This window comes from Schistocerca serialis, chromosome 9 (assembly GCF_023864345.2).
Source record: "Schistocerca serialis cubense isolate TAMUIC-IGC-003099 chromosome 9, iqSchSeri2.2, whole genome shotgun sequence".
In the NCBI taxonomy this organism is placed as follows: domain Eukaryota; kingdom Metazoa; phylum Arthropoda; class Insecta; order Orthoptera; family Acrididae; genus Schistocerca; species Schistocerca serialis.
The window spans coordinates 260,011,690-261,165,122 of record NC_064646.1 but is presented as its reverse complement, the minus strand read 5'-3'; the positions used below and the strand labels follow the sequence as shown (position 1 = coordinate 261,165,122).

At 42.6% G+C, this 1,153,433-nt stretch overlaps 3 protein-coding genes and 1 non-coding gene across 16 annotated transcripts; 2 read left to right on the top strand and 2 right to left on the bottom strand.

Moving 5' to 3' along the window:
• Nucleotides 1–22,333: 22,333 nt before the first annotated feature.
• Trnak-uuu (transfer RNA lysine (anticodon UUU)) lies at nucleotides 22,334–22,406 on the bottom strand. Its single transcript has one exon. It is a non-coding gene; the product is annotated as a tRNA-Lys (tRNA).
• A 214,571-nt stretch (nucleotides 22,407–236,977) lies between these two features.
• LOC126419247 (PDZ and LIM domain protein 3) lies at nucleotides 236,978–682,673 on the top strand. Of its 6 annotated transcripts, XM_050086399.1 has the most exons (11): nucleotides 236,978–237,114; nucleotides 276,403–276,539; nucleotides 325,370–325,518; nucleotides 371,960–372,200; nucleotides 638,514–638,663; nucleotides 639,665–639,721; nucleotides 642,085–642,173; nucleotides 644,003–644,056; nucleotides 651,551–651,719; nucleotides 668,685–668,714; nucleotides 681,980–682,673. In XM_050086399.1, the coding sequence occupies exons 2-11, from the start codon at nucleotides 276,429–276,431 to the stop codon at nucleotides 682,070–682,072; spliced, it is 1,143 nt and encodes a 380-aa protein (XP_049942356.1). In that variant the 5' UTR covers nucleotides 236,978–237,114; nucleotides 276,403–276,428; the 3' UTR covers nucleotides 682,073–682,673. The 6 variants fall into 6 exon arrangements, with proteins under 6 accessions (XP_049942356.1, XP_049942359.1, XP_049942358.1 ...); XM_050086402.1 differs by lacking the exon at nucleotides 639,665–639,721; XM_050086401.1 differs by lacking the exon at nucleotides 644,003–644,056.
• A 185-nt stretch (nucleotides 682,674–682,858) lies between these two features.
• LOC126419246 (isovaleryl-CoA dehydrogenase, mitochondrial) lies at nucleotides 682,859–751,728 on the bottom strand. The gene is made up of 8 exons (XM_050086398.1): nucleotides 751,472–751,728; nucleotides 742,035–742,124; nucleotides 741,635–741,856; nucleotides 737,159–737,320; nucleotides 710,681–710,940; nucleotides 703,709–703,799; nucleotides 698,380–698,548; nucleotides 682,859–683,153 (listed from the first exon to the last, which is right to left on the bottom strand). The coding sequence occupies exons 1-8, from the start codon at nucleotides 751,598–751,600 to the stop codon at nucleotides 683,020–683,022; spliced, it is 1,257 nt and encodes a 418-aa protein (XP_049942355.1). The 5' UTR covers nucleotides 751,601–751,728; the 3' UTR covers nucleotides 682,859–683,019.
• Nucleotides 751,729–751,773: 45 nt separating this feature from the next.
• LOC126419245 (bifunctional 3'-phosphoadenosine 5'-phosphosulfate synthase) lies at nucleotides 751,774–1,096,789 on the top strand. 8 transcript variants are annotated; one of them, XM_050086389.1, is made up of 13 exons: nucleotides 751,774–752,006; nucleotides 832,833–832,925; nucleotides 1,025,237–1,025,266; nucleotides 1,029,114–1,029,228; nucleotides 1,038,151–1,038,386; nucleotides 1,038,684–1,038,822; nucleotides 1,040,670–1,040,788; nucleotides 1,040,871–1,041,074; nucleotides 1,055,335–1,055,568; nucleotides 1,060,483–1,060,680; nucleotides 1,061,937–1,062,173; nucleotides 1,082,194–1,082,440; nucleotides 1,095,675–1,096,789. In XM_050086389.1, the coding sequence occupies exons 1-13, from the start codon at nucleotides 751,968–751,970 to the stop codon at nucleotides 1,095,770–1,095,772; spliced, it is 1,989 nt and encodes a 662-aa protein (XP_049942346.1). In that variant the 5' UTR covers nucleotides 751,774–751,967; the 3' UTR covers nucleotides 1,095,773–1,096,789. The 8 variants fall into 8 exon arrangements, with proteins under 8 accessions (XP_049942346.1, XP_049942347.1, XP_049942349.1 ...); XM_050086390.1 differs by lacking the exon at nucleotides 1,025,237–1,025,266; XM_050086392.1 differs by lacking the exon at nucleotides 832,833–832,925 and having other exon boundaries at nucleotides 751,775–752,006.
• The last annotated feature ends 56,644 nt before the right edge of the window (nucleotides 1,096,790–1,153,433 follow it).

Genomic DNA, 1,153,433 nt, shown 5'->3' with positions numbered 1-1,153,433 from the left:
CACACTCAGATCTTCAAAATGGCTCTGAGCACTATTGGACTTAACATCTAAGGTCATCAGTCCCCTAGAATTTAGAATTACTTAAACCTAACAAACCTAAGGACATCACACACATCCATACCCGAGGCAGGATTCGAACCTGCGACCGCAGCGGGCGCGCGGTTCCAGACTGAAGCGCCTAGAACCGCTCGGCCACACTGGCCGGCAGATTCAGATCTCTCTAAATATAAAGTCCCTTTAGAAGTTAAAGCATGGTAGCAGCCATTCCTTACCCAGAATCGAAGACCTCCATGATTGAATACGAGGCATTACCACAGGCACGTCTACCAACTTCCAGAACTAGCATATAAGTGCTCAGAGTCGCTCCCTTGAGCTGTTCACTCGAAAAGACCCTCCTCCACTTGACTCCCGTAGTGTTTAATTACTGTCTGCTTTTCTATTGGCTGAAGACCATCCCCACCAAAAATACATCGTTCTTAAGTTCAACAGACATCACTTGACTCAGTGCCACCACTTTCCTGCACTAAACTGATATATTACAACAGTATTTAAATAAAAGAAATGTTATAAGCATTTGGTCACTTAAATGACAGATTCTCATTAAATATTGTTTAAACAATTATTTAGGCCTGCTTGTCAGAAGCATCTTACAGCACTCTTTCACAGACGCGGTGTCAGCTAACACATACAACTGACCACTTTTAAATGTTCAGATGTGTATGAATTCCTAAGGGACCAACTACTGAAGTCATCGGTCCATAGACTTACACACTACGTAAACTAACTTTAACTTATGCTAAGAACACACACACACACACACACACACACACACACACACACACACACACAGAGGGAGGAGTCGAACCTCCGGCGGGAGGGGCCGCGCAATCCGTGACATGGCGCCCCTAAACACACGGCACACTTCTTAAGTTATCATGGTTTTGTACTATCAGTTGCAGCTAATATTTAAATAAAGTTACTGGCAAAATAGTAAATTTTTCATTAAAAGCATGACAAAATATGAGGTATTTGTGCTGTATTCGTTTACTGTGTGGTAGTGGAGGATTCGATGTTCTGAGAAATATTTGCATAATGAAAACATAAAAAAACGTAATAAATCAAGTAATAAAATACACTACTGGCCATTAAAATTGCGACACCAAGAAGAAATGCAGATGATAAACGGGTATTCATTGGACAAATATATTATACAACAACTGACATGTGATTACATTATCACGCAATTTGGGTGCATAGATCCTGAGAAATCAGTACCCAGAACATCCACCTCTGGCCGTAATAACGGCCTTGACACGCATGGGCATTGAATCAAACATAGCTTGGATGGCGTGTACAGGTACAGCTGCCCATGCAGCTTCAACTCGGTACCATAGTTCATCACAGTTCATCATCTGGCGTATTGTGACGAGCCAGTTGCTCGGCCACCATTGGCCAGACGTTTTTAATTGGTGAGATATCTGGAGAATGTGCTGGCCCGTATAGGACCTGCAACATGTGGTCGTGCGTTATCCTGCTGGAATGTAGGGTTTCGCAGGGATCGAATGAAGGGTAGAGCCACGGGTCGTAACACATCTGAAATGTAACGTACACTGTTCAAAGTGCCGTCAATGCGAACAAGAGGTGACCGAGACGTGTAACCAATGGCACCCCATACCATCACGCAGCGTGATACGCCAGTATGCCGATGACGGAATACACGCTTCCAATGTGCGTTCACCGCGATGTCGCCAAACACGGATGCGACCTTCACGATACTGTAAACAGAAACTGGATTCATCCAAAAAAATGACGTTTTGCCATTCGTGCACCCAGGTTCGTCGTTGAGTACACCATCGCAGGCGCTCCTGCCTGTGATGCAGCGTCAAGGGTAACTGCATCCATGGTCTCAGAGCTGATAGTCCATGCTGCAGCAAACGTCGTCGAACTGTTCGTGCAGATGGTTGTTGTCTTGCAAACGTCCCCATCTGTTGACTCAGGGATCGAGACGTGGCTGCACGATCCGTTACATCCATGCAGATAAGATGCCTGTCATCTCGACTGCTATTGATACGAGGCCATTAGGATCCAGCACGGCGTTCCGTATTACCCTCCTGAACCCACCGATTCCATATTCTGCTAACAGTCATTGGATCTCGATCAACGCGAGCAGCAATGTCGCGATACTATAAACCGCAATCGCGATAGGCTACAATCCGACCTTTATCAAAGTCGGAAACGTGATGGTACGCATTTCTCCTCCTTACACGAGGCATCACAACAACGTTTCACCAGGCAAGGCCGGTCAACTGCTGTTTGTGTATGAGAAATAGGGTCGAGGCCCCAGTTATGGCCACATTAAGGGCAATTCGAGATACACCACATTTTTAGTATAGGAAGAAAGTATACGAATTACTTAAAAAAATTGTATCTATTGCTTCAAAGTCTACACATTACAACCATGTAAAAACAAATATTCTAAGTTATTTAACAAAAGCAGAAAAAAATATTGAAAAATAAATGGCGCATTTCCCCAGTTTTGGCCATGTTAACCCCACCTATGGCCAGTTGTTTCCCCACTTATGGCCACTTCATATTATAATAAAACTATGGCTAAAATAATTGTCAATCCATGAGCCAGAAAGTAATTTCTGCTTTATACAAGTATATAAGACAACAGACAACAAACATACATCAAATAGGTAAAAGGTACAGAAACTGAATGAACAGAAAAAAAAATTCGTTAGGCAAAGAATTGTCCCAGTAATTACTTAAATCAATTTCCACACAAGTTTATTTCTCACGAGTATCAATGGAACCAGGGAACTTTGTTTTTAATGAACGTCCTTCTTGCATCAAGACTGGATCTGGCAGTTTCCCTATAATATCTTCACCCGTTATAGTCGAAACATCATTTGCAATGTATTCGAAACAAGTTTTATGAACATTAGAACTTTTTAGGCACTGAATTTCATATTCAGAGTCAGAAAGCACTTTCAAAATTACAGATACATACTTAAAAATTGCAGGTCTTTTTCTTCTATTTCTTGTTACACTAAATTTTACCAAAATAAAGTCCCCTACTTTCAAATTCTCACTCGAAGATAGTTTCACATTTTCTGGTATTTCATCTTCATCTCCTTCTACATAGTCATCGAAACTGCTTCCATTGTCCGTCCATTCTCGTTCCTCGGAAGAACTTGTTGGCCTATCACTTAACTCTTGTCTGTTTCTTGTTTTCCCCTTTTTTACGTGTCAGAATGCCAAGTGCTGCTCTTTGGACTTTAATTCCTTCATAGCTTTTCTCTTCCTTTTTTCCTGCTCCTTCTCCTGCTTCTCTTTTTCCTTCAGTTCATGATATTCCACCCACTTGTCACTAGTCACAACAGTGGGTGTATGTTCTTTCTTTCTCTTTGTGCCTCGTTGTTTCGGTTCTGGCCAAGTGATGACACTTTCAAAAACTGTTGCTAATGATTTTGGTGGTGTCACTTGGATACACACTGAAGATGGACTATGGTTGGATATTGGAGTAACTGAATTATGTGAAATACTGTTGGGGGTTGTTGATATATCTGCAGGAATAAGACTGTTGGTGGGTGTTGAAGGAATATCTGAATTGCGTGTTGAAAATATGTCAATATTATCAACATTTTGATTAAGTCTGTCTGCGTTTTGTGAAACATTCTCTGTTTGATTATCTTCAGAGGGAGGCGCTATGCTATCTGTCAGAATGTCATCAGTGTTACCACTAGCACCATGCATTTCAACCTCATCAGCTATTTTTCTCCAGAACTTGAAAAGTAATAATGCTTCTTGATTTCCTTCCCACTCATGATTGCTTCTCTTGGTTGCTCTGAACTCATCTAGAAGGACAGGATCAATTTGCTTTTCTATGTATGAGAAATGTCTCTGAAGTTCCTCATTTGTCTGAACTGTGGTTGAGCCTGGTATACTACGAACAACTATCTTGCTGTAATCTACATTGTTCACATTAAATGGAAACAGACCAGTGGCCCTGAAACCAGCACGAATATTTGCCACCATTTTAGGTTCTGTAATAATTTGTGACAGAACAGAAGGTACATCAGATTTTGAAATTTCAGTGCCATTATTTTCAAAACGCCATTTCTGAACAATCTTCCTCCACATTTTTTTCATAGGTCCAAAGACAGCTACATCTAATGGTTGCAAGATGTGTGTAGAATTGGGATGGAGAGCAACTAGAATGATCTGATTTTCCCTACAATATCGGCTCAAATGAAGTGTCAAATGAGAGCAGTGCCCATCTAAAAATATTACTACAGGCCGGGGAATTTCAGCTTCTTTCAAGAACGGATCAAATACATTTGTTATATACTCAAAAAAACTTTCACCTGTCATCCACCCATTTTCTGTTTTTCCAATGCCCCAGTTTGGAGGAGCTGCTTTCACCAGTGATGCTGGAATCCTTGCATATTTGAACAGTGTTAAGGGAGGAGCAAATTTTCCAGCAGCATTCACTGCAAACAATGTAGTAACGTTATCTTTGTCAGAGTTACACGACTCTTCATAAACATGATGGCCACGAGGACCTATGATTAATTCCCCTTTAGGAGCCAGAAAAAAAGAAGTTTCATCCATATTAAAAATTCTATTTGGGTCATTTAACACATCCATATCATTTAAAGTGATGGATACTTCGTGAAACCAGTTTCTTATTTTCTCTTCTGTAACAGAACCTCTAGACCTATTGACATATTCTGCATGTTTTTGTGACAGAACCTTGTGCCTCTTAAGAAATCCATAATACCACTTTTTTCCAGGTTGATTGTTAGTAAATGTAGCCTTACAACTTTCCATATCTGCGTTCTCAATAAGTTTGTGCACAGATGCACAGAGATTTTCTTTAGTAACTGGAAATCCCATGCTAGAACAGTCCAAAACCCAGTCCACCAATTTTTTTTCAATTTGTTCTCCTAAGACAGAATGTGGACCACAGTGCCCTGTAGATTCTTTTGGAGATACGCCAGAAATTTTGTTTCTTGATGTTGTCCTTGGAACTTTGTACAACTTGCTTGCAGTAGCAACCTTCATTCCCTCATCAATAGCCTTTAGAGCATCTTTAACTTTGCTGGGAGAATACTGAAACTTCTTATTCTTTGGTTGACTCATTTTTCCTATAAATAATGCACAAAGATTTAGTTAAAGAATGTTGCATATTTGAATAGTGCCTATTGCATATTTTGTATCTTACAAGCATAGGTAAATTAGTATGATATGCCAAGACAATACTAACAATGAGGTATATATTGATATAAAAATACCAAAAATATTTTAATAAGCCTATTTAAATAAAATTAGCCTAGTGTAATGTAGGACAGAACACTAATATTGATGTTTTTGTATCAGTTTTTAGAAGTGGCCAAAACAGGATACATATATGTCTCCACTTATGGCCACATGCGTGGCCATAACACGGAACCAGGGCTAAATATGGATCTGTTAATGGCCACATACTTTTGATAACATGTTTTTAGGCTGAGCGATATAAAACTTAAAAGAAATGAAAATATAATGTCTTATCTTACCTCTGAACAGATTAAGTTTCTTCTGATGTTTTATTTAAACATGTAAAATACAAAAAAACAGATCATGTGTTGCTTAAAGAAAACTTCTGCAGAACCCAGCTTCTGCAACACTGATCATTTCACAAAATGGTGTCTCCAAACAAAAACAGACAAAAGAATTATTATGTAGACAAATGAAGAGAGCCTTTCACAAAGTTTATAATAATCTATAGTAGAACTGGCTGGTATTCCAGAGAAGCTTAAAAATTAACCTTTGACATCAAGGTGGCCATAAGTGGGGTAGTGGCCAAAACTAGAGCCTCCACCCTAGGTTGTAAACTTCCCTCATGTCAGCACGTTGTAGGTGTAGCCACCGGCGCCAACCTTGTGTGAATGCTCTGAAAAGCTTATCATTAGCATATCACAGCATCTTCTTCCTGTCGGTTAAATTTCGCGTCTGTAGCACGTCATTTTCGTGGTGTAGCAATTTTAATGGCCAGTAGTGTAGATACATATATCTACCTTTCAGAGATGGTAACTACAGTGCAGTGCTATCATATGAGACGTCATATGTTGAAATCGCATGAATCATTTGAAAGACGTTAATTCAGAGGCTCATTGTGAAAGTGTTTAGTCACTGTGCGATATCAACGTGTATAGTTTTGAAGATAGTGAAATATTGTTGTATCACTGGATGTGACACATTTTTCTGAGATTGCAGATGTATTCAGATTTACTTTGCTGTTAGACTGTGAATTGTTATAGATTCATGAAGAGCTGTAAGAAGCCATTTTTCATCTTGTCTGATACTGTCATTTCTTGGATCATTGTCTCCTGCACAAAGGCCATGTGAGCAATAGCCGTACAAGCTCATAGCTTTGGTATTTACCCATTTCTTGTGATGCTGCTCATGCTTCTACCTGGACTGGCCTGTATTGGTCACCTATCTGGATCTGCTGCAGCACGCACTTGGCCCTGGGCCCACTAGCCGTACAACAATTTCACTTCTCCTCATACCATTTACAGGCAGCCAAATCGCTCGGCTACATTTGCATAACGTTAAATGCCGACACCATTAGTATATTCACGCAAAAAGAGAGTTAGTTTCATGATGGTCACCAAAGGCCATATTATCATTCTTTTTCGTGTTTTCACATCTCATATAGGATATCTGCATCACTTGGTCTCGTGTGGCTAACGATGTAATGTCAGAATTTGCAAGTGGAGGGAAAATGTTGAAAGGCAAAAATTCTCGTCATTTAGTGCTATATCGTAGGCCTATATCACTGTGTCTTCAATAATTGGTTTTCGGATTGTACTGATTGAATATTGTACGTTTGAAAAGTAATTGCGGCAACGTTCACAGGTTTCGCCTAAGAACGCCTGAAGTGGCCGATGTTACATGCTGTCTATCGAGTTATGGATTGTTAGCCAACTTGCTTGTGTTAGTGCACTCAATTTACAAGATCTTGAACATTCGTGTTCCTTCAGTGTTATCTAAACTAAAGTTAACAGTAAACAAACGTAATTCCGTAGCCTCTTTTACAAATATGCTTGAGAACTCACTCGAGGCTTGTCCTGCAACGAAGCGTGTGATGTAATGGGCAAGCAGTTTGATGTTGTATATGTTTTGGTACGATTAGAAATTTCTGAATTTATTTGAAATCTCTACTTAAAAATGTATTCCAGAGCAATGTTACAATGCCAGATCAAGGTTCCAAATTGGGGCCTTTGCAAGTGCTCCACCAGTTGAGATATCCAAGCACGACACACTACCTGGACTCGCAGCTTTACTTCCGCCAGTACCTCATCTCCTATCTTCCAAAGTTCCCTGAAGGCTCCTGCATATCTTACGCAACTAGCAATCTTAGAAGAAAGAATATTGTGGAGCCATGGCTTTGCCAAAGACTGCAGATTTGTGCCAGAATCAATTTTCACCCCACACCATAGTGTGTGCTGATTTGAAACATACTGTGAAGTTTGGAAGATAGAAGATAAAGGCACTGAATAAAGTAAAAATGGTTCAAATGGCTTTAAGCACTATGGGACTTAACATCTGAGGTCATCAGTCCCCTACTTAAGCCTAACTAACCTAAGAACATCACGCATATCCATGCCAGTAGCCGGCCGGAGTGGCCGAGCGGTTCTAGGCGCTACAGTCTGGAACCGAGCGACTACTACGGTCGCAGGTTCGAATCCTGCCCATGGATGTGTGTGATGTCCTTAGGTTAGTTAGGTTTAAGTAGTTCTAAGTTCTAGGGGACTGATGACCTCAGAAGTTAAGTCCCATAGTGCTCAGAGCCAAGCCATGCCCAAGGCAGGATTCGAACCTGCGACTCTAGTAGCAGCGCGGTTCCGGACTGAAGCGCCTAGAACCACCAAGCCACAGCGGCCGGTTGATGAAGTAAAGCTGTGAGGACTGTACCTGTTTTGGGTTTGGATAGCTCAGTCAGTAGAGTACTTGTCTGTGAAAGGCAAAGGTACGAAGTTCGAGTCCCAGTTCGGCACAAGGTTTTAATACGTCTCTCCACTGCAGAGTGGCAATTCATTCTGAAAGACGCTACTGATTAAAAGTATATGAATACCTACGGCCATTTATATGTGGTATGTCCATCCTTTGCCTTAATGACAGCTTGAACTCTTTTGGGGCACGTTCAGTGTCTGACTCTCTGTGGAGGAATGGCATCACTTTCTATTTCAACAGCCGAAACGCGGGAAGGTAGTGATGTTGGTCGCTGGGGTCTAGAATGAAGTCAATGTTCCAACTCATTCCGAATTTGTTTCACTGGGTTCAGTTAGAGACTCTGGGCAGGGCAGGTCAGTCCATTTCAGAAATATTATTGTCCACAAACCATTGCTTCACTGATGCTGCTTTATGACGGGATGCATTGGCACAGGGGCGATTCTAGAAGTCGGCCAGGGGGGGGGGGGGGTTGGGGGAATGGAATATCGCTTAACAAAAGGAGAGTTTGGGTCCTCTACCGACAAATTGGTAAAATTTAGTTAAAGTAGTTTTTGGTAACTGTTTTGGAGTTCAGGGTGAAAATGTGTTTTAATAAATAATAAGACGCCTATTTTAAGTTAAATGATATTTATTGGTTTAGATAGTAAGCTATTTTCCACTACTATTCTTTTGTTAAAATGTGTTTGAAATACATTGTAACCTATATTGATACATAATTATTAAAAGAAAAAGATTGAATCTGTTGGAGAAATATACTGGCTGATTTCTGAAGTCATTTTATCCAGTGTAATATGATACTCCATGGGGTGGGGGTGGGGGGAGGTGGGCTATAGCCCTCATAGCCCCCCCCCCTCCCCCTTGCCACCGCCCCTGCAGTGGCATGCTGATATAAACAACCATCGTCTCTTAACAGTTCCTCTGTTGTACACAGTACAGAATGCTGTAAAATGTGCCCGCATCCTTCTGCATACAGCGTTTTCTTAAACACAATAAGGGGACCACACCCGAACCGGAAAAACCTCTCATACTGCAACACTACCTCCTTCGTTCTTCACTGTTGGCGCTCTTCTCCAGGCATTTTCCTAACCCAAACCTTTCTACCGGATTACCACTCCTTCCGCTCGTTTCATGCGATTTTTACAATCACCCCTCGGAATGTAGTCCGTCTGCACATGAGGTCTGCTTGGTCTTGGTTTAGCTTTGGTTGTTCTTCGCGTTTCTGTTTCACAATCACACCACCTATAGTCGATTTTTGCAGCTTTATAAGAGTTGAAAAGTGTTTGATACTCAGTTGACATCCCGTGACTAGTCAACGTTCGAAGTCACTGAGCTCTCTTGACTGACTCATGCTGCTGTTACTGCTTCTCTACTGACGCACAATATTCCTCTCTCCCATTTGTTCGAAATGTGTGTGAATTCCTAAGGGATCAAACTGCTGAGGTCATCGGTCCCTAGACTTACACACTACTTAAACTAACCTAAACTAACGTATACTAAGAACAACACACACACATATGCCCGAGGGAGGACTCGAACCTCCGGCGGGAGGGGCCGCGTAATCCGTGACATGGCGCCTCAAACCGCTCGGCCACATCGCGCGGCCCCCGTTTGTACTGGTGGGTCAGCTTCTCGTGACATCTGGTGGTCAATTCCGCTTTACATAGGGGTGTCTGGATACTTTTGATGTGGCTGTGCGTATTTTGTAATGAACTACAACGTATCATACGTGCACTACAACGTAATATAAGATACTCTTTTTCTTTACTCGTGTCGCAGACGTTCGAGGTACAGACTCATGTGATCCAATGGTGTACTTTGTGCCATGGAATAGATGTCATAAATTCCTGAAATAATATACACTTACACAGTATCATTATCACAGATGATTTGCTTCGAATCAAAGCTGTCTTTACAAAGCTAACGTGTTTTTTTGGAACCTTTGGTTCTAAGGGACTGAGCAGCTATAAGCCGCATTTGATTTGATACAGCTTTTTAATGACTACAGAAGAATATATTACTTTACCGTCCACCATTAGAATTTTGTACACGTTTAACTTTTCAGTCAAGCTATGTGCACTTATGTACACTGCGCTGTCACCTGGTAGTAAAGACGTCTTTATGATGAGCACACCCTGAACGTGTGTGGTGGTACTTCAGTTAATAATTAGATCGATAATTCTGGACCAAAAGAAATAAAGAATTGATAAAAACATTTTATCTCTCAGCATTATGCCCTTTAATGACTGTGCAAGATTGACTTTTCTCGGAGATGTAAACTACAATATATCCCGCTATGCAGTAAGCGAAGCAGGCAAAAAGGAATACAAACGTCTCAAAAATGAGATCGACAGGAAGTGCAAAATGACTAAGCAGGGATGGCTAGAGGATAAATGTAAGGATGTAGAGGCTTATCTCACTAAGGGTAAGATAAATAATGCCTACAGGAAAATTAGAGAGACCTTCGGAGAAGAGAGAACCACTTGTATGAATATCAAAACCTTAGATGGAAATCCAGTTCTCAGCAAAAAAGGGAAAGCAGAAAGGTGGAAGGAGTGTATAGAGGGTCTATACAAGGGCGATGTACTTGAGGACAATATTATGGAAATGCAAGAGAGTGTAGATGAAGTTGAAATGGGAGATATAATACTGCGTGAAGAGTTTGACAGAGCACTGAAAGACCTGAGTCGAAACAAGGCCCCGGGAGTAGACAACATACCATTAGAACTACTGACAGCCTTGGGAGAGCCAGTCCTGACAAAACTCTACCATCTGGTGAGCAAGGTGTATGAGACAGCCGAAATCCCCTCAGACTTCAAGAAGAATATAATAATTCCAATCCCAAAGAAAGCAGGTGTTGACAGATGTGAAAATTACCAAACTATCAATTTAATAAGTCACAGCTGCAAAAATACTAACGCGAATTCTTTACAGACGAATGGAAAAACTGGTAGAAGCCGACCTCGGGGAAGATCAGTTTGGATTCCGTAGAAATATTGGAACACGTGAGGCAATACTGACCCTACGACTTATCTTAGAAGAAAGATTAAGGAAAGGCAAACCTACATTTCTAGCATTTGTAGACTTAGAGAAAGCTTTTGACAATGTTGACTGGAATACTCTCTTTCAAATTCTGAAGGTGGCAGGGGTAAAATACAGGGAGCGAAAGGCTATTTACAATTTGTACAGACACCAGATGGCAGTTATAGAGTCGAGGGGCATGAAAGGGAAGCAGTGGTTGGGAAGGGAGTGAGTCAGGGTTGTAGTCTCTACACGATGTTATTTAATCTGTATATTGAGCAAGCAGTGAAGGAAACAAAAGAAAAATTCGGAGTAGGTTCGCCGATGACATTGTAATTCTGTCAGAGACAGCAAAGGACTTGGAAGAGCAGTTGAACGGAATGGATCGTGTCTTGAAAGGAGAATATAAGATGAACATCAACAAAAGCAAAACGAGGATAGTGAAATGTAGTCGAATTAAATCGGGTGATGCTGAGGGAATTAGATTAGGAAATGAGACACTTAAAGTAGTAAAGGAGTTTTGCTATTTGGGGAGCAAAATAACTGATGATGGTCGAAGTAGAGAGGATATAAAATGTAGACTGGCAATGGCAAGGAAAGCGTTTCTGAAGAAGAGAAATTTGTTAACATCGAGTATAGATTTGTCAGGAAGTCGTTCCTGAAGTATTTTTATGGAGTGTAGCCATGTATGGAAGTGAAACATGGACGATAAATAGTTTGGACAAGAAGGGAATAGAATCTTTCGAAATGTGGTGCTACAGAAGAATGCTGATGATTAGATGGGTAGATCACATAACTAATGAGGAAGTATTGAATAGGATTGGGGAGAAGAGGAGTTTGTGGCACAACTTGACTAGAAGAAGGGATCGGTTGGTTGGACATGTGTTGAGGCATCAAGGGATTACCAATTTAGTATTTGAGGGCAGCGTGGAGGGTAAAAATAATAGAGGGAGACCAAGAGATGAATACACTAAGCAGATTCAGAAGGATGTAGGTTGCTGTAGGTACTGGGAGATGAAGAAGCTTGCACAGGATAGAGTAGCATGGAGAGCTGCATCAAACCAGTCTCAGGACTGAAGACCACAACAACAACAACAACAACAACAACAACAACAATCCCGCTATGGAGGCAATCACTTCTTCGTAATTCCTTCCAGAAAAGTCAATGAGAAGAACTCATTTGGGCCTTAATCACGAGAAAAACATCAATGAAGAACTGACGCATTTTCTCTATTGTGACCTGTTGCGTTGGCTGGAGATGATGTTTGGTTTGTGGGGCGCTCAACTGCGCGGTTATCAGCTCCCGTACAAATTCCCAACATTTGCTCTTTCCAGTATCGCCACTTTCAGGACGATGATGAAATGATGAGGATAACACAAACACCCAGTCATCTCGAGGCAGGTGAAAATCCTGACCCCGCCGGGAATCGAACCTGGGACCCCGTGCTTGGTAGCGACAACGCGACAGCGAGACCACGAGCTGCGGACTTGGCTGGAGAGTTGTCCTTGTCAGAAGCACTTTCGTGTGAACTATATTACTGGTCTTTAATAAATTCTTGCTTCAGAATGTCTAATAACAAAGTAAAATAGCTACAGTTGTGGTTCTGGCTTTGTACGAACGACCTAAAGGAAGGTTACATTAACTGAATTCGCAATTGCGGAGAAGAACAACCATCAGCATGTTCAAAGGAACTTAACATCTTAATCAGAATAACACAGGCTCTGTAATATCGTAAAAGAAGGTTAGTGTTAATGCCCCGTCAACAAGGACGTCATTAGAGATGGAGCACAAGCTCGGGCTAGGAAAGGACGGGGAAGGAAATCGTCCGCGCTCTTTTCAAAGGAACCATCCCAGCATTTGCTTTAACCATATATGGACGAGTAATATAGGCAGATTTCATCCTTGGTGGTTCAAAAAGACTGTGATCAACGGCCGGCCGCGGTGACCGAGCGGTTCTAGGCGCTTCAGTCCGGAACCGCGCGACTGCTACGGTTGCAGGTTCGAATCCTGCCTCGGGCATGGATGTGTGTGATGTCCTTAGGTGAGTTAGGTTCAAGTAGTTCTACGTTCTAGGGGACTAATGACCTCAGATATTAAGTCCCATAGTGCTCACAGCCATTTTGGACTGTGATCAACACCTCTTCACCAGAAAAAAACGGCCTCGCGTTTGATGAACACACAGTCAACTGTGAAGAGTGTTTTTTGAAGGAGGGTGTATAGCGGTGATTCAAAGTTTCACCCACAATGACAAAAGTGCACAAAACGTCATTACTAGCTCTGCATTGGAATGTTCTTCCGCATCCTCTTTACGTCAAAACACAATAATCGAAGGCTACACCCAGTGTTGTGTGTGTGTGTGTGTGTGTGTGTGTGTGTGTGTGTGTGTGTGTGTGTGTATATATATTCTGTCTGCAAAGCTGCCTATAATAGGTACTTCATACATATTCATTTTGTGGTCTTGCATTTGTATAACACTAACTTTTAACATGAGCATTATGTGATGAGCTCACCGTCTCACTCAGTGCAGTCTTCAACTTATGTGCTTCTGCGATAACGTAATCCTGAAGTAAATAGCCTTAAATGTCAGTGCAGTGATCACATGAACTTAATTCATTGTAGAGAAATTTCTGCACAGCTGAACCCTTCAAATGCAAATATTTTATAACTACACTAAACTTTTTTTCTCTCACCGTCTACGTCAAGTCTTTCAAACTTTTTTTTGTAAAAAAAGGTGTTAGAAGACCATCTCTCCAATAGAGCGCTATTTAATAAAACATTCCGCTCTTTAATAGAAATGAACTCCCTTAATCGGTTGCAATTTTCGAAATACTCTTACATCGAAGTAACGGGTTTGTTTGAACATGAAACAAAGATGATTTTGCTAGTAAATGGTTACAGTGACTAACTGAAATATTTTTCGAAGTATTTTGACACTTGACAACTTTGAACTTTCCAGTGTGTTATTGGCAGTGCTTTTTTTCTAAAAAAAAGTTTGAGGTTACTCCGACATCGTATATAATGCAGCGAAAATTACTTGTAACTGAAGCATAGGCCGGCCGGGGTGGTCGAGCTGTTCTAGGTGCTACAGCCTGGAACCGCGCGAACGCTACGATCGCAGGTTCGAATCCTGCATCGGACATGGATGTGTGTGAAGTCCTTAGGTTAGTTAGGTTTAAGTAGTTTTAAGTTCTAGGGGACTGATGACCGCAGCAGTTAAGTTCCATAGTGCTCAGAGCCATTTGAACCATTTAGCCATGACGTCATCATCATCATCATCATCATCATCATCATCATCATCATGGTAGCCGACTATTAGCGGGGGAGGGCACTACATGCTTGTCGAACTGGCTGCCAGCGATTCAATTATCGAGAACGGTTGCCGCAGCTTCGAAATGCTTGAAACAGTCAATGACATCGCTTTTCCCACCAAAAACTGCACTGGTATCGTTCGTATTGCAATAACCGACACGAAAAAGTGAAATATAAAATTTACGTCCGTGAAATAAATCTTTGGCACTCTTCCATGTTCTCAACATCGTAAAAAAATTATTTTGTCGACGAAAAAGTTTAGGGGTACGCATCCCTCAGCGTTCCCCCAGAAAAACAGCACTGGTTATTAGTCGCATACAACTCTGAGATAGCGCATGCTGTGGCTGTGCATGATCTTGAAGCCATTTCGCTCTGCATTACTGCCGTACAGTCTGTGAAGCTATTGTAGAAACAAAGCCGTAGAATGGCTGGCTCTCAGCCACAGTGTGGGCGTCTGGCGTAGCCTCCCGTCGCTGTTTTTCTGCTAGCTGCAGCTGCTCTCACTAAACCATGCAGTCTGATGTTCACAAGAAGGCAGAAATGAGCTAATACAAATGGGGGGACGTAACAGGGCGGAGCGTTGTTGAAGGAACAGTCTGAGCTAATTCAAGGAAAGGGCGCACAACTGAAATTAAGATGACGGGGAAACAGTGTTCCTCCCGAAAGTAGTCCATTGTCTTTAATAGTTGCGCTTTCTCGCTTGGTAGCCATATCGGAGAGGCCATTTCTTAAATCATTCAAGATCTAAATTTTAAGATCTGTATTCAGGCCGATGCACTTTCCATTCATGATTCGATACCCCTAGTTTTAGTGCATGTCTCTGCCGAAAGCGTGAAGAGGTATACTTTCAATTTAGAAACAAGTTTGGAAATGCTAAGTATAAGTTTCTTGTTTCAGCCGCATGCCGAAACTACTTGCAAAAAATTACGAAATACGGACGGAAACGAAGGCGCCAACACAGGGTGGGGGAAGAGCTACTTGTGGGGCGAAATTATTCAATTTTGAAACAGGCTTATTGTAAAATGTTAATATCAACGACACAGAATGCATGAAATTAAATATGGAGTTTCTTTTCTGGCTAGTTGCATAAAGAGCATTTCAAATTTAGTGCGCAAAAACATGCACCAGGCATGCTTAGAGGTGTCTTTCAAAATTATGAGCTGTGACGCTTTTTTAATTCCTGCTACGCTTCAGTAGGTCTGACAGGGTTGAGGTTAAACGGACTATCTTTGACAGCTACAGGGTTGAGTTGACGAGTTGGCACTGTAGAGGAAATCGTGGTGGGCCGCATCAAACCAACCACAAGAGTGACGATTTACCCCCCCCCCCCCCCCCCCCCCCCCCCCCGCAGAAGAGAATGTTTTATATGCGACGCAAGTACAGTGTGCAGCTTTGCACGGGAACTAATGCTGGGAAGGCAGGCTCATTAGTTACATCAAGAACCTTTGTACGATGCGAAAACATGCAGAGGTTGGACAAAAATGTGAAAACGCCGCGAGAAATGCCTGATTGAACATAAATGCAGGTGCTAGCCAAACCTGCAGGTTGCGCTGTTGTGTTTGACTACGAACAGCACCTGTCTAATGTCCTCAACACGATACACGTGTCAGTCATGGTGCTCAGAACAGTGTAGTTGTGAGTGCATTATGTCGGAGATAAGTGACTTATTACTACTACTACTACTACTACTACTACTCCTTGTCGGTACAGGCCCTGTAGGGCCTTGGCCTTCCAAACAACCTCCGCCCACTTTTCTCTGCTGGTTGCCTTTGCTCTCCATCTTCTCACTCCCACCCTTCTCAAGTCCTCTTCCACGTTACCCAGCCACCTGGTCCTTGGTTTGCCCTTATACGATCTCCACCAGGTTTTCCTTTGAAAACTTTCTTCACTGTACTGTTCTCCACCATTCCTTCTACATGTCCCAAACAATGTAGTCTGTTTCTCTTTATTGGAACACTATTTAATAGAGTGACTCAGGAGCTTGCATATGCAAATGATATTGACTTGTTATCCAGGAGCCGGCCGAGGTGGCCGAGCGGTTCTAGGCGCTTCAGTCCAGAACCGCGCGACTGAAACGGTCGCAGGTTCGAATCCTGCCTCGGGCATGGATGAGTGTGATGTCCTTAGGTTATTTAGGTATAAGTAGTTCTAAGTTCTAGGGGACTGATGACCTCCGATGTTAAGTCCCATAGTGCTCAGAACCATTTTTTTGTTATCCAGGAGGAAACAGGACCTGGAAGAAAAGCTTAAAAAAGTAGAAAGATATGGTGCAGAGATGGGGCTGACCATTAATCAATCAAAGACCAAGTATATGTTAACATCTAGGAAAAGATAAGTCACTTGGAACATGGGAAAATTGTTGGCGGTCGCATGGTGGGTGCTTCCATAACCAAGGCAGCTTACGTGTTTGGTGTTTCAAGAGGCACCATATCGAAGATTTATATGGTATGCTGGGAAAGCGGGAGAACACCATCTGTTAAGTCACTACGTGGACGGAAGTGTGTATTGAGTAACCGTGACAAACGGTCATTGAAATGTACTGTGACGTCAGCAACAGAAGTCACTGCAGAACTGAATGTCGCACTCGCGAACCCTGTCAGTCACAAAACAACATGAAGGAACCTCCATGAGCAGGGAACTGTAGGGCGAGCTGGAATTCCAAAATCACACACGAGTGGTGCAAATGACCGTAACAGGAAAAATTTGTACCGAAACAGTAAAACCTGAACTGCGGAGCAATGGAAGACAGTTATGTGGTGAGATGTGTCGTGTTTCATACTGTTTCCAGCATCTGACCAACTTTATGTTCCAAGAGTGAAACATGGCTGCGGTTCGGTGATGATTTGGACAGACTATATCCTGGTATTCCATGGGCTGCTTGGTTACTCTTCTAAGGTCGCATCACTGCCAAGAACTACGAGGTCTGCCTAAAAAGTATCCGGCCTTTGATTTTCCCGCGCAAAATACAGACGATAGCGCGGCGCCACTATACACAGTAAAGGAAGAGACCTTTATGCACATGCGTGAATTTTGTCCCAGCCTTCCAGCTCGTCAGTCGCTGCCTGTCGGTCGTTGAGTGAGGGTCTGCACAATGTGCTCGTCGGATTACCGATTCTCTCAAGACCACTAAACGTTTTCAGCAAATATACTGCATCAAATTTTGTCAAAAGCTTGGTGATTCTCAAAGCGAAACAATTCGTAAGAGTCAGCAGGTGTATGGAGGAGATGCGATGGTGTAACACAAATTAAGGAGTGGTTCAACCGATTCAAAAATGGCCGCACATCAGCGGAGAGTGACCAGCGTTCTGGCAGGCCCCATACTGCTAGGAGTGCAGCTGTTGTTGAGAGGGTGCAAAATATGGCGATGGCAGATCGTCGTTTGACCGTGAGGAATATTGCCCAAGAGGTTGGAGTGAGTAGAAATTCTGCATATGCAATTTTTGCGTGATGATTTGAACATGCACCGAGTGGCTACGAAATTCGTGCCAAAGTTGTTGTCGCCAGAACAAAAAGACCTCCGTTTTGACGTTGCACAGGACCTTCTGGACACCACCAACACTGATCCTGGGTTTCTGAACACCGTGATAGCTGGAGATGAGTCATGGGTGTACAGGTACGACCCAGAAACAGACAGTCGTCGCAATGGAAGCGTCCCGAGTCTCCAAGGCCGAAGAAAGTGCGGCAGGTGAGAAGCAAAATCAAGGTGTGCTGACTGTCTTCTTTTACGTCCGTGGAATTGTGCATCACGAATACGCACCGGAAGGACGAACAGTGACAAAGGAGTACTATCGAGATGCTCTCTGGCGACTCTGTGACGCAGGTTAGCGCAAAAGATCAGGCATGTGGACGGCGAAAAACTGGCTCACCACCTTTATCGTAACACTCATTAGGCGAGCTATGAAGCTTCTACACAGTGTTCTCCAGTACAGCAACAGGACTACCAGTGATTTCTCTACCGATGTTGGCTTCCAGCGCCTGCAGAGTAGCAGGGTGATTTTCAAACACTCTGGACTTAATATTCCCTCAATGAGGAAATCGGAAGCCGTCAATTGGGTGAACATGCTGGCCAAGCCACGTCACCAAATCGGGAGAAGATACATCCACGAAATATTTCACGGACTTCATACATTGACAGATGCCCAGTGTGTGCAGTTGCACGGTCCTGTAGATACCATGCGATTGGACAGGGATGCTTTTGTAGCGCAGGACGACAAAATTCCGAATCATCGATACATACCGCTCGGAAGTTACAGTACATGTTGCACCATTGTCATCCCGTACGAAATATCAGCCAACGATCGCAGCTGCAGTGAGTCCACACCACAATTTCGGATTGAGTAGCGCCTGTTCATGGACTTGCTGTGGGTTCTCAGTGCCCCAAAAACGGCAGTTTTGCTCTCTTACCCTGACAGTCATCACCAAGCAGTCAACAATTCATGGATAAGCCGCCCACATTCCCAGAAACGTTTTGCAAAACTGTACACATGTGACCTTGTCGGTGGGTCTTAAGCGTTGCACTACCTACATCTGAGTGTAAAATGCGCCTTATACGGCCGTAGGTCATGTTTAGTGTCTGAAATCGGCAGCGGAGAGATCATCGAGGAGATTTTTAAATTGGTGGTCATACACGGTCGATATTTCCCCGTGTCCTCACATCGTGGGCTCGTCCAGAAGACATGCTACCACGTACTGATCCATCCCTGCGCAACTTAACTTTCCAAAGCCATATGGTAAGGCCACTTCTCTATCGTAGCTGATTTCCCTACTCCCTTGCAGTGCTGCTTGGCGTCACCGACTAACCTACGGCGCAACTGCAGACTCGATAGCCAATGTGAAAAAACGCATTATTTCTAACTCATCCTGTATAATACTGACCCAGAAGTGGCACCTTGACGTCTTTTCAGAAGTGTCCTGGTTCTCCTTACAGCACCACAATGGATGTATCTGTTTGTGGATGATCTGAAGAGAACTAACGTTATCAGATACATTCACCGTTGTCATAGGAGCCCAGCACCTGGTGTGATGTAAGAGGTGCCATTGGTAACACAGCACGATAGCTTCTGGTTTGCACAGTTGTTAATATCGACAGAAGCCATTACATTTCTGAAATGTTAGACCCTGTCAGGGCGTTCGACTGTTGCCCTGGTCAGCACGTGTTCCAGACCTCTCCCCTACTGCTTAGAGACTGGGACACAACCACTCACAAACCTCCACAGTTGACGAGCTCTGACATGGGTTTGAAGCGACATGCAATGACGCAGCCGTACCTGTCATGCAACCCAGTTCGATTTCACACCCAACTCCTCTAGGCTTTTTCATGCGTTACGATCTTTAGCTATATGCATCCACACTCTTTTACGTTTTATAATGTCATCCACCAATTACATTAGGACAGCTGCGCGGACTTCTTCGAATCCAGCCATCTACATCTACATGACTACTTTGCGATTCACAATTAAGTGCCCGGCAGAGGGTTCATCGAACCACTTTCACACTATATCTGTACCGTTCCACTCTTCAACAGCGTGCGGGGAAAACGAACACTTAAATATTTCCGTACGAGCTCTAATTTATTTTATTACAATGATAATTTCTCCCTGTGTAGGTAGGTGTCAAAAAATATTTTCACATTCGGCGCAGTGAAAAACAAGTTTGTTTTAATGTCTACCACCCCAGTTTCCGTATCATATCCGTGACATTATCTTCCGTATTTCGCGATAACACAAAACGAGCTGCCCTACGTTGAACTTTTACAGTATCCTCCGTCAATCTTGTCTGTTAAGGATCCCATACAGCACAGCAATACTCTAGGAGAGGACGGACAAGCGTGGTGTATGCAGTATCTTTAGTAGACAAAACGGTACTATCTGAAAGTTAACTGACGACTCGGCCGCAGAATTTTGTGCCTTCAATGTTGTTTGAGACACGAATTCGACAATGGCTTTGGTGCGGTGTAATTTGATATTGTTTTGTGATAATGATATCAGAGGCAGCGATTAGCTAATTCGTTTTAGCTTGCAGTATTCCGATTAACATCAATGAAAATGTATTCGTGTTAGCCTCAGCATCCGCACTGCAATGAATTTTGGAAATTAATTTCTCTGTACTGTGATGTTTCCTTGGGAGTCGCTAACATTGGATAGTACCTAATTTCCTTGTTGATAACAAACCCCCCTTGCTGTTCCAAGAGATAAGTTACATTTGATTTTTTTTCTTTAGAACTGTACTTAAAATGCTTGCTACTTTTGTGCTTTATTCTCTTTGGGAAATACATAAAAGAAAACAACGTTTGAATTGAAGTAATTGTAATTTAGCGGCGATGGAGAGTTGGGATGTAGGTGATTATCTGTACGCTTCTTTATGATGATCGTCATCACAGTCTTCAAGTGTTAGACCTTTCATCCTGTTCCGCCTCAGAATTCTTCACGCCATCTCTTGAAGGAACTACCAACGTTTCTATTTTCTGTTGGGTTACATACTACTGCAGCTTTAGTTAACCTACAATTAGACCTGCGTTGACGTGGTCTTTCGATTTCAGTCTGTATTTTTCAGGTTTAGTTGTAATGGAGCCAACATTTAGTTCTTGTCTAATATTGGTTTTGTTTTTATGGTCCAATAATAATTATCCCGCTACAAAGTGGAGGAATTTCATATCTAATGATTCGATTATATATTAGGGCCCAACATTCGCTACCATGCAGCAACGAAAGCAAGGCTGTTACTTTGTGAGATTTAATTACTCCTTCTTTCCCTACACTGTTTCTTAATGAACTTTGTATGATTCCACAGAAGTGTATGAACCTGGCCTATTTTAGCTCTACATCATCTGATTTGGAAAATTTAAAATTGCAGCTTAGATTTGAAAACTCTCTCCTTGTTCAATTATATTTGTCCGGGTACAACAAATTTTGCTCTTATGGGTTCCAGTCCTTGAAATTCGATCACTTTTGTTTTATCCGTCGATATTGTCATTCCGTTATGTGGTGTAATTTGAACCTTTTCTTCAGATTCTCCTATTATAAGTTGATAATTAGCAAACAGCAGCGGTATGAAATTGAAATTAATGTTTCTTAATTTATCAGTTAGTATAATTAACCATTTATGAATGATATCAACAAACGATCACTGAAAAGGTTGCGAGGCAGTGGGCAGCCTTGTCTAACTCCTTGGTTAATATCGGCAGAATTCTGTCGTATTTCTTAAGTGTGGATCATTTTATTATTTTTGTTTAGTGAATGAATTACCATAATCGGATGTGTTGGAACATCCATTTACTTTAGTGATTCCCAAAGTATTTCCCGTTTCACCTTGCTAGACTCCTTTTCATAATCGATAAAAACATAATAAGCTGATAATCTAAATTATTTTTTCAGTTACTTGTGCCAAAGCGAAAAGACAATCAAAACATGACCTACCTTTTGAAAAACCGTGTTGTACCATGTGCTTCAAGTATTGGTAATTAATCTATTGTTTATAATGTTAACGGACTTATTGCATGGTTATTTGCACATTGTGAATTATTTCCTTTCTTATAAGTAGGTCATACCAAAGCATCATTTCATTCGTCTGTCACATATTTGCCCAGTCAGTAGACATTCAAATCTGTAAAAATCTATACCGTAGTTGATCAGACACGTATTTAATTAAGTCCATGTTTGTATAATCAGTGCCTGGCCTATTTTTCTGTTACATTTTTTGATCACTTGTTGCAGTTCTTCCACAAAATGGGACACATATTTAATCATCTCTTTGTTTATATTATCAGTGCCTGGCCACTTTTTGCAATTCTCCCAATGTTTACAGATTTGCAGTGTATTGATGTCCTTTTATTTGGTCTGTAATTTTATTGCAAATATATATGTGAATTGGAATTTTCATTTGTTACCATCGGATTGAAATAATGTATGTGCTTTATTTCAGACCTTGCAGATTTTTGTCTATGGAGTTTGGTCAAGTAAAGCATAGGCAACCAAGCGAGAAAGGGCTTTTTAAAATATACGCCCGAACAGGGACTCGAACCCTGGACCCTTAGGTTAAAAGCCTAATGCTCTACCGACTGAGCTATCCGGGCTCGTGAGGCTCGGCGCCATTAAAGCTGTATAATAATTTTGCGAAAAGGTAACAATTGCAACTGACCTGTTATCTATGTAGCTTTATCTCTCTGTGATAAAATCAGGATGAAACAGCGTTGCACGTGCTAGTTCACCCCAGCGCGCGTGACAGTTGACATTGGTACCTCATAAACTGGGGTATTTGTGGAGTATTATTCACTTCGTTATTTTCGTGCAGTATAAATAATACTCTTTAAATGGTACATAAATTTTGTGAGATCATCTGTTATTGACACTGTTTGTTAGCTTCGCATTACTAACGAGGTTTGTATTTTGGACGCTGGCATTTTGCGAAGTAATGGAATATCAGGTGCTGGTTTGAACATAACACAGTAATCGGGTTCTAAAAGTGCAAGGCTCGTTGGCGTTGTATGGCCCTTTCAGGGACGAAAATCTGGCGGCCACACGAAAAGCATTCACGCAATTTCTACGCAGCTGCTGCAGGACATTTTTCATGCTTGTCATCTCAGCGGTTGGCGAAAATGTAACTTCATAGGTGAGGTCACAAATACAAAACTACAGCGTGCCGGTGTGAGCTATTCTAACGGTTAAATCTTAATTTTGTCATCCATGGACTGCTGTTGCATATCTTGAGCAATCTGTCTCAGTTTTTGATGTTACTGCTCACGTGCAACTGAAAACAGCGTTGTTTAGCTACCGGATATTTTTTTCCTTTCTTAGGTACCTATTAAGAACACATCCCAGCCGGAAAAAAGGTAAAAAACTCTCAATGTGTGACGGAAAAAAATTTGCTGTGCTGCTGTTTGTCCCTGAATAACTGTTTTCGAACCCTCACCCCCTCCCGTCCTGTCACAACCTCTAAGAAAGATATGAACAAAATTAAGGAATAAAAAAGATGAATTCAGAAAAGGAACTTAGTATATGCGGTATCGCTTCGCACATCGTTTTGGTATTGAAAATCATCAAACATGTTGAACGTGCTGGCAGCGCGGCGTTCTCTACTGTTGCTCACGGTACATGTCCCATCCAGTCTGCTTTCCTTTTGTTAACCAGGTAATGTAATGATTCCAATTCCAAAGCAAACATATGCTGACAAGTGTGAATACTACCAGACTAACAGTTTAATAAATCATTGTTGTAAAATACTAACACGAATTATTCACAGGAGAGTGATAAAGCTGTTAGAAGTGAACCTTGGGAAAAGTGGGGCAATACTGACCCTATGACCTACCTTAGAACATAGATAAAAGAAAGGCAAACCCATGTTTATAGCTTTTGTAGATATGGAAGAAGCTTGTGACAACATTGACTGGAATGCACTCTTTGAAATTCTGAAGGTAGCAGTTGAATAGACACAAGATAAGTTATAAGATTTGAGGGAGTTATTTATTTATTTGGTCCTGTTGATTACATATTATACAACTAGTGTACAAGTAATAGGACAAGTCAATTGATGCAATTACAGTAGTACATCAACATTTATATATCACATTGCACAGACATTGGTTTATTTTACAAGAACAATTACTTGCATACAGTATTAAAGCCTACATTATGCCAAAAACAGTTTAAGTGATTGTTTAAAATAGTAGAATAAGTAACAGCGCATATTTTTATGCTACTGACATATATAAGGAAGTAAATTTTCTTCATGGTCATGGTTTGAATGAATAAAAGTTTTAACTGCATTCCTTAAGAAGAGGCTTAAGTGAATGCTCAAGAGAGTGGGATACATGGGAGTTCACATTTTCTCATAATGAAACAGATAAATTTACATTTTATCACCACAATTTCAGTTAAACTACGAGTAACAGCATCACACTTTGTCTTTAAGGGAGTACATCATAACCCTAAGTATTCATTCATTTTATAAAAAGTTTGTTCGATGAGAAATAATTTCAGTTTCCTTTTGAAACCCTGTACATTATTTACTTCCTTTTTTATATTGATGGGGAGCTTATTGAAGACCTTTATACCTGACTCAGTAACTCCCCTATGTACTTTAGTGAGAGATGCAGAGCCTCGATGAAAATTTTTCACCTGTCTTGTGTCATGGTTGTGGATGTCACAATTTTTCTGAAACAGTTCCCTGTTGTTGGCTACAAATAACATCAGTGAGTATATATACTGACCTGTGATGGTAAGTATCCTGAGAGATTTGAAGAGACCTCTGCAAGATGTCCCATTAGGGACCCCACATATTAGCCTCACTGCTCGATTTTGTATTCTGAAGACTTTTTCAACACCTGCAGCATTTCCCCAGAAGATTATGCCGTAGGAGAGAACAGAATGTAAATATGCAAAGTATGACAACATTATTTCTCTGTCTACTAACTGATGGAGAGCTCTTAGTACAAAGCACGATGAGCTAAGTTTCTTGACCAGCTGATCAATTTGTTCTTTCCATCTTAGGTGACTGTCTATCTGGATACCTAGGAATTTTTTATGTGTGGTTTCATTAATTTTGTGATTGTTAACATGTATTTCAGAAGCTTTAATTTTTTTTATTTTTTGTCAGAAACTGTATCATTGTGGTTTTTGAAATATTTAAGGTTAGGCTATTTGCAGTGAACCATTTGTGTACTTGAGTAGAGACTGTCATGGCTGTATCCTGCATTGTTGAGTTTGGTCCTTTTACGAGGATACTTGTATCATCGGCAAACATTACTATTTTTGCTCTGTTGTTAATTGTGATTGGTAGATCATTAATGTGGATCAGGAAAATTAATGGCCCAAGAATTGAGCCCTGTGGGACTCCATACTTTATATTTCCCCAGTCTGATGTTGATGCTGTTCCTGTCCCCCTTAAGACAACCCTTTGCTTCCTGTTCTGTAAGTATGATTCTAACCAAGTCAAAGATTTGTCTTTAAAGCCATAATGTGGAAGCTTTTTTAAGAGTGTGTTGTGATCTACACAAGCAAATGCCTTGTCAAGGTCACAAAATATGCCCACTGGATACCTTTTGTAATTTAGTTCACCCAAAATTTCACGTGTTAGGTTAAATATTGCTCTGTCTGTGGAGGAGCCCATACGAAAGCCGAATTGTGTAGGAGCCAGTAAGCCATTTTGTGTAGTGTGACTATAAATCCTATCATACACTATTCTCTCAAATAACTTCGAGAATACTGGCAGCAGGTAGATGGGCCGAGAGTTGGATATTTCATCCCTTGCTCCACTTTTGTGGATTGGCATCACTACTGCATGTTTTAATCTATCTGGGAACACACCAGTTTCCATAGATTGGTTACACAAATAGCACAATATATAACTGACTAAGTCTGTGCATGATTTTAGAATCATACTTGATATGCCATCGTATCCACAGGAATCTGAGTTTTTGAGTAATTTTATGGTTTTTTCAATTTCTTTAGGGGTTGTACTTCTGAAATGAAATGCTACTTTAGATGTTATTTGCATGTGGTTAAGTAGTTAAATAGCTTCTGTGGGAGCCTGTTTATTATGGTTCACTGCTTTTTTAGCTACAGAGAGAAAAAAATTGTTGAAATCTGAGGCTGCAGCTTTGTGTTTATTATTGTCAGGTTCTATGTTGTTATGTTCCTATTTGTCTCACTTTTTATTATGTGCCATATGGTTTTTATTTTATTGTTTGAGTTGCTAATTTTTTGTGCATAGTGCAACTGTTTGGCCTTCTTGATTACACTTGTTAGAATTTTACAGTATTTCTTGTAATGTAACTTTACTGCTGGGTCTGTACTAGTCCTCTGTTGTACATACAGATCTCTCTTTTTGTTACATGATATTTTTATGCCTGTAGTTATCCACTCTTTCCTTTTCCTACAGGTTGGTTTGATTTTAATCTGTCTTTGGGGGAAATAAGCTTCAAAATGTTTACGGAATAAGTTCAGGAATGAGTTGAACTTCTCATTCACTATGTCAGCCTGGTATACTTCCTCCCATTGCTCATGGCATTAACTATTTCTGAACAAGCAAGTAGATTCAGCATTTATTGATCTAACATGTTTAACTTGGTTACAATGGCCATGTGTTGTTTTTCTGCTGGCAAGTTTTAGGGTTGTCATTTGACTATCGTGATCAGACAGACCATTTGTTACTACCTGTGTCATCACTTCATTGTAATTTGTGGGATCTAGGAACAGATTATCAATCAGGGTCTTGCTGTGCCCATATAGTCTTGTTGGGAATGAGATCATGGGGAGCAGATTGAAGGTTAACAGTAGTGATTCTAATAGTTTCTGGTTGTTATTTTTTGTGAGTAAGTTTATGTGAAAGTCACAATGACATTACTATTGTTTCTATAAAGTTTAGTAAGAACTGTTTCTAGCTGAAAGAGAAATTTTTGAATGTCTCCTGTAGGTGACCTTTAAACTGTTACTATGATCAGGAACTGTGTTTCAAGCTCTAACTTGACTGCACAACATTCAAAGTGCTGTTCAATACAATATTTAGATACATCTATAACTTGTGACCTAATAGTATTGTATGTGTAAATTGCCACACCGCCTTGTCTTAAATTGCTCCAACAGTAGGAAGAATCAATTTTATAACCATTTAAATGTAGCTGATTAATTTCTGTGGCTTCCAAGTGATGTTCAGTTAGGGAGAGCACAACAGGAATAATTCTGTCTGTGTCAGCTGTTTCTTGCAGTGAAAGCATCAGCTCTTCTTTTTTATTCAAAAGACTTCTTATATTCTGATGAAATATTTTTAAACAATATAGCTTATCAATTGTAGTTTTAACTGGTTCCTTACTGTTAGTTTTCACACAAGTTAAATTATCAAAAGGCACAACATTTACACTGTGCTCTCTTCTGTTCTTTAGCCTAAAAAAGATCTTATCTGAGTGTTGACTATTACTGGAATGTGTTGCTGTGGAAAAAAATCACTATTTTTCTTTTCTGTGGTTGGTGATGAAACAAATTTTGTTATTTCTGTTGAATTTGTAGTAAAACCGTTGCCTGTGCTTATTTCAATTAGTTTTCGTGCTAGGAAATTTTTCCCAAGACTGTTCAAATGAAGCCCATGTGAGGTATGGAATCTTCGACCAACACCACTTACATCTAGAACATATACATTTTTAAACTGTTTACATACGTTTGAGAGCTGTTCATTTGCAAGTTTGATCTCTCTGTTCACACAAGACGACTGATGTAAGTCGTACCTCTGTGGAACGTTAACATATATTACATTTGTGTGTCCTAGATAATACAAGCACTTCTTTAGTTCTTGGCAGGCTACTGATGTTTCATTGCGGTACACGTCATTAGAGCCTCCGCGTAATACAATGAAATCCTTGGATGACAACTTACCGATTTCTTCTGAATGTATATACGTACATATTTGAGAGAGAGAGATGCTCCAGGCTTGACAAATCCCGTTGCTTTCACAGTTTCAGCAGTTTCATTTATACGAGAAGCAATCTCTCGACCGTGACTATCGGCAAGAATCACAAGTTTCCTCGGAATACCATAATGCGATTTATGTTGACAGATGGTTTTCGGGAGAGGAACAGCAGCATCACACGGAACTTGAAAGAAAGCTGTAGTTGAGAAGAGAGTGAGTCTGGGTTGTAGTCTATCCCTTATGTACACTGTACACTGAGCATGTAGTCAAGGGGAAAAATAAACATTTGGAGAAGGAATCTGAGTTCTGGGAGAAGAAATAAAAACTCTGCGATTTTCTGATGACATTGTAACCCTGTCAGAGGCAGGAAAGAACTTGGATGAGCAGTTGAACAGAATCGACAGTGTTTTGAAAGGAGGATATGAGATGGACATTAACAAAAGCAAAAGAACGATAATGGAATGTAGTCCAATTAAATCACATGATGTTGAGGGAATCAGAGTAGGAAACGAGATATTAAAAGTAATAGATGTTTCGTTATTTGGACAGTAACATAACTGATGATGGTCGAAGTAGAGAGGAAGTAAAATGTAGACTGGCAATGGCAAGAACAGCATTTCTGAAGAAGAGAAATTTGGTAACATCAAATATGGATTTAAGTGTTTTCTGAAGGTATTTTTCTGTATTGTAGCCTGGTGTGGTGATCAAATATGGATGATGAATAGTTCCGACAAAAGAGAATAGATGCTTTTGAAATGTGGTGCTCCAGAAGAATGCTGAAGATTAAATGGGTGGATCAACTAACTAATGAGGAGGTACTGAATAGAACTGAGAATAAAAGAATTTTGTGATGTGACTTGACTAAAAGAAGGGATTAGTTGATAGGACACATTTTCTTAGACATAAAGAGATCACCAGTTTAGTACTGGAGGTAAGTGTGCAGGGATAAAATTTGTAGAGGTGACAAAGAGATGAACACAATAAACAGGTTCAAAAGGATGTAGGTTGCAATATTTATTTGTAGATGAATCCACTTGCACGGAACAGAGTACTGTGGAGAGCTGTATCAAACCATTGTTCATTTTAAAATATATTTGCAGTTTAAACTTTAATATGTTGCAGTGCCATATGTCCTGAGATATTCATGCATTTATCTGTGTCAATTGAAATAATGTACAAATGTTTTAATATGAGATCACAAACTGATTATGAGAAACTAATCTGTGTTACTATGCTGTAAAAATTAAAAGTATGGCAACAAAATCCTAAATGTCATTTATCAAGTGAGAAAGTTGTAACAATAAGTCTGATTCTAGTAATGTTTTCAGACTTCTGCTGAAGACAAAATACATTATAAGAATTATAACTTGTAATTAATTTAAGCATCTGGAGTTATCATTTAGAGTCAATATCACAATACATTTCTCCAAGAAGGAAAAAGTAATCAATATTATTATTTATAAACAAATCTTGACCTACTTTACACAAAGTGAGCCAGTTTGTTTCTTCTTTGCCCTGCTTTTGAGCGCATATGCTCACAGGATACCAAAATAGGCGGGATATTATATTTTCAAAACCATTTAGTATAATGTTTGGTACAACCATTTTCTGATTTCCTATCACTTTAAGGTATCACTGTTTCTAGGCAAATATGGCCCAGAAAAAAATTAGTCTAGATTGACAGTCACTGTATGTCGTGGATCATGACTTCCTTGGAGGTGAGAACACACACCAAACAGACGTTCACATTTCATCCTCAAGAGTTAATATATAATGTGTGTCAATCTTTAAAAAAAAAAGGAAGCTATGACCTTCAGGGCTTTCCCATCAAAATAATGCGATAGTAAATTATCAGAAAATAGAAAGTTTAAACTCATTCATTGTCTTAGGAAATACTCTCTCATTCATAACAGAAATGACGATACAAAAAAAGGAGCAAGATCTCATTGCATTAATGCAATAATCTATAAATCCTTCAGAAGTAAAGTAAGAAAGAAAACTCTACTTAAGTTCTAAAAACTATGTTTGTACCAGCTGTCACATTCTGAAGTGAGTTGTGGACTGTAACAAAAAAGAAATGAACAAATAACGTAAACATTGGAGATGTGATTCTGAAGAAGAATAGCTGGGAACGCACTATCTGACAGGAGGATGAATGAAACTTCCTGGCAGATTAAAACTGTGTGCCCGACCGAGACTCGAACTCGGGACCTTTGCCTTTCGCGGCCAAGTGCTCTACCATCTGAACTACCGAAGCACGACTCACGCCCGGTACTCACAGCTTTACTTCTGCCAGTACCTCGTATCCTACTTTCCAAACTTTACAGAAGCTCTCCTGCGAATGCTGACATCAGAGAAGACCTAGAAGTGAAAAGCTTAAATAATCAGATTAAGGAATACAGGAACAACTGAAAGGACTGTGAAATGAAAAGGAACAGAATATGAGAAGTAACGATGAAGTACCGCCCAGAGGGCACAAGATCTTTAGGAAGACCGAGTAAATGGTGAGAAGGACAGTAATTTCGAGCAGGAGTGCATAACGGGCAAATACCTAATACATGTAGAAAGAACACCTCATATGTTGGAAATATTATGATTCTTGAAGTATCTCTGATGTACTGAGTTTGGAAATTATATGAAGAGCACAAGGCAAAAATGATGATAGTTACTTTTTTGTAGCTTTTCAGGACGACAAATCTTCTGCTCTAGTCTCTTGTGTATCTTAAACGTTTACCATATAATTATCACAACATTTTTATTGTTCTATATCTATTTGTTTAGGTAATAAATGTAATACAATAAACGCATTTTCAATTTTAAGGCACTCTATTAATTAAGAACTTAAATAGGTACAGAAAATACATGGTAAAAGCGATGGTAGTCATAAAAAACTTCGTAAAAACGATGAAAGTCCACTATCCTTCTGTGCTTCTTCAGTGGATCTTGTAACCTGTAAACAGATTCTGTTTACTGTCTATTTTATAAGATTTATAATATTCTAGATTAAACATTAGGCCTATATAGATTTTATTTTAATACTGTTACTTACAACTGATGTTTTGTCAATGAGGAAGTTCTACAAAGTACTTTTGAGCAGATGGACTGCAAAACTACTTCAGGTGCTGCAGGTCTTGGTACTTTCCAGGTTTTAGTTTAATCAGATTTGGAAATAAGCAAACTTGAAAATTTTATTTCACTAATTGGTTGTGTAGCAAATGGGCATTTCTTGTGACAGTGATTTTCCAATAAAGCAGTCCATTTTCTAAATAGGTTTTGGTCAGCTTCAATCACAGTGAAAGGCGAAGGCTTTACTCTGACATTCTTTATTTTATTTACCCAATGTTCTGGTATCTCTGTGGGAAATTTGCCGTTTATCAGGGCCATATCTCTATCGCATTCTAGGTAAGAGTGGCCGCAAATAGGGAATATGATTGTTATGCAGTCTAGTTTTTTTAGGATTTGTACCGCATAATGTTAGAAGCGAAACATGGTGTAGTTCTTGTTCTGTCCGCTACAAGAATCGCAAAATATATACAAGTTTTTGACATTGGACTGTAACATGGTGAAGATATAATAGTGCATCATCGATACTACTTTGTCTGCACCTTTACCTCCTTCTGTTTCTGGGTAAGCAAAAAAAGTTACATTTCCCATAGATAGGCTGTGGACATTGTACAAATACAATGACAATTGACGGCGGTAGTAAACGTCATTTGTGGTCAAATTAGGTAAGCTTAAATTTTTTGGAAAATCAATAGTAAGTGCCTCAGTATCCTCCCTTTTCCTTGAAATTTTCCTACATTTTCTCTTTGTGTCATAAAACATGTTAGCTTTTCTCAAGTGTAGTTCATTCTCACATTGTTTTGCCTTAATGCTGCTTAAAATATTTGCTTTTTCCTTGCCATCATTTGTCTGTTCCAGCTGGAGGTTTAGAGCTTTCATTTCTGCTTGGTACCTGTCACATGCACTGCAGGTGTCGCTTCTGGGATATCTGAAAGCTATGTTAAATTTAGATACGAATATCTGTCTATAATAGGCTTAGGACACAATCTTACCACTAGGCTTACCTGTCTTGTACAATGTGTGCATTTTTTTTCAAATTTAAAGTGTCTGGCAAGTATGTTTTTTTAGTTTTATCAAAACTATAATGGCTTTTACGGCTCTTAAACGATGCAATACGATCAATGACACTTTGCTCAATTTCTTCTGAGGTCCTACAATGTTTGTGGTCATACTTTCCTCTCTTGTCTGTTGAGGGTTCACCTGTTTCTTTCAGACTCGTTTGAGTAGTTTGAACCCTTCTCCCAGTTACACCAAAAATAGACGAAAATGCTTTATAACACACAGGGGTGTCAATAAAATTATCATCAACCTTTATTCTTACTTTGTAGGCTCTTATCATTAAAACGTGATTCATTTTCAGGCTTTCTTGGACTGCGATTTTTGAAGTCGTAAACACTGATAAGCCCAGCCAAGTATGGGGACTGAGCATCATTAGATTCTAAACTATTAAAATGATAAATAAATCCTTTTCTTTCACCTTCACAAACTCTATCAAAACACTGTAGTCTTTTACATCTGCAATCGGGCCCAGTGTCGTGAGTACACACTTTAAGTTTTTTCATCACATCTCTTACCCTTCCATGGGATTTTTCTCTTCTTTGTGCTAGGTTTACTGACGTTTTCACAATCCCTATCCACACTTGACTCGCTTAATTCACTCATTTTCACAGAAACTACTACCAAGAACACAAAATATAAACTTTGGGAACTTTCTAACCACAGACACAAAGTAAACAAAAGAATGAAGACAGCACGTTGAACTCCTGATCAAGCAGGTTTATGCCAACCTTATGAAATGACTCTCATCATATGTGCCGTGAACACAGATGACATTCATCGGTTTTACCGTGCACAACAAGAATAAAATGGCAAATAACTTAGTAACTGTCAGCATTCTTGCCATTTACAACCCCCTACAAATTCGGCCGTATCTGAGCTACAAATTCCTGTCCTAACCTGAAAATGGGAAAAAATTGACTCATCATTTTTGGCTTGTGCTCTTCATATGTAAAACTCTGGTACAATGTAAGAGAGGTCCTGAAAACATTAATCGTATCGTATTAAATAAATAAGAAATAAAGATAAATATGCTCTTTCGTATATGTACAAATAATTAGGTAAATACATACAGTTGTGACAATAAATAACAATATCCAGCAGGGCTGAACTCAGATGGAAAGGCACTGAATCAACAACGCAAGCTGCAGAGTGAATCCGTGAGTGAGCCAAGAGCACAGAGACCAGAGTGACTCCTGAGTGACTGTCACCTGCTCTGTGCGAGTGATGGCTGAAGACCTCTGCTCGTGCAACTGACATGATTACTAGCAACATACAGGTATTCCGAGTCTGAGGCTATGTCAAAGAATAAGAAGTACAACTACTCACAAGTGTGTAAACGTGTTTAGAGCTACTGAAATTTGAGATTTACTTCTCAAATGAAGGTGTAAGCGATAACTAGTGACAACGTGCCACAGTGGTGTACAGTGAGCCGAGATGAACAATTTCATACAGGACACTTGTGGTCCAACAGGTCGGGAAACTACCTCAAACTGGTCTACAAAAACAGTCTATGCCACAGTGCACGTGTGTCGTATGAGATTTTCAATATTGTCTTCCTACAGAAAAAAATGAATGGTACCTATTTTGCAGGAAGTTCAGTGTAGTTTACGTTTATATTGGGGTATGTTTTCGCTTGTGGTCGCGTTTCTCAAGTTATTCAAGAGAAACGTACAAAAGTAACCTTCAAGTGCACCTCGACCCCCACACTCATCCCCCACCCATAACGATTTCTAGTATGTTATTCATGGCACTCTCTCCTGCCACTGTACAAAATTGTGCAACCACACGAATTTACACTCCTGGAAATTGAAATAAGAACACCGTGAATTCATCGTCCCAGGAAGGGGAAACTTTATTGACACATTCCTGGGGTCAGATACATCACATGATCACACTGACAGAACCACAGGCACATAGACACAGGCAACAGAGCATGCACAATGTCGGCACTAGTACAGTGTATATCCACCTTTCGCAGCAATGCAGGCTGCTATTCTCCCATGGAGACGATCGTAGAGATGCTGGATGTAGTCCTGTGGGACGGCTTGCCATGCCATTTGCACCTGGCGCCTCAGTTGGACCAGCGTTCGTGCTGGACGTGCAGACCGCGTGAGACGACGCTTCATCCAGTCCCAAACATGCTCAATGGGGGACAGATCCGGAGATCTTGCTGGCCAGGGTAGTTGACTTCCACCTTCTAGAGCACGTTGGGTGGCACGGGATACATGCGGACGTGCATTGTCCTGTTGGAACAGCAAGTTCCCTTGCCGGTCTAGGAATGGTAGAACGATGGATTCGATGACGGTTTGGATGTACCGTGCACTATTCAGTGTCCCCTCGACGATCACCAGTGGTGTACGGCCAGTGTAGGAGATCGCTCCCCACACCATGATGCCGGGTGTTGGCCCTGTGTGCCTCGGTCATATGCAGTCCTGATTGTGGCGCTCACCTGCACGGCGCCAAACACGCATACGACCATCATTGGCACCAAGGCAGAAGCGACTCTCATCGCTGAAGACGACACGTCTCCATTCGTCCCTCCATTCACGCCTGTCGCGACACCACTGGAGGCGGGCTGCACGATGTTGGGGCGTGAGCGGAAGACGGCCTAACGGTGTGCGGGACCGTAGCCCAGCTTCATGGAGACGGTTGCGAATGGTCCTCGCCGATACCCCAGGAGCAACAGTGTCCCTAATTTGCTGGGAAGTGGCGGTGCGGTCCCCTACGGCACTGCATAGGATCCTACGGTCTTGGCGTGCATTCGTGCGTCGCTGCGGTCCGGTCCCAGGTCGACGGGCACGTGCACCTTCCGCCGACCACTGGCGACAACATCGATGTACTGTGGAGACCTCACGCCCCACGTGTTGAGCAATTCGGCGGTACGTCCACCCGGCCTCCCGCATGCCCACTATACGCCCTCGCTCAAAGTCCGTCAACTGCACATACGGTTCACGTCCACGCTGTCGCGGCATGCTACCAGTGTTAAAGACTGCGATGGAGCTCCGTATGCCACGGCAAACTGGCTGACACTGACGGCGGCGGTGCACAAATGCTGCGCAGCTAGCGCCATTCGACGGCCAACACCGCGGTTCCTGGTGTGTCCGCTGTGCCGTGCGTGTGATCATTGCTTGTACAACCCTCTCGCAGTGTCCGGAGCAAGTATGGTGGGTCTGACACACCGGTGTCAATGTGTTCTTTTTTCCATTTCCAGGAGTGTATTCCCATACTCGACCATTTTCGTCTTCATTGACTGGCCTGTTACGACATGTGCTTTGTCGGCTATCTTGTTCACAGTATTAATTTAAATTTTCCCGTAAGGGCAATGAAAGAAAAAAAGGCTTCTTCAAAGGAAAAAGATGTTCTGCAGAAACTAATTACGTTTGCGGAGCCGGCCGCTGTGACAGAGCGGTTCGAGGCGCTTCAGTCCGGAACCGCGCGACTGCTACAGCCACAGGTTCGTCTCCTGCCTCGGGCATGGATGTGTGTGATGTCTTTAGGTTAGTTACGTTTAAGTAGTTCTAAGCTTTAGGGGACTGATGACCTCAGATGTTAAGTCCCATAGTGCTCAGAGCCATTTGAACGTTTGCGGATCGACCAAAAAAACGCATATAACTACAATAGTTTCGCAGTAAGATCACACAAACAAACGATATAGCTGTTAATTTTATGCTGTTAAAATTCGCAAAGCTGTGTGGCAACATTTACACAAACGTAAGTTTTTCAATTTGAAAGTGCATAATGAAGCCAGTGCGTAATAGCCTAAGATCAGAAAAGGTCTAATTGTGGGAAATAATTCTTTTAGTTGCACTTTTTGTACAGTGACAGGAGGGAGTGCCATGAACAACATGACTGCGGGGGTGGGGGGTGGGGAGGCGAATGAGAGTGGGGATGGGTGTGTATTTGAGGTCAGTTTTGTATGTTTTTCTTGAATAACTCGAAAAATACAGTTTTTAGTGAAAACGCATCCCAGCACACAATTCAACTATATTAAATTTCCTACAGAAACTTTCTATTCACTTTTTCTCTGGGACTAATGGTTGTCTTGAAGAGAGCCAAAGAATATTGAAAATTTCGTGCGTGCTTGCATTGTAGCTTAGGTAGCTTTTGTAGGCCTCTTTGAGGCAATTTCCTGATCTGATCGACCATTAGTGTCCTTCACCCAATTGTTCATCTCCACTTACTCTATACCACTGTTGTACATTATAAAGAGTTATCATTTACGTTCTGTATAAAGAGTCGAGGAGTATGAAAGGGAAGCAGTGGTTGGGAAGGGAGTGAGACAGGTTTGTAGCCTATCCCCGATGTTGCTCAATCTGTATATTGAGCAAGCAATAAAGAAAACAAAAGAAAAGTTTGGAGTAGATATTAAAATCCATGGAGAAGAAATAAAAACTTTGAGGTTCGCTGATGACATTGTAATTCTGTCAGAGACACCAAGGGACTTGGAAGAGCAGTTGAACGGAATGGACACTGTCTTGAAAGGAGGGCATAAGATGAACATCAACAAAAGCAAAATGAGGATAATGGGATGTAGTCGAATTAAATCGGGTGATGCTGAGGGAATTAGATTAGGAAATGAGACACTTAAAGTAGCAAAGGAGTTTTGCTATTTGGGGAGCAAAATAACTGATGAAAGTCGAAGTAGAGAGGATATAAAATGTAGACTGGCAATGGCAAGGAAAGCGTTTCTGAAGAAGAGAAATTTGTTAACATCGAGTATAGATTTAAGTGTCAGGAAGTCGTTTCTGAAAGTATTCATATGGAGTGTAGCCATGTATGGAAGTGAAACATGGACGATAAACAGTTTGGAAAAGAATAGAAGCTTTCGAAATGTGGTGCTACAGAAGAATGCTGAAGATTAGATGGGTAGATCACATGACTAATGAGGAGGTATTGAATAGAATTGGGGAAGAGAGGAGCTTGTGGCACAACTTGACTAGAAGAAGGGATTGGTTGGTAGGACATGTTCTAAGGCAACAAGAGATCACCAATTTAGTACTGGAATGCGGCGTGGAGGGTAAAAATCGTAGAGGGAGACCAAGAGATGAATACACTAAACAGATTCAGACGGATGTAGGCTGCAGTATGTACAGGGAGATGAAGAAGCTTGCACAGGATACAGTAGCATGGAGAGCTGCATCAAACCAGTCTCAGGGCTGAAGACCATAACAACAACAACAACAACATAAAGTGGCAAAGTGTTTTTTGCGTCAATGCATTTTTCTGAAGAAATTATGATTCATCATTTTCAGTTCTTGATGGCTGAAAAAAACTTCACGTACTAGTAATATATGCAAATCCATACATGCACGTTTGTTTTAGCATGTGACTTGGGGCGCTGTTGCAGCAGCCTCTCAAAGAATCTTCGTTCTGTTCGCTAATGTCACCATAGACATTTCGGATGAGACAAGCCACCACTCCTTTTTTCTGAGCCAGCAGACGGTCGCTCCTTAGAAGAATCTGGCTCTTTGAACCAATTCAGTATCGGATCGCCCATCTCTACTCACAATGACTTAAAATCAGTGCCCAATTTGGACAGAAAGCATCGGTTTTTTTCCTGTTACAAAATTATTTTTAAAGCAGAATTTTACGTGCCCAGCCGTCCCACATTAGTGTAGTATGATATTAGTTTTATCGACATATATTAACAGGCACATTAAAACATGAAGAGTAACCATTACTCAGCAGCAAATGAGCAGTGGTACTGCGTTGTGGTAGTCCGTGCCAGAGCAGCGCTCTCACTGCTGCAATTCTGGATTTCCTCGTGTTTTATTGCCTCTTTTAATACAGCAGAGCGACGATTATCTGAAGTAATTGGGGGACATGGGTGTTCAGAAAACTGGTTTGTTCGGATAATCGAACTGTACATGTTTATTTGCCAAAAAGAAGTACTTACAGTAAATTTATTCATAAAAACAGGCATCTCTTTTAGTATTAAAAAGTAACATACAAAGGCAACTTCAGTAGGAATATACAGGGTGTTACAAAAAGGTTCGGCCAAACTTTCAGCAAACATTCCTCACACACAATGAAAGAAAATATGTTATGTGGACATGTGTCTGGAAACGCTTACTTTCCACGTTAGAGCTCATTTTATTACTTCTCTTCAAATCACATTAATCATGGAATGGAAACACACAGCTACAGAACGTACCAGCGTGACTTCAAACACTTTGTTACAGGAAATGTTCAAAATGTCCTCCGTTAGTGAGGATACATGCATCCACCCTCCGTCAGATGGAATCCCTGATGCGCTGATGCAGCCCTGGAGAATGGCGTATTGTATCACAGCCGTCCATAATACGAGCACGAAGAGTCTCTACATTTGGTACCGGGGTTGCGTAGACAAGAGCTTTCAAATTCCCCCATAAATGAAAGTCAAGAGGGTTGAGGTCAGGAGAGCGTGGAGGCCATGGAATTGGTCCGCATCTACCAATCCATCGGTCACCGAATCAGTTGTTGAGAAGCGTACGAACACTTCGACTGAAATGTGCAGGAGCTCCATCGTGCATGAACCACATGTTGTGTCGTACTTGTAAAGGCACATGTTCTAGCAGCATAGGTAGACTATCCCGTATGAAATCATGATAACGTGCTCCATTGAGCGTAGGTGGAAGAACATGGGGCTCCAATCAAGACATCACCAATAATGCCTACCCAAACGTTCACAGAAAATCTGTGTTGATGACGTGATTGCACAATAGCGTGCGGATTCTCGTCTGCCCACACATGTTGATTGTGAAAATTTACAATTTGATCACGTTGGAATGAAGCCTCATCCGTAAAGAGAACATTTGCACTGAAATGAGGATTGACACATTGTTGGATGAACCATTCGCAGAAGTGTACCCGTGGAGACCAATCAGGTGCTGATAGTGCCTGCACACGCTGCACATGGTACTAAAACAACTGGTTCTCCCGTAGCACTCTCCATACAGAGACGTGGTCAACGTTACCTTGTACAGCAGCAACTTCTCTGACGCTGACATTAGGGTTATCGTCAACTACACGAAGAATTGCCTCGTCCATTGCAGGTGTCCTCATCGTTCTAGGTCTTCCCCAGTCGCGAGTCATAGGCTGGAATGTTCCGTGCTCCCTAAGACGCCGATCATTTGCTTCGAACGTCTTCCTGTCGGGACACCTTCGTTCTGGAAATCTGTCTCGATACAAACGTACCGCGCCACGGCTATTGCCTCGTGCTAATCCATACATCAAATGGGCATCTGCCAACTCCGCGTTTGTAAACATTGCACTGACCGCAAAACCACGTTCTTGATGAACACTAACCTGTTGATGCTACGTACTGATGTGCTTGATGCTAGTACTGTAGAGCAATGAGTCGCATGTCAACACAAGCACCGAAGTCAACATTACCTTCCTTCAATTGGGCCAACTGGCGGTGAATCGAGGAAGTACAGTACATACTGACGAAACTAAAATGAGCTCTAACATGGAAATTAAGCGTTTCCGGACACATGTCCACATAACATCTTTTCTTTATTTGTGTGTGAGGAATCTTTCCTGAAAGTTTGGCCATACCTTTTTGTAACACCCTGTATAGTGATAATCTCGTACTTGTCCCTCATAGAAAGGCCAACAAGTTTACGCTTAAGCATTTTGTATCGTCAAGTTCACTTCTTCACGCAGCAGCACACAAGTGCACGCGGCAGCACACAAGTGGTCGTAACAGAGAACAGAGGGTGACTGTTTGCACCGTGAGAAGCTCTTCTTGGGGGCGCGCAATCCTTCTAACTGCGCGGAGCTGCACGCCTCAACTCTAAGCTGGCGCAGCAGTTGCTGTGAACAGCTTTGATACTGCCGCTACTTCTACTGCCAGTGCCAAGCCGTCAGAAGTGTGCTGGTTGTTGAAACACAGCGACTGCCGGCTTGGCCGGTCAGCAGCGCCTTGTGAAGGCCCCATTAGAAGCAATGTTCCGCCAGCGGTGGCCCAGTGCGGCGACTACTGTGAGAAACTTGGTTTGGGAGTGAGGGGGATAATGGACGGTAGGGTGGGAGAGTGACAGGTGCGAGCGAGTACACAGTTCGGTTAAGCGGTCTTTCGGTTGACCGACGTTCGGATAATCGGCGCTGTACTGTACATATCAATGAAACGAATGTAGCACTAAACTAATTTTGGAGCATTCTGTCGCGCCTCTGTGCAAGATTTTGCTTTTTACCAAAACATGGTGTTGCAGGAGAAATGTGATGAGCACTATTTGTTTGGGCTGAATTCAGCTACACATTCCAAAAACGAAATTGCAGATATCTGCTTAAACACCTGAGGAAATACGCCAGACAACTCTTAGGAGGGGTATATATATATATATATATATATATATATATATATATATATATATATATAATTTAGTGGTTGTCATTTAAAAATATGTGTGTTGAATCTATAGTGGTCATGTGTCTAAATGCTTAAAGTAGTGTGCAGATTAGCGCTGGGAATCCATCTTTCGTTGACAAGCATTTGGCATGGTGAGGTTGGTGAGTTAGATTTCGGTTGCCTGAGTGCTGCATTTCCTACGATAGCGTTCTTTCGACTTAGTAAATTTGTGGTGGTCACGAGATGAAAACTTAGAAAATTTGCGTGGGAATGAGTTCTGAACTCAAATTCTGTTGGTCTTAAAGTTTGTCATGTGGCTTTCACTGACTATTTTGCTGCGAGCATGCGAAATTTATCGTTATTTGAATAGTTTACGGCAGTTATGAGGTTTACTATTTTGCTGCATTTATTATTTCTTGTTTTGTGACTATTTTGGTAGGTTTCTGTTGCAATACTATTGACTATTAATGAACTTTGATTTTGCTGTCACTGATGATGAGATTTCGGAGTGATAAACTGTACCATTTACCTGATGATCGTTATAATTTTGCTGTTATTTTTCCTGATTTAATGTGTGGATAAAGAAACTTCGTAATGGAGTGACAGGAGGGTCAAATGGCTGCTTGGTTAAGTGAGTCATCTTAAAAACTTTTATTAGAATAACTTAACAAAGTACTTAATAATGACATTTAAACTATCAGATGAGACATTGCCTTCAACTGACTCAATTAAAAAAGAACCGCAACAGAGATTGTTAGGTGCACTGGCCAGAATTAAAAAAAAGTAAACAAGTACAAGTGGTGTAGTCTCCAGTTGTGACAACTGGACAGATGTACCACAGGTTAGGTGCGACAGCCAAAAGTTTAAAAGCCACACTAAAACTGCCCTTGGCGCCAATACCAAACTAAGACAAACACAACTAGTTGATTTGCCATGGTACAAGCTTAGAGATTGCCTGCAGCACTGATTAAAGATAACTCTTCCCTCCTGAGCATCAGGCACTTGCTTGCGGACACCTGCTGATGTGACCATCTAGAAGAACCTCCACCAAACTGGGCAAGACTTCCAAATGTCTCTGAGGTACTACCATTACTCTCTGAAATATCCATCACTGGCCCAGTTGCCGTTCCAGTTTTTATCATCTCCGGTTGGGCCCCATGAGTTGTACTGCCTGCGAGTGCCTTGCTTCTTCCGAGCCTGCACTCATTGCACGACGTGTAACCTCAACTTGTGCTCAATGTGGCAATCACAAAATTCAGATTTGTCCAGTGGGCACCGGCGGCGCATTCTTCCACCCTCCCAAAACATCTACATTGTAGGAATTTCCTGGGTGAGAGAACTCAGGAAAACAATATTAATTTCGCCTCTCAGTGGTGGAATTAAGTTAATACCTGTAGTTCAAATAACTGTCCTGGAAGATCTCTTTCACACCCTTGACTCCAATTCAGGATCAAGGCAGACAGTTTATAGAAAATACAAAACATAGCACCTGTGGAGCCACTATATTTCCCTCACTCGCTGCCTGGAAGTCCTGCACCCAGATACTCTCACCTGCCTTGAGGTCTGTCGGCTATCTCCCCTCGTTATGTCTCTGGGTTCCTCTATCATGACTATACTTCAGATTAGGCCTTGGTCACCCGCAGTTGTCGCCAAATTACTCTGCGTCAACTTTTTTGGGCATCAGCTGGTTGATCGACCACTAATTTGCTAGCGGCGAGAGTTGGGCGTGTATGCAGATAAAATGCTAGTGGAGGTTTGCTTGTGAGAATCATGTACCACAGTATTGAAGGCAAAGGCCAACCAATGAAGCGACTGGTCTCACTTGAAATGACCTTGATTGTAGTAGGCTATGAGGGCAGAAGGCAATTGCAATTAATCCGCTGTGCAAATGAAGGGTTAGAATAAAAGACATTGTGGTAGTAAGTGGAATTCCCATTTCAAAACAGAAGCTGTGAAATAGCCTCGATGAGAGTGATATGTTGTCAGAGAGTAAATACTGGCATTGCCCGAAGTTGCCAAAGAAGGACTGCAAAAAATCAATGCTCTCTTGGGCGGTAACATTAGGCATCGGAAACAACAAACAAAAGCAGATAAAGGCATCTACATAAACCAGTAAAAATCAGTTTCCGACTCGACAACTGTGGAAGGAGGCCTACAAATCCATGTACGGTCTCTCCAAAGACGATATCACAATTTCATACGTTAAGAATCCCTGCCAGGTACTTTTCGTTAGTTAATTATTACCTAGCCTTTACAGAACTGGATGCAGTTCTTGATTTCTTTGTCCATATTGCGACAGATAAAATTCTGCTGAATCTTACTACGGGTATTAAATCTCCCCAAATGACCACCAACTTGCGACTTGTGGTAATACTTACATATGAGGGTCACAAGCTCTGACGATAAAACTCGTTTGACCCATTTACTTCCTCTGGCCGGACAACACAGAACATTACCATTTAAATAACAAAGCTTCACTCATTTTCTCGTCTTTATCCATTCTTTACCTTCCCTTAAACTAGCCTTAGAATCCTGATATTTCGCTATGTCCTTAAACAACACCATGAGGTGTGTGAGTGTAGCACTAGTTAGCTCTGTTTCCCACGAACCATTTCCTTAAAATACCTGTCCACTAGACTGTTCATTGTTCTTTTCCCCAAATATACGACTAAGATCGTTGGCGATAACATTATCCCCTCCACAAATGTGTCGCACTCGAAAGAGAAAGGCGGATACCCAAACTGCCCATCTGGCAATATGCCCCATTCTGCCTAAGTCTTTCTCACACCCAGCTAAATGCCTGGTTATTCGTTTCAAAAATGAATGGATGATCGTCCAGATATATACTTAATTTCTCAAGAGCAAACAGCATGGCCAAAGCTTCCAATTCTTAAACTGAATATCTAGCTTGTAATCTTGACAAACTGCAAGAGGCACAACCGACTGGAGCTCTCCCTGATACCTGTTCTTGCAAAAGAAGTTGCCACATCAAACACAGGTGCATCTGTTTAAATTCCTTCGAAAAGTCAGGAGTCGTCAATGTGGCAGCTATTGCTGACACCGTCCTAAGACCCTCAAAAACAGCTTATGGGGAAGCACCCCATTCAAATTTCCTTCCTTTCTTTCTCAATCCATTCAGCAATCCTACAATCTGGGCGAAGTTAGGTATGAACTTTCGAAACAAAATTATCAATGTTCTATCTTTTTTATTAGGGATTGGAAACCCATGAAGTCAAAATTGCACACGAAATAGTCTTTGTTTAGATTGATTACTACTTTTGGCTAACAATTTAACCGTATTCAGATCTAAGATGTAAAACATTTTTTCCCATTTTAGCAACATACAGCAGCTTGTAGAGCTGCACATAATATCGTAACACGATTCGAAAGTATATGAACGATACATACCATAAGATTATATCAACCATACATACCATAAAATGTTCTCAATTGGAGTTGGTGCCATTATAGCTTCACACATCGTTAAAATCTTTCTTAAAATGACAACATCCAAACTTAACATAATTCGAAACAGCTTTTCGTCATTCGTGGCCAGTGTAATTGAACGATGGTCATAAAACTCAACATATTCATTAATGTAAATAAGAGACAGTGAAAATAAAACAGTAGTTGCATAAGGAACTATCCACTAAACTGACTTAGAGTGGAAGATATCCTCTTACCAAAGGCGTTGTGCTGTAACAGCTTAGTAACTGAGACAGTTATTATTTTGATCATTCCGTAAAAGAGATCGTCGTATACACTGCAGAGCCAAAGAAACTGGTACACTTGCCTAATATCGTTTAGGTCCCCGCGAGCACGCAGACGGGCCGCAACATGAAGTGGCATGGCCTCGACTAATGTATGAAGTAGTGCTGGAGGGAACTGACACCATGAATCCTGCAGGGCTGTCCATAAATCCACAAGAGTACGAGAGAGTGGAGATCTCTTCTGAACAGCACGTTGCAAGACATCCCACATATGCTCAATAATGTCGCTCATGTCTGGGCAGCCTGGTGGCCAGCGGAAGTGTTTAAACTCAGAAGAGTGTTCCTGGAGCCACTCTGTAGCAGTTCTGGACGTGTAGTGTGTCGCATTGTCCTTCTGGAAGTGCCCAAGTCCGTCGAAATGCTGAATGGATGCAGGTGATCAGACAGGGTGCCTAAGTACGTGTCACCTGTCAGAGTCGTATCTAGACATATTAGGGGTCCGTACCACTCCAACTGCACACGCCCCACACCATTACAGAACCTCCACCAGCTTGAACAGTTCTCTGCTGACATGCAGGGCCCATGGATTCATGAGGCTGTCTCCATACACGTACACGTCCATCCACTCGATACAATTTGAAATGAGACTCTTCCAACCAGGCAACATGTTTCCAGTCATCAACAGTTCAATGTCGGTGTTGACCGGCCCAGACGAGACGTAAAGGCTTGCGTCGTGCAGTCATCAAGGGTACAAGAGTGGGCTTTTGGCTCCGAAAGCACATATCGTTGATGTTTCGTTGAATGATTCGCACGCTGACACTTGTTGATGGCCCAGCACTGCAATCTGCAGCAATTTGCGGAAGGGTTACATGTCTGTCACGTTGAACAATTCTCTTCGGTCGTTGTTGTTCCCGTTATTGCAGGATCTTTTTCTGGCCTCAGCGATGTTGGAGATTTGATGTATAACCGGATTCTTGATATTCACGGTACACTCGTGAAATGGTCGTACGGAAAAATTCCCACGTCATCGCTACCTCGGAGATTCTATGTCCCATTGCTCGTGCGCGACTATAATACCAAGTTCAAACTCACTTAAATCTTAATAACCTACCATCGTACCAGCAGTAACAGATCTAACAACTGCGCCGGATACTTCTCTCATATTCGCGCTCCTGACCGTAGCGCCGTGTTCTGCCTGTTTCCATGTACCTGTATTTGAATACGCATGCCTATACCAGTTTCTTTGGCGGTTCAGTGTATATATTCCTATGACGTGGTACGTGTGATTAGTATGGCAGTTGATGCCCATTACAAAGTTCAAGAAACGCAACATTCGGCGTATATATATAGCATAAACATGTGTGGCCAGTACTGTGGTTGAAATAGGGACTGGGTTTTGACATGCTGCTTGAGGCGAAGACCGCTAGGTGGTGTTAGCAGCTGACCAAGTAACTTACATAAAAATCTACATGTTCTAATAACAATTAAAGGAACAGGTTGTAAATGTAAATAAAATTAAATAGTTGTCATTAATACAACTCGTCTTACAGTTAAATCAACAGGGTTTTAACGACCGTAACTACCATGATAGGAATCTGCTGACGTTATATAAACCAAATGATATAATTTTATGTAATACTTAAAATGGCTCTGAGCACTATGGGACTTAACATCTATGGTCATCAATCCCCTAGAACTTAGAACCACTTAAACCTAACTAACCTAAGGACATCACACAACACCCAGTCATCACGAGGCAGAGAAAATCCCTGACCCCTCCGGGAATCGAACCCGGGCGCGGGAAGCGAGAACGCTACTGGACGACCACGAGCTGCGGACTATGTAATACTTTATCATATTGTTACTTTACAATGGGTTGCCGACCTTAGGCACTGTCTCAAAATATTTTATTTTCATTTTTAATACATATCTACACAGCGAACGAAATACAAGGAACATCACCAATGCGGAAGACTATGGGCCTCAACTGAGGTGGAACTAGTGACAGACAATTTTTCCATCATATAATGGTAATGGTAGTAACACCAGATTGTACAATTATTGAACTCAAAAGGATGTAAAATGTCTGACAATGCACATGATGAAAGAACACCCTTTTTAAAACATATTATTCTACGTGCTTAATAACAAACTGTATTTTAAGGAGCTTCATTCGTGTGCAGCATTATGTATCATAATGGAGGTCAAAACAATTCTGGACATTTTTTGTGTCTTAACGATTGTACTTGGTAATGACAATGCGTTCAATGTATTAGAATGAAAAAGTACAAAAGTATGACGATATGAGCAATATAAAAGATATTATAAAAGAAAAAAATCTAATAAATAACAACATTTAACTCTTTGGGTAGATTATTACCAAGTGCGTATATGAAAGTGCAGTACTTAGGTTCTTGTAATTGATAATAATCTTATTACATTCGATGTACCATTGCTCAACATTCACTTACAGAAATATATGTATTTGTACCCGACTGTACTATACTCTATCACTTGGTTGGCGTTCCCACTCATATGAAAAAAACCTTGCATAATTCGGTTTTATACAATTTCTCGGTTGCATAGGTGAGATTTAGTCACAGTAGTCATCCACATGTAGATGGTAGCATTATCCAAACTCTAAAATAAGTTCTAATCGGTAGAAGATGGAAGCCATTGTAACCGTCTTTCCAAGACAAGGCTTACTAATAATATTTATGTATATCTGTATTGTATGTACATGCAGTACATATGTTGGATTGAATATTTTTAATATTCAAGGGCTAAGTGTGAGTATACTGATACCTTGGGTATCAGCAGTTACTGAATCATAATCCATTCTGTGATTACATTGCTAGGGCGCTCATTTTCACGTCTAAACTTTCATAGCCATGTAATTGTTTTAAGTACATACAATATACTACTAGCAACTAGCACTCGTAAAGATAAAATCAATTCTCGTTTATGGACACAGTAGTAAAGCTACCTGTGATCTAGATTATCCCAGGATGTAGCTACTCTCTGAACTTCCATAGTTATATGCAGCTTATGAATATGTGGTATATACTACCAGCGACCAACTGTCATGAAGATTGCATCAGTCATTATCCAGTGCCAAAGCAGTAATAGGAAAGACAAAGTGACTGAACTATAATATTATATATCTGTAATATATACTACCAGCATGTAGTGCTCACAAAGATTGAGTCAGTTAACATTTGAGGCCAAAGTAGAAGAGTTGCCTAAGGTCTAACCTATAACAGGGCGTAATAGGCGAAACAATGTGATCGAACCATTCTACAGGGCGAGTATTTATTAAAATATGAACCATAGTTGTCATATCAAGTGGTGTTGCCCTAGGTCTATATTGTAGTATGTGTAATATATGAACTAATGTGATTAGTTTATCTGGAACCAAGTGAAAACAATATGTTTCTACATGCCTACATTCTGTGTGTTATAAATGTCTCAGAAAAGGGACATTATAGAGGTTGCAGGCAGGTGGAATGTCGCTCGATGTCTTGGTTGCCGGTGTATATTAAAAGAATCATAGTACGGATTTGTTGTTTGTCTATTATTTGTGTTTATGAGTCTTCTCGGACGTGTAAGGTATATAAATCCACGGTTATACAATATTATCAGAATCTAGCACTCAGCTAGAGCAAATCGGAATGTCAATCGGGATCTAGAACATGAAGTTTCCCGAGGTCTTGGTTATGACAGGTATACAACCAATTGGTTATAAAGTCTGTGAGTTTCAGACAGCAGCATCTGAGAACAGATCTGGCTGAGGTCAAGAATAGTGACAAATTCTGCCTTACAAAACTGGGAGAATAGGGAATGTAGATTTGGTTATGGAGTGGACTGTAAATTATCTTTTTGTTCAGTGTGCAAGTATCTAAGAGTTCCAATTCCTCAGTGTGCTGCTGGAACCAAAAATACGGGTGAAAAATATGGAAAACGCAAGGTTTTAATGATTCTGCACTCGAGCATTTCATTAGTGAACAACCTGCGTTATTTCGTCCTCAGAGGAGAAACCCAGTATGGTGGTTGCCTGACTGGATTGTTATCGGTAAGCTCAATCTTGTACTCGCCAAATTTAATGGTCACAAAACATGAGTAAGCATGAAACTTCCTGGCAGATTGAAACTGTGTGCTAGACTGATACTCGAACTCGGGACCTTTACTTCTCGCGTGCAAGTGCTCTACCAAGCACGACTCACGACCCGTCCTCACATCTTCAATTCTAGCAATACCTCGCCTCCTACCTGCAGAGTGAAAATTTCATTCTGGATCAGTAAGCATATCTGGATACGATTGACATACATGCCACAGCTTTGCGACCTGCTTGTGATCTCTGCAATTAATAATCAATGAGGCCCATGTTTTTGATAAAGTCAGAACCAAGACTCACAGAAACAGCTAATTGACAGTCTATCTTCACGTTAACTTTCCAAGAGAAACCCTGGATCCTCCAAAATATACAGTTTACCATTTTACCAGCTATTCTGTGATAAAAATACGGCAGATAAATTACACATTCGTAACATTAAAGTAGTGTTGTGTAAAAAAATGAAAAATGGTAACCTACTATGCATGATGTGGATGAGTATCAAACTATTCGTAAATTTGATTTGTTTGACTTTCCACCTCAGTCACTCATAACGAGAGCTGCGTCTGCACAGCAATGAAGATGCATCACTGCTTCGTTCCCCACCCAGGCCAATTCTACTGCTGGTGATCCTGGCTCCAGCTGCTATGTACGTTGTGCCTCTCTAAATTCCATACCAAATTGCATTCTCTACAGTAGCAAGCCTTTCAGTTATTTACTTAATGGAAACGCCTTCAAACCAAACACACATAAAACTCTCTCTTTTTACAGGCTTTCTGAAGATGATCATCAAATTAGCTTTCAAATCACAGTTGTGGCTCAAAGCTTAACTTGTTCTCATCAAGTGTCTCTATTCAACCTTACTCATTAGAATTTCATTGATGAGAAGGTAATGAGACAGGTTTGTAGCCTATTCCTGGTGAAATGCAATCTGTTCATTGAGCTAGCAGTAAAGGAAACGAAGTAGAATTTTGGATAGGGAATTAAAGTTCAGGAAGAGGAAATAATAACTGCAACTTTTCCTGTTGACTTTCGTATTATTCAAAGATGAAAAAGGACGTGAAAAAGTAGTTGAATGGACTCGATAGTGTCTTGAAAAACGTTATAAGGTAAATATCAAGAAAAGACAAAAATGTCCAATGGAATCCAGTTGAATCAATCCAGGCGATTCAGTGTGAGTTAGATTAGGAACTGAGATTCTAAAAATAGTAGATGTATTTTATTTGTACAGGTAAACAATTGACAACGAGTAGAGGGGAATTGCCATTCTAAAGACAGCCTCCATTGTTGCCAGGTTTCTAGTGATGTCGTACACTGTTACCAGATTTTGCCCCCACTCCTTCCCTACCCTTCTTAAGTCATAATGGAAGTAGATCACTTGTGCTAAGTATGGAATTCAAGATGGTGGACATAGGCCACTTATCCTAAATTTAAAATGACAGGAAATTCTAAAAATCGAAGATGGTTGAGCTAGTGCAGTTATCCAAAGTATAAGATCCAAGATGATAGAACAATACTACTTAGTATTTAAGCTTAAAATGGTGGGAAATACAAGTTTAAAATTGAGAGAAATTTGAAATAGCCAGTTTAAAATTGTCATGTCGTTTTGATTTAAACACTAGCAAACCAGGCAGTGCTTCACAACTGCTAAACATGTGAGGGAAGTGGATGTTCATCCTAATCTCTGTCTCCCAATCCTCTCTGACATTCTCCACTTCGCCCTCCCTTTGTCGCTCTTCTTCTGCCCATCACCTCCTCCCTCTCTCTGTCATTTCCAGTCTCCCCCTCTCTCTGTCCTTTTTCTTCCTCCCTTCCCCCCTTCCCCCCTCTATACTCATTTCCTCCCCCTCCCCCCTCTGTCCACTTCCTCTTGCCCCCTGTATCTGACGCTGAGGGAAACCTGGATTGGAAACTGAAATTACTTGAATTAGATGGGTAAATTGATTGCTATCATTGGTATACGGGATATGAGAGATACCTCTCCAGCTGCTGGATCTATGAGGATAATGGTTTCAATGAGAGTATATAACACTGTTTTAATTTGCAAAAGGGTAGGATTACAAAATTTTGGGCGATGCATATTCCGCAGTAGTATTCTTACCAGAAGCTGATAAGCCATAAATACAACTCTCTGTGGGTCCATCATGGCCAGGGGACATCTGCTGGTTAAGTAATTGTCAATGCCAACAAAATTCACCAACAGCCATGTACTTTAAGATACTATTTTATGTTATTGTGAAGGCTACCAGTTTCAGCATTTCTTTATGCCATCTTCAGGTCCAATACGCATCTGTTCAAATAAACGAACTTGTCGTATGGCGTCATAAATTTCTAGATATCGTGAATTCAGTCGTTACACTAATGCTTCATTTGAAGAAGTGATAGCAAATTTCCTGTTTTCTGTTAGAGCTGACAGTGAGAAATAAAACGGAACTGCACATTGTTGTGTATGCAAATTTAGTTTAAAATGATATACAAGGAGAAAGAATATATATAGTAGAAACAATTTGTCTAATGAGTTAAATGCCATGCTATCATGATTAAAACTGACTGTGAGAAAGAAAGCTAAACCACACATTTTCACAGCACAGCACAGCATTTTTCTTCTCGTAGTTGTTTTTGACTGAAAACCTGAGCAGTGTTGTGTAAGAAAAATAAGTAGCCTATGTCCATCTGAATGTGTCTTAGAGTATTGGGCAAAAATTTAAGGTAAACAGATCAAGAAATTTTCGACAGTTTTGCCAACAACGTTTGCCTATTGAATCTTTAATATTTTTATATTCAACCGCAGACTATATATTTTTAAATTATATGTAGAATATAAATATTTAGACAGTCATAGACAAATTTTATAAGAGTTTTATGTGAAAATTTGAAATAAATAGGTAAAAAAACTTTCAGGAGTTTTCCTAACAATGTTTCCTCCTTGTATATATAATCGTTGTCTATCTGAACCGAAGCAAAGCATCGTTTAAAAATTTGAAACAAATCGGTCATCGCCTTTTCGAGATTTTTGGTAGCGCCATTAAAAACTGTCTTGTATAGTATTAATACAAATGTATCTATGTATATTAAAATATATAGACTACGTCTATTAAAATGTTTATTAGAGTAGGTCAGGAACTATTAGAGATTTCTGTAACGTTTCCTTTTTATAATTATAACTAAAAGATATGTATACACAATTTACAAAGGCTGCACCCGTGGTCTGCGGGTAGCATATCTGATTTTTGATCAAAACGTCGTCGGTTTCGGGTTCGAATCTCACCATCTCATATTTTGGATAAAAATCAAATCATCGGTAGCGGCGGCCGAAGACTTTCACCATTAGAAATCACCCCTCAGTCAGCCAACGACCTTGTCAAAGAGGGTGAGAAGTGGGCAGAGATTTTGGGCGCTCTCTTGCCCTTGGGGTGGAAAATTGCCTCTCGTAACGAAAGAATCAGCAGTGATCAACGGCAATGGAAACCACTGCAATAAAGACACATAACGTATATCGACAGCAGCTCGACAGGACATGTAGCCTGTAACTGAAAAATTGTCATGATGATCTCTCCATCAGAAACACATTCCAGGCTAGTCTCCCATTCGGATCTCCAAGAGGGGTTTGGGAGGGGGGGGGGGGATGACTATGAGAAAACGACTGAATAACCAACGAAATGATAATGTTCTATGAGTCGGGACGTGGAATATCAGAAGCTTGAACGTGGTAGGGAAGCTAGAAAAGGGAAATAATGCTAAGGCTCAATCTAGATATAATGGAGGTCAATGAAGTGAAATGGAAAGACCAGAATTTCTGGTCGTATCAATACAAGGTAATATCAACACTGGCAAAATTGGTATAATGGGAGTAGGATTTGTTATGAATAGGAAAGTAGGTCAGAGAGTGAGTTACTGTGAACAGTTTAGTGATAGGGTGATTCTCATCAGAATCGAAAGCAAACCAGTATCGACAGCGAGAGCCGACATTGCAAGCCGAAGATGAAGAGATAGAGAAAGCATAAGAAGATAAATTCAGTATGTGAACGGAGTAGTAAATCTAATAGTCATGTGGGATTGGAATGCGGTGGTAGGGAAAGGAACAGAAGAAAGTATTACGGGAGAATATGGGCTTCATACTATGAATGAGAGAGGAGAAAGATTAATTCCGTTCTGCAATAAGTTTCAGCTAGTAACAGCGAATACTCTATTTAAGAATCGTAAGAGGAGGAGATATACTTGGAAAAGGTCGGGTAATACGGGAAGAATTCAGCTAGATTAATCATGGTTAGCCAGAGATGCCGAAATCAGATATTGGATTGTAAGACATACACATAGCCTCAGATCACAATTTGATAGTGATGAAGAACGGGCTGAAAGGTGAGAGACTAGTCACGAAGAATCAACGTGCGAAGAAGTGGGATACGGAATTACTAACGAAAGAAGAGGTATGCTTGAAGTTCTCTGAGGTTCTAGATACTTTTATAAGGAATAAGTCAGTAGGCAGGCAGTTCAGTGCAGGAGGAACAGACATGTCTAAAAGGGACAATCACAGAAGTTGGAAAGAAAAACATAGGTATAACGCTGGTAACGGCGAAGAAGTCATGGGCAATAGAAGAAATACTTCAGTTGATAGGTGAAAGAAGTAGTACAAAAATGTTCAGGGAAAATCAGGAATGCAGAAATACAAGTCGCCGAGGAATGAAATAAGTAGGAAGTGCAGGGAAACTAAGACGAAATGGCTGCATGAAAAATGTGAAGAAATCGAAAATGAAATGATTGCCAGAAGGACCGACTCAGCATATAGAAAAGTTAAAACAGCTTTCGCTTAAAGGAAAGGTAAGGGTGTTAACATTAAGAGGGCAATGGGAGTGCCACTGTTAAATGCAGAGGAGAGAGCGGATAGGTTGAAAGAAAACATTGAATGCCTCTAGGAGGGTGAGGACTTGCTGATGATGTGATATAAGAAAAAACAGAAGTCGGCACAGAAGAGATAGGGGATCCAGTATTAGAATCAGAATTTAAAAAAAAACTCTCTAAGACGTAAAATTCAATTAGGAAGAAGGTATAGATAACATTCCATCAGAATTCCTAAGATCGTTGCGGGAAATGGCAACAAGATTGTATAAGTCTGGCGATATACCATCTGACTTTCGGAAAAACTTCATCCACACAGTTCTAAAGAGTGCAAGAGCCGACAAGTGCGAGAATTATCGCACAATCTCATTAACAGCCCACGCATCCAAGTTGGTGTCAAGAATGATATGCAGAAAAATGGAAAAGAGAGTTAAGGATGGGTTGGATGACGCTCGGTTTGGCTTCAAGAAAGGTAAAGGCACCAGAGAGGCAATTCTGACATTGCGGTTGATAATGGAGGCAAGACTAAAGGAAAATCAAGATACTTTCATAGGATTTGTCGACCGGAGAAAGCGTTCGTCAAAGTAAAATGGTGCAAGATGTTCGAAATTCGGAGAAAATTAGGGGCAAACTATAGGGAAAGACGGGTAATACACAATACATACGAGAACCAAGAGGGCATAATAAGAGTGTAAGACCAAGAATGATGTTCTCGGATTAAAAAGGGGGGAAGACAGGGATGTAGTCTTCCGCCCCTACTGTTCAATACATACACTGGAGAAGCAATGACGGAAAGAAAAGAAAGGTCCAAGAGTTGAATTAAAATTCAGGGTGAAAGGTTATCCATGATAAGACTGGTTGATGGCTTCGCTATCCTGAGCAAACGTGAAGAAGAATTTCAGAATCTGCTGAATGGAATGAACAGTCTAATGAGTACAGAATATAGACTGAGAGTAAATCGAAGAAAGACGGAAGTAACGAGAAGTAACAGAAATGACAACAGTGAAGGAGATGAAATTTAGGAATTCTGATTCATAGGCAGCAGAATAACCCGTGACGGACGGAGCAAGGAGGACAGAAAAATCAGACTAGCACTGGTAAAAAGGGCATTCCTGGGCAAGATAAGTCTACTGGTATCAAACATAGTTCTTAATTTGAGGAAGAAGTTTCTGAGAATATGTGTTGGAGCACAGCGTAGCGTAGCGGAACATGGACTGTGGGAAAACCAGAAAAGAAGAGACTCGAACCATTTGATATGTGATGCTGCGGAAGAATGTTGAAAATTAGGTTTCCCGCAGAATCGGTGCGTAAAGGAATATATGGAAACCACTGACAATAAGAAGGGACAAGATGTGGTAGGACATCAATTAAGACATCAGGGAATAACTTCCATGGTAAAAATTGTACAGGAAGAGAGAGATTGGAATACATCCAACAAATAATTGAGAACATAGGTTGAAAGTGCTACTCTGGGATGAAGTGGTTGACACAAGAGAGGAAGTCATGGTGGGCTGCATCAGTCCAGTCAGAAGACTGTTGACCAAAAATAAAAAAAAGTATCAGTTTGAATGAGGGATTGTGAAAAGATCATGACTGGTTTTTTTGAAGGCATTCTGCGTTCCATAGAACCCAGGGGTAGGGGCAGCTGAGTCAAATGTGTGTGTGTGTGTGTGTGTGTGTGTGTGTGTGTGTGTGTGTGTGTGTGCATGTATATAGGAAGAATATGAACAGATCATGAGTGGTTTTTGAAGGCATTGTGGGTTACATGGAACCTCTTCACCTGCAGGGTGTTTCAGCTGCCCCTATCCACAATGCCTTCAAAAACCACTCAAGATCTTTTCATATTCTCTCAATCACTATGTGCAAATTGTTAGTCCTACAGAAATAATGAACAGGATCTTTCTCTATCAAATTTAATGTAGTTAAATTTTATAGTGGGACACGTTTTCGCTAGAAGCCGTGGTTTTCGAATTAGTCAATAAAAATGTACAAAAGTTACTCGCAGACACCTTTTTTTTCTGAACAACTCGAAAACTGTGGCCTCCAGTTAAAACGTATTCCAGCACAAAATTTAACTACATTGAATTTCCTACAAGAAGGTCATGTTCATTTTTTCTTTAGAACTAATAATTTGTACATAGTGAGTGAGAGAATATGCAAATCTCGCATGTGATTTTTGAAGATATTGTGGATTTAATAAAACCTAACTAAAGGGGCAGCTGAATCGTCCTGTATATATAAAAATGTAGTCTGTTTTCGTCTGCTTCTTTATTACAGTATTGCGTAAAAATTTGAAGCTCTGCGTCCTGATGACAAACGCAAAGGTGTGGCGTTTTGTAAGGAGGTTCTTGATGCTATTGACAATGATAACACTTTCGCACAACGCATCGTGTTCAGTGATGAAGCGAAATTCCATGTTAGTGGTCAGGTAAACAAACACAGTGTCCGAATTTGGGGCCCACAGAACCCACATGGAGCCATTGAACATGTACGAGATTCGCCCAAAGTGAATGCGTTTTGTGCGATATCCCATTCTTCTTTGGTGGAAACACGGTTAACGGTCAACAGTATCTCGCTGTGTTACAAAACTTGTTGTTTCCGAGGCTACAAGAAGACAACTTTATTTTTCAACAAGACGGGGCAACCCCCCACTGTAGTCGCCAAGTGAGTGAATATCCAAATGAAACTCTACCGAGCCTTTGGATTGGTCGTCAAGGAACTGGCGACTTAACATGTCTCAGCTGGGCTCCACGGTCACAGGATTTGACACTCTCTGACTTCTTCCTGTGGGATTTCGTTAAAGATAACGTTTATGTACCACCACTCCCACACAACCTGGAAGAGTTGAAGAACCAGATCCGTACTGCCATAACATCAGTCACGAAGGACATGCTTGCCCGAGTATGGGAGGACTTTGAGTATCGATGTGATATTGTTCGTGTCGCTGATGGGGGACATATTGAACATCTGTAATCTGAACTTGAGAGGTTCGTAAATATGTGTGTGAAGTTTCATATTCGTATGTCTTAAAGTTTAATAAATTTATGGATTCGAAATACGTATATTCTTTTTGAAACGCCCTCTAAATTAAAAATAGTGTAGTCTGTGTCTGTCCAGGCGTTTTTTAGGAAAGTATAGAATATTTGAAGAAAATTATTCAAGAACATTTCGAAATTTTTGCCAGCAATGTTTCTCTTTTATGTAATATATGCATGTCTGAAGGAACATTCCATCGTAACTTGGAATAACACAGGCACTGCAATATCGTATTTATCCGCTGATACTGGGCAAGCGACTTCCAAGTAAAACGGGAATACACATAATGTATCTACAAATACATATTGTAGACACATTGCTGATGACACAAGGAAGTTTGGTTCAGCTGTGAGTCGTGCTCTGATAGCCTAATGGTTAAGCGACCACTCGCAATAGTGGGAAATCCGGGTTTGAGTCCCAGTCCGACGCATTTCATTGTCGTCATTTAATTATACAGCTGGTGGTTGTCCACATTCTCAACTGCCAATACATTTCATGTATTTCATAACGGATGTAGTTACTGCAGTGCCTGTTATTTCGATCATACACGCATGTCTGAAGGAACGTTGCATCATAATTTGCAATAACACAGGCACTGCAGTATCATATTATTCTTGGGATGGTGTGTATCGTCACAACACTGAGATATAGTTTTTACTCAAATCAGGGAACTAGTTTTACCTCACCCTTTCATAGTATTGGTTCTGTGTTGGATCAGATATATTAGTTTTAGTGAAAATAAAAGGTTGGTATCTTTGAAAGCAATCTGCCTTTTCCTTTGCTTTAATATTTAATGTCGCATTTACATTCTAGATTGTTCAGATTTTTCTCCGTGTTCATGACACACTAACCCAGTAATACATCTACATCTACATAGACACTCCACAAGCCACTCTACGGCGTGTGGCAGAGGGTACCCTGCTCCACTACTAGTCATTTCCTTTCCGGTTCCACTCGCAAATAGAGCTAGGAAAAAACGACTGTCTATGTGCCTCTGTATGATCCCTAATTTCTCGTATCTTACCTTCGTGGTCTTTATGTGCAGTCAATGCTGGCAGCAGTAGAATCTATCTGCAGTCACCTTCAAATGCCGGTTCTCTAAATTTTCTCAATAGTGTTCCTCGAAAAGAATGTTCTTTTCCCTTTAGGGATTCCCATTTGAGTTTCTGAAGCATTTCCTTAATAGTTGCATGTTGTTCAAATCTCCCAGTAACAAATCTAGCAGCGTGCCTGTATATTGCTACAATGTCTTTCTCAAATCCGATTCCATATGGATCCCAAACACTCGAGCAGTACTCAAGACTAGGTCGTACTAACATTCTATATGAGGTCTCCTTTAAAGATATCGCACACTTTCATAAAGTTCTCCCAATAAACGAAAGTCGACCACTTGCCTTCCATACCACAGTCCCCACATGCTCGTTCTATTTCATATCGCTTTGCAATGTTAAACGCAAATATTTAATCAACATGGCCTGTTTAAAGCAGGACACTACTAATGCTGTATACGAACATTATGGGTTTGTTTTTCCTGCTCATCCTAATTGACTTACTTTTTTCTATGTTCACCATACCAGCTAGAAATTTTGTCTAAGTCATCTTGTATCCTCCTACAGTCTCTCAGCTTTGACACCTTACTGTACACCGTTGCACCATCAGCAAACAATTGCAGATTGCTGCCCACCCTGGCCGCTGAATCACACTTTCTTGGGGCACTCCTGACGATGCCCTTCTCTCTGATGAACACTCGCCGTCAAGGACGACATAATGGGTTCTATAACTTAAGGAGTCTTTGAACCACTCTCATACCTGTGAATTTGTTCTATATGGTTTTACCTTTGTTAACAGCCGGCAGATGGACACCATGTCAAATGCTAAGCGGAAATCTATAAATATGGAATCTGCCTATTGCCGTTCATCCATAGTTTGCAGTATATCATGTGAGAAAAGGGCAAGCTGAGTTTTGCATGGGCGATGTTTTCAAAAACCATGCTTTTTCGTAGACATAAGCTTCTCGGTCTCAAGAAAATTTATTATATTCGATCTGAGAGTCATTCACTGGGATGAAAAATCTCGTTTTCAGAGATACAGAATCCTTTCGGTTTGTCCTCTTTCATTTATTTTCTTTAATTGCCCTCTCAGAGGATGGCGATAAGGAGGCTTTAATTACTCTTTGCTCGAATTAAATCAGGTGATGAGTCTCACTCCATTTGCTGTATTTTCCAAGAACTATTGGTGGACATGCTGTGTTGGAGAGGCGCACATGGCAGGGGAGTTGTGTGCGGCCATGTTCACCGTGTTCCTGGAAGGTCGGGCCAAGGTGACAACAGAGGATGTCGGGGGGTACTCTCTTTCAAAGGCACCCTGGGATTTCTCTCGGCCAGAGGGATGACAACGAGGATTGCATGGAATCTGCCACTGCGACGCCATGGCGCCTGGACCAGGACGGTCAGGCGTTGTATCGTTGCGTTCTTAGAATCATGGCTTGGTGAGAGCGAGGTGTCAGGCAAGCCAGCGCCTCACGTGGGCACAGAATTTTGTCGGTTACTGTTCCCACGCCACGGTCTTCCTGCGTGCGCTCTAAAACACCAAGCTGGTTGACGGGCGGCTGATGACACTTGCTGACATAACAAGGTGCCGTTAGTTTTTGGCAGCAAGCCTCTCAATTGGAGTAGGATTTCTTGTGGTGTTTTGGAAGGGTTGTGTGTGGTGATTTGCACATTTGTGATTAGAGCTAGGATCTGCGACCGGCCATTGTTGGCAGCCATGTAGCTTACTGGGTCGGAGTATCTTGATTTTAAGAATATTCACTATCTCGTTACCACAGACAGAGTTCTTGTAAGTTCTGGTCTAGAGTGCTAGTCAACATAACTCGTTCGATTTCGTGAGTTATTGGAACACGTTTATGGTGGTCAACAGCCCTAATTGCAGCTTGCACTGCAGCCTTCGCTGATAGCCGACTCCATACTAATCGAGAAAGACGCTTGGAAAAGTATTTGGCAGCTCCGGCGAACTAAGAACTTAGTCAGTTATTCTGACGCCCCCAACTCCGCGTCTGCGTGCACAGTGCCCACAGCAGATCAAATTTACGTGTAGGATTCTATAGATGAGGTCTGTTACTTGATCATTGTTCCACAAGTTAGCGAAATAGCAATCTGTTAGGATAATCAGCCACTCCCAGTAGAGAAAAAAGAAACAACAATCATTTTATAGGCCCCCAACTTGAACTTTGCGATCTAATTATTCATGGAAACTTGTTGTACTTCTCATGTATTAAAATAGACACGTATTGCCATAATATCTGAAGAGAGTATTAATTTGAGCTTTAAACCATTAAATCTCATTGTGATACTAAAGCCCACTATGATTTCAGTGACCATAGATCCTTATTAGAATATCTTGCATTTAATCGCTTTTTGCTGGGGAGAGTATCCAGCCTATTGTAAATTATATAACGGGGTCCACCAACGAATTATCATTAAAAAAGAAAAACAGGACCAAATAGGTTCTTTTGCATTCAGATATACTTGTGCAGAGTAGGCAGAGTGGCAGTTCTTGGGATAGTGCGTATCTTCAACACATTGAGATACAGGGTTTACTCAAAACAGGGGACTAGTTGCACCTCGTCACCAGGCATCCTTTCATAGGTATAGAGTTATGTTCATATTTGTGCATGTACATACATCCAATTATATGCAAGAGTTTATAAAGTAAAAAGTGTGCAAGATATGTGTATGTTTGTCCTATAAAAACCTGTGTATGCTAATGTATACATACAGTAACCACCATGAGCAGAGATTTTGTAGTAACTGACTGATTTGAGAATACGGTAGAAAACAAGGGAAGAATGGATCACTCCTTCCCAAATATCAGCTATTGCAGGAGATACTGTGTCAATTTACGTTTATCAAAATTTTAAGTAATAATGGCCACACAAAACGGAATCGCGGTAGGAGAGTTTCTGCTGTCAGTATGAGTAGATCCATAATTATGTTATTGTTGGAAGTGGGTTCAATTTTACCCGTAAAGCTATTGCATACAAGAAGAAATTCTCAGTAAAAAAAGGACTATAATTAAAAAACAACAGTCTACATCATTAAAATTCTTTAGTATTATAGCATTCACTATATAAATATTAAAATAAAAATCCTAGATCTGCATCAAATCTTAGATCTACATCATTTAAATTCTTTAGCACTGTAGCATTCATTATATAATAATTAAAAGAAAAAATCCTGTAATAAATGTGAAAGAAGAGGAATTATTCTATATCATCACTAGGATTAGCAGAAAGGAGAAAAGTAAGAGCCATTGTTGTCAGGTCTTAAAAACCCATTACAGTTAAATGCATTTTGGAAAATTAAATTACAAGAACAAGAAAGCAGACACTTTGTGGTTAAAATAATAGACTTTATTGTAAGTTTGAACGAACAAGAATTGCTTGGGAATGTTCACGTCAAAGTTTGAGAGTATCATACCACCCATAAACAACAAATAATCCAACAGAATAAAAGTTTAGAGTAAACAGCATCGACCATAGCGATAATCACACCAGAAATCGTAAACATTCATTATCCATTTGGTAAACAACAAAAAATGCAGCTGTCGTATTACCTCCTGTAGAGAATAATTTTCAGCAATGGCACGAAAACACATTAATCATTCTCACGCTAGAGTCCTTACTGCTTAAAGAGTACACGTCGAAAAGTGTTGACTAGCTGAATATAAATTCTCAACTTCAGTAAAACTTTAGTGTTTCATTGCCCTTCAAGTGTCAGATCAAAGTAAAAAATGTGAAGTAGACATCAGTCAAGAAAAGTAACAAATAGCGGGCTAAATTAAGGTGACAACGTCAAACATCACTGAAAGAGAAATGATACAAAAATATTCAGTACATAATATCCTTGGAAAAGTAGCAAAATATTCAGAAACAGCACTTTAACCGTTATTTAAAGGAAAGGGAAAAAGTTCCCAATTTCCAAGCAATACTTGAAATATTAAAAAGTTAATTCCAATATATGACATAGCATGAGGTGAAAATTTGCACATGTCCGGAACTGACGAACATCATTTAAAAATAAGTTACACATGTCAACAAAAGGTCACCGTGGACCAAGGGGCGGAGAGTAAGGATGAAGATAGTAGTAGGTTACTAATTTGTGATGGGTTTCCGCAGAAAGGCAGAAGAGCTCTGTTCTTTGCAGATGGGAAGAGGGTAAGCAGGATACTAGATACTAGTTTGTTGCATACGTGCATACGGTGGCAAGAAGGGAGGGGGGGGGGGGGGGGGAGGCCAACTTCCGATTCTCTTGCTGGAGATGCGTGTTCTCTACGAAAATTGTTTTGAAAAATTGTACAGGTGTTACCTGTTACTTGTTTGTCAAGGTGGAAGTCATACAGGACGTTGTTCATGACCTTTTTGTTCCAGTTTTATACGTAAATCGAAAGATCTTAGGTGTAGCTGCGAACATGTAAGTTTCTGTTATTTCTATTAAATTTATTTTTGCAAACAGTAAATTTCGGTGTGAAGTCACAGTGAAAATGAGATTAAAAAGATCTTTTCCACCATCTTCTGAACTTGTTAACTGCATTGAAAACAAAGTAGAGATGCCCAATACGAACTAATGCTTCATGTCTACCGTTCAGAAATAGCATCCAAAAAAGTGCACAGTATTTTGAATTTTTACGAGTAAGGCTTTGAAAGAAGAGTTGAAAATATGCAAGAGATAGGAGACAGACTGAATTTAACTTCATAGCAATACAATGGTAAGGAAAGCGTTTCTGAAGAAGAGAAATTTGATAACATCGAGTATAGATTTAAGTGTCAGGAAGTCGTTTCTGAAAGTATTTGTATGGAGTGTAGCCATGTATGGAAGTGAAACATGGACGATAAATAGTTTGGACAAGGAGAGAATAGAAGCTTTCGAAATGTGGTGCTGCAGAAGAATGCTGAAGATTAGATGGGTAGATCACATAGCTAATGAGGAGGTATTGAATAGAATTGGGGAGAAGAGGAGTTTGTGGCTCAACTTGACTAGAAGAAGGGAGTGGTTGGTAGGACATGTTCTGAGGCATCAAGGGATCACCAGTTTAGTATTGTGAGGGCAGCGTGTAGGGTAAAAATCGAGGGTCCAACAGTGATCAGTTACGGTCATCAGTCATTCCACCACGAAGGAGGTATACGTCTCGTGTTGCCTGTAGTTCAACCATGCCTAGACGGTCAATACCACGGTTCGATCACGTTCGCATTGTTACTTCGTGTCAGGAAGGGCTCTCAACAAGGGAAGTGTCTAGGCGTCTCGCAGTGAACCAAAGCGATGTTGTTCGGACATGCAGCAGGTACAGAGAGACAGGAACTGTCGATGACATGCCTCGCTCAGGCCGCCCAAGGGCTACTACTGCAGTGGATGACCGCTATCTGCGGATTATGGCTCGGAGGAGCCCTGACAGCAACACCACCATGTTGAATAATGCTCTTCGTGCAGCCACAGGAAGTCTTGCTACAACTCAAACTGTGTGCAATAGGATGCGTGATGCGCAACTTCATTCCCGTCGTCCATGGCGAGGTCCATCTTTGTAACCACGACACCAAGCAGCGAGGTACAGATGGGCCAAAATACATGCCAAATGGTCCGCTCAGGATTGGCATGACGTTCTCTTCACTGATGAGTGTCGCATATGCCTTTAACCAGACAGTCGTCGGAGACGTGTTTGGAGGCAATCCAGTCAGGCTGAACGCCTTAGACACTGTCCAGCGAGTAGAGCAAGGTGGAGGTTCCTTGATGTTTTGGGGTGGCATTATGTGGGGCCAACATACCCCGCTGGTGGTCACGGAAGGCGCCGTAAAGGCTGTACGATACGTGAGTGCCATCCTCCGACCGATAGTGCAACCATATCGGCAGCATATTGGCGAGGTATTCGTCTTCATGGACGACAACTCGCGCCCCCCTTCGTGCACATCCTATGAATGACTTCCTTCAGGATAACGACATTTCTCCAGACACGAAGCCTAACGAACATGCCTGGTATAGATTGAGAAGGGGCTGCTTATGGACGACCACTCTGAGGGTTCTACGCTGTTGAGGAGTGGGACAATCTGGCCCAACGTGCCGTGATGTACTCGTGGATAGTATGCCACGACAAATACAGGCATACTCAATGCAGGAGGTGGTGCCACTGGGTATTAGAGGTACTGGTGAGTACAGCAATTTGGACCACCACCTCTGAAGGTCTCGCTGTATGGTAGTACAACATACAATGTGTGGTTGTCGTGAGCAAGAAAAAGGGCGGAAATGCTGTTTTGTTGATCTCTATTCCAATTTTCTGTATAGGTTCCGGAATTCTCGGAACCGAGGTGAGGCAAAACGTTTTTGATGTGTGTAGAAAATACAAGGAGTGGACCACCTATGGTGTAAAATATTTGAACTTACTTGAAATTAAAAATTTTTACTAACAGACACAGCACAATGCAGGACAATAATTGCATTCAGTTTGCGATTTGGGAATTTGGAATTAGAAAATAGTCTGACTTGTTAAGAAGAACTTGAAACAGAATGAGCTTATATATTCATTTTCTTGGCAAGTGCAATAAACACACACTTAACCGAACAAAATACTTACTAAACCAACAAGTACTTTTTAAAAACAAACTGAAACAAGTAAATTTTTTGTAAATGATAGCTGTCTGGAACCGCGCGACGGCTACGGTCGCAGGTTCGAATCCTGCCTCGGGCATGGATGTATGTGATGTCCTTAGGTTAGTTAGGTTTAAGTAGTTCTAAGTTCTAGGGGACTGATGACCTCAGAAGTTAAGTCCTATAGTGCTCAGAGCCATTTGAACCTTTTTTTTTCTGTAAGTGATAGCTGAATTGTCGGAATTTTAGTAGTCACTGTTACATTACAGAAACTCGCTCACAGAAATGAGAACATCGCTAATAACTCTAAGCTTTGTCTTCTCTGGCCTGCAGAAAGTTCCAATGGAAGGTTCGGTTTACCTCATCAAGGTAAAAACTTCATAAACACTGTCGTATACAGCGTCGTAAAACTCTTAATGGCATCTCTTACCATAACTGGAAAGAGAATTGAAGGCAACTCGTTCATTTGGCCTGTCGACTGAGATTTCACGTTTCCAATACTGTGTTTTTCAGCTTATCGTACAAAATATTACAGTTTCGCCTCTGAGGCTCAATACTCTATTAATACGCGTGATTTACATTATTGCTGTATCCTCCTTTATTTCATTGGTAGGAGAGGATTTGATTTTCTATCCTACACACAACATATTCGAACTATTCAGTCTTTTATCCGACAGGTGTTACAGCGTCCCCACAATTTTTGCAACCGCAAGTGCAAGACGCAGTTTTACTGCTGTGAGCATTTTAGGTTACGCAATTGCTTACTCCCAACTGGTAATCTGGAAGAATCTACCAAGAATATGGGATCTAGTGGTGTGATTTTTTTAAAATTTGCGGCTTACCTTTCAGTGCCTAGATAATTTCGTTGCAACTGTTCTGATCCAGAAATGAAATCTCACTTCTGGCAAGGTTTAACATAATTAGGGCCAAGTCGTGGCACTCTGGTGTTTACGGTTCCGTATGCGAGTCGCGGTTTGGTGAGTGTAAAGGATGGTGCCAAATTACTTAAAACTCTACCAGCTGTAATGCAACATGTCGTTTGGGTGTAAGTCTACTCCCATTAGCTGTACACGAAGAAATAGCAGCGAACTACGGGAAACCTCGTTTTTTTTTTTCCCTGTAGAATGCACAAGGGACTCGGAAGCTTCCTAGTCTACAGTGTTTGTGTTCAACAAAGCATGTATTGCAAATAAGATAATACAAACCCTGATGACGGCTCTCTATGGCAGGAAATCTACACTCATGCTTATAAATTAAGGATAATTGCAGAATGCGGTGCCACACAACGTGGCACTGTACAAAACTGACGCTAATAGCATAGGCACATAGGGAACACAGACGACACAGATCTGTAAGCCCATGGTATTAGTGATAAGTTGAGAAAACCGTCCCGAAACACATGTGCTACAAAACGCCACTGTTTCTTGCGCATTTACCCATTTCAATATGGGATATGATCACCATGCACACGTACACAGGCCGCACAACGGGGTGGCATACTCTGGATCAGGTGGCTGAACAGCTGCAGGGATATAGCCTCCCATTCTTGCACCAGTGCTTGTCGGAGCTCCTGAAGTGTCCTAGGGGTTTGAAGACGTGCAGCGATACGTCGACCGAGAGCTTCCCTGGCGTGCTCGATGGGGTTTAGGTCTGGAGAACAGGCAGGCCGCTCCATTCGCCTGATATCTTCTGTTTCAAGGTACTCCTACACGATGGCAACTCGCTGGGGCCATGCGTTATCATCCATCAGGAGGAAGGTGGGACCCACTGCATAAGACCCACGTCCATAAGGCGGTGCAACATTATGTCCCGATACACATGACCTGTTACAGTTTCTCTGTCAAAGACATGTAGGGGTGTACGTGCACCAATCATAATCCCACCCCACACCATCAAACCGCGACCTCCATACAGGTCCCTTGCTAGACAAAACAGATCTGACACCACGTCTCGCACTGGAGATATACAAAAACCTTGTAGACTGATAACCAACTTTGATTCCATGAGGTACTGTTGTGCACAGCGATCGTAGACGATAACGAAGTAGAGTCACACAAAAATCAGTCGCAATCGCACTACCTTATTTTAATTACCCTTGCATATCTACACTGATGCTCATAAATTAAGGATAATGCTGATACATGGTGAATCAACGCTCTGGTGGGCGGCTCGGAGAACACATTGATAACGTATGAAGGGTAGAATACTAGGGCGACTGGAGGCTGGTCAAACGCAGCAGGTCGTAGCACGGGGCCTCCGTGTGCCATAAAGTGTGATCTCACGATTATGGCAACGATTCCAGCATATAGGAAACGTGTCCAGGCGCTACAGTACGGAACGTCCACAGTGTAGAACACCACAAGAAGACCGATATCTCACAATCAGTGCCCGCAGACGGCCACAGAGTACTGCAGGTAGCCGTGCTCGGGACCTTACCACAGCCACTGGAACAGTTGTCTCCAGACACACAGTCTACGTACGACTGAACAGACATAGTTTATTCGCCCAGAGACCTGCAAGGTGCATTATACTGACCCCTGGTCGCAGAAGAGCCCGTAAACCCTGGTGTCAAGAATACAGTACATGGTCATTAGAACAGTGGTCCCAGGCAATGTTCACGGACGAGTCCAGATATAGTCTTAACAGTGATTCTCGCCGGGTTTTCATCTGGCGTGAACCAGGAACCAGATACCAACCCCTTAATGTCATTGAAATGGACCTGTTTGGAGGTCGTGGATTGATGGGGTGGGGTGGAATTATGATTGATGCATTTACACCCCTCCGTGTCTTTTATAGAGGAACTGTGACAGGTCATGTGTATCGGGACCTCATTTTGCACCAGTATGTCCACCTTTTCAGGGGTGCAGTGGGTCCCACCTTCCTCCTGACGGATGATAACCCACGACCCCACCGAGCTGCCATCGTGGAGGAGTACCTTGAAACAAAAGGTATCAGGCGGATGGAGTGGCCTACCTGTTCTCCAGACATAAACCCCATCGAGCACGTCTGGGATGCTCTCGGTCGACGTATCGCTGCACGTCTTCAAACCCCTAGGGCACTTCACGAGCTTCGACAGGCACTGGTGCAAGAATGGGAGGCTATACCCCAGCAGCTGGTCGACCACGATATCCAGAGTATGCTAACCCGTTGTGCCGCCTATGTACGTGTGCATGGTGATCATATCCCATATTGATGTGGGGTACATGCGCAGGAAACAGTGGCATTTTGTAGCACATGTGTTTCGGTACGGTTTTCTCAATTTATCACCAATACCGTGGACTTTCAGATCTGTGTCATGTGTGTTCCCTATGTGCCTATGCAATTAGCGCCAGTTTTGTGTAGTGCCACGTTGTGTGACACCACATTCTGCAATTATCCTTAGTTTATGAGTATGGGTGTAAGTTCTGGGCGCCCACGAAGCACAGACGCCCGCTAGGGTCGTTATTTTGTAAGGGCAGCAGTGGCAGATCTTACAGCTACCACATCACAGACTGTTGCGAACCGGTTTTTGAAGTGGGACTATCGGCACGCACACCTTTAGCCGTCTTCTACTCACGCCACAGCATCGACGCACACGGCTCGACAGGTGCCGTCAGAGGATCGCTTTGAAGACGGAATGGCGCGCCGTGGTCTTCAGCGACGAAGGCAGATTCTGCCTGCACGCTAAGTGATGGTCGTTTGCGCATACGATGAAGACCTGGTGAATGCTCTCTCAAAGAGGGTATTCGTCCCAGATACACAGATACCACCTTAGGCGTTATGGTCCGGGTGTGATAAGTTACAACTCTCGTTCATGTTTGGTGTTTGTGCAGGGGAAGCTAACCAGTGCTCGGTATGTGCAGAATGTTATTAGACCCGTTCTTTTGCCGTTCTTGCAACAGGAAGGTGATTTATCGTTCCAACAAGATAGTGCTCGGCCACACACTGTCTGTGAAATTCAATGTGTTCTGCAAGACGTGCAACAACTTCCCTGGTTAACACGATCTCCAGATTTGTCTCCAATGGACCACTTGTGGGATATTATGGGACGAGAAGCGACTCGTGCTACTCGTTACCTAGTGACTCTAACAGAAATACGGAACAGGTCGAGCAGGCGTGGAATAATCTATCGCAGTACAGTATTCGCCATCTGTACGATCGACTGGATGGCAGAGTCAGCACTTGCATTCCCGCCCGTAGAGAACACATCACGTACCTACATATGTGTTTCAGCATAAGTCGATACCTGGTATCTCAGAACCGCTTGTGTTATTGATGTGTAAGTGTTATCATTTCATGTATCCCAAGTGCACTGTTGCAACAATGAATCCTGAGTGAACTGGAATCTTCTAAAAGCTGGTACTAATTTTTCCTCCGGCAGAGTAGATGTTCAGTATTTCACATAATTATTGACCGAATTTAAAAATTTAAAACATTGTCATAGTATACCCTTTAAGAGGAATAATCTTACGTTAAATATTTACGATATTTAAGAAGTATGACTAGTATTACAGTTGGAAACTGTGTACGTATTGAGGCAGCGTAACTCACTGCACGCAAATACCCAGAATATATGCATCAAGTATTTGATAGTGAGGGGGGCACTTTGCGATTTACAACAAACTTCACATAATTTCAAACCTTAATGAAAATTTTTCTCGCTCATCTCCACAAAATGTGGACGGAAAAAGTTTATCGCTTACTGCATTGTCGTTGTTCATACAGTAAAAATTTAGCATCAGGCATGACGTTTTAATTCATTACTTCTTTACTACTAACTATATCCACAACACATTTTGCAGACGGTAGGCACATACAGTGGGTCCCAAGAGGAATGGTCAATATTCAGCGATATGACAGCAATGAGCATTCGAAGCTAATAATGTCTAGTAAACATCAGCTCTAAAATGCATACCTTCTTCATCTTCGATACAGGGAAACAAATCTCTTCTATTGCAAGGTCTTTGCTTTCCATATTTTCGAGGAACTAGAATGGATCAAAACAACAAAAAATTTGTCTAGTAAACATAACCTCTAAATGATATCTTAAGATCTATAAGTGCTCGCTCAGTAGGAGAGATGTCTTTCACAGTAGCGAGGATCAAAAAGTGCTTATAGCCCTTAGTACGCATTTCAAACACCATGTTTACTAGATTTTTTTCTTGCGAATGATAGTTTCTGTTATATCCCTGAGGATTGATCATTTCTCCAGATGCTCCCTGTATACAACTAAATGTATCTGCAAATTTGTACTATTGTACAACATAATTATATCATAAACAGTGAGATGCATAAAATATTTGCGTTCACTTAAAACGGAGTGCACATTGCCAGACTATACTTATCCTGTTTTTGGTAATGAGAGAGAGCTCAACTGCTTCCCACAAACTTACCTCTTCTAAACTTTTTCTCGCCCCCATTCATAACGTCAAATATTCAACACATTAATTCATTTACAAAGTGATCAGAATTTTGAAGCCGTTTTTACAATGGAGTTCGATACGTCAGAGAATCTGTAGACAAATAGTACTAGCATTTCATGTGATACGAGACAGTCATTATAAAATACTCATCTACAAAATGCTGCAATGTCTTTTGAATGTTGGACCGACGGCGCTGAAAAGGAAACACAAATGAAACACAGATAAAGTCTTTTCTTGGCAAACTGCTCTTCTCGATCGACAGTTCCTCTTCAGCAGCATCTTCCATGTGGCGATTCCTTGTGTCGACCTCCCAGCAAGCTCAGCAGACAGGTGCGGGAGACAGTAACGTGGCCTAATAACTACACCTTCTGATTGGTTTTTGAAAGAAAGCTGGCCTACCTAGTGTCTTAGCATGGTGTCTGTATGGTCCTGGGACTTTTTTTCCACCTGTTCAGCATTCATGTCGCAGCACATGTACTCCGTCAGAATGGCTGAGTATAGGAGGTTCAACTGCTCTCCCAAGTCCTTTTCTGACTATGACAGCTTTTCAGTGTCATCGGCATATACACGCCTGGAAATGGAAAAAAGAACACATTGACACCGGTGTGTCAGACCCACCATACTTGCTCCGGACACTGCGAGAGGGCTGTACAAGCAATGATCACACGCACGGCACAGCGGACACACCAGGAACCGCGGTGTTGGCCGTCGAATGGCGCTAGCTGCGCAGCATTTATGCACCGCCGCCGTCAGTGTCAGCCAGTTTGCCGTGGAATACGGAGCTTAACACTGGTAGCATGCCGCGACGGCGTGGACGTGAACCGTATGTGCAGTTGACGGACTTTGAGCGAGGGCGTATAGTGGGCATGCGGGAGGCCGGGTGGACGTACCGCCGAATTGCTCAACACGTGGGGCGTGAGGTCTCCACAGTACATCGATGTTGTCGCCAGTGGTCGGCGGAAGGTGCACGTGCCCGTCGACCTGGGACCGGACCGCAGCGACGCACGGATGCACGCCAAGACCGTAGGATCCTACGCAGTGCCGTAGGGGACCGCACCGCCACTTCCCAGCAAATTAGGGACACTGTTGCTCCTGGGGTATCGGCGAGGACCATTCGCAACCGTCTCCATGAAGCTGGGCTACGGTCCCGCACACCGTTAGGCCGTCTTCCGCTCACGCCCCAACATCGTGCAGCCCGCCTCCAGTGGTGTCGCGACAGGCGTGAATGGAGGGACGAATGGAGACGTGTCGTCTTCAGCGATGAGAGTCGCTTCTGCCTTGGTGCCAATGATGGTCGTATGCGTGTTTGGCGCCGTGCAGGTGAGCGCCACAATCAGGACTGCGTACGACCGAGGCACACAGGGCCAACACCCGGCATCATGGTGTGGGGAGCGATCTCCTACACTGGCCGTACACCACTGGTGATCGTCGAGGGGACAATGAATAGTGCACGGTACATCCAAACCGTCATCGAACCCATCGTTCTACCATTCCTAGACCGGCAAGGGAACTTGCTGTTCCAACAGGACAATGCACGTCCGCATGTATCCCGTGCCGCCCAACGTGCTCTAGAAGGTGTAAGTCAACTACCCTGGCCAGCAAGATCTCCGGATCTGTCCCCCATTGAGCATGTTTGGGACTGGATGAAGCGTCGTCTCACGCGGTCTGCACGTCCAGCACGAACGCTGGTCCAACTGAGGCGCCAGGTGGAAATGGCATGGCAAGCTGTTCCACAGGACTACATCCAGCATCTCTACGATCGTCTCCATGGGAGAATAGCAGCCTGCATTGCTGCGAAAGGTGGATATACACTGTACTAGTGCCGACATTGTGCATGCTCTGTTGCCTGTGTCTATGTGCCTGTGGTTCTGTCAGTGTGATCATGTGATGTATCTGACCCCAGGAATGTGTCAATAAAGTTTCCCCTTCCTGGGACAATGAATTCACGGTGTTCTTATTTCAATTTCCAGGAGTGTATTTTTTATTTTCTCTTCTTATTAACATTTAATTCGTCTTTCAAATTTTTCTATGGTTCCCTGTGCTGCTTGCTCACTGTACAGATTGAATAACATTTGGGACAGAATACAACCCTGTCTATCTTCCTTTTCAAGTACTGCTTTCTTTTCGTGGCTTTTGACTCTTTATAACTGTCGTCTGATTTCTGTGCAAGCTGTAGATATGCTTATGCCCCCTGTATTTTATCTCTCCTAGTTTCATATTTCAAAGAGTGCGTTACACTCAACATTTTCAAAAGCTTTGTCGAAATCAACAAGTACTGTAAACGTACGTATGTCTTACTTCAGTCTATCTTGTAAGGCAAGTCGTAGGGACAGTATTTCCGCGCAAATCCCTACTATTCTTTGAAACGGAAACTGATCTTCCCCGAATTCGGCTTCTGAAAGTTTTGCCATTCATCTGGAAATAATTCGGGTCGGCACTCTAAAACTGTGACTTATTAAAGTGATGGTTTAGCAATATTCACGAGTGAAAGCACTTGCCTTCTTCGGAATTGACATTCTACATCTACATCTACATTTATACTCCGCAAGCCACCCAACGGTGTGTGGCGGAGGGCACTTTACGTGCCACTGTCATTACCTCCCTTTCCTGTTCCAGTCACGTATGGTTCGCGGGAAGAACGACTGTCTGAAAGCCTCCGTGCGCGCTCTAATCTCTCTAATTTTACATTCGTGATCTCCTCGGGAGGTATAAGTAGGGGGAAGCAATATATTCGATACCTCATCCAGAAACGCACCCTCTCGAAACCTGGCGAGCAAGCTACTCCGCGATGCAGAGCGCCTCTCTTGCAGAGTCTGCCACTTGAGTTTATTAAACATCTCCGTAACGCTATCACGGTTACCAAATAACCCTGTGACGAAACGCGCCGCTCTTCTTTGGATCTTCTCTATCTCCTCCGCCAGACCGATCTGGTACGGATCCCACACTGATGAGCAATACTCAAGTATAGGTCGAACGAGTGTTTTGTAAGCCACCTCCTTTGTTGATGGACTACATTTTCTAAGCACTCTCCCAATGAATCTCAACCTGGTACCCGCCTTACCAACAATTAATTTTATATGATTACTGCATTCTTCTAAAAGTCTGACAGGTGTCTGAATCATATATCTTACATACCAGATGGAATTCTGAGGGAATAGCGTATATTTCAGGTGCCTTGTTTTGCCTTACGTCTTTGAGTACTCCGTATAATTCTTCTCGCAGTAACTTATTTCCCAACTTATTTTCATGTACTTCTTCTTCCCCTCCCATACTATTATCTTCAAGTTCGTTTATCATATACAGTTTCTAAATACGTGGGTTGGAACTTAAATAGTGGCAACTATTTATTTACAGCTCGTACAAAATAGATACGTGTTTCAAAGTTTTGCTGACTTTCAAAGTAGTCACCAGCATTGTGTATAACCCGTTGCCAGCGATGTGGAAGTCGTAGAATACTCTTAGCAGTGCCAGTTGAGTTGACAGTTCGAGCTGCGCGTTCTATTGCACGACGAATTTGTAGCAGTTCTGAAGCGAATGCCGTGAAGTGTTTCCTTCAGTTTAGAAATCGAGTTGAACTCACGAGGGCTTAAGCCAGGGGAGTGCAGTAGGTGGTATAGCACTTAGCAGCCTCATCAGTCAAACAAATCAATAACAGTTTGCACTGTACGTGCTTGAGAATTGTCCTGCAAAATGATGGCCAGGTCCTGCAGAAAGTGTCATCACTTCTGTCCCTAAGCTGGTCGTAGGTTGTGTTCCAAAAATGAACAGCACACAAATGATGTGCAGTTTAAAATCTGATTTCCAAGTTTTGTCTTACAATTGTGTAATCTGCGTGAAGCCTTCCTGTGTTTGCAGGTCTGTCCTACATATACAACCATCTTCATGATTCTTAAACCAAGCATTAGAACTAATAACATGTTCTGTGCAAAATTAGACCAGCAGGCTCTTATTTTCATTATTTTCACCAGTCCATGTTCTGATAGTATTTTTCCTTCTCTATCTTTTCCTACTATCGAATTCGAGACACCCATCACAGTCAAAATTTTATCTCCCTTAACTATCTACATCTCTCCGGATAGTTTCTTTTATCAAGTCTGTGTCATGTGCGGAGCTAGTACACATATAAATTTTTACTGCTGTAATGGGTGGTTATTATCTGCATTACTATTATCTTTTTCATTATTAGTCCTATTTGATTTCGCGTTGATAATCATTTACTGACGTTACCGGAAGTCCTGTTGTTGCTGCCACCACATTTCACTAATTCCCACTGTATCTAACTTCAGACTATTCATTTCTCTTTTCAACTATCCAGTTCTCCTCCTCTTCGGTAGTTCCCTTCCGGAGATCGGAGAAGGGAACTATTTTATCGAACGTGATGCCACCAGCATTAAACTATACTGTAGAGCAGCATACTGTCGGGTAATATAACGACTGTAGTTTTCCCTTGGTTTCAGACCCCCGCAGTAATAATATAGAAAGGCCAGGTTGACTAATGTTACAGAGCCATGTCAGTCATCCAGACTGGTGCCGTGCAACTTCTGCAAAGGCTGCTGTCTCTCTTCGGGAACCATATGTCAGTCTGGCCTCTCCACAGGTAACATTCCGATGTGATTGCTCTTACACTATGGTTACATGTATCGTAGAGGAACGCAAGCTGTATGAGATTGTTCAAACACGACGACGATTCCATTTCAGAGATGTGCACATGTCTACAGCGGTCGTCAATGGTGGGTAACGAAGCTCCGTACTTCTATGACTCTTCCTCTCACCAGTATGCAATTGCAACCAAACAGGTCTCTTTCCATGGCATTCCTGTGATTCTACAGGCTTCCATTTTTCTTCCAGACGAATCTGCGACGAAGGAAGCAACTTACTGTTGACGATGATGAAGCTAGAGCTTAAGCTAATGACTAAGGATAGAATAAACGTCAATCGTGTATGTGTTGCGAAGAAATAATACCGGAATGTTCGCAAATCGCTTTGAGGAAACAACTGAAAATCTAAAACTCGAAGGCCGGGTAGTGGTTCGGCCTCCAACCTTCCCGAGATCCCAGTGCATTGGCTCTGGGCACTATGGGACTTAACATCTGTGGTCATCAGTCCCCTAGAACTTAGAACTACTTAAACCTAAGGACATCACACACATCCATGCCCGACGCAGGAATCGAACCTGCGACCGTAGCAGTCGTGCGGTCCCGGACTGAGCGCCTAGAACCGCTAGACCACCGCCAGTGCATTCGCCTCTGCGCTATCTCGTTTGGTGATGTTCGACGATGATAATTTTACAAACCAAAACGAGAGTTTATACACTACTGGCCATTAAAATTGCTACACCAAGAAGAAATGCAGATGATAAACGGATATTCATTGGACAAATATATTATACTAGAACTGACATGTGATTACATTTTCACGCAATTTGGGTGCATAGATACTGAGAAATCAGTACCCAGAACAACCACCTCTGGCCGTAATAACGGCCTTGATACGCCTGGGCATTGAGTCAAACAGAGCTTGGATGGCGTGTACAGCTACAGCTGCCCATGCAGCTTTAACACGATGCCACAGTTCATCAAGAGTAGTGACTGGCGTATTGTGACGAGCCAGTTGCTCGGCCACCATTGACCAGACGTTTTTAATTGGTGAGATATCTGGAGAATGTGCTGGCCAGGGCAGCAATCGAACATTTTCTGTATCCAGAATGGCCCGTACAGGACCTGTAACACGTGGTCGTGCATTATCCTGCTGGAATGTAGGGTTTCGCAGGGATCGAATGAAGGGTAGAGCCACGGGTCGTAACACATCTGAAATGTAACGTCCACCGTTCAAAGTGCCGTCAATGCGAACAAGAGGTGACCGAGACGTGTAACCAATGGCACCCCATACCATCACGCGGGGTGATACGCCAGTATGCCGATGACGAATACATGCTTCCAATGTGCGTTCACCGCTATGTCACCAAACACGGATGCGACCTTCACGATACTGTAAACAGAAACTGGATTCATCCAAAAAAATGACGTTTTGCCATTCGTGCACCCAGGTTCGTCGTTGAGTACACCATCGCAGGCGCTCCTGTCTGTGATGCAGCGTCAAGGGTAACCGCAGCCATTGTCTCACAGCTGATAGTCCATGCTGCTGCAAACGTCGTCGAACTGTTCGTGCAGATGGTTGTTGTCTTGCAAACGTCCCCATCTGTTGACTCAGGGATCGAGACGTGGCTGCACGATCCGTTACATCCATGCAGATAAGATGCCTGTCATCTCGACTGCTATTGATACGAGGCCATTAGGATCCAGCACGGCGTTCCGTATTACCCTCCTGAACCCACCGATTCCATATTCTGCTAACAGTCATTGGATCTCGATCAACGCGAGCAGCAATGTCGCGACTATAAACCGCAATCGCGATAGGCTACAATCCGACCTTTATCAAAGTCGGAAACGTGATGGTACGCATTTCTCCTCCTTACACGAGGCATCACAACAACGTTTCACCAGGCATTGCCGGTCAACTGCTGTTTGTGTATGAGAAATCGGTTGGAAACTTTCCTCATGTCAGCACGTTGTAGGAGTCGTCACTGGCGCCAACCTTGTGTGAATGCTCAGAAAAGCTAATCGTTTGCATACATAGCATCTTTTTCCTGTCGGTTAAATTTCGCGTCTGTAGCACGTCGTCTTCGTGGTGTATCAATTTTAATGGCCAGTAGTGTACGAACAACTTATCCCTCCATTCAATCATGCTCTAATTTCAATATTACAACTACACAAGAAAGGGCCCTGTACCTGCGTTGCCTTGAGGGGAATACATATTACAGGACGTCTACAATGTTCTTTCTTATAATTTTTTATTTGTTTTCGGAAACCTTACTCCCAATGTTCTGCAGTTTACAATACTAACACATTACCCTCTTTCTCAGCTCACACCTCACTCATTGAAGAGGAATACTGGCTCAATTTTTCATGCAAGAGAATGGGAAACTGCGGTATGGTCCTAATGGCAGCTATTAGTGTTTATAGTGTTACGTTATGAAATATGCGTAGTGTATGGAGAGCGCAATCATTGTTAGTGGGGAATGAATGAAAAGCCCAGCACTAGTTTTTTTCAAATTATTTCAAAACATTATTGTCCTCTGGCTGTAAACCGAATGAGATTGCCGTGTTTATGACAGATTACATTTTATTCGGAAGTATGGAGGTTCCAGTCTCCATCCGGCCATCCTGAAATAAGTTATCCATGGTTTCCCTAAATTACTTAAGGCAAATTCTGGAATGGTTCCTACTGTAAGCCCACGGCTGACTACCTGTCCTTTCTTGTTATACTAACCTGTAAGCATGTAAATGTCTGTATATACCAATTATATTTTTTTCTTGTTCTTAAATTGTAATGCCATGACGAGTTCAATATCCTTGTAAAACGATCCACGGATGAATCAAATAACTACTACAAGAACAACAACAGTAACAACTACTACTACCACAACAAAAACATCTACTACCACTGATACCACTACTAGCACACCGATGAGTTGCTCTTAGTTCTGGTACACAGTTCGTGGGGAAAATGCAAATCCTGAAGACTCAGTAAACTCCGTAGATAATTGCCTTACAAACAATTGATGGATTTCGTAGTGCGATTGAGACTACACATCAGGCCCATTGAGGAGTGCTTACTTCTCGATGAAGAACCTTGTACTCTGCTAAGATGAACCTTGCTTGCGTCTCAGAACCGTCGCTAAAAAGTTAAAATTACGTTTGTAGAACGCTGAACGCCGCTGATACTGCGGTGAATATGAGCTGTTTCAGAGACTTCGAGTATTCTAATTTGCAAAATAGGGTCTAAGGACATCTTTGTGACCTTACATCGTATACGTCACCTAGAGTCTACACTTAACTCACAAAAGATGTAGCAGACATGTGAAAAGACATTGCTTTTCGTTGTGTTTGAGTGACACGCCTATTCGAATCTGCTAGTACATTTTTGTAGGCAGACTGCACAATTCCGTTTTGTAGGAACATTTTAAGGATAATTTACTGTGGTTGATTATCCATGTCCTTCCATTTTCCCTACGATACGTGCTGTTCAGACATGAAAGTACGTACGTCAGAGACCTCGCTGATAACGAACTGCCTCCCATCAACTGTATGATGCCCTGTCCTGGTATTGTATCGTCGGGTGTAATTGTGTTTCTTTGTGATTTCAGATGGGAGTCCGGCTGGACAGAACTCTCGATGTCATAAACAATGTATTTGAGCGATGGGGGCAGATCTCGCAACAAGAAAGCGTAACAAATTTGCGAAGATGAAGGATAACCATACAGACACCTGGAAGCATACAAACCAGCTGTCATAGGTAAGTCGCTTTCCAAGTGAGTCAAAAACTACTAAAGTCAAGAAGCAACATTGTCCCAGAAACAGCGGCTTCAGAGAATATGTCACAGACATATTGAAAGTTTACCGTCATACCTCCTTGCCTAGGGACGCCTGATGAAAGTTGATGTCAAGCCCTGAATCAAAATTGCGCAACGGATAACTGGGGAGGGGAGCTTGAGAGCGCTACCTAGAGAGCGTGCCCTTTCTGTACGATACTAGGCAAGGGGCTGGAGGGGTCACACGCTGATGTGTGGGTCCCTGCATTTTATATCATTTTATTTTAAATGAATTCCTTTAACTTGACTTCTTTGTGATTTTTAAGGTATGTTAAAGATTGGTGACAATTGATTACGTATTTATTTTAAATATTATCACTCGATTTTACAGCGATTGCAACAATTGTTCCAGTTTACAGATATTACAATTTTACAACTTATAGCTCGGGTATATTATATAGGAATCTGCACGCACTTTTCTACGAGCAAGACGGAATTGCGTTGGCCAAATGTATACCACCAAAGCCTCCCAATATTTTACATAGGACATCCACTATGTGAGGAGGATAACAGGCAAACTGGGGAACAGATACATTAACACAGGTTTGAGAAAGGCTGGCGTGTACCAGATTCCGTGTCAATGTGGCAAGTCGTATATTGGTCAGACGATGCGTACCGTCGAGGATCGATGCCGTGAACACCAGAGGCACACTCGACTGATGTATCCGAGTAAGTCGGCGGTCGTTGAACATTGTTTGTCGGAAAATCACGCTATGGAGTATAAACGCACGAGGATTCTGGTACAGACGTCGAGATACTGGGACAGCATTGTTCGAGAGGCCATCGAAATTCGCACCAATGACGACCTCATAAACCGTGAGTGTGGCTATAATCTTAGCAAGGCTTGGGAACCAGCAATTGGGTTAATCAAGAGTAAATCGAGCAAACGTATAGTTGTGACGACCACGGCGGACAGAGCCATCACACCGACGTCATCTCACACGCCGTCGCAATCTGTTCCTCCGTGCGACCGTGGCGCGGGGCGCGGACGGCGGAGGGAGCGTGCCGCGGGCGGAGGGTATTTAAATCGGCCGCCGCCGCGACCGATACCAGTTCCCTCTGAGCAGCCTTAGCGTACGGATCTCCGTACCGGCACGTTCACAGGAGCTCAGTCCGTCAGTTCACCTGATGATGGCGACATGTATGATCGCCGAAATATAGTGCCCGTTGGACACTGTAGACCGGCAGTACACCTGTGGATATTTTGATTAACTGGTACAATGGTATGCCCTCTGCCTTGCACTTCACAGAGGATTTCAGAAGATGGCTGTACATGTGGATACTCGAACATATTTAGTTATTTAAATAGAGATGATTCAGTCTGCACAAGCTTCCCTTACGGTTTTTATTAGAAAACCTATTTTAATTACTGCAGAAACAGTGAGTCGGTTTGCATGTCCCTTTCATACTTACATACAATCTTGTTTAAACTGTATGAAGTACTTTATGTGTACGAAGACTAAACCATTAACGTTGTCATGCTTGCAGAAATGCATTCATGCTAAAATTTCCAACTGCCACTTACTTCATTGTCAACTAACGAAAGCAATGACCTTTTAATTTATTGTACAGGGCAACAACAGAACAATTCCACGTCTCCTCAGGAGATAATGAATATTACAGCTAGACAGACGTTATTGTAGGAGGATGACAATTTGATGATAATGATTAATGTAATTCCAATTAACACCAAAAGATGTGTTTTGGACATTGCCTCAAGTGCGGCGTGTTGTTGTTGTTGTTGTGGTCTTCAGTCCAGAGACTGGTTTGATGCAGCTCTCCATGCTACTCTATCCTGTGCAAGGTTCTTCATCTCCCAGTACCTATTGCAACCTACATCCTTCTGAATCTGTTTAGTGTATTCATCTCTTGGTCTCCCTCTGCCATTTTTACCCTCCACGCTGCCCTTCAATACTAAATTGGTGATCGCTTGATGCCTCAGAATATGTTTCTCTTCTCTCCAATTCTATTCAATACCTTCTCATTAGTTATGTGATCTACCCATCTAATCTTCAGCATTCTTCTATAGCACCACATTTCGAAAGCTTCTATTCTCTTCTTGTCTAAGCTATTTATCGTCCATGTTTCACTTACAGACACGGCTACACTCCATACAAATACTTTCAGAAACGACTTCCTGACACTTGAATCAATACTCGATGTTAACAAATTTCTCTTCTTCAGAAATGCTTTCCTTGCCATTGCCAATCTACATTTTACATCCTCTCTACTTCGACCGTCATCAGTTATTTTGCTCCCCAAATAGCAATACTCATTTACAACTTTAAGCGTCTCATTTCCTAATCTAATTCCCGCAGCATCACCCGATTTAATTCGACTACATTCCATTATTCTCGTTTTGCTTTTGTTGATGCTCATCTTATATCCTTCTTTCAAGACCGTGTCCATTCCGTTCAGCTGCTCTTCCAGGTCCTTTGCTGTCTCTTGACAGAATTACAATGTCATCGGCGAACCTCAAAGTTTTTATTTCTTCTCCATGGATTTTAATTCCTACTCCGAATTTTCTGTTGTTTCCTTTACTGCTTGCTCAATATACAGATTGAATAACATCGGGGAGAGGCTACAACCCTGTCTCACACCCTTCCCAACCACTGCTTCCCTTTCATGTCCCTCGACACTTATAACTGCCATCTTGTTTATGTACTAATTGTAAATAGCCTTTCGCTCCCTGTATTTTACCCCTGCCGCCTTCAGAATTTGAAAGAGAGTATTCCAGTCAACATTGTCAAAAGCTTTCTCTGAGTCTACAAATGTCAGAAACGTAGGTTTGCCTTTCCTTAATCTATTTTCTAAGATAAGTTGTAGGGTCAGTATTGCCTCACGTGTTCTAACATTTCTACGGAATCCAATCTGATCTTCCACGAGGTCGGCTTCTACTAGTTTTTCCATTCGTCTGTAAAGAATCTGTGTTAGTATTTTGCAGCAGTGGCTTATTAAACTGATAGTTCGGTAATTTTCACGTCTGTCAACACCTGCTTTCTTTGGGATTGGAATTATTATATTCTTCTTGAAGTCTGAGGTTATTTCTCCTGTCTCATACATTTTGCTCACCAGATGGTAGAGTTTTGTCAGGACTGGCTCTCCCAAGGCTGTCAGTAGTTCCAATGGAATGTTGTCTACTCCCAGGGCCTTGTTTCGACTAAGGTCTTTCAGTGCTCTGCAACATAAATCAATTAGATATTTAACTCTGTAGTGAAGCCAGTTCTCTTTGAGGAGGTTAAATTGCTCATAACCCAATCGGAAACGCTTCAGTAAATATCTAGAGACAGAGATAGCAAAAATACTGTCAACATCTAATAAATATTATTTCATTGGCATCAACATGAACGTTTCAGAGAGGCTGATAACACGAAATAACTGAATCACCGCCGAATTGCAATCATATTGATGAAGAAATTCACTCAACAACAAGTAGGTTTCCGTCTTGGGAGAGGCTCTACTGGCCATATCCTAAACCTGACATTATACAGAGCAAAGAGTGGAGCTCACTGATCTAACACCTGCTCATGACACGGTCGATTATATCCACGCTACTGATTAAGTTATACTATCTGTTGAAGGACTAGCGTCTACCATCCTTGGCTGAAACCTTTCTTCATAACAGAGGATTCTGCGTTAGCCTCTGGCGAAATAACAACAGTTGGAAGAAGCAGAAGAATAATTTACCAAAAGGAATTGTCCTACACCATGTGTATGCAAATGACAAATCAGAACAAATGACACCGAGCGAGGTGGCGCAGTGGTTAGACACTGGACTCGCATTCGGAAGGACGACGGTTCAATCCCGCGTCCGGCCATCCTGATTTAGGTTTTCCGTGATTTCCCTAAATCACTCCAGGCAAATGCCGGGATGGTTCCTCTGAAAGGGCACGGCCGACTTCCTTCCCCATCCTTCCCTAATCCGATGAGACCGATGACCTCGCTGTCTGGTCTTCCCCAAAAACCAACCAACCAGAACAAATGACTTAAGCATTCATATACAGCAATTGAAAGTCAAGGATTGCACTTCGCAGAAACAAAAAAGGAACTGAAACAGACTCTGTGTGAGCTCAGCCTGTATTATTAGTAGTGCATGGAGCTGAAACCCAATAATACCCAGGTCTGTATTTTTCATCTCATATTGGAGAGGTGAGGTGAAAACTTCAAGTGACATAGGGAGATGAACGATTACAGAATTGTGCAGTCTAAGTACCTAGCCATGACTCTGGATCGAACCCTGACTGTATCAACACCAAGCTAAGTCTGTGCCACGTATAATATCACTAGGTCTTTGACAAGTAGGACACTGTCTGCACATCAACTAATGCTACTGCATACACTGCTCCAATATACGAAGCACCTCTATAAAGAACGTGGACGCAACAGTAAATCAGTCATTGAAGACTGTAATGGGATACCTGAAGCCAGTTCCAGTGCAGAAGCTGTACCCACTCGCTGGCATTGATCTCATGTGCACAGACACTTGTGGAGACGGTGGAGATGGAAGACCTCCACTCAACGCCAACACATTGATCGCTGTGAGCTCGGAAACGTTTCCAGTCCAGTAAAGGCTTCCTACAAAGAACGCATGCGCTAGATGACTCTCAGTAGAACTACAGCCTGGTGAGATTTGCGGGATGGGGGGAGGGGAATGTATGACTAAAACATTCCGAAATCCTTCCAAAAGAAGAACCTACATCACTGATTCTTCTGCCCAGTGTGGCGGAAGCTGAACAGGATCATGGTGGGAGAGTGTTCCCACAAGAGCAAGATTTATATTTAGTGTTTCCTCCCAACCGAAGAAGTACTTGTGTTCAGTTATGGTGAAGTGCAAGGCTGGGGCAACCTGAGAAAAATAAAACACCTCTTGCTGAATGCATCTTGCCTCCAAGAACATCTAATTATAATAATTAGCATTATATCACATTATATCAGTCGTAACGTTTTAGAAACAGCTTGTTAGTACAAGCACGTAAAATAAATTAATCTGAAAGAAATCTTGAGAAAAATTCCAACTCGTCAAGGAATCAATACATTTATCTCATTACCTTTGTCTAGAATAACAGTTTAAGCCCTAATTGAAGTCTAATTTCAGAAATATTAATAAACCTACAGTACCCCACGAATAAGGAGAAGAAATACCGAATTAATCAATGTCTTAAGTTGGGCAAATAGTTCTGTTACCACAAAAATAAGATATCCTATCTCTCGACTCCAGTCTTCCAAAAGCAATGGTAAGTGAGAGTCATTTAAAGAATGATGGCAACCCATGAGGGTAATCTACCAACAAGCATCTGAGCAACAATCGATGAGATGCTACAGAAGACATGCAGATCAACACATATAGGTGAGGCAATTTTTAACTATTTATTTAACTGGAAATGACATTGATGCGAATAAGATTTAGTGTTTCGTGTGCAGCTTCTTCCTTTCTGCATGAGAGTATTGCATTTTTTTCTTAACGTTCTTTAAGAACAGAAACTGCAGGCCTCATGAGTATCAGTACTGTGGGGATTTAAACTTCCTGGTTCCTATAGTAGCAGAGATACCAGCAAAAACGTGTTCTTTCTGGCCCTGGAGTGTAGGCTGCCCTGCATAGTAGCCATTTTGCATGGGAACAGTACTGGGTTGCCAAATCAACCAGCTTTGCAGGTTAGCCTGCATGTAAAGGTAAGAAACATTTTTCTGGACCTCAGGATGTCAGCAGCCCAACATGAGAGGCATGTAGTGTCAGCATAGTATCAGCCTCCTATATCAAATCGCATTGCATGGTGGTCTGTACATCATGGGGAAATAAATGGTTTTTCAACCCCTCTTGTGCAGTCTGCTGGGTATGACAGGTGCATAATGGGAGGATATATTCAGAGGGAAGTGAGAGGAAGGTATGGTCAGAGACAGGGGTTGGTGGAAATGGACAAAGAGATGGCGAGGGGGAGATGACGGGATAGAGAGATTGGGGAGAAAGAGATAGACAGATAGAGATGGGAGAATGTGGTGTATAAGACAGAGAGGAAGAGATGGACTCAAAGAGGGGGAGGAGAACGTGTGTTCAAAATAAGTGTTGAATAAGTACATGGGTGAAACCATGTGGAAAATGCTAGATTACCAAAAAACGAAACCTGCTACCTGCTTTACCCACAAGTGGGCCTATATGAACGTTTCATTTAATGAGCCTACAAAGTGTTACACACAGGTATTTATACAAGTTTATCGATTCCAGTTATACCTCAGTGATACTAAGTATTTTCCCTTTGTGAATGGCACAATTTTACATTTGTGAACATTTAAAGCAAGTTACCGCTCTTTACACCACTTTGAAATCTTATCAATATTTGACTATATGTTGGTGCAGTTTCTTTAAGACAGAAGATAGTAATTTTGATAAAAAGTATAGGTGTGGTACAAAGTCATATGCTCTCCAGAAATCGAGAAATACTGCATCTGCCTGATTGCATTGATCGATGGCTTTTAGTATGTCTTGTGGAGAAAAAGCACGAGTTGTGTTTCACATGATCAGTGGTTTCGAAATCCGTGCTGAGTGGCATGGAGGGGATAATTCTTTTCGATATACCACATTGTGTTTGAGCTCAGAATATTATCTAAGACTCTACAGCAAATAGATGTCAGGGATACTGAACGATAGTTCTGTGGAGCACTTCTGCTACCCTTTTTGTATGCAGACGTGACCTGTGCCTGCTTTCTGATCCTAGGCACGCATCTATGGTAGATTAAAGTTAACAGAAGGGCTATCTTAGGTGGGCGTAGAACCTAATAGGGATTCCATCGCGCCCTGTGGCTTTGTTCAGTTTTAACGATTTCAGTTCTTTCTCGACGCCATTGACATTAAGTCTATTTCATTCATCTTTTCAATAATACGAGAATTAAATTGGGCCAGTACTTTGTGGTTTCCCATAAGAAAGGAATATTTAAAAACAGAGTTAAGCATTCTGCTTTTGTTTTGCTGTCCAGATTTCAGTTTTCCTCTCTCCATAAGTGTCTGGACATTAACATCGGTGCCGTAACAGCCTTTACACACCACCAGAACTTCTTCGAGTTTTGCGGGAGATCATTCGACAGTTTTTTGCTGCGGTAGTCATTGTAGGCTTTACGCATTGTTCTCGTTGCAGCGAAACGCGTTTCTTTCTGTATCTCTCTATCTATAGTCCTATGCTTTGTTTTTTACCTATTATGTAGTAGCATCTGTTTCCTTAGAAGCTTCTGTACAGTGACTGTATACCAATGGGGAGTCCCTTCCATCATGAACAGTTCTACAGGTACATATCCCTCCAGCGCATGATCAAATAATCCTTTATACATCAGCAGTAATACTTCTAAATGCTTCTGTCCTGATCTAAAGTTTCAAGTTCCTCATTAAGATATAACACTACTGCTTCTTCGTCTAGTTTACTGAATATATGGATCTTTCTCCTTGTTTTATTTGCCCTTTGTACTTCAGTATTCAGTGTTGCTATAACTGCCTCATGTTCACTGATACTAGTTTTCGACATGATCCTTCTCAAAGAGGTCAGTTTTATTTGTTGCCTTTAGATTTCACATATTGCCATCATGAGCAGGGGTTTGACCTACCTTTTCTAAGTTGCTGTTAGAGAAGGCATTTAGTAATGTTTCACATGAAGTCTTGTCACAGCCGTCATTAACAAAACCAATTATCCCAAATGATTATTGTATAGTTGAAGTCTCCTCCGATGATTACACTATGACAGTTTCTATCTCGGTCGACTTAAGTTTGTTGTCTATTGCGACAAATACACCACCTCCATTCCACATTAATCTAGCCTTAATTTGCACATTTGAATTTTCCTAAAAAATCTGTCTTCTATCAACTTCCGATTTTAATCTGCTTTCTGTACCTTGTGTTATGCGAGGTTCACTGCCTTTTAGCAGCGCTTCAAACTGGCATTTTATTGCGTGTGATTCGGTACGTCCTCTAGGATTTGCGTACTCTCACCTGTGGGACGTGCTTTTATATCTTACGCTGATGTTTCTGGACTTCCTACATGTGTTGTTATCTGGTTGGAATGGAGAGTCGTCCAGTGTAAAAAATCCTTGTACTCACGCCATACACAGTCTGCTGCCTGGGAAGAGTCTCTCGTGTGGAGTGTACACCTAACGGATTTAGGAGGACCCTCCAGTTCTTAACACTACGGTGAAGATCTAGGAAGTCATTGTTGTTACAGAACGATCGTAATCTCTGGTTCAGGCCTTCCACTCGACTCAGAACCAGAGAGCCACGATCTATTCTGGGGACGATGCTTCAGATTATGAGCTTCGTTGAAAATTCGCGAGAAAACCTTCTGCGCCAGTCGCTGGAATGATTCAAGTATGGCCCAGGATCCCAGACGACAGACATCGTTTGTTCCAACGCGCGCCTCAATCTGTAGCTAATTACATTGTGTTCCTTCAATGGCTGTCGGAATCGCCTCTTCAACATGTTTAATGAGGCCCTCAGTTCACCCTGCGTTTCTTCCCGTGCTTTGCTATCATGTCACTAAGGGGCACCATTATTCGCCGTGCGTTTGAACTGCCGACAGTTAATAGCATTCTATCTTTTTGTGTTTGCCTCCCATTGTCACGGGGCAAAGGGAGGTATCCTGTCCCGATACTAGATGCGACGGCGTCCTCCAATAGTTACGTACTCTCTCGCTTGATATAACATAGACAATTGTGTTCAATAACGCACAGGTCCAAGGGGGCGCTAAGCCAGTTAATTTATATCTTCCTTAATGGAAAATGGCTGGCTCTGAGCACTATGGGACCCAACTGCTGAGGTCATTAGTCCCCTAGAACTTAGAACTAGTTAAACCTAACTAACCTAAGGACATCACAAACATCCATGCCCGAGGCAGGATTCGAACCTGCGACCGTAGCGGTCTTGCGGTTCCAGACTGCAGCGCCTTTAACCGCACGGCCACTTCGGCCGGCTTAATGGAAAATGGATTCCAGTTTCTCCTTATATGTAGCAGGATCGTTTAGTCCCCTTAGTTGACAAGGGACCGTCTTTTAAATTTGAATATCTTCAATGATAACGTGAGAATTGTTACTCTTTAAAACTCGTATGTCCTTTTTACTGTCAAATACATCTCTAATCTAATACAGTGAATAAGTAAGCTTCATAGATTCTACTGCTGGAAGTGAGGTTCTTGTTATCGTATTGTTCTAAGACTACCATTGAATTACCACAAACATTAAATTTATTCTCCAGCAATAAACTGAAAGTACGAGGGTTGGAACTTTAATAGTGGCAACTATTTATTTACAGCTCTTACAAAATAGATACGTGTTTCGAAGTTTTACTGATCCTCAAAGTAGTCATCAGCATTGTGTAAAGCCCGTTGCCAGCGATGTGGAGGTCGTAGGATACTCTTAGCAGAGCCAGTTAAGTTGACAGTTCGAGCGGCGTGGTCTATAGCCCGACGAATTTGTAGCAGCTCTGAAGCGAATGCCGTGAAGTGTTTCCTTCAGTTTAGAAATCGAGTTGAACCCACGTGGGATTAAGTCAGGGGAGTGCAGTTCGTAGTATAGCACTTAGCAGCCCCATTAGTCAAACAAATCATTAACAGCTTGCACTGTACTTAGTTGAGCATTGTCCTGCAAAATGATGGTCAGGTCCTGCAGAAAATGTCATCACTTCTGTCTCTATGCTGTTCATTTTTGGAACACAACCTACGACCAGCTTAGAGACGATCTAAAGCGCAGATGAAAGGTAAAAAGTACTTAATAAGGGAATGAGACAGCGTTGTACGCTGTCTTCGATGTTATTCAGTCTGCACATTGCAAGCAGTGGAATTAAAGTTCAGGGAGAAGAAATAAAAACTTTGAGTTTGACAATGACATTATAATTATGTCACAGACAGTAAAGGACTTGGAAGAGCAGTTGAACGGAATGGACAATGTCTTCAAATAAGGATATAAGATGAACATCAACAAAAGTAAATCAAGGATAATGGAATATAGTCGAATTCAATCTGGTGATGCTAAGGGAATTAGCTTACGAAACAAGAGACTTAAAATAGTGAGTTCGCTCTTTGGACAGCAAAATACATTATGATTGTCGAGATAGAGAGGATATGAAATGTAGAGTGGCAATGGAAAGAAAAGCATTTCTGAAGAAGAGAATTTGTTTAGCATAGATTATAGATTTAAGTGTTAGAAAGTTTTTTTTATGAACGTGGTTGTCTGGTGTGTAGTCATGTATGGATATGGAGAATGGACGGTAAAAAGTTTAGACAAAAAGAGAACAGAAGATTTCGAAACGTGATGCTACAGAAGAAAGTTGGAGATCTGACGGGTCAATCATGTAACTAATGAGGAGGTAGGGAATACAATTGCGAGGCAAGAAGTTTGTGTCACAACTTGACCAAAAGAAGGGATCTGTTGATAGGACATACTCTGAGATAAAAAAAGTGGTTCAAATGGCTCTGAGCACTATGGGACTCAACTTCTGAGGTCATTAGTCCCCTAGAACTTAGAACTACTTAAACCTAGCCGGCCGCGATGGTCTCGCGGTTCTAGGCGCGCAGTCCGGAACCGTGCGACTGCTACGGTCGCAGGTTCGAATCCTGCCTCGGGCATGGATGTGTGTGATGTCCTTAGGTTAGTTAGGTTTAAGTAGTTCTAAGTTCTAGGGGACTGATGACCACAGCAGTTGAGTCCCATAGTGCTCAGAGCAATTAATTACTTAAACCTAACTAACCTAAGGACATCACACACATCCATGCCCGAGGCAGGATTCGAACCTGTGACCGTAGCGTTCTCGCGGTTCCAGACTGCAGCGCCTAGAACCGCCACGGCCACTTCGGCCGGCCATACTCTGAGATATTAAGGGATCACCAAATTAGTATTGCAGGGAAGTATGTGGGCAAAAATCGTTGAGGGAGATCAAGAAATGAATACAACAAGCAGGTCCAGAAGGATGTAGGTTGCAGTAGTTATTCGGTGATGAAGATGCTCGCATAGGTAAAGTAGCATGGAGAGCTGCATTAAACCAGTCTTCGGACAACAGACCACAACAACAACGCGCCAGTTGGAAAATATTTGGCACGATATCCCTCAGAAGAACATTCAACAAGTATCAATCACTGCCAAGCCGAATAGCAGCTTGCATAATGGCCAGAGGTGGACCATAGCGCCGGCCGGGGTGGCCAAACTGTTCTAGGCGCTACGGTCGCAGGTTCGAATCCTGCCTCGGGCATGGATGTGTGTGATGTCCTTAGGTTAGTTAGGTTTAAGTAGTTCTAAGTTCTAGGGGACTGATGACCACAGCAGTTGAGTCCCATAGTGCTCAGAGCAATTAATTACTTAAACCTAACTAACCTAAGGACATCACACACATCCATGCCCGAGGCAGGATTCGAACCTGTGACCGTAGCGTTCTCGCGGTTCCAGACTGCAGCGCCTAGAACCGCCACGGCCACTTCGGCCGGCCATACTCTGAGATATTAAGGGATCACCAAATTAGTATTGCAGGGAAGTATGTGGGCAAAAATCGTTGAGGGAGATCAAGAAATGAATACAACAAGCAGGTCCAGAAGGATGTAGGTTGCAGTAGTTATTCGGTGATGAAGATGCTCGCATAGGTAAAGTAGCATGGAGAGCTGCATTAAACCAGTCTTCGGACAACAGACCACAACAACAACGCGCCAGTTGGAAAATATTTGGCACGATATCCCTCAGAAGAACATTCAACAAGTATCAATCACTGCCAAGCCGAATAGCAGCTTGCATAATGGCCAGAGGTGGACCATAGCGCCGGCCGGGGTGGCCAAACTGTTCTAGGCGCTACGGTCGCAGGTTCGAATCCTGCCTCGGGCATGGATGTGTGTGGTGTCCGTAGGTTAGTTAGGTTTAAGTAGTTGTAAGTTCTAGGGGACTGATGACCACGGCAGCTAAGTCCCATAGTGCTCAGAGGCATTTTTGACCCTAGCGTTATTGAGGTGCTCAATTTGTGAAGCTGTTACTCTTGACCAAATCACCCAACTTTTCTGAACGACATTGTAGTAGTCATTGTTTGCCTGTTCATGTACATCACATCCATGGATTTCCGCACCATTCGGAGAACTCCTTCATGGTGCCTTTTTTTTTGTCTTATAGTGTATGATGATCAATCGGACTTCTTTATGTAGTAACAAGCCTTATCCTTCCCCATCACGTCAAAATTTGACACATCAATAAAGGAGCACAGCAAAAGGCAACAGGGACTGGCCAGTTTTACAGACAAGAATTAAAGTTAAGCCTCACCTAGTCTCGTTAAGCACTTACATTATCAGCACGCAAAATACCTTTACGTTCACAGTATAAAATAAGGAGCGATAGCACTTTGTAAGTATTGCCTCTTGACAATAGGGAACTGAACAAGGGGGGATGGTTTCATGCGAGAACTGACCTGCCAGAGGTGAGACACGAGGTCATGGCATTTTGCTGGAGAATGTTCGCAAATCCGGCAATTAGAGAGTGCTTCATCTTTCGTTTTAGTGAGTGCGATATTATTTGCAGGAATGATAGCAAAGAACGACTTGTCCAGCGTAACAGCAAGTCTTGTTCAAAGACTTAAAGCTACCAGTTTTACTATTCGAACTGTATCTGAAGTAAGCGACCGTTCGACACAAAAATAGTCTACTTTGCTTATTTTCATTCACTTATGTCGTATGGTGCTATATTTTGCGGTAACTCTCATCACTCTCAAAGGATATTTTTGGCTCAGAAACGGGAAGTTTGGGCAATAAGTGGTGCAAGTTCGCGAAACACTTGGCTACCCCTGTTCACTAGTCTGGATATTCTGACATTGGCCTCTCAATACATATATCCTTTACTGTTGTTTCTTATTAACAATATCAGCTTATTCCCAAGAATTAGCAGCTTTCACATAGCTAATACTAGCCAGAAATCCAATCTGTTTTTGGATTGCACTTCCTTAACTCTCGTACAGAAAAGTGTGCAGTATACTGCTCCAACCATTTTCAATAACCTACCATAAGAATTAAAAAATCTTAGCAGTAATCCACGCGTTTTTAAATCGAAACTGGAAAGTTTCCTCGTGGGTCACTCCTATTCTGTCGAAGAGTTACTTGAAAAATTAGGCTGTTTCCTATTTTGTATTATGGATTGCGTTTACTTAAAATTATGTCTTGTTTTTTAGGTTCATAAGCTTTTTATTTTATGTTCTTACTTTTATGTTGTAATCTCATTTACTGACACGTTCTATGACCTTGGAGATTTGCTCCTCAATTTGTCCTACGGAACTAGACGTGTGAAAAAAATAAAAATCAGGATGCCATGTGATGTCATGTCGAAAAACCAAAACGTCTCTAGCATGCCGTATCCCTATGCTGAACGGAAGTTAAACCCATAGATGCTGAATTATAACGGTCTTCTGCCATATTAATAAAATTTATCTGTTCCCAAGTCGAGAATTTTATCCCAGGTCGAGAACTTTATCACAGAATAAAAGTGTGAGAAAACATTTCCGTACTTTGGGAATTAAATGGGATAGCTCTCAGCGTTTAATTGAACTGAGAAAAATTAGAAAATCAACCTTAAAAATAAAGGGACGTGAAAAATTATATTGATCACAAAATTCTCCGTGACGTTAGGCCGCGTCCTATGAATATGACGCGGCCTAACGGCTGAGAAGAAATGAAAACGGCTACGAACGCCTGAAGACTTACAAAACATTTATATTGATCGATAACTGAATTTACGCACGTTGTTGCGACTCTGAAAAAAAGGAATATATTCGACAAGATACCAGTATTTAGAATGTAGTGTTACTGTTGATACGTCCCCCCCAGTTATGATCTGTTCGAGATTAAATTAAAGCCGGCCGCTATGGCCAAGCGGTTTTAGGCGCTTCAGTCTTGAACCGCGCGACCATACGGTCGCAGGTTGGAATCCTGCCTCGGGCATGGATGTGTGTGATGTCCTTAAGTTAGTTAGGCTAAAGTAATTCCAAGTTCTAGTGGACTGATGACTTCAGATGTTAAGTCCCATAGTGCTCAGAGAAATTTGAACCATTAAATTAATCTATCAGTTCCCGTAGATGCCATATCATCTGAATTAACGTTAGTAGTAAACTCTTGAATAAAAACTGTACTTCAACGACAAATCTTTGTTGACGCTTGACTCAGGGATACTCGTATCAATTATCTGGTGCCGGCCGAATTTTTCTTGACCAGTAGCCTGGGTGGTGGCGTAAATCACCAGATCAAAAGAACTTACTTCCGTGTACTCCATCAAATTACTAATTTCTCCGTAATATCTCGTGACATAAGGACATGTGACGCTGTTGGCAGGTACATTATGACGAAAATGTTAAGATCGGCGGCCCCCTGGTGTTATTCGGTTGCCTGCACCCTCTCTCTGCCTTTCATTCCAAGCGCATTCATAACATAGCCAAGGACGTGGTAATGACTGTGTATTTATCGTTTTGGCCATGGTCCAAAGCATATTTTTTTTCCGTTTCTGCCTTGGAGCGGGTCCAAAACACGAGAAAGCAGTTATCACCAAGATGATGAATTGCGACCGCGGTAGTCTATACTATATGACCAAAACATTCAAACTATTACACTTCAAAGGCGTCCATAAGTCATTCACGTTATAAAGAAAAGCACATCAACTTCATAACAGTTAGAAAAGACAGTGACAAGTAGCCGGCCGGGGTGGCAGAGCGGTTCTAGGCGCTTCAGTCTGGAACCGCGCGACCGCTACGGTCGCAGGGTCTAATCCTGCCACGGGCATGGATGTGTGTGATGTCCTTAGGTTAGTTAGGTTTAAGTAGCTCTAAGTTCTATGGGACTGATGACCTAAGAAGTTAAGTCCCATAGTGCTCAGAGCCATTTGAACCATTTTGAACAGTGACAAGTCATCTTCGCTAGAACTTTTACCAGACTGGCAGTGCAGGACTCCCTCGTTGCTCCCAACACTCGAAAGAACTGCGTGTAACTTTACTATTTACAGAACAATAGCAATCCATCACTTCATTATACACATCACGTTAAGGTGAGGTAGTCAGATCACTAGACGAGCTTCTGGCGACGGCGTTCCTATACTCGACATGCCTCAAGTTTACAAGAACAAAAACATAAAGAAAAATTAATGTAAAGATCTCCATCTACATACATACTCCGAAAGCCGGCGTAAAGTGCGTGGGTGAGGGTACAACGTGCCACTACTAGTTATGTTCTCTCTTGTTCCACTCGCGAATACAGCTAGGGGAAAACGATTGTCTACAAGCCTCCGAACGGGCCCTAATTTCACTTATCTTATTCTCGTCGATCTTAATCGAAATGAACGTTAGCGGCAATAAATCGAAGTGCGGTCGACGTCAACAGCCGGTTCTCTAAATTTACCCAATAGTGACTTCCGAAAAGAGCATCGTATTCCCTCCAGGGATTCACATTTGAGTTCAAGTAGCATTTCCGTAATACTAGTGTGGTGATCGGACCTACCGGTAACAAAACTAAGCAGCACGCCTGTGAATTGCTTTGATGTCTTAGTTTAATCCGACCTGGAGAGGTTCCAAACTCTCGAGCAGTACTCAAGAATGGGTGGTACTAGTGTTGTATTCTCCGTTTCCTTTATAGTTGAGCTAAGCTTTCCCAGATTCTCCCAGTAAAATGAAGTCGAGGATTCGCCTTCCCGACAATCAACAAGACGTATTCGTTCTATTTCATGTCGCTTTGCAATTTTACGTCTAGATATTTAATCGATGTGACTGTGCTAAGCAGCAAACTACTATTGCTGTATTCGAACGTTACAGGGCTACTTTTCACACTTATCCGCATTAACTCACATTTTTGTACATTTAGAGCAAGTAGACATTCATCACACCAACTATAACTTCTACCTAAGATAAGTCATCTTGTACACCAACAGTCACTCAAGGACGACACCTCCCCGTGCACCATACCGTCATCAGCAAACAGACGTAAATTACTGTTCACCCTGTCCGCCAGATCACTTATATACACTTAAGAGCCAAGAAAACTGGTACACTTGCGTAATCGTGTAGGGTCCCTGCGAGCACGCAGAAGTGCCACAACACGACGCGGATGGGCTCGACTAATGTCTGGAGTAGTGCTAGAGGAAATTGACACCATTAATCCTGCAGGGCTATCCAAAAATCCGTAAGAGTACGAGAGGGTGGAGGTCTCTTCTAAACAACACGTTGCAAGGCATCCCAGATATGCTCAATAATTTTCATGTCTGGGGAGTTTGGTGGCCAGCGGGAATGTTTGAACACAGAAGAGTGTTCCTGGAGCCACTCTCTAGCAATTATGGACGTCTAGGGTGTCTTTGTCTTGCTGGAATTGTCCAAGTCCGTCGGAATCCACAAAGGGCATGAATGGATGCAGGTGATCAGACAGGATGCTTACGTACGTGTCCTCTGTCAGAGTCGTACCTAGACGTATCAGTGGTCCCATATCACTCCAACTGCACACACCCCATGCCATTACAAAACCTGCACCAACTTGAACAAGCCCCTGCTGACATGCATGGTCCGTGGATTCATGAGATTGCCTTCATACCTGTACATGCCCATCCTCTCGATATACTCTAAAACGAGACACATCCGTCCAGGCAACATGTTTCCAATCATCAACAGTCGAAGGTCGGTGTTGACGGCCCCATGTGAGACATAAAACTATGTGTTGTGCAGTCATCAAGGGTACATGTGTGGGCCTTCGACTCCGAAAGCCCATATCGATGATGTTTCGTTGAATGGTTCGCACGCTGACACTTGTTGCTGGCCCTGCTCTGAAATCTACAGCAGTTTGCGGAAGGGTTGCACTTCTGTCATGTTGAACGGTTCTCTTCAAAATGGTTCAAATGGCTCTGAGCACTATGGGACTTAACTTCTGAGGTCATCAGTCCCCTAGAACTTAGAACTACTTAAACCTAACTAACCTAAGGACATCACACACATCCATGCCCGAGGCAGGATTTGAACCTGCGACCGTAGCGGTCGCGCGGTTCCAGACTGAAGCGCCTAGAACCGCTCGGCCACTCCATCCGGCGGTTCTCTTCAGTCGTCGTTGGTCCCATTTTTGTGGGATCTTTTTCCGGCCGCAGCGATCCTGGAGATTTGATGTTTTACCGGATTCCTGATATTCAAGGTACATTCGTGAAATGGTGGTACGGGAAAATCCCCATTTCATCGCTACCTCGGTGATGCTGTGTCCCATCGCTCGTGCGCCGACTATGACACCACGTTCAAACTCATCTTGGTAACCTACCATTGTAGCGGCAGTAACCGATCTAACAACAGTTCTAGACACTTGTTGTCTTATATAGGCCTTGCCGACCGCAGTGCCGTATTCTACCTGTTTAAATATCTCTGTATTTGAATACGCTTGCCTATACCAGTTTATTTGGCGCTTCAGTGCATATAAAGAATAAGAGCGGTCCTATCACACTGCTCAGGGGCCCTCTTGACGATGCCCTTGTTTCTGATGAGCACTCGCCTTCGAGGACAACGTACTGGGTTCCATTACTCAAAAATCTTCGAGCCACTCACATATCTGGGAACCTAATCCATATACTCGGACCTTCGTCAATAGTCTGCATTGGAGCACCGTGTCAAACACTTTCTGGAAACCTAGGTCTTAGGAATCTGCCTGTTGCCCTTCATCCATGGGTTTTACGTTATCATGTGAGAAAAAGGAAAGCGGCGTTTCGCACGAGCGATGCTTTGTAAATCCATGCTGATTTATGGACAGAAGCATTTCTGTCTCAAGTCAGTTTATTATATTCGAACTCAGAATGTGTTCAAGAATTCTGCAGCGGATGTTAAGGATATTATGCGTCTCAGTTATGTTACTTTTATCATACAAAGGAGTCACCTGCACGTTCGTCCAGCTGCTTTGGACTTTGCGCTGTGCGAGAAATTCGCGATAAATGCAAGCTACGCAAGGAGCCAATCCTCAGAGTACCGAATTGGGATTCCATCTGGACCTGAAGATTTATTTGTTTTCAACTCTTTCAGATGCTTCTCCGTGCGAGGGGTGCCCAGTGCTATGTCCTTCTTTCGGGAGTCTGTGCGACTGTCAAACGACGGTATGTTTGTACGACCCTCCTGCGTGAATGATTTTTAAACGTGAAATTTAAAACTTCAGCTTTCCTTTTGCTGTCTTCTATTGCCACACTAGACTGGTCGACGAGTGACTGAACTGAAGCCTTCGACTCGCTTAGTGATTTTAAGTATAACCAGAGGCCTTAAAAAAAAGAAAAAAAAATTCACTACTTTCTAGACCCCACATGAATGACACAGGTTTATTGAATCTTCGTTGATCCATTATGGATCGTGGGACGACGGCTGGCATGAACTTCTTGATGCAATAATTTACCCACAGCAGTATGTATTGTAGAAATTTATTTTATTTTATGAACTTCTATGCGCTACCAGTTTCGGCATTACATTGATGCCATCTTCAGGCCACCGAGAGCTGTTGCAGGACGATTTGATTCACGGATCCAGTTATATGGCTCCTTCCATGTATAGCGATTTTACGACTATGACCAGTGGGGCCCGAAGATGGCATCAATGTAATGCCGAAACTGGTAGCACATAGAAGTTCATAAATAAAATAAATTTCTACAATACATACGGTTGTGGGTAAATTATTGCATCAAGAACGGGTTTATTGAATCGAATTGAGGAACATTTCAATTGGCACGTTTCACGACTAGATACTGTTTTCGTGACGTGGAAGTGATTTTACCACAACTGACCGATAAAAAAAGAAAAATGCGAATTCTGCAATTTACGATTCATTTCATTTGGACATGAGATAGGAAAATTGCTAAAGAAAATCTTTTGTGTTTTTAAAACGTTGGTTTCCCTTTGCAGCAGCGCCCGCCATGTTGACCCTATTTTTCACGTTGTGCCGGAGGGTGAATCGAAGAGAATTGGTTACATTTAACCGTTAATTCAGGGAACTCGCACTTTGCGACTTACGTTAATTAGAAGAAGCCTTTGGCGATCGTGTATCGTTTTAGATTAGAGATTAGATTAATTATTTATTCCATAGACCCATAAAAGAGGGAATCTTCCTGGGTGTGGAACATGTCAGATAAACACATTACAAAAATATAATTAGAAAAACTTGAGTTTCATTAATTTCATTGACCCTCAGTCTATAAACAGTAAAATTATGTACATGAACTAAATTTAAACTTCTAATATTTACAGGTTTAATACTTGTAGCGTCCCCTTGCCCAACGCTACAATGGCGAGTATTACAACAATGCCAACCAGCCACAGACTGCACACAGCACAGCCAGTGATTTTCATACAGAGCGCTACGTGGCGTTACCAATATAAAAACCTAAACAGCCTACTTACATCTGCTTTCACTAAACCTATCACTCAGAAAAAAAATGTTCAAATGTGTGTGAAATCTTATGGGACTTAACTGCTAAGGTCACCAGTCCCTAAGCTTACACACTACTTAACCTAAATTACCCTAAGGACAAACACACACACCCATGCCCGAGGGAGGACTCGAACCTCCGCCGGGACCAGCCGCACAGTCCATGACTGCAGCGCCTCAGACCGCTCGGCTAATCTCGCGCGGCCTACGACTCAGACATTTGCTAATTTCTTGGCTATTACAGCCAAGTATTGTCAAAAATTAAAGTAAATTATTCATTTCAGTGATCCTCAGTTAAGAACAGTTAGATTATGTACAAGATTTGAAATTAAACTTCCACTATTTGACTTAAGACTTACATCTGCTTTCCATACATCCATCATTCAAACAGTAGGTAGTTACTTGGCTGTTACAACCAAGTATTGTCAAAAATTAAAGTATAATAAATTTTCATTAAAATGTTCTACTGCACTTGTTGAGAAAATCATGGATGGAATAGAAGGAGCTGGCCACCAAAAATTCTTTTAAATTATGTTTAAATTGTGCCTTGTCTGAAACTATACTCTTAATGGGAATATATCTTTTAACCCTTTATTTGGCAAATGGTGAAAATAAAACCAAACAATTTTTTCAGTGCTTATATTTATTTATTATGCTTAAAGAAACACAATTCAGTCAGTTTTAGAAATTTTTGACAAAAATTATGAAATGTTGCTTACAAGTAACATTGCCAGCAGTAGACCACATTTATACATATTATAGAAAAAAAGTGTTTGCCAATAACCTCAAGCAAAAGGTTTCCTGTACGTGAATAATTTAATTTATAAACACATTTATGCATTCCTGCTGTGTAATAGAACTGTTTCATTTTCCCTTCTAGTTCTTCTTGCAATGGAATTTTTGGAAACAGTTCCTCTTTGGAATGAAGCACAATACTATATTGCATTTTGTACACATGACTGTAGAAAATCCAGATGGACAATAACGACAACGACCTTTGGGACCGTATACAGGCCAGTGCTCCATTTTATCGTATTGGACCTCTTGTGTAACAGTCGGAGGTGTTGGCTTCCTCCTCTTCTTTTGTGGTGGTTTTATATCTATTGAGGGCCTTCCTACTTTCCTTCTCCCTGAAAACATCAAACCATTCGCAATATCTGCCTTCAATTACTTCAGTGAGGTCTTCTTGTCCAGAGATTCTCTTCGAAATACCAGTCAGGCATTTACAACACTCAGATCTAGCATAAATCTAAACAATCTCATGTACCAACACCTAGTTTTCTTTGATACTCTGTAGATCTCTATCAGCATACCAGCAAGATCAACTCCTCCCATATGCTGGTTGTACTGGCGTACAATACTGGGACAGGGCATATCAATTCTTCTTTTTTCATTGCTGTCCTATCATTTTACAGTTGAGAGTGGTTGGACACCACAAAATGAGCTTGCAAGTGTCAGATTTTATTGTTTTGAATATCCGCAGTAAGCATATGTAATATACTAATGACACATGTCGCAACTATGGGCAATGTTGCTCACAGGCAACACAAAAGTTTTATACTATTTACGTAATTCAAAACAATATTAGATTGAAATATTTCTGCTGTAAACTCACCTCTGGGTATTTCTTGAAGAAAATATGCTAATATTACTGCCAATTTATTGAAATCCACTCTTTCAGAACCAAAATAAGACACCCCTGTTGCTCACACGAGGAGATCTCTGTAACATCACTGCACAAACTGCCATCTCGTGTGGAAAACCTTGAACTATTACAACAACTGGCATTCGCAGTGTGTAAAGGAACGTTGCCTGGAGGCAACAATGCCAGTAAAAGGCACTGGGAAGTGTTTATTGCCCCATACGGCCAACGTAAATTTGATGTTGCTTGAGAGCAACACTGCCAAATAAAGGGTTAAAAACAAATCCGTAAACAATTAGTAACAGCCACGTGGACTTGACTGAGCAGTCATCACCAAAGATGGATTGCACATTTAGGTCGCCATAGGAGCAATGAAACTTAACTAAATTAAACCAGGTGAAATGGCAATTGGCACGTGTCACGGTCAGATAGCGTGTTCAAGGCCGCGACGGCGATTTGGCCGCAATTTGCGGGGAAAGTTAACACCGGGCGACGTGTTGCGTAAGCGGCGAACGTCACGAGAACAAGAGAGCGCCGCCCGCTGCCTCTAAACATAGGTTGACCCCCAGACAAAATGCGCGCCGCTCCCCAATCGAGATCTGCCCGCCCCCCACCACCGCCCCCCAGCGGGCGGCAGCGGGGCTGACTCGTGCACAGCCGCCGAGTTGCCGCGTGTCGACTATCGCAAAAAGTGCCGTGCACCGCCGACCCTACCGAGACAAGATGCAGAGGCCAGCCTTTTGGAGAGTACCCGTCAACAAGTCGGAGCCGGACGAGCCCGCCTTCGTGAGTAGCACGCGAGCGCTACCTCCACCTCCGCACGTGCCGACCACGTGGGCAGCGCCGCGCGCCTTCGCGCACTGCCCAGTGGCATGACACCGCTCAAATCCGGTGCACGGGGAAATGCCGACGCATCCCGTCGCGCTGGCGTGTACAGGGTGACCCAAAAGTCTATTAACATTTGAAACTGCACTAATTCACGGAATAATGTGAGTAGAGAGGTAAAACTTGACACACGTGCCTGAATGGACATGGGATTTGATTGAAACCAACAACGAGTGCAAAAACTGGCCAACAGATGGGGCTAGACAGCAACACGTCAGTGACGCCACGTGAGTATCGTGTATAAAATGAGCTGTAGTGAGAGAGGAAGTACAGAATCACATCATCCCTAGCCTTGCTGACAAACACCTGCTGGAAGGTACGACTTTATGTAGGATGCCGCTCGACCCTGTATTGCTTTACTTGTGGAAAATCTCTTCTGCACCTCGTCTGGTGAGGATCGCGTGTTGAGCCGTCACATCCATCATTCTTGGCCTCTCAGGTCCCCAGACCTCGATCCGTGTGATTGTTGGTTATGGGGTTACCTGAAGTTGCAAGTCTACTGCGGTCGTCCGGCCTCTGAGGGACAACATTCGACGGCAGTTTCCCACCATATCACTGACAATATTGTCCCTCGACTACAGATGCTGTTGACGAAATGACGTCCGACATATAACGCATTCGTTATAAAGAACGTCGTCTTTGCCACAAATCAACTGTTATGCTAATTACTGCTTTTGTATCATATGAATGCCATCTGATGGCCATTTTGTGCGCTTTTTTGTTTCAATAAAACCCCATGTCATTTCAAGAATGTACGTCAACTTTTACCTCTCGACCTACATCACTGCGTGAATGAATTTTCAAATGTTAGCGGACTTTTGGATCACCCTGTATATCTGTTGGCCGTGATGCAAACAACCGTATTCTATCGATGTTTACAATATCCTTGGACCATAGGCGCATATAGGCCGCTCACGCCCCTATTTCTGCCTTTAAAGGTTGAAACCAACATTTAAGTCTCGTGACGGGCAAAGACTCGAGTTTCTGTAACTACGCACTATGTGAAGTAGGGCGGACATTTATATTTTTTTCTCATTTATAGCTAAACTCGAGCACCGATTTTAACATCTTAACGACCCGTTCAAATAACTTACGGAAATGCTGCTGGGTGACGTCGTCGACGACCGCCAATATTTCGACAGGAGCAAATCCTGCTAGATTGAAAGCAAAACTGCAGTTTTATGTAACATTGCTTATTAGAAAACGTTGATTATAGAGAAAATTCTTGCGATGAATTGGATATTAATATTCTGTTGTTTCAGAATCTTCGTCATTCATCGGGTTTCAGATCTGAGAACCAATGTGTTTTTACGAGGTAGATATATTGAGTTGTTCTTATCAACGTTTAAAAAAACCCCGAAGCTGCGTCGATGAGGCTGAGACAAGTAATTTAATATGAGACACATGGGGCCGCAAATGTCGGGAAATACCCCAGAAGTGGATGACAATTGCTGAACATGTGATGTCACATCCGAAATACGGAAGACATTTTCGAGCGTGTGCATGATGGGATAACGAAGCAAAAGCTGTTCTTATTTTGTATTTCTTTCCTCTTGTCCCTCCTTTTCTCAATTATACACGTTATTTAGTAAAGAGAACATACATCATTTACCGGTAACGATGCAGTTCGAAAGCTTATTTACTGATGACGCAATACGGTAGGTTTTTGTTGTGTCATACTTTGCAGTAAACCAGCGGAGACTGCAAGACAGGTAAATAAATTAATAAAGCAGTGCCTTAATGTAAACACATAACTGTCTTACGTAATTAAAAAATACTAGACGAAAAACTCGAACCCTGGGCCCCACCCGTTAAAGTCTTGCACATAGGCAGGGAGCCACACTGCCGTCAATACACGAGAGGTTGGGATGATCAGGTGCGACAGATCTGTAGCCTCAACCACTGTACTTGCGGCGAGGTACGTCATGTGGTGACGTCGATGTTCAACGTTTGTCATCCATTTTTGGGGCATTTCTTGACGTTTGGGGCGCGTCTTATATTAATTACTTGTCTCAGCAGTCAGCTACGTCGGTTCAGAGGCTTCTAAACGTTAACAAGAATCACCCTGTAGAATAAGCCTTATCACTGAATCCGTATTATTTAGACACATCACTCCTTACCTTCAGCATGACTTATTCTTTCAAAATGTAGTCGCACATTGTTTTGTGTTTTTGAAACAACTTTACTTGTGAACAAAATAGTACTTACTTTCGCGTACCTTTCGCTGCAAATAAACACTGCAAGAGATGCCACCATTGTAATAAAGAAACCTTTACCAAATATACCACAATTAGGATAAACTGAACAGTATTCCAGAAATCGCCTGCAAATGAATGTCACCAGTCAGCTGATCGAGATGTTGGTCCAAGACAATATTACTTTACTCCACAATTGTCTTCCAGTATGACAAACTTCCGTCGGCATCTTTTATTGCGAGTGATGTCACTTTTATGCATAAGACTGGTCTCAAATTTATGTTGAGTGATCACTGATTTATGACCAGCTCCATAATCCCATGTCGCACAATAACCATACTGCTGTTGCTGTAGCCTGTTGTGGGGTTGTGAACCACTGAGGGCTACGCTGGTGAGGAAGCCTCTCAGTCGTTTCTAGTTTCCTAGTTCCATACAATAAAATACAACCTATCCTTTATTAATTATTGATAAATTGTTTTGAACCTTCACTGTGTCTTGAGTGCCTAGTTCTGCAACGATATCTTGTGGTGATATCCATTAAAGAGGCGCAAACGTCTCATGACCGAACATACAGGTTGGCGAGCTGGTCATAATTCGCTGAACGCTAATCGCGATTAATACTGCGACGAGACTGGGAACTGTGTAGGCGAGTAAGTAAGTCACAGCTAACTGGTTTGTACTTGTCAGTGCGCCTGAGTAATGTACACATATCAAAAAAAGTTTTGCCTCACCTCGGTTTCGATAGTTCCAGAACCAGTACAGAAAACTGGAATAGAGATCAACATAAAAGGCATTTCCGCCCTTTTTATTGGTCATTAAAATCGCACATTGCATATTGTACCACCATACAGCGAGACCTTCAGAGATGGTGGTCCCGATTGCTGTACACACCGGTATCTCTATTACCCAGTAGCACGTCCTCTTGCATTGATATATGCCGGTATTCGTCGTGGCATACTATCCACAAGTTCAACAAGGCACTGTTGGTCCAGATTGTCCCACTCCTCAACGGCGATTCGGGGTAGATCTCTCGGAGTGGTTGGTGGGTCCCGTCGTCCATAAACAGCACTTTTCAGTCTATATCAGGCATGTTCGATAGGGTACATATCAGGAGAATATGCTGGCCACTCTAGTCGAGCAATGTCGTTATCCTGAAAGAAGTCATTCACAAGATCTGCACGTTGTGGGCGCGAATTGTCGTCCAAGAAGACGAGTAGCTAGCCAACATGCTGCCGGTATGGTTTCACTATCGGTTGGAGGATGGAATTCACGTATTGTACAGCCATTACGGCGCCTTCCATGCCACTAGCGGCGTACGTCGGCCCCACATAATGCCACCCCAAAACAGCATGGAACTTCCACCTTGCTGCACTCGCTGGACAGTATGTCTAAAACGTTCAGCCTGACCGGGTTGCCTCCAAATACGTCTCCGACGACTGTCTGGTTAAAGGCATATACGACACTAATCGGTGAAGAGAACGTGATGCCAATCCTGAGGAGCCGTCCATTTGCACCGCGCTGCGTGGTGTCGTGGTTGCAAAGTTGGACCTCATCATTGACGTCGGGAGTGAAGTTGCGCATCATGCAGCCAATTGCGCACAATTTGAATTGTAGCACGACGTCCTGTGGCCGCACGAAAAGCGTTATTCAATATGGTGGCGATGCTGTGAGAGTTCCTTCGAGCCATAATCTGTAGGTAGCGGTCATCCACAGCAGTAGTAGCCCTTGGGCGGCCTGAGCGATGTATGTCATCGACAGTTTCTGTCTCTCTGTATCTCCTCCATGTCCGAACAACATCGCTTTGGTTCACTCCGAGACGCCTGGACATTTCCCTTCTTGAGAGCCCTTCCTGGCACAAAGTAACAATGCGGACGCGATCGAACCGCGGCATTGACCGTCTAGGCGTCGTTAAACTACAGACAACACGACCCGTGCACCTCCTTTCTGGTGGAATGACTGTAACTGGTCGGCTGTCGAACTCCCTCCGTCTAATAGGCGCTGCTCATGCATGGTCGTTTACATCTTTGGGCGGATTTAGTGACATCTCTGAACAAATAAAGGGACTGTGTCTGTGATACAATACCCACAGTCAACGTCTATCTTCAGGAGTTCTGGGAACCGGGGTGACGCGAAACTTTTTTCTGGTGTGTGCATATAGCATTCTCGTTCGAAAATGTAGCTATGGCGTATTATGCGTTATCTGCTCAGATTACTCAAGTGTAATTGCAGTTATTGTTTATGATGTTGTAGTAATGTAAATACTGCATTACGTCAGAGGGCTGTGCAACTTATGAGAATTAGTGGACACACGCCTATCTCAATATAACAAATTACTGAAGAAAACAATGAGAGGGTTACCAGAGGCGAAATAAAAACTGAATGATGTACAGATAACTTACAGTTGGCAATCGGTGATGAAAAACAATTTTAACAAGGACTGACACAGTACTCTGCGGCAGAATGAACTCCTGACAGATGAAACTGTTTTGGGTTCCGTAACTTAAGTGGGCCACACGTCTATCAACCAGGAGAACTTAGTGTAGCTTGTAAGTGTAGGAGGAAGCTCCTGGCAGACGTAATCCTTGTTTTTCGAATGTCTCAGTGTTGGCGTCGTTGTTTGCGAAAGGACCCGGTTGAGGCCCCTGTCCTGCAAATAGTTTTAATATATCAAGAAGTTTCTTTAGCAGGTCGTTAATATCTACATTACATGTCTACGTCGTAGGTGTAATGAATGAAGATTCTTTGACACTAACTGCAGTTTTCTAATCGGACCTTATGAAACTTACTTTCCCTGCCAGTAACACCTACATTCAGTTATGATCCCATGCTGACCAGCGCGGCTTGTCGATTGTTTCAAACAATTTTTAATAATCGGCTACGGTGCAATACTCCGAGTGGACGTGTAATGCCACGGATCAAGGAATATCAAACGTCCACTCAATTCTGAAGATTAATTTTGGATCTTACGAATACATTATGGATCCAGATTCCCAACCACTGTTTTATCTTACCCCGTTGAAGCGTTTGGCAGAATGTTACGGTAGTTATCCTTATCCACCGTTGTGACTTCGTTAGTCCACACAGTCTTGTGATAAGCAGACAGTTCTGCATTTACTGGCATAAATGAAAAGGCTACGAACTTGTGAATGGTTGTACTTTTGGCGTTGGGCCTTCAACTTGAGTAAACCATGACTTCCGTATTTTCAGTTGTACAAGGGCTCGACATATCACGACTACCTTGAATTGCCTGTCAAGTCTTTGGGGCTGGATATAAAGCAGTGGCCCCCCGCTGGGGGGCTATAAAGAGATTTTTGGAGGCATTCCTGGTCCATAGCAAACCGGGGTACGAGAAAGAGGGATGGGAATGGTGAACCGAAATATGACACTATATATCAAGAAATGAGTGTCACTGCATCAAGCTCAGCGCGGTCACTAATGGCATTATATGCATTTTTAATAACATACTTGTTAATCATTTTTGAGCAACACATCAGTATTTTTAACATTTTTAAAGAAGTTACTTTAAAAATGTGACCTTTTCCAAATATATATTATATTCTTTGTACAAGAGGATCATGTCTAATATGACCCGAAAAACCTGGAATACTATGAGTTACTTTATTACTGATTTGAAGAACGGGAGTCTTTTTTTTTTTTTTTTTTTTTTTTTTTTTTTTTTTTTTTTTTTTTTTTTTTTGAAAAGGGGGCTGTGAATAATTTTTTTTCTAAATGGCGTGGTTGTTCGAAAAAGATTAGGAATGTTTGACGCAGAGCTTAACGACCGTGTTGTCGATGGGCTAAAGCTTGGAATTAGCTAAAACTCTACTACTACAAGCCGGATCACAGTCATTGGTAAACACTGTTGATTCCAACTGAATGAGCCTAGTTGGTTGCCATTAGAAGGTCATTAGAATAACGTTTACGGTCTCCAGCTGTTCGCGGTCCTTAGTAGATCATACGTGAACATGCACTGAAGGTTTCCTACTCCTTTCAGTGCCACCCAGTGAATGTTCTAAGCAGTGAAACTTACCCGTGATGTCAAGGATAATATGAAACGGAATGATTGTCCTGGGGATAGCGTCATGTCATATTACTGAAAGGTAACATCTCCGAAATTTTTGTGTGAAAACTTTTAAAGTTTTCCTCTCAATCAAACAAACGTTATTAACATTCTACACCTTTATTATTAATGTCTTACACATTTACAGGCCTCTGCCGCTAGCAGGTTCCGAATTGTTGGTGTAACATGGCAGCCGGCCGGTGTGGCCGAGCGGTTCTAGGCGCTCGCTTCAGTCTGGAACCGCTCGACCGCCTCGGTCGCAGGTTCGAAACCTGCCTCGGGCATGGATGTGTGTGATGTCCTTAGGTTAGTTAGGTTTAAGTAGTTCTAAGTTCTAGGGGACTGATGACCTCAGACGTTAAGTCCCTTAGTGCTCAGAGCCATTTGAACCATTTTTGTAACATGGCAGTGTGTAATGTAACTATATCGATGCGTGGGAATCAGTGTGCTGTAATCGAGTTCCGCATTTGAAAAGTTCATCCACACATGGAGCAATCTCTCCTTTGGTATAACAATGCCAGACGAAACACGAGCGCTGTAACGCCTGCAACAATCCGACGCCTTGGATTCATTGTCATCGATCGTCCTCCAAACAGTCCCGACTTGGCCCCATCCGATTTTCATCCGTTTGCAAAACTTAGATACCTTCGAGATCTTCAATGTGATAGTGATGAAGCGGAGCAAGCAGACATCAGGTTGTGTTTCCGTCAACAACATTCTACAGTGACTGCTCTCTCGTTGGGAGAAATGTGTTCATCGGCTTGGTGACTATGTTGAGAAATAAATATTTAGACAGGAAGAATAAAGACGAAGAACGTTAATAATGTTGGTTTTATTTAAAAATCTGCAAGAGTTTTCACACAAAAAATTCGGAGGCATTACTTTTCAACACACCCTCATACTTGAAGGTAGCATACCTCAGGCGAAAATAAGTAATTCTAGCTCACCTCCCTGCGGGGCGATGATATTTAAGGATTGTTCCTACTTAAAAAGAGGAAACGTATAATAATGCTCTGGGGACACATAAAAAGTGTATATACACTCATGCTCATAAATTAAGGATAATTGCAGAAAGTGGTGCCATTCAACGTGGCACTACACAAAACTGGCGCTATTAGCATACGCATTTGGGGAACACACACGACACAGATCTGTAAGTCCACGGTATTGGTGATAAGTTGAGAAAACCGTCCCGAGACACATGTGCTACAAAACGCCACTGTTTCCTGCGCATGTAGCCCGACACCAATATGGGATATGATCACCATGCACATGTACACAGGCCCCACAACGGGTTGGCATACTCTGGATCAGGTAGTCGAGCAGCTGCTGAGGTATAGCCTCCCATTCTTGGACCAGTGCCCGTCCGAGCTCCAGAAGTGTCCTAGGGGTTTGAAAACGTGCAGCGATACGTCGACTGAGAGCATCCCAGACGTGCTCGATGGCGTTTAGGTCTGGAAAACAGGCAGGCCACTCCATTCGCCTGTATCTTTTGTTTCCAGGCAGTGACCTCCTGGACCCATCTCGCCACTATTCGTTCTGCGCTACAACCGACTGTTTGTGTGAAATGTTGGTACGATGCTCCCATGTCTCTCATTCCAATGAGTCAACGTTCCTCTAAGTCTGCAAGATGGTAATACTCTGCACGTGCACACCCCATGGGCAAGCTGCGTTGCAGTCTCCACGTAAAACGTTCAAGTAAGTTAAACACACACCCAACAGCCATCAACTACTCACCGTACTTGATAATATAAGTAACTTGATAATATATTTCTCGGACGTCGCGGAATATTCCCGTTTCAGCCCCTATAGTTTCAGGAAGTTCCGAGAGGTGACGGCGCTATGTGTAGCCTTTAAAATGACGTCTCTAATGGAAATACGTTGCAAGAAGAGAGCTGTCTTTCTGTTTCTGTGGCTGGAAACCAGTGCATCGCAAATATTCTCAGGCGCTTGCAGAATGTATACGGGTACCTGGCAGTGAACAAAAGCATGGTGAATCGTTGGGTGAGGCGTCTGTCACTATCGCAACAAGGTCGCGCAAATATGTCGGACTTTCGCATGCCGGCAGGCCGTGCCCAGTTGTTGGAACGTGTGGACACTCTCATTCGAAGTGATCGACGGAGGTGTTGGTAGTGCTGATACATTCGTCCACCAGTTGGGGTATTCAAAGGTGTGTGGCCGCTGGGTTCCTCGTCGCCTAACAGAAGACCATAGAAGAGCAATGAAGGGCCGTCTGCGCGGAACTGATTGAGCGTTACGAGGTTAATCGTGACAATCTTCTGTCGAACATCGTCACAAATGATGAAACATGGGTTCATCAATCGAATAGGACACAAAACGGCAATCCATAGAGTGGCACCATACCACCTGTGTCGTCCTCCCTCATGGTGCAACTATCAACTCCGACGTGCATTGTGCTACCGTAAGGAAATTGAAGAAACGACTTCAGCATGTTCGTGGCCACAAAAACGCAAAGGGTTGTCTCCTTCGACATGAGAACGCAACGCCTCTTACAAGTCTGCGCACCGAAACAAGCTCACCAAAACCTCGCACCATCCGGCTTCCGTGTGTTTGGCCCAATGTAGGAAGCACTCCGCAGGAAGCAGTAAGTGGATGGTGGGGATGTTATTGATGCAGCAAGACGGTAGCTACGGCGTCGACAGTAGAGTGGTAATCTGCCGGCATACGAGCCCTCCCAGGAATTTGGCGTAAGGCCGTAGGATTGAACGGAGATTATGTTGAAAAATACGGTTCTATAGCCAAAAGAGTGAAAACTAGTATGATGTATTGAAATCCTGAATAAAACCAACCTGCTTTGAGAAAAAAGTGTGTTGCATTACTTATTGATCGCCCCTCACAGGAATGTTTTTTTCTGTACAGGAAATACTATTAATAAATTCGAATAAGAATGAAATTTTCTAATGAACATACCCACCAGATAACGAAATTCTGAGGACGAGTTTGTTAGCCTTCAATCACGATATTCCTACTGTGTCTTAATTAATATCGAAAACTGACGGCCGGCCGCTGTGGCCGAGCGGTTCTAGGCGCTTCAGTCCGGAACCACGCTGCTGCTACGGTCGCGGGTTCGAATCCTGCCTCGGGCTTGGATGTGTGTGATGTCCTTAGCTTAGTTAGGTTTACGTAGTTATAAGTCTAGGGGACTGATGACTTCAGATGTTAAGTTCCGTAGTGCTTAGAGCCATTTGAACAATTTGGAAACTGACGCGAATGAAAGGTAAAGGAAAACACCAGGGCCGCTCAAGAAATAACTCCCTACAGTTTTTTTCTCGTAACATATTTATTCTTAAGAGTTACAACTTGGTGATAGTATCCATCATCTTTTCTTTTACATGTACTAGTTTGCTCCATAGCCTCCATCACGTTTTATGGCCTTATGGCAGCATTGTTTAAGAGCATGTTCCCTGTTGGTAAAAGCTGTTGTCCTGTGCTCGTAACCTTCTTGAAAGTGTGCCCGACGTAGAGAATCCTTAAGTGGCTCAAACGGATGGAAGTCCTATGGCGCCAAGTCAAGGCAGTAGGATGGACGAGGCGATGATGTCCAATTTGACGACGTGTTTCGGGGTTCTGAGACTTTAATGTGGGCGTGCACTGCAGTGTTGCAGCAAAACTCCTTTTGGAACCTTGTTAGACCGAAGACGGTTCTAACTGTTGAAGTCTTCGCCTCTGAGTTAATGGTTGACCTTTTTGGCAACACATCTATGAGCACGACATCGTCGTTATCCGAAAAGACTGCCAACATGACCTTTCGAAGCTTCGAATTCCTTCCTTTTTTGGTGACTGCTGGTGGTCCCTCTTCAATCACTACCTTTTGTTCCCACGTCAAAGTGATGCACCCAGGTTTCGTTGCTTAATGCAACAGAAACGCCTCTCCACTGGCCTCAAACCTCTCAAACAGTCCAGATGAAATGGCTTTTTTTTTTTTTTTAATCTTGTGTCTGTTGTGAGCATTCATTTAACCCATCTTGAATATTCAAGTCTCAGTCATCGCCCATGCACTTCCAAAGTTCACCGATAGCTGTAGAGCCAATTGTCGAGATGTGATGCGTCGTTCTGCCCAAATAATGACATCCGAGCGATTCACCTTGTCGAGAGCAGTGGCTATGACAGGACGTGGGAACGTGCCCGGCCTTGGAGTCCAGCTTCTGCACTTCCTGATGCTTTAAATCTCTTTACGCATTGCCCATCAGTCTTCCTTTCAACTGCATCATAACTATAAACTGCGCACAAACGCTTATGGATGTTCGTACTGGTTTCTTTCTCCGCAAAAAGAATTCAACGTTTCTTGTAGCGAGTGTCTTGCGTAGACACCATTTTGATGATTCACTGTATCTCTGACAGCTGTCAGAACTTTCGAAACCTCGCAAATGTGCAGGTAAAATATCAAATTTGAAGCACCTGAAAGGGCTTTTCTTATGTATATTAAAGGCTGTAAAAATTGGGACATCATTTATTGAACGATCCATGTAGAAGCGAAAAAGTTCGAGTAAATGTGGGTCAGCAAACGAGCTACATAATTGCAAATGTGTCGTTACGAGGTGCAACTGATACCGGTATGGACGGTTGCCCTAGTTATCGCAAGTGTATTTGAAAGGCAAAGTTTTTGATTGAGGAAAAAAGAAGAACTACAGCGAAAAACGATTAAGTCGATAGCGCTTAACACTCTCGTGGCGAGCGGGACATATGTGTCCCACTTACAAATTTATTTCCCTGAGTTCACGGAGATATGAAAGTCCCACATCTGTGAGGTGCTCCATCTAGCCGGCCGGTGTGGCCGTGTGGTTCTAGGCGCTTCAGTCTGGAACCGCGTGACCGCTACGGTCGCAGGTTCGAATCCTGCCCCGGGCATGGATGTGTGTGATGTCCTTAGGTTAGTTAGGTTTAAGTAGTTCTAAGTTCTAGGGGACTGATGACCACAGATGTTAAGTCCCAGAGTGCTCAGAGCCATTTGAACCATTTTGGTCCATCTAGCTTTGAATATATCTACTGTTTGGAGCCAACAGGTTCATTCTTTGGCACATAATGTGCGAGATATAGCTTACCGTATTTACCCGAGTATAGGACAACCTTGATTTTAAGACGACCCCCTGTTTATCAAGAGACTTCTCGAGGAAAATTTATTTTTAATGTATGCTGACTAATCAAAAGTACAAACTGTTTTAATGACATACAGAATGTGCCTAAAAAGTTATCAATATACATACTTACATTTATGTCATTTAGTAGTTGTCTGCATTTTCATAAAACAAGGAGAAATAAAATAAAATAAAATAAATGGTTTACATTAATTGGCAGACTGTCTTCTTTTGTACAAACTATCCCTGTCGTTTGTGGTGTCATTATTTTTTATCATCATCATCATCATCGTCGTCATTCTAACAGCACAGCTGTGAAATTTCTATTTTAGCTGTCACAAATATTTGGCAGTTTCTTTCAAATATGTTGCGATTTCTGGGGTTATGGTTATCGTGAGGCCTGAGAACACATCTGTTTTTATCCAAATACGTATCGGATTTCGCTCCTATACTGACGTGAGAATGTTACAGTGTCTCTGTTTGCCTGCCGCTCTTTCACTGGCTGCGTAGAACAAGCAGCTGACACACCCACTTTCGTTCCCGCCATACGTCACGGCGAGTGCCGACAACATTGCAGCGCGGAACACAGAAGTAGTCGGCGCAAGAACGATGGGACACAGAATCTCCGAGGTAGCGATGAAGTGTGGATTTTCCCGTACCACTATTTCGTGAACATCAGGAATCCGGCAATACATCAAATCTCCGACGTCGCTAAGGCTGAAATAGATCCCGCAAGAACGGGACCAACGACGACTGAAGAGAATCGTTCAACGTGACAGAAGTGCAGCCCTTCCGCAAATTGCTGCAGATTTCAATGCTGGGCCATCAACAAGTGTCAGCTTGCGAACCATTCAACAAAACATTATCGATATGGGCTTTCGGAGCCGAAGGCCCACTTGTGTACCCTTGATGACTGCACGACACAAAGCTTTATGCCACGCCTGGGCCCATCAACACCGACATTGGACTGTTGTTGACTGGCAACGTGTTCCCTGGTCGCGTGAGTCTGGTCTCAAATTGTATCGAGTGGATGGCTGTGTACGTGCGTGGAGACAACCTCATGAATTCGTGGACCCTGCATGTCAGCAGAGTACTATTCAAGCTGGTGGCGGCTCTGTAATGGTGCGGGGCGTGTGCAGTTGGAGTGATACGGGGCCCCTGACACGTCTGGGTGTTTGTGTTGTCCTCATCATTTCATCATCATTCGTGAAAGTAGCTAGATTGGACTGTGTAAAGATTGGGACTTTGTACGGGCGCTGATGACCGCGCAGTTGAGCGCCCCACAAACCAAACATCATCATCCTGACACGTCTAGATACGATAGAGTTGCACCAGGAACACTCTTCTGAGTTTAGACACTTCCGTTGGCCACCAAACTCTCCATACAAGAAAAGTATTGAGCATATTTGGGATGTCTTGAAACGTGCTGTTCGGGAGAGATCTCTACCCATCGGACTCCTACGGATTTATAGACAGCCCTCCAGGATTCATGGTGTCAGTTCCCTCCAGCACTAGTTGAGTCCAAGCCACGTCGTGTTGCGGCACTTCCGCGTGCTCGCAGGGGCCCTACACGGTATTCAGCAGGTGTACCAGTTTCTTTGCCTCTTCAGTGTAAATGGATTGAGGCAAAGATTAAACGTGGCAGGTGTTCCTAAGAAGCCTAAGTATGCGTTGTAGATTCCAACGGCTGGCAACATGCAATTTGCTGCTCTCTACTCCCCTCCCTGCAGCGCTACTTCTCAACCAAGATGGTTTCACTGTTCCCTCTCCAACCTTTCCGTAGTTCTGAGCTTGAGCAACTGTGGAAAACGGACTGAAATATCTTCTAGACTGCAAATGATTTGTAACAACTGCAACTAATATATAAACATAAGATCGCAATTCTCTAACTTCCGCCCACCCCATGATCTACTGATCTCTGATGGTACTATCTCCACAGTGGGTCTTGCCACTGTAATTTATTCTCACGACAACAGTTACAGTCGGTTTAGTATGAATGATTTCATTTGTTCGACATTTCGTCCCCACCTTCTCCTTTTCCTTGAACACATCCGCACCCTGTATATTGTCCGCCCGCTCGATCCCCCTCACCCCCTGGTGTCCCCCTTCCGCTCCACACCTAGCCCATTACCGCGTCTTTACCATTATGTCCCACCCTCGCTCCATCTCCACACCCTCCACCTCCTTTCCCTGCGCAACTTCCCATATCTACCCCTCCCAGATGATGAGCTTCACCCTGACATCTACCCTTCCTACCAACTCTAACGTCACCTTCCTCCTGCCTCATCCTCAGGGCTCCCTCTCCTCCCCCTTCCTTCTGCTGAGTGGCTTTCCCCCTCCTACGCCCCCTTACTCTCCTGTGCTCCCCTTCAGTGTCTCTGCACTGCCACCTGCCTTGTCTTCCATCTTCATCTCCCGCCCCCCCCCCCCTGACCACCTCCTGCCTATTGGTGAGCCCCCTGCCCGCCATTTTTCCTCTTCCTCACGCCCCCCCCAATCCCCCCTCCCCACCACTCCGACCTCCAGACCTTCGGCAGGTTCATACCAGTGGTTTTTATTCTTTGTGAGTATTCTGTCGTTTCCAGCGGTTTTGTTTTTTAAGCGTCCCACTCTGTGTGAATTTTATACTGTGGCCGACTTTAATCTTGTGTTTGACTCCAGTGATTTTAAGTGTGCAATGAATTGCCAGCCGTGTCCTTTTAACTTTGTCAACTTCTTAATTGTCTCCCAGTGTCCCCATATTAGTGTATATTTTTCATCCCATCATCTTCATTTACTGTGTTTTATGTCCCCATTTTTACCCCCATTTTTTATGTAAGAGCTCCCCTTGTATTTTTGTTAAAGCCATTTGGCTGAAGAGCGGTGGACTGTACTGCTGCCAGCCCTCCCCTGCCTATATGGGGCAGGGGAATGAAATTACAATAAAGGAAAAAAAATTAGACATTTCGTTATGGATTAATTTTCCTTCTCGTTTCATTAGAATGTCACCAAAATGTTCAAAGCTGATTAAAAGCTGGTAAAATTTTCACCCAGTGTCGTAATACGTGAACAGCGGCTGAATTTCTCATTTGCAAGTGTCTTATTAAGTTATTATACATTCTCGTGATCAAATAAAATATTGATCTGCGTGCAGAATCAAGAGATATATTTTGAAGAACAAAGTTTCCACTTTAGAATGTTTCTACATGGGATCCATACATGTGTGAGAACTTTCATTGTAAACCTATTAAAATACAGCAACAGTTTGTAAGATGATATAATTTAATGCTATTTCCTTCTGTGTTTCAAAAATTGTCAAATTTTAAGCAGTGAAATAGACTGTTGTAGTGATTAGTTCAAAGTTTCTCACTTATCCCTTGCACAAGTGCCGCATGAGTCAAATGTCACCTCATTGCTCAAACAACATCGATACTGTATCAAGCGCTTCGACGTATCCGGGAATCTTGAGCCTGTCTGAACCAGACTATCGTTTGCCCTGATCTGCCCTTCCGAATTCTTCAAAATAAATCTGCACATGTCCTCAATAGCCAAAGCTTCATCTGTAAATTTATATACTCTATTAAACAACGTAAAAATATTAACCTCAGCAGTGACAGTTTAATCTGCGAATGACCCCATAATTTCCGAATGACAAATTTGGGAAAAAACGTCGTCTTACAATCAGGTTCATACAGTAATTATTTCAGTTGTGCGTTATGTGCCTTGTGTTTTGGGGGTATTAGGTAATGCTTTTTCCTGTCTACGTTAGATATGTCCAGTAAAGATATCTTTTACATTGTTTGCAGGGAATATACAGATTTTTGAAAGTATTTATTGATAAAACACTTTCAAATTTGTTTAATGGTCTTACTTTATGGTCAGTGTGTGTAGAGAATTCCTATTTGTGCCTTTTGTTCATATTTGTGTCTAAATTTTTATATTTATGTATTTTACTGGGTGCTGTAATCTTATTTTATTTCTCCACAAACACCTGTTTTTTTTGTGATGAATACTTGCTTTCGCTTCGTATTTCTCCCAGTTGAAAGCTGCCTCACAAAAGCATGGCGGAAAGAAAGTTGGTCACATTTTCCCCCATTATTACAGTTCCACATGATGACGTTGTTTGCTGATGCAATGAACAAAAGAAAATAAGAGACCATGCCACCATTTGAGTGACCTACTACTATTAGCATACCATTCTATCCACAGGTCGAAGCGGTCTATAGCTCCCATTACAACCGTGTGCTCTGCTATGGATATAGGGCAGGATATAGCTGGGGTTGTACCATTTCTATTTTTTCTTGTGACGAATCTTATACCTTTCGGATGGTGAGCAATTGACGAAACTGTAACTGTCTTATTATCTTGCCATTTTACTGCAGATATGCACCTCTTTTTACGGAGAGTGATGAGAGCTTATATGCAGTTGGTAAACATTTTCCAACAAGGAGCACAAGGAGGGGATGCATAAGTGCAACACACGGAAGCGAGAGATGAGGACTAACTTCATTTGTAGTTACTGCAACGTTCCACTATGTATTCAGCCATGTTTTGAAAAAAAAGGTCACAGGAATGTTAAACTAGGAATAAATAAATTTGACATAATAATGATAGCTAGGTTTTTCTTTTTGCAAATTCTAGTCCCTAATAAAAAAATTATTTTACTTGGAACATATACATTCCGCTGGACTCGAGATGAAATATAAATAAGTGAACTATTTATTCCTCCTCGAATCCAACGGGACATACACGTCCCACTTAAAATAATTATAAAATTATAAATAAAAATCTAAATTTAGAAACTTGGCCTGACTTGTATTCACACCAAAAGCTGCAAACCAATTTTACAGTAATATGAGAAATTTTAAGTAATTCGGTTACTAAAGAGTTAAGTACAAAATACAGCGGTCCCGACAAAGTGCTGTCTAATACGAATAAAAATCATTCAACACGAAAAGATTGTCCTTGTTGGACGAAGTAAGTTTGTTACTTGCTTTCTGGAGTCGGCACGTAAGTCACATTTATTAGCAATTTTTTTTCGTTCGATCGAACAAAACAAAGAATGGTTTCTGCTGTTGCCATATTTCGCCATTCTCAAAACACTACAGTCAGTTTTCGAATTCGGTGATGCGTCTGTCGATATCAGTGAATTATGCGTGGAAATCAATAACTTTTGTCTCAGAATCAATTTGTGGTTTTGGTTTTTAATTAGATATACAGTGAAATATATAAGAACGCTTGAACGCGAAGATGTAGAGACCACGTTGCTTGCTTAACTCAAACTAACTATTCTCAGAATGCTCAGATGCCAGGGCCTTTATAACTGGAGAGAGAGGCTGAATTTGCAAACAAAATTTTATGAAAAACCGGGCTGGCTGGAACTTTTCGAAAAAATGGACAGCATATGCTAAAAAATGTTTACGGTGAAGCTAACCAAGTTGTCCAGCATATGTCTACATTAAATTGAAAGTTTTAAAGCTTACATTTCTGCCTCTGAAGAACGCAAATGTTTTACAACCGGCTGATCAAGGCATTATAAAAAATTGGAAATCTCACTGTCGAAAGTAGTTTTACAGTAAGTATGCACACACAATCAAAGCAAAGAAAGATTTCTCATTCGGCTCATTAGACACATTACGTATCTTGCATTCTGTATGAAACTTAGTGACCCCAAAGGCGGCTGAAAATCCAGTGCGGGTCTCTCTAAACAAACTGATTCTTTGGAGCCTCAAGAATCGGCAAGTATTGTAACTCAACCGGCCTGTAGTGAAGTGTTTGGGAAATTTCTACATTGTTACACTGACCTACAGTATCACTGAATGAATTTGCTGTAGTCGATGATGGTGTATGTACGTCGATAATAGTGAAAGTACGGTAACAGTTCTGATAAACAAAGTATTACGGAGATTGCTCTTAGGTCAAACGAAGACGACGATGAGGCTGACAATGAAATCAACATTACAGTTCCTGTCCTCATCACATAAGAAAAGTGAAAAGTCCCGAAAAGTATACACGGCTATTTAGGTGTGCATCCGAACGGCAAAATAAATAAAACAACGGTGAAATATCAAACAGTTTATCACAAATTTGGTCCTAAATAAGACATGGCAAAAAAGAATGAGAGATTTTTCCCAGGAAATAGTAAAATTTTATATATAGACTTTCCGTGTACAGTTTATACCTACAAGAGTAAATTTTAGGAGATTGCTTTAGCCGGCCGCTATGGGGGAGCGGTCCTAGACGCTTCAGTCCGGAACCGCGCTGCTACTACGGTCGCAGATTCGAATCCTGCCTCGGGCATGGACGAATGTGATGTTCTTAGGTCAGTTAGGTTTAAGTAGTTGTAAGTCTAGGTGGCTGATGACCTCAGATAGTCCTAAGTCTAGGGGACTGATGACCTCAAATGTTAAGTCCCATAGTGCTTAGAGCCATTTGAACCTTTTTTTTTTTTTTTTTTTTTTTTTTTTTAACAGAATTTGACTAATTCGAAAATACAGTTTATTTTTCCACATGCATTGTTTAACATGAATTACACGAAGTGATGAAAAGTATCCGGACATCTATTAGCTGACATTACTGTGGAGAGCGTCCACACTTCTCCTTTACGATGGCTTGAATTCCACTGGGAGTACTCACAGTGATGTGTCGGATTGTGTGTGAAGGACTGGTCACCCATTTTTTTCTCAAGAGTAGAAACCAGAGAAGGTAGTGATGTTGAACCCCGGGATCTGGAGCAAAGTCGACGTTCTACAAGTAGCTCATTCCAAAAGTGTTTCGTTGGGTTCGAATAGGGTTCTCTGGGCAGACCACAAACCATCGCCTCACAGATGTTGCTTTATGACAATGTGCATTGTAGTAGTGACACAGTCATTGTCTTCAAACTCTCTCGCCGCGCGGGGTAGCCGAGCGGTCTTAGGGCGCCTTTTCACGGTCCGCACGGCTCCCCCCGTCGGAGGTAGGAGTGTGCGTGTTGTCCTTAGCGTAAGTTAAAGTAAGATTAAGTAGTGTGTAAGCTTAGGGGCCGATGACCTCAGCAGTTTGGTCCCATAAGACCTTACCACAAATTTCCAATTTTCCAAACTCTCTCTCTATTGTAAGCAATACAAAATGCTGTAAAAAGTGTTCATATCCTTCCGCATTTAGCGTTTTGTTGAGCGCAGTGAAGTGGTCGTCACTCTAAGCACACCTATACCATAAAGCCACCTCTTCCGTGTTTCGATGTTGGCACTACACATGTTGGTAGGTAACGTTCTCCAGGCGTTCCCCAATCCCAAACCTTTCCATCAGATTGCCAAAGTGTACAGCGTGAGACATCATTCCAAATTACCAGTTTGCTGTCGTCCACTTTCCAACGGTGACGCTCTTTACACTGCCTCAAGCGTCGCTTGGCACTGACTGCAGAAATGTGTGTCTTATGAGGAGCTGCTACAATATTGTACCCATTCTTTAACTCCCTGCGCACGTTCATTGTACTAGCTGGACTGCTGGTCGCGCTTTGGATCTCACAAGTGATTTATTTCGCTGAATTCATGCCATTTTTACAACCGCCCTCCGCTGACCTGTACGCCAGTACATGAGGTCTGCCCGGTATTGTGTTAGCTGTGATTGTTCATCCACGTGTCCACTTCATAATCACATCACCAACAGTCGATCGGGACAGGTTAAGAAGGCTTAAATGGTTGTTGCATTGTTGCCGTCCAATTATCAGTACATGTTCGAAGCCTGTGAGGTCTCCTGACCCACCCATTCTGCTATTACTGCTTCTCTCCTGACAACTCATTTTTGTGTGTGTGTATGTGCGGTGGTGCTGAAGTCTGATCAACTTCGTTGATTTTTACTTCTATAGGGAATGAAAAGGGTAAAAATTTGCGTTTTTTTGTTTATTCTTCTATCAACTTTAGTTTGGGCACACAGAGAGGTCCTTTAACTTGCTGATTTTGGTGTGTGTTTAAAAACAGAGTGTTGAAGTGCTGAAGGACTTTATGTCCGTAAATTATGTAGAATTACGCAGGGATAACATTTACGGGGGTTCAAATACTATCGCCTTCGGTACTTCATATTTGTGGTTGCGTGAGGGTTCTACCGTACCTACTGTGGTGAGTTGTGATGTACTGTCGCGTATCATGTCCAACTTCCGAAATAAGGTTCGTGTCTTCTCCTTGACCTTGTCTGAGAGGTAAGATTCGCGTAAGGCTCGATAAATATCATGATTCCGGATCCACCATTGGGCTCCAGTGATCAATCGTAGGTATCTGCTTTGTATAACCTGTAACTTCTTGTAGTTAGTGGCAGACGTAGTACCCCAGGAGGTCGGTCCATACCAAGTAGATGGTTCGACTGTGGCGTGGTACAGCTGGAGTTTCGTGCGTTGGCTAATGTACGAACTCTTCAGAAATGGGAGGAGAGCTCCCAGCATTTTGAGGCCAGACGTCTTCTTCTCCATAATGTGATTACTATACAGCAGTTTGGCGTCCAGATGCACTCCAAGATATTTTACAGCTGTTGCCCAGGGGAGTGGCTGGTCTGATATCCGTAAGGGTTCATTGACAATGGGTCTCCGACGTGTGAAGGCAATAACTTTGGTTTTCTCTGCATTGGCCGTTATTTTGTTCCTGTGGGTCCAGTGGTCCACTAAATCTAGTTGGCGCTGCATCCGTGTGATGACGTGGCCCATTCTGGTTCCTGCAGTCAGGAACGCTGTGTCGTCGGCATAGAAACTGGCAGTAACATGTGGCAGCGTCGGGAGCTCGTTAATGTATAAATTAAACAGCAGTCGAAAAATGACTGATCCTTGAGGAAGTCCTTCAGGGACAGGCCGTGTTGTTGAATTCTTGTCATCAATGCGGACATATAATCTGGGATCCTGGAGAAAATTGTCGAGAAGTTTCAAATAGCAGTCCGACAGGGGAATGGTAGTCGCAGCTTGACGATCAAGTTGAGTCGCCATACTTTATCGTAAGCCTTTTCTATATCGAGAAATACTCCAGTGGTATGTTTTTTCTTGCTGAAGTTGTCTTGGATAGATTCCGTGATGCGTAGTAGTTGTAACTCAGCCGATAGCTTCGCCTGGAAGCCAAACTGCTCCGCCCGGATGATGTGTGCCACCAGGATGTCCAGCATGCTTTTCAGTAGGACACGTTCCAGTACCTTTCCCAGCGTCAGCAGTAAGCTTATGGGTCTGTAGCTGTCGGGGTGTGAGAGATCCTTGCCCGGTTTTGGTATTAGCACTACTCTGGCAATCTTCCACGCCTCGGGGAAGTATCCAGTCCTGAGGCAGCTCTTCACTATCCGGGTGAGAAGGCTTACTCGGTAGGTGTTACAATTCCGTATTGCCGATTCTATCTGTTCCGGGTGAGGTGTGTTTGGTATATTTGATAATCCTCCGAATTTCCTCCGGCGTTGTCAGCTGGGGCAGTCCCGAATAGCTTCCCATTTCGCCGCTGTGTCCTCCTCTGCACGGTGCAGTGCATCATCTCAATCCTCCGTAGCGGGCGCAGTCATCTGTTGTTGGTATACATCCACATACAGCTCCGCCTGTGCCATTAAGTCGTACAATAGGCCATGGGGTCCGCGAATAGCCCTTTTGGGGGCTGTTGCTGTCTGAGTCTTTTAACTACAGGGTGTTTCAAAAATGACCGGTATATTTGAAACGGCAATAAAAACTAAACGAGCAGCGATAGAAATACACCGTTTGTTGCAATATGCTTGGCACAACAGTACATTTTCAGGCAGACAAACTTTCGAAATTACAGTAGTTACAATTTTCAACAACAGATGGCGCTGCAAGTGATGTGAAAGATATAGAAGACAATGCAGTCTGTGGGTGCGCCATTCTGTACGTCGTCTTTCTGCTGTAAGCGTGTGCTGTTCACAACGTGCAAGTGTGCTGTAGACAACATGGTTTATTCCTTAGAACAGAGGATTTTTCTGGTGTTGGAATTCCACCGCCTAGAACACAGTGTTGTTGCAACAAGACGAAGTTTTCAACGGAGGTTTAATGTAACCAAAGGACCGAAAAGCGATACAATAAAGGATCTGTTTGAAAAATTTCAACGGACTGGGAATGTGACGGATGAACGTGCTGGAAAGGTAGGGCGACCGCGTACAGCAACCACAGAGGGCAACGCGCAGCTAGTGCAGCAGGTGATCCAACAGCGGCCTCGGGTTTCCGTTCGCCGTGTTGCAGCTGCGGTCCAAATGACGCCAACGTCCACGTATCGTCTCATGCGCCAGAGTTTACACCTCTATCCATACAAAATTCAAACGCGGCAACCCCTCAGCGCCGCTACCATTGCTGCACGAGAGACATTCGCTAACGATATAGTGCACAGGATTGATGACGGCGATATGCATGTGGGCAGCATTTGGTTTACTGACGAAGCTTATTTTTACCTGGACGGCTTCGTCAATAAACAGAACTGGCGCATATGGGGAACCGAAAAGCCCCATGTTGCAGTCCCATCGTCCCTGCATCCTCAAAAAGTACTGGTCTGGGCCGCCATTTCTTCCAAAGAAATCATTGGCCCATTTTTCAGATCCGAAACGATTACTGCATCACGCTATCTGCTGCTTCGTGAATTTGTGGCGGTACAAACTGCCTTAGACGACACTGCGAACACCTCGTGGTTTATGCAAGATGGTGCCCGGCCACATCGCACGGCCGACGTCTTTAATTTCCTGAATGAATATTTCGATGATCGTGTGATTGCTTTGGGCTATCCGAAACATACAGGAGGCGGCGTGGATTGGCCTCCCTATTCGCCAGACATGAACCCCTGTGACTTCTTTCTGTGGGGACACTTGAAAGACCAGGTGTACCGCCAGAATCCAGAAACAATTGAACAGCTGAAGCAGTACATCTCATCTGCATGTGAAGCCATTCCGCCAGACACGTTGTCAAAGGTTTCGGGTAATTTCATTCAGAGACTACGCCATATTATTGCTACGCATGGTGGATATGTGGAAAATATCGTACTATAGAGTTTCCCAGACCGCAGCGCCATCTGTTGTTGACAATTGTAACTACTGTAATTTCGAAAGTTTGTCTGCCTAAAAATGTACTGTTGTCCCAAGCATATTGCAACAAACGGTGTATTTCTATCGCTGCTCGTTTAGTTTTTATTGCCGTTTCAAATATACCGGTCATTTTTGAAACACCCTGTATTCGCCATTCATCTTTGGTGCGTAATAAAAAGTTCTTCTGACAACGCAATACTTCCCATCTCCTTTTATACTGGCAGGTCGGCCTCTCGTGACATCTAGTGGTCAGTTACGCTTTTGATCAGATATGTACTCGCAATGTGAAGAAATATTTCGGTCCTCTTATTTTCGTTTTAAATGAATACACAGTAGGTACTTGGAATCTGGTCAAACTCCGCTAGGTATCCCAAATTTAGTCTATATGTATTCCTGATAAACGACAAGATTCTATGTCACGATGCAAGTTACCGCAGTCTTTCTTTTTTTTTCATTTTTCCGTTTCTGTAGTTCATACGAGTCAGGGAAAATTTCGTAATTTCCTAATGTTTCGCTAAGAAATAACATGGTTCCGTTGCAAGTACTGTTACTCTGCCTTCAAGAGAGACAGCGCAGTTGTAGCAGCTGGCTGGAAGCGGTCGATGCGACCCAGGAGCGATTCAACGGATCGCAATCGGAGACTCGAGAGGCCCGGGCGCTATGCAAGGCGCCTGAAGCACGCAGCACGCCCGCCTGGCATTGCCAGACGCCGCTCCAAGCTGTCCATCACGTCAGCTGGCCGTCCCTGGGAGCAATAGCCGGTCGCGCTCCTTGCCACCAGCTTCACAAATAGCGTTTACTGAATAAATCGATGATCAGCGAGTTCAGCTGGTGCCTCCTGTAGAGCGCGCACAAAATCTTGTCCCGTACGTGCGCAGGATGTGCCGTAGAAGAGTGAACAACACTAGTAGTGGCTGCTCCGTTGCGAACGCCCAACGCGCTGTAGCGAAGTTGCAGTTCGACAGCTGGACACTGTGCGTGGATGCATATATGACTTGAAAGCTGCAGCTAGCGAGTCTGCAAATGATCGTCTTCAAATGTTATACCTGTGCGACCAACAAGTCGACAAACTTAGAAGTCAACAGTTTCTCACTAAACGCATAAATAAAGATTCAGTCAAAGAAAAGCAAGACCAATCTCACACTGGCAAGAGAAAAATCTGATAAAACAAAAAATAGTAAAAACCTAATGGACAATGTCTTTTAGTACCACACTCACAATGTAAAATAAAGAACATCTTAGCGCTTTTATTTTCACAAATCCGTCTTGATCACATAGATTTCTTTCAAGACAGACTTGTGAAAATAAAAGTGCTAAAAATAAAATGATCGTGGACTCATATACAGACTTTATGTCTTCAAATGATAAACAACATGTGTCATGTGCAAACTGTGTGTCAGTCCTCTGACGAAACTGCTTGTCATTATTAACTGCCGGCCGCTGTGGTCGAGCGGTTCTACGCGCTTCAATCTGGAACCGCGCTGCTGCTTCGTTCGCAGGCTCGAGTCCTGCCTCGGGCAAAGATGTGTGTGATGTCCTTAGGTTAATTGGGTTTACGTAGTTCTACGTCTAGGGGACTGATGACCTTAGATGTTCAGTCCCATAGTGCTTAGAGCCATTTGAACCATTATTAACATAAATATAACATTTTCTTCTTATTTTGCGTCTTACCTGAAGTAGTAAAGGCCTGAGAAGTATTTGTGTGTATAACTGTCTCCTACTTCTTTATTCGCTTCATAGAACGATTGGTTCAACCCTCTCAAGCAACTGTCGAATCAGATTTTTGCTTCCTCGTTTGCCTCTTCTGACATAGATTTAATAGCATTACATAAAATCACACATGTCTCATTAGGGACAGTTTTCCATCACCTACAGTAAGTAAAGGCTGCAGTGCCGCACTTTGAAGCAAAGAGATAGCATCGAGAAGGCTTGAAGTGTGCAATTTGTCGGGCGACAGCCAACTGAGGGAGCCACACCTTTGAAATTAAGGGATGGTGAAGCCAAGCGCTCACGACGAGACTGCGTTTCTGTGCAGTGGTCACGTTATTTTTCACCAGCTCTGCTGTACCTGTGGCTCTAGTACTTTGGATGGACCATATCACTTCGTACTCAGGAGTGGAGCCTGCCGCCATGGTTGCCAAAGATCACCAGCGTGATTTTAGAAATATCACTGAGTGCGCCAGTAACTATTGGCCTATCTGAAATCTAAAAACTTATAACTTATGAGCAGTTGTGTAACTGTTAGTAGGTAACTTTCACACGGGATATATATCGACTTTGTGCACACCCCCCCTCCCCACCCCCTCCCACCTTCGCTACAGCTTCCCATTTTTTGTTAATCCTCTTTGCTATTTAGGTTGTCTGTTCCTTTACAGCGATCAACACGACTTTACAGTTAATTAAAGAGTACACTATTCAGTAAACATAAAATCCAAGTCGTATCAAAAAATGGTTCAAATGGCTCTAAGCACTATGGGACTTAGCATCTGAGGTCATCATACCCCTAGACTTAGAACTACTTAAACCTAACTAACCTAAGGACATCCCACACACCCATGCCTGAGGCAGAAAGTTGTATTGCTTGCAACAAAAACATGATTCCTTTTTCATTTGCTCATTGGCGATCAATGAAGAACCATAACAAACAAAAACAACAAATCCAAAATAAACTCTTTACACTTTCGATGGATGGCTCAATTGCCATAACGAGAGAGGTTCCATCCAGTAACCGAGAACAAGAATCAAGCGCCTCCGAACCAGGAAGAGGCAGGTCTTAAGGCACTGTGCTCAACACAGTCTGTTCAGAAACACCTCACGGTTTCCTTTCATATATTATCCCAGCCTCCTTCAATTTTTAGTGTCCAACAATCCCTGCTCCTTCTTCTACCTCGTCTCTCTTCCTTTTTATTTTTGCTCTTTCTCATTTTTCCCCTTTCACAAAACTACGCCTCCACTAAAACGACACCCAGAGCACGCACTCAGGCTACCATACGGCAAATGGGCCACTGATTATAGGTAGCAGACTGTATTAGCAGCTGCCACTAAACTAGAGAACTGGTGCTTGTTTGCAGTTGGCTGTGAAACTCGTTGGGAGCTAACGAGCGATTGTCTTCAGTGACAAGACACTAGGCTCGTACTCGGGAGGATGGCGCTTCAACTCAGCGCCTGACCATCAAGATTTCAATTTTCCGCGATTTCCCCAAATCGTCTAGGGCGAATATCGGGGTGTTTCCTCTTAAAGAGCGTTGCCAATTTTCTTCTCCAATCTATCACTTGTCTTCTGTCTCTAATGACCTGATCGTCGACGGGCCGCTGAACACAAATCTTCCTTGATTCCGGAAAGAGCAGCATATCAGAGAACAGCGCGTTTCAAGCGCATTACTCAGTGCAAGGCACGGGCGGCAGAAACGTTCTTCCGATGCCGCATATAAAAGTCTCCAGTTCCACGCACGAACTTTGAAATTTGAAACCAGACAATAGTCATTGGAACGAAGAAGTTGGGCCCTAAAATTTGTGACATGTTTTGGACATTTTTTAAAATTGTCTACGATCGACCATATAGAAAAAAATTATAATATTTGAATTTTTAATTAAAACCAAGGTGTCAAAAAGTAATAGGAGAGCAGGCGGGAGATAATTGGTCATTTCAATAGGGTTGGCTAGACCAAGAGAGACGATAACTCTGCCAACGTTTTTGATCACTTGGACCAAGCCATGTAGTATGGGCTTGCAGCTCAGGGAGCTTAGTTAAAATATTGGGAGAATGCTGCAGATGGAGTAAGCTCATTATGTATTGGTAGAATTTGTTAATGGATTGCATCGAGTCATTTATTTGCACATTACTGAATTACTTTTTGAGAGCAGAGACGTTTATTGAATAGTTGTCGACGTGTGTGTAATTCTCCGAATCTCTACTGTAGTTATTAAACGTTTTATTCATGGTGTTCGAGATGATATGTATTGAACTTGAGTGTTATCCCATGTTCATTTACTTACTTTTTCTTCATACAAGTATTGCAATTTGAATAGTCTCTAGTGTCTATTCGCAATGTTATACTGAAGGGTACAAATCATTTTTAATATCTAATATCTCTATTACTATTTCATATTAAGTTAACATAAAGGGCGATCAAAAAGTTCTCGTTTTAGGGCTTATATGCAAGGCAGTGCTATTCCGATTCAGGTATATAAGCACCGACGTATGAGCAAGGGGTTACTGTGGCATTCATATCTTTCCGACGTGCGTGCGGTAAATGTGGAAACGTGAACTCTGGTGACGTTATTGCCAAATGCGTCCAAACTGAACCAACGTGCTGTTATTCTTTTATTGGCTGCCCGAGGACAAACACCAGTAGACATCAATCGAAGAACGAAGAATGTGAATCGGGCAGCTTGTCTATTGAAAACCACTGTTGTGAAATGGTGTGCCAAGTTCATGATAACCCACGTCCCCACATCGCAAATGACATAACGCAGAATTACGCCGCCTCAAGCGGGAGACGCGCGAGTTCCCGCCCCATACTCCTCATCTCTCCCCATGCGATTATCACACCTCCGGTTCCTTAAAAAAGTCGTTGAAGGCTCGAAGATTTCTGTCGGGCGAGGACGTGCAGGAGACAGTTATGGACTTCCTCCCGCAGCAAGAATCGGTGTTTTACCAAACTGGTTGGTGGAATGATTGGATCAGTGGTCACGGCGATTTTGCCCGACTGGAATACCGATTCTGTACTGAACGGCCTCCTAAATGAAACTTTTTTCTCCCCCTTATAGCTGCACTGACCCGTTGAACAGTAACAAAGTTATCACTTGTTTGAATGATCGGCGAGGAATATATTCTCCATTCGTTTCTGCTCCATGGACAAATGGGAATCATGTTGGAGCCGCAAATTTGCAAATCCACTTACTTAAGCGACTGTGACAGATGGTACGTTGTTATGGCCTGACACTTGAGAACGAACATCTCGGGACGTCGAGGGTGATCGGCTGTTCGCGTACTGCCTTCGTAGGCATCTACGGAAAGTGACTGAAGGACGGCGAAACTACGAGTAGGAAACAGGCTGTTGTAAGTCCACACCTCTCACAGAACGTGGAGGCTGGAAGCTTACCCACTGTGTAAAGCAGAAAAATAGGCTACCTGTAGCGGAATGCAATGCTTCTGCAGACAGAGATGTTTCGAATCACACTATCAACGCACATTGTTCAACATTGAGCTCTTTAGCTGGCGACCACTACGTGTTCCCGTGTTAACTCAATGACATTGCCAGTTACGATTTCTGTGGACACAGGATAATTGAGATTGGACCGTGCATCGATGGAAACATGTTACCTGGTTTGATGAATCAGGGTTATTGTTATACGAGGTATCTGTGTCAGGATACAAAGGCATCCAGACCAACGGCGCTCGAAACTCACCGAGAAATGGACGCAGGTGATTGGGCAGAACTGTGGTATGTGGGACATTCACAAGGGCTACCATGGGACCTGTTGTAGCAATCCAAGGCATCAAGACAGCTGTGGAGTACGAGAACGTTATTGCGGGCCACCTACATCCCCTCATGCTTAATGTCTTTCCCGACAGCGATATCTTTCAGCAGGTTAACTGCTCGGGTCACATGGCCAAACTCGTTGAGGGACACGATAGTGAACGCACGTTGCTGTCTTTGCCACCAAATCGCATGGTGTGAACCCAATGATCAGCACCGCGCTCACAAATTTCTGCTCTGTAATTTACTAAAACTGCGTGGTTTGTGCATAGACATCTGGTACTGCATACCTCCGAATCCTGCCAAGGATGCCTAATCTATGCCACGCAGAATCCAAAGTAGAGGTGCTCATAATTTTTTGCCTCATCATTGTAGATAAGAAATGAGCTAAATGACGACCTAATGGAAGATCTGTGGACGTCATTATGAAACATTCAGGAGCATCATAGATAAGACCGCAAGTCATGGAAAGCTGTAATTCACAGAAAAGTCTAAGGAAGTGATTATCCAGCAGTGAATATCGAATGCGTGATAATGGTGACATGATGAGAAGTGCATTTCTATGTAAACTTAGTCCTCATCAAGATGAGCACCGTTATTGTGGTGTGTATACTGCAAGACCTTCGGTACACACACCATCAGATTATTTGACTTGTCGCTCTAACGAAGTAGGCGAGTGTCAGCAATATGTCTCGTGGTCTTATCGTGGCGTGTTTATCTTCTGCCGGTAGGTCAGACTATAGAAATGCCACTTGCACACTTAGAGTAGCAGATTGATGGTGACCAACTTTAAACAGAACTTGACTAATTTTCACACACATTTATTTAAATAATAAAAAGCATAGACATTACGTAACTTGACTCTGGATGCTGTTTACAATTGACAATCTGAAGTTCCTTTGGTCTTGGTATGTTAATCTTATTCTCACATATCTCTGATACTTGACAAAGTGTCTATTCATTTATCTTCATGGCTATGTACAGGAATATGGTAATCTTATTAGGCGCAGACTGAAACTTGACTATAGACTAATGCAGACTGGTGCAGAAAAATGCAGACTGGTACAGACTGGTGCAGACAAATGCAGACTGACTAATTGGAGGTCTGTTCACTCGTTATAATACCTCGTGTGTTCAGGTATCACTGCTCGAGTGTGATCCTTGAGGAGAAAAGGTTCTACGTTAGCAGCAGTGTCATTGGCTGCGTTACATATTAATACACGGATCGGCGGAAGCAGAATTTGGTCCGTCTCTAAGGCAACGCCATCTCGTAGTGCGGAGACGGACGAGCACTGCGCCTGCACTGTTGTGCTTAGCGGGACGCGCTCTAGTGGGAAAGTTGTGTATGCGATGACTACGCAGAACTATGTACACAACAGTTATCTTGCAAACAGATCTCTGCAAGTTGTAGTATTACATCTACAGTATTAATAGCTTCAACAAAGAAATGCGTTTTTCTGCACATTGGATCTGTTCTTGGGATTCCCCTCCAAGCCGTGAGGCCATGTACGAGGAGTGTTCAATAAGTAATGCAACACAAAAAATGGTTCAAATGGCTCTGAGCACTATGGGACTTAACATCTCTAGTCATCAGTCCCCTAGAACTTAGAACTACTTAAACCTAACTACCCTAAAGACATCACACACATCAATGCCCGAGGCAGGATTCGAACCTGCGACCGTAGTGGTCACGCGGTTCCAGACCGAAGCGCCTAGAACCGCATGGCCACACCGGCCGGCTAATGCAACACATTTCTTTTCCTGAAAGCAGGTTGGTTTTATTCAGGATTCCAACACACCATATTATTCCCCACTCTTTGGGCTACAAAACCCTGTTTGTCATCATAATCTCTATTCAGTGCAATGACCTTATGCCACCTTACTGGCAGGGCCTGTATGCCAGCAGGTACCACTGTACTGGTGGACGTCAGAGCCACTGGCCTGCTGCAACTTCCCCATCAACAACTTACTGCTTCCCATGGGGTGCATCCTTCATTGGGCCAACAACGTGAAAATAGGAAAGTGCGAGATCTGGGGTGTAGCGTATACGAGCAAGAACAGACCAATGAGGTTTCGTGAGATCCTCTCGGGTGCGCCGACTTGTGTGAGGTCTTGCGTTGTCATGGACGAGAAGAAGTTCGTATTCATTTTTGTGGCGACGAACACGCTGGAGTTCAACACTGCAGGAGTCACAGCTGTGTGGGGCCAGCCGACACACGGGAGATCGGGAAGGTGTAGCGATGATGACAGGCGCCTCGGCCAATGACGCACAGTGCTTCTGTTAATTGGTCTCCGTAGACATTCTACAAGCGCCTATGAATATCTGCGATGCTCTGGTTTTCCGCCTAAAGAAACTCAATGACGGCTCTCTCTCTGGAACACACCTTCGTTACAGACGCGATTTTGAAGGCTGCGTATAGCGCCACCACTTATCAGAACCTCATGAAACTATAGGGGCTGAAGGGGAATATTCCACGGTTTCCCACAGCAAATTCTGCATTTTTTCAGCAGAAACTGGCCGAAAAAAAGTCTTGCACTATCTACTGAACGCCCCTCGTAGCACAGACTTTCTGCTTTAAGTGAGCTACAAAAAGAAATATAAACGTGAAGGCAAGGCAACATTCTCATTTCAAGGCATCATCGTCCCTGCAAAAACACAGAACGCGTCATCGATTTTCTCGCTGTATGCTGCATGGAAATACACTACTGGCCATTAAAATTGCTACACCATGAAGATGACGCGAAATTTAACCGACAGGAAGAAGATGCTGTGATATGCAAATGATTAGCTTTTCAAAGCATTCGCACAAGGTTGGCGCCGGTGACGACACCTACAACGTGCTGACATGAGGAAAATTTCTAACCGATTTCTCATACACAAACAGCAGTTGACCGACCTTCCCTGGTGAAACGTTGTTGCGATGCCTCGTGTAAGGAGGAGAAATGCGTACCATCACGTTTCCGACTTTGATAAAGGTCGGATTGTAGCCTATCGCGATTGCGGTTTATCGTATCGCGACATTGCTGCTCGCGTTGGTCGAGATCCAATAACTGTTAGCAGAATATGGAATCGGTGGGTTCAGGAGGGTAATACGGAACGCCGTGCTAGATCCCAACGGCCTCGTATCACTAGCAGTCGAGATGACAGACATCTTATCCGCATGGCTGTAACGGATCGTACAGCCACGTCCCAATCCCTGCGTCAACAGATGGGGACGTTTGCAAAACAATAACCATCTGCACGAACAGTTCGATGACGTTTGCAGCAGCATGGACTATCAGTTCGGAGACCATGGCAGGGGTTACCCTTGACGCTGCATCACAATTGGAGCGCCTGTCAAGGATGTACTCTACGACGAACCTGGGTGCACGAATGGCAAAACGTCATTTTTTCGGATGGTCACATCCGTGTTTGGCGACATCGCGGTGAATGCACATTGGAAGCGTGTATTCGTCATCGCCATACAAGTCTATCACCCTGCGTGATGGTATGGGTGCCATTGGTCACACGTCTCGGTCACCTCTTATTCGCATTGACTGCACTTTGAACAGTGGACGTTACATTTCAGATGTGTTACGACCCGTGGCTCCACCCTTCATTCGATCCCTGCGAAACGCTACATTTCAGCAGGATAATGCACGACGGCATGTTGCGGGTCCTGTACGGGCCTTTCTGGACACAGAAAATGTTCGACTACTGTCCTGGCCAGCACATTCTCCAGGTTTCTCACCAACTGAAAACGTCTGGTCAATGGTGGCCGAGCAACTGGCTCGTCACAATACGCCAGTCACTACTCTTGATGAACTGTGGTATCGTGTTGAAGCTGCATGGGCAGCTGTACCTGTACACGCCATCCAAGCTCTGTCTTACTCAATGCCCAGGCGTATCAAGGCCGTTATTGCGGCCAGAGGTGATTGTTCTGGGTACTGTTTTCTCAGGGTCTATACACCCAAGCCGGCCGGAGTGGCAGATCGGTTCTAGGCGCTACAGTCTGGAACCGCGCGACCGTTATGGTCGCAGGTTCAAATCCTGCGTTGGGCATGGATGTGTGTGATGTCCTTAGGTTAATTGGGTTTCAGTAGTTCTAAGTCCTAGGGGACTGATGACCTCAGAAGTTTAGTCCCATAGTATTCAGAGCCATTTGAACCATTTTTTTATGCACCTTGCGTGAAAATGTAATCACATGTCAGATCTAGTAATATATATTTGTCCCATGAATACCCGTGTATCATCTGCATTTCTTCTTGGTGTAGCAATTCTAATGACCAGTAGTGTATCTTGCTAATTATCACCTTTGGTGACGTCAAGAATGTGACTCGCGAGGCAGCAAGGTTCACGGTACGGCCCCGTACAGTAGCAAAGTCAAAGCTCTGGTCTCTGAAGTACCACATCGGAAAAAATACGGGATCAGAATACATAAGAAACTTACCACCATACCATTCTGTTATTTTGTGGTACTGGAAAGCATTTCAAGCATTATTTGTGGACTTTCAGTTGGCCATCGTCTGCAGTTGGCCGTATTACGGCCTCCAGTGTTTTGAAAATGTGCTTTATAACATATTATTAACTTCAGCACTAAAACTTATCAACCGTGACGCTAGTCCAGTTACCTAGCACAAAACCGTGCCCATCGATTCACATCCCTGATCCGTAACGGATATATGACTTGCACTTTATAATAAATTAAAGTTAGGTCCAAATGTAATATCCTGCGAACTCTTGTGTTAAAGTAACCAACTTTAGTCTCTCTCTCCCTCTCGTACTCTCTCTTTATCTCTCCAAATCGTACTGTCAACAAAAGGCACTCTGCCGATTGAAATATCAGGGAGTTTCTAACTAGACGGTGGAGTTGGACGTAAGCATAATGCTCGTGGCAGGAGGCAGCAAGTGTGTGCAGACTGGGAAGGTTGCCGTTGGCACAGAAATACCCGGCGGACGGCTGCTCTGAACGTATTGATGTATTGGCAGCGCGCCCTTTGTGTAAATGGCGCGTCACGCAGGGACGCGCACACTCGTCCAGAAACAAACCGATTGTCAGAAAACATGTCCGCTGCCAAGGCGCCGGCATTGTCTGCATATCAGACACAAAGCAGCAAGAAAAAATATATCAGCGCCCCCAAAGCAGATCGTAGCAATTGAATGTCGCACAGCGAACATTCCGTAGCTCGCTTGTTGGGGTTATCTTAGTAACGATATTCATTACCTGAAATAAATTGTACTGTTTTCCACTGGATAAAGATTTCTGACAGTACGAGGAGTTGTTGAGTTTCGTTTTAAGTTCTGCTGAATTTTGTTATTACTGGAGGAGCAGTATGTGTCAGCAAAGCAGTGGGGAGGGAGTCGGCCGTGATCTTGTACAAGGATACGTGCACCTGTTGGATGGCATGAATTGAAACAGATGGAGAATTGTTTTCGCCTCTAGACTGTCTTAGGCATTTCCCCAACTTCGATTAGAAACTATTGTTTTCACGCCATTTTCGTGTGCAAGCTGCATTACAGAATTTGAAAGCTACGACGGTGGTGAGTGGATTAAAAATTGACCCAACACGTAGCAACCGCAGTGAACTTGTGGTGGGAAGCAGGAAGTGAATGAGAAAGTGACTAGCGAGAGTGCTGCCACATTTTAAAGGACCATTACCCGTAACCATGCGAGCGTATTTGGGAACAATTGCAGAATGCTCGAGCCAGCATCTTCAAACGCAATTTCATACAAACAAATATGAAGCCAACAGATTATTGCTCTACCTATCGCTCATTTTTGTCATCGAGGACAGCAAATTTCGTCATGCCGGATATTTCCTCTCTGGGGAGCGATGATACGATTACTTCTAGTACCACTACCATGTCTTCCTCTGTTCTGTCATTTTCGCGAATTGTTCGCTGGGAGAAGGACGCTCGATTATTGTCGGTATGAGTTGGAATTTCTCTGATTTACCATCATGTTCATTTTTCTACATAAATGCTAAGGACTCTTCCTGAAACTCATACGGAGGCTTACTGACATTTTCTCTTCCCACATAACGTTTGGAGAATGGATGTAGATACGGAACATACGTACACTCTCGAATAAACTTCTCCATGATGCACAACTTGTATTTTAATGTTTGCCATGTGAGCCGCCGTTATTATTCCCTAAAGTAATTTAATCCACAATCACGAACTCAACCACTTGTATCGTGGGTAAATTAATACCTGATAAGTTCAGAACGAGGGTTTTATATACTTCCCACGTAGTGAGCTACATCTCATTAGGACTCTTCCAATGAATCCCCGCCTAGTACCTACCTTTTATAAAATTAATTTTATGTGGTACCTTTGTCTCCGGGGTTATAGTCTTGAACATTTTATATTTTTTATGGTTGTGACGGTATCCAGTGATTGATAACAATCAAAGATTAATGATTCTTTCGGGCTGTTTATGAGCAATACTACGTTTGCTTGTGCTGAGGGTTAATTGCCGGTTCCTGTAACTAGCGTTGAAATTCTGCGTCACACTTTTTTTTGGTACTGCAACTTAACTTAATAGAATATAGTCCTGATTATACCCCTATAGTACCACTTTGCCTTCGACGATATTCATCAGGTCATTTGTATGTTTCGAGAATAGTCACACCCCTCTAACAAATGGTTCAAATGGTTCTGAGCACTATGCGACTTAACTTCTGAGGTCATCAGTCGCCTAGAACTTAGAACTACTTAAACCTAACTAAGCTAAGGACATCACACACATACATGCCCGAGGCAGGATTCGAACCTGCGACCGCAGCGGTCACTCGGTTCCAGACTGTAGCGCCTATAACCGCATGGCCACTCCGGTCGGCACACCCCTCTAACACTCCCTCGGTCCACGCTCAGGTCTTGTTTCGCACTTGACGACGTGCTTAGTTCTGAACACGCTCATCTACACACACACACACACACACACACACACACACACACACTCACACACATTCCCCAAGCTACCGTGCGGCGCATGGCGGAGGGTACCACGTACTACTACTAATCATTTCCACTCACAAATACAGCGAGGGAAGAACGAATCGAAATAGTTTTATGTGCTATGTTTCGTACGAAGAGTTCTACATCTACATCTACATCCATACTCCGCAAGCCACCTGACGGAGTGTGGCGGAGGGTACTTTGAGTACCTCTATCGGTTCTTTCTTCTATTCCAGTCTCGTATTGTTCGTGGAAAGAAAGATTGTCGGTATGCCTCTGTGTGGGCTCTAATCTCTCTGATTTTATCCTCATGGTCTCTTCGCGAGATATACGTAGGAGGGAGCAATATACTGCTTGACTCCTCGGTGAAGGTATGCTCTCGAAACTTCAACAAAAAAGCACGTACCGAGCTACTGAGCGTCTCTACTGTAGAGTCTTCCACTGGAGTTTATCTATCATCTCGGTAACGCTTTCGCGATTACTAAATGATCCTGTAGCGATGCGCGCTGCTCTCCGTTGGATCTTCTCCATATCTTCTATCAACCCTATCTGGTACGGATCCCACACTGCTGAGCAGTATTCAAGCAGTGGGCGAACAAGAGTACTGTAATCTACTTCCTTTGTTTTCGGATTGCATTTCCTTAGGATTTTTCCAATGAATCTCAGTCTGGCATCTACTTCACCGACGATCAATTTTATACGATCATTCCATTTTAAATCACTCCTAATGCCTACTCCCAGATAATTTATGGAATTAACTGCTTCCAGTTGCTGACCTGCTATATTGTAGCTAAATGATAAAGGATCTTTCTTTCTATGTATTCGCAGCACATTACACTTGTCTACATTGAGATTCAATTGCCATTCCCTGCACCATGCATCAATTCGTTGCAAATCATCCTGCATTTCAGTACAATTTTCAGTTGTTACAACCTCTCGATATACTACAGCATCATCCGCAAGAAGCCTCAGTGAACTTCCTATGTTATCCACAAGGTCATTTACGTATATTGTGAATAGCAACGGTCCTACGACACTCCCCTGCGGCACACCCGAAATCACTCTTACTTCGGAAGACTTCTCTCCATTGAGAATGACATGCTGCGTTCTGTCATCTAGGAACTCTTCAATCCAATCACACGATTGGTCTGATAGTCCATATGCTCTTACTTTGTTCATTAAACGACTGTGGGGAACTGTATCGAACGCCTTGCGGAAGTCAAGAAACACGGCATCTACCTGTGAACCCGTGTCTATGGCCCTCTGAGTCTCGTGGACGAATAGCGCGAGCTGGGTTTCACATGACCGTCTTTTTCGAAACCCATGCTGATTCCTACAGAGTAGATTTCTAGTCTCCAGAAAAGTCATTATACTCGAACACAATACGAGTTCCAAAGTTCTACAACTGATCGACGTTAGAGATACAGGTCTATAGTTCTGCACATCTGTTCGACGTCCCTTCTTGAAAACGGGGATGACCTGTGCCCTTTTCCAATCCTTCGGAACGCTACGCTCTTCTGGAGACCTACGGTAAACTGCTACAAGAAGGGGGCAAGTTCTTTCCCGTACTCTGTGTAAAATCGAACTGGTATCCCATCAGGTCCATCGGCCTTACCTCTTTTGAGCGATTTTAATTGTTTTTCTATCCCCCTGTCATCTATTTCGATATCAACCATTTTGTCATCTGTGCGACAATCTAGAGGAGGAACTACAGTCCAGTCTTCCTCTGTGAACAGCTTTGGAGAAAGACATTAAGTATTTCGGCCTTTAGACCTGAAGGTTTGGAGTATTTTTAATATTTATGAAGACGAAAGGCGAATTGTATGTAGCCATAAAAAAGTTTCAGTTCCGACGCCGTTAAAAATCTGCATCGTACCGACTTTTAACCCAAGCAGTATCAATGTATAACATGTGCTACGAAGAGAGATGGGGAGGGGGGGGGGCTATTTTGTGTCCACCACAAAAAAGTTTAAAAAACACGAATTTTGTTAGTTGTTGTTTACTTTTATTATCAACACACTTTCTGATTTGGTATTGATGTAGAAGTAGAGTTCAGAACCAGACAATATCTTCTAGAACAAGCTTAATATTAACAACTCTTTTTCCGTAACCAAGGGACAATACTTTACGTCTACCACAAAAAATTAAAAGAAATTTTTTATCGACAAAATACTTTGTAAAGATTTACTAATGTGTAAGACTCTAAATAAAAATATGGATATGAGGTTTGTCGTTAAAAGTCGCACAGACTACAAAGGCTTAAATCTTTGAGATTAAGTTTCACTGAAAAAATTAATACAACAACGGAATATGGTAGATGAAATCATTAGGAACAATGACAGTTTCTTTCAAGATTTTAAAATATAAGGTACGTGACCAGATAACAATGTATGCAGTATGGGAACGAAGTTTTTCGCAACGGCACTTATGTGTAGCACATTGTCGGTTTTCTTGCCGCGTCAGTTCTGGAAGGAAAGTAATATGGGAACGAAGTTTTTCGCGACGGCACTTATATGTAAAACATTCTCGGTTTTCTTGCCTCGTCAATTCTGGAACTGACGCGGCAAGAAAACCGAGAATGTTTTACATATAATGTATTCAGTAGGTAGGCATAAAGTACCGCCCCCTTCCCCTTGGTATTGTGAGGGTTAAATCATTTTCTTGAAAGACCCGTCTACACTGTATATTTTCCTTTCCGAGAGAGTTGGGGGGGGGGGGGGGGGTGTCTCTAAACCCACGCCCCTCCCCTTCCTCCGGGTGTGGGTGCCCTTGAGTAGAACCACTGTCGGAAAGACTCCATATGCGCTAGAAATTGTGTCTACCTCATGGTGATCATTTCATGAGATGTACGTGACAGAAATCAGTATATTGCCTAATTCCTCTTTGAACCTACGCTCTCGGAATTTTAGCAGGAAACCTCTTCGTAATGCAAACGCCTCTCTTGTAGCATCTGCCATTGTACTGTAGTATCTCCGTGCCGCTTGTGCTGACACCGCTACTAAACGGATCCGTGATGCAAGGCAGCGCTCTTGTTTTGTAATAATCCAACACTGGCGAGCAATACAGTCGAATGACTGTTTTGTAAGCTATTTTCTTCGTAATGCTTCAGTGAAACTCAATGTAACGTCTGCTTTCCCTACAACTCATTACATGTGGTCATTCCACTCTCGATGGTCCAGGATGGACACTGTCTGATACTTTACTACTGTTACTGTACCCAGTCATTCATCGCAAATAGTACATTCAAATAAGAGTGGTTTTTTCTGATTATTTATGCACAATGAATTACGTATATTCATCTTGACGATCTACGTTTTAGATGTGTTTAATGCCGTAATGTGTGAACGGGGAGAATTCCCTGTGTTAGAATTTATCGCCACCAAAGTCGGGAATGACGCCAGAAGTTAATTAGGTGGATTATGTGATTATAGGTGTAGCGCTAGCGATGTTATTGAACCATGCAAACAACAAGGAAGCGTTGAACTCAATCATCAATGTAATACATCTGAGAAACGTCCAGGAAACGTCGATTTCTACAACGCATGCAAGAAAAGAACGTCAGGCATTGCCGTCAGCTTTTGCATAGCAGTTCCGTTGGCCGCTCAGTGTAATCAGCGACAATCGGCCGAGAGGCGGTTCGTTTCCGTTCCCACTGTCGTGCTTCCGTCCCGAAGTCACTGTTCACAAGTACACTCATGCTCAAAATTAAGGGTAATTGCAGAATGTGGTGCCACACAACGTAACACTACACAAAACTGGCGATAGTAGCATAGTCACATAGGGAACATACACGACACAGATCTGTAAGTCCACGGTATTGGTGATAAGTTGAGAAAACGTCCCAAAACACATGTGCTACAAAACGCCATTGTTTCCTGCGCATGTACCCCGACACCGATATGGGATATGATCACCATGCACACGTACACAGGCCACACAACGGGCTGGCATACTCTGGATCAGGTGGTCGAGCAGCTGCTGGGGTATAGCCTCCCATTCTTGCACCAGTGCCTGTCAGAGCTCCTGAAGTGTCCTAGGGGTTTGAAGACGTGCAGCGATACGTCGACCGAGAGCATCCCAGACGTGCTAGATGGGGTTTAGGTCTGGAGAACAAGCAGGCCACTCCATTCGCCTGATATCTTCTGTTTCAAGGTACTCCTCTAGATGGCAGCTCTGTGGGGCCGTGCGTTATCATCCAACAGGAGGAAGGTGGGACCCACTGCACCGCTGAAAATGCGAACATACTGGTGCAAACTGACGTCCAGATACACTTGACCTGCTACAGTTCCTCTGTCAAAGACATGCAGGGGTGTACGTGCACCAATCATAATCCCACCCCACACCATCAAACCACGACCTCCATATAGGTCCCTTTCAAGGACATTAAGGGGTTGGTATCTGGTTCGTGGTTCACGCCAGATGAAATCCCGAAGAGAATCACTGTTCGGACTATACCTGGACTCGTCCGTGAACATAACCTGGGACCACTGTTCCAATGATCATGTAATGTGTTCTTGACACCAGGTTTTACTGGCTCTCCTGTGACCAGGGGTCAGTGGAATGCACCTTGCAGGTCTCTAGGCGAATAAACCATGTCTGTTCAGCCGTCTGTGCACTGTCTGTCTGGAGATGACTGTTCCAGTGGATGCGGTAAGGTCCGGAGCAAGGCTACCTGCAGTACCTCGTGGCCGTCTGCAGGCACTGATGGTGAGATATCGGTCTTCTTGTGGTGTTGTACACTGTGGACGTCACACACTGTAGCGCCTGGACACGCTTTCTGTCTGCTGGAATCGTTGCCATAATCTTGAGATCACACTTTGTGGCACACGGAGGGCCTGTGCTACGACCTGCTGTGTTTGACCAGCCTCCTGTCGCCCTAGTATTCTACCCCTCATAACGTCATCAATATATGTTCTTTGAGCCATTTTCAACACACAGTCAACATTAGCACGTCTGAAAACGTCTGCACATTACTCGCTGCACCGTACTCTGACATGGACCAACAGTCCTCTGCGTATGTGGACTGCTGCCAGCGCCACCATGCGACGACCGCAGGTCAGATGCACCGCATGGTCATACACCGAGTTGATTTACCCCCGCAAACCGCCCACCAGAGCGTTGTTTCACCATGTATAAGCATTATCCTTGATTTATGAGCATGAGTGTTTATCCAATGCCCATACATATTTAGTGATTGCGATGCATTTTCAGGATTTCTGGTATATGTACATACAGGATACAAGGGGACGTAAGTTTAGATAGTTTATTAGAGAGTGAGAACAGTGTGCTGAACAACATTACATCGGTATTTACTTGCAGACTAGTAATTGTAGCTATTAGGAGTAGTACGTTTTTAGGTTGTTTGTTACTTCCAAGTACATGTGGCAAGAGCAAGCCATTAACGCTCACCTTCCCCTGGCCAGCAAGTCAAGTGTTGAAGTGTTGATGCGTGCACGCAATACGGGTAGTCTATACTAACAGTTGTGGTCGACTGAGTGGTACACTTACAACTGTGTACGAAACATTAGGTAGTCACTTATGTGACGTGTTTGTGAGAATACTGTTAGTCATGGTGAAATACAACTGACACGCTGAAGTGGGGACTTGTTAAGGTACCAATGATCACAATATCTACACTTATACCCCTAACGATCTGTGTAGACACACACTATTAATAACATATTATATAAAACGTTATAATATACCTCTTGAGGTTTGTGCAATACCATATTAACAAAATAAACATAATTCCTTGTGAACACGAGAATGAGTTTGGTTAGTTACAAAAAATCATTACAAAACAAACCAGGCTCTCTCCTATGTGTACGTCTTGAAAACGAAAACTGTGAAATCTTTATCTCATGATGATAGTTATCAGTCTTTAGTAGAGAGTTTGTCATAGCTGCAAACGGATAAGCTCTTCAACTCTGCGAGGCATGCTCTGAATGAGACATCAAGTTTACCTTGGTGTATGAAGACCCACTCCTCAATGGCAGCTTCACTGTGGTCCTGAAGATTGCAATGACCACCTTCAACAGGTCCAATGCATGCAATGACCACCTTCAACAGGTCCAATGGATGCTCAGTTGCATTCATGTCTGCGGACTGTACTGGCCAATGCATTCGGTTGATGTTGCATCTTTGAAGATACTGAGACACTGCTAGAGTACGGTACGGCCTTGCATTTTCATCGACTAGGATGAAGTCGCCATCGACTTCGCATCTATAGGGCCTTAAAATATGAGGTTCATTCAAATGAAATCTGGTCAGTGCATCTACCTTTGCCTTACACGTAAGGTGGCACCACGTAAGTGCGGGTATGGTGGCGTCATCTATTGGTAGAGAGACTGACGCGTGCGCACCGTTTGAAGTTGCATAGCGCCAGTGTGGTGTCACGCCGAAGAGAAGGTGGTCTCACAAGTTATCGTCCACTAACGAACATGCAGGCGGGTAAGCAGGAACAACGAGGAGTGATTCGATTTTTGGCGGCGGAGGCCGTGAAATGTATCGGCGGATCAAGGCTGTGTACGGTGAGTACAGTCTGAGTCGTTCAAGTGTTGTGGAATGGCGCAAACGATTCCCTGAGGGGCGCGCGTCACTGGAAGACGATGCTCGTCCTGGACAGCCTCATCGTGTCATCACTCCGGAAATGGTTGCGGAAGTGAATGCTTTAGTCTTTCTAAAGCTTGCTTTAGCTAAAACAAGCTATTCGCGGACATCGATTCGCAACGCACAACGGAGTGTGTGAGTGGGTCCAGGCCTGGATCCGAATGCAGCCTACTAGCCGCTTCAAGGATGGAATCGACCGGCTAGTGTCGCATTGGGATAAATGTGCCAACGATTTTGGTGAATACTATTGAGTTTGTTTATTGTGTATAACTATATTTTTGAGTTAGTAAAACTGTTACCCTAACTTTACACTAGTGACCAGGTTTCATTTGAATGTCCCTTATAGTTTGCAGGACTTCTTCGAGGTAAGGGGGACCTGCCAAACTCCGGTGGGTGGCAATTAGAGGGGTCCGCTGTTCCATAATTATTGCCGCCCAGACCGTTACACTTCCACCTGCAAAGGGATGAACTTCCTGTATGTAAAGGCGTTCCTGGTGTCGTCTATTCCCTCTCCAAATCCTAATACGTCTAGCTTCCGGTCGCAAGGCAATCCTGGTCTCGTCATCAAACATGACATTTCTCCATTCTACAATGGTCCAATGCTGATGTGCAGGAATACAGGTCCTGCGTCGGTTCCGTTGGTTCAGTGTGGAATTTCTCATTGGTCTTCTGGAATGAAGACCAACCCGATGCAATCTTCTACGCACTGTTTGGTGTGAGATAAGAATACCTGTTGCCAGGAGAAGTCATTTCCAATATTTCTGATTTGGTGTTATCATACGTGGCCGATCACTGCGAGACCTATCGTTCGCATTTCCCGCCTCTCACTCTACTCCCTTTACACCTTAGACACACCACTTTGAATGACATGTAACTGATTGGTAACATCTTTCTGTATATGACCTGCTGAAAGTAAAGTTCTCTCTTGACTCTACAGAGTGTTGTATGACTCTACGGTGCATGTTACTGCAGTTCTGAACACAGACTGAATGAAGCTGTTGTTGGTACTGGAGTGCTCGCGGTGTGCCGTTGCGGAAGCTGTATGCTTACATGAGTGGGAAACGGCCACAAAGCATGCCAGTAGTTGTCCAGTATATGAGCTCTAACTGAATAATCCATGAAGTGCCTGGATCAGTAGAACACTAGAATCATAGACTACATTTTACCATAGTATTCCAAACTTTTTTACTGCTCAAAAAACATAATCAACAGTGAGGGACACACGCAATGAAGCACGTCAGTTTCTTCGGTCCTGCATTATTTCTTTTTGAGGTTGCAGTCTATTACTTTTGTGATGCCATCGATCCATATCACCTTTTACCGCCCTCTTCTTCTTATGCCTTTGATCTTCCACGTCTCATGATGTGGCAAAACTAGGTCAGCTTTTATTTCAATATCAGGCCTTCCAAGAAGCAATCTGGTTTTACTTGCTGCAGTGCTCATCTATTCATTCTCTTTGCGGTTCATGGTATTCTAAAGAGTTTTCCTCGAACACCACAATTGAGAGAGATCTATTCTACGCCGTTCAGCATTTCTTGTGGCCCGTCTCATATCTGTACATCACAACTGGAAAGACCAAGGCCCTCACTGTAGGAATGTTCATTGTTAACGTTATATCTGTCCTCTTTAAAAGAGTGCCAAGTAACAAGCGTATCTTGATTTCATAGGTGCAGTCACCATCAGTAGAAATCTGGAAGCCGGGATAATTGAACATAGGAACTACACGGTCCAGTCCATTAGTTTGGCCACCACCTATGTTTAAAGTCAACGTCCAATAACCACTCACGGACGGCAAGTGGCAACAGTAGCAGTGGTGGGTATATAAAGCGTTTTGAAGGATCGCGGACAACAATGCAGTCGTTGTCGTAATGCGAAAATGGGATGACTTATTTGTCGCTCAAAAAGGCATAATCCTTGGCTTTCGGGCCAAGGACGGAATCATTTCCGGAATGGCTGAGACTGTAAACTGCTCGTTTGACGCGTTGGTTAAAGAATGACGCGCACGGCAAATTAGCGCCGTCCAAAACGGGCGCCGAGGCAACCACAGCCATAGATGACGGTGAAGAAGGCTGTGCAGATGTGTACGGGCGAACAGACGTGTAACTGTTGAGCAACTGGCCACCCAAATGAACAAAGGGGCCACCTACAGTGTCTCCTCAACGACTGTTCAATGAATGTTGCAGCGTGTGGATCTCCGAAGCATATGCCTGGTTCATTCATCCATGATGACAGCTGTTCATCGTCGACGATGGCTGAAATTTTCAAGCGAATACCGCAACTGGACGTCCACTGAGTTGCGATAGGTGGTCATTTCAGATGATTCACATTGTATACTCCGCTGGACGGATGGGAGTTGGCGTGTACGGCTTGAAACGACTTAAAGCAAACAAGGAGGGAGTGTTATAGTCTGGGGGATGTTTTCATGGCATTCCTACGGTGATCTCGTCATTTTGGAAAGCACAATGGATCAATCCAAGTATGCATCTATCCTTGTGGATCATGTCCAGCCATACATGTAGTTTGTTTTTCCTCACTACGATGACATCTACCAGCAGAGTGATGCAAAGTGTCACCCATGTCACAGTGTACCTGCGTGGTTCGAAGATCACCACGATTAGTTTACCCTACTCCCCTAGCCACCAAACTCCCCGATTTAAACCTAATTGAGAATCTGCAGGACCACCTAGATCGGGCTGTTCATGCCATGGACCCACTACCGAGAAATCTAGCGCAGCTGGCCACATCCACAGCACTCTTTTCCTGCAAATCACGCAGCAATCCAAGCTTTAAAAGATGGTTATTCCGTCTTTTGACAGGTGGTCACATTAATGTGATTGGACAGTGTACCTCCACTGTTTCTCCTCCTACATGACATAGGAGTAGTTGGCATAGTTTTTTTTTACTTGACAAGCAGCATTATACCAGCCTTTACACACACCACTGGGTTCCCAGTTGGTGGACGAATGTGTCAGCATTACCAACAGAGTTCCAGTTCTGCAGCTAGATATTTGATTGTGATTTGCTGATCACCTTGAATGAGAGTGTCCGCACGTTCCAACATTGCAGGCGTCACAGCTGTTTTCGGCCGGTCGGCACGCTGGAGATCGGACAGGTTCGTGCGACCTTGTTGCGGTGATGACAGACACGCCGCCAAACAACTCACCGTGCTTCTGTTCACTGCCAGGTCTCCATATGTATTCTCCAAGCGTCTATGAGCATCTGCAATGCTCTGGTCTTCCCCCAAAAGAAACCCAATGACAGTTCAGTGCTTGGAACGCACCTCCGTTGCAGACGCAAGTCTGAAGGTTATAGCGCCGCCACCTATCGGAACTTCATGAAACTATGGGGGATGGAGCGAGAATGTTGCACGAAGTTCCACAATAAATTTTGCGTTTTTTCAACGGAAATTATCCGAGAAAAAGTTTTTTCGTTGCTTATTGATTGCCCTCGTATCCCAGCTATTGTAATTGTGGCTGTTTCTTCATCTAATACGGCTTTCTCCATAATGTGCTATACAGAGTGAATAAGTAAGGTGCCAATATCGGGCTTCCCGTACCACTTTGAGAATCCTTACACGTTTAGTTGCTCCATATCGGGTTCTCACTATGGCTTCTTGATCAGTGTATAAGCTCCGTATGAGGTAAATGAGGTGATATGGTGCTGCCATGTTTTTGTGTATTTCCCATAATTTATTGTGGTAGTCACAGTCAAAACCTTTAGTATAATCAGTGATTCGAAGATACACACCTCTGCGGAATTATCTTTCCTTCTGTATAGTCCACTGGATGTTGACTGTTTGATCTCTTATCACTCTTCCTTTACGATATCCAGTTTTTCAGGTAGCTCTCAATCTGTATACTAGCGAAATCTGTTGTGTAAGATTTTAAGCATGACGTTGTTATTAACATGGGTGGTAAGTGCACTTGTACGGTGATTCAAATATGTTTTATAAGCACCCTTCTTTTGAATCGGGACGAATAACGAACTTTTCCCAACTTCCGGCCACTTTTGGATTCTCCATATTTGCTGGCACATTGAATGCAACACTTCAGTCGCGTTCTCTCCGTTGGCTTTGAACAATACTACTGGAATTCCATCTTGTCCACTAGCCTCGTTTTCAGCAATATTTTCTAGGAATGATTTAACTTATCTTTCTAAAATGTCTGATTATGGTTCTAAAATTTCATTATGCAGTTCTTTATTGTATAGATCCTCTTCATCTACATGTAACGTATCCAATCTCTAGATCTACATGTACCGCATAAGGGAATAACTGTCATTATAATCGTGCTACAAGGAGCTGTGGAGGATAAGAACTGTGGAGCAAGGCAGAGATTGGAATATATCCAGGAAGTAATTGAGTATATAGGTTGCAACTGGAGAGGTTGACACAAGAGAGGAAGTTGTGGCAGGTCGCACTAAACAAGTCAGAACAATGATGATCAAAAGAAAGTCTGCCTTACTGTTTCAAACATTCTTTTGAATTTTAAAATGTTTGTAGATCCAGCGTCAGTGGGCATGGCAGCTTATAGCCTACGACACGCAGAGTGGAGAGATGGAATGATCGCTTAGGAAGAAATGTGAACGCTAGAGCTGCCTGCGGAGACACGACAGCGGGCGGACCTCCCAGAGAATGGGGGTCAGGCGACGGTCGGCGTCCCCGGAAAATTGCCACCGGCCATTTGTAGCTCGACGCTACCGTGCCAAGCGCCAGCTATTTCTGCGCTTATCTCGGGAGGTCGGAAACACGCTGCCCTTAACGCCGCCATCTGGAAGGCATGGGCCGGCCCTTAGAAACCGTGTTATCCGCACGCTGGCAGCGATTTCGGTTGTCAGTGGTGTGACATCCCGATAACATGTCATTAACGTTTTCAACAGCGGTTCTCCGTCTGTCTACGGCAAGAGCTGGGCTGAAGATATGATAACATTCTAACTTTGACCATCATTAAGGGGCTCCGGAACGCCCTATACTTGCAATGTTAAAATAACGCTTATAAATTACATCTTTCCTCACAAAGTATTTGAGGTAGGAAGTTGAACTTTTTACAGATTATTTATTGGAATATGGGCTACAACTTAACACAGGGATTTTACAAAATTTTAGTTCAGTTATTAAAGATGATTTTTTTCAATTGTAATGAAAATTCACAACATTTTTTTGCAATTTTTTATTTATATATTCAAAAATATACAGTTTTTTGGATAAAGGCTGTGTTAAATTATGCAGAAGGTACTGTGTAACATTTACTGAAAGTTTGAAACAAATATGTTTGGAAGATCCTTAGAAAACATGTAATTAGTATGAGAAAATAAAAGTTTTGGGAATCGAGCGACAAAGATTGGATTAGCTTTTTAGTGCATTCCAGGTCCATAGGATGGATTATCTTCATCCTCTGCAAACTCCTCCTCCAGCTTCCTCTTGTTCCTCCTCCTGTTTACTCTTGCTTGTATTTCTAGACTCTTTACAGCCCTGTCTGCAGCCCGAAGGCGTTCCTTGTCTAAAGCAAGCATCGCTCGTTGTTGTGTTCGTAGATTTTGCTACCATTTTCTTCAGTTGCAGTTACTGCAACACTGTTCCAAAAGGTGGTCATGTATGAGCACTTATCACATTTCAGTTGTATTTCACTAGCAAGTCCTACGTGCTTTATTATGGAGAGTTCCAGACCAACTTCACTACAATGAATACATCTTACACAGTTTGAAAAAATTCCTTTGAGAACCGACATATCAAATATTTCATTTACATCCGATTCGCCCATAAAACATTCATAGTTTTCACTCATTGAACCAAGCTTCTTCTGTGAAGTATTTTCTTTCCCACTTTGACTGCTATGGGCAGGTGTACTTGAGAGGTTAGGTTCACTCACTTGGTTATCGTCTTTATTGTTTACAGTAATAACACATACCTTTGGCTTTCCAACATTTCTCCTTTTCTTAAAAGCCTTCAGAGGATTTCTAATAACTTTACTTTTACTCATTATTATACTTCAACAAAACAGAGACTCAAGAAACAGAATTAATTACGACTATTTTCGAGATAACGACAGAGTAAATAAACATGAACCAATCGACAATCACACCAGCGATATATATTGAACCATCACAGGTTAGCCACAACACATACTTTATCTCACATCACTAAAATGTACCTGATGAACACGGACGTTAATAATAACATAATTTGACAGCAGTTTAACAGCGCCACAGTGGGTCACGCCCATGTAGAACACATTTCAAAAAAAATTTAAAAATAGTTGTAGTCTTCGGAATTGAATAAATTATATATCTATTAAAAGGTAATAGTCTGCAGATTCAGAAAACGCAAAAAAGTAAAAATTGAACTTTTCATGATTTTTGAGCCTTTCCGGAGCCCCTTAAGAGACTAGCCTTCAATGATGCGATCAGTACGTGTGGTAAGAGGCATTGTATCGGGTTGGTGCCTAAGTTCGTAGCGTTTTTCCGTAAGTTTAATAAACTCAACAGATTCGCATTGCAGATACTTTATTCATCAACAATGTATTCTCTTTCACTATATACAGTAGTCTGCCGACATTGGGATAACTTTTCGATTCCGCAACTGTAGAAATGAAGTGGGTTTGAAGCAAATAACTCGGCAGGCCATATTCGGAGCCCGTGTTCATCCGGAAAGGAAGTTCCTTGAAGGTTATTAGACAGAGAGCGGAAAAGGTGAAAATCTAAGAGCGCAACATCAGTTGAATAAGGTGGCTGCGGAATGACTTCTCAAAACCAACTTTTGTATAATGTTTTTTGTTAGTCTAACAGAATGCTGGCGGGCGCTATCGTGGAGTAGCACCACTTCTCGCAGTCATCCTGGTCGTTGTTCTTAGACTGCGTCTGTAAGACGTCTCAGTTATTGACAATAAATATCAGCAGTGACGGTTACACCTAGAGGAAGTGATGCATAACATTATCTTTTGTGGATGCGCACAGGTCTTTGTACGGGGAGTTACTACTTTGCCTGGGCTCAACCATTCGTTTCTTTTCCTTATGTTAGCATAAAGACACAATTTCTCGACACCTGCAACGGTACTGGATAGGAACGGTCGGTGTTATTCACGAGCCAGTTCATGACGAGCAAGCGGAGAGCCACATACGGCTACCCGCGACTTTAGATTAGAACATGTGGTACCCATAGACCCGATTTCTAAACCTTCCCCATTGCATTAAAATGTTTCACTATTGTGGAATGATCACAGTTCATCGCAAGCCAATTCTCGAGTACAGTGAAATGGCTCAAATGGCTCTGAGCACTATGGGACTTAACATCTCAGGTCATCAGTCACCTAGAACTTAGAACCACTTAAGCCTAACTAACCTAAGGACATCACACACATCCTTGCCCGAGGCAGGATTCGAACCTGCGACCGTAGCGGTCCCGCGGTTCCAGACTGAAGAGCCTAGAACCGCTCGGCCACCAGCGGCCGGCGAGTACAATGAGGTAGATCATTGTGGTTTTATGCGTTTGAACGATCTTCATCAAACCCCTAAGGTCTTCCTGAGCGTGGAGAGTCACTGATGACAAACGATACTCCTTAAAATAAGAAAACCATTTTATTGCTGTTCTCTGTCCAATGGCATTATCCCCATAGTCGGCGCAAATGTTTCTAGCTGCCTCCGCTGGTGTCACCTCTCTATTGAACTCAAACATAAGAATATGTTGTAAATGTTCCGATTTCTCCACTTTACACTCCATTTTCGAGCGTCCACAGCTCCACTCACTATCTCCAAATGACAAAATCACTGTATGTGAACTCAAATAGCAATAGTGAACTACAAACAAAAAATGACAATTCTTAAATAAACTCATAGCAACCGTAATACCAACATGCAAAACAAAAACACTACGAACCTAATAGTAGGACGAGAAAGTGTAGAAGTGACATGCAGATGATCAAGAAATATAAACAGGATGAAGAAATAACTAACATATATGATGAAGATGTTCGTAATGTTTGAAAAGGTTACTGAATGAACGTAACTGTAGGAAATACGAAAGCAATGAAAATACGCTGAAATGAAGGTTACATTAAAATATCATTCGAAGGAAAGACTTTGGAGCAACTAAAGCCTTTTAGGTAATTACAAACGAAAAGGATAAAATTATGAATGTTCTACAGTATTTATTCATTTCGTTTACTGTTGTTGGCTTACAAGACCATCATCGATTTTAATTTACTATCGTAGTCAAATAGGGTACGATACTGATGCGCAACACTGAATAAGATGTTACGCATTAAGAGTGATGTGCAAGCACTAAATATCGTCTTTGACATTGCTGTGATAACGTAACTGAAAATGCTGTGTGCGTGCGCGCCCGAAGGTGAGGTGGAATGGAGGATAACATTAACAGTCACACTCAACAGAAGAGAAAATCTACATGCAGTAAAACAACTTATCAACACATATAAGCCGATAGCCGGCTAACAAAATAAATAAATAACGTAAAACAGCCACAACTTTATGTTTTTCATATATTATTATGCTGTTGTTCTGCCAAGAAGCGACGGAACAATCGGTTAACTTGATAAACTTTTTTGGGTGAGTGACGTTAAAAGAAGCTGTGTGGAGAAAATAAGGAACAAAAAATGGCTCTGAGCACTATGGTACTTAACTTCTAACGTCATCAGTCTCCTAGAACTTAGAACTACTTAAACCTAACTAACCTAAGGACATCACACGCATCCATGCCCGAGGCAGGATTCGAACCTGCGACCGTTGCGGTCTCGCGGTTCCAGGCTGTAGCGACTAGAACCGGACGGCCACCTCGAATAGGGAACAGAAGATCTATGGGTAAAAGAGCTTTCGAAAGAGTGAAAAGTGTGTTGACAGCAAATAGAATTCAGATAGGATTAAGGAAAAAATTCTGAAAGTGTTTTGCCGAATACGGAAATGTGTCGAAAAACAGAGGAAGAATACGAAACTTGGATAGTTCTGAAATATGGCTGTAGAGAAAAATGCTTAAAGTGAAATGGGCTAATACAATGAGAAATGAAGACGTACTTGTAGAAATAAAGAGGAATGAAAACTAGTGGAAATAACAATGAGTAAACGTCTTGGCTGGAACTCTTATCGTGAAGATTACCAGTATCGAAGAGTACTCGAATAAAAGACTGCAGCGGAAAAGGGAAAGAAAGAAGATGTCAAGAAATGTTGGATGTCTTTAAAAACAGCAAAGTTAGCAGCATATTAAGAAAGAAGCAAGGACCAGAGGAAATTGGAGAGAGTTCAGTCTATCGATAGCCGTTCCAAGGAGTAGAAGAAAGTGTGATGAAATGACAGCTCTTAACTGAGAATGGATTGGCTCATAGTCCTGGTTTCCAAACCTTCTTTCACATTAACATGAGTGCAAAGAGACATGCACTCTAAAACAAATATTTTAGGCCTTTGATGTATTTAATTTTATAGAGTCATTATAGCCACTTGATTGCTTGCATTGACGGGTCTAAACTGATGATTTTCTGGTCGCTCAGCTGTACTCGTCGAACGGGTTCTTGAGATTAGACGGCAAATTAATTTACACTCCCTTATTCTGAGCTGCGTACGATTTTAGAGCACTGGAGACAATGAACATCGCCCAGGCAAAACTATTTTGTCCAGTTCGAATCCTTGAGTTTCTTTCAGGATGATCAGCATTCTTATTGAACTCATAAACAAATCCAGACAGTACAAAAATCACGTCATTGCTTACAAAAGCATCTAAGTGTGCCTTGTAAAAGATACACTGTGGAACAATGTGCGACCCTCATCCACGCCATCCTCTTGCTGTAGCGGCTTAGCGGGAAGAGGGACTGAAAGTGTAGGGCAATAAGCTGCGGCACTGCAACCAACTACCTAGGTGCGGCATGTCACCAGTCAGTCAAAATAGTGTTGTTCACAAGCCTTCAGTACCATTTGACGCGCGGACTCCATCTGTGGCGAAAAGCCCTGCCCATGTGTTCATTGTGTCGTTCCATCAGTGCACTAGTTTTTGGTCGAATAGACTTTGTTCTGTCAGAACAGGCGAACAAGCTGAATGACAAGACAAACAACAGCCTAATAGCCTCTACGGCAACAACGACTATAGTAAATATAGGGTAAAACCGGTACAGATGCCGCAAGTTTTGTATCTTTTGTTACATCGCGGTAGACTTACTTTAAATATTGTTGAAAATAATGGAGCGTAAGTTTAAAATGTTTGCATTAGCTCACATATAAGCAAAACGTCGGTAAGTGTAAAGACAAGAGAGAAAAGAAAGAACAAAGGAATTATTGCACGAGCGGTATCTCTCCCTGAAACCCGATATAGACGCCGACTTTTCGCGGGAGAGATGCCGCATGTAAAATAATTAATATCAAAATCAAATTTAAGCTGATTTCTTCAACTTTAATATAACTGAGCATTGTAAGATACAACATGACAATTGTTCCTGCATAACTTCAAGTGCCGGCACGTTGGCCAGAAACGTTACAGCAGAAAGGGTTGTTCAGCCAATTGTACACTGACCGACTCGTCTCCAGGACGACAACGAGATGGTGGCGCCCTCTGTACGAAGAGAACATAGGCGCTGCTCCGCCTGGCCGCAGTCCTGGGCGCGAGTGAAAAAAATGGTTCAAATGGCTCTGAGCACTATGGGACTTAACTTCTGAGGTCATCAGTCCCCTAGAAATTAGAAATACTTAAACCTAACTAACCTAAGGACATACTCGAGGCAGGATTCGAACCTGCGACCGTAGCGGTCGCGCGAGACTGTAGCGCCTAGAACTGCTCGGCCACTCCGACTGGCGGTCGGGAGTGAAGTCCAGACAGTCTGTGTGTTGGACAGCAGCGACTTAAGGAATGTATTTCTTCTCTTGTCTTATGTCGCACTTTGCTTGCGACATCTCAGTGTACATTTGTCAAAATTAAGTACTGTCATTTATCGTATTGTAAAAAAACTTCATTAATACGATTTGCTTGAATTGTTGTCTAGCGATCAGAGAAAGCAGATTTCCTAGGCACCCTATATTAGACGAGTGGGCAGAACACAACAACAATTATGTATGAGTTGAGTATAACATGAACAGAATCATAATTTACAACACTAATTTAAGTAATATTTTAATTTACAGCATAGAAGGTACAATATGCAAATTTACAGTAATTGTTTCTTAGTGGTTTGTTCTCTGGCATCTTTCCTGCCACAGTCTAAACACATCTCCACATATGTAGAGCATGTTTCTTGGAGTCACTGCTTGCAGCTCACACACTATACCCAATCATCTTTTTTTGTGGTTAGGAAATAATTTTCCCAACATCCACAGCAGAGGTAGATTTCTGAATTTATTGGGCTCTTTCTAGTTTCTGCGATGGTCCTCTTAGCTGGGCGTGTTCTGCCTCGTGCAGTGCCTGATACTGTTTTCATTTTTTCCTTTTGCTTTCTTTCCTTAATTTCGGTTTGCCTTTGTTTTTCAGCCTCATCTTCAGTGATTGTAGCATTCGTCAGTAAGTGCCTTGGGTTGAGGTTTCTTCTCACTGACGTTGATTAGGGCAATTTTGGTATCGGCCTAATTTTCTGGAGAAGTTGCATTGGTGACATTTTATCAGGTTATGTACTAGATGTCGAATGAAACTTCCTGGAAGATTAAAACTGTGTGCTGGACCGAGATTCGAAATCGGGGCCTTTGCCAGCGAAAGGTAAAGGCTCCGAGTTCGAGTCTCAGTCCAGCACACAGTTTTAATCTGCCAGGAAGTTTCATATCAGGGCACATTCCGCTGCAGAGTGAAAATCTCATTTTGGAAACATCCCAGGCTGTGGCTAAGCGATGTCCCCGCAATGTCCTTTCTTCCAGGAGTGCTAGTTCTGCTGGGTTCGCAGAAGAGCTGTGAATTTTTGAAGGTAGGAGACGATGTACTGGCAGAACTGAAGCTGTGAGGACGGACCGTGTGTCGTGCTTGGGTAATTCAGATGGTAGAACACTTGTCCTCAAAAGGCAAAGGTCCCGAGTTCCAATATCTGTCCGGCACACAGTTTTAATCTGCCGGGAAGTTTCATACCAGCGCACACTCTGCTGCAGAGTGAAAATCTCATTCTAGATGTGGAATGTTGTGAAGAATTCTGGGAAGATTTGTAACACATCAGGGGTACAACTGGCGGGGGACCCTTAAACTGGTTGTCGCTTTGACCGTGTGCCCTGTCCACCTGTACCTGGTACTCCGCGGTTGTCGCATTATTTCTGCTCCACACTGATGCTGGCTTGTCTGAAATTTTATAAATATGCAAGCGGGTTTAGGGAAGCCACTCAACACTAAACACAACATAGCCCTGCGTCTGGTATGAACAATTATATTCTGAGACGATACCAAAATCGCTGGTTGCTTTGTTTACATTCTGAGTCGTAAGTGTTGATGCTAATTAACATTTTTGCTAATTTGATGAGAGGTAATAATTGTCATTCTCTTAATATTGTACAGTATTCTTGACGATGTTAATGTCTGCCACTATTGTACTTCACGCCGTTACACGTATTTCACAGTCTTACTCTGCCCGAACCTTTGGTGATAGGTAGACAGGCAATGATGATAATAATTACGAAAAATCCGCCTCGATTGCACAAATTACCTGGTGTTTACCTAAGTTTCAGCTTGGGTAACCACACCTTCTTCAGAACAAATATAAATTTTATTTTTATTCTGAAGAAGGCATGGTTACCCACGCTGAAACCTAGGTAAACACCAGGTAATTTGTGCAATCGAGGCGGATTTTTCATAATTATTTCGATACTTACGATTGATGACACGCTGGAATGCTGAAAGTTCTTAAATTATGATAATTATCTGTCCAGAATTATCACTTGGACGAGCGTACGCATAACCGACACGACACAGGTGATTGTTGATGATGCTGAAGCCGAATGATCGAACGGAAGTTCTTACCCTCGTCACGCACACAAAGATATGTGGTGCCAGTCCTTCTTGATACTTGTAATAATATAACACTGTTCATAAAAGTTAATTTACATTTCACAGCTCTCACTTGTACGAGCGTGTGCATAACCGTCGCGACGTGGCTGATTGTTGATGATGCGGAAACGCGATGACCGAACGCATGTTATACGCTCGCTACAAAACGCTGACACTTGTTTGCTCTCCTTTTTGGTAAGCTATTTTACCGATTCCTGTTATTTTGGGAGGCCGAACTCGATGTGGATGATTGATGTTGGACGGTACGACACGCAAACGGGCGGATACTCAAATACATTGTCGGCGCACTGCTCATACTTAATTACTTCTTTACGCACTTTTCACTGAATCCACTTCCATATCTCATTACTTCACAATAATAGTAATTGCAGCCACACTTGAACTTCCACAGTAATGGCTTTCCAGTGCAGAGCTTCCCACAACACAAAATAGCTGCTCCGTGACCCGTGCTTGACTGCAATGCAGCCGCTTGCAAAGATACTACGCAACCAAGCCAGCGATATGACAATACTCTTGCAGATTCAGCAGGAGTATGTGAGGGGTTAAGATTGAGTAGATGTGTTCAAGTACTGCGTTTGGGTTACAGGAACAGATGTCCATGGCTTCAAAGCCACTAAGAGCTATTCCTATAGACGCAGCCTTTCTCCAAGCTGCACCGATTAGTCGAACCATTTGATATCGAGAGATTTTCCTTTGATTATTTTGTGCAACCCATGCTGAAGCTTCTTTCCGGAAACACGCTTTCAGGGCCTGAAAAATGACACGTCCAGAGGCTGCAAGGCATGAGTGCAGTGACAAGGTAGACAGATATTTACCATATCGTGTCAACAGCTGTCTGAAGCAACTGCGGAGAACTGCTGTGAGAGGCGTGTTCACCTAAAATGTGGAGGGCCTGTCCCGATGGTTTGTGTTTCCGGAAACTATCCGTGAACCACCTGTAGAACAAGTTTGTACTAATATACGATGACTTTAGGTTCATGTAAACGTCGGAACCTGGAGGTAGGCCATTAGCAAACTACGCTTTGTTGTTTACCACATTAAATATGAGAACAGGAGGCATACGTTGGCCTGCAGCATTATAACAAGCCAGAAAAGTTACATTTTCGCCTTCCTCTTCTGACGTTAGCACACGAACAAATTTGGTACCTTCTTCAGTTATCATAGAACCAGGCTGGTTGTTTGCCTGCTTCCGGACTCAGCTGCTTTAAAAATTCTTTCTGGTTTGCCAAACAAATAATTTTCCTTCAATACTTCTGCCAGTACTTCATCATAATTACCAACAATTTCCGTACTTGTACCCGCCGCTCTTGCTAAGGAAAGAACCTCAGATTGGCGTAAACTCAGTTCTGGATTTCTACGTAGGAAAGAATTTAACCAGTCACAGCCAGCAGTTTCAGATTCGTTGTTGAATTTGTTTGGTAGTCCCACTTCCTTTGCCATTCTGTATGCAACTCTTCTCACTGTCAGCCTGTCACGCGCAAACCCAACTGCTGCAAGAGCTTTAATATCGGCAAACAATTTCTTCTCATTTCGTGGTTCAAGTAAATCTAAGATTGTGAAAGGATAAAGAAATAAATTTCTCGATCTAAATTATACCCATTAACATTTATGTAAATGTTATTAATATATAATTTTATTAAAAATAATTTAAAAATGTTACTGTTTATTAAGTTGACTTGAGTGATTATTCAAATAGCTATACTTACTGGACCCCAGTGCGTCTTTTTCCAAATTGCCGCGCTCCGTTCTTCTTTTTAAGGTCCGTGCCGGAATACCACAGTGCCCTTCTGCCTCCCTGAATAGTACTTTCTTTGCTTTCAGCCTTTTTACAACATCTCTTAAATTTTCCTCTGTTCACTGAGTTCTCTTGGTAGCGGTCGCGCGGTTCCAGACTGTAGCGCCTAGAACCGCTCGGCCACCTCGGCTGGCTCTTGGTAGTGCCCTTCTATTTGTACTGAGTAGGCATGTCATAAATATTAGTGTATTTATTTAATACTAGAATTGTATACAGTCACAACGGCGTTAACAGTGTAAGAAATACAGATAACTTATATATCTACAAAATCGTGAGGTAAGACCGGTATCCTTTGAATAGTATGTTATGTCTGATAGCAGTGAGGCATTCTATCGAACGGCTGAGCGGCAAATTTCCCGAGTGTCACACAGAGACGCCGTACACTGCTGTTGCCGTACCCCAAGGCTAATATGGCCGAAAATATTCTTACTCTACTACAGTCGCGCTGATGACTTCTTCTATACTAAGAATGGCTGATTTAAGCGTCTGAAACCGACTTAATGTACATTATATGAACACAAGGAATAACTTTTTCAGCAGATAACACTTACCCGCCCCCATATATTGACTACAATATGCGTAATGTCCGAGAAACTTGCAACACACCCTCACACCGTGGTTATTACAATGAAACTAATACAGTATAAACACTGCCATCTAGTGGTCACCGTAGGAAACCTTATCTACAGCGTGCGCAACATCTTTACCTGAGCGACAACTGTACCGGATTTACACTTTTCGTACGGGATACCTGACAAGTTTGAGGCTAGGCTGAAAGCTTATAGACTAGCTCGTTATACTGGTTGCAAAATAATCCACAGACATAAAAGTAATTTAGGATGTGCACCAAGGGAATATAATGGGGCCACTACTGTTCATGATACAAGAACATTCAACTCACATAATTACTGTTAAATTAAGTACCTGTAATTTCAGACTTTTTGCAGAGCATGTGGTATTCAATTAAATTACATTAATATCTAACGAGATCTTGACAAAATATCAGCCTGGTACAGACACATAACTAGTTATCAACGTCGAGGAATATAGAATTATCAGCGGAAAAATGTTTCTGACGGAGCATAAAAAAGCGAATATGTTCGCGTTTAAAGGCTGACAGAGAGGTGAGGTCCCGTTTAAAGATTCCTAAAAACGAGAAGATGGCACTTCTAGACAAATGACTAGAGAATATACTGTTAAAATTTGAGAAATTTGCTGCGGTTATTTATTATTTAGATTTCGCCTCACACCGGATTGACATGCGTATTTTACGTATAGAAATATGGTAAGTTTGAACCTCCGTATCTCGGAAACGTATAAGATAGAAATAAAATTTTCAGTTGTTCGAGATCGAGATCTTAGGAAAATGCAGTTAAAATTTCAGCCATTCGCTGTACTATGATCGAGATCTTAAGAGTATATCGTAAAAATTTCTGCCATTTGCTATGCATAGCCATCTTGCAATTCATGGCTCGTTTTTCGTACGAAACAATGGTAAAAAAATCCTGTTTTGGAGCTTCCTAAGAAACTAATCATGAACTAATGGTGCCTCCATAAGCCCCTTAAAGCCCACCGTTGACCACATCCAATGGGAAAAGAACCAAGCTGTTTGCTCCATTTGCGTAAGCAGGAGAAAGTGTGTAATATTCATGCTTCCACCATGTACTGTAGAAGAGTGACGCTAAGAGTGTCCTTCTGCTGCGTATACAAATGGTTAATGGCCCAAGGATTATCCAAAACACTTGACCCTACCTTTGTATCACCAGCAGAACCGGAGGTTTGAGCCCTGGAAGAATCCCGTTTTTATGCGCGGCGTTTTGGAACATATTAGGTAGCGCTTGCTGATGCATGCGCCCAGATATAAAATAGAACTGTTTTTGACTAGTGGACTCACAATTGTAGTCAGTCATCTCCTATAAGTATTTGGAACAACAGTAAGTGGAAATATGATGTTGAGTAAATAAAATAGGCCCAGTAGTAGGTAAAGAAAATGACAGCGTTAGAGCCACTGCTAGAATATTAGAAACTCTAGTTTATCCGTGAAAGTGATTGCTGTCACAAAATTTGTGCGGCCAATACTGCAACCTATTAATGTTTGTAGGATCGAAATATGCTGCATATACAAATAACCACAGTGTAATTATTAGCGGGCTTATTTGATTGGTGGTAGTGTGTGACAGGAATTGTTTGCAAACCCGAAATAAATACTTTTGGGGAAAGCCGTTCTAACACATTTATAAAAACTGAAAAATCCCTAATATAGCACAAAACCATCATTAGAAAATTCCAAGAAGTGATTATCATTGCGGGATCTACGGATTTTCTTCGCCGGCCGTGGTGGCCGTGCGGTTATAGGCGCTGCAGTCCGGAACCGCGGGACTGCTACGGTCGCAGGTTCGAATCCTCCCTCGGGCATGGATGTGTGTGATGTCCTTAGGTTAGTTAGGTTTACGTAGTCCTAAGTTCTAGGGGACTGATGACCTAAGATGTTAAGTCCCATAGTGCTCAAAGCCATTTGAACCATTTTTTTTTCTTAAGTATCCTACGTACAGCTCCCATAGAGACCATCAAGACAAAATGAGATTAATAATAGCTCGTACAGAGGCATATAAACAAGGGTTCTTCACACACTCCATCGTGAAGAGTACGTAAGAAATTCTATCGTCATTACATTACATTTTTCCAATGTCATTTAGAATTTGTTTCAGCCAGACGTCCGAACGTCTTGTCTAGATGTTTATTCCGTTATATTTATGTCAAGGTATTTCCTTGGGCTCCTACTCGAAACTATTGTCTTCAATCTACCGTATCATTACAGTTTTATGATCGAAAATTGCATCCATATGGCTTCGTGTTAGCCCAAGAGCCTTTTTGTTTACATTTTGGCTTTACTGTTTTCTGGAGGCAAGAGCTATGGACTCCTTTTCATTTGTCTGGAGACGCCTGCTAGCTGATCCATTCATTGTAACAGATTCTCACCACTATGTCAATGTTTAACCAGTGTATTTTTGCGTAATGTAGCTTTGTGTATCTATGAAGATAGTGAAAAATGTTGTCCCATAGCTTGTCGATAACAGAGTCGTAGTGCTTGGAACATATTTGTATTCCATTGCTGATTTCCCAAGAAAACTGTTCTACGAAAAGAAAAAGTACTCTGCGTTCTCCACGGTATAAATTTCTACATCTACAACTTTATCAAATGTGTTGTTTGAGGAATTACATTTATCGCTAAGTTAATGGCGTTTGATCTACTGATGTTCATTCCCATTCTCTGCAACCCATTTGCCGTCATGGTCAAACAGCTGACCAAATAGTCTCAGACAGCCTACAGCATGAAGTACTAGATTGACAGGAACAAAAGCACGTCAGGGATCCTCGTTTTCTCTGTGACCGCTACGGTAACTGTGGAAGCTGTAAGGGCTCCATGACGGGGCTTCAGCAAAAGGTCATTACGTTAGCGTGCTGTATTCAAGATGCGATAACGCTTGACATCTTATCCCTGGTGTAGGTTCCCTCTTATTACATCCCAGATGCCTTCTTTCTGTCAGTTGTTAACACTACCCCACCCTTCGCGATCACTGTCTGTTTCTGTTATGTAGTTTTCAACAGATCTGCTGACTTTATCCTATATTTTCTCACTTCTGCCGGAAGCTGTAGGCCTCTTCTTGACACTTGGTTCCTCTCATACCTCCTGAGTTCATTTCAACTAGTATTTTATTATTCCCATTAAAAGGGACATCATATTATTCGAATATTACTTAACAAAGTGTGAAGAATGTTGAAATTACGGCTGGTGAGTAACGCATCCAGCTAGAAATCTTTCCAAAATACTTTTATTGCAGAGCCTAGCCGGTTTCGGGTCTTCCTGCCAGTCTTCATATGGCTAACATATCCAGTTGCATGAATATTTTCGTCAGCATCATGTCATCAGCTCCAGAAATACACAAGAATATCTGTATATTTAGTGTCATTTTTACGTTGTTTCAATGGAAAAATCATGCTAATATTCCGGGAATTATTTAGATATAAGGAGAAACAGTTGTACACACTTGTATGTATTCCAGCGGACGACGCTTCGTCTTTCAATGCTCTCTGCGCCATTACAGAGCAGTACACAAGGTGTTGCATTATAAAACAGATATTCTAAAAAAAAAATATCTTTTTTGCACTTAAAACGCATTTCCAGATATTCTTCACCTGAGTCTGAGCTTCATACTCGATGTTTTTGTTTAAGCAGGAACGAGCATCCATTAAGCAAAGATATAATTGGTTTATTATCGTGGAAAGATCTAAGCTAAGTAAAGCAATATACGTGGAGGGTGCAGCATGTAAAATCATACCTTAAAGCCTATGAGCACTTATTCATCTTTGCTACTATGACACACATCTCTTCTACTGATCAAGTGTTCATAGTTCATAACGTATGGATTTTAAAGCCCCTGTTTACTCGACATTTTTGTTTTGTTTTGGTCCATACTATCTCCTCCCAATATATGGGAATCAGAGAGACTGCAGTAGAAAGGGGTCCACTGTCATGTATCAGACCGACTTTCGCCTATAACTATCGACTCGGTCTCTTCCGGGCCAGGGTCCTTTTGTAAATAGGCTGTATGGTTTTTATATTGGTAACGCCACGTAGTGCTCTGTATGAAAATCACTGGCTGTGCTGTGTGCAGTCTGTGGGTGGTTTGCATTGTTGTTGGCTATTGTAGTGTTGGGCAGTTGGCTGTTAACAGCGTGTAGCGTTGCGCAGTTGGAGGTGAGCCGCCAGCAGTGCTGGATGTGGGGAGTGAGATGGCGGGGGTTTGTAAGACTGGATATCATGAACTGATATATATATTATGACTTTTGAACACTATTAAGGTAAATACATTGTTTGTTCTCTATCAAAATCTTTCATTTGCTAACTATGCCTATCAGTAGTTAGTGCCTTCAGTAGTTAGAATCTTTTATTTAGCTGGCAGTAGTGGCGCTCGCTGTATTGCAGTACCTTGAGTAACGAAGATTTTTGTGAGGTAAGTGATTTGTGAAAGGTATGGGTTAATGTTAGTCAGGGCAATTCTCTTGTAGGGATTATTGAAAGTCAGATTCCGTTGCGCTAAAAATATTGTGTCAGTTTAAGCACAGTCATGTATAATTTTTCTAAGGGGACGTTTCACTTTCTCCACCATCCCTGAAAGTTAGTAACATAATTATAGAATTATTCTGTATGCTCACGGACATTATTATGTAAAGAACATTTGACGACCATTATAATTTGTAAATTAGTTGTGGGTAATATAAAATTAAAAAGGTGCACTGTGGGAAGAAGTCAATACAGCTGCTCAGTATTAGATTTTAAATTTAATTAACTTCATATTGGCATCGTAAATTTGTCATTTGAAATGTAAGTATTGCAAGTCATGTTTTACGAAATCTTAAAATTAAAAATACTTGTTATTATGGTATTCTGATCGTGTATTAATTTATTGATTGTGGTATCTGCTCCTTTTCCTCTACAATAATTGTTATAATGCTACGTTGTGTAGGTGTTATTCTCTTGCAGTGAGGATGTTCTTGTTCAGATTTCTGACTGTTGGAGGTCCGCATTATGTTTATTTCGTGTGAATACCTCAAGGGAATTATGTAGAACTTATTTTTTCCGTGGCTCCAGTTGCTCATTTACAGCTTATTAGCGATCCGACCTGGCTTCGGATGAGTAGCAATAAAATTCTATGGTCAGACGATTTAGCTGACGAAGCGTATTTCGTTTGGATGCCACGAATAAAATTCATAGGTCAACGTTAACTAAATGAATGTCATCACTTTCATGTAACTTATGCGATGAAACCCGCCAGGTTAGCCGAGCAAGCTAACGCGCTGCTTCCTGAAATCGGGTAGGCGCGCCGGCCCCGGGTCGAATCCGCCCAGCGGATTAACGACGAGGGCCGTTGTGCTGGCCAGCCTGGATGTGTTTTTTTTGCGGTTTCCACATCCCCTATGTGAATACCGGGCTGGTCCCCACGTCCCGCCTCAGTTACACGGCTGGCAGACATCTGAACACTTTCACACTATTCCACTGTTTACACTAGACACAGACAGTTGGGGTACACTAATTCCTTCCCGGGGGGTACGGGGTGGCGGCAGGAAGGGCATCCGGCCACCCCTTACAATTACCCATGCCAACCCCGTACTTAACCCTGCCGACCCTACGTATCCGCGGGAAAAACGGCACAAGCAAAAGAAAGAAAAGAAAGAATGTAACTTAAGCGATGCAAGCAGTGCACGGAAAGAAAGTTACCTCGGGGCACGAATGTTATGAGTTCCATATTGAATTGGCGTTTGGAGTGATATCTCATGCCAATGATGGGAGCACATTGTGAGGTAAGTAATATGTTTCCAACCAATGTGAATACTGTACGCAAATCATGGGTGTAAATGTGTGATTGATTCAATATGTATCGGAGGCTGGCTGAGGTGGCACAAATAAAAGAAAAAATAAGAAAAATCACGCGTGATCTAGGTGGTTAACTTTTCTTACAGCACTCCTGTTGTGAAGCTTGGTATGTACTATAGTGCATCATTGAGACTCGTTGGCGCAAGTCTTTCTCATGCACTCTTTATGACAGACTTCTTCACCGTACCAAGCAAAGAATAATGTTCAAATATAGATTTGATTCACGGAAAGCAGAAAGTGAAATTTGAGTCATCTGCTGTGCTGCGGAAAGAAATTATTATATGTAAACCAAGAATAGTTATTTTATAAAGTATTTGTAAGTTATATACGAAAACCTTCCTTATGAATCAGTGTATCTATTTGTGAAAACTGGATCAAAATCTCTTCAGCAGTTCCTGAGATTAGACTGCACGGACGCGAGAAGGCGATTGAGTTTTTATACAGGGTGATTCGGCTGCCCCTACTGCTGGGTTGTATGCAACCTGCAACACATTCAGGTACCATGCACAAGATTTTCATTCTCACTTGCTATGCACAAACTATTAGTCCTACAGAAGAAATTAAGAGGTCCTTTTTTGTAGAAAATTAACGTAATTAAATTATGTTCTGGGTTATGTTTTCACTAAAGGCTGTAGTTTTCGAATTATCCAGGGAAAAGTGTGCTAAAGTGACTGTCAAATGCATTTTTCTCGAATAATTTAAAAACTGTGGTTTCCAGCGAAATCGTATTCCAGTATAAAATTTAATTACATTAACTTTCCTAAAAAAAGATCCTGTTAAATTTCTATAGGACAAATAGTGTGCGCATAGCGAGTGAGGGAATATGAACATCTTGTGCATGGGTTTAGAAGGCACTGCGGGTTGCATGAAACCAAGCGATAGGGGCAGCAGAATTATCCTGTACATAGAGAAGAGACTGGACTAATATGGAGCAATGTAAGTTCAGTGAGCATTTATGTAACTGGGAACTTTAGCCATCTGAAGAAGAATGTGTTAAAAGTATTTGTCACTGGTTACATTATTCACCGATAATTATTAACAGCCACCAAGTTCACAGGATCCAGCAATGATAAAGTAGCACTTCCTTTATTATTACATTATGTATTTATTGCTGTTACTGCTATCATCATCATTACCATTATCCTCATCATCATCATCGTCGTCGTCGTCGTCTTCAAGGATTAGGCCTTCTGGCCTGTTTCATCCCAAAATTGTTCATGACAATTCTCTAAGGGACATCGAACGTTTCTTTTTGCTAGTGGGATATACAGGGTGAGTCGCCTAACATTACCGCTGGATATATTTCGTAAACTACATCAAATACTGACGAATCGATTCCACAGACCGAACGTGAGGAGAGGGGCTAATGTAATTGGTTAATACAAACCATAAAAAAATGCACGGAAGTATGTTTTTTAACACAAACCTACGTTTTTTTAATGGACCCCCGTTAGTTTTGCTAGCACATCTGAACATATAAAGAAATACGTAATCAGTGCCGTTTGTTGCATTGTAAAATGTTAATTACATCCGGAGATATGTTGACGCTTGAGTACCACTCCTCCGCTGTTCGATCGTGTGTATCGGAGAGCACCGAATTAAGTAGGGATCCAAAGGGAACGGTGATGGATCTTAGATACAGAAGAGACTGGAACAGCACATTACGTCCACATGCTAACACCTTTTTATTGGTTTTTTTCACTGACGCACATGTACATTACCATGAGGGGTGAGGTACGCGTACACACGTGGTTTCCGTTTTCAATTACGGAGTGGAATAGAGTGTGTCCCGACATGTTAGGCCAATAGATGTTCAATGTGGTGGCCATCATTTGCTGCACGCAATTGCAATCTCTGACGTAATGAATGTCGTACATGCCGCAGTACATCTGGTGTAATGTCGCCGCAGGCTGCCACAATACGTTGTTTCATACCCTCTGGGGTTGTAGGCACATCACGGTACACATTCTCCTTTAACGTACACCACAGAAAGAAGTCCAGAGGTGTAAGATCAGGAGAACGGGCTGGTCAATTTATGCGTCCTCCACGTCCTATGAAACGCCCGTCGAACATCCTGTCAAGGGTCAGCCTAGTGTTAATTGCGGAATGTGCAGGTGCACCATCATGCTGATACCACATACGTCGACGCGTTTCCAGTGGGACATTTTCGAGCAACGTTGGCAGATCATTCTGTAGAAACGCGATATATGTTGAAGCTGTTTGGGCCCCTGCAATGAAGTGAGGACCAACGAGGTGGTCGCCAATGATTCCGCACCATACATTTACAGTCCAAGTCGCTGTCGCTCTACCTGTCTGAGCCAGCGAGGATTGTCCACGGACCAGTAATGCATGTACCCTAGATTCACTGCCCCGTGGTTTGTGAAGCCCGCTTCACCGGTAAACAGGTAGAACTGCAACGCATTCTCTGTTAATGCCCATTGACAGAATTGCACTTGATGATTAAAGTCATCACCATGTAATTGCTGATGTAGCGACACATGAAACGGGTGAAAGCGGTGACGATGCAGTATGCGCATGACACTACTTTGATTCAGTCCACTGGCTCTCGCAATGTCCCGTGTACTCATGTGTGGGCTCAAGGCAACAGCAGCTAACACACCAACTGCACCCGCTTCTCCTGTGACGGGCCTGTTACGGACCCGTTTGCGTGCTACGACCATACCTGTTGCATACAGTTGGCGGTAGATGTTTTGCAATGTGCGGCACGTTGGATGCTCTCTGACCGGTTACCGTTCTGCATACACCCTGCAGGCTTCAGCTGCATTTCGTCGACACTCGCCATAAATGAGTATCATCTCCGCCTTTTCAGAGTTCGAATACACCATGGTCACAGTTCCTACAACACTACACTATCACAGACGTCTGGTGACACGGTGTACTACAGTTGGCCTGCGTGCGGAGACGAAATCAGAATAACAATAGCAGCAAGCGCTGCATGCGGACACTGCGACAGCTAGACCAAACCACAACAGTGCACTACCGCCACACTCGTAAACACGGTCGTCATCGTAAACATGTCCCTGCAGATGCGTTTCAAGCGTCAACTTTGGGTTACAATATCTCCGGATGTAATTAACATTTTACAATGCAACAAACGGCACTGATTACGTATTTGTTTATATGTTCAGATGTGCTAACAAAACTAACGTGGTTGCATTTAAAAGAACGTAGGTTTGTGTTAAAAAACATACTTCCGTTCATTTTTGTATGGTTTGTATTAAACAATTACACTAGCCCCTCTCCTCACATTCGGTCTGTGGAATCGGTTCGTCAGTATTCGATGTGGTTTACGAAATATATCAAGCGGTAACGTTAGGTGACTCACCCTGTATAGTATAGGAGATTTAAATATCCCACTAGCTTAGTGTCCACTGCTTCACTCTCGTAGAATGTATGGTCTGCACAGATGTTTCTTCTTTAATCGAATTTTTAAGTTGTTTCCAAATTGCAACACCTTCTAAGTTTTCACGCTATTAATGCCATTTCCAAATGTACTTCTGACTAAAATGCGATTCTAGTAGGTGAAGTCCAAGGTTTCTGTTTATCATGCCTTTTGCATTCTTGTGGTGATATTTTCATAGAAACTGTCATCTTCTAACACATATTTCTTTATATGTAACTAACAAGTGAAATACCAGTTTTCATAGATTTAGTTTTTTTTTAACATAATGAAATATTTTCTTAAAAATTTTTTTCCTCTTTCTCTCCCCGTTAGGGGAGGAATTTCGAACAATCCCTTTTGAAACAATGCTTGCAGTACAAGATCAACACCGTTTCCAAATTTCAAGTCCCTATCCTTACCAGTTTAAGCTCTATTAGTGGATGAACTTGTAAAAACAGTGAAACACATATTTTTTTTCACTTCTAACAGAGAAGCCAAATACAAATATTCATAGATTCAAAAATGGGTGCATAATAAAATATTTTCATGAAAAATTTCATCCTCTATTTCACCGCCTTAGTGGTTGAATTTCCAAAAGCAATGAAACAGTTTTTTTATTTCTAACGAAAAGCCAATTCAAATTTTAATAGATTTAGCTTTAAAATTGCTTCCATAATGAAATGTTTTCACAAAACATTTCATCCCTTATTTCACTCCCTTAGGGGTTGAATTTCCAATAACACTGATTCAAGGATGTTTTTTTAATTTGAAACCGATAAGTCGAATACTGGTTGATGTAATTTTAAAAAGAATTTAGTAGTTCTTCAATAATGATTTATTTTCAAAAACAGCTGTCACTTGCTATTTCACTTACATAGGGGGTTAAATTTCCAAAACAGCTGAAACACGTGTTTCTCTATTTCTGACCGAGAAACTAAATGCCAATTTTCGTATGTCCAGCCTCAAAATCGCCTTAATAGTGACATCATTAAAAAAACCTTTCATCCTCTATTTCACCCCCTTATCACTCGAATTTTAAAAAAATCACTTCTTAAACGGCGTCTACAGTACATGATCAACACCCGTTGCAAATTTCAAATTTTTGTCGTCAGTGGTTTGGGCTGCGCGATGATGAGTCAGCGAGTCAGTGAGGTGGGACGTTGTCTTTTCTGTACAGAAATTATTAGGCGTAAGCTGGACACGGTCTTTCACTTTAAGTCTGTATTTTTTAGCTAAAGTTGTAGTGGATTGAACATTTAGTTCTTGTCTAATATCGGTGTTTGTTTTATGGTACATTAATGATTATCCTGCTACAAAGCGTTATCCTGCTACAAAGCGTAAGAACGTCATCTCTGATTGTTCGATTCGTCGTAACTGATCAAATGTTAGGGTGCAACATTTGTTACCACACAGCAGCAAAGCAAAGATATTACTTTGTAAAGTTTAATTAATGTTTTTTTCGTACGCTATATTTTAATATACTTTGTATGGTTCTACAGAAACTCCTGAATCTGGCCAATTTTTGGTCTTCATGATCTGACTTGGGAAGTTCAAAATTATGCCTCAGATATTTACACTCTCTTACTTCTTTAATTTTTTGTCCACCTGCTACAGTTTTAGCTCTTAAGAGATCCAGTCCTTGAAATGTCATCACTTTTGTTTTATCTGTCGATATTGCCATTCCATATTTAGCTGCAATTTGATTCAACTTATGTACTGCAATTTGAACCTTTTCTTCAGACTCTCCTGACATAAGTTGATCAGCAGCAAATAGCAGCGTCATGAAATCGAAATGATCACTTCTTAATGTGTCATGTAATATAATGAACTATTTATGATAATATCATGAATACAAACATTTAAAGGGCGGGGGACAGCGGACAGCTTCGTCTAACTTCTCAGTTAATATCGGCAGATTGTATCTCTCAGATGGTAGAGCACTTTCCCGCGAAAGGCAACGGTCCCGAGTTCGAGTCTCGGTCCGACATATAGTTTTAATCTGCCAGGAAATTTCATATCAGCCCACACTCCCCTGCAGAATGAAAATCTCATTCTGTGTCCCATAGTTTACAAGCGGATCCTTATTTCGTTGTTTTTGTGTAAAGACATATGTCTTAATCATATGTGCTGGAAGTTCCGTTTCCTTTAGTGATTCCCTTAACATTTTCCGTTTACATTGTCATATGTATATTCATAATCAGTAAAAACAGATTAGGTTGTTAATGTAAATTATCTTCTGTTCTCTCTTACTTATATCAAATTGTAAAGGAAATCGGAAAAGACTTACGGTTTTAAAAACAGTGTTGTATCTCTAAAATAAGGGCTTACACATTTGCATTAATCTGTTATTTATAATTTTAGCATACAGCTTGTAACAGAAATTTAGTAGAGTTACTCCTTGGTAATTTGGGCGTTGTGATTTATCTAGTTTTTTTGGTATCCAAACTTCATCCAATTCATCTGGTAAGAGTCCACTCAACTATAAAGCGTTCATAAAATTTAAAAGTCTATGTTTTAGTTGATCAGACGCAGATTTAATCAAATCTGCTTTTACATTGTCATTGCCCGGCGACATTTTTTTTTCTTCTCCATCATCAGTCCGAAAACATTAAAGCACTTTAATCAGTCCTATTCTGAGGCTAAGTCCAATTGATGCACACTAAAGCCTCCTAATCGGAGTAGACATGTACGTCGTGGTGTCGTGCGTTCTCGAAATGCGGCATGCTGCGGATCATTTTGCAGAGAGATGAGTGCTGGAGCCGTAACGGCGACGGCGACTGGAACTGGAACTCTGACTCGTTCTCTCTGCAGCACACTCTCGAAACATAGTTCCACTCTGTTCTATTCTGGAGCAGGCTGCTAGAATTTACTGGCGGATTCGCTTCGCCTATATACTCGGCCATCCTGTGTCGTTTGCTACTGACGGTCACAAGAGTTGGAAGACTAGAAATGAAGAGAATCGAAGAGTTAGAGATGTGACGCTACAGAACAATATTGAAAATTAAATACGTGGGTTGGAACTTAAATATTGGCAACTATTTATTCACAACCGATACAAAAGTCCTTGTGACTTTGATTTGATTCCGAAGACGGAGGAACCACTTCGTGGCATTCGCTTCAGAACTGTTCCAGTGATTCGACAGCCAGTAGACCGCTCCATTCGCACCATCATCAGAACAGGCTCTGCTAACGGTATACTGCGCCTTCCACATCGCTGGCAATGGGTTCCACACAACGCTGGTGACTACTCTGAAGGACAGTAACAGGTGCAAACATGTAACTCTTTTGTATCGGTTGTAAATAAATAGTTGCTACTATTTAAGTTTCAACCCTCGTAAATTCATAAGGTGATAAATGAATATTTCCCGCAGAAGAATGTAATAGACACTAACTAGAAGATGAATTAAGACGTCAGAAAAGATCATGCATGGTTAATGGAGGGATCTGAAGAGGACAAAAACTGCGGCGAAAGAATGTATGCAACAGTTAATTGAGAACGTTGGGTTTAAGTGCTACACAGAGATGAAGAGATTGTCACAAGAGAGCAAAATTAAAATCGTGACAGGCTGCATCAGAAGTCAGAAAAAAAAGACTGTGATAACGATGTCATGAAAGTTGGGTAGGCGACGGAAAATACAATATGGATACGTAGCAATAAAGACTGTAATGCATGGAAAAATCTGCAGGAGGCCTTTTTACACTAGTGGATGTCTGTTTGCTTATGACAGTGATGCTGAGATATGTACTCTGCTGCGAATAGGTTTCGATCTAGAACATATTTATTATACAATATTTTTTCTTGCGTTATGTAGGGTCTCTGCACCCATACTATCAGGAAATCGCACCATTGAATTTGTTGTGACTACTGTTTGTTGCAATTGTCTGTATGCGGACGATTGCGCCAACTGTCCATGTGCACGTTTTTTCGTGAATGACTGCTGTAACACAATGTGAAGGAACAGTAACATTTTTGATGTCGATCAGCAGACACCTGCACCTATCACGCGATAATAGTCTGCACATCTTGATGTTCCTTGTGGCGAACGTTGCTATCAGAAAGCTATCTAATGTTAACTTCAAGCTGCTGGGTCCGAGGAAAATATTTATTTTTTGGAGAATGGCTCTGAGCGCTATGGGACTTAACATCTTAGGTCATCAGTCCCCTAGACTTAGAACTACTTAAACCTAAGGACATCACACACATCCATGCCCGAGGCAGGATTCGAACCTGCGACCGTAGCGGTCGCGCGGTTCCAGACTGAAGCGCCTTTAACCGCGTGGCCACACCGGCCGGCCTTTTCTTTTTTTTTTTTTTTTTTTTTTTTTTTTTTTTTTTTTTTTTTTTTTTTTTTTTTTTTTTTTAGAAGCTTCTTCCTTTGTTCATACAGCAGTCGAGGACGGCATAGCCATTCTCTGGTACGCGAGTTGTACTGCACTGTCTTGGATGTCGGGTTGATTATTTTTTTTTTTTGGGGTTGGGGGGGGGGGGGGGGGGGTCGGATACCAAACTGCGAGGTCATCAGACTCATCGAATTAGGGAAGGATGGAGAAGGAAGTCGGCCGCGCTCTTTCAAAGAAACCATCCCGGCATTTGCCTGAAGCGATTTAGGGAAATCACGGAAAACCCAAATCAGGATGGCCGGACGCGAGATTGAACCGTCGTCCTCCCGGTTGCGAGTTCAGTGTGCTAACCACTGCGCCATATCGCTCGGTACGTGAGATATCGTCGGTTTATACGAGGATTTGAATTTGTTGTTTATCATAGCAACAAGTCACTCATTGTGAAACTTAGGACATTGTTTCATTGAGTGGCTGAATTATGAGCAGGACTTGTAGACCTTTAGGGTGAACCCTTGATGCCCGCTCTACCAGAGTAAATTCTGTGAAAGTAAGTAATTAGAGCAGTTTTCGAACTGAATGTGTATAAAGCAGCGTTTAAGGTTTATTATTCGTTTATATAAAATTTTACTACACAATTTATGATTACATTGTAGCTTTACATTGCTCAAAAATGGCTCAGTCCCCTAGAACTTAGAACTACTTAAACCTAACTAACCTAAGGACACCACACACACCCATGCCCGAGGCAGGATTCGAACCTGCTACCGTAGCCTTTACATTGCTGTTACGTTATTTTACTCGCTTACAACAGCGGGTATAGCAATCATAATTTTGTAATAGGAATTATTGAAGTTGTTTCCACTTGGTAGTCGTACGATTACTGCCAGGAAAATTACAGTTTTTACAAACTATATTTTGACGCCTTCGTCTATTTGATTTCTGAATTTCCTGGTAATAAGGGACGTTTGTTCATGTGACCTTGTAAAGACGTCACGGATCGGTAAGTGTCACACGCTATGGTTCTTACGACACCATGCGCATTTCACGGGAAAAGTGTAAAGTTATCTGAAGGTGTTCCACCTTAGCTTCAAAAGCTCACGCATCCGCACCTGCCGACAAGAAGAAAAGATGTATAGGTCTTAGTTTGCATGAAGTGAACTATGAAAAACGTCTTCTTCCTGCGAAATCGAACCCAGTTTCAAACTGACAAAATTCTGTTAACAAGTCTTTCGAAATTCTTAGCGGTTTTCCCGAATTAAACACCATGCGTTCGACTGGGAGCCACTGGGAATTTGATACGAAGCAATGCAGGGTTTGGGAGGTGAATGCTGACTTGATTCACATCAACAGACCACTGAAAAATTCAGCTAAATAAGTCCGTACAAAAGAATTACATGTATTCTTTTTACACGAAGACCCCACCAAAGTATTAAATAAAGATTTAGAATTAAAGTTTTGTGGTGCAGGACTCTACACCGGAGCTTGGACAGATGGCGCCTAAATGCGACCCTGATTAAGCCGGCAGCGAGTTCCGTACCACTATGCAGTCAGCCCTAAAGTCACAGTCCGTGGAACGAACGATCTCAAAGTGAAAATTGTTCAGGAATGTATCTACGTACTTTGTGTCCTTAAAGACCCATCTACCGCATAAATGTTGTTTGAAAGCTAAAAAAGTCTTTGGACCTACAACTTATTGCGGTTCACTAATTAGAATTAGCCGCAAGAGGCATTTATCATTATGTCAACAGATATGCGTCAAACGTTGGTCTATGCTGCCTCTCCTCTGACCAAACATGAGGAAGAAAGGGAGTAAGTGGAAAAAGGGAGATATTTTACTTACTAAAGTTCGGGAAAGAAAATATGAAAGTTAAGACGGCATTCCGCCGCGTTTTTCTGTCTGTATGTGAGTGGCCATTTGTTTGCCTAAAGGCATACAAATCTAGAGTTTTATTCCGATCTTGATGAAATTTTGCACACGTTACCTTCAAGACAAGAGGAAAATCACTGTCTACATAACATTTTGTGATCTGACTTGAAAGATATGTTTGTAATATATAAAGGGGAAAGGTTGTCAGCAAAAATCTCTAGAAGTTCTTGACCGATTTACTTCAATTTCTACACGATCCCCTAATGAACATTTGGACAGACATCGAAGCATAATCTATGATTTAATTATTATTATTAACCTTTTGGTTTGAAACTGGTGTATAATTGTAAAAGTCAGGACAGGAAGCCTTGAAGCTAATTTTTATGAATGCCGCAGGTGAAGGCGTATTCGCAGTTTTCCATGCGACTTGCATTCGTTGTCAGTATCCAAGGTACAGGACCAGTCACTTTCTGTGACAGATATTAAACATCCAACACCCAGGAAATGCCAAACGCTACAGTTACCACTAAGCCAGAGAACCCGTCCGGCGTAGATACTCAGTGCTACCCATGCGAAACTAGTGTTTGGTATAATTCCGCGTTACCTATAGTGTAAATCAAAAAGCTATTGTGCCTCAAAATTTTTTTTAGCTCGAAGTAAACAATTGTATACACTGTTACAGTCGCCGACGTACGTGGCAAATTTTGAGGCTGCCACCGAACGTGGGTGAAATGGTCGTAGTGTACGTCTCATCCGAAAGGTGGCAGCACACGCCAATCGCCTGGTCTACCTCTTGCCAAAGTGAACTCCCGCGCCGAAGTGCTGCTTCCGAAGGGTTATTGCAAGATCGCGCGACTGTTCAAGTTCTCCGCAGATGAAAACCCATTTGTGCAGTAACAAATGACAATTTTCAACACTATTGTTTGTAATTTGACCTCAACTGATATTGTGTGCATGTTCCTCTCGCAATAAAATGGCGAATGAAGGTCACTCCGAGAATTTTAACACATATCAATGACGCACAGCAATTATTAAAGAGCACATTCAAAAAGTCAACAGAATTAAACTAAAAGAAAAATAATCAATACCAAAATAAAATCTAATTACATTTAAATCAGCATATGAATATACACAAGTTATAAAAAACAAAACTTGACAGAAAGTGTACGCCACTATCATTCCTAACCATCCACACAGATCTATTACCGGGAGATGAACCAGAGATACTCAAAACACAAAAAATGTTATGCAATAAAATTCTTAATAACATTAATCAATGCTGTAACAAATACGTACGTAAATACCGAGCGCAGAATCGCTGTTTTTCTGTAGGAAGGGGAGGTGTTGGTACTTCGTTCCTCTTTGAGCTAGGAATATGGCGGAAAAAGTTTTTGGTTGAGCCCAGACCAGCGGCAGTTTGTATAGCCACACTAACATCTGTCTTACTGTAGATACGTTACAGTGTATTAAGCAACATTTGAACGACGGACCGGTCCTGACACCCAGGCAAACCGATTAATTGCTTTTCCAAAAGATTTTAGTTGAGTTGAAATTAACGCTTAGCTAATGGCATCATTTGCATGTGCACCGTTCGAACTTTACGTGCAAAACAGTCTCCTTTAAATAACTCAGGGCTGGTGCGAGACTGATTGTTCAAATTTAGGCCACCGGTATATCGGACGTTCGTCTAAGATGCATTTTTACGGTTTGAAAAAATCTTACTTCATTTGAATTTTACGTGCAAAAAAAAAAAAAACTTTTTTGGGAGGCTTTTGAAGCCTGCCACTTCTATACTTTAAACTTGTACGAATCGGTTCAGACCTTGCACGAATGTAGATAAATGGATAAAGTCAAAATGAAGTTTTTTCCCAGTAATCTTTATCAGTTGTCGAGATACGACAGTTTAAACTCCAGCTAAATATAGCACGTAAAATTCGTTTTTACGTGAACTGAATTCGCGGCAACCGTTTAAAGTGAATCAAATAAATAAGAAGCGCATTCTTAAGACAAATTTGGAATCGTACTTTCAAAAGTTTAGCATCATTCGGATTTTACGTGCAAAAACAAGTTTTTTTGTGAGTGTTTTCTTACGCGCGTCACTTCTGTTTTAAACTTGTGCGAATCGGTTCAAATTTTGTGCGAAGATAGAAAAATACACAATTAATTAACATCCTTTTATTTTGAGAAAGCTTTATCCGTTGCCACGATATAAGCAACATGGTTCGAAAGACAATAGAAAAACCTATACTGGATCAGTCGTCGCCCGAATCAACAAATATCTACATCTGTTGCCAAGCTGTGGCGATCTAATGACAAAATTATGGCAGGTTGAAAGTTGGAACCAGAATGAAAAAACTCCTATCGTAGGAAAAAAAGTCGATCCTGTTCAGAGTAAGGGACGCAAAAGGAGGGTATTAGCTTTTCGACTTATCTGTCAGCTTCAGAGACATATAAATCAAAACATGTTGACATACTCGCGCTTATTAGGGTTCCGTACCTCAAACGGTAAAAACGAAATCCTATGGGATCACTTCGTTGTACGTCTGTCTTTCTGTTCGTCTTTCTGTCCGACTGTTCAAAACTCTTTTTATCGGGAACGGTTCGACGTATCAAGTTGAAGTTTATGTCACATATTAAGAGCTACGATCCCTTAGTGGAGTAAGAAAATGAGGTTTCTAAGTCAGTGCAGTCAAAAGATACGGCCATTTATGTCACATATTTTGATACTCGCAAACTCCCTCATTAAAACCTGCAGGTTTCTTTCCGTTGACCTAGAATCATGAAATTTATCAAAAGCAAGGTTTCACAGCACAAGTGAAGGAAAAAACAGGAAATTATTGATTTGTAATTATATTTCACGAAAAAGTACGTCTTTGTCGTTTGTTATCCGATATCAAACTTGAAGGTAAAATATTCTTGAAAGTCTTGGAGTACCTGTCACTGGTATCTTGGTAATATCAATATCAACAACAGGCAAAAATAGTCGAGATCCTCGATTCTCGGAGTGGGTGAACTGTCTGTATGCATAATTAAGTTTGTACGGAACCCTCACGCACGAGTTCTACTCGCATCTGCCCAGTAGCTGCAAGGTTTTGGTACATCTGTACCTTGCATTTCATAGGCTGAAGTCCACGATCCTGTGCCCAAAATCCAGAAGAATTGCCAGCCGTAGTGAACAATAAATAATATCATATGACTGAAGAGCGTACATGTAATAGCTAAGAAAATTTTCTGTATGGATAAGATTTCTGAGGATAGATTAAAAGCGCGAATATGTCAAGATGTGTATTTGGAGTTGCCAGATAAGTATAAAAGCTAGTTGCCTTCTTTCACTTCACTAACTCTGGCCAGGACATAGTCGCCTTTTTGTGCTATAATAGGAATATTTTTCATTTTGGTAAACATTTAGTTGGGCACAAAGCCGGTTCTGATATTAAGGCATGGGGCTGTGTTTAGTAGGAACAGGTAGGAAACGTTCGTCCGACTGTTAAGTGTTACTATATATTATGAATTATATATTACATCAGCCGTATGGTTTAGTATGGACACATGAAAATTCGTGCCATATCGGGACTTGAACCAAGATTTCACGCTAACCGCGAGCGGTCTCATTAAACACTTTGGCTATCCGTAGACACCTCCTGGGTTGATCCAGACTTCCATATGTCATAATGTCTACGTCCCATAGTGCTCGCACAATGTTATTTTAATTAAAGCACAGAGTAAGAGAATGATTTTCTCCTCCGTTTGCGATGTTTTGCATATGTTTGAATCGGTTCAAGAGCCATGTACGGATAACCGAAGTTGTTAAGGTGACAGCTCGCAATAAGCGCTTAATCCGGCTTGGAGTCCCTAACTGGCACAAATTTTAATGCGTGTGTAGTAAACCACACAGGTGATGCAATATCGTATTCGCAATCTGCGAGTACGCTTCAAAATTTCCTTCAGATCTGCATGCAGGTCTGTAGGACATTTATATCGAACTATGCAGACTCTGTAAAATACAGGCACTGAACTAACTGTGTTGCGAAAGAGCTTCAGACGGTTAGCGGGATACTTCCTTCAACAAGACTAGGGCCAGTTCGTTTCCACATCCTCGTGGAATCCAGGACACTGCTCCTCCAGTAACAATGTCAACTGTGCGAGACGACGTGGTTGAGACACGACATTTGCCTACCGGAGGAGCAGGGTTCGAAGCCCCATCCGACGGCTCCGATTTAGATTAACTTTTATTGCTCTAAATTGCTTCAGGCGAAAGTTGATATAGTTATTTAATGATCTTGTGAATCAACAATTTTATCTAGAAGCTCTTCCATTTGGTCCGTGTTTGCATAGGAAAACAACTACATCGGAATTGTGGTTCCGCCTTGATGCAAAACACCTTGTTATTTGTTTACTTATTTATTCCCCAAACTAGTTTCGGCGACAAATATCACCATCATCACTGGGTTCTTTAAATCTAAAACATGCAGAAAATAGCATAGTTATACTAACACAGTAACACATTTTTATTGTTCGTTTTTTGAAATGTACTTTTCTATGGATATTTTCATATTACCTTATTTATTGTATGCTATGGCATGCTTTCAAGAATTGTTGCCGCTGTTTGCAGCATATTTCCTGTGCTTTATCTGTTGCCGTTTTTCTAGGCATACATCATGTCATCTGCAGCTCTGTGAGCGGATGTTAGTAAAAAAATACTAAAAGGTGAATTTACGTATGTCAGACTTATACACTTGGGGTTGCGGCAGTGTTGTCGAATACAGTTTTGTAGTGTACTGGGCTGTTACTTAGTTATTCGTGTACTCTCGTTCGTTCGAAGGCACGTAGCTGATTCAATACACTGAAAAACAAAACATTCGCACTTTGATTATGATCCAGAACATTAAAACTATAGCGGGAGTTACGACGACTTCTGTTCCATATTTATGCCTCTGTATACGATGGGGAAGTGGTGGTTCTTTTGCGTGTGTGTGCTTTCTGTTCTGTCCTTCCTCAGTTCTCTCAGAGCAGTAAAGAGTGTGTTGTTGCAAACACAGCAACAGTCTACACCGACAACTAACAATATTAGAAAATTGCTATATACAAAAGACTGTGGTGGAAGGAAAAATTATAATAAACGAAAACACAACACTTTGCAACAACGCACGCCGGCCGGACTGACCGAGCGGTTCTAGGCGCTACAGTCTGGAACCGCGCGACTGCTACGGTCGTATGTTCGAATCCTGCCTCGGGCATGGATGTGTGTGATGTCCTTAGGTTAGTTAGGTTTAAGTAGTTCTGAGTTCTAGGGGACTGATGACCTCAGAAGTTAAGTCCCATAGTGCTCAGTGCCATTTGAAGCATTTTGAACAACACACTCTTTACTGCTCTGAGAGAACTGACCAAGAACACACAACAGAAAACACACACACGCAAAAGAACCACTTCCCCATCACTCACAGAGGCGTAAATAAGGAACAGAAGTCGTCGAAACTCCCGTTACAGTTTTCATGGCATTTTCGTAATATGTGATACATCCCTCGCGACACACGCGAACAGCAAGATGACGTAATGTTCTGGATCATAACATCCCCATACACCTTTTTCAACCTCTTGTGGATGTTTCCCACTGTCTCGTTTTCACAGCACAGGAATTCTATGACAGCATGTTGCTTCTGACGACTGTCAAGTGTAGCAGCCATCTTGAAGACATGCTGTGCCGGCGCCACTCGCGGGAACAAGTTGAACTAAGCTTGAAAACAAGCGGGAAGGATGCATCTGCACACTGTAAAACTTTCACACATGCAGAATGAAAACTGTATTTTTACAAAAATAGTCTACATTTCTTTTGGAGTGATCCTCATAGTTGCCGATCCTTCGACTAATATCATGTTCGAATTCCGTTGCTGAAAGTCTGCGTTACTAATGAAAGCGGCTTCTGCAGATCTTTAGCATTACGGCGTAAACTAATTCATATGAACGCACACATACCGAACACTGAGACACATTGCTTAAGGCACTGACTATCGGGATTCAGATCTCCCTACAGGTATTCAAATTTAGGTTTTGCATGGTTTCTCAAAATAGGTTAAGGTTCCTTAGAAAGAGATACGGCCAAATTGCTTCCCCATTCTTACTATTTCCGAGTTTCTGCTCCGTCTCTAATGTCTTCGACAGCGGCGGGCATTAAACTCTAATTTTTCTTTCTGTAGTGAGCGTATGGCATTGGTGGCCAGGAGACCCCTCTCGGGGCGGTTCTTCCGCCGCTCCACAAGTTCTTTAACACCACTTCGGCGACTTGCGAGTGAATGAGGATGAAATGATGATGAAAGACACACACCACCCAGTCATCTCGAAGCAGAAAAAAATCCTTGACCCCGCCGGAAATCGAACCCGGGACCCCGCGCGCGGGAATCGAAAACGCTACCGCAAGACCACGAGCCGCGGACTTTTCTTTCTGTAATTCAACAGTTCAGTCCCCATTTAACATTCAAGCAGAATGGCTTGTAATGGACGGTGACTCTTTTAATCTATTTCAAGGTGCCCCAATAGGGACAGTTGGCTCGTTAGAGTCACCTTGGTCATTATTAAGGAGATTTAATCTGAGATGGATTGTGAAATTCCACAATAAAAATTGCAGGCCTCGCACTGCCTCCTGCTTAGGTGTGGAGGGCGGAGTAAAATGAGTTGTTAACAGAGCCTGTAGTGCCAGCTGGACCGGCTTCAAGGGCTACTTTTACGATTGGAGCGAATAATATAAACCGTCGTTACTTCGGAGCCAGGAAAAGTGTTTGCGCCTGTTGTATCATTCCCCGAAACTCAGACAAAGGCTTCGATGAAAATCGCCGGCTGCACAACCTTCTGCGGCGAACCAATAGTTGGAGTGTTTTCAGGGTATTAGACGGCCTTCCAGAATTTGTATATTAACTACAATTAAAAGAATAATCGTGGTTTATGTTGTGGATCAGTCCGTTGCATCTTATCACCACAGTTTTTTTTAAACTTGTTTTTCGAAAAAGCAATGGAGAGAGTCAAGGTAGTTCTCAGAGGAGAACGGATACCAATGCTGAAGTTAGCAGCTCCAGACATCTGTTGAATAAAGTCGACATTATATTTTTCTCATGATACATATCTTTCCTTAATGGCAGATAAAAGTGATAGAATTACTTAAGTTAGCCGGCCGGAGTGGCCGAGCGGCTCTACGCGCTACATTCTGGTACCACGCGACCGCTACGGTCGGAGGTTCGAATCCTGCCTCGGGCATGGATGTGTGTGATGTCCTTAGGTTAGTTAGGTTTAAGTAGTTCTAAGTTATAGGGGACTGATGACCTCAGCAGTTAAGTCCCATAGTGCTCAGAGCCGTTACTTAAGTTAGCAAAAATATGCTGTGCATGAGTATGAGTTTGCCTCGGTAAAGACAAATTACTAATGCGTTGGCACTACGTAGTTAGAAATTTTACACTCATCGATACATAATTAATTCCTTTAGAATACTGAATAATTATTACTTTTAAACCTTTAACCCACTGCTGTCATATTCTTTCGATATGTTAGGCGCTGGTGCTTACTGAGCGTCATCACTGTGTGAAAGCTTATTGACCTTAAAAATACTATTGTGACTTCCATGTAAAAGGTGGTAATACATATTCGATTGGACTTCGTAAAAAACTTGTGGAGAGTAGAATATTTAAGCGACACGACGCGATGAGCAATCTCGTTTTGCCTTCAAAGCATGTGAGCACAATTTCCTGATACGTGTACCTGGCACATATAAAATCATTAAACAAATTAAACGTGGTGATGTTAAAGGGTTTACTGTAGTAAGTACAGACAATGGTATTTGTGAATGAACATTATTATTATTCCGTAAAAATGTACGACATAGAGATCTCGATAATATCGCTATTAGTATACCGAATGCTAACAGAAAAATGGCGTATTACAAGAGGAAGTATCCACTTCTTTCACAAACCATTTGTTTCTCTTTAGAAGGGTGAATTTAGCTTTCTTAGAAAAGTTCGCATGTTACTTTTCTTGCGTGTAGTCTGTGGATTATAATTAAATTTGTTAGTTTATCATTGACATTATATATGTTACTCCTGATACAAGAGTTTTTACAATTTGAAAGTTTCTTCATAAGAAAATAGCGAAAAACTGTATTTTTGTCAGATACGTTTTACACTGAATAGAAAGTGAAAAATAAACGAATCTGTTTGAAGTTGATGAAAAGCAGTGATAAGGGGATTACTAATATGCTAATTTGATAGTAGAAGAAGCTACAGAGCTTTTTCAAGATTACACAGAACGTCCAAAACAAGGAAGATGTCAAAACTAGATTGCTACATGTTTAGAAAACATTCTTCGCTAAAATATGTGTTCTGGTATTAAATGAGATGCTTCTGAAGAATATTACGAATTCAAAGGACAGATAAAGCACGAAACGAAGAAGTATTGGAAAAGATAGACAAGGAAAAATGTCAGTCGGAAATGCTTTGCAAGCAAATGGGATCGGTTAGTGGGACATTTTCTTCGTTATAAAGAAGCATATTTCTGTAAGTAGTGGCAGAGGGCAAATACATAGGCAGGAAAGAGATTAGGACGTGCACAATAGATTATCACGGCTGTAATTCATAGAAGGTATAAAGGTTACCTTCGCTGTCAGACCTAGTGGAACACGCAATACTAACCGACTGCCGTGTCATCATCTGCTTAGTGGCGTCATTTGGACGCGGTATTGAAGGTCAGTGCATAAGCACATGGCTTACCTAGGCGCTATTAGCTTTCCAGTCTTCCTATTCAAGTGGTTCCTCAATTGGCGTCGCAAGGCTGAGCGGTCCTCTTTCCAGTCTTCCCGCCAAAGAAATATCCTGGAACCGAACTCGGGTCCTCCGCTCAACTACTAAGTCGTACGTGTGGTACATGTAAAGAGATGAAAAGATTAAATTACGATAGGAAGAGTACAAAAAGCTACAAACCAATCGAGAGACAAAAAAATGTTCAAATGTGTGTGAAATCTTATGGGACTTAACTGCTAAGGTCATCAGTCCATAAGCTTACACACTACTTAATCTAAATTATCCTAAGAACAAGCACACCCATGCCCGAAGGAGGACTCGAACCTCCGCCGGGACCAGCCGCACAGTCCATGACTGCAACGCCTTAGACCGCTCGGCTAATCTCGCGCGGGAATCGAGAGACTCATAACACAAATAAATAAGAAGGAAGGAAACACAAAACTTGTACAGAAATCAGTGAATCGCAAATTCGTTTCATTCGGAAGCGTGCTGCATTTTTGAGAATTTGTTCCTTCGTCCGTTGTCTACTATGAGAAAGCCCATTCAATAAAACCAACCGTACTCTACTAGTCATGAGTCATGGTAAAAAGACTGATGGCTTTCGGAACTTATCTACTGTTCGATCCCCCCCTCCCCCCCCCCCCCCCCCCAAGTGTCGATGCGCCAAAATGGACTGTTTGTGTCCCTGTGGAGCAGACCTGCGTGACACGTTGTTTACCGGTGCTCGGCGAAAATTTGTATCCAGCTCTCTGAGTTTTATTTGTTCTCCCAGAAAGCAATGGGACACTGTTCGCTGAACGTCACCGCTTTGTCTTTCAATATTCGACAATTTTCAGATTCCACAAGTGCTAACACTTCCTACTTGTTGATCGCTCCAAATGGAATATAGTTGCTGAAAGTTTTCTAGCAGCCGGTATGTAATTCGTTTTTTAAAAAAGAGAAAAACGATGTCCCACATATGAATTATCCAGATGGGACGGCAATCGGTAGATGTGATGTATATGTACAGACAAAAAAATTATTACAAATTCCGAAAAACTGAATGATTTATCTCCCGCCGGAGGTTCGAGTCCTTCCTCGGGCATGGGTGTATGTGTCGTTCGTAGCATAAGTTAGTTTAAGTGGTGTGTAAGGCTAGGGACCGATGACGTCAGCAGTTTGGTCCCTTAGGAATTCACACACATTTGGACATTTTTGAATGATTTATTGAAGAGAAAGAGCTTCACAAACTGGGTAAGCCAATAATGGGTTGGTCCGTCTCTGGCCCTTAGGCAAGCAGTTGTTCGGCATGGTATTGATTTACAGAGTTGTTTGATGTCCTCCTGAGGAATATCGTGCCAACTGGCGCGTCAGATCGCTAAAATCCCGAGCTGGTTAGAGGGTTCGCCCATAATGCTCCAGACGTCCCCAACCGAGGAGAGATCCGGTTCAAAATGGTTCAAATGTCTCTGAGCACTATGGGACTTAACTTCTGAGGTCATCAGTCGCCTAGAACTTAGAACTACTAAAACCGAACTAACCTAAGGACATCACACACATCCATGCCCGAGGCAGGATTCGAACCTTGGACCGTAGCGGTCGCGCCGTTCCGTACTGTAGCGCCTAGAACTGCTCGGCCACACCGGCTGGCTCGGAAGATGTCAACGGCAAACAATCTCCACTAGCTCTCTATCCAGAAAGGCTTCCTGGCAAATGTAGATTTTGAGATTTTGGCAAGCACGAAGACAAGCAGATGGAACTGTCGCAGTTTGTCAGCGGTCAATATCTTACTGAGATGGAAGGTCGAGATGAAAAAAAAAAAAGAAAAAAAAAAACGGATCGTAGAATATCGCCGACGTACAGTTGTGCTGTAAAGGTGCGGCTGATGGCAACCAAAGGACAAAGGGGTCCTGCTATCACTCATGGTTGTAGGGCTGTATGGCGGGCGACAGTCATGTTAGTATCCAACCGCTGTCTGAGGCGTCTCCATAAACGTCTTCGCCGTCCTTCAGGGCTCAGTTCGAGACAGGATTCATCACTGAAGATAATTATAGTCCAGTCTATGAGATTCCAGGCCGAAGAAGTGTCTGGAGACGTCCCGGACACCGGCGAGATACCACACCGGCTGTCGCCCGTCATACGGTCCATTTCTTCCCACTGCAGGATTCCTTTGATTGCCGTCCGCGGTACCCTCACAGTACAACGGTATGCCGACGATATTCTACGCCCCGTTACGTTATCCTTCATTCTAAGACCTGCTGGACTTACACTTCAGCAAGATAGTGCTCGTCCGCACACGGTTAGAGTTTCTACTGCTTGCCTTCGTACTTGCCAAACCCAACCTTGGCCAGCAATGTCACCGGATCCTTTCCCAGTAGAGAACGTTGGGAGTATTATAGGCAGGGCCCTTCAGCTAGCTCGGTATTTTGACAATATAATGCGAAGTTAATATTGTGGCATAGCTGCCTGACTGATGATCGTGGAAGACAAATAGAAGCCATTGTGGAATTTAGCCTATAGGTATTGAATGCTCCTCACAATCCGTCGACGTACGAAGGGAAGGTCGGGGCAACGTCAAATATTGACGTCACTTTAGAAAATATGGCAGCGGCGTGCCGTGTGAAAGACTGGAAGGTTACGTGTGGAATGACATCGAGTGACCACAATATCATGCACTATACCAGCACTGGAAGGGAAATCCAATACGACACAGGAAACCTGCACATATGGCCCAAATACACTCCTGGAAATTGAAATAAGAACACCGTGAATTCATTGTCCCAGGAAGGGGAAACTTTATTGACACATTCCTGGGGTCAGATACATCACATGATCACACTGACAGAACCACAGGCACATAGACACAGGCAACAGAGCATGCACAATGTCGGCACTAGTACAGTGTATATCCACCTTTCGCAGCAATGCAGGCTGCTATTCTCCCATGGAGACGATCGTAGAGCTGCTGGATGTAGTCCTGTGGAACGGCTTGCCATGCCATTTCCACCTGGCGCCTCAGTTGGACCAGCGTTCGTGCTGGACGTGCAGACCGCGTGAGACGACGCTTCATCCAGTCCCAAACATCCTCAATGGGGGACAGATCCGGAGATCTTGCTGGCCAGGGTAGTTGACTTACACCTTCTAGAGCACGTTGGGTGGCACGGGATACATGCGGGCGTGCATTGTCCTGTTGGAACAGCAAGTTCCCTTGCCGGTCTAGGAATGGTAGAACGATGGGTTCGATGACGGTTTGGATGTACCGTGCACTATTTAGTGTCCCCTCGACGATCAGCAGTGGTGTACGGCCAGTGTAGGAGATCGCTCCCCACACCATGATGCCGGGTGTTGGCCCTGTGTGCCTCGGTCGTATGCAGTCCTGATTGTGGCGCTCACCTGCACGGCGCCAAACACGCATACGACCATCATTGGCACCAAGGCAGAAGCGACTCTCATCGCTGAAGACAACACGTCTCCATTCGTCCCTCCATTCACGCCTGTCGCGACACCACTGGAGGCGGGCTGCACGATGTTGGGGCGTGAGCGGAAAACGGTCTAACGGTGTGCGGGACCGTAGCCCAGCTTCATGGAGACGGTTGCGAATGGTCCTCGCCGATACCCCAGGAGCAACAGTGTCCCTAATTTGCTGGGAAGTGGCGGTGCGGTCCCCTACGGCACTGCGTAGGATCCTACGGTCTTGGCGTGCATCCGTGCGTCGCTGCGGTCCGGTCCCAGGTCGACGGGCACGTGCACCTTCCGCCGACCACTGGCGACAACATCGATGTACTGTGGAGACCTCACGCCCCACGTGTTGAGCAATTCGGCGGTACGTCCACCCGGCCTCCCGCATGCCCACTATACGCCCTCGCTCAAAGTCCATCAACTGCACATACGGTTCACGTCCACGCTGTCGCGGCATGCTACCAGTGTTAAAGACTGCGATGGAGCTCCGTATGCCACGGCAAACTGGCTGACACTGACGGCGGCGGTGCACAAATGCTGCGCAGCTAGCGCCATTCGACGGCCAACACCGCGGTTCCTGGTGTGTCCGCTGTGACGTGCGTGTGATCATTGCTTGTACAGCCCTCTCGCAGTGTCCGGAGCAAGTATGGTGGGTCTGACACACCGGTGTCAATGTGTTCTTTTTTCCATTTCCAGGAGTGTGCGTATAAGATCAAGGACGCTAACTGGGGAGAACTAAGAAGCGTGCCTGAGTGCCCAGGAAGTCCATCGCCGGTTGATAATGTAGACGTTAAACCGCAGGAACTGACAGTGGCGATACATAGAGCAATGGAGGCAACGATACCTATCAGCAGAGGTCAGTCTAAAGGAGTACTCGTACCTTGCATCTGGACCGTGACGCTGCAGATATTAAGATGCAAAACAAGATGAATCAGGGAGCTATACCAGAGCAGCAAGACTCAAGAAGAAAGAGTCTGAAGGTTGCATAGATACGTGTATTTTAGACAACGTTTTAAGGAGAATTGTGGAAACCAAAAATGAAACGATGGAAGCAATTCGTGGAGGCTAACTTAGAAACCGATCCCTGGAGTGTACGATATAAAATAGTCTGCCAGAAAATACGATCACCTACAGCCTTATCCACGCTCAGAATGAATAAAAGGACGGTAACAGGAAGTTGGGAAGAGTCAGCTGCCCTGCTAATGGAAACACTACTTCCTGACAATGGAGAAGAAGGCGAGACATATGATCAGCGTAGGTTACGGGAAGTGTTATGGGAAGAATATGGGAACAATAAACTTGTGCACCCCTTCGCGCAAGAAGAAATTAGGCATATAATTCTGATACAAAAAGAACAAATCTCCAGGACCGGACGGGATCCATCTCGAAGTAATACAAGCCTTATGTGACCAATTAGAAAATTACTTATGCAATCTGTACAACGAGTGTATCTTGCAAGGAAGGGTCCCTACACCGTGGAAGAATGCTGAAGTGGACGGAGTGGCCGTGCGGTTCTAGGCGCTGCAGTCTCGAGCCGAGCGACCGCTACGGTCGCAGGTTCGAATCCTGCCTCGGGCATGGATGTGTGTGATGTCCTTAGGTTAGTTAGGTTTAATTAGTTCTAAGTTCTAGGCGACTGATGATCTCAGAAGTTAAGTTGCATAGTGCTCAGAGCGATTTGAAGCCAATAATTAGCGAAGGGTAAGATAAAGTTTCATTGACACCCAAATCCTACAGAGCAATTTGTCTTTTGAAGGTTCTCGGCAAGATGTTTGGAAAACTATTATGCAAAAGATTACAAGATTACAGATTGCTATACGGGATGAGCGCCCACCATCATGGATTTAGAAGAGGCAAGCCAACTGAAGATGCAATTAACAAGGCTATTTCACTAGAGACACATACTATTTCTACGTACGCTCTAGTCACGATGATTGATATTATTGGCGTTTTCGATAACCTATGGTGGCTGTCTTTCTTTGGTCGCCTTAGAGATTTGAAGTGTCCAGAAGTTCTGTATAATTGCCTGAGAGATTACTGTCACGGGCGACTTGCTTCTTTAACATGCCCAGGAAAGAAAATTACGAAGACAATAACAAAAGGCTGTCCGCAGCGACCAGCGTGTGGTCCAGAGTTTTGGGCTGTAGCATTGGAGCCCATACTACAGAAGTTACATGACAGTGGTAACATAAGCGGTTTGATGGCATTGATGACGTGCTGTTCGTTGTAAGCGGTGACTCCAGAAGAGTAATAGATGACAAATGTAATGCGGCCATCCACGAACTTGAGGTTTGGTGTCGAAGTGTTAAACTGTCACCTCAAAAAACAACGTACTTCCTGCTGAAAGGGAATCTAATCAGAAAACCAAAAATAAAATTAAATGATATAACTATCTCTGGACGAACACCGTAACTTTGCACATCATGTAGAGGAAGCACGCAGGAAAGTTACCAACGTAATGAATAAAATTATAACCATTACAGATAGGCAATTTCGGCTTCCCTCGAAGATAATTGGAATACACCACCAATCTATATTAGCATCAGTCGTAGGATATGTTACGAGCGTCTAGGCTGATAGACTGCAGCTAGTGAAGCCAGCCTCAATAATGAGAAATGTTCAACGAGGCATGCTACTAAGATTAATGGGGGCCTACGGCACTACCACGAATTATGCTTTATTAGTAATTCTAGGAATATGCTCACTGGATATAGAAATTTGGAAAAGGGGAGCCTTTTACAGATTAAAGACAGGCATTCAGATGGAAGTACGAAGGTTTCTTGGAACTGAGGACAGTTCGAAAGAGGCAATAAAAGATCTCATATTACAACTGTGGAAAAATGAATGGGACGCTTCTGGCACTGGCAGGGGAACATACGAATTTCTCCCTAACATCAGGGAGAAATTAATATTGAAATTTCTTAACCCATCGCGGGGATTGATACATTACCTGACTGGCCATGGCCTTTATACCACGTATCTCTACAAAATCAGAAGACAAATGAATGATAGCTGCGCCTGCGGCCAGTGGACACACCAGAACACACATTGTGGGACTGCGTGCTCTGTGAAGATGCAGCGGGTAATGGACGTCAGGTATTAAGGATATGGGATCCCAAAGCAGCACTAAGGAGCGAGTCAATCTGGCGCATCTTGGACGATACTGCAGCCGTAGTACACAGGAAGGCCAAGAAAGACATCACGACCCATTCAACCGTAAGTCATCACGCTTCCTTCCAGGCTAGACAACATACTCTGCAGATGGAGAGAATATGACTGAGGCTGACGATCATCTAGTGAAATATTGTCCCAAGAATTAATATTGCGTTGCTGGAAGTTCAAAATGGTTCAAACGGCTCTGAGCACTATGGGACTTAACATCTGAGGTCAGCAGTCCCCTAGAACTTACAACTACTTAAACCTGACTAGCCTAAGGACAGCACACACATCCATGCCTGGGGCAGGATTCGAACCTGCCACCGTAGCGGTCGTTCGGTTCCAGACTGAAGCGCCTAGAACCGCATGGCCACACCGGTCGGCGTTGCTGGAAGTGATCGTGGAAGTGTGGACTTCAAGAACTAACAGAAATGGTTGGAATTACTCGCTACAGTTGAAACACTGCTGACGTGCTGCCCGACGCCCAAGAAAACCTGCAGACTATGGCTGTTGACCGGGGTACCATGAGGGCGGATCCAGTAGCGGAAACAACCATGTACACGTTAAAAGCACCAAATAAGTGAACAAATAGAGGATAAATTCTAGTGTTTGTAATAGATTAGTAACTGGGTAATTGGTTTATGGTTTTAATGTACTTTTTTAATAGTGGATGTAGTTATAGTTTTTTTTCCTTTTTTAATCCCTCTTTCTTAATTAATACATAACTTATACCAATCCAAGGAAAAGTATTTGTACGGCCAATTTTAGCCTGTAATTGCGAAGAATAAATAAAAAAATGAAAAATCTAATGCTCCAATAGAACAGAATTTAACACGTTATCCCTCAGGTGGACATCTAACAACTCTATAAATCAATGACAAGCCGAATAACTGCTTGCACGAGGACCAGAGATGGAGCAATGCGTTATTGACTTCCTCAATTTGTGAAACTCTTTCGTTTGAATAAATCATTCAATTTTTTTGAAATTGTGATAAACCTTTTGTCTATATGTCTGCATCACATCTATCGATTTCCGTCCCATTAGGTCATTTCCTTCGCGGTGCGTCTTTATTTATCTTAGAGTGGATTTAGAATTGTAAAGGAAATATAAAGTCTTTATTATGCTTATGTGTGGTCATATGGTTCGCACTGTATGCTCAAAACGAATGAGAAACATAAAGGCGTGATGACACAGAATTTGGTTTATGGCTGACATCGAAATAAGTGTCCAAGGAATAGAAAAGCAACTGAAATTACTCAATAGAGGAAAGTCCACTGGACCTGACGGGATACCAATTCGATTCTACACAGAGTACGCGAAAGAACTTGCCCCCCTTCTAACAGCCGTGTACCGCAAGTCTCTAGAGGAACGGTGGGTTCCAAATGATTGGAAAAGAGCACAGATAGTCCCAGTCTTCAAGAAGGGTCGTCGAGCAGATGCGCAAAACTATAGACCTATATCTCTGACGTCGATCTGTTGTAGAATTTTAGAACATGTTTTTTGCTCGAGTATCATGTCGTTTTTGGAAACCTAGAATCTACTATGTAGGAATCAACTTGGATTCCGGAAACAGCGATCGTGTGAGACCCAACTCGCTTTATTTGTTCATGAGACCCAGAAAATATTAGATACAGGCTCCCAGGTAGATGCTATTTTTCTTGACTTCCGGAAGGCGTTGGATACAGTTCCGCACTATCGCCTGATAAACAAAGTAAGAGCCTAAGGAATATCAGACCAGCTGTGTGGCTGGATTGAAGAGTTTTTAGCAAACAGAACACAGCATGTTGTTATCAATGGAGAGACGTCCACAGACGTCAAAGTAACCTCTGGCGTGCCACAGGGGAGTGTCATGGGACCATTGCTTTTCACAATATATATAAATGACCTAGTAGGTAGTGTCGGAAGTTCCATGCGGCTTTTCGCAGATGATACTGTAGTATACAGAGAAGTTGCAGCATTAAAAAATTGCAGCGAAATGCAGGAAGATCTACAGCGGATAGGCACTTGGTGCAGGGAGTGGCAAGTGACCCTTAACATAGACAAATGCAATGTATTGCGGATACATAGAAAGAAGGATCCTTTATTGTATGATTATATGATAGCGGAACAAACACTGGTAGCAGTTACTTCTGTAAAATATCTGGGAGTATGCGTGCGGAACGATTTGAAGTGGAATGATCATATAAAATTAATTGTTGGTAAGGCGGGTACCAGGTTGAGATTCATTGGAAGAGTGCTTAGAAAATGTAGTCCATCAACAAAGGAGTTGGCTTACAAAACACTCGTTCGACCTATACTTGAGTATTGCTCATCAGTGTGGGATCCGTACCAGATCGGTCTGACGGAGGAGATAGAGAAGATCCAAAGAAGAGCGGCGCGTTTCGTCACAGGATTATTTGGTAACCGTGATAGCGTTACGGAGATGTTTAATAAACTCAAGTGGCAGACTCTGCAAGAGAGGCGCTCTGCATCGCGGTGTAGCTTGCTCGCCAGGTTTCGAGAGGGTGCGTTTCTGGATGAGGTATCGAATATATTGCTTCCCCCTACTTATACCTCCAGAGGAGATCACGAATGTAAAATCAGAGAGATTAGAGCGCGCACGGAGGCTTTCAGACAGTCGTTCTTCCCGCGAACCATACGCGACTGGAACAGGAAAGGGAGGTAATGACAGTGGCACGTAAAGTGCCCTCCGCCACACACCGTTGGGTGGCTTGCGGAGTATAAATGTAGATGTAGATGTAGAATTCAATATTGCGACGTGACACGAATCCTATTCGCTCCATCCTGATTAGATTTCCTTACTTGCTTGATCTAAAGGGTGAGAATTTTTGCTTTAACATGGTTACAACCGATTGTTTCCCTTATAGTTCTTCTGATCGAATGACAGCCCCTTCTCTCGAGGTCTAGATTTCGACGGGACATTAAACTCTAGCCTGTATTCCTTCAAGTTAATCTTCACAGTGTGAGGTGTAAGAGGAGCGAGACAGTTTATAAGCATGACATCGTGAATGCACACTCGTCTCTTATTTGTGTTCCAACCGCGAATCGGGAACAACTGCATAAGTTCCTGATGTCTGAGGTGAGGTAGGGAATCAAATTATCGCAATGTAAAGCAGATGTGGACGTTGTCATAGACTGGTTTCAGCATTCGTGCGTCCCAGCGCACGTACGAGAAGTCTTTGAGATTATTTTTAGCCGTTCTATCATTCAAATCTTGGCTCGTTGATACAACCGGTCTTTCTTTCAATTTCAAAAGACTGTAGCTACTTTTTGAATAAACTGTCTGTTGCTTTTATTAGATACATTTGTCGTTGTACGTGACTCCAACTTGATATTCTTTTTTGTACACTTTTGATATTACGCAGCATTTGCTTTGTTATGAAAGAAGTGCTTTGCATTAAAATTTAAATTCTTGTTATATTTCAGATATAGTTTGCATCCAGACAAATTAACACTGCTCCAGACAACATATAAATAAAATACAGAACTTCAGATTAAGATTGTCGACTTACCTTCTGTATGTGAGGCACAACCCATATGGCTACTATTTTTTTCCCAGTATCTATGGAAGTTATCCCGAGTCTATTATTTGTCTTTGTTTCAGGTAGAGGCGTTAAACGTTGCCTATTTAAGAATAAATTTTTATACTATATCATACAGAAAATAAGTTCTCTTGACGAGCCACGATGACACGCTAATGGAAAAGGAACGAAGATTAGGGTTTAATCACCTGTCAGTGACGAGATCGGTAGGCGCTGAATTAATTTGAGATTTGGAGAAGGAAACTGGCTGTTTCTTTTACAAAGGAACCATCCAGGCTCCTGCCTTAACCGATTTAAGAAGACCACTGAAAACTTAAATCTAGATGGCCAAACGGGGACTTGGACCGTTGTCCTCCAGAGTGCAAGTCCATTTTTTAGTAAGGTGACACCTCAATCCGTACCGCGACGCGACTGCAGTTAAGAAGATGCATTTAAAGTGTTCTCTAGGCTAGGAATAATATATTCCAAAGAAAGAGATTAATGTTACATTCACCCTTTGAAACTTCCTTATATCTCGCTTCCTTCAGAATGCACTACATTACACACATATATACATATAGTGCTGAAAGACCCCTTTAATCGATGCTGCTGCGGTGAATGTCTCGTGGTGGACTTTGCTGAAACGTATTGAGTGCTCTGGAATACAAAAAGTCTTACTACAGTGATACCACTGTGTAGCTCAGTCTGTAGCTGCTATCCCAGTTCAGAAAGTCTCTTCTCCACGAAAACGTCTAGAGTTCATGGAATAATGATGATGTTTGGTTTTTGAGGCACTCAACTGCGTGATCCCAATTTTTACGCAGTCCAATTGTTTTTTACACAGTCTAAAGCCACTGTCACGAATGATGATGATGAAATGATGAGGACAACACAAACACCCAGTCCCCAGGCAGAGAAAATCCCCAACCCGGCCGGGAATCGAACCCGGGACCCCGTGATCCAGGGGCAGCAACGCTAGCCATTAGACCACGAGCTGCGGACAGTCCTGGGAAAGAGAGTTGTAAACTATATAGGGAGCATTGCGGGAACTGTCGCTTACCTATATAGAAGACAAGTTTTTCGGTATTAAAGGAAGAGCTACATCTCTATCTACATTCTACAAAATGATGGCGAGTAACGGAGGGCACTTTATGTATCCCCTTGCCTGTTCCAATCGCGAATGGTATGCGGGAAGAATGATTGTTGGTAAGCCTTGTCCTTTTCGCCAGGCGTAAGTAGGAGGAAGCAATAAATTTGTTGATTCTTCTAGGGACGCTCCCTCTCAGACCTTTAACGGTAAACTATACCGTGATGATTCTGCATTGGTGTTGGATGACGCTTTCGCGCTTACGAAATAGACCGGTGACGAAAGATGCTCCGTTTCTTCGGATACTCTCTATTTTCTCTCTCTGTCCTGATGCCAGCCTGGGGATCAATATTCAAGTAGTGGTTGAATGAGGGTTCTGTAAGTTACGGTATCTCCTTCATGGTTATACTATATTGTTTGCGGATTCTTCCAGTGCATTTCATTCCGGCATCAGCCTTGCCTACTATTGGTTTTGTGTTGTCGACGCAGTTCAGAAACGTGTTGCTAGCTTTGTTACTGGTCTGTTCCATTAACAATACACGGCTGTTACCGAAGTGTTGCGTGAACTTAAACAGGAAAAACTGAAGGGTATAAGATGTTCATTTTGAGAAATGCTGTTGAGAGATGTAGAGAATAGGAATTTGCGACCGGCTGGGAAAGAATCTACTGCTTCCAACGTGCATTTCGTGTAAAAGACTAGAGAGATTAAGGCTGGTACACTGGAAGACACGATATCATTTTCCACTCGCTCAGTTTACGAGAGAATAATTAGAAATGGTACAAAGCCACGCATAGTGGCTTGCGGAGATTGTATGAAGATGTATTTGCGGAATGTAGGAAAAAAAAGCTCCAAGCACCCATCCATAGCTAGCTTTGCCATGGTTTATCAACATCAATGTAGACGGATTTAGCTGAGTTCTTTCAACATTCTAGATGCTCCACATAAAACCACCTTGTTAAGATGAGACTTAAACCAGCAACTGTCCTGCATACTGTGTGACGATGTTGTTTCTTTGACTTCCACGCTTGGATACGTATCCGTTGTTTTCCGATTCGCTGACACCACAATCACTAAATCAATCATTATTTGTACAACGCCCTGACAGTGCAGTACCGATTATATTTGCAAAAAAAAAAAAAAGAGTAAATCTGTATTAAACTCAGCAGTATGTCGCGCCGGGCAATTAGCAGCGACACGCAGACGGCAGATTGGCGGATCCCTCTCCCCCTCAGCTTGGCTGCATTCCAACCGGCTGCTATCAGCCGCGCATAAACCAGGGCCGGTCGCCCGACCCCGCTCTGCACAAGCAAACACATACGAGGGCCGCCTGCGAAAAACGACACACGCCTCCTGTTACGCTTCGACCGTTTATTGAGCTTCCTTCCAATGTTTTGTGACTTATGTTCCCTCTATGTACGCAACAGGTCAGTAGCACGGTGTTTCCGCTAGCACTAAAAATGGCGTCGCTGTCGAGGACATCCTGTGTTGTGACCATGAGGTCTGTGTGTCACCTTTCTTTTCGTTTTTATTTTATTTGGTTTAAGGCAGAGCACATTTCTCCAGACAGAATTATATCGTACAGTGATTAAAATATGACACTGGTCTGACTTAATTCTAAAATACACTCATGCTCATAAGTTAAGCATAATTGTACAATGTGGTGCCACACAACGTGGCACTACACAAAACTGGTGCTAATAGCAGAGGCACGTAGGGAACACACACGACACAGATCTGTAAGTCCACGGTACTGGTGATAAGTTGAGAAAACTGTTCCGAAACACATGTGCTACAAAACGCCTATGTTTCCTGCGCATGTTCCCCGACATCAGTATGGTATATAATCACCATGCCCACGTACACAGGCCGCACAACGGGTTGGCATACTGTGGATCAGGTGGTCGAGCAACTGCTGGGGTACAGCCTCCCATTCTTGCACCAGTGCCTGTCGGAGCTCCTGAAGTGTCGTAGGAGCTTGAAGGCGTGCAGCGATACGTCGACCGAGAGCATCCCAGACGTACTCGATGGGGTTTAGGTCTGGAGAACAGGGAGGCCATTCCATTCGACTGATATCTTCTGTATCATGGTACTCCTCCACGATGGCAGCTCGGTGTGGCTGTGCGTTATCATCCATTAGGAGGAAGGTGGGACCCACTGCACCCCTGAAATAGCGGACATACTGCTGCCAAATGACCTCCCGATACACCTGACCTGTTACAGTTCCTCTGTCAAAGACATGCAGGTGTTTACGTTCACCTATCATAATCCCACCCCAGACCATCAAACCACGACCTCCATACAGGTGCCTTTCAAGGACATGAAGGGGTTGGTATCTGGTTTCTGGTTCACGCCAGATGAAAACCCGGCGAGAATCACTGTTCAGACTATACCTGGACTCGTCCGTGAACATAACCTGGGACCACTGTTCCAATGACCATGTACTGTGTTCTTGACACCAGGCTTTACGGGCTCTCCTGTGACCAGGGGTCAGTGGAATGCACCTTGCAGGTCTCCGGGCGAATAAACCATGTCTGTTCAGTCGTCTATAGACTGCGTGTTCCAGGGGCTGCAGTAAGGTCCCGAGCAAGGCTACCCCTGCAGTACTCCGTGGCCGTCTGCGGGCACTGATGGTGCGATATCGGTCTTCTTGTGGTGTTGTACGCTGTGGACGTCCGGTACTGTAGCGCCTGGACAAGTTTCCTGTCTACTGGAATTGTTGCCATAATCTTGAGACCACACTTTATGGCACACAGAGGGCCCGTGCGACGACCTGTTGTGTTTGACCAGCCTCCAGTCGTCCTAGTATACTATCCCTCATAAAGTCATCAATATGTGTTCTTTGAGCCATTTTCAACACACAGTCACCACTAGCACGTCTGAAAACGTCTGCACACTTACTCGCTGCACCGTACTCTGGCATGCACCAACACACCTCTGCATATGTGGACTGCTGTCAGCGCCACCGTGCGACGACCGCAGGTCAAATGCACCGCATGGTCATACCCCGAGGTGATTTAAACCCGCAAACCGCCCACCAGAGCGTTGTTTCACCATGTATCAGCATTATCCTTAATTTATGAGCATGAGTGTATATATACGTAGGTTGGAACTTAAATAGTGGCAACACTGCTATGGAGACACTATGCAATTACTATTCTCGTTGTTGATATACCTACCTTACCTGCGAGCAAATTGACTCGCCCGTCCCACATCACCAGCGTGCGCACAATCGAGGGAAACACAGTCACTTTTGAGCTAGCGGTTAACGTAGGGAAGTCACTATGTTTTCGAAACAGGAACAACGGCTTCGGATCAAGAGTGAATGTGCCAGAGGTCATACAGCACGACAGTGTCATCAAGGTCTTCAAGTGGCGTGCGGGGAATCGGCTTTGCCGTACAGAACAGTGGCACGTTCGGTAAAAGCCTTCAACGAAGGTCGGCAAGCTGTGGCAGACATGAATCGGGCAGGTCATCCTAGTCTCTCTGAAGAAGAAGTGCGTGCTGTTGCCGTGTTAGTGGACAGTGAACGACGCCATACGATTCGTGAGCTCTTCCACGAAACCAGATTAGCGCATACAACGGTGCTGCGCATCCTGAAGGAACGCCTGGGCATGCGAAAATTTGCATCACGATGGGCTCCGCGTGAATTGACGGAAATGTAGAAATGGATGCGTTGCGACACTGCTCAGACGCACTTGGAGCGCTATGAGCGCGAAGGAGAGCCTTTCTTACGCCGTATCGTAACACTGGATGAGACATGAGCCATATCGTACTAGCCAAATTGAAACGCCAATCCAATGAATGGCGTCATTATGGGTCGGCGCAAAAGTCGAAAGTGCGTCAGAGCCCCAGTATGGTGAATGTTATGGTGATTCCCGTGTACGACTGTGATGGTGTTATCCTAACGCATTACGTACCTCCACGGCAGACCATCAGTGCACAGTATTAATGTTCGATTTTGGAGCATCACCTGCGACCAGCTTTGCGAAGGAAGCGGCGACACTTTCTGAGCAACCCATCCATCATTTTGCGCGACAAATCGCGGGCGCATACAGCGTAAGCTGTGGCTGCTCTGTTCGCTCGATGGGACTGTTAAGTACTGTACCATCCACCATACTCCCCAGACTTAAGTCCTTGTGACTTTGATTTGATTCCGAAGATGAAGGAACCACTACCTGGCATTCGGTTCAGAGCTGTTCCAGAGATTTGACAGGCAGTAGACTTCTCCATTCGCCCCATCAACAGAACAGGCTCTGCTAACGGTATACTACGCATTCCACTTCTCTGGCGACGGGTTCTACACAACGCTGGTGACTACTTTGAAGGATAGTAACAGGTGCAAACATGTAAGTCTTTTGTATCGGTTGTGAATAAATAGTTGCCACTATTTAAGTTCAAAATGGTTCAAATGGCTCTGAGCACTATGGGACTTAACATCTGTGGTCATCAGTCCCCTAGAACTTAGAACTACTTAAACCTAACTAACCTAAGGACATCACACACATCCATGCCCGAGGCAGGATTCGAACCTGCGACCGTAGCAGTCGCGCGGTTCCGGACTGAGCGCCTAGAACCGCGAGACCACCGCGGCCGGCCACTATTTAAGTTCCAACCCTCGTATATATAAACGAATTAAGTCAGACCAGTTTCATATTTTGATCATTATGTAACATATTTCTATCTGGAGAAATGTGCTCTGCCTGAAACCAAATAAAATAAAAAATAAAAAAACCGCTGGCACAGATTAGATGGTCACAACACAGGGTGACCCAGCGAGCAATGAAACACTTGAAAAGGTCCTCAAAAATTTAAGTTTCCTTTTACAAAGACAGATGAAATAGCAAATACAGCTGCAAATGGACCTATTAATAGAAATGAGAGCACCACTGAGACAAAAAAATGCCATGTTTAGACGTTGTGAGAGTCATCCCATGTGATTAAGGTTAACGCTGCAAGCTAAGGTAGTTATGTGTCCTGTGGTAGGAACAACTTTACTGGTTTCCACTAATTAAGAAAATCTTTGGAGAAGAGAACATTCCAACGAACCAAAATTGACGTTCATTAGTGACGTATTTTCTTTTTTTTTTAGCATAAGCTACTGCACGAGAGGTACAGTGGTGTTGCAGAGGGATTGCGCAAAAATTTCATGTGCTAGGAGAGGTATAGTACTGAGAGCGCTGTGTGTGGACAGGCAAAAAACGAAAATGGTTGGAAATCGACCATCACAGTTTGGCATACTAATCACTAATGTCAATGGACTATCTGGTTTTTTTTTAAAAAAAAAGAAAAAGAAACACAATGAGGTTTACTAGGCTAGGATCTCTCTTCTCCACATTCCCCTGAAGTGGGGACAGGTGGCCAATCCCGTGCGTCGGATTTCCGAGAGCATTGTGGAACTATCCTAAATGTGCTCGTCACCCTTCGTGTGTCGCAGTGCGGCTGACAGTTACTTCTCCATTGCTGGGGTTGAATCCACCTGCTTGAATGCCTCTGTTCATTGTTCCTAAGTGTAGAAAATTACTGGGCTAGGACTTTGCACAAGTGGAAGCTAGCAGTCACTTGCTTACACTAGGCTTGATACAACTGTATGACTATAAATTTCGACGTGACGAACAGAGCCCCATCGTTCAGGGGTTTAAGGTAACAGCTGTCTTCTGCAGCTCCAAACCGGCGCGCCAGTGAGGTAGTTCCTGGGATGGAACTGTAGTCGATGGGGGCCCACAGCAAGAACTTTCATGTTGACTCTACACTAACACTGCCGGCTGTAGTCGCAGAACACGACACCTGAATAAAGGGCTCAGCGGCTCGATTGGAAACGCCTTGTTCACATGTCTATTCTGCCTGAAGTATGAGAGTTGTGCCATAAGTGTATTTGTTCATTTTAGATGAAAATGGAAGTTTAGGGTGTTGCATTACGCATATGTAGGCGATCGATTAGCCGCCCAGATTTGGTGTAAGATAAGGCGGATTTGTCAGATGAATGCTGGCGGACGCAAGGACTCGGGGCATGCTGCGGCATGTCCGGCTGCAGAGACAAGGAACACGTGGCCGAAAACGGGAAAATCCCGGTATGGAGAATTTTGACACTTAACGGGACAGACGATGCCTCCAGAAATGGCCGAGAGTCAAACACAAGATGGCTAAGATACAGCTCTTTGAACTTTGTCAACATATCACAGTTACGTATTAAAGCGAATCTGAATACATTGGCGACAGCAGAAAAATGAAATACATATGATGACACAACAATATTTCAGTATCTTTAAAACTACAGAAGTTAATATTTCATAGCAAATAGACATGTACACAATGAAACTCGGAGTTAACAACTTTTAACACTTCGTGCGATTTCATCTCACGTGATAGCATTGCGCGATAGCTATCATCCGTGAAAGCCACACATCTGCATCAGTGTTGTCCACTGATTTATTACGTCTTTTATATCCTTTTTATAATGCAAATGTTTGTCAGAACATAGCATTCTCCACATTTACACAGCACCGAATTTGACTGAATGTTTATAATATATCATTTATTTAAATGTAGTTGTAATATATTGGGTTAGTGCAGTAAAGTGCTCATGATAAGTCAAATCATGTTTGAAGCAAGTAAGAACGATGTATTTTTTGTGGGGACGGCCTTCAGCCAATGGAAAAATAGAGACTACTGGAAAATTATGGGAGTCAAGTGGAGACTGGGACTTTTCGAGTGGAGAGCGATTCTGGACACTTTTAAGCGCGTTCTGGAAGAAGGCAGACCTACTGTGGTAACAAGTGGTGTTCAGTCAGGGAGACGTTTGATTCTGGGTGGTGAATGGCCACTACCATACTTCGAGAGCTCTGAGTGTGCTTCGGAATATGACTTTTGCCGCTTGATTTATGGAACAGAGAATAGACAGAATATGAATTGTTATTCTTTCAAATGGTTCAAATTGCTCTAATTACTATGGGACTTAACATCTGAGATCATTAGTCCCCTAGAACTTAGAACTACTTAAACCTAACTAAGGACATCACACACATCCTTGCCCGAGGCAGGATTCGAGCCTGCGACCGTAGCAGCAGCGCGGTTCCGGACTGAAGCTCCTAGAGCCGCTCGGCCACAGCGTCGGCTGTTATTCTTTGCTTCACCCATCATGTTGAGCTCTGAGCTGTTGTGAACTGGTGAATAATCTGTGTATTGTTATTACAAAATGGACTTAGTTTTCGCATATCTTCGAACACCATTTAGCCTGAGGATTTTGCTACCATTCTCGTAAAACTTTCAACGTAACCTTACTGCATTTTAGGAAATTTCTTCTGTCTGTATTATACTTGATTATTGTAGGATGACCTTTCATTGATATGAAATATCCATCCTTGTATAAACAGTATTCAACATAATTCTCTGTCGTCTACATCATTTACAGATTTCAGAATACAACAACTGTTGTTAAATTATTGATTTAACTTTTAATTAGTATTTCGGTTATTTTATTAACTAGCAGTTCTAGACAATGCTTAGACTATTTGACTGCAGGATCACAGCTACAGGTTATTATTTGCAGCGGATTAACTTCGGGGCATGGAAGGAGACGTTTGCGGCTCAACTGCATGACTACATTGAGCTGTTCTCTATCAAAAAGAACCCTCCATAACCCAAGTACCTAAAGTACAACTGGTTTGCTTGTATGGGATTCTGTTAGGAAGAGCAGCTACACAAGCAATAACCGTTAGATACCGTCGCAAGGGTTTTACATTCCAATAGACGGTTCAAAAATGGTTCAAATGGGTCTGAGCACTATGCGACTTAACTTCTGAGGTCATCAGTCGCCTAGAACTTAGAACTAATTAAACCTAACTAACCTAAGGACATCACACACATCCATGCCCGAGGCAGGATTCGAACCTGCGACCGTAGCGGTCGCGCGGTTCCAGACTGAAGCGCCTAGAACCGCTCGCCACACCGGCCGGCTCCAATAGACGGCAACATTATTATAAATGGAGAACAAGGTGTGTCTGGGAAGAATAGCGAAGAAAATATACCTGTCCTTTTGAAAACAGTCGCCGGCCGCGGTGGCCGTGCGGTTCTGGCGCTGCAGTGCGGAACCGCGAGGCTGCTACGGTCGCAGGTTCGAATCCTGCCTCGGGCATGGGTGTGTGTGATGTCCTTAGGTTAGTTCGGTTTAAGTAGTTCTAAGTTCTTGGGGACTTATGACCTAAGATGTTGCGTCCCATAGTGCTCAGAGCCATTTTGAAAACAGTCATCGCAGCTCTTGCTGTAAATGATTTACAGAAACTATAGAAATAGAAAATCGGAATCGCCACCTCACTTGATAGTGAAGTGGCTGTGCGGAGTACACTACAATAAGTACAGTGCTGATGAAGACGAAAAAGCAGTAAGGATAGGATGAAAACCAGCACTTAGCCTACTTCTCCCAACTGCACAAAGAGGATTGCCGAAAATAACATTCACATGCGACTGGATCGTCATCGACAGAATCAAATTCCCCGCTCCATAAGACATTGTGATGGGGTCCATAACTTAATCGTTGACATTGGTATATAATCTTGTGACCAGGAATGTAGGTAATGACGACAAATAGCTTCGGAGCCTGAGGGAAAACCACAGCACATGTTTAAGAAACTAAAACATTTCATTACCGCGTACAGGATTTGGGCAATACATGGAAAAACAGCGAGAAATGCTCGTTTGAACGTAAATGCTGATGATAGCCAAGCCTGCAAGTTGCGCTGTAACATTCGATCACGAACGGCACCTGTGCGATGTCCTCAATACGTTGCAAGTGTCAGCCTTGGTCAGAACAGTGATATGTGTAGGCAGACAGTCATTGAAGAGGGGGGGGGGGGGGGGGAAAGAGGGCGACAGCTGGAAAATTCACTGCAGGGCTAAATGTCGCGCTGGCCAACCGTGTCAGCACCAAAACATCACCAATGGAGCTCCATAAGCTGAGAATCAGTGATGAAAATGCCCGTAACAGGAAAGCATGGTTCCGAAGTTATGAAACATGGACTATGAAGCAACGGAAGGAAAATCTAACCTCTTGCCGAGTTTACGTCCCAAGAGTAAAACATGTCGGGGCTTCGGTAATGATATGGATAGCCATGTGTGGTATTGCATGAGCATCGTCGGTACACTGCAAAGTGGCATTACTGTTAAGGCTTACGTAACAATTTTGGCTGATTAGGTCCATCCTATCGTTCAACGTCTGTGTTCCACTGGTCATGCTGTGTTCCAAGACGAAAGGGACACTGTCCGCACAGTGTTCACGGGTGTTTCACTGCCAGAAGGGGTCATACGGCCTCAGCCCGATTGGAAACATTTGATATGCTGACGAGATGGATCTGCAGCCCTCTGTCGAAAGGAAAGTCGATTTCTGTAATCTGTGAGGAGATATTAGGCGGTCATCGGTTAGTTTGCCACAACGATATGAGCTTAATGTACAACAGTAACATGGTGCGTCACCGATGTTTTTCAGGGCGATATGCGAAACTACACTTTATTAAGCAAATGTCTGAATCATTTGTTCATTAATGTACGTTCCAGATCGGACTATAAAAGACAGAAAAGTTCGTACTGACATATTCCTTTCACACTGAGATATTCAGCTTTAGATTAAACTTAAACTGCACAGTAATTACCAGCAGTTGGAAAGTCAATAGTAAAAATAGGAACTGCGGCCTTATGCAAATCACAAACTGTTAAAAAATGTTAAATGGGAGTGCTTCATTATGATTTGGGGGATCCCATGTAGCCTTTTTGGATAGAGGGATAGTGGAGATTGTTTACCATTGGCATCTTCCGACAGTGTGAAATCTGTTTTGTATATGTATTTTGAGGATGATTCTGTTGAGTCCTTGTACAGTGTAATGTTGTTGTTGTGTTGTTATGGATGAAAGGAAGGGAAAAGATAAGACAGTATACTGGCATTTGACTACTTCACTGGCAGAACAAATGGTTCAAATGGCTCTGAGCACTATGGGACTGAGGTCATTAGTCCCCTAGAACTAAAATGGTTCAAATGGCTCAGAGCACTATGGGACTTAACATCTGTGGTCATCAGTCCCCTAGAAGTTAGAACTACTTAAACCTAACTAACCTAAGGACATCACACACATCCATGCCCGAGGCAGGATTCGAACCTGCGACCGTAGCAGTCGCGCGGTTCCGGACTGAGCGCCTGAACCGCTAGACCACCGCGGCCGGCGCCCCTAGAACTTATAACTACTTAAACCCAACTAATCTAAGAACATCACACACATCCATGCCCGAGTCAGGATTCGAACCTGCGACCGTAGCGGTCGCGCGGCTCGAGACTGTAGCGTCTAGAACCGCTCGGCCACTACGGCCGGCACACACTCAACACCTTCTATCCTTGCTGGAATAACTTTTCTATTCTTACTGGCCAATTACAGGCGACGAAAAATTCTTTATCGCCAGTCTACACATAATCTATACTCTGAAAGCCACCTTGCGGCGTGTGGAGGAAGGTATTTCTGCTACCACTATCATGGGATCTTCCCAGCTATATTTGCAAATGGTGTGTGGGAAGAACAATTACCGAGGACACTCCGTATAAGCACTAAATTCCCTGATTTTCACCTTGTGGTCATTTTCCGTAACTTATTTTGGAGCAAGTAATATGTTGTCCTACTATTGTTCGAACGTACGCTCTCGAAGCTTCAGCAGTAAAGCTGTTTTTGATAAACGACGCCTGTCTTTTAGCATCTGCTGATGGAAGCTTTTGAATACCTCTGTAACCTCGCATGCCTTCTCAGCGATATAATGACGAAACGTGCCGCACTTCGTCGAATCTTGCCTCTCTGTTATTCGTAGGTACTTCAGAAAGCAACTTAGACATGTCGTCCCGTTTTGCAGCGAGGGTGAGGCATTCTCAGAAGCATGTTCAGAGACAATTCTACTGGTGACAGGTGCGTCACAGCGCACGAGTAGAACGGCGCGGAATTTTGAATATGTTTTCGAAAGTGGAAGCGCACGGTACGGTACGATTCTTGTGGGCAAAGCGTCTAAATTGGAAACATGTTCACCGGTATGTGAACCAAATGCAGTCGTGTCAGCTCTAGTGAAGTGGTCTCAACAACTTAACCAAGACTGCACAGACGGGGTGATGGTGATCGGGAAGTCCAGATATTACACTATGCAGTTTCCAGTTTTTCGACAACCAGAAATATCCGAGGGAAAGTGGTATTTGATCGATGAGGACGTCCACACAACGGTTCTCGAATGCCTCCGCGACCAGGAAGCGGGTTTCTATGGTGAAGGTGCTGACGACTGACAGAACGTTCCGACCGTTCTTTACAGAGACGTGGCGGCCTTTGCTGAAAAATAGTCTCATGTGTATGTGTCACTTTGAAGTATTGTTTAACATGCAGTAAAAGTTAATTAGCCCGCCGTAATAATGTGTAACTTTTTGAAATCCCCTTGTAGTAACGCAAACTGGTAAGGGTCGCACACAGAAGAGCAATACTCAAGAATTGGTCGGTCTTACAAAGTTTTTGTAAATTACATTTTTCGCGGGTGTCTGCTTTTTTTACAATTCATTTCATGTGGTTACGCCACTTTAGGTCACTGCAGGAGTTATTCGTATGTATATGTTTGACGGAATAAAAGAAGGCGACGGCAGACGTGTGGCGTAACACAAATACCTTCATTTAGAATGTTATGTTTGCTTTTCGTTTACAAAAAGTCACATATACTGTATTTTTAAGGATGAGTAATACATATTTATCTTTACTCTGTGTAGCGTCGTCTTTCTTCCGCTCCAAACCAGACACGAGAACATCAATAAACATTGAACAGCCAAAGAAATTGGTACACCTGCCTAATATCGTGTAGGGCCCCTGCGACCATGCAGAAGTGCCACAACACGACGTGGCATGGACTCGGATAATGTCTGAAGTAGTGCTGGAGGGAATGTCCATAAATCCGTAAGAGTACGAGCTGAATAGCACGTTGCAAGACATCCCAGATTGCTCAGTAATGTTCATGTCTGGGGAGTCCGGTGGGCAGCGCAAGTTTTTACCTCAGAAGAGTATTCCTGGAGCTCTCTGTAGCAATTCTGGACGTTTGGGACGTCCCATTGTCCTGCTGAAATTTCCCAAGTCCGCCGGAATGCGCAATGGACATGAATGGATGCAGGTGATTAGACAGGATGCTTACGTACGTGTCACCTGTGAGAGTCGTATCTAGACGTATCAGAGGTCCCATATCGCTCCAACTGCACACGTTTCACACCATTACAGAGCCTCCATAAGGTTCAACAGCCCCTGCTGACATGCAGGGTTCATGGATTGTCTCCATACCCGTACACGTCCATCCGCTCGATACAATATGAAACGAGACTCGTCCGACCGGGAAACATGTTTCCAGTCCTTAACAGTCCAATGTCAGTCTTGACGAGTCCAGGCGAGGCCTAAAGTATTGTGTCGTGTAGTCATCAGGGGTACACAAGAGAGCCTTCGGCTCCGAAAGCCCATATCGATGATGTTTCGCTGAATGGTTCGCACACGGACACTTGTTGTCTTATATAGGCTTTGCGGACAGCTGCGCCGTATTCTGCCTGTTTAGATATCTCTCTATTTGAATACGCATGCCTATGCCAGTTTCTTTGACGCTTCAGCGTAAAATGGATTAGCGCCTTGGAACTGTTTATTTCCTGCTCTACGTACAGTCTCCAAGTAAGTCCAGTCCGTAATTTTATCAACTTCTACAGACGTGACAGGCTTAGACTACTTAGCAAACGGTTAAAGATTCTTCCCCTCATATGTGTTCCCCATAGAACACCAGTTGAAACAAATCCTGGAATGCTAAAAGCTCCTAGTTTATTATTACATGCAATAAGGATGCTCTCCGTAGGACCTTGTTCCTCAAAAAACTCTTTCTGAGCTTGTGAATCATTCGGTATCCCCTCTATGCGTACATACATTCTACACACATATGTTACAACCTTACTTTTAATTAGTTTTGCTTGTGAATCATTTGGTATCCCCTCTATGCGTACATATATTCTACACGCATATGTTGCAACCTTACTTTTAATTAAATTTCCGTATTTATTACCATAAAACTTAAATTCATCACTAATATTGTAACGCAAAAACGTTGGAATGTTTTTTGGTATACGTATCAAATGAACTTTGATCCCCTATTTTACCATAATCGAATTCTAGGTTAAATGTATGAATAAACTCGGTGCGACATCTACACATACGGGCAAATACACTCCTGGAAATTGAAATAAGAACACCGTGAATTCATTGTCCCAGGAAGGGGAAACGTTATTGACACATTCCTGGGGTCAGATACATCACATGATCACACTGACAGAACCACAGGCACATAGACACAGGCAACAGAGCATGCACAATGTCGGCACTAGTACAGTGTATATCCACCTTTCGCAGCAATGCAGGCTGCTATTCTCCCATGGAGACGATCGTAGAGATGATGGATGTAGTCCTGTGGAACGGCTTGCCATGCCATTTCCACCTGGCGCCTCAGTTGGACCAGCGTTCGTGCTGGACGTGCAGACCGCGTGATACGACGCTTCATCCAGTCCCAAACATGCTCAATGGGGGACAGATCCGGAGATCGTCAGGCCAGGGTAGTTGACTTACACCTTCTAGAGCACGTTGGGTGGCACGGGATACATGCGGACGTGCATTGTCCTGTTGGAACAGCAAGTTCCCTTGCCGGTCTAGGAATGGTAGAACGATGGGTTCGATGACGGTTTGGATGTACCGTGCACTATTCGGTGTCCCCTCGACGATCACCAGTGGTGTACGGCCAGTGTAGGAGATCGCTCCCCACACCATGATGCCGGGTGTTGGCCCTGTATGCCTCGGTCGTATGCAGTCCTGATTGTGGCGCTCACCTGCACGGCGCCAAACACGCATACGACCATCATTGGTACTAAGGCAGAAGCGACTCTCATCGCTGAAGACGACACGTCTCCATTCGTTCCTCCATTCACGCCTGTCGCGACACCACTGGAGGCGGGCTGCACGATGTTGGGGCGTGAGCGGAAGACGGCCTAACGGTGTGCGGGACCGTAGCCCAGCTTCATGGAGACGGTTGCGAATGGTCCTCGCCGATACCCCAGGAGCAACAGTGTCCCTAATTTGCTGGGAAGTGGCGGTGCGGTCCCCTACGGCACTGCGTAGGATCCTACGGTCTTGGCGTGCATCCGTGCGTCGCTGCGGTCCGGTCCCAGGTCGACGGGCACGTGCACCTTCCGCCGACCAGTGGCGACAACATCGATGTACTGTGGAGACCTCACGCCCCACGTGTTGAGCAATTCGGCGGTACGTCCACCCGGCCTCCCGCATGCCCACTATACGCCCTCGCTCAAAGTCCGTCAACTGCACATACGGTTCACGTCCACGCTGTCGCGGCATGCTACCAGTGTTAAAGACTGCGATGGAGCTCCGTATGTCACGGCAAACTGGCTGACACTGACGGCGGCGGTGCATAAATGCTGCGCAAGTAGCGCCATTCGACGGCCAACACCGCGGTTCCTGGTGTGTCCGCTGTGCCGTGCGTGTGATCATTGCTTGTACAGCCCTCTCGCAGTGTCCGGAGCAAGTATGGTGGGTCTGACACACCGGTGTCAATGTGTTCTTTTTTCCATTTCCAGGAGTGTATAAACACAGCAGTCTTGCGCTTACAACGCATCCATTACGTCGACGACTTTTCAGGAGCACGTTTCCAATGGCGTAATCGAACAATAATGGCTTTCTGCGTTTATTTATGCGCAATAAGTTCCATTTATTTACTTTCAGGATCAACTGCCGATTCCTGCGCCAATCATCGATTCCCCACACAGCCTCCTGCATGTCGCAATTTTCTGGCATTGTAACGATCGTATGCGTACAGCTTCATGAAACTTCCGACGTTATTCACAAGACCATTTGTATTTCTTGTAGAGAGCACACAGCAGCGGCCGCGTATCTCTCTGGGAGTATTTCCGAAATTTCATTTGCCAATTTTGTCCTATTAAGAACAACTTGTTGAGTTCTCTCAGCAAGGAAGTCTTGAATCCCATCACAAATCTTGTACGTTACTCGATAAGATCCTATTTGATTCATGATCTGAACTATATCGAATACATTTCATAAGTAAAGAAATACGGCATCAACCTGGGCACCTTTGTCAGCGACGCTCTGGATTTCATGCACGAACGGAGCGATTGGTTTTTCGCACGATCTCTGCTTACGGAATACGTGTTGATTTTGATTGGGCAGATCTTTGTTCTCCAATAGCATTATAATGCGTGAGCATAAAACGTTTTCCATAATTCTACAACTGATTGCCGTGTAGGCTTATTATGTGCATCTGTCGTATGATCCTTGTTGAAAATGAGAATATCCTGGACTTTTTCCGTTAGCTTGGTATCCGTGTTTGTTGCAACAACTTACGATAAACTGTTGCTAAAAGGAGAGCATGTTCTTTCGCATGGTCGCTGTGGAAGCTCACAGATATCGCACCTGGTCCAGATACCTTCCACTATTGAGCCATTTTAGTTGAATTTCTATTCGGCGATCGCTTATCTCAATGTCTGGCCTTTCTACATTAGTCCCATTACTGAAAGGAGAAACCGTATTACGATATTCGGTGAAACAATTTAGGGAGACCAAATTCAGTACTTTGGCTCTCTTCCTGTCGTCTTCTGTTTCACAAGGGGAGGCCGCCAATTGTGAAATTCAGATTCGATTCATACTGCGCATAATAAAAGCTCATGGCCAGAGGTGTAATGTGGCAAAGCACCAAGATGCACTTCTCAGCTGTTGTCGAGAAAATCGACAGTTAAAAGAAACCGTTGCGGTGAAATACTCTCTACGATAAGTAATTTTCTACAGCGTGGTGGTGCAGCGGTAAGCGCTCGCGTTCATAATCCGAAGGTCGCCGGATCGAATCTCGCTCCATGCAACTTTTTTTCTTAGTATTTGTTTTTTGTAATTCATATATATATATATATATATATATATATATATATATATATATATATATATATATATATATAATTCCCGGCAATCTGTTGCAACAATTATCCATATAATAAGTTGTTGAAAGTCGTTTGTCGTGGAAAAACTGGCGACTTCGAACATCATTATGTTTTCCGCAAACAAAGTTGTATTTCACATTTTTTATTAACTGTCTTCATAATGTTAACCACGTATAGTTAACGGAAGACGTAGAAACGAATACATATAGCGTAAGTCAAACGTTCGAATTAGAATAGAGACCCCACGAACACAAACTTGCTGTGGCAGGTATGAAATATAAACTCCGTTACTCGCTCGTTACACTTGAAGGACAGATGTTGAATGGGCCGAAACGAGCCGCCCCATAACAGCGTAGTTGCCTGCTAACTTCGAAAGAAGGTAGATGCGGTCCCTAGCGCAACTTATAACATCGTCGAAAATCAGTGCGTACGTGAGAGCTTTGGTACACCCTGTTAAACAAACGGAAAAATGGAGGCGGTACAATTGGAGAGCGATCCGCCTTCACCAACATGCATAAGCAATTCATTAATAGTTTATATATATATATATATATATATATATATATATATATATATATATATAATTTGAATTGCAAAAAACTAATAATAAAAAAATGTTGCATGGCGCGAGATTCGATCCGGCGACCTTCGGATTACGAACCCCAGCGCTTACCACTGCGCTATGACGCTGTAGAACATCATTAATCGTAGAGAGTATTTCACCGCAACGGTTTCTTTTAACTGTCGATTTTCTCGACAACGGCTGAGAAGTGCATCTTGGTGCTTTGCCACATTACACCTCTGGCCATGAGCTTTTATTATGCGCAGTATGAATCGAATCTGAATTTCACAATTGGCGGCCTCCCCTTGTCAGTGCCAGTATGGTCACTGAGCAAATGAATACATGATTTCGATCCATTTACTGACTTTACGTGCCCCCAAAAGACCTTCGAACGCCACAGCACAATCGTGCATTAGCTGCCATGACAACGGTCTAGGGAGCAGCGTTAACGAAATAATGATACTTAACGAGAATGGCGACCTTCTGAGAAGGATCGAAGGTAAACTGGCTGGCTGGAAGGCCATGTGTAGTGTTTAACGGCGGCTAGCGAGGACACGGTTGCGGTCGTGGGAGTACGCTGCGGACGACAATAGCCTCGAGTGCTAATGTTAGAGCTGACCACTCGGCCGGCCCGGCCGCGTGTCCACCCAGCCCCGCTTGTCTCCATTTCACGTATGTCGACTTTCTTCTCTCCTCCATACATTATTTTCAGACACGTTCGTACCTGTCATCATACTCCACCAGCGCTTATGTCTTTCGTCCTTCTGCAACCGCTTCCTGTTTCCCGAATAGCTGGTAGGCCTGTCACAAATGGTCCAAATGGCTCTAAACCCTATGGGGCTTAACATCTGAGGTCATCACTCCCCTAGATAGAACTACTTAAACCTAACTAACCTAAGGACATCACAAACATCCATGCCCGAGGCAGAATTCGAACCTGCTACCGTAGCAGCAGCACGGTTCCGGACTGAAGTGCCTAGAACCGCTCGGACACAGCGGCCGGCGCCTGTCACACGTAAGCCTCTCTAAACTTAGGTTGTATTCCCTCATAAAGATATAATGAAATGGCATATATCCTGTGAGCACAGTATGCAATGTGGAACGACGATGCAAAATCCCATAGAGTGCGAGCTTCTACTCTGACGTCCAATATCCCCATGAATCCAACTGATAGATCGCGCTGAGATTTCGGAAATGTATTCCCCTTCGACCAGAGCAGAGTTCACTCACCACGTTGTGTATCCTTCCAGAGTATAAATAAGGAAGATTAGGGATTAACGTGCTGTCGACGGCGAGGTCCAAAGAGACGGAGCAAAAGCTCGGATTTGGCCGTGCCTTTTCAGAGGAACCATCTAGGATTCCGCCGCAAGAGATTTAGGAAAATCGTAGTAAACCTAATTCTGGGTTAGTGTACGAGGACTTGAATTACGTGCACCTGAATATTTCTAATATATACCAGGTCACCGACGCGAAGGGAACATTTCCTGCGCCCCTGGTTGTATCGCTTTGCATGCTTCTGATGCGCAAGAGGTATATTCTGGCGAACCGCATTCCATTATTTCTCATACCAGAGGAATCAATCTTATGAGGCAGGAGGTCGCCAATAGTCCAGAAATTTGACAAATGCCGATACATGTGGCTGCCCAACACGAGTTCGGAGGGCATATTGACCACGAAATCCAACCATCTTACGGACTTGTCCCAACACGACAGTTTTTTGCATGATATATAATCAGCGCTGACTTCAAATTCTGTTTGATTCCTTCCGCAAAAGACAGCTCAGGTAAGTGCGGAGCAATGGTGACATGCTTAGTGGCATGGTGGGAACAAAACTTCTTAAAGCGTTCGGAGTGGAAAGCCGCCGCATTATCAGAAACCAGCACCTTAGTAGGCCCAAAACTAGAAAAAATACTATCCATATGTTGGATAGTGGTCACCGTGGTAATCGATCTACACGAGATTAACCAAACAAAACGACTGAAGGTATCAACAGCCAAAAACTACATCGGTGTTCTTTATTAGTACGTGGCAATGGCCCGACATAAACTTTTGTTCGAGATACAAGCAGAACTTTTCTAAAGCAAAGAGTACGGCCGATGCCTCTAATTCACACACAGAGTACTTACACTCAGCGTCAGATGCACAGTGTGATGCGTAGAAGAGGGGCAAACGCCTTCTGTTACTTGGAGCAAGACCCCAACAATGCCTGTATTAGATGCAGGAGTCTGGACTACGAAGTACTTTTTAAAATCCGGAATGCCAAGCATTGGTGCGCTAGCAAGCTCCTGCTTCAAATAATCAAAAATGGCTCTGAGCACTGTGGGACATAACATCTGATGTCATCAGTCGCCTAGAACTTAGAACTAATTAAACCTAACTAACCTAAGGACATCACACACATCCATGCCCGTGGCAGGATTCGAACCTGCGACCGTAGCGGTCGCTCGGCTCCAGACTGTAGCGCCTAGAACCGCACGGCCACTCCGGCCGGCTTTAAATAATCAAAGACTGCCCGATGGGTAAACGTCCAACAAAACTTCTCATTTTTCTTGCCGAGCAGGTTGAGACAGGCGGCCTTCAAGGGCGGAATTGAGAATGCATTTCCGGAAAACATTTAACATTCCTATATAATGGCCCACACTTTTCATATTCCTAGGCGGTTTAAAATCATAAATGGCATCGCTTCAGCCCTGATCGACCACAGCACTACCATTGAGCCAGTGAGTCCCAAGAAGGAAATCTGGCTGTGTACGAAATTAACCTTCGAGGTCTTGATGGTCAACCTGGCCTCCTTGAGACTCGCAAAAACTTGAGAAAATGGCCCAAATGCCCTTCAAACGTTTCACTGTATAAACTGCATCAACCACGTAGTTATACACACAACGAAACTTCAGGTTACTCAGCATCGAGTCCAACTATCTGGACAGAACCACAACCTGTGTTCCACGAGGAAGGGCACACAATTTCACTCAAACAGGTTGTCGTTAGTGCAAAAAGCGGTAACACTCTTCGACCCTTCGGTTAACGGTATCTGGCAGAAATCTTGGTTTAATCAGAATTCTAGAACTTATAATCTGCGTTTAACATATTACACTTTTCAGTTGCTTGTACGAGGAGCTGCTCAGATGAATCAAACTGCGGCGTGACCGGTAATATTCCACATGGGTCAAGTTTCGTATGGACAGGCTGAACTACCTGTTGTCAACAACAAATCCGACACGGTTCGTGAGTTCGCGGTTAGAACCGGAAAACGATAGAAACTTAAGTAACGTAAGACAGAAAGCGAAAGACCCCCACTAAAGAAAAGAAGTAACCTTCGTACAGCCGTAGATTTCAAGCCAACCCTCACAAACACGCAGCTTGGTCAAATACTGATAACTGTGAGTGCACACTTCGATTTTATATTGTATAGTTTATGACGTTGTCAAAATTTATGAGAAATAGTCTTGTACGGGAAATGGTATGTACGGGTCCACATCAGCTGTTAATTTCTTGATGGAAGTTACTTTCCAATGCAGGTGGTTGTTTTATTTTGAAGTAAACACTTCATTACACGATTTAGTAAATAGTTAGTTTCTCTCCCCATGGAAATTATCAGGCTTACAGGTGCTAAAAACAATACCAAAAGTTATAGCATCTTCAAGAAAAACAAGAAATAACATGAAAATACACATCCCTCAGTTATTTACGTCATATAAACATTTTTACATATGTAGCATGGTATGTATCCTACACATCCGTGTTTTTGTCACACTGATGGAAATAGATAATGATGCATATATAACTATTTTTAGTGTGGTGTAAGTACCTATTATATATAGCACGCATAAGTCCCGCAACACGACGTGGCATGGACTCGACTAATGTCTGAAGTAGTGCTGGAGGGAACGGACACCATGAATCCTGCAGGGCTATCCATAAATCCGTAAGAGTACCAGGGGGTGCAGATCTCTTATCAACAGCACGTTGCAGGGCATCCCAAATTGCTCAATAATGTTCATGACTGGAGAGTTTGGTGGCCAGCGGAAGTGTTTAAGGTCAGAAGAGTGTTCCTGGAGCCATTCTGTAGTAACTCTGGACGTGTAGGGTGTCGCATTGTTCTGCTGTAATTGCCCAAGTCCGTGGAATCCATAATGGACATGAATGGATGCAGGTGATCAGACAGGATGCTTAAGTGCGTGTCACCTGTCAAAATCATATCTAGATGTATCAAGGCTCCCACACGCTCCACACAATTACTGAGCCGCCACCAGCTTGAAGAGTCCCCTGCTGGCATGCAGTGTCCATGGATTCACGAGGTTGTCTCCGTACCCGTACACGTCCATCCGCTCGGTACACGTCTGTCCAGGTAAAATGTTTCCAGTCATCAACAGTTCAATGTCGGTGTTCACGGGCCCAGGCGAGGCGTAAAGCTTTGTGTCGTGCAGTCATCAACGGTAAACGAGTGGGCCTTCCGCTTCGAAAGCCCATATCGATGCTGTTTCGTTGAATGTTTCGTACGCTGACACTTGTTGATGGCCCAGCATTGAAATCTGCAGCACTTTGCGAAAGGGTTGCACTTCTGTCACACTGAACGATTCTCTTCAGTCGGCGTCGATCCCGTCTTGCAGGATCTTCTTCCGGCCACAGAGATGTCGGGGATTTGATGTTTTCCTGGATTCCTGATATTCACGGTACACTCGTGAAATGATCATACAGGAAAATCCGCACTTCATCACTACCTCGGAGATGCTGTCACATTGCTCGTGCGCCGACTTTAACACCACGTTCAAACTCACTTAAATCTTGATAACCTGCCGTTGGAGCAGCAGTAACCGATCCAACAACTGTGCCAGACACCTGTTGTCTTATACAGGCGTTACCGACCGCAGCGCCGTATTCTGCATGTTTACATATCTCTGTATTTGAATACGCATGCCTACACCAGTTTCTCTGGCACTTCAGTGTGTGAGTGTGTGTGTGTGTGTGTGTGTGTGTGTGTGTGTGTGTGTGTGTGTGTGTGTGTGTGTGTGTGTGTGTATACACACGAGCGCGCCCACACACACACTCTGAAGCGCCAAAGAAACTGGTATATATACAACGGTTTTTATGTTTTGATCTTATTTCGCTTTGCTTTGTCACATTGCCGATTTTGTATGTTGTACAGCTGCCGGTGAAGATGGTTTAAGTCCGAAACTGGTAGGCGAATAAATATTGTTATCACAGACAACAGTGTGTAATGCATTTTGTAAAATAATTCTATTTCATTAGTGCGCCGAGCGTCAACGGGCCTTCACCAACATACGACACGTTTTGCTATCCCACATAAAATCGCAAGGGTCTCCGCCCAGGCCCCTCAGTATACGTGGTTGTACGTCATGTGTCCGTGAAACAGTCTAGGGCATTAGACGCTACTGCAGAATTTCACGTGATTGGTGAATAATTTTACAAAATAATGGGGTGAGATAGCAACTAATAACGGGAAGAGAACTTTTTTTCCCTATGGGACCAAACTGCTGAGGTCATCGGTTCCTATGCTTACACACTACTTAATCTAACTTAAAATAACTTACATTAAGACCACACACACACACACACACACACACACACACACACACACACACACACACACACACACAACCTTCCCCGAGGGAGGACTTGAACCTCCGACAGGAGGGGCCGCGCGAACATTACGCAGCCCTAACTGAGTGACTTCTTAAAGGAGGTGTGGTTTGAACAGTAAGTGACCCTAGTGCACGGTTCTCTTTGTTCGCTATCGATTTTCATAGAGATGTGCACTAAACATTTGATTGTGCCGTGTGACATCGATTGTGTCATTCATTCACTTGATTTGACCATGTGTAACTGCTGGTTTCCTTCCGTCGTCAAGGTAATATTTAAAATACGAGAAGCAGTATGTGAATAATCTGCCATCATTCCGATCATAGTGACCCGTAAAAGTCTGGACTTATCCTTGAACGACTTGCACACTGTAATGTCAATAGTCAAGATTATCTGGGCGGTGTCAACTTTAAAACTTTTGGATAAAATAGCGTCATGCGTACTTTTCATAAATGAAGTAACTGATTATGCCGTGTGCTTCGTTTTAGTTTTATTCCATTCCAAATTGGTGACGTATTCTTCAAAATGCACCAAATTACGTTATTCTTTTTTTGTTGGTAAGGTCTTATGGGACCAGGCTGCTGAGTGCATCGGTCCCTAAGCAGACCGCGTGGCTACCCCACGCGGCCCAAATTACATCTGCAGTGCTCTGTACATTACCACTTTTGAGCGTTTGCTCTCATTAAGCAGCACTTGTCACAGACGTCTAACGTAGAACTACGAGTACGCTGTTTTACTGAGAAATTATCACGTCCATAAAACTGGCAGATATTTAGGCAGTTTGTAACTACACTTGTTCGTGGGACACTGAAGGTGCTTCTTCGCAGTGTGAAAGAAACACCCTCACAGTCGTCTTGTTTCCAATAGAAAGCCCTGAAGGCGTCTGTTTACTCGGACGTAGTTTAGGTTTCAGCGCCACTGGCAGGAATACCCACGAGCGCTAAGTGGAACGGCAGCAAGATGGATGGAGCGCTGTCACACACCTCGCAAAGCGGGGCTGCCGTTTGAGCCAAGCTGTTCCTAAATAAATCTGATGCGTGCACATTTTAGCATCACGCTATTTGTCCAAAGAGTGTTCTAATTTCTTGCACAATACCAAGTGTGGTACTCACTTTCATCTCGGATTTTTTACAAACTATTGCTTCTTTATATTACATTGTTGCATTTTTTCTCTTTTGCCCAGTGTGGCTTAGTGCAGCTGTTTGTCCCAAGAGAGTGCTAATTACTAACACAATACAAATACAGTATTTGGTTTATTCTATCGGATTGTGGCTCATCATCAGTGGTAGCTCTTCCGGTATTACATTATTCGGCTCCGACTTCTTTACTCGGGTGTCTGATTTTATTGGCGATAGAATCAACTCTCGTTAACTTTACCTAGACCAAGTTACTCCCTGTAGATACCTGATTTGATAGTTAAGTCTTCCTTAATAGCTCTTAAACCCCTCCGTTGTTTTTTTTTCAGATTTCTCTGAATTTTTATGCCTCTTAATGTAACGTTGAACTGTATATTCGTTTGTAGCTAATTTAGCGAGCAGCTTCTCAAACAAGAGAATTCTTCTGCCTCTCAATATAACGTCAGCTCTATATTCCCGTGCTATACACTGTCGCATTACGCGTAATGAAGTATAGTGACGTTTAAAGCAATCTGTCCAAAGTGTTTAATGCCTTACCTTACTTTTACGTGCCATCTTTGTGAAAGAGAACTCAACATTGAAGATTTCTGAACATGTTGTAGCATATTGTTTTCTTTCATATTGAAGATCTTTGCTATAGTAGTAAACTGACTCCTCGTCCGGCCTGTGATTGCTCAAGGGTTGCCTGCCGGCCGCTGTGTCATCCTCCAACTTGCGGCGTCATGCGGATGTGGTATGGAGGAGTATATGGTTAGCACACCACTCTCCCAGCAATTTTGCAGACTTGTCAGACCGTGGGGCCGCTACTACTCGGTCAATTAACTCCTCAATATTGGTATTACGAGGCTGAGTGCACCCTGTACCAGTCCTCACATCAAGGAAAAATCCTTGGCAGGCCGGCCGGAGTGGCCGAGCGGTTCTAAGCGCTACAGTCTGGAACCGCGCGAACGTTACGGTCGCAGGTTCGAATCATGGCATGGGTGTCTGTGATGTCCTTAGATTGGTTAGGTTTAAGTAGTTCTAAGTTCTATGGGACTGATGACCTCAGAAGTTAAGTCCCATAGTGCTCAGAGCCATCTGAACCATCCTTGGCAGTACTGGGAATCGAACCTCGGCCCTCCACATTACAGCCATCTGTGCTGACCACTCAGTGACAGAGGCAGACTATGCTATAGTAGTTGTGGCCATAAATTAAAAGGAATCAAAATAATAATGATAAATCAATATTATGCATAAGTTGTAAAGAAACATAGTGTAGAAGACACAATATGATAGTTAGGAAAGAAGATGAATACATCATGTTACAACTGGCTGACGCCAGTGTCGAGACTGGCGTGTGTGCGAAGCTTTGGGATATGATCTAGCACCTTAGTGAGAGTGGTGTCAAGATGTTTAATCAACAACTTTTATGACGCCTCGTTGTCTCTGTAGACTGTACCATAGGAAGCAAGGAGAGGTTGTTCAGTGGCCAGTGTCCTTTTTCTATAACACAAACTGCATGCATATATTAACTGGGATCTTTATTCTTATGAAAGTCCGCACTGTACACTAATCTGGTCGCTATGGGCTGCCTGACTCTGAGCTAGAGGCTGTGACTGTGACTCCAACTGGGCCGCGACTGTTGACAGACTGGAACTCACTCGGTGCGACAGACTGGCCCTCCAGTTTGCAGTGGCGATCTAAATACTGGCGGCTGAGGAGGCATTGGCGGCGCATTTCCTGTGAGTCTGCTATTGTCCTCTATCTTCTCACAACAGCATACTCGTCTCCCCCCCCCCCCCCCCCGCCACCGAAATGCCGCACCGTTGTCTTGTAGTGAGGCTGTGAATGACAACGGGGAGGGAGGCAGGACGCTGGATGTAGATATGGGCCAGGATCTGTGACTGTGAAGGATGGCGTACTCCCTATGGTACCCCCACCATCTGGCTTGTGAGGCAACAGCAACATCATCTGGAAAACTGCAGCCAGGGCGCATGTCCAGGCCTGAGGGCTTGTGCTGGGGCAATGACGGCGACGGCAATGGCACCATGGTCGGCGATGGCGGGTCCAGGTCCATCAAGTCGACGAGCGGGGACAGTGGTGGCGAGGGCGCATCGTCCATCCATTCCTCCTGTGGTGCCCTGGTGGCACCAGCGAGCGGCTGCGATAGCTGCGTGGTCCCGTGAAGCCGTGAATCGGCGGGAAGAACAGCCGCAGAATCACGGGGCAAATGACATGCGCGAATTTGGTTCTGGTGGCGGAGCTGCACACCATCGGGACCTGCAATTAAATACCCGTAGGAGCCAATGCGTTTCTTGATCACGTCTTGTTCCCAGCACCTACGGAAGTCATAAACCCTGAGAAGAACAAGATTGTGCTATGTGAAGTGATACTTGCAGACCACTGTCGGCGCCGGATACTGCAGTGGGTCTAGCAAGGGTAGCAGCGTCCAGCGGCGGCGGCCATGCAGAAGTTCCGCCAGTGATGGTCTCTCTCGTGGGTGCGAGTAATAGGAGGCGAGAAAGAGTTGCAGCTCCTGTTTCCATGTGTGGGTGGTGCGAAGCTCGATTTGTTGTTTGAAAGTACGCACGAAGCTTTCTACTTTTCCGTTAGACTGTAGGTGATGACTTGTTGATGACGAATGCCATTTCATTCACAAAATTGTTCAAAGTCACAAGAAGTGAACTGCGGTCCATTCTCTGACACAGTACTTCTGGCAAACCTTCTCAGCAAAATACGGAGGACAACGCTTGAATGGTGCTATGTGATGTGGTAGAGTTCATAGGCACCACAAATGGAAACTTGCTAATAGAGTCTACCACAATGAGCTAACGATTGTTGCAAAATGGTCCTGAAAAGTCAATGTGCACTCGTTGGTGTGGCTATTGAGTCTTAGGCCAAGCTGAGAACGTCTGAGGTGGGCATCTATGCCCTGCCAAGTAATGCTGTCACGCTAACTGTTTAGTGCGAACAATTCCCTAATGTCCTTAGTGGAACCATCGCAACACATCATTTTGCAACACTTTGGAAATAAGCACACACAACTGTCCACTGCTATTTTGAACTAGAATCACACCTTGTTGAACTGAAAGGCTATGCTGACAAGCAAAGTGCAAAGTATTGGTGCGCAACTGAGTTCTGGACACTGCTCAATGAACGAGGCCAAGACGTTCAAATGTATTGCAACAAAATCTCGAGGTATGGATCTGCTTCCGTGGCCTGTGCGATATTTCTGTAGTGCAAGGGAAAAGATCCCATTCTCATCGTATCTTTTATGTCATCTCATTGTCTCTGTAGAGCTGTACCATGGGAAGCGTGGAGAGAATGTCTGGTGGCCAGTATCATCTTTCTATAATACAAACTGCATGCATATATTAACTGGGTTCTTTATTCATAAGAATAGAAAATTACTTAATTCAAGATAGTCGTTGTGGTACAAGCTGTCTGTAATATTCCACATTAGCCTCACTGCTGGTGAAGTACAAGTCGACAATGGGCTGCCTGACTCTGAGCTCCGACTCCAACTGGGCTGCGACTGATGACAGACTGGAATTCACTCAGTGCGGCAGACTGGCCTCCAGACGGTGGTGGTTATCTAAATACTGGTGGCTGGGAGGGCGTTGGCGGCGTATTTCCTGGGAGTCTGTCATTGGCCTCTATCGATCTTCTCGCAACCTCTTTGGTGCCTGGAGTGCTGGCGCTAACCTACGCCAGCACAACAAAATCCAGTATTATTCAGTGCTTCCATAGATTACATTGCCGGTTGAGAGCAAGGTGATAACCACAGCTAGTGGGCAGCAAGTAGCATTTTCTGAGACAGCATTGGCAGTCAGCGGGAAGTGTGCATGTTGTTTGAAGTCACGTTTATGGTGTGTGGCGGAGCGAGACTTGCAGCTTGGCTAGCATGGACCATATGTGACTCAGGAGAGCTATGGCAAGAAAGTTCAGGTGCCACAAAATAAACCCAGGACCCTCAGAGATTGGCTGAACTACCAGACAATGGCACACATGGTGCATCCGTACCTTTATGGATCAACTTCAAAGCCCAGAATCACCAGGGCTAGCTGATGGCTCATACATCAGTGACTTCACCTACTTGGTGACACTGCTCGACTAGCAGAGCTTAGCTGCAGATTCGACCAATGACTGGAGTGGAGTTTGAGCCAATTGAATGCACAGCACTGAAGGAACGCTACAACCATTTGAGTTGGGAGCAACTATACTCACTCTTGTTGGCTGTGTTATGATAGGGATTAGGCTCCCATTACATAGCGAGCAGTGGGAACGCCATGCTGTACCAGTCCAGTCCACCATCGACAGTAGAAAACTGTGTTTCATGGTGCTGAAACAGTACTACTGCAGCGCTCATTTGGAGAATTACATCATTGGATGGTCTGCATACCCCTTTAGCTGGTTGAAAAGGCGTGCCTGAAGCTAATGCCACAACATCTGCCACCCACCTCGCCCCTCCCCTTCCCCCCACAACCTTGGTAGAGCTTGGCCCTCGGAATTCCAGGTAGCTACTGAACTTCTGAACTACTAGAACAATATGGTAGTACTGTGCCTCTGTTTTCTCCCACCTCTTCTGCCCCTGCAATTCTCTGTTTTTCATACCACTATTTACTCTTTACACATTGTCTGTTCAGAATTTCTATCACTTCAGACAGATCTTGTGGTTGATTCATTGAATTGGTAGGTAATGGACTGGGAGATTGGTTGAGTGGGTGGTTCTCCACCAGTGATGGACAAAGGCCATGGCAATGAAGAGTAAGTAAGTTCCTGAAGACGAAATTCCTATTGCCTTGGACTCAATGCTGATACCCACTGTGGTTTTGCTGAATACCATGTGACAACTGTTCTGCGCCCGTACACATGTAATGTGTTGCTAATAGCTTCTTGAGGGTGCTAACAAGGGAACCTCCCCATCGCACCCCCCCTCAGATTTAGTTATAAATTGACACAGCGGATAGGCTTGAAAAATTGAACACAGATCAATCGAGAAAACAGGAAGAAGTTGTGGGGAACTATGAAAAAATAAGCAAAATATACAAACTGAGTAGTCCATGCGCAACATAAGCAACATTATGGACAACTTGAACTGAGGGGCGCCGTGGTCCCGTGGTTAGAGTGAGCAGCTGCGGAGCCAGAGGTCCTTGGTTCGAGTCTTCCCTCGAGTGAAAATTTTACTTTCTTTAAAAATTTACTTTCTTTATTTTCGCAAAGTTACGATCTGTCCGTTCATTCATTGACGTCTCTGTTAACTGTAATAAGTTTACTGTCTGTGTTTTGCGACCGCACCGCAAAACCGTGCGATTAGTAGACGAAAGGACGTGCCTTTCCAATAGGAACCGAAAACATTTGATCGCAAGGTCATAGGTCAACCGATTCCTCCACAGGAAAACACGTCTGATGTATTCTATACGACACAGGTGACGGCATGTGCGTCACATCACAGGAATATGTTGTCGACCCACCTAACTTGCACACTTGGCGAATGGGTAAAAAGATTCTTCTACCTTGCCCGATTTAGGTTTTCTTGTGGATGTGATAAACACTCCCAAAAAAGTGATGAAAACATAAGAGTTTGTCACATAAACTGCAACAAATAAATGCAACAGTTTCACAGTCGCACAGTTTTCCCTGTGCTCTGTCAAAACATACGTTTTTTACGTTTTCAAATGTTTCCGTGTGTAGACCGTCAAATCCTGCATATGTCCAAGCAAATCTGAACATGTCCTGGAATTTTGGAGAGCGAAGTTGATTATGTGTGAGTGCCTGAACTTTGATAACTGTCTGAAAATAAAAAATTAAACTTTTCACTCGAGGGAGGGCTTGAACCAAGGACGTCTCCTTCCGCAGCTGTTCACGCTAACCACGGGACCACGGCGCTCGTAAGCTTACACTCTCCTTGATGTTGAATATCTTGCACATGGACTACTCAGTTTGTATATTTTGCTTATTTTTTTCGTAGTTCCACACAACTTCTTCCTGTTTTCTCGATTGATCTGTGTTCAGTTTTTCAAGGCCTATCCCTGGGCCAACTTATAACTAAATCTGAGGGGCGTGCGATGGGGTGGTTCCCTTGTAAGTAAGGTGGAATGAAGGGTATGTTAGGTTCCACACTGACAGGATTTAGGAAGGATTATAGGCTAGATGCAGGAGAGGATGTGACATGTTTAGTGCCGTAGTCCCTGTTATTGTTGCTGATAGACGGAAGGTTGGTCCCCAAACGTCATATTGAGTTCTTTTTAGCAGTATCCCAAAGTTCCATAACTCAAATTGTTCTTTTCCATTTGAGTGTCCATTCTTATAGGTGGTGTCACTTACATATGAGCTGTGCACTGAGTAAACACAGTGAGGTCCTACTTTCTGAAAATGTGAGTAATTTGTTCCTCTGAGGAATAGTTCCATTTCACGTGTCTCTGTGACACTCTGGAACATTTCTGGCATTGACACAGCTCTTCTACTGTCATCAATCCACGACTCTTCCTGTTTAGCATAACTAACAGAATGACCCTTGTTAGTAGATATACAAATTTCCCTAAAGCTTTATTTCACTGAATACAGGAATACTATATAGCATTCATATTTGCTGTTCATATCTGCTACTTCAACCACCCTCCTCTCTTATATCCATTAGTCTATCTCTTGATCTTAGTGCATATGATAAGGTATACACAGACTGTGTAGCAATGGCTCGCTCAATTTGTCATGCCACTTTTCCTTTCACACGCCATCCCTCCCTCCCCCTCCCCCCTTCTTGAGGCTGATGCCAGTAATGGTGCTAAAGACCATGGCACTCCTCGAAACGGTCGAATATGCCCATTGTGGACTGCTGTTGTTCGAGAAGGGAGCAGTAACTTCACTTTGCTGTCGAGGTTATCTCGACCACTTTGGTACAGACCTTGGTAACAGACGTAAAATTCTGCAGTGTTTCCCTTTGTAGTTAAAGGACTTATCAACAACAGCCATTGCCCCTTGCGGTATGTAAGCAAAAAAAAAAAAAAAAAAAAAAAAGGTTCAAATGGCTCCGAGCACTACGGGACTTAACATCTGAGATCATCAGTCCCTTAGAACTTAGTACTACTTAAACCTAACTAACCTAAGGACATCACACACATCCATGCCCGACGCAGGATTCGAATCTGCGACCGTAGCGGTCGCGCGGTTCCAGACTGAAGCTCCTAGAACCGCTCGGCCACAGCGCCCGGCGGTACGTAAGCAACATGACATTTCGTTGTCGCATCCACTCCTGCCACTCTAGGGCCTTCATATTCGATTTTTGCACATGGAACCATACAGTCTCTAAGTTTTCCCCAAAATTCCCCACAGTTACACTGCTTTTCCCCCACTCTGTGTTTCACTATCTCAACTCCTTATCTGTGCACAGCCACTATATAAGATAATAACATATCTCAGTCATTACATTGAATGATGACTTAGTGAGTCATAGTCTACGCTATATCCTTGTTAATCCTTTCTGTTCTGCCATATGCTTGCAGAAGTAATGCAGTTGATGTTAATTTACAAATTCGTAACAAAATGACAAAGTTTCTGTATTAGACCAGATTGGTCAGTAATCAACATCTATGGAGTACCAAACTTTAAAAACCAACTATGGACTGTGGATTGTGTCACTTGTCTGCTTGATTGCTTGGAATAGTTATCATTTATATGAAATGCAAAAAGTGATCTGTTGTCGTTAACACATAATGATTCCCTACCAGCATCTGCCCAAAGGAAATATGATGTCCACACTGATTATGTCAAACAGATTCTGGTAATCTTTGCAGTGCAATATAATGATGACTTAATTTGGCTCATTAGGTGCATGGTACACAGTTCTTTACATACTGTTCCACATCCCACTTACTGTTTTCCACAAACATTCTTCAGCTACTTATCGTTATTTTGTTCTATGATCTCTACGACCTGCTAATACATTATCAGTGACCTTTTCCAACACTTCACTTCGTAACATAGCTGGTACCACAACACGAGATCTGCGTTTTGTGTGTTTACATAACACTCCATAATGCACAATGAATTGTGATTGCACTGTAAATAGCTTCCAATCTGTGTCAACTGCTTGCACCTGCTGTCGCTCTGAAGAGGTGGAACCTAGCCATTGCATAATACAAACTGTCTGACTAGGCCATCAACATTCCCATGTGATATTTTAATATGGTTGGAGCAGCAACCATGTAATGAAATCTCCTTGTAGAGATCGTAAATAACCAGTCACTTGCAGAACTGGAAGGTTTATTAAAACCCCTTTACCATGCTTTCAACGCTCGTAAAAACGTCTTCGTCAGAAGGAAATATGGACAACTGGATTACATATTGTGGCAGAGATACGTCATAACATAGCCGAAAGGCATCAGTCAGATATAAGATTTCACCTCCATATTAAATTAAAACATGTACAAAGTAGTTGTTGTCATGTGGTACTTCCTCACCATTGTGCACTGCCTATACAGCTGGCTACCAATGTTACGACTCCCAGTCACCGTTGTTGGAGGACGGCAACTTCTGACTCCAGAGCAGCGTGTGCAGTAAGCTCTGGGATGGGTTCTTGAAAAATAAACTTCAAATAGCTGTTGTATGGCCCTATAATGATACTATTTAGTTTTGTAATGTTAGAGCTGTATTTTTAGGTATATCTACATAAATAAGAATAGCATATGATGAAATAATGTATTATAAAAAACTATAAAATATTAAAAATTATATATGTCTTTAAAGTGGCAAGGATCTAGAGAGAAGAACATAACATCGTGCACAAAGGCAGTAACTGACAGAACAAAATTTTAATATAGAAGTCAACTTATTTATGTTCGGATCATTTACAGGCAAAAGTTGAGCGCCTCCGAACATTCCTATTCAGATTATTTACAACCTCACGCATAGTGGATCTGTTCCGCGTAATGTGGGCTTGCTTGTTTACTTGTTACTCAGGTATACACTCAAAACTCTGCCGGTATCTGCCCATGATGGTTCTCACCGGCATGTATCACATCCTCAGCCGTTCTAAAAAATGGTTCAAATGGCTCTGCGCACTATGGGACTCAACTGCCGTGGTCATCAGTCCCCTAGAACTTAGAACTACTTAAACCTAACTAACCTATGGACATCACACACATCCATGCCCGAGGCAGGATTCGGACCTGCGACCGTAGCAGTCGCACGGTTCCGGACTGCGCGCCTAGAACCGCGAGACCACGGCGGCCGGCTCAGCCGTTCTGCGGCTCGCGTTGGTGCCGTATGTAGGTTTCTGCCAGAGCGTATCGTTTAGTTGGCATGGTTGCGTTGTTTGTCTTCTTCTCGTGTTCACTGGCGCCACTCTGTTTCGTAAGCGTTGCCTGTCCGTTAGTGGCAGCAGCGGCGCTTATCGATATGTAGTTCTGCTGTCCTATCTTTGGGGCGACCTCGTTCTTCTTCCGTGTGGTGTGGGTGTGGAGTTCGGTTGGGGACTCAGGAGCAGCGAGGTCCGCGCAGGGCAACACGTCGGGACCGCTGGCGGCGTGTATGGACTGCCGGATGGAAGGGCAGTGGTCACGAAGGTGCACGACCTCGCCGTAAACCGGATCCAGCAAGCTTTAAGATGAATGCATTTCAATTCAAGTAGAGAGACCTCCGCCATTGTGATATCTCGCGATTCTCCAGTGACTTGGGTTCGTGTTACTGCTTATAGTGTCGCCGAGGCGGAAAAGCAGCGAGTGGAGTACCAGGCGAAGGCAGATCTGATTAGCCTCCCCGAGCTTCTAATTACTATTTCCTATTTTCAGCTTCTTACATTGTTAACTTCAACCAGCGGTATTTTTCTGTCTTGTGGCCGCTAACGCCCCAGTTACCTGCCCTGGGGGTTAGTGTGTGTAAAGGCAGTGTACATTTTCTCGCCTTGCCGCCGCTGTCCGGTGAGGCGTGTAAGTTTGACAGCTTCTTGATTGCAGATTGGGTGGCGTCCTTCTACCTCAGTGGGAGTCATTGCTTCTTGTTCCGGGCGCTCTAAGTACAGTATTCTGCGGCCGGAGTCCAGACCACCGGTTCCGGCTTTGGCGTAATTTTACATCTTGCATATATTTTGTTGGATGTCAGGTAGCCTCAGCAAGATTATCATCAGTGACTCGTTAGGCTGCCACTAGTCCGAGTTACCATCGTGTGATCTGAATGCAACTCTTGGCTGCCTTTCTCTTCGCCCGCGAAAGTGTGTGTGAAATCTTATGGGACTTATCTAAAAATGTCCGAATGTGTGTGAAATCTTCTGGGACTTAACTGCTAAGGTCATCAGTCCGTAAGCTTACACACTACTTAACCTAAATTATCCTAAGGACAAACACACATACCCAAGCCCGAGGGGGGACTCGAACCTCCGCCGGAACCAGCCGCACTGTCCATGACTGCAGCGCCTCAGACCGCTCGGCTAATCCCGCGCGGCTCGCGAAAGCGTTTTTGATATGACCTACTCAGAGGTCAATTCCTGGATCACCGTCTGTCACTGGCCCTTGTGTTTTGTTTTATTATTGTATTATTAAGTTACCATCATTTGTCTCACCTGTTTGGTGATCTGTTGTTTGTTTTATTAAATTAACTTTTGCTATGCCATTCGCCGTTTGATAGTATAACTGTTAAATTTTTTATAATTGCTATTTTGCCGTTAAAGGCTTTCAGCCGTGATTGTGGTTACTTGCTTTAAAATTCTGGTTGCGACCAGACTGGCTTGTCTCCAAAATTATTGGCTGTCTGTCTGTATTTTATGTATTTGTTAAAATTTAAATAATTGCCATTTTTCGCGTTAAGGTTCTTCAGCCTAGATCGTGGTTACATGCCTTAAAAGTGTGATTGCGACCTCATTGGTTTGTTTTCAAAAATTATTTACTAAAACAAATAAGTGAAATTTCAAAGCAAACCAATAGTAATTGATTCGGGCCCCTTCCACAATCGTAACCAAATCCTGCCTTCCTCAATTACCAGGTTTCACATCCGTTCCAATAAGGCTTTAAAATAACAAGTCTTATTTTGCATCATTTCCTTTAGTTGCTCCAATTCTATTCTACAGTCCGTTTTTGGTGCTTTTCACTACATCCTGTCTTTTATCACGATTACTATTTAATTTTGCTTTCATCGGTAGCCTCTTTTTTCTGGTTTTGCAGTTTTATTGTTCTGTTTAGAACTACTACTGCTGTGGCCATCTTATCCATTCTGTCCGTTTTAACTTTTCTCTCTCGTCACTATTTTCCAGTTTTACAACGTGAGTGGGAATAATGGGACGTCTAGTACGCTCAATTTTTTCGTGTAAATAATTTTAAAATAAGTGACTTCTATATTTAAATTTCCTTCTGTCACATGCGCCCTTTGAACATGAGATTATACTCTTCTCACTAGATCCTTGACACACTAATAATTTTTGTAACATTATAATTTTTTATAATTTCTTATTTCCTTTAGAGCTATTGTTCTTTATTTAGATGTACTTGAAGATGCAACTCTTAACTTTGCGAAACCGGTAGTACTGTTAAAGGATCGCATAACAGCTCTTTGCGCTTTATTTTTCAAGAATGCATTCCTTAGCTGCGGTTGCCCACGGTATAAAGCTTGCAGTGGGATGGGAACTTAAGTACCACGTCAAGCACAGATTCAGGAATGCTTACTCAACAACAGCATCGTTTATTAAACTTCCTGGCAGATTAAAACTGTGTTCCCGAACTCGGGACCTTTGCCTTTCGCGGGCAAGTGCTCTACCATCTTTTTTTTTTTTGTTGGGCCAATTAGTAAACAGAAATTTTTTATGGTGCACAAAAGACTATCACTTCATAATTGAAGGAAGGTTGCACCGCCGCTCTGCGAGAGAAGGGAAATGTGAAAGCGAAAATGGGAAAGAAAAAATGCCTTCTGCATTGGTGAGCATCTGAATAGTATCGTAAAATTCCGACAAGTACTAAAATCCCAGGAAGCAAATGGGTCATACATACAGGTCACTGGCAACCTCTGCGATCCGAAATATTGTATTATGATGTTCAGCATATTTCCAAATATCCTCCTGTAGTCACAGTGTTGTCTCATTTTAAACATCTGAGCTACCGAAGCACGACTGACGCCTGCTACTCACAGCTTTACATCTGCCATTATCTCGTCTCCTACCTTCCAAACTTTACAGAAGCTCTCCTGCGAACCTTGCCGAACTAGCACTCCTGAAAGAAAGGATATAGCAGAGACATGGCCTAGCCACAGCCTGGGGGATGTTCCCAGAATGAGATAATGGCAGATGTAAAGCTGTGAGTACCGGGCGTGAGTCGTGCTTCGGTAGCTCAGATGGTAGAGAACTTGCCCGCGAAAGGCAAAGGTCCCGAGTTCGAGTCTCGGTCGGGCACACAGTTTTAATCTGCCAGGAAGTTTCATATCAGCGCACACTCCGCTGCAGAGTGAAAATCTCATTCAGCATCGTTTATTATTTGATGCTTCGATACGATACTTCGACGGATGCGTTCTAGGTGGCAGCTGTAGCGGTGACGGTTGGCGGGCAGTGTGCTCGCTGACACGAGCCAGGTTTCAGCTCTGTGGTGAAACAAGGCTTGCTGGTTAGGCTAGCGTACATCGCCTGTGGCCCAAGGTGGATGGCAGGGAAATGCAGCCGCCTCCTGATGAACCCTGGATCCTTGGAGGCTGGCTAGAGTATCAGTCGATGGCACCTGCAGGGCAGCCTCGCATCAGCGAATCCAGTTCGAAGCCTGGAATTATTAAGGCTAGCTGATGTCTCGTAGATCAATGACTCAACGCCTCTCATGTAGCATTTACCACTGGAGTTTCTTGAACATCCCTGCAACGCTCTCCGCGTTTAATAAACGAATCCGTAACGAAACGTATCGCTTTTAGCTGGACCTTCTCTATCTCTCCCTTTAACACAAATTTGCAAGAGCCCCAGTCTGATGCAGCAGAGTACACCAGATATATGAAGATAGTAACTGTTCTCGAAAGAACAGATACTATTGATGACCGTGCAGCTTCTCTAGAATAACTGATAGTTAATTGAAACCCTCAGCTGCCGACAGGTGTTTTTGATATACCTCGATGGGGACAGCTGAAAGTGTGTGCCCCGACCGGGACTCGAACCCGGGATCTCCTGCTTACATGGCAGACGCTCTATCCATCTGAGTCACCGAGGACACAGATGAATAGCGCGACTGCAGGGACTTATCCCTTACACGCTTCCTGTGAGACCCACATTCCCAACTGTCCACAATCTACATACGTAATGTACCTAATGAGTGGATGGGCAAATATCTATTAGGTACATTACGTACGTAGATTGTGGACAGTTGGTAATGTGGATCTCACGGGAAGCGTGCAAGGGATAAGTCCCTGCAGTCGCGCTATTCATCTGTGTCCTCGGTGCCTCAAATGGATAGAGCGTCTGCCATGTAAGCAGGAGATCCCGGGTTCGAGTCCCGGTCGGGGCACACATTTTCAGCTGTCCCCATCGAGGTATATTAACAACACCCGTCGGCAGCTAAGGGTTTCAATTAATTATCAGTTATCCTAGAGAAGCTGCACGGTCATCAATAGTATCTCTTCTTTCGAGGACAGTTACTATCTTCATATATATAGTTAAAGGCTGCCCAGCCATTGGCCTTCGTCTGTGCGAAAGCGTACAGGTTGCCCGAACTCTTACGGGAATCGTCACCTTCGGGTGCGCGAGTAATGAGTGGATGTGCAAATATCTTCCATGAGGTACATTACGTATGTACATTGTGGACAGTTGGGAATGTGGGTCTCACGGGAAGCGTGCAAGGGATAAGTCCCTGCAGTCGCGCTGTTCATTTGCGTGCTCGGTGGCTCAGATGGATAGAGAGTCTGCCATGTAAGCAGGAGATCCCGGGTTCGAGTACCGGTCGGGGCACGCATTTTCAGCTGTCCCCATCGGGGTATATCAACGACACCTGTCGGCAGCTGAGGGTTTCAATTAATTATGAGTATACAAGAATTCATTCAACAGTTGTTTTGGAAGCAATTTCTTTTGACCATGGTTTGCATTTCCTTCAGATTCTTGGATCGAAACTCAACCTGGCGTCTGCTTTCCACACAAATAATTTTAAGCGGTCATTTCACTATAGATCGATCTGGATCGTTATTCCTAGTTATTTTATAGTTATTTCTATTTCCAGTGATTTATTGTCAGTAGTGTAATCGAATAAAAAAATCTCTCCACTTGTTTGCATGGATTATCCTACATTTATTTACGGTAAATATTAACTGATATCCCTTGCTTCAACAGCCGATCGTCTATAGATGTTCTTGCGTTCTGCGAGTCTTCGACGTTGCCATCTTCCTACAGACAATAGCGTCTGACGAGATATGCCTTTTGTTTAATAGATCAGTAGTTAGAAGCTAACCACGTATGTAGACTATCTTAGAAGACAAGAGTACATAATACATATTTAGAACGATACTTACGATCCTTTTACAGATCGTAACTTTAAATGATCCTTATAGATACCTAACAAATAAAAAAATGTGTGAAATGGATTTACATTTACGAAATAATAGCAAACATCTCACAAATCCTGTAAACGTACACTGAAGCGCCAGAAAAACTGGTATAGGCATGAGTATTCAAATACAGATACATGTAAAGAGGCAGAATACGGCGCTGCAATCGGCAACTTCTCTATGAGACAATAAGTGTCTGGCGCAGTTGTCAGATCGGTTACTGCTGCAACAGAGGCACGTCATCAAGATTTAAGTGAGTTTGAACGTGGTGTCATAGTCAGGGCACGAGCGATGGGGCACAGCATCTCCGCGGTAGCGATGAATTAGGGATTTTCCCGTACGACCATTTCACGAGTGTACCATGAACATCAGGAATCCGGTAAAACATGAAATCCCCGAAATTGTTGCGGCCGGAAAAGAATCGTTCAACGTGACACAAGTGCATCGCTTCCGCAAATTGTTGCAGATTTCAACGCTGGGCCATCAACAGGTGTCAGCGTGCCAACCGTTCAACAAAACATCATTGATATGGGCTTTCGGAGCCGAAGGCCCACTCGTGTACCCTTGATGACTGCACGACACAAAGCTTCACCCTTCGCCTGGAGCCGTCAGTACCGACGTTCGACTGTTCATGACTGGAAAGTTGTTGCCTGGTCGGACGACTCTCGTTTCAAATTACATCGAGCGGATGGAGATGTACGGGTATGGAGACAACCTCATGAACCAATGGACCCTGCATGTCAGCAGGGGACTGTTCAAGATGGTGGAGGCTTTGTAATGGTGTAGGGCGTATGCAGTTGGAGTGACATGGGACCCCTGATACGTCTAGATACGAGTCTGACAGGCGACACGTACGTAAGCATCGCGTATGATCACCTGCATCCATTCGTGTCCATTCTGCATTCCGACGATCTTGAGGAATGCAAGCAGGACAATGTGACACCGCACAAGTTCACAACTGCTATAGAGTGGGTCCAGGAACATTCTTCGGAGTTGAAATTCTTCCTCTGGTCGTCAGACTCCCCAGAGATGGACATTATTAAGCATATCTGGGATGCTTTGCAACGTGCTCTTCAAAAGAGACCTCCACCTCCTCCTACTCTCACGGATTTGTGGATAGCCTCGCAGGTTTCATGATGTCAGTTCTCTCCAGCACTACTTCAGATATTAGTCAAGTCCATGCCACGTCTTACTGCGGCACTTCTGCGTGCTCGCGGGGTCCTACACGGTATTAGGCAGGAGTACGAGTTTCTTTGACTCTTCAATGCATAATGTACTGTATTGCATACTACAATTTTTTTAGCTATTGTTGCCAAGCACCATGAAACAGGAAATCGCTCATTACATCTGCATATTTGTCTCATTACTGTACTGAAGATGTATAGAAGTAAGATTTGACATAACACTCGCGTAATTTAGTATTATTAGTCTGTTGGTTCTACTGAGAAATTAGTCAGTGGATTAGGAATTGACCACCAGTAAATCGTTTTTTAGGCTCCTCATAATCGCACCTAGTAGCTAAACTTTTCATGGCACTGACATCTTACTGAAATTGTGCGTTTCTGAATAATGGGCACATTTATGGATCAAAGTAAGTGACTTTATATCTTTATGAAGGTTATTCCGGTTTCTAATGTTGGTTCCATTAATTTAGCTGTTGACTTAAAAAGATATGTATTGTTTTTGACTCAATTCATTGAGGAATAAAATACTGGGAAGCAGTAGTTAGTGTCTCTAGTACTTTGAACAGGCCTCTACAGGAGGTTCTTCAGTTCACAGCACGAATAATTCATATTACATACTTTCTTTCTCGGGAAACGTTGGCGTATGTTGATGGTTTATCCCAAAATCTCGGGCGGCTGGAGTGGCCGAGCGGTTCTAGGCGTTACAGTCTGGAACCGCGCAACCGCTACGGACGCAGGTTCGAGTCCTGCCTCGGGCATGGATGTGTGTGATGTCATTTGGTTAGTTAGGTTTAAATAGTTCTAAGTTCTAGGGGACTGATGACCTCAGAAGTTAAGTCCCATAGTGCGCAGAGCCATTTGAACCATTTTGAACCAAAATCTCGTATGACTTTGTGGACTCAAAATATGAAAAGTATGCTAGCATTTGCGTTTTTATTTCACCTTTGTCTGGCAACATCCGCACTGCAAATAAAGATTTGTTTAGGCCTGTCAACAGTTATCTGGTATGCTTCTCCCAATGACATTTATGAAGTTGTAATCCTAAGTATTTAACACTTTCATCAACCTCTTGAGAGGGAGAAAGACAGAGAGAGGGACAAACAGGTCTCTTCTGAACAGGTCGGCAAGCGTGTAGTGAAAGGCGATACAGCGCTCTGCGGAGACGCTGTATGGGAGTGTTGGCGACGGTGTGCCGCTATTTCCAGCAGCTGCCAATGGAGAAATCGCGGCAGTCTCTGGCGACGTCCGGCGGCGGACGCGCTCCGGAAGCATGGCGTCAGCTCCGCAGTTAGGGCGCCTGGTGCGCGGACAGTGCCGGGGTGGGCTTCGTCGATCGTGAAACGAATCGACTGCGACGGCATCCTGCCTGTGCAGTGCGGTTCCTTTCCTTCATATCGGAAGGTTAGGTGTTACATGTTACCATCATCATCATCTTTATTATTAGTATCTTTGTTATTATTATTACAATGATGACCATTAAAAAGACGTGGCCACGGAGGAGGTATGTATAGAACCTCAAACTGTAATTAAATGTTCTACGTGCAGTGAATATGCGATTGATTCAACATTTCAACGGACCAACACAAAGTACTCTGACAAAAACAGTGAAGTACCGAGAAGTGAAGAAGAAAACGACTTGAAAATTGGTGGGCTGAGAGAGTACGTGATGTTATTTCAGTGATTACAAGCCAGTCAAATTTACAAAGAACTTGGGAGTATGAGTCTACTTATTAACATGAGGTTCCAGCTCAGGAGTCCTGGACACATGTACTGATTCGGTTCAAAAGGTATTGGTACGTGGCCCCTTTAATACGACCTTGCATAGGGTCTAACTTGTACACTAATTTCTTACGTGCTACTCCCGGTGTTTTGCCCTAGCTTCTAGGTCTCTGGGACCTCATCTTTCAACGAGATAACGCGAGACAACATGTTTCGCATGCTACCTTGCCCTACTTCCAAACAGAGGGTGTTCAGCTGTTTCACTGGCCAGCACGTTCTCCAAATCTCTCACCCATTGGTTATGGGTTGTCGAGAGACTGTCATACCATCACTCACTAGTCTCAACAATTTCTGAACGCTGGCAAGGCCTTGAAGCGGCACGGAATGACGTATCGATAACTGACATCCAGGTTCAGTTCGACTCGATGCCCGTCCGGATTTCAGCTTTTACTACTACTACTGGTGGCAGCTTTGTCCACTCAATTTCATACTGTGTATATCGCCAAATCACGTACGAATGTAATCATGTATTCCTCCGAGCATACTGTATATGCACAATAAGTAAAAGGTCGTTATTTGTATTCTTTACGGTATTACGATTTTAGCGGCCAGAAGTGCATATCGCTTGGCACGTTAAAGGATAGTTGGAACCATTAGTTAACCTTCCCGAAAATTCTTCATCCTCTCGCCGTGGCTCTGTCGTCTTTGTATTGTCGATACGTTTTTGAGATTCAGAATGAGTTCTGCCAGTTGTTTGGATGTGAGCTTAGCCTATCTTCTGTCTGCATGTAATATGTGTAGCTTCCAGTGAGTCAAAAGCGACTTCCATTATAGTCCTTCGGGTTTCTGCGAGACATCGTAATTTGATTTCTCGGGTCTCATTTATAATGTGAAAATTTTTCGTTGTTAAATCATCCATAAAATTTCAAACGACTCTCCTGCGCAACGGTACTAAATCGTTCAGTCGGGGAATACAGATACTGTCTCAGATTTTGGATCCGAATTTCATCCTCAGTATCTGTCGTTACAGTTTCTCGATGGCATTGACCTTGATGGTTAATGATGACATCTCAGCTGGGTCCAGTGCAACGGTGAGAGCAAAGCTCTGATAGTGGTGAAGTTTTCCTTCGGTGTAAGGTTTTTTTTTTTGTTATAAATATTGCAGATGGTTGTGTAGGCCTTATCCGAGGTTTGTACTTGTTGATATTAAAGGACAAAAATTTAAAGCACCTCTTCTTAATTATGAAGGTTGCTTCAGAAGGTCCTCTGCGCTTTATAGTAGCTTACATCAAAGAAATTCCAGTAATGACTCTTAAAACTGGAAAACATGTTTGTCATCCTCCTCTGTGCCGAAGTCCTGACTTCACATCAAACTGTCCATTATATATATACCGTAAGAAAATCATTCCATATCGTCACGACTCCTTCCCACTCCTTAAAAAACGAGGAAAGGAAATGCTGTTCTGTCTGGATACAAGAGCTTCAAGGAATCCCTAACAGCGACGTGACAGATATGGAAGCGTCCATACTACCCATCGTGGCAGAATGTACTACCCCCAATATGTAGTGACATCGCTACTGAGTCAGTGGAAGACTGACTGGCTGTCCAGTGCGAAGAAAGGTCATTAAGTGCAGGATAACAAGTTGCAATCAGTGAAGCCTAGTACACAACAATGGCATGACTGTTACTATATACTACGCAGGCGATAGGAAGTGCTGTTATAACTTGGCCTTAGTGGCCACTATTTTCTGACGTGTGAATTACTTCTTTGTTGAAAGAATACTTTGGCGTGATTTGTTTGCTACGCACGACTATTAGCACCCAAGTTCCTAGAGGAGAGCACCTTGTTTGATGATGTGAGAGGAGCCAGGACAGGTTCGTCGTTGAGTACACCATCGCGGGCGCTCCTGTCTGCGATGCAGCGTCAAGGGTAACCGCAGCCATGGTCTCCGAGCTGATAGCCCATGCTGCTCCAAACGCTGTCAAACTGTTCGTGCACATGGTTGTTGTCTTGCAAACGTCCCCATCTGTTGACTCGGGGATCGAGACGTGGCTGCACGATCCGTTACAGCCATGCGGATAAGATGCCTGTCATCTCGACTACTAGTGATACGAGGCCGTTGGGATCCAGCACGTCGTTCCGCATTACCCTCCTGAACCCACCGGTTCCATATTCTGCTAACAGTCATTGGTTCAAAAATGGTTCAAATGGCTCTGAGCACTATGGGACTTAACAGCTGTGGTCATCAGTCCCCTAGAACTTAGAACTACTTAAACCTAACTAACTTAAGGACATCACACACATCCATGGCCGGGGCAGGATTCGAACCTGCGACCGTAGCAGTCGCGCGGTTCCGGACTGCGCGCCTAGAACCGCGAGACCACCGCGGCCGGCAACAGTCATTGGATCTCGACCAACGCGAGCAGCAATGTCGCGATACGATAAACCGCAATCGCGATAGGCTGAAATCCGACCTTTATCAAAGTCGGAAACGTGATGGTACGCATTTCTCTTCCTTACACGAGGCATCACAACAACATTTCACCAGGCAACGCCGGTCAACTGCGCCGGCCGTTGTGGTCGTGCGGTTCTAGGCGCTTTAGTCTGAAACCGCGTGGCCGCTACAGTCGCAGGTTCGAATCCTGCCTCGGGCATGGGTGTGTGTGATGTCCTTAGGTTCGTTATGTTTAAGTAGTTCTAAGTTCTAGGGGACTGATGACCATAGATGTTAAGTCCCATAGTGCTCAGAGCCATTTGACCCAACCGGTCAACTGCTGTTTTTGTATGAGAAATCGGTTGGAAACTTTCCTCATGTCAGCACGTTGTAGGTGTCACCACGGACGCCAACCTTGTGTGAATGGTCTGAAAAGCTAATCATTTGCATATCACAGCATCTTCTTCCTGTCGGTTGAATTTCGCGTCTATATCACGTCATCTTCGTGGTGTAGCAATTTTAATGGCCAGTAGTGTATTACTTTGTCTCACTCCTCTTTGTCTGCGTGACACGACGACACACTCTTCGTTGTCAACTCTGTGACACCAAACGACCACTTCTCTTCTAATGGAGTATTAGGAGTGGCTACGCTTCGTGAAAGACGCGTCAGTTTGCCTACGTTCGTGCCGCGTTGCTTGACGGTTCGCGCCATTTGGCAGAGTGAGCGCGACGAATCTTCAGAGTGCACCGCAATGAACCTGTCGTCCCTCTGGCATGAGAGACGAGTGCGTCGACAGGATGGCAAGCGGCCGGGAAGCGAAGCGCCCTGGCGAGGTCTGTCGGCGGCGAGATACCACTCAGCGTCAAGTGGCGTCGAGCCGCCCAACGTATACATCACAGAGTGCTCTTCGCGTGCGTACTCAAAAATGGCTCTGAGCACTATGGGACTCAACTGCTGAGGTCATTAGTCCCCTAGAACTTAGAACTAGTTAAACCTAACTAACCTAAGGACATCACAAACATCCATGCCCGAGGCAGTATTCGAACCTGCGACCGTAGCGGTCTTGCGGTTCCAGACTGCAGCGCCTTTAACCGCACGGCCACTTCGGCCGGCCGTGCGTACTCCTGCCACGGTTAGTTGCGTCCTCGGAGGACGAGCCTAGCTGCTCATTATAACGAGTCATAAACCCCTATGTTTTCAACGGAACGTGATTGCCGTTGTTAGAGGTGTGAGACACACAGCATTCCCAAAATGGTGGGGGCGTTGGAAAAGCTTGAGGGAAAAGTTATTAATCGCCTTCTTAAATGAGTTCCATGAATATTATAGAACTGGTACCAGGCGATAATGGAACTGTCGACCGCACACGTAATTCAAGCTAGCTGAGCCGTGGTCGGCTCGCGTTAATACCGTTTTTCCTTTTGGACATTTTGTCACCATCGCGTGGCGTCTTATTCCTCCATCAGTTACTATCTGAACGAGTTGCTCTCTTTCCTCCGTCAGTGGCAGCAGCAGCGTTTATCGATACTAGTACTGTAGGAAGTTCAAAAGGTTCAAATGGCTCTGAGCACTATGGGACTTAACACCTGAGGTCGTCAGTCCCCCAGAACTTAGAACTACTTAAACCTAACTAACCTAAGGACATCACACACATCCATGCCCGAGGCAGGATTTGAACCTGCGACCGTAGCGGTCGCGCGGTTCCAGACTGAAGCGCCTAGAACCGCTCGGCCACACTGGCCGGCACTGCTGTAAGTTGTGTGGCAGTTATTATTCCATGTCATGACGTGCGTCGCAGTTGGTCAGTTGCGGCAGAGCAGCGAGAAAGTCTCTGCGGCGTGTCATCAGGCCGGGGCCGCTGGCGGCGTGCACACGCGGTCGGAGTTCTGTTGCACTAGCTGCGATGACTGCCAAGTTCATCGCCCACCGTACCTACATACTGGAGTTGAGTAATCAGTGAACCTGTCATGAAAGCTCACCTGTTGTGACATCTCTTCGTTGATTGCTTGTTGTTGCATCCTGGGCTGTCCCTGCAAGCAGCAACGTGATGGTGTGTTGGAGTCGGCAAAATTTTGCAGCCGTCTCCCTGTATTGTGTTTAACCTTTGAAATGATTACAAAAAAATGGCTCTGAGCACTATGGGACTTAACTTCTGAGGTCATCAGTCCCCTAGAACTTAGAACTACTTAAACCTAACCAACCCAAGGACATCACACACATCCATGCCCGAGGCAGGATTCGAACCTGCGACCGTAGCGGTCAGTGAAGAAGTTCGTGTTACCGCCACAGGGCCGCCAACGCTGTCCGCGTGGTTGGCAGGCCTGGAAGCCAGCGGGCGGCGCGCTGCGCGCCCTCTCGCCGGGTCCAGCCGGGCCTGCGCCCGCGCCCGGTAGCGGTAAATTTAGCTGAGTGCTCGAAATAAAGCAAAGTGCGAAGCGCGGGGCGGCGCGGCGCCGGCGGCCGCTAGTGGCATGGGCGACTTCTGACCGTGTGTCCGGGACCAGCCACAGCGACCGCCGACAACCGACCGCACACCGCACACCGCTCTACGCAGCCCGCAACACCCAGTAAGCCCCTGTGCGTGTGTCTGCCTGCGTGCGTGCGAGCGTGTGCACTCCGGGCCGGGAGAACTTCGGCACCGCAAAGGTGGCAGCGCCGGATCCTCTGGAAAGCCCGGGGCACTCAAAGCCGAGCGACGCCGCGGCAACCTGCGGCCGCTCCGCAGACGCTCTCGTTGTTTCCAGTGCACCCGTCCCGCAACAAACGCGCTATAGTTGCAGTGCCCACGTGGAAATGCGAGCAACACTTTCCCGTAATCGTGTAAAACATTAGGTTTAATATGTAAACAGTTTACTAACAGACGAACAACCAAAACACCACAACCACTATGGTCGTTTCTCCAGAAAATTTCACTGCAGCGTGTGATTAGCATCATGAAGTTGGTGGTGTGGAAGAAATACTACGAAAGTGGGACAGTGAGGGTAGTATTGTAGTACATCAATGTACGTGTTTAAAGTCTTTAGTAAATTCAGATCGCCCCTAAGGAATATTAAGACTGACGTAATGCTCTGAATGCTTCATGAACAGAACTTTATCAAAACTTATGAGATACCTAATATTGCACAATTTATTTCAAGGAGTCTGAAGCAGGTTTTTGGCAAATGATAGTATAGAAGGAGGCAAGTATTTTATTAGCACTCCTAACTTTTTTGAGACTTTTAGACCTAAAAAGGTTTTTACGACCATGAAGGACGCAGTGCTCTACTTAACACCGTTAGATAGCACATGTAAACAATAGAGTCGTACAGAAGTCCAAGCCATAACAACCTCGCTATTAGACGATGTAAACAAGGAAACTGAACAGCAATGGCATTGTGCTAGCAAACAATATATTTTGCCCAGTTCCAGAATTTTCTTGCGTAAAATTTCTCTGTGAACAATGACATGTCGTCCACATCACTGCACTTGTGTTTTTCCGAACACTGAACGACGTAAAATAAAAAGCGTTGCTCCAGCAAAAAGGACTGCAATAGCTTCCTCTGTCTCGCTGAATGAAAGTTAACTTTTGCTGTTATCTATCAAAAATTTCGTTTCGCTATCTTGAACTGATGACGCATGTTATGTTTTACGTGATTTGCTTTATATGTGACCACGACTGACGTCATAAATTTTTGTTTGCCACGAACAGTGTACTAAATTCAGTCTAAACTACGCTATGCAGGCTTACGCAAACCGTCCGGTGCGTTTCCGCGTCTCTGCTCGCAGTTCAATAGATTATTATTTATACTTGAAGCCAATCAAGGCGTCTAATGACCTTGTCGTCAACGGGAGGTTAAACCCAGATTTGCATATTTTTTAAAATGAACCCCAACTTATTTTACACTGTTTTCTGTACTGAGGTGGTGTTGTCTGCCCGGTTATTATAAACACCTGAATTTGATAGTGAAGTTAACTAGGATTAGTTTTCAGTCTACAGTCGCGAATATTTGTGTTGTAAAGCTCTAGACGATGCGTCAATACCAAAACGTGGAGTGCAGAATAAATTTGATAAATAAAAACATATAAAGTAATTATTTACGAGACCGATTACGGAAATACGTCTATAGCAACACTTTCGTCGTCGTCACATTCAGATTCCAATGTTTAAAGGTAAATTTCTGTAGCTAGTCGCCGTATATCGTGAGTGTTTCGCTTGGTTTATATCCTTGAGAAGTCAAATGAAAGAAACATGCAAACATATCAGTAAGAGCATTATTATGGGCTTTAACAATATAAGTAGTTGATAAACATGACCGGAGAAGCATCTGACAACCTTCAGCTTAGTAAGCACAGCAAATTAAATATTTAGCCATGTTTGTCATCGTCGCGAGATATAAAGACACGAATCGTTTAAGGTATCGGATAATTATATTTGTTCTACGCATTGTTATGGAAGTGCAGTCAGGTTCAAATTGTAGAGACCAACTATAACCTGCTTCACTAATGGTGCTTGAAGATTTTTTAAGGAAAGAAACGTAATTTCCGCAGTTATATTCCGCTGTAACCTAGTAAAGAAAACCTTTCGCTGCTGCTTGAGCCACTGATTCATATGCTGGTTTATCTACTAGAAAAAATTACATCGATGTTAAATGGTTGCCAGAAACAAAGAAAACTGATGAATTACTTTTGTAAGTTCAACCATTTTTTATATCAGAATTCTTGATATCAGCCTGGTTGTCCTCAGACCTGTATATTTTGCTTATAGCCGTTTACAAAGACGTTAACATTCTTTGTAGTTCTGCATTGTTCATAGTGTGTTTCAAGTACATGTACATATATCATTCAGTAGCGGACCTGAGAGCCGTCAGCTAAAGAAAACTAGTGTTTTTTGGTGTTAGTTCGTAGGCCATGACAGAGTGCCAAACGCCCATGCAGCGATAACCTTGTAGTACTGTGTGAAGATCTGGCAGGCATCAGAGGTCTGAAGGTGAAACTTCCTTGCATAGTTCTCTCTTTCCGACTTTCAACAACAGCTGATCGTTTGGCAGTGCACTGATGCGAATCAAAAAAATTCTGAATATAGTTCTAAATGCGTGGACAGTTGATCAGCGTCTTTAAAGACTTACGGATGGTCAATCAGCATTTACTGGCGATCATCCAGATGATTCGGAAACCGACATAGTTTGTCAGCTAAAAGAATATCGAGAGTGAAATTTACTTACGGATTTACATAGCGACATGGTACAGCGATAAAAATATGGAATCGCACTAGTGAGAACGTCGGTTCAAATCCCCGTGCGGACATCCACTTTTAGGTTGTACATGGCGGAAACACGTAAGGAGACACTGTATGCCCTATGCTGCCAATGTTAAATTTTTGTGACTCATTATCTTGGCAAGTTTTCAAGAGACCAACTGTCAATTTTTCCTAATTAATGAATGTGCTTTTGTAGATATACTGAATTATAATTATTGTAAAAATTTTATCATGAGGCGTGTTACGATATTTTTCGCAAACTCTAAATATTTCTGCCAAAATTTTGTAACTAAATTAACAGAAAACTGAAGAACATAGGCTCCTTTTATTTTTCTAGTTCCATGTGTGTTGAATCGTATTCTAGCCATTTCATGAATCAGTATTAAGTAGTTTCTTGAGATAACTGGTCATTTATAGCAAAAAATGTCGTCCCGAGATACTGAGCTTAGGATTTTTTCAATTACGAACGTTTATACAGACTTGTAGTTCTGACTCCTTCATGCACTACACTTACCATGGCCCATTATCAGTGTCACAATGGATCAGTTACTGCTTTCTTCTTTCTTGCTTGTTTTGTTATTTACTGAGCAGCAGTCTCCGCTTGGTTTACAGAAAGAATGTCCAGTTCTCACTGACTCTTGCTGTGGTCTGCCGTAATCTCTCTCCTACCTTCTCCAGAACCGTCTTTTATATTTCCTACTGTCAAAAGTTATTACAGCATCAGACACCGCTAATTTTTGAGTCATGAGGCCAGCAAAAACAGTTTTAGGCCCACGGCGCCACACAACATTATTGAAGGATTCATTCACGTTCTGGATCTTCCCATACAAACATTTCTTTAGTAACTCTGGATTTACCATATCGTTGAACACAAGTTTGATTGCCACCATTACTGCCAAAAGTTACCAGAAAATTCAGCTCCCCTTTACTTTCACCAAGCACTATTACTCTGCTTATTTCCATTTCCGTCTCTGAATGCACATATGTTTTCTACAAATTTAGACGCAAATTCTTATTTAACGTATCTGTTACCGACAGATTTCCGTTTCTTAAACACACTTTTACGCTTAGCCGCTTTATATACGCATAAAAGAGCAAGAAATTCAAATACATGACAGAGGTCTCTGGCTAGCACACTATTTTCATGCAAACTAGTGCCAGAAACAAAGAATGATTTGTTTATTTGTAATGCCTACTTCTGAGGTGTGGCGGTGTCATGCAAACAAGACAGTTCTCAGCCTTGTAGATGGTTCCGAAGATATGACTGTTCGAATCTGGCAGTATATACAAGGTGCCGAAAATTATCTGTCGCATGTCAAATTTAAAAATACTATTCGAAGGTCTTAAATTAGTCTGTTTGTAATGTATGATTCACCAAAATGTTCAACAGAGTCTAAAGTACATTAAGGAATAGGAAACAGAAAAAGTAAAGTATCTTCTAATTTCACGTACAATATCCCCTTAAGGGAAACGCTGGGATGGTTCCCATTAAAGCCACGGCCGATTTCCTTCCTCATCCTACCCCTATTCGACCTTGTTCTCTGTCCGTAATGACCTTGTCGTCCGCAGGACGTTAAACCATAATGTTTCTTTCTCTCATTTATTGCTTACGGATTTCTTTTCCATAACTGGTGGGAAAGGCAGTGTAAAACGCATATTTACGTAAAGGGTGATAACTTAATATACATCCGTTAATTATTTGCCCATTAAAATTCTGCGATGTTGCCATACTGCTCTGTTGTTCGTGGAGCTACCATTTACCCTGTCACTTTGACAATTTATTTCCGTAACGACAGTTTAGGCTTCAAACTTATGAGTAACAGGTTACAAAGCCGTGAGAAAGCACCATTGGTCATAGAAAAACTCTACTGTCTGCCACAAAATACAGAGAAATATGAAGAAGTTGCAGTTCACTAAAATACTAACCTATTAAATAATGAGTTAAGTGTGGGATGTAATGGTTGTATATGCTCAGATGTTGGAAACAGTATTCAACATTCTTCGGTCCAATGATAAAGTACGCAGAAAGGACGTTAGTTTCAGAAGGTTTGCGCAATTTATCATAGAAGATTATTTGTGTGCGTCGGTCCATTGCAAAGATGAATGGCTAACCGAAACTGTCCTACGTGCTCGAAGAACGACTATCTTTACGCAACTTACGAGATAATGATAGATAGCTCGCGAACAATTCGGAATTCAAAATAGAGGAAGCTGTTGCCTTACAAAAATGTACTTACTAAATTTCAGGTTTAGATTACCTAATGTGCATGGAGAGGTATACAGGTCCTTTTCTTCTTGATGCAAACATAGATCAGACCAGAAAGAATAAACTTCACTCATAATAGACGGTTAAGTATTTTGTTCCATACACCATGCATTGATTTTCGGTCCGTCGATCAAAATGATTCTTTCATCTGGGACAGAGATCTGTTAGAAATCGTAACTGAGTTGTCAGCCTTTATTAAACACGGGCTAAGTTCAAGCGCTGTGAAACTGCTTTGGGTCGGGTAGATATGTCTACATTTATTTATTTCACTGTCTACTGAAGAAAAACAGTCTTCTCGGCAAAGTTCTCTACATATAGAACGGAGTGCTATGCTTACATTGGCTGACATATGAGAAAGTGATTTACGAAGGAAACCATGTGACCAAAATGCGCTCTTCAATAATACTGTGACCAGTAGCACGCAGCAGTCCCGTGTAATGTCCTTACCGTTACTTTTCTCTGAGAAATACATGTACCCACTACATGTTTATTGTTTCATAACCTTATATTTCCTGTTAGACGCAAACCACTAAGAGAAAAGATTGCCATGTCACAATTCGCAAATAAAGCAAGGGCCACTCAAAGAAAAATAATGGTTCGTATATCACTTACGCCACTTACTAGCAAGGAAGTTTCGCTGTGTGGTAATTCCATCAGTCATGCAGCGAATTTTCTGAGGAAAAATGTAGCTGCACTTACTTAGTTCTGGTCTAAGGTACAGCTTTGATGCCACTAGTAACCTAACAGAATTACCAGGAGAGGCAATGGATGCTGGTTTTTTTCCGTATTAAGGGATATCGTTAGCATCTGTGACGGAAAATTTCTTTTTGATTGATTAGTCATTCAGTTTCAAAGAAACGAAAGCTGATGAAAGCGTCTAGACATAATATACTAACCGAAAAAGATCGCAACATCAAGAAGGAGTTGAGCAATATAAAAGAAAGTTGGTAGACGTGTTTCTACATCTAACAGATGATGTCTATTCAAATTTACCGCCAATCGTATACAAATGGACCTAGTAGCACCACTATGAGGATACAAATCAGTTTTGCTTTAAATACAACCTGTTATCGTCGTGAGCTGGTGTTAGTCAAGAAGGCCTTTAAGGCGACAAAGACGCCATTACCATCTCCTCACTGAATTTGAACGAGGTCTCGTAATAGGGCTACGAGAGGCTGGATGTTCCTTCTGCGATATTGCAGAAAGACTTGGCAGGAATGTAGGCAATGTACGGGTCTGCTGGCAGCGGTGGTCACGAGATTGTAATGTCGCAAAAAGACCGGTCTCCGAGAGAGAAGACCAAAGACCACCGTGTTCGGATTGTAACTCTGTTGCACCGTATTGCGTCTGCAGCAGCAGTCTGAGCAGCAGTTGTTACCACAGTGACACAGAGAAATGTTAGAAATCGGTTACTTCAACGATAGTTCCGAGACAGACACCCTGTAGCGTGCATTCCATTGACCCCAAACCATCACCATTTACGACTTCACTCGTATCAAGCGAGAGCTCAATGTTCTGTTTTCTGATGAAAGCTGGTTCTGGCTCGGTGCCAATGATGGCCGTGTGTTGGTTAAAAGGTGGGGGGACAGTTTTGGGCTGTCTGCTAGACACTGTGGACCTATACCTGGAGTTATGGTCTGGGGTGAGACTTCTATCACAGCAGGAGCACTCTCACGGTTATCCACGCACCCTGACTGCAAAACTGTACGTCAGTCTGGTGATTCGACCTGCTGTGCTGCTATTTATGAATAGCATTTCGCGGGGTATTTTCCAACAGGATAATACTCGCCCACACACCGCTGTTGTAACCCAATCTGCTCTAGAGAGTGTCGACATGTTGCCTTGGCCTGCTCGATCATCAGATCTTTCTCTAGCCCAGCACATAAGGGACATCGACAGACGACAATTCCAGCGTGATCGATAAACAGCGTTGACCGACCAAGTACAACAGGTACGGAACTCCAAACCACAAACTGACATCCGGCACCTGTACAACACAATGATCCACGTTTGCTTGCTTGCATTCAACATTCTGGTTGTTAATGTACCAGCATTTCACGCTTGCAATGACATTAACCTGTGATCTTGCAATGTTAATCAGTCAAATTATGTTATATAGACGACTGTATTCCCGAAGTTTCATTTCTCTTCGTTAAATATTTTTTGGCGTAGCGATTCTTTTCATCAGTGTATTTGTACACATGTTGATATCTGTGATATCTTACTGAGTCCTGGAACAGTGGTGTATTTACAGGAAGTACATATACATTATTACAGTTTTGCTCCGTCCAATTTTCGACGATGTAACCTGTTGTCGGCGTCTCACATGCCGTAAAATTACGTTGTCGCTGACGGAAATTATGTGCAAGACTCGTAGCGCAAGAATGGAGCCAGTATGCTACCGTAAATAAGGCCACTGCCGATCTTTTCTTGGCCTTGTGAGTCGTCTCTTAATGAAATCAACGTCGACCGGTCCTTAAGCTCTAGCCGTTGCGTGCTACAATACTAGTAACAGAGAAATAATGAAGGTCTAACCTTCCTTTCCATGAGAAAACCAAAGATCAATGTACCGTCGAACGTACCAAGTCTGCCAAATACACTTTCGTATTTACATTGGCCCTGGCGCAGGTGGTCTCGGGTGCCAACTCTAGATGTAATGGGTTCGTCAGTATAGGCCCAGAAGTACCTCTTGGCATCACACTGCTTTTTAATGCGTCAATTGCAATTTTAACTACAGTTAAAAAGGAGCTGAAGGTGAATGTTGTCTCCCAGAGTGCTCTGCCTGGCTTCAAACGTGTGTGATGGTCCAAGACGCCAATAAATATCGTGGATGATGACAGCTTGTCGAATCCCTCGACGCGTACAGTGAGCGATACGTAATCTAAGTGGATCCTTTACTTCAACACAGCTATAGATTTCTACCCCAGGAAGATAATATTTGTCTCATATTGCAGAAAAGTCCAGATTTTTATTGCAAGACAAATACCAGTTCCCTACATATCGGCCACTGACGATATAGCAAGTTTCGTCATAAGCCACTCAACAGTAATACTGATTCAGTAGGAGCCCAGAGGTGACACTGAGACTGACACAGAAGTTATCTAATATGTCATCGCTGCCAAACACTTTCAAAATTTATTTGATTCAGTGCTGTGAATATAGAATAACTTATCGCCACTTATCGTAATATATCGTAGTATTTGGTGACTTCTTGAAATATTGATGATGTAATATTGCTACTCTGGTTGACATGGGACTGATTTTCATTAAGTTCTGATATCTTCTTTTTTTATTTTAAAAAATTGACACACCGTAAGACGATAATGAAGTTGCCTGGCAAATGCGTCGTAACCATGCGAACAAGGAATAATCATTGCTTTAATATTTCGTTTAACTAAAGGCACTTAAGTCTAACAATCGGGATGCTTCCTGTTGTGACATGAATTTGATGATACGTAACCAAGCTAGTATAAGAAATTAAATTATTTATTTTCATCTGGGCTAACAAAAATAAGTCTATATTAAAAATATGAACTTATCATACTTCCAAATTCACAACAATGACACAAATCTCCAGCACTGTTTTGAGGAGTACTCTCTGATTTGCCTTTTGTTTGCAGTATAGCATACGAATGTGCAGGTCTGCGATCTAAGTCTCTGCTTCTGAGCCGCTCCCAGATCTAAGGAAACGCAACAAGATGAACGCCTGAGTTCCTTCTCCGTATCTAATGAACTCAACGCAGACATAATGCAATAGCTAATTAGGCTTATTTCTGATAAGGTACTGACTCATGCCTGCTAAGAAACTGGCGTCTGTAGGCGCTCCTGTAGGCGCTTCATCTTGGGGAGAAAAAAACCGCCTAGAATTTCCCACAAATCTTTTACACAGTTCACATTAGACGACCATTATTTGAAATTTCTCTAGATTTGTAGTAAAAACAAAATTACATATTACTCACTCAGAAGCGTTGCTATTGTTTTGCTGAAATATAGAGCGATCGTGAATGTACATTAAATGTATAGTTTCTAATCACACAGCGGCTCGGCTGTGAAGTAAGGTCAACTGATTGTCTACGCCTCCAGGCAATATCCGACAGGGTGTGAAACCGCCTTGAACAGGAACGGTCCCTAGTAGAGAACCAGAGGTAACGGGATAAGGTACTATTTTCTGTACTCGATTCTGACGACCGACCGACGCAGTCTAGGCATTGGACTCGCGATCGGTGTGGTCAAGGTTCAAATCCATGTCCAAGCATCCAGCTATGTATTTTCTGCAGTTTCCCCACATCGCTTAAAGTCGATTCCGGAATGGTTACTCTGCAGAAGACACAACCATTTACGTTCCCCATGTTTGTCCAACACCGATAAGTGTTCCATCCAAGGGTCGTTAAACCCTAACCACATTTATCTTCAAATTCGGTAACGAACTTCACTGATTCAATGCCCTTTATAGCTTCATGATTTACCTCAGACTTTCTTCTGTGCTAGGCATTAATAGAAGCGGTGTTCTGGATCTCGCTAGAGTACATAATTACAGCGGAAAGTAACAGTAACTTCATAGTCTTTTCGGGAATGTCTAGTTCATCCTGAATTAAATCATATCGGCACATTAGTCAAAGAAAAATTTGGAGTGGCAATTAAAATCCATGGAGAAGAAATAGAAACTTTGAGGTTTGCCGATGACATTGTAATTCCGTCAGAGACAGCAAAGGACCTGGAAGGGCAGCTGAACGGAATGGACAGTGTCTTGAAAGAAGGATATAAGATGAACACCAGCAAAAGCAAAACGAGGATAATGGAATGTAGCCGAATTAAATCAAGTGATGCTGAGAGATTAGGATGGTTCAAATGGTTCAAATGGCTCTGAGCACTATGGGACTTAACATCTCAAGTCATCAGTCCCCTAGAACTTAGAACTACTTGAACCTAACTAACCTAAGGACATCACACGCATCCATGCCCGAGGCAGGATTCGAACCTGCGACCATAGCGGTCGCGCGGTTCCTGACTGAAGCGCCTAGAACCGCTCGGCCACACCGGCCGGCCTTAGATTAGGAAACGAGACAGTTAAAGTAGTTGGCGAATTTTGCTGTTTGGGTAACAAGATAACTGATGATGGTAGAAGTAGAGAGGATATAAAATGTAGACTGGCAATGGCAAGGAAAGCGTTTCTGAAGAACAGAAATTTTTTAACATCGAGTATAGATTTAAGTGTCAGGAAGTCTTTTCTGAAAGTATATGTATGGAATGTAACCATGTATGGAAGTGAAACATGGACGATAAATAGTTTAGACAAGAAGAGAATAGAAGCTTTCGAAATGTGGTGCTACAGAAGAATGCTGAACATCAGATGGGTAGATCGCGTAACTGATGAGGAGGTAACGTACAGAACTGGGGAGAAGAGCTAAGCAGATTCAGAAGGATGTAGGTGCCGTAGTTACTCGAAGATGAAGGGGCCTGCACAGGATAGGGTGGCATGGAGAGCTGCATCAAACCAATCTCTTGACAGAAGACCACAACAAGAACACAGTCAGTTGTAGATTATAGATTAATTCTTATTAATTTGATCACTAGCAGTAAGTAGTGTGGCCGATAATTTTCTTTCGAAGCTTTATTATAGTAAGTGCTACCAAGAACGGGAAATTACGGAAGGTCCACATAGTATTGGTGGTTGACTGTTTTATTCGTTTGGTAGCTTCTAACTGGACTTTTTGAAATGTGTGTGCGAGTCTTTCTGGCGCTCTCTCTCTCTCTCTCTCTCTCTCTCTCTCTCTCTCTCTCTCTCTGTGTGTGTGTGTGTGTGTGTGTGTGTGTGTGTGTGTGTGTGTGTGAATTAGAGGATGATTGATCGCAAAAATGTACACATACGCACAAATGGTGTCTGATAGCCACGTTCGCAACCTCAAGTCATAACGCACACCCAGGAACAAGGCCTATGTTATCCGCCGCTTGAGGGGGCCCTTTATTTTGGAGTTGGCACGGTGCAGCTACGGGGAAACAGGTCGGCTTAATCGAAGTGCCCGTGATTCATCCACGTGGGAGGAGAAAGGCATGCCAGAGCGGCCAAAGAAAGGGAACCCTCGCCCCAGAAAAAGGATAACAGCGCGGTTTTTATGCCAACACTCATCGTGAACTCGCTAACAGCAGCTTTCAGCAGCTGTCATTTACGGGGAAAGGCGCACGCTGCAGAATATCAGACTGATTCCACCACCTGTTGCAAATATACGGCTTTGAGGCAGCTATGGTGGCGATGCAAATAATTGAATTCTGAGAGATCTCTAAATGTTTGAGTCAGATCTCAAGAACAAAAACTCCAAGATTTTTTAATGGTACAAGGAATGACAGCACCGAGAACAGAATTATAAAGAGATGCACGTGGTATTCTCCGCCTTGTTGTAATATACTTTGTTGTTACAGATTTTCCACCGTTGTTGCTTCTATCTCTTTGGTTTTCTCTTTGTCAAATAGTCAGAGATTGGGAATGACAGAACAGAAGCAAATGTAAAAGGATCAGTTGTATGATAACATGACTTTGATCCTTATTTTTTCTTGTTTCTTACGAGTTTAATCTTGACCAGAAAGTAGCTGAGGCAGTCATGCATAACAAGAGATCGTTTGATCGAGTCACGGAAAATGAACGACGTTTCTCACCATTCGCGTTGTCTAATGAAGTTTATGAATTGCTCGTACACTAGCAAGAATTTTTTTAAACAGTCCGTGATGGTTCTCTGTAAACTGATATTGGTGTTGTCACTTGCTGATTTTCAGTCACGCGAACAAGTGTGGAGAACCGGAGGAACTTCCGTGACGAAAGTGCATCCTTGAGGTGGACGTTCGGTGCCGTCTACCATATATTCATAATATCAACCATGATCTTACGGAAGAGGGCGTAAACTAAAAGATTATAGTACTGGCGGTCTTACTGCCATCTTCTTCTCATTCTTCATTCCACACGTTATAAGCTGCTCGCTTTAAGTTAACGGGTGAGGTTGGATGCACTGCAGTTGGAAATAAGCAAGAGTGCATTGTGCGTCGTTGCATTTGTGGTGAGGTCCACGAACTGATTTTTATAGATTAATTCATTCATTCATTCTTACATCACGTTGCGTAGACCAAGTCAAGATCTACATTATAATAAGAGAGGGGTTGGGTTGTTTGTGGAAGGAGACCAGACAGCGAGGTCATCGGTCTCATCGGATTAGGGAAGGACGGGGAAGGAAGTCGGCCGTGCCCTTTCAAAGAAACCATCCGGGAATTTGCCTGGAGTGATTTAGGGAAATTACGGAAAACCTAAATCAAGATGGCCGGACGCGGGATTGAACCGTCGTTCTCCAGAATGCGAATCCAGTGTGCTAGCTACTGTGGCTCTTCGCTCGGTATTAAAGATAACATATCCGGTTAAGCTGTGTTACCAATGAAGTATCACTATACTGCTTAATGCTATGCACGCTCATTCCATCTAAATTTAATCGATTACATTAGCAAGTAAGTCTCCACTAAGAAAATCTGGTGGCTTCTCAGTTTTATTATACGGCATGTTCCAGGAGGAATGGTCAATATTCAGAGAAATGGCAGTCTAATAAATATGGGACCTACAACGCATACCTTGACAGCTATGATCTCTTCTACGGAAGGAGCTGTCGTAGCTCTTAAGATATGAATTTTGCAGCCCTTGCTTATTAGACGATTTTATTCTTGTTTTGGTTCATATTAACTCCTCCCAGAACATGGAAAGCAAAGACCTTATGGTAGAAGAAATTTGTTTCAAAGAATCGAAGGTATGCATTTTTAGAATTCATGTTTTGTAGACCTTTTTGCTTCGAATGATCGTCCTGTCATATCACTGAATATTGACCATTCCTTCTGGAACACCCTGCTATTAGAACCTTAACATTTATTTGATTACAATTTCTCAAGGAAATATTTAACGTCTATTTGTACTGTGTCCTATTTATAGTGCTTTTATTACTTGGCATATTGGTTTACACAAGCACTGCTACTTGCCATGTAATAACCAGAAATACTCAATCCCTGTATCTAGATATTCGATTAATTCGTTGAAAGTGGTGTGTTTTTAATTTCCTTTTAGATTGCTAGGGATTGGCATTTTCGTGCTGTATGTTAAATGGGAGCTTACTGAATATATTACCACCAGAGTACACAACCCCATTCTGAACCCTGGACATAACTATATGGAAGTTATTGTGTCTGTGTATGTAACAGATCAGTTGAAACTGATTTTTACTGTCAGCAACAAACCCCTCGGGGAGTAAATGTATTCAGAAGTGAATGTAAGAATTCCAAGACCCTCAAAAAGGCTCTGCAAGATGCATTGTTGTCTACGTTACACAATATTCTTACTGCTCGCTTCTGCTGCAAAATAAACAAAACCTCTTGTCTTTAGGTCAACCCAGTGGGAAACGCTTGTAAGGACGGATCCTTTTGATTAGTTTATCCATGTATAGAGTCAGTTTTAACTTATTATCCAGCTGCACTCATTCAGTGTATGGCCGTTAATGTCCACCTCCTGATACTAAAAAATTATTGCTTGTTTTGAATTGCGTTATATGAGTCTTTGTGAGGTTACGAGTTAAATTGGCAGCTGTAAATCACTTGTAAGCCTGTTTAGCTATCACCTGAGCTTTGACTGCTAGGGGTGACTTTTGCCCCGTAGTTAGTTTGCTTTCGTCATTAGCAAACATAGTTAAAGAAGTGTCATTTAAAATAATCGAAACATCATTTATGTAGGTTAGAAACAAGAGCGTCCCTAGTATTGAGCCTTGTATCACTCCATTCCCCATGCCGAGATTATTTTCATGCCTGAGGTACAGTCTGTGAAGGATACCGTCTACTTTTTGTTATGTAGGCACATTACCACCACGCAGGTGTGATGCCATTAATGCGACAAGACTTGAGTTTGCCATGTAGAATTTTTTGATATCTTGATGAATCAATACCCAGAGAAAATTCACCAAAGTCCATGACGCAGTAGACTACGTTCATGAGACGAACGTATTTGTGCCTTTGAATTGCTAGATAGCGAAGAGTCAACAGCACACTTAACGAATTAGATATACTCAAGACCTTTTCAGTCCCAGCGGACTTATGATCTGGGGAGATGGCATGATGACCACTGTTACTGCCATGAACACTGGCGTATCTTGAGTGACGCACTGTGACTGTTGGAGACCAGGACTGAAGAAATCACTACCCGTGTATGATTGATGAAATATATGTATCGCACCTGACTACCGCATTTATCAGGTTGTCGAGTATGTCGTGTTAATACGGTGGTGAGCAAAACTTAAAGACAAAAGTAAGTATCGCGTGATGTGTCTCTGCCAAGTCACATAGCTCGATGAAACTTAGACCATACATAGAAAGAACTACTGCAGTACAGTACGGAAGGTAACTGGAGGGAATACTCAATGACACTTTTATTCAAAGACACACCATAATACACTGAAGCCACTGCTATTCATGATGGTCCCCTCGACATTAGACACGTCGGGACGTGATTCTTAATAGGGTGCGTGATCACCACGATCGGAATGCGTGCTGTGCAACGTGCTCCCACGCTGACCCCCAAGGTTGGTAAGGGCCCTTGTGGTAGGACGTTCCATTTCTCCAACAGCGCGGTTGATAACTGCTGGTTGGTCGTTGGTGCATGTACATGTGTCTCCCCAATACGTCCCACACGTCTCCCACACGTCCTGGAAGAAATTTTAAGTCAAGGATGCGGGCAGCCGACTCCATTTTCTGACTATCCTTTCGTTCCACGAGTTCCACCACCTGCGCTGTTCGATCCGGTCGCGCATTGGCATCCATAAAAATGGAGGCTGGGCCGAATACATCCCTGAAAAGACGCAAATGGGGAAGGAGTATAGTGTCCCAAAAACGTTGATCGGTGAGTGCATCGTGTTCAGAACTTCGGAGGTCAGTGTGCCTCTCCCCCCCCCCCCCCCCCGCCCCCCCCACACACACACCATAACACCCAGACCACCAAAACGACCATGCTCGACAATGTGATTCGGTGCATTAGTGCTCCCGCCTCTCAGCATTTAACAGTACCTCCAGCTTTGTCCACTCCCCTCCCACGTGCCTCTTTCCTGCGTCGCATTCGGCCCCGACTTCGGTTTTGTGGATGACAGTGCGCGTCCGCATCGAACAGCGCAGCTGGGGGAAGTCTTGGCACGAAAATATATTCAGCGAATGGATTGGCTTGTCCTCCCCCACCCGGTGCTTAAATCCCATCGAGCATGTGTGGCTGCGCTGGGGAGACGTCCACATGCGCCAACGACCATCAATCAGCTGTCGCCCGCGCTCGTGAAGGAATGGGTCACTCTGCCACAATGACTCCTCACCAACCTTGAATCTCATTACAAATAAGTGCCCCACTCATACAGTTATAATTGGTGGGGACTTCAATCTACCCTCGATTTGTTGGCGAAAATACAAAGCCGGTGGTAGACAGAAAACATCTTCCGAAATTGTACTAAATGCTTTCTCTGAGAATTACTTTGAACAATTAGTTCATGAGCCCACACGAATTGTAAATGGTTGCGAAAACAACTGGTTCAAATGGCTCTGAGCACTATGGAACTTAACTTCTGAGGTCATCAGTCCCCTAGAACTTAGAACTACTTAAACCTAACTAACCTAAGGACATCACATACATCCATGCCCGAGGCAGGATTCGAATCTGCGACCGTAGCGGTCGCGCGGTTCCAGATTGTAGCGCCTAGAACCGCTCGGCCACAACGGCCGGCGGTTGCGAAATCACATTTGACCTCTTAGCCACAAATAATTTTGATCGAATAGAGAGCTTCATGACGGATACACGGATTAGTGAACACAAAGTCATTGTAGCGAGGTTCAAAACCATATCAACCAAAACCACTAAAAATAAACGCAAAATATATCTATTTAAAACAGCAGGTAAAAATTCGCTTGATGCCTTCCTAAGAGAGAGTCTCCATTCCTTCCAAGCTAATTATATAAGTGTACACCCGATATGGCTCAAATTCAAAGATACAGTATCGACAGCAATAGATAGATTCATACCGCATAAGTTAATAAAAGACGGGACTGATCCACCATGGTACACAAAACACGTCAGAACACTGTTGCAGAATCAACGAAAAAAAGTATGCCAAATTCAGAAGAACGCAAAATCCCCAAGACTGGCTAAGTTTCACGGAAGCTCGAAATTTTGTGCGGACGTCAATGCGAGATGCTTTTAATACTGTCCACAATGAAACATTGTCTCAAAATATGGTAGTGAACCCAAAGAGATTCTGGTTGTATGTAAACCACACCAGTGGCAAAAAACAGTCAATACCGTCACTGCGCGATAGCGATGGAAATGTTACAGACGATGGTGCCACTAAAGCGTAGTTACTAAATACAGTTTTCCGTAATTCCTTCACGAAAGAAGACGAAGTAAATATTCCAGAATTCGAAACCAGAACAGCTGTTAGCATGAGTGACATAAAAGTAGATATCTTAGGTGTTGCGAAACAACTCAAGTCACTTAAGAATGGCAAGTCTTCCGGTCCAGATGGTATACCAATCAGGTTTATTCAGAGTATGCAGACACAATAGCGCCTTTCTTAGCAATCATATACAACCCCTCACTTGACGAAAGGTCTGTTCCTAAGGACTGGAAAGTACCACAGGTCACACCAATATTCAAGAAAGTGAATAGGAGTAACCCATTGAATTACAGACCCATATCACTGACCTCAATTTTCAGTAGGATTTTGGAGCACATACTGTACTCGAACATTATGAATTACCTTGAAGGAAATGACTTATTGATACATAACCAACACGGATTCAGAAAATGTCGTTCTTGTGCAGCACTTTATTCCCATGAGGTAATGAGTGCTGTCGACAAGGGGTCTAAGATCGATTCCATATACCTATATTTCCAGAAGGCTTTTGATACCGTTCCTCACAAGCGACTATTAATCAAATTGCGTGCATATGGAGTATCGTCTCAGTTGTGTGACTGGATTCGTGATTTCCTCTCAGAGAAGTCACAGTTCGTAGTGACAGACGGTAAATCATCGAGTAGAACAGAAGTGATATCTGGCGTTCCGCAAGGTAGTGTCATAGGCCCTCTGCTGTTCCTGATTTACATAACTGATCTAGGTGATAATCTGAGCAGCCCCCTTAGATTGTTTGCAGACGACGCTGTAATTTACCGTAGTAAAATCATCAGATGATTAATTCCAATTACAAAATGATCCAGAGAGAATTTCTGTATGGTGCGAAAAGTGGCAATTGGCACTAAACAAAGAAAAGCGCGAGGTCATCCACATGGGTACTGAAAGAAATACGATAAATTTTGGGTATACGATAAATCGCACAAATCTAAGGGCTGTCAATTCGACTAAATACCTAGGAATTACAATTACGAGCAACTGAAATTGGAAAGACCACACAGATAATATTGTGGGGAAGGCGAAACAAAGACTGCGCTTTGTTGGCAGAACACTTAGAAGATGCGACAAACCCACTAAAGAGACAGCCTACATTACACTTGTCCGTCCTCTGCTGAAATATTGCTGCGCGTTGTGGGATCCTTACCAGGCAGGATTGACGTACAAAGGCAGTTTTCTGTGCGGCGAGATCTATTTACGAAATTTCTATCACCAACTTTGTCTTCCGAATGCGAAAATATTTTGTTGACACCCACTTAAGTAGGGAGAAATGATCATCATAATAAAATAAGAGAATTCAGAGCTCGAACGGAAAGATTTAGGTGTTCCTTTTTCCCACACGCCATTCGAGAGTGGAGTGGTAGCGAAGTAGAATGAAAATGGTTTGATGAACCCTCTGCCAGGCACTTAAGTGTGCCTGGCAGAGTATCCATGTAGATGTATATGTAGATGGGAGCATGTAGCAGGATATGCATTACCGTCCTTGGTGATTAGACACCCAACGTTTGTAATTTCCAAGGGACCATCATGAACCGCGGTGACTTTAGTGTAATTCTTGTCTTTGAATAAAAATGCCATTTCTCTTCGTCTCATTGGGGATTTCTTTCGCTTGCCTTATGAACTATACTACAGAAGATCTTTCTATGTATGATTTAAGTTACATACTTGACACTGATACATCATGTGAAAGTTACTTTCGTCCTAAGGTTTTGCACACCAATGTGTTTGGTATTTCAGGTTTGGAAGGCAAAAGAATGTTGTTCGAAGCTTGCGAAAGTAAATAAAGAAATAATTCGAAGTGCTTGTTGGGTCATTTACTATTTGCCAATGAACGGAGCGTAGAAACATAACTGGTCCGTAGAAGTTCCTGTACGTCAGACGATTTTTTTTTGATAAGTGGGGATCCAGATTTCGGACTCTACGCAATACAAATTTGTGCACTAAACATGGAAAGGCTTTCCGCGAGTTTAGAAAGCTTGTGTTGGTTGGTGCCGTAGGCATCGTTCAGAGCAGTAATGTATTTTGTCAAATTTGGAAAATACGGACTTTATGCCACTGTGGTACAAGATAGCAGCGTAATGCAAATCAAACCCCTCCGACGAACATTACGGGCTGAGAATTCTACATCTTCATCTATATTCCGCGTGTCACTTGACGGTGTGTGGGGGAGGGTATTTATGACACCAGTAACTGATCCCCCCTTCTCTTTTTCATTCGAGAATGGCACGTGGGAACAATGATTGTCGGTAAGCACCCGTATTAGCTCTGATTTTTCGAATTTTTTAGTTGTGTTCATTTCGCGACACGAATGTCAGAGGAAGTAATATGTTGTCCAACTCTTTCCGGAACATAGCCTCTCGAAATTTCAGTAGTAACCTCTCCGTGATGCGCGTCGCCTCTTTTTAGCGTCTGTCACTGGAGTTCCCTGAGCCCCTTCGTAATGCCCTCGCTCCAGCTAAACGATTCCGCTACAAAACAGGCCGCTCTTCACTGGATTTCGGCAAGATGTTCACCTTATTTTAACTTCGGAAGAAGATAACTGATATGGCTCTACCAGTTCAGCCATTGACTGTAGATGTATCCCATAATTAGTGAAATCGTTATCGTACTGTACTGTTACCTCGGAGCTAGTTGCTGCCCATATTTGCGAATAAACACCATAACTTTGGTCCTTGGGGGTACTATTAGCAGCCAGATATTTTTATCAACCAGGTGTCAGGTATAATTATTTCTGTGCAGTGTCATCTACGTTTTTAGATTGACACGATCTTTGGCAATAGCCAACAAAGCATATTTCCATTGTCGTCGCTGCTTGTAGTGTATTATCTTCAAGAAGTAACAGAGTGCAATGACAAGTGGTCTGTCCAGACGGTAAATGTAATACCACTATTGAACTTAGTTCATTAGAGACATTCGCTGTAACCGTTCTACATGAACATTGGGAGCTGCAAATTATGGTCAGAAGATCTGGGTGAAGATCTGAACAACAATGTCTTAGTCATCAGCCATATGCCGATCGTGGACTGATGACAGCAGCTGACATATACATCTCCTGTAAAATTTAATTTTTTTTTTTTTTTTTTTTTTTTTTTTTTTTTTTTTTACTTCGCGTTCGTTGGTGGTATGGATTTCCTGTCATATCATGTGAATAAACTGAGAATATTCTCTAGACACCAATACGTCCAGACGGTTAGATTATTTTGGGAATACGTGGTGCTTGGTTGTGTCATTTCCCAATAACTTTGTAAAAAAAAAAAGGAAATGGTGTGCATTGTGGAAGTGTCTCTCCGCTGACACGGACCAGAAATGTTTCGTATGATGTGATGATATTAATCAGGATAATCGAATTCATAGAGTTTATTCACTTTCTGACAGAAGCTCGTGAGAAAACACTAAACTCTACGCTCTGTAACAATTGCTACTGGTAGCGCTGCTTCCTCCTCGGCTACTGAGGCTCTACGATCAGAAAAACCAAAACAGTGCAGTTAATATTTCATATATTTGCGCTCATATCTTTACGATACAGAGTTTTCAGAAGACGATTGTTCGGGATCCACAATACATACAGAAAACAGACACACATTAGTGGAAGAGCACCTCACATTACAGGTGCCCAGTATGGGCACCGTATATTACACGGCAAAAACGGGCCAAACTGTAAACGCGTGCAATTTACTGAAGTCGCTGCTGTGCGAAAACAGCAGCCTGCTTTCAAAATCTGTTCACTGAGTTACCTACCAGCAAACTTGACAGTACGAGCCGATGTTACGTCTACTTGTTCTGTCATTCCAGCTTCGTAGTTGTGCGCTCTGCAACATCACCACGTCTCATATTACAAATCTGAAATTGGAGAGATGACCTAATCACTGATACGCTGAGGTGATGAAAGTCACAGGATACCTCCTAATAGCCGTACGCTGTGGCCGAGCGATTCTAGGCGCTTCAGTCCGGAACCCCACAGCTGCTACGGTCGCAGGTTCGAATCCTGCCTCGGGCATGGATGTGTGTGATGTCCTTAGGTTAGTTACGTTTAAGTAGTTCTAAGTCTAGGCGACTGATGACCTCAGATGTTCAGTCCAATAGTGCTTAGAGCCATACCTCCTAATATCGTGTCGACTCTCCTTTTGACCGGCCTAGTGCAGTCACTCGATGTGGTACGGACTCGGCAAGTCGTTGGAAGGTCCCACTCATAAATATTAAGCAATGCTGCCTCTATAGGCGTCCATAATTACGCAAGTGTTACTGGTACAGAATTTTCTGCACGAACTGACCTCTCGATTATTCCCCGCAAATGTTCGATGCGATTCATGTCGGGCGATCTGAGTGACAAAAATACTCACTCGAATTCTTCGGAATGTTCGTCAAGCCAATCGCGAACGATTGTGTCCCGGTGACGTGACATCGTCGTTTCGATCCATGAACGGTTGAAAATGGTCTCCAGGTATCAGGACACAACCATTTACAGCCAATCATCGATTCATTTGGAATATAGGACCCAATCCACTCCATGTAAACACAGTCCACTCAACTTTGGAGCCATCACACAGCTGTTGACAACTCGCGTCCACGGCTTCGTGGGATCCGTGCCACACTCAAACCCTACCGCCAGCTCTTACCAACTGAAATCGGGACTCATCTGACGATGGCACTGTTTTCTAATTCTCTAGGGTCCAAGTGATATGGTCACTATCCCAGGAGACGAGCTGCAGGCGATGTCGTGCTGTTAGCAAAGGCACTCGCGTTGGTAGTCTGCTGCCATAGCCCATTAACGCCAAATTTCACCGCACTGCCCTAACGGATAGGTTCGAGTACGTCCCACATTGAAATCTGCGGTTCTTTCGCGAAAACGCTGTTGCTCTCGGTCGTTACGTGAAGTCCGCCGGCCACTGCGTTGTCCCTGGTGAGACACAATGCCTGAAATTTGGTATCCTCGACACACTCTTGACACTGTGGATCTCGGAATATAGCTCCAACTATCATTTCCATGTGCAAAGTCTCTTAATTCCCTTTGTGCTGCCATAATCACAGCGGAATCCTTTTCACGTGAATCAACAGAGTACAAATGATAGCTTCGCCAATACACCTTTTGTGCGCGATACACCGCCATCTGTATATGTGCATATCGCTATCCAATGCGTTTTGTCACCTCAATGTTTATGTCTGTTTTCTGTATGTCTTGTACACTACTGGCCATTAAAATTGCTACACCACGAAGATGACGTGCTACAGACGCGAAATTTAACCGACAGGAAGAAAATGCTGTGATATGCAAATGATTAGCTTTTCAGAGCATTCACACAAGGTTGGCACAGGTGGCTACACCTACAACGTGCTGACATGAGGAAAGTTTCCAACCGATTTCTCACACACAAACAGCAGTTGACCGGCGTTGCCTGGTGAAACGTTGTTGTGATGTCTCGTGTAAGGAGGAGAAATGCGTACCATCACGTTTCAGACTTTGATAAAGGTCGGATTGTAGCCTATCGCGATTGCGGTTTATCGTATCGCGACATTGCTGCTCGCGTTGCTCGAGATCCAGTGACCGTTAGCAGATTATGGAATCGGTGGGTTCAGGAGGGTAATAAGGAATACCGTGCTGGATCCGAACGGCCTCGTATCACTAGCAGTCGAGATGACAGGCATCTTATCCCTGTGGCTGTAACGGATCGTGCAGCCACGTCTCGATCCCTGAGTCAACAGATGGGGACGTTTGCAAGACAACAACCATCTGCACGAACAGTTCGACGACGTTTGCAGCAGCATGAACTATCGCCTCGGAGACCATGGCTGCGCTTACCTTTGACGCTGCATCACAGACAGGAGCGCTTGCGATGTTGTACTCGACGACGAACCTGGGTGCACGAATGGCAAAACATCATTTTTTCGGATGAATCCAGGTTCTGTTTCCAGCATCATGATGGTCGCATCCGTGTTTGGCAACATCGCGGTGAACGCACATTGGAAGCGTGTATTCCTCATCGCCATACTGGCGTATCACACGGCGCGATGGTATGGGGTGCCATTGGCTACACGTCTCGGTCACCTCTTGTCCGCATAGACGGCACTTTGAACAGTGGACGTTACATTTCAGATGTGTTACGACCCGTGGCTCTACCCTTCATTCGATCCCTGCGAAACCCTGCATTTCAGCAGGATAATGCACGACCGCGTGTTGCAGGTCTTGTATGGGCCTTTCTGGATACAGAAAATGTTCAACTGTTCGACTGCTGCCCTGGCCAGCACATTCTCCAGATCTCTCACCAATTGAAAACGTCTGGTCAATGGTGGCCGAGCAACTGGCTCGTCACAATACGCCAGTCACTACTCTTGATGAACTGTGGTACCGTGTTGAAGCTGCGTGGGCATCTGTACCTGTACACGCCATCCAAGCTCTGTTTGACTCAATGCTCAAGCATATCAAGGCCGTTATTACGGCCAGAGGTGGTTGTTCTGGGTACTGATTTCTCAGGATCTATGCACCCAAATTGCGTGAAAATGTAATCACATGTCAGTTCTAGTATAATATATTTGTCCAATGAGTACCCGTTTATCATCTGCATTTCTTCTTTGTGTAGCTATTTTAATGGCCAGTAGTGTAGTTTTTGCACAGTCGTCTTCAGAGACTCAACAGGTACTTATGAATAACTCTGCGTTATGGCCGTTTTCATTACTTTAATAATATTTATACACCAATAACTACCTCAGACAGGAAACCACTCGCATTTGCTCAGTAATGAAATCACTCCTACGCTTCGGGCTAAATGTCTAGGACTTGATACCCAAAAGGTCTTCGCAAATTTTTCGAATTTTGTTCGCCGTTATCAGTGCAACGCAATATTACTTCCTCTTCCAGTTCATCGATGCAGTTAAATATTGCGCAATACTTCGTCATTAGTCTACAAAAGTCTTACCATTATAGAAAAAATGTTTATTCAATAGACCACAGTAAGACTAGCACCACCCGTCAGCTGACCAAGAAGTTGGTCTCAGTACAGCGAGGTCACGGGTCATCTACGACCTAAGGGAGATTCGGCGTCGGAGATGAGGCTGGCTGGCGTGTTGCGTAGCGCAGTAGCCCAGTGGCGCCCTCGGCCGAGGCTGCTGCTGCCCGCTGCCCGCTGCAGCTACAGCGGCTGGGTCTTGTGCTAAAACTGCGGCTCCGCTCGCACAGCGCCTTGGCCGCGGTGCGCGTGTAAATTTAAACCGCGCAAGGTTAAAGCACCGCCGCGCACTTTGCACTAGCCGTCACAAGGAAGTCTCTTGGAACGAATTTGGATAATGATTTCACATACATAGATTTTGCACTTAATATCGCATTCGCTAGTAGACGTTTGGACAATTGTAACTCGGCGGAAATGTCATTTCTTACAAGTCTGTCATAGTTCACGAATTACTAGTGCCTTAATGTCATTTTAGAGTAAATGTAAGCCTTTTTTGGCATCCAGAACCTGAAAGTCCTCTGATTGTGTGACGGACGCAAAGTAGATCGAAGTACGAGGGTAATTCCAAAAGTAATGTCTCCTATTTTTTTATAAGTACATAGACCTGTTTATTTCTACAATGGTTTACATCAGTTTACAGCTTGAACATTCAGCTATTTTTTGACATAATCACCATTTCTGTCGATGCATTTTTGTAGACGCTGTGACGGTTTTTAGCGCCAATGTGATACCAGCTCGCCGCCATGCTGTTCAGAAAGTTATGAACCTCTTCTGTCACCTCGTCGTCGGAGCTGAATCGCTTTCCGTCCAAATGTTCGTTTAAACTAGGAAAGAGGTGATAGTCACTGGGCGCCAAGTCAGGACTATAGGGTGGGTGGGTGATTATGTCCCACTGAAACTGTTGCGATGTGTGGGCGAGCGTTGTCATGGAGAGTGTGTACGCCCTTGCTCAACATTCCTCTTCTCCGGTTCTGAATTGCCCGTTTGAGTTTTTTCAGAGTCTCACAGTACCTGTCAGCGTTAATTGTGGACCCAGCGATTCAGCTCCGACGGCGAGGTGAAAGAAGAGGTTCATAACTTTCTGAACAGCATGGCGGCGAGCTAGTATGATATGGGCATACAAAAACTGCCACAACGTCTACAAAAATGCGTCGACAGAAATGGTGATTATGTCGAAAAATAGCCAAATGTTCAAGCTGTAAACTGATGTAAACTATTGTAGAAATAAACAGGTCTATGTACTTATAGAAAAAATAGGAGACCTTACTTTTGGGATTATCCTCGTACTTGTTCTGTGGGTCACTACATAACTGCGTGGGCACAGCAGGTCACAGTCAGGAAGAAGGCAAGGGCCTCTACAAGAACTTTGACGGTCAGACAATTTTCCAGGTTGATGACTATCTTTCCTCCTTCGTTTTTGGCAGTACAGACCTTGAAAGGCTTCTCTGCTTCTCTCACAGGAGTATAGTTATTTTGCAGAATTGTTCGTGAAAAATTCTCTTAGGTTGTTTACATCCGCTTTTGTCATCGCCCACTCTTCTAATATGTATGTAACCATTGCTCGTACAAAGGAAAGCACATTCTTAACTTTGTTACTCTTGAACCATAGAGTAAGCAAATTGGGCTCATTTCCTGCGTGTATAATTTCTCTAATACATAGTCAATGGCATTATTGTCTTCGTTTTCAGTCCAAAAACTGGCTTGATGCAGCTCTCAGCATCAGCTTCATCCTGTTCAAGCCTCTTCATCTCTGCATAACTACTGCAACCTACATCCGCTTCAACTTACTTACTGTACTCAGGACTCTATTTTTACCCCATATGCCAATAAAAGAATTCCCGCCGTTACCAAATTCACGATTCCTTGAGGCCTCAGGATGCGTGCAATCAAGCGAGCCCTTTTTTCAGTCAAATTCCGCAAATTTATATTTTCTTCAGTTACATTGAGTATCTCCTCATTAGTTAACCGATCTACCTGTCTAAACTGCAGCAGGGTCCTGTAGCACCAAATATCAAAATCTCCTATACTCTTCTTGTCTGAATTGTTTTTCGACCACTTTTCACTACTGTACAAGGCTACATTCCAGTCAAAAGCTTCAGAAAGGACTTCCTAAAATTTAAATTTTTATTCGGTACCCTGTTTTTCAGAAGTGCTTTTGTACTGCCACTCTGAATTGTATACCCTCTCAGCTCCGACCATCATCAGTTAATGACAAAACTTGTCTACTACTTTTAGTGTTTCATTTCTAAACTAATTCCTTGAAAGTCGCCTGATTTAATTGAACTACATTCCATTGTCCTTGTTTCAAAAAATGGATCAAATGGCTCTGAGCACTATGGGACTTAACTTCGGAGGTCATCAGTCCCCTAGAACTTAGAACTACTTAAACCTAACTAACCAAAGGACATCACACACATCCATGCCCGAGGCAGGATTCGAACCTGCGACTGTAGCCGTCACGCGGTTCCAGACTGCAGTGCCTAGAACCGCTCGGCCACTCCGGCCGGCGCCCTTGTTTCACTTTTATTGATGTTCCTCTTATAGCCCCTTTTCAAGATACTAGCCGTTTAAATATTCTTCCAGGTCTTGCTGTCTCTGACGGAATTACAGTATCATTGGTAAACCTCAACGTTTTAATTTTAAAAAAAGGGAATTAAAAAAAATTAGCTGCCAGTGAGCATATTAAAGGGAAAGTTGAGAACTTGTGCCAGATTGAGATTCGAATCTGGGTCTCCTGATGATTAGGCAGATGCGCTGACCACTGCGCCATCCGTACACAGGGGTCAACGCAACTCCACGAACAGTCCTAGCACGCCTCCTGTCCGTCCCAATTTCTCAGCTTATCCACGATCTGCAGATGTAGTGGCCCTTGACCATTATCTTCGCGGAATTTTGTCCATTCTCGTAAGAGTTCGAGCTTTGTATGCATCTGCACTGAAGGGATCATTGGCCGTTCTCGCCTTAACTATGTACATAGTATTTCACAATTCATGCTCCACATTTCTAGAGCTTGTATAGGGGGCTTGGTAGATCAAGTTTTACATAGGAACCCATGTCGGAAAGCGGTTCGTTTTCATGTTACAAAGAAAACGAAAGCTACTCAGTCGCGCGCTAGGTTGTTACGCAATTCGCCTGTTATGGTACGTCTACCCACATTCATGAATGGTATGACGACGCAATTTCATCTGATGTCCTCTGCTTACATCTGCCTTGTTTTCATGCTTCCTGAGGTTGCGTCAGTTGACATTAGCCTGTGTACACGTTATCAGAATGCACCGATACGTCGTTAATTTAAGGTGAAGCTCCCTATATTGGAAGAGAAGTTCTACATACTTTCCAAATCGTGTGACTACCTCGTTCCATATTTGGGGGAGCAGAGCAACTCCTGCGGGAAAGTGGAAAATTCACAAGCGATAGAGGAAACCGTGGTGCCCCAAGAAGACAGCGCACTGTCGTATTGGAAGAGGAAGTGCGCCATCAAGTTGAAGAGAACCTATCGACCAGTACCCAAGCCATTGTACGTGATTTACATGTGTTTCACTCGTCTGTCTGGCGAGTACTGCGTGAACAGTAGCTCCACCCATATCACGTACAGAATGTACACGCCGTGCATTTTATGCCATGTGTCAATTTCTGTACTTGGTTCTTACACTGTTGTGTGGATTTTCCTGTTTCCAAGGCGCATTTTGCTCACCGACGAAGCACATTTCAGCAAGGAATGCGTTTGATCGCTCTAAATAGCCACATTTGGGATCAAGAAAACACTAAAGCCACGTGTACACGAAGATTTCAACAGATTTCAGCACAGCTTCGGCATCAATGTCTGGGCAGCTATCTGCGATGGTCGTGCGATCGGGCCGTGCATCCTTCCTCCCCACCTGACAGGTGACAGGTACTTGATATTCCTGCTGTAAGTGCTGGCGGAGTCTTTGGAAGATGTACCATTGGACATTCGGCACGAATTGTATTTCCAGCATGATGGCGCGGCGGTACATTCCGCAGTTCGCGTTCGAAACCATCTGAACATAGTGTTCGGGGACAGGTAGACCGGTCGAGGTGGACCACATGCTTGGCCACCAAGATCCCCAGATTTAACCCCTTTGAACTTTTTCCTGTCCAGTGGGAGGAAGATATGGTTGCACGGATGACAGCTGTAGCAGAAGTGATTAGCCAAACATCACGCATGTTGGACAGAGTTTACGTACTGCACAGATATACTATGATGGCTATCATATCGAATAGCTGTTGTATCACAATAAATAGGAGTGAAATCTGTACTTTTTTTTTAACATGGAGTTGAACCGTTTCCCGACACGGGTTCCTATTTTATACTTGATCTACTAAGTCCCTTCTACATTTGGTCCCTTCAACCCCCCACAGACCAACCAACCAACCTCCCCTCTATAACCCCTAGAAGTGTGTAACAAGATGAGGGTTAGACTCCTAGTCCCCTACACGGTTCGATTGAATGAGAAGAGTAAAAAAAGCTCACACTTCGTTGTAGAGTGAAGGGTTCTTTCTTTATTTGAGTTTTACTGTATACATTTTGTTCCAGAAAATGTTAACACTATGTTTGTACTGTATTTCCATGTGGTACTTGCTGGTTATCGGATGCAAGCATCTTCGATTTAGTTATGGTATTGCTATAGGGCGTTTAATATCTTAGAAGATTGTCCATCGGCCTACCTGCACTTCCACAACTTTCTAAAACGATAGTCGAGGTAGATACTTCAAGTTAATGCTCCCGTTTTATACTTTCTCTGAATTTCCTTTCTGTCGGAACACTGCTTTTTCAAACTTCTTCACATGTGGTATTAACAAGTCCAAGTCACATGGAGCACAGGTCTCTATCTAACATTCGGTGCAGGTTTGAGGGCATTGTCGAGGAGTGTTGTTGCGAATAGAAGTAACTTTTTTATCAAGTTTCTTGCAGGCCAATTTTTGTAACAGCTCTGTATAAATAGTAGTAGTCAGCAAGAAAATGTGTACACACAAAAACACACACAGAAAACAAGTAAAAACCAAAAGAAGAGAAATATGGCATCAAAAATGACACACTAGAGACAGAAAATAGCTATTGAATTAATGTTATGTTACGAAATTGCAGTGACACTATACGAAAAAATGCAACTTGCAACCGGTTTTACACATGGGAGAAAACTGCTTGATCTTATAGTGATGAATTAGATATTTTTCTGTTAGAAATTTTTCATTTTTTTGTAAAATATTTACGTGAACAATTTTAAATCTACGAATCAATATGTGAAAACGAAAAATCGTGTAGTAATCCAGGACACCTGCTGTTCCAAAGGCTACACGCATCTGGGTATATAAACGAAATTTGATGTGCAGCACGCGAAAAGGCGTTTTTTTTTTTCTACAACTTCTCTGTCCTTTACACTAGTTGATGATTTCGAAGGTCTAAACATGTCTCCTCGGGCATACTTCCGCGCGTCGCTTTAGTATGAGAGACAAATCATCCGTTTTGGAAATTTCAAAGCATCTGCTAGCAGCCGTCCGGTGTGGCCGAGCGGTTCTAGGCGCTACAGTCTGGAACGCCGCGACCGCTACGGTCGGAGGTTCGAATCCTGCTTCGGCTATGAATGTGTGTGATGTCGTTGGGTTAGTTAGGTTTAAGTAGTTCTAAGTTCTAGGGAACTGATGACCTCAGAAGTTAAGTCCCATAGTGCTCAGAGCCAACTGAACAATTTTGAACAATCTGCTAGCACCACGTGAAATATTGTGTTGATTGCCTCCCAAGGGAACATGTTTTTTCATGCCATACGTCGTCTCACACAGTGACTTAATTGTAGGAACGTGAGACTGTAAGAACTTCTCAGTAATATCGTAAAATGAGAGAATCTTCTTCAGTATTCGTGCATTTAACCACTGTAAAGATATAGCGCATATTTGCTCCGTACACCTTCTGATTGGAATGTTATTGTAAACATTTTTCGCTGGGTTCAAAAGGAACTGACGCACAGACAGGATCTGCTAAGAGGGCGTGTTGAAAAGTAATGCCTCCGAATTTTTTCTATGAAAACTCTTAAAGATTTGTAAATAAAACAGACGTTATTAACATTCTATATCTTTATTCTTCATGCCTACATATTTACTTCTCAGCATAGTCATGCTGGCGAGGAAGACATTTCTTGCAACGAGAGATCGGTTTGTTGATACCGCCATTGTAGAATGTTTCACTTTGTTGACGGAGCCACAGCCTCATCTCTGCTTGCACCGCTTCATCATTATCAAACTGAAGTCCTGGAATCCAGCCGCTGTGGTCGAGCGGTTCTAGGCGCTGCAGTCCGGAGCCGAGCGACCGCTACGGTCGCAGGTTCGAATCCTGCTTCGGGCATGGATGTGTGTGATGTCCTTAGGTTAGTTAGGTTTAATTAGTTCTAAGTTCTAGGCGACTGATGACCTCAGAAGTTAAGTCGCATAGTGCTCAAAGCCATTTGAACAATTTTTTTTTAAATCCTGGAAAGTATTTTTTAAGGTGCTGTAAACAGATGAAAATCGGATGGGGCCAAGTCGGGACTCTGTGGTGGGTGATCGATGACAGTGAACGTAAGACGTCGGAATATTGCAAATGTGGCAGCGCTCGGTTCTGATCTGGTATTGTCATGCTGTAAGAGAGGGTTCTTCATGTGTCGTCGAACTCTGAACTCAATTACAGCACGATGTTTCTCGCTCACCGATATAATTACGTTACACACTGCCGTGTTACGCACTACAGTTAGGAACTTTCTCGTGGCAGAGGGATACAAATAAGTAGACGCGAAGAATGAAGATGTAGAATGTTAATAACTTTAGTTTTATTTGAAAAGCTATAAGAGTTTGTACACAAAAAATTCGGAAGCATAACTTTTCAGTAGACTCTCTCGTATATACAGTGCTGGCTACAATCTATTTCACGGCGAGTGAACCCACCATTGAAGACCTGATATTGTTATGAATAGCGTCGTATTGTAAAACTCTGCTAGCTCTTTTATAAATACCTTCTAGAAAATTTAGTGCGACAGTGAATTACACGCACACTTCCACGCTCGTGATGCAAATTTAGCGATTGTCGTACAGATCTTTACATAGTTGCCGCGTTTCAAATTGCAGAGCTCAGAAAACTGCGTTTTATCTTCGCCCCGCCTCTAAATCTTCATTGCTGCCAACGAGTGAGATGAGATGCTGCAGGGGTGATTCTATTGCGTCGCCCAGTGAAACCGAATGCAGAAATCTGTTCTTGATGAAGTATCCAGCAGATAAACAAGTACCTTTGGATGAGTCTCAGATAAATTTATCGCACGAGGAACGCAGTCATAAGAGACGAAATTCGTGTTCTGGAGGAGCAAAACTGAAATACTTGTTCAGCCAGTCTGATGCAGAGATTTCCTGGCTGATTAAAACTGTGTTCTGGACCTGGGACCAGACCCGGAACCTTTCTTCCAGGAGCGCTAGTCCAGAAAGATTGCAAGAGAACGTCCGTGAAGTTTGGGCGGTGGGAGAAATACTAGCGCAAGTAAAGCTCTGAGGAGAGGGGCCGACTTCCGTGCGGGGATAGCTCTGTCGGTAAGGGCATTGCTCACGAAAAGCGAGATTCCGGGTTCGAATCTCGGTCATCTATGTAGTTTTAATATGCCAGGAATTTTTTAAAACACAACGCGTTCCTTTTCGAAATGAAATATTAATTCTGGATTCTTACATAGGTTTGCTGTTTTCCCTAAGTCATTTTTGCCGAACACCAGAACAATGCAGCGAAATATAGAAAGACCTGCGGAGGATCGGTGAATGAAACAGGGAGTGAGAGTTAACAGTGCATGTAAATAAGTGAAGGCATCCATGACCGTACCATTTAATTGGCGATGAACTAGTGGAAACAGTAACCCCCGAAAAATACCTAGCAGTAAACCTCCATAGGGAAAGCAGATACTAGGCTGAGATTAGTTAGAACAATCTTAAGGACCGGTAATTCACCCACTAAAGGAGTGCCTTAAAAACACACTCATTCGATCGATTCTACCTTTTAGCAGGAAACGATAGTCTGTCGTGTTGATACTTAAGGTACTGCAGGTGTCCATGAAAGTTCATAAACCTACTTTATCATTAACGTTCGTTGCAGAAGCCAAAGGCTTGCATCTTCATGTTTTTCGCTGAATTCTTATACAAATTTTAGGTTTTAATTCTTTGATTTAAAAATATCCAGCACATATATCCCGTTAATTATCTTCCCTTTTCATGTCAAACAAACTGCAGATTCTTACATCCCCAATCACCACAACAAGTCAATAATTATCCCATTGCTACTATCTGATTGGCCTGATGCCGGCCGTTACATGGACTCTTGACAACGCATCGTATTCTCAGCATTATCACAATCATTATTTTATGTAATTTACAATTGGAAACTTTTACAAATGCATCTATGCATCACAACATGGTCAGCTGAAAAAATACACATATTTCACATAAATAATTTGATAAAATGCAGAGTTATAAAGGGCTAAATTTTGCAAGATGAATATTACGAAGGAAGATGGAAATTTGTGATTTGATTTTCAGTTGACTTCGATGTCATTACAAATGGAGATTTAGCTTGCCTTGGACAAGTAGAAGGCAAAAAATCGTCCACGGTGTTTCAAAAGGAACCACTCAGAAATTTTAAATATTGTGAGTAAATCAGGGGAAACGTAAAAATGAAAATCTCCTCTTTAATATGAGGCAAGCGACACCTCTTTCGGTGCCCTGATTATAACAGCAACCAGATATGAGCTAAATATCCACGGGTGTGCTGCCGGTCTATAGTGTCCAACGGGCATCATGATGATGGCGACATGTTTGATCGCCGAAATATTGTGCCCGTTGGACACTATAGACCGGCAGCACACCCGTGGATATTTTGATTATCAAATACGCCGGGAGAAACTCAAGAATCACAGATATGAGCTATTTATTCAAAACTTCATATTTGGGTTGTGCGGAGATATGTATTATTTGATGAAAAATATATCAACACATCGGTGAAATTGAAATTACTGAATGGGGGACTGAACTACATGTATTATACAATATTGTCGAAACAGTACTGACTTAATCATTTGTTTCTGATAACAGTTTGCAGACACGCAGCTGTAATATGGCGATCAAGTCACGAAATGTGGAAATGCGATCGCATTCTGCGAGATCAAACAAATTACACGAGATGAATGTGGATTTACCAAACTTGAAAACGGTAATATATACCGTGCAGAGAAGTGAAGTGTGATATACATCCAACGCCTGTGTGGACGAACGTTAGGAAGTAAATCTAAACTCTTCTGGTCTAAGTAAGACTTTTATTACAATCACAGAGACTGAACATATCCCATATTACACATACGGATCAACAACTAAAAACGTAACGCCACTCTAGCACTACCCTTAGCATGCAGGGACTCTTGGACTAACCCACCGAAGGTCTACCGGTGCCGGCCGCAGTGGCCGTGCGGTTCTAGGCGCTACAGTCTGGAGCCGAGCGACCGCTACGGTCGCAGGTTCGAATCTTGCCTCGGGCATGGATGTGTGTGATGTCCTTAGGTTAGGTTTAATTAGTTCTAAGTTCTAGGCGACTGATGACCTCAGACGTTAAGTCGCATAGTGCTCAGAGTCATTTGTCTACCGGTCCTTACACCGATGCTACCCGCCAAGAGCCTGTGTTAGAGTCCATTGCCGAAGCACAGAATTGAAAAGTTCGGGTACAAAACCAAAATCGTCTTATGCAGCGGTAGTGGTCCCAGTTGCAGTCCAAATCGAAGTCCGAAGCAAACGTACAGCGATGTTTATAGTATGTTAGGGGTTCAGAGAAATCAATAGAGACTTTCGAATCTTTGTTTAAATTGATTATTTCATTACTAACGTCCTTACCGCAATGGTAACACCGGTTCCGGTCAGATCACCAAAGTTATGCGCTATCGGGCTGGGCTAGGACTTGGATGGGTCACCGTCCGCGTCTGCCGAGCGCTGTTGGTAAGCGGGGTGCTCTTCTCAGGCCAATTCAGGAGTTACTTGACTGAGAAGTAGCAGCACCGGTCACGGAAACATAAAGGCCGGGAGAGCGGTGTACTGGCCGGGAGAGCGGTATGCTGGCCACACGCCCCTCCATATCCGCATCCAGTGACGCCCATATGCTGAGGATGACAAGGCAGCCGATCGATACCGTTCGGCCTTCAAGGCCTGTTCGGACGGTGTTTTTTATTATTATTGTTCCATTCCCGCACATGGGAGGCGAGAGGAGCTGGCAGCAGCCAGGTCGCTTCTCATCAGAAAAAAGATAAAATATAAGAGGATATCAAAAAATTTTCGTTCGAAGGCGACGCTAACCGCTTGCCTTCAAATCGGTGTTTATATGCCAGCACCTGAGTCGCGCAGGGTTGCATATACGCTGCAGAAGTCCACCTTCGGTGGGTTAGCCCAAGAGTCCCTGCACGCTAAGGGTAGTGCTAGAGCGGCCTTACGTTTTTAGTTGTTGATCCGTATGTGTAATATGGGATATGTTCAGTCTCTGTGACTGTAATAAAAGGAATTTGTATAGGACTGCTCATCCAATAAAAGGCAGAAGGTTCGTACGTGGTGCCTCATATGGTGCGTCATTCAGATCGGATAACGGAAAAGGTAACTGTTGAAGACTGTGAAACAAATGTAGATGACTACGTTTGCTAAATGATGCAGCAGGGACTTGCGTTCCTCAAAAGAACTCCGTTACTTACACGACTTTGAAGACGAGTTTACGAATTTGAAGAGCGTAAAGATGAAACAGAATTATCTCTAGATTTGAACAGAGAGTGCCCATATAAATTATCTTTATGAACTTACACTTGAATCATTTTTGAACTCTACTTGATAATAACAACTGGTTTTAAACTTGGGAGAAGATGCTCAAAGTTTTGGTTCCTCCACTGATACAATGTCATCGTGTGGACTCGTAGTGGCACGGACAACGTCCAGTCAATATTCAGTTTGTCTCCATTTACAGTCCAGGAATTCCACCGCGACGTGTTCAAATGCATTTCGATTACATGGCTTCAAGTCCTATAGGTATGTAAACTTGGTTCGGTACACCTGATTCTCCATGATTTCCCTAAATCGCTCCAGGCTAATGCCTCTGAAAGGGCATGGTCGACTTTATTCCCCATCCTTTGACACAATCCGTTTCTAATGACCTCGATGTCGACGGGACGTTAAACCCAATCTTCCTTCCTTAGGAGGAAGTTTACTGGTGCGCGGTCCGGAGTCGGTGACAGCCACCGTAGGAGACCGTCTCGTCAAATCCATACACCCGGAAACTTTTCATCCAGAAATTGACGAGAGTTTTGTAAGCAGTGATGCAGTGTTCCCTGCTGCTGGCTCAAATGGCTCTGAGCACTATGCGACTTAACTTCTGAGGTCATCAGTCGCCTAAAACTTAGAACTAATTAAACCTAACTAACCTAAGGACATCACACACATCAATGCCCGAGGCAGGATTCGAACCTGCGACCGTAGCGGTCGCTCGGCTCCAGACTGTAGCGCCTAGAACCGCATGGCCACTCCGGCCGGCCCTCCTGCTGGAATATGAAGTCAATTTATAGTTGTTCCAGTTGTGGCACAGCAATTTCGGTCACACGTTGAGGTAAACATCACTGTTGACTGTAGATTAGCCGAAAAAACAATGGACCAATGGTGCCGCTGAGCGTAAGTGCATAGCTCCACACCACGCAGTTACCTTGGGATTGTCTCTTCCCACTTCGCGTCTGAAATGAGGTGACACACATTCCCATATGTGAACGTTATGATAATTCAATCTGGCGGATACATGAAAATTTGACTCTTCTGAGAAACAAATCTTTTCCAAAAAGTCATTCTTTGGGTCAGTCTTGACTATCAAACGGCAAACTGCTGACGCCAATGGTTTTACGATGGCTTTAATGCCTGAAGCAGCTGCACCTTGTAGGCTTACTTACAATGCTTTTGTCGGACTCCTTGTAAAAACCTGCCGTGTCTTGTCCACATTGGCGTCTGAAACGGTGGAGCGGCCCACCCCACATTTATGTATAACACTGTCTGTTTCCATAAATGGTGTGTACCAAACCCGAATAGTTGGTCGAGACGGTGTTTCCCTTCGGTACTGTGTCGGAAAGTTTCGTTCCACCTAGGAGCCTGAGTTTGTCTCTATGAACCTGCGGCAGCCACATTTTTCGTCAAATTTGTTTCATGTAGAAAGTAAACAATACTGTTTTAAACGCTGCGAACCATAATGCACACGGGTTTTCTTCCTGGACAGCCCTTGTGTGTCCGACTCCGAACAGTGGGGCGGGACTCGCGAAGACGAAGCGCGCAGGCCTGAGCCGGCGGCGGTAGCTACGTTGTCGCAAGACGCCACGCTAGGACGTCTGCCAGCGGCTGGTCGGGCCCTCTGTTTACTACAGCGCTTGCGCAACACTCGGGGTTTTCCCACTGCTGCAATGTCTCCTTTGCGAGTACGCACAATTCTGTACTGTTAACCTTACACCGACAGTGCGGTACGTCTTGCGATGCCTAACGCGAAATGGTGCCGGCAGATGTACACGCGATCCAACAGGTTGTTTGTTTATTTACATGAAGTGAAGGACGCCGAGGTAAGGTCATATTCTGAGCTCGAAGGTAACGAGGTATCTCTAGCAGAATGGTCTCAATTACAACCAGCATGTATTCCGAAAACGAAGGCTATGCGAAACAAAAAAATTAATATTTTGAAAGCAATGAGTTATGGCTGTTAAGTAGATGCAGTATGCTTGACTTCTGATTCCGTACAACTCCTACGCTTATTATGTAAAGTACGAGCAGAAGGGGTATTAAGCGCAATTTTTGACTGGTTTGAGGGTTTCTTGGCAGGGGGAACAAAGCACGGAGAGTCATCGACAGATGTAGAAGTCGGTTCAGGCATGGCCCAGGGAAAAATGTTATGACAATTGTTATTCATGACGTTTGTTACGCAAAATTTGAATAGTAACCCCAAAAATGGTACCGTTAATTATAATGAACTGCTGTCTGAAAAAAGCTGCATTAATACCCAGTCGTATCTCGACAAAATTTCAAAGCTCTTTCTTCACATGAAGAGTGCTATTGACAAGGGATTTCAGATCGATTCCGTATTTCTGGATTTCCGGAAGGCTTTCTACACTGTACCACACAAGCGGCTCGTGCTTGTGGAATATCGTCTCAGTTATGTGACTGGATTTGTGATTTTCTGTCAGAGAGGTCACAGTTCGTAGTAATTGACGGAAAGTCATCGAGTAAAACAGTAGTGATTTCTGGTGTTCCCCAAGGTAGTATTACAGGCCCTTTGCTGTTCCTTATTTACATAAACGATTTTGGAGACAATCTGAGCAGCCGTGTTCGGTTGTTTGCAGATGACACTGTCGTTTATCGACCAATAAAGTCATCAGAAGATCAAACCAAACTGCAAAACGATTTAGAAAAGATATCTGAATGGTGCGAAAAGTGGCATTTGACCCGAAATAACGAAAAGTGTGAGGTCATCCACATGAATGCTAAAAGGAACTCGTTAAATTTCGGTTACACGATAAATCAGTCTAATCTAAATGCCATAAATTCCACTAAATACCTAGGTATTACAATTACGAACAACTTAATTTGGAAGGAACACATAGAATATGTTGTGGGGAAGGCTAACCAAAGACTGCGTTTTATTGGCAGGACACTTAGAAAATGTAACAGACCCTATTAAGGAGACTGCCTCCACTACGCTTGTCCGTCCTCTTTTAGAATACTGCTGCAGGCTGTGGAATCCTTACCAGATAGGACTGACGGAATACATCGAAAAAGTTCAAAGAAAGGCAGCACGTTTTGTATTATCGCGAAATATGGGATAGAATGTCACAGAAATGATACAGGATTTGGGCTGGAAATCATTAAAAGAAAGGCGTTTTTCGTTGCGACGGAATCTTCTCACGAAATTCCAGTCACCAACTTTCTCCTCCGAATGCGAAAATATTTTTTTGACACCGACCTACATAGGGAGGAACGATCACCGCGGTAAAATAAGGGAAATCAGAAAAAATGTTCAAATGTGTGTGAAATCTTAGGGAACTTAACTCCTAAGGTCATCAGTGCCTAAGCTTACACACTGCTTAACCTAAATTATCCTAAGGACAAACACACACACCCATGCCCGAGGGAGGACTCGAACCTCCGCCGGAATCAGCCGCACAGTCCATGACTGCAGCGCCTCAGACCGCTCGGCTAATCCCGCGCGGCAGGGAAATCAGAGCTCATACGGAAAGATATAGGCGTTCATTCTTTCCACGCGCTATACGAGATTTCAATAATAGAGAATTGTGAATGTGATTTTTAGAGTATCCATGTAGATGTAGATGTAGATCTATCCACTTCTGTACTCAATATTTTCTATACTTAAAGTAACTGGAGTGTAAGTCTTTAAAAGTATTCGAGTACTACTGAAAATACTTTTGTCTGCGTATGCAAGAAAAACAATCTCACGACGTTAAGCGTCTGTAACCACGTGCACATGAAGTATGAATTAGACACGACAAAAACACAGTTTCATATTGCAAATTATCCTTCATAAATCGGTAATGTTGTTAAGGTCACTTATCTATATGTGTAAAGTATGTTTCAAAATCCTAAAGCAGTGTTATGTGCAGGCGTTGTCTGGTAGCTATGATTCGTCGACTCAGTATCACTTTATTTTACGTAATAAATGAGAAAAAATGTTTTATGGATGCGCGGTTGTTGTCCGGTTTATAACGTGGGTACACGACAGTGATATCTCAAACTACGTGGGTTGGAACTTTGATAGTGGCAACTATTTATTTACAGCGCGTACAAAATAGATACGTGTTTCAAAGTAGTCACCAGCATTGTGTATAACCCGTTGCTAGCGATGTAGAAGTCTTAGGATACTCTTAGCAGCGCCAGTTGTGTTGACAGTTCGATCGGCACGGTCTGTTGTCTGACGAATTTGTAGCAGTTCTGAAGCGAATGCCGTGAAGTGTGAATCGAGTTGAACTTACGAAGGCTTAAGTCAGGGGAGTGCAGTAGGTGGTATAGCACTTAGCAGCCCCATCAGTCAAGCAAATCAGTAACAGCTTGAGCATTGTCCTGAATAATGATGGTCAGGTCCTGCAGAGAGTGTCATCACTTCTGTCTCTAAGCTGGCCGTAGGTTGTGTTCCAATAGAGAACAGCATAGAGACAGAAGTGGTGACACTTTCTGCAGGACCTGACCATCATTGTGCTGGACAATGCTCAAGCACGTACAGTGCAAGCGTATACTGATTTGTTTGACTGATGGAGTTCCTAAGTGCTATACCACCTACTGCACTCCCCTGACTTAAGCCCTCGTAAGTTCAATTCGATTTCCAAACTGAAGGAAACACTTCACGGCATTCGCTTCAGAACTGCTACAAATTCGTCGGGCAATAGACGGCGCCGCTCGAACTGTCAACACAACTGGCACTGCTGAGAATATCCTACGACTTCCACAGCGCTGGCAACGGGCTATACACAATGCTGGTGACTACTTTGAAGGTCAGTAAAACTTTGAAACACGTATCTATTTTGTACGAGCTGTAAATAAATAGTTGTCACTATTAAAGTTCCAACCGTCGTATATCCATCACGAGATCGAGTAGAAGTGCTGATAGGGCAGAGAGAGAGTCTTTACGGACATCAAGTAAGCGTTTTTCTACAGTTCTGTGCAGAGCTGCGGAGCCAGGTTTTAACTGTCATTCTCATTAGAACTGTGCTTTCGAAACTTTCTATTGTCAACAAGTGCTACTATTTGGAAGTCGCATCACTGAGACTTTCATATCGTCTAATTTGGGTTGAAGTTGTTTCCCGTGCCCGGAGTGCACCGCGAGAGTGAGTGTGCTTTGTGTGTGTGTGCGTGCGCCCCACGCTGCAGTGTACGTGAGTGGGTGTGTGACGCGGCAGGCAGCAGAGAGGAGCAGCCGGCTGTGATGGGGCGGCACACGGTGAGCGTGACGCTGCGCCGCGACGGCCCCCGCACGCCCTGGGGCATCCGGCTCGTCGGCGGCGCCGACCTCAGCGCGCCGCTGCTCATCACCAGGGTGAGTGTCCGGCTCTCTGCGCTGGCCACCTTCCTCCTCGCTGCGCTGTTGAGTGTTTACTGGATCCACAGCAGCAACCACAACTGCGATACTACGGTACTGAGCGAAACCCTCAGCGGCTGGTCCTGGCGGAGGTTCGAGTCCTCCCTCGGGCATGGGTGTGTGTGTGTTTGTCCTTAGGATAATGTAGGTTAAGTAGTGTGTAAGCTTAGGGACTGATGACCTTAGCAGTTAAGTCCCATAAGATTTCACACACATTTTGAACATTTTTTTTTAAACCCCAAGGCCTCCGAAAACGATACCGGTAATCAACCTCTTTCCATTTATTGATTAAAAACAGTCTTGGTTGCAATTTTAGATTTTTATTTTTCAATGACGCGTTTTGCCTTATTTAGGCATCTTCAAGTTATCTGAGCACTGAGGGACTTAACATCTTAGATCATCAGTCCCCTAGACTTAGGACCACGTAAACCTAAGGACATCACACACATCCATGCCTGAAGCAGGATTCGAACCTGCGACCGTAGCGGTCGCGCGGTTCCAGACTGAAGCGCCTAGAACCGCTCGGCCACTCCGGCCAGCCAAGTTATCTTAATTTGGTATTTCTTAAAACAATCCTTTAGTCTATGTAGCCGAAGGGCAGCGTCGAAAGTATCAGGCCAACATCGCCTTCGTTAAACTCTGTAAAAATTTTCTAGATGGACGCGAGTGACACCAAGGTCTGCATAACGCGTTCCCGTTCTCAGGAGCGAGTAACAGGATAAGCTGGTGGCTCAGGTAGTAACCATAATGCACCACCATTTTACTGAGTTTGACGAAGCAATTCGGAGGCGGGCTGCTAGATTTGTTACTGGTAGGTTTGATCATCACGCGAGTGTTACGGAAATGCTTCAGGAACTAGGGTGGGAGTCTCTAGAGGAAAGGAGGCGTTCTTTTCGTGAATCGCTACTGAGTAAATTTAGAGAACCAGCATTTGAGGCTGACTGCAGTACAATTTTACTGCCGCCAACATACATTTCGCGGAAAGACCACAAAGATAAGATAAGATAAGAGAGATTAGGGCTCGTACAGAGGCATATAGGCAGTCATTTTTCCCTCGTTCTATTTGGGAGTGGAACAGGGAGAGAACATGCTAGTTGTGGTACGAGGTACCCTCCGCCACGCACCGTATGGTGGATTGTAGAGTATGTATGTAGATGTAGATGGCGATGTTGGCCTGATATTTTCGACGATGCCCTTTGGCTACACTGACTAAAGGACTATGTTAACAAATACCAAATTAAGATAACTTGAAGATGCCTAAATAAGGCGAAACGCGTCGTTGAAAAATAAAAAACTCAACTTGCAACTAAGACTGTTTTTAATCATTACTGTTAAGCACTGGTTTGTTGTATGCCACATATGGATTGGAAGAATTTCTTTCCATTTAGTCCATTAGTTAGGATACACTGCGTGGCTGACGAGGAGAACACGGCGAGTACCATTACCCGATTTCCCAGAAACTTCACTCACTGGAAGTGAAACCAAAGTAAGCGAACACGTGTCTCGGCTTATTTGTAAATACTCGACAGTTTCTGAGAAAGAGACAGTCAAAGCTTTCGACGTACTTTAAATGCCTTCCAACGTACGATAATCTTAGTCCAAATAGTGGCACAGAAGCTAGCGTCGCAGCCTCTCATTTTTGCGTCCCGTCTTTAAAACCTGATTATTGTTTTTATTGGTTTTATTTTATTTTATTATTCAGTTATCTTCCCATGTCTGTAGAAGGACACTACACGAAATTTTTGTAACAAGTTAGGGGATAAAATGGTTCAAATGGCTCTAAGCACTATGGGAGTTAACATCTGAGGTCATCAGTCCCCTAGACTTAGAACTACTTAAACATAACTAACCCAAGGACATCACACGCATCCATGCCCGAGGCAGGATTCGAACCTGCGACCGTAGCAGCAGCGCGGTTCCCGACTGAAGCGTCTAGAACCGCTCGGCCTTACGCCGGCAGTTAGGGGATACAACGGCGTTATACTACACTCCTGGAAATTGAAATAAGAACACCGTGAATTCATTGTCCCAGGAAGGGGAAACTTTATTGACACATTCCTGGGGTCAGATACATCACATGATCACACTGACAGAACCACAGGCACCTAGACACAGGCAACAGCGCATACACAATGTCAGCACTAGTACAGTGTATATCCACCTTTCGCAGCAATGCAGGCTGCTATTCTCCCATGGAGACGATCGTAGAGATGCTGGATGTAGTCCTGTGGAACGGCTTGCCATGCCATTTCCACCTGGCGCCTCAGTTGGACCAGCGTTCGTGCTGGACGTGCAGACCGCGTGAGACGACGCTTCATCCAGTCCCAAACATGCTCAATGGGGGACAGATCCGGAGATCTTGCTGGCCAGGGTAGTTGACTTACACCTTCTAGAGCACGTTGGGTGGCACGGAATACATGCGGACGTGCATTGTCCTGTTGGAACAGCAAGTTCCCTTGACGGTCTAGGAATGGTAGAACGATGGGTTCGATGACGATTTGGATGTACCGTGCACTATTCAGTGTCCCCTCGACGATCACCAGTGGTGTACGGCCAGTGTAGGAGATCGCTCCCCACACCATGATGCCGGGTGTTGGCCCTGTGTGCCTCGGTCGTATGCAGTCCTGATTGTGGCGCTCACCTGCACAGCGCCAAACACGCATACGACCATCATTGGCACCAAGGCAGAAGCGACTCTCATCGCTGAAGACGACACGTCTCCATTCGTCCCTCCATTCACGCCTGTCGCGACACCACTGGAGGCGGGCCGCACGATGTTGGGGCGTGAGCGGAAGACGGCCTAACGGTGTGCGGGACCGTAGCCCAGCTTCATGGAGACGGTTGCGAATGGTCCTCGCCGATACCCCAGGAGCAACAGTGTCCCTAATTTGCTGGGAAGTGGCGGTGCGGTCCCCTACGGCACTGCGTAGGATCCCACGGTCTTGGCATGCATCCGTGCGTCGCTGCGGTCCGGTCCCAGGTCGACGGGCACGTGCACCTTCCGCCGACCACTGGCGACAACATCGATGTACTGTGGAGACCTCACGCCCCACGTGTTGAGCAATTCGGTGGTACGTCCACCCGGCCTCCCACATGCCCACTATACGCCCTCGCTCAAAGTCCGTCAACTGCACATACGGTTCACGTCCACGCTGTCGCGGCATGCTACCAGTGTTAAAGACTGCGATGGAGCTCCGTATGCCACGGCAAACTGGCTGACACTGACGGCGGCGGTGCACAAATGCTGTGCAGCTAGCGCCATTCGACGGCCAACACCGCGGTTCCTGGTGTGTCCGCTGTGCCGTGCGTGTGATCATTGCTTGTACAGCCCTCTCGCAGTGTCCGGAGCAAGTATGGTGGGTCTGACACACCGGTGTCAATGTGTTCTTTTTTCCATTTCCAGGAGTGTAATTGTAAAATAACACTTGGGTTGCAAATGGTTCAAATGGCTCTGAGCGCTATGGGACTTAACATCTGAGGTCATCAGTTCCCTAGACTTAGAACTACTTAAACCAAACTAACCTAAGGACATCACACACACCCACGCCCGCGGCAGGATTCGAACCTGTGACCAGAGTACCACTGCGGTTCCTGACCGAAGCGCCTAGAACTGGGTTTCACAACAAGTGTCACTCATTTATTATACAGGGTGTAAATCTGAAGTTGACAAACCAGAATAACTCGAAAAATAAGCTTCACACGAGAAATTGTGTAGAATCTAAAGTTTATTATTTTCGAGGGTGGCATCTGCTGGTGCTAAAATTAGCCCGCCACTCATGTGGGTGGGGTGGGAGGCAAGTTTAAAATTTCAGATGGGAACCTCCATTTTTTATTACAGAATCAGATTCTACATAAAAAACTACGTACATTTTGTCTTAAACATTTGTTTTCGTTCTTGGTAGTTGTTGCTGTAATTCAAGAAAATCCATGCTCTCATTTTTGCGTGGAAAATGGTTACGGATAAATAAAAAATACCTATTTACCTCGTAAATTTTGATTCTCTGAAACTAAAACTCTCCCTCTCTCCCCCTAGGGTGGGGTTTGAGAGAGAGGAATTACAGTGTCACAAATGTTGAACCAAATACTATTTTAATGAGAACATGGACTTTAATGAGAACAGCCAAGGGGCTGCGGTGGCGGGCTAATTTTAGCACCAGCAGATGTCGCCTTCGAAAATAATCAACTTTGGATTCCACACTTTTTTCGTGTGAAGATTATTTTTCGAGTTATTCTGGTTTGTCAACTTAAAATTTCATCATGTATAATAATATTATGGTATTTTCATGGGTTACAATCTTTTTAAATTATGATAATCGTGTATTTCATTTTTATGTTAGTTCATAATCCTTATCTTTTATTTTTATTTTTATTCTTCAGAAAGATTTGATGCATTGTCTTGAATGATACTGATCGTAGACACGTTCCAAACATAGAAATTCCGAACAATACGAGCATCGTGCGAAGCCATGTTTTCCACAGGGACATTCCTTCCTATGAATCTCACTCGGCAGAGAAACGTCATTAACATTGCTGTAGATTAACCGATGTCAATAATTCCGCGACGAGCAGCGCATAACGTATCAGTTTTCCGAAAACTGTCGTTTGCAATTGATTATAGATCCAACATAAAATTTCACGGAAACAATTTCAAATAATGTTTCCATTCGTTTATTGTCTTTTTTTTCTTTTTAAATCATTCGCCATACAATCATTAGACGAATAAGGATGACGTTATTTGTATACACTGGAAAACATTCGCGTAGGAATCTTCTATGGACATAGATAGATAAAACAGACAAAAAATGAATATAATGTGGTTTGGAACACGGGACGCAAAGGGACGAAGCCGCGACGCTAGCCACCGTGCCACTGCTTCGGTTGAACCAATTGCTCGCTAAAAGGCACATAAAGCACCTGTAAAACTTCGGCGGTCGTTTTCTCACAAACGATCCAGTATTAACGGACAAGTCGAGACACGTTTTCGATTATTTTGACCCATCTGTCACTAAGCGGAGTTTCTGAGAAATCGGGTTATGGCACTTTCGGGTGTTTTCTCGTGAGTTAGTAGTGAGCCATGGTGTGCATTGTACCTTCGAAAAAGCTATAACCCGCCTCGAAGACGTCTTCCGCAGAAGGGGACGAAACACTGGGGTTCGACATGAAATTCATCCGACCTTGGCATAATAGCCCGTATTGTCACACTTCCGTCCGTGAAAGTTTACATTTTACAATTCTTATTACTGTCGCAGAAACCGCTGTCTAGTTTAACGTTTACGCCCATCGGCAACGAAATACCTATTGTGAGCTTATTGCGCGTTCTTTCCTAAAGTACAAACTCACGTGTTATTCTCTTTGGAATAATTTCTCCACCCTTAAATCGTTCTACTTTATCTAGAAAGTCCTCTTCGTCGCTACCGATGCCTTTTCTCCTTTCAGTCGACTACATACAGTATTTAATGTCCTCTTGTCCGCGATGGTATTTTATGCTACCATTTTCCATGTGTGCTAGTTCCCAGGTAGTGCCGGGAGCGCAGTTCGCTTTTTAGCCAACAACATTTTTAAGTTGAATCTTCTTCCAGTACACCCCATACATTCGGTCGTGAGATTTCTATATCAATAAAAATCTTTGTTCAGATATAATACCACTTAATTTTTTTTTAGAGGGTCGGGGTTGATTTGGGGGAAGAGACCAAACAGCGAGGTCATCGGTCTCATTTGATTAGGGAAGCATGGGGAAGGAAGTCGGCCGTGCCCTGTCAAAGGAACCATGCCGGCATGTGCCTCAAGCGATTTAGGGAAATCACGAAAAACCTAACCCAGGATGGCCTGACGTCGTCCTCTCGAATGCGAGTCCAGTGTGGTAACCACTGCGCCACTTCGCTCGGTAATTTTTGTTTGGAAACTGGTGCTTATCCCACAGTAGGTCAGAGAGATGTAAAGAAGTGGGATTTTCAGTAAAATTATTGCAGGGTCTAAATAAAATGTGACGTTGGCCGCTGAGTGCACTTTCACAGCGTTCCTTACCGCAGGATGCCGCGCGGGATGAGCCGAGCGGTCTGAGGCGCTGCAGTCATGGACTGTGCGGCTGGTCCTGGCGGAGGTTCGAGTCCTCCCTCGCGCATGGGTGTGTGTGTGTTTGTCCTTAGGATAATTTAGGTTGTGTGTAAGCTTAGGGACTGATGACCTTAGCAGTTAAGTCCCATAAGATTTCACACAATTTTTTTTTTTACCGCAGGATGTGGTTACACCCGGATAGCATAGCGGGACGGGGGGAGAAGAGGGGGGAAGTGCTAAGGGAAAAGGGAGGTTCTATATATTAGCACATCATCCTTGGCCTCTACCACCAATCACACTTTTCCCAGCACCTCACAAGGAATAATAACAGTTTTTTGTTAAAGGGAGGATTTATAACACAAAAGCATTCTCAAAAGTAACTTCGCGTTGAACAACACACACGCGTAGCTGACGCGAGGTCATTGTGATAACCATGAACGAATCACTAGGCAACTGCCAATACTCTCTGAATCGTGATACCTTGACTAAGAACGTTGGGTTCAGTTATGATGGATGAATGTAATAATTTTTGTTGCACCTCAGGATGCGGCTGTAAGCCGTGAAACCGGTAGTGTGGTTGATTAAAACCAAGCTTTATCAGCTGTCAGCGGTGTTTTCGTTTATCATGACCTTCAACAGCAGTGGATGCTCTGCATATAAAATTGTTTCTCATGATTTTGTTTTGTCATACCTCCTCCTCCAACGTTTTTCACCTACATCAGTCTTCTGTCTGGTTTGATGCTGTCCGCAAATGATTCTTCTCTTGTGCCATTCTCTTAATCTCAGAGAAGCACTTGCACCATATGACCTCAGTTATTACTGGGGTGTATTACGATTTCTGCCTTCTTATATAACTTTTACCTTCTACAGCCCCTCTAGTGACATCGAACTTATTACCTGATGTCTTATGACACGTTCTGTCATCCTATCCCTTCTTCTTGGCACTATTTTTCATACAATACTTTCTTCGTTAATTCTGCGGAGAACCGCATCATTCCTTATCTTATCAATCCACCTAATTTTCAATATTCGTCTGTAGCACATCTCAAACGCTTCGATTCTTCCCGTTTCCGGTTGTGCGCTCGCACTGCGTCGCTATGTTGGCAGCCCTCCACTACAGATTACGAGCCTAAGACGTAGCAACAGTGACGTTGGTGTTTGTCACAGAGTCTGAGAGAATTTTGGCCGCTGATCCGGCTGCATAACTGAAGGCCCTTGCGTCACAGGCGATGACGTCACAGCGGGAGATTCAGAATATGCGAAGTCAGGTTTCGATCGTTCGCGAAACAGAAATTGACACTGGAAAACCAGTTTTAGCTTTCTGCATCTTAGCCTGTCTGTTTTTTGTTATTATTACACTATGTACCTAAAAGGATCCGGACAACAACTGTAGGCCAAATTACGTACGTATTCAAGCATATGTGAGTCCAGGAAAGATGCAGCGACATTGTAGGCAACATTTCTGTCTGAATGAATCAACAGAGAAAACTAAGTGAGAACGTGTCATGATGTCAGTGGCTCATAAATTTAGGAATTTGTCAACGAGATTTCAGAAAAGATTTCACATTTCCTTATACTCTGTTAGGGAAGTTGCTGTGCCAGGAGAGAATGAGTAGCTCAAGCTTTCGTTTAGCATGCCTGAGAAACATGAAAGTGTACTGTACGAATCTACAGTGAGATTACACTTTCGTTGAGGCAGATGACACAAAGCACGAATGCGCGACATGTCTTAGACTGCTAAAAAAAGGTAATGTTGGTGAATGCATTGACTTAGGTTGTGCTGAGTCCCAGTGCGTGATACGACAATCAGGGCGGCGTGTAAAGACCTGCCATCTTGTTTAGTTTGCTTTTATATTGTACTATTTAGCCTCTACAAAGTAGTGATATTAGTACGTAATATAAAACAGATTATATCTGTATTTTTAGATTTTTGCAACGAAATTACTGAAGAAATAAATTTTAAATGAATATCGTTCTTGGTTAAATATGATCCACGCACGTGATAACCTACTTGATCGGAAAAAAATAGGGAATTAGTCAAACAGAGTAAGTATACTACACTTCTAAAGTGAATATTCATAACTGGACAGATTTTTTTTATGCCATCAGTTTTGTAACTTTTGTGCATTAACTTTTAGAGAAACATGCAACAAGATAAATTTTTGAGTGATATGTCAATGAAAAATTCCATGAACCCTTTTTAATCACAGATATAAATTATTTTTCGAAGAAAGATATATTTCATTAATAAAATAGTTTAGACGAGTAAATATTATTGTTTTCCAGTAATAAGAGATGAGTACATGTTTAACTGTTGCTAAATGCATGGAAGCGTCAAACTTGCGTAAAATATCCACAACCCTGGCTAGTAATTGAATTTTCTTTTGCATCGCTGGGGCATACATTTCCTTGCATTGCTCTGAGAATTTCAGCACCCGAGGAGTAAATATCCCACATCAGCAATTTCTTACTAGTGCTTATCGCAGTACCTAGAGCTTATAATTCCAGTTCTGAACAGTTGTGCTACAAACGAACAATTCCCGAATGGAAATCTGATCAAGAAATTGATCATTTTGCCAGAAATAAAAATTTTGTTTGTGCCAGTTATGTCCAGGTATGGACCTTTCGATAGTGTCGTAGTGCCTGCCCTTTTCTCAGTATGATCTAATCCAGAGTTTCGGTCTTCGTTGATAGGAATGTCACATACTGTGAGCTAAATAGGCGTAAGGAATTTTCATAAATCTTTGTTTTACATTCTCAGTGCTCTGCTTTGCCAATAGGTCAACTATTTATTAGTTCTGTATGCCTATGTGAGTCTTACTCTATATTAGGTTAGCTGTTTTGACGTTTGAGACTCCTCTTTCGGTGGTTTAGATTGTGCAAACAAATTCTAGAATGTGTCAAAATTATAATTTTTTCCACCTAAAGTCGTGCTATAACAAACAGCCTCCTTTACGGCTAAAATTTCTATTCTTTAAATAACGGTTTCTATGAGCTATGAAACTTTTAAGTAAGACCCGTTCTCGACCAGTTACGGTTTTCAAACCATGTGTATAAATATGTAAGTCATTCGCCCAGTTCGTCTCGAAGAATTGCATGCCTTTATGTGGCGCTATGCGTAAATAACTCGTTGGCACATAAAATATTCCTGACTGGAAGTTAGTCATTTCGTACTCCTTACTAAAACATCGACGTTATGTTGCGCTTCTGTACAACTGGAAGGAAATGATTACTTTGACTAATTTATGTAAAATATTTACATTTTTACGCAGTTAGACGCGAAATTTATCTGTAGCTGGATGTCTGTACATAGCCATAGTGAAGGGAAACCGCCGAGTGACACTGAATGGCATTGCAGCATGTTTACAGATTAGTCATGGGTCAGCACACCACATGTGCTCCAGTTTCACAAAGTGTCTGCAAGATGGGTACCATGGCAGCTGACTCCTGAAATGAGAGAACGACGTTGCAAGAATCGTTACTGGGGACGAAACCTGGGTTCACTTCCACCAACCGGAATCGAAGAGAGCGAGCAAGGAATGGCGCCATTCCTCATCACCAAAACCAAAGAAGTTTCGAATAGAACCATCAGCAGGAAAGGTTATGCTGACTCTCTTTTGGGACGAAAAAGGCGTCATTGTGGAGCATACATGCCTAGAGGGACCACTGTCACCAGTGCATCATACACAGATCTCCTAAAAAATCATATGCGGCCTGCAATCAAATCAAAGCGACGTGGGTTGCTGTCGGCAGGTGTCCTTTTGCGACATGACAATCCAAGGCCCCACACTGCCCGTACAACAGTTGCAACAATCACAGACCTGCATTTTGAGTGTCCTTCTCATCCACCATACTCACCAGACCTTGCCCCAAGCGATTTCCCTATGTTTGGACCACTCAAAGACGCAATGGGAGGAAAGAAGTTCCGTTCTGATGAAGAGGTACGCCACGCGGTGCATGAGTGGTTGCGCAGACTACCAAAAGAATATTTTTCTAAAGTAATTTATGCACTTTGTAAGCGCTGGAGGTCTTGCATTGAGCGTGGGGGAGATTATGTTGAAAAGTGATACAGTTTTGTACCACTTCTGCACAATAAATAATATTTAAAAATATTTAAGGTTTTCATTTGACTCACCCTCGTATTACCCTGTAGACACAGAGTGTCATTTCTCGACTTTCCACCTTTAGAACATGGGGCGATGGAAACCATAGCTCCAAATCATACGATGTTTCTGCGAGCCTTGGTAGCAACTGAAAGGCTTCAATTTGTAGGACCCTTGGTCATTGGCAGTGGCCTCTCAGAAACAAACTTGGCCCCATAGCCACTCCAGAATATAATAAAATGTTTGGGAGTTATCTTTATGTGTGACAGTCGATGGACGGCACACTTTAACTATACCCATCTCTTACAAGGCATACATATGGATGTATGTTGATGTATGTTGAACACCGTCGATGGTCTAGCTATGATCCTCCCAATGCCAAAGATGGTAACGTGCAGTTTACAAGCAATCTTTGGTTACTTTGCCAGTGCAGGAATGATTATCAAAGTGTGGTACGACACGCTCACGCTCCCAACTACAAAGGATGGTCTCGGTATGGTCAATGTGAGGGTTAGAGCAGCTGCTCTATACGTCACCACGATGATGAGGAGGTGGACCCATCGCCAGCAGGGCTTCACAGGAACTCTGATGGAAGTATTGGCCACATCTCTTACAAACCACTCATTGCGGTGTGGCGCATTTCGCCGATAATATCTCACCTTAAAAGAGTTTTTTGTGCACTTCAGTTACGTCAGCACTGACCTGCGAGTGAGCGGCTGCAGAGGGCCCATGATGTTTATTGCCACATGATGTAAGGTCATTCCTAAAATGCGATTGAAAGTTGTCTACCCTCGGTTAATTTTCCAGTGGTCTTGCGTACAGTGCAAGGCGTTCTTTTGAATTCAAAGCCAGAGTGGCCTGGTATTCGGTGAATAACCACTAATATATGAATCCGTAATTATGGCCGATTCTCTGTTGCGTCCCCAGTACTACCTACCTGATACAGATGAACACTGTGGATCTGCCATGGAGATATAGAGGTTGATAAGACTGATGTTGGCCCTCTTTCTGTGAATGACCCCTAGAGCAGTGACTCTGACATCCCTTATTATACCAGGTATGAGGTTTTATCCACGTACTAAGATGAATGCAGTGATATGGGTCAAGGGTTAGATTATGTTGCATTTTTACCGTGATGGTGTCAAAAAATTTCTCGATTTTTGGCGCTTCTTATTGGAATGATTCACTCGTCTACGGCACCACCCGCGCTACCTCCAATACTTTGCTACAGATGTGGTGTGTCGAGTATGACAGGTTAACTTTTTGTATATGTCAATTTAACGAAACAGACCAGAGCAGGCGACAAAACCATATGAACTCTTTCTTTCTGAAGACGTATCTGGCCCTAATAGTGGGGTAGGATGAGCCATGGACACGTTAAAGAGGGAGGCATCGTGGCCAGGCCTCGGGTTTCGACCTCTGCCCACTCTGCCTCCTTCGGCCTGAAGCTGATGCTCGACTTCCTAAAACTAATTAAAAAAGCCCTGGCCTTGGCACAGTTAGAAAACGAGGGAGGTAAGTAAAGCACACGCTTGTGGGACACACAGAGGCGAGCTGGAACCAATTCGAATCCCTCTCGCGCATTAACGACGAAGGGTGGGGAGCTGACCAGCCTAAATGTGATTTTTAGTCGGTTTCCCTCATCCATCTAGGTGAATTCCACGCTGGTAGCCACGTGCAACATCAGATACACACTATCCAAACAATTATAAAAAAATAAAAACGCTATCAAACTTGAACTGCACTAGGGCAGATAGGATACGCAGAATCCTTCTGATAGTTGAGGTGAGGAGGTGGGGGGGGGGGGGGGGGAGTAGTGGAATGAGGAAGGGCATCCAGGCACCAAACGCCACTAACAATGCCACAAACGATATCTAATAATGCCAAAAGGAAAAAGAAGGACGCTAAGAAAGGACATTTGTGATACTGACTGGTGTGAAGTGGGATGGACACCTATGGCGGGAGATGCGTTTTGCAAAGCGGCAGAGCACCCGGTGATGCCCTTGGCCAGCTTCCAGCGTCTTACTGCTGCCAGCTAGAGGGCGCGCCAACAACGCCGCCGACGTGTTCACTCCTTTTAGTCTGTTACTATCGTGTCTGTCTCTTGATGAGAGCAGGCCGTTGGGCTCTGCTGATAACTAATCGCATACATCTGAGTGTAGGACTTTGGGCTTAAAACAGCCACCCCACAGATTTATTACAGGGTTATTCATACCTCCAGGATTTCAGAAGCCACGTTTCATGTGTCTGGAAAGATGACTCCACATAACGTGCTTGTTTGGGGCGCAGAACAACCACATAACATTGTGTAGCTCATTCTCGATTCACCTAAAATTAACGTTTCTTGTGCTTTGCCCTCTTCAAAAGTTTATGGACAGATTTCCTTTGCGGAGAAATCTGTGACTGTTTCGTGTACATGAACATGCCACATTTACAGCAAGGCAGTGGAGACTTCATTGTGCAACTAGATGGTGCTCCATCATACTTCGTTTGATACGTTCGTGATTACTTCAAATGTCTAACTGCCTCAGTGTTAAAATGGACGTCTTTCCCTGTTCTTCATTGGGCTCTAAGGTCACCTGACTTAGCTCTGTGTGATTTCGTCTCACCGGATTATGTCAAAGATCGTGTGTTCCTTGCTTCACTGCCATTTAATTTTCGAAGAGTTGCAAGGAAGGATAATTAATATGGTCTCCGACATCACCGTTGACATTTTGGGACGCGTATTGCAAGAGTCTATTGTATTGAAGTTTGTTGCGTCACAAATGATGTCCGTATTGAGCACATGTAACTTGAGTTAAAAGTTGTAGAGTTATTCTATACACTGATACGTGTGTATTTTGTACATGTCTTGTTATTTTCTCGCAGTCGTCTACTGAAAGCCGAGAGGTACTTATGAACGACGCTGTACTTCGCCAGCCTCAAAACGTACTGCCTCAATGATTGACAGGGTTTTGAGGCCGCACGGCAGGAAGATGAAAGGCGCTCAATTCGGCCTTTCACGTTGCATCAGAGAAGTATGGATCCACTCTTTAGAAACAGTATCCGCTGTAAATTCGCTATTGGCCGACAAGTGTTACCCGTTTCAAACTGATAGACTTCTCAATTCAAGCTGTTCTTGTGGCCCCATCGCATAATGAACGCTTGCATCTAGCCAGAAATTTGAAAGTGTCTGGTCTCATTTCGTATACAAATATTATGTTTTAGACGAAAATGAGGCGAAATACGTGGAAAAAATTACACGGAACGTGATGTGAGGTATGGATAACAAATGTTTAGTGAGGACAGTACTTGCAATAACTAAACGCATATGATAATAGCTGTATGTAAAATGATAACATTCATATCAGTGTGATACACTCGCTCTACGCCAGAACAGTCGAAAACACAATTTTAAAGAAAAAGTTATGTTCAATTTTCAACAGAAAACCAGTCTAACAGTGCCCAAATTTTCCATAAATACTTGTAACATCACGATTAATATCGTTCGTAAAAGAAAACAGTTTATGCCTCCCGCAGTTATCTGTGCGTAAATAACTTGAAGTAAATCGTCTGCTAAATATGCGTATAATAAATAATATTGCCATAAAATTATATGTATGCACTACGGGGAGATGATAACGTCCTCTCACATACAAGTGTGATTTGATAGACTAAGTAATCATCGGAATGGGTGACAGTAGGATCTGGGTACACCTTTTGACTACGAACCTAAGATAAAATTTTGGGTATTTGACGAAAAGGAATCTCAGGACCAACCCTTTGTTCTATTAATTATATTTATTTGTGTTTTTGATGGATGTAGTTCGGGTATTACGGGGTACAATTTACTTTTGTAGTTGTAACTGCAAATTGAACTCATTCATAACTCTGAAACACACGTTTATCTTAAACTGCAACTATTGGGCAATAAGTATTTGTGTTTCTCTTCAACAAAATTTAAAAAAAAAAGCTTATCACCGGAAAAGCATTAAAAACACTTTGTACTAGCGAGCTAATACGGGATAGTCGGGAAATATGAAATAGCCTTGTAAAAATGCAGATAATCATGTAAATTTGGGAAAATGTATTTTATATGCGCAAAATATAATTCTGAGATTGCTCTTAATTTAAACTCTCAAAAGAAATACTTATCAGAAAAGTAAAAAAAATACTTGATGCGAGAACGAATCTGTTACGTTTATTAACTTAAAGAAAAGTTTTGAAGTAATTATTTGTGTACGTACTATGCGCGATTCGTCTAAAATTCATCTACTTTCATAATTCACAAATCAAATGTTCGTTCTCGTAATCAGGGTGGGCGAACATTGTACCACGTATATCACATTGCCGGCCACGGCATCTTGACGTTAACAACATAACAGAGCCAACCGTATCGGTAGGCAAAAGTCGAGCAGCACATAACAATCTAATAATCTTTTACTTAATAAATTCGATTGTTTTCATTATTAGTGTACATTTTCAGTTAACATTGCTTATTTTTGAATTCTTGCATTAAAAAATTTCGTCAAACTACATGTTCAATTTGTCAAGCCACTTACGTGTTTAGTAGTTTGTGCATGCAGAGATACTGGAAACAGAGCTCAAAAACTGAATGAGGTGAATAGTCTTCTTTGTTACGCATACACAGACGATTGCCACGTGATTGTCTTGGGTTTTTTACATGTTAAGGAATGTAGAATGTACGTTGAGTAACAGTGCTATTGTGAGATGAAGAGGTTCACACTGAAGAGAAGGCCGCAAAAAGCCTCGTTAAACCATTGAGAAGAAACTGAATTCATGCGTCTACTTGCCCGAAATTTTATGGAACATTCAGAAGACTGATTGCATAAAAAAATGAAAACAAAACAAAAGAAATAAAAATAACGTGTAAAGAACTATTACGAGAATTGCCGTGTCATCCAAACCCTAGAAAAAGTAAACATGTGCAATAAGGGTGGGGTTACGGGAGAAAATGTAATGATTAATTAACGGCTAATGTTACACCTACATACATACTCCGGAAGCCACCGATGGTGCATTGCGGAGGATACCACGTACCGCTAATAGTCATTTCCTTTAATGTTCCACTCGCAAACAGAGCGATGGAAAGACGACTGTCTATATGCCTCAGTACGTGCTCTAATTTCTCACATTTTATGTTCGTAGTCCTTAAGCGAAATGTACGTTGGCGGCAGTAGATTCTATCTGAGTGGGACTTAAATGGCGATTCTCTAAATTACCGCAATAGTGTTTCGCGAAAAGAGCCTCGTCTTCCGTCCAGGGAGTCGCATTTTAGTTCACGAAACATTTCCGTAATACTTCCGCGCTGATCGAACCTATCGTCAATAAATCTAGCAGCACGACTCAGAAGTGCTTCGATGTTGTCTTCCTTTAATCCGACCTGGTGGCGATCCCAAACAGAGTCGCACTAGCGTTGTATACGCCGTCTCCTTTATAGATGCGCTACGCTTCCCAAATTTCTTCCAATAAAACGAAGTCGAGCATTCGCCTTCCCGACTACTAGACCTAATTTGCTTATTCCACTTCATATCCTTTTACAGCGTTGCAGCTAGATATGTAATCGATGTGTGTGTATGTGTGTGTGTGTGTGTGTGTGTGTGTGTGTGTGTGTGTGTGTGTGGCCTGCCGATGTGGTCGAGCGGTTCTAGGCGCTTCAGTCTGGAACCGCGCGACCGCTACGATCGCAGGTTCGAATCCTGCCTCGGGTATGGATGTGTGTGATGTCCTTGGGTTAGTTAGGTTTAAGTAGCTCTAAGTTCTAGGTACTGATGACCTCAGTGTGTGTGTGTGTGTGTGTGTGTGTGTGTGTGTGTGTGTGTGTGTTTGTTTGTTTGTTTGTATAAGACAGCACCCTACTGATGCTATATCCGAACGTTAGAGGTTTGTTTTTCCTTCTCATCCGCGTCAACTCACATTTTTCTACATTTATCTTGAGCTACCGTTCATCACACTAACTAGAATGTACGTCACCTTGCATCTCTCTACAGTCACTCAACGACAACACCTTTCCGTAATACATCACAGCATTGTCAGTAAATGGCAGTAAATTGCTGTTCACACTGACCGCCAGATCATTTATGGCATTTATGCTTTTAGGAATGACTTCCGATTGCGTCATATTGTGTTACACCACAAATGAAGTTCATGCTATGACTGCGATATTAATACACTAGTACTTAACGAGGACATTACTAAAATTTCATAAGCTGTTAAAGACACGCGTTTTTTCGGGGAATAATATTACATAAAAGTCAGATCAAAGTATGCTTGCATAGCGCAGTTTCAGCCCCGCTATACTACTGTGCACGTATATGACATTGAAGGTGGCACTGAACTATGTGGCTTCCCGTACGCTTCACATTTAGCACATTTTCCAGCAATTAATCGAATTATATAACTGCAAACCCTAACGAGTGTTGTTCCCCGTTTTCCCAGTTTCAACAGGTCCGAAAGTCTTTAAAAATGCAATGTTTGTTTTACAAAGGTTTTATGTTTTAAAATCTCTGCAGCTGCAAAGACTGAATCACTAGCATTTTATTCTGAAAATCGTTTGACGAAGTCTTTTTTCCACGCACAGACGGTTCAGGAATTAAGTGACGCATATTTGAGAGCACCGCTGTGCTCTTGCAGTTTCACTCCAAGTACTTTTAATTCTGTTATGCCTTTAACATTACAGAACTTTTAACTTACCTCTTCGCTGGCTGTAATATGTATTTGTGCCCTCAAGACTTCCATTCGTTTACTGTCAGATGGAAAGTAACATCGAAGTCATATTAACGGAGGGTAAAGACGAAAATGATTCAGCTTTATTCATACATCGATCACTAGTTAGTACTTCACTACTAATACTAAATCCCTCAGCTGGTAAACCAGTATCGCAAAGTTGTCGCCGAAAAATTTGGCTCTCCGCGCCCGCACCATCATTTAAACACTAAATCCATGACCAACCTTTCAACGTTTTTGATATTTATTTTTTCAGTCACTGCTAATCGAAATGGCGAAAAATGTCTAAAATATTTTACATTTGGAGCGGAGGATACCATCGTCCGCATTACGCGACAGGGGGCCGCCCATCTGGCAGAATGCAAAGATAATAATTTCTTCTCGGATGTCTGAAAAATAGAAATTATGGGTAATTTTCTCTCAGGCGAACGTAATTAGTGATCGTCCGTCACGTCTTCTGGAGCGTGGCCCATTAGCTGCGCAGCGCGTTTGCTGCTCCTTTTCTCAAATGTCACAGTGCTGAGAAAACATTACGCAGCTGTGCCTCAATATGTCTTGGCAAGCAGTATTGCTCGAGAATGGCAGAATAATATTTTCCGGCGTATGAACACGGGGTTCTCCACAGCGTGATTCTCACGAAACGTTTACGACAGTACGTGATGACTAGGTGTTGTGTGATGTCCTTAGGTTAGTTAGGTTTAATTAGTTATTAGTTCTAGGGGACTGATGACCATAGCTGTTAAGTCCCATAGTGCTCAGAGCCATTTTTGTTTACGACAGTAACTGGTGCAATGGATACTGCTGGCAAAAAAGTGACAGACCCAAGGCTATCCCGCCGCTATCAGCAACGACTCACAGACTCACAGTCTGTCTCATTTCTAATTTTCAATGATTTTTCGTAAAACGGTAAAAGTTTGAAGGGTTGGAACCTCATCACTGAGCCTCACGAATTTATTATTATTATTATTATTATTATTACTACTTGCCCGATGTCATCTTTCGTTATGTTTGTTTATGGTCGACCACTCTGCGGCGCAACTTTAAGTTTTTATTCTATCCCGAAAGTGTTCGAGCTAGTCAGTGCTCTCGATTTTTGAACCATACCCTAAAACCAACAACACGTTCGCCTTTCTCGCCGTTGTAACAAGAGTTTGTTGTTATTTCATGATACGGCACGTGTCCCCAAGGTCATTACGTTCGACTAGTCGCAGGAAAAGAATCGGCTATGTCATACTGTGTTCGTCACTACCTGACACGTCTCAGCGTGCATCACCACATACGTTCATTTATTTTTGTGACATACCGTAACTAGAAAACACTGTGGCAAGAAACTGGACACGTGTTCCGGAAGATGGTGGTTCAAATCACCCTTGAGCCAACATTACTTCAGTTTTCCATGAGTTTTGCAAGTTGGTTAAGGCAAATTTCGAGATGCTTCTCTTCAAAGCGCACAACCGATTTCCCTCCTCTTCAAAGCGTACAACCGATTTCCCTCCCTTTCCGTCCCCAATCCGAGCCTTTGATGTATCTCTAACAACATCGTCCTCGACGAGAGACAAAACCACAATCTTCTTTCCTCCTTTAAAACACATCGCCATTTACATATACGTCCTTTCGCTGAACCGTTTAGATGCAGTATCTTCTAATTCTGTCACTGGTGTGCCTGTTCAGTGTTCATAAATGAAAGAATCATACAAGTTGTTAAAAATAGGTGTCGATTATTTTGAAAGATGTTAATAATCATCGGAACAAGAAAAACAGGCCCAATACACATTGATCTGGAAATACGTAATTTCTAAGAACCTGAACACCTGTTCATAGGAGGGTCCAAAGTAATTTGCTTGAGGAATGAGAAAAGACGTTGCATTGGCGCCTCGTCAACAGGGTTAAACGCTTGTTTTTATGAGTCAGGAACTGCATCCATGACACAACTGCCACTAACATTTCCTCAATCCATATAACAGTACCGTCCCCAAAAGTAGCACGGGACGAAGCAAGGATAAAGAAGAAGAACATTTACACGTCAGAATGTCTTTTGGTGAAAATAACACCGTAATCTAATTTTTCTTCCCTGTACGATGTCATGGACCTAATGAAATCTCTGTTAACCAGTTAAAATAATTAGTAACAAAATAACATTTAAGAGTTCTGTTTACCTTGATGCCCTATTATGAACACTAGTGGCTCTAAACGCGTCACCCATAATTTTTCCATTTTTTTTTTTTTTTTTTTTTTTTTTGAGTCATCAGTCTTCTAACTGATTTGATGCGGCCCGCCACAAATTCATCTCCTGTGTCAACCTCTTCATCTCAGAGTAGTACTTGCAACTTACGTCCTACGTCGTAAGATTATTAAACCTTAAACATGGAGTTTATTCATTTAGCTGCTAGATTTCATTCATTTATCCCATTCAGATAATATCGATACAAAGTTGCTATGATGATCTGTCGTACGGTAATTACTGGCCTTCCATTTAGCAGAATACTGTTCTACTTGCGCTTATGATATTCGTAAGGGTCGTTAATTCTAGCTTCTCGCTTTGAAGTCAATGTGATTTCTGTTGGTACTTATTGAATAATAGTATACTGGAGAACGACGTCCGATGGTTTAGACGATGCTGCAGTAAGGCTGGCTAGCTTCCTTGGAAGCAGTGTCAGGAAAGGTACTCGACGAACGCTGCCAGAGAACCAGGTAACCGGTGCCAAGCGCACTCAGCCGGAATGACACGCGACTATTTGGCGCTGTGGAGATTGAGAATGACGCAGCGGCTGTCTGACCAGTCGGCTAAGAAATCTGAAGGACAGGTAGTGACCGTGTTTCAGACGAGCGGCTGTCAGCGGCCTGGGAGAACACCAAGTTTCTGACTCTTATAAACGGAACCTAAACTTTTATGGCCTATCTCGCTGTAAGACATAGTAATTGTGGCAGTTGCGAGTGAACTTGTGACGGCCCTTCATAAGTACTAACCCAAAACCTGCCGGAATGGTTTTTAACTAACAATAAGATCTAACACCCGGCAACGAACGAAATGCAGTAACTCTACAGTAACTGGATAAATCGATGATACCAGCTGTTTGTGTAGTAACAGTATTTTAACTGACATAGCTAATATGTCGCGTCGGCACGTATGTAGAAACGCGGAAATAGCATTACGACAGTTGGTACGTCACCATGACGCAGTGTTTGGTACGAGGATTCTAGCCTCTGTCCTATCTAATGAGCACGGTTAACCTTGAAAGCTCGTTCTGAAATGTCCTTGAGGAAGTGAAGTGCTTAAACTAATGTAGCTCAAATCGCCAAAATAAAAAAGGAGACTTATATTTGACAGGCGCATATCACTTACAAACGGTATTTCTAAATTTCTCTTAAACGGCAGCGAAGCGTATCGAGGATTGGAACATACTGAGGACAGTCCCGTGTCTAGATGGAGGGAAGCTCAGAGCTTAACGTTCATTCGCCAAAGAAGCCATTAGGATGGAGCACAGGTTCCGATTGGAAACAGTTGTGAAAGGAAATTTAACAGCATCCTTTTCATTCGCCTTAAGAGTTTTATAGACACTGCTGAAAACTTTGTTTGGATGACCAGACTGTAGTTCGAACGTCCCTGCTCCCGAAACTGTGTCAGATGGCTTAATTTCTGCTAGGTTCCCCATCAAGAGACGACTGTGTCCTTGTTACAGGACAAACATTTGAAACGATACCTTACATTCTCGTGTTGTATACTGAAATAATTATACGAGTAATCAACTAAGTAATGTGTTAATAACGCCTAACGCTAGTAGAGTACTGTCTGCCTCTTCGTACACTGACGCTCTCATTTCTGTTCCACGCTTTCTAATGGGAATTTAGAAACATCCTGTATAGGGTAAACCTACCTACGACCGTCACCTACTTTATTTCATGGTAGCTGATATATCCTTTGCTCTAAAGCAAGGTAAGAATTCTCTAGTGTCCAATCGTCCTCAACAAATGGCAGGAATGTGTTCACACGAGAAAGACATTGTGAGCGGAATGGTAACCGGATGCAGGTCATGTAGTGTGGAAGGAAACGCACTGTTTGCTGTATTGATGTTTTGATGTAAGTTTATTAAGTTGTTCAAGTAATTATTCAGATACTTCCATGCAAATGTATTAACTAAGGAACATACTTACAGTGATCAGAGAAGGATTTAAATGCATTATTACAGAAATAAAAGTATGGGAAAACGATAACTACTCTTAAGTTTCGTGTCCATTTCGGGAACAATGGCTCCAACTCTAAGCGTGGGAAGAAGTGAAGCAGCAGAAAAAAATGTGTTACCCCTCCTAAAGTCTCAATAGCCTTTCGTATAGCTAATGGAGTAGTGATAGACTTTTTAAAAATTGGTTCAACGTATTTGTTCGAAGGCGTGATGCAGAGAGACGATTGAGTCTGATAGTGGATTTCAATGACAGGCACGTGACACCAGACAATGGAAACTGCATCCAAAAATGAAATTATCAGTGTCACACTACCAACACATACCAGCCATTTTCTGTTACCTCTGGATATTTTTGTCCCTGAAGCAGGCTTAGCAAAGAACCGTGAAGTACTTTCCAAGGGACCCTTTGTTCAGACCTGGTCCTTATGATTTTCACGCACTACTTAACACTGTTTTTATTTTTATGAAGGCGGTTTGGTGAAGAACATCTTAATACCTGCATTCAGTGAAACTGGTTATTTTCCCTGAATATTGAATCAGTTACCGATGAATCTCTCACTCACGACTCCTCTGTGGAATAAGCATGTCGGCTATCGATGATGCGCATTAGCCGTCCATTTCAGCAACGAGTCTCACAACATCTTTTGATAGCCTGTGATAGGTTTCAGTCTTAAACCCACCTGAGAAGAGAACACCATAACATGGTGAGGAACCAAAAACAGAGAGGAAAACACAAGCAAAAGAACAAGAAAAATGATGACAGCTGCGCCACCTGCAACGACAGCTACAATTGTGGAAAGAATATAAATTTCCGCCTGTGGTGGTTCGATGACTTAGCTGACGCTACTGAATTTGAAGGAAGTATTTGGACATTTATTCCCGAGAATGACATCGACGCTGAAAATGAGTGAAAAGTTTTTTGAATCAACTGCAATAATGCACAGAAAAGTTCTGATGGAATTAGGCACATTATCACGAAGAATACGGAGTCACGAAACTGGGTATGCTATAACGAAATTAGGTAGCCTGTTCGTTAGCTGTATTTTATAAATTCAACAGTTTTACATTTCTTGATTTTTCTACTTCATGAGTCAGTAGAAAAATATATTGGTTTCTTACACGCAAATTTTGTTTTAATTTCTCATTTACAATCCTTAATATCACGAAGTTATGTAGGTTTATCCTACACAGAGTGACCCGAACGTTAAGAGTAAAAGTTATGCAAACACGTTACGGGGTTCTAAATTGAGTATTCTGAGATTAGGAAGCAATGGTCGGAAATAGATATTTCAGGCGTTACGATGTGTTAAGTTAGCATTGCGTGTGAGGTACGCATCTGAAAACTGCTTGTGTTCCATAAAAAGCTACTTCTGACGCATCGACATTGATTTCGTTATCCGAAAAACAATAGACGATCGTATGTGATGTGCCCACTGTGGAATTTACCATTGTCTACATTTCATGACTGGCCTTCGAAGACGGAGCACTACTCCATACAGGAACTTAAGATAACGCGTTAAATTTCTTACTGATCGCAAGAGGATGTTGTTTCAGGGCGATGGTGCACCATCCCACTTCGGAATTATCATCTGTGAACTCCCGAACAACAGATACTATCTCGTCGGATTCAAATAAGCGATGTTCTCCCACGAGCAATGCAACTGCCATATCCGAAACCTATACATATTTTCTTCCGTAGGGTTCAGTGAAATCGTTAGTGGATCATATCGCTGTAGCAACTGGAGAGAAACTGTTTGTTAGTGTGCTAAGTGCCCATCTCCTTGTCCAACAGGCAACAACGAAATTTCCGATAAAGTTTAGTGGGCTGTTGTAACTGAGACTATCAGTCGAAATTTAAACAGTCGCTGTAAGCTAACGTCGTTGCTATGTGAGGTAAGTTGTTTAAACCTTTTTTTAAAAAAAAAGCAACAAAAAAGCTAAATACTCATTTCCGACCATTAGTTTCTGATGTCAGTTTAGAATTCTCTACCCTTACAAAACTCTACCATCTGATGAGCAAGATGTATGAGACAGGCGAAATGTCCTCAGACTTCAAGATGAATGTGATAATTCCAATCCCAAAGGAAGCAGGTGTTGACAGGTGTGAAAATTACCGAACTATCAGTTTAATAAGTCACGATAGCAAAATACAAACACGAATTCCTTACAGACGAATGGAAAAACTGGTAGAAGCCGACCTCAGGGATGATCAGTTTGGATTCCGTAGAAATGCAGAAACACGTGAGGCAATACTCACCCTACGACTTATCTTAGAAGATAGATTAAGGAAAGGCAAACCTACGTTTCTACCATTTGTAGGCTTAGAGAAGACTTCTGAAAATGTAGGCTGGAACACTCTCTTTCAAATTATGAAGGTGGCAGGGGTCAAGTACAGGAAACGAAAGGCTATTTACAATTTGTACAAAAACCAGATGGCAGTTACGAGTCGAGCCGCATGAAAGGGAAGTAGTGGTTGGGAAGGCAGTGAGACAGGGTTGTAGCATATCCTCGATGTTGTTCAACCTGTATATTGAGCAAGCAGTAAAGGAAACAATAGAAAAAATTGGAGTAGGAATTAAAATCCACGGAGAAGATATGAAAACTTTGAGGTTTGCCGATGACTTTGTCATTCTGTCAGAGACAGAAAAGGACCTGGAAGAGCAGTTGAACGGAATGGACAGTGTCTTGAAAGGAGGGTATAAGATGAACATCAACAAAAGCAAAACGAGGATAATGGAATGTAATAGCATTAAATCGGGTGATGCTGAGGTAATTAGGTTAGGAAATGAGACACTCACAGTAGTCGATGAGTTTTGCTATTTGTGGAGCAAAATAACTGACGATGGTCGAAGTAGAGAGGATATAAACTGTAGACTGGCAATGGCACGGAAAGTGTTTCTGAAGAAGAGAAATTTGTTACCATCGAGTATAGATTTAAGTGTCAGGAAGTCTTTTTCTGAAAGTATTTGTATGGAGTGTAGCCATGTATGAAAGTGAAACATGGACAATAAATAGTTTGGACAAGAAGAGAATAGGGGCTTTTGAAACGTGGTGATACAGAAGAATGCTGAAGATTAGTTGGATAGATCACGTAACTAATGAGGACGTACTGGATAGAATTGGGCAGAAGAGGAATTTGTGGCACAACTTGATTAGAAGAAGGGATGGTTGTTAGGACATGTTCTGAGGAATCAAGGGATTGCCAATTTAGTACTGGAGAGCAGTGTGGAGGGTAAAAATCGTAGAGGGAGATCAAGAGATGAATACACTAAAGAGATTCAGAAGGATGTAGGTTGCAGTAGTTACTTGGAGATGAAGAAGCTTGCACAGGATAGAGTAGCATGGACGGCTGCATCAGACCATTCTCTGGACTGAAGACCACAACAACAACAAAAATAGTTTGTGTCAAAGTAGAAGTATTGTGATAAAACAAGGGAAGTTTATAACTTAGAAATGACGATTGACATTATGCTTCGACTTTTACGTGGAAAGAAACCGTAGTCCCTTTTGCAGATAACATTTATAGTAAAAATCTGAGTAATATCTTGAGTATGACATGTGAAGAGATTGAAAGTGTAACTTGCACCATTAATGAAACATAAATGCCACGATTAGCTGTTACAAGTAAAAAATTGTAATAATCCACGTAATTCGTAGAAATGTGTGAAGATGTGTCTCGCGTAGTAATTAAACTTCTTTACATAAAACGGAAGACGGCAGCACAGTAAAAAAAATTGGCTTATCAAATATTATGGAGATAACGCACCAATACTCATTAATAGATAAGTGAATTCAAACGTGGTTGCACAAAACTAATGTTTTGGGACGTTCTGGGTTCGCGATTGAAATCATAACGTCACTACCACCGCATTAAATTTCGTAGATACTCAGATGATAAGAAACTCGTTTCACTGAGTACATAATATCCTGAACGGAGAAGCTCATCATGCGAAGACAGCTGACAGTCCGTTTTGTGCCTCGCTTGCTGTCTCCAGAGCAGAATCCCAAGTGGAAGAGCGTTTAAACGCAGTGTTTGGAGAAGTTAAATCATAATACTAAGACCTTCAGGCGTCATTATTTGAGTCTAGATAAACATGACTCCAACGTTACACGTTACGTCCCATAATGACGAACAATACTCAAGTAATGGTCGAAGGAGTGTTTTGCAAAGTACCTCCTTTGTTCATGGACAGTATTTCCTGAAGATTCTTCCAACGAATCTGTCTGGCAGCTGATTTTCATCCGATTAATCTTATGTGGTCGTTCCACTTTAAATCGTTCCATACACAACTCTTAGATATTTAATGGAAGTAACCGCTTACAATGATCGTTCTGCAAATCACGTAATCGCACAGTAATGGCTCTCTCTGCCAGTGTATACGCAGTACCTTACACATGTTTATGTTGAGCAAGCGTCAGCCCTCTGCAGCTCTTCCTGCAATCGACTACAATTTTCTAGCTTTACTACTTCTCTGTATACAACGGCATCATCCATAAAAAGCCTCGAGGAACTTGAGATGTTGTCTACTGTCATTTACATATATTGTGATAATTAATGGACCTATATCACTCTCTTGAGGTATGCCCGAAATCACATCTCCTTATGGGGACTTTTCCCCACAGAGTACGATATGTTGTGTTCTGTTTCTCAGTAACTTCTCAGTCCAATCATACAGTTGGTCTGATATTTGGTGCGCTCGCATTCTGTTCAGTATAGACAGCAGTGCGCAGCTGTACCGAATGCCATACGGAAGTCAAGGAACACATCTACCTGGTCGCCCGTATCTACTGCCTTCTGTGTTTCATGGACAAATAGAGCTGGACTTCACGTGATCGTTGTTTTCGGAATCCACGTCGATTCCCAGAGGAAATTTTCGCCTTCCATATATATCATAATACGCGAACGCGAAATATGTTCCAAAATTCTACAAAAGACTGACATAAGAGATATAGGCCTATACTTCTGTGCGCCTGTTCTATGACTGTTCTTGAAAACGGAATGACCTGTTGTTTTTCCAGTTATCAGGAACACTTTGCTCCTCCAGAGACCCACGGTAATCTATTGCTAGAAGGGGGTCAAGACCTTTCACATACGCTATGTAGGATTGTAATGGTATTCCGTCATGCCCAGAAGCCTTCTCTGTGTTGAGCGATTTAAGTTTGTTTTTCTGTCCCATGGACACTTATTTCAATATCAGCAACTTCGTGGTTCGCGCAGTGATTTAAAGGAGCTACTTCAGTGGAATCTCCTTCGGTGAAGCAGTTTTGCAGAAAGATGTTTAGTATTTCGGCATTTTCTGTATCGTCCTTTGTTTCAGTGTCGTTGTGGTGGCAGAATGTTTGGGCAGATGGCTTCGGTCCGTTTACTGATTAATTTAAGATATAAAGAAACTTATGATTTTCTGTCAACGGTATTTGAATATTGACGAGGTGAATTGCAGCAGACGCGATCAGGATAGGCCAAAATTTGCTCTTGCATTAGAACAATGCTTCTATACGAATGCGTGGTGTCCGTTCTCTCGGACAGATACCACGCATTCATATAACTAATCCGCCTAGATGGTCAATCGATCCACCTTCTTCACTGCAGATGCACAAGTGTGTCCGACCTCCGGCGGGAATATCTGACGAGGGAAACTCCCCATCGCAACCCCCTCAGATTTAGTGGTAAAGTCACAAGTGACCCTGTGGATAGCCTGTCAAAAACTGAATACAGATCAAGCATGAAAACCGTAAGAATATGAACCGAATTGTGCAAAAAAAGCAAAACAGAAGTAGAAGCTCAATATTTGCAACATCGAGAGCCACGGCGACGTGGTTAGGTGGTCACGGTGTTGGACTGTGAAGGGGCAGGCCCGTGTGCGAATTTCCCTTGTGCGCGATTTTTTTTTCCCTCACAAATAATGAACTGTTCGTCCAGTCATGACGTGTCCGTTGTATTCAAATTTGTGTCTGTGTCGTGGTGTAACGTCTGTTTGCAACAGCGATTTGTAATGAACTGACCTCTAAAGGTACGTACCTCCTATTTGAGCTGCACAAGTACCACATGTTACGACTCTTGCTTTCCGTTTTGGAAGATTTTACTCTTGAATTCCTTTGTTGTAACGTTACTCACAGCCGTCTATATGTTGTTTACATTTCTGTGAAAGGTCAATGCGGCACCTCACTTGCTGTCACTATTCATCACATTTACTTGGGACGGTAATATATTCTTACCACATGACTCATTCTACAACCAATGTATAGTATGAAACAGAAGGAAAATAGACACGTCAATGACCGGACGAACAGTTCATAATTTTGTGAAAAAAAAAGAAAAAAAACGGAGGCTGACGGAGATTTGAACATGGATCTCCCGTTTTGCAGTCCAACACCGCAACCGCACAACCGAGACGCGTGTTCCGCCAGTTCGCTCGTGGTTGCACATCTTGCCCTTGGTCCGTTCAGTGTTTCTACAGGGTGTCCAGAAAAGGGGTCCCTGATTTCAAAATTAAATTTTTCGAAAACAAAGATCGATAGAGGAATGCAGTAAACGGTATGTTTATTGTGAAAGCTGTAAGAAGTTTACACAGCAGTTTGAAATAATAGTTACAAAAGCTGCTAACAGATGGCGCTGTACGCTCGTATCAGCATACATAAGTGAAATAATCGTATGAAAACAATCTTTGCAAACAGTCACATCACAATGTTTTCAAAATGTTCACCATTGGCACTACAGAGGTGGCGCAAACGAAGAACGAAATTCGCCATCACATTTCGTAGTGTCTCAACCGAAATGGATTCACAACCCACAGAGATCACCGATTCAAGCTCGTCCAGCGTGGCGGGATGCTTCGGGTAGACCATGTCTTTCACTGTGCCCCACAAAAAGAAAGTCACAGGGAGTCAAATCCGGCGAATATGGAGGCCAATCCATGCCTGCACCAGTAAATTTGGGATATTCCAAAGCAATGACTCGATTCCCGAAGTGTTCCTAAAGAAAGCGAAACACTTGTTCGGTCCGATGTTGTCGGGCTCCATCTTGCATAAACCATTCAGTACCTGGTCGATCCTCTAACGCTTGCTGTGTGGCGACAAATTGTTCCAAAATTGCAACGAAACGTGCACCAGTGACCGTTTCTCGAATGAAAAAAGGACCAATAATGCCTCTGCTGCATACTGCAGCCCACACGGTAGGGTTTCGCTTCACATCAATATGGCTTTTCGGAACCCCAAAATCGCCAGTTCTGCTTATTCACGTATCCATTCAGGTGGAAGTGTGCTTCATCTGTAAACCAGATGCAGCCAACATCAAATCCTTCACTATCAATCATTGTGAGCATCTGATTAGCAAAGGCAACCCTTTGTTGCACAGCTCGTTCGGGTATGGCCTGGTGCGTTTGAATTTTGAATGGAAACATGTGTAGGCTCTTTCTCAGTATTTTCTGCGTGCTGTAACGTTTCAAACCAGTCTCAGATGCAATTCTACGGACGGATGACATTGGATTTCGCTGAATAATTCCAGAAACTGTGGGGATATTTTCAGGCGTAACTGCGGTTTGCTTGCGGCCAACATGCCCCACTAGATCATCAGTTACGCTGCCTGTTCGTTGAAATTTTGCGGACAGCGTACGAATGGTTTTCGCATCGGGTTCTTTTGGAACATTAAATCGTGCTTGAAAATTTCGCCTTGTTGCCGTAGGGTCAAATGGGTCAAATAGCTCTGAGTACTATGGGACTCAACTGCTGAGGTCATTTAGTCCCCTAGAACTTAGAACTAGTTAAACCTAACTAACCTAAGGACATCACAAACATCCATGCCCGAGGCAGGATTCGAACCTGCGACAGTAGCGGTCTTGCGGTTCCAGACTGCAGCGCCTTTAACCGCACGGCCACTTCGGCCGGCTGTTGCCGTAGGACTCTCTGTGGTACTCTAGCACCAGAAAAACGCATTGTTCAATGGAGTACATGGTTTTAATCTCTTCCTTCGGTACGCTAACCTCCTTTCACGTTTCAATAGTGGAACTGATCGCTCTGGGCTCGGATCACTATTTATACTAGGCATTACGTATGGCGATTACAGCGCCATCTGTTAGCAGCTTTTGTAACTATTATTTCAAACTGCTGTATAAACTTCTTACAGCTTTCACAATAAACATACCGTTTACTGCATTCCTCTATCGATCTTTGTTTTCGAGATATTTAATTTTGAAATCAGGGAGTCATTTTCTGGAAACCCTGTATTTTGATTCTTTTTCCACAGTCCAGCACACGTTGTTCCTGTATTCATGCTTGTTCAGTCCTTGGCGTGCTATCCACTGGGTCATCTTACCCGGGAAGGGGAGGGGGGGGGGGGGGAGGTGATGGGGAATTAATTTAGTAATACGTGTAAATTTTAACAAATTTCTCATTTTCAGAAACGTTTTTCTTACTAATGGGAGTCTGCCTTTTATATCCTCTCTATTTTGGCTATCGTCAGTTATTTTGCTGCCGACATAGTAAAACTCATTCGCTGCTTTTGGTTTCTCGCTTCCTTATGTCGTTTATATGCTTGTCTACGCCTGGCGTTTTAGTTAGTACCAGTAAACCCCTGTATCTTTAAATAATGTAACTCCCATTGTGGAAACAGCTTCCAACTTCTGATAGCTTAAAACTGAGTTAACGTGTTAAATATTTGACTGTAGGCATCTAAGCGAGGTCTGTAATTATGTTTGAAGTTTGTTTGAAATCGCTAATTACTAAACACTCGATGAGCATATTGTCGTAAATTGCGCCCCCTTTTGAGCAGAAGCTAGTTGTTCGCGAATCTCAATATTTGTACGTCGTATCGCCTTAACTATGTGCCGTACAATGACACAATTTTGCACTTACATTCAGTGATATATGTGGATAATTTATGTAAAATTCAATGGAAATACAATTAATACAAAAGAAGTTATAAGTTAAAACGTCATGCGTGATGTTGAAGTTTTACTGCATCGACAGCAAAAAATGTAATCTGTGACTTTTTTCCTTTCGCGAGTCAACTAGAAAAGTTTCGTAAACGTTTCAGATTTTCTGTAGAGCTTTGTTTAATGTCGTTATGAGCTCTCATTCTCAAATACTGGATGACTATAGTTAGGGTACCTGCGCGCCATGAGTTTCGCTGTCCCAAGACGTACGTATATACAGTGTCAAGCTGTAATATTTGCTTACTGTGTTAAACCTTTAAGCTAAGATTGTACCTCTTAGTGTGTTGATGATAAGAGGATTTTAAATTTTTAAATTCGTTCAATAATTACATGAAACTTTGAAAAAAAAAAAGGAAAATACCCTCGGAAGCCGGTACAAAAATAACATGTGACTGGGACTGGGTTACCTTCCGCAGGTTATCATTTAGTAATAAAGATGACAATGCATCTTAGATATGCTAGTCTACATGTGACATATGCTAATCCAAGGTTATTCACCATATGGTTATTTTAAAGTATATTTTGTAAAGTAGAAGAGAGACAATTTTCAAATTCGTTGTTTGCAAATAGATTTTAATTTCTTGAATTATAGTTACTGAAGAAGCGCTGAAAAGTAAAAGTTTTTTGACTGTGTCAGACAAAAGTAAACTAAATGATGGTCACTTAAGATTATAAACATTATGGCATTTCAGTTCTTGTTCGAACACCTCCAGTCCCCTTCATTATAAGGTAAACCACCACCTAAGAGCCCTCTGCTCTTCTGTCAGTAGGGAAAGTTGCGGAGTTCAGACTGGGCAATTAGTGGATGTCTCCACGACCTTTTCTGGGAGCAAATTTCACGGGGCTCGGTTTACAGGGCAGCATCCGCACATTTTGGAGGCAGTTCGCGTGAGTCAGCCGACAGCCCACGCAGCCACACACTTGCAGTGAGTGGGTACTCGGGCCATCCGTGTCACACACTACGTGGGCTTCGTCGTCGTGATTCACCGCAACACTCAGAAAAGACCGTGTGCTAAACCGTGGACAGAAATAATACGCCCAGACGAGTAGATGACTACGGTCGGAGGGGAACTGTGTGGTTGTCAATTCCAAGGCTTTACATTCTGCTAGCCCCACATTCAGAGTTCATAGGTAAACCCATTGTGGTGACCTCACTGGAAGCTATACATTTGTTTCAAACTAACTGCGCAGTGGTTAAGATACTGGGAGGGTGAGAGTTCACGAGCTTCCCAATTTCGACTTTCCGTAGCTTTTTATAATCACTCCTGTCAGTGACGTACTGGTCCTTTCAAGTGAGGGCACGACCGATCCCTTTCCACATGACTATCCAATCGAGGTACTTCTCAGTCTCTAATAAACTCGCCGTCGAGGACGTGTTAAACTTTCCTTCATTTATTTGTTCCTAGCAAAGTACTGAAAAGACACGTTTTCGAGTTTTACTTCATGTTGACGCTCTGGTGGTTATAAGACAGAATCGCAATTGGTTAATTACGGGGAAGACAATCGGTCTTGGCTTTGTTGGAGAAACCAGTGCACAGTTTGCCAGAAGTGATTTACAGACATTGCAGAAAACAATCCAGAAAGACGAGGCGAAGACGATGTCTTAACCACTGCCGCGTCATTCTTTGCAATGTGAAAAGATTTTCGGGAGTGGTGTTACTACAGATGCAGTGAATCAGTCCATTAGCTCTCCATTCATGCTGCGTCCTAACGTTTATAGAAGTCCCGCAGGTTGATGCGAATTATATGCGTTGTTGGAGGAAAAAATGAAATGAAGTTGTATTAACACTTTGCCGACGACATCAAGGTTGTTCAGTACACAGTCATTGCTCTTACAGTCAAAGATGCTGCGAAGTATGTGGTCTTGTCTTATGAAGACAGTTCCCCACAGTCGTTTAATTAACGAAGTAAGAGCATATGGACTATCAGACCAATTGTGTGATTGGATTAAAGAGTTCCTAGATAACACAACGCAGCATGTCATTCTCAACGGAGAGGAGTCTTCCGAAGTAAGAGTGATTTCAGGTGTGCCGCAGGGGAGTGTCGTAGGACAGTTACTATTCACAATATACATAAATGACCTTGTGGATGACATCGGAAGTTCACTGAGGCTTTTTGCGGATGATGCTGTGGTATATCGAGAGGTTGTAACAATGGAAAATTGTACTGAAATGCAGGAGGATCTGCAGCGAATTGACGCATGGTGCAGGGAATGGCAATTGAATCTCAATGAAGACAAGTGTAATGTGCAGCGAATACATAGAAAAAAAGATCCTTTATCATTTAGCTACAATATAGCAGGTCAGCAACTGGAAGCAGTTAATTCCATAAATTATCTGGGAGTACGCATTAGGAGTGATTGAAAATGGAGTGATCATATAAAGTTGATCATCGGTAAGGCAGATGCCAGACTGAGATTCATTGGAAGAATCCTAAGGAAATGCAATCCGAAAACAAAGGAAGTAGGTTACAGTACGCTTCTTCGCCCACTGCTTGAATACTGCTCAGCAGTGTGGGATCCGTACCAGATGGGGTTGATGGAGGAGATAGAGAAGATCCAACGGAGAGCAGCGCGCTTCGTTACAGGATCATTTAGTAATAGCGAAAACGTTACGGAGATGATACATAAACTCCAGTGGAAGACTCTGCGGGAGAGACACTCAGTAGCTCGGTACGGGCTTTTGTTGAAGTTTCGAGAACATACCTTCACCGAGGAGTCGAGCAGTATATTGCTCCCTCATACGTATATCTCGCGAAGAGACCATGAGGATAAAATTAGAGAGATTAGAGCCCACATAGTGGCATACCGACAATCCTTCTTTCCACGAACAATACGAGACTGGAATAGATGGGGGAACCGATAGAGGTACTCAAGGTACCCTCCGCCACACACACCGTCAGGTGGCTTGCGGAGTATGGGTGTAGATGTAGATGTAGACACCATTCTGACGTATTTATCTGAAGTAACTCTGCCACTCTTCCAGTTTATTAAATCATTTCGCCCGTCACTATTTTCAATAGCTCCTGCTCGGTTGTTAGTTCAGCCTTTTTGTTTTTTTAGTTCTGAACATTGCAGAGGCTGCTGTTAAGTAATTTAAATGCATATTCTATGCACCAGAACTGGTGAAAGACTCTTCCCCGGGGACTGCAGACTAATAAAGATAGCTGTCGGCCAGACTTTTTCCTCATTTTAAACTGTGTGTGCCACGCCGTCTTCTGTCCATTACATCCTACCAGAAAACATTTCAGAACTGTGTGACTTTCTTTGAAATAGTCACATTACACACCGTACTGATTAACTAGCAAGTTTGCACATGTAGTACAGTCTAAATAGTTTAAGAAAAACGAACGAGTGTAAACCAGTGGATACATTTCGAATAGCTATGAGGAAGCATTTGCGGTAGTGTTGGCCCATTGTAGGTGTCACACTTTTAGACTTAGTTGCAGAACGACTGTGTTTGAACGGTGACTTGTTGCGTTCGTGAGTGACACAGCTTAAATGGCTGGCAGGGGGTATTTGTCCTTTTGAACTGCCGTGGCGAACTGTGGAATGATTGGACGTAGGCCAAAGAAAGGCCAGCGTTGCGGCCATTAGTGAGCAGAGCGTTGTCGTTGGTACTCGACGAAACAGATGCGAGGGTGGAGATTATTTACGTGAAGACGACGTTGTTTCCCGGTTCATATTTTAATTTCCATGGATTCCTTAATGTATGAAGAGTAGGCAAGTTGCTATGTCTAACAAACCAGCTTACAACGATTTTGTCTGAGGATGTTTGGTGATGACGCTGTAGTGTATGGGAAGGTGTCGTCGTTGAGTGGCTGTAGGAATATACAAGATGACTTAGACAAAATTTGTAGTTGGTGTGGTGAACAGCAGTTTGCTCTAAATGCAGAAAAATGTAAGTTAATGTGGATGAATAGGAAAACAGATTCCTGTAATGTCCGAATACACCATTAGTACGGTGCTCCTTGATACAGTCACTTCGATTAAATATCTGGACTTAACGTTGCAAAGCCATATGAAATAGAATGAGCATGTGCGGTTGGTCGTATGGAAGGTGAATGCTGAACTTATTCGGTGAATTTTGGGAAAGTATAACTTATTCATAAAGGACACGGCTTTAGAACGCCAGGGCGACCCATTCTTGAGCACTGTTTGAGTGTTTGGGATCCCTACCAGGTCAGATTATGGGAAAATAGCGAAGCAATTCAGAGGCGGGATGCTAGAGTTGTTAACGGAGATGCTTCGACTGAAAAGGGAATCCCTGGAGGGAAGACGGCGCTATTATTGAAGAACATTATTGAGAAAATGTAGAAAACCGGCATTTGAGGCTGGCTGCAGAACGATTCTACTGACAGAGTCGCACTCAGCGCTCGATAGTGAACGGTGGTGAGTGATAGCCATTGACCAGGACTGTGGGAGGGTCCCCGCGGATGAGACCGAGAACTACACTTGCCGATAATTGGGTCAGGCCCAAATTCTTTGACACACCCTGCAAGAGTGGTGCTCAAATCGGTCAGAAGCGTAGTCTATGTCAACTGCCACGAGGGCGCCTTCCAAGCGACATGCTGACATCTCTATAAGAGCTTAATGCCATGTGTATATTACTGCCACCTCCCAGACTTGTTTGGTCAACGTTAATGGCATCTTTGACAGTAGCGAAGTGGCGAGTACCAAGTACGCATGCGAATAGCTTGTAATCTGAATCCACTAGTGTCAACGACGGAAGTCTTGCGTTCTGTACACACCGTTTGGTTTTCGCACAGAGATGATCATGCCATCCAAAATTCGTAGGGAGGAGGGGGGGGGGCGAAAGTCTGGATCCAGGAGATCGCAGTACATCTGCCGCCAAACTTCCTTCATCAAATCAGAAAACATGCTATTAAATTCAAGAGGAAGACCATGAGGTCCAGAGAGTTTGTTGCTCGTGCCCCGCGACAAGGCCATGCGCATATCTTCCAGAGTGACGGCCTCCAAGAATGGCGTCGCCTTGAACCCAACCCGAAGGTGCAGAACGTCATTGTCAGGTCGTTGACCTGCTGGATAGAGAGTGCGGTAATAATCTGTGAGGACACGGGAGATGGCTGTGTGTGTTTCTCTGCAAGTTGCACATCCGCCGCAGTAACTGCCGTGATGGGTCGCCTCTTATGATGTCTCCGTTCTCTGACGACCTGATAAAGAGAAGCACGTTCCTCTGAGATGAAATCTTGCAGCCTCTCTCGAACATGCATGCCGTCCAATCTGGCAACCGTGATCTGCTGAAGCCGTGCCTGTGTCCAGTGGACGGCTGTTTGGCGCTCTGGCGAAGGTTGTTAAAAAAATGGTTCAAATGGCTCTGAGCACTATGCGACTTAACTTCTGAGGTCATCAGTCCCCTAGAACTTAGAACTACTTAAACCTAACTAACCTAAGGACATCACACACATCCATGCCCGAAGCAGGATTCGAACCTGCGACTGGAGCGGTCGCGCGGTTACAGACTGTAGCGCCTAGAATCGCTCAGCCGCCCCGGCCGGCGAAGGTTGTTGCGACGCTAGTTCTCTCAAGACCGTGTAGTAAAACTCAGAGGTCGATCATTTCCAAAGTGCCCTGTTTCGTCCATACGCCAAGAGCGTGTGTCGAATAGCTGATTTGGCGCAGTATGTCCACCATTGTGTCGCGGAATCGTAGGAATGACGTTGTCGCTCACACTTGTGCCAGATATAAGTGACGGCTACAAGGCAATTCCCTTCTCGAATAATGCTGACGTAAGAGTCCAAGGTCCTCTACTATGGTTAGTCTGTTGTCGTGGCAGAGTTACGACGCAGATGAAGGCTTGATGGTCAGTGAATGCAGTGGGCCACAGCTCGGCACTGACAGTCGCTGCCCGAAGACCTCGGGAAACGTAAATCCTGTCCAACCTGATGGCCGAGTCGCTGGTTAATCCGCGTCGGTCACCTTAAATTAGTGTCCATGTATCATGCAAGTGGACGTCGCCGACCGTAGCATGAAGGGCTGGACACGGAACATGGTGAGGGATCTAATCTTCAGGGCATAAGATGCTGTTCAAGTCCCCGCCCGCCACAAAGTACTCTGTAACGACTTGAAACGATGGAGGTACATCAGTAGCGTAACAGAGCGTCCGCTCTTAACGCTTCGCAGTGCCAGACGGGGCATACAGATACACAAAGCGGACTGGGCCGATGGTGAGCGCAACTCTGATGGCAAATACGGAATATTCATTGAGTCTATGACATCGCGTAGTAGTATGGCAGTAAGACCACCACTGTCGGTAGTTGGGTCGTGTAAGACGTGTATCCATAAACATCAAGGAGCAAATCAAACCGTACCTTTTGAAGAAACAGGATATCAATGTCCGCCGCTTGAATCATGGCCTTTAACAGCTGGGTTTTGCTCGTGGAAGTAATGCCGTCGACATTGACTGTACCTATCCCATACACATGGCTCATTGGCTAGCACGACGTATTCTCCAGTCGTTTAAACCAGTAAGCGCCTCGTCACCGTCTGACCGTCGTGGTCACCCGCAATATATTATTACTGATCGGCAGAGACAAGATGTCCGTCCGACGATCCGCGGGCCGCGGGCATCAGGTGGTCGCTCGAGTCTGACGTCATTCTTTCCACTTCCATCTAGTACGCCCAGTCACCAATGGAGGTTTGGTACGTTAGACGAGGATGACGTTCACCTGCTATCTCAGCCACAAAATCGTCAGGGGGCTCGTCAGTGCATTGAGCATCGTCCAACTGTCTTTATCCTTGGGCGGACGTTGCCAGCAGCGAACCAGGAACCGTTGGAGTGGGGCCCACAGCATGGGCCGCAGGGGGATTGTTCTCGTCCTCTTGTAACCTGTCACCATCTCGTGAAGCGTTTCCTGCGCACAGCCTCTTCTTCTTTCGTCGTTTGGGCGACTTCTGCTTTCGGGAACGCTTGTCCGCGTCCTGTGGATCACGACGAACAGTAGTTAACTCCCGCATCTCCGCGTTCGAGCTCGAATCGATCTTCTGGTGTTCTCCTCCCTCACACGGATGGAGTGGACAAGTGGTCGCTGCTGTCGAGCACGTCGACGGTCCCGATGCAGGAGGCGGCGTCGTAGCGCGGAAACTGGGCCCGCTGGTGTCTGCAACTGGAACGGAACAACGTCCGCTGCCTCGTCCTATCGGAACAACGTCCGCGCCATGTTCGTCCCTGCCTCAACGCATGTAAAAGGCAGCGTCGTCGGTGGCGACGTAGGCGTCGTGTGTGCTCGTGGTATCTATACTAGGCGTCTCTGCAGCTCTTCAGAGCGAACATGCTCTTCCTTCCCGAACCCCAAAAAAGTCCGCGGTTGACCGTCATAAACGACGATCGCTTGACAGCCACCAACGGCCACATACGATGGGAAGTGTTTGCGCAGTTCGATTCGCACCTGACGCACTCCATTCAGAAAACGTGACTTGGTACTTCCCGGTAAGGCCGTAGTGCGTCCACGACAAACGTGGCCGGAACTTCAAACGGCAGCTCCAAGACTCGTATGTTCCGAACACCGCGGCTTGCATGGTCGATAGTCACTACACTCACTTTGCCGTCTGAGTGGTGGAAACGATATCCGTCGGTGGAACGGCGAATAAGCGTTTCGCACGCTGCTTCATCTACAAATTTCACGTAAACTGTGCTGGAGACGACCGAAAGATGTTTACCGAGAAGTTCCTGTGGATCGACGTGCATTACTTCACGCAAGAAACGCTCTACTTCGTATGCTTCGTACTGAGCATGGAACGTTCACTTTATCGTGGTCTTTCTGTACGAAAGCGCCATCGTCTTTCGAGGTGACCTGTCTACACTGCAAAACAAGCACCCGCACGAGTAAGCAACGGGCCGCTCGCGGAACGCCACACAGAGCCCCACGCACGCCCGCTTCACAATACGGCTGAGAGCCGACTCTCACTAAGTCACCCTGCCACAGCGGTTCACATAATTGCACGGATTAACCTGGCACGCCTCTCTCCTCGATCCTAATTCTCACTGCCACCCCAGTCTACTTTATATTCTCTCTTAAATTCTAACAGTTCTGTGAACGGCTGTGCCAGGATGGCTTAGTGCCTAGCGCAGCTGCCGAATAAGCAGGGTTCGATTCTCGGCCTTGGTGCAACTTTCCACTCCCTGCTTGTCTACATACATAAAAACAAGATAATCATGGGTGTTGCTGTTGACAGCATTTCTATAGAAACATCGCGTTTCCAAAACAAAATGTGTAATGTAACTACTTAAAGGCCAATGAATCATAAACCAATTCAAGACTAATAAAAGAAATATGAATTGCACTCTGACGGAAAAACTCGTAACGCCAAGAAACTGTGCGACGTAAACGAAATCTCTTGATGCAATAATTTACCAACAGCCGTATGTATTGTAGAAATTTATTTTATGAACTTCTTATGTGCTACCAGTTTCGGCATTACACTGATGCCATCTTCAGGCCCCTGTACAATAGGTAGAACAAATGTACTATTATAAAAAATATAGAACATACGTTAACAATTGACAGGTATCATGTTAACTATCTAAGTGGCTCAAAAAGACATATTGTATATCATTAAAACTATATGTAACGTTAGGGCAAATATGCTTCTGCCTATGTCATGCTGTTGTCAATAGTATTCACTGTTTTACTCGAATGTAGCATGGCAGATGAACATATACGCTATTCATAAACCCGTACCACACAGTTGCAATAGGCCATGAAACACAACAATCAAATTTACTGCATACAATAATATGTCCAGTGGAATAATTTTATTTAATAATTAATTAATATAAATAAATAATAAAATAAATTAAAATACAAGAAAATGAGACATAACCATGTCAGACTACATAAGTTACATATGTGTAGCCTAGGTCGTATTATGTGTGGTATGACAAATAGCTGCCGCAATATTAACGATATAAAGCATAAAAGAGTTGCATTCACGATTTAAACCAATTCAATCGTACTGTAAAAATCATCAAACACCTGGCCACCGTTGGCACTTCATTAAAACCCCTATGTAAGACCACCCCGCACTGTTCTGAGTGGATTAATGCAACGACAGTAGCTGCCTCATATAGTCATAGATGTTGTTGTTGTTGTGGTCTTCAGTCCTGAGACTGGTTTGATGCAGCTCTCCATGCTACTCTATCCTGTGCAAGCTTTTTCATCTCCCAGTACCTACTGCAACCTACACCCTTCTGAATCTGCTTAGTGTATTCATCTCTTGGTCTCCCTCTACGATTTTTACCCTCCACGCTGCCCTCCAATACTAAATTGGTGATCCCTTGATGCCTCAGAACACGTCCTACCAACCGATCCCTTCTTCTGGTCAAGTTGCGCCACAAACTTCTCTTCTCCCCAATCCTATTCAATACTTCCTCATTAGTTATGTGATCTACCCATCTAATCTTCAGCATTCTTCTGTAGCACCACATTTCGAAAGCTTCTATTCTCTTCTTGTCCAGACTATTTATCGTCCATGTTTCACTTCCATACATGGCTACACTCCATACAAATACTTTCAGAAATGACTTCCTGACACTTAAATCAATACTGGATGTTAACAAATTTCTCTTCTTCAGAAACGCTTTCCTTGCCATTGCCAGCCTACATTTTATATCCTCTCTACTTCGACCATCATCAGTTATTTTGCTCCCCAAATAGCAAAACTCCTTTACTACTTTAAGTGCCTCATTTCCTAATCTAATTCCCTCAGCATCACCCGACTTAATTAGACTACATTCCATTATCCTTGTTTTGCTTTTGTTGATGTTCATCTTATATCCTCCTTTCAAGACACTGTCCATTCCATTCAACTGCTCTTCCAAGTCCTTTGCTGTCTCTGACAGAATTACAATGTCATCGGCGAACCTCGAAGTTTTTATTTCTTCTCCATGAATTTTAATACCTACTCCGAATTTTTCTTTTGTTTCCTTTACTGCTTGCTCAATATACAGATTGAACAACATCGGGGAGAGGCTACAACCCTGTCTTACTCCCTTCCCAACCACTGCTTCCCTTTCATGTCCCTCGACTCTTATAACTGCCATCTGGTTTCTGTACAAATTGTAAATAGCCTTTCGCTCCCTGTATTTTACCCCTGCCATCTTTAGAATTTGAAAGAGAGTATTCCAGTCAACATTGTCAAAAGCTTTCTCTAAGTCTACAAATGATAGAAACGTAGGTTTGCCTTTCCTTAATCTTTCTTCTAAGATAAGTCGTAAGGTCAGTATTGCCTCACGTGTTCCAGTGTTTCTACGGAATCCAAACTGATCTTCCCCGAGGTTGGCTTCTACTAGTTTTTCCATTCGTCTGTAAAGAATTCGTGTTAGTATTTTGCAGCTGTGACTTATTAAGCTGATAGTTCGGTAATTTTCACATCTGTCAACACCTGCTTTCTTTGGGATTGGAATTATTATATTCTTCTTGAAGTCTGAGGGTATTTCGCCTGTCTCATACATCTTCCTCACCAGATGGTAGAGTTTTGTCAGGACTGGCTCTCCCACGGCCGTCAGTAGTTCCAATAGAATATTGTCTACTCCGGGGGCTTTGTTTCGACTCAGGTCTTTCAGTGCTCTGTCAAACTCTTCACGCAGTATCATATCTCCCATTTCATCTTCATCTACATCCTCTTCCATTTCCATAATATTGTCCTCAAGTACATCGCCCTTGTATAGACCCTCTATATACTCCTTCCACCTTTCTGCTTTCCCTTCTTTGCTTAGAACTGGGTTTCCATCTGAGCTCTTGATATTCATACAAGTGGTTCTCTTCTCTCCAAAGGTCTCTTTAATTTTCCTGTAGGCGGTATCTATCTTACCCCTAGTGAGATAGGCCTCTACATCCTTACATTTGTCCTCTAGCCATCCCTGCTTAGCCATTTTGCACTTCCTGTCGATCTCATTTTTGAGACGTTTGTATTCCTTTTTGCCTGTTTCACTTACTGCATTTTTATATTTTCTCCTTTCATCAATTAAATTCAATATTTCTTCTGTTACCCAAGGATTTCTACTAGCCCTCGTCTTTTTACCTACTTGATCCTCTGCTGCCTTCACTACTTCATCCCTCAAAGCTACCCATTCTTCTTCTACTGTATTTATTTCCCCCATTCCTGTCAACTGCTCCCTTATGCTCTCCCTGAATCTCTGTACAACCTCTGGTTCTTTTAGTTTATCCAGGTCCCATCTCCTTAAATTCCCACCTTTTTGCAGTTTCTTCAGTTTTAATCTACAGGTCATAACCAATAGATTGTGGTCAGAGTCCACATCTGCCCCTGGAAATGTCTTACAATTTAAAACCTGGTTCCTAAATCTCTGTCTTACCATTATATAATCTATCTGATACCTTTTAGTATCTCCAGGGTTCTTCCATGTATACAACCTTCTTTCATGATTCTTAAACCAAGTGTTAGTTATGATTATGTTGTGCTCTGTGCAAAATTCTACCAGGCGGCTTCCTCTTTCATTTCTGTCCCCCAATCCATATTCACCTACTATGTTTCCTTCTCTCCCTTTTCCTACACTCGAATTCCAGTCACCCATGACTATTAAATTTCCGTCTCCCTTCACAATCTGAATAATTTCTTTTATTTCATCATACATTTCTTCAATTTCTTCGTCATCTGCAGAGCTAGTTGGCATATAAACTTGTACTACTGTAGTAGGTGTGGGCTTCGTATCTATCTTGGCCACAATAATGCGTTCACTATGCTGTTTGTAGTAGCTTACCCGCATTCCTATTTTCCTATTCATTATTAAACCTACTCCTGCATTACCCCTATTTGATTTTGTGTTTATAACCCTGTAGTCACCTGACCAAAAGTCTTGTTCCTCCTGCCACCGAACTTCACTAATTCCCACTATATCTAACTTCAACCTATCCATTTCCCTTTTTAAATTTTCTAACCTACCTGCCCGATTAAGGGATCTGACATTCCACGCTCCGATCCGTAGAACGCCAGTTTTCTTTCTCCTGATAACGACATCCTCTAGAGTAGTCCCCGCCCGGAGATCCGAATGGGGGACTATTTTACCTCCGGAATATTTTACCCAAGAGGACGCCATCATCATGTAATCATACAGTAAAGCTGCATGCCCTCGGGAAAAATTACGGCTGTAGTTTCCCCTTGCTTTCAGCCGTTCGCAGTACCGGCACGGCAATGCCGTTTTGGTTATTGTTACAAGGCCAGCTCAGTCAATCATCCAGACTGTTGCCCTTGCAACTACTGAAAAGGCTGCTGCCCCTCTTCAGGAACCACACGTTTGTCTGGCCTCTCAACAGATACCCCTCCGTTGTGGTTGCACCTACGGTACGGCTATCTGTATCGCTGAGGCACGCAAGCCTCCCCACCAACGGCAAGGTCATGGTTCATGGGGGGGACAGTCATAGATACAAAGAAGATTCTCAATCTCTGTGTATCAAAAAATGTCTATCTCCCTACATGTAAGTCCTATACAATTATATAGGGTTATACCAAGTGGAATCGAACGAATAAAAAGGAAAGGAAGAAAAAGAAAAATATAGGAGGCCGCCTATAAGTCCGAACATAAACCTCAAAATGAAATGTATACCATCCCTAAGACTAAGGGTACCACCTACAACCACGTCAAATCACTCTCAAGGTTGCATTAAGGCCGGGCGTAGTAACGTATGAGATGACTATCAGGATCTTAAGTACATCATCCAGTGTCATCATATTCTGTCTCTTGACCTTAATGAGTCGGAAACTGTCTGCATGGGTCAAAATGTCGCAGTACCTAAAAACCGGTCAAAATATTTGACTAGCTAAAATCAACAATAACGAATTTATACCCATGAGCTAAGTATCAAGGATATGCAATGTTACATCAAGTATAAAATTAGTTAATTGGCAACTCAAGAGTGCAACGACAGGTGCACAGTACAGTAATCCAAAGGGGTTAGAAAATGATGATGGACACATGCAAGTTATGGCAGTGGACAACTTCCACAGGAGGGGAAAAATGTAGTATTGACCCATATGGGCCTTATACTGGCAAGCATCAAAATAGCATCTAAGTATAGTACGCAAAACTCCAAAGTATTATACGAAAGTCCCCATGATCATCAGTATTAAAGTATTATAAGCATTTTATCTGAAGATTTATGGCAACATTGACCTAACAATATCTATCAGAGCATAAGTAATTTTGCTGGTACATCACTGATGATCTGGACCAACAAGTTAAAATATAAGTCACTGCCTATTTATGCATACCGATATCATTAAATCTTGACAGGGTAACACCTATAACGCTGTGTCTGTAAACTGTTCATCCATCCTAGGTACCAGCTTACCACATACTCACTGTGGTAAACGCCCCCTTATAACTAAATGGTAGTAAGGTTATACGAACAACTAACAGGGAAATGTTATCAGAAGTGAGTCAAAAACATTATGTCTAACGTTACAATATAGGTGTAAAGACTCACTGGCCTCAAATGTATCAGAGGGCAAGTAATTCGATGGTGACGCAGTGGTTCGATTAAGTTCAAATAATACAAATCTGATGCGAACCAAGCACAAACACTCAACATATACGAGTCAAAGCTAAAAATATAAAATATGTTAACTTCAGATAACGAACACCTAACTTAGGTGTCAATGGCTACCTACACCTTAGTCAAAACTACTAAATATTGTCCATCCTGTCACTTATATCTACATCAGGCGTTGCCGTGATATTAAAAATAAATACACACATTTACTAGGATTCATATAGAAAGAGGTTGACAGACGAAATGCAATTATTGCGTACCCCTACTGCCCAGTATGCCAGAGAGGTGTCGGGCGGTTCTAGGCGCTACAATGCGGAACCGCACGACCGCTACGGTCGCAGGTTCGAATCCTGCCACGGGCATGTATGTGTGTGATGTCCTTAGGTTAGTTAGGTTTAAGTAGTTCTAAGTTCTAGGGGAGTGATGACCTCAGAAGTTACGTCCCATAATGTTCAGACCCATTTGAACCATTTTTTTTGTATCGGGTGTGGTATTTGTACACCAGAATCTAACTCTCTGTCTACTTATAACCATTCAAGCACCTTCTCTAATACATTACTACAATATTATGATGCATAATCAAAGAAGATCGTAATTAGGGTGTTATAGAGTAAAATATATCAGTCACCACACGTCATAGTCGTAAGAACGATATACACGGAAGGAGCCATATAACTGGACCCGTGAGTCAAATCTAAAATACAAAACAATGGGGTAAATGACGGAGTTTCAAGAAGACATCAACACACTACGTTATATGATCGACATACCGTTATGCAGCAGCTCTTGGTGGCCAGGCGACGCAGACTGAGGCTGTTTGCAAACATCGATGTGTGGTCAAAGATGAAACCATAGAGTCAAAGGTTATAGGAAGCGTTGCTGGTAAGAGTCGATAATAGAATAGTCGTTTCTAGTGGATCTCTAGTGAGGACGACGCATTACAAATCAAGCTATGGGGAGGCTAACGAATCCAGGGACTATTAATTTTCTTGATATCAGAGTAATAGGTCGTGAAAAATTACGAAAACGAAATTATTTTTGGATTCTGTTTGCTCATTCAATAGATTTTTATCCTCTTACTCTGCATGGATGTAAATTTCCAACTCTCCAGGTATATCCATCGTCCCTCCTTTATCGACAATATGTAGTATTTCTAAATTATCATGAATATTTATGATCGTATGTTTCGTTTTTCGCAAATGTTCTTTAAAGGTGGAGTGCTCAATAGTATGCAAAGCTGCATGTTCACGGAACATTTCTTTAAATGTCCCACTAATCTGACTGACATATATTCTGTCGCAGTCACTACGTTTAATTTTGTAGACTCCAGATCTCATAAGACGGTCGTGTTTTTCTATAGAATGAGTGAGTGTGTTTGCTAATGTGTTTTTACTGTTAAAGCCGAATTCTATATTGTTTTTACAGAACGTTTGCGCGACTCTGTAGGAGATAGGACCTAAGAATTCCATGCTAGAATGTATCTTTTTACTGCTTTCATTCCGGGATAGAGCAATTTCGTGCAGTAAATAGGATTTCTTTTTGAGAACTTTACTATGAATCTTATCAATAATCTCAGGTTTGTATCCATTTCTTACCGTTCTATCTTTTAGTATGCTCTCTTCTTTTTCGATTTCAGCGTTTGCTAACGGGGTTTTATTCATTCTGCTAACCATGCTGTAAAAGAAAGAAGTTTTGCATGTACTGAAATGCATAGAACCGATGGGTATAGTAGCATCAGAAGTTGTAGATTTTCTAAAAATATTGAAACAATGCCTGCCATTCATATTTTCACAGTTATATCGAGAAAATCTATTCTGTCCTCAGTTTGTTGCTCATATGTGAACGCTATTTTATGGTGGAGGTTATTGAAAATACTTAAAAGTTTATCTAACCCATTATTCCTTTCTTTGTATAATGTGATGGTGTCGTCTACGTATCGAAACTAGTAAAGTATTAAGTCATTTAGCTCTGAGTGCTTTATAAAGCCTAAAATTTCAGTACGGTTCAAAAAGATGTTAGGTAGTGTCCCTGATAAGTAATATCCCATGGCTAACCCGTCTTGTTGTTGAAAGATTTCATTATTGAACTGAAAGTAATTGTAAGAGAGAACCAGCTTGAGCAGCTGGATGAACTCTTCAATTTCACTTACTGATATGTTAAGACTTGAGGAAATTCTTGTTGCAGATATCAAGCTACATGTAGTAATTAACACACAAGTGATCCAGAAAATTCATGCACACTAAATGTAAAGGTATTTACAAAAAGGAACAATCTGTTGTTTGAACTAAATATGCATATAATTTTATAATCATTTAACAAAAATGTTCACATTACAGAATAAATAAAAACGAAAACCCACTGATGATGGCACAATGGTGCCGAAACATGTTTGGGTACTGAGAAAAAACGGTGTTTAGCATAACTGGCGAGCCTCACATCCAACAATATTGATATTGTGTTTATGTAGGTGTTTCGTAAAACCGAAAACTAAGCCACTGTGATAATTTGGAAAAATTTGTATTAAATATTTCAAACTTTTTTACAAAATGACGAAGAAATTCTCGATGTATCTTGAGTTTTATCAAAAATTTCTCAGAAAAAGAGACCTAACTGTCCTCATTGTAGCCAATAGCTACAAAACATGCCTTGATTGCATCACTACTCTCTCATGCGACACTTGTTTCATCGACACTCTGCACGCCTATTTAAAATCAATCAAGTTAAAATGTGTGAACTATGCTTTTCGTACATAATTGGATTGCTGGACTCCTTACTTTTGAACTGCTAGAAGTTGGTAGACCTCTTTCTGCCAATGATTTGCCAATAATAATAATAATAATAATAATAATAATACAATGGAGATCCTACAGCAATGTAGTTGTCATTATATAGTTACTGTTGTGTTGTACTTTTTATTAGTTCCTTCATCTGTTGCAAATTGAACAGTGATGAAATTACTGGGCCATTATGGGAACTACCTACAACTCGGATATATTTAAGCGTGTGATGTGTATGTCTCAAATTTACTGTTAAAGTTGCGTGATACAAAATGCAACGTGTGTATAAAGCGAGTTGACCACGTGAGAAAGAAGCGGTTCAGACATACGTTTCACAGGCTGTAACCACCACAAAGTGTCACGTGTTAATGCTAGCATTTAAAAAATGTAATTATTGGTAATTTATGCAATCAGTACTACAATCGTATAAAGTCTGATAATAGTAATTATCTTACAAAAATAATATACTTTCCTGACCGAAACACAATCAAACCGTTTCGTTTTTACCCCCTCGGGGGTAATTACGTCCAAGTTGGGAACCAGTATTCTACGCACTGTGCTGTGAGGGGGGAGGGGCAGCAGTCACGTTCTACATCTACATCTACATTTATACTCCGCAAGCCACCCAACGGTGTGTGGCGGAGGGGACTTTACGTGCCACTGTCATTACCTCCCTTTCCTGTTCCAGTCGCGTATGGTTCGCGGGAAGAACGACTGTCTGAAAGCCTCCGTGCGCGCTCTAATCTCTCTAATTTTACATTCGTGATCTCCTCGGGAGGTATAAGTAGGGAGAAGCAATATATTCGATACCTCATCGAGAAATGCACCCTCTCGAAACCTGGCGAGCAAGCTACACCGCGATGCAGAGCGCCTCTCTTGCAGAGTCTGCCACTTGAGTTTGTTAAACATCTCCGTAACGCTATCACGGTTACCAAATAACCCTGTGACGAAACGCGCCGCTCTTCTTTGGATCTTCTCTATCTCCTCCGTCAACCCGATCTGGTACGGATCCCACACTGATGAGCAATACTCAAGTATAGGTCGAACGAGTGTTTTGTAAGCCACCTCCTTTGTTGATGGACTACATTTTCTAAGGACTCTCCCAATGAATCTCAACCTGGTACCCGCCTTACCAACAATTAATTTTATATGATCATTCCACTTCAAATCGTTCCGCACGCATACTCCCAGATATTTTACAGAAGTAACTGCTACCAGTGTTTGTTCCGCTATCATATAATCATACAATAAAGGATCCTTCTTTCTATGTATTCGCAATACATTACATTTGTCTATGTTAAGGGTCAGTTGCCACTCCCTGCACCAAGTGCCTATCCGCTGCAGATCTTCCTGCATTTCGCTACAATTTTCTAATGCTGCAACTTCTCTGTATACTACAGCATCATCCGCGAAAAGCCGCATGGAACTTCCGACACTATCTACTAGGTCATTTATATATATTGTGAAAAGCAATGGTCCCATAACACTCCCCTGTGGCACGCCAGAGGTTACTTTAACGTCTGTAGACGTCTCTCCATTGATAACAACATGCTGTGTTCTGTTTGCTAAAAACTCTTCAATCCAGCCACACAGCTGGTCTGATATTCCGTAGGCTCTTACTTTATCAGGCGACAGTGCGGAACTGTATCGAACGCCTTCCGGAAGTCAAGAAAAATAGCATCTACCTGGGAGCCTGTATCTAATATTTTCTGGGTCTCATGAACAAATAAAGCGAGTTGGGTCTCACACGATCGCTGTTTCCGGAATCCATGTTGATTCCTACATAGTAGATTCTGGGTTTCCAAAAACGACATGATGCTCGAGCAAAAAACACGTTCTAAAATTCTACAACAGATCGACGTCAGAGATATAGGTCTATAGTTTTGCGCATCTGCTCGACGACCCTTCTTGAAGACTGGGACTACCTGTGCTCTTTTCCAATCATTTGGAACCTTCCGTTCCTCTAGAGACTTGCGGTACACGGCTGTTAGAAGGGGGGCAAGTTCTTTCGCGTACTCTGTGTAGAATCGAATTCGTATCCCGTCAGGTCCAGTGGACTTTCCTCTGTTGAGTGATTCCAGTTGCTTTTCTATTCCTTGGACACTTATTTCGGTGTCAGCCATTTTTTCGTTTGTGCGAGGATTTAGAGAAGGAACTGCAGTGCGGTCTTCCTCTGTGAAACAGCTCTGGAAAAAGGTGTTTAGTATTTCAGCTTTACGCGTGTCATCCTCTGTTTCAATGCCATCATCATCCCGGAGTGTCCGCTCAAAGCAAAGCTGCGCCTCATACCTACCGTGTAAGTTTGGAATGACATTCAAAATCTGCAGAGCTCTTATGGAAAAACCTTAACCGAAACCGTAGCGACGTCACTTTTGAAGTGAATATAGTTTTGTTGACGCCAAAATTCTGTTTTGCACAGCTGAAAGCTCACTCCATATTCAATGGCGTGTAGGACTGCTGACACAGGTGTGCGTGTGTTGCGTGTTGCAGGCGCAGCCAGGGTCGCCTGCGGACGGGCGTCTCAAGCGCGGGGACATGATCACGAAGATAGCAGAGTACGATGCGCGGGACCTCCGCCACCAAGACGCGCAGTCGCTCTTCCAGAACGCCGGCAACTCCATCTCCGTCGTCGTCCAGCGGTGAGTAGCCGCTCCTATGATTTACCCAATACAACACACAAAGAACGTCACGAAGTAGCCCCAGAAGCATGTAACAGGGTCAATGCGAAAGGAAGCAGGTGCTACCTGCTGTTTAACCGGAAAATCAGTTTAGTAAAGCCGTCGGCACACGGACCGTGCTGTCGAACGTTAACGTTGAGCGTGCCAAGTTCAACGTGCTGCTGAACGCTTAGGAACGATGCGACTTGTGCATACGGTACTTGGGCCCCAACGTGGTATACGCGATCGCAACGCACTCCAGCGGGAGTTTGAGGGATGTTTCTGGTTCGTAAATCACACTGTTTACTCAACGGGCGCGCGTAAAATTCCCACGTTAGCTCTATTAAAACGCACATTTCCTCTGTCGTCCACGAAAAGGAAAGTGCCATTTCCAATTAATAAGGACACAGGCTTGCAAAAGTTCCATCACAAACAGTGCGGTACAAATTTAGAATACTTCTCCGAATAAGATAAACATTATTTCATCATTCCCACATTTTAGTAAAACCCCAAGGTCAGTCTTACTTGATCACTGTTCCTACCCAGCACAGAATCTCTGCAACATGTGAATTACGAAGCGTAAAAGAAAAAGGAGCAAAATATCTTTATACAAGTAGTGCAAGCTGTCCTGTAGATTAAGCCAATTCAACAAAGTCACCCCTCATAAAAAGGTGAACTTATATTTACATAACATCAAATATTGTAGCATATTCTTATATTAAACTAATAATAAAGTATCAGAACCTAATAAAAACGCGAATGTTGGGAAACAAAATTTGGAACTGTTGAGACGCGAACCACCACCCCAACAAAAATTCATTATTGGACTGAGAGGCTACTCATTACGCTAAACATGCAACACAATCTTTTTTATTAAATATATGACATTACCCCTTGCTAAAAACGTTAATAGTAGATAATTATGTTACTAATTGAAATTTAATTATAACAAATTGTACGAAGAACAATGCGCTTTGGATGGATCTTCAGTGAGTCGCTGCCTTCAAATGGCCTACTCTCATAATACGCTCGTTACAATAATTCTTTTGCCACGACTATGATGTTTCTCATTATTTTATTGGAACGAATCACACAGTTAACTACGGGGTTTCCAGTGATTCTCACTTCGCTGGTGCTCAGAAACGGCATATACATGTATAGACTTGAAATGAATGCCAATATGGCGCCTCACAACTCTGTGCTGAAGGGAGACGGCGTGCGTGTGACGTAGGTGGCGTTGTGCCATCTCATTGGTCAACGCTCAGACGCACGCTCAGAATATCTGACATGCTAGATATTGCTCTGCACGTTCGGAAAGACTCCCGAACGTGCTATTCCACGCTATGATGTCACAAAATGGGCACGCTCAACGCTCAACGTTCGGATGCACGGTCCGTGTGCCGACGGCTTAAGGAGTGGTTGCAAAACACGGAGACCAGTTTTTGACAGACGAATGGAAAATGTGGCAGAAACCGACCTCGACGAAAATCGGTTGGGGTTCTTAAGAACCATAGGAAAACACAAGACAATATACACCGTCCGTCCAAAATGTTTCGAGACTGATTTTATTACTGGCGCACCAACATCGGCGCAGTGACTACGGTGGCAGCTACAACTAACAACTGTAAACAACAGATATGCAGTCGATCAGTCAGTTGTGAGCAGTGTTGTGGGCTTCCGATCGAAATATGTCAACATTGTGTCACAAATCGAAATGGAGCAACATCTTTAGATCGAGTGTTCATGACATTTTTCCGGATTGTTTTGCAGAACCAAAATTATGTACGAAGTTTGTCCCGCACAACTTGACTCCCGAACAAAAATAATGTCGCATGTGCGTCTGCCGTGAACTGGTTGAAAAACAAAACGTGGAAAATTCTTTTCTGAAGGGAGCCATCACGGGTGACTAGGCTTGATATTATCAGAACGAACCTTCCACAAAACCACAAACTGTAGATTTTCGCTTGGAGCCACAGCGCCTTTACGGCATAACAGACATTCAAACCGATGTGACGCGCGAGTTGAACAACATCCCAAAGAAGGACTTGTGTGACAGTTTCACTTGGTTGTTCGAACGTTCTGCGCTTTATGCTAATGTGTCAGAGATTATGTAAACACCTGAAGCATTAAAACCACAAGTTTAACATTTCTCTTTTTTTTTACCAACCCAGTTTCGAAACATTTTGGACTGATGGGTTACACCATTGAAATTATCAAAATGGCAAGGATAAAATACAGGGAGCTAAATCTTATTTAGAACTTGTACTGAAACCACACTGCGGTTATAAGAGCCGAAGGGCATGAATCGACCGCTGTGATCGACAATGGAAAACACTTGGTTGTAGCCCATCATCGATTTTTTTCAATTTGTACAATTCAATGTTGGAAACTATTTATTTACAGCTCGTACAAAATTGATACGTGTTTCAAAGTTTTACTGGTCTTCAAAGTAGTCATCAGCATTGTGTATAGCCCGTTGCCAGCGATGTGGAAGTCGTAGGATACTCTTAGCAGTGCCTGTTGTGTTGACAATTCGAGCGGCGCCGTCTATTGCCCGACGAATTTGTAGCAGTTCTGAAGTGAATGCCGTGAAGCGTTTCGTTCAGTTAAGAAATCGAATTGTACTAACGAGGGTTTAAATCAGAGGTGTGCAGTAGGTGGTATAGCACTTAGCAACCCCATCAGTCAAACAAATCAGTAACCGCTTGCACTAAACGTGCTTGAGCATTGTCCTGCAAAATGATGGTCAGGTCCTGCAGAAAGTGCCATCACTTTTGTCTCTAAGCTCGTCGTTAGCTTGTGTTCCAAAATGAACAGCACAGAGAAAGAAGTGATGACACTTTCTGCAGGACCTGACCATCATTTTGCACGACAATGCTCAAGCAGTGCAAACTGTTACTGATTTGTTTGACTGATCTTGCTGCTAAGTGCTATACCACCTACTGCACTCCTCTGATTTAAACCCTCGTTAGTACAATTCGATTTCTTAACTGAACGAAACACTTCACGGCATTCACTTCAGAACTGCTACAAATTCGTCGGGCAATAGACGGCGCCGCTCGAATTGTCAACACAACAGGCACTGCTAAGAGTATCCTGCGACTTCCACATCGCTGGCAACGGGCTATACACAATGCTGGTGACTACTTTGAAGGTCAGTAAAACTTTGAAACACGTATCTATTTTGTACGAGCTGTAAATAAATAGTTGCCACTATTAAAGTTCGCCGGCCGTCGTGGCCGAGCGGTTCTAGGCGCTTCAGTCTGGAACTGCGCGACCTCTGCGGTCGCAGGTTCGAATCCTGCCTCGGGCATGAATGTGTGTGATGTCCTTAGGTTAGTTAGGTTTAAGTAGTTCTAAAGTCCAGAGGACTGGTGACCTCAGATGTCAAGTCCCTTAGTGCTCAGAGCCATTTGAACTACTAAAGTTCTAACCCTCGTACAATGAGCAAGCAGTAAATTAACCGAACCAGACATTTGGAAAGGGAATTAAAGTTCAAATAGATGAACGTAAAACTTGGAGCTTTGCTAATTGCATTATAATTCTGCTAGAAATTGCAAAGAACTTAGATCATCGGTCGAACGAAACTGCTATCCCCATGAAAAGACGACATAAGAAGAACATCAAGAGAAATGAAGCAAAGATATAGAATGTAGTTGAATTAAATCAGGCTGTGCTGAGGGAATTAGGTTAACAAATTAGTCGGTGAGTTTTTTTGGGAGGGGGGGAGGGGGGAGGAAATTAATTTAGGACAGACGAAGTAGGTATGATGGATAACGCAGAATAGTGGTAGCAAGAAAATTCTTTCTTGGAAAGTGAAATTCGTTAAGGTCGAATTTAAATTTTAAGTGTTAGGTATTGTGATCTGAAGATATTTGTCTGGAGTGGAATGAGCTTCTCGAATAACTAATCAGAAATAAATCTCGGGTGAACAGCCTGGTATGAGCGTGCATAGGACACCCGAGATTTATTTCGTCATAAAATACGCCTGTAGAAATTGAAAAATCACAACTAAAGAGAAGGTACAGAATAGAAATGGGATCGCACACTATGACTACAGAAAGGGATCAGTTAATAGGACACATCCTGAGACATGAATATGTTGTCAATTTGGTAATGGATGAAAGTGTGGAGGGTAAAAATTGTGGACGGATACCGAGACGTGACTGCACTAAGCGGGTTTAAATGTATGTTGGTTGCAGTACTTTCGCACAGCTGAAGATGCTTGTGCAGAATAGGCTATTTTGGAGAGCTACATCAAACGAATCTTCGGACAGCAATTGTGAAGTCTTTTCATTGCGGTTCCTCCTTTCAGTCGTCGCTCTAATTCTGTTATTTCAGATAATCGTTAGAGAAGTAGAATTTCTACTAACATCTCAGGAAAAACATAGGAAAGGTATGTGGAACTGATGATATGTCTTTATGATTCTCTACATTCTATTGTGAAATAACTTCATTCCATTACAGAAACAGATTATTGTAGTCAGCTGGATCGACAAATGGTAGCAGTATACTGAAAATGATTCTCTACATTCTATTGTGAAATAATTTCATTCCATTACAGAAACAGATTATTGTAGTCAGCTGGATCGACAAATGGTAGCAGTATACTGAAAAAACCTACTTTTTGTTACTAACTGAGGAGAGGCCCGACAGATGTTAGAAACAGCTTCTTTATTAACATGCAAAAACTGGTGGTTCCACTAGGGATGACAAGAAATTAACTATGCCTCTTCAGATATTCCAACTAAGTATTGTTATAAGGTATAGGCTCCAGCTAAGTTCCGGGAGCCAGTACTAAGCCGGGAATTCTTGCCTACTGCAAAGCCTAACTTCTCGGTGGGACGCAGTCTTCTCCGATGACACGTCGACGAGCGTTTAAGTGGCGGACTGCAAGCGGTCGGCGCATGATTCGGCTACCTCTTACTGACGGGAACTGTCCCAGATGTTTTTTTTATTTTCATTCTTATTTCAATACCCCACAAAGGCGGCGGGATGGCAGTGGATAAAAACCGCTCTTCAGCCAAAGATTATATAAACTGTATTTAAAAGATGGTTAAAAGCTGACAATAAGAGACGATTTTGAAAAAAAAGAAAAAAAAAAGAAAACATATTGGTAGAGGATATTTGCGAGTGTGGCATAAAAACAAGTGAGAATAAACTAGATTTTTGTAAACTACACATAGATGGTGGTTTCTGAAACTCATCTTACGATTTTATTTTACTGTTAAAATATAGTCGCTGATGAATGTGAATGATGGCATGGAATAATGGTGATGCTAAATGATACCTGAAATATCTATCAAGATGAAGATGTGATGATGAATATGACCTTGGGGCCCTGTAGAAACGCAAGGAGCGACTAGAAGTCAGCAGGGCTTATGAAAAGGGGAGGAGAAAATTGAAGGGTTTCATTGTTGTGGAGTTTCATTGTTGTGGAGTGGGAGGTGGTTATAATTCCTGCGGGAGAGGATGGATAAGGCATGCAAGTGCATGAAAGGTACAGTATGGATGTAGTGGCGCAGCAAGGTACCTGTGTTGGTGACTACTTTGCTGGGACAGAGTTTTGCGATTACTGTATCGAAACTGTAGGTGCTTTAGGAGGACAAGAAGCTGTGGGAAATACATGAGCTGTTACAAGATGCGACTTGGGGAAGGTAGGAGAATGTTGAAGGCGAGGAAGAGTGCATGGGACTTGTAGGATTTAGCCGAAGAGAGACGCAGGTAACATCGGCTTAGAAAGGTTGTAGACCCCCGGTGCAGCTTGTAGTAGCTTTAGTCGGTTTCCGGCTTTGTGTTCAACGGCAAGGAGATGCGTGCTCCTTGTTAATTTTCGGCTGAGGGTTAGTCTTAAATACTTTACTTTGTTAGTCAGAGGGATGATTTGTTTGTAGGTGGAGAGTTGGGAATCTGGACGACGGAGCCGCCGAGTTGTGGGACCGAAGCTTGTGGCTTGGCTTTTCTGTGGATTTACTTGAAGATCCCTCGTATTACACCCCTCGAATAGGAGATTCAAGTGGCGTTGGAGGGAGGCATGGGAGAGTTGAAATGTGTGTTGTGTGGCTAGATAAACGGTGTCCTCAGGATATTGCAGGACTATGTGGGGGGCTGCTGTGTGGGAATGTCTGCAGTATACAGGATGTAAAAGAGGAGTGATAGGATAGAGCCTTCAGTCACACCTGCAATGGGGTGAAAGATGCGGGAGCAGGCGTGGCTGATAGTGACATATTTAGGTCGGTGTTGAAAGAAAGGATGCTATAAGGCCGACATAGTTAACCGAGAGTGCAACGATTTGTAGTCTGAAGATCAGAATGCCTTACCTGGTCGAAGACTTTTTGGATATCAGGGGAGACAAATAGGCCAGACTTCCGTTTATTCAGATAATGGAAGATTAGGTGGGTAAGATAAAGCAATTGGTCGTCGATGGAATAATTGGGACGAAAGCCACGTTGGATACTGGGAATGGATAGCAGAGTTGGAATCTGCTGATGGATTAGTTGGGTAGTAATGGTTTCAAAGATATTGCTGGAAACTGACGTGAGGCTGATTAATCGATATGACGATGTGAGGGTGGTTTATCAGGTTTCAGGAAAAGTAGTACTTTGGACGTTTTACACGGCTCTGGATAATAGCCTGTGTAAACAGTGGTATTGTTAAGGACGGCAGTGGTTTCGGGAAAGGCTCTGGGACAATCTTTCAGATGGTGGTCGGTAATTGTATCGTGACCAGGCACAGTGTTTCGATTTTTAGCGAGTGCTTGTGTAATGTCGTCTGCTGTTAAGGTGTGTTTAGTCCTGTTCGTGGAGCGCTGTGGAAGTACTTGGATTTTCATGCGAGGGGTGAGGTAGTTGTGTAGGTATCTTCATACACATAAGAGCCTACGTATACTCAAAGCTGAGAGCATGTGGGATATTGAATGTGTATTCCAGGTAGAATGTATAGTCGTTGGTTTTGGTGAGGTTCTCGGGAAGTAGTCTGTTGTTATGCAGGATGAGATAGATGGGTGTAGGGTAGTTTCCAGGGAGTCTATGGAATGGTTTCCAATACTTTGTAGAGTCTATATGTGTTTCGTTTAGTGATGCTTGTCACGTATCACATCCGGCGCCGTTTGGCTTCTAGCTAACTGCAAACGTATTGCAGCAGCTGTCGGTGGCGTGTGAAGGAATACTCTGTATGTGCGACAGGATTCCTGGACGAGGTCAAGAGCACATAGAGAGAGAGCATGACGGTCGTAGTAGAGCGTTTGGAGTGGACTGTGGCGGGAAATTGCGTCCGAGACAGTGTGTTGGGGGAAATCAGCCCCACTTTGGACGCCGTCAGGATTTTGAATTTAGAATGAGGACTTACGATTATGGTATGAATTTGGGCGCGGAATGCGTATCAGTCAGCACTGTAATAATCCTGGATGTGTAGGGGTGAACGATTAGAAGTGGTGCAAGTTGGGTATGGTACACAGTATGAGGTCTGGAAGGAATAGGTAGGTGTCACTCTTTTTTGGATCGAGGACTTCTACTTTGGTGCGTCTCAAGAGGTTAGGGGAGACAATAATGGTATCGGAGGTAATGACCACGTCAGGACAGGTGTGGACAGGGATTTTTATATCGTGGCCATTGAGTATGTTGATAAACTTCGACACCAACGCCATGTTTCTTCGACAGTGCGGGAGTGAAGGTTAAGGTTGTCTGTGATTATGTATGTTTTAAGGATATGGACTACACGGGCAGGGAATTCTTAGGGAATGGTATGGTTAGGGTGGTGTAGATAGCACCCAGGGTTAACGTGACTTTTGGGAGAAAGATGGCGAGGATGGGATGCTCAGTTGAATCATTTAGGAGCGGTTGGGGAGTAGAAGGGATATTTCGTAGATGGGCGAGGGCTACTGTGTCATGGGCAGTAGGATTGAGATTATCAGTGCGATGTAGGGTGTAAGGAGACATGGGGTATGTAATGGTGGGATTGGAGAAAGATTTCATTGAGGAGGAGGGCATGGATTTCATGTTGTTGGAGACTACGGATAGTAAGATATTTATTGCGGCGGAGGGAACGTATATTTTAGTAAAGGACGTTGGATGTCTCCTGCGCAATTTTCAGAAAACAAAGAGGACTTTGATGGGCCGGTTACACTAGTGTGTCGAGACGACGGAAAATGAAATGGTCTTGATTTTGGGAATATGTGGCGTAGGTATTGAAATGGAAGATGGCGCCTGTAGCGAGGGTTATTTGTTGGAGGATGTGGGTTCTTTCAAAAGGATGTATGTTTTAAAGGATTAATGTTACGAAACGAATTATAGCGTCAATAGTGGGCGAAGGACGAAGGGAGTTGTTTGAGTTGTTTGTGTGGTCAATCAACTGTGCGTAAAGGGATGGTGAGCTTAGGCATTTGGGGAGAGGGTTTGGATTTGCATTTGTCGGAGTAGATGGGATGAGGTTGGTCACAGATGTTATAGGTAGGTGGCGAGTTAAGATTCGGGCATTATTTGTGAAGGTGGTTCTGCAGTTGTCTCTAGGTCGGGTTAAATAGTCTCTCTTCAGGCAGAGACGTGCTGCTGCCTAATCGGCCATGACTGGATGGAGGTGTGATTCTGTGGTGCGATCAGCGGCCTTTTGCTGATGCCTGGCGTCGCACCCGCTGGTCCGTAGGTCTAGGTGCGCCTCCTGGCGGTGTGGGTTTGTGTCTGATGATCCCGCGAGGCTGCTACGGAACGCGCGAGCATCACCTACTGTGACCCACGCATCGTAATTGTCGTGAGAGTTGCGGCTGTTACCCCTGATCACCACAGAAATTTGCGTATTAAATATGGTCGACGGGCAGAAGGACACAATAATAATAATCTCTGTTGATCCATTCTGGATAAGGGACAGCGGCCCGTCAAATATTTACCAAGAAAAACCGCCAAAACAGTCGTATATTTGGAGAAGTTATTTGATTTAGACAACCGATTTCGGCGTCTCAATAATGCCAACTTCAGGCCCCAGTGCACACCGTGCACAAACAATCAAATATATCGATACTTGCATACCTTGAGCCCTCAGTAACTGAATTCTATGAATTAGTTTTTGAAGTTTTGTTAAGTTTTCAAAGCTCTAGTTATGCAAGTATTGACATATCAAGAATGTCTATACATGGAGTGCACAGGGGGCTGAAGATGACATTATTGAGATGCCGAAACTGGTTGTAATTTCTCAAAATTACGGCAGTTTTGGCGGCTTTCTTTGGTAAATAATAATAATAGGCTTATATTGCTGATGGCATTCTGTTGTGGAAATAGGGAACACGTTTTATACTAACTTATTCTTTTGTTCTCCAAGAAAGGTGTTTTTGGAGAACGAAATAAACAAAGATGTTTATACTATCTGATCAAAAATGTCCGGACACTTCTCTGTAATTCCGGAACTGACAGATAGATGTAACGAGAGGCGAGCCTCCCAGTATGAAGGGGAGCGGAGGGATACAGAAGTAGTAATAGCTGAATGGACCGGTAGGGGGAGCTCAGTGACCGAACGTGCGTGGATATCACTTGACTAATATGTCAATTAGGAACATTTCATTTTGTAGCCTCCCCCTTCCTAATCGGCCTACAGGATTGCGATATAACTGACCGTGATCGCATATGCCTAATGAAATCTTATAGTGAGTAAGGCCATCGTTACCGAAGGAAAATAACGCCGGTTAGTTGGAGGAAAGTGTGCGACAGACTCTTCTGATGAAAGAATCTATTCTAAACTTAGGCTACATACTAATTATAATTTTGAAATTAGTGGAATATAGAGCAACCGCTCACGAACTCCACAGGGGAGAAAGAGGGTACCGCGTAGTATTTACCACAAAATTTACAGATAGTACAAAGAAAACACTGATTAACTAAAAAGGGGATAATTAAACGGTCGTCAGCCCACTGGGACAATGAATCTGTGAGTCTGCAGAATCTTAAGAAAGGTAATGGCAAAGAAGTTGAAGCAAATAATCACTGGCGTGGCAACAGAAGGTTGTCACACTTTTCCACAGCACAACAGTGCACGAGAAAATAAATCAATCAGACAGCTCTGAGTTTGCAGTTACTTATTCTGAAATACTAAATTTGTAAAGTAAAATTAAATGAAGTTACTGCTTAAATAAATGACTGGCTTATCTTAAACTTTGTTCTGTAAAAATGACTTTTAGTAACATCAGTGTAACGTAATGCAAAATTTAGAAAAGGGCGAGCAATTTACTTTTGATTAGTGAAATATTGAAGCGGATTTACTTTAAGCAAAAGAGCAACTGATTTTACTTTTAAAACAACAATAATAAAATACTGTACACACCAAGCCATCAGAAGTCACTCGCTAAGCTAAATACAGAAGAAATGAAATTGCGCACTCGTAAAATGTGCCGTATCTTTAGTTGTTAGTAATGACCGTGAAATTTACTTTCAGTAGCCTGTGTTATGCGGTACAAGAATGAACAGTTACTGAGGCAGAAAAGTTAGACTAAAACCTGGACTTTAGCAAACACACAAAACTGGCAGTAAATAGTTAATCACTTTTCATATTATAAAGATAGTCGGGGATTGCATGGAAAGGAAAAGGGATCCAGCTTGGTAATAATGTCTGAGGACAATGATAACACCGGTGCCCTACAAGTTTTGACTATTGCACGTTATTATTTAGGTTAGCCATACTGCGTGAAAAAAATGTTTCTGGGCAATGCCTACGGAAGTTTATGATTTTTCACTTAACGGTCTTACGATGTTGTAGCTCTGCGGACAATGAAGAATGTAGCCAACGACAATGCAGAGCTGCCGTTGTTGTTGCTGCTGCTGCTGTTCGATGAGAACCCCGAGCCGTCTCCAGAACCACAGATAATTGTAGGACAGGCATTAGTTGCAGCTTCCTACGCCTGTTCACTCCTTCCGTGCGCCCAATACTCGCGGGATAACGGATCAGGCGCGTCCACATTGGTATGGGCATAGCTGCGCACCGCGTGTGTGGGAGCGCCCGACAAACACTTCTGCACTCTTTCATAACTCAAGCTGCTCTGCGTCTCTCTGCTCGCAACGCGACAGAAACTCTCTATATGCAAAGATAAACAACGGCACAGCTACTGCCATTTTGTCGTTACTATCGATACATTGAAATAAAGTTCCCTTGGTTATTACCCAGCAATTTACAATATTTTCATTATAATTACAATCAATTACAAAAAGTCAGAAATAAATACACTATTACATCGGTTACGTATTAAATATAGTTTCTGTGATATGACTTACATATTCAGAATCAGAAGTACAAGTTATCAACGGATATTAAATGGCGAAAAATTTTTAAAGGTGCAGAAGGTATTTTACTTGTATTTTCTGTGTTACAAGTTCTTCTAAAGCTCTCCAAGTGAACTGTTAGTGATATGCTTGCGAAGTGCAAACGCGATGGAACAACCGTAGCTAAATCGAGACGAAACAGACGTCACGTATTTACGGACAGGGACCGTCCAGCGTTGCTGACAGTGGCTATAAAAAATCGCAAGAAATCGGCAGATGGAATCACACGTAAGTTCCCAAGTGCTACCAGCAGTCTAGGTAGTACAATAACTGTGCGTAGGGAGTTAAAAAGAATGTTGTACCTCATGAGGCAAACATTACTGTTACCATTGCTAAGCGACGCCTGAGGTAGTATAAAGAGCGATGCCCGTTGATAGTGGATGACTGGAAACGAGAGATCTGAAGTGATATATTACGCTACACCTTGTTGCAGTCCGACGGAATTGTTTGAGTTAGGTAAATACCTGGAGAACGTTACCTGCTATCATCTGCAGCGCCAACAGAAGCACGGAGGAGGTGGCTGTTTTTCGTGGTGAGGTTGTGGTTTTGCGCATAAGAAAAAAAGGTCGAAGAAACAGTGGTACCACAGGCAGTCTACATAACACACCGCAAGGTGGCTTGCGGAATGCAGAAATAGTTGCATATCATAAGACAGCACACAGCCTCAGCTTACACACTGCCTTGTTGACAATCTCGATCATGGTTCTGTGGTATCGACGTCATATCTTAATGACACCATTTGTTCTTAACTATTGGTGTCGCTACTTGTGTGAACCAGACATATTTTTCCGCCCTTGGGTTGACCAATGAGCATCTTTTGTTATCCCATGACCATCCCAGTGGTCCAGCACGTGCTGGCTGTACCCCATACAGATGCAGGTGGTGTCATCGCTGACAGAGAACCGCTAGACCACAGATGCACTGAGACTGCCGAGTTGTGGTCCGTGGCCAATCTAGTATTTGTGAGTACCGCGTGATAGATCTTGGTCTCGCATAGTTATCTTCAGTCATTTTGGGCGTAGTAGAAATCGTGTTCTTATGGAATACTAAAGATAGTTTCTTCAGTAATGTTTTAATCAGTCAAGCATTAAAACAAAACTCTAACCCTGATAGTGTTTTTAAATGTATATAGAAAATAAGGGAAGGTTAGCCTACCTTCTGAGCGAGAGTAATATCAAAGTAAAAAAGCTTAAAGAATTCCTTCAGCTAGCTTTGGCAAACCACTTACCAAAAATCACAAGCAAACGCGATTTTACTTCCATATTAAAAAAGAACTCCCGCATTACTAAGAAACTATTATTCCACAAGTTTTTTTCGCTGTTGAACATTACCCTCACATTGTTTTACAGGCTATCACAATCAATCGACACATTGGTTGCGGACGAGGAGATAGCGACGCGCCAAGAAATGCCGCATAGGTCGTCTGACACAAAAGAAGCAATGGTGATGAGTACAATTGTGTGCTTCCTATGTATGCAAAATTAGCGATAGTTGCCTTCAAAGTTGAATTCATATGTGTTTTTCCACTACTGAAAACAGTTATGGAAGTAATTTTCCGCAAGACTGCGCAGGTGTTCCGCTGTTTTCCCTTGTATATGTATATAATGTGTCATGAAACCATATAATTTTTTAGGTACTTTCAGCGGAATATGCGGATACTGGTTGCAAAATGTGTTGCGTCATGCACAATGCGGCAGTTTCCACGTATCTAAGTGTTTATGACGTCATGTATCGTGAACTACTTGTGGTACAACGCTACACTTTAATACTTGCGTTTAGCAGCATAGGTGGATACTGCCTGTGAAATTTATTGGGAGTACAGGTAGTAGTACAGTAGTAATACAGTTAAACGTCACGCATGATGCAGGAGTTTTTCATGCCCCTCATTGTTTATGACGTATCTCCTGAACTATGATAGGCAGGTGGATCTTATGCCTCCCCCCCCCCCCCCCCCCACAGCGATTGTTGCCTGACAGTAAGGGTTATGTGTACCAAGTTTGGTTGAAATCGATCAAGTGGCTTAGTAGAACATGTGGAAGACACACACACACATACACACACACACATACACACACACACACACACACACACACACAGCAACAACGAACTAATGAGAATAGTAATAGTAATGAAAAGTCCATGTTCTTAGACAGAGTTTAGCTGATTCGATGGCTTCCTTAAAATATTATAGTAATTGCTAGGATAGCCTTCCCACGCCTCTTTGACAAGTGTGAACGTATAACGTAAAAGAATGATTGTTATTTTGACACTCGAAAATAACATCTCAGTGGAATGAGAAAAGTCAGCGAATGTTCTCCGTAAACTAGGCTTTAGATTCGTACAGTTTAGTAATTCATTTTTCATTAATTATGGAAACAATGTTACTGTTGGAATCTCTGTTTTGTTGACTATCCAGTTTTCTAGTGGCACAAATCGAAACTGATCCTGTTCCCCACTTAAAATTCTTGTCTTGGGTTGCGCAATGGACTTGTGTTAAGCTGACATTACCATCCGACTGCAGCCCTATCAGTCGACATGTATTAAGCAGAAACATGCCTCAAATCTTCGTTCACAATTCTGACTTTTAAGTTTTCCATCGTTTTTCTCAATCATTATGCGAATTCCGATGTAGATCAGTAGGGACAAGGATAAGTCTTTCCTTAATTCTTGACTAGCTTCCTTTAACATAATTCGAAGTCGATGGCACGTCATTCCTTAATCTTCCTTCTTTCTTGAGTAAACAATGTTTGAAGGTGAAGTATTCCTTTCTTAGAATACTTCCATAACGTCACAAGTAGGTGTAATTAAACTTTGTCTATTGGAACAAATAAACTTGGAACACAAACAGCGTGCTGTTTCTGATGCAGTACAACAAAAGAAAATAAACTTCCTCCAGAAATTCTCCTTAGTAATGTGAAGCAAAAGTTCGACACAGACAATTGATGTTCACCGAAACGAAAGTAGTCTTGAGACTGTAGATTACGTTCTCTTGACCAGTCTTCAAAACAGAGCACGTATTCAGTGTTCTATTTGCACGAGCACCACGACTTGGCCATATAGCAGGTGAACTAAATAGAAACCTAGTCCCAACAGGGAATCATATAGCGCTCGTAGAAAAAAGTGTTCCGAGACTGTTACCTGAAATGTTCCTCCATGATACTGACACGAGGGAGATTGAGTTAATAATTAAATCACTAAAGACCAAGAACTCTCATGGATATGACGGGGTATCTAGCAGAATACTGAAGTATTGTTCCATGTATGTTAGCCCAGTACTTAGCCATATCTGTAACTTTTCCTTTAGGAATGGTCGGTTTCCTGACCGATTAAAGTACTCGGTAGTGAAGCCACTTTATAGAAAGGGAGACAGGGATAATGTTGACAATTATAGACCTATTTCTATGCCATCGGTGTTTGCTAAAGTTATCGAGAGGGTTGTATATACAAGGTTACTGGAGCATTTAAATTCACATAATTTGCTGTCAGATGTACAGTTTGGTTTTAGAAATGGCTTAAAAACTGAAAATGCTACAGTCTCTTTTCACTGTAAGGTTTTGGACGGATTAAATAAAAGGTTGCGAACGTTAGGTGTTTTCTTTGATTTACTGCAGAAGTTGGACCATTATGAAGTAACGGGAGTAGCTTACAATTGGTTCGCCTCTTACTTTAAGAACAGAAAGCAGAAGGTAATTCTCCCCAATATTGAGAGTGGTAGTGATGTTCAGTCCCAATGGGGCACTGTTAAATGGGGCGTTCCCCAAGGGTTGGTGATGGGGCCACTGCTGTTTCTTATTTATATAAATGATATGCCTTCTAGTATTACAGATGATTCAAAAATATTTCTGTTTGCTGATGACACCAGCTTGGTAGTGAAGGATCTTGTGTGTAATATTGAAACATTATCAAATAATGTAGTTCATGAAATAAGTTCGTGGCTTTTGGAAAATAATTTGATGCTAAATCACAGTTGTTGTTGTTGTGGTCTTCAGTCCTGAGACTGGTTTGATGCAGCTCTCCATGCTACTCTATCCTGTGCAAGCTTTTTCATCTCCCAGTACCTACTGCAACCTACATCCTTCTGAATCTGCTTAGTGTATTCATCTCTTGGTCTCCCTCTACGATTTTTACCCTCCACGCTGCCCTCCAATACTAAATTGGTGATCCCTTGATGCCTCAGAACATGTCCTACCAACCGATCCCTTCTTCTGGTCAAGTTGTGCCACAAACTTCTCTTCTCCCCAATTCTATTCAATACTTCCTCATTAGCTATGTGATCTACCCATCTAATCTTTAGCATTCTTCTGTAGCACCACATTTCGAAAGCTTCTATTCTCTTCCTGTCCAAACTGGTTATCGCCCATGTTTCACTTCCATACATGGCTACACTCCATACGAATACTTTCAGAAATGACTTCCTGACACTTAAATCAATACTGGATGTTAACAAATTTCTCTTCTTCAGAAACGCTTTCCTTGCCATTGCCAGCCTACATTTTATATCCTCTCTACTTCGACCATCATCAGTTATTTTGCTCCCCAAATAGCAAAACTCCTTTACTACTTTAAGTGCCTCATTTCCTAATCTAATTCCCTCAGCATCACCCGACTTAATTAGACTACATTCCATTATCCTTGTTTTGCTTTTGTTGATGTTCATCTTATATCCTCCTTTCAAGACACTGTCCATTCCATTCAACTGCTCTTCCAAGTCCTTTGCTGTCTCTGACAGAATTACAATATCATCAGCGAACCTCAAAGTTTTTATTTCTTCTCCATGAATTTTAATACCTACTCCGAATTTTTCTTTTGTTTCCTTTACTGCTTGCTCAATATACAGATTGAACAACATCGGGGAGAGGCTACAACCCTGTCTTACTCCCTTCCCAACCACTGCTTCCCTTTCATGCCCCTCGACTCTTATAACTGCCATCTGGTTTCTGTACAAATTGTAAATAGCCTTTCGCTCCCTGTATTTTACCCCTGCCACCTTTAGAATTTGAAAGAGAGTATTCCAGTCAACATTGTCAAAAGCTTTCTCTAAGTCTACAAATGCTAGAAACGTAGGTTTGCCTTTCCTTAATCTTTCTTCTAAGATAAGTCGTAAGGTCAGTATTGCCTCACGTGTTCCAGTGTTTCTACGGAATCCAAACTGATCTTCCCCGAGGTTGGCTTCTACTAGTTTTTCCATTCGTCTGTAAAGAATTCGTGTTAGTATTTTGCAGCTGTGACTTATTAAGCTGATAGTTCGGTAATTTTCACATCTGTCAACACCTGCTTTCTTTGGGATTGGAATTATTATATTCTTCTTGAAGTATGAGGGTATTTCGCCTGTTTCATACATCTTGCTCACCAGATGGTAGAGTTTTGTCAGGACTGGCTCTCCCACGGCCGTCAGTAGTTCCAATGGAATATTGTCTACTCCGGGGGCCTTGTTTCGACTCAGGTCTTTCATTGCTCTGTCAAACTCTTCACGCAGTATCATATCTCCCATTTCATCTTCATCTACATCCTCTTCCATTTCCATAATATTGTCCTCAAGTACATCACCCTTGTATAGACCCTCTATATACTCCTTCCACCTTTCTGCATTCCCTTCTTTGCTCAGAACTGGGTTTCCATCTGAGCTCTTGATATTCATACAAGTCGTTCTCTTATCTCCAAAGGTCTCTTTAATTTTCCTGTAGGCGGTATCTATCTTACCCCTAGTGATATAGGCCTCTACATCCTTACATTTGTCCTCTAGCCATCCCTGCTTAGCCATTTTGCACTTCCTGTCGATCTCATTTTTGAGACGTTTGTATTCCTTTTTGCCTGTTTCACTTACTGCATTTTTATATTTTCTCCTTTCATCAATTAAATTCAATATTTCTTCTGTTACCCAAGGATTTCTACTAGCCCTCGTCTTTTTACCTACTTGATCCTCTGCTGCTGTCACTACTTCATCCCTCAAAGCTACCCATTCTTCTTCTACTGTATTTAATTCCCCCATTCCTGTCAATTGCTCCCTTATGCTAATATATAAATATATAAATCACAGTAAGATTCAGTTTTTACAGTTTATAACTCACAATTCAACAAAAACTGATATTTTGATCAGACAGAATGGGCATAATATAAGCGAGACGGAACAGTTCAAGTTCCTAGGCGTTCGGATAGATAGTAAGCTGTTGTGGAAAGCCCATGTTCAAGATCTTGTTCAGAAACTAAATGGCGCTTTATTTACCATTGGAACAGTATCTGAAATAAGTGACATTTCAACACGAAAAGTAGTCTACTTCGCATATTTTCATACGCTTATGTCATATGGTATTATTTTTTTGGGTAATTCTTCTGATTCAAAAAGGGTATTTTTGGTTCAAAAACAGGCTGTTCGAGCTATGTGTGGTGTAAGTTCGAAAACCTCTTGTCGACCCCTATTCAACAGTCTGGGAATTTTGACATTGCCGTCACAGTATATATTTTCTTTAATGTCGTTTGTTGATAGCGATATTAGCTTATTCCCAAGAGTTAGCAGCTTTCACTAAGTTAGTACTAGGCAGAAATCAAATCTGCATGTGGAATGCACTTCCTTGACTCTTGTGCAGAAAGGAGTGCAGTATTCCGCTGCATCCATTTTCAATATGCTACCACAAGAACTCAAAAATCTTAGCAGTAGCCCAAACACTTTTAAGTCTAAACTGAAGAGTTTCCTCATGGCTCACTCCTTCTATTCTGTCGAGGAGCTCCTGGAAGAGCTAAAAAATTAAGCAAATTCCAGTGTTACATTGTTGATTTTCTTTATTTAAACTTACGACTTGTCGCCTTAATATGTTTCTTATATTTTATTTTATCTGTTTCTACAATCTACAACTGAACATGTTTCTTATATTTAATTTTATCTGTTTCTAGAATCGTGTTATAATTTCATGTATTGACTCGTTCCATGCCCATGGAGACTTCTCCTTAATGTGGTCCCACGGAACAATAAATAAATAAACCAAGGCTCGGAGCATAAGTCGCAGGAGCGCTGCCGTCAGGGTGGAGAAGGCGATGTCCGATCCCAGGCAGTGTCCAAGTGGTGATGGAACATCAGTCGCTGGCTGGTGTAAGTAGAACTGGCTCTAACGGACGGGGTAGAAATACTCGCACGGCGGAAGGTAACAGTTTTCGTATTGGCTATCGAAGTTGCAGCGGATGCAGCAAGCGGTGCATGTGTGGAGCGACCCCTAATGCTATCTTTCCCGCCCTCTGGCTGGTTACCAGGCTGCCCTTTGGAGGCTGAGCCGGATACCGTGGAAACCAGGCTGAACGCAAGGGCTGAGCTGACGATAACCTGCTAAGCACAGACGCGTTGCGGGTTGGCAGCGCCAAAGGAAAAGCCGAGAGAGGCGGCAGAAGGCACTACTTCAGTTATGTCGCTACTGAATAGCTGTTAAGTGATGCGCTGACCATCTCCCCTTTGTTAATTCTTTTTATATGACCATAAAAGTGTGTACGGGAGCAAGGGAACCATCTCCACACTGAAATGAAGTAGTATCTTGTTGACATTAAAAAACCTCCTACATTAAAACTAAGTTGTAACAATAAACCAACTATGTTCCGATTAACTTGCAGCGGCGCTCTTCGGGGCGACAAAACTGCAGAGCTCTCCACTGTACGTATCCTTATGTATGAGATTTTCTCACGTTTGATGATGTTTGCATCGCTTATTCAGTAGCTTAGCGTGTCAATATCTACTTACGTCCGATTTTCGCCTTTGCAGTTCTGTAAAATTCTAGATTCAAAAAATAAATCGCATCATTAAGTTTCCGGAAGGTAGTATATGCTTCTTTATAAAGTGTTGGAATGCTGCTGAAACTTACATACACTCCTGGAAATGGAAAAAAGAACACATTGACACCGGTGTGTCAGACCCACCATACTTGCTCCGGACACTGCGAGAAGGCTGTACAAGCAATGATCACACGCACGGCACAGCGGACACACCAGGAACCGCGGTGTTGGCCGTCGAATGGCGCTAGCTGCGCAGCATTTGTGCACCGCCGCCGTCAGTGTCAGCCAGCTTGCCGTGGCATACGGAGCTCCATCGCAGTCTTTAACACTGGTAGCATGCCGCGACAGCGTGGACGTGAACCGTATGTGCAGTTGACGGACTTTGAGCGAGGGCGTATAGTGGGCATGCGGGAGGCCGGGTGGACGTACCGCCGAAGTGCTCAACACGTGGGGCGTGAGGTCTCCACAGTACATCGATGTTGTCGCCAGTGGTCGGCGGAAGGTGCACGTGCCCGTCGACATAGGACCGGACCGCAGCGACGCACGGATGCACGCCAAGACCGTAGGATCCTACGCAGTGCCGTAGGGGACCGCACCGCCACTTCCCAGCAAATTAGGGACACTGTTGCTCCTGGGGTATCGGCGAGGACCATTCGCAACCGTCTCCATGAAGCTGGGCTATGGTCCCGCACACCGTTAGGCCGTCTTCCGCTCACGCCCCAACATCGTGCAGCCCGCCTCCAGTGGTGTCGCGACAGGCGTGAGTGGAGGGACGAATGGAGACGTGTCGTCTTCAGCGATGAGAGTCGCTTCTGCCTTGGTGCCAATGATGGTCGTATGCGTGTTTGGCGCCGTGCAGGTGAGCGCCACAATCAGGACTGCATACGACCGAGGCACACAGGGCCAACACCCGGCATCATGGTGTGGGGAGCGATCTCCTACACTGGCCGTACACCACTGGTGATCGTCGAGGGGACACTGAATAGTGCACGGTACATCCAAACCGTCATCGAACCCATCGTTCTACCATTCCTAGACCGGCAAGGGAACTTGCTGTTCCAACAGGACAATGCACGTCCGCATGTATCCCGTGCCACCCAACGTGCTCTAGAAGGTGTAAGTCAACTACCCTGGCCAGCAAGATCTCCGGATCTGTCCCCCATTGAGCATGTTTGGGACTGGATGAAGCGTCGTCTCACGCGGTCTGCACGTCCAGCACGAACGCTGGTCCAACTGAGGCGCCAGGTGGAAATGGCATGGCAAGCCGTTCCACAGGACTAAATTCAGCATCTCTACGATCGTCTCCATGGGAGAATAGCAGCCTGCATTGCTGCGAAAGGTGGATATACACTGTACTAGTGCCGACATTGTGCATGCTCTGTTGCCTGTGTCTATGTGCCTGTGGTTCTGTCAGTGTGATCATGTGATGTATCTGACCCCAGGAATGTGTCAATAAAGTTTCCCCTTCCTGGGACAATGAATTCACGGTGTTCTTATTTCAATTTCCAGGAGTGTATTTCCACTTCCTCATGTGGTCAAATGACAAATGTGTCTATGAAATACCGCAGCACTTATTACTTCTTGCTCAAAGGCTCCGATGAACTCTTTTACAAGAAAAGATACTCCGCCAGTTTTTCTGTAACACTTCACCATCTGAAATTCACCGCTGGCACCAACAATCAAAAGACTAACGAAGAAAGAAATGTAACTCATTGTGTGAACATAGCAGAGTAGGAAGAGTACATGATTAAATTTGTAGGTGCTTTAGTACATAGAGATGCCACTAAATCAGGTGGACAATGAGTCGAACTGAGCTTTTATGACAGATTAGGGTACATCATGCTGATTCTGCTCCACGCCAGAGTTCATCAGTTGTAATGGCTACTGAGTGGTGGCATGTCAGTTCTCGGCAATTCATGGCCAGAGGTTTACATTGAGTGAGAGATGTAGAGATCGTGCTGACCAGAGCAACAGTCTAAGACGCTATGTATCGAGGCAGGCAAGGCAGTATGGGCAACACATGGTCCTGCATTCTCTTGGTGAACGGCAACGTTACAACGTTTTCGAAGATACGGCACAGCCACCAACCTTCGCACTCCATATGTCATATGCTAGCCAGCTACCTTACAGGGAGCTTTACACCTTGATGGTTAGTTGACGGGGTTTTGCAAATTAAAATGTTTTCATATTTCTCAGATCATTGAGACATAGAAATAAAATCCTTTGACCAGTTTCAGTCCATATCATTCGTTATTAAAAATACACTGGAGTATAGGATTCCTCCGTAATTTCAACAGTAGCAGCGATTTATTTTCCCCCAGATATCTTGGTTCAAATGGCCCTAAGCACTATGGGACTTAACATCTCAGGTCATCAGTCCCCTAGACTTAGAACTACTTAAACCTAACTAACCTAAGGACATCACACACATCCATGACTGCGGCAGGATTCGGACCTGCGACCGTAGCAGAGCGCGGTTCCGGACTGAAGCGCCTAGAACCGCTCAGCCGCACCAGATACCTTGTGCTCTTTATTTTTCTTCAGATAAAAGTTATCAGTAACGAGTTTGGAGTAATACCTAAATTCCCTTATTGCTACGTTAAATGTGCAGATTTTGTCAAAACACAACAGAATTTAAAAATATTCATCTCACTAACATTATAATGCAGTTGAAATTGTGACAGACTCCTGAAACAGTGTATTATTAACCTACCAACGAAGGAAAGACGAGTCAATAGTTTATGAAAATGCCTATTCCAAGCATAAAAATAAACTGTAATTTCTTCATATATATTGTTCCAAACCCACGGCAATCCTCATTTCACCAGCTGTCTATGGCCCTTAAAAATTACATTATTTCATTGAATAAATCTCTAGTTGCTCGAATATCGCGCCAGGTATGGAAGATTCGCGTATTAATCATATGGCACACTGTCATTTGCCGAAATCATGATTCGATATCTCAAACCATTTATGAAATACGACTAACGTTATGAATATTTCATTTTGCCATTTTCGCTGTCGCGTGACTTCAGGATGAAGCGTTTTGCATACTATCAAACTGATGACTGATACAGATGTCTTTCCAAGTTTAAAGAATAATTTGATATGTTAGCTATATTTCATGCGTAGCAGTATATGACCTAACATGAGCCAACAGCAAATTCAAAGCGACCCCTATTTTTCAAAGCAAATTTTCCGAAATTCTTGCGGCAGTTTACTTAATCTCGAAATATCACAGTATTTGTGATCATTAACGTAAATATTGGTGGTTTGTCATAAAGCTGATTAATTAAGCTATGAGATGTGCGAGAATCAATTCTTTTACTGAATTGTGTCTTTAGAATTGTCTGAGAAACAATGCAGACGGGGCAGCTTCAACAACCTCCCGTTCATGCAGTCATGCGGGGCTCTTACGAGTAGCTTCCGCCCCGAATATTACACTGTGCAAGAGTTTCAGCATCCGAGATACCGTTACCACTTCCCACTAGCTCGCAGTCAAGCGCGCAATCTAGCAAGTTTACGGCAAACCTTACTCTATGTGACACGGGCCTTATTGTTATTTCGTTAGCACAGTGAGTGTATGCTGTGCCACACGAGGGATACGTCGATATACACGCGAGAGCGTTACTGTCGCCTTATAATCCCTTTGCCTTAGTATGTACCGTTTTATTGAGTCGGTTTTCTGTCTGGAGAGTTACTGGCATGTAGGCGATGTAGAAGATCTACTTTTCAGTTTTTTCTGATGGTATGACTCCTTGTCAGAAAAATTGAGAAAGTAGCTATTGTACTGCTTTTTTATGGTGTTACGATTCTTTTTATATATAATGGGCGTTCAAAAAGAAACGAGCAAGAGTCATCATTACAGAAACCAGTACCTGTATGTTAGAAGTATTGACACTCGCTGTTGAGACACTTGTCCCACTGTGACACAAGGTGGTGAATGGCTGTCTCTTAAAATTCCCGGGACTGCGATGTTAACCAGTTCCGCACGTACAGCTGGACGTCATCGCCCGAGGTGAATCGTTTGCCCCTCAGCCCCTTTTTAAGGGGACCAAAAATGGCGTAATCACAAGGAGAGTGGTCCGGACTGTATGGAGGGTGGCCGAGAACCTCCCATTTGAATTTCTGCAGGGGTGCCGCGACTGTGTTGGCTGTATGAAGCTTTGCATTGTCGTGGAGAAGAATGACCTCACGGGTGAGATTGCCTCGTCGTTTTGATTTGATCGCTTGGCGAAGGTGGTCAAGGTTTGCGAGTAACGCTGGGCATTCACCGTTGTCGCGTCCTACAGGAAGTGAATCAGAAGGGGGCCACCTTGGTCAAAGAAGAACGTCAGCATAACCTTTCCTGCACTCGTGTGAACGACGGAGTCCAGCTGTACGTGCGGAACTGGTTCACATCGCAGACTCGGGAATTTTATGAGACAGCCATTCACCGCCTTTTGTCACATTGGGACAAGTGTCTCAACAGCCAGCATCAATACTTCTGACATACTGGTTTCTGTAATTATGCCTCCGGCGCGTTTCTTATTGAACACCCCTTATATAAGGGAGAGGGAGTGGATTATAAAACCGTCTTACTGGGATACATGGAAGAGAAGAGGAGGCGAAGTAGGAACTGATTTCAGAGCTCGGATGGTATGGTGGGTGGCAGCACAGCGCTAAGAAGGAAGCCGTGAATCGCGACAAATGGGGACAAAAAGGACCTGATAATACAGCAGAATACTTATGACAACTTCTTGTATGCATCTTGTATGCAACTTCTTGTATGCAACTTCTTGTACGCATCTGCGTGAACAACCTAAGAAAAGTACGGATGTTATCCAGTACGTAGTATTGACATCACTATAGCCTTGGTCACGCGTTTAGATACTGGTGCTGTTCTAAATCCCTGTAACAACATCGCAGGATCTTCTCTGCTGCACCGAATTAGAGCTTTTGTTCTATCATTGACAGCGTTGCGTTGGTGTGGATGCGTTGCGTGTTGCAGTATTGGCGGTATCAAGAACGTTGGTTTGAGGCTCCTACACTGCCTCTATATAATCTGCGTGCCATAACACTACGACTGTTCTTCGCTGCGGGACTGAACGTTGCCTGGTGGCGCAGTGGGCACGTGATGTGGTTAGTAAAGCATACAGGGTGTCCTAGAAATGTTGCGACAAACTTCGAAGGATTGTATAGGGTGTCTTGAGGATCAAATCGATACTAGGAAGCCATGTCCAGAAACGTCACCGAACGACGCTTCGGAGCGTCGACATCATAGGCGCAGGCTCCTACCATTAGGCCACCCCTTTGACAGCAACATGACTGCGTACACTGATGGGTCGCAGGCGCAGCGTCTTCTAGTGTTTTTTGTTATTCCGTGATCCCAAGTGATTGCTACTATCGCCAGTGGAGAAAGTGGAGTTAGCTGCTGCGTACACAGGACTTGCCTCCTATAATGCGATGCTTTGTATCCTTGTGGATGACTTATTTGGACATGGGTTCCCAGCTGCAGTTTATTTTTCTCCTGGATACCGAAAAACATTCGTGATTTTAGAGGGACAACAGAGCATCGCATCGCTATTCGTATGTCACTGTCATGATCATCCGTGGAAAATGATTGAAGGACACTGGAACCATGAGTAGGTCACGCTCCGACAAATAGCATAGGTGGCAATATGTGACGTATCTGACGATAGTTTACTATTCTGGTGCTGACATAACTGTTTCGGGACACACTGTTCAATACATATTAATGAGCACCTGGCTTCACTGCAGAGGACGCCTGCGTGTTACCTTGTTGACCCAGCATCGTCAATTACGATTACAGTGTGCACGGGATCATAGAGACTAGCCCATGTCGCCTAGTCGGATGGACCACATATCTTGTTACACCGGACCGACGTCCGTTTTCAGGGACGCCATTCTCCAGGTGAAAGGCAGAACGGAACATACATCATGGACGTAGGCCGCAGGGGTGGTAGTGTGCTGTGTGGAACATTAATCTGGTCTTCTGTGCGACCTGTGATAGTAATCAAATGCCCCATGACACTGACGATTACATGAACATTACTGAAAACCACCTGCATCCCTTTAACCTTGATGTCTCCCTCGATGGCGATGCCATATTTCAGCAGGATTTCTGTCCGTGTCATAAGGCGACAATAGTGCTACTGAGTAAAACTGAGTAACACGATAGTCAATTCACTTTCATGTCTTGGCCACCAAATTCGCCTGTTGTCAACACGGTTAAACATATCTAGGACGGTTAAACATATCTAGGACGCTACTGGGCGACCACAAACCACCGACCCTTAATTTGCGGAACTTTCGTGATCTTTGTGTAGAAATCTGGTGCATCGTACGTCAGGAAACCTACCAAGGACTTGTCGAATCGATGACATTCAGAATCGTTGCTTATTGCGTTCCAAATGTGGTGTATCACGCTATTAAGTAAGTGGTCGTAATGTTTTGGCTAGTTAGTGCACGGACTAGATAATGTAGAATGTTCTTTCGAGAAGGAGTAATCGCAGAAGTCAGATCCCATCGGCCACCAGTGGGAAGACTCGATTTATTAAACCACTCTTCTGTCGATACTTACTTGCTTCCAAATCAACCCTTTTTATCTTGAAATCAAGAATTACGTTTATATGACAATACTACATACTTACGACTAATATATAATCATGTTTCGACAGTATAGTAATTAATAAAGATACAAACTACACTCCTGGAAATGGAAAAAAGAACACATTGACACCGGTGTGTCAGACCCACCATACTTGCTCCGGACACTGCGAGAGGGCTGTACAAGCAATGATCACACGCACGGCACAGCGGACACACCAGGAACCGCGGTGTTGGCCGTCGAATGGCGCTAGCTGCGCAGCATTTGTGCACCGCCGCCGTCAGTGTCAGCCAGTTTGCCGTGACATACGGAGCTCCATCGCAGCCTTTAACACTGGTAGCATGCCGCGACAGCGTGGACGTGAACCGTATGTGCAGTTGACGGACTTTGAGCGAGGGCGTATAGTGGGCATGCGGGAGGCCGGGTGGACGTACCGCCGAATTGCTCAACACGTGAGGCGTGAGGTCTCCACAGTACATCGATGTTGTCGCCAGTGGTCGGCGGAAGGTGCACGTGCCCGTCGACCTGGGACCGGACCGCAGCGACGCACGGATGCACACCAAGACCGTAGGATCCTACGCAGTGCCGTAGGGGACCGCACCGCCACTTCCCAGCAAATTAGGGACACTGTTGCTCCTGGGGTATCGGTGAGGACCATTCGCAACCGTCTCCATGAAGCTGGGCTACGGTCCCGCACACCGTTAGGCCGTCTTCCGCTCACGCCCCAACATCGTGCAGCCCGCCTCCAGTGGTGTCGCGACAGGCGTGAATGGAGGGACGAATGGAGACGTGTCGTCTTCAGCGATGAGAGTCGCTTCTGCCTTGGTGCCAATGATGGTCGTATGCATGTTTGGTGCCGTGCAGATGAGCGCCACAATCAGGACTGCATACGACCGAGGCACACAGGGCCAACACCCGGCATCATGGTGTGGGGAGCGATCTCCTACACTGGCCGTACACCACTGGTGATCGTCGAGGGGACACTGAATAGTGCACGGTACATCCAAACCGTCATCGAACCCATCGTTCTACCATTCCTAGACCGGCAAGGGAACTTGCTGTTCCAACAGGACAATGCACGTCCGCATGTATCCCGTGCCACCCAACGTGCTCTAGAAGGTGTAAGTCAACTACCCTGGCCAGCAAGATCTCCGGATCTGTCCCCCATTGAGCATGTTTGGGACTGGATGAAGCGTCGTCTCACGCGGTCTGCACGTCCAGCACGAACGCTGGTCCAACTGAGGCGCCGGGTGGAAATGGCATGGCAAGCCGTTCCACAGGACTACATCCAGCATCTCTACGATCGTCTCCATGGGAGAATAGCAGCCTGCATTGCTGCGAAAGGTGGATATACTCTGTACTAGTGCCGACATTGTGCATGCTCTGTTGCCTGTGTCTATGTGCCTGTGGTTCTGTCAGTGTGATCATGTGATGTATCTGACCCCAGGAATGTGTCAATAAAGTTTCCCCTTCCTGGGACAATGAATTCACGGTGTTCTTATTTCAATTTCCAGGAGTGTATATCTTGAGGCGCTAGTAATACTCCTTGTAATGAAATATACAAAGAAATAGAGTAATGCAGATGATAGGACATAGTTATTTATATTATTACTTGAAGAAATATGGAAACTAGCTACTTTTTTCCGTTTTATTTTATCCAAGAACACGTTTCTAGCTTTCACCCATCTTCATCTTACGTAATACACTTAGAACTTAATCAGTATAAGATCATTCTTGACTGCATTCTGAATGTTACAACTGCCTTTTGTCTATTATTTGTAATTCCTTTTTCTGCATTTATTTACATAACACAAATACTTTCATGTTCGCAAATACAGAGATGCAGAAAAACATTCACCATGTGGTCAACTAACGCGTATGTTTATATCGGGAGCTGCAGTTAAAGTCAAAGTTACAATCTTCTTGAACATTCTAAAACGATTCCTGACGTAACTTATGCTTCTTCTTTTATGTAGATACACAATTTCGTGTAGTTGGAAAGAAGGATGTCACGTAGTTTTAAAAGATTTATTTCACATTTTTCATACACAGTTAACAGATTGACACGTTAGATTAGCATTTTAGAATAAATCAAGCAAAAGACTTATATAAAGTAATTAAATTGCCATATTGGGAAGCAGAAGAAATGTTATGGTCTTTCATTAATTATTAGTAAATGTTTGTATCGCGTCTGCACTTAATGTGTAGGTTTGTAAGTAATTTAAGAAAGTTGCTTAAAAATTTTTTTCTCGCTAAGTCTGGTCTTTAGCATGTCAACGGGGATGTGCATTTGTGGGAATAAATTGCTGTTTTGTCGATCAGGTCATTTTATTGCCTTTTTTTGCTGGATGTAGTATTTGTAGTTTGTGCAGTATGTCTATCGCTTGACGTTCATCATCAGAAAGCTCTAAGATAAATGCGGATTAGGTTTTTCTAGAAAAAGATCATCCCTGTGGCTGCGGACCTGTAAACTGAAAGCTCTTCTTGTTTGGTAAATAAGAATATCAGGCAGCCAGAATCGCGTGTTTTAATATTTTTATTTCAATTTACTTTCCCCGTGGCCGGTTTCGACCAGAGTCTAGCTGTCGTCTTCGAAACTACAGTGTACTCGGAGAAAACATTACTATGACGACTCGCACAACTGCATACCGTGGGAAACATTATGATAACCACAAGTCATCATATTTTTTACATACCTTCTGGAAATAATATTACTGGTCATGAATAAGACAAACGTAACGAGAGCACACTCGACTTATAAAACTAAGGAGCCAAGTTGACTTGCAAAATACATAAAACAGAGCAAATAAAAAGTCTATAGCACCATCAGTGTGCCCCGGAGTGGAGACGAGTTCGTCAAAGGAGTCGTAATAGTACAGCCCATCAGGAATGACTGAACTGGCATTCAGCGGAAACGCCGATAGACAGTTACGCGCATGGTCAACAGTGGCGTAAGTAACCATTACATCGATTATTAAATATTCTTTGAAATACAACATTGTACTTGCTAGATATATCGACATAAGAGTGGTTATAACTATCGGTCCAAGTGAAAACAACCACAAGCATTTAAATAATATCCCAAAACCTGATCCCAGACACGCCTGGCTACTACACTACTACATTTATAGCTTGCTTATACATGCAGGTAAGTTAATTTGTCAAAGATGACATATACATTGTCCCTACACTTACAGGATAAAACACATGAATACACCGACGCTTTGTCATACTGACATTCTGAGTGTATGTCAGCAACAGTTGGCTAAGAAGATACTTGCAGGCCAGAATACATTAGGAATACATCTGCAACATGCCAATGTACATTTTGCATGAAGGGATGTATACAGTGTTTTATATTCAATTATTCTTGGAAAAATGAAATTAACAATAGAAACAAAGAACATCGTATGTACTCCAAATGCCAGCTGCTAGTGTTAAGTACCTATGCACAGGATATTAGAGATATGAAAGGGTTCCTATTGTGACATATCGGCTATCAAATGTAAAAAGAACATAGTTAGAAAGAAATGTAAAAGATAGGCTGGATATTTTCCAGTCCATCTTTTATATTACTTTCTAAATATATTCTTTTTATATTTGATCGGCTAACAACTGGAGCATTTTATAATGTTTCTTTCTTATTTTTGTTGTTAATTTCATTTTTCCAATAGTATCTGAATATACCCAAAAAAATTATACATTCCTTCATACAAAGTGTACATAGGCATGTTGTAGGTGTATTCCTAAGGTATTTTTTTTCTCCTGCTACATTGTAGACCAGAAGATAATAGCTAAAGTCTCTTAAAACCGCTCACTGGGGAAATAAAATAAAAATAAAAATATAACAACACACGATCTTGGCTGCCAGATATTCTAATTTACCAGATATCAGATCGCTGCCAGCAACATGTGAAACTTATATATGTTGTGTCTGGCCTATGTATATGTTTGGACATAAATTGAAGCTAAACTTCCATATTCCTATTCGATTGAATAGCTTGCTGTTGTTTTTAATACTATGGATGACTTCATCCTTTTTCTGTTATTTGTGTAAACCTGATTTCGGTATTTGTTCTATGGAAAAGGTTGGCTACTTTATACGAATAGTTTTCTAAATAGGGCCAGTTCTATTGTAAGCTGTGAAGTGTCATTATATTCCACTGGTTTGTCTTTGTTATTGGTTATGTGGGAATATATTTTAATGCTTAACTCATCTATTAATTTTTGGGCAGCAGGCAAATATTGTAAGCAATTGTTTTAATGGTGTTTAGTTCATCGATTTGGTAAGCTGATTATAATGGGATTTTAATCATTTTGTGCTTATTTGTTTGACATGAGCTTTTGTTGATTTTATCTCTGTGTGTTTTCCTGTATACCTGAATTCTTTGTCTATTGTTAGAGTTATTTACGAGGTGCATTCAAGTTCTAAGGCCTCTGATTTTTTTTTCTCCAGACTGGAAAGAAATAGAAACATGCGCATTGTTTTAAAATGAGGCCGCGTTCATTGTCAATACGTCCCAGAGATGACAGCACCGTACGGCAGATGGAATTTTACCGCCAGCGGCGAGAATGGAAACTGTTTTAAATACTTAAAATAGCGACGTTCTCCTTACTTGAACAGCGTGTAATTATTCGTTTTCTGAATTTACGTGGTGTGAAACCAATTGAAATTCATCGACAGTTGAAGGAGACATGTGGTGATGGAGCTATGGATGTGTCGAAAGTGCGTTTGTGGGTGCGACAGTTTAATGAAGGCAGAACATTGTGTGACAACAAACCGAAACAACCTCGGGCTCGCACAAGCCGGTCTGACGACATGATCGAGAAAGTGGAGGGAATTGTTTTGGGGGATCGCCGAATGACTGTTGAACAGATCGCCTCCAGAGTTGGCATTTCTGTTGGTTCTGTGCACACAATTCTGCATGGCGACCTGAAAATGCGAAAAGTGTCATCCAGGTGGGTGCCACGAATGCTGACGGACGACCACATGGCTACCCATGTGGCATGTTGCCAAGCAATGTTGACGCGCAACGACAGCATGAATGGGACTTTCTTTTCGTCGGTTGTGACAATGGATGAGATGTGGATGCCATTTTTCAATCCAGAAACAAAGCGCCAGTCAGCTCAATGGAAGCACACAGATTCACCGCCACCAAAAAAATTTCGGGTAACCGCCAGTGCTGAAAAAATGATGGTGTCCATGTTCTGGAACAGCGAGGGCGTGATCCTTACCCATTGCGTTCCAAAGGGCACTACGGTAACAGGTGCATCCTATGAAAATGTTTTGAAGAACAAATTCCTTCCTGCACTGCAACAAAAACGTCCGGGAAGGGCTACACGTGCGCTGTTTCACCAAGACAACGCACCCGCACATCGAGCTAACGTTACGCAACAGTTTCTTCGTGATAACAACTTTGAAGTGATTCCTCATGCTCCCTACTCACCTGACCTGGCTCCTAGTGACTTTTGGCTTTTTCCAACAATGAAAGACACTCTCCGTGGCCGCACATTCACCAGCCGTGCTGCTATTGCCTCAGCGATTTTCCAGTGATCAAAACAGACTCCTAAAGAAGCCTTCGCCGCTGCCAAGGAATCATGGCGTCAGCGTTGTGAAAAATGTGTACGTCTGCAGGGCGATTATGTCGAGACGTAACGCCAGTTTCATCGATTTCGGGTGAGTAGTTAATTAGAAAAAAAATCGGAGGCCTTAGAACTTGAATGCACCTCGTATACTGAGATACAGGAAACTTCAACCTTTGACTGTCTGGTGTCCAACAGTAAAGATAAGGTTTTAATACAGTTCATTCATTTATTTTGCAGGAACGTCAATGTCTTCTGTTTCACCATCAAATGAAATTAGTATTTCATCAACAGATCTTTTATAGTATATCAGACTGTTAACTGCCTTACAGTTCTCTCTGAATGATTTATATTCTAGTTATCAATGAAAAATCAGGAAGTAGACTGACAAAGCAGTTTCCCATTAGTAAAAGAACACCAGATGTGTAATAACTCTGCTGTCAACAAGGAAATGAACTCATAGATTGTGATTGTGCAACTTCTCCCGGTGTAATTCATTACGAAATAGTTCACTGGTGAATAGCACGGTGTCCAACGGGCACAATATTTTCGCAAGCCACCACGTTGCTATCATCAGTTGCGCGGACGAACTGGTCGCCTAGGAGCTGGCACAAAGTTTGTACCTCCTCCCCTCCTCCTTCTGATGTGGCGTTCTGAATGCGATCCACGCCCAGGTGCGGTCATGTGTCTAACATCTCCTTCCCTTCTCCCCCCCCCCCCTCTCCCCCTCCCATGCCTCCTTCCACAAAGTTTCTCCGTCCGACGTTCGTGCCAGGGACACGTGCTCGCGGCATCTCCACTGTTATTGTATATCTACATCAATACTCTAGTACTGATGGTGTGTGGCGGAGGGTACCGCTGGCACCACTAGGTGATCCTCCCTTCCCTGCTCCAGTCGCGAATGGCGCACGGGAAGAACGATTGTCGGTAAGCCCCTCTATTAGCTCGAATTTTCTCGCCGTGGGCACTTCGCGAGATGCACTTGGGAAGCAGTAATAAGTTTTCCGACTCTTCCCGGAAAGAACTCTCTCAAAATTTCAATAGTAAACGTCTCCGTGAGGCACAACGCCTCTCTTGTAACGTCTGCCCCGGAGCTTGTTGAGTATTCAGTAACGCTCTCGCGCCGATTAAACGATCCGTGATGAAACGCTCTGCCCCTTGTTGGATTTTCTCTATCTCAACTGTCCGTTCTTCACGGTAACGATCGCAGATTGATGAACATTACTCAAGAATCGGTCAAACAAGCGCCTTTACTTCGTGGATAAGTTGCATCCACTTAAGATTTTTTCTGTAAATTTCAGTCTGGCATCTGCCCTTCCTTTTATTTGTTTTATGTGGTCATTTCATTTGAGGTCAACAGGATAGTTACTCCTAAGTATTTTGCGGTTATACAGTTTCCATAAATTTGTCATCGATAATATAATTGTACAGTAGTGGACTTCTGTTCCTCTGTATGCGCAATATGTTACATTTATTTAGGTTGAAGGTCAACTGTCAGTATCTACACCATTCACTAATCCTCTGTAGGTTATTTTCCGAATTAATGCTGTCTCCTGACGTTGTCACATTCTTATCGACAACCACATCATCTGCAAACAGTCTTAAAGAGCTTCCGAAGCTAGGTCATTAATATACACTGTAAACAGAAATGGTCCTATCACACATCCTTGAGTTAATCCGGAAATTACCTTTTCATCTGTTGATACACTCCTAGAAATGGAAAAAAGAACACATTGACACCGGTGTGTCAGACCCACCATACTTGCTCCGGACACTGTGAGAGGGCTGTACAAGCAATGATCACACGCACGGCACAGCGGACACACCAGGAACCGCGGTGTTGGCCGTCGAATGGCGCTAGCTGCGCAGCATTTGTGCACCGCCGCCGTCAGTGTCAGCCAGTTTGCCGTGGCATACGGAGCTCCATCGCAGTCTTTAACACTGGTAGCATGCCGCGACAGCGTGGACGTGAACCGTATGTGCAGTTGACGGACTTTGAGCGAGGGCGTATAGTGGGCATGCGGGAGGCCGGGTGGACGTACCGCCGAATTGCTCAACACGTGGGGCGTGAGGTCTCCACAGTACATCGATGTTGTCGCCAGTGGTCGGCGGAAAGTGCACGTGCCCGTCGACCTGGGACCGGACCGCAGCGACGCACGGATGCACGCCAAGACCGTAGGATCCTACGCAGTGCCGTAGGGGACCGCACCGCCACTTCCCAGCAAATTAGGGACACTGTTGCTCCTGGGGTATCGGCGAGGACCATTCGCAACCGTCTCCATGAAGCTGGGCTACGGTCCCGCACACCGTTAGGCCGTCTTCCGCTCACGCCCCAACATCGTGCAGCCCGCCTCCAGTGGTGTCGCGACAGGCGTGAATGGAGGGACGAGTGGAGACGTGTCGTCTTCAGCGATGAGAGTCGCTTCTGCCTTGGTGCCAATGATGGTCGTATGCGTGTTTGGCGCCGTGCAGGTGAACGCCACAATCAGGACTGCCTACGACCGAGGCACACAGGGCCAACACCCGGCATCATGGTGTGGGGAGCGATCTCCTACACTGGCCGTACACCACTGGTGATCGTCGAGGGGACACTGAATAGTGCACGGTACATCCAAACCGTCATCGAACCCATCGTTCTACCATTCCTAGACCGGCAAGGGAACTTGCTGTTCCAACAGGACAATGCACGTCCGCATGTATCCCGTGCCACCCAACGTGCTCTAGAAGGTGTAAGTCAACTACCCTGGCCAGCAAGATCTCCGGATCTGTCCCCCATTGAGCATGTTTGGGACTGGATGAAGCGTCGTCTCACGCGGTCTGCACGTCCAGCACGAACGCTGGTCCAACTGAGGCGCCAGGTGGAAATGGCATGGCAAGCCGTTCCACAGGACTACATCCAGCATCTCTACGATCGTCTCCATGGGAGAATAGCAGCCCGCATTGCTGCGAAAGGTGGATATACACTGTACTAGTGCCGACATTGTGCATGCTCTGTTGCCTGTGTCTATGTGCCTGTGGTTCTGTCAGTGTGATCATGTGATGTATCTGACCCCAGGAATGTGTCAATAAAGTTTCCCCTTCCTGGGACAATGAATTCACGGTGTTCTTATTTCAATTTCCAGGAGTGTATTTTTCTGTAAAGAGCAGCGTGTTGAGTTCTGATTGTAAGGAAGTCTCGAACCCGATCGAAAATATGGTGAGATACTCCACAAGCTCGTGTTTTTTCACTAAACGGCAGTGCTGGAGATGTCAAATGTTTCCTGAACTCAACGAACATGGCATTACCCTAAGCGTCGTTGTCCACAGAAGATTTTCGTTCACCAGAAAACATTATAATTCTTGAACATAAAACATATTCTATAATTCTGCAACAGATTGAAGTCAACGATAAAGGCTTTTAATTGTGTGGATCTGTCCTAGGACCATTCTTGAAAACGGCACTGACTTTTTTTCCGGTCGTTAGGAACTCATCGTGCCCTAGCGATCTACGGTAAACTGCTGCGAGAAGGGGAGCAAGTTCTTTTGCATAATCTTTATAGACTTTTGGAGCTATGTCTTATGGTCCTGACATCCTTACACTACTAAGCGACTGTAGTATCTGTCCCTTGGTCGATTAGCTCATTACGTGCCATTTCGATGTTTGGACGACGATTTAAAGGAGGAGCCGTGTTACGAAACGATTTCATGAAAACCGAATTTAGTATTTCGTCCTTCTTTCTTATGCTCCATTTCAGTACCAGCCTGTGCCCGAAGTCAATTCACTCGTTGTGGAATATCTCTTTCCTTTATCGTTATTTCTAACACACAATTCAACAAAAATTGACATTCTGGTTACACAGAATGCGCAGATGATTAATGAGTCAGAATAATCGAAATTCCTAGGTGTTCAAATATATCGAGATCTGTCATGAAAAGCCCATGTTCAGGATCTTGTTCACAAACTGAATGCTGCTACATTTACCATTAGAACATTATCTACAGCATGTGACAGTGCAACACAAAAACTATTCTGCGTTTGGAATAAGGAATGATAGTCCTGATTAACTCTTCCCATTCTTCTTGGTTCAGAAACGTGCGGTTCAAGCAATTTGTGGTGCAAGTCCGCGAACTTCTTGTCGACACCTGTTCAGGAATCTGGCAGTTCTGGCATTGGCCTCTCCATATATATTTTCTTTAATGTTGTTTAGTGTTAACTGTATGAGCTTAATCCTACGAATTAGCAGCTTTCATTCAGTTCATACTAATCAGAAATCAAATGTGCATTTGGATCGCACTTCCCTGACACATATGCAGAAAGGCATGCATTATTCTGCTGCATCCGTTTCCAGTAAGGTATTACAAGAATTGAAAAATCGTTTATTTTGTTTTATGTTATTTATATTGGCAGTTGGTTCATAAATTCTCACAGCACCCTGTTTTGTTGTAACTGACAATTTGATATGCCCTCTTGCTGGTCGTTGGCGGCACCCTTAATCTACAGAAGGTGTTCGCGTCTGTTTTGATCCACTACGACACTTGACGGCGCATCATTTTGAAAAGATTTGATTTTGATAAATTCTATTCATTGACTTTATTTGAAGTATATTCTCGCTGAAAAAAAGAATTTGGTGCTTTAGCTTAGCGTTCACAGAAAACGTACTTCTCAGGCTGTTGGGTCTTTTTAGATCCTGCGCATTTTAAACTTCATTATTATAGCAAATCTTGACAATACCCAGTTTGTCATCAATGGAACCGGCATTGTGCAGCAATACGGGGTAGAAAGAGGTAAAGTAATTGTTGTTTTGAACAATGTAGTGTCTATTTCTGTGAAAATGAGGGAAGAGAAAGTACAAGTCGCTGTTTTCTGCTGTAACCAAATCAGGTTATAAATGGATTCACTTCTGCTAAGGTCCTTGTCTTCTGCCTTTAGAATTCATATGTTTCGTAAGGGTTATTTCTCAATTACATTTGATAGTGATGAAGCAGTTTCAGAGAATGAAGATAATTTTTTGGACTGCAGCTCTTCTCTGTAGAAGAAATGGTTCAAATTTCTCTGAGAACTATGGGACTTAACTGCTCAGGTCAACAGTCCCCTAGAACTTAGAACTACTTAAACCTAACTAACCTAAGGACATAACACACATCCATGCCCGAGGTAGGATTCGAACCTGCGACCGTAGCGGTCGCGCGGTTCCAGACTGTAGCGCCTAGAACCCCTCGGCCACTCCGGCCGGCTCTCTAGAAGACACAGATGACATACCAGAAAAGCAAGTGCTAAATAGCGCAATCTTAATTTCAAAAGATAAATCAATTGAATGGATTAATGGAAGACAGAACCCCCGACCCCAACTGAGATAAAACAGTTCACCTGACACCAGGGCTAACAAGGTATGCCAATTCTCGCATTACAAATGAATACTCAGCATTCAGATTGCTCCTTCCTTCTTTAATTAAAAACACTATATTCATTCATTCCAGTGCTGAAGGAACGCGTTCATGTCAAGATACGTACCAAAAAAATTATGCTCTGTCCTAAATGCTCACATAGTTCCCTTGTTATTAGCAGGACTTTAAATGCTACAAAATGAGTTTACTGAAAGTTTTTAGAATGAACACAAAGGTAGCCCAATTTTCAGAGTTACGTTGCTGGTAGAAACTGTCAAAAAGATAACAAGAGTTTTCCGATTTGTTGAGCGAGAGTCATACTATGAATACGTTGCACTATAGGATGCATCTACAAAGGTTTTGTGGAAGAAATGGGTAGAAATGTTATTTAAGTTGCATAATCGCAACATTTTTATTACAGTAGATGAGAAAATTGTTGTATCCAGGGGAAACTGCTCTTTCCGCCACTTTATGCCTAGTAAACCAGCAAATTATCGTGTGAAGTTTTGGGTATTTTATGGCAATGAAACAAGCTATTTGTGGAATATTCGGCTACACACCGAGGAACGCCCAGTGGGCGCCCCTGAAAGCCTAAGGGTTGTAGTTGACTTGTCTTACGCCTTGAAAGGGCATAACTTTGCCTGTGACAACTTTTTCACCACCCACGATCTAGGACAAACGCTGATGACAAGAAATATCGCAATTATTAGAACTGTGAAAAAAAAGTCCTACCATCCCACCAAAACTATCGTAGACCAAGCCCATTCATAATTACAAATCAACATTTCTTTAGCAAAGGACACAACGCATGTACACTATGTGATCAAAAGTATGCGGACACCTGGCTGAAAATGACTTACAAGTTCATGGCGCCCTCCGTCGGTAATGCTGGAATTCAACATTGTGTTGGCCCAACCTTAGCCTTGATGACAGCTTCCACTCCCGCAAGCATACGTTCAATCAGGTGCTGGAAGGTTTCTTGGGGAATGGCAGACCATTCTTCACGGAGTGCTGCAATGAGGAGAGGTATCGATGACGTTCGGTGAGGTCTGGCACGAAGTCGGCGTTCCAAAACATCGCAAAGGTGTTCTATAGGATTCAGGTCAGGGCTCTGTGCAGGCCAGTCCATTACAGGGATGTAATGTCGTGTAACCACTCCGCCACAGGGCGTGCATTATGAACAGGTACTCGATCGTGTTGAAAGACGCAATCGCCATCACCGAATTGCTCTTCGACAATGGGAAGCAACAAGGTGCTTAAAACATCAATATAGGCCTGTGCTGTGATAGTGCCACGTAAAACAACAAGGGGTGCAAGGCCCCTCCATGAAAAACACGACCACACCATAACACCACCGCCTGCGAATTTTACTGTTGTCACTACACACGCTGGCAGATGACGTTCACCGGGCATTCGCCATACCCACACTCTGCCATCGGATCGCCACATTGTGTACCGTGATTTGTCAATCCACACAACGTTTTTCCACTGTCCAATCGTCCATTGTTTACGCTCCTCACACCAAGCGAGACGTCGTCTGGCATTTACCGGCGTGATGTGTGGCTTATGAGCAACTGCTCGACCACGAAATACACGTTTTCTCACCTCCCGCGTAACTGTCGTAGTATTTGCAGTGGATCCTGATGCAGTTTGGAATTACTGTGTGATGGTCTGGGTAGATATCTACCTTCTTCAACTGTCGGCCTGTACGCTTTTGTGCTGTTCGTGTCCCTTCACGTTTCCACTTCACTATCATATCGGAAACAGTGGACCTAGGAATGTTTGGGAGAGTGGAAATGTCGCGTAGAGACGTATGACACAAGTGACACCCAACCACCTGACCACGTTCGAAGTCCTTGAGTACCGTGGAGCGCCCCATTCTGCTCTCTCACGATGTCTAATGACTACTGATGTCGCTGATATGGAGTACGTGGCAGTAGGTGGCCGCACAATGCATCTAATATGAAAAACGTATGTTCTGGGTGGTGTCGGGGTACTTTTGATCACATAGCGTGTCATACATCCCAACTAAAAACAAACGTGTTATCCCGCAAAGCAATCTTCACTACCATGCAAATGTCAGTGATGACTCCAAAAGAAAACTTCAAATTATTTTAGACTGCCTTGCTAAGAAAGCAGCTGTGGATACACTAGACAAGATTATGGTGAACTATACAGTAAAGAGGAAGACAAACAGATGGTCCACTGTGTTCTAAGATACCACTGATATATCTGCATATAATTTACCACTTTGGTGAAGTGAAGTGTTGCACAAGCATTTTTCGAACCGATGAATTATGATCGCCACTATAAAAAGTTTATTTTCCTAATGAATTAGATAATGTGCTGTTTGGATGAATTATTTATGCGCATGTTTTGTAAAGTGGATGGCCGCAGAGTATTTGCAACCCGTAACGACGATAAACATCGTACCACGTTGGCGGTACCTGCTGGTCGGGCGGTTTACTCCGTGTCGTCGGTTCCTGCCTTGAAGATATGGTGCGCGCCAGAGAGGAGTAACGCTCGTGATAATACCTATGACGTCACGGGGAAAAGAAAAAAAAATTGATACGCATGGATTCAGTTGGAGTATGTTATGACTGACCGCTTTTGGGCTTAGTCCATATCAATATACACTCCTGGAAATGGAAAAAAGAACACATTGACACCGGTGTGTCAGACCCACCATACTTGCTCCGGACACTGCGAGAGGGCTGTACAAGCAATGATCACACGCACGGCACAGCGGACACACCAGGAACCGCGGTGTTGGCCGTCGAATGGCGCTAGCTGCGCAGCATTTGTGCACCGCCGCCGTCAGTGTCAGCCAGTTTGCCGTGGCATACGGAGCTCCATCGCAGTCTGTAACACTGGTAGCATGCCGCGACAGCGTGGACGTGAACCGTATGTGCAGTTGACGGACTTTGAGCGAGGGCGTATAGTGGGCATGCGGGAGGCCGGGTGGACGTACCGCCGAATTGCTCAACACGTGGGGCGTGAGGTCTCCACAGTACATCGATGTTGTCGCCAGTGGTCGGCGGAAGTTGCACGTGCCCGTCGACCTGGGACCGGACCGCAGCGACGCACAGATGCACGCCAAGACCGTAGGATCCTACGCAGTGCCGTAGGGGACCGCACCGCCACTTCCCAGCAAATTAGGGACACTGTTGCTCCTGGGGTATCGGCGAGGACCATTCGCAACCGTCTCCATGAAGCTGGGCTACGGTCCCGCACACCGTTAGGCCGTCTTCCGCTCACGCCCCAACATCGTGCAGCCCGCCTCCAGTGGTGTCGCGACAGGCGTGAATGGAGGGACGAATGGAGACGTGTCGTCTTCAGCGATGAGAGTCGCTTCTGCCTTGGTGCCAATGATGGTCGTATGCGTGTTTGGCGCCGTGCAGGTGAGCGCCACAATCAGGACTGCATACGACCGAGGCACACAGGGCCAACACCCGGCATCATGGTGTGGGGAGCGATCTCCTACACTGGCCGTACACCACTGGTGATCGTCGAGGGGACTCTGAATAGTGCACGGTACATCCAAACCGTCATCGAACCCATCGTTCTACCATTCCTAGACCGGCAAGGGAACTTGCTGTTCCAACAGGACAATGCACGTCCGCGTGTATCCCGTGCCACGCAACGTGCTCTAGAAGGTGTTAGTCAACTACCCTGGCCAGCAAGATCTCCGGATCTGTCCCCCATTGAGCATGTTTGGGACTGGATGAAGCGTCGTGTCACGCGGTCTGCACGTCCAGCACGAACGCTGGTCCAACTGAGGCGCCAGGTGGAAATGGCATGGCAAGCCGTTCCACAGGACTACATCCAGCATCTCTACGATCGTCTCCATGGGAGAGTAGCAGCCTGCATTGCTGCGAAAGGTGGATATACACTGTACTAGTGCCGACATTGTGCATGCTCTGTTGCCTGTGTCTATGTGCCTGTGGTTCTGTCAGTGTGATCATGTGATGTATCTGACCCCAGGAATGTGTCAATAAAGTTTCCCCTTCCTGGGACAATGAATTCACGGTGTTCTTATTTCAATTTCCAGGAGTGTAATTGTGATGTTCTGAAGCACAGAGCACTTTTGTCTCGCATCATTGATGTAAACAAGAGTACAATATACGATACGTTGCTGTACAGAAGCACTGTATTTGTTTTGAAAACTGAATGTTGGATTTATACTCCTAACTTCCAGTCGTAACCGCAGCACTTCAAGAAACTAAGTTCAGCCAGAAGAGAATGTCAAGTGTGCAGAAATAGGTAACGTGAACAAGATTGAATAATATGAAGTCTTAGTTACCAGTCAGGCTTTACTTCGACAGCAGATACAACAGTAAAGAACCAGCGGAACATCGCACGTGGCGGCCGTCGCCAACAACCCGAACAAATACTGCTGGGAATAAATAAAATTTACGAACAACAAGAATAGTAACCATAAATTTGAAATTTTAAAGAGAACTGGTGAATTTTGAATGCGCAGATTTGCGGGAGATGGTATCCGTTGTCAGTAGTAACGAAGATCAACAGCCAAGATTATGCTTAAGGGCAAAGTCAATTGTCAGCACTGCGAATTAAGAAATTGGAAGAAGTTTTGGTAGCCGATAGACAACGATTAAATCCTTCGATTACATTCACGACGGTGAGGGTAATAACTAGTCCACAAGTCGGAAGACTGAGGCTACGGCTACGAAAGGCTTCCATTGTAATAATCCTGCGCATAATCTACAGGAGCAGTCGCAGATCGCAGCTGCGGCTCGTCATCCTACAGTGGCGGCAGCTTCTATGGCGCTCCCGCTTTTACGGCGCAATACAACCTGTGTACAATCTGAGTTCATTAGTGCCCAAAAACATTTTCTTTTGTGGTGGTGTTTATCTTGTGGAGTAAACTGCAGACCGTGTGGGTGTACTACAGTGGCGTATCTAGCGTTGTTACACTTTTGCGCTGAGGCTTATGAAGCAAGTCTTATTGGAGACATTCCCACGGTGACGAGGAGAATGGTTGCGGATGTCCCGGGCTGATTCAGGACATTTAGTAAGCAGCTGACTAGTGATACCAACGAATTAACTGCCACACTAGAGAATTCTGAAACCGAATTAAAGAATGGAACGACAACAACTCGAGCAAACAAACACCACACTAAAACAGCATATCAGTGATTCACATAGGAAAAAGCAGGAAATACAAAGGAGCACCTCACAGTTACAGACGAAAATTTCGAGGAGATAAATTCGGAAATATTGAAACAGTGCAATTTAGTTCGAAATGATGTGGATGAGCAATTTCGAGGTATAAACGAGGGCATCAGACAGTTAAAAGGATTGACAGAGCAGGAATTTAACACACATGATAGACGATCAAATCTCAGACACACAAGTAAAGTTGAGAGCGTTGGAAGAAAGCAAAGGTTCAAATGTAGCCGCTATTTCAGGCTCTACACTTGCTAGTGTGGAGGAGCATGTAGTTGAACTAGTCGAGAATACAGTACGGAAAAGGACTGGCTCGTCTGTAGATACATCTCACTTTGATGCGGAAACAGATAGAACAGAAAATCAATTACAGAAAGTTTGGGACGAGTTAACGAAGACCAAAGACTAATTAAAGAAAAAAAAGTTTATTGCAAATAGTGTATTAGTCCATCCAAGCAATTCTATAGATTTAAGCCAGATGGAGATGGTTCATCCTATGTATTTTGAAGAGTATTTACTAAATCTTTACCCAAGACATGGGATATTAGAAGATGATTGATTTCACATTAAGTTGTTTAGAGGGAGATGCTGCAAAGTGAGGAATTGCTCATGCAGAAGAATTAACGTTCTGGAACGTTTTCAGGAAAATTTAAAAAGAATTACTGGTCTCACAACACTTAAAAACTGACATTTGAGCTTCTTCACCCACAGTATTAGAATAATATTGGGGAACTTTTAAGAACTACACTCTTAAGATAAAAAAATTAAAAAACGCACCACAAAGTAACTATCCGAGAGGGATGGAAATTGGCAGGTGCGATGTATATGTGCTAATGCTTACTGTTTCATAAAAATTGGACTATTTATTCAAGAGAAAGATCTCTCCCCTCTGGCCCTTATGCAAGCAGTTATTCGGCTTGACACGGGTTGATAGAGTTGTTGGATGTCCTCGTGAGGGACATCGTGCCAAATTCTGTCCAATTGGCGTGTTAGATCGTCAAATCCCGAGCTGGCCAGGGACCCTGCCCGTAATGCTCCAGACGCTCTCAGTTGGGGAGAGATCCGGTGACAAGGCAGGGTTTAGCAAGCACGAAGAGAAGCAGTAGAAACTGTCGCCGTGCGTGGGCAGGCATTATCTTGCTGAAATGTAAGCCCCGGATGGTTTGTCATGAAGGGCAATAAATTGGGAGGGAGAGTGTCGTCGACGTATCGCTGTGGTCTAGGGGTGCGCGAATGACAACCAAAGGCGTCCCGCTATGAAATGAAAGAGCACCCCAGGCCATCACTCCCCTGTTGTCGGGTCATTATGACGGGTGATGGTCTGGTTGGTGTACACCGCTCTCCAGGGCATCTCCAGACACGTTTCAGCTGACCGTCGGGGCTAGATTCGAAGCAGGACTCATCACTGAAGTCAATTCTACTCCAGTCACTGAGCTTATAGGCCGAAGGGCCGTGTGCAGTCATAAAATAAACTTTACTTCTGCTGGACGGCCGCCTCTGGATTCAAAAGTGTAACGTCAGTGCATTTGGTGTAGAATTACTGGGGTTCAGTTACTGGTAAGGGATTCTCTCAGCCTCGTGATACCAAATGAGGAACGCCATCATCAGGATTCTGTTACAGGCAATAACGACTGGAAGGATTGGCACATGCTGCACACATGTCCCACGACCGTAGATCACTACTTGTATTGCCTTGCAGGCTTCAGTTGGTCAGTAGAAACAGGTCTAGGGTCTAATCCGTGAATGGTGTTAACATCTACATCTGCTGAAGACGACGTAATTTATTGGTAACGTCTCTTTGATGTTTGGAGGGAAACTGTCTACCCATCGTCCTCTATTTCCGTTGTCCCAATCCTAGGGCCATTCGTCAAGTGTCCAGTCACGAAAATCTTATTAATTATTCGGAACAGTGTAATTTCTTTTATTTTATATATCTTATCCCGGTAAGACGAATATGTTACGGCAATATGTACAGAGTGATGAGCAGAGCTTCTGCCAGTTGAGAGATCGTCAGATCAGAGGAGTGATGGCCTGGGGTGCTCATTCATTTCATAGCAGGACGCCTTTGGTTGTCATCCGCGCACCCTTAGACCAGATCTGTATGCTCTTTTCCTTATCAGGAGAACCCCTCGTCATAGCGTGGCTCTGTGTCGTATCAGACGGAGCCTGTGCACCCAAGCACTTGCTGCGAAGCCCACAGCGGTAATCAGGTTTACACTGTGGTACAATTTACCATCTCCAGGGGTAAGTTGTAGCTGGCAGTGGTGGCGTTGGTTATTTTGTGCATTATTTTAGCAGCTATTCGACAGTTCTTGATAGGTTTGCGGAGCTGTGTGGCACTAAATGTTTATGTACAGGTCAGCAATTCCCTTAAATAACGGGAATCACGTCATCTTTTCAGCCTCATCCGGTGTTTGTGCACAGCATCACGATGGAGGTATCCATATGTGGAGAACGAACTTTGGCAGATTGCATTCGAGTCGTCATACTGGCCTAGTACCTTGCATGATAGCATGTCCCACTGGGTACACAACACCATGACTTCTGGTTCTTATAGCCGGTAATTTCGACAGTGTGCGTTGCATTTGAGCTATATTAAGTACGGTGGTTTTGCCATATCACTAATGTTTCCGTTAAGTTATCTTTCAACAAGATAGCATTTGCCCATGCTGTCCTGATCTACCTCAGTCGTAGTGGAAGGCGAGTAATGCCCTGCCAGACTCTCAGCAACCCATGATCAGCTGTTTCCAATGGGTGAGAGAACTGGAGAACGTGCTACCCAATCCAACACGATACATAAGGTGTTGGTCTCTCCATCATGTTATCCAGATCTCTACCCATTGAAAACATCTGGTCATGGGTTGTCAAGAGGACACTGGCCCGGCCAGGAGGATTTCCAGATCTCTCAACCATTGAAAACATCTGGTTATGGGTTGCCGAGAGGGCCTTGGTCTGACCAGCAGGTTAACCAGACTTCTAACACATTGTAAACATCTGGTCATGGGTTGTCAAGAGGGCATTGACCTAGCCAGCAGATTACCTGGATCTCTCAACCATTGAAAACATCTGGTCATGGGTTGCAGAGAGGGGGATGGGCTGGCCAGAAGGTTATCCAGATCTCTCAACCATTGAAAACATCTGGTCATAGATTGTCAAGAGGACATTGGCTTGGGCAGCAGGTTATACGGATCTCTCAACCATTGAAAACATCTGGTCACGAGTTGTCAAGAGGGCATTGGCGTGGCCAGCAGGTTATCCAGATCTCTACCCATTGAAAACATCTAGTCATGGGTTGTCAAGAGGACACTGGCCTGGCCAGGAGGTTATCCAGATCTCTCAACCATTGAAAACATCTGGTTATGGGTTCTCGAGAGGGCCTTGGTCTGACCAGCAGGTTAACCAAACTTCTAACACATTGTAAACATCTGGTCATGGGTTGTCAAGAGGGCATTGACCTGGCCAGCAGGTTACCTGGATCTCTTAACCATTGAAAACATCTGGTTATGGGTTGCAGAGAGAGGGATGGGCTGGCCAGAAGGTTATCCAGATCTCTCAACCATTGAAAACATCTGGTCATAGATTGTCAAGAGGACATTGGCCTGGGCAGCAGGTTATCCAGATCTCTACCCATTGTAAACATCTGGTCATGGGTTGTCAGAGGGCATTGACCTAGCCAGCAGGTTATCTTGATCTCTCAACCATTGAAAACATCTGGTCATAGATTGTCAAGAGGACATTGGCTTGGGCAGCAGGTTATCCAGATCTCTCAACCATTGCAAACATCTGGCCATGAGTTGTCAAGAGGGCATTGGCGTGGCCAGCAGGCTACCCAGATCTCTCAACCATTGAAAACATCTGGTCATGGGTTGTCAAGAAGGCATTGGCTTGGCCAGCAGGTTATCCAGATCTCTCAACCATTGAAAACATTTGGTCATGGGTTGTCAAGAGGGCATTGGCCTGGCCAGCAGGTTATCCATATCTCTAACACATTGAAAAATTTGGTCATGGGTTGTCAAGAGTGCACTGACCTGGCTAGCAGGTTATCCAGATCTCTCAACCATTGAAAACATCTGGTCATGGGTTGTGGAGAGGGGATGGGCTGGCCAGAAGTTTATCCAGAACTGACACACTGAAAACACCTGGTCATGGATTTCCAAGAGAGCTTTGGTATGGCCAGTATGTTCTCCAGATCTCTACCTATTGAAAACATCTGTTCATGGGTTGCCAATTTTTTGGCATGCCACTACTCGACAGCCACTATGACTTACAGATTGTGCATTGGGTGGAACCAGCAAGTAATGACGTGCCCATATCTGCAAACCAATCTCAGTTCAACTTTGTGCTCAGCAGGGTTCGGTCCATTGTTGCTTGTAGAAGTATCCGAGATTTCTCACGCCACACACCCCAAAAATCAGTTACAAGTTCAGTCACGTACTCTTACTGCTATGTGCACTTAAGTAAAATTTTATTTGTTATCCTTGTTGGTGATGTAATTTTAACGGCTGGCAGTGTAGGTTCATGATCTGAGTATTAACTAGCTGGATGCTCAGCGCTGACTGTTTCCTGGATCCTTTCCTCAGTCACTACCTGTGGCTGCTACTGACTGATCTGACGCTGCTTTCTGCAGGGAGGGGCCGACACTTCCGGGCGTGGGCGGCAGTGCCCTGACGCGCTCCATGACGCAGCCGCTGCCCGTGTCTCCGCCGACGCCGACGCCGTCCGCAGCGCCGAGGCCCCCGGTGGCTGGCGGCGTCGCAACGCCATTCGCGCAGTCGTCCACGCTGCCCAGGGGGCAGGTCGTCTTCCCGCCGCCGCTGCCCTCGGACGTCCAGCCCCAGGACGACGACATCAACGCCATCACGCACCAGGTACGTCTACAGTCAACCTGCCTTCCCATTGTGGCTGCTGCCCAGAATGCAGCACCATCCAACCTTGTCATGCGGGACGAGGGCAACGAGGCGCAAGAACGGAAGAAGTCCCTTTTGACATCGAGAGGGCTTTTGATAAGGAGATGCATTATATAACGCTTCACTTAGACTTTCCATTCGTGTGGAGAGGGCTGTATTCTGTAAAATGCTACAAACGTGTCACAGCGGTCAGATGTGTACTGGATCAAACCCCACTAAGCCCACAAAAGGGAACGGGTGTTGGCCTGTCAGAACTCATGCGCGCTGCCTCAGGAAGATCGAGTTCAGCCGTACCTTTCTCCCATCTACCGAATCACAGAACGCAACTGCCGGAGATACAATGTAGCAGCGAAGACCTGTGTATGAACTCAACATGTGATTAGAGGCGCGATCCATGCTGAAATATCGATGCATGAATATGAGCTACACTGTTGTGACGCTTTTGCGAGTTGAGCGAAGAAAGCGGAAGAGTCCATGCTTTGCTTAGTCTGAAACTGCTATCTCTGTTACACTACTGGCCATTAAAATTGCTAAACCAAGAAGACAAGCAGATGATAAACGGGTATTCGTTGGACAAATATATTATACTAGAACTGACATGTGATTACATTTTCACGCAATTTCGCAGCTTAGATCCTGAGAAGTCAGTATCCAGAACAACCACCTATGGCCGTAATAACGGCCTTGATACGCCTGGGCATTGAGTCAAACAGAGTTTGGATGGCATGTAAAGGTACAGCTGCCCATGCAGCTTCAACACGGTACCACTTTTCATCAAGAGTAGTGACTGGCGTATTGTGACGAGCCAGTTGCTCAGCCACCATTGACCAGAAGTTTTCAATTGGTGAGAGATATGGAGAATGTACTAGCCAGGGCAGCAGTTGAACATTTTCTATATCCAGAAAGGCCCGTACAGGATCTGCAACATGCGGTCGTGCATTATCCTGCTGAAATGTAGGATTTCGCAGGGATCGAATGAAGGGTAGAGCCACGGGTCGTAACACATCTTAAATGTAACGTCCACTGTTCAAAGTGCCGTCAGTGCGAACAAGAGGTGACCGAGACATGTAAACAATGGCACCCCATACCATCAAGCCGGGTAATACGCCAGTATGGCGTTGACGAATACACGCTTGCAATGTGCGTTCACCGCGATGTCGCCAAACACGGATGTGATCACCATGATGCTGTGAACAGAACCTGGATTCATCCGAAAAAATGACGTTTTGCCATTCGTGCACCCAGGTTCGTCGTTGAGTACACCATCGCAGGCGCTCCTGTCTGTGATGCAGCGTCAAGGGTAACCGCAGCCATGGTCTCCGAGATGATAGTCCATGCTGTTGCAAACGTCGTCGAACTGTTCGTGCAGGAGGTTGTTGTGGTCTTGCAAATGTCCCCATCTGTTGACTCAGGGATCGAGACGTGACTGCACGATCCGTTACAGCCATGCGGATAAGATGCCTGTCACCTCGACTGCTAGTGATACGAGGCCGTTGGGATCCAGCACGGCGTTCCGTATTAACCTCCTGAACCCACCGATTCCGTATTCTGCTAACAGTTACTGGATCTCGACCAGCGCGAGAAGCAATGTCGCGATACGATAAACCGCAATCGCGACAGGCTACAATCCGACCTTTATCAAAGTCGGAAACGAGATGGTACGAATTTCTCCTCCTTACACGAGGCATCACAACAACGTTTCACCAGGCAACGCAAGTCAACTACTGTTCGTGTATGAGAAAACGGTTGGAAACTTTCCTCATGTCAGCACGTTGTAGGTGTCGCCACCGGCGCCAACCTTGTGTGGATGCTCTGAAAAGCTAATCATTTCCATATCACAGCATGTTCTTGCTGTCGGTCAAATTTCGCGTCTGTAGCACGTCATATTCGTGGTGTAACAATTTTAATGGCCAGTAGTGTAGATCCTTCGCCTGATGGATTTCCACTGCTTTTTTCACTATCGAATCCCATAACTATAAAGTCGACGCTGAATTTGGACATTGCCGTACACCATAGAATGACCAGCGTCCATGCAAGTCCTGCTGCAGCTGATTTATTGGACCTGCTAGAGACGTTCGTATCTTCAGCGTTCCGTACTTCTCTCTCGGAAAGTAATGGACACTGGCCCGATTTATGAAAGCCGTGGTCGCAGGTGATCTTTCAAGCCTGAGCCTTGCAGAGCTCATGCCATCTTTCGCAAAACAAAAAAGTGCTTCGGAGGAGAGCGAAAGATTGTATGAAGGCCGTTCAATAAATAATGCAACACATATTTTCTGAAAGCATGTTGGTTTTTTCAGGACTCCAATACACCCTATTATTTCCCACTCTTTTGACTAAAAAACCCTATTTTTAAACATAATCTCTTCACCTTAGTGATAGGGCCTCTATACCCGCATTTTACTACTCTACTAGTCGACGCCGGAGCCAACGTTCTGTTGCATCATCCACGAACACTTCCCGCGGATGGAAGTCGGAAGGCGCGAGATCCGGGCTCTAGAGTGACTGAGGGAGAACATTACTGTGAAGTTTTGTGAGCTTCTCCTGGACGCGCAGACTTGTGAGAGGCCTCGTGTTTTCATGGAAAAGAGGTACCGATACGCTGAAGTCCAACACTGCAGGAGTCACAGCTGCGTGTGGCCGGCCGGCACGCGAGAGATCGGACAGGTTTGTGTGATCTTGTTGCGATGATGACAGACGCCTCGCGCAACGACTCACCGTGCTTTTATTCACTGCCAGGTCTCCGTAGACGTTCTGCGAGCGCCTATAAATACCTGCGATGCTCTGATTTTCTGCCGAAAGGAACTCAGTGATATTGCTCTGCTTGGAACACATCTCCATCACAGACGCCGTTTTGAAGGCTACCTATGGCGCCACCAGCTATTGGAACTGCATGAAACTATAGGGCTTGAAGGGGAATATTCTAAGACGCCCCACAATAAAGTTCCGCATTTTTTCAAGCGAAATCGGTCGAGAAAAAAATGTAGCAATACTTATTGAACGCTCCTCGTACTACGTGTGGATCTGACCTGTTTTTGACAACAGACTTCCCACAAATGCTGGAAATCTCTCTGTTGCATCTGTCTCATTCCTTAAGCCCACCTTATATTTTACCCAAAGCGGCGTTTTATAGCCTGGCCGCAAGCGCAGTGACGCTCCTCTCTTAAACAAAGTGTGCGAGCGCTGTAGTTTCAATCCGTCTACACACTTTGAAGATGTACGAAGAGTATGAGACCGAAATATCAGTTCAAGAAATAGAGTTTCTGTAGCCGTATGCCCGAAAGTTGATGAAACAGTTACACTGAAGCGCCGGAGAAAATGGTATAGGCATGCGTAATCACATAGAGAGACCGCCTATATAGGACAAGTGCCTGCCGTGTTGTTGGGTCGGTTACTGCTGCAACAATGGCAGGTTATCAACATTTAAGTAAGTTTAAACTTCATGTTATACTCGGCTCACGAGCGATGGGACACAGTGTATCCGAGGTAGCGATGAAGTGGAGATTTTCCCTAGCGACCATTTCACGAGTGTACCGTGAATACCAGGAACCCGGTAAAATATCAAATCTCCGACATCGCTGCGCCCGGAAAAAGATCCTGCAAGAACGGGACCGACGACGACTGAAGCGAATCGTTCAACGTGGCAGAAGTGCAACCCTACCGCAAACTAATGCGGATTTCAATGCTGGGCCATCAATAAGTATCAGCGTGCGAACCATTCAACGAAACATCATCAGTATGGGCTTTCGGAGCCGAAGGCACACTCGTGTACCCTTGATGACTGCACGACACAAAACTTTACGCCTCGCCTGGGCCCGTCAATACGACATTGAACTGTTGATGACTGGAAACATGTTGCCTGGTCGGACGTGTACCGGATGGACGTGTACGGGTATGGGGACAACCTCACGAATCCATAGAACCTACATGTCAGCAGGGACTGTTCAAGAAGGTGAAGGCTCTGTAATGGTGTGCAGTTGGAGTTACATGCGACCGCTGATACATTTGGATACGACTCTGACAGGTGACACTTACGTAAGTATCCTGTCTTATCACCTGCATCCATTCATGCCCATTGTGCATTCCGACGGACTCGGACAATTCCAGCAGAACAATGCGACACTACACACGTCCAGAATTGCTACAGAGTGGCTCCGGGAACACTTTTCTGAGTTTAAACACTTTCGCTGGCCACCAAAACCCCCAGACAAGAACATTATTGAGTATGTCTGACAAGCCTTGCAAAACGTGCTGTTCCGAAGTGGTCTCCACCCCCGTCGCATTGGTTCGGATTTATGGACGACCTTGGTGTGGTTCCCTCCAGCACTGCTTCAGACATTAGTCGAGTCAGATCTAGCTCGCAATATCTGATACTGACCGAGATGTACTTTAACATACCCTCTAAGAGACATCATTCTAAGAAATCATCTACATTTATATCTACAACTACGTTCTCCACAAGCCACCGTACGGTGATGGCGGAAGGTATCTTGTACCACTACTAATCATTTCGTTTCCTGTTACACTCGCAAATAGAGCGAGGGAAAAACGACTGTCTATGCGCCTACGCTTGATACCTAATTTCTCATATCTTAACTTCGTGGTCCTTAGGCGAAATATATGTTGGCGGCCGTACAAACGTTCTGCAGTCAACTAGAAATGTCGATTCACTAAATTTTCTCATTAGAGTTTCTCGAAGAGAGCGTCGTGTTCCTTTCATGGATTCCCAAAAGAGTTACGGAAACATCTCCGTAGCACCAACGCGTTGTTCTGGCCTACCAATAACAAATCTGGGAGTCCGCCTCGGAATTGCTTTGATGTCCTCCCTTAATGCGACCTGGTATGGATCCCAAACACTAGAGCAATACTCAAGAATAAGTCGCACTAGCGTCTTACTTTTGGTCTCCTTTACAGATGAACTATGCTGTCCTAAAATTCTCCCAATAAACCGAAGTCGACCAGTCGCCTTCCCTATCACAGTACTCACATGCTCGTTCTATTTCATATCACTTTTCGGCGTCATGCCTGGGTGTTAAAACGAAGCAATTGTGTCAGTATCCAATCATTACGGGTTTGTTTTTCCTACTCATCCGCATTAACTTACGTTTTACTATATTTAGAGCTATCTGTCACTCAGAATATCAACTAGAAATTTTGTCTGAGTCATATTGTATCCTCCTACAGTCACTCAACAATTACACTGTCCCATACGCCACAGCATCATCAGCAAACAACCGCAGAATTGCTGCCCATGTGTCCACCAGAACATTTATGTATATAGAGAATAATAGCGGTTCTATCACACTGCTCTGGGGCGCTCCTGACGATACCTTTGCCACTGACGAACACTCACCATCGTGGACAACGTACTGGTTTCTGTTACTTACGAAGTCTTCAGGCCACTGACACATCTGTGAATGTACTCCATATGCTCGTATCTTCGTGAGCAGTCTGCAATGGGGCATCGTGCTTTCCATATAGAAATATGGAATTTGCCAGTAGCCCTTCATCCACTGTTCGCAATATATCGTCTGAGAAAACTTGAACTTCGCACGAGCGATGCTTTCTAAAATCATGCTGATTTGTGGACAGAAGCTTCTCGGTCTCAAGAAATGTATTATTTTGGAACTGAGAACATGTTCAAGGATTCTGCAGCAAACCAATGTTAGGGATATTGGTCTGTAATTTTGCGGATCTGTTCTTTTACGCCGGCCGTTGTGGCCGAGCGGTTCTAGGCGCTTCAGTCCGGAACCGCACTGCTGCTACGGTCGCAGGCTCGAATCCTGCCTCGGACATGGTTGTGTGTGACGTCCTTAGGTTAGTTAGGTTTAAGTAGTTCTAAGTCTAGGGCACTGATGACCTCAGATATTCAGTCCCATAGTGCTTAGTGCCATTTGAACCTTTTTATTTTGTTCTTTTACCCTTCCTATATACAAGGATCACCTGCACTTTTTTCGAGTCGCTCTCATTAATACAAACACAAAAGACGTCTGTCTCATCAACACTGGATGGACATTGCTGTGGGCGATGTATTATGATTTCTTACATTTACGTGCGTGTGCCACTGAGCCGGTAATGGTATTTTAAAACGTTGGGGGATGTGGAAAGTTGTTCTTGCTCGTCTTTACTACTATATCAGCCACATATTAAAATGAGGCATGTACATTTGTAAACACACACGAAAGAATGATGATATAAGTTTACAATTATAACAGTACGCGCGTGAAGACGACAGACAGCTGATACCAGCTGACAGTGGTGTAAATGACAGGAACCGTTTAACAGACAGAGTGGCAAATAGAATTGTCTTTCAGTAAAGACTGCGGTCCACATTACCAGCTATGCGATCCACAGGTGACCGTACTGGGTACACACTGACAACCCATACAGTTGCGGCAGATGCTGGTTCCACATGACGACAGCAAATGTAGTCTGCAATGTTCGTTTTCCTTGTAGCCTTCACTCACGGACACGTCCGTAGTGATGCGGTATACATTGACAGGACGCGTTTTAAATCATTCTGTGGTGTCACTCCTATTGCGGTGTTGTCATTAGGAGGTATCACTGTCGGGCTTCTACGTTGCCACGTCAAGGTAAGCCGGAACAATGCTGACACTGTTGACAGTCTGTGGTGCTATTGTCTGTGCGGATACTTGTCTTGCTACAAATAAGCCCATTTCCTGACTCAAGGTATAAGATGTGGCTGTACGGTTCTGCACGGCTGAGCAAATAATATGTCGCGTGGGGCCATTGACACTGAGATCCAGCAAGGTGTATGGCTCTCCTAACCCCATAGATTCCATATTCGTATGACAGTCGTCGAATCCGACCCAATGTGAGCGTGAATACCGGAGGACAATAAACTGTTGTCTTGATAGACCACGATCCTGGCGCTAGTTGACATTTCTCCTTCGTGGACGTTGCGTAAAGCTTCTCACAAACAACTAACACTCAAATTACATTTCTGCTGATAAATCCGAAGCGTAATCTTTCTTTACACACAGAATGCAAATGACGTTACTGATGTTTCATGCAGCTCCGCTGAAATGCTGATTATAGTGCCATTACGTAGGCCCCACAAGCAAAACAAAGTTGCCAGATAGACATAAAACAATATCAACATTATTTTAGTTTATGGCAAACTGACAAAATGGTTCAAATGGCTCTGAGCACTATGGGACTCAACTGCTGAGGCCATTAGTCCCCTAGAACTTAGAACTAGTTAAACCTAACTAACCTAAGGACATCACAAACGTCCATGCCCGAGGCAGGATTCGAACCTGCGACCGTAGCGGTCTTGCGGTTCCAGACTGCAGCGCCTTTAACCGCACGGCCACTTCGGCCGGCAGGCAAACTGACAAATGCAGAAGTTTCACGCCCGTTGCGGTCCAGTATCACAGTTTAGTGAAAATAGATCAAATTCAAAGTATAGAAGGACAACAACTGAACCACTTTCCGTTAATCACTCAAACTAAGTTCAGTGAAACGTCCGATACCAAGTCATTGCGCTTGAGTCCACAGAGGCAAGGAATTAAGGCAGAGGCTCGTTGCTGACTGATGGCTGCTTTATCTCGTGGCGAATTGTCTGACACTTGATACTGCGGAAGCAAGTAATGCTGTTCCAAAACGAATTTTCACTCTGCAGCAGTGTGTGCGCTAATATAAAGCTTCCTGGTAGAGTACAACTGTGTGGCGGAACGGGATAAGAAGCTGGGACCTTTGCTTTTGCGTGCAAGTGCTCTGTCAGCTGAGATACCCGAGCACGACTCATCACCCGTACCCCAGCTATACCTCAGCCAGTGCAGCTACTACCTTAGAACCTTCACAGGAGTTCTCCTGCGAAACTTCCTGGACTTCCACTCCCGAAAGAAAGAATATTACGGATACATGGTTAGCCGCAGCGGCAGGAGAACTTGTGTGAAGGGTTGAAGGTAGGAGATGAGGCACTGGCGGAGGTAAGCCTGTGAGGAGGCTCTTGTATCTTGCTCAGCTATCTTAGTTGATAGAGCACTTGCCTACAAAAGGAAAAGTTCAGAGGTTCGAGTCCTCTTTGGTACAACAGTTTTGATTTGCCAGGAACTTTCAGATAGTGCTGTTCGCCACGCCACCTAGTGATGAACGGGGCTCTGTCTGTAGGGGAGAGGAGCGCCCCTTGTCGTCGCGGCTGCTGTCGGAGTTGTCCATGAAAACAAACTGGCGCTGTTATTGTTCTCAGGGGATGTTGATGAGTGGCTGCACAAGATGCGTCGCCTACATGTCGGTAGTTCGGCAACCCGCTGGACATGCTTGTTATGTTGATGGACCAAAAACCCCGATACAGTACTAATGATTTGCATATCAAAGCATTTCATGCCAATTTGATGCTTGCTACATTCTGTCTTCGTGGTATTACAATATTAATGTCCAGTAGCGTATCTTTGTACATAGGCGTTAACGTGGAAAATTTAAGCAGTCATGAAGTATGCCGTGCACAACTAAATGATTGCTAAGATAATCCAAGAATAGTCTTGGCGAATCAGCACACGATTTTAACAGTTTGATACACAGAATAATTGCATTTTTCTGGCGATATGGTATTTGTATCCGACTTACCGGCAATCATTTTTAATGTAATATTTCTCAATGGAGTTTATAGCGTCTGCGAAAATAAGTACGAAGTATTTAATTGTACCAGCTACAATCGCAGCAACTCACGGAGGACGTGGGCTTTAATTATCGTATGGTAGCGAAACTTGGTAGGTATGCAAATGCATTAAGTGGAACCAATTTATCCTGGAAAAGAATTAGTTCACATTGTGGCCACCAGGTGAAAATCTGGTGTTGTACACTGTTTCTATGATGATATGATATCCACGCTGTCATTTGACAAGCCATAAAATGAGTGAACAGTATGGTTATCGAGAGAAGAGACCATGCGCTGTTAGTGAAGTTGTTTTATGTGAACGGCAGCTATTACCTGTGCTGCACTGAGCGAGTATTGCCTATTGAAAGGTCTGATGAGAGCCCTGATCTAATTAAATGGTTTAAAGAAGAGGATAATGACATTCGAAAACACGGGTGAGCGTGGTGTGGCACCTGGAAGAGGAAGGCATCCTATCCCTGTGGAAGATACTGACGAGGTTGCCGTTGCTGCAAGTGAACCAGGCAGAAAGTGCCAGTGTTCGTGTAGTATCACGAGAATTGTCCATCCCATGGTCAATAGTACAGAAAATTATGTGCTGTACTTTACGCTGGCACCCGTACAAGATCCAGGCGGTGCAGCAATTGAAAACTCGTGAACCGGATAAGCGTTCTGAATTTGGTCTTCAGTTTCTGGCACACATCGAAGTTGATGACATGTGGCTGGCCCATATTCTATGCAGTGACGAGGCATATTTTACGTTACAGAATGCCTAATTTGGGATACTGTTAAAAGGTGTGCTGTGTATGAAGAGCCACTGCACTTGCCATATGTGAGTGTGTGTTGTGGATTCTCAAGCACCATTAATCTCGGTCCGTTTTTCTTTGAAAAGAATACACCCAGAGGACCTATCAAGTATCCTCCGACGTCTGCACATTGTCGAGGCCTCCTTGCAGAGCAGGCGGTTCCTGCAGTGGAAGAGCGCAACTGTGTGGAAATCACTGTTTTCGTGCTAGGTGGTGGCAATAACTCATATTGCTACGCCGTGCGGTCTAGGGCGTCTTGTCACGGTCCGCGTGGCTCCCCCCCCCCCACCCCCCACCCCCGTCGAAGGTTCGAGTCCTCCCTCGGGCATGGGCGTGTGTGTCGACTTAGTGTAAGTTAATTTAAGTTATATTAAATAGTGTGTAAGGATAGGGACCGATGACCTCACTAATTTGGTGCCATCAGACCTTACCCCAAATTTTTCATATTGCTCACTCATTAAAATCTCCGCTTAAAGCAACCTCTGCACCAAAGTATTAGTTCCAGAGGTTTTCCAGATATACAGCTTCCAAGATCACGTAATCTGAATCGATGCGACTTTTGGAGCTGGACATATCTAAAAGAACTCGTTTACAAGGGACACGTTCGATCTCTACGTGATCCGAAGGTCAATATACAGGAACACTTTGCTCATTTTCCACAGGAACTGCTGCGAGCGGCTGCTGATCACGACATTTTACGGATTCAGCATGTCGTCGACGTCTCCGGTGCTTATATTGAATAAACTGTGTAAAAGTAAAATCAACATAATCCCTTTCCTGCTCGTTTTACCATTTCTCCCGACATCCTGTTCCTAATGCATTACAAATGGTTCAAATGGCTCTGAACACTATGAGACTTAACATCGGATGTCATCAGTCCCCTAGAACTTAGAACTACTTAAACCTAACTAACCTAAGGGCATCCTACACATCCATGCCCGAGGCAGGATTCGAACCTGCGACCGTAGCAGCCGCGCGGTCTCGGACTGAATCGCCTAGAACAGCTCGGTCACAATGGCCGGCTGATACATTACATAAAGAAATATTTTTATACGTCTTTCTTGCGTTCACAGCGCCATATTTTCACCTAGTGGCCAAAATTGGAACTTCTTTTTTAGCAACGTGAATCGGGTACTAATTAACGAATTAGAATCTCTACCAAGGTTTCCTGCCATACGATAATTACAGCCTACACTGGACGTCTGTGAGTAGCTGCACTTTAATTACAATCACCCGGTATATTACGAGGTTCCATTGCTGCTGACGCTGGAACGAAGTAATAAATGAGGATACTAACCAGTGAGACGCCGTAACTATTGTCAGGTCACTGAGTAGCACCGCGCCATAGCGTGACGGCGCTGCCCGTCGGTTGCAGCGGAGATGAGAAGGTGGGCAGCGGCGACCCTGTTTTGGCGCGGCCGTGTGTTTTTGGCGGCGTGCCGCGTATCGAGTTGACGACGGCCGACCGCATTCCCGGGTCCCCGGGTTATCACCGCCTGACTAATGCCGCGCAGGTGGCTAGAGGGGCGGGCTGACTCACGCCGCAAACACCTACCGCGTCGCTTCGGAAATCTCGCTCTAGCAAACTTTTCCTCAAAAGCGCGCGTAGCTACACTCCTCGGTGTAATACAAGCGGTGTACGCGAACTCATGCGAATAGGTTTAGAGTGTATCCGACACGTCCCCGTATCACATAAAGTACGGGGTTGTTGTTATTGTCGTCTTGAGTCCGAAGACTGGTTCGACGCAGTTCTCAACGCTATCTATCCTGTGCAAGCCATTCATCTCTGCATAACTAGTGCAACCCACAATATTCTGACTTTTCCTTCTAGACACATCAAAAAAACTTTTGCATCACCTCGGTTCCGAAAGTTCCGGAATGGAGATCAACATAAACATCATTTCCGCCCTTTTCATTGCTCATCAAAATTACACATTGCATGTTTTACCACCATACAGCGAGACATTCAGAGGTGGTGGCTAGAGTACTGTACACACCGGTACCTCTGTTACCCAGTAGCATGTCCTGTTGCATTGATGCATTCCTGTATTCGTCGTGGTATACTATCCACAAGTTCATCAAAGCACTGTAGGTCCAGATTGTCCCACTCCTCAACGGCGATTCGACGTAAATTCCTCAAAGTGGTTGGTGGGTCACGTCGTCCGTAAACAGCCCTTTTCAATCTATCCCAAGCATGTCGGATAGAGTTCATGTCTGGATAACATGCTGGTCACTAGCCTAGGAACCTAGTCGAGCGATGTCGTTATCCTGAAGGAAGTCATTGACGAGATGTACACGATGGGGCCGCGAATTGTCGTTCATGAAGACGAATGCCTCGTCAATATGCTGCCGATATGGTTGCACTATCGGCCGGAGGATGGCATTCACGCATCGTACAGCCGTTAAGGCGCCTTCCATGACCACCAGCGGCTACGCCGGCCCCACATAACGCCACCCCAAAAGAGCAGGGAACCTCCACCTTGCTGCTCTCGCTGGGCAGTGTGTCTAAGGCGTTCAGCCTGACCGGGTTGCCTCCAAACGCGTCTCCGACGATTGTCTGGTTAAAGGTATATGCGACACTCATCGGTGAAGAGAACGTGATGCCAATCATCAGCGGTTCATTCGGCATGTTGTTGGGCCCATTAGTACCGCGCTGCACGGTGTCGTGGGCGCAAAGATGGACCTCGCCATGGACGCCGGGAGTGAAGTTCCACATCATGCAGCCTCTTGCGCACAGTTTGAGTCGTAACGCGACGTTCTGTAGCTGCACGAAAACATTATTCAACTTGATGGAGTTGATGTCAGGGTCCTCCGAGCCATAATCCTAGGGTAGCGGTCATCTACTGCAGTAGTAGCCCTTGGGCGGCCTCTCTGTATCTCCTCCATGTCCGAACAACATCGCTTTGGTTCACTCCGAGACGTCTGGACACTTTCCTTGTCGAGAGCCCTTCCTGACACAAAGTAACAATGCGGACGCGATCGAACCGCAGTATTGACCGTCTAGTCACGGTTGAACTACAGACAACACGAGCCGTATACCTCCTTCTCGGTGAAATGACTAGAACTGATCGGCTGTCGGACCCCCTGCGTCTAATAAGCGCTGCTCATGCATGGTTGTTTACATCTTTGGGGGGCTTTAGTGACGTCTCTGAACAATATCCACTGTCAACTTCTTTCTTCAGAAGTTCTGGGACTGGGGTGATGCAAAACTTTTTTTGATGTGTATATATTCATCTCTTGGTCTCCCTCTACACATAACTTATAAGAAAACATCCTAATACCTAATTTTGCAGTGAAGCGGCACTGTTACAGGCATCCGTATTCAAATACACAGATATGTAAACAGGAGAATGTACGGCGCTGCGGTCGGCAACGCCTGTATATGACGACAATTGTCTGGCGCAGTTGTTAGATCGGTTACTGCTGCTACAATGGCAGGTTATCAAGATTTAAGTGAGTTTGGATGTGGCGTTATACTCGGTGCACGAGCGATGGGACACAGCATCTTCGAGGCAGGGATGAAGTTGGATTTTCCCGTACGACCATTTCACGAGTCTACCGTGTATACCAGGTATCCGGTGAAACATCAAATCTCCGACTCGGCTGCGACCGGAAAAAGATCCTGCAAGAACGGAACCGACGACCACTGAAGAGAATCGTTGAACATGACACAACTGCAGCCCTTCCCCAAGTTGCTGCAGATTTCAATGCTCGGCCACCAACAAGCGTCAGCATTCGAACCACTCAACTAAAGATCACCAATATGGGTTTTCGGAGACGAAGACTCAATCGCGTACCCTTGATGACTGCACGACACACAGCTTTACGCCTTGCCTGGTCTCGTCAACACTGACTTTGGACTGTTGATGACTGAAAACATGTTTCATGGTCGGACGAATCTCGTTTCAAACTGTTCCGAGCGGATAAACGTGTACGAGTACGGAGACAACCTCATGAATCCATGGACCCTGCATATCAGCAGGGGACTGTTGAAGCTGGAGGAGGCGCTGTAATGGTGTGGGGTGGTCCAGTTGGAGTGATATGGGACCCCTGATACGTCTAGATACGATTCTGACAGGTGAACATCCTGTCTGATCACCTGTATCCATTCATGTCCATTGTGCATTCCGATGGACTTGGCATTTTCAGCAGACAATGCGACACCTCACACGTCCAGAATTGCTACAGTGTGGCTGCAGGAACACACTTTTGAGTTTAAACACTTCCTCTGGCCACCAAACTCCCCGACATGAACATTATTGAGCATATCTGGGATGCCTTGCAACGTGCTGTTCAGAAGAGATACTCACACCGTCGTGCTCTTATGGATTTATGGACAGCCCTGCAGGATTCATGGCATCATTTCCCTCCTGCACTACTTCAGACATTAGTTGAGTCCATGCCACGTCGTATTGCGAGGGCCCTACATGAAATTAGGTAGGTGTACCAGTTTCTTTGGCTCTTCAGTGTATATTAGATATTAAAAAACTTTCTAGCACTTAATTTTATATTTAAAAACATTAAAAACTCTTTTTCAAAATTGATTGCTACTGCCAGTCTACATATTATATTCTCTGTACTTCAGCCATCGTCAGTTATTTTACTCCCCAAATGGCAAAATTCATCTTGTATTTTTAGAGTCTCATTTCCTAATCTAATTACCTCAGCTAGTTTGATGTAATTCGACTATACTCAGTCACCATTCTATTAGTTTTGTTGGTATTCACCTTATAACCTCTTTTCAAGGCATTATCCATTCCGTTAACTACTCATCCAAGTCTTTGCTATCTCTCACAGAATCACAATGTCGTTAGAAAACCTCAAAGTTTTTATTTATTCTCCCTCGGCTTCAGTTTCCTTTCAAAATGTATTCTTGCTTCCCTTCAAGGCTTGCTCTCTCCTCATGTCCTTTCAAAAGTCTCTGTATTTTACCCTTGCGTTCTTCAAAATTTAAAAGCGTGTAGTGCGGTATGTAACGAAATTTGAGACTGGGTTGAAAATTTCTCAATAGGGAGGATGCGGTATGTTGCCTTGGTGGGTTTTAGAGGCTGTCCTATGGCTGCAACATCAGTGAATCATGACTGGAAACTGTCCACTCGTAAATAAAATGAAATGAAATTATAACATAGGCTCAGTCTACGTAAGGCGTGTTGCAGACATACGTTCATTGGCAGAAGACAGAAAATGCAGTCTATCTACAAACGGGTCTGCTTACAAATAGCTAGCGCCCACCGCCTTAGAGTACTGCTCAAGTATATGGCTCCCTTGCAAAAAAGGACCAGCAGGGCATATTGACCTTATACAAAGATGACCGACATGGATGGTCACATGTTTGTTTGTCTCAAGGCAGGGAGTCACAGAAATGTTTAAAAACATGAATTATCAGATTCTTGAAGATAGACGTAAATTATCCCGCAAAAACCTATTTAAAAAATTTCAAGAGCCAGTGCTTTGCTGGCAGTTTCCAAATAGAGCGTCCCGCTCGCTGATGAAGGGCGATGCCTCGCAGTTCACACAAGATGAATGTGTTTTATGATCTAAGGAAAATCTCCATTGTGTTCAACGTAGGAAAGGAACCCGCTTGACGTTATGACATGGGCCTAGATGTCATTAGGATAATTGTTCGGACCATACTTTTCTGAAGGGTACGTGAGTGGAAATTCTTATCTGGACATGTTTCAAAGGTGAGTAATACCTCAATAAAGAGCAAAGACAGTGGAATTATCGATCATGAGTGTCTGCACCAGGAGGGAGTTCCAGCACACTTTGTTCTTTCAGAACGTGAGTTCCTTGATGAAGAACTTCGAGTCTGCTTGATTGGTCGGGGGTTCAGAAACTTCTCCACTCCCATTAAAACGTATCTTGATACGCCACACGTCTCATTATAGGGACTAATCACGTCCCATGCTGATCAATTGAAATCTCACCCACTTCTCCCTCTGAAATTAGGAAAATAATAAACTTGCTTAAAAGCAAAAATTCACATGGAATTGATGGCATTTCCAGCAAAATACTAAAAGCTTGTTCTCAACAGATAAGTAAGATTCTCAGCCACCTGTGTAATAGCTCTCTGGAACAGGGCATTTTCCCTGATAGACTGAAATATGCTATTGTTATACCTTTGCATAAAAAGGGGGATAGATCTGATGTCAACAATTACCGTCCAATCTCCCTTGTAACAGCTTTATCCAAAAATTTTGAGAAAGTAATGTATTCAAGAGTAGCTTCACATATCTGTAAAAATGAAGTACTAACAAAATGTCAGTTTGGTTTCCAGAAAGGTTTTTCCACAGAAAATGCCATATATGCTTTCACCAGTCAAATTTTGAATGAACTGAATAACCGAACACCACCCATTGGGATTTTTTGTGATCTCTCAAAGGCTTTTGATTGTGTAAATCATGAAATTCTGCTAGACAAGCTCAAGTATTGTGGCATGAGTGGGACAGTGCACAAATGGTTTAATTCGTACCTAACTGGAAGAGTGCAGAAAGTTGAAATAAGTAGTTCTCGTAACATGCAAAGATCAGCACATTCCTCAAACTGGGGAACTATCAAGAATGGGGTTCCACAGGGGTCAGTCTTGGGTCCTTTGTTGTTCTTATTATATATTAATGACTTGCCATTCTATATTCATGAAGAGGCAAAGTTAGTTCTCTTTGCTGATGATACAAGTATAGTAATCACAACTGACAAACAAGAATTAACTGATGAAATTGTCAATACTGTCTTTCAGAAAATTACTAAGTGGTTCCTTGTAAACGGACTCTCACTGAATTTTGATAAGACACAGTACATACAGTTCCGTACAGGGAATGGTATGACGCCATTAATAAATATAGACCTTAATCAGAAGCATATAGCTAAGGTAGAATATTCCAAATTTTTAGGTGTGACCATTGATGAGAGATTAAATTGGAAGAAACACATTGATGATCTGCTGAAACGTTTGAGTTCAGCTACTTATGCAATAAGGGTCATTGCAAATTTTGGTGATAAACATCTTAGTAAATTAGCTTACTACGCCTATTTTCACTCATTGCTTTCATATGGCATCATATTTTGGGGGAATTCATCACTGAGGAATAAAGTATTTATTGCACAAAAGCGTGTAATCAGAATAATAGCTGGAGTCCACCCAAGATCATCCTGCAGACATTTATTTAAGGATCTAGGGATATTCACAGTAGCTTCTCAGTATATATACTCTCTTATGAAATTTGTTATTAACAACCAAACCCACTTCAAAAGTAATAGCAGTGTGCATAACTACAATACTAGGAGAAAGGATGATCTTCACTATTCAAGATTAAATCTAACTTTGGCACAGAAAGGGGTGAATTATACTGGCACTAAAGTCTTTGGTCACTTACCAAATAGTATCAAAAGTCTGACAGATAACCAACAAGTATTTAAGAAGAAATTAAAAGAATTTCTGAATGACAACTCCTTTTACTCCATAGAGGAATTTCTACTCCATAGAGGAATTTTTAGATATAAATTAAGAAAAAAAAATTAAAAAATAAAAATAAAAAATAAAGAAAAACAAAAAACACAAAAAATAAAGTTGTTATATTAACTTAAGTATGTTGTTAAATTAACCTAATTATGTCATGTATTGGAAAATTCGACTCGTTCCACATCATTACGAAATATCGTATTCATGATCCATGGAACTAGTATTAATCTAATCTAATTTAATCTAATCTAATCAACGTCGGTAGAATACTGGTGCAGAATTGAGCAAAAATATGGAATAAACCTGTCGAAGAATAGCTACTGCAGTCCTTTGGAAGATGTTAGGTATGGCATGGAGATGCTTAGACAACCTTCTAAGACATTATGTTGCCCATTTAGGTCCACTAGATACGTAGTTTTCTTGTGTAAATAATATAGTGTGTAGTCTATTGTTTTGGCCTAGCAGTATGGGAAAGCTGTCATCACACAGACACACGAGATTGAAGATACCCGTTCGGTAAAACACTGTCCTGCTGCTTGAAGAAATCCGTCACTGCCTGCTGCACACCCTCGCCTGACAGGAACCGTCCACCCTATAAGGCTTTTTTTAAGGGGCCGGAGGCGCGTGATAACCGCATGGGGAGAGATCAGGGCTATAGGCTGGGTGCTCCAGTGTCTCTCACTTGAGAGTGTGTATCTTCTGCTTTACGAAATTTGCAATATAGATACTTGCGTTATTAGGAAGTAGCAGCGCCATTGTCGCACCAACTCCACAAGGTGGTATTCGGTAGACATGCTGCCCCATACACACTCTTCATTCTCCGATGGATGTCAACCGGCGTTCGTCCTTGGGCAGCCATGACGAGAGTAACAGGACATTTGGTCTTGTTTGGATGCATCTGGTAATAACGTCGCCATAGTTCACGTTTCCACATTTACACTACTGGCCATTAAAATTGCTACACCAAGAAGAAATGCAGCTGATAAACGGGTATTCATTGGACAAATATATTATACTAGAACTGACATGTGATTACATTTTCACGCAATTTGGGTGCATAGATCCTAAGAAATCAGTACTCAGAACAACCACCCCTGGCCGTAATAATGGCCTTGATACGCCTGGGCATTGAGTCAAACAGAGCGTGGATGGCGTGTACAGGTACAGCTGCCCATGCAGCTTCAACACGATACCACAGTTCATCAAGAGTAGTGACTGGCGTATTGTGACGAGCCAGTTGCTCGGCCACCATTGACCAGACGTTTCCAGTTGGTGAGATATCTGGAGACTGTGCTGGCCAGGGCAACAGTCGAACATTTTCTGTATCCAGAAAAGCCCGTACAGGACCTGCAACATCGTTCGTGCATTATCCTGCTGAAATGTAGGGTTTCGCAGGGATCGAATGAAGGGTAGGGCCACGGCTCGTAACACATCTGAAATGTAACGTCCACTGTTCAAAGTGCCGTCAATGAGGACAAAACGTGATTGCGACGTGTAACCATTGGCACCTCATACCATCACGCCGGGTGATACGCCAGTATGGCGATGACGAATACACGCTTCCAATGTGCGTTCAAAGCGATGTCGCCAAACACGGATGCGACCATCATGATGCTGTAAAAAGAACCTGGATTCATCCAAAAAAAAGATTTTTTGCGATTTGTGCACCCAGGTTCGTCGTCGAGTACACCATAGAAGGCGCTCCTGTCTGTGATGCAGCGTCAAGGGTAACCGCAGCCATAGTCTCGGAGTTGATAGTCCATGCTGCTGCAAACGTGGCCGAACTGTTCGTGCAGATGGTTGTTGTCTTGCAAACGTCCCCATCTGTTGACTCAGGGATCGAGACGTGGCTGCACGATCCGTTACAGCCATGCGGATAAGATGCCTTTCATATCGACTGCTAGTGATACGAGGCCGTTGGGATCCAGCACGGTGTTCCGTATTGCCCTCCTGAACCCGCCGATTCAGTATTCTGCTATCAGTCATTGGATCTCGACCAAGGCGAGCAACAATGTCACGATACGATAAACCGCAATCGCGATAGGCTACAATCCGACCATTATCAAAGTCGGAAACGTGATGGTACGCATTTCTACTTCTTACACGAGGCATCACAACAACGTTTCACCAGGAAACGCCAGTCAACTGCTGTTTGTGTAAGAGAAACCGGTTGGAAACTTTCCGCATGTCAGCACTTTGTAGGTGTCGCCACCGGCGCCAACCTTGTGTGAATGCTTTGAAAAGCTAATCATTTGCATTTCACAGCATCTTCTTCCTGTCGGTTAAATTTAGCGTCTGTAGCACGTCATCTTCGTGGTGTAGAAATTTTAATGGCCAGTAGTGTAGCTCACGCACGTCGAAAAGACACGAATGCAAAACTAAGCCCTTGCCTGCAAGTTGGTGCTTATATACCCGCATTGGAGTCTCACTATGTTACGCATAGATGCAGCAACGCTCTCAAACAGAAAGTTTTCGATCGCCCCTCATATAAAAAACACCGACTGGTAGAATCGGCATTATGATATCACATGCATCGAGACTGCAGAGAATAAGAAGTATGGTTCTACAGTGAGAATGTTTGAGAAACGGGTCGTACTAGAACAGCATGTACGCATGTACTAAAGTCTTACGGATGATGGGCAAAATCGGTGACCCAGGGTTGCTTCTTTCCCTCGTCACATTTGTATTTTCGTATCACTCCTGGAGATTAGCCCAGAGCATGTTTTGCCTGATGTATTCTGCTTGCTACCTCGTTACGAGGAGACCGCCCGACTAATTGGGATGGGTTGCAGCAGCCTCTTTACCCAACATTCGAGGTGACCGAGCCCATTGTGTGCGCACGACTCCTGGCTAAGCCGGCCACGGCCACCGGTACAGTTTGCGAAATCAGGGCTGGCGAGTGCCTCAGAAAACGAGGAACGGGACTCAGAATAGTCGACTGCACGCCGCGCCAGATTATCTTTCTTCTCTAATGAAGCCTTAATCTCAGATGGTCACTCCTTAATGTGTATCGCCCACTATTTTCAGACTCATCGTTCCCGTATCTCAGGCGACCAAACAAAAATTAGATGCTAATCTATACGTCTACTTCCATTTGGACCGAGAAATAACCATCGGAACCAGCATCACCCTTTTTTTATTTGAAGATATATTGCAAACCGAAGCTTTAGCGAATTACTCTTTTAGAGAGATAAATGATTTAACGAATAAAATCATAATATGCCATACACCAAAAAAGAATGTTTTGAGCAGAAAACGTCCGATATCTCCGTTATTTTTGTGATAAAATTTTCACCCATACCATAGCTCAGCGCTGAACTTACACAGGCCAATGGGTAACTTAACAGCCTAAGAATAGTGGAGGAGCACCTTTACGTACTGATGAAAACTTGAACTGTAAGAAGCTTGCTACTGATCTTCTGAAACAATAAAGTTCAACTACTTTTTCTCTTAGTATAATCACTAAACTTGTAAACAAACGAGTGGACCTCCTGACGTATTCTGCGTATTTCCACTCAAAAGTTTCTTATGGAATAGTTTTGTAGGGTAAGTCATCACTTGGAAAGAAAATATTGATTGCACAAAACCGAGTGGTAAGAATAACACATTTTAACACATACATTCGCTAATGAAATTCGTCATAAGTAACCGACTGAGATGAACAGTGATGCCCATACCCACAACACTAGAGAGAAAAATGACCTGTTTACCCATTATTAGCGCTGTCAATGTTCAGGAAGAAGTTCACTATGCAGCAAACAAAGTTTTTTATCATTGACCCAATAACACAACGTCGGATAGCAAAGGAAGTTACAAATCTAACTTAAAATCGTGTCTCCTGGACGATTCCTTCTGTTTCAGTGATGAATTTCGGCTTAATAACTGATAGCCAGAAGAAAAACCTTCTTTTTAAGTGTAGTTGCACAAATAGGACAAGTCGGCCGGTGTGGACGTGCGGTTCTAGGCGCTTCAGTCTGGAACCGCGTCGCAGTTTCGAATCCTGCCTCGGACATGGATGTGTGTGATGTCGTTAGGTTAGTTAGGTTTAAGTAGCTGTACGTTCTAGGGGACTAATGACCACAGATGTTAAGTCCCATAGTGCTCAGAGCCATTTATGAACGAATAGGTCTAAAATAATAATGTGTTCATAGGACGAGGAATTCCGCCTTATGCAAGACACCTTTTTACTTTTGTTTTACCCAGACATGTGGTAGCACTTTTTGTGCTATCTTCAGTGGGTTATTTTTTTTATTTTCGTGCTGTAAAACTGTTGTTACATATTAATATTTAATGAAACTTTTGGTACATAATATTTACAATTGCGAATGAATAATTGTAAATTAGTATACATCATTTGTTCAAAGTTCAGATATGTGTTTATGACCTAATGCACTGTGTGTTGTTTATGACATTATGTCTAAAGTTCTAGTTATAGCTTAATTGGCGAAAGAGTGGATGTATGCATTAGTTTACACACTTTACATGATGCTTTTGGACATTTATGTTGGTAGCTGTTCTGCTACACAGCCTACAACTTGTCATCTGCAAACAGCAAAACGTAATTTTTATTTTTCTGTTTATTATGCATTTACCAATGGAAATGGGTATATATCACGTTTTTTGTGTGAAACGTACAGCTTTAATGTTGTAGTGCGTTTTCATATGTTGTTGGCGAGGTGAATATGCTGATTTCATGACCTATGGTCACTTGACATTGCACTTTCTCCGATTTTTCAAAACATAGGCGGAGTTTTCGCCGCCATTACGTATTGTGGCTGTGTAGCATTCATTTGTTCCATAGCGTGACTGGATGGGTGAGGCGCGCGAGTTTGAAGTGTATTTGGCGTTTGTGGTGTTCGGTTTTTGTGTGTGTGTGTGTGTGTGTGTGTGTGTGTGTGTGTGTGTTGGGCTGGCTGTATTTGTCAGTGTTGGTGGTGTTTCTTCCAAGTTTGCTTTATATTGTGTTGATGGTTGTTTGCTTTTGTATTTTGTAGTTTATTTTGACTACTCTCTTAGCATCATATCCATTCTACTGTGCAATTTGTTTTATTATGTTCGGTTGTTTTGTGTAATCATGTTTGTTCATGGGTATTTTGTTCTGTCTGTGTAGTAAATATCTGAAGCTGGCTTCTTTGTGAGTTATGGAGTGATTGGATTGGTTATGAATAACGGTGCTGGTGATTCTTGGTTTGCTGTAGATTGTGAAATCATGTTTGTTGTTTCTCTTGTGTATGGTGAGATCTAAGAAATTAAGTTTTTCATCTGTTTGTGTTTCAATACTGAACTGTATTTGTGGGTGGATGGAGTTTATGTTGTCATTAAGTTCTTTCATGTGGTTTATCTGTTAAGAAAATTGTCATCTACATATCTGTACAAATATTTTATTTTGTACTGCTTTGGTATTACTATTTTGTCAAAGATTTGTTTTTCTATCTGATTGAGGAAAATGTAAGCTAGGAGGCCACTGATCGGGGATCCCATGGGTAGTCCACCTTGTTGAGAGTAAAATTTGTGGTTGAATGTGAAGTAGTTTTGCTTTGTGATGAGCCTGACTATGGATGATATTTCTTGTATGCTTGTTGTGGGTATGTTTCCTTGTAGTTGGAGGTTTCTTTCCATGATGTTGATGGTTTCTTCTTTTGGGATGTGTGTGTACATGGAAATTATGCAAATGAAATTAATGTTGCTGCGTTTGGTATGTTTTCATTTCTTATTTTTTCTGTTAAGTTATTAGAGTCCTTTAGACTTCTGCTTTCAGTGTATTTGTATATTGTGTGTAGCAGAGTGTGTGTGTGTTTAGCTAAGTAGTATGTTGGTGCTTTGGTCAAGTTTATCAATGGGCGTATAGATATCCCAGGTTTGTGAACTTTAGGCATTGATTTTAGGGTGGGAGCCTTGGGATTTTCCTGTATGATTCTTTCGATCTGTGTTTCCCTGAAAATTGTTTCTGTATTTTTCTGTTTTTTTGTAAGTTACTTTGATATTCTTAATTCTGTGATGTTGTTGCTTTGGATGAGTTTTAATGTTTTGTCAATGTATTCCTATTTGTTGATGACAACGATCGAATTACTCTTGTCAGATTTTGTGATGATGGAATTTTCTTGTGTTAATTTGTTCTATAGTTTTTTGTAGGTTTTTTCTTCAGCAGCCCTTGTGTTTTCTTTAATGGTGGTTTTGTTCTCTTTGATTATGTTTCTTATTTCCTCAGCAACTAGTTCTCTTGTTAGACTTGCATTGAATTCACATGTGTTTAGTTCTTCTTGTTGCTTTATGATGTGTTCAGTTTCTGTTATATTTTCTATTGTCCTGTGTGACACCATTGTATTTATGTTATGTTTGGGACCCTTTTCAGATAGGCTGCTTTCTTGTTCAGAAAATTTTATGTCTGTTAGATTAATCACTCTTTTGTGAAGTGTGTGTTTGTTGTATTGGTGGTGGAATTGGTAGGTGTTTGTGTGATTTATCATTCTGGTGAGTTTCTTTTGTTGGATTGTGTGTTTTCTGCCTATTATGGTATATGTGTATGTTCTAAACATGTACATTAATTCATCAAAAATGGTGGATACTTTATGTGATTTGCAAGATCCATATGCAATCTGTATAGTTCAGTATTCAGAGCCTGATTTTTGGAATACAAAGACTGGATTTCTTGCTTTATCCACATGATTTCAACCTTTCATTTTGTCTGATGTGCTGCATATGATACGTTTTTTACAGTTATAGTTCCATAGTTGGGTACTATTTTATAGGCTAAACATTGTTTGTAGAATTTTATGTTGAGTATGGGTTTTTGAAGTTTGATGATTATGTTCTGGAATTTGTTGAAAAGCTCCGAAGAACTGCAACACCACAAGATGAATAATGTGTTCATTAATGTTAACACCAATCATGTAAACTTATCCTGTAAACTGATTAGTTCCACATCATTTCGATAAAAGAATTGTTCAAATGATCTATGGAACATATAACTAACTTACTAAGTGTTAGGTGAGTTCGCACACGAGACAGACATGAGATTCACTGCAAAGGAAGTTGGTCTGCAGAGACAACTATGGTTGAGAACTCATGCTGGCAGGCATTCTTTTCTCAAACTCGCAGTGTTTCTATAGGTTTGCATTACCTCAGCTGACGATGTAAACTCGCGGAGTCTTGTGACACAATACATGTTTTTTCTAAGGTCAGAATAACACTAGACTCACAATGACAATAAGTAATGGACGATAACAGTGTGCAGTAAAATACGGAAATGCGTTCGTCCCGCTGGATAATGTTCATAGCTAGTTAGTCATGTTACAGGGGACAGCATAGACTCCACATTTATAACAGTCCACAGAATGAGCGAGGCTGTATATCGCTGATATGGGTTTCCCTCAGAGCACAACCTTAAGTTATTTGCAAACCTACAAGCTATTTGAGCAGTAATGACAATCACGTGGGCGGCCGATGAGGAGCAGTAGGATGTCGTTAATAAGTGACAGAAGTCCTTCCCTTCCGCTAGGGAGACACGATGGCTGATGGGTAAAAAGGTTTTCCGCGATCAGAAGTAGCGGCCTTTGTCATAACAGGAACTCGTTAGCACTAAACGCAAGAGTACCTTAGAACACTCAGGATTTGAAGTCTGACTTAGGTCACGTTTGTGCACCGGCAGAAATAGGGGAAACATACTGTTTCTAAGTTAGAGACCTAATGAGTGCGCTGCATGCACAATCGATCGGGTCTCACGCACTAAACTGAGGTTTCGTTTTTAAGTAGTTTTCATCTTACATTACATTGACTACTGGAATTGTTTTCTGTCACTGACTTAGTACACTACTTTCGTCAAAGGCAGTTTGTGTGTTTCTTACATTATATAATAATTATATTGACTCTCGCTGTCCTGCAGGCAGAATAAAGTGTATGGTTCCTTTTCTATGCACCAGAAAAATCTTTACATATCAGAATTTATCTTGCATATGTTTGTGCTCCCAAAGTTCGAAAAGTAGTCCGTCGATTGCTTTAAAATTTTTACACAACGCTGCATGTGAATAAGCGCGTGTTGTTATTAACCTATTTTTTTAAATATCGATGGTAGACAATGAAAAACTCGTAAGCAAAAACGGTTTCTTAAAATTGCTACATGTGTAACTATATGTTAGAAGCCTAGTTATTGACAGATTAGAGAACTTCATGCACTTTCAAATCTCTGCCTATTGGAATTACGAGGTTTTCAAAGACAGCTGGAATTACGAAGTTTACATTGCCTACCATCAATATATATATAACATATAAATAAATATGTAATATATAAAGGGGAAACATTGTTACCAAAAATCTCGGAAAACATCTTGACCGATCTACGTCTACATTTGACACAATACCCTAACGTACTACCAAAAATTTCGAAACGTTATTGACAGATTTTCTTAAAATTGTACACTATACTCGAACGGACATTCAGACGGACAGTAGGATATATGTATCACAGAAGCTCTTCTGCAAACCATGCAGAACTAGAACTGCTCGAAGAAAGGATATTGCGGAGACATGGCTTAGGCACAGCCTGGGGAACATTTCCAGAATGAAATTTTTACTCTACAACGGAGTGAGCGCTGATGTGAAACATCCTGACAGATTAAAACTGTGTGCCGGATCGAGACTCGAACTCGGGACCTGTGCCTTTCGCGGACAAGTGCTCTACCGACTGAGCTACCCAAGCACGGCTCACAACCCCTCCTTACAGCTACACTTGCACTTGCCCACGAAAGGAAAAGGTCCCCAGTTCGATTCTCGGTCCGGCACACAGTTTTAATCTGCCAGGAACTTTCATTAGACATATTGTTTCTCGCATATGTATTCTGTCTCATTATATTTATTTCTAAATTTGAATTGTGTATACAACAATGTGGTTTCGTTTTATTCCTCCCAGACGGTTTTCACAAGAAACAGGAAAGTTGTTTTCACGACTTATGACCATATTATAGGCATACTACGAGAGCATGTGAATTTTCAGTAACAATAAACAAGGTTCAAGGTGAGAGAGAAAAAGAGGGGAAAAAGAGGAGGGAAGAGAGGAAGAAGGAAACGGACACCGAGAGCGGAAAGGAAGAGATGGTCAGGGAGAGAGAGAGAGAGAGAGAGAGAGAGAGAGAGAGAGAGAGAGAGAGAGCAGGAGTTAGAGGGGGGGGGGAGGAGTAGAAGGTGGACAGAGAGTGAGTGGAAGAAGGTGATTTATAGACGAGGGGGAGGGGGGAGGAGAGGAGGAAATGGACAAAGCGTGGAGGAGGAGGATATCAACCGGGACAGGAAGGTGGGAGAAGGACATTAGGACGTATATCCAATTCCCATACATACGACGGCCGATATTCAAATCATCACGCTATTATTTGCGCGGTCGCAATGCAGCCGATCTCTGTGCCCGAACTTAAAGACTTTGGACAACAATTGGTGAAATTCAAATCAGTTGGTTTTCTTCGTCCGACGTTCTCACACACGAAATATGGCCTGTCAGAAATTGATAAGTTTAGTTCAAGAAAGGAGGAGTGTCTGGCATCCTGAGGGTGAAAAATATCATAATTTGGACATAGGTCGGAATCTGTCGAGTGAGATAGCAACTTTATTGGAAACCACGAGCAGGCAAAATCTTTGTCAGAAAGAATCGGCGTAAATTATAACCTCAAAAAATTATTTGTGTATGTGAAAAGGGTATCAGATCTAATACTATGAGTTGCTGTAGTGAATCTTTCTTGTGATGTGATAGCTGTCCAGTTTTTCTACCTACGAATTATTGCTGTCTAGGCGTAAATTATAGCCCCAAAAAATAATTTGTCCAGGTAAGAAGGGTAGCGTACCTATTGCTTAGAGTTACTGCAGTGAATTTTTTGAGTTTTGTTATGTGGACACTAACTGTCCTTTTTTGTGTTATTGTAGGTGGGCATTAATTGTCTGTTATTGTTATTACTGCTTACTGGTGTCAGTGCCAGTGGGTGTGATTCCGTTATAGAGGGTCTCCGGAGAGGAACAGTTAATATTCAGGGGTGTGACAGGAAGGATCATTCGAAGCAATAAAGTGTAGTAAACATGGGCCTCCATACCTACATTAAGAACTCTGAGTGCTTTTCCATCACTGATAATGTGAAACAAATCTCTCTTACTTCAGGGTCCTCGGTTTCCATATTTTGGGAGGGGGTAGTATGGACCATAGGCAGAAAAACTTGTAAGTTAAATGTGACCTCTAAAATGCATATCTTAAGAACTATGAGCACTTGTTCTGAGATGTGTTTCATATTAAAGAAAGAGAACACGCGCTCACGCATTTTAGAGCCCATGTTTACTAGACGATTTTGCTTCGAACGGTCATTCTGTTATATCCCTGAATATTGGGCTACTCCTGGGCCATCTTGTGTGAAGCAGTTCGCGAATGTGGTGTAAGTATTTCCTCTTTCGAGTGCTTAAGGCATTCAGAGTATCTTAGGCTAAAGGTTGTGTTTACAGTTGACACGTAAGCTGAATGACAGTCAGTGAAGATTAACTGACATGTATCTGTTTTGCTGAATTTATTTGAATGCTGTGCAGTATTTGTAATCTCGCTCTTCAGTTTCATCACGAATCGTGTCCAGTAGGTGATATAACTTTTACTTGTCTGGTTATTCCTGTAAGTGAGGAAAGAGCAACGCCGTGTTTTCAATAGCAAAAGCTGCAATGCAGTACTCGTTTCCAAGAAAGGGGGGGGGGGGGGGGGGTCATGGCATCCATCCTGCCCAAGGAGATTAAAATAGATTCTTACTCTCTTGATAGCCTGGAGTGAAACCTAACCTAATCTGTTTCCCTGTATGAGTGTTTATCAGGAATTACGTTTCGCCAAACAGCTGGCAGTCTTTTTAAGAACAATCTACGTATTTTGGTGTAAAGAGATTAGATTCAGATATAAAGTGTTTATATGCCCTTCGTTCTACGAGATGTCTTGAAAATATCATTTTCATCGTAAATATTTATAGGATTTTCGAAGAAGATGTTCGAGCTATATCAGTCACACTAGGAATGGTATCAATTAGAAGAGAGCAACCTTTTTTGTGCTGACACAATAAAAGAATGTGGCAGACTAAGCCATCGTTTTGTCAGTGGATGTACCTGGAAAATTCTGAACGGTATCTATTTGTGAGACATGGTCAAATTAGGCCCAGTGTAGAAGAGTAATATAGCTAAAATAATTTTTTTTATCTTTTTAAATGGTTCAAATGGCTCTGAGCACTATGGGACTTAACATCTATGGTCATCAGTCCCCTAGAACTTAGAACTACTTAAACCAAACTAACCTAAGGACATCACAGAACACCCAGTCATCATGAAAATAATTTATATCTCTTCACTTCTGTCTATGAGTACTTCAGTTTCACACTTGTATTGAGATATGAAGTTTACAGCATAAAAATATTCAGCTTTTACTAAAACTGTAAAGCAAGTTTTCTCAGAGCACAATGAGGAAGCAGTCATGAGCCTATAGTGTAAACACTGCTTTCCATGTTCATCTTTCGACGTTGTATTGGTGCTGTAGCGACCCTGATACGGGGCCAAGAGAAACAGCATGCGACATCTAGCAGAGATAGGTTGAAGCTCTGGCAGTTTGGCAAGCAGAGAAATCTTGTGGCGAATGCCAGAACTACACATTCGCAGACATGTGGAGCTCTCTGGCGGCAGAACTCAGAATCTCGTGAACATCGCAACACGCACTAGGGAGGACGGAACGCCGAAATATTGCAGATTCGCCAGTCTTGTACTGACGCGATTTTCCGTCTGATACTGTCCAAGTTGAACATCACTTTCTATTAGTAAAAAGTTACTGAAATATTTAAATTATCAGAAGTTAATTAAAATTAGTCAGCAGTGTTTCAGTTGGTGTTAGTCTAATTTACACTATAACGTAAAGAGAGTTTAATTATGAAAGACGCTTTAATAAAAATTTTGCTAATGATGTTTCGTGCCTTTCGTTTCGAAATTTTAGAGTTCAGGTTGGTTTATTCATGGCGTTAATCTCAAACCCGGCACCTCCCTAATTTCTTTAGGGAAGTCATTGCCCTGCATAAGCTGTTTTTCATTTCGAAATGCTTTATGATTTTTCGCTATTATCTGTTTCGCCCCCTTGGGGATTTTCAAGATAGATGTGAACCCGTTCGTAAAATGATAAAAGTAACTCTTTCGCAGCTCTTTGCCGACGTACCAGCGTCAGCCACATTAAATTCGTTTCTTCGCAATTAAAATAAAACCCTGCAAATGACATGTTCAACTTCTAAAAATCCTTATGCAAACCAATGATTTAATTTGGCAGACGCTGGCAAAGTGACGAAAACTCGCATAAGGGTTGCATTTTATCATTTTACAGACAGGATTCAAATCTGTCTTGAAAATTTCCAAGAAGATGAAATTAGCTAAAAGCGGAAAACCGTAAAAGAAAGTGTTTATCTCAAAAATAAAGGGGCCCTATATAGGACAATGACTTCCCTGAAGAAATTTGCAGCGGCTGTGGACCCATACATACCGAAGACTTCCCTAATCCATTGATCAGATTTCTCTCTTACTGTTATCTCTGTCATTGTAATCTCTGAATAATGATGCAAAGTTCGGTGATCGCCATGTCATCACAGAGACTAGTTTTCAGTTGACAACGTCGCCCATCTCCCAACGAAGCAAGCTACCCGCCCAACCACTGAAAGGCGGGTTGCATATGCACACATCGGAAGGCGTTCACTATGCTGCGGAGAAAAGGAGTAAGACAGTTCATATTCTGATCTTATTCCTGAAATATATTAGCCACAGCTGTTAGTGTTATATCGGCACATTAACACGAAAAATCTGTAACTTCATCTCAACTTCAGAGACAGAAATTATACTAATATGGCAGAGTAGGTTGACCTTTGGTACATGCAGAATCGAATGTATTATTTCTGAAAGATATTACTTTTATTCAATGAACGACTCATGAGTTTATATCAGACAATGCGAGAAATAAGAAAACGCGATGCTTGTTGTCGTTGCTGGAAAAAAGGAACGAAGTAGACGTCTCAAACTAAATATATCGACTAATAATCAACAGCTCTCCAATATCACCATGCAATGAATACATTACGCTTTATAGAAGTGTCAGATCTTCCACATAACCACTTTTTTCATTATTCGTACCTACCGAATAAAAACTCAGAACAACCTAGTGCTGAGATATTTTCATTTCTGAAGAACTGTTTCATGCCAGGCATTAATAAGTGAGAGGTACAAATGTAATGTGTAAAAAGTGACTCGACCTCTGATGTTGAATGTTCCTTAAACACCCGTCGAGTGTGATATCTTTCAGGCATCACACCCATAGTCAAACACATTTACCAGAACAGGAGCACGTATGGGACATGACAATCAGAGCCGAGTTCTGAACTTCCAAGTATTTTGAAATGAGGCGTCAATTGCAGGAATTAAAGTAGAGTCCATCCGCTATGGTGTATTTTGTTTTACACGTTGGCGATAAGGCTCTGCCACCGCGAATTGAACAAATATAATGCTATTATCATTCTAAATCCCTATTACTTGAAACGTGTTTCTAGCAGCTGCGAAAACATTTCGATCTAAATGCGGTGCATTACCACTCAGCATCTCAAGTTATTCAGGTATGTGCTGAAGGGCAGCTTAAGCTGTTGTTACGCACTGAAGATTCATTTTTCAATGGCCTCAGCTCTACACCCTTGTGACACCTTAGAAGATTTTTCGCGTGTTCAAGAATATACAGGAACCATAGACTGAATTACTGACCGTCTCTGCGGTAACAAATGGCTTTGAGCACTATGCGACTTAACTTCTGAAGTCATCAGTCGCCTAGAACTTAGAACCAATTAAACCTAACTAACCTAAGGATATCACACACATCCATGCCCGAGGCAGGATTCGAACCTGCGACCGTAGCGGTCGCTCGGCTCCAGAATGTAACGCCTAGAACCGCACGGCCACTCCGGCCGGCTCTGCGCTAACATTCGACATAAAATGTATATGTGGCTGATTGGTTACTAATTAGTCGCCATCTTTTCGTATTAATAGCACAAATAATCACACAGATTGATGCATAGTATTATAAAAACTACATTGTCATGTTGACCACTTTAACGCCTGGAAGCTCATTATTTAGGGTAACGCAACTTTCATTTTGTCAGTTCTGTTGGCTATCCGATGTTTGATAGAACGTGTTCTTGGGTCTCTAGCTACTAGGTAAACATTTACTGCACAACAAGAGATCCATGGACACTGACCCTGTCAAAACCCCTCATCAGCCATCACCTTTGGCGAAATGACGAACAGTAGAGGCTAGGACTGAGGGCACGTGGAGTCTCCCGAAATAAGGCTGTTGAGAAATTTAATAAGTAGTGGCGTTGTTTCAGTTTAAGCAAAGCCTGTGTACCGCCACTCAGTTTATTACTGTCTCGCCAGTAATCTGATCCTTCATATCTGCAAAGTGGCGAAGGACCAGACGCATACGGAACACTTCTTTCGGCGATGGGAAATCGAACTCACCCGTAAATATCGTCACGCTGAAGGCGACACATCGCACGGAAGTACGACGAGCTGTTGTTGTATTTGCTATCGGATTTTGTGAAAGGATCACTGTTTGCTGCTCTATCAGAAAATAACGCTCGTAGGGTACTGGAAAGAAGGAGATTTACTAACTTTTTTTAATAAATTTGACATTTGTGTTATTACTAGCAAATAAATTTCTCAACTAATAAAATATTCCGGGTTATTATGTCGTGGTCGAATGGATTTCACATTTAAATCCAACATTTCGTCCCCATATTCGAAGGGAATTTTCAAGGGGTATCGTAGCTTCTTAGAGTGTCCGATTTATACTCTAGGCCGCTACTGACTGCAGCAAAATTTTCTTTATGTCTGCTTCCGTGCAGTGGCGTGACGACATATATTTTGAATACACGAGCGCATTTCGCCGTTGTCGACTGGTGTCGTCCACTGTTGCTATCACCCCATGGAGGAAGATTGGATTGGATTGGATTATTTGGGGGAAGAGACTAAACAGCGAGGTCATCGGTCTCATAGAATTAGGGAAGGGCGGGGAAGGAAGTCGGCCGTACCCTTTCAAAGGAACCATCCCAGCATTTGCCTGGAGCGATTTAGGGAAATCACGGAAAACCTAAATCAGGATGGCCGGACGCGGTATTGAATCGTCGTCCTCCCGAATGCGAGTCCAGTGTGCTAACCACTGCGCCACCTCGTTCGTGGAGGAAGACTGGTACATATCTTCTTCAGCACCGGTGTCCAAATGTCCTCCACAGATGGAGACGAAACGTTGAGGTAATTTTCAAATGAATATCGACCAAGGCATAAGAGCCCGGAACATTTTGTTAGTTGTGACATTTCCAGCCGTGGAAGTTTTCTTTTTACATATACATTTCTTTTAAGGTGCAAACGGAAAAGGCAAATTCTTCACTCGATATATGCTAACCCTTCGACGAGTACTCTTCCTTTTTGTATACATTTTTGTGTCAAACTTGTGAACCGAACTAGACATTTGGAGTTTTGTTTTTGGTTAATTCTAAATGATTCCTTTTTATTATTATTATTACTGTGCAATGACCGGACGCGACATCACCCGTTATAACTATTCACACTTTCTGACGTGAAACTGCGTTATGCCGACAAGACACACATTAAACTTCTCTGTTTAGGTTTGATGTCTCTTAGATTAACAATCATTCGATTAGGCCTGTTGATATCGAAAGCCTCACATCAAATTGCCAGGACGCTGGGCCCGTCATTGTATTGTATCAAACCCGCTGTACTGACTAGCCTTGAAGTGTTATGCTACCTAACTCTAAAATTCCCTGCAAAGTACATGTGACTCAGGTTTCAGTTTGATTTGGTACCGAGTTCCTGAAATTTTCACAATGCTTTTTCCCTCGCGGTTGACGAATGACGATATCTAGAGAACGTAGGGAAGTACAAACAAGAATGCTTTATTCTATTGTAAACAAAGCTTCGACCTTAAAAGAACGCGAAGACGACGTCGAAATATATAAAATTCAATTTTCCATAGGGCTGAATGAACCTTTGAAATCGATGGTTTCATTTTTGTAGATGAAGTTTATCCCTAGAATATAATTCAGTTATTTTTAACTAACTGTTTCTGATTTTTTAATAATTAATTTATTATTAACATCCAACAATGAGCTACGAAAGACCTTCATACATGCGAGGCTTAATTCAGTGTAACGATAGTTTTCTAACAGAATCTTGCCTTAGCAACAATAATCTAAGATCACTGTTTTTTCTACATAATGACATATTTAAATAAAAATCTTCACACCATCGATCATATTTCAGTTCCGCCACAGTAGATCCAATACTATTCGGATATACATTCAACTGGTTGAGAAGTTTTTCAGTTATTCATCGCCTGAAGTATAGAAGAAAATGGCAGACTCCTGGCTCGGCGTAACATTAAATGCGTTTTCGGTTCACTTCCGAGAACGGCATGCCCTATTAGACTTAGCGAATAGGACTTGAGGCTCCATAAACCAGTTTTCTACCTATTTCACGAGAATGTTTTAATGCATACATTGGCACACTGTGCAGACAGTCGAAGAAGGATGCTAGGGGGACAGGATGCATACCAAACTCAAGAGGCTACAAAATGTGCTGTTGTGGAACACTGCACAGTTGTAGGCAACTCAATGAAATGTGATCAAACGGAAGTGCTAAAGTAGACCGCGTCGGTTTGGTACTGTGGCCTAAAGGAGGCTGTCGAAATACTAGAAGTTGACAGATGTCCTGAACAGTAGAGACACTGGCTTCTCAGTAAAGCAAATATCACAACGTCGACTGAGAGCGACTTCTGCGCCCGACGGGGGCCGCAAAAGCACTGGAGGACCGTAATTCTTGCCCAGTATTCAGCGATCGGGTCCCCTTACCACTCCACTCGATGCGTCTTGCGGCCGGCAAATGAGAGGTAGGTTGGAGAGCGATAACGGAAGCACGATGTAGCAAAGACGCTTCTTCCACAGGTAACATCTGAAGATGACGGCAAGTTACTGGTCATCCGTGAGTAATACACATACATTAATCACTTATTAAATAATACTATTATATCTCATGTGGTAAGAAAAATGGTGTCCAACAAGGTTTCCAAGAGTTAAGATCCCTAAATTAGTCCAGAAAATAGCAGTTTTTGTGTATGTTTGAGCCTAGACATGTAAGGTTAATCACCTACGGGGTGGAAATTGTAGTTTGCCACATTCACAGCGTTCATCAGTATTAATGTAGCCCCATTTCTTTATACCGGGATAGGTCAGTCCTTACGTGATTCAGCCTTTTTCAAATCGTATATGGGAGTTCGAACCCCCCCCCCCCCCCCCCCTAAGATTCCTCCTTCGGGTTTTTCCATGGGCCTATTGGGGACGAGCTCCGCCAGAGTTCTCTCGACATGTATTAGGTGATAATGGGTTGCTGCGGTTGACTGTAAAAAGCTCTTTGTTGATTTCAGTCTCAGCGGCTGAGAAATATGTCTTGTGACAGCCAGAGCGAGAGCACCAGCAGCAGCGAGTACTGTTTGCATAAAGCGTTTTTGTACTTATTTGCTGCGCTTAGCTTTTAAATAGTTTTTCTGGGAAAACCTAGCGTAGTTTTCGCGTCTCGTATTTCAGTGAGTGTTTCTTGATTATCAGAGTAGCTCATCAGAAGATTATCTTGGGAATTTTTCACCGTATAGAGTAGGGTAAACATAGTCATGTGTAGGGACTGTGGTTGTTGTGAGCGGACGCAAGGAGAATTGGCCACTCTTCGGGGGCAGGTGGAGGCTTTGTCTGTTAGGCTCATCGAGCTCGAGACGCATGCGTCGGCTCGTAGTGGCGTTGGGGCAACTGTGGTGAGACCTATGCCTACTTCGGTGGCCTTGGAATCACATGGAACCCCTGATGTCGCTGCGTCTTCCGGCAGTGAGCATCTTACCGGTCAGCCATCACTCCAGGGTGAATGGCGGACAGTGGTGGGCTCGTGCGTGCCTGGCCGAAAGGCGAAGGTGGGATCTGGCCGCGTGGCAGCTGCCTTACCTCTTTCCAACAGGTACGGGGTGCTTCCTAGTGGTGATGACATCGTTTCCGAGCCACCACAGGATGCCTCGCCTGTTGGGCCAGTGGCCGATTCTCCGGCAAGGTCCCGACAGTCACAGAGGGCGGGCCTATTAGTTATAGGGAGCTCCAACGTTAGGCGGGTTATGGAGCCCCTCAGGAAAATAGCGGGTAGGTCGGGGAAGAATGCCAGTGTGCACTCGGTGTGCTTGCCGGGGGGTCTCGTCCGTAATGTGGAGGAGGCCCTTCCGGCAGCTATTGAACGCACTGGGTGTAACCGGCTGCAGATAGTAGCACATGTCGGAACGAATGACGCCTGCCGCTTGGGTTCTGAGGCCATCCTTGGTTCCTTCCGGCGGCTGGCTGATTTGGTGAAGACAACCAGCATCGCACGCGGAGTGCAAGCTGAGCTTAATATCTGCAGCATAGTGCCCAGAGTCGATCGCGGTCCTCTGGTTTGGAGCCGTGTGGAGGGTCTAAACCAGAGGCTCAGACGACTCTGCGACTATAATGGTTGCAAATTCATCGACCTCCGTTGTTGGGTGGAGAACTGTAGGGCCCACCTAGACAGGTCAGGCGTGCACTACACACCGGAAGCAGCTACTAGGGTAGCAGAGTACGTGTGGCGTGCACACGGGGTTTTTTTAGGTTAGAGGGACCCCCCCTTGGGCGAAACGATAAAATACCTGACGGCTTACCAGAGAGGACATTATCATCGTTGATAAAGAACGTCCGTCCTCAGAGACCAAAAACAGGAAAAGTTAACGTAATATTGGTAAACTGCAGGAGTATCCAGGGCAAGGTTCCTGAATTAGTATCTCTTATTGAAGGAAATAGTGCGCATATAGTATTAGGAACGGAAAGTTGGTTAAAACCGGAAGTGAACAGTAACGAAATCCTAGACACAGAATGGAATATATACCGCAAGGATAGGATAAACGCCAATGGTGGAGGAGTATTTATAGCAGTAAAGAATTCAATAATATCCAGTGAAGTTATTAGCGAATGCGAATGTGAAATAATCTGGGTTAAGTATCAAAGGTGGGTCAGATATGATAGTCGGATGCTTCTATAGACCACCTGCATCAGCAACCGTAGTAGTTGAGCGCCTCAGAGAGAACCTGCAGAACGTCGTGAAGAAGTTTCGTGATCATACTATTGTAATAGGGGGAGACTTCAATCTACCAGGTATAGAATGGGATAGTCACACAATCAGAACTGGAGCCAGGGACAGAGACTCTTGTGACATTATCCTGACTGCCTTGTCCGAGAATTACTTCGAGCAGATAGTTAGAGAACCAACTCGTGAAGCTAACGTTTTAGACCTCATAGCAACAAATAGACCGGAACTTTTCGACTCCGTGAATGTAGAAGAGGGTATCAGTGATCATAAGTCAGTGGTTGCATCAATGACTACAAGTGTAATAAGAAATGCCAAGAAAGGAAGGAAAATATATTTGCTTAACAAGAGTGATAGGGCACAAATCGCAGAATATCTGAGTGACCACCATCAAACGTTCATTTCTGAGGAAGAGGATGTGGAACAAAAATGGAAAAAATTCAGAAACATCGTCCAGTACGCCTTAGATAAGTTCGTACCGACTAAGGTCCAAAGCGAGGGGAAAGATCCACCGTGGTATAACAATCATGTACGAAAGGTACTACGGAAACAAAGAAAGCTTCATCATAGGTTTAAGAGTAGTCGAATCATAGCTGATAAAGAAAAGCTGAACGAAGCGAAAAAGAGCGTAAAGAGAGCAATGAGAGAAGCATTCAACGAATTCGAACATAAAACATTGGAAAACAATCTAAACAAGAACCCTAAAAAGTTTTGGTCATATGTAAAATCGGTAAGCGGATCTAAATCCCCTATTCAGTCACTCGTTGACCACGATGGCACCGAAACAGAGGACGACCGAAGAAAGGCAGAAATACTGAATTCAGTGTTCCGAAACTGTTTCACTGCGGAAAATGGTAACACGGTCCCTGACTTCAGCCGTCGCACGGACGCCAAAATGGAAAATATTGAAATAAACGATATCGGAATTGAAAAACAACTGCTATCACTTAGTAGCGGAAAAGCATCCGGACCAGACGAGATACCCTTAAGATTCTACAGTGATTATGCTAAAGAACTTGCCCCCTTTCTATCAGCAATTTATCGTAGATCGCTGGAAGAACGTAAAGTACCTAGCGACTGGAAGAAAGCGCAGGTCGTTCCCATTTTCAAGAAGGGTCATAAATCAGATGCGAATAATTATAGGCCTATTTCGCTTACGTCAATCTGTTGTAGAATAATGGAACATGTTTTGTGTTCTCGTATTATGACGTTCTTAGATAATACAAATCTCCTTCATCATAACCAACATGGATTCCGCAAACAGAGATCATGTGAAACTCAGCTCGCCCTATTTGCCCAAGAAATTCACAGTGCCGTAGACACTGGCGAGCAGATTGATGCCGTATTCCTGGACTTCAGGAAGGCATTTGATACGGTTCCGCACTTACGTTTAGTGAAAAAAATACGAGCTTACGGAATATCGGACCAGGTTTGTGATTGGATTCAGGATTTCCTAGAAGAAAGAACACAACATGTCATTCTTAACGGTTCAAAATCTGCAGATGTAGAGGTAATTTCGGGAGTACCGCAGGGAAGCGTGATAGGACCTTTATTGTTTACAATATACATAAATGACTTAGTTGACAACATCGGTAGCTCCGTGAGGCTATTTGCAGATGACACGGTTGTCTACAAGAAAGTAGCAACATCAGAAGACTCGTACGTACTCCAGGAGGACCTGCAGAGGATTAATGCATGGTGCGACAGCTGGCAGCTTTCCCTAAACGTAGATAAATGTAATATAATGCGCATACATAGGGGCAGAAATCCATTCCAGTACGATTATGCCATAGGTGGTAAATCATTGGAAGCGGTAACGACCGTAAAATACTTAGGAGTTACTATCCGGAGCGATCTGAAGTGGAATGATCACATAAAACAAATAGTGGGAAAAGCAGGTGCCAGGTTGAGATTCATAGGAAGAATTCTAAGAAAATGTGACTCATCGACGAAAGAAGTAGCTTACAAAACGCTTGTTCGTCCGATTCTTGAGTATTGCTCATCAGTATGGGACCCTTACCAGGTTGGATTAATAGAAGAGATAGACATGATCCAGCGAAAAGCAGCGCGATTCGTCATGGGGACATTTAGTCAGCGCGAGAGCGTTACGGAGATGCTGAACAAGCTCCAGTGGCGGACACTTCAAGAAAGGCGTTACGCAATACGGAGAGGTTTATTATCGAAATTACGAGAGAGCACATTCCGGGAAGAGATGGGCAACATATTACTACCGCCCACATATATCTCGCGTAATGATCACAACGAAAAGATCCGAGAAATTAGAGCAAATACGGAGACTTACAAGCAGTCGTTCTTCCCACGCACAATTCGTGAATGGAACAGGGAAGGGGGGATCAGATAGTGGTACAATAAGTACCCTCCGCCACACACCGTAAGGTGGCTCGCGGAGTATAGATGTAGATGTAGATGTAGATGTATTGGGATCTCTCTCTTGCTTTTGTTTTTCAACTTCTGCAGCTGTTTTCCCCTTACTTCTACGGGAAATTATACCCATAATCTGATAGACCTGATATACAGGTGTAGCGTGAAGATATCCTATAATGCACTGTCGTGTCCCATTCGGAACTACATCCATTTGTTTTGCAGGAGTCTTATTCGGCCGATACATGTACTTTCTCCTATATGGTATTGACAATTCTTTGATAAAACACAAAGGCATGTTATTCAACGAGTCTAAATATCTTTGCCAAACATGCAAAAGTTCAAAGTAAACTAAGATGAAGAAGCAGTACTCCTGTTACGAAATTATCTGACCACTGAAATTTTCTCAGTTGTACATGTAGTATGAAATGGTAATTGTCGTTTCTAGACTTGAACGCACTTGATATCCTTCATGAAAGGCCCATACAGAAATTATCAGACATTACTGTCACGTAAATAAGTTGTGTGGGACATAAATTTCCTGTTCGCTGTCAAGAAGACCTAGCTAGAACGTCCGTGTGCAATATTTCCTTCTTTCAGGTATGCGAAACAGGCGGAAGGTAATTCCAGTTTCTTTGGTGTAGCATGCGGAGACTCGGTAGGGTTCGTTAAAATATTTGTGCTGGCGCTTATGTGGCACCGGTCTCTCATTATCTTTGGACACTACCTGGCAGGAGCCGTTGCCCCCAATTGTAAAGAGGCACAAATAACAATACAGCACAGCGCCTGCCTCCGGCTAAAACGGAATTCTCCACAATTAATTTTAATGACGTGGGCCGATTCTCTCTTTCCTTGATAAGTTTCCCACCATTGCAGCATACTTGCCAATATATTCAGCTTGTATTATGGAGGAGCAGGTATTAAATCCTCGGCAGTTCGCCTGATTTACGTTTTCAGCGGTTGCCCTAAATCACTTTAGGCGATTGTCATAAGTCACAATCTTTCCTCATTCTTATCGAGTTTGGGAAAACTTAAACTTCGTATGTAGATTGATTGTGCAACTTTCTACTGTGCCTGAAGATGAAGCCATTTGGCTCTAAAATCAATATCATGTAAATTTGACATCAATGAACACAGCTGAGTGGGAATTTTTTTTTAAAAAGCTCGCTTCACAGTTGCTATTACAGGTTCAAGTGGTTCAAACGGCTCTGAGCACTATGGGACTCAACTGCTGAGGTCATTAGTCCCCTAGAACTTAGAACTAGTTAAACCTAACTAACCTAAAGACATCACAAACATCCATGCCCGAGGCAGGATTCGAACCTGCGACCGTAGCGGTCTAGCGGTTCCTGCTATTACAGGCTTCTAGGATTTGTGAAGGAGACTTAGTACATAAAGTTTTGAGAAGGAACGCATTTTCGGAAACATACTGTTTGGATGTAAAATAAGTTCGAAGATCAGATGGGTTTCAAATCTCCCGCTTCACGTTTCGCACACGACAGAGACAATGAGATCTATCCTGTGCGCCCTACAGGAGCTGTTCCATGTGGCGACCTTGCTGTTTGTTGCACAACGTGTATCTTCGATGCATGCCTCATTACACACGATCCACATACCCTGGTATGCATCCGTTGAGCACCAAAGCCATCCCTCGTTGTTGTGGGCACCAGTTTCTCGCAGCCATTGCTGTAGTGATGAAATCTGTATGTGATGGACTGAAGCGACCTGGAAAATGTTCGATGCGTCTGTTGTGCAGCTTTACCATTACGCACCGTACACTGAAGGGAGGTATTTGAAAGGGATTTTCAAACGTATGTGATATCCACACTATGCATTTGCGGACGTTGGTTTCTCATAAAAACGTTTTCCCTCTGCAAGACCTAGAAGCCTGTAACAGTAATTGTAAATCATCCCATGTATTTTTCCTCTGTGAAATTTTTATCAGTTGATGTCTACATCACCATCTATCACCATAAAGGTTGTAAGAGGAGTTGTTACCCTATTTCAATAAGATAATTGTAGCTCCGGGTTTGGAAGAGAGACTTTGCAAAGCCTAGGACGCGGATTTGACAATTTTAAACCTAGACGAGGTTTTCGGCAACGTGAAGTATTGTAAATTCTCTGAAAATAGGGGGGATCTGTGGGGAAATATAGAGTCAATGCCCTACCCACACAGAAACTGAGGAACAAAAGCAAGTGACAAATACTAAAGAAAATAAGAATGATAGAGAAGCTGCTTGATATCGTTTCTTTTGCTTATAAGTTGTCAACGTTAAGAAACAACTTACAGAAAACTTTAGAACAGAAGTGAAACTCAGACGGAAATAAGATTCGGCCATGGTGTTGAGCTCTTGACTGAAACCATAAAGGCGCAAGAACTATTAAATTGAACGGAAACTTAGCACATAATTCGGAGTGAAAGTAAACAGCAGGAAAGAAACAGTGATGAGCATTTCCTGGAAGGGGAACTACAAGTTAGATAGCAATAAAAATTTTGGTAACGTACAGTGTAAAGAAGTTTTTGATTAGCATGGACGTCTGTATAAGCTCCTGAAGAGAGAGAGACAAAAGGAGGAGGCTGGTTGTCCCAGGAGAGAAGTTTCACTTCAGGGAATTAACTGGCAACTTCATCTTCCGCCAAGCCGCTCCTGTAAGGTATCGTAGTAGTAGCTGTTCACATACAGGAAAGTCTTAGCATAGGCAGGAAGCTTGATACATGCCCCTGAGAACAGCAACTTCAGTTGGTTTAGAAAGATTAACATGAGATGATAAATGGGTAATAATGCTGCATTGGCTGTCCCTACTCACGAGAAGCTTCAGTGACAGGCCAAGTGAGGTAAAACACTTTGTTTTGACGTTTAGCTTTCAGCTGAACGCTGTTGCTGCCAAACTAGGAGTAAGTTAACTTAAAGACCAGAAATATCCACACCTACAGAACAGGAGGAAGGAAAGGACGTAAACGTTGTTGGTTACAGGCATCTTGAAGGTGCAGAGTCCTACATCAGATTGACCAAAAGCCTGTAAAATGCCGATGAATTGGTTGGCCAACTATAGGAAGGGAGGTATAGTGCGCCGCCACAATCTTTTAAAAACCTTTGTTTTCACAGTGGTGCTAGTAACTGCTATTTCTGTTAGCCCTCACCTCACGGACTTGGATACTGACTTCTGTTGTGCAACCAATTGCATCGTCTGCTTTTTCTAATGTCTAAAATTATCTTCCATGCTAGTAGTTACTTTGATTGCAAATAAGTAGTGTTAATCAGACCGCTGACTTCCTTAAGTCTCCTACTGAGACCATCCTATCGAGTCCCAAAATCCGCACCTCTCGTAGGTACCCTAAGACAGTATTTAGCGCTGATTCAAGTAATTAACCTGCCATCAGTGGGAGTTTGTCCTTCTGCAATTGCTCCTAACCGCTCGGGAATTGTAGACTGAGCCCTTTCCTTTCTTCTATCCTATGTCAGGACGCTACAACTCCACTAAACATGAACCTTCTCAAAATAAATAATGACAAAAAACAGCGCAGAATTTTCTATACCACCCCCACTCAAACTAACTTTCGACGCAACCAAAAAAAATCGCAAAGCACGGTGTTCAGTTGTAGCTAAATAAATTATAAAAGTGAATAACCATCTGATGTACCTAATGGTTAGAAACCAGTATCGGCGCACATTGTTTTTAACAAATAACATTATCAAATGTGGATTGTTTCCGGTTTTACTTTTTGTAAGAACTGACTTCCACTGACATACAAAGGTTAAGTATTGGTATCCGAAGTATTCTGCATGTGTCATTCTAACAGTGGATCTACGGAGGTGCAGAGATGAAGTAGAAGTATAATAAAGGAGACCTCGAAAGAAGCATTTCAGACTCTACGTATTTAGACGGAAAACTTACTCTAATTATAAATACATCAATCGTACCTCTATTTACTATTTGGTTGAAACCTCCACGCATTACTCATGGCCGAGATGATTACTTGTGCAGAAAAGTTGAACGAGTGAGCGTTAAGGCCACTATCGACAACCATACAGAGTAAAGATGAAAACCATTTTATTTCAGCGCATAAGGAATCTTGTCTGATCGTTTCGATGCTACCTATTAGACATAAGGACTGTGATAGATTTAGCACGCGTACAGTTTCAGACTAATTCTGATTGCGGCTATTTTAGACAATGATGGAGATTACTGGTAAACACGTCTCTCCATTGGCACACTAAAAGGTGTTTTTAGGAAAAAAATCGACCATCTGCTGACTGCCATGCAGACCAAGTTCGATTCCCAGTACTGCCAAGGTTTTTTTTGGTAGCGTTCTGCCTCGTGATGCCAACTGAGGAGCTACTTGAGCGAGCAGCAGCGGCCCCATGTCACTAAAACTGGCAATGGAGGGGAGAACGATGTGCAGACTTCACACAGTTCCATACCGTTCGGCACAGGTGGGCTCGCTAGGGCTGTGGACAGAGTTTACGTTTTCCACAGTTAAAAAAAAAAAATGGCTCTGAGCACTATGGGACTTAACTTCTGGGGTCATCAGTCCCCTACTTAAACCTAACTGACCTAAGGACATCACACACATCCATGCCCGAGGCAGGATTCGAACCTGCGACCGTAGCGGTCGTGCGGTTCCATACTGAAGCGCTTAGAACCGCTCAGCCACTCCGGCCGGCCTTTCACAGTTATTCGCATAAAACATTAATTAATTTTTCATGTTTACGGTTCGCCGTTCAAGCTATTGTATTTTAATCACGTGACAAGTACGAGGGTGCGCTGAAAAGTAATGCCTCTAAATTTTTTGTGTGAAAACTCTTAAAGTTTTTTAAATAAGATAAACGTTATTAACATTATGTATCTTGAGTCTTCATGTCTACGTATTTATTTCTCAACATAATCACCCTGACGACAAACAGATTTCTCCCAACGAGAGAGTAGGTTGTTGATACCGTCACTGTAGGATGTTTGTCTTTGGCGATGGAGGTACAACCTCGCCTCTGCCTGTAACGCTTCATCATTATCAAAGTGAAGTCATCAAAGGAGTTCTTTAACTTCTGGAAACAGATGAAAATCGGATGGGGCCAAGTCGGGACTGTATGGAGGGTGATCGAGGACAGTGAACCAAGGCGTCGGATTGTTGCAGATGTCGCAGCGCTCATGTGTGATTTGGCGTTGTCACATTGAAGAAGAGGGTGTTCTATGTCTGTACAAACTCTTCGAATTCGAAACTCAATTACTGTACGATTTTTCTCACGCACAGACATAGTTCCGTTAAACACCACGTTACACTCAACAATACGGAGTCCCCTAGAAGCAGAGAGCTGCAAACATGTAGACATGACGAATAAAGATGTAGAATGTTTAGTTTTAGTTATGTCATGTACCGTAGATCATTTTCCAGATTATTTTATCAATATGATATGGAACAAGTCAGATTACAAGATACATATATACAGACACATGAATAGTGATAATATTAATATTACTGAAATTTTTAGTTCTACACTTGCAACTATATTTATAGGTAGAATTTTTGTTTTACCATTTCTGAAACAAACTCGTCCAAGGAGTAGAAGGAGTTGTCCAAAAGAAATGATTTTAAGCTAGATTTAAAACGTTTGATTTAAAAGTTTTAAAAGATGTTACATAAAAATTTGGTGGTATAATTTTTGGCACGCCCTCGTACAATATTGCCAGGATGTTATTACACAATACATAAGCAGTTACATCACTAAAGAAGCATAATGTTAACAAACAACAACAATATTGAGATTTTTTATGATACGACGTAGGAGATAGGCATTAAACAGCTATTTTATAATATAGATCTATGGACAAGTTAGTCACATTATGAATGTCAAAAACGCAAACCTAGGTATAGTAATTGGTTACACAGTAGGTAACAAACAACGTCAACAATACAATTTATATCCATACCTAAAACATTATTACATATATCAGTTCAATCGATAAGACTATGACCTACACAAATAGGAGAACGTTTAAGAATTTTATTATGGTACAAGCCAAGACCTCACACCACAACTCTAAGGATTACGAACGTCATACCACTTAGGCATCAGGTTATTATAGACCTAAACCTTGGACATCAGAGTGGTCAGAAAACCAATCAGTTGAATTGTAGGACCTCAGTGAAGATTTTTTTAAAAAGTTTTATTCTTTAAATCTTTTTGTTCACTTAAAATACCAGTGGAAAAATGCTCATATCAGAGTACAAAAAGGTGAATATGCTCCTGTTTAAAAGACTGTGACTGGAAAGTGGGGTATCAGCCACCTCGTCCTACCTTCCTCAGCGCCTTTAAAAATTTTCACAAAAATTTTGGCATGCGAACGTATTCGCGGCATTTTTGGCATGCAACTCATTTCTCACTCACACAAGCTCCCGTAGCTATATCTCGCTCACAACCACTAGTATATTGCCGTAAGTCTCTCATATCCAGCCGGCTTGTGTGGCCGTGCGGTTCTAGGCGCTTCAGTCTGGAACCGCGTGACCACTACGGTCGCAGGTTCGAATCCTGCCTCGGGCATGGATGTGTGTGATGTCCTTAGGTTAGTTAGGTTTAAGTAGTTCTAAGTTCTAGGGGACTGATGACCACAGATGTTAAGTCCCATAGTGCTCAGAGCCATTTGAACCATTTTTTTCTCATATCCATCCACTCCCACTTACCCACTCTCCCTCAGTCATTCAGCACAACTCATTGTAATTATCTCTTTGTGTCTCTCTAACTGTCACTGTCACTTCTCACAGCCACAGTCTCCTTCGTTCTGTCCTATTACTACTGTACCCTCACACTGTCATTGTCTCCATCTTGCTCCTTCTTACTGCTAGTATCTCATTCAATCCTCCCCACTGATGCTGCTTCTCCTCGCTGTCACTATCTCTTTCTTCTTCGTTGTCGTTGCCAAGGCTCTGCGTCTCATTATGACTGGCTCTCACCCACTTCAACTTTCTCACTCTCTTAATTCCTCACCCCCTGGCACTATCTTGTTCTCTCTTTTCCTAGCACTGTTCTGTCACTGTCAACTATATTCCACAGCCGCTGTGTCCCTTTCTTTCTCTCACACTGACATTACGTCCTTCGCTCTTTCTATGCCACAACCCTTGTCTGCACTCTTCCAATATTTATTACTTTTCAGTCTCCCCCCCCACTGTCACTGTTGCCTTCTCTCTCAGCGTAAAAAAGTGCGAATATATTCGCATGCCAAAATTTTTGGGACAACTTCTAAAGGTCCTGAGGAATGTAGAATGGGGCAGCTGGTACCCCAGTTTTCAGCTCAGAGAGCATTTTTGCTCTGGTTCCCTTCTCTTCCCATCTACAGCAGGGTATGTCACTCATATGAAAATAACTTAGTATTAGTAGTAGTAGTAGTAGAAGCAGGAGGAGCAGCTTTATTCATCCGTAAACGTCTTTTTACAAAGATATAGGACATGTCAAAGTATTTACAAGTTTAGATCAATTTAAAATAAGCTAATTCGTATATTTACAGACTTTTAGTTAGAGACAATCATTAAATTTACTCCTGGTATACATTACTTTTTTACAAGTAACTTATTAAATAATGTAATGCGACACTGTTCGCTCGTGTCTCACTATCAGTCACTGCACATACTATTCACACATTGTTTCATAACACTTCACTCACTTCACACACACACACACACACACACACACACACACACACACACACTGGTGACGCGATGGGACAGCGCCTCTGACGTCTGCCCTACTAGCAACATCCCTCGACTAATTACAGTAACAAGTGGAAAGAACGTGGACTATTATGATTATGCAGAGCAGTCTTTCATGGAGAAGTAACCGCTCAGAAAAATGAGTGCCTGTTTGAGAATGGCAGATGCAAGTAGTGGCTGAGTATACACTGGTGTAGGACTGCGAAGACTATTAAGCAGACGGTCACTTCGCAATCGTCGCAGCCGTGGCGTTTATTCCGGGCCGTTGTTTTCGCAAGCCGCCGCTACCGGCCAACGGCGGCACGGTACGCAACCCGTGCATTCTTGAGGGCTCTCCGCGACAGTGAGTAGTGCGCCGATCTGTAACTGCCGTTCCCGTGCCAGCCTAGTCGACCCCCACTTACCACCGCTTTCGGATCACTTTTACGGTGAGCTCATAGACTCGAATAGCGACACGCCAGAAACCAGGCTGCACCACAGAAACCTTGTATTTTCCAACAAGCGGCTCTTTCCCGTTTTGTATATTATATTTTAGAGGGTGAAAACTATAATAAAGGCATTCTCCACACTTCCGGACGCAAATGTATGCGATAAAAATTGCATATTACGTCCAGCACTACCAGTAATTTCGCATCTCTTCTATATTTAAATTCATGTCCGTTCCTTAAGGCATTTTTTCTCTACATTTTGGAAGGAAGTAGTATTTTAGAGTGCATGTTAACTAGACTTTTTTGCCTAGTTTTGCCGTCATGTCCCTGAATACCGACAATTCCTCCAGAACACCCCGTATAGCATTTCTGCATAGACAATACACACAATTTATTAGGTTGCCCTCCATTCAGAGGCTGTTGCACGCAGCGACTGTTATTGACTTGTAAATAATAGATTTCAGCTATCAGTTGTCCTTTTGAAATTTATCGACAGATCTAGATTTCAGCTAGAAACTAGCCATTCTCAATGCACTATCATTTTTGATCAATCCATGTAATGCCTGTTGGTCGGGCTTCATTCACAGTTCATTGAATTCAATGAACTGTGAATGAAGCCCGACCAACACGCATTATATGCATTGATCAAAAATGATAGTGCATTGAGAATGGCTAGTTTCTAGCTGAAATCTAGTTCTGCGGCTAAATTTCAAAAGGACGACTGATAGCTGAAATCTATTATTTACAACAGACAATTTATATTTTTTTCTGTTCACTGGACCTCATTGCAGCGCAAATGTTTACCCTACGTCCTTCTGTTTTGCAAGTAATGTTTTATCGCTAAATAATTGTAGATCATCACTTACTTGTCACGGTGTCACCAAATGTCAGAATACAAACACCGTCAAAGATATTACGTACCATCTTAGACACGTTTTAACACCATTTGACCTTGTCCTTCTTCCCTTCCGCTTTCATTTTCCTTTCTTTCTTAATATAATTTATGATTCTGTATTGCTGTTATTATCTGAAATGGATTTTTATCTTAAATGTGTGTCGACATGTCGTAAAAGCTAGGAATGTGTCGCGAGGTTGGAGAGAACTCGAAGGCGTAATCTTACCAATGTAAAACACGAACTATTGAGGACAAATGTCTAAATGCAGTTTATGCATTTCTTGTGTGCAATCAATTCGTAGGCTACTACATTCAGAGTATTACCCTGTTTTCCTGACAAACTTAGACGCTGTCAAAGAAGTAAACATTTATAAATCACTGGAAAAAATTGGTAAAATGAAGTGGACGGATATGACGTCAAACGTAGATGTGACCATGAGAGTTGGGGCGAAGAGATCGATGCTGGCAGTAATTTGCATGAGTAAAGTGAATTAGGCTCCACAGCTCGTGCGAAGAAACCAGTTAATGCACAAAGTCATTGGTGGAAGTTAAAAGATACTAGCCGGCTGCGGTGGCCGAGCGGTTCTAGGCGCTTCAGTCCGGAACCGCGCTGCTGCTACGGTCGCAGGTTCGAATCCTGCCTCGGGCATGGATGTGTGTGATGTCCTTAGGTTAGTTAGGTTTAAGTAGTTCTAAGTTCTAGGGGACTAATGACCTCGGATGTTAAGTCCCATAGTGCTCAAAGCCATTTGAACCAAAAGATACTAGAAAGTGCAATAAGGCCCAGTTACTGAACAACTGGAAAGGTGGACCAGAAAATATGTGAAGTATATCTCATGGACCTGCCTTTAGGCATGATATTCGACATTATTTTTATTTCTTTTGTTTTATCTGAGTAGTGAATTGTTCAACGAGGCAGTTATGAGCAGAACCTAACGTAGAATCCAAATCATGTCTGGACCCCGCAGTTTAATGTACGCAGAACACAGTCAAAAGTGAACCTGTTGGAATTGTAGTCATACGTTTCCCTCGCAGCTGTGTGCAAGAATAAGCATATAACAGCCACAACTAGCATCAAAACCCTTACTGATAAATAAATCATATCTATTGTATTCATTATCTGCTTGAAATTCTGAAGTTACCATGTGTACGATATCATATACTTGGCCAGTGCTATCCGTAAGAACCTTTAGCTGAAAAATTTCGTAACCTATTTTATGCTGAACTATCAGATTTTCGAACATCCAGCGGTATACTGAGCACATCGAAGCGTTCAAGTCGCTTGACCCGTAGTCGCGAGGAACCCGGCCTAAATGTTTATATTTACGTTACCCTTAACTCCTCTCATCCAGTACAAGTGAATTCTGGGATAGTTCTTTGAACAGATCCTGGCCCATAGTGCTCAGAGCCATTTGAACCATCTCCTTTGAATTAGTTATCTGTTTATCTCCAACGATCTCGACAAAATGTTAAAAACGTCAATCTGTGCGACGACGTTTCAACATGATCCCTTTAGACACAATGCGTAGAGGTATTTCCGCGATCGATATTTAACAATTTATTGATAGTAAAACAGTGACTTGTACTGTATTTGAAAGAATACACTTTCTTTTAATGTGAGCCTATTCTATACGATGTCCACCAAAAAGAGACTTTAATGTCCAACGTTACCAGTTTGTTCCAAAATGGAGCATTTCAAATGTGCAAATGTGTGTGAAATCTTATGGGACTTAACTGCTAAGGTCATCAGTCCCTAAGCTTACACACTACTTAACCTAAATGATCCTAGGGACAAACACACACACCCATGCCCGAGGGGGGACTCGAACATCCGCCGGGACCAGCCGCACAGTCGGAGCATTTCCAATTCTCTGCATATTGGTGATCATTGGATGAAAAAAATTATTTTACAGGTCAAAAAACTAAGACAGCATACAAGAAAGCGAACCGCATGTTTCCTGGGTGCCAAACTAGACAGTACGGTTAGTATTTCACATTTCGAAGAGCTCTGATAATGCACCTGAGACACAGTTATAAAATATGGTCTAACAACTTCCAAACCTTGGAATACACACTAGCCTAGTAAAGAAACACGACGATTGTGGTGACTCACGAAATACGTTTACAATTTTAAAAAAATGATAGGGTACATTGACAAAAGGAGGGAATGGCTGTTACGGGATGCCCGAGATCAACAACAGCGTTGTTTTATTTAGCGTTTATTTTTTTCATGTTGTACATCGTTAATGCTAAGATGGTCGCAGATGGGGTAACGGACGATCTATCTTAGTGCTTTAAACTGGGACAGGAGAGTAATTTACGGAACCCCGGCTGCGACCGACGCAATACTAGCTCTGTAAATCGCTTCTGTGAGTCTGTGACGGAATTATTTCAGCTGGAGACACGCAGCTGTTGCAACATCTCGCTATTTCTCTTCCTCTGAATGGACCGCAGCACTGACTCTCGTGTAGCGGAATAGCAGCCTCAGAGACCAGACGCAGAATCTGAACGGTGGTGCCTCCATATTTCTGGCAGTGCAGACTTTTAAAATTCATTCCTAACACCGTTCATAACGTATTTCTTGCATTTAAACGGATCTTTCCCACATGAAATGTCACTATAGGCCCACTTTATCTTGCCGCCGCTTCGTTATGCCACTCGCAAGTCTCACTCTCACATTCGCTCCAGACACCCCATCAGCAAGCCTCTCACAAATACCAGCACTTACCTGCCTACAGTTTCACACGCAAATCCTTTGTCCTAATCTATAGCCCACGTACTCACGCAAAATACAGGGTGTAAATTTTAAGCTGACAAACCAGAATAACTCGAAAAATAAGCCTCACACGAAAAAATGTGTAGAATCCAAAGTTGATTTTTTTCGATGGGGACATCTGCTGGTGCTAAAATTACCCCGCCACCCCAGCTCCCTGGGGGTGGGGTGGGAGGCAACTTTACAATTCCAAATGGGAGCCCCCATTTTTTATCACAGTATCATATTCTACATAAAAAACTACGTACATTTTGTCTTAAACATTTGTTTTGATTCTTGGTAGTTGGCGCTGTAATTCAAGAACATCCATTGTCTCATTTTTGCGTGGAAAATGGTTACGGATAAATAAAAAATATTTATTTACGAAGTAAATTTTTGATTCGCGAAAGCTAAAACTCTGCCTCTCTCCCAATAGGGTGTTTTTTTTTTGCAAATCTGTAGCGTAAAGAGCAGTTACATGGCTGATCTCAGAGCCACGCCCTCCAGTCTGTGAGAGGGAGAAGGGAAACGAAATCACACATACACATTAAGAGAAATACACAGCTAGTGCAGGTTGATCCAGGAAAGCATCGACTGAGCGCTAACATGGTGTGTGTCTTTATGCAGATTCAGCATGTACACGAGTCAAATAAACCTACTTGTTCCTCACGAGTTCTACAACTACATTAGTTTTCTGCAAACTCCTTTATGGCGTGAGGAAGAGGATATTTCTGGTACCAGTGTTGCACGGATAAGTTTAAACAGAATCAAATGGCAGAAGATAAATCCAGGAACATTTTACAGCTTTTGGACGTGGCCCAGTTAATGAACTAAAAGCAGCGATGGTAAAAATTGTCGCACTGCTGTAACGTGACTGTCTCCAGACGGTAAGTGACGTCACACATCGTTATACCACACTATCCCACAAATTGCGGGAAGTGGAAGGTTCAGCGACCCGTGTCAGCGGATATCTCACGATGTCGAAACAAGGACGTGGTACAACGCATCGGCGAGTGCCTTTTCCTCCTGCCCTGAAGAAAGGTAGATGCAATACTTCCATACTGTCAGTGCGCAAAATAAACTGATACTGTTCTATCTCTTCCCCATGCAATACTGTGATTGGATATGTAAAAATGTAGTTATCAGGTACGAACTCAAAAATAACAGCATTCATTGATTTGCTGCTTAAGGCATTCTTTATATCGTAGGCTTGTAATGAAAAAGAGTTTAAAAACAAAACAAAAGTTTATAGGAAGTGAAACATGTTTTTTCAACATACGTTATACAATCTAATACATTTTATATCAGTATTACACTATTATATGTATTTTGTTGTTATTTATTTGCTTTTGGGTTCCATAAGTTCATTTGAAAATGGCCCTTTTTAGCTTATCTTAATCGTTAGTAATGAAAACACATTATTCAACGTTCATTGTGTGTATACACCATACAACAAGTCACATTCGATTAGTCTGAAAACCATGTATATTTAAATCACCAGTTTTTCATTCCAATACTATCCGATCCAACCTTTAAACTTGGTTTTTACATTTAACGGCAGCATTTTAGAAAAAAAAATTATTGGGGTATTGATTAACATCTCAACTTGAAGATAAAAAATATTAGTATACTTACTGAGGGGTGATAAATATATGCATCGGCTGCTGAAAACTACTGAAAATCATTAAAACACGTTCAACACACTTCACAAACTAAGCGTTGTTTTCTCACTTAACACGGTTACCTAAGAATATATATCACTTCTTTTTCTCCTCACTAGAGAACGCACATAGATCATTGCGTCTCACTGGCTTACCAATAGTTGAACTACGAGGTTTTCCACCTAGCATGTTAGTCGAGAATATTGCGGATATTCCGTTGTTTTCATGCAATATTCAAAGAAAGAATGGTTGTGCTACGCTTATAAACGGGAAAAATCGGAGCAGCAAAAAGCAGAAAGCAAATAAGTACATCTAACAAGTAATATACCGTAAGTATACAATTCGCGAAGTGGAGTAGTTAAACAAATTATTAATTTGTACAGGGCAGCAGCAGCATCCAAATTACAGTCGATGTTTTTAACGATGTACTAACTGGAGATTAAATATGTATTACGCCATCTGAACATGGGTGATAGCCCGAAACGAGTATTGGCATAAATAAAAATAGAGAAGTGGGTGGTTGCTGTCTTTCTTAAAATAATATCATCCACAACCATGAGCTCAAAAACCAGTATAATGGGTAAATTAAAATTTGATGACGACGGATATTCCTATCGAATCCATATATTTTTTGGTGATAATCCCTATGACGTTTCACCCCAAGCGATGGAAGTCAGGTGCGAAGATAGTGACATATCAGCATTTGTCTATTACGCCGAAAGCAATTTCTACCAAATTTTGCAATGCATATCATTTGCTATTTGGGAAAGAAATTATTGTCATATTAACACCCTACAGCCCCAGTGGCTGATGGTGAAAGCTTGGAGTATTTTCAACCAAATTCGGTATATGCCTGACACACTATGTGTATAAAATATAATGGGAGTATAATAGCCCTACGGCTTAGAGAGGAGATGAGAAGGAGTGACCTATAAAAATGTTCGAAAACGACCTGCTAGTATTTGTTTCCCGTATTCATTTGACGTACAATACTTTACAAATGTGAAACACAATTTGTCTCTCACGTGCTGTTCAGTGCTATAACGAAAATAATAAAATAATGGAATATGAATGAATGTAAAGAAATTAGGTAAAATACTTACTAAAAAGGTGTTTATTCCATTTTCACATCAAAAATGTTGAGTCCTTGTCCACTACTTTTAGTGTATTTCGTACCCAGACAGAGTTACAAGATTCATCAGATTTCAGATGTTACTACAGGGCGAAATTTGCTAGACATTCAGATGAAATATGTATACAAAAACGTGTTTTATATATAATGTGTGTGTGTGTGTGTGTGTGTGTGTGTGTGTGTGTGTGTGAGAGAGAGAGAGAGAGAGAGAGAGAGAGAGAGAGAGAGAGAGAGAGAGAGAGAGAGCGAGAGAGAGAGAGAGAGAGACAGAGATAAATATGTGTGAGATATGCATATGTGGGGGAAGCCTTGTGCAAAAAGCTAGTGCTGTAACAATAAAAAAATAGTTGCAATGCTGATCAGAATTATTAGAAATGTTGTCATATTAACATTACTATCATTACATTTCTCGTAATCTGTTTTTGTAAAGAGAATGATACGCAACAGAAAATCGAGGTAAAATTAAACGGATAATCTAACAGAGAGATTAATTGGTCTGGAGAAGAGTGAGAAAGTCAGAAAGAAACCTGCAAACAAGATAATGGGAGTGAAAACCAAGGAGAGGTAAAGGAAGAGAAAACTAAGGAGACAGAAGAAAAAAAAGAGCTCGTGATGCGAAGGAGGGCTTTGAGAAAGTATGAATGTATCTTAAGTAAAATTTACTAGCCCTTTATTATCAGAAATACCTTACTTTTTGAATAAGGCTCATGCGAGACGAGACGTCACGGGCCGACTATACAGTATCTTGGCAGTACGTCAGTTGCAGGGAATTAAATGTGCCGGTGGTCTGCGCTGGGGCCGTTATTTTTGCCCCTTCCTGTAAATGCAGACGGGATCGACGACCTGAGGTGACCCGCGGAGGCGGTATCTGGCGGGCCATGTGCGCGCGACGCATTGGCCGGCCGCCACGCACAAACACGCGCGTCACGCACACGGAATGACAGAGCTGCGCCGCGGCACGTTAGCGATGCTGCAGCGCCTGTACTTTAGTCTGCACCTCCTCCTGGCATCGATATGTTACAGAACAAGCTGCCTGCAGGTACACTCTTGGTTGTGCATATGCCCCAGGCTCTGTATGTTTGTCGCTTTGCCAGCTTTGTTCAGCAGAATGCATCCAAAGCTTTTTTTTTTTATTTTTAATAAAGGATGGTGCCCCTCCACGCTCACACCAACGTGGTGACCAAACCAAAAGTTCTATTTCACCTCCGTATAACATGTTAGTTTTTGAATCAGGAGTCACAGGATGCGGACTGTGATGTTATCCATGCGTCTGGGTAAGATTACTCATTAACATGGTCCATCAGGAGATAGAAAGTGGACGAGAGCGACCGTAGGGTAGCGGTTGTGAGGGCAGAGGAAAAAAAGTGCCAAGGCAAGCGCCAAGGGAAAAAAGCCTCTGCGACAGTAGAACGGGTAGGAAGGGCAGTAGCGGCTTGCTAGCTGCGACAGTGCATGCAAGGTGTGATTATGTTAGTGCGAGGTATCGTGTATCGTTACATTTGTCGTTTCGTAAGCTCATTGTGGGGCTTGCTGCAGTTGCTGCGTCCCTGTAACAGTTCAAGGTCGTCATACATTAGTGGGCGATCGGTCATAGATCGGCTCACAGTGAAGGGTGTGTGTGTGGCTGGTTTGCGTGCTGAGACAGGGGCTGCGTACGCCGTCACACTGGGTCTTTTATCTCCTGCAGACGTGGGACTATTATATAGTTTATTTGAGCTTTATATCGAGAAAACATTTTCCCAAAATATTTTTAGAATAAATGTGGAAAATACTCCCTTCTAAGGCAACTTTCCAGACATGGTGATCACTAGTATCCTCGCAGCAAATCGGAACTGCAACCCAATATCTAAGAAAGAGAACTAATATGAATAATAATCAGTAGATTTTCAATTGTGAGTTCTCGAACGACAATATCTTATCGCTTTTAAACCTATAGTTAGTTTTTGTCATAAATCTTTTCACTAGTATAAACTTCCGAAACAAAACATTACGACAACCTGCTTAACAGCGTGTCGCTCTACTTTTATAACGCAGTACCGCTGCGATTCTGCGTGACAGAGTCGACAAGCTCTTGGTAATTTTCCGGAGGTATATGGCACCAGAAGTCTATGCACAGCTCACCCAATTCTCCCAAATTAGAGCCATTGTTGCGTCAGCACGGAACTGGCGCCGATGGCGTTCCAGATGTATTCCGTTGGGTTCAGATCAGGCGAATATGGTGGCCTGACATCTCCTTGAGTTCACTACATTGCTTCTCAGACCACTGTATACTCGGGAGAACGACCGTTGAAACCTGCGTCTGGCTATCCTGATTTAGATTTTCCGTGATTTCCCCAAATCGCTTCAGGCAAATTCCGGGATGGTTCCTTTGAAAGGGCACGGCCGACTTCCTTCTCCATCCTTCCCTAATCCGATGGGACCGATGACCTTGCTGTTTGGTCCCCTCCCGCAAATTAACCAGCCAATCAACCACTGTAGCACGATTCTCGCCTTGTGTTTCCTGATGGAAAATTCTACCGCCGTCGTGAAAGACATCAAGCATGAAGGGGTGCAGGTATTCAGCAATAATGTTCTCATAGACCGCAGGTATCATGATGACTTCGATAACTACCACAAGTCCAATGGAAGCTCAGTTGAGACTCCACCATAGGATAATACTGTCTGCACCGACCTACGTCTGTGGCGCGGTGCATATTTCGAGCAGCCGTTCGTCGGGATGTCTGCATATCGGACACAACCGTCGACGTGGGCTTGTAAGAAACGTGATTTATCCGACCAGGTAACAGATTTCTGTTGATTCCTGGTCCAATCCCTATGACCCCATGCCCAGAACGGTCGTAACTGACAATGTTACAGGGTCAACATCAACATGGCAACAAGTAGGGATCGTCTTCTCCAGCTCCATGTTAAACGATTCCACTAAACGGTGTGCTCTGAAACACTTGTGGCTGCACTAGCGTTATATTCTGGTGACAGGTCTGCCACAGATCGTCTCCTATCCTGCGTTATAAAGCGTACAAATTTCCGACGCTCACGTTCTGTGATAATACCTGGGCGCTCAGCATTGTGTCGTCTACTCGTGGCTTCACCATCTTTCTATGACTTTCCATAGAAGCTCACGATAGTAGCACACGGACAGCAGACCATCTTCACCGTTTCCGAGGTGCTCGTTTCCTGGCGCCGGGCAATAACAGTCTGTCCTTGGTCAAAGTCGTTTATCTCATTGGATTTCCCATTTGAGGCCCGTATCATAACTAAAATCATTCCTCTCCGCATAAACACTGCGCAATACAAATGGTTCAAATGGCTCTGAGCACTATGGGATTTAACATCTGAGGTCATCAGTCTCCTAGACTTCGAACTACTTAAACCTAACTAACCTAAGGACTTCACATACATCCATGCCCGAGGCAGGATTCGAAACTGCGGCCGTAGCAGCAGCGCGCTTCTGGACTGAAGCATCTACAATGAAAGGGTCACTGTCTCGAAATCTGATAATTATTTTCCATTGCGACGTATAAGTTTCAAATTTAGCTTAAAGGTACCTTCAACCTTCCTCTGTAATGACGCGAAAGCTTAGCGCCCTGTGAAGTCAATTTCGGGCTCGGCGACGTTTCAGACAGCAAGATGTCGACACATGAAGAAAAAAAGGCCAGAGCTCAGAAGTTCATGTGAGGTGTAAGGTATTTTAACATTCCCACCAAATTTCGTCACAATTCTGCCCATCGCCAAGGTGGACGTGTCACACGATGGGAAGTCGTCGCGCCCCCTCTTACCCTCATTTCACCGCTTCTCTTGTTGTTTCCGCGATGGGGGCTAGAATCGCGGCGCCTAGCGTTGAAATTACATGGTTTTCTTATGTGTGGCCAAGGATAGCATTTCAGACATAATGCCGCTCAGAATCGACAAGAAAAGGCTTCAGACGTTGTCATCAGTGAAATCACGCCTTTTATCGAGGTGTTGATCGCCACACGTTTTGCTGTCCAAAACGACAGTTCATAGTGCGGTGAGCAACAAGACGACAGTCTTTGACACTGCTGATACCGCATGGACGCCTCGATATTTCTCTGGTGTACTTCTTCGACCCACAACGAACCGATCAAAACTCTTTATCGAAATTAGAGCGCGATCCTAAACAGTAAAGGGTGCGTACGCTTCTTCAGCCCTCTTGTTTTGCGCCCTCCTGTGGAGTGATCACGGGGGAGTGCGACATTGACATATGGGTGAATGAAACGGCGAAAGGTCCCTCTTCATTTCAGTGACGCCCTCAGAACTACCCTCCCACCTATGCTGAGCACTAAAAATGTCGTGTACGGAGGAAACCCTTCACGAGGGTCCTAGGTGCCTACAGTGGGCAGCCTCTTCATACCTCTCCGCTCCAGCTGTCCTAGTCCTGGCCGAGTCCGATGTTGTAGTCGCAGGGCACCAAGCTTTTGCACCATTACAATTGAAGGTTGTAGGCATCTTTGAGCCAAATTTCAAACCTATACGTTGCAATGGGAAATAATTACTGGGATTCAAAGAAGCGATCGTTTAGTTGTGTTGTGCAGTGTACTTTCCTCACCGTAGCACATGCCCACAACGACAGAGCACAGCATTCAATCTCGTGGTGAATAGTGGTCGTAACGATTTGCTCGTCACTGTCCAATTCTATCTTGTTCTATTTCCGTTTTTTTGTTGTTTTTTTTTCCCTTCACTTCTAACATTTTTAGTCTTGACATGAAAATCTTGACATTCACTGCTAGATAAAATCTCTTGGTAGACTTTTTCAGGCATATCCGTATACAGCTAAACGCTGCCCCTGTATACTTTCTGATGTCATCTACCCAGCTTCCATTTGGCTGTCGTCTCGATCTTTTCTTTCCTCTTCGAAACCAGCAATAACTTCCTTGATCCATCTCATGTACGATCCGTTCGCCTTGCTTAATGTCCCGACCACCTCCTTTTCATTTTCATTACGGTCATAGCTGTTCCCTGTTACCTGGTTCACCTTTCCGTATTTTTTGTTTTGTTTTCCTGTCCTTCGTTATGTTTCTCCGTTGTTCCCTGATAAACTCTCTGTTTTTGAGCAGTCTTTGCACTAGAAGTCATGATTTCTCTGCGATAAATCACCTATTTATATACAATGATTGTAATCTCTAACTCATCAACCCTGTCTCTAAAGATATGAAGCGAGTGCTTAATTTTTAAGGCTCCGGTATCCTACACTCCTGGAAATTGAAATAAGAACACCGTGAATTCATTGTCCCAGGAAGGGGAAACTTTATTGACACATTCCTGGGGTCAGATACATCACATGATCACACTGACAGAACCACAGGCACATAGACACAGGCAACAGAGCATGCACAATGTCGGCACTAGTACAGTGTATATCCACCTTTCGCAGCAATGCAGGCTGCTATTCTCCCATGGAGACGATCGTAGAGATGCTGGATGTAGTCCTGTGGAACGGCTTGCCATGCCATTTCCACCTGGCGCCTCAGTTGGACCAGCATTCGTGCTGGACGAGCAGACCGCGTGAGACGACGCTTCATCCAGTCCCAAACATGCTCAATGGGGGACAGATCCGGAGATCTTGCTGACCAGGGTAGTTGACTTACACCTTCTAGAGCACGTTGGGTGGCACGGGATACATGCGGACGTGCATTGTCCTGTTGGAACAGCAAGTTCCCTTGCCGGTCTAGGAATGGTAGAACGATGGGTTCGATGACGGTTTGGATGTACCGTGCACTATTCAGTGTCCCCTCGACGATCACCAGTGGTGTACGGCCAGTGTAGGAGATCGCTCCCCACACCATGATGCCGGGTGTTGGCCCTGTGTGCCTCGGTCGTATGCAGTCCTGATTGTGGCGCTCACATGCACGGCGCCAAACACGCATACGACCATCATTGGCACCAAGGCAGAAGCGACTCTCATCGCTGAAGACGACACGTCTCCATTCGTCCCTCCATTCACGCCTGTCGCGACACCACTGGAGGCGGGCTGCACGATGTTGGGGCGTGAGCGGAAGACGGCCTAACGGTGTGCGGGACCGTAGCCCAGCTTCATGGAGACGGTTGCGAATGGTCCTCGCCGATACCCCAGGAGCAACAGTGTCCCTAATTTGCTGGGAAGTGGCGGTGCGGTCCCCTACGGCACTGCGTAGGATCCTACGGTCTTGGCGTGCATCCGTGCGTCGCTGCGGTCCGGTCCCAGGTCGACGGGCACGTGCACCTTCCGCCGACCACTGGCGACAACATCGATGTACTGTGGAGACCTCACGCCCCACGTGTTGAGCAATTCGGCGGTACGTCCACCCGGCCTCCCGCATGCCCACTATACGCCCTCGCTCAAAGTCCGTCAACTGCACATACGGTTCACGTCCACGCTGTCGCGGCATGCTACCAGTGTTAAAGACTACGATGGAGCTCCGTATGCCACGGCAAACTGGCTGACACTGACGGGGGCGGTGCACAAATGCTGCGCAGCTAGCGCCATTCGACGGCCAACACCGCGGTTCCCGGTGTGTCCGCTGTGCCGTGCGTGTGATCATTGCTTGTACAGCCCTCTCGCAGTGTCCGGAGCAAGTATGGTGGGTCTGACACACCGGTGTCAATGTGTTCTTTTTTCCATTTCCAGGAGTGTATAAAATACTTTGTCTGATTCACGTATTTGCCAATTTATTTGGCAGCGTGTTTCTTTGTTCGACGTGTTTGACAAACAAATACTGTGTATGATGTGCTAGAGAGAAATGTTGATCGACGGCTAGTTTGAGAAACTTGTTTGACAGTTTACACTTGCGTTTGTCAAACAAAAGCTAGTTGCTTGCCGCACTTCGAAATGACGGTCCGTACGGCTGTTGATGTTTCGTCGCGCAATTGTTGCTGAAAAGACTTTTTTCTGCAGTTCATCTTTTTTTCTATCCTGCGTTTCCATAACTGTGGAAACTAAGGCCTAAGGATTATCTAAAAAAAACAACCAAAAAAAAAAACAGTTCAAAAGCCGTTACCGAACCGGAGGAGGAGTTGCATCTTTGGAATCGAAATACCCAATTTACAAAGAAAGCCTCTCTTTACTGGTAGTTGAAAAACAAATTTTGATAAGAGGAAAGTAACTGAAGTGACGTTAATTAAAAGAAGCAGCCAAATAAAAAAAAAGTTTAAATTATTACACGGCAAGATAAATTTACCACTAAGAGAGAGAAAATTAATAATTCAAGCTTCTGTCTAACCTGCTTTGACATCGTGTAGTGGACTGAACCCCGCATATCGTTTGTTCGCCGCATGCCGATCATTAATATTACGCGATAAGCACGGAAATGCTGCCCGGAACTGCATTTACAGATCGGCTTAAAAGATCTCAGTAACGCACTATCGGCTGCTACAAATTAGAATACCAGTGCTGTTTGGCATCGGCCAGCAAACGATATGTCAGAAGTCTTGCAGTTCTTGCAGTTAATGTTGAAATGAAACATTGGTAAAGAATAACAGTTATTCATATATTAACGATACTTTTACATACATGAATACTTAACACATCTTTAAAATATTTATAAAGTACAACTGCCTGTTACAAAATCATTCGAGAGAGCGATCATTGAGGGAGAGCGATCAACAAGAGCGGAGATATCAATAGAGAGTTGGCCTCAGAGGAGAGAGATAGAGAGAGAGAGAGAGAGAGAGAGAGAGAGAGAGAGAGAGCCCGACGTCGCTCGTGTTTACGTACAAGTAGACAACTGAAGGCAACTCTACGGTCAGTTTTCTTCAGTCTCTTCCTGTTCTGTAAGCCTCTTGCTTGGAAAAACGTTCGAGAGGCTTCCTTGCGCTCCTACACGGCGCGGCTGATCGCATAAAATTTGATTGTTGACGCCGCTTGCGCTGGGCCTGATGCATTATTTGTCAATTAAAAAATTCTGTTGCTCTCTTTCGCTAATTTTAACATCTGTACCTCTCTCACGTTTAATAATTAATTACAATTTTGCATTATAAGACGATTTAAAGACAATACACGAAATTAATAAAAAAATACAGTGGATCTGTCGTAGACTTACATAAATTATTTAAGTTTTGGGGCTTAAATTTATTTATACTAAAAAAGAAACGTTTCAGTACCACGTACAAGAGGCAGTGCAACAAAATTATGTGTATTTAATATTTCCTTTATTGCTTCACATGTTTACACAAGAGTGTCACTCAATGTACGTGGTGATAAAATTTTAAATATTTGGAATCTTCTACAGTTGCCAGATACCTCAAAGTTACAGATAACCGTTGACAAAGTAGAATATTTTTTCACAAAAGTGTGTCGTATTTTTCAACGTAAAGGCGAATAAATCCTACCAAGTTATTAAAATTATCACTGTCCATTTGAAGAAAGTTGATGTAATCAACAAGTTTTGAGTTATTATTTCCTTTAGCAGAATGTCATGGGCATGCTTACCTCTCAATTGCAGCCACTCCCTGGACCAGCTCTTCTTTTCTTTTTCTTCTTTGCACATAGTGCTTCACTCAGTGCAGGAAAGACTTTGTCTGCAGTGGTAGCTATTCCCACTAATATGAAAAATAATTCGCAAATCGATACACACTGCATGATAGCACACTTGTTTGATAGGGCCGTAGAAAGAAAGCAACTAATTTGAAAAAATACATTCGATCGTTTACAGGGGCCTTTAAGTGTCATTATCAGTTGCCTTTGTAGCTTTCGCCCACGAGCAGCATTCTTTGACGATCCACTATTGACTCCAGTAATCTCAGATCCCAAATTAAGTGACAGTTTTCCAATGTGCATCAAGGGACGTTACGAACAAAATACTACAACCGAAACGAGGAATTACTTTCACGTCTAGGACTATTAGTCAGCCCGATAGCAGGAACAGTGCCTTTGATTTCTTTGTTACATACAAAATGTACTACGATTGCCTTCCGGATTTTGTATAATGGGATCAAGGATTTCAACAAATACTACTAGAATTAGCAGAAGTGTTGCCCCTACGCTCTGTTCATCATAAGAATAAACCTGATGTAAACGTTACACGATGGGCTCTTCCGCGTTTGCTGGAATCTCATCGGATTTCCTTTCACGTGGAGCGGAAGCCACGCTGTGTCCAGTACAGTCAAGTATGATCGTAAGGGCACGTTTCATGCTGTGTTACGCGCACATAGACTGAGCGATAGTGCGGGACAACTACTCTGCTCTACTGGCGCATTAAACTTTGACAGCACTAGCCAGCCAGCTGGTCCAACTAACCTGTAATGATGTGAGAAGTTGCAGTTCAGACATAGAAAGAGACGAGCAAAGTAACAATAAAGCTTCGAATGTAATTTAATTTTTAAAGAGAATGAAATAATAATCGGCAAAACTGCTCCGCTACCGCACCCTTCGTAGGTGAACAGACGGAAAGCATAAAATGCTCTCATTCTCACCTAATATACTATTCTAATTCCAACAAGGGTGACGAAAATTCCTAACTTAAGAACAGAGTAATTTTTATGAGCGAGCTATGTGTGATGCAAAAGCATACGACATGGATTTCACCGTGTTGTTGAATACTGGAGGTAATATTTACGGTCAGTCTTCTGGTAATCTCTTAGTTCCTTTCTTATCCAAATCCGAGAAATACATTTCATTTCTGGAACTCTGCTACCATCGATCAACAACAGAATGCGCGAAGCCACCCAAGCGCTACATTTTCTCCTCTTCTTTTATGACGTGCCGTTCTATATCCCGCCAGCGTTCGGTAGTGACATGTGAAAAAGCTACATGCGCTAGTTCCAGTACGTCATGCAGCTTAAAGTCTTGTTATTTCTCAGGCAAAATCCCTTAACTTGACTCCAAATCAGTTCACTTGGGTTCGTATCGTAACGGTACAGTGGCAAAAGCAAAAATGCAGCATGTATATGGTTTGCTCGATGCTATTAATATGACCGTTTTTCATGTTTCTACGACACTTATCTTTCTGGTTTGTGTGAAACTACATCTGTGATATGAGGCAATGGACTTAGTCCATATAAAGAGTATTTGGTTATTCATTTTTGTCCTAAAAATTTAATTGTTTTCGTAATTTAAGCAACTTTTATTAACAAACTTTCATAAAAATCGATAATTAAGAATTTATAGTTGAAGTGAAAACAGGAATTTCGCGTGCATTATGTAATTAAAAACAAGAAGACGTGCATTATTCATAAAAAATGACGATGAATTTTACAATTACGAAACGTAGGAATTTCAAACTGAACGACAGATAGATGACTAAGGCGAGATTTAAACCAGCGATCCACAAACTGTATATTACTATTACACTACCGATTCCGCTATACATCCCTCTGTGTGTTTAAATCTGAACTATCAGATACAATCACTCGGAAAACTTCGAAGCCGATTTTCTTCTGTAGATTTATGTAAAGTATTAAGAACAACCCATTTATCGGTACATTTTTAACTGTGTTCCACACGCGTGTTTCAATACGGCACAGGAAGCAGCCTAAGCCATTTTCACACTGCGTATTAACAGCGCGACAATAAGAGCACAACAGTACAGAGACTGTGACTGTACACGATTTTTGAAACAGAAAGTACAAAGCTAACGCGTGATTCAGAAAAACGTTGATGGCTGTTAATACATTAGGATATCATAAAGTTCCATTTAACGTAACTGAGTAATAATATATCTAGAACATAAGTAGGATCTACTTTCAAGACCATAACAGCACCAGTGTACGTTTGCTACGGCTTCTGACCAATCATCGCTTTTGTGTTTGTTTACATAAGATTTATTCTTATGACGAATAGAGTATAGTAGTTAGTGCTGTAGAAATATTTAGTGTCCGTTTAGCCGAGTTTTAATTTCCGATTTTCAGCCTGTAATGTTCATTCAGTTTAGTTGAAGCCTACATTATGTTCGCCTAGAGTGCGTTGCCACAGATGCGGTCACCAAAGTGAGAGGTTGCCAAGTAACTGCAAGAAATTCATCTACATCTAACTGTAGACCTACATTTTCAAATGGCTCTGAGCATTATAGGACTTACCTGCTGAGGTCATCAGTCCCCTAGAATTTAGAACTACTTAAACCTAACTAACCTAAGGACATCACACACATCCATGCCCGAGGAAGGATTCGAATCTGCGACCGTAGTGGTCTCGCAGTTCCAGACTGTAGCGTCTAGAACCTCTCGGCCACTCCGGCCGGGCAGACCTACATTTTCCCGACACAACTATCACTTGTAGAGAGAACGATAATTCTTTATACACCACATTTAGCGTTCTTCTGTCTCCATTCGGAGACTCTAAGTGGGAAGAATGATAGGTCCCTTAGCGTTGATATAAGTCACATAACTTTAATTTCGCAGTCCCTGACATACGAGAGAGTGCTGAAAAGTAATGCTTCCGAATTATTTATGTGAAAACTCTTCAACGTTTTAAAATAAAACAAACGTTATTGGCTCTGAGCACTATGGGACTCAACTGCCGAGGTCATTAGTCCCCTAGAACTTAGAACTAGTTAAACCTAACTAACCTAAGGACATCACAAACATCCATGCCCGAGGCAGGATTCGAACCTGCGACCGGAGCGGTCTTGCGGTTCCAGACTGCAGCGCCTTTAACCGCACGGCCACTTCGGCCGGCCCAAACGTTATTGACAGTCAACATCGTTATTCTTTATTCGATACCACATCTCAGATGCTTCAATTCTCCTATTTTTTGGTTGGCTTGAATTTTTTTCCTCAAATTAATGACGACGTTTGATACTAGTCGACTTATTTGGGACAAGAATAGTCCTGCTTACTTGTGCTGTTTGTGCTAGTCTGCTTCTTGTATCATCCGTGTTTTATCCGTCCTGTGTTATTTTGCTTCGCAGGTAGCAGAACTCCTTAACTTCGTCAACTACTTCGTCCGCAGTCATAGTGTTGAGTTCGTCGCTAATCACCTTTCTTCTGTCCTCATTACTTTCGTCTTTCTTCAATTTAGTCGCAGTCCACATTCTGTGTTTTTTAGGATGTTAATTCCATTCAACAGATCCTGTAATCATTTCTCTTATTTAATGGGGAGAACAATGTCGTCAACGCATCTAACTGATATACTTGCGCCATGAATTTTAATCTCGCTTATGAACCCTTCTTTTAATTCCTCGAGGTACAAGTTGGGGAGAAGGCCTTTCCCTATAGCTCTAGGTCGACAAATCGTATGAAGGTGTCTTGCTTCTTTTAAAATCTTGATTCTGTCATCCAGAGCAACGTCAGCACTGCCTCTGCGATGCTTTAACTTTCGTTAAGATAAACTGTTCATCGTTTAACGGATCTTCAATTTTCTCTTCCATTCTTCTATGTGTTATCATCAACAGTAGATTGAATGCATGAGCTGTTAAGTTGGCTGCGCAGTAGTTGAACGGGAAAGCGGAGGAATGTTAGTGGTTTACGGAGTTCCTTCTGAAATAAACAGTAACGCAGTGATTCCCAACCCTGACCGCAATCAGATATTAGATAGTACCCCCTCCCCCCCCCCCCCCACCATCATCAAGATTACTGCCTAAAGACACTTTGGTATGAAAAATACAGTAGTTTCATTCAACACTTTCAGGTTTAAAATTACGGTTTATAAATAACATTTCATTTTAAGTAGGTGTTTCTTAAACCACGAACTGAGTCAGCCAGCCTAAAGGTACGACTTATCTCGAACAACCTTATTTACAGAATGACAGAGAAATTCTCAATGCATTGCGAGTGTTACCAAAAACTACTTCTCACAGAAGAAAGCTGAATATGGACATTGAGGTGAACACTTGTTACAAAACATACTTCCTCCAGCTAGCGACGCTTGCTTCACCCACCTCCTGCACTTCTATTTAAAGTCTACCTAATTAAAATATGCTCACTTTACTTAGGCCTAATGTTTTTAGATCGCTCGACTGCTGGACACTTAACTTCTGAACTGGCTGCTAACGCTTTGTGTCTGGCCACTGCCACCAATAATAACAATAATAATAGTGTAGGACCAACAGCAGTACAGTAGCCATTACGTAGTTGCTGTAGTGCTGTCAGTTAGTTCGCTTATTGTTGCGAAGAGAATAACGAGAAAATTTATGATCTGTTGCAGAAACTACCTAAACTCAGAGAAGGCATTTCATGAGATATTTAATCGTATGTGACTTATATGTCTCACTTTTACTACCACAGATGCAGGTAAAAACTGCAAGATGTGTGTTGAGTGGGAGTTTTATGTGAGAAAGATGATGTTAATATATCTGCCACAACAATGTGTCGTATATTACAAAAAATTTAGTTTCGTGACCGAAACACAGTTGCATCCTTTTGTCTTTACTCCTCATAAAATTACATTTTCCCCCTCAGAGGGTAATAACCTCCAGGTTAGAAACCACTGCCGTAAAGTATATACACTGAAGCGCCAAAGAAACTGGTATAGGCATGCGTATTCAAATACAGAGATATGTAAACAGGCAGAATACGGTGATGCCGTAACTGCTACTACAATGGCAGTTTATCAAGATTTAAGTGAGTTTGAACGTAGCGCTGTAGTCGGCGCACAAGCGATGGGACACGGCCACTCCGAGGTAGCGATGAAGTGGGGATCCTCCCGTACGACCATTTCACGAGTGTACCGTGAATTCGGGAATCAGGTAAAACATCAAATTTCCGACATCGCTGCGGCCGGGAAAATATCCTGCAAGTCGAGACCAACTACGACTGAAGAGAATTATTGCTGCCGATTTCAGTGCTGGGTCATCAAAAATTGTCAGCCTGCGAATTATCAACGAAACATCATCGATGTGGGCTTTCGGAGCCGAAAGTCTACTCTTGTACCCATGATGACTGCACGACACAAAGCTTTACGCCTCGCATGGGTACGTCAACACCGACATTGGACTGTTGATGACATTTGCCTGGTCGGACGGGTGTCGTTTCAAATTGTATATATCGGATGGACGTGTACGGGTATGGAGATAACTCATGAATCCATGGACCCTGCACGTCAGCAGTGGACTGTTCAAGCTGGTGGAGGCTCTGTAATGGTATGGAACGTGTGCAGCTGGAGTGATATGGGAGCCCTGATACATTTAGACGAGACTCTGACAGGTGAAACGTACGTAATGAACCTGTCTGATCGCCTGCATCCATTCATATTGTGCATTCCGACGGACTTGGGCAGTTCCAGCAGGACCATGTGACAACCCATACGTCCAGAATCGCTAAGGAGTGGCTCCAGGAACACTCTTCTGAGTTTAAACACTTCCGCAGGCGAGCAAATTCCCCACACATGAACATTATTGAGCATATCTGGGATGCCTTACATAGTGCTGTTTAGAGGAAATCTCCACCCCCTCGTACTCTTACGGGTTTATGGAGAGCCCTGCAAGATTCATGGTGTCAATTCCCTCCAGCAATACTTCAGACATTAGTCGAAGCCATGCCGCGTTGTGGCGCTTTGCATGCTCGTGGGGCCCCTATACAAATTAGGCAGGTGTCCCAATTTCTTTGGCTCTTCAGTGTATAAGCATATACAGCATATCGTCTTCTGGTCGGGCCTCCAACCATACCCTGCTCATTTTCTGAGTGGTAATTACCTTTCCCTCCCCCTTGTCGTATAGCTCTTCCCCCGTCAGATATCCATCTGGTCTGTTTAGGTCCACGATTCGTTGACCTGAGTTGGTTGCTGGCCGAGTTGTACCGTCTGACAGTTGGCTCTTTGGTGTGGATGTATCGCCCTGCTACAGCGCTAGCCCTTGACGTAACCCGGCTGCCGGCTGGCCCCGCGTGACGCGCGCCTGCCCCAGCTGTGTGCCGGCGTGCTGTTGTGGCCGCCTCCCCCGCCGCAGCGGCAGTGGGCGCCGCCCTGTTGCGTAACCGCCGAGGTGGGCGGCGCGGCGCACAGCCCGGAATACCGCCGCCGCTGGTCCTCCGCCAGGCCTCACTTTCCGACTTCGTCCACCCGGGGCGCCACGTCTGCCTTGCACTCCTTACTGTACCTGCGCGAGAAACGTACCAATCGGAATCCTGTCGAAAGTACTGATTGCAGTAGAGCCCCACAGTTCCCAAATGATTCAGCAAAGACATCTTCAATCCACTAAAGGCTTCTACGAAAATACATTTATTTACGACTATATTCAATCGTAGATTATCATCGGAACGATATTATTGTCGTTGTGATCTTCAGTTCAAAGACTGGTTTAATGTAGATTTCCGGGTTAGTCTCTACATAACTATTGTAACCTACATCCATTTGAACCTGCTTCCTGTTGTCAATACTAGGTCACCGACTACAAATGTCACCCCCCACACTGTTCTATATTATCAAATATACTTTTTCTTTACGCCTCCGGATGTATCAACCTGTCCCCTCTCTACATCTACATCTACATCTACATACATACTCCGTAATCCACCATACGGTGCGTGGCGGAGGGTACCTCGTACCACACCTAGCATCTTCTCTCCCTGTTCCACTCCCAAACAGAACGAGGGAAAAATGACTGCCTATATGCCTCTGCACGAGCCCTAATCTCTCTCATCTTATCTTTGTGGTCTTTCAGCGAAATGTAAGTTGGCGGCAGTAAAATTGTACTGCAGTCAGCCTCTTAATGCTGGTTCTCTAACTTTCCTCAGTAGCGATTCACGAAAAGAGCGCCTCCTTTCCTCTAGAGACTCCCACCCGAGTTCCTGAAGCATTTCCGTAACACTCGCGTGATGATCAAACCTACCAGTAACAAATCTAGCAGCCCGCCTCAGAATTGCTTCCTCCCTCAATCCGACCTGATAGGGATCCCAAACGCTCGACCAGTACTCAAGAATAGGTCGTATTAATGTTTTATAAGCGGTCTCCTTTACATATGAACCACATCTTCCCAAAATTCTACCAATGAACCGAAGACGACTATCCGCCTTCCCCACAACTGCCATTACATGCTTGCCCCACTTCATATCGCTTTGCAGTGTTACGCCAAAATATTTAATCGACGTGACTGTGTCAAGCGCTACACTACTAATGGAGTATTCAAACATTACGGGATTCTTTTTCCTATTCATCTACATTAATTTACATTTATCTATATTTAGAGTTAGCTGCCATTCTTTACACCGATCACAAATCCTGTCCAAGTAATGTTGTATCCTCCTACAGTCACTCAACGACGACACCTTCCCGTACACCACAGCACCATCAGCAAACAGTCGCACATTGCTATCCACCCTATCCAAAAGATCATTTATGTAGAGAGAAAACAACAGCGGACCTACCACACTTCCCTGGGGCACTCCAGATGATACCCTCACCTCCGATGAACACTCACCATCGAGGACAGCGTACTGGGTTCTATTACTTAAGAAGTCTTCGAGCCACTCACATATTTGGGAACCAATCCCATATGCTCATACCTTAGTTAGGAGTCTGCATTGGGGCACCGAGTCAAACGCTTTCCGGAAGTCAAGCAATATGGCATCCGTCTGATACCCTTCATCCATAGTTCGCAAGATATCATGTGAAAAATGGGCGAGTTGCATTTCGCAGGAGCGATGCTTTCTAAAGCCGTGCTGATGCATGGACAGCAACTTCTCTGTTTCAAGGAAATTCATTATATTCCAATTGAGAATATGTTCGAGAATCCTGCAACAAACCGATGTTAAGGATATTCGTCTGTAATTTTGAGGATCCGTCCTTTTACCCTTCTTATATACAGGCGTCACCTGCGCTTTTTTCCAGTTGCTCGGGACTTTACGTTGGGCAAGAGATTCGTGATAAATGCAGGCTAAGTAAGGAGCCAATACAGTAGAATACTCTCTGTAAAACCGAATTGGAATCCTATCAGGACCTGGCGATTTATTTATTTTCAACCCATTCAGCTGCTTCACAACCCCAGGGATGTCTATCACTTAGTTAAAATTTCAAATAAATTTCTTCCTCCCCCCTCCCAATTAGAATCTGTACTACCTCATTAGTCATCCAGTCTTCAACATTATTCTGTAGCACCTCATTTCTTCTCTGTACTGGTTATCGCCCACCTTTAACTTTTATACGCTATATATCACTACACATTTGAAAAATTTTCATTTTATTTTGTGTTCACTAGCGTCCACAGTCCTGCAGTCCGAGAACACTTCCAGAAAAGACACTCCAACTTTTATGTAACGAGGGTATGCTGGAAAGTAACCCCTGCGAATTTCTTATGTGAAATCTCTTTAAGCTTTCTAAAGAAAAGAAACATTATTAACATCCTATGTCTTTGTCATTCAAGTATTCATAAAGGTCTCCAAATTGTAGCTTGCGACATGGCGGTGTATAACGTAACAAAATCAGTGCGTGGGAAACAGATTACTGTAATCCACATTCCAGTTCGAAGAGTTCATCCACACATTTGACATGACAGTGCCATATTACACTCGAGAGCTGTTTCATCTGCAACATTCCTGTGCTTCGGTTTACTGTCATCAGTCATCCTCCACACAGTCCCGACTTGGCCCCCTCTGATTTTCATCCTTCGAGGATTTCACTTTGATAGGGGTGCAAACAGAAGTAAGGTTGTGGCTCCGTCAACGAAGTCAGCCATTTTACAGTGATGATATGAACAAACTGGTGCCTCGTTGGAAGAAATGTGTTCTTCACCGGGGTGACTATGATGAGAAATACACTGAAGACCCAAGGAAACTGGTACACCTGTGTAATATCGTGTAGGGCCACCCCATGAGCACACAGAAGTTTCGCAACACGACCTGACATGAACTCGACTACTGTCTGAAGTAGTGCTGGAGGGAACTGACATCATGAATCCTGCAGTGCTGTCCATAAATCCGCAAGCGTACGAGGGGGTGAAGATCTCATCTGAATAGCACGTTGCAAGGCATCCCAGATTCGCTCAGTAATACTCATGTCTGGGGAGTTTGATGGCCAGCGAAAATGTTTAAACTCAGAAAGTGTTCCTGGAGCCACTCTGTAGCAATTCTAGACGTGTGAGGTGTCGCATTTTCCTGCTGAAATTGTCCAAGTCCGTCGGAATGCACAAAGGACATGAATGGATGCAGGTGATCAAACAGGATATTTACGTACTTGTCACGTATCAGAGTTGTATCTAAACGCATCGGGGGTCCCATATCACTCCCACTGCACACGTCCCGTACCATTACAGGGCCTCCATCAGCTTTAACAGTCCCCTTCTGACATGCAGGGTCCATGGATTCATAAGGTTGTCTCCACACGTCCATCCGCTCTATACAATTTGAAACGAGACTCGTCCAACATGTTTCCAGTCGTCAACGGGACCAGGTGAGGCGTAAGGCTTTTGTGTCGTGTTCCGAAAGCCCATATTGATGATGTTTTGTTGAATGGTTCACATGTACACTTGTTGATGACCCAGCATTGAAATCTGCAGTAATTTGCGGGAGGGCTGTACTTCTGTCACGTTGAATGATTCTTTTCAGTCGTCGTTGGTCCCGACTTGCAAGATCTTTTTCCGGCTGCAGCGATGTCGGAGATGTGGTATTTTACCGGATTCCTGATATTCATGGTTCACTCGTGAAATGGTCGTACGGTAAAATCCCCACTTAAGCGCTGAGTCGGAGAATCTGGCACCCACCGCTCGTGCGCCGACTATAACACTACGAAAATGGTTCAAATGGCTCTGAGCACTATGGGAATTAACATCTGAGGTCATCAGTCTCCTAGAACTTAGAACTACTTAAACCTAACTAACCTAAGGACATCACACACATCCATGCTCGAGGCAGGATTCGAACCTGCGACCGGTACGGTCGCGCGGCTCCAGACTGAAGCGCCTAGAGCCGCTCGGCCACACTGGCCGGCTATAACACTACGTTCAAACTCACTTAATCTTGGTGACCTGCCATTGTAGCAGCAGTAAGCGATCTAACAACTGCGCCAGACACTTGTATATGAGCGTTGCCATTGCCTGTATACGTATCTCCGTATTTGACTATGCGTGCCTATACCAGTTACTTTGGCGCTTCAGTGTAAATATGTAGTCATGAAAAATAAAGATGTAGAATGTAAGTAACCTTTGTTTTATTTTAAAAGCTTTAAGAGTTATGACATCAGCATGCCATCGTAAAGTTTAACATATACATCTTTTGCAGAAAAGCTTGCTACTCACAGAGTGTGTTTTATAACCTCTTCTACCATAGTGAGTATTTTTCTCTCTGTAGAGCAGAAATCCATTACACTGTCAGTGCTCCATTCAATAATGTAATTATTTCAGCAGCAAGTGATCGAATTCGACTACTCGCGATCACTCTTGATTTACTTTAGTTGATGTTTATCTCATGACCTGGTTCCAGGACACCACTCGTCCTATTCAAGCTACCGTCTTTTATAACCTCGAAGTCCGCTCCTGGTAACTGAGTGGTGGGCGTGACGGAATGTTATTCCCAACGGCCCAGGTACGCTCCCCGGCTGGGTCGGAGATTTTCTCCACTCAGGTACTGAGTGTTGTGTTGTCCTTATCATCATCTTTTCATCCCCATCGACACGAAAGTTGCCGAAGTGGCGTCAACTCGAAAGACTTGCACCAGGTGAACGGTCTACCCTACGGGAGGCCTCAGCCACACGGTATTTCCATTTCCATCCCCTCTAAAAGAATTACAAAGGCTACAGTGAGCCAACCATTACCATGATTGAATGTATCATTAATATCAATACTAAAATTAAGTCTACAAACACAGAATTTTTAGTTCTGCTCTCTGTTTCAATTACACTGACAGGAAAAAATCACGACACCAACCAATTAATATATAGAAACGAAATTTCGGGAATATATTTTAAGTGATTAACATTGCAAGATCACTGGTTAATGTAAGCGCGAGGCAAGCCATTGGAAATTTGAAATGTTGGTATGCTAATAACCGGTATAAACACCAGAATGTTGAATGAAATCGTGCAAACGTGCACTGTATTGTAAAGGTGCCGGATGTCAGATAGTGCAATGGAATTCCATGCCTATAGCACTTTGTCGATTAATACGGGGACGGTTCATGCTGTTTGTGGATGACGCTGGTGTTGTCGTCCGATGACATTCCATATGTTTTCGATTCATATCTGGTGATCGATCAGGCCAAGACAACATGTCGACACTCTGTAGAGCATGTCGGGTTACAACAGTGGTATGTGAACGAACGTTACTCTGTTGTTAAACACCCCTTGGAATGCTGTTCATGAATGGCAGCACAACAGGTCGTGAAACCTCCTGGCAGATTAAAACTGTGTGACCCGACCGAGACTCGAACTCGGGACCTCTGCCTTTCGCTGGCAAGTGCTCTGCCATCTGAGCTACCGAATCACGACTCACGCCCGGTACTCACAGCTTTACTTCTGCTAGTATCTCGTCTCCTACCTTCCAAACTTTACAGAAGCTCTCCTGCGAACCTTTCTTTCAGGAGTGCTAGTTCTGCAAGGTTCGCAGGAGAGCTTCTGTAAAGTTTGGAAGGTAGGAGACGAGATACTGGCAGAAGTAAAGCTGTGAGTACCGGGCGTGAGTCGTGCTTGGGTAGCTCAGATGGTAGAGCACTTGCCCGCGAAAGACAAAGGTCCCGAGTTCGAGTCTCGGTCGGGGCACACAGTTTTAATCTGCCAGGAGGTTTCATATCAGCGCACACTCCGCTGCAGAGTGAAAATCTCACTCTGGACAACAGGTCGTATCGGCAGATTGACGTACAAATTTGCAATCAGGATGCGTGAGATAACAACGGGGGTGTTCGTAGTGTCATACGAAATCGCCCTCCAGACTATAACTGCAAGTGTGGAACCAGTCTGTCTAGCACTTAGACAGGCGGGTGGCAGTATCTCACCTGCTAGGCGCCTTGCTCGTAGTTGCCCTTCATGTAACCTATCTGTAACTCTTCGTTGCGTCATTGTGGTGCCAACTGCTACTCAAATTGCTGCTGCAGGTGCAGTACTATGCGCAAGAGCCATACGCCGATCACGATGGTCATCCTTCCCGGTAGTGCCAAAGGCCGCCCGGTGCCCGGTCTTCTTGAGACTGTACATTCTCGTGACAATCGCTGCCAACAATCATGTACAGTTGCTACATTCCTACCAAGTCTTCCTGCAGTACTGCAGAAGGAACATCCAGCTTCTTGTAGCCCCATTACGCGACCTCGCTCAAACTGTCTGAGGTGATGACAGCGACGTCTTTGTCGTCTTAGAAGCATTCTTGACTAACATCAACTCACCACGTCCAATCTCAAACGTAACTAATGCCTACGATCTTTGCAGCGCGTATTTAAAGCAAACCTGATTTGCATCATCATAGCGCCACTCTTATGCGACAGGCGACTAATTTGAATGGACATCATCTTTCAAATGTAGAACACGCCTACCAATTTTCGTTTATGTCACGTAACTCCTCCTTACTGTTGCGAGATTTTTCAGCCAGTGCACATCACTGGCGTCCTTTACTGCTTGTTGAGAGGACAGACTGGATAACGTGCGGGGTAGTCCACAATCCTGTCTCACTCGCACTCAACTACTTTCATGTCTTCCCTCCTTGGTAACTGCAGTCTGGTTTCTGTATCCGGTTTCTGTACGAGTTCCAGATAACTTTTCGCTCTCTCTATTTCATCTCTGCTATCTTCAGAATGTCAAAGAGTGTATTTCAGTCCTTTGTTGGAAATCGTACCTCTCCGATAGTTCTTGACCGATTGCTTTGAAATTTTGACACAACGTTCAGTTCTACTACGGGCGTGTTTTTAGGGACATATATTGTAATATATGTGATACGACCCGCCGGGTTAGCCAAGAGCGCTAATGCACTGCTTCCTGGCATCTGGTAGGCGCACCACCCCCGGCACGAATCCGCCTGGCGAATTAACGACAAGGGCCGGTGTGCCAGCCAGCCTGGATGTGGTTTTTAGGCGGTTTTCCACATCCACTTAGGTGAATACTGGGCCGGTCCGCAATTCCCGCCTCAATTCCACGGCTCGCAGACATTTGAACACGTTTGCACTATTTAATGGCTTAAACTAGACACAGACAGCTGGGGTACACTAATTCCGTCCTGGGGGGTACGGGGTGGCGACAGAAAGAACATCCAGCCACCCTCTGTCACTAACATCGCCATATCCATAGTAACAAGGTCGATCCGGCGTCGGAGTGGGACAAAGGTCCGAAGAAAATACATATAATGTATAGATATATATGTCGCATATAAAGGGAAAACGTTGTTACAAAAAATGTCAAATGTATCTTTCCAATTTAATTCAGATTTTTATACATTAAAGCAGTAAATGTTTGTACACGTATAGTGGCCGGGCTAAATAGCTCACGAAATAAGCATCAAACGAAAAAACTACAAAGTACGAAACTTGTCTAGCTTGAAGGGGGAACCAGATGGCGCTGTGGTTGGCCCGCTAGATGGCGCTGCCATTGGTCAAACGGATATCAACTGCATTTTTAAAAAATAGGAACCCCCTTTTTTATTACATATTCGTGAAGTACGTAAAGATATATGAATGTTTTAGTTGGACCACTTTTTTCGCTTTGTGATAGATGGCAGTTGCAACAATTGAATGAGGATGGGGATGGAATTGTTGATTGATTAATTATTTCGTGAGATATTTGGCCCGGTCACGATCAATGGACCACCCTGTATATATAATTTGCCGATAGTCGGCGCTAGTCGCAAACGTGGCGAGTTCAGGTGCGGAGCGAGCTTTCTGTGTGTTGGAGTTCGACAACAACAAGTGTGCTATTGCTGTTCAATGGATGTTTAGAACCAAGTACGGTAAGAAGCCACCGACCACTGGCACGACAAATTCGTTACGACGGGTTGCTTGTGCCCGGCAAAGAAAGCGGACGTCCGAGTGTGAGTGAAGTGATTGTGGAGCGCGTATGAGAGACATTCATAAGGAGTCCAAAGAAATCGGTGCATCGTGCATCCCATGAACTCGCAAAGGCTCCAATGACAGTGTGGAAAGTCCTACGACAGAAGCCGTCCAAGAAACCATTCAAATTGGAGCTAGTGCAGAAGCTCAATGACGACGACAAAATACAAGCGTTTGGAATTTTGTTTGCAGTTGCAACAATTGAATGATGATGGGGATGGAGTTGTTGATTGATGAATTTTTTGCGACGAAGCCACTTTTCACACTAATGGGAAAGTGACCAGGCATAATTTTCGAATCTAGGGTACAAACAATCCACACGAATGCATTGAATTTGAGCGTAATTCCCCAAAGGTAAATGTTTCTTTTTTTGTGCCTTGTCACGTCAAAAACAGTATGGGCTATTCTCCTTCACTGAGAGCACTGTCACTGGATATTTCTACTTGGACATGTTGCAGAAATGGCTGATGCCTCAAATGCAATCGGACTATCCGTTCATCTTTCAGCAGGATGGGGCTCCACCCCATTTGGCTCCACCCCATTTTCATCGTGACATTCTTGGGTACGTAAACACAGAGCCGCCGCATCCATGGATCGGCCGTGCTACAGAAGGGGACAGCTGTTTCATGAAATGGCCTCTCCGATAACCAGATTTCACTCCGTGTGACTTTTTTCTGTGGGGACACATTAAATATTTGGTGTGTGTACCACCTCTACCACATGATGTAGCAGAGCTCCGGGAGTGAATACGGGAAGCGACTGCCACAGTCGACGATGCCCTGGTGGGACGGGTATGGCAAAAATTTGATTACCATATTGACGTATGCCGGGTCACTTATGGTTCGCATATCGAATATTTGTAAAAAAAAAATTTCACAGCTTCTCTTCGTAATGCAATATGTATGGCATCTGTACAATGTTTAGTTCAAGGGCAATAAATAATTGAAAGTGTTCCCGGACTTTGTGTGCACCCTGTATATATATATACACTCCTGTTTGCTAACAATGTTTCACTATATAGTGAAATGTTAGCCAATGGGAATGTTGTATCTATGGCTTATTGGTTTATGATTAAAATACTAATACAGACTGAATTTGGAATAGTAATAAACAAGGCTCATGGTTAGAGAGGGGGGGGGGGAAGATATGTACAGAGGGTTGGGAGGAAATTGGCATAGAAAACGGGAATTAGGAGATGGACAGAGAGAGGGTGCAGAAGAAGATGGAGAGAGAGGGGTGAAAGGAGAAGATGGGCAGGCAAAGGGGGCAGGAGGTGATGGACTGAGAAAGAGGCGGAGAGAGGGAGCAGGAGGAGGTGGAGAGAAAGAAGGGAAAGAGAAGATGGACAGAGAGAGGGAGGTGGAGATGGACCGAGACAGCGGAGAGAAGGAGATTGGGACATGTATTTCACATACGTGTTAGAAACGTGTGCTTTCTCTTTTCTTTCTTTTCCGTTTAAGCAGACTGAGCCACAGGAAAGCATGGCTGGGAACAGCTAGTATAGAATATAACTAAGGTTGCTTGCAAAATGGCTCTGAGCACAATGGGACTCAACTGCTGTGGTCATAAGTCCCCTAGAACTTAGAACTACTTAAACCTAACTAACCTAAGGACATCACACACATCCATGCCCGAGGCAGGATTCGAACCTGCGACCGCAGCGGTCGTGCAGTTCCAGACTGTAGCGCCTTTAACCGCTCGGCCACTCCGGCCGGCAAGGTTGCTTGCAAATTTCCCGCTAGTCCACTTACGCAATTCAGCACACCACATTTTATGCCCAGGCTCGTTCCCAAGTAACATCAGATCCGTGTCGTACTACATAAAGGAGAAACAGTCGCCACGCGGGGTAGCCGCGTGGCCTATGGCGCCTTGTGACAGTTCGCGCGGTTCCCTCCGTCGGAGGTTCGAGTCCTCCCCCGGGCATAGATGTGTGTGTTGTCCTTAGCGTAAGTTAGTTTAAGTTAGAGTAAGTTGTTTGTAAGCTTAGGGATCGATGACCTGAGCAGTTTGGTCCCACTGGATTTTACGACCAATTTCCAAGAAACAGTCATTAACGGTCTGGTCAGCCAAGTGCTCACCACATTCCCCATCAATATTATACACTACCTGTTACCGCTGTTTCGCTCGCATATCAGCAGTTTTGTTACGATGAGTGATGGTTAGGAAGTAAACTAGTAATTTTACGAGATGTCTGTGTATATAACAGTGTGGAGACATGTGTATAAAAAATGTATGCAGTGCCAGTATGTATGTACATAATGAATATGCTTCTATTATTTTGCTGTATGGCTCTAAGCACTATGGGATTTAACATCTGAGGTCATCAGTCCCATAGACTTAGAACTACCTAAACCTAACTAACCTAAGGACATCACACACATCCATGCCCGAGGCAGGATTCGAACCTGCGACCGTAGCAGCAGTGCGGTTCCGGACTGAAGCGCCTAAAACCGCTCGGCCACAGCGGCCGGCATTTTGCTGTATGTCGAATCTGAAAGCATGCATTATATTTTCTAATTCTATTTTAAAAAATGCCTCCACTCATTACATTCGTGCAAAAGAAGAATTTTTTGGGGTTTCTCTGGCTCACCTAGTACTGGATGTGAGATTTTGCCACCAGAGCAACACATACCAACCGCTTCTCCCTTCCATTTCAGTGCATTATGGTGCCTACAGTTGTGATCCATCCTCCTCTGATGACTTATTTAAGATTAACATAGTCAGTTAGCAGATCATAATCAAATGTAGCCTCACCAAAGCCTTCCACGTTCCACGTGTAACGGTGAGACTCCCTGTTTGTCGTACAGCCTTTAAATGGCGCCTTCGTTGTTAATCTTCAAGCACCTCGGCAACTGCTGAGAGACTCCAGACACTAACCGTCTAAAACGCTACGGGCATGTGACTGTTCTAACGTCTCTGTAGCTTTGAAGGCCGTCTGACGTTCTGCGTCAAAGTTCCGGCGTACATCAGGTTCCTCTGAAGTTTGTTGGATTCGAGTAATTTCCGCTGCTGGAGCTCTCTTAGAACTACGTTCCAAACCAGACTTACGTTTGGGAGGCTTGTGGTAAAACTTTTAAATATTGTTCTCTGGCTTACCATCGGATATTATTGTTGTATCACCACCAGATCTCTGCAGCTATTCCAGGAAGCGTGGGAACTCAATATCCCGAACCACGCGCACAGCAACATTGGATTTGCACTGTCACGTAATAATCTGTAGACACTACGAGTCGCCGACCATCGCGCCGGCGTCGTCTGAAAACCACTCACGTAAAACATATTTGAGAATGTTAATAATACTCGGAACGAACAACTTTATAAAGTTCAGGTTTCAAGCTGTCTCTCTACCAAATACCATCGGAATCGGTTCAGCGTTTTGTCAAGCGTAACGGACTGAGTAACTTTCGCGTTTATAATATTAATATGGATTTAAGGCGATCATTCGTGAACGAGTATAACGCATTCCCATGAGTGAGTTGGTGGCCACCAGTGTTAAAACTACCAATTTCTTGAAAACTCTGGACATTTATGTTGATCAAAAGTTATAAAAATGCCCAACGATCTTCGGCAAAAACTCCAATAAATTAAATACTCCTCGACCATAGAACTAGAAGCAAGCAACAACACATAGCATAATAATAAATAGCTACTAATGCGACAGTTTGATATCAGAAAACAGAAAGGTTTTCCACTTCTGACGTCAGTAGCACAGAACCATGTAACAAGTTCCTAGTGTCACGTACATCCATTCATAACAAGAAAAAGTGCATCAATCCGGTGAAATTCCGCCCATGTTACTCTGCACATGACGTCTGGAAAAAGGTTATGTCATGCTTTTTCTATAGTATAGCATAACTCAATCACATCTAATGCTGTAAGCTTCATGGAAACGTACACTGATCAGCCAGAACATTATGCCCGCCTACCTAACACCCGGTATGTCCACCTTTGCCACGGATAATAGCGGCGACAAGTCGTGGCATGAAATCAACGAGTCCTTGGTAGGCCCCTGAAGGGATTGGCACCACATTTGCACACACAAGTCACCCAATTCCCGTAAATTCTGGGGAGGAGACGATCATTCTAGATGTGTTCGATCGCGCCATATGTGGCGCGTTGGGGGGCCAGCACGTCAATTGGTTCTCGTCATTGTGTTCACTCTCCTGGCCTCGTCACGTGGAACATTATCTTGTTGAAAAATGTCACTGCCCCCGGGAAACATGATTGTTATGAAAGGGTGTAGGTGATCGGCAACCAGTGTACGATACTTCTTGGCCGTCATGGTGTCTTATGCGAGCTCCGGTTCACCCACGGATGCCCATGTGAACGTCCCCCAGTGCATAATGGAGTCGCCGCCGGCTTGTCTCCGTCTCACAAATGTCAAGGAGCTGTTCACCTGGAAGACGACAGATTCACGTCCTCCCATCGGCTAGGTGAAGAAGGTATCGGAATTCATTAGACCATGCAACGGTCGGGCACTGCGCCAACGTCCAGTGCCGATGGTCACGTGCCTATTTCAGTCATAGTTGCCGACGTCGTGATGTTAACGTTGGCATATGCATGGGTCTTTAGCTGCGGAGGCCTGTCGTTAGGAGTGTTCGGTGCACTGTGTATTCAGACAAGCTTGTACTCTGGCTGGCATTGAAGTATGATGATAGTTCCGCCACACTTCGTCGCCTGTCGTGTTTTACCAGTCTGAGCAGCCTACGACGTCTGACATCTGTAATGAGGGGTAGCGGCTCAACCCTACGACGTATGGACGTGGCTTCAGTTTGGTTTCGCTACATGTTGAAGACACTCACCACAGCACTCCTCGAACACCCGTCAAGTCGTACAGTATCTGAAACGCTTATGCTGAGGCTCCGGACCATCACAATCTGCTGTCGTTCAAACTCAGATAGCTAGCGCGCCTTCCCAATTCTACTCACGTACAACACACTCACTGATACTACGTGCACCGTGCGTGTGTCTGAGTAGCAGTCGTTCATCGCCAGGTGACGCCGCTGTCGCCTGGACGTGTTTATATCGATAGTAGGTCGGTGGTCATAATGTTCTTGCTGATCAGTTTATATCTCGTTTATACCGTATAAACTCAACTGTGGCCACATTGAGTGTATGTGGTTACAGTAGAATTTTTAAAGCCTCCCGACTGCTCCCCAAAACCTAGTTGGAACGTTTCTTGCTCTATCAGACGGCGTATTATCCAACTCAAATACACAAACGTCTTCAGAAACGCCAGTTAGTTGAAAGCGACTAACGGTTTCATGATAGGTTTCATAGTGACCACGGCTAATTGGCTTGTGTAAGAGGCTCGAAGCATTTAATACATTCTCTAAGGAAAGATATTACACGTCAGGGACGAACAGACATCATCCACGGCGCATAACTGTCAAATAGGATGTATTGCATCATGTCGTCTGTGCAGCACTGAGTTCGAACATCAACACGAAACAACGTGTGCTTAGACTTTCTGTGAGATCAACATGATTTTTTTTCATATTACCCAATGATAAACTTTACTGCTGAAATGTAGCAGTTTGACTTCAAAAAACGTCTTTTTCTGGATCTTCTGTCGGAAGCTCCAGAAGTGCTTTTGAAGATCTCGCTGTTCTGTGGGGTTCATGTTTGAAATTATTTCCTGATGCCATGTGAACTGCCTGATTCACGTCCATAGCCAAGGTAACGTACATTTTCGAGTTCAACTGGATCTATAAATATCATTCACAGTGACCGGCAATGGAAGCGAAGATGGGAACGTACAGTTACTAGTTGCCAAACTGTGTTAAATCGCAAATCACTCCGCAAAATCTCGTGAAAGGATATCACACCGTTCAACATCTGTTATTCCGATCGGTACGTTAAACTCAACTGCATCGACTGAGTTTCTCCGTCTCCCGTCGTTTCATTCCATATTTACCACATCGCAAGAGCGCAAATATAACCTTCCGCAAGAAATAAATACCCAATTTACACTCGTAAATGATCAGAAGAAGGAAAGTTCAAGCCACCGTCATTAGTACGTTGTTCAAGGCAGCAATGCAATAGTCATGCAGTGGCTTCAACTCTCATCTACTTCAACTGTCCATTAGTTACTTTGGCATCCTTAATGTTTAGAACGACGGTTGCCAGTTGTGGCTGGTAACATCCCTGACACAGGCATTACTCATGGTTTCTGAAACGGCATGCTCAAAAGTAATGCTCCAGAAATTTTTATGACAAAACTCTTAAGGCTTATCGAATAAAATAAGCGTTATTAACATCCTCCATTTCTATTCTTCATGCCTATATATTTATTTCTGAGCATAATCACCCTGGCGACGAACATATGTCTCTTAACGAAGGACCAGTCTCTTGATACAGTCACTTTAGAATGTGTGATTTCGTTGACGGAACCACGCACGATATCACCTCTGCTTGCACCGCTTCATTATTATCAAAGTGAAGTCCTCGCAGACGTTCTTTAAGTGTTGGAAACAGATGAACATTAGATGGGGCCAAGTCGGGGCTGTATGGAAGGTGATCGACGATGGTGGCCCAATACGTTGGATTTTCTCAGATGTCGCTAGTGTTTGATCTCGCATTGTCATGCTGTTTCTCATGGATCAACGTAGTTACGTTTCACACCGCCTTGTTAGACGCTGCAATTCGAAGCCCTCTAGTGGCACAGGGCTGCGAATATGTAGACACGGAGAATAAAGATGTAGAGTGTCAATAACGTTTGGTTTATTTAAAAATCTTTACGAATTTTCACATAAAAATTCGGATGCATTACTTTTCAGCACGCCCTCGTAGTAATAAAGCATAATATTGTCGCTTCGCACATGAAACTGCAGGCCGAGGGACGTCAGATGTTTACAGAGTTTCAGAAATGATGTGATCCATCAGTTCTTTAGCCACAGTCATGTTTCACTCAAATTTACTGAACCTTCGTCTTCTCAGAATTATCGTGGCCTGCCTTTACTAGCCATAAAACTGCTGAAACAAATGACTCCACTCTCAAATTATAAACAATGCAGACAGTTAGTGGCATCTCATCAATACGGCTCGTGAATCTTGTCATTCAGTCTCTCCTCGAAGGAAACACTAGTTCTAGCATAAAGATAAGTCCAAAAAGAAATGCGAATGAACTGTACGACGGAGACGGCGACGCAAGTTTCATTTACTTGCTTATAAAAGCTATGTGTTCTTTATGTTTGCTACACGTATAGCCTTGCCAACTGGGCGCGCGGTCAAAGACAGTCCACTACGCGTCATAAAGATGTTCCCAGGCGTGTAAATCGTGCGCCAGCTATTTTCGTACTTCATCGCAGACGCTGGACATCTCATGGTGCCATCGGCTGAGATTTCAGGAGACGTCAGTGAACGATTGCACTAACCTACTTCTTTCCTGTCACATATTCCAAAGACTGAAAATTCCAATTTGAATTAAATTCAGACTCATATATCACACCCATATATAAAATGATAACCCGTTTCGTAAATTAAAACCAAGGTATATCTTTGATTCTGACCTTAAATGAGACCGAAAAAAAGTAATAGTCTTACATTTTCTTCTTATAATTGTTGACCGGATTTAAAAGGTTAAATATGTCATAATCCACTCATTACGAAGTATGATCCTGTTCACGGTGTAACACAATAAGTCAAATATTAAAATTAGAAACTGTGTACATCCCTTGAGGCAGCGTAACTCATGGCGTGAAAATTACCCAGACGATATTCAAGTATTTGAGAATGAGAACACTTAGTGACTTCCAACAAGCTTTACACATAATTTCAAATGTTTTCTCATCGATCCTCCCGCCTCCACCTCTCTATACACGCACGCACACACACACACACACACACACACACACACACACACACACACACACACACTAATGAAAGGAAAAAAAGATATTGAATATCGCGTACTACATTTTCAATGTTTAAACAGAATAATTTCAGCATAAGAGAGGTGGTTTTAGCTTATTACTTCTTTACTGCCATCTTTATTCCCAACCCATTTTCCAGACAGTGACCACATATAACACTGCATGCACTTGCAACATAATCACACTTCCGCGTGGCAGTCCTGACAATGCCTTTGCCTCTGATGAGAAGTCGTCGTCGAGTATAACGAAATGGTTTCTGTAACTTCAGAAGGCTTCACGTCGCTCACATGTCTGGGAACCTATTCCATATGCTCGTTCCTTTGTAAAATGTCAGCAATGGGGCACAGCGTCAAATGCTTTCCGGACATCTAGAAATATGGAAACTGTCTGTCGTCCTTCATGCATAGTTCGCAGTATATCACGTTAGAAAAGGGCAAGCTGAGTTTCACACGAACGATGCTTCGTAAAACCTGCCTGATTCGTGGACATAACTTTCTCAACCTCAAGAACATTTACTATATTCGAACTCAGAATGTGCTCAAGGATTCTCCAGCAAATGTTACGGTTGTTGGTCTATACTTTTGCGAGTCTTTTCTTTTGCTCTTCTTACATAGAAGAGTCGCTTGAGCTGTTTTCCAGTGGCTTGGGACTTTGCACTGGGTGAGAAATTCATGATATATGCAAACTAAGTAAGACGACAGTGCCGTAGAGTATTCTTTGTAAAACCGAATTGGGATTCCATCTGCATCTGGAGACGTATTTGTTTTCAGCTCTTGCAGTTGTTTCTCTACACCAGAGGTACTTATTACAATGTCATCCACTTACAATTCTTCTGCGCGAACAACTTCTTAAACGCGAAATTTATGACTTTGGTTTTTCGTTTTGCTATCTTCAACTGCCACATCGTGATGGTCAACGAGTGACAGGACGGAAGCTTTAGACCCTCTTAAGGATCCTACATAGGACCAGAATTTTCTCGGGTACTAGGCCAGATCTTTTGCTAAGGTATGACGGTGGTTGTCGTTGTATGCTTCGTGCATACGCACGAATCTCTAGTAACCTTTGCTTGTCGTCATTTGTGCGTTCTCTTTTGAACCGGTTTTGCAAAACTCTATGTCTACTTCCTCAGAATTTTCAGAATTTCCTTTTTAAACCATGGTTGATCTTTTTCGTCCTTAATCCACTAACTACATTACAGAGATGAGTGTCTAGCGTCCTGTCATCCAGGTTACTGGAAGCTGAGGACTACTCGGGTTACATAATACTTGAGAAGAATCGACTGTGGCTTCGTTTTGGAAACCATATTGGCATTTGTAAGAGGTACTACTATCGACAGTTTAATGGAGTGGTCAGTCGTACCCGTCGCGCACCGCTGTTTCTCTAGGAAATTGAGAGCCGAGTGCGTCTATTTCGGCAGAGGCACTGCCTCACTGTTTAGGTCTACAACCAGCAACATCTTAGATCAGCCACATTTGCACTTCGAAGCAATGCAAACATTGCGGAGGGACAAATCAGTAAGTTGACATATTAGCGTATCTTCATTCAATAATGTCGTATAGAATGTTCTGGGATAACTCAAAGAAATAATATGTTCTTTGGTCAAAAACGTGTTGTAAGAGTAATATGTGATGTACACTCCCTATCATCTTGTCAACATCTATTTAAGGAGTTAGACATTTTGACTAATTCCTCATACTATCTTTAATACCAAATGACATCTGTTGTAAATAATCCACTCCCGCTCAAAAGTACCAATGATGCATATAATTACAATACGAGAAGAAGAAATACGTTCATTGTTCCACATTAAGGTTATCTCTAGCACAAAAAGCAGTGCACAATGCTGCAACCTAAATTCTTGATCACTCACCCTTTGATATAAATATGTGACAGACAGCAAAGTTAAATATGAAAGCAGCCTAAAAACGTTTCTCTTTGGCAACGCCTTCTATTCCGTGGAATAGTTCCTACTTTTGTATTCTGAAAAAGGTGACGGGTAGGAATTATTTATCCACACAGTGCTAAAACAATTGTAAATGATCATCATGTAGTCTTGTTTACATATGAAAGTGTGTTGTGGATGTAAAATGACTCGTTCCACATCATTACAAGTGATGCATTAAACCTGTAGCTAACTACTTTGCTAACTAACTACTATGTCTGAGTATTGCTCGAGTGTCTGAGATCAGCACCAGGTCTGATTAAACAGCAGTACAGTGACAGGCTCCTAGATCTTTTACCCGTAGGTTCGAACAACAAGCTGGTGTTACGGAGATGGTTCAGGAACTCAGATGGGAATCCATGGAGGGAAGATCATTGAAAAAACTCAGGGAAAGCGTCATTTGAACGATTCTACTGCCTACAGCGTACATTTCGCATAAGGACCACGAAGATGAGATACGAGAATTAGGCATCATACGGAGGCGTATAGATAGTCGTTTTTCCCACCTTCTATATGCGTATGAAACAGGAAAGGAAGTGATTAGTAGTGTTACAGGGTACCCTACGCCTCGCACCGTAGAGTGGCATCAAACGAAAAAACTACAAAGAACGAAACTCGTCTAACTTGAAGGGGGAAACCAGATGGCGCTGTGGTTGGCCCGCTAGACGGCGCTGCCATAGGTGAAAGGGATATCAACTGAGTTTTTTAAATAGGAACCCCCATTTTTGTTACATATTCGTGTTCTACGTAAAGAAATATGAATGTCTTAGTTGGACCACTTTTTTCACTTTGCTACAGATGGCGCTGTAATAGTCACATACGTATAAGTACGTGGTATCACGTAACATTCCGCCAGTGCGGACGGTATTTGCTTCGTGACACATTACCCGTGTTAAAATGGACTATTTACCAACTGCGGAAAAGGTCGATATCGTGTTGATGTGTGGCTATTGTGAGCAAAATGCCCAACGGGTGTATGTTGTTTATGCTGCTCGGTATGCTGGAAGACATCATCCAAGTGTCCGGACCGTTCGCCGGATAGTTACGTTATTTAAGGAAACAGCAAGTGTTCAGCCACATGTGAAACGTCAACCACGACCTGCAACAAATGATGATGCCCAAGTAGGTGTTTTAGCTGCTGTCGCGGATAATCCGCACATCAGTAGCAGACAAATTGCGAGAGAATCGGGAATCTCATAAACGTCGGTGTTGAGACTGCTACATCAACATCGATTGCACCCGTACCATATTTCTGTGCACCAGGAATTGCATGGCGAAGACTTTGACCGTCGTGCACAGTTCTGCCACTGGGCACAAGAGAAATTACGGGACGATGACAGATTTTTTGCACGCGTTCTATTTAGCGACGAAGCGTCATTCACCAATAGTGGTAACGTAAACCGGCATAATATGCACTATTGGGTAACGGAAAATCCACGATGGCTGCGACAAATGGAACATCAGCGAACTTGGCGGGTTAATGTATGGTGCGGCATTATGGGAGGAAGGATAATTGGCCCCCATTTTATCGATGGCAATCTAAATGGTGCAATGTATGCTGATTTCCTACGTAATGTTCTACCGATGTTACTACAAGATGTTTCACTGCATGACAGAATGGCGATGTACTTCCAACATGACGGATGTCCGACACATAGCTCGCGTGCGGTTGAAGCGGTATTGAATACCATATTTCATGACAGGTGGATTGGTCGTCGAAGCACCATACCATGGCCCGCACGTTCACCGGATCTGACGTCCTCGGATTTCTTTCTGTGGGGAAAGTTGAAGGATATTTGCTATCGTGATCCACCGACAACACCTGACAACATGCGTCAGCGCATTGTGAATGCATGTACGAACATCACGCAAGGCGAACTACTGGCTGTTGAGAGGAATGTCGTTACACGTATTGCCAAATGCATTGAGGTTGACGGACATCATTTTGAGCATTTATTGCATTTTTGTGGTATTTACAGGTAATTACGCTGTCACAGCATGCGTTCTTAGAAATGATAAGTTCACAAAGGTAAATGTATCACATTGGAAAAACCGAAATAAAATGTTCAAACTTACCTACGTTCTGTATTTTAATTTAAAAAAACCTACCTGTTACCAACTCTTCGTGCAAAATTGTGAGCGATACTTTTGTGGCTATTACAGCGCCATCTATCACAAAGCAAAAAAAGTGGTCCAACTAAAACATTCATATTTCTTTACTTACTACACGAATATGTAATAAAAAATGGGAGTTCCAATTTTTAAAAAAAGCTGTTGATATCCATTTCACCTATGGCAGCGCCATCTAGCGGGCCAACCATAGCGCCATCTGGTTTCCCTCTTCAAGCTAGACAAGTTTCGTTCTTTGTAGTTTTTTCGTTTGACGCTTATTTTGTGAGATTTTTGCCCAGTCACGATCAGTGGACCACCCTGTATATGTAGATGTAATGAAGTGAAACGCAGTTTATGTATGTCAATAAAGCATGGAATTATAAACTAGGGATTGGCGCTGTCACTGCAGTTTTGACGGAATGTTCAGCTCGGCTGTTGGCTAGTTGCACTCGTGCGTAGCTGGTGGTGGTTACGGGCTGTGGAGGGACGGAACGGCCACGGCGGATAACGACCGCTATTCCTGACCAGCAGCTGCCGGCTCTATCAGCGCCGTTGCCGTCCCCCGTTCCCCGCCAAACACTGCCGCCAGCCACACCGCCGTTCCCCAGACTCGCTACGCATGGTCACAGGGGAACACGCTAGACTGTTCACAGCACGCAACACCTGGATCACGCACTACAGGAGGCTTTTCAAGCCCACTGCCGCACATACAGGTTTCGGTGTTCCGTGGTTTCCGTGAATCGATTCAACGGAATGCGGGGATAACTGCGATGAACAGACCAGAGCTAATTTCCTTCATCATCATTAGTCTTTTCTATTTATGGATCCAGACCAGCAATCAGCTTTTTGAAAGAAGTTGTTTTCCTTTTTTCTTTTATTTTGAAACAAATCATTTATTTCATCATTATAGTATCCTATCATTTCACAGTTCGTCCCATTGGGCACTGTCGAGCTACATCACAATATAAAACATATAGTCAACAAATCATTGTGGTAAAAAAGCAACATGTAATGGCGTCCCTAATACGAGTTCACACAGCCATATTAGGTGCAGACACAACCATCACACATGAGAAGCCACCATATAGAATGGGGAAAGCACATTCCCTGTCATGTCGCTGTGGTAGGATATAAAACACATTAAAAATACTTTAGCAATAACTATTGAGGCTATGTTTGTGCGAAACACTTTTCGCGTCACCCACACATGTTGCTTTTTCACCACAGTGCTGCGAGGAATATAACACGCTATAAGCAGAAGAATTTTAATGTAATGTAGCGTGACAGTTAGCTAATTTTTAAAGGCTGCAATAAATGTTTATTTCAAAATAAAAGAACAGCTACGCAGGAAAGAAACTTCATTTTAGAAACCCTTCCCATGCGTGTCCACACCGAACTTCTACCTGTCCTAGACGGAACATGAAACCCTGATATTTCTTCGTCGTTTCTCTCAACCTAACAATTATCGAAACTAAAAAAGCAAATGCAAAATTTATTGTAAGTAAATAATAATAGGTAACTGTTTCTTTAGATAACAAAAATCTATGGTTTGAAAATAATTATTATAATAAGTTCTCTTGTATACAGCATACCACAGAAGAGGGGTTACGTTCTATGCGAAACATATCTTTCACAGAACCAAATTAAATTCAGTTGCGTAAAAGAGTAATAATTGTCCCCATCCACCAGAAAAGCTCATCGAAAGTGAGTACAAATCACCGCAGATATTAACAATATAAAACTAGCTGTCGTGTGAGTTCGTTATTTGTGTGTGTGTGTGTGTGTGTGTGTGTGTGTGTGTGTGTGTGTGTGAGAGAGAGAGAGAGAGAGAGAGAGAGAGAGAGAGAGAGAGAGAGAGAGAGAGTGGTGTACGAAATCGCCCCTGTATTCGGACTGACTGTTCACTCAGACGATTTTCTCATTGTGTAATATATTGCCATACTCTTCTCGGTTTATGCGCTCACGGAATTTTAACGGCAAACTTCCCCGTCTTTCAAATGCCTCTCTTGTAATATCTGTCATTAGAGTTTTATGGACATCTCCGTAACTCTCTTGCGCCTACCAGACGAATCAGTATGAACGCTAGATCTGTAATCCATTGAACATACAGGGCGTCAATTATTGAAATATATGAAATAAAATTATGGTAAATTCTGAACGATTTGCATTAGGACGTTCAAACTGCGCGGTTGGCCGTGTATGGTTCACACATCTTTGTTTACATATTTCCATGTGGTGAAATTTCTTGTTATGTGAGTGGTACTTCAGGTTATGTCTGTAAATATACTTAAACAAGAGCATCGTACAGTCCTAAATGCTGCATCACAGGCAGTCAGCACTGGAACGGAATGGCGCGGTTTTTTCAACGACATCATCACCCCAAGGAAATTTCATCATTTGGGAAGAAGCTAATGTAAAATTATTGTAACGTGAACTAACCATCTGAAGAGGAACCTTTCGGTTTTAAACCGATAACGGCGCTATTTAAATAAATAAATAGCGTTGTAAAAAGCAGCTAGCTGCTGTTGTCTTCTAATAGTCAACTTGTGTTTTTTACGCAACCACGGGCTCAGAATGTCAGTTTTCGACAAAACAGCAATTTAGAATTATTATGCAAATTTTATTTATGAAACTACTGCATCAATTAACGTGGGACGGTGAGTCATGTATTAATCTTTTCATTGGGTTACATACCGAAAAGATGTTATTTCTACGCTTTCCATTTTTTTTTCTCCTTTTAATTTCGTTGTTTCCGATGGTTAAAAACACTTTATAAGGTAACGTTTCTGAACCATTTATAAAGATTTAGTACTATAAGCGAAATAAATGTACATAGACATCTAAAACTTGTATGTCTACACCACTAATTACACAAAGAAAGATTGGAAGCACTTGGATAAGTGTGGCTAAAGTAAGATATATCTGGATCGAACAGTCCTCAAATGTACCTTTTAGTATGACCCCGTTTTCTAACAGTTGCCCAAAGCTGTGAGAGAGAACTTACATCAATTACTTAGCTGCCGCCTGTGCGAATATCGTTCTTCATATAGACGTAGTGCGGGTAGCATAAAACGACATAGGTAGGGCAGCTGGATCACCCTGTATGTATGAAACTCTAGTTTAAACTAAGTAATGCTGGTCTCCGCTCCCTAAGCAGCTGTTTACCGTAAAATAAATATTGTGAATCTTCCAGTCTGGCTTGCATGCCAGTTGCAACTCATTGTGAAATAATGCCTTTTTGTCACTCAAATAGCTCCATGTTCTAGACGTCGTTGCTTCTCACCACAGATAAGTTCGTCATTTAGGGAATACCAGTAAACCACCCACACCCATTTCTTTAAAGAATCGAACTCCCATGTGTAAAACAGCTTCAAACACCTGATTGCTTTACAAATGAGTTAATGCATTAAATATTTGACGTTAAGCATGTAAGCGAGAAAAAGCATTAGAAAAGGTATGTGTAAAGTTTGTAAGAGGTCGCTAAGAACTTTCGGTCTCGAATACTGGATGAATACAGTCTGGGTAATTCGCACGCCCTGAGTGGCACTGCTTGAAGACATATACGTTCCTAATCGTAATATTTGCCTTACTGTATTAAACTTTTAACATAAATTATAGCTCTTAACGGGTAGATTATGACAATTTTGAATTTTTGAATTCGGCCAATAATTGTATTAAATACTGAAAATGAATTATTTGTCACCTTTGGAAACTGCTAGGCAACCAGCAATTGGGACACTACGCAATGAACCTGTTTAGCGGTTTAGTAATATACGTTGAAGGGCCAAATAAATTGGTATAAGCATGCGTATTCATATACAGAGCTATGTAAACAGGTAAAATACGGTGTTGCAGTCGGTAACATCTAAAAAATGGCTCTGAGCACTATGCGACTTAACTTCTGAGGTCATCAGTCGCCTAGAACTTAGAACTAATTAAACCTAACTAACCTAAGGACATCACACACATCCATGCCCGAGGCAGGATTCGAACCTGCGACCGTAGCGGTCGCTCGGATCCAGACTGTAGCGCCTAGAACCACACGTCCACTCCGGCCGGCGGCAACATCTATATGAGACAACAAGTGTCGGGCGCAGTTGTTAGATCGGTTACTGCTGCCACAATGGCAGGTTATCAACATTTAAGTGAGTGTGAACGTGGTGTTATAAACGGCGCCCGAGCGATGGGACACAACATCCCCGAGGTAGCGACGTACAACCATTTCACGAGTGTACCGTGAATACCAGGAAACCGGTAAAACATCAAATCTCCGACAGCGCTGCGGCCGGAAAGAGATCCTGCAAGAACGGGACCGACGGCGACTGAAGAGAGACGTTTAACGTGACAGATGTGCAGCCCTTTCGCAAATTACTGTAGATTTCAATGCTGGGCCGTCAACAAGTGCCAGCATGCGAACCACTCAACGAAACATCATCGACAAGGGCTTTAGGAGCCGAAGATCCACTCGTTAATCCTTGATGACTGCACGACACATAGCTTTACGCCTCGCTCGGGCCCACCAACACCGACATTGGATTGTTGATGACTGGAAACGTGTTGCCCGGGCAGACGAGTTTCGTTTCAAATTGTATCGAGCGGATGGACGTGTATGGGTATGCCGACAACCTCATGAATCCATGGATCCTGCATGTCAGCAGGAAACTGTTCAAGCTGGTGGAGGCTCTGTTATGGTGTGGGGCGTGTGCGGTTGGAGTGATATGGGACCCCTTATACCCTTATATATGACTGTGACAAGTGACACGTACGTAAGCACCCTGTCTGATCACCCGCATCCATTCATGTACATTGTGCATTCCGACGGACTTGGGCAATTCAAGCAGGCCACCTCATACGTCCAAAATTGTTACAGAGTGGCCTCAGGAACGCCCAGCGACGGCGCGGCTGTGAACGACGGCGGCGCGTCTATGCCTTACACACACCGACTTTGGAGGTTCTCTGCCCCCTCCCGTTCACTACACTTCTTCATCATCCACGATGATGACGGTTGACGTGTAGCCCTGAAGTTCCATGATATTGGCCTACCGTCCTGATAGGCCATATTCAGTCCGCCAGAATGTTAGGAACGCTGCTGCCCTGATCCTGGGTGGACAGAAAGACCTCTAGGTCCTCCCATCTGCCATAGAGGCAGGCTGTGTCGTTGAACTCTGCAACTGGTGACTATGCTGAGGTTGCCATCTCTCCCAGCAGCTGCTGTTGATGTCTATGGCTTGCAGGAAATCTACAAAGACTTGTGCCAGGCATCACTTCACTGCAATCGGGTTATCGAGTGGAAACGTCATGTACGCCATCGATCCGTGTACTTAATTCCTTACGAGCTAAACTTCTGGGGTGTTTATGGAGAGAAGTAGTGGCTAATGTTTACCCGACGTCATTCGTCATGTCTGCATAGGGCTTCCAATACGAAGGTATCAGCACTTTTCCTTCTGCCATGCTTGCTTATCGAGTCATAGTATAGAAATGGTTATTAAAAGCTCTTGACACCGTTTGTTGAATTCTTCTTAGCCTTTTTTTGGTCATATAACGAAGGTGACGTGGCTCTGTCTGGCTACTCAGATCCACTGCATTCTGCTATCTGGTTCGCCAGAAGCGCCGATGTTGTGTTTTACCGTGACCCAGCCTCGGTGGCGAAATGTTTTCATTGTGGCCGCCTCGTGTCGACATTGCTGTAATGTAGCTACACTACTGGCCATTAAAATTGCTACACCAAGAAGAAATGCAGATGATAAACGGGTATTCATTGGACAAATATATTATACTAGAACTGACATATGATTACATTTTCACGCAATTTGGGTGCATAGATCCTGAGAAATCAGTACCCAGAACAACTACCTCTGGGCTTAATAACGGCCTTGATACGCCTGGGCATTGAGTCAAACAGAGCTTGGATGGCGTGTACACCTGCCCATGCAGCTTCAACACGATAACACAGTTCATCAAGAGTAGTGACTGGCGTATTGTGACGAGCCAGTTGCTCGGCCACCATTGACCAGACGTTTTCAATTGGTGAGAGATGTGGAGAATGTGCTGACCAGGACAGCAGTCGAACGTTTTCTATATCTAGAAAGGCCCGTACAGGACCTGCAACATGCGGTCGTGCATTATCCTGCTGAAATGCAGGGTTTCGCAAGGATCGAATGAAGGGTAGAGCCACGGGTCGTAACACATCTGAAATGTAACGTCCACTGTTCAAAGTGCCGTGAATGCGAACAAGAAGTGACCGAGACGTGTAACCAATGACACCCCATAACTTCACGCCGGGTGATACGCCAGTATGGCGATGACGAATACACGCTTCCAATGTGCGTTCACCGCGATGTCGTCAAACACGGATGCGACCATCATGATGCTGTTAACAGAACCTGGATTCATCCGAAAAAATGACGTTTTGCCACTCGTGCTCCCAGGTTCGTCATTGGTTGGCTCTGAGCACTATGGGACTCAACTGCTGTGGTCATAAGTCCCCTAGAACTTAGAACTACTTAAACCTAACTAACCTAAGGACATCACACATCCATGCCCGAGGTAGGATTCGAACCTGCGACCGTAGCGGTCGTGCGGTTCCAGACTGTAGCGCCTTTAACCGCTCGGCCACTCCGGCCGGCGGTTCGTCATTGACTACACCATCGCAGGCGCTCTGTGATGCAGCGTGAAGGGTAACCGCAGCCGTGGTCTCCGAGCTGATAGTCCACGCTGCTGCAAACGTCGTCGAACTGTTCGTGCAGACGGTTGTTGTCTTCCAAACGTCCCCATCTGTTGACTCAGGGATCGAGACGTCGCTGCACGATCCGTTACAGCCATGCGGATAAGGTGCCTGTCATCTCGACTGCTAGTGATACGAAGCCGTTGGGATCCAACACGGCGTTCCGTGTCCCCCTCCTGAACCCACCGATTCCATATTCTGCTAACAGTCATTGGATCTCGATCAACGAGAGCAGCTATGTCGCGATACGATAAACCGCAATCGCGATAGGCTACAATCAGACCTTTATCAAAGTCGGAAACCTAATGGTACGCATTTCTCCGCCTTACACGAGGCATCACAACAACGTTTCATCAGGCAACGCCGGTCAACTGCTGTTTGTGTATGAGAAATCTGTTGGAAACTTTCTTCATACCAGCGCGTTGTAGGTGTCACCACCGGCGCCAATCTTGTGTGAATATTCCGAAAAGCTAATCATTTGCATATCACAGCATCTTCTTCCTGTCGGTTAAATTTCGCGTCTGTAGCACGTCATCTTTGTGGTGTAGCAATTTTAATGGCCAGTAGTGTAGATAGCTTCACCCTGGGACTTTGAAAATTTTATCCTTTTTATTGCCCTACACAAGGTTGGCATGCAACGTTACAAAATCTTATTTTTTAACATAATCTCCGTTCAATGCGACGGCCTTACGCCATCTTACTGGGAGTGATTCTATGCCCCCATGGTACCACTCTACTGCTCCACGTCGGAGCCAAAGTCTTGCTGCATAAATAACCTCCGCATCATCCACCTACTGCTTCTTGCTGCGTCCCTCACTGAGCGAAACAGGCGGAATTCTAAAGGTGTGGAACCTTCCTGTAGTGTGGATGCGGAAGAACAGTCCAAAGAAGTTTTGTGAGCAGCTCCCGAATGCACAGACTTGTCTAAGGTGAAGTCCATTTGCACTTTTATTGCGACGAACACGCTGAAAATGTTTCTTCAATTTCCTGAGGGTGCCGGGCGCTGTGGCCGAGCGGTTCTAGGCTCTTCAGTCCGGAACCGCGCTGCTGCTACAGTCGCAGGTTCGAATCCTGCCTCGGGCGTGGACGTGTGTGATGTCCTTAGGTTAGTTAGGTTTAAGTAGTTCTAAGTCTAGGGAACAGATGACCTCAGATGTTAAGTCCCATAGCGCTTAGAGCTATTTGAACCTTTTTTTTGTGTGTGTGTGCAGCCGGCCGGAACGCTGGAGATCGGACTGGTTTACGCGACCTTGTTGCAATGATGACAGGTGCCTCGCCCAACGACTTACCGTGCTTTTGCTTACTGCCAGATAGCTGTAGACATTCAGCATGCGCCTGTGAATATCTGCAACGCCCTGGTTTTCCGCCATAAGAAACTCAACGAGAGCTCTCTTCTTGGAACGCATCTCTGCTTCAGACACCATGTCGAAGGCTACATATAGCGCCGCCATCTATCAGAACTCTATGAAACTAAAGAGACAGAAGCGGAACAATTCTACTATGTCCCAAACAAATTTCCCTTTTTTCTCAACTGAAACTGGCCGAGAAAAAAATGAATTGCGTTGCTTATTGTGCTCCCCTCGTAGTACTGCTACATTCATGCTGCGAGTCGTAAAATAGAACTGCAGGTGAGATTCGCCTGTAGATAAGAGGCAGTGTTGGACTGCGCAGTGTGACGTGGCAGTGCGTGGGAGCCGTGCTGCGCTTCCAAACACAATAGCCCAGTAATCGCCGGCGGTAAACAGGTTGCGAAAGGACTCTGTGTGGCGTGCCAAGTGGCACCAAAGCCACGTACTCTCGCTCAGCCAGCTGAACGTTTCTGGGTCGAAGTTTCGACAACCTCTGATTTTACGTAGAAAGAGCCTGCCAATGCATATCTGGCATTCCTCAAGGAAGTGTTACAGGCTCTCTGCTCTTCCTGATCTTAATGAAGGACTTCGGAGACATGTGAGTAACCATCTTAGATTGTCTGCAGATGATGCTGTCATTTACCTTCTTGTAAAGTCATCATAAGATCGAAACCAATCGCAAAATTATTTGCACACGATATCTGTATGGTACGAAAAGTGGAAATGACCCTAAATAAAAGTCTGAGGTCATCCACATGAACACTAAAACGAATCAGTTAAACGTCGGTTACGTGATAAATCACATAAACCTAGAAGCTGTCAGTTCAACTAAATACCTAGGAATCACAACTGCGTACAACATAAACTGGAACGATCACATTGGAAATGCTGTAGGGAAGGCAAACCAAGGACTGCGTTTCATTCGCAGGACTCTTAGGAGATGCAACAAGAGACTACTGAGGAGACTACTCTGCCACAGTAGTGCTGTGCGGTAAGGTATCATTACCAGATTGGACTGACAGAAGTCGTCGAAAAAGTTCAAAGAAGAGCAGCTCGTTCTGCATTACCGCGAAATAGGGGAGAGTGTCGCGTATTATGATATGCGAGTTGGGATGCCAATTACTAAAACAAAGGCGTTTTTCATTGCGGCGAGATCTTTTCACGAAACTTAAATCTCCAACCATTCCTCCAAATGTTTATCTACATAGAGAGAAATCATCGTCGTAGTAAAATAAGAGAAATGATTCCTCGCACGAAAATATTTAAGTGTTCGTTTTTCCCCCGCACTGTTCGAGAGAGAAAAAGTGAGAAAGTGAGTCGATGAACCCTCTGCCAGACATTAAGTGTGAATTGCAGAGTAGTCATGTCGATGTAGATGTAGGATGCATTTCTTGCCGGAGAAAACTCTGGAAGTGGTATGAATGGAGAATGAAAAGACAGTTCTAAAGAAGAAATTTACGTTAGAACGTAAAAAATATGTTTACACTGCATAATATGCATGTGTCAGTTTCACATAGCACAAGTAAAATCTTTTAAGAATGCAAGATTGGGGGTTAACATCCTGTTGACAATGATTTCACCCACACATATTATAAAAACCATATCGAAACATATTATAAAAACAGATGTACGTGTACATACAGTATGATTTAGCTGCTCCTACCGAAGTCGTTTTATGCAACCCACAATATTATATGCCCTTCATAACCCACGCGCGAAATTTTCATATTCTGTCGCTCGCTACACGCGGATAGGTAGTCTTACAGAAAAAAATGAACGGGACCTTTTTGTACAAAATTTAATGTATATAAATTTTGTACTGGTATGCGTTTTCGCTAGAGGCCGCAATTTTCGATTTATTTAAGAAAAATTTACAGAAGTGGCTTTCAAACGCATGTCCATCTCCACATTCATCCCTTGCCAGTCATGATTTCTAATATATTGTTCGTGGCACTCCCTCCTAACAATGTTCAAAAATTTCTGACTACACTAACTATTTTCGATATTCGTCGTTTTTCGGTCTCTTTTTATTGGGCTATTGTACCACCAGTTTAGTCGGTTATTTCGTTTGCATTATCAATTTAAATGCGCCTATGAGGGTAATGAAAGAAAAATAACTGTTGTAAATGTTACGCTAAAAGTAATTACACTGCGATTTCGATCCAAACTTAATCTTTACAAGCACAGCAGTTTTGCACTCAGAAAGCTTGACGAATACAGCGATGTAATTGTTTAATTTATGCTGCTCAAATTAACAAAATTGTTAGGCAAAATTTACACGAACTTCAATTTTACAATTTGTGAGCGCTCGGCTAAGCCGGTGGTATAATAAGGCAAGTCAATGAAGACCAAGAAAAGGTCGAATGTAAGAAATAATTGGTGCAGTCGCAGTTCTTTAGCAGTTGTAGGAAAGGGGTGCCATGAACAACATAATAGAAATTCCTACCGGTGGAAGTTAAGTGTGGGAATTGGTGTGCGTCTGAAGCCCAATTTTCTACGTTTTTATTGACGAACTCTAAAACTACGTACTGTAGCGAAAACGAATCCCGGTAAAAAAATTTAACTTCATAAAGTTTTCTACGAAAAGGGCAAATACTTCGCGTACAGCGAGCAGAATAATATGAATATCTCGCACGTAGTTATGAAGGCCAGATATAACATTGCAGGTTACAGAAACGTCTTTGGTACGGGCACCTGAATCACCCTAGACATCTCTAAAATCACAGCGCCGATTTCAACCAAACTTGGTACACATGTCACTTACTGTCCGGGAAAAATCTCTACCTTTCATCAAAGGGTTGGGGATGGGGGTGAGAAAGCAGTGTAGCTCACGATGCACGAACACCCACAATTCAGTCATCCAGTAATTGAGAATGAGGGCACTTGGTGACTTGCAACAAACTTTACACATAATGTCGGACCTTTATGAAACTTTCTCTCGCTGACAACGCCCACAAAACGATGAAAGGAAAATGGTTTACCACTTACTACATTTTCACTGTTCGTGCTGTAAAACTGCCGCATGAAGCATGACGTTTCAGTTTATTATTCTTTACTACTTAGCTGCCATACTCACCTTGTGGACATTCAACTTCGTCACACTATGCGTATCATATTTGGAAAATTACTTGATACTCTAGTCAAATGGCTGCCGGTGTTGTGTAACATACCACCTCATCACATCAGAAGACAAAAACACCTTGGTCATCTGTGGTCGAGAATACTGAATAACTCGTCACTCCCAATTCACGAAGACGTGAGACAGCCAGAATCATCCAGATTGAAGTCCCTTAAACCGGCTTGTAAAACGACCATGGAATTGTTAAGCAACCATTTCGACCCCAAAGACAGCTGGCCGAAAGAAAGGACATTTTCTACTCCACAGGGCATCTTGAAAGTTGGAGATCCAACAGTAAGGCTCAATGGTTTCAGCTTGCCAAGACACACTTGGAGCAGGCTTAACTGTTTCAGATGTGATGTGGGAAGAAGTGCTTCGATTCTTCGTAAATGGGGTTGGGTGGACACCCCATACTGTGACTGTGCTGACTTTCCACAAACAATGAAGCATATAGCAGGGGACTGCCCACTCTGTGCCTTCCCTGGAAAACAAGTTATTTCCGAAGTGGTGGATTGGATCAATGGCTTAGAAATAAAGATCTAAATTGTATTTTAGTGTGTCTGTGGTACTGTATTTTATATGTTATTGTGCTTGTTATGTAGCATACGCTAAATAAATAAATATTTACTACTAACTGCATTCGCAAAACATTCTTGAGACAGTATTCACGTGCACCACTGAATGTACCACCAAAATTATATCATTGTACGACACACAGTTCAGGAGATATGATGGTATAAACACTGAGAAGCGTGAAAAACGGACGCTGCATGCAAGACTTTTAAATTTATTGCTTCGTTGCTACTAATTCTATTCGCAACGCTATTGGCAAACAGTATCCACACATACTTCTGAATTTACCTAGAAAAATATACCATTTTACGACACGTAGTTCATAAGACACGGAATCATAAACAATGAGATGCGTGAAAAACGGCCGAATCATGCATAATGTTTTGATTTACAACTTCTTTAGTGCTAACTCTATTCACAACACATTTGGCAGGCAGTAGGCGCATATACCTGTAAAATTAGATCATTGTGCAGTACACAGTGCGGGAGATACAACGTCGTAAACATAGAGATTCGTGAAAGTAATGAAACTGCTGGGCGAAATTTGCTAGAGGTACAGGTGAAATATGTGTACATATACGTATGAAATATGTTAAATATATGTGAAACATATCTGGTATGTACATAAACAAGCAAAGCCACTGGTAAAAAACTCATTCTGAACACCAGTACGATTTCAACCAAATTTGGTGTACGTATTACTTACGATCTGGAAGGCAACACTGTGGGGATAAGAACCACCAGCGTCCTATTGGGTTGAGCGTGATAACGTGGAGAGAGAAGGGGTAGGAGGAGATGGACAGACAGCGAGGGGGAACAGGAAGATGGACAAAGATAAAAAGGAAGTGGATATTGATGGAAAGAGGGGAGGGGAAAATGAGCAGAGAGATGGGAGAGGAGGTGATGGACAGAGAAAGGAAAAAAATAGGAGATGGGCAGAGATGAGGGAAGGAAGAGAGAAGAACAAAAGGGGTGGGGATGAAGATGAGCATAGAGAAGGGAAGGAGTAAATGGACAGAGAAAGGGAAGAGGAGTTCAGGGACGGAGAGAGGGTTGTGGAAGAGATAGACAGAGAAAGGAAAGAGGAGATGTACAGGTAGACAGGGAGGAGCATATAGAGGGGGACGGGAGGAGGAGATGTGCAGAGTGTGGGGGACAGAGGAGGCAACAGAGTGACAGAGAGAGGGGGAAGGAAGATATGGACTAATAGAAGATTGAAATACAGGGTGGTGCACGAAATGTGTTACCATTTTGTTTTTTAATATAAACTTTATTGTCAATACAATCTGAAAGGAATAATTTTACAATGAAGAGCCGTCCATGGAGATTTGTTCTAACTCAGCACATGCTCAATATGTCCACCATTTCGTTTCCTAACTTACTTCAAACGAACACTGAAGTTAGTGATTACCCTACGGCACATGTCTTCCGTAATTTCACTGCAAGTTTGAAGAATAAGTCGTCTGAGCTCCATTAAATCACGTGGACGTTTCGGGAAAATTTTTTCCTTTAGGTACCCCCAAAGAAAAAAGTCACAGAGATTGAGGTCTGGACTACTGGGGGAGGGGGGGGGGGGACAATTTTGTCCATCATTGAAGCGACCTGGAAACCTGAGTGAAATGATCCACATGTCGAAATGCTCGTGTAAAAACTCCAACACAGTGTTTGCAGTATGTGGCCTTGCTCCATCTTGCATGAACCACTGCGTGTTGAAGGGCAAGGCAGTAGCAAGAAGCTGTGGAATGAAGCTATTGCGAAGCATGCTCAAATAACGCTCGCTGTTCACACTTTCTTCAAAGAAAAAGGGTCCAATAAGTCCGTGACTGGAAATTACTGCCCACGCTGTAATGCTCGGAGCATAATGTTGTCGTTCATGAAGCAATTGTGGGTTTTCAGTGGCCCAAAACCGTACATATTGTTTGTTAACCACAGCGTCTAAATGAAAATGTGCCTCGTCTGAAAACCAAACGTTTTTGAGAGTTTCTTTCCTGTCCTCCGCCCACTGAGCAAACAGTAGTCTCTGCTGCTTGTGTTATTCAGTGAGCTTCTGTGCACAGGTCATCTTGTATGGGTACATATGGAGGTCACTTTTAAGAATGCGTTGAACGGAGCGTCTGGATATTTCCAGTTGCACTGCTGCCTTTCTACACGATTTCCCGGGACTTCTCTATACAGCAACTCGTACCGCTTCAATATTCTAGCCGGCCGGAGTGGCCGTGCGGTTCTGGGCGCTACAGTCTGGAGCCGCGTAACCGCTACGGTCGCAGGTTCGAATCCTGCCTCGGGCATGGATGTGTGTGATGTCCTTAGGTTAGTTAGGTTTAAGTAGTTCTAAGTTCTAGAGGACTGATGACCGCAGCAGTTAAGTCCCATAGTGCTCAGAGCCATTTGAACCTTTTTTTTTTTTTTTTTCAATATTCTCCGGCGAACAAACAGGCTTAGGCCGAGGTCGCTTCGCTTCCAATACTGTTCCTTCCTGTACAAATTTTTCGTACATCCTGTGAATGGTCTTCTTGCAAGGGACCCATCGTGTGTTAAACTGTTGTTGAAAACGCCTCTGAGTCACAACAAGGCTTTTCGTTTCCTGAAAAAGTAACACAATTGCCGATCGTTGTCAGCCATTGCTGCTTGCTAGTCTCCTAGCGGCAGTATCGTGAATTACACGTCATTTCGTAACTCATTTGTTTTTCCAAGCTCTGCTGGTACTGCTGCAGAGATCCCAGCGGGATATCTACTGTGCGTCGTAAATTGTGAAAGAAACAATTCGTAACACATTTCGTACGCCACCCTGTAAATACATAGCTAGGCAACGCCATGTACTCTGCTAGTTAGTGATACTGCAAAAGTTCAGACTGGGGCAGAAAAGGGGGGGAAATTAGGTGTGTCCTTTTAAAAGGAACTATTCAGACTTTGCCTTAAACGATTGAGAAAAATTATGCAAACTCAAAATGTGGGCATTAACTGTCATCCCCCGCCCCCAATGCGGTTCCAGTGACTTACTACTGCTCCACCCCATTCAATCGGTCATAAGAAGTGGATACATGTCTGTTTTTTTACAGAAAGGGTCTTCGGAGGAGGACTTCGTTAGAAATACTACTCTAGAGTATCGATAACTTACTGTGTGGTATTCAGGTCCAAACATCCCGTTCGCCATTCCAGATATTGAGTTGCTTGCAGTTGAAGTTACTCGTACGCGGTACGACATCTATGCTATCGAACGTTGTGATGTTGTAAAGTCCTAAGCTATTACGTCAGCACAAGGATGTTATGTGTATACATGTGTATAGCCACAATTTCTCGTGCAAAGACGTAGAGGTTCATTTGTCCGAAAGAACTGCTTATACGGATGTTTAATGAATCAAAATGTCTTCTGGCTTCTCATTAACATAAATCAGGTCTTGGGTCACTTTGACACAGAAACGGTCTCATCCAGAACAGAACAGTTCTTCACTAATCGGCAGTCCATGTTATGCCCACTGTGAATCTATCTTCCTGTGATGAATCGTGAGTGGTATCCCAGTGGGTGACCGACCAAGGTAGCGCAGTGGTTAGCACACTGGATTTGCATTTGGAAAGATGGTGGTTCCGAACCGCATTCGGCTTTAGGTTTTCTGTGATTTCGCTAAATCGCTTAAGGCTTATATCGGGATGGTTCCTTCGAAAGGGCCCGATCGATTTCCTTCTCCATCCTTAATCGGACCTTGTGTACAGTTTCTAGTGGCCTCGATGTCATAGGACGTTGAACTCTAATCTTCCTCTATTCCTTCCCAGCAGCTGATCGCCTTACATATACAGGATGTTCCAGATAACGTGTTTCTGTAGTTGAAAAAATAAAAAGTGAAAGGAATATTTATGTAGATAGGTGTAAGAAACGTTACTTTTTCTGCGAATTTTTGAAACGTAGTTTATTTAGTTATTTTCGAGAGAGTTACAGTAAAGAATTGTAATTTATTAAGTAGAACATAACTTTTTCTGTCATGTAGCTGCAGGCTGCCGTGGCCGAGCGGTTCTAGGCACTTCTGTCCGGAACCTCGCTGCCGCTACGGTCGCAGGTTCGAATCCTGCCTCGGGCATGGATATGTGTGATATCCTTAGCTTAGTTAGGTTTAAGTAGTTCTAAGTCTAGGGGACTGATGACCTCAGATGTTAGGTCCCATAGTGCTTAGACCAGCTATAAGTGAGGGCATGGAAGTGCTCGTTTTAACTACAACACCCCACGATCCTCAGATCAGCTTAGGAGAAGTTCATGCAGTCACTGGTATCAGCCTTACGTCTTTGAGACGAATAGTAAACTACTGGCCATTAAAATTACTACACCAATAAGAAATGCAGATGATAAACGGGTATTCATTGGACAAATATATTATACTAGAATTGACATGTCATAACATTTTCACGCAATTTGGGTGCATAGATCCTGAGAAATCAGTACGCAGAACAACCACCTCTGGCCGTTATAACGGCCTTGATACACCTGGGCATTGAGTCAAACAGAGCTTGGATGGCGTGTACAGGTACACCTGCCCATGCAGCTTCAACACGATACCACAGTTTATCAACAGTAGTGACTGTCGTATTGTGGCGAGCCACTTGCTCGGCCACCATTGATCAGACGTTTTCAATTGGTGAGACACCTGGAGAATGTGCTGGCCAGGGCAGCAGTCGAACATTTTCTGTATCCAGAAAGGCCCGTACAGGACCTACAACATGCGGTCGTGCATTATCCTGCTGAAATGTAGAGTTTCGCAGGGAGCGAATGAAGGGTAGAGCCACGAGTCGTAAAACATCTGAAATGTAACGTCCACTGTTCAAAGTGCCGTCAATGCGAACAAGAGGTGACCGAGACGTGTAACCAATGGCACTCCATACCATCACGCCGGGTGATATGCCAGTATGGCGATGACGAATGCACGCTTCCAATGTGCGTTCACCGCGATGTCGCCAAACACGGATGCGACCATCATGATGCTGTAAATAGAACCTGGATTCATCCGAAACAATGACGTTTTGCCATTCGTGCATCCAGGTTCGTCGTTGAGTACACCATCACAGGCGCTCCTGTCTGTGATGCAGCGTCAAAGGTAACCGCAGCCATGGTCTCCGAGCTGATAGTCCATGCTGGTGCAAACGTCGTCGAACTGTTCGTGCAGATGGTTGTTGTCTTGCAAACGTCCCCATCTGTTGACTCAGGGCTGCACGATCCGTTACAGCCATGTGGATAAGATGCCTGTCACCTCGAGTGCTAGTGATACGAGGCCGTTGGGATCCAGCACGTCGTTCCGTATTACCCTCCTGAACCCACCGATTCAGTATTCTGCTAACAGTCATTGGATCTTGACCAACGCGAGCAGCAATGTCGCGATACGATAAACCGCAATCGCGATAGGCTACAATCCGACCTTCATCAAACTCGGAATCGTGATGGTACGAAAAATGGTTCAAATGGCTCTGAGCACTATGGGACTTAACAGCTATGGTCATCAGTCCCCTAGAACTTAAACTACTTAAACCTAACTAACCTAAGGACAGCACACAACACCCAGTCATCACGAGGCAGAGAAAATCCCTGACCCCGCTGGGAACCCGGGCGCGGGAAGCGAGAACACGTGATGGTACGCATTTCTCCTCCTTACACGAGGCATCACAACAACGTTTCACCAGGCAACGCCGGTCAACTACTGTTTGTGTATGAGAAATCGGTTGTAAACTTTCCTCATGTCAGCACGTTGTAGGTGTCGCCACCGGCGCCAACCTTGGGTGAATTCATATCACAGTATCTTCTTCCTGTCGATTAAATTTCGCGTCTGTAGAACGTCATCTTCGTGGTGTTGCAATTTTAATGGCCAGTAGTGTACATGGTCGCAAGTGTAACCCGTACCTCCGGCAACAGGCACACGAGCAACAGGTGAACAATTTCTGCCGGAGAGCTATATTCTGCGAATAGACTGTGAATAACTTCATTCTGGACGCCTTACGAAGTGTTCCCTAATAAATCCATGTCTATAATTTATGGTGCAATGAATTGCCATAACATGCAGTGATTGATCACGAGAAAAATCCCTAGGTGGGTACGCCAAGTGACCGTAAAAGGACGTGGTACGTTAATGTGCTGTTTGGGACGTTGAAATCACCGTCCCCACTAATCAACACGTAATGTGACAGGTGAGATGTATCAAGCTTTTGTAGCCGACAGTTGAGATGTTCGCCTTGAAAATGTCAGTGTAGACATTAGAAGCCGCAGGGGAATTCAGCCAATTCTACACGTGATGTTATGCAATAAATGACCATCAGTGTTGCTGGAAGATGGATTGAACGCCGCGGTCGCATAAATGGTCCACACGGTCACCTGATTTAACAACAGATTTCTTTTTGTAGGGATATGTAAGAAATCGTGTTTATGACAACGAACCCACAACCTCATATGACGTCAAAGAATTTATCGAGGTACGCCTGCTTAGCTGAGTGGAAACGTGTTTGCCTCCCATGCACTGGGCCCGGGTTCGATTCCCGGCCGGCAAGGAGATTTTCTCCGCTCGTGGACTGGATGCTGTTGTTCTCATCATCATTTCATGCTCATCGTCGGCCGCAACTCGCCCAATGTGGCGCCGACTGAAATAAGACTTGCACTTGGCGACCGAACTCGAATGGGAGAGGCCGGCCGGGGTGGCTGAGCGGTTCTAGGCACTTCAGTCTGGAACTGCGCGACCGCTACGGTCGCAGGTTCGAATCCTGCCTCGGGCACGGATGTGTGTGATGTCCTTGGGTTAGTTAGGTTTAAGTAGTTCTATGTTCTAGGGGACTGATGACCTCAGATGTTAAGTCCCATAGTGCTCAGGGCCATTTTGAACCGAATGGGAGATACCGGCCAACAATTCCATACGATCATTTCATTTCATTTTCAGCTTATCGAGGAGGCTTATCGTTCCGTGACACCAAAACCTTACATCCAGTTTACAAGTCGTTTAGAAGAGGCAGTGAGATGTGCATTCAGTAAACCTGACACTCATTTGAACACCTTACTTAAATGAACATTCCGCCACCATAACATTCATCTGGTCGCAGCCAATTATGTTCAGCATGTTTCATCTAGCCCTAAAACTTTGAACTTTTCCAGCTCCCAAACTAAAATTCATCTAAATCTGATTTAAAATAATCCACACACAGTTGGTTTAAACACGTCAAATACACGACAGATAAAAAGGAATGTTCCATTTAGAAGATTATGACTGGTTGTTGTAGCTCTCTGGAAAATGACTGCACTGTATGACTAACTAAATGGAGCACGCCGAAGACATGATCGAGTGTCAATGTAACGTCGTACACGTGCGTAGCATCGGCCAGTACTAAACGATCAGGGCTCCAGTTCTCTGTGACAGCTAGAACGGCCACTAGAGTGCATTAGTTTTGTTCATTTTCTGTTGTTTTTATCGGCCCGACAGGATAAATGAGGGACATGAACAGCATGAGATGTTGAGTGCCGCGCGGGATTAGCCTAGCGGTCTAAGGCGCTGCAGTCATGGACTGTGCGGCTGGTCCCGGCGGAGGTTCGAATCCTCCCTCGGGCATGTGTGTGTGTGTTTGTCCTTAGGATAATGTAGGTTACGTAGTGTGTAAGCTTAGGGACTGATGATCTTAGCAGTTAAGTCCCATAAGATTGCACACACATTTGAACATTTTTTTGAGATGTTGAGTGCTAACTGTGAAGGACAGGGAGATGCTGCATCCTCGTGTGAGAAAGCGTTATCAGCACCTCACAGAGTCTGAAACGGTTTCGTGGGGATCCCCATTTGACCGCCTAGTCGAATCGTGCAGTATCTACATTTATGAGACATTTGAATGTGTCAGTGGTCGGACTTAGGACTGCTTGGAAATGTGAGGGTAGGAGCAGCCAGCGTCTATGTTCCAGTCGACCACGTCGGACAACTACGATGGAGAATCACCGTACTGTGCACCAAGCACATCGTAACCCTTTGACATACGCGTCTGCCATCCGCGAATAAGTAATGGACTCCCTCCAACACTCTTGTTATCCCACACCGTTCGATGGAGACTAGCAGCAACCGGATTGGGGAATTAGACTGCAGTTAACGACACAACACAAACGGCTACATTTAAAGAGGTGCCGTGAGCGGGAATCACGGACGGAATGATGGCACTGTATTGTGTTCAGCGATAAATCACGGCCCTGCACTACCCTGGATGACCAAAGTCGGCGAGTACAGCAGCGATCACCGGAGAGAGCCATTCCGCCATAATGGGACACAGTGGTGCTCCTCCTGGCGGCATGGACTGGGGAACCATCGGGTATGACTTCAGGTCACGGCTGGTAGCGATTAAGGGAATTCAGACGGCAGAGCTGTACGTCACGTACATCCTGCGTCGTTACCTTACATGCGACATTGTCGTGGTGCTAGTTTCCAAGAACACAATGCGCTTCCACAAATAGCACACGTCTCTATAAACTGTTTGCGTCACGTGATTCTTGAGTTTCTCCCGGCGTATTTGATAATCAAAATATCCACGTGTGTACTGCCGGTCTACAGTGTCCAACGGGCACAATATTTCGGCGATCATACATGTCGCCATCATCAGGTGAACTGACGGGCTGAGCTCCTGTGAACGTGCCGGCACGGAGATCCGTACGCTATGGCTGCTCAGGGGGAACTGGGTTCGGTCGCGGTGGCGGCCGATTTAAATGCCCTCCGCCCGCGGCGCGCTCCCCCCGCCGTCCGCGCCCCGCGTCACGGTCGCACGGTGGAACAGATTGCGACGGCGTCTGAGATGACGTCGGTGTGATAGCTCTGTCCGCCGTGGTCGTCACAACTATACGTTTGCTCGGTTTACTCTTGATTAACCCAATCGCTGGTTCCCAAGCCTTGCTAAGATTATAGCCACAGTCACGGTTTATGAGGTCGTCATTGGTGCGAATTTCGATGGCCTCTCTAACAACGCTGTCCCAGTATCTCGACGTCTGTACCAGAATCCTCGTGCGATCATACTCCATAGCGTGATTTTCCGACAATGTTCAGCGACCGCCGACTTGCTCGGATACATCAGTCGAGTGTGCCTCTGGTGTTCACGGCATCGATCCTCGACGGTACGCATCGTCTGACCAATATACGACACGGAATCTGGTACACGCCGGCCTTCCTCAAACCGAGGTCATATTTGGCGCTCCCCACCAGTGCACGAGTTTTATTCTGAGGACAAAACACATTTCTTCAAAATGCGGGCGATTTTCCCCGAGAGTGCGCCCGTATATGGAATAAACGCAGTGCCTGCCTCCTCCCTCGTGATTTCATCCATGTCCACAGGTTGTGCTGTGGTGGTTGGGCGGAGAGCACCTGATGATGGCGGCATGTATGATCGCCGAAATATTGTGCCCGTTGGACACTGTAGACCGGCAGTACACCCGTGGATATTTTGATTATCTTTGCGTCACGCTCAGATACTCCCACCTCCCCAGATCTGTCCCTTATAGAACCAGTGTGGGACTAATCTGACGTCAGCTCCGTCCTAGTGTCAGTGTCAAGGGTATCAAGAACCAATTAGAACTGTTGTCGGCCAGATTGCCTCATGAAGATACAACGGTTATATGACATTCTTCTCATCCGAATCAGCGCATACATCCAGACCAGAAGCACTCCAACATCGTACTGATGCACTATGTGATCAAAACTATCCAGACAGCTGGCTGAAAATGACTTACAAGTTCGTGGCTCCCTCCATCGGTAATGCTGGAATTCAATATGGTGTTGGCCCACCCTTAGCCTTGGTGACAGCTTACACTCTCGCAGGCATAGGTTCAATCAGGTGCTGGAAGGTTTCTTTGGGAATGGCAGACCATTCTTCACGGAGTGCTGCACTGAGGAGAGGAATCGATGTCGGTCGGTGAGGCCTGGCACGAAGTCCGCGTTTCAAACATCCCAAAGGTGTTCTATAGGATTCAGGTCAGGACTCTGTGCAGGCCAGTCCATTACAGGGATGTTATTGTCGTGTAACCACTCCGCCACAATGGTTCAAATGGCTCTGAGCACTATGGGACTTAACATCTGAGGTCATCAGTCCCCTAGAACTTAGAACTACTTAAACCTAACTAACCTAAGGATATCACACACATCCATGCCCGAGGCAGGATTCGAACCTGCGACCGTAGCAGTCGCGCGGTTTCGGACTGAAGCATTCCGCCACTTGCCGTGCATTATGAACAGGTGCTCGGTCGTGTTGAAAGATGCTATCGCCATCCGCGAATTGCTCTTGAACAGTGGGAAGAAAGAAGGTGCTTAAAACATCAATGTAGTCCTGTGCTGTGATAGTACAACGCTAAAAGATAAGGGGTGCAAGCCCCTCCATGAAAAAAACAACCACACCATAACACCACCGCCTCCAAATTTTTCTATTGACACTACACACGCTGGCAAATTACGCTCACCGGGCATTCGCCTTACCCAAACCCTTCCATCGGATCGCCACGTCGTGTACCGTGATCTGTCACTCCACACAACGTTTTTCCACTGTTCAATCGTTTAATGTTTACGCTCCTTTCACCAAGAGTGGGGTCGTTTGGCATTTACTGGCGTGATGTGTGGCTTATGAGCAGCCGCTCGACCATGAAATCCAAGTTTCCTCACCTCTCGCCCAACTGTCATAGTATTTGAAGTGGATCCAGATGCAGTCTGGAATTCCTGTGTGATGGTCTGGATAGATGCCTGCCTATTACACATTACGACGCTCTTCAACTGTTAGCGGTCTTTGTCAGTCAACAGACGAGTATGGCCTGTACGCTTTTGTGCTGTACGTGACCCTTCACGTTTCCACTTCAGTATCAGATCGGAAAAAGTGGACCTAGGGAGGGATGTTTAGAAGTGTGGAAATCTTGCGTACAGACGCATGACTCGAGTGACATCCAATCACCTGACCACATTCGAAGTCCGTGAGTTCCGCAGAGCGCACCATTCTGTTCTCTCACGATGTCTAATGACTACTGAGATCGCTGGTATGGAGTACTTGGCAGTAGGTGGCAGCGCAATGTACCTAACATGAAAAACGTATGTTTTGGGGGGTGTCCGGATACTTCTGATCACATAGTGTATCTAGACTTACACTGTCAAGTTCTTTGTAGATATGACTCGAATTTGTAATCGCTTAAATAACATCACATACCCTTTCAACCCGTGAAGTTTCGTTTCGTTTCCGCTTCCCTTTCTGGGAGCTTCACTTTATTCTTCAGGCAGCGTAAATAAACTAGGTTCGTAACTCTCCTGGAAGAATAACGTTTCTTACGTTTATTTATCGAAATAAATATTCTTTTCACTTACCATCTTGTAAGTTACAGAGAAAAACGCCCCATGTTGCTTATCCTGATATCATTTTCATGAGATTTCCTCCGAACAGTCTTTGTTGTTATCGCTGTTGCAGTGGATGCAATAAAGAGAAGTCGTAATGGGATGGAGTAGATGTTCTCTGCCTTCTAGTTCATTACAGCATATATTGGTCACTGACGCGTGTCTCTGCCGTTAGTCCTTCCTCAATGAACCTACCATTGGAAATCACCGCCCCTGAATTTGACCTGTCGATATTATGTCAACGGGAAGCCAGCAGAGTTCATGGAATGTACACTGTCGGTACGCCATTCGGTCAATCAAGTCATCCCATCCGTTTTTACTCACTTTCGTAGCATCACTACTGTCAAATATGCTCTTGTTTGCTAGGTACACATGACGCAAAGTGAATATAGTGCCGCTGAGTTGCATGTTGTAGTTACCTACACCGTTGTTGAGCGTACAACACACTCACTTTGAGTGTCAGGTGCGTACCTATGTATTTCCGTTTACATCTGCATCGCAAGCCACGGTAAGACGTATGGCGGAGGGTAATATTGTAGAAGATTTGTATTCTGTCCTTCCCATTTGATTTACGGATGATACGGGGGAATAAAATACTGTTGATACCTCTATCTATAATTTTTCTGCCGTTATCATTACGCAATAAGTATGGTGGAAGAAGTATTATAAACTGCAAAAATCTGTAAAAATAACTTTAACAACTGTAATAGTATTTACACTGTTACTTACAGAATGGCGGCCGTTGTGGCCGAGTGATTCTAGGCTCTTCAGTCTGGAACCGCGCGACCGCTACGATCGCAGGTGCGAATCCTGCCTCGGGCATGGATGTGTGTGACGTCCTTAGGTTAGTTACGTTTAAGTAGTTCTAAGTTCTAGGGGACTGATGACCTCAGATGTTAAGTCCCATAGTGCTCAGAGCCATTTGAACCATTCTGAACTTACAGAATGCTTTTTCGCTTCCTTCTGTAGTCTCACATTTTGTGAATCTGACTATTGTTGAAGTGTTAAAATAAGACAGTTTTTAATATTTGATTTTCCCTATCCTCATTAATCCACTTTATATATTTCTTACAGGTAAGCAGAATCTGCGTCCAGCTAATGCAGGGCATTTCAGTGTCACGGAGATCAACACCAACGGTGCCGTTGCGACGTAAGTAGCAAGGAATTCACAATTACTAGATCTGGATGTAGGCCGCGATACGAAACTAAATCTAATTTCTGCGTTACTTTCCGCCGAACAGCACATTTTATCTCCTGTTAAGTAACAACGACTGCAACGAAATGATGAGTCGTGATACGTACCAAGTTACCAATTGGCTATTACTCTACAAGGACAGGTATCTTAATTCGCATTTCAGCTCTCGTCTGAACATAGGCTGATAGCTCAATTGCAGAGAATTCTTCTTGAATTGAAAGTGTCTTGTACGTGTGCTCCAAATGCTGTCTTGTAAAATGAATATCTTAGTTAACACAAAAGAAGCACAAATTGTTACTTCTGGGAGGAAGACCTGAAAGCTCAATTACTTGTCACAGAAATAAAGTCGACATCAATGAATTTAGTTTTTGTTATGTAATTACACGACAAAACACTAACTTAAGTCAAGTGCCAGCATGACTTGTGGAATAGTCTTATTTGTGTGGCCAGTAGAAGTGTTTCAAATGCAAATGCATTAATTGGAATATCGTGTCGTCATCATTTTTCTACCTATTATCGCCAACGGAATTTCACTCAGATTTAATGAAGGCTTATAAGAATTCTGCTCTTCCAGTTCCAGCAGTTAGTCTAACAATAGGGCGATACAAGTCAAACGTTGTCGTGCTTATATTGAACGTGATCCACGAGAAGTGCGTCAAAAAAGTGTATTAATATATGAAAACATGGAGGAAGTGCGAAGCAACTTTAACATAATATTTTACGATATTGGAATAACTGTGACGTTAAATTTCGATGATGATTTGAAAAATCTACAAAATAATTACCTTTGCTTCCTGCTCCATCGCTCACAACTCTGCTGCGCTATGCAAAAGTCCTTCCATGTTCATGAAATTGAGTCGCTTTGACTTTCCACACTGCTGCTTGCAGACGAATCGTCTAACTGCGACGAAACCTTTACATGAAACATCGACCAAGTCAGTTTTTATTAGTTCCATTCGCCATATGGATGTACTCAGACGACATATAATGACAAATATAAATTTTCAGTGTTTGAGATATAACATTGCATTAAAATTAGGATTTTTCGAAACTATTTTTTCATGTTAATATGTGAGCCTCACAGGCGATAAACTCGTGAAAATTCAAAATTCGGAACAAGCTCATAACGAAGTTTTTCTTACTTTGATCTCTGCACAATACTTAGTCTGAGACGGACCTGCACTCGTCTCGTTTCTCACTTGATGTTACGCTGACTAGCACTATAGGAGCCTGTGTAGCAGCGCTGAAATAACCTCTATCAAAAACTCATTATTTATTTCCGCAATAGGAGGACAAAATACTATCCGCCAGTCGGCGCCTCCTTGCCAGTTTTATGGGATCCTAACCACTGCAACAGCGAGTATACTGAATCTTGGAACTCTCTAAAATCACATGCAGTTAGAACCTTGGCTAGAGTATGATAATTTTTATAAGTAATGTGTTTTCTTTTAGCGAAGCTGTAAGAAATCACCTTTAGGATCTTGGCTAGAGTATGATAATTTTTATAAGTAATGTGTCTTCTTTTAGCGACGCTGTAAGAAATCACCTTTATCATTAGATGTTACTCCCCAAATGGTTTTGGAAATGCGTCATGTTCAATACGAGCTGCCTTGAAACAATCACCAAAAAGTCACTATGCTTGAAGCTTTCACTCTATAAGTTCGAATTATGTAAGCCTCATTAAATGACCTGTTCCATAATGTTGTTAGAAGTAGTTTCTCTGCCTTTAATTATATTTTGCAAAACTACCAGGATTGAATTTACCCTCCGTGATAAAAACCAGTGGACGAAGTAAATCGACAGACACGGACTACGTCAAAATATATTCATCGTGGACCTAAAACACAGTGCTTCACTGCTAGACAGAGCAACTCACCATGAAACCTTCCCGTCTTCTCTATATCTCTTTTGTTACACAACCTTCCCTTCTACAATAACCTATGAAACTTTCCCTTAGGATTTCTATCTCATGCTTAATAATAACAAATGAAATCTTCCCTTTGAAATTAATTCTCATTCTCAATCTTCGCATACAAATTTAAATGCTGCTTATTAAAAGTGATTTTCTGATTATTTCGACGAATGTGTCGTCGTCGTGGCCCTCAGTCGTTACCTGCAATAACCCAAAACTGTTTCTTACCTTTCTTTTAATTGTTACTGGATCGCCATCTGACTGCTACATCTAACTGCGACATGAATATACTTACTCTGTTTTACTATACTCTATTAGCTGCTGGTGGGCTGTCATAATAAGTGGCAGTATTTATTACCAAAGCTGACGTTATTCTTTAATAGCAAAGCTGACGTTATTCTTTAAATAATTTGACTGAAGTTACGTAATTCACAGTTAAACTTTTTCTTGACAACAATAAAATTTTGCGAAGTTTTACGTTGATGGTTTTTGGGATGGATTATAATCAGTAATGCAATATTGCTGGCAAAAGTTAATTATATTCTGCATGAAATGATTTTACAAACGTTCAAATGGGACATACTTTTCACAATAATCTTACCACTAGCATTGCGCAAACATACCTTCAGTAGTCTTGAGTTTCTCAAAAAAATAATTCAATAATATTAGTTCCTCTTATGATACTAGTTAGCTGATGTCTCTGTACATCCGTTTATAATCTCTTGTAAATCATAGCTGGTGGCTGGCAGCACACCGCTCCTCTCAACCTCTCGCTTCAGACCATCTACCGACTCGCTTCACATCTCGCTTACTACTGACTTCCTACGAACGCTAAAGTCCGGTCTCTCCCGCCAACAATGCTTTCTGGTGCAGACAATACCTGCTACCATTACAAAATGTATCAATGCGCGGTCTTTCCCGCTATTTTCTTAAAATATATCCATACGCGGTCTGTCCCGCCCTTTTTAAAATTATATCATTGTGCAGTCTCTCCTGCCAACAATACTTTGGTGCAGGCATTCCCTGCTACCACAATTATTTCCAACATGACAAATATTAATTATTCCTATTAATCCTATTAACAAAATATAAACATCTTTCATAAATTGTGGTTTGACAATAGACAATAGAAATATACGCGTCTTGCAACCATCGTACTGTTGTGTAACCCCCAGTTTGACGCAAGTAATTGGACTGTCGTCACTTCGGCGCGTGTTTTTACTGAAGCAGATGGTCAGTTGTCTTACCGAGGCCCAGCCACCCTGTTGCAGACCTTCCTATCCACGAAAATCTGAATTGGTCAGCGGGAGTCAAACGTGTCACACAGCTCACAGTGTACGGGCGTGATTCGAAAAGTACCGAGATGAACGTACCGTGCTCCCCTGGCCATCAGACTCCCCGGATTTAAACCCAATCGAAAATCTGTGGGACCATGTTCGCACCAGCCGAGAAACCTAGCGGAGCTGGCCGCGGTATTGGAGTCAGCGTCGATACCTTCTAGAACCTCACTGACTTTCTCGTGCAAAATGGGTTTATTTAGGCTATTGACAGTTGGTTACGTTAACGTGATTGAACGCACCATTCACTCTCTGAATGAATCAAATTGACTTCTTAAGTAATAGAACCCAGTACGTTGTCCTCGATGGTGAGTGTTCATCGGAGGTGAGGGTATCATCTGGAGTGCCCCAGGGAAGTGTGGTAGGTCCGCTGTTGTTTTCTATCTACATAAATGATCTTTTGGATAGGGTGGATGGCAATGTGCGGCTGTTTGCTGATGATGCTGTGGTGTACGGGAAGGTGTCGTCGTTGAGTGACTGTAGGAGGATACAAGATTACTTGGACAGGATTTGTGATTGGTGTAAAGAATGACAGCTAACTCTAAATATAGATAAATGTAAATTAATGTAGATGAATAGGAAAAAGAATCCCGTAATGTTTGAATACTTCATTAGCAGTGTAGCGCTTGACACAGTCACGTCGATTAAATATTTTGGCGTAACACTGCAGAGCGATATGAAGTGGGGCAAGCATGTATTGGCAGTTGTGGGGAAGGCGGATAGTCGTCTTCGGTTCATTGGTAGAATTTTGGGAAGATGTGGTTCATATGTAAAGGAGACCGCTTATAAACCACTAATACGACCTATTCTTGAGTACTGGTCGAGCGTTTGGGATCCCTATCAGATCGGATTGAGGGAGGAAGCAATTCTGAGGCGGGCTGCTAGATTTGTTACTGGTAGGTTTGATCATCACGCGAGTGTTACGGAAATGCTTCAGGAACTCGGGTGGGGGTCTCTAGAGGAAAGGAGGCGCTCTTTTCGTGAATCGCTACTGAGGAAAGTTAGAGAACCAGCATTAAGAGGCTGACTGCAGTACAATTATACTGCCGCCAACTTACATTTCGCTGAAAGACCACAAAGATAAGATGAGAGAGATTAGGGCTCGTGCAGAGGCATATAGGCAGTCATTTTTCCCTCGTTCTGTTTGGGAGTGGAACAGGGAGAGAAGATGCTAGGTGTGGTACGAGGTACCCTCCGCCACGCACCGTATGGTGGATTGCGGAGTATGTATGTCGATGTAGATGTAGATGAACAATGTATTACGATAACGTCATTTGGGGTTGATGTCACCGTTCCTAGGCGTCTGCAGTATAGACCGAATTTTTTTTCGAACTGTTAAAAATTAACATCGTCACATTTGTTGTATAAAAGACCTGTAATCTATTTTGACAGGCGCTCCGCTAGTCGTAAACGGAGAGAATTTCCGGGATAACGGAAGCAAGAGCTGCAAGTAAATGCTGTGCGGTCTCGTTTCAGCTGTTATTCTGGACATCCGCCAGGACATGCAGCACCGTTCGCTCTCTGAATGAATGAAATTAATAACGGGTCGCGCAACGCAACAGTCGGCCGTTAATCCCGGACGAGAGACTGAAGTGGCCATCCCGCGGCCCGCTATAATCGCATTATTCTGGCCACGCTGTCTCCACTGCGCGACTTTCATTAACGCCGGCCCCTAAACATAGCAGCGTCTCCTTGCAGCGGTCATCGTGCGGAGCTATAAATAAGAGGCGTACGCCTCCCACCACTCGCCACCGCACGTTACTTGCTACACGGATCGGGTGACACGCTCCACCGTCTGGTGGTGTTCAGCCTGTCTCTTTTCTTAAGCCGCTCAATGGACGACGTCCTGTACCGCGAGCAAGTTGTAATCTATTTTTTTTTACTCGCTGAAACATGTTCATCTTCCGCTGAAACTAAGGTACGCGTAGAAAAAAATGGTGTCGATTAGACGGACTCTCACAGATTCCGGCAGATTCAACACTGATACAGAGGCATGGAAACGAGAATAGTGGCTTTAAAAATTTTTAAACTTGTAATATTGAACAGAAGCAGTTGTGGTATCTAGGAATCATAATGACACAATATGGGTGATGCACGAAATTAAATCGGCTAAGGCAAAGAAAGTTTCCTGCACGAAATATACTTCCTTCTTACTTATTAATTCGAAATCTAACGACCCACTTTCGTTGGTGTACTTAATATAGTTACGGATGGTCCTTCTGCATTCGTGGTCTAGGGGTAACGTCTTTAAGTAGTAATAAAACGTCGTCGGTCCCGGGTTCGAGCCCATCCGATCATTGAATTTTGAATAATAACCAGCATTGGTGGCCGAAGACTTTCCGCATAAGAAGTCGCTCCTCATTCTGCCAACGGCCTTGTCAAAGAGAGCTAACAGAGGTTCGGAACACTCTCTTGCCCTGGGTCCCCTAAAGGCGAAAGAGCATTGATGAACGGCAAGAGGATGCAAAAGTCAATAGAAAACACTGCATTAAAGACACATAATGTGAATCCATATAAATAAATAAAGGAGGAGCCTTCTTAAATCGTTCACTACAGTACCTAGCATACGCTGACGAAGTGGCGTTACTCGCATGAACACTGCCATGCTAGGCGAAGCCTGTCAAAAACTGGAGAAAGGTGCAAGGGAACTTGGCCTGACAGTCAACATCGAAAAGACCAAGTATATGGCAATGACCAACCAATAAAACCTACCAAATCTCAGGATAGCCGACAGGGGGTTTGAAAGGGCAAGAGACCTCAAGTACCTTGGGTCGACTATCCCGACTACCACTGAGACAAATGACATTGGCAGTGAGGTGAACCAGAATAGCAGCAGGTAACAGATGCTACTTAGCCGCATTACCCATGCTTAGGAGTTCGCTTCTATCACGAAAATCCAAAATCCTCATTTACAAAACAAGACCAGTTGTTATGTATGGTGCCGAAACGTGGACCATGATTGTAAATGAGGAAAGGATCTTTAGCATATGGGAGAGAAATGTGCTACGTAAAATATATGGCCCAGTATATGAGCAAGAAGGTTGGCGCATTCGTACGAATGCAGAACTACAACACCTTTTTGAAGAACCTGACATTGTTACTCCCATTAAAATAAGAAGACTGTGGTGGGCAGGGCACGAGGTCAGAGTGGAAGAAGACAGCATGTAAGAGGATTTTTGGGGAAGGTGACAGTGAGAAAAAGATTGAATAATCAACGACAGGATAACTTTCTACGAGTCGGGGTGTGAAGTGTCAGAAGCTTTAACGTGGTAGGGAAACTAAACTGAAAAAGGAAATGCTAAGGCTCAGTCTAGATATTGGGGAGGGGGGAGGGGTCAGTGAAATGAAGCGGAAAGAAGAGAAGGATTTCTGGTCAGATTCTGCCTCGTGATGACTGGGTGTTGTGTGATGTCCTTAGGTTGGTTAGGTTTAAGTAATTCTAAGTTCTAAGGGACTGATGACCATAGATGTTAAGTCCCATAGTGCTCAGAGCCATTTGAACCAATCTGGTCAGATGATATAGGATAACATCAACAGCAGCAGAAAATGGTATAACAGGAGTAGAATTCGTTATGAATAGAAAGGTAGGGCAGAGAGTATGTTACTGTGAACAGTTCAGTGACAGGGTTGTTATATCAGAGCGCGGGATTAGCCGAGCGGTCTAGGCGCTGCAGTCACGGACTGTGCGGCTGGTCCCGGCGGAGGTTCGAGTCCTCCCTCGGGCATGGGTGTGTGTGTGTGTGTTTGTCCTTAGGATAATTTAGGTTAAGTAGTGTGTAAGCTTAGGGACTGATGACCTTAGCAGTAAAGTCCCATAAGATTTCACACACATTTGAACATTTTTTTAATATCAGAATCGACGGCAAACCAGCAGCGACGACGACAGTTTTATTTATTTATTTATTTATTTATTTATTGTTCCGTGGGACCACATTTAGGAGAAGTCTCCATGGTCATGGAACGAGTCAATACATGAAATTATAACACGATTGTAGAAACACATAAAATGAAACAAGTCGCTAGTTTAAATAAAGAAAATCAAGAATGTAACACTGGAATTTGCTTAATTTTTTATCTCTTCCAGGAGCTCCTCGACAGAATAGAAGGAGTGAGCCATGAGGAAACTCTTCAGTTTAGACTTAAAAGTGTTTGGGCTACTGCTAAGATTTTTGAGTTCTTGTGGTAGCTTATTGAAAATGGATGCAGCAGAATACTGCACTCCTTTCTGCACAAGAGTCAAGGAAGTGCATTCCACATGCAGATTTGATTTCTGCCTAGTATTAACTGAGTGAAAGCTGCTAAATCTTGGGAATAAGCTAATATTACTAACAACAAACGACATTAAAGAAAATACATACTGTGAGGGCAATGTCAAAATTCCCAGACTATTGAATAGGGGTCGACAAGAGGTTTTCGAACTTACACCATACATAGCTCGAACAGCCCGTTTTTGAGCCAAAAATACCCTTTTTGAATCAGAAGAATTACCCCAAAAAATAATACCATATGACATAAGCGTATGAAAATATGCGAAGTATACTACTTTTCGTGTTGAAATGTCACTTATTTCAGATACTGTTCTAATGGTAAATAAAGCGGCATTTAGTTTCTGAACAAGATCCTGAACATGGGCTTTCCACAACAGCTTACTATCTATCCGTACGCCTAGGAACTTGAACTGTTCCGTCTCGCTTATAACATGCCCATTCTGTCTGATTAAAATGTCAGTTCTTGTTGAATTGTGGGTTAGAAACTGTAAAAACTGAGTCTTACTGTGATTTAGCATCAAATTATTTTCCACAAGCCACGAACTTACTTCATGAACTACATTATTTGATAATGTTTCAATATTACACACAAGATCCTTCACTACCAAGGTGGTGTCATCAGCAAACAGAAATATTTTTGAATCACCTGTAATACTAGAAGGCATATCATTTACATAAATAAGGAACAGCAGTGGCCCCAGCACCGACCCTTGGGGAACGCCCCATTTAACAGTGCCCCATTGGGACTGAACATCATTACCACTCTCAATATTGCGGAGGATTACCTTCTGCTTTCTGTTCTTAAAGTAGGAGGCGAACCAATTGTAAGCTACTCCCCTTACTCCATAATGTTCCAACTTCTGCAGTAATATTTTGTGGTCAACACAGTCAAAAGCCTTCGTTAAATCAAAGAAAACACCTAACGTTCTCAACCTTTTATTTAATCCGTCCAAAACCTCACAGAGAAAAGAGAATATAGCATTTTCAGTTGTTAAGCCATTTCTAAAACCAAACTGTACATTTGACAGCAAATTATGTGAATTTAAATGCTGCAGTAACCTTGTATATACAAGCCTCTCGATAACTTTAGCAAACACCGATGGCATAGAAATAGGTCTATAATTGTCAACATTATCCCTGTCTCCCTTTTTATAAAGTGGCTTCACTACCGAGTACTTTAATCGGTCAGGAAACCGACCACTGCTAAAGGAAAAGTTACAGATATGGCTAAGTACTGAGCTAATATACGTGGAACAATACTTCAGTATTCTGCTAGATACCCCGTCATATCCATGAGAGTTCTTGGTCTTTAGTGATTTAATTATTAACTCAATCTCCCTCTTGTCAGTATCATGGAGGAGCATTTCAGGTAACAGTCTCGGAACACTTTTTTCTAAGAGCGCTATATGATTCCCTGTTGGGACTAGGTTTCTATTTAGTTCACCTGCTATATTCAGAAAGTGATTATTAAATAGTGTACATATATGCGACTTATCAGTAACACGGACATTCCCACTACGCACGGATTCTATATCCTCGACCTGTCTCTGCAGACCAGCCACTTCCTTTACGACTGACCATATGGTTTTAATTTTATCCTGAGACTTAGCTATTCTATCTGCATACCACATACTTTTTGCCTTCCTAATAACTTTTTTAAGCACCTTACAATACTGTTTGTAATGGGCTGCTGCATTTAGATTTTGACTGTTTCTAACGTTTTGATATAATTGCCACTTTGTTCTACAAGATATTCTTATCCCTTTAGTCAGCCACCCAGGCTGCCTGTTTGTGCTAGTACCCTGTTTTAAACGTTCTAACGGAAAGCAACTTTCAAAGAGCACGAGAAAAGTCTTGAGGAAAGCATTATATTTATCGTCTACTGTATCAGCACTATAAACATCTTGCCAATCTTGTTCCTTGATAAGGTTTACAAAAGTCTGTACAGCAACTGGATCAGCTTTCCTAAAAAGTTGGTAACTATATTTAACATGTGTTGAAGCACAAAAATCTTTTAGACTTAAAATTTGTGCATCATGATCTGAAAGGCCATTCACCTTTTTGCTAACAGAATGCCCTTCTAATAATGACGAATGAACAAAAATATTGTCTATGGTTGTTCTACTGTTCCCTTGCACTCTCGTTGGAAAGAATACGGTTTGCATAAGATTATATGAATTAAGGAGGTCTACCAGCATCCTTTTCCTTGCACAATCACTTATACAATTAATATTGAAGTCACCACATATAACTAACTTTTTGTATTTCCTATAAAGTGAACCAAGAACCTCCTCTAGCTTTAGCAAAAATGTTGTGAAATCGGAGTCTGGGGATCTATAAATAACAACAGTAAGAAGTTTAGCTCCACTAAATTTAACCACACCTGCACAACATTCAAACACCTTTTCAGTGCAGTACTTTGAAACATCAATTGACTCAAATGGGATACCGTTTTTCACATACATGGCTACTCCCCCACACCGCAAAGAGCTCCTAGAAAAGCTGCCAGCCAACCTGTATCCTGGTAAAGGAAGCCTCTGAATTATCTCCTTATTTAAGAAGTGTTCAGATATACCAATAATTTCAGAGTCATCATCTATAAGCAGTTCACTAACTTTATCTCGAATACCTTGTATATTTTGATGAAATATACTAATTCCCTCATTAATCGGATACCCAAGCTTTGTAGAAAGTGGTTTCTTTGTTAGAGAGACTTCCCTTAAGCAGGAATACCTATCAGCTGACTTCAATCTAAAAAAGGTACAGCTCTAACACCCACAACTACCGGAATTTTCCCATGAGTGATCCCACCACCCCCACCTATGCTGTCACCTATAAGTTTTGCCAACCTCCCCTTCCCATACCTGTTGAGGTGCAGGCCATGTCTAGTGAAACCCGTCCTACTGATAGACTCCACCGACACCACTGAAATGTGACTCATGCCTTCTGTCATCAGCGCACCCCCAAGTCTCATGTTATTACGCCTGACGGCTATATTAAGATGAGGCCGATCGTGACGCTGAAACAGTTCCACGAAATGCACATTCGTGTTGCCAGTCTGAGTGGCTATCTTTTCCAGGTCACCATCTATGTCATACTTCCCATCCCTATCAATACTATTACCAGCCCCACCCACAATCACTACCTGATCCTCTTTAGTAAAATCCCTACATAACCCCCCTATGTTAAAAGTCACCTGAGCCAATCCTGCATTAGGCTTCACAATGCTGGTGACCTGGTACTCACTCCCCAAAACTTCCTGCAACTGCTGGCCTACACCTCTACCATGAGAACTACCTAACAGCAGAACCTTCTTCTTTCTCTTAGACTTTGCAACTGTCCTAGCCACCGTAACTGCTGAGGTCTGCTGCATACTTCCTACATCTACAGCTACTAGAGATTCCTCTCCACTAGACTCTGACAGTTGGTCATATCTATTACAAACACCAATAGTAAAACTATCTGAAAATCTCCTTCTCCTAGCAGATCTCTTGCCAACAGCCAGCTCCCATTCCCCAACCCCCTTCTCCCTCCTCATCCTATCTAGCTCCTCCTGTGCGTTTTTCAACTGCACCTGAAGGGCACAGATCTTACGCTCCTGCTCCTCTATCAACTTACTCTTGCTACATAACCTGCAGTTCCAGGAGAGGATCTCACCAGAATGCCCACTGGCTTCCCCACTGCATTCCCCCCAGTGAAAATACTTCGAACAAGTCTCACACCGCAATCCACTACTCACGAACCTACGGCAAAGCCCACACTTCTCACTCATGGTAAAATTTTACAATTATTGAAACAAGAAAACAACTTTATCTAAGTTCCGCTACTACAATAAGAAGATGTTAAAAACTGACTACAATTATCACAAACTTGCTCTACAAGGGAAGTAACTACTATTATTGAAAGTATTAATCAACAACAAATGAGAATATAACAAAATACTAACACAGAAAGAAAATCAAACGTCTAATGACAGTAACGAAACCGAAAGCAGTTCGCAAAAATTTCTTCTGAAGTTATTTCACCGGAAAACACCAAGAACACCGGTTGAAGACCACTAAAGTTCCTAAATAAAATACTATACACGAACAATTAATTAGTACTTAGCTTTCGATGCGCCGCTACAGCTGCAACTGGTCAGCGCGGAATGTAAACACGGGTAAGAGGTTAAGTTGCTCGATACGAAACACTCACAAATATCAGGCCACAACACACGAAATGCAGAGGTGAATGAAGAAACCACTAATAAGTCACTTATATAGTAAATATTATCACAAAAACAGTTAAAATATATATCTGAAAACTAAAAATAGATGAAAACTTAGAGAGCGATCTCACACGCAGTCACGCGCTTATGACGTCACACCAAAGACCATACATAACATACATTCCACCGTCGCAAGCTGAGGATGAAGAGATAAAGAAAATATATGAGAATATTGAACGGGTAACGCAGTACGTAAAGGGAAATGAAAATCTAATAGTCACGGGTGACTGGAATGTGGCTGTAGGGGAAAGAGTAGAAGAAATGCTTGCAGGGAAAATGAGCTTGGAACAATTAACGTAATAAATTTCAGCTCCTAATACCTAATACTCTGTTCAGGTATCACAAGAGGAGCAGGTATACTTGGATAAGGATGGTAAGTACGGAATGAGTCAAACAGAGATCCTGAAATCAGGTATTGCATTGTAAGGTGTATCCAGCAGCAGGTATAGACTGAGATCAAAGTGAAGTAGTGATGAAGAGCAGACCGAAGTTTAAGAGATTAGTAAGGAAGAATGAATATGCAAAGAAGTGGGATACGAAAGTACTAAGGAATGAAGAGATACACTTGAAGCTGTAGATACGGCAATAAGGAATAGCTCAGTAGACAGTACAGCTGAAGAGGAATGGACATCTCTAAAAAAGGAAATCACAGAAGCTGGAAAGAAAACCCTTGGTGCAAAGAAGGTAACTGACTAATCATGGGGACTAGAAAAAATACTTCAGTTTATCGATGAAAGAACGAAGTACAAAAACTTTCAGGGAAATTCAGGAACACAATAAAACTCGCCGAGGAATAAAATAAATAGGAAGTTCAGGAAAGCTAAGAAGAAACGGCTGCAAGAAAAACATGAAGAAATCGAAAAATAAATGATTGTCGGAAGAACTGACTAATCATATAGACAAGTCAAAACAATCCTCGGTGAAATTAAAAGCAAGAGTGTTAACATTAAGAGAGCAAGGGGAATTCCAGTGTTAAATGCAGAGGAGAGAGCAGCTAGGTGGAAAGGGTACGAGGAAGGCCTATATGAGAGGGATGATTTGTCTGATGTTATAGAAGAAGAAACAGTAATCGATTTAGAAGAGCTAGCGGATCCAGTATTAGAATCAGAATTTAAAAGAACTTTGGAAGACTTAAGATCAGATAAGGCAAAAGTGATAGCTAACATTAGGTCAGAATTTCTTAAATCGTTGAGGGAAGTTTCAACAAAACGAATATTCACATTCGTGTGTATAAAGTGCACCGAAGAGCCAAAGAAACTGCTACACCTGCCTAATACCGTGTAGAGCCCCCGCGAGCAGATGTGCTGTAACACGACGTGCCATAGCCTTGACTAATGTCTGAAGTAGTGCTGGAGGGAATCTTGCAGGGCTGTCGATAAATCCGTAAGAGTACGAGGGGTGGAGATCTCTTCTGAACATCACGTTGTAAGGCATACCAGGTATGCCCAACATAGTTCATCTCTTGGGAGTGTGGTGGACAGTGGAAGTGTTTAAATTCGGAAGAGTGTTCCTGGAGCCATTCTGCAGCAATTCTGGACGTGTGGGGCGTCGCAGTGTCCTGCTGGAATTGCCCAAGTCTGTCGGAATGCACAATGGACATGAATGGATGCAGGTGATCAGACAGGATGCTTACGTACATGTCACCTGTCAGAATGAGTCGTATCAGGGGTCCCATACCACTCCAACTGCACACGCCCCACACCATTACAGAGCCTCACCAGCTTGAACAGTCCCCTCCTGATACGCAGGCTACATATCTGTACACGTCCATCCGCTCGATAGAATTTGAAACGAGACTCGTCCGACCAGGCAACATGTATCCAGTCATCAACAGCCCAATGTCGGTGTTGACGGGCCTAGGCGAGGCATAAAGCTTAGTGTTGTGCAGTCATCAAGGGTACAAGAGTGGGCTTTCGACTCCGAAAACCCATATCGATGATATTACGTTGATTGATTGGCACGCTGACACTTGTTGATGGCGCAGCATTGAAATTTGCAGCAATTTGCTGAAGGGTTGCATTTCTATCACTTTGAACGTTTCTCTTCAGTCGTCGTTGGTCCCGTTCTTAGAGGATCTTTTTCCGACCGCAGCGACGTCGGAGATTCGATGTTTTATCGTATCACTGATATTCATGATACTCTCGTGAAATGGTCGTGCGGAAAAATCCCCACTTCATCGCTTCCTCGGAGGTGCCGTGTCCCATGACTCGTACGCCGGCTATAACACCACGTTCAAATTCACTTAAATCTTCTTAACCTGCCATCGTAGTAGCAGTAAGCGATGTAACAATTGCGCCAGACGCTTATTGTTTTCTACAGGCGTTGCCGACCACAGCGCCGTATTCTGCCTGTTTACATATCTCTGTATTTCAATACGCATACCTGTACCAGTTTTTTGGCGCTTCAGTGTATGAGTCTGGCGATATACCATCTTAATTTCGGAAAAATACCATCCACACAATTCCGAAGACTGCAAGAGCTGGTAAGTGTGAGAATTACGGCACAATCAGTTTAATTGCTCATGCATCCAAGTTGATGTGAAGAATAATATACAGATGAGTGGAAAAGAAAATTACGGATACATTAGATGACGATCAGTTTGGCTTCAGGAAAGGTATAGGCACCAGAGAGAGACAACTATGACGTTGCGGTTGATATTGGAATCAAGACTAAATAAAAATCAAGACACGTTCACAGGATTTGTCGACCTGAAAAAAGCGTTCGACAATGTCAAATGGTGCAAGTTGTTGGAAATTCTAAAGAAAATAAGGGTAAGCTATAGGAAGAGACGAGTAATATACAACATGTACAAAAGGCAAGAGGGAATAATAAGAATGAAAGACTAAGAACTAAGTGCTCGGATTAAATAGAGTGTAAGACGGGGACATATTCTTTCGCTCATACTCGTTAATCTATACATCGAAGAATAAATGATGGAAATAAGAGGAAGGTTTGGGAGTGGAACTAAAATTCAAGGTGAAAGAATATGAATGATACGATTCGGTGAAGCCGTTGCTATCCTCAGAGAATTACACGGTCTGCTGAATGGAATGAACAGTCTGATGAGTACAGAATATGGACTGAGAGTAAATCGAAGAAAGAGGAAAGTAATGAGTAGTAGCAGAAATGAGAACAGCGAGGACCTTATCATCAGGATTGATAGTCCCGAAGTAGATGAAGTTAAGGAATTCCACTGCCTAAGCACCTAAATAACCAATGATGGACGGAGCAAGGAGGACCTAAGAAGTAGACTGGCAAAGAGGCATTCCTGGCCAAGAGAAGTCTACTAATATTAACCATAGGCCTTACGTTGAGGAAGAAATTTCTGAAGATATTCGTTTGGAGCACAGCATGGACTGTGGGAAAACCGAAATAGAAGAGAATGGAGAGGTGGTGCTACAGACGAATGTTGAGATGAAAATTGGGTTGACTGATAAAGTAAGGAATGAGAAGGTATGCGCAGAATCGAAGAGGAAAGTAATATGCGAAAAACACTGACAAGAAGAAGGGCAGGATGATAAACATCTCTTAAGACAGCAGGGAATAACTTCCATGGTACTAGAGGGAACTGTAGAGGAAGATGGAGATTGGAGGATGTAGGTTGCAAGTATTACTCTGCTGTACCTCTCTCGTGTTGTAACATGAATGAATCAATGCTAACTGCTTGGGCCGCGACGTTTTGCAAAGCCCTGTCAACGTAAACTCCATAACTATACGAATGTTCAGCATTTTACTCGATCGAGAATGTTTAGCAACGCAAAAATTCCGCTCATGCTTGCGCAACGTAATTGTTTTGTTGTGCAGTTAACGAGACACATTGTACTATGCACCTATTCCGTTTTCAGTGCAGTCTAGAGAGAGATATTAAAATTAACTCACCTGTAACTCGAGAGCTAACCTGCTACCTGTCCGGTCTTTAGACTAGTGCATTCAGATATGAAATTTGCATAGACTGACACTGCACTTACTGTGATAATCACATTGAAAATCCAATAATTCCTCTACCTCGCCCATCTCCTCTCCCTCCCCATCCCTCCCTTCCGCCCAAAGTAGGTCCACTGTTTTCCAATTCTATCACCATTCAGATACCTAGATTTCATGTCGATTAGCCACTACGGTTCAGAATACACTGATCGAATCTACACTACCTGATAAAAAAGTGAGGCACCTAGAAGGGGAGGAGGAAATGAACTTCATGGCCTGAGAGGTTAAGTGATGTTGTTATGGTGATTACAAAATAGAGTCAAATTTACAGAGAACTTTGCACCATGAGACCACTTATCAGTATGATCCTCTGGCCAGGGTGCAATGACTGTTTTGTTGGGAAACATGTACATAAATCTGTTGTATCCTATCGTGAGGGTAAGTGGTCCACAACGTAACTAGGCCTCGATATCCTTGATACTGAAACTGGGGCAGAATTTACGTCCGATCTGGTCCCAGACAGGTTCTACTGCGGTCAGATCTGGGGACCTTGCTGGTTACTGGAGTACCTCATCGACAAGCAGGCAATTCATACATCTCTATGCCGTCTGTGGACGAGCAATGTCCTGTTGAAACGATACAGTCGAATGAGGGGTAACAGATGAGGATGAAGGATGTCCAAGAGTTACCGTTGTGGCGTCACATTGCTCCATTATCAACCATGTCTTGGATATGTTCCCGATGGCTTCCCACACGATAACACCAGGAGAAACACTGTTGTGTGTCTCCAAACCACTGGAAGAAGAATGGGACCTCTCCCCAGCTCAACGCCATATGCGCCTATGACAGTCATCCTGGGTAGTGCAGAACCGCAAATCTTTCGCTGAACTCTATGTGACACCATTCATCACCAGTCCACGCCTCCTGGTCACCCAATCACTCCAAATCCAGCCGTTTGCATTGTGACGTTAACGGCATCCTATGCAAGGGACGGTGATTCCCTAGACCAGCTGCTGTTGTTCTCCGCCCAATGGTGTGGGCTGACACAGAACATTGCAGGGAGTCCACTAGCCAAGCAAGAAAAGGTGACCCACAATGAGGTCCCATTCGAAACTCTGTCAGGTACAAATAACGCTGTCTCAAATCGTTACGCGGCATCTCTGTATCCTTCACAGTAGTGACATCTGATGTTCACGTCCTTTATATACCCTGCCAGGCCTTGTAACACACTAAAAATGAACATCACTAATACATTCTGGTGACCATTCTACATATCACAGAGAACTGCAATTCTAATCATTTGTATATTCGCCGGATACCTGTCTTTACCAAAGTAGCCGGCCGCCTGAAGGAGCTGAGGATGGCCTCTGAATCCAGGCGGCAGACGTCATTCGGGCCGAAATTTGTAGCCCGGTGCCTGTAAAGATTTCTCCACATATCGTACAAGACACATCGATCATACCACAATTTCTTTAAGAGTCTCCATCACCCACCTAACGTTGCAGCAAATTCAGTAGAGTACTACCCATGAACTAGTGTTAATATTCCAAGCTTCTTCACCTATGTAGCAATCAAAAGCACGTTCCACACCTTTCACTGCCTTAATACAATGAACCCCTTTTTGACAACCTGACATCTGATGTTCAATTCCTTTATATGCCCTTCCAGGCCTCCTACCTCTAAGACACATTCACGACACTTGACAATTCCAACATCACAAAAAATGGCGACCCATCCATTTTCTGTCGCTATACATGGAAAAAAAAATCTTGAATCGTAAATTTTATTACCTTTGCTATTCAGTCTGCACTTATATGCGCTTCCAATCAATTATATCCATATAATTTCATCTTTTCTGTCTAACTTACGTAACCGTAAACAACTACTACTTCCGAATTTTCTACGCAGATTCCGTCCTGTCCTTTATCTCCTACACCCAGCTGATGTCCCAAGACCCTTCCCTCCCATGGGTCCACACCAGTATATAGAAAACATCGTTTGCCTTACGGTGTATCCCATCCTTTATTCATCCCAACTATGCCCCCACTTCCGTTTCAATAATTTCCTCTGCCAGTGTAACCAATAGTACCATCTTTCCTTTCCACATCTGACAATGTTCTTCCATACGAACTCAAAGTTCCCACACCTATCAAACATTTTGAAAACCTTCGCCTGTCCGCCATAAAATTCAGTCCCAACACCGATCTGTCTCCCCACCCCCTTTACTTATGATCCTTGTCATGCAACGTTAAACATATCGAAGATCTCTCTCTCCCATTTTTTTTTTTTGACAACATAGTTGTATGGAGATAAACAGCGTTTAATTTACTTATAACCAATTATTCAAAATGACAGTCATAATCGCATTATTTATTTTGCCGCCAACCGGTTTCAACCCACGATGGGGTCATCTTCAGGGCAATTTACACCATGATAGCTACCAACTATCATAGTTACCAACCGTGCGCAGGCAGGGTGACGGCTCCAGCGAGCGACCAAATGGTGTAAATTGCCCTGAAGATGACCCATCGTGGGTTGAAACCGGTTGGCGGCAAAATAAATAATGCGATTATGACTGTCATTATGAATAATTGCTTATTTCGAAGATCTGGTTGTAGTACCCCCAGATAATTCTGCTTCATCATGTTCTGCAGCAAGGCCTCTATCTGCACGTTCCACCTTCCATTCACCTCCAAACGTCCCACATTCTTTCCTGCTGCACAAATGTGGATGTTGCACTACCATATCATGGTATAATCCATGAAATCTATCCAGCCTACTGATCGTAAACTATCCTGTCGGCACCAACACAAAATAAGGCTCCAATGCACTGATGACCTTTTCATAGCCTAAACACTGTAGTCGCATAACAAAATGCAACAGCGCTGTTTGTCTCCAGTTTGGGAATACTGCTTCGTTGTGAAACCTTCATTCCTTGTGGAACCTTCATCCAATATGCTACGCTTATTGGCGATATGTGTGGTATAATTTGTTTGTGTAGGACTCGTTCTCTGGACGATGATAACCTGGCGTATCATTAATTATCTGTTTTAATTTTATTGTTGTGAACATAAAGCGATAGTGACAGATGTCTAAGTCTTACTAGGAAACGAGAGTATCTCAGGCATAGGAAGAGCTCCCCTTTATTTTTCAAAGTAATTATTGAGACTTTGATTACCCTTCGTACATTGTAGCCATAGCACTGAAACTAACGTGAGAGTACACACAAAAGCACACATCACCGACGCCGAGTATATAGTGACAAAGCAGAGGCTGGGATGAGATGAGGCTGGGGCAAGAAATCGTCATTAGTTTGATCTAGAGTGATTTAAGTAAATCGCGGAAAGTGCTAATCGGGAATACCGGAGGGCAATCTGGATCCCGCCCTTGCTGAGTACGAATGTCATCGGTCAAGTACTTCATCGTCTCGTTCAACATCATTATTTAGCTCTACCCGTAGTACCTTCGATTTTTGACTGCTTAACCACAATCGTCATGACCGCAGAAAATTTATAAACTTACAGGGTGATCCGTGATGATGATATAAATTTTCTGGCGGAATCTATTCAAATTCCGCCGTAGCTTCGCGCAGCGGTCAAACTAAGGGCTCCAACTTCCGAACCTGGCCATGGCATACAGAATCCGCCACTGAATACTCCCCCTCAGATAATTTCCCGTGTTGATGGACTAGTAACGGTGCTCGTAACTTGATGTCGGAGAGACCGAAAATCCCAAGTCTGCGATAAAGGAATAACGAATTCTTTTGATGTACACAAGTTTTACGAGGTGCTACATTTACAACAGTTGTTCAAAATGGTGTCCCCCAGCTTCAACGCAGGTTGGAGCTTTGTCGTGCCCGTTCTACCACCCACGGTGTCGTTTGAACAGTGTCGCAGGCAGCGATAATTCTTGCAAGGAGATCATCTTCGGTCTCGACAGGCATATCTGCTACACAAGCCTTTTTACATGGCCCTATAAGAGTAAATCAAGATCAGGTGAACGTGCTGGCCATGAAACAGGATCTTCTCTGCCTATCCACTTTTCCGGGAATGTCTGATCCTTCGTGTTGGAACCACACCCACTGATGACTAACTAGTGGGATATGTTCTGATAAACCGTGTACACTGATGCACTTAAGCAGGCAGGAAGAGGAAACGGGCCTAGTACGCTACCATTGACTAGGCCTGCCTACACGTTGACTGACGATCTCTGTTGACGACTCTTCACAGTTCTATCGCGGACATTCTCATCAACCCTAACATGACTATTTCGACTATTTAGCAGTCGGTCTCTGGTGTAACAGTCTTCATCCGTGAAAAGTACATGCAAAGGAAAGTGAAGATCGAGTGTAAGGCGCTGCAAGAACCGTTGTCTGAGACGATACGTCACACTAAGTCAAAAATGGTTCAAATGGCTCTGAGCACTATGGGACTTAACATCTATGGTCATCAGTCCCCTAGAACTTAGAACTACTTAAACCTAACTAACCTAAGGAAGCACACAACACCCAGCCATCACGAGGCACAGAAAATCCCTGACCCCGCCGGGAATCGAACCCGGGAACCCAGGCGTGGGAAGCGAGAACGCTACCGCACGACCACGAGATGCGGGCCATACTAAGTCAGCTGGAATCCAACCACGCTCTTTCTGTGGATGGAAGGGTTGCAGCTTAATCACCTGTAATACTCGTCCCACAATACTCTGCAAAACATTAGTTTCACTTGGAACCGATCGAGTGCTTATTGCAGGCGCTTCATCCACTGGATCAAGCACTGCGTCTTCCTCGTAGCTTGTCGTCCTCCTCGGTCTTTATGCACTACTGGCCATTAAAATTGCTACACCAAGAAGAAATGCAGATTCTAAACGGGTATTCATTGGACAAATATATTATACTAGAACTGATGTGTGATTACATTTTCACGCAATTTGGGTGCATAGATCCTGAGAAATCAGTACCCAGAACAACCACCTCTGGCCGTAATAACGGCCTTGATACGCCTGGGCATTGAGTCAAACAGAGCTTGGATGGCGTATACAGGTACAGCTGCCAATGCAGCTTCAACACTATACCACAGTTCATCAAGAGTAGTGACTGGCATATTGTGACGATACAGTTGCTCGGCCACCATTGACCAGACGTTTTCAATTGGTGAGACACCTGGAGAAGTTGCTGGCCAGGGCAGCAGTCGAACAATTTCTGTATCCAGAAAGGCCCGTACAGGACCTACAACACGCGGTCGTGCATTATCCTGCTGAAATGTAGGGTTTCGCAGGGCTCGAATGAAGGGTAGAGCCAAGGGTCGTAACACATCTGAAATGTAACATCCACTGTTCAAAGTGCCGTCAATGCGAACAAGAGGTGGCCGAGACGTGTAACCAATGGCACCCCATACCATCATGCCGGGTGATACGCCAGTATGGCGATGACAAATACACGCTTCCAATGTGCGTTCACCGCGATGTCGCCAAACACGGATGCGATCATCGTGATGCTGTAAACAGAACCTGGATACATCCGAAAAATTGACGTTTTGCCATACGTGCACCCAGATCGGTCGTTGAGTACACCACCACAGGCGCTCCTGTCTGTGATGCAGCGTCAAGGATAACCGCAGCCTTGGTCTCCGAGCTGATGCTCCGTGCTGCTGCAAACGTCGTCGAACTGTTCGTGCAGATGGTTGTTGTCTTGCAAACGTCCCCATGTGTTGACTCAGGGGTCGAGACGTGGCTGCACGATCCGTTACAGCCAAGCCGATAAGATGTCTGTCATCTCGACTGCTAGTGATACGAGGCCATTAGGATCCAGCACGGCGTTCCGTATTACCCTCCTGAACCCACCAATTCCATATTCTGCTAACAGTCATTGGATCTCGACTAACGCTAGCAGTAATGTCGCGATACGATAAACCGCAATCGCGATAGGCTACAATTCGACCTTTATCAAAGTCGGAAACGTGATGGTACGCATTTCTCCTCCTTACACGAGGCATCACAACAACGTTTCACCAGGTAACGCCGCTCAACTGCTGTTCGTGTATGAGAAATCGGTTGGAAACTTACGTCATGTCAGCACGTTGTACGCGTCGCCACCGGCGCCAACCTTGTGTGAATGCTCTGAAAAGCTAATCATTTGCATATCACAGCATCTTCTTCCTGTCGGTTAAATTTCGCGTCTGCAGCACGTCATCTTCGTGGTGTAGCAATTTTAATGGACAGTAGTGTAACTGCCCTGTTTCACTTAACTGTCGGAACAGTCGTAGAAACATGGTGTGAGTCGGATGTCTTCTATGCGAATGTTTGGTCCTGCACAACCTTTGCGCTTTTCCGCTTTGTTTGCTCATTCACGAAAATTATATTTAGTTAGGGCTGAACACAGACCGCAGTCTACTACAGTACCGACACTATATACTAGGGTTGCTCATGTCAGTACACAGTACTCCATCAACATGGGATTAGTTATCATCCCAAACTACACATTTAAGTGCTCGGCGGCGTTTTCTGCAGTGCAATCTTTGCAAAACAGTACCGGCACATTTATTCCTCTGTGAAAGGCATCAGAACGATTGCCGCGCGGGATTAGCCGAGCGGTCTAGAGCGCTGCAGTCATGGACTGTGCGGCTGATCCCGGCGGAGGTTCGAGTCCTCCCTCGGGCATGGGTGTGTGTGTGTTTATCCTTAGGATAATTTAGGTTAAGTAGTGTGTAAGCTTAGGGACTGATGACCTTAGCAGTTAAGTCCCATAAGATTTCACACAAATTTTTTTTCAGAACGATTTTCGGTAGTAGATTTCGACTCTGTCGTTTCCGAATCAGGACCCTTACCTCAGACTGATACATCTACTCTTCCCCGTCAAGCTTGAAAGTTTGTAACATCATCACGGAATCACCCGTGATATTTGGAAATAAAATGGGCTCATCTTGCTCCAGTTACCTCCAGACACCAGAAGTCGCATTCTTTCCGCTGGTAGTGCTGGCCATAATATGAGTGAGCTGTTGTAGGCGCCTCTGGGTAAACAGTCTTAAAGTATTTTCAGAACGCGTTACGCGGCCCCTCGCTTCGCAGCGGTCTATTAATAACGAAAATGGCCCACATGTGTATCACACGCAAAAAAGGGCCCCAGTATCAGTCAGACGCTTTAAATTCAGTAAATTTGTTGTTTATTTTAAGTCTGTAATTTTAGTAAGCTTCCCCCAAAAAGCAATAGTACCAGTGAACAACAACATGTCGATGAGAGCCATTTAAAAAGTAAGTTATATTTTATTATTCTTGCCGACGGTAAGGTATTAACAAATGCATTACAATACAGTATGACGCCACATTATTTGTCTACGAAATCGCGAAGTCTCAGCTCAGTAATATAGTCACGAATTCTTTTGCGACGGTTTTGTTCTATGAATTGTTCTCCGTGCACCTGCCTTACATCTGTGTGATTCCGATTGTTCTTCAAAAGTCAGTTGCTTTCCTGGCAGAGGCAATGGGCAATATCGTAAAGCTTGGATCTTCGTAGAAAATAGCCATCCGGTGTGGCCGAGCGGTTCTAGGCGCTTCAGTCTAGAACCGCGCGACCGCTACGGTCACAGGTTCGAATCCTGCCTCGGGCATGGATGAGTGTGATGTCCTTAGGTTAGTTAGGTCTAAGTAGTTCTAAGTTCTAGGGGACTGTTGACCTCAGATGTTAAGTCCCATAGCGCTTAGAGCCATTTGAACCATTCTAGAGAATTAACGGGGAAAGTGCATGGAAACAGTTACTACCTGAATAAACTTATGTTTACGCGGTCTACCAGTTTTTCTATTGCGTCTGAGGAACACCGGTATAAACACTTAACGATCAGGCAATAGCTCTCTATTTTGGGAGACAGAGAATTGGAAAATACGTTATAAATTTCTATTTTGCTTCCATATTTCTTTAGAAGGAATATTTCTTTTTTTGTCGAGTACATGTTTCCAGATAACCGCTGAGTAATTACCATTTTAGAATTCTACATACATTTTTGTTTCCTATGGGCGTCTCTTTTGTAGCACGTCGTCTTTTTTTCTCTTAATTCATATTAATTTGCAGCGTAACTCGTACAAGGTGCTCTGAAACCGTCTGAAAAGCCTGTAAGGGTGTTGCAGGGTAGATCGTGGTGAGAATTAACCGTTTCTCAGTTAATTAGCATTGAAGATAGCCACCAGACTACTTCACGACAAATTCAAATGGCCCGCTAGAGTGGCTGTCGCCAAACGTGTTCTTCATTTGGTTAAACCGTACAGGAGAACGATACGAAAATTGGACATGGGACAGTAGCAAGGATCGAACCCGAGCGAAAGGCTGAGCAATCACGTGCGCTATCACATACGCTCTGAGAACAACATACGTAATTGTATCTTTCGTAGCCGGCCGCGGTGGCCAAGCGGTTCTAGGCGCTTCAGTCCGGAGCCGCGCGACTGCTACAGTTGCAGGTTGGAATCCTGCCTCGGGCATGGATGTGTGTGATGTCCTTAGGTTAGTTAGGTTTAAATAATTCTAAGTACTAGGGGACTGATGACCTTAGATCTTAAGTTCCATAGTGCCCAGAGCCATTTTTTGTATCTGTCGTACCGCTTCAGTCTGGGTGCGCAAAGGCCTGGTTAGCGCTAACTTCATGCCAACTAACTCAGAAAGGGGGGGGGGGGGGGGACGCATCGAATTTTTTCTTAACAATTATTCCTCAGACCACAACCTACCCTGCAACACCGTTACAAGCTTGTCCGACTGTTTCGACCATCCTGAATACTCATTATCAGTCGCCAACTTCCGCGTTACCGTATTTCATCATCCAAATTCCAGTTAAGGACTCATTTACTGATTTCTTTTACACTCAGTTTGCTCAACACCGCACATTTGCAGGACCAAGGATAAAGGTTGTATACTAGATTTTTCCGCACTTCGTTAGGGAAACTCTAGAAAACGCAATCGTGTCATAATCGCACAGTTTGAGGGGCTGTTTCTGAACAGGAATAATGCGGTTACTTGTGTCTCGTGGCTGGCAATTAAAATATGTTCAAAACCTGCAAGAGGACTTTTACGCAAGGAGTGCGTGATTATTTATAATAAATCGGATTCGTAGAGATTGTTTCAAGAAGTATTGCGATGTTTGCAATTTATTATAATGTTGAGCCATATTAGTATAAGGTAGTAAGCAATAAAATATGCTTAGTTCTTAAATTCCCCACGTAATTCTCTAATTTGTCAAATTTATCTTCACTCCGACCGCATCTACGCCACAAGCGCAAAGAAATAAATAATGAAGTCGGCAAAATCAGATAATACTACTTGTTACTGAATGAAAGAACGAATGAATGGAAGAGAATTAGTTAATAAAAATCTCCCATTGTATGATCCCTCCGAAAATTAATTAAATGTGATAGATTGCAGAACCGCCTCGGTATACCGACACAACATGCTTCTTTGCCGTTTCTATGGACTCGCTAAATAACTGCTGGCAGGTGGTATTATCTTTCGCTTTGTTTTTATACTTTACAATAGGGGTTCGAAACTATTTGACATCGACAAATTAGTAAAAGTAGAACAACCACACAAAACTAGTTCTTCGAAAAGCACGCAAGGCATAAAACACCCTCCCTCGACAATGATTATAGATTTGATCGTTAGTGTGGGAGCCTTACCAGCTAAAATTATTGTAGAAAATAGAGAAGATCGAGACAAGATGAGCATGTTTGGTCACGTGGCTGTTTTAAAGGCGTGAGAACGTTTCGTAGCTGTTCAACCGCACCTACATGACAGGCGCTAGGAGAAAGGCGTTTTGCATCTCTAACATGTTTATTACAAAAATTTGACGAATTTCTAAGAAGAGCCAGGGCCAATATTACTTATTACCATTTACATTTCGCGAGAAGACCGACATGGGAATCGAAGAAATTAGAGTTCATACCGAAACTTACGACCGTCATTTTCCCGTACTTTATTTTTCAATGGGACATGAAAAGCGGGAATAACATCCATGCCCAAAGTACTCTCTGTTATACATCATAAATTGGTTTGCTGGGTGTATAAGTAGGTATAAAAATTGTAAACAGGTTTTAGAGGCAGATCTTATTGATCCCTTAACCAAAGTATACATTTCTGTCCTCGAATCTGAAACTAAGTGGCACATTCAGAAGCTTTTTCAAAAACGCGCAAAGAATAGTGAGAAATAAGATAGAATATGTGTTACTTGTGGCACTGTATTGTCTGAAACATTACAAATGTATTGCTTTACAGTAACGAAGGTTATGTTTGAATTTTACTTGTGTAGAATGTAGGTCAAAAGTTTGAGAACGTATGAGCCGGCCGCTGTGGCCGAGCGGTTCTAGGCACTTCAGTCTGGAACCGCGCGACCGCTACGGTCGCACCTTCGAATCATGCCTCGGGCACATATGTGTGTGATGTCCCTAGGTTAGTTAAGTTTAAGTAGTTCTACGTCTAGGGGACTGATGACTTCAGATGTTAAGTCCCATAGTGCTCAGAGCCATTTGAACCATTTACAGTGATTCCCAGGGCGCTGATGACGACGACGTTGAGCCCCCGAAAGCCCCAACACACACACACACACACACACACACACACACACACACACACACACACAAACTGTTCAAATGGAACTACAGTAATTTCTATTGCTAGTATGTTGTTCTAAAATGGCCCTTCACTACAGCAGTAGCAGCAGAAAGTACTATGCTTCCATCTACAAATACATTAAATTAGAACACAAAAGAGAACATCTAAAAAAAATACAAACTTAATTTGTGACTGAAGAGAATTAGAGAATTAAAATCAATACACGATAAGAGTCATCATACAACTGACTACTTTACAGAAAACCATTAATGAAATCAAAGAGTTCCAAGACTGATATAGCGGGAGAGAAACAGGGACGAAATGTTCGCAAGAGAATCCTTCTCTGAAAAAACTAAAAAAACCGACGTAGGCTGAACACAAAAATAAATACAAAAAGTGAATGATGATTAACTCTGCGCGTAGAAAATCTGATTAACAGAAGAAGAAGAAGAATACAAGACTTGCGCAGCTAGCGTCAGATTCGACCGGACAAAGAATATTATTCCCCCGTCACCAGGAGACAAGGCGCTAATACCGTGTAACCGAGGCTCTATCCTTGATAATGTCATCATTTCAGCAAGGAAGACAGCCCACAATGTCTTCAGGTATGCCATTTCCAGCTGAAACCGCTCATTGGTATTTAGAACCGTTAGAGCTAACAAACCGTGGGAAACTTCATAGCTACGTTTCACGTGCTGCCCCAGACATTACCTATGGGATTACAATAAGGTAATGCAGGAGGCTAGTCAGGGTGCGATAGAGTGAGTGAGTTTTCGTCAAACCAGGAACGTATGCATGCAGATCTGTGAAGTGTTCACAGCATATTGTCCTTTGACAAGTAGTAGAAATGTTAACCACTTTGTGATCGAGAATGTTGAAATAAATACCCTGGTTCCTGCTCATGATAATCTGAATAAATGGGCCCAAATGCGGTATGTAGGAACCCCAAAACTTCGCAGCACCACCTCAGGTCTGAACTTACATCCTCCACATGCTGTCAGTTTTGAAAGTGATTGTCTCATCCGCGATAGGATCTTTTTACGGACAGTGTTCTTCCGCCGCGTTACTTTGCTTCGGTTGGTACATCATTCCCTGTAGACACGACTGACAGTCCGCGTCGATACACCAAAAAAATCGGGAAATTTCTTTCACTGTGTGCTCATGGGCACGTCGAAACACGATAGAGCCTTTCTGTCAGTGTGCCACGTCTCCACGTAGACCAACCATATGCGCCGATTCCATACAACCGACTTTCACATTCATTTCACTTCACCGCCTGACTTACGCGAGCGTTGGAGGCTCACATTAGCACCTAGTTTCAGTTCTACACACCTGTAGCGCTACAAAGCGACCACTCTTCCCTCTTGCCTGGGACCTTATTTTTCACAGCAGAAACGGTGGGCGTCTCTGGCATACTAACATCGACACCCACTATAATTTTACTTTTAATTCTTGTACTTGAATCCTACAATTACACACATCAAAAAAAGTGTTGCATCACCCTGGTTTCGAGCACTCCTGAAGATAGACGTTCGCTATGGGTATTGCATCACAGACACAGTCCCTTTGACTGTTCAGAGATGTTAGTACATCCGCCCAAAGATGTGAACAACTATGCATGAGCAGCGCGTATTAGACGGAGGGGGTCAGACAGCCGATCGATTCTAGTCATTCCACCAGGAAGGAGGTACACGGCTCGTGTTGTCTGGAACTAAACCATGCCTAGACGGTCAATACCGCGGTTCGATCGCGTCCGCATAGTTACTTCGCGTCAGGAAGAGCTCTCAACAACGGAAGTGGCCTGGCGTCCCAGCGAACTAATGCGATGTTGTTCGGACATGGAGGAGATATAGAGAGACAGGAACTGTCGATGACATGCCTCGCTCAGGCCGGCCAAGGGCTACTACCGCAGTGGATGACCGCTACCTACGGATTATGGCTCGGAGAAACCCTGTCAGCAACGCCACCATGTTGAATAATGCTTTTCGTGCAGCCACAGGACGTCGTGTTACGACTCAAACCATGCGCAATAGGCTGTACGATGCGCAACTTCACTCCCGACGTCCATGGCGAGGTCCATCTTTGCAACCACGACACCATGCAGCGCTGTACACATGGTCGCATGGACCGTCCAGGATTTCCATCGTGTTCTCTTCACCGATAAGTGTCGCGTATGCCTTCAACCAGACAATCGTCGGAGACGTGTTTGGAGGCAAACCGGTCGGTATGAACACCTTAGACACAATGTCCAGCGAGTGCAGCAAGGTGGAGGTTCCCTGCTGTTTTGGGGTGGCATTATGTGGGGCCGACGTACGCCGCAGGTGGTCATGAGAGGCGCCGTACCGGCTGTACGATATGTGAATGTCATCCTCCGACCGATAGTGCAACCATACCGGCAGCATATTGGCGAGGAATTCGTCTTCACGGACGACAACTCGCGCCCCCATCGTGCACATCTTTTGAATGACTTCCTTCAGGATAACGACATCGCTCAACTAGAGTGCCCAGAATGTTCTTTAGACATGAACTCTATCGAACATGCCTGGGATGGATTGAAAAGGGCTGTTCATGGACGACGTGACCCACCAACCACTCTGAGGGACCTACGCAGTCTGGACCACCACCTCTCTAGGTCTCGCTGTATGGTGGTACAACATGCAGTGTGTGGTTTTCATGAGAAATAAAAAGGACGGAAATTATGTTTATGTTCATCTCTGTTCCAATTTTCTGTACAGGTTCCGGAACTCTTGGAAGCGATGTGATACAAAACTTTTTTCATGTGTGTATATGTAGATAACATTCCTTTGTTCTCTGATAAACAAGTTTGTGTCGTGATGTTTGTTAGTTAGTTACATGTTCCATAGATCATTTGAACGATTCTTTTATCGAAATCATGTGGAACGTGTTAGTTTACAGACTATGTATACATCAGTAATGTTAATGTTATTATTTTTACGTGAAATGTATTCGCAGTTCCGAATTTGGACAACCATCAGCTATATAATGGAATGACGACAATGAAAATTTGTGCCGGACTGGGACTCGAACCTGTCACAAATTTTCATTGTCTTCTTTCCATTATACAGTTGATGGTGTCCATATTCACAACTGCGAATACTTTTCATGTACTTCATAACGGCTATAGTCGCCGCACTGCCTGTTCCTTCGAACATGCATGCATGTCCGATGAAACATTGCATAGTATTTCTTAACAACACAGGCACCGCAATATCGTATTATTATTTTTAGTTCTAACAGGCAACTACACTTAATTTTTTTTTAAGTGGCTACCGGTTTTATGTACAAATTCATCTTTGGAATAGAAGGAGCTGTCCAGGAGAAATGATTTTAAATTGGATTTAAAAGTTGCTTCTCTACCTCTCAGACATTTTGTTATTGGGCAAATGAACGAAAAAAATTCGTTTCGTATACCGAACTCCTCTCGGATCCACTGACAGCCTATACAATGGTTAATAAAGGTCATTTTTCTCTCTAGTATTGTAAAGATATGTACATCATTGTTCTTCTCTAATTGTGATGCATTATTAATGACGAATTTCATTTTCGAATATACGTATTGTGACGGCGCAGTTAGCAGCCCATATTGCTCACTGTTTAACTTATTGTCTTTTCGCTTTCATTATAATGTCGTCTGTTTCGACACGGATACCTTTATATGAGCCACCTCTCGCAATCGATATTCTGATTTTTCAATCTCTATTATTAAAGGTCGCGCGATTTTCGGCAGCGGGTGTGAAATCGCTTTGTCGCCACGCAATTCGGCTGTAGTGTATAAATCTTTTGCGCAACTCCTGCGAGGATGTTACGTTGCAGTGCACTTGGCGCGCGCCTCAGCTGTCTCCTGAAATCTATTTGTGAGTGTAAACTGTTCGGTCTGTCGTAACCTTACTTGTCTTCTAGCTTGCAGCCTTCTTGTGGGGGCGCTCTCCTATTGCCCATTGCATAACTTACAGTTTTTCGCTTTCACTGTAACTTCAACTATTTCTGTATTGATACATTTAAGTGAGCAACCTCTCGAAATCGATAGTTTAATGACTTTAAGAAACATTGTACTATTTTGGGGCGCAAGTGTAGAAGCTATGCTAAAGTTTTTACGAAGGAGAAGATGGCACTGACTCGCTGTTGAACTTAGGCGTGTAAGTCACCGGTTGCAAACCGTTGACAGCAGTACGGTGACATTTAGATGGGACATAGTGTACTGGTTTTGCCGAGTGTGCCATATATTGATGAAAATATATTGCAGTTACTTGTACCCTTGTCATGACCTGTGATGATTTATTGCAACGGTTCTAGGCCCTACAGTCTGGAACCGCGTGACCGCTACGGTCGCAGGTTCGAAACCTGCCTAGGGCATGGATGTGTATGATGTCCTTAGGCTAGTTAGGTTTAAGTAGTTCTAAGTTCTAGGGGACTGATGACCATAGATGTTAAGTCCCATAGTGCTCAGAGCCATTTATTCCAAAACAAGTGTTACTGATGTTATAGACACTTTTAATATCCTTTGCAACGCTTTTGATGGGTACTGAAATATGATAAATGGAAATTAATGAAATACTTCATTATGCGTAACGTATGTAATGTATCATAGATAGTTTTACAAACTTGGGAACTGAATTCTTTACACCTAAACAAGAAAAAATTCCGTATACACAAATATCCAAAAATCATAAGTTTAGCAGCGACTATCGTCGTACATTTCCAATGTTTGAAAGCGTGATGTTCGCACTAAAACACGACAAAAAATGTCTAGAAACATACATCCGAAAATATTTTGCCTTTCATTCATTAATGAAATAATGTTTTGCGGCATTTCTCAAGTCATAAATCCTGAACTGTCACTCAAAACGCCATTTATTTGCATATACACTTGTATGGTCTGTCGAACCTCTCACCAATATTGCACACAAACATAGGTCTGTTTGATGTACAGGCCACGCATGGTGTAGGTCCCTAGCTGGCAGCTACTGGAGGCGAAGATCGACGTTGACGGCGTCGTCGTCGTAACTGCGGCTCCAGAGTGACATTCTCATTGCAGGAATGCTTTTGCAATCGGCACCTGGCCCAGGAAAACTCTCTCAGACCAAACTGATCGAGCGTAACCCGGGCACCGGCCTAAATACTGCCTGAGCACCAGTGTACTGCAGGTACTACTTCCAGTCATGTGACTTACGGTTGAGAAAATGTCCGTGGGGTCATCGACCTCTGTCAGCGCTTGTGTTGCCACCTGACGGCCGGGCGGAGCATGGCCGTCCCTTGTCTATCACCTGTCCCCTGCAAGGTCTGTGCCCACATAACCCATCTGTGTTGTTGGTTGCTGGCTGAGTCGACAGAAGGCTTCGACACAGATGACTTTACTCCGCATATAAAACTGAGCTCACAGATCTTGATGAGAATTCTGTCTCTGCACTGACGCAATCACTTGGATATAAGGTTCATTTTCGGAATGAGTGAGGTTTGAAACATTTTCCCGTCTTTCTGATTTCCGATTTCCGTGGCTTCCGAAAACCGCTTGTAGAGAGCGGAGAATAATCTTTGAAGAGCACCCTGTTGTATCCTTTGTCACAGTTTCCCCAAGTAGAGCTTATGCTCCGTCTGACCCCATCCTCTGTGGAATGTGAAATCCTAGTCTTCCATACCTTTCTCATTATTTCCTGGTTAAAATTCATCACATTAGTGTTTTCACGCACGCAAGTATATTTCTTCTCTTTGGTTTCTTTGTTATTGGAAGAAATATGTTCATTCAGACACCTTAGGTCTTATTTCTTCCGTGCACTATAATCCAAGTCAACTGTACTGTTTAGTGGCCGAATCAGCTAATCAAATGAATGACGTGCGATGTTGTAGGTCAGTATCATTGCAGTTTTGTAGAGCTCTCTGAGACAAATAAACTGATTTTAGAGGTCGTTAATTTCGGGAAACACCTAAAAGTTTATGTATGAGTAATGGCAGTTTTTGTGTAGATGGCGAATGGATCGTGTTTATCCCAGAGTTTTCCTTTTTTTTCTGCTCTTTAAAAAATAACATCCTGTCGTTTCTACATGTTCCATATCTTTAAGTGCGAAACGACTAGCTGTTCTCCAACGGGCGATTACTATTCTCAAGATCTCTTTCAGTGCACACCAATAAGTGTTCTTCTATTGTGTGCCAGGTACTGACCAACGCCTAAAATGATCTACTGCTAGTATGCGACTTCCATTTCTGTTATCTAATGTTTATTTGTCTGTAAACAAGTGGACAAATTTAAGGTGTGAGCCGACTTTTGCGCCGTCCAGTACGAAATTAGTCTTCTCGGTGACCTCTACAACATTACAGATACTTCTGAACTTTCTATCAGGAAAGACAGTTTCACCGCGGAACTGATTTGTTTTATTGTGCAGTTAGTAGACGAAAGAAACACTGTGAAAATTGTGTCCGAGAATGTGTAACTTCCGCAAACGAAGAAAACCATGGAAAAGGAAAACCGCTCGCGAAATAAAAAAAGCAAATGTAGGAGATAGTGATGTTTTCTATTTTAAAGAAAATTCATCTGTTACTGTTACCACTGCTATACGTTTGTATGATGAGTTTTGCTTTTTGGGAAGCAAAATAACTGTTGATGATCGAAGAAGGAAGGACCTAAAAGGTAGATTGGCAATGGCATTGGCAATCGTAAGAAAAGCGTTTCTGAAGAAGAGAAATTTGTTAACACTGTGTATTGATGTAAGTGTCAGGATGTACTCTCTGAAAGTATTTATAGGGAGTGTAGTCATGTGTGGAAGTGAAACATGGACGATGAACACTTTAGAAAAGAAGAGAATAGAAGCTATTGAAATATGATACTTGAGAAGAATGCTCAAGATTAGATGGGTAGTTCACGTAACTGATGAGGAGGTACTGAATAGAATTTGTGGAGAAGAGAAATTTGTGGCACAACCTGAAGGGATCGCTTGGTAGGACACATTCTGAGGCATCAAGGGATCACCAATTTAGTACAGGAGGAAAGCGTGGGTTGGGGGTAAAAATCGAAGAGGGAGGCTAAGAGATGAATACAGTAAGCAGATCGAGAAGGGTGTAGGTTGCAGTAGTTACTTGGAGATTAAGAGGCTTGTAGAGGATGAAGTAGCGTGGAGAGCTGGATCAAACCAGTCTTTGGGCTGAAGACAACAACGACAACATGTTCCTATGTTTCTTGAGAATCTCAGTTACATATATTAAAAAACTAGGTCATGAAATAAATAAGTGATCGGTCAGGAGCTTTTCACCAGCAGATCAGTAAGCATGCAAGAATGATACGGCAGGAAACATTTCCTGAAACACTGTCGCCATCTGGAATCGGTAACAAGCATCCGCAGGAGACACGTTTATTTTTTAAGTTTATTTCTCTTTGATGTCTCATCATCTAGTTAACTAAATGGACCGTTTTCTTATGCAATAACATTTTTAAAAAAGTTGTACAAAAAGAGAAACTCATTTTTGTTTTCATTTCTTAGAATACCTTGCGACGCTCCATCCTATACTTATCTAATCGCTTTGAGTTGTCTTTAAAGCAAACCCTAGAAAACTAATAGCTATAAATAATTTGGTCGACAGCATCACTATAAAATGTCGACCCCCTGAGATGAAGGTAGTAAAGTTACTCCCATTTCACCACCTGTAGGGAAGGTGGGCTACTAAAGATTCCGTCTCTCTTTCACACTCGACTTCGGAAACTAAGAAGAGTCGGTGGTCTACTAAACCATCTTCTCCTTGTTCTTATCCCTATTCCCCTCCCCTACCGCACTTCATATCTTTCTGCCCTGGGCATGCAGTAGTTGGTCTGAATGCCTTGTGACTGTATGCGAGAAGACTGAAGCCATTGCATTCAAGATGCCAAATTCCTGTTCGTTACGCATTGCGTCATATATAGAAGGATCCTGAAGTGGCAGTTTCCATTCTCCCATTAAGAAGACTCGTTGTTGGAAGTGGGAGTTTCCAGCAACTGGCGGCTGGGGTTGGTGCTGCCAACACACCGCTCGCTGCCGTCGTTGTAAATAGCGGCGCCGCGAGGCGGGAGAGCAGCATTGCCCAACGGCGAGAGGCGATGCCAGGGCAGACAGCCGGTGCTGACCTGCGCTCTCTTTACGTTAGCCTCCCAGCTGTCGGGTGACAGTCAGAGCGCTGTATGAAGAAACGGGCACGGAAAGAGCATTCTACCCTTTCTTATTTGTTTTGGAAGACGGTTTTATTCCTTTATCCGTTGCTGGGGTCTAGGCGAAGATAGAGTCGACCACGAAGTTAGATAATAGTTTCCGTTCATTCCATCGGTACATGGTTTTTTTTGTGATGGACTTTCTTGTGGTAAGTTCTAAGGGACCAAGCTGCTGATGTCATCGGTCCCTAGGCTTACACACTACTTAATCTAATTTAAACTAACTTAAGCTAAGGACAATACACACGCCCATTCCCAAGGGAGGACTCGAACCTCCAACTGGGGGAGCCGCGCGAACCGTGGCAAGGCCCCCTAGACCGCACGGCTTCCCCGCGCGTCTGTGATGGACTTACATCTCTTCTTTTGCTGCCTACATAGTTTGCTGTTCGCTGTTTGAATCAAGTGAAATGGTTCAACTGGACTCGTATACGAGAATATCGCGCCGCAAAACATCGTCCAACCATTCTAATTTACTTACCAAGGAAAATCACCAAACAGCCATATGTTACGGGAACTTATTTTATTTAGAGAGCCAGTTTCGGCATATCAGTAATGCCATCTTCAGACCCCTATGCACTGCATGTACAGACAATCAGATGTCAATACTTGCATGCTGGAGCCACCAGAATCTGGATTCCGTGAATTCGTTTTAGAGTGTTTACTTCGACGACTTGTTGTACGTGAGTATCGATATATCTGATTGTCTGTATATGGAGTGCATAAGGGCCTGAAGAAGGCATTACTGACACGCCGAAACTGGTTATCTATCTATAATAATTTCCCAAAACATACAGCTGTTTAGCGAGTTTCATTGGTAAATATTTGACTGGCCGCTGTCCCGTTTCCACAAAGAATCACCAGAGATATTCTGATTTACGTTTACCGTTGTTTCTCCTATCCTAACCCTCTTATCATGTCTCTGAATTTTTCTGTAAGTTTCTCGCATGAACTGAACAAATCTGTCATGTACTTCTTATACTTGTTTCATACCCCTTGCTAGTTGTGATACACCCGCCTATTGTACCGCTAAATAGGCAGCCAGCTGCAACAGAGGCATTCCTTCGAGGCAATTATTTTAACACATAATGTTAGGGTCGGAGGAGTGTACGTAAGTTATTAAATATTTAGCAGTTTAAGTTGGCTCGTTGTCTTAGGTGGTGAGACGTTCATGTTGTAATTCGAACTACGGTATGAAACACCATTACTCATTACACGTTATATTATATCAATGGTTTATTCCTTATCTATGAAACAGTGTGCTGAAAGTTACCCTACGTTTTTCGAGTAATACAAAGAGGAAAGCCACATCATCTGCACGGGAAGAAATTACATTGGGAGTACCACAGGATTCGAGCATGGGTCCGCTACTGTTCTTGTTTCATATTAATGATCTGTCATTTTATTGCAGTCTTGAAGCAGAATTAGTCTTCTTTGCAGATGATAAAAGGTTTTTTATGAAGCCCAGCAAACAAGCATCAACAAAAAAATAGTTAATTATGTTTTGTGAAAGTTACTGAATGGTTTTGCACAAATGGGCTAGATTTAAACTTCGAAAGAAAAAAAAACGCAATTCATCGAGTTTAGTACTCAAAAAATATCCCACCTATTATTAACCTAATGTAGCGACAAGAAATAATAAACAGGGTAGAACGTTGTAAGCTTGTAGCCACGCGTGTTGATGAAATCATCTACTCGAAAAACCTGCTGAAACGTTTAGGTTTGGCTACTTTTGCAATAGGAATAATTACCAACTTTTAGGGTACAGAAGGCAGAAAGGTAACGTATTTTGCATATTTGCATTCACTGATGTCGTACGGGACAATATTCTGAGGTAGCTCCTTTCTTTTAAAAAAAAGTACTCATTCAGCAGGAATCTCTTTAAGTAGCTGGGAATTTTAACTTCAGCCTCACTCTACTTTTATTTGCTTATGAAATTTGTTATCAACGATCCATCTACGTTTGAAAGTAACAGATATATTCAAAAGTATAACACTAGATGGAGAATTGATCTGCATTATCCTGTAATGAATGTTTGACAGAGAAAGGGATGAAATATGCAGCTATAAAACTTTTTGAACACCTACCCATGGTAATAAAATATCTGACAGATAGAAGTAGTTTCCAATGTAGATTAAAGATATTACCATATACCATACACATATTACTATCACTTTTTTTAGTTGTATATGTGTGATATGTTTGTTCCGTTGACGCATTTCACATCATAACGTTCATCCTGAATTTTATCCATGGAACGAATAACTAACCAACTAATTCACATAATCAAATGCACCCTTAATATTTCACAAAACAAACTGATTGACAAACAGTGCATTTTTTGCCTCAAATTGTGCGACAAAGTCTGCTTCAGTACTGTTACCTTTAACTGGTATTAAACAACAACTTCCGCCACTGACCTGACATTGTCCTTATACAAATGAGTAACAATAACAGTCTAGTTATTCATTATTTCCGTTTTTTTGCGTATACTATCTTACAGTGAAAGCTTGAATGTTCACGAAGTTTTAAGTACGGCAATATATTCTGCATGAACGAATAAAATATCTGAAACAATACCTTTTTCAAATAAAAAATTGCCTGTGAAAAAATTTTTGAAGTTTTATCTTAGAAAAGTGACTTGAGGAACGTACAAATTATGACTTAATTAAAAATTTTCGTTACTTTTATTTACGAACATTCTAACACTACAATGCTATTAATTTATAATTTACATTATGAATAACTTGTTACAGCCCTTTACAATGCTTTCAACAAACTTCTATTTTAATAATTTAGCACATTTTATTAAAAAATTACATCACATACCCAGTTTCTGCCTTCCTGGAATTGAAACTATAAAATGAACTTAACAGAAATATGTACACAAGAAATTTCGTTCCGTACAGTTCGTTATGTTGCATATTAAATGAGATAATGAAGTTTATCTGCTGCACTAAAATAAACTACTTTAAATGATACTGTACGACAATAAATCTGTGGGTAAAAGTAACATAATCGCGGTCTAACGCACTGCTTTCCGGGCGGGAAGGCGTGCCGGTGCCTGGCACGAATCACAGTGTGGAAGTGAAATGGCACGGCAACTAGAAACATACTCGAACGGCGAAGCACGCGGGACAGTACTGATTCTTGTAAACAAAACTTCTAAATTGCACACATGTTCACCGTGAAATTCTGGCGGTATAGGGACAAAATACAATGTCACGGCCTCGATCACATATGACATTGTCTACGCAATCGAGGCACTGTTCTCAAATGGCTTACCATTAAGCGGATTTCCGTCGCCCATGTACTGAAGGATTGGTAGAACTTTCCGACCGTTATTTACAGAGACATGGTCACTATGTTGTAAATAAGGGCTTATAACTTTGTCACTTTGAGGTGTAGCGCAGCATTTAATAAAAGTTACTTACCGTGACATAATAATGTGCAAGTTACTGATTGAAGTCCCCCTCATACTGCCGCCGTCCCTAACGACCTCGATGTCAATGGGACGTTAAACCTTACTCTTCCTTCATTCGTACTGCAGCATGTTGCTGATCAGTAGTTGGGCCTCATATGGAACTCATTTGTGCCGTATTAAGTCCGATAGCGACTTCAAGCTACTTGAGAAACGATGAGTGAAGCTTTGGAGGATAACTGTTGGAGCTATTTGCATCAATATGTCTGTTTTGTCAGACTTTATATCATGTAACTTCGAAAGTTAGTTTAAAAAAAAAAGTTTTTTTTTCATATTGAGATATTGAGTCTGAAACGTCCCCTTAGAAAAATTATTGAATTACTGTGCTGGTAAACCCCTTACGTTATTTGATTTTCAAACTGCTGAGCAGAACTGAACGTACTCAGACATTTCGCTCTTTACCTATTCTGATCAACACTGAACTGACACACAATATTTTTTGCGCAACGCAGTCTGACTTTCAATAATCCCTACAAAAGAATGGCCCTGACAACAATAACCTATACCTTTCATGAATCGCTTACCTCACAAAAATCATCGTTACTCGAACAACTGCAATACAGCGAGTGCCACTACTGCCAGCTAAATAAAAGATTCTAACTACTGAAGGGACTAACTACTGATAGGCATAGTTAGCAAACATCGAGTCTTACAAATTTACTGACTCTGATGGACACACGTCCAGATCATCCGCTCTCAAAACTCCGCCATCTCTCTCCCCACATCCACCACTGTTGGCGGCTCACCTCCAACTGCGCAACGCTACGCGCTGTAAACAGCCAACTGCCAAACACAACAACAGCGAATATTACAACAATGCTAACCAGCCACAGACTTCACACAGCACAGCCAGTGATTTTCATACAGAGCGCTACGTGGCGTTACCAATATAAAAAACTAAACAGCCTACTTACAAGTCCTAAAGTTAAATGTGCGCTGAAAATCTGCAGTTGAGATACCAGAAATATTCAAGCATATGGCTTCTTGCTAGAGATGAACCTTTCTTTCTGTTTGTTTGGCTCATCAATTTCAGAAGCATTATAGACAGAAAAGTGGAGGTAATGGACTTGTACCACTATTGAATATAAGTCCTTCAAATATACTACTTATTGACGTTAGTTTTAGAAAGATGTGCATTCGTTCACAAATCAAATGAATGTTGTGTTTCGGTGACATATTTTCATAAGAAGATATGCTTTTCAGCTGGTGGCAAACGACTAACAGAAGTTACGTTGCAGCGTTCACCTTTGCGTCACTAGCGCTGATGACAATCACTACAGTTTTTGTCCAGGCTGTGGCGTGGGTGAACTGTGCGTTTCATGTCTGTCAGTGAAATGGTATGATATTTGTGGTACTTGGGAGGCGCCAAAATATTCCTGAAACAATTCATACGTCGTCGCAGTGTTCCTCCACGTGCCGTGGGACGGTAGTTGAATGAATCAGCAAACAGTGACATTCAGCCCGTATGCCAACACTTTGTTTGTGCTGCCCAGATGGAGACTACGTCCTCACAGTTGCGCCACCTTCTGGGCATGCACATCTCAAACCAGGCCTGCGGACCTCCAGTGGTGCGACTAGTCGGTATTTTTGGATTGAAATGTTTGAGAATAACTGGCGTTACAAATTATATTCAGTACTAGCTTAGCGCCCGCTCCTTCGCTCGCGTAGACTGTATGGTCTGCATAGGTTTATTTATATTTTTTTGTATGTTCTTAGGCCCATTGTTCATGTGTAAGTCTTCAAAATGTGCAAACATTTAGACGGCTTTCTTTATTTCGTTCGCAAACTGTAACACTTTCTAAACATTTTGTGCAAATTAAGGCCTTAGAAACATGGTCTTCAGAATGTGCATGGGATAGGCAAAATTATGTGAACAGTGGTAGTATTGGGATGGTTGTGTTTGATGGTCAACAGCGCAGGTAAGGCACGTGTCGCACTGGACTTTGTGTGTTTAGTACGGGCTAGGCATCAGTGCAGAATGTTTACGAACAGTGCACACTTCGTATATGCATTCAGAGGCCGAGGTCGACGTGCAATGTAAGACATAACAGAGGTCCAAAGAGGGGAGCTTGATTAGCTGGAGCATCAGTATCCAAGACAGCCAACTTATTGAATGTTTCAAGAACAACTGTTTCAACAGTCGTGAGAGCCTACGCAAAACATAGAAAGACATCATCGTGTAAACGTAATAGCGGGTTCAAATCAAAACTAATTGACAGAGATCGTCGTATGCTAACATGAATTGTGTCAAAACAGCACAAAACTACGGCGGGTAAAGTAACCGCAGAGCTCAATAGCCATCTTCGAGACACCGTATCTATCGACACTGTCCGCCGGGAACTCCATAAAGCGAATATTCATGGACGAACTGCTAAGCCGAAACCATTAGTGACGACAACCAACGCAAAGAAGCGTAAAACATGGTGTCCGGAACATAAATCGCTGACGGCTGATCAGTGGAAACACGTCATATGATCCGACGAGTCAACGTTTTCGTTATTTCCAACATCTGGCTGGGTTTACGTCTGGAGAAAGCCAAAAGAAGCCTAGAATCCTGATTGCTTGATTCCAACGGTTAAGTATGGAGGTGGAATTATGACGGTGTGGGCAGCCATATCATGGTATTCTGCTGGCCCCATCATTACTCTCAAAGGACGTGTTACAGCCAACGATTATGTGAATATTTTAGGTGATCAGTTGCACGACATGACTCAAAAGTTGTTCCCCAACAATGAGGCCATATTTCAGGACGATGGTATACCCACTCACACAACCTGACGTTTTAATCTCACAGAACGGGCATATGATTAGTGAAACTGAACAGTTCAAATTCCTAGGTGTTCAGATAGATAGTAAGCTGTCGTGGAAAGCCCACGTTCAGGATCTTGTTCAAAGACTTAATACTGCCATTTTCACTATTCGAACGGTATCGAAAGTGAGTGATATTTCGACACGTAAATTAGTCTACTTTGCTTATTTTCATTCACTTATGTCGTATGGTACTATGTTTTGGGGTATCTCTTCCCATTCTAGAAGGATATTTTTGGCTCAGAAACGGGCGGTTCGGGCAATAAGTGGTGTGAGTTCACGAACATCTTGTCGACCTCTGTTCACGAGTCTGGGTATTTTCACATTGGCCTCTCAATATGTATATTCCTTATTGTCGTTACTTGTTACCAATATCAGTTTATTTCCAACAATAAGCAGCTTTCACTCGGTTAATACTCGGCAGAAATCCAACCTCATTTGGATCGGACTTCCTTAACTCTTGTGCAAAAAGGTGTGCAGTATACTGCCGCATCCATTTTTAATAAGCTGCCACTCGAATTCAAAAATCTTAGCAGTAATCCACGCGCTTTCAAATCGAAACTGAAGAGTTTCCTCATGGGTCACTCCTTCTATTCTGTCGAGGAGTTCCTTGAAAAATTTAGCTGATTCTCATTGTATTGCTGATAGCGTTTGCTTAAACTTATGGACTGATTTTCTTTCAGGTTCATGAACATTTATTTATATCTGTTATTACTTTTATGTTGTAAGTTCATGACCTTGGAGATTTGCTCCTCAATTTGGTCCTACGGAACTTGACATGTTGTTGTTGTTGTGGTCTTCAGTCCTGAGACTGGTTTGATGCAGCTCTCCATGCTACTCTATCCTGTGCAAGCTTCATCATCTCCCAGTACCTACTGCAACCTACATCCTTCTGAATCTGCTTAGTGTATTGATCTCTTGGTCTCCCTCTACGATTTTTACCCTCCACGCTGCCCTCCAATGCTAAATTTGTGATCCCTTGATGCCTCAAAACATGTCCTACCAACCGATCCCCTCTTCTAGTCAAGTTGTGCCACAAACTTCTCTTCTCCCCAATCCTATTCAATACCTCCTCATTAGTTACGTGATATACCCACCTTATCTTCAGCATTCTTCTGTAGCACCACATTTCGAAAGCTTCTATTCTCTTCTTGTCCAAACTGGTTATCGTCCATGTTTCACTTCCATACATGGCTACACTCCATACAAATACTTTCAGAAACGACTTCCTGACACTTAAATCTATACTTGATGTTAACAAATTTCTCTTCTTCAGAAACGATTTCCTTGCCATTGCCAGTCTACATTTTATATCCTCTCTACTTCGACCATCATCAGTTATTTTACTCCCCAAATAGCAAAACTCCTTTACTACTTTAAGTGTCTCATTTCCTAATCTAATCCCCTCAGCATCACCCGATTTAATTTGACTACATTCCATTATCCTCGTTTTGCTTTTGTTGATGTTCACCTTATATCCTCCTTTCAAGACACTGTCCATTCCGTTCAACTGCTCTTCCAAGTCCTTTGCTGTCTCTGACAGAATTACAATGTCATCGGCGAACCTCAAAGTTTTTATTTCTTCTCCATGGATTTTAATACCTACTCCGAATTTTTCTTTTGTTTCCTTTACTGCTTGCTCAATATTCAGATTGAATAACATCGGGGAGAGGCTACAACCCTGTCTCACTCCTTTCCCAACCAGTGCTTCCCTTTCATGCCCCTGCCATCTGGTTTCTGTACAAATTGTAAATAGCCTTTCGCTCCCTGTATTTTACCCCTGCCACCTTTAGAATGTGAAAGAGAGTATTCCAGTCAACATTGTCAAAAGCTTTCTCTAAGTCTACAAATGCTAGAAACGTAGGTTTGCCTTTTCTTAATCTTTCTTCTAAGATAAGTCGTAAGGTTAGTACTGCCTCACGTGTTCCAACATTTCTACGGAATCCAAACTGATCTTCCCCGAGGTCCGCTTCTACCAGTTTTTCCATTCGTCTGTAAAGAATTCGCGTTAGTATTTTGCAGCTGTGACTTATTAAACTGATAGTTCGGTAATTTTCACATCTGTCAACACCTGCTTTCTTTGGGATTGGAATTATTATATTCTTCTTGAAGTCTGTGGGTATTTCGCCTGTCTCATACATCTTGCTCACCAGATGGTAGAGTTTTGTTATGACTGGCTCTCCCAAGGCCATCAGTAGTTCTAATGGAATGTTGTCTACTCCCGGGGCCTTGTTTCGACTCAGATCTTTCAGTGCTCTATCAAACTCTTCACGCAGTATCTTATCTCCCATTTCATCTTCATCTACATCCTCTTCCATTTCCATAATACTGTCCTCAAGTACATCGCCCTTGTATAAACCCTCTATATACTCCTTCCACCTTTCTGCCTTCCCTTCTTTGCTTAGAACTGGGTTTCCATGTAAATAAATAAAATAAATAAACAACCAGGACAATATAATCGTGGTACGAGGAGCATGCAACTGAATTGCAGCATCTTCCTGGCCAGCACAGTCCCCGGACTTAAACATTATCGAACCCCTGTGGGCGGTGTTGGAGAGCAGACTCCGGAGCAGATTTCCGCCTCCCTCGTCACTACAAGAGTTAGAGAGGTTCCGATCGAACAGAGGCATAGCATTCAACTGGAGATTATATAATAATTATATGTCAGTATTCCAAGAAGAATCGCAGCTTTATTACGTTCAAAATGGTTCAAATGGCTCTGAGCACTATGCGACTTAACTTCTGAGGTTATCAGTCGCCTAGAACTTAGAACTAATTAAACCTAACTAACCTAAGAACATCACACACATCCATTCCCAAGGCAGGATTCGAACCTGCGACCGTAGCGGTCACGCGGTTCCAGACTGAAGCGCCTAGAACCGCACGGCCACACCGGCCGGCTATTACGTTCAAATGGGGGCCCAAGTAAGTACAGGTGTTCATATTATTTTGCCAATCCCTTGTACTTCTGACCAAAAACCGATTCTGGTAGCTCGAGCTGGAGGTTTTTGTTAATCCTGCCTTCTCAGTTCTTTTCGTGATATTTTCATAGAAACTTTCATCCCGTAACACATATTTCTTTGTTTCTGACCGAGATGTGAAATGCCAGTCTTCATAGACTGCGCTTGAAAAATGTTTTAATATAACGAAATATTTTCATAAAAATTTTCCTCTCCTGCTTCATCCCCTTAGGGGTTGCATTTCCTAAAACACTTAAACACGTATTTTTTCCGACAAACCAAATAAAAATGTTCGTAGATTTAGCTTCAAAAATGTTTTCATAGTTAAGTATTTTCATAAAACTTTCATACCATATTTTACCACCTTACGGGTTGAATTACTAAATTTGCTGAAACACTTATTCTTTTTCTGATCGAAAAACCAAGTATCAATTGTTGTTGTTCTAGCTTTAATAGCGACGTATTTTCGAAAAGCGTTTCGTCCCCTGTTTCACATTCATAAGGGTACAATTTTCAAAAATCCCTTCTTAAATGACCCCCTACAGTCCTCGTATAAGATCAACACCCTATCTAGATTTCAAATTTCTGTCAGCACCCTATCTAGACTACAAGTTTGTATCCTTATCGGTTTGTGCTGGGCGATGATGAGTCACTGCATCAGTCAGGACATTTCCTTTTATATATAGAGATTATTTGCAAGGGAACGAGGTAAATTTCCTGTCGAACACCGTTTCGAGAGTTTAGAAATCCAGTGCATCAATGGTCTATCCTTGTTCTGCCGATGATCGGAATGCTGTAGTTTAAAGCGTTTAAAGCGTGGTGTCTGCTTATGCGAAACGAATTACGACAGGAAATAAAATGGTGCTTTAAATCATTTTAATAGTCTGTTTGGGTTCCAGGGAAATGTAGGAATATTGGCTGTACGATTCATCGTAAAAGATGATTGAAAAATAACTAACCTACGTTTATAACATTTTTAGATTTAGAGAAAACTTTTGACAGTGTTGATTGGAATACACTCTTTAAGATTCTGGTTGCAATAAAGAAAAATTACAGGGAGAGAAATCAGGCGGCAGTTATAAAAGCCGACGGACACGAAAGACAAGTAGTAATCGAGGGGTTTGTGCATTAAGCAAACTGTGAAATTAACATGAAAAAAAGTTTGAAAGTGAATTAATGTTCAAGGAGAAGAAAGAAAAACTTTGAGGTTGCCCAATGGCATTTAAATTCTTTCAGAGACAGCAAAGAATTTGGAAGATTAGTCGAACGGAGTGTGTGGAAAAGAGGTTATAAGATGAACGTCAACAAAAGTAAAACGAAGGCAATGGAATGTAATCGAATAAAATCGGGTGGTGCTGAGGGATCTGTATTAGGAAATGAAACACTAAAAGTAGTAGATAAATTTTGCTATTTGGTGGCATGGCAAAGACGAAGAGGAGATAAAATACATTCAGTAGTTGCAATAAAAACGTCTAAACAGAAATTTGTTAGCATCTGAAAAAAATTTCAGTATTAAAAGTATTTTCTGAAGCTATTTGTCTGTAAGGCAGCCTTGTACGGAAGCGAAAATGAACGATAAACAGTTCAGGCAACAAGAAAATATGATCCTTTCAAATGTTACAGAAGAATGCTGATCGCTAGATGAGTATATCAGATAATAAAGAGATACCGGACACATCTTGAGGCATCAAGCGATACTAAATTTGCCAACTCAGGCATATCAGTGTGTATGGGGCAGGAGGGGGGGGGGGGTGCGAGAATATTACAGAGGGATACCAAGGCGTGGCTGCAGTATGTTCAACGAGACATACTTAAACACAGATGAAGTGGCGTGCACAGGATATACTAGCGTGCGCTCTGTCTCTCATTACCTCGCTGTCGACGGAAAGTTAAACACTCATCTCCCTTCCCTTTGCTGCCGGTCAACATGGACTCCGAACAGCGCCGCTGGCTCGTAAAGGGGATGACATGAATTCGAGTCTCGCCTGTGGCATATTTATGGATTTTAAATATCCCATTACGTAGATACATAGCATCAAATGGAAAATTTATCAAATCAAAAAGTGATGAGTGAATCAAGTATGTCTAGAATTCTATAATGATTTTATGATTCTAAAGCTTAAGGAGGAAAAACTCAGATTTTTTATGAAAAAAAATCACTAATTTTTAATGGATACAATTAGTTTCTATAAGATCCTCGAAGAAGCTAAATCAGTAAGTTTGTCTTATGGAGAGCTACTAATCTGGATCGAAAAGACATCGGTCATGTTTTTGTGAGCTCCTTCCAACTATTCGTATAGATGGAGACAAATTACTTCAATGTATCAGCGTTCTGCGTCCTGGAACCTTGCCGCATGGAGAGAGGCCAAGAACGTATCTCGTCAACAAAGCACGTGGCTGTCAAGGTGCGTGTAATGAATACCTGGAATTACTCTACATTGGAGTCAGTTGTACTCATGCCATGGTACCAGTTGTTCTAGAGATGTCCCGTTTGACATTAAACTGTGCCACTTGATTTTATCTGAGCACTACGCGTAACTGAACTCTACAAGCTGTACTATTGTATTTGTCTGATCCCTGACTTGACACCTTATTGTACTTATATTATGTTGAAGGACTAATAGTCTGACTCACCGTGTATCGATGAGAGCACAGTCCATCGTAGAAACAATGGCGTCACTGATCGAACTACAGACCGAAACCGAATGTGACGCAAGATAAAGTTCATGTTATGTAGCTGAAAGTTTTATTAAGATAACTGATAGCCCGCCCGGTTGGCCGTGCGCTCTAACGCACTGCTTTCCCGGAGGATTTGTGTCGAGGTCCGGTGAGCCGGCCAGTCTGTGGATGGTTTTTAGGCGGTTTTCCACCCGCCTCGGCGAATGCGGGCTGGTTCCCCTTATTCCGCCTCAACTACACTATGTCGGCGATTGCTGCGCAAACAAGTTCTCCACGTACGCGTATACCACCATTACTCTATCACGCAAACATAGGGGCTACACTCGTCTGGTGTGAGACGTTCCCTGGGGGGTCCACCGGGGGCCAAACCGCACAATAACCCTGGGTTCGGTGTGGGGCGGCGGAGGGGTGAAGTGGACTGCGGTCGTCGTCGTGGGGTTGTGGACCACTGCGGCTGCGGCGGGAACGGAGCCTCTCCGTCGTTTCTAGGTCCTCGGTTAACATAACATAACATAACTGATAAAGTATGCGGATACTATGCATCCGATATGAAGAACATATACTACGTTAAGAATTATTGTTGTTATAGTCTTCAGTCCGAAGTTTGGTTTGATGCAGCTCTCGACGCTAATCTATACTGCACAATTTCTTCATCTCTGCATAACACTACTTACTGTATTGTTCCTCCTCTATGATTTTACCCCTTCCCCTTTCCACATCTTCCTTACATTGGTTGTGTAGGACTAGCGGATAGAGCACTAGACTTTTATCGAGGAGGTCCTTGGTTCAGTCCCCGATAGGGAGCGGGAGTTTTTCTTCGGTCCAGTTCCTCCAGGATGGCCCCAGGTCCACCCAGCCTGTTATCAAATGAGTACTGAGTATCTTCAAGGGCAATGGCACCGTTCTCTCCCCTTCCTAGTGGGACGGCGAAGAAAATTTACACTCTACCTGCAGTAAGGCCGCACACGTTATCTTTAGTTTTACATTGTACTTCCTTCCATTACCAAACTGACGAAGCCTTGATGACTCAGAATGCGTCTTATCACCTGAACGCTTCTTTTCGTCAAGCTGTGCCATAAATTTCTTCTCCCTCAATTCGCTTCAGCATTCTTCTGTAGCACCTCGTTTCACATCTTCTATTCTCTTCTTGTCTGAATTTCTTTTCGTCCACGTTTCACTTCCGTAAAAGGCTACACTTCAGATAAATATCTTCAGAAAAGACATTCTAACACTTAAATTGATATTAGATGTTACTGTTTTCAGAAATGCTTTTCTTGCTGTTACCAGTTTGCGTTTTCTACCCTCTCTAATTCGACCCTGCACCGATAGCAAAATTCACGTATTAATTATAGTGTCTCATTTCCTAATCTTTCTTAGAATTGCTTGATTTAATTCCACAACATCACATTACCCTTGTTTTACTTCCGTGACTACATTATCCGTTTAGTTCAACTGTTTTTCCAAATTCTTGGCTGTCTCTGACAGAATTACAATGTCATCGAACATACCTCATATTTTTTATTGAATCTCTCTGAATTTAAGACTGAATAACATCAGCGGTAGGGTTAACCCAGCTCACTTCCTTCATGTCATTCACCTCTTACAAATGCAGTCTGTTTTCTGTACAAGCTGTAAATAGGCTTTCGCTCCCTGTGTTTTAAGCCGGTTACCTTCAGAATTACAAAGACTGTATTCTAGTTAACACGGTCAAAGGTTTCTCTAAACCTACAGATTCTGTAAACTATCTTCTAAGATAAGTCTTAGCGTCAGTATTGCCTCGCGTGTTGCTACATTTCTACGGAACCCATAATGATCTTCCTCGGGGTCGGCCTCTACCAGATTTTTGCCCATTCTTCTTTAAGCAACAGAAAGAAATTGTAAATATGATAAATATATATCATATATTATGGTACTGGATGACGGACAATTAAAGGTGGCTATAACCACATCAAAAGATAATGTACCGTGCGTTTTACAAGGGCCTGCTGAAAAGTAATGACACAGAATTTTTTATGTGAAAACTTTTAAACAGTTTTTAATAAAACAATCATTATTAACACTCCACATATTAACTCTTCGTGGCTACATATTTATTTTTCCACATAGCCACCCTGGCAACGAACACATTTCTCCCAGCGAGAGACCAGTTTGTTGGTACCGTATCTGTGGAATGTTTTACTTTGTTAACGGAGCAACTACCTCGCCTCTGCTTGCACCGCTTCATCACCATCAAATTGAAGTCCTAGAAGGCGTTTTTTAAGTTTTGGAAATAGATGAAAATCGGATGGAGCCAAGATGGGACTGTATAGAGGGAATCGACGACAGTGAACCCAAGGCGTCGGATTGTTGCAGATGTCGCAGCGCTCGTGTGTCGTCTGGCATTGTCATACTGAAGAGTAGGGTGCTCAGTGTGTGGACGAAACATTCGATTTCTAAAATCGATCACAGCATGCTGTTTATCACGCACCGGCATGCTACACACTACAGTTCGGGAGCCCTCTAGCGGCAGACGGCTGAAAATACAGATACGAAGAAAAAATGTAGAATGTTAGTAAGGTTTGTTTTATTGAAAAAGCTGTAAGAGATTTCACATAAAAAATTCGAAAGTGTTACTTTACAGCACCCCCTCATACATGAAGAGTTAACTGCCAAACAACGTTGTGCGAGATGCGTGTGGCACTTGTTGAATGCTGATCAATCGCTAATGAGGATTGCATCTTTGGTCGTTGTGAAACGATTACAACGAATCTTGGGCGCCAGTTTGTTTCTATGGATAAGACGTAGATCCACGACAGAAACAAGACAGCAATCAAACCAATTCATGACAAGAACAAGACAGAAGTCAAAGCAGAAGCGTACTTGATGGACATGCACGAATTTAGGCAATGTCAATATCAGCTGCTTATAAGGTAACGGCAGGTGTGTACTCGGAGGCATTAGGGAATTGTTTAATTGATTACCGTCTGAAAGATGTAACAGTAGCCATAATCGTGAATAGTGCAGAAGCCTTCTGGATCAACTGAGTAAGAAAATACGTACTACGACGCGATATCCACAACCGAAAAAAAGTTTTCAGGACTATTAAAGGAATTTTAGTAATGGGAAAACCGAGGAATTCAGAGTAAGAATTGTTCTAGCATCCATACTATTCACCAGATTTGGCTTGTGAGTTCCATGTGTTCTCACAGATAAGGAAATACTTGACTGAAACGGATTTTCTCTCCAATAAATGACCTACATCTGAAGTAGATGGTTAATTTGGTTCAAATGGCTCTAAGCACTATGGGACTTAACATCCGAGGTCATCAGTTCCATAAACTTAGAACTACTTAAACATAACTAACCTAAGGACATCACACACATCTATGACTGAGGCAGGATTTGAACCTGCGACCGCAGCAGCAGCGCGGTTCCCGACTGAAGCGCCTAGAACCGGGTTAATTTGGAGAACGCCCACAGTGACACTTCTGGTACGGAATTACTAAAATGTTTGATGAAGAGCATTATCATAAAACAGTATCGTGTCGGCTATCATGTGCATTTCTAACCACAAATCACGCTCCTTCACTGCTACCTTGCCCCTCTATGTGAGACTGTGAGATTCCTGTAATCCTAATGCTATTTTGTCGAAAACTGACAGACCGTGGATTTATGATAATACGCATTAACTCTTCAAAGTACACTCCTGGAAATGGAAAAAAGAACACATTGACACCGGTGTGTCAGACCCACCATACTTTCTCCGGACACTGCGAGAGGGCTGTACAAGCAATGATCACACGCACGGCACAGCGGACACACCAGGAACCGCGGTGTTGGCCGTCGAATGGCGCTAGCTGCGCAGCATTTGTGCACCGCCGCCGTCAGTGTCAGCCAGTTTGCCGTGGCATACGGAGCTCCATCGCAGTCTTTAACACTGGTAGCATGCCGCGACAGCGTGGACGTGAACCGTATGTGCAGTTGACGGACTTTGAGCGAGGGCGTATAGTGGGCATGCAGGAGGCCGGGTGGACGTACCGCCGAATTGCTCAACACGTGGGGCGTGAGGTCTCCACAGTACATCGATGTTGTCGCCAGTGGTCGGCGGAAGGTGCACGTGCCCGTCGACCTGGGACGGGACCGCAGCGACGCACGGATGCACGCCAAGACCGTAGGATCCTACGCAGTGCCGTAGGGGACCGCACCGCCACTTCCCAGCAAATTAGGGACACTGTTGGTCCTGGGGTATCGGCGAGGACCATTCGCAACCGTCTCCATGAAGCTGGGCTACGGTCCCGCACACCGTTAGGCCGTCTTCCGCTTACGCCCCAACATCGTGCAGCCCGCCTCCAGTGGTGTCGCGACAGGCGTGAATGGAGGGACGAATGGAGACGTGTCGTCTTCAGCGATGAGAGTCGCTTCTGCCTTGGTGCCAATGATGGTCGAATGCGTGTTTGGCGCCGTGCTGGTGAGCGCCACAATCAGGACTGCATACGACCGAGGCACACAGGGCCAACACCCGGCATCATGGTGTGGGGAGCGATCTCCTACACTGGCCGTACACCACTGGTGATCGTCGAGGGGACACTGAATAGTGCACGGTACATCCAAACCGTCATCGAACCCATCGTTCTACCATTCCTAGACCGGCAAGGGAACTTGCTGTTCCAACAGGACAATGCACGTCCGCATGTATCCCGTGCCACCCAACGTGCTCTAGAAGGTGTAAGTCAACTACCCTGGCCAGCAAGATCTCCGGATCTGTCCCCCATTGAGCATGTTTGGGACTGGATGAAGCGTCGTCTCACGCGGTCTGCACGTCCAGCACGAACGCTGGTCCAACTGAGGCGCCAGGTGGAAATGGCATGGCAAGCCGTTCCACAGGACTACATCCAGCATCTCTACGATCGTCTCCATGGGAGAATAGCAGCCTGCATTGCTGCGAAAGGTGGATATACACTGTACTAGTGCCAACATTGTGCATGCTCTGTTGCCTGTGTCTATGTGCCTGTGGTTCTGTCAGTGTGATCATGTGATGTATCTGACCCCAGGAATGTGTCAATAAAGTTTCCCCTTCCTGGGACAATGAATTCACGGTGTTCTTATTTCAATTTCCAGGAGTGTAAAAACAACTACCAGGCACTATTAAAAATTCTACCTGTGAAGAACAAAAGCTGCGTTACGATTTTCGAACCGAAAGGTTGATCTTCGTGAGGCTGTTCACAATTATGACTACAAATGGTTCAAATGGTTCTAAGCACTATGGGACTTAACATCTGAGGTCATCAGTCCCCTACACTTAGAACTACTTGAACCTAACTAACCTAAGGACATCACACACACCCATGCCCGAGGCAGGATTCGAACGTGCGACCGTAGCGGTCGCGCGGTTCCAGACTGAAGCGCCTAGAACCGCTCGGCCACAACGGACTGCTAGTTATAATTACATTACGGGTTCGATGCGATTTTTGCTGATTGTGGCAAAGGTTCCTTGGGTTGGTGAGTCCTAGTGGGAAAAAAAGATGTAAAAGTAAGTAATTTTATGTAAATGAACCTAACAGTGGATTATAATGAGGTAAACAACTTCCTGATATTAGCTTTGCATTACTTAAACAACATCATGAGGCAAAAACTGAATAAGTTATGTGTTACTTACATCGAAAACAGAAAACTAATTCAATTTTTTATTTAGCAAATTGTTTCCTTTACTATAATATATTGTCAAGTCCACTTACTACAAAGCAGTTGTGTTTAATTAGTAGTTTTTTTTCTTTGGTTTAGGTTACCACCACCCTAAGGAACCTTCGCCACAATCAGGCAGCAGTATATGTTGAGCGTAATACGATTGTGATTGAGAACAGCTGTCTGAGGATGAATCTGTCGGCTCGAAACCTGGGGCACCTTGTTTTTGCTATTCGGATGTGAAGTGGATGGTTGTTGTATTAACCTTATTGTAAGGTGTAATATTTGCAGATTCACTCCAAGTGAGAGTGTCTTAGCAGTGACAGCGGGAGATAGAGGAAGCGACGCTCGGAGGAGCCGGCGGCCGGCGTGCAAGTCGGCCGGCGAGCGCAGAATTAGCTACAAACGCGGCCGCCGCTACTCATATCGCGGACTTGCGATTTGGCGCCCGGGACCCACCGTCCGGATGTCGTAACTTGCCGACACTTGGCCGCTTCGAGGTGGCCCAGTTTGAAACTCAAACCTCATCGCTCTCGGCTACCGTGCCTGTCCACTTACTCAATTCACTGCGTACATTTGCCAAAGCGCTCTACATACCGGCATTATTTCGTCTGTATTTGTTGACGTCAAAACTCGATAATTTTCAGAAGACCCACGCGGTTGATGAATAGATAACGTCATGTTCATATGTGTTACGAAAAAAAGGTGGAATACATTGACACCATCCCCTGTGTTCTTCTACAAACCGCACTGTTAGTCCACGTCTGCAGCTACATCCATATACATATTCTGAAAGCCATGCATAGTGGAGGGCATCTTGTACAGCTGCTAGTGGTTTTATTTTCCCTTTCATTCCCAAACGGAGTGAAGGGAAAAAATACTATGTGGTTTCTTACGAGCCCTGGATTCTTTTATCTCGTCTTCACGAAATTTTCGAGAAATATATGTTGATGGCAGTGGGATCGTTCTACAGTTTGTCGCGAATCCTGTATAGCTAGACTGATCCAACAGTGTTTCCCGAAAAGAACGCCCTCTGCCCTCTAGAGATTACCATTTGAATTCATCGTGCATTTGCGTAACACTCGCACGAAATGTTCAAATCTGTGTGAATTTCTAAGGGACCAAACTGCTGAGGTCATCGGTTCCTAGACTTACACACTACTTAAACTAACTTATGCTAAGAACAACACACACACCCATGCCCGACGGAGGACTCGAACCTCCGGCGGGAGGGGCCGTGCAGTCCGTGACATAACGCCTTAAACCGTGCGGCCACTCCGCGCGGCCACACTCGCACGCTGATCGAACCTACCGGTAACAAATTTTAACAGAACGCCTCTGAAGAATTGCTTAAGTATCTTCCCTTAATCCGACAATCTGCGGATTCCAAACACGCGAGCAGTACTCAGGAATGGGTCGTACAAGTAGTATGCTTGACATATGAGCTACACTTACCTAGAATTCTCCCCATAAAGCGAATTCGCCCATTCACCTTCCCTAAAAGCGGCCTTACGTGCTCGTTTTATTTCTTGTCGTTTGGCAGCTTTACGTAAAGATATTTAACCGAAGCAACTGAATCAAGCGCACATCACTAATACTTCATTCGAACGTTACATGATCGTTTTCCTGTTCATGTGCATTACCTTACGTCTTTCTACACTTGGAGCCATCCATCACACCAAATAAAAATTATATTCAAGTCATCCTGCATCTTTCTCCAGGCACTCAAAGACGATACTTTCCTGTAACTCTACAGCGTCATCAAAGAACTGTCGCAGATTGCAGATTGTTGCTCATCCTGTCCGTCAGCTATATATATATATATATATATATATATATATATATATATATATATATATATATATATAGCTGACGGACAGGATGAGCAACAATCTGCAATCTGCGACAGTTATATATATATATATATATATATATAGAGAGAGAGAGAGAGAGAGAGAGAGAGAGAGAGACCAAGATCGGTCCTGTCACACTTTCGTGAGGCACCCCTGACGAAACCCTTGTGTGTGATAAACACCACTGTCGAGGACCACACACTGGTTCTATTATTTAAAGTCTTCGAGCCACTCACATATTTGAGAACAATTTCCACACGCTCAAACCTCCGTTTACAGTGACGTGGCGATGTGTCAGTCACCGGAAATCTGGGAATATGTAATCTGCCTGTCGCCATTCATTCGTGGTTCGCGGGATATCGTACGAGAAAAGGACAAGCTGAGTTTCGCACGAGATACTACACTGAATGCTGGTACTAGTTCCATATTTCCCATTCCTTTTTCATTCATGAATGTGGCACCGGATGAATGGTTGCCGAACTTGCGTTTCCATACTTGCCCTAATTGCTTCCATTTACACCTACCTAATGACATATTTTTAGCATACAAACTATAAGCTTTTCATGTTGTACAATTGTAGACGCTGCGCAGTATCTCGGAATGTGTCGACGAGATATTTGTGATCCATGGTCTTCGAAGGTGCGCTGGACTACCTCCCAGTTTGTCCAATGTTACTAACTTTACTCGGTGATTCATTTTGTATCATTTCGGGCGTAGACCTGGAAATATTTTAGCTTTGTGACTATTGGCCTTCTGTTGCACCCTACAGACAGTCCAAACATACAATGTCTTAAAAAGTTAAAATAAATTGCAGTTCTTTGCTGAATATAAGAAAACTAAAGATACAACGTCATGGGCAGCTACAAAAAAATATACAGACAGAAATACATCGGTTTCATAAGTTAACAATCAAATTTCACACACACACACACACACACACACACACAACCTGTAAAACTGATTCCCCTTGTAATTTATTAACGTCTAAATTCTTCCTAAATTAGCGGAGTACATACGCGATGCCTAAGGACTAGCTCCGTAATCAGCCAATCGGGTTTCCCTATCAATCGAGGGCAGCCGAAGATGTGGTTAATGTCCTGCAGCTCCTCACTGTGGCAGAATGGCGGTGGTAAGAGGTATAGCCTACAAGAGGTGTTCACGGTGGCATCCGAGGTTGAACTTCAACCTGCCAGTGAACATCACAAACTTTTTCTTATTACCTATGGCAGCTGAATTGCATTTCAGAGCCCACGATTCAGCATACCATTGGGCCTTCGGTGCGGGTAGATCTGTTTGTACCAGGTGTTCTTGTACAGACCTTCGGTCCCCCACGCTTTGTTCCATTCATTTCCGTGTCTCTAACTATCGCAACGAGATCATTCGCAGGATGTATGGCTCCTCTATGCCATTTGTCGTTGCGTCCTTGGCCAACGTGTCAACCTTCTCACTCCCCACAAAATCAGCGTCTTTTCTTTCTCATTACTAACAACACAGCACCACAAAAAGGCAAGTAGTTGTATAGATGAAGATCTATAAATAGTGAACCGTTGAGAGTTTCTCGTGGTTCATGCGTTCTTTTCAACCGATCGTCTACAAGGATAATTGATTGATAAACATTGATGATGATGTAGCAATTTACAAAACTTGTTGCTTAATCCCAAACACTAACGTAAGATAAACGTTAGTACCTGAGTTTAGTCTTTCATTCGTGATCTATTCCAGTGTAATGACGCCGTGTGCTATAAAATCTGGAAGCATCTGTGTAAACTTACAGGCCTAAAATCAGAACACCATCGACGGGTAATAAGTCGGAAATGAAACACAATGTAGCTGTTCCCATACAAAAGCATCTCGTGCAGTTGCCTTGCCTACGCACCTTGTCCTCTACTCCTCCGCGTTATGTTGTCTTAAACGCGTATGTATTTCCTGCGTTTACGGGCTGTCAGAGAGGAAAGTCAAACAGAAACGAGTCCGCGTCCAGCGTGTTGACGCGCCACAGAGTAGTTCACTGGACTGCTTTGTTCTCGGCGGGAAGCTGTGCACTTGCGAAAGCCACGGACTCAGTTTAGAGCACAACGCTGGCGTCACCTCTCCACCTTGCTCCTGAGCTGAGGTAACTACACGCATACACACTCAGAACAGCGACCGTACACCTGTTCTACTCGTATTGGTTTCATTGCTACCTTTTTTTTTCACAACTGCTAGTGCCCACTTTTCACATTGAGAGCCAAATATTATAATTTTCGTTAGACTATGAAAGGGCAAAAAAGAGTAGCTTCTGCAGTGCCTCTAGAACTGTTTGTTGATGTTAGATACCGTATGTTCTCTATGGCTTTTTTCTTTTGTGATAGCTATTGCTATGGAAACGATACCTCCCATTGTGTATAGGGGTGTAACAGAATGACGTTTTAAAACTTTAGGAGATTGTAGACGATGAAATTTGGAACGTTTTTATCTAAGAAACCTATAGCCACAAACGTGAAATAAAGTTTTCACATGACTGTGTACTTTCCACGCACTCGGTAGGTTAAATTTTAAGTAGGCTGTTTAGGTTATTATGTTGGTAACGCCACGTAGCGCTCTGTATGAAAATCACTGACTGTGCTGTGTGCAGTCTGTGGCTAGTTTGCATTTTTGAAATATTCGCTGTTGTAGTGTTGGGCAGTTGGATATGAACAGCGCATAGCGTTGCACAGTTGGAGGTGAGCCGCCAGCAGTGGTGGATGTAGGGAGAGAGATGGCAGAGTTTTCAGAGCGGGCGATCTGGACGTGTGTCCGTCAGAAAAAGGAAATTTGTAAGACTGGATGTCATGAACTGATATATATATTATGACTTTTCTAGCCTATTAAGGTAAATACGTTGTTTGTTCTCCATCAAAATCTTTTATTTGCTATGCCTATCAGTAGTTAATGCCTTCAGTAGTTAAAATCTTTTATTTAGCTGGCAGTATTGGCGCACGCTGTATTTCAGTAGTTTGAGTAACGAAGATTTTTGTGAGGTAAGTGATTGATGAAAGTTATAGGTTATTGTTAGTCAGGGCCATTCTTTTGTAGGGATTATTGAAAGTCACATTGCGTTGTGCTAAAAATATTGTGTGTCAGTTTAGTGTCGATCAGAATAAGTAAAGAGAGAAATGTCTGAGTACGTTCAGTTTTGCTCAGCTGTTTGAAAATCAAATAACTTAGAGGTTTTCCAACACTGTCATTTATAAATTTTTGTAAGGGAATGTTTCAAAATGAAACACCAGAATAATTTAATTTGGTGAACGTTAATTGACAGAAGAGTACAACTCGATACTGTGAACCTAATCTGTGGCTCAGTACCGTAGAGTAAATGTGCAATATGACGACCATCAGCTTCGTTACATAATGAGCAACGACGAACCGTTTTGCAATGTATGTGCTATTCCGAATTGTGTTGCAGCGTTCCATCGGACATGCATTCATCTCCAAAGGAACAGGAATCGATGCGAGTACAGCCGTTATGAAATACGTGAAGTGTATTCGCAGTTGCGAATGTGGACAACCATTAGGTGTATACTTGTGACGGACTGACACACGAACCTGGCTTTCCCGCTTATCGTGAGCGGTCGTCTTTCCATCTGGCTATGCGAACACGACTCACAGCCAAACCCGAACTTCCATATGTCGTCAACCATATCCCTACAGCCTGTACTTGTACATCCATTATGTACGAGGGGCGTTCAGAAAGTAAGCTCCGATCGGTCGCGAAATGGAAACGACTATGAAAATCCGATAAAGCTTTGCACAGATGTGTTGGGTAGTGTCTCCAGTATAACCCCAGTTAGCATCACGTCGCCCTTCTCATTTCTGAGCTCGCAGTGAGTGCGTAAAGATGTCTAGAAAATAGTGTCTGCCGCCAAGTACGAGGGCCTGGTGAGAAATTTCGCCTGAAGCTATGCAGCTAACATTACATAACTGTCGTGCTGTTTCTTCTTCAAGACAATTCTCAGCCGCATTCTGCAGGGGCAATGAAGATGCTCCTGCATCGTTTTCAAATGGAAATGTGAGATTACCCACAATACAGTCCACTATTGTCTCCCCCTGAGTTTCATCTCTGGTCACATGAACCGCTGTCTTTGAAGACAACATTTTGACACAGACAACGAGGTGTAGGCCAGCGTGGAGAATTGGCGGAAAGCACTGGCGGCTGCCTTCTATGATGAGGCTATTGAAAAGTTGGTACAACGCTATGACAAAAGTCTAAGTCAGAACGGCGACTACGTAGAGAAGTAGCTGAAAGGTGTAGCTAATTGTTACAAGTAAAACATTTCTGATGTTCACTGTGGTTTCAATTTGGCAATCAATCGGAGCTTACTTTCTGAACAGGCCTCGTATATTCCCGTAAGGGCGGCACATTTCACTTGAAAGTCGCTTGCCCAGTGTCGGCAGATAAATACAATTCTTCTTTCCTTCGCTACCGACTTTATCCCGCATTGTGCGAAGGGCCGGCAGGGTTAAGTACGGAGTTGGCATGGGTAATTGTAAGGGGTGGCCGGATGTCCTTCCTGCCGCCACTTCGTAACCCCCGGGACGGAATTAGTGTACCCTAATTGTCTGCGTCTAGTGTAGATCGTGAAATAGTGTGGATGTGTTTCAAATGTCTGCCAGTCGTGTAACTGAGGCGCGACGTGGGGACCAGTCCGGTATTCACCTAGTAGCATGTGGAAAACCGCCTAAAAACCACATCCAGGCTGGCCGGCACACCGGCCGTCGTCGTTAATCCGCCGGGCTGATTTGATCCGGGGCCGGCGCGGCTACCCGAGTCCAGGAAGCATCGCGTTAGCGCTCTCGGCTACCCTGGCGGGTGGCGGATAAGTACAATATTGCATCGTAATTCGGAATAACACTGGCGCTACAATATCGTATTGATCCAACGACACCGGGCAAGCGACTTTCAAGTAAAATGTCTCCCCGTACATACGGGAATACATATAACGGGTGTACGAGTACGGGTCGTAGACGCATGATTGAAGACATATAGTAGTTTGGGTCTGACCGTGAGTCGTGCACGGATAGCTAAATGGTAAGGCGACCGCTCGCAATAAGCGAGAAATCCTGGTTCCAGTCCTGGACCGGCACAAATTTTCATTGTCGTAATTCCATTATACAGCTGATAGTTGTCAATATTCGTAACTGCAAATACATTTCATGGAACCATTTTTTGTCAGTTTATGGTCCCGCGTGCCCCTCTCATGGTACCAAAAGCTGTGAAGACACTCTTAGTAAGCTGAGATACTGTTCCTAACTCTTAGTAAGCTGAGATACTGTTCCTATTGGCGTAGGGAACATTAAGGACTTAACATAACCCCAGAGAAAGAAGTCAAGAGGGGTAAGATCATGGGAGCGCACAGACCAAGGGATTGGGCATCCCCTCCCAATTACTGTCTGCCCGAAGTTGTCTGTGGGATATACCCTGGCCCGACGATCGATGCGCGTTGGAACACCATCGTTCTGCAACCACAAACTATTGCACAATTGCAAGGAAACGTCCTCCAAAAGTTCAGCAAAGTTCAAATATAATACACCATTCAAACGATTAAGTAAGATGGTGGGCCGATAAAGTATTATCAAAGAACACAGCCCAAATGTTCATTGAGGACCTCACCTAGCAACTTCTCATATAAGTAGAGCGTGTATTTTTTGAAGCCGGCCGTAGTAACTTTATTTCACATTTACAGCTATAGATTTCTTAAATCAAAATGTTCAAACTGTACTAATAAGTGGGCGCATACTGCTAAGTTCTCTGTCAGTTCGACTCGATTTTGTAATCACTACAGTAAAATCACACACTCTCTCAACACATGAAATTCCCTTTCGTTTCTTACTGCACTTCGGGCTGCTGCGCTTTTTAATGAGGCAGTATGTACGTACAAAGTGTAACAGAATGACGTTTTAAAAATTTTGGGGATTGTAGAGGATGAAATTATGAACGTTTCGATAACAGGACCTATAGCTTAAAATGTGACATAAACTATCTACAGCCACCACTGAGCTATCGAAAATCAACGCAGTTCATGTACGAGAAGTTACCAGGTAAGATTCTCGGTGAACGTTTCGGCTGCAGTTCATGGACGTTACCTTATTGGACCACACACTTTACACATCGTTTGAATGGTGTGTGGTATCTGGGCTTTCTTGTGGCACTCTACGCAGTCACCATTAGGACGGCATCCTTCGCTTCCCACGGTTTCGTAGCGCTCTGTTCGCTTGTTTGAGCGCTCGGCCAGTTCGGACTGTCGCAAGAGATTCCGTTCACATTGGTGCTCGATAAGCTTTTTTTTTTCTTGCCAGCATTCCGACGGTCATTCACTCGTACGCTGCTTCTGGCGTTGCGAGGGAAAATCTTTGACAGTTTTTTAACGTCTGCCAGAAATACTATTGTGAGGTGCGACAAATCTGTCCCGCCATGATCCGCCTTCACAGCTCTTACTTCCGCCAGTACCTCAGCTCCTAGCTTCCAAATTTCACATAAGTACTCCTCCTTAGCTTGCGGTCCTAGCACTTCTGGAAGACAGGTTATTTCAGAGAAATGCCTTATTCTCAGTCTAGGGGATTGTTTCCGTAATTTTCACTGTGCAGTAAACTGTGCGCCGATTTGAAACTTCCTGGCGTATTAACAACTGTATCTCAAAAGGGGACTCGAACTCGGAACCTTTACGTTTCGAGGGCAAAAATGAGGACGGCATGTGAGTCGTGCCTCGACGGCTTAGTCGGTAGAGCGTTTGCAACTGGTCGGCCAAGCTTCCAGTTGAAATCCCGGTTAGGCACAAAGGTTTGTGATGTCCTTAGGTTAGTTAGGTTTAAGTAGTTCTAAGTTCTAAGGCACTGATGACCTCAGAAGCTAAGTCCCATAGTGCTCAGAGCCATTTGAGCCAACAAAGGTTTGTTTTCAAGTTGTGCAGACCCATTTGCTGCGTATCCTTTGGGATAACTGTATTCGTTTGAGACGCACAACTGCCGTGACGTGTCTGCTATTATTACCAGGCAAAGCGAACTGAAAACGGGACCTGGTTGGCAGCACCATCGTGTTTGTCCCGAGAAACAGATAGGAGAGGTAGTAACAGCGTATTGCATTGTATTGTGTTGTATTGTATTGTATGTTAACCGGGGACCTAGAAACGACGGAGAGGCTCCGTCCCCGCCGCAGTCGCAGTGGTCCACAACCCCACGACGACTACCGCAGTCCACTTCACCCATCCGCCGCCCCACGCCGAACCACTCTTTCAGGGTTATTGTGCGGTTCGGCCCCCGGTGCCCCCCCCCCCCCCCCCAGCGAACGTCTCACACCAGACGAATGTAACCCATATGTTTGCGTCCTAGAGTAATGGTGGTGTATGCGTACGTGGAGAACTTGTTTGCGCAGCAATCGCCGACATAGTGTACCTGAGGCGGAATAAGGAGAACCAGCCCGCATTCGCCGAGGCAGATTGAAAACCGCCTAAAAACCATCCACAGACTGGCCGGCTCACCGGACCTCGACACAAGTCCGCCGGGCGGATTCGTGCCGGGGACCAGACGCTCCTTCAGTAACAGCGTATACTCCGTATTCTTAAACATAGGGTGCCAAGAAGCTGCAATGCTCTACCCCAATCCCCTGCGTAAGGCAGAAGTTAAACGTGGATCAGCGATTTTGTTTGACAATATTTCTCATTCACTACCACTGCAACGTTTATTCTCAGCGTAATGTACGAGGGGCGTTCAGAAAGTAAGCTCCGATCGGTCGCGAAATGGAAACGACTATGAAAATCCGATAAAGCTTTGCACAGATGTGTTGGGTAGTGTCTCTAGTATAACCCCAGTTAGCATCACGTCGCTCTTCTCATTTCTGAGCTCGCAGTGAGTGCGTAAAGATGTCTACAAGATATTGTCCGCCGCCAAGTACGAGGGCCTGGTGAGTAATTTCGCCTGAAGCTATGCAGCTAACATTACATAACTGTCGTGCTGTTTCGTCTTCACGACAATTCTCAGCCGCATTTTGCAGGGGCAATGAAAATGCTCCTGCATCGTTTCCAAATGGAAATGTTAGATTACCCACAATACAGTCCGCAATTGTCTCCCCCTGAGTTTCATCTCTGGTCACATGAACCGCTGTCTTTGAAGACAACATTTTGACACAGACAACGAGGTGTAGGCCAGCGTGGAGAATTGGCGGAAAGCACTGGCGGCTGCCTTCTATTATGAGGCTATTGAAAAGTTGGTACAACGCTATGACAAAAGTCTAAGTCAGAACGGCGACTACGTAGAGAAGTAGCTGAAAGGTGTAGCTAATTGTTACAAGTAAAACATTTCTGATGTTCACTGTGGTTTCAATTTGGCAATCAATCGGAGCTTACTTTCTGAACAGGCCTCGTATATTAATCCACGTTTCGTCCGAATTAACCACTAGCGTCTTTCATTCTGATGTTAGATTTTTGTCGTAAAAATCTAGCAGAATATACCTTTTATGCAACTGCGTTGTGTTGTTTGCATATGATGACCCGTTTAATCTGGCATCATTCGAACCAGTTCGCGTCGACAGAACACCTCTTCTGTTTTCCTGCTCGTCTTGGTCTGTGAAATAAAATCTGTGAAGGTTTCACAAAGTAGCTGTTCCCTTGAATTATTCATAATGTCGCTGAATTAATGCCCAATAACACACTTATCCATACCGAAAAGTGATATTGTGTTCATTTTGCATGTTCTTTGGTGGCAGATACTTGAATCACATTCAACTCAGCACCATGTCCATCCTGTCGTAATTTGCACACCATCAATTTACTCAGCTATAATACTTTCCTTGCACTTTTAGTCACCTTATCTGTCAGCACGATCCGTAATTTCTACTTCCCATCGTCAAGAAATTTAATAGCATTAACGGCAATCCGTTATATTGTGAGTAGTTCTTCCCAACTGCTACCATCTTATGGTTCGACTTCGTAGCTATGTAGATAATAGGGTACCTTACTCTTTATTTAATCTTAAGATGGACTGTGAACTTGTGGGCCGTTAGCTTATCCGCTGTGGAGGTGACGTTTCACATCAATTTATTGTGATGCCTCGATTATGGCTCGCGGGATTTTGTACCGCCGTTAAGGAACAACGGTGCCGGTGTACTCCAGGTGTCTCGTGGTAGGGCGGAGAGTGTCAGCGTTGGTTAAGGATCTGTTTTGAAGGATTCGAAATAGTTGCACGACTTCACTGAATAGGGGGCCGTACATAGTCACGTGACCAAGTTAGTTCCCGCTACGGTCGGATCAGTCGTTCGCTTTGGTGAGGAACACATCTCTGAGCAGTGCGCCGGTCGGTGTTTGTTGATGCAGAAATGGTGCAGTCATTGAGGGAGAAACGATGGTAAATAGCTGGTACACTCTTTTTAAAACATGACAGACTTTGGCCGAAATATGTAAAAACTAATTTCCTTTCCTGCTTGTCATTAACAGCAATGTATTTCTTACCAAAGATTCTTGTGGACTGCTATACATAGTTTTAAATACTGCGGTAAACGGTAGGGCAACAAGTAGAAATTCGGCAGGCACATACCGACACCTGCAGTGTACAGTGTAACCAAGGAGAAACGGTCAATATACAGAAACACGACAGAAACGGTCATTCAAAGCAAAAACGTCCAGAAAACAGGAGCTCTAAAATGCATGCATTACGAGCTATGAGCACTTGTTCATCTACTTACTGTGAAAAACATCTCTTCTACTAAACAAGTACTCAATGCTCTTACGGTATGCGTTTTAGAGCCCATGTTTACAATCGCTCGTGCGCCGACTGTAACACTACGTTCAAATTCACTTAAATCTTGATAATCTACCATTGTAGCAGCATTAGCGGATCTGACAACTGCGCCAGGCACTTGTCTCATATAGGCGTTCCCGACCGCGGCGCCGAATTCTGCCTGTTTACATATCTCTGTATTTGAATATGCATGCCTATACCAGTTTCTATGCCGCTTCAGTGTTTATAGGGCCGGCCGTGGTGGCCGTGCGGTTCTAGGCGCTACAGTCTGGGCATGGATGTGTGTGATGTCCTTAGGTTAGTTAGGTTTAAGTAGTTCTAAGTTATAGGGAACTGATGACCTTAGAAGTTAAGTCCCATAGTGCTCAGAGCCATTTGTTTATAGGTGAAGAGTACGGGAGCATGTTGGTATTAGGACGAAAGCGTACCAGGATTAAAAATTTGGGGTTTGAAGATGGAGTTGTCTGTATTCGCAGGGTGTACACTACATCTACATCTATATACTGCAAACCTCTATGAGATGCCTGTAAGAGGGTACGTCCCATTACATCAATTATTAGGGATTTTTCCCGTCCCATTCACGTATGCAGCGCGGGACGAATGATTGCTTAAGCAGCTATGTCCGCGCTGTAGTTGCTGTAATCGTGCCTTCGCCAGCCCTATGGGAGCGATACGTAGGGGGTTGTAGCATACTCCTAGATTCGTCACTGAATATTCATTCTTGAAACTATATAAGTAGGCTTTCAAGGGGTAGTTTGCGTGTACACTATATGATCAAAAGTATCCGGACACCTGGCTGAAAATGACTTTCAAGTTCGTGGCGGCGTCCATCGGTAATGTTGCAATTCAGTACGGTGTTGGCCCACCCTTAGCCTTGATGACAGCTTCCACTCTCGCAGGCATACATTGGGGAATGGCAGTCCATTCTTCACGAAGTGCTCCAATGAGGAGAGGTATCGATGTCGGTCGATGAGGCCAGGCACGAAGTCGGCGTTTCAAAACATACCAAAGGTGTTCTATAGGATTCAGGTCAGGACTCTGTGCAGGCCAGTCCATTACAGGGATGTTATTGTCTTGTAACCACTCCGCCACAGGACGTGCATTATGAACAAGTGCTCGATCGTGTTGAAAGATGCAATCGCCATCCCCGACTTGCTCTTCAACAGTGGGAAGAAAGAAGGTGCTTAAAACAGCAACGTAGGCCTGTGCTATGATAGTGACACACAAAACAACAAGGGATGCAAGCTCCCTCCATGAAAAACACGACCGCACCGTAACACCACCGCCTCCGAATTTTACTGTTGGCACTACACACGCTGGCAGATGGCGTTCACCTGACATTCGAAATACCCACACCCTGCCATCGGGTCGCCACATTGTGTACCGTGATTCAATCCACACAACGTTTTTCCACTGATCAATCGTCCAATATTTACGCTCCTTACACCAAGGTAGGCGTCATTTGGCATTTACCGGCGTGAGGCGTGGCTTATGAGCAGCCGCGCGACCATGAAATCCAAGTTTCCTCACCTCCAACCAATTGTCATAGTACTTACAGTCGATCCTGATGCAGTTTGTAATTCCTGTGTGATGGTCTGGATAGATGCCTGCCTATTACACATTGCGAGCCTCTTCAATTGTCGAAGGTCTCTCTGTCAGTCAACAGACTAGGTCGGCCTGTACGCTTTCGTGCTATGTGCGTTCCTTCACGATTCCACTTCACTATCACATCGGAAACAGTGGACCTAGGAATGTTTGGGAGTGTGGAAATGTCGCGTTCAGACGTATGACACAAGTGACACCCAACCACCTGACCACGTTCGAAGTCCGTGAGTTCCGTGGAGCGCCCCATTCTGCTCTCTCACGATGTCTAATGACTACTGAGGTCGCTGATATGGAGAACCTGGCAGTAAGTGGCAGAACAATGACCATAATGTGAAAAACGTATGTTTTAGGGGGTGTCCGGATACTTTTGATCACATAGTGTACGTTACATTTATTTACGTTCATTGTCAACTGTCAATTCCGTCAGTTCTTCCAGCATTTCAAAATATTATTGTGGCGTTGTCCGCATATAATTTAGGTAAATGTAAGTTAGGACTACCTAAATATAAGAATTAAATGATTGAATTATGTCGCACAGTATTTTTAAAATCAAGTGTATCTGATTACAAATGTCACTTTTTTCCATACTGTCGGGAAAAAAATGCAACATATTCATGGACAAGGTCATTTTATGAACAAGAGAGGTGACAAGTAGTTCGTCATTGTAGGAATATATGATACTCCCTTCCCAAAAAAATAAAAATAAATAAATAAATAAAAAATAAAACCAACCTCCAGTTTTCTCCTGACGGCAACGCAGGCTTGTATTCTCGCAAGAAAACGATCGTAAAAGGGTCGAGTGGCTTCCTGCGGTAGATTGCCCGAAGTATCTTTCTCCTTTTGTTGCAAGTCAGCAATGGTTCTTGCAAGCACTGGAGGACTAGTAAGATCCCGCTTCATCATCTGCTCAGGCTAGTTGCTGAACACCACGTTGCGTCGTAGCAGCTGTACGTAGATGTGCATTGTCCTGCTGAAAAACCACATCACCTTCCTGTCAGAGAAATGGCAGTAGCACGGGGATAACAGCCTGCGTAATGTAGCGGGCAATGATTACTTTACCCTGGTGAAAACAACTATGAAACTTCCTGTCAGATTGAAACTGTGTGCCGGACCGAGACTCGAACTCGGGACTTTTGCCTTTCGCGGGCAAGTGCTCTACCAACTGAGGTACCCAAGCACGACTCACGCCCCGTCAATTCCGCCAATACCTCGTCTCCTACCTTCCAAACTCCGCAAACTAGTTCTGCAAGGTATGCAGGAGAGCTTCTGCGAAGTTTGGAAGGTAGGAGACGAGGTACTGGCGGAATTGAAGCTGTGAGGATGGGGCGTGAGTCGTGCTTGGGTAACTCGGTTGGTAGAGCACTTGCCCGCGAAAGGCAAAGGTCCAGAGTTCGAGTCTCGGTCCGGCACACAGTTTTAATCTGCCAGGAAGTTTCATATCAGTGCACACTCCGCTGCAGAGTGAAAATTTCATTCTGGAAACATCAACTATGACTGCGGATTGAAACTGATGGCATAAAGCCTGGGTTGGGATCAGTGTGTCGTGGGCGAATGAACTCTGGAATAAGCAGCACACCAGGTCCACAGCGTACACTTGTACGTCCATCACTCGCTACAGATAGAACCTAGTTTCATTACCGAAGGCATCAGAGCGCCGTTGCACTTTCCAGTAAACTCTTTCACGACACCTGAGTAGCCGTGCTTGGCAGTGTCATGGTGTCAGTGGTAGCCTGTCAAAGGCACACGTGATCTTAACCCTGGCTGCAAGCAGACTGTTCCCTGTAGTTCTGCATGACACAGCTGGTGTAACGTGTGGCTGCATGTTCTGTCGGCGCCGCCGCTCGCACAGTGCGTCGATCTTGACATGCCTGTGTACTAAGCGCACGTGCACAACGTGGTCTACAGATGTGGGAATTTCTACAGACCACTGTTAAAGGCAGCCACACACCACCGATACTTGGTGCCCAACATGTGCAGCAACCGTCGAGACGTCGATCCAGCTTTAAGAAAGGCCGTAAGACAAATCCACACAATTACAGATTTATATCGTTGACTTTAATATGTTGTAGAATTATGGAACATTTTTTATGCTCAAGAATTATGTCGTTTTTGGAAAATGAACAGCTCTCCTATAAAAATCAACACGGATTCCGCGAACAGAGATCCTGCGAAACTCTGCTCACTCTGTTCCTCAATGAGGTCCACAGCGCAGTGCACAACGGCGCTCAGGTTGATGCCGTGTTCCTTGATTTCAGTAAGGCATTTGACACCGTCCCACATTGCTGTTTAATGAATAAAATACGAGCTTACGGAGTATCAGAGCAGACCTGAGATTAGATTCAAGACGTTCTTGCAGATAGAACCCAACTCGTCCCTCTTAACGGAACTAAATCGATAGATTTAAAGGTAATATCCGGAGTTCCACAGGGAAGTGTGATAGGACCGCTGCTGTTCACAATATATACAAACGATCAAGCAGAAAGCGTCGGATACTCTCTTTAAGGCTATTCGCAGATGATGCAGTTTTTTATACCAAAGTAGCAACGCCAGAAGATAGTAAGAATTTGCAGAACGACCTGCAAAGAATTGATGAATGGTGCAGACCCTCGGCCGGCCGGAGTGGCCGAGCGGTTCTAGGTGTTACAGTCTGGAACCGCGCGACTGCTACGGTCGCAGGTTCGAATCCTGCCTCGGGCATGGATGTGTGTGATGTTCTTAGGTTAGTTAGGTTTAAGTAGTTCAAGTTCTAGGGGACTGATGACGTCAGAAGTTAAGTCCCATAGTGCTCAGAGCCATTTGAACCATTTTTTTGCAGACCCTGGCAGTTGACCCTGAAACATATTGCGCATACATAGGAAAAGAAATCCACAACTCTACAGCTCCTGTCTGTGATGCAGCGTCAAGGGTAACCGCAGCCACGGTCTCCGAGCTGATAGTCCATGCTGCTGCAAACGTCGTCGAACTGTTCGTGCAGATGGTTGTTGTCTTGCAAACGTCCCCATCTGCTGACTCAGGGATCGAGACGTGGCTGCACGACCCGTTACAGCCATGCGGATAAGATGCCTGTCATCTCGACTGCTAGTGATACGAGGCCGTTGGATCCAGCACGGCGTTCCGTATTACCCTTCTGAACCATCGATTCCATATTCTGCCAACAGTCACTGGATCTCGACCAACGCGAGCAGCAATGTCGCGATACGATAAACCGCAACCGCGATAGGCTACAATCCGACGTTTATCAAAGTCGGAAACGTGATGGTCCGCATTTCTCCTCCGTACGCGAGGCATCGCAACAACGTTTCACCAGGCAACGCCGGTCAATTGCTGTTTATGTATGAGAAATCGGTTGGAAACTTTCCTCGTGTCAGCACGTTGTATAGGTGTCGCCACCGGCGACAACCTTGTGTGAATGCTCTGAAAAGCTAATCATTTGCATATCACAGCATCTTCTTGCTGTCGGTTAAATTTCGCGTCTTTAGCGCGTCATGTTCGCGGTGTAGCTACTTCAATGGCCAGTAGTGTAGGAAAGGAAATCTAGTAAAGGAATTTGACGATAATTATAGAAGTCTTCCTTGTGCATGGCCTCCTGGGTCTAAGACTGGACATCATCCCGACTGCATTTTCCTCCTTCTGGCGGGATGAGGGTGGTAGTGAGGTGAGTAATGTAGTTTACGATGAAGCCAGTGGGGAGGCGTGTTTCCCGGAAGGAGCGGCGGCGTGCCCGTGGCGGGACTTGCGCAAGCGGCCGGCAGGCGCGCCAGCCGTCCCCTCGCGGTGGTCGGTGGTCGTGGGCGGAGAGCGGGGCGTCCGCCGGCTGCTGCGGTAGGCGGCTGGCCGCAGTCGGCAACGGGACGCGACTCGCGAGCGGCGACTCCTCTGCAGGCGACATGGCTGCCGACGTCGGCGAGGCCGCCGGGCTCTGGGTGAGGCAGCTTACTGTAGCGCAGGGCGTTCCAGGCCCCAGTCAAGCTAAACGGAAAACTTCGGAACGTCATGTCAACATATGTCCTGCGGCCAGTACTCTCTGAGACACCACGTGTCGGGAATGGCATTGGTGCGGTTGACAATAAATCAGCTGATCGTTACCGTTTACCGGTTACAGCTCGTATGTAATAATGCGAAAGCCAAATTATTTTGGAGCTCGTGAAGACAGATATTGTATTGCTAATCGGAAATGCATCCATTTTTAACGTGTGAACTAGTACCTATATAGCAAACAAGCGCTTCCCCCACTGTGATTTCTGAAGTTTTACAGGCGTGATTAGCTGCTGATACATTTTCGACTTGATTCCATTTTCGACGATTCATAGCAGTTGTGTTCTTGCGTACAATATTTCTGCAAAGCGACCTGATAGTCTACTTCAGGTGCTGCGAGCTGTGATCAGACCTGCGCTCTTTTCTAGACTCCAGTCTCCATATCACCAGTCGCAACACTTGAACAAAACCTCTAGGTAAGGCGTCGAAATATTTTGCGCAAACATAGAATCGCAGTTTAGCTGGAAACCCATAAACTTGCAAAATAGTTCTTTCCCCGTTTTCACTTTTTACATGTGTACACTGGTCTTAAACCAAGGTATACGCCATTATCTGACTGAGAAGGCTCTAGTGGTCTTAGCGGGTCTACTACAGGCCTACTTCTAACACTTCAAAGTCCTACATCAGTTTTGTTGGTCGTGAGAAAAATTCAGGCTCCCTTCCTGTTGTTTTGGTGAACAAAAATGCGTCAAATTTCGTAGTAAGAGCACATACCGTGCACCTGTCAGTTATTTATCTTCAACAAGTGGTCCAAGCGCATAAGAAGGGTTGTCAGTGAATGACACTGCACAATATGTCACTTATCAACTAAGAAAACATGCTGTATGTAACTCCCTATAGTACTGTTGGGATTTTACCATCTCCCTTGTAAGATGTTGGTTCTATTGCTGGTAAACTTTGGTTTGCCACTGAACGTAATCTGAAGAATCAGTTCGCTTTAGCTGTTAACCATATTCCCATCGCCTGTTACAATCTCCTTCTTCAGTCTGTGGCAAGACAGCGCTAGTGGCTAACATAGCCTTCAGGTTCTACTCGTGTATCGTCCACCACACTAAATAAAATGTAAATCTCGTGTGACTAGTACCTCCCGCCGGGTAGACCGTTCGCCGGGTGCAAGTCTTTCGATGTGACGCCACTTTGGCGACTTGCGCGTCCATGGGGATGAAATGATTATGATTAGGACAACACTACACCCAGTTCCTGAGCGGAGAAAATCTCCGATCCAGCCGGGAATCGAACCCGGGCCCTTAGGATTGACATTCTGTCGCGCTGACCACTTTTTTTTGGGTTCGATATAGTTCGTTCCGTTTGGTCTGAACGGACGTCACAAGACATCCGTTCAAGGTGATTCTTTGACTCAGTTTTTTTTTTCATTACAGAGAGCACGCAGTCCTCTGACCGAACACGCTGAGCTACCGTGCTGGCGACCACTCAGCTACCGGGGGCGGACGTCCACCACACTCACGTTTACGGAATAAACAGATTTGTAGGGTTTTATTGCGTTTCTTAGAGTGTGTTTATTTGACCTTAGTTCACTAATTCTTTTACATCTTGTTGGCTCTATCGTCCCGATTTGATTTCGCTCAGTGGGAAAAGAACCACCTTCGCGCAGGGTATCGAAGGGTCCGAAAACCTTCTTGGATATTTTCTGCCCATAAAACTGTAGTTCGTTGTCTCCAACTGAAGTGCCCCCATTGTAAAGGCTTTCACTTAAGACGTGAGGCATATCGGAATACTCTGCAGATATGCCTCTGCAGCTAATGTTGTGAACTATACTAGTAAACTGGTACAGGTAGTAACTCAGTCAAGACAGAAGGATAAGAACCATCGCTGCATTGCTTCCCGTAATCAGTATATGTATCTCTGCACAAGGGCAAAAGGAAGGAAGCTAAAGGCTTTATCTCTCGACGACGACGATGGTGTGTTTTATCAGTGTACGGAAGGAAATAACACGCATCTTTCTCAAAGTTGGCATTTGTTTTAAGCCGATGCAAGGAACCCACGGAAACCTTAAATCCGGATAAGCCTGCGAGGATCTTGACTTAGCTCCTCCGGCAAGTCCAATACGCTAGTGATGAGCACAATGAACTGGCCTACTTTCTGCATCATGCGAGTTTCAAATGACTGTAGGCTTACCTCGGAAACGTTTGAGAGTGGAACCTGTCTTTATTTGATTCCTTCGTTTAATAAGAGTTAATAACCTTACCTCCTTACGAATGACTGTTTCGTCTTGAAATAAAGTGTATTTTTCTAGAGCAGTAGTTCACTATCATTTGCCAAGGGGGGTGGCGATTGGCTTCGATTCTAGATGAGACAGTGACAAGGTCGCTGCGTTCTCATCCATTGTCTTTAGAGTCCCGGTGCCGCGCGAATTCGGCCGAGTGACACATAATTACTTTCTGGCGCCGCCTGCTATTGTTTACAGTGGGTGCTGAACTGAGACGTTGACTAGTTCGTAATCTGGGTTAAAACACCGTTGTTGAACACTTATGTGTTTACACTGTATTTGCGGAGATCATCGGAGATGATTGCTGTTTCAAGGTTATTTGTGTTTAGCTGTCACTTCTGTGCACATTTCATATATAAAAAAAAGAAGGAAGAAACAATGGAGTTTTCTACTAAACGTACCGTCAATAGTGAGGCTATTTGAGACGGAGAACAAACTCGTATTAGGGAAGGATGAGGACGGAAACCGACCGCGTCTTCATAGGAACCAACCGAGCATTCGCCTTAAGCGATTTAAGGAAATCACGGAAAACCTGTATCTGGAAGGCTGGACGGGGATTTGAACTGTTGCCTAGCTAAATGCGAGTTCAGTGAGCTAAACACGGCTCCACCTCGTTCGGTACATTTCACGTATAAATTCCACTACAGTGAGCCTCCGTTACAAGATGCTTTACTTGGTGTAATTACTGCACCGGCGTCTCTCATGTTCGAGAACTGTGAACACTTTTTCGGAGATAATCTTACGAAGAAGCGACCGGCTTGAAATTCTCTTACAGCCAGTTATTACATGGATATTTCAACGCAGTTGTTATTCGCACTGCAGCACTTCAATCCATTAAAGGTGATCGGGTCTCTCAAACACAGGATTGAAAGGATAATCATTACAAAAATTCGGTCGGTTGGCTGATTTGAGGGAGGGAACCAAACAGTGAGGTCATCGGTCCCATCGGATTAAGGAAGGATGGAGAAGGAAGTCGGCCGTGCCCGTTCAACGGAACTATCCCGGCATTTGCCTGAAGCGATTTAGGGAAATCACGGAAAACGTAAATCAGGGTGACCGAAGCGAGTTTGAACCGTAGTCCTTCCGAATGCGAGCCCAGTGTGCTAACCACGCGTCACTTCGCTCGGTAATTTGTACATATGGAAAACGGCATCAGTAAGAACCGCTGTATAAATACAGGAGATGGACTGGCACTTCTTATGCCGAAATCTACCCTCGTCTTGAAATTGTTCACATTGTGACAGCTTGAAGAAAAGTAATAACAGTCGCAGGCTTTATCATCAGAAGTTACAGTTCCTGTCCTTGTTAACTAACACAAGTCCTTGTCGTCTGCTTTCTCCACATAGTATCGCCGCCCAAACTTCATCGAAAATTACTGCCACATTCTTCCGATACGTTGGCAACTGATAGATATACTACTAAAATCCTGTTGATCCCTACCAATAACGCTAGCAGATAGTACATGTTCTGTGCTATAGCATCGTACTAACAGTCACCACCGACCAATTTTTCCTCCACTTGTAAACCCGTCGGCTGCTGGTAAGTTTTTCCACATGAGCAAGCGTTACTGTCCACCATACTATAGCGAAATGGCACACGTACGCTTGGTCGGCATTTGCTATTCGCTCCAGATACTGAGGCTGACATTCCAAGACGCGTAATTATTTAGCTTCTTTCATGTTCGATGGATCAGTTTCACGATACCTCAGTATGATATGTAGAGCGTCATCAGTAGTAAAGAAGTGAAAAATTTTCTCAGTGAGAAAAGTAGCTTGAAATCGACAGTTTGCGTGAGTTGTTTAAATATTTATATTTACCTATGCTCCATTAAGCTAATTAAACATACTTAATGACAGGTACAGGTGTATGATTAGGTATTTTCTATCTGGACATTCTTCTGTGTAGCAGGAAGTGTCATTAATATCTATGGGCGCTTTTCATTCACTAGTAGATTATTCTGCATTATTCGTAAGGCTGTAGCTATATCCTGAATAGTGGAGACCGTTCGTATTCCTAGTGTCATACCCATGAACACTTCACTTTCTTTCACAAATATCAACGGTTGTTAGTGACAAGTTGCATAAAAGAGTAAATATGTTGTGAAGCTGCTGTTAGTACGTTTGGGTTGCTTCAATTATTGTCAAGAGCAGACTAGAGAATTTTCGCCACTTGTAACCCTTATTGCACGTTAACGTACAGTGAATGCGGTTTGTTCAAGTACAGAATTGCACCGGAATGTGTTTTGTCAAAAATTGGCATGCTGTGTGGAAATACAAGTTAGTTCTTACAATTAAGTAAACACAACGACCAACCACTTTTAATAATGCTATTTATTAAGAACAATAGCATCATCACCGGACGACTGTTGACGTTTAAACAGTTCACGTTAACAGTGACTGGTCGCTGGTTCTACTGTATTGTAAGAATTAACCTGTATATTGACATTTTGATCGCTGAAATCTGCAGTCGCACGCAGATAAAATAAATTTAGGAGAGTAAGAAGCTCTTTGTCGTTGAAAAGTTCTAGTTTGCATCAATGTATTCTTAGAAACGTTTGTTTTTCGTGTTCTCTTTCTTCCTGTTCTATTATTATTATTGTCTAAGTTCCATTCTGCCTTGCACCTAACTACATGAAGTAGGTTTTTTTTTACTGACAGTTTACAGATGAACAATTTCGCTGGAAGACTGACCTTCCGTCAGTATTGCGAAATCATGCGTTAGAACACATTAGAGGGTGGCATCGCAGAAGGTCAGAATACGTTGCCAGACGCATCTTCGTATCTGGGCATTCGTGACAGACTGTGGGTACTTTCGAGAAGACATACAAAGTTTGGTGGCGCAGTGTTGAGTACTGGACTGGCATTCAGAGGAGGCAGGATACAGATCCAGCACTGGCCCAGATTTAGGTTTTCCGCGGTTTTTCTGACTCGGTTAAGGCAAATGCCGGGTGATTCGTTTGAAGAGGATACGGTCGATTTCTTTTCTCAAGCATTCGAGCTTGTTTACCGTCTCTGATGAAGTTATGGCTGACAGGACGTTAAACCGTAATCTCCCTGCCTTCCTTCCCGTCTCCCTTCATTTCTTCTTTCTTTAGAACTTAAGACTTTAGTAGAAGATTTTTGCGCATTGTTGATTTTGTTTTTAATTTCCCAAAGAGCGAGAGGTCAGTTTGACAACTATGCAGATGGTAAAGGACGTCATGCTTTGGAAATAACCGTTTAGGAATTTAGTGAACAGGTTTATCGGAGCATAAATGCCTTAAATCTGAGTACAAGACTCTTGTTTGTGCCTATTACTGTTCTCTGTTATGACTTCAATATCTGCTTGTCACTCTGTCATCTTTTGACAGCTTGGTGACTCCAACGCGCAGACGCAGATTCCAGTTCAAAATTTAGTGACCTCACACACGATATGTACTTTCCGTTTTACACACCAAAGGACTGCAGAATTCTACCATGTTTAGTATTAGGATTATGCGCATTTGTTTGCCATTACGTGATGCACACGCAGTGTCGTTGTCTCTCTCTGTCTTCCTATGCAACTACAAGCCAAATATATCTACCTAGAAAACCCTTTTGCTAAACTTTAGTATGACGCAACAAGTATATATTACTTCCCCTATATTTTAGTCTGCTTCTTTTTTAGGCCTTGTGTGCTCCCTTACGGTGCGACTATATAAGCCTCACAGAACCTGATTTCCAAATCTAATTTCTACTGCTGTCCCCCACGTCAGATGCAGTGTACTTTTAAAGCACTCAGTTTGACATGCAGACACATTCGCAGTTCGCCTTGTCACAGTACACAGAGACCTGTCACTCTCTCTACACATGTGATGTCTACTTGAACTTCATTTCACTTTACTCAGATACCCCTCAGTGTTTTAACGACTTGTCCGACTTCTGAGATATGTTATTAATTCTATAAAAAAATATTACTTTTTGACAAAGCACTTCACGTAGTGATGACTTCCTATGACACTATTTCACGCGGTGGAGAGTTTGTTAAATGAGCGAAAACTACCTTTCAGTTGATGAAGTTCCTAACTTAAATTTAGAGCCTTCAGCCACTAGTAGAAAAATCAGGTGTGCCACTGTAATTTCGGCTGCCTTGCAAAATACAACTTCTTAAGAAAAAACTCCTCTGCTGAAATGAGGGAGTTGTTTGTTATCTCAGCGCGCCCTTGCATGGGAGAAACGTAAATAAGCATAAAATGTGTTTACGTGAAATGGTTTGAAAATGAGATCAACAGAAAACACATTACATAACAACTGTTACTTCTAACTACAGTACACTCCGTTGAGTCGAAAACATACAACAAATGCTTTAATGAGCTTAAAATGCATGTTATCTCATTCTGTAAGCAATAAGACCGTAAAGTCTTCAGAAAAGTCAGTGTGAAAAATATTTTCATAGTTGCGTGCTCTGAGTTTCTTTTAGCATCAACTTCATTTATCAGTAAACAGTAATTTTATGCCACTAAAATATTATTTGTAATAATCTGCGATTTTCCATCCTCTGCAGTGCGGAAATTACTAGTTCTAGACAAAAAATGAGTAGGACATGTTGTGTAGGAAATTTAATGTGAGTGAACTTTAACTGCCCCATCCCCACGCTCACACCCCACATGTGGAAATTACATGTTGTTCGTGACACTTTGACTACCAGTACAACGTCTTACGGCAAAATGGTTCAAATGGCTCTGAGCACTATGGGACTTAACATCTGAGGTCATCAGTCCCCTAGAACTTAGAACTACTTAAACCTAACTAACCTAAGGACATCACACACATCCATGCCCGAGGCAGGATTCGAACCTGCGACCGTATCGGTCACGCGGTTCCAGACTGAAGCGCCTAGAACCGCACGGCCGCACCGGCCGGCTCTTACGGCACATCAGGCACTTGGCATATCGCATTATTTCATTCGCCACGGCGACAGAAGCGTTGTAGCTTCACTACAGCCCTACCTGTTTGTAAAGTGACTTGCTAGGTAGCAAGTTAGAAACTAACGATAGACTAAAACACAGTTTCCAGCACCTTACATAAATTCTCATACTATCCTTAAACCAAGTTAACCGACAGTTTACTCGCATTTCTTGTTCTTCTTTCTTCAGTTTTACTTAATATCACTTGCTCTGTTACTCAACTGATGGACTTGAGTATAATGACTACAGTGACGGCATTATTTCCGTATCATCAACATAAGGCGACATTTACTGCAATGGGCCTCTTATGATTCACTCTACACCACATCAATCAGTCACCACATCAATCAGTCACAGTTCACAATACAACATTCCACGCTTCAGTGATGTCATAATTTCTTGAAATTACGGAAATAGTAACACAAAACCGTAAGAGGGCTGTAAAACAATATCCGGAACAAAAACTTTATTAGCTTTCTACTGCAGTTAGTAAGGGATTACACTGTTTGACATGGGTTCTATTTCTGATATTAAAGTATGTGCTTCTAGATCATTTTACCGTGGGAAATTCAAATATGTAAACAAAATATCGTTGTCAGGGATACTTTTTATGTAATATGCATATATATGTATATTCACAATTCATGGCAAACACAGAGACGTTATAGAGAAATACGGGTATGTTGCCGCATCCATTAGTGATAGAACGTGATAATTTCTTGTGCAACAGCAGGTGGGAAGAATCAGACATCATTAGGTTATCCCCCGCCACACCTATGTCATTAAGACCACCTGAAAAATCTCATTAACTCGAACGGCGACAGCCGATCGCTGCCTCGGCAGTAAAGCTTCACGCCTCCCAGGGGCAGGTGCATCGAGTTTACAGTGGTGTTAGCCACAATTTGTGTCAGTCTTAACGAGTGGGTGTTTTGGCTGACAAGTAACTGTCTGTCATATTTCCGAGCACGGTTGAATTTTTTAGTTCCTGTGTGTAAACTGATTGAGCCTGGTGCTGAAGGTAAAACGACTGCTTGTTTTTACACATCAGCGTTCCTCTAGTTCCCTACTATTAATTTAATACAGGTGTATTACCAAAGTGGTATTTTTAAATTTGCAGAAATACCACGTCGTCGTGGATGTCGATATAAGCCGGACAACTTCTGCTACATCTGTGGGAAGTTCACTTTTGCCAGAAATAGGAAGAAAATTTCTTCAGTCATAAAGAAACCATACAAACATTACTTTGGAGTAGAGGTAGGAGACCAAGATAAAGAATGGGCACCACATTTCTGTTGTGCTACATGTTACTGCAAACTAACTCAGTGGTGGACAGGTAAAGAGAATGTGGAATTATTTGCTGTTCACATGGTGTGGAGGGAGCCTAAGGACCATGTTACTGATTGTTATTTCTGTCTAACAAAAATTCAAGGTTTTACAAACAAAAAGTCGAAGAGGCACATTATTTACCCAGATCTGCCTTCAGCGAGAATGCCAATGCAGCATTCCGACAACCTTCCAGTACCTTCAAGAGCTCGAGGTCAAATTCCGAGTGACAGTGAAATAAGTAGTACTGAAGAAATCACAGATGATGATTCTTTATATCACTGCACAAGTGAGTCATCGCCACATTTGTTAACACAGGCAGATTTAAATGATTTAGTACGTGATCTAGGACTAAGTAAACAAAAGGCAAAGCTGCTTGGTTCAAGGTTACAAGAGTATAATCTACTGCACCAAAGTACTAAAATCAGTGTGTTCAGGCACAGAGAACATGCCTTTATTTCTTATTTTTCAACTGACGAAGCACTGGCATTTTGCAATGACGTTGCTGGCCTGATGAAAGTGCTGAACTTCACTTATATTTCACAGGAGTGGAGACATTTCATAGATGCATCGAAAACAAGTCTGAAGGGTGTTTTGCTCCATAACGGAAATAAAATACCCTCTATTCCAGTAGCTTACGCTAGTTTGACAAAAGAGAATTACGAATTCGTACAAAGGATGCTACATTCATTAAAATACAATGAACACAAATGGAAAATATGTGCAGATTTCAGGGTAATTGCTGTGGTACTGGGAATGCAACAAGGCTACACAAAGTAAGCCTGTTTTCTTTGCGAGTGGGATAGTCGAGACAAATTCTCACTACGTGAAAAATAAATGGCCTAGGCGAAGATGGAAAGTTGGCGAAAAGAATGTACAACGTGAAAGTCTGGTAGCTCCTGAATATATACTACTTCCACTGCTTCACATCAAACTTGGCCTGATGAAACAATTTGTGAAGGCCATGGATCCAACAGGCTGTGGGTTTGCATATCTAGCTACCAAATTCCCCCGTCTTTCAGCTGCAAAAATAAAGGAAGGTGTATTTGTGAGCCCACAAATCAGGGAGCTGCAGAAAGATGCAAATTTTGAAGCATGTTTAACTGATAAAGAGAAAACCGCATGGGACTGTTTCAAGACGGTGTCGGAAAACTTCCTCGGAAGAAGAAGAGATACTAACTACAAAGCAATGGTGAAGGATATGATCAAAGCATATCAGGATTTGGGGTGCAATATGTCTTTGAAGGTACATATGATGGAGTCTCATCTGGACTACTTCACAGAGAGTTGTAGTGACGTATCGGATGAACATGGGGAAAGATTGCATAAATACATTTCTACCATAGAAAGGCGCTATAAAGGGAAGTGGGTACCTTCTATGTTAGCAGATTATTGCTGGAATATCATTCGAGAGAAGAAAGATTCACAATACAAGAGAAAAAAGTGATGTGCATTACCAGGCAGATGCTCATTGTTTGTCAATTTTCTGTAATTTCTCATGTCAAATAAATGTTTCAAAGTGTATACACAAAAGTTACTGTGTTATATGTTAGATCCAACCCTCCATTAATGTGATGAACTTATAACATCATAAAGATGTGCATTTGTTTGTCGAATTTCACCTCACGTTTGCTGCACTATATCAGAAACTGAAAAGAGAAATAAAATTGCGATTACTCATAAACTATCCCTGACAGAAAAAAACCAAAAACAGTTTTCAATTCAGCACTCAAAATACAACTAGAATCACAATATTTTTCATCAGAAATAGAAAAAAAGGTTTTTTTGTAGAACAGTGTTATTTATGTTCTGTGGGTGTAACAAGGTGGGGGGAAGGCAGGTCGCCGGATTGTTCTCAGACGCTTTCCTCCTTTATAGGTCTAAAAAATGGTTCAAATGGCTCTGAGCACTATGGGACTCAACATCTTAGGTCATAAGTCCCATAGAACTTAGAACTACTTAAACCTAACTAATCTAAGGACATCACACACACCCATGCCCGAGGCAGGATTCGAACCTGCGATCGTAGCAGTCCCGCGGTTCCGGACTGCAGCGCCAGGACCGCACGGCCACCGCGGCCGGCCTTTATAGGTCTGCAGACCGAAGTGCGAGCAGGTGATTCTGCGCTCTGTCTGCCTCACTACGTCACAAGAAGCAGCTACAAGGTGTTTCACAAAATTATACTGATCCTTCCACAGCGCGCCGAATCACTGGCATCGCAGTGCGTAAACATGCCTGGGTGGTGTTTATTTCCCACATAGTGCACTAATAATACGTGGAATTGCAGATGTGAGTTACTACAAATTCTAACGCAAGAAACGCATATGGGCAGAAACCACGTAAATCTCTGTATACTGTTCTACACTGATAGTGGGGAAATTAATTTGTTTGTCATCCTGTACGGCAGCTGTATTGTTCTTCTGGGAAAGGCAACTTTCCCCGTCACGAACACTGCTCGTTTTTGATTTTGCTGACAGCCTATATCTTCCCGGCACTTCCTGTCAGTTCTCTTCTGTAAGCAGACAAAATGTCTTCACTGAGCATGCGTTTATATAGTGATTTACATTTTATTGTTCAAATGTGTGTGAAATCTTATGAGACTTAACTGCTAAGGTCATCAGTCCCTAAGCTTACACACTACTTTACCTAAATTATCCTGCCTGAGGGAGGATTCGAACCTCCGCCGGGATCAGCCGCACAGTCCATGACTGCACCACTTTAGACCGCTCGGCTAATACCGCGCGTCTACATTTTTTTAAGTGAGCACTTGTTTTCAGTTGTTAAGTGAACCATTAGTAAAATATCAGAGCTAACTCTCTTGGACAACAATTTGTGCAGCAAATCAGCTACCAATCCACTGCTGGATAACAAGAACTGGGGAGCAGCAATACCATCCAGAACCATCTCCTCGCTACCGAGGACAGTCCCACCCATTGGACTCCACAGAACTTAGAGATTAGTATGAGAGCAGGAATACTGCCACTGTGTGCTCGAGGCATTTGAAAAAGTGTTTTGCACTGACACTTTGATGCACGTCAATGGCAGGGTACGAGTACATCCAAAACTACTTCAGGTCATGAATCCCGCATTCCATCTGTGCATCGTTCAGGCAGTTTGTGGAAGAGTCCTCGCTTGGGTGGGCGGGGTGAGATTCTTTGGGAGAAATACATCTCCTGGTACGTCTGCCATCGTCTTACACTGCCTATCGATACAACAATCAACTAACTGGTGCATCAGTATACGTACAATCTCGTACTACGCATCGCTCCCGCGTTATCTCAGAATGGTTTGAGGAACACTGCTCGCACATCACTGTTGCGTGCATCTGGGATGTCATCGACCGGGATGATCACCACATGGTCCCGATCTCGACCAATCTATACTAACCTTGATTGACGGTTCGGAGGGCTCACCATTGCTGTCAGTGTCTCCACGCCACGACGCGTCGTCGCAGTCATGAAGGGGAAAGTGGTTGCTACGCTCTAATAGGTATCTGTAATTCAGTTGTTAATCAGTGTATTCGGAGAAAAATCTACCCGTGTGTATATCGTTGAATCTTTTTTTTTTTTTGGGAGCTTGGCATTGAGAGAGCAGCCGTCCAGTACATCTGTTGTTCTTACCGAATATATTGTTAAATCTGAAAACACTCATAAATACAGTATTAGAAAAATTTTAATGTTCTTCACTATCGGCTACTTCGCATAACTCTGCTTCAAAAAATGGTTCAAATGGCTCCGAGCACTATGGGACTCAACTGCTGAGGTCATTAGTCCCCTAGAACTTAGAACTAGTTAAACCTAACTAACCTAAGGACATCACAAACATCCATGCCCGAGGCAGGATTCGAACCTGCGACCGTAGCGGTCTCGCGGTTCCAGACTGCAGCGCCTTTAACCGCACGGCCACTTCGGCCGGCAACTCTGCTTCAAAAAAGATCGAAATGTATAGCACAAAAGAATTACCTCTCAATCAAGCGTTATCTATTTTCCTACAAAAGAGGGAAGGATATGTTACCTAATACGAAGCAAATACTGTTGGGCCGTAATCATAACTCACCTCGTTCGTTTACAACGGAGCCTGGAGTACACGAAGGACAGTCCAGCATTTCTTGTCTTTCCTCATATCCGACCAGTTATACCGCATTTGCGTGGATGTCGACTGTTATTATTATTATCTTCTCCACTACGGATATTCTAGAGCCAGTGATTGTGTATTGAATATAAATCCAGAAAACTGCAGCCAGTCACTTTTTAAAAATAAACGTTTATTCCATTAACTAGCTTTCGAACTGAACCTTTTCAGGCTCACCTTCAGATAGGGCACATGCAAGTTACATGTTTATACCCGTATAGTGAGTTGTTTTGTACTGGCTCCGTGACAGTAAAACAAATAACAATACTTTATCGTCTTGAGAATGCTTACGCGACGAGTTGTAAGGAAAAATGAATTATATTACCAGCAGCGACTTTATTGTTGGCTTAATGCTTGGTTTCCATTGTGATTGCCTATTGGCCACAGATACTCACTTATCACTGTCCGCCTGCTTAGCTGGGTGGTAACGTGCTCGCCTCCCATTTCAAGCGGGCCCGGCTTCGATTCCCGGCCGTGTTGGAGATTTTCTCTGCTCGGGGACTGGGTGTTTTTTGTCCTCATCATCATTTCATCCTGATCACCGGTGCGCAAGTCGCCCAGTGTGGCGTCGACTGAAATAAGACTAGCACGGTAGCCGATCTTCCCCAGATGGGGCCTCCAGGCTAGCACATTTCATTTTTTTTCTCACTTTTCACTATTAATATCAATACGCGGATATTCTGATTGTCGCGATAAATCTTCCAGCATCTGATGTACAACTGGTACAAAGATCTTCACTCACAAACAGTTTTTTTTTTTTTTTTTGCGTGTAATACAATCGATATGTGAGCAAATACTACAGTCTGAAAGGTTGTTAACATAATTCCCAAAAAATAGTGTTAAAATAGTTACAGGCGATTACAACTGTTTATACAGTGCTATTAACTAAAGAAAACTTCAGAGTGAACTACAGCCTTATTTCTATTCTTACGTTAACATGGTGTGGAATTACTGTCTAATGGTAAACATAGATTCGGTTTATTGCAGCTAACTTATTTTCCAGACAAATTTCTATACCCTATTGAATTTCGTTATAATTTCAATAACAGTGCATATTTACTGACATTTAGAAACAATTTTAATTTGGTATCTCAGGTTAAAAATATAAACAGAAATCATTGTACTAATATCCATTTTCTTCAGCTGTCCACGATTTTTTTTTACTTGTAGAAGTAGGTAGGTACTACATGCAGAAACTTCGTCGGTAATGCTTCTTCTTCGCAGAATCCGGTTTGATGGTTGTTCTTTCCTGTCCCTTGACGTGTTGAGTAGAAATATAATTGCCAAACTCCAACCTCAGTTCTACTTACTGCTGAACGTCAACGACGAACAAAACATTTTTGGAAATATTTGATCGTATTGTTATTATTATTTTACACGTGCTGTTTTCTTTCTTTCATTCGTGTAACGGCTTGAAACTGTTTCATTTTCTCTGCCTCTCAGTGCAATCCTTGCACATCTCACATCGCTTATAAAGAGCGAGCATTCTGATTCATCGTCATAGCCATCATACCTACTGTTATATCACCCCAGAAGCTACCGTGAGGCTGAAGGTGCACGCACTAACAAAGTTTGAAAAGATCTCAGTCATCTTAAACTACACAAAAATAGGATGGACTAAAGTTGTGTAAGAGGCCACCTACGTGGATGAGTCATGCTTTGTGAGAATTACTCCAATTAATTTCGTAGTCTGGTGTTCGCTTTTAGCGCCGCTAGATTTACGTGCACATTCCATTTCGTGCCGCGTCTGACGGTTACCTATAAATGTTTGTTCGTCGTGATCGACGCTAATGATTTATCTTCCGGTATTGTACTCAAACAATGTCATATATTTTCTTCCTCGGAACATTTTACTACTAATGAAGCCTCTCCACCCTCGTAAGTTCCCAGCTTCGTCTCTAATGACCTTGTCGTCGACGGAATGTTGAATACTAAACGTGCTTCCTTTCGTTTTGTATCTCCTTTTCTTTAACAAGTGCTGTAGGGTAGTGAAGTTTGTTTCCTATTATTTGAGCGTTCTCTGATTCGCGTGTTTCCTTGTTGACCAGCTGTTTATTCATTAGATTGCCTGTGACTTCAGCTATTTCATGAACAGCCGTTTTTATTAAAGTTTGTTTCTCTAAGATATACATGAAATTAAATTATAACGTGCCAGTCGCCAAAAAAAAATATGGATTTTTTTTCTTTAAAGCCGACCCTCATGATTTTGTTGCAGTTATCGTGGAAATCTTTGGATGTTTTAGTTTCATCGTTTTGGCCTATAATCCAAACTTTTCCACCGTGTGACTCCTATGTTTTCCGAGGGAAGACATACTCGGACACCGTAAGCACTCGGACACCGTACGCAAGGATAAGGTTTTTTGCAACGATTATGCAGGTGGCGAGACTAAGAACTGTTGCGACTGGGGTATTAACAGTTTTAGCTGCTATGGGATAAAATGTCGTACCAGACAGTACGCCCTCAGCAGCTAGTTTGATGTCTAAAGGTTCTCATTAATGAGCTGCCGAGTAAAGCGCTGTGGTGTTCAAACTGCCTCTCAGGTGTTTAGAACTACATAAAAGACCGCATTTCATTCATGACATTTAAAAACTATGAGCTGCGAGAAAGTTAAAACAAACACTGCACTGTATTCTACTTCACTACCACTTGATGGGAAGAACCCGCATTTAGGAGCAGCAAAGAGGAGAGGGGAAGGTGGATTGCTCCTTTGGGATAGTTAAAATGTTTATGCAGCTACTGGGTTCAGTTAAGTTGGGTCGTGGGGTTAGGTATAATATGGGTGGATAGTTATCACCAAAAAGTCGAATTCAGGATCCATGCAGCTAGGATGGCAGTGATACCAAAGTCAAGAGGAGGAAAGAAAAGGGAGGAAAGGGGCGAGAGGGGAGCCCTGAACTCTGAAAGGGATAGGGAGAAGTGAGCTAAGTTTGATAAGAGGGATATGTGAGGTTGGATGTCGTTGTCAGGGAGTGGTGGTCCGTTAAAATTACACTGGGAGACGAATGGAGCTCTGCAAGTGAAGAGTCGGCGAGTCGTCTTTATATACGCATGGAAACACACCAGGATTTGTAATTAGGGGCAAACAATGGGGCTGTTGAAGTTGAGTTTACAGGAGGTGTAGCATGTATGGAGGTGTTCAATGTGCGCGAGGGGGTGGGGAGAAGAGATTAGCTGTTAAAGCATTGTCGTGGAGGAGGGTAATCGGATTCGGAAAGCAAGTCGAAGTGAGCTGCATTCAAGGATTTGGAGTGATTGATAGACGGTTGGTGCGGCTGATATGCAGGTGTCATTTGTGTCGGAGAGGATAGGTCAGCTCAAGGTTTTGTAGGTGTGGAGTACGGTGAAGGAATGCTATCCCCATCTTAGACCGGTAAGTAGTTCGTCGATTGTGACCGTTCTGTTGAAAGGTTAGTAGGTGGGGTTTCCATCTTAGTTAACGATCAAAGGTTAATTCGAGGTATTTAGTATGATTGTTAATTGGGTAGGATGGTCATATATGGTAACGTAAAGGTATAGAAGGCGGAAACTATGGGTGTTTCTTTCTATAATTATTGCCTCTGTTTGGAGGGACTACTCTTGATAGCCATTGGTTCCACCAAGATTTGAGCTGGTTGAGATAGATCTGGAGGGAGTGTGTAGATTTCTGGAGGACAAGGTAGAGGTGAAGGGAGGGGATGTCATCGACATACTTGAGGAAACGAACAGGAGATGGTGATTTAGACATATCGTCAGTGTGAAGAATATGTAGGAGTGGGCGCCCGGGTTCCCGGGTTCGATTCCCGGCGGGGTCAGGGATTTTCTCTGCCTCGTGATGACTGGGTGTTGTGTGATGTCCTTAGGTTAATTACGTTTAAGTAGTTCTAAGTTCTATGGGACTGATGACCATAGATGTTAAGTCCCATAGTGCTCAGAGCCATTTTGTAGGAGTGGAGAGAGGACAGAGACTTAGGGCACACCTGCAGTAGGATAATGGTAATTGGTATTGTTAATAGTGACAAAAGATGTACTGTTAGATAGGAAGAAAAGGTAGAGGGCAGCTGTGCTTTTCCTAAAGAATGCATCAAGTACTAGGGTAGGAACAAGTACGAAATGGCATAAATAATTTTCTCGCGACTTACCCCCGAAACATACCGTGCCAGTCCCTTACACAGTACCTGCAAATTTACAAGAAATTGAAGAATCGTGATGTGCACGTTCATAGCATAGGCCGGTGTTACTCTTATCACGTTTGCTACTGACACAGCTGCCCAAGAGATAGCAGTCTAATCTAAGACAATTGTCTCTGTCTCTTAAGTAAAGTTCCCGTTTCTTGCCCACCGCTCTTTGAAAGGCTTTGTTCGACAGATAGTCTGTATTCTTGAAGGGCTCGTGTAAGGCTACCTCCGCGTCCTTGGAGTTCGATACACTCAAATTACATCAATATTTCACCGAAATTTCTCCATCACAGTACGCAACACTTTATAGGATAGTTTAAGAAGAAGTATTTCTTTTTCAGTTGCAGTAAACTAGGTATTTAGGAATGGGTACAAGGTGCCGCTAGTTCATAAGAGGCCGATATATATCATTGCTAGGAACCACTTCTCTGCTATGTATGCTCCTTAATCGTTACGAAATACACATTCCTCAAGTACGTCTGTTTTCATCTTAAGTGCTCAGAGCACAATAGAAACAACCAGAAATATCATAAATGTACGAATTCATTTCTTTTCCCCAGTTTCACTCACTGATCATACTGTCCTGTCTCGCAAGTCAACACGGCTGCCAGCAAGAAACATTTGCTGAAAGTTACGTGTAATTAAGAAGACTTTCCATTCGTGAGAAAACTATAAGTTTCTCAGGGAATGTATGCTGCTCTCGATGAGATTAAGCTATAGATAATTAAATCTTGATTGGTTTCAGTTTTTTCTCTTAGTTATATTTCATTATAGCCGCGGATTTCTTAATCCAACATGGGTGAAATACATTTTTATCGCCTCGATTTGTCCGACAGAGGGAGCAGAGCCGCTTCATTTTTTGATCATCAGTCTGTGGCTTAAATCTCCCAACTTATCCACAGTGTTTTATAAAACGAGGGCATGGTACAGAGCTGATGGTAATCTGTCTCGCGTTACATTCAGTGGGTCTCTTGAGTATATGTAAGTTATGTCTGTTTCCGTGGAACTTTGCGTGTGATGTGTCCGCGTGACTTTCCCCTATTGACTTTGAAATATATTTCTATTTGCTTTTGTGGAGATAATCGGTGTAAGTTGCTAGGACCCAGATGAGGCGGTGCAGGTACTGTTTAGTGATGTACATATCATACTCCAGTTGTCGGATTCCTGAATCTTCCTTAGACTAGTTAGATAGCTAGGCGACTTTAATCATCAGTTTCACCGGTCGAAGCGAAGCTGGCGGCCCTTGTTTAAACTGATTTCATAGATGTAGCAGTGCAGAAAATTAATGTGCGTCTGCCATTAAACATTACCGATTAAATCTGCAGAGCAACTTATCATGTAATTTGTTTCGCGCACTGACTATCTAAAGGTGGCTTCACATAGGGCGTGACATGTTATCGGAAGCCACGATTTTCGTTGACGACACCCAATGTGGGCGAAGCATCGTGGTAATTTCTACGACATAGAAAAGCATGAAGGCTCACGCTGTCGATTTTCATTCGTGAGTTTGCCGCCACTATGTCAAGAACGTATCGGGTGATAAAATTACGAGAGAGTGAAACTCTGTGATTGCTGTAATTCTATGCACGAAATCCATTGTTATATGGTACTACCAGAGAACGTTACAGAGGCAGAGACGTGAGACTGGCAGCGGCTCTGAGAAATTTCCAGTATCGCTGGAAGTCCCCTACAGAAATGTTGAGCCATAGTCGTCCATAATGGCGAAATTGTTACCTGTATAGGATTTTGGGCATCAACTGATCTCAGGATTACGTCCCATGAATGTTAGACGGGATTCTTGTCGGGTGATCTGGGTGGCCAAATCATTCGCTCTAATTACCTAGGATGTTCTCGGAACTAATCGCGAACAATCGTGGCCCGGTGACATGGCATATTGTCATCCATAAAAATTCCGTCGTTGTTTGGAAACATGAAGTCCATAAATAGCTGCAAACGTCCTCCAAGTAGCCGAACATAGCCATTTCCAGTCGATGATCGGTTCAGTTTGACCAAGGGACGAGGTCAATTCCATGTAAACACAGCCCACACTATTATGGAGCCACCACCAGCTTGCACAGTGCCTTTTTGACAACTTGGGTACATGGCTTCGTGGGGTCTGCACCACACTCGAACTCCTACCATCGCCTCTTACCAATTGATATCTGCACTCATCTGACCAGGTTACGGTTTTGCAGTCGTCTAGGATCCAACCGATGTGGTCACAAGCCCAGGAAACGCGCTTCAGGCGATGTTGTGCTGTTAGCAAAGGCACTCGCATCAGTCGTCTGCTACCATAGCCCATTAACGCCAAAATTGCGCCGCACTGTCTAATGGATACGTTCGTCGTACGTCCCGCATTAATTTCTGCGGATATTTCACGCAGTGTTGCTTGTCTGTTAGCACTGACAGCTCTACGCAGTCGCCACTGAATTGTCCGTGGCGAGAGGTAATGCTTGAAATTTGATTTCCCTGCACGCCCTTGACATTGTGGATCTCGGAATATTGAATTCCCTGGCGATTTCCGGAACTGAATCCCATGTGTCTAGCCCCAACTACCACTGCGCTTTAAAAGTCTGTTAATTCTCGTCGTACGGCCATAATCACGTCAGAAACCTTTTCACGTGAATCACCTGAGTACAAATGACAGCTGCACCAATGCACTGCCCTTTTATATGTTGTGTACGGGATACTAGCGCCATCAGTATATAAGCATATCGCTATGTCTTTTGTCACCTCAGTTCATAGGTTCAATAATGACATGTTTGTTTATGATAGGATCTATTGCTTCGTGTTTTGGTAAAAGTAAAAGATTTACAATGTCGCTTTTTGCTGTGCCGCGATAGGTTTCTCTCTATAATGCTGTTGAAACAAGACCTTTCGCATATGCGAATAAGGTTGTCCAGCAATTTGCTATCGATTTGCATCATATCACTCGACATAAGATCGCTACGAAGATTGCCACACAATTGAAATTTGCTGGTACAGGCCTGTACAGTGTCCGTATACAGGGTGAAAAGTATTTAAACCGACAAACTCTGGGAGGTTGTAGGTGACATCAAAACAAATATTTTTCCCTAATGTCATTTTTTCCTATGAGGATTATTTAAACCGATGGAGGCCATATTACGCTCTTCAGTTGTTAGAGGGCGTATTAGGCTCTTCAGTTGTACGTAACTGCTGTCCACCAGTGTAGTAGTGCATTGTCTCTGTTTACTAATGGAGCGATGCACCTGGAGTGAGTACACTGATATGGTTGGTGCGTACTACGTAGCGCACCACAACGGACGAGCTGCACAGCGGGTTTATCAACAACAATATCCTAATCGCCGTATCCCGCATCATACGACCTTTGCTGCTGTGTACCAACATCTGCGTGATACCGGGTCATTTAGCAGATTACCTGGACAGGGACGCCGTCAAACGGTGAGAGCGCTGCAATTTGAGGAACCTGTCTTGCAGCATGTGGAGCGGGATCCTTCAATCAGCACTCGTGCAACTGCACGTAACATGGGGACGAATCAGACGAATGTAAGAACAGTCCTTCGAGAGCAAGTTTTACGTCCATTTCACTTACAGCGTGTCTACAACCTGGAACCAGTTGATTATCCACCCAGAGCACAGTTTTCGCCGTGGTACCTGGAACAGTGTGAAATGTTCAAAATGGTTCAAATGGCTCTGAGCACTATGGGACTTAACTTCCGAGGTCATCAGTCCCCTAGAACTTGGAACTACTTAAACCTAACTAACCTAAGGACATCACACACATCCATGCCCGAGGCCGGATTCGAACCGGCGACCGGAGCGGTCGCGCGGTTCCAGACTGTAGAGCCTAGAACCACTCGGCCACCCTGGCCGGCAGTGTGAAATGTATCCTACATTTCCATCCTCTGTGTTATTTACCGATGAAGCAACGTTCGGGTGTGATGGAGTATTCAACATGCACAATTCGCATGTTTGGAGTGAGGATAACCCACATGCCACATTTGCTAGCGCTCATCAAGTGCGGTTCTTCGTTGATGTGCGGGTCGGTGTTGTTGAGGACTGTTTACTTGGGCCGTATCTGCTAACTGGGCCATTAAATAGCAGGCACTATTACAATTTTCTCGCCAGAGCATTGCCAGAATTTCTGGAAGACGTCCCGCTCTCCACAAGAAAACGCATGTGGTTCCAACATGACGGGGCGCCGGCACATTTCAGTCGTCGTGTGCGTCGATTCCTGGAACGACGGTTCCCAGAAACGTGGATTGGCAGAGGTGGTCCTGTACCATGGCCTGCTCGATCCCCAGATATTTCCTCTCTAGACTTTTTTGTGTGGGGAGAGATGCACAACCTTGTTTATGCAGCTCCTGTTGCATCAGAAGAGGATCTGGTTGCCCGGATAGTAGCAGAAGCAGGAACAATTCAGGATACTCCTGGGGTTTTTGCCCGTGTCAGACAGAACATGATCCGACGGTTTAACCTTTGTTTAAGTGTCAATGGAGGCATTTTTGAAAATCTACTATAATTGAAATTTGGTTGTGTTAATGTGTTGCCTCTTGGTCATAAAAAAATGGAAAAGTGTTTGTTGGCTTAGTTAATTTGCCACCAGAGAAATCTTCCTTTACCGGTTTTAATAATCCTCATAGGAAAAAATGACATTAGGGAAAAATATTTGTTTTGATGTCCCCTACAACCTCCCAGAGTTTGTCGGTTTAAATACTTTTCACCCTGTATAAACGGAAGCGTATGCACTTTGGTGTGCTTCCACAATCCTGCATAACAGAAATCGATCAAGGGTCAAGTAGTTTGAACAGACTTAATGCTTGCACAGTATTACGCTGTAGTCAAACATGCTTGGACCGAGTGTTTGGTCGTGCATTCTTGTTGATCTTGCGGTTAGCCCGTGGCCGCTTTAAGACTTCTCGGATTCTGGCCGCGGTCGCCAGTGGGATTTCAAAAATGGTTCAAATGACTCTGAGCACTATGGGACTCAACTTCTGAGGCCATTAGTCCCCTAGAACTTAGAACTAGTTAAACCTAACTAACCTAAGGACATCACACACATCCATGCCCGAGGCAGGATTCAAACCTGCGACCGTAGCGGTCTCGCGGTTCCAGACTGCAGCGCCTAGAACCGCACGGCCACTTCGGCCGGCCAGTGGAATTTCGCACGACACCGCGGAAGTTGCGAGGGCGGGTGTAAAGAACGTTTCAATACGCAAAGCGTGAGTAATGGAGGCGGCAGTTGTTTGATTTGCCTCGTTTGTCAGAGAGCGTAAGCAAAGATCGCCGGTTTCATTAGAGCGGCACTTCTGCGATCTGCGGACGAAAGATGCGGCCGCAGAGTGACGTAAGGCGTGCCATTGTGGGCGGGCGCCCCTTGTCCGTCATCAGCTGAGCGGCCGGCGGGAGGGGCGCCGGTGGCCCGTGTCTGGTGGCTGCGGCGGCAGTCCGCTCCCGGCCGACATGGAGGACGCCGCCGGCGCCGCCGCCGCCTCCCGCGAGGGCGCAGAGTTCTGGGTGAGGCCGCAGGCACACGTACTCTACCACGGGCTCTCTGGCCACCTCTTCTAGCGGGAGGCGCTCTGGTTTAAACACGCCACCGCTCAATTCCTGCCCCATTCGTGGCCAGTGCCAAATCGTCGCCCCCTTCAAAGCCTCGTTGTTCCCCAAAGGCAGCCTACACTGGTAGCTCAGTGATTGAATTCACAGTTATTCTTTTCCTAGCGTTTTCCCTAGCACGGAACCACTTTTTCAGGATTTGGCACACTTTATTTCATTATTTAAATTTTTAACCTGGTGTCCTTCTGACGCCACAGTCATCAAAGTAACCCAAGGGAGAGAAGTCGTGTGCGCCACCTGTCTGTGAATCGTGTAAACTTTGCTTTGTATTTTACCATATTTTAATTATTTCTGTATCACAATCTCCCATGCCGTATTTGGGAACCAGCACAGCATTTGCCTAAACGAGCATGGGAGACGGCCTGAAAACTTCATTATTTAGCCACAAGTTACGGTCTCTCCTCGTTCCAGTCGCGTATGGAGTGCTGGAAGAACGACTGATGAAATGTCAGTGTGCGTACTGTTATTAGCGTAATTTTGCCGTCTCAACCCCCTCGGGAGAGATACGCAGGGGCTGACAACTATCTCCGCATTCTTCACCTAATACTGGTCTCGGAAACTTCATAAGCAGCTTTCGCGGGCTAGTTTCCATCTATCTTCAAGCATCTAACAATTTAAATTTCTAAAAACTTCTGTGGCGTTCTGCTGTAAGTCGAACAAACGGGTGACCGTTTTTGCAGCTCTTCCTTGTCTAAGTTCAACATTTCTTGTTAATCCTATTGGTACGAGTCCCACACATTTTGTCAGTATTCTAAAATGGGATACACAATCGACTTGTAAGCAGCATCCTTTATAGACTGGGTGCATTTTCCCACTTGTGTTACCTATGACTGAGCCAATGTGATCATTCGATTTCATACTTCTGCAAATTGTTTCACACATGTATTTGTATGAATCGTCTGATTCTAATTGTGAATAACTGATATTGCAGCCATAAGAGACTACACTTTTTAGGACGTGCATAATTATATAATCCTCTTCACTTGAAGAAAGCTGCCTGTACTTGTACCATATCGAAAACTGTAAACGATGTTCTCAGGGTGCTCGCTGTTTCGCATGAAGGAAGTCATTCTGTTAGAGATAGTAATTATCTTTGAGCTAGTCGTAAGATACCTCGTTTAACCTTTTTCAGGCTCGTCACTCTCAGACCTTTGTGTCTCAGAAAACAAACAATTCACACTAATAAGACTCTCAACGTACAAATTAAAATTTTAAAAATTGGCTGAATGAAGTATTTTGTGAAAATGTGGCATTCCACCACCGATAGGACAATACCTAGTCGAGCACTGTAGTAAAACACGCTTTCGAGATACTGACACCTATAATTTACCTTATAGAGATCAGTACCTGCAACTGGCTGTTCCTGAGGTGCGTCCTGTAAATCTCGAAATTATACTTCTTTAGGTAATTGTAACTCAATTAACAAGCTACTTTACCAGGTGTCGTGTGGCTGACGCAGTGAAGTGAGCATTTCGACTGGACATGACTACGTAAATGCCTGTCAGGATGATTTAAGTGTGTTTGCTGTGTGTTACTCTAGAGTCTACAGTATAACGTCGCTTTTCTATTGTTGACGACAATGAGAGCGAGAAGGTAAAGGGTCAAACTCAAAATCAATAGGACCGCGGAACTTATCATTCCCATTTTTGGACTGATCACCACCAACATTGTCATGTACGCTCCCTCCATGAGACCCTAAGGAGTAATTTGCAATTTAATCCAGAACATTACCGTAAAGTGTGGTTGTTGGAAATCATTTTCCACTACTTCTTCTCTATTTGCTGGCAAATTCTGGTAATGAATATATATTTCAGCGCAAGATTTGAGGCAGATAAATAGCAGGTGATATGTCCTTGCCATTGTCATGTCTGTGAATCAGCCTCATTGCAATTTATAAGAGAATCTATACTTTAAGGTTAATCTACGACGAAGCTTGTCAGACACGAAAGTCACAATAGCTTCATACTAAATCCTGATATAACGGGGGCTGAACATCAACCTAACGGTATTCATATAACTCATCCTTAACGCAGGTGCTGAGATGTAGGGAGCGTGCATAACTTTTAAAAATAAAATATACTCTCTCGTGTTCAAGAGCCTTTTTATTCTTCCCTAAACAACATCCATTGTCCTCTTATCATACTAGCCAAGATACCTCTCCGTTATATCTACTACAAGAAAACTGTGGAAGCCACAGTGATACCCATCCAAAGGCCTTTGTGCTTTCTTTACGAAATCTTCACAGTATCTTTTCAAAAGTAAGCCTTTTCCTCTCACATTCGTTCTTAGAACGTCAAGTTCACCTTCTTCATTTGCAAAGCTAATTTCGTCTGCTCGTAGTTATGCGAAACTAATTAACAAGTTAGTGATGACCGGAGAGCAGCGCCAAATATTGTAGCGATATCGGTAACACAAAAAATGGTTCAAATGGCTCTGAGCACTATGGGACTTAACTTCTAAGGTCATCAGTCCCGTAGAACTTAGAACTACTTAAACCTAACTAACCTAAGCACATCATACACATTCATGCCCGAGGCAGGATTCGAACCTGCGACTGTAGCGGTCGCGCGGTTCCAGATTGTAGCGCCTAGAACCGCTCGGCAACCCGGGCCGGCGCCGGGTAACACACTGATTCGCATTCGTGAGGAACATAGATAATATTCTCGTGCGACCATTTTGAATAAAATTTTTCGTGGTTTCCATTAATCATTTAGAGCACGTGTTGAGGTGGTTCCTTTGGCAGACTACAGTCACATTTTTCTCCCATTCTTTCGCAAAGTAACCAATACTCTGCCTCTAATGACGCTGACATCTACGAGTTGCTTCTTTGAGCAGCTCAGAGGTGGGCACCCGGACTCGACGACGGAAATTGTTGACAGTACTTTCTTATCAAACAGCGACAAATATTCAGCTTCTGTCATCTGTTGAGGTGTGGTCTGTCATAGTTTTAGGAACGAGAGGAGGCTGTTTGCGGATTATCAAGGGATTAAATAGTCATAGACAAAATTTCGCTTCCTCAAAATGTAACAACATATCTATATTTGTGTACGTGACGTAGCTATTTCCTCCTCTTGCTATGCTGTACAAGTAAAGAAAGAAACACAAATGCCCGTTCTAATTGTGACAAGTTGGTCTCGTGTTAACATAAGCAATGAGGACCGCAATCTGTTTCGAAAGACTGTACACGTTCGACGCTGTGCACCGGAAAATGTGATGTCAGTCATGAATGTAAGATGCTGGTGCTAAATTACATTAGAATATTACAGAGGGCCGTGCCACTAGAAAAAGCAGTATAATCCACTATGAACCAGCAGAGATTCACACTTGATAATGTATTATAGTAACACTAATTACATGAGTCTGATACGAATACTCATCAAAAATGGGCTGTTGATCATCTTTCGTGATCCGTAATCTTTTCGTGAGATTACAGATGATAGCACATTTTTTTTGTCCTTTTTAACTAATTACTACGTTTGGGATATCGTTCCACACTTAATCTGTAAATCTTCAGATATCTCTCTGACATCTCAGTAGCTAAAAGGAACTCTAAACTAACACGGTTGAAATCTATTACACCATGTTGGGCTTAGAAAGAAGTCTCTGAACGGCTTAGAGCAATCCTTTACCCGGTTCTGGAAGGACTGCTAGATAAGGGTAAAAGTGTAGGAACAGACAGAGAGTAGAATATGTGACACAAATTATCGAGGATGCTAATTGTAAAGATGATTAATACGCAAGGAACTTCAAATCTATTGTTACCAGTCCTTCTTCTCGAAAACGATGAGAGCTGATTAATTCTGGTGAAATCTACATCTACATCTACATGATTACTCTACAATTCACATTTAAGTGCTTGGCAGAGGGTTCATCGAACCATAATCATACTATCTCTCTACCATTCCACTCCCGAACAGCGCGTGGGAAAAACGAACACCTAAACCTTTCTGTTCGAGCTCTGATTTCTCTTATTTTATTTTGATGATCATTCCTACCTATGTAGGTTGGGCTCAACAAAATATTTTCGCATTCGGAAGAGAAAGTTTGTGACTGAAATTTCGTAAATAGATCTCGCCGCGACGGAAAACGTCTTTGCTTTAATGACTTCCATCCCAACTCGCGTATCGTATCTGCCACACTCTCTCCCCTATTACGTGATAATACAAAACGAGCTGCCCTTTTTTGCACCCTTTCGATGTCCTCCGTCAATCCCACGTGGTAAGGATCCCACACCGCGCAGCAAACTTTTAAGGACGAATTCAACTGCGAATCTGACGTTACCAGGATTATCTTAGAAAATGGGTAAACCTACTTCAACTTCATGACATTGCGCCGATTTGATAGTAACGTCTAAAAATATTTCTGGTACTGTCAAGTTGAAGCACACGTAATGTTGCAATAAAATTTTTGTTTTGTTGGAGATTATATCTTTTGGTCAGTCAAGAGTCATTGGATATACCACCATTCGTATACCTGTTTATTTATATCATTAACCTCCTCTGACTTGGATATCTCTTGTTCTGCAAAGTAAAGTTCTGTTGCCTCCTCTGCATGAACCATCTTATTCCGTGTGACTTAGTGCTTTAGGTAATTGCTATAACGTATCACAGCTTAGTACAGGTAAGCAGTAGTCCATTGTCGTGTTAGCCACGCTGTTTTGTGTGCCTGAGGTGTTCTGATAACCAGTTTTATATGCAGTTAATAGTACTGGTCAGAAATTGTAGCAAATCAACTAAAATGTGTAACATTTTGTAAAACGCCTCATATATTCATAATCTATGATAATTAAATGAGACAGCCTTTCGATGTGGTCAGAATACTAACAGAAAAAATTGAATGAAAGTATATAGACGATATAGAGGTTTGTGTAACAAGTGTGCTGAGATTGTTTGTGACAGTTGTGCACAGAAAAGAATTCTCGTTGAGTAACCTTTGGCATATTAAATACGAGTTATATCGAGTATCTACATAGTGCAATGAACGGTAACTTGTTTGAAATGTTGTTGGTTGCAAAATATCGGATAGAACACACAGACGAAATACCTAGATACAAGCGATACAGAATAGAGAGAACGCATGGTTCAAATGGCCCTGTGCACTATGGGACTTAGCTGCTGAGGTCATCAGTCCCCTCGAACTTAGAACTACTTAAAACTAACTAACCTGCCCGAGGCGGGATTCGAACCTGCGACTGTAGCAGTCGCGCGGTTCCAAACTGTAGCGCCTAGAACCGCTCGGCCACTCCGGCCGGAGAGAACACATGAAACCTGTTGTAAGGAACTAACAATTATTAATTGGTGTTAGCGTTACATCTATTATGAGAATATTATATTTGTTTGACCTGTTTTTGAGTACTGCTTGTGTGTTTATAACCGTAATCAGGTTAGATTAAAGGAGAAAGTAGGGGAAGCCAGAAGTGTTCATTTATACGTATAATCTATTCCGCCAGTAAGACAGAGATGACGATGGATTGTAGATAAGACACTTTCATACTCAAAACACTGTTGATCAAGTGTAAAGAACGAGTATTCGAGGCGCCGGCCGCGGTGGCCGAGCGGTTCTAGGCGCTTCAGTCCGGAACCGCACGACTGCTACGGTCGCAGGTTCGAATCCTGCCTCGGGCATGAATGTGTGTGATGTCCTTAGATTAGTTAGGTTTAAGTAGTTCTAAGTTCTAGGGGACTGATGACCTCAGATGTTAAGTCCCATAGTGCTCAGAGCCATTTGAGTATTCGAGGCGGAGTGTAAGATTATTTTTAATCCCTGTCGTATTTCTTCGCATCTAGGAACCACAAGAAGAAAATATGATACATATTCGGGTGGTCGCGGAGGCATGTTCTGTTCGCATGTGGAATAGTGACACAGAGCGAGGTGGCGCAGTGGTTTCGGGTGGACTGCGGTTCAAATCCTCGATCGATCATGCAACGTCAGGATTTTTCGCTTTGAGGCAAATTCGGGGATGTTTACTTTGTAAAGGACTCAGCGGATCTCTTTCCCCATATTTCCCCTACCCGAACTTGGGCTGCGTCCCTCATTACATCATCGTCGACGGAACGTTAAGTTGTAAGCTTCCTCTTCCTCATTCCCCCTCCTCCCCCCCCCCCCCCCACTGCCTCCTTTCCCCGCCGTGCGCGGTAGCATGGGGAGTATTTATATAGATGAAACAGAGAAAGGCAAGGGCAGCCATCTGAAAATTGCCGCAGCTTGCAGTGCCGACACGGTGTAGTATTCTGCATCCTCCCTGTTGTTACGCTGGCGTTCTTTCGACCCACATAGTTGCAAGGCCGGAGGGCGGAGAGCCGTGCGGCTACCGCGGCCCAGAATAGCGGTCCGTCACTCGGTATATTTCCAGTGACGGACTGTTTAGCGCAAACGCCGCCACAGGCGCAGGCCGGCTGCAGGAACAGCGGCAGCCCCTGACTCAGGCCTGAGTGCCCGCTATCGGAACCCAAATAACTCCCGTGGCTGCGGGCTGCGCCGCCCGCTTAGATGATGTCAGCCTTGACCGGAAGGATGGAGCCAGCTGGCTGCAAGCTGCAGCAAACCTGTCTTTAACCAGTCAGTCTCATACGACCCTTCGCGGAAACCCTCACACACTCCCCACGAGAACTACTCCAGACGTTCACTCCAAAATACGGAATTCACGTTGTCAACAACGTATAATGATAGTCAGTTGCATCTATATCTTCATCTACCAGGTGATCAAAAAGTCAGTATAAATTTGAAAAATTAATAAACCACGGAATAATGTAGATAGAGAGGTAAAAATTGTCACACATGCTTGGAATGACATGGGGTTTTATTAGAACAAAAAAAAAGTTCACAAAATGTCCGACAGATGGCGCTGGACAGCAAAACGTCTGTGACTGCGCATGACAATCGTGTGTAAAAGGAGCTGTAATGAGAGAGAGAATCAGATGCGCCAGCAGTCGCAGCATGTTGACGTTACCTGAAAAGGCGCTTTTAGTGAAGCTGTATTATCAGAATGGGGAATGTGCTAGTTCAGCGTTACGATCCTATTGGCATAGGAAGGGGATTAGAACGGGTAAAGGTCCGTTGACAAATGCAGCTGTGGCGAGAATGATTTCGAAGTTGGAAGCCACGGGTTGTTTAGACGATAGACCCCTTAGTGGCCGAACGAGCACAAGGCGTAATGCTGCTGAGACAGTTCAGGAAGAAATGGAGACTGTAGCGGGTTCGTCTATGCAGTCGCATGTCGCACCGGCATTCCATACACTACTGTTTGGTTGGCACTTAGGCGCACCCTCCGATGCTATCCGTACAAAATCCATCGGCATCATGAACTGTTACCTGGCGATTTAGTGAAGCGGAGGGCATTTGCGGCGTGGGCGTTTCAAAAGATGGCAGAAGATGACGATTGGTTGAATAACGTGTTATGGACCGACGAAGCTCATTTCACGCTCCGACGGTCTGTCAACGCCCACAACTGCAGAATTTGGGCAACCGAAAATCGTAGAACTGTCGTGGACACTCCATTGCGCGACGAGAAAGTCACGGTATGGGTTGGATTTACCACATCTACCGTTATCGGGCCTTTTTTCTTCGAGGCAATGCGTGATTCTGGTTTTGTAACTGCTACCGTGGTGGGTGAGAGGTACGCCGACATGTTACAGAATCGCATCATCCCCAGCCTGGCTGATAAACACCTGCTGGAACGTACGATGTTTATGCAGGATGGCGCTCCACCCCATATTGCTAGACGCGTGAAAGATCTCTTGCGCGCGTCGTTTGGTAATGATCGTGTGCTCAGCCGCCACTTTCGTCATGCTTGGCCTCCCAGGTCCCCAGACATCAGTCCGTGCGATTATTGGCTTTGGGGTTACGTGAAGTCGCAAGAGTATCGTGATCGACCGATATCTCTAAGGATGCTGAAAGACAACATCCGATGCCAATGCCTCAGCACAACTTCGGACATGCTTTACAGTGCTGTTCACAACATTATTCCTCGACTACAGATATTGTTCAGGAATGATGGTGAACATATTGAGCATTTCCTGTAAAGAACATCATCTTTGCTTTGTCTTACTTTTTTATGCTATTTATTGCTATTCTGATCAGATGAAGCGCCATCTGTTGGACATTTTTTGAACATTTGTATTTTTTTGGTTCTAATAAAACCCCATGTCATTCCAAGTATGTGCGTAAATTTGTACCTCTCTATCTACATTATTCCGTGATTTATTCAGTTTTCAAATTTATACTGACTTTTTGATCACCCGGTACATGACTACTCTGCAATTCACACTTAGTGCTTGACAGAGGGTTCATATAACCACTTTCAGACTATCGTACAATCCCTGATTCCTCTCATTTTACGACGATTGACATTTCTCCCTGTGTAGGCTGCAATCAACAAAGTATTATCGCGTTCGAAGGAGAAAGTTCGAAATTTCGTGAAAAGGTGTCATCTGAGATGTCATCTCAACGGATGTCTCCCCTGGTAGCTGAGTGGATAGCCGGCACGGTAACTCAGCGTGTTCGGTCAGAGGGTTAGCTGCCTTCTGTAGTAAAAAAACTGAGTTAATGGATCAACGACGAACTGAAACGGGTGTCTTGCGACGTCCGCCCCGAGCAGATACAACGAACGAAAACGAACAAAATGAGATTAAAAAAAAAAGTGGTCAGCGCGACGGAATGTCATACCTAACGGCCCGGGTTCGATCCCCGGCTAGGTCGGAGATTTTCTCCGCTCATGGACTGGGTGTTGCGTTGTACTTATCATGATCATTTCATCCCCATCGACACGCAAGTCGCCGAAGTGGCGTCAACTCGAAAGACTTGCACCAGGCGAACCGTCTACCGTACGGGAGGCCTAGCCACAGGGCATTTCCATCTCAACAGAAAACGCTCTTATTTAACTGATTGCCACCCCAACTCGCGTATCATATCTGTGACACTCTCTTCCCTATTTCGCGATAGTACAAAACGAGCTGCCGTTCTTCAAACATTTTCTACGTCCTCCGTCACTTCTGTCTGGTAAGGATCCCGCACTGCGCAGGAATACTCCAGAAGAGGACGGACAAACGTAGTCTAGATAGTCTCTGTAGGGGATTTGTTGTATCTTCTACGTGCACTGTCAATAAAGCGCAGTTTTTGGTTCGCCTTCCCCACAACATTATCTATGTGATCGTTCCAGTTTAAGTTGTTCTTAAGTGAAATACCTAGGTATTTAGTTGAGTTGACAGCCTTTATATTTCTGTGCTTTACAGTGTAATCGAAATTTTCGATATTTACCGGCAATTGTCACTTTTCACACAATATATACACCTTGTCTAAATAATTTTGCAATTCGTTTTGATCTTCTGATTACTTTACTAGTGCTAAATGACAGTATTATCTGCATGCAGTCTAAGAGGGCTGATCAGATTGTCATCTAAATCGTTTATACAGAATAAGAACAGCAGGGGAATTGAAGTGTGTACACGAGAAAAAATATAGAGACTGTATTTATATAGACACACATTGCCTAGTTACATATTTATAGACAATTCCTCTACAATGTCTACAGACAATCGTTCGACTTTGTGCACAAGTGTGTACTGCAAAGGTTGGGAATGTGTAAGGGCGCTGATAACCGCGCAGTTGAGCGCCTCACAAACCAAACATCCTCATCATCTATTATAACTTCGAATACATTAAATGCACGATATGTAACTACACCACTATCTATTAAAACTTTCAATTAGTGAAATCGGCGGACTTGAATGTTTTAATGATCTTGATGTAATAACATATCGTACATTCAATGTATTTGAAGTTTAAAATAGAAATATACGTATGTCGTATTTTGATGGCATTATCCATTTTATTGTAAGAATACGTAAGGTTGGCCCTGATGAAGAAATTTATGTATGGTGTAAAGGTGATTCTTGTTAGGGATTTGACTGTAATTTTCATACATAACGTATGTGACCTTAAAAAAAACTACACATTGATGTCAAAAACCGAGATGCGATTCTTGGTGTTGTAGCTCTCAGGGGTAGAGTGGGATGCTCCGTGTGAGGCATCCCTCTGCATCTCTGTGAGTCGTGGGGGAAACCGAGAAGCGCTGGTCTTACAGAGTAAATCTGCATCCCTGTACAATGCACGGGCTGCCTGTCGCCGCTGAGAGCAGACGTCGCATGAAACGAGGAGCCTCTGTTGGTCACGTGGAGGTGTCACGGTTGTGTCATGCCTGGCTTGTGCTCAGGGTAATTTACACTTGTGCTATTTCAGGGCACAGCAGTTTTTGAGGCTTGGGAACATTTCCATCGGAGGAAAAATAACAACTGTTCGCCCCGCTCTACCAATCACTGTGTAAATGACAATTGTTGATGTTAATTACACCACAAAGGAACAGTGACACGCCCTAGCGTAGACAAACGAACTTCCCAATGTTCCTCGGAGCACTTGACAATCTGTGAAATATGATTGCTCTCCTGTCCCCGCCTTGGAGGAAGATGGAGAAGAGACTTCGTGACCCATACAGCTTCGTGCCTTTTTTTTAAATTGACGGTTCCATTCGGTAGCAGGATATTTTCGACACATTTTTGACGGTCATCTCCCGACCATTGCATCTCGCGTCTCGCCTCTCTTCAGCACTATACCTCAGTAAGACTGGAAATTTGTGCTGGCCTCATGCACCGCCTGAGTGTTTATATGTAATCAACTGCAGTGGGACACATTATTACCTCAACTTCGAGCATTAACCGAGAGCAGAAAGGATCTGACCACTCTTAACGCCTAAAGGTGACACACGGACCGTCCGGTCGCAACAATTCCGTTATGGTGCTTGTAACTCACTAAAAACCACTAAATAAATGGCTATGAGCACTATGGGACTTAACTTCTGAGGTCATCAGTCCCCTAGAACCTATAACTACTTAAACCTAACCAACCTAAGGACATCACACACATCCATGCCCGAGGCAGTCGCGCGGTTCCAGACTGTAGCGCCTAGAACCGCTCGGCCACTCCGGTGAATAAAAAAGAAAAATGAGCTATTCTTGTAAAGAGGGCACAGAGTTATTTACCTATTTCACCTACACGGAATTTGGATTTTCTGCAGTTTTAGGATATCAGCCTAGGAGAGTGTTGGGATGGGACATTATAAGAGGTCATAACAAGGAGCTGCCCCCTATTTCTTACACGTGTTTAAGATTTGTAAAACTAACTAAATTCGACTGGTATCTTTATTTTTAATTCTGTAGTTTCGTAGTTACAGGCTTTACTGCTATAGTTTTATCTTTTAATAAGTTCTGCATATGGTATGACGTAGTCTGTGAATTTGTCTCATTGCCAAAAACTCAAATAAAAACTCAAAGAGTATTTTATGGCTAAATACTGACCATTCCGTCTGTGTGTGTGTGTCTATTTAGACTGGACTTAATCTACGTTTACATAGTGTAAATAAAGCACACACACACGTACACGCACACACACAAAATACTTTGAGGTCATACACATATACAGATGGCAATAATATCGCACACGTAAGATATATAAGGGCAGAGCATTGACGGAGCTGTCGTTTGTACTCAGGTGATCCAGGTGAAAAAGTTTGCGACGTCAATATGGCCGCATAACGGGAGTTAACAGACTTAGAAAACACGGAATGACAGTTGGAGCTAGACGCATTGAACATTCCATTTCTGAAATCGTTAGAGAATTCAATATTCCGAGATCCACAGTGTCAAGAGCGTGCCGAGAATACCAAACTTCACGCATGACCTCTCACCATGCGCAATGAATTGGTCGACGGTCTCTACTTAACGACCGAGAGCAGCGGCGTTTGCGTAGAGTTGCCAGTCGTACCACACAAGCGACATCGCTTGAAATAACCACTAAAATCAAACTGGGACATACGACGAACTTATTTGTTAGAACAGTGATGTGAAACATGGCGTTAATGGGCTATGGCAGCAGACGACCGACTCGCGTACCTTTGCTAAGAGCACGACATCACCTGCAACGCCTCTGCTATACACTTGTGACCATGTCGATTGGATCCTAGGCCACGGTTTTTCCAGTCGGGAAACAGTGGCCTTCTCAGACGAGTCCCTATATAAGTTGACAAGAGGTGATGGTAGTGTTTGTATACCCAATTTGTCAACAGGCCACTGTGCGAGATGGGGGTGGCGCCTTAATGGTGTGGGCTGTTTTTGCACGGAACGGAGTGGGTCCTCTAGTCCGGCTGAACCGATCATTGACTGTAAATTGTTATGTTCGGTTACTTGGAGACCATGTTCCAAAACAACGATGTCATGTTCAAAAAAAATGGCTCTGAGCACTATGGGACTTAACATCTGTGGTCATCAGTCCCCTAGAACTTAGAACTACTTAAACCTAACTAACCTAAGGACATCACACACATCCATGCCCGAGGCAGGATTCGAACCTGCGACCGTAGTAGTCGCGCGGTTCCGGACTGAGCGCCTGAACCGCTAGACCACCGCGGCCGGCCGATGTCATGTCACCAGGCCACAATTGTTAGCGATTGCTTTGAAGAACATTCTAGGCAATTGGAGCGAATGATTTGGCCATCCAGAGCGCCCGACATGAATCCTATCGAACATTTATGGGGCATAACCTAGAGGTCAGCTCGTGCAGAAAATCCTGCACCGGAAACACTTTCGCAATTGTGGACGGCTATAGAGGCAGCATGGCTCAATATTTCTGCAGGGGCCTACCAACAACTTTTGACTCCATGATAAGTCGAGCTGCTGCACTAATAGGGCAAAATGAGGTCCGACACGATATTAGGAGGTATCCCACCTCAGTGTATTATCTATTTCTTTCTGTACGAAAATTTAAAATTTTGTTATTGTTTCCAAGCATTGTTTTTAAGGTTGTTTAGTTTGGATATTTCTGACCCAGAGTGAGGTTGCCTTGTGAACCGTGGAGATAAATTTTATTGTTAGCGGCATATTTATGATTTCGCTCGTAGTTTCAGATTTACAGCGAGTGTTAACAATATCTTTTTTAAGAAAGTAAATCCATTATGAAACTGTTACTAGTATTTCGTGGGATAGGCGTTGCACTGAACCGGAGACGAGCACATTCTATTCCTTTCGAGAAACACAGTGGATAAATCTGACGTCATGACCACAATAATTACTTGTTGTTGACTAACGTAGGTTCATTCACTGACGAGTAACACTGAATTTTTCTTCACCTTCGTTTAAAGACTCTGTAGGACGGCATAGAGGAAATAAATGTGGAACTTCTTATTCTTATGCTATTTTCCTTTCTTGTACCAATTCCCTTGTCACTGAGATGGTCTTAGGCTATTCACGTTGACTCTTCTTCCGTAACTAAATTGCCTTTCGTTAGTAATTTTCAGTTTAAGTTAATTGGAAATTGATCTTCTTTAATCTCTTTCAACCTCTCAGTCTTAAGCTTCTTTCCTTCTTTTCGCAGTTGAGTGGTACCAGACTAACCACTCGCGAAATTGTAGCACTGTATTGCTCAGCTTTTAACTGACTCTCTGCGATACATGCATCACGGTTTGTTACCTCGCAACTCCGCTATCTTCGGAAACTATCCCGATTGTGACCTCCGACTGCAATATGCCTCGATAACTGACCTCAGACAGGCTTACACCACAGCAGCATAGAACCCTTCTACTTTTTTCTAATTCTCGGACACCGCCGTGGGTAGCAACAGAACACGATATCTTTCTGGTGCACAACTAACACGTTCTCGTTCACCAGGGCTACGGTTTTGAAAAGACAAATCGTTGACTCCACGTGGCATTTCGTCCAATGCTCCTATCCGTCCTCTTGCAATAAAGAAAAATGTGGACACACACGATCCTGTGTACCTCCTAACGACAAATTAATTCATGTCTCGTAAATGATGTCGAGTTAGGCGACAGATCCATGGAGAGATGTAGGTTTACAGTGTGCTTCATGAACGGTGTCTGTCGGCATATATAGGACCTACACCAAAACTTGGTGGTGGGGGACGTTACGGTGGTTTGCTTCGATCTCTGAAGTATCACCACGTTATCGTTCATAGAATGTTACGGTTCGCCGAATTTGCACCAGACCACGACCGTCTGCATCGAAACTCACTCTCATTACATAACATCGTGAAAGAGTAGGTGGCTGTTGCCAAGGAATGCGGTTTCCTGTTGATCGCAGTAACGAGAATGCCCGAGTGATGTGTGTCAGGTAGTGATATCATACTGGAAGCATCAGACGTTGAAAGACTGTGGTTGTGGACTGGCTTAGAACATGGCGGCGCACTCGCTTCTAGTGACATTTAGCCTATGCAGTGACTACTTTGTAAACTACTGGATCCGTCCTGTCGCCGTGTATCAGTCAGCGTGAACAGACCGGTTGATGGGCAAGCAGGGTCAGAGCGGCTCATGACTGTATATGTTACACTTGTAGGGTCACGAGTGTTCGTTTTATAAACAGAGTCAAGTGTTCGAAACTATATGTTTCATTAACACAGAGACGATACTATTCTCTTTCGAACTGCCACATCCTACCAACTTGGGGGAACTTAGGATCACACATGAGTAGGCCTACTGGCAAATTTTAGCCGCAATTGCAGTTGGGCTTAGTCGCGAATCCAGGGTTCAGTTCCAGGATGTAATACACTCATGCTCATAAATTAAGGACAGTGCTGATACATGGTGAAACAACGTTATGCTGGGCGGCTAACGGGTTTAAATCACCTCGGGGTATGACCATGCGGTGCATTTGACCTGCGGTCGTCGCACGGTGGCGCTGGCGGCAGTCCACATACGCAGAGGTGTGTTGATGCATGTCAGAGTATAGTGCAGCGAGTAAATGTGCAGACGTTTTCAGACGTGCTAATGGTGACTGTGTGTTGAAAATGGCGTAAAGAACACATATTGATGACGTTATGAGGGGTAGAATACTGGGGCGACTGGAGGCTGGTCAAAGACAGCAGGTCGTAGCACGGGCCCTCCGTTTGTCACAAAGTGTGATCTCTTGATTATGGCAACGATTCCAGCAGACAGGAAACGTGTCCAGGCGCTACAGTACAGACGTCCACAGTGTACAACACCACAAGAAGACCGATATTTCACCGCCAGTGCCCGCAGACGGCCACGGAGTTCTGTAGGTATAGCCTTGCTCGGGTCTTTACCGCAGCCACTCGAACAGTTGTCTCCAGACACGCAGTCTACAGACGACTGAACAGACATGGTTTATTCGCCCGGAGATCTGCAAGGTGCATTCCACTGACCCCTGTTCACAGGAGAGCCCTTAAAGCATGGTGTCAAGAACACACTACATGGTCTTTGGAACAGTGGTCCCAGGTTATGTTCACGGACGAGTCCAGGTATAGTCTGAACAGCAGTTCTCGGTTTTTATGTGGTGTGAACCAGGAAACAGATATCAACCACTTAATGTCCTTGAAAGAGGCCTGTATGGAGGGCGTGGTTTGATGGTATGGGGTGGGATTATGATTGTTTCACGTACACCCCTGCATGTCTTTGACAGAGAAACTGTAACAGGTCAGGTGTATTGGGACGTCATTTTGCACCTGTGTGTCCCCTTTTCAGGGGTGCAAGGGTCCCACCTTCCTCCTGATGGATGATAACGCACGGCCCCACCGAGCTGCCATCGTGGAGGAGTACCTTGAAACAGAAGATATCAGGCGAATGGAGTGGCCTGCCTTTTCTCCAGACCTAAACCCCATCGAGCACGTCTGGGATGCCCTCGGTCGACGTATTACTGCACGTCTTCAAACCCCTATGACACTTTTGGAGCTCCGACAGACACTGATGTAAGAATGGGAGGCTATACCCCAGCAGCTGCTCGACCACCTGCTCCAGGGTATGCCAACCCCTTTGTGCGGCCTGTGTACGTGTGCATGATGATCATATCCCATACTGATGTCGGGGTACATGCCCAAGAAACAGTGGCGTTTTGTAGCACATGTGTTTCGGGACGGTTTTCTCAACTTATCACCAATACTGTGGACTTACAGATCTGTGTCGTGTGTGTTCCCTATGTGCCTATGCTATTAGCGCCAGTTTTATGTATTGCTACGGACACGTTACGTGCAATTATCTGCAATTGTCCTTAATTTATGAACATGTGTGTAGTTTGCCTCTCGCCCCCTCCCAAACATAACTTGTTGTCACCCCAACACTAGCGTATCACAGATACCTACTATTTTAATAATAATAATATAATTAAAACATTAATTATTTTAATGCAATAATAATTTGTTTATTATAGTAAAATATGTAAAACGTTTCAATAAAATAATTATTATTACTTAGTTACATCAGTGCTTAGTTCACCAATTTGGCATAACTTCCTAGAAACTGCAGTTGAGAGAAATACAGAGTTGGAAAAGTATTCGTCCGAAAATTGATTGAAGAGCTATAACAACAAACTCTCACAACTTTGACAATGTCAAACAACATATGCGCTCACGACTGATTGTTTTCATTAGAACCATTTTAGTTATAGTGTCAGTAAAACCAAATAAAATACAAAATGTGAGACATAGTTCATTCAGCTCGTAATTTCCACGTTTAGTTGCGATAACTTCAGGAGCTACCTACTGTCGATGTAGGGAAAAACGATTTTACCTTCCAACAGAACAGTGGTACTAGGCATACTGGCATAAATGCTGTAATCAGGTTCCGGTACAACACTCGTAAACATCTGAAGACACTGAAGTATCTTGATTTAGATATGTTGAAAATTTGTGAAAATTTTAGAATCCCGCACTAATAGCAATTTTCTTATTTTTTTAAAAAAAGCGATAGACTGAAGAGACGTCCTGGAATCTGGGACAAGATATTGCCAATGGAGGTACTCAGTTAATAAATGAAACTTCTTAATCAATTATTTACCTTTCTCCTAGCACCCAAACTACTGGTAAGGGTCGGTTGTGAGACATGCTTGGACACCTCAGTCGGTAGAGCACTTACCCACAAAAGGGAAAAGGTTGCAGGTTCAAGCGCACAGTTTTAGTGTACCAGGAGATTTCAGATCAGTGCGCACTCCGCTGCAGAGTGAAAATTCAGTCTGGAATTGATAAATGTTTCCACAGAGTACTTATGCAGAACGAACAAGACATACGTTTATAAGTATGATACAGTGTACGATATCTATGTATGTTGCGTTAGTAAGTCAGTTTCGAATTTCCAGCCTCCTATGTACGTTGATATTGTTGCAGATTTTCATCCTAGGCAAACTTCGTGAAACAAAACGAAGTTTCGAGATGCACTCAGTCGATGTTAGCGCGAGAATTTGACCACAGGAATTATTAAAAGAGGAAGTGTCCACGTACTTCTTGCACTTCTGAAATGGATGACTGCTTAATGTTTCCCATTTGTTTTGCATATTTCTAACTTAAAGTCAATACTACAGAATCTACCTTCTGCGGTGAATGTTCTTTTTAAGAAAAAGATTGCCTCCTAAACGTGCTCCAAAGCTGAAATATCAAGGTGGAGAGATATATATTATATTTAGTGTATGTAAAGATACAGCAGAGGAAGGGAAGAAAAGGTGTGAATGAATGAACTGTGTAAAATCGATGTAACGGATATCATATTTGTTATGACAGTCTCTGCATCTACTACATCTACAACTACATGATTACTCTGCAATTCACACTTAAATGCCTGGCAGAGGGTTCATCGAACCATTTTCATACTACTTCTCTACATTCTCGAATGATGCGTGGGAAAAAGTAACACCTAAATCTTTCCGGTCGATCTCTGATTTCTCTTATTTTATTATGATGATCATTTCTCCCTACGCAGGCGGATGTCAACAAAATATTTTCGCATTCCGAAGAGAAAGTCGGTGATTGAAATTTCGTAAATAGATCTCGCCGCAAAGAAAACCGCCTTTGTTTCAGTGACTGCCAGCCCAACTCGCATATCAGTGACACTCTCACCCCTATTGCACGATAACACGAAACGAGCTGCCCTTCTTTGCACCTTTTCGATGTCCTCCGTCAATCCTACCTGGTAAGGATCCCACACCACGCAGTAATATTCCAGCAGAGGACGGACAAGTGTAATGTAAGCTGTCTCTTTAGTGGGTTTGTCGCATCTTCTAAGTGTTCTGTCAACAAAGCGCAGTCTTTGTTTCGCCTTCCACACAATATTATCTACGTGGTCTTTCCAATTTAAGTTGCTCGTAATTGTAATTCCTAGGTATTTAGTCGAAATGGCAGCCCTTAGATTTATGCAGTTTATCGTATACCCAAAATTTATCGGATTTCTTTTAGTACCCATGTGGATGACTTCGCACTTTTCTTCGTTTAGTGCCAATTGCCACTTTTCGCACCATACAGAAATTTTCCCTAGAAAATTTTGTAATTGGAATTGATCGTCTGATGATTTTACTAGACGGTAAGTTACAGCATCATCTGCAAACAATCTAAGGGGGCTGCACAGATTATCACCTAGATCATTTATGTAAATCAGGAACAACAGAGGGTCTATGACACTACCTTTCGGAACGCCAGATATCACTTCTGTTCTACTCGATGATTTACCGTCTATCACTACGAACAGTGACCTCTCTGAGAGGAAATCACGAATCCAGTCGCACAACTGAGACGATACTCCATATGCACGCAATTTGATTAATAGTCGCTTGTGAGGAACGGTATCAAAAGCCTTGTGGAAATCTAGGAATATGGAATCGATCTGAGATTCGTTGTCGACAGCACTCATTACTTCATGGGAATAAAGAGCTAGCTGTGTTGGACAAGAACGATATTTGCTGAATCCGTGTTGGTTATGTATCAATAAGTCATTTTCTTCAAGGTGATTCATAATTAAAAATACGCACCCATAATATAATATGCTATCATTGTTAGTCATATCTGGCGTGCCATTGCCGTGCGAGGTCCTCTCAGCTGGATTTCCGATATAGCCGTCGTGCAGGAACCTCAGATATCAGTTTATACGAAAAGGAAAGCAACGCTTTGCAATTAGAACCAACATCCGCCTGGCGTTGAGAAACACCTCGCAGTTCCCGGAGTCGCTGCAGTTCCGTCATTACCCCAGGTTTAGCATAGGCTTGGTAGCAAACATTGCCGTTTCCGGATTTACTTTGCTGTGATCGGCAATCCCTAGGCTCTTGTAACGGAGTTCGGAGGAAAGCCTGCCTTCTGGCGTCACCGTGTTGCTACGCAATACACCCTAGGACTGTTGATATTTTTAAAAATATCTAGAATCCGATACATCAATATTTAAACAGATGTTACTATCGGTACTCGATATATCTAAAAAGTTACCAGTATATCGATATATCGGCGAAAAAAATGTCGACGTACCAGCCGAAAAACAATATCAGCTGCACTTTCTAAATATACTGCCAGTTTTAGAGCTGTAAATTTAGGTATTTGATTTATTATTAGATATTCTGTACATCAACAAGATACCAGCCTGCTTATCCCACTCGGTGTAAGAACTAAAAGGAAGACGATGCACGTTCACGCTAGCCGATAACGACCTTGCTAACTATGGCAACTGCGGGTAAGTAGCACAACAAAAGGTGTGCGACGGTCCGTCGTTCGGTTCCATCACATATCGAATTTGTACGGAACACTTCATATTTACTTCCCTGTTTCTTCGTTTCTGAAAACGCCAGCGACCTAGCAGTTGTAGTGCCAAAACTGCGTGGTGAAGCTAAACGTTGCAGTTTCTGGTAGTACCACCGAGTGCCGGTTACGTCAGCATTCCCCTCCACACGTCTCCGCCCACCTCGAAGACCAATTTTGTCATTTAGATTTGTGTTCATCAGTTTCAGCAACTGTTTTTGAAAAATGGCGATGTGAACAAATAGCACACTATTTGCGTTAAAAACTGTTTTTAACGCAACTGGCGTGCTATTTCTTCACGTCAGATATCTTGCCATTCCATTCGCACCGTCACCTCGTGGTGCAATCGGACTTCTTATTTGTGCCATCTATACTTGTTTCACACAGACAAAGAGAAAGATTGGATTTAATGAAAGCTCAAAAAGTAGTAAAACTCCTTACACAGTGAAATTATGTTCTACTACAGTTTCAAAAGAACGGCTTCTAATATTTGTCGAAAATTGCGAAAAAAATATGAAATTAAAGTACCGGCTCTCGATATTGCCACCGCAATACCGATACATTGGTGAAACGATGTAACGCATTATATTGACATTTTCTGGAGAATTATCGATATATCGACATTTTATAAATAGCCCTAATACACACCTCTTTCACCACACCAGCAACCATTAGCCAGGGAGGTATATTTCGACATTTTCCGGAAAAAACGTCGATATATCGCTATTTTAATCAATAGCCCTAATACACACCTCTTTCACCTCACGATCGACCATTAGCCAGGGAGGTATTCCCCTCGCAGCTGCCGTCCAGTTAAATATTCCGATTAAGGTTCCCCTAAATGAACCATCTCAGCAAGTATGGGTAGCCCGAGATTTGGCGGCTTTTCCTGTCTGGAATGATCCCTCACGGAGGCATCTGTTTGGGCAGACGCTAGCGCAAAAAAGCGAAAAGTACCTCGTATTACACACAACTTGAAATTTCTAGAATTTCTTGCCATATCCGAGACTTAGCTTTCATGCTACTTTAACTTCGATAGTTAGCGAGAAACATGGAAAGATATATACGCAAAAGTACGACGCTATTACTAAAATGTTTGGATTCGCGACTGGTTGGAGGCCCGGATACTCTTCGTCAAGTAGTGTAGGGGGGAAAAAAGCAAACCGGCCATCATGCCCTGAAGACCGCGCGGTATACGACCGACCGCGGTGTCATTCTCAGTTACTTATCATCAGGTACGGTATGGAGTTGCACGAGGACCACAAAACTCACTCCCGACCGTTGTCGACGACCAACCTCAGAGCCGCTACCTCTCAACCAGGTATCTCCTCAGTTGGTATCACGAAACTGAGGGCACCCCGGTAAATGCAGTCACAGACTACACTTATTGTAGAGGACAGCTGTGTCAGGTATGTGACGTCCACACGTGCCTCTGCTTGGCCCATCCACCTGGCGTTGCGGGCCTGCAGGTGCTGCGCTCAGGGTGTCAGCGAAAATAGCTGCCAAGGCCGTGACGCTGGCCAAGACAGCGAGCGGGCCGACCGGTGCCCTTGGCCAGGACGCCGGGCATTCTTCTTTGGGAGCACACTGCTTCGATTCTCGAAACCAAAGCCGGTCTCATAAATCGTCTCTCTGGGGTGGTTTCTGAATCAGAGGTGCGGTCATCCTTCCTTGCGGGCGTTGCGCGATCGCTAATTTACTCTCGTCAATGCTGAATCTGCGAAAAACACGCCAAGTTAGCCGAAAACGCTAATGCGCTACCTCCTGGACTCGAATAGGCTCGCCGGCCCCGGATCGAATCCGCCCGGCGGCTTACCGACGGAGGCCGGTGGGCTGGCCAGCCTGGATGTGGTTTTAGGCGGTTTCCCACATCCCACTAGGTGAATACAGGGCTGGTCCCCATGTCCCGCCACAGTTACAAGGCTCGCAGACATCTGCACACATTCGTACTATTCCATGGACTACACTAGACACAGACAGTTGGGATACACTAATTCCGTCCCAGGGGGTACGGGGTGGCGGCAGGAAAGGCAACCGGCCACCCCTTAAATTAACCTTGCCAGATCCGATTAACCATGCCGACCCTGCGTCATTGCGGGAAAAGGCACAAAGGAAAGAAAGAAAGAGTGATGAATCTGCAAATAGATGTTCATATTCATTCTGAATGTCTTTGCTCAAGAATACTATTATTCACTCTAATAAGAAATACGTCGTGGCATTTAAGAATAGCGTTGGTGATAGTAGAATTTAATATCTCCGTACCAAGTGCTCCAGAACATCGAACGGGATTCATATCATAAACAGAATCCGTACTACCCTAAACGTTCGCATAAAAATCCAGAAGAACGTCAGACCTGTAACCAACTTCTTAAATTTTTGAGCCGTGCAATTTTTCTTCTTTCACGTGTACGTACACGGACTATTTTAACCTTGGTGTGTTCGCTGTATGAACCTATAGGCAACTTCTCATGATGCCTCTTCACAAAGGTGAGGTAATCGTCTTCGTGGTGGTACCCATAATTCTTAAAACTTTTCTAGTTTCGCTTCGCAGGTCGTGACCAGTTCTGGAGTTTCTAAGCACTCGTCTATAGGCCTCAGCACAAAGAAAGATGGTTCAATTGGCTCTGAGATATATATATATATAGTTTTCAGACCTCCTTTCAGATTTGCTCTATATACAGGGTGGTTATAATTAAACTTTAAAACCGCTGTAGAAATAACTCCACTGCTCAGAATGACGTCAAATTGCAACGGAATACTATCGCAGAAGGGAGAAAACGTATGGCTGAAGAAAAATAAATAGTTACAAAATGTAGCAATTGATGGCGCTGTAAGCATCACACTTTAATTGTGGTCGACTACAAATGACAAATGAATCATGCAACGATGCCTTAGGCGTACCTTTGACGTTAAACGAACTGTACTACTCAGTGTGCATGGGTGTACAGGTGTGATACTGTTAGTTACGTAAGCTTATCCACCACGGCAAGGTCATATCACATCGTATGGGAAAAATCGGTTTTTAATTGTCCTGAGGCCAAAAACCGCATAAAAAACATCAATCAAAATGAAATCGGATTATTAATTTCAGTGTGACTGGCGCAAAATACGTTCAATATGCTGTCCACCGGTTTCTGCAACAAGTTGAAATCGAGAAACTGCATGTTCCACAACTGATCGAAGTGTTTCCGGGGTCACGTTCAGAATGTGTTGCGCAATGCGTGCCTTCAATGCAGCTAAGTTTGCAATCGGAACACTTTCAGATAGCCCCACAGCCAGAAGTCACACGGATTAAGATCAGGTGATCGGAATGGTCAGGCTTTAGGGAAATGGCTGCTGATAATTCTAGTATTTCCGAAATGGCGCTTTTGCAGATGATTATCTGGATTTGAAATGTGCGGAGTTGTGCCATCTTGCATAAAAAATTATCCCATCCACACATCCACGCTGTTGGAGAGCTGGAATGAAGTGGTTGCGCAAAAGACACTCATAGCGCTTACCAGTGACGGTACAGGTAACAGGACCGGAAGCATCTATCTCTTCAAAAAAATATGGCCCTATGATAAATGATGCCGTAAACCCGCTCCACACAGTGACCTTTTCAGGGTGAAGTAGTACTGGTTGATTTGCGTGTGGATTTCCCGTAGCCCGTGTTCTACAATTCTGTGTATTGACATATTCTGTCAGATGGTAGTGGGCTTCGTCTGTCCACAAAATCTTCCGCGGCCAATCGTAGTCCACTTCCATGCGACCAAGAAATTCTAAGACAAAGGTCTCTCTTGTTGGCAGGTCAACAGGAAGCAACTCGTGCACATGCGTAATTTTGAATGTATAGCAAAGAAGGATGTTTCGTAGGATTTTACGCACCGTGCTCATGGGTATGTCCAGTGTTCGAGCAATTCCCCGTGCCCCACACTTTTGCACTCCAACACTTGTCTCCTCCTGCATTGCTGTGGTCACTGCTTCCACTGACATGAAATCAATTTGTTTCCTCCCTCTACCATCCTTTCGATGTTCTAATTGAGCCCGTACCACCACAGTCGCTCTTACCACTCATGACAGAGAATACTCTCGATCAATTTTATCACGGTTTACCTGATGACAAAAGTCAGGCTATCTCACAGTTTAGTTCTCATAAAGAAGTTCTAATGAACAGCGTACATTCCGACCGCAGCTGTAAGGGAATGATTTCGTCAGTTCACAATCAGCCTCTTGCCATGAGATTTTATGCTGTATGAGTGATTCGTGTGCTACCCACATTTCAAAGGTCGTTTACTGGATCACCTCTACAAGGATAGCGGTTCCAAAATAAGAGTAAATCTGTCTACGCTTCAGTTTTTCATTCGTACACAAATAAGCGTAGTGTTGACTTCCACTAGGAAAAGAACTGTTTCGTGTGCCTCTTTATTAAATTTCTAAGTACAATCGTTTACATAAGGTGCTATTCCGAACGAATTTCCAAAGCATCTTCAAAAGTAGATTTGCTACCCTTTTTAGTTTACAGGAATAGATCATTTTCGATTTGAAATTACCCTACTTCAGATACAGAAGTCAGTTACGTTTTATAAATTAGTTCAGCTTCTCGGACTACGTCACTGACATTTATGATGAGATTCTTCTGCCAGCAGATAAGAGAACCATCGAACCATGCGCGGAGAAATTCAAATAATTCAAACATATCTTGAATGAAAATAAAAACTTCAGCGTCATATTGCCGGTAATTGCACTTCTTATTTGTGGGTTTGTGGGTAAGAACGCAGTTTCTTTGACTGAGAAGAAGTATCACGAGAAATGAAGGGAAAATAAACCCCGCGAGCAGTCCCTGAAGACCACGCGACACTCGAGCGACCGGCGCGTCGTTGTCAGTCATTCATCATTGGATGCGGTATGGAGGGACATGGAGTCAGCACATCACGTCCCGGCTGTTGACATTTCGACCTTGGAGCCGTTAACTCTCAATCAGGTAGCTCCTCATTTAGCGTTGCAAGGCTGAGTGCATCCGGGTCCATTCCACCCACCAAGAAAAAACTCCGTGGCAATATCGGGACTTGCGTTGACCACTCGACTACGGAGGTGGACAACGATAAAGAAATTTCGCTAATTTCAGAAAGTGTATGGCAGCTAATAAGAATATTTTGTACATTCTTATTAGCGAACTATATTCCCTGCTGGATTTATCAAAAACTGTCCCCTGTTGCGTCGGTGACAGCTAGAAACCCATTTCATTATGTCTTCGTATGTATCCACCAATAGCAAAGGGCGGCCACTCGTGTGACTATTTTTACGAACATGTAGATTTGAGATAACTGCTGAACGGCAAAACATACTTTCGTTCCACTCTAGCAAAATAAACTGCATATCTCAAATAACGTTCTGGTGTCCATGACCTTACAGAAAGAAGAAATTTCGTTTCAGCTGCCATGCATACTTTTAGGGCTGTATCAAATGGTTCAAATGGCTCTGAGCACTATGGGACTTAACTGCTGAGGTCATCAGTCCCCTAGAACTTAGAACTACTTAAACCTAACTAACCTAAGGACATCACACACATCCATGCCCGAGGAGGATTCGAACCTGCGACCGTAGCGGTCGCGCGGTTCCAGACTGTAGCGTCTAGAACCGCTCGGCCACTCCGGCCGGCGGACTGTATCACATGAGGTCATTTGAACTGGAATAATTCTCTCACTGTTCCCTAATTGCCCCGATTTTCATTTGAGAATTCTGAGATTCCTTCACGGTTCTAAGTAGGTTATTTATGAGGCAAAAAATTTCAAGCAGTATAGACAGCGCAGTAGTTAAGTTGGAACTGCAAACGCGTTTATTATACCGAGAACTAAACGCTTTCTTGTACATTTAAAGAAGTCTGAAGGAGACAACAGCTCGTGTCAATCACAGGGAATAAGCAGACGAAATATTATTAATTCTGTTTTGTCGGCGTCAGTTGAACACTTCGGGAAACGTCTAAATTTTGTGCAACAGCAATAAACTATTTGTCTTTACCCAACGGAGTCACTGAAACCACGCTTATCAAATATTCTAAAGATTTAACGCTGATGTCTGATAATATCTGAATAGTAAAAATTTCAAATATCGAGTCATCCAAGTGAAATCGCGCGATGGAATATAATGAGTGAACGAAGTAGTTGACATGAGTCGTATTCACATGTGAGATTCAAAGTAACTGTTCAGCAATCCCGATTTAGGATATTTGTCACTTTGCTAACCCGTTTCAGACGAACGATAGAGTGGTTTCTCATACATGGATACTAGTTTTCCCCCTCGCTGATGATTTAATCGACTGTAAATTAGTCTAGCCGCATGTTAGCACGAGTAGCTGCGTTAGCCTATTGCTTATACTTCCCGCGGTGCAGCTGCGTGTCACAGGTCACCTGCCATGGGCGAAGTATTGTACGATGGGTTGTTGGAACGTGCAATGAAGATCCTGCACTGACAAGGAAAATGACACATTATTGATCTAAATATGCATTCATTAGGTTTCTTTAGAGTGCGATATTACGTTACAAGAAATTTGTGGAAATCAGATACTTTAGTGATGAACTTTTGTCTCGATAGAAAGTGAAATGAAATGAAATTATCGTATGGCGGTGTTGGCCGGGAGGTCCCATTCGGATTCGGGCGCCAAATGCAAGTTTTATGTCAGGTGGCGCCACATTGGGCGACTAGCGGCCGATGATGAGGATGAAATGATGATGAGGACAACGCAACACCCAGTCCACGAGCGGAGAAAATCTCCAACCCGGCCGGGAATCAAACCCGGGTCCAGTGCATGGGAGGCAAGCACGTTACCACCCAGCTGAACAGGCGGACGATAGAAAGTGATGCATGTGATTCAGAACTACTTCACGTGACATCTTGCGTGCGATGAGTATGATGGAACACACTTTGAATTGTGTGATAGTGTCATCGTCGTCGTCATCGTTGTTGTTGATATCGAGTAAGCTTTACTTGGCAGTAAGTACTAGGATTTCAATTAAAAACTGAAAGACACAACGTTAAAGTGCCACAATAATAGTTGCTTCATATTTAATTGTGAGCCGGCTTAACAACTCGAGATTGAACAGACAGTCCACACAACGTCAGCGAGAGCTTCTAGCTGCACAAGCAATAGAAGGTCTCGCTGGTGTATGGACTGTCTGTCCAGTCCTAACTTGTCTGATGAAGCCCTACATTCTAGACAGCCCAAAGCCGGCTCACAACAAAATGTATAATAAATATTATGGGGGAGCATTAATACATTGTGTGTTTCAAATTTTTAATACACTGTCCAGTCACCTCTTCCGTCGTTGTTCGGCATTGACGTGACACGCAATAAGCCTGACTTCCCATTTATGAATAGATTCGACGTGCACGAGGATTGAACAGTACAACAGAGACGTTTTAGAGTAATCAAAACCGTTCACATATTATTCGTGAACATCTGAGGATATGACCTACATTTAGAACAAAGTTTCGTTTTAGCAACAGTCAGAGTTGAAATGCTACAATTTATGTAGTCTGTTCCACTGCACTGTTTCTTAAATATATAGTTCGAAGCGAAACAAAACACAACAAAATATGAAAATATTCTCCGAGTACTCTTAGAGAACAAACACAGAATAATGAATGGTATCTTCATCGTCCACACATCATGCTATCCATATTTAACACAAAAAGATGTTTTCCCCTCTGTTCACACGTAAAGAATCACTATTTATTATAGCATGTCCACACCCTTCTCTGTAAATAATTCTCACCCCCCCCCCTCCCCCACTCGCAAATAAAAAAAATGTGAACTTTCGAGTGTGTGAATTCTCTTTATAAAGGGGAAGGAAGGCTAACGAAATCCGCTACGATATGCCATTGCCAACATTACTTTTTTTATGCGACACATAATACCGGATGGTGAGGTACTCGTATTTGTGACAGTTAATCTTACAATGCCATAAACATACCGGTACAATTAGGTTTCCTGTATTCTTGACAGGTGTCAAAAAAACAACCACAGCTGATCTCCGCCCTCTAATAGAGAACTGTAGTGCCAGTAACGAAAAGAGCTTACGTTGAAGCGTTTTGTCCGGCATCAGTTATGACACTATCCTATGATTCCATTGTGTACTCACTCATCGTTGCAAAAGAACAAAAGTACACTCATCAAGCCACTTACCCTAGGGTAGTGACAGTGAGGCGCGATATCCCTGACACTCCTGTGAGGAATGGCTTCGCCGTCTGTATGGTCTACCGCCCACTGAGGCGTACGGCCTTAACTTAGCTGTACTTCGGCGCAGTTCAGCTAGCTTTATGTAAACAGTCGTCGGCGAGCTTGACAGTTAAGTGCCGCAAATTACATCAGTTGACGTATTTGGCAAGCACCAAGTCAGAGGCAAACTGTGTGAAGCAAGTGACAAGTTGAACAGCTGAGTTCTGGTTATTTCATGGGCTGATACCGAGTGCCAAGTGGGAAGCTCGCCTGTCATCCCGGCTACCCTCTGAAATTTTGTTTTCAACACAGCGTAGTAGAATGGGTGCTTATAACAACAACATATCAAGTGTGCATTGTAAGTCAACACCTGCAGAGTGAAGTTCAACACCTGCAGAGTGAAGTTACATCAAGAGCAGGGGGGGGGGGGGGGGGGGGAGCCAGAATCGCATACATTCCATACCCATGCACCAATTCCGAGAATATCGCCGTAACACCTCGAACATATGATTTCCAGTGTATGTCGAGTGCCTCTCGCAACTAAAAGGTCTACTACGCTGTATGAAAAGTAATCTGGGCCTCAGAGAACTGCGTGTGAACTGCGTGTGTACTGCGTACTGAGCGAATATAACGTGTCGTATATTGAACAGACTACATTCAACATTATGACCACTTTTTCTTTTTTTTTTTTTTTCCTAGGCCTCTCTTCCGCATTCGCAGTTATACAAGCAACGTAGGACATATACCCTTACATCGTTAACTATTTGTTGTCCTATCTTCCTCAATTGCGCATGATATTATATTGGTAACTATTACTTTAGGTCCGTCGAATCGCAACTCAATACAATAAATTTTTCTTGCCATTCGCGTTTCGCCTTTTCTGCAAGGTATCTTCAGTCACAAATTTCGTAGATGCTAGTGTACTTGTTTTCTTTTTTCTGGTTTACAGCCGTTGTTCTTCTGCTTTCTGCCATACGAAATTTCTTTTTCACAGCACAAGGAAATGAACATTTGTTTGCTTGATGTTTCATTTTGAAGATACACTGAAGCACCAAAGAAACTGTGGTGTGGGCATGCGTATTCAAATGCAGAGATATGTAAACAGGCTAGTGTACATATGTACTTTTTCCGCTTTCTGCCATACGAAATTTCTTTTTCACAGCACAAGGAATTGAACATTTGTTTGTTTGATGTTTCACTTTGGAGATACGCTGAAGCGCCGAAGAAACTGGTATAGGCATTCGTATTCAAATACAAATATATGTAAACAGGCAGAATACGGCGCTGCGGTCGTCAACGTCTATATAAGACAAGTATGTGGCGCAGTTGTTACATCGGTTACTGCTGCTACAGTAATAGGTTATCAAGATTCAAGTGCGTTTTAACGTGGTGTTGCAGTCGGCGCACGAGCGGTGGGACACAGCATCTCCGAGGCAGCGAATGTCACGAATGTACCGTGAATAACAGGAATCCGGTGAAAGATCAAATCTCCGACATCGCTACGCCCGGAAAAAAAGATCCTGCAAGAACTGGACCAACGATGACTGAAGAGAATCGTTCAACGTGGCGGAAGTGCAATCCTTCCGCAAATTCCTGCAGATTTAAGTGTCATCGTGCGAACCATTCGACGAAACATCATCGATATGGGCTTTCGGAGTTTAAGGCCCACTCGTGTACCCTTGATGACAGCATGACACAAAGCTTTACGCCTCGCCTAGGTCCGTCACTACCGACATTGCACTGTTAACTGGAAACATGTTGCCTAGTCTGACGAGTCTCATTTCAAATTGTATCGAGCGGATGGACGTGTACGGGTACGGCGACAGCCTCATGAAATCATGGATCCTGCATGTCACCAAGGGACTGCTCAAGCTGGTGGAGGCTCTGCAGTAGTGTGGGGCGTGTGCAGTTGGAGTGATATGGACCCCTGATACGTCTATATACGACTCTGTCAGGTGACACGTGCGTAACCATCCTGTCTGATCACCTGCATCCATTCGTGTCCACTGTGCATTCCGACGAACTTGGGCAATTCCAGCAGGACAATGCGACACCTCAAATGTCAAGAATTACTACATAGTCGCTCCAGGAACATTCTTCTGAATGTAAACACTTCCGCTGGCCACCAAACTCCCCAGACATGAACATTATTGACCCTTGCAACGTTCTATTCAGAAGAGATCTCCACCCCCTCGTACTCTTACGGAATTATGGACAACTCTGCATGGTTCATTGTGTTAATTCCCTCCATCTCTACTTCAGACATTAGTCAAGTCCATGCCACGTCGTCTTGCGGGGGCCCTACACGATATTAGACAGGTGTACCAGTTTCTTTGGTTCTCCAGTGTATGACAGAATGACAGAAAGAATCCCACGATTACAACGTGAATAAATCTCCCTGATTCCTTGATGTATCGACGTGGTCGCTCCACCGTAGACCACTGATAGTAAAAATATCTTAACCGAGAGAGATCAGACGCGAATGCCCAATGCCACACCTTGTGAAGGCATTCACACTCAAACCCTTACACGAAGGCGTTCAGTAAGTAATGCACACATGTTTTTCTCGGCCAATTTCGGTGGAAAAATGCGGATTTAGTTTTGGGACATGGTGAAGTATTCCCGCTTCAGGCCCTATAATTCCGTGAAGCTTCGATAAGTAACGGTGCTATACGTAGCTTTCGAAGTGATGTCTGTAGCGGAGGTGCGTTCCAAGCAGAGCTGTCACTGACTTTCTTTTGGTGGAAATCAGAGCATCGCAGATATTCGTAGGCGCTTGCAGAACGTCTACGGAGACTTTTCAGTGAACAAAAGCCCGTGAATCGTTGGGCGAGGTGTTTGTCATCATCGGATCAAGGCCGCGCAAACCTGTCCGATTTCCAGCGTGCCGGCCGGCCGCACACAGCTGCGATTCCTGCAATGTGTTCATCGCCACAAAAATGCAAGCGAACTTCTCTTTTTCCACTACAGTGCAAGATATCACAAATGTTGGCGCACCCAAGAAAAGCTCACAGAACTTCACTGGGCTGACTTCCCCATGCACCGCGCCGGGTAGCCGTGCGGTCTAGGGCGTCTGGTCACAGTTCGCGCGGCTCCCCCCTCGGGCATGGATGTGTGTGTTCTCCTTAGAATAAGTTAGTTTAAGTTAGATTAAGTAGTGTGTAAGCCTAGCGACCGATGACCTAAGCAGTTTGGTCCCATACTCCTAACCACAAATTTCCAATTTCTTCCTCATCCACCCGACAGCCCGTATCTAGCACCCTGGCTTCCAACTGTTTGTCGCAATGTACGTTGCGCTCTGTTGTAAACAGTACATGGATGATGGGGAGGTTATTGACGCAGCAAGACTTTGGCTCCGACATCGGCCTATAAAGTGGTACCATGAGGGCATACAGGCACTTTCAAATGGTTCTGAGCACTATGGGACTTAACATCTGAGGTCATCAGTCCCCTAGAACTCAGAACTACTTAAACCTAACTAAACTAAGGACATCACACACATCCACGCCAGAGGCAGGATTCGAACATGCGATCGCAGCGGTCGCGCGGTTCCAGACTGAAGCGCCTAGAACCGCTCGGCCACACCGGCCGGCCATGCACTCTCAGTAAGGTGGCGTAAGTCCTTCGCAATGAGTGTCTCCACTATATTCAAAAATAGGGTTTTGTAGTCAAAAAATCCCTCAGGCATGGGTGTGTGCGTGTTGTTCTTAGCGTAAGTTAGTTTAAGCAGTGTGTAAGTCTAGGGACCAATGACATAAGCAGTTTGGTCCCTTAGGAATTGACACACATTTCAACATTTTTTTTAGCGAAAAAAGTGGGAAATAATGCGGCGTATTGGAATGCTGAATAAAGCCAACCTGCTTTCAGAAAAGACAGTATTCCATTACTTATCGCCGGCCGCTGTGACCGAGCGCTTCGAGGCGCTTCAGTCCAAAACCGCGCTGCTGCTGCGGTCGCAGGTTCGAATCTTGCCTCGGGCATGGATGTCCTTGGGTTAGTTCGGTTTAAGTAGTTCTAAGTTCTGGAGGACTGATGACCTCAGATGTTAAAGTCCCATAGTGCTTAGAGCCATTTGAGCCATTACTTATTCAACGACCCTCGTAACTGCTTCTGTCAGAACGCAGCTCCACCTCAACCAGTTTCCGAGCGAATATTGCGAAGGGAAGCGGCACAGAAAGCTCCGCATCTTCATTGGGCCAAACAACAATGAAACTGGGCTGTATTTGACTGAAGACGTGTAGTGTGAACCAACGAGTCGAAATTTCCCCTCGTTTAAAATGATACAAGGCGACGAATGCACCTATGGCCCAATGAGGGGATAAGTGTGTGGAGGGTGTTGTTCACACCGTAGTTTGTTCCATGTTGTTATGAGACTGTTTTTCGTACCGTGACTGTCCACTCATTCTGGGTATTGTGAAAATAAACCAGGATGTTTCTTCTTTTTTTGTCATTCTCGGTGATCAAGTGTTGTCCTTTCTTCTTCCGCTTCACGATACCGCGGAAATTCCATTCTCTCTAGGCAACAGCCGTGTTCAAGAGCTGTAGGCATATTTTCCTTTCTTTCTAAGTGATGAGTTTCCCCTTAAATTTATTATGTGCAAATACGCAAAGTATGTCAGAAGGTTGATACGTTTCTTTCCACGACTAGCAATTATATGAAGACCGAAAGTAGCTGAGCTTAGTTGTTTGAGAAGCTCAGTAATATGCTTCTTCCAGCTCAAGTTTTCATCAATATGTGCACCCAAAAATTTGGAGCATTCTACCCTATTTACTGACTCCTGCTCTTGTGCTACATCAGTTGCTGTATAACTCTATTTGTTGTACAGAACTGAATATAGAGTGTTTTTTCAAAATTTAGGGAGAATCAATTTTCTGAGTACTGTATATTACTTGGAAAATATCATTTGTCATCTCTTCTATCGCATTCTCTCTAATGGGGTTTATTATAACACTGGTATAATGTGAAAAAAGTAACAATTTTACTTGTTAAATGTTAACTGGAAGGTTATTCACGTATACATCATAAGGAATAGAAGTGGACCCAAAATTGAAGCCTATGGGAATCCCTTTGTGATTTCTCCCCAGTCACTAAATTTTTGTATTTTTTCCGACATTGTTCGAATCATTTAGCACAACGTTATGCCTTACATTTGTTAAGTACACAGTATTAATCCGACGTCTCTTTGGCATAATTAATTTTTTGTTCGATATGCTTATATGAGGGTCATTCGGAAAATACATACAGTGAAAATCTGATGAAGCTTTGCACAGATGCGTTTGGCACTGTGTCTAGTAAGCCCGTCGATCGCATCATGTTGCTCTTTTCAGTTCTGAGCTCACAGTGAGAACGTAAAGATGGCTAGAAATTTACGTCTCCCGCCAAGTATGAGGGCCTGGCGAAAGATTTCGCCTGAAGATATTCAGTTCACGTAACATAACTGTCATGCGGTTCGTTCTACACGACAACTCTCGGCCCCACTCTGCAGTGGCAATGAAGACGCACAATACGGCCCGTAATTGGCTACTTCTGAGGTTCATCTCTGCTCAAGTGAACCGCTGGCTATGAAGACAAGATTTTGACACAGACAACGAGCTGCAGTCCAGAGTAGAAAATTGTCGAAAAGCACTTGCGGCTGTCTTCTATAACGAGAGAATTGAAAAGTTGGTACAACGTTAAGACAGATGTCTAAGCCTGAGCGGCGACTGTGTAGAGAAGTAGCTGTAAGGTGCACCTAACCGTTGCAAATAAAACAGTTTTGATTTTCGCTGTGGTTTCCATTTCGCGACCTATCGTTTCTTACTTTCCAAATAGCCCTCGTATTCTGTCATGCAAGGCCCTAGAATGGAGGAATATATTTCTGAGGTGTCACACTTAGTGTAAAACAGCGCATAGATGAAAGCGTTGTCATGTTGGAAATCAGAGAAACTGGTAGCATTTGGCGTGCATGGCTACACAAGAAATCAGACTATGTTCGGCCCCACACACAATATGTATTGTGAATGCCGTAAGTGCTATAGGCTGCAGGATGAGGAATTAAATAACAGTAAAGATGAAAAAATGCATGAGTCGGATGAAACTGATTAAGAGTCTTGATGACTACAGAATCAGCAAGAGACAATACACTGAGAATATGTAGCAAAAATCTTGAATGACTACAAAACTCGACAATACTACGTCAGAAGCAAAAATATCTACGGTACATTAATCAAACACTTTCTTATTGCGTTTAAGTCTTTCTGTTGTTGCATCAGATGGGGAGAGAAGTTTGTTACTAGCCATACAGTAGAGTCCGGCGGCGGCGGTGCAGCGTTTGCGGGAGCGTCTCGAATTTCTGCGTACGTGCGTGACGGCGTGCTTTGATGCGCATGCGCGTCGCTTCGCGTCATGGAGTCCGCACGCAGCGTCACGACGACGCCTGCTATTTCTGAATCGGGGACGATATGGGCGGCGCCGCACTCGGCGGATTTGTTCGCCACTAATTCTGGCGGTCCGCACGTCATGCGCAGATCTCGCCGTCTTCAAATTACGTACAGACGCGGCCGCTTGTCCGACTAACAAATCCTGCAGCTAGTGGTCAGCTGCGACCAGCGGGCTAAGATCAAAAGCGTGCGTGTCGTCGTAACATGCTGATCCCTCAATAATATCCTCACCTTCATTACATATAAAACGTTTGTGGTCCATTGTATTACCTTTTCTTGGTCACCCCTCAGATGGAAAGCGGCTATTATTTTCATCAAATGATTTAAGCCCATATATTTACAAATTTTCTCGAATTATTGTTGTGCCTTTCATTCCGAAGACTGGTCTGATGCAGCTCATCATGCTAGTGTAACCTGTGCCGGCCTCCTCATTCCTACGTAGCTACTGCAAGGTCCATCCATATAAAGTAAGCAGTATTGTATTCAAGCTTTGGTGACCATTTACAATTGTTAGCCCCATATTTCCTTCCATTGATAAACCGAGTGATTCCTTAATGCCTCAGGTTATGTTCTATCAACTGACTCTTTCTTTTAGTCGAGTTGTACCACACATTCCCCCTCCCCCCCCCCCCCCCCAATCTGATTCAGTACATCCTCATTGGTTATGGAATCTACTCATCCAAACTTCGGCACTCTTCTGTAACGCAGCATTCCAGAAGCTTCAGTTCTCTTCTTGTCTAAATTGTTGGTCGTCAACGTTTCACTTTCGCACAAGGCTATACTTCAAACGAATAACTTCACAAAAGACCTCCCAATACCTGCATTTATTTCCTCTGTTAACAAATTTCTCTTCTTTGGACAATCTTTCCTTGCTATCACCAGTTTGCTTATATTCTCTCTACTTCGATCATCAGCTTTTTGCAGCCCAAGAAGCAAAACTCATATACTTTTTAGTGTCTTATTTCCTTATCTTATTCTCTTAGCATCGCCTGGATTAATTCGATTACTATTAGTTACTACTGTTTTCTTTTTATTCAAGTTCATTTTATTCAGCTTATGCTGTCTCTTCAAGACACTATCCTTTCCGTTCAACTGATCTTCAAAGTTCTTTGGCGTCTTTGACAAAATTACCTTGTCTTCGACGAATGTAAGAGTATTTATTTCTTCTCCCTGAACTTTAATATTATTTCCAAATTTCTCCTTGGTTTCCTCTACTGCTTGCTCAACGTACAGATTGAACAACATCGAGCACACGTTAGTACTCTGTCTATTTCTGTCGTCTCAATTACTGCTTCTCTTTCATGTCCTTCGTCTTTTATAACTGTAGTCTGGTTTCTGCACAAGTTGTCGATAACTTTTCGCTCTATGTATTTTATCCCTGTTACCTTCACAATTTCAAAGGGCAAGTTGATTCAAATACAGTGCATCAATCAACTTCTTTGAGAAATTTCGTGTAAGTCTCACAAATTCTGGTGTTTTCCTTGTTTCTTCTTATCCAAATATCGCTATGAATGATGTGGATTATCATCATCAGCAGCAACGACATCATCATCGTCGTCGTCTGCCATTTCACATTTTCTGCTGGATAACCTCTGGAAAGTGTACGTGTCCATGTTTCATGTTTCTTCATGTCGTCGGTGCCGCGCGGAGTGGCCGCGCGGTTAGAGGCGCTATGTCACGGATTGCGCGCCCCCTCCAGCCGGAGGTTCGAGTCCTCCGTCGGGCATGGGTGTATGTGTTGTTCTTAGCATAAGTTAGTTTAAGTAGTGTGTAAGTCTAAGGACCGATGACCTCAGCAGTTTGGTCTCTTAGGAAATCACACGCGTTTGAACATTTGTCGTCTGCCTGCTCCCATTACGTCATCCTCTTAGTCTCATTTTACCTCTTGGAATTCAGCACGGAACTTCCTTGGCCTCTCTACATCCCTTCGCCTGACCACAATTCGCGAACACCTCAGTGTCATTGTCATTGCAGTCATAATTTACATCCTAAATATCAGTCTGTCCCTTGATCAATTTTTATCCCTCTCCCCTAGTAGTTTTTCGGTTTCTCCTTTTCCTGTTGTGCAACCTCTAGTTCTTGAATGTTTTCGTGTTGAAAGTACGCGTTTCATTGCCATAAGTTAAAGCTCACGTAAGATTTCCATTTCACACACAGCGGAAGGTTGATTATTAAAACTTATTTAGTTTCTCAAACTCCTCCTGCTTTTAGTATCCTGTATATCATGAAATAATTTTACTAGTTATTTCTGAACAACACTTCCTCCATCTTTAACCACTTCTATTGAAATATCACAATCTCTAGGCACAGTTTCTCTTATTGTATATTATTATTATATCTGGGTACAATATTTCACTGTCTCTTGAAATATCAGAATCTCTAGGCACAGTTTCTCTTATTGTATATTATTATTATATCTGGGCACAATATTTCACTGTCTCAGCCTATGTAGTATGCCCAATCTGTGTACAATCTCTCTCCGTACCTCCTGTGGCTTTTTTTTTTACACTTCATCTGGCACCAGTTCCACAATCATACTGTGGAAGTAACATTTGGCTATATTGGTTCGCATACGAGAGTGACGTTATTGTAGTTGTGCGTAAGGCAACGTTGAGATATTTTATTTATCCATTTACTTTACTTGCGTTTCAATTTTTTCCAGTTAGTTACAATAACTCCAAATCGTTCAGGTGGACCTATACCGACAGAATATTCCTATTTTATCATTTATTTCACTAATTTGTTGCAACACTTTTAAGTACACTCATTGAAAGAGTACCTGTAGGAAATAGGATGAGCTACCAAGAGAAAACAATTTACTGGTCTCACTGTAAAGATCTATTTCAACAGCGACGAATTATAAATACGCCATGTGAGTACTTCAACCAGTTTGTTATCGACAGATAATAGATTATTCACAAATCTCAGTATTCTGATTATAGTGTAACAGCCAAATTTACATTTACTAAAAAAAATGCGCAAAATACCATTTTTTCCGGGGAATGAAATTGCATATTATTTTGTCCAAGGAGATTAATGGGACAACGGAAACCTGTTAAATCATACCTCTTAAATAACATACTACACCGTTAATTATTGTTTAGAGAACACAGAATAGGGACTGGTAAAAAGTGAACATAAATTAATAATAAACATATTTGTCATTCTGTAGTATACAGTCAAACTGCAGTATATCTTACTGTATGCCCAAGATCTGTGACGGGTAATATACGTTTCTCCTTCAACAGTTTTCTTGAGTTCAACAACGCATTCACATGGACTCTGACCTAGTTCTTCTGAGAGGCTGTTGAGAAAACTTGGAGAACGTGTTAGAAAGGTAGATGTATAATTGTAATCCTGATTTCAACCGAAAGCGTGTGTGTGTGTGTGTGTGTGTGTGTGTGTGTGTGTGTGTGTGTGTGTGTGTGTGTGTGTGCGTGCGTGCGTGCATACGTGTAGTATGGTGTAGTGCAGTGTAAGCAGTGACCGGTGGAATAAATAATGTGTCAGCCTTTTTTGAGATTACTGGATAACCTTTCTCAGAAATACGTACGGTACATACCAAAAAAATCATTGTACACGGCATATAAATCCTTCATCAGCTCACCCTGTCTGTAACAATACGGCCCTATATATGAATTAATTAACTTTATAGTCCGCAGCTCGTGGTCGTGCGGTAGCATTCTCGATTCCCACGCCCGGGTTCCCGGGTTCGATTCCCGGCGGGGTCAGGGATTTTCTCTGCCTCGTGATGACTGGGTGTTGTGTGATGTCGTTAGGTTAGTTAGGTTTAAGTAGTTCTAAGTTCTAGGGGACTGATGACCATAGATGTTAAGTCCCATAGTGCTCAGAGCCATTTGAACCATTTTTTTAAATTAACTTTATAATTGTCTGCGTTGCTTTGTATTAAGAGTTATCAAAAGTAATTGTGTAAATGATGTACGCAGGAAAAAATTGACTAACGTAGTGTTTTCGGAGATCATCACAACTACGGGCTTTGTTAGGTGAACCCATTCGCTGTGATAACCTAGTAATCTGTCAAATAAGTGTAGGCGTTTTCCGTACATGCTGTAAGTAAGCAAAGTGTGGAGCGCGACAGTTGCGGCCAGTAGGAACTTGGCACTTGGACAATTTGGACACATATGGCGAAACGAGTCGACTGTGGCCTTTCTGAAGGAAACTTGATGGTGGTTCACCTCACGTGACTTACGGCAACCACGAAAAACATAAATCACGACTGCCAGGTTGGAATTTGAACTCATTTCTTTCCAAATAACCATCTTAAGAGAAGCTTTATTGATAAGGCGATTCAGAATATACAGAAATTATCAGATTTTCAGATGTAATCGAACTATAACTGAAGAAATGAAAATCAATCAATCAGTCAAATGTTACGACCTAATGATAAGCGGATTGCTACATTATTGCAGTAAAGCAGATTGTACGCGTATTGCTCCTCAGTGAATCGTCGCCCAGGGTCATTTTTTTCTAGATTTGTTAACCTTGGTACCTTGAAGAGGGGAAATGTTACACTGTTACTGAACCGTCGTAAATTTTACTACTCCGTACTTTATTCAAAGGAAGTCATAGTAGTTTATGCACTAGTAGTTTATGCACTAGTTAATTATAATTGTTACGTTTCCAGTGGTATGTTACATACAAAATAAGTACAAAATGTCCTGTTTTACACCCTACACTGACAATACTAGATTGGCGGGAACCGCGAATTGATACCAACTGCAACCGTAAATTTTACAAGGATTAAAGATTAAGCGCCTCCTACGAGGTCAGTAATACTGCGCAATATTTTTTGATGTGCACTAGTATTGAACATGTAAAGTTGAAATTGAGTGGGCCGGCCGGACTGGCCGAGCGGTTCTAGGCGCTTCAGTCTGGAACCTCGCAAACGCTACGGTCGCAGGTTCGAATCCTGCCTCGGGCATGGATGTGTGTGATTTCCTTAGGTTAGTTAGGTTTAAGTATTTCTAAGTTCTAGGGGACTGATGACCTCAGCTGTTAAGTCCCATAGTGCTCAGAGCCATTTGAGCCATTTTGAAATTGAGTGGTTGCGCAACAATATTGAGAATATCAGTGAGAAAAAGTTTTCTGAATTTTCCAATAATTCCTTAAGCATACTTAATCTCGTTACCACTTTGTGTAATGTTATCACTTATTACACATGCGGCTCAGTCACATAAACGTGTCCACTGCGTATGTTCGACGACAACGGGCAATAATCGCTCACAGACCTGAGGTGGCAGCACTAGCAATGGAGGGTGTACAGGGTGAGTCACCTAATATTACCACTGGGAACACCTCCCAAACCACAACAAACACTAATTACCAATTTCGCAGACCGAAAGTGAGGAGAGGGGATGGTGGAACTGGTTAACTCAGACCATCGAGAAATGCACGGAAGTATGATTTTGAACATATACTTTTCTTTTTTTTTTAATGGAAACCTGTTATTATTTTTGCGCAACTGAAAATAGAAAAAAATACTCAATCAATGCCGTTTGTTGCATTGTAAAATATTAAGTACATGCGGAGTAATTTGTAAGGTAAAGTTGACGCTTGAGTAACTCCTCAGCAATTCAGTCGTGTATATCGGAGAGAAACGAATTAGTTAGGGCTACAAAAAGAACAGTGATGTAACGTAGGTACAGAAGAGGCGTGAAGAGCACGTTACGTCCACATGCTAACATTTTTGTTAGTCTTTTTCGCTGAAGAATACTGTGCGGCACTGATTTGTTAGAAGAAAATGTACATTAACACGAGAATGTAGTTAAACTTGCAAATTTGTTTTTTGTTTTCAATTACAGAATGTAAAAGAGTGTGTCCTGACATTTCAAGCCAATAAATGACAAAAGTGGTGCTCATCATCTGCTGCACACATTTGCAATCTACCGCAGTACATCTGGTGTAATGTTGCCCCAGGCTCCTCAATACGATGTTACATATCCTCCGGGGTTGTTGGTACATCACGGTACACGTTCGCCTTTAACGTACCCCACAGAAAGAAGTCTAAAGGTGCAAGATCAGGAGAACGGGCTGGCCAGTTTGTGTGTCCACCACGTCCTATGAAACGTCTGTCGAACATTCTATCAAGATTCAGCCTAGTGTTCACTGCAGAATGTGCAGAAGCACCATCATGTTGGTACCACATACATCTACGCGTTTCCAGCGGGACATTTCCTAGCAATGTTGGCAGATCATTTTGTAGAAACTAGACGTATTCTTCAGGTGTCTATGTGCCTTCAGTGAAGTGAGGACCAATTACTCCGCACCACACATTTACATTCCACGGTCGCTGTCGCTCTACCTGTCGAAGCCAGCGAGAATTATCCACGGATCAGTAATGCATGTTTCGTAAATTCACTGCACCGTGGATTGCGAAGGCTGCTTCATCGGTAAACAGACAGAACTGCAACGCATTCTCTGATAATGCCCATTGACAGAAATTCACTCGATTATTAAAGTCATCTACATTTAATTGCTGATCCAGCAACATATGACACGGGTGAAATTAATGACAATGAAGTATGCGCATTACACTACTGTGACTCATTGCACTGCCTCTAACGATGTCACGTGAACTGATGTGTGGGTTCACGGCAACAGCAGCTAACACACCAACTGCACCTGCTTCTTCTGTGATGGGTTTGTTACGGACCCGTTTGCGTGCTAGGACCATACCTGTTGCATGCAATTGTTTGTAGATGTTTCCAGATGCGCAGCGCGTTGGATGATTTCTGTCCGGGTACCTTTCTGCATACAACCTGCAGGCTGCAGCTTCATTTTATGTACTCTCGCCATAGATATCATCTGTGCCTTTTCAGAGTTAGAATAAACCATTTACACAGTTCTTACAACACTGTACACACTGTTGTACTTGCGACCTCCTCACGTTCCTGATGTGCGTACTTCTGTTCTTACTTGTGTACAGTACACTCTCGCAGACGTCCGGTAACACAGTGTACAACAGTTATTCAGAGTACAAGGACTAATTAAGCAAGCGCTACATGCAGACTCTGAGACAACCAAACCCGTAAACATCGTAGTCTTCGTCAACATACCCCTACAGATCTAGTTTGTTACAACACGCGACTGAGCGTCTGAGATTTCAAGCGTCACCTTTACGTTACAAATTACTCCGGATGTACTTAACATTTTACAATGAAACAAACGTCATTGATTAAGTATTTGTTTCTATTTTCAGTTGTGCTAAAATTAATAACAGGTTTCCATTTAAAAAACGTAAGTATGTGTTGAAAATCCTACCTCCGTGTATTTCTCAATGGTTTGTATTATCCAGTTCCACTAACCCCTACCACCACTTTTGGTCTGTGGAATTGCTTATTCAGTGTTTGTTCTGGTTCGGGAGGTGTTTCCAGTGGTCATGTTAGGTGACTCACCCTGTATTTAGCGTGCTGCGAAGACGCGGAAAACATTGCAGTCGTCGTAATGTGGATATGGAGCGATTTATCTGATGCCCAAAAAGGAATGTTCGTTGGCTTTCGGGCCAAGGGAGGAAGAATTTCCGAAACGCCTAAGTTCGTAAAATTGAATAAATTAAATACCGACAGCTGTAATTTTATTAATTATTTTATTGGGCTACTAGTTTCGGCGCCTCACTGGCAGCATCTTCAGGCCTCTATACACATGGATAGATAGGTCATTTAAACTTCCACGCTACTATACAGGTCACTAATTTCAACTGGCCACCATAGATTTCTGAAGCTTCTCTGTAGACGTGGGCTCTCCACACCGCTTTTCTTCAAGTCTTTGACTAGCCGCAGTCCTGTTTCATTTATACAAGATGGAACTACAAAAAGTTTGTAAAACGTTCGCATGCCGCCGTGATTAAAGCATATCTTGCATGACAAAATGGCGCTAGCTACGACTGGCGCCGAGGCAACTGTGGTGGGCCACGGTCCGTGGATGACACGTGTGAGCGATAGCTGCAGACGTGTGTACGGGCGAACAGAAGTGCAACTGTTGAGCAAGTGACCAACTCTGCAGCAGGCGCTTGGTCCGTGCACGCATGCTGGCCGCCTTCATTGCCGACGAAGGCTAGAATTTGCACGCCAGTACCGCAAGTGAACATCCACCGAGTGGCGACGGATGGCCTTACCAGATGAACCATGTTTTATGCTCCATCCGACAGGTGGACGCTGGCCTGTATAGCATGAAACGTCTGGAAGCGAACACTCTGCAACAATCGTCGGAATGGGTCCAGGTGGGAGGAAGGAACATTTTATGGTCTGGGAAATGTTTTTGTGGCATTCCCTGGGTGATCTAGTAATTCTGGGTGGCACAATGCATCAACACATGCATGCATCTATCCTTGGGGACCATGTCCACTCCTACGTACAGTTTACTTTTCCTCGACACGATGGCGTCTATCAACAGGACAATGCAACGTGTCACACAGCGCGCCGTAATCTCTTGTATAACTGATGACATCTTTTGATATTATCTCACACAGTTAAGTAATCGTCACGTTACATTATCCTTTCTGCTTATTTATTAAGCAACAAAAATAACTTTTTCATCACATCGCATCAGTTTCTCCATAAAACCAAGTACACGTTCTGACAGAGGAAGCTACCGACCAATCACCTCTTTGTCAGAAGTTTCCATCCCATCTTCTTTCTAATTAGACTAACGTCTAAAGGTAGTTTAACACAACCTTGTGCACGACAAAATGTTCTCTTTTTTCCTGGGCAGTGGAACATGAAGGGGAAGAGGGCCCGTAATTGCAATTTTTCGACATCATAACGGTCTTCTTCTGTCGTTTGCGTAAACGCCTTTAGATCCTGTAGCTGAAGCTATTATCCCATTTTAAGGAGTAAAGATAATGCTGTATTCCTATTGGATATGATTTTTAACACATTTTTATTAGCCTGCATTCCTTTCTGGTCGTTCGATAAAATTATTCAGTTGTTGCTGAACTAACTTCCCAATGACCCAGGAGCTTGCAACTGTTAACACAGCTCAGAACTGGATGACAGTACAATATTAACCCACTTTAGAGTCTGGTGTGTGGCGGAGGGAACTTTGTGTACCACTGCGATTTCCCCCTTTTCCTGTTTCACTTGCGAATGTTTCGTTGTAAGAGCCCGATTCTCTCTAATTTTTGGCTTCGAGGTCTTTTCTTGGAATAGTCGTAGGAGGGAGCAATGTAATGTTCCAGTCAGATGAAGAGAAACTGAAATAACCCTGAAATTTACCATACGTTTTTGCTGTAATCTCGTCAAACTGTTGGAAATCGATTGAAAAAATTTACACACCCAAGACTAAAAAGCAAAAAATAATTGTTTAAATAAAAGCTTTTTAATGTAACTTGTTTTTAAAAAGGACTAAAAAGTATAAAATAATTTCTCCTGGTGCCATACAAAGCCTAACCCCCAACAGATAGTCCTGAAAATCTGTGCTTGTAAATTTTTAGCTGCTTTTAAAATACTGGTAGAATTTAAAACGAAAAGCGTGGGACCATGGAATACATAATTGATGCAGGAATAGTTCACCTCATTACTATTACTATATACTGCATGCGCGCCCCGTTTTTCTTTCTAAGTTTTACAAGTATTTTTATAGCTATTAAAGATTCACAATCACACATTTTCAGGACCACCAGCTTTAAAAACATGTTGTATTAAAAAGCTTTTTATTCGAAGAATTATTCATTCATTCATCCGCCGCAGTCGCTGTAGCGCACTGGAAATTTATTGAGTGACACAGCCCATGAGTTTTTGCCGAGCAACGCACATTTGTTTCAGGAAATGTCCGCCTGGTTAGCTGGATTGTTACATGCTTGCGTCCCATGCAGCGAGCCCGGGTTCGATTCCCGGCCCGGGTTGGGGATTTTCTGCGCTCGTGGACTGGGTGTTGTGTTGTCCTCATCATCATTTCATCCTCATCCCCGGCACGCAAGTCGCCCAATGTGGCGTAGACTGAAATAAGACTTGCACTCGGCGGCCGAACTTCCCCGGATGGGGCCCCCCGGCCAACAATGCCATACGATCATTTCATTTTTTTCAATACAGGAAATAGGAATTTTGGCCAAGTTTGTGCTTTGAGCACAACTGACCATCGATAGTGAAATTGTTTTCTATTCCAAATCACACACAACTAAGTGCTACATTGAATTGTAATCAATTATATTTTCCGACGAACGAGACTGTGGCGGAGTAAGACTGGGTTTGGGGGTACTGATGTTTATAGTCTCCGTGGGCCCCATTTGTGTCTATAGGCGGAATATTTTGTGACTGTCTGGACGAGGACGCTGCTGTTTCATTCCGCCACTCTGCCCAACTTGACTAGTTAGTACTCCGTCTACGACGGCCTTAATGTCGGCAGAACGTTAAACTCTGATGTTTGTTGTTCCGTGACTCATCTAACGTCACGACTCGACGAGAGATAAACGATAAAACTGTTTCTGGCACGGCAAGCTGTGACGGAAAGCTCTTACTCAACCGTAAAATACCTCTCCTTCAGTGTCAGCAGAAAATGTGGCACCTATAGGTTACGATTACGACATGTCGAAAGTTTACGAGCTGCCGAGAAGAAGGCGCAAACCACGAACAACACGACGAGCCTGCTTTGCAACCCGTATCTCTTTGTAACGTACTTTCTCCTTTACGTATTATTATGTGGTTCTGTTATCTATGTCCCTTAAAAAATGGGAGAATGAGAACAAAAATCTCAAAAGGGATTAATAATGTACAGAACACAATGAATAGAATTTAATGGTTACTTTTATTATATATCCCTCCTCACAGGTACGTGACCACATATTAATAGTTTCTTCTACATATTAATCTTCACACACGCCGCCGCCCCGTCTCGTAGGCTTGTACGTATTGGCCCATTCATTAAATTATCGTTTGAACAACGTACTAGAACTGTCCTTGTTCTTGTCTCCGTCTTCGGGAAAAGTTATACAAAAGAAAGGAATCCATAGATGAATTATTATTGTTGCCTGTGTCATCAGAGGCTGTATTTACTCACTGCTAATAGCCTTATTTATTTCAAAATTACTGACTTGATTCGTCAGGGGGAGAGGGGAGCGCAAACTAAAGAGATATTACATCTTTGTCTCTTAGTTTGTTCTAAATTATCCAATTTTCAAGGAACTCCGGAAAGTCAACGTTTAGTGGCTTCGTGCGAAACCGTCACTTTTTTGACGGTGGTGGGATTAAATAAAGTGGAGAACAAATAAGTCACCATCAACTCTCCTTAGAGCCCAGTTGTAACTTTTTGTTGTTTACCCTCGTGGAGGTGAGTGATATCCTGGTACTGGACTTGTACTCATGTACACATTTACGAAACCTTGGAGCCTTAACGAGAGCGTAATAAAACTTGTGGTTCAGCCTGTCATCAAATGTCTATTTATAACATACGATCAGCACGTCGAGAACAAAATGAAACAAATTAACAACGAAGTAGTAGAAGCAGTCAACGACTATTTGCATTTAGAAGAGCTGAAAACGACGCCTGCATGAGCAGCAAAAACTTAGCACCCGATGTGACGGTAAGTTAACGATCACTTTGTATAATCAGTTTTTGACTCTGACTTGTGTGACAGTGAAGCACGGATTTCCAACGCGAAAGCCGTTGAAAAACTTCAGTTCGCCAATGAGCAATGGAGAGATGCGTGTTCGGAATTACTATAAGAGACAGACAAACAAATTGTTCAGGTGACATACTGGAGTTTAGGTGACCTATCGTCCCATTGCTTTAGGGACAGTCAAGACTCATTTTTTTAGCTCTGTCTCGAATTCTGCATACGCATTTGTTCCAAATTTAAAATTATGAAACGATTTATCCCACATTTGATACTTATTTCACCTATATATGTATAGGTATAAATTATAAATTAATTTACTGTTTGTAACAAATTAAAGTGATATTTCGCATTTATTCTATTTAATTAACATTTTTAATGTGTCCCAAATTTCGATCTAGGAAATATGGTCACCTTAATTCGAGTTGAAGTCGTAATTACTACTATAATTAAATTGAAATTGTAGCGAATAGGACATAAAACCATATAGACGGATGTTGGACGGACCAATGACGTACACTGCCGGATTTCAAGAGATCAGGAAAGACCGCCAAGATGGCCAAATCGAAGGTAAACAGATTGTTGTGGAAAACATGCGAGATCAACGAAGATGCTTTCAGCCGAAGACCAGAATGCATAGAGAGATCTGGTGGTTTGATTTTATCCACACTGGATGAGAGGTCGTGGTTGTGAATGTCAATGTTAAAAAATATAGGGTTGTTACAAATGATTGAAGCGATTTCACAGCTCTACAATAACTTTATTATTTGAGATATTTTCACAATGCTTTGCACACACATACAAAAACTCAAAGTTTTTTTAGGCATTCACAAATGTTCGATATGTGCCCCTTTAGTGATTCGGCAGACATCAAGCCGATTATCAAGTTCCTCCCACACTCGGCGCAGCATGTCCCCATCAATGAGTTGGAAAGCATCGTTGATGCGAGCTCGCAGTACTGGCACGTTTCTTGGTAGAGGAGGTTTAAACACTGAATCTTCACATAACCCCACAGAAAGAAATCGCATGAGGTTAAGTCGGGAGAGTGTGGAGGCCATGACATGAATTGCTGATCATCATCTCCACCACGACCGATCTATCGGTTTTCCAAACTCCTGTTTAAGAAATGCCGAACATCATGATGGAAGTGCGATGGAGCACCATCCTGTTGAAAGATGAAGTCGGCGCTGTCGGTCTCCAGTTGTGGCATGAGCCAATTTTCCAGCATGTCCAGATACACGTGTCCTGTAACGTTTTTTTCGCAGAAGAAAAAGGGGCTGTAAACTTTAAACCGTGAGATTGCACAAAACACGTTAACTTTTGGTGAATTGCGAATTTGCTGCACGAATGCGTGAGGATTCTCTACCGCCCAGATTCGCACATTGTGTCTGTTCACTTCACCATTAATAAAAAATGTTGCTTCATCACTGAAAACAAGTTTGGCACTGAACGCATCCTCTTCCATGAGCTGTTGCAACCGCGCCGAAAATTCAAAGCGTTTGACTTTGTCATCGGGTGTCAGGGCTTGTAGCAATTGTAAACGGTAAGGCTTCTGCTTTAGCCTTTTCCGTAAGATTTTCCAAACCGTCGGCTGTGGTACGTTTAGCTCCCTGCTTGCTTTATTCGTCGACTTCCGCGGGCTACGCGTGAAACTTGCCCTCACGCGTTCAACCGTTTCTTCGCTCACTGCAGGCCGACCCGTTGATTTCCCCTTACAGAGGCATCCAGAAGCTTTCAGCTGTGCATACCATCGCCGAATGGAGTTAGCAGTTGGTGGATCTTTGTTGAACTTCGTCCTGAAGTGTCGTTGCACTGTTGTGACTGACTGATGTGAGTGCATTTCCAGCACGACATATGCTTTCTCGGCTCGTGTCGCCATTTTGTCTCACTGTGCTCTCGAGCGCTCTGGCGGCAGAAACCTGAAGTGCGGCTTCAGCCGAACAAAACTTTATGAGTTTTTCTACGTATCTGTAGTGTGTCGTGACCGTATGTCAATGAATGGAGCTACAGTGAATTTATGAAAACGCTTAAATCATTTGTAATAGCCCTGTATATATCGGCTCAACCACTATAAACAAGTGGTTGAACCGATATATTTTTTAACGTTGAGATCTGGTGGTGACCTTTATCTACGCTGATGATGACGATGGCTGTAATAATGCGGTACTGGATATATCTAAATGGAACGCCATTAAAAGAGTATTGCACCACCTTTGACTAGTTTCATAGCTGCGTTTCCTCGTGGAATTGATGCATGCAATGTTTTATAATAAATTGAAGTCCTTTGTTGCATCCGTGGACGGTATGGAGCAAGTCTGCGATTGGCACTCTGCTCTCGTATTTACTTTGACGTTTTGTATGACTTGCTTCCGCTTACAAGCATGTCAGTTGGACGCCATTTTGTTACCATGCGTGACGACTTTTCAGTTGCTTAACTGTATAGAGAGAGTGACTGTTGAATGCGTATGGAGTGTAGCGATGTTATTGTGTTGCCTTTGGCGATGAGAGAAAACACCTTGGCGATGAGAGAGAACAAAACGTGTGTGTGAAATCTTATGGGACTTAACTGCTAAGGTCATCAGTCCCTAAGCTTACACACTACTTAACCTAAATTATCCCAAAGACAAACACACACACCCACGCCTGAGGGAATACTCGTACCTTCGCCGGGACTAGCCGCACAGTCTATGACTGCAGCGCCTTAGACCGCGCGGCTAGAGAGAGAACACAAGTGGTGATACACGGTGCAGGCTCATAGTCTAATCCTCTCGAAACCCACTTAGCGTAATGGACTCAACCCATCACCATCAACAGTGTGGTACATCCTCACTCTTTGAGACAATACAGACTGGTTTCTTAATCAACTCAGTGAGTTTGCGTTTAGCCTATGGTCAGGAAATTCTCGCCACCTCTTCTCACCCTCTGGCAGCCTAAAATACCAAATTTCGAACCGACTACCTGCAAGTCGAGCGTCACAAAAAAAACCGGTTCAAATGGCTCTAAGCACTATGGGACTTAACATCTGAGGTCATCAGTCCCCTAGAACTTAGGACTGCTTAAGCCTAACTAACCTAAAGACATGACACACATCCATGCCCGAGGCAGGATTCGAACCTGCGACTGTTGCAGGAGCGCAGTTCCAGACTGAAGCGCCTAGAACCGCTCGGCCACAACGGCCGGCCGAGCATCACCACACAAGAGTGTGTTAGACGTCGAGCCATGACAATTTGCGCTTTGTCAGCGTCGCGTACGTCATTGGATTTTTCCATTTGCGACCCGTATAATCGTTAGATTGTTTCCCCAATCGTCTCTGCTCCTTTTGCATACTTTTCTTAACGCGCCACGTTTGCACAACGCCATCAGCCGACTTTCAGTCTGGCAGTGGAGAGTGGTTACAGTGTTGATCTCACCTTGAAGAAAGAGAGTTACTTTTGTTTCGGCAAAGTTGAATGGTTCTGTGTGGCACCTAAGCACAATGTCACCAGACTTTGTATTAGCTGTCTTAGTGGAAATAGTAGACTCCACCTTTAGTGATGAACGATGTTTTATTATGTCACTGAACAATGGAGCTGGCCTACGCAAGGAACTAACGGTCACTGCTCGACACAAGAAATTACTAGTCACTGCTTGACAAGGTCCGCCTTTTGAAGCTAACACTGCATCCGATCAATAGGAAGTTCTCCAGCGTCTAAGTTCGATCAGTGGAATAGGAAGTTTCTAATGGTATCTAGAAATGCCGAGTCCCAATGAGGCAGTGGTCAGCGATGAATGGTGGCTGCACCCGCGACGGTTGAGCGGTTCGAAGAACGTACGAAAGGCAGCGTCCGGTGAGGCCTGGCGTGCAGCGAGCGGCAGCTTCTGCGCAGTGCACACGGCGTCTCCGTAGCGGCTCGTGGAGCGTACGGAGAAGTTGACTCCAATGAGACTGTAGTCGGTGACAAGCGGTGACCGCACGGGCGACGGCGAGGCGGCTCGGGATGTCCTGCAGGCAGCGTTACACGGGGCTGTGGTCGCCAGAGCTGTGCCTTCATCCTGGGACAGCTTGACCGCTGCTAGAGATGGCTTGTGTCCAGCAGTGGAGCTCGGCTTTTTTTTTCTTTTATTGTTATTTGAACACCTTTAAGGTAGGCCGGCAGCGGCCTATCGATGCCGCTCTTCGGCCACAGATAACACAAATAGTATATAAAGAGGCATAGAAAAAACAAAATAAACACGGTGGGGAAAAAATGGACACAGACATATATAAATACATGTAGCCGTTCACAGGCGCATTGTCCGAATAAAAAAACGTTTAGCACTTGTACACAAACAGAGGAGACAGAAATTAAACATGTGAGCAGTGGAGCACAAACGGTGAGACACTTAAGCACTAACACGAAGACACACACAAACACTGGGGACGATCTCCGGCACACGAATATTCACTGTTCACGCACAAAGCCGGGGACCTGCCATAGGGAAAAGGTGTGGGTAGGAGGGAGAGGGGGAGGGAGTAGATGCCAGTGGCAGAGGAGAAGGAAGGGGGAGGGAAGAAGGAAGGGAGGGTAGGGGAAGCCCAGGGGGAGAGGAGGGAGGGAGAAAAGGGAGAGAGGGTGCCCTCGGGGAAAAACACAAAGGGAGGAAGGGGAGGATCAAAGTAGGTAGGAGGGGTAAATGGAGGGGATGAGAGCATCATCAGGGATGGGGAGTTGACGGAAGCCACCTTCGGTTTGGAGTGTGGAGAGATGGAGAGCGGGTGGGAAGTGGGAGTACAGGCGCAGCAGCAGGCGGGGGTGGGGAAGGATGGGAGAGACAAGCGGGTGAGGGGGATCAAGTTTGCAGGAGGTGTAGAGGATCTGTATCTGTTCGAGGAAAAGGAGGAGGTGTGGGAACGGAATTAGGTCATACAGGATCCGCGTGGGGGAGGGGAGGCAGATGCGATAGGCGAGGTGGAGCGCCTGGCATACCAGGATTTGAAGGGATTTGTAGAAGGTAGGAGGGGCGGAAGATCCATGCGGGATGGGCATAGCAGAGGATAGGGCAGATGAGGGATTTATAAGTGTGGAGGATGGTGAAGGGGTCCAGACCCCATGTGTGGCCAGAAAGGTGCTTGATGAGGCGTAGTCAGGAACGTGTCTTGGCTTGGGTTGTCCAGAGATGGGGGGGGGTCCAGGTGAGGCGACGGTCAAGGGTGACGCCAAGGTACTTGAAGGTGGGGGTGAGGTTGATAGGACGGCCGTAGATGGTGAGATAGAAATCGAGGAGACGGAAGGAAGGGCTGGTTTTGCCTACAACGATCGCCTGGGTCTGTGAAGGATTGACCTTGAGCTCTGGCTATGCGTCGGACGGTTGGTTATAAACGCGCTGGGAAGCTTAAACGATCGGTACACAGGCGGCACGTGACCGGTCTAGGAAAATAGTTCTGCGGTGGTGGCGCCGCGTGGGCGACATCGAAGATTTGGTGTTGTGCGGAACTTCCTGTAGGCCTGCCGGTAAATATGTTTTGATGTTTACCGGCAGTGGACGCGACGCGGACTCTTCCGCTGATCCAGTGTTTATTACTGGCGATCGAGTTGCGGCGAGACCGTCGCCGGCAGTTTGACTGTACTGCGATGCAGCCGACTTTGTCAGGGGTACGGCATTCGCATACAACAGAGCCCGAGTACTTACGCTAACTGCGCCTCGCAGAACACTGAGATTTGTATGATTAGCAGAACATATCTCTCGAGTGCTTAAAAACTATAAAAAGAACAGTTGGCCTAGAGAGTATAGTTTGCTACTGCCTCAGGCCGACGGCAAGATACAGAAGGTGGTAGCTCGTCGTTGCTAGCAAGAGGGTGATGATCTCGTGTGGGGACGTTTACGTGAATTGATACACAGACACGGCAATTTCTGCGACCGGACCGTACAGAGGCAGATCACGTGCACCATTATATTCGAATAAAATACCTCTTCGAAAATATGTACATTCAGCGAGACACTGCACTAGCCCACTGATCTCAAATTTTGTCGCAATAACTCAAATTATGACAAACTGACAATCATCGAGGGCAAGAAGCTTCTCTCAAACAATAAGACAGGTTCAGGAAACACCACTCCTGTCATACTTACGAGGGCTGATCAACAACGACTGAGATGTTTATTACTCCATTCCCGTGTTTGCATGATCTTTTTCAAGGTATTCCCTTCCTACTTGACTGCGCTTTTTATGGCGCCTCTGCAGACCTCGAACACACTGTGCAGGTCATTCTTTGTCAGGTGCTTGAGAAGCACCTCACTTTTCTTGAGCTCTGTTGCAGATTTCTCAAATCGAAGCGTTGCCTTCAGTGACGGAAATAAAAAAAGACACACAGGGTGCAAGATCGGGGCTACAAGGCGGATGATGTCACAGGTAATGATAAATTGAACCAGAAACTGCGATAACTTGGTCTGCAATGTGGGGCCAAGCATTGTCATGATGAAGTCGCCACCCAGTCCGAGGAAGTTCTGGTCGTTTCCTTGGAATGTGCTTCCTCAGTTTAGTCAGTACTGACGTGTAATATGCTGCTGTAACAGTTGCGTGAGGGAGGACGGTATCCTAGTAAACCATTCAATGACAGTCAGAAAATGTGATTACCATAACTTTCCCTGCAAATAGAACAACTTTCGCCTTTTTTTGGTGTTGGAGAAACCTGACGGTTTCCACACTGTGCTTGCTAGTTTTCCTTCAGGATCGTAATGGTGCAGCCATGATTCATCACCGATGATAATAGTTTCCAGATACGCATCGCCTTCATCAACAAAGAGAGGTAGCACCTCATGGCTTGTCTTCATTCGCACAGCCTTTTGTTCGGGGGTCAACAGACGTGACACCCAACTGGAACAAACAAGGGTCATACGGAGATGATCTTGCATAATCCTAAAGACACTGCAATACGAAATTCTCAACACTTCACTCAGGTTGTTCTCTCGGTCAATCACAGCAGCTATATTGATGTTGACTTCAGTCACAGCAGCAGCCGAAACACCAAGCGTACAATTCGGCCTTCTTTCAAGTCCTTCAACTAACTGAACACTTTCGTACTAGGTATTGCATCTTCAACGTACGCTTGCTGCAGTTTTTCGTAAGTTTCAATGGCTGTATGGTTTAAACGAAAATAGAATTTTATTGCGCCGTAGTGCTGTTCGCGGGTCACCTCCATTGTTTGGTATGCGAAATGCAGAAAGCATCTACAGAACAGAGCATTACTACCAACATACAGGTACGAGAGTGATGTCGCCTATGAACATTACGCTTGAAAACTCACTCTTTCAAACATTCGTGATACACATGGGAAATTATCAGGGAAGCTACAGGAAAAAATCAGTCTCAGTCTCTGTTGATCAGCCCTCGTAGTAGCTATTTTCAAACACAATGTCTTGCAAATAGTCGACACAGTTGAACTGGTAGTTTCCTTCTACATCTTTAAAAGGCCCTCGCTGATAATAAACATACGATCATACAAGGTATCTTCCCAAATACACTATCTGATCAAAACCATCCGGACACCTATTAGTGGACACTAATACGGGATGTACCCACCCCTCGCCTTTATGACGACCTGAACTCTGCTGAAGACACTTTCAGTGAAGTGTCTGAAAGGCTGTTGGGGAATGGAGCCCATTTTGCCTCAAGAACCGAAACCAGAGAAAGTAGCAATGTTGGACGCTCGGATCTGCAGGTGAAGTCTGCGTTCTAACTTATTCCAAAGGTGTTCCATTAGTTTCATTTCGCTACTCTGGACAGACTAGTCAATTTAAGGAATTCTACTGCCCACAAACCACTGCCTCACTGATGTTGCTTCAAGGCAGTGTGCATTATCGTGCTAATACAATCAACCAAAGTCTCCGAACTCTTCCTCTATTGTACACAGTGCACTCTGCTGTAAAATATGTTCGTATCCTTCCGCATTTAGCATTTTCTTAACTACAATTAGAGGACCAGACCCTAACACGAAAACCCCGGCGCACCTAGTACCACCTCCCCCTTACTTCACTCCTGGCACTACACACACGACACTCAATGGCAGGTAACGTTTCTCCAGGCATTCGCCAAACCCATCCCTTTGCCTAGGGGTATAGTGTCATCCATCACTCCAAAACACTCTTTCCACCACCTCAAGCGTCTGACTACAGAACTGTGTGGCTTATGAGGAGCTGCTAGACTATTATATCCCGTTCTTTTTAGCTCCCTGCACATAGTCGTTGTGCCAGCTGGACTGCTGACGGCATTTCGGACCTCGCGAGTGATTCCTTCCGCTGACTGCGATTTTTACAGCCACCCTCACTAATGCTCGGTGGTCCCTGTCTGTTAGTACATAAGGGCTGCCTGGTTTGATGTAGCTGTGGTTATTCCTTCGGGTTCCCAGTTCACAATCATGTCATCAACAGTCGACTTGGGCACCTTCAGAAGGTTGAACTTACCGGTACTCAGGTGACATGCAATGACTGGTCCACATTCGAAATCATTGAGGTCTCCTGACCGTACCATTCTGCTGTCACTGTTTCTCTACTGACAACATTATATTCCCCAACTTTTTTGTATTGGTCGATCCGTTTCTCGTGACATCTAGTGGTCAATTACGCGTTACATGGGGTGGAGGGGGGGGGGGGGGGTTCGGACACTTTTGATAAGATAATGCTTGAAGAGCTTCTTATTAGTACAACACAGAACTTCACGGAGAATGTTCAGCAGCAACGAAAGCACTAGTAACATTGTGAGTGCTCCGAGACAGGTTGCTGCCTCAACATACGTAAACGATTTATCAGACCAGTCATATTGTTTGCTGACGACGGTGTTGTCTACAGGAAAGTAACACCACTAGACGATTGTAAGGGAATGCCAATCGTTCTTTTCTTTGCATTATGAGTAGCTGCGGACCATACGCCAATTTCAGTTCCACCTCATTTGCTCTTTTCTCTTCCTCCAATATTCTTTCATCTTTTCACCATGTCTCGTTTTCGCTCTACGCACACTATTTCCCACCTGTTCTCATATCACATGCACTGTGGTAAAGTAAAGCTATCCGCAGGCTCGAAAGTCGGTTTCAACATCATAATGCTTTATTAGTCATGATCCTATTGGAGGTGGTACTCTTCCCTTCCTCCGACCTTTGAAATGACTTGCCCAACCAGTTATCCAGTTATAGGGGTATTTATACTTTAACGTGGACTTCGAACCATGTTGCAGCTTGGCGTTTTTCACATTAACAAACCTTTTCAGAGGTGAAAGAACGAATATGTGACAGAAAATATCGTACAATCAACTACAGATAAAACTCTGAACCTTTCTAGCACCTCCCCATAGATCCACTGTACCATAGTTTGCCTTGCGAACCTAATATTATGAACGCTTTCCTTTAGAATTATTTCTTTCTGCTGTTGCTTCTTCTTATTTTATGTTGTGCGTTGCTAAATCTTTTTTAATTACTCAGGACCAACTTGTTGGTAACGCCATTTGCTAGACATACAAAAAGGCCTAATTCATGTGCAAATGTCGTATAACTGTACCATAAATCGTGTTGTCAATTATTTATAGTGTCACTACATCACATTAATATCTGGGGCGAAATCGATGAAATACAATTACCGTCTGAACTGGGATTTGAACCCTGGACCTTTCGGTGAAAAATTTAATGCTCTACAGACTGGGCTATCCGATTTCTGTGACCTTTTTTCATTGTTTGAATTTGCTATGTAGTTGTCGTGGAAGAAGACATTGCTGCCGTATGGCTCTACTGTAACGGTAGCAGGTTGCATATCGCCAGGAAAGTGTAACAGACGTAAAAGTAATTTGCCTCAGAATAGTAATAACAAAGACGACATTACTGTCGAGAAACGCTGTAGAGGATAATTTAGGAAATTTACCAATTATGCGACAAGCCAAAATAATTAAAAAACCTATACAGACGTTTTTGAAATTTGCTTTCGAAAACGTTAATTTGCGGTGCCTGCCACATATATGAAAAGTTTAATTATAAGATTACAAACATTATCTGCCAAATCATACTTCTAACATTATGCAGACCGGAAGTTACTGCTCTTTCGATGATTCCTCAGCCAAGATAAAGTACTGTGTACTTCATTTCAAGAAATCGTAAATGTAATAGCCTACGGTTTCTGGCTGAGATTCCACGTGAACATAATGTCTTCAGCAGATGTCAGTGAGACAATGACTTCAAAATCAATAAGTATTGACAACCTAAACACGCACGAGTTGTTTTGTTCAGGGGAAGTATTATGGCTATCAAATCGTCACAAGGAGGTTTTCTTGTTTCCCTTGTGACAGTTACAATTCTGAATGGTCATAAAGTATTGTCATTTGATGTGAAAAGTTCACCATAATAACGTTTATCGTGAATATCACCTGCATAGCGTCCGCCCCCGGTAGCTGATTGGTCTGCGAGACAGAATGTCAATTCTCAGGGCCCGGGTTCGATTCCCGGCTGGGTTGGAGATTTTCTCCGCTCAGGCACTAGGTGTTGTGTTGTCCTAATCATCATTTCATCCCCATCGACGCGCAAGTCGCCGAAGTGGCGTCATTCGAAAGACTTGCACGCGGCTAGCGGTCTACTCGACGGGAGACCCTAGTCATAAGACATTTATTTACCTGCATAGCGCACCGTACAAGTAAATAGAAATCCTTTGTTAGGGAAGTGAAACTATCCGAACGTATCCAGTTACATAAATTAGACATCATCCCGCCACAAACTAGCTAAAGTCTTTCAAGAAATAGCAAATCGCTGAAGTCTTCTATATTTTCTCTAGCAATAAGTATCGTTTTACCGTTTGTTAAATTATGGCTTCGCTTACAGCAAGAATGCTCCACTACCAAAAAGAGGGCATTTCAGCATATAGTATTACATACTCGTAGATGCTCAAAATCACTTCTTTGCTTCCCGTAGACGGGAAACATTTGTCTCACGCTGAGACGAAGCTGCATCGAAAGTGGACTGGGTTAAAAAGGAAATTTGAGATATATAATTATCATAGTAGCGCAAACGTAAACATACCGCATTCTTCAGTAAATCAGAATTTGTGAATCTCGCCAGTAGCTAATAACATAACTGATAAATGATTCTGCGGGATTATGGTAGTTCACTAAAGTCGCGTATTAACTCTTACACGTTCTTCACAGTGTATGGTGGACGGAGTTTCGGGTCTGTTTACTATGTAAGCTGTGTTTTGCGTATCTAATTTTTGTCGCCAGCCTGTATCCAATCTAATTCACAACGTATATGCTCCTGATTCAGGTCTCTAGAGTTTCATGACATGACTTTCTTCTTGCGTTTGTTTTCGGACTTATGTTCGTAGTGTCTTATTTCATCTCGCATCCGATGATCTTTACATCAGTGTTTGAGATTTTAAACTGTACTCTCTCTCTCGGTTCGTAATTCGCTAAGCAGTAGGAGTTTATTCCTTATTGAAAAAGGAAGAGAAAACACTGATAGCCACCGATGAAAAGCACTACAGATGGCGAAGATTATATTTTATTAGCGTGGTAAATTGCAAAGCTGCGTGGGAGCCGAGTCCTCAGCTGTAATCCTAGAGCTGCTGGGCCTGGCGGCCATCTTATAAGGGTCGGCCATAGCTATAGATAGCGCGCCAACTGGGCCCCAGCCGGCTCTGTCAAAACCTAGCGCCGCCGCCGCTGCCGCCACCGCCACCCGCCCACGCGTTTGCGAACGGCTTCCATGCCTCAGCTGCCCGGTCTCCGACGGGCACACGTCCTTCGTGACACCGGCGCGCATACCGGGGAAATTCTCGCAGCTGGCTTTCTCTCGCCATCCAACTGTTATTTGTCTGAGAGAATACGCACACACACACTTGCAGGTGCAGCTGATGATAACTCTTAGTGTATTACTCGCTGGATCTGGCCCAAAACGCATGCAGCTAGCTGGAAAAAATTCTGTGACAAGTCTGAGTTCAGTTTAAGGTCACTGTATGATAGTACAATGCAGGCTCAAGGTCTTTCACCCCTCTCCCCCAACATCCCCCCACTACCAGAATAAAACTTGGCGCCATCCTCATTTTTAATGTGCCACAGATCCCTAGCATTTTAATAATAACAGCAGAAGAACAGGGTAAACAGCGCGTCCCAGTGGAAAGAGCTATGAGCACCTCTATCTTCGATAGTGTGAAATGAATCTCTTCTACTGCAGGCTCATTGTTTTCCATATTTTGGGAGGAGGTAGTATGGACCAAAACAAGAAAAAACAGTAGCAAAGATGAACATGTGCTCATAGCTGTTGAGGTAAGCACCTTACGGTCCATATTCCTAGACCTTTTTTTTTCTTGTTTTGGCCCATACTGGCATCTCCCAAAATATGGAAAATAAAGAGCTTGCAGTAGAGGAGATTTACTTCACCGTATCGAAAGGAAGAAATGCTCAAAGCTTGTAAGGCATGCATTTTAGAGCACTTGATTACTAGACTTTTTTGCTTCAAATGATTGTCCCTGACATATCCCTGAATATTGACCATCCCAACAACAACAACAACAACAATAATAATAATAAGTTAATAAAAATAACACAGATGAAATGTTTTAATATAATAATTATATTAATAATTTGTTGTCAATTCTGATGGTCAGTACACCACTTCAGCAAAAATTCAAAGAACTTACAATTCAGAAAAATACATCATTCGAAAAGCATTCCTCTAAAAATTTGAGACACCCATGAGTCAGCCAACTGATTACAAAGTGTAACAGCAACACAATCACAACTTTCACATTCTCATACGTTACACAATTCACACAATATCATATCAAAGCATGCACTCAGAGTTACTGATGCTTCACTTAGAACTACTAATGTGAATGCAGGCCTGCAGACTAGTCTTTACAAGTGTGTAAATGGGGAGATGGGCAAATAGGGGAGATATGCTGTTTCTTTTAGCTGATTTTGCTTGCATTTGGGAAGTAAGTCACTGTGTTATTTTTTTCTTAGTAGACAGTCTTTCCCTTTTTGTCTTGTCTTACTCAACTTCTTGTGGCTTGCCAATCATACATGTGGATGATGAATCAAGCTAAATTTGCTGTTGTGAGCAGGTATGGTCAGCCTGTGAATGAGAGCCTTTTCCCAGCTGGCAAAAGCCCATCCACTTGGACAGACCCTCACACAAGCAACTGAAGAGTATCCAGTGTTAAACAAAGGTTGTAATTTTTTTAGAATTCATTGCTATTTTCAGTACTCATGTGACATTATCCTCCAAAAGCTATCTGAGGAATTCGGAAACTGATATGTATGTAAAAACATAAACACATACTAAAATATTCATAATTGGGGTAGTGTGGTGTCATAATCTGTGTGACATCCCCCCTCTGCTGCCCTCCCCCCTCCCCTCCCCCCCCCCCTGCCCGCTGGATCTGCATCTGCTTCTACAAAACATAAATCTAACAAAATTTTGGGTCTGTGGAAATGGGACGCACATGTAACTAATACTTCAAATAAACTTCCATGAGTATGTCATGTTCTTAGAATAATGAAATCTACTGCAAGCAAGCAACCAGAAGTACAGGCCTACTGCACAGATTAAATTTTCTTGATAATTTATATCTGCATTACTGAGATGGTCGCTGTAAACATTCCTTGTTCAATTGCCATGAAACTATCTTACTCACAAGTTTTCACTGATCAGACTAGACTTATTCTGTATGAGTGTGACACGTGTATTTTTTTGTTCATACGATACTTCACTGCATGCTCATTTGAGACTATGTACCAGCTTTTGGTTTCACCCTTTCCTTCCTCTCATCCTCATTATCACTACCACCAACAGAACATCAACATCTACATGCATACTCTACAAACCACCATATGGTGCATAGCAGAGGATATCTGGGACCAGTACCAACGATTTCCTTTACTGCTCCATTCATAAATACAGTTAGGAAAAAATGATCATATATAAGCCCCCATACAAGCCCTGATTTCTCTTATCTTACCTTCATGGTCCTTACATGAAATGTACATTGGCAACAGCTGAATCATATCTGCAGTCAACTTCAAATGCCAGGTCTCTAAATTTTCTCAAAAGTTTTTTTGCAAAAAGAATATTGCCTTTCATCCAGGGAGTCCCATTTGAGTTCACAAAGTATCTCCATAATACTTGCATGCTGACCAAACCCACTGGTAACAAATCTAGCTGCTCACATTTGAATTGCTTCAATATCTTCCCTTAATCCAAACTGTTGGGGATCCCAAACACTCAAGTAGTAGTCAAGAATAGTCACACTAGTGTTCTACATAGTCTTCTTTACAGATGAACCACATTTTCCTACAGTTATCCCTGCTACCATCTCTACATCACTTTCCAACTTTACGCCTAGATATTTAATTGATGTATGTCAAGCAGCACACTGTATTCCAAGATTGTGGGATTGTTTTTCCTATTCCTCTGGATTAACTTACATGTTTCTACATTTAAAGAAGCTGCCACTCATTACATAAACAAGAAATTTTGTCTAATTCATCTTGTCTCCTTCTACTGTCACTCAATGATGACACCTTCCCATACACAATAGTGTCATCAGCAAACAGTCATACATTGCTGCTCACCCTGTCTGTACATAGTGAATAAGAAAAAACCTGTCACGTTCCCCTGCAGCATTCCTCACAATACCCTTGTCTCTGACGAAAACTCGCCATCGAGGACAACATACTGGGTTCTATAACTTAAGAAGTCTTCAAGCCACTCACATATATGGGAACCTATTCCACACATTCATGCCTTTGTTAACTGTCTGCAGTGGGCCACCATGTCAAATGCTTTCTGGAAATCTAGAAACATGGAATCTACCTGTAGCCTTCATCAATGTTTTGCAGGATATCGTGCAAAGAAAGGGCAAGCTGAGTATTTCATGGATGGTGCTTTCTAAATCCAGGCTGATTTGTGGGCAAAAGCTTTTACGTCTCAAGAAAATTCATTATACCCAAAAAATGCAACACTATACTACTGCACATACAATAATCAGTCATCTTCAACAAGATAGTATGCCTAAGTGGCATAAACAGGAAAGAATTCCATCACATCTTGAGCCCCTCAAGTGAATGAAAAATAAACTTTTTCGATATCACATGTACAGAAGCTCCACTAATTAAATTACGATCCCAAGGGTACACAAAATGAGTTTTGACAAGTGAAAAATCAATAAATGACAATAATTTCCAACAATGACAAAGATAAGAAATTGGATTGACAAGGCCAAAGATTTGGTTGTTAAGAGTGTGAGTTCAGACTGTGGCAAATATCTTCCTGTTTTATAGTGTATGGTAAAAGAGCAAATTTCTCAGCTTATTGCAGCGAAAGATGTTCATTTATACAGTGAGCAGATTCTTTACCCAAAAGTTCTGCAAAATACACATCTTCAGTTGTGATAATGTATTTAGGATGTTGGACAACTGCCAATTTATTTAAAGTGGGACTAGGAGGAAGTCAAATGGTACAATATCTCATGAACAGAATGAGTATTTCAGCAAGGCATATTTCACAACACTCAGTTTTCCCAATGGCAATGCATATATATGGCGAGGTGCATTGTCAAGGTGTAAGATAATTTTTTATTTATTTTTTAATGCACACTTCTTCTCATATTAATTGTGCAGAAAACATATATATAGTGCTTATCTGTTATTGTTTCGCCCTTTCCAAGGTAACCAGTAAGATGAATCCCTTTAGTATCCTAGGAAGCACTGGCCATAACTTCCCCAATAGATGAAATTATGTCTTACAGTGGAAGATCTCTGATTTGCAAACATTCCATCCATTTTTTTTTTTTTTTCATTTATGAAGTGAAGTGGCAGCAAGCAAAATTAGTTGTATTCTTTTTAACATAGTTAAAACGTTTCTGCGGAATTCATTTTGCATTAGCTTTTGATCAGGATTTGACAAGTGCATCCTGCACAAAACTTTCTCATACCTAATTTTTCTTATAAAACATGTCACACTCATTCTTGTGATTGCCTAAGGCAACAGCTATTTTGTAAACATTTAATTATGTTGCTTCAAAACCTTTGTCACCAAGCAAGGTATCTCTACATTTAAGATGGTGGAAGGAACTTCAGAAAGTAGAAGTAGACCTGTCTACAGCACAAAAGTTGATTTGAACATTGCAGTACTAAACACTTTGCTGTTGTAGACCCACACCAACCACATTATTAAAAGTCACAGTGCATTACTAAGTATGGTCCATCCTTTCCTTCATTGGGTTCAAATCCCCACTCGACTATGGTTTGTGTGGTTTCTCTATTTCAATTAAAATTATTGCCATCATGGTTCCTTGAAAAATATAAGACTAATGTTCTTCTCCCACCTCATTCACCTCCATATTGTGTTCACATTACTTTGTTGTCAATGAGAAATTACTCAAATCTTCCATCCTTGAGAATAGTTGTTTGTACTTTCTCAATACTTTCATCGATGGTTGCAGGTTTTACCTTTAAAAGAAACATTATAAAGTTTGAATTCATCTGCCCATCTCTTAAATATTAAAAAATGAAGGAATTATAATAAACCTTACTAACTTTGTATGAGCATCTGATTCACTGTTTCGTAGAAGTTACATATCAAATGACTATCCTTTGTTGATTTTACAAATATATCCCATACCATCATGTTCACAATCTGTTAGACACTCTACTTCCTTTACAGAGGTTTTAGCATATCACCTGCCTGCTTACTTGGGGATTAAATTAACAGATTTTAATTTCACCAACATGTAATAGCTAGCTCTTTTCCATGTTCTTATAGCACAAATGTAATGGTTATTCTTTTTCAGCCCTACCGCACAACGCCATTGGTATTGCCTGGTGCTAAAGTGAAGAAGGACACTCCAGTCGCGACTCAGTCATATTTGCGTCACCATCCCAACCCACACTTCAGGGCTCCACCTGCTCCATCTGCAACGGAAGTGTTAATGAAGCAGAAGGTCAGCATACACTAAGATTGTTCTTCTCTAGCTGAAATTATATGTTAAGTCAACTCCAATGTTAGTGGTGACATATGACTTTAAGAGCATGTGAGTTGATAACCAACATGGATATAGTTACAGAACAGAAATGAGCAAACATAATGCATTTCATTAAAGGAAAGCACTGCAGCATTTATCAACAAGTGAAGTGTAAATCATAAGTAAGATAGCAGAATAACAAATTTCAAAGCAATGCACATTCCACTGTGCACATTCAACTGCAAAGTGAAAATTCGTTCTGGTAACAGGCCTTTAGTCTATGGCTATGCCATTTCTCCACAAAATCCTTTCTTCCAGGAGTGCTAGTCCCATCAGTTATGAAGGAGAACTTCTGGGTGGAGTTTTGGAAAGTGTGAGAAAGCCTGGTGCAAGTAAAACTGTAAGATTAGGTTGCGAGTTGCACCTGGATAGTTCTGTGCATAGAGCATTTGCCTGTGAAAGGCAACAGTTCTTCGTCTAATGTGGTTTTAACCTGCTATAATAAAGTTTCAAGTAATTGTTTGCCACTTACTGTGTTTGTTAACATACTTTTTGTGCAAGCTCTATGCAACTGTGTAGGTATTAGTACACATCCATTGACAGCAAATTATTAGTCAAATACAAATTAATGGAAATCACTTTGTATAATTTGATAAAAAAATGCTATGATCAAAATGGGCCAATTAGGGTCCTCTCGAAATTTCAGCCACTAGTGAAATGCCTTTAAAATATTTATGGTGAATTTAACAAGCTGTAACTAGTTTACTTAAATCAAAATGCTGTAGAATGACTAATTTCACAGTAGAAAGTTAAATTTAATAACAGTTATGCTTGTTACAAATAGTAATCACAGAGTACCTTACAGCAAATCATGTTGTTGTATTTATGTCAGAATCTGCACACATTGAAGTACAAATACCATATCACAGAATAACCAAATCTGCTCATGTGAGGGCTTAGTGCAAGTTTTTATTGTCCAGGTGGCAGATACTGTTATTCAGAAAGTCGTCGGAGAAGAAGCAGGAGCAGGAAAACAGGTCTGTGTTGGGTGGTTGTGTTTGTTAACAAAACAACTATAAATTCTATTCTTCTAACATGAGCAGAGATGACAGCTCTATGCATGGACATGTAGTTTCTACAAATGAGAAAAGGATTTTGTTGCAACAAGTAGGACATACTATAACTTCCACAGACGCAGGCATAAAAATTGGAAACATTTCTCCTGTCCCTTTTTTCCCACAAATTTACATTCCTAATAAACAAAAACTTTCTGGTTTTATATATTTTGATTTTAAGCTCATTCTGGCGTGTGTGTGTGTGTGTGTGTGTGTGTGTGTGTGTGTGTGTGTGTGTGTGTGTGTGTGTGTGTGTGTTTTTGTGTCCACATTTCCCTATTGGGGAGACAGTTCAACATCAAGGTTATTAGCCTCCTAAACTAAAAAAAATGAGACAGATTATTAAAACAGATAAAACTAAAAATGAAAGGCTCTTTATTCCAGTCACTAGAGACTGGAATTAAGTGATTAAAGAATGAAATGAAGGGCCTTTTCAATAATTTCAAGTTTGCTGTCAACCTTCAAGTGTCAACATCAGATTTCTTAAAACTAGAAATGCTTAAAATACAAACTAAGTTAAAAGTGCACTCACTCTCTTGCATTTTCACTTACCCAATTACTCTAGTACTTGTAACTGGGAATCTGTAACTGTCTGTAACAGAGTAACAACCAGAATAATAACTTAGGAAAGAGTGGCTGGCTCACAATGGTCTGTCTTCTATGTGTCATATGGCACATTTTCCTTGGTGTTTTATCAGATATTTGCAGTTTTGTATTTGCAACATGTAGTGGAGACAGCTCAAACAAATACATGTTTCATGCAATAACCAGTGACAATTGTAAAACCTACATGATACAGAATGCCTGTGGTTTACCTAAGCATTGCTGTAGGTTTATATATTTGAACATAAGGTGAAAGTTCATGTTTGGCTGAGTTTAATGCTCTTCTCACTCCTTCCCTTCTCCAACGACCCCCCTTTGTCTCAATCCCTTCCTTCAAAAGACCTCCCAAAATGGGAGTGGATGAGACTGCATATTTTCATCCTGCAATTAATTCCTTTACTACACTTCATTAAAATACATTTCCTTTCCTCCATTTATTTTCCACTCAATTCAATAATTTATTTACAGAAAGCCAGTCAGAAAGAAACCATCATATTGTAACATAGTTATTGTTCTATTTTCTGTGCTCATATCCTTGTTAACACACAAGGATGGCCCTTCCATTACATAAATGAAACACATGGAGAGCTAATCTGAAAATGGGTAATATTTTAACATATGATTACATGTCAAAACAAGAAAAATAGGTCCCAAGTGGATACCACAACAAACTCTTTCTGATTTAAGAGCAGTTCTTCTTAGATGGTGTATACCTTAATGAACTACCATCCTACAGGATTACAATATGTAGAGAGAATTTATGTTGTAATATTCTTGACACGTGAACAATAGTATTGTCTTAGGAGAGACTGCACACTTGAAACATAAAGTTTATTTACTGATCTATGAAAAAGTATTGTATTAGTAATTTTCTGTCATGCGTGCAGCATCAAACGATGCAGCTAGAAAAACCAAGTTTACACATGATTAAGAATCAGTTTGAGTATTTGATTTGTAATATAGTGAACAGAGTAAGTGTTCAGTAAAATGAAAGAAGAATGCTTGTGGCACAGATTCTGCAGTAATGTGAAAGGTAAATGAATGTATCAGCACAATGTTAGATCTTTTCTCTTTCATTTGGGGCATTTTAGATGGCATAGTACTGATTGGCTGCCTAGAATATTAATGACACACTGTCTAATGAACAAATGATTGTCTCAGAAAGCATATGTTGTATGGACAATGTCCATTTCACATTTAGTTCTTGTTTTAATCCATGATACCACATCTAAGATACTACTTAATTATAATATAACATCCTGCATTTCCTGACCAGAGTTCAGAGTTGTTTGTGTGTTTATAGAAATAAACAATATTCAAGTTAATCACTGGCTAATGATTAAAATGTTTGTGTGTTGTGCAGTGTGCTGTGGTGTGCTCTGCTGTGGTGTGGTGTGAATATATATACATAGAAAAAAAAAACAGATTGTTTCGACATATTCTGAAATCTGTTACTCTATCAAAGTATTCTTGATTCATATTTGACACGTTAGTGGTTTGATTAACTAAGACGAGAGGCAGCTACACTGATTTTAAATTCAACAGTTTATGTTATGAAGATCAAAACTTTTCTGAAACACTGCATATACACAACAACGGTTCAGCAACTCTTAATATTGATGTTTTTTGGTCTCTGATACCAGCAACAGAGTGCTGTTTCTTGAACACTGACTATTTTTCAGGTTGTGCACAAACAGTTCAACTCTCCAATTGGCTTGTATTCTGACCAGAACATAGCTGAGACTATTCAGAAACAAACTGGAGTAACACCGTAAGTATTATGTAAGAGCTATGCATAAATCACTCACACTCTATGTACTGATTTTAATTGATATCACTGCAAAGATGTGGTCTTAAACAAAAGAAAACTGAGACATTTCTTATTTCTGACACTGGTTGACAGCTATGATCCCCATGAAAGAAGAAAGAAAAAACTCCCTGTCATACTTCAGTAGATTATTTTCTGTATCACACTGGAAGTAAGAAAGAAAATTCATGATGCCATTGGTATTATATGTTATTTTACCACTAGCTAAAATGCATTCATTGTCTGAAACAAGTACTAGAGTGAATACTCTCAACACAGTGTGTTGGTATTTATCTGTAATTTCTAAGGTAAACCTTTTAAAATCTGAATACATTAGATGTTCTCAAGTATTGAAGATGGATCTTCTGCATATGAATCTTTATCTCTAAATTGGTGGCAGTGAAACAATCTCAGGTCTCTCAGAGGATGGTAAAAATAGAATTTATTGTCAATATTGGCATGCACAGGAATCCATGAGAGCAGTCAGAATTCAGTGCCAGAAAATTGTTAGTTTTATCCAAAGTGAAGTTCATAATCAATGTATTTCTTCTGAATCAAACATCCAGATGAGCCAAGCTAAAGAGAAAAGAATGATTCACTGATGGTGCTGTAGAAGAAGAAATTCATCATTGAATCTCTGCATTACATAAAATGTTGTGCTCAGACTTCTTCTAATGAAGAACCAAAATCAGTTCTCTGGAGCAAGGGGCCAGAACCAGTGCCCATTGCCATAAATGTAAGCAGTATGAACTGAGCCATGCTGTGCAGTCAACATCCTGGAATTCTATTAAATGGCATAAACCTTCACCATGATAATGCCTGCACTCACATTTTGGCACCCATGAGGAATATACTTAATAGATATAAAATGGGAAACATTCCAACATCTGCTCTGTTGGTCAGACTTTGCACTGCAGGATTTTCACATAATAGCCAACACGAAAGACAGATATACATAGATGTATTTTTGAAGTGGACTAGAACATAAGTAATCAGGTTTGACTGTGGTTCTGCTCTTGACCTACAGACTTCAACAAAAAAGCAACTCACCATCCTTAGAGACAGGTCTTTTTCATTTGGCTGTTCCTAATACTTCTGCATTTTACTCACAGAAAGAATTAAAATATCACTTCATTTTAATACAGTTAGCTTTCAGATTGTAACTATAAAAAATAATTGATGTTTAGCAAGTAATTTATTGAAATCTCTCTGTAATGTGAGCTAAATTCCTTCCTAATGAGACACTCTTGTGCAAACAAATTGCCTAGTTGTGGTGGATCTTTATTGCAGAACAAAGACCCACCATAACTAGGCACTGATAGATTTATGGAAGTGTGAGACATAGGAGCTACAGATTTGTTTGCACACAATAGCCATTACAATTGCTTCTGTTGTCCTATCTGGTTTAGTAAAAGATGTATTCTGTCTGAAAAAACATTACTTTCTTTATCGATTGTTTGTATGAACCAAATTATTGTTGTATAGTTACTGTAAGATTCTAGTGATAGATTTAGTTGTATTAATTATGTTTATGTATAGTTTAAATTTTGATATGAGCTTATGTGTGTCCAGGATAATTTTTTCTGACCGTTCACTGCAGTAGTACTTACTGATATTATTGTGTGTGGAATTATATGTAAAACATCAGTCCAAGTTTGCCCTCTTTTGAGATGCTCATGCAAAAATAATTTCAAATAACGAATTATAAAATCCCATTCATTGTAAACATAGTGTGCTGCAAGTCAAAGTCATGAGTGTTAATGTGTTCCCCGTTTTCATTTACAAACTCTCAGGAAATCCATAGTAAGAGCTCCCACGCTGGATCGGCGAAATCAAGTACCTGTGAGGCAAGTAGGAAATGGAATCATCTTTTCTACTGGCTGCAGATAAATGTCTCTTTTCACAGTCACTGCTTTATTTTTTGCTAGCAGGCCTATTTTTATATATTCTTCACATTTTTTGCCTAGAATACATGCTCAGGTTAATAACAAAACTGCATCTCTTAATATTAATAGCTGATGAATTAAACTGCATCCTCTGTGGGAGATGTCACACAGTTGTCTACACTAATGGCATGGTCGCTTGTCGAAATGTGTTGCTGCCTAGCACAGTACTTAGAATTCTGTGACTGTTCAGTTTTAAACTTTCTTCCAACTTTGCTAACTGGCAAGTTAAGAAACATGCCAGTTACAATGTCAGACATGAATGACAATTCTAAGAACCACTTCAGAAGGTCAGTTATAATCATCTTTGGCTTTCAAGATATAACAATCTCATTTGAAGTCTTGGTAAGTAAGACAGGAAATTATGTTAGGGTTTAATTCCATCAACAATGAGGTAGTTAGACATGGATTCCTTTGAGACATGGCAGAAAGTATCACAAGTTTCTGGAGATGGAAGGAAGAGCTTGGTAGTTTGAATCAGTGTAGTGCTCAGCTTTCTGTATACTGTATTTATTTATTTCTGTCTTCCTTTCAATCTAGTACCAGTAAGTGACATGTTGTCTTTTCTGTAATTGGTTTTCATTCTCTGATCAGCTATTCCCCTCCTCACTCTCCTTTTACTAACATTTGGTAAGATGGAGGAAACTCTCTGCTATTTTGTGTCATTGTCACTGTACTATACAAATGAATTAAATTGTGACAGGAACAGTTTACTTCATAGGTATGAAAGTAAAGCAGACAGTTGACTAGTAAACACTTATGTACATTATTCATTGGCTATATACATCTACAGGGAAGATGTCTTCATAACAAAAAGATTCTCAGAAACCCAATGCCATCTGCTATGAGAGCCCAATGAAACACATAAAACATACAAGAAACTGTAAACTAAGTTGCTAGTATAAAACAAAAGTAATATTTATTACTTTTGATAATGAATGATAATTGAATGTAACTGAGGCTGTAACGAATTTAAAAGGAAATAATAACAAATTGCAACAAACATTTGCCAGACCGAAACAAAATAAAGAGAGAGAGAAAAAGAAAGAGAGAGATGAACACAGATATTAAAAGAAACAAGAGAAGGGTGGAAAGACGGATGGCTTCAGAAATCTGAGTGCATAGTAACAAGATGGCAAGAAATAAAGACAAAATGCCTACAGACAAAGACAGAACATTAGCCAGTTGTTGGAGGAGGTGTCAGCCTTCACTTCATAGGGGTGGGTTTCACTCTTTCAATTATAATTGTGAATAATATAGCAAACCACTGCCTTGGAAATGACAAACAATTTTTACAGTGCTGCAATGAATGCTGTTATCAATGCACGATGAGACTAGCATTTTGAAAATCTTCATTCCTTCAAAATTCTATAAATTTTCATTCAGATAGAAATCAGCATTCTTATTAATCTGTTACCAATATGATAGTGTCACGAAACCATTTTCTCCTAAAGCAGTGCAATATAATGAATGTTGTGTATGTGATCCATATCATGGCCTTTCATGTTAGTTAGCAAGTGAATGATAACAACATCTTTGTAACACTGTCATGGCTTCTCAAAAGAAATAAGCTAACATTGTAACATTTATACAACATTTTAATTTCACAAGCCACTATGAAATTCTATAGGCTCACACACTTCCACCAGAATACTACATAGAAACAGTAATTTATTATTGCAGCTCATTTCATTAACCATATGAGGTGCCACCTATCATTCTGGAATTTGTCTTATGGGCACTGTAGACGACCAAATTTAAATTGCCGCATCTCATTCAAATGTGATGTCAGACTCATCGGGTTCAAAATTTCCACTTAACACTAACATCAGAAGCAACTGATGGCATAACACTGTAATGATTTGAAATATCTCACACTGACTTGTATACGCGTTCTACCCAGTCAGTTCACCATGACCATTGTAGAGTAATTCAGTCTACTCTCTTGTGCAATTTTATTGTATGTTACATTTGTGTTACATTTCTTTTCCATAGTAGATAATCTTATACTTTTGATCATGCATCATAATGAGCCCATGCTAGAGAATAAGTTCTGCTTGCTATTCTGTCACGTAACTGTTTATTTCTATTTCACATTTCTTTCTCCCCCCCCCCCCTCTCTCTCTCTCTCTCTCTCTCTCTCTCTCTCTCTCTCTCTCTCTCTCTCTCCCCCTCCCCCCCTTTTCACTTTTTGTTGTGTGTGTCATCTGCACTTGTCTTTCTCTCCAACTACTCAGCTTTCTTTGAGTACCACAAAATTATTTTCTTGCTCCTCAATGATATATAGATATTGAAGGAGTAAAGATAACAACTCACCAATAGTTTCTGAAAACACACACACACACACACACACACACACACACACGAGAGAGAGCAAGAGAGAGAGAGAGAGAGAGAGAGAGAGAGAGAGAGAGAGAGAGAGAGAGAGAGAGAGAGGGGGGGGGGGGGGGCTGGTATTGCTTCTTGACTGGTCAAGCTCCAAAAGAGGGTTCATCTTAAAGGTGGCAGGGTGCTCAGTCTGGTTCCTTGCTTTGGAACAATTCAGTGCCTCAACTATTTGATGGGTTATTACTTTACTCCTTAAATATTTCTGTTGCCTGGTTTTTATATGTTAATCATTTCCTTTTTGTCTGGCACCTTGTCTTCATTCCTATCTCCACTTCATTTTGATTTAATGTTTCTGTCTCTGTATCTACAGTTCAGGCTTTTCCCATTTTGTTCATAGTTTAACATAGATCATTTGGTACTTCAAGACTGAGATATATTTTCTCTTGCCAAGTATCTGAGCCCCAAGTAAATTTTCATTGTAGATGTTGCTTTAATATCTATTGTTAAACTTGTTGTGAACCATTAACTTAGATTGTGTGACACTGCTCATTATCGTAATGGAAATTGTAGTGTATGTAGCTGTAGCTGACAGACAAGAGGCACTGTGCCACTTCTGTATTGTGTTTACCTCATGTAATATGACAATGTATTTGTAGGGAGAAGTGAATGCTATTTGCATGTTTCCTACAAACTTCACTGGGACGAGTAGATTCCCATAACAGTCACTGTCTCTGTGAATGTATAGAAATTTTCCACTATGTTTTTCGCCATTTAATTTCTCATTTCACTACTTCTAGGTTCCTAGTTACTAATTGTGACTCCCATGCATACAGTCTTGTGTGAATGAAAATTGTGGAATGATGCTGATGCTTTTAGTTTCAAAATGATATTGGTGAGAACTTTTAAAATAATTCATTGGATCATCTGTCAGTCTTTGTATCTTGCTGCATTTCAGATTAATCTAGGATTATAATGCACCAAACAAATAAGCTGTAGCAATTTTCTTTGTATATGCTTATGCCAAAGTCACCTATTAGATAAGAACAAACATACATTTCTTCATTGAAATTCTTATTCAATAATCAAATCAAATCAAATCAAATGTAATATAATACAAATTATGGGTATAAGTTATGTTCGACCAAAAGAAAACTTTTTCAGAACTCTTTAGAATTTTCTTTCAGCTGATTCAAGTAATAATATTGGACTAAGTTCCAGACATACTACTAAGGAATACTGTTTGTAATAGCACAGTTAATTTTTTAAATAGATCTGATTAAATACGTGCAAGAAATGACACAAAAATGAAGAGAAAGCATTCATATTCATTCTGTTGTATGCTCAACTCTTGTGACTATATGAATGGGGAGAGAAGCTAGTTTTTATGTCGTGAATTTAAGTAACAATTGATATCAAAATACAGATCTGAGATGTGAAATACTATCACATCTTAACCAAATATTATATTACCGTGACACAAAATTTCATAATATTTATTCATGGTCTGAAGCCACTGCAAGTTACAGAAATTTATCGACCGTTTAAATGACTGCCAACCAATGGAAAATCCAGGATGGAATGTAACAATATTATGAAAAGGAAAGTTTCCACTCATCATATAGCAGAGATGCTGAGTTGCAGATAGGCACAACAACACACTGTTTTATTTGTAAACAGGGGAGGTAAATTAGTTGAAGTGATTCGAAAAATTTGCATTATGTGAATATAAAATATAACAATAAGGTTATTTTATTGTTTCAAAAAAGTCCACTTTGCCCTTAGTCACCTTCTATATTCAGTATTTACAATTTCCTTCGAAAGAAATGTGGCAACAAAGAGAAAGAAAAGAAATGATTTTATCAACTACTGCCTTATAAACTTCCACAGACAAGGCATACTGAATTAGGAAAATAGTGTCCATTTTGTAATTTTCTTATAATCTACACCAGCTTCAAGTCACTCAAATATATTAAACATCACTGCAGGGGGAGTTCAGGAGGAGCACCGTATAAATTAGGTGCGGATGTGTGATGGGAAAAGACCTTTCAACAAATAATTTTTTAATGAGGATTTGGACATTTAAAATTACTCATTGGATTACTTTTGTGATTATTCAATGAAGTATATAGGTCTCAAATCATAACTAAAAACAACACTAGCATGGTTGACATGTTGAACACCAATAACTTGTATATACATCTACTTTCTCAGTCCATGTTCGGTACTCAGTAATAACATACAGGGATGTCAGGCATGAAACTTCTCTCTCTCAAAAAAAAAAGAATAGTTGTACAGTAGAGTAGTATCTTTCACTGTCGCATTTTTAGTCTGCATGTTTCATGGTGCATAGTTTTAACACTGGTAACCATAATAGCAGGTAGCACACTGGCTTATCAATAGCTACTGAAATAAGCCAGGATTTGTGTACTGTCTATTTTAGTAAAAAAAACTAGCAGTAGCAAAGTACAAAGCTTCTCCTGATTATAATATGAATCTGAGACTTACTTTCAAAATTGCTTTTTTATTTGTGTCTTGGGTCAAATGTATTTGTTAAGTTATTCTTGTGTGTATGTAAAAAAATGGTAGTATAATCTTGTAATCATCCTACATGAAAGACATTTAGAAAGTAAAGATAGAAGGCTTCAAAACATCACAAGAAGACTGTTGTGTAAAGACAGCTTGTGCCATCTTGCAGTGTTTATGGACTGCTGTATCTCACCAAGAGACCAAAAAGAAGTAGTGGAGTTTTTTCATCTCATTGTCAAGTTACAGTATAAGGCTTACAGACTGAAACATCATTTTCTGAATGTCTTCCTTACATTGTAGTTATCTTAGATTTGAAATGACTCTGAACTGAAAGAGAAGTGGTTCATCAGATATGAAGCTGAAGGTGTCAAAAGGCTAAGGTTGTGGTCAGATGGATATCACTGTGCATGTGTTGCTTGAATACAGGTGTTTCTGCTTTATGTCTATGCGCTGCTCTGTGTGCCCTCCATGGTGAAAGCTTGCCTCTTTGATATCAAAATAATTGTCTTAGCTTCGTAAGGTCACAGGATGATGCTTATTATGCAAAAAACGAAGTTTTTCTGTAATTGATTCCCATGCAGAATTTAAGTGGAAACCGCCATCTCAATTCATAAGACAGTCATAATTCCACTGATTCATTGATGATTGAGTCCTAAAAGTTTGACATATGGGCAATGTTTTTAGTTTCATTATACTTCATCAGATGACCAGTGGAAATACAGTATTCAGTGTAGTGGATTTATTTTCTTGGAGAAGGCAAGTGTGACAGTGATTTTCTATAATGCCATCCTGCAATTTGCATGTCATTTTCTCTATATAAGATTTGTCACACTCACAAGTAGGTGTTTACAGGATTTCATGTGAATGCAGAAAATCTTATATAGGGCAAAGAATGCACACATCGCAGGATAACATTACAGAACATCACAAGCAGGTGCTTACAGGATTTCACATGAATGCGGCAAATCTTGTACAGGGTAAACGATGTGTACAGTGCATATCTCATTGTAGAACATTAGCAGCATACTTGCCTTCTCCCAGCAAATAAGTCCACTATCACACTGAACACTGTAATTCGACTGGTCATTTGATAAAATATAATGAAACAAAAATTGTGGCCCATATGTCAAAATTTTGTAGCACAATCATCAATGGATCAGTTGAAATATGATTGTCTGATTCCCTTATGAATCAAGACAGTGGTTTCCAATTAAATTCTGCATGGGACCCGATTATAGAAAAACTCCATGCTCTGCATAACCATCATCATCCTGAAATCTTACCACGCGAAGACATTCATTTTGATATCTAAGAGGCTAGCCTTCATGGAAGGCACACAGAGCCATTCACAGACTTACAGCAGAAGTGCGTTCACTCTGGCAATGCATGCGCAATGCCAACTAGGACACCACGTATGTGCCGGCAGGATCTTAAATATGGAAGATTAGTGTACTGCTCATCAGTATTTATCTGGAGATGGGCAGAATATACCAAAATGTCATACCAGCAAATTACAGACATCTGACAGTTCTCTTGAAATTTTATAGAACACATCTGTTGTAGATAGACCCTATTCTACTATAATGTTGAAGAACATTTTGTGTGTGATGAGCAGATGGTTTCCCATTAGCATTTAAAAATCGGAATATTTTTATAGTATTAGGATACATATATTGATGCTCTACCATGTCAGAAAAAGTACTGAATGCTTTACACTGCCTGTGTTTTGATCGAATAAAAACTGGTAAAGTCGTAAAATTTGCTGTGTTACTTCAAAAATGTATTACAGCTTCATCTTCTATATGAGTGAGTCTGCTTCACTTTCCTCCACTTTCCTCTACAATAGTCATAAGTATCTAAGTTATTTCTTGGTGAGATTCAAGTATATTTATTGAATGCATAAAGTGTAAAACTGGATCTGTAATTTTAGAAGTGCTGGCACATTAATTACATTGTCAATATAATCATTTCTGTATAGAACTGCTACTGCATCTCTAATCATAGTATTTTTATTGACCTTTCTTTCCTAAAACAAAAAATACAAATACAACAACAACAACAACAACAACAACAAAACACACTTGCCCGGCCTCCTTGGCAACAATAAAACTTTCAACATAACAACAACTCTAACATCCTCAAACATGATAAATTAACACTGTGTGGCCACCAATGGATACATCTTTTTTTTTACATAATATGAGTAATGCACCAATAATACTTAACTTTAATCACTTTGATTAAAATGCAAACTTTTTTGCACTGACTCTCTTTAAATTGCATAATATTTTAAACTTATGTCACCTCCAATTTTGCAATAAACTACATGTATTTGTACACAAATCTTGCAAATAATGCTTAAACCATTTTCTTATCCCATTTCTTTTTTTAATATTTACACATACTATCCATTAATGGCATATCACACCTTACCCAACTCATATCAAACAACACAAAAAATTCTTGTACAATAATGAACACACATAATAATGAGTTGTCCCTCATAAATGAACAACACCATAAAATATAACACAACACATGCAGCATGAAGAAGACAGTCAAATATGACCCATCACAGTCCGAGACATTCAAGGCGCTGCAAGAAGAGGAACTGGGAGGACATTTGCAAGAAGTGACAGTACCTGTGACGCCCAAGGTCTTCAACCCCACAAACAGGCCCAATGCAGTTCCTGAAAAGCCAGCATGGGTGAAGGTGGGTACCACAAGCAAATTTCTAGAGTACAGTACTAGCTAAGACAGTTCAATAGTATTAGAAATGTGGCTGCTTGTTTTAATACAAGAACAAGTCCAGAACAAATAAATGCTACGAGCTAATGGTCCATAAATGAAACATTCTGAGTACTTGATGTGAATCTTCAGCTTTTGGTGGTGCAAAGACTGTTCCATTAAGTTTCGGTTGTGCAGCCACAAGAAATCTCCTCCTTCTTCCAATATTTCGGCTGTACAACGTTCAGCCATCTTCAGAGTAAGCTGCAAGATGGCTGAACGTTATACAGCCGAAATAATCAGAAGAAGAAGGAGATTTCTTGTGGCTGCACACCCGAAACTTAATGGAACATTCTGAGTACTATTTCTGACAAGAAAGATTTACTTTTATTACAAAGCTCTAAGAAAATATTTGCTCTGCCAATTGAAATATAAGTCCTTTAAACAATAAATATGTCATCAGCTACAAACAAAATCTGAGTTGGAACTGTGAACAGTCATTCATTTTGTAGGCACAATGTTGTAGCCCCTGAAAATTGATATACTGCCTGTTGATGTGTACCTCACATTATCTCCTGAATTTTTCATCAATAATGATTTAACAATGTTGCTGATGTTTTGGGATTGTGAATGGGTTGCATTTTTTAAACATGTAGCTTCCACAAGTGATAGCAGGATGAAATTGAGATTATGGACAGAGAGTGTATGTAGCCTCAGTGGAATTGTATATTGGCACCATTTCCAACAGGTTACCTACAATGGAAGTTCACTGCAATGATGCAATTCAGAATGTTAAATGGCTTCTGTTGCAAGAAGCCATCTGGAAACTATAACAGCATCACTCAGAGAAAGCCCCTTAGGCAGTGTCACTATGGTTAAATATAATCTCTGACTGCAGGCTCAATTCTAGTCAACTATTATTAATGAAGAGTCCATCTTAGCCACTGAAGAGAGTTAAATAACAGTCAGCTGGAGATCCTGAGAACAACACCAGTAGGCAGCATACAAGGAAGTGATCATGAAAGCCTAAACAATTTCAATAACAGTTAACACCAACTGTACAAATTGCAATTCAGTAAAGCTATTTCATATCATCTTAGGTCATTGAAGATGATTGTCATTCCCAGAGACAATAAGTTTTCATGACTTAAAAAGCTTGAGAAATTATTACCAAAAACAAGCAACATTGTGGCAACATTAGGAATTTCATGTGGAAGAGTACATCATAACATCAGAGTGTGTGAGCTAATAATTATGAGAGGCTATTAGTTGCTGTGTGATCTTTTGTTTCTCTTCTGCTAAATACAGGAGTTACATATAGAAAAACAAGAGAGGGAGAGAGAGATTTTTAAGGCTAGACCCACCATTGAGATTTTTCTCTAAATATTTATTAAATCACTATGAAATGGCCAAATTACACCCCAAAGAATTTCTGGGAAAACACTCACATGGAAGGACTTGACCCAAGGTTGTTCAACAGTATATACCATTTAATTTTAAACACAAATATATATTTATCATAACCTTTCAGAAAACAAGAATTTAATTAAACAATTAATCAGTTAAAAGAAGGTTGATTTTAAGCACCAGTTAATCCAGAATTTGCTTTAATAATCTCAAGACTATGTAGTGTCAGTCTAATTAATAATATTAAAATTGAGGTCCATCAGTTAGCTGAGGCTCAGCATATAACTTCTTAAAAAAAGAAAAAAATCAAATTCATTTACCAGGGAGAACCAGCCCACTAAGAACAGCTAGCAACCCTTTAAGAAAATTAGCTGGATCAAAAATACAAGAATAATTAATGGTTATCAATAATTTTGCAATAAGCTAATTAAGCTTCAATAGCTTACAGTTTACCACAGTTCCAGCAGTGGGCCCATGAGTAAATAATAGGTCATATAGACCCAGTGATGTAACCACACTTCAAACTTAGCAGTCCACGATGTGGGCAATACTACAACACACCATGACTTCCATCAATTTTCAGTACAAACAAATTACTCACTTGCAAACTAAAACAATGTCACATTACACATAGCTGGAGCCAAAGCAGGTGAAGGCTGTCATTTAAAATACAATCTCAAACCAGCTCTCAGCCATGCTGCCAATACAAATCCAGAAGGAAGCAATTACAATACTTGGATCCAGAGTTCATAACAGTAATGCCTTTATTTCCAAAAGACCAGCGTCGTTCTCCACAAATACATCTACAGTGGACAAACAGAAAGCACCAAAAATCAGTTCCACCCATCAGCCTATGTACAAGCAAAATACAGCACAACCATCAGGGTAGTGACCACTGTAAAAATGCTGCCAGCCCCCACAGGCTGTGGAGCTACCACCGGTGCACAAAACACCCAAGTTCAGTGCACCAGCTTCAGTGCTGCCACGCCACCTCTCCCTTGCTTAGCTTACCTCCTGATCCTGGAGTGCAACCTAGCCACATGATGCACCAGCAAACCAAAGGTATGCAAGCAGTGAGGGTTGACTCAAAACAAGCCACCATTGCTCACACTATAAATTTGAATAGGCATCATTCATGAGTCTATCTCAATTATTTGCACAAATGTAGACACTTAGATAAGATTTGCTACTACCACCCAACCACATAGCAAAACATATCTGTACTCTGAAATATTAAAAATGAGTAAAGCCTTTAGCATTCACTGGCCAAAGAAATTAGGAATTCTGGAGGTGGTGCCAAGCTTCCACAGTGCATGTACTGAAGAAACCCATTTGACAGTCAACACAGAAGGTATGAGGATTCTCTCTACATGTCCTAAATGTGCTATGCAATTGTCACATGCCTTTGAAATAACAACTTTTGAAGTAAGAATATCATTATACAAAAGGCACAAAAAATTATACCCTGATTGTTATTAAGATCTTAGGACACAATCTCAGTTAAACAAATAGTGGAGAAGCGACTTTCCCATGACATTATTAAAAGAACCATTATCAAACCAAAAAAAACTGTATCTGCATGACTAGACACAGATTTGATTCCCTCCTCCTCCAGACCATGAGTGCAGTGTTTTCAATGTCAAACTCATTATCTCTCCAATGAGGAAATTCAAACTGTGATGCAGGGATAGTCTTTAAATTTGAAATGATAACTATTCAAACAGTAAATATTTTAACTATGTTTTGACAAATGAATAAACAAAGCTGCTGATTTTGTCAAAAATAAAAACTGCTTTGTTAATTTGTTGTATGTTATAATCAGTGTGTTTATTATGCATCATTTAAATCTTATTACACATTTCATAACATATTTAGTGTTGTGTCATATCTAGAGAGTAGGGCTGTTCAGCCATAAAACAACAAAGAATGATGGCACAATTCTAAACAAACTATTAATGAAGACAAACACTTAACTTGTATAACAGATTTGGCCCACAAACGGAATGGTACACCAATGATCATAAATGTACTATTAACACAAAATGCAGCATTCAATTCACTGGCAGTACAGTACAGTAATTAGGCAGAGACTCTCTATGTAGACTACAAGGACAGTACTTTGAACACTGATGTGTCAACACATTCAAGTGGCTCTGTGAAAAAAAACTAACTGCCAAGTGCAGACTGAAAGTAGAGATCTGATGTTCAACATAAACAGCAACAGGTTGCAGCACTGCAGCAAAGTTTCCTTGTAGGTACGGCCCTTGGCCACATCGTGGTTGACCACACCAGCTGCCTGCTATGCCTCTTATAGAGCCTGTGGTGGTGCCAACCTTGAGCCTCACAATGCAAGATATCGATGACACAACATTCCTCTCCCACAAACCTTCACACTGTCATCATGTACTGCTGAGGCAAGGAATGACAACAGGGGTAAGGTCTGGATACAGATATTGCTTGAGGGGACAGATTCTTTGACAAAGGTCAATGGCTGGTCCCTTTCTGCAGCCCAGTATCCACCTTGAAAGTGGCCAGGAACACCAGCCAAAAATACAGCCACAGGGTGCACATCTACATACAAAGATGTGGATACTATTGAAGGGCCATCCAAGATGGCAGCTGGACCCTCTGAGGCAGCTGGACATGAACCCTTGCTGGACATCACCTCGGGCTGTGGATTGGTGGCAGTGGTGGAGGAAGCTGCTCCACACTGATTTCCATGAGTGCATCAACCAAAAGCGTCAACCATGTTGAGTGAGGACATCGAGAAGATTGCTACAGCTGCTGACCCCTGTGGAGCACTGGAACTGCAGACAAAGAAATTGCAGTATTCGACAATGATGCAGCCCTTTCAGGCCCTGGACAGTATACAAAGATCTGCCTAACACATCAGTAGTAACACTTTTTTCCCCACTACCGACCCTTACTGAACACCCAGAAAAACAGTTTTCTGTGGTTGAAACTTTTTGAGGTATGGTGGAACATAGGGCTTCTGTGGTAGATGAAGAAAATGTAGAAGTATGCAATGTCAACGAACATTCAGGAGCTCCACTGGTAACTTGCTTCACCAGTGATTGCTATCTCATAGCAAGGAGCGATAGGACAGGAGAAACTTCTTGAAGGCCTAATATTGTGTGTGAGAGGAGCACAGCTTGTCCACTTATGTCTTAAAAGTGCTCCAGAACATTCAGATTCTCCGCTGGACTGGAGGCGAGATGGTGCTGTCATGATGTCCTAGATGTCATTGCATGATATTCCAAAAGAGTTCAACAAAATCAATATGAAGACATTGCCATGGTCCCATTGTTGTGACCAATTAAAAAAATATTGCAGATGAATGGACTGATGCTCCACACATGCTACACAGAGGGTGGTCATCTGCTTTAAGTGTCAATACCCAATCACGTATAGTGTCAATGAGCTAATTGCTTGGCACACATTGCTTCCCAGTGACCCTGGTGGAGCAATTGCAGAAACTAGAGGGACTCACGGACTATTACTCGTGCATCATCATTTTTGTGTGGAGGAGGAGAATGTCCACGTGCACAGAAATAGTAAGCCTGTGCACAAGATAACGACACACCAGGGGGGTGGTGTATTTCCTTTAGACTCAAGGCCATCCATTGCAGACACGCTGCAGAATCACACAAAGAGCTGGGCCAGATGCAGTTTTATATGCAGTTCATCAGTAGCTGACAGGAAACTCATGAAGTTTATTCAAATCCTGAGCCCCTATGTGAAAACAAGAATCCCCGGATGAATCAAATGTGGAACTGATACTCACTGGTAACTAAGGCAACAAACTCAGCATTGAAATGCTGAGCTGTGGGCTTGTACAGAAGCTCTTATTGGTAATTGGAAAACAGTAGAGCATACCATTGCAACTTTAGTGCTGTACATGGCAGAAGGGGTGAAACAGAGCAGCCTGTGGTCTATAATAAGACAAAAGTATCACCCATACAAGTACGAACGAAATTTGCTAATTCCATAAATAATGACAAGTGCCTCTTTTTCCATCTGATTACAGTTGCACTATGTTTTGTTCAAAGATTTTAAATCAAAGGCAATGGGTGTATCAATAGAACCTATCCTGTGAAAGAACATCACTCCAATCTTGTAGGACAATGTATCCACTGCAGAACAACTGGCTTATGTGGGTTGAAATGAATAAGACAGAGATCACTGCAAACCATATCCTTAAGATGCTGAGAAGATTGCCAACATTCCTTGAACCACACAAATGGAACACCTTTCCAACGTGGCTGACTCAACAGAGCAGCAGTCAGTGATGCATTAGGGATAGAGTTGATAAAATATGTGAGTTTTGCCCATCATCACCTGCAGCTCCTTAACGTTACAAGATGCTGGCAAATCTTTGATTGGCAAAAAATTTAACTGTGCTGTCTGAATACATTGGGCACTAATGAATGACATGACCAAATATTCAATTTCTGTGTAAAAAAAAATGAACGCTTTGTCTTGTTATACTTGAGGCCCACTTCTGAAAGCACTTTGAATGGACACTCTAAGTTGTACAAATGTCCAACTGGTTTGTGACCAGAAACCACAATATCATCCAGGTAGTTAGAAGACAAACGGACTGTTGCTGTTAAGTGTTCCAAAAACCACTTCAAAATGGTGGGAGCTGATACACTGCTGAATGTTAGGCATTGACATTGGAATATCACCAAGTGTGTATTGTTTTGACTGCTCAAATAGCGGCACCTGCAAATATGCTTCTTGTAAGTCTATTTTTGAAAAGAAATGGCCCTGTCTCAATTTTTCCATGAGTTCATAGGGCTGAGGCAGGGGTAATGAGTCTACCAATGTCACAGAATTAACTGTAGATTTGAAATTGACACAAAGCTGTAATCTGCCTGAAGGCTTTTTTAGAACAACCAGGGAGGATGCCCACTGATTTGCAGAAACAGGTTGAATGATCACAAATGTATGTTGAACAGGACCAGCAATATGAAAGCTTGACTGAGCATTTTCCTTAAGTCTTATATGAGCCTCAAAATTCTAAGCTTCCCCTAGCCCTTCTTGAAATAATACACTATACCTATTGCACAGTTCATTGACACTGTCTTGAGGCACTTGTAGCATTCACTTGCAAAACGTTATCTTCAAGAGCAAGATCAAACAAATCAAAAGAATCAAGACAAAAAGATGTGGGCTGTCCCAGGAGCACAGTACATGAAAAGACAAAGTTCTGGTTACATTGCAGAACGTAGCCAGCACACTACAAATGCCGGATACACGAATATGATTTCAATTATATGCTGACAGCGGGGCATGAGGCTGCTGTAACCATGGGCTTCCTAACAATTCATAAATATTTTTATTCAGTAATGTAACAGAAGCACCTGTATCTAACTGCATTTTCACTGTAGGCTGAGGCACTCATAAATGTACACATAGTTTGTTCAACTGTCAATGAATCAGTACTGAACACTTTTGTTTGATGGAGGTCGAGCCATGATGGTGTCATGTGTACAGGCTCAGTGGAAACAGCATTAACTTCCATTGAAGAAAGCTGTGAACAGGAATCTGACTGTTAGTTACTATTAAACTCAGTCTTGATCACAAATTTATTTATTCTCGTAACCGGTTTCGATCACGCCTGTGGTCATCTTCAGACCAAAATACTGTATGAGCAGGAGCCTCCTTCTGGTGGTAAATCACTGCAGTGATTTACCAGCAGTGTGGTCAAAACTGGTTACCAGAATAAATAAATTTGTGATCAAGACTGATTTTAATAGTAACTATTAGTAATAACATTGGTCACTGTCTGCTCCCACGATGTATTCAAAAGTAAGGAATCTGACTGTTGCCTGGCACAACACTGTTGTAAATGCACAGTGTGAATGTGGCCCCACTTGGCACAAGAAAATGGATACTGTTGATGGTCATGCACACTGAAGCACTGTGGGGATGACTTCTTAGCATTAGACTGAAAAGTAGTGTGCACACAGCATGACTTACTATTGTTTTTATATGATTGATGAGTGGACTGATTACATTGTGCACTTTTTAACTACCGGAGTGGCAAGAGCTTGTGAGTCAGTTTCTATCACATCCAAAATGTCCTGTGAATCTATAACGGAGAGTCAAATTCCAGAGAAGGATTAGGTAACCTCAAAATTGTGGTGCATGTGTATGCATCAGATATATTTTGTGTAAAAGCATCATGGAGCATAGCGTCACCATATGACAGTCTGTGAGAAAACTTGAATTTAAAATGTCTGATAACACCCAATAATTTGGTTACCCACTTTTCATTCGTTTGTTTGATCACATTGCTTTTTTAATGGAAAGAACTTGTAACTGGCAGCTGCAACTTGCATCTGAGATTCAATGTGAGCATCTAGTCACTCCCTTAATGACTCTTAATCATTGCCCTCCAGACTAGTGTGCAGAAATAATATAAGACACAAATGAAATACTTTGGCACTCTCATTAGCAATAAAATGAGCATCGTATTGCAAATCTTGTTGTAGAATTCAGAGAAGTGCATCTTAAGCAGTGCATGGTATTTTTTCTGGCCGACAAATTCTTGAAACTTGGGTGCAGAAGTAGCTTGTTGTGGTACGACTGTCAAAGATAGTACCTGTGTTAGTTGCATGATGCTCTGCAGTAATAGTTGAATCTGGTGCCCCCGTAACTGAACAGCTTGTGTCAGAAAAAGTTCCAGGGATGGAACAGACATGTTTATTCAAAAAGAGAATACAGACACAGTAACCCAAATGTCATCAAATGTTAGCAGAAGAACAGGGAACCATAGGGTCTGAAGCAACTCATCACCATTGTTGTTTCAGACCTAAAGGATAGGAACACTCAGTCCTAAAGCAATAAATAGTGGTGACACAATTCTAAACATACTATTAATGAAGACAAACACTTCACTTGTATAGCAGATTTGACCTGTGCTTAGTACAGCAATAAGTGTACATCCGTTATTAACATACAACTCAGTGTCCAGTTCACTGGCAGTACAATACAGTAATTAGGTAGAGAAACTCTACATAGACTACATGAACAGCACTGTATCCATTGATACTTGACACACTCCAGTAACTCCATGGTAAAAGACTGGCATCTGAACACAGACTGAGCATAGAGCTCTGAGGCCAGACACAAATAGAAGCCGGCTATGGTAGCATTGCAAACTTGCTTCACAGATGTGGCTCTCGGCCACATTGTGGTTGATTGCACTGGTAACAGTGTCTGTGGTGATGACTACCTGGAGCCTCGCGATGTGAGATATCGGTGACACCAACACATACATTTCATTTTAGTGTGTGTGGAGAGAGAGAGAGAGAGAGAGAGAGAGAGAATGAGGGGGGTGGGGAAATGACAACTTCAACAGAGGAGTAGTGGCATAGAAAATGATAGTGTGGTGTGTAAAGTGAGAGGAGAGGGAAAATAAGGGTGACAGTAAGCAAGTGGGAAGAAGAATACTGGAGGTTTAGGCCAGGGGGACCAGAGAAAATGCGGGAGGGATGATTCTCATCTACATCTAACATTGGACCTGGTGATGGGGAGGATACAAGTGGCACAGGTACTATAGTAGCTGTTGTCACTGACTGTGTTGTGTTATCAGGATGACAGTTTTTCTGGAAAATGTGGAATTTTCAGGGAATTACATTTTATATGGAAAAATCAAGGAAATCCCAGGGAATTTCAAAAAATCTCAGAAATTCTACATTTTTAACCCAGCACTGTAACTTAATTTTTATTGAGCTTTATACGTTGTGTTAATTAAATGAATATTATTCTATATAAATTTTTTATGTTTAAAAATGCATTTAAACTACTGTTTATTGGCCAGTATATCTTAGCCACAAGGGAAGTAGATGGCAAAAATAGTTATTGTAATCTGAGGTACTTCCCAACCTCTTTAACATATTAGGATCTTCTTATGACATCATCAACCTGGAATTCTCAGAGAACTCTGAAATAGCTTGAGTAGCCACACAGGTATGCACCGAATTCAAGAACTGGGTGGTTGAATTTCTGGCTATCAACATTTTAGTGATGGTCATTCAAACACCCCTAGACAGTTGTTTAGTTGTGAACCCAAACAGAAAATTTCATAATAAAGGTAGTGCAGATGGTTAATAACATTGCTGCATTCACATATGGAAGCAATGGAGTGCCACTGTGAGAGTTTCATTTCACTCTCTCTCTCTCTCTCTCTCTCTCTCTCTCCTGCTACTTGTTTTATAGGTAACATTGTTTGCAGTGCCCGCCAAAGAATCCTTAAGTCAGTGGCAGACTACTTCTAGTATTTCCATCTCACATCTACGTAATGATTTATCACCTCCAAGTGACATTTAGATATTTTTGTTTGGGTTTCCAGGCACATCTGTGGTTTATGAGTGCTATTCATACTCAGTACCATATTCATGTTTTTCACCGTAATATTCCTTATGATAAGAAGTAATAACTGGTGGTCATTGCTATAACTCCCTGTTGATTAACTTAGTATTCCTAATATTTGCTCCAACCTCATCTTCTGCGGTGACACAGTGCATATATTTTTGTTCTCAATTCTAAGTGTATAGGATATAAATAAATTACATGAAAACTCTTCTATTAGATAACAGTAGTTTGTCTAGGATGGAATAACAGCAATAAGGAAAGGATAGGCTGCTACTCAGCACATAGAGAAGGTGTTGAGTTCAGACAGGCACAACACAAAAGCAAAAGAATACCAGAAATACTTAAGCTTTCATATAAAGTGCTTCTCAGAAGTAGAGTTCTCACACATTTATGCAACAGCGACTCATAAGGCTACTGTCTCTGGGTGCCAAGACCCAACCACTTGGAGAAGCAGCTGTGTGTGTGTGTGTGTGTGTGTGTGTGTGTGTGTGTGTGTGTGTGTGTGTTTGTTTGTTTGTTTGAGGGGGGTGGAGGGAGGGGGAGAGGGAGGGAGGGGGGGGGGGGGGGAGAGAGAGAGAGAGAGAGAGAGAGAGAGAGAGAGAGAGAGCGAGCAAGTGGTTGTGCGAGTTCTACTTCTCAGGAATGACTTTGCCTAAAAGCTTAAATATTTCTTGTATTCTTTTTCTTTTACATTGTGCATGTCTGCAGCTTAATGCCTCCTCCATGCTGATTAGAAGCAATCTATCTTTTCCATTTTGTTGTTGTGACAATAGTTTGGTTTTATTCATTTACATGCTAAATGAATTGTGTTTCTTAGGGCACTGAAGAGAGAGGATGAAATAAAATGACAAATACTAAAAAAAGGTTTTTCCTCACTATAATATGGGAACTGTTTGTTTTTTTACAGATTATTTTAATATCTTTTACAGACTGTGTCAATATCTTCAAAAATTATATCAAACTTTTGTGGCAATGAATGTCACGAAGAAAGCAGTAACAATGGGTCAATACAGTTGAGATTATTTTCTGAATAATGTTGAACCAACATAAAATAACACTGCAGTGACTGAATGCAATATTTTTTTACCATTAACAAAACAGTAGGGACATACAGCAGCTATTCAACCTGTACTGTATATCTCACACACACTTTTTAAGTGCCAGGCTGTCCAATATCACTGCCAACAACTTTCAAGATAGCAAAAATTTATGTGTTACTTATTTTACATGTACCTACAGCTTGACAAATAAAATTAAGTTGTGTAGCTCGAGGATAGTTTGATCAACTGCTCTGGTCCAGAATTAATTTTGAAGGTATACCTTCCTCTGTTCTTGAAATGATTGTAGACTTAGAGGAAATCTGCTTTTATGTACCACCATTATTTGCTATAGCTTATGTCTGCTATTGTTAATGCAATCAGAGTATTAAGTTGCATGGCAACACAATTTTTGTAACTAATGTGTAGCTGTATTTGATGTTTATAGAACATATTTTATACACCAGAATAACCAACAAATCAAAGAAATGACAGCTTCCTATGTTAAGAGTGTAAAACCAGCATTTACAAGCGCTGTTCAATAAAGAATTATCGTTTATTCTCAGGATCAAAATGATGAAGTCAAGTTTCATCAGCATTGATTACATTTGAAAGAAACTCCAGATTTTCCTCTGACATCAACTTAAATGGCATACAGACCAGAAAGCAAATGTCCTTTTGTTCGGGAATAAACAATCTTGGAACCCATCGCGCACAGACATGTGTCGTGTAATTTTTCTGTCACAAATGTGTGGGTGGCACCCAATGAAATGTTCAGTATTTCAGAAAGTAACATCAAGGTAATTCGTCAATTCTCTCTCACAATGACAGCAGCACTGTTGATGTTTTCTTCCGTAAGAGCAGTAACTGGAGCATTGGGTCCACCTTTGTTTGAAATTGATTGTCTCCCCTTTTTAAACATTTTAAATCACCTTTGAGCTGTGCTGTAGGGAAGATCAATCTCTCTGTTGGCCTCCTGTAACATTGTATAGGCCTCAGCTGAAGATTTGTTGAGGCAAAAGTAGAATTTCAAAGCCACATATTGTTCCTCGCGTCTTACCTCCATTGCAGTAGTAGGCAATACTGAGCATGTCTGACCTTGCCTGCTTCTCACAGGCGGAAACAAGGAGTTCCCACAATGAAATTACTATGGCGTGTTTATTGCACATTAAGCTAACAGAATATCATAAGATTAAACTTTAGTGTGAGAAATTATGACCATAAAAAATTATGATCATTCTTTATTGAACAGTCCTCGTCTATTCAGATGTGGCCAAAATAACTCTTTAATGATAAATATATCTAAAAACAAAGATGATGTGACTTACCAAACAAAAGTGCTGGCAGGTCGATAGACACACAAACAAACACAAACATACACACAAAATTCAAGCTTTCGCAACCAATGGTTGCTTCATCAGGAAAGAGGGAAGGAGAGGGAAAGACGAAAGGATGTGGGTTTTAAGGGAGAGGGTAAGGAGTCATTCCAATCCCGGGAGCAGAAAGACTTACCTTAGGGGGGAAAAAAGGACAGGTATACACACACACACACACACACACACACACACACACACACACACACACACATATATATCCATCCGCACATGCACAGACACAAGCAGACATTTGTAAAGGCAAAGAGTTTGGGCAGAGATGTCAGTCGAGGCGGAAGTAAAGAGGCAAAGATGTTGTTTAAAGACAGGTGAGGTATGAGCAGCAGCAACTTGAAATTAGCAGAGGTTGAGGCCTGGCGGATAACGAGAAGAGAGGATATACTGAAGGGCAAGTTCCCATCTCCGGAGTTCTGACAAGTTGGTGTTAGTGGGAAGTATCCAGATAACCCGGACGGTGTAACACTGTGCCAAGATGTGCTGGCCGTGCACCAAGGCATGTTTAGCCACAGGGTGATCCTCATTACCAACGAACACTGTCTGCCTGTGTCCATTCATGCGAATGGACAGTTTGTTGCTGGTCATTCCCACATAGAAAGCTTCACAGTGTAGGCAGGTCAGTTGGTAAATCACGTGGGTGCTTTCACACGTGGCTCTGCCTTTGATCGTGTACACCTTCCAGGTTACAGGACTGGAGTAGGTGGTGGTGGGAGGGTGCATGGGACAGTTTTACACCGGGGGCGGTTACAAGAGTAGGAGCCAGAGGGTAGGGAAGATGGTTTGGGGATTTCATGGAGATGAACTAAGAGGTTACGAAGGTTAGGTGGGCAGCGGAAACACACTCTTGGTGGAGTGGGGAGGATTTCATGAAGGATGGATCTCATTTCAGAGCAGGATTTGAGGAAGTCGTATCCCTGCTGGAGAGCCACATTCAGAGTCTGATCCAGTCCCGGAAAGTATCCCGTCACAAGTGGGGCACTTTTGTGGTTCTTCTGTGGGAGGTTCTGGGTTTGAGGGGATGAGGAAGTGGCTCTGGTTATTTGCTTCTGTACCAGGTCGGGAGGGTAGTTGCGGGATGCGAAAGCTGTTTTCAGGTTGTTGGTGTAATGGTTCAGGGATTCCGGACTGGAGCAGATTCGTTTGCCACGAAGACCTAGGCTGTAGGGAAGGGACCGTTTGATGTGGAATGGGTGGCAGCTGTCATAATGGAGGTACTGTTGCTTGTTGGTGGGTTTGATGTGGACGGACGTGTGAAGCTGGCCATTGGACAGATGGAGGTCAACGTCAAGGAAAGTGGCATGGGATTTGGAGTAGGACCAGGTGAATCTGATGGAACCAAAGGAGTTGAGGTTGGAGAGGAAATTCTGGAGTTCTTCTTCACTGTGAGTCCAGATCATGAAGATGTCATCAATAAATCTGTACCAAACTTGGGGTTGGCAGGTCTGGGTAACCAAGAAGGCTTCCTCTAAGTGACCCATGAATAGGTTGGCGTACGAGGGGGCCATCCTGGTACCCATGGCTGTTCCCTTTAATTGTTGGTATGTCTGGCCATCAAAAGTGAAGAAGTTGTGGGTCAGGATGAAGCTGGCTAAGGTAATGAGTAAAGAGGTTTTAGGTAGGGTGGCAGGTGATCGGCATGAAAGGAAGTGCTCCATCGCAGCGAGGCCCTGGACGTGCGGAATAGTTGTGTATAAGGAAGTGGCATCAATGGTTACAAGGATGGTTTCCGGGGGTAACAGATTGGGTAAGGATTCCAGGCGTCTGAGAAAGTGGTTGGTGTCTTTGATGAAGGATGGGAGACTGCATGTAATGGGTTGAAGGTGTTGATCTACGTAGGCAGAGATACGTTCTGTGGGGGCTTGGTAACCAGCTACAATGGGGCGGTTGGGATGATTGGGTTTGTGAATTTTAGGAAGAAGGTAGAAGGTAGGGGTGCGGGGTGTTGGTGGGGTCAGGAGGTTGATGGAGTCAGGTGAAAGGTTTTGTAGGGGGTCTAAGGTTCTGAGGATTCCTTGAAGCTCCGCCTGGTCATCAGGAATGGGATTACCTTGGCAAACTTTGTATGTGGTGTTGTCTGAAAGCTGACGCAGTCCCTCAGCCACATACTCCCGACAATCAAGTACCACGGTCGTGGAACCCTTGTCCGCCGGAAGAATGACAATGGATCGGTCAGCCTTCAGACCACAGATAGCTTGGGCTTCAGCAGTGGTGATGTTGGGAGTAGGATTAAGGTTTTTTAAGAAGGATTGAGAGGCAAGGCTGGAAGTCAGAAATTCCTGGAAGGTTTTGAGAGGGTGATTTTGAGGAAGAGGAGGTGGGTCCCTCTGTGATGGAGGACGGAACTGTTCCAGGCAGGGTTCAATTTGGATAGTGTCTTGGGGAGTTGGATCATTAGGAGTAGGATTAGGATCATTTTTCTTCGTGGCAAAGTGATATTTCCAGCAGAGAGTACGAGTGTAGGACAGTAAATCTTTGACGAGGGTTGTTTGGTTGAATCTGGGAGTGGGGCTGAAGGTGAGGCCTTTGGATAGGACAGAGGTAAACAAAAACCGTTGGTTGCGAAAGCTTGAATTTTGTGTGTATGTTTGTGTTTGTTTGTGTTTCTATCGACCTGCCAGCGCTTTTGTTTGGTAAGTCACACCATCTTTGTTTTTAGATATATTTTTCCCACGTGGAATGTTTCCCTCTGTTATATTCATATCTTTAATGATAAAAATTTATATGATGTCTATACAGTTAAATATAACACTGGACACCGTAAAGAAAATGAATAATTATTGTATTTTAGTTCTTAATGTTTCCGTTAGTAGTAAGTAGCCTTCAAGGACAAGAAACACTTCTTGAAGAAGAGCTTTCAATTAAGACCATAACACACAAATGAATAACAGTAAAATTAATATAAATGTGACAAAGTCATGCAGGAGGCAGGTGACTATTATTGTAATAATCAGTAGTTCTGCATTCAGGCTGACTGATCACAATGGTAAATTTCAAACATCAGGTAAGGAATGTGTTTCAGAATGTATCCATTATCAAACATCTACAAAAAATCTGATACAAAAATATTTTATAAAACGTGGTAATGGATAGCTACAGCACTCTACTTTAATTGACATCACCTGGAATAAACTGTACTATACCTACTCAGGAGCAATTGCTGCAGATCCATATGAGTTTAAAATTGTGAGTGACACAAACATTTACTGACTACAGTCACAGTTCTGCTGAGTGCAGATCAAGATGACATTTTTGTCACCAGGTGGAATTACCAAATGTGTAGTGGTGCCAAGGCACATCAACTAATGTACATTTATCACATCATGTGGCTAATAGTTGTAAACCAACTTATTATAAAATAAATATTTTCTTCATACAAATGGTAATGATAATTTTACAATGATAACTTATAAAAGAAATGTTTTCTTTATACAAATCGTAATGATAATTTTACAATGATAAAATGTTGCACAAAATATTTGTTTAAATTTGGGAGTATTGCATGGTGTCACACATATCGAAAGCTAAAATCACAATAACTGTGTGATATGACAAGTGGCAAAAATTTAAATATAAAAGAGCAATATAAACATGCCACAATTTTAAATACAGGGAGTAAGACAGGGGAAGGGGAATGCAATATTTTTGTAAAAATTAAGACAGTCCATCTGTCAGACTCAAATCTGGTATCAGAAAGTACCCAACATGCACTACTACACTTACATCAAATAGAAGAACCATTTTTTGCTAATGAGCACAACCAGTTTTTTATGAAACATTGGAAATATTTTAGTATAAGCAACATTTTAGTCTAACCTATGCTTGATAAAGTAACTGGTTGTGTTCACTGGCAGAAAATGGTTCTTCTATTTGATGGGGCACATTAGTGCATATTGGATACTTTCTGGTACCAGATTTGAGTCTGACAGATGGGCTGTCCTAATTTTAACAAAAATATTGTATTCCCCTTCCCCCATCTTACTTGCTGTATTTAAATTTGTGGCAGATGTTTGTACTGCTATTTTAGACTTTAATCTTATTTTGCTTGTTATATCTCACGGCTGTGATTGATTGTGGCTTTTGATGATGAGTGGCACCCTGTAATACTCCTGAATTTAAACAAATATTTTGTGTGGCCTCTTAACATTGTAAAGTCATCATTACCAATTGTATAAAGAAAATATTTCTTTTATAATAAGTTGATTCACAAACGTCAGACACACAGTATAATAAGTGTACATTAATTGATGTGCCTTGGTGCCACTATACATTTTTCAATGCCATCTGGTAGCAAAAATGTGTTCTTGGTATGCACTCAGCACAATTATGACTGTAGTCTGTGAATCTTTGATTCACGTGCAAATTGAAACACCATACCTATGTGCCGCAATCACTCTTGGGAAGGTGTAGTACAGTTTATGCCAAGTGATTTCAAAGTGGAGTGCTGTAGCTACCCACTGTCATGTTTTAAAAAAATATATTTATGAGTGGTTTTCTGTAGAAATCTGATGGTGAATAAATTCTGAAATATGGTATATGAGCAATAAAGTCATTCTTTGCCTGGTGTTTGACTTTTACCATTGTGACATAGTCAACCTGAATGCAGAACTAGTGATTATTAACAGTAAAATTGACTGGCTGTGGGATAAAAGTTGAATTTTTGCAAAATTAGCTTTTAAAGAGATTTGGGATTTATTGCAGTTAAGAACTTATGTATCTTTTCTTTCACCACAGAAACCACAGCCTGAACAGCAACGTACTTTTGTAAGTAGGAATGTTTCTGTGTACATTTATGTTACGTGTTGCACAATGTCCGTGAAATAGCAAACTTCTCTTACATCTAACACTGTGTTTGACAGCATTTCCTTGTAATTCTAATGAGGTCTGTTCCATATAATTCTAAGACCAAGTTTTTTTTTACTAAAAGAGACTGATGGTTGGAGCTAAAAAGAAAAAACAGGACATGTATTTCAATTTTCCTTTGTAAACCTCTGTGCTAACATAGTTTGCAAAAATGGAGTGTATGTTTGAGTTTTATAACCACATGGAAACAGAATGGCAACACATCATGGCTATGAGTTCAATACAACAGAGAATAAAAAATTCTGGGTGAATCATATGAGCAAGTACAGCAACTCACAGCACTAAAATAGCATTGAGCAATGGATTGAAGCAGACGTGGTTTTTTTCTTAAATAAAATTCAGCTAACAAACTTGTATACATTGAGGTGTACACAAATATCAGCTACACACAGATACTATGTCTTTTCTTGTTCCTACCATCCCACCTTACTGCTGCATCACCTTTTTTTGTGCACCTGTGGGTTGCTCAATAATGCTTCTATAGAATGAGTTGTTGTCTTTACTCATACAACTATTTTTATCTATGAACATGTGTGACAACTAATGAAATATACAATACATAACAGCTGAATTGTTTGAAAGTAATGTATGACTTCAGTTTCATAAGTTGTGTTTGCAAAATATTAATACAAATTATTTACAGAAGAATGGAAACACTGACAATAGTCAACTAGTTAGGGTTCTGGAGAAATGCAAGGGCATCCAAGGCAATACTGACCCTACAACCTATCCTAGAAGACAGGTTGAAGAAAGGCAAAATACATTTATAGCATCTGCAGTTTTAGAGAAAACTGAAGTGTTCACTGGATTACACACTTGAAAGTAGGAGGGATAAAATAGGCGGAATGAAAGGCTGTTTATCCCTATATTGTTCAGTATGTACACACAGCAAGCAGAAAGGAAACCAAAGTGAAATTTGGAAAGGTAATAAAAGTTCAGGGAGAAGAAACTAAAAATTTAAGGGGTCAATGACGTTGAAATTCTGTCAGAGATTGCGAAGGATTTGACAGAACATTTGAATGGACTGGATAGTACATCAGAAATAGATTGTAAGATGAACATCTACAAAAGTAAAACAAGGGTAATCGAAGATAACTAAATTCAGTCAGGCAATGTTGAGGGAATTAGTTTAGGAAATGAGATACTAAAAGTAGTAGATGAAAATGATGATGGCTGGAGAACATATGATATGAAATGAAGAGTGCCAATTGCAAGAAAACTAGTTCTGAAAAAGAGGTATTTAATATCAGTTCATAAGGAAGTTTTTTCTGAAGGTCTTTCTCTGGAGTGTAGCCTTGTATGGAAGTGAAACATGGAAAATTAGCAGTTCAGACAGGAAGCTTTTGAAATGCTGTGATATAGAAAAATGCTGAAGATTAGATGGGTAGATTAAATAACTAATGAGGAGGTATTGAATCGAAATGGGGAATATTTGTGCCACAACTTGACAAAGAGTAGCAATTGGTACGACACATCCTTAGGCATCAATGAATTCTCAGCTCAGTAACAGGAGGAAGAGTGGGAGGTTACAAATTATAAGGCATCTAAGGTGGATCTCCAATGATTAGACCATGTCAGGACAATGTAAACAGATGTGCTAGTGTGCATTTCATTGAGTACTGTTTTTTTTATGATTTTAAATGTTTTATTTATTACAGACCTTTATATAATGTGCTACATCTTATCTATACAACAACTTGATGTAAGGTTCAACTCATAATGAACACAATTTATAACAAAAGTTTTTGAAGACCTGAAGATAACAGCAATGTCTGTCAAAACCAGCTGTTTACAAACAGAGGAAATTTTTATGTGATCTTGCCTTTAGAAAGTTTTTAACAAGTATATGTAAGGGATCAACTACATGCATAAGAATATGAGATCAATCTTTCTAGCAGTTGTAATGGTAACACCAGTAACCCAACTAGCCTAAGATATTCAGATTGTCTCCTTCTTTGCCATCTTTTGACAGGCAACTACTTGGCTCTGCCATATCTGTTCTCAACTCGTCTGCCATATCTGTAGAATTTGGTATCTGGTCATATAGTTGTTAAAGAGCTGGATGGTCCATTTCTTTGTTATTAGGCCAAAATGCTTAAATTGCTCTGAATATCATCCAAGCAAGCTGATTTTCCATTTTTATTCTGTTTGATAGCTTTCTCTAAATCAGCCAAGCTGAATGTTGTTATAGTTCTAATCCATCGATCCCTTTAGGTCTCTTTTATAGTGCAAATGACCTTGTTTACAGCTTCCCACAGTTGCTTCACTAAAAGGATTTTCGTTAACTAAATTGTGGTGTTCTGTAAGTAGAGCAGCTTGGTCTGATGTGAGACTGGGTAGACAAGATGTCCAGCACTGGTAAGGTATAAACATTCAGGACCATCTCTTTATAACTGCAGTGAAGGTGTCTGGAATAGATGCCATTGGACATACTTTAACATCCAATAATTCTGCAAATTTCAACTATTCTGATTTGTTAAATTGTACCTTCTGCAGAAAGGTACTTTCTGAGGTCTAACTACAGCAAATACTTTTCACATTATTGGCCTATACTGTCAGTTGGGTATTGAAGCGCAAATAGGTTTTACACATTATGGACTAATACTGCTACTAATGATTATGAGATCAGGGTTGTATCTGCACATCCACCTGCCACTGTTGAATGATGCAGCTAGTTTTGCACCAATGACTAGAGTAAGATGATGCATTTGTGTCCATTCTTGCACTGCTGCCCCATTCTCATCTTATTATCATAGCCCCTGCCCCATTCTCATTTCATTATCATACCCCATAACTTGATATGACTGTTGAAATTACTCATCACAGTCTGTGTATTTTTGTTCTGCAAACTGAGTAGTTTATTAACAGTAAATTCAGTGTCAGCTGGTTTATACAGTGTTTCACTGGTACAATTAACCATTTCTTTAGTAAGAATTTCAATATCATTGACCATCCCCATGAGTGATGACTTCCAAGCAGAATTAAACACAATCAAACAAACAGTGACATGCCATAAAAATTATAATGGTTACAATCTTGTCTTGATGGACTCCATACTGCATAGAAAACGAAAACAGGTCTCCACTTTTCTTTATTCTGAGCTTAATCCTCCTCCTCCTCCTCCTCCTCCTCCTCCTCCACCACCACCACCACCACCACCACCACCACCACCACCACCACCACCTCATTAAATGATGCACAGTTCCAGATATAGGTAAAGTCCCAGAATGTGGTCACAAAGTTCTAGGATCTCTGATACATAACTTTACCAGCAGGAACAAGATCGTACCGGAGCACAAGAAAAGATGAATATGTTCCTCTTTAAAAGACTCTGACAGAAAAGTGGGAAACCAGCTAAATCAGTCCTCATTCCATTTCCCTCACCAACAATTTTGTCATGTGAACATCCAAGAGACAAATAATAAGTAAGGCAACACTTTTTTTTTCTCGGCTGATTTCAGTTGAAAAAATGCAGAATTTGTTGCGAGACATCGTGGAATATTCCCACTTCAGCCCCTATAGTTTCATTAAGTTCTGATAGGAGCTTTATGTAGCCTTCAAAATGGCATCTGTGAAGGTACGTTCCGAGCAGAGAGCTGTCATCGAGTTTCTTTTGGTCGAAAATCAGAGCACTGCAGTTATTCAGAAACTCCATAGACACCTGGCAGTGAACAAAAGCATGGTGAGTCATTGGTCAAGGCATCTTTCATCATTGCAGTAAGGTTGTGTTCACCTGTCCAGTCTCCCATGCGCTGGTTGGCCACACACAGCTGTGACTCCTACAATGCTGGAACACGTGGACACACTCATTCAATGATATCAATGGATAACAATCAAACAAGTCACTGCTCAACTGGACGTCCCTCTTGGTAGTGCTGACACTCAAGTCTGCGCACCCACGAGGAGTTCACAAAATTTCATTGGAATGTTCCTGCTCATCCACCGTATAGACTGGATCTCACACATCCCAATTTCCATATGTTTAGCCCAATAAAAGATGCAGTTAATGAAAAGCAGTACATGGATGATGCATAGGTTACTGATGCAGCAAGATGTTAGCTCTGAGGTCAACAAGTAGAGTGGTACCATACAGACATGTAGGCTCTCCCAGTAAGGTGGCATAAGGCCATCACATTGAATGAAGATTGTGTTGAAAAATAGGGTTTTGTAGCTAAAAGAGTAGGGAGCAAGATGGTGTACTGTATAATCCCGAATAAAACCATATTCCTTCAGAAAAAAATGTTTTGCACTTCTTATTGAAAGCCCATTGTATTCACACTCTTAACATATAACAATCTAAATCCTTTTACCCAGTCTCTCTTCATACTCAACATCTTGCTCTCACTGACACTGTCTCCTTCCCCCTCCCCCCCGATTTGCAACAAATCCCAGTGCTGCTGTCTCCTCTCTCACTTACACCATCTCCTTTTGTCTTTCTTCCTCGCTGCCACTGTCTCCCCCATACCTCAGCAGCTTAAAAATTCTGTGGGGTCCAACTCATCTTTTCCCCTATACCCATTTGTTTAAAATTTCCATCAAAAATACACCCTCCTCTCTACCTACATGTTAAAAGGGTTTACTTATCTGGGGAAGGGTCCAACCCCCCCCCCCCCCCCCAGCCTAAGTATGGTCTCCACTCACCTGTATTTCCATTTCCATTGTGTCCTTTCTCTTTTGCTCCCACTGCTTCTATCTACATCCAGCTACCTTTCATTTCACTGGCACACTCTCCACAAGCATTAACATCTCCTGCTTCTTTGGCTACCACTGCTGTTGCCTTCATCCAACTCTCTCTCTCTCTCTCTCTCTCTCTCTCTCTCTCTCTCTCTCTCTCTCTCTCTTCCATCATCACTGCCCCTCTGCTAATCTCTTTCAGCACAAAAGAACATGAAATTGTTAGCATGGCAAAATGTTAGGTGACAAAAGTGAAATAAGAATTGAAGCAGCTAGTTCCCTACTTTTCTGTCAGTCTTTTGAAGAGGAATGCATTCACCTTTTTTGTGGCCTGACAGGAGCCTTTTTCTGCTGATTCTATTCATTTCCTGTCAACAGCAGGGTGTACTGCTGATATAAAACAAATTCTAAGGTTCAGTACATTTTTACATTTCATTTATATACTTTAACACATTTACATACTTTGACACACATAACCAACAAGTAAGTGTGGTTAACACAAAATTACTTGCTTAACATTTTTTGTGGATACTTTGCTCATCTATCACAACTCATAGAAGATGCCCAGCTAATGATTTGTATCTTAAATTATTTTACTGAATTTGCAGTCTTTCCAGTTTTACATAATTTTTGGAAGTCAGATGCCCAGCTTATGACTTGTATCTTAAAATATTTTACTGAATTTGCAGTCTTTCCAGTTTTACATAATTTTTGGGAGTCATCTCAAGTTCTTTTCACACATGTTAAGATCTTTTATAGCCCATTTTTGTCACTGGTGTACCACTTTGGGCATATATGTACAAGTGTGGAGAGCCTGTTAGACAAAGGCAATGTGTCAAAGTTTTATTGGTGAAAAATGCTGAATGAAACATAGGAAAATCCAGGATGGAATGTAACAATATTATGAAAAGGATAGTTGCTACTCACCATACTGTGGAGATGATGAGTTGCAGACAGCACAACAAAAAGACTATCAGAAAGTGAGCTTTCGTCCAACAATGCCTTCAGTGAAAATAATCACGCACACACACACACACACACACACACACACACACACACACACACACACACAGTCTCTGGCTGCTGAAGTCTGGCTTCAGTGGCCAAAGACTTTGGTCACGCGTACCTTAGTTGCATTTGCATGAATGTGTGTGTGTGTGTGTGTGTGTGTGTGTGTGTGTGTGTGTGTAGATTTATTTTCAACGAAGGCCTTGTTGGCCGAAAGCTCACTTCCTGATACTCAGCACCTCCATTATATGGTGAGTAGCAACTGTGCTTTTCATAATATAATTGAATAGAAACATAGTTTTGATGACCTTAGTACCCTTTACAAGTGTTCAAAATGTCAGCTAAAACTACATTAATGCCTCAGACCAGATATTATATACACATTTTACATGCATAAGTATGGAAACTTTGAACCTCTCTATCTCAGATAATGATAAAAAAGTTTCAAGGTTCCCCAAGAACAGTATAAGCTAAAAATTTTGACACTGCCATAAATAGAAATTATAGGAAGTGGCTATCCCCACAACTGGTTTCGATGTTTCCTCAGGAACTGGCCACAAACAAATCGTGCTGTTAGCAGCAGCTAAGGTCCTTCCTAGAACACACCTCATACAAAAGAGCCAACCAATTTGCTCAGTTTGCCTTAGTGGTGTGGGAGAGGGGGAGGAAGTGTATAATGTTTGAATTTTGACACTGTACTATAGGATAGCTACAATATGCCCATTGTTCTGATAGGTAGACAAGTGGTCATGACACGAAGGGCTATACAAAACACTTGACCCCTTATCTCTGTGATCATTAAGATCCTGAGCTATGACTCCTTGAAAAATTGCATTTTTGTGGGCAGCTTTCGTGCAAGGGCCGATTTCCACAACACTATTGAAAAAATTTTGCCTGATAGCAGGATACCACATCTGCTTTGGTAAAAGGGTTGAATATATAAAATCACTTGTAGCTATGGCGAATTCTATGTATGCCAGTCTGGCACAGCAATCCACTCACTTGAAGGAACATGGCAGAAGTTGGAAACAGAAAAGAAGACTCCATCATTACAAACCACCTTCTTAATGAAGGCCACAGTTACAAGGTGCAACAGGAAATCCCACATGACATCCACAAAGGGAGGCATATGAACCATCTTGAAATAATGGAAAGTAATAAATGTATGACTACTTGCCCAAATTTGGAACTTCTATCAGCAGCTGCTCCAAGTGTAACCATGTGTGTGGTGGCAAAGTAAATTACTTTTAAAGTGTCATCATTGGCACCTGACAGCTAGTACGGCTTCATTTTTGTCATTTTGTGCTAGTGTGTGGTAGTTGGTTATGGAAAGTACCATTGCTGAATTAAATGCTATTTACGAAGTAGTAGTTGAAAGAAATCTGGAACTGAAGTCTATCTGCAAAATTTTGGCACCTGCAGGAAGGTTATGTACTGCACTAGTTAATGTGTGTGGGGAACTAAACATAAAGTAGATCAACTGGGTGGTGGAATGAAAGAGAAACTGAGATTCACTACTTGTGGAAGCTGAAGCAGATGCAGATAAGAGAGCCTCATCAGTGCAATAAAATTGCAAGAAACTGTGCTGCGGCAGTAGTTTGACTGGATGGTGAGCTGAGAGATAAATGTGGAGATCAAGCAGTTATAGATGCAGATCAAACTGCCTCAATAGTGGTGTAAAATTGCAGAAAGGTTCTTGTTACCATTTATATGTTAAATAAAAGTTACATGTCTTTGAATTTCAAGCCCTTTTTTCTAAAAAAAAAAAGAAAGAAAGAAAGAAAGAAAGAAAAGGTAAACCCATCCAATTACATCGCATATTACAGCTCCTACTTGCATGCTCCATATTTTACTTTATTTCAGTTATGGTGATTTCACTGTAATTTCACATCGCATTATTACTGTTATCTCATTTACCATTTTGGTCCCAGTTGTAATACTACACTTGTTGAAGACAGTATTGATTTGTCAAGTCATGCCTTTGAAACATGTCAACAAAGTTTACTGTATTTTGTTCAGTTTATTTTAGTCTCTGAACAATTGTTGTAATTTGTCATTTCGTTCATTAAATCATATGTTCTATATTTTATCTAAGCTAAATAGTTATTTTTCACATTTTTATCAAAATAATTCTTTTCACTTTAGTTTTACATCAAACATTATTACTGTCAACTTTAAAAACCAATTGAAAGAATCGTTGGATCCACTTGCTTTAAAAATCTTTGATCTCTCAAAATTTATGCATCTGATGATTGCCTAACAATAGAAAACAGGTTGGTTAAATAATAAAGTAGAATAATATACAAGTGCTATCCCTTTCCCATTCATTTACATTTACCATAGATTCTAAGACAATGGGAAAAGGTATATTTCACAATGAAAAGCATGGCTATTTTCAAACCGAAACTGCTATATTTATCGATAGGCGCTTAAGATGTGTTGAAGTATGGCAACTGGCTATGTGGGCTACAAATGCAACATTTCCTGTGTTACTGATGGCATATTCTATTCTGAAAGAAAACAGACCAGAGTGCTCACATTGTCGACTGTTGTGGCTTCTTGTAATGCAGCTCTTTTTCCACCCTAAATTGCCTTAAAGTGGTGATGGTTCCATCACATTCATTCAACTCAGTGACAGAGAACAAGCAGTTTACTACAGATATGCCCTTCATGCTCCACAGCAAGGCAAATACAGCTGGAGCCCTTGCACAGTCTAACAGAATTTTCTGAGCAGTGGAAGGAAAGACTGCAGACAGCATGTGTGGACTCAAGTGGGTCCTACTTTAAAAGCAACATCCAATAACTGAACATACACTGTTGTGCAGAACTTGGTATAAAAGTAACTATAGTAGGATGTGTCACTTGCCAAGTAAAATAACTTGAAACAACTTGGACCATACATAGAAAGAGTAGCTATATTATTGTACAGAAGGTAACTGAAAGACATTTGCAATGAGAAGGATAGAAAAGACACTTTTATTTAAAGACAATAAATACACTGAAGTCATTCATAATTTACAATGGTCCCCTGGACATTACGCAAGATAAATAAATGTAAATTTCGTGTGACTAGGGCCTCCTGTTGGGTAGACCATTCACCGGGTGCAAGTCTTTTGATTTGATGCTACTTAGGCGAATTGCGTAATGATGGGGATGAAATAATGATGATTAGGACAACACAACACACAGCCCCTGAGCGGAGAAAATCTCCGACCCAGCCGGTAATCGAACCCGGGCCCTTAGGATTGACATTCTGTCGTGCTGACCACTCAGCTACTGGGGGCGGATGTTACAAAAGATGTGACATGTTTCTTAATAGGGTCTGTGATCACAAGGGATGACAATGTATGCTCTGCAACATGTTCTCATGCTGGCCACAAGGTTGGTAAGGAGTTCTTGTGGTGAGATGTTCCATTGCTCCATCAGCACAGTTGACAACTGCTAGATGGTTGTTGGTGCATGTGGATGTTGATGTGCTACAGTGCGTCTTCTCAAAACATCCCACACATGCTCAATGGAATTTAAGTCAGGAGCAAATAGGCAAACCAGTCTATTCACTGAATATTCTCTCATTCCAGGAACTCGCGCACCTGCACACTTCGATGTGAGCATGCACTGTCATCCGTAAAAATGAAGCCAGTGTCATAATTACATTGGCCAGTGAGTGTACTGTGTTCAAAGATTTGGGAGTCAGTACACTCATGCAACGTTATGCCCATCCGCAACGAAACACCAGGAAATTATGACGTTCAACAATGTCACCAGATGCATTACACATTCCTGCCTGTCACCGTATGAAGGTCATAATGCACCCAGGAACTATGCTGAGCATTATCATTTTGGTGGTCCAGGTGTTATGGTGTGGGGGAGACAATGTTGTATGTGTGCACTGACCCTCAAATCTTTGAATGTTCACCAGTCAATGTTATTGCAACACTGTACTCCTCCTCAATGTGCATCTTTTCAGGGGTTCATTCAGACTGACTTAATTTTTATGGATGAAAATGCACAACCGCATCAACTGTGTAGGTGCATGAGCTCTTGGAATAAGAGGATATTTGGTGAATGTACTGCCATACCTGTTTCCCTGACTTCAGCCCCTTGTACACTTGGATGTGTTGCAGAGACATACTGCAGCATGTCCACATGCACCATCAATCATCTAGCAGTTGTCAACAGTGCTGGTGGAGGAATGGAACACCCAAATACAGCTTACCTACATTGTGGCCAACATGGAAGTAGCTGGAAGTCGTGCATTACTGTCCACTGTGATCACACAAATCCACCCTTTTGTAATGCTCAGGGTACCATCGTAAATCGCAGTAACTTCAGTGTAATTATTGTCTTTCAATAAAAGTGTCATTTCTGTTCATCCCATTGCTTATTTCTTTCAGTTACCTACTGTACTGTATACTATACTATACTATACTATAGCTTTCGAATGAAAGAATAATTAAATGGACACCTTAGCTGCAAACAGGCGTTGATGTACTTCATTAGGGACATGTTGAAAATGTCTGCCCCGACTGGGACTCAAACCTGGGATCTCCTGTTTACATGGCAGACGCTCTAGCCATCTGAACCACCGAGGGCACAGAGGATAGTGTGCCTGCAGGGACTTATCCCTTGCACGCTCCCTGTGAGCCCCACATTCCCAACATGTCCACACCACAACATTCGTAGTGCACCTAATAGATGTACATGAAGTACTTCAACGCCTGTTTGCAGCTAGGGTGTCCATTTAATTATTTCATTTCTAGCAAAGCTGCATGGTCATCAACAGTAACTGTTCTTTCGGGAACAGATACTACCGTCATATATACTATAGCTTTCATAGAGCAGTGTTACGTTGACAGTGACACACAATACAAAAGTTTATCTCATTCTTAATTTTTGCACACCAGCATATTAGACAGGCACACAAATTTGCTGCAAAAATCCAATTTTCTGAGGCAGTCTTTATATACAACAATCTTCCAGTTCAGAACAAGAACAACAATTAGTAAACTACCTATTCATTGCCTCAGAGTTGATCAGTTTTGATGAGGATTTTTCATAGCATCAAGAAGTGCTTTGAGGTCAAGGAATAGTCAAGCAATAAGATATCTTGACTAACAGCCTCATTTCTTTTGTGACAATACAGATTTATTTTAGGTATCTGACAAAGCCCCTTCACACATGGCCACTGCTGTCTCTAAGAACATTATGGCCTCACTGAAGCAAGAGTGATCTTGGTTGCAGTGCCTGGTAGGAGCATGGAAGAGTTGAGGGGTGGAGAAGGGGACAAATAGCAGGACAGGGGTGTGTGAAGATACAGTAGTGCTGCTTGTGGGAGTGTACATTCAGAGACATGGCAGTGGCAGGATGGTGGACTGCTAGATGCTACATTGTAATACTTGGGTTGTGGAGGGAGGGGGGGAGAGAATAGGAGAGACACAGCAAAACAGAAAGGAATATACAGGTGAGAGGGGGGAGGGGCATTTGAAGGCATGTGTGAGGCTAGGATGCAAGCACAGAAGGGAACAGAGGAAAGTGGAGGGCACAGACAAGTGGTGTTATGGAAATTGAGGGAACGTTCTCATCTGCACACTTCAGAATAACGGGCATTGATACGAAGGATCCAGATGGCATGGGCTGTGAAGAAGCCATGGAAGTCAAATAGGTCATGTTGCATTTGGCATGCTTGGCAACTACATGGACAGCTGACTCTAGCCACAATTTGACAGTGGCCTATCACGCAGACAGACAGCCTGTTAGTGGTCATGCTCTGGTAGAATGCTGCATAGAGGTTGAACTTAAGTTGGTAGTAGTGGGAGGATGTATGGGACAAGTTCTGCATCTATGTCTTTTGCAGGGATGTGAGCCATGGGACAAGGGGTTGGGAGCAGGGGTAGAATAAGGACAGATAAGGATATTGCACAGGTTGGGTGGATGATGGAATATCACTTTCACAGGGGTAGGGAGGATATTTCTCATTTCAGGGCACAATCTGAGGTTGACAAAGCCCCAGTGGAGAACATGATACAGTTGTTCCAGTCCTGGGTGGGATTGAGTCACAAAGGGTTGCTCGTTTGCAGCTGATCATTGGGCATTAGGGGTATGCTTGGAGACTGGGTAGACAATGTGCTGGATATCTTGTTTCTGGATAAGGTGGAGAGGATAATTTCAGTCTTCAAATGCCTCAGTCAGCAAGATCCTCAATATATTTGGAGATGAATTTTTCATCACTCCAGATACGTTGACCACAGGGGCCTAGGCTGCATGCTAGGAGCATCGTGATGTGGATTGGGTGCAAGCTGTCAAAATGGTGGTATTGTTGGCCATTCGTAGATTAGGTGCGATGGACGTACTGATGGAGACATCCAAGTGGCAGATTTGTCTTCAAAAGAGAACTAATTATGGGTTAAGGTATATTGGTCATGGTGACCAGGAACAAGGTTGTGTGTTTGAAGTCAATTGGATTATGGGAAAGGCAGGTTCAGCAATGGCAAGTTCAGCATTGGAGGTGCCAATATAGAGGGAGGAGGAACTGACCGTGACAAACAGGGCATTGGGTGGTGTATGGACAGGAAATATGGAGAGTTGTTAAAGGAAATGGTTAGTGTCCTTAATTTAGGAGGGTACGTTATGGGTAATGGGCTGAATATGGTGTGCAACAACTGCAGAAATTCTCTCTGAAAGGAGACAGTACCCAGCCTTAATTTAGTAACCTGAGGTTCTGGGGGAGACCAAGGGATTTGAGAAGGGACTTGTTCCACCACTGGTAAAAAATGTTTCATTACAAGCAGACCAGCAATTTTAACAATGTATGTCGTATACTGCTCAAAATATGGCATCCTCCTGCTTCTTACATCAGCATAACAGCTACCAAACTGTCTGTAAGGTTGCTTTGGCACAGTTTGAGGTCTCTTCATTTAATACACATCACCACCAAATGTGTCTGCTTGCTTTTGTGTCATTTGACTGCCTGTCACACAAAATAAGGTTCACACACCAGTACTGACAGAACTACAATTTTCACAGAAATCTGTCTTTTCTTACATTTTAGTAATCACATCCATTTAATACTTCTATCTATTAATACATTGCTCCTATTTATGAATCAGTAGATGTGTGTGTCTTATATGGAACATGTGCCCTTGATTTGAGACCACTTATTCTCTTGATGGAAACTGATTTAGTTTCCTGGCACCCAAGATGCTGAGGTGCCATCAACTGCAAGGCTTCAAGTCACCAAACATTCCTTAAAACTTTAAAACATTTAGATTCCATAAAAATGTGGTGATGATAACCAGATTACTGTAGATATAAGTGTAACTGATATTTTCCACTGCTAAAAATTGATCAGTGAAATTGTCCCGACTGTGTGGTATTCCTGTTTGCAAAAAATTTGCTTCGCATGTACATTATTTATAATGCTCTTCAACATCTCACAAATGATAATACTATTAATGAATTAATTAGTTGATTTATCACTTTTGCAGGTCAACTCTCTTGGCAATTATGAAGAAACAATACAACAAAGTGGAAGCTTCAAGAGATTGATGTACCAGGTCTTGGGACAGTCAGACTTTTAACTGCAATGTTGTAAGATACAAATTAAGTGAAATCCACTCTGTGCACATCAGTTTAACTCAAAACGTAAATGACACTGTGCGACAACCACAGAGATTTCACATCAATGAAAATATCCTTCTTTTTATATAAAGCCATTGTGTTCAAATATTTGATATGGCTAGATTTAGACTTGCCTACATAACCAATCTGTGTTGTGGTCCTCAGCACTAAACTATCCCGCCTGCACATATGTCAATGAGTGTACATTCTAGTCAGTAAATGAGGGGGAAAATGCTATGCACATATGCTAGTATTTCTCAATATGTGAGTAATCATATCTGGCATATACCTGTTGGGAGAGAGGTCAGTCTGGCTTGGATATGAGGAATGGAAACAGTAAAGAAGTGGAGCAATGAGACACATCTGATCTTTTTCTGGATGAATGATATATTTTTGTTTATTGAGTGAGCTGAAACTATAATCAATGTCTGTATAAAAATATGAACTGTGAAAATAGTTTTAACGCAGTGGAATGTTTTGCTTATAAATCTGTACTGGTCAGCTTTGTATATCCTGCCACAAAATAGTTTCCGTTAATAAATTTCTGTTCTGTTTTAATAATTGTTTTCTTGAGTCTCGTAACCACAGTTGGATATTCAAATATATCACTTAGCTATTTCATAACAATGGCCTGATCTTTGAAATCTTTCTCCACAATTTATCATCTGAATTATATACATTTTTCTCTTTCTATATAATTATGTAAACTTTCCAACATATATTTTTCTTAAAACAATAGCCATAAGTAAAGAGAAGATTTTTATGGTTCCATATATCACAACTTATTGTCAAGATACAGTAAATGATAAAAATATACACGGCATATAAAATAAATTTGTACAAATTCTTAATTGAAAAACCACCACAGATAAAAAGCACAATTCGATATGGTTATACGGCTTGTCTGTTATTTGTATTCAGCATTGATAGCTCTGCCAATCACAAGTTTTCTGATTTCAGTAGTGCCCGCTCCTATCTCATACAGCTTTGCATCCCTCAGAAGACGGCCAGTTGGATAGTCATTTATATATCCATTTCCACCTGCAGCAGCATGAAAATTAATCATCACACTGGAATTATAACAACAGCATTATACAAGCTACTTGTACGCTTTCTCTAGATGTTACAATAAAATGAAGATAGAAAAGACATCTTCCTTTCATAAGATATGACAATTACCAGCTTGGAGAGACCATGATTGAAAAATATTCTTTTCTTATTTTATTACACTTGGTGAAACCACTGGTTTTATTTTTATAGTGACTCATTTCAGCTGTGATCAACAGCCATCTTCAGATTAATAATATTCATCTTATCTAATTACAACAATACATTCAACTCTGTTATGAGGCTTATTATGGTGCAACACTGATGAAAAGATAAGATGGACAAGGTAAAAATTAAACCAGTATTCGTTGTCAGGTCTAATAAAAGACGAAACAAGGAACTGTGCCTTATTAGAGAGCAGGAAGCACGACTGTGCTACCTTTCAAATTCCTTCACAGTTTGTCAATCTGTAAACTGAAGAGCGAACAGGCAGATCCCCACTCTCTCGACCCAAATATATCACATATAGTATCTACTGACTGCGGCCTAAGCTTATACTCGTGCTTCCACATTACAACTCTGAAATCAGTGGCTATGCAGCATGCAGACATTCGTAGAGAGCGAGTTTATTTTTCATTAAAAGCACGAACACTATACAGAATACAGAAACAGCAACTATTGCAAGAAATGTGTACAAACAGTGCCTACATAAATCTTCACATGTTGCATTACATATTGATGGAAAGCTTATTTCACAGTGTTCCTGTACAGTATGTGTAGTGTTTTTTTTTAGAAAGATCATTTCCCCCACCACAAGTAATTTAAGGACAGTATTCCCAGAACAACTGGACAGAATGTGGAAAACAACTTTGAAGAGTTACTGAGGAATATTGCCTAGACACGTATAATGGAAAGACTTTAATCCTAGTGGGAATCTAGCACTTTCTGCAGAGAATTTTCCATACTGTCCATTACTCCTCTGTTAATATCTGTGGGGTAAAGAGTATCTGTGCAATCTCTTTATCGTACACTGTTCTAATAAAACCTGTGTTGAACTTAATGTTCCATCTGAATCAGGAATTTGATCATCTTATTCTTTTTACTAATTTATCAGACATTTATCAGACATTTATCACATTACATATATTTCTTTGTCCACCTTATTTCGTAAGTGAGACACTTGGATGTGAAGCAATTACAATTATATAACTTTTCTGGATTACTATCATCCAACTATTATACACAGTTTTACCTGCTTAAGCACATTTAAAGAAATAACTTTCAAAATTAATAAGACACATATATGAGGCAAACAACAAGTTTAATAGTAAATGACAAAAAAAGTTAATAATGAAAAATCATCTAAAATATTGGAACAAGATAAAGAATATTACATTTGCCTTAAACAAAACAATAGAGTGCAGGGAAATCATTCTACATTTGATGCTTTAGATGCCACAATAACTAGAAAGAAATATGCTAAGGGTCAGACCAAGAAATTCATGACAACTAAACAAACTGCTACAAGAGTTTGTTGAACGTCTCCATAACAATCTTGCACTGACTAAGTGATCATGTGGCAAAAACTGGTGGACCTTCTTCCTCTGTTGTACTGATCCAGTTCGGTAAGGGTCATCTTATAGGCTTTTAGTAAGCCACTTTTTTAGAGGATGAATTACATTTTCTTAATATTCTCCCAACGTATCTCAGCTTGCCATCAACTTCTCCTACAATTTGCTTCAATGGTCATTCCACTTCACGTTGCTCCACATTGTTATGTTTATGTATCTCAAGGTAGTTACTGTTTTCAGTGATTTGTCACCAATAGTGTAATTGAAAAGTATTGGATCTCTTCACCTATTTATGCAGAACATGTTACATTTATTTACATTCAGGGTCAACTGCCAGACCCTACACCAGATGTGTATCTTCTACAGGTCATCCTGCAGTTCACTAAATGGGACACTTCCTTGGAGTGCACTCAAAGCTGTTTTACATCTGTCAGTTTCTTGTTCTATTAATAGTCTTTGACCTGATATTCCATATCTCACCGATGAACGTAGCGAGCTGTTTTGCAATGCCTGTCTGCAGTACCTACGCAGACTTTGCTTAAGAAAAATTTTGTCTGTCAAAAATGTCCTAATGCATGAGCATATAACTTGCTCTAGAATTCAACATTTTGATGTCAGCAATAGAGTGTACAATTGTGTGTATCTGTCTGACGACCCATTCTGGAAACAGAAAAGATTTGTGCTTTTTTTTCTCCAATTGCCTATAGTAAACTGACGGGAGAAGAGGAAAGAGTTCTTGCACATAATCTCTGTAGAATCTCACAGGTGTCTCATCCTGTCAAGAACACTTTCCATTTTTGAGTGACTTTAGTTGATTTTCCTTTCCACAATTTCAGACAACCAACGTCAGTATTTCAGCCTTCTCTTAATCGTCATCTGCTTTCATGTCTGTGTGGTCACAGAATGACTGAACAGATGATTTTTATCTGCTTATGAACCTTCCGTACAACCAGAACTACTTAGAATTTTGCCCACACTACATAGAGAAATTTTACTTCTGAATTCATTGACTGCTTCTCGCATTGTTGTTTTTACATTCCTTTTGTTTTTTTCCAGCTTCTGTTTGTCAACTAGGCTTTGACGTAACTTAAATTTGTAACGAGGCTCTCTCTCCTTTTGTAGCGACTTCCTAACATGACTCTCACAATTCTCCAAGTTCTCTCTGAAATGATCTCTCATTATATACTTTGAGGCAGATGGTCTATAAAAGCAACTTATTACTATGTTTGACCCACCTTTGATGATTAAATATGCCCAAAGTATTTCACTTTTTGAATCTGTAATAAACCGAACAGACAGTATAGAGTTCTTTATGGCAATAAATTTGTCATAATTAGTGGCAATTTGTCTATGCTTGCGACGTACATTCAAATTTTAATTTAGAATTTGCTGCTATTTACTTCTAGTTTCAGCCCACTTTCTCTTCCTCCTACAGGTTGTCCCACATAAAACCAGTACACATCATCTCTAGTCCAACTGCTTATGAAGTGGCAACACTGTCTCAAAACTGTATTTTACTGGAAAGTTGAGTGCAGCTGTGTGTTTGGGCATCAGTTATTGTGAGAAGCTCGTATTGATAATTTGTTACAGAAACAGGACAGCCTGCTACCGAAAAGCGAATTGATATTGTGGTGTGTTATATAAAGACATGCTCCATGAAAGAATGCAGAGAAATGTTTCAAGCGAGGTATACTGGTAGGAAACTCATCACGACCAGTTCTAGTCAAGATATGCACAAGAAATGGAAGGCTGTAGGACCTGTTCAGAATAAGCAGTGGAATAGATGACCAACAGTCACATCCCCTGAATCTACAGACAGAATTTGCATCAACATTATAAGTCCCTGCAAGTTGGTTTTGGTAAGCAGCTTATTATAGCAGGTTGGTACCTCTCATACATCATGTCATTGTGTACTAAAAGGTATGAAATTAAAAGCCTATTATGTGAGTATCCTAAAGAGTTGAAATTTGAGGATCAGGAATTCATTATTGTAACTGGCTATTAATATCTAGTACTAATGTTACTTGAACTCTTGCCAACAAAAGTATGGTCCACATCACCAACATGTTCTCTGAAAAGAAAGACCTGCCAGTAGAGATCTCTGGTCACCAAGATCTCTGGACTTAACATTGTGTTATTTTTATTTATGAGCACACCAAAAAGGCAAAGTGTATGCTGACAATCCTCACACAACAGACAATCTTAAATGGAACATTAGTAGATTAATGGACAACAACATGCCTGCAGAATTACAGTGTGTTGCTGGTGGTCATCACACGATGTCAGCGATGCCTGGACGCCCAAACCCACCACTCCCAGCATCTCTCACAAACAGGTAATAAGACTTTTTTTTTTACAGTAATATTATCTATTCTTTTTTGGTTAGTTTATTGTTAGTTGAATCACGGGTGTGAGGCGTACCAGTTTTACATGGGGCATCCTGTACTATGTGGTAATTGTTGCCGTCTGGTGTTCCTTTTACCTTAAAAACCCCACTCCATACGCACACCACACATAGTCTGTCATCAAAGTAGCTGCTTACTTTGTGTATTGCACACCTGACCTATTGGGTGAGTTCTTCAATTCTCCACCTCATAGAGGTCCAGAAGTTTACATTCAAAATTGTCACAGAATCATCTGAGCCTCTGGTTTAGACCTTCCAAACCAGAGAACCACAGTCAACTCTTGAATATGGTGCTCCAGTAAGGCTCCTTCCACCCTGCCTGTGAAGCTATCTATCTTCACCAATCCAGTCAACTGTTTCAAGGAACCACGCATGGCCTCAGGACAAGCTACGGTTTGCAGATACTTAAACCTAGCATACACAGCACAGTCTCCTCCATCTCTCAGTGAGGTCTCCAGGCAAATATCTAAACTGCATACTGACCTCCCTTCCTGAGCTGTGTGCTATTTCTCTTAGCAGCTCCATTAACCACCTAACACTAGGCTTCCAATGACCTATATGCCCACTATCCATGCTTGTCTGGAAAACTGGCCACAGCCCTAACAGGCAAAATGTCTTTTGCTGATCCAGATGTGTTGTCATACCTGCATTTCATAATTTGCGGTTAGTCATAAGGGGGCTGTGATAAAGCCAGTTTCTACATCATTCACCTTCCTTCTAGAAACACTTGAAACCACCAATGTCCACCACTCACTGCTGGATAGATAGCAATCAATTCACCTTGTGTCAACAAGTACATACCCTATTATGTAACACTAAAATAAATCCCAAAATAAGTTACTAACCAAAGCAGTCAAGGACTAATTAAGAAAGAACAAGAAGACTGCAACAATAAACAAACTTATTCAACTGTGGAACTGCAGGTGGAGTCAATTTAAACTGCCAAAATTGCAGTGCACATAAAATATGGCTGTAAAATATGTTTGTAAAATACACAGACTCTTAGAAAAAAATAAATGAAACAACTACAAACTGTTACTGTTCACTTCTTGTCAGTACTTAAGATAACTGCTACACGGTCGAGCATTGGAGGGAGTGTCGTTGGTACACATTTGTCTGTGGACACAGTATGGCTGTGGCAGCAACGGCAAAGTGTTTCCATTCTGAATACATTCACATGCTGCCCATTAACAAACAGTACTTGATTGTTTAGGAGGCTGGCAATAAGCCTGTCACTTTTTTGCTCACTTTTGTTACTGGTTCAGGACATTTCGTCACGTAAAATAACCAAGCAGCACTGAGAAACATTGCAAACAATGAAAACTAAAAACAATTATCAAGTTACTGCCACAAGCATTGCCTACAACTGGCAGCTGAGATAGCAGAAAGATATGACAATGGTGGACAAAGTGTGACGAAATTCATTCTCTGATTGATTGTTGTTATGGTAGCTGCACTGTAAACAATCACTTTGTTATTCTAATCCTGATATAAACTAAATGGTAAATGTGAATAAGTACTACTGCTGCCTGCATTGCTGCTAAGAATTCCTCCCTGCTTTACAACGCACAACTCTATAACTGAACACAATGTTGTCTACTCTTAGCAAGGAACCTTGGTGCATCAAAAGTTTGGAGTATTTAACATTCTACAGCCCCATGTTACCACATGTAATCCGCAATCCTACATTTTTTGGTGACATCGTAGTCAATAAACTTTCTGTATGTTCAGGCTCCCTATATTTTTGTTTGCTGTCTGTCTAAGTATTATTGTTAACAGCTTGATTTAACATTTAAATACTTCTGTTGATCCTTTGACTCTTTCAAAACAAAACTTTGCGCGAACATTAGCATAAATCTGCAGTGCAGAGAGAACACAAAGATAAAATTTTTAGTGAAAACCATTACATTCATTTATCAACATGCCACATGTCCCATGTGAATGAGTAACTACTTGCTATGACCTATGCTACGTAAAAATTCACAGAATCCAATTGGCATACGATAGGTAAGTTAAACTCCCCATCAGACAGCTGCATCATCTCATTAAGACAAGATTTTATAAAGAATGAATACCAAAATCATGAACCCTGTCAACACCAACCACTGCTAGCAAGAAGGGAAGGAGCAGATTATGCAAAGAAACATTAATAGTACAGAGGATGCTTTGTAAATAAAAGCAAAATGCATCTGGTGTAATTCTTTTTAATTAGATTGCAGTCAGCTCTAGACAGATAACATCCATTAACCAAAATCTTTGCTTATGTCATGAAAGCACAAAGGGATCGTCCATTATTCATGCAGACAGTTTCTACTGTTGTCATGTAATGGTATACCTATAGCACAAACTAACAGGACAGCAATTGTGTTCAGTATGGTTGTCACACACTATGATTTTGTTCATCAGCAAAGCAATTAAGGGTGAAATCATGACTGTATAGGAAAAATCTGTTTAAATGTGGGCCCCAACATTAGGGGGCCCTCTCTGAGAAGATTTCTGAGCAAATCTTTGTGACCAACATGACAACTTATACAGCATTTACAGCTAGTCAATGAGGTCACACATGACGGGCTAAACATGACACATTTCATTTCAACGTAATGCATCCTTTCACTTGTCACCACAGACTGAAAAAGGAGCAGTGAAAAATTTGCAGAAATGATATATAGTAAAGGGAACAGCTCATTGAGTAGATGGAGTGTTAAGAAGTCGTAAGGCACACACTAGAGTGCCAGCACAATGTAGTAGCCATACTAAGCAAAATAAAAATAAAGAAAGGGGGTGCAGGCAGAATATTGCACAGTTTTATGAAGAACTACTAATAGCTGTATCACATCACACAACATACAGTAGTGGTGAAGAATGTTTTCAAAAGTTATTCAAAATCTTCCTTGATAATACACACTTTATTATGCCCAAGCAACTGTGGCCTTTCATTTAAGTTTAGGCCACAAAATCTATTGCATCCAATATTATGAAATAATTGGTGTAGGCATTGTGCACAACTGCAGCAGTAGCAACTATTTTATTATTATGATCATTCCTCCCTAGACAGATGGGCACCAACAAAATATTTTCACATTCTGAGAAGAAAGTTGACGATTGAAATTTCAGGAGAAGATCCTGTTGCAACGAAAAATGCCTTTCTTTTAATGACTTCCATCCCAATTCACGTATCATATCTGTGGCACTCTCTCCCCTATTTCACAATAGCACAAAATGAGTGTCCTCCTTTGAACTTTTTTTTATGTCCTCATCAATCCTATCTGATGTGGATCCCACACAACACAGCAACACTCCAAAAGAATGCATACAAGCAAAGTGTAGGCAGTCTCATTAGTGGAAATGTTACATTTTCTCACTGTTCTGCCAACAAATTGTAGTCTTTGGTTTGCTTTGCCCATAGCATTATCTATGTGATCATTCTAAGTTAAGTTATTCGTAATTTTAATTCCTAAGTATTTAGTTGAATTCACAATTTTTAGAATTGTGAGATTTATTGTGTAACTGAAATCCAGCACATTCTTTTTAGTACTCAAGTGGATGGCTTCACACTTCTCATTATTTAGAGTCAATTGCCACTTTTCACTTCATACAGATATCTTGTCTAAATCATCTGGTGATTTTATAGGTAGTAAATGACAGCATAATCTGCAAATAATATGAGTGCTACTGAGATTCTCTCCTTAATCATTTCTGTAGATCAGGAACAGCAGACGGCCTACAACACTTCCTTGGAGAATGCCAGATATTATTTCTGTTTTACTCTATAACTTTCCGTCAATTACTATGAACTGTGACCTCTCTGGCATGAAGTCACAGTACCAGTCACACAGCTGTGATGACAGTCCATAGGCACACAATTTGATTAGAAGTTGCTTGTGACATAAGCTGTCAAGTGCCTTCTGGAAATCTAAAAAGATGGAATCAATATGACATCCCCCGTCAATAGCACTCACTACTTCATGAGAATAAAGAGCCAGTTGTGTTCCACAAGAACAAAATTTTCTACATACATGTTTGCTGTTTGTCAATAAACCGTTTTCTTTAAGATAACTCATAATGTTAGAACACAGTACGTGTTATAAAATCCTACTGTGAATCAATGTTAGCAATATGGCCCTGTAATTTGTCAGATTATTCCTATTTCCTTTCCTGGGTATTGGTGTGATTTGCGACACTTTCCAGTCTTTAGGTACGTATCTTTCAGTGAGGGATTGGCTGTATATTTTTGTTAAACATGGAGCTATTTTATAAACATACTCAGAGGAACCTGATCAGTATACAATGAGGACCAGAGGGCTTGCCTTTATTAAGTGATTTAAGCTGCTTTGTTACCTAAAGGATACCTACTTCTAAGTTACTCATGTTGGCAATTGTTATCGGTTCAAATTCTGGAATATTTGCTTTGTCTTCTGTGGTGAAGGAATTTCAGAAAAACTCTGCTTTAGTGGCACTGTCATCAGTAAGATCACCATTGTTATCATGCAGTGGAGACGACTGTCTTCCCACTGGTGTACTTTACATACGACCAGAATCACTTGGGATTTTCTGCCACATTTCAAGACAGAGTTTCATTGTGGGAAATATTAAAAACATCTTGCATTGAAGTTATACATTTCAAGCTTCTGTAAAACTTCGCCAATCTTTACAGTTTTGCGTTCTTTTAAATTTGATATGATTTTTTTGTTGCTTCTGCAACAGTGCTCTGACAACATGGGATCAATACCATTTCTTACTAATTTATTTTATATATACACTATGTGATCAAAAGTATCCAGACACCTAGCTGAAAATGACTTACAAGTTCATTGTGCCCTCGATCGGTAATGCTGGAATTCAGTGTTGAGTTGGCCCACCCTTAGCCTTGATGACAGCTTCCACTCTTACAGTCATACATTCAGTCAGGTGCTGGAAGGTTTGTTGGGGAATGGCAGCCCATTCTTCATGGAGTGCTGCACTGAGAAGAGGTACCTGTGTCTGTCGGTGAGGCCTAGCATGAACCCAGCATTCCAAAACATCCCAAAGGTGTTCTATAGGATTCAGGTCAGGACTCTGTGCAGGCCAGTCCATTACAGGGATGTTATTGTCATGAACCACTCCACCACAGGCCGTGCATTATGAACAGGTGCTCAATCATGTTGAAAGATGCAATCGCCATCCCCGAATTGCTCTTCAGCAGTGGGATGCAAGGAGGTGCTTAAAACATCAATGTAGGCCTGTTCTGTGGTAGTGCCATGCAAAACAACAAGGGGTACAAGGCCCCTCCATGAAAAACATGACCACAGCATAACAAAACCGCCTCCGAATTTTATTGTCAGCACTACTCATGCTGGCAAATGGCATCCACTGGACAAAGGTCTCTGTCAGTCAACAGACAGGGTCGGCCTGTATGCTTTTGTGCTGTGTGTGTCCCTTCACATTTGCAGTTCACTTTCACATGGTAAACAGTGGACCTAGGGACATTGAGGAGTGTGGAAATCTTGCATACAGACATATGACACAAGTGACACCCAATCACTTGACCACATTCGAAGTCCGTAAGTTCTGTGGAGCACCCCATTTTGCTCTCTCACAATATCTAATGACTACTGAGGTTGCTGATGTGGAGTACCTGGCAGTGGGTGGCAGCACAATGCAGCTAATATGAAAAACATATGTTTTTGGGGGTGTCTGGATACTTTTGATCACACAGTGTATCTCTCAACAGCTATTGATACTATTTCTTTGAATTTAAACCACATCTGATCTAAGCTTACATATTAAGGTTGGAAGGTGTGGAGACTGTCTCTCAGAAAGGCCTCAAGTGTATCTTTATCTGCTTTTTTAATAGATGTATTGTGTGTTTATTTTTGGGGGTTTGAATGTTATGGCATTAAGTCTAGGTACAACAGCTTTGTGGTCACTAATCCCTGTATCCATCATGATGCTCAATATCCACACAGGATTATTTGTCGCTAAGAAATCAAGTATGTTTTGACAAACATTTACCCTTTCAGTGGGTTCCTGAACTAATTGTCCAAAATTTTCTTAGAACACATTCAGAACATTTTCAGACAAAAATTTATTCCTACCTCTGACTTTAAACAGGTATTTTCACCAGCATATTGAGGGCAGATTGATGTCACCACCAACTGTATGAGTGTGGTACCTAATTCACATGAGACCCAAGTTCTCTTTGAACTGCTCAGCAACTGTATCATCTGAGTTTTGGCAGGGGAAAGGGGGGGGGGGGGGTCGATACAAGAAACCAATTATTAATTTATACCGGTTGTCAAGCATAACTTTTACCCATATTAGCTCACAAGAAGTATCAACTTCTATTTCACTACAAGGTAAACTGCTCCTGACAGCAATAAACACTCCACCACAAACTGTATTTAATCAATCATTTCTGAACACAGTTAACTCCTTTGTGAAAATTTTGGCTGAACTTATTTCCGGCTTAGCTAGCTTCCCATACCTATAACTATTTGAGTTTCAGTGCTTTCTATTAGTGTTGTAGCTCTGGTTCTTTTCCAACAAGGCTATGACAATTTACCACTACAATACCAACTGTATGATGTAGAACAATAACCGATACAAGTTAACAGATGGTGATTTTGTTTAACACATGACTGCTTTTCAACTTGTGCCCACCTTCTGATGGTTTACATTCAGGTACATGTTTCCATACTCAGTATTAAGAAACAACTCTTTAAATAAAAAACAAATAACGTGATGAAGACTAAACAGACACAAATGAAACATTCGGAAGTGGCTAAGTGACAGGTGTTGTAAAATTATCATAACAACTCAGCATATAGCAGAGATGTGCGTCGCAGATACACACAACAAAAGACTCTCACAATTAAAGCTTTCAGCCATTAAGGCCTTCATCAACAATACACACACACACACACACACACACACACACACACACACACACACACACGCACGCACACACACACGCACACACGCACACACACACGACTGCGGTCCTAGGCAACTGAAACCACACTGGGAGTAGCAGCACGTGTGGTTGATGGGAGTGGGTACTGGGTGGGGGTAAGGAGGAGGCTGGAGCGGGGAGGGGGAGGGATAGTATGGTGGGGGTGGCAGACAGTGTATTGCTGCAGGTTAGACGGAGAGCAGGGGGGGAGGTGGAGAAGGATGGAGGGGGGAGGGGGTAGTGGACAAGGGGAGAAATAAAGAGACTGGGTGTGGTGGTGGAAAAACAGCTGTGTAGTGCTGGAAGGGGAACAAAGAAGGGGCTCAATGGGTGAGGACAGTGCCTAACGAAGTTTGGTTAGTCACTGTCCACACCCATTCAGCCCTTTCCCTGCTGCTCCCAGTGTGGTTTCAGTTGCCTGAGACTGCAATTGTGTGTGATTTGCATTTGTGTGTGTGTGTGTGTGTGTGTGTGTGTGTGTGTGTGTGTGTGTGTGTGTGTGTGTGTGGTGTTGTTGTTGACAAATGCCTTAATGGCCAAAAGATTTAATTGTGGGAGTCTCTTTGTTGTTGTGCCTATCTGTGACTCGGCATCTACGCTATATAGTGAGTAGCAACTTTCCTTCTCATAATATTTTACATTTTATTCTTTATTTTCCATTGTTTGATTAAAATAATATCATACTTGCATAAAGCTGGTATATCCATATTGTTTTCACACTACATTAAGAACTTTTTTTACAAAAATATTTAATTTTTTGCATTTTAATTGTATATTAGCCACCATGTTAATTATTGGTGCTTCCATATTATGTCTTTGATAAAGTAGTGGCACTTCAGATACACACACACATTCACAATGTGTTTACTTTTGACAAACAGAGGTTATGGTCAAAGAGTTTAAGTCAAAGAAGTACAGATATGTTACACATACAGCTACATAACATGTTACAAATTATGAAAATGAAGTGAGAGTGTGAGTGTGTGTGTGTGTGTGTGTGTGTGTGTGTGTGTGTGTGTTCAAAAAGCTGCTAGTTGTGGGGGGCCATGAATTACAGTTTTTTGATTTTTAAAATACAGGGTGTACATAAAGTTCGGAAACACTTTCACTTATTTATTGCACAAGAACTAAACATTGTACAGATGTCATACATATTGCATTTTGAAAAGAAACTCAAAGTTTTTTCTTACAAACACTTGATAAGCGAACCATGAGTGACCCCGCAGACGTCAATACCATACCCGTTCCAGCAAGGCATCGTTGACTGTGGCAGTCGCTTCCGTATTATCTCCCGGAACTCTGTTACATCACGTGGTAGAGGCGGTACATACACCAGATCTTTAATGCGTACCCACAGAAAAAGTCTCACAGAGTGAGATCTGGTGATCAGGGACGCCATTTCATGAAACAGTTGTCCCCTTCTATAGCATGGCCAATCCATCGATGCGGCAGCTCCTTGTTCAGTGCACCAGCTCCAATTTGAATGGTTTCATAGACAGCTTCCATCACAGGACTTTCCACACTGTCATTGGAGCCATTTTGAGTTCACGGGATGCACGATGCACCGATTTCATTGGACTCATGAGTGTCTCTTGTATGTGCTCCACATTCACTTCACTCACACTGGCATGTCTGCTTCTCTTCACCTGGCACAAGCAACCTGTCGTAGCGATTTGTTGTGCCAATGATAAATGGCCTTCCTTGTTGGTGGCTTCTTACTGTACTTGGTTCTAAACATCCATTGAACAGCTGTAGCACACTTGTTTTTGTCAAACTCCAACACACTGAAAGATCGCTCTCCACCTGAACGTGCCATGTTTGCGGCTAGTGCTGACTATTGGCAAATTACCAAACTATGCTGTGGCGGTATACATGAAGGGGAAAAAACTTTCAGGGTTTTTCTTCAAAATGATATATGTATGATATCTGTATAATGTTTGGTTCTTGTGCAATAAATAACTGAAAGTGTTCCCGGACTTTATGTACACCCTGTATTTCATTAGAGATGTGTAGAAATGATTTGTTTGCAAGATCTACTTGTTCATCAAGAATTAGATGTGGGGATTTGTAGCTATGGATATAAATTTCAAGCTCTTCAAGAACACTCATTTTCTTTTCTTTGCAAACAGTGTATAGCATCTGTAGGTTGACTTTAATGGATGTGGCCGAGAGGTCATATTCTTTTAGATGTGTTACAAAAGTAGATTTATCAAAATTATTGAGCCAGGAGGCATCCATGTGTTCCTGATTTCTTGTAGTGAAACTTCTTCCTATCTGGCTTATGTAGAATTGTGGGCAATTGTCCACAAATGTTTGCAATGCCTGATTTGCTGCGACACTGACTGTCTGACCTGTTGCAATGAATGATGTGTTAATGTAGCTTAGTGTTACTACTGATGGATATTTGAATACCACTGTTACATTAAAGGATAGCTATTTGGTTTGAAATTTTTCATTTACATGGGATGCGAGTAAGTGTGTGTGTGTGTGTGTGTGTGTGTGTGTGTGTGTGTGTGTGTGGTAGTGAATCTGATTTAGGAGGGGGTACACACTTTCATTTTGTTGTGCAGTTTATAAGTTATACCTGGATTGTATCCATCTCTGTCTGCAGTTTGTTTCATAATGTTACTTTCTTTTTGTTCATCAAAAGAACAGAGTGGGACTTTGGGTACATGATTAAGTGTAGATCTGAAGAATACCATTTTATATTGTATTGGGTGATAGGTTAAATTGTTTATGGCAGTTTTTTGAAAACACACACACACACACACACACACACACACACACACACACACAGAGAGAGAGAGAGAGAGAGAGAGAGAGAGAGAGAGAGTGTCTACTTCACCTCATGACAGTGTGGTTCAACAACTGTTATAACAATTTCATTTTCATAATTTGTAATATGTTATGTAGCTTCATGTGTAACATTCTGTACTTCTTCGACTTAAGCTCTTTGACCATAACCTCTGTTTTTTTTAAGTGGAAGCACATTTTGAATGCATATGTGTCTGAAGTTGCCAACATCTAAAGTACCACTACTTTACCAAAGACATAATATGGATGCACAAACAATTAACATGGTGACTAATGTACAGATAATATAGAAAGAAAGTAAATATTTTTGTACAAAAATGTGATAAATGTAATACGAAAGCAATATGGATATACCAGCTTAATGTATGATAATATTTTCCAACACATCACATAGTCACTTCCAAATGTTTCATTTGTGTCTGTTTAGTCATCATCACATTATTTGTTAAACAGTGATCTTCGGCACTGAGTATGGAAACACAAGCCCAAAACCAGTTGTGTGTTAAATAAAATCATCTTCTGTTGTGACTGGTAGCCATTCTTATTAAACACCCTATAAAGGAGCAGTCATAGAAATCAACAGTCTCCATTGTCAATAAAATACATTTAATAGTGATTATTTATGGGTCTACTTTGCTGTGTTTGTCTGCACCCCTTTTAGACTGCCATGCTTTCTGTAGTTTCCAAAGACCCTCTAACTTGAAAAACCTTCCGGTCTCCTCCACACACCCATGTAACCACATCCTGTGTGTAATGGACTCCCCCACCTATTAAGCAGAACCCGGAAACTCACCACCCTATGGTGCAAGTCGAGCATCTGCAGCTTAAATGGCCACAGAACCGTCTGTGCCTCTAATTCAGACCCTCCACTTGGCTCTGTACCAAAGGACCACAGTTGGTTCTGTCAATGGTGCTACAGATGGCAAGCTCTGCCTTTACTTGGCAAACAAGACTGGCAGTCTTTACTGCTTCAGCTAGCTGCCCAAAACCAGAGATGACCTCTCCTGATCCAAAGTGACACACATCATTAGTTCTGACAACAGCCACCATCTGCAGTTGGCTGCTCCCTGTGTTCTTCATGGCATCTGGAAGTGCCCTTTCAATGTTTGAAATGACTTCTTTTGGGCTGCACAAGGAGCACACACTGGATTCTTTCCCGTCGTGGGCAGCCACATCCCTAAGAGACCTCATTATGTGCCCAACACTGGAGCTCCCAACTACCAGTAAACCCACCCTCTGTGAATGTGCAGTCCTTGCGAGCTGAGAGGCTTTCTCTAGAACTTCACCTGGATCAAGGACTTCATCAGCCACAGATAGCACATGAAACGTGTTTATCAGATGAACTAGGGTGGCCCTCCCGCTGTAGAGAAAGAGTATCAAAAATATGTAACCACAGACTTTGCTCCCTTTCTTTTTTGTGATTAAATGTAGGAAATTAATTAATTATCTCAGTAAATTTCTGCATAGGTACAGAATTGGACCACACTGTCTAACACTTACCAAGACACTGAATTGCATCAAGTGCAACACGTGTAGCAGCTTCACTGCAGTAGAGAATTACACCAGCACAATCTTTTCTGTTGACACTGCCACTATCGCAAGCGCGAGCCACATTGTACACGTAACTGCGACAGGCACTGAGGGAAGTATACATGTCTGCAATCTTGGCCTGTATGATCAAGAAAACAAACACTTGAGACACTTTCTCCACAATGTAACCTTAAAAAAATGTTTTTTGAAAATGTAATCTTTCTAAAATTTACCATAATTACAATGTCATAACAATCACATTAAACCAAATTAGTTTTAAACATGCAACAGAAAACTGTCATGTGCAGGAGATTATGTTTCATGAACTATTCACTACAACAATATATTCATCTTTCAATGGTACAATTCACAAAAGTCTCCAAACAAGTTTTTAATATCTATAGCGCAAAGACATACATAACATATGGTTAAGTTATGAATGCTAAAAATTAATCAGAAACAGAAGCCTCCTCATCATAAATACTGGAGCAAAATGGGTGGAGTCAACATGAGCATGATATTTAACACTCTGGAAATCGGCCACTTAGAAGAGTACAGGGCCTAGGAAACTGGCCATTTATGCTGCTATTTAAAGTGTTACCATCACAAATGTAATTAACGTATCTTCAAAAGTAATACTTGCTACAAAAGGACCAAGCTCCAAGATTTATTTCTCACATTTACTTTAGTTCTTTGATAGGTTACAAATTTTAAAATAATGATGACAAAAAGTATAATTATCCTCGCAAGAAAGAGGTGGAAGATGAGTTATTGAGCAACTTCTTCCTCTTGAGCTTGCAAAATTTCTTGCTCATGCAACAAACATGACATATTTGTACCAGAATTACAGCAAACTGTGAAAACTAATAAGTATATGCACAAAATTACCCCAATGTGATAATACTGGCTCAGCCATTCACGACAGCAGCTGTTAAGTTTGGTAATGTTTCTTTCAGAATAATTCTAGAAATTGATCTTAGAAGGCAACACCAGTCAAAGAACAGGTAATGACATGTATGTACATTTTTCTCATACAAAATGAATCCAGTTTTCAGATGACACATGGCTCCTATGTCAAGAAAAATCACACGCCCTGACCTATATTTGGGTGTGGTCTTTTTGACACAAAGTTTTGGCTCCAGCCATGCTCAGGCTTGGTCTCCAAAGTGTTAAGCAAACGAGTCATTCAGAACTTATGAAAATCCTCTTTTCTTCAACAGCAGTACAGGCATGAAGGACACTGTGGTAGTACCCACCACCAGTTTCAATCTTAGGTTAATTAATGAACCATTCCCCATATATTACTTCATCAAATGTGCCTGTGTGGCTCATTGAAATAAATGGCTGACGGACAGTGGCAAGCTTAATGTCCTCGGAGATATGTCAGCAAGAATAGCCACTCACATTAATTAAAATATTACTTATAGACATGCTCTGGTTCAAGGGTATCAGTGATATCCTACTTTCATAGCTGAACAGCAATATTTTGACTGTGCATAGATTCTAAAGCTGCAAGGTGAGTACCCCGGAGAGCAACACAGAAACTACAAATTGGGATGGTCATCTGTAAGAAATAGAGAACATGGGAATCCTGGTAAAAATTTCAAATATTCTTAATGAATCTTAATCAAACAGTGGAAAATCCAGGATGGAATGTAACAATATTATGAGAAGGAAAGTTGCTGCTCACCACATAGCAGAGATGCTTAGTCATAGATAGGCACAACAAAAAGATTTTCTCACTTAAAGCTTTTGGCCAATGGCCTTTGTTAACAATAGAGACACACACACACACACACACACCACACGCACACACACACACACACACACACACACACACACACACACACACACACACACGTGTGTGGGCGCACGTGTGTGTTTTTGTTGTGCCTATCTGCAACTCAGCATCCTAACTTAATGGATCTTACTTGAACAATCCTTGTTAAGAACAGATCAAGAAAATTCCTTCTACCATGGAATGTTATTTAACAAGATATCAATCTTACAAGCTCAGTTATCTGATGAGCTGTACTACTGATTCATCAACATCACAGGTATCAGAGGTTCACTCAAAATAACTATTGGAAACGTGACAGAGAAACAGCATTGGCTGCAGAATGCTTGTGGGTGTGACTGACTCCATTACATCTGTTGAGATTCAGATAAATCAGATGAACAATAGTGCCAAGTTTTTGCAACACACAGAGAGTTTACATGCAGACTGCAGTGTGACAGCAGCAACAACAACCTCACATGTGCTTATTATTCAGGGTAAGTACAATGTAGAATTTTTCAGAATACCAGAAAGTGTGTAAAGCATTTACAAGAATTGTCATGGGAAAATAACTGAACAGTAATTACTATTTGTTTGAAGCTGTGCTTAACTGGAATAACTTTTCAAGCAAAGGCTCATCTTTCATGGAGACAGCTTTCCACAAGAATGTAAACAATCATTAATGGTGCAATATTTACGATAATTTTGTGATGTTTTATGTCATGAAAATGTCTAGCACCACAAGCTGATGTCAATTTAGGCTAGCAATATGAACGCTAAATCTAGGAAAATGTGTAAGCAGATGACACTGCTAGATGTAAACCAAAATCACATAAAAATGCTGTCACTGACAATGTTTGGAATCAATAAAACAGTATGTGATGGTAGAATAAAAATAAATTTTCAATACTTGCAAATGCCTTTAATCATTATGGGCAATGCATATGTAACCTACAATTAAATGGCTAACCCATGGCACAAACCCAGTTGCAGGTTGCTTATCTAACAGCTTCTAGCAGAAAAAAAAAAAATCCCGTATTTCACACAGTCACTGACCAAATTTAAAATGATGTCATAACCTATTCACTAAGAGCTATAACCTTCTGTTAAATGTTTAACACAATGTCATGAGCGAAATTATCCAGTTTTGAGAATGAGAACACTTAACAACTCCCAACAAACATTACAGATTATTTCAGACCTTCATGACACTATTTCTTACTGGCAAGCCCCACAGTATGATGAAAGGAAAAAAATTTATCACTCACACCATTTTTACTGTTCATGCAGCAAAACAACTGTCTCATCAGGAACAACATTTTAATTTATTACTTCTTTACTACTAACTCTGTTTGCAACATATTTTGCAGACACCATCCAAATATACCACTGAATGTTTCTACAAAACTGTATCACTGTACAACACATACCTTGGGAGCTACTGAATTTTATACTTTGGAGTTTAATTCTTTACGAAGTCGAGATGGGGTTTACTTGTTAAATACTAATGTGTATGACTTCAGGCATATTTCCTGACAGACTTAAGTATGCTGTGTTAATACCCATCTACAAAACTAAAAATGACTGAATCACTTCTACTTACAGATCTATCTAACTGTTTCTAGTCTTTTTAGAAGTGTTTGAAAAAGTAGCCTGTGACAGAATAATGGATCATGTAACTGAGTAGAACTTGTTAACCAACTCTCAGTTTGGCTTTAATAAAGGATACTCCATAGAGAAAGCAATGCAAGATCTCACAACGTATTAGTAGAGCAAAATAAGAAAAATTACCATGTTTGTGTATTCTGTGACCTTGCCAAAGCCTTTAATCATGTGGATCACAAAATTTTTGAAAATTCAAATACTGTGGTAATGATGCAATGCCTCTTTCATGGATGAAGTTTTACTTTCGTAATAGAAAGCAGATTGTCTCTTTAACAGAGTGTTTCACCTTCATTTAAGTAACCTCAGAATAAATGATCTGTGAAGCTGAAATGTTTGCTGATAACAGAATTAGTAACTAAGGACTCAAACTCAACCTTAGCAGACACATCTCAGATGACAGCCGAGCTTTACTACAAGGGATTTACTGTGAACAGTTTACACCACAAAGACCCACATTAAGCAATTTCAGACCAGCAATAATGACTTTTTAGCACTAGAAAAAGACAGTAATGACCATAAACTAAAAGAAACATATTGTGTAAACTTCCTTGTGGTCCAGCTGAATTATTTAAAATGAAGCCAACACATATATAAACTAATCAAGAATTTCAGTTATGCCCTTAGAAGCATCTCTGATTGTGTTCACCTTGAGACAAGATTGTTGGCTTATTTTTACATATTTTCCACTACCTGTTGTCATGAAACTATCTTCTACGGCACTGAACCTACAGTGAAAAATGTATTTATTCGCAGAAGTGAGTAGTAAGATTACTGTGTACAGAAGACGCCTTTTTAAAGATCTTGGAAACTCTTACTCTCACTTCTTAATGTATACACTGTTAATGGCTTTCATTGCAGGTAATAAAAAACAGTTTCTGATGAAAAAAAAATTGGTTTCAGATGAACTGTGATTTATAAAGACACAATACAAAACACAAAACTAATTTCAATGTAGAATTTGTTTCGTTGTCTATGGTTTGGAGTGGATGTACGTAATCTGAAGGGAAGACATTCAACAAGCTCCCATCCAACATAAGAGCTTGAATGAAGAGTGCATCCACAGATTCAAGTCCAAGTCCGGAATAAATTTTCACTTGTAGATTTATTTGAATGCCCAACTGCAGCTGATGTTGAATTTCTCTTTTGACAAGGAACTTTTGCTGAATACTGCACTACACTTCAAAATGACACAGATAGATAACTATTTTTCAATATAGTCACCATATCTATAAACAACAGCTGAAGTACTCTACGAGTTGTCTAATTTTTTGAAAATAGTAATACACACCCCAATCACAGAGCCCCTCAGGAACCACTGTGTGAGTGTCCTCATCATTGAAAAATCTCTAGTTCCCTCCCCTAGACATTCTTTCAGCTTGCCAACAGGATAGAAATTGCCTGCTACAAGAACTGGACTGCATGGTGGAGCAACATCAGCCACATCTGTGTGGCCATGTTCAAATTGTTTGCACAACTTCACTAGGCTAGATGCAACATTGCATTCATTCCATTACTGCCAGGATTTCACAGTGAATCTGTGTGCAATTTAGACATCTTGCCCACAAGAATTTTACTGTCATGTGTACTTCATCTTTGGAGTAAGTTTCCTGCTGCCACACCATTTCACTCCCACAATGTGGTGCACCTGTTATTTGTATCACAGAACAATTGTGTCTGCAGGAAACCTGTAACATGTATGCTTTTCTGACAATGCACCACTCATTCCACAGTGGTCTTAACATGGGATGATATTTCTAACTTACTTCCTGATGTCCCTCCATAAGTCTAAATTAAATCTAAGCTAACATTCAGTTATGTTTGTGAACCAGTGAAATTCAGAAGTGAGAATTAAATTACCTGCATAAGCTGGAATTCTCCAATTCTCTGCCCAAACTGCTTTCTCTCATGCAAGTACTCAAATGCAATGTCACAACAAGCTTGCATTATTCTGAAACATTGAAATTTATGGAAGTTAAAATTACAGAAGTAAATAATCACCCAGTACATAATACTAACAACTTGAAAAACAGCAGTACACATTTCCTAAAATAACAATACTATAAGTATTAAACAGTAAACAAAAAGATTGTTTCAATATCTAGCAGACAACAATTGATCAGGATAAAACGATACGATCCTGTTAGCGACTCAGCTGATGCCTCGTGCAGGGAGACAAAGATCTGAGTTGGTTCAATCATCTACATGAAAATGAACTTCCAGGAACTGAGTTACAAACAAATACAGAAAAAAATACAATCAATTTTCCACAATAGCATTACAGTCAAATGCAAATGTTTAAAATTCTTTAGCTTTTGGAACATGTAGATTCCCTATCAAATGAAAAGAGAAGAATAGGGTAAAGAAAAGGGACATTAAAAATTTTTAACAATGAACATTTTGTAATCTATTGCCACCTGGTAAATAGGTAACCAAAAGTTACTTACTGAGGAATTTCAATCATATAGAAGAATGTGCAAGAAACAAAACTCTGGATAAGTTGTACCAGTGCGACAGAACAGAATTCAGGGATCTGGCTGTTTGTTTGTGTGTGTGTGTGTGTGTGTGTGTGTGTGTGGGGGGGGGGGGGTGCACGCATGCGTGCACCACTTCTGAATAAGAAAGGAGATCAACAACAATAAACCATTTTCTATACTGTAAAGGAGTGAGATCATTTTTGTTCGTCGAGAGTCCATGTTGAGAAATGATACAAAGCAGTCACTTTGATACAGACAACAGGTTTCCAGTGATTCACCGTTTGAAAGTTGGACTGAGAAGCAGAAACTACATCTGAAAACAATATTATTCTAAATAATTTGGAAATAAAGGATACTGATCACTGAATACCAGAAATGTCGAGTCACTGACAGGCTCACACAAAACAGAAAGAAAATTTGCTAGTGTATGTGTTTTAGTTTAGGTCGGCCAATACAAGAAGTGTGAAATTTTTTTTTGTGTAGAAAGTTTAAAATATGGTGGCAGTTAGCCAACAGAGCATTTATTTATCTTTTTGTATTGCTTGCATCCCAGCCATAGCTGTGTGCACATAAAAAAGTGGGTGGTGGGGCGATGCACAATGGCAAGGGTCAGTGAAGCTCCAGTCAATACCATCATTTTGCTGCATATGCCTGTAGCAGAACATTTAGTGCTGTTTTCCAAGTTAGTTTAGGGATCATGATGTTATTTATAATGTTCATTGTTAGTGGCATAAAGCACACACAACAACTATTATGCTAAGAAGCAACAGCAGTAGTTTTCTAGGAGGGTGAGAACAGAAACAATGGCCCGGTGTAGCAATCACCCCAGCATAGCCAGTTACCAGGGTAGGCAACTGCTGGAATGTGAGACATGGAACAAAGGCGATGAGCACACTGGCGACACCATCAAATATTCTCCATCTCTATCTGCACAGAACACATTGCACTGCCCTCTTCTGATGTGCATGCCACTATAGCTAGGGATTGGAGGGGTTTTGCTGTACAGAGCATAACTGTAGAGACCAATGGCCAATTGTGTTCTTGTACAATAAAAAAGAATAAATTAGTTTACTGATTTTTAATGTTAGAGTTTGCCCTTTTTTCCTCCTTGACCTGCAAAAAATGGTACAGCCTAGTCCAGCTGAAAATAGAATGAAGTTCAGTTGATCTCATTCTGTGATTAGATAGCATTAAAGAAAATTATTAAAGCAAACTTTCGTCTATACTCAGAAGACATTAAATAACCTTTCTTGTGGTTCCAGACACAGCACATAACAGCACTAAGAATATAGCAGAGTCCCACTAATCCGAACCCCAGTAATCCGAATGTTCGGTTAATCCGAACATGAAAAATTTTAGTCTAAGTATGGAAAACTGTGCAGTAAACTGCTGTACATACACACTATTTTAATTTACACAGTACAGTAAACATGTATTGAAAAAATTGGCAAGAAAACATTAGGTTTAAACAATGCATAACAATGAAAGAAAAGCTGTCAAACTTACTAAAATACAGCGGACATTTTATCCCTACTTTTTAGATGACAAAAACTCAGTCATCGTTTTTTGGCATAATGAAGACAGTCTATTATATGACACATAGTTGCATCATTGTCTCAAACATCAAATCAGCAGGTGTAGCAGTGGGCTGTTGCTGCAAATAATGAGATCAGGGGCTTCTACTGCATCACTGTGTGGCACCAGCTCACCTTTGTCACTTTCAAGCTCACTGTCACTTCCATCACAGCAGTTCCCTTCTTCCTAGTCTTGAGTCACAGCAGTGTCGGTAAGGTTCTCCACACATGCCCCACCCACTGCCATCCACTCATCTGTATCTTCTTCACATCCAGGGATTGTCTGTATCATTTGTAGTAGCTTCACTCAGTTCTTCTTCCAATTACAAATGGTTGCTTTACCAACAGCCAGTTCCATTTCCAGTTTAGGTACATTCTCACCATTGTCTATCTGCTTCAAAGCATTCAGTTTTTCTTTGAGAGTTAACATTGTAAGTTTCAGTTTACTCATGACAAAAATTCGCACACCACTACACCTCACTGTTATGCGTGCCAGCGATAGATAACTAACATAACCAAGCCCTCTGTGAGCCAACTGGTAGTGTACTGACCTCAGACACTACAAAGGTCTCAACAATGCACAACAATTAGGGCAGAGAGTGAGAGTGAGAGTGAGCCACTGTTCCCAAACCTGTTCCCATTGGTTAACATGGTGTACCTACTTATCTGCTTGGTATACTTCATTCTAGAAACTCATCACCGTAATTCCGGCTAGTCTGAACAAACCGGTAATCTGAACAAGGTCAGGTCCCAATTAGTTCGTATTAACGGGACTCTACTGTAATTGGTACTTAGGGAATGTAAGTTCATTTTAATTTGTTCCAATAACTGCACAAGAGCAGAAAACCATTGAAATTATTTAACTGCAAGAGAGCAGCAGTAATTGTTATCTGAAACACACCTCTGTTTACAAAACATTGTTTATTTTGCAAACGGGGATCAGATGCTTATTTATGGCTAATCATCATCAAAATCACAGCCACACCCTAAGCAAATGCATGCTTTCTGCAGAACCTGTTTTCTGAGGTGCTATGAGCAATTTTCTTTTAGCAGACTTTTTTGATCTAGATGATATTGTCTTCTTTTCCCATCTCTCTTCTATTTACGTTCTTCTCCTTTTTTCTGTTTGAGAGGATTCTTCATCAGAGGAGAGAGGATTTCCAATTTCTGTCTCCTCCACTTCCTTCTGTCAACCGACAGCAAATTTGTAACAAGTATGTGCAGAAAGAAATATGTGCACCTGCAGCACTTAGTCCTAGTACTTACGCAGGATTTTATGGCCAGCTGCTCGATGGTACGCTCTTCTGAACAAACTACCATAAGGTGAGCATTCTTGCCCTAAATTTCACTAATTGACAAATATATCTTAGACCTCATTACAAGAAAGGGAGGCCACTACCACTGTGCATATGGGAGAGCAACAGCACATAAGCTTAAGGGGAGGTTTACTATCTTTGCCCCGAAAAAAGCATTTTCTTTGAGAATTTTTTCCTCGGGATGTGTTATAGATATCAATGTCAAATTTGGTCAAAATTTTTATTGATATTTCTTCTACAAACTCGAATTTTTTCAACCGGAAATGTCGAAGAGCAAAGGCGGAAGTGCCGTCGAAACGAAACAAAATTTCGATGTAGACCTCCATGCGCGTTATGTCACATGTCAGCCGGCTCGTCTGAAATCAAAATTGAGTTGACGTATATAAGATTCTTTAGGCGTTGTACCTCACTTAAGTTATCTGGACCATTTGAAAAAAAAAAGGGGGGGGGGGGTTTCCATCGATTTTTCGACTTCGTCGGCCAAGTAAAAAATATTTATAGTTGATGGATCGGAATAAAAGTGGTACAACTTCTAGACAATTTAGTTAGCTTCATCGGAAACAAAGAATCATGCCAATCGGTTCAGTAGATTTGAAGTTACCATACCGCGTGATTAAAAAAAAGTCATTTTGAGAAAAACGCGTTTGAAGTTTTGACTACATATAAATGCAATATTATGCAACTTACGTTCAATCTGCTATTCCGGGTCCATAAACTAGTCCTTCCTCTTCCTCATAGAGGGCATTATGCTCGATCTGGGCCATCCTGCGCTGCTCCAGAGCCGCTCGTACGGCCGATGGCAAGCAGTTTTCGGCCACTTGAATCTGGTGGTCATCCGAATACTTGGCGAACTGCATCGAATAGAGTTCCACGGTGACGTCCATCATTGTCATGGTCTTCAGAATTGCTGAATACCCTTCACTGAAGCTGCTCACTACCAGGAAAGTCGCAATCTCCACAGTCTTTGAACCAGAATGCAAACGCTTGGGGGCTAACTTCCAAACCAACGGGTTCAAACTTTCATTTGAATTCTGTGTGTTTCCTCCCAAGCACTGATACAATAACTCTTCCTCTGAAAGGGCCTCTTGGATCGGATGAATCACTTTTTGAACTTCTTTGGAGAGTGGCTGGTCGTGTTTATATTCATCCAGATGTCCAGTAGCCTCTGCAATGCACCACTTGCACCAACTAGTTTCCCCAGCCGGACAATTTTGGTGTTGTGGGTGGCCATCCGTTGAGAACTTGTGGAAATACATTGTCCAAATTGCCTTCTTCATCTGTTCCACCGAATTGGGATGTCATCGGATTGCCAACCCGTAGTACGTCATAAGCTCCTTGATCACTTAATTAGTTTTAGTCATGGGCAAGCGCAAAGAATAATTTTTCTGTGGCTACAACGTCGAAATTCCCGAAAAAAATTGGTACTTGGAAAAAGCCGATTTCGGGCAGGTGCATTTTCTTGTTCAGCAGCGAATAACAAACATTTCCATTCTGTATTTGGAAAAACGTTTCAGGGGTGGATTCTAAACACTTTTATGGAACCAAAAATGCAATTTTAAAACAATCGATTTTTTGAACTAAAAGATAGTAAACCTCCCCTTAACAGCTAATGCAATGAATTAAACTGCAGTTGCTATTTGGCTAAAATGCCTAAATTATCATGTGTATGCATTACTTTCAATGCTAAGAAAAATGCTTACTTAACTGAGTGCTAAGAAAGAACATAGGAGCAATAGCAAATACTTTGTCTTTGTCACTATGTACTGCAACGATGATTAGCCAGTGCCAGTTTCTTGCCAAGTGCAATCAACACAGAAATACAAAGTGGACAGTTTTACATGATACATCCTCTTGATCAAACTTCCTTGAATATCATTTCTGTTTGGAGAGAGTTTAGTCAGACTGAAAATGCGCAGGGTTTAGCATATTGTAGAACTATGTGGAAAATAGGGCAAGTTTCAGAATGACCATGTCTGTGTATCACTTGGTGATACGGTTACAATGTGGTATTTCCTGTATGGAAACAACCAACATGGATGGATGATCAGTAACATATAGGTAAATTTAAATGATAAAGTCAAATTAGGTTTAAAGCATAAGCTTTTGCTTTTGCACTTCTTCTTCTTCTTCTTCTTCTTCTTCTAGGAACAAGTGTCACAAACAAATAGTAAATCCAAAATAAGATCCTCCTCCTGTGGCAGAAATAATAGATTGCTGTCTAAACACTAAGGCACACTTTCTGTTTGCTCCAAGACATAAAAGCTGAAGTCAAAAACAGCAGCAGATGGATGGCCAACAACGCACATTTTATGAACATAATTAACACCACTATCTCAAAAGCACAGAAACCACATGTGGTTTGTGTTTTACATGCACGTCATTACAGTACAACGACTATGAGGTAGTATAAATCCATGCTTGTATATAAAAATATCCCATTTAAATCATATAGATATTTAATGATACCACAAAAACGTTAAATCTATAAGCATAGATAAGAAGATGGAGAGTTAATTTTGCCTCCTTTCAACTAGTGTTTACAGTATTTATACATGGCCACCACACTTTAGTTTCCACTTTTGAATTAAAAAATCTTTAGCTATCTATATTCAATGGTCAGGATTTCTTTTATACTTCCAACAATGCATCCAATTCAAATCATAACCTATTTCCTCTATTTATTGTGAACAACAATGATTGAATTGTCTTATTGGCAATTCACCTTACAAGCTGGTACTGGTTGTAATACTGTGTTGAAATACAATACTGTGATGGAATAGAAGCAATACACTTTAGATCAACTGAATCATTACACACTACAGTGAGATCACAAACATAACTTATATACAGCATGCAGATAAGTAAACTAAACTGAATGGAAACAAACAGAAAGGAGTACAACAGAGAAAGTGGAAAGGAAAGAAAGGTAGAATGTTCCTTCATAGGCAGTTAGTAAATTTATGTAAGTTGGGTAGGAATGCTCTACTTGAGATTAGTGGTTTATTAGTATTTCTTGCAGTCTCACTGTTTAGACTTTTAACATGTTCCAATGCCCTATAACAAATGTTGTCATAAACATGGATCATAGGTACTGTGCATTAACAAGAGGAACGATAAGAGAGAGGTATAATGCTGAGTGTTTTTGTATCACTTAAATACCAAACCTGGGCTTTCTGGTGTGACAATAATGCCCAAAACTGTCAGAGGCTATAAGAAGTGGTAGGGATATTGCAAATTACATATCAAATCAAAGACTGAAGCTACAGCCCTACTCTATGAGGTGAAAAGTGAGATATTCTTAGTAAGAAAATGAGCAAAACAGAAAATGACAAAGTCATAGTGTGTGTGTGACAGTTCTTTTACCAATTACTGTTATAACAAATAGGTGTCAAGCGATTATTATGCACAACAAATGCTTATGAAGTGACTGTGGGTGGGGGAAAAAAAAAAAAAAAAAACACATACCCAACAGGACCAGCCGCAAGAACAAGTCGCTCAAGATCCAGTCCACTAAACAAGACATAGATGCCACCATTCAGTTTTCCTAGCATTGAGCTAGCAGGAACCTTGCAGTCCTCAAAAATCAATTCCCCTGTTGGAGAACCACGCATGCCAAGTTTGTCCAGCTTCTGTGCTGTACGGAAACCCTCCATACCTCGCTCCACAATAAATGCTGATATGCCATGTTGTGGCTTTGCCGCATTTGGATCAGTACGGGCATATACCTAAAGAAGATCGATATTGAATTTAAACTTTAATAATTAAGCCAGAAAAAAATTGATATACAAAACACTAACAATTATAAAGGACACACTTAGAGTTTAAGAACTATTGATAAAGGTAAGCAGAAGCAGCAGCACAGATAATCCACTTTGCAAGTTTGAACAATTTGCAATTACTGGATTGATAGGTGGGCTCCGCTGTTGCAATATGTGTAGCATTCAATTATTGTCAACTACAGGGACAAAATGGATACATTGGAACAAATTTAAAGTGAGTTCACAATTAGGCACCTTCATTTGACTTTTGGAGAAATTCACCAATTTTATTCTTCCATGGTAATGGTTTTCCAATGACTCTGTAACTGCATACAACACCAATAATAAAATTCTGTTGCAAAGGAAAGCCGATCTGGAAACGCATCAAAACAGCTACTAGAGATAAAGCATTTTGAGCTGGAGAATAGTTGAAACGAATGCTTGCTGTACCTGCATGCATATTCATTGTAGTGGGATTTGATCAATGGCTCTCCTCTGATGGACTCACACGGCTGAGTGCACCCCATACAAGTCTTCCCACCAAGGAAAAATCCATGAATCCATGATAGTGCCAAAAACTGAGTCCTGGTCCTCCACATTGCATTCAGCTATACTGAGAATTCAGCTACAGAGATGGTCAGAGACCAGATGCAACATCTTGCACATCTAATTCTAAGATTTTGGTCTATGCCTGTATTTGTGACAATTTTCTTAAATTTCATGAAAACATTTTAGCCATTCTCTGTGTGATGTTTTATCTCCATGCCTGATCTCCAATCTTCACAGCACCACATAGTCAAACTTTTCTACCTTTTGTATTAAGGAACCAAAGAATTGTAGATCTGTATTTGTGAAGGAGTAGGGCTGTCAAGCAACAGTCATAAAATGCATCTCTCTGGTGTTAAAATTCAGGCCTAGATTACCACTGTAACCTCCTACTAAATTAACAAGCTGTTGAGATGATTAAATTATCTGCAGTCAATGCTGTATCACCAATATAGTATCATCAGCACAGCAAACATTGTTGATGAAGACTCCATTGTCTTTTTACTACGCCTAACAGAAAACAAAATATGGAAAATACCCAAGACATGGAAAGATAGTTCAAAAGCGAAGCAACTTTTTCAGTCCTGTTTGTGCATCTGCCCTCCATCCAACATTTCAACAACATGGGGAGAGGTTACGTTTACCACCCGTTATTTGCATTATAAAACAGATTTAAAGACTCTCATTAAGTACAGCTAATAAACCACAGCATGCTAAAAAATCTGAGCATGGAACTTCTTCATTAACTATTCTTCATTATTTTTAACACAGTATCAGGTAGTTAGGAAGTGTAATTTTACAACATTAGTTTACTGAAACTGCAATAGTTCTTACACGGAAGGAAAGTTGTAATTTAATGTCTCATTCAAGTACCTGTCGACTGAGCATGAGCTAAGCTGGGTAACGACAGAAAATATAATGGTCTTTTCAAATGAATTACCTTAATTCATAGTAACCACAGAAAACATAAATACACAGTATGTGATCAAAAATATCTGGACGTCTGGCTGAAAATGAATTACAAGTTCATGGTGCCCTCCATCAATAATACCAGAATTCAATACGGTGTTGGCCCACTATTAGACTTGATGACAGCTTCCATACTCGCAGGCATACGTTCAATTAGGTGCTCGAACGTTTCTTGGGGAATGGCAACCCATCCTTCACGGAGTGCTGCACTGAGGAGAGGTATCAATACCAGTAGGTGAGGCCTGGCACAAAGTCAGCATTCCAAAACATCCCAATGGTGTTCTATAGGATTCAGGTCAGGACTACGTGAAGGGAAGTCCATTACAGGGATGTTATTGTGATGTAACCACTCCGCCACAGGCCGTGTATTATGAACAGTTGCTTGATCATACTGAAAGATGCAACTGCCATCCCCGAATTGCTCTTCAACAGTGGGAAGCAAGAAGGTGCTTAAAACATCAATGTAGGCCTGTGCTGTGATAGTGCCACACAAAACAACATGGGGTGCAAGCTCCCTCCATGAAAAACATGACCACAGCGTAACACCACCGCTTCCGAATTTTACTGTTGGCACTACTCACGCTGGCAAATGGTATCAACTGGACATTCACCATACCCAAACCCTGCCACTGGATCGCCACATTATGTGCCGTGATTTGTGACTCCATAGAACATTTTTTCCACTGTTCAATTGTAGTGCCCCCAGAATTTTACGAGTCTGAAGACACTTGTGTTCCAGCTGTTTCGAACACGCGTTATTTTAAAGCAGGGCGTAAGGATGAGCATGGGATACTGCACCCATTTATTGTTTGTGCAGGCGAAACTGGAAGGGAGAAAATTCGTCGGCACTGGCAAGTGTTCAGTGTGACCTGCGAAGAATAAACACATATAGCCCAGAAGCTCTGTGGCCGGCTGCAAAGAGAGATGTAGTTTTGTATTGTTGAAAAACAAATGGAGTGACTCGAGATAGTGACTGTTTAGTAGACATTGAACTGCTGTTGAGAGTATGTGGACTGAAAGTGGATAGTCAGCCACGATAAAAGCTTATGTATTAATTGTGTCCAAAAATGTTTAATTAACTGATCTTGGGTGCTCGGTAATGTGTGGGCTTACGTCATAAAGTTTTTTTGTTTTTCTTTTGTACAAAGTGGAAATAAATATGTTCCGGTGCATTGAATGATATTCCACGAGTAGCCCATTTTTAAATAAGGAGAGAGAGAGAGAGAGAGAGAGAGAGAGAGAGAGAGAGAGAGAGAGAGAGAGAGAGAGAGAGAAAATTTCCCCTTCCTAGCAATGAAATCTTCGGAGAAGCATCTGGTGCTAGCAGAAGACATCGGCACTGCAAGAAAGCAGAACCAGCATTCTTCAACAAGTAAGTCCACGAAAACGCTTAAGCTGTATAGAGGGAGCTTAACATTACACCGGGCCACCGCACAATCGTCCAATGTTTACGGTCCCTACTCCAAGCGAGGTGTCGTTTGACATCTACTGATGTGATGTCTGGCTTATGAGCAGTCCCTCAACCTGAAATCCAAGTTTTTCTCACTTTTCACCTAACTGTTATAGTACTTGCAGTTGATCCTGATGCAGTCTGGAATTCCTGTGTGATTGTTTAGGTAGATGTCTGCCTATTACACATTACGACCCTCTTCAACTGTCGGCGATCTCTGTCAGTCAATACACTAGGTCAGCCTGTACGCTTTTATGCTATGTGTGTCCCTTCACTTTTGCACTTCACTGATATCGGAAACAGTGGACCTAGGGATGTTTAGGAGCATGTAAATCTTGCTTACAGACGTATGACACAAGTAACACCCAATCACTTTACCACAACAAAGTCCATGAGTTCCACGGAGTGCCCCATTCTGCTCTCTCACAATGTCTAATGACTACTGATGACACTAAAATGAAGTATGTGGCAGTAGGTGGCAGCACAATGCACCTATATTAAAAATGTATGCTTTTAGGGGTGTCCAGATACTTTTGATAACAGAGTGTAGGTCCCTGGATAGGAATCTGAAACTTATTTGGTTTATTACAAGGAAAGATCTGCAAACGAAAAATTTAAGTTTCTAATGTAGACTACGAAGACAATAATAAATGTGAAGTGAATTTTCTATCAATGCTTGACAGAAGATGACAAGACAATTGGCAGGCACACGCATGCACATGAAAATCCCCCCGCCACACACACACACACACACACACACACACACACACACACACACACACACACACACACAGATGGTGACTCAATACCTCTATTACTGGGCGAGTTGTTATCTTTACAGCTCAATTATTTGCATTTTGCCACAATTTTATGCACACTGAAGCTGCATGTGTGATTGTCTGGGCAAGACTCAGCATCAGAGGTGGGCATAAAATGATAACGGATCCTTCTATCGCCCAGCAGACTCTTCTCTTGATGTAACTGAAAGCTCTGGAGAAAACCTCAGTTCACTTGTACATAAGTTCCCCAATTATACTGAAATCACTGATGGAGAGTTTAATCAGTCAACAATCAACTGGAAAAATCACAATTTTATCAGTGGTGGCTGTGGTAAGACATCCTGTGAAATAGTACTAAATGCCTTCTCTGAAAACTACCTAGAACAGATAGTTAGGAACCCCATTCATGATGGGAACATATTGGATCTAATGACAACAAATAGGCCTAACCTCTCTGAGGATGTCCCCATTGGAAATGGTATCAGTGATCATGACAGTTGTGGCAACAATGATGACCAAAGTACAAAGGACAACTAAACCAAGCAAAAAGATATATATGTTCAATAAACTAGACAAAAAAAATCAGCAGTGCAAATCTCAATGAGGAACTTGAACTTCCAGCACAGGGCAGGTGATAAAGAGGAACTATGGCTCAAGTTTAAAAGAATAGTTGACCATGCACTGGATAGATATGTTCCCAGTAGAACAGTTCATAATCGGAGGGACCTGAATGGTACACAGTCACTATAAAAGTACTTCTTCGAAAACAGAGATTAGTGTATAATATGTGTAAACCAAAGCGTGGGGCTATACTAGAGAGATACTGAATGAAACGCATTTGGCTGTCAAGAGATCAATGCATAAAGCCTTCAATGACTACCACAGCAGAATACTGTCAAGTAACCTTTCACAGAACCTAAAGAAATTCTAGTCCTATGTAAAGGCTGTTAGTGGCACCAAAGTTGGTGTCCAGGCCCTAGCGAATGAGACAGGAACTGAAATTGTGGGTAACAAAGCAAAAGCTGAAATGCTTAACTCAATTTTCAAATGTTCCTTTACAAAGGAAAACCCAGGAGAATTGCCCCAATTTAATCCCTGTACCACTGAAAAGATGAATGAAAGAAGTATTATTGTCAGTGGTGTTGAGAAACAGCTGGAATCGTTAAAACTGAACAATGCTCCAGGTCCCGATGGAATCTCTGTCAGATTCTATACTGAATTTGCGGCTGAGGTAGTTCCTCTTCTAACTGTAAACAAAACACCATGCCCCTTCTTAGAAAAACACACAGGTCACCCACATCTCCAAGAAGTACAGTAGAAGTGATCTACAAAACTACTGTCAGACATCCTTGACATCGATTTGTTGTTGTATCTTAGAACATATTCTGAGCTTAAGCATAATGAGGTATGTTGAACAGATTGATATCTTCAGTGCCAACCACCATGGATTTCAAAAACATATATAATATGAAAACCAACTTACACTTTTCTCACACAACATACTGAAAGCTTTGGATCAAGGCCACCAGGTAGTTTCAGTATTTCTTGATTTCCGAAAAGCATTTGATGCAGTAACGCACCTACACTTATTGTCAAAAGTATGATCATACAGGGTATCTAATGAAATTTGTGACTGGATTGAGGACTTTTTGATAGGGAGGACACCGCATGTTATCTTGGATGGAGAGTCATCATAAGATGTAGAAGTAACTTCAGATGTGCCCCAGGGCAGTGTGTTGGGACTCTTGCTGTTCATGTTGTATACTAATGACCTTGCACACAATATTAATAGTAACATCAGACATTTTGCAGATGATGAAGTTACCTATAATGAAGTTAGGTCTGGAACAAGCTGCATAAATATCCAGTCAGATCTTGATAAGATTTCAAAGTGGTGCAATGATTGGCAACTTACTTTAAATATTCAGAAATGTAAAAATGTGCACTTGACAAGATAAAAAAACGTGGTATTCTATGACTATAATATCAATGAGTCACTGTTTGCTTTACCTGGGTGTAACACATGTAGGAATTTGAAATGGAATGATCACAAAGGCTCAGTTGTGCATAAAGCACATGGTAAGGTTTGGTTTATTGGTAGAATACTGAGGAAGTGCAGTCAATCTACAAAGGAGGTTGCTTAAAATTCACCTGTGCAACCAAGCCTAAAATGCTGGATAAAACTCACGGGCTAGTTTGTAGATCACACACGTAAATTCACCCCCTCCCTCTTCTGATGGATCAGCCTACTTTAACTCATTTCGCAGTGTGTGGCTTAACCAAGTCATTCTCTTGACTTACAAGTAGAGCCTGTAAATACAACCCCAAATTGTTGGTATATGGTATAAGAAATTTTATTTTCCATGTTGTAGACACATCATTCAGTTTATACTGATTCACAGCTGTCTATGAGATTTGGTGGGGCAGTTTCAGAAAACAAAAGCACTTCAAGGCTATCAGTATACTATTTGGGAAGAACAGTATTAAGACAGCATCACGTCTCATTAAGTCCAAAGATGAATGGAAATAAGAACCTAACATGGGAAAAAGTTATCTGCTAGGAATGGAGATACTGCTGCTATTCTTTGGGTTTCATATGCACTTATGTGTGAAATATTCAAGATTTGAATGTTAGCACCGATTACTGAAAGGAGGCAGAGAGGTTAAGGGTGACTTGCTGCTCCCTCCTCCTATATCTCCCTACTTTTTCTTGTCTTGAAAAGGCCTCCTTCCGAAGTACAAAACACATACACATTAACACAAGCACAACTCACACACACGTGGCCACTGTCTCTTGCTGCAGTGGCCAGTGGGAGATAACACATAAAAAGGTTAAGGAAATCAGCATTTGTCTACATTCATATTCTGCAAACCACCATCAGTGCATGGCAGTTGGTATGTCCCAAGGTACCAGTTATTAGGGTTTCTTCCCATTCCCCTCACTTATGGAGCACAGGAAGAGTTATTGTTTGATGGCCTCTGTAAATTATGTTATTATTCTAATCTTGTCCTAACAAAACCTATGTGAGCAATACGTAGGGGGTTGTAATATATTCCTAAGAGTCATTTAAAGCTGGTTCTTCAAACTTTTTAGTAGAATTTCTTCAAATAGTTTACATCTATCTTGAAGAGCCTGCCAGTTCAGTTTATTCAGCATCACTGTAACACTCTCCCATGGGTCAAACAAACCTGTAACCATCTGTGCCCCCCTTCTCTGTATACATTCAATACACCCTGTTAGTCCTATATGCTACGGGTCCCACACACTCAAGCAATATTCTAAAACCAGTCCTGTGAGTGATATGTCAGCAATTTCGTTTATAGACTGATTGCAATTCCTCAGTATTCTACCAATAAACTGACGTCTACCACCTGCTTCACTCACAACTGAGCCTATATTATCACCCCATTTCATATCCCTACAAAGCGTTACACCTAAGTATTTGTAGAGTTGGCCGATTCCAACTGTGACCGACTGATATGAAAGTCATAGGATACTATATATCTAAAAACACAGATGATGTGACTTACCAAATGAAAGTGCTGGCAGGTCGACAGACACACAAACAAACACACAAAATTCAAGCTTTCGCAACAAACTGTTGCCTCATCAGGAAAGAGGGAAGGAGAGGGAAAGACGAAAGGATGTGGGTTTTAAGGGAGAGGGTAAGGAGTCATTCCAATCCCGGGAGCGGAAAGACTTACCTTAAGGGGAAAAAAGGATGGGTATACACTCGTGCACACACACACATATCCATCCACACATATACAGACACAAGCAGACATATTTAAAGACAAAGAGTTTGGGCAGAGATGTCAGTCGAGGCAGAAGTGCAGAGGCAAAGATGTTGTTGAATGACAGGTGAGGTATGAGTGGCGGCAACTTGAAATTAGCGGAGATTAAGGCCTGGTGGATAACAGGAAGAGAGGATATATTGAAGAGCAAGTTCCCATCTCCGGAGTTCGGATAGGTTGGTGTTAGTGGGAAGTATCCAGATAACCCGGACGGTGTAACACTGTGCCAAGATGTGCTGGCCGTGCACCAAGGCATGTTTAGCCACAGGGTGATCCTCATTACCAACGAACACTGTCTGCCTGTGTCCATTCATGCGAATGGACAGTTTGTTGCTGGTCATTCCCACATAGAAAGCTTCACAGTGTAGGCAGGTCAGTTGGTAAATCACGTGGGTGCTTTCACACGTGGCTCTGCCTTTGATCGTGTACACCTTCCGGGTTACAGGACTGAAGTAGGTGGTGGTGGGAGGGTGCATGGGACAGTTTTACACCGGGGGCGGTTACAAGGGTAGGAGTCAGAGGGTAGGGAAGATGGTCTGGGGATTTCATAGGGATGAACTAAGAGGTTATGAAGGTTAGGTGGACAGCGGAAAGACACTCTTGGTGGAGTGGGGAGGATTTCATGAAGGATGGATCTCATTTCAGGGCAGGATTTGAGGAAGTCGTATCCCTGCTGGAGAGCCACATTCAGAATCTGATCCAGTCCCGGAAAGTATACTGTCACAAGTGGGGCACTTTTGTGGTTCTTCTGTGGGAGGTTCTGGGTTTGAGAGGATGAGGAAGTGGCTCTGGTTATTTGCTTCTGTACCGGGTTGGGAGGGTAGTTGCGGGATGCGAAAGGTGTTGTCAGGTTGTTGGTGTAATGCTTCAGGGATTCCGGACTGCCACGAAGACCTAGGCTGTAGGGAAGGGACCGTTTGATGTGGAATGGGTGGCAGCTGTCGTAATGGAGGTACTGTTGCTTGTTGGTGGGTTTGATGTGGACGGACGTGTGAAGCTGGCCATTGGACAGGTGGAGGTCAACATCAAGGAAAGTGGCATGGGATTTGGAGTAGGACCAGGTGAATCTGATGGAACCAAAGGAGTTGAGGTTGGAGAGGAAATTCTGGAGTTCTTCTTCACTGTGAGTCCAGATCATGAAGATGTCATCAATAAATCTGTACCAAACTTTGGGTTGGCAGGCCTGGGTAACCAAGAAGGCTTCCTCTAAGCGACCCATGAATAGGTTGGCGTACGAAGGGGCCATCCTGGTACCCATGGCTGTTCCCTTTAATTGTTGGTATGTCTGGTCTTCAAAATGAAGAAGTTGTGGGTCAGGATGAAGCTGGCTAAGGTAATGAGGAAAGAGGTTTTAGGTAGGGTGGCAGGTGATCGGCGTGAAAGGAAGTGCTCCATCACAGCGAGGCCCTGGACGTGCGGGATATTTGTGTATAAGGAAGTGGCATCAATGGTTACAAGGATGGTTTCTGGGGGTAACGGATTGGGTAAGGATTCCAGGTGTTCGAGAAAGTGGTTTGTGTCTTTGATGAAGGATGGGAGACTGCACGTAATGGGTTGAAGGTGTTGATCTACGTAGGCAGAGATACGTTCTGTGGGGGCTTGGTAACCAGCTACAATGGGGCGGTCGGGATGATTGGGTTTGTGAATTTTAGGAAGAAGGTAGAAGGTAGGGGTGCGGGGTGTCGGTGGGGTCAGGAGGTTGATGGAGTCAGGTGAAAGGTTTTGTAGGGGGCCTAAGGTTCTGAGGATTCCTTGAAGCTCCGCCTGGACATCAGGAATGGGATTACCTTGGCAAACTTTGTATGTGGTGTTGTCTGAAAGCTGACGCAGTCCCTCAGCCACATACTCCCGACGATCAAGTACCACGGTCGTGGAACCCTTGTCCGCCGGAAGAATGATGATGGACCGGTCAGCCTTCAGATCACGGATAGCCTGGGCTTCAGCAGTGGTGATGTTGGGAGTAGGATTAAGGTTTTTTAAGAAGGATTGAGAGGCAAGGCTGGAAGTCAGAAATTCCTGGAAGGTTTGGAGAGGGTGATTTTGAGGAAGAGGAGGTGGGTCCCTCTGTGTTTTTTTTTTTTTTTTTTGTGGTTTTAGGGCGCACAACTTCAATGGTCATTAGCGCCCTTACTACGTTAAGAATGCACCGCGAGGCACAAGTTTAAAACAACAACTAAACGGGAAAACACGATAAAAGACAGACTGATAGGCAGAGGATTAAGAAACAGCATAATCAAATGTCCTTAGAGAGGTGTGTCAAATTGATAAAACGAAGGACACGAGCAGCTGCTCGTGGGTCTCGGCTAAAATAGCTTCTAAAGTACATGGCAGGTTAAGATCGAGACGCAGTGTGTTGAGATCTGTACAGGAAATTAAAATGTGGCGGACCGTCAGCAATTGCCCACATGGGCAGAACGGCGCCGGCGCAGCCGTCAGCAGATGGCGATGGCTGAACCGGCAGTGTCCGATGCGTAACCGGGCCAAAACGACCTCCTCCCGCCGAGAAGGGCGGGAGGAGGACGTCCAAGCCGTGGGAAGAGGTTTCAAGGCCCGAAGCTTGTTGTCTGTAAGTGCAGCCCAGTCAGCATGCCACAGCGATAAAATGCGCCGACAAATTACCCTGCTACAATCCGAGGAAGGGACACAACAAGAAGCTGTCCGAGGTTGGAGGACCGCAGCCTTGGCCGCGGCATCTGCAGCTTCGTTCCCAGGGATACCGACATGGCCAGGGACCCACATAAAGCTAACCGGAGAACCGACGTCCACCAGCTGCTGAAGAGAGCGTTGGATCCGGTGCACGAAAGGGTGAACCGGATACGGATCACTGAGGCTCTGGATGGCTCTCAGGGAATAGGAGCAGATGACATAAGCAGAATGTCGGTGGCAGCAGATGTAAAGAACAGCCTGGTAGAGGGCAAAGAGCTCAGCTGTGAAGACCAAACAATGGCCATGGAGCCGGTATTTGAAACTTTGTGCCCCGACAATAAAGGAACACCCGACCCCGTCATTGGTCTTTGAGCCATCTGTATAAATGAAGGTCCTATTGATGAACTTTGAACGAAGTTCAACAAAACGGGAGTGGTAGACTGAACTGGGGGTAACCTCTTTTGGGAGCGAGCTGAGGTCAAGGTGAACGCGGACCTGAGCCTGGAGCCAAGGTGGCGTGTGGCTCTCGCCCACTCGAAAGGTTGCAGGGAGTGAAAAATTAAGTTGGTGAAGGAGGCGACGAAAGCGAACTCCAGGGGGTAGCAGGGCAGAGACATACAACCCGTATTGACGGTCAAGAGAGTCGTCAAAAAAGGAGCGATAAGACGGGTGGTCGGGCATTGACAGTAGCCGGCAGGCATACCGACAAAGCAGTATATCGCGCCGGTAGGTGAGTGGCAGTTCGCCAGCGTCAGCGTGAAGACTCTCTATGGGACTAGTATAAAATGCTCCAATCGCAAGTCGTAAACCCCGATGTTGTATGGAGTTGAGGCGGCGTAAGATGGATGGCCGTGCAGAGGAGTATACGAAGCTCCCATAATCCAGCTTGGAGCGGACGATCGACCGATATAGACGAAGCAGGACGGTTCGATCTGCTCCCCACGACATACCACTGAGAACACGGAGGACATTTAAAGAACGGGTACAACGGGCAACCAAATATGACAGATGTGGAGACCAGCTAAGTTTCCTGTCAAATGTAAGACCTAAAAATTTTGTTGTCTCCACGATTGGGAGAGCAACGGGACCGAGTCGTAAGGACGGTGGGAGAAACTCTTTGTAGCGCCAGAAGTTAATACAGACCGTCTTCTCGGCAGAAAAACGGAAGCCATTGGCGACACTCCAGGAGTAAAGACAGTCAAGAGAACGCTGAAGACAGCGCTCCAGGACACGTGTACACTGCGCGCTGCAATAGATGGTAAAATCGTCCACGAAAAGGGAGCCTGATACATCAGCTGGGAGGCAATCCATTATTGGATTGATCGCGATGGCGAAGAGAGCGACGCTCAAAACTGAGCCCTGTGGCACCCCATTCTCCTGGCGAAAGGTGTCTGACAGGACAGAACCCACACATACCCTGAACCGTCGATCCATTAAAAAAGAACGAATAAAAAGAGGGAGGCGACCGCGAAGGCCCCATGTATGCATGGTGCGGAGAATGCCCGCCCTCGAACAGGTATCATAAGCCTTCTCCAAATCAAAGAACACAGCCGCGGTCGGGCGCTTCCGCAAGAAGTTATTCATAATGAAGGTCGACAAGGTAACCAGATGGTCAACAGCAGAGCGGCGCCTACGAAATCCACATTGTACATTGGTAAGTAGGCGTCGAGACTCGAGCAGCCAAACCAATCGAGAGTTAACCATTCGCTCCATCACTTTACAGACACAGCTGGTAAGCGAGATGGGTCGATAACTGGAAGGCAAGTGCTTGTCCTTCCCCGGCTTAGGAATCGGGACAACAATAGACTCGCGCCAGCATGCGGGAACATGTCCCTCAATCCAGATGCGATTATAAGTACGAAGAAGAAAACCTTTACCCGCAGGAGAAAGGTTCTTCAGCATCTGAATATGAATAGAATCAGGCCCTGGAGCGGAGGACCGTGACCGGGCAAGTGCGTTTTCGAGTTCCCGCATGGTGAATGGGGCATTATAACTTTCACGATTCGAGGAGCGGAAGTTAGGTGGCCTAGCCTCCTCTGCCTGTTTGCGCGGGAGGAAGGCAGGGTGGTAATGAGCGGAGCTCGAAACCTCGGCGAAAAAGCGGCCGAAGGCATTGGAGACATCCTCAGGGGCCACAAGGACGTCATTCGCGACCGTCAAGCCAGAAACTGGTGAGTGGACCTTAGTGCCAGATAGCCGGCGCAGGCCACCCCAGACAACAGAAGGAGGAGTAAAACTGTTGAAGGTGCTTGTGAAAGCAGCCCAGCTGGCTTTCTTGCTTTCTTTAATAATACGACGACACTGAGCACGTAATCTTTTATAATTGATACAATTCGCCACTGTAGGGTGGCGTTTAAAGGTACGTAAAGCACGTCGACGAGCACGTAAAGCGTCTCTACATGCTGCGGTCCACCAGGGGACCGGTACGCGACGTGGAGAAGAAGTTGGGTGAGGGATGGAATATTCAGCAGCAGCGAGAATGACTTCCGTGAGGTGTGCGACCTGACGATCGCAGCTTGTGAAGGTTTGATCCTGAAAGGTCGCCCTGGAAGAGAAGAGCCCCCAGTCTGCCTTGGAGATCGTCCAACTAGAGGAGCATGGAGAGGGGGTATGCTGCAGGAGATGGATAACACACGGGAAGTGGTCGCTCGAATATTTATCAGAAAGTACATACCATTCAAACTGGAGTGCAAGTTGGGGAGTACATATAGAGAGGTCTAAATGGGAATAGGTGTGAGATGTGACCGAAAGAAAAGTAGGGGCGCCAGTATTGAGGCAGACAAGGTTGAACTGGTTGAAAAGGTCTGCTAACAGGGAGCCCCTCGGGCAGGATGCTGGAGAGCCCCAAAGGGGATGGTGGGCATTGAAGTCTCCAGTTAACAAAAATGGTGCAGGTAGCTGAGCAATAAGTTGCATCATGTCTGCCCTGGTAACGGCAGATGACGATGGAGTGTAAACGGTACAAATGGAAAATGTAAAAGTGGGGAGAGTAATGCGGATGGCAACTGCCTGCAGGCCGGTGTGCAACGCGATGGGATCATAGTAAATATCATCCCGGACCAGCAACATAACCCCTCCATGAGCCGGGATTCCGACCACAGGGGGTAGGTCAAAACGCACAGAGGTGTAGTGTGCCAAGGCAATTTGATCGCATGGGCGTAGCTTCGTTTCCTGGAGGGCTACAACGAGCGGACGGTGCAAGCGGAGCAGCAACTTCAAGTCCTCTCGATTGGAGCGAATGCTGCGAATATTCCAGTGAATAAGTGCCATCGTAAGAAAGGGAAGATAAAAGAAGGGGTCACCTCAAAGGCCGCGGAGGGCTTGGTTTCGAGCGAGCACTGCCGCCGCTATCAGTAGGCGGACAGTCTTCGTCCATTGGGTCTATAGGTTCATCGGCCATCTTGGGAAGATGGCCGGGAGGGGGAACTTCCTCCGCCGGTGAACGGCCAGATGTTCGGCTACCAGCAGTGCGGCCAGGCGAAACGGATGACGGCCTGGGGCGGCAACCGCTGGGTGGCGCAGGAGAAGAAATGCGCCGTGGCGGAGAAGGAGAACTGTGCTTCCTAGGAGCCTTCTTGGAAGTACGTTTGGTGGAAGTACCGGTCGAAGGCTGGGAGGTCGAGGTACTTAGGAAGTCTGCACGGGACGGTTCCTTCTTAAAGGCCCGTGCATCTGACTTCTGGGTCTTCGTCTTGGCAGAAGCTGATGAAGGTGCTTGTGTCTGAGGGGTGACGGGAGGAAGACGAGACGTCGACCGGGCGATCTTAGCACTGGCCGAACGGACGACCGTGGTGCTGAAGGTCAGATCGCATGTCTGGGTTGCCACCTCCCTGGCAGTCCGAGGAGAGGCGAGGACAGTACTGTATTTCCCCGCTGGGAGCAGCGTGGCCTTCCTACTAGCAAATAGCTTGCGAGCAGCCGAGGTGGACACTTTCTCTTTGACCCGAATTTCTTGGATACAGCGTTCTTCCTTATAGACGGGACAGTCGCGGGAGGATGCTGCATGGTCACCCTGACAGTTCACACAACGAGGAGACGGAGGTGGACAGTCACCCTCATGGGCATCCCTGCCACAAGTGACACATTTAGCCGCATTGGAACAAGACTGTCGAGTGTGATTGAAACGCTGACACTGGTAACAGCGCGTAGGTGTCGGGACATAGGGGCGAACAGAAATAACCTCATAGCCCGCCTTGATGCGCGATGGCAGCTTAACACTATCGAAGGTCAAGAAAAGTGTCCGGGTCGGCACAAGGTCACTGTTGACCTTTTTCATGACCCTATGGACAGCCGTCACGCCCTGCTCAGCGAGGAAAGATTGAATCTCCTCGTCAGTCAGTCCGTCGAGGGAGCTAGTATAGACCACACCACGAGACGAATTCAAAGTGCGGTGAGCCTCCACCCGCACAGGGAACGTGTACAGTAGTGTGGCCCGAAGCAGTTTTTGTGCCTGAAAGGCGCTCTCAGTTTCTAGTAATAAGGTACCGTTACGCAACCTGGTACAAGATTTGACAGATCCGGCTATGGCATCTACACCCTTCTGGATAACGAAAGGGTTGACAGAGGAAAAATCCTTTCCGTCCTCAGATCGAGAAATGACGAGGAACTGTGGGGCAGGCGGTAGTACTTTAGTCACTGATGGCTGGTCACGTTTCCGTTTTTGGGCAGACGTCGAGACAGATGGAGTGAAATCCATTGCGGAGGAATCCCCCATGATTGCCAGCGTCTCCGATGGCGCGCTCCTTCCTTGTGGGGACCCTCTCAGAGGGCACTCCCGCCTTAGGTGAATGTTTACACTTCAGGTCACACCTCCCGAGAACCAGATGGAGGGACCAATCGGCATGGTCAGAAGGTATCAGCTCAGGCAATCACCCCTCCCCGGGCCTGGCCTTTACCAGGGGGTACGCGCGTGCCTTACATGTCTACCCAGGGCGGGGAATTACGCGTTACCCCGTCACCGGCTACGCGTGCGAACGCGTGGGTCGGCCTTCAGGCACACACAGGGAGGAAGGAAGAAGAGGAAAAGGAGGAGAGAGAGAGAGGGAGAGAGAGGACAGACTGTCTCAAACGCCGAGGCGGAGACCAGAGAAGGCAAGGAGAAGAAGGTAATGAGAAGGCAAGGAGAAGAAGGTAATGAGAAGGCAAGGAGAAGAAGGTAATGAGAAGGCAAGGAGAAGAAGATAATGAGAAGGCAAGGAGAAGAAGGCACGGAAACAGTAAGGAAGACAGTGAGGTGGTAAAGAGCAAAGAAAGGAACCAACCAAAGGAAGGAAGAAACGAGAAGGGAAAAAGCAAAATGACTGCAAATAGAGGTCGTGGAACCGTCCGTCTCCGGACGCAGGCGCTAACGACCCCCTTGAGGGGGTGGGACTCCTTTTAGTCGCCTCTTACGACAGGCAGGAATACCTCGGGCCTATTCTAATCCCCGGACCCGCAGGGGGGGGGTCCCTCTGTGATGGAGGACAGAACTGTTCCAGGCAGGGTTCAATTTGGATAGTGTCTTGGGGAGTTGGATCATTAGGGGTAGGATTAGGATCATTTTTCTTCGTGGCAAAGTGATACTTCCAGCAGAGAGTACGAGTGTAGGACAGTAAATCTTTGACGAGGGCTGTTTGGTTGAATCTGGGAGTGGGGCTGAAGGTGAGGCCTTTGGATAGGACAGAGGTTTCGGATTGGGAGAGAGGTTTGGAGGAAAGGTTAACTACTGAATTAGGGTGTTGTGGTGCCAGATTGTGTTGCTTGGAATTTTGAGGTTTTGGAGTTTTGGAGGGAGTGGAGCTGGAAGTGGGAGACTGAGTAGATGGGAGAGACTGGGTTTGTGTGCAATGAGAGGTGGGTGAGGTTTGCTGGAAAGGTTGTGAAGGGTGAGTGAGTTGCCTTTCCGGAGGTGGGAAACCAGGAGATTGGATAGTTTTTTTGAGGTGAAGGGTGGCATGCTGTTCTAATTTGCGGTTGGCCTGTAGGAGGATGCTCTGAATAGCCGGTGTGGATGTGGGAGAGGAAAGATTGAGGACTTTTATTAAGGATAGGAGTTGACGGGTGTGTTCATTGGCTGAGTTGATGTGTAGGTGAAGGATTAGGTGGGTGAGGGCAATGGATTGTTCAGTTTGGAACTGGTATAGGGACTGATGGAAAGAAGGGTTGCAGCCAGAGATGGGAACTTTAAGTGTGAAGCCTTTGGGGGTTATGCCAAATGTCAGGCAAGCCTGAGAAAATAAAATATGCGAGCGTAATCTGGCTAGGGTGAAGGCATGTTTGCGGAGGGAATGTAAATAAAACTTAATGGGGTCGTTGTGGGGGTGTTGTGAGGGTGACATGGTATTAGAAGGTGGAAAGTGTAACATGAGGTTGAAATGAAAATGAAAGATAAAAAATATATGGGGAGAGATAAGGGTGAACTAGAAAGTAACTGGAGATCTGGTATGAAAAAAGGCGAAAAAGTGTTGGTTAAGTTGATCCTGTGGTGGGCTTGGGTTGGTAGACAGCGATGTGCATGAAGGTTAGGTGGTTGTGTTGCCGCTAAAACACGTTAAAAGACGGAGAAATTCGGGAAAATTTCGAAAAAACGTGTAAATGTATTAAAAGGAGTGGTGTTGTGGTGAAAGATTAAGAAAATGGGGCTAACAATTGTCTGACGAAGAAATAATGATGTTAAAACCTGTGGGGAGCGGCTAAAAATGATCAGTGATGTGCGAAAAACAGAAGTGGAAATAAAGTAAAAGTTATTAGAACTAGCCGAAATGGTTGTTTAATGCGTGAAAGCAGCTGTTATTGAACTAGAAACGGTGGATTTTATAGCAGCGGTAGTGTTGAAAGCGGAAAATAAAAAATTTTTTTGGTTATGGTTTGGAAGTGGATTACGTATTATTGAGTATATATAGGCGGGATAAAATTGTATAACGGTAAAAAGGGGAAGGTGAATACAAAGTGAGACTACTGGTAAAAACAGAAAGAGAAAATAAAACGACAGGAAAGATTTCGAAATGCAACAGCGACAATAACAAACGTAATTGTTGGGTTCAAATTAATGATATGGTTATAATGGTTATAATCATAGGATACTATGTTTTATTGTTTTGTGAAGTGTATCATTTTACATTTTTCAACATTTAAATCTTTGCATCACTTTGAAATCTTATCAAGAGCTGACTGAATATTTAGGTATGCAAACTGAAGGACGATCACTACTATCAGCTGCAGCAGGACATTAAGCGGAATCAGTGTCTGTTCCTTCTAAATAACAAGCACAACGCAGATCTAGAGCTGTGAAAAACTATATGTAAATTGAAGGGGGATCCCTGCTACCAGCTGCAGTGAGATATTAAGTGGAACAGAGACAATAAACTAAAATGTGTGCCAGATATATTCTTTCAGGCAGTACTTTATTATAGATAACTGCATCACCTGCAAAAAGTCTGAGATTACTATTAATATTGTCTGCAAGGCCACTGATATACAAAATGAATAGCAAGCGTCTCAACATGTGTTTCTGAAGCACACCAAAAGTTACTTCTACATCTGACAATGACTCTCCATCCAAGGTAACATGCTGTGTCCTTGCTACTAAAAAGTCCTCGATCTGATCACAAATTTCACTTGATATGCCATATGAGCATACTTTTGATAATAAGTGAGAAAGCTTTAAGTACATCTTGCGAGAAGAGTGCAAGTTAGATTCCACATGATCAATGTTTTCAGAATCCATGCCAGTTGGTATGTTGAAGGTAATTCTGTTCAAGATACCTCATTATCTTTGAACTCAGAATATGTTCTAAAATTCTACAACAAATTGATGTCAAAGATATTGGACAGTAGTTTTGTGGATCACTTTCTTACAGAGGGATGTTACCTGTGCTTTCTTCTAACTACTGGGGACAGTTTTTTGATCAAGGGGTCTATGTTAGGTTATATTTATAAAAGGAGCTGACTCAGATGCAAATTCTATATAGAATCTGATAGTGATTCCATCAGGCCCTGGAGTTTTGTCCAACTTCAACAATTTCAGCTGTTTCTCAACACCAATGATGCTAATACTGATTTCATTCATTTTTTTCCAGTAGTATGAGGATTTAATTGGGGCAATTCTCCTGGGTTTTCCTCTGTAAAGGAACAGGTGAAAAAAGAGCTAAGAATTTCAGCTTTTGCTTTGCTACACTCAGCTTCAGTTCCTGTCTCGTTCCCTAGAGAATGGTCACTCAATTCAGTGTCACTGACAAACTTTACAAATGTGCAAGCTTTTGGAGCCAGTGGCTCATTCTGACAGAAGGACTGGCAAGATTTGGGAAGTAGTGAGAGTTCGGAAAATTCATCTAGAATCCCAGGTCAGGGGAGACATACTGGAAGGGATGAGAAGGAACTGGTTACTGGGGATTGCACTGGATGAGATTTGAAAATCTGAGAGCTAAAAGCTGGAAGATAAATGAAGTGCATTATGTGTGGTAGAGGTGGGTAAAAATAGACAGGTCAGACAGTAAAAGATACAGAAAACTAAAAGGAATGAGGAAAGAAATAGCTACTGAGTAGTAATGTTGTGACTGAAGAAACTAACATAAATTAAGGCCATGTTGGTGGTGAGAATGAAGAACATGTTGTAATGTCAGCACCCAACTGTAGTGTTACCAATACACACCCTCAGTCTACACCCAGTCATCCTAAGTGATAACTCGGTAGTCATACTAATGTAGAAGGCCGGATAGTACGTACATAACATGTGTTATTTCACACTTGGCTCTCCCTTTGATTGCTTGTAGTTTGCCAGTTACAGGGCTGTCGTAGGTGCTGGCAGGAGGATGCAGTAGGGATAATTTCAGAGGTAGGAATCATAGGGCAGGGAAATGGGTGCAGAAGGAATATGGGGTCTTATCAGTCTTTTCTGACATCCGGCATCTGACACTCACTGCATTCCTCAAGCACAGAAAAACCATTCACAGTGACGTGTACTGTGAGACACTACATAGCCTACAAATGTCTGTCGAGAGTAAATGGCCTAAACTGCTCACAGAGGGAGATACTCTGCTCCATGATAAAATGAGTCGACATGTCTCCAAGGCCACACAGAGTGTAGTCGCCAAGTAGAAGTGGGAGTAGCTTAAGCATCTGCCCTACAACCCAGACGTATCACACTGTGTCTTCCATGTAGTTGGGCTGCTAAAAACATCTCAAAGGAAAGTGCTTCAACTCTGCACATGAACTGAAGGACATAGTGGAGGAATAGCTCCTGTTATAGCCACAGTATTTCTGGGAATAGGGAGTCCTCCAGCTTGTGAAACAGTGCGATAGTTGTGCTCAGGCCTCTGATGATTATTTTTGAATAAAGACTTCAATTATATGGAAGTGACAGCCTGGGAAATCTGCTTCACAATTATGCTGATGGGGTAATTACATATAGTGAAGGCTGAGGTGAGAATGGCTGTGTATTGCTGTAAGAAGTCTGCTTCTGAACAAAATATGATTGACTCTAATGCGAAGGCTGTAAGGGCAGCAACGTCTGACATGGAAAGTATGCCACCTGTCAATATGTAAGTATTGTTCTCTGTTAGTAGATTTAATGTGAACATAAGTGTGTAGCTGACCCTCAGTGACGGCAAGGTGAACATCCAGAAAAGTGGCATAGGATTTAGAATAGGACTGCATGAAATTTAATTGGGACAATATGTTTAAAGATTCCAAAAATTTTATCAGGTCTGCGTCACCATGAGCCCATATGGCAAAGATGTCATCAATGCACCTAAACCAAAACAGGGGCTGAAGACATGGATTTCAGGAAAGCCTTGTCCAAGCAATCCATGGAAAGGTTGGCACAGGAAGGATCCATCATGGTTCCCAAAACTCTGCCTCAGATCTGTTTGTCTGCCCCTCAAAGATAAATTAGTTGTTGGGAAGTTTTTTTGCGTCCTCGGTTTTCTGACTGGTTTGATGTGGTCTGTCACGAATTCTTCTCCTTTGCCAACATCTTCATCTCAGAGTAGCATTTGCAACCTACATCCTCAATAATTTGCTGGATATATTCCAACCTCTGCCTTCCTCTATAGTTTTTGTCCTCCTCTAGTACCATGGAAGTCATTCCCTGATGTCTTAACAGATGTCCTATCATCCTGTCCCTTCTCGTTGTCAGTGTTTTCCATACATTCCTTTTCTCTCCAATTCCACACAGAACCTCCTTATTCCTTACCTTATTAGTTCACGTAACTTTCAACATTCATCTGTAGCACCACATCTCAAACGCTTTGATTCTCATCTGTTCTGGTTTTCCCGCAGTCCATGTTTCACTAACATAAAATGCTGTGCTCCAAATTTACATTCTCATAAATTTCTTCCTCATAAGGCCAATGTTTGATACAAGTAGATTTCTCTTGGCCAGGAATGCCCTTTTTGCCAGTGCTAATCCGCTTTCGATGTCCTCCATGCTCTGTCATTGGTTATTTTGCTACCTAGGTAATCTAATTTCTTAACTTTATCTACTTTGTGATCATCAATCCAAATGTTAAGTTTCTCAGTCTTCTCATTTCTGCTAATTCTCATTACTTTCGTCTTTTTTGATTTACTCTCAAACCACATTATACACTCCCCAAACTGTTTACTCCATTAAGGAGATCATGCAATTCTTCCTCACTTTCATTCAGGATAGCAATTTCATCAGACAGTCTTATCATTGACATCCTTTAAACTTTAATTTTAATTCCACTCCTGAACCTTTCCTTTATTTCCGCCATTCCTTCTTCGATTTACAGATTGAACAGTATGGGAAAAGACTACATCCCCGTCTTACACCCACTTTAATCTGAGCACTTGTTTTGGTCGTCCACTCTTCTAATTCCCTCCTGGCTCTTGCATATATTGTGTATTACCTGTCTCTCCCTATAGCTTACCCCTATTTTTCTCAGAATTTTGAACACATCGCACCATTTTCCACTGTCGAACACTTTTTCCAGGTTGACTAATTATATCAATGTGTTTTGATTTTTATTTAGTTTTGCTTCCATTATCAACTGCAACGTCAGAATTGCCTCTCTGGTGCCTCTACCTTTCCCAAAGTCAATCTGATCATCATCTAACCCATCCTCAATTTTTTTCCCATTCTTCCGTGTATTATTCTTGTAAGTAACTTTGATGCTTGAGCCGTTGAGCTGACTGAGCGATTATTCTTGCACTTGTCAGCATTTGCAGTCTTCGGAAGTGTGGAGATGATATTTTTCTGAAAGTTGGGTGGTATGTTGCCACACTCATACAGTCTACACACCAACATGAATATCCATTTTGTTGCCACTTCCCCCTCTTGATTTCAGAAATTCTGGTGGAATGTTATCCATCCCTTCTGTCTTATTTGATCTTAAGTCCTCCAAAGCTATCTTAAATTCTGATTCTAATACTGGGTCCCCTATCTCTTCTAAACTGACTCCTGTTTCTTCTTCTATCACATCAGACAAATCTCCCCCTCACATAGGCCTTGAATGTACCCTTTCCATCTATCACCTCTTTTCTCTGCATTTAACAGTGGAATTCCCATTGAAATCTTAGTGTTACCGCTCTTGCGTTAAATTTCACCAAATGTTGTTTTGACTTTCCGATAAGCTGAGTCAGTGCTTATAACAATAATTTCTTTTTCGATTTCTTCACATCTTTCATTTTTCATGCAGCCATTTCACCTTAGCTTCCCTGCACTTCCTGTTTATTTCATTCCTCAGAGACCTGTATTTCTGTATTCCTGAATTTCCCTTAATGCTTTTGTACTTCCTTCTGTGATTGCCCTTTACTGAGATGCCCATTCCTCTTCAACTGTGCTGCCTACTGAGCTGCTCCTTATTGCTGTATCTATAGCCTTAGAAAAGTTCAAGTGTATCTCATCATTCCTTAATACTTCCGTATCCCACTTCTTTACATATTGGGTCTTCCTGACCAATCTCTTAAACTTCAGCCTACTCTTCATCACTACTACATTATCTGCTTCTGGGTATGCCTTACACTCCAGTATCTGATTTCAGAATATCTGCCTGACCATGACGTAATCTAAATGAAATCTTCTCATATCACCCAGTCTTTACCAAGTATAGCTCCTCCTCTTGCGATCCTTGAACAGAGTATTCACTATTACTTAGTGAATTGGCTAGCGGTGTCGGCATGTATACCTGAACTATTGTTGTCGGTGTTGGTTTGCTGTCGATTCTTATGAGAACAACCTTATCACTGAAGTGTTCACAGTAACACACACTCTGCCCTACCTTACTGTTCATAAAGAATCCTACTCCCATTCTTCCATTTTCTGCTGCTGTTTATATTACTCTATATTCATCTGGCCAGAAATTGTTGTCTTCTTTCCATTTCACTTCACTGGCCCCACTATATCTAGATTGAGCCTTCCCATTTCCCTTTTCAGGTTTTCTAGCTTCCCTACCATGTTCAAGCTTTTGACATTCCACACCCCAACTCGTAGAATGTTATCCTTTCATTGGTTATGCCATCTTTTTTCTCATGATCATCTCCACCTTGGCAGTCCCTTCCTGAAAATCCAAATGGGGGACTACTCTGAAATCTTTTGCCAATGGCGAGATCATCATGAAACTTTTCCAGTTGCAGGCCACATGGCCTGTAGATAAACATTATTTGTCTTTAATGCAATGGTTTCCATTGCCTTCTGCATCCTCATGCTGCTGATCATTGCTGATTCTTCCACCTTTATGGGCAGTTCCCCATCCCATGAACAAGATTGTTCCCTGAATCTCTTTTTGTTCCTCTGCCCTCTTTGACAAGGCTGTTGGCAGAATGAGGGTGACTTGTTATGCAAGGAGTCTTTGACTGATGATGCTGATTATTAATCAAAATTTAAGTGGCAGCGGGTTTTGAACCCGAAACCAAGGACATTTTGCTTATTAATCAAAGACACTACCCCCAGATCATGGGTACTTTGTTGGAAAGTATAAAGCTGATTAAGGTGAGTAGAAATGACATCACAGATTGGTATCAGGTGGGCATTGGTTGAGGTAATGTACAGCAGCAAGCAGACCATGTACATAGGAGATGTTGGTACAGACGGAAGAAGTATCCATGGTGACAAGGAAGGTGTGTGATGGGAGTGGGACAGTCAGAAATTTCAGACAATCTAGGTTGATGTCTTTAACAGAGGAGGGAAGAATTTTTACTACATGTTGCAGGTGATGATCAACTAAGGCAGTAAATGTTCAGTGATCTTGGGAATAAGATAACAGATGGGAGTACAGATTGAGTTGTTACTCCTTGTGAGGTGTCTGTGGTTTAAAGGAGGGATTAGGCCAGTTTGTATCACAAGGATAGGATCTTGATAGACAGCAGATGCTATATGAAGGATACTTAGTCAGCCGGGAGGATGATTATGAATCTTCAGTTTTTAGGGAATGAAGAACTTGGGAGTTCTGCAGAGGACAGGTTGGAGTCATGTTGTAGGTACCTGAGAATGGATTGTGAAACAATGCTGGGTGTTAGGAATTCTTGAAAGGATTGCAAGGGATGATTTTGAGGTAGCGATGGTGCATCAAGTTGGGATCATGTTCAGAAGTGTTCAAGGCAGGATTCAATGTCAGATTTTCTGTTTGAAAGTTCTGCGATTGGGTTGCAAAGTGATATTTCCAGTACACACAATGTGTAAAGGAAAATAGGTCCTTCAGCATACACCAGCACGATTACTTGCAGGTTTCACAAGTTTAAGAGTGGAAGTGGGACCCTCTGACAATACAAATAATTCAGGAGGTTCAAGTGCCTCAGATGAGAGGTTGAGAACACTGTACTATTGTGGATGGTTTTGTGATCATGGATTATCATTGCTCTGGAAAGCAGTAGTGAAGGTTGGGTTATGTTAATAAGGCTGGCCAAGTGAAGATTCTAGGAGAGGAGTGGTGGTTGATGATTTGGCTGTTTAGGGAGCTGGAGAGGGTCAGGAAGGAAACACTGCTGTTGAGATGAAGAAGGTATGATAGCTTCCCAAAGTGAAGTCCGACCTGTTGTTGCAGTCTGAAGTTGGTTTGTCACTCGATATCATCCAAGGAAACACGAGGGGCAGGTAATTGCAAGATTTTGTAGAAAGAGAGAAGTCTACTCTACAACATGACAGTCATAAGTTTGGTACCTGTTTCACCACACAAGCCATCTGGATTCTTCCCCCGGACACCAGTTTCTCAGAACTCCACAAGCAGGAACTAGTGTTACAACATGCCCTTGGTTCTCACCACCCATATGGCCTTAATTTATGCTAATTCATTCGATCTTAGCATTTCTTCCCAGTAACTATTCCTTTCTTCACTCCCTTTTTGTATTCTGTATTGTATCTTCTGACCTGTCTATTTTTCCTCACCTCCCACTTTACAACATATAATACTGTTTGCTTTCCTGTTATTAACTCTTGCACAATGTTTTTCAGCAATCTCAGTCTTATTTAACACTGTCTTCCACCTTTAAGCTCTCAGGTTTTCAAATCTCATGTGGCGCAATCCCCATCCTTCTCATCCTGATGTGATGAAGCAAGCTGGGATAATTTTACTTCCCCTCTTGTTTTTGTCATCTGCCTCCTTAAAATTCATTTTTTTTTTCATTTTTGTACTAATTACCATTAACATACATGAGTATAAACTGCATTTTCATATAAGAGAAAGGTTGGCCCTTAGTTTTAAAGAACTTAACACTAGTTCTAATTAATACTTCTGTTATAGGGCGAAATCAGTAATTGTTTCACAAATTAATTTCTAATGTTGACTTATAAACAAATATAAATTCTGTAATAACTGTAAACATTTGGAAGACTAAATACTAGTAATCTTAAAGTATATATTTGGATCTATTTGAAAACACGTTAGCAAAGCCAGCTATTAATTAACTCCAAAGTAATTAACAGTTTTGTCAAAAGTATTGTTTGCGCAACAATATTTGTTAATTTCATGAGTTAAACAAATAATTCGGCCTAACTCTTGTAGTAGAAGAAACTGTTAAAAAGAAGCAATTTTTCAATGTATTCAGTTAATTTAATGAGTTAAGATTTAACTATAATTTCTGTAAATTTAACTTTGAACGGCGTGTATTTTCAGTACCTATTATTGCGAGGATATATAAGGGCCCGATTTTTGGTCCCGAGACAATCAGTCCACAGCTGAGTTTCAGGCAAGAAACCTGTGTTGGTTAGAACAACAATGCTTGAACTTAACTGAGAAATAAATGTTACACAATTGGGCCATGTATTAAACAATGACAGTGTGTGCTCCATATGTACCTTTTTATTCTTCAAGAAATGTGATCTATATGGTTAGGCTTTTACTGCTTGTAGATGTTCAACAGGAAACTATTGTAGCAGTATGTGGACGTTTGCCTGCAATCTATTAATGAGGCTTATCAAAAGTTAAACAATAGTGCACTGGCCATATAACTGTGTATTATTGAGGGGTTGTGAACAGTGGAAATAAAGTACTGTGAAACGCAAATGTACACTTGTCAGCTACATCATTTAAAGTAGTCAGTGTTGTACTTCCACACCCCATTTTTCAGCCACTGTAGCAACACAGTTAGTGGACACCGAGGATGATCAACAAAGAAATACAGCAGGGAATGTCGTCACACTGGCTGGTGAATCTCCCCTGATTTGTGGTTCTGGAAGACCTTTCCAAACTCTCCCATTTCCTAAACCTTGCCAGTCCCTTTCTTTCATCTCACTACCTTCCCCTTCAATCTCTCTGCCAGAAGAAGGAGTCACTGGCTCCACAATCTTGCACATTTCCTTAATCTTTATACATGCTTTCTCCTGCTGCTGCTTGGTGGGTGGATTTTTTATCTATTAAATTTCATTTTCAAAAATGTTATTTTTGTTAATCTATCCTTTTCTTGATATTATTGTTATTTCATACAGGACTCTGTATTGTTTGATTAAGCACAGGCATAATTTAGTTTCACCCATGTCTACTGTCTGTACTGGGAATTGCACCTACAAAATGGAAGTACAGATGAGCCTGTCTGCTAATCTAGCATTATTGCAAGCAATTATACTTACCACTAGCACATCTGCTTCTGGTCCATTTGTAATCCAGAATTTATTGCCATTTAAAACGTAATAGTCTCCCTTCTTCACAGCCTGAAGCTTCATAGACACCACATCAGACCCTGAGCCAGGTTCAGACATTGCTAGGGCACCTATGTGCTCCCCTGAACACAGCTGTTGATAAATGTTAGCTGAATTTATATGCTGTGCCAGATTTATACAGAATGTTACAAAAAAACATACAATAAAAAGTCATTGAAAACGATGAAACACTGCAAACAGTTGTTCTTTCCTTTCAGGCTTTATTAAAGCGAATCTACATTCTGGCTAGTAACTAGCAATTATCAATGTAGTATTTCAGAGTATTTAAACATGTCCTAGTGCATCAGTGCCCTCTTATTTGGGTTCCTGTTACAGTTCATTAAAGTCTTGAATGAACTACGACAGAAGCCCGAATAACTCGGGACTGATGTACTAGGGGCCACAATAATAGGGAACTGATAATGGCCAGTTACTAGCTGAAATCTAGATTTGCTTTAATAAAGCCTAAAAGAAAAGGATGACTGACTGCTGTGTTCCATCATTTTGAAAGTCCTGTCACAGTCACTGAGTGCATTCCCCATTCCTAATGGAGGGTAACTTTATACAATAAAATGACAATGATGGCATAAAATTACTGAATTATAACAATGCAAACTGTTTATTTACCAGACATGCACTTAACATTTATAGTCCAGTCAACAGAAATAATACTACTCAATACTCACTGTCCCTAAAGAGTAGCTGCTCTGGGTAATGTAGAGCCACAATATAATTACTGGGAAGTGTGTTAGCACAGGTGCCAAAACTAATAATTTCTGAAGATGTGTTACAGTGTTATATAATAATGTTAAGTAAGTAAGGATACAAAAGAAAAGGCTTGTGTGTGAGACTCTGGTATAAACAGAATAAATCACAAAGCAAAAAACTGATTGCTAAACCTCCTTCATCCACAAAGACAGGATAAAGAGTAATAGTTGGAACTGGAAGAACTATGCCGCAGACACCCAAAATGCAAACCACAGCACGACAGGATGAAGCATAAATTAACACTGAACTGCAAACGAACAAACCAAACAAGGATAATGACCAAGGAAAGCAGGATAGGTGCCTACTTTACCAACCTTTTGATCAGTTCCATTAAAACTGATTTCTTGGAGCTCAGGAGACATCAGTCCTCCACATTACTATGATATACTGATGGCATCCTCCATATATGAAGCTGTTGCCAACCTGAACAATTAAATTTTCATACAAAGAGTTAAGTCATTTTGTGACACATATAATGTCACATTTCCTTTAATAACCAATAAGCAGAAAATGCAAAGACAGCAGTTCAGCTTCTCAAAGTGGACCTGAATCAGTTATGTTTTTACTATGTTGGTGGCAGTAAAAAGCCCCACTGTCATGGCTAAAGTAGTGGACAGTAACCTACCAGAGGACTCCTCTTCCTTCCTTATGTCAGAAGCTGAAAATGTCAAATCAGTATTGTTGGAGCATCAAACATACAGCCACCAATCTCTGCTCTTGCAAATGAATTTGTACGATGATCAATCAAACATTCTGTGCTCCGAAAATAGAGTACCATTACTTATATCAGTATTCAAGATGATCAAGACATAATTTCTTTAGAGTAGTTACTCATAAATAGAATGCCTTTGTTTACAAATGTGGATAAGAAAGGGCAGTGAGTTTGGGAGACTACAGAAAGGCCCTACATGTGATGGTCACAAGCAGTGTCTCTTTTTGAGCTTTCATATGCTTTAGTGGCCATGTTCCTCACTCCATAATCAAGGTAGGTATCTTGATTATTGTAACCTAACAGTAGTTTTTAGAATTACATGCTAACACAGTTGTGATGATGTGCTGAATTTAAACAAGACCACTAAAATAGCATATACGTAATTACTTTTTATTATTTCAGCAACATCCTTTATGAAGATTCTCTGCCACAAAGCAACATTGTTGTGCATTCTGAAAAGGGGTAAAGGTAAGCTCTATGATAAACCTGTAAAGTGCACATCATTCACTTTCCTGTCCAGAGTGGCAAGGGTAGACAACTTGGTCAAAATAGCACCACCAGTATATGATGGTACAAATACTGTCTTTGGTGAAGTAAACCATAACAGATGCTGGATCTATAATCTATCTACCTATCTATATCCAGATCCCGCTCCAGCTAGTACCGGGTCTGGGTGCTAATGAGTCCTCTCCATTTGGCTCTGTCTTCCCACCACTTTTCTTCCTCCACTTGCTGCCAGGTCACATCTCTCCTTTCCATAGATATTCTCATTCCTGTTTTCCACTGTATTCTTTGGTGCCCTCTAGGTCTTTTTCCATCCATCTTTAGTTCTTCCACAATTTTGGGGAGTCTCTGCCCATGCAACCTCTTAACATGCCCGTATCATCTTAATCTGGTCCCCCCCCCATACTTTCTTGTTTAAGGTGCTTTCTAATATCTACATTCCTTACTCTGTCCACTCTCGTTTTTTCCTTAACTGCTCTGAGAAATTTTATTTCCCATGCTTGCATTGCAGTCTGCTCCAATCCCTTTCTGTCATTGTCCATATTTCTCCTCCATGGGTTACAATAGGGAAGTAATAGCTCATACATAAGGAGTTTTGCTTTTTCTGAAACTTCCTTATTCCAAATCAGGTGTTTTATTGTTTGGTAGATATTGCCTCCCTTCTGTAGCCTCCTATTAATTTCGTTGGTTATTCTTCCATCACTAGATATTTCATTCCCTAAATAAGCGAAACTGTCTACCACTTTGAGGGATTCTCCATTCAAAGTATTATTTCCGTTGATCCCTTTGTCTCTTCCAACTACCATTACTTCCCTCTTATCTTTATTTATTTTTAATCCATACCTTTTCATTATTTCCTTCCACGCATCAAGTTGTAACTGTACATCTACCTCTTCATTGCCCCATATTACCATATCATCTGCAAAAATCGTCTTTTTGTCTTCTTCTTTTACTATATCTTTAACTGCCCTATTCATTCCCTCCATCACAACATTAAAAAGTGCAGGAGATAGTATACTTCCTTGTTTAAGTCCTTGTCTTATTTCGAAGTATTCAGAGTTCCCAATGGTGTTCTAATTCTACAATTGTGTCCTCTGTACATTGTCTTTATTATATTACTGGTAATGTATCCATCTTCTATATCTATCTTCTTCATTTCTTCCCAGAGTCTTTCCTTGTTAACTGAGTCATATGCCTTTTCTATGTCTATAAAAACCATTATCACCCTTTTGTTATACTCCCAACTTTTTTCCATTAGTTGACAGATAGAAAATATCAGGTCGATCGTGCTTCTTCCTTTCCTAAGCCCATGCTGTTCTTCACTCAGCTCCTTTTCTATCTTTTCACTTATTCGATGTAATAAAATTCTTCCAAAAGTCTTGGCTGTATGACTCATAAGGATTATTCCTCTGTAGTTTTTACAAAGTCTTTTATAGCCTTTTTTTGAAGATGGGAACAATGACTTCTCTCCTCCCATCATCAGGTATTGTATTATTTCTCCACACGCTTGATAGTACTCTATACAGTCATTGCATTCCCACTGGACCTGCTGCTCTTATCATGTCCACTGACACTTCATCATCAGGTCCTGGGGCTTTGCCCCACATTCATCTTCTTCACAGCTATTTCCATTTCTTCCCATGTAATTCGTCCTAATTCTGCTTTCCAACTTCTCTCAATTACTCCATTATTTGCTGTTTCCTCGTGTACCTGGCCTTTGATTGTGGCACCATACACAATTATTAACCCAGCTCCGTGGAGGTAGGATCCCCTTCCCTATTCCTCCACTGGGGTAGTTCCTTGTGGCATGTCCACATTGAGGGGGTGGGCATCCTAAACTTCAGAAGGCCGGAGTGATAGGATGGCCGAGTTCAGGCAGGGACCCAATCCCGTGGGGCACCAGAACAAATTCACTTCTTCTGGATTTCATGTCACCTGTCTCCATCTAACAAACATCTTTATCCAAACTGCTGTATATTCTACATCCACTGATAAAAAAGCAAAATTTATCATTATGTTTTCAATTTCTATTTCATCTTAACTGGCTTGGGACCTAGGAAGACCTAGCTATCTAATACTATAAAAATCCCATTTTTATTATACCCTTTCTTCACTTTTTCTACATTAAAGGATCTTAAAAGCTTTCATGTATTTTGACTTTCTATGGCTAACTGTTGATGCATTCAAACCTAAAAAATATTTTGAACATATCTCATGAAAAAACGGGCCACTCAACAGTTCTCTAAATTTTCTGTCATAAATACAAGTAACATAAATAAGACTTCTTTTAAAAAACTTATAGTATCAGTTAATGTTGGTGAGCAAAAGATGTGGATATCTAACAATTTGGATTGTCATTACAAGCTTGTCAAAATGTGATCAGTTTATAACACAAAACCATCCTAGATGCAAAATATAATTACCTTAGGAAGATATTTTGCTTTCTGTTCTTGTGTACCATTTTTGTTGATTTGGTTAACACAAAGATTCGAATGTGCCCCATAACTAAGAGCAACTGCTGCACTCCCACGTGATATTTCTTCCATAACTACAACATGATTTAAGTATCCCAGGTCAGATCCTCCAAATTCTGTAGGGACTGTCATACCCAGCATTCCAAGGTCACCAAGCTTCTTCCAAAATTCCTGTACAACAATTTTTTTTATTTTCTTGTAGTGAAAACACAAAAGCAAAATGGTCCTTATTCAACACTAGCAAAATAAGCAGCTGTCTGCTCTAAGGTTACAAACATTATCACATAAACAAATAGGACAACAAAAATTGATATAACATACTACTGAAAAAAATATGATTGTTTCTTACCCTCATTTCAGAAAATTCATTTTTCTTGTCAATTTCTGCAGCCTTCGGTGCAAGTTCCTTCTGGACAAAATTAAAGACAGTCTGGCGAAGCTAGGGTAAAATCAAAGACTAATTTTAGATACTAACAGAATAATAAAAACTCTTAACACAAAAAATATTTTAATCATCACAGAAGGCAGAAAATAACCTAAACTGATGATGAAATTTTTTGCACATCATTTGGTGATAAAATATTCTTGATAAACAGCTACAAATAACAGAGATTTGTAAGTTTTACACGTCTATAATTTTACTCCATCATCACTTATCTGACAGCTGATATGAGATTCGTTAATCTTTCCTTCCTTTCCGGAACCCTATATCAAGACAATGTCGCGTCGGGACTGCTATGGTACTTACCATATCTTATGTAAGCTATTATGGGATTATCACTCCCAAAGATATTTTAAAGATACTGCAAGGTCTTCTCCAAGGAAGAATTTGTGTACAGCTTCTGTCTGCATTTAGTGTTCTGCATGGTCAAATGTTACAACTTTTTCAAAGTGTTTGCACATCACGTAACCGAGGTGGGATGTGGGGACCAGTCTAGTACTTACTTTGATGGACGTGGAAAACCATCTAAAATCCACATCCTGGCTGGCCGGCACTCTTACTTCCCATTGTTATTCCATGAGGCAGATCGGATCTGGGGCCAGCATGTCTCCTCATGTCCCAGAAGTGAGCACTTTAACGCATATGACTATCTGTGTGGGTTAGGGGCTTGTTAATTTTTGGTTATAGAAGACTAAATTAATGAACAAAATATCAATACACAAAACAAAGTAATCCACTTATTTAGGAAATAACATTAAATCCTGGAAACATTAAAGGCATATATACATTGCCTTACAAGAAAAGTGAAGCACAGAAAGACCTGGATGGATGTTAATGTAACTTTGTACAGATGCACACCATTGGCAGATATGTAAATGATTAGAGTTACAACTCTGTGCCAGGTAAACATGGACACCAGAGTGCATTAGTGTTGTTATCAGACCCCATAAGGTACGTAATTTACGTGAACTGCTTCAGATACTGAATTATCACTGAAGGTCATGGAGATGATACATACTCACGTGAGACAGCATTATCAGCACCTGACAGAGCAGGAAAGGGGCCTCATTATGGGTCTGGATTTGGTGAGTTCATTAAATCATCCAATATCCAGTTTTGTGGGGCATTGGAATATGACAGTGACCAGACTTGGACTGCATGGGAACGTGAGGGAAGACACAAGCAACATAAAAGTTCCAGACGACCATACACGACCACCACAAGGCAAAATTGGCATATTGTGTACCAAGCACATTATAACACCTAGACATATCTGCACCTGTCATCCGAGAACAAGTAATGGACTCCCTGCAGCATTCTGTATCGTTCCACACCACTGGTCTGCCTGAAATGTAAAAATTATCTGGTGCAAATTGTGTATGGTCAGAAGGACATTGTACAATACGGACCAATTGAAAGTCAGTTCAACTGTTAACACACTGACTTAATATTCAAAAGCATCGAGTCTGGTCATCTTTTCCGTCACACCCTTTGAAAGACGAGCATATTCACCTTTTTTTGTGCTTAAACAGGAAATTTTTTTTCATCCTGTTCCCTTTATTTCCCGTTACAGAAGGGTGTGCAGCTCATATAAAACAAATTCTGCAAGTCAATAAAGAATAAAAATTTATTTATGTATTTCAACAGACTTACACACACTGGCACATAAAAACAACAAATAAGTACGCATAATATATGGTTAACACAAAATCATCTCACGTCCAACACAAGTCACCTTTACTTAAAAATGCACAACATTTTTAGGCTACACTTACAGTCAGGGGCCATGGCAAGGGGGGGGGGGGGGGGGGGGCCTATAGCTCGCTCCCCCCCACCCCCACCCTCCTCACATTAGAGTATCATACTACCCATCAACAAGCAACAGTACCTCCATTATGACAGCTGCCACCCATTCCATATAAAACGGTCCCTTCCCTATAGCTTAGCTGTTCGTGGCAAATGAATCTGCTCCAGTACTGAATCCCCGAACCATTACACCAACAACCTGAAAACAGCTTTCGCATCCCGCAACTACCCTCCCGACCTGGTACAGAAGCAAATAACCAGAGCCACTTCCTCATCCCCTCAAACCCAGAACCTCCCACAGAAGAACCACAAAAGTGCCCCACTTGTGACAGGATACTTTCCGGGACTGGATCAGACTCTGAATGTGACTCTCCAGCAGGGATACAACTTCCTCAAATCCTGCCCTGAAATGAGATCCATCCTTCATGAAATCCTCCCCACTCCACCAAGAGTGTCTTTCCGCCGTCCACCTAACCTTCGTAACCTCTTGGTTCGTCCCTATGAAATCCCCAAACCACCTTCCCTACCATCTGGCTCCTACTCTTGTAACCGCCCCCGGGGTAAAACCTGTCCCATGCACCCTCCCACCACCACCTACTCCAGTCCTGCAACCCGGAAGGTGTACACGATCAAAGGCAGAGCCATGGGTAAAAGCACCCACGTGATTTACCAACTGACCTGCCTACACTGTGAAGCTTTCTATGTGGGAATGACCAGCAACAAACTGTCCATTTGCATGAATGGACACAGGCAGACAGTGTTTGTTGGTAACGAGGATGACCCTGTGGCTACACATGCCTTGGTGCACGGCCAGCACATCTTGGCACAGTGTTACACCGTCCGGGTTATCTGGATACTTCCCACTAACACCCACCTGTCAGAACTCCAGAGATGGGAACTTGCCCTTCAGTATATCCTCTGTTCTCGTTACCCACCAGGCCTCAACCTCCGCTAATTTCAAGTTGCCGGTGCTCATACCTCACCTGTCATTCAACAACATCTTTGCCTCTGTACTTCCGCCTTGACTGACATCTCTGCCCAAACTCTTTGCCTTTACAAATGTCTGCTTGTGTGTGTGTGTGTGTGTGTGAACGCGCGAGTGTATACCTGTCCTTTTTTCCCCCTAAGGTAAGTCTTTCCGCTCCCGGGATTGGAATGACTCCTTACCCTCTCCCTTAAAACCCACATCCTTTCGTCTTTCCCTCTCCTTCCCTCTTTCCTGATGAAGTAACCGTTGGTTGCGAAAGCTTGAATTTTATGTGTATGTTTGTGTGTCTATCAACATGCCAGCACTTTCGTTTGGCAAGTCACATCATCTTCTGTATCCAGAAAATTAATGAAAATTTATTTATTGTAATTTCACCTTTTTTATGGTTTATGTAATTTTTATTTTTTCTTTCTTCTTCTTTTTTTTTCTTACCCTGAACTCCTAGACAGTTACCAAAAACTACTTGAAGTAACTCCAAATTTTACCAATTTGTCAGTGGAGGACTCTCCTTTTGTTAAACGATATTCCAATTCCCCCCCCCCCCCCCCCCATTAGCCCACCCCCCTTGACTGACTTCTAGAATCGCCTCTGCCTACAGTATACCACAAAATGAGGTGTTTAATTTGTAAGTACAAAGAATTTCATAAGACAAAATAATTTTCTGCAAGGTCCTTACGCCATCAGGTGGCACCATATAATGATTTCCAAGTCAAGACATTCTATATAGGTGTGAAGTGCCAACTATAGAGAGATAGTGTGTCAAAAGTTTTACTGGTGGAAAAATGGCGACTAAGAACAGTACAGTGACCTCAGAACCCTTGCGATGACCCCAGAACCTTTGCCATGTGTTCTCTACATCAGTTAAAACTACATTTAAGCCTCATGTGTACATAAGGTAAATTTGAACCTCTGGGTCTCAGCAACGGATAATGATATCAAAAAAAAATTTCAAAGTTCCTCAATAACACCATCTTAAGAATACACACTGATAAGCCAAAACAACATGACCACTGCCCAACACAACACTGAATGCCGCGTGGTGGTGTTGCGGGCACTTGACATGGTAACAAAAGTATGTAAGCGGAGCAGACACGGACGGGTGATGGTGCGCACATGTGGCAGAACTCTGCTGACATTTAAGAACAATTTGGGCAATAATATGTTCTTGCATGGAAGGAATATACTGAGATGACGAAAGTCAAGGGATAGCGACCTGTACCTATGCATATTGCAGTAGTATCACGTACATGAGGCATAATAGGGCGGAGCACTGGCAGAGCTGTCATTTCTACTCAGGTGATTCATGTGAAAAGGTTTCCAATGTGATTATGGTCACATGACGGGAATTAACAGACTTTGAACATGAAATGGTAGTAGAAGCAAGACACATGGGACATTCCATTTCAGAAATCATTAGGGTATTCAATATTCTGAGATCCACAGTGTCAAGACTGTGCCAAAAATACCAAATCTCAGGCTTACCTCTATCATGGTCAACACAGTGGCCGACTATCTTCACTTAACAACCAAGACCAGTGGCATTTGTCTGGAGATGTCAGAGGTAACAGACAAGCAACACTGCATGAAATAACTGCAGAAATCAATGTGGAACGTATGATAAACATATCAGCTAGGATATTGCAGCAAAATGTGGTGTGGCGTTAATGGGCTATGGCAGCAGAGGACCAATACAAGTGGCTATGCTAACAATATGACATTACTTGCAGTGCCTTTCCTGGGCTTGTGGGCATATCGGTTGGACCCTAGATGACTAGAAAACCAGGGCCTGTTCAAATTATTCGTGACTTCACTTGGTAAGAGCTGATGGTTGGGTTTGAGCGTGTCACACACTCCAGTGACCTACGGTTCCAAGTTGTCAAGAAGGCACTATGTAAGCTGATGATGGCTCCATAATGGTGTGGGCTGTGGTTACATGGAATGGACCGAGTCCTCAGGTCCAACTGAACTGACCATTGACTGGAAACGGTTACGTTTGGCTATTTGGAGATCATTTACAGCCATTCATAGACTTCTTGTTCCCATGATAATAACCACGTCACCAAGCCACAGTCATTCATGATTGGTTTGAAGAATATTCTTGACAATTAGAGTGAATGATTTGGCCACCCACATTGCCCAACATGAATCCAAGCAAACTTTTATGGGACATAATCAAAAGGTAAGTTTGTATGCAACATCCTGCACTAGCAACAGTTGCGCAGTTATGGATGACTATAGAGGAAGCATGGCTGAATATTTCTATAGGAGACTTTCAACAACTTCTTGTGTCCTTGCCATGTGTCTAGTTGCTGCACTATGCCGGAAAAAATGAGGTCGGGTACAATATTAGGAACCATCCCACGACTTTTGTCACCTCAGTGTGTATTAATATATTTTGGACCTTGTATGTATTTTATTAACAATTTTTCCTACGTGGAATGTTTCCCTCTTAAGATATATTTTTCCTACGTGGAATGTTTCCCTCTATTATAACCATATTATTAACAATTAATATTTATTTGGGATTTGTTACAAATCTATTTATTAATTTTTTAGATAAAATTTAAACCAACTGTTAGTGACTATTAAAGCTAGTGACTAGTATTTTTAACTATATTTTATTGTTAATTGTGTAAATGATTGTTCTAGGAAAATAACTCTTAGCTTCATTCCCACTGATTACTTCAAGAATGATGATGGAGTATGGAGCACTATTTTGTAAGGCAGATCCCTATGTTAATAATTGTTGCAATCACCACCGGAAGAACTGTGATTTCAGTGCAAAATTTTTTATACAGTTACAAGTTAAAAGAGTCTCGATCCCATAAAAAAATTTATTACAACTGTAACCAGTTTCGGTCCATTTGTAGACCGTCTTCAGACCCTTCTCCAGTCGTGGAACGGAGCAGGTACCAACTGTCTAGCAACAAACGCCAATTGCTTGTTTACCTGCTCCCTTCATCATCTCCAGTTGCCGCCACTGGAGAAGAGTCTGAAAATGGTCTACAAATAGACTGAATCTGGTCACCATTGTAATAAATGTTTTTATGTGACTAAGGATGCTTTAATTTTAACTTATATAAAAAACACATTTATACTCAGTCTTGGTTATAATGGAAGGAGTAAGTTAATAAATTGATCCTCGTGATGATTTTTTTTTTACTTTTGAGGCTGAAGTAGCCGATCTGAAATTGATGTATGTGTAAGTTTTAATTTTGCAAAAAAAGCAATGATAAAACAGTTGCTAAAATGTAATAATTCTAGTTACATTTCTCCTAATGACTAGTTTGGACTGTATTACACAGCAGCTGCAAAGTAACTCAAAGCAGTAACTAGATTCCCCAAAGAGACGATTTCAGACAGAGATCTCGGATTTAGCTCAGTGTTGCTGTTTACTTGAGTAGTAATTATAGTCAGATCATGCTCTAACAGTGCCGTAAGAAGAAATTCTGCATGATCATACCATTCCTAGCAGGAGCGCTGATGGCAATAAGCTTAAATATTAGACTAGTATATAGAGATTTCTTTAGCATGATTTGCTCAGATACTTTCTTCTGTGTCAAGGATGTGTGTCAATTTTAATGTTGTAGTAGTAGTAGTAGTAGTAGTAGTAGTAGTAGTAGTTGTTGTTGTTGTTGATATCTCTGCGGTGGTGGTGGTGGTGGTGGTGGTGGTGGTGGTGGTTGTCTAAGTTGGAGCTTTTCAGAGGAACCATACTAACATTCACTTTAAAATTTTGGGGAAATCACAAAAAGCTGGACATAATATCAACGCTGCCTAGAATATCACTCAGAGCCATGTTTATGTCTCCTCCACAAAACACATAAGAGTTTTTAATACAACTGACAGATTTACCAACATAAGAGTTGCTTCAATAAGGTGAGATAGCTGACATGGTAAGGTGAGCCTATTGCATTCACAATAGGGCAAATTTGGCCAGGAAGTGTATATGAAAATGACACACACTGATAGACACCTCCATGAGAAAACCATCCATCACCCAAGGAAAAAAAAGAGGTGTAATTAAAATCTTCATGGACAGGACCAACAAAAATTTGCAGCCAGTTTATTTACATAATGAGCTGAATCACTTATAGTTGGTTTTCCAGAGAAACAGTTACTCCTGTAGGGAGGTGGATTAAACACTTTGTCACAGAAGAAAAAATGCAAGGACTAGTGAGGAACAACAGCTACCAACAAGGAAAGTTCTTCTCTCTTCTATTAACAAGATTACAAATTGTGTTGAGAAAGTATTGGCCAAACATGGAGTTGAAATGATCTTACTCACCAACAAAATAAGAATGCTCAAGAACAGCAAAAGATGTACAGCATTCACTAATGTTGCCTGGGATATATAAAATTCTGTGTAGTTGCGGGCAAATACACTTTGGAAGCACAAAAAGACATGTCAACACCATCTGCAAAACACGAACAGGAACTACTGTCTGGGGTCTAACTGACAAATCAGCCACACAGCGAAATGTTTTCAGAGATGGAAACAACAAAATATTATTCAGTGAGACTAGCATTTTAGTAAAGACAAAACATTGTCATGAGCACATATATAGAAAGGACACAGTAATTTAAAAGCACCATTATACTTTTAATAGGAGAGAAGATGATGTTAAGTTGGATAAAACATGGATGGCACCTTTGCATCAACAGAACAACAATCAATTACTTTTAATCGAGACTGATGGTGACAGTCAGAGATAATCGAGAATCCAGTGTCAAAAATTCAGGAGCCCCTGACGCACTTGCCATTTGACTTCTGAAGATGTCTTCTGCAGCCTGAGACGAAATATCAGGCAATATTTTCACATCTCAACCAAGGCCTCTCAGCATGGATGTTTGAACTGAAGTGTTACATATCCCAGAAGTTGTCGTAAAGTAAACAAGAGAAGACACGATTGCTAGCATACTTACACTTAATACTGTCCTATAGCATAATATTCTGGGGGAAAGCAGCTAATGTGCAATAAGTATTCACTCTACAGAAAAATGCAAAAAGATTATTTGGTAAAGATAACTAAACATTTTGCTGAGGCCTCTTTACAGACTTACATACATTACTCAATGGTATTTGTGCTTAAGATGGACTCGGCAATTCACAGTTAGGCCTACTTAGTTAGTTCCATGTTCAATGCATAATTTGTTGTGATACACAACAATGATGTGGAACGAGTCATTTTACAGCTGGTAGTTAGTAATTCCTACCCACCACCTTTTCTACAGAATAGAAGGAGCTGTTAAGTAGAAACTTTCTCAGACTTTTTTTCATATGTTATTTCACTGTCTGTCAGACATTTTATATCACTAGGTAAGTAATAAAAAAATTCTGCTGCATTATTGTGCGCCCCTTTTTGTGCAAATGTCCATACGATGATTCTGAGTGAACATCACATGTTATTCTTACAGAACATTTTTGGCAATAAATACTTACTTTTTTAAAGATGATTTGCCCCAGAACAACATTCCATATGACATTACTCAATCAAAATATGCAAGATATACCAACTTACTGATTTCTCTCCCCTCAAGATTTGCAATGATTCAAAGTGCAAATGTGGGTAAACTAAGTTATTTTATGAAATCCAAAATGTGCTTTACCCAATTTAAATTCTCATCAATATGGGCATCTATGAATTTTGAAGTTTTCACCCTATTTATTATTTCCTCGCCACATGTTCTACTTATAATTGGTGCAGTACCCCTAGATATGCAGAACTGAATACAAATTGAGGGCTAGGCCATTCACAGAAAACCAATCAATGATAGTTAAAAGAATTTTTTGTTTACCATCTCTTCTGCTTCTGTATGTATGCAGAACTACAACAGGACTAATAGCAGCAAAAATACGAGCTGTGTCTATGAATGGAATGGAGTTTTGTACCACAACGTAAAAGTCTATTAAAAGTTACCAGTGGATATCAGGCAGGAAACTGAAAATCCCTTACATATTTAAAAAAACAATAGCATATAATATGGCAGCCACTCTTCCTACAATTTTTTTGGCTCTATATTGTAAATTTTGTGCAATCGAATAGAGTATGGTAGCTACTCTATCTACAAGTTTCAGACTGGTTGGACTCAAAAACGTAAATTCTGTGTTCTCTACAATTTGTGTTAGTTCTTGGCTGCGTCAGTATATTCACAGGTGATAGTAATCTGTATAATGGCTCAAGTATTTAAATAAAAGCGGCAGATGGATAGGATACAAGACGAAGCAGTTGGTCTTTTAATTAGCTTCTAATACACATACAAGTAATCCCCTAAAATTACCAGTGCCGCTAGATTACGACTAAGCATAATTTGTTGTTAGTATACAGAACTTACAAAACTATTTAGTTATGGATTTATTCAATACAAGTACCGGTATCAAGCATTTGTAAACAGATAATGACATTTCCTTTCACAATATGTTACACAGCTGTAGGACCTATACGATACGTAGACTTAAATTTATTGCAGTGAGTACTGTTTTACGCGCAAACGAATGTTTCATACACCATACACCACGTTTTAGAGGCGAAGAAACAAATAAACACACCTCTCTCTGTTCTGCATTAAGGCCGTAAACATTTTCGTCAATAGGGTAGTATTTAGACATACATCTTTGCTGTATCCTGAAACTTCCTCTTAATAAACGTGGATGCAACGCTTTAAAATACTTTGCCATCCTAAGCGAACATGTACTGACACCTCAGCTAGTTTACGCACAAATACTACCCACAACCTCTAAAATACAGAACTAACTGTCGAAAGTCATCTTTCAACAGGTACCATTATCAAGATGGCATTACTATAGAACAATTGACAGTCTCCGTAAGCAAACAAGTGCGGTAACATTGTTTATGGTGCGGATATTGTCACGCTGTATTGCCAGTATTTTTTTAGTCTCTTTCTTAATAAAATTTCTGTAAAACAACATCGATTCGGTTTTTTAACCACGGTAAATCTTTGTCTGAAAACAACTTCTAAGCAGTTAATTCGACGGCAGGTTTTACTTCTGTTGTGAAAGCTTGTAAACGACAAGGCAAAGCAGAATGCCCGAGGAGAAGGAAATTATCAAGAAACAGAAGACTGTAAGTATATATGCCATAAATATATTCTTTGCATGTCAGGTTCTCTGACCATATCAGGGACGTTGTCGAAAACAAAATAAGAAACCTTCCGTACCTGGCTAAACGTCAACTGAAAATAAGTACCGGTGTTTTAAGACAACTACAATCGCATTGTCGTAGCACCGCAATTAAATACTATCGGAAACGTAACTGTCGTTTTAATTCCATTTCAGAATAAGATTATTATCGCATGTACAAATAATGCGGTAGTCGACGATTCAGTAGTTCGAAAAAAAAAGAAAGAAAGAAACAAGGAAACTGTACCTTATAAATTTAATACTGGTGCTCGGAGCATCGCATAAGTTATGTAAGACGTTAGTGTCGAGTTTCTGTGCTACATATATCGCATATCATTATGTTTCCATTTTCCCATATGGTAACCGACGTGGCTTTAACATATAGTACTCCCCTCCTATAATATTACACTCAAATCCCATTTTCAGTTTTGAATTTTTCTTTACTCTCCAGGGAATATTTGACATTTAAATTGGTGCTTCCTGTCAACGCATCGAACGCAGTTATGTAAACCACACAATTCCAGAAAAGATTTCATATCTGCTCATCATTATGGCAATACAAGAAGCGTTGTTTTACAGTTGCCGTTCACACCGTGTGTCTAAATCTACTTAAAACAGAAACCAAAAAATCGCATTTTGCTTATACTTTGAATTCGAAAGATACACACTAGTGTTGACATAGAAAGAGCATGTTCCTTATAAGGACTGAATCAGAGTTCGAAAATTGTTCTAGGGCCCATTCCATTAATGTTATTTTATCCATGCTGAGTCATGTTGAACTTCGTGGACGTTATTGCATTACTACTCACTAGTGGTTGAGGCAATAAGTAGCGCAGAAATGATATTTGTGGATCCTCCACGTTGACGACCTGGTGTGCTGAAAATGCATCAGACACTATCCAGAACATTTTCAGATTGTAACTAGATCTTATTAAATAGTCAAGAAGTCTGGCCAGATCCTGTTGCTTCTGTATTCGAATTGTCATACTTAACATAACTTAAGAAACTTATCAGAAAATGACAAATATCAATCGGAAAGCACTGATGAAAAAGTGCTGTGAATGATGCCATCAAGTACACATTTGCTGTAAATAATTCTCATCTTAAATGTGAGAAAACAAAAACAAGCCATAAGCATTTTTGTGCTGCAGGAACATGACACTGACAGCACACACATCGTAGAGACACAGATAATAAGAGCAATATGTATGTGGTCACATTTTGAAGATACTATTCCTTTAATTAACCCTTCAATGTGAATAATGAGCACTGTACACTTCAAACGACTATGTGAAGCAGCACATAGCATATATCCAATTGTAAGGCTTTCCATCTAACCATAGTTACAGTCTCAAATACAAGTAAGTAATTTTGACATCAAAGTAAATAGAAAATTTTCAAAAAATAATAAAAAGAAAAATGATTTAGAAGACTGCAAGTAGTGTAGGGTACCGACATCCAGCTGACTATTGCATAAAAGCTATTTGTGGGCAAACAATACTTGGAGTCTCAATGAAACATTCTAAAATGATATTCTTGTACTAAAAAGGACAAAACCAATTTCTCTTCCACCTAAGTTGTTTATTCTTAAGTGCATTAGTCTATTACCAGTTGTGGCTAATCCAATGTGTGCATATCGGATGTGTGCAGGTCTCACTTATAAACAATCAAATAAATGAAAATAACTAGTTATGATGAAATAGTAGACAAAATTGCTCAATAATTAGCATCCGAGTTTTTTAGGGTAGTAGAAAGAAAATAACTGATATCCAGGTAATTCCAGAGTAGAAAGAAAATAACTGATATCCAGGTAATTCCAGAGTGAAAGTCAGAGCAGCACATAAGACACTGTGTCTCAAACTAGCAAAATAGTTAGTACCTGATACTTGTTAAACGGCTCTACAATATTTTGATGTTGCTTATTTAATATTTATTCATTTGACAGCAGAAAAGAGAATCATTGATTAGGATAAATAAAGAGAATTAATTAATCTCTCTCTCTCTCTCTCTGTGTGTGTGTGTGTGTGTGTGTGTGTGTGTGTGTGTGTGTGTAGAGTTAAAGACCGAAGTTCACTAGTTCATAAACTCTTCAATGGACCCATAGATTTCCTTGTACCTACTGATTTTTGAGGATGATTTAGAAGCAAGGTGCAGTTTCTTTCTTTTGTCATATTATACTTCGTGAATAGTATGCATCTACATCAGTACTCTGTGGAAACCACACTTAAGTTCCTGGCAGAACCACCTTCACAATAATCCTCTATTATTTCACTCCCAGACAACATGTGGAATAAATGAACACCTATATATTTATGTGAGTACTGATTTCCTTTATTTTATTATGATGATCGTTTCTCCCTATGCAGTTGGTGTCAACAAAATATTTTTGCATTCGAAGGAGAAAGTTTGTGATTGAAATTTCATAAGAAGATCCCGCTGCAATGAGAAACACCTTTGTTTTAATTATGTCCACCCCAAATCCTGTCTTGGTTCCATGACACTCTCTCCCCTATTTCTCAGTAATACAAAACGTGCTACTCTTCTTTGAACTTTTCTGATGTACTCCATTAATTCTGTCTGGCAAGGATCCCTCCCTGAACAGCAGTACTCCAAAAGAGGGCAGACAAGCATAAGTGTAGGCAGTGTCTTTTGTAGATCTGTTGCATCTTCTGAGTGTTCTGCAATAGACCACAGTCTTTGGCCCACCTTCCCCACAACATTTTCTGTGTGTCCTTTCAAATTTAGATTGGTCATTATTGTAATTTCAATATTTATTTCAATTTACAGCCTGTAGATGTGATTGATCTGTTTTGTAACCGAAGTTTAAAGATTTTCTTTTAACACTCATGTGGATGACCTCACACTTTTCATTATTTAAGGACAATTGCTAACTCTCACACCATACAGATATCGACCTACCATTTCAAAGAATTGTATTCTAGAGACAAAACTTTAAAATCATTTCTGACAAAATGTGATTATACTTCATCCACAGCATTGTAATATTCACAAATTTCTGGTTATAATAAATACTTCTTTCAGGCCATTGCTTGGCGCCATTTTACAAGACATATACATCTCTTTTAATATAGACGTATTCAGTTCACTGTTACTGAGAAACAGATCAAAAGTCAATAATTTTTCAGTAGTGTAGCAGTGGAATTTTACACCACTTCATTCAAGGAACCAAAAAAGCTAGACAATCACAATATTGACCAACTTCTGAAATCTGTTTTTCGACCTAAATCAGATTTTTTGTTGGTAATGGAAAACTACTGCTTCTTAGCGCCGCCCTGTTTAAGTAGGGTCCGCTTTTTGGGTCAATGCACGCCATTTATAAAGGTCCAATGCTTCCAATGCTTCCTCAGATCTGAGTTTATAGTGTCTAGGTTTCTAGTGTAGACGTGAAAAAGACATCGTGTTCCCCAGTAGTCGGATTGTAATATACATAACGGTTGGAGTAAGTTAACGGTGACACTCGAATCAATATAGTTTTACGGAGCTCAATTAAGTATTTGGTTGTGACCATTAACAGAGAAATTCGTACGAGTTTAGGTGCAATGAATAATTAATACGATGGTCTCCAAGAACGCATAAAAACAAGTTAAAGCTAGCTCGGGGTATTTAAAGGAGTGAATCAATTCCCTGTGGTAGTTGGGTAAGTTGGCAGTGAGAGAAACGCAGCCAAGATTCGATCTTTAAGGCTACATTCAGTGTCACCGACGACGGTCGTCCGACGCCGTCGCCAAAGGTTGCCCGATAACATCGGCCGACAGCTTAGTCACTGTGCGTCCGATCTCATTCGTCGGTTTTTGATGGGATCGAGGAGGTTGGGTTAGATTAGAACCTATTCGATGTATGAAATAGGTTAGATTTTAACCTCCAAGGACGAAGTGGGTACCACAGTGTCTCTGTCCATGGAGACGAGTGCTCCACTGCAGCGTTTTCTATTAAAAAGATAGCGCATGCGTTTAAATAAGCCGTATCCATCTGTCACCAGTTATTGGAATTACGCGACAAGTTTTATGAATATGAGATGAAGGGGAAAATGCCATACTACTGAAGTAAAATATGCTTTAACTTTGTGATAACGTTATTCTTCTTCCATCACTGATAGACGTGAGAAGGAGCGCAACCTTTGAATCTAAAATGCTGTTCTTGATTGTTTCATATTTATAAGTGCACATGCAGAAAATATATAATTTTGACGATACACCGCATAAAAGTTCTCTCCCATACACGTTGTTCCGAGTATGGTTTACTATGCAACAGTGGTGGGATGTGCGACTGCTGTATAATAAAAGGTTTTTCCAATGAGGTTATGAGCACATAATGGTTAAGTTTCGTCGTGAAAGTAGATGCTGTTTCTATTATATGATACACAGATAAAATTTGTGTGAGAGAAAGAAAGAATGCCCGCCCGGTTAGCCGAGCGCTCTAATGCACGGCTTTCCGGAGTGTGAAGGAGCGTCTGATCCCCAGCACGAATCCGCCCGGTGGACATGTGTCGAGGTCCTGTGAGCCGGCCAGTCTGTGTATAGTTTTTAGGCGGTTTTCCATCTCCCTCGGCGAATGCGGGCTAGTTCCCCTTATTCCGCCTCAGTTACACTATGTCGGCAATTGCTGCGCAAACAAGTTCTCCGTGTACATCACCATTACTCTACCACGCAAACACAGGAGTTACACTCGTCTGGTGTGAGACATTCCCTGAGGGGCGTGGAGGGGGGGGGGGGGGGGGGGTACCGAACCGCACAATACACAATAACCCTGGATTCGGTGTTGGGCGGCGGAGGGGTGAAGTGGATGCGGTAGTCGTCGTGGGGTTGTGGACCACTGCGGTTGCGGCGGGGACGGAGCCTCTCCATCGTTTCTAGTTCCCTGGTTAACATACAATACAATACATACAAGGAAAAATTATTTAACTAACGAAAGATAGGTTTGTGGTTTCACAGCAGCTCACCTTATTCTAAAAATGGTGAAAATTAATGCAATGGTGGCAGGATATTCAGATAATCAGATTCTAATATGGGAAAGTTCAATGCTCTTTAAACACGTGCTCTGGATTTGAGAAAGGAAGTAACAAGGTTTCTGGTGGCAGTATTATTTCAGACTGGGTGTAGCTTTTAATAAAGGAAATCATCTATAACTTATCACCGTGTCTTTTTAGTACATTGCACATAGCATAGCTTCAAAATTCGGTACAGAATAAATTTAACATTTCGTAGTATTTGGGGTGCAAGAGTGAAGATATTAGCTTTTGAATTAGTCTTTAGGGTATAGTAAATAGCATCCAACGTATCAAACAGAGCGTGGTATAGGCTTGAATATTGAGCAAACAGTAAAGGAAACAAAAGAAAAATTCTGAGTAGGTATTAAAATCCATGGAGAATAAATAAAAACTCTGAGGTTCGCCGATGACATTGTAATTCTGTCAGAGACAGCAAAGGACTTGGAAGAGCAGTTGAATGGAATGGACAGTGTCTTGAAAGGAGGGTATAAGATGAACATCAACAAAAACAAAACGAGGATAATGGAATGTAGTCGAATTAAGTCGGGTGATGCTGAGAGAATTAGATTAGGAAATGAGACACTTAAAGTAGTAAAGGAGTTTTGCTATTTAGGCAGTAAAATAACTGATGATGGTCGAAGTAGAGAGGATATAAAATGTAGACTGGCAATGGCAAGGAAAGCGTTTCTGAAGAATAAAAATTTGTTAACATCGAGTATAGATTTAAATGTCAAGAAGTCGTTTCTGAAAGTATGTATGGAAGTGAAACATGGACGATAAATAGTTTAGGCAAGAAGAGAATAGAAGCTTTCGGAATGTGGTGCTACAGAAGAATGCTGAAGATTAGATGGGTAGATCACATAACTAATGAGGAGGTATTGAATAGAAATGGGGAGAAGAGAAGTTTGTGGCACAACTTGACTAGAAGAAGGGATCTGTTGGTAGGACATGTTCTGAGACATCGAGGGATCCCAAGTTTAGTATTGGAGGGCAGCGTGGAGGGTAAAAATCGTAGAGGGAGACCAAGAGATGAATACACTAAGCAGATTCAGAAGGATGTAGGCTGCAGTAGGTACTGGGAGATGAAGCAGCTTGCACAGGATAGAGTAGCATGGAGAGCTGCATCAAACCAGTCTCAGGACTGAAGACCACAACAACAACAACAACATTGGAAAGATGCAATCACCAGACGTCAAATACCGGAGTGGCACGTCTTCACTTGAACCGTAATTACATCTTTATGTGGCTTTCTTAACTGCGCTTTAATCACGCCTCTACAAGTTCTCGAAATTAGCTTTCGTTATCCAAAAGTGTTTCACGCACTCTGAATCTTCGGCCTTACATACTCGAATGATACTAAAAAGCAAGATTACAAACACTACCGTATGTTTTGCTGAATTTATTTGAAGTTGTGCAGGCATAGGGTAATTGACCTTCAATGATTACCATTTGGCATCGTGTGAAAGATAAAAAAAGCTTAGGATAATGTACTGCGAACACGTAAAGCGGTGAAAATTGTGACGAAGTCATCAATCTTCTGACTGGTTTGATGCAGCCCGTCACAAATTCCTCTCCTGTGCCAGACTCTTCATCTGAAAGTAGCACCTACAACCTAAGTCTTCAATTCTTTGCTGGATGTATTCCAATCTCTGCCTTCCTCTACAGTTTTTGCCCTCTGCAGCTCCCTGTAGTACCAAGAAAGCCATTCCCTGATGCCTTGACAGATGTCCTATCATTCTGTCCCTTCACCTCGTCAGTGTTTTCCACATATTCCTTTCCTTCCCGATTCTGCGCAGAACCTCTTCATTCCTTCGGCAGTAGCACCACATTTCAAATGCTTCAATTCTCTTCTGTTCCGGTTTTCCCACAGTCCATGTTTCACTACCATACAATGCCGTGTTCCAAACGTTGCTAACCGACCACAACACAAAAAAGATCCGCTACAGTAACTTTAAGCATAAGATACGCCATCCTCTTCATTTGAACAAATTATTTTTTGAGGTTATAATTCACACCTATTTTTGGTTGCCAATAAACTTCCAATTTCAGTAGACGGATTCCGAACGATATCCCGATTATGATATTTTTATACTCAGGATGCCACAGGCTCATTCTGTCTTGGATTTTAACAACAGTTTCTCACAGCTCATATGTGAGAACATCGGTCGATTTGACCGAAGAAGACAAACTGATTTGAATTTCACCGATTGTCGTCCGAAGTCTCTACTTTCGGGCGATGAGATCGGCAACAGTGTGGCAGCGATCGTAGTGGCGAACTGATCTGAAAAGATCGGCCGTCTTCGGCCGATGTTGGCCGTCGACGAATTCACCGATATCGGTGCCACTATGACCAAAGCGTAATAAGTGTTTCATTTCTACCTTTCACTGCGCGGGTGGAGGTGGAAATGACACTTAACTAGACGAGACATTTCACCAGCATACAGCGTATGACCTGCACGGCGGTTGACTGCAAAGCTCCACGTACTTTCATTTATTTTCAGGAAACGTATCGTTTGTTCACTGTTAACATAAAACAGGTGAAGTTGATATCAATGCTTGTTCACATTAAGTATTGTTTCCGGGAATTCAAAACGAACTATACGTAAATAGGGCTACCGGAATGTTTGTACAATGCATAAAGATCACTTGTGGTTCTACATTTGCGTGAAATCTAGATAAATCCATCTGAAACGGGATGTTTCACCCTGCGGCAGAGTGCAAGCAATCTTGACACTTTATGACATTATAAAGCTGTATGCCAGACCGAGACTCGAAGCTGGTCGCTTGTCTTTCTTGGACAATTATCTTACTGACTTCTCTTACCTTTTGCTTTTGCTACTTTAGTTCATTAATACAAATAATCAAAATATAGCACAGATAACGAAGGTTACAAATCTTTAAAAACTATGTATTAGTTAGAATGAAGGTTTTCACGACCAAGTGACACAGCTGCCGGTAAACCTTTCGGGATGTGAGGTCGTGGTCCAAGAAACTCTTCTGTTCCTGACGTTTCATCCAGGATTGCGCTGGACATCCTCAGCAGAGGAGCGTCTCTGAGGATGTCCAGCGCAGTCCTGGACGAGACGTCAGGAACAGAAGAGTTTCTTGCACCACCACCACATCCCGAAAGGTTTACCAGCAGTTATGCATCAACTACATTTATACGAAAAAAGTAAACAATGTGTGTCAGTACATTCATATACACAACACAGCGGAAACAGAATAGTAAAAATAATCTACTGTAATTCAACTAATAAAGATACATTCAATGCACAAGTATCTCAAGAACAATTGCTGTCAGAGTTCATACTTGGGTGCAGGCATTATTTTTTGGTCTGATTTACAGTAAAATATACCGCCAGACAAAAAAAAGTGAAACGCCCAGATGGGGAGGAGGAAACGAAACGAAACTCTGTGGGTTGAAAGGGTATGTCATGTTATTGCAGTGTTACAAAATCGAGTCAAATTTACAAAGATCTTGTACTATGAGCCACCACATCAGTTTGATGTTCCACCTCCTATTGGCTGGATGCACGCAGTGGTTCGGTTGCAGAAGGTGTCATAAAGCTGTTCTACCCTCTCATGGGGCAAGCTGACTCACAACTGTTGTAACTGGTCCTTAATATCCTGGCTGGCGATGGATCTGCGGATCTTGCAGGTCACAGGAGTACCTCAAAATCACGCAGACGTTTCACAGGGACACGTACCATTTGTGGACGAACATTGTCCTGTTGAAAGTGGCGCCACGATACTGTCGCATGAGAGGTAAGAGGATGACGTTGGATGTCCGTGACGTACTGTCACCGGCCAGAGTGACCGAGCGGTTCCAGGCGCTACAGTCTGGAACCGCGTGACCGCTACGGTCGCAGGTTCGAATCCTGCCTCGGGCATGGATGTGTGTGATGGGATATCGGGACTTCTCTCCAGGCCATTGCCATACTCATCTACGATGGTCATCCGGATTAGTACAGAACAGCAGTTCATCGCGAAACACGATGTGACACCATGTATCAGCAGTCCGTGCTCCCGGCCACGGCACCATTCCATATGCAGCCATTTCCGGTGTGGTGTTAACGGCAGCCTACACATGGGATGGTAATTCCTCAGGCCGGCTGCTGCTAGTCTCCAGAATGTTGCAGGGAGTTCGTTATTCAGGCAGGCACAGTTGTGATGGGATTACTATGTGCTTGGTATACGAGCGTGGTTTGAAAAGTTCTCGGGATGGAATAGAAAAAAAGGCACTTATATCACCGAAACCTTTTTTATTTTTCAATTTAGTCTCCTTGTACGTTAATGCACTTGGTCCAACGATGTTCCAGTGCCTTATCCCATCTCAGAAATGAGTTTCCTCCAGGCCTGCAAAATAGTTGTCAACTCCAGCTATCACTTCTTCGTTTGAAGTGAATCGTCGTCCACCAAGAAAATTTTTCAGTTTTGGGAAGAGGTGGAAGTCTGACGGAGCCTATCAGGTGAATAAGGCCGGTGTGGCAACAGTTTATACCTTAGTTGATGTCATTTTGCCATGGCGACGTCACATGTGTGCGGGCGCCCCTTGTTTCGATGGAAGATGACTTTCTTCCTTGCTAAACCTGGCCCTTTTTCGCGTATCTTTTATTGCGGTTTGTCCAGGGGTTTGGCATAGTATTCTTCAGTAATCACCCGGCCGCGGTGGCCGAGCGGTTCTAGGCGCTTCAGTCCGGAACCGCGCGACTGCTACGGTCGCAGGTTCGAATCCTGCCTCGGGCATGGATGTGTGTGATGTCCTTATGTTAGTTAGGTTTAAGTAGTTCTAAGTTCTATGGGGCTGATGACCTCAGAAGTTAAGTCCCATAGTGCTCAGAGCCATTTGAACCATTTTTTTTCCTCCAGTAATTGTTTGCGCAGTGGGGAGATAATCTACAAACAGAATCCCCTTTCGCATCCCAGAACACTGATGCCATGACCTTTCCCGCCGAAGAAATTTCTTTGCTTTCTTTGGTGGCGGAGAATCAGCATGTTTCCACTGCTTTGACTGTTGTTTTGTCTCTAGGGCATAGTAGTGCACCCAAGTTTCATCTGTGGTCACAAACCGGCGCAAAAAATCTTGTTCGTTTCTCCTAAAACGGGCCAAACATTTTTCTGATATGTCCATTCGCATGCGTTTTTGATCCAGCGTCAAGAGTCGCGGCACCCGTCTTGCAGATATTTTTTTCGTTTCTAATTCTTCAGTTGAAGTGTGATATACTCTTTCAGATGACATCTGGCAAGCGTGAACAATTTCACGCATTTTCAATGATTTCTGGAGTAGTGATACGTCTTGGCCGACCACTGCGCGGATCATCATCTAAGCTCTCCCGACCAAATTTAAATTCATTTGTCCACTTGGCAACAGCTGAATATGAAGGAGCGGAGTCCCCCCCCCCCCCCCCCAGTGTATTCTGGAAATCAGCATGAATGTCCTCTGCTTCCATATCTTTTTTTTACAAAGTACTTAATCACTGCTCGAATCTCGATTTTTTCCATCTTCGCAAATCATTACGCGGGAACATCAACAGAACCTAGTCACCGCCACAGATCTCTTCCCAGAGCACTGACGTGACACCTGTTTACAGGCAACACTGCAATGAATATCACGTGAACAACTCGTTGCGCTAGCGCTAACCTCTAGTGGTGATTCCGAGAAGTTTTCAGACCACCCTCGAACAAACAGTGACCCTTCTTTGTGATGGTCAGATGAAGTCGACCGGGACTTAGACGACGAGTATGCCTACCCTCACATTCCTACGCAGTCCAACGTCGAGCCACAGTCGTATCTGGATGCACACAAATCAGTAAAGGATGGCACGAGGAAACTGATAACTTTGATGTAACGTAATTTGTACGAATGAAAATAGGAAAATATTTTTATTAGCGAAAATGGATGTACACAGTATGCTATTTATATTCTCGTTACAAAATATTATAAACTGTCTCTTTACTTTTAAAAGATGTGCTCCCTTTCGGCGTTCACGTTCTAATAGGCTGTTGTGGAAATACCGGAATGGTCGTTGTGGCTTCTTTCGGGGAATGACAGTGATGTCTTCAATCCTCTGTTTCAGTTAATAGATAGTTGCAGGACGTGTACTGTACATATTGACTAAGAGGTCTCCACAGGAAAAAGTCGCATACTCTTAAAGATCAGGGAATCTCGCAGTCCGTGAAATGCCACCATTACGTGAAATGACGCGCCTTCCAAACAACTGGCGAACGACTTCCGTCGATTGTCTAATAGTATGTGACGTGGCTGAGCCCTACTGGTCTTCGTTGCTAAGATCGTGCAGTCTCAGTGTAAAGAATGTTTCAGGCATATCAACATACCGGGCGCGTGTTACTGTTGTTGCAATGCCATTTTCACTTTCAAAAAAGATAGGTCTAGTGACGCCATGACATAATACAACACACCACAAACATTGGCACTATGTAATGTACGCTAGTGCAACTCATATGGATTTTCCTGCGCCCAGTAACGGAAATTCTGATTGTTAACATATCAATTAAGGAGAAAGCGCGCTTCGTGTGACATTCGTATGCTGTTAAGGAAATTTGCGCCCTCGTTGGTTTAAGCCAACATTCGTCTGCTAAAGTCCCTGCGCGACACAGGGTCTCCTGAGTTTGAATGCTGCACAATGTGTAACTTATAGGGGTGGAAATTTTGATTCGTGCAATATTCTTTGTACGCTTCGTCTCCCAATCTCTAATGCAGATACATGTTGTTGAACGAAGCTGTGATGGACAGATGCAATGTTCTCTTGGGGTGAGAGCCATTCAATTGCCACCTGGAGACTACTTTTTCAAGGCTGCATCAGTTTCTTCAAAATTACATGCGTTGTAATCGAATGAGTAGATGGGGCATATCCATTATGTCCTAACTGATAATGCTGTCGAACTACCCTTTGCGCTGCATCACGCTATCACCCTGCTTGTAAATAGCCATCACAGCTACAGCATGTTGCGTGCCATTCCAATGCTGCAGCATTACTCTAATGGCAACGCCTTCACAACTGCACATTGGTACTCAATAACTGCTGGCACTACAGTGTCGACAATACTAACGTTCAAAATTTCTCCTTTCCCTGCGCCACAATTGCACAATTCGACCAGTTGGCCAAATGGAGACCCACTATGAAACCCGTTTCGGGATATGTCAGGTGCTGATACCACTCTGTCTAACAGGAGTGCGCAGCATCTTCGCTTCCTTTGTAGTGCTCACTCAACATCTGACGCAGTTTATGACCCTTATTGGCCTGCCAAGCCTGGTAACAATACAAAACACAAACGGCACTAATGCAGTCTGTTGGACATCCACCTATCGGAGAAAATGGTAATTCTGATCAATTACATACCCGACGATGGTGTGTACATATACGAAGTTACACTGAAATATGAAATGCACGTATGGCATTTTTGGCTGGGAGACTCCGTCCGGGGTGATGAGCCTTCTGATGCAAGTCTTTTTACACTCTAATATCGTGCCAAATTTTGTCCAGATGGTCAGTTAGATCGTCAAAATCCCGAGCTGGATGGAGATCGTCAAAACACCGAGCTGGATGGATGGCCCTGCTGATAATGCTCCAAAGTTCTCAAATGGGCAGAGATCCAGCAAACTTGCTGTCTAACGTAGGGTTTGGCAAACACGAAGACAAACAGTTGAAATGTAAGCTCAGAGAGACTAGTCATGAAGGGCAATAAAATGGGGCATAGAATATCGTTACGTACCGCTGTGCTGTAAGGGTTCCGCGGATGACAACCAACTAGGTCCTGCTATGAAAATAAATGGCACCCCAGACTACAACTCCTGGTTGTTGGACAGTATGGCGGGCGACAATCAGGGTAGCATCCCACAGCTGTCTGGGGCGTCTCCAGACACATTTTCGCTGGTCATCTAGGCTCGGTTCGAAGTGGGACTCATCACTGAAGACTATTACACTCCAGTGAATGAGATTCCAGGCCGAAGACGTGTCTGTAGACGCCAGAATGTCGCTCGCCATTCGGCCCGGCAACCAGGAATGATCGTCTTAGGTGCCATTTCTTTTCATAGCAGGGTCCCTTTGGTTGTCTAACCCCCCCCATTTTGTTGCCCTTCAGGGCAAGCCTTCATGATCTTACATTTAAACAAGATAACGCCCGCACGCACATGCTGAGAGTTTGTACTGCTTGTCTTCGTGTTTGCCAAACTCTACCTCAGCCAGCTGGGACGCTGGATCTCTCTCCAATTAAGAACGTTTGGATCATTATCGACAGAGCCCTCCAAGCAGCTCGAGATTTTGACGATTTAAAGCGCCAATTGGACAGAATTTGGCACGATATTTCTCAGATGGCCATCCGACAGCTCTATAAGTCAATCCAAGCCGAATAATTGCATAAGGGTCAGAGGTGATCATCGCGTTATTGAGTTGCTCTGTTTGTTAAGCACTTTCTCTCGAATAAACATCCATTTTTTTCTAAAACTGCAATCATTTGGCTGTACCTGCACATCATAGCTACTGATTTCATCCCATTTGGATAATTCCTTCGTGTAGTGCGTCGTGGTTTTTTTTTTTTTTTTTTTTTTTTTTTTTTTTTTTTTTTTTTTTTTTTTTTTTTTTTTTTTTTGCTTTAGAGTGTGCTTGACGCCGCTTCGGCGACTAGCGAGTCGATTATGATTCAATGAACATGAGGGTAACACACACACATCCAGTCCCGAGCGGAGAAAATCCACAACCCAGCCCCTTTATCGAGACCACTACACCTTGAGATGCTGACGAATTTACATTGACACCCGACAATGTTTTCTGGCTGTTTCACTGTTTTGTCGCGCACAGTACTTGAAACGTTACTTTCTTCTCGTTCTCGGAGCTTCCGTGGCGCCGTCCCACTCGGGACTGCGGTCATCATCCACTCACTCTTACGTACAATTGCAGTCACTCAACGCTCCACCTCCAGCTAGTTTCTAGCAACTTACAGCGAAAATTTTCCTATAGGCCTAACGGGATAACAGTCTTGTAAGTACCGTAATTCACTATGCTGTGTCTGATCAGCCATGATTTGACTCGCTTTTAAATGAAGCGCGGAATTCCCTCTGTACCACTCAATCATTCAGTTCAAACATTATTGGACACATGCTATCTGTTGTAGAACACAATCTGGAGAAGATTTCCACTGATAGCTGGCAGAATTGAGTGATGAATGGTACACAAGTCCTCGTAAGTAAAGAGTTCGTGAATAAAGGAAGGAAGCAGTTTTTTTACGTCTCCAAGCGTAATAAGGTCGGAACACATGCAAAATCTGGGAAGACTGATTGAAATAAGTGTTCGTGGACTGTTCAAGGAACGCTCCTGGTATTCACCAGCTCTGAGCGAGTTGACGCAGCGTTAAGACAGCGGAAGTGTATTCTAGAGGAGCCGTCCTCGAAGGGGACGTGCGCTGAAGGCAATAGAGGGGGTGCCGGTCTTCCGTGAAATATGTATGTTTGATATTATGTAAGAAAAAGACTTCCGGTAAACAAATATTGCTAGCGTCAGATTATTGTTTGCATGAAACAAATTAGAAAACTCCCCCATCGTTAATTTGCCGTCTCATTTCACAAAAACTGAGTAGTAGATCCTATCAGCACGAATGCTGAGAAAAATCGCAAGTAACATTTTATCACAACAGCTCCTGTCACCGATCACCCGCCAAGTTAGCTACTTACGTAACATTTACCAATCATTAATGACAATAAGCCGTTTGACAGTGTGACCACCACTTCCTTGCGACACGAACTACAACAGATTGTTATTCACAGCCGTTTTGACTGACTTCTGGAGCCATTTGAAAGATAGTGAGATAGCTAGAAGTTACATTTTTGTGTGTGTTCAGTGGAAGTAGTTAACCGGATTTAAAATAGATACAAATTCATCTCTTCCCACCGATAAGTGGCTGATTCACAGTAGTAACGAGACACCCCGCGGAAGTGCTTGGCCGACTGTCCCTTCTCCGTCGAAACTACGCAGTTCTAAAAGGAAAAAGATTCGAATCTAATAAAACTACATTATTCTTTCGCATCTTCCTCCGTTCGTATCAGCAGCGTTAGTTCTAAACGCAGAACCAAAGTGCGTAAATATCACGTTCATTATCTAACATTAGGCCGTACCAGCATTCTTTTGAATAATGAGGAACGATCATAATGTGTTCTTTGTTTCGAGTTTTTAGGTGACGATATCTTGAAGCCTGTAAAACTAAAGATGCGCCTACAAACAAACCGTTCAGACCACGTAGCTGAACCCATCAAATTTTTTAAGCTTCATGAGTAACAACTAAAAGAAATTGTCGGATTCCTTAAAAAACAGGTACCAGTTCCTAAGAAAGCCCTAACAGCATCCCTAGAGGTATCGTACTTAATTGCAAAATTCTAATCACTACACATTATTGGTGTGAAAGTACGTCCTTCCGCAGCTGTCAAAATGTGCAAAATCGTGCAAGGAGAAAGGTTTGGCGAGAGTCTGAAATCGATACCACTCTCACATGTTATCGTGGTTCGTCGTACTGATGCAATAGTAACTAACATGAGGCAAAAATTACTTCCACGTCCTCACGAGCCAAATATTCACTCTGCAACTTGATGACTGTACTGATATCGGAAATCTTGCCAACATCTTGTTTTTGTACGGCTGTTGTTGTGGTCTTCAGTCCGAAGACTGGTTTTGTTGTAGCTCTCCATGCTACTCTATCCTGTGCAAGCCTCTTCATCTCCGAATAACTACTGCAACCTATATCCTTTCGAATTTACTTGCCGTAATCATTCATTCCTACGACTTTTACCCTCCCACACTTCCCTCCAGTAAAAAGTTAGTGGTTCCTTGATTTCTCACAATGTGTGCAACCGTCCGATCCATTCTTCTAATCAGATTGTAAAACAAATTTCTTTTCTCCCGAATTCTATTCAGTACTTCCTCATTAGTTACGAGCTTTACCCATCTAATATTCAGCATTCTTCTGTAACACCACATTTCAAAACCTTCTATTCCTTTCTTATCTAAGCTGTTTATCGTCCCGTGTTTCACAACCGTACATGGCCGTACTTTCAGAAAAGACTTCATGACGCGTAATCTATACCTGATGATGACAAATTTCTCTTCTTCAGAAACACTTTTCTTACCATTACCAGTCTACATGCCAAAGAAACTGGTACAACTGCCTACTATCGTGTAAGGTCGCTGCTAGCATGCAGAATTGCCGCAGCACGACGTGGCATGGACTCGGACTATAGTCCGAGTTAGTGCTGGAGGTAATTGACGCCATGAGTCCTGTAGCGCTGCCCATAAATCCGTAAGAGTAGGAGAGGGTGGAGATCTGTTTTGAACCGCACGTTGCAAGGTATCCCAGATATTTTCAATAATGTTCATGTCTGGGGAGTTTGGTGTCCAGTCGAAGCGTTTAAACTAAGAAAGGTGATCCTGGAGCCAACCTGTAGCAATTCTGGACATGTGGGATGCCGCATTGTCCTGCTGGGATCGCCCAAGTCTGTCGGATTGCTCAATGGACATGAATTGATGCAGGTGGGAGTTTTCCCTTACGACCATTTCACGAATGTACCGTGAATATCAGGAATCCGGTAAAACATCAAATCTCTGACATCGCTACGGCCGGAAAAAGATCCTGCAAGAACGGGACCAACGACGACCGAAGAGAATCGCTCAACGTGACAGAAGTGCACCCCTTCCGCAAATTCCTACAGATTTCAAAGATGGCCCATCAACAAGTGTCAGCGTGCGAACTATTCAACGAAGCATCATCGATATGGCCTTTCGGACTCGAAGGCCCACTCATGTACCTTTCTTGACTGCACGACACAAAGCTTTACGCCTCGCCTGGACCCGTCATCACCGACATTGGACTGTTGATGACTGGAAACATGTCCGCGTTATCGTATTTTATACGTTTCTGTCTGGCACATAGATATCTAACACATACCTACGAGAAAAGTCGCTGACATACTAGTGATCTCGATACGTTATTCCGTCTAGCATTTGTTCGAGAAAAGTTGCGAATATTCTACTGTTTTCTTGTACAGAGACCCTTCAATACGTAGCGTTATAAATAAGGATTATTCGCCGAATAGGAAGCTAGTTTACATTTAGAAGCAGAAATATTAAGACTGAAGAATGAATAAGTAAAAAGTCCTAGTTGTAGCAGGTGCAGGGGTGAAGATTAGTCAAGAGGTGATCAGTTGATTGTGAAGTATTAATAATAGTAACTCATAGTAATTTCTCAGTAAAAATATTGTTACGAGACTCGTAACAATATTTTTACTAATAACGTAACAATAGTTTCCCATATCTAACTCGTAATACGAGGTGGGTATGGGAAAATATTGACGCGTATATCTCCAGTAATTGTGACTTTCGAGAAGATTCCTAAAAATAATCAGTTTAAATAAAACTTCCTTAAACTTTGCATGTGACTTGATCAGTTTTTATTGCGGTAAAAGTAAAGGTAGCGCCCCCTCCTTTAGGTTTTTCTGTATCCGCCATTGGACACACTGGGGGACAGTTTCGAGTGATTACAGATCTTTCCGTTAGTAACAGGGCTCGCTAAGCACCTTGGTGTGCAATGTTTGTCAGACTGTGGGCATTGGCTTGTGGCATAACTTTATTAGTGTTTCGAATCCATTGCAGGCTTGTAGTTTTGACACCGTTTCCGTATGATAACGCGTCTCCTCATTGCTATCTGTTTTGCAGGTAGCCGAGTGCACAGGGGATTCTTTCACTGTTGCGTCAAATGTTTGGTCAGTCGGTGTCACTGTTTATTGAGTAATGAAGAACCGAAAATTAATCAAGACCTGACATTTCCATGTCTGCTAGTTTTGTGATTAGTCAACAGTTACATCCTGGAGTCAATTCTCCCGCCCTTTGAATTGCCATAGCTACGTGTTACAGAGGAACAAACAGTTTACGTAGTCTCCAAACCGCCGGGCAAGTACATATTTGTCACATACGCGACACATTACCAGAGGGGAAAATGCGTTAAGTGACTATAGAATTTTAGTTCTAACGAAGGAATGAACCATGAATCATTGGCTTTTGCTATATCTTTGTTTTCTGCATCCAGCGAGGCTCGGAAGCTATTAGGAATGAGTACATACAATCTACAATTACTTGGGCTATGTGTAATAATAATAATAATAATAATAATAATAATAATTCATCTGTGAGTTCTTTTCTTCTGTCTCCCTCTTTCCGAAGACGGTGGCTGTTCAAACATTCGCTTTTTAAGAGTTAATTTAATGAATGGAAATTATAATCCACCATTAGTTGCAAGCTTGCGGATTACGGCGGCATAGGTAAATATTAACATTCAGCAGGAATTATTAATATGTATTCACTTACCTTCAAGGAAAGATAAATAATAAACAAAATTTACGTAAATTTATGCATATTATATGGAATTGTTTGGGAACTATGGCTGTATTATAAATTAATTTCTACTGCTTCAGTCCCTTTTTACTAATATTTATTAGCCAGTTATGAGTCTCTGGTATGATGTAAACATCTGAATGTGAATGTATTAAGCAATGGCGATGTGTTTATCACTGTGTGCCAGACAAACAAAATTCCAGCATAAACGGATAAATTTTGGTGCACAACCTTACTGGTACACCCAGCGGATAATAGCCTTACTTCAGATTATAATTTAATGTAATGTATATGTAACTATATTGTATCTAAACACGGCAGCATGCCACGCAAACGCATCTTGTTAATAAGTATGAGTAAAAAATGATTGAAAAATAATAAATACTTAATAAAATTAAATGACCCAAAGGAAATCATGTGCCTTTGGTATCGTAATAACCCGCAGTGAGGGTTTTGTTCCGAGACTCCTGCCCTCGACGATGTAAATTTGTTTATAATATTCCTTGTCCCAAACCACAGAAAGAATGGACAAATTGTCATAAAAAATTAAAAATTTCGTATGTGACTGAATTAAAAGAACAGTATAGAAATAAAAATAAAAGAAGGAAGGAAATTACTCTCTGTAGTCAGACACAAAACCACAGAGCCATTCATACTGCAGACATAGAAAAGGGTCGTTTTCCTCACCTAGACATCAAACACTCAAGGGGTAATTTTTCAAGGGTGGGAGTTCCAAGAAACATCGATGTTCGGTGCTGGTGTTTTCTTTACCGGTGAAGATGATGTCCCGGAAATGTTATTTACCACAGAGCGTGACATGTTCTTGATGATAGTGGTGTAATCACGGGGCGATACAGCAAAAGCTACTGGAGTAACCCAAAGCGTAATTTTACAGCCGTAGACTCAACAATGGGCAGTATACAAAGAGTATCAGGCCGAGGTCATCAAAGATTAGCGTTTAACACCCCATCTGCGACAAGGTCGGTAGAGACGAACCACACTCTCGGATGGTATACGGATGGGGACGGATATCAGTCGTGTCGTTTCCAAATGAGTCATCCTAGCATTTGTCTCGGTTGATATAAGGAAACCAGGGAGTATCGAAGACTGGATGGCCAGATGGGAATTTGAATCCGTCTCCCCAGAATTCGAGTTCTGTGTCTTAATGACTTGTTCTATCGAACCTCCACTATTGCAGTGAAATTTAACACTGCACGAGTGCTGAGCCTCTAGGTGGTTGGAACTAACCATGAACTGCCCTGTACATTACATATACAACACCCGTCAATTTAACCAAATCAGTACTTCAAACTCCAATTTAGGATGGTTGCCATTAGGCAAGTTACTTGGTATCACACGCTATGGCTACTTCATCGGCTCCTCAGTGATGTATCCTAGCACTTGGCATCGGAGATTTAAATACCTTATAGCCGTAACACAAACTATCACTTATCTACCATCGCAGCTGAGCCACCCAAAATTTCTGAGAGCATCGCCGTAAAAATCAAGTTCCACCGTCATTTTTACGCAATGCTTTTAGCCACTGTCCCATTGATGGAAGCAGTGTAGAAGTATACTGACTTGCACGTCTTCTATGGAATCAGAACGCAACCCTTACGACTTCAGTTTCATTTTCGGGAAAGGTAAGAAATTGCCAGTGGCTGGATCATGCGAGTATGCTTCGTAGGATACAGTTATCATGCTGTTTCATACAGTAATTCCCTCGCAGCGAGTGAGCCGTGTGCAGGTGAATTGTCATGATGCAGAAGTCAGTCTTTGTTCTCCTATCTCTAACGCCGTTTGCGTCTAACGTCTTCCGTCAATCTCTCCAAAACGTTGCAGTATGACTTCCCTGTCGCTATCTAACCACTTGGAAGAAATATCTTATGGACAATTCCACGAATGTAAGGAAAAAAAAGAAAGAAGACAGAATAATCAGCGTTGGTTTGATCTTGCTTTCTTGAAAAGCGGAGATGATAGCTTCTTCCACTCCAAAAATAGCTGTTTTGTTTCAGAGCCATTACCGTACAACCCTGATTCATTGGCCATTATGACCCAAGACAAAATTTGGATGACCTTGCACTGTTGTTTGCAATGCACTGCACGCCTGAGTCCCACGGTCTAGCTGGTGGGCCTTCAAAGACGAGAAACGAACTTCACTACAATTCATCTGATGTTCACTTCGCCAGCTAGAAGGCGCTGATGTGCCCTGCGTGAATTTCCGATGATTTCATCAAACGTCATGAACTGTTTGCCTTCTGTCCATTTCGCGCAACTGTGCAATAGTTTCCGGTGCTGTACATACATGATAATGGGCGGGCGAGTGTTACTCACCACAGACTCCCGGCCATCTTTTAATCGCTTAAATCACTCAATTTTTTTTTTACTTGGCTCACAGTTTGATCTCTAAACGCTTTACTTAGGATGCGGTGAGTTCCAGCTACAGTGTTGGGGAACTTAAAACAGTACTTAATGATGATCCTTCGTTCCTCGACGTCTGCCATTTAGGAATTCGCAAATGTAGTAGAACACGTTGTAAAGACATCAGCAACGACGTTCACAGCAATACGTTCACCGTGACGCCGCGTGGCAGACTGGCAATTGAAAGATATCTAGAGGCATCTAGAGTCGGAAATTTGTACTGCTGATTGTTTAGGTGGAATATTCAAATTATCGGAAATTATGGATAGCACCTCGTAAAACAAAAACACCTGCAGACTCCTTTTCTGTAGCTGCTGTTCGCCTGTCGAGCAAGCTAATCTGCCCTCTGCACACAGCACAGTTCCCTGTTGCACTTGTCGGCCGGAGTGGCCGTGCGGTTCTGGGCGCTACAGTCTGGAACCGAGCGACCGCCACGGTCGCAGGTTCGAATCCTACCTCGGGCATGGATGTGTGTGATGTCCTTAGGTTAGTTAGGTCTAATTAGTTCTAAGTTCTAGGCGACTGATGACCTCAGAAGTTAAGTCGCATAGTGCTCAGAGCCATTTGAACCATTTGAACCTGTTGCATTTAAGAAGAAGCCGAAGCAATCCTTTTCTCCAAACAATTACGTACGAGGCCTGTTCAGAAAGTAAGCTCCGATTGATTGCCAAATTGAAACCACAGTGAACATCACAAATGTTTTACTTGTAACAATTAGCTACACCTTTCAGCTACTTCTCTACGTAGTCGCCGTTCTGACTTAGACTTTTGTCATAGCGTTGTACGAACTTTTCAATAGCCTCATCATAGAAGGCAGCCGCCAGTGCTTTCCGCCAATTCTCCACGCTGGCCTACACCTCGTTGACTGTGTCAAAATGTTGTCTTCAAAGACAGCGGTTCATGTGACCAGAGATGAAACTCAGGGGGAGACAATTGCGGACTGTATTGTGGGTAATCTAACATTTCCATTTGAAAACGATGCAGGAGCATCTTCATTGCCCCTGCAGAATGCGGCTGAGAATTGTCGTGAAGACGAAACAGCACGACAGTTATGTAATGTTAGCTGCATAGCTTCAGGCGAAATTTCTCCCCAGGCCCTCGTACTTGGCGGCAGACACTATTTTCTAGACATCTTTACGCACTCACTGCGAGCTCAGAAATGAGAAGAGCGACGTGATGCTAACTGGGGTTATACTAGAGACACTACCCAACACATCTGTGCAAAGCTTTATCGGATTTTCATAGTCGTTTCCATTTCGCGACCGATCGGAGCTTACTTTCTGAACGCCCCTCGTATATGGCCAGTTTTTTCTCACTCAGACAACAAAATAACGCGTCCATCTTTTCCCAGGTATACTTTTTTCACTTTTTATTCCTCAGCCATTCAAGGCACTCTTTTTCCCACATCTTCGTTAGTTGTGTTTTATCATGTTCCTCTTCCTCCCTCTTCTTGCTGCTACCTCTCATACACTCAGCCAAAACATTACGACCACCTGCTCAATAGCGTGTTGGTTCTACTTTGGAACGCAACGCAGCAGAGATTCTGCGTGACATGGGTTCGAAAAGGCGTTGGTATGTTTCCGGAGGGTATGTCGCACCAGATGTCTATGCACAGGTGACACAATTCCCGTCAGTTGCGGGCCTGTGATTTGTGGGCGCTGAACTGGCGCCCAGTGGGGTTCTAGATGTGTTACAGGGTGACCTAAAAGTCGTTTAACGTTTGAAAATACAGTACTTCAGGGAATAATGTAGCTAGAGAAGTAGAAACTGACACACATGGTTCAAATGGCATGGAGTTTTATTGAAACCATCGAAGTGCACGAAATTGCCAATAAATGCCGCTTCACACGAGGGTAAGTCAACTATTATCAGCAATTTATTTATATTTTTGTTTATTTTGGTAGTACTGTCGTTTTACGTTGATGACGCATGCTTTGTTTATTTGTTGTTATATCTCTGCAATTTTCTAGCTGCTAGGTTAGTTTCGTTATTGCTGCCGTGCTGTTAATCGTGGCTGCTCCGCTGTGCATTTGCACCAAAGAAGAGCAACGTTCAGTGATCCGTTTTTTTGTGGTCGGAAGGCTTATCAGGGACCGAAATTCATGGAAGACTTTCGGTACAGTATGGGAACAGTGTTTCGCCACAATGGAGTGTGTAGACACTCCATTGTGGCGAAACATTCCGAAATGGTTGACCGTTTACTGCGACAAATGAAGAAACCATTGAAATTATTATCTTAGACAGACGATTAACTATTGACGAGGTGGCACATCGTCTGCAAATTAGTCACGGTTCTGCCTACGAAATCATCCACAACAGACTTGGGTTTCATAAAGATTGTACAAGATGGGTCCCAAAACAACTCACACAGTTGTACAAATAAACGCGCTTGGACATCTGCAAAAAACATTTGGATCGCTATGGTAAAGAAGGGGACAACTTCTTAGACAGGATCATTATTGGTGACGAAACATGGATCCATCATTCCGAGCCGGAGAGTAAACGGCAGAATATGAAATGGTGAAACATCCAAATTCGCCGTGCAAGAAAAAGTGCAAGACCCAACCGCCCGTAGGAAAACTGATGCTCACGGTTTTTTGAGACGCACAAGGTCCAGTACTGGAACATTATGGGGAAAGGGGCACAACAATAAACAGTGTACGTTACAGTGAGATGCTTACTGCCAAGCTAAAGCCTGCAATTCTAAGCAAACGCCGAGGATCGCTGTCAAAAGGTGCTGTGTTGTTGCACGACAATGCCCGCCCGCATACTGCTGCCCACACTGCTGAAACGCTCCAGAAACTCAAATTTGAAGTGCTGTATCATCCTCCTTATAGTCGCGATCTTGCCCCTTCTGAGTATCACTTGTTTGGTCCACTCAAATAGATATTAAGGGGCCGTCGATTTGCCTCGGACGAAGCAGTAAAAGAAGCATGCATTCCTGGCTCGCAGCTCAACCGAGAACCTTCGTTTATGAGACCATCAGGAAGCTTGTACAACAATTGACCAAGTTCGTTTAGACGCAAGAAGACTATGTCGAAAAATGATGTTCTTGTAAGTTTACTATTTGATTACAATAAAATTTTATAATTACTTTGCGGATAATAATTGACTTCCCCGTATAATACAAAATCAATGATGAGCGTAAGAATTGATTTTGAGCAAATGCGTCATTCATCGACAATACCTGTAGTCGAGGGACAATGTTGTGAACGGCACTGTACTGCATATCAGTAGGTATTGTGAGAAATGGCTGTCTTATGTAGTCTTTTGCATCCCTAATGAGGTCGAACGATCGCGGTAGACTGACGACTTCAGGTAACCCAGCAACCAATCATCACACAGATTGACGTCTGGCGACGCGGGAGGCCAAGCTTGGCGGAAGTGGCGACTCAGCTAGCGATCTCACCAAACGATGCGCGAAAGAGATCTTACACACGCGTATCAATATGGGGTGCACAAAGGTCGTACCTTCCAGCAGGTGTTTATCAGGCAGGCAAGCCTCGCACCCGCCACATTGACAATTTGAAGAGCTGCACCCCCTATTCCCTCGAAGAAAAAGGGTCTGATCATGATTGATGTGGTAAATCCAAACCGCACCATGATTTTTCGCGTCATGCAATTGGGTTTCCACGACAGCTCTAAGATTTTCGTTAGCCCAGTTTTATACACTATTCTCATGCGAGGTCACTGACGTGTTACTGTACAGCGCCATTTATTGGCTAGTTTTTGCACCCATTTTTGTTTCAATAAAACCCCATGTCATTTCAGTATCGATTTTTAGCTCTCTATCTACACTATTCCGTGAATTAGTGCATTTTCAAATGTTTACAGACTTTTGGGTGACCCTGTACATCAGATTCAGATCAGGTAAATTTGCTGGCCAAGACATCAATATGAGTTCACTTATCGTGCACCTCAGATCACTAACGCACGACTTTGGTCTGCTGAAGATGTCTTCGGCATCGGGGAAGACATCAAGCATAAAGGAATGCGTGTTGTCCGCTATGCTATCATGTTGCTTTCATTTACTATCATAGGTCTCGCGGAACACAGAGTGAATGTCGCCATATTGTAATACTGCCCCCACCGGCCTGCAAGCGGTGAGTGTTTCGAGCACCGTTTGGCTGGATGACGACGTATCCAGACCGTGCCATCGACCTGATGTAACAATAAACATGATTCATCCGACCATGTGACACGTGTCCATCTAACCACGACCAAGTGCCGATGACCCCTTGCTCAGTGCAACTGGAATTGACGATTCATCATGTCAATGTAGGAACACGTAGGGGTCACCTGCTTTAAAGCCCTATCTTCAGTTATGTCCGTTGAACGGCGTGCTACGAAATATTTTGGCCTGAACCAGCATTGTGGTCTGTCGTCCGACCAGCAATAGGTTGCTTCCTATCCTGTTTTTCCGACCACCACGTTCTCTGATGAGGGGTTGACATCCAACAGCTTGTCGCCCTTCCTGCTTTCACCGTACCTCAACCATTTTCCAGAGATACTGACGACAATATCACGCAAAAAGCCGACCAGCTTCGACATTTCCGAGATGTTCGTTGCCGCCGGCCGTAACAATCGGAATCGGCCCTTTGTGAAAGTCGCTTATGTCACTGTATTTCCCCATTTGCCGTCCATATCGTCAGTAGAATGAGTACCCATTCGTCTCTGCTACGCTGTAATTCATTCCTTATCGCGTCACGTGCCCACAACTCCACCAGGTGGCCTACTACCTCGCGGTAGGCAGTTGTGATAATATTTCGGTTCATCAGTGTAGGTTTTTCTTTTGTTTTAGAGTGTAAATGTAATGCATTTTGCACAAATAGGCGAAGACATTCACTGACAACAAATCACTGGAAAGAGTAACTGCCGCAAAAGATCTCAGAGTAACTGCTCGGAGCGGCCTGAAGTGGAATGACCACATAAAACCAACTGCAGGAAAGCCAGATGCCAGGCTCAGATTCAGTGGAAGGACCTTAAGCAACTGTACTTCATCCAAGGAAGAAATGACTGACAAAGCACTTATTAAACCTATTCTTAAGTGACGTAACGCCTGTTTGCTTTCGTTTTGGAAACTTCAACCGGCGGATCTTTAATGATTTTTCTGACGTTTCACCGTCAAATGTTCATCCCCCATTACTGATGGCGGACAATTCTCATTCTTGAGTATTACTCATCACTTTGAATAAAATGCCACCACCAGTTGCTCATTTTTACTTTTTGCTTTAAGAGCCGCGACTGGTTTTGGACCCAAGTGTATTATCCACTGGCTTATGTCACATGCCCTAAGAGAACACAGAATGAGTTGTGGATTTTAAAAATAAAAGGAAAACGTGTAATATAGCTGGCATCAGTAATACAGTTGCGGAACCTGCATTATCACACTCCACATGTTGAATAAAACAGCGCCCATCAGTCAGCGACCATTGCCATGTTGGACTAACGAAGTCAGTGCTTATCTCCAAAGATTACCGTTGATGGACGAATATACGTGGATGCGTGTATCTTAATTAATTAAGGTAATAAAGTTCGGAACTTAGATAAGTAGATGAGCATAGAAACCTTTCATATTGTTACACGATTCGCTAGTGCGTTTAATCTTTCGAATCGTTTAAAACGTTTTTTGTTTGTTCCGTTGCTACTAGTAAACCTAGTTAATTACTGTACTTCCTATCTTCCCAGACACACCAATCGTCCACTTGAATTAATTGTTAAATTAATCAACCTTAGAAGTCCTAAGACATGTCCTCATTTCCACGTCTGGTAAATGCTTTCCATTTTTCTGTCATAGCATATCCTGCGTCCCTAGTGTCATCTGAGAATTCTTTATTAGGATTAGACACTAGAAGCTGTGTGTGGGTAAAGAGATTTTTCATTTTGTGTGCTGGTTACTGATCACTTTTCTCTTTTGTATTGTCACTCGTCCTTGAATATTTATATCTTTAAATATTTTATCACTTTGGTATTTTGTGTTTGAAAATATACGAAAAAATTGTACACGTTGTTGAACTCACCCCGCAGAAAGACTTAATTATTCGAGACTCTACATCTGCATACATTCTCTGCAAAAGCAACGTAAAGTGCATGGCAGAAGGTACTGAGCATGGTATAAAATGTTAGAGTTGCTTCCTGTACCTGTCAGTACGGAGTGCGCGAAGAATCGCTGTGTATGCTCTTATTAATCTCGTCTTCAAGGTCGATACAGTAGCGATACGTAGGAGGACGAAAAACAATTAGATTCTTCACATGATACTGGCTCTCGAAGACATCTGCCAATTCATTTTTTTCAATCCCCGTGACACTCTACCGTGAGTCAAACAAACCCATAACCATTCGTGCCACCTTTCTGTATACACGTTCAATGTCCCCTGTTAGTGCAATTTAATGTGGATCCCACACACTTGAGCAGTATTTTAAGGTGGAGAGCACAAATGACTTGTACTCAGTCTCCTTTGTAGACTGACTGCATTTTCCCAGTATCCTGCCAATGAAACGAAGCCTACCATCTGTTTTACTTACGACTGAGGATATGTGATAATTCGATTCCATTTCATATCCCTACAAACTGTTACACACAGATATTTGTATGAGTCGAATGCTTCTAATTGTGATTAATTGATACTGTAGCGTTAGAATGGTACTTTGTTTCGTTTTGTGAACACAGTTTCACATTTCCGAAAATTTAAATCAATTTTGTACGGCTTTGAAATTTTATCAAGATCTGAGTGAAAATTTATGCAGCTTTTTTCTGATAATACACCATTAGGATAATTTCATCATCTACAGAAAGTCTGAGGTTACCATTTATATTGTCTGCCCGCTCATTAATATACAAAATGAACAAAAAGGTTCCTACCACACTAATCTGGGCCACGCCTGAAGTTACTTTTACGTCTGTCGACGACACTCCGTCCAAGGTAATAATCTGCGTCCTCATTACCAAGACATCCTCATTTCAGTTACATATTTTGCTTGGTACGTTTTTTTATTATAATTGGTATGGTACAAAGTGAGACCCTTTCAGAAATCAAGAAATTCATAATCCACATGAGTGCCTTGATCAGTGGCTTTCTTGACGTCATCTTAGAAGAGCGGAACTTGGGTTTGGCATGATCGATGTTTTCGGGATACCTCATTATGTCTGAGCTCGGAGAATAAACACAGTTCACGAGTTGCGTTGTAGGCGCAGTAAAGTTCCTTAGCGATGCAGGAATTATTTATTTTATTGTAAATCCAGTCACAGGCCACAGATGTTTATTAATAAAAATTTGTGGTCCATGACTGGATTCGTAATAAATTAAATATAGTTGTCAGAAATTTAATACCTTTTGACGAATGAACGAAATCAAGAACACTTTAACAAGCACAGGATTGCAGATCTTTAAAAATAATATCTTACTTAACAGAATTTCTATAAAACCGTTCTGGACGGCCTCCAACGCATCCTCCCATTTTCTCAGTAGATCAACCTTCGTGAACATAGCACCGCTAATTAATCTAGTAGAGGGCACTCGCCTGAACGACCCCATTTTTGTTATCGTTTGGCGGCGGTGTTTACGCCTCTTCCTGGTGCGCGTTATCACTGACCTCGTGATCACGGCGCAGAAAAACCGCCGCCTCTCATCTCTATATGTACCGATAATTCTGCTGTAACTGAATGGCGAACTGACGGAGCGTTGCAGGGCAGTGAACGATGCTCGAAGTAGTTCACTCGTGGCGCAAAGCATGTTACTGAAAAAGAGAGGGTAAAATGGTAAAGGGAAGAGGGAAGGTAAACGGGCGTGTCACGTGTTGGTAAAGGACGATTGTTGTTAGTGTTGTGGTCTTCAGTCCAGGGACTTGTTTGATGCAGCTGTCCACGCTAGTCGATCCTGTGCGAATCTTCTCTGTGTAACTACTGTGACCTCCATTTCAACATGTTTCTGCATTCAAGCATTGGCCTCCCTCTACACTTTTTACCCTCCGCATTTCCTTCCATTACCCAACTGAGGATTCCTTTATGCTTTAGGATGTAACCGATCAGCCGATCCTTTCTTTTAGCCAGGTTGTGTCACCTGTGCCCCCCCCCCCCCCTCCCAAATTCGTTTCAGTACCTCCTCATTAGTTACGCAATGGACTCATCTAATTTTCAGCATTCTTCTATAGCACAACATTTCAAAAGCCTCTGTGCCCTCCTTGAATGAACTGATTATCATCAGCCGGCTGGAGTGGCCGAGCGGTTCTAGGCGCTACAGTCTGGAGCCGCGCAACCGCTACGGTCGCAGGTTCGAATCCTGCCTCGTGCATGGATGTGTGTGATCTCCTTAGGTTAGTTAGGTTTAAGTAGTTCTAAGTTCTAGGGGACTGATGACCTCAGAAGTTAAGTCCCATAGTGCTCGGAGCCATTTGAACCATTCCTTGTTATTAGAATTCTGAACTGGAACCGAGTTCCTTAGACATTTTGGATGCACTAAGTTGTTATTATCATCCACGTTTCACTTCCGTACAGTGCTACAAGACTTCATAGTAATATTTCCAGAAAGACCTCTTGACATTTAAATTTGTATTTGATGTTTACAACTTTCTCCATCTCATACATGCTTTTCTTGCTGCTGTCATTCTTCTATGCTACTATATGAAGACAAGTCGTTGTTTAACTTTGTTACCAAAAATCTCGAAGAGTTCTTGACCGGTTTACTTCATGTTTTTACACAATACTCTAATAAACGTTCGGACGGACGTAAAGCACATATTTGTTGCCCAGAAAGTAATGTGCCGCATTTTTTTCTTCAACAGTTCTTTATTGAACATAATGAGAATTACACACACGAAAGAATGGTGTTTTATCTACACACCGTACTTTTTCACGTGATCTCCATCCCGTTCTATGTACGGCCTCTGCCGGCCGAAGTGGCCGCGCGGTTCTGGCGCTGCAGTCTGGAACCGCGAGACCGCTACGGTCGCGGGTTCGAATCCTGCCTCGGGCATGGATGTGTGTCATGTCCTTAGGTTAGTTAGGTTTAACTAGTTCTAAGTTCTAGGGGACTAATGACCTCAGCAGTTGAGTCCCATAGTGCTCAGAGCCATTTGAACCATTTTTGTACGGCCTCCCTCCAACTCGAAACAAGGGCGTGTATGCCCTGTGGATACCAATCCTTGTCCTGGTGGCGGAGCCAGTGCTTCACTGTGTGAATCTCCTCCACATCGTCCTCAAAATGTATTCCATGAATGGCATCCTTTAACGGCGAATGACAACATCAGCTCGCTGCCAACATGTCAGGTGTGACAGCCGTGGATGATGCCCCGGCCCGCTGCAAATCGTGGAGCTCCGCCTAACCACCTTCCGATGACTTCACCCTCCGTTCCCAGCGACTGACTGTACTTCTACCGACAGCAGATGTTCCATAGACCTTGCACAAGGGCTTGTGAATATTACCCACAGTTTCTTTCTCTGCAGTGAGAAATTGAATGACGTCATGTTCCTTGTAACGTACATCATCTAGAGACGCCATTTTGAAACTGTCATGCAGACACGCTGTCTGCCGGAAGTGACGAAAACTTGGCGTGCTCACTCCGGAGACTTCAAATAATACATACATAACGTTTCTCATTCGTAGCATTGTTTTCAGCCGAGAAAAAAAAAGTGTTGCATTAGTTTCTGGACAACCCTCGTATAAAGGGAAACGTCGTTAGCAAAATCTTGAAATTTTAACACTGTAGCCGGCCGGGGCATCCGAGCGGTTCTAGGCGCTACAATCTGGAACCGCGCGACCGCTACCGTCGCAGGTTCGATTCCTGCCTCGGGCATGGATGTGTGTGATGTCCTTAGGTTAGTTAGGTTTAAGTTGTTCTACGTTCTAGGGGACTGATGACCTTAGAAGTTAAGTCCCATAGTGCTCGGAGCCATTTGAACCATTTTTTTAACACTGTACTCTAATAAACATTCAGCGGGACATAGGCTACGTGTTTTAAATGTATATGACATATGAACAGATATATAAAATCGAAAAGCCGTTGATTACCTTTGTTAGCAGAAGTCCCGAAAGTTCTTGCCAATTTAGTTCGCATTTTTACACAATACTCTAACAAACATTCGGACGGACATAGGCTATATATTTTTAAATATATTTGGTATATATACTGAGGCGACAAAAGTCCTGGGGTACCACTTGATATCATGTCGGAATCGCACTTCCTTTTCCCCGGCGTAGTGTGGCAACTCGACGTGGCACGAACTCAACGAAGTCGTTGGAAGTTCCCTGCAGGGATATGGAACTATGGTGCCTCTACAGCTGTCCATAATTGCGAAACAGTTGCCAGTGCAGGATTCTGAGCACGAACTGACCTCTCAATTATGTTCGATGGGATTCCTGTCGAGCGACCTAGGTGATAAAATCATTCGCTCGATTTGTCCAGAATGTTCAACCCAATCGCGAACAATTCTGGTCCGGTGACATGGTGCATTGTCATCCATAAAAATTCCATCGTTTTTAGGGAACATTAAGTCCATGAAACAGATAGCTGTACCGTAGGTGCAACCACAACGGAGGGGTATCTGTTGAGAGGCCAGACAAACGTGTGGTTCCTGAAGAGGGGCAGCAGCCTTTTCAGTAGTTGCAAGGGTAACAGTCTGGATGATTGACTGATCTGGCCTTGTAACAATAACCAAAACGGCCTTGCTGTGCTGGTACTGCGAACGGCTGAAAGCAAGGGGAAACTACAGCCGTAATTTTTCCCGAGGGCATGCAGCTTTACTGTATGGTTAAATGATGATGGCGTCCTCTTGGGTAAAATATTCCGGAGGTAAAATAGTCCCCCATTCGGATCTCCGGGCGTGGACTACTCAAGAGGATGTCGTTATCAGGAGAAACAGAAGAATGCTGAAGATTAGATGGGTAGATCACACAACTAATGAGGAAGTATTGAATAGGATTGTGGAGAAGAGAAGTTTGTGGCACAACTTGACCAGAAGAAGGGATCGATTGGTAGGACATGTTCTGAGGCATCAAGGGATCACCAATTTAGTATTGGAGGGCAGCGTGGAGGGTAAAAATCGTAGAGGGAGACCAAGAGATGAATACACTAAGCAGATTCAGAAGGATGTAGGTTGCAGTAGGTACTGTGAGATGAAAAAGCTTGCACAGGATTGAGTAGCATGGAGAGCTGCATCAAACCAGTCTCAGGACTGAAGACCACAACAACAACAACAAGTCCATGAATGGCCGCAAATGGTCTCCAAGTAGCCGAACATTCCAGTGAATGATCAGTTCAGTTGGACCAGATGACCCAGTCAATTTCATGTAAACACAACCAAAATCATTATGAACAACTGGGGTCCATGGCTTCGCGGGATCTGCGCCACACTCAGACTCCTACCATCAGCTCTTAACAACTGAAATGAGGACTCATGTGACCAGGGCACTGGTTTCCAGTCTTCTAGGGTCCAACCAATGTTATCGCGGGCCAAGCAGAGGCGCTGCAGTTGATGTAGCGTTGGTCGTCTGTTGCCACAGCCCGTTAACGTCAAATTTCATCGCACTGTTCTAACGAATACGTTCGTCGTACGTCCGACATTTATTTCTGCGGTTATTTCGGGCAGTGTTTCTGGACTGTCAGCATCAACATCTCTGCGCAGACGCCGTTGTTTTCGGCCGTAATGTAAAGGATGTCGGCCATTGCGTTGCTCGTGGCGAGATGTAATACCTTTATTGTCGACACACTTTTGACACTGTGGATCTCGCAATATTGAACAAATTGTTTCCGAAATAGAATGTACTATATGTTAAGCTCCAACTACCAGTCCGCGTTCAGAGTCTGTTAATTAACGTCGTGTGGCCATACTCATGTCGGAAACTTTTTCACATGAGTCACTCGAGTGCAAATATATAAAAGGAAACTTTGTTAGCAAAAATCGCCGAAAGCTCTTGACCAATTTACTTCAAATTCTTAGATGAAAGCCTAATAAACATTTGATCGGACATGTGCTATATATTTTTGATATATAATAGTACATAAATATAATCGTCATAAAATTTGGGAACGTTGTTAGCAAAAATCTCGGAAAGTTCTAGACAGATTTACTTGAAATTTTTTTTACAGGAACCGCTAATAAACGTTCGAATGGACATAGGTTACTGTTTTTTAAATATTTGTGGTATATAAAAACATAATATGTAAAAGAATAACGTTTTTACCAAAAATATTGAAAAGTTTTTGACCGATTACTTCAAATTTCTATACGATACCCTAATAAATATTTGGACGGACATAGGCTATACGTTTTTAATATGTGTAATATGTTACAGCGAAAAGTAGTCAACACTACAAATGTTTACACGATATTGTAATAAACATTTAGACAGCAACGTATTTTTTAAATAACAATGTACCGTTTTTCCGTTGCCAACTCTGAATGCAAAATCCTGTCCTCTACTGTGCTGAAAAAACTTGCTGTTTCGTTAGATTAATGTGGTTATGTCAATATTGTTGAATATGGAAGCAAATAAGGTAAAGATTTAAATAATTATGAATTCTGTTCTTGCCAGCGCGTTAGTATAAATGAGGTGACTGATAATTTGTAATTGTTGAGGAACCCCAGAATGTACGTAAACGATTTTGGTAAAAAGGCTAGTTAGATATTTCATTTTTGTGATGCTTTTAAGATTTGTTGACAGAGCTGTATGTAATTTGATGATTTACATTAATGTTGAATTAATGAAGTTAGATAATACTTGCTGTTTAAATCTCATTGTTTGTGAATCAAATGAGAGTGATGTAACTTCAATTGTCAGCTGTTTTTGAAAAGCCAAACTTAACTTGCATCATAATTCTGCTATAAAAAACTGAGTGTTAGTAATTTATCATAATCAGTACCGCCTCCCAGTACAGCTCATATTTTTTTTAAAGAAGTTGAAGTTTTCTTAAATGTTCTCTTTTATCAGCCAAAAGAATTTCAAGTGCATTTCAAGTATTATGGACAGCACTGCACGCTGCTGAGCCTGTAGTTAGCATATTCATATTTTTTATGAGAGACCAGACTATATCGCATTACTCCGTCGCTGCTCTAGAGGTAAGACAATTTAATTTATTTGTTATGTGCACAGGGACCAAAGTTATCAGTTTTGAACAGGACCAGATGATTCAGTGCCTAAGGGGCTGAATGTATTTTGCACTGACTGTATTTCTTTATTCGTAAGGGAGTTGCATTGCCCAAACGATTCGTAATTTTTGTTAACAGTAAGACAGAGTAAGGACACCACTTGCACTTACAACACGCAGCACGACAATTCGAGTTTTGTATTTCTTCCACTGTTCACACTTCATTCAACATAAATGTGCAGTTCGTTGTTTCAGATCATTTACAAAAGAACGTTACACTTGGAAGGTTACATACTGGGTTCAAAAGATTTGGAGGTCAGCACACCCAGGGACAGATTAAGGGAGTGGGGTCTTATATGAGGGTGGGGCTCTAGACCCGGGCCTCCAGGTGGACGGGGGCCTCCACTCTGATCCAGTTCTCAACTGGCTGTCTCATAAGAATCGTTCAAGATAACAGTATCACCGAAGGATAAAAAAATTGAAACAGATTTCCTCGATTGTTACATCCGCCGTCCTAATAATGTAGCCTAATTTTTAAAAAAACAAGGTCAAATATAATGCATTATAATCGTGGTTCCTATTTTCCCATTGCATTCCCATGCGAATGTTCTGCCGTCTCATGTAGTTGTAGAATCCCCAGCCCGAATCCAGCGAAAAATGAAGCCACTGCGTAGTTGCGCATTAGGATATACAGGGTGTTACAAAAAGGTACGGCCAAACTTTCAAGAAACATTCCTCACACACAAAGAAAGAAAATATGTTATGTGGGCATGTGTCCGAAAACGCTTACTTTCCATGTCAGAGCTCATTTTATTACTTCTCTTCAAATCACATTTATCATGGAATGGAAACACACAGCAACAGAACGTACCAGCGTGACTTCAAACACTTTGTTACAGGAAATGTTCAAAACGTCCTCCGTTAGCGAGGATACATGCATCCACCCTCCGTCGCATGGAACCCCTGATGCGCTGATGCAGCCCTGGAGAACGGCGTATTGTATCACAGCCGTCCACATTACGAGCACGAAGAGTCTCTACATTTGGTACCGGGGATGCGTAGACAAGAGCTTTCAAATGCCCCCATAAATGAAAGTCAAGAGGGTTGAGGTCAGGAGAGCGTGGAGGCCATTGAATTGGTCCGCTTCTACCAATCCATCGGTCACCGAATCTGTTGTTGAGAAGCGTACGAACATTTCGACTGAAATGTGCAGGAGCTCCATCGTGCATAAACCACATGTTGTGTCGTACTTGTAAAGGCACATGTTCTAGCAGCGCAGGGAGAGTATCCCGTATGAAATCATGATAATGTGCTCCATTGAGCGTAGGTGGAAGAACATGGGGCCCAATCAAGACATCACCAACAATGCCTGCCCAAACGTTCGCAGAAAATCTGTATTGATGACGTGATTGCACAATTGCGTGCGGATTCTCGTCAGCCCACACATGTTGATTGTGAAAATTTACAATTTGATCACGTTGGAATGAAGCCTCATCCGTAAAGAGAACATGTGCACTGAAATGAGTATTGACACATTGTTGGATGAACCATTCGCAGAAGTGTACCCGTGGAGGCCAATCAGCTGCTGATAGTGCCTGCACACGCTGTACATGGTACGGAAACAACTGGTTCTGCCGTAGCACTCTCCATACAGTGACGTGGTCAACGTTACCTTGTATAGCAGCAACTTCTCTGACGCTGACATTAGGGTTATCGTCAACTGCACGAAGAATTGCCTCGTCCATTGCAGATGTCCTCGTCGTTCTAGGTCTTCCCCAGTCGCTAGTCATAGGCTGGAATGTTCCGTGCTACCTAAGACGCCGATCAATTGCTTCGAAAGTCTTCGCGTCGGGACACCTTCGTTCTGGAAATCTGTCTCGATACAAACGTACCGCGCCACGGCTATTGCCCCGTCCTAATCCATACATCAAATGGGCATCTGCCAACCCCGCATTTGTAAACATTGCACTGACTGCAAAACCACCTTCGTGATGAACACTAACCTGTTGATGCTACGTACTGATGTGCTTGATGCTAGTACTGTAGAGCAATGAGTGGCATGTCAACACAAGCACCGAAGTCAACATTACCTTCCTTCAATTGGGCCAACTGGCGGTGAATGGAGGAAGTACAGTACAAACTGACGAAACTAAAATGAGCTCTAACATGGAAATTAAGCGTTTCCGGACACATGTCCACATAACATCTTTTCTTTATTTGTGTGTGAGGAATGTTTCCTGAAAGTTTGGCCGTACCTTTTTGTAACACCCTGTACACTAAGAGCCAAAGAAACTGTTCTATCTGCCTAATATCGTGTAGGGCCCCCCGCGAGCACGCAGAAGTGCCGCAACACGACGTGGCATGTACTCGACTTTTCATGTAGTGCTGGTGGTAACTGACACCATGAATCCAACAGGGCTGTTCATAAATCCGTAAGAGTACGAGGGGGTGAAGATCTCTTGTGAACAGCACGTTGCAAGGTATCTCAGATATGCTTAATAATGTTCATGTTTGGGGAATTTCGTGGCCAGCGGAAGTGTTTAAACTAAGAAGAGTGTTTCTGGAACCACTCTCTAGTAATTCTGGACGTGTGGGGTGTCGCATTGTCCTGCAGGAATTGCCCAAGTCCGTAGGAATGCTCAATGGGCATGAAAGGATGCAGGGGACCAGAGAGGATGCTTACGTACGTGTCACCTGTCAGAGTCGTATCTAGACGTATCAGGGATCTCATACCATTCCAACTACACACGCCTCACACTATTACAGAGCCTCCATCAGCTTGAACAGTCCCCTGGTGATATGCAGGGACCATGGACTCGTGAGGTTGTCTTCAAACCCGTACACGTCTATCCGCTCGATGCAATTTGTAACGAAGAGCCGTCCGCCCAGGCAACATGTTTCCAGTCATCAACAGTCCAATGTCGGTGTTGAAGGGTCCAAGCGAGGCGTAAAGCTTTGTGCTGTACACGAGTTGGCCTTCGGCTCCGAAAGCCCATATCGATGATGTTTCATTGAATGGTTCGCACGCTGACACTTATTAGTGGTCCAGCATTGAAATCTGCAGCAGTTCACGGAAGGGTTGCACTTCTGTCACGTTGAACGATTCCCTTCAGTCGTCGTTGGTTCCGTTCTTGCAGGATCTTTTTCCAGCCGCAGCGAGGTCGGAGTTTGATGTTTTACCGGATTCGTGATACGTTACATTCGTGAAAGGGTCGTACAGGAAAATCCCCACTTCATCGCTACCTCGGAGATGCTGTGTCCCATCGCTCGTGTAGAGACTATAACATCACGTTCAAACTCACTTAAACCTTGAAACTGCCATTGTAGCAGCAGTAACCGACACAACAACTGCGCCAGACACTTGTTGTCTTATATAGGAGTTGCCGACCGCAACGCCGTATTCTGCGTGTTTACACATCCGTATTTGACGACGCATGCCTATAGCAGTTTCTTTGGCGCTTCAATGTACGTGGGTTGTCCAGAAAGTAAGTTCCGATCGGTCGCTAAATGGAAACCACAGTGAAAATCAGAAACATTTTATTTGCAAGAGTTAGCTACACTTCCCAGATGCTTCTCTACATAGTCGCCGCTTCGACTTAGACGTTTGTCGGAGCATTATACCAAATTTCCAACACCGTCGTCATAGAAGGCAGTCGCCTGTGCTTTCCGATAATTCTCTATGCTGGCCTATAGCGCATAGCCTTCGCCCAAGTGTTGTCTTCGTATCCGTTGTTTCTTAACTGCCCCTGCAGAGTTCGGCTGAGAATTGCCATGAGGAAGGAAGTGCGTGGCAGTTGTGTTAGGTGGACTGCATTCATTAAGGCGAAGCCTCTCAGCGGGCCCTCCTTACTTGGCGGGAGACATCGTTGTTCGAAGCACCTTTACTCGCTCACAGTGCGATCGGCGGTAATACTAGAAATACTACCCAACACATGTGTGCAAAACTTCATCGTGTTTTCACTGTGGTGCCCATTTCGCGACCGATCGGAACTTACTTTCTGGACAACCTCGTATATGCCTTTCATGTCAACAAGTTCTTCTATTTGTAAACTCCGTACGCGTGGAGTCGGATAGAATTATTTGACCACAACCATAGGCGAGTTGATTCAAACAGTTTTGTGCGCTGTTTGATAAACTCACCTCACACCCCTTCCTTCTTTGTTCACTGCTTTTATCGCTTGTCTATTGTTGTGGATCTGAACTATTAATACGTGTGCAGTATTGTTTAGAGCGTTGTAATGTATAAGATATTTGCAGATTGGTTGTTAGTCACACTGCTTATTCTCATCGATATGTGTGTTACTCCTGGTTTTAGGGACTCGAAATGGAATCTCATCGCGTGAGAACGTTTTCCAGAGGTGTCAGTGGTTCAAAACACTGCATAGGAATCGTTAGAATCAGTTAGATTTTTTTCATGTTTTTCGACGACTACATAACTTTTCTGTAGCTTTTACTCATCGTTAGTACTTTCTTGTGAAGAATAACGGGCGACTTACGACATTGTTTGATACTAGATGGTCATGCTGCGAGGAAGCAATATCAGCTGTTTGACTGAATTTCGATGCCGTTTACGTGTCACTTGAAGAAATCGTCGAGAACAAAGAAGAAAGGCAGCGACAAGAAATGAAGCAGAATCGCTTCGGAAAAAACTAAAAGAATTTGAGACAGAAATATTGGCTGTTTCCTGGGTTAACGTGTCGTCTCTAATGGACAAAACTAACAAATATTTGCAAAAGCCTGGACTGGACTCAATTAGCGGGTGTCAAGCGTTGCGATCATTGATTCCGTTTTCAGCCGTGTTAGAGAAAATTTTGAGGGTATGAAAATAAAGCTAGGAGCTTAAGTGAGCACGTGTATCAAGAATATAGCGACAAAAGCAAACGCGCCGGCCGCTGTGACCGAGCGGTTCTAGGCGCTTCAGTCCGGAACCGCGCTGCTGCTATGGTCGCAGGTTCGAATCCTGCCTCGGGCATGGATGTGTGTAATGTCCTTAGCTTAATTAGGTTTAAGTGGTTCTAAAGTGTAGGGGACTGATGACCTCAGATGTTTAGTCCCATAGTGCTTAGAGCCATTTGAACCATTTGAAAAGGAAACGCAAAATAAGAGTATTCCCTGATGTGAGTGGATGTAATAAATTTTTGTGGCGCTTGTTGCAGTTGTTGGTAAACTACAAGCAGAATGAAAAAGCGAGAACAAAAGTATTGCGAAGTAATCGATCTTCTCCTAACTTTAACAAAAAACGGAGTAAAGCAAGAACTTAAAGAATAGAAACGTCAAAACTGTGTGAAAAATATCGAGGTGATCTCGATGAAGAAAGTTTTCCTTGTGAAATTCTTCATTTTAGTGGATAGTTGAAGTGCTCCCTCAAAGAAAGGCTGCTAAACATTTCGCCAATCGAATTATATGAATTGATGTTTGAAAATGATCATGGTGATGTTTTTCGAAATGTGATGGCTACTTGCCGATTTTTTCTCTCAATACCAATTGCGAATTGTGAAGCTGAGAGAATTCTCCAATCTAGCCCATATCAAAAACAAATTACTTGTTACAGTGCAAGAAGAACGCACTTCCGCTCTCGCCTTGTTTTCAGTTGAACATTAAGTGACCAGTTCTCTGACTTCCAGGGTGTGATAGAGGAGTTTGCTAGGACGAAAGCAAGGAAAAGAAATTTTTGAGGTACTCATTTTTTATTTTTTGCATTTATACAACACGGCAACTTTGTGTGTCTATTTAAAATGCAATTGGATAGTTCAATTAAGTATAATATCACCTAAAGCACGGCATGGCTGATGTCATAGAAGTACGTGTTTTCCCTTGCCTGTTCTTTTGAAATTTCAGAGAAATGTATTAGGCCTACATGAAGTGAGCAGGGACCGTACATTTTTTCTAGCTCCAGGCCTCCACAAGGGTTAACCTGGCACTGAGTTCACCCATGCAGTATTACGCCATACTACACCATAACATCTGGACCATATTGTTCGACAATATTTCTGGGGTTATTACGTGTTCGCACCTTTCACCATGTGAGGATACGTCCAGCTTTGTTGAACGTGATCGTTTTGGTGGTAAAGTTGTTATAGTGTGATTAGGCATAAATTTGTGTGGACGTAGTGACATCCAAATCTTTGAACACGACACACTTACCGGTCAACGGTATTGAGTCTGGGCTCCTACCCCGTGTGCGTATTTCCAGGGGTGCAGTTGGTACTGACTTCATTTCTATGAATGAGAATCCGCAACCACATCAAACAGCGCAGGTGGGGAGAAGCTCTTGAAACGAGAGGATATTCGGCGAATGGACTGCTCTGCCCGTTCCTCCGATTTAAGTCCCATCGAGCACGTGTATGATGTGTTGGGGGGACGTACTGTAGCACATTCATTAGCACCAACGACCATCCAGCATTTATCAGCGTTGCTATTGGAGGAATGGAACGCCCTGTCACAGGAACTTCTTTACCAACCTTGTGGCCAGCATGGAAGCACGTTGCAGGGCATGCATTGCTGCCCGTGACGATCATACGCTCTATGAAGAACCATATCCCGCCTTTTCTAATGTCCAGGGACCATCATGAGTCACCGTAACTTCGTTGTAATAACTGTCTGTGAATAGACGTATCATTTTGTTCATTTCACTTCTTATTTCTTTCAGTTACGTTCTGTACTATACTGTAGCAGTTCCTTCTATGTATGGTCTACGTTTAATAAAGCTATGTTACTCGGCAGTGCGAAAGTCAATGTTACTCGGCAGTGCGAAAGTCACGTTCGTTCTTTAGTTTTGCACACCAACGTAATTCTCTTACCGCATCACGTGCAGGCAACGGTTCCAGGAGGTACTGCCTCAAGGTGAGCAGAAAACGCACTTGTCGCTATTAGAATCTTCAGCTGCGATACCCTCTCGCGGAATACAGCGGGCACGTCATAACCAGCAGCGCTATCGCTGAAGTCGACTAGAGGAAGTGGATGTCTCCCCCCCCCCCCTTCACCCGCCCACCCCTCTCCTCCCACAGACTTTCACAATTTTTGATTACCCGACGCCAAGGCCGACGTGATTTAGTGCCTGACAGACACCAAAGGAAAATTTGAAAACAAACTGAAAAAAAGTTTTAGCTTGACGATATCATCTGTTCCGTAGCAGGATTTTTATCATTGTAATGTGTAAATGCGGTGGGTAGGAATTACTGACTCACTTCCCTATATTTAAAAATAAGAAAGAAAGAAAAACCAACCTTATAAAAATTCTGCATGAACAACCCAATTTGCGATGTGAATGTAAAATGATTCGTTCCACAAAATTACGATTTATTGTACAAAAGACCCGTGGAACGAAAACTAACTAACGTGGAAAACCAGTTCCTTTCGTGCCTAGGAGGAGGAATGATGTGTGTTACGTCATGGCTCGTAGAGGTCGACACAGGGAAACCGCAAGGCTACCCGAAATAAAAACTAGCCACGTTGCGAGGACGCGAGCGTTACAGAGCAGCTGGTTAGTTGCCGCATAAGGTGGCCTCCGTGGTAGGACAGTGAATGCCGGAACTACGATGTCTGCAAGGGAACTACAATAACGACACCACTCCACTACACGGATATCTTCACGTCGCGTCGTCTCACGTTCTGAATGGTACTCGCTTTTCTGCTAATAAACGATTACCCAAGTGAACGACTGACACTGTAAAATTGCCATCCTCCTCTACCATGGCTAAACATGGCTCCAGGACTAGAGAGAAGTTTCTGCTTACATGTTGTCCCAGTGTACTCAAAAGCTCCCAATGGGGGACTGCATGAGAAATGTGTGAAGGCGAGATAAGAATCGTGTGTCAGGGCATGGCAGTAGCATAAGTGGAGATGTCTTTTGCGATGAATTAGCACGTTACCAGGGCATCAAGAAATTGGTTCGGACGAGTTCCTAACATAGTTTTTTTTTATCGTAGGGGACCACCGTCGCAAGAATCTTTCACCACAATGGGAGAATAAAGGGTTAAACATTTATATAAACTTCAACAAATTTGCATTTTGATGTGAATAGCCAGCTGAAGATGATTACGGCGCTATTTATTTAAATAAATATCATTATCAACACTGATGGTTGCTGTCTTCTTCTTTGAAAGATTCAACCTGTATTTGCATATCAATGAAGTCAAAAGCTTATATGAAATATTTTTAGCTAAACATTTATCACAGCTAATTTCATTAGTGTTTCCTTTCGTGAAAGTTTTCCTTTAGTTGCTTAGATTACTTTCTTTTCGTAAGAATATCCATTTCGAGCCGTAGTAGTAAGTAGCTATCGTTTTGCGTTTACTCCGTTTCAGTATGGGCTCGAGGGCAACTCTTGACATCATACAAATCGGAGTCGCCTTGTACCTTGCTTTCTGTATACTGTACATTCCTTGGCATTACAATGAGAAACAGCTGTTTCCGACAATTTTTCAGCAAATGACTCCTGCACTTAAGCCTTGTCGAAACAAGAAAAATGTGTTCCTCAGTTGTATCGTAAAAAAAAAAAAAAAAATAAATTGAACGTCTAAACACGACTCATCGCATTCTATTGCTTTCATTAACTGTATCAAACATGCGACACATCGTCCGAAAAATGAAAACCGAATTTCGGAAACTGTTTTCCACAGTCGTGTTTACATGTTAAGGCCTGAATCGGATTTGCTAGCCCAGTTAAATATGGTACCTGGAAAACAATTGTTCCAGTTTCAGTTCTAGTTAGCACAATCTACATTTCTCTAAGTTTCCTTTAATTTACGTCTATGGTCACATACATTTTGTTAACAGACTACCGGTTTCAGTCTATAACGACTATCATCAGATCTGCAGCAAAAAGTGGGGTAAACATAAATACACTCGCAGATTATCTACAGCTTAAAAACAATACCTAGACCATAATGAAAAGTACTGCTGACAAATATATGCATTTGTGCGCTTTAAGTATGAAGAGGCATACCCGTTTTATGAAAACAAAATCCTAATGTGCTGCAGCCATAGTGGCATCGTCAAATGTTAAATGCAGAATCAGCACCAGCATCGTCAAATTTATATAAATAACATCATAAGCACGAGTTATGTTGTCAGTAACACTACTGTTCAAAACAAGTTGCCGTACGGTAGCCAAAAGATGTTTGTGTTGTAAGATCACCAGATGTCGCTAACATCGGCATACACTAGTTTTCAGTAATTAATTGAACAGCGAAAATAAATGGGAATACAATAGTTGAAGTCGGTAATGAGTTTATAACGTATAAAAGGCACTACAGTAATAAAAAGCAATGAAAAAGAACACGACAAAAGTAAGTTTGTTAAAAAGAGAAAGTAGACAGTTTCATGCTCAGTCTAATATTTCTGCTTATCCTTGTTGCACAATAAGTCAATCCGGCCATATTAGTCGAGTATTTTGAAAACACGACCTAATCTGAAAATCCAAGCACTTTTCAAAAACTGTTGTACGTTTATATGCGAGCGAAAATCTCTTGCGGAATTGGAAAACTGGCAGCTAGCAAAGGGATTTCCAGAATTGATTTTGGAGTGTCCACACGACCAACCAGAAACGGTATTGCGAAATCGGTTTACGAAATCCGGTATTGGGAGCCATATGTAAACATAGAAGTAAATGCTGATTCAAATGGGTCTGAACACTATGCGGCTTAACTTCTGAGGTCATCAGTCCCATAGAACTTAGAACTACTTAAACCTAACTAATCTAAGGACATCACACACATCCATGCACGAGGCAGGATTCGAACCTGCGACCGTAGCGATCGCGCGGATCCAGACTGTAGCGCCTAGAACCGCTCGGCCACATCGGCCAGCAAGTAAATGCTACGCAACGGTAGAACGAATAGAAAAACAATTGCGTACCTGTGAAAAAGCAACTCTACCAACTTGTGTCTTTCAACGTAATCTACGTCCGTAATCCGTTGTCAAGTACACAGCGACTTTCCAGGCCCACTGTTCAATAAATCGTCGTGAAAGATATTGTGGTTATATTTGCTTTAGTGTTCACTTACCCATGCATTGACTACTTCCGTTGTTAGTTCCACTATTACCCCGATCACAGCTCGATGCATGTTATTACAGACGCTCGCTGTTTCAGGGGGTCGTGTTTATATTTCGCGGGTGTTATTAGTCGTTTCACTTTCGTTGTTGATTTGTTCGGAGTTTTTTTTTCCACTTTTGTCCTGACGGTTACCAACGCGATCCATCACCTCTTTCATGTACGGTTGCGGTGGTAGAAACTTGTTCAGTTGCGTACGAATAAAAAAACGTAGGATTTGATTACATTTTAATATTCTCTGTTTAAGAAGATTGGTTTTTCAGTGAGAAGAGTGAACGTGGTAGAAGAAATAAGCACTTCTTATCATCTCGGCTGTGACAGCCATGTACTCCTTCATTTCTCCAGCAGCTCCCAAAAATCAGAACTGCGACTGCTACACGTCTTGGCTGTCGCATTTATCAAGTGTATCCATAATGATTTAGGACTGTTTGTAAGCTCTGGAAATGCGCTCTAAGACGGAAAAAAAGAAAAGGAAACGACGCACCACGAAGGAGCTGTGCAAACTGACCACAAACTGGTGTTCAAAAATGCACCGACAGAAAATGCTAAATTGTTAATTATGGCGGCCGATGGATGAATGTGTGACGCTGCAGCGCATGGACAGCAACTATACCTCGCAGGCAGAAGCGTGAACAATATACACAGATGACAGCATTTGAGAAAGGATTTGTAGTTGGTCTCAAAGAATCCGGTTGGCGTAATGGGGAATTGCTCGACATTTGAGTGGGAGCGATGCCACTATTCGATTATGTTGGCAGGAATGGCTGAACTGTGGCCGAACATAGCGTTAAGAAGGAAGCGATTACTTACGAGAGGTGACAGAACGTGAGTACCGAGGAATCGTCAGAGAGGCACTCGATGCCCCGGATTCATCATTATCATCGACTGGACGTGCAAATGGTGCTTCAGTTACCACACAGACCATTAACAGGCAACTGACAGAAAGGGAACTGAGCTAACGGCCCCCCTTGAGCCGACTGCCATTGACCTCTGCACAACCCTACCTCAGACACCAAGGTCGCTAGATATCTCCCCAATTGAGAAAGTCTGGAGCATTACGGGCAGGACCTCTCAAGCAGCTAGGATTTTGTTGATATAACGTGCCAGTTGGTTAGAATCTGACACGATATCCCTCAGGAGGGCATCCACAAACTCTATCAATAAATACCTAGCTGAACAACTGCTTTCAGACGGGTCAGAGATAGACCAAAACGTTATTGACTTTCCAATTCGTGAAGCTCTTCATCTTGAATAAATCGTCCAATTTTTCTGAAACCGTAAGCGTTTGTTTGTCTCTACATATACATCACATCTACCGATTTCCGTTCCATCCATAATTCCTTCGTGGTGCATCTATTTCTTTTTCTTTATTCTTAGAGTGTATTTGACGGAGTCTCAAATTTCATTTTAAATGCGTTGAACTTACGCAGATCTTTATAATTTTGCGTTATCACTCCCGAACACACCTGTTACTGTCACAAGACCACACTCGGTGGTTTAAAAATTATGACGAACTGTTATGTGTCACGCTGGACCCTCTTTCCCAGTGCATTCTTTGCACGGTGGATACTTGGTCATAGTACCAAACGACACGGGACGATTGTCGTCGCCTGTGCATCTCTCTCTCTCTCTCTCTCTCTCTCTCTCTCTCTCTCTCTCTCTCTCTCTCATTCTCTTTAATTCCGCCGAACACAGACTAAAAAAGGAAAGGCGAGCTAACCACGTTCCATGACTGACCACAGTGGCTTTTTCCTCTCGGCGACACGTAATCCCGATATCTGCCAGCGATCGTGGCCAGCAGCATTGTCTGGGGCTGTGTGCCAAGGTGAAGTGACGGGACCGGTTTTGATTGAGTGTCCTGGAGGTCAGTGCCAAGAGGCTTCAGGGATGAAAAAGCAGCGGCGTTCGCTGCTATTTTGTCAATCGTTTTCTGTAACAACAAAGGCCCTGCAGCGTGGAGAACTCTGAGGCAAGGGTGAAACGAATCGCGCGACTGGACGGAGGGATGGATGCCAAGGCTACGACATGAAGACGCGGAAGCTGCATCTCACGCCAAGGGGCCGAGCGTGACTTCATGACTGAGCTAGAACTGTCGCCCCATTGCGTCTGGCTTTACTTTTTTTTACCTTTTCCTCTGCTGCGATAGCAAAAAGAAGGAATTACCATCGTTAAAAAATTTAAAAGAAGAATAGATCAAATCTGCAACCCAGGATATCTGTATTAACGTTTATAAAAATTTCATAGACAAGGATATAAGAGACTGAAATGAACTTCACACAGCGGATTCGCTATATGAGAATAAACAAGTCATTCGTATAACAGCGTGTTACGCGATGTTTAAAAATACTTTTATTAACTTTGGGGACAAAAACAAGAAAAACATGTCTAGTAAACTCGGCCTCTAAAATAAATGCCGTGGGATCTGTGAACACTTGTTCATCTTCGATACTGTGAATCTACTGGAAGCTCTTTGCCTTCCATATTTCGGGAGAAGGTAGAATAGACCAAATCAAGAAAAAAAGATGAACAAGTGCTCATTGCTGTCAAGCTGAGCATTTTAGAGCGCATGTTTTCGAGACTTTTGTTCTTGTTATGGTGTAAGGAACATGACCCCAAAGCTTGTAAAAGTACTTTTGAAACCCCCGTACGTGATATTTGGGAAATAAATGTGATGTGAAGCCCTGTGCAGTTTTTTGTGTATTACCCAAATTTGGCAGTTCACCTGTCTATGTGTCGGTCAAGAGTTGGAGTAACTGTGGAGTAAGGATTCATACGCTCAGAATTCAACCGTTGTGGCCAAAAAACATTGCTTCTAAAGTCACGTAACTTTCTGGCGCTTACTTTTGAAAAACTGATGGTACATTTTTCACGTATTACGATTTGCTTCCGTAGCAGCAATAGTTATTCCCCGTTGCTGTTAATACTAAGTAAATATATAAAAACAGTACAAATACGTGTGTTGTTGTAGTCTCGGCTGAAAATGTAAACAACAGCGTGTTACCTATAGTTACTTGCTGGTTGCGTTTTGATGTCGTCCACATGTGCAGTAGGTTGTGTACATTCCGTAGACATTCCTACTCTACGAAGCCCTCCAAAAATCTTCGTAATTCGCGTTTCGTGCATAACTGCTACATCACAGCCAGGAAGTGTCATTGCATCGTCAAAGAAAATACTGCCCTACTCTATGTCCACATCACACCGGATATTCCAGATATCTGAATAATAGCAAAATGATCTGTTTCAAATGTTGCACTGATCCAGCGTCGAGTCACCTTGATGGACTAATTCCGCTACAGTGGAACGGTCAACATGGCTATCATCCCGTACATTTGGGGTGGTGAGGGGTGGTGGGTGGGAGGGGAGGTGGGGAGGTTGTAGTTCCTCGGGCTCTGAAAACTCATAATGTGGCAGCTACTGTTCAGATTGCCCTAGATACAAAACAGCTGAGATCACTAGGTGTATCAAATAGCTGCAACATCATTGTAAAACACATTTTTTGGGAAAATGTCGTTCTGTCCCATTCGAATTGATTCACTTGCTTATACTAACCCCTTTTATGTCAAAAAGGCAAGCTGGAAATATCTGTCTTCATTTCGTTTGAAATTTCCTTTCTCACAAGCGGGGACACTGCAAAGTACATGTGTACGCAATCGCTTTGCATGAAACTCATATATTACTCGTAAATATTCTACATATTTCTATTACTATGCGCACAATCGCTCTGCATTCAAAATCACGTATTACTCATAAAAATTCTACATACATCAAATATTGTTTTTTATGTCAGAAGCGTACCGCAGTTTAAAAGCGTTTTTCACCAGACTCATTTCGCTTTTATGAACAAAGTATTTTCTGTGGTCGTTCTGAAAATGTGGTGTGCATAGTAAGTTTCTACGATTTGCTGTTCGTAGGCAAAAAACAGTTTTTCTGTATAAATTTGGCGTACGATCGACTTACGTAGTTTTTTCTCTGTTTTAGGTGTTCTCAAGTTCACTGCTTTTTCTATCGTTATTAGCGGATGCTGAATTCGAAAAAACGTTGTTTCTTTTCACCTTCCGCAATTTTTCGTTTTTTCCAAACCCACAGTGGTCTTTGGAACATGTAAAAACAAGGAAAAACACCGTAACTAAACTGTACGCCAAATTTATAAAAAAAACTGTTTTAACCTTAAAAATCACAAGTGGAAACACCATTTATACCGTATCTTCAGAATGATCACGAAGATGCTTTGTAGATAAAAGCGGAACGCGTTTGGTGGAACTCTCTCAAATTGCAGGAAGTTTAAGACGGAAAAAATAATGGTAATTGATGTATGACAGCTGCTACGGAAGATGGTCTTGCCAACAACACATTATTCTACATATTATCAAGTTTGGAATAATGACAGTCATGTTTTCTCGTATCATCACCGGTCATTTTTTATCCACCACTGTTTGACAGCCTCTTTCCAAGTTTTCCATATACTACAATCTCCCATTCTACGCTTTTAAGTCTGTCTTGCCTGTTTTATGACGTCGTAGGCAATCTTACATTAACTCGTCGTATAGGTTGGTTTTTGGTACAAAAAATGTAGTAAACAATTCTAGTGAGTCCAAAATCAGAGTGCCTGCCATATACTTTCCTCATCTGTATTTCACTTTTGTACATAGAGAGGTAGCGCTCTGGTTAAGACTCTAAGCTCGCGTTCTAGAGGACGGGTATTCAAAGCCCCGTCTGGCTATCCAGGTTTAGGTTTTCCGTTCTTTCTCTAAATTATTAAAGCAAACGCCGGAATCATTCCCATGAACTGACCAAGGCCGATTTCCTTCGCTCATCCGAACTTTCGCTCCGCCTCTAAGGTCCAGTCAACGAAGGAGAATTAGAGGTAAAAAGTTTCTGTAGCCGGCAATTTATGTACGGCGGTAGGAGGGAATGCCATGAACAACATTCTAAATACACCCACCGATGGAGTGCGAGCCTAGGGATGGGAGAGAGGAGGCTCTACAGGTCACTTTATTATATTTTCCTTGAACAACACGAGAACCACTACTTGTAGCGAAAATCTACATCTACATCTACATCTATACTCCGCGAGCCACCTTACGGTGTGTGGCGGAGGGTACTTATTGTACCACTATCTGATCCCCCCTTCCCTGTTCCATTCACGAATTGTGCGTGGAAAGAACGACTGCTTGTAAGTCTCCGTATTTGCTCTAATTTCTCGGATCTTTTCGTTGTGATCATTACGCGAGATATATGTGGGCGGTAGTAATATGTTGCCTATCTCTTCCCGGAATGTTCTCTCTCGTAATTTCGATAATAAACCTCTCCGTATTGCGTAACGCCTTTCTTGAAGTGTCCGCCACTGGAGCTTGTTCAGCATCTCCGTAACGCTCTCGCGCTGACTAAATGTCCCCATGACGAATCGCGCTGCTTTTCGCTGGATCATGTCTATCTCTTCTATTAATCCAACCTGGTAAGGGTCCCATACTGATGAGCAATACTCAAGAATCGGACGAACAAGCGTTTTGTAAGCTACTTCTTTCGTCGATGAGTCACATTTTCTTAGAATTCTTCCTATGAATCTCAACCTGGCGCCTGCTTTTCCCACTATTTGTTTTATGTGATCATTCCACTTCAGATCGCTCCGGATAGTAACTCCTAAGTATTTTACGGTCGTTACCGCTTCCAATGATTTACCACCTATGGCATAATCGTACTGGAATGGATTTCTGCCCCTATGTATGCGCATTATACAATGTTTCTTAGTGCAAAATTAGACTACATTTACTCTCGTATAAAAAAGGACCTATTGATTTTTAAGCGTTGCAGAGGATGAGAAAATCGCAGATTATTAAAAATAGTGATTTAGTAGTATAAAATTATTGTTTACTGTTGAATGAAGTGGGTTAAGAACAAATATTAAACATATGCACCATGTTTTAGTGCAATAGAGCCGTATTAAGAGATAAATTATGTTCTTGCATGTAACAGGGTCAGGAAGTGCAAGGGAATTTATGTCGCCGGGTTGTGGTCGTGCACTTCCCTTCTTCAATGACGGCAAGTTGAACAGTGGGCAGCCGATTCCCCACTCTGTCTACACCGCCATATCACAAAAAGTAATTACAGAGTGTTTCACAAAGTTGTACCGATCCTCCGCCGCGAGCGTTATGGAACACCGGCGACACTGTGTGTAGACTTGCCAGGCAGGTTTTTAAAAATGGCTCAAATGGCTCTGAGCACTATGGGACTTAACTTCTGTGGTCATCAGTCCCCTAGAACTTAGAACTACTTAAACCTAACTAACCTAAGGACATCACAGACATCCATGTCCGAGGCAGGATTCGAACCTGCCACCGAGGCAGGTGTTAATTTTCCAGAAATTTGCATTAATACTACATGGAATACTGATAAAAGTTTTAAAAAATTTACAGATAGACTGTCCTCCCAGCATTTCCTATCCTGTTCTCTTATATGAGCAGACAAGAAGTTTCTTTCACCTGGTGTTCATATAGTGGAGTTACTTTCCGTTCCTTAAACGCGTACTTATTTGCAGGTGTCAAGCCATCATTTATATAAAGTACTTTACTTTAAACAGTGGCTGAGAAGTGCATAATTTGTGAGTGTGATGTTGTCAGGAACTTTTGTAGTGTTGGTGGGGAAGAGATTCGATTTTAAATGTGGCATCTTGCATTGACAGCATATTGTAAAGCCATGTAACTGTGTTGTCACTTAGTTGTGAATTAATGAATGACCAGAAAGTAATTGCACTTCTATCACCATTAATTGTGTTACAGGTAGACTGGATAAATCTCTTTCATTCAGAAATTGCTGCCACTTGTAGAGTAGGTTGCACTGAGTGAAGTGACTTGCCACACATCCACAGTATATGTTCCAAGGTGGGTTTGAATATGAACTGGGGCTGATCGTGTTCAAGTCTAATACGGTAATCTGCCTTAATGCATTGTTTGACCCATGTTGTAATATCTGAAGTTTCAAAACATTTAGGTGGCCTACTTCTGTTGTAGAGGGAGACAGCATAAGCCTCTGGGCCTGTTCAGATATGGAGAGAGCTGAGGCTGGGGTTGTGCATTTGTTACCCCTCAAGCTGTGAAAAGTATTGGAGCCAGTGATAGTGGAAACAATCAACGTCGTCTAATACAAACTGGCAGCATGTTTCATTTGGGACTGGCTCTTCAGTGTGACAGACAGTTGACGGCGCCAGCTGTTGGACCGTTTAGTGGGGAATCGCTTGCTCGAAATTTGAATTTTAAAACATTTTTGTGGTGATCATAGTACAGTTGGTAGTAGCCTTGTAATAAAGTTTCTTGATATTGCTAATAGTGTGCTAAATGATATTTTCAGGTTCTGGACCTTACTTACACATCAGAACCTCTATAAAAAGACTATTGTTAATGTAAGTAAAGAACAATTAACGAATTTTCCTTTTTTTAGTTTTTTTTAGGGTGGGCATAATGTACCATCTTACCCTTACCCTTCGTAATGCGCTTTATGGAAAATACGGTGGTATTACTAAGTTTAAATGCCTTTATAAAGCAGATACTGCGTGTACAGGTACAATAGGTGAGGGGCAAATGAACCGAAACATACGCGCGCACATCCCAGGCCAGAAGTAAGTATGGTACCCGCATAACGCGCTAACATAACACAAAAATAAATTAAATGCGAGCAGGATGACCTCCTGTCATTTTTTTACAGTAAATCGTACAAATCGTTTTCGAGAGATCCTCAGTGAGCTGATGATTAGAAACAGCTACACTCATAGGGTACAAGCTGTAATGAGGAAAAAAAAACTGGAAACGACAAATACAGTATGGAGTCTCGCAAGTTCTACGTTTGGTGTAGAATGTGTTCTTGCTTCTTATTAGTTGCACTTTAGTTGGTACACTGCCGAAATATCGCAGAGCGTATTTTGTGTTTCACGTGACAAAATAGCTCCTCAGTGTGAAATAGCGGGAAGTGACATCGCAGATATCTTGCAGCTCCACATCAAAGTTAACAAACTCATCTCGTGTGAGGACGGCTTAAAGTGCATTCCTGATCTCCGCTGTGGAGGCGGATAGATCTTATAGTACACACTGCATTTGTCTTCTTGGCAGCAGAAGCATTGCAATTCACTTGAGAGGTAAAGCATAATAAGCTGCTAACAACGTGCAAATAACTGTCCGTAAACAAAAAAGATGTACAGACTAGTTTGCGGCCCAAAGGGCCTGAAAGAATATTTGTTTATGAACCTGTGATACAAAAAAGTGCATGAATCTCTCGTGCCAGTTCTCTCAGCCTCATTGAATGGATATTGCTTTTACTTCTTTACTGCCGCCGTATCGGTATTCGGACATATTTACGATGCTTCTTATCTCTAATGGGATGCTTAGCGAGTTAACGAGCAGTGCGAGCTCTCTTCAAATGTTTCTCTTCCTGTAGAGATGCGACGCAACAGACGATACAGAAGACATCACACAGTAGCGAATTTCAGCTCCGCCCGCCAGAATGACAGATCGAATCCCACTAATTGTAGAAATTAAGGCTGTCGAATTTTGACTAAAGGAAAGCAGAGATGATGATGTATGGTTTCTGATTATCAGATCGTGTTCATTACGCCAAACTTTCGAATACTAACCTGATTTACAGTCCTAATTCCCGTGTAGTGTTCTGTGAAGTGAATGTACTGGACACAACAGATTATTATTTTATAGAGTAGGAAAATGAAGGCCGTCCTTTCGTTTGTTTTATGGTAGTAGGCTAAAGGCATAAAAACAAGATAGCCTAGAACAAGCCTTCATCTATGTAAAGTGATGTATGATATTTAAAATCTGAAGAAAATTATGTTAAAAGTACAGAGACAGGCTTGTAAACATGTAGTGAATGCAAAAAACAAAAGCTTGTCTGAAACAACTTCGTTAGGTTGGTTTACAGCTCATTGCCAGTGTTGACTGACATGAATGTCGAAGAAGCAATGAAGAAACCGAAAGGAGATATTTATATAAATGTATGCAGAATAAAATGGATACTAGTACTGAGGTTTGCAAGAGGCATAGTCCATCTGATCAAACACAAGGTAGATGTAGAATTGTTCTACATCTCCATCTACATACATTCCCCGCAAGCGACCACAGGGTGCGCTGCGGAGGGTACCTTGTACCACTGCTATAGTTGGAGTCACGCATACTCCGACAACCAGTGAGCGGTGTGCTCTGAATGCTGATGCTAATGCGAGTATTAAACGTGATCGTAGCGAGTTATTAACTGAATTTTTATTTCATTTGCTGCGAGTTGTCATCGCTGATGGTGGTAAGTGATAAATTCTGCATAAGCAAGCGAGAGACATAATTTGCAGGATATACGCTTCCTTCAAGCGGAGAGCACGCACATGCGCGTACCGCAACTATCGCTTGGAATCGTCAACAATGCTATTCCTCTTCAGTTGAAACTTCCAGACTGAGAGGCCGTGGTCGATGTATAAAATTTCCACCAAACGTTTCGTCTCCATCTGCGGGAGACATCTTCTGAGGTCGTCCGACTACTGCCACTGAGGCTCTAGGTACTCTCGTATTTATAGAGCGCATAGAGGGCACTGCCATTTGTCACGTGATGCCGACGGTATGCCTATCTTTGGAAGGCGTCATCATTCTCGAATAAGAGTAATCGATTGTCATTTTGTTGGAGCAACGTCGACATCCATATTTTGTCTAACTTTAAAACTTCCTCTTTTCTATTAAAATTGTTTGGTGTTTGTGAATCTCTATTGCTTCTCTATACATGCGCACATGATAATGGGATGTGCTAGAACGCTTGTCTCATTAAATTTATTTTCGTGGTTCCCATCTCGAAAAACATGCTCAGCTACGGCCGATTTTTCGATGTCTCCTAAGCGACGGTTTCTTTTATGTTCGGCTAAGCGGGTGTTCACACTTCTTTTCGTTGTTCCAATTTATACTTACAACTGCATGGAATTTTGTATACCCCAGGTGTTGCTAGGGGGTGTCGGGCGTCTTTTGCAGTTCTTAAATATTCCTTAATCTTCTTGGTGGGCCTGAAGATTGTTTCGATCGCATACTTGGCCAGAACTTTCAGGATACGGTCCGTTACTTTACTAATGAACGGTAGGAAAACTTTTCCCGTAGGTGATCATTGTTGCTCTGGACTTCTGGCTCCTTTTCTTCTTTGATAGAGGGCTCGATCAATTTCCCTGCTGGTATATCCGTTTTTCATGAAGGCTGACCGTAAGTGACTTAGTTGATCTTGTAAGTAAGCCGGCTCGCAGATTTTGTTGGCTCTGTCCACCAAGGTTTTCATGACATCTCTTTTATGCCTAGGGCGATGGTTAGATTCCTTGTGGAGGTACCGATCCGTGTGAGTGTTCTTTCTATGTACCTTGTGGCCCAGCGTCCCACCCACCCGTTTAATTACCGACACATCCAGGAAATTGAGTCGACCGTTGCTCTCTTTCTCCATCGTAAACTGTGTCTTCGGGTTAATACTGTTCAGATGCACCAAGAAGACATCCAACTCTTCTTCACCATGAGTCCACACTACAAATGTGTCATCAACACGTTCTGAGGCGCTTCAGTCATGGACTGTGCGGCTGATCCCGGCGGAGGTTCAAGTCCTCCCTCGGGCATGGGTGTGTGTGTTTGTCCTTAGGATAATTTAGGTTAAGCAGTGTGTAAGCTTAGGGACTGATGACCTTAGCACTTAAGTCCCATAAGATTTCACACACATTTGAACATTTTTTGTCATCAACATAGCGGTACCATTTAGCTAGCTGCCTTTTTTTACTGGCAGTCTGCAGCGCTCGCTGTTCGAAGATCTCCATAAATAAATTGGCAACAGCTGGGCTGAGAGGGCTTCCCATCGCCACCCCGTCGATCTGTTCGTAAAACGCGTTGTTATACTGGAAATAAGTTGTCGTCAGGATTTTATTGGAAATTTTATACATCGACCACGGCCTCTCAGCCCGGAAGTTTCAACTGAAGACAACACCGGCCGTGAAAGCCTACATTGTATGAATGCTATTCCGGTCCGTGCCTCGACATGCGCGAACCGCTATCTTTTGTGGATCGGACGATAGTCACTCCATTTCTTGTTCGATAAGCAAATAGAGCGAAGGAAAAAGAACTGTCTATATACAACCACGCAAGCCCGAATTTCTTGTATCTTGTCTACGCGAATTGTACGTTGGCGGCAGTAGAATCATTTCGCTATCAGCAGCAAATGACAGTTCTATAAATTTTATCATTAGCTTCTCGTGGAAAGAACTTCGTTTTCTCTCCACGGATACCCATTTGAGCTCACGTAGCTTTTCCGTAATATTCACGTGTTGATCGAACCTACCGGTAACAAGTCTATCAGCACGCCTCTGAATTACTCCGATGTCTTCCTTTAATCTGACCTGGTGGAGATCCCAAACACTCGAGCAATACTCGGACTGGGTCACACAAATGTTTTGTACGCTGTGTGCTTTATAGATGAGCTACACTTTCCTAGAATTCTCTCAATATACTAAAGTCGACCATTCGCTTTCCCTACAACCGACCTTAAGTTGTCGTTCCATTTCATATTGCTCTGAAACTTTACGCCTAAATATTTAATCGGCGTGAGCGTGTCAAACAGCACATCTCTGATACTGTATGCCGTGTTCGAAACTTAGAGGATTGTTTTTCCTACTCATCTGTATCAACTTACAATTTTTTGCATTTAGAGCAAGCTGCCGTTCATCACACCAAATAGAAATTCTGTGTAAGTCACCGTGTATCCTCTTACAGTCACTCAACAACGACATTATCCCGTACACTACAAACAAGATTTTTTAATATATATATATATATATATATATATATATATATATATATATATATATATATATATATATATATATATTACAGAGTTTGAGATTAATATTTATTTTTTACCCCATTGCCTTAAATGGCACAAAATGCATATACTATATTTATAGATTTATTTATTCCTATTCAAGAATTCATCTATGGTATAGAAGGAGTTGTCAAGGAGATATTATTTCAATTTATTTTTGAAGCTATTGGTGCTGTCTGTCAGACATTTTATTCCATCTGGTAATTTGACGAAAAATTTTATAGCAGCATATTTTATCCCTTTTTGTGCCAAAGATAGGTTGAGTAAAGGATAGTGTAAGTCTTTCTTTTTTCTGGTATTATAATCATGAATGTCACTGTTGTTTTTAAATTGGTCCATGTTGTTGAGATCAAATTTCATTAGTGACTAAATGTACCGTGAATGTGTTGTAAGAATCCCCAATCTTTTAAAAAGATACCTACAAGATGTGCGACTATGAACCCCACACAATATTCTAACCACTTTCTTTTGAGCAGTGAATACTTTTTGACTGAATGTTGAGTTACCCCAAAATATTATTCCGTATGACATCAGAGAGTGGAAGTATGCAAAATATGTTAGCTTACTAATTTCTATATACTCAAAATTGGCAATTATTCTGATTGCAAAAGTTGCTGAACCTAGTCGCTTTAGAAGATCCAAAATATGAATTTTCCAATTAAGATTCTCATCTATATGTACACCCAAAAACTTTGTATGCTCTACCCTGTCTACTGACTTCTGTTGATGCATTATATTTATTGAAGGAACTGTACTTTTTGCAGCAGAAAATTGGATGTACTGTGTTTTTTTTTAAAAAGTTTAGAGTAAGCCCATTTGCAGAAAACCAATTAATGACTTTTCCAAATACCTTATTTGTATCATTTTCAATTGGAGTTTCTTTTACTAGATTAATAATGGTGCTTGTATCATCAGCAGTGTCAGTTCCTGTTTGAGATAGGAAGGGAGGTCGTTCAAATATATAAAGAACAGAAGGGGACCCATGATTGAACCCTGTGGAATACCTAATGTAATTTCACCCCAGTTAGATGACGTGTCAAACTTATTTAAATCACTTGACCCACATAAGGAAACTTTTTGCTCCCTGTTCTGTAGGTATGACTTAAACTACTCATATGCTATTCCATTTATACCATATAATTGTAATTTCTGTAACATAATGCCGTGATTCACACAATCAAAGGCTGTGAACTAGTCACAGAAAATTCCTATTGGCGACATTTTACTATTTACTCTATTATGTGGACAGTGAAATTGTATATTGCTGTCTCAGTGGAACAACATTTTTGAAATCCGAACTGTGATTTACTAAGTATTCCATTACTGTTGAGATGGCTAACCACTCTTAAGTACATTACTTTCTCGAAGATTTTTGAAAATGCTGTAAGCAAGGATACTGGCCGATAATTATTGACATCTGTGGTGTCCCTCTTTTTGTAGAGAGGCCTGACAATGGTCCTATCACAGGTTCTATCACAGGTCTCTGGGGCACTCTTGAAGAATCCCATGTCTCTGATGAACACTCGCCGTTCAGGGCCACGCGCTGGGTTCCATTACTTAATAAGTCTTCGAGTCACTCATGTATTTGAAACTTATTCCTTACGCTCGAACCTTCGTTAACAGTCTGCAGTGGGGTACTGTGTCAAACGCTTTCCGGAAGCCTAAGAATATCTGCCTGTTGCCCTTCAGCCATGGTTCGCGGGATACAGCGTGAGAAAAAGGCAAGCTGAGTTTCGCACGAGCAATACTTTCTAAATATATGCTTACTTCTGCACAGAAGCTTTTAGTCTAAAGGAAATCTGTTATATTCAAACGTAGAATATGCTCAATAATTCTGCAGTAAACCGATGTTAAACCTACGTTGAGTGGATCTGCTTGCTTAGCGATAATTTGAACTAATGGTGATGAAAGAAAAGATGATATTGGTAAAAAAAATAGTAGAAGGTGATATTTTAACCAACAAAATTGACATAGATACAGTTGTGTACTCCCGCCGGAAGTCCGAGTCCTCCCTCGGGCATGGGTGTGTGTGTTGTTCTTAGCATAAGTTAATTTAATTTACTTTAAGTAGTGTGTAATCTTAGGGACCATGACCTAAGCAGTTTGGTCCCTTAGGTATTCACAGGAACGCACATAGTTATGTAAGTATTGATAGCATTTTCTTTTATGGAGAGGACAGCATGACCAAGTCAAGAGATGTGGTAGATTACTGCAGACAAGGAATTTTTCAACAATTACATACAACTGTCTTTGTTTCGTAGCCTGACACAAACTAGGCAGATCACTGCCACGAACCACGTAGGAGGTCCAAATCAAGATCGACGCTGAGGCCGGATATGCAGCAGAGAGCTAATGTCACGACAGAAGTACGTGAGCTCAAATCAGTAACGATAAAAAAAGTCAGAATGGTCCTAATAGGGAAACATACAATTAGTTACAGAATCATAGTCCAGGTCCAGAAAAGCGAATTCACCGTTTTATTCGGATATCAACGCAACGTAAGCTTCAATGGGGAGATCCGTACTACTGATCCAGCCACCGACCTGCGTTTTTATATTTCTTGTCGGAAGGAAGGAAGATGAAGGAAGATAAGGGTTTAACGTAACGTCTGCTTACTTCTTGTAGCGGGTCACCAGCCATCCCGATGTCACGTGTTTACTACGTCCCTTGAAGTTGCAGCAGCCGAAAGCAAGTATCTGCCACACAAATACTATCGCCGACACTCTCCAAGGCCGGCCGCTGTGGCCGAGCGGTTCTAGGCGCTTCAGTCCGGAACCGTGCGTCTGCTACGGTCGCAGGTTCGAATCCTGCCTCTGGCACGGGTGTGTGTGATGTCCTTAGGTTAGTTAGGTTTACGTAGTTCTGAGTTCTAGGGAACTGATGACCTCAGATGTTAAGTCCCATAATGCTCAGAGCCATTTGAGCCAATCTCCAAGTCGCGTTCCAGGTCTCTGGAGTGTTGGGACGTTAGAATTGTTATTAAACAGAATGTTAGTATAAATGATTTAAGTGATTGCACAGGTTTACTGTTGTTATGTTATTTTAAATATTGTCACAGGCCTCTGGCCGGCCGGAGTGGCCGAGCGGTTAAAGGCGCTACAGTCTGGAGTCGCACGACCGCTACGGTCGCAGGTTCGAATCCTGCCTCGAGTATGGATGTGTGTGATGTCCTTAGGTTAGTTAGGTTTAAGTAGTTCTAAGTTCTAGGGGACTTATGACCACAGCAGTTGAGTCCCATAGTGCTCAGAGCCATAAAACTAGTATTTGTTTGAAAACTTCGCCATTTTATTTTATTTTTTTCAAATTTCAAATAACTGTGCTATTATGTAGTGCGCAATATCCTATAGATTAAGAAAAGTGTTGTTTTTAGGGTTCTGTGCCTCAATTGTTGTTTGTTTATCTGTTTGTCTGTGTGTCCGACTGTTAAAAACGCTTTTCCTCAGTAACGGCTTGACGTATCAAGTTGAAATGTAAGTGACTTACTGAGGGCTATGGTCCCTTGGTGGTGTAAAAACATTAAAGCTTCTAAGTCATGCAGTCAAAAGATATGTCCACTTATGTCAAATATTGTAATACACGCAAACTCAGTCATCACAACCTGTAGGATACCTACCGTTAGCCTAGCACCATGAAATTTGGCAAAAAGGAAGATATCACAGTGCAACCAAAAGAAAAGATCCAAAAACTGTAAATTTGTAATTATATCACACGAAACAAACATTTTTGTCATGTCTTACCTGAGTCTGTCTGTTCGTGCGCCTGTTAAGGCCCCTTTTGTCAGCGACTGCTAGACGTATCACATTGAAATTTATGTTACATAGGCCTTGGCGGCTTCTAAGTCAATGCAACCAAAAACTATGACACTACGACAGGGGGGCATTAGGATATCATTGTTTCGCCTAAATATATTCTCTCTCCCTGTTTATAATTTTAAACATTAGTTGTATACGCAACAATCTGCTGTTTTACTTTCTTGCTCGCCGTCAATTTTACGAAAAATTGGGAAGTTGTATATATGGCTTATTGGCTTATGATTAGAATACTACTACGGAATCTGAATCGTCGATAACTTTGTAATTTTGTTCATTCGTAGATTAAAACTCTGCCAAATACTGTCACTGAAGCTACTATCCTCACAAATACAACAACTGGGGAGGTCTCTCATACCCCGTAGACCAATGATCCCATCGATTTACCCGCCCATTTTAAGTGACTTCAATTCCCAATCAAAATTTGGTTTTCAATAACAATAAATAAGGTTGAAGGTCATAGTGAGGGGGAGGAGGGGAAAAGGAGAGGAGGAAGAAAGGTGGAGGAGGAGGAGATGGACTAAGAGAGGGGGGAGGAGGAGGTGAACAGACAGAAAGAGAGGAAAAAAATAGGATTTATATCCAGTTCCCATACATACTTCGCAAATATGAAGCATTGCTTGATTCACTAGTGTGTTCATAAATTCTAACTGTGTAGCAGTGTTATTGTTGTTGTGGTCTTCAGTCCTGAGACTGGTTTGATGCAGCTCTCCATGCTACTCTATCCTGTGCAAGCTTCTTCATCTCCCAGTACCTACTGCAACCTACATCCTTCTGAATCTGCTTAGTGTATTGATCTCTTGGTCTCCCTCTACGATTTTTACCCTCCACGCTGCCCTCCAATGCTAAATGTGTGATCCCTTGATGCCTCAAAACATGTCCTACCAACCGATCCCTTCTTCTAGTCAAGTTGTGCCACAAACTTCTCTTCTCCCCAATCCTATTCAATACCTACTCATTAGTTACGTGATCTACCCACCTTATCTTCAGCATTCGTCTGTAGCACCACATTTCGAAAGCTTCTATTCTCTTCTTGTCCAAACTGGTTATCGTCCATGTTTCACTTCCATACATGGCTACACTCCATACAAATACTTTCAGAAACGACTTCCTGACACTTAAATCTATACTCGATGTTAACAAATTTCTCTTCTTCAGAAACGATTTCCTTGCCATTGCCAGTCTACATTTTATATCCTCTCTACTTCGACCATCATCAGTTATTTTACTCCCTAAATAGCAAAACTCCTTTACTACTTTAAGTGTCTCATTTCCTAATCTAATCCCCTCAGCATCACCCGATTTAATTTGACTACATTCCATTATCCTCGTTTTGCTTTTGTTGATGTTCATCTTATATCCTCCTTTCAAGACACTGTCCATTCCGTTCAACTGCTCTTCCAAGTCCTTTGCTGTCTATGACAGAATTACAATGTCATCGGCGAACCTCAAAGTTTTTACTTCTTCTCCATGAATTTTAATACCTACTCCGAATTTTTCTTTTGTTTCCTTTACTGCTTGCTCAATATACAGATTGAATAACATCGGGGAGAGGCTACAGCCCTGTCTCACTCCTTTCCCAACCACTGCTTCCCTTTCATGCCCCTCGACTCTTATAACTGCCATCTGGTTTCTGTACAAATTGTAAATAGCCTTTCGCTCCCTGTATTTTACCCCTGCCACCTTCAGAATTTGAAAGAGAGTATTCCAGTTAACGTTGTCAAAAGCTTTCTCTAAGTCTACAAATGCTAGTAACGTAGGTTTGCCTTTTCTTAATCTTTCTTCTAAGATAAGTCGTAAGGTTAGTATTGCCTCACGTGTTCCAACATTTCTACGGAATCCAAACTGATCTTCCCCGAGGTCCGCTTCTACCAGTTTTTCCATTCGTCTGTAAAGAATTCGCGTTAGTACTTTGCAGCTGTGACTTATTAAACTGATAGTTCGGTAATTTTCACATCTGTCAACACCTGCTTTCTTTGGGATTGGAATTATTATATTCTTCTTGAAGTCTGTGGGTATTTCGCCTGTCTCATACATCTTGCTCACCAGATGGTAGAGTTTTGTCATGACTGGCTCTCCCAAGGCCATCAGTAGTTCTAATGGAATGTTGTCTACTCCCGGGGCCTTGTTTCGACTCAGGTCTTTCAGCGCTCTGTCAAACTCTTCACGCAGTATGTTATCTCCCATTTCTTCTTCATCTACATCCCATTTCCATAATATTGTCCTCAAGTACATCGCCCTTGTATAAACCCTCTATATACTCCTTCCACCTTTCTGCCTTCCCTTCTTTGCTTAGAACTGGTTTGCCATCTGAGCTCTTGATATTCATACAAGTGGTTCTCTCCTCTCCAAAGGTCTCTTTAATTTTCCTGTAGGCAGTATCTATCTTACCCCTAGTGAGATAAGCCTCTACATCCTTACATTTGTCCTCTAGCCATCCCTGCTTAGCCATTTTGCACTTCCTGTCGATCTCATTTTTGAGACGTTTGTATTCCTTTTTGCCTGCTTCATTTACTGCATTTTTATATTTTCTCCTTTCGTCAATTAAATCCAATATTTCTTCTGTTACCCAAGGATTTCTACTAGCCCTCGTCATTTTACCTATTTGATCCTCTGCTGCCTTCACTACTTCATCCCTCAAAGCTACCCATTCTTCTTCTACTGTATTTCTTTCCCCCATTCCTGTCAATTGTTCCCTTATGCTCTCCCTGAAACTCTCTACAACCTCTGGTTCTTTCAGTTTATCCAGGTCCCATCTCCTTAATTTCCCGCCTTTTTGCAGTTTCTTCAGTTTCAATCTGCAGTTCATAACCAATAGATTGTGGTCAGAATCCACATCTGCCCCTGGAAATGTCTTACAATTTAAAACCTGGTTCCTAAATCTCTGTCTTACCATTATGTAATCTATCTGATACCTTTTAGTATCTCCAGGATTCTTCCAGGTATACAACCTTCTTTCAGTGTTAGTCTGAACTAAATTCCGTCTTCCAAATTATAGGAATGTTACTTTTTGTATTTACAAACGCTCCTAACGTGTGATAATTATAAAAGGCAAATGCGAAACAGATTTTTAAAGCACTAATGTTTACAGTTCGCTTTAACACAGAAGAAGAGTATGTGATGTGGGTGCAGAACCGTGTAATTGTGTGCTAGGTATTCACAACGGAAAATCTTTTAACTTTACTGCACGTAAATAAGGCCTCGTAATGGTGGTACCCGCTTAAAGTGAAAGCAGGGAGTTTAAGCGTCTCACGGTTCCACATAGTTCCGTTAGGGACATTACTTGAGGAGTTTGTAACTTTCTACAACACACACTGCTTCAAGCGTGAAGAACGGGCGTTGACGCAGTGTTTACGTGTTTGTTGTCGTAGTTACCGGATCTAAGACTGATTTGGTGCAACTCTGCATGCTAGTCCATGTTTTGTAAAACTTGTGATATCTTCATTACTACTTGACCCCACATCTGTAACTATTCATTGATGTTTCAAGACGTGTCCTATCATTATGTCCCCCTTTTAAGTCAAGGTGTCCAACAAGACTTTCCTCCGCATTTCCTTTTAGTGTCACTTCATTAGTTACTCGAGCTATCCATTTAATCTTCTACAACCTTCTTGAGGACCACATTACAAAAGCTTCCAGTCTCTTCACACACACACGAAATCAGCGCGCACACGCGCATATATATATATATATATATATATATATATATATAGAGAGAGAGAGAGAGAGAGAGAGAGAGAGAGAGAGAGAGAGAGCATAGAAATCAAATTAAGATTCGGAAACTATAGCGAAAGCAAAGAGAACTTCACTGCAAGTTTAAACGCAGCCAAAAGCTCTCACACAAACAGAAGCTAAATGATGTCAAAGTTAGCGTAAGGAGGGCTATGCGTGAAGCGTTCAGTGAATTCGAAAGTAAGATTCTATGTACCAACTTGACAGAAAATCCTGGGAAGATCTGGTGTTACGTTAAATAAGTAAGTGGATCGAAGCAGACACTCTGGAATGATGATGGCATTGAAACAGAGGATGACACGCGTAAAGCTGAAATACTAAACACCTTTTTCCAAAGCTGTTTCACAGAGGAAGACCGCGCTGCAATCCTTCTCTAAATCCTCGCACGAACGAAAAAATGCCTGACACCGAAATAAATGTCCAAAGAATAGAAAAGCAACTGGAGTCACTCAACAGAGGAAAGTCCACTGGACCTGACGGGATACCAATTCGATTCTACACAGAGTACGCGAAACAACTTGCCCCCCTTCTAACAGCCGTGTACCGCAAGTCTCTAGAGGAACGGAAGGTTCCAAATGTTTGGAAAAGAGCACTGGTAGTCCCAGTTTTCAAGAAGGGTCGGCGAGCAGATGCGCAAAACTATAGGCCTATATCTCTGACATCGATCTGTTGTAGAATTTTAGAACATGTTTTTTGCTCGCGTATCATGTCATTTCTGGAAACCCAGAATCTACTCTGTAGGAATCATCATGGATTCCGGAAACAGCGATCGTGTGAGACTCAACTTGCTTTATTTGTTCATGATACCCAGAAAATATTAGATACAGGCTCCCAGGTAGATTCCATTTTCCTTGACTTCCGGAAGGCGTTCGATACAGTTCCGCACTGTCGCCTGATAAACAAAGTAAGAGCCTACGGAATATCAGACCAGCTGTGTGGCTGGATTGAAGAGTTTTTAGCAAACAGAACACAGCATGTTGTTCCCAATGGGGAGACGTCTACAGACGTTAAAGTAACCTCTGGCGTACCACAGGGGAGTGTTATGGGACCATTGCTTTTCACAATGTATGTAAATGACCTAGTAGATAGTGTCGGAAGTTCTATGCGGCTTTTCGCGGATGATGCTGTAGTATACAGAGAAGTTGCAGCATTAGAAAATTGCAGCTAAATGCAGGAAGATCTGCAGCGGATAGGAACTTGGTGCAGGGAGGGCAACTGACCTTTAACATAGACAAATGTAATGTATTGCGAATACATAGAAAGAAGGATCCTTTATTGTATGATTATATGATAGCGGAACAAACACTGGTAGCAGTTACTTCTGTAAAATATGCGTACGGAACGATTTGAAGTGGAATGATCATATAAAATTAATTGCTTTAAAGGCGAGTGCCAGGTTAAGATTCATTGGGAGAGTCTTTAGAAAATGTAGTCCATCAACAAAGGAGGTGGCTTACAAAACACTCGTTCGACCTATACTTGAGCATTGCTCATCCGTGTGGGATCCATACCAGGTCGGGTTGACAGAGGAGATAGAGAAGATCCAAAGAAGAGCGGCGCATTTCGTCACAGGGTTATTTGGTAAGCGTGATAGCGTTACGGAGATGTTTAGCAAACTCAAGTGGCAGACTCTGCAAGAGAGGCGCTCTGCATCGCGGTGTAGCTTGCTGTCCAGGTTTCGAGAGGGTGCGTTTCTGAATGAGGTGTCGAATATATTGCTTCCCCCTACTTATACCTCCCGAGGAGATCATGAATGTAAAATTAGAGAATTACTTTTGAATGAATTACGGGAACAGCAGTGATCAATGTCTTATAAATAATTACTATTAAAAACAGTCTTGATCACGATTTATTTAACAAGGTAACCGGTTTCGACCACTACTGTGGTTATCTTCAGACCATTGAGTAGGAACCTGTTTCTGTTGGAGAAACAACAAGTGTCTGGCGCAGTTGTTAGATGGGTTACTGCTGCTGCAATGGTAGGTTATCAAGAATTAAGTGTGTTTGAACGTTGTGTTATAGTCGGCGCACGAGCGATGGGACACAGTATCTTCCAGGTGGCGATGAATTGGGGATTTTCCCAGACTACTATTTCACGAGCGTACCGTGAATATCAGAAATCCGCTGGAACATCAAATCTCCGACATTGCTGTGGAAGGAAAAAGATCCTGCAAGAACGGGACCTACGACGACTGAAGAGAATCGTTCACCGTGACAGAAGTGCAACCCTTCTGCAAATTGCTGCAGATTTCAATGCTGAGCCATCAATAAGTGTCAGCGTGCGAACCACTCAACGAAACATCATCCATACGGGCTATGAGAACCGAAGGCCTACTCGTGTACCCTTGATGACTGCACGAGACAAAGCTTTACGCTTCTCTTGGGCCCATCAACACCGACATTGGATACTTGATGACTGGAAACATGTTGCCTAGTCGGACGAGTCTCGTTTCAAATTATATCGAGCTGATGGACGTGTACGGGTATGGAGACAGCCTCATGAATTCATGGACCCTGCATGTCAGCAGGGGATCGTTCAAGCTTGTGGAGGCTCTGTAATGGTGTGGAGCGTGTGCAGTTGGAGTGATATGGGATCCCTGATACGTCTAGATACGAGTCTGACAGGTGACAAGGAAGCATCCTGTCTGATCACCTGTATTCATTTATGTCTATTGTGCATTCCCACGGATTTGGCCAATTCCGGCAGGACAATGCGACACCCCACACGTCCAGAATTGCTACAGTGTGGCTACTGGAACACTAAAAATGGCTTCAAATGGCTCTAAGCACTATGGGACTTAACATCTGAGGTCGTCAGTCTCCTAGACTTAGAACTACTTAAACCCAACTAACCTAAGGACATCACACACATCCATGCCCAAGGCAGGATTCGAACTGCGACCGCAGCAGCAGCGCGGTTCCGGACTGAAGCGCCTAGAACCGCTCGGCCACCGCGGCCGGCCTACTGGAACACTCTTGTGAGTTTAAACACAGCCGCTGGCCATCAAACTCTCCAGACATGAACATTATTGAGCATATCTGGGATGCCTTGCAACGTGCTGCTCAGAATAGACCTCCATCTCCTTGTACTCTTACCGATTTTTTGACAACCCAGCAGGATTCATATTGTCAGTTCCCTCCAGCAATCCTTGAGACATTAGCTGAGTCCATGCCACGTCGTGTTGCGGCACTTTTGCGTGCTCGCGGGGGACCTACACGATAATAATCAGGTGTAGCAGTTTCTTTGGCTCTTCAGTGTATGAACTAATCTTCCCTGTAAGATGTTACTCGGGTTCTTCCAGATCGCGAAAGTCTTGCAGTTTGCTTGAACTGCTGCAACGTGTACATCACTGTAGATTGGGCTTCGTCAACTTTTGTTGTTATTGTCTTATTAGAATAGCCTCTTGATGTCGAGCTACAATTGTAGCACATTTTTCATTTCCAGTCTCCTGCTTCCGTACCATTAGGAGGTAACGTTGTATGAACCTGGTCAGGTATTCAAACACACTGCTAGATGCTCACAATGTATTGTAAACTACTGCGAACTTATTGCTACACAGACAGCAGAAAGAATTAGGCCCATTCGAATGCAACCTTCTTAGGTGAAGGAACTTGAGTGGTGTTGTGGATGCTCATCTGCGCTCCTCAATGCGAACTAGTAGTCAAATACACAACGGAAGGGCTTAGTCTTTAGGCGTTGTTCTTGTTTCATTATCAGAATGGGGATATGATTGAATATTCAAAGATAAATCCCTGTTTTAATGAGAAATCCATAGTTGTGAAAGGTGATCGGAAAACTTTAAACCAGTAGTGTAAATGCTGTTTCACACCATATGAGTGCAGAGCTGATGTTTAATTTGTCTGTAGTTTTTCAGCCGTGTGGCTGATTTTTGGTCCTTAAACATATTGACAGAATTAATTAATGGCTTATTCAGCGACGTGGTGCACACGCTGAGCAGCTGAAATAATAGGCAAATTGCACTTCGTAGCTGTAACATATTCCACGTCAACTATATATAGGAAAGAAATACCAACAAGTCCTTTCAGAACGTTTTTTACATGTCACCTCGTTCTCATATCCATCTCCAACGCTAGGTGTAGTAGGCGTGTCTTACACCTATAGCTCTTCCACTTGTCTCCTCACGTACTCTTAATTTTCCACCTGCCCGCCCGCCCTCTTCATCTCTCCCAACACCTCCCTCTCTTCCCCCTTGCTTAGGCTATCTTCCCCTCCATCGTCTCTGTATATCCTTACCTCCTCACTCAGTTCATTTACTCCTCCCTCTCTCTCAGCCCGTCACCTTCTTCCCATCTTTCTGTCCAGCTCCTCACCCTCCTTCTCTCTATCCCTCCCCTCTTCTCCCTCTCGCTCACTTCTTCACCTCTTTCTCTGTCCATCTACGTCACCCCGTTTTTATCCCATCCCAGTGGGAGGTGATTTTTACCTCCACAATACTTCTCTCCAGAGAATAAGTAGCATGTGTACCGAGTTTGGTTGAAATAATTCCACTGGTTTAGGAGGACTAAATGTTGTACACGCCAACTGCCATATAATTCACTGTGTAAATGTTAAGGAGGAAATGGTGTCGGACACGTCGGACGTGGAGGCCGAAGCGGAGACTATTTGCATATCGTCGGATGAAGACGATGGGCCGGTAACGCCGTGCACGTCCGAGGCGTTGGATACGCCGTCGAGTTCTTCTGACTGAGCCGTATTTTGGTCGAATGTGCAAGTGGCGGACCGAATATACCCAAGCTGATGGTATTAGATTTGAATATGGAAAGATGGGGGCCACCGACAAATACGACGAAAATGCACATAATTTTAGTACTCTTAAGCACTATGATATTACAGATGAGTTTAAATTCTTTGCTAACAAATACGATGCTGTAATAATTAATAAAATTGTAACATATGTATATAGAATTAATGTACTTGTTGAACGATTAACACTAGATGATAGAGCAAACAAAAAAATATTCGAAGACCAGGGTGCGTTAGAAAAGGTTAGATTAGCATGTTCTAATAAATTGGGTCCGTTTAGCTTGAAACCGAATAAATCATCTGGTGTACCTTGGAGAAAATATAGTAGGCGTAATGCATTTAAGTTCGTAACATATTGTAAACCTGAAACCAGTGCCGAAATTGGTAAAGTAAAATCATGGGTAGATTTAGAAAATCAAGGTAAATGTAAGAATAAACTATTCCAAGGAGTAAACCCGTTTTATATCGGTGTACAGATTGCAGGGGATGAACCTGCTAAAAATGATGTAGTACAAAGTGAAGTTAAATATGTTACGTTCTTTGTAAGAAATAGAGTGTATATGACTTTTGTAGAAGGAAGGGAACTGTCACGTTCTAAATAAAGATTATTGTTACAGCTCATGTCTGTGTTGGAATTTTTCTCTGCCAATTGGGAGCATATAAGAAATTATCCTGATGACCTACGCCTCGCCTTCCTCGTTCCTACTTCGCAGCAACGTATCGACGATCTAGCATGAACATTCTATGGGAATAAAATAAACTATGCCGCTGCTGTGTTGTTCTAGAAGAATTGTGCTTTTATAAGCCTAATTTGCAGCAATTAATACTTCAATTTAGGGACGCCTACAGTGAATTTGTATTTATGCCAAACGGCATACGATGTGCGCAGCGTTATTTTGATTTCAGACAGGGTAGATACAGACCACTGTGGTACACCTATTAGAGCCACAGTATTTACATACAGACATGTATTTTTATAATACATATAGATTTTTGTGTTGCAGACCCATAGGCTGCAGCCTGTGTATAACACCTGCACCTAAGTGTGGTCCTAACTTCAGATACGTGAATTAAAACGGTAGTATTCATATTCATATTAATAATATAAAAATGCATATTTATTAAACATGCTTATCATTTCGATATTATGGAAGGATACGTAAAAAACAATGTGTGAATATCCATCTGACATACAATATCTTTCGTGCAAAGTCTTTTAAATTTAGTTCTTAGGGCATTGTATTTTTTCAGACTCACGGATTTAGATATGTTAAAAATGGCAGTCTTAACATGTTGTCCGCTCTTTGATTAATTTCTGCGGACGCCCGCGGTTGCGTTACTGCAGTGCCGTTGCGGCAGCAGAAACTGTACCTCCCACAGCTATCTGCAGTGGCCTGATGGGATGTTCCTCTATCTCTTTACAGACAATTAAGGCGTGGCGGGGAGTTTTTGCTGCAGAGTTTGACCTTTGTCCCCGTTGATAGCGCTAGAGGATAAAGTAGGACACGCTAATGTGGAGCACAGCGGGCCGTCTGCGAATGTCGCAGGGCGTAGCGCTGGGAAACGGGAGGAAGCTGCATTCTGTGTGTTGCTTCTGCATCTCAGCAACAATACAATCGATTTTGACTAACTTATTTGGCAGACCACGCTTCCTGTTGCCTCACTATGCACCGAAAGGTAGTACAGCAACTTGCTGTATTGTAAAAAACGGTAGCCGGTATGAATGTTTGGAATAACTAAACCGTGTGTTTCAGAATGAAGATCGGGGTTTTAAGGCTTTTTAGAATTTATTACATACTACTTACAATTACAAACAGTACAAAAAATAAACGAGCAACTCAAATAGTTTTTCTCACAAGCAAAACCTAAATCTATATGGCCGGACGCGAGTATGAGCCGTCGTCCTCCCGAATGCGAGTCCAGTGTACTAACCATTGCGCTACTCAGCTTGATCTCTTTCCTGTTGGGTTATATTGTATTGCAACTTTAGTTATCCTGTCATTAGACATATGTCGGATTACTTGATGCAATAATTTACCAACAGCCGTATGTCTTATAGAAATTTATTTTATTTTATGAACTTCTATGTGCTACCAGTTTCGGCATTATATTGATGCCATCTTCAGTCCCCTGTACAATGAGTAGAAGAAATGTACTATTATAAAAAATATTGAACATACGTTAACAGTTGACAGGTATCATGTTAACTATTTAAGTGGCTCAAAAAGACATATTGTATATCACTAAAACAATATGTAACATTAGGTCACATATGAAACTTCCTGGCAGATTAAAACTGTGTGCCCGACCGAGACTCGAACTCGGGACCTTTGCCTTTCGCGGGCAAGTGCTCTACCAATGTATACGCTGTTATTCATAAAACCATACCACACAGTTGTAATAGGCCATGCAACACACAAAATGTACTGCATACAATCGTCGTATATCCAGTGGAACAGTGGAAGAATTTTTTAATATAATAATTAACTAACATAGATGACAATAAAATAAATTAAAATACAAGAAAATGTGACAACCATGTCAGAATACATAAGTTACATATGTGTGGTCTAGGTCGTATTATGTGTCGTACGACAAACAGCTCGCAATATTAACGATAAAAGGCATAAAAGAGTTTGTCTTATAGTACATTTTTTCTACTCATTGTACAGGGGCCTGAAGATGGCATCAATATAATGCAGAAACTGGTGGCACATAGACGTTCATGAAATAAAATAAATTTCTACAATACATACGACTGTTGGTAAATTATCGCACCAAGAAGTTCATGACAGCCGTCGTCCCACGATCCATAATGGATCAACGAAGATATGTCGGACTAGTCTTTCCAGTCCAGTCTGTATTTTTCAGTTATAGTTGTAATGAGTTCAACAGTCAGTTCTTGTCTGATATCGGTGTTTCTGCTGCGGTCAAAGTAATGAATATCCTGCTACGAAGCGGAGGAACTTCATCTCTGATATTCGATTTGTCGTAGTTCGTCCGATATTAGGATCTAGCTTTTGTTAACATACAACAGTAAAGGCAAGGCTATTACTTTTTTAACTCCAATTGATGTTTCTTCCCGTACATTATGTTTTAGTGAACGCTGTATGGGTCCTCGGAAATTTCTGAATGTGGCCGATTTTAGACCTTTATATTCTGAGTCGGTAAATTTAAAATTGCGCCCTAGATATTTAAACTCTTTTACTTGTTAAATCCTTTGACCATCTATAACAATTTTGGCCCTTACGGATTCCAATCCTTGAAATGCCATCACTTTTGTTTTGTATGTTGGTATTCTCATTCCGTGTCTAGCAGCAACTTGATTCAACTTATGTTCTTCACTTTGAAACTTTTCTTCAGATTCTCCTATCAACAAATAGCAGCGTCACTAAATTAAAAATATCGTGTGTACATTATCGGAATAAATGTAAACATGTCGCGCAAAGGACCAGGTTTTGCTATCTAGTGCCGATGAGGCACACAGCCTTAATCCGCCAGAAAATTCCAACATGTTGTTTCGTCTCACATGTACCGTATGAAATAACAATGACGGTAAAATTAGTGAATTGCAAGTCCTTACCCGTGCGCGACCCGCGAATGGATCAAGTGGTGGTGGTGGTGGTGGTGGTGGTGGTGGTGGTGGTAGAAGGGAAATGGGGGTCTTGGTGCACCCCGTGCCTTTCCTTACACGCAGTAAGTTGGCTTCAGAAATAGATTTAGATGAATAAATTGTGAGTAATTGCAGTGCTATTACTCGTTATCAGAGTTCTGAACTGGAACCGAATTCCATAGATTTTTGGATGCACTATAAATAGTTAAAATTATGCCCTCCTTCTTAAAGAAATTTCTGAATACAACACGTCTACTTGAGAGAAGCTGATTTTTTTAATTTTTTTTTTTTTTTTTTTTTTTTTTTTGTGGGGGGGTGGGGGGGACTATCAAACAGGCCGTTTCAATTCGGTCCCGAAGTGTGAGCAGTATAGCTGGTTTGCTGCAGGTTTTCATCCTCTATTCTAGTAAATTAATATATAGATATGCCAGATACTTCATTCGTGGTGTGAAGGGGCTAGTTGGTAAATCCTCTTGTTCCCATAGTCTACAAAGACCAGATGAAATGAGTGTCTGAAGAGTGTCCTCATAATCTTTTTCAGTAATTGTATCTTCAAAATTTTAGTGTTCACTAAGTCCACATGTAAATACCAGTACATTTACAATCTGTTCCATACTACTGAATTCAGTACCACTGAACAGGTTACAAGTGCGGTACTTTAATTTTCAACACAACTTCAACACACTCTTTGCATTCGTGATTCAGGCTGTTGACTATGAACTGCGTCTCGTGACCCATTTTATTAAATTACTTGAGAAAGATGTACGTGTCATCCTTTTGTTACGACTCTTGAAACTATAAAGAACATAGCCATTTCCACCCCATGTACACTCTACAACCCGAGCTTTCGCTCCGTCTCAGATAACTTAGTCGTCGAGGCGACGTTAAATCCTATTCTTCCCCCATTCTTATTTCACCGCTTATGATGTAACCTGACGTTTCAAAGACCTTGGTCGCCTTGAGAATTGCAAAGTGCGTCAAAGATTATTTTTGAAGGTCTACTGCTTTCTTCCTTGAGCAATGGTGTTTGGCACAGCACATACACAACATACTGTGCGTGAGAGAAGACAATACATAGTATTAAGTATAGTTATAGATACACTATCACCAGCCTTGAAACTACAAGGGCATGATGAGAAGTAATGACTCAGAATTTTTTGTGTGGAAACTCTTAAACCTTTTAAAATAAATCAAAAGGTATTAAACTTCTACATCTTTATTCTTCATGTCCACATAGTTATTTCTCGATATAGTCGTACCGGCGAAGAACAAATTTCTCCCAACGAGAGACCAGTTCGTTGATTCCGTCACTGTAGAATATTTGACTTTGTTGGCAGAGCCACAACCTCATATCTACTTGCACCGCTTCATCCCTGTGAAAGTAAAGTCCTCGAAGGTATCCTCTTAAGTTTTGGAAACAGATGAAAATCGGATGGGACGAAGTGTGGACCGTATGAAGGATGATCGATTACAGTGAACCCAAGGCGTTGGACAGGTGCAGATGTCGCAGCGCTCTTGTGTGGTCTGGCCTTGTCCTGCTGAAGGAGAGGGTGGTCCATGTATGAACGAAGTCTTCGATTTCAAGACTCGATTACAGCACGATGTTTCTCACGCACCGAGCATAGTTACGTTACACACCGCCAAGATATACGCTACAATTCGGAGCCGTCTAGCGACAGAGGGCGGCAAATACAGGGTGAAAAGTATTTAAACCGACAAACTGGGAGGTTGTAGGGGACTTCAAAACAAATATTTTTCCCTAATGTCATTTTTTCCTATGAAGAGTATTTAAAACCGGTAGAGGAAGATTTCTCTGGCGGCAAATTAATTAAACCAACTAACACTTTCCCATTTTTTATGACCTAGGGACAACACATTAACACAACCCAATTTCAATTACAGTAGATTTTCAATAACGCCTCCATTGACACGTAAACAAAGGTTACACCGTCGGATCATGTTCTATCTGACACGGGCAAAAACCCCAGGAGTATCCTGAATTGTTCCTGCTGCTGCTGCTGCTACTATCCGGGCAACCAGATCCTCTTCTGATGCAACAGGAGTTGCGTAAACAAGGTTGCGCATCTCTCCCACAGAAAAAAGTCCAGAGGGGACATATCTGGGGATCGAGCAGGCCTCTGCCAATCCACGTTTCTGGGAACTGTCGGTCCAGGAATCGACGCACACGACGACTGAAATGTGCCGGCGCCCCGTCATGTTGGAACCACATGCGTTGTATTGTAGGGAGTGGGACGTCTTCCAGTAATTCTGGCAATGCTCTGGCGAGAAAATTGTAATAGTGCCTGCCATTTAATGGCCTAGGTAGCCGATACGGCCCAATTACACAGTCCCCAACAACACCGAGCCACACATTAACGAAGAACCGCACTTAATGAGCGGTAGTAACTGTGGCATGTGGGTTATCCTCACTCCAAACATGCGGATTGTGCATGTTGAAGACTCCATCACGCCCGAATGTTGCTTCATCGGTAAACAACACAGAGGATGGAAATGTAGGATGCATTTCACACTGTTCCAGGTACCACTGCGAAAACTGTGCTCTGGGTGGATAATCAACTGGTTCCAGGTTGTGGACACGCTGTAAGTGAAATGGACGTAACAATTGCTGTCGAAGGACTGTTCTTACATTCGTCCCCATGTTACATGCAATTGCACGAGTGCTGATTGAAGGATCCCGCTCCACATGCTGCAAGACAGCTTTCTCAAATTGCAGCGTTCTTACCGTGCGATGGCATCCCTGTCCGGGTAAACTGCTGAATGACCCGGTCTCACACAGACGTTAGTACACAGCAGCGAAGGTCGTATGATGCGGGATACGGCGATTAGGATATTGTTGTTGATAAACCCGCTGTGTAGCTCGTCCGTTGTGGTGCGCTATGTAGTACGCACCAACCTCAGTGTACTTACTCCACGTGTCTCGCTCCATTAGTAAACAGAGACAATGCACTACTATACTGGTGGACAGCAGTTGCCTACAACTGAAGAGCCTAATACGCCCTCTAACAACTGAAGATCGCAATACGGCCTCTAACAACTGAGGAGCTTAATACGGCCTCCACCAGTTTAAATAATCGTCATAGGAAAAAATGACATTAGGGAAAAATATTTGTTTTGATGTCCCCTACAACCTCCCAGAATTTGTCGGTTTAAATACTTTTCACCCTGTATGTATACATGAAGAAGAAAGATGTAGAATGTTAATAACGTTTGTTTTATTTAAAGGCTTTGAGAGTTTTCGCACAAAAATTCGGAGGCGTTGCTTTTTCAGCACGCCAAAGTAACACATGTCACCATTAAACGAAGGATTCAGCTTCAGCATCAAAGAAACTGGCTAACATCACATCTGTATAGCAAATAACATTACGATAAGTTGTTATGTGCAATTCGTTCGTTGCTACTTTTTGTATCTTGCCGAAGAGGAGAATAGAAATCGCCACAGTGTTAATAATAAAGTGAAGGAGTGGGGTCGTTAATCACAGTAAATTCGGACTGTGTTGCAACAGATTTTTTAGATCATCTTTACATGACGTATCAGTTTTTTGCATTAATCGCTTGCTCATAATAGGTGAGTAGTTATTAACAAAAGGTACCTGGAGTACAGTCTGATATCAGTTGTGTGTTAATGTAGTGTAAATGATTGTATATTTCCTTTGGAAAGTCAGGAGTGGTGTATGAAGTGAATGTGATGTGCTTGTTTAGCCTGTGAGCGCTTTTGTAAGGTATAATAGCCCAGATAAAATTAGTACCAGTCACAGCAGCTCCTCTGTGAGTTGTCGGGTTGTGAATGTTCCTGCAGCTGTTCCGTAGGAGCCACACACTAAAGCAGACACGTTCCATCCTCAGACGCCTGTATCAAAGTAGGAGCGACAAGTGTGGCGTTTGCGTGAGCTTTGTTCTTCACGTGAGAATTATCACGTATCCTAAGGTAAACAAGGAACAGAAGTAGAAAAGCCCGACACAGCATTTGAACAGCTTACAGTCGGACTGCAGCTGTGCTTGTTTCGATAGAAAGATCTTTATTAGAAAAGGTGTGTGCAGCACGAGAGCCGAAGCCAAGCTCAAATCCCTCCCAAGCGTACGGGATAAATAATTTCTCAACCCCAGGGGCATCGAGTTAATTCCTCGTAACACGATCTCTCGCCTTGATAATGGCCTCTTTTTTGGCGGAGAGGAGAACTGAAACCACTCATTGATGATTAGGTCTCGTAGAGCGTTTCCAAATGGTTCGAGACTGGGTGATTTTGCGGGCCAGTCAAGGTGCGACAGGATCCGTCAAACCAGAAACGTATTCGAGCAGCGCTGTGAACACAAATGATATCATTTTAGAAAATGGAAGTGTCTGCAGTTTACTCGTCATGACGATGTAGAATAAAATCCAACACTTGATCGCCAAGAATGCTGAAATAAATATCCAGTTCCAGCTTCTTGACAACCTGGATTATCTCCAAAGTCATTGTACGAAACACCCCCAAAAAATTGCACAGCTATCTTTGACATGCTCTATAAAACTGCGGATTAAACGCTTCACTGAACTGCCTCCGCAATCGACACATTGAATCATTTAGAAATAGGCAAAATAGCGACTCGTCGGACCATACTGCACACCTCAGATACTATCCAGATTCTGTGTTCTTTGCCCCACTGAAGACGTGAAGTTTATGCGCCTTTGTGAGCGAGGAATATTCTAAGGGGGAAAAAAAAGAAGAACGAAGCACCACGAAGGAATTACCTGAATGGGAAGGAAATTGGTAGACAAACGAATGATTACAGTTTCATAAAAATTCGATGATTTGTACAAGAAAAAGAGTTTCACAAACTGAACAAGTCAGTGACATGTCGATCCACCTCTGGCCCTTATGCTAGCAGTTATTCGGCTTGACGTTTATTGGTACAGTTGTTGGATGTCGTTCTGAGGGATATGGCGTCAAATTTTGTTCAATTGGTGGATTAGATCGTCAAATTCTCCAGATGGATGGAGAGCTCTGGCCACAATGCTCGTAACGTTCCGAGTTGGGGAGAGATCCGTCGACCGTGCTGGCAAGGTAGGGTTTGGCCAGCAGTAGAAACTCTCGCCGTGTGCGGGGTGGTATTATCTTGCTGACATGCAAGCCCCGGATGGCTTACAATAGAGGGCAACAAAACAGGGCGTAGAATATCATCGGCGTGCCACTTTGCTGTAAGGATGCCGCGATTACAACCAAAGGAGTCTTGCTATAAAAAGAAAAAAATTCATCCCAGACCGTCATTCCTGGTTGTTGGGTAGTATGGCGGGCGCCGGTAAGGTCAGTATCCTACCGCTGCCTGAGGAATTCCAAACACGTCTTCGGTCTGGAATTTCATTGACTGCAACAGAGCTGTCTTCAGGTACCGCTTCGAACTTAGCCCCGATGATGAGCAAAGAGTCTGTATTCCTGCTTCCTGTATTTGTGCTTTCCAAACGCTACGTTGGCCAGCAGCTGGCCCCAACTGAGAACGTTTGGGGCGTTATGGGCAGGGCCCTCGAACCAGCTCGGGATTTTGACGACCAAACACGCCAATTGGACAATTTGGCACGATATCCCTCAGGAGGGCATCCTACACCTCTGTCAATCAACACATAGCCAAACAACTACTTGCTTAAGGACCAGAGGTGGACCGACGCATTGTTGACTTGTTCAATTTGTGAAGCTCTTTCTCTTCAATAAATCATCCATTTTATCTGAAACTGTTTGTTTGTCTGTACATGTACATAGCACCTACCGATTTCCGCTTCATTTGGATGATTCCTTCACGCTGCGTCGGTTTTTTCCCCCTTAGAATGTACTTTTGCGAGGGATCATACTCCAGTCATAAAATGCAGTACAGTGCTACAGAAAACCCTAGGTGTGTACATCAAGCCAGTCTTCTAAGTAGGCGATCCATTGAAGAGTGGTGTGGAATCCCTGGAGGTGACATCATCGGTCCGAACTACTTCATCGGTACTCTTGACAGCTGAGATTTATCGAGATTTAACAGCGAGTATAGATTTAAGTGTCAGGAAGTCGTTTCTGAAAGTATTTTTATGGAGTGTAGCCATGTTTGGAAGTGAAACATGGACGATAAATAGTTTGGACAAGAAGAGAATAGAAGCTTTCGAAATGCGGTGCTACAGAAGAATGCTGAAGATTAAATGGGTAGATCACATAACTAATGAGGAAGTATTGAATAGGATTGGGGAGAAGAGAAGTTTGTGGCACAACTTGACAAGAAGAAGGAATCGGTTGGTAGGACATGTTCTGAGGCATCAAGGGATCACCAGTTTAGTATTGGAGGGCAGCGTGGAGGGTAAAAATCGTAGAGGGAGACCAAAAGATGAATACACTAAGCAGATTCAGAAGGATGTAGGTTGCAGTGGTACTGGGAGATGAAGAAGCTTGCACAGGATAGAGTAGCATGGAGAGCTGCATCAAACCAGTCTCAGGACTGAAGACAACAACAACATTGTCGTCTGTTTAGGTGCTCTCCTTGATAATGTGCCTAGACCTTAGAGGCCATATGTGGATGCCACACAGCGGTCATCAGTCTGTTTTGCGCGCGATTTTGTGCAAGAACTGATCTTCTGGAACCTTGTTAGAAAGCAGTGGTCCTCTGGAATGACCCGCACAGTCCCCGATTTAACGCAACTAAATTTATTTTTGTACTTATATTTAAAGAATGATGTTTGTGTTATAGAACCCACAACCCCAGTTTTCTTCAAACAGCACCTCGATGGAACTTGTCGCTCTGTGACACCAGTAGTTTCTGTAGATTGTGTTGCATTCACTATTAGAACTTTGAATTTTAACTCCCACACTAAACTTGTACTTAGTTGTTTAAATATTAAACAGGTACCTCATAGAAAAAAGTGATGTTGTATTTTAAAAAATATAACTCGTTGCTATAACTCCCAGGGAAATAATAAATACACTATGTTCATAACTAAGCAGGTGTTTCTTACGTTTACGTATCTAAATAAATGCTCTTTTCGCATGTTGTTTTGTAAATTACAGAGAAAACATCTTATCTGCATCAGACAAAATTTTTTTGCGATTTTATGTTCTGAAAGGGAAGCGCGCAGCGATCGGCGCAGCAAAGAATAATAATCAGTCATCAACAGACATTAGACTCTGTTTAACAAAGAGTTTGAGGCGAACAGAAAATGGGTTGAATTTTCCGAACCGCGGAAAAAATTCTCTCTTCGCCTTGAGAAACATCTGCAGGGCGTCAGCGTTGGTCCTTTCCTGCTAGTTTATCCTTTCCGAAGGAAATTGCGTCGTTTGGACATTTGCTGTGGAGTGACATGGTAAGGGCCCTTGCCTACTTGAGACCACAATCTTGCCCGCCACCATGGATTTAGAGAGAGCTGTCGTACGCCGGTTTTGTCTGTGAGTTATTCACTTTGTCGTGTACTTGACAGATTCAGGCACAGATCTAAGATTCGATTCTGGGTTTGGTCACAGTTTGTTACAATCTTTCCCTCGCTGGGATACAGTGTGATAGGGGAGGAGGCTCTGGGATGTTCTGGAAATAATTTAATATGGCGGAAATGGATTGACTGTGCGAGGTAACAGGTATTTTGAATCAGATCGGCTATACGTAGGTAACTGAAAACTGACGTTTGCCATTTGGCCGTCATCTTGAAGAGGGGTATGTTACCAGCTCTCCCTCAGCTGAGACTATGCTACTTTGCGTGGGGAACATTCAGGAGAAGTACAGAGTGTTTATAAATGAATATCGGGGTTTAAACGCTTTATAATATTTATTACATCAAACTTACAGTTATAAATGATATGTCAAATGAAAGAGCAACTCGAACAGTTTTACGAAGAACCTTATAAATGTTCAATGTGAGCACCATTTGTCACACGGCACACATCAAGTCTATAGCCAAGCGCTGGATAGGCCGCAAGGGGCCCAATGACAGGGTTTGCTTTGCAGGGTGGGGGGGGGGGGGGGTTGGGGGGGGGGGGTTGTTTGGGGAAGGACACCAGGCAGCGTGGTCATCGGTCTCATCGGATTAGGGAAGGACGGGGAAGGAAGTCGGCCGTGCCCTTTGAAAGGAACCATCCCGGCATTTGCCTGGAGCGATTTAGGGAAATCACGGAAAACCTAAATCAGGATGGCCGGACGCGGGATTGAACCGTCGTCCTCCCGAATGCGAGTCCAGTGTCTAACCACTGCGCCACCTCGCTCGGTGCTTGCTTTGCAGGGCCTCAACGTTCACCCGACCTGCGATTTTTTCCTTTGGGGTTCATCAAGGATCGTTTGTACGTGCCTCCGCTACCAGCAGACCTCCCTGAATTAAGAAACCGGATTGAAGCAGCTGTTGCTACAATCACTGAAGACACACTTGTCAACGTTTGGGAAGAACTCTGCTATAACTTGATGTGTGCTGTGTGACAAATGGTGCTCACATTGAACATTTATAAGGTTCTTAGTAAAACTGTTTGAGTTGCTCTTTCATTTGACATATCATTTGTAACTGTAAGTTAAATGTAATAAATATTATAAAGCGTTAAAACCCCGATATTCATTTATAAACACCGTGTATTAACGCATATGGACTGGTTTCCGTTTTTGAAGCCACTGACATTTCCAAAAATATCGTGAAACAACGTCCAAATGTGAGGAACAGTATCCTCCAACCTCAGCTACCTGTGTCAACCATGGTAGATAAGACAGGGCATTGATATCTCCCATGTTCGAACAGTGATGTCTTCCATGTTGCCAAGTCCATGACACAGCAACTTCTTATCAAGAATGATTGTGGTCTGACATTCTATATGGTTATAGATAACTGTGTTTTTATCAGGTGAGTATGTTGAGATATACTGGACCGATATTGTTCATATGTGTGTGTGTGTGTGTGTGTGTGTGTGTGTGTGTGTGTGTTGGTGGGTGGGTGGGTGGGTGGATGGTTGGGTGGATGGGTGGGTTTGGGTCCTCGACGTTCTGGTAGCGGCTGGTTAACGGTTTGGTTGTCGTTTCATGTTTCCCTGAAGGATGAGGACATCGACCGCCTTAGGTGGAGGGTTCGCCTCGCGTGGACGTTCATCCTGACATGGATTCTGCACGCCTCTTCACGCTCTCTACAGGCCAGTCCAGTTGTTCATTTACTCCACATCCTATCCTACTCTGTCTCTGCGTGCTTTCTCTTATTATTGTGTTCGTTAGTTTGCGGAACGAGGGCACTTGGAAACCAATAAATCAATAATTCAAGGATGTTTGGGGCTATAGGTAAACATATTGTGATCATTAGTACCTTAATATACGAAGCGTGATCAAAAATTAATGGGAATTTTTGTTTTTCTTAAAGATTCTTTATTTATTCTTCAACACCAACTTTGTCCCCTTCAAAGTAATCTCCATCTGATATGATACACTTGTTCCAGCGCTTTTTCCAACCTTGGAAACACTTCTAGAACCCACTTTTCGTTATGGTGTTCAGCTCCTTCAGCAATTCTGTTTTTATGTCATCTGTGGTGAGAAAACGACATCCTTTCATGGTTCTCTTCAACCTAGGGAACAGAAAGAAGTTGCAGGGGACCATGTCTGGAGAATAGGTCGCTGAGGCAACATAACGGTTTTGTTTTTTGTCAAAAAATCAGATTGTTTGCAGATATGCTGTCATTTACCGTCAATAAGTCATCATATGACCACAACTAATTGCAAAATGATTTAGATAAGATATCTGTATGGTGCGAAAAGTCGTAATTGAATATGAATAAAGAAAAGTGTGAAGTTATGCACATGAATACTAAAAGCAATCCGTTAAATTTCGATTACGCGGTAAGTCACACAAATCTGAAGGCTGTAAATTTAACTACATACTTAGGAATTACAATAACAAGTAACCTAAATTGGAACGATCACATAGATAATGTTGTGGGTAGAGCAAACCAAAGACTGCGATTAATTAGCGGGACACTTACAAGGTGCAAGAGGTCTACTAAAGAGGCTACTTACACCACACTTGTCCGCACTATTCTGGAGTATTGCTGTGCGGTGTGGGATCCGCATCAGGTGGTACTGACGGATGACATCGAAAAAGCTCAAATAAGGGCGGTTCGTTTTTGTATTATCGCGAAATATAGGTAATGGTGCCACAGACATGCTACGTGAATTGGAGTGGCAATAATTTAAACAAAGACGTTTTTCGTTGCGACGGGATCTTCTCATGAAATTTCAATCACTAGTTTTCTCTTCCGATTGCGAAAACATTTTGTTGGCACCCACCTACATAGGGTGAGATGATCATCACGATAAAATAGGAGAAATCAGGGCTCGCACAGAAAAATTTAATTGCTCGTTTTTCCCGCGCGCCGTTCGAGAGTGGAACGGTAGAGAGACAGCTTGAAGGTGGTTCATTGAACCCTGTGCCAGGTACTTTATTTTGAATAGCAGAGTAATCACGTAGATGTAGATGTAGAACAAATATTGAGGTGTGAACGACGATATTTCCACTAGTGGTTTTGCTATAATTCTGGTCGTTTTCTTCGGATTGCTTCACGCAAACGGCGCATAACTTCCAGGTAATATTTCTTATTGGACGTATGACCATAGGGCAGTAACTCACGATGCACTATCCCATTGTAGTCGAAGAAAGCCAAGATAAGAACCTTCACATGTGTTCGAATTTGTCGAATTCTTTTCGGTCTTGGCTCTTCAGGCAGTTTCCATTGGGACGATTAGGTCTGGTTTCGGCGTCATGTTATAACCTTCTTTAGAAGTTCTAGATCATTCTCGATTTCATTCACTAATTTCCGAACGATGGCTACGCGACGCCGTTTTGGTCGAAGTTCAACAGCTTCGGAATAAATTTTGCTGCTACACGTTTCTTGACCAAAACATCGGAAAAAATTCCTTGCACGAACCAAAGGATATGCAGATATCATCAGAATTCTCTTTGATGGTGATTCGACAATTTTCCGTAACCATTTTCTTTACTTGTTCTACATTGTCATCGGGTCGCTCAGGGCGGTTATCATCTTCAACATCTCGACTCTGAAATGTTTATACCACTCATAAACTCTTGTCTTAGAGTAAATTCGCCAAAATCCACAGTCAACTTTTCGAATGCGGTGCTGCACTTTATTCCATTTCTCAAGGAAATTTTAATGCAGATTTTTTATCCATCTTTTTCGAAAGTAATAATTCGCAGACTTTTTCGACTGCCAACAACAAACTAAATATTTAAAACAACTGAAAATGCAAACATACATCAGGAACATATGTACCAACAAGATGAAAAAAATCGAAAATCGGATATACAAGCCCGCGAAATTAGATTCCCGTTACTTCTTGATCACACCCCGTATACCCACTTCAGTGCGTTAGTTGTCTTGTTTTCTCCATCTAATAATCTGCCCACAAACATACCGCATAGTTAGTAACCGAATTTTTCTGCACGATCGCAACTGTGCCACGAAGTGGACTTCGTCTGTCAGTTTAGAGTGTCCGTTTTGCGTCCATGTGTCCATACTACAATGCCTGAACCGCTACCAGAGGAAAATAAACATTAATGGCTTGCTTGTGCCACACATACGTGGAGGTATTAACCAACCTAAAAACATACTACTTGTAATAGATATAATTATTAGTAAATACTGATGTAATGGTCAGTACACTGTCCTCAGTCATCTATAGAAATATCCGCCCTTACACCTGTAGCACCCTGTATAGAAGCGTTTTACATGTAATTTTCAAAAAGGAAAAGATTCTGTCAATAGAATCTGCAAGAGGAGGTGTTAGTATATTTAAGTAACGAAAGCAGTCCGTACAAAAACTTTATCAGTGAACGAGACATCCGGAACTATTAAATCTGGCAATTAAAGGGGAAGACAGATGACTAAAGAGAAGAATCATTAAAATTTTTGTTTGTATGGCCATCTCCCGCAGCGGCTCTCATATATCAATATTACTCCTTTTCTTTCGTCTTAAGCTTACTGCAGTTGAAGAGTGGTTCTCACGAGAGGCATTTCACTTATATTTGCAATCCGTCTTCACTGGTCGTTGGTGTTTATTCTTCGTTTTTTTTTTTATATTTTCCGACATCCACACCTTTTTGTCTTGTAGTAGCTGAGGTTGAAGTCGAAAAAAATTTGGCTGTCCTTTCCTGTTTCGCGCGTTTTTTGGCTTTTACGTACCCGCTTCTTCTTTTGCTGCATTTGCGGTTTTTTTTCGCACTCCACTTCACTTTCGCAAAACTTTGCAGAAGCAATCTTCGTAGAATGAGTTACATATGGTAATGGGTTTACCTGGCTGGCAGCCTATATTATATCTGCTCCTGCCCTCGAGCGCTCTGTCGAGCGCTTGTATGCGCCTGTGTCCCATGAGCCTGAGTTGAAACAGCTTGCTAAAGGCATAACTGTAGGTTCATATAACAAGTTCTGCTCCATCTTCGACCAACAGGAGGAGGATGCGAAAGACAATGCAGCACCACTACTGTTCGTTTGCATCATTCTGGGCCGGCCGCTGTGGCCGAGAGGTTCTAGGCGCTTCAGTCCGGGTCCGCGCTGCTGCTACGGTCGCAGGTTCGAATCCTGCCTCGGGCATGGACGTGTGTGATGTCCTTAGGTTAGTTAGATTTAAGTAGTTCTAAGTCTAGGAGACTGATGACCTCAGATGTTAAGTCCCATAGTGCTTAGATCATTTGAACCATCTTTCTGGCTAAATATGTCTCGTGTGCCAAGAAAGATACAAACGGTAGTAGTGCTAAAGTGTGTTGTGTTTCACTAAAATCAATCCGTAGTTCTGCAAAGCAGTCTGAGATTAGGCCAGAATCGACGCCGCCAAACGAAGGAATTCCTTAAAAGCGTGCATTTCGTGATGTGAGCGAAAACCAAGCAGAAAAAATAGTAAGTAAAATAAATGTCTTTTGTAACGAACTATTTTTCGATCTAGAAAGCGAGCGAAATTGTAAATATCTTTCAATACGGGCCATTGAATATGTTTTATTTCAGTGAAACGAAACGCGTTTGCTGACAAAAATATGCATTTTCTTGTAACAACAGAGAGCGCCTTACAATACCTTAAATAATTAAATAATTGCAAAGCAACTACGGGCAATATGCTAAACAAAAGAAGAAAATAATATTTAAGCTCTGGCTCATTAGGAGCATAAGATCGGTATGTTCTGTACAAGCGGTTAAACTTGTAGACTTGAAATACATCCACATCTTCGCAACGCACAACGCCTTCTACAAACCCAGTACAAACTACAAACACAGCTTTATCTGATAATATTAGAACCGCCAAGCAAAACAAACTAATGCACGGCACACGTATGACGTCACCCGCCACAACACCTCTACATCACGAGTCAAAGTCGAAGGGCCGTATCGAAGGCTCATCTTGAACCGAAATTCTTATATGGACCTATCCCTTGTGTCTGCAATGGCAACAGCCCACAGTCAAGCGTTAGCCAAAACATCTGTAGTAACCACACACAAACCGTACGCTGACAGGTAAACGATCTCTTGTGGAACCAGTTTTCGCCCCACATGTCTCGCCGATGCACGAGGTCAGAGATTGTTGCTGAGTGCCGTGGAGTCGAGTTTGCCCACCTTTGTGAATGCGTAAAATGTGTGAATCCATCTACAAATCCTTTGAAGAAGTACATTTGTTTCTAATGTAGATTCTTTTAAAGGGTATTTTCGAAAACACTTTTGGAGAGGCAGCGACCCATTCTCACAACTTTACGTAGAAAAACAGTCTGCGTCGCTCAAATCACATTTATTGGTGACCGGTTTCAGTCCAAAGGCGGACGGTACTCCAGAGTTGATGTGTGGAGGTGGATCCACGGAGGAGGAACTGCAGAAACCTCGAGATTCTGTCAGCTGCTGCGAGGTAAACGACCTTTTGTGGAACCAGTTGTCCGTAGATGCTACGAGCAGTTGAAAGCATCTGGAGGCTTCTGCAGTTCCTCCTCTGTGGATCTGTCTACTCATATCGACTTTGGGGTACGGTCTGAAGATGGTCCGCGTTTGGATTGAAATATATGTGATTTGTGCGATATAGGCTGTTATTCTAAGTACAGTCTTTCAAAGTGTTTCCCAGGAAACTATTCTCTAAGTAATATCTTCCAGTAGCACACACTGAATTCGCAACCGGGTAGAGCGGTTTTCAAATACCCAACTTGGTTTATGTAAATGCAAAATGCTGCCTTCGAATAGCCGGCCGCGGTGGCCGTGCGGTTCTAGGCGCTCCAGTCCGGAGCCGCGCTGCTGCTACGGTCGCAGGTTCGAATCCTGCCTCGGGCATGGGTGTGTGTGATGTCCTTAGGTTAGTTAGGTTTAAGTAGTTCTATGTTCTAGGGGACTGATGACCACAGCAGTTAAGTCCCATAGTGCTCAGAGCCATTTGAACCATTTTTTGCCTTCGAATAGACGTCGACTGGTATTCTTCCCTCTCTAACGATCACGCCATCGAATACATGCCAATCTCTGTTTAGTCGTATTACATTGCACCCAGTCACATCATCTTCAAATTAAATTTTAATTCAGTACGAGCCAGTGTGTGATGAGTAAGTTTTGTTCATCTGCAGGCATGTCTGAACGCGGAATAATAACGCAAAATTAACTATAAAACAATGGGGCATAATATGTACAGGGGATGGACAAAACATTGCACACCGCCGTCCGATGTGGCCGAGCAGTTCTTGGCGCTTCAGTCCGGAACCGCGACCGCTACGGTAGCAGGTTCGAATCCTGCCTCGGGTATGGATGTGTGAGATGTCCTTAGGTTAGTTAGGTTTAAGTAGTTCTAAGTTCTAGGGGACTGATGACCTCAGATGTTAAGTCCCATAGTGCTCAGAGCCATTGAACACCAAAAACACATTAAGGGGAGGTTTACTATCTCTAGCCCGAAAAAAGTGTGTTTTTTGAGAATTTGCTCGGGATGTGTTATAGATATCAATGTCAGATTTCATCAGAATGTTTGTTGATATTTCCTCTACAAACTGGAATTTTTTCGACCGGAAATGTCGAAGAGCAAAGGCGGAAGTACCGTCGGAACGAAACACAATTTCGATGTAGACCTCCACACGCGGTATGTCACAGGGCAGCCGGCTCGTCTGAAATCAAAATTGAGTCGACCTTAGCGAAGTATATTCTTTAGGAGTTGTACCTCGTTTAAGTTATTTGAACCATAGGAAACAAAATGGCGGCCATTTGAAAAAAATACGGTGTTTTTTCATCGATTTTTCGACTTCGTCGGCCAAGTAAAAATATTTATAGTTGATGGATCGGAATAAAAGTGGTACAACTCCTAGGCAATTTAGTTAGCTTCGTTGTAAAAAAAGAATCATGTCAATCGGTTCTGTAGATTTGAAGTTACCATACCGCGCGATAAAAAAAAAAGTTATTCGAGAAAAACGCGTTTGAAGTTTTGACTACATATAAATGCAATATTCTGCTATTCCGGATCCATAAACTAGTCCTTCCTCTTCCTCATAGAAGGTGTTATGATCGAGCTGGACCCTCCTACGCTGCTCCAGAGCCGCTCGTACGGCCGGTGACAAGCGGGTTTCGGCCGCTTGAATCCGGTGGTCGTCAAATGCTTGGCGAACTGCGTCGAATAGAATCCCAGGGTGACGTCAATCGTAGTCATGGTCTTCAGAATTGCTGAATACCCTTCGTTGAAGCTGCTCACTGCCAGGAAAGTCCCAATCTCCACAGTCTTCGCACCAGAATCCAAATGCTTGGCGGCTAACTTCCAAACACACGCGTTCAAACTTTCGTTTGATTTTGTGTGTTTCCTCCCAAACATCGGTACAATAACTCGTCCTCCGAAAGAAAAAAACTGGTGCGTGAAAAAGGCCGATTTCAGGCAGGTGAATTTTTTTGTTCAACCGCGAACAACAAACACTTCCGTTCCGTATTCGGAAAAACCGTTTCGGGGGTAGATTCTAAACACTTTTTATGGATCCAAAAATGCAATTTTAAAAAAATCGGTTTTTTAACCAAAAGATAGTAAACCTCCCCTTAACATGTCTAGTGCCAAACCGTTGACATTCGAGAAAGTTTCCAGTCGTCTCTGAATGGATCAGTAGAGGCGGTGGTTTTCAAGGGGATCTATACGCAGCCAAGTTTAAAGCTTTGGGATCTTATACCATTCTTCTTGCAAAAGTGTAGCAAGTTCAGGTAACGATGGTGGAGGTGGAAGCAGATCACGCAAGCTTCTCTCTAGAGTATACGACAAACGCTCAATAATATTGAGACCTGTTGACTGTGGTCGCAGGAGAGACGCGACAGTTCATCCTCGTACCCACAAAACCAGTCCTGGAAAATTTGTTAACAGGGACCCCGTCGTGTTGGAACACAGCATCACCGTTGTACCATGGGATGGCCCTGATAAGTCAAAAAGGCCAAAATCTTTGGCAGTAATGCAACCTCGCAGAGTAACCTAAGCCCCATGGAACACCACAATATGGCTGCCCAAATCACCACCACCGACACCTGGCCATGCTTCACTCTCGGGACGCAAACTCGACCGGAAGATAAAAACACCGAGAAACAAGACTCATTCGACCAAATGAATTTCTTCCAGCGCTACACAGTCTACGTTTTATGGCTTCCGCACCACGTTTTGCCGGGTATTTGCATCATGGTTTGGAATTCCGGCTCGTCCTGCATTTCCCATTTTCCTTCGCGTTGTTTTGATGCTGACAGGGTTCGTGAGTACGATACTACACTCATGCTCATAAATTAAGGATAATGCTGATACATGGTGAAACAACGCTCTGGTGGGCGGTTTGCGGGTTTAAATCACCTCGGGGTATGACTAAGCGGTGCATTTGACCTGTGGTCGTCGCACGGTGGCGCTGGCAGCATTCCACTTATGCAGATGTGTGCTGATGCATGTCAGAGTACGGTGCAGAGAGTAAGTGTGCAGACGTTTTCAGACGTGCTAATGGTGACTGTGTGTTGAAAACGGCTCAAAGAACACATATTGATGACGTTATGAGGAGTAGAATACTAGGGCGACTGGAGGTTGGTCAAACACAGCAGGCCCTCCGTGTGCCACAAAGTGTGATCTCAAGATTATGGCAACGATTCAAGCAGACAGGAAACGTGTCCAGGCGCTACAGTACGGGACGTCCACAGTGTACACCACAAGAAGACCGATATCTCACCATCAGTACCCGCAGACGGCCATAGAGTACTGCAGGTAGCCTTGCTCGGGATTTTACCGCAACCACTGGAACAGTTGTCTCCAGAGACACAGTCTACAGACGAATGAACAGACATGGTTTATTCGCCCAGAGACCTGCAAGGTGCATTCCACTGACCTTGGTCACAGGAGAGCCCATAAAGCCTGGTGTCAAGAACACAGTACATGTTCATTGGAACAGCGGTCCCAGGTTATGTTCACGGACGAGTCCAGGTATAGTCTGGACAGTGATTCTCGCCGGGTTTTCATCTGGCGTGAACCAGGAACAACATACCAACACGTTAATGTCCTTGAAAGGGACCTATATGGAGATCGTTGTTTGATGGTGTGGGGTGGTATTATGATTGGTGCACGTACACCCCTGCATGTCTTCGACAGAGGAACTGTAACAGGTCAGGTGTACCGGGACGTAATTTTGCACCAGTATGTCCGCCTTTTCAGGGGTGTAGTGGATCCACCTTCCTCCTGATGGATGATAACGCACGGCCCCATCGAGCTGCCATCGTGGAGGAGTACCTTGAAACAGAAGATATCAGGCGAATGGAGTGGCCTTCCTGTTCTCCAGACCTAAACCCCATCGAGCACGTCTGGGATGCTCTCGGTCGTCGTATCTCTGCACGTCTTCAAACCCCTACGACACTTCAGGAGCTCCGACAGGCACTGGTGCAAGAATGGGAGGCTATGCCCCAGCAGCTGCTCGACCACCTGATCCCGAGTATGGCAACCCTTTGTGCGGCCTGTGTATGTGTGCGAGGCGATCATATCCCATATTGATGTCGGGGTCCATACACAGGAGACATTGGCGTTTTGTAGCACATGTGTTTCGGGACGGTTTTCTCAACTTATCACTAATACCGTGGACTTACAGATCTGTGTCGTGTGTGTTCCCTACGTGCCTATGCTATTAGCGCCAGTTTTGTGTAGTGCCACGTTGTGTGGCACAATATTCTGCAATTATTCTTAATTTATGAGCGTGAGTAAAGTTCTGCAGTGGCTTTTGCAGCGAACATCCCCTTATTTTTCGTCACAATCATCTCCGTTGACCGTCCATCACGAACACTCTCGACACACATTCCGCGTTGTGACTTAGCGGATGACGTTTTTCCGCTTTCCCTATATGCAGTATAAATCTTCGATACACTGCCTGATGAAATTCCAAACACATATGTTATCTTGGTTACAGAAGTAACAACACTTTTCCCACGTTCGAATTCACTTATATCAAATATAATGCACTCACAACTACATAGAACACTTTTCTGACGACGACTGACACATGCAACATATTGATTATATTGGACAGGTGACGTTAGTGGTGAAATCGACAGCGCAACATGCAGGCGTGGCAAGCATTTGTATTTACGTTCAAGGATGCATTTTTCGGTGCTTCCATTTTTTTGTCCAATCCCTGCATGTGGAGCATTCTGTTGGTGAGTTGGCAGTTTGGTTGTAGAGGGATGGAACTGGAGAGAGAGGAAGGGACAGAAAGAAAACTTGATCTGTTTCACCTGTTGTTGTTGTTGTTGTTCAATGAGCCACATTGCTTGTAGATTTGCTCAAAACAACCAGTGATGTACGCATAAAGATTCCCACCGGGATGGTATAATTACATTGCTGTCTTCCTTTCTTCCTTTAGGTAGAAGTGAGAGCTCATTCCACATGAGGTTTGACCGCAGTTAAGACAATGAAGTGGTATTCAGAAGAACTGAAATTCAGACACATCCTAATTTATTCAGTTATTGTATTACTTATTTATTTATCGACATGCTTCGTGGTAATACCTCATCTTCAGGCTAAATGGCATTACAAAAACAACTTTACAATAAGGTCATACTGATGTTACATAGTCTTTTCGTAAATACTATGGTCATCCTGTGGAAGAAGAGAAAACTTAGTAAGAGGCGATGTCACTTTGGAAGCTGGATTGATGTTGGCACGAAAAAGTTTTTTAACGGTCATTCCCTTTCTTCTCCTCCTCCTTCTTCTTCTTCTTCTTTCTTCTTTCTTTCTTGTGGGTGGCCGTTACAAAACTTTTTCGTGCAAACATCAATCCAGCTTCCAAACTGACATCGCCTCTTACTAAGTTTTCTCTTCTTCCGCAGGATGACCACAGCATTTACGAAAAGACTATGTAACATCGGTATGGCCTTATTGTAAAGTTGTTTTTGTAATGCCATTTAGCCTGAAGATGAGCTATTACCTCGAAACATGTCGCTAAATAAATAAGTAATACAATAGTTGACAAAGTTTGTAACTGGTAGCGGTAATTTTAAAAAAAACCTTTACATAATTCTTGAGACAGTCACGGACGAAAACTAGTCAAAATGGCTTCAAATTCTAATTTAGATTGTCTGTGTTCCCACAATCACTTCTTTTTAAATTTGATAGAATGCTTTCTCCAACAAGGTCATACCTAACCTTTCCTGCCTCACTGAGCAATTAAGTTATGCGACACCTCGGATGACCTGGTTGTCGACTTGGCGTTAATTTCTAGCCGTCCTTAAACTGTTTAAACCGGCTGACACTGCCATACTTTTATGTAAAAAGGTAAATGTTGTCATCGACCACGAAGGCTGGTTTGAACACGATTTTGCGTTACTAGGCGTGGTCGTATTTAAGGTGGTATGCCGTTGCCTTCCTTCGACGTCTAAATCGATATACCCACTTATAAGGGAACCTGAAGTTGCACATGGACGCCGAACCGCTGTGCAATTTGACATTTTTCACGTTAAAAATTACTGTAAAAAACTGTGATAAGTGTCTTTTAAAAATCGTAGAACTAATAGCGGATCAAACCCGGCGCCTATAAGTCAGTAGTCCGGCTAATACTCAGGCTAATATTCTGGCTAGTACTTGGGCACAATATTATGTTGATTTCTTGATTCATATTACTTGCGCAGCTATGGCAAGTTATGTGGACACTGTCTGCGAAATGTGTTGCGAACATAGCTACCGCCGGCCGCTGTGGCCGAGCGGTTGTAGGCGCTTCAGTCTGGAACCGCGCTGCTGCTACGGTCGCAGGCTCGAATCCTACCTCGGGCATGGATGTGTGTGATGTCCCTAGCTTAGTTAGGATTAAGTACACTCCTGGAAATGGAAAAAAGAAGACATTGACACCGGTGTGTCAGACCCACCATACTTGCTCCGGACACTGCGAGAGGGCTGTACAAGCAATGATCACACGCACGGCACAGCGGACACACCAGGAACCGCGGTGTTGGCCGTCGAATAGCGCTAGCTACGCAGCATTTGTGCACCGCCGCCGTCAGTGTCAGCCAGTTTGCCGTGGCATACGGAGCTCCAACGCAGTCTTTAACACTGGTAGCATGCCGCGACAGCGTGGACGTGAACCGTATGTGCAGTTGACGGACTTTGAGCGAGGGCGTATAGTGGGCATGCGGGAGGCCGGGTGGACGTACCGCCGAATTGCTCAACACGTGGGGCGTGAGGTCTCCACAGTACATCGATGTTGTCGCCAGTGGTCGGCGGAAGGTGCACGTGCCCGTCGACCTGGGACCGGACCGCAGCGACGCACGGATGCACGCCAAGACCGTAGGATCCTACGCAGTGCCGTAGGGTACCGCACCGCCACTTCCCAGCAAATTAGGGACACTGTTGCTCCTGGGGTATCGGCGAGGACCATTCGCAACCGTCTCCATGAAGCTGGGCTACGGTCCCGCACACCGTTAGGCCGTCTTCCGCTCACGCCCCAACATCGTGCAGCCAGCCTCCAGTGGTGTCGCGACAGGCGTGAATGGAGGGACGAATGGAGACGTGTCGTCTTCAGCGATGAGAGTCGCTTCTGCCTTGGTGCCAATGATGGTCGTATGCGTGTTTGGCGCCGTGCAGGTGAGCGCCACAATCAGGACTGCATACGACCGAGGCACACAGGGCCAACACCCGGCATCATGGTGTGGGGAGCGATCTCCTACACTGGCCGTACACCACTGGTGATCGTCGAGGGGACACTGAATAGTGCACGGTACATCCAAACCGTCATCGAACCCATCGTTCTACCATTCCTAGACCGACAAGGAAACTTGCTGTTCCAACAGGACAATGCACGTCTGCATGTATCCCGTGCCACCCAACGTGCTCTAGAAGGTGTAAGTCAACTACCCTGGCCAGCAAGATCTCCGGATCTGTCCCCCATTGAGCATGTTTGGGACTGGATGAAGCGTCGTCTCACGCGGTCTGCACGTCCAGCACGAACGCTGGTCCAACTGAGGCGCCAGGTGGACATGGCATGGCAAGCCGTTCCACAGGACTACATCCAGCATCTCTACGACCGTCTCCATGGGAGAATAGCAGCCTGCATTGCTGCGAAAGGTGGATATACACTGTACTAGTGCCGACATTGTGCATGCTCTGTTGCCTGTGTCTATGTGCCTGTGGTTCTGTCAGTGTGATCATGTGATGTATCTGACCCCAGGAATGTGTCAATAAAGTTTCCCCTTCCTGGGACAATGAATTCACGGTGTTCTTATTTCAATTTCCAGGAGTGTAGTTCTAAGTCTAGGGGCCTGATGGCCTCAGATGTTTAATCCCATAGTGCTTAGAGCCATTTGAACCATTTATTTGGACGGAGCTACCAGTAAAGAAATAATAAATTAAAATGTCATGCCTGTTGCTGAAGTTTTACTGTCTGAACAGTGAAAATGTTGTAGGCGATCAAGTTTTCTTTTTAGTTATTTTGTTAGGAGGAGAGGGTGTTCCGCGAGATAAAGTTTAGAAAAGCCTTGAAATTTTGTGTAAAGTTCGTTGGCGACGCTTAGTGCTCTCATTCTCAAATACTGGACGAATATCGTCTGGATGATTTGCGTGCCGTGATTTCACGCTACCTCAAGACATGTATACAGTTTCTAACTTTAATACTTGCTTATTGTGTTGTACCTTTAACGTAATGAGTAAGCATACGCTAAAGCGCCAAAGTAACTGATATAGGCATGCGTATTCAAATACAGAGATATTTAAACAGGCAGAATACGGCGCTGCGGTCGGCAACGCCTATACAAGACAAGTGTCTGGCACAGTTGTTACATCGATTACTGCTGCTACAATGGCAGATTATCAAGATTTAAGTGAGTCTGAACATGTTATTGCTGGCGCACGAGCGATGCGTCATAGCATCTCCGAGGTAGCCATGAAGTGGGGATTTTCCCATACTACCATTACACAAGTGTACCGTGAATATGAGGAATCCCATAAAACGTCAAATCTCCGACATCGCTACCATCTTGAAAGAACGGGACCAACGAGGACTGAAGAACAGAAGTGCAATACTTCCGCATATTGCTGCAGAATTCAGTGCTGGGCCTTCAACAAGCGTCAGCGTGCGAAACATTCAACGAAACATCATCGATATGTGCTTTCGGAGCAGAAGGCCCACTCGTGTACCCTTGATGACTGCACGACACAAAGCTTTACGCCTCGCTTGGGCCCGTCCACACCGACAGTGGACTGTTGACGGATGGAAACATGTTGCCTGGTCCGATCGGTCTCGTTTCAGGTTGTACCGAGCGGATGGACGTTTACTGGTGTGGAGACACCGACCCTGCATGTCAGCAGGGGACTCTTCATGTTATGTTGGTGGAGGCTCTGTAATGGTGGGGGGCGTGTGGAATTGGAGTGATATGGGATCCGTGATACATCTTGATATGAATCTGACAGGTGACACGTACGACGTCAGTATCCTGTGCATTCATATCCGTTGCTCATTTTGACGGACCTGGGCAATTCCAGCAGAACAGTGCGATACCCCACAGGTTCAAATGGTTCAAATGGCTCTGAGCACTATGGGACTCAACTGCTGAGGTCATTAGTCCCCTAGAACTTAGAACTAGTTAAACCTAACTAACCTAAGGACATCACACACATCCATGCCCGAGGCAGGATTCGAACCTGCGACCGTAGGGGTCTCGTGGTTCCAGACTGCAGCGCCAGAACCGCGCGGCCACTTCGGCCGGCCCATACCCCACAGGTCTAGAATTGCTGCAGAGTGGCTCAAGGAATATTCTTCTGAGTTTAAACACTTCCGCTGGCCAGCAGACTCCCGAGATACGAACATTATTGATCATATCTGGGATGCCTTGCAGCGTGCTGCTCAGAAGAGATCTACACCCCTCGTACCCTTACTCGTACAGATTTATGGACAGCCCTGCAGGATTCATGTTGTCAATTCCCTCCAGCACTACTTCAGACATTAGACGAATCCATGCCACGTCGTCTTGAGACACGTCTGGGTGCTCGCGAGGGCTCTACACGATATTAGGCGGGTGTACAAGTTCTTTGGCTCTTCAGTGTATGTCAGCATTTTTGATTTTTAAATTCGTTCACTAATTATATGAAATACTGGTAATCAGAATTGTGTTACCCCTAGAAGCGGTAGATAGGATGCCTGCGACTGGGCCCATGCTCCATGTTCGAATTAGCCGTATAGTAAAGAGGTGTTATACGTTATTACAAAAATTGAAATGAAAGCGAATAGATTTTCCTAAATAATTCACTTTCCAGGTTCTTGCACGCAGCTGGTAAATTATTTGATGCGACTAAAGGGCAGCCGGACAACCTCAAGTCCTCAACTTTTTTTGTTCGAATTTCGAAAATTTCTGATCCCACTTGAATCAGACGTTTATACAAAATTTATCATAATATTTAAAATGTCTACTACCTTCAGCTTGGATATACTTTTCTTTTACTGGAATGGAATATGCTTCATGAGAGTTTTCACTTTTAAAAAGTCTACTGGATTTTTGTCCAGTATTCTAAAACGTTGTTTTATCGGACATGGGGGAACACAACTTGAGGAGCGGTGGGATCGGGGGTGGCGACGGTGCCCTCTTCCCCCTAGGAAAAAAAAAGTGATTTTTACAGGCCGAACCAGCTTAACGCTCCAACAGTAAACTTTTCAATGTATTATCAAAGTATGCAGTCATTACATGTAAAAGATCTTGACAAGTAACAACTGTACCCAGAACTATTTCGCCGTTCACCGTGAAACTAATATGAGTTGCCGTCCTCCAAACACCTCCTTCGCCCTCCCTGACACACCAACTCCAATCTCGAATCGTGGGTATGCTCTAGTTACCGGGTACATTACTTCGATACAAACCAAACAAACAGTACTTCTACTCGGTCCAGTCATATTTATGTGGCCACCACCTGTGTTCGACGTCAAACTGCATTGACCACTCAAAGGCCATAGGTGACAGCACTAGCAGTGGAGGTTATATAAAGCGTGTTGGCGGGGACGCGGAAAAAAGTGCAGCCTTTGTCGTAATTCGTTTATCCGACGTCCAAAAGGGCATGATCATTGGGCTATGCGGCAAGAATGGAAGCATTTCCGAAACGGGTAAGTTCGTAAACTGTTCGTTTGCCGTCGTGGTTAAAGTATACCGTGCATGGCAAAATGGTGCTATCCGAAACCGGCGGCGCCGCAACTGTGTTGTACCAATGGGCTATAGTTGACAGGAGTGAAGGACGGTTGCAGACGTGTGTGCTGGCGAACACACGTGCAAGTATTGAGCAAATGACCGCCCAGATGCACCAAGGGACCACCAACAGCGTCTCCTCAGCGTACATTGCTGCGTATGGGCCTCCGCACGAGCGCCTGTTTCATGTATCTTTATTCAATGCTGCTCATCAGCGACGAAGGCTGAAATTTGCACGCCAGTTACGACGTCCACTAAGTGGCGACAGGTAACCTTTTCAGATGAATCACGTTTTATGCTCCATTGGACAAATAGCCGTTGGCGTGCACGCCGTGAAACGCCTGAAAGGAAACGCACTGCAACAATTGTGGGAACGATTTAGGCCGGAGGAGGGCTAATTATTATTTGGAGTGTTATCGTGGCATTCCATGGATGACTTCGTGATTCTAGAAGGCGAACGGATCAACACAATATGCATCTATCCTTTGGGAACATGTCCACCCCTACCCGTAGTTTGTTTTTCCTCGGCACGATGGCATCTACCATTTGACAGCGCATGGTGTCACATAACTATCAATGTATGTGCATGGTTCGAAGAGCACGAGGATGTGTTTATCATACTCCCCTGGCCACCAAATTCCCCGGATGTAAACCCAATCGAGAGTCTCTGGCCGGGCGGTGTGACCGAGCGGTTCTAGGCGTTTCAGTCCGGAATCGCGCGACCGCTACGGTCGCAGGTTCGACTCCTGCCTCGGGCGTGGATGTGTGTGATGTCCTTAGGTTAGTTAGGTTTAAGTAGCTCTACGTTATAGGGGACTGATGACCTCAGATGCTAAGTCCCATAGTGCTCATAGCCATTTGAACCATTTGAGAATCTCTGTTCGATCAATGGATCCTCAACTGAGAAACCTAGCGCAGCTGACCTCAGCACCTGTGCTGCATGGCTCCACGACCCTTTCGGTACCTCCTGAACCTCTCGTTCACGTATCGCAGCGGTCTGTGGTGCAAAAGGTAGTTATTCACGCTTTCGAGTAGTATTATCACACTAATGTGATTGGACAATTTTCCGTTTTGACCTTTTTAAGTCCCATTTGGCATTACAAAGTTACATCTACATGACTACTCTGCAATTCGCATTTAAGTGCTTGGCAGAGGGTTCATCGAACCACAATCATACTATCTCTCTACCATTCCACTCCCGAACAGCGCGCGGGAAAAACGAAAACCTAAACCTTTCTGTTCGAGCTCTGATTTCTCGTATTTTATATTGATGATGATTCCTACCTATGTAGGTTGGGCTCAACAAAATGTTTCGCATTCGGAAGAGAAAGTTGGTGACTGAAATTTCGTAAATAGATCTCGCCGCGACGAAAAACGTCTTTGCTTTAGTGACTTCCATCCCAACTCGCATATCATATCTGCCACACTCTCTCCCCTATTACGTGATAATACAAAACGAGCTGCCCTTTTTTGCACCGTTTCGATGTCCTCCGTCAATCCCACCTGGTAAGGATCCCACACCGCGCAGCAATATTCTAACAGAGGACGAACGAATGTAGTGTAAGCTGTCTCTTTAATGGACTTGTTGCATCTTCTAAGTGTCCTGCCAATGAAACGCAACCTTTGGCTCGCCTTCCCCACAATATTATCTATGTGGTCTTTCCAACTGAAGTTGTTCGTGATTTTGACACCCAGGTACTTAGTTGAATTGACAGCCTTAAGAATTATACTATTTATCGAGTAATCGAATTCCAATAAATAATAAAAGGAACATTGAACGAATAAAAGTCAAGGGTTCCCAAAATAGTAATCACCAGTGTACAGCCCAAAAAATGAACGAGTCTTCCCAACTCTGCGCTACAGGGAGCGGAGCTCAGAGAGTTGGACACACCGCTTCCCGCTTCCGCGTATGGCTGCGCGCACATCTGCAATGCGGGCGTGGCCAGGCGGCCGGTGAGGGCGGAACTTCCGTTTCCGGGCTTTTCTGAATGAAGGCCCGCAGACGTGTCGCGGACCACTCTCCTGGCCCCTAGTCATCCTGTGAACTCACTGTATACACGGCCTGTCGTTGCGTCTCGCCTATCTAGCTGTCTGTCAACCAAGTCGCGTGTCTGCTTGAGAAGATACTAACGTTTGCAGACAAGTAATACTTCGGCGACCACAGTGCCTTTTTCGAACGTCTATATTTAATATTTATTCATAGAATTTCAAAATGTACCTACGCCATTGAAATGTACTAAGAAAGTTGGACAAGTCGTACTCAAAGAAATTCCAGTGCTACTTAAAGATATCACCCACGCCAGAGTAAACGGGTCAATACTTGAACATTTTAAAGTGTACCTTTCCACATTTCAAGTCTTAGAGAGAGTGCTCGATTATTTTTACTTCTACATCTATATTTACATGACTACTCTGCAATTCACGCTTAAGTGCCTCGTAGGCAGTTCATCGAACTATTTCCACATTACTGCTCTACTTTTCCATTCTGGAACAGGGCGCGGGTAAACAAACACTAAGAGTCCATTCTCCTCAGTCAGTCTATTATATTTGCGGTATTTACGATATCTTTTTGCAGAAACTAATGAAGCAGTCAACGTAAATCTTTTAGTATTTATTGATTCAAAGACAACATTTTTGAATCTTTTTAAAGAAACTGAGTCATTATTAAGCCCCCTATCGAGGAATTAAAATTGCTCCGTCCAAAATGAGGTGTTTCCGTGACGGAAGTCCTACAGTCTACAAATCTCATCTGACACAAAAAAAAAAAAAAAATCCTAAACTACAGGATACTGAATACGGGGATATAGCACAGTTTCTTTCTTTAAATTTGACAAAATAAGAAAATAGTTTACGATTGAAACAAAGATACAATTTTATCGTGTGATTTTGGCCACGTTTTTTTGCAATAACTAATGAATAAATTAAAATAAAATAATTAGTACATCACTGGTCGTGGACGTTCCCGAGGATTAATTCCGTCAGGCCGGCCGGTGTGGCCGTGCGGTTAAAGGCGCTTCAGTCTGGAACCGCGTGACCGCTACGGTCGCAGGTTCGAATCCTGCCTCGGGCATGGATGTGTGTGATGTCCTTAGGTTAGTTAGGTTTAAGTAGTTCTAAGTTCTAGGGAACTTATGACCACAGATGTTGAGTCCCATAGTGCTCAGAGCCATTTGAACCATTTGATTAATTCCGTCAGCTTGAAATAATCTGTATTGTTGCAAAAAACGTTACCAGAAACACACGATAAAACTACCCCTTTATTTCATACGTTCACCATACTATTTTGTCAAATTTAAAAAAAAAACTGTGTTATTAGTCCGTGCACAATATCCTACAGATTAAGGAAATTATTTGTTTTTTAATTTCATTCAAGGTTTGCAAACTTCCGTTATGGACGCACCTCACTTCGGACAGAGCAACTTTAACTCATCGGATGGAAGGCTTACTGATGACGGAATTCATTAAAAAGTTAGAAAAAGTTGTCCAATAATCAGTAATTAATGTGCAAAAAGATTAATGTTGGTTGCGTCATTAGTTTCTCCAAAAAAATCATAAAAATCGCTTATAGCCTAAGAGAGGAGAACGGATCCTTAACTCTCTCTGTGTGAACTCTGGTTTCTCTTATTTTATTACGATGATCATTGCTTCCTATGCGTGTGGGCATCGTCAAAACATTATAGCATTCGAAGGAGAAAGTTGGTTGAACGTTCGTGAAAGGATCTTGCCGCAACGAATAACGCCTTTGTTTTAATGATTACAACCGCAACTCGCATATTATAGACGCTCTTTCATATATTTCGCGATCGTACAAAACTAGCTGCTGTTCTTTGACACTTTTCGATGTCATCCGTTAGCCCTATCTGGTAAGTAATACTCTAGTAGATGACGTACAAGCATAGTGGACATAGTCTCTTCAGCGGATTTGCTGCAAATGCTGTGTGTTCTGCCAATAAACCACAATCTTTGGTTTGCATTCCTCACAACATTATCCGTTTGATCATTCCGGTTTATGTTGTTCGCAACTGTTATCCATATGTAATTATTTAAATTGACAGCCTTTATATTTTTGTGGTTTACCGTGTAACCGGAAATGTAACGGAATCCCTTTAGAACTCATGTGGCTGACCTCACACTTTTAATTATTCAGAATCAACTGCAATTTTTCGCACTGTACAAATATCTTGTCTAAATCATTTTGCAATTGGTTTTGCTCTTCTGGTGACTGCAATAAAGGGTAAATGACAGCATAATCTGCAAATAATGTAAGAGGACTGCTTAAATTGTTTGCATCCAAATCGGATTTAAAAAAAAATGATTCAAATGGTTCTGAGCACTATGCGACTTAACTTCTGAGATAGAACTAATTAAACCTAACTAACCTAAGGACATCACACACATCGATGCCCGAGGCAGGATTCGAACGTGCGATCGTAGCGGTCGCTCGGCTCCAGACTGTAGCGCCTGGAACCACACGGCCACTCCGGCCGGCTCGGATTTTATGTCAGTGGTTATTTTAAAGAGTATTCGGTGCTTTTATTGGCTACGTCATTTTGAAATGTATTTTTAACATGTCCAAATGAAACTTATTCTTTTTTAAATATTTGGTTTCTCGTTTCAGGTTCTGTAACGAAAAATTGGTTATTCTCATTCTTATTTCGTTATTTTAGTTTTACTCAACCGTATTTTTAAATTATGCCTCTTTCTTTTATTTTAATCTATACAGGATTTACATTCAGTTAAATTTAGTTTAAAAGTGTGTTAATTCATTGTCCAACTGGATGTGTGGACGGAGTTACCACAGTACACAGGAAAAGTGCGCTGCGTAAGGTTCGGTGAGGAATCTGTCGTTTCATTATATAATTAGAGCTTCCCACAGAATGGGCAAAAGAACCTCTCTCGATTCCAGGATGTCTCGATTCCAGAATGTCTTCCTGGAGGAAACACATCAACCTAAAGTCTAGAGCATTAACTAACGAGCGTAAGGAAGTTCTGTGATGTAGGTGAGAAATGAGGAAGGGGGTCGTGTATTCTGACTACCATGCGGAAGACCATGTATCAGTTCTCGGAATCCAGAACCTGAAGCGGAGTGGAAAGTAAGTTACTAGCTGACGCAGGCAGCCAGTATCAGCAAGTGTTGCAAATACTGTGTGCACAGGACAGAATGGTCACAACTTACGGGCATACAGCCGCGTGACGTCTCCGATAGCCGCCAATATTTCGACAGCTAAACACCCCATCATTTTCAAGGCACAAATGCACCGAACGAGCACTGCGCGAGGACATTTGAAACTCCGGTAGGCGCCGCTAAGGCAACCAGAAGCCATAATACGGCACATAAAGAAAGAAAAAACACACCTTAAGCAAATTACGCCTGCACATAACCAAAGATGACCAACGTGTGAGATTACCAATAGTGAATATTCTCTCTCTGTCATGTGGCGTCTTTGCCGCTGCGCCCAAGTCTTTCTAGGTGATGCCATTTAGACGACTTGAGTGTTGGTGATGATGAAACGATGATGTTGGACAACACAACACCCAGTCCCCGACCCGGCGGGATCGAACCCGGACCTCTTCAGATGGCATGCAGTGACACTGACCCCGTAGCAACCGAGACAGACATGTATGTATGTATGGTATACTGCCTTACGGCAGGTCTTGTCATGGGTTAAGCCTCTTCCACTTTTGTCTGTCCATAGCCAGTCTTTTCATTTGCCTCCTTTGATATTGTTCAGCATTTGATATCTTCGTTCTCCTCTTCCCTTTTTCCCTCCACCATTCCTTCTATTCCTTCCTTCAATAAACAGTCCCTCCTCAAACAATGTCCAATACAGTTCCGTTTTCTCTTTCTGATGACTTTCAGCATGTTCCTTTCTTCTCCAATTCTTCTTAATACTTCTTCATTCCTTACTCGGTCTTCCCATTTCACTTTTTCCATTCTTCTCCATATCCACATCTCTAGTGCCTCCAATCTTCTTTCATCTTCCTTCCTCAATGGCCAGGTCGCACCATATAGTGCAACGCTCCAGACGTAACGTTTGGCAAGTCTTTTCCTCAGATCTTTGTTTAGTGGTCCACAAAGTAATGTCTGTTTCCTCTTGAATCCTTCTTTTGCCATTGCAGTTCTTTTCCTAATTTCTGTTCAGCAATATATATAGTTCATTATTACACTTCCCAAGTAACTGAAGTTTATTCACTTGCTCTCTTTCCTCTCCCCCTATTTTCATATGGCATTTTCTCCCCATTCCTCCAATATAGGGGGTGGGAGAGTGGAGTGTATAAGATTTGCAGACGACATAGTTGTGATGGCCGAGAGTGCAAGAGAGATGGAACAAATGTTAGATGATCTAAACACAAAATTAGAAGAATATGGAATGAAGATTAACAAGAAGACAGACATAGAGAATATTAAAACATTAGTGGTTGTGGAAGATATCACGTGACTGTATTACAGTAAGTTGCGTGAACGTATTATACGCTGCAAGAAACTCAATTCACAGTAACATTTATGCCCACAGAATGCAGGCAAGAATGAGAGTGTTGCGTGAATTCAACCCCTGGAGACAAGTGCCTCAAACACCTTACAGTTGGCACTGAAGAACCTAGTGTGATCATATCATGAAAAGACCGCCTTATTGACTGGTTTCAGGTAATGTACCACACAGCTTTGTCCAGTGCCAACATGTACAGTGCTGCTGGCTAGACTGGTAGCGAGCATCCTATCGCATCGGACTCAGTTTACACATGAATAGTAATTGCTGCTGTACTGTGCTTTAGGACGAGCCCGTTTCAACTGTTGCGGTGTGGAATACCTCGACGCCGTGGAATTTCGGCACGCAATGATCCACTTACCAATCAGAAAGCACGCAGCCGACCTGCTGAGACACAGCGACCTAACCACTCCATACATTACGTCAACGTGTGCAAAGAATCTGGTAACGATTCATCGACACAGCATTGCATTAATCGGCGGTGCATGCCGTTGCCGCCAGACAGCCAAACAGTTACCAGGGCGTCAATTAGACGTGCACATCCAGCCACCAGCCGTTTCCATGCCGGCGTCTGTAACCGTACTGCTGGGTGCCTCAGAATCCGCTGGAAATCTGTCGTCATCATCTGGTCACCACTCGTGGGCGAATGTCAGCGGTGTTCGGCGAAGAGTCAGCGAAGGGGTCAACCAAGAGTGCAGCGGTCTGTGTATTGGGTCAAACAGCCTCTTCTAGCCAACCGACGACCACACTGCTCCAGATCCAAGATTCAACGCCGTCGGGCTGGACATGGAATCCAGTGAAGCCTTCGCTTAGCCACCGCCAACTGCTGTGTTAAGCACAGTAAATTGGCTGTGGCCGCCGCAGACTGTGGTTACGCTCAGCGCTGCCTCGCAGTAGCGTGCGTGACCTTCAGAGAAGCCGCCTCTACTGCACATGTACGAAGGCGCGTCGGTCGACGTCAAGCTGCTCCCACCATACGAAGGTGTGCAAATGTTTGTGCTCTAGCTTTTCATAACCTTGCTGTGCCCTTCTAACGATATTTTCATGACTGCAATTATCTCAATATTTAACAGTAACTGACTTCTCGAGTAACATAAACGAGTCAATTCACTTTCAAGGTTCTATATTTTTCGAAGTATTACGATGTGCAAGTATGACATGCGTAAATAGAACCATTAACTCATCAAGTTTGTGTTGTGCACTCCAGTTGCCGCTGTGAGCACAGTGCCGTGACAAAATGGCGGTGAAGTAAGAAAAGAATTTTTTATGTTGGAATATACGAGATGTTTATCTGTTACAACAGTGCAGCACGCATCCAAGAACAGTTATGGAAAAGATGCTCCATGTAAATAGAGCACTGTGCATTGGTATCGACAATTTAGGTACACTGGTTGCCTCTGTAAACAGAAGATGCCAGTCGACCAAGTGCGCCAGATGCATCGGTGGAGAGGGTGAAGGAAAGTTTTGTACGAAGTCCAAAAAAATCAACGGTCCGCTGAAGACACGAACTTGGAATACCACGTCAAACTGTATGGAAGATTTTGTGAGGCTGGTACATTTCAAACTGGATCATCCGCAGCTCGTGCAAGAGTTAAAACAGAAAATTATGACCGGCGTATTCAATTTTACATCATCGTGCAAAAGTTTTTTTTTTTTTTTGCGCCATTTGACTGATAATTGTTCTCAGGTACATGTTGAAATGCTAAAATATGTTTGACCTGTCTGTGACTGGCAAAAAACCATATTTCTGGTCTTATAGACCAGTTTTCGTATTAGGGGTATGAGTACATATTGAATATACATAATATGGGTAACTTTGTGCACAGTGAAAAATCATTCACAAACAGTATGGCCCACTGAACAGACAAAACATTCCTGTGACCTTGATGAACAGAAGAGACGAATGCAGGTCACAGGGATATACTTTCTGTTAAGTACGCCATACTGAGTGTGAATAATTTTTCATTGCGTACAACCTCAGATATTTTAATATCTTTGATGTGCAGTATGTAAGACCAGAAATATGTTTATTCGACAATGACCTGTCATAAGACAGGTCATACATATTTTAACATTTCGTGGTGCACTTTAGAACTGCTACAAAGCCGAACTCATGAGTATGTAAAATAAATGTGTAATTAACGGTCAAATGACGTAAAATTCTTTCATAATATTCTACATGACTGTGGTCCTCCACGAAGGAAAGATCATTAACTATGAAGAAAGCACTTGTGAATAAACATTTCGCCTCCAAGTTGATATTCGGGGACGAATCAACCTTCCAATTATCTGGTAAGATTGATCGCCACAGTTTGAGAGAGTGGGGCACTGAAAATCCTCATGAAGTTGTGGCATGTGAATGAGGTTCACTGAAGGTTAATGTTTTCTGTGCAGTGTCACAGACGAAGCTGTATGTGCCCCTTTTCTTCTGTGAGAAGATTGTGACAGGTAATTTTATATTGATATGTTGCTATTGTGGTTGTATTCACAACTGACCGCTGATTCCGAGAATTTCATCTCCCAACAACGCGGGGCACTCCCTCATTGAAGCATCGATATTCTTCGCTACCTAAACGACGTTCTTTTGCATCGGTGGGCGTAGTGGTGAAGATGATGTGGCTCTGTTCCCTTGCCGCCCCTCCCCCTCCCCCAAGTCCCCTGACCAAATACCTTCTGACTTTTTCTTTGGGGGTACATTAAGGACATGGTTATGTACCTCCACTGCCAAGGACAACGGAACACATCGATGCTGCTGTGCTGACCAGAGGTGGAATATTGCTACACGAGGTATGGAAGGAATTTGAGTTCCGCTTTGTACATTTGTGAAGTGCGAAATAGAAACATGGTGAGTCTGCGGTTCTACTCGTGCATCGATCACATTTGTACATCTATGACTTGGGAAAATACAGAACTTTGAAAACGAATTAATCATTTATAGTAACACTATGTTAAATAAAGACACTTCTTCGGTGACACTCGATTAAGGGATCTAACATTTCACACTCTGACCCGTAACTGACACTTTTGTTTTCCCTGATGACAACATCCTCTTCCGTAGCCCCTGCCCATAGATTCGAATGGAGGACTATTTTCCCTCGGGGACATTGCACTCATCATTAAGTAACAGTGTAGAGCCGCACGTCCTCCGAAAAAATTACGGCTGTAACTTCCCTCTGCTTTCAGGTGTATGCAGTAGGAACGTAGCAAAGCCACGTTGGATAATATTACGAGTCCAGATCACTGGGTCATCCAGACTGTTACTCTTGATTTACTGAAAATACTGCTGATTCTCTTCAGGAACCACCCATTTGCCTGGTCTCCTCACAGATACCTCTCCAATTTGCTTGCACCTAGGGTACGCTGGCTGTATCATAGTCACACAAACTACCCCACCTTGGCAAAGTTCATGTTTCATAGGGCAGCTTCCGGAATTAAAACGGTCAAATTCTGCATTTGTGTGCACATGGTATCAGTAGACGCCGTATCAGTAATTTACGTCATACTGGTACCGTGTATGCAAAGACTGGAATGTGTTGTTTCGTCATGATACAGGTTTTATTTTATTGAGTTAAAACATGGCCTGTGGTGGTATTTCTAGTCTGTTTCTTGCGCAAAATGAGGATGACATGTTAGCTTGCACATTTCACTACAATTTTCCTGTTTCTCCAATGATGCTGTACATAGAAAGTAAAAGAAAGTGGGAGATTATAAACGGCGAACAGTGAAACACGACGAAGCTGACAGTGAAGTCTACTACACTGCGCAACGGAATTAAATGGTCACTTTTTCGAGACCCCGCAATAGGCTCCCATTCCGCATAAGTTTGAAATGTGTCTCATAGGTGCCTACAACATTCATGCCTAGTGATGCAAAAGCGTGGCACCCTCCGACGTCACCCTCGGGCTCGGCAACGGAAATTTTTGGAAATTTGTGGTAAGTTCTTATGTGACCAAACTGCTGAGGTCATCGGTCCCTAAGCCGGCCGCGGTGGTCTAGCGGTTCTAGGCGCTCAGTCCGGAACCGCGCGGCTGCTACGGTCGCAGGTTCGAATCCTGCCTCGGGCATGGATGTGTATGATGTCCTTAGGTTAGTTAGGTTTAAGTAGTTCTAAGTTCTAGGGGACTGATGACCACAGATGTTCAGTCCCATAGTGCTCAGAGCCATTTGAACCATTTTTTTCATCTGTCCCTAGGCTTACACACTACTTAATCTAACTTAAACTAACTTATGCTAAGGACAACACACACACACACACATACACACACACACACACACACACACGCCTGAGGGAGGACTCGAATCTCCGATGAGGGGAGCCGCGCGAACCGTAGCTAGGCGCCATAGACCACGCGGCTACACCGCGCGGCGCTCGGCAACGCTTGAAACAGCGGGGTGTGAAAAACAGGCCACAGCTCGGAAGTTCATGTGAGCTGTAAGGTGGGTAATGATGTCACACTGTCATCAAATTTCACCACAATTCTGCCCCAAGCCAACGAGGCCGTGTCATTCAATGAGAAGGTTGTCACCCGCCCTTTTCCCCACATTTCACCTTTTTTTTTGACGTCCCTACTATGGAGGTCAGAAACGTGACACCCAGCATTGAAATCAGGCGGTTTTCTTATGGGTGACCGACACACTTCATACACGCCGCCGCACAACACGAAAAGGCCTCAGGAGATAGAATAAAGGGCGTCAATGAAACTACCCGTTTCCCTGGGGTATTGATTCCCAGACTCTTTGTGGTCGAAAATGACAGTTCTCAGTGCAGTGAGAAACAGGAGGATGTTCTTGACAACCTTTGACACTCCTGATTCACTCGAACGTTCCAACACTTCTCTAAGGTATCCCTTTGAAGTGGAGCGTGACCACAATTTTTGCTATAGCGTACAATTTGGAACCGCTACGAACCGTTCAAAAACATTCGATACATTTGAACCTGATCAGAAACAGGAAAGGGTACTTACGCTTTTCTTTTTCCCGACCTCCTGTTGTGTGATCACGCAAGAGTGCAACATACCATGTGTATGAATAAAGCGGCAAAGGGTCCACATACGACCCTCCAGTTTGGCAACACCCTTGGTACCACCTACGCAGCTTTGTTGAGCGCTTTACAAACGTACCTGTCAGAAACTTCGACACCAATTCAACCTGACGGCTGCTCTCGCGCCTGAAGGTAGGCAAACTCCACCCAAGTGGTTTCGAAGGGGTTGCCTAACGCTGAGGCGTTAGAGCAACTGCCAGGCCTATATGATTTCAGGAAGTATAATTCAAGAGTACTCAACAAAGACGCGTGGGTGGCACGGAGGGTGTTGCCGAACTGGGGGGGGGGGTCTTAAATGGACTCTTTGCCGTTTTATTCACGCACACGCTCAAGTTGCACTGATGCATGATCACGTCACAGGTGGGTGGAAAACAGGAGGGTTGAAAAAACGCAAGTACCTTTTGTTGTTTCGGATCAGGGTCAAATTTCGTCGAATGGTTTTGAACGGTCCGTAGTGGTGCCAACCTGTAGCGAAAGCAAAAATTGTAGTCGCGCTGCACTCTAAAGGAATTACTTGACGTTTAGTGGGGATACAGCCCCACAATGTCCTCAGAGAAGGGGTGAAACGTCGGATGAGTCAGCAGTGTCCAAATTTGCCAAGGACATCTTCCAGTTGCTCATGGCTCCGCGAACTGCCGTTTTCGACCGGGAAGTTTGTGGGTATCAACGCCGAAGAGAAAGGGGTCGCTTCATTGACACACTTTATGTCACCCCTGACGCCTTTTCATGTCGATTCTGAGCAGCGTTATTGCAGCAGTGGGTGACGCGGTTCTGGTCTCTATCGCAGAGACATCAAATGAAGGGGTGAAATGTGGGTAAGCGGGGCTGTGGCGACCTTCCCATCATGTGACACGTCCACTGTGGCGTTGGGCAGAATTGTGGTTACATTTACTGCCAATGTGTCATCATTAACCCACATTACAACGCACATGAACTTCCGATCAGTGGAAATTTTTTCACACGTGTCGACACCTTGCTATTTAAAGCGCTGCCGTACCTGAGGGTGACGTCTCAGGGTGCCACATTTTCGCACCATTACAGGGGAAGGCTGTAGGTACCTTTGAGCCAAATTTCAAACTTATTTGTCACAATGGGTGACAATTACATTGTTTCGAAAAAGTTATTGTATAATTTTGTTGCGTAGTATGTTAAGGAAATACACTCCTGGAAATGGAAAAAAGAACACATTGACACCGGTGTCTCAGACCCACCATACTTGCTCCGGACACTGCGAGAGGGCTGTACAAGCAATGATCACACGCACGGCACAGCGGACACACCAGGAACCGCGGTGTTGGCCGTCGAATGGCGCTAGCTGCCCAGCATTTGTGCACCGCCGCCGTCAGTGTCAGCCAGTTTGCCGTGGCATACGGAGCTCCATCGCAGTCTTTAACACTGGTAGCATGCCGCGACAGCGTGGACGTGAACCGTATGTGCAGTTGACGGACTTGACGGACTTTGAGCGAGGGTGTATAGTGGGCATGCGGGAGGCCGGGTGGACGTACCGCCGAATTGCTCAACACGTGGGGCGTGAGGTCTCCACAGTACATCGATGTTGTCGCCAGTGGTCGGCGGAAGGTGCACGTGCCCGTCGACCTGGGACCGGACCGCAGCGACGCACGGATGCACGCCAAGACCGTAGGATCCTACGCAGTGCCGTAGGGGACCGCACCGCCACTTCCCAGCAAATTAGGGACACTGTTGCTCCTGGGGTATCGGCGAGGACCATTCGCAACCGTCTCCATGAAGCTGGGCTACGGTCCCGCACACCGTTAGGCCGTCTTCCGCTCACGCCCCAACATCGTGCAGCCCGCCTCCAGTGGTGTCGCGACAGGCGTGAATGGAGGGACGAATGGAGACGTGTCGTCTTCAGCGATGAGAGTCGCTTCTGCCTTGGTGCCAATGATGGTCGTATGCGTGTTTGGCGCCGTGCAGGTGAGCGCCACAATCAGGACTGCATACGACCGAGGCACACAGGGCCAACACCCGGCATCATGGTGTGGGGAGCGATCTCCTACACTGGCCGTACACCACTGGTGATCGTCGAGGGGACACTGAATAGTGCACGGTACATCCAAACCGTCATCGAACCCATCGTTCTACCATTCCTAGACCGGCAAGGGAACTTGCTGTTCCAACAGGACAATGCACGTCCGCATGTATCCCGTGCCACCCAACGTGCTCTAGAAGGTGTAAGTCAACTACCCTGGCCAGCAAGATCTCCGGATCTGTCCCCCATTGAGCATGTTTGGGACTGGATGAAGCGTCGTCTCACGCGGTCTGCACGTCCAGCACGAACGCTGGTTCAACTGAGGCGCCAGGTGGAAATGGCATGGCAAGCCGTTCCACAGGACTACATCCAGCATCTCTACGATCGTCTCCATGGGAGAATAGCAGCCTGCATTGCTGCGAAAGGTGGATATACACTGTACTAGTGCCGACATTGTGCATGCTCTGTTGCCTGTGTCTATGTGCCTGTGGTTCTGTCAGTGTGATCATGTGATGTATCTGACCCCAGGAATGTGTCAATAAAGTTTCCCCTTCCTGGGACAATGAATTCACGGTGTTCTTATTTCAATTTCCAGGAGTGTATTTTTCGAGCCGCCAATAATACGGAGAAGGGCAATAGTGGGGAGGATGGGAGCGAGGGTTCCTGTTTCCCAGAGCCCCGCCACATTCCTCGCATGGTTTCTTCTGAGCCGCCTCCTGTACCTTATCCGTCGTACAGAATTTGTTCGGATAACCTTTTTAATGTTACAGTTTCCAGGAACGTTGTTGTTTCAACTCTGGTGTTAGGGTCAGGCAATGAAAGAACTTCGGCACCACGCGCTTCAATGTTTACAAGAAAAGTGTGAGAAAAGTTTCTAGATTATTATGGCTCTGGGCTAAGTTCAGATGTAAAGCGCGCTGACGCACGCTAAGGTGCGATCGAATTCAAGAGATTTGAAATGAGCGGAAGAGTTTCTCGCAGTCTGTTTCGGTTTCAGATCTTTTGCAAGCGGTTGTACGGTAGCAGAGGTACACTACTCATGTACAATTGGGAAATCGAGTGTATGCAAAGTTATCTGGGTGGAATTAACACTTTGCCGTCCGCACGTCACGTCAAATGTACTCGCTTGGCGCCCGCAGCACTAATTCGGATTACTTGGCTTGTCGCCGGCCGTTCTTGACATTATCGAGAGATTATTAACTGTTTCGTTTTACTAATCTCATCTTTAGTTCTCATAAGTTCTCAATCCTCGTCCCCTACTTTCATGAAATGTCGAAGATATTTAAATACAAAATTTGTTTGTTCCATATATTTGTTTATTTGCATTGTCTTTGGTACTTAGTATTTCTCTTTCATATGGCATGCAGCAAAACAGTCTCCAAGATGTAACGCAACTCCACAAGAGTTAATGTGTAAGTTTGTTATTCTTCTTTTTTATTTTTAGAACATACATGGCAGTTTCTCCCTTTTCGTTTATTCGTTTCGCAAATAAGTATTCGTTGGTGTTGGTTTATGTGACCAGAAAGTCTGTCAACCGGAACATGATGAGACATACGCGACGTAGTGGCAACCTCCAAGTTTTGCTCAGAAGCAGGTACATGGTCTTTTATCCACGCATCAGACACTTTCAATAAAGAATCGTGAAATCGGAGACTCTTGTGTTCTGTATTAAAATATTGGCATGTACGGAATGTATTAAATAATGCACAATGATAGAAGTACATGCAAATCTTTTAGACCATTTTATCGTTTTTCTGTATATAGGGTAATAACTGAAATATTGGTCTGTCCGATCCAATACGTTCGTGTATTTGTTGTAGTCTAATACACTTTCAGGTTTTTATTGTGTAACTGGTTTTTCTACATTTTCTGTGAGTGCCAGCCAAAGTGGCATTATGTATTGTAGAGATCATTCGTATCGTTTTAGTTTTCGAAGCTCTCCATACCTGTGCGAATACCTCACCTTTCCGTTGATCACAAGCTTCAAACACATTGACTCTTCGCAGTTTAATTCTTCCGGAAATCCTCTATTTTGCCGTATCGTTCCACAAACTCGAATTTTATTTTCAAGTAACTTCTTACAAGTTCTGCACTGTTATAATAATAATCTATTTAGAGGTGATGCGACTTTACATAAGAAGATGTTAATAGTTACATCACTGTTTTTGCTAAAGGCTGTCCAGCGACGGAATATATCTTGAATGACGAAATGTATCCCTACTCACGCAGCATCCAAAAGAGTATGCCATATTTCGTAGTTTTCGACGGATTGTAAACTTTAAAATTTAACCGTCCACGCCACGGTATCATTCCTTCGTCAGTTGAGGTGTTTTGACTTAGATAAAAGGTTTCTTTAAACTTTTGGGGAAAATAATAATGAATTGCACTTTGTAAAGCCGGTCGGCATTATCCAGTTTATAGTTGTTGTCGGAAGAATGTAAAAATTATAATATTTGTCTGAATCGGTGGCGGGACATCATTTTGCGAAATATCGGTGTGTCTGTCATGGGATTCGTTGACCAATAATGATCGAGCCTTGCTTTTTTTGGAATTCCCATCAGGATTGCAAGCTGAAACCATTTTCTAAGTTCGGGTCCTGTAAGGCCGACAAATTTGGCATTACCTTTACCAGTTTCCTTCTACTGCAATTTTGACTGTAGTACTTGTTGGTTCCGTTGCTAATATATTCAAATAGATCATTTCCGGTATATAATTCTACGATATCCTCGACACTGTGTGTATCTTTGGGAAATATGTACGGAGCCGGGGATCCTTCAAATTTATTATTGGTCCTCGGTCAATCAAAGTCTGACCACTGTGCACTGTCTTCTTCGTCTGATTCATCCGAATCAGTTGGCAACCGTAGCGTTCGTCGAATTCTTCTTGGACGTATTTTATTATTTTGATATCCAGTGTCTTCTTCCCAGTCGGCCAAGTCGTTCGGAACGTTAGACAAGGCGTCCGCGTATTAATCGTAAATAATCGTATCGTCTCTTACGTCTGTTACGATGAAAGGGCACAAGTACCGATAAAAACAAAAAAAAAACATGTTGACATGTGTAACTTATTGTTACCTAAACAAAACACCAACAGAATGCAAAAAATACTTAAGTGCTGTCGCCGGCCAATGCGCAATACTGTGTTCACGACATCACTGCGGTGTCGCCGTCCATTGACCGCTATTTCGCGCACGACACCGCTGTGGTGTCGCTGGACGGCACAGTGTTAAAAGATATGGCGATGCTAATACGACATATAGAAAAATGTATTGAAATATCTCAAGGATTTGAATGGTACGCAATGCTTCCTCATCATTGCATCGGAGCACTCGATTGTAAACATATTAGAATACAAAACTGCGACTCTGTAATTTTCAGGGATTACCCTTTTATACAAGAGATTCACTGGTAAGTCTTGCGACATATCGAAATAAAAACCTTAAACAGAAATCCGTGACGTGGCACTTACTTATGTGCCCGTAGTAGTATTTAGGCTGATGGAAAATTTAATGAGACTCCACGGCATAAAGCAGCTGACCTATGAGCGAACTGTTGTTTAACTATCGGCTAACTTAAGCTCTTAGGTGTGTTGAGTGTATAGCGTGTAATAAATGGAGAATACTACAACGATATCCATGTGGCTTGTGTCGAACACACTGTAAAAGCGATTGCAGTACTTCACAACCAAGTTGGAATGAGAGATGGATTTAAACACTTCTTAGAAGGAAATCTAACAAGCATAAAAATCCACAATGGACGACATACTTCATCAATCGATAACGTTTTGGCTAAATTTACCAACTTTTCTGTTAATGAAGATTGACTTGAATATGCAGACCATTACGAACGAAAGTGTACTTGTTAACGATAAAGTTTTTCTTATTTATATTTTTTCTCGAGTCATTTCCCTCACAGAAGTTCAAACTCAATTCTTCACGAGCTTGGAGTCACAAGAATTAAGTTTTATGTGACGCTATCTTACAAATTGCCTTTTTCTACTTTTCAAACAATAGCTCGACATCTATGTTCTCGCCATCGGTGTCACTCATTTCTCGCAACGTCCAGCAGACAAAAGTAACAGAAACACACACACAGTACGTCTGATCACGACGAAAACGCGCGCTCAGCTGAACAGCATAAGGGCACCATCTGTCTTTCTAACAACGCGTCAACGCACGTCTGTCTGCGTCTTAGAGACTTTTTGTGTAAAAGCTGCGTTAACGCGCGCTCGTGTGAATAGTTGTAAGTTGAGAGTTAGATGTCTAAACGCGCGATTCGAAAACGCACGTCAGGTTTCCGTCACGTGAACATAGGTTGAAGCTTGCACGAGTGCTTTACTTGTGCAGATTCCAAAGTCCTACACATCCAGAAAGTTTTTGCCACAGTACCACATCAAACGATTGACGAAAGGCCGAACTTATGGAATAGGCTGTCACACATGTGACTGGCCCGAAAACGTTTTAATGGTCTGTTCGGCCACCAGGTGCAAGTCTTTCAACTGACGCTACTTTGGCGACTTGCGAATCCGATGAAGATGAGATGAATAATTAGGATAACACAAACACGCAGCGCCCATTGCCGAGCGAATAAAATCTCCGTCTCGAGCAGGAATCAAAACCGAGGTCCCACGATTCAGAGGCAGCGACACTAACCAACCGATAAACCACGTTACTTTTGAAGTAATAGACCCCAGTACGTTAGTACGTTGTCCCGGGCGGCGAGTAATCAGAGATAAGGTTATCGTCAGGGGTGCCACACTAGAGTGTATAGGACCGCAGTTGTTATATGTGTACATAAACATCTGACAGATAGGGTGAGTATGTCTGCGATTGTTTATCGAAAATTGTCGTCGTTTAGTGACTGAAGGAGCACAAGAATGACTTAGACAAAAAATCTGGTTGGTGTGGTGAATGGCGTGTGGAAAAATGTGAATTAATGCAGACGAGTAGAAAAGACAATCTTCTAAAGTTCCAATACAGTGTTTGACGCAGTCACGTCGATGAAATATCTAGGCGTCATGTTGCAAAGCGACATGAAATGGAATGAACAAATAAGGTCGGTTGCAAGTAAGGCGACTTCCGTTTACTGAGAGAATTTTATGAAACTGTAGCTCAGCTATGAACGTTCACGAAACACTAATGCAACGGATTTCTTAGCACTACTTGAGCGTCTGGAATCCCAAGCAGGTCGGATTAAAGAGAGAAATCGAAACAATTCATAATCCTGTTGCTAGATTTGTTACAGGTGTCCGAACAACATCAAATTATTACGGAAATTCTCCGTCAACTTGAATGGAAACCCCTGGAGGGAAGAAGACTTTCTTTCGCAAAACACTGAAGAAGATTAGAGAATGGACATTTGCGAACTGCAGAACGGTTCTGCTGCAACAGACGTGCGAGGGGCGTTTGAAAAGTCCGTGCAAAGTCCGAGAGATGACACGACCGGCGCGTATCGAGGTCATATTTAGTTAGTAGCATCTTTGGAAAGAACGCACACCAAGTTTCAGCCATATTGGTGTATTTCTTTGTGTTTGGCATTCGTATGAATCAGAAAATGGACGAAAAAGAATTTAGTTTGGTGATTAAACATTACTTTATGAATGGCAAAACGCCCCAGGAAACTAAATAGAAGCTTGATAAATATTACGGTGACTGTGCACCTTCGATTAGAACAGTTTATAAGTGGTTTCAAAATTTTCGCAGTGGCCATGTGGGCACAAGTGATGCTGAACGTTGTGGACGCCCTGTGGAGGTTACGACTCCAGTAATCCTTGATAAAATCCATGATGTGGTGGTGGATGACAGAAGAGTTAAGGTACGTGAGATTGTTAGTGCTGTGGGCATCTCTAATGAACGAGTACATAATATTTTGCATAAACATTTGGACATGAGAAATTTATCCGCAAGATGGGTTACGCGATTGCTCACGCTTGACCAAAAAAGGAATCATTTGAAGTGTTGCAAGGATGGTTTGCAGCTGTTCAGGAAGAATCCGCAAGACTAAGCGTTGTTTCGTCACTGTGGATGAAACATGGATACATTGTTATAATCCTGAGACCAAAGAATAGTCTAAACAATGGGTTACCAAGGGAGAATCTGCACCACACAAGGCGAAGACCATTCCTTCGGCTGGAAAGGTTATGGCGACTGTCTTTTGGGATTCGAAAGGGATAATCCTCATCGACTATCTGGAAAAGGGTAAAACTGTTACAGGTGCATATTATTCATCGTTATTGGACCGTTTGAAAACTGAGCTGCAAGAAAAACGCCGGCGATTGGACCGCAAAAACGTCCTTTTCCATCACGACAATGCACCAGCAAACACCTCAACAGTTGTGGTCACCAAATTAATGGAAATAGGATTCCAACTCGTTTTAAATTCCCACTGTTCTCCAGACTTGGCTCCCTCGGACTACTACTCGTCACGTAATTTGAAGAAATGGCTGGCGGGACAAAGATTTTATTCAAACGAGGAGGTGATTGCAGCAACGAATAGCTATTTTGCATACTTGGACAATTCCTATTATTCGGAAGGGATCTACAAATTAGAACAGCGTTGGACGAAGTGTATAAGTCTTAAAGGAGACTATGTCGAAAAATAAAAAATGCTTACCCCAAACACGTAAGTAGTTTTTATTTTTGCACAGACTTTTCAAACGCCCCTCATATATCTCACGTAAGCGCCGCTAAGACAGTTTTAAGACGAATCAGGGGTCGTATGGAAGCATATAGACAGTTTTTTTCCGCCCTCCATTTGCAAATGTAACAGGAAAGGGTTCAAAATGGCTCTGAGCACTATGCGACTTAAGAACTAATTAAACCTAACTAACCTAAGGACATCACACACGTCCATGCCCGAGGCAGAATTCGAACCTGCGACCGTAGCGGTCGCTCGGCTCCAGACTGTAGCGCCTAGAACCGCTCGGCCACTCCGGCCGGCTTAACAGGAAAGGGAGTGACTAGCAGTGGTATAAGGTACGCTCCTCCATGCCGCGTATTGTAGCTTCGAGAGTGAGTATGTGTATGTATATGTAAATTTAGATGCTTCTAGGAAGCTGTTTAGAGCTCAACAAATGAACTTTTGGTATTTGTGTGGTGATATCCATTAGCAGTACGAGCACAATACGAAAAAGATAAAACATTGAAGAAAGGTTAGGGTTTAATGTCTCGTCGACGACGAGGTCGTCAGAGGCGGAGCCCTATCATGGACTGTTGAAGGGCGTATGGTGCGACTTTTCAAAGGAATCAGCCTATCACTTGCCTTACGTGATTTAAGAAAACCTCGGAATACTTAAATCTGGATGGCCCTTGTGCTGACCACTGCGCCACTTCGCCTTGGAGTCAGATTAAAAGACGACGATAAAACGCAGCATTCAAATTTCTGTCACGTTGTCGCGATTACCCTGCATTTCTTTATCGTAACACTCCGTCTAATAATACGCACTGTCACTGCGAATACTTAACAATGCTTCCGAAGTATTTGCGGTCGCATAGCCCAAAGAAGGGCATTGAAATATAATATGCGTCTGTTGTTTTGAATCAAATTAATCACTGAAAATCAATGGGTACAACGCCAATCACGAAAGTAATTAACTTTCAAGAATTAATAATCAGTCCAGAATTTATCTAAAATTTTGGGTGCACGTGTAGATAGGAATTTGAATAGTAGCAACGCATTCAAAGGTGCCTTAACTCACTCATCCATATTCTTATCTGAATGTGAGTACATTCTCTGTTAATGTTAAGAAATATTGCGAAGTTGTTGCTGTGGTCTTCAGTTCGAAAACTAGTTTCATACAGCTCTGTAAAGTAGTCTACCTTGTTCAGATTTCTTCTTTTCTGTGTAACAATTAAAATCTACACCAACTTGAACCCGTTTAATGTAGCCAGTTCTTGATTTGCCACTAAATATAAGACTGTTGTGAACCTAATGCAATGTGCAAGTGTAACCTGTGTAACCGAATATGCCAATGTTTCCATACGGAACTCTGCTGCATTAAAAGGACACTGACAGTAAGTGACTATGCAAACCACAATGTGTAAAATTTCCATTTTCTTGGCCTGTTACAGTTGTACTTAGTCTTAGAGCTTTTATGGCTACTTGGCTGCAATATATTTATTACTAAAGTGATTTTCCCCGAGCTCGGTTTCTACCAATCTTTCCAATTTTTCTATAAATAATTCCTATTAGTGTTTTGCTACCACGACTTATTACATTGACGATTAGGCAATACACATGTCGGTACCTGCCTTCTGTCGTACTGTGCTTATTACATTCTCTTTGATGTCTGAAGGTATTTAGCGTCCGCATTCCAGGAGGAGCACTTCTATAGTGTTCCGTTATCCCAAAGGATACTCCAGGTGTCTTGTCTCGACTTCAGTCTGTCAGTGCTGTGTCAAATTATTCGCAGCATTCGACCATTTCTTCTTCCGTTTCTATCATACTGTCTTCACGTTTCTGTACCTTGTATTGCTCTTTTATATATTCCTTACAACTTTAATCCTTCACTTATTTGCTTAATACGGGGTTCAAATCTGAGTTTTTGATATTCATAACGCTGTTTCTCATTTGTCCGAAGGTTTCTTTATGTTTCCTATCTGTAACACCTGTCTTTTTCAGAGTCATACGTGCTTCTACAGTCTTGCTTTTTCCTCTAGCCATTCCTGTTTTACTATTCTTCGATATGTCTTTAATTCTCATCACACGATTACGTTAAGTACGGTGATGGGTTATTGTTAATCGCAAAAATTAGTCTTTGTCTTGAGCTTCTTTAGATGACCAGCGAAAATGAAATTATTGAACTGCATCCTGACAGTTAAAGTATAGCCTGCGAATAGAGCGGATACCTGTTTTTGTTGGGAAACCTTAGCAACTCTGTCTGTTAATCTATCCATCAGTGGCTTACGTAAATTGTTTTCCTGGTTTGCCACTGTCAGGAACACTGGCGAGTTGAGAAACAGAGAACATTCAATGTTACCGAGTCATGCTGATGGCAGATGAATCGTTTCGTTTCAGAGGCATTGTTTCCGGAACGCGTCTTTTGTACTTTTCCAAGTCGGTGGTGCGGTTCCAAGCTACAGGCAGAAGCGTCGTATCGCGGCACCTTGGAGTGAGGACGTGCCTATCTCTTCAGCGCGGAGTAGTCTCCCGCGAGATAGCGTACAAGCCCACTACGTTTGCAGGTTTTGTGTTGGCAGACTGACGCGCAGAAAATGCAAGAGTTGGCAAGCTGGGGACCATAACAGCCACAGCAGAAATTTCCAATACGGTGTCTTGCTGTCATAATTCGTTACAATACATGGGGGGAGTAAGTGGGAATCAGAGTATAGTTTTAGACATTAGATTAGATTTACTTTCATTCCAATTGATCCGTAGTGAGGACGTCCTCCAGAATGTAGAACATGTCAGGAAAACAATAATACATGACAAATATTTACAACTGAAACAAATAAGCTAATGTACCTTCCACAGCTCCCATGTGGAATGATCGTCATTTTTTTAATGAACACTATATGAAAGAATCATTTTACAAACACTCATTTACTAAGATCGCATAAATGCGCTGAATTTAAAATTAAAAAAATGTTTTTTTATTTATAAGGTAATAAACATATAATAAAACTATTAAATACTTATTTACAATTAACACATTACTGCACTGAAGTGATGCTGAAGTTAGATTGTATATACACAAATCAGTTGGTTCTACTGAGAAAATCATCAGTGGAGTAGGAGTTGGCCACCAATAAATCCTTTAGGCTTCTCTTAAACTGAATTTCATTGGTTGTTAAGCTTTTTATGGGTGCTGGCAAGTTACTGAAAATGTGTGTTCCTGAATAATGCACACCTTTTTGTGCAAGAGTAAGTGACTTTAAATCCTTGTGAAGATTATTCTTATTTCTAGTATTGATTCCATGAATTGAGCTGTTGGTTTGAAAAAGTTATATATTTTTGGTGACAAATTTCATTAAGGAATAAATATATTGGGAAGCAGTATTTAGTATCTGTCGTTCCCTAAACAGGCTTCTGTAGGATGTTCCTGAGTTCACACCTCATATAACTCTTATTGCACGTTTTTGTACCCGGAAACTTTTAGCTTGGCTTGATGTATTACACTAAATGATTAATCCCATACGACATTATAGAATGAAAGTAAGTATAGTATGTCAGAGTTTTCATTTTTATATCCCCTATGTCTGAAACAATCCACATTGTAAATAGAGACTTGTTAAGACGCTTCGGCAGACCTGTGGTGCGCTCCTCCCAGTTGAATTTATTATCGACCTGTAATCCCAAGAATTTAACACTGTCCACTTCTTCTGTCTGCTTGTCATCGTATGTTACGCATATACTCGTGGGACACCCCTTACAAGTTCTGAACTGCATGTAGTGTGTTTTTTTTTTTTTTTCAAAGTTTAGTGACAAAGAATTGGCTAGGAACCAGTGATTAATGTCGATAAATATTTTATTTGTGTGTGTGTGTGTGTGTGTGTGTGTGTGAAATCTTATGGGACTTAACTGCTAAGGTCACCAGTCCCTAAGCTTACACACTACTTAACCTAAATTATCCTAAGGACAAACACACACACCCATGACCGAGGGAGGACTCAAACCTCTGCCGGGACCAGCCGCACAGTCCATGACTGCAGCGCCTTAGACCGAATATTTTACTAGCCGATCTTTCTAAGATTACACTTAACTTGCTATTTATTGCAATGTTTGTATTATCGGCAAACAAAACAAACCTGTTGTTGTTGTGGTCTTCAGTCCTGAGACTGGTTTGATGCAGCTCTCCATGCTACTCTATCCTGTGCAAGCTTTTTCATCTCCCAGTACCTACTGCAACCTACATCCTTCTGAATCTGCTTAGTGTATTCATCTCTTGGTCTCCCTCTACGATTTTTACCCTCCACGCTGCCCTCCAATACTAAATTGGTGATCCCTTGATGCCTCAGAACATGTCCTACCAACCGATCCCTTCTTCTGGTCAAGTTGTGCCACAAACTTCTCTTCTCCCCAATCGTATTCAATACTTCCTCATTAGTTATGTGATCTACCCATCTAATCTTCAGCATTCTTCTGTAGCACCACATTTCGAAAGCTTCTATTCTCTTCTTGTCCAAACTATTTATCGTCCATGTTTCACTTCCATACATGGCTACACTCCATACGAATACTTTCAGAAATGACTTCCTGACACTTAAATCAATACTGGATGTTAACAAATTTCTCTTCTTCAGAAACGCTTTCCTTGCCATTGCCAGCCTACATTTTATATCCTCTCTACTTCGACCATCATCAGTTATTTTGCTCCCCAAATAGCAAAACTCCTTTACTACTTTAAGTGCCTCATTTCCTAATCTAATTCCCTCAGCATCACCCGACTTAATTAGACTACATTCCATTATCCTTGTTTTGCTTTTGTTGATGTTCATCTTATATCCTCCTTTCAAGACACTGTCCATTCCATTCAACTGCTCTTCCAAGTCCTTTGCTGTCTCTGACAGAATTACAATGTCATCGGCGAACCTCAAAGTTTTTATTTCTTCTCCATGAATTTTAATACCTACTCGAAATTTTTCTTTTGTTTCCTTTACTGCTTGCTCAATATACAGATTGAACAACATCGGGGAGAGGCTACAACCCTGTCTTACTCCCTTCCCAACAACTGCTTCCCTTTCATGTCCCTCGACTCTTATAACTGCCATCTGGTTTCTGTACAAATTGTAAATAGCCTTTCGCTCCCTGTATTTTACCCCTGCCACCTTTAGAATTTTAAAGAGAGTATTCCAGTCAACATTGTCAAAAGCTTTCTCTAAGTCTACAAATGCTAGAAACGTAGGTTTGCCTTTCCTTAATCTTTCTTCTAAGATAAGTCGTAAGGTCAGTATTGCCTCACGTGTTCCAGTGTTTCTGCGGAATCCAAACTGATCTTCCCCGAGGTTGGCTTCTACTAGTTTTTCCATTCGTCTGTAAAGAATTCGTGTTAGTATTTTGCAGCTGTGACTTATTAAGCTGATAGTTCGGTAATTTTCACATCTGTCAACACCTGCTTTCTTTGGGATTGGAATTATTATATTCTTCTTGAAGTCTGAGGGTATTTCGCCTGTTTCATACATCTTGCTCACCAGATGGTAGAGTTTTGTCAGGACTGGCTCTCCCACGGCCGTCAGTAGTTCCAATGGAATATTGTCTACTCCGGGGGCCTTGTTTCGACTCAGGTCTTTCATTGCTCTGTCAAACTCTTCACGCAGTATCATATCTCCCATTTCATCTTCATCTACATTTTCTTCCATTTCCATAATATTGTCCTCAAGTACATCGCCCTTGTATAGACCCTCTATATACTCCTTCCACCTTTCTGCTTTCCCTTCTTTGCTTAGAACTGGGTTTCCATCTGAGCTCTTGATATTCATACAAGTCGTTCTCTTATCTCCAAAGGTCTCTCTAATTTTCCTATAGGCGGTATCTATCTTACCCCTAGCAAGATAGGCCTCTACATCCTTACATTTGTCCTCTAGCCATCCCTGCTTAGCCATTTTGCACTTCCTGCACCTAGCAATGTTACTGATGAAAGGTCACTGATATACACAAGAAAAAGTAAGGGCCCTAAGATGGAACCTTGTGGGACCCCACATGTAAATAGTTCCCACCTGGATGATGCCTGATAGCTTAATACACGTCTCTTTCCTAATAACACCCTTTGTTTCCTGCCAGAGAAATATTGCAGCATTTCCTTTTGCACCATAATATTCTAATTTACTTAACCCTTTCGTGGTTGATGGGTCATATATGTCCCACTAACTTTGAGCGCCAGTTCGAGTGTCGGGATGTATGTTACCCAGCTCTGCACGGTGCTGCCATCTAGGGACGACTGTACTGAATCTAAGAAAAAAATTGGGACTGCACTGCAAAGGCAATAGAGAAGCGGTGACTACTTTTGTTGACTGGCGTGTATATATGGCCGCTGCAACGCCACTTATTTGTGCCATTCTTCAGTTTTCATCATTTCTCACTTTCCAGCGATGTCTGAAGTAAGTAATTCATCTTATTATTAACTTAATAATCATTTTTTAGTACAAATACAGTGTGGAATGTACTTCTCAGCGACTGTACTATCTTATAATCGAAATAAAAATAGTGGGACACATGTGTCCCAGCAGACATTATTTGTAAAGATTAGCAAGACAATTGATTAATGGGTATTCATCCAGGAAAAAGAGGGGATCAATGCCCACTTTCTTCCCAGCAAAGAGACGAGTCTCTAGTGTGCCAGATGACGTCCGGCTCGTGAACGTAGGCAAACCACTAGGTAGCGATGCAGATTGTGCAGCACAAACGCTAAAGAGAAGAGAACAAAAGTTGTCTGCACTGCTTGTGGTGTGCCATTCTGTGTCACACCATGTTTTTCCAAGTTTCATGGCATGTAAAGTTTTGTAAGTGTAGATCATGTATCATGAAAATTGAAATGTAATGAATATTTTTTACACTGGCTCTACACAAATAAAAAGATTACATGCATGTATAATTTATAGTTATTTTATTCTCTGCAAAATCCTGTTTATGGCTAAAAAAAATAAAATTACAAAATCAGTCAGTCAGCAGAAAAGGTATCTTGCGTTGGTTCATGGGACATGTGTGTCCCACTTCCTGTTGTGAAAAAAATGGAGAACTTAAAAAATATTTTGGTGGTGAAAATGTAATAATGGGACTGAAAAGAAACTGTTATCACCTTAATATTTTAAAAATCTGTAAAAAATGAATTTTATCCATGAAAGGTTTAAAAGCATGTTGTGATTTACACAGTCAAATGCCTTTGACAGATCACAAGATATGCCAGTTGCCTTCAATATTTTGTCTAATGAATTAAGTACATTTTCGCTGTAAGTGTAGTTTAGTTTTACATAATTCGTCAATGCTGCAAAACAGTATGGTGCTGTAATAGTCACGCTGTTTATCTGAGGATTGATCACAGGTGCACAAGAACATGGTCATTAGCACCTAATCACATTAAATGAAAGAAAGAAAGAAAGAAGAGCGAAGGTTTAACGTCCAGTCAGCGATGAGCTAATTAGAGACTGAGCACAAGATTCGATTGCAGAAGAATAAAGGATATCGGCTTTTGTACACCAGTTGCTCCAAAATTATTCCAGCATCGTCAGTCCTTAGGGCGCCATTCGGTTCGGTACTTGTACAAGACCTGATTTCTGCTCTGCATCTGGTGTCACAGTGTCTTGGCTCACGTGGCACCAAATGGTTTTCTACAGGCCGGTGTTTTACAAACATTTGTGTACTGTTGGGTTTTCAGTCTAATGGAAGACTGATGGCAAAAGAAAAACGAGTACTCGTGTGCCAGATGTAAAACGAGCTGCCTGGGTAATAGCAATTCACAAGCCTCTGCACAAAATATTGGGCCATTCCTCTGGCTGCTTGTGGGCAACCCAACCCCTCTTAGTGGTTACAGTCAGTATTTTCAGATATTTAGCTCTCGCTAATCCACACATCAGGGATTTTCATTCTAGCTGGGATCGCATGAGAGCTTTATAAAACTAGAGCAGACACACTTCATCTCTTCGCCAGGGTCTGTGACTGATGCACCTTGAGAGATGTTGCTTCCGGATCAGTCAGGTATGATCCCCAGGAACTCTTGTTGGAAGCGCCAGGTCTGGAAACCCCACCGATTTATTGTAAGGCTCCATAGCGAAGGAAGAGTGGCAAATGAAGACGAATGGATGGAGAACGCTATAGATGGCTTTCTGTGTTTCCAAAGGGGATTGTGGGGTTTTGGAGATCCTTCATTGTGTGAGTGGGAGTTGGGAATGAGGTTGTGGAAATAGATGAGGTGGTATAATGGGAGCTTGATCCATAGAAAGAATAATGTGGGGTGAGCGACGATATGGTCAAATGTCGCCTTAAAAGTCTGGGTCACAGAGAGGGCATCTATTAGAGCTACCTTGGAATGGGAAATACTGTAAAAACAAGAAACAGCAATCTGTGATAAGAAATTATGAAATAGGACTTTTTTCTGTTCAGATTCACGGGAGATGTAAGATTTCCAAAGATATTCGGGGTATTTGACAGCTAGTGGACGGTGCGGGTGAGAGCGAGATAGCTAATAAGTAAATACGTGCGACCAGCTTTTCAAGTACCATACGCACCTGATCGATGGGCTCACCATTTCTGAATGGGTAATAATTGGAAGACTTTGATTCTATATGATACTTGGCCAGTGTTGGTCCGTCTGCCACGACCAGTCATTTGGCTCTATTTTGCTTACGCTACTATTGCAAGGCCTCAGTGTTGCCATTTTTCTAGGCAACTATGTTCTTCATTCAGTGTTGGGCCAGACTTCTGCACACAGCAGTTGGTATCTGGCAGTTGCGCTGCCGGTATTCAGCGATCGTTTCTCTCCGAATGGAGTCAAGTGATTGCCTCTGGCGATGCCAGCTTCGCAGATCTAACAATAGCAATACTGTGTCTAGTAGAGTAGTATCGAAGTAGGTGTGAATATCATGTTACGCTGTCTGGCTTGTTCGTTTTAAAATGTGCGATGAAGTAATCCTGGCCCCAATGTAGGAGCTACCTATGATTCCGCGTAAAAGTATGGAAAATAATTAGAGATGTTTTGGAAATGATAGTAATGAACAGCATTATGGAAAACATATGTATGAATAAGGCATCTTCACATAGAATTTAAAGATTCTGTACCTCAGTACGTCACTTCCACTTTCATACTGACACTCAATGTGAAAATCACTGAAGGTAATTATGTAAGGTCAGCACCGCGTGAGGTAGGTGAAACTAGTTTGCCACGCCTTGCTCCTTACCCACTGCAGTCTATGTACTGGACAAAGCTTGTTCCCTGCACACCCAACATGTGCCTCTGTAAGCTGTCGCCTCAAAACATCACATGTAGTCAGTGGTCGTAATAATGTGACCCGATAGTGAATTTTGTGCAATCGCCATAAAAGACTAGCAGTAGGGCTATTGATAATTCTTTTTTTAAAATATAGGAAATCCGGTATATCTATATTGAAAAAAATGCCCGGCCCGCTATATATCGAATAAAGTACCGGCATATTTATACATCGACGGAAAAAATATCGACGTACTGGCCTATAAAAATATCGCCTGCACATTGTAAATAAACTGCCGCTTGTAGAACTGGGTATTTAAGTATTAATTAATTATTAGATATTACGTACATCAACAAGTTAGCAGCCTCCCAGTCCCCGTTACAGGAAGAACTGAAAGGAAAACGATGCACGTTCACGCTTTGTAATAATCCCTTTAGTAACAATGGTAACTGCATGTACTTTGTGCCACCTATACTTGCTTTACATACAGAGAGAGAAAGACTAGACGTTATGAAAGCTCAAACAGTAGTTAGACTCCTTCACACAGTGAAAGTAAAATTATGTTCTACTACAATTTCAAAAGAATAATTTCAAATATTTACCGACAGTTTTCAAAAATAGCGGCACTCGATATTGCCATATCGGCATTGATATATCGATATACCTTGTGAAAGGTACCGCCGTATACATCGATATTTTTTGAAAAGAATACAGATATATTGATGTTTTATCAACGGTCCTAATTAGCAGTACATATGCAGCCATACAGACAGTCATTCTTCACCTGCTTCGCTCACAGATGCAACAGCCAAGTGAGTGACCAATCTGTTATTATGCAGTCGGAGATTTTTCTAGTGAATATGTCATTTTAATTCTTCTCGGGTATTCTACCGTGCTATCTTCTAGAGAGTTACCCTCAGCCATCACCTGAACACCGCTATAAGTCTCGTTGCCGAAGATACATATTGAACCGACGATTCGAGCCGGCATATATATATCGTTTGTCGTTAACACTTGGACATTTACGGTACACTGGACATTCAAGGTACTCCAGCTGAGAGGCAGAGAAAAACAAGTACATCACGTTTTATACGTAGTAGCTGTACAATAGAAATATGCAATAAAATGAACAGCGCAATGTGCAACGCAACGAACTGTAAAAAGAGCCAATAAAAAGAAACAAGAAAGCGAACAATAAGATAAGCATATGAGCGAACATTAAAATCAACAATACAAATAACTTTAAAATGGACTATAAAAATATTAAAAATAACAATAAAATGAACAATAAATTTCCACTAAAAGGTTCAAAGTGGATTAAGAAATATGGACAACAAGCGTAATTCTCAAATATTAATGTTTAAGCCTTTCATTCAGGAAGTTGCAACATCCCTCAGTTCGTATATATTTTTATCCTGGATACAATGGGACATTACAGCCATTCGCAATATGGCCTATTCTCCGTAAGTTTATATTTATACAAATGGTTGCGGAGTCTCGGCTGTTCAGTATAAAATGTCGATTGATGGTACATGAAGGCTGTTAAGTTACACGCCTCTACACTTTTATTAGTTGTCCAGATTGCGCACTGTACCTCTATTGCCTTGATAACGCCCGGCATAGTGTTCTGGTGCATTCGTTGACATCTGTTTTCTCAATTAATCCTCTGCTCATGAAGGTACCAGCTGCCATATTATGCATTGTTTTCTAATTGTTTTCCTGGTCGTGTTTTCTTTGACTTACCCTGCTTAAGGGCTACATGTCATATAGGACTACGCTCTTTGGGTGTTCTGATTGACATGAATGTCTTTCTTACTGCGTATCTGTTGCAGTACTCTTCTTTAGACTTAATTCATAGTTCAGAACATCACCTAGCCACACGCCTGCCTAACAGCAGGCCTTCCACTTTCATGATAAAGTTGCTTACGACAATCCCATATATTTCAGTACTTCCTGTTTGGTGGGAATCCTTTACGGCATATTAGATTAGATTCACAGTTTGGATGATTAAAAATTTTTCTTTATTAAATAGGTGGCACCTTGTGAATCTGTTCAACTGTTCAAATGCGCGTGAAGTCCTAAGGGACCAAACTGCTGAGATCATCGGTCCCTAAACTTACACACTACTTACGCTAACTGAAACTAACTTATGCTAAGAACAATACACACACCCATGCCCGAGGGAGGACTCGAACCTCCGGCTGGAGGGGCCTCGCAATCCTTAACATGGCCCCTCTAACCGCACGGCCACTCCGCGGGACTTATGAATCTGTGATTGACAGACTGCATTGACATAACTTTATTTTCTTGTTTTATTAAATATTATTAGTATATGGAACATGGTGATACAGACAGTTAACATGGTGTTGAACCCCAATGTTCTATGTTTTACTTGTATACAACAGCCAACGGCCTTGCCGCAGTGGTAACACCGGTTCCCGTCATATCACCGAAGTTAAGCTCTGTCGAGCTGAGCTAGCACTTGGATGGGTGACCATCCGGTCTGCCGAGCACTGTTGGCAAGCGCTGTGCACTCAGCCCTTGTGAGGCAAACTGAGGAGCTACTTGACTGAGAAGTGGTGGCTCTGGTCTCGTAAACTGACATACAGCCGGGAGAGCGGTGTGCTGACCACATGCCCCTCCATATCCGCATCCAGTGACGCCAGTGGGCTGGGGATGACACGGCGGCCGGTCGGTACCGCTGGGCCTTCATGGCGTGCGCGGGAGGAGTTTAGTTTTTTATGTAACAACATACGAATAAATGTTATAGCTTTAGTTTTTTTAGTTTGCACTCTTATCAATATATGACTGTGACCGTTTTACTCCAGATGTTTCACAGGCTTTTTTTTTTTTTTTTTTTTTTTTTTTTTTAATATCTTGTGGGACCAAAGGTGCTGAGGTCATCGGTCCCTAAGCCTACATACTTCTTAATCTAACTTAAACCAACTTACGCTATGGACAACACACACTTGCATGCTCGAGGGAGGACTCGAATCTCCGTCGGGGGGAACAGCACGGACCGTGACAAGGCGCCCAAGACCGCGCGGCTACCCCGCGCGGCTTACAGGCATTAATATTAGCATTACACCGTGGTTACCTGTGCATAACACGCAATATTGACCGTTGAGTAAGTTCTTTTTTACTATAATACGTCATACATATTTTGTTCTCTAGTTTATATTAACAGAGTGTGCAACTGTTCTCTCGTTTTGTTCCTTACTTTAGCTGAGATGTTACTCCCTGTACGGTTTGGCATTGTTATATTTTACTAGATATTACCATTGTATATAATACTGACACCACCCGTTTTGTTATGCGTGTTCACGCTGTTATCATTGTCATCTTTATACAGGGGCCTGAAGAAGGCGTAATGTAGCGTTGAAACGGGTTGTGCAAATAAAATAAAATAACAACTGGAAATTTAAACGGCTGAAGGTGTTTCGATTCGACATTTGATATGGCCCATTGTGTGGCGCAGAGCATCACGGTCACACAAAAGACTTGAGATGTAGCCCCATTTGTATGGAAGGTCCTCGAAAACTCCATGTGATGCCCGAAAATTATATTAAAGAGATCTTTGTTGTAGGTGGGAAAGTTCGAAGCCAATAGTTCTTTGCTTGAGGTCGAAAGTGGGTCAGTGAGTCGTCAAATTTTCGGCGCTCCAGTCTATCCACTAACGCGTATTGATGTTAAAAGTATACCTCGAACAGCTGCTGAGCTAAAGCTAGTGGGCGTTTTCTGTTCGCGTCCATAGCATTCGTTTAGCTAAAGGCGTGCCCTGGCTAGTGTTAAATAACTTCGAGACACAAGCCTATAGCCACAAGTTAGCGGTAGCAGACCACTTGTGACCACGTGTAGAGTTTCCTGGCTTTCAAAGACTTGCACTGATTGACTCGAGTATGAAGGAAATTTAAATTAATATAGCCAATCACTATCTGCAGTGTACTGAGCAGCAACTGTAAGGTTATTTTGTGGAAATGAGAACTGCTACAGTGGTCAAACGAAGCTGTATCAGACGTAAAGAATCGAATGTTAATAACAGAAGAGATGTGTACTTGGAGCAGCGAGTTTGGAGAGTTAGCATTGTTGATAGTTTGTTTTACTGCACTAAGTAGCACCAAGTTTCACTGAACACATGCTACAGAGCGAATCTTCAGCAAGAGCATAATTTTTTATGGAAGGAAAGAGCAGAGAATCGTCTTCGCACAGAGGTGCAGCCTTGTGATATCAGAAGTGGGAGACCTTGGATCCCGCCCAGTCGTTTATTAAGCAGTTCTATCCGGTTCCACTTGCTTAGTTTTGTTAATGTGCTGCGTTTCAGCATTTTCAATATTTGGAGGGGTCATGATTAACCACCAGAAAAGCTTATTTATCTTGAGCTCCGCGACTGGTTCTGGCTAATGTTAATAAGAAACCACCACAGCTGTATTGATGCACATTTCTTGTGTTACGACCGGTTTCATTAAAAAAAAAAGCATCCGGTTACATTCCCAACAGCAAAAAAAAAAAAAAAAGGAAAAACCACAGAGTTGCGCTAGTACCAGATCTTACATAACGTTAAAGGCGAAGTCCGGAACTGGACGACCATGTGAACACTCCGTCTACTGCGTGGCAGAAGCACGGCGACCACTGAGTTAGGGATGGCGGTTATCGCTGAAACAACCGGTTTTCGGTGGCGTTGTATTTTTACATGCCAGTTTACCTTGAGTGTTAAAACCGTACAAAATAACCGGTTTTTGAAATAACCGATTTTCGATTTTTTATTGCTATTATTTCCTGTAAGAAACGTAAAAATCGACCAAAGATTGAAAAATTTTTACTCTCTGAGTTTCAGGATATATAGAATCAAAATATTAAATTAAGTAGACAAATAAAAGAAAACAGCCCGTCTACCGGTCGCTGCTTTCCTCGAGTGTGATATGTGGTTGAATGCTACAAAAAATTGCCAGTATTCTCCTATTGATTCTAATTTTTTGAAACTCTGGTAAAAACTCGTGTTTTAATATGGGATCATACCACAATTTGGGCATTACGAGTATTCAGTGCTACAGCGTCAAAACTGGCGTCGAAGAACTCTGTTTTCGTGCTACTCTGTCCGTTTTCAAGTGCTACAAGCAGATAAAGGCACATTATGTAGGCTGAGAAAGCAGATCAGCTACTTTCTATTTTTATTGTGTACTGTGAGTGAATTAGCTTATTGCTGCTACCGTAATTTCCTTCTTGTTTTATTATTTCGTACAAATGGCAAAAAAAAATCTTTACTCTTTTATATGAAATGAAGCATTGTACTCCATTGCTACGTCACTTCATAAAAAAATTCCAGACTAGGGTTGGTGTCATTCTACAATCCAACCGATATCTGGCGACGACAGCGACCATGCGGGAGGAAGATCTTACACACTGCACGTACGTGCATACCTTAAGCCACGACACAAGGGAAAATGGTAATTATTGTCTCAGCAATGCTGTACCAATTCTTATGCCATGTGTTAATTGCTCGTTTCTGTCGGCCTTGTTATTAAATAGCACAGATCACTTTTCCGATTCTCTTACAACGCAATATTTCAAAGGAGTGCAAATGTAACTAATGAAAATTAATCTTTTTTTTTAAAAAAGGTTTATTTAAAAAACTTTTGCACTGCTTCTATGGCTAATTGATATTTCGGTATTTTGACTCGGTTGTTAATAAAAAACAAAAAATACCTGTTATAACCGAGGCCAAACAAATACTGGAAAATACTGGTTATCGAGAACTAAAATACAGTATCAGGCAACTTGGCATGCTGTGTACACTAGGCACTGTAACTGTTCCTTATTTCATAGGATAGTGCTCGGGATTCTCCTGTTGGGTTGGGCGTGAGTGCTCTCAAGTGGCCCACACGGTCCAGTTGGAGTGTTTTTTAAAGAATTAATGGATTCAGTCGTCGCCTCACAAGCAGCAAGGATAAAAGGAGTCCACCCAGACAGAGCCCCTCTATCCTGAATAAGCCTTGTACAGCAGATGAGGGACAGCACCAAAGGTTGCCCACTAACAACTTTTTCACCTCAGTAATCATGTGCACCTTTTTGGAGCAGCGTATCTTGAGACTAAGCATTTTCTTTATTTTTTTTTTATTTTTTATTTTCTTATAGTCACTTTTATGAAGGCTGCCTGCAATACCAGCCGAAACGTTAGCAGTGTTATCACATATCACGAAGAGATCATATGTCCAGAAAATTTTTATTGAAATGGACTCGTGCAGCTCTTATACTTTTTAGGGAGGTTTGCGACCCGGACAGTTAAATCCAGATCCCCATTCCCCGTGACACGCAGTGTTCCACTGTCGCTTTGCACGGTGGTCGCTGAAGCATGCCCGGAACTTACGTTTACGTAGGACTGGTGGCTCTCACCGGTTCCCAGCTCAGGAAAACCGGATTCACCAGACACGTACCCATTGAACTCATACTGGACTCCCAGAGGGCTCTCCATTTGGGGCGATCCAGGAGGCACATGTGGGTTATCGAATTACATGGACGTGGCGAGCTTTATATTCCACACACCCAGGATGATATCAATTTCCATCATGGGGATGATGAAAAGATTTAGAAGTGCTTTTATGTGAGGTTTTCAAACGGATGAATATCCAAAAATGCAGGTTTGCATCATGGAAGGAAGCATGATAAAAAACATGTTGATAACTGGCAATTTTTATAACAACGTCTTTTCCAATGTTTATTTTTTTTGTGAAATGACCTAATTTTAGTGTCGAAAGGCGTCACATCACCCATTGTTGTTGCACTTGCTCCATATAAACGAAAAAGGGGACTATCAATTGTAACAAATAAAAAATATTTGTCTGGCCATAACTCTAACCCGAATATCTGTGTATCACGAACAAAAGAGGGAGAAAAATAACAAGATGAATTTGTTGAGTCTGAGGCTTGCTCGAATGGATCAATAGACAACCATGCGTCTAGCGAACGGAGATATCCTACTTCTTGTCCTGGTTTTGCACACAGTCTTAATGGTCAAAACAGTAAAAGTTCAAGAAACGCAAGTTCTTAAGGGTACGACTCAATGTCGTGGTTTATAAGCTCTGTTAGTCAACTTGTACGTCGAAAAAGAGATGAAGGAAGAGAAGGAGAATTATAAGTGCAAAGGGTATACATGTTACTGCAAGAGTTCGCATGCCGCGCAGGGCAGCCGCGCGGTCTATGGGGCGTCTTGTCACGGTTCGCGCGGCTCCCCTGTCTGAGGTTCGAGTCCTCCTTCGGGCATGGGTGTGTGTGTGTTGTCCTTAGCGTAAGTTAGTTTAAGTTAGACTAAGTAGTGTGTAAGCCAAGGGAGCGCTGACCTCGGCAGTTTGGTCCCATAAGACCTTACCACAAATTTCCAAAAAATTAGAATTCACAGATGATGTAGCCCTTCCGGCTAGATGTAATGAAGACCTACAAGACATGTTGTAAGGAAGTATTTGCAAGCATTTAAAATGTGCTCTCGAAAGACGTGAAAAATGAAGTGGACAAATAAAATAGGGACTCAAGAACTGCTAGGAAGAATGAACGAGGGAAGTTCGTAAAGACCCGTACCAGAGGAAGGGAGAGGTCAGTGGGATATTATTGCCTCTGTAACCGAGGTCGTTAGCATATGTCTGTGTGGTGACGGTCTGTTTGGAGGTAAACCAGTTCGAATCCTGGTAATGGATGACATTTTCACTACCATTACTTGGCCAGCAAGGGGAAGAGAGGTAGAAGGCGTAAGTTCCTGATCACCAGTGTTTGCAACAGTGTCCTGGATAAATTCCGAAACTGTCCTCAAAGTCTCAGGAAATGGCGGCATGTGTTACTGTTGATGGTGATCTATCTGTCGGATGGGGACGTTAAGCTGGGCGATCCCTTTCGTGATATTTGAGACGAGTAGGCTATGTACCGGCATCAGTTGGTTGGGTTGTTTCAGGGAGAAGACCAGACTGCGAGGTCATCGGTCTCATCGGATTAGGGAAGGACGGGGAAGGAAGTCGGCCGTGCCCTTTCAAAGGAACCATCCCGGCATTTGCTAGAGCGATTCAGGGAAATCACGGAAAACCTAAATCAGGATGGCCGGACGCGGGATCCGGCATCAGTATTATACTATGTAAACATGACACCGTGCATGCATCCGTTACAGTCACCTACTTTCTTCAAATACAGATAAGGTGTGCCTTCCTTTTCTTGGCCTTACACCGTATATCACGTTGTCGGCATGTCATTATGGATTTTCCGATGGTAATAGTGTACGACTGCCGGTGACATAAAAGTAGATATCTTAGGTGTTGCGAAACAACTCAAATCACTTAAGAAAGGCAAGTCTTCCGGTCCAGATCGTATACCAATCAGGTTCCTTTCAGAGTATGCAGACACAATAGCGCCTTTCTTAGCAATCATATACAACCGCTCACTTGACAAAAGGTCTGTAGGTCTGTTCCTAAAGAATGGAAGGTAGCACAGGTCACACCAATATTCAAGAAAGGAAATAGGAGTAACCCATTGAATTGCAGACCCATATCACTGACCTCAATTTGCCGTAGGATTTTGGAGCATATACTGTGCTCGAACATTATGAATCATCTTGAAGAAAATGACTTATTGATACATAACCAACACGGATTCAGAAAATATCGTTCTTGTGCAACACAGCTAGCTCTTTATTCCCATGAAGTAATGAGTGCTGTCGACAAGGGATCTCAGATCGATTCCATATTCCTAGATTTCCAGAAGGCTTTTGATACCGTTCCTCACAAGCGACTATTAATCAAATTTCGTCTCAGTTGTGTGACTGGATTCGTGATTTCCTCTCAGAGAGGTCACATTTCGTAGTGATAGATGGTAAATCATCGAGTAGAACAGAAGTGATATGTGGCGTTCCGCAATGTAGTGTCATAGGCCCTCTGCTGTTCCTGATTTATACAGGGTGTTACAAAAGGTACGGCCAAACTTTCAGGAAACATTCCTCACACACAAAGGAAGAAAATATGTTATGTGGACATGTGTCCGGAAACGCTTACTTTCCATGTTAGAGCTCATTTTATTACTTCTCTTCAAATCACATTAATCATGGAATGGAAACACACAGCAACAGAAAGTACCAGCGTGACTTCAAACACTTTGTTACAGGAAATGTTCTAAATGTCCTCCGTTAGCGAGGATACATGCATCCACCCTCCGTCGCATGGAATCCCTTATGCGCTGATGCAGCCCTGGAGAATGGCATATTGTATCACGGCCGTCCACAATACGAGCACGAAGAGTCTCTTCATTTGGTACGGGGGTTGCGTAGACAAGAGCTTTCAAATGCCCCATAAATGAAAGTCAAGAGGGTTGAGGTCAGGAGAGCGTGGAGGCCATGGAATTGGTCCGCCTCTACCAATCCATCGGTCACCGAATCTGCTGTTGAGAAGCGTACGAACACTTCGACTGAAATGTGCGGGAGCTCCATCGTGCATGAACCACATGTTGTGTCGTACTTGTAAAGGCACATGTTCTAGCAGCACAGGTAGAGTATCCCGTATGAAATCATGATAACGTGCTCCATTGAGCGTAGGTGGAAGAACATGGGGCCCAATCAAGACATCACCAACAATGCCAGCCCAGACGTTCACAGAAAATCTGTGTTGATGACGCGATTGCACAATTGCGTGCGGATTCTCTTCAGCCCACACATGTTGATTGTGAAAATTTACAACTTGATCACGTTGGAATGGAGCCTCATCCGTAAAGAAAACATTTGCACTGAAATGAGGATTGACACATTGTTGGATGAACCATTCGCAGAAGTGTACCCGTGGAGGCCAATCAGCTGCTGATAGTGCCTGCACACGCTGTACATGGTACGGAAACAACTGGTTCTCCCGTAGCACTCTCCATACAGTGACGTGGTCAACGTTACCTTGTACAGCAGCAACTTCTCTGACGCTGACATTAGGGTTATCGTCAAGTGCACGAAGAATTGCCTCGTCCATTGCAGGTGTCCTCATCGTTCTAGGTCTTCCCCAGTCGCGAGTCATAGGCTGGAATGTTCCGTGCTCCCTAAGACGCCGATCAATTGCTTCGAACGTCTTCCTGTCGGGACACCTTCGTTCTGGAAATCTGTCTCGATACAAACGTACTGCGCCACGGCTATTGCCCCGTGCTAATCCATACATCAAATGGGCATCTGCCAACTCCGCATTTGTAAACATTGCACTGACTGCAAAACCACGTTCGTGATGAACACCAACCTGTTGATGCTACGTACTGATGTGCTTGATGCTACTAGTACTGTAGAGCAATGAGTCGCATGTCAACACAAGCACCGAAGTCCACATTACCCTCCTTCAATTGGGCCAACTGGCGGTGAATCGAGGAAGTACAGTACATACTGACGAAACTAAAATGAGCTCTAACATGGAAATTAAGCGTTTCCGGACACATGTCAACATAACATCTTTTGTTTATTTGTGTGTGAGGAATGTTTCCTGAAAGTTTGGCCGTACCTTTTTGTAACACCCTGTATAAATAATCTTGGTGATAATCTGAGCAGCCCCCTTAGATTGTTTGCAGATGACGCTGTAATTTACTGTCTAGTAAAATCATCAGACGATCAATTCCAATTACAAAATGATCTAGAGAGAATTTATGGTGCGAAATGTGACAATTAGCACTAAACAAAGAAAAGTGCGAGGTCATCCACATGGGTACTAAAAGAGATCCGATAAATTTCGGATATACGATAAATCGCACAAATCTAAGGGCTGTCAATTCGACTAAATACGTAGGAATTACAATTACGAGCAACTTAAATTGGGAAGACCACAGAGATAACATTGTGGGGAAGGCGAAACAAAGATTGCGCTTTGTTGGCAGAACACTTAGAAGATGCGACAAACCCACTAAAGAGACAGCCTACATTACACTTGTCCGTCCTTTGCTGGAATATTGCTGTGCGGTGTGGGATCCTTACCAGGTAGGAGTGACGGAGGACGTCGAAAAAGTGCAAAGAAGGGCAGCTCGTTTCGTATTATTGCGCAATAGGGGTGAGAGTGTCACAGATATGATACGCGAGTTGGGGTGGCAATCACTGAAACAAAGGCGGTTTTCTTTGCGGCGAGATCTATTTACGAAATTTTTTCAGTCACCAACTTGCTCTTCCGAATGCGTAAATATTTTGTTTGCATCCACCTACGTAGGGAGAAATGATCATTATAATAAAATAAGAGAAATCAGAGCCCGAACGGAAAGATTTGGGTGTTCCTTTTTCCCACGCGCCATTCGAGAGTGAAATGGTAGAGAAGTAGTAGGAAAATGGTTCGATGAACCCTCTGCCAGGCAATTACGTGTGAATTGCACAGTAACCATGTAGATGTAGATACACTTCTTGTCGCCGCCCATCCTCCTCCCCTCGTCTCCCCTGGGACAGGATGTGTGTACGCCGTCAGTAAATTTCTAGTATTATCCAATGTGAGAGTGCGAGAACATTTTTGAAATGTTCGCGAGTCGTGTAACTGAGGCAGGACGGGAGTACCAGTCCGGTATTCACCGATCCGGACGAGGGAAACCGCCTAAAAACGACACCCAGGCTGACCACCACACGAGGCCTTGTCATTAATCCATTCGGGGTCAGCGCCTGCCCGATCGCGGAAGCGCGTGTTAACGCGCGCTGCTATCGGGACTGGTCAGATACAAGTACAACACACCTCTCACATAGCCGCAGGGAAAAGGGCGTACGTGCGTTGTGGAACACCGTTTCCGATAGTCGGCTAAACACACCCCGTGGGATATCTTACCCAACAAGGCATACCTTTTTCTTTTTGTGGGACATCTGCTGCAGCATCCAATTATAGAGAACTTGGTGCTGGAACGTGCAGTGTAGGGGATAATCATGAGGGCAGACAAATTTTAGAATACGCAAAACAGATTCTTACAGTATGCTGGACACAGCATTTATACGAATATGAAAAGCTTAGTACAAGATAGGAAAGATGGCTGACAGGATCAAATCAATCAAGGCTGCTGACTTAAAAAAATACGAGTCATGCCATTACTGCGTGATGGTCACCTGCTTTGACGCTCGCTACTAACTTCTCACGAGAGACGATCTCATCGTTAATGTCAATACTAAAATTAAGTCTACAACCACAGAAAACACACGGTCCGTCGACAAGTGCAGTAGCAACAACACTCTTAACTGGTATGCGGTTCTTCTTGTCTCCAGCTGTTGTGGCGAACTCGATGTTCTCGATCGTTTTATAAACTTTAGTAAATCTGCCTTCTGCATTGTCTTTGTATACTCGTAATAAGAGAAAAAATCTGTAAATGAGTCTATATTCATTTGGGTTAAAGTCCACTTGCTATGTTGAACTTCCCGCCAAGTGGCTTCGCATTCTCAGCAGTTCCTCCTGCTTAATCCTTGAGCTAACTTCATTTCGCAGGCGGGTATCGTCGTTCCCTGACGGAGAATTCTCCACATACTTCGATCGGAAATCTCATGGACAGCGGTGCGTTTGCACGCGGAATGCTTTGGAGACTGTTCGATTGATGGCTCTGCGCGTCTGCACTTTTTCAAACTACCTTATGCTCCGCGTTCTGCAGAGCGGTTTTACTTTTCAACGGTAGTCCAGTAACCTTCACGCGCGAAACCGACAGCTAGGTCGATCAGACACAGAACTGCGCCGGCCAATACTTAAGCACCTGTGAAGTACCCATTTTTTCGTTTTTGCACATTCATTGTTCTTGAAAGCGTTTCCATAACGAAGTCAGATAGTCTGGGGAGTTTCATTTCGCCACAGGTAACCAACCAAAGTCCTTCCACCACCGTACCCAAGATACGGTTCGAGTAGCGAACCCTTCAAACACGAGAGTTATTTCTGTTGTGCCCCGTACAATCAGTTAGGCCCCTCAACCAAAAACCTAGAATTAAAGTCCATGTTACTGGAGCTGGTACATAACGATCTCAGAAACCGCAGCTTCCACGCTCATTTGTATAGCTTAAAACATTTATGAATAGAATGATTCAGACGTTGGTGATATTAATAATTTAATGTTTGGTTGTTCCAAGTTATAGCAATATAGAGATCAATTAATTCATCTCAAAACTGAGAAAGCTTGGGGTACGATTCCATACAAGTATTACTGGTCTTCTAAAAAAGAATGATAAGGCAGATCTTAGATGTCGCACTAGATTTCTTTTAGTAAGCAGTTTACGAAATCTAACCACAGACCTATAGAGAAGGTGCAGTGATCATTTTTAGTGGTTAATAATAGAGTTGTTTGTAGAGAGTAGTTCAATTCTATCTACAAAAACCTCTTTTTTGTAATTGTTGATGGCTAAATAGTGTAATTGTTGAAGGATAAGTAGTGTAATTTTTGATAGCTATGTGGTATAATGAAGGCCAATATATCATGGAAAGTTAATCCCAGACGGACCATGGGAAAAATTTCGTTCGGTTCTAGTTTATCTACATTGGGGAACTACTGCAAAAATCAGGTACCTACCATTTGGAAAGTGGGTGCACTCAGCGACTGATATGTGATTTATAAATTATAGAGCTCAGCAATCAGTCTCCTCTTTTTTGCAGGTTTTATTACGCAAATCCAGATTTCGGTTACTGCCTAGCCCAGTGGCGGCTCGTGACCAAAGAAGATGGTGGTGCACTTTGCTCACGAAGTAAAACATCAACAAAAGAGAGAAAATCAGTACACTGCTCATGTTTTTGTAATGCCTGATAGAAACAGACCGCTCGCTCGTGTCACTCCTGCATCTTCTCATAATAAAACCAAAAGCTGTACACAGAAAAAAGTATTACTTTTGCAGAATAAAAGGAATTAAAATCAACTGCAGCTCTATGTATCAAAAAATGGTAGGCATGCCTTACTAACCTTTTTCAGCAGGACTGATGTTAATGCCGTTCGATTTTGTCCTTCATATCTGCAAATCTTTCAGTCACTCTTTGATTGAAGTCTGCAATTCCTGAAACAAGGTTTCGTTCAATAGAGAGCATCGCGAGTGCTGACAGTCTCTCTTGGTCCATAGTATTCCGCAAGAAGTTTTTGATGCGTTTCAGCGAAGAAAAACAACGTTCTGCTTCTGATGTGGCCATTGGAAATGGAATTGTAATCGCTTTCAGGAGCTTCACAGATTCGCTCAGTGTATCACAAAGATGATTGTCTGTTACGAGGTGCATTCAAGTTCTAAGGCCTCCGATTTTTTTTCTAATTAACTACTCACCCGAAATCGATGAAACTGGCGCTACTTCTCGACGTAATCGCCCTGCAGACGTACACATTTTTCACAACGCTGACGCCATGATTCCATGGCAGCGGCGAAGGCTTCTTTAGGAATCTGTTTTGACCACTGGAAAATCGCTGAGGCAATAGCAGCACGGCTGGTGAATGTGCGGCCACGGAGAGTGTCTTTCATTGTTGGAAAAAGCCAAAAGTCACTAGGAGCCAGGTCAGGTGAATAGGGAGCATGAGGAATCACTTCAAAGTTGTTATCCTGAAGAAACTGTTGCGTAACGTTAGCTCGATGTGCGGGTGCGTTGTCTTGGTGAAACAGCACACGTGCAGCCCTTCCCGGCCGTTTTTGTTGCAGTGCAGGAAGGAATTTGTTCTTCAAAACATTTTCGTAGGATGCACCTAATTACCGTAGTGCCCTTTGGAACGCAATGGGTAAGAATTACGCCCTCGCTGTCCCAGAACATGGACACCATCATTTTTTCAGCACTGGTGGTTACCCGAAAATTTTTTGGTGGCGGTGAATCTGTGTGCTTCAATTGAGCTGACTGGCGCTTTGTTTCTGGATTGAAAAATGGCATCCACGTCTCATCCATTGTCACAACCGACGAAAAGAAAGTCCCATTCATGCTGCCGTTGCGCGTCAACATTGCATGGCAATATGCCACACGGGCAGCCATGTGATCGTCCATCAGCATTCGTGGCACCCACCTGGATGACACTTTTCGTATTTTAAGGTCGTCATGCAGGATTGTGTGCACAGAACCCACAGAAATGCCAACTCTGGAGGCGATCTGTTCAACAGTCATTCGGCGATTCCCCAGTTTGTTGTCACACGATATTCTGCCTTCATTAAACTGTCGCACCCACGAACGCACTTTCGACACATCCATAACTCCATCACCACATGTCTCCTTCAACTGTCGATGAATTTCAATTGGTTTCAAACCATGCAAATTCAGAAAACGAATGATTGCACGCTGTTCAAGTAAGGAAAACGTCGCCATTTTAAGTATTTAAAACAGTTCTCATTCTCGCCGCTGGCGGTAAAATTTCATCTGCCGTATGGTGCTGCCATCTCTGGGACGTATTGACAATGAATGCGGCCTCATTTTAAAACAATGTGCATGTTTCTATCTCTTTCCAGTCCGGAGAAAAAAAATCGGAGGCCTTAGAACTTGAATGCACCTCGTATGTAATCCAGAAAGCTCAAAGCTCCACGTATGCTTCTGAACTCCTCTCTTCCATAAATAACAGAGAGGTATGTTCCAAGTTTCTTTGCTTCCAAAAAGGAGTAGCAGCATTCCATAGCAGCTCTGAAAGAAGTTTCTGCAAACCTGGAAGGGTAAGTAGCGAATTTTTTGAGCAAGCTACCTTATGTAACTGCAGAGAGACACATACTATTCAGCATTTATACTCCTGCCCATTACGCGCGGAACACGTAACCTGGTAAATCTTCTGGCCACAGACAATGCCATCGAGCTAGCGAATTTATGAGTTGAAATAATTTAATAATTCTCACATACTAATAATGAAGTTGTAAATGTTGATTTTACTATTGTTGCTAATCATTCTTCTTTCGTGTCATTCGTGGTAGATGTCTAGATTATAATTGCAGTTTTCTTTATCTTGTGTGGTTATAAAAAAATATAATTTGAATGTATACTGTATGCTGGCGCTGTGACGAAAGAAATAAATGTGAACTTGAAATCGAGAAGTTGTGTAAGTTCAAATTGTGTAACATCTGATCGGTTTCTTGAAACGAGAAGCGTAATTGCATTTTGCCCTGACCGAAATTCAGCTGCAAGGCAGCGGAAACCACTACAGCACGTCATTATCACCAAGGTGCTCGTAATAACTCGAAGTAACTGCAAAGGGCTCGTTGCGTAAGCACTGCTGGCCCACAAAATATTTGATGTGATCTTTCTCTCACAGTTCCAGAGAAAGGTCACAACAGTTCAGGATAAACTTGTCTTGTGCATAAAAAATAACATAGATTTCCGACAAATTTCAAATGCAACCCGTTGACACTCATTAACCGTCAATCAAGTAGTATGTAGTGGAAGTTTACTTCTATATTAGTCGCCGGTTGTTGTATTAAAATGTGTATTGTAGAAAATATTCCTTCAGCACCGTAACTGGAATCAATGGAGAAGGAAGGTGGTAGCGTCCGAAGCTTTAGATGAGAACTTAAGGACGCCACAAAACGATGTGAATTAGAACTATAATGTGAAATCTATGTCAACGAAGGTGGATTGCTATAGTTTTTAGTACCTATCGATCGTCACTTCATGCTAGCAAAATATCGGTTGATTAGCTTAGCTGGTTTCAACATTCGAAATATGGATTTCTCACCGGAATCCTTAAGTACAATTTGAAGAATTGTTTTTGTATCAATGGAATTAGCAGGCAATGATCATGTTATAATGTAGTCATAAATGTGTCATATGTATAAAAATTTAGCCGGCCGCTGTGGCCGAGCGGTTCTAGGCGCCTCAGTCCGGAACCGCGCTGCTGCTACGGTCGCAGGATCGAATCCTGCCTCGGGCATGGATGTATGTGATGTCCTTAGGTTAGTTAGGTTTAAGTAGTTCTAAGGCTAGGGGACTGATGACCTCAGATGTTAAGTCCCATAGTACTCAGAGCCATTTGAACCATTTTTTATAAAAATTTAAAAAACAGAATTCGCAAGATATAAATTTTGGTTAGTTTCAAAGAGTTTGTCAGGTGACACGATCGACTTTCTCCGATAATCTATTACGAAATTATATCGCAGTAAGATGTAAGTAAAAGATATGGACAAACTATCAGGACACTTCCCTCACACCTATCACAAGAAAGTACATTGCTGGTCGAAAGATTGCAACATTAGAAATGATAATAAATAACAAATTTGAATTATTGTGCTGATACAGTAGAGTAAAAAGAATACGTAATTGTGTGTGTAAGTGATATGGAAATATACAGCTGCCAATTTTAATAAAATAGTTCAAATGGCTCTGAGCACTATGGGGCTTAACATCTATGGTCATCAGTGCCCTAGAACTTAGAACTACTTAAACCTAACTAACCTAAGGACAGCACACAACATCCTGTCATCACGAGGCAGAGAAAATCCCTGATCCCGCCGGGAATCGAATCCGGGAACCCGGGCGCGGGAAGCGAGAACGCTACCGCACGACCACGAGCTGCGGATATATATATATATATATATATATATATATATATATATATATATATATATATCTGTGTGTGTGTGTGTGTGTGTGTGTGTGTATACATTTGGCGTCAATTCAAAATAATGGTTCAAATGGCTCTGAGCACTAAGGGACTTAACTTCTGAGGTCATCAGTCCCCTAGAACTTAGACCTACTTAAATCTAACTAACTTAAGGACATCGCACACATCCATGCCCGAGGCAGGATTCAAAAATGGTTCAAATGGCTCTGAGCACTATGGGACTCAACTACTGTGGTCATAAGTCCCCTAGAACTTAGAACTACTTAAACCTAACTAACCTAAGGACATGACTCACATCCATGCCCGAGGCAGGATTCGAATCTGCGACCGTAGCGGTTGTGCGGTTCCAGACTGTAGCGCCTTTAACCGCTCGGCCACTCCGGCCGGCGAGGCAGGATTCGAACCTGCGACGTAGCGGTCGCGCGGTTCCAGACTGTAGCGCCTAGAACCGCTCGGCCACTCCGGCCGGCTATATATATAATTCCCAGCAATCAGTTACAACAATTATGCATATAATAAGTTGTTAAAGTCGTTTGTCGTGGAAAAATAATACTTGAAATAAAACACAATATCACAAATAATATTCAAGTGGATGCAATTTATTGAAAAGTTCCGTACACACTGGCACATAATTAACAATTAGTGACGAGAAGTAGCTGGAGTATCGCACGAACCAGAGTGATAGTTATCATAGAAACATGGAAAGCAGAAAACAGCACGTCATCGAGCACATCTGATAAACGATGCGTTTTTATAAGAACAATTGTTTCTTAAATTATCTGTTGGGAAACACACCTGATTGACATTCTGAAAAATTGTTCTATCGTTCGTCAGGTTTGATGCATATCACGCGTATCGTATCATATCGGCAAAAATCGGAGAAGACGATTGGTGGTGGACGATGGATTGGATTTTTTTACAATCGTCTCTGGAGTTGATGTCACGGTTTCGCTCAATTAAAAAAGCACAATTTTGAAGGCGCCTGATCAAATTTTTTACCTGCCGGTAAAAATACACGTCACACGGTTGGACGAGAGGAGTGCACTTTGGAGGAAAGACTTTTGTAGTGCACGTTGGCTACTTCTTATCGTCCTGGAACATCTCATCGTATAACGTCGGGTTCGTTTGCCCACCCCAAGAGTCGATCAGAAGGAGAAATTCTTTCTTTTGTACGTATGGTTGCAAAGCATTACGCAAGAAGTCCATGAACAAACCCGTTGTTAGTTTACCGGATTTGGAGGATGTAATAACAACGTTGGTATACTTCTTGGCATACTCGTCGACTGTCTTCTGTACTCTGGGTCCAAACGTACCTCTGGACTCTTGGAGGCATACGAAAACAAGAGGCAAGACTCGTCCAGACATCGTGACTGAATATTGTGCCGTATACGAATGCGTCACCTTGTTCATGTCGTGTCGGGTTACCAGGACAGCCTTTGACTCTTTTTCGGCGAGAGTTCTGTTGAACGTGGACTGATACTGGCACCCTGACAAACAAAATATAAAAATATCGTTTATATAAGAAATATACGAAATCTGTGTTGTCTGTTATATATCAGATTACCATATTCTATCATCATGTCATATGACATTTGTGAACACTCTTTACGTACCTGTTTGATCAGTATTAATTATGAAATCTTTGTCGAAGTTAGTTATCAACGTTCGCGTCTGGATCCGAGATGTGTCAGCTGCGGCCAAAATTTCGTCTTGGGTAGCCGTCTCTTTCCGGGAAACAAATTTTGTGATTTTCCGTTGCCGAATCCCAAGCTTCTTTTTAAATTCGGTGACCCATGTTTTTGAAGCTTTGAAGTTGAAATCTAGGAACTGACTTGCAGCGCTCAAGGCCCACTGCTGCAGGTTTCTGGTAGTAACTTGCTGGAAGTTTTGTCGAGCTTCTACGAAGCGATCATGCACCCATGAATCGATGGCGCAATATTGATCAAATTTGCTACCGCCACGTTTGATTTGCTCTTCCCACTTGGATAAATAGCCCATATTGGTCAAACTAGAGCACGCCATTTTTTGTAGAGTTTTGAGACTCCAGCCTGGATTTGCTTTGGCCAGATCGACATCTCTAATTTTGTAATCCAACGAAATATAGTCGTGCCCTTTTTTTTTTCTTCTCGTCCGGCTCGTATTCGTCTGATGATTCGTTGGCAATGGGATTCGTTTCAACGTCTTCGTAGGCATTATTATCGTCGATTTCATTAATGTCTATCAGTTCCGCATCATGATCGAGGGTTTTTTCGGCGAGCATTTGCAGCGTATTCTGGAACATTTCTTCCCCAATTACCATGGCTTCTTCGTTGATTGATGATGACGGTTCTGCTGCGATGAGATTACTGTTACGAAGGAGGCTTTCAAAATACACCAACGCATCTTTCAATTGTTGTTTCGCTACTTCACTGTGTATAGAATCTTCTTCGATCACATCACTTTCATGCGAAGGGCCCGGATCGCTCTCCAATTGTACCGCCTCCATTTTTCCGTTTGTTTAACAGGGTGTACCAAAGCTCTCACGTACGCAATGATTTTCGACGATGTTATAAGTTGCGCTAGGGACCGCATCTACCTTCTTTCGAAGTTAGCAGGCAACTACGGTGTTATGCGGCGGCTCGTTTCGGCCCATTCAACATCTGTCCTTCAAGTGTAACGAGCGAGTAAAGGAGTTTATATTGCATACATGCCACAGCAAATTTGTGTTCGTGGGGTCTCTATTCTAATTCGAACGTTTGACTTACACTATACGTATTCGTTTCGGAACATCGTTTCTACGTCTTCCGTTAACTATACGTGGTAAACATTATGAAGACAGTTAATAACATTTGTGAAATACAACTTTGTTTGCGGAAAACATAATGTGTGTGTGTGTGTGTGTGTGTGTGTGTGTGTGTGTGTGTGTGTGTGTGTGTGTGTACATTTGAATTACAAAAAACAAATACTAAAAAAAAAAAATGGTTGCATAGCTCGAGATTTTTTTTTATTCACCAAAAACAGTAACAAAAATGGCTACAATGAAATGACATAAATAAGGTGACAGATAATTGCAGTCATAAATTTCAGCATTCAATAAATGAGTCTTTAGCAGTAGCACAGTTTAGCACCTTCACTGTCACCTTCAACTAGTGGCAGTTCAACATGCACATTTTCTTTTTCTGCAGCCTGAGGTTCGTCGTCACCATTTCCCATACCCAAATTAATCATTCAGTAAATCCTTGATGTGTGTTCCTTCCAGGGTAAATCACGTGGACAGAAGAGCAGTCCCGAACAGCGACATCGCAAAATATTTCACTGCCTTGTTATTTGTGTCAGTTCCAACCTTCTAAACGCATCTATAGGGAGTTCAAGATCTTCCTTTATATCAGACACCAGATGTTTCTCGCCATATTCTTGTATCTGCTGTACTGCTGATTTATTTTTCATGTGTGACTTGCAGGTGAGGTTAGGGTCGGGAATGTGACCCAATCCATTCCCTCTCTACTAGGAATCCAGTTCCTAACCTATACCCATTCGGTTGAACACAATTCGGAGCATGTTACCATATTTCTTATTGTGATTCTGATATTTGAGTATTTTCTCGAATTCATTTTCCATATACATCTTGTATTCAATATGTTCATCGCTCCCAATATTGTTAAAAACATAACTTGTATACTTGCCCATTAACCAAATCACTGCGTTATTCTTTGCCTGAGAGTAGTAACTTTCCTCTGGTCTGAAGAAAATGTTAGTCGGTACATTGTTTGCTGAAGTTCTTGTTATTTGAGCAATTTTCTCCCTGGTCCACCTCCAGTTGATAATCCGATCTCCACAAGTGTCGAACCGGCGACCTTCGGATTACGAACCCGAGCGCTTACCGCTGCGCCACGACGCTGTGGAAAATTATTAATCGTAGAGAGTATTTCACCGCTACGGTTTCTTTTAACTCGATTTTCTCGACAACTGCTGAGAAGTGCATCTTGGTGCGTTGCCACATTACACCACTGGCCATGAGCTTTTATTATGCACAGTATGTATCGAATCTGAATTTCACAATTGGCGGCCTCCCCTTGTAAGCCAAAATACGTACTCCTTTATTTTCACCCTTCCTTCACGCTGCTAAGTTTCGACTACATCTGAGAGTGGCCTGTGACAGGTTCCCCTTGTAAGATTATTTTTTGTTTTAAATTTCTGTGGTAGGGCCCACAGGCTGTCATCTTGCTCGTAAACGCGACCATGTTGAGGAGTGCTACGCCTATGCGGCCACCGGCCTGGCAGCGACCACAGAATGTGTGACTCGCCTCTTGATCGACCTTCGCGATTGTGACCGCCACTGTGAATAGATTACGTGAGGCAGTGACAAGCCTCTGGAAGACGCGATATCGCTACGATCAGCTTGTCGAAATGTCATTAGCAGCGAATAGCGAGCAGCCGGTGTCCTTGACTGAAAGCCGGTGTCGAACCGAGGCGAAGCAAATACCTCTCCGCCTCGAGGAAAGGCACTCACCGCTTAGAGACACAATTGGCCAATCCGATAAGAGATGTACATTATCATTAAACTGATTACTCCATTGTGGATCCCAAATGCTAAATGAACTGATCTTGGTTTCTTTGACTTCGGCCGGCAGTAGTTTTTACCGGCAAATGTCACGATCGGCCTATGTGATTGCCTGATAAGGCAGTTGTAGCCGTGATTGCTTGCATAAAGATATGAACTAGCCTTAGCCAATCTGTCTCGACACGATTCCACATGTGCGATTAAAATCACAGGCCTTGGTGGTGAAGCAAAGAGATCAGGGGTTATTTGTTATCAATGGAGATGTAACAGGTCTAGCAGTACTGCGCTTTACTTTGTTTTTTATTATTTCGTACGTGGAGCCACGTGCAGAAGTCACAAACGAAACATGGGTACTGCGGTTTTTGACAGTTATGCAAAAAATGAAAGAACAAACGCAAGCCTATCCTGCTTGGAATGCTTGTTGTAATTAATTAGAATACGTCTAATGAGCAATATTTTCCTTTTTTTCTGAGTCATCAGTCTTCGCAATGGTTTGATGCGGCCTGCCACGAAATCCTCTCCGATGCCAACCTCTTCCTCTCAGAGTAGTACTTGCATCCCGTCCTCAGTTTTTTTCGGTGTATTCCAATCTCTGTCTGATGTCTTAACAGATGTGCTATCATCCTGTCCCCTCTTCTTGTCAGTACGGAGAATCAGCTCATTCCTTATTAGTTCACCTAATTTTCTACTTTCTTCTGGATCACCACATTGCAGACGCTTCGATTCTCATCTGTTCCGGTTTTCCCACTGTCCATGATTCACTACTGTGCAATGCTCTGCTCCAAACGTACATTTTGAGAAATTTTTTCCTCGAATTAAGGCCTATGTTTGATACAAGCGTAACAGATGAAATTAAATGTAATTATACGTGATCTACGGGTGTTTATTTGAACATTAAAAACGAAAAAATGTCGGAAGGCGATGTGAGAAATTACTCCTCCAGTTAACACCCCTTTTCTTGAGTTACAATCACCGTATCAACGCCTCGTTTCAACGTAGTGGTTGCGAAGATTCTAAGCGTTGCCAAGATCACGGGTTCGAGGGCAGCTTCGAGATTGACCGTGTGTTTAGAATGCGACATTATTTTGTTATGCTCTGCTCATTCAGTGCGATGTGAATGATATTTTAAGTTTACTTTGGACATCGTATGAAGTACCACCTATAAACTGCACCCGTAGTATTTCATGAACAGTTCAAGATACCGAATCCAAATTTTCGGCAAGTATTAGTACGGAGAGGGGAACGTAATTTTATTGCGTGACTATTTCTCTTAACTCCTGTATCAGTCGAGATATTGAAACAAGTTTCTTTTGTAAATCAAATGCCATACTTTACTGTAATTCGAAGGCTCTTGAAAGGACGAGTACAGTGATGTAACTTTGTTTAATGTTGTCGTTGAAACTCGTCGCAAAAGTATCTGAAAAGGGATGTGAAGCTGAGAGATCAGTTGGCCGGAATTTGCTATTGCGGTGTTAACTCCAGAACGAAACAAAATTACGCGTCCCTTCGCCCGCTCGTTTTTGCATATAACTTCGTTCTGGTGTCTTGAACCATTTACGAAATAAAATGGCTGAAAGTTTTAAGCAATGCCCCCTGAATACCGATAAAAAACGGGATGTCAAGAAAGTGAGTTTCCCACATCGTCAAAAGGTAGGACACCGAGAATTCCGAGTGCCCATGCGTGAGAACTGTCCGCGTAAATATCTGTACATATACCATTATTCATTAGAAGAGGTAATAAACGTCTTTCTCCCATTGTGTATTTTTCTGAGGTATGATTTGACTTACAGACTGTATTCATTAACAACACCAAAGCTTTTGTAATTTACAGTCTAGTAGTTTATCTATTTTTAAGACCAAAACAGTTCATTCAATAGCATAATAAGGAGTGGTGCTTGAATTCCCAAAGATTAATTTTTATATTCATTGCATTCGTTAATTAGTTACTGTACGACGTTTTATCTGGTAAATGAAGGTTCGGTTCCATCGAAAACGTAACAGATTAAGAACGTCCAACATAGTAAATACTTATGTATTCGATTTACAGCTCACATAGTCTTTTACCCACATGTATGTGAGTTGATTTTTAAACCTCTGTTCTCCCTGCAGATAATTCAGTCGTAATAACGAAGAAAAATAGTATTAAGCCGCGGTAACACTGTGAAAATGCCATGGCAGGAGTGAATACACCGTCAAATGTTATCTGATATTGCCGCAGATAATCTGGCGTTAAATTATATCTCTGTCAACTGCGTAATTTCTAGAGGTCTTAATTGATTTTAGAATTACTACTAAGACATTTTACAAAATTCTCTTCAAAATAACATTTCTGAAAAACTTGCATATCTGATTGCGATCTTTAAATTTTCCCTTATTTTACTATATCTCTGTTCTTGAGATAAATTCTTTCCTTATCTTTGTAAACTTTTCTTATACGATCGTAGCACAGGAATATTTTCTACGTTTCCTTCCTTTTACTTTGTCGTCTGATTTACATCCTTTTTTTACACTATTAATACATTTTTTTTTCATTTTCTTCCATTAAATGGGGTCAATAAAGGTAGAGTACAATAACGAGAGGAACATCTGCAGAAAAAAAATCACTTGTTTTAACGTTTCGCTTACAGTTCCTGGTTTCCCAAACCATCAACTATAAAACTCGGTTACTTAGCCATTTGACTTGGTATGAAGTAATCAATAAAACAAAAATCATTACTCGCTACCGCCAGTTTTTATTACTACAAAAATAACACTTCACAACTTTAGGCGTTAGTTTTAAGCAGCTTCCCAGCCTACGTCATACAATACTTAGATGGTATCACAACCCAATTGACGAAACGATGAAAGTGCTTTTCATGTTTCGAAACTGCACTTGCCTAAAACCGTTCCTCCATCACTTCAGACTTCTTTACAATGTATATTACCGCCTCAACATTAATTATTCTTGATAGCTCTTTACTTAATGACCACTATAATTCCACTACAGTCCGTACCAAAATAACTACGAAACTTCCCTACAGTTTTCTACTGAGAAAATACAAGTAATTATGAGAGTCGATAGACACTTACTTCCTCAGCCAGCAGGTACAAATTCTCGATACTCCAGATAAACTCACGACCACTCACCGTGAGTCCGTCGAATAACTCACTTTCATACAAAATGAATATCGCTTTCATTGTCTTTTTGCATTGTTCGTATTACGATATAATAACAACTCTGTCAGCCAGCGATCGGGCGCATATTGTGTACTCTTTGGCTGACACCGTTCCACTGTTAACACGCGATTTGCTGTAAACCCTCTTCTGCAAAGTGTGAAGGTCATCGGCAGATTATGGGAAGCTCTATACTTCCTCCCACACGCCAATGAGCTAAAACAGTTCCAGTTACAAATACTGAATCAGTTAAGGACAAAGCACATGGTCTCCTTATGTACATAAAAATCGTGCGATGTTTATGATCACGTTCCCCGCATTTGTGGCTCGTTACAAATTGCAGACCAATTTTGGTACACAGCAGTTGGCCCCGAATGTTTACACTTTCGCCTTTGTGGAGAGTGAAATTGGCAACTCTGATCCCAGTCTCATTAACCATGAGGTTGAGTCTGAAATAAAGTCTTCGAATATCGATACCAGCTCCGATCGAAATTCATAGCTACGTCTGACTATTAATGGCTCCGACACTTCAGCGAGAATGTAGGGCAGTTAAGAAGGTAGACTTTCGAGGTCAGTGACGACGAAATTAATAGCTCTTGTTTGTTTTTTTTACCATGTTATTCTTTCCAGTATCTTTGGATAGGACTGTGTGATTCTCCAGCTGATGCCTCCTTCTGGGAACTGGCTCCAATCAGATCTTCGCAAATTCAAGGTCTTTGAATCCTGCATTTTTCTCCGTACAGTGTTCATGACTGGTTCGCAATGACGTTCCTGTGATTGTAGGAAACGTTCACCTGATGGATACTTTGTGTTCCTGTTTGCATACCCATTTGGCGTCAAATGGTTCAAATGGCTCTGAGTCCCCTAGAACTTAGAACTACTTAAACCTAACTAACCTAAGGACATCACACACATCCATGCCCGAGGCAGGATTCGAACCTGCGACCGTAGCGGTCGCGCGGTTCCAGACTGAAGCGCCTACAATCGCTCGGCCACAACGGCCGGCATTTGGCGTCCTCTCAGCTGTTGACATGCTATAACTCTCGTCACGATTAAAATTAATTGGATGTTATGGTTAGTAAAGTCTGTGTCTTGACAGCATACATGATGTTCATTTGCAACTGACTTGCTCGGTTGTCTTAGACGCACGTGTCGCTCATGCTCTTTTAGCCGCACCTTAACTGCACGACTTACCTACCCTAAGTATACTTTATTACACTTGCACCTAATGTCGCATACTCGAGTAGTCTGTAGCGGATCTTTCGTTTTTCTTAGTACATCTTTTATTATTTTCCTCAGCGAAAGGGTCGTAACAAAGGATCCAGACGTTCTGTAGAGTATCACGTGACATTCAAGAACATAACTTCAAGATAGGGGGTTGCCGGTGCGCGCGGACGTCCACGGCGAAAAGCGTGTTTGGCAGTTGACCTTCATCAAAGATCTTTGTGGTTTTGGGCCGGCAGCTTTTAATGCAAAACTGTCACTTTACGATCTCGGAATTCAGTATTCATCTACGCAGATATCCCTATTTGAAACAAAAGCCCAGGATGCTCATTGTAAATGTTGAGGTGATTTATGACAATGGCGATCTACATATGGCTCAGTGCAAACCACAGCCTCTGCAGGAACTACTCTGGCCGGCCGGTGTGGCCAAGCGGTTAAAGGCGCTACAGTCTGGAACCGCATGACCGCTACGGTCGCAGGTTCGAATCCTGCCTCGGGCATGGATGTGTGTGATGTCCTTAGGTTAGTTAGGTTTAAGTAGTTCTAAGTTCTAGGGGACTGATGACCTTAGAAGTTAAGTCCCATAGTGCTCAGAGCCATTTGAACCATTTGAACTACTCTGGGAGACGTTTGTTTATTCTTCCTACCTTACTGACTGTACTACCACCAATTTCCAGCTTTTTTTTCTTGAAGATTTTTCTGTGTGGCTAAAACCTTTAGAATGACGAAAAGTTTCAGATGGCTATCATACGATCGCTATGACAAAAGAACGCAAAAATTGATTCCACTGTATGACGTCTCATTGACGCGTGAATATGTTGAGAAGTAGCTTCACGAGGGTCGTACTTTAAATGTCTCCAGCTAAGAAATTTTCATTTTTGTTTATACCCATACGGAAGCTTACATTTTGTATAATGCTAGTAAGTTCTGTAGGTTGAAGACGTGCTACGTCGGAGGCGTTAGCGGGAACGCACGTTGGACAAGAAGCAGCGACCACAGATGACAGTTCGTGATGAACGTTTCAGCTGTCCCGAGAGTGACGTCACAGCGACACTGTGAGAATCAGGCCATCGTCCAGTGGAAAATTAGGGACGCGCAGCGCAACAGGAGACGCACACATGTCGTGCCTCATCTGATGCAGTCTACAGTTTTACGGCTGTTCCCGTTTTTCGTATATCATCTATGTACGCGGTTTCGTTGCACAACACGTATAGTACGGAATTCGACCGCCTTGGTATTTCGTTGAGAATTACTCAGTAAATACCACCCAACGCCGAGGTGATGGAGTAGTATTACTGTGTTGCTTGTCTGCGTTTGCTATTTTCGTGCATAATTGCTGAGGAAGCAATATATCCTTCTAATGAACTGTTTCATGGTTCTCTCTGATATCATAGTTATTTAGTGGTTTTTATCTATTTCAAAAATATAGGATTCGTGGTAATTTTCATTCGAACCCGTATCCGTAATCGAGGTCGCTAACGGCCGCCTGAGCGGTGGTACTCGACTCAGAGGTAAGCCGGTTCGAATCCTGGTGGTGGATGAAACTTTTACCGCCAGTATTTGGCCGACAAGGGGAGTATAGTTGGTGGCATAGGGTTCCTGATCACCTGTCTTTACGCCCATGTCCTGAATTAAACCCCAGAGCTCTCCGCAGTGTCTCATGAAGTAAGGACATGTGACGCTATTGATCGTAATCCGTCCGCCGGATGGGGTTGTTAAATTCGACGGCCACCTTAGCGATGTTCGAGGCTATGCGTCGACCCCGACTTTCACCCTCTCTCTTCTCTCCTCATCATACAACAGAAACACTACGCTTTAAACGCTTCCATCACTCTCACCCACACTCCAAAGATAGGCCTGCGACACAACTCTCCCGGGCTGAATGCTGCTATTCGGTTCCATGGCGGCAGGCGATTATGGTACCACTCCTCTAGCCAGCGAACGGCAGGTTATCTCGAGATAGCTACAGGAGTGTTGCCTTCACGGGCTGTACGGGCAAGACCGTTGAGTGTATGATAGACACCTAATATGGACTCTCGAAACCAGCCGTTTCCGACGTGGTATGTTCTTCGATTTGGAGAAAGCTTGTACTAGTACTACCACCTGGAGACATAATATCGTCCGACAACTGCGTGAATTGGGATTTCTTGGGCGTCTTCCCATATTCCCGCGGTCGTTCCTCGCTGAACGCTATTTCCAGTATCGAGTCAGTGACACGTACGCCGACCGCTTCCATCGGCAAATAGGTGTTCCTCAGGGTAGCATTCTGAGCGTCACCCTTTTCATTATAGCCATCAGTTGTATAGTTGTATGTTTTCAGAATACTGAGTACAGTCCAATATCCCTTGTCTGTGGATAAATTAGCGGTATTCTGATCTTCCTCCAGTCTGACGAATAGTACACGTCAACTGCAGCTGACCGTTAGTAGGATGGAGGATTGGGCTGATACGACTGGTTTTAAATGCTTTCTTCGCATTTTACTTGGTCACGTGAATCATTTACCTTACCAGAACTTGGATTTTAAGAGTGCGGTTCTTGGGCCTCATGTTTAATCAAAGATAAACATGGCTGCCACAGTTTCATGATTTGAGATGTATATGTCCGAAAGCACTAAACATCTTAAAATACCTAAGCGGTAAGAACTAGGATTCAGATAGGTAAATATAAATGTGTGACTAGGGCCTCCCGTCGGGTAGATCGTTCGCCGGGTGCAAGTCTTTCGATTTGACGCCACTTCGGCGACTTGCGCGTCGATGGGGATGAGATGATGATGATTAGGACAACTCAGCACCCAGTCCCTGAACGGAGAAAATCTCCGACTCAGCCGGGAATCGAACCTGGGCCCTTAGGATTGACATTCTGTCGCGCTGACCATGCAGCTACCGGGGGCGGACTGCAGATAGGTCAGGTCTGATCTCATTAAGTAGAATCTTTGTCTGCACGCTCCTAGACTATGGCAGCATAGTATATGGATCAGCTAGACTGTCTTATTTAAAGATACTGGATGCTGTCCACCACACAGGCATCAGAATGGTCTCAGCAAACTGTTGTACCAGTCTCATTCTTAGCCTGTGTACAGTAGGTGAGAGCTCTTCACCGTGCTACAAGAGTACAAAGTGAGGATCATCGTCTGAGGCTGGCCGTGAGGTATTTTGGAAAAGCTAAAAAATGTTTCAAATGGCTCTGAGCACTATGGGACTTAACATCTGAGGTCATCAGTCACCTAGAACTTAGAACTACTTAAACCTAACTAACCTAAGGACATCACACACATCCATGCCCCAGGCAGGATTCGAACCTGCGACCGTAGCGGCCGCAGCGGCCGGCCTCGAAAGGCTATTCAACTGCTTTTGTGTTGTGAACTGTTATACCCTGTTCCGTCCGAACACGCCTCGGTAGCCCCATCAGTATCGATCGATCGTCGTATCACCCTCAGCCCAATGGCGTCACGCCATCGGATGCGGATATGAAGGGGCGTGGTGTCGGCACACCACTCTCGCGGCTGTTGTCAGTTTTCTTGGCCTGGAGCCGCTACTTCTCGGTCGAGTAGTACCTCAGTTTGGCATCAAGAAGTTGAGAGCACACCGGTAGGTACACAGCGATTGGACGCCCGAATGCTCACCCAACCATGTGCCACTCAGGCGTGCTTTGGTGATCTGATGGGAAATGTATATCCATTGCGGCACGGCCGTTGACTAATAACGAAACGTAAATGGATATTGGCATGAGGTGGCTTGACATATACATTGTATGACGCTGATCGTCGTCAGTAGGTAAGGTGTGGGTAGTGGTAACAGTAGTCGCTCTTCTACATCTACATCTACATCCATACTCCGCAAGCCACCTGACGATGTGTGGCGGAGGGTACCTTGAGTACCTCTATCGGTTCTCCCTTCTATTCCAGTCTCGTTCGTGGAAAGAAAGATTGTCGGTATGCCCCTGTGTGGGCTCTAATCTCTTTGATTCTATCCTCATGATCTCTTCGCGAGATATACGTAGGAGGGAGCAATATACTGCTTGACTCCTCGGTGCAGGTGTGTTCTCGAAACTTCAACAAAAGCCCGTACCGAGCTAGTGAGCGTCTATCTTGCAGAGTCTTCCACAGGAGTTTGTCTATCATCTCCGTAACGCTATCGCTTTTACTAAATGATCCTGTAACGAAGCGCGCTGCTCTCCGTTGGATCTTCTCTGTCTCTTCTATCAACCCTATCTGGTACGGATCCCACACCGGTGAGCAGTATTCAAGCAGTGGGCGACCAAGTTTATTGTAACCTACTTCCTTTGTTTTCGGACTGCATTTCCTTAGGATTCTTCCAATGAATCTCAGTCTGGCGTATGCTTTACCGATGATTAATTTTATATGGTCATTCCATTTTAAATCACTCCTAATGCTTACTCCCAGATAATTTATGGAATTAACTGCTTCCAATTGCTGACCTGCTATATTGTAGCTAAATGATAAAGGATCTTTCTTTCTATGTCTTCGCAGCACATTACACTTGTCTACACTGAGATTCAATTGCCATTCCCTGCACCATATGTCAATTCGTTGCAGATCCTCCTGCATTTCAGTACAATTCTCCATTTATGCGATTTCAGTCTTTCTCGGCGTATTCCACTGATTAATTCTTCAATTGAATTAATCAGTTTTCCATTGTTGCCACCTTTCGATATACAACAGCATCATCCGCAAAAAGCGTCAGTGAACTTCCAGTGTTATCCACAAGGTCATTTATATATATATATATATATATATATATATATATATATATATATATATATATATATATATATATATATATATATTGTGAACAGCAACGGTCCTACGACACTGCCCTGCGGCACACCTGAAATCACTCTTACTTCGGAAGTCTTCTCTCCATTGAGAATGACATGCTGCGTTCTGTTATCTAGGAACTCTTCAATCCAATCACACAATTGGCCTGATAGTCCACATGCTCTTACTTTGTTCATTAAACGACTGTGGGGAACTGTATCGAACGCCTTGCGGAAGTCAAGAAACACGGCATCTACCTGGGAACCCGTGTCTATGGCCCTCTGAGTCTCGTGGACGAATAGCGCGAGCTGGGTTTCACACGATTATCTTTTCCGAAACCCATGCTGATTCTTACAGAGTAGATTTCTATTCTCCAGAAAAATCATTATACTCGAACATAATAGTGTTCCAAAATTCTACAACTGATCGACGTTAGCGATATAGGTCTATAGTTCTGCACATCTGTTCGACGTCCCTTCTTGAAAACGGGGATGACCTGTGCCCTTTTCCAATCTTTTGGAACGCTACGCTCTTCTAGAGGCCTACGGTACACCGCTGCAAGAAAGGGGGGCAAGTTCCTTCGCGTACACTGTGTACTCTGGTATCCCATCAGGTCCAGCGGCCTTTCCTCTTTTGAGCGATTTTAATTGTTTTTCTATCCCTCTGTCATCTGTTTCGTTTGAAACTGGCAGTGAGGTATTCTCGAAAAGCTGTTCAATTGCAGTTGTTTTGTCAGTAGCTTTGTATAACGCCTCATTTTGTGTGTCACATTCTGGATGGCAATTCCTTTCCTGGTAATAACTCTGATAAGTCACACCGGACAAAACATTGATCCGTCCCGTCCCTCCTCCCCTCCCCCTTCCCCAGGAGAAATCATGCTAATGCAGCATAACACCGCCTTTCAGTATGACAATGGTCCGAATTCGGCGAGGAAGAGGGTCTCCAAGTTTTATCACGTATGCCATATCCAGCTGAAATCGCTCACTGAAGATTAGATCTCGTAGAGCTACCATATTATGATAGTGATAAACCACCAAACATTTTCTCTGGGTATAATAATCCGGCGATTTACCGCACCAGTCGAGATGTGATATGGTGCCTGACTGTTCGTCATATCAGAAACGTACGTTTGTAGCCCTTTGAAAGGCGTTGTCACATTGGAAGACGGGAATGTCCACAGCATACTCATCATGAAAATGCAGAAAAAAGAACAACACCTGGTTATCGAGAATGTTGAAGTAAACAATATGGTTCATAGAATGAAATTTTCACACTGCAGCGGAGTGTGCGCTGTTCCTGGCAAATTAAATCTGAGTGTCGGAATGAGACTCGAACAGGGTACTTTTGCCTATCAACTGAGCAACCTAAGCACGGCTGACGACTCTACCTCTCAGAAGTTCTCCAACGGAAGTTGCGGGACTAGCATTACTGAAAGAAAAAATATTGGTGAAGTTTCATACTAGCGCATACTCCGCTGCAGAGTGGAAATTTTGTTTAGGAAACACCCCCAGGCTGTGGCTAAGCAATATCCTTTCTTCCAGGAGTGCTAGTTCTGCAAGGTTCGCAGGAGAGCTTCTGTAAAGTTTGGAAGGTAGGAGACGAGGTACTGGCAGAAGTAAAGCTGTGAGTACCTTGGGTGAGTCGTGCTTCGGTAGCTCAGTGGTAGAGCACTTGCCCGCGAAAGGCAAAGGTCCCGAGTTCGAGTCTCGGTCGGGCACACAGTTTTAATCTGCCAGGAAGTTTTATTCACTTTAAAATTTACTTCTGCAACCTGATCAGAGCGAAGTCTAGAATTCTTAACTATTCTTTCTTTTAACCTCGTTCTTAACAATTCATTCACTACTTTGACTTGATTACGAACTTGACTGATTTCAGTTTCGAAAATGTTTTCCAATCTGAATAACTAATGCTGTGCTTTGATTTTCAAATCATGATGATTGGAATCAGTTTTATAATTTTAACTATCCTTTTTTGAATTCATTTTCTCCTTTATTTCTTTATTACTGGATTCCGGTTCACGCTTTCAATTACTCTTCAAATCCCTGTTACTGGATTCCATTTTATTTTGCAATTAATTAATACACTACTGGCCATTAAAATAGCTACACCAAGAAGAAATGCAGGTGATAAACGGGTATTCATTGGACAAATATATTATACTAGAACTGACATGTGATTACATTTTCACGCAATTTGGGTGCATAGATCCTGAGAAATCAGTACCCAGAACAACCACCTCTGGCCGTAATAACGGCCTTAATACGCCTGGGCATTGAGTCAAACAGAGCTTGGATGGCGTGTACACGTACAGCTGCCCATGCAGCTTCAACGCAATACCACAGTTCATCAAGAGTAGTGACTGGCGTATTGTGACGAGCCAGTTGCTGGGCCACCATTGACCAGAAGTTTTCAATTGGTGAGAGATCTGGAGAATATGCAGGCCAGGGCAGCAGTCGAACATTTTCTGTATGCAGAAAGGCCCGTACAGGACCTGCACATGCGGTCGTGCATTATCCTGCTGAAATGTAGGGTTTCGCAGGGATCGAATGAAGGGTAGATCCACGGGTCGTAACATCTACTTCTACATCTACATGATTACTCTGCAATTCACATTTAAGTGCTTGGCAGAGGGTTCATCGAACCACAATCATACTATCTCTCTACCATTCCACTCCCGAACCTTTCTGTTCGAGCTCTGATTTCTCTTATTTTATTTTGATGATCATTCCTACCTATGTAGGTTGGGCTCAACAAAATATTTTCGCATTCGGAAGAGAAAGTTGGTGACTGAAATTTCGTAAATAAATCTCGCCGCGACGAGAAACGTCTTTGCTTTAATGACTTCCACCCAACTCGCGTATCATATCTGCCACACTCTCTCCGCTATTACGTGATAATGCAAAACGAGCTGCCCTTTTTTGCACCCTTTCGATGTCCTCCGTCAATCCCACCTGGTAAGGATCCCACACCGCGCAGCAATATTCTAACAGAGGACGAACGAGTGTAGTGTAAGCTGTCTCTTTAGTGGACTTGTTGCATCTTCTAAGTGTCCTGCCAATGAAACGCAACCTTTGGCTCGCCTTCCCCAAAATATTATTCATGTGGTCTTTCCAACTGAAGTTGTTCGTAATTTTAACACCCAGGTACTTAGTTGAATTGACAACCTTGAAAATTGTGCTATTTATCGAGTAATCGAATTCCAACGGATTTCTTTTGGAACTCATGTGGATCACCTCACACTTTTCGTTATTTAGCGTCAACTGACACCTGCCACACCATACAGCAATCTTTTCTAAATCGCTTTGCAACTGATACTGGTCTTCGGATGACCTTAGCAGACGGTAAATTACGCATCATCTGCGAACAATCTAAGAGAACTGCTCAGATTGTCACCCAGGTCATTTATATAGATCAGGAACAGCAGAGGTCCCAGGACGCTTCCCTGGGGAACACCTGATGTCACTTCAGTTTTACTCTATGATTTGCCGTCTATTACTACGAACTGCGACCTTCCTGACAGGAAATCACGAATCCAGTCGCACAACTGAGATGATACCCCATAGGCCCGCAGCTTGATTAGAAGTCGTTTGTGAGGAACGGTGTCAAAAGCTTTCCGGAAATCTAGAAATACGAAATCAACTTGAGATCCCCTGTCAATAGCGGCCATTACTTCGTGCGAATAAAGAGCTAGCTGCGTTGCACAAGACCGATGTTTTCTGAAACCATGCTGATTACGTATCAATAGATCGTTCCCTTCGAGGTGATTCATAATGTTTGAATACAGTATATGCTCCAAAACCCTACTGCAAACCGACGTCAATGATATAGGTCTGTAGTTCGATGGATTACTCCTATTACCCTTCTTAAACACTGGTGCGACCTGCGCAATTTTCCAATCTGTAGGTACAGATTTGTCGGTGAGCGAGCGGTTGTATATGATTGCGGTTGTATCAGCATAATCTGAAAGGAACGTAATCGGTATACAATCTGGACCTGAAGACTTGCCCGTATCAAGCGATTTGAGTTGTTCGAAACCCCTAAGGTACCTACTTCTAAGAAACTCGTGCTAGCAGCTGTTCGTGTTTCAAATTCTGAAATATTCCATTCGTCTTCCCTGGTGAAGGAATTTCGGATAACTGCGCTCAATAACTCCGCTTTAGCGGCACAGTCGTCGCTAACAGTACCATCGGCACTGCGCAGCGAAGGTATTGACTGCGTCTTGCCGCTTGTGTACTTTACATACGACCAGAATTTCTTTGGATTTTCTACCAAATTTCGAGACAATGTTTCGTTGTGGAACCTATTAAAGGCATCTCGCATTGAAGTCCGTGCCAAATTTCGCGTGTCTGTAAATTTTAGCCAATCTTCGGGATTTCGCGTTGTTCTGAACTTCGCATGCTTTTTCTGTTGCCTCTGCAACAGCGGTCGGACCTGTTTTGTGTACCACGGGGGATCAATTCTATCTCTTACCAATTTATGAGGTATGAATCTCTCAATTGCTATTGCTACTATATCTTTGAATTTGAGCCACATCTCGTCTACATTTGCATAGTCAGTTCAGGAAGGAGTGGAGATTGTCTCTTAGGAAGGCTTCTAGTGACACTTTATCCGCTTTTTTAAATAAAATTATTTTGCGTTTGTTTCTGGTGCATTTGGAAGAAACGGTATTGAGCCTAGCTACAACGACCTTGTGATCACTAATCAGTCATGATGCTCTCTATTATCTCTGGATTGTTTGTGGCTAAGAGGTCAAGTGTGTTTTCGCAACCATTTACAATTCGCGTGGGTTCGTGGACTAACTGCTCGAAATAATTTTCGGAGAAAGCATTTAGGACAATCTCCGAAGATGTTTTCTGCCTGCCACCGGTTTTGAACAAGTATTTTTGCCAACATATCGACGGAAGGTTGAAGTCCCCACCAACTGTAACCGTATGAGTGGGGTATTTATTTGTTACGAGACTCAAATTTTCTCTGAACTGTTCAGCAACTATATCATCGGAGTCTGGGGGTCGGTAGAAGGAGCCAATTATTAACTTAGTTCGGCTGTTAAGTATAACCTCCACCCATAGCAATTCGCACGGAGTATCTACTTCGACTTCACTACAAGATAAACCACTACTGACGGACACAAAATCTCCACCACCAATTCTGCCTAATCTATCTTTCCTGAACACCGTCTGAGACTTCGTAAAAATTTCTGCAGAACTTATTTCAGGCTTTAGCCAGCTTTCTGTACCTATAACGATTTCAGCTTCTTTACTTTCTATTAGCACTTGAAGCTCAGGGACTTTCCCAGCACAACTACAACAATTTACAACTACAATTCCGATTGTTCCTTGATCCAAGCACGTCCTGTATTTGCCATGCACCCTTTGTGATTGCAGCCCACCCCGTACTTTCCTGAGGCCTTCTAACCTAAAAAAACCGCCCAGTCCACGCCACACCGCCTCCGCTACCCGTGTAGCCGCCAGCTGAGTGTAGTGAACTCCTGACCTATTCAGCGGAACCCGAAACTCCACCACCCTATGGCGCAAGTCAAGGAATCTGCAGCCAATACGGTCGCAAAACCGTCTGAGGCTCTGATTCACACCCTCCACCCGGCTCTGCACCAAAGGTCCGCAGTCGGTTCTGTCAACGATGCTGCAGATGGTGAGCTCTGCCTTCGTCTCGTAAGCAAGACCGGCAGCCTTCATCAAACACATCTGAAATGTAACGTCCACTGTTCAAAGTGCCGTCAAGAGTTGACCGAGACGTGTAACCAATGGCACCCCATACCATCACGCTGGGTGATACGCCAGTATGGCGATGACGAATACACGCTTCCAATGTGCGTTCACCGCGATGTTGCCAAACACGGATGCGACCATCATGATGCTGTAAACAGAACCTGGATTCATACGAAAAAACGACGTTTTGCCATTCGTGCACCCAGGTTCGTCGTTAAGTACACCATCGCAGGCGCTCCTGTCTGTGATGCAGCGTCAAGGGTAACCGCAGCTATGGTCTCAGAGCTGATAGTCCATGCTGCTGCAAACGTCGTCGAACTGTTCGTGTAGATGGTTGTTTTCTTGCAAACGTTCCCATCTGTTGACTCAGGGATCGAGACTTGGCTGCACGATCCGTTACAGCCATGCGGATAAGATGCCTGTCATCTCGACTGCTAGTGATACGAGGCCGTCGGGATCCAGCACGGCGTTCCGTATTACCCTCCTGAACCCACCGTTTCCATATTCTGCTTTCAGTCAATGGATCTCGACCAACGCGAGCAGCAATGTCGCGATACGATAAACCGCAATCGCGATAGGCTACAATCCGACCTTTATCAAAGTCGGAAACGTGATGGTACGCATTTCTCCTCCTTGCACGAGGCATCACAACAACGTTTCACCAGGCAACGCCGGTCAACTGCTGTTTGTGTATGAGAAATCGGTTGGAAACTTTCCTCATGTCAGCGCGTTGTAGGTGTCGCCACCGGCGCCAACCTTGTGTGAATGCTCTGAAAAGCTAATTATTTGCATATCACAGCATCTTCTTCCTGTCGGTTAAATTTCGCGTCTGTAGCACGTTATCTTCGTGGAGTAGCAATTTTAATGGCCTGTAGTGTACTATATTCCATTTTATTTCGTAGTTCATTGTCACTTCATTTTAACTGTCCATTTCCAGCTTCAGTTTCAGCAAACAACAACTGGGTCCATTCCGACATCCTTACAGTTCCACTGTGCGTTTCAACCTGTCTCAGTAGAGTTTCTTGTGTTTTCGTGTGACACCCATTGTCGACGGAAAGCGCCCATTTGTTTCACGTTACAAGCGAAATGACTTTCGAAGCGTAATCTTACGTGTTCAGTCGATGTATCAGTCCCAGATGTGTCTAGCGCGATATTAATTTTATGTATAAGTATTACCAGGGACAGTAAAAAACTCCAGCAGCGACGGCACCAGCTTGGCCCACACTGATTTGATACTACATGCAGCAGCGCTGCTCGGTTGCTGCTGGAGTACTGGATATTCTTTGTCTCTTACTGTCCCTGTGACTACATATTGGTAAAACAAATATCGCACTAGACTACCCTGGGACTGCTCCAAGGAATGTAACGGGAAACAAACGGGCGCTTTCCCTCGCCACTGGGCGCTGACTGAATAACACGAGGAGCAGTCTTTGTTTTAGCTGACTCCAACTACACACTGTAAACCTGAAAAACCAAGTACCTGTCAAAACTTCAGAGAAAATGCGCCTGACGTCTCTTAGGAAGGATACAAGCTATATAGAACTGTTGTCTTATTACAAGCTGCATTTTACCAAAAAATTATTCATCTTGTTGGGCGAGCTATACAAGTCTAATTAACATTCTGATTATTTCATTGATCCTATTCAACTGATATTAATGATTTAACACTTGTTGTATGAACTTCCCAAGTACTATTGTAGTGTAGTAGCCGTATGACTATCTCACGATAAAAAAAGCGAGGCACTTCATGCTCATTCTTTGATTATTCATTCAACTATCCTCACGAACTTGCAACTTCATTAGAATTTTTTCCAATGACAATTTTAATTGCAACTTACAAGGTAATAATTTATGTTTCACTTTTATTATTTGTCGGGGAGAGCAGAGAAATATGTGAATTACTTTTGACGACCTTGACAGGATGCAAACCTGCAATGTAAACCACAACATATTTTCATTCCAAATATAAATTCCTCTCAGTTGTGCTGTTTATTCTGATGGTCAAATTATACTACACTTATTTCAAATTCACAAGCTAAGATAAAAGTATTTACGGATGGCTACTACTTATGGAATGTCGTAGTGATCCTGCTACGTGTCGAATTCGTAAATGAGTTTTAATGTGTATTTTATTCAAACTTAAAGACAGAACCCTGCGTATCCGAAACTAAGCATAGCGAAATTTAAGCGTCGAAATAAATAACAGAGCAGGGACGGAAATACGTTTGACACCTGACAACTCCCATATATTTTACCGGGTGATCAAAAAGTCAGTATAAATTTGAAAACATAATAAACCACGGAATAATGTAGATAGAAAGGTAAAAATTGACACACATGCTTGGAATGACATGGGGTTTTATTAGAACCCCCCCAAAAAAACAAAAAAAAACATTGCTAGACGCGTGAAAGATCTCTTGCGCGCGTCTACATCTACATTCTACATTTATACTCCGCAAGCCACCCAACGGTGTGTGGCGGAGGGCACTTTACGTGCCACTGTCATTACCTCCCTTTCCTGTTCCAGTCGCGTATGGTTCGCGGGAAAAACGACTGTCTGAAAGCCTCCGTGCGCGCTCTAATCTCTCTAATTTTACATTCGTGATCTCCTCGGGAGGTATAAGTAGGGGGAAGCAATATATTCGATACCTCATCCAGAAACGCACCCTCTCGAAACCTGGCGAGCAAGCTACACCGCGATGCAGAGCGCCTTTCTTGCAGAGTCTGCCACTTGAGTTTATTAAACATCTCCGTAACGCTATCACGGTTACCAAATAACCCTGTGACGAAACGCGCCGCTCTTCTTTGGATCTTCTCTATCTCCTCCGTCAAACCAATCTGGTACGGATCCCACACTGATGAGCAATACTCAAGTATAGGTCGAACGAGTGTTTTGAAAGCCACCTCCTTTGTTGATGGACTACATTTTCTAAGCACTCTCCCAATGAATCTGAACCTGGTACCCGCCTTACCAACAATTAATTTTATATGATCATTCCACTTCAAATCGTTCCGCACGCATACTCCCAGATATTTTACAGAAGTAACTGCTACCAGTGTTTGTTCCGCTATCATATAATCATACAATAAAGGATCCTTCTTTCTATGTATTCGCAATACATTACATTTGTCTATGTTAAGGGACAGTTGCCACTCCCTGCACCAAGTGCCTATCCGCTGCAGATCTTCCTGCATTTCGCTACAATTTTCTAATGCTGCAACTTCTCTGTATACTACAGCATCATCCGCGAAAAGCCGCATGGAACTTCCGACACTATCTACTAGGTCATTTATATATATTGTGAAAAGCAATGGTCCCATAACACTCCCCTGTGGCACGCCAGAGGTTACTTTAACGTCTGTAGACGTCTCTCCATTGATAACAACATGCTGTGTTCTATTTGCTAAAAACTCTTCAATTCAACCACACAGCTGGTCTGATACTCCGTAGGCTCTTACTTTGTTTATCAGGCGACAGTGCGGAACTGTATCGAACGCCTTCCGGAAGTCAAGAAAAATAGCATCTACTTGGGAGCCTGTATCTAATATTTTCTGGGTCTCATGAACAAATAAGGCGAGTTGGGTCTCACACGATCGCTGTTTCCGGAATCCATGTTGATTCCTACATAGTAGATTCTGGGTTTCCAAAAACGACGTGATACTCGAACAAAAAACATGTTCTAAAATTCTACAACAGATCGACGTCAGAGATATAGGTCTATAGTTTTGCGCATCTGCTCGACGACCCTTCTTGAAGACTGGAACTACCTGTGCTCTTTTCCAATCATTTGGAACCCTCCGTTCCTCTAGAGACTTGCGGTACACGGCTGTTAGAAAGGGGGCAAGTTCTTTCGCGTACTCTGTGTAGAATCGAATTGGTATCCCGTCAGGTCCAGTGGACTTTCCTCTATTGAGTGATTCCAGTTGCTTTTCTATTCCTTGGACACTTATTTCGATGTCAGCCATTTTTTCGTTTGTGCGAGGATTTAGAGAAGGAACTGCAGTGCGGTCTTCCTCTGTGAAACAGCTTTGGAAAAAGGTGTTTAGTATTTCAGCTTTACGCGTGTCATCCTCTGTTTCAATGCCATCATCATCCCGGAGTGACTGGATATGCTGTTTCGAGCCACTTACTGATTTAACGTAAGACCAGAACTTCCTAGGATTTTCTGTTAAGTCGGTACATAGAATTTTACTTTCGAATTCACTGAACGCTTCACGCATAGCCCTCCTTACGCTAACTTTGACATCGTTTAGCTTCTGTTTGTCTGAGAGGTTTTGGCTGCGTTTAAACTTTGAGTGAAGCTCTCTTTCCTTTCGCAGTAGTTTCCTAACTTTGTTGTTGTGCCACTGTGGGTTTTTCCCGTCCCTCACAGTTTTACTCGGCACGTACCTGTCTAAAACGCATTTGGTGATGATCGTGTGCTCAGCCGCCACTTTCGTCATGCTTGGTCTCGCAGGTCCCCAGACCTCAGTTCGTGCGATTATTGGCTTTGGGGTTACCTGAAGTCACAAGTGTATCGTGATCGACCGACATCTCTAGCGATGCTGAAAGACAATATCCGACGCCAATGCCTCACCATTACTCCGCACATGCTTTACAGTGCTGTTCACAACATTATTCCTCGACTACAGCTATTGCTGAGGAATGATGGTGGGCATATTGAGCATTTCTTGTAAAGAACATCATCTCTGCTTTGTCTTACTTTGTTATGCTAATTATTGCTATTCCGATCAGATGAAGCGCCATCTGTCGGACATTTTTTGAACTTTTGTATTATTTTGGTTCTAATAAAACCCAATGTCATTCCAAGCATGTGTGTCAATTTGTACCTCTCTATCTACATTATTCCGTGATTTATTCAGTTTCCAAATTTATACTTACTTTTCGATCATCCGGTATTTCATCATCAATGGAATCAACAGAATTGAACGACGGCTTCCTCCACCCTCCACCCCCCCCCACCGTCTGTCTGTCTCTCTCTCCGTGTGTGTGTGTGTGTGTGTGTGTGTGTGTGTGTATGTGTGTGTATGTGTGTGTTTGAGTGCGCCCCCCCCCCCTCCGTCTGTCTGTCTGTCTGTCTCTCTCTCTCTCTCTCTCTCTCTCTCTCTCTCTCTCTCTCTCCGTGTGTGTGTGTGTGTGTGTGTGTGTGTGTGTGTGTGTGCACCCATTGCAGGTTCTTGGACCGCGACTTTGCTAACGCCCTTGTGCTCTTCTTCATTCATATAAGAGCAAGACCTCTGAGCTGCCTCTGTTCTGAATATAGAACACTTTCTCCTACACTGCGCGTTCTCAGAAACCTCACGTAACGTGTCTCGAGAATTGTATTGTATCTGGCTGTCGTTGTCTGCAGTAAATCAGCATTACGGCGGTCCTTGCGGCTAGAATCATGGAAAACTACCAGCTCACAATGAATGGCGCCGGTATAAGTAGGTGTGCCTGTTCTTCGTGTGTGGTCTCCATCTTACATCACTTCTCGTTTTGTCTTCTAATTAAATGAATCTGCTTTTACCTGAGATACTGATGCTTGTTTTATTTTGCTGTTTCTAGCTGTACGACTGTCAAGATGACGATGATGATGATGTTTAGATTGTGGGACGCTCAACTGCGCGGTTATTAGCGCCTGTACAAATTCCCAATCTTTGCTCAGTCCGGTCTCGCCACTTGCATGAATGATGATGAAATGATGAGGACAACACAAACACTCAGTCATCTCGAGACAGGTGAAAATCCCTGGACCGCCGGGAATCCAACCCGGACCCCGTGCTCGGGAAGCGAGAACACGACCGCGAGACCACGAGCTGCGGACGACTGTCAAGTGCTCAGGTAATAAGTCAGTAATGGGCAAGAATGGAAAGACAAAAGGTGAAAGGAACGTATAGAGGGGCTATACGAGGGAAATAAAGGCCACATGATAGAAAGGGAAGAGAAACTAGATGGATACGAGAAGATTTTGGCAGAGCGCTGAAAGCCATAGGTTGAAACAAGCCCCTGGAATAGACGCCATTCCCTCAGAATTATTGACAACCTTGGGAGGGCCAGTCATGACAAAATTTCAAATAACTCTCGGGGACGCAGCCAGGTGACTTCGTCCTGTCATTTTCAAGGCCCCTGACAACCCCAATCGAATCAACAGAATTAAACGACAGCTTCCTTCCTACTCTCTTGCCTTGAAAGTAACAGGGTGTTGACTTTTCGAAATATGGACGAGTGTCAAACGACGTCACCCGGCTGCATATCCGTAAGTTATTTGAACATTGTATACGCGGGGAGAAACTCAGGTCTGATACAGACACATAATCTGAACATATACTTGTACATACGAGTGTAATCTAAGGGAAAAAAACGGCGCATCATAAAGGAGTTATCGGGGTGGGATGTGATGTACATACACAGACAAACAAATGATTACAATTTCAGAAAAATGGGATGATTTATTGAAGAGAAAAAGCTACACAAATTGAGCATGTCACTAACGCGATAGTGCCCAATTCTGTCCAACTGGTGCGTTAGATCGCCAAAATTTCGAGCTGTTAAGAGGGCCCTGCCCATAATGCTCTAAACTTCTCAATTTGGTATATGTCCGGCTATCTTACCGACCAAGGGAGGGTTTGGCAGGCACGAAGACAGGCGGCAGAAACTCTCGCTATATGCGGGTGGCGGCTGGACATGATCTTACTGAAATGTAACCCCAAGATGGTTTGCCATGAAGGCAACAGTACGGGGCGTAGAATATCGTCGACCACGGGCTTTAAATTCTCTTTGGAGAAGACCATTTGTGTAGATTTTAACCGTTCCCGTTCTCTTTTTAATCTCCCTGTTTTAAAACTAGGAGACACTGTTCTCCCCTTTATGGAAAAAGTGAAATATCTCGGGCTTATTTTTGATGAGAAGCTCACATGGTTGCCACACTTAAAGGATCTAAAGGTCCGCTGTTTCAAGGCTTTAAACGTCCTTAGATGCGTCAGTCATAGATCCTGGGGCGCTGACAGGGCACGTCTGCTCCAACTTTATAAGGCCTTTGTGCGACCTCGACTGGAATATGGATGTCAAGCTTATGGCTCTGCAAGACCTTCCTACCTCAAAATGTTGGATGTGATTCACCATGAGGGTATTAGGCTTTCAACGGGGGCTTATCGCACGAGTCCGGTTGCTAGTCTGTGTGTCGAGGCGGGAGAGCCTCCGCTGTCCATTCGGCGTCTTCTCCTCGTGGTACGGCACGCGTACAGGACCAGGTCCACTCCTCTTTCATTGGCGTCCGACACTTTTTCCCAGCCGGCACTGGCACGTCTCTTCCGCCACCGTCCGGCGGCGACAAAGCCGTTTGGCATCCGTGCAAAGGAGAGTCTCGAGTCGGTACACCTGGAGGGCATTAAGGTCCTCCACCAGGGATGGAGTAGGGGATCTCCCTGGCGACTACAAAGGCCAAGATTACTTCTTGATCTGGCTGCTTACAGGAAGTATTGTACCCCGGACCACCTTTTTAAAATTAAACTTACTGAGATTTTAGAACGCCATTCCGATTTTACTCCTGTTTACACGGATGGTTCTAAACAGGGGGATTTTATGGGCTGCTCTGCTGTGTTTCCCCATACTGTCCATCGGATAGGGCTCCCAGAGCAGTTCTCAGTTTACTACGCAGAACTGTTTGCCATTCTGCAAGCATTAGAGCATATGCGCCGACATCGTGGCACGAAATTCATCATCTGCTCCGATTCCCAAAGTGCTCTACACGCTCTTGAACAGATGTACCCAGCAGATCGGATGGTGCAAGAGGTGCAGGACGCACTCCTGCTCTTGCAACAGCAGGGTAAGGATGTGATTTTCTGCTGGGTTCCAGGGCACGTAGGGATTCCTGGAAATGAACTTGCAGATGCGGCTGCCAAGGAGGCTTGCTCCATCCCACCTCCTGCTCGCTGTTCCGTCCCCCTGCAGGCCATTATGTCTTTCGTGACTCGGAAGGTCATGCGTTGGTGGGAGGCTCAGTGGCTGGACGTGAGGGATAATAAGTTGCGAGCGGTGAAGGATTCTGTCCGACCGTGGCTCACCTCCTTCCGACAACGACGCGCTGAGGAAGTCGCCCTTACACGGCTTAGAATAGGACATTGTCCTTTGACTCATGGTTTTCTGTTACGTCGTGAGGAGCCACCAACGTGTCAGACATGTGGGGCACAGCTGTCGATACGGCATATTTTAACTGAGTGTGTTTTATATGCAGGTTTGAGGGAAGATTTCAGTTTCCCACCGGACCTACCCTCTCTTTTAACTAATAATGAGGCGAGTGTTTTACGTTTTTGTGTGTTGTCTGGCCTTCTTCCCAAAATATTGGGATTGAAGTCTTAATGTGCTGTCCAGTGGTTTGGTCACCCATTATTTGTAAGTGGTCACTCAGCCACCGTTACTTATTTTTCCCTGTTTGTACTGCTATTTTATTTTTAGTTTTATCTCCCTGTTTTGATGTGCTGTGTCCAATCTTGCAATTTGAACAATACCACTTCTCTCACGATTCGGCTCTGAATTGAACTTTTGGGAACGGGCGCTGATAACCTCGCTGTTGTGCGCCCTAAAACACTAATCATCATCATCATCATCGTCGTCGACGTACCGCTGTGCTGCAAGGGTGCCGCGGATGCAACCAAAGGTGTCCTGCTGTGAAAAGAAACTGAACCCCAGACTATCTCTCTCGGTTGTCGGGCCGTATGGAGGTCGACACTGCGGTCAGCGTCCCACCGCTGTGCGGAGCGTCTCTAGACACGTCATCGCTTGTCATTGGAACTAAATTTCTGAGAAATTTCTTTTATTTCCATTATTGCTTCTTCGATTTACAGATTGAAAAGTAGGGGCCAAAGACTATATCCCTGTCTTACACCCCCATTAATGTGAGCGCTTCATCCTTGGTCTCCCACTCTTTATTATTCCCTCTTGGCTCTAGTACATATTGTATACGAGTATTACCGGTATCTCCCTTTAGCTCAGCCCGATTTTTCTCAGAATTTCGAACATCTTGTACCATTTGGAGCACAGCGTTGTATGGTAGTGAAACATGGACTGTGGAAAACCGGAACAGAAGAGAATCGAAGCATTTGAGATGTGGTGCTACAGACGAACGTTGAAAATTAGGTGGACTGAGAAGGTAAGGAATGAGGAAGTTCTTCGCAAAACCAGAGAGGAAAGGAATTTGTGGAAAACACTGACAAGGAGAATGGACAGGATGATAGGACGTCTGTTAAGACATCAGGGAGTGACTACCATGGTATTAGTGGGAGCTGTAGAGGGCAAAAACTATAGAGGAAGACAGAGATTGGAATACTTCCAGCAAATAATTGAGGACGTAGGTTGCAAGTGCTACTCTTAGACGAAGAGGTTGGCACAGGAAAGGAATTCGTGGTGGGCCGCGTCAAACCAGTCAGTAGACAGATGACTCAAAAAAAAAAAAAAGTAAGGCACTGATCGCATACGTAAAGAAAGTAATCATTATGAGGTAACGCCCAATAGGTATGCAACAAACTTAATGTACAGGTAATATGAGTATGACTTAAACTGACCAAAGCTACTAGAAAAACTATCATAATCTGTGCGTCTATGGTAGCCATGGTAGTTTTACAACTGTAGCCAGTGCTCACACAGATCTGACTGCAAAGGTTTCAGTGAGTGTGAGCACCAAGCTAGTATATGCTGGAGGTAACTAGTTATTGGGTAACACCAATACTTTACTTTCTGTATTTTGTGTTCATTCATAAAGATAGCACTTGCAGTAGCCGTAGTCACTTCCTCTCTGGAGAACATTATGTAACTAACTGGCTCCCCAATCAGCACACTTATAGTTCAGCTACCAGGCGACAGCAAAGCTACAGCGGGTGGGAAACTTGCTCTGAGCAACGAATAGCGTCTCAAGCGAGCAGCGCATACCATCCAGTTGGACGACCTTCAGTGTGAAATGTGTCTTAAAGGTTCTTGGCAACGTTGTGACAATTGAGGTAGTTATACGGATGCAAGGTATACAGAAAACCGGCCATTTGCCATGTGTGGCACCTGTCATGACAGACTTCTTTCTGCTTGTGCCGTACAGGTTATCAGCATGGCAATGATGGAGCACGAGTCCCTGTACTGTGGGTCGGCCCGTCCAGCGTGGTTTAGGGCCGGTGTGCTCAGTCTTTTTAAGCTTGACATCTGCTACATGCAATGTATTCCATTTAGATGTATACTGACTTAAAAAGCCATAAAGTTCTAAGCATAAAACAACACCATAGTCAAAATTAGTCATTTAATTACACAAAATACATAGAAGTTGTAGTCCTATTACTCAATTTTCAAGTTATTACACACCTGAAAAAATTGTGTACCATCAAAAATGTTGAACAACCAAGTTTGTTTGTGTGGCCATCCTCCGCAGCAAGCATATAAATACTTGTTTTGTAAATAAAACTGTCGTTTCCTGTTGCTAGTTGCTTTATTTATCCCATACGCGTTTCGCCTTCTCCTGTTCTAAGACTTCATTAGTGGGATCTATAACGATACAGTTTTGTTAGTTTTAGATTATTAAACAGTTCACTTTGCGATTTTTTTTGTAAAAAAAGTAATTACTTACGATTTGCTGATCTGCGTTTCCTCACACTAGGTCTGGAGGTCGCACTACCACTTTTATCACTGCCATATAATCACATCTTTGTGTTCTCACCTTCCACACACTGTTCACCATGTTTCTCGCTCTTTTTTGTCGTGGACTATCGTTCTTTTGTCACTCCATATAACTATTTCGTCGTACACAATAGTTTCCTTGCGGAATTTTATGATTAATTATAAATTAAAACTGGCATTTGAAAAAAAAGGAAACAAAAGTAGCACAGACGGGTCTCGAACCAGGGTCACCTGGACGGAAGTCTCGCTCGCTTGCCACTCGGATACTCGCTCACGTGCCACAACAGTGAAACTTTTCTGTATGTAAAGAACTGCCCAAACTTTAACAGGCAATATTTCAAAAACGAGGTCGCATTGGCACCTACAATTTTAGGGTGTGATAGGTGCCTATCCGCACTATAAGCAGGCGAAGTGGGAGCTCATAACTCGATGCACCTCCCAGAAGGTCCCCTCGTGAGTGAGCGCGCCAAGTTTCCGTCACTTCCTACAGATAGCGTAGCTCCAAGTCAGTTTCAAAATGGCGTCTGTAGGTGATGTACGTTACAAGCAAGGTGCCGTCATTGAAGTTCTCACTGCAGAGAAACAAACTGTGCGGAATATTCACAAACGCTTGTGCATAGTCTATGGAGCACCTGGTGTGGACAGAAGTACGTCGCTGGGCACGGAAGGTGAGTTCATTAGAAGGTGGTTCGATAGAGCCGCGGAGAGATTTGCAGCGCCCGGGGAGACCATCCACGCCTGTCACACCTGACATTCGCGAGGACAGACGCATTACAGCTCGGCAGTCGTCAATCAGCAAAGGAAGTGTGTCCCCACCACCAGCAGAAGGATTGGTACCGACGGGACATACACGCCCTTGTTTCGCGCTGGAGGTAGGCCGTAGAACGAGACGGAGATTAAGTGGAAAAACATGATGTGTAGATAAAACACTATCCTTTCGTTTGTGTAATTCTCATTATGTTCAATAAAGAATTGTTGACGAAAAAAATGCGGTGCATTACTTTCTGGGCAACATCGTATATTGCGGAGCGTACACTGCCGTCCATGGTAGTCACACACCCCATTAAAAACCTTGTCCAGCCTTTTGTAATGTCCAGGAAACCATCAGAAATCGTGATGACTTCAGTTTCATTATTGTCTTTGAGTAAAGGTGTACCATGTAATACAAAAAATATTCCTTAACAAGTGCGTCTTCGAGGGAATAAGGCTCCATTTCCGCTGTTAACTCCGTTATGGCGTCACTTGACCAACGTGCTCAGGAACTTGGACACTTCCTCTGTCCTCTCAACCTACCTTGAACGTCGTCCAGCAGCTTTGATCACTTTTAGAGTATAAGATCCGGTGTATCTTTCCTGCTCCGCCATGGCTGGCAGAAGTAATTATTGTACGTCTGACGAACAGTGCAAAATTCGTATACAAGCAATTCACGAGATCTGTGCATACTTTTTTCAACGAATAGCTGCTGCATTGTAGTGCAAACTTGTTTCAGTGACACGTTGAACGTATTGGTCCTCGTATTTGCATAATCTTGATGACCAGGTGTAATGTTCGTTTCTCACTGAGGAATGTCAGTAGAAAATAACACCAGATTCATTACAACCTACATTTGCTCCAACGAACGAGAAGTTCGCAAAGCGCGAAGGAATTGCATCATACAACAAAAAATAATAATAATACAATATTTGGCATTCTTAGCCTCCGACGAAACTACGTTGGCGTGAAGTTAAAACAATAAATTCCCTCCTGTTCGCTTTCTCGCAAAGTAACTGTAAGAACCACAGCATTAGATCAGAAGTGCCTGTGAATGTCAGGCAGACCGCGGTTTTCTCTGACCAGCGCCCTTCCGCATTCACTTCTTTTTTTCTACTTCTATTCAAGGCCATGACTATCCGTTTTTGCATCACGAGGAAGTGAATGCGGTCTCCCTTTTTTTCGGCAACGCCGTTCGGATTTCACTGAGTATACTGTTTAACGGCAATCGAGCGGGGCTTGCGTTTTGTTTTGGCACCGTACAGTTTTAGTCAGCGTGCTGATGAAGAGGAAAACTATTGGCATAACCCAGTCGTACTCAAGATAAAACAAAGGAAGTAACATTCCTACAAGGACACGTAACAAGTGACAGATTAACAGTGACACACAACCAGCAACTGCCAGGGACGTGTCGTACGTTAACAGTTTCACGTCCACAAGTATTTTTTTACTCACAGCGCATGTATACGTTGGTGTAACTTTTTTCGTAGATGATTTATACGAGAAATACTGAACGAGAAACATGAACAAGCGACAGCAGTAGAAAATTTGAATCTTCGAAGGAAATATTGTCTATTGCAGAAACGAATAGTGGAACCACGTACAAGGAAAGAGGGAACAAGAAATACGGTCAGAGTAGATCGAAGATGGATCCAAAGAGATACGGAATCGAAGTGCAACAGACCGCATCAATCCAAAGAGTTTCAAGACTGAATTAATAAAAACAGGAAAGTTAGAATGGTGGTTTCAGTGCTTCAGGTGTTCTACGTAGTTTCCATCTACCCGAGTACAACACAGATGACGTTCATACTACCATGTGAAACTGTCGGCAAATTTTATTTTTTGGGGTGCTGTTCAGGTCACGCATCGTATTGGCCTGAACGAGTGTTATGTCGTCAAAGCGTTGACCGTTCATGTGAGTTTCGGCGCTGTCTCGCTTTGTGGTAATGTTGAACTGACAAGACTCGTCACTCATCGAGATTTTTTTCTAGAAGAGAACTGACCGCGTTTTGCAGTTCAGTCAACTCGCGACACACTTCCAAGTGTGTTGTTTTGTCAAGGGGTCAAGTAGTACGGACAAACTTTGCCCATACTTTTCGTTTCTTCAAAACATTCCAGAGAATGTCTTGAACACTGAATTTAGAGATGTTGCTGTATGAAGTTTCTAACACAACAAAGCTGATACACTACGGCCGTACATCCACTACTTAACACTGCCTGCTCGTAGCTGTCTGGTCGGATGTACGTCTGTTACTTTCAATTGTTAATTCAAGCTGTCACTGTAGTTTCTGCACTGACGTCACTTATACGTTAGGAATAAAATCAGTCTCGGAACTTTTTTGGGCGGAAGGTGTATGGTTGATTGTTGGTATGAAATAAAAAGGAGAAAAAATTGAAATCTCGAGAAAAACGAGGCGGTTCATACATGAGAAAATAAAATCAAGAGTTTTATACCGAAACAGGAAGAACTCTGACACAGCTATTGAAAAATGTTTGACTGCTCGGACATGCAGAGAATTAATAGCAGAAGATCCACATGTCAAACACTCGCGCTTCTTGTGGGGAATAAAGCCAAATTATACTAGTATTCAGAATGAAACTTTCGCTCTACAGTGGAGTGTGCGCTGATATGTAACGTCCTGACAGATTAAATCTGTGTGCCGGACCGTGATGCGAACTCGAGACTTTTGCTGTTCGCAGGAAAGTGCTCCACTGCCTGCGCTACCCAAGCACGACTGACCACCTATCCTCAAAGTCCAAATTCGACTCACAACCTTTCCTCGCAGCTATATTTCTGCCAGTACCTCGTCTGTTACCTTCCAACCCTCACATAAGTTCTTCTGTGGCACTTGCAGGACTAACGTTCCTTGAAGAAAAGATATTCCAGGGACACGGCTTAGCTACAGTCTGGGGAACGTAACCAGAATGAATTTTTCATTCTGCAACGGAGTGTGCGCTGGTATGAAACCTTCCTGGCAGATTAAAACTGTGTGCCGGACCGAGACTCGAACTCCTGACCTTCGCCTTTCGCGGGCAAGTGCTTTTATGCTAGTATTGGGTAAAAGAGATTCAGAAGGCTTTGCCAGATAAAAAATCAGAGAAAATAGATACCGACGAAGGGAAACTTTCACTACCAAACTCCAAAGTAATCAAAGGTTTCGAAGAGGCAATTCTCGTAGCATGTGTACACCATGGACAAGAGAATAGGATAAAACGAAGGAGCAGTGATCAATGATGAAAGTACAGTGGTTCATAGATGTCTGAATCGAAAAGAGAAGAAAACGAAGGAACAAATAGAAAAAAATTCATTATTGGCGCCGTAAGTTTTGTGCTGTGCTCATAAACAGGATGGAATTGAAAGAGCAGGAATGAATGAAACCATTTACGGAAAAAGAATAGTCCAACGCCGAATACGTAGCCCTAAGGAGGTTCCGAAATTAATGTTTCCTCTCGTGGATTTCGTACTGTAAGCAGGGACTCATGTACACAGTCACAGGTTTTTTTATGTGCAGTGAGCAGCTAACAACTACTGCAGACTATCCGTATGTGTAAATATACTAAATATAACGTATTACCATAGAAGATATAACTGAAACAATAACAAAAATAATAGCATAAAAATGACTGGGTGTTGTGTGATGTCCTTAGGTTAGTTAGGTTTCAGTAGTTCTAAGTTCTAGGGGACTGATGACCATAGATGATAAGTCCCATAGTGCTCAGAGCAATTTGAACCAATAGCATAAAATACAGTAAGAGAATAGAAGCAACCAAAATACCTCGTTAATAAGTAAGAAAGTCAAAATAATCTTTTGCAAGAAATAAAGACGATTTATCATTATTGGTTAGTTTAGTCAGCAGGAGCAATCTTTCCCCCAAAAAGGCTTTGTTTGTCTGTCGAAGTATCTTTGGGATTCTGAAGATATGGTGTATGTAATAGAATTTTGACTACTAGTTCTGCGCCCCTCATAACAACGCCATATATGAAAGAGTGTTAACTCTTTTCTTTTGTGTCGTACAGTCGCCGCACACTTAGGGCAATAGAACGTTAAATGCTGTGACGATAGCGTTGTGGTACCATATTCACACTCCCATGTCGCATTTTTCGCTAGTAAATAATAAACTGTTTACATTCAGAGATCAGTCAGAGAGTGCACTAATGCATGCTCTAGTTAGAGGTAACTCAATTACATTCTTTCTCGAGTATTACGAAAGACTTTTTATGCCGTCTGTTTCATATTTATCCCATCTCTATTTCTGATATCTACTTAGTTAAAAGCGTTTTGTCCCAATACATCTTTTACTTCATCGTATTCTCATTTCTTCGGCCAATAATTTGAGTTTGCTGTCTTACAGCAGCGTCTGCATTACCAGTAGTTAGCTACAGTTCGCTGTCGTTCTGAAGGCACCTGTGCTGTACAGTACTAACTTTTGCAGTGGGTTTTCCGCGGGATGTGCCTTTACGGATAGATGCTGCTCCCATAGTCGAGAGTAGTCATCCTAATCAAATATTGCCGAAATTATGATCTTGGTAACCTTTTGTAACTGCTTTATGTAAACCTATTAACTTGTGATTGCTGAGTTCTGCGAATTGTGATATGAAGCCAGACCATTCGCTGAGATATATGCTCAGATTCAGGTTTGTTATTCTATTTAAATGGCAGCATCTTTAGACACCTGTCCCTACATTATATTTATTTCCCACATGCAACATTTTTCTGACCAAAGTCAATTTTCAACTATCGGCGTGATAAAATAAAGAGATGAGAACCAACATTATTGCCGCGCGGAGTGACCGCGCTGTTTGAGGCGCCATGTCACGGATTGTGTCGTCCCTCCCGCCGAAGGTTCGAGTCCTTCCTCGGACTTGGGTGTGTGTGTTGTTCTTAGCATAAGTTAGTTTAAGTAGTGTGTAAGTCGAGGGACCGATGACCTCAGCAGTTTGGTCCCTTAAGAATTCACACACACCAACATTACTTTCGTTCCGTCACAACCAAAGTTCATAATAGACCTTGGTACAAAACTTGTTAAACATGATAAACAGAAGTTTAGAATTCAAATTTCTGTCGATTGGAAGAACAAATCCTACAAAACTTTTTATTTTACATCAAACTAGTGCTTCATTTGCAATTCTTTGCATTATTCTTTGTTTTGATTAATTTCTAGCTTTATTTATCAGTTGCGATTTTCAGTTTCCTCATAGTCCACTATACAAGTTAAGTGCTCATTGTTGTGCTTGACTTCTTTTGTGAAAAAACCCGTCTAGATTGCTTAATGTATTTCTTTGTAACGTCGGTATGGTTCATCATCAGATGAAAACTTACAAAGCTCGGTGTTAATAAAACCTAGGTGATCGGTTTCATTGGTACTGAAAATGAACGATGGTTTACAAATTCTAACTTTTCATCTGATAATGGTAGTAATCAAACCGACATTTTAAATAAATGTAGTAAACATCTAGAGAGCTTTATTCACAAACTATCCCCAATGACCACAGACTTATTTAAGAAATTTATTTCCTTCATAAATAGTATAGTGCTTGACTTCGCTTCAGTCCTATTTCATGTCAGTGACTGAATCGTAAAAAAAAAAAAAAAAAAAAACAAAAAAAAACGGTAAAATAATCCAAGTCCGCGTGGGGTAGCCGCGCGGTCTAGGCGCCTAGCCTTCGCCCGCCTTCCCCCATCGGAGGTTCGAGTCCTCCCTCGGCCATGGGTGTGTATGTGCGTAAGTTAGTTTAAGTTAGATTAAGTAGTGTGTAAGCCTAGGGACCGATGATCTCAGCAGTTTGGTTCCGTAGGAACTTACCGCCAACCACCACCTTTATGCAAATCCAAAGATTACGGTTTCGATCTCTGGTCACTCCTAGGATTTTGACCTGTCACGTACCACTTTTTCTACCTTCGGCAATGTTTGTTAATGTGAAAAATGATTTTGATTCACTGTGTTTCGGAGTCCACGTTAAACTATATGTGATCCTATCACTGGATGAGGAAGTCAATTCAAAGAGCGGAGGAAGGCAATGGTATACTACCCCGAAAAGGACTATGCCAATTAAAGTTGGCTCTGAGCACTATGGGACTTAACCACCTGAGGTCATCAGTCCCGTAGAACTTAGAACTACTTAAACCTAACTAACCTAAGGACACCACACACATCCATGCCCGAGGCAGTATTCGAACCTGCGACCATAGCGGTCTCGCGGTTCCAGACTGAAGCGCCTAGAACCGCTCGGCCACTGCGGCCGGCCATGCCAATTAAAGCACTCGAAAGTTCTAACTAACCTCCGGGTTTTGTTGTACGAACCGTATGTGGTCATTTGCATTGTCTGCCACTACCAGCTCCATGGGCTCTTGTTTGGTTTGCCGGCCGGAGCGGCCGAGCGGTTCTAGGCGCTACAGTCTGGAACCGCGCGACCGCTACGGTAGCAGGTTCGAATCCTGCTTCGGGCATGGATGTGTGTGATGTCCTTAGGTTAGTTAGGTTTAAGTAGTTCTAAGTTCTAGGGGACTGATGACCTCAGAAGTTAAGTCCCATAGTGCTCAGAGCCATTTGGAACCATTTTGTTTGGTTTAGTAAGTGCTCCGACTACCAGGGCTGGGATGGCAAACTTTGACCGGAGGACAACCCTTCGATTTATATACTAATGTTGTGAAATTTAGCGGTAGCGCGGTTGCTACATTAGTCTTTCAGACTCCCAGAAAGCTGCAGATAAGTCTCAAAACGAACCCAGGACTTACGCTTATGGTCTGTAGATCAAGGGCACATCCGCGTGGTAAATATTTCTTCCAGGGTCGGAACTCGAATTTGGTACTTCGCTCTCGAGGGAGGCCCTGGTCTATCAATAACAGCGTCGGAGGCACGTCGGGATCCGTATACTAGACACAGGTGACTAGGCCATTTGTGGGTTTTCCACTGTGCGGCGGTATCTTTCCGCGGGTGCAGCCACCTGGTGAGCTTATCGTGTGATAGCCGGCGCCCTGGTGGGTGGGTGAAGGAGGTGGGAGGAGGGGGGTTGCCTCTTTGTACCGCGCCGCTCCGCGCCGTTCCCCTGCCTCCCGCGCTCCAATTGTTACTTAAAGTCGCTCCGCGCGCAGTTCTCGCCCAGTCCGACGCACCATCCGTCACTTCTTCCTCCGCCGCCGCCGAGCCTCTGGAGACGCCGCCGGGAGGCCGCCATGAGCAACCTCAACAACTTCAACAAGCGGATACACCCCATCGGCGGATACTGGCAGCAGGTAACGCACAAGAAGCTGGCGGGCCCCGAAGCGCGAGTGGACACTTGTTATTCAGTTCTGCAAACACGATCGTCTTGCTGCGTTTGGTAAAGAAACAGAGGCGCCATCACCTGTCTGACCTTATGCTGTTGGCTGTTGCTGTCGAGAAACATCCAAAAGATCCGAGTTCGGAATCTGGTTAATCTACATCTACATCTACATGATTACTCTGCAATTCACATTTAAGTGCTTGGCAGAGGGTTCATCGAACCACAATCATACTATCTCTCTACCATTCCACTCCCGAACAGCGCGCGGGAAAAACGATCACCTAAACCTTTCTGTTCGAGCTCTGATTTCTCTTATTTTATTTTGATGATCATTGCTACCTGTGTAGGTTGGGCTCAACAAAATATTTTCGCATTCGGAAGAGAAAGTTGGTGACTGAAATTTCGTAAATAAATCTCGCCGCGACGAGAAACGTCTTTGCTTTAATGACTTCCACCCAACTCGCGTATCATATCTGCCACACTCTCTCCGCTATTACGTGATAATGCAAAACGAGCTGCCCTTTTTTGCACCCTTTCGATGTCCTCCGTCAATCCCACCTGGTAAGGATCCCACACCGCGCAGCAATATTCTAACAGAGGACGAACGAGTGTAGTGTAAGCTGTCTCTTTAGTGGACTTGTTGCATCTTCTAAGTGTCCTGCCAACGAAACGCAACCTTTGGCTCGCCTTCCCCACAATATTATCTATGTGGTCTTTCCAACTGAAGTTGTTCGTAATTTTAACACCCAGGTACTTAGTTGAATTGACAGCCTTGAGAATTGTACTATTTATCGAGTAATCGAATTCCAACGGATTTCTTTTGGAACTCATGTGGATCACCTCACACTTTTCGTTATTTAGCGTCAACTGACACCTGCCATACCATACAGTAATCTTTTCTAAATCGCTTTGCAACTGATACTGGTCTTCGGATGACCTTAGCAGACGGTAAATTACAGCTTCATCTGCGAACAACCTAAGAGAACTGCTCAGACTGTCACCCAGGTCATTTATATAGAACAGCAGAGATCCCAGGACGCTTCCATGGGGAACATCTGATATCACTTCAGTTTTACTCGATGATTTGCCGTCTATTACTACGAACTGCGACCTTCCTGACAGGAAATCACGAATCCAGTCGCACAACTGAGACGATACCCCATAGGCCCGCAGCTTGATTAGAAGACCGCGCGACTGCTACGGTCGCAGGTTCGAATCCTGCCTCGGGCATGGATGTGTGTGATGTCCTTAGGTTAGTTAGGTTTAAGTAGTTCTAAGTTCTAGGGGACTGATGACCACAGATGTTAAGTCCCATAATGCTCAGAGCCATTTGAACCATTTTTTTGATTAGAAGTCGCTTGTGTCAAAAGCTTTCCGAAAATCTAGAAATACGGAATCAACTTGAGATCCCCTGTCGACAGCGGCCATTACTTCGTGCGAATAAAGAGCTAGCTACGTTGCACAAGAACGATGTTTTCTGAAACCATGCTGATTACGTGTCAATAGATCGTTCCCTTCGAGGTGATTCATAATGTTTGAATACAGTATACGCTCCGAAACCCTACTGCAAACTGACGTCAATGATATAGATCTGTAGTTCGATGGATCTACGTGATTACTCTGCTATTCACAATAAAGTGCCTGGGCAGAGGGTTCAATGACCCACCTTCATGCTGTCTCTCTACCGTTCCACTCTCGAACGGCACGCGGGAAAAACGAGCACTTAAATTTTTCCGTGCGAGCCCTGATTTCTCTCATTTTATCGTGATGATCATTTCTCCCTATGTAAGTTGGTGGCAACAGAATGTTTTCGCAATCGGAGGAGAAAACTGATGATTGAAATTTCATGAGAAGATCCCGCGCATCGTAACATTTTCTATGTTTTTCTATGCCTTTATCTGTACCCCACAATCACCGTAAGGTGTGTGGCCGAGGGTACAGTCCTGTTTCAGTCGCGAGTGCTAGGCCTCCATATGAGCTCGAATATATCTAATTTTTTCATGGTATTTGGCGACATGTGTGTAGGAGGGAGCAACAAAAAAAATGGTTCAAATGGCTCTGAGCACTATGGGACTCAACTGCTGTGGTCATAAGTCCCCTAGAACTTAGAACTACTTAAACCTAACTAACCTAAGGACATCACACACATCCATGCCCGAGGCAGGATTCGAACCTGCGACCGTAACGGTCGTGCGGTTCCAGACTGTAGCGCCTTTAACCGCTCGGCCACTCCGGACGGCGAGGGAGCAACATATTTACTTGACTATTCTAGGAAAATACACTCGAAATCTTACCAACTACCCTCACACTAATGCACAACGCCTCTCTTGTAGCATCTGCCATTGGCTTTGGATGAACATCTTCGTGACGCTTCCGTGTTTACCAGCTGAAGTTATCACACTATGCTCTTCTTTGGATCTTTTCTATTAACTCTACCAATCCTGTCCGGTACGGGTCCTAGACTCTAGAGCAGTATTCAGGTATCGGTCAAATGACTGTTTCGTTAGTTCGTGAGTGGACTACACTTCTTGAGGACTCTTCCAATGAATCTCAACGTGGCATCTGCCTTACCTGTGACTAGTGTTGAGTTGTCGTTCCACTTTAAGTCGATCCGTAAGCGTACTCCAAAATATTTAACGGATTTGAATGACTCCAGTGACTGTTCTGCAATCGTGTAATCATATAATAGTGGGTCTTCCTGCCTATTCATGCGCAATAGTATATCTGAAGAAGAGAAATTTGTTAACATTGAGCATAGATTTAAGTGCCAGGAAGTCGTTTCTGAAAATATTTGTATGGAGTGTAGCCATGTATGTAAGTGAAACATGGACGATAAATAGTTTGGACAAGAAGAGAATAGAAGCTTTTGAAATGTGGTGCTACAGACGAATGCTGAAGATTAGATGGGCAGATCACATAACTAATGATGAAGTATTGAATAGAATTGGGGAGAAGAGGAGTATGTGGCACAACTTGACAAAAAGAAGGGACCGGTTAGTAGGACATGTTCTGAGGCATCAAGGGATCACAAATTTAGCATTGGAGGGCAGCGTGGAGGGTAAAAATCGTAGAGGGAGACCAAGAGATGAATACACTAAGCGGATTCAGAAGGATGTGGGTTGCAGTAAGTACTGGGAGATGAAGAAGCTTGCACAGGATAGAGTAGCATGGAGAGCTGCGTCAAACCAGTCTCAGGACTAAAGACCACAACAACAACAGTATTATCTGTTTGTGTTGAGGCCAACTGGCAGTCGCTGCACCTAGCTTCGATCCTCTGCAACTCAAAATGGTTCAAATGGCTCTGAGCACTATGCGACTTAACATCTGAGGTCATCAGTCCCATAGACTTAGAACCACTTAAACCTAACTAACCTAAGGACATCACATACATCCATGCCCGAGGCAGGATTCAAACCTGCGACCGTAGCAGCAGCGCCTCTACAACTCCGTCAGCATTTCGCCACAAGTTTCTAGCGTTTCGACTTCTAGCATCACAGCGCGCAGCTTCACGAAATTCCTGCCGTTATCTAGAAGGTGTTCAAACTGTCCTGTGGTGTATATAGGTTTAGAAATGTTCTTGAAAACGTGGTCCATTTACATTAATGCACCACTGACATGTGCGCGCTAATGATGTCCAACACAGCGATAGACACTCCGGAACAGCTGTTTGCCCGTTTTCCTCCAACGCAGCCATTACTCGTGAAACGCTTGTTTTAAGCTAGTTAGACAATCAGTAGCACATAGATGCCAGTTATGTGTTAATGGAAACTGATAACATTTTCAGCAACATCCTTAAAACAATATTCATCACACAGCAGTCTGAACACAGTCTCCGAACATCACTAGCGTCAGAACCTGCAAAGACCGGAGAGGGGAAATGGTGCATCAGCGACATCTCTTTTTATCTTCTGCAAATACTCTAAAATTTTGTGTACGTAATTTTTGGCACCCTATGTACGGTCAAAAATAATGATCCGACAACACTCCTTGGTATACGACCGAAGCTATTTTCTCTCCACTAGCTAAGAACTCTTTAATGCATCACAAAGCTGGTCTGATATAATGTATACTCATATTTTGTTCAGTAGACGACAGTGCGAAATTTTATCGAACGCTTTCTGGAAGTCAAGGAACTCGGCGTCAACCTGATCGCCGACATCTGCATCCTTCGGGGTCTCGGGGGTGAAAAGAGCGAACTGCGCTCCACGCGATCGTTGTTTGCATTTGTGTCGATTCCTGTAGTGAATATACGTATAGGAAAATGTAAATTGGCATCGTTGTTCTAATCAGACAATTCGTCGTAGGCCAACACTAAAAATGATTGGATGAAGACGCTAAGTGCGTACGACGAGTACTTGTAATAGTACCATTCCGAATAAATTGGGGAGTTCTCCAAACAAAACGCTGATAGCCGCTGTAGGGTTAAGGGTGCCGTCGACTGGGCAACTAATCTACCGTATTCGTGTTGAAGGAAGAATCTATTCATTGCACTGAAGTGATAGTAACATTGCCTAGTGTTAAGCAAGAAACGAAGCTAATTTTATCGACAATGGGAAAATGATTCTACGTTAATCCGTGGAGAAGAAATCATTCATATATTCTTTTCTACATCTACTTCATTACTCTCCAGTTAGTCTTTAGTAGAGGGTGCAGAGAACCACATTCAGACAATTTCTCTTCCTCGCTATTTTGAGGAGCCGATGATTTACAGCTTTTAGAAATTTTTCGAAAATCATGGTTTGCACACAGCTGTATTGCCACTTTATTAATCGACCGTTTCTGGTCAGGAACGGACCATCCTCAGATATAATATGACATCGTCATTAGAGGCATGACACATCTTAACCATTAACAAGCATCACGTCATAAACTAACTTGTTAACTTTCATAGTGGAGCACGTATAGCACAAAGTGAGCTGTGAATTCGCCAACATTTTAGAAACTAAATTAGAGCTCATCATTACGGTTAAAGCTACTCATTCGCGCGCTGAAGCTAATGGTATCTTTGTCCACCATTCCCCTCAAACAAGTATAGGTCAGTTCCATACTTCTTCATAACCCCACATCATACTGTACTTTCTCATTGCGATTGGTACCGTGGTAGGTAAAGTTGTTTCGAACACTGGACCAGAACGATATCTGTTAATGTTTTGACAGTATGATTATTAAGCAGAATTTTTTGGGGATTTTCTTTTGGAGCCACACTAGTTTCGTCTTCCTAGTGCAGCTTGTCTTCGCCACCAACATTAATGCTGCAATAGTTGCGAAATACACCAGTCTTCGCAATCATGTCCAACCACTCACATTCGAGTGGCTCTGCTAGTGATATTGCGTTATAAAGTAGGTGAACTTCGCGTTATCTTGTGACGAATCTCGTGATAAAGGAAAGTTTCTAGGTGTAGAAATCGATCGGCCTTCGAAGCATCAAGGTTACTGGTGACTAGCCACCACGTCGATGGACAGTTCGAGTAATTACCTTTTCCTGGCCACCGGATGCTTCCTAGAATTTATTGGGCGGAAGGGTGAGGTGTTACCGCGTCTTACAGCAATTATCTCTGCAGACATTTGTAACAAATTCGTCAGTTCCATATTCGATTTAGATCAGATGATGCTGAGGTAATTAGGGAATGAGACACTAAAAGGAGTAGAAGAGGTTTTTTTTATTTGGAGAGCAAAAAATGGAGTATGTCAGATGTAGAGGGGACAGAATATGGAGGTTGACAAGAACAAGAAAAGTGTTTTAGAAAAATAGAAATTTGCTAGCACCGAATATAAAATTAAGTGTTAGGAAGCGTATCGTCATACAGAAGTGAAAAATTGACTACAAATAGTACAGAATAAAAGAGAACAAAATGTTTGGAAATATGTTTCTACAGAAGAATGCTGTAGCTTAGAAAGGTAGATAGCATTACTAAGAGGTACTGAATTCGATTAGGGCGAAAATAAATTTATGGCACGACATGACTAAAAGAAGTGAACGGTTGATAGGCCACATACTCAGGTATCAGGAACTGACAGTTTATGGGGCGGGGGTGAGGTAAAAAGTGTAGGGGGAGACCAAGGCTTGACCTACAGTACGGAGGTTAGAAGGGATGTACTTTGCAGTAGCTACTATGGGATGGAGAAGCGTTTAACGGGAAAACTGGTGTGTAGAACTGCTTCAAACAAGTCTTCGTGACAAAGACCACAGCAGCGTTACTGATCTACTGGGTGATTCTTGTTAACGCTTAAAAACCCCAAAGCGGCGTGGATGACAATCAGACAAGTAATTTAATATAAGACGCATGGGGCCGCGAACGTCGGGAAATACCCGAAACATGGGTGACAAGTGTTGAATATGTGACGTCACCAGATGACGTCCGTCGCCGCACGTGGAGCAGTTGGGCTTGTCGATTTTACCCTCGCCTATTGTCCGTCCCCGGTAGCTGAGTGGTCAGCCGGCACGGTAGCTCAGCGTGTTCGGTCAGAGGGTAATGTGCCCTCTGTAATAAAAAAACTGAGTTAACAGGTCAACAACGAACTTAAATGGATGTCTTACGACGTCCGCCCCGAGCAGTTGCAACGAACTAAAGCGAACAAAATGAAAATAAAAAAAAAAGGTGGTCAGCGCGACAGAATGTCAACCCTAAAGGCCCGGGTTCGATAGCCGGCTGGGTCGGAGATTTTCTCCGCTCAGGGACTGGGTTTTGTGTTGTCCTAATCATCATCATTTTGTCCCCATCAACGCGCAAGTCGCCGAAGTGGCGTCAAATCGAAAGAACTGCAACCGGCAAGCGGTTTACCCGACGGGAGGCCCTAGTCACAAGACATTTACACTCGCCTATTTGGAGCAGTGCTGCACATCGCTCCGCTAGGCTACTCTGTTTTCGAACAACTTTTGTAAATGTGATCTGTTGTAAACGTAGAAGTTACAAAATGGTTGCCCTCGTTGCAACCAAGCAAAAGTTTTTCTTATTTTGTATTTTTTTTTTTTTTTGTGTGCGTGTTCGCAGACTTTATTTAGTTAGTAAAACATAGGTCATTTACTGGTAGCGACGCAATGCAGAAGCTTATACTCGTTTAGTTGTGACGCAATACGCTAGTTTTTTGTTGTACTGACTGAAATAAACCAGGGGGAGGGAGGCGAGACAGGTAAATGAAATAATAAAAATTACCTCAGTGTAAACACACAACTTCTAACCCAATAAAAAAAGTACTTCCTGTCACATGGAAGATTCGAATCTGAGCTTCACGTGCTACAGCTTTGCCCGTAGGCCCGGAGTCACACCGACATGAAAACTTGGGTTGGGATGATCATGTGCGACAGACCGGTAAGCTCAACCGCTGTACGTGCGGTGAGGTGTCAATGTCGTCTACGTCACTTCGGGGATTTTTAAACGTTAATAAGAATCGCCCTGTCAACGAGCCACAGACCACGGATCCGTTACACCAAAATACTCAGAAAATATCACTAAACAAAATCTGAAATTGCTGGTGCAACGTTTCCACTTTGTCCTTATGTACCGTGTACATCGTATATTACCACGCCCACCTTGCCCTTATTTAATTGCCGACTGCTCTTTATAATCTGTGTCATATCTCTTCCCACATTTTAACGTTATGCCGGCCGGGGTAGCCGACGGTTCTAGGCGCTACGGTCTGGAACCGCGCCACCGCTACGGTCGCAGGTTCGAATCCTGCCTCGGGCAAGGATGTGTGTGATGTCCTTAGGTTAGTTAGGTTTAAGTAGTTCTAAGTCTAGGGGACTGATGACCTCAGAAGTTAAGTCCTATAGTGCTCAGAGCCATTTGAACCATTTTAACATTATCAGTACTGGAGTTCTTTTACTACCCTCACTTAAACTGCCAGCGTTGTTTTTCTAGTGTAATATGTTCCATTTTGTTTAAATACGATAAATTTAATCGAGTAACTGTGCACATTGATGTGACTTCTAGCAGATATGCGTTTGTGTGTATTTTAAATAGAAACGCCGAAGAACATGCGGTAGGTTCAAATGGCTCTGAGCACTATGGGACTTAACTTCTGAGGTCATCAGTCCCCTAGAACTTAGAACTACTTAAACCTAACTAACCTAAGGACATCACACACATCCATGCCCGTGGCAGGATTCGAACCTGCGACCGTAGCGGTCGCGCGGTTCCAGACTGTAGCGCCTAGAACCGCTCGGCCACCCCGGCCGGCGAACATACGGTAGTTTTAATGACTCTGTGCGTCCCTGTACTACGAGGGTCATTTCAGAAGCTGTGAACACTGTAAGATGGAAATGAAGAAAATAATTTATTTTACAAAATACCTTTAGAGCCTTCAATATAACCTCCATTACTGCCTGTGACAGCTTCTCAACGGTTTTGCAGCTTCTAAATATTCCGGATAGGGCCCTTCATTGTTGAGCTGTCTCATTACTACGTCTCTGGAAGCTTCATCAGTTGTATCAAAACGTTTTCCACGGAATTGTTCCTTCAGTTAGGGAAACAAATCAAAATCTGGTGGCCTCATATCAGGACTGTGTGGTGGGCTGGGAAATATTTCCCATCCAGATTTGTCGAGCGTTTCTGTCGCTGGTAGGGCAATACACGGTCTTGCATTATCGTGCAAAATGAGGACACAACATGCATGTCAGGCGTTCTTTGACGAATTTTAGGGCGCAAACATTTTGCAGCAATAACTTGTACTACGCGCCTGTTACAGACATCCCCTGGGGCACTGTCTGTAACAATGACTCCATGTGATACGCAAAAGTCATCATCAGTTTCACCTTTGACTGTTGGCGATGGCATTTTTTCGGGCGTGGAGAGTCGGAACTTTTCTCATGTGACGTCTGAGACTTCAGTTCTGTCTCAAAATCTGGTATCCAGGTTTCAGCAAGTGCAACAATCCTTTTCATAAACCGTTCTCCTCCTGTTAGATAGCGCTGAAGCAATTCGCCTGCTATTCTTCTGCGATCTGCGCCCTGCTCTTCACTCAGATCATGTGGAACCCAACTGGCAGAAACTTTTCTCATCTTAACTTTTCAGTTATGATTCTGTAAAGCGAAGTGATAGACATTCTGGCCTCATATGTAATTTCCTCGCATGTTTTTCGTAGATCCTCTCCCAAAATGTCTCTAACAATGACCTGAAAGGTGCAGTCTGTTCCAGTTGATGGCCTTCCAGTTCTTGGGTTGTCCTCAGTGCTTACTCGACCTTCACGAAACAAGCAGACCGCCGTGTTACTGTGCTGCTATCCACTACACTATTACCGCACACCTCTCTCAAAGCTTGAGTTATTTCCGTTTGGTTCTTTCCACATAGGGATTCGATTTTGTTGTAGGAACGCTGGGCGCTACGTGTAATGCCACCTGACTCGGTTGCAGCTTCCATTTTAAAACTGAAATAGTCACGACTCAGCCGCCCGAACCAGGGAAACATAAACGACCGTCACGCCAAATATGTCCCACACAGCTGACACGAATTTCAGCTTGATCACGCCACCGTAACGCTTCGCCTGGGGCACACATGAAATTACTCCTACACCTGACGATGAATCTCCATCCAAGATATCCTGATGCGTCCTCTCTACCAAAAAGTCCTCAATCCAGCCACATATTTCACTTGATACCCCGTGATTGTTCTTTTGACTAAGAATCTACATCTACATCTACATCTACATCCATACTCCGCAAGCCACCTGATGATGTGTGGCGGAGGGTACCTTGAGTACCACTATCGGTTCTCACTTCTATTCCAGTCTCGTATTGTTCGTGGAAAGAAAAATTGTTGGTATGCCTCTGTGGTAGCACTAATCTCTCAGATTTTATCCTCCTGGTCTCTTCGCGAGATATACGTAGGAGGGAGCAATATACTGCTTGACTCCTCGGTGAAGGTATGTTCTCGAAACTTCAACTAAAGCCCGTACCGAGCTACTGAGCGTCTCTTTTCCAGAGTCTTCCACTGGAGTTTATCTATCATCTCCGTAACGCTTTCGTGATTACTAAATGATCCTGTAACCAAGCGCGCTACTTTCCGTTGAATATTCTCTATCTCCTCTATTAACCCTATCTGGTACGGATCGCCGGCCGCGGTGGTCTCGCGGTTAAGGCGCTCAGTCCGGAACCGCGCTACTGCTACGGTCGCAGGTTCGAATCCTGCCTCGGGCATGGATGTGTGTGATGTCCCTAGGTTAGTTAGGTTTAAGTAGTTCTAAGTTCTAGGGGACTGATGACCACAGATGTTAAGTCCCATAGTGCTCAGAGCCATTTGAACCATTTGGTACGGATCCCACACCGGTGAGCAGTATTCAAACAGTAGGCAAACAAGTTTAATGTAACCTACTTCCTTTGTTTTCGGACTGCATTTCCTTAGGATTCTTCCAATGAATCTAGTCTGGCGTCTGCTTTACCGACGATTAATTTTATGTGGTCATTCCATTTTAAATCACTCCTAATGACTACTCCCAGATAATTTATGGAATTAACTGCTTCCAGTTGCTGACCTGCTATATTGTAGCTAAATGATAAAGGATCTTTCTTTCTATGTATTTGCAGCACATTGCACTTGTCTACAATGAGATTCAGTTGCCATTCCCTGCACCATGCGTCAATTCGTTGCAGATCGTCCTGTATTTCAGTACAATTTTCCATTGCTACAACCTCTCGATATACTACAGCATCATCCGCAAAATGTCTCTATGAACTTCCGATGTTATCCACAAGGTCATTTATATATATTGTGAATAGCAACGGTCCTACGACACTCCCCTGCGGCACACCTGAAATCACTCTTACTTCGGAAGACTTCTCTACATTGAAAATGACATGCTGCGTTCTGTTACCTAGGAACTCTTCAATCCAATCACACAATTGGTCTGATACTCCATATGCTTTTGCTTTGTTCATTAAACGACTTTGGGGAACTGTATTAAACGCCTTGTGGAAGTCATGAAATACGGCATCTACCTGGGAACCCGCATCTATGGCCCTCTGAGTCTCGTGGGCGAATAGCTCGAGCTGGGTTTCACTCGATCGTCTTTTTCTAAACCCATGCTCATTCCTACAGAGTAGATTTCTAGTTTCCAGAAAAGTCATTATACTCGAACATAATACGTGTTCCAAAATTCTACAACTGATCGACGTTAGAGATATAGGTCTATAATTCTGCACATCTGTTCGACGTCCCTTCACTGTAACGCTGTTTTAATGTTATGTTCGTGCCTCTTTCCTTTCTTTTTATGCACTACGTAGCGTAAGTACGTACAGATTTTTACGAACAATATTTCTTCCGTCTGTTTTAGACGCGAATGTGATTGATTGGGTAATCTATACTGGTCATCATTTATAAATGTGCTGTCAATACAAATAAACGTTATATTGAATATTAAGATCGTGTACTCTGCATACTGTGTCAGATCCTATAAAATCTGAAATTTTGTCATCGGAGTTGAGGTTCACCCTGTATACAGTATGTGTCACATCCTAGAAAGGTCGCACGTCAAACCAAGTGCGGCAGGCCGCCGCTTGTGCAGAGGCTGTTGGTTCCCCAGCGCCGTCTGGTCTCCATGTGGAGTTATACGGCCGCCGCCTCTTGCTTACACACAGCACGTGCGACGCGGAAGCCTCCGGCGATTTACTCCGACCAGAAGCAACCAACCGCTAGGCCGTTAGCGAAGTGCAGCAACTGCACGGCCACCATTTGGCGATACGGCGAGTGCTGTTTACAGCGTTTCTTTTGCTGCCACATCGCGCGTCACGTTTTTTTGTTTTAGGCAGCTAGCTACAGAAGTATATCTGAAATCCCTGGGACGAAAGCAACGGCCTTGCTGACGCAGAGGCGAGCAAAAAGAAATTGTAGGAAGCTGTGACGACGACATCTAGGGGTACAGGCATAGGTGCAGGACGCGCCTTCGAATGACGCATCGGACATTGGTGTTGACTCTGAACGTAACCTTTCAGAATGACCGAAAACCGGCACTAAACAAAGAAAAGGGCGAGGTCATAAATCGCACAAATCTAAGGGCTGTCAATTCGACTAAATACCTGGGAATTACAATTACGAGCAACTTAAACTGGAAAGACCACATAGATAATATTGTGGGGAAGGCGATACAAAGACTGCGCTTTGTTGGCAGAACACTTAGAAGATGCGACAAACGCACTAAAGACAGCATACATTACACTTGTCATTCCTCTGCTGGAATACAGCTGCGAGTTAGGGGATCCTTACCATGTAGGATTGACGGAGGACATCGAACAAGTGCAAAGAAGGGCAGCTCGTTTCGTGTTATTGCGCGATAGGGGTGAGAGTCACTGATATGATACGCGAGTTGGGTTGGCAGTCACTGAAACAAAGGCGGTTTTCTTTGCGGCGAGATATGTTAACGAAATTTCATTCACCAAACTTTCTCTTCCGAATGCGAAAATATTTTGTTGACACCCACCTACGTAGGGAGAAATGATCATCATAATAAAATAAGAGAAATCAGAGCTCAAACGGAAAGATTTAGGTGTTCCTTTTTCCCACGCGCCATTCGAGAGTTGAATGGTAGAGAAGTAGTATGAAAACGGTTCAATGAACCCTCTGCCAGGCACGTAAGTGTGAATTGCAGAGTAACCATGTAGATGTAGATGAAATATCACTTCTGTGTTTGTAACGAATGTAACATGATAAATGTAGATAAGAGAATGAATGTGACAAGCTTTAGAAAATAGAGTACGTGAAATGTTAAGTGCGACAAAAAAGCAGATATCAAAAAATCTTTGTTCTGAAACATAAAACTAAGGTACTATCGAAGAATGGTAAGGCCCTAAACACTTTGTGAAATACAAACATTTAAACTAACAAGATTTAGGGTTCTTGAGAAACTGGAAGAAAGTTGAAAGAAGAAGTTTAAGGGTAATACTGGGACCTAACAGTAAAAGTAATGCTAAATACAAATTAAGATCAAATTGACAGCTCTGTTTGAAAAAGGAAAAGCTTACAGATGAAACAGTATTATTGGCATATTTGCGAAATGAATAGTGGCAGATCTTCAAGTTACTGAACACCTACATATCCTGAACCATGGTTCACTGAAATTGATAAAGATACGAGAAACATTAGAATTAGAACGGACATAACCGACAACACTTTGTTTGAGAAGCGACACAAGAGTCAAGGTTTCAGGAAAGAGAGGGGTCAATAAATGTTAGGAAATGGACCTCGGAAGGAAAGGAACGGCACACTCAAATGTTGAAGGAAGTCTGGTAGCAAAGAAGCACAGAAAAAGTTGATTTACTGTATCTTTCAAAGGAGATGTTTGAGTAAATAACAAAATAAATGTAGATATCCAGGTAACATCAGCTGCTAGCAAAGAGGCGAAACGCTTCTGACAACCAGATTGTCTTTTATGTAGTCGTAGAGACGGAATTTCTTCACTAAGAAGTTAGTCATCATGATGTGGCAGTCAGTTGTTTGTTATTAAACATATAAAATTTGTGAAAAAGTGGCTCATACGCACTCCACATTCAAGCCGCGTACCGCATGAAATATTTATTTCTGATCATTTATTTCTTGTCGCAAAATAATAATTTAGGATGTTTTACGCTCTATACGGTTTTTGAACCCTAGATCCCAGAGTCACCCAATATAGGTTACAAAAATGTGTGATTCTGTTATCGGAAAGGTTGTACAGTAATGCTGTGCTTATCTCATACAGGGTGTTTCAAAAATGACCGGTATATTTGAAACGGCAATAAAAACTAAACGAGCAGCGATAGAAATACACCGTTTGTTGCAATATGCTTGGGACAACAGTACATTTTCAGGCAGACAAACTTTCGAAATTACAGTAGTTACAATTTTCAACAACAGATGGCGCTGCGGTCTGGGAAACTCTATAGTACGATATTTTCCACATATCCACCATGCGTAGCAATAATATGGCGTAGTCTCTGAATGAAATTACCCGAAACCTTTGACAACGTGTCTGGCGGAATGGCTTCACATGCAGATGAGATGTACTGCTTCAGCTGTTCAATTGTTTCTGGATTCTGGCGGTACACCTGGTCTTTCAAGTGTCCCCACAGAAAGAAATCACAGGGGTTCATGTCTGGCGAATAGGGAGGCCAATCCACGCCGCCTCCTGTATGTTTCTGATAGCCCAAAGCAATCACACGATCATCGAAATATTCATTCAGGAAATTAAAGACGTCGGCCGTGCGATGTGGCCGGGCACCATCTTGCATAAACCACGAGGTGTTCGCAGTGTCGTCTAAGGCAGTTTGTACCGCCACAAATTCACGAAGAACGTCCAGATAGCGTGATGCAGTAATCGTTTCGGATCTGAAAAATGGGCCAATGATTCCTTTGGAAGAAATGGCGGCCCAGACCAGTACTTTTTGAGGATGCAGGGACGATGGGACTGCAACATGGGGCTTTTCTGTTCCCCATATGCGCCAGTTCTGTTTATTGACGAAGCCGTCCAGGTAAAAATAAGCTTCGTCAGTAAACCAAATGCTGCCCACATGCAATCGCCGTCATCAGTCCTGTGCACTATATCGTTAGCGAATGTCTCGTGCAGCAATGGTAGCGGCGCTGAGGGGTTGCCGCGTTTGAATTTTGTATGGATAGAGGTGTAAACTCTGGCGCATGAGACGATACGTGGACGTTGGCGTCATTTGGACCGCAGCTGCAACACGGCGAACGGAAACCCGAGGCCGCTGTCGGATCACCTGCTGCACTAGCTGCGCGTTGCCCTCTGTGGTTGCCGTACGCGGTCGCCCTACCTTTCCAGCACGTTCATCCATCACGTTCCCAGTCCGTTGAAATTTTTCAAACAGATCCTTTATTGTATCGCTTTTCGGTCCTTTGGTTACATTAAACCTCCGTTGAAAACTTCGTCTTGTTGCAACAACACTGTGTTCTAGGCGGTGGAATTCCAACACCAGAAAAATCCTCTGTTCTAAGGAATAAACCATGTTGTCTACAGCACACTTGCACATTGTGAACAGCACACGCTTACAGCAGAAAGACGACGTACAGAATGGCGCACCCACAGACTGCGTTGTCTTCTATATCTTTCACATCACTTGCAGCGCCATCTGTTGTTGAAAATTGTAACTACTGTAATTTCGAAAGTTTGTCCGCCTGAAAATGTACTGTTGTCCCAAGCATATTGCAACAAACGGTGTATTTCTATCGCTGCTCGTTTAGTTTTTATTGCCGTTTCAAATATACCGGTCATTTTTGAAACACCCTGTATATAAAGAATATTTAATGTAAGATTATAGTGATCATGTTTTATGTGACATTGTGGGCTTTAACTGGTGGTGTTCTTCGTGGGTTTGCTACGGTATCCTAAAAAAGCGTTACCAAATATTTCAGCGGGCAACACCTTTAATGCTGTTGAATGTTGGTGTAACGACATGTGCAACGCTTCCGTTACCTTATACGTAATTAAACCCTAGAGCTGCACCTTGCTACCGAAATTGCATAGATGCTCTTGTACTTCGCACCCTTATTAATGTCCTGAAAAGAGTACAACATCGCTCGAGTAGCTATGTGCCGTCTTCATTAACGCAGAAGTTCTGGATTTTGCGTGTGTCAAACACTCTTAAGTAAGTAGCAGCGAACACTAAATACGTACGAAGTTGTGCTAACTCGACACTTACCGAGCCACACACTAACCCAGCGGTTCCGAACCTTTCTGAGATCGTTACCCGTGAATGAAGTCAGATGTTAGGTGCTACCCAAACTCCCCAACCATCATCCACATTAGAGCTTTGCTAAATTTTAGGATGATAAATATTTTTTTAGCATACTTTCATTTTTGAAATGAACTATAAAAGATATTTAAGTCTTGTAACTGAGTCATTAAACCACGAACTAATGAGTCAATGAGTTGGCACTGCTTATTTCTAACAACCTCTGTTTATAGAACGATGAAACAGTTATCAGGGCATTTCGAGTGTTCCCTAAAACTGCTCAGAAAAGAAAGCTGACAATACACATTGAGGGCAGACACTTATTACAAAACATGCTTCCTCTGCACCACTTCTCTCCGTAGCGACATTTTATTCACGCAGGCCCTGCACCCCTATGTAAAATCAATTGCCGTTTGTAAATCACTTGATTGCTGGACTCCTTATTTCTGAACTGACGGAAATTGTAAGACTTCAGACTGCCACTCCTTTGTGTCTGATCATTATCACTAATAATAATAATACTGCACCACTCCTGCAGGAGTGTAATAGCCATAACATAGTTTTGTCAATTAGTTCGTTTATTGTTGCGAAGTGAATAATGAACCAATTTCTTATCCGCTATATACAACTCGGAGAAGGCATTTTCATTAGATATTAAAGTGATGAATACATATCAGTTTTATTGTCATAGATGTGTGGTACAAAGTACGCGGACTGTGTGCAGAAGATGTTCTTCATACATTTCTTTCACAAAGTGTAACCTCCACGACATATCGTAACGCGTTAATACTAGTTTTTGAAAAAAATTAATTATTCGTAACTTATGTAATCAGTATTACAGTCTTACGAAAAAGTGAGAATAGTAATGATCTTTCAAGAATAATTTAGTTCCACGATCGAAAATAATTGAACCCTATTGTTTTTACCCCTCAGAAAATTACATTTTAATCCTCCGGGGGTAATTACCACGAGTTGGGGATCACTGCACCCACCGGAAGGCCATTTGTACTAGGAGAATACAAAGAATGTATTGAGGAGCAGTAATTATAGAAAGAAGATTTTTCCACTCGGTACTCGGGACATACAGAGGTAGTTGCAAATCGAAGAGCATCGAAAGAAATCCAGAAAACATAAAACCAACCGCCGGTATGGTAGCTCAGCCTGTTCGGTCAGGGGACTGGACATTTTGACTGTCTTGCAAGATACTTTCTTAGAGTGCAACTAGAAGAAGCTATTTAGTTTGCTATAGCATTTTTTTTCTTTTTTCGTTAGAGGGAAAGGAGTTAAATTCGCAGAGAATAACGGAATGCAAACTAAGAGTGGGAGCTATTTACTATCTGGTCTACAAAATAGTTCCTCTAACTTGCGTAACGAGGCTCAAATTTTCCATTGCGTGATTAATGTATTAACTATATTGTCTCTGTGTATCAAATCAGTTTCTTAGAACTGTAACAAAAATGACGCGCTACTTTGCTCTCGTCGTTTAAGTTTTTCAACGCCAAACAGAGCAAATAATTAACTGTTTCTGAGTTCTCTTGATCCAAGCGGCGATCCATGAAATAGAGATAAAGACCGAAGAGCAGCGACAGCTTTCGGCCGTGGGGAGACTGCAGAAATTTCCAGCTGTTTACTTGACCCTGTTTCGGTTGGAAAGCAACAGGCCGAGCTCCTACAACCGAGAGAAGCTGAGCTATGTTTCAGCCACGAATTTCTTATTTGGAGAGAGTGCAGTTCATATCCCAATCCATTTATAGCTTTGTTTCTTGTGTGTTTATTTTTTTATTCCATTGCTGAGACACCAGTCGCGTGCACATATAACTTCTGCTCTCTAACGGAATTGCTACTTGTTAGTAGTTTTAGTGTAGCGAAACTTGGCGTACACGTAAATGGAAAGCTGCTACGTGACCGTGTAAACACAGTGTGGCGTCAATAAGCGTATCAGTTGTACAGCCGAACAGTGGTTCCAGATAAGACATCACACACTAGTTGATACTTAGGCGCCGCTCTTCTTCAGAGCGACACTGGCTAATGCTGACGTTGTGGCTGAGAAAATACTTGCTATTGTGTTCAACAACAAATGATGAGCAATACGCACACTAATGCATGAAATATTAGCGTTGGAATATTAGTGTTCAGTGTGTCGTCACAAATGATACAATTGGCCGAAAGTAGGAAGGAAACCTCAGTGGCCTTCTTGAAGGAACCGTCCCAACATTCGCCTTAAATGATGTACAGAAACCATGTTAAACATAATTCTACATGACCAGATGTAAATATGCGATATAATAGCGACCGCACTAGCTGGATTCGACAGATAAGAGGGAGATTTCCTTGTTTATGGTCCAGCTGTAAAAAAAATCATATGTCACACTTACAGTAGCTGGTGATAAAAAATTCTTTATCCACCACCGGTTTCAGTATTTCGATCATATTTAGGGATCATAGAACTGTCTATTACAGCCTACATGGCAACTTCTTACTGTTGCGTAAAATAAGATAAAAGCCATCAAGCACCGTAGCCGTCAATGTACAGGAAATAGTAAAATGTGGTACACGGTTAATCAATCTTTTTTTGCTCTTATAATCTGGTGCCATCTATTCGTATGGACGCACTCTGCACGCTGACGACTCAGCAGTACGAAGTCTGTTCAAATATTCCGGAACATTCGTGATTTCGCGCCGGTGGTGCGATGGAGCGACATACCGTTGTCATCCTGCACGCGCCTGTGTTTAATGTGTAACTGCCGGAATTTTCGGTATTGTATGTCTGCTAGTTAGTGTTCAGTGCTGTATTGAACGGAACGTTGCGTTTCCCAGTTCGCGTACCGAGCGAGGTGGCGCAGTGGTTAGCACACTGGACTCGCATTCGAGAGTACGACGGTTCAATCCTGCGTCCGGCCATCCTGATTTAGGTTTTCCGTGATTTCCCTAAATCCCTCCAGGCAAATGCCGGGATGGTTCCTTTGAAAGGGCATGGCCGACTTCCTTCCCTAATCCGATGAGACCGATGACCTCGCTGTTTGGTCTCTTCCCCCAAACAACCCAACCCAACAACTCCTCCCCCCCCCCCCCCTCCTCTCACAGTTTGCAAATTTAGAGATGGCTGAGTTAGAGGACCAACGCGTCTGCATTAAATTTTGTGTTAAACTCCAGACAAACTTTACAGAGACAGACTAAATGATGCACGAAGTCTACGATGTTGAGTGCTTAAGCCGTACTCGGTGTTACGAATGATTCAAACGGTTTAAAAATTGCTGGACGGAAGTTAAAGATGACCCTCGTCCAGGAAGTCACTCGACGTCTACCGACGACACACGTGTCAGGACCTTTAACGAAACTGTGCGTGCCAATCGACGGCTGACAGGCCGACAGATTACAGAAGAATGTAACATTTCAGTTGGATCATGTCATGATATCCTGACGCAGCGTCTTGGAATGCATCGTCTTGCCGCCTTGTCCCGTGGCTCATGAGTCAAGACCAGGAACACCTTCGCTTCGCAATCTTTCAAGAAATTTCGGATCGCACAAATGAGAACATGATGTTCCTTAAGAGAATTATAACTGGTGATGGGACGTGGGTCTACAGTTATGACTTTGAGATCAAGGTTCAGTCTTCACAATAAATCGGAAAAAATTCTCCCAGACAAAAAAAAAAAAAAAATCTCGTCAGGTCTGGTCAAATGTCAGAACTACGCTGATAGTTTTCTTTGACTTTGAAGGACTAGTTCACCATGAATTCGTGCCACAGGGACAAACTGTTAATTCATGGTATTATCGAATCGTGTCGGGATGTTTTGTGAGAAAATGTGAGAAGGAAATGCGCCGAAACAATTTATGGCTCTTGCATCGCGAGGACTTTTTTTTATTTCCAAAGTTGAAAACCCCGTTGAAAGGACGAAGATTTGCAACGGTAGACAAGATGAAAAAAAAAAAAAAAAAAATCGCAGCCGGCGCTTCGCGCGATCCAGCAAGAGGCGTACCAAGTCTGCTTCCGGAAGTAGAAAGGGCGTTGGGAGGATGTATCATTTGTGGAGGAGAGTATCTCGAAGGAGACCATGCACAAAAAGTAAAAGTTAAGCGTAGCAAAATTTTGTGGGCGAAGTTACGTAATTTTCTGAGCAGACCTCGCGAAAAATACACGGTAGTTGTAATTAAACTTTCTCTACTTGAGCCAGTGCAGACGGAAAACTGTTTATGGTACGAATGATGTTCAGACTCGCTGCAGGATTTACGTTGTTCGTAGAGTTAGTGTTACGTTTGCCGTTAGGTAACGCAAGGTGAGCAGAGCTTTAGTCGTAAGGTTGTTTTATCAAAACAACAGCAACAGTGCCTCTGCTCTTCGAGAGTGCCGACGCATTAAAGGAATATGGGGAGGTCCTCATGTCGCACCGAGGTTGAATAACGTTATTCGCGAGTTCTAATTTACTGTCGATTTGGAAATTGCTGTTGGGAGAGGCCGACGGCCAATTGCCCCACAAGTTGGTGAAGAAGTTACTGTTGTCATGGCCGTGAATGCTGGACGCAGTGCGCGAGCTTCAGTCATTGCACGAGCTGTTCACTCCAGGTGAACATTCCATGGTCCAGCGTACGAAAAGTGCTGCGAACGATTGTGAAATGGTATCTCTAGTGCGGGTCCAGGCTGTCGTTGATGTAGGTGATCGTCACACGTAACCTGGAACGTAAACTTGGTACGCAGTTAACAAATGTTACCCTCTCATGCGTAAATTAAAATGTGTTTCTCTCATTGGTTTATTCGTTATTTCTCTTCTGCATATCCTTAAAAATGTTTCCACAAAGTTTCGTTCTCCCGCGTTCGCTCGTTTTTCATGGGGACCATCGCAAGTAGCGAAAGTTTAATTGTAGCCGTCCTGTACTAAATGATTAAAATGGCTCTAAGCACTATGGAACTTAACATCTGAGGTCATCAGTCCCCTAGACTTAGAACTACTTAAACCTAGCTAACCTAAGGACAAAACAGACTTCCATGTCCGAGGTAGGATTCGAACCTGCGACCGTAGCAGCAGCACGGTTCCGGACTGAAGCGCCTAGAATCGCTCGGTCAAAGCGGCCGGCTCGTGCTGTACTGTCCTCATTATAACAGTATACGAAGATAGATTAGCATTGTTAATACAATACGCTATTGGCTAGTTGTTCTTAATTTCACAGGCTCCTAACGCGATTTTCAAGCGTGGCAATGCTCTATACACGAGGAAAAGATAGCTAAAGTACTATCTCCGTCGTATTCACGTAAACCTGGAGGTAAACACAGTCTTACTGGATGCGGAGGTCTGTATATAGGATGTTGTTACTGGAACATACAACAGAATCCTACACGGATGACCTAAAACATTATGACCACGGTTCACTGCAGTATTGGATGCTGCTTCGGTGATATTGTGGCTTTCCAGAATCGAGAGAAAACATCTTTCACATTCTATGATCTGACAGCTGCGTATGATACTGTCTGAATGTCAGGTGCCATATTGAAACTTCCGCAGGTCATCCCAAGCCTAAAAATTGGAAATTTCGTCAACGATATGCCCAGTAGCCGATGTTTCGAATTATCAGTAGGCAACAGAATGAGTTCATAGATGGAGCTAAACAGCGGGCTACCACAAGGATTGGTGCTGGCCCCTCTCCTGTTCCGTTTGTACCTATTAGATATGCCTGCAACCACATCAAAAAAAGTTTGGAAATGCTGTCGACTGGACACTCGCAACGAGGTATAGATACCTTGAAGTTACCAGGTCCGTACTGACCAATTATCTGTTTACTAATGGTGAATATTTCCGCAAATTGAGGTTGCAGCCAAGTGCCGCACAGACAGAAATCTCCAAAAAATGTTCAAATGTGTGTGAAATCTTATGGGACTTAACTGCTAAGGTCATCAGTCCATAAGCTTACACACTACTTAACCTAAATTATCCTAAGGACAAACAAACACACCCATACCCGAGGGAGGACTCGAACCTCCGCCGGGACCAGCCGCACAGTCCATGACTGCAGCGCCTGAGACCGCTCGGCTAATTCCGCGCGGCCAGAAGTCTCTACATTACACCTGCCTAACAAGATGGGCAACAAAGAGCTTACTGTTCACCTTCATGGAAGGTTACTCGATCTAACAGAAGCCCAACATTTCCAGGGGTCACGCTTGATAGAACGCCTACTAAGAACAGGTGCCAAAATGAGAACTTGAAATAACATCACCCAGAAGCGCTGTGGTACATCATGGGGATCAACTGCATCAACACAGTTCTGGGATTGGATTACCTTTTTGCGGAATACTGCTCACTTACTTGGATGAATAGTTCTCACACAAAACTTGTTGACGGACAAATTAACCGTACCTTGCGGCTTAGTACCGGTACTATCAGACTCACACCTACTTTCTGGCTGCCCATACGTAGCCATGTACCATCTCCACCTCTGTGGCGGGAAAGTGCACAAGAGTACAAAAAACTACAGAATAATCCTAACCTCCCTGTCACGTAGACATTCCAAGCAACAGACTTCGATCTCGTCACACATCCCTGGAAACGGCAGTAATGTTAGTTGGAAATTACTTTAATACTGATGACTGTTGTAGACACACATGGCAGGTTAATGCTACAACCGAAGAACTTAAGATGCCATGCGTATCGACCAAGCCACCTGGCTTTGTACTGCCATGCAAGATTTGGTCTGTTCCTAACCGAATAAACACTGGCAGCTCTGCCGACACTTTGGATAGGTGGAAGAAAATAACTTCAGCAAGTTGTGACTGTAGCGCTGCAAAGTAGACTGTTTCCCATGTAATTCAAGAATGTCTTCTGGGAGCTTTCCCTAGGTATCCAACAGAATTCCTGGTGAACGGAGGGACTAGTAGACTGTATTCGGGACATGGATATTAGTTTGTAGTTTGAGATAATTGTAATATTATTTGTCTGTGATGTAGCCATAACTAAATAAATAAAATAAACAATATAAACGGAGCAGAGACGAATGGGTAATCATTCTAGTGAGTATACTGCCCGCTGATGGGAACATCCATTCACATAAGAGCCTTCGACAAGGTCAGATTGTTATGGACCAGCGACTGGAAAGGAGCACTTCGGAAACGCCGAAACTATTCGGCTTTCGCGAGCATTTGCGGAAAATGGTTGAAGATGAAACCAGGAATAGGCGACAAGGTCATGAACGTCCGCGCCTCATCACAGAACGTGGAGGTAGCAACCTGATGCCACGTACCTCCTGAAACTTAACAAAGACTTAGCGAATCCGTGCCACACAGAACCTGCTACAACGCGTCCTGAAGGTGGTCACAAGGTTTCGGCTCATCCGTGTACCTGGTACAGTGAATTCCGTCAAACTGTCACTAATATTGATAACAACTTCATGTAGTCAAGTAAATTAGAGTGTGTGCTGGTGACTCAGTGAGCATCATACTGCAAAACTTCAAATCTTAAACTGTTGGACTTGAAGATAGGAAACCACCGCCGATACGACCCTGACTTGTAAGACGATGTCAGACTAACCGTCGGATGCTGACTGCCTCGTATGGGAGAAGTGTAAGCATTGAGCGATATCTGTCCCAATTAGGAAAAGTTCATTTCCATCGGGTTACTGCTACCTGAGATATTGTCGTTAAATCGGACATTCGGGACACAAAAATCTGTTAAGCGGACTTGTGGAAAATTTAGGCACCGAGGGAAATTTTGTCGATAAACTAATCCGTTATCTGGCTCGTCTTGGCTCTTGACTGCTTCCCTCGCAGTTCCCAATATGCGTGTCGGTGGGAGCACTGCACAGGTGTTGCGTTAACGAAAGATGAACACGCAAACACGGATACGAGGTCACCAGCAACCTGTGCAGGCAAGGTCGGGAAACTGCACGCACTTTGAACAGGGACACGTGGAGGTGCATTTTACCGGTTTTGAAACTTGCTGCAGGTGTGTCTTGTGGCAGCGTTTCTATGCGTTGTAGTTATCAGACCTAAGACTAGTTTGATACAATTGTCCATGGTGGTCTATTCCGAGCAAACCTCTTCATCTCCACTTTCTTTCTAACCTGCTTGCAGTATTCAAGCCTTGGTCTCCCACTATAATTTTTACCACCAGTATTTCTCTCCCTTACAAAACAGAGCCGCGTGGAGTGCCCCCGAGGTTTGAGGCGCCATGTCACAGACTGCGCGGCCCCTCCCGCCGGAGGTTCGAGTCCTCCCTCGGGCATGGCTGTGTGTGGTGTTCTTAGCATAAGTTAGCTTAAGTAGTGTGTGAGACTCGGGACCGATGACCTCAGCAGTTTGGCCCCTTAGGAACTCACTCACTCTCTCTCTCTCTCTCTCTCTCACACACACACACACACACACCAAAACAGATATTGCTTGATGCCTGATGTGTGTTCTATCAACCTATTCGTCCTTTTAGACAAGCCATTTCATAAAACTCTTCTCTCCTCAATAGTACACTACTGGCCATTAAAATTGATACACCACGAAGATGACGCGCTACAGACGCGAAATTTAACCGACAGGAAGAAGATGCTGTGATATGCAAATGATTAGCTTTTCAGAGCATTCACACAAGGTTGGCGCCGGTGGCTACACCTACAACGTGCTGACATGAGGGAAGTTGCTAACCGATTTCTCATACACAGACAGCAGTTGACCGGCGTTGCCTGGTGAAACGTTGTTATGATGCCTTGTATGAGGAGGAGAAATGCGTACCATCATGTTTCCGACTTTGATAAAGGTCGGATTGTAGCCTATCGCGATTGCGGTTTATTGTATCGCGACATTGCTGCTCACGTTGGTCGAGATCCAATGACTGAAAGCAGAATATGGAATCGGTGGGTTCAGGAGGGTAATACGGAACGCCGTGCTGGATCCCGCCGGCCTCGGATCACTAGCAGTCGAGATGACAGCCATCTTATCCGCATGGCTGTAACGCATCGTGCAGCCACGTCTCGATCCCTGAGTCAACAGATGGGGACGTTTGCAAGGCAACAACCATCTGCACGAACAGTTCGACGACGTTTGCAGCAGCACGGACTATCCGCTCGGAGATCGTGGCTGCGGTTACCGTTGACACTGCATCACAGACAGGAGCGCCTGCGATGGTATACTCAACGACGAACCTGGGTGCACGAATGGCACAACGTCATTTTTTCGGATGAATCCAGGTTCTATTTACAGCATCATGATGGTCGCATCCGTGTTTGGCGACATCGCGGTGAACGCACATTGGAAGCGTGTATTCGTCATCGCCATACTGGCATATCACCCGGCGTGATGGTATGGGGTGCCATTGGTTACACGTCTCGGTCGCCTCTTGTTCGCGTTGACGGAACTTTGAACAGTGGAAGTTACCTTTCAGATGTGTTACGACCTGTGGCTCTGCCCTTCATTCGATCCCTGCGAAACCCTACATTTCAGCAGGATAATGCACAACCGGATTTTGCAGGTCCTGTACGGGCCTTTCTGCATACAGAAAATGTTCGACTGCTGCCCTGGCCAGCACATTATCCAGATCTGTCACCAATTGAAAACGTCAGATCAATGGTGGCCGAGCAACTGGCTCATCACAATACGCCAGCCAGTACTCTTGATGAACTGTGGTATTGTGTTTAAGCTGCATGGGCAGCTGTACCTGTACACGCCATCCAAGCTCTGTTTGACTCAATGCCCAGGCGTATCGAGGCCGTTATTACGGCCAGAGGTGGTTGTTCTGTGTACTGATTTCTCAGGATCTATGCACCTAAATTGCGTGAAAATGTAATCACATGTCAGTTCTAATATAATAAATTAGTCCAATGAATACCCGTTTATCATCTGCATTTCTTCTTGGTGTAGCAATTTTAATGGCCAGTAGTGTATAAAGCATTTTTTTAATTTTTTAGTATGTCACTTTTTTAATCATGCAAGGAGCATCTGAAAAGTTCGATGAATGGTCTCAGAAAATTAAGGAAACACGAGTTACAAACCAGCTTTACTGGCCTTCAAAGTTATCAACTTCAGGTACAATAAACTTCTGACGTCGGTTGTAAGCCGGCCGCGGTGGTCGAGCGGTTCTAGGCGGTTCAATCTGGAACCGCGCTACTGCTACGGTCGCAGGTTCGAATCCTGCCTCGGGCATGTGTGTGTGTGATGTCCTTAGCTTAGTTAGGTTTAAGTAGTTGTAAGTTCTAGGGCACTGATGACCTCAGATGTTAAGTCCCATAGTGCTCAGAGCCAGTTTGAGCCGTCGGTTGTAAAGCTATTGCAAACTGTCAGTAAACGCGTCTTCTGGAATCGCTCAAAGCACCAAGGTCTCGCGTTATTGGATATCCGCATCATTGCAGAAAACGAGACCTCGTGCTACCAGTACGACTCGGAGACAAAGCGACAGTCAGTGGCATTGTGCTCATCGTCTTCCTTGCCGCCAAAAAAAGTCGTCAGACAAAATCCAGTTTCAAGGTGAGGTTGATCACCTTTTTCGACAGCAAGGGCTTGGTGCATCATTAATTTCCACTCGAGGGAAGCAGGGAAGACGATGAGCACATGCGATTCACTGTCGCTTGGTCGTCGGATCGTAATGGCAGGACCATGTTTCATTACCTTCAGTTTTGATATCCAACAACGCGTTACCGCGACGCTTCAAATGATTCCACAAAAAGCGTTTGCTGACAGTTTACAACAGCTTAACAACCGACGTTGAAATGGTTCAAATGGCTCTGTGCACTATGGGACTTAACTTCTGAGGTGATCAGTCCCCTAGAACTTAGAACTACTTAAACCTATCTATCCTAAGGACTTCATACACATCCATGCCCGAGGCAGGATTCGAACCTGCGACCGTAGCGGTCTTGCGGTTCCAGACTGTAGCGCGTAGAACCGCTCGGTCACGGCGGCCGCCACAACCGATGTCAGAAGTGTTTTACAGCTAATGGTGATTACTTTCAAGGCCAGTAAATGTATTTTATTTCTAACTCTTGTTCCTTTTATTTTCTGAGACCGTTCACCGAACTTTTCAGACGCGCTTTGTATTCCACTCTGCTTGCGTCAATATCGAAAACGCAATTGACGACAAACGCAGAAACATAACCGGATAATACGAAGAAAGGAAGACCACATGTGGTAATTATCATGATGTTTAACTTGTATTCAACGATGTCTTTCTTCATTGACCGTTGAAGGAGCACTTCTGTCGCAGGCGATTCTGAAATATCGCTACGGTACTTCGTGAAATTTTTAGCTGAATCCTGGCTTGATGACTGGCCATGTTGGCTGAATTTTAGTGCCATGACTGTGTTGGAACATCAAATGATGGTTTATTAATTTTACCAACAGTCGCTAAAAGTTATGACAAGATTAAAATGCAAAGCGTTTCGAACACATGGGCTACATTAACCATTAGCTCAAGTTTAACCATTAGTAACTCGGTCCAGAAACAAAAAATAATCGTTTTCTTGAATGAAATTTGCCTGTTTTACGTCTTTACGGTTAGTCGATTTCTGTATTTTCGTGCGCAACTTGACAAGTTCAAATTGACGTGCTTCACTACGGCATGGAAGGTCGTCAACTGGACTCGTCCTTGCTTTCAACGGCAATGCTGCACAGCGTTGCTGTTGGAGGGCAAAGACCGGTCTGATGGCTGGTCGACCGTGTACCGTATTGGTGGCGGAAATCGTCCGTTATTTACAATTAATATGGTAGCCTGGTTCCATTTCCAAGGAAAGGCTATGCGGGTACTGAAAGTGAGAGTATCTCAGTCCACCTGCTCCTCGTCCTTCTCGTCCAGCCTTGTACGTGGTCATTCAAAAGGTTGCGCACACATCGAAGGAGCTCATAGAGAAGCCTAAATTCAACAACTCTGGAAGAGGAACACATGGTCTTGGAAATTTGTGGTAAGTTCCTATGGGACCAAACTGCTGAGATCATCGGTCCGTAGGCGTACACACTACTTAATCTAACTTGCGCTAAGGACAACACACGCACCATGCCCGAGGGAGGACTCGAACCTCCGACGGAGGGTCCGCGCGAACCGTGCCAGGGCGCCACAGACCACGCGGCTACCCTGCGCAGCCATGGTCTTGGAAGTAATCCTCAGCAGTGAAAGCTTTGGAATGTCATGAACAACAAGGACAACCAACGAACATACACCTTAAATTCAGGAGAGACAATCTACTGTTTCTTTGTACGATCGGTTGGAGGCAACTAGATGTGATAGACTATAAATCATGGAGTAGAACAGAAGCGATATCTGGCGTTCCACAAGGTAGTGTCATGGGTCCTCTGTTGTTCCCGATTTACATAAATGATCTCGGTGATAATCTGAGCAGCCCCCTTAGATTGTTTGCAGATGACGCTGTAATTTACCGTCTAATAAACTCATCAGACGATCAATTCCAATTACAAAATGATCTAGGAAGAATTTCTGTATGGTGCGAAAAGTGGCAATTAGCACTAAACAAAGAAAAGTGTGAGGTTATCCACATGGCTACTAAAAGAAATCCGATAAATTTTGGGTATACGATAAATCCCACAAATCTAAGGGCTGTCAATTCGACTAAATACCTAGGAATTATAATTACGAGCAACTTAAATGGGAAAGACCACATAGATAATATTGTGGCGAAGGCGAAACAAAGACTGCGCTTTGTTGGCAGAAGATGCGACAAAGAGACAGCCTGCGTTGCACTTGTCCGTCCTCTGCTGGAATATTGCTGTGCGGTGCGGGACCCTTACCAGATAGGATTGACGGAGGACGTCGAAGAATTGCAAAGAAGGGCAGCTCGTTTCGTTTTATTGCGCAATAGGGGTGAGAGTGTCACTGATATGATACGCGAGTTGGGGTGGCAGTCACTGAAACGAGAGCGGCTTTCTTTGTGGCGAGATCTATTTACGAAATTTCCATCACCAACTTTGTCTTCCCAATGCGTAAATATTTTGTTGACATCCACCTACGTAGGGAGAAATGATCATCATAATAACATAAGAGAAATCAGAGCTGGAACGGAAAGATTTACGTGTTCCTTTTTCCCACGTACCATTCGAGAGTGGAATGGTAGAGAAGTAGTATGAAAATGGATCGATGAACCCTCTGCCAGGCACTTAAGTGTGAATTGCAGAGTAACCATGTAGATGTAGCCCGTGCACACTTTCCTGTACACGTAGTCAGTGTCACAAATCCCAGGCATTTGATAGGAAGGGGAGGTCCAATTGTATGGACACTTCACTCCACTCCTCTAGATTGCTTTTTCTGTGGGGACATGTCAAAAGCGCCGTGTGCGTGAAACCAGTAACAGACGAAGAAACACTGGCGAGACCACAGTACTTGCAGCATCTGATGAGGTTCGTGCCATGCCTGGCGTACTTGGTGAAGTGCACCAGAGTTTTCTACGAAGAAGTTATGCCTGTATTGAATGTAGTGGTCAATACATTGAAGCCTGCAATTTACAGCGTTGCTGAGTAATCAGTGAAGTATCTTTGCCGAAAGTAAGGAGCATGTGCGTTAATTTTCCTTGTTGTTCCTGACATTCCAAAGATTTCACAGGCTCAGGTTTATTTCAAAAGCCGCAAGACCCATTTCGAAAATTGTTACATTTCGCTCTTCTGTCAGGTACTTCAATTTGTGGACAACTTTTGAATAAATCTGTACATTGACCAACTGCTTCTGGTTCGCACGCTTCTGTACCACCCTCTACATACATCTATACAAATACTCCGCAAACCACCTTATGAAGCATGGTGGAGAGTATTACGTGCACCACTGACATTTTCTCACATGCTTCCCTCATTCTCCAACTGTGCGCGGAAGCAACATTTGTGCGTAAGCCTCCGTGTGAGTTCGAATCAGTCTAGTTTTTATTCTTCTGGAAACATCAGTTCAACTACCAAACTTGAGTCACAGTCGCCAGCGTTCATTTTTGTAAACAGCTGGAACTTGGCAATGTCACTCTAATTTTACGCTAATGCACTCTAAGAAGAAAAACCGATGCACCACGAAGGAGTCACGCAAACTGGTCACAGATTGATATTCACACAGATATCGACGGGAAAAGCAAAATTGTAAACTTTTGCGCCCAGTGGGTGAATGTACGACGCTGCTGCGCAGTTTCACCGCGCAGTACAGTAAACAGAGGATATGTGTATACCAGAGCATAAGCTCGTTGCGAATTTCATTCTGTGTATTCATTTGGACTCACTAATACAATACACACGCTTTTTACTTTCATTTAACGCCTTATAACGATTGATTCTTGTTCATGTTCACAGTATTCTCACTTCTTGCAAGCTCCAATATTTCTGGTATGGTCCAAATAGCCTTTCCCACTTAGTTATAATTATCCAAGATGAATATGGTGATGCAATGATGTTTTTAGTCATGTTCATTCCAAGTTCGAGCTCTGGCCTAATATTAGGAAATAAATCCTTAACCTTTTTTAAAAAACGTTGAATTGAAGTCGTACGTTTCTTCACGCATGTAGGCCCTACACATAACTTTGCATACCATTGTGGTAACACCGGATGGCACTAATAACTTTGTCCTCTGTCGGCCAATAGATAATAATGGCGATGAAAGTGACGTTGTACGTCCTTTCACGCATGTATGTTAAGCCCGTTACATTATTTGACGTTTCACGTCAACAGCTGTTAGAACATAAAGGTAGTTTGTTTGTTCCACGCTATAAGCTTCATGGTTCAGTACCTCGAGTACCTGATTTTAAGAAACGAGTTTATCTTTAAGTTCTTTTTACACTATTTTGGTACATATCCGATAGCACTACTCAAAATGACCTCTGTCGGTCATTAGATATTAGGGCGATGAAGGCGACGTTGTACGTCCTTTCACGCAATTAAATTAAGCCTCTCATACTAATTTGGCCCTTTTCTGGTCAATAGCGCTTAGAATTTAATACAGTAACTTTACACGCTTATCCAAGCGTAGTCATCAAATACTATAACCGAACCGAAGTAATTGAAAAATGGGTTATTCATCCCCCATATTTTTAGCCTGCTTTCAACTGATAGTATTTTGTCTGTCCTGCGTGCATGCGTTTTGACCATCCGTAAAATTTGCTATCCCACATATATAGTTTCAGCCTATCCACGTTCTATAGTTCTATAAAATTGTCCTCGATCTACGACATTATACACACAAACGCATTAACTTCCTGCGCCTTTGACCCGATCATCGGATCACATTTTATGCCACTCACATGAAAGAAGACGATTTCTCATTTGCACATGCGCGTTCCTTTCCGATATTCTCAGAGCCTAGCTGCCGGCGCCAGCTCAGTTTACCTGAGAGCCCGCGGCCCACCGAACGTTGGCTGGGGTGAGGAAGCACGCTTCTGACGTTTGAGCCAAGTACAGCTATTGACATGGTACACAGGTACTGTTTGTTTTACATTTCATGCTAGTCTTTTGCCCTTTTGGGCGTTCTGTATTAATGCTGGACCATGCCTCTTTAGGCAGTTTGTAGTTTTAGTGTGTTCCGAAGAAGGCGTGGTTATCCGCGCCGAAACCTAGGTCAACATCCGGTTTCTATTTGCAATCGAGGCGGATATTTACACAGATATCGACGGAAAAAGCAAAACTATAAACTTTGGCGGCCAGTGGATGAATGTATGACGCTGTTGCGCAATTTCACTGCCCAGGTGGCAAGCATAGTCAACAGTGTACGTGTCGATACCAGAGCATAAACTCTTTGCGAATTTCATTCCGTGTATACGGTTGGAGACTAACTACGCCTCGCAGACAGGCACATGAACATGATACGCAGATGTCATCATTTGAGCGAGGGCGTGTAGTTGGGCTCAAAGAACCCGGTTGGAGTAATTGGCGCATGGCTCGACATTGGAATAGGAACGAGGACACTATTCGTCGATGTTGGTAGCAATGGGTAAACGTTGGCCGAACATAGCGTCAAGGAGGAAGCGGTCGATCTAGAGAGACGATAGAATGAGAGGACCTAGCAATCATCAGAGAAACAGCTAGATCAAATGTTTTTTATTCCAGTCTTTGATCACAATATCAATTCTTTAGACGATGACCGGTTTCAGTCCGTAATGACCGTCCTCAGATCTTTTTTACACCGTATCCTAAAGTGATAAGGCCATGAAACCAGTCAAAATGACCATAATGGCCTTATCACTCTAGGACATGGTGTAAAAAAGATCTGAGGATGGTCATTGCGGACTGAAACCGGTCATCGTCTAAAGAATTGATATTGTGTTCAAAGACTGGAATAAAAAACATTTGACAGTATTGGATCACTGTTTGTATACGCTACTATGTCGCAGTTGGTGAAACACCTAGATCTTCTGATTCATCATTATCATCGATTCGACGTGCAAATGGTGCTTCAGTGATCACAAGGACCATTAGTAGGCAGCTCCCCTTGAGCCGATTACCGTTGACCTCTGCACACCACCAAGCCCGCTTGCACTGGTGTCGGGCACATTTGGCGTGAAATCTCTTTAACTGGATAAAACTGTCTTAATTGATGAATTCCACTTCGAAATGAGACCCAATGACCAATCGGAGATGTGTCTGGAGGCGCCCCAGGCAGCAGAGGAATACCAACCTAACTGTCGCCCGCCATATGGTCGGACAACCAGGAGTGACGATCTGGGGTGCCATTTTATTTCATAGCAGGACCCCTTTATTAGTCATTCGCGGCACCCTTATAGCACAACGATAGGTAGACAATATTTTACTTCCCATTTTGCTGCGCTTCAAGGCAAGCAAGCCATCGTCGGCTAACATTTCAGTATGATAATGCCCGCCTGCACTCGGCATGAGTTTCTACTGTTTGTCTTCGTGCTTCCCAAACCCTAACTTCGTCACCAAGGCCACCGCTCTCTCCCCAACTGAGAACGTTTGGAGCATTGTGGAAGGGAATTCCAACCATCTCGGGATTTTGACGATCTAACGCGCCAATTGGACAGAAATTCGCACGATATCCCTCAAGAGAACATCCAAGAACTCTTCAGTCAGTGCCAAATCGATTAACTGCTTGCAAAAGGGCCAGAAGTGACCAACGCGTTACTGACTTACCCAATTACTGAATCTCTTTCTCTTGAATAAATCATCCAATTTTCTGAAATTGTAATTACTTGTTTGGCGGTACACGTACAGTACATATAACGCTTTCCGTTCCATTTGGATAAGTCCTTCGTGGTGTATCGCTTTTTTTTCCTTCGAGAATGTGTTACTTTCGCAAAATATACACAGGAGGAAACAATATCAATGTTTGGCTCTACTAGGTACATACGCTCTCGGAATCGTGATATTCAACAGCTCTGTTGTAGTGTTTGCCAGTGGAGTTGGAGGATCATCTCCGTGACGATTTTACGTCTCCTAAAAAACCTCTGACGAAACGCGCTGCTCTTATTTGGCTCTTCCGTATGTTCTCTGTCACAGCTATCTGGTACCGGTCCTAAACTGACAAGCAACATTCAACTATCGTTCTCAATATATTTCGTAAGTTACCTTCTTCTTGTGGGGGTTACTCCCTCTACGGATTCTTCCAGTGAATCTGAGTCTGCCATCAGTCTTTCCTATGATTAGTTTTGTGTGTTTGTTCCATTTTAAACTGCCCCTTACTTCATCGCCCTCCCTTCTGTTTACAGCTTCCTCTTCCTATTCGACTTATTCACTCCGCATTATGTGCCCGTACCATCTCAAATTTGCCTTTTGCGGCTCGTTCTTGTAATTTACCACTCTCATTATCACTTTTCGCCGAAGGAAATGTAATACGAAGGAGCAGGGTTCAAATCCCTATCTTTTCGTCCACTTTTATATTTTGCGTTGCTTCGCAAACTCACTCCTAGAATGATTGCTCCAACTAGGCTACCGTCGGTTCCCCCGCTCTCCTTGTAAAACCCAGGTGAGTTCTGTCTTTCATGAGACGAGATTTGAAACACTTACCTTACGTGACAAAAGATGTTCAGAAAACACTATTGCTAGTAATGTTACGTGGCCGTAGTGCTTAATTTATGGCTACTTAACTCACTGAAATGTGGTCTATAGAATTGCCAGTAAGTATTTTTGTATTACTACCAATGCTTCAGTTGACACCCCTGACAAAAAAAAAAAGCGAAGATTTGGTCAGCTGTCAATATAACTTCGTAGACGTACACACACATGATTAGAGTTGCAATTCTCTGTGAGTGGTAGAACAGTCACCAGAGTGCATTAGTGTTGTCATAGTCCTAGTAGGGAATATACGGGTCTTGAACAGCGTCAGATGTTGAGTAATCATGGAGGTGCCGTATAGTCCTGTGGGACGGCTTTATCAGCACATGACGAAGTTTGAAAGAGGCCTCATTGTGGATCTCCATTAGTCTGGCTGGTCAAATCGTGCAATATCCAGATTTATGAGGCATTCAGACGTGACAGGAGCCCGATGTCGCACAGCTTGGGAACGTGTGGTCAGGCATCTTCATTCAAGGTTCCGGTCGATCACGTCTGATAACCGCAAGGGAAGATCGCCGTGTTGCGCAGCAACCGCGTCCTAACCGCTTCATATTTACGCCTGCCATCCGAGAACATATAATGGACTCTCGACAACATGTCGTGTCGAACAATTGGCCGGAGATTAGCAGCGGCCGACCTAGGAAATTACCGTTTGATGCAAAGGCTACCATTGAAACAACACTAATAGCTGCATTTGGAGTGGGGCTGTGACTGGTAAGCATAGGCTGCTCATGAATCGCGTCGGATCGTGTTTAGCGATGAATTGCGGTTGTACACTACCTCGGATGACCATCGTCCCTAGCATGGCGGCGACCTGGAAAGAGCTGTCATTCTCCCAATGTTTTGGAGAGGCACAGCGGTGGTATTCCGGGCTTCATGGTGTGGAGAATCATGGGATATCTCTTCAAGCCACGGCTGTTAATGATTGAGAGAATTCTGACGGCACAACGGTACGTCACGAACTCCTGCGCCCTCATGTGTTACCTCTCATGCAACTGTATCGTGGTGCCATTTCCCAACACAACAATGCTCGTGCACATATGGCACTTGTCCCCTTGATGGGGTACTCCCACGGACGCTCTTGTGGAACCAGCTCGGACGTCATTTCCTTCCCAGTGTAAGTCTCCAGGATATTAATGTCCAGTTATAACACTTGTGGGTCAGTTAGCCCCAGGAGAGGATAGAACGGCTTTATGACACCCTTCCAACCGAATCAACGCATGCATCCAGGCCAGAGGAGACGCAACGTCATACTGACAAGTGGGATCGTACTGCCAAGTTCTTTGTAAATTTGACTCTATTTGGTAATCACTGCAATAATATCGCAAACACACGTAACCTGTGAAGTTTCATTTCGTTTCTTCCTTCCCTCATCCACTTTTTTTGTCCATCAATGTAATTAATGGAAAATATTCAGTGGTCAGAAAAGAAACGTTTTTAAACATTATCTGACACGTTGGCGACCCGAAATCCTTCCTTTCCTAAACTACTTAGTCCGGTCTTTTTCGCTTGCATTAAATCTTATCTCTTTCCTTTTTTCACTTGCGGTACAGTTGAATGTCTATTTTGTTTTGACGTCTCACTGCTACTATCCGATTTGGCACATATGTTATTTGTTTCAGCTCACTTGCACGTTGAGCAACATGGTTAAATTATAGACGTCAAGAAACTCATCGACTTAACTCTGTAAGCCGGCCGGTGTGGCCGAGCGGCTCTAGGCGCTTCAGTCTGGAACCGTGCGACCGCTACGGTCGCAGGTTCGAATCCTGCCTCGGGTATGGATGTGTGTGATGTCCTTAGGTTAGTTAGGTTTAAGTAGTTCTAAGTTCTAGGGGACTGATGACCTCAGAAGTTAAGTCCCATAGTGCTCAGAGCCATTTTTTTAACTCTGTAAAATCATAAACAAATACACAGATACACTTTAATAGACACTAGGCTTTCATTTTTTTTATTACGACATGTTCTCCCGCAGTAAATTAAAAATAGTTTACTCCCTCTGGTTCTGTCCAATTTTGAAAGGGGGGGGGGGGGGGGAAGGTTGGCTTGGTTGTGAGCAAACTGTGGAATTGAAAATCCACTGTCAAATGCTCACATTAGCATCTTGCCTTGCATTTCGCTGAAGTCGCTGATTGTACCATGGCTCATTAAATGAACTGCTAACTCTGAGGTCATCAGTCCCCTAGACTTAAAACTACTTAAACCTAACTAACCAAAGGACATCACACACATCCGTGCCCTAGGCAGTATTCAAACCTGCGACGGTAGCAGCAGCGCGGTTCCGGACTGAAGCGCCTAGAACCGCTCGGCCACAGCGGCCGGCAATAAAACTTCCTTATACGGTAGTGTATAATGTCTAATACCGAATTATTAACACCTTCGCGCATTCTCCTGGTTGTTTCTGTTTCTTTAACAGATACTTTTTACAGTCATTTCCATTTATCATGACCAGTTTGTAGTGAATTTAGTTCAAAAATGGCTCTGAGCACTATGGGACTTAACTACTGACGTCATCAGTCCCCTAGAACTTATAACTAATTAAACCTAACTAACCTAAGGACATCACACACATCCATGCCCGAGGCAGGATTCGAACCTGCGACCGTAGCGGCGGCGCGGTTCCAGACTGTAGCGCCTAGAACCGCTTGGCCACCCGGGCCGGCAGTGATTTTAGTTTTGGAACACGTTTTTTAAAAGGTTCTGTTCTTCAATTCGAGTAACAATTAAAAAGAGCCAAATTTAAATAGTCTAAAAACGGAAACTCTTGGAAGATGCACGACCAACAAGGTTATACATTGAAAAGCTACAATTTTAGCTGAGGTGGAAGCATATTTTGCGTAGGCAATGCGGCCGCCAGGAAGATAAGTAGATACTGAAGATGAAATTCTGAACATCGGTACTCTGACCCACGTTCCAGCCGTTATCAATCTGAGGAGAGTGGCAGTAAATAATCTGAAGGTGAAAGCAATTGAAGTTGCGGGTCGTATTGAGAGTGGGAGATAGCGCGAGGAAGCGTTCTTTCGAAACATTAATCTGTGACGTAGAGCTCTCCACCTGGAACTCGATCACGTACGGGCACAAGAGAGAAATGGAGAAGCTGAAGGCAGGTGTTCACCAGCGTTATTGTTTTGCTTCATTTCTAAAGGGTGCTGCTTCCTAATCCATTCCTGTTGTGTATCAGCTTTTAGCATCGTTGAAGTCGTGCTGATCTCGTTGCAACTACTACGATGATTGCAACTTCCCCATCAGGCGGTCGTCATCAGTAATACATCGACTTTATTTTAGCCGCAAAGTCGAGTAGTTTCTGTCGTTTACATGCTGCGTCTGCTAAAGCTAGGATCACCAATAGATGGAGTGGCTGTAGTGCTCTGGCGGGTAGAGCACTGACTCCGCCCCTCGAGTTCTCGGGTTCAGTTCCGGAACACAAGCGGGGGACGTTTCCTGGTTTTAGTTCTTACGGGATGGCCAGAGATCCTCTCAGCCTGCTATCAAATTTTTGCCGGGGTTCTTTCTCAAGGGGCGGAGGTGGGGGTGCGGGGTATAGGGCGACCAGGGCGATGGACTCGCCAACCTCCCCCACCTAGTGCCACATCGAAGAATGGCTGACTCTGCCTGCAGTCGTGCCAGTAGCCCGGTCACGTGCTTGCGCCACAGACTTTCCTTTTTTATATATTATTGTATCGTATATTAACCGGGGACCTAGAAACGACGGAGAGGCTCCGTCCCCGCCGCAGCCGCAGTGGTCCACAACCCGACGACGACTACCGCAGTCCACTTCAGACCTCTGCCGCCCCACACCGAACCCAGGGTTATTGTGCGGTTCGGCCCCCGGTGGACCCCCCAGGGAACGTCTCACACCAGACGAGTGTAACCCATATATTTGCGTGGTAGAGTAATGGTGGTGTACGCGTACGTGGAGAACTTGTTTGCGCAGCAATCGCCGACATAGTGTAGCTGAGGCGGAATAAGGGGAACCAGCCCGCATTCGCCGAGGCACATGGAAAACCTCCTAAAAACCATCCACAGACTGGCCGGTTCACCGGACCTCGACACAAATCCGCCGGGCGGATTCGTGCCGGGGACCAGGCGCTCCCGGAAAGCCGTGCGTTAGGCCGCACGGCCAACCGGGCGGGCTTCCTTTTTTATATAATTTTTGTATTTGATGACGAACTGCCTTTCAGATATTGAAATTTATTCATAAAACTCGACTAAAACTGTAACAAATATACACACATCAAAAATAGTTATGCATCACCTCGGTTCCGAGAGTTCCAGGACCTGTACAGGAAATTTGAATTGAGATCTACATGAACATCATTTCCGCCCTTTATATTGCTCATGAAAACCACACACTGCATGTTGTACCACCATACAGCGAGACCTTCAGAGGTGGTGGTCCAGATTGCTGTACACATCGGTACTTCTAACACCCAGTAGCACGTCCTCTTGCATTGATGCATGACTGTATTCGTCGTGGGATACTATACACAAGTTTATCAAGGCACTGTTGGTCCAGATTGTCCCACTTCTCAACGGCGATTCGGCGTAGATCCCTTAGAGTGGTTGGTGGGTCACGTTGTCCATAAACAGCCCTTTTCAACCTATCCCAGGCATGTTCAATAGGGTTCACGTCCGGAGAACATGATGGCCACTCTGGTCGAGCAATGTCGTTACCTTGAAGGAAGTGATTCACAAGATATGCGCGATGGGGGCGCGAATTGTCGTCCATGGAGACGAATGCCTCGCCAATATGCTGCCAACATGATTGCACTATTGGTCGGAAGATGGTATTCACGTACTGTACAGCCGTTACGGCGTCTTCCATTACCACCAGCGGCGAACGTCGGCCCCACATACGGCCACCCCAAAACAGCAGGGAACCTATACCTTGCTGCACTCGCTGGACAGTGTGTCTAAGGCTTTCAGCCTGACCGGGTTGCCTCCAAACACGTCTCCGACGATTGTCTGGTTGAAGCCATATGCGACACTCATCGGTGAAGAGAACGTGACGCCAATCTTGAGCGGTCCATTTGGCATATTGTTGGGCCCATCTCTACCGCGCTGCATGGTATCGTGGTTGTAAAGATGGACCTCGCCATGGACGTCGGGAGTGAAGTTGCGCATCATGCAGCCTATTGCGTAGAGTTCGAGTTGTAACACGACGTCCTGAGGCTGCACGAAAAGCATTATTCGACATGGTGGCGTTGCTGTCAGGGTTCCTTCGAGCCATAATCCGGAGGTAGCGGTCATCCACTGCAGTAATAGCCCTTGAGCGGCCTGAGCAAGGCATTTCATCCATAGTTCCTGTCTCCCTGTATCTCCTCCATGTCCGAACAACATCGCTTTGGTTCACCCCGAGACGGCTGGACTCTTCTGTTCTTGAGAACCCTTCCAGGCACAAAGTAACAATGCGGACGCGATCGAACCACGGTATTGATTGTCTAGGCTTGGTTGAACTACAGACAACACGAGCCGTGTACCTCCTTCCTGCTGGAATGACTGGAACTGATCGGCTGTCGTACCCCCCTACGTCTAATAGGCGTTTCTCATGCATGGTTGTTTACATCTGTGGGCGGGTTTAGTGACATTTCTGAACAAAAAAGTGGTTCAAATGGCTCTGAGCACTATAGGACTTAACATTTATGGTCATCAGTCCCCTAGAACTTAGAACTACTTAAACCTAACTAACCTCACACAACACCCAGCCATCACGAGGCAGAGAAAATCCCTGACCCCGCCGGGAATCGAACCCTGGAACCCGGGCGTGGGAAGCGAGAACGCTACCGCACGACCACGAGATGCGGGCATATTTCTGAACAGTCAAAGGGACTGTGTCTGTGTTACAATATCCACAGCCAGCGTCTATCTTCAGGAGCTGTGGGAACCGGGGTGACGCAAAACATTTTTTGATGTGTGCAGATGCACTACCTGGAGCGACATACAAAATTTTGTGTCGGACTGTCGCCTTATTGCTTAGGCTGTCCGAGAACGCTTGCCGGATCGACCCAGACTTCCATATTAGTAATTCATTACTAATCTATGAGCACAAATAGATGGGTGTGTGGTATATGGAGGAAGTTTGTGTCCGTCTGGGGAGCATGCTCGGATAGCCTAAGTAGTAAGGCGACCGCTCGCGATAAGCGTCCCTGTCTGGCACAAATTTTCAAGTGTCGCTTTAAGTAGTAGACCTATACTTTTTACTTTTTCACTTTTAAAGACAGTGGAAACTCATTTATCCGAAGGATATTGGACTTTAGGTCGCCTGGATTATCGAAAAATCATTGTTTTACCCGCTTAGCAAAACGGTGGAACAGTGTCTAATAAATAATGAGTATGATATGTAGGGAAACCGACATCCGTATCCTGTTTCTAAATCAATCTGAAAACATTATAACATACAGAGGCAAAGACCTTTGGGCATCTTACTTGTTGAGAAAATATTCCGAGTTAATGTGCTGATGATCATCTGATATACCACAAAAGATGATACAGTTTTATCTTAAACTCATATTTTATCTTAAACTCATACACCGTAATTTAAATTGGTGACCTTGAAAAACTCGAGTTCTTCTTAGTCGGCTCCTTGGACGGTTTTCCTGGCTCTTCACTAAAGAATTTCCCTCACATCGTTTGTCTTCAGTGATACCAAAGGTCGGGCGCCTCCTCGAAGAAGGAAGATGACACGTTGCCGCCGTAATTTCAAAGCTCTTTGTTATTCTCATTACAATCTCTCCTTTTTGATTTAAATGAATCTCTTATTTATAATGACATACAACACGTCTATTCACCTACTTGTAAAACTGTTTTAACCAGCGCGTACGTCGATAAAGTGCGTTTCTTGGAGATGGGAATCATTGAGGCTGAGGAAAATCGTTAACTCACGTGTTGGTAATCTATCGTATACCGTGTGTGGTGGATGGCCCATTACGAGCATACACATTACCAGAATACCCCTACCCTGTTCGGATCCGTCCAGAGTGGCCGAGCGGTTCTAGGCGCTTCAGCCTGGAACCGCGCGGCCGCTACGGTCGCAGGCTCGAATCCTGCCTCGGGCATGGATGTGTGTGATGTCCTTAGGTTAATTAGGTTTAAGTAGTTCTAAGATCTAGGGGACTGATGACCTCAGATGTTAAGTCCCATAGTGCTCAGAGCCATTTGAACCTGTTCGGAGATTACAAGTGGGATGAAAGATGTCGACGCCCGTCTCTACAAGCCCAAACTTCTCTTATTTTATCGCGGTGGTCATGAGATGAGATTTATATTTAGTGACTAAATTGTCGTATAGTTTCTAGGAATATAGTTAGTAAATTCTTCCTCGGTGCAAATGGCTTTTATTTTAGTCTCGCACTGGAATTTGTTCGACTCTCGTGATAAGTAAATTATCCGGCGAGGAAGTGCACATCTCTTATTTAAGTTTTCTCTATCTCTTCCGTAATTCCAACTTGGTAAATATCTCAGACCGGCCAACAACACTCAAAAATTTGTTGAAAGGGAATTCAGCAAGCGGCCCTCTTTTACATTATCTGATCAGAAGTATCCGAACTTCTATTAGTGGACATTAATACTGTTTGTGACCACCTTTCGCCTTTATGAAGGCTTGAACTCTGCTGGGAACACTTTCAGGGAGGTGTTTCAATGTCTGTGGGGGAGTAACACCCCATTTATCCTCAAGAACCGAAACCAGAGAAAATAGTGTTGAGCGGTGGGGTCTGGAGCGAAGTCGACGCTCCACCTCATTGGGTTCAGGTCAGGACTCTGGGCAGGCCGGTCCATTTCAAAAACCATTGACGCACAGATGCTGTTTTATCACTGGGTGCATTGTCATCCTGAAAGAATCAGCATCTTCCAACTGTTCCCGTGGTGTATGCAGTACAGGATACTGCAAAATGTGTTCATATCTTTACTCATTTAGGATTTTCTTAAGGGAAACACATCTCAACTTTGAAAAAACTGGATATAATAACTCCACCTCCTCAGTAATTCACTGTTAGCAGTATCCAATGTTCTCCAGGCATTCTCCAAACTCAAACATTTCCATTGCATTGCCACATGATATAGTGTGGTTCATGACACCAAACCAGAAATGTGTAGCATGTGAGGAGATTCTCGACCATTGTGTTCACAACACAATACTCCCCGCTTCCTTTTATACAAACGGCTCCGCCTCTTATGACATCTAGCGGTCAATTCCGCATTACATAGGGATGTCCAGATACTTCAGATAGCGCACTTCCTTAGGTTCTTACAGTAAATCTCGGCATGGCAACGGGGAAACGTGTGACTGGTACCTCAGTGCGCACGCCGTATGCTAGTGGTTGGCCGTCGTGTTCCTTCAGCCTTGGTCAAGCTGCGTGACATGTGTAGCTGTGTACTGTGGGCGACCTTAACGAGCACGCGCTGAAGGCAATGTGGCGCCCGAGTTCGAAGTTGCCGTCACTAACTCCTAGGAGTTGGAGAGGAGAGTGATTACATAATACTTTGAATAGGAATTCGTTTCCGGAAACGTCGTCCAACGACGCTACAGAGCGTCCAAGTTACAGGGCCTACGCTTGTAAATGTAGTACACTATGTGGTCAAAAGTATCCTGACATCTGGCTGAAAATCACTTACAAGTTCGTGGCACCCTCCATCGGTAATTCTGGAACCCAATATGGTGTTCGCCCATCCTTATATGTTATTCCATCACACTTTTTTATCTGTGTGTACCATAGATTATCCTCGAAATATCTCGCTGTGTCATAGAGCCTGACGATTAATTTACACGAATGGTACACTTAATCAGGGAACATGTAAATTAAATGATCGTATGGCATTGTTGGCCGGGAGGCCCCATTCGGGGGAGTCCTTTTTAGTTGACGCCACTTCGGTGACTTGTGAGTCAATGACGATGAAAGGATGATGAAGGACACACAACACCCAGTCGCCTGCCGGGAATCGAACCCGGGCCGCTTGCGTGGTAGGCGGTACGCTACCGCTACGCTACGGAGGTGGACAGGAAACATGTAGTTACATGCTACAGGAATGTTTGTATGTATTCGATGTTCACTCCATAAAAATTCACAACATTTTTTTGGAAAATCCACATTTTTCTACATGTTTGGTATTCACGAATGTCATAGTAATCTTCTCCCGCTTATGTTCAAATTTAATTGAATCTGTTCCCGTGAGTCACCCTGTTGTAGTCGCCTATCAAGATGGCTGCTGCACTTGTTCGTCTGAAGCAACCTGCTGTCATAGCGTTCCTATGTTGTGGGAACGAGACGGTGACAAATATTCACAAGTGACTCGGGACCTACCATCGGATACTGCACAGGCTCCTGACAAACGCGTAAAGGTGAACGAACTGTCAACCCAAGTGGGAAAAGAAGCAGTGAAATAATGCTGTTGCATGATAACACTAGGCCACATGTCACAGAGAAAACCAGCATCGAGATCACAAAGCTTGGGTGGACAGCAATAAAACGTCCACCATACAGTCGTGGTCTGGCACCGTGTGATAACACCAGCTCTTTAGTAAATTGAGGGAATCCTTTTGCAGAACGAGATTTGAAGATGATGATCCCCTTTTGAAGGCTGGTACACAGTGGCTCAAACGACTTCTACCGTCCAGGTATACAGGCATCAGATCCACGGTGGCTTAAGGCAGTTGTAAGAGAGGAAATTATGTGGAAAACTGACGCTTCGTCTTTCAAAAATGTATCAGCATACTGTAAGAGTATCAAAAGTATGGAAAATAAACTGGATGTGTGAAAAGTCGTTGTACATTTGCTTTGGAGTGACCCTTGTATTTACTTTATCTGTGTTTAATTTGATAGCGGGTTAGCAGGTGAAGGTCCGTCACCTTGTAGGCGTGAGGACTACTTCTGTCCAATGACGACCATCCACTCCAGTCCAACCCACTAGCCTCCACCTGTTGCCGCGGCTGGTTGTGCAACGCCGACCTGTTCCCATTCTGGCAGCGCTGATTGTGGCCGCTATCTCGTTAAGTAACCGCGCTTACCGGCGGCGCTAAACGTCCCCGGAGACAGTCAGTACTGTAACGCCAGTTCAAGGTCAGCAGCCATCTCCGGCGGCGCACGCGGAGGAAAGCAAACAGCACCGGCTTCACAGACACCAGGCCAACGTCCGTGGTTGTCAGACACTCTCGGTGTTCCGGTTAGCGAGTGGGACAGCAACATCATCATCATCATCATCCCCACCGTGGACTACGTTCATTTTACTGGTCTAGTTTATCTGTCCATCTTCTCGGTTGTTGCAGAATTCCACCCTCTGTTGGTAATCTAGAATTTCAGCTTTGACCAACAACTGCCGTCTTCTTCTTTTTTCTTCTTCTTCTTGCGGGGTTTCTACAGGTGGCGCCTTTTCTCCGCTCCCAGTAAGCATCTTCTTCTATCTTGACTGTCCTCAATATTCATAGTCCCTGCGTGCACTGCCTCCTCCACATCATTGTGACAGTTGCGCCGTGGGCGATCCCTTTTCTTCCACCGGGTGATAACCATCGTAGTATCTTATCTGGTGTCCTATCTACATTCATCCTATTCACATGGCCAACCACGTCAGCTGCTTTTTTAAGTCGTCACAGATATCCGTATTCATTTTCATCCTTTGTCGGATTACGTCATTTCGTATCCTATCCATTCTAGTAAAGTGGCAAAGGTGTTTTTTTGCTATTTTCCCAGGCTTCTGCACCTTACAAAACCAAAACTACACTCTGGACTATTGTCACATATATACCGTCTCCCTTCTAGTTCTTCCCATCATTTTGTTCCACAGAACAGATTACAGAGGTCATTGCCCTTTTTACAGCGCGTCTTGTATTAATTCTACTAGAGATTTCATCATTGCGTGTTCCCTATTTATTAAATAATGCCCCAAAATATTTTGCCTTTTCCACACCTACAGTTACTTCTCCACCTACCTCCGAATTATTTACTTTTTCCGTTCCAACAGCCAAGTACTCATACTTCTTCATTTCATCGTCAGGCCTGCCTTATCGTATTTCCCTTTAAGCTTTCTTATCGCGTAGAACTTCATCTTCTGCTAGTACAATCTGGTCATCTGCAAAATACAGGCTAAATATCTTGCTATCATCGCCTGTCACTCCCATAAACTGCAGGACTGCTCGTAAATATAACTTGAAGCGTTCGGTCCCTTATTCACCTCGAATTCTTCTGTCCACCTGTTCCCAATACTTACTCTCGCTGTTTTATTTTCATACAGTTTCGACAGTTTCGTAAAAGCCTTTAGCAATCTTTGTTCTAGCTCTGTCTCTTTCAATTTTTCCCACAATTTGCTGTTGGGTATTATCGTATGCTTTCTCTAGATCAATCAATGCAACAAGCGTCCAACCGTCGTGCGTTTTTCACATATTAGTTTCATTGTGAAGATGTGTCCATTACCAATCTTTCATCTTGGAATCCTGCTTGCCCTTCTTGCTGCTTGTGACTTATTTTTCTACCACATCTTTCAGTACTTTCGAGTACAGTCTTCAAACGAAAGGCATCACTACCAATCCCGTATGTTTACTAGCATCATTATGTGTCTCTTTCTTATGCACCGGTCTTATGCTACATCTTCTCCATTTAATACTCTTTCAAAAAGCCTCATTAGCGTCTCCAACAATTTCGGTAGACCAAACTTCACCAGCTCCGGACATATTGATCCATATCCCGTGGCCTCCTTCATCTTACAGCTCCCCACAGCCTGTTGAAGAACTTTTATATGTAAACACCATAATTCCCCTGTTGCATGCTCACCTCACATTTGTGTGAAAATTCAGGTCAATTTTCCTGAAATCAATCCTTAAAATACGTTGCCCACTGACCATGACTAATATTATGATGATGTGACTTTTCACTAGTTGACACTCGCATTGATTTGATTGGTCTTCTATTTGTATAATGTGTTGGTGCCATACTGTAATAAAAGTATGTAAACCCGTCCAGGCGATAACAGAGTTACGTCGCGAGGAATGACGGCACGGTGCATGTAGTATCAGTGAGCGTGCTATCTATCCGAGTTTGACAGAGGGCAGATTGCGACGGCCCGGAGGCTCGGCACGAACATTTCGGAAACTGCACGACTGTCGGATGTTCGAGGAGAGCTGTGGTGTCTTCAACGCATAGCGAAACCGAGGTGAAACCACATCCAGACGTAGTAGTGATGGGCGGTCTAACAATACCACCACTTGCAAAGTAGGTTAGAAATCAGATTAATAATGTTGCTCACGCAGCATATGTTCGCTTTATCGGGCAACAACAAAGTTATTGACTGTGGATGGTATCGTCAGAATGGAAATAATGAAGTCACTGTAAAAAAGTCATTAATTTTGGCACTTATCCTGAATGGATTCCCACGTAGATTTCGTCGAAGTTGTTATGGCTTATCTTGTTGATTCTAGGGTGATTCCACTTTGACTGCTAGAAGGTCCAGATCTGTATTTTAGCAATATTTGAAGACCTAACAAATTCTTAATTCTTCCCAGAACAGAACAATGGCATGGTAGAAATAATTCTTGACTTTGTGTTCACGATCCACATTTTTATTAAACTTCTTGTAAATTCACATATACTACTTCTTAATTGTCACATCATCAAGAAAACAGTTTTGTATCAATCTTCATATATTTAATTTCCACTTTAACCAAACACAAGACTTGACTGTTCTTTTACAAAGCGAAATAACAACTTAACTTCTGCAAAGTGAAACAAAGACTGCTCTGTGCGCTTTTCGTGCCAAAACGGTTACAAGTAAGTAATAATAATGGCGTGTGACGACGGCCTCCCGTCGGGTAGACCGCTCGCCTGGTGCAAGTCTTTCGATTTGACGCCACTTCGGCGACTTGCGCGTCGATGGGGATGAAATGATGATGATTAGGACAACACAACACCCAGTCCCTGAGCGGAGAAAATCTCCAATCCGGCCGGGAATCGAACCCGAGCCCTTAGGATTGACAGTCCGTCGCGCAGACCACTCAGCTACCGGGGGCGGACTACAAGTAAGTCAAAGATTATGACAGTCTCACAAAAATGGATACACACAAGAACCATATCAATGTAATATATCGATACATCGGAGTACCTATACATTAATAAAACCAAATGTGAATATTGTCTCAAAAATATGTCTGTTACTTCGCAGAAAAGTAGTACGATATTACTGGTATCGAGAACTGGGGTTTAGAGTGCCGTAATGGTCACGTAAATAAAGAACCATTACAGCGGCCACCCCTCATTACAGATGTCGGACGTTGTGGGCTGGGCAGACTGTTAAAACAGGACAGGTGGCGAATTGTGGAGCGACTAATATCAGACTTTAATGCTGGGCAGAGTACAAGTGCACCGAACACACCTAACGATGGGCCTCCGCAGCCGACGACCCATGCATGTCCCAATATTAACGCCACGACATCGGTAATACGACTGGAACGTTCACATGAACACCGGCATTGGCAGAGCGTTGCATGGTCTGATGATTGCCGATACCTTATTTATCATGCCGATGGGAAGGCGCGAATCCGTCGTTTTCATGACTAAAAGCTCCTTGACACTTTTACTGAGGGACGGTGAAAAGCTGGCGGCGGCTCCATTATACTCTGGGGAACATTATCGTGGCCATCCATGGATGCACTGGATCTCGTGCAAGGTGCCATAACTGCCAAGGAGTATCGTACACTGGTTGCAGACCACATACACCCTTCATGACGATCATGTTATCCGATGGCAGTGGCATTTTTCAGTAAGGTAATGCGCCCTGTCACAAGGTCAGGAGGGTAACAGATTGGTTCGAGGAACACAATGGCGAGTGGCAATTGATGTGCTGACCTCCCCAACTCGTCAGATCTGACGATCATGTTATCCGATGGCAGTGGCATTTTTCAGTAAGGTAATGCGCCCTGTCACAAGGTCAGGAGGGTAACAGATTGGTTCGAGGAACACAATGGCGAGTGGCAATTGATGTGCTGGCCTCCCCAACTCGTCAGATCTGAATCCGGTCGAACACATCTGGGAACATAGTGTCAGAACTCATTGTCCCCCTCCCCGAAATTTACGGGAATTAAGTGACGTGTGTGTGTGTGTGTGTGTGTGTAGATGCGGTGTCAGCTCCCTCTACCGGCCTACCAAGGGCACATTGTTCCATGCGACGATGCATCGCCGCTCTTATCCGTGCCAAAGGTGGGCATACTGGCTATTAGGTAAGCGGTCATAAGGTTCTGGTTGATCAGGGGGACCAGTCGTCTTGGAACAGAGCATCACCAGTGGGAGCGCAAACATTGTATCGTGAGATGGAAGTGATCTTCCAAAATGGTCAAGTAATTCTCCCAGATCACCACCAAACTCGCGCCATGTTTCACTGTTGGGACATAATCTCGGCCAGAAGTTGGAAACAGTGTGAAACAAGACTTATCCGACCAAATGAGTTTCTTACACAGCTCCATAGTCCAGGTTTTGTGGCTGGGGCACCACGTTCCCGCCGACCGGAGTGGCCGTGTGGTTCTAGGCGCTACAGTCTGGAACCGAGCGACCGCCACGGTCGCAGGTTCGAATCCTACCTCGGGCATGGATGTGTGTGATGTCCTTAGGTTAGTTAGGTTTAATTAGTTCTAAGTTCTAGGCGACTGATGACCTCAGAAGTTGTGTCGCATAGTGCTCAGAGCCATTTGAACCATTTGAACCACGTTCCCCCGTTACGGGCATTTGCACCACTGGTGAATGGTTTTGGAATTCCAACTCGGCCTGTAGTTCCCAGTTTATGGAGCTCCATTCGAGGTTTATATTTTGCTGCTGAGATGGTCCGCGAGTGCGACATCCATTTCTGCAGTAGCTTCTGCAGCTTTCGTCCTCCTTATATTTCGTCACAATACTCTGATCGTTCGTCACGATCACTCAATACATGCACATTAGTTCCAGTTGTGACTTAGCAGATAGGGTTTACCTCTTTTTCTGTATGTTGTGTAAATCTTCGACATGGTGCCTCTTGAACCATCAAACTTTCCGGCTCCCTTGGTTACAGAAGCGCCCATCATACGTGTACCACCAATGTACACGCGTTCAAATTCACCTAGCGCCAACATAATTCACTGACAGTTACACAGAACACTGATATGACGGCGACTTGCACGTGCAACGTATTGAGGACCGTTGGTGGTCAAATACAACAGCGCAATCTGCAGGCTTGGCCAGCATCTTCATTTATGCTTGAGCGTGCATTTCTCGCGGTGTTTCCGTATTTTTGTCGAACCCCTGTAACGGACGGGCTTATGAAGGCAACAGCATACCACCCCTGGCAGGTCGATGCCTAGTAGAGCATTGAAGTGTCCACACAAGCCTTCGCGTTTCATGTCAGCTTTTCCTTTCAGAGAAGGTCATTTTGATGGTGTAGACGAGCACACGGTGCCTGTACTAGATAGCCAGCAGCTGTCTGAAGAGCTTGCAAGGGAGTTGCGGGGCAGGTTGTGCTGAGAAACAATTGTTGAGAAAAAAATATTAACCAAGTGCGAGTATGACTCTCGCACTGAGGATTCCGTACAAACATAATTACGTATATGGACAGTTCGTCCATTCCAGGAATCTAGGATTTCGACGAATTTTGCCTGTTATGATAAGATACTGGCAAGATTTCGGTCCCAGGAATTCCAAGACTTTCGACAATGGTTTAATTTGAATTAAAGTTTGAAAACGTATAACACATGACAAAAGAAACATTTTCCCGAGTGTGATAATTACAAATTTTCGAATTTGTTTCTTTGGCTGTACTGTGAAACCTTGCTTCTTGGAAAATTTCGTGATTCTAGGTCAACGAAAAGTGGGCTGAAGGCTTTGAAAAGTGAGTTTGCGAGCATCAAAATTTGTAACATAAATGACCATATCTTTTGGTTTCTGACTTTGAAGCCATTATTTATTACACCGCCAAGCGACTACAGGCTACACCTTAGCGTGTAACATAAATTTACCCATTCCTGAGAAACAGGACTCTATCAGACGAACGAGGAGATAGACGGTTAGATAACAAATGATTTTAAAAAAAATTCTTTTTATATAATTACAAATTAACAGTTTTCATAATTTTTCTTTGGGTATGGTCGAAGTAGAGAGGATATAAAATGTAGACTGGCAATGGCAAGGAAAGCGTTTCTGAAGAAGAGAAATTTGTTAATATCGAGTATAGATTTAAGTGTCAGGAAGACGTTTCTGGAAGTATTTGTATGGAGTGTAGTCATGTATGGAAGTGGAATGTCGACGAGAAATAGTTCGGACAAGAAGAGAATAGAAGCTTTCGAAATGTGGTGCTACAGAAGAATGCTGAAGATTAGATGGGTAGATCATATAACTAATGAGGAGGTATTGAATAGGATTGGGGAGAAGAGAAGTTTGTGGCACAACTTGAAGAAGGGATCGGTTGGTAGGACATGTTCTGAGGCATCAAGGGATCACCAATTTAGTATTGGAGGGCAGCGCGGAGGGTAAAAATCGTAGAGGGAAACCAAGAGATGAATACACTAAACAGATTCAGAAGGATGTAGGTTCCAGTAGGTACTGGGAGACGAAGAAGCTTGCACAGGATAGAGTAGCATGGAGAGCTGCATCAAACCAGTCTCTGGACTGAAGACCACAACAACAACAACAACAGTGTGAGACTTTGTTTCTTGCAAATTTCACGATTTTAAGTCAACGGAAAGTACCCTGTAGGTTTTGATGAGTGAGTTTTCGAGTATCAAAATATGTGACATAAATGCATTGCACTGACTTAGAAGCTTCACTTCTCTACGTTGCCAAATGATCGTGGATCTTATAATCTTAATTTCATAATTTTTTCATAATGCCGCAGTCATAATATATTTCTGTTAAGTCAGTGCCGCCATTAGACAGTTGTTTATTTACAGGTGTTACATTTACACTTACACAATCACGATTTCGGCTGCAAAGTGGCATTATCAATTGTTTTAAGTGTTATAAATTGCCTAAAATGACGTACTGTCGTATGCCATTTTGAAGCCGAAATCATGATTGTATAAGTGTAAATGTATCACTGTAAATAAACAACAGTCTAACGGCGGTACTGACTTTAAAGAAACATTGATGTCAACTTCATACGTCTAGGCGGACGGACAACAAAGCGATCCTGTAAGGGTTTCCGTTTTACCGACTGACGTATGGAACCGTAGAAATCAATGCGTTGCGCCGTTTCCAAGTTAATTATCGTTGAAGTTAGCCACACAGTTCGAAACGCGCGCAAATTCCAGAGACGGTGTCGCCAAATGTGTTTCTCGTTTGATTACCCAAAACCGAACAAGAGGACGATACTAAAATTGGACCTGGCGCGGTACTAAGGATCGAACCTGAGCCAAAGGCTGAACAGTCTCGTGCCCTATTATCTACACTATGAGAACAACTGACACCAACTGTATCTTGCGGGCCGCTTGGATTTGCGTGCGCAACGGCCTGTTGCTTTAGTGCTAATTAACTCGGAAACGGAGGATGTATCGATTTTTTTTCTTACGAAATTTTTCTCAGCACAGCCTGACCTACAACACACTTACAAGCTTTGTTTCTGACCACCCTGTGTAATAACCTGAATATGAAACTTTGGAGAAAGAATTTTACCTATTGTGGGTCCCTGGAATTGAAGATGCTCGGTTTAATAGGTTATTTGATTACGTTATGCACACGAACTTTTTTGACCTAAGAAATTTTCAGGCACTATCCAGTTAGTTTAGTTTCGTTCCATAGCATTTTATGCCCTTTTCAATTTAAAGTTCCTGTGTGGAAGACCTTTATAGTGAACTGATCAAAATGGAAAGAATCAAAAAATAATGATAATAAACAATAATATGACAACAGATCGAAAAGTACCTCGGAGAGTTGCTAAATGCACAATAACTTCGATCTTCTTTGAGAGATCCTATAACAGTAGTTAGATGGCATCAGTAAAAGGATTAGCGTGTCTTGGGCAGTACTGAATAAATAAACGGTTCTAAACGACTGTCTACTCCAAGAAGACCCATTTTTCTCTCCAGTTGAAGAAGTTTAGAAAATGTGTTGCAGAATTACGCGCTATAACTTGATAATACACTTACGTAGATTTGGAATGTAGCCGAGAAAATAATGAAACTGGATTTTTTTTTTTTTTTGGAAAAAGCCCCGTGTAATGCGTTCTTCTCAGAAGAGTCTATTTTTCTGTATTAGTTTCCGAATTCAGATGGTTCAAATAGCTCTAAGCACTATGGGACTTAACTGCTCAGGTCATCAGTCCCCTAGAACTTAGAACTACGTAAACCTAACTAACCTAAGGACATCACACACATCCATGCCCGAGGCAGGATTCGAATCTGTGACCGTAGCAGCAACGCGGTTCCGGACTGAAGCACCTAGAACCGCTCGGCCACAGCGACCTGCTCAGTTTCCGAACCAAGTCTTCACCATGCTGTAACAATGTGAGCATCTCCTCAGTCCGTTGCTTTAAGAAACTCGTTACTTCTGACAGTGAAAGTTCTGTATCATTAGTCATTAAGGAGGTATTTCTCAATTGGTTATACAGTCGATATTAGATATGCCAGTGTCATTAAAGTGACAGAGGAAATTTTTGCGTCCTTGGCGGTTTCACCGCGAGCCGTGCGAGCGGAGCGTGTCGACCAAGAAACATTCTGCCACTCTTTTTGTGCAACCGTGGAATTGTTAAATCACCTACCAATGGCATCACGTTCAAGTTTCCGACCTCGGTAGTCACTGCACAAAAAGCGCCCGCCGCGTTTGAAAGTTTGCTACGAAAGACTGGTGAACCATGGCAGTTCCAGAGGTGACCTTTTCCTGTCGAACTGCGCCGTATAACGGCGTGTACAGTTATACTGTTTAAGCAACATGAGTTTCTGGGTGAAGGTTCGTTACGCTTATTACATGATCGACAGTCCGAGTGTATACTCGTATTTCAATGGCAGTTAGATGTGAAGGACTCTAGCGTTATCCGGTATGTTTTTACCCGACGTCGTGTCATAACAACCTCCATGATCCCTCTTGTGTTGGCATTATAATCCTTATACGAAAAGTATGGAGGAGGTAGGAGCTGCACAGATACGCACACTAGTGTGCTCACGCCCGCCTCATTGTCAGGATCACGGGGTCCCGGGTTCGATTCCCGGCCGGGTTGGGGATTTTCTCTGCCCGGGGACTGGGTGTTTCTGTTGTCCTCATCATTTCATCATCATCATCATCATCATTCGTAACAGTGGCTAGACTGAACTGTAAAAAAAATGGACTGTATAAAAACTGGGCCTTTGTACGGGCGCTGATGACTGCGCAGTTGAGCACCCCACAACCCAAACATCATCGTCATCATAATCATCATTGTCAGGAGCAGTCGGTTCGAATCCTGGAAGAAATTAGCATCACCAGTGTTTGGATGGCGAGAAAAATAGGTGCAGCGGCAGTCCATGTATCTATTATTTGCATTCTGCCAGTAGGAGGTGATCTGGCAGTGGCCATCTCGCCTTGCATCAGACATTGAATAAAACATTTAAAAGTACGTCGATTTGAATGAAAACGATGATCATAAGCTTGATGAGATGTTGGTGAAGAGTACAGTGTTGAACCCGTGAGGATGAAGCTGCTGGGGGCTCCCAGTAATATTTTCTAGATAAGGAATGATCGGTTAGTAGACGATCCTTTCATGCCCACTTGACGGTCGGAAAAAGAATCTTCAGCCACTTTTTGAAGATGCTTTGTTTTAAGAAACTCAACATGATCCCGAGAGAGACTCTGCTGTATTCTTTTGCCTAAATTATTTTGTTTAATTTTCGAGAATTTCTGATTATTGACGCAAATACGCATTACCGCATTTACAGAATTGTTTGTTTTGATAGTTATTGTTTGCTCCAGAAGTAGTTTCGTCTTCAGCTGAAAATATACAGGGTGTTCCTAAATTACCGTTACAAATTTCTAGGACTTGTAGAGGGGAATAAGTACATAATATTTTGAATAGGAACCAATGTTCCACAACGCCGTCCAACGACACTACAGAGCGTCGGAGTATAGGCGCCGGCGCCCTTAAGTGTATGTAAACACACGGTGATTCCGTTATGATGTTACAAACCGTATAGGGCGTTGAAGAAGAATAAATATATCAGTTTGAGGCAAGGGTCCGTGTATCGAAAACGACCGGGGCAAAGTTATAAGCGAAAGCCGTTCTGATATGCCTTACACTGGTACTTGTTCGGTAGAGGTGATGTGTTTCACGGTCGTGAAGATGAAGAAGTGCTCATAGCTCCTCATGCTTACTTGACATTTTTTCCTTGTTTTGGTCCGTACTACCACCTCTGAAAGTTGCCAACCCTACAATCTTAGTAACAACAGTACCAGTACATGTATTCCACTGTCAGAGGTATCAGAACGGTTTTGCATATATTTTGAGGGACCCTTCCCTCAAATTGATACATTCGTCCTTCTCCATCATCCTAGAAAGTTTATAACATCATCACGGAATCACACCGTATATACATACTTAAAATCTGACGCTGTGTAGCGTCAGTGGATGATGTTTCCGGACATGGGTTCCTGTTAAAAATATTATGTACTCATTTTCCTCTACGAGCCCTAGAAGTTTGTAACGGGAATTTCCGAACACCCTGTATTGCCTTGTAAATTTCCTCTACACTTCTCCTTCACTCTTACCCTGCACTCTCATTTTAAACCAAACAAGTTAAAATTTTTGCACTATACTTTGTAAATCACTTGGTCCCTGAACTCCTTACGTCTAAACTGGCAGAAATTAAAAGACTTCAGGTTGGCAATGCTTTGTGTCTGACCAGTTTCATTGCCATTATAATAATAGTAATGCGGAGCCTACAGCAGTGTCGTAGCCATTACATAGATAATGCTTTTTTGCGTTGTCAGTCACTTAGTTAATCTGTTGCGAGTGAATAATGAAGGGACGTCTGGACCATTAGGAACTACATAGAACTCATTTTTACCGTCATAGATGCGTGATGCAAAGCACAAAGTGGGAGGACTATCTGTGGAACATATTGCTTGTGCATACTTTTCATAAGCTGTAACCTCCACCACATTGTGCCACGCGTTAATGGTAGTATTTGAAAGGAAAATGTAATAATTGGTAATTTATGTAATCTGATTTACATACTTACGAAATAGTTGCGTAACGGTAATGATGTATTAAAAATAATTTAATTTCGTGACCGAAACAGTCGAATCCTTTTGTTTTTACCTCTCAGAAAATGTCATTTTACGCCTCAGGTGGTAATTGTCCCAAGCTGGGGACCACTGCTCTAAATCAACTGTACAGGAGGGGTTTATGGAGTTGGAACAGTATCTGGCTTCAGCTTGCATTTCAGAGGAAGACTCGTTCACTTTTGAAATCTTTTTCATCAGCAAAATTTATTGAATACACACAAGCATTAGCAAACGAAGACGAATCGGTCCGCTTACAAGCATTTACCTGTTTACAAGCATTTGTTCTAAGGAAATAAATCGTACTTGATGCCAACTTTTTCCGCTGTTTGTAGTGGTTAGTACAACTCGCGGTTGCACAGAAAACGATCAGTTTCCATGAAAACTACTCGAAGTATACTCGGGGAACCGCTGAATGCATTGATAGTTACAGCGTAAATCTGCACTTAATCATAAATCACCGACAAGAATCGCATTTAATCAACTTCGTATCGGTTCAGTAACACAACGACAGTGCAACAGGTTATCGCAGTGGCGGGATATGGAGCGGTGGCAGGATCGATTGTGGCTTCAGCGTCGCAGGTTGCCACTGTGCAACCGCCCCCCCCCCCCTCCCCCGCCAACTTACTTTGGCTTTATCCGTTTCTCTCAAAAGCTCGGTACACAGCGCCTCCGTCACAGTGAAGAACGCACGTTCTAGTACTACAGAAGGCCGAGGTTTTGCCTGCCCTTCGCAGGTAGTTTGGCGATAAAGCGCTTAGTGCTGTATTATATAACCAGTTCTAGTGCTAATGAGCGTTTGCATGTCCCTGGCACCCTGCCACAGGATCACGCAATGCACAACGACACTATGCGCCTACACTACTGAGACTGCTTCGCTGTATTTGTCGCACGTCTTATAGACGGAAATGCTATCCCCAACTCGTGAGGCGGCTAACATGTGTCATGAACAGACGCAGGACCTACAGATTCCACGCTAAATAACGGAAACAATGTTGTAGTTCATAAATTCTTACAAGGAAAATACTCCAGTTCAAACAGCTAAAACCAAATGAAAATGATTTCAGTACACAGAGATATACAAGGGAGTACTGAAAAGTAATGCATCGCAATTTTTGGTTCTGTTCTCAATATCAGCTGATGTGTTACAAGTCACGTATATCACTCTGCTGACTTTCCCGCTGCGCTGTCGCAAGTTGCACCCTCCGCCGCAAGAGCGCTCCGAACCTTACAAACATGGCGGTGTGTAACGTAACTACGTCGATGCGTGAAAAACAGCGTTCTGTAACCGAGTTTATAACGGCAGAAAACATACCGCCAGTTGAAATCCATAAAAGAATGAGCATTATGTACGGCGGTGATTGTATTGACATCATTAATGCGCGAATTTGGATTGTTCGTGTTTGTAATGGAGGAAACTGTGTTGCTAACTTCAACGTGTGTGACAGCAGACATCGGAATCGGGTTGACGAAATCATCAGACAAAATAGTCGTATAACGCAGACACAACTCTCAGGTAAGTGTGGCATACCATGAGAGCGCATACGGGCCGTTATTGCAGAACTGCGGTACAGGAAACAGTGAGCACGGTGTGGAACTAGAATGCTCACTTCCGACGTGAAACAGAGGAAACTGGACATATGCCAAGAGCTTCTTTTTGTGTTTTGAGTACATGGGGTTGATGTGTTCCTTAAGAACATCGTGATGGATGATGATAGCTGGGTTCACCATTTCGACCCTGAAACCAAGAGAGTATCAGTAGAATTCCGCCGCAAAGGATTACCGAGGCCAAAAACATTAAAGACCATGTCATCAGCAGGCAAAGACATTCTCATAATATTCAAGGTGTGGCGCATATGGAATTCATGCCTAACGGCATCACCATAAATTCTGCAAGGTGCTGCGAAACTCTCAGAAAACTGAAAGCACCAATTCGAATTGTTCGTCCACGCATGGAGTACCGTAGCGGTCGCTGCGCCGTATTCTGCCTGTTTATACACATATCTGTATTTGAATAAGCATGCCTATACCACTTTCTTCGGCTGGTCCCGGCGGCGGTTCTAATCCTCCCTCGGGCATGGGTGTGTGTTTTTGTCCTTAGGATAATTTAGGTTAAGTAGTGTGTAAGCTTAGGGACTGATGACTTTAGCAGTTAAGTCCCATAAGATTTCACACACATTTGAACATTCGAACCACTTTCTTAGCGCTTCAGTGTGTAAGACTAAAGTCCAGTGTGTAGTTTTGGTTTTGCAAGGCGCAGAAACCTTGCCGCCATCCGCCTTTCTCTTAATGACTTCCAAGCCAATTCACGTAACATATCCGTGGCACTCTCTCCCTTGTTTCGCGATAATACAAAATGGCTGTCCTTCGTTGAACTTTTCCGGCGCCTATCGCCAATCTAAGAGCTGCATCCCCTTTCTGGCACATTCCTACATGACGTCATTGTAGCCACGGAACGTATCTGCTGACAGATACTCTCATGGATGCTATATCAAGTGAATATATTGTTCCATTCGGCTGTGTTTTAATCACTTCATTGAAACTCCACATTTTCACTTCAAGGGAAGAACGTGCTACATATCAGGAATCACTGTTTTATGAAATATTAGTCTGTAAGTACAGCATGTATTATCATATATTGTTTCAAGCATATGTTTAGCTTTCTCCAAATTATCATTATTACTCCTGATTTTTCGATGTATTAACTATTTTCCGGTAATCCAAGATTATAGATCAAATTTTTCATTCTCCATTTGTGCATGTCTGTCCATAATTTTTTTCGGTATTTGTTCTTCTAAATAACGTCTGAATTTCTTGTACCAATGTCGCTGGGTTTCTACGTCTTTTCTTCGTTCCGTTTGGTTCCCATTGCATAATGCGTCGTGGCTATCTCTCCTCTGACACCCTTTTCAGCCGGCGGCGGTGGCCGAGCGGTTCTAGGCGCTTCAGTCCGGAACCGCGCGACTGCTACGGTCGCAGGTTCGAATCCTGCCTCGGGCATGGATGAGTGTGATATCCTTAGGTTAGTTAGGTTTAAGTAGTTCAAAGTTCTAGGGGACTGATGACCTCAGATGTTAAGTCCCATAGTGCTCAGAGCCATTTGAACACCCTTTTCGTCCGTCCATACCATATGAGTTGTTTTTCTTCCACAATATCATTAATTGAACTTGTGACATCCATTTTCTTCCTGATGACTTCATTTCTGACTTTTTCCAGTCTGGATTTTCCTGCAGATCGGCTCCAAAATTCCATCTCAGTGCCATCAATCTTTTCATTAATCATGACTTCTGAACCATATGTCCAAATACTTCTAATAATTGTTCCGATGGTTTTTTCTTTTGTTTCGTTTCTAATCTGTTTCTCTCATAAAACAGCATTTATTGTTCCAATAATGAATTTTCCAACTTTTCGTCTAAAATTAATTGTGTTATCTTGTATACAATCGTCCGCAGCTCGTGGTCGTGTGGTAGCGTTCTCGCTTCCCACGCCCGGGTTCCCGGGTTCGATTTCTGGCGGGGTCAGGGATTTTCTCTGCCTCGTGATGACTGGGTGTTGTGTGCTGTCCTTAGGTTAGTTAGGTTTAAGTAGTTCTAACTTCTAGGGGACTGATGACCATAGATGTTAAGTCCCATAGTGCTCAGAGCCATTTGAACCATTTGTATACAGTCTTGTGCTATTTTTACTCCTAGATATTTACACTCTTCGGTATTTGTCCCTTCGTCCAATATCAAATCTTGATTTGTTCTTCCTATTACTACGTTTAAAGCGCTGTTGCAGTTTTACTTTGAAACGACAAGATATTTGTATCGACCTGGCGTTGTTCAACTTATGGGGGGGGGGGGGGGGAGAGGGGGGTAGGACGTCAAAAGGGGCGACTTGGAGCGGGAGAGTCACCATAGGACGTTTGAATTTCCACTGTCTATACTTTTACAAATAAATTCATAAACTTTGTCAGTATGACCAGAAAGGATTCAGGATTGAGACTCATAGCTATGGAAGTTCAAAAACATAACAAAATAAATTTTTTACGTGTGTAATTTCATCATTTTTTCACTTAGTATTGGCTGCATTTGTTGCTATAAGTATACTTTTCTTCATAAGATGATTCTTCGATGAATTTTTCTCAGCATACAAACTATACTTACAACTGTATGAAACTATAGAATTTATTTAATTTATGAAAAAAATGAGTGAGCTGTTACATTTTAAACTTCATGTTTAGAAGAAACTCAAATTTTATAGCTAATTATATCAATTATCACAGTTTGTAATAGATTTGGAACAGGAAACGTATTTGCTCTAACGCTAATGGGATGCAAAAAGACTGTTGGCTTATCACGCCCGAGTCACAATTGACAGGTTAATGCAGATGCTAGCGCAACATCGACAACGCCTATGAGGCTGACATCAAGAGAAATGAAAATTAGCAGGGGCATTGAGGAAGATACAGGGGAAGTGAAAGAGCCGTTCAACATTTGTACCGCATAAACAGAGTGACGAGAAGAGAATTACACGGACTTAGTCTACTACAAGTTTGGCACGTTAGACTCAGATCTCTCTTTTTTGCAAACAGTTGTCACAGAGATGAAGTTAGGTGCTACCAGATCGTTCGCTATAAGATAGACAACCGACGTGTTCGCGTTGCAAAGGTATGTCAGAGCTTGGCTGCATTACAAGAAGAACGCTTAAAGTTTCCATCGGGTTTATAAACGTTTCCAAAAGCGTATTCTGGCCAATGGATATTACTTTGGAGAAATACGAAGGTATTATGTTTGCATCTCCGGTTTTTCCTGTTTCGTGGAACCATTTACCAAACGTCAGGGGTAGCCTTCTTGTTGTAGCATGAGCAACACTGGCCAAATTGATGAAGTAAAAATATTGTGAAACAAATCATAAGCGGAGAATGCTGTTAGGTGAGAACTTTCATAGACTGGGATCGCCGAACATTATCATCTGTAGAGCTGATGAGCGAAAGTATGTCAGTTAGATTCACAAGCATATTTTCGCAGTCATTGCACAACAAGGCTTGTACCAAGTGAATACCCAGGCTCGGATGGCAATTGTCAAACATCTAGCTACGCTTTCATCAAGAAGGAACGAACTGTAGCAGTTTCCAGACGATTCAACTTGAACCAACGCTGGTACGAAGAGAGTAACTTAACCTGATAGGTCGATCCTCATAAAGCGGTGGTTTCATATATCCTGGATGCCGGAAAACTTTTACACGTCAGCCTGTTGAGTTACTGCCTTTAAACTGCTAGTCGTTGTATAATGGCGCAGGCTGCACTTTCAAGGTATTCTAATGGGCCGGTTTTTACTCTCCAAGGACGAAATGCGGTCAAGGATTAAGTGGTGATGGCAGTTCAGTGCAGCAGTTCGTCTTAAAGGGAGAAGAAACAGGTATAATAGTAAGTGTGCCAATGTATCATTACATACAGAACGATGTGGCTACTTTTAAAAACAGTTTTTGTTTACAACATTGATTGACACCTGCGTAAGAAATTCATCTGTTTCTGTCAGTAGTTTCTGTTATGGCTATTCCGCTTTGGCGTAGTACGACATGCAAGTCTCTTGGGTACTAACAATAATTGCCTGTCAAAGTATAAGGAAAGATAAATCGACATCGTAGTTATTCGAATATCGAAATCTCAGACTTTGCCACCCAGAGAGACGGGTCGTTTTATGGTTAAAAAGCACCAACTGCGCTAGCTTAGGAGGGCGTCTGCGATGCCGCCATAGACTTTTCTTGCAGTTGCGCATCGTCCTCGACCACTTGCAATAGCATGTCGAGTGATAAACGGCAACCCGTCCCCGACCACTTTTAGAAATGACGGAGTGCCGTTCGCCTTCGTTGCCGAGAACACGACTTGTTTCTTAATGCCCAAAAGAGGGAAACGCTGTGAAATAACAATTTTGTCGTCGGATTCTACGTTCACTCCACCTCAGAAACGTCGAAGGTCGCTACAGTCATCGCGGGATGAAAGACTGCGTTCAGAAGTTTCTGCTGTAGTATTTCAGACGACCCGAAAGGAAGTGACGACAACGTTTCAGTTATAGGCGTACGAGGTGTGTGAGAAAAACAAAGAAACTGTCAACACTGCGAGCGATCTGGCAACGCTTTGTTGTTCTCCCTACGTAGACCGGTTTGTACATCCATTTGCAGATTCTCAGTCCGAGTTTCAGCTGCGTTCAGCCATCACGTGATTTTTGAGAGCGCCATCAGCGAAGTTGTGTTTTTGTTGTGTGTTATGAAACTGGAACAACGGAATTTATATAGAGCAATGATACGCAATCAAGTTTTGTGTTAAATTTGGAGAATCCCCGAGTGTGATCTTTGAAAAATTTAAACAGGCCTTTGGGGAACGTTCCTTATCAAGTACACGAGTTTTTCGCTGGCAAAAATCATTTTAGAACACGGAGAACACGTTGAAGATAAACCTCGCTCTGGGAGACCTTCAACTTCAAACGCAGACGAAAATGTCGAACGTGTGCGTACTCTTACGAGATCAGTCCCCCAGGACAAACTGTCAGCCAAGTGTTGTACAAAGATGTCATTGGAAAGCTGAGGAAAGGGGTAAATCGAGTGAGACTGGACATTGCAGACAAGTGGATGCTGCATCCTGACAACGCCCAATGTCACGCAACCACTTCCGTCACGGAGTTTTTTGTTGTTCCACATCTCACCTGTTCACCTGATCTGGGTTCTTATGACTTTTTTCTTTGTTCGAAATTGAAAAAACGTCGTAAAAAGAGGTCATTTTGGGATTATGGAGAACATTCAAGAGAATGTGACTGACATGTTAAGGACCATACCTGTTGAAACAAAAAAAAAAAAAACTTTGGCAGGTAAAAAATAAGTGTCATAACTTTTCTTGCAGTCTTCGTAAAGTATTCATTGAAGTGTGTGAGCAACAACCGAAGACATTTTTCCAGTCATCATTTCTGTCACAGGTTAGGCACTGCTGCCAGTTTTGTTCCATATGTCCTCCTTTATATTAGTTGCATCCACTTCTTCTTCCCTTATGTTGGTGCATGAGAGCTGACAGTGACAAGAGGCAGTCTTGTACTTGCAATGGGTACTAGGTCTTTCGCGAAGGAGTTCTCGATTAACTTGCAGCATCAGAAACTCACCATTGTCGTCAGGGGCTGTCTGATTGTCAGGAGCCAAGACTGATTGTCGTGAAAGTAGCGGGGCTCCCGCTCTTATGTCCAACTGATCGGCTAGATTCCTACATGATGGAGATGGAAAATGTTGCGTTGGCGCCTTCTGCGTCCATAGATTACATTTGCACTCGCTTGCAGCGCCATCACTACTATGATGAAAGCTATGTGAAATCTTTCTCTGTGATCTTTGTTAATCAAGCACACGTTTCCGTACAATGACGAGTGTTTCTGTTAACGGTGCTATCACATAGTTTTAATTTCCACGGCCTTCCGAATCACAGAGACCCAGTAGTATTAAGGATAAGGCCGAATCCTCGTCTGTTCAAACATAACCTTGTATTTATTCGCTGTAGTGTGCTCGGCCACCGCTAATTTTTCAAGATTTTTGAACTTATGATGACTTCGATGATCAACACAGCGATCAGCAACAGTCCATATAAACTGTCGCACATAACTGCTGCCGCACTCGAAAGGAGTATTATAAATCCCTGGGTATTTTCAGACCGAAATTATCTTTAACATGTCGCAACTTCTTTAATTTTTCTGCGTGGCCTGAGGATAGGTCCGATTTCTTGCCTGTTTAGGACTCTTATCTTACTCGATTCTGGTTTGGATGAACGCATCGCAGCTTAGTTTCCTTGGCGTCGTTGATCTAAAGTCTCTCACTCCTCCTGAACACAGTCGTCAGAGGATTAATTTCGGAGCCGAGACAATCGTTGTCCGAAATATTCCTCTCTCTGTCTACTAACGTGTTCAGTATAGCTCTCTTCTGAACTGTCTGAAGAAACCTGCGCCCGTTGAGATAAAGGTCCGTTTTCTATACACAGAATGGCCGAGTCATCCATCAGCTTTCCGTTCCACCGAAACATCTAAGAAAGACAACTTCCTCTTTTTCCATCTCCTCTTTAAATTTATTTGATTGTCTTCCGTTCATATGCAGCGTCTCACTATCCATATCTTCAGCGGAGAAGAGAATAATCCAAAAACACCTTCTAAATGTCTTAAAAATCTGATATACACTATGCTTCAAGACTGCTTGTGTCGCAGTCATATGTTATTCGACACTTCCTTTGAATTGTCAAGGCTGTACGCCTGGTTGGTTAGGAAGGAGTTGAAGTTTCTGAAGATGAATGTAATCCCGAAACGCGTAACATGTTCTAATAAAAGAGTCAATTGGACATCTCATGACTTTATTGCGATTGTACAGCATTGAGTGCCAATTACGTATTAATCTTAAAAATCTGTTATTTTAATATATGTGAATAATGATAAGATCAGCCACTAAATACCAGGGTATTAGAACAATTGTACGTCCTAAGTGGTCATACTTATGGTTGAAATATACAATCTCTGTACGTGCTGAGACTCGAACTTCACTCCGTGCTTTTCGCGGTTCGTGTTACTCAACGTGCGCTATGACAACACGCCCTGTAGCTCCAAACATCAACTTTTTTACTACTTGCCCGTCCTTCCAATAATCTCCTGTGATAACCTTAAGACGACAGTCATGCAAGCAGCCTAATGGGAATCAGTAAGATGGACTGAATCACGTAATTCCTCCGTAGTGGGCTTCGTTTTGCATGGTAAGGCAGAGTAGGTTTGTAGAACCTGTCGTTGAGGATAATCGGATCAATCTGTTGTCACAACAACGCAAAAAGAATAATGTAGAAAAAATGTATCAGTATAGAGATAAGGAAGCAATAGAGGACAGGTATTATCTTACATCGAACAATAAATCACTTCAGACACTCATAATATCTAATCTCAGTACGTCCTTCAGGTATTAGAAATGTCGTGTTTACAACAGAATTGTGTCATTTCTGGCGCCGAGGCTGTTTATTCTTGGACCGTAACCCGCCTGGTTGCGTTGATGGTGATCTGTGATGCTCATGCCACTGATTCTTCCTTGAGATCGCTAACTTGCTCCTCCTTTTACCTGCCGCGCGGAATCCATCTGTCCTAACACTTTAATTATAATACGTAGGAAGCAATCTCCTGGTAAATGGAAATGTCGTGTGGCTAGGGCCTCCCGTCTGGTAGACCGTTTGGCTGGTGCAGGTCTTTCGATTTGACGCTACTTCGGCGACCTGCTCGTCGATGGGGATGAAATGAAGACGATTAGGACAACACAACACCCAATCCCTGAGCGGAGAAAATCTCCGACCCAGCCGGGAATCGAACCCGGGCCCTTAGGATTGACAGCCTGTCACGCTGACCACTCAGCTACCGGGGCGGACCCCTGGTAAGACTAAAGGTCGGGACACACACGTCCGGGCCGTGTTAGGGCCGAGCGTCGGACGAGCGACGGCCGAGCTCCGGTCCGTTCCTGCAGGGGCCACACATGACCGGGGCAGGTCCGTGTCTCTGTTGTTCCTTGTAGTGACTCGGACTGTGTTTGTTTGTAAAAGCTGTAAAACATGTTCACTAATTTTCGTTATAGTGAATTATGACTTATAGCAATTACTTTAGACGAAGAGGAAAAAGAGGAAAAAGAACGAAGGCAAACAAGAAGAAGAAAATTATGGAACCATTCGGTATATTGCAACAGAAATTTCGAATATTTAGAAGAATCCTTCAGGGAGATCCTAATAACATTACAATGATTGTGAAGGCTGCGTGTGTTCTCTACAACTTTATTCGAAAAATGGAAGGTTATATGGTGCCTGAACAGAGGATGGATCAAAAGGAAACTGCTTAGGGATCCGGAAGATCATCAAATCTTCGAAACCTACCTCGAATTCGTGGGAGATCAACAGATACTTCATTTGCTGTACGAGAACAACTCGAAAAATTCCTGGATTCTCCACAAGGGACTGTGGAATGGCAAGAACATGTCGCCTTGGCGATATAACGATGACATAAACCAAACATCTGTTTGTAAAATAAAAAGTAAATAAATATCTTTCGGGTATTAAAACTAGTATAGTTTTTATCTTACCTTTGGCTTGTGGATCTTTTGCAATTGTCTTCCAAACTCTGTCTTTGTACTCGATATTCCTGTAGTTTTCACTTCCCTGATCGTAAAGAACAGGAAACTTACGAACATCCTCTATTAGTCGTTCCACATCCATGTTTTGTACACAGAACAGTCTTGCACAGCTCACAAGACAATTCTACGTCAGGCCGTGTCCGTCACGCGAAAAATTAAACACGGCGAATCCCGCCCGGCCCGGCCCCGGCCCGTTGACGTTCCCAGTGCACGGCCCGGTCAAGTGGGGCCCGCTACATTTGTTTTAATCATGTATTTCGTTGTCCGGGTGACGGCCGATACTGGGACGTGTCTCGACACGGACACGGTCCGGACATGTGTGTCCCAACCTTAACGGTGCTTCGTGCGTTAAGGTCTTCCACGTCAGTGCCTGAGTAAGGAACGTGTCGAGTGGCTGGGATCAGTAAAATAAGAGTACTGTACAGAGGTTACTGAGAGTCTTTCTTCTTCGGGAATGTGTCGTTCACCATGCAATTATGCATACTAGTTGCGTCAGACCAGTGATTTTTTTTTTCTTTTTTTTGACCGACGAAGGCGCTGGTTATGCGATTGCGCTGTGACTCAACAAGTCTTGTAAATCTGAAATTATTATTTAATTGCAAGTACGGAGACACAGCAAGAATGTAGAGTGGTTTCTGGTGTACCTCAAGGAAGAATGAGAGGTCTGTTACTACTCGCGATATCTGTAAATGAACTGCTAGATGCCGTTTGCAGTTCTCTTTGGCAGTTAACAGGAGACGCACTGGTGTATAAGGCACTCGTGTCATTAGAATATTGTTGCGAAATACAAGACCTGCAAATGATCAACGTTTGGTACTAAGACTAGCAACTTTCCCTTACTTCATTGTCTGACAAATGAACAAGAATCGGTCACATGCCCATCTTCTCTTGACCTTGAAAGAAATTTTCACTCTGCAGCAGAGTGTGTGCTGATATGAAACATTCTGGCAGATTAAAACTGTGTGCCGGACCGAGACTCTGGACCTTTGCCTTTCGCCGGCAAGTACTCAACCAACTGAGCTACCCAAGCACGACTCACGCCCTCTCCTCACAGCTTTAATTCCGCCAGTACCTCGTCTCCTACCTTCCAAACTTCAAAGAAGCTCTCCTGCGAAACTTGCAGAACTAGCGCTCCTGGAAGAAAGGTTATTGCAGAGACATGGCTTTGCCCGTCTAAGCAAAGGTCCCGAGTTCGAGTCTCTGTCCGGCACACAGTTTTCATGTGTCAGAATGTTTCTCTGGATCTTATTTATATTGCTTTCTTTAAACACATGCAAAAGACATTTTCGATACTAGTCATTTAGCTATCCATTTATATGATCGTGGTAATCATCATATAAAGTTTGATGTTGTGAAATTGCCAAAGATGAAGTGCTTTACGTACAAACTTTTAATTATTTTTTTTAAGACAGGAAGGTACATATGGCAAAAAATGCGCATTGTACAAGAACATTGTGTTGATCACCAGTGATACATCCACCTTCTGCAGGCCAATAAATTTTCAGCGGCTGTATTTCCACTAGCCATTACATGGATCGCGGGAATGTTAAGATCCTGACCACAGGCACATCCCACTGGAATTCAGTTGTTAGGGAAGCTGTGGAAATACAATTGGCAGACAACCTGCTCGACCGGGTCAAGGGTTTCCTTCTCTACAAATCATGGAAACACTTTTTTTCACGTCTGCGCTCGCAAAGGAAATATTGTTTCAAGTCTTCACTGCTTGGTATACCGATATATGCCACCCATAATAATGAAACAAATTCATCGTGAGCACTGTGGATTTGTTGACTTTAGGCTTGCTTTGTTTTACTCTCAGACGCATAAAGTTTTGTCTATGTCCCTAACGTTCTTTTTACTAACCTTCTTACTTATTTACAACAGAACTATCTCTGATACATGTGCGTTTACTCCACAATATAGTGTAAAATGATTTAAAAATCTTGCAAGAGACTCACCTTGAGAATGGCTATAAGGTCGTCAGCCTAAATATCGGAACTAGAATTAGTAATAGCCCCAATGCACGCCCAAAGACGGTGGAATATTTTACCCGTCGGGAAACTTTAAGAAACACATTATGTGACTTGATTTCAAACCCATACGTGCCATGTTCTCTGAGTAGAAGGAAGAAATCTACGAATATTTACGGTTTTGCCAGGTACACAAGGTATGGTGTTCGGTATTGATTCCATAAATGCATGGTCAGTCTAAATCTTTATTGGACTGGTCGGATGGCTTGGATCGTAATCTACCAGAGTCACATAACCCATGGTTGACTCTTGTCACTTATTTCAGAATTAAATCTTCTACTGTGATGCTACATAAATAAAAGTAAACTGATAGTAAAAAGTTTTATAAGCTCTGCATTCTTTTCTGAAGTCTTGGATTTTGCAAATATTCTTAGGAATTTTTTTTTTTTAATATTGGTGTTATATTATGTACAGAAAAGGATGTACGAAAACACAGGAAGACTTTCTAAATTGAGTTTTCCAGAACGTGTCTTCTGCTTGTAAATGTCACGGAGCAAATCGCTGAAGACTGTAATATTTATAATTTCTCGCTTAAACAACTGAGAAACGAAGCTTAACAAGTGTTGGACCACTACGTTCAGGGATAATTTCGTGTATGACTGCGATTGCTATAACTGAAAGCTGGATATTATTCCGTCGTTATTTTACACATTATCTATTCTTATTCTAGGCCATGCACGTTAATTTTTAGTAAATCAAATGCTACAGAGATTAATCAACTTCCTCCGCAGGCATGACTTATATCTCCTTGGTTATTTCATTACACTGAACTAGAGACACGCCACGGCCTCGGTGTGTATCGTCATCTAGATCTAAATCTATCCTCTGCAAACTACCGTTTGGTGTATGGCAGAGGGTACGTCTCACTATACCAGTTATTAGAGTTTCTCCCTGTTCCGTTCACGTATGGAGCGCTGGAAGAATGACTGAATACCCCTGTGCGTGCTGTAATTATACCAATCTTATCCTCACGATCCCTTTGTGAGGCATACATAGGGGACTGTAGTATATTCCTAGAGTCATCATTTAAAGCTGGTTCTTGAAACTTTTTAATAGACTTTCTTGGGATACGGTTTTTTATGTCTGTGTTCAAGAGTCTGCCAGTTCATTTCCTTCAGTATCCCTGTGACACTCTTCCACAGGTCAAATAAATCTGTGACCGCTGGTGCTGCTCTGTCCTGTACTCTTCTCTGTACATTCGATATTCCCTGTTAGTCCTATGTGGTACGAGACTCAAGCATTTGAACAATATTCTAAAACCGGTCGCTTGAGTGATTTGTAAGCAATGTCCTTTGTAGACTGTCTGCACTTCGCCAGTACTCTGCCAATAAATAGTCGCAGGTTTCTATCGTTTCTCGTTTTGTGAAATGTACTGTTTTACACTTCTGAACATTTTTAAAGCAAGTTGCTAATCTTTATACCACTTTGAAATCCTATCAAGCTCTGTCTGAATATTTATGCTGCTTCTTTCAGGCAGAACTTAATCGTAATAACTTCTTCATCTGCAAAACGTCTGCGGTTACTAAAACATTGTCTGCAAGGTCACTGAACAGCAAGGGCCCTAATACGCTTCCGCTGGGGCATACCTGTATTGACTCCTACACCTGACGATGAATCTTCATCCAAGATACCCTGCTGTGTCCTCTCTACCAAAAAGTCCTCAATCCAGCCACATATTTCACTTGATACCCCGTGATTGTACTTTTGACTAAGAATCGACGGACGGACGACTTATCTGGTGTACCTGTAACAAAATATACTCGTATATGCACACCTTTTTGTGAATCAGTTTATCTGTTATTGAAAATCGTATCAAAAATCCCTGCAGTAGTTCCTGAGAGTACCCTTTACATGCAGGAAGACCAGCTTGTAGCTCCTATCCTTACCACGATACGTCACTCCCAACGCCAATTACGAGGGACGTTCAATAAGTAATAGAACAAACTTTATTCTCAGCCAATTTCGGTTAAAAAATGCAGAATTTCTTGTGGGACATCCTTGAATACTCACCCTTCAGCCCCCATAGTTAAATGAAGTTTCGATTGGTGGCGGCGCTATACGTAACATTCAGAATGGCTTCTGTAACGGAGGTGAGTTCAAAGTCGAAAGCTGTGTTTTGAGTTTCCTTTGGCGGGAAACAAGAGAATCGCAGATAGTCATAGGTTCTTGCAGAATGTCAACGGAGACCTGGCAGAGAACAAAAGCACGGTGAGTCGCTGTGCGAGGCGTCTTGCCATCATCGCAACAAGGTCGAGTGAACCTGTCCGATCTCCCCCGTGCCAGCTGGCCGCGCACAGCTGTGACTCCTACAGTGTTGGAACGTGCGGACACTCTCATTCGAAGTGATTGCCGGAACACAGTGAAACACATCGCTGCATAACTGGATGTCTCTGTAGTTAGTGCTGACATTCGTTACCAGTTGGGGCACTCGAACGTGTTTGTTCGTTTGGTTCCTCGCCGCCTAACAGAAGACCATAAAGAGCAACAAAGGACCACCGGTTTGGCGTCAAGAGGACGAACTCCGCAGGAAGCAGTACGTGGTTGATAGAGGGTTAATTGATGCAGCAAGACGTTAATTCCGACCAGCAGAGTTGTATCAAGTGGGCATACAGGCCCTGCCAGTAAGGTGGTATACAAGGTGCGTTCCATAAGTAATGCGACCAAATTCATAAAAAATCATTTATTGAATATACACTTACAAATAATCAAAAATTTTCAAAATAGCAGCCTCTTGCGTCGGTACACTTCTGGAGGCGGTGTTTCCATGCCTGGGAGGCATCCTAGAATTCCTTTTCCGGAATGTCCTTTCGAACTGATGTAACATGCGCCAGGATGCTTTCAATTGTATCCCAATGTTTTCCTTACATGACTCCTTTTAACTGAGGAAACCAAAAAAAGTCAGCGGGAGCCAGGTCAGGACTGTAGGGAGGCTGGATAACCAATGAGGTCTTGGTCCTGGCCAGGAAGTCGATGACAATGAAGGCACTGTGACTCAGCACGTTGTCTTGGTGAACTTTCCACATGTCCTTGATGTCGCTTCGGCAGCACGAGATCATCCTTTTCAATCTTTTGAGCACTTCGAAGTAGAAAGCTGAGTTCACTGTGGTCCCAGTAGGTACGAATTCGTGGCGGACAATGCCTCTGACGTCAAAGAAGACAGTGGGCATGGTTTTGATGCTGGAATTCCTGCATGCCTTCTTGGGACAGGGCGACGATGGGGTGTGCCACTCTGAACTCTGTCTTTTTGTCTCAGGGTCGTACTCAAAAATCCACGACTCATCACCAGTGATAACTGAGTTTAAGAAATGAGGATCATTTTCACATATTTCCAACATTTCTCGGCACCGAAGCACTCGCATTTGCTTGTGTTCGTCGGTCAACACTTTTGGGACGAGTTTGGCACACACCTTTCTCATGTTCAAATCTTCGGTCACAATGCGGAAAACGGTTGTTTCTGACATGTTTAGAGTTTGTGCTATCAATTGAAGGCTAAGCCGTCTGTTAGAGTTCAAACTATCTCGCATACGGGCCACATTTTCGTCGACTCGTGCGGTTGATGGCCGTCCACTGCGAGGTTCGTCGGTGATCTCCTCTCGGCCCTCCATGAACGACTTGTGCCATCGGAAAACTTGTGATTTGGACAAGCAATCAGTCCCAAAGGCATGCTGAAGTAATGGAAACGTGTCGGAGGCGGACTTCCCAAGTTTATCGCAAAATTTGATAGCGTACCGTTGCTCTACGGAATGATCCATTGTGCCATGTTACATAAACTCAAAACGGGGTTGACGGAAGAGGACGTCCTGACTGGCAGCTCGCAGCCGAATGAGACAAAAGACCTTTTTGAAGCTAACACCCCCCCCCCCCTTCCACTTAGCCCATCCGGTTACAACACGCTGTGGTGTACCGTTGCGTCAGAAAAAAATTGGTAGCATTACTTACAGAACGCACTCTGTAAGGCCGTCGCATTGAATGATGATCAAGTTGAAAAATAATTTTGTAGCGAATAGCGTGGGGAATAATATTGTATATTGTAATCGTAAATGAAACCAACCTGCTTATTGAACGCCCCTTTTAAATGCGAACTTGTAACAATACATACATTACGCACTGTCTCATCGTTACTATAATTATAAATTTTATACACGAAGCTTTCTCATGAATCAGTTGGTCTATTCGTGAAAATACCCCTACAATAGGTCCCGAGATTAGCCTTCACATGCCGACAAAAAAAACGCTCCGAGTGACATTGGTTTATAACATGTATAGATACCGTGAATGACTGCCTTGCCGTCATCTCGTTTATTCCAAGAAAGCAGCCTTGCAGCACAACAGACACGAGGCCGCGAGCGTCACACGTTTCCGTAGTTGTGAGTATTTATTATCTGAGTCTGTTATCTCGTAAAAGTCTCCTCCTCGACCACAACGTCGTATCGCGATTCGGTGAACAACAGGCTCGGAGCGTGTGTAACAAGCTTTCTCGGAACTTTTGATGTAGAAAAAAAAGTCCTCCCACAAATTCTAGAGCTGAAGCATCTCATGATATAAGGCTTATTCGATGGTGGTCATGCTTACTGTTGTACACACTTTTTTTCCATTGTAATAGGGGCCAGCCTAACAGTAAGATATTGTCATAACATACAACGTTTCTGTTGTTGTAACTACCTGGAGCAGGGAAACGAGAACTGAAGAGACATGACACAGCATTCGAAGCGAAAGCTGAAAAATAACCTTGAAATGCTGTGTGGAAATAATTCCACTTTGTCTATAAATATAATAAGCAACAGCGAGCGAGATGCTGTCTTTGTTCAAGTTAAATTTACCCCGTGAAAGATTCATCAGCACCTCCCTTTTACATCAACTATTTAATAATAACGTCCACCAGACTTCAGGCATTACAGTCTTTTGCAGCTGTATGTTTTGTACAGTCATCAACCCCCCCTTTTTCTCCCTCTCCCATCCATTCCTCCAACCACCCATTAGGTCTGCATTTCGCATCTCTTGAAAACCAGCAACCTTGGCACAACTACCATCTACTGGCATGGCTAAATGTAATCCCTCTCCGCTTCCATTATGCAGTTCCATTCCTTGTTAAAACTTATCTGCGGTAGAAACATGAAGTGCAATGTCCAGCCATATTAATGTGACGACCTGTCAAAAACCTTTTGAAGCGCGGACCGCTGCGAGACGTGCAAGAAGAGAGTCAGTGAAGTTCTGGAAGGTACCGACCGGGACGTGGAGTCATACTGACTCCATTGCCGTAGAGAGCTGCGCTAGGTTTCTCGGTTGAGGATCCATGGCGCGTAAGCTCGATCGAGGTGGTCCCACTTATTCTCGACTGGGTTTAAATCCGAGAAGTTTGATGGGCAGGGGAGTATGGTAAACTCATCCTGCTCCTCTTCGAACCAAGCGAGCTGTGTGGCACATTGTATTGTCCCACTGCTAGATGCCTTCGTGCCGACGGAAAAAAAAAACAGCATGTAGGAGTGGACATCTTCCCCAAGGATATATGCTTACTTGTGTTGCTTCATTGTGCTTTCCAGAATGACAAGAACACCAGGGGACTGCCACGAAAACATTCCTAGACCATAACGCTCCCTCAACCGGTCGCCACCCTTCCACCGATTGCTGCAGCGTGCTTGCTTTCAAACGCTTCACGCCATGCACGCCAACGGTCATCTGTAGAATCATATGAAAAGTCTACGTGTCGTCACTCAGTGGAGGACTAGTTGTCCAGTTGCGGTATGTCCGTGCAAATTCCAGCCTTCGTCGCCGATGAACAACAAAAAATGGTTCAAATGGCTCTGAGCACTATGGTTCAAATGGCACTGAGCACTATGGGACTTAACATCTGTGGTCTTCAGTCCCCTAGAACTTAGAACTACTTAAACCTAACTAGCCTAAGGACACCATACACATCCCTGCCCGAGGCAGGATTCGAACCTGCGACCGTAGCGGTCACTCGGTTCCAGACTGAAGCGCCTAGAACCGCACGGCCACACCGGCCGGCGACGAACAATAGTCAGCATGGGTACATGAACAACGTACCTGCTCCAGAGACATTCGGTGGACAGTCGTTGAGGAAACCCTGCCGTTAACCGCTTGGTTCATCTGGGCAGTCAGCTGCTCACAGTAGTTGGACGTCTGTTCACCCGTACAGATCCCCCCAACCGTCTGCCACCCCTGTTATATATGGTCCGTGGTGCACCATAATTGCCTCGGCGCCGGTTTGGACAACACCATTTGCCATGCACTCTATACTTTAACCAAGGCAGCAAGAGAACAATTTACAAATTTATCCGTTTCAGAAATGCTTCGACCCGTGGCTCGAAAGCCGTTTATATACCCTCCACAGCCAGTGCTGCCATCTGCGAGTAGTTATTGCACGTTGACGTCGAACGTTGGCCGTGGTCGCATTAATGTGACCGAACCGTGTGCAATGAGATTAGTAAAATGTAGGCTGATCAGATATGTACAGCTAACATGGATTTTTTCTTAGTTTTCCCAGTTCAGGAACATGAGAGCTTCTAGAGTTTCTAAGTGTGTGTGAAATCTGTTTGCCCCATTCCTCTTTCAGTTCTAAATTTCCCACATCGTGACGCTGAAAGAAAGGATACTGTGGAGACATGGCTTAGCCACAGCCTGGGGGATGTTTCCAGAATGAGATTTTCACTCTGCAGCGGAGTGTGCGCTGATATGAAACTTCCTGGCAGATTAAAACTGTGTGCCCGACCGAGACTCGAACTCGGGACCTTTGCCTTTCGCGGGCAAGTGCTCTACCATCTGAGCTACCGAAGCACGGCTCACGCCCGGTACTCACAGCATTACTTCTGCCAGTATCCGTCTCCTGCCTTCCAAACTTTCTGCAAGGTTCGCAGGAGAGCTTCTGTAAAGTTTGGAAGGTAGGAGACGGATACTGGCAGAAGTAATGCTGTGAGTACCGGGCGTGAGTCGTGCTTCGGTAGCTCAGATGGTAGAGCACTTGCCCGCGAAAGGCAAAGGTCCCGAGTTCGAGTCTCGGTCGGGCACACAGTTTTAATCTGCCAGGAAGTTTCATACCTGTAACTGTCTTGAATCTGCGCGGCACAGAAACAAAAGTTTGTAAATTTAAACATGTATGTGGAACAATTCTGAAATTTAAAACTAGAAGACAAAACTAAACAGTGGATGTTCCGAAAATATTACATGGAAGTGAGACGTGATACTCCCGAAGAAAGACAGTGGGAAAATTACGTCAGCTAAGATGAAATTTATCAGGGAAGTCAAAGTCTGCACACTGATGGATAAAATACGATACACAGAAAAAAGACGATACCTACAGATTTTTTATATGGAAAGCAAAATTAATAATTATTAAGCCAACTGATGCAACCATTTAGAAAGAATGTAGCAAGATCTCCATGAACTGCAAACTCACTGGAGAACGAAGTGTCGGATGTCCGAGGATAAGATGGTTTCCGGAACAGGCTGTTGCAGCCCACCCCATGAACTAAAGATGGTGATATTGAATATGCCGATAAAATATGCATAGCTCATGCCGTTACAGTATTTTTTTGCCACGTGACGGCAGTTTGTATCCATTCTTTATTTTTTATGATATTTACGTTTACTTTATTTATTTTATTTAATCGTATGGCTAGGAGCCCCCTTCGGGCAGACCGGTCGCCGGGTGGCGGTCTTTCAATTTGACGCCACATCGACGACCTGCAGTCGAGGAGGATGAAAGGATGATGATAAAGACAGCACAACACCGAGTCCCTGGGCGGAGAAAATTCCCCGACCCCGCCGGGAATCGAACCCGGGCCCAGAGGATTGACAATCCATCACGCTGACCATTCAGCTACCGGGGGCGGACGATTTACATTTACTGAATTATGTATGTTTAAAAAAAATTTATTTTTTAATAAAAACGAATTGGACTCCCCTGGCCCAGTTGTGATGAGCTAAATGAAGATTATATCAAGAAATAACTCTTTCATGAGCAAAGTTTATTTACCTTTTTAATCATATTTGTTATTCTACCCTATAGAAGGTCGCATGTTGCGCTGCACCTCCTTGCTAAAAACTCGGCGATGACCCGACGAATGATAACGGGTTTTGGAGTCTTCGTGGCGTAGAGAGGAATGGAGAAAGGGGAACATGTGTGCGGTGTGACTGGTCCCGTTCAGTGTCCTCCGCACAGGAAGACCTCGCTTCAACCGCGCTCCGTAGCAGAGGTCGTGAACGCACGCTTGTGCGGTAGCGCGTGACTGGGAGGTAGATGATTCGAATCGCGGAGGTGGAAGCAAAATTTACAGCCACTAATTTATTTGACCGCCAAGGGGAGGAGAGGTGTCGGCGCACACTCTTGACTGCCAAACCTTGCACCAAAGTTCTGAGCTGAATTCCAAACCTCTCCGCAGTCTCTCATGTAGTGAGGGCATGTGAAACGAAAATCTACCTTGTCAAACTGGACGACTTGGAGCAGGAGAGGCATTACAGGACATTTCAGTTTCCACTGTCTATACTTTCACAAATAAATTTATAAAACTTTTGCAGCATGACCAGGAAGAATTCAGGATTAGCAGTGGAAGTTCAAAAATCAAAAAAATATTTTTTTATATCTGAAATTTCATCAGTTTTTCACTTATTATTGGCTGCGTTTGTTCCTATAGGTACACTTTTCTTCGTAACTAGGAGAGATTCTTCGATGAATTTTGCACAGCATACAAACCATAGTTACAGGTGTCTGAAACTCTAGAATCTCCCAAATCTATTAAAAACTGTGGTAAAAATTGAGATAATTAACTATAAAATTTGAGTTTGTTGTAAACATGAAGTTTAAAATGTAACAGCTTATTCATTTTTTCATAAATTAAATAAATTCTAGAGTTTCATACACCTATGGTTTGTATGCTGTACAAAATTCATCGAAGAGTCTCTCCTACTTATGGAGAAAAGTATACCTATAGCAACAAATTCTGCCACCAGTAACTGAAAAATTGGTGAAATTTCACATGCTTTTAGAAAATTTATTTTGTCATGTTTGTGTACTTCCACTGCTATGAGTGTGAATCCTGAATCCTTCCTGGTCATGCTGACAAAGTTTTATAAATTTGTTGGTAAAAGTATAGACAGTGGAAATTAAAATGTCCTGTGGTGCCTCTCCTGCTCTAAGTCGTTCCGTTTGATGTCCTACCCCCCTTAAGCTCTCTCACGATGTCTAATGACTACTGCGGTCGCTGATATGGAGTACCTGGCAGTAGGTGGCAGCACAATGCATGTAATATGAAAAACGTGTGTTTTTGGGTGTCTCTGGATACTTTTGACCACATAGTGTATTTCAACGTCTTTCACGATGTGGCATATTTCACGCATCTCATTGTTTATGGCGTCGTATCTCCTGAACTATGCACTGTACAATGATATAACGTTGTAGGTACATTCAGTCGTGTATATGTGAATACTGTCCTCAGAGTGTGTCACGAACATAGTTACGAGGGTTGACCCAAAAGTAATGTCTCCTATTTTTCTATAAGTACACAGACCTGTTTATTTCTACAATGGTTTACATCAGTTTACAGCTGGAACATTTAGCTATTTTTCGACATAATCACCATTTCTGTAGATGAATTTTTGTAGACGCTGTGGCAGTTTTTGTATGCCGATGTCATACCAGCTCGTCGCCACGCTGTTCAGAAAGTTATGAACCTCTTCTTCCACCTCGTCGTCGGAGCTGAATCGCTTTCCGGCCAAATGTTCTTTTAACCTAGGGAAGGGGTGATAGTCACTGGCCGCCAAGTCAGGACTATAGGGTGGGTGGGTGATTGTGTTCCACTGAAACTGTTGCAGGAGAACAACGGTTTGCCGAGCGATATGTGGGCGTGCGTTGTCATGGAGAATACGTACACCCTTGCTCAACATTCCTCTTCTCCGGTTCTGAATTGCTCGTTTCAGTTTTTTCAGAGTCTCACAGTACCTGTCAGCGTCAATTGTGATCCCAGCGATTCATCTCCGACGTCAAGGTGAAAGAAGAGGTTCATAACTTTCAGAACAGCATGGCGACGAGCTGGTATGACATGGGCATGCAAAAACTGCCACAACGTCTACAAAAATGCATCGACAAAATTGGTGATTATGTCAAAAAATAGCTAAATGTTCAAGCTGTAAACTGATGTAGAAATAAACAGGTCTATGTACATATAAAAAAAATAGAAGACCTTACTTTTGGGATTACCCTCGCTTTACTAAAGAAATAATAAATTAAAACGTCTTGCCCGATGCAGCAGTTTTACTGCATGAGCAACGAAAATGTACGTAGAAAGCGACAGACTTTTTTCCTTTCATCATTTTGTGTTGTTTGTCAGTGAGAAAAAGTTTCGTAGAGGTTTGAAATCATGTGTAAAGTTTGTTGCAAATCACTGAATTCTCTCATTCTCAAATAATGGATGAATAAAATCTGGGTATTCGGTATTCTTTCTCGTCCCCACCCTGACCTCTTTCGTAGGCATGTGGTTCTTACCCCACAGCGATTCTATCTAGTAAACAAACGATATGTGTACCACGTTTGGTTGAAATCGGTACAGTGAATTAGGAGGAGATGTGGAACATACATACATTTTTATAATATTGATTCATACACACCAGTGTTTGCACCTCCAGTGGCACTGACAATGTCCAGTTGGTATTTAATTTCTCTTAATGTACGCTCGAGGAACTCCGAGGCGCCATTTTTAAATGCATTGCGACTGCGTGTCTTCAAGCGCTGTAACCTTGGTTCGCCGGCCAGAGTTGCCGAGCGGTTCTAGGCGCTACAGTGTGGAACCGCGCAACCGCTACGGTCGCATGTTCGAATCCTGCCTCGGGCATGGATATGTGTGATGTCCTTAGGTTAGTTAGGTTTAAGTACTTCTAAGTTCTAGGGGACTGATGACCTCAGATGTTAAGTCCCATAGTGCTCAGAACCATTTGAACCATTTTGTAACCTTGGTTCCCCGGCCGAAGTGGCCGTGCGCTTAAAGGCGCTGCAGTCTAGAACCGCAAGACCGCTACGGTCGCAGGTTCGAATCCTGCCTCGGGCATGGATGTTTGTGATGTCCTTAGGTTAGTTAGGTTTAACTAGTTCTAAGTTCTAGGGGACTAATGACCTCAGCGGTTGAGTGCCATAGTGCTCAGAGCCATTTTTTGTAACCTTGGTTCAGTACACCTGATTCCTTACAGAAACCCACGGAAGAAGTGTAGTGGTGTGAAATGACGTGATCGTGGTGGCCGCCGAATCGGACTATCTCTTCAGACCTACTCAGCCGAACACTTCCATCCAGAAAATGACGGACATTTAGGGACCAGTGAGATGGTGCCCTGTCCTGCTGGAATAAGACGCCACATTGCGTCCAGGTAAACATTACGGAGATACTCTGATGAACAACTGATTAATGATTCAGTTGTGCATAAGTCCACGCACAGAGTGACCTTCGCACTGTATCTCTCCGTTTCACACTGAGGACAGTTTGATACACATAGACGAACGTTATGACGGTTCAGTTTGCCAGATCCATGAAAAAGCTAACTCATCGAAGAAACAAATCATTTCCAAAAAGCCACTGTTTGCTCCAGTGTTGCCTAACGCATCCACTACCAACTGTTCGCGCTGAGGTTTGTTCGTCGGCTTTAGAGTCCGTAGCAAGACTTTGTGCATAAGTTTCTGACCGCCGTACGCGCTGATTTTGTCGGACTCATTGCAAACACCTGCCGTACTTCGTTCACGTTGGCATCTGAAACAAATCGGTGACCCGCTGCCAGTTTATGAAGAACGCTATCTGTTTCCACAAATGACGTCTGTCAAGCCCGAACAGTTAGCCAGGATGGTTGTTCCCTTCCATATTTTGATCAAAGGTATCGCTGCTCTTGGGTATTAATCTTCGTCTCTTCCTGCACGGTGAGCTTTCTCCTGTGGTGTCCAGATTTTTCCTGAAATCTGCGGCAACTGGAGGATAAAAATAAAGCTTTGAGTTATCTTGTCACATGTATCAACTACACTCATGCTCATAAATTAAGGATAATTGCAGAATGTGGTGCCACACAAAGTGGCACTACACAAAATTGGCGCTAATAGCATAAGAACATAGGGAACACACATGACACAGATCTGAAAGCCCACGGTATTAGTGATAAGTTCAGAAAACCGTCCCGAAACACATGTGCTACAAAACACCACTGTTTCCTGCACATGTACTCCGACATCAATATGGGATATGATCACCTTCCACACGTACACAGGCCGCACAACGGGTTGGCATACTCTGGATCAGGTGGTCGAGCAGCTGCTGGGGTATAGCCTCCCATTCTTTCACCAGTGCCTGTCGGAGCTCCTCAAGTGTCCTGGGGGTTTGAAGACGTGCAGCGATACGTCGACCGAGAACATCCTAGACATGCTCGATGGGGTTTAGGTCTGGAGAACAAGCAGACCGGGGTTTAGGTCTGGAGACTGTTTCAAGGCATTCCTCCATGATGGCAGCTCGGTGGGGCCGTGCGTTATCATCCATCAGGAGGAAGGCGGAACCCACTGCACCGCTGAAATGGCGGACATACTGGTGCAAAATGACATCCCGATACACCTGACCTGTTACAGTTCCTCTGTCAAAGACACGCAGGAGTGTACGTACACCAATCATAACTCCACCCCACATCATCAAACCACGACCTGCATTCAGGTCCCTTTCAGGGACATTAAGGGGTTGGTATCTGGTTCCTGGTTCACGCCAAATGAAAACCCGGCGAGAATCATTGTTCAGATTATACCTGGACTCGTCCGTGAACATAACCTGGAACCACTGTTCCAATGACCATGTACTGTGTTCTTGACACCGGGCTTTACGGGCTCTCCTGTGTTCTTTGAGCCATTTTCAACAAACACTCACCATTAGCACGTTTGAAAACGTCTGCACACTTACTCGCTGCATCGTACTCTGACACGCACTAACACACCTCTGCGTATGTGGACTGCTGCCAGCGCCACCGTGCGACGACCGCAGGTCAAATTTCACCTCACGGTCATACCCCGAGGTGATTTAAACCCGCAAACCACCCACCAGAGCGTTGTTTCACCATGTATCAGCGTTATCCTTAATTTATGAGCATGAGTGTAGTTGTTAATACACTATTTTATCAAATGTATCCGGACACGTGTTAATGGACTATAATATAAGTTGTGTCCACTCTTCTCCTGTAACGGAAATGCCGTGTGGCTAGGACCTCCCGTCGGGTAGACGGTTCCCCTGGTGCAAGTCTTTCTGGCTGACGCCACTTTGGCAACTTGCTTGTCGATGGGGATGAAATGACGATGATAAGGACAACACAGCACCCAGTCCCTGAGCAGAGAGAATCTCCGACTAAGCCAGGAATCGTACCCGGGCCGTTAGGTATGACATTCCGTCGCGCTGACCACTCAGCTACCAGTGGCGGACTCTTCTCCTGTAGGACGGCTTGAACTCTACTGGGGACACTTTCAACGTGTGTCTGAGTCTATGTGGAAGAATGATAGCCAATTCTTCCTCAAGAGTCAAAAGCAGAGAAGGTAGTGATGTTGGACGCTGGGGTATGAAGCGAATGCAACGTTCTAACTCATCCCAGGATACTGATACAAACAACCTTCATCTACGAACTGTTTCTCTACTTACGCATTGCACGATGCTGTAAAATGTGTTGATAACATTCCACATTTAGCGTTTTCTTAAGCGCCATAAGCGGGCTACACTGTAACCACGAAAAACATCGCCTCTTCCGTATTTCGCTGTTGACAATACACGTAGGGCGGGTAATGTTCTCCAGACGTTCGCCGAACCCAAACCCTCCCGTCAGATTGCCACAGGATACTCAAAGATTCATCACTCTAAACCAAGCCGGCCGTTGTGGCCGAGCGGTTCTAGGCGTTTCAGTCCGGAACCGCGCTGCTGCTACGGTCGCAGGTTCGAATCTTGCCTGGGGCATGGATGTGTGTGATGTTCTTAAGTTAGTTAGGTTTAAGTAGTTCTAAGTTCTAGGGGACTGATGACCTCAGATGTTAAGTCCCATAGTGCTTAGAGCCATTTGACCATTTCTAAACCAATCCCTTCCAGTCATCCAGTGTCCAGTGGCGTTGCTGTTTACGCCACCTCGGGTATCGCTTAGCACTGACTGCACAAACGTGCTTGATCACTGTATCCCACTCTTTTTAACTCCCTAAGCACAGTCCATGTGCTAGGTGGGCTGCTTGGTAGCACTTTTGAACTCACGATTGATTCCTTCCCATGATTTATGTGACTTTTTTACATTCAACCTCGACAGTACTCGACAGTCCATGTTCATCGGTACAGTCTGCCTGCTCTTGGTTTAGCCACGGTTGTTCCTTCGCGATTCCACATCACAGTCACTTCACAAACAGACGACACGGGCAGCTTTACAATGATTCAAATGTTCCTTATGAATTTGTTACATTCAGTGAAAATGGTTCAAATGGTTCTCAGCACTATGGAACTTAACATCTGAGGTCATCTGTCCCCTAGAACTTAGAACTACTTAAACCTAACTAATCTAAGAATATGACACATATCCATGCCCGAGGCAGGATTCGAACCTGCGACCGTAGCGGTCGCGCGGTTCCAGACTGAAGCGCCTAGAACCGCTCGGCCACTCCGGCTGGCCGACCGTAGCAGTCGCGCGGTTCCGGACTGAAGCGCCTATAACGGCTCGGCCACCGCGGCCGGATACATTCATTGACTTATACTCTGTTTATCATAAGTATAAACATGATGTAAACGAACACAAATGCGGTGATTGGTCAGAAACTGTGACAAACGTACACTAGTGTTGTTACGCTCTTGGTAGTAGGTCCCACTTATGTATTAGATATTTTATTACTAAGTTACATTAAGTGAAACTTTAAGATTTTCTCATGTATTAACAGCCATCAAAGTTTTTCTTAATCACGCTATAGCTGTATTGTTTTTATTTCAAAAATCGTGTATAATCACAGTGTATGTACTGTTGTGTTCTGATTGTCGCGCTGTTAATACGCAGCATGAAAATGGCTGAAGCTGCTTCCTGATAGTAGTGAAACACGCGTAAGGGACACGGTTAAAAGTGCCGAGATATAGGTCGTTCTTAATGTTTTTGGTAAATTTACAGAAAAAAAATCGGCTTTGAAGTTTTCCGCGGGATTGTATTTGATAAAATTGAGATACAAATACCCAGTGGATGTATAGCGGAAACGGTAGCATCTTAGATTGATGGTTTGATGCAGTTCATGAATCGACGGTTCAAGTGTTGCCTTGATCATCTTTTTTTTCGTTCAATTTGAAATACCTAAACTGTAAAATTCGTCATCATTTTTATGAATAGTGCACGTCTTCCTGTTTCTAATTACAAATTGCACACGTAATTCCTGTTTTCATTTCAAATGTAAATTCTTCATTATCGATATTTTATGAAAGATAGTTAATAAGAGTCACTTAAATTACGAAAACATAACAATTTAGTTTTATGGGACAAAATGAAAAACCAAATACTCTTTATTTGGACTACATCCATCGTTTTATACCACAGATGCAATGTCTCACGAAGTAGATCTGATAAGTGTCGTAAAAAAATCAAAAACAATCACTTTCACAGCATCGAGAACACCATACAAATGCTACATTTTTACATTTGCCACTGTACCGTTACAATATGAACAGAACTAATCTGGAGCCAAGTTGAGGAAAAAAATAACCAACTGTTAAGCTGCCAGAGGTACTGGAACAAACGCAAGCAGCTTATTCACATGTCTGCCGAACGCTGGCGGAATATACACTCCTGGAAATGGAAATAAGAATACATTGACACCGGTGTGTCAGACCCACCATACTTCCTCCGGACACTGCGAGAGGGCTGTACAAGCAATGATCACACGCACGGCACAGCGGACACACCAGGAACCGCGGTGTTGGCCGTCGAATGGCGCTAGCTGCGCAGCATTTGTGCACCGCCGCCGTCAGTGTCAGCCAGTTTGCCGTGGCATACGGAGCTCCATCGCAGTCTTTAACACTGGTAGCATGCCGCGACAGCGTGGACGTGAACCGTATGTGCAGTTGACGCACTTTGAGCGAGGGCGTATAGTGGGCATGCGGGAGGCCGGGTGGACGTACCGCCGAATTGCTCAACACGTGGGGCGTGAGGTCTTCACAGTACAGCGATGTTGTCACCAGTGGTCGGCGGAAGGTGCACGTGCCCGTCGACCTGGGACCGGACCGCAGCGACGCACGGATGCACGCCAAGACCGTAGGATCCTACGCAGTGCCGTAGGGGACCGCACCGCCACTTCCCAGCAAATTAGGGACACTGTTGCTCCTGGGGTATCGGCGAGGACCATTCGCATTCGTCTCCATGAAGCTGGGCTACAGTCCCGCACACCGTTAGGCCGTCTTCCGCTCACGCCCCAACATCGTGCAGCCCGCCTCCAGTGGTGTCGCGACAGGCGTGAATGGAGGGACAAATGGAGACGTGTCGTCTTCAGCGATGAGAGTCGCTTCTGCCTTGGTGCCAATGATGGTCGTATGCGTGTTTGGCGCCGTGTAGGTGAGCGCCACAATCAGGACTGCATACGACTGAGGCACACAGGGCCAACACCCGGCATCATGGTGTGGGGAGCGATCTCCTACACTGGCCGTACACCACTGGTGATCGTCGAGGGGACACTGAATAGTGCACGGTACATCCAAACCGTCATCGAACCCATCGTTCTACCATTCCTAGACCGGCAAGGGAACTTGCTGTTCCAACAGGACAATGCACGTCCGCATGTATCCCGTGCCACCCAACGTGCTCTAGAAGGTGTAAGTCAACTACCCTGGCCAGCAAGATCTCCGGATCTGTCCCCCATTGAGCATGTTTGGGACAGGATGAAACGTCGTCTCACGCGGTCTGCACGTCCAGCACGAACGCTGGTCCAACTGAGGCGCCAGGTGGAAATGGCATGGCAAGCCGTTCTACAGGACTACATCCAGCATCTCTACGATCGTCTCCATGGGAGAATAGCAGCCTGCATTGCTGCGAAAGGTGGATATACAATGTACTAGTGCCGACATTGTGCATGCTCTGTTGCCTGTGTCTATGTGCCTGTGGTTCTGTCAGTGTGATCATGTGATGTATCTGACCCCAGGAATGTGTCAATAAAGTTTCCCCTTCCTGGGACAATGAATTCACGGTGTTCTTATTTCAATTTCCAGGAGTGTAGAACGGCACGTCACAAAAATAGAGACGAAAATACGGCGCCTGAGTAGCTTCGTGGATTCTGTTGTTGATCGACTCGTTATCAACGTAATAGATGGCTTTTCTAGAACTGAAATTTATTTCGTGGATTGGGAGCTAAGAGTTTAGCATTAACAGACGACTGTAACGATTACCTTCATTGGCTTCAATATGCAACAATACAGTGAAATCCCTGAGTATGCTTTTGCGTCAAACATAGCTCGCTCAGAAAATTGCCATTTGTTTAGGAATTTTTATCATTTTTGCTTGTAATTAGAATTAGAGCATTTTATACATTCCGTCTGGTCATATAAAAAGCGTGCGGTAGCGCTGGAGTTTTGCCGAATATTATTTCATTCTCTTTAAAAATTAAATGACATTCAAAGCTATATTGTTTCTCTGCTCGTCTCTTTTTACTCTGAACCCCAACTGCTCACATCATTGCAGGTTAGTTGGACCAGCTGACTGGCCAGTGCTGTCCAAGTTAAATTCGCCGGTAAAGCTGTTGTCCCGCGTTAACGCTTAGTCTATGTGAGTGAAAGTGGACGTAGGTTGGAAGTGCTACTCTGAGGTGGTGGTTGATTTGGGAGGAGGGGACCAAACAGCGAGGTCATCGGTCCCATCGGATTAGGGAAGGATGGGGAAGAAAGTCGGCCGTGCCCTTTCGAAGGAACCATCCCGGCATTTGCCTGAAGCGCTTTAGGGAAATAACAGAAAACCTAAATCAGGACGGCCGGACGCGGGTTTGAACCATCGTCCTCCCGAACGCGAGTCCAATGTGATAACCACTGCGCCACCTCGCTCGGTTGTGCGTGAAACACAGCATCCTTATATTCGTACTTGACTGGACTGGACACAGCTTGGCTTCCGCTCCACGTGAAATGAAATCCAATGAGATTCAAGGAAACGCGGAAGAATACATGATGTATTGTTTCCATCAGGTTTATCCTTATGATGGATGCAGTATACAGGGTGTTACAAAAAGGTACGGCTAAACTTTCAGGAAACATTCCTCACACACAAATAAAGAAAAGATGTTATGTGGACGTGTGTCCGGAAACGCTTAATTTCCATGTTAGAGCTCATTTTAGTTTCGTCAGTATGTACTGTACTTCCTCGATTCACCGCCAGTTGGCCCAATTGAAGGAAGGTAATGTTGACTTCGGTGCTTGTGTTGACATGCGACTCATTGCTCTACAGTACTAGCATCAAACACATCAGTACGTAGCATCAACAGGTTAGTGTTCATCACGAATGTGGTTTTGCAGTCAGTGCAATGTTTACAAATGCGGAGTTGGCAGATGCCCATTTGATGTATGGGTTAGCACGGGGCAATAGCCGTGGCGAGGTACGTTTATATCGAGACATTTCCAGAACGAAGGTGTCCCGACAGGAAGACGTTCGAAGCAATTGATCGGCGTCTTAGGGAGCACGGAACATTCCAGCCTATGACTCGCGACTGGGGAAGACCTAGAACGACGAGGACACCTGCAATGGACGAGGCAATTCTTCGTGCAGTTGACGATAACCCTAATGTCAGCGTCAGAGAAGTTGCTGCTGTACAAGGTAACGTTGACCACGTCACTGTATAAGAGTGCTACGGGAGAACCAGTTGTTTCCGTACCATGTACAGCGTGTGCAGGCACTATCAGCAGCTGATTGGCCTCCACAGGTACACTTCTGCGAATGGTTCATCCAACAATGTGTCAATCCTCATTTCAGTGCAAATGTTCTCTTTACGGATGAGGCTTTATTCCAACGTGATGGCCCGCATCTCGTGGTCGTGCGGTAGCGTTCTCGCTTCCCACGCCCGGGTTCCCGGGTTCGATTTCCGGCGGGGTCAGGGATTTTCTCTGCCTCGTGATGGCTGGGTGTTGTGTGATGTCCTTAGGTTAGTTAGGTTTAAGTAGTTCTAAGTTCTAGGGGACTGATGACCATAGAAGTTAAGTCCCATAGTGCTCAGAGCCAGCCAACGTGATCAAATTGTAAATTTTCACAATCAACATGTGTGGGCTGACGAGAATCCGCACGCAATTGTGCAATCACGTCGTCAACACAGGTTTTCTGTAAACGTTTGGGCTGGCATTGTTGGTGATGTCTTGATTGGGCCCCATGTTCTTCCACCTACGCTCAGTGGAGCACGTTATCATGATTTCATACGGGATACTCTACCTGTGCTGCTAGAACATGTGCCTTTACAAATACGACACAACATGTGGTTCATGGACGATGGAGCTCCTGCACATTTCAGTCGAAGTGTTCGTACGCTTCTCAACAACAGATTCGGTGACCGATGGATTGGTAGAGGCGGACCAATTCCATGGCCTCCACGCTCTCCTGACCTCAACCCTCTTGACTTTCATTTATGGGGGCATTTGAAAGCTCTTGTCTACGCAACCCCGGTACCAAATGTAGAGACTCTTCGTGCTCGTATTGTGGACGGCTATGATACAATACGCCATTCTCCAGGGCTGCATCAGCGCATCAGGGATTCCATTCGACAGAGGGTGGATCCACATATCCTCGCTAATGGAGGACATTTAGAACATTTCCTGTAACAAAGTGTTTGAAGTCACGCTGGAACGTTCTGTTGCTGTGTGTTTCCTTTCCATGATTAATGTAATTTGAAGAGAAGTAATAAAATGAGCTCTAACATGGAAAGTAAGCGTTTCCGGACACATGTCCACATAACATATTTTCTTTCTTTGTGTGTGAGGAATGTTTCCCAAAAGTTTGGCCGTACCTTTTTGTAACACCCTGTATAGTCCACGTTCGAAGTTACTGAGCTCTCCACATCGGCCCATTCAGCTGTTACTGCCCCTATATTGACAACACAGTATTCCCCGCATCCTTTTACGCTGGCGGGTCCGTCTCTCGCAACATCCAGTGGTCAGTTCCGTACTACATAGGGATGTCCTGACACATTTGGTCAGATAGTGTATATAGTACAGTTATAAGTCTAGGGTAGGTTTTAAAGTCTGAAAGTGTAAAGATAATTTATGGACGCCCTGTAAATATAAAAGCAGGCAGTGCACGAAGGAGAGGTTGAGAGTGAAATCTTTTGCTGCTGGGCGGCTGAACTACCGTCCCCCTGAGGGCCTCGTATCGACAGCGCGCTTCGCGCCACTGTCAGTCTTTGGTCTACCGCGCTGGCCGTGGCCTTCCCGAGGAATGGAGGCCGCGCGGCGCCCGCAGGTAACTGCTGGCACACTTTCCAGCGCGTTTCACTGCCGCCTCAGCCCTCGCACAGAGCTGCAGCACTCGTTGTCTAGTGTTTGCACCGCAACCTCCACGGGAACGAGGTTCGCTGCGATCAACACGCGACATTAAAAGAAAAAGTTGAAAAAAAAAATCAATCAAATATTTTGCCTAAAGTTAAGAAATAAAATAGAGAAAATTTGACACCTCATTTGAAGAACATAATTTCGAGCATCATTCAAAGGCATATCAAACGTTTCTGTAATCTATTTTGTTTCCTACGTTTAGGCAAAACATTGCAGAAAACATTTGACCAAGAGTGGTAGCGCAGTGGTTAGCACACTGGACTCGCTTTCGGGAGGACGACGGTTCACTCCCACGTCTGGCCATCCTGATTTAGGTTTTCCTTAATTTCCCTAAATCGCTCCGGGCAAATGCCGGGATGGTTCCTTTGAAAGGGCACAGCCGACTTCCTTTCCCGTCCTTCCCTAATCCGATGAGACCGATGACCTCGCTGTTTGGTCTCTTCCCCCAAACAACCCAACCCAAAACATTGGACTCACTTTTTTAAATATATTTTTTTTAAAGATAAGTCTTGTTCGGAAAGCATGTTCTTATTGACACCTCATTTGCCTTCATAGTGTCTTCTTTTCTCGAAATTTCCTAAAGTTAGTATTTCATGTGAAGGAAGCCAATTTAAAAATCAGATATCACACCGATGCAAAATTTTTTTCACTTAATAGCTGCGACTTGAAGAGATGAACTTACTGACATCTCATTTGCTTTTCTAGCATCTCCTGTTCTCGAAAGGCCACGAATTTAATGTATGATTCGTAGGAACCCAATTAAAAATCAAATATCACATCACTGTAACGTTTTTGCGCAAATTAGCAAGACCTTGAAAAGATGAACATTTTGACGCATCGTATATGTTAGCAGCTATTCTTAAATATTTCATTTTCCCCTCAGATCACTAATTAAGTTTTTCTTAATTACCCCGGTTACTTTCAACCAATTAAATGTTTTTTTGTAAAACTGGATCTCACGTTGGACAATTTAATACTCCATTTTCCATTTCCCATTCTTACTTTCGATATGAAAATTCGGGCAAATATTCATTGTGTAAGTTTTCCTCAAATCGCAAAGTTTATCTTTCCCTTTCAATGATACCGCAATCAAGTTCATTCCCCTTATATAGCCCTTGTATATTTCATCCATCTTTCATCTTTTCCTTTTTTATTTAGTACTGGCTTGACATCTGAGTTCTTGATATTCATACAACCACATCTTTCTTCCAAAGGTCTGTCACAATTTTCCTATAGGCGACATCTGTCTTTCCCCTGACCAAAAACCATCACAGATGTTCCACCATCCTTCACAGGTGGAATAAAACAATCTGGATTATGTGGTTTCCCTGACGCCCTAACGTTCTCTATACTGTGTGATCAAAAAGTCAGTATAAATTTGAAAACTGAATAAGTCATGGAATAATGTAGATAGACAGGTACAAATTGATACACATGCTTGGAATGACATGGGGTTTTATTAGAACCAAAAAAATACAAAAGTTCAAAAAATGTCCGACAGCTGGCACTTCATCTGATCAGAATAGCAATAATTAGCATAACAAAGTAAGACAAAGCAAAGATGATGTTCTTTACAGGAAATGCTCAATATGTCCACCATCATTCCTCAACAATAGCTGTAGTCAAGGAATAATGTTGTGAACAGCACTGTAAAGCATGTCCGGAGTTATGATGAGGCACTGGTGTCGGATGTTGTCTTTCAGCATCCCTAGAGATGTCAGTCGATCATGATACACTTGTGACTTCAGGTAACCCCAAAGCCAATAATTGCACGGACTGAGGTCTGGGGACCTGGGAGGCCAAGCAAAAATGGTGGCTGAGCACATGATCATCACCAAATGATGCGCGCAAGAGATCTTTCACATGTCTCGCAATATGGGTGGTTCTAATAAAACCCCATGTCATTCCAAGCATGTGTGTTAATTTTTACCTCTCTATCTACATTATTCTGTGGTTTATTAAGTTTTCAGATTTATACTGACTTTTTGATCACCCGGCGTATTAACACAGTGTGTAAGTAGACTCATTTTTTTTCTGTTGGTCTATACTCGAGTATCTAGTTCGTGATACCTATTACTGAGGATTATCATTTATTATAACTTGCACCATAAGGTGTAGCAATGTTTTTATATGCTCGCACAAATTGCCAGCAGGATAGTTAATTTAAGTTGACTTAGCTCTGCAACAACACAAACAAATTCACAATACTGGTATGCAATACAGTATACTGCAGCAATACGGCATGCTGCAGCAGGTGTAGATGCAGGGTTCAGTTTTATATATGTAAATAATATGGGGCTTGTGTGTGTTTGTTTCTCAGACATAAACTGCAATACACATGGGAAAATTGAAACTGAAGTAAAGAAATAAGAGCAGAATCTGGATTAATATCTATAAATGAAGAAATGGAAGGGTACATAAGGAAATGGCAAAACTACATCAGTAGGATGGAGGATGGCAGACTGCCAAATGTCTATACAAATACAGTTCATAGAAACATAGGGAGTCTCAAAACCAGATGAAAGTGCTGGGACTAACATTTACAAGTAGGTGTAACAGACAGAGCCTAATGTGTGCAGGGGATGATGAGGAATAATAATTTATTTGCATCAGTGCTTAACACATCACTCTAGCACAACTTCCAAGAAATTACAGTTTTGAGAAACACATCATTCAGAAAGCATTTGTCTGAAAATTTGAGAAGTACATGTGCCATGCAACTGAATTATGAACTGTTATAGGAACAAACTCGAACAACTGTAACATTATAATTTACAATATGTAAAATTAAAGTGTACACTCACAGTCATTAGTGTTTCGGCACTATGATTGTGAATACAGATCTCTTAGATCATGTCTGGCTGGCCATGTAAAGAAGGGGAATGCTGTTTCTTTCTTAAAAAATCTAGATGTTTGCTTAAAAATAGCTGCTGTTTTGTAGCGTGTGACAGTTAAGGTAGAAGTTAAGATGTTTCAAATTTTCTAGAATATTGTCCAATGAATTGGACAATCCTGGGGCTGTATTACACAGATCTTATTTGTGTAACTTTGATATTATTTATTAGGGGCACAGTAATTGAGACACTGGACTCACATTCAGGAGGCAAGGGATTCAAATCTCCACATGTCTAATCAAAATTCGGTTTTCCTCAGTTTCCCTCAATCACTTAAAAAACATGTTGGGATGGTTCCTTTCACAATGGTATTGCCAATTAGGTATACCAGTATCATCCAAACCAAACTTGTGCTACATCTCGAATGAACTTATTACTGATGATATGTTATATCCTAATCCTCATTTCTTCGTTTTAATAATTATTGTTCATGAAACAAGAATGCATCTGTTCTTGGACATAAAGCAGCCACTCACTGTAGGAACACATCACCTTGAGCATTTGTGACTGACTGATTGTAGGTGCCAAGTGAACTCTCAGGTCCAGCTTCTTGCCCACTCTTCTGTTTCAACTCTCCAAACACACGTTGTGGATCTACTCAAAGTTTCAACCTGGTAGTGTCTTCCTCTCAGCTTCTGTCTCCAGGAGTGCTCTTTTGTCGAAGATACTTGGGTACTCTACTTCATAAAAGAAATTAGTGGCTTAACGTACTTTCCAAAAATAAATATCATATATATTGTCAGTGAATATTATATATTACACTATAGACAAGGTCTTTAATCGCTTTATGAAGAATGCTCTCAGTGCAAGAACACTGTTCATAGAACACACGGATCTACGTTTTGAGTCCCAACTGTCACATCATTAAACTGTCACAAATGTTCATTTGATGAGTACATAAATTGAATCACTGAAATATCGTGTGTCCACTATGAAGACTGTACCGAGTGTGAACTTGATAGCCATACTTTAATTCCTGCCCCATTAATTTGTGTTTAAGTCACATAAGTGTTACCTAAAATACTTAATAAATCTGTTGAGGCTAGATTCTCTTTTCTTCCCCTGATCTGATCTTGCTTTCATTCTAGTGGTGTGAGGCAATTTTCTCTGACAGGATAATTGGCAGTGAAAATCTATTACACACTGTCTTACTTAGAGAGACAGTGTGAACTCCATAATGTCTGAAAGTGATACCTTGACATTATGAACCAAGAAAACATATTCTAATTTGGGAAATGTAAATATTCAGTACTGGTTTGCTGGATACTGGCATTTTGAAAGTTTGCCTGTGCAGATAATACACATAGATCCTTACTTAAATTAAAACACCAACCTGAGTCGTTGCTTGTTTTCAATGTGTAAGCTTCATCTGCTGATGTCATTTAAATTTTGTTATTGTTTTACATTGGTAGCATATTATAATTTCTTTCTAATACAGAATTGTGTTAACCCATGAGTGATATGTTCATTGGTGCAGTGCTGGTAAAGAAACTCACTGACATGGTTATTTTTCTTCTAGGGGTTCTATGCATCATCAACCTCAGCATGGGTAAGCCAGACATGACACAGCATGCAGGTGTGGCTGTATATAATTTTATGCTATGCATGCTGCATGTTTGGTGTTTGGCTGTATAGTAGAATTTTCTCTTTCACCCTTTTGTATAGAAAAACAGTAGTGAGAATTGTCATAAGGTATAGCAGTGGCAAATTTGAAATGAGATTGTATAATTAGAGCTATAGCACATGGTTTTGTGAATAGTACATCATTACTGCCCTCTCTTAGTCCCATGGCACCATTATGTTGTTCCACTAACCTAAGGTAAAAATGAGTGGTTCAGTTATTCTGCATGATATAAATAGAACCTAATGGGCACCCAATCAGGTCCTATGGGCTTTATTCTATTGAGTAAGTTATCTGTTTTCCAGTTCTACACTCAGCTATTCCTGTATCTGCCATTTGTGCATCCCTGCAATCACTGAAAAAAAATGTGAAGAAATTTTTGCATAAGAGAGTAGAAACATAAAATTAATATCAAATAGTTCCTTTTTGCATGAAACTGTGGAGAACTCAGAAAATATAGTATCACCCAGTTAATATGATTTCCTGTACATTGCAGTCTTGTTGCTTATTTTAACACTTACAAGAAAGATGTTCCAGAACAGATCTTTGCTGAAGTAGCACCTCATTTCTGTTAGTATTCAGTGCAAAAACATTCAGAAAATGTAATAGAATGAGAGGCCATGGCTTACTTATGTAGCTCAGCATATCTCAGACATAGTAGAAATTTCTGTTTAGTGCCTTGTGCATGTCAAAATTTATTTAAAAATGGTTTAAGGCAATTACTGGCTTCTGAGTTAATTTAATCAATCATCATAACTACTAAACATAATTTGCATGAACACTGTTACATACTAACAGTTGAAGTAAATGTGCTGCTTTTGTTGAATTCAGGATATTCACTGCATAGAACAGAAGGAAGGCAGCTACCAATAGATTGTCAAACTAGGCACAATCACACAGTGCCTCTGGAAACACAGGTGATAAGTGACATCTGATCATTCAAAAAAAAGAAAACAGTTGTAAGTGACATACATGAATGAATCAGTTTCTTTCTCTATGTGACTGGTATAATCTCCCTTTATTTTGTTTTTTCATAAATACCAATTTCTTCTGATGTGAGAAATGCCACTTGTGGAAATCTGATATTCCATGTCTTTGTTCATTTTCGTCTTTATGTATCTTGTTTTGGCAGTTGATTATTAGATGCTTTCTTTTTCATTTTGATGTTGTCAATGTTCTTCATTAACTGCATGCATATGGCACTGGAAAATAGATGAAAGTTCATAACAGCCATTAACCAGGATAATAAATTACAGTGACTGTGTGGCAGATGAAGGTTAAGTGTTTCATTGACCAATACATTTCATTCAACAGACGAATTATCCTGTCATAGCCATGTAAAAAAGAGACTATTTAAGTTTGCAAATTTCTTAGAACTCATTTCTTCCTTCTTTCTGTAATACGAAGGTCTAATGTTGTTTATTGACAGCTTTTTTAAAAATAAGTTTTGGCTTAACATGCAGCTTTATATATCTTCCAGAGTTTCGATTGGTTTCTCAGTACAGATTCCCAAAGACAACAGGTTCATAGGGTTCATGAGATTTTTTACACTTTCACATTGAGATTGTTGTAGCAATGAATACCATTTAGGAAGCAACATATTGAGAAGTGAGTTTAATGTTTCTAAGGCATTATACATCTTCTGCAAAATGTACAGTTATCTGTATTCACAAATTTCTTACACATGACTTGTTCTGAATAAATACATTTTTTTAGCTGTATTTCCTGCAAATAAGAATTCCATCACTTAAAATGGTTTTAATGGATACAAAATAAGCAAGCACCCTGGTCTTAAAGCCAGCTAATGCAGTACTTTTAAGTACAAAATATGTTGAGCTGATCTTCTTCTTTAAATGATCTTTGTGTTCACTCCATTATCCAGCTGGAGCACAAGGAATTTTACTTATACTGTATTTTTTAATGCATGACCATTAGCATCTGTTAGTGTTAACAGCGGGTAATTTTTGCTTGCTTGAAATTACATAAGTTGAATCTGCGTAGGTTAGATTTAAACTCTTTGCTTTGTGCCACTTGTAGGCCTGAGGGACAGGATGTTAGTGCCTAGGCTACTGCTGTTAGTCACATATGTGTGGCTGTCCTTGATGTGGGTCACTCCTGCAGTAGCCTCCTCCCACCACTGTTCTTCCCTCCCCTCCCTTCCTCTCCTCCCTGCCACACCAGCTGTGTCCTCAGCTTCTAGACTCAGTTAGTGGCTGCTCACAGGCAAGCCAGTGCAGCTTCTGAGGCAGCAACAAGATGTTCAAGAAGGTGTGTAGTCACTGTTTGACAGGTGGCCCTTTTGTCACTTATCTTTGCAAGTGATTAGATTGTGGAGAGACCAACACCCAGTGACTCCCTTTTTGAGGAAACAGGAGTTAGCTGAAGCAGTACTGGCTTCACTGTATTTTGTTTACTAAATTCCAGCAAACTTCTGATCTTCCGTGTACAGCAACAACATGAATGTGTGTACCTCCTGGTGTGTCAGCGGTGTTGCATTTCGGTGTCTATTATTTGTATAGGGTGTTAAAAGAGATGATAGTATGCATAAGTGTCTTACAGCACTTGATTTCTAGAGTGTTGTCATTTGATCTCACTGTGAAATAATGTTTGTTGATTTGTTTAGTTTGGCACATGTAACATCATTGACACTTACATAAATCTCATTGCTGCTCTACACAAATGACATCATCTATGCAGTACCTACCCACACAATTGTCATCAAATGAGTTTTGAGATCTATTGTTAGTGCATGTCAGGAATATTTGATATGATTATTTTCTAGCTGGACTGACACATAAAATTTTTGGTCACAATTATTTGTGGAAGAGTTCATAAATTTAATAAACTACAGTAATGTGATAACAACAGACAAAAATGTGCTATGAATGTCTCTAAGCAACAAAAGAAAAAGTAGAAGTACTCAAGTTTGTAGTTATGGATCCAGTTAATGCTTTGTATCAGTTTATTTTTATGTCTTTAACCTTCAGTATGGGGAATTGTAAGGCAGCTCTGTCATAAGAACGGTTATTACAGTGAATACTTAGACCAGACAATTGCTCATAGAAGAAACAGAAAGAAAGTTAGGGTCTTATGTTACAATCCTTACAGACAGACCACAACTTGGAGTGGAGAAAGAAATCAGCTGTGTACTATTTTTCATAAAATCATAGGAAATCTAAAACTGAGTAGCTGAATGTGATCTTGAGCTGTCATCCTCCCAAATGCAAATCCATTGTAACAGGACTCAAGGCTATTATATGTTTGTTTCTTGTTTTTATGCACACCGATGCCTGTGGAATTTTCACACCTTTACTTCAACAGTCTATAAGTAATTATTGATCTGATTAAAAGCCATAGTTCCACAATTATTCTTGCTCAAAATATCTTTGTGTTATGTTATTCTACTTTAATCCAAAATAGATACTCTGTTTTTGTGATCAAAAAAACTGCATACCCTGTATAAAAAATAAACATATTGCTTCCTGATGCATGAAATTTGTAGATATAGTTTACATGCTACTTTATTCACTTCTTAACTTTTGTGGTAGAAACACATTTTGAAAATCTGATTAGCCAAAGTTTTGCATAGTACTAAATAAAAAGTGTTATGTAGTAACTTAAAACATATCATAGAAAATTAATTAAATCTCTGCACGGTATTATTCCTCTTTTCCATGTCTTCTTCGTACTTATCTGATCTTCTCTATGAGTGTAGCAGTAAGATATAACAGCAGGAAAGTGCTTATAATAAATCTCTTTTTTTGCATGTGCACAGGCTTTGCAAGTGGCCACAAATGTCACAGAGCAAAAACATCATGTGTCAAGGGACAAGCGCGGTCAGATCCTTGGCAACCTAAGAGGCTTCCGAGGATGCACTGTGTGGTTCACAGGTTGGTACTCATTTAAGTTGTATATGAAACAAATAAACATTACCACTTTTATAAGTTTTTGTTCCTTGTATTTTGGCACAAAGTTTTGCTGCAGTTTACATGCTTGTGTAGAATGCTGCATGTGTGTCTAAGTGTAAGCAAAAATAATAATGTAAAATATGTCAGTCTTGATATGGAAAACACTGACAAGAATAGGGGACAGGATGATAGGACATCTGTTAAAACACTGGGGAATAGCCTCCTTGGTACTAGAGAGAGTTGTAGAAGATAAAAATTGTAGAGAAAGACAGTGATTGGAATACGTCAGCAAATAATTGAGGATGTAGGTTACAACTGCTACTCCAAGATGGAAAATGTTGGCACAGGAGAGCAATTTGTGGTGGACCACACCAAACCAGTCTGCAGACTGTTGACAAAAAAAGGTCTCGATTGCAGTTGTTTCAAACAAACAAACTGAAATGTCATTCACTCATGGCGCTTACCTATTATTTCTTATTTTACAACTTACTTTTAGATTTTCAATGGCTGTATTCCTATGAAGCTGGTTTTTGAATGGATGTATTGGTGAATGATTTTCTTGATTTCATTTGTCGTTTCCTATGGTGTCTTCATAGCTGTATCTATGTTGCAGTCAAGTTTTGTAAGATTTTCATATTTACGAGGGTTATTCCAAAAGTAAGGTCCGGTTATAAAAAAAAATCAAAACTAAAATGTTTTTTCAAAACAATTGTTTTATTTACATTCCTTACATCTTTATCTATTTTTCTACATAACTTCTATACTTATTTAAACATTTGTCACATCGTTCAACAAGCTTTTGAATGCCCATGTTATAGAAATCGGCCGCCTGTGACGATAACCAGTCCTTAACTGCTTCTTTCACTTCATCATCTGTGTCGAAGCGCTTGCCGCCGAGAAACTCCTTTAAGTAACGGAACAGGTGGAAATCACTTGGCGCCAGGTTCGGACTGTAAGGAGGATGGTCCATCTGTTCCCATCCAAATTTCTTGATCAGAACTTGCGTTTCATTTGCAGTGTGGGGTCTGGCATTGTCATGCAACAACAAGATTCCAGACGACAAAAGACCACGTCGCTTATTCTGGATTGCACGTCGAAGTTTAGTCAGGGTAGCGCAGTAGGCGGCTTTATTAATCGTTGTTCCTCTCTCCATAAAGTCGACTAACAATACTCCACGTCTATCCCAGAACACAGTCGCCATAACCTTACGTGTTGAGATTGTCTGCTTTGCCTTGACCTTGACTGGCGATGACGTGTGACGCCATTGCATTGACTGACGTTTAGACTCTGGAGTGATGTGAGAAACCCATGTCTCATCCCCTGTGACAACATTGTCTAAAAGACTGTCACCTTCCTTATGATATCGCTCCAAAAAATCAAGAGCAAAAGCCATTCTTTTCATTCGTTGGGGCTCAGTAAGCAGCCTGGGAACCCAACGGGCACACAATTTGTGAAACTTCAAATGTTCAGACACAATTCTGTACAAAGTTGTTCTACTCACATTCGGAAAATGCATGTCTACGTCTGTAATCGTGAATCGGCGATCTTCACGAATTTTTTTGTCAACCGCATTGACCAAATCGTCTGAAATCACTGATGGTCGGCCATACCGTGGTTCATCGTGCACATTATCCCGTCCTTCATTAAAAGCTCGCACCCACTTGCGCACTTTACTGTCGCTCATTATGTTAGGACCGTACACTTCAGTAATCTGCCGATGGATTTCCGCCGCTGAATTGTTTCTTGCAGACAAAAACCGTATCACTGCCCTTACTTCACAATCGGCGGGCTGATCAATTGTCTTAAACATTGTAAAGTGACACTGTGAACTACACTCAGCAACAGTAACAAAGCGAATGGCGGCGTTTGACGCGCAAGGCTTGCCGGGAGTCGGCGCGCATGCGTGTTTTGTCATTGGCGCCAAATTTCAATAGTTACGGCGAATCGGACCTTACTTTTGGAATAACCCTCGTAATTCTTTGAAGATTCCAGAAATACCTCATTTCTTCTGATCTTCAGTCGATTTCTTCTCTTTCTGCATACATCTTTAAGACATGAAGCACTCAAAACATGTCATCCTTCTTGCAATAGTCACACTCTCTGGACAATGCCTTGTGCTCATTTTTTGTTCATTTTTAGTTTTGCTTTTGTTAACCACTTAACATCTTCTCCTGACTGGAATTCAAAGATTCAAAATATGATGTATACATGTTTCCATCATGTGTTGATGCACAGTTCTTCATAATCTTTGTTAAAGTTTTCCCATTGTTCCTCAAGAAACATGCAGTATCTGTAATAGAAAAAATACTTATCCTTTAATTGAATGTTAATGGGAAGCAAAAAAGAAAAAAAAAGATTAGTGAGAAACTTCCTGTCATGAAGCCATTAGAGATAGAGAGAGCACTAGTTTGAACTGGGAAAGGAAATTGGCTATGGCCTTTCAAATGAACCAGCATGGTATCTACCATAAGTGATCTATGGAAATTATGGAAAATCTCAATTTAGATGGCACAGTGAGGATTTGAACTGCAATCCTCTTGAATCCAAGTAGAGTGTTTTACTACTGCACCACCTTGTGTGGTTTAAGGCTTCTCAAAAAATTCCTGTTCATTACATGCTCTTTTAAACATATCTTTGGCATGTATGTCGTTATACTTTCTTGGACTTAGTGACTGGGTGTTATACTTCTGCAGCATCAATTATTCCCTCTCATTTTCTACAATAGACTGTGTGTGGCAGTTAGAGTTGTTGTTCTTTTATACATGGTTAATGGACTGTAGGGACACCTAAACACCGTGTGTGCACACTCATGCGGAAGACAAATATAATGCCTACCTATACATCTGTGATCAACCAATTAATAAACATTGATTCCTTTTTTTAAAATATACTTCATTATTATCTGTTGTGTTATGTAACTGGATAGGCAAAAAAATCTACTCCCGAAGTGAAGGCAGGAGACAACACATAGAAGTTAATAAAATGTCAAGCTTTTGGAGCCAGTGGCCCCTTCTTCTAGCAGAAGGGTTGAAGGGAAGACAGGAGAAGGAAAATGACTGGCAAGGTTTGGGAAATGGGGAGAATTATGGAAAAGTTGCCCAGAACCCCAAGTTAGGGGAGACTGATTGTCGGAGGTTGCACCAGATGAGATTTGAAAACTTAAGAGCTTAAAGGTTGAAGATAGGGTGATAAGCAAGACAGGTAATTACTGTCAAATATCATGCAAGAGTTAATAAGAGCAGAAAGCTAAGGGTGTAACACATGGTGGAGGTGCAGGTAGGGAAAAATTGACAGGTCAGCAAATAATAGATATAGAAAACTAAAAGGGAGTGAAGAAAGGAATAGTTACTGAGTAGAAATGCTGAGGCCAAAGGAATTAATGTCAATTAAGGCCAGTTGGTGGAAGAACCAAGAAATGTTGTAAAGCCAGTTCCCACCTGCACAGTTCTGAGAAACTGATGTCAACGGGAAGAACCCAGGTGGCACGTATGTTGAAACAGGCACTGAGGTCACAACTGTCATTATGTAGAGCATGCTCTGCAACAGAATATTGTGTTGCCAGTATGTGTCGTCTGTCTATGCCCATTCATCCTAACTGATAACTTGGTAGTAGTCCTACCAATGTAGAAAGCTGAACAGTGTTTGCATAACAGTTGCTACATGACATGTTTCATTTGACATATGAGTCTCCCTTTGATATATATATATATTCTGCCAAAGTTTTAGTTTTCTATATCTTTTATTTTCTGTCCTGTCTATTTTTCCCTGCCGCCACCTCTACCACATATTATGCACTTAGCTTCCCCCTCTTATTAACTCTTGCACAATGTTTTGTCGGTAATCTCTGCCTTGCCTATTACCCTACCTTCAATCTTTAAGCTGTCTGGTTTTCAAATATCATCCAGTGCAGATCACAACAGTCAACCTTTCCTTAACTTCTTCCTTAACTTCTATGTATTTTCTCTTGCTGCTGCTTGATGAGTAGATTTTTTTATCTATCCAAGTATATTGTATTCTCAGAATTGTTTATCTGGTGTGCACTGTATAATTAATACTGATTTATGGGCTGACAAAAATACATTGTAAACTACTTTTGAATTCAAAGCTATTAGATTTGTGAATGTCATACAGGTTAGGTCCCTAAATCTTCTGAAATATTTAGCTACTGATTTTATTACTGCTTTTATTCTGTTTCATGATCTAGGTAAATCACTATTTCTAATTATTCAGATTCTTTGTTAATTAATACAATTCAAACGAGGATATGTGCGACATTAAAATTTTCTGTAACTGTTTTACATTTCTTTGAATAAACTAGTATGTTCACAACTGCCTAATGAAACTTGATGAACAAAAGATTAATGAGTACAGTAGAAATTGTTACTTCCAGATAATCCAAATTGTTTGATTTGCAAGATCTCTTACTTCATCTGTTCTCACAAGAAATACTCAGAAAGCTGTCAGGTGGTGGACTTGAGCGAACTTTTCATGAATAATACAATAGTTAGCCTGCTGAACAGGCAAACAACTGTAAAACCATTTATAAAATTTATTAATCAGATATTGATCCACATCATCCCCATTAAATGAAACAATGCAGTATTGTTACACAGAAAAATTAATTGGGATATAATCTTACTATATTTCCAGATATCATTTCACCTTACTTCTACATGGAAGATGAAAGGAGTACTAAAGACAGAAGATACTATTTGGAATATGCTGCACTTTTTATGTACTGTTCTCACTTACCCTTGATTAATGGTTATAGGTGTTTACAAAGACTGCAGCATAAATCAATGTCTCTGACCACTGAGCAGTAGTGTCTAGTTTGTATGCCAGTCAAAACATATTTATTGAAATTCCATTATCATATTACAGCCTTTTTCCTTCAAAAATCTGCCAATCATAATAAACAAAAGTTGAGACTTACAAATATACTTAGAAACCATCCAAAAGCTGTAGATTTCCTTTGTGTAGCTAAGCATTGGTTCAGGTATGATGAAATTGGCTTTTTTTCCCTTCCAGGCTACCTCTGTAGTAATCATTTCTGCAGAGGTGACAAAAAGGGAGGGGACTGTCTAATTCTTGCCAGAGACAGTGTAGACTGTAATCCAGCACTCAAAGCCACACAACTGAACTACAAAAACATTTGAACATGTAGTAGTAGAGATTAAATTCATTAAGCTTTTAGTTATATGATTCTATTGATCACCTGATAGTAGCTTACCAGTATTCATTTCAAAACTAGACATGTGATCCAAGTGTACACCTCAAAGTACCCTAATATTTTGCTATATGGTGACATTAACATACTTGAATGAAGATAGTCTGCAGCTTGGCAAAAAATAGTGTATGTGTTAAAATGCTATAACATGGAAAATATGAACCACAGACCTGGAAGAATAAAACCTGCTAGTTCCTCTACTGTTGACAGTTTTCTTAATACCGACAACTCATTGTCACGTACATTAAACATTATTTTTAATGGTACATTTGATAGTAACTATTTGATATTGAATATAGTCGTGCCAAACACAGATAAGCAGAGACATGCCAGCATTTATAGAAACAAGTATCAGTGGGAAATAAGAATATTGTAGCAGCTCTCACACATTTGCTTCACACTGCTGACTGGATGGATGTTCATAGTGCCTGTCATGTTGACATTAAAATAAGTGAACTGATGGGTACTCTGCAGTACTGTTATGATGTAGCATCTCCTTTCAGATTTACATGTATACAGCACCAGTGCAGAAATAATTAAATTTAGAAATACAAATATCTCACAAAAATAAAAAAAATAGTTTCTTGTATACAACAGAGTTCCATATAGTGAGTTATTTCATGACTATTTCAGACTGTATAAAAAATTATCAAGTTATTCACGAAGCCAAGAGACTACAACCTGCAAATTATAGTCAACACTAGGAATAAACCTAAAGCCATGTGGGAAGCAATAAAAGAACAGTTGGTAAGAAAAGCAAGGGTCAGACAATAATATACATTAAGAATGAGGATAGGGTTGTCTCTGACCACAGATAAATACGTGAAGTAATCAATAACCATTTCCTAAACATTTACAACAAGCTTTCTTCTCTTATTAGTTCCTGTGCCCTCTCTACATCTACATCCATTTCTGCTTCCATACTCTGCAAACCACTGTGAAGTGCATGGCAGAGGGTTTCTCCCATTGTACCAGTTATTAGGGTTTCATCCCATTCCGTTTATGTTTAGAGCTAGGGGAGAAATAATTGTTTGAATGCCTCTGTGTACACTGTAATTATTCTTATCTTGTCCTCACAATCTGTATGTGAGCGATATGTAGGGGGTTATAGTAAATTCCTAGAGTCGCCATTTAAAACCAGTCCTCGAAACTTTAGTCAATAGACTTTCTCAGGGTACAGTAGATTAAGTCTATCTTCAAAAGTCTGCTAGTTCAGTTTCTTCAGCACCACTGTAACACTCTCCCATGGGTCAAACAAACCTTTGGCAATTCGTGTTGCCCTTGCCTGCATACATTCAATATGCACAGTTAGTCCTATTTGGTACGGGTCCCATGCCCTTGAGCAATATTTTAGAATGCGCTGCATGAGTGATTTGTAAACAGTCTCCTTTGTAGACTGATTGCACTTCTCCAGTATTCTGCCAATAAAGTGAAGTCAACATGTGTTATCGACAAACGAGCTTAACTGATCATTCAATTTCATATCCTTACAGAGTCTTACACGCAGATATGTGTGCGAGTTGGCCAAGTCCAACTTGACTGACTGATATTATACTCATAGGACACTATGTTTTTTCATTTTGTGAAATGCACAATATTGCATATCTGAACATTTGAGGGAAGTTGCCAATCTTTGCACCACTTTGAAATCTTAGATCTAACTGAATATTTATGCAGCTTCCTTCAGACAGTACTTCATAACAGATAACTGCATCACCTGCATAAGATCAAAGTTTTGACAACAAGCATAGGTGAGTCAAATGTGTTTTGGAAATCAATAAATATTGCATCTACCTGATTGCTTTGATCCAAAACCTTCAGTGTGTCATGTCAGAAAAGTGTGAGTTGGGTTTCATGTGATCGGTGTTTACAGAATCCATGCTGATTGGCATGGAGGAGGTCATTCTGTTCAAGATACCTCATTATGTTTGAGCTCATAATACGTTCTAAGACTCTGCAACAAATTGATGTGAGAGATATTGGATGGTAATTTTGTGGATAACTCCTACTACCCTTCTTGTAGACAGCTATTACATGCGATTACTTCCAACCACTAGGCATATTTTGTTGTTTGAGGGATCTATGTTAGATTGTAGTTAGGAGAGGGGCTAACTCAGCCACAAATTCTATATAGAATCGGATAGGGATTTCATTGGGCCCTACACTTTTCTTCAGTTTTAATTACTTCAGCTGTTTCTGAACATCACTGACACTAAAATTGATTTCACTCGTCTTTTCAGTGCTACAAGGACTTAATTGGGGCAACTCTCCTTGGTTTTCCTTCATAAAAGAACATTTGAAAATGGAGTTAAGCATTTCACCTCAATTTTAGCTCCTGTCTCATTCACTAGAGCTGGACACTCACTTTGGTGCTACTAACAGCCTTTCCATCGACCACTTTTCTTTGGGCTGTGTGAAAGATCATTTCGCAATATTCTGCTGAGGTAATCATTGAAGGCATCATGCATTGCTCCCTTGACAGCCGAACACGTTTCATTCAGCATCTCTCTATCTATAGCCCTATGCTTTGTTTTACACCTATTACGCAGTACTTCCTGTTTCTTTAGAAGTTTCTTTACAGTGACTGTAGACCATGGGTGGTTGTTCCCATTATAAACTATTCTACTGGGTACATATCTATCCAGTGCATGATTAACGATTCTTTTAAACTTGAGCCATAGTTCTTCTATATGCTCCTGTCCTGTTCAAGTTTCAAATTCCTCATCGAGATATGACATTATCGATTTTCTGTCTGGTTTACTGAACATATATATCCTTCTGAATGTTTTTGTCATCCTTTGTACTTTGGTAATCATTGTTGTCATGATCACTGATACCATTTTTGATGTGGACATCCCAAAGACATCAGGTATGTTTGTTGCCATTAGATACAAGATATTTCCATCATGAGCAGGGTTCCAAACTATTTGTTCTTGTTAGTTTCCAGAGAAGGCATTTAGCAATGTTTCAGCATGTCTTATGTGTTCCCCAAAACTTTCCAGGACATTGTTTCTTGATCCAGTCACACCAATTAAAATCTCCCATATTATAAAACAAAAACTATACTCAATTGGTTTTGATGGCATATCCAATATCTTCTCAAAGATTAGATTAGATGTACTTTCATTCCAATTGATCCACAGTGAAGAGATCATCTGAGATGTGGAACATATCAGAAAAGGAGCATATACAATAAATATTTACAAAATGAGAACAGATATGCTGAGTGTACTCTATGCTGAGTGTACTGGCTTAGTGGTAGTCCAATGAGCTGGCTTCAAGTTTTAATCATAAAATGTGATTAGTTAGTATTTTAATCATTTGCCAAAATAATTCCATACAAATTAATGATTTCTTCATTTTCACATGTTTTCAACTCCATCATAACATATTTGTAACAGCCAAGATTTCTGTAGGAGATACGTTTAGGTGTAATAGAAGCAGGCTATTGCTCACTTCAAAAATGAACTTCATAATTGAAAAACAGCCACTCCAAATAGCTCAATTTAAAAATCTGGCTGTGTTGTCTTTATACTGTTATTGTTGTAATTTAATCTTGAACATGAATGATATTCTGACTTTAATACAGGTACATGTCTTCAATAACCCTGTTACTAATGTTGAGTTTTTCCTAGTTTTAGTCTGCTGTCACACTAATATAAATTTCTTTCCCATAGGACTGTCTGGAGCAGGAAAAACATCTATTGCATTTGAACTGGAAGCATACCTCATCTCACGAGGTATACCTTCATATGGTCTTGATGGAGACAATGTGAGAACAGGCCTCAATAAAGATCTAGGCTTCAGCAAGGAAGATCGTGAAGAGAACATTCGTAGGGTGGCTGAAGTGGCGAAGTTGTTCGCTGACAGTGGAGTTGTTGCACTATGCAGTTTTGTTTCTCCATTTGCTGCTGTAAGTTTAAAACTTAATTTCTTTTTAAAACAAAAGTTTTTATAAAAAGGAAAAATGTTATTAAAATACAATACTATTTCCATTGTTGTAAGACAATTCTGTGGTGACAAAGGTACAATGAAGACATCAAAAACTTCTTTTTATGTGTGAAGTTCTGAAATGCATTATTTTTTATTAATTTTTGTATTCATAGCAAGGGTCTGGTGTATTCAGTTTCTACCATTGTGTTTAGTACATGACTTTTTCACGTGGAAATTTCAAAAAATATATTAGCGTCTTTTTTACCGTACATTACAGGACAGAGAAATGGCACGTAAAATCCACAAGGAAAGTGATTTGCCATTTTTTGAAGTCTTTGTTGACACACCGCTGAATGTATGTGAACAACGTGATGTTAAGGGCTTATACAAGAAAGCTAGACAGGGAAGCATTAAAGGTAATACATGACATTACGTGTTTACTTTAACTTTCCAGCTTCAATTTTTTTCTGTCTGCATGTGTCACATTATTATTCTCCATTGTTTGATGTATTTCAATGTAAGCTATATCATTCTAAAATGAAGAAAGTTATAAGACAGCAGAAGAATGCTTCCTTTATTTTCACCAAAACTAAAACAGCTTAAAGAGAATGAAAATAAACACATTTTGAAATTGAAGTTTTTGTCTTATTAAATTGTTGGAAAATAATAAGAGATAGATGAAAGATTTACAATTGGAAGATAAAAAGTTAAACTCTGGATAACGGAAGGCAAAACATCTAGGGTACAACTTGGGAATAACATGATATTGCATAGTTAGGATTCAATTTTCAGATTACTAATATTGAATTGTAAATAATGAAAACCATATGTCAGAGATGATATCAAAAAACCAGAAAAAATCGCAGAATATTGATGAAAAGAGACCATAAGAGAAAAATGTGTAAACAAGAAAAAAATAAAACTAAAGAGAAGAAGAATATGAAAGATATAGTTGATAATTGTGACTGAGTTTTGTATATTCACTAACACTAATTTTGAGAGTATTTGACACCAGAATTGATCACCGTTCCATTTTTGGAGGGGAAACACACTGTCTCCCTTAATTAGGAAGGATTAGAATGTCTTTACCCAACTGGGTGCTACGAAAGAGCTGAAAAACTAGAGATATATAGGAGCACATATGGGAAGACTGTATTCTGACAGGCAGACATCTTGCTATTTTTTGAAGAGGTGATTGTTATGTTTCTTGTTTAGATATGTATTTCATCTAGATATTACCAATGGCTTTCTGTTTCATGACTCATAATTTGTGTGGAAATAGCTCATTCAGTTCCGAAACACATAATTTTTATGTTCATTTCAGACTGTTAGGATGTCTGACAGAGAAAATTACAATAAATATAGCTCTAGTGTAAAGGCAAGTGCAAAAATTATGAATAAATATGCAAAAATGCATTAACACAAAGAAAAAAGGTATGAGACAGAGTAGGCAAAATTCTTGATAGCAATAAATAAGTAAAAGGGAAGTGAATAAAACATTAAGTTTAATATATACAGTACTCTCAACAATACAAATTTAAAGAATAAGCTAAAAGTGAACTGCATCAATTAATATTACCAGAAAATATTCCAGATAACCTAACCAGTTACAGAAATTTTATCCATATTCCAGTTAACTGCAATGTGTTGACATTTAATTGTTGGTAAGGCGGGTACCAGGTTGAGATTCATTGGGAGAGCCCTTAGAAAATGTAGTCCATCAACAAAGGAGGTGGCTTACAAAACACTCGTTCGACCTATACTTGAGTATTGCTCATCAGTGTGGGATCCGTACCAGATCGGGTTGACGGAGGAGATAGAGAAGATCCAAAGAAGAGCGGCGCGTTTCGTCACAGGGTTATTTGGTAACCGTGATAGTGTTACGGAGATGTTTAGCAAACTCAAGTGGCAGACTCTGCAAGAGAGGCGCTCTGCATCGCGGTGTAGCTTGCTCACCAGGTTTCGAGAGGGTGCGTTTCTGGATGAGGTATCGAATATATTGCTTCCCCCGAGGAGATCACAAATGTAAAATTAGAGAGATTCGAGCGTGCATGGAGGCTTTCAGACAGTCGCTCTTCCCTCAAACCATACGCGACTGGAACAGAAAAGGGAGGTAATGACAGTGGCACGTAAAGTGCCCTCCGCCACACACTGTTGGGTGGCTTGCGGAGTATAAATGTAGATATAGATGTTAAAGATTAACTATTTGATACAGAGTGTGGGACTGAGACTATGTATTTCATAAGATGTTTGTCTGTTGCAGGTTTCACTGGAGTTGATCAGGCATATGAAAAACCTGAAAATCCTGACTTGGTAGTGAAGACAGTTAACTCGAGTGTTGAAGAAAGTACAATGCAAGTTGTAGAATTTTTGCAGGAGCATGTAAGTTAAACATAGTAGTACACTAAGTTGTTTGTTAAATATGTACATAATGGCATAATGACATAATGTGTTAACATTTAAGGGTATAATTCCACCAACATTAAAAGCGAGTGATGAGGTCCATGAGCTGTTTGTACCTGAGAATAGGCTAGCAGCAGCAAAAGAGGAAGCAGAGCATTTGCCTGCTTTGGAAATCACAACACTAGATCTTCAGTGGCTGCAGGTTCTATCTGAAGGATGGGCTTCACCCCTTGAAGGCTTCATGCGCGAAGACCAATTTCTGCAGGTAAAGTAGACATTTGAAAGTGTCTGAAAAAGTTAACTTTTATGTTGTATATGTCTCTTCTTAATATTTTTAAATCTAGTGAATGCATGAAGATTGCCCCTAATCAGTTATTAATGTTATGACCTTGTGAATGGAACTATGCTCTATTAGAGGTAGGAAAATCACTGAAAAAGGGTGTCTATTAAGAAGTTGACAGAAAATATGTCTGTGAACAAACATTAACAGAAAATTAAGTAGTTGAATCAGAGCTTTATTTATCTACGAAAAACAGAAGAAAACTTTGGGATAAACAGGACCATTCAATGATCAGGCAGGAAAATCACAGCGTAATGAGATCAGAGGAAACCCAATAATTACTGTCAGTATTCTACTAGATTAACAAATAACAGAAAACATTTTTAAAGAACTTGTTGACCATAAAGAACAAGTGGAAATACCAAAGATACTGGCACTCATGGAGAAGCTCCTCTGAGATAAGGGAACCAATATGAGTCATCAGGTAGGTCGCTAGAAAAAATTTAGCACCTCTTCAGTGTGGAAGTCTTTCAGTTATTTTTGCATCTGGGTCTTAAATGAGTGGACCATGCACTCTGTTTCCCTATTAGATTATGACTGAATTGGAGGAAATGAACATGGTGAATGCCTGACTGCACACAGAACTCACAAAATGCCTGAGACAGGAACTTGGGTCCATTGCCAGAAACAAGGGTAACTGCAAGACCTTCCACAGAAAAATTTTTGAGACAGCTTGAATAGCCAAGGAGCTCTGGACCGTGTGTGGAAAATTCAAAAACACATCAATGAAAATTAGCCGGAACACATTCAGAAATAGACCCAAGAAATCAACATGAGTGCATTTCCAGGGCTTTATTGCTGGATGTCATGGCTCCTAGGTCATCGTTCTGTGCCCCTCATGTAACAGCTGTAAAACCTCCAGCAGCAAACTCCCAGGATTGACCACCTAGGGAGATGTATCATTCGTGGAAATGAGGGGGACCCCATCGAAGACTGAGAGGTGATGCTGCAAGACAAAGTAGTTAGAAATTGGAGTGGAAGAGTGGCTGGAGGACAAGAAAACCAACTCTGTTGGATGAGGCTGACTACCTGCTGAAAACAGGCTTGGCCGATTTTGCCTTGGCAACTCAGGCACTAGTAATCAGAAAACCATCTACTGCTTGTCAGGAAGAGACTTCCATGAAAACACACGATCTCCTCCCAAACAAACTTGGGGTACAGGCCTACAGGCTGGTGGAATAAGGCTTATGCATTGGTGGGCCACACCATGGGGCAGATGTGATTGTCATATTTGTATTTGGAGGGTAACAAGGCCCACTGCAACAACTTGTGGGCTACCTTATCAGGAACCCATGCAGATGGACTAAATAACAAAATCCATAATTAGTTGGAATTTGGTGCCATACAAGAAACCATGAATTTAGGGACTGCACACACTACAGCCAGAGCCTCTTTCTCAGTCTAAAAGTACTGTACCTCTATAATAGAAGGAAACATTCCACGTGGGAAAAATTATTATATATAAAAACAAAGATGAGGTGACTTACCGAACGAAAGCGCTGGCAGGTCGATAGACACACAAACAAACACAAACATACACACTAAATTCAAGCTTTCGCAACACACTGTTGCCTCATCAGGAAAGAGGGAAGGAGAGGGGAAGACGAAAGGAAGTGGGTTTTAAGGGAGAGGGTAAGGAGTCATTCCAATCCCGGGAGCGGAAAGACTTACCTTTGAGGGAAAAAAGGACAGGTATACACTCGCACACACGCACATATCCATCCACACATGTGTTTTTTCCCCCAAAGGTAAGTCTTTCCGCTCCCGGGATTGGAATGACTCCTTACCCTCTCCCTTAAAACCCACTTCCTTTCGTCTTCCCCTCTCCTTCCCTCTTTCCTGATGAGGCAACAGTGTGTTGCGAAAGCTTGAATTTAGTGTGTATGTTTGTGTTTGTTTGTGTGTCTATCGACCTGCCAGCGCTTTCGTTCGGTAAGTCACCTCATCTTTGTTTTTATATATAGTACTGTACCTCTACTAGACTGAGAGTTTTGGATGAAAACACAAGTAGCTGCCGCATTCCAATGGGAGAGAACCACCCCATGCCATGCTTTGTGGTATCTGTAGCCAAACCAATGGCATGTTGGAATGTGGTGCTGACCAGAGGCATTCCGACAGCATTGTGAAGGCCTGGTCACACCCTGGAGACCAGACAAAGGGAGCACCTTTGCATGGAAGGAGATGCAGTGGGTGTGCAAATGTGGACACCCCAGGAATGAACTGATGGTAATAGGCAATTTTACCTAAAAAAAAACTGCAGTTCACATAATGACAAAAGAGACAGGGCAAGTCAATAATGGCTGTGACAAGACTCTCCATGGGTCAGATACCCTGCCTCGAGATGATGTGGCCCTGGTACTCAAGAGATGGTTGGGAAAATTTGGACTATTGCAGACTGCAGTGCAGACCCATGGCCAGAGTTTTTGAAAGAGTGCTGGAGGTTGTGCAGGTGATTTCTCATAGTATGTCCTTTAATGATGAGGTAATCTAGGTAGTTGAAGCAGTGCGGAATATTGTATGTGACCTATTCCAGATTCCAGCGTAACTGGTGACATGGTTTGGAGAGACCAGTTTTGGAGAAGAATTTATCCAGTAGTGTGTGTCTGAACAGTTCATCAGGATGTGGCAAAGGAAATGTGTTGACCATGGACTGTGAATTCACAGGGGCCTTAAAATTGCCAAAATTGCTTAATTCATCAGTGTGTTTCTTAATGAAGACACATGGTGTGGCACATTCACTAGAGAAAATGGAGAGTGAGCCAGTCCAGCTTCACCTTGACTTGGAAGTGAAGGGCCAAGGGAATGTCTCTAGCACGAAAAAATCTAGGATGAGCTGACTGCTACAAGGTATGTGGGCTGAAAAGTCTGTGGTGCATCCTAGCTGTTCTGCAGAAATTTTGAGCCCAGAGATTCCAGTGAGTGATAGGGGACCTCAGCAGATACTATCTGTATGGAGCCCATGTCCGAAATGCCAAAGGCCTAAAAGGTATCAAACCCAACAATGTTTGCTAAAGTATTGTCAAGGATGGCAATAAAGGTAATAGGTCAAGTCACTGAGTTATAGGTGACTTCAGCTATGAATTGGCCACGCAAGGGGATTTGATGTTTCCCATATCCTGTGAGGTGCCTGTTTACTGGTGACAACTGTGGAGAGCCGAGGTCTAAATGTGTTTGGCATTTAAGCAGGGAAACTGCCGCACCTGTGTCTACAAGCAGGTGCAGCTGACATGTGAGAACGAAAGTCTATATAAAAAGCTTATTGGAATCATGATCGGTAATCTGCCCTAATGACAACACTTCCTACATATTCTTTCTGTGATCTCTGATGCTGCATTCTGTACAGTTGAGTGGCAGACTACCACAATATGGCCTTTTTCAAACATATACAGTAGACGGCCCAACAATAGGGACATTCTGATCTGTCATATATGGAGCAATGCAGCACACATTACGACACTACTGGGCACTACATGCTGAAGTTTGAATAATTTGACTCGAGCCCCCACGTGCTACGGTACAGTGTGTGTGTGTGTGTGTGTGTGTGTGTGTGTGTGTGTGTGTGTGTGTGTGTGTGTGTGTTTTACACTCAGCTTAATTGAGTGGCCCATAGATGTGGCTGGTCTCAATGTTTGGCTATGTTTTTCGTCATTGGGTGCCAGCTCACACCTGTTGTAAGCTGAAATAAAATATAACCAAACAATGCAGGCAGGTCTTGTGGTGAAATTTAAAATATTGAGTCACTCATGTTGATTTATAATTTGAACAAGTAGTTTATTTTTCTTCAGTATATTCACTATACACTTAAAATGCAGACTGAGGGGCTCTTACATAAGGGCGGCCGTTAATAACTGATGCAACAACACTTCACTATAAAATTCATATGTCACGATCACGGCACTCGACAGTCTATTCACAATTCACAAAATACGCTCTTGTCTGCTGTCCTAAACCACTATATTGTGCTCAACTTGATCATTTTTTAACATCGCTACATACATACTTGTTCCTGGAAGTGGCTACCAACCCACTACTACCACCTGATGTGCAGCACATCCAGCTCTTAGTGTCGCTCAAAACCAACTCCCCGTCATCAAAGATGGCCACCCTATGCACCCTCAAAATGACTGCAAAAATCAAAATAATGTTTGACAAAAAAAAAAGAATTATGAATATTCTAAAACTAGACACAAAAGCACATCTTATACATTGAAAATTATGTAAAATTTACACGCAATAACAATTTAAAGTCCAATTTTATGTATCTGCCACCATTTTTTCACAAATAATGTTCTTGTGGCGCGTGATAATGCTTTTCCCAGATTTCTGATATTTAACATAAATAAACAAATAAAAATACATACTTAATTACTCATCTACCTCTTTAAATTTTAGAATGCTGCCACTAGTTTTGTCTCTTTAAATTTATTTATTACCAAAAACACAGTTTTTCTCAGTGAATCCCATATTCTGACCTCTCATTCAAAATTGGTACATGCTATGCTAAATCAGCTATGATTGCTCGTTGCAGCTCTACTAGCTGCATCTGTAGACACTATGCTTATATTAATCGCCAAAGCATTACCGAAATATTAGCTTTGGAACTTTCATAAATTTACAATTTTGAAGACAGCAATAACTTTTAAATTATTATATTTTTTTGTGGCACATCCAGATAATTTAGTTTTACATACTTTTCTGTCCATAAGTGCCAACCCACATCTTCGTGTCACCCTTAGGTCTGTTTCTATCAATTTTTCTGTAGAAATAAAACCTTGCCAAGCACTCGGGTTTTTCCAAGGCCGCGTAAATGCTAGCCACTCACCACAGCCCCATAGCAACTGCAAGCCATGTGCTCTGTGGTGGGAAACTGCCGCTCCAATCTCCCATCACAGCTTGTATGCTCACAACATGATGTCAACAGGGAGCAGCAGCTGTACTCATGAGCACTGTGTGGGAACTGCTGAATCAGCCGGATTGCATCACTATGACATTGTCCTACCCAGATGAAGTGATCATAACTGGGCCACCATGTGCCACTGTAACATCACAATAGGCTTCCAGATGCTGACCAGCGGCATGTGAGACCTCATACAACTGGGCAATGGACAAAACCTTTTCAATGGATGAGGCCTCTAACTGAAGGGTCCATTGCTCGACATCCTTGTCTGAGGTGGAGCAGATGATAACTTCATGAACCATGATGTCCATGTATTACTCTTTTGACTAGACTGTGACAAAATGACAATTGTGACTAAGGCTGTCAAGGGTTCAGGCCCAGGTGTAATACGACTGATGGGGCTGTTTCTTGTGTTGGTAAAATTCAGCTTTAGTGGCCATGATATGTATGCAGTGGCAGTAATAGGAAGACAGCAACAAACATAAGGTGACAAATAACAACAAGGAAGCTTCCTGCAATGGGACCAACTGCCACAACACCTGATATGAGAAATCCATGACAAAAACAGAGCATGAGATACCTCCACAACTGTAACATGGAATGCATGAAAATGCTGCCATAGGTGGTGTTCATACTCCTCCCAATCTTCTGGTGCCTTGTTGCTTGTCAGGAACTTTGGAGGAAATGGAGCCAGAGATGAATTTTCGGAGAGCAATTCCAGCACAGCTTGTTGCATCATCATGATGAGATCCTTCTGTTGCTGCACCAGTGTTTGAATCAGAGACTCCAATCACCACAAAATGTGAAAAGCAGCTGCACAACAAAAAACACATGAAGATATGAGCCTACTCATCACCAATATCTTCTAGTCCCAGAAGAGAGAACACCACACAATGACTGACACAATAAAAATTATTAAGTCTAGAAAATAACTTATTATAATAGGTACATTTGCCATAGAGTGGCTCACGAGAACAATCCAATAACACATATGCAGAAGTAAACATGTAACTGAGTTAGAGCTGGCCAAGGCCATCTATAAGAGCTGTCGCTGGTAGAGTGCACAGATAAGAAGCTGTGTGCACATGAGTGGCAGCTTCTGACAGTTGTCTAACTTCTAGTTGCGTCTGATGACTTCTATGGTGCACCTCATGACTGCATGCCCAAGTCTCGGGTGTGGATCAATATTGGTCACTACTACTACTACCACTACTACTACACATAGCTAATGCCTGGAAAATGTAATTTATTTGTATACAAACAGCACCTTTGGTGTTGTAGGTTGTTGTCAATATTTCCCACAGCTTAGGTAATTGCTTGTGACATTTTCTGAATGTGTTCTGTACACCTGAAGTGCAGCTTTAAGTAAAGTGTAGTGCTACATAAGTGATTACTCCCTGCAATGGTTAACTTTGACACACTCTCTTTTTGCTTTATGTTTGCTCTCTGTTTTGTAATTATTCTATTGTTTGATTCTATGTTAAAAAAAAATCAAATGAGTTACAGAACAGTTTCTCATTTGCAATTAAGTGAATTTATTCAACCTGCAATAATTGGTGACCGCAATGTGATGTTTGACGGTCACTGACATGTCGAACTGTGCATTTTGCCAAGAAAGGAGCACTTGCATCAATCATGTTATGCACCTTTTGTGGCCTTGTTACTGTAACTCTGTGATGTCAAACATGCTAGCAACCACAGACGTGCCTACAGGTGAAGCAATCAATTGTGTGTTGGTAAAACCACTACTATTTCGACAACAGAATCATGTCCTATGATTCATACAGTCAGAAAAAATTGCAGATGAGGAATTATAGTTGCAGTGTTGCAAAACTCAGCGAAGAAATGGCCGTGGAGGTACAAAGCACTCTGGTGTCATCACTGAGTACTGAGCACTACACAGCTAGCAAGAATGCCCTGGTAACATTCCTCTTTCAATCTGAAGTGAAGAGATTGGAAGAGCCACTCTGAACTGAAGAGTTTGGGGATCACACTCCATCACAGCTACTGCACCACCCTGAATATGTTAGTGAGCAATGCTGTTAATGAAGAAATCCTGCACAATATTTGGCTACCATGCCTGCCAGATGATGCACAGAAGATATTAACAGTGTGTGCTGATGCGGTGCACTCATGCAAATCGTGGATCGCATAGTGGAGATGTATCCGTCCGTGAGCATCACCGCAGTTTGCCTATAGCCTCAGGCAGAAAAAACCCTCAGTGCATTACAAGTGCAGATCACGAAGCTCACCACACAAATTGCTGCCTTACAAGCTCGGAGTACCTGTCGCCAATTCTGTCACCACCACCCACTGGGAAAGCATAACCATTCATTCTGATTAGCAAGAGTCTGCTGGTGACACTGACAGGTCAGCTCCAAGATGCAGAAGTACAGTCCACCATGTGAGAAGGGATACTCAACAGAAAGTGAATGATAATGGTCACTGGCTCTCCAGATGGCAGCCATCAACTGTTTGTGACAGAACATAATACAAAGATACAGTTCCTAGTAGACACAGGTGTTGATGTGTCAATTTATCCATCTGCCCATCTGCTGTACTGCTACTGTAATGACTGCTGCCTTCTTGCCACCAATGATTCTATGATCTTAACACGGGGTCAAGCCACATTAACATTAAACTTACGCCTGCGATGCAAATTTGAGAGGCAACTCTGTACTCAGAGCACACTTCCTATCATTTTGTGGACTACTGCCTTACTTCTGTTATCGACATCTCCTTGATACCACTACCAACTTGGTAAGCAAAAGGCAGGTATGTCATATGGATGATACTGCAGTGTGGATGATAAACAGTGACTCTCCATCCATAGAGCTCCTTAAGCAGTTCTCAGAGATTTCATACCAGACACCTACACTAGTGCTCGTGCAGCACTTGAGGGTAGACTATATGTGAACCACACCAGAGAAACTGAAGTAGCGAAGCAGGAATTCTTGTTCATCCTCACATAGGGAATCTGCCACCCATCGAGTAATAATTGGTTATCTCCACTGCATGTGGTCCCAAAGAAGAAAAATGGAAAAAATGTGAAGATTACAGATAGCTCAGTGCCAGAACCATCACTGACTGGTATCCAATACCGCTTATCCAAGCTTTCAATTGAACATCCATGGTAAGCACACAGTTACTACGTGACTTTTACCAGATATCTGTGGCACCAGACAGTGTTGCAAAGATTGCCATCTGCACACCATTTGGACATTTGAATTCACTATGTGGGGCAGCGGGTAGAGTTATTGTTATTAAATGTAGAATGTAATGTAGAAAAGATGCTTTCCCGACCGATGCACCAAATGTGGGCGGCGGGTGGAAATATTTGTTATAAAATGTTCCTACTATTTATTGCTGTTGTTTGCCGTTCTCAACACTGGCTCTCTAACTACAATACTGGCAACCAGAAAGTGATTAGCAAAATATGAAGCCTGTAATTAGAATTCCTAGTGCCCACTTCATCTGAGAAATACACTTATAGCTACAGCTTATAGCTCTGAGGAATTAGGAGATTGTCTGGGATTCATAATCAAAAACGATTCTCTCTAAAATGTTCACTATATTCTGAAAGTCACAGACCAAAAAAGAATCCACACAATCCAACTACCAGAGCAGTTCAGAGTCTAATCCGCTAATGCAACTATAACTGTTCAAATTAAAGGTTTAAGTGAATGCTCGCCATAATTTGATGATAATGTTCATCAAACACCACGCTAAATAATGGTAGAATGTCTGTCCCGCGACGGCACGTGAAAATACGATGTACGCAAATTGAAGATAGATCATTAAAGTCATCCCAGAATTAACACTTTGCTCGAAAACGATTTCATGGTTACGCGTATCCCGAGTAACTTATTACGGCATCCGAGGCTGTTTATAGCAATGATACTGATGCGACGCGACTCCGGCACAGATGGTGCGCTAATCAGTGTCTGGAGAGAACTGGGGCCTTTCTTTCTCGTGCAGCGTTCTTATATATAAAGCCGCAGTCTGACGTGGCTGAGTCAAATATTTTGGGCGAGAGAATTAATTTAATTACACTACACACAGTAGACAAGCTCTGAATTTGCCCTTTGGAGATACGTTATCACTATAGTTTTATAGTTATTCAGTTGAGACTCCTCACATCTTTATGATTATAGCGGATCTCCCTTCTACTTAAATTTAAACATCCTAGCTTTATTGATTCACCTACTTAATCTATCTTGCTTCCTTAATTTTTAAGACAAAAACCAGAAAATCACTAATTTCAACTAAAATTTTAATTTGTGAGATCCAGAATACTGTTTCTACTAAATTATTATGCAAAAGGAATCTAAATATAAATTTTTAAGTTTCTAGCTCTTTTTTGTTGCCCCAATGATTTGTACAGAAAAACATCCAAGTTTCGAAAATGGTTAAAGTTATTGAACTGATATTCAACATATATTGATTTAGTATTACTCCTGATATGCTAGAAACGTTTCAGGTTATTTACTTGATTGTTAAAGTATTGCGCAACATTTATGACATCAGATCTAGTTACAGCGGACTAGGCTGGCACACAATGGAAAGACTGATGTGAATTTTATACGGCGTGAGTAGGCTGCTTCCCTACAAGTAGAATGCCTTTTGCAATTTTTAGTGCTGCCCAAATGATTCAACAACTCAAGAATGAGGTTACATGTGATCAATATTTTTGTTATGTGTATATCAGTGATGTTTTGGTCATGTCCAGCTGTGAGGCAGAACAGAAGATTTTTTTCTCATCTTTCTGTACACAATCTGCTTAATTAACATGTTGAAGAGCACCTTAAGTGCTGCTGAGGTTCAGATCCTACACACTATCAATGCTCGAGGTGTATGACCACTACGGGAGAAAGTCAAAGCCTGCAGTCGTTAGAGAATTATGATGATTTCTTGATGTCACCAATTTCTGTCATTATTTAGTACACAACCCTGCCATCCTTGTGCACCACTGAATGAATTCCTGCATAGCATTCTGAGACCAAAGGACGAACTGTTGTGGGATAATGAGGCTGATTTAGCATTTACCAAGGTGAAGACTACAACTGCAGAAACTGTTGTGTTAGCACACCCAGTTCCACAGGTGCCTCTCACCCTAATGGTAAGAGTGTCTGCCTCTTCAGTCGGTACTACTTTGCAGCAGCGAGTAGGTGAACACTGGCAGCCCATGGCCTTTCTCAGTCAAAAGTTATCACCATTGCAGTTGAACTGGTCCATGTATGATCATGAACTGTACACTGCATATGCCTCCATTAAGAAGTTGCACCACATGTTAGAGACATAGCAGCCCTTATGCCAGCGGCCAGAGAGAGCTTCATAGCATCAACTGTACCATCTAGACCAGGCTGTTCCAGCTCGTGGGCTCCGTTGTGAGCCACGGAGCGCTCCCTGCTCCAGGGAGCCGTGTCGCTCGCTGTGACCAGTCAAGTGGGCCAGCACGCCGGCACGTGGCACCGCTGGCTGAGGCAGGCGGCAAGGCAAGCGTTTTGATATGCCAGCTGCGTCTTACAAGATCGACAACCTCACACTCTTAGCTGCTAAGACGTAGTGACGTGTTACACCAGGAAATACGATCTTCAGGAAATAAATAAGAAACAAATGTTTTACAAGAAGTTGCATACTAAATTTATTGGGCCTCTGTAGTTTGAAATTTTCTTTTCATTGCAAGATCGGAAATATCAGGCGTCAAAGTGTGTGCGGCGTTAATGCGGAGGATGGCCTTCATTGTTGCATCCTGAAGAAGCGATCGTTCCTTACTTTATAACTGTTTTCATTGCTCAAAAAAGCTGCTCACATCAAAACGTAGATCCGAACATGAACATGATCTGAGCGGCATTGTTGTGAAGTTTGGGAAATGTTTTTTCTGTAATGAACACTACCATCGTGACAAATACAACGTGTTGTAGTACCTCTCTTTCAACAAAGTTGAATTTTGCAAATCAATAATCTCCAATTGAAGTGACGATGACAAGTCATCGGTGGAAACTGAAAAAGGAGTGCTGAACACCTTAAGTTCCATTTCCAAACTAGTGAGGTCTCGGAATCGTGTTTCAAACGACGTGATGAGCTGCTTTAAGTTTGCTTGGTAATCGCCGAAAGTAGTACCTTCAGGTAGTTTTAAAGAAGCAAGATGATTGAAGAACGTTAGATGTCCATTACTCATCTGCCTCTCAAATAAATGTAACTTTTCCATGAACACTTTGATCTGGTCGTGCATGTCAGCGATTAGCTGCCCTTTGCCCTGCAATGACACATTTAAATTATTCAGATGCATAGTTATGTCAGCTAGGAACGCCAGGTCTGATATCCATTTTATATCTTTCAGACAACGCATTTCTTCCCCTTTCATTTCTAGAAAAGGGGTATTTTCTCACTAATGGCAAAGAAAACATCAAGAACTTTTCCACGACTCAGCCAACGAACTGTACTGTGGTAAGATATATCCCCATACTCCACTTCCACATCTTTCAGGAATCCTTTGACGACGCACAAAATTCACACGCTTCACGACATCTTTCATTACGCCACCTAGCTCTACTGTTTCAGCACACAGTGCCTCTTGGTGCATTACAGAACACGAACTATGTTGCATGTTTTGATACCCTCCGTATTACGAATCCGTTTTTAAACATACGTCTACTGGTATGTCGTTCTTAAGCCTGGCTACCAGTTCTATGCGTGTAACGCCTTCTACCTGACTGTATTTAATTCTGTATATTGTACCTCTTCGCAGAATTAAATACTTTATGACATACAAAACACTGCGGTCGACCATGCCTCTCAATGAATAGAAAGGTATCCTCCAACAGAGGTACAGAGCTCCCGCGGCTAGTCATAGCTGTCATTGAGCACGGATTATTACGGCTGCATGTGGCCAGGGGGCAGTGAGTTCGCTTTCCCCCTCCACGCAGGCTCCGAGCTGCCGCAGTGAGCGCTCTGGCTCCCTGGAGCTCGGTTGGAACAGCCTGATCTAGACTATATTGGGCAGTCCACCACTCACATAGTCCATGTCAAAGGAGACCTGAAAATGTCAGCAGATGCTCTCTCTCAGATCAATGTGATCACTGTGCAGTTGATTTCGAAGCCACTTCCTGGCACATTTGTTCCATCAAACCAATGATTTGAGCATATGCATGTGGATATTGTCAGGCCACTCCCACCATTGGAAAGGTATCCCTAATGTCTTACAGCCAATGACTGATTCACACTCTAGCCAGAGGTGTTCCCTATGGTCGACATTACCATCATTGTAGCAGCCACGTTCTTCTGGGGATGGAGCACTCATTTTGGTGTACCACTATGAGTTACAAAAGACCAAGGAAGGCAATTCCAGTCATGTCTGTTCAAAGCACACGTATTGGATATGAAGTGTATTAGAACCACAACGTACCACATGGCAGAAAATGGCTTAGTTGGGCAAATTCACCAACAATTGAAAGAGTCTTCTCAGTGTCATGAATCACAGCAGCAGACACAGAAATTGCCCATCATTCTCCTGGGTCTCTGCACTTTTGAAAGATGATCTGAAAGCCACAACCTTGGAACTTGTTTGTGGTCAGCCAATACAATTGCGCAATGCAGACAACCACATTGAACCATCAGACTTCATTACAAGCTACATGCACTAATCTGGCAGCTGTGTCATGTTGTTCTGAGAGACAAGCAGATGTGTTGCCCCTTTGCTTTGAACAAGCTACAAAGATGTCATTATGATTTTGTACGGCATGATGCAGTGCACAAGCCACTGCAGCCACCTTATGGGGAAACTTCTTGTGTTATCAGTGGGGAGGAGAAGATGTTCAAGGTTGACGTGATGGATACACCAACCACCATCACCACCAACAGACTCAAACTAGCTTTCAGTGCCCCCTGCACTGGTACAGGCTCATCCATGGAGACTCTAAATGTGGTATTGACAAATGCACCAGCCACTCCACCATCTGTCACAAATAAGCCACAATGGACATTAGAGCCTACCTCTGATGACACAGCATGTGCAAAACATGCTGTTACCGAGTCTGGACAACATGCCTGACTGAATAGGAAACATAATTGAGACTGAAGAGGGGAGTTTTGAAGTGCAGCATTAAGTGAAATGTACTGCTACACTCACAAGTGATTACTTCATGCAGTGATTATGTTTGATACAATATCTCTTTGACTTATTTTTGCTCTCTGTTGCATAATTATTTTGTTGTTTAATTCTGTGTCTAAAAAACCATCAAATCAGTTACAGATTAGTTTCAAATGTTGCACCATGTCCTTCCTACATGAAGTGTTGATTTTCACATAAAGTATTTTTAGGTTAATCCCTCAAGTGCTAGGTAATTAATTGTAAGACCTATCTGATGATCTAATTAAGTCATTTAAATTGCAATAGGCTTACCAAGTGAAGAAATTGCTTACTATGTCCATAGTGTAAGAACCATACCAGTTTTTGTTTTGAAGGACACCAGAGAATGGAAATATGCTTAGTATTTCAGTTTTCTGTCAACAAAGTATGAAACAGCTGTTAAGGCAAAACATGCTGAATTTACTTTTAGAGCATTTTACAAATAAGCTCATTCCATTTAACCAATGGTTATTAAAGCTGTAAAGAGCTCATTGGGTCACTGATTATCTGTCCATTACTCTCAATTTTGCAGACTTGTGTAGTTTTCAGGTACATCTAAAGAAAAAAGTCAACCCTCTGATACCATGATCACTGGAAATTACCAAACAGAATAATGAGAATATATTAGCATTAATGTAAACCAAAATTACAAAATAAAAAAATAATGGTATATCTTGTGGAAAGACAAGAGTGTCTGCTCAACAAAACTGGGTTGTGATAAATAAAAAAATTGCTGTGATGGTGGGAAAAGGAAAAAAGAAAAGTTAGAGATTAGTATCCTGCCCTAACGTGATCTGATGTAGAGAAATTACAGGATACAAAGATGAGGCAACTACAAAGAGCGAATGTATCCAGCCATTTTCTGCTGTTCTGTCTTCTTCTGCAACATTCAGTTATCAGTAGTAAAATAGAAAGCAGTGATAATGATAACAAAACAACTTGGCAATAAAACCGCTATTTTTATTGCCTTTGATATCTTTGGTAGTCTTTTGTTTCATAAATAGTGACAGTATAGAAACCACACTTGACTGCAGTTTATATGATTTAAAAATTGTTGAATACAGGTTGAAATGTTTAAATTAAGTATGCTGATGCTGCCAGAATGATAACTTAGTTGTGTTCCAAATATAAAACCTACCACTTTTGTTATGTCTTAGGCCATTCACTTCAACTGCCTGCCTGAGAAAGCTGGAATTAACCAGTCTGTTGTAATTGTACTACCAGTACATACAGAAGACAAGGAACGACTTGATGGGATGTCAGCCTTTGCTTTATCCTATGAGGGAAGGAGGGTAGCTATTCTCCGTAAGCCAGAATTCTATGGTCACCGTAAGGAGGAACGTATCTGCCGTCAGTTTGGTACATCCCACAGAGGACACCCTTACATTAAGGTAAGGAAATAAAAACATAAGTAATTACAATAATAATGTTAAAGAAAAGGACATTTTATGCAAGCCGGTGCATTAGTTTTGTACATCTCTAGAACTGACAGATTTACAGTGTATTATTGCACCAGCATGGCATATTAATGTATTTACAGATAGCTGATTTAACTTATTGTAGTGGAAGAAATTTTCAACAACAGTATTTGGCTGGAAAGGGAAAAGATGTTGAGACCTAAAGTTCTTAAGTGCCAGGGCATGTACCAGCGACCAACATTAAATCTGAAACTTCACTGTAACATCATGGTGTGAGGGCATGTGATTGTGTTAATGGTGATCCTTTACATCATGACATAAAGCTTGGTGATTCTCTTGATACTGTTCAGAAACAGTAGATTATGTGCTGGAACTTCTTTTTACTCCCTCTCTTGTGCCCTTGAATGAGTCCTAGCAGTTTCCCAGCTGTTCAGCTTCATATACGTTTACACTGCAGCAAGAAAACTCCAGGCTGGGAAAGTACGGTATATCCTTGCCTTTGAAGTCTTGTCCTGCTAGCAAATACAGAAAACAAAAATTTTCAGCTGCAGGCTTTGTTCTTTGTAACGAGAAGAAACTATGTAGGAAGGCAGAAAACTTTCTTATTAACTTAAAATAAACTTTTGTCAGATCTGTGTAAGACTATAGTATTTTTTCCCCTATGCATTGACGTAAGTGAAAACTCAATTCATAGAAGTTTCTCTAGTTGCTGACCATACATCTTGGGAAACATTTCATTTTATCACAGCAAGAGAATTCTTAGTTTTAAAAAAGTTGTATTCCTCTGTTTGGACACTTAACATTAAAAAGAAAGCTTATGTTTGAAAACTGAAGCTATTAGTTTTCTCACATGTTAATACCATTATAAAATCCAATTTCTTCTTATCCTGGAATTGCAATAACACTTGGAATTCTTCTGTTGTACAAAATTGAATCTTTTTTTAACTTATTGTCATTATGGCACTGCACAGGAAACATCATCTCTCCAGGTCAGGTATTCCTATAATGTCAAGTTACAATCATCCTAGTATCACTTTTAATGTTCTGATCATGAGGTTATTGTAGCTGTCAGCTTCCAGTGAATTTTATTTCATGCATTACAGAACCAGTTTAGGATGAGACAAGTTCATTTAAATTAGTTTAAAGGTAGTTCACTTATCATTTCTGACGTAAGGAAATTGTCAGAACTGGTCTCTGCCAAAATCACAATTTTTCACCAGCTATTTTTCAACGCAACCACTATTTATGAATACAAAGAAACTCAGTCCCTTACAAAAAATGTGTAATATCAATTTATTCCCATAAACTATTTGTTTCTTGGAATGCTTTAGAGAGTAATTCACTATGTATCTCATCTTTTCCACACTGGGCGCAACTTTTGGTTAATTTCTTAAAATCACAAAAGTGAAAATTTGACTCTTGTTCAGCACCCAGTATTCAGATTTCAGTTACACAACTTAATGCATCAGTCTTCCTTGTATGAAGCCAGCTCTCCATTAATAATTAAAGCAGCTCTCCACGTTAGACTATCCTGTGCAAGCCTCTTCATATCTATCTTCAAGCTACATTCACTTGAACCTGTTTACTATTATTAAGCCTCAGTCTCCTTCTAAAATTTGTATCCCCCATACTTTCCTCCATAACCAAACTGACTTTTCCTTGATGCATCAGGATATTTTTCTCATGACAGAATCCTCCGAGTATTCCTGCTCAGAGATGTGAATGGAGGACTGTTTTACTCCTAGAATATTTTACTCAGGAGGATACCATCATTATACCATACAGTAGAGCGACATGTCCTGAGTAAAATCAACAGCTGTGGTTAGCCCTGGCTTTCAGCTCTTTGCAGGCCATATTAGCTCATTTTACAAGACCAGATCAGGCAGTCACCTAGACTACTGCCCCTCTGATTGCTGAAAAGGCTACTTCTCCTCTTCAGCAGCAATATTGTAGTCTGGCCCCTCCACACATACCCTTCTGATGTGATCCACCTATGGTATGGCTCCCTGAATCACTGAAGCATGCAAAATAACTCCTTGTGACAAGGTCTATCATGCACGAGGCATTTAAGTGGTTGATAATTGGGGCAGCTCTTGACTAGTAGTAAGATACTGTTCCCAAAACTACAGCAAATTGCTTATCAAACAATGGAACTCCAGGCAGGATATCAACAATGTAGGAAAGAACACATTGTTACTTGCCATAAAGAAGACACATTAAATTGCAGACAGGCACAATTAAAAGACACTTCTGGCCTGAGATACTGGAGATGGCAGTCATGTGTGCATGAGGTGTGCTTGCTCGTGTGTATGAGCAGTGCGTGTTTTTCTTTTGCTGATGAAGGCTGTGGCTGAAAGCTTTGTAAGTGTCTTTTAATGGTGCCTGTCTGCAACTTAAATGTCTTCTTTACTGTAAGTACCGATCTGTCTTTTCCTTCATTGTTAACAAATTTCTTTTGTTACAGCTATTACTATATGTTCCAAAGGTAATATCATTAGATCATCATCATTATCACCACCACCACCATCACCATCACCTTCATCTTTGACCCGTTAATAACTACTGCTAAGGACTAAGGAAGCGCCCCCCCCCCCCCCCCCCCCGAGCTTTCTGTCCATTGCAGTCTTTAGCTATGCATTTTGATTGCTGCTCTAACAAGTTTTCTAATGTCACCTACCCATCTTTTTGTTGTTTTTATGATATTTCCTGAAATTCAGGAATACCTTTCTTGGTATATCAACCATTCATTTGCACACACGTCCCACATATGTAGATTTCATTTTCATTACAGTCAAATGTACATCTAAATAATTACTTATTCCATTCCAGCCTTTCACCAATCTATCTGTCTGCTTTCTGGGGTCTTCCAGTAATTCCAAACATGCGTACTCCACTACTTGCTCGGTAACCCTTTGCTTTTCAGTGGTTTTCACATTAAAAGTCCTCATTGTTGCAAGTCAGGACTGGAAAGAACACTGATAGTAAAATTTGCATACTACAAAATTTTTTGCAGATGCAAACTAGATCATTTTTACTCTTTTGTTTTGTCTATCTAGTAACTGATTTCAGCTGTTCTAGAGACAAAAACTCTTCAGCTCATTCTATAACTTATTGTAAACTTGTACCATTTTCTGTTCAGTGTGTAGTTTGTACATTATTTTAATCTCCTTTTAATTGATTTTTCAGACCTGATTTCAAACTTGCTCTATTTTCCATATGTTGTTGTAGTTTATCAGGACTAGAGGCAAACAGAACAATGTTATCAGTAAACTTAAAGTTGTTTTGGCATGTTCAATTAATACATATTCTCAGTTTAAGGACGTGTATAAACTGTAGTTTTGGTGGGAGAGAATCTCTTTGCCTGACTCCTCTTTCAATTCTAAATTTTCCACTATTTGGGTTCTCTAAGGCTTTTGTTGAAAACTAAAATTTTTCTCAAAATCAGTGAATCTCAGGCAAGTGGTAATTCATCCTCATAAATCCCACTTCTAAAGCCAGTTTGTTCCTCTGTTTGATTTAACTCCAATACTTTTCCTATCCAATTTGTAATTTTATCAGATAGCATTCCAAGCAGTGAGCTCAGAGCCAATATGCACACATATGCCAATACCATGAATAATAGTCATGACACATATGAGTACATAAGAATATTACCAGCAGCCCAACAGCAGTCATTTCCATTGGACAATGGTCGAGTACTTGGTGAAAAGCCTGTGGCATTTTAACCACCTGATGCAGTTGGAAGACTGAGAACATTCTATTGAGTAATATCATCTTTGTACCAGTTTTGGGGAATTGTCTTGTTCTGCAAACCTTCCATAAAAAATGTTGTGAGTTCCTTTTTTTATAAGGATTCCCCTATGTTAAGCTGTTTTTATTGAGACACTATGTACAGGTATATCTCATTAATTTGTAACTTGAATGACTTGACACACTCGTGTGACATTACTTTCAGGGTGTTAGTATATTCATTATTAACTGCAGTATCTACGTTTGTGTTTATTTCTTGAAGCATAAAAACATTTAAAGACATCTTTAAATCCTTGTACAGTTCTTTCTATGTTTTTCATTGTGTCAGTAGCCAACTTAATGACAGAATTCAATTTCTTCTCAACACAAGATTCTGATTTGTTTTCTTTATATTCTTGTTTTCAGTAATTTCTCGTATCAGATTCTCATTCTACTTTCCCACATTCTCTTGAAGACATTTGTGATTAATTGTGTTGTGTTCTGTAACTCTAACATGTTCCTATTACTTATTTGAGTCTCCTGTCTTCTCCTTCATACTGGCTTTTTACATTTTGACAGATGGGAATGAAATCGTAAAATGAACTATTTCAGCAGTTGTATGAGTGCATTTAGGCACATTAAGAGAAGCTATCAGAAAAATAAGTCTATATGACCATGTCAGGATCGGAAGTCATCAGCATCCCAAACAGACATCCAGAATATTACCCACTGCTTTACCAATGTAATTTCTACTTACACAGAGCTGTCATTGCTCTAACATTGTCATAAATTCACTGCTTAATATTTCAAAATTTGGCTGGTATCAAAAATCTGTACAAGTGTCAGTACCCACCAACGAACGTTGAAGCAGGCCACTCCTCTCTGTATTGCAAATGTTATTACATATCATATAATTTTAGATATGTTATGGCATAGATTTAAAAATGTAGTATGTCTTTGTAATATATAAGGATTTTGTCCAATTAATATTAACCCTAACTCATCAAAATCTGTCTTTCACGACAGATATTTATAAGAGATTGAATCACTTGAATTTTCACAACCTTTCGCCTTTTTTTTTTGTTGTTGTGTAATTAGTCTTTTGCATACATAACAGCTTTCTCACTATGTTGAAATCATGCAAGCAATTCGTTGCAGATGATTTATGAAAGTGGTGACTGGTTAGTCGGTGGTGACCTGGAGGTACTTGAAAGGATCCGATGGAATGACGGGCTAGACAGCTATCGTCTAACGCCACTTGAACTTCGAGCAAGGTTTAGGGAAATGGGTGCAGATGCTGTTTTTGCATTCCAGCTTCGAAACCCAATCCACAATGGACATGCATTACTTATGCAGGTATGTCTTTCTTTCTTTCTCTAAGACTTGTCAGTTATCAGATTGTAAATAGTTGTAATATTATGCCAACTTTTAATTTTTTATATGCAAATTCAGAGTTTTAAGGGGTAAATTAGATTTTCCATAAAAGCCGTATGTTTCATAATTTAATAAAAATATTCTACTTTACTGCAACTGTATACATCTTTATGACTGCAAACCTTTCATTTTTATTATTTTTATACATAGAAATCCTTTTTTTTGTTTACTCATTCAAAAAATGTAACAAATTTTAGTGGGACATCATATGCAGCTTAGAAATAGCAATATTCTACATTATTTTTCTTATAAGTCACTTAATTTTCTTTCTATAAAGATGCTCACTGGGAGGTATCTGTGCAGAATTTCCTGAATTTCTCTTGTAAATAACTGTATTTCTAAAAATAGTTTTCTAGTTATACATCCTAATATGCTGATATAAAACTATAAATAAGGAGAATCAGTGACAATTTCCACCGAGTAACGATGTAGTGTGGGTTATGTGGCAGGGTGAGGCAGTGCATGATGACTACAAACAGTCTGGAATATAAGATCAATTTGTGTAGGAGGAAAATTAGTGAGGAATTCTTAATTAATGGTGAATTGGAAGCAGTGGTTATGCAATGGAGGATATAGAATGTGGAAGAGAGGATATATTGTTGCAAAACATGTTATTAACAATAACACTGTGATTTTTCAGCTGTCATATAATTAGAGGTTTCTGGGTCCATTTTCTTCTCAGCAGTTAAGATTTGAGTATAATAAATGTAACCTATTTTGTATTGTCAGTTTCTATTCTTCACCTAACAGACCTCCATATTCTCCTTTGCCATGTCACAAAATCCTCTATGATGTGAGACTTAAAACTTGTATTGTGCTTGTCAGATTGTCGGCAGTCATCTTTAGTGTGGTATACAAAAGTAACTTTTTCTCTAACTGTTCTGTCATGAACTAAACGCGTACTTCCTTTTACTGTAACATTGTATAATCTAAGAATAAGTTTATGCAATATATTGAACTGTCTGTAGAGTTTTTCTGCTATATTAGGTCTTTTATAGAGATGTGCTACATTTGATTCCTTCCTGTCTGACTTATTGTACACTAGGCTCCTTACATTAAATATTGTAGTAGTTTAGAATCATTTATCTATAGTCACACCATTCTCATATATACAATAACTGTATACACTTTTAGTATTATGCATTCACAATGTGATAATGTCATTTCCATTGTGAAAGGACACAAAACGAAGGCTCTTGGAGGAGCATGGCTTCCGGAAACCAGTGCTGCTTCTGCATCCTTTGGGTGGTTGGACAAAGGATGATGATGTACCCCTGCCAGTGAGAATGGAGCAGCATAAAGCAGTATTAGATGAAGGAGTGCTCGATCCAGAGTCTACCCTGTTGGCGATTTTCCCATCTCCAATGCAGTATGCAGGACCCACTGAAGTTCAGTGGCACGCAAAGGCTCGAATGGTAAGTACTGTGTGAGAGTCCTTTACGTAATACAGATATTTCTTCAACAGAGAAAGATTGTTAAGATCCTCACTTACCAGTATGAAAGGTAAAAGCAGGCCCATAACCATCATAATATTTGACTGAAAGCATTTAAAATATGGACAAGGAACTTTTATAACATTATATCAAAAGTGACAATCTTCCCTCCAATTCAATCCTGACATGTTATGGGAATTGTCATGGCAGAAGCTGGTAACTCCACCCACTGTGGTGCTTCTTCTATGTAAGACTTTTGAACTCTGAGAATAGTTGCTATAACCCTCTGTCCTGTTGAATAATCTCTCTGTGGCTTTGAATACTGGATTGACAGTGTGTAGCAGGGCAAGGTGGGGCTATCTACTTGTTCTTATACCAGTCCTGATGTCAGTATTATATTTTTTCCTTTGCTGATATCTTTTCATTCTTAGTGCTTATGTGATAGTAACATGAAGAAACTAATTTCTTTGTCATCTGTATTTCACAAAATTTTATTATCCACAGGATAGTTCTCAGATTACTGATGATAAGGTTTAGTAGTGCTTCTGATAGCTCATTCTTCGACTGTCGGAGCTCTTTCTTTTTCCATTTCTCTTGAAGTTAGTCAACAGCTTCAATGGTGGATGAGGTCTGGAGACCCAATGGCAAAGAAGGTGGAAGAACCAACTTCAGCAGCGTCTGTATTCCATGTTAGGAGTGGCTGCAACAGGCATCTGTTCTCCATGTTACGAGCGGCCTTTCCTTCTGCTGGCAGTAGCACTAAAATGCTTGGTGACAGGCAATGTGACGAGCTGACCATAAAAATTCTGTCACATGTTTATGAAAATGTTGTCTTCTGGATCTGGTACAAAGGCTAGGGCATACCCTGTAGGCAACGCGCGTTGGCATGGCCTGGTCAGTATGAGAAATATGCAAGGGTTACCATCGCACGGGTGCTGACGGCTAAACAAGCTAGCCCTCACATCCTGTCTTGCAACACTCAACACTGGCACCATGACTGGATGGTACAATGAGCTATCTAAAGTCCTTGAAACCCGATGCATAGACATCTGTGTGGTTCAAGAAATACGGCGGAGCGGAAGCAAATCATACAACATTGGATGCGGTTACAAGCTGACGTATAAGGGCACATGTGGAACAGCTAGTGGCGTTGGCATTATAGTGTCATCCAAGTCTGATGGTAATGTCTCTGAAGTGCAAAGATATGATGATTGCCTGATGAAGATCATGTACATCACAGATGGCAGAAAAATCCACTTTTTCAGGGCCTATACTCCACAAACTGGCCAAGCAACTTCCATCAAGGACACCTTTTGGAGGATGCTTGATGCAAAGATCGTTGGAGTGCCCCGAGAAGATTACATCATCATTGCTGGTGGTCTGAATGGGCACATACGGTGCAGAAAGGAAGAACATACTGCTCACAGTGGGCATGGATTCCGAGAAAAGAATAACAACGATGAGCGTATCCTTGATTTCTCAGAAGCTCATAACCTGGCAATTGCGAACACATGGTTCAAAAAGCGTGACTCACACCTAATCACGTATTACAGCAGCACTCATGCCACACAGGTTGACTACATCCTCATGAGACACTGTGATCTCAAAGAAACAGTTTCGACACAACACAATCCATTTATTTGCAAGCTACGAATCAAGTTACCAACAAACAAGCACCTAGATCACACAGGACATGCAAGAATCAAATGGTGTAAATTCGAGGATCATAGCCCACATTACTTTGCCACCAGTTACTACAGTTGAAGAAATCTTGGAGAAACTGAAAGAGTCTGCTCACGAAGCTCCACAAGCAGTTCTTGGGGCAACACAGGCAGTTCTTGGGACAACAAAACCAGGACAATGGAGGATGGATAAAGATATGTGGCTTTGGAATTACACTGTCAAAGACATGGTACACACAAAGAAATGATTGTATCCAGAGTTTCTTGCTGATAAAACTGTGGGGCGATGGAATGCATACAGAACAGCCTGAAGAGATGCAAAACAGATCTATATGCGAAACTTGACACACTTGAAGGAGAGCGGGACTTATATCGACTCGCTGAAGCAAGACATCACAATTCGGAAGATGTTCATCAGTTCTACAGAGTCCGTGATGAGACCAGTAATCTGCTAGTTGACTGGAAGAAGGCCCGAGGATGATGGCGCAGCTACTTCAAGAAGATCTTAACAGAAGAGTTTCCCCATCCACCAATACCCGTCACCCATGCTGTTGAAGGGCCCGCTAGAGAAATTGCAGACGTAGAGGTCAAGACTGGAAACGAAGATATTAAGGTGGACAGTGGGCCTAACTAAGTTAGATCATGTTTCCAATGACAGCATCAGGAAACAGTTTGGTGTTGCACTAATCTAAGACAAGATGTGTGAGAGTCATCTTCAATGGTGTGGGCCTGTCTTACAGGCTGGTGATGACTCTATTGCCAAGGCAGGTTACACACTTGAAGTCGTAGGCAGGAGACCCAAAGGCAGACCTAAGCAACATTGGGCTGACACGATTCATAAAGACCTTAAATGTGTGGACATCAACTCAAATGCAACCCATGATAGAGCAAAATGGAGACAATGGACCCATGTAGTGGACCCCGTAGGCACGCAGGACAAATACTGAAGGAAAAGAAGAAGAGGAAGAAGAAGTTATCATTTCTGGAAGTTTTTCAAAATTTCTTATGTTTGTATATTGTGAAATATTCATCCAAGAGGTCATTTCCGCTCTGTTCTGGATTTAAGTTCATATTCATGATAAACGTGCTTTCAGTGCCAAGTGTTGTACTCCATTTACGACCCTGCTTTCAGGTTTGAGCTTGATTTTAGTTACGACATGATTCTGTTTTGTGAGACATCAGGTACTTCAAAATGTCTACATCACCATGGTTCCAGTTAGACAATGTAAAAGGCATCACCTACAAGGAGAGGAACCAGAATACAAACCAGTATATTGTTCTCAAGGTCTGTACATTCAGGAGGCTAACGGATACTAAAACAGCAGTAAGTCAGCTGCACATTAGGCACCTTCGAGTGTTTTCCAGATGTGCCAGTCAGAACCCAATGAAATCTCTGAAAAGATTTGCCTGAGTCACCAAATATAACAGGTTGAGGACTTGGTGTGTTTGGAAAATCTATAATTTTACCAGGACATCACAGTCAAGTAGTGGTGTGAGAAAAATGAAGAGAAGCCCAAAATCTGGGATAAATTCAATGCTGAACTGAAGAAAAGTTTGGTGAAAGTCAGCAGCAAGTAAGCTTAGCAGAAAAACAGTTGAAAGAAAGGATCCAACATCATGAAGAAATGACCTGGTCCTACATACAGAATGTTTTGATCCTCTGCTACATTGAGAGTCTGAATATGACTGCTGACAAAATTACACATTTGATGAAAGGAGTCACAGAAGAGATGTACCTAACTCTTCTGATGAATGATATCACAACAACAGAGATATTCATCAAGAGATGCCAGCACATTGAGGAAATGCGACAGAAAGAGTTGGATGAAACAGGTATGACTGATTCCTGAATGTGACCCCTATGGCAGCTATGGGAGATGATTTTTGCCTCACCTCTTTCATACACCACATTGTAAGAGAAGAGGTACAGCATTTTTTGGCAGTTATAAATATCAGACTGAGTAAGCAAGATGTAGCAGCTATGAATGTCAACCTCATACATCAGGCAGTAATAGAGAATGTTGAAAAAGAGATGTAAAGATCTTTAGAATCAGTCTCTTCCAGCAGTCAAAAACACCAGGCAGAACGGACTCAGCCAGATCAGACTTAAGCCACAGCCATCAAATGACACCCTCATACCCAACTAGTGCATGTAAAATCAGCTGCTCCGCCAAGTATAAGACCTTACAGAAGAAAAGATATTGGAGGACAGAGGGAAACACACTTGTATATTTTCACTTTCGGATGTCCTGGACACTTTGTATTCTACCACAGAGAAAGGAGATGAGTTTTTGACTACAACTGCTACACTACCATCGCAACTGTAGCCTGGATAAGGCTGTTCACCTACATGCCATAGCTGTTCCCCATCATCGTACAAATTTACCAGCCTCTCGCCTAGTCACTGAATTCAGGAAAACTTAGTGAGGCAACCATCTATTGAGATGAGTCCACCACAGATGAAAATCCTTCATATGTGACACTTACCAAAATGTCAGGAACCTCATCACGATTATCATTGCTGGCAACCCTGTCTGAGCACTAGTCGAGTCAAGAGCTTTCTTTCCTGTATCATCAAATGTTTATCATTGACAGCTAAAAAAGATTGTGTTCCATTATATGAAAGTGATTGTACTAAAAGTCACAAATGGGAAATACTTGCAGCTGAAAAGAAGAACTTATACTGGAAGAGTAACTACCAGTGAAATCATAATGCTATTCTTGGATGGTACTTCTTGCAGGCATCACAAGCAATCAAAGACTTTGGAATATTAGATCTCCAGACTGATAAAGTTATTTTTAACAAGCACATGTAACAAACACTGCTCTGGGCAGTTGTTTGCCATTGAAAATGTTGCTTCCCCATCATCAACGAGACAAGTTATAGTCATTTAAACTGTGAAGTTTTTGTTGATTTCAAAAAGCTACTCACGCTCACAGGAAATATTTACATGCCAGCAACAACCCAACCATAAGCATTGCAGGCTCCTGCTAGCTTCAAAAGTGTGATGAACACCTTTGACACCTTAAATGAACGTTGTGTCTTTGCTGTCTATAGGACACTGTCATTTTTTAAAGGCATTTGATTATCATCTAAGCCTCCTGAAAATTATGTTGAAAGGAGTCCACATGTATCCAAAGAAGTGTCTCTTCATTACTCAAGAAATAGAAAATTGTAGGGCACCTTCTTAGTGGAGATGGGAGAGTCTGTCCCAATCCAGAGAAAATAAGAGCAAGCACAAATTTTCTGACACCTTGCCACATCCATGATCAAAAGTTTTCTGGGAATGTGCTTGTACAACCAGCAATTCATACAGGACTTTGATGCCACATTTTCCTGAAATGATTTTTTTAAAGGTCTTTTCTTGTCCTTAAGGGTGCACAAACCTCTTCTCCAGCCCTAGCACTTTATGATGAGGATGCTGAGACTGACCTTCACACCAATGCTAGCAGATACTGGATAGGTGTAGTTACTGTACAAATTCAGGAAAAGGTGATAGCTTAAACTTTCAGAGTACCCTCTAAGTCTGAGAGGCCCTACTCTACAACCGACAAAGAGTGCCTTTCTGTTGTTTGGACCATCAACTCATTATATCCATATTTGTTTGGCAAACCATCTTTGTGTGGGACAATCATTATCTACACTGGCTGACTGGCCTAAGTGATCCTTTGAGTGAGCTGGGAAGGTGAGCACTGAGGCTCCAAGAATACAGCGTCACACTGATATACAAAAACGAATGCGAACACAAGGACACTGACTGCCTTTCAGTGGTTCCTTTGGTGGAAGACAGCAGTGTGGATGAAATCTCAGTCATCACTGCATTACATGACATTACTGCTGAACAAAGAGGAGGTTCAGCATTTCTGAAAACCACAACAGTCTTGAAGAATGAGGAATTGACCAAAGGAGAATGGAACATTTTATAAGAGGGACTATGATCTGATGGGGTGGAAGTGGTTGCTTATCATCCCAGCTCATCTACAGCCAGCTATCCTGAAGTATTTCCACAATGCTGCAACATCAGTTTACCTGGGGCATATGAAGACTCTGGAGTGAATCAGACACACATACCACTGGTCAGGTCTCTACCAATCTGTTAGATACTATGCGAGCGACTGTAAGGAATACCAGCAATGGAATGCATGAGCTGCAATTATCTCAAAGGCTTGCAGTGCTAGTTCTGCCTGCAGCAGTACCATTTCACCAAATAGGAATCAACCTCTTCGAGCGGTTCCTGAAGTTGACAAATCAGAATCAATGGATAATAATTTGCACTCACTACCTCGCCCACTGTGCTGTCACCAAAGCTGTGCTGACTGCCAGAGCTGAAAAACTTGCAAGGTTCCTTGTAGAAGACATCAATTTCAAGCATGGAGCACTCCATGTGATGATCTCTGACCATGGAAAAGTTTTCTAACTGACACGAATGTTGGAGTTGAACAGGGAGATTGGAATACAATTCTGCCTATTGTGACATTCACATACAAAACAATGAAGCAAGGCAGTACAGGCTCCACCCTGTTCTTTCTGCTCCACGGTCGTGTTGCTGATGCAACAATGGATACACTGTTCCCGTTTCAACTGGATGATAATCAGGATGATTACATGAAATGTCTTGTCATCAAAACTGTAGAAGCAAAACACCTGGCTCACATATGGATCCTGGATGCCCAGGAGAAAAACTGAGAGTGTTATAATGCCTAGCACTGGTCAGTGAGATACAGCCCGGAAACTTTGTATAGATTTTTATGTCTGTGTAGAAAGTGGGACTACCATAAAAGCTACTAAATTGCTATTCTGGACCATATCATATCCTTTATCACTTGTCAGACATCAGATACAAAGTCAAGGATTATGACCCTTCATTGCAAAGACAAATCTGCAGAGAAATCGTTCATGTCCTCCATTTGAAGCCTTATTATAGCCCTAGCTGCAAATCGACTATGTGGAATTCTTGTTCAAGCAAACAGAAGACCCGCTCAGTGACCATGAAGCTTCGATGCTCATGGTAGTGAGGAGGATGTGACAACATGACCTGGATGCACAGACCCACCAGCACTGCCACACAGAAGACCAGTGACAAGATCTGGATCCAGGTTGCTACTGCTGGCTCCAAAGAGAACTTCTGAAATAGTGGTCACTGTTTCTCCAGCAGAGAGTGGAATGCTGGGGGCTGTGCTGCATGCAGTGTGGCATAGCAGCTAGCATCACTGGCTGGCATGCTGCAGGTCACCAATTCGAACCCAGCCACCAGCAATTATTTTTTATTTAGTAATTATCATTTCTGAAAAGTTCTTCAAATTTCTTTTGTTTGTATATTCTAGAATATTTGATTTTTATATAAACAGCAGCAAGCTATAGCCAGGATGTCGGTTCTGTTTTGGTTGTACGTTCACGTTCATAATAAATCTGCTTTCAGTGCCAAGTTTGTACTACACTGATGACACAGATTTGGACTTGATTCTGTTTATGACATGACAACATTATCACTCCATTTAATCTGCAATCAGCAAGGAAAATGTGAAATCTTGCCATTATCTGGGTTATTTATCAGCTTCCTGTTACACTATATCTCCATGAATTTCAGTTTCTTTCCAACAGCTTATTTTACTCCTCAGTAGCTATGTGTTTGTCAGACATGTTATCTGCATGCACCTCAGTTCATTGTCATACGAAGACTTACGTATCTCTTCCTTCCCCAAGCCAGTGGAATATGATTTGACATCACTAGTCACCAAAGGAAAAGGCCACAGCAAATTACATTTGATGGTTGATAAGTTAAGTTTGGTTACTTCTAACTGCAAAATCTGGCAGACACAATAAAGACAAAACATATGAACACATGATAAAATTTTCAATGCGTGTTGCGGAAAAATACTGACAGAAATTAAATTACTAATTACATGTTTGATACTTGTCTTTCTGTACCATCATCACTCCACTCTGTTTCTGTCCACCTGGAGATCATCTGCTCTTGCGGATCTGTTGCAAAACTTATACAAAAGTTAGTTGGCCAAGCCTGCATGCTCTTTTAATGTCTTACCCAGTACACCACAGTAACATGATAAACTGTCACACTTAAATTATACCATTTATTTAACTGCATTTGGAGTTGTATGCTTGAATCTGAAGACATCTGTTGGAGGTAAAACTGCACTGCCTGAGCACCTTTAGAGCATCCACAATACAGTTGATAGTTGTTGTAAATGAGACACTTTCAAAACTGTTCAAAATTGTTTATCATCACCGTCCTAAGCCAATGGTCATGCACTGCTGCATAGAAGCCTCATCCAAACTTCTCCATGCATTATAATATTCAGCTTTTTGCAGACAAGTTTGAACTGCTTGTTTCTTTATGTTGTAAATCTATTTTCCATGTTATCATTCTCTGAGGCTTTTCTCATTATGAGGAACCCAATACAAAATCTTGTTAGTCCATCAACCATTATTTTCTCTCACTGTAAGTCCATTCTGCCTCTATTTCAGGTTTGTAAGAGCTGCTATAATGCCCTCAACTTGTGTCCTTCTCATATCCATTTATTTAGTTGTTTAGAAGTGATATGTTTGTTTATCAGCCTCATGCAGTTAGCTTCATCAATTTAAATTATACATTTACATGTAGTTTTTAGTTAAACACATACAGTTTTTAAGGACTTTGCAAATTGATGATTTACATTACATAATTTACATTATAGTATATTAAAAAAGGGCTTTGACTTACCAAACGGGAAAGTGCTGGTAGATAGACACAAAAAAAAAAAAAGCAACACACAAACACACACACAAATATCAAGCTTTCGCAACCCACAGTTGCTTCATCAGGAAAGAGGGAAGGAGAGGGAAAGACGAAAGGATGTGGGTTTTAAGGGAGAGGGTAAGGAGTCATCCCAATCCCGGGAGTGGAAAGACCTACCTTAGGGGGGAAAAGGGACAGGTATACACTCGCGCGCACACACACACACACATATCCATCCGCACATATACAGACACAAGCATTCATATTTACATTATAGTATATATCATTACACATCTACATAACTATAAGTGAATAATTACACCATATCTTTCATTGTGTATCACCATATTAATTACATAAGTACACACGCTTCCTTCCTGTTTCACATTATATGTGAGTATCTACATTTTACATGAATGAAAAAGTATATTATGATTACACACGTTATTTGAATAAATACACTCTAATTAGGATGTTTTCTGTTACGACTAGGAATAACACAATAAATGTATCACCTTTCTATGGTTTACTGATGCAACAGTGATACAAACAATTCTGTTACCAAGCACCAAGTTGTAAATGAACACTTCATGGAAAATTATTTAAATTGATGGTGATTACACCAATGTCCAGGAAGTGCAAGTGAAATGCAGAATTCTGGCAGAAATCACAAGTCTGTTGAGACACTAAGCCTAGTAAACAGTGAAAGGCCAAGTTGCAGTATAGCATTCAGATTCTAAGTCCAGAGCACAGCTGAATCTGCATTAAACGGCAGGTCCACCGCAGCACAGCACGTCCAAGTTGTAGAGTAGAAACATAACACAATGAGAACTGGATTGTGGACATCAGGAGCAATGTTAAATAAGGCTCCATAGTTAATGGAGCTGGTGGCTGGAGTCAGTGTATTTTCTGGGCAGCCAATCGCTGAGTGTTATGGGTAGCCAATCTCTGTGTTTTGAAGTGTGCATATGCGAAGGTGGCCTGCGATATTAGCAGCAGGCCTCGCATGAACAAGTGCGGCCAATGATGCATTTCTTGACCGCACATCATAGAGTGCGCCACTGCTTGGTGCGGGAATTTAATAGTGGCAGATACCACACCCCCTTTCCCCTTGGGGAAGCAGGGAAGCATCTGTTGTGAATGAACGCTACATCCATGGGGTCCTCGCCTGAGTCCTCAGCAGAGTTGGTGACTCAGGACCCCAGCTGCAGGGTGAAGGTTGAATGGTGTGGACCTCAGCAACGGAGCTGGTGGAGCAGGAGGAGCCAGTGGAATGTCTTCTTCTTCATCCGGAATTACTTGTGGTTGGTGACTGGACAATGTCTCATAGTCTGAGAAAGGCAGTGGAAGTCTTGGGAGTTTGTCATTCAGGCCATCCATGAAGTTTGTGACTCCGGACTTGTTGATGTACCTCATCGCTACCGGTTGTGTCTGCAACCCGGGAACTGGTAATGGGAAAAGAATCTACAGCAGCTTCTGCTTCTTCATTGATGTGAAAACACAGAATTGCTTCTTTGTCAAACTCTGGCTTGGGTCCCCATGAAAGCTGGGAGAGCGCATCAGTGTTGACATGCTCAGTCATGTTGCTGAAGTGAACCTCATACTGGTAGCATGCCAAAAATAAAGCCCAGTGCTGGAGACAGTAAGCAGTCCTGTGTGGAATCTTCGCTGCTGGACTGAATAAGGAGATTAGCGGTTTATGGTCTGTGATGAGGTGAAACTTTGGGCCATAAACAAAAATGTGGAATTTCTTTCATTTGAAGATGATAGCCAGTGCTTCTTTTCCTATTTGGGGGTAACTGCACTGAGTGTCAGTCAATGTTTCTTATGCATAGGTCACAGGATACTCAGAGCCATCTGCCTCCCTGTGTGCCAGGACTGCTCCGACGCCAGTATCAGATGCGTCCATTGCAGTAACTATCTGTTTTGTTGGATCAAAACGTGCGACGCAAAAGACCGTCAACAACTGGGATTACAACCTGTGGAAAATGCACCCGCAAGCATGTGTCCACTGGAAACACACTCCTTTTTTGCATAACTGGGACAAGGCGGTGGTTTCTGTTGCTGCTGTGGGTAAGAACTTACAGTAATACAATATCTTCCCCAGAAAGGAATGAAGTTGCTTAAGCACTGATGGTCTGGGAAGTTTGATTATGGCTTCAACATGTTTATCCAGAGGTCAAATGCCTGAGCTGGAAATGATGTGGCTGAGATATTCAATCTCAGGCTGGAGGCGCTGAATAAAGATTTCACTTTGTGAAGGTGTACCTACCAAACAAGTTCTCAGCAGAATCAAAGCCCGTGTGGCATGGTAACTGTTGATATTCTGCATCAAGGGTAAGTTGGAGGTATGCATATGCTAAGTCTGTTTTAGAGAAGAAGCTTCCACCTTTCAATTTTGACAGTAAATCATCTGGCTTCAGAATAGGATATGTCTTAATCTCTGATTGGGCATTGACAGTTACTTTAAAATCATCGCACAGGCGGATCTTCCCTGATGGCTTTAGCACTGTGACTAATGGGGTAGCCCACTGACTAGAAGGAATAGGTTCTAGAACCCCAATTGCAGTTAGGCGATCCAAATTTTCCTTTATTTGGTGTCTGAGAGCTGATGGAATGGTGCGGGCTCAAAACTACCGAGGCTGTGCATCATGTTTCAGTGCAATGTGCACCTCAAAATCCTTTGTGGTGCCAAGTTCTGGGGTGAACAGGTCCTCATAACCCTGGCAAAGTGTCTCTAGGTTTGAGTATAGAACATCTTTGGATACCAAATTCACAGAATCGTATATTAAAAATCCAAATTTCTGAAAAGACTTAAGTCCATACAAGTTCTCAGCAGAAGTCCAAACAAGTTCTCAGCGGAATCACTGTAAACGACTAAGAAGGTAATGTGGTGGGTAACATTATATGTCATTGGCAGTTGACTGGAATTGTTTGTTTATTATACGCCATTAGACATTTCTTCGTTTCTTGCAAGGGAGGAGCTCCAAGTTTCAAGTAGGTTGTTGTTGTGGTCTTCAGTCCTGAGACTGGTTTGATGCAGCTCTCCATGCTACTCTATCCTGTGCAAGCTTTTTCATCTCCCAGTACCTACTGCAACCTACATCCTTCTGAATCTGTTTAGTGTATTCATCTCTTGGTCTTCCTCTACGATTTTTACCCTCCACGCTGCCCTCCAATACTAAATTGGTGATCCCTCGATGCCTCAGAACATGTCCTACCAACCGATCCCTTCTTCTGGTCAAGTTGTGCCACAAACTTCTCTTCTCCCCAATCCTATTCAATACTTCCTCATTAGTTATGTGATCTACCCATCTAATCTTCAGCATTCTTCTGTAGCACCACATTTCGAAAGCTTCTATTCTCTTCTTGTCCAAACTATTTATCGTCCATGTTTCACTTCCATACATGGCTACACTCCATACGAATACTTTCAGAAATGACTTCCTGACACTTAAATCAATACTGGATGTTAACAAATTTCTCTTCTTCAGAAACGCTTTCCTTGCCATTGCCAGCCTACATTTTATATCCTCTCTACTTCGACCATCATCAGTTATTTTGCTCCCCAAATAGCAAAACTCCTTTACTACTTTAAGTGCCTCATTTCCTAATCTAATTCCCTCAGCATCACCTGACTTAATTAGACTACATTCCATTATCCTTGTTTTGCTTTTGTTGATGTTCATCTTATATCCTCCTTTCAAGACACTGTCCATTCCATTCAACTGCTCTTCCAAGTCCTTTGCTGTCTCTGACAGAATTACAATGTCATCGGCGAACCTCAAAGTTTTTATTTCTTCTCCATGAATTTTAATACCTACTCTGAATTTTTCTTTTGTTTCCTTTACTGCTTGCTCAATATACAAATTGAACAACATCGGGGAGAGGCTACAACCCTGTCTTACTCCCTTCCCAACCACTGCTTCCCTTTCATGTCCCTCGACTCTTATAACTGCCATCTGGTTTCTGTACAAATTGTAAATAGCCTTTCGCTCCCTGTATTTTACCCCTGCCACCTTTAGAATTTGAAAGAGAGTATTCCAGTCAACATTGTCAAAAGCTTTCTCTAAGTCTACAAATGCTAGAAACGTAGGTTTGCCTTTCCTTAATCGTTCTTCTAAGATAAGTCGTAAGGTCAGTATTGCCTCACGTGTTCCAGTGTTTCTACGGAATCCAAACTGATCTTCCCCGAGGTTGGCTTCTACTAGTTTTTCCATTCGTCTGTAAAGAATTCGTGTTAGTATTTTGCAGCTGTGACTTATTAAGCTGATAGTTCGGTAATTTTCACATCTGTCAACACCTGCTTTCTTTGGGATTGGAATTATTATATTCTTCTTGAAGTCTGTTCAAGTAGGTACCGTCATTCAAAATGCTCACAGCTGTGCCGGTGTCTAATTGTAATTGAACTGGTGTCTCTGCAATTTGCATTTCTATGAAAAGCTTATTGGAGGTCTCTTGGTGGTCTATAGTGGCTACCAGATTAACATCCATCTATTGGGTAGGAGGCTGTCTTGCCTGATGGGACTTCTGGCATACAGAAGCAAAATGGCCATTGGCAGAACAGTTTTGCCAATAGGCCCATCTCTTAGGACAGTCTTCACGTTGATTTTTTTTTTTAAACAATCCAGACATGATGGCAATTGTTTCAGTATCCAAGACCGGTTCAATCGGCTCGTGCAAGGTGGAGGACGATGTTGATTAATAGTATGGCATTCCGCCTGGGTCTTCAAGTTGAAGTGCCTTGTGCTGGAAATCCCTGTCTGGCATACCCCGGATGATCATGTCCCTGATTATTTCTTCTGCATATGACTCCTCACTTTTAGGGGAACAAAACAACATTTTTGCCCTAAACCTTTCAACTCTTCCCATTCTCTATGAGTCTGGTCTGGCTGTTTCTTGCATTGGTGAAATGCTACCCATGAGGAAATAAAATGGGTAGGCCTCTGGTAATATTTAGTCAGCAACAAATGAATATTTGAAAAGGTCAGCTCTGAAGGCTTAGATAAGGGGGCCACTTTGCACAATAACTGGTAAGCCTCAGGTTTTGACCAAGACATAAACAAAGATTTCATGAGCCTAGTGTCAGTTACCCTGAATGCATGGAAATGCCCCAGTGATCTTGATTCATAGGCTTCCCAATCCTCTAAAGCCTCATCAAAGGAAGGAAAAGCCAGCACTTGCTGTGTTGTTTGCACCTGCAGTAAGCTTTGAAGAAGTGGCTGGAAGGTGTTCTGTAGCAGCTTCTGGTTCTCATCCTACTGATGAATAAGTTGCAGGAGTAGAGCTTCCATTGTAGAGGGCTGCTGGCTCATCAGCATTTTATCGTGTTATAACTAGGAATAACACGACAAATATATCACTCTTCTATGGTTTATTGACACAACGCTGATATAAATACACACATCAAAAAATGTTTTGCACCACCTCGATTCTGAGAGTTCCGGAACATGTACAGAAAATTGGAACAGAGATCAACATAAACATCTTTTCTGCCCCTTTCATTGCTCATGAAAAACACACATTGCATGTTGTACCACCATACAGTGAGACATTCAGAGGTAGTGATTCAGATTTCTGTACACACCAGTACCTCTAATACCCAGTAGCACATCCTCTTGCACTGATGCATGCCTCTATTCATCATGGCATACTACCCACAAGTTCATCAAGGCACTTTTGTCCAGATTGTCCCACTCCTCAACGACGATTTGGCTTAGATCCCTCAGAGTGGTTGGTGGGTCACATTGTCCATAAACAGCCCTTTTAAATCAATCCCAGGCATTTTCGATAGGGTTCATGTCTGGAGAACATGCTGGCCACTCTATTCAAGCGATGTCATTATCCTAAAGGAAGTCATTTACAAGATGTGCACGATGGGGGCAACACTCATCTGTGAAGAGAACATGATGCCAATTCTGAGCGTTCCATTCAGCATGTTGTTGGGCCCATCTGTACCATGCTGCATGGTGTCGTTATTGCAAAGATGGACCTCGCCATGGGGGTCAGGAGTGAAGTTGCGCATCATGCAGCCTATTGCACACGATTTGAGTCATAACACGACTTCCTATGGCTGCACGAAAACCATTATTCAACATGGTAGCTTTGCTATCAGTGTTCCTCCGAGCCATAATCCGTGGGTAGCAGTGATCCACTGCAGTAGTAGCCCTTGGGCAACCTGAGCAAGACATCTCATTGACAGTTCCTGTCTCTCTGTATCTCCTCCATGTCCGAACAACATCACATTGGTTCACTCCGAGACGCCTGAACATTTCCCTTGTTGAGAGCCCTTCTTGGCACAAAGTAACAATTTGGACACAATCAAACCGTGGTATTGACCATTTAGGCAGGGCTGAACTACAGACAACACGAGCTGTGTACCTCCTTCCTGGTGGAATGACTGGAACTGATCGGCTTTTGGACACCCTCCATCTAATAGGTGCTGCTTATGCGTGGTTGTTTACATCTCTCAACAGCCAAAGGGACTGTGTGATACAATAGCCACAGTCAGCGTCTATCTTTAGGAGTTCGGGAACTGTGATGATGCAAAACTCTTTTTGATGTGTGTAATTCTGTTACCAAGTGCCAAGTTGTAGATGAACACTTTATGGAAAACTATATAAATTGATGGTGGTTGTACCAATGTCCAGGAAGTGCAAGTGAAGTGCAGAATTTGGGTGGAAATCACAATTCCATTGACATACTAAGTCTAGTAGACATAAAGTCCAAGTTACAATATAGCATTCGGATTCCAAGTCCAGAGCGCAGTCAAATCAACATCATACAGCAGGTCCACCGCAGCATAGCGCTTCTGAGTTGTGGAGTAGAAATACAACATGATGAGAACTGGCTTGTAGACATCAGGTTGGTTGGTTGGTTGGTTTGGGGAAGGAGACCAGACAGCGAGGTCATTGGTCTGTAGACATCAGGAATGATGTTAAACAAGGCTCCATAGTTAATGGAGCTGGGTTGTTGTATATTCTGGGTGGCCAATCACTGTGTTTTGAGGTGCATGCGCTTGAAGGCGCCATGCGATGTTAGCATGGGGGCACCGACACAGATGAGTGCATCAACGATGTATTTCTCGGCCATGCTTAATGGAGTGCACCACTGCTTGGCATGAAGATTTAATGGTAGTGGTCACCACATTTTCCTTATTATACACGTCCTTCAAGTTACTTTGAAGGTATTCTTCAGTTGAATAACTTGCCTTATTTTTAAACCATTCCTCTAATTCTAACTTAAACTTATTTAGAATAAGTATTTTTACTGATTATGACACTTGACAATAGAAGTATCTGACTTTTGATGGAATGGGGCAGTGGAGTAACTCAGTGATGTCAGATAAAAATGTGTGCCAGAGTGGGATTCAAACCCAGATTTCCTGCTTTAGGCCACACACTAAAGGGAAATGTCCTTTGTCTATTATTCCTTTTTGCTCACAGCACTACTGTATTCCTATGGGTGGTCAGATATAACTGTGCATCTGCATTGAAAGATCATTATGCTATCAGGTGCATATAAATAAGTGTGGTGTCTGTTCCTTCGGACTTCCATGCACACTTCTCTGTAGTGTGTGGTATATGGAGATTTGGGTTGGATGGGACACATGCTCCAATAGCCAAAGTGTTTAAGGGAACCGCTCGTGTAAAATGGTCTTAAGTCTTATGCATTTGCAGTTATGTGCCTTTGGTAGACTTTAAAATGGTACACCTAGCATGCAGTTGTTTCTGGAACTATGCAAATGTCAATTTATTCTCAGAGTAAATTTCTATATATTTTATATATAAAAACAAAGATGAGGTGACTTACCGAACAAAAGCGCTGGCAGGTTGATAGACACACAAACAAACACAAACATACACACAAAATTCAAGCTTTCGCAACAAACTGTTGCCTCATCAGGAAAGAGGGAAGGAGAGGGGAAGACGAAAGGAAGTGGGTTTTAAAGGAGAGGGTAAGGAGTCGTTCCAATCCCGGGAGCGGAAAGACTTACCTTAGGGGGAAAAAAGGACAGGTATACACTCGCACACACGCACATATCCATCCACACATACAGACACAAGCAGACATATTTAGACAGGTATACACTCGCACACACGCACATATCCATCCACACATACAGACACAAGCAGACATATTTAAATATGTCTGCTTGTGTCTGTATGTGTGGATGGATATGTGCGTGTGTGCGAGTGTATACCTGTCCTTTTTTCCCCCTAAGGTAAGTCTTTCCGCTCCCGGGATTGGAACGACTCCTTACCCTCTCCTTTAAAACCCACTTCCTTTCGTCTTCCCCTCTCCTTCCCTCTTTCCTGATGAGGCAACAGTTTGTTGCGAAAGCTTGAATTTTGTGTGTATGTTTGTGTTTGTTTGTGTGTCTATCGACCTGCCAGCGCTTTTGTTCGGTAAGTCACCTCATCTTTGTTTTTATATATAATTTTTCCCACGTGGAATGTTTCCTTCCATTATATTTCTATATATTTTCTTAGACATATATTAAGCACTTATAAATATAGAGACTTGAGACTGTCATTATACTGAATTGATTGAAATGTTTTTTACAGGATTCTCTAGGACCCAACCCTTGAATACATCTGATTGCTTTGTCTGCCATAAGAATACACAGTTTGTACCTGATAAATTTCTCCATTATAGAACCCCATACTGCAGCTGTGACTGAAAAAACACATAGCAATAAATAACTAATAAATTTATAGTGCTCGAATTTCTTAGTTTATAAAGTAGATAAATCACACATGTAAGTTTACCTGTAATGCTCATCCCATGAGAGTCTGGTCTATTATGGGGTTCAACAGTTTGACACTTTAACTCCCTTCCTTTCATGCTTCTAGACTAAAATAAATTTCTTTTGTTTTTGTTTTATTTACACTTATCTGATAAGCTTTATACCAGTGGCTGCTTTCTTCGAATAGTTCCGTACTTTTGTCTATTACTATCTGCATATTTTCACTGGATGAAGTCGTAGTCATACCATAAGCATATAGGACATTTTTTGCAAGCCACATAGTTTGTGAAGCCATTAACATCAACGTTGCAGATAAATGGTCCAAGAGCATAGCACTGTGGGATTCCTCTCTTTATCTTCGTTGACCTAAAACCTAACTTAATTTAGTGGTTTATCTACAGTATCATAGTATTCTCTTTTTTGTTTTTGCAATAATCTCATGTGATACAGAATCAAAAGCTTCACTAAGTCTATGAATGCGGCACAGGTGCCAGTTCCCTTTTCATAACCATTGTAAATTGGAGTTAACAGGCTTTAAATAGCTTTTATAGTTCATTGGTGTAGTCTAAATTCAAACGGTTTGTCATTCAGTACGTTGTTATTCTCAAAATACATCTGAATATGTATATGTATGTACTGGACACATCGAGAACATATTTCCACAAAAGTGAATTATCATTTGGTGCTCCCCTGCTCCTCTACTTTTCCCTCGTACACTTTCTCCATTGTCAGTTTTCGCTACTAACTGTGACACACACTGTATGCAAATCCTGCACTTGGGCACACCCCACAGCTTGGTGCGCTAAGTGTCTGCTGCTAATTGTATGCCCTAGGAAGTAATCTTAAAGTACTCCTTTCAGTATGAATTCCGAGCCATTTTACCCTCCTATTTATTTCTTTAAGTGCCCATTGACTTTATGTTTTCATTTATCTGAGTAGTATAAATTGACTAACCATTATAATAACTTCTTCATTAATTGTTACTGTCTTGCTATCAGTGTACTGATTGTGCATTATTCTGGTTGTACTGTAATTCATCTTCAGCCCTTCTGTCATACTTGCTCTGTTCAATTCCTCTTCCTTTGCTGAATTGTTCTGGATTTCAAGCAAGTAAAAGAAAGATCTACACACTGAAGGTCATTCAGAGAAGATCAATTTTTGTTCATTCGTTATTCATCCCAGCTTATTGATTAGGATTCCTTTTCCAAGATAGCAGAAACTAGATTTGAAATGAATTCACCTTACCTAACTCCTTTCTCATTCCTATTTACTCTCTTGATGTAATTGAATGGAAGCTGTACGCTTATTCTACATACTCTCCAAAAAAAGGTGTAGGTGGGTTCTACCCTTTGGTTCTCAAATGGTGTGAGCACAGATTTTATTGTAACAGAGTCAAATGCTTTCTTGCAGTCTATAAAATGGTACCTGATATTTGCTACTCTCTCTGTAATTTTGCTGACAACCTGTAGATATACCCACTCTAAAGTCAGCTTGTTTCTCTTCCATCACTAAAGTCTGAAGGATTTTACCAGACAATTAGTAATTATTTTTGTAAAAATCTTATTTTGTGTACAAAGGACTAATGGACTTGTAGTTCTTTACATCTTCCTAGCTCCCTTTCTTGTGAAGTATAATAATTAAAGAATTGTTCCAACTGTTAGGTATCATATCCTTGTGCAAATATAATGAGAACAACTGTGTGCATTTTGCTTCACCTTTCACATGATTCTGTCATTTCTTTTATTATTCCATCATTCCCATTGATCTCTTTCTATACAACTAACTGCTACTTCTTGTGGTAGAACTTCAACAGTGCGCCCAGTCTCACACTATAATCTTTGTGTTCATTTCCTTACGTGTACTATATAGATAACGATACCTTCAGTATGGTCTCCAGTTTTGTTATAACAGTATGGCACATCTCATGTCTTCTTTGTCACTTACCTTGTGTTTCCTGAAATTATGTTTCCTTTGTTCCTCTTTGCTTTTGCAAATATCTGTTTCCAGTTTAATATTTGTCAAAGCTGCATTTCTCATATTTAGCTCTTTAGTTTCTCCGTTCTCTAGAGCCCGAAATGCACTAGTTAATTGTAATTGGCTTCAATGCTGTTGTGGCGCACTAATAGGTGAACAGCATTTGAGTGTTATAACTATAAGAGCAACACTGTTTTGAAAGAAAAAGTTGTTCTGTCAATTATGTTCATCACTTTTATATATTATAATAGATTTGACTTATTATTGAAAAGGCTAGTTGCTCTTCACCATATAGTGGAGATGCTGAGTAGCAGGTAGCCACAACAAAAAGACTATCTTCCTGTTGTGTATCTATGACCTAGCATCTCTGCTATGTTAGTTTTTTAAAAGTCATGCACTTCAGAACAGTTTGCAGAATACGTATGTAGATTTTTTTTCAACATCTATGTGAGAGAATTTACAGCCAATACCTGTCTCTATGAGTCAAAATTTTTAGTACTGCCAGTAGACACATATAGAAGTCCACAAACTATTCTGGCTTATGAAAATATTAGTTTCCTCCACAGAAAGAACTAGGCATAGTTTGGGGAAGGTTAAAAATCAAGGACAAATCACTCAGACCCCAACCCAGCCCTCTCTCCTCTCCAAGGAAGGAACTATAGTTCTGAACACCAGGGTAGTTTCATATACTTTTATCAGTGTTTATTAGCAGTATCAAAAGTTTTGCGTCTTGGAGGTAAGTAATGACCAGAAATTCAGTGTCATCATTTTATAGTTTGCTCAGGTGACTTTTCCTTTTGATACAGTTCCTTAAAAGTCAACATTTCCACTAACCATTGTATGTATTTTCCTTTTTTCAGAATGCTGGAGCAAACTTTTACATAGTTGGCAGAGATCCAGCTGGCATGCCTCATCCAGAGCGTGAAAAAGGAGACCTGTACGATGCAACACATGGAGCTCGTGTGCTGCGTATGGCTCCTGGGCTGTCTGCACTTGAAATAATACCTTTCCGAGTAGCTGCATATGACAAGAAAGCTGGACGCATGGCGTTCTTTGAACCTCAGCGTAAAGAGGACTTTGAGTTCATTTCAGGAACAAAGATGAGAGGTAAATGATATCCAGTTTAAGTATTAAGAGTATCAGCTTTTTATTGCCTCACTCCTTTTTTCTATATTGTATGTTGTTCCATTTAGCAAGTGTCACCACAAATCTAAATGTTTTGTATTTGATTACAAACCTAGTGTTTGATTCCTGGTCAGTGATATATGTTTATGGCACTTACACAGGCAGAGAGGAAATTTATCAACTCAGCATTGAAAGACTGTATCTTAGATGAAAAGATGCACTTATTTATCAGCATAGTCTCATACAGGTCATTTCATCATGGAGTAGATTCCATCTCTGAAATTTGATTCTGACTGAGTCATTATCTGAATGCTGCCTCACCAGTAGCTGTGTGATTAAATATGGACATGTATTTTCGGTTAAAGTAATTTCATATTTTGCATATGTAGCTGACTGTGTTAGGCAGTTTAATAAAAGGAAAAGTTATGCCACTTAACCCTCGTACTACCAGAATTTTTTTGTTACACTGAGTGGGGTAAATAGCACCTCAAGTAATTAACCCCGGACATATTGGCAGAATTTTATTTATTTTAATGAACTGACATAAAAGCATACATTACTGATTGAAACCAGGTGAGCCGGCCGCAGTGGCCATGCGGTTCTAGGCGCTTCAGTCTGGAACCGTGTGACCGCTACGGTCGCAGGTTCGAATCCTGCCTCAGGCATGGATGTGTGTGATGTCCTTAGGTTAGTTAGGTTTAATTAGTTCTAAGTTCTAGGGGACTGATGACCTCAGATGTTAAGTCCCATAGTGCTCAGAGCCATTTGAACCATTTTTGAAACCAGGTGAACTACGTGCATAAGCACTTACACGTCTTGTCTTAATCCTTGATCTCATAGATGCTTACATTTAAAACAAAGCAACTCTGAAGGAGGAGGACGAGGAAGAGAAGTTTTGCTGCGCCGACTTCTGTTTTTCTGTACTAGACTTTTTCCCAGTTCCAGAAGAAATTCTCTTCTTCTGTAATTGGTTTTTCTTATTCCTGTCAGGATTTAAGTCCAGCCAAATTATGAAAGCATTTAGGGCCCTACTATCCAAAATATTATAAAAAATAACCATGGTTCATCTTCTTGTCATACATTTTGTGATGTAGGTCCTGACTAACTTGCTAATTGTGTTTACACCTGATTTAGTTGCATTATAGTCTAGAATTATAATAGGTTTTGCCACATCACTGTCACCTATTTCCTCTCTGAAATGCATAATACTGAGCAATGTCACTATCTTCCCCTTTTTTGGACAATAGGAGACAATTGTGTCTGATGCCTGGATTCCAAAAAGACATGAAGCTACAGTTTTTCCCCTTGCTTCTATAAATTCTGCAGGTAGTTCATGATGACTTTTTCTTAGCATTCCTAACAGAGTCATTTGTTTTCATTCTAGTTCCTTTACCAACTCCAAACTTGTAAAGAAATTATCTGTTATGATATTTCTACCACTCTGGATAAATGTCCTGTCAATTCCAACACTACTCTTTTTCCCTGATTTATTTCTCTAGGTTGGCCTTCGCCCTTTCCTGTGTACACCTGCACGTGTGTGACATAGTAATTAGTGCTGTCACATGCAGCCCATATCTTTATACCATACTTTCCACGTTTTGAGGGGATGTACTGGCGAAATGGACACCTACTCCTAAAAGTTGCCAATTGTTCATCAACTGTAGTATTCTTATGTGGTTCATATGCATCATTTCATGTGCTTAACCACTGTTCAAATAAATCCCTTATAGGAGCCAATTTATCAGGGCTACGATTCTGTTGCTATGCCCTCATTGTTACCTTTGTACACTCCTGCAACAATAAGCAGGCCAAGAAAGCATTCGAATTTTTCTCTATCAATATCTATCTGTCCACTTGTTGCTGAAAGTAATGCTACCTTCTTTGTTGGTCCACTTCAGATTTATCTGGAAAATGCTGGACTTCATAAATAATTCAAATGCTGACTGCACAGTATTTATGTTCCTTACAGTACACCTCATGGCACTTGGAGCCATCTTCAGTATATTTTGTGCTGGCTGTCTCCCATGTAATCTAACAGGATTTTTCACCATGTTTCATTTCCATTTCTTGACCTGAAAAAAATGGGATTATTATTTTACATATATACTTACAAATTATTAGTAGTACTACCATTAAAGTTTTTGCAGACCTATGGTAGATTATGCATACTTACTTGAAAACATTCTGATCTGAGATGCCAGCAACTTCAGGAAGTAGAGTTTCCAAATCTTCATCTTCGTCAGAATCTTCAGTTGATTTTAACCTCCAGAAATCATAGCATAAATTTCTTCATCGTCATCAGATGGTATATCTCCTAATTCCTCTTCTTCATTGAAAATTGCTTGTATTTCAGCACTACTCAAATGTTTTCTAGTCATAATGTAGTACATGCACACACTGAGGCAAAACACTAGCAACAACTGAGGCAATACACAACAACGGCTGAGGCAATAAATGGCAACAATGGGTATAAATAATAAGTGGGAAATGTTAGTTTTGTTGTTGCAGGTGTTTCGTCTAACATCTGTTCAACGTAACATTCGCCGTACTGTTTTCATAATGTTACATTCAAGAAACAAAACAAAAATTTTAGATTGGGGTCATGCTGATTCCAGTTGTACTCAGTGCATAGCTGATGAATAAATTTTAATATGTTGTAAATGTAAAACTGAACAATGTCATTGCATACAAGCATCTTAGAGAGACAAAGTCAAATTTTGAAAATAATCGTTTTGAAAACAAGGGAGATATTTCATTTCAAAGTGTGCATATGGGGTCATATTGACCCCAGTGGTACTAGAAGGGGTTAATAACTGTAGAAGGTCTACTAAATATTACATGCAGTTGTGATCACATTAAAATTGTTTATTTTTTGATGATCAGTTTTGATATTCTCACTGCTGTTCTCCATGCCTGTACAGACAGACCTGCTCCATGCCAATAGTTCCTATGATCATCAAGGAGTGTAACATCTGAAGATGATCTCTGAGAAGATCAAAATCAAACATCTAAAAAAAGAAATAAACAACTTAAATGTGATCACAACTGTGTTTAATGAAGTAAGTTGTAATATCATAAAATTGCTGTTTTCTCTATAACAATGTTCCAAAAATTTTTGTCTGCTAAGTATGGTGAATAAAGTAGATGTTCTGACAGTTTTTAGTTCAAATTCCTCAATTTCCCATTTGTCAAAACACTTTTGAATACAGTTATGTTGTCCTGATGAATGGTGACATACTTCCTTTTCTTTTCGGAATCCAGACCTCTTCTTACAATTTTTTTTTTTTTCCCCCGGCTATTGCATTGAAAAGAACTGTGCAACATTTATCAGTTATTGTTTGTTCCTTTTGCATTGTTACCAATAAAATGAATTAATTTTGCAGTTGAGATAGCACTAACTATAGACATAACCATCCTGGCACATCTACTTTGAATTTCTCATCAGATAGTCCTACATTGTGCTTTTTACTTATGTCTGCATCTGTAATTGCAAGGGAAGTATGCTCACATTTAATTACAGTATCATGTTTCATAACTGTTGAACTTGAACGAACCAAGTTGTAAATTTTACTAACTTTGGATTACAGACTTTTAAGAGTTGCCGAGAGGCTAAGTAGATAAGCTTCTAATAAGGTAACCATATCCAGAAATCTCATGTTTGGGTGTAAAATAAGTTTGAAGATTGGATCAATTTCAAATTTCTGGCTTCACAATAAGCACGAAGGGGGACAATGTGTTGGGAATGGACGACTGCATAGATTATCTTCAACCAGTAAGATTCCCAATAATGAGTAATGAAATGATATTTATTAAATATCAAGAAATGTTGTTGTTGTTGTTGTTGTCTTCAGTCCTGAGACTGCTTTGATGCAGCTCTCCATGCTACTCTATCCTGTGCAAGCTTCTTCATCTCCCAGTACTTATTGCAACCTACATCCTTCTGAATCTGCTTAGGGTATTCATCTCTTGGTCTCCCTCTACGATTTTTACCCTCCACACTGCCCTCCAGTACTAAATTGGTGATCCCTTGATGCCTCAGAACATGTCCTACCAACCGGTCCCTTCTTCTTGTCAAGTTGTGCCACAAACTCCTCTTCTCCCCAATTCTATTCAATACCTCCTCATTAGTTATGTGATCTACCCATCTAATCTTCAGCATTCTTCTGTAGCACCACATTTCGAAAGCTTCTATTCTCTTCTTGTCCAAACTATTTATCGTCCATGTTTCACTTCCATACATGGCTACACTCCATACAAATACTTTCAGAAACGAATTCCTGACACTTAAATCTATACTCAATGTTAACAAATTTCTCTTCTTCAGAAACGCTTTCCTTGCCATTGCCAGTCTACATTTTATATCCTCTCTACTTCGAAGATCATCAGTTATTGTGCTCCCCAAATAGCAAAACTCCTTTACTACTTTAAGTGTCTTATTTCCTAATCTAATTCCCTCAGCATCACCCGACTTAATTCGACTACATTCCATTATCTTTGTTTTGCTTTTGTTGATGTTCATCTTATATCCTCCTTTCAAGACACTGTCCATTCCGTTCAATTGCTCTTCCAAGTCCTTTGCTGTTTCTGACAGAATTACAATGTCATCAGTGAACCTCAACGTTTTTATTTCTTCTCCATGGATTTCAATACCTACTCCGAATTTTTCTTTTGTTTCCTTCACTGCTTGCTCAATATACAGTTTGAATAACATCGGGGACAGGCTACAACCCTGCCTCACTCCCTTCCCAACCACTGCTTCCCTTTCATGCCCCTCAACTCTATAACTGCCATCTGGTTTCTGTACAAATTGTAAATAGCCTTTCGCTCCCTGTATTTTACCCCTGCCACCTACAGAATTTGAAAGAGAGTATTCCAGTCAACACTGTCAAAAGCTTTCCCTAAGTCTACAAATGCTAGAAATGTAGGTTTGCCTTTCCTTAATCTAAGATAAGTCGTAGGGCCAGTATTGCCTCACGTGTTGCAATATTTCTGCAGAATCCAAATTGATCTTCGCTGAGGTTGGCTTCTACCAGTTTTTCCATTCGCCTGTAAAGAATTCGCGTTAGTATTTTGCAGCTGTGACTTATTAAACTGATAGTTCGGTAATTTTCCCATCTGTCAACACCTACTTTCTTTGGGATTGGAATTATTATATTCTTCTTGAAGTATGGGGGTATTTCGCCTGTTTCATACATCTTGCTCATCAGATGGTAGAGTTTTGTCAGGACTGGCTCTCCCAAGGCCATCAGTAGTTCCAATGGAATGTTGTCTACTCCCGGGGCCTTGTTTCGACTCAGGTCTTTCAGTGCTCTGTCAAACTCTTCATGCAGTATTGTATCTCCCATTTCATCTTCATCTTCATCCTCTTCCATTGCCATAATATTGTCCTCAAGAACATCACCCTTGTATAGTCCCTCTATATACTCCTTCCACCTTTCTGCTTTCCCTTCTTTGCTTAGAACTGGGTTTCCATCTGAGCTTTTGATATTCATACAAGTGGCTCTCTTTTCTCCAAAGGTCTCTTTAATTTTCCTGTAGGCAGTATCTATCTTACCCCTAGTGAGATAAGCCTCTACATCCTTACATTTGTCCTCTGCTTAGCCATTTTGCACTTCCTGTCGATCTCATTTTTGAGATGTTTGTATTCCTTTTTGCCTGCTTCATTTACTGTGTTTTATATTTTCTCCTTTCATCAATTAAATTGAATATTTCTTCTGTTACCCAAGGATTTCCACTAGCCCTCGTCTTTTTACAAACTTGATCCTCTGCTACCTTCACTACTTCATCCCTCAGAGCTACCCATTCTTCTTCTACTGTATTTCTTTCCCCCATTCCTGTCAATTGTTCCCTTATGCTCTCCCTGAAACTCTGTACAACCTCTGGTTTAGTCAGTTTATCCAGGTCCCATCTCCTTAAATTCCCACCTTTTTGCAGTTTCTTTAGTTTTAATCTACAGTTCATAACCAATAGATTGTGGTCAGAGTCCACATCTGCCCCTGGAAATGTCTTACAATTTAAAACCTGGTTCCTAAATCTCTGTCTTACCATTATGTAATCTATCTGATACCTTCTAGTGTCACCAGGATTCTTCCATGTATCCAACCTTCTTTTATGATTCTTGAACCAAGTGTTAGCTATGATTAAGTTATGCTCTGTGCAAAATACTACCAGGCGGCTTCCTCTTTCATTTCTTAGCCCCAATCAATATTCACCCACTATGTTTCCTTCTCTCCCTTTTCCTACTCTCGAATTCCAGTCACCCATGACTATTAAATTTTCGTCTCCCTTCACGACCTGAATAATTTCTTTTATCTCATTATACATTTCATCAACTTCTTCATCATCTGCAGAGCTAGTTGACATATGAAATACTCAACGTAAATTGTGCTTCTACTTGTGAAATGTCCATCACAATTAGACATTTGAAATTATTACAAGTTCTCTAAAATATTACAGTCCTGTCACTGTGCCTTTTGGTGATGCCTACAGAGACCAGAGCTGGCATAAGATGCCTATGGACACAAAGTCTCGGAGATGATGGATGACTCGGCAGTAACTCGAGACTGTACATGACTCAGTGCACTGAAGAGAACGGTCTGCTGTAGCTTAGTGCTCCGGTATTTAATGGGGTGTGATGCCCTTGGGTTGGCAACTGTGGCCCCTGACATGCTGCCAACCCATACAGCTGCTATGCTACAAGTGTTTTAAGCTTGACTTATCAATTGTTATGCAGTACTCTCTGGAATCGTGAGTACCATCATCACACAATGAGCTCAGACCTGTGTGTTCCACAGGAGCCCATGGCATGGGCAGTCTAACGGCTTCGGATGACAGTTTAAGAGCAAAGTAAATATACTAACTTCCACTTCTTGTACGAGATGGCTTACTTGACATGCTCGGCTGACCTTCCTTGCTGGCTAGCCTGCTGCTGCAAATACTCTTTCACTTATTCTCTGAAGTATGCTGCTAGGTACAGGAATCTCTTAAGACTCTTTCTACTTATAAAAATAAGTAGACATACAAAGTTTCATTTGCTTCAACTAACAATGTATATTTGAACTTCATACATATTACAAATCCCACTCTTCACATAAATATATACTGTTTAGTAAGTCTCTCATGTCTCCAAACTTTAGAAACAATCTAATTTACATATAAGAGAAAGTTGGCTTAAACACCATGTCCAGTCTCAACATGAATCAGGATACATGTCTTCCCTTCAACAAGGCTAAGACAAGAGTTTTTCTCAAGATTACCTTCTCAACTGTTCTCGTTATTATAACAATGGTCACTGACATAATTAGCATAGGATAACATAGAAGCTCCATGGTTTTTCCGTTCACTTTCACTAAAACTTCCATGGATCGCCCGACAAGTACTTGTCATTGCCGTTCGACTGCCGCATCTACATTCTTCTCCCGACTGAATCTCAAACCTGCACACACAAACATGTGACACACAGTAGATAGGATTCTATCATCCCACACTCACTTCTGAAATACTGTGTGTTCGAGACGGTAAAAGGCTGAGTAGTTGTAGAATTTACACAGAAATTCTCAAAACACTATAGCAGTGTTTTGAATACTCATTGTCGGCTTCTCTTCTAAATGATGAAGGGTGTGACCTTGAAAATTGAGAATGTGGCACACCTGTGGAGCACCACAACCAATCCTGCTAGTTGTGAATGTACCAGTTTCTTGCAGATGATTTTGTACGTGATATCATAACTACAACAGGGGCTGACGATGACACCTTCTTTTCAGTTTTTAGGCTTACTCTGAATCAGGAGATTTGAAAGTGATCTGATCTTCAAACTTGTTTTATATACAAACGGTAGATTTTTGAGCATGGGTTTCTTGTCAGAACTTTTATCTATTAAGTCCCCTTTACAATCCCTACAAGCCCGTGATAGGAATTGTGAAACACCCTATGTAAACAAAAGTATTCTGCAGATTGATATATTTCTGTTCACACACGTAACACATAAATTTAGAAAATAGTTATTTTAGCATGTAACAATTCACTATTGCATTGACACTATTATTGACTTATTGGTGTCCATAAATGATGTTATTGCAATTTTAAATCATTCACATTCACTATAGAAGTCTGAGGTTGTATCTTTCTTGATTTTCTGAGCCAAGCAAATTTTTGGTTTTTGCAGTTTGAAATAAAAATAAATCAACACACATCCTGTAAATTTTCTTCATTTATTTCTGCCAAACAAAGTTGCAACTTGTCATCTCCACCACAAACCACAAGTCAACAGATCTCCTATTACTGTTACTGCTTTGGCCTAACACTGATCCTCATGTAAAATTCTTACAGTATGTGCAATTTACAGTACTGCTGTATTAATACCTTTCTCTTAATTTACACATGATGATGATGTTTGGCTTGTGGGGCACTCAACTTGCACTGTCATCAGCACCCATACAAATTCCCAATCTGTACACAGTCCAATCTAACCATTCCCATGAATGATGATGCAGTGATGAGGACAACACAAACACCCATTCCCCAGGCAGAGAAAGTCCCCAACCACGTCGGGAATTGAACCCGGGACCTCGTGATCCAGATGTAGCAATGCTAACCAATAGACCACGAGCTGCGTACTAATTTACACTGTACTACTATTTGTGCATCTCAGTCTATTACATTACAAGATCAAGTTGACAACAAATGTTACTGTGCTCACCATAGTAATCATTACTAGCCCTATGAAGAAAAACAAAGATCTGAAAGCCTGGAATACATCATTACTTTACATGTACCCGTCCACTATACGCTCTGTCATGTTAATGAGTGGTAGTTTGTCCACTTTTTCATTATTTACATTCCATTCAGAATTGCCCTGATCACTGTAAATTCATTTTTATGTTTTGCATTTTTATGTTCCTACTTGATATCATCTGGGTGGGGACCAGAGCCTTGGTAAATTCAAGAAGCAATATCATTCTCACCAAGCTGTTAGTTTGAATGAGTATTTTATTAAGTCCACATCTACATCTACAGCTATGCTCTGCAAACCACCAAGAGATGCTCAGCAGAGACTATGTCCCATTGTATCAGTTATTAGAGTTTCTTCTTATTCCATTTACTTATGGAGTGCAGGAAGAATGATTGATTGAATGCCTCTGTGTGTGCAGTAATTGTTCTAATCTTATTCTCACAATCCCTATGTGAGTGATACATAGGGGATTATAGTATATTTCTAGAGTCACCATTTACAGCTTATTCTTGAAATTTTGTTAATAGAATTTCTTGGAGTAGTTTACATCTATCTTCGAGTCTTCCAGTTCATTTTCTTAATTTCCCTGTGACACTCTCCCATGGATTAAACAAACATGCGACCATTCATACTACCCTTCTCTATATGCATTCAATATACCCTGTTAGTCCTATTTGGTACATATCCAATACACTTGAGCAATGTTCTATGGTGGGTCACACAAATGATTTAGCAATGTTCTAGGGTGGGTCACACAAATGATTTGTAAGCAATGTCCTTTGTAGAGTGACTGCTCTTCCCCAATAAACCGAAGTCTGCCACCTCCGTTATCCATGACTGAGCCTATGTGTTCATTCCATTTTGTATCCCTACGGAGTGTTACACCCAGGTGTTTGTATGAGATGGCCAAATCCAACAGTGACTCATTGATATTATAGTTACAGGACATTATGATTTTTCGTTTTGTGAATTGCACCATTTTACATTTCTGAACATTTAAATCAAACTGCCAATCTCTGCATCATTTTGAAATCCTTCCAAGATCTGGCTGAATATTTAAGCAGCTTCTCTGATGTAATACTTCATCATAGATAACTGCATCATCTGCAAAAAGCTTGATGTTACCATTAATATTGTCTGCAAGGTCATTAATACACAGTGTCTGCCAGAAAAACGTATACACACTTTAAGGAATGAAAAGTATTACTTATGTGTTTATTTTACATTTAATAATTGATCACACGTTTTACAACCTTCAATTTAGCACATGGTTAATTTAAATGTTTAAAATGTTCACCGGTGGTGGCTATACACATAAAAGAACAACAAGTGGTCGTAATCTCCTGGCGAAGTTCCTCCAGCAAGTGTGGCTTACATCAATGGACATTATCTTTCACAGTTCCCCGCAAGTAAAAGTCGATAAGTGTTAGATCTGGTGACTGTGGAGGAAACTCAGTGGGCCCTCTTTGTCCAATCCAATGCCCCGGAAAACTCGTACAGCTAGGTGGTAGTGTTGGTGGTGCCCCATCCTGTTGGTAGAAGACCTCTTCATCAGCCCCATAAAGCACACATATATCTGGCAAAACCGATGTGTGTAACATTTCCAGGTACACTTCTCTAGTGACAGTAGCATCAAAGAAAAAGGGTCCTACTAAGCTCCTAGATGATAGTCCACACCACACTTGAACCCCTGATAGACTGACCACTTTATCCACATAAACATGTGGATTTAGCGGTGCCCAGTACACACTGTTATGCTGATTCACGGTTCCATTAAGTTTAAATTGTGCCTTGTCACTCCACACTACCTTTGTCACAAATTGTTCATCATTGGTTACCATTTGCTCACACCATTCGCAAAATTGCATTCAGTGATGAGGATCATCATCATTAATCGTGTGCAGTTATCATGGAATGTAAACTTTCCACTTTGCAGCTTTCAGAATTCTTTGTACACTTGTACTATTAACCCCCACTTCACGTGCTCATTGCATAGCAGACTTTTGAGGAGAATTATAAACATTTCCAAAACGAGAGCCAACGAAGCAGGACTTGTAACTGTACACTGTCTTCCTGATCTTCCTTTATGAATATCACAAATCATTCCATGCAATTCAAACTTGTCAATGATGCGCTTAATTGTTAGGCGGGTTGGTGGTTCTGTTTCAAACTCCCACCTCCACTGACATTGCACTTCGATGGCATTATCAAACTTGAAAAACCACTTCCCAATAATTTTTGTTGCTCAAATGTCAAGCATGCTCCAGCCATTTTGTTTTCTCAATACTGAGATGAAAGTACTAATATCTGTTGAGCCAAAGACCATTCTACAACACACTCTTAATTGAAATCGAACGACAATATCGATATCTCGATAGAGCCTGACAAAGATTGTATACATTGTTCTGGCAGAGTCTGTACCACATGAACACCAAGGGACCCAACACACTTCCCTGGGGTACACATTAAGTTACTTCTACATCTGACAATGACTCTCCATCCAAGATAACATGCTGTTTCATCCTTACCAAAATGTCCTCAATCCAGTCACAAATTTCACTTGATACCCTATATGATCGAACTTTTGACAATAAGTGTAGATGTCGTACTGAGTCCAATGTTTATTGGAAATCGAGAAATACTGCAACTGCCTGATTGCCTTGATCCAAAGCTTTCAGTATGTCATGTGAGAAAAGAAATGCAAGTTGGGTTTCACTTTATCAATGTTTTTGGAAACAATGCTGGCTGGCACTGAAAAGATCATTTGTTCAAAATACCTCATTATGTTTGAGCTCAGAATATGTTCTAAGGTTCCACAAAAAATTGATGTAAAGGATACTGCACAGAAGTTTTATGGATCATTTCTACTACCCTTCTTGTAGATGGGTGTTACCTGTGATTTCTTCCAAAGACTGGCCTCAGGTTTTTAAGAGATGTATGATATATTGTAATAATCAGATGGGCTAACTCAGCCACAAATGCAATATAGAATCTGATAGGGATTTCATCATGTCCTGGTGCTTTGTTCAGTCTGAATGATTTCAGCTGTTTCTCAACACTGCTGACACTAATACTTATTTCATTCATCTTTCCAGTGGCACGAGGATTAAATCTGGGCAATTCTCCTGGGTTGTCCTCTGTAAAGAAACATTTGAAAACCAAGTTAAGCATTTCATCTTTTGTTGTGTTACCTTCAGTTTCAGCTACTGTCTTATTCACTAGGGACTGCACACTACCTTTGGTGACCCTAACGACCTTTACATATGACCAGAATTTTATTGGGTTCTGTGAAAGATCATTTGACATTATTCTGCTATGGTAGACACTGAAGGCATTACACATTGCTCTCTTGACAGCCCAAACATGTTTCATTCAGCATCTCTCAATCTATAGCCCTATGCTTTGTTTTACACCTATTATGCAATAATCTCTACTTCTTTAGAAATTTACTTATAGTGACTCTATACCGTGGAGGTTCCCTCCCATTATGGACTGTTCTATTGGGGACATATCTATCCAGTGTGGGGTCAACTATTCTTTTAAACTTGAGCCACAGTTCCTCTACATGCTTTTTCCCTGTGCTGAAAGTTTCAAGTTCATCATTGATATATTATACTATTGGTTTTTTATCTAGCTTACTGAACATAGAGGGAGACCAAGAGATGAATACACTAAGCAGATTCAGAAGGATATAGGTTGCAGTAAGTACTGGGAGATGAAGAAACTTGCACAGGATAGAGTAGCATGGAGAGGTGCATCAAACCAGACTCAGGACTGAAGACCACAACAACAACATACTGAACATATTTATATGCTTGGCTTAGTTGTCCTTCGTACTTTGGTAATCATTGTAGCCACAACTGCATCATGGTCACTGATACCAGTTTCAAAGTGAACATGCTCAAAGAGATCAGGTCTGTTTGTTGCCATTAGATCCAATATGTTTCCATAATGGAGTTCCAAATTTTCTGTTCTAGCTAGGTTTCAGAGAAGGCATTTGAGTGTGTGCTCATTTTCAAGAAGACCTACAAACATATAACATTATAATACATTTACAGTGAATGGCAGTAAAAAAGACATAAAAGAGTCTACATCCAATTTGGTGTTAGAGACTTTTGACTTCCATGTAGTTATGATGTGAAATTATGTTTTTAGATGTAAGTGAAAATGGGTGCTTGTTTGAGATTGGCCATAACGCTTAATAATGTACTCATTTAAAATAACTGGCTAATGGGAATGATGATGTTCTTTGTATCTTATCTAATTTGTTCTTTGCTTTTGCCTACCTTTATTCTTTCCAGCACCATCTGTATTTATCTCAACTACATTTCTGTTTTCAGTCTCTTCATATCTTCATGCATTTTTTAGCTCTTCCTTTGGAGCTTTTAACTTTTCATATTTGCAGATCTGTTCTTTTGCTGGCATGTCATTTTTCACTTTTCTCTCATCCTGTGTGGTACAGATACATTTTTTCTGTCATTACAGGTTTGGCTCGTTCTGGACAGCTTCCACCAGATGGGTTTATGGCCCCAAAAGCATGGAAAGTTTTGTCAGGATATTACCAGTCACTTCAGAGCAAGTAATGGGTGTTCTGTTGTGCAGAACTGTAGCTGTTGCTTGAAGAAAGAATTAGTGCTTCAATTCTAAATTAAGTACTTGAGCTACAGTATTACTGTGATAGTACAATGCTGGCTGTTTCAGTCAGCTGCAAAAATGTATGACTAAGGATCTTTTGCATTCAGAAACATTGTGGAAACCACATGTATGTAAATATTGTTAACTGGAGTAGAGCCCTAATATTCCCTTAAAATCACAAACGTCTTACAATGACTGCACATTATTATTTTTTAATGTTAAATGTAAAAAGAGCATTCCAAACACATGTGTTTCTGCAAGTAAGATATTCACTGTATATTAAAATGAAAATATGCATTTTACCTTTAACTGTAACATTACCAATTTTAAGTTACTTGGTAAGTATGTTACTTGTCAAGTCTGTATTTCAAAACAAGTTGCATTTAGCTGTAAAGCTCACAGAACAATTGTTATTCATTGAGTGACAGTGGGATGTTGCTGCTGCATTGTTTCATGTACCTGAAAGGATATGAAATACTGAGGTAAGAGAAGATAAGGGCAGGCAATGTATCTGGGACAGATAACCTCAATATCTATGAGTGGTTTGCGCTGATTCTCAGAAGATTTTCTTTTCTGTGAAGCATTACAGTATATCTCCACACTGCTGCTGAAGGGAAAAAGGGGGCACATATACTCACCAGATTTTTATTGTACATTCCAAAGAGCTGTATCATATGATATCTGTTAGTTAAGAAAAATTAACTTTGCACTTCTCAGCTTATATGTCTGTACAATTGCATCTGCCATGAAGGAAGGATGACATCTGTATTAACAATGTGAATTATGGTGCTATGTGCTGTTTGTATATTTTATGTAATTTTTAATCCTCCCCACTGCGTGCAATACATGCCATTTCAAATTAAATGTTGACTTGTGTTATATTTGTTATTTCAGAATACATGTTATTGTCAAAAATGGTGTAGTGCCTTTTACAAAAATATTATCAATAAAAGAATTTATAGAAATCTGTTAATTTTTTTTCTAATGTTCTGCTGTTGCAGAGGACATATGTGACCATCAACTTTCAAAGAAAATACATGTGCATCCTAGTTGAATCCAGTAGACTGTGATAAACATACTGACCTGAATACCACATATGATATTCTAAAGGTGCTGAATTACTTTCAATCCATCAAAAGAAATTAACACGTAATCTATCTACCCTGTGTGACAATAAATGATCATATAGTGTGCAAGGATAAAAAGGAACAGTTGTCATGGAATGAGGGAATGGTAAATTGTGTGTAGAAAGGAGTGTGTTGTATCTGACACTTGAATTCTTGAACTGTCTATGCTACATATGGCATCATATCAAGTAAGTGACAGAGAGAGAGAATTTCATTGCAGCAAGAACAAGGTCAAGAATTTCAGTAGAATGAAAAACCACCCAAAGTTGCAAATTTCACTTTTTTATTTATTTGATGACTATTTTATGGCCGGGACCCATTTTCAAACCATCATAAGAGATAGTCAAAATAGCATTTCCAAAATTACAAATACCACATATTAAAAAAAAAAAAAAACCACACGTTTTATGAAGCGCAAGTTAAAGCACATACAGATAACTCGTTGTACTGATTAACAGAAATTTCTGACCTATAATTACTCCAGAATGCTGGAAGTTTATCAAGAATTTCAATTGTTCTGACACGCTTCTACAACCAAGAAATGAATACATTACCATTGAAAATGCAGTAAGAAAACTCAAACTTAATAGACAATTTTCTAAAGGAGATATAATAGTCGATTCAAGCCACAACACAATGTCATGGAGAAGGAGAGGGAGAGACAGAGAGATTGTGTGTGTGTGTGTGTGTATATGAGAGAGAGAGAGAGAGAGAGAGAGAGAGAGAGAGAGAGAGAGAAGTATATACTGATCACAGAAGTCACACAGTGTGAAGCATGTACATCAGTTGTACTTCCATTGTGGTCTGTAGGTATGTCGTCGTTTTGAACGTCACGCTGCACTGCAGTTCTGTAACGGTGACCTGCATGATAACAATGGTTCAGCTTAACTGTTGTCTCTGCTGTCCTGGTTGGCTATCTATAATAGGTTTTTGTTATAGCCTGAGTGCTCTTAGTTTCCCTGAACCACACTGAATATTCAGAAGTAGTTGCCTACAATAGACTGAAGAACTTCGTAAGGAACAATGTAGTAGTAGTGTTTGCTTCAGTGTTCCTACTTGTGGGTTGATACTGTTGTGTTATTACTTAAAATGTGAGTTTCACAGGGTAGGACTTCTTAGTGTGACTTCCATGTATAGAGTTTATTATAAGTGGATTGTGTGGTATGTCAGTTGACATTATGTCAAAAACAGCAAAATATCCATGTTGCCAGTGAACTCAGAGCAATGATCAGGTAGGAATGCTACAAGACACATACTATGATTTGGTGTGGGTACTTTACTTCTGGTATTCAATTTACTTAGCTGTAAAGAATTTAAAGTTACAATATGTTACCAGTGATGGCCATGATAAAGAGCCTTCGGGGTTCCTAAAGAATTTGCAGCTACCATGTAAGAACTCACAATTTGTTACTGAGAAGTATCTGAGTAATTGAGAATAGGGATAGTGTAATAACTTCAAGTTGAAAAAATATATTTCAAGGAAGACGCAATACATGAAAGTCACAGATCAAGTAAACAGAGTAAGACATGTGTACACTTTAACAGTCAAATCATAACTGAGTCCAAGTCTAGCGGCCGCTGGCTGGCTGGCCGCTTAGGTGGCGCTGCTGCTGCGTGGCTGGCAGACAGCGCCGCCTGTAGACGATGAACGTAACTGCACGGCAGCACTTTGAAAGATCGGCGAGTCACAACACCTTCCCCCCCCCCCCCCCCCCCCCTTTGAATTTTTTGCACAGATCTTGATGGAGGTGGCCTGTAGATTGCTAACGTCCATAGGTGTTGTTTGACTGGCCGTAGAGTCTCAAGGAGGAGGCTTCCCGTACGAACGGAAGTGTCCCCGATGATAACGGGTCGAGATGACAGGAGACGTGGAGGTCGAATCTGCTGGGGCCCTGTGCACCAATCTGCCCGTTGCGGCAAGTCCAGTTGTTATAACAGGAGACATGGGCGATGTGTCCGCATCTGGAAGAGAAGGAGGCGAATAGAGTTGCTCCGACAGATGATGGTCATCTGGTTCCTGCATGGGCATGCCTCCTGGTGGCGTCAGTTCTTGTGCTGGCACCGATATGGTGGTGAGAGGACTGCATTGTGAGTAATGAGAGATTCCAGTATCCCGAGTGTCAGGTAGAGCCGAAGATAGCGTAGCGGCATCCGGAACAGGCGTTGCCAGCACATGAGGCCGAAGCCGGTCAGAATGACGCACTGCAACACCTGTGTCCATCTGAATTTCATACAGGCATCGGCCATGGTGTCATAAGATGCGGCCAGGACTCCATTTTGACCGTCTTCCATATCCCCGTACCCTTACAAGGTTGTTGGTGGTGAACTGGCCAAGCGAAGGCACCCGCGGCCGTGAGGTGGAAGGCCGCAGAAGATGAAGTAGTGTGCGGGGCTGTCGGCCATGTAAGAGCTCAGTCAGGCTGTGGTCGCCCATGGGGGTGAAATGGTAAGAAGCCAGAAATTGGAGAAGTGCATCATCAGCAGAAGTCAGGAGTTTCCTCATCTGAGCCTTAAATGTGCGGACCAGTCGTTCAGCCTCACCATTTGACTGTGGATGGAACGGAAGGGCCGTGACATGCGTGACACTGTGACGGGCACAAAAATCTGCAAAATCGGAAGAGGCAAATTGTGGACCATTATCAGTAACAAGTGTAGAGGGAAGGCCTTCCAAAGAGAAAATGCGAACTAGAGCATTGGTGGTTGCCGCGGTGTTAGGTGACGTGCAACGGACAATAAAAGGAAAGTTAGAGTAGGCGTCAATAACGAGAAGCCAATAAGTACCTAAAAAAGGTCCTGCGAAGTCAGCATGAATACGCTCCCAGGGCTTCTCAGGCGAAGGCCACGGTGACAAAGATGACTCCAGGGCGGTGGCCTGTGATGCACAAGGGCTGCAGGCAGCGACCATGTGTGTGATTTCAGAGTCAATGCTGGGTCAGTACACATGACAGCGCTCCAGAGATTTTGTGCGAGAGACACCCCAGTGCCCTTGGTGAAGGAGGCGCAAGACCGAAGCATGCAAAGACGCAGATACCACAACACGCGGCGAAGCATTTTCGGTGGAAAGGAGGATAACACCATCCCTAGCCTTGAGGCGGTAACGCAAAGCGTAGTAGTTCCGCAACGGATCAGAAATCTTAGCGGATGGACGATCTGGCCAACCCTTCTGAATACAGCATAAAACCCAGGAGAGGGTAGGATCAGAACCCGTAGCAGCCGCCAGTTGGTCCCTGGTGATGGGGAACCCGTCCACAACCCGCTGCTCGGCAACATCCAAATGGAAACACAATAGTTAGACCCTATCGAATGCCAGATCAGGACCCATGGGAAGGCGAGACAGTGCATCAGCATTCGCATGTTGAGCCGTTGGCCAGAAATGAATCTCATAATTGAAACAAGACAAGTAAAGAGCCCAAGGCTGGAGGCGGTGTGCAGCCTTGTCGGGAAGTGACGTTGATGGATGAAACAAGGAAACAAGTGGTTTGTGATCCGTAACAAGATGAAATTTGGATCCATAGAGAAAAACACCAAACTTATGAAGAGCATAAATAATGGCCAAAGCTTCTTTTCAATTTGAGAATACTTTTGTTGGGCATCCGTGAGCATTTCGGAGGCATAAGCAATGGGTTGTTCAGAACCGTCAGAAAAACGGTGCGCAAGGACTGCACTGACCCCGTATTGAGAGGCGTCCGTGGCAAGAACAAAATGTTGGCCAGGTCAATAAGTAGCCAGGCACAGGGCCTGTTTAAACATAGTCTTCAATTTCTGGAAATTGATGTGGACCAGCAAAAAGGCGCGTTTTTATGCAACAGGCGATGCAACGGCTGAGCCACCGAAGCAGCAGACAGTAAAAATTTGCGATAGTATGCTATTTTCCCCAAGAAGGCCTGCAGTCCCCTAACAGGTGTAGGGCAAGGAAGGGCATCGATCGCAGCATCAGTTTGCTGAAGCGGACAAATACCATCCCGAGAGAGTTGAAACACCAACTACGTGATAGATGCCTGAAAAAATTTTGATTTCTGAAGATTACACTTAAGACCGGCAGTATGTAAGACATGAAAAAGTGTGCAGAGATTTTGGAGATGTTCATCAGTGTTAGAGCCAGTGACAACAATGTCGTCCTGGTAATTTATACACCTAGGGACAGTGAGCAATAATTGTTCCAAGAATCGCTGAAAGAGAGATCCCGAGAGAGTTGAAACCCCAAGTACGTGATAGATGCCTGAAAAAATTTTGATTTCTGAAGATTACACTTAAGACCGGCAGTATGTAAGACATGAAAAAGTGTGCAGAGATTTTGAAGATGTTCATCAGTGGTAGAGCCAGTGACAACAATGTCGTCCTGGTAATTTATACACCTAGGGACAGTGAGCAATAATTGTTCCAAGAATCGCTGAAAGAGAGCAGGGGCACTGGCAACCCCGAATGGTAATCATTGGTATTGATAGAAGCCAAAAGGCGTGTTAAGGACCAGCAACTGCCGGGAAGCAGCGTCGAGAGGAAGTTGATGATAAGCTTCTGACAAGTCAAGTTTAGAAAAATACTGGCCTCCAGCAAGTTTAGTGAACAATTCTTCAGGTCGAGGCATAGGATAGGTGTCAATAAGGCATTGAGCATTTACAGTAGCTTTGAAATCGCCACAGAGACGAATATCACCATTTGGCTTAGCAACGACAACGACAGGAGAGGACCACTCACTGGAAGTGACAGGAAGCAAGACCCCTGAAGCATTGAGACAATCCAGCTCCCATTTGACCTGATCACGAAGGGCCACAGGAATGGCCCGAGCCCGAAAAAACTTAGGCCGAGCAGTGGGTTTGAGCATGATATGAGCTCCAAAGTCATTTGCACGGCCTAACCCAGGAGAAAAAAGGGATGAAAATGTCGCTGAGAAGGAATCCAATTGAGCATAAGGAATAGCATCAGAGACGATATACACAGAGTCATCTATGGAGAACCCAAAAACGCGAAAGGCATCGAAACCAAAAAGATTCTCTGCGTTACTATGGTCTGCCACAAATATGGGAACAGTGCGAACGACAGATTTGTAAGATACCTCAGCATCAAATTGTCCCAAGAGAGAAATCATCTGTTTATTGTAAGTCCGTAATTGCCTAGTGACAGGTGGCAGGATTGGAGAACCCAACTGAAGATATGTCTGAGAATTGATGATAGTGGCAGCACAACCAGTATCCACCTGCATGCGAATATCTTGACCAAGTATTTGGACAGTGAGGAATAATTTCCCTGAAAGGGAAGAAGTACAATTGACAGACAACACAGAATCAGAATCAGCGTCGTGTTATGAACATCATGTAAGCAGTCGGATTTGCAAACGGATGACACATGACCCTTTTTTTTTGCATTGGTGACACACGGTCCAACATTGTGGACAATCTTCTCGCGAATGTTTCCTAAAACACCGCAGACATGAAGGAAGTTTCCGTGGGTTTTGCTGCAGTTTTTGTTTAGAGGTTTGTTTACGATTAGGCTGAGGCTGCGTTTGGGAGCGTACTGCGGCCACATTGGCTGGCGGGGACACGCCACACGCTTCGTTAACATCGCACAGAGGTTGTATTTCCCCGATGTCACCCCATGCCTCTATTTGCGCTCCAGCAGCGTGAGAAATTTCAAAAGACTGAGCGATGGAGAGGACTTCACCTAGAGTCGGATTTGCCAACTGAAGGGCACGTTGCCTAACTTCTCTGTCGGGCGCCGATCGGATAATAGCATCCCGTACCATGGAATCGGCGTAGGATTCTTTGTGAACTTCAGTAACAATTTGACACTTTCTACTGAGGCCGTGAAGTTCAGCAGCCCAAGCGCGATAGGATTGATTCGGTTGTTTTTGACAATGATAAAAGGCAACACGAGAGGCTACCACATGCATTTGCTTTTGAAAATAGACGGACAGAAGTGAGCACATTTCAGCAAAGGACAGAGACGCACGGTCTTTCAAAGGAGCCACTTGCGACAACAACCGATACATTTGAGGTGAAATCCATGAAAGGAACAGACTTACATGTTTGTTCACCCGCGACATGAAATTCCAAGAAGTGCTGTCGAAGATGTTTTTCGTAATCAGACCAGTCTTCCGCCGTCTCGTCGTAAGGAAGAAAAGTAGGTAGAGACAACGACGAGAGACGTCCCACATTTGATGCCGCAATGAAATCATGAATTGCATTTGTGAGAGGCGTTTGCTGTTCTATGACACCTTGCAATAGTTGCTCTAAAGTAGCCATGGAAACATGTGGGTCAACGATGGAAAAGAAAAATCACTACCTCGTCGCCAATTGTAATAACTTCAAGTTGAACAAATATATTTCAAGGAAGACGCAATACATGAAAGTCACAGATCAAATAAACAGAGTAAGACATGTGTACACTTTAACAGTCAAATCATAACTGAGTCCAAGAGAGGACGCGCGTAGCTGCGTGGCGGCACTTTGAAAGATCAGCGAGTCACAACAGATAGAACTGCTAAACCAGCACATTTTGTAGCTTTTTTGGGTACATCCACCAGCTCTGATTATTTGATACAGCATTCTCCAGTAAGAATTGTAGTTAAGAGCCACAATTTAGATAATTGTTCTGAATAGAGAGAGTCTTAAAAAAATGTTCACATTCTTTGAGTGTTGAGAGTATTAATCATCATCATCATCATCATCATTTAAGACTGATTATGCCTTTCAGCGTTCAGTCTGGAGCATAGCCCCCCTTATACAGTTCCTCCATGATCCCCTATTCAGTGCTAACATTGGTGCTTCTTCTGATGTTAAACCTATTACTTCAAAATCATTCTTAACCGAATCCAGGTACCTTCTCCTCAGTCTGCCCCGACTCCTCTTACCCTCTACTGCTGAATCCATGAGTCTCTTGGGTAACCTTGCTTCTCCCATGCGTGTAACATGACCCCACCATCTAAGCCTGTTCGCCCTGACTGCTACATCTATAGAGTTCATTCCCAGTTTTTCTTTGATTTCCTCATTGTGGACACCCTCCTGCCATTGTTCCCATCTACTAGTACCTGCAATAATCCTAGCTACTTTCATATCCGTAACCTCAACCTTGTTGATAAGGTAACCTGAATCCACCCAGCTTTCGCTCCCATACAACAAAGTTGGTCGAAAGATTGAACGGTGCACAGATAACTTAGTCTTGGTACTGACTTCCTTCTTGCAGAAGAGAGTAGATCGTAGCTGAGCGCTCACTGCATTAGCTTTGCTACACCTCGCTTCCAGTTCCTTCACTATGTTGCCATCCTGCGAGAATATGCATCCTAAGTACTTGAAACCATCCACCTGTTCTAACTTTGTTCCTCCTATTTGGCACTCAATCTGTTTATATTTCTTTCCCACTGACATTACTTTCGTTTTGGAGATGCTAATCTTCATACCATAGTCCTTACATTTCTGATCTAGCTCTGAAATATTACTTTGCAAACTTTCAATTGAATCTGCCATCACAACTAAGTCATCCGCATATGCAAGACTGCTTATTTTGTGTTCACATATCTTAATCTCACCCAGCCAGTCTATTGTTTTCAACATATGATCCATAAATAATATGAACAACAGTGGAGACAGGTTGCAGCCTTGTCTTACCCCTGAAACTACTCTGAACCATGAACTCAATTTACCGTCAACTCAAACTGCTGCCTGACTATCCATGTAAAGACCTTTAATTGCTTGCAAAAGTTTGCCTCCTATTCCATAATCTTGTAGAACAGACAATAACCTCCTCCTAGGAACCCGGTCATATGCCTTTTCTAGATCTATAAAGCATAGATACAATTCCCTGTTCCACTCATAACACTTCTCCATTATTTGCCGTAAGCTAAAGATCTGGTCCTGACAGCCTCTAAGAGGCCTAAACCCACACTGATTTTCATGCAATTGGTCCTCAACTAATACTCGCACTTTCCTTTCAACAATACCTGAGAAGATTTTACCCACAACGCTGATTAAAGAGATACCTCTGTAGTTGTTACAATCTTTTCTGTTTCCATGTTTAAGGATTGGTGTGATTACTGCTTTTGTCCAATTATGTATTAATAAAAAAGATAATAAGATAGAAACATATTTGAAGCTAAAGGCCATGTTTGATCTATGCACACAGTATTCCCTCAATGCATCACACTAAATACCTCTTTCAATGTCTAGCTTTGCAAGTGAATTCTGAATGTTAGTCAAGATAATGAATATTTTACTTATCTGACAATTTGAGCCAATGCAACTATGTTTCAGAGTTAACAATGCTGTGTCTAGTATCTAAAAGATAAATTATGGATGTATTCTTTTTTGGAAGATCTGCTACAAATGAACAGTACTATATCAAATTATGGAAAATTTTGTGTCGAATCTCCACCGACTATATCCTGATGTAGATTGTGGGAAAGGACGAGTGGTTGAAGAGATGTGACAATAAAAAAGTATTTAATATCTGCACAAGTATTCAGCAGTTTATGTTCAGGTATTCTAAAAGTTGCTGTGTGCATCATAGGGCTGTGGAAATTGTATTCCCTGTCTGCATTACCTCTGAAATCTATGGAATTTGTTGCTATATTTTACAGCATAGCAATTGTGTGTTGCTGCTGATAGCAATGATTCAGTAACAGTAATGGTTTTATCATAAAACACATGTCATTTTTAACTGTGTTCTACTTATTAATGTGCCAAAGGCATTAATTACAATTTAGAACACTCAGGAAAGGCCTGTTTCGAACTCTTTGAATATAATGATACTTTGAAGTGTAGCAAGTTAAAACTGAGCAAGATCTATGCTCAGATGACCAAGGATATGCCAAGGTAGTTACAGTACTGTGTGTTTATGGCAGAAAAAAATCTAGGCCAACAATATAGAGTTAAAAGTAGGAGTAAGGAGAACTTTTGGAGGTAATGGAAGTTGGCTTACTTGGAACTCACTCAGTATGTTAATTGTTGCCTTTAGACAAGGAATTGCAGCATATCGTGGATGTTAATGTGCCTTCTGGGTTTTATCATTACAAGCAACTTCTCAAATTCGAATAGCAAAAGGCATTAGCTAACATCCCAGTAACTGCTCAGAAAATTGCTTTAGCTATCATCAAGAACCCCAGCCTAGCAACAGGGGCCTAATGGAAGTATTAAGGATGGTTCAAAAACGCAGTGCTGCAGGCGTTCTTCATGCAGTGAGTCCAACTGTCATTAATTACTGGAATGTTGATGCTGTCACCAGATTAAGAAAAGCACCAGGTGGACACTCCACATTAACTGCAACAGCAAATCATATCCAGTACTACACCGAAGCCATTGGAAGATGACCCAGATGAAATAGTGTTCGCTATGCAGTGTGTTTACTGGCCCATATAAGGATGTCCACAGTGAAAGTCTCAATTTCAAAACACTGAAGAAAGAGAAGAACTGCTCAGAATAACATCAAATTTGAACAGTATATCATTGATGAAGGGGAAACGTCACAGGGGGTGGGAAATGACCAATAGATGGTGCTGTAAGCATCAGAATATGCACACCAACAGACAAGCAGCATATGGCTGTTCCTCAATTTGCTTCTGAGTACTGGTAAAGCTATTTCACAAGAACAGTGACTGTGCGCCAGTAACCCTGCAGAACTGCCAGACATTCAAAAGTATGAGAAATGACTTTGGTCCAATTCCTGCTAAGGGTGTGGAGAAAATGATTAAAAAATTTGAAAACACAGGTCCTTTTGAAGTGCACTGTGGTAGGGGAAGGAAAACAGTTGCTCTAATGTATGTTGAAGATGTGGCAACGGCATTGTAGGAGGGGTCAAGTAACCTATATGTGTGCAAACATCCAGTGCAAAGGAAATCACCCAAACATTGGACATGCCTGTGAGCATGGAGCATAAAAACCTACCAGACATCCCATGTTGCTATCCACACAAAATCCCCAATATTCCAGAACTGCTTACTGCCAATATGCCAGCAAGACAAACATTCACCCTGGAATTTCTAGCTTGCATGGAGGTGGACAATGACTGGCCAAGGACAATTCTGTGGAGAACCGAAGTCCATTTCTATCTCCAAGGACATGTCAGTATGAAGAATTGCAGAATATAGGCAATGGAAAATCCACAGGCACACCAACTGGCACCATTTAATTTGACAAAGGTGACTGTAGGGTGTGGGTTGATGGCATCATTTATTGAAGGGCTGTATTTTTTCAAGGAGATGAGTTCTGCAGGTCCTGTTACCTATGCCACCACTGGTAAACACTATGAGAGTCTTTTGCACACCATCATCATTCCAACCCTTCAACAGTATGGGTGTGTGGATAGAATCATTTTTATGCAAGATGGTGCTCTCACACACATTACACAGCCAGTGCAGCAGCAGCTGCAGCACCATTTTAAAAATTGCTAGAATTATCAGCCATCATTTCCCTGCAGCCTGGCCATCTAGATCAGCTGATCTTAACCTGTGTGATTTCTGGTTCTGGGGTTATCTAAAAGATGTTTTCATTGCTCCAGTTATGAATGTAACTGAATTGTAGGCACACAATGCACAACACATTCTGAAGATGATCCCTGAACACTCTGATCTGTGGAACATGCTGTTTCTTGATTTCAACTTGTGGCAGAAAATGGTAAACAGCATACTGAATATGTCTTGCACCAGTCTCACAACAACTAGAAACTCACGTCATTTTACTTTTATGTGGCCTCAGGACAGTTAAAAACTGATTTTTGCCATCCGATGTTGTATGGCCTTGCTGTGGTGAATGGGCTTACCTAACTATCAGTGTCACAACTGTTGATTGACAAACTTGTTCAGTCATGCACATTGGACTGTGCAAATGATGTAATATGCAACTCAAACCATAGCCATCATATTGGAAATCATCTGTCATTTGTAGCTTATCTTATTTACATTAAGACGCTTACCATCTATTGATAAAAAATTAAATTTTCTTTTTTTGTTTCATGATGTTTCCCCTTGCATCAATAATAAGCTGTTCAAGATTGACGTCCTTCTGAGCAGTGTTTCTCTTTCTACAGCTTTTTAGATTGGGAACTTTAATTATGGACACTCTGTTTATAGCAGCCGTAGAGCCTTTTTTGTATGTCATTAACAAGCGATCTACCACCATAGATGCCACAGTCCATGCCCCACAAAATATTGTCACAATTGAAAGGCAATGGACCACAGTTCATCAAATTGTTCTGGAGAATTCTGCACTCAAACACGTAACTTCACCATTGCTCTGCCCACAGATTAAAGGAGAATCAGAGAGAGTGGTGTGAACACTCAGGTATCAAATGAGCATACCTCTGGAGCATGCATAAGAAACACTGAACCTGTTCCTTAGCACACACTAGACAACGTCAATAACTGAAAAAACTCAGCAGAGATATTTCGCAGAGATATTTCATGGGCGTCAACCAAGAATGTTACAACACATCTTCCACCCACCAGCTCATTCCAGCTTGCACTCCAAACACCCTTCATTTCAGGCTTGCCACTTAAATATGGGGCCAGATGTGTGGGACATCACTGCAATGGACATCAGCGATGATGGAGGTAATTTGTGGATGGATGAAGCATACCACAGCCACCAAGTAGTGTAGCCTGTATACAACCAATGTATGAGGGTTGGAACTAGAATAGCGGCAGCTCTAAGCTGGTCATAGGTTGTGTTCCAAATATGAACAGCACAGAGACAGAGGTGATGACACTTTCTGCAGGACCTGACCATCATTTTGCAGGTCAATGCTCAAAACACATACAGTGCAAGCTGTTACTGATTTGTTTGACTGATGGAGCTGCTAAGTGCTATACCACCTACTGCACTCACCTGACTTAAGCCCTCTTTAAGTTCAACTCAGTTTCTAAGCTGAAGAAAACACTTCTCAGCATTCCCTTCAGAACTGCTAGAAATTCATTGGGCAACACACTGCGCCGCTCGAACTGTCAGCACAGTGGCACTGCTAAGAGTATCCTACGACTTCCACATTGCTGTCAACAGGTTATGCGCAATGCTGGTGACTACTTTGAAGGTCAGTAAAACTTTGAAACACGTATCTATTTTGTACAAGCTGTAAATAAATAGTTGCCACTATTAAAGTTCCAACCCCCTTAGTTCCATACAGGAAAATTTTCATGTAGGTCCTATAGGACTGCAGTCCTGTGGGGCTGCTAGCCAGTTGTGTAAATACCATGATGACATTGCTATGCATGTGGACACTAATGGTCCCGATGAAACTCTAATGCTGGACACCCATGAACCTGTGCCTCTACCATCCCTGAGTCGCCATTACCTGAAACCTTCCAGCCCTATGTGCCTCCCATAAGAGAGAAAGATTTGGTGTTTGCCATTTCTATCAATAACCAGACAATCAGAGATGCTATTGGTGATGTAAGTTGTTAGCAGTGAGAGGGTGCCCTTGAATGTACCATGATGCAATGCCCTCCCATGACTAGCCCTTCATGTACTGAGCCACAACCCTATCTGATAACAGTATATAAGCCCTTATAAGGTACTTGAATAGATAAAAAAATCTCCTCACCAAGTGGCATCAGGAGAACACACACACTTAAAAAAAAGGTTTTACTTATGCAAGCTTTCAGAGCCTTCCAGATGAATGGTTGAAGTGGGAGGATCAGGGGTGAAGGGCAAGGAAATGGAGAGGTTTAGGAAAAGGGGTAGAGTTGAGAAAAGTCACCCACTCGGGTCAGACAAGACTCAGCGGACAGAATGAGAAGGTAAGACTGATTGTTGGGCACTGCACCAGATGAGATCTGAAAACCTGAGAGCTTAAAGGTGGAAGACAGGGTAGTATGCAAGACAGAGATTACTGCTAAAATACTGAGAATGAGTTAATGAGAATGAAAAGCTAATTGCATTGCATGTAACAGAGGTGGGAGGGGGACAGTGAAAACAGGCAGATCACAAAATGAAAGATGTAGAAAACTAAAATGGAGTGAAGAAAGGGATAGTTACTGTGAAGAAATGCTGAAACAGGAGAAATTAATGTAAATTAAGACCAGGTGTGTGGTGAGAACCAAGGACATGTTGTAGTGCTAATTCCCACTTGCGGAGTTCTGAGAAACTGGTTTTGGGGGAAGAATCCAGATGGTGCATGTGCTGAAACAGGCACCGAGGTCAGACTGTCATGTTGTAGAGCATGCTCTGCAGCAGGATATTGTGAGTTATCGGTATACACACTCTTCCTATGCCCATTCATCATAGCTAACAACTTGCTGGTAGTCATGCTAATGTAAAAGGCTGAATGACGTTTACGTGTTGTTGTTGTTGTTGTTGTTGTGGTCTTCAGTCCTGAGACTGGTTTGATGCAGCTCTCCATGCTACTCTATCCTGTGCAAGCTTCTTCATCTCCCACTACTTACTGCAACCTACATCCTTCTGAATCTGCTTAGTGTACTCATCTCTTGGTCTCCCTCTACGGTTTTTACCCTCCACGCTGCCCTCCAATACCAAATTGGTGATCTCTTGATGCCTCAACACATGGCCTGCCAACCGATCCCTTCTTCTAGTCAAGTTGTGCCACAAACTCCTCTTCTCCCCAATTCTATTCAATACCTCCTCATTAGTTATGTGATCTACACATCTAATCTTCAGCATTCTTCTGTAGCACCACATTTCGAAAGCTTCTATTCTCTTCTTGTCCAAACTATTTATCGTCCATGTTTCACTTCCATACATGGCTACACTCCATACAAATACTTTCAGAAACGAATTCCTGACACTTAAATCTATATTCAATGTTAACAAATTTCTCTTCTTCAGAAACGCTTTCCTTGCCATTGACAGTCTACATTTTATATCCTCTCTACTTTGAAGATCATCAGTTATTTTGCTCCCCAAATAGCAAAACTCCTTTACTACTTTAAGTGTCTTATTTCCTAATCTAATTCCATCAGCATCACCCGACTTAATTCGACTACATTCCATTATCCTTGTTTTGCTTTTGTTGATGTTCATCTTATATCCTCCTTTCAAGACACTGTCCATTCCGTTCAATTGCTCTTCCAAGTCCTTTGCTGTTTCTGACAGAATTACAATGTCATCGGCGAACCTCAACGTTTTTATTTCTTCTCCATGGACTTCAATACCTACTCCGAATTTTTCTTTTGTTTCCTTCACTGCTTGCTCAATATACAGTTTGAATAACATCGGGGACAGGCTACAACCCTGCCTCACTCCCTTCCCAACCACTGCTTCCCTTTCATGCCCCTCGACTCTATAACTGCCATCTGGTTTCTGTACAAATTGTAAATAGCCTTTTGCTCCCTGTATTTTACCCCTGCCACCTTTAGAATTTGAAAGAGAGTATTCCAGTCAACATTGTCAAAAGCTTTCCCTAAGTCTACAAATGCTAGAAATGTAGGTTTGCCTTTCCTTAATCTATTTTCTAAGATAAATCGTAGGGCCAGTATTGCCTCACGTGTTCCAACATTTCTGCAGAATCCAAATTGATCTTCGCCGAGGTCGGCTTCTACCAGTTTTTCCATTCGCCTGTAAAGAATTCGCGTTAGTATTTTGCGGCTGTGACTTATTAAACTGATAGTTCGGTAATTTTCACATCTGTCAACACCTGCTTTCTTTGGGATTGGAATTATTATATTCTTCTTGAAGTATGGGGGTATTTCGCCTGTTTCATACATCTTGCTCATCAGATGGTGGAGTTTCGTCAGGAGTGGCTCTCCCAAGGCTGACAGTAGTTCTAATGGAATGTTGTCTACTCCCGGGGCCTTGTTTCGACTGAGGTCTTTCAGTGCTCTGTCAAACTCTTCACGTAGTATTATATCTCCCATTTCATCTTCATCTACATCCTATTCCATTTCTATAATATTGTCCTTAAGAACATCGCCCTTGTATAGACCCTCTATATACTCCTTCCACCTTTCTGCTTTCCCTTCTTTGCTTAGAACTGGGTTTCTATCTGAGCTCTTGATATTCATACAAGTGGTTCTCTTTGCTCTGAAGGTCTCTTTAATTTTACTGTAGGCTGTATCTATCTTACTGCTAGTGAGATAAGCCTCTACATCCTTACATTTGTCCTCTAGCCATGCCTTTTTAGCCATTTTGCACTTCCTGTCGATCTCATTTTTGAGACGTTTGTATTCCTTTTTGCCTGCTTCATTTACTGTGTTTTTATATTTTCTCCTTTCATCAATTAAATTCAGTATTTCTTCTGTCACCCAAGGATTTCTACTAGCCCTCGTCTTTTTACCAACTTGATCCTCTGCTACCTTCACTACTTCATCCCTCAAAGCTACCCATTCTTCTTCTACTGTATTTCTTTCCCCCATTCCTGTCAATTGTTCCCTTATGCTCTCCCTGAAACTCTGAAAAACCTCTGGTTTAGTCAATTTATCCAGGTCCCATCTCCTTAAAGTCCCATCTTTTTGCAGTTTCTTCAGTTTTAATCTACAGGTCATAACCAAGAGATTGTGGTCAGAATCCACATCTGCCCCTGGAAATGTCTTACAATTTAAAACCTGGTTCCTAAATCTCTGTCTTACAATTATATAATCTATCTGAAACCTGTCAGTATCTCCACGCTTCTTCCATGTATCCAACCTTCTTTCATGATTCTTGAACCAAGTGTTAGCTATGGTTAAGTTGTGCTCTGTGCAAAATTCTACCAGGCGGCTTCCTCTTTCATTTCTTAGCCCCAATCCATATTCACCTACTACGTTTCCTTCTCTCCCTTTTCCTACTGCCAAATTGCAGTCACCCATGACTATTAAATTTTCATCTCCCTTCACAATCTGAATAATTTCTTTTATTTCATCATACATTTCTTCAATTTCTTCGTCATCTGCAGAGCTAGATGGCATATAAACTTGTACTACTGTAGTACGCGTGGGCTTCATATCTATCTTGGCCACAATAATGCGTTCACTATGCTGTTTGTAGTAGCTTATCCGCATTCCTATTTTCATATTCATTATTAAACTTACTCCTACATTACCCCTATTTAATTTTGTATTTATAACCCTGTATTCACCTGACCAAAAGTCTTGTTCCTCCTGCCACCGAACTTCGCTAATTCCCACTTTAACCTATCCATTTCCCTTTTTAAATTTTCTAACCTACCTGCCTGATTAAGGGATCTGACATTCCACACTCCAATCTGTAGAACGCCGCTCTTGATAACGACGTCCTCTTGAGTAGTCCCCACCCGGAGATCCTAGTGGGGGACTATTTTACCTCCGGAATATTTTACCCAAGAGGACGCCATCATCATTTAACCATACAGTAAAGCTGCATGCCCTCAGGAAAAATTACGGCTGTAGTTTCCCCTTGCTTTCAGCCGTTCACAGTACCAGCATAGCAAGGCCGTTTTGGTTAGTGTTACAAGGCCAGATCAGTCAATCATCCAGACTGTTGCCCTTGCGACTACTGAAAAGGCTGCGGCCCCTCTTCAGGAACGTAACAACACATATATGACATGTTTCACAGGTGGATCTCCCTGATGGTATATGTTTTGCCAGTTACAGGGCTGGTATAGATGGTGGTAGGAGGGTGCGTAGGGCAAGTCCTACATTAGGGATGATCCTGGGGGTAGGAGTCATAGGATAGGGAGGTGGGTGCAAAAGCAGTGTAGGGTCTGTTAAGGACACTGCAGAGATTGAGAGGGTTAAAAAAGCTGTTCTAGGTGTGGTGGGCAAAATCTCAGACAGAATAGATCTCATTTCGGGGCATAATTTTAGGAAGTCATGGCCTTGTCAAAGTAGCTGATTAATAAATTCAAGACAAGATAATACTGAGTGACAACAAGTGATGTGCTCCAAAGTTGGTTTTTAGGGATCAACAGTACCAGGATTGTATGTGATGGCCCATAAAATCTATTTTTGAACTAGGCTAGTGGGGCAATTTCATCCAGTGAAGGCTGAGATGAGAATGGGGGTGTATTGACGTAAAGAGTCTGCACCCGAACAAATACATTTGCCTAGAATGCCAAGGCTGTATTGGGAGGGAATGTTCGACATGGAAAGGATAGCACCAGTCAAATTGTAAGTACTGTCATTGTTAGTAGGTTTAATGTGGACAGAAATGTGTAGCTGGCCTTAGGAGAGGATGAGTTCAACATCAAGGAAAGTGACATGGGATTTGAAATAAGACCATTTTAAATTTAATTGGTGAAGGAATCTAGCGATTCCAGAAATTTTAACAGGTCAGCCTCACCTTGAGTCCATATGGCAAAGATATAATCAATGTATCTAAACCAAACGAGGGGCTGAAGGCTTATGGATCACAGGAAAGCCCCCTCCAAGCGATCCATGAAAAGGTTGACATAGGAGGGAGCCATCCCGGTTCCCATGGCTGTACTCCTGATCTGTTTGTATGTCTGCCCCTCAAAGGTGAAGTATTTGTTGGTGAGTGTAAAGTTGATTAAGGTGAGCAGGAAGAATGTCATAGATTTGGAATCAGGTGGGCACTGTCAGAGGAAGTATTTAGCAGCAGACATACCATTTACGTGGGGGATGTTGGTACAGAGGGAAGTGGCATCAATTGTAACAAGCAAGGTGTTTGGTAGGACTGGGAGGGGCACAGATTTCAGACAATCTACAAAATGATTAGCGTCTTTAACATAGAGGGATGTCTTTGTACTGTGGATCACAGGTGCTGATCAACTAAGGCAGATATATGTTTGCTGGGTGCTTTGAAGCCAGCAACTATAGTATGGCCAGGATGAATGGGTTTGTGGATCTTAAGAAGAAGGTAAAAAGGGCGAGGGGCATGGTTTGGGTGGGACAAGAAGTTCTATGGATTGAGGTGTTAGTCCTTATGAGAGGCCTGAGGTTTTAAAAAGAAGATAGCAGGTCAGTTTGAATCACAGGGATGGGATCTTGATGGAGAATGCTGTATGTAAAGGTGTCAGACAACTGGTGTAAACCTTCACTAACATACTCCTGTTGGTCAAGTACCACAGTGGTAGATCCTTTGTCTGCTGGGAGGATAATGATTGAGTCATCAGCCTTTAGGGAACACAGAGCCTGCAGAGGACAGGTTAGCATCATGTTGTAGGGACCTGAGGAAGGATTGTGAAGCAATGCAGGATGTGAGGAATTTTTGGAAGGCTTGTAAGGGATTACGCTCAGGTAGCGGTGGTGGATCAAGTTGGGATCATGACTGGAATTGTTCAAGGCAGGGTTCAATGTCAGGTTTGCTGTTGGAAAAGTTCTGGGATTGGGTTGCAAAGTGATATTTTCAGTTGAAGTTATGTGTAAGAGAAGTTTGAAGTTGGCTTGACAGATGATACCATCCAAGAAAACGAGAAGCAGATAATTGCAGGATTTTGTAGAAGGAGGGAAACCCGGTGGAGTGGAAATTGACAGATGAGCCATTAGGCCACAGATTAGGTGGGTAAGTACAAGATATTACTGTATTTGAAACTGTAAAAGAGCCTGATATAAAGTAGGATTAAATCCATAAGTAGGGACTTTCAATGTTAGGTCTTGGGAGTAACTCCAACAGACAAGCAGGTTTCAGGAAACAGAATTTGGGACGTTGATTTTGATAGTGCAAAAGCATGTTTACAAAAATGATGGATGTAGTATGTGATGGGATTTATTTTGGCAAGAGAGGAGAGTTTGGAGTGTTAGAAATGGTGGAAGGGCCAAAAAAGTCTGAGTCTTGTTCACTCTGTAAAGCAGAATAGGCAGTGATCTGTGGCAGATCAGATGATGTAGTGCAATGCTGGTGCAGGCACAAGTGGTTTGGTACACACAGTGTTAACTTAGGACTCCACAGCAGGTGACCCCTTTATGTTCCTATGATAACCCAACATATCATCAATAGCAATTGCAGTGAGCATGGGATCATCAAGAATGGACTGTGGATCAATGGAAAAGAGCCAATTGGCCAGATGAATCATGGTGTTATAACAGATCAATGGTCATATCTGGATAAGCTGTCCATCGTGTGGTGGAGAACCACTCATCATACCACATACACAAGCTGGTGTGGACAAAACTATGCTATAGGGGCATTCACCTTGGATCATCAGGACCTGTGGTAGTAATCAAGGGCACTGAGACAGCTTTGAGCTATGTGTTCACTATTGAGAGTTACCTCCATCCCTGCATAATGCTGGTTAGCAAAGAACAAACACAGAAAACACACACACCGAGGAACTTGTCATGGAGAAGTATCTTTAATCTACATCTGAAAACATTAATGCTGTCTTTCAGACTTTTACTGCCATTGGTCAATTATCAAAGAGTTTTATAGCGACATATTTCACTGCTTTCTGTGGAAAAGGTAGATATGTTAAAGGGTAATGTGGGACCTTTACCCTTCTGGTGCAGTACTTGTGAATATCTCTGTTACTTTCAAACTCAGATGGATTGCTGAAAACAAAGAGAAATGAATAGATGTACTGTGAGGCTCTGGTTAATATTCTGAGCTGATTAAAGAGATACCTGCAATATGTACATGAGTGGAATCAATACATAATTCAAATTCCTCTTTTTAGTGCAGAATATTGTCCAATAAAACATCAGTAATTAAAATACGCAAAATATGTCAACTTACTGTCTTTTAAATCCTTACTTTTGACAAAGGTAAAGCAAACCAAACTTTGTAGCTGGTATACTATTTGATTTTTTTCCTTTCAAGTTTTCATCAATATGGACAACTAAGAACTTAAAATTTTCTACCTTGTTTATTATTTCATGTTGGTATACTAGGTTAAGAGGAGGTGAGATATTTCTGAATGTACAAAACTAGATGAGCTGTGATTTTTCAGAGTTTAAAGCTAGGCCATTTGTGCCAAGCCAATCAGTAACTTTCACAAAAACATATTTTACTATTTCTCCGGTGATGCTTCTTTGCTCCACTTCACAACAATGCTTGTGACACCTGCAAACAGGGCTAATTATGCCTCCCAATTCAAATTAAAATAGCAAATCATTAGCATAAAGCAAGAAGAAAGTGGGTCAATGATCCAACCTTACAGGGTTCCCATTGTAATTTCTCCCTATGCAGATGATGAGGCATCTCTTTTTGTATTACTTGAAAAGCCTAGGATAATTTTCTGCATTGTTTCTCAAATAAAAACTAAACCGGGCATGCACTGAACTGCATCTAAATCACAGAAGATCCAAACTGGTGACATTTTAACATTTAAACATTTTACTACATCCTCAGTAAATGTTTAAATAGCTGACTCACTAGAAAACACCTTTTGAAATAGCTGACTCTGTAAAGAGACCCTTTTGAAATAGGTGACTCGGTGCAGCAACATTTTCAAAATCGACACTGTGACTGGTTAAGTATCCCATTATTGCACAGGCGGGTAACAACCCTAGGGTACATTACTTTCTCTAAACAATAAAAAATGATGGAGTGACATTGTGTAATGTATCTTTTACAGAATGAATGTATAATAAAATGATTGAACTTTAATCCTCCAAACCCTAATTGTTTGGAAGTGGGAAATATCACAGGGCCCACAGCAGATGTGCATAAAAAGACAATACAGATCTTGGAAGAGCCATTCCATTGCACTGAACTTTAACCCTCCAAAAGCTAATTGTTTCGAAGTGGGAAATATCACAGCACCCACAGCAGATGTGTATAAAAAGGCAATACAGGTCTTGGAGGAGCCATTCAACTACACTGCCCAGGGGCTGTTCTTTAATTACAATTTTAGTACATAAGTAGTAATTACTTACTTACATTTAATCAAGTATAAAATTGCTTTATCAACAAGTATTTGGAACTTCCTGGCAGATTAAAACTGTGTGCCAGACCGAGACTCGAACTCGGGACCTTTGCCTTTCGCGGGCAAGTGCTCTACCAACTGAGCTACCCAAGCACGACTCACGCCCCGTCCTCACTGCTTTACTTCCGCCAGTACCTCGTCTCCTACCTTCCAAACTTTACAGAAGCTCTCCTGCAAACCTTGCAGGATTAGCACTCCTGAAATAAAGGAAATTACGGAGACATGGCTTAGCCATAGCCTGGGGGCGTTTTCAGAATGAGATTTTCACTCTGCAGTGGAGTGTAGGCTGGTATGAAACTTCCTGGCAGATTAAAACTGTGTGCCGGACCGGGACTCAAACTCGGGACCTTTGCCTTTCGCGGGCAAGTGCTCTACCAACTGAGCTACCCAAGGACGGGGCGTGAGTCATGCTTGGGTAGCTCAGTTGATAGAGCACTTGCCCGCGAAAGGCAAAGGTCCGGAGTTCGAGTCTCGGCCTGGCACACAGTTTTAATCTGCCAGGAAGCTTCGTATCAGCACACACTCCGCTGCAGAGTGAAAATCTCATTCTGGAAGTATTTGGAAGTTGTTATATTATAGTTTTCTCTTTTATGTAAAGAGTTTCAGATAATTAATGGAGAACATGTGTCTTTTACTATGACATTTCGTTAAACATGATAATCATCGCTTAATACATTGGTAATAGAAAATTAGGTGTCAAGGTTTCATATAATTTTAGTTGAGCTCGAGATTGTTTAGGTGAATATTTCAAAGACAAGTTGCTGTAATATGCGATTAATAATTATTGACATAAATTAACACTGCAATTTAGCCATTTAATTTCTTGCAGTGAATCTTTGTTCACTACAAATGCTCTATGCGGTTTGTTATCATGGTGAGAGTATTTATCAGTTCAGCCATTTCTGTAAACAACATTGTCATTGGGTTGTGATGCAAATCTACTCTACAAATACAGCTACATGATTACTCTGCAACTCACAATTAAGTGCTTGATAGAGGTTTCACTGAACCACCTTTAAGCAACTTCTCTGCCGTTCCACTCTTGAACAGTGCATGGGAAAAACGAACACTTAAAGATTTCTGTGTGAGATGTGATTTTTTGTATAAGTAGGTGGGCACCAAAAAAATATTTTCACAATCTGAGGAAAAAGTTGGTGATTGAATTTCATGGAAAGGTCTCTCTGCAGTGAACAATTCCATTGTTGTAACATCTGCCACCTCAGGTCATGAATCATATCTATGGCACTCTCCCTTATTTTGCAATAATGCAAAATGAGCTGCCCTTATGTGAACATTTTTAATGTTCTCCATCAGTGCTATCTGATGTGGATCCCACACCACACAGCATATACACATACAAAGTGGTCACAATAAAAGGAAGGTTATTGTTGCTTTTTTTGTCAAATAAATAGTTACAGTTCATTAAATGTTGAGTTGTAGGACTGGTTGGATGTTGCGCTACGTGATGACCAAGTCCAGTGGATCCAAGGATAGGGTGCACGTGACATCACTGGCTGTGGTAGGATCCATGTTAGTGATCAGTTTCTGAACAGAAGGTCATCAACCATAACAGCAGGCGGGAAATATCTGATCAGCTCTCCTGGCATCTCAAGTTTACTTCTGTTAGTTCAGAATTACCAGTTTACATGAAACAGATACATTTGAGTTACTACTTTGTAATGTATGACCTACACAGATTACACGCAAAGATACAAGCAAAAATTTTACATAAACATAAATTACAACAGATAGCTTTAATATATTAAATGGACCAGAGTTTAGCATTTATAAAGCATTACTGATTGCCCATTCTGTGGCGACTTAAAATAGTAAAGGTTGTGATGAGTGAGCGTATTAAGTTGACACCACTTTTGTAATTAATGTTCACAACATGCACAATATGAATGTCTCTACTGTGCAGTTTTTTAACACATAGTTCAACTAAACAACGATGGTGCACCAAGTGTTTCCAATGACACTCAGGACTGGTGTCCCGCCTCACAGGACATTTGGAACACATCAGTGTAATGTTGACTCTTGGATGTCAGAATTGTAAATTCTTAAGTAGGAATATTTGCGAAGCATGTGAACAAGCTTTGCATCTCACACGCAGAAACTCCATCACCCTGCACTAGACCAGGAGTGGACAATATGTAGCTGAGTTCATCCGCATGTAAGCACAAAATTCATCAAAGAGTGCGCATTAGCATTTCAGTTTGTGGTCCATGACAGCATGTCCTAATACAGTGTTAGTTTGACTGAGCAATTAATGTTATCAATGTGTGTTCATCACTGTCCCATATACTCATCACATATTCACTAACATAGTAACACTTTCTTTAGAAATTATTCTCAACATAAGAGGTTATTAATCTTCTATTTACAGTCCATGTGTTTGTGTCTCCCCCATGGATCTCGAGTGCTCATAGTATAGTGTGACGTGAGGTTTTGTTAGGAAATGCCAGTGTACACTCTTAGGCTCTTTGAGAAGTAAGATATTCACATGAATGTAGGGAGAAAAACTATTATTTCTAGTTAACTGAACTAGAGTGGAGCAAAACACTGTCACTGGGCTTCTTTACACAGAGCCAAGAATATACACTGGAGCTGCAGCTCCCACAGGCATTAGTTGTGACTGGAAGTCATCACTGGCCATCGCGGATGTGTTATTCCATGCAGCCGCTGTTGGAAGGTGTTATGGTGGACCACCAATGAATAACCAAAGAGCCTGTATTAGAAATGAACATTATTTAAAATGTAATGTATTGGACTTACTCTATTGTACCTAGACCAGACAGAAGGAGGAGCCTGGTGCACATTGTACAGTACATTGTATTAATAGTTAATTTGACAATATATGGTTGAAAATGGTTAATTTGACATCATATGGTAGAAATGATGGCACTCTGGTTATGAATGCTTCATGTTGTTTGAGGAGAGAAATCAGCTCTTTTTCCAACAAATTCATGCAATCTTCAGGGAAGAGGACCCACACACAATGAAGAAGATCATTACCTAGGACTGAATAGCAGGATCACTCTGGACGGCTCTGTTCTTCTTTGTGTAAGTCACATTTTGTAGGCTGATAACACAGTCTATTTATAGAAAAAAAGCTCAACCTATGCATAGAATGCTAAATCAAATCCTTACGTGGAGCTTGCAAAAGCAAAATGAAAGCACAAAAAACTTATGCTCAAGGCTGAGCAGAACACATACTTATGACTAGTGAGGAGCTAGGAAGACTGTACTTATTCAAGCCAGCTTACATTTCTAAGCTAATATTTACATGGCTTTGAATAAAACTGAAACTAAGCCAACTTCTTGATGCTACCTTATTAGTAACATGACATATTAAAATTTACAAAAGGTTGGCAATCAAAGCACTTTCTTCTTGTGCTAAATTTTCCTCCTGTGTGTTCCAGAAATACTGAAAAAATATTATAGTTGTAACATATTCAGCTAATTTCTTAGTACTGCAAATATCAAAACAGACTGTTCACATTATGAAAGTTAACTCATGTAAATGTGCTAGCATCTTTGTTTCCTTCTCCTAACACAAGTAAACTAATCCCCATAGGATAGTATGATATTATTTTAACCTAATAATCAGAAGTAGTAAATTTTCTCATTATGCTCATACATCAAAGTATTTCTTCTTTGATCACCACAGCACTTAGCTTCTCTATTTCAGAGTACCCAAACTAATGCTTTAGTGTATTTTGCTTTACTCTTCTTATAACAACTATTTACATGCTTGTATATGTCAATAGTTATTGGAGTGTGCTAGGAAGTACATTGCCTAGCAAGTAGTTCATCCAAAATATATAATTAATAAGTAAGCCCTAGCTTCATCTAGATAATAGCATCTTAAACTTCCCCCTTCTAATGAATGTCCAAGTATTGAGAGTATTGATCTCATAGTATACCTTCAGTCCATACAGATATTTTTCTTGCATATGGCATCAAGATTTCTACTGACAACACTGTTTAAGCCAATTCCAGATCATAATTAAGAATCACACTTAAATATAAAACATCACATATAATACAAATAAGACCAATTATTTATGCAAGTATTCCTTTAGGTCCTGGTGGGCATATAATTCCTTAATTCTGTTAGTTTTAGGATAGGTCAGGAGATTTTTTTATTTATTAATTTTTATTTATTTTTTCTATCCATCGGTAGAAAATATAGATTGTATGTATGTTGTCAACAAATACATATATATAATACAGACACAATGATATATAAATGTACAACTGCATTTCCTAAATATAAACTACAATTATTTGTCTCACTGTGTTTCATGATTATACAAGATGTACCACTCTGTTATTGAACATACCAAAGAAAACCCCTAGTTACAGTACTTAATCAGTCATATTGTCAACATGTCAGCAATACATTGTCAATAAATACATATATATGATATAGAAACAAGAGTATATAAAAGTACAATTGCATTTCCTAAATATAAACTACAATTATTTGTCTTATTGTATTTCATGATTGCACATGATGTACCACTCTATTATTGAACATACTAAAGAAAGCCCCCAGTTACAGTACTTAATCAGTCACGTCGTTGACAAAATTTTACCTACTTTCCAGGTAATGTTTGACAGAATAAAAACACTTTTCTAAAAAATAACTTTTTAGGCTATGCCTGAAGGCATGTGTTTCGCTTCTATCTTTTATATTCTGTGGAAGTTTGTTGAATAGTTAAGTCCATTGTATAGTACACTATTCTGTGTTTTCGTTTTGTTTTTCTGCTCAGATGTAGGTGGTGACTTGATCTGGTTTCATGTTCGTGTAGGGAACTGTTCGTTGGGTACTGATTGATGTTTTTCTTTATGTGAATCACTGTTTGAAAAATGTATTCACAGGGAACAGTCAAGATTCCCATAGATTTAAACAACTCGGTGCAGTGCATTCTCTTGTTACTATTTGTCATAACTCGGATGGCTCTTTTTTTGTAGTTTGAAGATTGTTTGCATATTCTGAGTATTTGTTCCCCAAAAGATTATTCCATAACAAATGATTGAGTGAACATATGCAAAGTAAGTTGCTCTGGTGGATGAGTTACTACACATTGATTTTATTATTCTAAGGGCATAGCATGCTGATGATATTCACTTTCCAAGGGCATTAATATGTTCAGTCCATTTTAGTTGAGCATCAGTGTGCATCCCCAGAAATTTTGTTAACTTGCTTTGTATGATTCCTCATTATTTTATAAGGATCTGTGTACAAAGGTTGCCATTTACAATTTCTTTTACAAAGAAGTGAAGATTTTGGGCAAGTTTTAATAGAATATATTCTGCTAACTGATATTTTTGCATTTATGGAAATCTTCTATCGTAAAATATCTTTCTCAAGCATCTTGCTCCATCAGTGAGACTAAGACTTTTTTGTACCTTCTCTTCCCAGAAATACTCTTCTCTTTGTAGATATGAAAGTGGATTTTTCTATTCATTCTACTCTTTGTCCTACTTATGTATTCAGCTGGAGTGAACTGTGTGTTGTACAGAGGCAAATTGTTCACTACCTATTCAAAAAGCTCTAAATATTCTATCCATTTTGTTAGAATACTGTGTGCATAGGTTCTGATGAAATGCTTAAATTCTTGAAAGATACATTCAGTGGGATCTCCCCCAGGATCTCTTTAATGCCATACATACATACATACATACATATATACATATCAGCTATCAATCCCTGCAGACCACGCGTTGCTTCTACAAACTACCTCCATTCCTTCCTGCTTTGTGCTCAGTTCCTCCACCTGCCTTCAATCTCTAGGGCTGCCAGACCATTCACCAAGTTGTCCTTCCAGCATTACCTAGGTCATCCTGTGTGACATCTGATGTTTGGTTTCCCCTCAAATACTTTCTTCACCTGTCATTCTTCTGACATACGGGCTACATGGCCTGCCTACTGGATTCTTTGGCTCTTCAGCTTCTGTAGTATTGTTGTTTCTTGCATTAAGACATAGAATTCCTCATTCTTCCTCCTTCTCCATTCTCCTTTATCTCGGATTGGTCCCCTTATCTTCCTCATTACTCTTCTTTCAACTATTAATAGTGCTTCCTTTTGCGTTTTGTCATGCTCCAAGTTTCTGAACCCTACATGACTGCAGGGCATATCACTGTGTTGTTGATTCTCATCTTAATATTCACTGATAGTGAATACTTGCATTTCATTCCCACTGCTAGTCTTCCCTTGATGTCCATTTATATGCTGTCATATCAATGTAAAATGTTTCCCACACTTGACAGGTGAAATCTGATATGTTACCTAACAGTGAAGCAGCAGGTTTGCCAAGTGTTGGTATATAACAGATTATTACTCTTTTAATGATTGGACCTGCTGCAGTACACTTTACAGCGCATAGTTAAGCATACTTTGCAAAAATATCACATAGTGCTACCACATACTTTACTCCACCTCTAGCTGAGGGTAAAGGTTCTGTAATGTCTATTGAGATGATCTGTAGTGGTTTTGTTGGCTGCCCTTCTTTGAACTTGCATTTTCTAAGTGTTCTTCCAATAAATTGCAGACATTGGTTTGCTTTCCCTACAACAACATCTATGTGAGAGTTCCAATTTAAGTTTTTCATAATTTTAATCCTTAAGTATTTAGCTGTCAATATACTGTAACTGGATAGATAAAATCTACTCAACAACCTGAGGCAGACGAACACACATATAAAAAACGTTTGATGTATGCAAGTGTTTGCGGCCAATAGCTCCTTCTTCTGGCAGAAAGATTGAAGGCGAATGAAGAGGGGTCAAGGACAAGAAATGGAGAGATTTAGTAAAAGGATAGAGTTAGGAAAAGTCACTCACAACCCAGGGTCAGGGAAGACTTACCGGGTGGGATGAGAAGGAAAGAGCAACTGTTGGACACTGCACCCGATGAGATTTGAAAAGCAGAGAGCTTAAAAGTGGAAGACAGGGTAATATGCAAGACAGAGATTACTACTAAAACATTGGGCACAAGATAATAAGAATGAAAAATTAAATTCATCATATGTAACTAGAGGTAGGAGGGGGACGGCGAAAAAAGGCAGGTCAGAAAATGAAAGATGTAGAAAACTAAAATGGAGTAAAGAAAGTAGCAATTACTGTGAATAAATGCTGAGACGGAAGGAATTAATGTAAATTAAGACCAAGTGGGTGGCAAGAACCATGGACATTTTGTAGCACTAGTTCCCACCTAAGGCATTATGAGAAACTGGTGTTGGGGAAAGAACCCAGATGGGATGTGTGGTGAAACAGGCACCTAGGCCACGACTGTCATGTTGTAGAGCATGCTCTGCAATGGGATATTGTGTGCTGCCAGTATACACCCTCTGCCCATGCCCATTCATCGTAACCGACAACTTGGTAGTAGTCATGCCAATGTAAAAGGCTGAATGGTGTTTATGTAACAGCACATTTATGACATGTTGTTTCCCAGGTGGCTCTCCCTTTGGTAGTAAATGTTTTGCCAGTTATAGGGCTGGTATAGGTTATGTGACCACAAAGGGTAGGAGCCATAGGATAGGAAGATGGATGCAGAAGGAGCATAGGTTCAAAAAATGGCTCTGAGCACTATGGGACTTAACTTCTGAGGTCATCAGTCCCCTAGAACTTAGAACTACTTAAACCTAACTAACCTAAGGACATCACACACATCCATGCCTGAGGCAGGATTCAAACCTGCGACCGTAGCGGTCGCACGGTTCCAGACTGTAGTGCCTAGAACCGCTCAGCCACTTCGGCCGGCAAGGAACATAGGGTCTGACAAGGATATTGTGGAGGTTGGGAGGGCAACAAAAAGCTATTCTGGGTGTGGTGGACAAAAGAACAGACCTCATTTTAGGGCGTGATTTTAGACAACTGTTGAAGCAGATTCCTTTTACTACTCACGTGGATGACTTCACACTTTTCGTTATTTAGAGTCAATTGCCACTCTTTGCACCATACTGATATCTTCTTCAAATCACTTTGCAATTTGCTGTGATCATCCGATGACTTTATAAGATGGTAAATGACAGCACCATCCAGAAACAATCTAAGAGGGCTGTCACATTGTCTCCTAAATCATTTATGTAGATCAGAAACAGCTGATGGTCTATAACACTTCCCTGCGGAATTCCAGATACTAATTCTGTTTTACTTGATGACTTTCCATCAGTTATTATGAACTGTGACATTCCTGACAGAAAGTCATGAACCCAGTCACACAGCTTAGACGATACTCTTTAGAATATATAATTTGATTAGAAGTTGCTTGTGACAAATGATGTCAAAAGCCTTTTTGAAATCTAAAAATATGGAATCAATTTGACATCCCCTGTCAATGACACTCATTACTTCATGAGAATCAAGAGCTAGCTGAGTTTCACAAGAACAATGTTTTCTAAATCCATGTTGGCTGTTTGGCAATAGATCATTTCCTTCAAGGTAACCCATAATGTTCAAACACAGTAGATGTTCCAAAACCCTACTGAAAATCAATGTTAGTGATGTGGGTCTTTAATTCAGTGAATAACTCTTATTTGCTTTCTTGGATATTGGTGTAACTTGCACAACTTTCCAATCTTTATGTACAGATCTTTCGATGAGTGAGCAGTTGTATATGACTGCTAAGAATGGAGCTACCGCAACAGCATACTCTGAAAGGAACCTGACTGCTATACAATCTGGACTGCAACCCTTACCTTTATTAAGTGATTTATGCTGGTTTGATACACTGAGGATATCAACTTCTAAGTTACTCATGGTGGCAGTTGTTCTTGATTTGAATTCATAAATATTTATCTAGTCTTATTTTGGTGAAGAAATTTCAGAAAACTGTGTTTAGTAACTCTTCTTTAATGGCAGTGTCAGCTGTAACACCATCACTCTTGTTGCGCAGTGATGATATTGATTGTGTCTTTCCACTGACATACTTTACATATGACCAGAATGTCTGAATTTTCTGCCAGATTTTGAGATAGGGCTTCATTGTGGAAACTATTAAGAGCATCTCACACTGAAGTTCATGCTACATTTCAAGCTTCTGTAAAACTTGCCAATCTTTGGAATTTTGCATTTGGCATGCTTTTTCCATTGCTTCTGCAACAGTGTTCTGACTTGTTTTGTGTACCCTGGGGGATGAGCACCATCTCTCATTAGCTGTTCTGGTATATTTCTCTCAACTGCTGTCAATACTATTTCTTTGCATTTAAACCACATCTGATCTACACTTACTTGTCAGGCTGGAAGAAATGGAGACTGTCTCGTAGGAATACATCAAGCGAATTTTTATCTGCTTTTTTAAATTGATGTATTTTGTGTTTATTTTAGGTGGATTTTGATGTTACAGTATTTAGTCTCACTACAAAACCTTAACGTCACTAATCTCTGTATCCATTATGATGCTCCCTATTTGCTCATGATTATTTGTTGCGAAGAGGTCAAGTATGTATGTTTTCCAACTGTTTACACTTGGAGTGGGCTCCTGAACTAATTGTTCAAAATAATTTTCTGTGAAAGGGTTGAGAATATTTTTGGGTAATGTTTTACGCCTACCAGTGACTTTTTAAGTGTATTTTCACCAACATATCGAGGGTAGATTGAAGTCACCACCAACTATAATCGTATGAGTGCAGTACCGATTTGAAATGAAGTTTTCTTAGAACAGTCCAGCACCTGTATCATCTGAGTTGGCAGTCTGTAAAACGAAAAACAGTATTAAATCTACTTTAATTTCACTACAAGGTAAACTACCTCTGGCAGCAATAAACACTCCATCACCGACGGCATTTTAACCATCCTTTCTGAACATGGTTTGGTCCTTTGTAAACATTATGGATGAACTTATTTCCAGCTGCAGGTACAGCCAATGCTCTGTGCAGGATATTATGCACTTGCACAGTTGAGATGCCTACAGTCTCAGCAATCTCATGAATTTTTATTTGTCACTTTTGCATTAGCATATTATGGATTTTGCCAGGGGTTTCCTTTGTGGGGAAATACATTGGATGGCTGGAGCTCACTTCATCTTTAGTGCTTGTCTTCCCACACTTAAACTAATTAATCCAAATGTAAATTGTGCCATGTGATGGTTCATCACAGTAAATACACTGGCCAATTCAGGCACACTCCACCCCCACAGCAAACCACGTATGTCGACAGTTTTCTATACCTTTATTAGCGCTTAGAGCTTTGGTGCTTTTGTAACACAGCTACGAGAATTTATGACTACAGTACCAATTGTTTTTAGGTCTGTGTTTGCCCTGCATCCTTTTATAATGACATCCTTTCTGTAGTTCCGCAAGACCCTCTAACCAAAAAATCTACCCAGTCCCCTCCACATACCCCCTGTTATCCATGCAGCCACTTCCTGTGTGTAGTGAGCCCCTGATCTACTAAGCGGAGAATCTGGTGCATTGCACATGACATCTCAGTTGTCAAATGCTTTGCCCAAGGGCTCTACTGCTGAGGCACCTCCTAGAATACCCAACATGGTGGATCTGCCCTCACAGCAGGGTTAGTGGCAAATGATAATGTGTTCGCATTACTGATGTGGAGGACCAATGTGGAGACTGGCTGCCTGGCCTCACCATTCGCGGAGTGAGTGGGCAGGCAGCCATTCCTTCAGCAGGATCTGAGCTGGCACAAGGGGGCAGTGCTTGGCTAGATATCAGGAGCTCCAGCACTAGCCGTGTTATGTGGCCCCTTAGGGAAACAGCGTTCAGGGCTAGAAGGAAAGCCAAAGTTCACTCGGTATGGGCATTGCTATGTACATTGCTAGAATACAGGTAAAGAAGAAAAAAGCTGAGTAGTAGGAAAGCTAACAATTATTCTGTGTCCATCTCACATCACATTGGAAAGTTTAGTCTGGAGCTGCCTTCAAACATTAGCAGGACTGGTGCAACTCCTATATTCCCCGCCCCTACACATGAACCATGCTGGGCGCATCCAGAAAAAATTAGCAACTAAAAATAATCCTGCAAGAATACTAATGGTGTATGAGATCTGCCAGTGCTCCAAGGCAAAATAAAAAGATGTGTAACTTTTGCAATATTTGTGTGTGATGTCACTGTATGATCTGTACATAAATACTGAGTATATATACAGATTACAGTCACCCATATGAGACTGTGCATTTGCCACAGTGCATAAAAAATAAAATATTCCTACATGTGAAGTTACTGACTGATGGTGGTCACACCACAGCTCTCAACATATCATAAAATGTGACCTTACAGATTTGCATAGATCACACAATGTCAATGAATTGAGTCTCTAAAGATGCACCACAAACAGAAATTAACTTATGAACAATACATGCACAATGATTGCTGGAAAAATGGACTGCACATACCTGATAACAGTAGAAGCACCACCATTTCTTCTCGATCACTGCAACCCCATCAAGTGAATGTTGCCTCCACCACCACATGGCTCAAGGTAGGTCAGTGAAATACAGCTGTCATCACAACAATGCTCACTGCACAAGTGAAGTGTCTACACCAGGGAAGAACCAGTACACACAATAGTGTGTGATTACATCCACACGTGTGTATCCAGGGTGTGGACAATGGTTGACGGTAACCACAGGAAAACATACTACACAAACTGATAAAGGAGAGGAGGGGGGCAGGAATTTGGAGGGGGGATTGCATGTTAGTAATTTTGTGCAGATGAATCTGCCCCAAATTTTATCTAGGGCTTTGCCCAGGTGAATCCACTCCAAACGGTGATCCCAGCTGTAGCAAATGGTGGATCCATCTGTAATAATATTCCCGAGCATAGTGTGTTGTGGATCCACCACAAACAATATACCATACCTTTTGAACACTGCTCCAAACCCACCCAAGGATGCTGTGACATTGCTGATGCCCGTTGTCGCCCTCCATCCCCAACGCCACATCCAGTGTTGGTAAGAGGAAGGAATGGTGGCCCCTGTGGAAAGCCAACACACAAATTAGAGTAACGGTGCTGTGTGTGTGTGTGTGTGTGTGTGTGTGTGTGTGTGTGTGTGTGTGTGTGTAGAGGAGGGGGGGGGGGGGGGCGCTTGTGCGGATGCATGTGTGTGTGCGTGTTTACATTGGGATAATGTGAACACTCCACTCCCACAGCAAACCACATATGTTTGGATGCGTTTTAGCAAAGGATTTAGCACTTAGAGTTGACATCTGGAGGAAGAAGTATAGTTTGCAGATACCTTAACTGGGTAGGGGCTCTGCATTGCAGTTTAATGGTAAAAAAATATAAAGCTACACCTGGTGGTGTAAGCATACATACATATGAACACTTACATATGGAATGTGGAAAAATATATAAAAAATAAACACAAAAAATGGTCATACAAGATCTCTATATTTAGACATACGAAGTAGTCAAAAATCATTTGTATCAAAAGCACCATATTAAAGTTCTGGAGATCTCTTGGACACTTTCCTTGAAAGTTATGAGGAAGAGAACAATTAGAATCACAGCACCATCTGGTCCAAAATTGACTGAGAGATCTGCACTATTGTTTGAGAATGTGTTCACAGCCACCCCTTGGAAAAAATATATGGAGTTTGTTATTTGTAAGAAGGAGAAACATTGTGTCATACACATAGATAAAAAAAATCAGTCTTTCTGTTGTGCCTATCTGCAACTCAGCATCTCCACTATATGGTGAGTAGCAACTTTCCTTTTCATAATATTGCTACATTCCATCCTGGATTTTCCATTGTTTGATTTTTTAAAAATCACTGTATAGATGGAGTTATTGGTAGAGAAGGGCTGTAACAACTAGATAAAAGATAAAAGAGAGGATATGACACCACATATGCTTCAGCAGTAATAAGACAGTGCATTGTCAGATATGTGATCATTTTCTGCGGGTACTCAACTCACAGTATAAAGGTTTTTAGAATGCAAAAAAGAGCTTTAAGAATAATTTGTGGCCTTAAAAACATGGAGTCCTGTAAATCCCATTTTACTGAGCTTGATGTTCTACATGTTCCAAGTTTATTCATTTATGAAACTATCTTGTTCACTAGGGACTATCTCCCAAAAACAGGCAAACTGCCACAGAACAAAAATGTACACAGCTATAGTACCAGAGATAAATCAAATATACATAAAAAATATCACAGAACAGCCACCTATCCGTGGAGCATAATTAACATTGGTGTTATACTACACAATAAGGTACCAGAGGAAATAAAAAATGCTACTCATCCAATATTTAAAGCCAAAGTAAAGGCATTTCTAATAAAGCACTGTTTCTATTCTGTCAGATAATTTCTGAATATGTAACAAAGTTAATTGTAATAGGTACCTATTTTTAATTTGCCTACTATTTTGCTAATACTATGTATTATTGTAAATTATCTTTGACCCGTCAAATAACAATTGTACAATTTGTGCTGTGTGATAAAACTGGACCAATAAAAAAAAGAAATCAAATCAAATCATTTTTTGAGAGAGAGAGAGAGAGAGAGAGAGAGAGAGAGAGAGAGAGAGAGAGAGAGAGAAAGACATAGCGACACAAGATGGCACTGTCAAACTCTCACTAGTTCTGTGTGTGTGAATGAACAGTAAAGTTTTCTTTATTTTGAATGCTGCAATATTCCCACCCAATACATGTGAGTTCCAAATTGTAAGTATTTGGAATCATAAAATATTTGCATTTAGGGTAAAGCAATACATGTTGATCATACATTGATGCTACTAAAATTTGCCAATAGAGGAAAGAGGTCTCTGTGCACAACAGGGAAAACATACATTTTATCTACATGACTTACATTAGCTCTTAATACTACAGCTCAGCACTTGTCTAATTGTTTTAAAACACTCATGCTGCTTTTCACCATTTTTTATTGATCTCCCTGGCAGTACCAGTATCATCTGTGGGATAAATACTGCTTTCAACTTGTATAACATTGACCATTTTGGAGGAAAGTGAGCACATGTTGGGGAGAGAGATGGTCCAAATGCTGTCAGCTCTGATATTGTCCATATCACATTTCGTCATGCTGCGATAGGTTACGTTTCTCTCTTACAGCTGAATCGTCAGGATCGCCTGACAGCTCGATCTGCCAGTCTACGACCTCCTGTCACAACTTCTATCTAACATTTTACCATCATACATTATTATTTAAATAAGCAACTACATTCTTGTTAGAAAGTGGCCTGGATGGCTTTAAATTGAGTTTACTTTGCATAATTTCACACACAGAGAAAAAAAAAAGGGATCACATCCACTCTATTCCTAGCCTGGGGGGTCTACATTGCAGTGCATATGCCTGCGCGTGTGCGCGCCCACACACACACACACACACACACAATAGTGCGTGATTACATCCACACTTAGAGAGAGGGTGTGACCAAAAGCCCTGCCATCTTGCATCCATGTTGCTTGTCATTGGTGGACTCACACCCCACACCATGGTCCTGGGGTATCCACGTTACCTCACACTCACAAAGTAGTGTAGTTGGATTGTAAGTCCAATCACATTAAGAAGTTATGGCCAGAAGATCATGTGACTGTAGTGTTGTCATCATTACCCTTACTCGAAAATTTTTGCTATCACTATGAATAATCATCATTAGTAAAAAGCATTTGCTGTTGGAAGTCAGTCCGTTCATACTACTATGCTAAGACACATTCTGGTGTTTGTCCTGCACATTTACAAATACTAGGGCAGAATGATGTGAGGTCCAAACCAGTGTCTTTTGGAGAGTTAAAGTACATACTGTTGACTTGTGTGATGTACATACATTCCAGATAGTTAGTACTGATAACTCGCTATAAAGCTATGCTCTATGTGTCTTCAATTTTAAATATTTAACCTGAAAAACCATAATTGTGCTTGTATAAAGTAATGTAATCTGACACATTTACTTTTACTACTGCTACTGCTACTACTACTACCTACTATAGAGGATGCATAGGTGCAGAATTGAGATTGTAAGTCTAGATTGCACATATTATCTTACCAAAATTCATATCTTAGTTCTACTTAAAAAGATATCAAAGTTATCCATACAATATAAGACCCTCAAAGTTAGGATAGCATTATCACATCCTTCCACATGGTTGTCAGACTTTGGCAGTGACACATCACATATATTTATAGGCATTGGGGCTGATACTTCAACAAATATACACTGCTAAGTGTACATCCCCATGACCACCGCTGCCAGCAGTCATGTACAGTGGCTACATTCTTGCCAAGTCTTTCTGGAATATTACAGAAGGAACATCCAGCTTCTCAAAGCTCTATTACATGACCTAGTTCAAGGTGTTGATAATGTCATCTTTTGACACCTAAAAGTCATTTTTCACTAACATCAACTCACCATGTCCAGTCTCAATGGTAACTAACGCTCACAACCATTACAGCATGTACAAGGGTTGACTGAAAGGTAATGCCTCCACCTAACTCTTCAACAGTTGGCAGCATTGGTATGCGGCAGGTGCTGGCTTGTTCCGTAGCCTCTTCTCTACAGCTCCAGTGCATTGAGCGGTTGTGTTGTTACAGTGTGACATTTGGAATCCTACGCAATGTGATTTAAGCAACATGCAGTCATTGAATTCTTGACAGCAGACGGTGTCACCCCAAGGAGATTCATCAGAGAATGAAATCAGTTTATGGTGATTGTGTTGATGTGAGCACTGTGCATCACTGGGTAAGTAAGTTTAAAGATGTTGAGGTGGGAACATCTGACCTGCATGACTCTGAACAGAGTGAGCCTCACAGGAACGCTATGTCTGTGAGAAAACAGAAGCACATAAACTCGGGTAGTAGTGTCCAACTGTGTGAAAGATACTGGTAGGAAATCCCGCTAAGTGTGAGCCACGTGCTACAATCAGCTTCCTTCTCGCGGAAGGAATAACACCCACTGAAATTTTTTCATGACTCGAAGTAGTTTACAGCAAAGGTGTTATGAACAGAATGAGTGTGGTGTGTTTAAATGTTGTAGGGAGTTCAATGGAGACAGAACAAACGTTCATGATGAAAAGAGCTTTCGCCTTTACTGATGAGTTGGTGCAAAAAACTGAGGGAACTGTCCGTAAAGACCATCAGTTGACAGTGGATGAAATTTATGCAATGTTTCCACAACTCTCCAGAGCTTTCACATATGAGACACACACAGAAAAGCTGGGATACCAGAAACAGTGTGCAGAACAGCTGACAGAGCAGCACAACAAAAATTAGATCAATCACGCCCGCAAGATTATTGAGCTACTGGAACTGGAAGGTGAGGATTTTCTGAGCTCTACTGTGACTGGAGATGAAACGTGGGTGCCTCATTAAACATCTGAGACAAAAACAAAGTCATTACAGTCGTGTCACACAAATACTCCAAAAAATTCAAAAAGACAATTTCAGACAAAAAAATCATGGCCTCATAGTTTCAGAACCAAAAAGGCATCATTTTGGTCAAATGCCTCAGGAGGACACCATCAATCCACAATGATACTGTGAGACCACCTGCCAACCCCCTAAAAAAAAGAATCATAAGGAGCATTCAAACAACAGGAGGCGAATGCTCACAAAAGGAGTGTTTTTGTTGCATGACAATGCTCTTTCTCACACAGCCGTAGCCACCAACAGAATCTTGGACTAATTTTTTGGGATGTTTTGAACCAGCCCCTATATTCCCCCAGACTCAGCACCTTCAAATTATCATCTTTTAACTCCCCTGAAGGTGCACATAAGTGGAATTAAATTTTCAACCGAGAGCCAGGTGCAGAAAGAGGTTCTTAAGTGAGGGAAGGAGCTGGTTGGGGAGTTCTTCGAGGAGGACGTAATGAAGTTTGTGTCACAGCTAACCATATGCACTGAACAGGATGGCTGTTACACAGCAAAATTGGTAACAAATGTATTAACAACATCCTGTATTTGATTCAAATACACTTTTCTACAAAACTATGAAAATGTAGTTGCTTCTTGATCAGAAATGAAGAAATAAATATGTGTTTCAGCACTTTTGGAAATTTAATCCCTATGGGGGTGAAATAGAGGGTGAAAATATTTTTGAAAATAGATCATTATTAAAGAACCACTAAAGCATTTTTAGAGCTACAGCACCTATGAAAATTGATATTTGACTTCTCAGTTAGAAATTAAAAAAATACATCTTTCAGAGTTTTTGCAAATTCAACCCCTAATGGGGTGAATTGGGGGATGAAATCTTCTATGAAAATATTTCGTTATGGAAGCATTTTGAAAGCTAAATCTATGAAAATTTGTCTTTGGCTTCTCAGTTAGAAATAGAAAATTACATGTTTTTGGAAATTCAACCACTAAGAAGGTGAAACAGGGCCTGACTGATTCACTGACTCATTATTGCCCACCCGAAAAGGCTAAGAATAGAAATTTGGATGGAGTGTTGATTTTATACCATAGACATTGTTTAGTAAGGGATTGTTCTTAATTCCACCCCTAAGGCGGTAAAGTAGGAGATGAAAGGTGGAAATTCAACCACTAAGGGGTTAAATAGTGGATGAAAGCTTTTTTTAAATAAATCATTATTAAAGAACTAGTAAAGCATTTTTAAAGCTACATCTATGAAAACTGGTATGTGACTTCTTGTTTGGAAATTAAAAAAAAAAAAAAAACATGTTTCAGTGTTTTCATAAATTCAGCCCATAAGGGGGTGATATGGGGGATGAAAATATATAAGAAAGTATTTTTATAATAGAAGGAAACATTCCACATGGGAAAAAATATATCTAAAAACAAAGATGATGTGACTTACCACACGAAAGTGCTGGCACGTCGATAGACACACAAACAAACACAAACATACACACAAAATTCTAGCTTTCGCAACCAACGGTTGCCTCGTCAGGAAAGAGGGAAGGAGAGGGAAAGACGAAAGGATTTGGGTTTTAAGGGAGAGGGTAAGGAGTCATTCCAATCCCGGGAGCGGAAAGACTTACCTTAGGGGGAAAAAAGGACGGGTATACACTCGCACACACACACATATCCATCCACACATATACAGACACAAGCAGACATATACAGAGGCAAAGAGTTTGGGCAGAGATGTCAGTCGAGGCAGAAGTGCAGAGGCAAAGATGTTGTTGAATGACAGGTGAGGTATGAGTGGCGGCAACTTGAAATTAGTGGAGATTGAGGCCTGGTGGATAATGGGAAGAGAGGATATATTGAAGAGCAAGTTCCCATCTCCAGAGTTCGGATAGGTTGGTGTTAGTGGGAAGTATCCAGATAACCCGGACGGTGTAACACTGTGCCAAGATGTGCTGGCCGTGCACCAAGGCATGTTTCGCCACAGGGTGATCCTCATTACCAACAAACACTGTCTGCCTGTGTCCATTCATGCGAATGGACAGTTTGTTGCTGGTCATTCCCACATAGAATGCGTCACAGTGTAGGCAGGTCAGTTGGTAGATCACGTGGGTGCTTTCACACGTGGCTCTGCCTTTGATCGTGTACACCTTCCGGGTTACAGGACTGGAGTAGGTGGTGGTGGGAGGGTGCATGGGACAGGTTTTACACCGGGGGCGGTTACAAGGGTAGGAGCCAGAGGGTTGGGAAGGTGGTTTGGGGATTTCATAGGGATGAACTAAGAGGTTACGAAGGTTAGGTGGACGGCGGAAAGACACTCTTGGTGGAGTGGGGAGGATTTCATGCACTGTATGCTTATAGTCTTAACGTGCAAATCGATTACACAAAACAGCAATCCCAGCACCTGTTTTGTAGATGATCTAATGGTGGAATTCCAAGTTACTCTTCCGGATGACTGACATTAATTTATCTGCCATTTTACCAGAATCAGCTACTTCCTATAGAACCAAGACTGGGAACATGCTTTATTGTGGTCTCACAGCTATGGCTGGCAGAGTCATAGCTTTCCCAGATGTGTTACAGTTCCATACTAATGTGAGGGTGGTGTTGTAAATAAATACCTATGATTACTCATCGAATCTGTAATTATTTATTATATGCATAACATGTTTAGGGTTTTCATAGTGTGTTGCAACAAATATACCAGATTTGCTCATCAATCTGAGATGCTTATCAGGTTGTATTAAATGATATGGGCTATAATTATTGCCAGAACTATATTGTGACTCTTCCATAGAAACCTAAATGAGGCCTCTTAGAGTGCAAGCAAGCACACACACACACACACACACACACACACACACACACAAACAAACACAGACATTCTGCATGGTACCTTGTGACACTCACAAAAGTGGAGGTAGGAAAATGTCTACCAGTAGCAATCATGTTACACTGTTTAAAAATGTCAGTTCTCAGTAGACTTTCTGCGAAATGAGTGTTGTCCAGTTTGAGTTCACATGACATTAGCTTGTTGACAGATCCTACCTATAACAAGACCAGCATTGTTGGCTTTTTTCTTCTACTTAGTAAGAGGAATATTACAGCACTTCTACAAGCAACAAAAGATTCACTGCTACTAAATGTGCCCAGCACTTTTATAAAAACACATTACAGGATTTTCTCATCAGTATGAGACCCATGCCACACTGGATTAATAGATATATGATATAATTATCACAGAACCTGTCTTAAACAATGGTCCCAAAACAAATTATCCGGCAGAGTGCTATAAGAAGAAAACATCACATTCAAGGATTACTGGTATTTTGCAAATGAATTGTTGTATTTACTGCCTTGCAAGAGAATAAAAAATTAAAGATTACTAACATCCTATCTGTAGTGTTGGCAGAAGAGCCAACACTGTTTTTCTAGAGGAGGCTGAAATGCACGCGTTTAATTACACGCTGACTGGCGTGAGGTCTGGAACAGGACAATATCTTGAGAATTGCAATAAAGTACGAAAATCTTGTAATACTTAACTTTAATCCACAATTGTAGAACATCTCTCGTTACGGTACATGCTTCATAATATTAATTATCAATTGAATACGGTGCCTTGCTAGGTCGTAGCAAATGACGTAGCTGAAGGCTATGCTAACTATCGTCTCGGCAAATGAGAGCGTAGTTGTCAGTGAACCTTTCCTTGCAAAGTCGGTTGTACAACTGGGGCGAGTGCCAGTATGTCTCTCTAGACCTGCCGTGTGGTGGCGCTCGGTCTGCTATCACTGACAGTGGCGACACGCGGGTCCGACGTATACTAACGGACCGCGGCCGATTTAAAGGCTACCACCTAGCAAGTGTGGTGTCTGGCGGTGACACCACACTATCTACATACAGCCTTCTCCTCACAGAAGCATCAGGTTCTGAACTTAGCTGATTTGTGCTTCATCTTCAATGATGATGTCATAGCCAGGATAGTGGCAGAGCTCCTATCTGAGAACAAGGAGAGATGTGGGTCCATGGTAAAATCTTAATGTTCAACATTTTTCACTGAATGATTTTACTGTATCTGATACAGCTAACGGCATTACTGCTACAAAATAATCAGTTTTGTTTAACACAGGATACTGACATATACCGTATGGGTAAATCCAGCAGCTCACAAACATGTTTCACATCATACAGGAGATGCGTAATAAAAATAATTTTAGAACATTTTAAGATTGTCTTCATACAGCATTCACGAAGCCCGCAAGCACCTCTATAGAAGTGTTTGGGTTCCTCTATCTGGCAACTGTCTTAAGAAGTGTGGTGAGTAACCTGACAAAAACAGCTGCACATGCTGTGAGCTGTTGAAAGGAATTCTGGACTATTAACTAGACAGACACACAGGTCAGAGTTTCCCCTTATTTACCAGTTTACTTAGGACATTTTCTGATGATTACTGTCAACCAGTGTCTGTATTTTGAGGCAGCTGCACTAGTCCTGCCAAACTAAACTTACCAATGTGATAGACAGAAGGATTGTTAGCTCTAGTTTGTCACTAAATTTTTTTCCGATATGTCAAGTATGGTTCATGCGCAGGAGTGGGGAATATAGCAGTTGTGCCAGTATTTGAGGGAAACTCCAGATTAACCTTACCAATGTGAAGGACACATAAGAATTGGTAGCTCTCATACCTGAATTTTTTTATGTGCTTTCTAGCAATGTCACCAACTCCCTAATATAATAATGCAATAGTTTGGATTCTGTTACATGGCTATGCTGCATGCACAAAAGCACGAGTTTTCAAATTTTCATTCTTATTGGTCCAGATAGATAGAAAGAAGGGAAGGGGAGTGCCTGGAGGCTATCTGGAATGCAGCACACATATTTCCACGGACATTCTGGGACCCGTTTCTCATTATTACAGTGGGTGGGAAGCCCCTCACTTGATATACCAGTAGTGTCTTTAGTGGCAGCAATTGGGTCCGTGAAGAGCATATAAAAAATAATGCAACTATCTCAGTCATTGCTGGTGCAGTGTTCACGACTATACCCTAAACGTCAATGCTTGAATGGCAGGCTATCCTGCATGCAACACACTTTTTTCTGGGGATGTTGCAGATACTGGTGACCTCATTCTCTAGGTGTGTATTTTGAGAGCTGTGCTGATTCTTATACACATGATATCTTCAGTTGCAAGCATCAAAATTTTGCTGTGATGACATTATTTCTATCACTATGAGAACAAACCACAGGAGCTACAGGTTGGAACATTAACAAAATAAAAAAAATAATAAGTTGCTACTCACGATAAAGATGCCGTACTGAGTTGAAGAAAGGTACAATGAAAAGAAGGTTACACACTTAGCTTTCAGCTGAAGCTTTCTTCAGAAAAGGAAAGAAAACACACACACACATTCATTCACACAAGCAAGCGCACCTCATGCACACATAACTGCCACCTTCGGGAAGGTAGACTGGAATGGAACTGCCACATGGAGTAAAAGAAGCAATCTGGAGCAGCTGGAGAAGGAGAAGTGATAGCAGGGTACAGGTGGGATTGGGGGGAGAAGAGGCTGTCTGGCAGTGTGCATGGACTAGTTGGTTGGAGGTATGATAAGGACCAGTGTCGGGAGGCTGTGGGGCATAAAGTATAGGGGGGCTGGGGGGGGGGGGGGGGCAGGTAAGGGAGGAATGGGGAGCAAAAAAGGAGAGGAGAACAGAAGGGGTGCATCGGCAGAGGACGGCACACAATAAGGGTGGGCTATGTGAGTAGGTTGAAGGTTACAGGACAGAAGGGGCAGAAATTGTTGGATGGAGGGTGTATGCACATTACGTGCAAAATGGTTCAAATGACTCTGAGCACTATGCGACTTAACTTCTGAGGTCATCAGTCACCTAGAACTTAGAACTAATTAAACCTAACTAACCTAAGGACATCACACACATCCATGCCCGAGGCAGGATTCGAACCTGCGGCCATAGCGGTCGCTCGGCTCCAGACTGCAGCGCCCAGAACCGCACGGCCACTCCGGCCGGCTGCACATTAGGTTATTGTGGGTTGTACTCAGGATAATTTTAGAAGTGGGGAATGTTTGTAAGGACATCTGCACATTTCAGATAACTTGGTGGTGGAGGGGAGGATCAAGATAGCCTGGATTGTGAAGCAGCCATTGAAATCAAGCATGCCATGTTCAGCTGCATGTTGTGCCAAAGAGTGGTCTATTTTGCTCTCGGCCACAGTTTGGCGGTGGTCGTTCATCTTCGTGAACAGCTGATTGGTAGACACACCAACTTAAAAAGCTGAACAATGATTGCAGCAGAACTGGTAAATGACATAGCTGCTTTCACGGGGTGGCCTGGCTTCTGGTGGTGTAGAATAAGTCTGTGATAGAACTGTACCAGGGAGTGGTGGGTGCAGCCCCGGATCTACAATATTCCGAAACGTGGCAAAAACTTGATATAGGCGTCCCCCAACCCCTCCCCACCCTTCCCACTCGAGCATTTGAGATAGGATGACAAATTTTTTTAAAAAAATCGATTTTTAAAAAGTATGTTCACTTTCTTAAGAGTTTGAGATATAAAATATATATGTCCGAGGTTATGTAAGACATGTTATTTGGTCTTAAGTGTGCCACAGCGCAGTGACAATCCTCTTCACACAGCACTCTTCTGTCGCACGTCGCTGTATTTCGATCTATGGAGTTAAAACGTGTATGTTTTGTAAGGGAAGCCATCAAATATATATTCAGGACAGTGGAAATTAGAATGTCCTGTGGTGCCTCTCCTGAAAAAAAATCTCACAATTGATATTGAATGGGATATTTGTGACTGGTGAATAAGAACTCTTCAAAAATTTGCACTCTTTATTGCGTGTTGGCTAATAACTTCCTCTTTTCTGTGACATAAAATTAAATATAGGAAGGATAAAACCAGCAAAGACAAGAAACAATCAAGGCAGTACACATTTCTTCAATCCTTAGGTCCCAGCATTTTTTTCCTCTCTAGTCTTTACACGGCGTGCTTTCCTTTCTGCGGCATCATCGAAGTTTGTCAAACGTTTTGCTCCATGAAAAATCAAAATGTCGTTGTCTAATACTGAAAAAGGGGTTAATACGAATAGAACCCAAGACTGGTGTTGTTTCTTGATATGATTAAGTCTACTGTGTATCTGCTAGATAAAACGAAACTGTCCTCTTAATATTACAGCAGTTGTAATGTACGCCAAATAAGGGAGACTGTTATGGCACAAATGATCATGTTTATCTACCTCATTTAAATAAGTAAACTGACAGAATATAGGCCTAATTCGCGAAGTACCAATATCAAATGCCTATCTGGCCTGTTACAAGCAAAAATGTTTATGTTAGGAAATAGTTTCACATTTCATTCATATGCTCCAGTTTCTCAAGCATGAGATCGAAAAGTAGCAGTAGTATGATATTTTTATATAAATCCATATAAGTTGTGGGATGTCCCCGTTCCTTCTCCTTTCTCGTTCCAACAAACAATCTTGTCATCACTAATTCTGTACTATTCTTGCCATTGTCAAAACTTATTCCCCGGTTAACTTATCCTGCCATAATCACAGATTTATTTATCCAGCATTTATTCTCCTGTCAAGCGTTAACACGTGTTCATACAACGCGTTTTCCGCGCTATCCCGAGAACAAAATTAAGCGGCTGCTAACTGGGGACTGAACAACTGGCCATAGTAGTATAGCGATCTGGCAAAATCTTTTTTTGTCAAAATTTCATTTTCTTGGATACGCCGAGAAGACAATACGTAATCTTTCTTACCTGTTACTCCTGTAAGTCTTTGTTTTCGCTCCGGTAGTCTGAATCTATGGATTTCGGCAACAATCATAACAACGCTTGTCATTCACACAACCACATAAACACACAGCTATAGGCATTCACCCGCTCAAGTTTACATTCAGCTTTTATAGGCCAGTCCCCTTTTGTGTGCGGGAAAGTTTTTTTTTTTTTTTTTTTTTTTTTTAATTTCTGGACGCGACGGGGATACCCCTGGCAGAGACATCACGTACACTATCCACACATTCAAAAATCGACTTACGATTCGTTCAGACACCAACTCAGAATGTGTTCAAAAATGTTTAAAGACCAATAGCGATGCGTTTCAAAATCATGTGAGAAATCGGTAGACCAACGTGCGCTGGATGCTGGGCATTTCGTGAAATAGCGTTTTTTTCTTCAAGAGTTTGAGTTTGGCGCACACCGAAACTGCCACTGGGGGCACATACCCCGGTTTCCACCCTACCCGTCCCCCCACCCCTACCTCGATCTTCCACAGGGATATCATCCTTTGGAACGGGGTTGGGACTGGGAGCGGTATCAGGATGGACTAAGATGTTGTGAAGGTTGGGTGGGTGATGGAACTCTTCTTTGGGAGGGTCGGGAAAGATTTTTGGTAGGATGTCCCTCATTTCAGGACATAATGATAAGTAATCAAAGCCCTGACAAATAATGTGGTTCAGTTACTACAGTCTGCAGTGGTATTGGGAGTTAAAGCGGGCACTCCTTCGTAGCTGGTTCTTGGGGACAGTGGGATGATTGGGGTGTGTGGGGAAATGGCACAGGTGACCTGTTTGTGGACAATTCCATGGGATAATGCCTGTCTGTTAAGGCCTTGGTGAGACCTCCAGCACAGTGGGCAAGGGACCTCTTGTTACTGCAGATATGCCATCCACAGATGGCCCTTCTTCAGAATGAAAACACAAACACATTCATTCACACAAGCAAGCACACCTTATGCACACATGACTGCCATCTTCGGCAGCTCAGACTGACATGCAACTGTCACATACAATGAAAGCAGCAATCTGGAGGGGGTGAGGAAGGTAAAGAGATAGCAGGACACGGATGGGGAGGGGGGGGGGGGTAGAAAAGGGCACTCTCTGGTGGAGCGTGCAGGGACTAGATGGAGGCAAGGCATGACGAGACTGCGACCAGTTGTGGTGTCGGGAGACTGTGGAGCAGTAAGTTGAAAGTTGGGAGGGTGAGGGGGGGGGGGGGGAGGAGTGGAAAAGGAGAGGAGCAGAGAGAAGGGGAAAGATGGGCAATAGCACTGGAGGAGGGGGAGACACAACGAGGGTGGGGAATGTGAGTGGATGGTGTGTGCACAACAGATAACCATAGGTCGCGGTCAAGATAACTTCAGGATTGAACAATGTGTTGTAAGGATACCTACCATCTGTGCATTTCAGTAACGTTGGCAGTGAAGGGGAGGGGGGAGGATCAAGATGGCCAGGGTTGTGAAGCAGCCATTGAAATCAAGCACGCTATGTACAGCTGTATGTTGTGCCAAAGAGTGGTCTATTTTGCTCTTGGCCGCAGTTTGGTGGTGGTCATTCATCCTGGCGGACAGCTGGTTAGTAGTCATATCAATATAAAAAGCTGAGCAATGGTTGCAGCAGAGGTGATAAATGACAAGGTTGCCTTCACAGGTGGCCCAGTCTCTGATGGGGTAAGATAGGGCTGTGACAGAACTTTAATAGGAAGTGCTGGGTTGGTTGATTGCGCAGGTCTTGCACCTAGGTTTTCTGTAGGGATATGGTCCCTGTGGCTATGTGTGAGGAATGAAGTACTGTATTTGGAGTCTGAAAGATGTCAGGAAAGGTAGATTTCAATAGTGGCAAGACAAAAGTAGACCACCCAGTGACACAACATGCAGGTGGACATAGCCTGCTTGATTTGAATGGCTGCTTCACAACTTGGCCCACCTCAGTCCTCCTCTACACCACCAGCCTTTCTGAACCGCATAGATGAGAGTTATCGTTGCAACAAATTCTCTGTTCCCAAAATCATCCTAGCCTCAACCAATGGTAACCTATTGTCACCACAACCTTCACCCGACAGTTCGTGTCTCCTCTGTCCTACTTCTTCCTCCTTAATCACATCCCCCACCCTCACTGCATGCCACCCTCTGCCAGTGCATCTCCCTGTCATTCCTCTTCACCACTCCTCTCCTTCTCCACTCTGTATTTATGACCCTCTCCCTCACCTTCCTGCTACCTGCCCCACAGCCTCCTGATGCTGCGACTGGTGGCTGTCTTGTCATGCTTCCATCTAGTCCCCACTTCCTCTGCCAAACAGCGTTTTTCTCTCCTCCCACACATACCCTTCTATCCCTTCCCTTTCCATGCCCCATCCAGATTGTTGCATTCGTTCTACATGACAATTGCATTCCAGTGCGAGCTGCTGGAGGTGGCGGTCAGGTTTGTGTGAGGTGTGCTTACTTGTGTGAACGAATGTGTGTGTTTCCCTTTCTGAAGAAGGGTTTTGTCGAAAGCTTAATGTATTACAGTCTTTCCACTGTGACTGTCTGCAACTCTCTTATCTTCTGTTTGGTAAGTAGCGATCTGTTCTTTTCCTGATGTTATTAATATGAGAACGAGCTTGTTTTAACCCACCCTAGCACTTAAGGGAGTTTATATATCGAGCTGCGGTATTTCTGCTGAGTGTTCTCACCAGGCTAACCTCACTAAGGTGATGAACGCACACAATTCACCTAGATGCATTACCAGACTAACAATCTGCAAGAATAAAATTTAGGAACAATGTCATGCTCTCTAGATGCACATTTGGAGTGCTGTGTAGCTCTTATACATACAGTATCTTTGTTGGAAGCATCAGAATTTTGCTATGGTGCCACACAACCTAATAATGTAGTGCTGGCTTAGCAGGGATTATCTACCATGGCCTGGTATTTCCTATACATACTGTATCTTCCATTGGAAATCAAAATACTGCAATGCTAATTGAATTTGCTGTGATGTCATTATTACCACCAATGTGATCGTCTACAATTCACATAATATAATCTCTCTCTCTCTCTCATTCTCTCTCTTCATCCATCTCTCTCTCTCTCTCTCTCTCTCTGTCACACACACACACACACACACACACACACACACACACACACACACACACACACCACATTAGTAATGTAATTGTGGCTTAGTGATGATAAATGATTTGAACACATGCTGCACTGTGATTGGCTGAGAGCTTCATGACGTCAACATAACATTGGGGGTAGTTGAGGTAGAAGTCATGTAATTCAATAAAATTTTGGAAAAATACACAAAATTCTGGAAAATACAAAAGCTTGTGAAAAATATAGGAAAATTCGTAAAATTGGTAAATATATGGAAAATGTGCCAAATTTTGTAAAATTGTGGAAAATATGGGAAAATGGGAGTACTTAACCCTCTGCCTGCATGTGGTCTCTACTGGTGCCTTGACTGATGAAAATCGTATAATATTAAATTGTTATTAACAAATAGATCTCAAATAATCACAGCCTCATCCTCTCCCTATGCTGGCCAGCTCCAGAATAAACCTTACCCGCTCAAACACCACAGATATAACAAATGAAGATGGGGAGGGGTTGCTTGAATCTCAGTGGTTCAGGAGATGGGGCAGGGTTCCCCTGGGTGATCTTGGTCATTTCCTGATGATTCATCAAGGGGAGGGGAGTAGGGGGTGAATCTGAATATAAGTTGGCCAAATGTGTAACTCGACACCAGAAGTGATAAGATTGTTATCTACACTTGAAATGATACTGAATAACAACTTGTACACACTGTTTGTTTCACAGGCACATCGCAAAAATGTCTTCTTGTTAGTTGCATCATGTTTTACTCAGATATGTAGTAAAAACCGCAGGCTGTCATTCGAGAAGAGATTCCATGGATAATTTTGTGAAATCTGCTTAATGGATTCCATGATGTTTTGGAAAGAAACTAAAATTTACAATAAAAAGAAAATCCTGACAATTAATCAGCAAATATTGCGAAAACTGCTGTCCAAATATTTGCCATCAGTTTGCACAGGATGCTCCAAAAATGATCTTTACAACTTAGATCATGCATGTTTCAGAAGTGAGGATAGGTAGGAAGGTGTGATTTGTGGCATAATTTTCACACACCCCTATAGTTTCCTTAGTTCGTTTTTGCAGCTTAGTTATGCACGAAAATGGCCACTCCCAGGAGATAGCACATTGTGTGGTATGACTGATAGAGACCAAGCCTGACACCCAGATCCAGCAGAACTTCTGGATACATGGCAGAAGCAAACCACCATCACAATCTATAATCAGACAGTGGTACATGAGGTTTAAGGAATCCAGAAGTGTCACGAAGAGGACGAATTCTGAGCATCCACACACGAGTGTTGCATATGTGGAATGGATGCAGCAGGCATATATCTGGCGCCCAACCAAATCAATCCATCAAGCATCTCGACAGTTGCAGCTATCAACCATGGTGCACAAGAGACTAAACTTCATGTGTACAAGGTGAAGCTGCTGCATGTGGTTCAACATGATGTCAGTCTGAAGCAAAAAGTATTTGCAATTAAGATTCTGAATCGCATTGATGATTACCCAGGATTTCTGAAAACTGCAATGCTCACAAACAGAGCTTACTTTCTTGTGTCTGGGAAGGTAAACCGACACACTGTGAGGGCCTAGGGCTCTGATGACCAGCACTTTAGCGTAGAAATTGAGTGCAATGGAAACTGAGTGCAACAGTCCAAAGGTACAATACAACTATGTCATGTGGTCTGCTTCATGACTATGTGCAGGGAGCAGTTTTCTTTGTAGTGGCGTCAATAACCTCGACTGCTTATCTGGACGTGATGGAACAGTCTGCGTTTTCTCAGGTCAAAGAACTACATCCTAACATCATGCTGCAGCAGGGTGATGCCCCTCCACACTGAGTCTCGATCACTGAGAAGTTTTTGGACGACAGATTTCCAGGTCGCTGGATTGGCAGTGGAGGACCCATTTCCTGTCCCCCAAGATCTCCAGACATAACCCAGTTAGATTTATTTCTTTGGGGCTTTGTGACAGATGCTGTCTACCAGGCTCCAGTACAGGACCCGCAGGAACTGCGAGCTCGCATCAGAGCAGAAATTCCACATGTTAATGTGGACATGATAGACCGGAAATGTGAGGAGCTGGAGTATCACTTGGCTATCATGTGTGCTACAGATGCCACACATTTTGAACTCTGTTAAATGGCTACTAAAATTTTAGCATGTACAAAGTCATGGTGCAAACTGCAACTTTTTATCTGTCCCGATTTCTAAAATATATGCCATCATAATTAGAAGCTAATTTTGGAACGCCCTGAAAATCAAAATGCATTAAGGTAGAATATTTACATCGACAAAGGGTGTGCTTGTCCCCACCATCCTACTGGCATCTGGAGTACAGACTCTTTATTCATTACAGAATTCTCATACATTCCCAAAAATAATAATCTATGATTACGATAAACCACAGGTTTACGCCGTTGTAGCATAACGTAGACGACCGCAGTGAGAAATACTGTGACCTTAGAAGTTTCTATGTGCTGGTAACTTTTGTTTGTTTGGTAATTGTTACACTGCTTAAGGGAAATTACGCCATTTTCCAGCTGTGTTTTTGCGCTGACCTAAGCTCAAGACAGACACAACTTTGCAGAATGATGCTGAAACAGAGCCCCCAGTTTTTTTTCTGTCTATTACCCATACATGCTATTATTGAGTACAGACCCGACAAGGGGAGACAATTCAGTTTCACTTGGCAGATCGCTGGACTGGACCTTATAGAACGCAGTCGTACATACAGTGGGTGTACGTACTTCAGTTACAACAAAGTCTTTCTGCAAAATCGTCGGTCGTATAAAAGATAAGACATATTTTCTGAGACTTTAATATGTATACAGTACATTTTAATGTAGTTTATAATCCACAGTATGTATCTGGCTTTAGTATAATATTTAAGGCGTTTTCGCTTTTTAAAAGAGTATAATCGTTTGATTTTTATGCTTTATGTACTATTTATATACGCTAATAAGAGGATGGTTCCCATGGTAGATCTCATTATGTTTTCTGACTTAAGCACAAAAAGTATTCCATGTCTTCGTTAATCTTTTTTAAGCCCAGTAACTGGGACAGAAACAGTAATTTCGATAAAACCTCTGTTTGATAGTATCCATTCGTTGTAGGATCATAGAATATGTTTTGAACTTAAATGTAATAGGAGAATTCGAAGAGAATGACCTCTTCAATGTCAATCAGCATGGCATCCGAAAGCACTGATCTCCTGAAACCCAACTCTTGCTTTTCTGCCGTGACATTCTAAATACCATGGATCAAGGCAGTCTGATAGATGCAACACTTCTCGGTTCTCAGAAAGCATTTAACCACACGTACTCATATTATCGAAGTTATATGATCATATGGGGTATCAAACAAACTTTGTGACTGGAGTGAGGATTTCTTGTACATGATGTTACTTTGGATGGAAAGTTATTGAGAGATGTAGAAGTAACATTACGTATGCTCCAGCGAAGTGTGCTGGGACCCTTGCTGTTCAGGTTGTATATTAATGACCTTGCAGGTAATGTTAATAGTAAACTCAGACTCTTGATATGTGATAGCAGTTAGTTATGTATAAGGAAGTACAACCTGAAAAAAAGCAAAAACATTCATTCAGATCTTCATAACATTTCAGAGAGAGGGGAAAATGGGCAACTTGCTTTATATCCCCTGAAACGTAAAATTTTGCACTTTACAAAACGAAAAAATGTAGTACGCTATGAATACAGTATCAGTGAGTCATAGTTGGAATCTCAGCTGTTACAAATACCTGTGTGTAACAGTTTATGGGGATATAAAAGTAACGATCACATATCGTTGTTGGTAAAGCAGCTGGGCAGAATTCGGTTCATTGATAGAATATTAAGGAAATGCAATTAGCCTACAAGGGAGACTGCTTACATAGTACTCGTGTGACTCATTATAGAATATTGCTCAAGTGCATAGGACCTGTGCCAAAGAGGAGTAATATCAAATAATGAAAGTATACGAAGAAGGGCAGCACAAATGGTCACAGGTTTGTTTTGCCCACAGGAGAGAAATACAGAGATACTGAAAAAACTGAACTGGAAAACGCTTGAAGGTAAATGCAAACTGTGCCATGAAAGCTTACTTGGCAAGTCTGGAAAACCAGGAATATACTACAACACCTACGTATCGCTCCTGTAGGGATCGTGGAGACAATATTAGACTGTAGCGCGCACAAAGACGTTTAAGCAATCATTTTTCCAGCGCTCGATTTGCAAATGGAATGCGCAAAGCCATAATAACTGACATGATGGGAAGTACCCTCTGCCGCGCACATCACTGTGATTCACAGAGCATGGATGTAGATTAAAATAGGACGCCATTTGATACTAACAATATAGGGCTACCTAATGTAGTCTAGGCGCCCCTGTAAGTCAGGGCCTGCCCTTGTAAGAAGACTGTCAGAGTAGTTGCTGGCAGAAGTAGTTGCACTGATTGAAATCGAATGCTGGTTTAATCTGTATTGAGTTCTTTTCTCTTGCGACAACTTTACGGAAGAAACAAAACTATGCATTCTGAATCCAACGTGTTAATTAATAAGATTATGCTTAAATCAACTACCGATAAACGGAACATTTACGAGATTGTTAACTCTGGGTGTTACTTCTGCTTTCGTAGATGTATATGCACTAAGATCTGTTACAGTTCACGTTCGCAGCCCTCATAAATTATTTAACAGAGTTCGTGCAGGATGCAGTGACCAGTTTTCGTCCAAAGAGCTGGGCGAATTCATTCATTTGCTCGGAAGGAGGGGAAGACATTGTTTGCCCGCTTTTGGCCCGTCAGCAACAAGCTGCGATGTCAGAATCGAGGCGCACACCCTGAAATCTTCCCAAATGATTTTACAGAAAATATTCGGTAAAAAAATTCATGTTTGGGTACTTATAGCTTTATATGTTAGCTTCGTGATGACGTGACCATCATTTTGTTTATGTTCATAGTTATTGTGATATTTACATGTAAGTGAGATACTGTAAAAAGTTCGAAAAAGTTTGCATTGAAAAATAGGGACCGCTATGATTTAGCGTTCGTTGCGTAGTACATAATGTGTTGCTGCATGTGAAATTTAGCTAACATATTGAAATTTTCTTTTGACTTGGGTGGAGGTCCGGCCTTGTCTGTCGCCAATCCCGAGAAAATTAATTTGATGTAGCACATTCATTTGCGATCGCGCGCACTAGCGATGTAGGCAGAATGAAATAACCACATCGGTGCTCATATTTGATAAACGGTTTGAGATATCGAAACGAGATTTTGGTAAATTACAGCACGCAAAGAAAAGAGTATTTTGCATACAGTTATTACGCAAAACTTCGTTTCTACAATGTTATTACGCTAACTACAGACTTTTTCGATGAACGAATGTAATTTACAAGGACCATCCATAGCTGGTGAAACGAGAAACGCTGGGGGTTTTGGAATAAAGTAAGTGCAGATATTAAACGTTTATTTTTGTACTGAGGATGTGCTTTTTCATAAGCTACTTACCTTACTTTTCCTCAGTTCCCTACTTAATGAAACAAATAAACCACTGTTTCAGAATTCTCTAGCAACAGTATCTGCACAACATGTCAGTGAGGTGACATTGTGCAAACTCCGCTGTGTTTTGGCAAAAGAAGCAACTGTTAACATGGCAACAAGAGAAATGTAGGTTTTACTCAAAATTCGCTACTCACAATGCTTCTCTGAAAGTTAGAAATCATTAACAAGTCATGGGAAAACAAAGGGCTGCTTTTGTTGCATTTTCAGCGGAGTTCTTTTCAGATACTAACGGTAGATCTTTTTGAACGGTCACCATGCAAGTGCGGATGTGGAGTGGTTTCTCTTAATATTTACCAAAAATGTGAGTGTAGGCTTCGGTTTAGGAAGGCACTTACCTTCCAGTGCTCGGCGTTTCCCCCTGCATTGCGTGCCCACAACCCCCACTGCTACCACTCTGCTCTCATGTGCCCTGCCAACTGCACATCTAATGGCCATAGGCCACGTTGTTCTGTGTGCACTTTACCAATCTAGATAGTTAAGTCAACGTATTACTTCTGCTTCCGTAGATGTATATGCACTAAAGTTCACGTTGGCAGCACTCAGAAATCATTTAATAACGATCGATATCATTTCATGTCCCTCGATTTTGAAACAATATCTTCAGCACAACCTACAAGTGGTGTGGAGTGGGGGAGGTCATATTTTCACATATCTAAATTACCAATTTCACAGATAACTTTCGTAGAATAAAACAGAACGAAAGTGAAGAGGGGCTGGCCACATGGATAGTATTGTGTAACTGGCTGTAGATAGCATTCTTGACACGAAAAGACATATAGTCTCATGCTGACCATTGTTGCTCTTAGTAAAAAAAAACCTACACAGTGAGTCTATAGCTAGAACTGGCCCAGTAAGATGGGTAAGGCAAGAAGGAACAGGAAAGAGCCTTCACTAAGAAAATAATAACAGAGAAGCTGATTTCCCGAAATTTTGGAAATTTGTGGTAAGTTTTGTGGGACCAAACTGTTGAGGTCATCGGTCCCTAGGCTTACACACTACTTAACGCACTACTTAACACACTAACTCACGCTAAGGACAACACACAAACGCATAAAATTTTTGAAAACATAGTCAGCGCTCTTAAAATTTATTGAAATTAAAATTTAAAGCAGTTTTAATCACAATCAAGACTCTTTTAAATTTTAATTTTAACACACACCCATGCCCAAGGGAGGACTCGAACCTCCGACGATGGGAGCCGCGCCAGCTTTGGCAAGGCGCCTAGACCGCACGGCTACCACGCGTGATTTCCCGAATTTAGGCAGGAAGAGCTGAGGGAATATGCATGTACAGCATAACGGTACACGATATTGTGTTTTTCATTTATAATTACGTTCCTCTGCCAAGAAACCATGGAAGAATCAGTCAGCATTCCCCTCACCTACATGGAAGCATAGCTATAGTCTACACACCTGTGTTCACAACAATAGTGTTACGTATGGTTAAATGAAAGACTGATAATGCTAAGAGTACTACACAATTTTATATTCTGTAAATTGTGATGTCAAAGTTTTCCGGGTTGCGATTTGTCCACACATGTCCGATTTGCGGAACGATCGATCGTCCATGTGACAGATCGCTGCGATCCGTCGCTCGTTTGTGGGGTCCTGCGCAGTCAACAGCTTATACCTGAGAAAAGCATAGGCTATAGAATGTAGGTCCTATGCATGTTTTACATTATTATTTAGCGATTTACAGTGTGAGTAATATGACTACTACAACAGTTGGATTACGCCTCGCAGTCACCTTGAAACAACATAACGTCAAAGCAGGCAGTAATGGTTCAAATGGCTCTGAGCACTATGCGACTTAACTTCTGAGGTCATCAGTCCCCTAGAACTTAGAACTAATTAAACCTAACTAACCTAAGGACATCACACATATCGATGTCCGAGGCACGATTTGAACCTGCGACCGTAGCGGTCGCTCGGCTCCAGACTGTAGCGCCTAGAACCGCACGGCCACTCCGGCCGGCAGGCAGTAATGGAAATCGGTATGGCTCAAGAGAGTGGCTTTGTTTTCTGTCTTCAGCCTTCCATCATTTGGACCATAAACCACTAATGTTTTCTCACAGCTGGCAGGATAACTGACAAAATGACGAGCGCGGACTGCACCATTATTTTGTACTACATCTAGGTACAATAATTTAAAATGATAATGTTAAGTTTCAGGTACACAGCAGCCAGGAGGTCTCCTATTATTCAAAAAATAATATTTAAGATCTCCTTTTTCTTCTGAAAATAATATTTAAACAAATTGTATCACAATGTCCTGTTTTCCATACGTTTCATCATGCTTATTTAGAAGCGTCGGCGGGTAGGTTCAACTGATGTCACAGGCCGCATCCGGCCTGTGGGCCGTAGCTTGGTGACACATGATTTATACCAAATCACAAAAAATAAAGCTTGCGCTTGAATGCCTTGTTACATCCTTTCTTGCTTTTTTCTAATAAAGAAGATGGTATTTTCTCGCTGTAAATTAAAAATTCTGTTATTATACTCGCTTTTCTTGACCTACACTTTAGAAACCAACGGGCGCCTTGGAGCTGTACGAGCCACAGAGGGTAGCCACCAATTCTCTAGGGTAAAAGTTTTCTTTTTCTCCTGTGCAGTTTGATTCTTGTGCTATGACTCATGCCCAAATTCAGTTAAAAAAGGATGCCAATTTTAGTCTTGGCCCTGTTGGGTTAATTTTTGAGGACGCCTATGTGGTGAACATAAACATTGCGTGGAACCACATACGCCATTGAACTCAATACAAGTTTTACTTTCTGAAGTGCTGCGAGCGATTTCTTAATGTATGCATACCTAGTTGGATTCAAGCACCGCTCGTCTTTGAGATGAAAATTATGTTCCAAGAACAGAATACATCATACGTTCCGTGGACAATTATTGGTGTTCGGAAATCATATCCAAGACAAAAACGGGCTTGAGTTTAATCTGCAACGAAAACTTCTGCAGCTACACAATAACTGCTCTGTCAAACGTAAATATATTCGACTGCTTCTGTTTCCAATTCTTCGC

Excerpts from the sequence above, each read along its gene's own strand:
- LOC126419247 (XM_050086399.1), top strand. The coding sequence starts at position 276,429 with ATGGGGCGGCACACGGTGAGCGTGACGCTGCGCCGCGACGGCCCCCGC. Across the intron at positions 639,722-642,084 it reads AAGCAGGAGCAGGAAAACAG|GTTGTGCACAAACAGTTCAA; the intron begins GTCTGTGTTGGG and ends ACTATTTTTCAG. Across the intron at positions 668,715-681,979 it reads CTGAACAGCAACGTACTTTT|GTCAACTCTCTTGGCAATTA; the intron begins GTAAGTAGGAAT and ends TCACTTTTGCAG.
- LOC126419246 (XM_050086398.1), bottom strand. The coding sequence starts at position 751,600 with ATGGCAAAGTATTTTAAAGCGTTGCATCCACGTTTATTAAGAGGAAGT. Across the intron at positions 742,125-751,471 it reads TTAATGCAGAACAGAGAGAG|CTTCGCCAGACTGTCTTTAA; the intron begins GTGTGTTTATTT and ends ATTTTACCCTAG. Across the intron at positions 683,154-698,379 it reads TGATGCAATTCAGTGTCTTG|GTGGAAATGGATATATAAAT; the intron begins GTAAGTGTTAGA and ends ATGCTGCTGCAG.
- LOC126419245 (XM_050086389.1), top strand. The coding sequence starts at position 751,968 with ATGCCCGAGGAGAAGGAAATTATCAAGAAACAGAAGACT. Across the intron at positions 1,041,075-1,055,334 it reads GCGAAGACCAATTTCTGCAG|GCCATTCACTTCAACTGCCT; the intron begins GTAAAGTAGACA and ends GTTATGTCTTAG. Across the intron at positions 1,055,569-1,060,482 it reads GAGGACACCCTTACATTAAG|ATGATTTATGAAAGTGGTGA; the intron begins GTAAGGAAATAA and ends AATTCGTTGCAG.